Source organism: Marmota flaviventris (assembly GCF_047511675.1).
Source record: "Marmota flaviventris isolate mMarFla1 chromosome 17 unlocalized genomic scaffold, mMarFla1.hap1 SUPER_17_unloc_1, whole genome shotgun sequence".
NCBI classification, from domain to species: domain Eukaryota; kingdom Metazoa; phylum Chordata; class Mammalia; order Rodentia; family Sciuridae; genus Marmota; species Marmota flaviventris.
The window spans coordinates 1-957178 of record NW_027287693.1 but is presented as its reverse complement, the minus strand read 5'-3'; the positions used below and the strand labels follow the sequence as shown (position 1 = coordinate 957178).

Here is a 957178-nt window from a genome sequence, read left to right as displayed (position 1 = left end):
GGATTAAAAAATGTGGCATTTATACACAATGAAATATTACTCAGCACTAAAAAGTAACAAGATCATGGCATTTGCAGGGAAATGGATGGCAAAGAAGGCCCAGTGTGAGAAGGTGGCTGTAGGCAGAGCGGGACAGCCATTGCCAAGGAAGAAATGCTCATCCATGGGGAATACGGGTAGGCCACAGAAATGAAAGTTTCCTTTGCCGTCACATCAATAGGGGGACCTCTGAGGCTGCCACCACTTCTGGAACTGGCCTGTCCAGTCACCACTGAGGACCTGAACTGGGAGAAACAGAAAGCTCCGCAGCACATCCACTGCCTTCTGATGGGTGAGTCCCAGGCCATCTGGGACAGCTATACCATGCCCCCCAACCCCAGCCCATGTGTGGGCCCCTCTACCTGGGAAGGGGCCAAGCCTCTGGCATCAGTGGGCCTCAGCCAGACCTTGCCTTACCACCCCAGCACTGCCTCCCCGCCCAAAGTGGGTGGGCGCTGCTCTCTCCTCCCAGAGACACCCTCCTACCTCCAAACTTTGTGTCCCCCTCTTCCACAGCCTGCCAACTGTTCCTTGGCCCTTCCTCCCAGGCCCTCTCCCAGCACCTTGGCAGGCTTGGCTCTGCAGCCAGTGGCTCCCTTGGGTTCCACCCTCATGAACACCATTATGACTTCACAGTCCCCCTTCCCCCACATCTGGGGCCTCCATCTGACTCCAGTAGGAACTTCCTACTCTCTCACCAGGGCCCAAAGCCCAACAGTACTCACAGGGCCTCAGCAGTAGACAGCTCCAGTCTGCCAACTTTTTTTAAAATTTTTACTTATTTTTTTTAGTCATACATGACAGAATGTGTGTGGGTGCTGGCATGGGCCCCCACGGTGGGATTTCGACGTCTGTCAGCACCAAGGGCTGAGTGGGTTGGGCTGCCCAGGCTGGGGGGCCTGCTATCAATGGTGGGAATGGAGCTACCCCTGGACCTGGAGATCCCAGGTGTCCAAACTACTGACAGCTGGTAGAGGTGGGGGCTCTGGGCTTCTTCCTGTCAGAAACCCCAGGTGGGATGGTGGCTCCAGGGATGAGGGGCTTCTTCCCTCGGGGAGTGTGTTTAGGTACCTTTCAAGACGGCAGACTGAGGAATCAGACCAGAGACTCTGCGTCTAATAGAAGATAAAGTTGGTCCTCATCTTCATCTCCTGGGGGCAGGCCCCAAATTCCTTAATAAGACTCCTATAGCACAAGAGTTAAAACCAAGAATCAACAAATGGGACGAATTCAAACTGAAAAAGTTTTTTCTCAGCAAGAGAAATAATATGCGAGGTGAATAGGGAGCCTACATCCTGGGAACCAATTTTTACCCCTCAAACATCAGATAGAGCTCTAATCTCTAGAGTGTACAAAGAACTCAAAAAGTTAAACAACAAAAAAGCAGATAACCCAATCAACAAATGGGCCAAGGACTTGGACAGAAACTTCTCAGAAGAGGACATACAATCAATTAACAAATACATGAAAAAATGCTCACCATCTCTAGCAATCAGAGAAATGCAAATCAAAACCACCCTAAGATACCATCTCACTCCAGTCAGAAAGGCAGCCATTATGAAGTCAAACAACAATAAGTGCTGGCGAGGATGGGGGGGGGGGGGGAAGGTACACTCATACATTGCTGGTGGGACTGCAAATTGGTGCAGCCATTTTGGAAAGCAGTATGGAGATTCCTTGGAAAGCTGGGAATGGAACCACCATTTGACCCAGCTCTTCTCCTTCTTGGATTATACCCAAAAGACCTAAGAAAAGCATACTACAGGGACACAGCCACATCAATGTTTACAGCAGCACAATTCACAATAGCTAGAATGTGGAACCAACCTAGATGCCCTTTAATAGATGAATGGATTAAAAAATGTGGCATTTATACACAATGAAATATTACTCAGCACTAAAAAGTAACAAGATCATGGCATTTGCAGGGAAATGGATGGCAAAGAAGGCCCAGTGTGAGAAGGTGGCTGTAGGCAGAGCGGGACAGCCATTGCCAAGGAAGAAATGCTCATCCATGGGGAATACGGGTAGGCCACAGAAATGAAAGTTTCCTTTGCCGTCACATCAATAGGGGGACCTCTGAGGCTGCCACCACTTCTGGAACTGGCCTGTCCAGTCACCACTGAGGACCTGAACTGGGAGAAACAGAAAGCTCCGCAGCACATCCACTGCCTTCTGATGGGTGAGTCCCAGGCCATCTGGGACAGCTATACCATGCCCCCCAACCCCAGCCCATGTGTGGGCCCCTCTACCTGGGAAGGGGCCAAGCCTCTGGCATCAGTGGGCCTCAGCCAGACCTTGCCTTACCACCCCAGCACTGCCTCCCCGCCCAAAGTGGGTGGGCGCTGCTCTCTCCTCCCAGAGACACCCTCCTACCTCCAAACTTTGTGTCCCCCTCTTCCACAGCCTGCCAACTGTTCCTTGGCCCTTCCTCCCAGGCCCTCTCCCAGCACCTTGGCAGGCTTGGCTCTGCAGCCAGTGGCTCCCTTGGGTTCCACCCTCATGAACACCATTATGACTTCACAGTCCCCCTTCCCCCACATCTGGGGCCTCCATCTGACTCCAGTAGGAACTTCCTACTCTCTCACCAGGGCCCAAAGCCCAACAGTACTCACAGGGCCTCAGCAGTAGACAGCTCCAGTCTGCCAACTTTTTTTAAAATTTTTACTTATTTTTTTTAGTCATACATGACAGAATGTGTGTGGGTGCTGGCATGGGCCCCCACGGTGGGATTTCGACGTCTGTCAGCACCAAGGGCTGAGTGGGTTGGGCTGCCCAGGCTGGGGGGCCTGCTATCAATGGTGGGAATGGAGCTACCCCTGGACCTGGAGATCCCAGGTGTCCAAACTACTGACAGCTGGTAGAGGTGGGGGCTCTGGGCTTCTTCCTGTCAGAAACCCCAGGTGGGATGGTGGCTCCAGGGATGAGGGGCTTCTTCCCTCGGGGAGTGTGTTTAGGTACCTTTCAAGACGGCAGACTGAGGAATCAGACCAGAGACTCTGCGTCTAATAGAAGATGAAGTTGGTCCTCATCTTCATCTCCTGGGGGCAGGCCCCAAATTCCTTAATAAGACTCCTATAGCACAAGAGTTAAAACCAAGAATCAACAAATGGGACGAATTCAAACTGAAAAAGTTTTTTCTCAGCAAGAGAAATAATATGCGAGGTGAATAGGGAGCCTACATCCTGGGAACCAATTTTTACCCCTCAAACATCAGATAGAGCTCTAATCTCTAGAGTGTACAAAGAACTCAAAAAGTTAAACAACAAAAAAGCAGATAACCCAATCAACAAATGGGCCAAGGACTTGGACAGAAACTTCTCAGAAGAGGACATACAATCAATTAACAAATACATGAAAAAATGCTCACCATCTCTAGCAATCAGAGAAATGCAAATCAAAACCACCCTAAGATACCATCTCACTCCAGTCAGAAAGGCAGCCATTATGAAGTCAAACAACAATAAGTGCTGGCGAGGATGGGGGGGGGGGGGAAGGTACACTCATACATTGCTGGTGGGACTGCAAATTGGTGCAGCCATTTTGGAAAGCAGTATGGAGATTCCTTGGAAAGCTGGGAATGGAACCACCATTTGACCCAGCTCTTCTCCTTCTTGGATTATACCCAAAAGACCTAAGAAAAGCATACTACAGGACACAGCCACATCAATGTTTACAGCAGCACAATTCACAATAGCTAGAATGTGGAACCAACCTAGATGCCCTTTAATAGATGAATGGATTAAAAAATGTGGCATTTATACACAATGAAATATTACTCAGCACTAAAAAGTAACAAGATCATGGCATTTGCAGGGAAATGGATGGCAAAGAAGGCCCAGTGTGAGAAGGTGGCTGTAGGCAGAGCGGGACAGCCATTGCCAAGGAAGAAAATGCTCATCCATGGGGAATACGGGTAGGCCACAGAAATGAAAGTTTCCTTTGCCGTCACATCAATAGGGGGACCTCTGAGGCTGCCACCACTTCTGGAACTGGCCTGTCCAGTCACCACTGAGGACCTGAACTGGGAGAAACAGAAAGCTCCGCAGCACATCCACTGCCTTCTGATGGGTGAGTCCCAGGCCATCTGGGACAGCTATACCATGCCCCCCAACCCCAGCCCATGTGTGGGCCCCTCTACCTGGGAAGGGGCCAAGCCTCTGGCATCAGTGGGCCTCAGCCAGACCTTGCCTTACCACCCCAGCACTGCCTCCCCGCCCAAAGTGGGTGGGCGCTGCTCTCTCCTCCCAGAGACACCCTCCTACCTCCAAACTTTGTGTCCCCCTCTTCCACAGCCTGCCAACTGTTCCTTGGCCCTTCCTCCCAGGCCCTCTCCCAGCACCTTGGCAGGCTTGGCTCTGCAGCCAGTGGCTCCCTTGGGTTCCACCCTCATGAACACCATTATGACTTCACAGTCCCCCTTCCCCCACATCTGGGGCCTCCATCTGACTCCAGTAGGAACTTCCTACTCTCTCACCAGGGCCCAAAGCCCAACAGTACTCACAGGGCCTCAGCAGTAGACAGCTCCAGTCTGCCAACTGTTTTTTAAATTTTTACTTATTTTTTTTAGTCATACATGACAGAATGTGTGTGGGTGCTGGCATGGGCCCCCACGGTGGGATTTCGACGTCTGTCAGCACCAAGGGCTGAGTGGGTTGGGCTGCCCAGGCTGGGGGCCTGCTATCAATGGTGGGAATGGAGCTACCCCTGGACCTGGAGATCCCAGGTGTCCAAACTACTGACAGCTGGTAGAGGTGGGGGCTCTGGGCTTCTTCCTGTCAGAAACCCCAGGTGGGATGGTGGCTCCAGGGATGAGGGGCTTCTTCCCTCGGGGAGTGTGTTTAGGTACCTTTCAAGACGGCAGACTGAGGAATCAGACCAGAGACTCTGCGTCTAATAGAAGATGAAGTTGGTCCTCATCTTCATCTCCTGGGGGCAGGCCTCAAATTCCTTAATAAGACTCCTATAGCACAAGAGTTAAAACCAAGAATCAACAAATGGGACGAATTCAAACTGAAAAAGTTTTTTCTCAGCAAGAGAAATAATATGCGAGGTGAATAGGGAGCCTACATCCTGGGAACCAATTTTTACCCCTCAAACATCAGATAGAGCTCTAATCTCTAGAGTGTACAAAGAACTCAAAAAGTTAAACAACAAAAAAGCAGATAACCCAATCAACAAATGGGCCAAGGACTTGGACAGAAACTTCTCAGAAGAGGACATACAATCAATTAACAAATACATGAAAAAATGCTCACCATCTCTAGCAATCAGAGAAATGCAAATCAAAACCACCCTAAGATACCATCTCACTCCAGTCAGAAAGGCAGCCATTATGAAGTCAAACAACAATAAGTGCTGGCGAGGATGGGGGGGGGGGGGGGAAGGTACACTCATACATTGCTGGTGGGACTGCAAATTGGTGCAGCCATTTTGGAAAGCAGTATGGAGATTCCTTGGAAAGCTGGGAATGGAACCACCATTTGACCCAGCTCTTCTCCTTCTTGGATTATACCCAAAAGACCTAAGAAAAGCATACTACAGGGACACAGCCACATCAATGTTTACAGCAGCACAATTCACAATAGCTAGAATGTGGAACCAACCTAGATGCCCTTTAATAGATGAATGGATTAAAAAATGTGGCATTTATACACAATGAAATATTACTCAGCACTAAAAAGTAACAAGATCATGGCATTTGCAGGGAAATGGATGGCAAAGAAGGCCCAGTGTGAGAAGGTGGCTGTAGGCAGAGCGGGACAGCCATTGCCAAGGAAGAAATGCTCATCCATGGGGAATACGGGTAGGCCACAGAAATGAAAGTTTCCTTTGCCGTCACATCAATAGGGGGACCTCTGAGGCTGCCACCACTTCTGGAACTGGCCTGTCCAGTCACCACTGAGGACCTGAACTGGGAGAAACAGAAAGCTCCGCAGCACATCCACTGCCTTCTGATGGGTGAGTCCCAGGCCATCTGGGACAGCTATACCATGCCCCCCAACCCCAGCCCATGTGTGGGCCCCTCTACCTGGGAAGGGGCCAAGCCTCTGGCATCAGTGGGCCTCAGCCAGACCTTGCCTTACCACCCCAGCACTGCCTCCCCGCCCAAAGTGGGTGGGCGCTGCTCTCTCCTCCCAGAGACACCCTCCTACCTCCAAACTTTGTGTCCCCCTCTTCCACAGCCTGCCAACTGTTCCTTGGCCCTTCCTCCCAGGCCCTCTCCCAGCACCTTGGCAGGCTTGGCTCTGCAGCCAGTGGCTCCCTTGGGTTCCACCCTCATGAACACCATTATGACTTCACAGTCCCCCTTCCCCCACATCTGGGGCCTCCATCTGACTCCAGTAGGAACTTCCTACTCTCTCACCAGGGCCCAAAGCCCAACAGTACTCACAGGGCCTCAGCAGTAGACAGCTCCAGTCTGCCAACTGTTTTTTAAATTTTTACTTATTTTTTTTAGTCATACATGACAGAATGTGTGTGGGTGCTGGCATGGGCCCCCACGGTGGGATTTCGACGTCTGTCAGCACCAAGGGCTGAGTGGGTTGGGCTGCCCAGGCTGGGGGGCCTGCTATCAATGGTGGGAATGGAGCTACCCCTGGACCTGGAGATCCCAGGTGTCCAAACTACTGACAGCTGGTAGAGGTGGGGGCTCTGGGCTTCTTCCTGTCAGAAACCCCAGGTGGGATGGTGGCTCCAGGGATGAGGGGCTTCTTCCCTCGGGGAGTGTGTTTAGGTACCTTTCAAGACGGCAGACTGAGGAATCAGACCAGAGACTCTGCGTCTAATAGAAGATGAAGTTGGTCCTCATCTTCATCTCCTGGGGGCAGGCCTCAAATTCCTTAATAAGACTCCTATAGCACAAGAGTTAAAACCAAGAATCAACAAATGGGACGAATTCAAACTGAAAAAGTTTTTTCTCAGCAAGAGAAATAATATGCGAGGTGAATAGGGAGCCTACATCCTGGGAACCAATTTTTACCCCTCAAACATCAGATAGAGCTCTAATCTCTAGAGTGTACAAAGAACTCAAAAAGTTAAACAACAAAAAAGCAGATAACCCAATCAACAAATGGGCCAAGGACTTGGACAGAAACTTCTCAGAAGAGGACATACAATCAATTAACAAATACATGAAAAAATGCTCACCATCTCTAGCAATCAGAGAAATGCAAATCAAAACCACCCTAAGATACCATCTCACTCCAGTCAGAAAGGCAGCCATTATGAAGTCAAACAACAATAAGTGCTGGCGAGGATGGGGGGGGGGGGGGAAGGTACACTCATACATTGCTGGTGGGACTGCAAATTGGTGCAGCCATTTTGGAAAGCAGTATGGAGATTCCTTGGAAAGCTGGGAATGGAACCACCATTTGACCCAGCTCTTCTCCTTCTTGGATTATACCCAAAAGACCTAAGAAAAGCATACTACAGGGACACAGCCACATCAATGTTTACAGCAGCACAATTCACAATAGCTAGAATGTGGAACCAACCTAGATGCCCTTTAATAGATGAATGGATTAAAAAATGTGGCATTTATACACAATGAAATATTACTCAGCACTAAAAAGTAACAAGATCATGGCATTTGCAGGGAAATGGATGGCAAAGAAGGCCCAGTGTGAGAAGGTGGCTGTAGGCAGAGCGGGACAGCCATTGCCAAGGAAGAAATGCTCATCCATGGGGAATACGGGTAGGCCACAGAAATGAAAGTTTCCTTTGCCGTCACATCAATAGGGGGACCTCTGAGGCTGCCACCACTTCTGGAACTGGCCTGTCCAGTCACCACTGAGGACCTGAACTGGGAGAAACAGAAAGCTCCGCAGCACATCCACTGCCTTCTGATGGGTGAGTCCCAGGCCATCTGGGACAGCTATACCATGCCCCCCAACCCCAGCCCATGTGTGGGCCCCTCTACCTGGGAAGGGGCCAAGCCTCTGGCATCAGTGGGCCTCAGCCAGACCTTGCCTTACCACCCCAGCACTGCCTCCCCGCCCAAAGTGGGTGGGCGCTGCTCTCTCCTCCCAGAGACACCCTCCTACCTCCAAACTTTGTGTCCCCCTCTTCCACAGCCTGCCAACTGTTCCTTGGCCCTTCCTCCCAGGCCCTCTCCCAGCACCTTGGCAGGCTTGGCTCTGCAGCCAGTGGCTCCCTTGGGTTCCACCCTCATGAACACCATTATGACTTCACAGTCCCCCTTCCCCCACATCTGGGGCCTCCATCTGACTCCAGTAGGAACTTCCTACTCTCTCACCAGGGCCCAAAGCCCAACAGTACTCACAGGGCCTCAGCAGTAGACAGCTCCAGTCTGCCAACTGTTTTTTAAATTTTTACTTATTTTTTTTAGTCATACATGACAGAATGTGTGTGGGTGCTGGCATGGGCCCCCACGGTGGGATTTCGACGTCTGTCAGCACCAAGGGCTGAGTGGGTTGGGCTGCCCAGGCTGGGGGGCCTGCTATCAATGGTGGGAATGGAGCTACCCCTGGACCTGGAGATCCCAGGTGTCCAAACTACTGACAGCTGGTAGAGGTGGGGGCTCTGGGCTTCTTCCTGTCAGAAACCCCAGGTGGGATGGTGGCTCCAGGGATGAGGGGCTTCTTCCCTCGGGGAGTGTGTTTAGGTACCTTTCAAGACGGCAGACTGAGGAATCAGACCAGAGACTCTGCGTCTAATAGAAGATAAAGTTGGTCCTCATCTTCATCTCCTGGGGGCAGGCCTCAAATTCCTTAATAAGACTCCTATAGCACAAGAGTTAAAACCAAGAATCAACAAATGGGACGAATTCAAACTGAAAAAGTTTTTTCTCAGCAAGAGAAATAATATGCGAGGTGAATAGGGAGCCTACATCCTGGGAACCAATTTTTACCCCTCAAACATCAGATAGAGCTCTAATCTCTAGAGTGTACAAAGAACTCAAAAAGTTAAACAACAAAAAAGCAGATAACCCAATCAACAAATGGGCCAAGGACTTGGACAGAAACTTCTCAGAAGAGGACATACAATCAATTAACAAATACATGAAAAAATGCTCACCATCTCTAGCAATCAGAGAAATGCAAATCAAAACCACCCTAAGATACCATCTCACTCCAGTCAGAAAGGCAGCCATTATGAAGTCAAACAACAATAAGTGCTGGCGAGGATGGGGGCGGGGGGGGGAAGGTACACTCATACATTGCTGGTGGGACTGCAAATTGGTGCAGCCATTTTGGAAAGCAGTATGGAGATTCCTTGGAAAGCTGGGAATGGAACCACCATTTGACCCAGCTCTTCTCCTTCTTGGATTATACCCAAAAGACCTAAGAAAAGCATACTACAGGGACACAGCCACATCAATGTTTACAGCAGCACAATTCACAATAGCTAGAATGTGGAACCAACCTAGATGCCCTTTAATAGATGAATGGATTAAAAAATGTGGCATTTATACACAATGAAATATTACTCAGCACTAAAAAGTAACAAGATCATGGCATTTGCAGGGAAATGGATGGCAAAGAAGGCCCAGTGTGAGAAGGTGGCTGTAGGCAGAGCGGGACAGCCATTGCCAAGGAAGAAATGCTCATCCATGGGGAATACGGGTAGGCCACAGAAATGAAAGTTTCCTTTGCCGTCACATCAATAGGGGGACCTCTGAGGCTGCCACCACTTCTGGAACTGGCCTGTCCAGTCACCACTGAGGACCTGAACTGGGAGAAACAGAAAGCTCCGCAGCACATCCACTGCCTTCTGATGGGTGAGTCCCAGGCCATCTGGGACAGCTATACCATGCCCCCCAACCCCAGCCCATGTGTGGGCCCCTCTACCTGGGAAGGGGCCAAGCCTCTGGCATCAGTGGGCCTCAGCCAGACCTTGCCTTACCACCCCAGCACTGCCTCCCCGCCCAAAGTGGGTGGGCGCTGCTCTCTCCTCCCAGAGACACCCTCCTACCTCCAAACTTTGTGTCCCCCTCTTCCACAGCCTGCCAACTGTTCCTTGGCCCTTCCTCCCAGGCCCTCTCCCAGCACCTTGACAGGCTTGGCTCTGCAGCCAGTGGCTCCCTTGGGTTCCACCCTCATGAACACCATTATGACTTCACAGTCCCCCTTCCCCCACATCTGGGGCCTCCATCTGACTCCAGTAGGAACTTCCTACTCTCTCACCAGGGCCCAAAGCCCAACAGTACTCACAGGGCCTCAGCAGTAGACAGCTCCAGTCTGCCAACTTTTTTTAAAATTTTTACTTATTTTTTTTAGTCATACATGACAGTAGAATGCAATTTGATGTATAATACATACATGGAATGCACATACATCAATCATATTGTCTATTCTATTCTGCTGCCCTTCCTATCCTCCCTACTCCTCCCCTCCTCTCCTATCCTTTCTCTCTATCCAATATAATGTGACACTTTTTTTTCTTTTTCTCATTACAACATCATATATGTATTCTGTATAACAATGAGGTTCTCCTTCCATCTTCTGTGCAACTCCCCTTCTCCCTCTTTTTCCCTCCCACCTCTCTTCCCTACTTAGTGGTAGTCTTCTTCTCATACTCTTCCTCCCTTTCCCATTTTGAGTCACCCCCCTTATATCAGAGAAGACATTCAGCATTTGTTTTTTAAGGATTGGCTAACTTCACTACCATAATCTGCTCTAATGCCATCCATTTGCCTGCAAATGCCATGATTTTATTATTTTTTAGTGCTGAGCAATATTCCATTGAGTGTACCTTTTTCCCCCGCATCCTCGCCAGCACTCATTGTTGTTTGACTTCATAATGGCTGCTATCCCTGGGGATGAAGAGTACCCTGGGGCAGCTTGCTGTTGGGTGGGCCTGGAGCCCTCCTCTCCAGGGTTTGGAGACCTCTAGTTGAGCTATAGGAGCTCTGATGGCCTTTCTCCTGGAGCAGGAGCTCATACAGAAGGCCCAGGATATCTCAGCTCTGACTTGGGAACTCTGGGTGCGGAGGATTCCCTGCCTGGGCACAAAGGAAGGCAGGTGGCTATGGGCCACCAGGAGCCTAAAGTCATATTGTGCTCCTCCAGTGATATGGGCTCCCCCTCTGATGTTCTCTATATGCAGGGCCTTCCACTTGCTCATCCACCCTTGGCCACTGTCTCCAAGGGCACTGAGCACAGTCTTCCCTGGGCAGGGCTCTCGGGTATGCCATGGTGCTACAAGCTGGCAAGCAGTGGCTCTCTGCTCCTATGCCATACAAGGCATCTGTTTGCCGAGTGGGTGGTCTAGGCTGCAGGAGTTAGTGAAAGGTGCAGCTGACAGCATCATCTTCTTAGGAGACCAGGCATGTGGAGGATGGAGGTAATGTCCAGGTCTCCCAGGACCTGGGACGAGCAGCAAGGAGGCACTTTGCTCAACTGCTGATGTGCAGTTCCAGGATGGCAGCAGGACAACCTGGGAGTTGTGCCGCGGGGCTGGCCAGAGTGGCCAACCACTGTAGGTAATGTCAGGGGACTCTGTGACTGGACTTCATTCGGGACACTTCTGGCAGGTCTGTGCCCGCCAGGGCTGGGGCAGGGTTGAGGGACAAAGCTTACCCTGAGAAGTACCCATGGCAGCGGTAAGGGTTAGGGAAGACGATGGGAATCAGGGATTCCAGAGCTGAGCACAAAGGGTCCTTCTTCTGCTGCCAGCGCGGCTTGAGGCGAAAGGGCAATGTCAGACCCGTGGCCAGGACCCAGCTTTTAAAGGTTTGAGTAGATAACGCGGGCACGTGCAGAAAACCGTCAACACAGGGTTGCGTCACAACGGGATGCACGCACATGCAATGTCTGTGTGCGCACCCCGCCCCCCATGCAGGCGGGATAGGCCCTTGAACTGTGAACTTGGTGTGTGCCTGGGTCCTGGGGCGACTGTGAAGCCCTGGCACTGGGGCTGCAGAGCTAAATCCCGCTGGTCCACCAGCTGACCCAGTGAGGTTGCCCAATCATCTGGGAAGGGTTGTAGACATTGGGTTTGAGGGTCAGCAGCTATGGCAGTGGCAGGGATCCCTCCTGTCGAGCTGGTGCAGCACCCCCTCATCCCCGCTGCGCTCCTCTCCAGAGGCGTCATAATAGCTGCACAAGTGGGCTGGAGTCCAGTGGACGTGGGGGGCGAGGACAGTGGAGGGCTGAGCAGCCTCTGGCTGGCAAGTAGAGGGCTGGTCTTGGGGCCTGGAGCAGTTGGGGACTAGGGTACACATACAGTGTTCAACTGGCAGTACCTGCACCTCCAGTACAGGGACATGCTGCCCATGCCTCCTGGCAGTGGTGGTGGGGGAGGGTGTGGTAATCTCTGACAAAGTGGGCTGTGGCTTGGGCCACAATAAGAGCACCCCAGGTGCCACCAAGGGTGGAGAAGGGCAGAGGGCGGGAGCCGGGAACGGCAGGGCTGGGGGCAGAGGGGAGTCACCCCCAGGCCTCTGAAGGGGGAAGCGATGACAGGTGATAGGCTGTGGGCCAGCACAGGACTGGTCCTGCAGGTGTGCAGCTGTGAGTCTTGCCAAGATCTCGCTCACTGGGCCTGGCACGCGACACTCTGTCCTCCCCTGTCGCAGTGAGAGTGTGAGCTAGCATTTGTGTCTAGTCTTGCTCAGGTGGGGGCAGGCGGTGGAGAGTTTGACCACTAGGAGCTCCTGCAATGGCAGGAGTCCCTCCGCCCAGGCCCTCCCCAGAGCTGTCTGAGGGCTGTCTGCTGTCCCTCAGGGGCCTGGCCAGACACAAGGGGGACTACTGGGGAGCAAGTTTCCCCGCTGAGCAGCTTCTGCAGGTGGTGGCAGCTTTGGGATCCAGGCCTGTGTGTCTTCCTGCACTTCCTCTGGGAACACTGGAGGGGACAGTCACTAAAAATCCAGCGTCTCCCTGGCTTCAGCAGGGCAGGCTGGGAGGGACAAGTACCCTGTGTACACAGTGTTTTCTCTCCATATGGAAGCCAGAAAATCCCATGTTTGGGCTGCTTTCTTTGAATTTTGGTCTTTTTTTTTTTTTTGACCTTTAAACTTTCCTTTTTATCTAAAAAAGTCATGTGTAAATATATATATATATATATATTTCAAAGCCAAGCACAAAGTTTAGCACAGCGTTGGGTAAACATAAAATATATGTCATCAGACACAACACAGACTCATTTTTATATACAGTCTTATTTCCGTGCAAACAAGCTTGATATTCACTTTCATATATCAAAGTACAAATCTGAGTCAAAGCCTTGAAAAAGACATAATTCATCGACATTTTGCATTAGTACCCCAGAGAAGGGGGGAGGGGGGAACCAGAGTGCTCACCCTGAGCCCACTACCCGCATGTAAACTGGCGGAGAGTGCAAGGACCCAGAACTGTCCCTGCCACTCACACCGTGGGTCCTGGCCATCTCCTAGCACCTTTTTCTATGTGAGATTAACAGGGATTCAGGGTGAGATTCAGAATGCTGAGGGTTTGCTCCCAACCACGTTCAGGACTTCCACCAGGCTGCCACACCTGACAATTTCTATGGGAGAGCGACACCTTTTCCCCGTCTCAAGTCTTTCTTGAGAAGAACAAACAAGTCCTCAGAGGCTGCTGGGGGCCCCCCGACCTGGGTGTCCTCTCCCCTGGAGCACAGATGAGCCCCCCACCCGCAGGTCAGGAAGGAGGGACAGTGAGCAGATGGTACAGATGCTTCCACACCAGAGGGGCAGAAGCCATGGAAACCCCATTCCTCTGCTGGACTGGCCCTTGGCCACCGCACCATATAACACAGCACAGCAGCAAACGTGAGGCTGTGCGGTCCCCCAAGACAACCTGGCCAGCACCTCCTGATACTGCCTGTCAGCGGGCGCCTTGGAACAGCCCTGGAGCTCAGGAAAACCTTGCTGGGCGCCAGGACAGGGTTCCACTGCGTCCCTGTAAGGACAGTTTCACGTGCTCTGGATTCAGGCTGAGCAGCAGACAATCACCAGGCCTGCAGCACAGGTCACCGCCATGACACTCTTAACCTCCAGAAAGAGCAGCTCCGAGAGCTGTGAGAGCCCTGAGACGGCCTGAACTCTGAGCGGCCACTGCCGCCTTCACTAAAGACCAGAACCATCTGCCTCAGATTCAACCCGACAGCCACAGGGGAAGGCTGTGGTCAGGAGCTGTGGTCAGGAGCTGTGGTCAGGAGCTGCAGGAGTCTGCACGCTCAGCAGAGCGCAGGCGCACTGACCACAGAGCTGCTGCCCACCTGTCTGGCTGCAGGGTGCTGACTGAGCACCACCCGCTCAGCTGAGCCTGAGCCAGAATTTCTGCTGAGGAAGAAAAATATGGGCTGGGAGGCAGGGGAATGGGGGGTGGTGAGGGGCCCGATCCTGCATCCTGCAGCCCAACCCAGTCTCTAGACTCTCTGACCAGGAAAGTATACCTTGAATAAAACCAGACACAACTCACCCTGTCGTTAACAACTAACACTGCCACCTTCAGAAAGCAGAATGACAGTTTCTTTCAGGAAGGGAGTCCCACCCCATAGCTTACTTAGCTGAGCAGTTAGAAAAGTTTTTCCCTCATCCATTCTTCTTTCAAAAAAGACATGTTACCTCTGAACTCATCCTGCAGCTAAGGGAACTAAAGGAATAATCTCTGTCTGTGATTAGAAGACAGAAAATGGAAGCCAGAAAATCCAGATTGGATAATTTTTTCTGCACCTGTTCTGAAGGTCAGGATAATGGGCTGAAGTTCTTTGTATTTTGAAAAATGAATTGTGTGGTAGGTAGGATCCCAGAAACTTGGCTCATAGTGTGATTGTTACCTCCTGTGGCGAGGGGGCAAAATTGTGACATATGCAGTCAAGAGGAGAAATGAAGAATGTCCATACGCTTCTGCCCCTTTCAATGCTTTATTCACTCAAATTACTCAATATAATTTCACTCTGTAGGTTCTTAATCAAGAAAACGACAATCCTTAATGCTAGGCACTTCGATAGACATAATCCATTCACAGTAAACAAATCTAGATTAATTCATTCACAGCAAACAATTCTAGATTAATTCTAAGCACTGCAAAACACAATTATGACAGGCTTATGACAGACATTCCCTCTCCATGCTAAGTTCAAAAGTCTCAAGCCTTAGGATTTATGTCCAGCAGATGCAAACTCACTTAGACCGCGGTGACCAGGTCCAGAACCAAGGCAGGCTTTTCCTGGTGTGGAGTCGAAGACTGGTTGAGCAGAGAGTCATAGGGAGAAGCTGCGACTCTCACCAAGGTCCAGGTAGAGTTTGAGAGCAGTGAGGATCACGCAGAGAATCAGGAAATGATGACAAGTGCTGGGATGTCAGTCCAGGTTTTCATCAGGCTCTCTAGCTCAAGTGCATCCTTGTTTCAGCTGGCTGAATCCCTATGTATCCGTTCTATTATTTATACTGAATTTGGGGGCTTTTGACGCTACTTTCAGTCTTGATCAGCTACCACCAGATTTCTCCATGACACCATTTAACCTGGGGTCAGAAACATCTGGTCTGGTGGTCTCTATCCTGATCTTCTTGCCTTTCCCTCGGGACAGCCTGCCAGAGGCTTCACTCTGTTTATCAGGGTGAGGGGAAGTAACTTGTTTGAGGCCATACTGGAGGGCTCTGTGGGTGTGCCTTGTGAGACTGCAGGTTTCAAACTGGAGTTTTTAAAATGGAGTTGCTTAGGCTCAGGCCTAAGTCAATCCTAATACCTCCAAAAGATTTCATGTGTTTCAGCTGCAAGGAAATCTATCACCTTGGCATTCAGATGTATTGATTGGGGTTTGGATTTTAATAGATTACTGCATTTGTATTTTCTATTTCTTTTCTTTCTCCTTCTCCTCCCCCCTTCCTCTTCCTCTTTCTTCTTCTTTTCTTTGGTACCAGGAATTATACTTGGGGGCACTTAACCACTGAGCCACATCCCCAGCCCTTTTTATTTCTTATTTTTATTCAGAGCCTTGCTAAGTTGTTTAGGGTCTTGTTAAGTTGCTGAGGCGGGCTTTTGGATTTGCAATGTTCTGCCTCAGCCTCCCAAGTCCCTGGGATTACAGGCATGTGCTACTACACCCAGATCTATTTCTTCTTTGATAATCAATGGTCTCTACCACTTACATCTTCAACTTTCTTGATGAAAAAGCCTACACCTAAATCAGTTTCTCTGGGGCTGGGGTTATAGTTCAACGGTGGAGCATTTGCCTAGCATGCATGGTGCCCTCATTCCAATCCTAGTGCCAAAAAAAAAAATCAAGTTCCTTCTCTGCTTTTTCTTTTTTTCCCTGATCTTCACCTCTCAAGTCCTCACTGCCTCAATTGTTCCTTGATGCTTTTAAACAGATTAAATTTTGCCTACTTTTCTATATATTTTTTTCTCTTGGAAAAAAATATAGAGAGAGACCCTCATTGTTATATAAAATTACATATAAGAGGAAATGAGGGGAAAGGGAAAAAAAACAAGGGAGAGAAATAAATTACAGTAGATGGGGTAGAGAGAGGTGATGGGAGGGGAGGGGAGGGGGATAGTAGAGGATAGGAAAGGCAACAGAATACAACAGACACTAGTATGGCAGTATGTAAAAACGTGGATGTGTAACCGATGTGATTCTGCAATCTGTATACAGGGTAAAAATGGGAGTTCATAACCCACTTGAATCAAATGTTTGAAATATGATATGTCAAGAGCTTTGTAATGTTTTGAACAACTAATAATAATTAAATATATATATATATATATATATATATATATATATATATATATATAGAGAGAGAGAGAGAGAGAGAGAGAGAGAGAGAGAGAGAGAGAAATATATATATATAGTCTGCAACAGCCATGATACTAGTGTTAGAAACAGAAGTTGTTTTCCATTCACTTTTTTAAAAAATTTTTTTCTTACTTGTTGATAGATCTTTATTTTATTTATTTATACGTGGTGCTGAGAATCGAACCCAGTGCCTCACACATGCCAGGCAAGTGTGCTACCACTGAGCCACAGCCCCAGCCCTGCCATTCACTTTTAACAAACAGGAAGACAAAGGGGAAAAGAGGTTCAGTTCAATTCTTACAAATATAATTTTGGAGATATAAAATTTAAAATTCCATGCTCCTCAAAAGTGAAGGATGATGGGGTAAAAATGGGAGCTCATAACCCACTTGAATCAAAGGGTGAAATATGATATATCAAGAACTATGTAATGTTTTGAATAACCAACAATAAAAAATTTTAAAAAATGTGAAGGATGAATATTATATATAGGTAAGTTCTCTGACAATAATGTATTTCAATTAGAAAGTAATGAAAACAATACTGACTTTCTCCAGTATTTGAAATTTAAGAAGCATACCTCAGATGTACTCATGGGTTTGCTATAAGGAAAATGGCTAAGAAGTTGGCACACACTGGCTGCTCCTTGATGTTTTTTAGTGAGATACCACAATAAATAGATGATCCCAAGCTAGCATTGGTCTATTTGTAGGCATAGGCGAAAAGAAAGAAAATTGCTAGGAAGGGCATGCTTACCTGTGTCCTGCAAAGAAAAATGACTGAGTCCAGGTTGGAAAAGCCAATGGCTTCTGTAACTAAGGAGTGGGAAGCAAAGGCAATTTCTTACAGTGGGTTTTGTTTGTTGTAGTACTGAGGATTGAATCCAGGGCCTGCTAGGCAAGTGCTCCACACTGAGCTACATCCCCAGTCCATTTTCTTTTATTTTATTGCTTTGCTTTATTATATTGTATTTTATTCTATTGTTTTGTTTTAGGTATTTTTGTCTTGTTTTGTTTTATTGTATTGATTTAGTTTATATTTTATTTTATTCATTTTTTATTTTATTTTATTTTTGAGACAAGTTCTCACTAATTTCCCCAGGCTGGCCTCAAATTTGTAATTCCCCTGCCTCGGACTTCTTATTCACTGGGATTACAGGTGTGCACCAGCACCATGCTAATAGGTAATAATCTCACAAAAGTGAAAATGAATAAGACTTTGGCCCTATCTTTGAGAGATTTTTCTAAAGCACTTAATACACCCACTCAGTCCTAAATGTGGGGAAAGGAGAAGATAGGTCAAATCACAACATTTATTACTAAAAAATGTTGTATATATTTTCAAAAGGAGCACACCTCAATGACTGCCATTCTCTGTCAGAATAAGAAGGACATGACGAGAATGGTTTCTGCTGTGCAAGCTCACGTAAGCGCTGGGAAGGTGTACGTGAGGGTTGTCAGTACAGAGAAGATCTGAAGGTCTCAGTTCTCCTGATGTTTGCACCTGTTCTCTAGGAGGTGAAATTATGTTAAAATTTGACCCAATCCTAATGGTGCAACTTTCCAGCAATCTGTCTGTATCTTTTTCAGGTGATTTTCCAAAGATGTTTACAATTATATTTATTGTACCAAAATAATTTTAATTTTCATCAAGAGCCATAAATCTCAAAGCCCTACCTTCTACCCAATGCTGATTATCAGAAACATTGACCTTTCAATAAATGTGGATGGAACTGGGACATACTGGAAGACAGCACTCCATCACAGAGGTCTCAGCCATGCTGGGAAGGCAATATTCATAGAGAAAGTCACATCTACAAGCACCCTGCTTGTGTCATTCTTCTGTGGCTAGGCCTGACATCCAGAGCACGTTCTTTGATCATAGCATTCTTCTGTGGTGACACGTCTCTTCCCATTCTTTAGGAACCCTGATCCATCCATGTCAATTGGACAGGAATGAAGCTCCTTCTCATCCCAGACTCACTGATATGACCTGAGCCTGGCAATGAGCAGTCACCTCTGGATAGGATTGGCTCACGGACGGAAATACAACCCAAGCTGGACATCCTACTCATTGCTGGGAATTTTGCTGGGTTACTGAAAATGGTCCTTTTCTTCTCTACTGTAATAAACCATAACAACTATGTAAGTCTGGAGCTGCTGGAGACTTATTATTCCTCCCGCACGGAGAGAGCCTCTCAGAGAATGAGGTCAAACCCCAGAGGATTCAAGACAAGATATGGGGTGGGGAGATGAGAGGGAGAAAAAGACCCCCCCCCCAGAGAATAATATTGGTGACAACGTTGAACCACTGGATCTAACAACCATGTCAGGCCTTTCCCTGGGCGGCCAAGATAAATTTAATTTTGGCTTAAAGTACTTTGAGTTTTATTTATATTCACTGTGTCTATCTTGCTTGGAAGACTTTGCCAAGCAAATCTCAAGGATGATGCCCCTGTGCCCGACATAAACTACACTTCCATCAACGGGGGGTGAAGGGAAGGGGCACAGGGCTGGGACAGGGCACTGCAGGTGAAAAAGCACTTCTGGACAGCCTGATCCAACAGTGTGGGGAGAGTGTATAAAAACCAGCACAAGCCAGAATCCAAATACAACAGCATTAATCCTCATAGTCACACGTCTGTTAGTTCCTACCTACCGCACAATTCATTTTCCAAAATAGAAAGAACTTCAGCCCATTATCCTGACCTTCAGAATGGGTGCAGAAAAAAAAAAATCCAATCTGTCTTCTAATTACAGATGGAGATTATTCCAGGAACTTCTAGATCATGACACACGTAAGGAGGCAGGGAGCAAGAGAGCCAGAAACACCCAAACTTTCTTAGGACAAGTGGGAACAACTCAGGAAACAAACATTTTCCTTTATGTTGAAAATTAATTGTCACTGCTACGATCCCCAGATGAACTGACATTCTGGGAGTACCCAGCTCAGGACTTGACACAATACAGAACCAGCCTCAGTGCCCCTGGAGGCCCTTGTCTATGACACTGGCTTAATGAAGCCATAATCCATGCACTTGATGAGACACTCCCGGGCCGTCTGAACCACAGCCGCTTTCTTCTCGTCCGGCTCCTGTTTGCCCACCACGGTCAGGATCTCCAGCAGCTCGCTCTCCACCAGCTTCTTGGCCAGCTCAGCATCGGCTGCCAGCAGGTTATAGGCAATGACCAGGCCCCGGTGTTGGACTGACAGCTGGTCATGCAGGCAAAGCCGCTGCAGGATCTCCAACCACTGGGATGTCTGGAGAGGGCCGAAAAGGGAAGGAAGGAGTCGAGGAATCAGGAGGGAGACAGAGAGAGGAGATTTGGGGACAAGATAAGTAGAAAGCATTGGCCACACTTACAGCCAAGTAACTTAGCTATGGCCACACATCTGGAAATACAGAGGATTAACATCCTCCATGTATTCACATCTTAAGCAACTTGAGAGTAAAGAGATAGGCCCACTGCATGTCTGAGCAGAATGGGGATGTGGAGTGGTCAGAAATGAGAATTCTTGGGCTGGGGATATAGCTCCATTGGTAAAGGGCTTGCCTTCCAAGCACAAGGCCCTGGGTTCAATTCCCAGCACCACAAAAAAAAAAAAAAAAAAAAAAAAAAAGAAAGAAAGAAAGAAAGAAAGTAAAGAAATAAGATTTCTCAATCTGTGTTCATGGGCAATGCCTTCTTCTGCCAAGCCAAGTGCCTTTCACACTACAGCTCCATGCAGGGAGGCATGGCTTTGCCTAGAATCAACACCAGAGTCTGGAGTGAATCCTCTCCTCCATTCTTCCTCAATCCACCATCCACAATAATGAAGATGTCCAATTACTGTGCATGGGGGAGCAGGACTCTAGACCACTCTGATCACCCTAGGAGACAGTGATAAAGTGTAGAGTAGAACCAGGAGACTGATTCCTTTAGCCTTCAATAGACACACCCCAGGCAGCAGAGCAGAATAGGCATCACATTGGCATGGGTTCTGCAGTCAGAGAATTGGTGTTCTGGTCCTAGCTCAGCATTTATACCATCCACATGGCCTCGGTTAGGCTATTCATCTTCTCTAAGCTTCAGGAGCCTCCCCTGTCTTCTGCTCCACCTTCCTCTAACATCACGCTGAGTAATGAGATGATTCATGGAAAGAGCTTAGCACAGGGGCTCAACAAGCCCTGGTGACCTGACACCAATCCAGAGGTTTTCATCTGGGCTCCCTCATGCCTTCATCCACCCTTCGTCTGCAGGGATCGCTTCCTGCATGTGCTGCTCTCAGATAGGGAGATGGAGGCAGAGAGAGGAAAAGACAAGTACCTGCCTTTCAAGCTTCTAAGCACACTTTTTGACACACTACACTAGGTCTTCTGCCCCAGGAAAGAAAATGAAAACCATCTAACTGTGGAAGGTTCAAGGACAGTTTCTATGCTGATGAACATCTGCTTATGGGTCCCTCTGGGATGTTGCTGGGGGATCAAAGGAAAGGATGACAGAAATTCAATCAGAATCCCAGGCAGGAGGATCTGCAGCCTGGCTTCCCTGGGCACAGCCCAGCTGCTGTGAGACCATAGAGATGCCCAGCATTCAATAGGCCCCAGAGTTGTAACAAAGATGGGCCTGGGAAGTCTCATGAGTCCCCCAGCATGTCCATGATGGGACAAGAAGATGGCCAAGAATACTGATCCCCTCGGGAAGAATGAAGAAGTGCCAGGGGTAGGCTGGCAATCCCGAAGGACTCCAGTCCTTCCTAACTAACTGTGCTCTTGGGCTCGTTACGTTCTGTACCTCAGTTTCCTCGTCCAGAAATTAAAGGTAATAATAATACTCACATTACAGAGTTGTTGGGAGGAATAAATGATGCATCTATGTAAAGGCTCAGAGTGACACCTGGCATACAGTAAGTGCCAGGAGACAGACAGCATCCATGGGTATTCCACAGGTGTTCCAGCAGAAGCTTCTCTAATGCAATGGCTTTGAAGTGTGGTCCACAGACCAGAAGCTTCCCAACCCCAATCGACTGAATCAGAACACCTGGGGAAACTGTTTTCACAAGCTCTCCAGGTGATTTTGACACACATTACAGTTTTGAGAGGTTTGCTGTAGGGAAAGAGACTGAAACCCAAAGACCATGCCAATGAGCTACCTCCAGCAGAGAACCTCTGGTGCCACCAGAGCTTAAGCCCTTTAGAACATAGAGAAACACACAGACACACACACACACCTGCACCCATGCACGCACACACATACACACATACCTTAAATCATCTATTTGAAACGCCTGCCTCACCCAGACGTGAGTACACATGACATGAGACGTTCACGTTTTTCACCACCAGCGGGCATGAGTGCACAGGCTCAGTTTGGTCAAACAAGGAGAGCTGCATTTTGCACCCATCTTTGTGTCCACATCAGTCCCATCACACCTGCTGTGGTGGCCCCAGTCCCATCTTAGGAGCTGCTCATCATAGCCACTTTAGGGAACCTGCAGCCTTTTCACCAAACCATAAGCTCCCTGCAGCAGCCCAACCACTCCCATGCTTCTCTGGGGAGCTCAGGAGCCCAGCAGCAGTGAGCATTGCTGGTATTATTGTTATTTTTTTTTTCAGTTCTGGGGATCTAACCCAGGGCCTTAAGCATGCTGGGCGAGTGCTCTACGCTGAGCTATACCGCCAGTCCATTTATTTTTATTAATTTGGAGACAGGGTCTTACAAAGTTGCCAGTGCTGACCTTGAACTTGTGATCATCCTGCTGAGGCAGGAGGCTGAGGCCTCCTGGGTCACTGGAATTATAGGTGTGCACCATGGTGCCCAGCTGTATTGTTGTGTCCTTAAGTAATGACTTGTATGTACCATGGAAGATAATGGATGAAACTACACAGGGGATTTAAGCCAGCATATTCAGGAGGTCCACACAATGACCAGAAGAAGCCAAAGGATATATAAGGCAGGAGGAATAGAAATGGGGACTGGTAGGGATTGCCCTGTGGAATGGCCTCCCCAGAGGATTATCTGGGACAGCGTGGGAGATTCTCTGGCGCACGCCCAGCCTCTTCCTGTCCCAGGACCCACACTTACCACTTGGGTCATCTTGATGCACAGTTTCTTGTGCGCTGCTGTCAGCATGGCCAGGGCTCCAGCGGCCGCATTCTGTACCTTGTCATCATCCTCCCCACAGAGCAGGACCACCAGCTTCAGCCGGTCATTCCCATCTGCCAGGAACCTCTCCTGAACCTGTGGGAGGCAGCTGCAGGGTTCAGAGACAAATGCCCCCCACCTGTGCCTCCTGGGGTGAGGCAGGGGAAGCAGGAAGGGGGCTTGCATCTAAGTTCTCTGACCCAGGATTCCTGGGAGTTTTCCTCCTTCTTCCATCAGCTTGCCCATGCCGCCTCCCCCTGGAAGCCTTCCCTGATTGGTTGGGTGAAATTCCTCCAATTAAAAGGTCAAAGAGAATAAGGGATCCCCCCCACACCCAGCAGGCTGCACCACCTCTGCATTCAACTTGGCACCAGCAAAAGAGGCAGGCAGGACTGCTGGAGGGGCTGATGCCCAAGGAACCTGCTTCATTTCCCCTTGGGAAAGCTTGGAATGATTCTCCCAAGGACTGGGCCTTCCAGGTTTGCTACACAATGAAGTCCCATGTCTGTCCTCTCTGGATGGCTAATAGGCCCTGGTTTCATATCCTGCTTTGCTATGATGATATTCAGGCCTAAGAAGATTGGGAAAATGGTACCTTGCACCTCATCCCACACAAGCTTTGGAGTGAAAAACCCAGCCTGGAATAACAGGATGTTGTGAATATGTTTTTCTCAGGGTGTCTACAGGGAGAGGGGCTGTAATGTAGGAAAGATTTAGATATTCCTGGGTTCTCTGGTCAAAACGCTAGTTTAGTCTCATCCTAGGAGCCCCTGATCTCACACCAGGCCTGACTGCTGGCTGGACCCTCCCCGCCTGGGTCTCCCCCCACCGCCCCGAGCCCAGTCCTCACTTCCTTGTTGACCACCATGTTGCACATGCACTCTGTGGCCGCCTGCCGCAGCTGGTCATGATTCTCAAACATGTAGTTCTCGATGTCCGGCAAGGCCCTCTCCTTGAAGATCTTCTGTCTGGGGCGAGAGGGTGAAGGAAGAGAGGCCCTGAGTGCTTGGTAGTGAGCATGTGGGGATTTGGCCACGCCGGGGCCATTCCTCCATCCTAATGGTGTCCCTCCCACACCATCAGCCAGCTGGGTGGCATGGAACCTGCTGCTCCTGGCTCCAGGAGAGGCACCAGTGGGTATAAACTCAATGGCCTAGCATCCTGGGCACGGCGGCGCCCTGGGAGGAACACGCCACCCCACTGGAGATCCCTTTTGCTAGTCCTTGGGCTTCGCACAGTCTCTGTGTGGTCTTTCCTTCCTCCCACTCAAACCCCTCCCGCTGTGGTTTCTACCCAGTGCCTCTGATGCTGTCCTCTGATCACAGCAGCTTGAGCACATGACCTGTGAAATTCCAACCCAAATTTTTGGGGCACCTCTCCCCACCCCTGCCCTTTCCACCTCACCCCACTCACCGGAGTTTGTCACTCCGCCCAGACAGGTTTGTGAGGCCCAGAAGAGCCTCGTAGTTCTGCAGCCCATCCCTCTGCGTGTCCAGGAGACGCACAAGGGGCCGCACCACCTCATAGACCTGTGGGGAGTGGTCGCGGATCAGGTGGGGCGAGGGCCACATCTCCCTCCATTCTCTGCATTTGTAGGTGGCCAGCCTTTAATTTCCAAAGCACTTTCCTGTATTGTCGGACCTCATCTGCACAATGATCCTCAGAGGCAGGAATGTTGCCTTTACTTTGCAACATTTCTGAGGGGACAGTCCTGTTTGTCACAGGCACAGCCAGGCCAGGCATCCAGGTGAATCATCACCAGCCCTGAGACAGCACCAGGTCTCTCTCCCAGGCTGGGGTGATGAGAGCAGGGGAGACTCCTCCCTCTGCCCCACCCCACTCATCCCAAATACCCACCCGCTCGCCAGGGAAGGCGATGTCCGGTTTAGAGACAGCCGCGATCTTGGCCAGAGCATGGGCCGCCTTCACCTTGCCCACATCCGTGCCCTCCAAAGCCAGCGGGATCAGGGCCTGCAAGAAAGGGCACAGTCACCTAGGCCACAGATCCAGAGCCCTCTCCCATCTTTCCACCCCAGCTGCAGTCTGTCTGTCTCTCAGTGAACCATCAGAGGTTCACGGAGACTCTGCGACATAATCAGCCCTTGAGCATCATGGAAAACAACTACTCAGCCATAGATTCATTCCCCTGGGTCCCAATCATCAAGGTCTTCAACCCCACTTCTGCCCACCCATCCACAGGTTCCTTCAATTTTTGGAGAAATAATAAATGGATTCCTTACTTTCTGTCTAAGCCACACCTAATCATAACAGCAGACACTTATTGAGCACCAACTGTGAGCTTTGCATGTATTTTATGTAATCCTGGTGACATTCTGAAATGTGAGTGTGTGGGTCCTGCCTCCATTTTACAGAGGAAGAAATTGTGGCTCAGTGAGAGTAAGTATCTGCCCCAGGTTACACAGCAAGACTCAACTCTAGTCTACAGGAAAGTCCACAGTCTCCATCTTTGTACCAGGCTTCCTTCCAATAGCAAGGAAGATAAAGACATTCCCGAGTACATCCATGGCACCAGCCAATCAAGCAGATATTGGTTAGGGGCCATGAGCCCAGACAGTGCAAATAACTGAGTTGCCGTATTCAAGGAGGTTGGGTTGGGTTGGGTTAGGGATACAGGATTCTTGGGCCAGGTTAGGGGTACATGAGCACACCCACACAAGTACACACGAACACACACACACAAACACATGCACAGTTTGTGTGCTCCTGTGAAGCAGATCACCTTCTAGGAAAGCAAAGACTTTATCCTGACCCATTACCTTGCCACCACCTTGAGCCACAATGGTGCCTCGGTCCTTTGGGTTGTCACACAGCGCCAGGAACACCCTGCAGGGCCAAGGATAAAGGAGAGCATTTGAACTGCCAGCAGCCTCTCCCATCGCAGACCAGCAGCCAGAGCCCAGGAAGCCCCAGGGTGAACAGGGAAAGCCCGGAGAGTGCACCCCGTGTGCTCCTGCTCCACAATGCACGATGAGCCACCTTGGGAAGATGCTGTGATGATGTTAAGTGGCACAGAAGAAAGTGAGGCCAAGCAAGGCTGCAAAGAGCCACCCCACTCCTGCTTATGGGCACTGCCAGGGGCTCCTTGGTGCCCTGCCCCTTGCCACCCAAGAGAAACTCCACCTCCATGGTCTCCTAATTCCCTGTGAGCAAGATTCCCTCCTGGGCCTCTATGCTCTAGAGAAATCTCCTCTGTCCTTGGTGTCTCTGCAGATGCTGTTTCCAGGCCTGAAGCCTTTCCCTCCTCCACATTAGAGTGGCTCCTTTTCTTCCATCAGGGCTCAGCTGTCACCTCCACCAGGCCTTCCTGGCTGCCGAGCCCTGGCCCTCCAGTCTGGCTGCTTGGGTGCCACTGTTCATGTCCCCACCCGCTGTGTCTCCCCACAGGGCACCTGTTGCACTGGACCTGATCATGCCCAGTAGGCTGCACTTTGTGCCTTTGATCTCTGGGAACAAGGCAACCAGAATGAACACCTTCTGACACAAGCTTCCACCTGTCACATCTGCCCCATCATGTCACTTTTCATTGTTGGTCCCCTTCAGTCTCTAGGACACCCAATGGCTCACTCAGTCCCTCATGTAGGCCCCCACCATTTCCATCTCCCTGTCCAGCCTCCTGCCCTCCAGTCCCCTCGGGCCCAGCCCCTGGCCCCCTGCAGTGGCACCTGGCCAGCAGCTCCTTGGTCTGGTCAGTGAGGATGGCACTGTCTGCTCTCACCATGCAGGAGAGAGCGGAGATGACACCTGCCTTCAGGAGCCTCTTCACCCGCATGTCCACAAAGTCCTTCTTGTCCTGGGGGATGGGAGAGTTGGCAATGGAGAAGGGGCCTGGGCACCAGGCAGATCTGTACTGGAACTTCAGATGGTACGTTTCTGACTTCTTAGGGTAGGCTCACTAATGGCCCTCCCAGATGACCACAGCCCAATCCCTAGAACCTGAGAATGTGTAACCTCACATGACAAAAGGGACTTTGCCAAGATGATCAAGTGAACTGGGGAAGGGGAGATAATCCTATATAATGTAGGTAGGCCCCAAATAATCATGATGCAACCACAGCACAGTAAGCTCAGGGTTAATACTAGGAGGTGTGAAAACAGAAAGGTTAAAATGATTCAAGGTCCCAACCAAAGAATGTAGGTGGCCTCTAGAAGTTGAAAAAGTCAAGGAATAAGATTCTCCCCTAGAGACTCCAGAAGGAGCCAACCCTGCAGACCCCTGGACGTCAGCCCAGGGGGACAGATGCTCTGACTTCCGGCCTCCAGAGCTGTAAGATAACAAATGTGGTTTTCAGGCCACTGTGTTTGCAGCGAGGTGTTAGAGAAGCAAAAGGAAGTAACGCACTTCTCTAGGTTCCCTTTGCCGAAACAACGACCATCAGGTAAGAAGTTCTTCTCTGCTTTGCCCAACCTACTCCCAGCACAGAGCCTGCCGAGCTGATGCTGTAAGAAAATCAACGTCAAAGACTCAACTCTTTCTCAGAGGAGTGAAGTGAAAAGGGGATGATCCCAAGCACTAGATGACACATACAGTGACTTTCTTGCAAAAGGTTGGCTTTCCATTGGGGGACGGGGAGGGGGATATAGACAGGAGTAAATGGGGACAGCAGGTGAAGCTGACAGCCATGGAGTGGGCTTTGCTGGAAACCCAAAGTCAACCCCAGGTTGGTCCTTGGAATGGGGATTGGCGGGGAAGAGATGAACATCATGTGACACCTCTAGGCACAGGGGACCTTCACAGCAGCAGAACACGCTGTGCACCCTTGCCTGGGTGAAGTGCACCTGCAACTTTTAAAAACAGTTCAGAGAATGGGAGGCCATGTGCAAAATACACAAAGTATCTTATTCTCAAGTCTCTTATATAGAATGGCATAATATTGTCATGTAACCAACCCACATCACACCATATGCTTTAATTTTTCTTGGTGTGTTACAATTATACAGAACAGTGGGATTCACTGTGACACATTCATACATGCGCATGGCATAATGTGGTCAATTTAGTTCCCTAGAACCTTCCTTTTCCCTCCCTTCCTTCTTCCTCCTGGTCCCCTTCTTCCTCTTACTAGTCTCCCTTCTATTTTCATGAGATCCCCCCCTTTTCCTCCTTTTTTTTCTCTCTCTACTTTCCACAAATGAAAGAAAACATATGACCTTTGACAAAATAAGTTTGACTTATTTTGATTAACATAGTGCTCTCAAGTTCCATCCATTTTCCTGTAATTGACATGATTTTGTTCTTCTTTATGGCTGAAGATACTCCTTTGCATGTATATACATTTTCTTTATCCATTCATCTGTTGACAGACACCTAGGCTGGGTCCATAACTTGGCTACTGTGAATCATGTTGCTATAAACCTGGGTATGCATGTATCCCAAGAATATGGTTTCACTGGGTCATATGGTAGTCCCATTCCTAGATTTTTAAGGAACATCATACTGATCTCCACAGTGATTGTACTCATTTACAATCACACACAGTGTGAGTGTTCCTTTCCCCCCAACAAATTATCTTTCCAAAATCAGACAAAATGATAACTACATTCTGATTATAACTATAGGAAGAAAAAAAATCCCACTATTATGTATATGTATATCGTGCCAATAAAAATTTAAATAGAGTTTAATTTAAAAAAAAAAAGAAAAAAGATGCACAGAAAAACCACAGTTTTATCTGGTGGGTAGCACAACATACTAAAATGCCAACGGTGGTCATAGGGACACATTATGAGCAGTGGTTATTTTCTCTATTGCACACTTTTGTTGGTTTTGTAGTGGCACCTCCTCCTCCACAAAAAAAGAATCTTACCGAAGCTTCTCCAGAAATCTTCACCATAATTGATTTTGAGACTATAAGCAAAGGAGTCTCTACAAAAAAAAAGTTCAATGTAGTTAAACTTCCTATTTTCCTGTTGCTGTATTATACTTGGCCACTGGCCAGGAAGAAATCAGCACTCCAGGTTCTGAATGCCCTTTTACTTGTTTTTCATAAATATGTATCCAGTGTAGTAGTTTGTAGAAGTGTGTTTGCAAAAGTTGTGATTTAAAAAAAAAAAAAAGACAAATTCTTTAACAAGGCCTCTGGCCTTGAGCTGAGTTCACAGAGATGTCTACGTTTTTGAAATAAGAGAAGTTACCAATTGGGCTCCATGGTAACAGCTGGCAGGGGGAGGAAAGAAAGGGGACAAGAAGTTCTCCCCTTCTCAGGTGTTGTCCTTGAAGGGTTAACTTGCCCAGAACAGTGAAAGAAAAAGCTGCTTTTATGTGAACTTATGCAGTCTGTGAATTTCTGAGCCCGTTCACCTACATTCTGGTTATAAAATCCTAAAACTACCTGAACTCGGGGTTCAGGGAATTAATTGATTACAGCAAAAGCTGTGCCCTCTGAACCTGGCTGCAGCCAAATAAAACTGTTTCCTGCTATCTTCCTACAACAGTCTTGCAACCTAGGATTATCACCATGATCATTTAAAAAATCTAAATTATTTTATTGGCTGGGAATATTTCTGTATGTATTTATATGCAAATAACATGTAAATCATATTCTTGTATTAGGCTCCCAAGGAGATTTGTGACACCTAGGCTCATGCTGACCCCATCCCTCCTCTCATTATTCATAAACACCCATCCCCAAATCCAGATATCCCAGAAAATCAAATCTTTATAAGTCTTGGAAGTATGATATAAAGCTGTCTCATATCTATGAAATCAACAACATAAAATCAATCCCCAGGACCTTCCCTTGCCCTCCCCTCCTCCTTCCTCGGGGCCCCCTTCCTCTCCTTACTTGTCTCTCTCCTATTTTCATGAGGTCCCACCTACTTTCCCCCTTTTAGTCCTCTCTAGATTCCACATATGAAAACCATGTTCATCCAGGCTCTGTGTCAAATTAAACTCTAAAACTTGTTTTTTCTCCCAAGACAGAAAACAAAGGAAAAGCATGAGGGCCATCTGGTGGAGAAACTTACCATTATCATCCTCAATTGATCAGTATTTTATCCCAAATCCTCCCAAACACATTCCACACAGCTGCCTGCACCCCAGGTTTTCCCATTCCACCTGTTTGGGAGGTCTGGGGGCACAGTCCCTCCTCCAGGGGCATCCTGTACCCACCTTGGGGTGCTCCTCAGGCACGTGCTGCTTGGAGAACTTGGCCAGCTGCACCAGCTCGGGGATGACCTCCTTGACATCATAGCTGTTGGTGCAGTTCACCAGTGTGGTGGCCACTGAGTACAGAATGGTCTTGTCACTGGTCTGCAGACACCGGGTTAGGGGGGAAGGCAGAAAGGAACTTTGGAACCGGACTCTGCTTCCAAGACAGCTCCCTGACATGGTGAGCAAATTGGCTTGGAAGGAGTGTGGCTGGTGGGGCTCGGCTTGGAGAAGTACAGGTGGCACAGGAGGGGAACCGGCTCTGCTCTTAGAGGGTGGCAGAAATGCCTCCTGAACCCCCAGCAGCACCACAACAGTAGGCCAGTGGCTTCTCACCCAGCACCTTGCTTGGTGCCTTTCAAAAGCCCAGCGCACTCACATCCCACTACCTGGAGTGGGCACTTGGGTGGGAGCTGGAGCTCTGCTCTGGCTCTACTGGAAATCCTTCCCGCACTTCCAGAGGGAGTGAAGCACTGCCCCAAGTCCCTCGGGACCTCCTCACTCATGGCCATGGGCAAATATGCCATCTTCCTGTTAATACTCCCTCTGCCTGGAAGGCACGTGGATTCACTTTCAGCCAGGTAAGATGAGGGACAGAAAGAGGGAAATGGCCCACCAGATTTACAGGAGGGCTGGAAGGCCCTGAATCCGGTAGACCTTCCCCGACGTTGGAAGTCAGGGCCACACTTGCCTTCGCCAGCTCAAACATGGCCTGCAGAGCCGGGATGTCCTGGACAAAGTCGTCCTTCACATCAGCATCCAGGGTGAGGTAGGCCAGGCCCTCCACCGCCCAGCGCCGGGTGCGGGTGTCTATGGCTGCATTGCACAGCCACCTGGAAGTGGGGAGGGAGAGCTGCTGGGGAAGGTGACAGGGCTCCAGTAAAGAGTGAAGCGACCTCAGGGTGATGGAGAGCAGGTGAGGAGCCTTTCACCACCCACCGGAGTGCAGCCCAGAGGGCCCTACACAGAAGCCCATGAGGAGGGGCTGGAAATGACCCTCTTACTTGCGACACTGCTTGGCCAGCTTCTCTGTGGACCCTTCAGCAAACTGCCTGAGACCATAGTCTGTGCCCCCTGCAGAGCCGAGCTTGCAGAGGCCCTGTGGAGGGGCAGACACATGCGGGATCAGGGACATGGTTTGGGGACAGGCCTTGCTCTAATAAGTCCCTGTGGCCAGAAAACCTCACAGGTAGTTTGAAAAATCCACATGAGAGGATGGTAACCATGTGCAACTGCAGTGGGCAGCCTAGTTAGGGCACAAAAAACTGCAGGAAAGTCATGTCATATGAGGGACCAATTCAAATGTGCAAAATGTAACCCAGGGAAAATTAAACTCTTGTAGGAAAAAAAATCTTCCATATAAAGAAAGTCACTACATCAGAGGCAAAGATCAGTTTAAAAAAAAATTGATGTGAGTAAGAAATTACTCCAATTTTTTGTGTAATTGTTCACAAGATAAAGAAGAGACCCATGGAAGTAATTTCAGTAAAATGAAAATGGAAGAAAGGAAACAGGCTTAACTGCCACACACACGCTGGTTGAGGAAACTGGCTTTTTAGCGTTCATTCTGAAAATGATTTCTGGACAAAACTCATAAGGAAAACATGGCCAGGGTTAAATGCAGGGCCCGCCATTCTGAATCTCTGTCCCCATGTCACTTTGCTCTGCAGGTGCCCATAGGGGTGCTCTTCATTCTCCTCTAGAATGGAGAGACCCCCTCGTTCCTCCTGGGGTGCTCGATGCTCAGCACGGTGGCTGGTCTTGGGCAGGTGGTGCCCAGCCTACTCACCACCAGTGTGCGGATCTTGATCTTCTCATTCTTGGTGGTCTTGTAGATGCTTTTGAGCAATGACACACCATTGGTGATGATGAAGGTGGCACGGCTGAGCTTGGTGGAGGCGTGGATGAGGGCCTCCACGGCCACCAGCTGGTCAGCCTCGCGCTCTGAGCCACACAGCGCCACCATCATCTCCATGACGCCTTTCATTCCCAGTAGCTGATTGCCCAGGTCAAAGGGCCCCTGCAGGATCCCAGACACTGTCTGAATGGCATTCACATTCTTGTCCATGTCCTGAGGGTCAAACTTGCCCCTAAAACAGAGAGTGAGAATTATCAAGATAACAGGTCCAAGAGGATAGAAAGAGTGAGATGTGGAGGCAGAAAGATTTGGATTTGCATCCTGATTCTACCACTCGTGTGCTGTGTGACATTGGGCAATTCGCTGAACCTCTCGAGCTTCCGATTCTTGATCGGTAAACTGAGGATAGTAGAAGTCATACTAAGGAAGCTGCACTGGGTAGACGGAGGCATCAGGCTGCAATGCAATCACCACAAAGCCTCAGCCAGGGAAGACTCTGGAGTTTGGACAACCAGCAAAGCTATTTTAAGTTGGCGTGAGGGACTGGGCCTCCAGCCCAGAGTCCACAGCACAGCACAGCATCTGGAGGGACAGATGGCACCCATGGCCACAGGGGCCAGAGGACCTAGCAAGGTGCCCGTGCACTGGATGGCTTGGCATCACATCTCAGCCCCTTCCTCTGTCAAGTGAGGGGGTGGAACTCAACTTGGGATCTCATGGGAGGCTCTGGAGTGAGCGGGAAAAGCTGAAGCTCTGTAGGAAAAGCCAAGGTCACCGTGAGGAGCTCTAAGAGAACCAAAGTCAGGGTTCAGCAGAAGCCGTAGGAGAGATCAGGGGCTGGCAGATCCATGGGGTAGAGAAGCATTTTTGTATTTTAAAGGTTTTTTTTTTTTAATAGATAGGGCTGGGGTTGTGGCTCAGAGATATAGAGTGCTCACCTAGCAAGCGTGAGGCACCACATAAAATTAAAATAAAAATATTGTGTCCACCTATAATTAAAGAATAAATTAAAAAAAAAAATAGATAAGCCAGGCATGGAGGTGAGTGCCTATAATCCCAGCTACTTGGGAGGCTGAGGACGGAAGTTCAAGACCAGCCTCAGGGACTTAGCTGTATGGAAATTTAAAAAAATAAATAAAAACAGGCTGGAAATATAGACTAATGGTAGAGCCCCCCCTGGGTTTCATCTCCAGTGCTACAAAAATAATAATAGTAATAATAATATTTTTAAAAATAATTAAAAAGAGAAATATATGTCTGTTCTTCTCTGGTCATTTACAGAAACAGTTTGCAGACCCTGGGAAGAGAGAAAGGAGAAGCACAGTAAAGGCAGCGTCTTCACCACCTGAGCCTCACCTGGCTCAGTCCTGGCTTCCTGACCACACCCCCACGACTGAGCCACAGGTATGTCCCAGAAATCTGAGCAGTTTACCAGGAAAATCACTGCAACAGTTCAAAGGTCACATGGCAGTAGGAGGAGGAGGGAGAGGACACATAAGGACAGACAGAGACCCAGATAGAGCATCTGAGATGAGGGAGCAGCAGGGAGAAGACCCAGCACACTCAGCTTCAGAGGGCCCGACCTGTCTCTAAAGCCACCCATTCTTAAAGTCTCCCCAGAGCCAGCCTCCCGCCTAACAGCCCATGGGTGTTCCTCCCAACCACAGGAGACTGAGGTGGGTTTAAAATATGCCCAGTGTTTTTTGTTTTCAGTGCTGAGGATTGAACCCAAGGCCTCATGCGTACTAGGTAGGCCGCCCTACCGTGGAGCCACGTCCCCAACCCGTTTCCAGAAATATACTGACACCCCTCCCTTCCAAAGGTGGAATGTAATTCTCTTCCCTTAACCCATCTTGTGGCATTGTCCCAGATGTAGAATACCTATAAAAACTTTAATATAGTATATAATATCATTATGCAATATATAATAATAATACTATAATGTCACAATTATGATATTTATTAATATAATCTAGATATAGGCTCTACATAATGATTTCCACCTATTTCAATTCACCTGTATCAATTTTGTGGCAAGATTTGCAGAATCAACAACCTGGGACTGAATCTGGGTCAAGGCCAGATTGAGCACTTGCTCCTAATGACTAGAACGTGCGAGTGATGGTGTGCAGCTGCTGAGGCTGGTGTGTGAGAGACACTGCCCTCCTCCCTGCTCTACCCTGGATCATCACTCAGGGAAGCAGCTGCCATGGTGAGGACTCTTCAGCCTGTGGAGAAGTCCACATGGGGAGGAACTGAGGCCTCCCACCAACAGCCAGCACCAGCATGCCAATCAGGTGAGTGCGCCATCTTGGAAGTCCAGTCAAGCCTTTGGATGGCTGCAGCCCAGGCCAACTTAGGATTGTAACTTCAAGAGAGATCCTGAGCCAGAACCACCCACCCAGGAGACTCACGTGATATACTCCTCACAGATCTTTCGGAAATGATCGCGCTCCGGATCACATCGCAGGTCATCGTAGAGCTTGTTAATGAGGATGGAGGCCAGCATGCGGGTGTTGTCGGTCAGGGGCAGGCAGGAGGGCAGATCTGGAACCTGCCCCACTACCTTCAGAATCTTCCTCAGGCCTGCAGGGGGACAGGGGCAAGAGTGAGATTCCTGCTGGGCTCTGTCCTCAGGAACATACCCCTGACTAAGCAATGTCCTGTCTCTAGCTTCGCTCCAACCCTGCCTTTAGATAGGAGAGCCTAGGGCACCGGAGTGGGGACAAGAGACCCAGGTCCTCCACCTGGCTCTGCCCCTACCTTGAGTGATCCACCATTCTCTGTGGGCCTCCATTTTCACCTTTTCAAAATCATGATGAGTTGATCTCAGAGGACTCTACCAGTGCTAACATTCCGTGAGTAGACACGCAGTCTTCCTCACATACTATTTTATCTTCTCTTTTCTCTAGGCCACAGTTTCTTAAATTGTGAAAATGGACATAATACTACCTACCTTATAGAGCTTGAGGACTCAATAAGAAAATAATAAGCAGAAATAGCCAGGTGCCCATCTGAGACATAATTGTCACTCAATAAAGTCCATTATATATTTAGGCAATACTGTATTTCTTCTTATTATTATCTTTGGGTGGAGATTTTTTTTTTTTGTACCAGGGATTGAACTTAAAAGTACTCAACCACTGAGCCACATCCCCAGCCCTATTTTGTATTTTATTTAGAGACAGGGTCTCACTGAGTTGCTTAGTACCTCACTGTTGCTGAAGCTGGCTTGGAACTCGTGACACCCCTGTCTCAGCCTCCCAAGCTGCTGGAAATACAGGTGTGCATCACTGTGCCCACCTGGGTAGAGATTCTTAAGTGACTTCCTCCATCAGACTAGTTTAATAGTCACGTAGTTGTGGAATAAGTGAAGGATTAAATGTGTACCTTTAGGTCCTGCCTTCAAAGCAGTATGGAAAGCAACATACAACACCGAAGGAAGATATGATACTGGGTGGTTACACCACGGATGGGACAATTAGCTTCAAGAAGACTTGCAAGTTAGTTTGAGCATCTGCTGTGTGCCAAGGTGTGCCTGATTTTATCCTAACTGAAACCTCCTGGTTAGGAATCATTATTCTGATCTTTCAGAGCAGAAAGTCAAGACTTAGAGAATCCAAGGCAGTCACCCAAAATCATGGCAAGAGATGTAGAGAGGATGCTCTCCCCATGATCTCTGATGTCAAACAGTATCCCCGCCTTTGACCGCTAGGCTATGCTGCCTCTGAGACAACAGACAGCTTGATCCCAGGGTCAGGCTTTAGAGGTGGCTGGGAGTTGGCCAGCCCTTGGGTGGTACATGGATGTGGAAAGAACACACAGGGTAAATATGGGAAGTATGAAACTCTGAGTGTTAAGAAGGAATTTTAAACACTTAGCTGCAATTTTGTGCTCTGTGTATTTTATCACTTTAAGGAAAACTTCAGTGTCCTCTCTATTACTCCTCTTAGTTCTTCACATCTGATGTGAGCTGGGTGTCCTACAACTCAGTTCAACTCGGACACTTTCTACCTGGGGTTAACACTGACCCAGAGGCTGAGGGCTCAGGCCTACGATCTGCCTCTACTTCAGATGCTGTTCCAGGTTTCCCACAACTTCTGTGCAAACTGGCTACAAATAACTTAGTCCCCTCCCTAAGTTCTAAAACTTACTAGAAGAGCTCACAGAAATCAGGAAAATAATTTGCCTACTATATTTTCAGCTTTATTATGAAAGCTGCAATCAGGAAGAGCCAAATGGAAGACACACACAGGGGGAGGTCTGGGGAAGGGGTGTGGCACCCCCCAGCCCTCTCCAGGGGCACTACCCTCCCAGGACCTCCAAGTCTTCGCCAAGCTGGAAGCTCTCAGAACCCTTCAGTTAGAGCCTTTTATATGGGGGCTCCATGATGTAGACATGATCAATCAAGTCACTGGTCATTAGTGATTAACTCCACCTCTGGCCCTCTCCCCTCACCTCGCAGAGGTCAGAGGTGGGATAGGAGTTGAGGGATGGGACAGAAAGTCCCAAGCCTCTAATCACACAGTTGGCTCCCCTGGCAACCTGCGCTCCTTGTCCTGAGTCTATCCAGATCTCAAGCCACTAGCCATCTCATTAGCACAAGAGGACACTTATCACTTTGAAGATTCCAACTGGTTTAGGAAACAGGTGCAGATGCCTGTTTATTTATTTATACCTGTTTATTTATGACATATATTTATTATGTCACAACAAAACACAAAAAAGTGCTTGGCAGGACTGAAAGGGGCCCAAAGAAGCAACCCAGCCTGGCTCCCAAAGACACCTGCTCCACTTCCCATCACCTCCCCAATCTCATCTCCTGGCTTCCATCCTGCCTGGGCCTTGAGCACCTCATTCCTCTTCTATTAGAACCCCAAACACCTCTTTGACAGTCTTCACCCCTCCCCTGGCCAAGAGCTCACTTCAGGTTTGATCTAAGGGAAGCTTTGCTCTGCCCCAGTTTGCATTACACATGGAGCTCAACGCTGCAGCTTTGAATTAGTGTATCAGAATTTTTAAATCCACTGTATTGTAACCCGAGTGCTATTCATTCTGGTGCTCTTCAACAAAAGAACAGAATAAAAAACATTGCTCCCCACCTTGTCCCACCCTATAGACCATGTGGTTGACCCTAGATCCCAGTGCAGAGAGAAGTGACTGCTGATGTCCCACTTAAATATATGCAGAGAAGACCAGAACTGGGGGAAAATAGCATAGAGGGCCAGCCTCAAGCACTACAGCGACTTGTGATCTGTAAGGTCTAAGCAACTGCATGTGCACTTCACTGAGATCTATGAAAATCAAACAAGAGAAGTGAAATATTGAAAGATAAATTTCACCCCCAGAGAGGTTGACTTGAACCTTTTAGAACCAGGCATACTCTCTATGTCATATAACCCATGAGAGAATGAGAGCAGGTTAGAAAGCCACAGATATGATTCCTGAGCAATTAAAGAAGCTGGTTAAGGGGAGAGGTGAACCTGGATCTGATGAATTTAGTCACCATCTGCTAGAAAACCTCTCCTACTTTCTGCTGCCTGCCAGGTGCTCTGGTGTCTACCCAAAAGGCCATGTGAGCCCCAGACCCTCCCATCTCCTCACCATTGTCCACCACATAGATGGTGCGGGAGTTGTCATGAATGGCGAGGTCCTTCCTGGGAACATTCTTATTGAGCAGGTTCAGCGCCTGGTCCCTGCCCTGGCCAGACACCTTCTTACTAACCAGCATGTCAAGCAAGTGACTGGTGATCTGCTTCAGGTCCTTTTTAGTGTCTGAGGAACAAGAGGATAGAGGTCAATAGCAAGGAGTAGAATGTCTCAGATCAAATCAGGAATGGTAGAAGCTTCTAGAAAGACTCTGGAAATATGAAATCCACTGCTTCCTGGATGTGTGAATGTCCTAGGAGACTATAATGTTGTCTATATCACACCCCCCAAAAAATAAAGAAATCCCTCATCAACACCCCCAGGGTTCTTAGCCACTCTGAACATTGTTTTCCACAACAGCCCTTAAGTAGCTCGGGTTCTTAGAGAGTTCTTCACTTCCTGGCAACGACTGGCAGAGATCCAGGGACACTGTATGTAGTTGTTAATAAAGTGATTTAATAAAATGCTTTCTAGAAAGGAAATTTATATTCCTTACAGACTTTAGACTCCCCCCTCCCATACTCAGATGTCCTGGGAGCCTGAATTCCAGCCACAGCCTGTGATGCCAGGACTTCCCTGCCCACTGTGGATGTTAAAAGGCAAATGCCAAGCCAGGCATGGTGGTGCACACCTGTAATCCCAGTGACTTGAGAGGCTGAGGCAGGAGGATCCCAAGTTCAAGGCCAACCTCAGCAACTTAGCAAGGCCCAAGTAATTTAGTGAGATCTTATCTTAAAAAATAAAAAGGGGACTGGGGATGTGGCTCAAGTGGTATCGTGCTCGCCTAGTATGCGAGAGGCACTGGGTTTGATTCTCAGCACTACATAAAAATAAAATAAAGATATTGTGTCCACCTGAAACTAAAAAAATAAATATAAAAAAATAAGATAAAAATAAAAAGGGTTGTAATGTAGATCAGTGGTAGCTTTACCTGAGTTTATATCCCAATTCAAAAAAAAAAGGAATTTTAAATGGTATGCGATATTAATATAATACTAAAGGAAGATAAAACCATGAAACTATACAAAGCAGAATTCCAATTTTGTTAAATAGATATTTATAAGAATTTTTATATTCTTTATATATAGAAACAGGACAGAGACACACGGTGATGATAATAGTGGTTACTGAATGAGTAACAGGTATTTTTTTCTCATCCTTACATATTTCTATATTTCCCCAAGTTTCTCTAATAAGCCTCTTTTAAATTGGGATAAAATATACATAACATAAAACTTACTATTTTAAGTGTACTCTTCAGTAGTCATATTTGTGTGTGTGTGTGTGTGTGTGTGTGTGTGTGTGTGTGTGGTGCTGGGGATCGAACCCAGGGCCTTGTGCATACGAGGCAAGAATTCTACCAACTGAGCTATATCCCCAGCCCACTCCAGTGCCATCTTTTATATTCACATTGTTGGGCAAACGCCATTATTCATCCACAGAAAGTTTTTCACCTGACAAAACTGAAACTTTTATATTCATTAAACTCCTTGTTGCCCCTTCCCCAGTCCCTCCAACCAACTTTCTACTTCCAGTCTCTATGAATTTGACTCCAGTACATCCTGTAACTGGATTCACATGGTATTTGTCCTTTTGCAACTGGCTTATTTCAATTAGTATAATGCCTTCATGGTTCCTCTCTGTTGTAGCATGTCACAACTGACTTCCTTGTTAAGGTTGAATAATATTCCATGGCATGTGTATGTCATATTTTGCTTCCCTAGTCATCCAAAATAGAGATTTTTTTTTAATGAGACTAGAAATTGAACCCTGGGATGCTCTACCACTGAGCCTAATCCCCAGCCCTTTCTATTCTTTATTTTAAGAAAGGGATCTTACTAAATTGCTGAAGCTGGTCTCAAACTTGCAATTCTCCTGCCTCCACCTCCCGAGTTGCTGGGATTATAGGTGTGCACCATCATGCCCTGTGGACACTTGTGTATTTTCCACCTTTTTGGTTACTGTAAATACTGTTATTATGCCTCTCATGGTTTTTATAATCAGAAAACACATATAAAAATAAAACCAGGGCCAAGCAACTTAGTAAGATCTTATCTTAAAAAATAAAAAGGGCGTGGAGGCAGATCTGTGATCCCAGCCATTCAAGATGCTGAGGCAGGAGAATTGCAAGTTCAAGGCCAGCCTCATCAATGTAGCAAGGCCTTAATTAATCAACTAAGAGAGATCCTGTCTCAAATTAAAAAATGAAAAGGGCTGTGGATGTAGATCAGCGGTGAAGTGCCCTGGTTCAATTCCCAGTACCGATAAATAGATAAATTAATAAATAACCAGGCCACCTCCACACACAGGAAATGCCCAGTCTGGTGCCTGACTGTCCCTTTGAAATCACTTAGACCAAAGAAAACATCTCCTACCTAGAACCAGGGCCTCTTCCTTCCCTCGATGCTCCCGCTTGTCCTCCCCAGACAGGGAGTCAATGATGGCCTGCAGCAGGTTGCAGACGGCCAGAGCCATCTCCTCGTTCTCCACAGACATGAGGCCACAGATCCGGTCTATGCCAACTGCATGCAGAATCGCCGTGGCCTAGACCCCCAGCAAGAACCACAGTCAGCTGCACCATCTGTCCTTCCCAGCTACCATGCACATGACGGGGTGGGTAAGATCCACTCCCATCCCACTCCATGCCCTAGGGAAATGAGCACTGGCAGCCATGCTTTCATGAGACTCACATCCCGGGAAACCTCTTTCCAGAGGTTAAGAAGGGCACCCCCCAAAACAGCAGGCCCATATCACACAGGGATATAGAGCCCTTGCAACATAGCAAGACATATTGAGATGTGGTGTGAGTGTAAAATACACATTGGGTTCAAAGACAGTATTAAAAATCTGAACTAGCCTACCCTTGCCTTCAGCTCCTTCCTTTGAATCACTCCTGATACCTTTGTTTTATGAAACCCTTTTCCAGCTCAATCAGAAAAGGCCTGAAACACTCTTTTGAAACAGGGACCATATAACCAAGGTTGGCGGACAGGAAAATGCTCTAGACTTTTCATCAGGTTCCCTTTATGCCAGTCATAGCCCTGGGCATGTGTCACCCTCCATGTCCCTGTACTGGCAGCCATCTGCCCTGGGCACACCAGTCCCAGAGTCCTCACCCTCGCTCGGTGGCCACTGCACATGCCTGACAGAGTCCGCACTGCAGCCAGCACCAGCTCAGGCCTCTTAGTGTCCAGGAGCTGCAGCAGCAGGGCCACTCCATTGTTCTGGAAGATCCTCTCAGCCCCTGCGTCCTCCCTGCCCAGCACAATGAGGTTGTTGGCAGCCTGAGGGAAGGAACAGACAGGGAGGGTCAAGAGGGAGGGATGATTGCTGAAGCTTTGTTCAGGGACCAAGTACAGGGCCTGGTGCCAGCAGTGGGTCTCAGAACATTGTATTCTCTTATAATCCTGCTCCTGGAAACACAACCCAAAAATAAAAGTCCAAAGAAGTCAGGGTAGGTTGTGGCTCAGTGGTAGAACGCTTGCCTAGCATGTGTGAGGCACTGGGTTTGGTTCTCAGCACTGCATATAAGTAAATGAATAAAATAAAGGTCATCAACATCTAAAAAAAAAAGAAGAAGAAGAAGAAGAAGTCAAGGTAACCTGCATAAACACCAACTTGATGAAATATATTGCAGCCATTAAAGTTATAGATAAGTTTTGGGAATATAGCTCAGTGGTTGAGCTATATTGGCATGCACAAGGCCCTGGCTATGATGCCCAGCTCTAGAAGAGGGGGGACCCACAAAATGAAAACAAAAACCTAGCTGGGCATGGTTACGCATGCCTGTCATCCCAGTGAATCAGGAGGCAGAGGCAGGAGGATTTTGGCTTCAAAGTCAGCCTCAGCATCTCAGCGAAGCTCTAAGCAACTTAGCAAGACCCTGTATCTAAATAAAATATTTTTTAAAAAAAGGGGCTGGGAGTGTGGTTCAGGGGTTAAGAACCCTTAGGTTCAATCCCTGATTAAACAAACAAACAAACAAACAAAAACCAGGAAACAGGAACCAAAGCAAGAAAAACACTTAGTAAAATTATAGATAAAAAAGATTCCAAGGGCTGGGATTGTAGCTCAGTGGCAGAGCACTTGGCTGGCATGTGTGGGGCACTGGGTTTGGTCCTCAGCACCACATCAAAAATAAATAAATAAAAATGGGGGTATTGTATCCATATGCAATTAAATATATATATATACACACATATATTTTTTAAAAAAAAAGCCTCCAAGCTGGAGGTGGTGATGCACACGTGTAATCCCAGTTACTCAAGAGGCCAAAGAGGATCACAAATTCAAGGCCAGCTTGCACAGCTTAAAGAGACCCCCTCTCCAATAAAATAAAAAGATCCACAGATGTAACTCAGTGGTAGAGAACCCCTGAGTTCAATCTCCAATACAGGGGGGAAAAAAAGATATTTGCATATCACGTGGATATTCTGACTATAAAACTAACATCTCCCACCCCCAGGCACTGTCTATCAAGTTCTTGAATGTAGAACACTCAAATGTTCAATTTCCTTTTTCCAAAGGAGGAATAGAAGGAAACATGAAAAAAATACTGCACCACATTTGGTTAAAATGTATCAGTACTTTTTTTTATTTTTATTTTTAGATGTTGATGAAACTTTATTTTATTCATTTATTTATATGTGGTGCTGAGAATTGAACCCAGAGCCTCCCACGTGCTAGGCAAGTGCTCTACCACAGAGCCACAACCCTCCGTACCAGTACATATTTTAATGTTTCAGAATGACTTTCAATATTTCTAAATGAAATAAAATATTATTTGAACTTCTCATTGTTTCTCAGTTCTGAAATTACAGTGAAGCAAGTGAGGCATTACCTTTGGATGCAAAATTTAAAGAGGCACCCCAAAGCTAGTAATCCAGGTAAATAATAGGTTGTGCAATGTTCTTGAAAATCAAAATCAATGCCAAAAAAAAAAAAAAAACTCTGATGAATAAAATATCAGAATCTTAAAGACAGGATCTGACCCTGCTGCATGACTCTCCATACTGATTCACTCTATTTAAGGCACTGTTTTCTAACGTGCTTGACTTTGGGCTAATTTCCCCCCACGTTCTTCAAGGACCAGCGCCCTCACTCCTTTACTCCTGAACAGCCTTTAAGTGCAGAGATCCTGAGAAACCCAGCAGCCTGAGCCGCGGGTCCGAGAGCGCCCTCTGCTGACTGACTGGCGCCGCCTGTCACTCACCTTTTCCAGCTTATCAGCATCACTGTTTTGGTCCAAGAGGATCTCAAACATGTTCTGTACCCTGGAGTCTGTGGAGAATTGAACGCGGAGCTGAAGAGAGAGGAGGTATTTATGAGGGAGGCAGAATTGGGTCACATTATTTCGATCTATTCTTCTCAGTAAATATTAAAATTTTATTCTGGAAATAAGCCAATCCCCAAAAACCAAAGGCCAAATGTTTTCTCTGATATGCTGGTGCTAATTCAGAATAAAGGAACGGGGTGGGGAGGTGCGGGGAAGAACAAGTATTCTGAATTAGACAAAGGGGAATGAAGGGAATGGAGGGGGAACGGGAAAAAGAAAGATAGTGGAATGAATCGGACATTACTATCCTATGCGCATATATGATCACATGACCAATTCTACATCATGTACAACCAGAAGAATGAGAAGCTATACTCCATATATGTAGGTCAAAATACATTTTACTATCCTGCGTAACTAATAAGAACAAATTTAAAAAATTTATTCTGGGCCCTTGGCACATTCATTTATTCATCCAACAAAAGTTAACTGAATAACAACTGTGTGCCAGGCACTGTTCTAGAAGTTGGGGATAGAATGATGAACAAAGTTAAGTCTTTGCCCCTTGATGCTCACAATCTATTTCCATTCCTTAGCCCATTTGGTCATCATAATAGTCTTGGAAGAGAAGGAAACATCAGCCCAACTTTAGAATAAACAATTCCCTTAGACATTTAAATGCTAAGTGATCATAGTTTTTTTTTTTTTTTAAAGCTTCCATCTAGAGTTTAGAAGACCCTTGTTCTAGCCCTGGCTGTCTTGTGTCCTCAGACAGCATCACAATACGCACACGTAGGTGCTCCTGCTCAACAGTCCTGTGGAGCCTGCGGGTGCCCCTTGCTGTCTCCAGCTCAAAGCATGGAGGTAGGGCTGGCTCTGTCCTGAGGTCCTGCTTCCCTCGCACCCCAGGTTTGAGGGAAGAGGTAAGAGCTACCTTCTCCTGGATGCTGGTGTTGAGCCTCCTCAGCGTCTCCTGGAAGTTCTGGTTTCGTGGCTCAAGGGTGGCACAGCGCTGCACATCCTTGAAGGCCTGGTCCAACTTTCCCAGGTGCTCTAGTGCCTGGCATCGCCGATACAGAGCCTTGATGTCTGAGGAGTTGATGTCGATGGCTAGAGAGGGGAGAGGGCAGAGTCTCAGGGCGCCAGGCTGTGGACCACCTCTTCCACCCCAGCCCTAACTGCAGAATCCTGTCTTCCTTGGAGATTATCCACCCATGTGGACTATCTGTCCCATACCATCTTTTTGTTAGGGAGACAGTAAGATCCACAGAGTCTTAAGACTGGAAGAGAGCTTAAGAGTCATCTCATTCAGGTCCTGATGCAACAGGCTCCTCGGGGTTCATCTGATTGGCGGTTGCATATCTCCTGCTACTGGGAGCTCCCTCCTTCTCAAGATAGCCAGGCAGCTCTGTTAGAGAACCCTTCCCTCTTCCTACCCAAAATGTACTCACTTTAACTTTGTCCTTTTATCCTAAGTCTGGCTCTGGAACCACTGAGATGAAATCCAACACTGGTTCCTTGTGACAACCTTTAGGTATTTGAAGGCAGCCTATCTGTCCACCTGGGAGTTGCCTTCCTGGGGCTAAATATTGCTGCTTCCTTCAATTGTTTCCGGTTGGTTCCCTCTTTCCCTTTGTGCGTGTGTGAATGTATGTATGGGTGAGTGTATTACTGGAGATTGAATCCAGGGGTGCTCTACCCCTGAGCTACACCCCCAGATCTTTTATTGTTTTCTTCTCTTTCTTTCTTTCTTTCTTTTTTCTTTTTTTGATACCAGGGAATGAACTCAGGGCATTCGACCACTGAGCCACATCCCCAGCCCTGTTTTGAATCTTATTTAGAGACAGGGTCTCCCTGAGTTGCTTAGCACCTCACCGTTGCTGAGGCTGGCTTTGAACTCGTAATCCTCTTGCCTCGGCCTCCCAAGCAGACGTGCGCAACCATGCCTGACTAGTTCTATCACTTCTGAACTCACTCTAGACTATCACTGTTTCTTCAAGGAAAAAAAAAAGAAAAAAAACTGTAACCAAATCAAAACCCAGTACAGACCATGCTGAGAGAGCCAGAGTCAGGGGTAGGGGGACTCACCTCTTGAGGCATCTGAAGCTGCTTGGACGTAGCTCTCCTGAGAAATGGGGGAGGGGAAGGAGACAATTGATGGGGGCCCAAAACAAAGACCACCAGAGAGTGTCCTGACAGAGACAGAAGGGAAGTTTTGCTGGGCAGCCCCAGGCATGGGGAAAGTGGACGGGCTTTGGCATCAGGCAAACTCGAATTTGAATCTGAGCTCTTTGACCACCTGGGAGAGCTAGGACAAATTCATGAAGCCCCCTGAGCCCTGAGTTTCATGTCTGCAACGTGGAGACGATAGCAACAGCTACCTCAGAGGGCTGTTCTCAAGTCGCCATGAAATTGCATCTGAAAAGCCCCTGGCGTTAGGCTGATAGTGAATTGGGTGAAAGTCTCTCTCCAGAGAATTGGGTTGGGCAGTTAGAGGCACCCTTCTCCACCCCACGGTGTCCAGGTGAGATGGCCAATTCCTATCAGGAAAGGGACTATCTCCCAGCCCTGCCTCTCAGCCCCAAGACCCCCCAGCCCAGCTCCCACCCCAGACTCTGCACAGACCATCTTCAGGCCACAGGCTGCCCGATTCCGATAGAGCGTGGCCAGCAGCGACTTGTCCTTGGTCAGCTTCAGGGCCTGGCTGTAGCTCTTCGTCGCCGCCTTGTAGTCCTGGCTCTGGAAGTGCCGGTTCCCCTCCTCCTTCAGCTGTGCCGCTTCCACCTCGGCCATCTGTCTGGACAGGGGCAGCTCTATCTGGTCAGCCCCTCACTCCAGACCCAGGGCAGGGCTCTTGGCCTGAGGTCCAGGGCCCCAGGTCACCACCAGGGTGGAGGGCGGGCATTCTGCATGGAAGGGACCTACCCGAGCAGCCCCAAAATAATCACCCCTGAAGGACATTATAACATTTGCTCAGAGCCTGACCCCTTGAGAGGGTATCTGAGTCCCGGTGCCTCTCAGCCCAGTTGGGTGAAGCCAAGTGCTAAAGGCCTACACCATCATCTGCCAGCAGGCCTGAGGGTTCCCAGCACCCTCTCCCTAGAGTCTCCCGGGCAGCTCACCCTCTCAGCAGGTCGCTTGCTCCTGGGATGCTGCTCTGGAGTTCTGCCCACCTCGGCCGGCCAACAGCCTCGGTCTGCCCCTCCCAGCCCTGACCCAGGAGACTTTATCACTCCAGCCAGTGGCTCGAGACCATATTTGGACACAGGGGCAGGTGTCCCTGGAGTCTGTCATTGATACTCAGGGTCCTCCCCCTCCCTGGACTGGACAGTCATGACCACGTGGAGGTGCTGACTGTCCTCTGCCCCTTGAGCACCAGGCTCAGGGGCAGTCCTGGGAGCCTCAGACACTCGTACCACAAAGAGCGAGAGAAAGATCCAGAAGGGACAGGAACCCCCCAGCAGACCCCCTCCCCAGGCACAGCCGTAATGCCCCATCTCCACCTCCTTCCCAGATAAACAACCTCCCCCCCTCCACCACCGCCATTGCTATTTTGGGAGCAGAGTGACAGCTGAGGGGCTGATGGACGCGGACACAGAGCAGCTGCCCAAGTCCCTGACCAACTGGAGACTTCCAGAAATGCCTTTCTGGCGGGAGGGGGAGGACAGACTGGAGGAAAGTTCCTTTTCCTCTTCCACTTGTACTTATTGCAGCACCTCCACCTGGCTGTCCTGCGTTCGCCTGTTGAAATGTCCTTGCTTTGCAGAAAGAGGAGCCTGACCTACCAGCCAGGTGTAGTGTGCCTGGGTGGCTGTTTGGGTGTGAATGTTTTCTACCCGTCCCTCCACTATGTCCTGGGAACACATTCAGCCCACCTCTCTGGTCAGATTGGGAGCTCCCTGAGGGCTCTGTTTCTTCCCCATCAGACTGAAATCAAGGGCCAGGGCTGGGTCAGAATGCAAATTCCCTGAGACCAAGAACTATGACTCCCCTCAGCCCAGGTCACAGGGAACCCTCCCAGGACAAGAGGAGGCTCCTCAGCAGAAGCAGGCTTCCAGGGACAAGCTGCATCCACCACCACAGAGGGGGAGATCCTGGGGCGCAACTGTTATTCCTTCACTCGGGAAGGGCTGCCAAGGCAAATTTACTTAGATGTTCCCACTTGGACTGAGAATCTTTCTGCCCTCCAAAGCCCCCAAACTGGGGCTGAGTGCTCGCTTCTGGAGGGAAAGGACAGCAGCTCAAAAAGATTGCAAACCCCCCACCCAACCAGAGAGACAGGCAGAGTCACATTCTCTGCATGGGAGAATGGCATTGTATGCCAGGCTGTGTTCTCGAACCCCTATTCCACCCCCACCTCCCATATATTTTCCAACTTGCCCAAAAGACACTGAAGAAAAAGGGTAGGTAGAGTCACCCAATTCAGATCCTGCTCCTCATCCTGTGACCTTGGACACTTAGACACAGCTAAGTGTGCCTTGGACAGGATCTACTTCGCTGCTAAACCCCAATCCATAGTTGATTTTATTTTATTATTATTATTTATTTGTTTGTTTGTTTATTTATTTATTTATTTATTTTGGTGGTGGTGGGAATCAAACCCAGGGCCTTGTGCATTCGAGGCAAGCACTCTACCAACGAGCTATGTCCCCAGGCTCTGATTTTGGTTTTGTCCTCGGTTTTGTTTTTGTTGTGATAAGGAGTCTCACTGTGTTGCTCAGGTTGGCTTTGAACTCCTGGGCTCCAGTGATCCTCCTGCCTCAGCCTCCCAAGTAGAGGTGTGTGCCACTGTGCCCGCCTTCACATGTATTTGTTGAATGAACGAATGAATGAATGGATGGATGAATCCCCTGCCTTCTTGTTATCCTAAACCCTGGATCCCCTTTGTGGGGCAAACAATGAGGTAATACGATAGGGAGCTTGCCATTAGCAGAGAACTTTGGTTTTATGATTTTAGGGCTAAGGAACCCTAAATTCAAATCCTGATCAGTAATTTATTCTACAAGCATTTCCTATGTGCCAGGAACTGTGAAAGGTAAGGGAAGCAGAGAACACTCACAAGGCAAGGATTTGTTCCACTTATTCACTTACATATTCCCAGTGTATATAACAATTTGTGGAACATAGTAAGTGCTCAGTGGTATTTATTAAATTAATTAATGAAGTAATTCCATGGAACTGTGATTTCTTTCCATTTATTTATTTATTGGTACTGGGGATTAACCCAGGGGTACTCTACCACTAAACATCCCTAGCCTTTTTAATTTTTCATTTTATTTTGAGACAGGGTCTTGCTAAATTGCTGAGGCTGGCCTCAAACTTGTGATCCTTCTGCCTCAGCCTCCTGAGTTGTTAGGAGGATCCCACCATGTCCAGCTAGATCTGTGATTTCTAAATGTGAGGAATACTAAGATGTTTTCAAAATGCAAAACAGGCCAGGTTTGGTGGCTCACACCTATAATCCCAGCGGCTTAGGAGGATGAGGTAGGAGGATCACAAGTTCAAAGCCAGCCTCAGCAACTTAGCAAGGCTCTGAGCAACTTAGCAAGACCCTGTTTTAAAATAAAACATTAAAAGGGCTGGGGATGCGGCTCAGTGGTTAAGCACCCAAAGCCTGGTACCAAATAAATAAATAAAATAAAAATGCAAAACAAGGAACTATGATGTTGTTTCAGAGAAGGTTTTCCTGAATAAGTGATAAATTAGTTTAATGCATGTAGAGTTTTAACAGCAAGGTCTGGCAGAGAATACTTGCTCAATACAATTGCTGGATGGATAAATGAATGAATATTTAAGGCCAGACCTGAAGAATGAGGAACTGTCTCAGCAGCCTGTATTAGTCTGCTCAGATGGCTATAACAGAATACCACCATCTGGGAGGCCCAAACAGCAGACATTGATTTTCTCACAGCTCTGGGCTTGAGAAGCCTAAGATCAAGGTGCCATCTGGGTCGGACTCTGGTGAGGCCTCTCTCCTCTGCTTCTTGGGCTCCTTAGTGCTTCCGTGTCCTCAGAATGAGGTATAGTTGGAGAGGTGGAGAGACCAGGGATGGGGGGCAGAGTGCATGTTCTGGACTCCCTTCTTTTTCTTATAAAGGCACCAGTTCAATCAGACTCGGGCCCTGCCCTTATGACCTCACTTAAACTTTATTTCCTCCCTAGAGGGCGTATGTTTTTTGACACATGCATTTCAAAGAACACAATTCTGTCCATAATATTCCCAGACAGGAAAAATGAAAACCTGCAAGTACAAGAGCACTAATGCAGGAAGAGCCATGCCTTGGACAAGTTCAGAAACAAGACAGAAGGCTCTGATCTTAGAGAGGGGTGGCTGAGACAGTGAGGCTGTGTGGGCCATAAGGAGTGTGGTTCATTCTCGCATGTAAGGGGAACATTGAAAGGTTTTGGATGAAAAGTCAGTAATAGAGCAGTTTTTGGTTTGAAAGATGGCCCTGGCTGCAGCAGGAAGGGGATAGAGACGGGGAGGCAGGTCCAGAGGCTGTGGTGGTAGTCCACACAGGAAGCAATAGTCAGCAGTGGTGGATTCCTATAATCCCAGCAGCTCAGAAGAATGAGACAGCAGGATCGAAGGTTCAATGCCAGCCTCAGCAACTTAGAGAGAACCTGAGCAAATCAGCAAGACCCTGTCTATAAATAAACTATAGCAACAGGCTGGGCTATGGGTAGGGGTAAAGTGTTCAGGGGTTCAATCCTCAGTACCAAAAAAAGAAAGAGAAGTGAAGGTGTGTTACTCAGTGTGGCAGGGTGGCTGGAGGGAATAATGTTGTAAGTGAGGCAGAAGTGACTTAGGAGTTTGAGACTGCCAGAGGGGTCATGGACAGGAGAGAAGCTGGAGAAGATCCCAAGTGACCAATAAGAGAGTTCATGTTCATTACTCTTTGCTTGGGCTCCTCATCAGAAATGTGAGAGGAAAGGGCTGTTGTGAAGATTAAATGAGTTAAGTATATAAAGCACTTTGAACAATGCCTGACACAGTGCTATCATTACTATTATTATTATTGCTGTACAACGCTGGTAACTGCAGATGGTTTGCGCCCCCACCCCACCCCCAATTCTTTACAGTGCTGGAGATCAAACTCAGGGCCTCATGGTGTGCGATGCAGGTCACTCCACCACTGAGCTACATCCCAGCCCTTTTTATTTTTTATTTCGAGTCTGGATCTAGCTAAGTGCCCAAGGCTAGCCCCAAACTGTCATCCTCCTGCCTCAGCCTTTCAAGTAGTTGGAATTATAGGTTTGCACCATCATGTCCAGCTGAGATTATTTGCTTTTGTGCTTATCAAATATTAATTGACTCCACCCATTTTTAAAAAGAATAATAGTTTCTGACTCTGTAAGCCACCCCTGCCAGGTGCGCTGACTGGAACTCAGCCCACTCAGTCTCTGCCGTTTTCTGTCTCTGTTATTTGGAGGTAAGTCTCTAACTTCCCAACTCCTCGGTTTGCTCATTTATAAAATAGGGCAAGAATCCCTGTCGCGAAGAGTCTAAAAAGGATGACTATACCCAGGAAGGCACCGCGGGGACAAATATGGAAAGGAAGTCCAGAGTCCCGGCTAGGGACGGCCCGACTCTTCTCCTCCGAACCCCGGAGGGCGCTGTGGCCGTCGGCGGCCACGCGCGGCACGGCGGCGGCGCTCTGTCCCTGCCGGAATCTTTCTCCTCCACGTGGGGACGCAGGATGGCGGCCGCAGTGGTGGTGGGTGTGCTCAGATGGGGCGGGGGCTCCGTGGCTCGGCGCCGGGCGGGGTCCCCGAAGCCGGTGGGAGGCAAAGCCGGGGCCAGCGATCGGGCTGCGAAGCTCACCGACACCCCGCTTGTTCGCGCAGGACGAGACGGCGGCGCCCCATGTGCAGCGGCTGCTAGTGCAGTTCCAGGATGAGGGCGGGCAGCTGCTGGGTTCCCCGTTCGACGTGCCCGTGGACATCACTCCCGACAAGCTGCAGCTGGTGTGCAACGCGCTGCTGGCTCAGGTGAGCGGCCCGGCTTCTCCTCCCCAGGGTGGGCCCAGTGGAGGACCAGGAGATCGAGGATCTGGGGTTCAGGGGCCCCTCCGCTAACCAACAGTGGGTGGCCTGCCTTGCGGAGTCCCCACCCGCCTCCCAGTGAGGGCAGAAGGTGGGATCCGTGTGAAAGCGCTTTACCCCTTTCACATCGTGTTCACCTGCGCAGAGGCCGCATTTTGAACGCGTTGGGTGCCAAATCTCCTTGATTCCATGTCACAGTCCCTTAAGAAGGGACATATTAATATCCTCAGGTGATAGATATGGAATTGGAATGCAAGTCTGACAGACTCAAAACCAGTGTTCTTAACCTTTCAATCAGTGTTTATGAAGTGCTGCTCTCTGCTGGGGAGGGGTAGTGCCTAAAAATGCAGCTCTTGGCCCCTACCCCACTTACTAAACCAGACCAGGCAAACAGTCCGCATTTTAAATCCGCTTTTCAGATGCTTCTTACACAGGTATAGACTAGTGGGATGGTTTGGAAGATACCAAATAATGCTATGTGGTGACCCTAACCCTGAATCTTGCTGTTCTTTTTGCAGAACACCAGATAACCTGAATTAGTCATTAGCATTAGGACATTGAACTAATTATTTAGTTCCTCTGAGCCTATTTTTTTTAATCCATCAAGTGGGGATAGTAATGTCTGTTTCCCAGGGTAATTGTGATATGCAGATGATGTGAATGTCCTAAGATTGCTCTTCAAGGATTAAAACATCCTGCCATATGGGGACTGATAGGGGTATCCCAAGCAGAGTGGCTGTAAAGAAGGCAACCTTACCTCCCACCGCTCACTGGGGAGTGTCCAGGGCAGAGGTGGACCCTGTATGTCCTGCATAGTAGAGTTGCCCTTCACCATTGTTTTGCAGGAGGATCCCCTGCCCCTGGCTTTCTTTGTCCATGATGCTGAAATCACCTCCTCGCTGGGGAAGACACTGGAGTCCCAGGCAGTCGAGACAGAGAAGATCCTAGACATCATCTACCAGCCACAGGCCATCTTCAGGGTCCGAGCCGTGACCCGCTGCACCAGCTCCTTGGAGGGCCACAGTGAAGCAGTCATTTCTGTGGCCTTTAGCCCCACAGGAAAGTAAGGATAGCTGTAGAATTGTGGTTGGGGTCTGGGGATGCCGTCTCTAACTGGGGTGGGGAGAGTGTCCCAGAGTTAAGATTGATGTTGCCTACCATAGACTTGAGCTGTGCACCCAGTTTGCAAGAAAGGGACTTCCCTATTGAGGTCTGTTTTCCAAGGGCTAAGGATACCTGCCTTGGAAGAGTCTTTCATGGACTTGATGTCAGAGCATGGGAGCTTTAGGTTCATCCCTTCTGAGCTGTGTGACTTGAATGAGTCACTTTACCTTTCTGAATTCATTTATTTCCCATGAAACTGGGATTCATTTCTTCTCAGAGCCCTCTGAGGATATGAAAAGCTTCCAAAGCTAGTTACAGCCAGGTGTAATGGCTCATGCCTTTAATCCTAGCAATGTTGGAGGCTGAGGCAGGAAAATTGCACGTTCACGGCCAGCCTCAGCAACTGAGACACTGCTCAACATTTTAAAAAGGGCTTGGAATGTAGCTCAGTAGTAGAATGCTCACCTAGCACGCTGAATGCCCTGGGTTTGACCCCAGCACTGAGAAGGGGGAAAGAATGAGCAGGTTATCACTGTGGTCCTTCCTATCAGGAAGGAGGTGAAGTGGCCTCCTGGGGTCTTCTCCCAAATGGCATCATTGCCATATTTCTCCTCCTCAGGGAGAGGAAGGAGTCCTATCCCAGATTTTGTTCACAGATGGTTGGATAGGCAACAGAAATGCACATGTGCAGCATCTGGGGTGCACTGCCACAGTCAAGGGGCCTCTTCTCTTCCCCAGGTACTTGGCCAGTGGCTCCGGAGACACCACTGTGCGCTTCTGGGATCTCAGCACAGAGACACCACATTTCACATGCAAGGGTCAGTATGTATGTAGCCACTTGGGGTCTTAAGGTGGCTGAATTGCCCAGCTCTTTTTAGTTTGTGGGGAAGCTCAGAGTCAGTTCTAACCCCCTACCATCCAATATCTGGTTCTCTATTCCTCGATAGAGACTGTGTCCTTGAGACTAGCCAGCCACTTAAAACAGGTAGAGACTGGACCAAAATCAACATGGCCTTGTGGAGAGGAGCTGACTACCCCTTAGCAAGGAGAGCCTGGCTTAAATCCAACCTCTGCCATAGTTGTTCTTAGACTTTAGCATACATCAGAATCACCTCCAGGGCTTGTCGAAATACAGATTGCTGAGTTTTTGTTTTGGTAGATCTGGGGTAAGGCCTGTGAATTTGCATTTCCAACAAGTTCCAGATGATGCTGATGGTGCTAGTCTGGGAACCACACTAGGAGAGTGAGTGCTGTACCATATACTAGGATGATTTTATATGATTTTTATATGTTATATGCTAGGAATATACTGGGATGATTTTATATGTTGCAGGTCATGCTGCATGCCTAAGCTTCTGTCTTCATATCTGGAAAAGGATAATTCTTGTCTTGCTCCCTGTATTAGAATTAAAAGGGATGTTGTGTGTGGAAACCCTTTATACCAAGTGTCCCATAAGGAATTATTAGAAAGTTCTCCCTCAGCCTAGGATCCTCGTCTCCCCTTTTCTTGGCATTCGTTTTTTTGGCAGTTGGTTTAGGAGTGCTTGCAATGTGCCGTGCATTGTTAGGCACTGAGGATGAAGATGGATGTGGGCCCTCCTTTCTCTCTCCCTTGCTTTCTTAGGACACAGACACTGGGTCCTTAGCATATCCTGGTCCCCAGATGGCAAGAAACTAGCCTCAGGCTGCAAGAATGGCCAGGTAGGTGGTGTCAAGATAACTAAGCAGCCAGGTGTGGTGAAGTAGTCCACACCTGTAATCCTAGCAGCTTTGGGAGACTGAGGCAGAAATATCACAAGTTCAAGGCCAGCCTCAGCAACTTAGTGAGATCTTGCCTCAAAAAACAAAAAGGGCTGGGGATGTACCTCAGTAGTAAAGCACCCCTGGGTTAAATTTCCAGTACAAAAACAAAAAACCAAAAACTAAGGACTTAGGGCCAGTTCAGAATAGGGTCCTGGGATCTTCAGGAAGGGTTAGGTGTAGGGGTAGTAGGTAACCAGGAGACCTTTGGGATAGGTTGGAGAGGATTATTCAGTGAGTTTCTGTTCTTCAGATTCTCCTCTGGGACCCAAGCACAGGGAAGCAGGTGGGCAGGACCCTTGCCGGCCACAGCAAGTGGATTACGGGCTTGAGCTGGGAGCCCCTCCATGCGTAAGTGACACTAACTGAACTTAGCCAGGATCAAAGCTGCCCCCTTTCCTGTTTGATGCAGAGACACTTTCCTGAAGGGTGTGATGGGCATCTGGACGTCAGTAACAGCTTGACAGGGGGTGGGGCCTCTAGATCTAGACCCACCCTGCCACTTGCAGGGAGGCTGCTCATGGTTGGGCTTGGGAACTGTCTTGCAGAGCAGCCAGGTCTTGGGGTCAGGAAGCTATCAGGAGATTGTCCCTGGCCTTTGAGTTGGGAATGGGAGGTGCTGTGGGCCGAACGGCATTGCCAGGTCAGAAATAAGAGCACATTTCCCTTCACCTTGGCAGGAACCCTGAGTGCCGCTACGTGGCCAGCAGCTCCAAGGATGGCAGTGTGCGGGTCTGGGACACAACTGCAGGCCGCTGTGAGCGAATCCTTACCGGGCACACGCAGTCAGTCACCTGTCTCCGGTGGGGAGGAGATGGGCTTCTGTACTCTGCTTCCCAGGACCGTACCATCAAAGTCTGGAGGGCCCATGATGTAAGAACTGGGAGGGTACAGAAGCCATTCTGGCAAATTTGGGGGCACACAGTGCTGGAACTGGGAGCACACTTGGCCTCAGCAAGTCCAGTGTTTCCCGAATGTGCTGAGAGTCCAGTCAGGAGGGTGCTGCTGCAACAAGGGGCTCTGAGGTTGGTGCTGCTTTATTATGGGGATTCCAGCACCTCCTTTCCCTCCAGTAGCCTAGTCTAGCTCTGGAAAGTCCTGCTGTGGGAAGCCTGGTTAGCTTTTTAAAACCTACCATATCCCAAAGCTGTTTGACTGGAGCCCTTTTATTCTGGTGGACTTCTCTTCCATGAAACAGGCCAGTCCTCTCATTTCATATATAAACAGAAACTTGAGCCCATGGGTGGTTTGATTAAGATCATAGTGAATGGGTGCTGAAGTCTCAGGGTCCTGGTTCGTATCCCATGCTGGTCTCCTGGGGCTGATCTTCCAAGATGGAAGTGGGTTATATGTGTGTTTGATCCATCTCCCTCCACCCTAGGGTGTGCTGTGCCGGACTCTTCAAGGCCATGGCCACTGGGTGAATACCATGGCACTTAGCACCGACTATGCCCTGCGCACAGGAGCCTTTGAGCCTGCCGAGGCCACGGTTAATGCCCAAGACCTGCAGGGGTCCTGTGAGTGAGAGGAGGAGGGGAGAGGGCTGCCGGAGGAGGAGCCAGTTCTCCAACATCATGGGGATGTTGCTTTTTGTATTGGATTTTCTAATCAGCCTTGTTCCCCATCTTTCTCCTGTGGTACCTGGACACAGTGCAGGAGCTGAAGGAAAGGGCCCTAAGCCGGTACAACCTCGTGCGGGTGAGTGTGTGCCAGCCACGTGCTTCCCCAGCTCTGTGTATTTTTCTCAGCTGGTCACTGAAACACTCTTGTCAGACACTTGGACCTCTGTTCCCTTCTAGTCTCTTCTAGCCCCAGTTCTCAGAGTACCTATTCTGAAAAGTTGTTTTTTGTTTATTTGTTTGAGACAAGGGCTCGCCAGGTTGCACAGGCCGGCTTTGAATTTGCAATCCTCCTGCTTCAGTCTCCCTTCTGGATAGCTGGGAATAGACCTGCACCACTGAAAACCTGTTCTTAATAATCCTCATTTGTGATCCTTAAATCTTAAATGCACTGGGGATCATTTTATTTTGTGAGTGTGTGTGTATAAGGGCCACATTCACATGGTCTAAGGTTCAAAGTTCATAAAAAGGTATATTGTGAAACATCACTCATCTCTTGCACAGCCGACCATTCCTTATGGAAGCATCCAGTGCTACCAATGTCTTGCATTTTATTTTTATATATACACACACAAACACACATGTATATGTATGTGTGTGTGTGTGTATATATATATATATATATATATATATATATATATATATATATATTTAGTTGTAGGTGGACAAATACCTTCATGTGGTGCTAAGAATCGAACCCAGTGCCTCACACTGCGAGGCAAGTGCTCTACCACTGAGCCACAAACCCAGCCCGTTCCTTTTTTTTAATATACCAGTCTGTACCTGCTTTGTCATACAATTTTGTATCATAGAAATGATTCCGTGAACATACAGGATTTCATTTTCCTTTTGGGTGAATTGACTTGCCTGGAGTCATGTGTGAACAAGTAGCCTCATTTCTCCTAGTTAGCCCTAGCCTGTGTCCCTGGTGTGTGCAGTCAGTGTCTGACCATATCCAATATGATGTACTTTCTGCCCCTCCTCCCCAGGGCCAGGGCCCAGAGAGGCTGGTGTCTGGCTCAGACGACTTCACCTTATTCCTGTGGTCCCCAGCAGAGGACAAGAAGCCCCTTGCACGGATGACGGGACACCAAGCACTCATCAACCAGGTGCTCTTTTCTCCTGACTCCCGCATTGTGGCCAGTGCCTCCTTCGACAAGTCCATCAAGCTGTGGGACGGCAGGACTGGCAGGTGAGTTGGGGCAGTGTGCCTCTGGACGCATTGGCTATAGAAGGCGCTTGATGTTGCCTCAGCAATTGTCTAGATTTCTGTGTTTCTTCCTCTTTTTCAGTATTGTTACAAGGATCAGTGAGATAGTATATTTGGGACCAGCACTAAGTGGGCACTAAAAATGCTAGATCCCTTCACATCAAATTAAAGAAATAACCTTAGAGCTTGCCAGAGGGCCAGGGGTGTGGCAGCCCTCGAGAAAGTGGAACCCTAGGTAGGGCTGTGGTGCAGTCGTTACGTTGCCCACAAAGTGTGATCCCTGGGCCAGTGGCATTATCGTCTCCCGGGAGCATAATGGAAAATGCAGACTCATCAGGTGATACTGCTACCAGTTAAAAGTGTCAGAAGCCCTAGTGTAAGGGGTTATAATGACTTGGGGTTAACTAGGTCAGAGGCAAGGCAAAGACATGCATCAGGGACAGGAAAAAGGGGAACCCTTGTTGGGGCCGAAGGGAAACTGAGTGTCAGTTATTGTGTATTTTCACACAGCAGCTCTGTGTAATAAGTTGTTTAATTCCTTTTTCAAATAAAGAAACTGAGTCTCAGGCCTAATGGCTTGTCCAAACTGTCACAGATAGACTATATTGATTTGAAAGTTCCAGGTGGGCCTGGCCCACAGTTACTCCAGGCCACCTGTCAGCGAGCAGCTGCTATGCTGGGGGATGTCAGGCAGATGGGCTAGGCAGGTGGCCACATTGGATTCTAAGGCACGCGGAGCCATGCAGGTAGGAAGCCTGGCACCAGACACCCCAGAGCAATTCATTTAGGGAAGTTTCACAAAATAGTAATGACTGGCAATGATTAAAATGGTCTGGCACGGAGGCCAGGCAGCACAGTTCTGTAAAAATTCCCAGGTAATTTTAGCAGACAGCAAGGCTGAGAACCACTGCTGTGGGAATGGGGGACACTTCATACCTGTTTCATAATCTCCATCATTATCCTCCCCTGGCTCAGGTACCTGGTTTCCCTGCGTGGCCATGTGGCTGCTGTTTATCAGATTGCATGGTCAGCTGACAGCCGCCTGCTGGTCAGTGGTAGCAGTGACAGCACCCTGAAGGTGTGGGACGTGAAGGCCCAGAAGCTGGCCACAGACCTGCCAGGCCATGCTGATGAGGTGGGCTGCCACTGCGGGCAGGAGGGGGCTGGGATTGCACCCTGGCCCTTCTCCCCTCACCGTTCCACTGTCCTTCCCCTCCTCCTCTTCATGTTTAGGTTTATGCTGTTGACTGGAGTCCAGATGGCCAGAGAGTGGCAAGTGGCGGGAAGGACAAGTGCCTCCGGATGTGAGTGTGGGGAGGTGGTGGTTGAGGTGTTCCTCTTACCCTTGAGTGGGTTGGTCCCTCTTTGCATTCTTTCCCTTGTGGCATGGCATTCTCAGGGACCATCCTGGTACTCAGAGTTTGCGGTGGTGTGTGAAGCCAGGTCCTCAGTGGGCACGTGGAGGGCTGCAGGAGTTAGGGAATTTGTGAGGCCCTGACAGCACTCAGGCTGCTCTCTAGCAGTGTGTGCAGGTCGCCAGCACAAGGCACTCAATCTTTGTTAGAGTCCTGAGACCTGAGTGCAGATCCTGGTTCTGCTTTTTGGTGTGAAATCACAGGAAACTTAATCTGGCTCTTGGGAATTTTTGAACCTTCATAGAGGATCACTGAGGAGGGCAAACACACTCTGACACTGAAGCACTTGCAAAGGATTGTCACTGGTAGTGGGCATCAGAGTCCAGGTCCCAGGTGGAATCCTGGCTGAGGCAGGCAGGGGACACATAGCCTGGGTTTGCATGGCTAGAGCAGGTACAGTGCCAGGTTTTGATGACTCTCAGGTCATCAAAAGATCATCCCGGGTTGGGGTTGTGATTCATGGGCTGGGATTGTGGTTCAGTGGTAGAGCGCTCGCCTCGCACATGCAAGGTCCTGGGTTCGATCCTCAGCACCAAATACAAAGTTAAAAAAAAAAAAAAAAAGATCATCCCCCACAGTGGGCTCCTGAGATTGTACAGAGGCATCCCAGCCTGATTCCTTCCCTTCCCCACAGATGGAGGAGATGAAGTCTCACAGTTCTGACTCCCACCTGAACTTGGCTTCTGCCTGCTGCCCGCCCTGCCAGAAAACAAAGACCAGGATGGGAGTGCACACCCCCTCCTCACCAGCAGAGGCCTCCTGTCCTTGACAGACCCTGGTGGGGTCTCCCCACGGGTCCTTTGCCTGCTCTGGGCACTCTTCGGTCCCTTGCTGGTGCTGGCAGCAGTGGGGAGGCCAGGCTGTATGTGAGGCCTCCGTTGTCGCCCCTGCCTCCTTTTCCAAGTATCAGCTATGTTCAGGGTCAGACCCCAGATTCTATGGCCAAATAAATAATTTATATATTGTGTGTTCAGGTTACAGTTCCTTGTCCTAGAATCCTAGGGCTTAGCCGTGCACCGTGCTAAATCTCTTTGACCCCCTTCCTTGTTCTGGGTGATAGCAAAACCATTCTGACCAGGAATTGCCCTTCCTCTCCCCCATGCATAAGGGAGAGGCCAGTGTGACCTTGGCCAGAGGACAGGTTAAAGCCGTGCTGTCCATGGCAGGCACTGGCCACATGTGTCTGTGTGCACTGGCCAGAGTAGAGTACAGCTAGAAAGCAGATGCCTCTTGCTTCTCCCACAGCACACTTGGCCCTGCTAGGTGCTGAGCTCTGTGCTACAGAAGGCCATGGGCAAGCGAGAGGACTCCCCCTCTGACAGGGTGGCAGTGGGGCCATACTGAGAACACTCTTAACATTTGTGGGCATGGGTGTTAGGATGACTCTGCCCTGTGAGAACCTTCAAATATGAAAGGAATCCTCACCAAGACCTCCTTAGGCCCTTGACCAAGACCTTGCCCTGCATGCATCCCGTCTCCATTTCTAATACCTCATTCCACCCCACCCCCACCCCCGCCCCAGCCCTGCTTGTGCTTTTGAGACTGCACAGCACCTAACTGGATCTCAGCCTACACCTTGCACATCTCTCCCTCGGCATGAGGGCAGAAAGAGCTGCCAGTTGCTGCGCTCCTTCCCGGTGCAGGCACTTGTTCTGCTGTGCTCCAAGTAATCCTGCACCTGTATCTGAAAGGTTCTCTCTTCCTCATACTTTTAATGAGCTATCGAGTCCGGGAAGCTTATAGGATTTGCCCTTGCCCTCACATCAAATAAGGGGAAGAGCCATGGTTCATCAGACCCTGCTCTAAAGCCGGTGTTCTTTGCACTGTGTCCCTCCAGAGCTCAAATCTAGCACATGGTCCATAGGCTGCCACTGCACCTGTCCAGGGTCACTCTCTCTGTGAAGATGTTTTAGTCTTTGAGTGCCAGTCCTCCCTCCTCCCCCACCACAGGCAGTGGCAGAACCAAACCGCAAGGGATGGTGGTCCTGTTTTCCATGCCCCCCCCCCCCAACCTATCTGGATTCTTAGTCCTAGCAAAAGCTTGGGTGGCAGCTAGCCCAGCTGAGGCTATCTGCAGCATGAAGAAAAACTTAGGGGTGCTGGATGACCTGCAGTTCTTTAATGAGGAATCTGGACCCAGCCCAGATCTGGGGAAGGAGGGAGCCTAGCAGCTGTGGGCAGTGGCTGAGCCTGGCCTGGCTTAGCTCAGCCTGAGATGTCTCCAGGTGAATGGGGCTCCCCTAGGCTTGGCCGTGGCCCAGGGGTAGGGTTCCAGTACCACTGCCACCAGGCCCTGGCCGGCAGGGTAGTCAGTGGTTCTCTGGCATGGTGATGGTGGTACAGTACATCTCATGGTCTGGTTCCTGAGGGCCCTGGGCTGAGGCTGATCCCCAGGGAGGGAGGGGTGTCCGGGGCCCTCTACTAGTAGGGAAATAGGTATTCCAAATCCTCCAGCCTCCGCATGTCCTCCAGCCCAATGGACACAGTTCTCCGCTGGGGTTCCTTGCGCTTCACAGTGATCTGGATGGGATTGTTCTTAGGAAAGCTCTTAAAGTCACTGGCCACAGTTGCAAACTAAAGTGAAAAAAGAAAGTCCCTCAGATTCCTTCCCAGACCCGAGCCTGGCTTCCTCTCCCTTTGGCTTCCTCTCTCTGCTCCCTCTTTGCCTGCTAAGTGTGATCTTAGCCTCATCCAACCCAGTCACAACATACGACACAGGTCCAAAGAGGTGTGACACCAAGGTGTACCTCCCCAGCTGTGGACTGTCTGTTCCACCTCTGGACCCATGCCCACTCCAGGCCTTCCCTCTCCTTCCTGCAGTTCCTGGACTAAGTTAAGGAATCCAAAAGCCAAAGGCTTTGGAAAAGGAACATTGTGGTGAATGCATTCATTTGCATTCCTAGCAGGCTTAATCCTGACAGCTCCCAGAAGAACACTCTGGCATTTTTTCCAGGCAGAAGAAAAACTAGCAAGGACATTGGGGGGTGGGGGTGGGGGCCCAGCCTCCACAGCCCTGGTTCCAGCCCCCAGGCCCGTCTTCCCAGGGCTCACTTTGTAGGGCTTGCACCATTTCCCTACCCCAGCCGTGTTGGCTGCACGGACGGTGAGGCAGTAACTCGTGTTAGGCTTCAGCTCCATCAGCTTGACAGTGGTGCCCAAGATCTTATTGAAGATCCAGGGACAATTCTTTGCCTTGGGTGGCTCATCGTCTTTTTTCTTGCTCACCTCCTGTAACAGGACCTGGTAGAAACTGACCTGCTGCTTGCCCAAAGTATAGGTCCAGGAAATCTAGGGGAAAGAAAACCCGAAGCTCCCTTAGACCTGGCCTGAGCTTCCGTGGACCAGAAGTCTTCTTCCCATCCCCGGTTCCTGCTGGAGTTCAGGCAGGTCTGAAGGAAGCTGTGAGGCACACAACACTGCATGTGGCCCTACAGCATGGGCCACTCTCCCTGGGCAGCCTCACCCACTTTATTCCATATTTCTAGACTGTCTGTGTGAGTTGAGAGTTACCTCAGAAATCATCTTGTCCACCTCATGCATTGCAGGTGGCATTACAGATCCAGAGATGGCAAGTTACTGGCCCATGGTCACATAGTAATTAAATGACAGCCAAGGTTCAAACCCATACATTTCACTACAACAATGGTTGCTAAGCCTAGGTTGGCATCTCATGGAATTTTGCTAACACTGCACGTTCCAGAGCCTGCTGTCTCCTTTCTGGTCTCCCATTTCCAATTTCTTCATCTAGGCCAGTGGTTCTTAAACTTAGGTGTGCATAGGACAACATAGGACACGGTCCAAAGAGGTGTGACACCAAGGTGTACATCCCCAGCTGTGGACTGTCTGTTCCACCCCTGGAGGACTTATTAAACTGGAGGACTTATTAAAACAGACTGCTGGCCTTCATCCCCACTGGTACTGGTTCAGTAGGCCACACTGGTTCTGATTCAAGGGAAGATGAGAATTTAAATTTCTGTCAAATCACCGTGTGAGGCTGGGGCTAGCCACACTTTGAGAAACGCTGCTGTAGGCCATGAGGCTTCCAGACTTATTTTCTAAATTGCTTACAGAAAAATATATAAACTAGCCTAATGTTGGAGAACCTCCAGAAAATGAGCCCATGCTCATTTCCCCCACCGTTGCACTCCATTTTTCCTGCACACTCCAGGACAGTGCTGCTCGGCTTGTGGTCTGTGAACTGCAGCATCAGCATCGCCTGGGATTTGTCAGCGGTGCAGAGTCCCAGGCCCCTCCCAGCCCCTGTAGGGATGAGACCAGAATCTTGGTTTTGATAAGTTGGTAGTGCTCTGTAGGAACACCCATGAGAAGCCCTGACTTAGGAGCTGGGATCAATGAAAGCAGCTGCCCATTCCTCCCATACTTTCCCACCTGCAGCGTTTGCTTGGGTTAGTCCCTCTGTGGAATGCCTCTTCTCCACCTCAAGCTCTACCTCCCAGCCTGAGTGTTACCAAAAGCCACCAAGCTTATTCCTGCAGCTGGAAGTAATGTTTCTTTCCCTCTGAATTTCTGGTGGCACTTGATCTGAATCTTCCCTACAGTCCTGAGCCCCTTCTGCCTTTCACTGAAGTTCTATACAGACAAGCCCCTCCCTTGCTCCCTAAACCATGAACTTGAGGTCAGGACACAGGTGGTAGGCAGCTTCCCAATCCACACGGAGCTGAACTCAGCACCAGCATAGCAAGCCTCTGCCACAGGCATGGACTCAGAGAACGTACCACGGCTGTGGAATCGCTGACCGTGTGTTCACAGATGAAAGGGGCCTCCGGCAGGTTCATGATCACAGAGGATTCCGAACATGTTGAGGAGGTGTCTGTGTCCAGTGCGGGGTTGTCAAGGTCCAACAGGCCGCCAGGAGCCATTTGAGTCTTAGATGCATGGGGGCAGAGGGCCAGGTCCCCCTTTTCTGGGTTCTTGACCAGTGAGGAAAAGCTGAGTTTGTTCAGCTCACCCTCCAGCATTCCTGCAAAGAAGCTGCTGTTGGGCTGGGTCACAGCCAGTTTGACGGGGTTCAAGGAACTGGATGAGATGGGGGTTATGCTGGTGTCATCAGAGCTGTATTCAGATTCTTCCACTGTCAGAGGCTTCCTAGAGCAAGAGGGAGACAGGTGATCAGATGAAGGAAGCCAGCGCATCCAGCTTGAGGGCCCGCCTTACCAACATCCCAGCTACTTCTGAACACCTGGGAATACCCTCTCTGCAGCAGTGCGCCAGATCCAGTTTCTTTCACTAAAAATGTCTGGCCCCCATTTGGGATGCAATAGGGAAAGCTGCATCTTTAATAAGACCTTTAGCTCGGTACAGTCAGGCACACCTGTAATAGCAGCCACTCCGGAGGCTGAGGCAGGAGAATTGCAAATTCAAGGCCAACCTCAGTAACTTAGTGAGCACCCCCATCTCAAAATAACAGGATTGAGGATATAGCTCAGTGTTTAAGTGCCCCTGAGTTTAATCCCTAGACTGAAAGAAACAAAAAAAGATATTTAGAGGATTCTCATACAGGTGTTGTGAAAACCACAATTTGAGAAACTGCTAAAACTTGAAGTCCTCCCTTCAAAGTGAGGACAAGAACCCCAGGGAATGACGACAGCGATCTACTGGAGTGGGGAAAAAATCCACAAATATCTAATAAAAAATAGAGTTTTGGTGGGTGTAGTGGCACAGGCCTGCAATCCCAGTGGCTTGGGAGGCTAAGGCAGGAAGATCACAAGTTCAAAGCCAGCCTCAGCAACATAGTGAAGCCTTGAGCAATTTAGCGAGACCCTGTGTCAAATTTAAAAATAAGCTGGGCGTGGTGGCATATGCCTGTGATCCCAATTCTCTAAAGAAAACACAAAATAAGGCTGGGGATGTGGCTCAGTAGTCGAGTACCCCTGAGTTCAATCCCTGGTACTCCTCCCAAAAAAGGAGGAAAAATAATAATTAAAAGTAAAATGGGGGGGTGCTGGGGATGTGGCTCAAGCGGTAGCGCGCTCGCCTGGCACGCGTGCGGCCCGGGTTCGATCCTCAGCACCACATACAAACAAAGATGTTGTGTCTGCCGATAACTAAAAAATAAATAAAATATTAAAAAAAGAAAAAGATTACAGATCAGGACTGAGAGTATAGCTTAGTCAGTAGAGTGCTTATTTAAAAAAAAAAGTAAAATGGGCTAGGAAGGTGAATCAGTGGTTAAACACTCCTGGATTCAATCCCTGGTACCAAAAAAAAAAAAAAAAAAAAAAAGTTTTACTAGTATTTATCTAATATTGTTTAATACTCAAAGTAATTTACATTTAGTAACATCTAATGATATTTATCATGTAAAATTAAGTCTAGATTATGTTCAATACACATTGAGTGAATGCTCAAAAGTGTTTTCTATTCTGATTTTTTTTTAAATTATGGAGTATTGCTGTGTACAGTGGTGCACGCCTGTAAACTCAGCAACTTAGGAGGCTGAGGCAGGAGAATCACAAGTTCAAAGCCAACCTCAGCAACTTAGCAAGACCCTGAATAGCTTAGCCAGATCCTGTCTCAAAATAAAAAGAGCAGATGATATAGCTCAGTGGTAAATTACCCCTAGGATCAATACTCAGTATCAGAAAAAGAAAAAGGAATATTTTAGATATATACAATAAATAACATATTGAACTTTCATTTACCCCTCACCCAGCCTCAGAAATAAAACCTACAGCATTTTGCCTTGTCTATAGCTCAGTGGTAGAGTGCTCCCATGTTATAAGGTCCTGGGTTTGATCCCTAGCACCACAATAAACAAATAAAACTATCAGAATTATTAAAGCCCCCAGATGCTTCCCCCTTACCACATTCATATTCCCACTCAGACATAACTTGTGGAGTACATTTTAAAAGTTTTCTATTATTTACTACATGCCTTTATGGGTCTATCACATATAGATATTATCCCTCAGCAAGATCTATTAATTTTCATGTTTTTCAGCTTTATGTAGATTAAACATATTATTCAGAACATATCTGCAGCTTTTTTTTCACTCAGTGTTCTGTTTTGATTCATGTCTTTTGATACAGCAGCTCTGCTTCAGTCATTTTAACTTTTATGGTTTTCCATAACATGGACATTTGTATCATTGACAGTTTTTTGCTATTACTAAACAACCAACTTTATACATGATTCAGTTTTCTACTAAAAAGGGCACCAATCCAAAAACTGGCTTTCAAATATTTTTTTTTTACCTTAACTCAAAGTAAAAAAAATACATATTACATGGCCACTTAGTATACATACACATAACTAAAACGTTTCACAGAGCAGTACTTACTCCATGTGTGATGTGCTCTGGAATCCCTGGTTGCATTTGAATTCATTTTTATCATACTGGTCTCCACCAACTAGAATGACTTCCAGAGCTGTTAATGGGTCATAACTCACAGTTTGTGTGTCCTTGACTCCAGGTCAGTCTCCTACTTGATGGAGATTGATTGGCCATATTTTTCCTCCCCAAGCTCCAATTTATCAAACCCCTGAGAAATTGTGATTAGGCCAATACCTCACCCTTTCTATTTTTTTTTTCAATGAATTTTTCCCTTTTTTTTTTTTCAGAGAGAGAGAGAATTTTTTAATATTTATTTTTCAGTTATTGGCGGACACAGCATCTTTGTTTGTATGTGGTGCTGAGGATCGAACCCGGCCTGCAAGCATGCCAGGTGAGCGCGATACCACTTGAGCCACATCCCCAGCCCCACCCTTTCTATTTCTTGATAAACATTTGGAATAAATGATTTCCCCAACAAGGTAGGCTGAAGAGTCTAGATACCAATATCATTTATACTTCAGATTGTCCTAATATGTATTTCAGATTCATTTACTGGAAATGCTGGTGGTAACATGAGCAGAGAAGGCCCACATGACCATGTCATGCTGGATGTGTCGTCTTTTCACAACAGTCCAGCTGGATGGGTGTTAGCCCCATTTTACATTTGAGAGCCCAAGTGTCTCTGATATTAATGAACTTATCTGAAGCCATTTATCTAAGTTGTAGAGTTTGGATTTCAATTCAAGCTCCTTGTCCAAGACCTTTTTTCATTACACCATTAATTTTCTCCAAGCATTGGGTACTTTAACCAGATCTTACTTACAGAACCTTAGGTAATGGACACCGCATCCCTCCCATAGCATCAAGACCAACTACATAGTGTGTGCAAATTGAAGTATGGAGCCCCTCATCCAAAAAATTACTAAGGATTTTTAGATAGTGACAGCAAAGCATTGAACTAAGTACAACCCTCTTCTGAAGTGGGGCTGCATGTGACTTGATAGGTCATATCCATGAAACTGCCTTACATACAGTTCCTTTAGCCCACATCACCCTGCGCCAACACCCCTTCCCTGGAGATTCTGCTCAAATACCACTTTCTCCAAGAAGCCTCCCTTCTCTGCACTGTCTCCCAAGAGGGTGATACCTTTGGTTCCTCTAGGTGTCCTGTCCTAGCACCAGACAGTGCTGTATCATTCTCATTATTGTCTGAGGCTCCTGCACTCTCCCCACCCTGCCACATACCAAGTTAGCTGCTCCTTGAATGCAGGGAATTCTACTCTACATTCCCAGAACTTAATATTGGGCCAGACATCCTGCCAGCAGAAAGAGTTTTGTGGCATGAAGTAGAGGAAAATCTGACCCTGAGAGTAATAGTGAACCTCAATGGAAGGAAGGAAGGCTATGGGGAGTATCATCAGGCAGATGGAGGCATCAGAGGGGGAAGATTAGGCCATAGGGTGCATGCAGGGTCGGGGGTGGGGGGTGGTAAGGACTCTATCCAAACAAAGCAGGATGAGAAGGACCATCAACAAAACTCTTGTCTAATCCAGGAAGGCCTCGTGGAGGGGGCAGCCCACATGCTCTGAGAACAGACCTGGGGGCAGAGGCACACACAGACAGGTCCAACCTGCACACATGCTCTTCCCTGAGAGTCCAAGGAGGGTTGAGACAGGTCAAGGAAGTCAGGTTTCTTCATGTCTCTCTTCCCATCCGCAGCTCCAGCCTTAGAAAGAAGGGAAGGGCCGGGCACGGTGGCGTACACCTGTAATCCCAGTGGCTCAGGAGACTGAGGCAGAAGGATTGAGAGTTCAAAGCCAGCCTCAGCAACTTGGCGAGGCCCTAAGCAACTCAGCAAGACCCTGCCTCTAAATAAAATACAAAAAAAGGGCTGGGGATATGGCTCAGTGATTAAGTGCCCCTGGGTTAAATCCCCAGGACCAAAAAAAAAAAAAAAAAGAAGAAGGGAGGACCAGACTGGTATCTTACATGAGATTGTTATCTGAATCCAAGAAGTTAGCAAAACTGCCTTTTGAAGAAAGTGGGAGTCCTTTGGTAGCAACAGCCCTGTTCATAAAATTGGGGTTTGGAAAAGGCTTCGGTAGTTGATCGAGCGCATTCATCACGTTGAGGTTTTCCTTCTTCAGTAGGGCTTCCTCCCCATCCCCCACTTTAAAAAGTGTCTCTGATGCCATCGGTTTGGGGGAACCACAGCCATCAGTATGCAGGATAGCCCAGCTAATAGGAAGTAGAGAGAAACTGGAGGACAGTAGGCCCACCCTTAGTTTGAGTGGGATGGGGCTGCAGTGAGCTGACTTCACAATCATCACGGAGTGTAACAATTAGGGGCCAGCCTTGCCCTTGATCTGAGGCTCTCACTACAGCTGGCCAGACCTAGAGCCTGCGTCAGGAGTGGGGTAGTTAGGAACAGAGCTCTCTAACACACTGTAGTCACAGTAGCCCTGGCCTCTGAGAACCTCAATGTGTTTAACACCTGTGCCTTTCAGAGCTGCTGTGGAAGGAGAAAAAGGATGGTGAGAGAAAGGCACCTGGGCACAGGAGGAGGCAGCACCCAGGAGGGCCACCAGGGTGGGAGACTTTGCCTATAGGTGCTGAGGCCCAATCTATATCCTGACACATAGGCCAAGCAGGATGTTGCATAGGCACAAGGAAAGCCCAGGTGCTTTCTAAGGGCTTAGAACTCACGCATAACCTGGTTTTACTGCCAGAAGTCCAAATGTTCTACACCCTCACTTTCAAGTGACTTTGCGTTGAGTGACAATGGTAGCAGAGGGATTCCAAAACAAAGCCAGACATTAGCTCCACTCTCAAGAAAACCACCTCTATAGTAGGAAAACATTTCTGTCACTTCTGGGGGCAGGAGGCAGGGCTCTTAAAAACAGCACTGGCTTTGCATCTAGATGTACACTTAGTGTGAGTCCAGCCCTGTACCAACTAGCTGTATGTAACCTTTGCTAAGTGACTTTACTGAGCCTCAGTTTCCTCACCTATAAAATGTGGATACAAATAACACCTCCCTCATAGATTTGTGAAATTGTTTTATTTCTTCCAGTGGATGTGGCAAACCAAAGGCCATTTCAAAATACCAAATTATATTTTTGTGTCTCATATGTACTTGAGATTCCACAGACAACCCACACCTTCCACCCCCCCACACACACAAGAAAGAATTTTGGGAAAATACAGAAAAGCAGGTGACTTCGATGCACTTTGCTGCATCTTAGCACCTGTTATGTAATCTGTAAGGATCTGACTGATGTCTTTGATTCCTTTTCGTTGTTGGTCTCCTTCAATAATCTGTAAACTCCTTGAGGGGATGGGATTGTCTATCTTGCTTAACTTTGTGTCCCCAGCGTTTGAAACAGAAGCTGGCGTTCAACCTTCTTTAGAAGGTTGGAGTGCGTATTTGGAAGAAGTTGGGGGCCGAATGCAGCTGAATGCGGGTGGCTCCTAGCGCCCAGGGTCGGGTGGCACGCAGAGTCCCGCTCCAGTCTGTAGCTCTTGGGAGCAGGAACCGGGCGCCCGGGTCCGGCTAGGTTCGCCGCCGCGGTTTGCCCGTGCTGCCAGCAGATGGCGCTGCAGGCCAGGCTCCCGTCGCGCGCCAGCCCGGAACCCGGAAGCGGAGGAGAACGGCCCCGGGGCGCCTGGAGTCCCGGACTATCCCGGAGGGCAGGTGGGCCTCCCCCTGCTTTCCTGCTGCCTCCTCCTGGCGCAGCCGGCTCGCCAGGGCCCTCTCCCGAAAGGGGATGCGAAGCGGCGTCTGGAGAGGGTCCCGCAGTACCCACGTGACGACCAGTGCCGGAGCCCGTCGGACTGTCCCCGGCCTGCGGGGACATGGGCGTGCTCAGAGCTGGACTGTGCCCGGGCCTCACCCAGGAGATGGTCCAGCTTCTGAAGAGCCGCGGCATGAAGACAGGTGACCGTGTGGGCGCGTGTCCGGCAGCCGCGCGCCCAGCACACAGCCTGGGCACAGCCTCGGGACCCGCGCCCCCTGCCATACCCGCAGGGCGCTGCCCCCTCACTGAAGGGCCACTCCCCATACACTTCTGGAAAGGCTGGGTGTGCGGGAGCAAAACCCGGGCCCCGGGGAGGAGCCCTACTGTGTGCCAGGCCCAATGGCTGTGACTTCACGCAGGCCTCCCGAGACTGCCTGCGCCGAGGCAGAGTGCACCGCCGAATCACAGAGGAGGGAAACCAACGGCGGGAAGCCCGGGCTGCCCGGGCGACAATCACCTGCACGTGTTTTGTTTTTAGTGGTGGACCTGGCTGCTGCAGACCTGGAGGAGGTAGCTCAGAAGTGTGGCTTGTCTTATAAGGTGAGCTCGAGATCTCCACGCCCCTTAAGCCTCGGGAGCAGTGAGTTCCAGTGAGGACCTGGGAAGCCCCGTGGGTGGCTCGGTACTGTGTGGTCTGAGTGCCCGCCCCTTTGGCAGGCCCTGGTTGCCCTGAGGCGGGTGTTGCTGGCTCAGTTCTCAGCTTTCCCCTCCAATGGCGCGGATCTCTATGAGGAAATGAAGACCTCCACTGCCATCCTGTCCACCGGCATTGGAAGGTTTGTACATGTATTTGGATAACAAAGCGAGAGACAGAAGAACGTTCAGTGCTTGGATCAAGAGAGAGCAGGGTTTTTGAAGGCTGGAGTGGGAGCAGTATAGACAGATGTGAAGGAGAGGCATTGGGACTTCTGAGTTCTTTTATCTTAGAACAAGGTTATAGGGTTTCTCAGCCTTAACACTATTGACACTCTAGGACATGTAATTATTTATTGGGGTGGGGGCTGTGCTGTGCATTGGAATAGGTCTAGCAGTATGCCTGACCTCTACCCACCAGATGCCAGTAGTACCTTCCCTCCCCGCAGTTGTGACAATCAAAAATGTCTCCAGACATGGCTAAATGTCCGTTGTGTGGAAAATTGCCCCTGCTAAGAACTGCTGTCAAACAATACAAGATGTCTGCAGTATTAGCTGGGCACAGTGGCCCAGGTTTATAATCCCAGCTACTTGGGAGGCAGAGGTGGAAGATTCACAAATTCAAGGCCAGCTGGGCAACTTAGCCAGACCCTGTCTCAAAATAAAAAATAAAAAGGTCTGAGGGTTTAGCTCAGAGATGGAGTGCCCCTTATTTCAATTGCTAGTGAAGGAGGGCGGGTAGGATGTCCCTAGCCTCTCATTATTATTCAGCAGATTAGAATCTGCCCTACCTTCCATGTCACTTAAAGGTAGGGCAAGAGAGAACAGAGCAGGATTAACATTTACCTAGAGCTTGTGCATGTAGTCGCTGCCTCCAGTGAAACTGCAAGTTAGAGATTGTCAGTTCCCCTTGCATTAGCCTAAGAAGAGCAAGTAGCAGAGATAAGGCTCAAGTCCAGGGATATCTGACCCAGAACCTGGTGCCTTTGCCACACTCTGCAGTCATAGAGAACAGGGGAGCTCATCAGAAGGAGCAGTTACATTGTGCCATGTCTTTTAGGTTAGGAAAGACTTGGAAGACAACAGGCGCTTTCTGGCCAAGTAAGTCTGATCTCTCTTCTGGCCTGTTTGTGCAGAGCTTGATGAATAGCTCTGCCACCACAAAGGCCTTTGGATTTCTCTGGCTGGCCCTTACTGTTTCCATAACACATTCTGTTGGCAAGGTTCATACAGCATGGTGCTTGCTCTCACTGGTTTGGGGTATGAGTTTGTAATCCAAACTAGTGGGTGCCAGACACATGCAGAGAATACATATGCGAGTGAGGCAAGGCTCCTGCTCTTAGGAGTATGGCATATAGTGTGTATAGGAGGAAAACATGAATAGAAGACATGTGGATGCACACAGGGAAGCAGCCCCAAAGAGGGAGTGATTAACAGGAAGCAGATTGGCCTCTGGGCTTCAGAAGCTTTTAAACCAACATACACAGAGGGAGCAGTAGAATGGCAAGCTGATAGGTTACTGGCAGGTGCAGATCAGAGTGCAGGAAGACCCTGGAGAAGCAGGGTCTTGGCCTTGAGGAATAGATGGACTTTCCCCGAGTGCTTAGCAATTCCTGATACATTATGTCATTTGTTCTTCACAACCACTATTGAGTGAGTGCATTGCCTTTAAAATCATCATTTTAGCCGGGCTCAGTGATGCACATCAGTAATCCCAGCTACTTGGGAGGCTGAGGCAGGAAAATTGCAAGCTCAAAGTCAGCCTGGCAACTTAGGGAGATCCTGTTTCAAAATAAAAAGGGGTGTAGCTCTGGTAAAGAGCCCCTGGGTTTAATCCCCAGTGCCAAAAAAAATCATTTTCTTGGTGAATACATTGTGACTCAGGTTAAATGATTTGCTGAAGATCTTACTTCAGCAGACTGGGCACTTGAGGTCCTGTCTAACAGCCTAACTGATCTACTGTGTCGCCTCCTTGAAGGTGGGAGGCCATTGTAAAAGTAGAGTTCCAGGCAGTGGGGTGGAGCTGTGCAGAGTAGATGAACTGAGAAAGACCAAGGGGGCGGGGGGTCTGGTGGTGCCGATGCGGGGTGTGTGAGTCTGATCCAGGACTGGTGAGATTTGGCAATATACTGAAGAAGAAATATGACAAGTCATATTAGCAGGTAGGATAGAGGTATGAAGAATCAAAGATGACCTCCTCCCAGTGCACCATGGGCAGTTAATGGATATAACTTTAAAACTTGGCTGCAGGGAGGGAATTCCTATGTCAGAAGTTTGAGAAATGCCTGATTGACTCCAGTTAAGCAGGTTTCTTTGTTGTATGTGTTCTCAGAGCCTTTGTGCTGTGGGCAGTGTGAATCTTGGCAGAGTAATAGAGAAGGTAATGTACCTTGGAAAAACTAGATTCATCAGAGAGAAGGTGGTTCCATTCAAGCAAGAGCTTTGTCTGTTCATCTCTGTACCCTCTCATTTTATAATAAGGCCTTCAGGAAATATGAAGGATTCAGGTGATGTTTGAAAGAGTGATTGAAAGGTAGTTCAGAGGAAAAGATAGAGGATAAACCCCAGCAATCACTGGCATTCTAGGCAGTGGTGGCCAGGGGTTCCTTTTCATGCTGCTGTGCTGCTAGAGGTGATATGGGGTATATTGGTAGGAAGGTCCTCTACATAATTAGAGGAAACATGGAAAGGAACACAGATGGATTTGGGAACAGCTCATGTAGGCTGAACAAGGCAACCAAGGATGTGGTTGGTTCTTGACTAGAGTTAAGCCCACTGATTGAATCCTGGCTACACATTAGAATTGCCTGGGTGACTCAAAAAGAAACTCATGCTTGGGTCTCACTTCTACAAATTCTAACTTAATTGATCTAAGCCAGTGATTCCTAAACTTGTCTGTGCATTAGAATCCCCTGGGGAACTTCTCAACATCCCAAAGCACAAGCCTCCTCCCAGACCAATGGCATTCCCTAGGGGTGGGACACAGGCATCAGTGTTTTTATTTTTGTTTTTGAAACTCCCATCTGACTCTAGTGGGCAGATAAGTTTGAGGAACTGCTGATAAAGGCATCTTTTTAAAAACTTCCCTGGAACCAGGTGTGGTGGCACATCTGTAGTCCCAGTGATTTGGAAGGCTGAGGCAGGAGGATGACAAGTTTGAGGCCAGCCTCAGAAATTTAGCATAGCCCTAAAGCAACTTTAGCAAATGACTTGCTAAAGTGGGACAATTACAAGACTGCTGCCTGGCATGTCAAAAAATAAAAAAGGGCTGGGCGTGTAGCTCAGTGGTTAAGTGCCCATATTTAATCCCCTATTACCCGCCCCCACCAAAAAAAAAAAGAAAACAAACAACCAATAATGGGGGAAAAAAAAAAAAAAAACCCGGGCTGGGGATATAGCTAAGTTGGTAGAGTGCTTGCCTAACATGTGCATGGCCCTGGGTTCAATTCCCAGCACCACCAAAAAAAAAAAAAAAAGGAAAAAACAAAAAAACCCACACCATAACACTTCCCTGGAAGATAAGTGTGGTGGTATGCCCCTGTAGTCCCAGCTACCCCAGAGGCTTAGGTAGTAAGATTGCTTGAGCCCCCAACTTTGAGACCCGTAAGCAACATGGCAAGACCCCATCTCAAACAAAAATAAAACCATTCCCTATAATGGGAAGGACTGAGAATAACTAGTAAAATGCATCAAAATCACCTGGAGTTCTTATTGAAACCTAGATGTTGGTCCACTGCCAGAATATTTGATCAGTAGGTCAAGATAGGGGAAACGGGATCTTGCATTTCTATCCATTCTGGAGTGTGGCAGATACTGCTGATCTGGTGACCACACTGGAATGAAACTGGAGCTTCCCAGATCTTAGTGGGAGGGATGGGATCCAGGAGTGGTGGAGCTTGGATGTGTATTAAACAGGTGCTTGTTAAACAGAGACGGTGTGAGCACAGTTATCCCAAGAAGCCATAAGGCTGGAGTGTTAACCAGAAGGATTTTGACTGGCAGAAACCTGTGGTCCCTGGGTTTGAAATAGAAGGGACAATTACTAGAGTGCTGCCTGACACGTTGCAGGTTGCAGGTCACAGGTAGGTCATGGGAGGTCTTTAAGAACCATTTTCAGAGGCCTGGAGTCTGTGAAGATGATTGCAGCATCAGAAAAGGGATGCATGTGGTACAGGCTGTGGCTCAGATGAAGCTTCAGCCCCATACCAGGCAGGGCAAGGAGGGTGATCTGTTTTATGGTGGTACAAGGACAGAACCTGGCTTAGGAATTGTCTGCTTCTTAAAGTGTATCCCAAGGCTTGCAGAGCCTGAGTGTTGACTATACAAGAACTAAATAAAACAACAGCCTTGTTCTACTATAATTTCTCTAGTAACCTTTATTGTGTGCCTCTCAGGTCTGGGGCATGTGCTAATGTTGGTGATGTAGCAGGCACAAGGCCTGGTCATTGCCCCAGGGTGCTCTTATCAGATGAGGGAGACAGACAAACAAGCAGATAATTACAAACTCCTAGAACAAATAATCGAGTTCAGCAAGGTTGCGGAGTACAACATCACATAAAAATCAATTGCGTTTCTTTATATTCTCAATGAACATGTGGAAACTGAAATTAAAAACAATACCATTTAGAGTTGCACCAAAGAAAATGAAATACTTAGGTATGAGTCTAAAGATTGTGTAGGATTTGCCTGTGAGAAATTAAAAATTGCTGATGAAAGAGATAAAAAATGAATGACTCGAGTTGGGGTTGTGACTCAGGTAGAGCACTTGCCTGGCATGTGTGGGGCACTGGGTTCGATTCTCAGAACCACATATAAGTAAACGAAATGGAGATCCATCGCCAACTTAAAAAAAGTTTTTTTTTAAATTGTTTTTGACAAAGATACAGAAGCAAGAAGGAAAGATAGCCTTTTAAACAACTGATACTAGAGCTATTGGACATAAAAAATCTAAATTTCACACTTGATATAAAAATTGACTACAAATGAGCCAGGCATGGTAGCAGACACCTGTAATCCCAGTGACTCGGGAGGCTGAGGCAGGAGGATTATGAGTTCAAAGCCAGCCTCAGCAACTTAGTGAGGCTCTAAGCAACGGAGCAAGACCCCATCTAAATAAAAAGGGCTGTGGATGTGGCTCCTTGGTTAAGCATCCTTGGGTTCAGTCTCTGGTACCAAAAAAGAAAAAAAGGGGGGAAAAAAAGACTAAAGATGGATTATGAACTTAAATGTAAAACATAAATTTATTTAGCTTTTAGAAAAATCTTGGGGATCTGAGGCTAGGCAAAAGCCTTAGACTTGACACTAGAAGTATGATCCATTAAAAAATTTCACACAGCACTGTCAAAAAAAATAATAAATTGGACCTAATAAAAATTAAAAGCTTTTGCTCTGCTAGAGAGAGGAGCTCCTGGCCAGAGATGACTGGGACATCTCTGAACAGTACCAGTGCTTGGAAGGAAGGTCTTTCTTTTTTACCCCCAACCTCATGATTGATTTCTCTTCTACCATCAGCTTGGACAAACTGCTTGATGCTGGTCTGTATACAGGAGAAGTGACTGAAATTGTAGGAGGCCCAGGTAGTGGCAAAACCCAGGTGTGTATGAGGCAGCAGCCAGGAAGACTGGTAGAGGTGGGTGCCTAGTCCTGGATCTGTGGGGAGCTTCCACCAGTGTCTTCATGGGTTCAGGAGTCAAAAGAGGCAAGATGGGTGATGAGAGGTGGGCTTGGACTTAGGTGGTTTTGCCTCTGAAATCTGGACAAAATGAGCTTTGTTTCTAGACCTTCCTTCTCTGAGGGCTCAGGTTCACCTGATGGCCCATTCTCTCTTAAGGTATGTCTTTGTGTGGCTGCAAATGTGGCCCATGGCCTGCAGCAGAACGTCCTATACATTGATTCTAATGGAGGGCTGACAGCTTCCCGCCTCCTCCAGCTACTTCAACCTAGGACCCAGGATGAAGAGGAACAGGTAAGGGGCAGGACAGTTGGGTTCCTGCTCACAGGAACTAGAACTAGACTCTTGACTAGAAGACCCTAATGTCCCTTACACTGCAAAAATGTGGGCTGTTTCAATGAACAGTCATTTCTTGCTTTGAAATTTGAGGTTCTGTTGATAACTTCCTGTGTCCCTTAAGCCTGCCCTGGTAGTGTCATTTTCCCAGCTTGCATGCCACTGGGACAGTTCTTCCAGGAATCCCTCCCAACTCCTTGCATATTCTAATCAGAGCTGGCAATCACCCAACATCTGTTTCCAGCCCATTTCTTGCCCATGGCAGATATCATCAATCAGTTGTATCTCTTTCCCACCAAGTTGCAAATATGTTACAGTTCAATACCCAGGCAGATCTAGCCCCTTGGACAAAACCAGGTTGCCATTCTGGACCTGAGTGTTTGTGTCTGAGTGCCTCTTCCCCTTCTTAGCCTTATAATTCCTCTTCATCACCTTCCTCAGCCCCCTGATCCATCTTATCCCAAGCCTCTACATTTTTCTCCCACCCCTACAGGCAAGAGCTCTCCAGAGGATCCAGGTGGTGCATGCATTTGACATCTTTCAGATGCTGGATGTGCTTCAGGATCTCCGAGGCACTGTGACCCAACAGGTGAGGCTTCTGTCCTGCCCTTCCCTGCTTTACTCAGCTCTCCAGGTGCCATCTGTATGTGGGCAGGTGTCCTACTACAGACTCTCTTTGAGAATGCATATGTATAATCTGATGACGTCAGCTGTGTGTGCCACTCCCAAAGTGGAATTCCTTAGTACTTATTTCATATGCTTTATTGTTTACCTATTCCCCATCCCTGCTAAACAATAATGTCCTTGAATACAAGGATTATGTTGTATTTCTCTTCATCTCTGCATTCCTCACTAAAACCAATCAGGAATGATTTCAGCTGCAAGTAATAGAGATTGTTTGACAGACTTGAACTTTGAGGACATCTAATTATCTCACATGAGTTATGGAGGTTGGCCACTCCAGAACATGAGGGCACGAGGCTGTGTGTCTGATTCTCTTGTTCGTCCCCTCATGATTGCTAAGTGGCTGCTATACCCTCACGTGTCTTCTCTTCACACATCGACATCCACATTCAGGCCAGTGTTGTAGAAACAGAATCAGAATATAAGAAGTAAGGGAGAAGAGAAAGGAATCCTGGAACACAACCTAGGCCCAAGAAACCAGGAGGATGTTAATGCTTGTGGTTTGAAAGATGGCATCAGAGCTCTTCTTAAAGAGCTGTCTTTATTTGGAACCACTTTAGCTATGGGAAAGGAGGCTTTAGAGGAATGATCTAGAAAGAGGCAGTGAAATAAAGAGAAAGCAAACTCTTCAGTGAATGAAGTTGGGAATTTGGGGTGGAAGTGAGCAGGAGAGAGATGAGGAGTGAGTCAGAAAAGGAGAAGGTCCTAAGAGGATGGTTGGTGGGAGACAGGACGTGAGAGAACCCAAAGCCGACCACAGTCCTCTGAATGGGAATTTCTGAAGGAGCATTTGCCACATCCTGTGATTTAAACCCCCTCTGCCCACCCAAGTCTTCAGTGAAGCCTGTTAGGCACCCAGCTGGGTTGGGGAAAGCGTTGCTGGAATTCTGTGATGCCCGTGCAGCTTACTTGGAATGGAGAGGTTGTTTCTGACTAGCTTCTGATGGATGTGCAAGCTTGTCCTGCAACAGGTGCCCTGCCCAAGAGGCCATTGGTTCATGGTGGCTGCTTCCCCCAAATCCCTCCAGGTGAGGTGTTCTTCGGGGACTGTGAAGGTGGTGATTGTGGACTCGGTCACTGCAGTGGTCTCCCCACTTCTGGGAGGTCAGCAGAGAGATGGTGAGTGCTGTGGCAGAGCCTGAGGGGAGCGGACGGACCCTCATCTCCTGGCTCTGGAGTCTGGCCCCGGGCCAGCCCTATCCCTTGTCCTCTTCTTCTCCTCCCCCAGGCTTGGCCTTGATGATGCAGCTGGCCCGAGAGCTGAAGACCCTGGCCCGGGAGCTCAGCATGGCAGTGGTGGTGAGGAACAGGCTCAGCCTACAAACTTAATTTCCAGTTACAGCTAACTCTTCATTTCCCTTAAGTGGCAGCTCTGAACCCAGAGTAAACCCTTTAGGAAAGGGATATAGCCCAATTTCCCCAGGTCAGCTGGAGCTCTGGACTGAAAGGGAAGAAACTGGACCATTAGTAGCGAGGAGGATTAGGAACCAATTTGTTTTTCTTTTTCTCTTTTTAAGTCATGTTTATTGAGGTTTAATTTACATAGAGTAGCTCTTCCTTGTTTGAAGTTTGACTAATAAATACAGTTGTATCCAATCTTGTTATACTGCCAAAAGGTCCCTTGATCCCAGACAACCTCGTAATTTTTCTGTCCCTATGGTTTTCCCTTTTCCAGTTTTTCCTATAAATGGATCATTTTGTTGTTAAAGTAAATTTTTCTGCTTAGGAAGCAGTTTGTTTTTTTGTTTTCATTCTTTCTTTTTTTTTTTTTTATTACTGGGAATTGATCCCAGGGGCACTCTACCACTGAGGCACATCCCATCCCTTTTTCTGTTTTATTTTTATTTTTTTGAGATTAGGGTCTTGCTAAGTTATTGAGGCTGGCCTCAAACTTGCTATCCTTCTACCTCAGCCTCCCAGGTCACTGGTATTACAGGCATACACCATTATGCCTGGCTAGAAGCAGTTTTTAAAGTCTTCATGCTTCTCATAGGAAGATTTAAAAAGTAATTAAATATAAAATTCAAACTTGTAATCAATCTCCATATCCACAGAAACTTAATTATATTTTATCTCCATAAAATCTTTTTTCTTTGCATATATACTTATACTTTTTTTGGGGGTGAGGGGTTACCAGGAATTGAACTCAGGGGCATTCAACCACTGAGCCACATCCCCAGTCCAATTGTGTATTTTATTAGAGACAGGGTCTCATTAAGTTGCTGAGCGCCTCACCCTTGCCAAGGCTGGCTTTGAACTCACGATCTTCCTGTCTCAGCTTCCCAAGCTGCTGGGATTACAGGTGTGCACTGCTGCTCCCGGCTATAGTTATACTTTTAACTAACCTTCTAACTAAAGTAAACTTGTTTAAGAAACCATAAAAAATAACCATTTCAGTCCATCTCCCTTGTACTTACATAGATCTTTAAGACTGTCATTTTTAGCAGGTTTTTCTTTTTCTTTTTCTTTTTCTTTTTTTTTTTTTTTTTTGAGATGGATTCTCACTGTGGTGGCCTTCAACTCACATTCTTCCTAGGAGCTATGCATGTTTTTCCCAGTTTTTAAAATTATGTTAAGATAAGTGGTATAAAATACATTTGTAATTGTATTTAATTATCACTGTCCATCTCCATGGCTGTTTTCATCTTATAAAACTGAAATTCTGGGCCCATGAAAAATAACTCATGGGCCAGGCACGGTGGCTTGGGAGGCTGAGGCAAGAAGGTCACAAGTTCCAGGCTAGCCTCAGCCACTTAGTGAGGCCCTAAGCAACTAGTGATACCCTGTCTCTAAATAAAATTTTTAAAAAGCCTGAGGATATGGCTCAGTGGTTAAGCACCTCTGTGTTCAATCTACAGTACCCCCCCACCAAATAAATAAATAAATGTCTAGAGGCAACATTTCCACATTTTGTGGAAGGTGATACTAATTTGTATTCTCACTGGCAGTGTAGAAGGATCTGTTTTCCTATCCTTTTATTCAAATACAAGTTCTTGGGGCCTTGCTTTCCTGGCTTTTGGATGTCTGTAAGCACCTTCTGTGTGCCAGACTCCGGAATAGGCAGTAGGGATTCAGTGATGAACAAGCCGTAGCCTCTAGGGGCTGTCACACTTGCATGCCTCTCTGGGAGCCGATCCACCAGATTAGGACTCCTATTCAAAAACTTGTGCTGTGCATGCCTATAATCCCAGTGACTTGGGAGGCTAAGGAAGGAGGATTTCAAGTTTGAGGCCAGCCTCAGCAACTTGGTGAGGCCCTAAGCAACTTATTGAGATCCTATCTCAAAATAAAAAATGCTGGACCCCCCTTATTAAAATAATTTTATTTTATTTATATTTGTTTTTTTATGTGGTACTGAGGATAGAACCCAGTGCCTCAAACATGTTATGTAAGCGTTCTACCACTGAGCCACATCCCCCGCCCCATGTCCAGCCCTTTTTAAATTTTTTTTTTTTTTTAAAGAGAGAGAGAGAGAGAGAGAGAATTTTTTAACATTTATTTTTTAGTTTTTTGGCGGGCACAACATCTTTGTATGTGGTGCTGAGGATCAAACCTGGGTCGCATGCATGCCAGGAGAGCGCGCTACTGCTTGAGCCACATCCCCAGCCCCCTTTTTAAATTTTATTGTAAGATAAGGTCTCATTAAGTTGTCTAGGCTAAGCTGGAACTTCTGATCCTCCTGCCTCAGCCTCACAAGTAACTGGAATTACAGATGTGGACCACACACCTTGTTTTCATATCAGTCCTTTTAGCTGTTCTTCATGTTATTCGAAAGTATTTCTGAGGTCACATTTTAAAGGCTTGATTGTTAATAATAAGAAAGGTATGATTTAGCATGTAAATATTTGCTTATTGTCCCCACTTAGATATAAATGAATAATATCAAGAATATTATAAATATTTCTGTGAATAAACAGGGTTTCTGTCCCCCATCAGAGCACAAGTGACCAATACAGGTCAAACTATTTATTTCCCAAACATATACAGATACATTTATACTTGCTTTGGGCCACAGAAACTGTAGTTTAGGTGAAAAGTCAGTTTTAAAACAGGAATTCAACAGCTTTTTCATGCTTGCATTGTGCTTGTAACTTTCTTGTTTATGTGTCTGTTTAGTCAGTCACAGATCATTGTACATCTAGTATTTGAATCATCTTGTATGAATTTGGGTATGAAATATATTTGCACATTAACATTTTAAAAAAGGGCTGGAAATGTGATGTGACTCAGTGATTAAGTGCCCCTGGTATCAAACCAGACAACTCTCTCAGGGCAGGGGACATAGCTCAGTGGTAGAATGCTTGCCTAACATGCCTCATGCCCTGGATTCAATACCCGGTACCACCAAAAAAAAAAAAAAAAAAGACAGAACTCCTCTTGCCCCCATAAACACACAGGTATATTACAAAGGGCTGGGTGGACATGGTCTCTGGATGCCCATTTGCTGGGTTGGGAGTATAGTGGCTGCAAGCCCACCAGTAACTTCCCTATGGGAAAGTGTGACTAGCACTGCTTTTTCCCAAACAGGTGCCACATTGCCTTCTAGTTGGGGGTTAGGCTTGAGGCTTGAAGGTTTTAGCAGAGAGAGCTGGGTCCAGGTCAGGAGCCCTATGATCTAGTCCCAGACCTGCCATGAAGTTATAGAGCCTTGGGGGAGTCATCTGTCCACACCAGGCCTCACTTTTCCCATCTATAAATTGAAGCAGTAGGAGCAGATGTCCTCTGTACTAGCATTATGGATCTATAAGCCTTTCTGCAGGTGACCAACCACATGACCCGGGACAGGGACAGTGGTAAGTTCAAACCTGCTCTTGGACGTTCCTGGAGCTTTGTGCCCAGCACCCGAATTCTTCTGGACATCATTGAGAGTACAGGAGCATCAGGCAGCAGCCAGCGCACAGTGTGTCTAACCAAGTCTCCGCGTCAGGTGAACTGGCCCCAGGGGAGCGCCAGTGATCTTGGGCCCTGGAGGGAGGTTTCCATGCCCACAAGTGTCTTACTGAATTCTCTGATGCTGAAACTGTGGAATAGGTCTACCCACGTGGGTTGCTTAACTCAACTTACCCTTCCCTCTGTCTCCTCTTTCAGCCAACAGGGTTCCAGGAAGTGGTGGACATTGGGACCTGGGAGACTCCAGAGCAGAGCCCAGTGTTTCGGGGAGAGCAGACATGACTGATGCTGTTGATTGGGACAGGAGGAGGCATCACAGCCCCCTACCTTTCCTTCTTAGTAATGTTGCTGTTTACTGCCAGCCTGCACCTGGGACTGCAGAAGTTCTCAGACTGGCCCAAAGAACCGGCTCAGTTTTCTGAACTTCATTCTCTATGGAGACTCTTAGAGCCACAGGCCAAGAGGAAGCTGCCGTGGAGGATGCACAGGTCCAGGCTGGTGCCACATTTCCTCCCTTTCATCCACTTTCTATATTTCCAATGGAAGCTGAGTTCACCCTGGGCATCACTGCAGAGGCCATACTAGTAAATGGAAGAATACTCCTGTGTATCGCCATCAGATCTTGTGCTCAGTCCTAGCACAATGATGGGGCCAGAGAGCCACTAGCTTGCCTCCCTCTCTTCCTCTTTTTTTTTTGCCTCTGTTTTTCCATCTGTAGGATGGGTTTCCTTTCCCATCAGCTGCCTCTGAGTTACTGGATGGAAATAACCTCATAAATGCAAAAACAATTCTTCATCTAGGTCCTGCTCTTAAAAGTATATGTAAAAGACAATTCTCTGAGCTCCAGAATCACCCCCCCCCCAAGGTTGTTTTTCAGTTTCTCCCAGTAAAGCCCCCAAAGAATGATTATTCCTTTGCTCCTGCTGATTTGGTTTCACACACCTGCATGCATCACCATGACTAGAATGTGAGCTTGCTGCTGTCCCAGGGATATAATTTAACAAGAAGGAAGGCAATGACCTGCTCCTGGTGAATCCAGCCACTTGTTTAATATGCATGGTGCCCTCTGGGGCCCTTCCACAGTATAGAGTAACCAGAGGTGCTGAACCGTGGCCTTGCCCACAAACAGACAGGAGAATTTGCACAATAAATACAGCCAGCTGGGAAAATTGATGCTAGTGTAAATAATACATGGCAAACCTAGTCCTTTATGCAGAAATTCATTGCTGGTGGCTCCAAGATGCAATATAATTACACCTCTTCCTGCCAGCTGTACCACAGCCTTGTACCTTAGTGTATGAAATAAAGCCGCCCCCCCTCATCTGATACCACTACCGTGGCCATTCGTCTGAGAGCTATAACCCTGTCTGGGAGGGGAGGATCATGCCAGGGGAAGGAAAATAAAAGATGAAGTAGAGAAATGATCAGGATTGTGTACTCATCACATTTTTTTTAAAGGTTACTCTTCTTGATTAGAGAATCTGTTGTGTAATCAGTTGTGTCCTGGGTGCAGGAAAAGGGGGTCAGAGTTACACTTAGAAGATACAGACATTTATGGGTGATGACTGAAACGGATAGTAACAAGCAGGGAGGATGAGCAATGAGCGGCAGGCCTGCACAGGGGTGTCTGAGTGAGGACAGGATTGGTGAATCTAAACCCTGATTCTTGATCCCACAGAAGACCCTAGGACAAAATCAGTCTTCAGAATCTTTACACCATTTTGATTGGCACTTTCCTGGAGTCATAGTAAGAAGCACTGCATTAAGCTAGGAATGGCATAGCCCTGCCCTTTATGGTGCCATTTGGGCATCCAGAGCCCACGGCAGATATCATCAGCCATCGCAGCCACTCTTTTCTGTAGAACTTGGAGTACTTTGCAGTTTTTCCTCAGTGCAGCACTACAGACAGATGCTACTTGTCAGTTGAAGCTGGCATTCGAGGGGGCCTGGTTGCCCCCTCTGTCCTGGACAGACTTGTCCTGTTCCCTGTGTGAGTTTAGGTACTTCCTACCTGACTGAGAACCCTCGAAAAGTGCAGTTTGAGGGGCATATAAAGATCACCTGGCCCATGGTGTCATTTATAAAAGAACTTGGGGCTTAAAGGAAAAGTGGCAGTCCCAGGGCAGAACAAGGGCTTGCACCGGGACTCTTAGTTCATAGGTCAGGACTGTTGCTATCCCCACGGGGCCTTGCAGTTTCCAGCCTCATAGTTGTGTTTCTGCTGGGGCATGGCTGCAGCTGAGCTGCACAGCCTTTGCCCAGGTGCTCACACTAGCCATGGGAGAGTGTTCTATTCCTGGCTACTCCAGGCCACCAGGCAGCATTGCTGCTGGCACCTGGGTGGCCTGCTTTATCCCTTTGGCTCTTGTTCCTAGACCAGGCCTTTGTCTTGCCTGCATGCTGCTCCACTCTCCATCCTGGCTGTACCACACTGCAGGCTCTTAAAAGGCCTCCAGCAGGTGGGTTCTCCTGCCAGGGAGTCTTTTGTTCCCTTGGCTTACGTGCATGCCTTTGCCTTTCCCTCACAGTGCCTGATGCATACCCACCCTGACATCCTCCCTTATGTCCCAATCATGGGCTAGATGTTCATAATAGCTCCCCTGTACTAGTCACCTTTACTTTCTGTTCATGTGTCTGCCCAGGAGCCCAAGCTCCACTCCAAGAGCTCCCTGTCAATTTTTCTCTTATTTTTCCATTTTATGGGTGCTTATGAAATGAGTGGGATTAAACACATTTTAAAGATGGCCAAGGAGGAATGCAGGAATGTCTTCTTGATCTAGATAGTCATTAAGTTCCCATAGTCACTTTTTACAACCCTCTACAGGAGACTGGTATGTCCTTTATTTGAAATAAGATGGAATTAATGTTAAGTTCTTACTATGTGCTAGCACTGATGGCATGGCACTTGAACTAAAGACTGTCAGGCAGAAGTCCCCCACCTACCACCTCTTTTTGGTGCTGGGGATTAAGTTCTCACGCATGCTAGGCAAGTGCTCTCCCACTGAGCTACATCCCACTCCTCTGTGTATTATTGAGGCCACATTGCACTGCAAGTTTTAAAACTTAGCTTAAAGATGCATCAACAAGGTCACTCATCTCTGATAATGTGAAGTCCAAGATTGGTAGCAGAGGGCCTTTCCGCTCTGTTCTCGTTTTGTATTTTGTCTTAAAGCTTGTTGCCCTCATCAAAAGAACTTGCCCTCTGGATTGATACCACTCTGAGCATCAATCCAGATATGACAAAATCTACAAGCAGGAAAGGGATCACCTACTTTTGTCCTTTGAAGAATAAGGAAAATGTAGAAGTTCCTTCTAACCAAAGCTGACTTACTCTGTATCTGATTAGTCGAATTGCTTCATGCACCCATGTCTATTTCAGTAACTGGCAGAGGAAGTGGGGCTGCTGTGATTGGTTGAGATCAGCCAGGAAATAGCCCTGGAGCTGGGGCTGGGGGTGGGTTTTCCTGAAGCAAATGCTGTGGCCTACTGGAAAGGAGGGAGAGTGTAGGGGAATCAGACATTGGGTGGGCCTGCCATAGTCTAGAGGGCAAGTTCATCCAGGCTCCCTTATGTTTGTTCAGGCCCTGTACACGTGACTCATGGTGTCATTAGAACAGCTGTGTGACACAGGGAATCTTTCTATCTTACAGATGGTAAGTGAGAGCTCAGTGACGTAAAGCCAATAAGTGATAGCACGGGACTCCAAACTTGAATCTATCTGATGCCTAACCCACTTCTTCCCAACTTCACATTGCCTTCAGCTATAAGTATGCAAGTGTTTTAACAAAATTCTTTTTTCATATTTTGCCATGGTAGCCGCAAAGGCTGCATATATCCCAACCTCTTTCAGCTTAGCTCACCATAAAACTCTGGATCAGAGATCTACTTTATCAGCTTTTTCTGATTTTCCCTAGGGAAGAGAGAGTGACAAACACTCGGAGAAGGCAGATATCATTAGTATTAAAGAGAAGTGGAGGTTTAGGGGGAAATAAAGCTGAATAAAAAACAACGGGGCTTTGCATCCCTGAGACATGAGCCAGGAGGAGATAAGGGATTTAGATGCATATCCCTCTAGGTTTTTGCTGTGTTCTAACATGGAACTGTCTGGGTAGAGTTACAACTGCAATTTTGTGTGTGGAAAATGGGCATTAGAGAAGGCTCTTGTGGTACTGAAGGTTAAATCCAGGGCCTCATTTATGCTAGGTAAGCAGTCTACCACTGAGCTGTATCCCCAGCCCCTCGCCCTTTATTTTCCTTTTAGAGTTAGGTATATAATGAATCAAAGGGGACCCTGGGAGCTGAGGATGAAGCTCTGTGGTAGAGTACTTGCCTAGCATGTATAAGGCCTTTGGTTCAATTCTCAACACAGCAGGACAAATAAAAAAAAGTTTTCTGAATGCTTTTCAACATTTTTTCTTATCTACTGCACTGGTTAGATTAACTTCCAGTATTCTGTAGGTAGAAGCAACAATAGCTATCATCCTATTTTATCATTGAGTTAGAACTTGGAGGGTAGGTGGCTCTGGTAGAATTCTTGCCCAGTATGCATGAGGCCCTGGGTTCCCTCCCTGGCACCATACCACCCCCCAACCCCCCTACCCCCATAAAACTAAACAAAACCCAAACACCTCTAGTGTTTCCCACCAATCTTGGAACAGGTGTTTTAGTTGCAGCACATATGGACTCCTTGAGTAACACTCAAGTCCCTTTTCTTCCCTGGCGTCTTTTGGGCACAGTGAGGGGCACAGGGGATTGAGCCCAGGGGCACTTAACCACTGATCCACATCCCCAGTCCCTTTTTTGTATTTTATTTAGAGACAGAGTCTCACTTAGTTGCTTAGGGCCTCGTTAAATTGCTAAGACTGGCTTTGAATTCACAACCCTCCTGCCTTAGCCTCCTGACCAGCTAGGATTACAGGCATGTGCCACCGTGCCGTGCCCAGCTTCCCTGGATCCTTCATAGTCTCTGGACATTATAGCATCAGTTTATGTTTATGTTTTGCCAGAAGACAAAGGACCAGTGCTGAAAAGGATACAAAGTTAAGGAACATTTTTTTTTTCTTTTTTGTTAATGGGAATTAAATCCAGGGGTGCTTTACTACTAAGCAACATCCCCAACCTTTTTTAAAATTTTGAGACAGGGTCTCATTCAGTTTCTGAGGGTCTCACTAAAGTGTTGAGGCTGGCCTTGAACTTGGCAGTCCTTCTGCCTCAGACTCCTGAGTCACTGGGATTATTGGTGTGTGCCACCATGCCCAGCTAAGGAGCAGGATTTTTAACATTTCAAGTAAGTTGGTCTTAGCTCTGATATTTACTTGTTTTATGACAGTGGATGAGTGACTTGGCCTTTTGAAGACAGTTTCATCCACTGAGGAATGGGAAAAATAATGCCTATTTCATAGACTAGTTTTAGGGTCATGTAGCTTATGTAAAGTGCCAAATATCATAGGTAATATCATATTACCAGGTGTATCATAGGCACTCAATCTCATATCATTGGGAGGCTCATGATGCCTTAGAGATACTGGTGAGAGCTTCTGTCTAGGAAGGGCAGCTTTGTGGTGGTGTGACTGGTGCAGTCATCCCGGACACCTTGCTCAGAAGGGCCCAGCACTTAGTTTAAAGCTGTGTTATGGCCATCTTGTAATTTTGAATTTCTGACCAAGGGTCCTCATTTTATACTGTGCTTGCAAACAATGTGGCCAGTCTTGTTTTCAGAATGGCTTCAGTTTGGGTCCTTCTTTTTGGGAGCTATACTACCACTGATTTCCTAGGGAATAACTCCCTTGGAATTAATACATAATTTACCCATAAATAAATTAGGGCTAGCATCCTGTGTATGTTTAAGTGTTCCATTCTGGCATAACCTCTGCAGCCTGTCTCAGAAAGGGATACTCTGTGTTTTACAGAATATATGAGGTCCTGAGAAATTCCACTGGGGTGCCTAGTGAAGTAGAACGATGATACAGGATTTAGGAATCAGGGAAAGATCTAGGTTCAAAACCCTGCTAAGCCCTTCCTGGCTGAGTTCCTTGGACAAGATAATGTCTCTGTCCTACTGGTAAAATCTATGTTGCAGGCGAATTACATTTTCCTTATTGGTAAAATATATATCTCAGGGGAATTAAACAGGTAATTTATGTAAAGTGAACTTTCAGCAGAAAATCTGGCACATAGTAGGTGTTCAATCACTATTAATTCTTCCAGTTCTTGCCAGAACTAACAAAAATCAGGGCACTAGGATTTACAAGCCTTTTTGCTACTAATAAAATAAATAATAAGATTTATTTTTTTACTACTGTTTGGGGAAAGGCATGTGCTTCATAAATATGTATTGGAAAGTACTTAGCAAATGAGTAGAAATAATAAAAATATGTCAAAGTAAACAGCTCCTATAAATATGTCACTTGGTAGACAAATTAGTGTTTTATTACTACTAAATACTATTGCTCACCGAAAAGGATTTCAGATTACTTGCACAATGGGTACATTATGGAGTGCCTCTGTGGAAAGGCACGATAAAGATGAAAAATAGTGATGGTGATAATGCCTAAGGTGGAGAAAAGAGGAGTATGGGTAAATGCAGCTCCGAGGCCTCATCGCTTCAATGATATGCACATTATTTAGCAGCATTCCAATGATTTAGCCATAATGTGGACCAGAGGGCCCAGAGAAAGATTTCCATGGGATGTCATGAATCCAGACTCCAAATTACTGGGTCCAATTAGTGGATTAAATGCACTCCCTTTCAGAACTCAGCACTCAGTTTATAAACCAAGTTTACAAAAAGGATATCCCTGACTCTCATTTTACCCTTATTTTGGACCTATTATATTTTCTCTGGGTATGATTCATATGCAGAGAAGAGTTGTCGTGGAGAACACTACACCTCTGTCACTGCTCAGGAATCCATTTCAGAAACAAGAGAGGATGGACAATGTCGGCATCTCAAGGGAAAAGGAACCAGAGAGGGAAAAGAGGGACTTTATTCTTTTTGTGGGCAAGAATAAACCTCTGGCAAGAAACAGAGAAGACAGGGAATTGCATCAAGGAAAGTTACATAAATAGCCAGGTAGGAAAAAATATGGGCACATTTAATTCAGATATAGAAAACTTCTAGATCTTTCTGTGCATTCCAGGTGAAGGAAAAGAAGTGGTTTCACATTCCAGCTTATCTGTATGGTTTTGGGTAAATTACTTAATATGATAACATGAAATAATAGCACTCAAGTTTACGGTTTTTTTTTGTACTGGGATTTGAAAGCAGGGGTGCTTTACCACTGAGCAACATCTCCAGCCCCTTTTATTTTTTATTTTGAGAAAAGGTCTCACTAGTTGCCCAAGTTGGTTTCGAATTTGCAATTCTGCCTCAGTCCATGGAGTAGCTGGGATTGCATATAAGAGCCACCACGCTGGGTTTCCTGGGCTGTTTTGAGGATTGGAAATAAAGATATTTATAAAATGACAAAGCCTGATGCGTATATATTTTTATATCAATTTTTCTTATGATATTCCTTATTTAAAATACAAGGAGCTGGGGATATAGTTTAAAAGTGGCAAGGCTCTGGGTTTGATCCCCAACACAACAAAAATAAATAAAAAAATGAATAAATAAATACAAGGAAATTGTGTCATTAGACACCAGTCAAAAGAAGGATTAGCATTTATTTATGTTCATACCTAGGCATCTTTTTAGCTCAGGTTGGCTAAGGATCCCCTATGCTATCCTCGTGCATTATAGTTTACTAAATGCTAGGGCATCAGGTCATTTAATTCTCAGGGCAACCTAAATTCCTGGGATGGGGAAGAGTTCAGAAAGGTTAAGTGCCTTGTTGAAAGGTACTCAGCGGATGAATGGCCCAGGTGGTTCCTTGGCGAGGTCATCTGCAGTCTACCACAGCCTTTCTCAGCAGTTTCCCAACCTTCCTAAGGCGAAAGCACTAATCCCAGGGGTTTAGACTGGGAGATGCTACAGGAGGGAGGTGCCAGAGCGCGAGCGGACAAGGACGGGTCCTGATGTTCCAGAGCTCGGGCTTCCCGCATCTCCCAACTGTGGGACCTCGACCAGGCCGGGTTTCTTCCGCGGGGGACTGGGGACTCATCGCCCGCCCAAAGCACTGGGTGCGGAACGCCAAGCTACCAAAGTGAGGCAACTTCCAAACTCTATGAAACGAATTCAAAGAAGTTAAGGGAGTCGCTCAAGGTCATCACACCGGGGCTAGGCCCAGCCGAGACTCAGACCCTGACCCTTCGCTCGGGCATCAGAGTTGTGTGGCTCAGGTAACAAGGCGCCCCAGACGCCCGGCTTTCTGCGCACCCAAGCTTCACCGGCTCCTGCCGGCCCCGCCTCCGAGCCTCGGCTCCGCCAGGGGGCGCGCGCGGGGGGCGCGCTCCAGCCGCCGCGCTCCTCGCTCCTCTCTATGGTGGAGCGGCAGGGCGGAGGCGCGCTCCCGGGCGGGGGCGGGGCGATCCGGGGGCGGAGCCGCGCGAGGGGCGGGAGCGGCCGCGCCGAGCCGCCAGGGGATGGGTTGGGGGGGGCGACTTCCTGGGGCCGCCCGTGAGGATGTCGCGACCGCCCCCCTGTGCCCCTCAGCCCCGGAGACGCCGCCGCGGCGAAGCCCGCACCCCCCCTGTCTGAGGTGTCTGGGCCCGGATCCGGCCTCTCCCCTCCCCTCCTTAACCCAGGTGCGGGCCGGGCAGGCGGCCGCGGCAGGTGAGGAGGCGGCGGCGGCGGCGGCGCTGGGGTCCGCGGGACGCCGGGCCTGGGGTGGGGTCTGGTGGGAGGACGGGGGCCGCTCCTCGGCCTCCGGTACCCCAGAGTGTGGGCTGGGGTCGCCTCCTCCGTGTGGGGCGCGGCCTGGGGCTCTCCCTGCCCTCCAGGGGTGGGGAAGCACCTTCATCGCTGGAAGTCTCTGCGTTCAGGGTAGCCCACACCTGTCCCATTGAAAGTGCCCTCAAAGCATTTCACCCACGGGGACGGTAACCGGGGATGGTAACCCGGGACGGTGTGTCCTCCGCTATACCCAAGCGCCTTAGAGACTGGCAGGTCCAGCTGGCTTGTGGGGCAGGACGCCTCTTTGTAAGGCAGAGGAAACTGAGGCAGGTTTGCGGCGGCCTGCTCTCCCCTCTGTAAGAGCTAGCTTGTCCCCTTCCTAGTTGAGGAGCCCCGCGGGCTGCTCGGATGAAGGAGGAGGCTGAAGGAGAGAGGCTTGGAGTTTGGAGGTATGATGGAGAAGTTTGGGAATGCAGCTCTTATCCCACAGGGTCCGCAGTTCCTTCTCCTGGGAGTCGTCCTCTCCAGGATGTGTGAAAGGTCGCCACTGTGCGGCACTGGGCAAGGCAGAGAGGGAAGTGGGGCCTCTCTCCAGCTGGCTGCCCGGGAGACATTTGACTGGGCATGGGGAAGTCTGGCTGGACCAGGGGAGCCCAGAGCCTCCGCGGATCTGCCTGCTCAGAGCTTGATTTTGGGCTGGCAGAAGAGACAACAGCATATTTTCTTCTTCTTATTGGTCTGTCATTTGTTATAGGGGGAAAAACTGTGTAGTCAAGGAAGAGTGACCGCGCATGGTGGCGCACGCCTGTAATCTCAGCTGCTTAGGAGGCAGAGGCAGGAGGATGGCAAGTTTGAGGCCAGCCTCAGCAGCCTAGTAAGACCCTGTCTCAAAAAAATTAAAAGGGCTGAGAATGTACCTCAGTGATAAAGTGTCCCTGGGTTCAATCTCCAGAACCAAAAAAAAAAACCCCAAAACAAAAAGTACCACACTCTTCCCAGACTACTACAGGAAAGAATTATTGTTAGCTTGGAAATAGGGCTTTGCCCATAACTGTCACTTTGCACCCTGGTTACAGGGCAGAGTGACAGATGAACAAACATTGTAGGGTGCATATAGCCTTTTCAGAAAGCAGTAAGTTCCTTTGCATCCTTTGGACTGGTGGTTTAAAGAGCAGAGACTTCCTGTCACCACTGTTACTACAACTGAGAGCCCTGTGGTTCTCTCAGTGATGGTTAGTGTATCGAAATGAAGGCAAGGCTGTTCATGTATTGTACCATTTTTCTAGGAACTCAAATAGTCAGGGGACATGGGCCTAGGCAGAGTTTGTATACAGAGATCTAGAACTGAAAGCTGGCCATATTTCTTTTTCTGGTAAGGGGATTTCAGGTTTGACAACTTTACCCTTTTCCCTGATTGCATTCTCTTTCACATTCAAGGAAACATATGATGAAAAGCATTTCGTAAATTTTATTGCGTATTTCTTAATTCTGGACTTCAGAGTACAGTTCATAAGTTAGGGTTTATTTAGAGGTATTATTTTCTTAAGTTTGAAAATGTTTGTATATTGTGCATAACAGCTGCAGATTGATGTGTCAGGACCAATAACTTGATTGTGCGTGAATATATGTCATTTAGGATATACACACATTTTAATGTCTACCTAATTATGAAGAACAGCCCATTAAAACTTCTCATATTGATCAGCTGTTATCCTGTTTACATTGGGATTGAGGATTATAAATCCTCTAAATTGACCACTTTAGCCAACTGTTAAAATAATGAGCACAAAGAGAGAGCTGTTCTCAGAAAGCTCAACAATTTGTTTTCAAACTTTCTCTTGGCCCAGTCAGTTGACATAACTCTGCCTAGTGCCATTTAATAAGAATACTGTTCCTATTAGTGGAAAAGGCATTTTCATTGACCAGTGTTTAAGATGAGGAAACATCAACAAAAACAAAGAAAAGGGCACCTTTTCTTTTCTACTTACATGTGCACTGTGATGTTTAATACAGCCAGCCACTCCTGTCTGTATTAGTGTCACTCAGTACTTTGTGAAAACACCTACAGAAACTTAAGGACTGTTGGACTAATTCCACCTTGATTTTTATTCTTGTAATAGAATTTTTAATACTGTTGCTGTTTTAATGACAGAGACTTTTATACCAAACTTGTACTGACAGTAATGTTTGTGTTTGGAGAGCACAAGATTTAACCTCTGTACTTTGGAAATTCATAACCTCTGCAATACAGAGTTAAGGTGTAATTTAGAGTTTAATGAGAACAGATGGTTTAGATTGCCATTGGTGAAGTCTCAAGGGAAGAGCTGCTTTGTTTTTATTATTGTTGTTTGATAATGACTACTAGTTTGGTGATGGTTACTGTTTGATGGTGGTTATTGTTATTATTGTGGTACTGGGGATCTAACCCAGGGCCTCCTTCATGATGAACACATTCTACCACTGAGAGATATCTGCAGCTCCATGATTATTTTTGTTTGGTTACTGGTTATTGACAATGTTATTTGATGTTCGTATAAAAAAGATTTTTCAATTATAAGGACAGTCTTTTCATACACAAACACACAATCTCCCATTCTTAAATAGAGAAAAGTTCTGACATAGGGAAAAGTTCATTTTATTTTGTGACCTTATAGTCCTGGAGTTTTAAAATCCTAAAAATAGTTGAGCCCTTAGTAGAATATCCTTTTATATCTCAGATAAAAGCCATCTCAGGTAAGTAATCATTGGCCTCAGGTGTAAATATACCTCCTTTCTTCCTGCTCCCAGGATTTAACAGCTGCCATGGTTGGGACATTGGTCTTATCTAATCCTGTTATGCCAGTCTAAACCCATGATCCTTTCTCTTCATTAGATTGTCACGAAGTTCTTCCTTTACTTTTCTTATTCAGGCTGAATATCCCACATTTTTGATGCATTTGAGTCTGTTTACATCTGAAGTGGAGCTAAGCAGTTAAGAGTACTACATGTACTACATGTTTTGAAACATTTTCTTCTTTTAAAGCAAGCATAAAACCTTCTTTCTTCTGGGAGAGGACCAGCTCTTTAAATCTGATAGTAAAAAAGAGCTGGTTTTTCCAGCTTTCTACCAATAGGAAGTCTTCATTTACTTTTTCTTACTTTCTGGTTTTGCCAGTACACCAACTAGTCACTAGTAGTGAATTATGACCCAGTGGCATAGGACGATCCTGAAGTTTCCTGATTCATCAAAGGAAGGTCACATTGTATTTAGAGCAGCTTTAGATTTTTAGCTTTTATTGCAAGGAGTTACCTAAGGCCAGCCACTCCTTGCAAGATTCTCTACCTGGCATTTTGGAACTGAGTCACCCAGGCGTTCTTTTAAAATGCAGATTTCCCAGCCCCACCTCCTGGACATTTTGGTTGAGTAGGTAAGTGATGAACAGGAATCTCTATTTAAAAAACTTCCCTTGCATTATTTCCAAAAAGCTCCTTGTGCTTTTGATATGCAGCCTAGTTTGGGAACTGTTGCATTTTCTTTTTAACTGTATTTCCTGTGCAACAATCCTTATGGGACTTTGAAAATTGGGGTTCACTTCTGTTTTTTAAAATTATTGAAATTGTATGCTCTGAAACTCTTTTTAAATTGGTAGTTCCTCTAATAGCATCATGCTGTCCATGATGTTTGATTTGCTAGAATAACCCATTTCCTAGTCATGACAGATAACAAAGAGCTTTTATAACTTTTATGTTAATTGCTTTACAGCAAAGCACCTCTGCTGTATTATCTGTCAGGAGTCATGAGGGAGAGTTTCTGGTGAAAGTAGCTTTCTTTATCTCATGAGTGGACAAATGAGTGATAATGTGGAAACAACTGGAGGTCTCAATAGGAAGCCGAATCTAGTTTTGATCAATGATGGGAGATGCCTGGGAATTCTCTATGTAAGAATTTAAAATAAGCCAACCAAATGAAGAAAAATATGCATACTAAAGTTAAGATAGCAGATGTTTTTCGTACATTGTAGGCCACTCAGTTTCTCTTCCACTTTTTCTGTAGGATTTTTATTTTGTAGGTTTAAGATATCTTTCTAAATCTAGCCTTTATATCTCTTTCCAGGAATATCTACTCAGCTCTTGTAGAAAGTGTACTAAGAGTGTGAGCACTAAGGAACTAGAGAATATGGGTAAGAAAAATGAGTCATAGGACAATTAGCAATGCTTAAATTTTTTTTTTTTTTCAGAATGAGTGGAGTGTTGGCACGTGCCCAGAGTTACTATCTGCAAGAATAAATTAATAACGTTATCCAAATTCTGCTGTATGTATTTGGATGGTAGCCCAGGAGCTCTGATTAGGCTATGAGGCTTTGAGGGTGGCCCTATTAAGTAGTACCTAACATCCATTTCTTGCCTTATCTTCCTTTCTCCCTTTTTGGTCTTCTTTTTTATTCTTTCCTTCTGTCTCTCTCTCTTTCAAGGTGTCCTTCCTGACTTGCCAATCACGCCGTAATAATATAGGCTGGGTCCCTGGAACTTGAGGCTAAAAGAGGTTGCTGGTTGCTAACACCTGTCTTTCAGCTAAATGAATAGGCTCTTTTGTGTGCAGGATGTTAAAGAAGCTGATTAGTACAATACTGGCTTTAAGGGCCTAATAATGATACAGCATATGTAAATCATGGAGTGATTTAAAGCCATTTTAAAAATTAGTTTCTTTATACTGTTTATTTATTTTTTATATTGGATTGTCAGTCGAATTTTTGCACCTAAACTATGAATCTGTTTATTGCCTAAACAGACTAATTTCTGTCATATTGATTGGGAATCATTTATATTCTAAAGAAGTTTCTACCCTTAAGGGCCTTTGTATTGTTCGGTAAATGTCTAGTGTGTAATACAATTAAAGTTTTGTTCACTGTGCTGCTGACATAATTAGTTTAATTTCTTCTCCTTTATATATTCCTGTTGGCAGCTGGAAAATTAAAATACTAGATGTTGCATAAAAGTGCTTTTTTGAGGGGTGATTTTACTGTCAGTTGAATGGACTTAGGCCCCAGGGTACATTTTTTAAGATGTCTTATTCAACTTTCCTGTAATAGTCTCTTTCTTTCTATAGAATTAATATATTAAGCCACATAATTGGCTGTTTAAGCATTCAGAAGAGACAATGTTTGGCCTTTTACCCCGTGATTATATTTTTTCCTCCATCTCTTTTGAGGAAATGTGTGTAATTTTTGGCAACTCCTAGGTACATTACAGTTCCATGAGCAAGTGAACTTTTGCAAAGACTGGAGAATGGGGTGGTTTTCTCTGATAAGCTGTATTATTTAATTCCCTCCCCAAATGGTTGGTCTTTTTTTGGTAGATCATAGCATTTACAAACCTTATGTGAAAGTAGAAAGGCTGTGATGCTTGGTAAATCCTTTCATAATTTTTCTGTATGTTTCATAAAAATGACTTTAGTCTTCAGCAGCGGAATTTGTTCTCAAGGAGACTTTACATTTAATTATTCTAATCTCCACTTAATTTCCTACAGGATTCTTGGAGGGCTTCTCAGCAGGCTGCTACTTTCATGGTTATGACCTATACAGTTTTTTTTGTTTTTTTTTTTTTTAATATTTCTGTTAAGGTTACTAACCTTTTTTTTTTTTTTTTTTCTTTTTTAAATGAAAGTGACCTTGGTCTGATAATTTCTCCTTGGTGCTCTCCATGAAGAAGTACAGGCAAAACCTCCCAGCTCTCTCCGCAACTTTTTTCAACTGCTACTCTACATGTGCTTGAGCACATTTGCATTTTTTATTTTGTTGAGCTGGTGTTACTTTACTTTTTAAAGCTGCTTCTCTCTGCAGCTACAGACAGGTTGGTTAAGCCTTAGTCTCCTAGTTTTAACATTCACATAGCTTTTCTAAAATTACAACTAAAGATAGGAAATAATCAGGGATCTCCAGCACAGCCATTTGTTACTAGTTTTAAGAGTAGGGAAAGCCCACCCCCACTTGAACTACTAGGAGCCAGTATAATTTGCTGAAACATTTTAACAGTATCCATCCTCTTTAAAGAAATGCTGCCTAGTCATTCTGAAATTTACCGGAAGTTAGGCCAACTGGAGGCTCTGCTGGCACAGGCTTCTGAGTGGTTAAATGCAATTCATTAGTAATCAGCACCATTGTTTATTTGCAACTGCTGGATTATGTTAAAAGATTCCAAAGGAAAAAAATATTTTCTTAAGTAAATGGAATATCCTCCGATTCCACCCCACCTCCTCCTTTTACTCTTTATTGCTTTACAAAATCTCTTGAGTCTTGGTACTTACAACACAGGCTTGGTGGCACATGAATTAATATATTTTATCCTAAAATGTATAGGAAAGCATGTGTCTGCCACTGTATTTTTCTGCATATCTTCTCATGCTTTTTCACTTTCATAATAATTAATATTTCTGTTTTAGAAATAACCAAGCTTGTGTTCTCTCTCTCTCTCTCGCTCTCTTTTTTTTTAAATTTTAGTTGTAGATGGACATAGTACCTTTATTTTAATGTGGTGCCGAGGATGGAACCCAGTGTCTCACACATGCTAGACAAGTGCTCTACCATTGAGCTACAATCCCAGCTCCTTTGACCTCTTTTGGCTTCCCATCTTCTAGGTCTTGGGTCAGTGGGTACATAGCCAATTGCCATTAGATTGGATTATTACTATCTTTAACCATTCTAATTATTATTTTACACAGTGTGGAAGATTAACTAATGCATAATCTTTATTTGAAAATTCTGAACAAAGGGGTGCTCTAATTTGGGGAAAGAGGACAGTGTTTACTAGGGGGATAGCAAGGGCCATCTACTGAAGTTTAGCTAGTTTGAGGATTATTTAGTCAAAGGTAGAATTGTTTTTGAAGATAAGCAGTCATTGTTTGGGCAAATGGAAAGGATTAAAATTACATGCAAAGGGGGATAAAAAGGAATAATTTGAGGGATAAGTAATTTCCCAGTCCACAATGGAAGATTCTTAAGTCTTTCAGGTGTTACCATTTTGACCCCAAACTGGGTCCTTTTTCCCTCTGAATTGTGAAACCTGTAACATGACAGCACAGATTGAGCCTGGAAGGTAGGTTATTTCTAGCCAAGCAGGAAGAGGGGCTCCACAGATTAGTTTCTCAATCTATTGGGGGTTGGGAGGTTATAGATAAATGATAGAAAATAATAATAAGGGGGAGGAATATTCAGGTGTTTTCTGAGAATAGGTGGAGATTATTCTGGAATTCAGGTGTCACTTCTCTTCCCTCCTTTTATGGTTCTTTCCAATCTTTGTCCACTTCACTGAGTGAAGTTAGAGGTTGTTTGTTGTCACTCTGGAGCCATTTTAGAGCTAATTGGTTTTTTCTAGCCCACCTGAAGAGGGACTTCTGACCTTCCAGCACCTTGTTCTCAGAGATAATCAAGAGAGGCTGGAGATGTAGCTCAGTGGTGTAGTGCTTGCTGGCGTGAGCAAGGTTCTGGGTGCCATCCCACCTGCACTGAAAAAGTAATATTAGAGTGGAACAGAAACTAAGCTATTTCTGTGTTTGGGTTAAGACTAGATTCAGGTACCATTCTTGGTCATTTCATCATATACTATGGAAGAGTTTACATAATCATTCTAGACAGAGCTGAAGTGTACCTTAGCCAGTGTTTACCGAGTGGGGGAGGAGAGGGCTGTATCAGAATATTCCTGGAGAGCTTGACAAAGGGCCTTCTGCCTTCCCAGTCCACCCTTGGCCATGTGGTTGGACTGAGTCCTCCAGATGACACCGAACCATCATCCTCAGTGTTTTTCAACTCTTGGGACTGTTGTAGACCGACAGCTTAAGGAATAGTGACTGTGAACCCACCGATTAATGTGGAACATAAAAATGAAAGTAGTTCTATTTCTCTTCCAGATGGTCTTTATCAGATTCCTAAATTGCATTTACTTGTTAAAATATTTTATGGAGAATACCAGCATATCTCTTGTATTACCAAAATTAATATTAAGAATGAAAATATGTTGACAATTATATCTAATTTGATTTTTATATGCGATTTAGGCTACAGTGTTATTTGTGAAAATGCTTGCAAATAGCAGTCTGAAATATTTTTTTTTTCTCAAATTTTTTTTTAGAAATAACACACAGATAAACCTCTAGGTTTGGGGGATATTAACTCAGTGGCAGAGCTCTTGCTCACCATGTGGGAAGCCTGAGTTTGATCCCAGCACCTCAAAAAGCCCTCAAGTTTTGTTTGGAAAGGATTAGCACAAAATTCAAGAGTTCTGGACATGATGTCAAGAAAGCAGTTTTTGATGCCATAGTATGTAATTCAGTGTTGATGTGTGTTTTAGTATTATTTGGTCTTCTCAGTCAAGCATCACTTTTTTTTTTTTTTTGGTATGGGGGATTGAACCCAGGAACATTCAACCACTGAGCCATATCCCCTGCCCTTAAAAAAAATAGTTTTTAGTTGTAGTTGGACAAAATACCTTTATTTTATTCATTTATTTTTATGTGGTGCTGAGGATGGAACCTAGGGTCTTGCACGTGCCAGGCGCTGAGCCACAATCCCAGCCCCTCCCCTGCCCTTTTTTATTTTGAGACAGAGTCTTAGGGCTATGCTAAGTTAATGAAGTTAGCCTGGAACCTGTGATCCTCCTGTCTCCTGAGTCACTGGGGCATGTGCCAGCACACCCAACTGAGGCACTTTGGTTTCTATTTGTTTTCCAGAGGTCTTTTATAAGTAGTCTAGGAAGAAGCATTATTAATTTATGTCTGTGACGTCAAAACTCTTGTTGATTTGGGGCTAGGGGAGAAAATAATTTCTCCATGCATGTTTTTCATCCTGGTTTGATTGCTTGGTTGGATGAAATGTCAAACTTGATAGATTATTGGAGTGTTATTTTGGTAGTTAAACAATAATGAAGCTGTTTGGACATTTGCAGGGAACACTGCTTCCTGTGTCTGGACTTTGCACCAGAAAGTTTCAATTGTCCAGAAGCAATGCTGCTTAGAAAATGCAGCTTCTGTGGCTCCTAACACAGCTGTCTAAACCCCTGGCTATATTGGGGCCTTTGGACAAGCATTGTTTAACACTTCTGGAAACAATTTATGTTTCTGATCACAACAATTTCTATGGTTCTTCCCTAAATAGATTAGGAAACTAGAAAGGGAAGAAAGGCATTGGGTGTATCTAGGTTATTCAAGTCAAGTGTTTTTTTCTTTAAGCATTTCTAGAATAAACCCTCTCCTACCAAAGAAGGGGCTGTTTGTGGACTGTTGTTGGCCCCTGGGGCCTTTCTTTCCTAGTTAATGACTAGTCAGTGGGAGAGCTTGTGGTCAGATCCGTGCCAGCCTGTAGAGGGCTTTGGTTACCATAGCCTTGATTAGGAAAGAGGGGTGGGGCATGAGTGAGGGCACAGATGTTTTTGAAAGACTCTGCCTGCCACAAGAGATCTTGAATTTTCACTGGTGAAAATTCAGTGGTGAATGTTATAAAATTGTCTTTAAACAGTCCCCTTTGCTATTGAAATAATATGTTGGCCACAGGAGCTTGGGCAGTGTTGGGCATGCTCAGCAGGATTTACTTTACTCATTCCATTGGGTAAAATGAGACTTTTTTTCTGAACGAAATTGTGTGCATTCTTTAGTAGGAGTTAGGGGAAGGCACAGTCTTGTATAAAAGTAAGAGAATTTTGTGTAAGACTCTTCAAAACACTGACATTTCTTTTGCTATGTGATATTTCTCTGTGTATCCTTTACCTCTATAAACAGTGTGAATACATTGGACTGGCTCAGTGGTAGAGAGCTTACCCAGCATGCACAAGGCCCTAGATTCAATCTATGGTACCATGTACATACATTACTAATATTATTGTGTGCGTTTTGTGTGCCAGGGGTTTATACTGTATTAACCCATTTAATTCTCTCAACAACCTAATGATTGTTAATGTAGGTACTATTGTGTTCCACAGATGTGAAAATGCTGCACAGAGATGTTAAAGAGCAGGCCTAAGGCAGTACAGCATTGAAACCCAAAAGTCCTTCTATTAAAGGCTAAGCTCTCAGTCATGAGGCTACAGTTGCCTCCTGCTCCATCTTCTCATCGCATAGGATTTTTTTTTTTTTTTTTGGAGGAGGAGGTCTTTATGAATAAGTTCTTTTTTATATAATGTAGGCTTAAAGCTATGCTTTTACATGAGCCTCCTTATGTGGAATGGGATTTTAAAATATTACCAATATCGGTTTCTTACACTAGTTCTGTTAGTTCTGAAGAATTGTTTTGCAGTTTATTCATAATTCTAAAATTATAAATGTATTTGATACATAAGCCAGCCACCTTTAAAATCATATCTGACTATCTAAAGCTTTGGGTTAGAGAATAGTTTATTGGTATTTTGTTTTCATTTTTCTGAGTAACAGTGTTGTGCCTTCCTGTTTGTCAACAGGCCTTCCTAAGGAATCAATGACTCTGTAAGATCCATAGTGTTAGTGACCCACAGGACCTCATGTTGTAAGGGATGTTAGTGGAATAAATGGTGCTAGACCAGTTTCAGTAGGAAGCCCTGATCAGTATAGAAAGTAAAACTTGGCTATCTGCGCATACCACAGTCCTTGAAGGGCATATGGGTTTATTGCCACTTTGGAACTATTAGAAATAAAGCCATTGTGAATGGTTTGTGTACAGGTGAGTGTATGGTCACAAGTTTTAATTTCCCTGGGTTAAGTGTCAGGAATGTAGTTCCTGGGACTATGGTAAGTGCATGTTTTCAGATTTCTCAAGAAATTAACAAACTGTTTTTGAGTGGCTGTACTATTTTATAGTCCCACCAGCAATGGATGAGATCTGGTTTCTTTGTATTCTCACTTTGGTATTGTTATTTTTAAGTTTTTAGCTGTTCTAATAGGTTATATCTATTTTGGGGTTGGCCAACAAAGGTGGATTTTGAGTGTGGTTCTGCCTCTGCAGTGTTATCTTGCTTTTTAGCCCAGTGGCTTCCTGGAGAGTAGGGGCTACGTCTATACCCAATAGTACCTAGCATAGCACTGCAGACAGCACAGTTATGCCAGTAAGCTGTGATTCCCTGCTTTGTCTTAATTCCTTACAAATTTGCAACCATGACCATAGCGTCTTGTTCAAATTATTTTATTTGTCAAGTGGTCTTTGGAACCTTATTCCTGACAATATTGATAGCTTACACTGCTCATTTAAAAATACTAAAATAGACTATCTCTGGGGATGGTTCACATTCTCCCTGGAAGGAATATTCCTTGCTTTACCCCAGAGGCATCTCTCTTGAGATTGCCCCCATTCTCCCTTGAATTTGTATCTATTTCCTAAATAAACCTCTGTCTAGGTCTTTGGGGGAAAAAATACCAAGATAGCACAAGAATGTACATATGTAGCAAGGTAAACTCTCATCTGTCCCAGAAGTAACTACTATTAAATTTTTTAAAAAATATTTTTTTGTAGTTGTTGTAGACTTTAGCAAGTGCTCTACCTCTGAGCCCCAGCCCCAGCTAGGCTTTTAATTACATATATATTTGTATTTCTGCTTGTGTCATATATGTGTAAATATGCAGGTCAGTGTGCATATCTATCATATGTATGTATATAAATGTATATTCCTCACCTATTCACAGTGCTTTTTTTTTTCCCTAAAAATTTATTGTGGGAAATTTTCCATGTGAATTTAAAAATTTTATTTGATTTATTTGTTTAATTGGAGGGGGCGGGACCCCTATTTTTTAGTTTGTTCTATTTAGTTATAAATGACAGTAGAATGCATTTATTAAAAATATTTATTTTTTTAGTTGGACACAATCTTTTTTTTTTTTTGGTGCTGGGGATCAAACCCAGGGCCTTGTGCATGCAAGGCAAGCACTCTACCAACTGAGCTATATCCCCAGCCCCACAATACCTTTATTTATCCATTTTTATGTGATGCTGAGGATCGAACTCAGGTCCTTGAACCCAGGTCCTTGAACGTGCTAAGCAAGCGCTCTACTGCTGAGCCTCAACCCCAGCCCCAGTAGAATACATTTTGACAGAATGTACACAAATGTAGCATAACTTTTCATTCTTCTGGCTGTACATAATGCTGAGGCACACCAATAGTGTAATCATCCAGGTATATAGGGTAATAATGTCTGTCTCATTCCACCATCCTTCCCATCTCCAACACCCCATCTCTCCCCTCACTCCCTTCTGCACAATCCAGAGTTCCTCCATTCTTCCTCCCCGCTCTCCCACTGTGGATCAGTATCCACTTAACAGAGAAAACATTTGGCCTTTGTTTTTTTGGGATTGGCTTATTTCACTTAGCATGATATTCTCTCTTATTTTTATATTTATTTTTTAGTAATAGGTGGACACAATATCTTTATTTTGTTTTTATGTGGTGCTGAGGATCAAACCCAGTGCCTCATGCATGGTAGGTGAGCGCTTTACCTCTGAGCCACAACCCCATCCCATCATGAAATTCTCTAGTTCCATCCATTTACCTGCAAATGCCATAATTTCATTTTTCTTTAAGGCTGAGTAATATTCCATTGTGTATATATACCACATTTTCTTTATCCATTTATCTGCAAAAGGCACCTAGGTGGGTTCCATAGTTTAGCTGTTGTGAATTGAGCTGCTATAAACATTGATGTGGCTGTGTCATTGTAGTATGCTGATTTTAAGTCCTTTGGATATAAACTGAGGAGTGGAATAGCTAGATCAAAGGGTGGCTCCATTCCCACTGCTTTCCAGAGTGGTTGCACCAATTTGCAGTCCCACCAGCAGTGTATGAGTATACCTTTCCCCCCATATCCTCGATAACATTTATTATTGCTTGTATTTTTTTTTTTTTGGTGGTGCTGGGGATTGAATCTAGGGCCTTGTGCATTATGGTTCTTCCCTTTAACCGTTGTGGTTTGTTCTTTTAGAAAAGGGATGTGTGAAGTATCTCTTATTTTTTTTTTGTTAATTTGAATTTTAAATTTATTTTTTAACTTTTACATAAAAACATAAAAGTTGTACATATGTATAGGATGCCATGTGAGTTTTCAACATACTGTGTAATGTTTAAATCAGCTTAAATATGTCTGTCTTCTTGCTAGGCCTGGTGGTAAGCTTCTGTAATCCAAGCAACTGGGGAGGCTGAGGCAGGAGGATTGCTAGTTTGAGGCTAGCCTCAGTAACTTAGACCCTGCCTCAAAATAAAAAATTACAAAATGGACTGGCAATGTAGCTCAATAGCAAAGTGCCCCTGTTCAATCCCCAGTATAAATAAATAAATACATACATACATATAAACATACATTTTCATACATTTTTTTTTTAAAGAGAGAGAGAGAATTTTTTTTTAATATTTATTTTTTAGTTTTTGGCGGACACAACATCTTTTGTTTGTATGTGGTGCTGAGGATGGAACCCGGGCCACACACATGCCAGGTGAGCGCGCTACCGCTTGAGCCACATCCCCAGCCCCTAAACATACATCTTGTTCTCCCCAATTACCATTTTTTTTTCCTTTTTTTTTTAAAAGAGAGAAAGAATTTTTTTTTTAAGAGAGAATTTTTTAATATTTATTTTTCAGTTTTTGGTGGACACAACATCTTTATTTTTTATGTGGTGCTGAGGATCGAACCCAGCGCCCCGCGCATGCCAGGCGAGCTCGTTACCGCTTGAGCCACATCCCCAGCCCCAATTACCATTTCTTTGTGGTGAAAACATTCAAACTCTTTTATTCCAGCTTCTGAAATACACAGTACAGTATGGCATGGTGGTGCACGCTTGTAATCCCTGCCACTCTGACCTAGGGTTCACTAAGTTACTGAAGTAGAGGAGGATCGCAAGTTTGAGGCCAGCTTTAGAAATTTAGTGAGACCCTGTCAAAATAAGATTTTAAAAGGACCTGGGAGAGCATTTGCTTAGCATGTGTGAGGCTCTGGGTTTGAACTCCAGTACTGCAAAACACACACAGTGCAATCTCATTATCTGTAGTCACCCTACTTGCAAATAGCAAAATCTCTTAGTCCTATCTCTTCCTCCTCTTTTTCTTCTCCTTCTCCTCCTCCTTTGCCTTTTACCCCCCTGGTTCCAGGCGTGCTTTATCAATGAGCCATATCTCTAGTCCTTGATCTTTTAAATTTTTAAAATTTTGAGATAGAGGCTGGGTTTGTGGCTCAGTGGTAGAGTACTCGCCTAGCACATGCAAGGCCCTGGGTTCAATCCTCAGCACCACATATTGTGTCCAACTACAACTAAAACATAAATATTAAAAAAAAAAAAAAAAAGAAAATCTGACATAGTGTTCACTAAGTTACTGAGGCTGGCCTCGAACTTGCAGTTCTCCTACCTCAGCCTCCCCAGTGGCTGGGATTATGTGTACTACTGTGCCTGGCTCTCTTCTTTCTTTCTTTTTTTTTTTTAGTTTAGATGGACACATTATCTTTATTTTTTTTATGTGGTGCTGAGGATCGAACCCAGTGCCTCACACGTGCAAGGCAAGTGCTCTACCACTGAGCTATAGCCCCAGCCCTGGCTTTCTTATTTCTATCAAACTATACTTGAGTACCCAGTGATCATCCTCTCTCTCCATAACTCTCTCCCTCTCTCTACCCTTGAAAGATCTGGAAAAAAAAAAAAAAAAGTTTTATTCCTTGTTACATGGGTTTGGGATGAAGTAAGTCTGTAACTTTATTTGCAAGTAGATCAGTAGAATTCTGGATGTTGAAATGTGTTCATCCGCTTTATCATACATAATGAGTCTGAGGTTATGAAGTGATCTCTTGCAGAATCGTGGAGCAAACAGGCATTGTGAGCACAGTGGTCTCTAGAGAATGTGCAGGCCTTTGGGTATTTGTCTACTCATCAGCTGCTTAGTCAGATGGAGTGTTTTCTTAAGTGCTACTGAAATGCACAGTTCAGTCTTTATTTTGAATTCTCTCCTTCTATTGTCTTTCCCTCTTTCATTACTTTAATTACCTTGATGGGACATTCAAGTTCTGCAGTCTTATCCTTTTATTTCCATAGCCTACAGAAGTCAGTTTGAAGATGAACTGTGGGTGAACAGGTAATCTTCTCTACTTGGCTAGAAATCACCCTTCACAATGTTGACAAAGGCCCCCTAGATTTGGGGGATGAGACAAAGGTAACTTAATCCTATGACATTTTTAGTGGAAATCAGGGTGAACGTTTGGAATGTTTGACTTATTGGAAGCAAGGCATGTGTGTAAGAAGGAGGAGAAGAATCCAGAGGTATATAGTAAAGAATTATTAAGAATTCAGGAAAACTTCAAAGCTGAATTACAGAATCTTTATTCTGAGAGGAAGGTGACTGGGGCAGGTAAGTAATAGGACACGAGCCTACGTCACTTCATTTGAAGTTGTTAAGAGTTGTTTAGGTGATGGAGTTTGATGATGGGGGCCTTTTCCTTGCCCTTTCTCTGTATTAACAGCTCAGGAAGAAAACTAAGAAATAGCCTTGGGTAGAAAATTACACCCATCAAATAGTTCCAAGATTTCCCTTGCCAGTTTTCTGAAATAAATAGCAAGATAGCAATTTGATCACATCGCTGACTTCCTTTCTCTCAGCCTTGTCATCGGGTCTTCAGACTCTGTCTTGACAGTTTTGGATTCCTCCCTTTCCTGCCTGCTTGCTACTTTTTCAATTACTGACATACAGGAACCTACTATTTCATTGTGCCTGAGGTAGGCAATCGCTAGGCTCTTGATATTGGATACCTTTCTTGAGATATGAAGTATTATACCATAGTGGATAATAAAGTGCTCACAATTACATTATAGAACAGATTCTGGTAACTGTACCAGCGGGGACAGACTTGGTCGGCGTACCATCATGCCACTCGGGGGTTGTTTTGCAGCAGAGTGCTGTGAAGCAGGTTGAGCATCGCCAGTTCCCATATCTGAACGTGGAAGTGGCTCGTTAAAGATTAAAGGGACTGCCTGGTCCTTCTGGCCCCAAGATGGAATGATCTCTGCCATGGCGACAGCCTTTGTCTCCCAGGAGAGGCCATTTTATACAGCAGGTTTGTGCTTCCAAACGTTACAGTGAGCCTGTGCTGGCTGATGCTGTGGTGATAAGTTGACATTTGGGCACTCTGGAGACACATGAGCTATAGAGCATCCATGGTTTGAATTTCTGGCAAAACTGCCTCATCAGGAAGTCAAAAGCCTCAACTTTCAACCTGTACCTTTGGGGGAGGTTTTTGCCTTTGTTTCATTTGACTGTTCTGTTGAGTCAAGTGAACTTTAATTTTCACAGCTATAAAAATTCCATTAAGCCCCTTGTATTGCATCCCAGGTATGAAAATGTCTCTGTGTAACAAGATTGTGGGTGACAGCTGAAGTCCTTAATAGTAGTTAGGATAATTGCCTCTGGAGACTTGAAGAAAATAATGGTCCAACCAACAAAATAACAGTTCAATTATTATATTCTTTGTGGTTCTTGTGGGTGAGGGGACTGATGTCTAGGACCTGCTCAGTGTGACTACTGTTCTGCTTTGGTGGTCTTTGGGAAAAAAAGTGATTTTGCCCTGAGTAGCACTTAGGGAAAATAGCTGTCACGTGTCTCTCAAAGTACACTCCAAGGCTCTTTTCTGCATCAGAATCCTGTGTGGGGGAGAGACACTTATTTAAAATTCAGATTCTGGGGTCTCCTTCCACTTCTGTTAATTCAGAGCATCTGAAGGACTGAGATGGTAAGCGATCATTTTCACTAAGCACCCTTTTGATTTCTAAGTACCCCTACAGTTGATTTTTGACTATCCTAAAATTTACTTCATTTTTTGTGTTTAAGTTTTTATGATTTATTAGATGATAGATGTTTGGTTGGCACCCATATTATTTTTCTTAAATAGTAGGTACTTCAGTTAAAAAAAAAAAAAAAGTTAATATGATTCCTGAACACAAAAGATTAGATTTTGGCAGTGTCTTTAATTAGCAATAGTGTGAGACAGCCACTGATTCCTGGAAATTTAGATTTACTAATTAACTTTCTTGATCAGAAAAAGGAAGTGGACTTAAGATTAATTTTGATAAAAAGAAGGAATGCTCAGTATCATTTAAGATGCAGGGGGTGGAAAGTAGACAGAAGGTATGGAGAGGAAAGAATATAAAGGAGAAAAGATTTCTTTTTACCACTTTCACTATGATATTTGAGTTTTCTTGACTTGATGGAAAACATTTGTTTGACTTTGTGTGCTTATTACTAGTCATTCTCAAACTGAATCAGATTGTAAAGCTCAGCAGAAGCCAAGAAGTAGAATGACATGAGCTCTTGATTTACTTGAAATCTGTTAATTAGGTACAATTTTACTATCAGAAAATATTATCAATATAGATTTCTGCATTCCGACATAAAAATAAAACTGCATACAATTTGTAAGAAATTGTAAATCCATTCTTTTAGTTGATCTATGCTTTTTGTACATTTCTATGTTGTTTGTTAACACGTGATAGAAGACAAGAACCAGTAATAAAGTAGTATGCAAACAATAAAAATTGTGAAAATTTACTGAATTTTAAATAACAGAGTCATATTTGAACATATCCTTGTTGTTTAAGAAAAGTTCAAATATCAGGAAAGCTAAACACAGTTCCTTGATCCTTGTCCCCATTGCAGTTCCGCCTGGTTGTGTTATCCTCTGTTCTTTTTGTATATTTGTTAATTTTCTGAGGATTTGAAAGTTACAGAATCCTGAGAAATGAATACTTCTTTTTGACACTTGCTTATTGTTTATAATGCTAAGATCTATCGGAGGAAAAGATAAATGTGGGCTATAAATGATGTTACATTTTTCTATTCAAGTAAAACAGTGGGTGTGGATACATACAAATTTTATGTGTGGTGAAATTTTATGTACGTGGTATGTGTGTGTACCTGTGCGCCACTTATTTATAAATAAATAAACGTAGGGCTAGGAATGTAGTAGCTCAGTGGTAGAGTTTATACTACCAAACCCTATTAATAATTTTGGGTATAAATTACTTGAGTTTTAAAATTTTTTTTTCTTTTTAGTTGTAGATGGACACAATATCTTTATTTAATTTATTTTTATGTGGTGCCGTGGATTGAACCCAGTGCCGTACACATGCGAGGCAGGCACTCTATCACTGAGCTGCAGCCCCAACCCTAAAATAATGTTTTGAAAGAACTTAATCACATACTGCAGTTATTTTTCTTATTTTTACATAATCTCATTATTTTCATATAACCTCATAAAATTTGAAGCGTCTGAAGCCATAGTTCAAATTTAGTGTCTTTCATAAGCTCCAGATGTGTATCTTCAACCTTTCTGGTCTAAAAGAAGGAACTAGGATGGAGTATGGCTGTATTTTGGGGAAACTGATAAAAACTATCAGAATTCCAGAGCTTCAGAGGCTCTCCTCACCTGCTGAATGGTATTTGTCTTATCAGTTATGGAGTTCTGATGCTTCTGGTTCTTGATTGTTTTCCTCCTATTTCATATTACTTTGTGGACACTCTACAATCTGGATATTCTCTCCCTTATTTAGAGTTCACTAATGTTGAATGGGCCAGAAGCTTTTCTAACAATACCATGTTTTTTCCAAATGAGGTTCTGTATTTGTATCCTAAGAGTTGTTTCATATTAGAATGTTTGTGACTTATCATCAACTACAGAAATATTTTTAAAAGTGTGGTTCATGAGATAATTGTTGTCAGCTGCTATAAAGATGCTTTTATCATTTGAAAAGGACTAATTAACACACTGAAGACAAAGTTTCTTTAAACAGCCATTTTCTGAATAGGAAGCACTGAAGTTGAGGGGAAAAAAGGGGGAAAACGTTTTATAATATCTTATAAAAGCCCAGAGTGGTTATCCTACTTGAATAATGTAGTTAAGGAAAATTCTGTGAGTTGGATAAAAGACTTTTTTTTTTTTTTAAACTTAGTCCCGTGAAAAGGAATGAAAGTATCTGCTTGAACATTTTAATTAACCTAACATTTATTGAATGACAAGTTGGCTTGGCAGCTACATCCAGAGTTCATGTCCTGTGAGACCTACTGTGAAAGACAAGAAGGCTAGGTACAGCAGCCTCAAATGCCCTGGCTAAGAAATAGCTGATGGGACATGGAACTCTTGCATTTTTTAAACAGGGGACAGAAGGATATGATATGAACTTTACTTTTTCTCCTTTCAAGTTAAAACAGATAGCAAGGACTTGATCTTTTGTTTTCTTTGCATAACACCAGTGCTAGTTCCAACCTATCAGAGCAAATTCAATAATAATGATGTCAGTCATTCTAGGATTAATTTTTTAATAAGTAGGCTAATAAATAAGAATTGACATACATTTAGGGATTTTTCTCTTAAGAGCAAGTTGGTTAAGTGATTTTCACAGCCTCCTATATTTCATTTTAGCACAGAGAATGTGGCAGCTAATTAAAAAAAAAGGAAGAATCCTGCTGTAGTTCTGTCTTAATGAGAGAGTCGAGTTGTCTAAGGAAACAGAGACCAGAGCAGGCCTAGATGGAAAAAAGAATAGTGAGCCTGGGTAGAGCTGACAAAAATTCACCCTAATGACTTGACCAGTGAGTGGTGAAATGACCGGGCCATTTCCTCTGAAGCCACCAGCCCAGGTGATTCAGTTTGTAAATGCAGAGTGACTTCTTTACCTTCCTAGGGAAATCTTTAGAGCTGTGAACCTCCCACCTGCGGCAATCTTGCTGTGCCCAGTTCAAGGCTGTGTTCAGATGAAATTTCAGAAACGGCCTTGGAGGCTTTCTTTCATAGTAAGGGCTCCAGGAGCTGCCGAGTTACTACTAGCAGTAGGGGGAATGAGGTTTACCTGCCCCCAATAATCAGCCCTTGATTTAAAACAATCAGTGGGGTGCCTTTTCTTTTCTAGGTTGCAGTTGATTGTAGTTGGCTCAGGCTGAGTTGTTTGGGTAATAGGAGTTTTGCCTAGCGTGAGTCAGCACTGCCCTGGGTAAACTGCCTGCTCTGTTGCAATCTTGCTTACCAAAGATACGTCCCCAGGCGGCACCATTCACTCTGCCTGAAAGCTGCTGCTGTTGGTTCCTGAGATGATCTCATCTGAACATGGCTCCAGTAACCTCAGTGGCAGGAATTGGAGGCAGCTTGCTGTGTGCTGTGGCAGTATTTTGAAACAGGAAAAATCAGGTAACCCTAGATTGTTTTCTCTGTTTCCTTAAGCTAGACTAAGCTGGGGGAAGAAACTGGGGAAGTCCTTAGTCTTCAGAAGTGAGTCAGTGCTTTATCAATTTGGGTGTGTTAAAGTTAGCCCTTCAAACTCTTTGAAGGGGTCCTTGAGAGGAAACATTTCCTTTTATTTGGGATCTGGATGTGGTTTTAGAACTCATTAGAACATTGTTTATGTAAGCCTTTGAGAAACCATGTTAGGTTTGCAACTTCATCCATCTTTTGCTCTTATTTAAAAAAATTTTTTTCTGTTATTTTTGTATCTTGTGAGAAACAGTTTGGTCAGACTAAACCATTGTGAATAGAAGAGAGGTACACATTTGAGTACCTTCCTCCTAACTGAATGTTGAATTGATGGAATACTGAACTGTTACCTGTGAGTTTGTGCCCATCTTCCTTTGTGAGGGATTGTGAAGAGCCTCCCCTTATATTCTGTTCAGGTTCCAGCCCTTTTCCCTCCTGTTTTCACCTTTAAACTCTTCAGCTAGAGTCAAAACTCTCATATCTCTGAGGCACTCGTCCTTATAGTTAGTTACTTGAAGTGGTCTGTGTACTCTCACCTTTGCACCTGTGGGCCTTCTCTGAAACATCTTTCCCCAGCGAACCTGGCCAGCTGGTTTCGGCCTAGAAGTCACTTCCACAAAGCTGCTGCTTATTTACCTGGTCTGTTGAGTAAGGAGAATCTGGTTTTTACTTCAGGCACAGGGTAGGGATGCTGGGAATGAGGGTTTGTTTTAGAATTGTATTCACCAGTACTCTGCACATATTAGGTTCTCAGTAAGGACGGAGAGAGGAAGAGCTCCTCTCTTTCTCAATGAGCTTTTTGTCCTTTTTGTTTCCACCATAAGCACCCTACTGTGGCTTTTCTGCAGATCATCAGTGAACTAATTATCAAACCATTGTCCCTGTTTCAGCCTCCATCTTAATTTCTGCCTAGCATTTAACACTGTTGAACTATTTTACCTCAACAGTCCTTTTCATTTTTCCTCTCCTGAGTTTCCAGTGTCCTTCTGTTATTTTTTCTCATTCTCTTTTGATAATCCAGCGAATGTTGAGATGCTCCAAGTCTTTGCCCTTCTGTCTTCCCTCCAAGAATCTCAAAGATGCCCATAACTTCAGCTACCCCTAGTATGTTTTAGTAGCCTAGCGATCCCTCTTATCCATCTGGATTCTTATTGCCAACTGGGCAATCTCGACAAGCTTTGTCCAATCTGACAACTATCAGGGTGTTCAAAAGGCATCTTAAATTCAGCATGCACACACCTGAACGCATTTTCTCACCTGCTGCCTCACATGCTCTGTGTATATTGCTGTAGGTTTGAACTCTGTTAATTATATCCACCGAGTCTTCCTGTTCGCTCCTTTTATGTTCACATCCTCTAAATATGATAAACCCATGATTGCTAAACCTTTGTGTGGCTTTTCTTCATCTTCACTGTCATTGCTTCAGTTTACCTGAGATCAGAAAACTGGACATTTTGTTTAAACAGCTCAGTGGCTTAAAATTTTTGTGAACATTTTGTCAGGCCCTGTACTCTTCAAAGATCACAGAGACTACCGTTCTCCAAGATCTTATAGACCAAAGATTTTACATTTTATTTATTTTGCCTCCAGGAATTTGATGTTTGCAATTCTTGGTTCAGACTCTTATCAAATGTACTTTGGTTACTCCACTTTAAATCTTTCTCTGCTCCTATCTTCATATTGTTGCCCAAGTTATCTTCCTAAAGGCCAAATCTAATCTTTACTCTTGTCTTTTCAGGATGCCATTGGTTCTCAGTTTTCTGTGTAGCTTTATTTGTAAAACGCTTTAAATTTGACCCTGTCCTGCCAGTCACTGTTCTCTCCTTCTCTCCTTCTCTCAGCCAATGCTCTCCTCTCTGCCTTCACTAAACTTCTCTTATCCCATTCCTAGATATCTCTTCAGCACTCCATGCCTTTTCCTAACAGTCTCCCTTTCTCTGATTGATGAAATTCTTATCCCCTAGAAGTCATAGTTAATATATGAAGTGAGCTCCTACCTCCCAAGTATAGTTATTCTGCCTGATTTGACTCCAACAGCACTGTCTCTTTTGCTTTAGATTGTTGAGTTCCTTGACTGAATTTGGTTCTGAGTGTGGAGACTGGCACCATCAGAAACAGTGCCTGAAGTGGGTTACCAAGGTCAAACCACTGTTCTAGGTTTTGAAAGGTTGAAAAATTCATATACTCTGCTTAGACGGATGGTTTTGGCTCCCGTTGGTGACTTTGAGCCCATGGCTACCTATTTAGTATGTGTTTTAGTCAGCTTTTTCACTACTATGACTCAAAGATCTGATCAGAACCATTTTAGGAGAGGAGAAGTTTATGTAGGGGCTCACAGTTTCAGAGGTCTCAATCCACAGACAGCAGACTCCTTTCCTCAGCCTCAGGGCTGGAGGTCAGGCAGAACATTATGGCAGAAGAGTATGGCAGAGGGAAGCAGCTCATATGATTATCAGAAAGCAGAGAGATACTCCACTTGCCACTCAAATAATCCTATCAGGTGATTAATTCACTGATTGGGTTAAGGCTCTTATAACCCAGTCATTTCATCTCTGAACATTTTTGCATTGTCTCACATGCAAAAAGGCTTTTGGGGGACACTTCACATCTAAACCATAACAGTATGTGTTACCTGAAACCCTCAGGTAACAATTTTAAGTTAGTGTGAAGATTTAAGGGACTTGCTGAAGTCTTATCCTAACATTTTTATAGTGCCTTACAAAAATTATTTCCATATATTATGTTGGGGTAGGCTTTATTATCCCTATTTTACCAGTGTCTAATTCTATTTAGAAGCATATGTTGAGGTAAGAATCAGGAAAAAATGTATTCTTGCAATGTATTACATAACCAGTTGGTTTCTTTGTAGTTAAATACACCCTATCTGGTTCTACATAAATGGGACCTTTGCTGAAGAGGCAAGTGCTACAGATCTTGCCTTTTACAAGGCCACCTTATTATCAAGGTAGATGGAGGAGGTACCAGAGTTTACCTGACCTATGGAAAGGCCCCAGTTATGATTAGAGACCTTCCTTGATTGAAATTAATGGTGTGCCTACTCCAACCTCTCAGGCTTTTCTCTTCCTTCTTTTTTATCCCTTTTTTTCCCCCCTTAAGTTGACAGTGCTAAGGATTGAATCTTGGGCCTCAAGTGCTACTCAAGTGCTCTACCACTGAGTCATACTCCTGTCTCATTGGACTTCTATTGTACTTACAATATTTGGAATATGTAAAAACTGACTGCTGTTCTGCAGTGTCACATCAGCTTGATGAGTGAAGGGAGTCAAAATGAAAAAAAAGTAAATTGTTAAGAGCAGAAAAGGGCTCATAGCAATTCTAGTGAGTGATTAAGTTTGTAGAACACTTCATAACTTTTGGGGTGCTGCCATATTTGGGACTATGTGAAACGAGATTATAAAAAGATGAACCATCGGTGCTAGGAAATAATCTCTGTTAGAAACATTTTGACACTCAATTTTGGTTCTTTTATAGTTGAGAGGATAATCAAAGATGATTAAAAGGTTGGGAAATAGGCCCTATCAGTGTAAGTTTAAAAGAGGAGAAAGATTTTAGCCTACAGAATAAGCTAAGGGATAGCTTGATTATCATTTTCAAGCATGAGACTAGTTGCCAGAGGGATTTTGATTAATTATTCTTCATCAACTTCAAAGATGTAAGAAGAAATGGGCTTAAATTGAAGGAGGAGTAATTTTGATGAATATAAGGAAGATGTTTTTGGTCATCAAAGTTAGGAAACATTTGAATGACTGCTAGAGAGAGTTTTAAATTTCTGACTGTTACAGTTATCTAGTAAAAAATTACCCAAAAAAATTACCCAAAAGTGTGGGTGTACATGCTAGGAAAGTGTTCTATATCCCCAGCCCCAGAAGTTTTTGTTGGAGTAAAATGACAACCATTTTGTTTTTCATGATTCTGTGGGTTACTAGTTCAAGGAAGGAGGACACGTTGCTTTCCTCCAAGTGATGATGATTGGACTGGAGGATTCAGTCCACGGCTTCACTCACATGTTTGGGGCCTTGATGCTAACTTTTGGCGAGGACCTCTTGGTTCTCCATGCAGTCTTGTCTCTTTCATGGCCTCTCATTGTTTATTAATCTAGATCAGGCTCCTTGTACATAGTGACTGGGCCATAATGGAAGCAGCAGGGTCTTTTTCTAGTCTGGGAGCCATTCATTATCACTTCTGAACCATTCTTTGGTCAAAGTTGGTCACAAGTATAGCCCAGATTCAAGATGTGGGGCCATGAACTTTACCTCTGTAAGGGTAGAACATTTAAGTCACCCCACAAAAGGACTTGGTTGTCCTTTTGGGACAAATTATGGTTGGGATTATTGCTGCCAATTTTAGAAACTATTTGCCGCACTGGCCATAGAGATTTTTCATGAGAGAATAATCATATATGTCTTTTGAATGGGTCATTGGGCATTCAATTTGCAAATTTGGCTGCATATCAGAGTCATGTGGGAGCTTTTTACAATCTTAGATTCCTAGGCACCAGACATGTGACTCAGCATCTCCTGGGGCTTTTGGCTCATGAGAGACACTCTCCCTTTCTCTCAGGTAACCACCAGTGAAATGAGTATGGAGGTAGGGGACAGGTCCAGATAGATATGTTCCGTATGGCAGAAATGGTAGGTGCCTTAAATAGGCCTGCTGGTCTCCTGCTTTCAGGACTTGGTTGATCCCTCTGCTTGGCCTGCTCTTCCCTCCAGGCTGCCTATTAGAAGTCATATCTCTCTCAGTCAGCACATCATCAGAGCAGTGTTTCTTTTTGGTTCCAGTGATTGAACCCAGGACATTTAACCACTGAGCCATATCCCAGCCCCTTTTTTTGAGACAGGGTTTCACTGAGTTGCTTAGGGCCTTGCTGAGTTGCTGAGGCTGGTCTCAAACTTGCAATCCTCCTGCTTCAGACTCCTGAGTTGATAGGATTATAGGTGTGTACCCCTGTGCTTGGTTGAGTAGTGTTTCTTGATGCCTCACTTTTTTTCTCATGGTTCCTAGTGATTTTTCTTCATAGCCTTTTTTATTCTATAATTAAATATTTGTGTGATTGACTCACATATAATTGACAAAAGTATGTCTGCTTTGCTTTCCTGTATCTTTGCCTCATAAAAGGTACTCGGTATTTGTTGAATGAATAAGTAGATGATTGAATGCATGAATGAATGAAGTGGTATTTGAATTTACTTTCAAAGAGTGATTAGAGTTTTGGACAGACAGAGCAAATGAATGAGGAATTCAGTGTTTTGAACTGGAAAGTGGGAATCATATTGCTCATATACTTTCAGAAGATTGGAGGAACTGGTTTTGAAAAAGTGTCTGGTTTTGAGTACACTTGGTATTGCTAAAGTTGAGGGGTGAATATCTAGCAGGCTTTTAGAAATAAGGTACTGAAACTGAAGGGAGAGACTGATGCCAGAGATTTAGATTTGGGAGTTACCTGACTGAATACTAAGAAATCTATTCTTCCAGCAAATAAAGTGTTCCCTCACTGTGTGCCAGACAATTATGTTATAGGGAAGGTGAACCAAAGGCTGACTGACTTAAGGAGCCCTCCTTCTGATAGGAACCACAAGTGTGAGGCCTTGAGGATAATAAATACCTTTTTTTTTTTTTTTTTTTTTGAGGAATAATAGACATGACAGAAGATTGAGTGAGGTCAAAGAGAGAGGGAGAGCGGCGTGAAGTAAGTGGTGAGGCAGGGGAGGCCACATCATGTGGAGCTTTTGTGGACCATATAGGAAGCCTAGTATTTACTCAAAAGAATGATAGACTTTTGAAACCATAGAAAACTTTGAAACAGGAAAGTAACAAGCAGAAATTTATTTTTTAAAATAAAAGTTTATCATAGCTACTGTCTTGAGGATAGAGAGTGGCAAAGGAGGAACCAATGAAGAAGTGCTTACTTTCCTTCTTAAAAGATGGAGGCAGATAGGTTAGGGTATGGCAGTGGACATAGAATAGATGATGGATATATTTAAAGACTAAAACCAGTAAAATTCACTAGAGAAGGAAAGGAAGAGTGGGGAGACAGAACCCTAGAGCATATTTAGGGAGCAAAAGGAGAAGCCAGGAAAGGAGGACAGGGAGAAAGATTGGTCCTTGGAGTCAAAGGATAGTCCAACTACTGCATTTTTGTGGAAGACAGAAGAAGGATCCAGTAAGAGATTCAGGAAGAAATGTCAATAGGTCATCATCATGAGGAGGAGGAGGTCATGAAGTTTGAGGACTTAGGAAAAGCTATGCATTTCTCCATCTGTTCATTGGTGACCTGGAGAAGAGCTTCTGTAGAGTGAAGTGGAGTTAATGAATGAGTGTATGAAGAGGAAGTGAAGGCAGAGTGCCAGCTGCTTTCTTAGAGACTGGGAATGAAGTAAAAGGGACACAACAGAGCTCACTTTGCATAAACTTGTACAAAGAGGCCTGAGTGTGAAGGTTAGTTTTTAAAAACCAGGGCGCCAACATTTATTTAAGCAGCTCTCTATGCCTGTCACTGTGCTAGATGCTGTACCCAGTCTATTCTATTTATTTTTTTGTCTTTAAAAAATTTGCAAAATAAGCCAGGTATGGTGGCTCATGCCTGTAATCCCAGCTTCTCCGGAGGCTAAGGCAGGAAGATTACCAGATCAAAGCTAGCCTCAGCAACAGTGAGGTGCTAAACAACTCAGTGAAACCCTGTCTCTAAATAAAGTACAAAATAGAGCTGGGGATGTGGCTCAGTGATCGAGTGCCCCTGAGTTCAATCCCTCATACCCCCTCACCCCCCAAAAAAAGTTTGCAAAATAGTTCTGTACTATTTTACTAAACAGTATATAATTTCCAAATTTTAGGGATGCATAAGGCTTTCTTTTGGGGTAGAAAAAGGAAATATTAGAACTCAAGTTTTTCTACAGCTTTACCTTACCCTTTGAAATTCCTTTTTAGTTTATGATTTAGATAGAACATAGTATATTTGTATAGGAGTACATGTCCAATTGCTGTTAAATATAGATACAGTTCTGTTTCGTTTTGCTGCTGATGAAAAATGGAGGACTTTACTGAGGGATTTTTTAAAATATAGGGAGAAAAAATGAGGCAGAGGGTAGAATGGAAAGTGAACTAGCCTGTAGTCTGTCTACACACCTCTCATCCTACTTTACAGATAAGAAACAGGACTAGAAATTTTTAATTTACCTGAGAATCACACAACTAGTTAAGTGATACAACTAGAATTTGACTCCAGGTCTGTTTCACTTAAAAAATTTACCACCTTACCCTTTTTCTCCTTCATTTTCTTATATTTTTCCATTTAATTCTCAATGATTCTGTAAGAAACATATTAAAATACCCATTTTGCAATTGAGGAATCTGAGGCACAGACAAAATGATTACTATTCTATGGCACCAGATGGACTTCTGATTTGTTCTTTTTTCACTGTACCATAGTGCTTCTCAAAAATAGGTGGAATCAGGGGGCTGGTGTTGTAGCTCAGAAGTAGAGTGCTGGCCTAGCATATGTGAGGCACTGGGTTCAATCCTCAGCACCACCTGAAAATAAATAAAGGTATTGTGTCCACCTACAACTTAAAAAAAAAAGAAAGGAAAAGTAGATGGAATCAGATTGAATTGTTTTGGTAAAGTGAGGGGATTTCTAGTTTTATGACATAGAAGGATGAAAGAGGAGAATATAGTGGTTGGAGGTTACTTAGAGTAGAACATCGTATTAGTTCCCATTTGGGCCACTTAATCTGTTGTTAAGCGTTTGCATGAATAAAAAGACTATGAGCTCTGACTGTAGGCCTCATACTCCCTAACCCTGCATAGAATTGCTCTTTGAAAAGTTCTATGGGACATCAACCAGAGATGGATAAAAGTTTTTCAGAGCTAGTGATGGCTTGCCCCCAATTATATAATTTACTTGAGAACCCAGTTAAATAAAGTTTCTGAATTTTCTGTAATATGCAGGAATATAAAGGTGGGAGGAGGGGAGAAGAGTTCAGTAATCTGAAAAAGTTCAGAGAGTTCAGTGCAGGAAAGGTGAATTGCAGTGGATTGTGTTGTTAAATGAAAGTTGTGTTTGAAATTTGTTCTTGTATTTATTGTATTTCGGTTTGCTTTTGGAATATGGAGGGGAAGGAATGCAAAAATGTGTAAGATGAAATCTTTGACCTCTAGAAGGTTAGAGAGGGAGAGGTGGAGGATGGAGGAGTATGGGAAAGAATACAAACTAGGGGAGTGGCATTTAGGTGGGGCTGGCTAGAGGGATGCCAAACGAGGTTCTCAGGAGGACTCCTCAGTTTTGGTCAGTATGTTCTAGGTTTGTTCTTGGGTTATATATAAAATGTATTTTGTTGGGTGTCTGGGAATGATGAGTCTTGGAGACAGCATTGCATTTGGGGTTGAGTGACTGAGCTCAGAACAGAATGCCAATTTATTATTTTAAAGTGAAAATTTCCTTTCTTGTTAACAGGATTCTAGGGTTTGCTAGGATATTGCTCTTCGATATCAAGAGATCTGGGAAATCAAATTTAATAACATTAAGCTCGCTTGGTAAGCATGGATTAATAAAATAAGATGATTTGTGGGGCAGTTACAAAAAAGCTCAGATTGTTGATTGCTTACTATATGCTGGGTATTATAAGTATTTTGGGTACAGTAGAACATTTAATTTTCCCAGTGACCCTCCTGAAAAGTAGGCTCAATCATTCTTAACTTACAAGTGAGGAAACTAAGTCTCTGTTCAAACCGGTAAGAGGCTGAACCAAGATTTGAACCAAGTTCCTGTCTAAGAGCTCATACTCCTAGTTATCACTATGTGCTATTTTGCTGTTTCCATTTAAGCTTCATGAAATAAACTTGTTCTACTCCAGAGATAATGATGTGCCACCTAACTCTAGTATTTCTTTGCCTCGGGCAGTTCCAGAGTCCAAAGGTGCACCACTGCTTTTTCTAGATTTTTCCAAAGTTTTTGGTTGACTACTCTTTGATATAGTGACATTCTTTGCTTAAATGTATTAATACTGTTATTCAAGCCTTTTTGTTTTTTCTTTTAGTTTGATTGTCTTTTCTCTTTGGAGAGACTTTATGTATCTGCACACATTAATTTTATGTTGATTTCATTATCTTTTTCTTTCGGTCAAGTGTTTTTGTTTTTTTTTAAATACTGTGGATTGACCTCAGGGACTCTCTACTACTGAGCTACATCTCCAGCCCTTTGTATTTTTTATTTTATTTTATTTTTTTGCCTGGTCTTGTATTTTTTTTTTAATTTTTTATTGTTGGCTGTTCAAAACATTACATAGTTCTTGATATATCATATTTCACACTTTGATTCAAGTGGGTTATGAGCTCCCATTTTTACCCCATATACAGATTGCAGAATCACATCAGTTACACATCCATTGATTTACATATTGCCATACTAGTGTCTGTTGTGTTCTGCTGCCTTTCCTATCCTCTACTATCCCCCCTCCCCTCCCCTCCCCTCTTCTCTTCTCTCTCTGCCCCCTCTACTGACATTCATTTGTCCCCCTTGTATTATTTTTCCCTTTCCCCTCACTTCCTCTTGTATGTACTTTTGTATAACTCTGAGGGTCTCCTTCCATTTCCAAGCAATTTCCCTTCTTTCTCCCTTTCCCTCCCACCTCTCATCCCTGTTTAATGTTAATCTTCTTCTCATGCTCTTCGACCCTACTCTGTTCTTAGTTACTCTCCTTATATCAAAGAAGACATTTGGCATTTGTTTTTTAGGGATTGGCTATTCCCCTTCTCGGTCTATTCCCTAAAGACCTAAAAAGAGCATGCTACAGGGACACTGCTACATCGATGTTCATAGCAGCACAATTCACAATAGCAAGACTGTGGAACCAACCTAGATGCCCTTCAATAGATGAATGGATAAAAAAAATGTGCCATTTATACACAATGGAGTATTACTCTGCATTAAAAAATGACAAAATCATAGAATTTATAGGGAAATGGATGGCATTAGAGCAGATTATGCTAAGTGAAGCTAGCCAATCCCTGTATTTTTTATTTTGAGACGAGGTCTCCCTAAGTTGCCATGACTGGCCTATAACAGGTGATCCTTCTGCCTCAGGTGTGAGCCACTGTGCCAGTTAGGGGCCAAGTTTTTTTTAGTTTCTTCTATCATGTTAGCTTCTCCCACTCCTCTTCCACTGGATTAAAATTCAGATTCTTAGGCTGGTTTCTGAATTCTCTCTGGCTTCAATCCGGAGCTCTCTGATTTAGCTATGACTCTCTGAATTGCTAGCAATTATTAATACCATCCCTCCCTTCATGTTTGCCTATGTCTCAAATCAAATCCAGTTACTCATTGAACTTACACATCCTTGATTTTCTCCTTGGGTGCCTTTGTTTTCGTTTTGCTTTTGTCTTACAGTTCACTCTTGGTATGAAGCCTCCTTTGTCTGATCCATCACTGGGAGTAATCACATCCTCAGAGTCTTGTAACAGAGGATTCTGCTTTATAGCACAGTGCGCTTTCTGCCATGTATTTCAATGGTTTGTGTACTTGCCTGTATTTCTCCTACCAGACCATAACCTCATTGAGTAAGAACTGTGTGTTGACCTTTGTATTTGCCCTGGTGTATATAGTTCAGTTTCCTTCACATAGTAGGCGTTCAGTATTTGTCAGGTGAATGAAGGATGGATGAACAGAATTTCAGATTTAAATTTCTGTGATTTATATTTTCCCTCTTTTTCTTTCTCTCTCATTCCCTTTTCCTTGTTTTCTATTAAACTTGCTATGTTTTCCCATGCACTGACTCACTGCACTTCTTTTCCTCCCTTTTCTTTACCCAGATTTTGCCTTATTCTTTCCCCATTAACAGCCACTGTGTGGGTGTGCCACATGTTGCTGGTCAGATCTCCTGTGTTCTCTTGTACCATTCTCTTCTCCCTGTGAATCATATGACTAGCGTGGGAATTGAGTGATGATTACAGTAAGACCTTAATAAAAAGACCATGTATGAAGCACAGCCCTTATGGTTTGTTAGTATATTGCTTTCAAGCGGGGAATTTTCTGATTCTGTGTTTCAAGGGAAAGGGGGAAAAATTCTTGCATAGTAGATAAAGGCATATAATATTTGCACTGTGGGATGTCAGAGGCATCTATTTGACCAGAGAAATAATTCAGGAAGCTATAGTAGCTTCCACTGTTAATATTGAATCCTGAAATTTTTTCTACAGCTGGAAAAAACATTAGAGGTTAGTGTAGTCCAACCTTCCTCTTCCAGAGGAAACAGGCAATATGACTTGTCCATAAAAGCTGGGATATTTGTTGATGAGTGTTTATTCCTAATACTGAATGTGGCTGGGAAACCACCAGCTCTTTGAGAGCAGTGGAAGTTAGGCTTAAAGTGAGAGGCTTCAGCCTTGAAGCTGCTGAGGGCCGCAGAAATACCAAGAGCAAACTGTTAGCGGGGTAGCTGGTAGATTTGGGCTAGAGCATACCAGGAGGACCCTTTGAAGATTCTCAGTTTCTCCCTTCTGGGGTCTGTTCAGTGATGACCAGCTGATAGAAATCTATTCCTTCTGCATTTGGAAAGGGGCCAGTATTTAATTATAAAAGCATTTCCAACTTTTTTTGCTCCTTTTCCCAGCCCTTGTATTCCAAATTTTGTTTCAGACTTCATTTCCTTATTTCAGCACTATTTATATTCGTTTTCTCCCACTTTGGGTGGTGTCGGTAATTGAACCAGTGGTGCACTGAGCTGTGTTCACAGCCCTTCGATTTTTTTTTTTTTTTTTTTTTTTTTTGAGACAAGAGTCTTGCTAGATTGTCTAGGCTGGCCTCATCTCCTTCTGCCTCGGCCTCCTGAATGGCTGGGATTAGAGTCAGGCTTGTGTTAAGTTTTTATTGTTTACTTTAGGACAAATGTCAGTATCAAATATGGGAGATCCAGAAAGTGTCTTAGAGGCTCGTGCTTGTTTTTGATGTTTGTTAGGTGAATCTTTTACCTAATTTGTAGAGTAATGGATTTTATTATCAATTGAAATACCATCCAGTAAGCCATTTGTCAGCACATATGAATAGGTTACCTGTTTGTCAAAGATCTAACACTGTTGGCCTAGGAGCAGTGTAAAGAGATCAGACAGCCCCAAACAGGAAGTCCAGTGCAAACCAGGATGTGCTTTTCTTTTTTTTTTTTTTTAATATTTATTTATTTATGCATCTTTCGTTTTAGGTGGATACATTAGTTTGTTTTTATGTGGTGCAGAGGATCTAACCCAGTGCCTCATGCATGCTAGGGGAGCACTCTACCACTGAGCCACCACCCCAGCCCCAAAGATGTGCCTTTCTTTACTGTAACTTGTGTGCCTGTGTTTTGAAACTTGCCGTGGTTTAAAAAGTCAGGCTGTTAATATTGGTGCTTGACTGAATAAATCTGTTTTTGGTTTGTGAAGAAACTAACATAATAGTCCTTATGGCCTTTGCCTTGATGCATGTGCACATCTTAATTCTAGGGACCAGGTTATTCTTTCTTCCTGGGGCATGGTTGTTTTTCCCAGCTTACACCACACTCATGTGGTTTATGAACTGGAAGCAGAAAATTGACTGCTGGTCTGTTACTTTGGGTAGGTGTAGGACTCAATCTGTGCTTAGCTATTTATTCTTTTAATAACAATAGGAAATTTTAGTCTGCAATTCACCAGCCTTTTAAATAATAGTTTAATTTTGTTAGGTTCCAGGATTTCTAGCACACCTTTTTGAGTGTTTTCTGACCATGGTAGTTTACAAATTACTTTACAAATTACAGAATGGGGGTTGTGAAGGTTTTATTAATCTTTGAATTGAAAATTTCATTAAATACTGGAGGCTGGATCAAATGCTAGCTGCTCAGTTGGCAAGTCTCTGGAGAAGCGGTTAAATAAGTAATTTGTTTAGGGTCACTCTGTTGGTAAACAATCTCAGAGACTTTTGTTTTTCCAAATTCTCGTTGCTTTTTATTTTGAAATCTGCTTTATTACCTTCATTAGGAGACTAGGTTGGCTAAGGGATAACCACCTGCAGGGAGTCACCTTGTGATCTTGGCGGATTATTGCAGTCCTGTGAGTTATTTCTGAACTGGTTCATTCTTTGGTCTCTAACCATACTTGCTACAGGTATAGGTCTTGATAATGTTTTTTGTGCTTTTCATATCCCAGCCATGTCACAAAGAAGATTGCCTATCCTTCCAGTTTGTAAATCCAGGAGCAAAGGGATAAAGAAAAATGGGTGAAAAAAAAGGCACATCTGATCATCAAGGATGGTCTGGGGACTTTGCAAGTGAAAATAGCAAGAAACTGCTTGATATTTACATGTGTGTTTTTTTTTCTTGAATCTATGGAGAAGTGGTAAAAATATACAATATTTTACACTTTGTTGTGGGACAGAGGCAAAGAGGAAAACTGAAGCCCAAATTAAGCATAGGTTTTCTTTGCAAGGAGAGAATACAATGAGAATACAAAAGTTTGTTGTGGTTTTGGTGGCATTCTGTGAAATTGAAATCCATTTATTTCTGCTTCTTGGGATAAATATTGGGCATATTACATCCTGGCAGGAGCAGAAAATGTTCAGGAAGTCAGCATTATTTTTCAGATCGAGATTAAATATCGAACCAAGCTAAAGGTCTGTGGGAGGAGGTGGTACTTCATCTGAATTCATCCTCCATTTATCACAGAATCCCATTTTGGCCTCAGTGCAGTGTGAGCAGTTATGGTGCACCAGGTGGGGGCCAAAGGTGTACAGTCCATTCTTTGGATGTGGCGGGGAAGAAGGGTTGAGGAGCTAAGGGAGAAATTCTGAATTGTGTAGACTGCCTGGGAGGTGGATGACAAACTGAAACTCGTTAGCAGTGAGGTAGACTTGGGAGGAAATTCTACGAGGAGGATAAACCACTTCTCACCACTTCTGAGAGACATTCTTCAAGGGAATATAAGTTTGTGTGTGTGTGTGTGTGTGTGTAATTTTGAGCTAGTGGGAAAGGCCTGGGATCAGTCATTTAGTTCTTGGAGGATGGTTGGAGAACCAAATTGAATATGATTAAAAATATTGGTGTGTTTAAAGAAAAAAGGTACAGATAGAGCAGGTAAATTTTAAGAACCTAAAAAAGTACTTTCTTTTAAAATTATTTATAGTTAACTTGTATTGAACACTTGTTAAGTCTTAGACTATGGGGTAAATACTTGACATGCAGTATTTTAAAAAAAATTTTATTTATTTTTATGTGGTGCTGAAAATCGAATCCACTGCCTCATACATCCAAGCAAGCACTGTACCACTGAGACACAACCCCAGGATGCAGTATTTTATTTTTTTTAAAAAAATTTTTGTTTTTTAGCTTTTAGGTGGATACAATCTCTTTATTTTTTTATATGGTGCTGAGGATCGAACCCAGTGCCTCAGATGTGCTAGGCAAGTGCTCTACTACTTGAGCCACAACCCCAGCCCAGTATTTTATTCTTTCCAGTTATAATTGAAATATAACAGGTTCTATTGTTTTAAGAAAATTTAAGTTATACTGAGGTTTAGTAAACACTAGGATTTAGAGTCCTGTTCATTCTTCATTGCAGTGTTTGACCTCGTTAACTTTTGTGCAGTTCATTTTGGAAAGGCAGATTGCTTAACTTTGATCCTGGTCCTGAAGTGCTGCCTTTTCCCAGGGCACGGGAAGGCTAAACCCTCTGCTGTAGTCTCTGGCAGTGGCTGCTTTTTAAAAAAATCCTAGTTGCCCATTAGTCACTGTGATATTATCTTGTGAAAGTAGCTTTTTCAGGCAGAAGGTTCTGACAGGCATGTTTGATGCATCCTTTTTCCTGCACAGGACTACTGCGGGGATCAGAGTCTGTGTTCTCAAAGAGTTTTGTTATCCGTTTTGATGGAAAGAGTATTCTAATAGAAAAAGGATTCTATGGTAATTAAACTGCAGGTTTGTTTATTCTGTTTTCAGCATTGGTAGGAGATTTTACTCGAACTGCTTTCTTTCCTGATTGACTTTGCCCTTTGGGATAGAATGCCTGGGCTGAAATAAATGTGTAGGTTTCTCTGCTGCAGTGTTCAATCTGTCATCTTTCCTAAATGCCACACTAAGAAGCAGCCATTTAATTGGTCAGACCCCGGGGGTGATATTTTGGCACAACTCCATTGGTTAGAATTACTTTTCCCTGAACTTCATAGCAGATGCTGAGCTCCCTCTGCAGATATTTGTCATGGACTAGTTGAAACCAGGGAGTTTCCAAGAACATTTATAACTTGTGATTATTATGTATGTTTTTCAGTTGTTTACAGCAGTTCCCACTTCAGGAAAAGAGCTCACTTACTGCTAGTAGAAAGTGTAGTCTCTTTCCTTTTCCTTTATTTATAATGTTATTTTAACACTTCATGCTCCAAGGCCTCTGGTATCGTATTTCTTATATCCTTTGGTTGCTTCTCCCTCTGTCTTGGTGAGTCAGGAATGGCAGATAGGCTAAGCTGCACCCTGACCTGGTGTATTTAGTAGGATTGGTTTCTGTGATTTCTAGCATTTCTTTTCTCTGATGTTTTCATATTCATTTGTATTCTTTGTGATTCCCATCACAGTGTCAGGACAATATGATTGGGAAGGCATTGAAACCAGCTGTGCCTTTTGATGCAAGAAAGGGATGGAAGGAGTGATGGCCAGTTCTTCTTCTAGGCTTTTCCTTTCTGGTTTTCTACTGTTGTAATAACTGACAACTTTAACATTTTCTGTTACATTTTAGGCCAAACTTGCCATTCTTTTATTGTTATCCAGTAATCTTAGCAGACATTTTCAAAATTATTGTCAGTATGCCTGAAGTGGGCATGTTACATACTCTTAGGTCTTTACTTAAAGGCGTTGCTATGGTTATATGTATTTAAAACCTTTAGTTTGTTGATCATTTTAGAATCATATTGTGGAGTTTTCAAGCATGAATTTCTGCCCCTCCACCCCCACTCTTCACTCTATTGCTGTTACCTTTATTTAGTTCAGTGAATACATGGTGATTACACTTAGTTGTCATTAAGGCTGAGAATAAATACTCATTCTTGTTTCCTATTTCACCTTCCACAGTGTAACTCTAGGAGAAAAATATATATAGATCATTAGCCATGGTTAGATGTAGTGCTGCTAGAATGCTCATCCCCCAGACTGTAATCACCGTGAGAGATGTAGCACTTGCTAGTTGTTGGTCCTCCTGGATTTGCAGTAGTGTTGGCAGAGCATAGTGCTGAGCTGATACTCCAGGGAGTGAATTAGAGTTACAGGGAGATGTGTGGGATGCTATGAGAGCACATATGGGTCAGAGAAGGTCTCCTTGAGCTAGTGCTCCAGGATGAGTATACTTGAAGGGGATTCCTAAGGCCAAAATAAGCTTGGCATCTGAGGTACTGAAAGAATGGGGTATAGCTCAATGTAAGGCAGGGAAACTAAGGCCCTGAGTGCTGAAGATTTACTTTCATTGTAATTTAGTAGTTACTCTCAGTACAGTTGAGACAATTTTTAAAAGACCCCTTCTTGGCTGGGGATGTGATTAGTTCAGTGGTAGAGCACTTACCCTTGAGTATGCACAAGGCACTGGGTTTGATCTCCAGCAAAGCAAAAAAAACAAACTATAAAAACCTACATAACTAGAATAAAGATGGGCAAGAATAGAAATGCATCTTAGCTATGAAGTTGAAAATTGGTTTATTAATTAATTAATTAATTAATTATTTTTGGTACCAGGGATTAAACTCAGAGGCACTTACTACTGAGCCACATCCCGTCCCATTTTTGTATTTTATTTAGAGACAGGGTCTCACTGAGTTGCTTTGTGCCTCACTTTTTGCTGAGGCTGGCTTTGAACTTGTGATCCTTCTGCCTCAGCCTCCTGAGCCACTGGGATTACAGGTGTGTACCACTGCGCCCTGCTCATCCTTAAGTTGTAAAAAGAAAGAAATGCAGATGATCCACAGATGTATAAATGAAAATTTTAGCTTTTGAAGGATGGTTTTTCTTTACACTATTATACTTTTTTTTTTTATTCTTTGCAGTACTTGGGGATTGAGCCCATGGGCACTCTACCACTGAACTCCATCCCCAGTTCTTTTTTTTTTTTTTTTTTTTTCCATTTTGAAACAGGATCTCTATAAGTTGCTGAGGCTGGCCTTGAACTTGTGATCCTCCTGCTTTAGCTTCACAAATCGGAGGGATTACAGTTATCTAGTGCACTTTATAAAGTGCTCAAGTGTGGAATGCTTGGCTTGGTGAGTAGGTACCCCTTTTTGGTGTCTTTAGAAGGGGGGAGGAACTAGTATTAAATACTTGCTCCCTGTAAGCAAGCCATATTAGGTGATTTTCATTATCTTCTCTCACAGCAAAGCCCTTGAATTACCTTTGCTAATTGTGGGCAGTATGGAAAGTGCAAGTAGCTTACTCTTTCTATATGATCCCCAAATAGTCAAAGACCTTGTACTCACCATCTTCAACCTCTAGCTTTGTGACTCTGATCCAGTTACTAAAACCTCAGGGCCCCAAGTCAGTGTTCACAAAATAAGCGTTTTAATTCTGAGTTTTGTAGGATTATTATGTTAAATGAGATGTTAGATGCAGACATAACTCATTTGGCATATATTAGATGTTTTGGAGTGTTTTCACTTTGTTCTTTAAAAATAAAATTTTCTAGGATCATCTGAAAAGAGAAGTTTAAGGAAACTTAAATATGAATAGCTCCTCTAATTTTCCCTTTGCTGCTTGAAGGAACAGCACAGAAGATTATCTCTCTCCTACAGATTCAGTACTTTATATTAAAATATAATTTGAGGAGTGGATAAGAGGAGCCCCTAGGCCTAGTGTCTTTAAAGTCACTGACATTGTGTTCATGGAGGTTCTGGAAGCTGGCTTGGAGAGAGGCAGACATTAATTCATATTAACTTCAGGCCTTATTAGAATGCCTGCATTTTCGTCATTGTCCTCTCTTTAATGGAAGATTGAAAAACCCAGTAAAAGTATGATCATCTCTGTACTCAGCCCCTCTTACAGAAGATGTGTTGCCAGGTGTAGGGAAGTCTATTCCTGTTATTCTGAAGCTCAGAGAACTCATTCAAGTTGTCTCAGCATGAAAGCCAGGATTTAAGGTAATGTCTGACTGGTTCTAAAACCAAAGTAAAACATATTTGGGAACAACTTTTCACCTCCAAACTGTTTTGTCTTCTAAAAATTTAGCCTTCAAATAAAATTCTTATCTAGGAAATATGTACTATCCATTACCCACATCCATTGGACTGCCTTGGAGGATGGAAGACATCTGTTAGGATTTAAAGCCCTTGGAAATGTTTTCCTCTGCTGAGTTCCAGCCTTGTGAAACATGCTTTGTTTATGTCTGGCCCAGGTACCACTTCAGCAGGGCTGTTTATTTTGATTGAGCTTTGGGTTCTAAAGTTCCACTGTCCACTTGTCTCCTCTGTGACTTAGGTGTTCTGAATTCTTTATTCCTAAATAAATGTTTCAGAAAGAATCTCAGTATCAGAGAGTGTTGAGAGCCACAGCCGAAGGGGCCACAGCCGAAGGGGCCCCAGCAAGCTTCCAGCTGCCGGCTGATGATTGGCTCACAGCGGCCCCAGCAACATCTAGCTGATTGGCTCCTCTGCGGTGATGCTCATTGGGCTGTTTCCCTGCCCTTTCAGACCACGGAGCTGCTCATTGGGGGACTTTTTTGGCTCCGCCCACGTGACCCAGCCAATCGGCCTCAAGAGCAGGAGGATTGTGGGAGGTGTTGAGAAGCTTGTGGGGGGGAGAGAGGCTTGTGGAAAGCCGGTGGTGGCAGTTGAGGCTCTGAGGGTTTTTCTTGAGAGGCTGTTTTGTTTGGTGTGTGTGGTTCTAAAAATAAAGTTAGTTTCTTTTGACAAGTGGCTCCTGATTGTGCCCAGCCAGACTGCGGCAAGAGAGAACATGCTACATTGTCCCACACCCAGCCAATGAGACCAGTTGGTAATATGGTTCACTCTGCAGGTTGCTTACTTACAAGTGGAACAGTGGTCACCCTATTTTATGCTTATTGTATTGTCACCAGCATTTTAAAACTTCCCCAGTTGGGGTGGCCACTGCAGGTGGGTTTACTGGAAAATTCTAGTTGCAACTCTGAGATTCTGTTTTAAATTTAACAGTGTCAAGGGAGTTCAAATTTCTTGCCTGACCAACTTATTTTTAAAGGCAGACAGCCTTCCAAGTTGAGAGATGATTTTAAATTTCAGGTGAGTTCTCCAGAAACAGATGATTCTATATCATGTAGGTGGCATGAGCTTTTTTTTTTTTTGGTACTTGGGATTGAATTTTTTTTTGGTACAGAGCCACTCTACCACTGAGCTACACCTTGAGTCCTTTATTTTTATCTTGAGATAGGGCCTTGTTAAGTTGCCCAGGCTAACCTCGAATTTGTGATCCTCCTAGCTCAGCCTCAGAAGTCACTGGGATTATGGGTGTGTGTCATCATGCGCAGCATATCATCACCTTTGTCAGGGCCCTTCTCACCCTCCCCCAACCTCCTAGTGCCTTGGGTGGTAGGAAACAAGCTCTTCGTGACCAGAGAGAGACTGTGGGCTTTCCAGTCGAGTCACTTTTAAATATATGGGCGGTTGCCATTTTAAAATTATAACTTGTGGTTTAATAATTTTTTGATGTACTATTTATCAAATGTTTACTAATGTTGAGGTATTTTATGTTATTTCTTATTCTTACAGTTATCCTCCTAGATGGGTATAAAGATGAGGTGAGGTATATGTATATATTCTACACACACACACACACACACACACACACACACATATAGGTAAGGAAACAGATGCAAAAAGTTAGGTAACCTAAGGTTAGCTGCCCTTCATTTTTCATTAAGAATTTTTCCTTCTTACAGTCATTTTATAACTATATTGAGAAAATGCTTTTGATCCCAAGGAAAGAACTAGTACTTGAATGTTCTCGGACCTTAGTCTGTTCATTCCACAAATTATTTGGGTGCTTACAATAAAGTGGCACTGGGCTGGTTGCCCCAGGTTTAAAAAAAAAAAATGATGATGATAAACAAGGTTCTTGCCCTGGGAGGTAGACTGTGAACCAAAAATATGATTACAGATTATGATAGTTCTGAAGGAAAGCAACAGACATGAGCAAGTATGTGGAACTGGAGAGGACTTCCCAAGAGACATGGTGCTTGAGTTGAGATCAGAGCATGGAAAGGAGCAGTAGAGGCAGGAAAGAAAGCATAGGGACCCACCCACAGCTTGAGGAGCTGAAGATTCACTATGGCTGGAAGCTTTGTTAGAAAAGGAGCACAGCATGAATTGGAGACGGGGCAAAGTCTTAACCATGTGAGGAGTGGGGCTTTTCATTCTAAAATGCAACAGGGCTCTATTAAAGAACTGCAAGTATCTATGTGGGAAGGAAGGGAGAAGATGATGCCTTATGGAGAAAGAACTGGAGAGCAAAAGGAATTGAAGCTACTTGAGAGACTATTCTTTCCTCCTAGAAGCCACTCTAGAGTCTGGAAATGTAATAGGACACAAAGTCCCTGCTCTCAGGGAGTTTCTAGTCTAGTGAGAAAAGGCAGTTAGCAAGCAAGTGGATAATACCAGCTAGTACCAAGTGTTTGCAATACATGAAATTAGAAAGTGACATTGAAGCTGAGGGTTGGATGACAAGAAGGAGCCAAGCAGTAGAGTTCTGGGGAAAATAGTCCAGGCAGAAAGAATAACAGCAAACCCAAAGGACCTAAGGAATGAAACATAAGTAAGTAGCAGATGAAACATGAGTTAGCCCACTGTCACGGTGGGGAGATGAAAAGAGGAATCCAAATCTCGAGCTTTAGAAAGGTATCAAGCCACCTGAGGTAGAATGTGGGCACCCAAGGCAGTTGCCAACATTTGAGGACAGAGTTGGAAGACCCAAGTTGATGGTATTAATTTACACTTCTATCAGCAGTGTTTGAGTTCTAGCTGCCCTACATCCTTACCAATGCTTGCTGGAATCTCTCTTCATTTCACCCATTTTTATGGGTGGTGGTAATGCATACTGGATGTAATTTGTACTTGTCTTATGATAAGGAAGAGTTTTTAAAACACAGCAGATCCTGGAACATGCCTGTATGCTGATAGGAAAGCTCTAGTAGAGCCGGAGAGCCAGATCCTAGAGGGGGATGAGTTGCAGGGTAGACAGATGACTTTTTTTTTTTTTTTTTTGGTACTAAAGGGAATGAACCCAGGGGTGCTTAACCACTGAGCCATATCCCCAACCTTTTTTATTTTGAGACAGGGTCTCACTAAGGTACCCAGGGCCTTGCTAAATTGCTGAAGCTGGCTTTGAACTTATGATCCTCCTACCTCACCCTCCTGAGTCATAGGTGTGTGCCACCATGCCTGGTTAACTTTTTTTTTTTAATCAAATTATTTCCCTTGTAGCCTATTTAGCATAGGCTTCAGGGTCTATGGGACCTAAGTTTAGATCTTAGCTTGGCTAACTTCTGGCTGTGACATTTAACAAGTTCTCTAAGCCTTGGCTTTACCTGAAAGCAAGAACTAATCAACCTTGTCAGAATCACATGAGAACACTAGGTAAAGGACCTAGCTCAGTGCCTGGCAGATAAGAAGCATTCTTCTAGTGAATACTTTCTCCTTCTCAAAATATGTAATTACTTATCAATTATTTCAGGGAGGCTTAGCTAAGCCATATTGATAGGCCTTTCACAGCGTTTCTGTTCAAAGCCTTTGCAATTGTACTTTAATTGCTTTTTAAGGATAATATACAAGATGAAGCTAAGCCCATTCTGAATTAATGATCTGTAAGGTGGGATACTTTCCTTTATATACTTATAGCATAGATGCTTTTAAACATTCCAGAAATACATTAGTGACAATAAATAGGTGTGCCATCCTCAATAAACTGGTGATGATTCTGTAAGATTTGCTGTCCAGCCATTTCTGACTTTACATGTCAAAGAATATTTCTTTGAGGTTTGGGGGCATTTTAGTTAGTTATTTTTTAGGGATTTTGGTATAGTCTTACATGCTGTGTTTACTATACGTCTGTTAGTTCCAGGATTTAGCTGACTTTGCATCTGTGTAACACCTTTTGTTTGCAGAACTACTTTTGTGCACAGGGTTGTTAATTAAAATCAGAACAGATTGTATAAAAATTTGGGGACTTTATTGCCTTAGTTTTTGATGGTTAGAAAGTTGGTTTGGAGTTACATTGCAAACTAGGACGACCCTTCTATTCTCTTCTCCCTTTCTTAGGAAAGCCAGTAACAGCCACTGATCCACTTTAAATTATTGGCCATGGGAAGGTGAACAAGTAGAAAAGTGTTTTAAAATTATTTAGGGATCTGGGACTTAATAGGAAGCAATCACATTATCTACCCTCTTGCCTCTAACTGAACCTGCCTGCAAGAGGTCATTTATCTTACTCTGTTATTAAGTATAATTTTCCCATTTAGCAGGGCTAAGTCTCCCAATAAATACCAGCATACCTATCAAATCGTCAAAATCCTATGTACTGGCTAGCCATTCTTGCCTCTCAACACGGGAATAGTAAATTTACAAGGAATAGTAAATTTTTCTTATCTCCCCCACCCCCCCACCCCCGCCCCGCATCTGATCCTACAACTCCTATCTTTCTCCCATTAGGCAGAGTAGAAGAGGAGAGCTTGAAATTTCAGACAAGGACAGCAGGAGAGCAGTCAAACTGTTCTTGAGGATTAAATTACCAAGTCCATCTTTTCAGAAGAGGGGGAAGAAAGCCTGGGAAGGAATTTTCAAGCACTCAGTAAAGACATGATACTGATTTTCTTTTAAGACAGGAAGAGCTTTGCAGGTCAGAGAGTGAAGTTTTTCAAAGTGTAGCACTTACCACACCTCACTGTTGTCTCCACTTCAGTGCTTTAGCTACATCAGATGCTGTGTGCATGTCTATTTAGTGCTGATGGGTGAAAAGAATATTCCCAAGAAAAAAGTGTTTAGCTTGTGTGTCACTGTCTACATTACAACCTCCTGTGCTCTGAAATTATCCTGAATGCAGTTGTTATTTAGGCTTAGAGCTTGCCAGTTTGGCAGGAGAGTACTTGTATATGATCACATTAGCAAATGTTTCTTTTTTGGTATTCAAATATCTGTCAAAAAGAGTAAAAGCCTTGTCTACTGACTTCAGTGACCCTGTTTTATTAGACCTAGGTGGTCTGAGGTATTTTTAGCACTGAGACTCTTGACATCAGCCTCCTCCTTCCTGTAGTCATCCCCTTTCCCACATATACATACCTAGATTAAGAGACTTTGTTCTCCACCCGAACATGGGACCTTTGGGATCACAGAAAGGCAAATTTCATGTCTTCTTTTTTTAAATATTGTTTAGTTATCAATGGATGTTTATTTTATTTATTTATATGTGGTGCTGAGAATCAAACCCAGTGCCTCACACATGCTAGGCAAACGCTCTACCACTGAGCCATAAACCCTGCCCCCAGATTTCACGTCTTCTCACAGAACCCAATAACCAGATATCTGGACAGGCTGATGGATTTTTTTTTTTTTTTTTTTGGGGGGGGGTGGGGTGCCATCAGGATGGCACAGTGAAGCTACAGTATCTTTCTGGGGCTACAGACCTCTTGGGTAAGATCTTGTCCAATTGTTTTTTGTATCCTTGATGTTGGTGCTTCCCAAGTGCTTGCTAAAGCATGTGGATTTCAATAACATACAGCCTTCAGGTCGCCCCCACCCTACTGTTTGTGCTTTACCAAGTGTGTCTGCTCATTTTGTGGCAGAGCTTTTACTTCTTAAGGAATCTACACATTGTAATTTTCCTATGTAGAAGAAACATCTTTTCTTTCTTCTTCTTGTCTTTTTTTTGGTGTGGATCAAACCCAGAGCCTTGTGCTTGCTAGGAGAGAGCTCTACCACTGAACTATAACCAAAAGAGTTTATTTTCTTCTATAGCTAAGTGTATTTCCTCTTTCCTTTTTATTTCATTCTTTTATCTTTCTGTCGCTAATGCTGTGAACTTCTCTTTGGTTTCATCTGCCTTTACCTCTCTGCTCCTCTCTGGTGAAAGAGGTAACCCTTCTCTTGCCCAAGAGTAGTCTACCTCTTAGTCTAATCACCTGATTGCTTTTCTTCCTTCTCTTGGCCCTTTAGCCCTTCATTGATTCCCAGCTTCCCTTCTTTATAGTCTCTTTGTCTTGTGGGTTTCCTCTGCAGTCTCTGAATATGCCTACATTTATCTTGGTGATCCTCAGTGCTCTTTAGTTAACTGCCTTCTCTCATGATCAAGTTTCTTGAAAGAATAATTTATTTTTAGAATCTTGCAAGTCTCACTTCTCATTTCCTTTCCAGTCTGTGGTTATCAGTTGGTTTTCTTTTCTTTTTGCTACTGGGAAGTGAATGCAGGGGTGCTCTATTAGTGAGCTGCATACCCAGTCCATTTTATTTAATTTATTTTTTGTTGGGAGCTGTTACTTGGGGCACTCAACCACTGAGCCACATCCCCAGCCCTATTTCATATTTTATTTGGAGACAGGGCCTCACTGAGTTGCTTTTCCTAAGGCTGGCTTTGAACTCGTGATCCTTTTGCCTTAGCCTCCTTAGCTGCTGGGAGGCCACCTCTCACACTCCCCATCCATTTTATTTTATTTTTTTTCTTTTATTTTATTTTTGAGTTATAGTTGGACACAATACCTCAGCTCATCATCTCAGCCTCGCACCTGCTGTCCTCCACACAACAGATGCCTCCTCCTGAGAGCATTATCCCAGTAAATAAATTCACTAGTTTTCTTGTTGTGAATTAAGAGACCCTTGCATTTGTCCTGTACTCCTTTTTCTCTCCTTCTCCTATTTCATTCAATTAATTGACACATCCTGCTAATTCTGTCAGAGTTCTGTCCCTTTCTTTTAAGTCTGCATTCTCATATCTTGCCTGTACTACTCTAGCAGTTTCCTGCTCCTAACCTTCTCCTTGCTGATCTGTCCTCTACACTGACTAGTACTACACGCGCACTCTCATGTGCAAATAACATCATAAAACCTCGCTGCCTAAAGACTCCAGCTGTGCCCCATTACATATAAAGTAAAGACCAGATTCCTTACTTTGGAATATGAAGTCTTCCCTGTTTATTTAACTTGTGTGCCCTTATCTATCCCACCCCATCTTACTCCCACCCTTGACCAACCAAGCATTTTGTAGTTTCTCTAATGACATGGTGCATGCCTTTTTTTTTTTTTTTTCCCCTTACAAGTTTCTTCTATTCCTTACTTCCTGGTAAATTCCTGCCTATTCTCACATCAAGATGTGGTACCTCACTTGAGAAGTCTCTCTGGTCTTGCCTCTGCCCCTATAGAGCTATCCTTCCATCATTGTAGCCCTCCACCCTCAGGTATAAGCCTCCCTTAAAAAGCAGGGACCACCCTGAAATTTCAATTTTTGGTTTTGCAGTTTTAATTCTCTGACCCAGCTATGGGCTTCTTGAGCATAGGTACTAATTAAGCCTTACTTACCTAACACTGGGAAGGGTAGGTGGTTTGCTTCAGTAAAGGTTACAGGCATATGTGAATGTGAAGAGCTTTTAGTAAAAATTGGTGAATCACCTACAATCTTGTTCCCTTTCAGGAGACAAGCCCAGAAAGCCAAGAGATAATTGTGGTGAAACCTCAAGATTTACTTTATATCTTACCTTCCCAGATAAGTTGTAATTAAAGGAATCGTTATAATGCAGATAGCAACAACTAATGTTTATTTAGCGCTTTATGTCCTGTGGAATGTCCAGAGGAGAAACATGAAGTAGGGAAGGGTGCAGCCTACTAGAGGAAGACTACAGCCCATGAACAGTCAAGCAGGGCTTGGGCCCCAGACCTTCTGATTCCAGAGCCTGTGTTCTTATCATTACACGCCGCCTCCAATGTGTCTACCAACATGTGATTTAAAGAATTAACAAAGTTCCTTTTTCAGAGGGATACTCTCCTCCATTGTCCTCATTCTCTTGTCGACAAAGAGTTCATTTACTTTATCACACACACAGGCACACACAGTGTGATGAACTTTTTGCTTCATGATTCCCTATGAACTCATAATTTCAAGGAAGGCAGGTGAGGTCTTTGTCTTCTGGGAACTTAGAATCTTCAGACAAGCAATACTGAATCTGAGAGAAATGTTTTTGATGTGCAGGAAATTGAATGAGTATGTGGTTAGTGAAGATTTAAATATTGTATGTGACTCATTTATTTGTTCAGCAGTCCTTGAGTCACCCAAAGAACTGTAAGACTGTTACATTCCCTTTTCTCATAGGGGTTGCAGGCAAGTAGTCATAGACAGGTATTAATAAGACATGTCTACCAAAGAGAATGACTTGTATTGCAGGTGTATTGAGGCCTAAGGTTAACCTGGGGACTTAGAGGTTACTTCCTCTAACTGGCCTTGTTCTTTCTTCTACAGGTCGACCAAGGGGTGCCTCCTAGTTCCTTCCAGCTTATCATGTCTTTTACTATGAAGGTGCCTTTGTTAAAACCATGAGTCAGGCAACAGAACAGAAAGTATCATTCTTTTATGTGAACTAATTATTCAATAATAAGGCTAAATGTTTCATTTATTATCTCTGTAAGCAGAGAGTTCAGGCTCAGAATGTCCATAATGACCGTCTTCCTCTGCTGTGGAAAACACCCATAGGTCACAGCTATGCTTCGTATTCTAGTGGGCTCTCTTAGTATCTTTATAGGTGATCTGATATTTGAGAGATTGGATTCTCTTTTTGATCATAAAAATCATCAATCCTCTTGCCCCCAGTACCAGTATTTGATGTGTAAAGCAGGAATAATAATCCAAAACTTCTTAAACCCTCAGAGGCACTGATTCAGCAAGGAAGCAGACATTCGTTGAACATCTGCTTCAGGCACAGTGCTGGTAGGGTACAGTACAGACGGGAATGAGAAGTAGTCCCTGCCCTTAAAGAATTTATGACTTCGGGGTAGAGAAGAAATCACCTGTGTAAGAAACTGTTATAAGTGCTGTCCTAGTAGTTTACCTGGAATTAGGGGCACATATGTAAGAGTAGCTGGTTTTACAGACTGGCAAGAGGGGAAATGAGAGGACAACATGGCATAAGGAAGAGGACCTGAGATTTAGAGTCAGAAAACCTAGGGTTTTTAGAATCTAAGCACTCTACAGATTAGCTTTCTCTCTGATTTAGCTCTCTGTATTTGATTCTTTGAGCCTGAGTTGCTTTATCTATGTATTTTTTTCATTTTCTTTTTGTTACCCAGGGATTGAAAGCCACTGAGCCATATCTCCTGCCCCCAACCCTTTATTTTTTTCTTGAGACATGGTCTCACTAAGTTGCTTAGGGCCTCGCTAAGTTGCTGAGGCTGGCTTTGAACTTAAATCCTTTTGCCTCAGCCTCCCAACCTGTTGAGATTACAGACATGTGCCACTGCATCGTGGTTTTTTTTTTTTTTTTTTTTTTTTTTGAGACAGGGTCTTCCTGTTTCCCAGGCTGTTCTGGGTTCAAGCAGTCCTCCTCTCTTAGCCTCCTAAGTAGCTGGGAATAGAGAGGTATGTGCCACCATGCCCTTGCCTCATGTACATAATAGGAATTAACAGTAGAGCTGGCATACACGTATAATCCCACATACCTGGGAGGCTGAGGCAGAAGGATCACAAGTTCAAGGCCAATCTCAGCAATTTAGCTAGGCTCTGAGCAACCGTAAGATCCTGTCTCCAAATAAAAAGAAGTGCCAGGGAAGTGGCTTAGTGGTTAAGCATGCCTGGGTTCAATTCCTGGGACACATCTTCTCTTCTACTTGGAAGGTGTGGCTCCAGCGTCCCTGCTCACCAGCACTCTTGGGGATGGAATCTGCAGTACTGGTGTATCTTAACTTGGACCTTTCCTCCCTTCCTCCCTTGCACCAGATTTTATCATGTGGGCAACCTGTTGCAACTGGTTCTGCCTGGATGGACAGCCTGAGGAGGTCCCACCAGCTCCCGGAGCCAGGACACAAGCCTATTCCAACCCTGGGTACAGCTCCTTCCCATCCCCAACAGGCTTGGAACCAAGCTGCAAGGCCTGTGGGGCTCACTTTGCAAACACAGCCAGGAAGGTGAGTGCTGCCTTCTCAATCTGCTCTGTCCACAGCCTTAGGACCACAGGCAAGGCCATTGGCCTTGTTCTGAATGCCTGCCACGTGACCTCTACTAATGTGGTGCTAGGGACCCTGGCCCATCCCTTTTTTAAGGATGTTCAAGAAGGACTACTCAAGTAAAAGCCAAGCATCTCAGCATAGATTTGGAACCAATTGACTTGAATTCAGATAACAGCTTTGTCAATTACTAATTGTATGACTTAACCTCTCTTGAGATTCAGTTTCCCCTTCTGTGAAGTGGGGATGACAATGGTAGTCATGTCCTAGAGTTAGAATAAAATAAGCTATGAAGAGCCCCCAGCATGATGCTCGGAATGTAACAGGCCCCAGTGTTGTTTGCTCCATTAGCTGCGATTGTACAAGGCCTGACTGCAGGTTAACCTGTTCTTTTTATCAAAGGCAATGTCAAGGATGTCTCAGGTGCATCCAGACCATAGTAGACAGAGGCTGGAGCTTGTTTACTGTAACAGATTTTCTTTTGAAATGCTTGGGAGCTGTGCTTCCCAGATCAGCAAGCAGGAAATGGAATCATTGGCTGTGTGAAGGTGTGGGTGTGGGCTGTCCCTTTTCCAGTGCCCAGCAGTAACAAGTTTTTTCTTCTGCAGAATGAGAGATTTGCACCCAAGAGAGGATGATAGGGTATGAAGTTAAAATGGTGGTAATGGGAAATTGAGAGAAATATTATTTTTGAAACCACCCAGTGTGTGTAAGAGTTAGTTTTAAGATTTAGATTTTTAATTTCCTTTAGATTTTTAGGTGTTTTTAAATTTAGATTGTTGGTTTCATTTAATCCTCATAGTAACCATATATAGGTTTTAGAGTCCACCAAGTCTCATATTATATATGATAAACTAAGGCTTACAGTTCAAAATATTAAAACTGTACCTGTCAACTTTTCTGACAAATAGCCAAAGAGAAACACACACACACACACACACACACACACACACACAACTTTTTTCTTTATTTAGCCAGTGCCCAAAAGCACATGACTATTAAGTGGCAGAGCTGATTCAAACACAGGTCCTGGATTCCAAAGCTCCCTCTCAGGAGACATTTAGCATGAGTTGATGATAAGTGACAGACCTCCGATAGGGAGACAGACAAATAGAGGCTATCCCTGCTCACCCAGGGAGCTTGCAGTTGGACAGGGAAGTTGGGGCAGCAAATACCACACAATGAGACCTGCCAGAGAAAAGCCACTATGGCAAGAAAAGCTTTGTGGGGGGAGATGAATCCCAATTTGGATGATGAAAGATGATTATTGGTAAGTTGTTTTCTTGCTGCAAAAGTACAAATTAATTTTGTGCAATTCACAATGAATTTTGTGGATAGTAAGGATGTTTTCTCCTATAAGAATTTTTCATTTGTAATTTCATGCTTAAGTGGATCAGCATTCTTATCTTAAGTGCTTGGCATTTAATAGCCAGAAGCTTTTAAAATGTCTTTTCTAGAAGTGGTTGAATTGCATTGATTACATGGATCCTGGTGTCTTTTTTTTTTCCCCCCCATTATGGTCAGTATTTTCTGCATGCCTATTGAGTGCAAAGTATAGATAACATTTAGGACTTTTTAAGAAAATATAAGAAAGAAGAACTCCCTGCATTTCCAAATTCCCAGTCTTTGAAAGAAGTGGCAGGCTGTAATTTTTTCATAAGCCATTTATCCCATCAGCATATAACACCTGCCTATAGTTAGCAATGGCCCTGGCAATTTTGGATTGTGTTTTGGCACCCAGCCTCTTTAGTTGTACCGTTTTGAAGAGGAGGGAGAAGTTGTGCTTGGAAACACAGGAGTAGTATACATATCTCAAGAGTGGAAAGAGAAGTGGTTCTTAGGTGTTGGGAAGAGCTGAGATGAGGCAGAAGGGAAAGAGAATAAAAGATAACTCTGTACCTTTAGCTTTATGTGAATTATCTCACATATAATATCCCAGTGGTCCTTAGACTGGTAGAGTGAAAAAGTGGGCCTGAGCAGTGCCAGGAAACACAGGCAAGGAGGGGATAGAGAAGGGAAGCAGATTGATTGTTGAGGATGAGAAAGCAAAGTACCCTACTTGGTATCCCTGAAGGGTAGTGCCCACCTGAGGTGCCACTGCCAGCTCTTGATGCTGGGTGTCTGAGTGTACTCTGGGCATTTCTGCAGGCCTGTTGCTATCCCTCATTCATCTTTCCCGCTAACTTGTTAATTGATTGGTTTGAACCATTTGCTAGAATTTACATATAGGGATTCCTTTGCTGTTCTGCCCACATTGGTTTACAGCTTTTTCCCCCTCTGCCTTTGCTCTCTCTGCCACCACACTCAACTCTGGGAATTTAGCCTTGAGCGCTATCCTCCTCCTCTAGAGTATTGTGCAGATGTTCACTTACTTCAGAGTCCCTGGTGGCAGGGGTACAAAGAAGCCAAGTTGCTATCTTTCCATTTTGATCTTTCATCCAACAAGCCACACACATTTGTAGAATTCTTTGGATCTGGCTGATTGAGCCACATAGGCTATATAATTGTGTCAAGCTAGAGCTTGTCAGACTGCAATGACTTAAATAATGTTCATGACAGGACCACAGCTTTAAGACATTGACGCCTCTTCATTTCACTGTCAGCCATCCTAAACATTCCATTTTTCCATGGGAAAATTTTAGATATGAATGAACTCCAAATACTCCACCTGCGTGACTGCTGGTCCTGTAAGAACATTATGATGTTAGCACAGCCATGTGTTCTTTTCTGCCACTCTCTGCAGTTCATCGTCTGGTTATAACTGTGTGGAGAATAAAGGAGCTGGTGTGTGTCCTTTTGCAACACCTTCTAAGTCTTAATAGCCCAAACTGGATGATTAATATGTCCTTTTCCCTTTATGGTAGGAATGATGCTTACACAAACACTACTGCAGCTGCCTTAACTATGTGGACTAGCTTCAGCACCACATAAGGTTCCTATGACCTTGATTATGAGATTCTTAAGTCTCTTGGGCATTCTTACATGGGTTGCACAGCTTCCTATATTTAGAAAAGAGGAAGCAAAAACATGCTTAAGTCATCACAGAAGGAAAGTGTTTAACTTCTTTAGAGGATCAGTTGAGGGTGCCCAAGAGGACAAACCCAGGGTGCTGGGAGGGAATTTCCTCTCCTGGGAGGGTGACCTGCCCTTGGCTGGAACTGAGCTCAGCCAGGTGTCACTGTGCTGGCGCAGCCTGCAGCTTGAGCAGCAAGGCTTTGCTTCCTGTGGGTCCAGCAAACTCTGGCATGCTGTTTGTGGTTGTGGGAGGAGCTGCCGCCAGGCTGTGCCAGCTTGTTTGTCAGGTGCTGTCGCCAAGACACTCTGTGTTTTCACAAAGGAGAGTGCCCTAGTGTCTGGGGCCTCTCATTGTGTCTAAATATTTGTCTTGGAAGTGACCTTATACACCACCTACCTCCCAGCACTCTGAGTGGCCTTGCTAGATTAGTGGAAGCTGGCACCAGCCTCTGGATGGGGCGCTGGCTTGGGCGTTTGGAGGTGGAAAGCCAGGCTCATGACTCAGTACTGCTGGCTGTTTGGATGATTCTGAGTGTGGCAGCAGGGCAGGGTGAGAGGGGCATAATCATGGGCACTGGACTCAGACCTCAACTGTGAACCTCAGCTCTGCTTTTCCTGCCTGACCTTGAACAGAATACTCAGTTTCCCTTCTTGTTGCTTTGCAAATCAGGAAAGAACCCTGATACGTACTTTTCAGGGTGCTTTGAGAATTCAATGACAAGCTAGGTATAGCTCTAGCACATAATAGCACCTCCATAAATTGAATTAATACTAATTAACAGTAGCAACACCTGCCACCTTAACTTTCACACATTTACCTTCTTTCCTTAGCAATAAAGTAGAAAGAATGACAGTTTAGGACTTGAATCCTGGCTTTTATCATTAGCCAGTATTTCCTAGAGATAATAACTAAAATCACTAGCACTTATTGGGAACTCATTACATATCAGATATACTTAAATGCAATAAGTACTGATATTACCCCATTTTATAGATGTGGAAACTAAGTGCCAGAGAGACAAAGTTATATACCCAAGGTGATAATCATGAAAAATGGGGAAGGAGGTTTAATAAAAATGCAGAGTATTTGAATTCCAAAGGTGGTAGTTTTAATTAATAGCTTCAGGTACCCTGTCAGTAAAACTAATTGAGAAGCTTTAAATAAAATTCTAAATGCCAAGTGTCCTGTACATGAATACATAGATATATACAGGTATCTTTGAGTGGCTTTTCATCTGGGTTCTGCAAAGTAGCTTGTGCCCTTGGATATAGGAGATAGCTTGTAACAAAGTGACTTGAAGGATCCTGCCAGGTGTGGTGGTCCTGCCAGATTTGTCTTGTTGCCTCAGGCTAACACATTTTCCTCTGCCTCTTGCTCTAAGCAGCAGACCTGTTTGGACTGTAAGAAAAATTTCTGCATGACCTGTTCAAGCCAAGAGGGGAATGGGCCCCGCCTCTGCCTTCTCTGCCAACGGTTCCGAGCCACAGCCTTTCAGCGGGAAGAGCTCATGAAGATGAAGGTGAAGGACCTGAGGGACTACCTCAGCCTCCATGACATCTCTACTGAAATGTGCCGGGAGAAAGAAGAGCTGGTATTCTTGGTGCTTGGCCAGCAGCCTGTAATCTCCGAGGAGGACAGGACTCATGTCCCAACCTTGTCCCCGGACTTTCCTGAGCAGCAGGCCTTCCTGACCCAGCCTCATGCCAGCACAGTACCTCCTACCTCACCCAGCCTCCCTTCTTCACCTGCACAAGCCACCTCTGTTCCTCCTCAGGAAAGTCAGCAGGTAATGAGCCCGTGTATGGTCCTGCCTCTCTGCTTACTGATGCAGGAAATATTGATTTCTGGACATCAGACTTGTGTTTGGGGTTTCTTCAGGGATGATGTGCATGGCACCATGTTTTGTGGTTTTTGTTTTTAATAGATATTATCCTAGTCAGACATTTTAAAAACTCATTGTTCCACAGATATTTTGAAGAACTATTCATTAGTTCACCATTAGCTCTGTAAATTTAGTTCTATTCATATTTGCGCTCCAATTTACCTATGGTCTTCTATAGCCAGATTGGGGACTCATTCCTTGGTAACCATCACAAGGCATATAGGAGAAAAGGACTCTAAGCAGGGAAGGAGGAGTTTCCTTGCTACTTTCCTGGTCACTGTGGTGTCCTTATCTCATGGGCCTGGAAATGGTAAGTTAAGGGTAGCATATTGACTGAACTGTGAGCTGGGCATGGGGAGTGCAGAAATGAGTGATCTCTATCCTCAACCAGCCCCTGAAAGAGAGAGGAGGATAGACCAATTCTTGGATTCTAGTGCAGCCAGTCGACTTAATTAATCCTAGTGTCAGGAGCAGTGGTGTCACACAGATCTACAGAAGTACTTTAGTGACCCTGATATCTATATGGGCAGTGGGAAATCAGAACTTAAATCTGGCTTCCACATTCTTTTTTTTTTTTTTTTTTTTGGCTGGGGATTGCTAGGTATTGAACCTAGGGTCTTGTGTTTGCTAAGCATGCACTCTATCACTGAAGTATCCCCCAGCCCCCTATCCACTTTTGTTCCTGACTCCTTGGTCACCTTGGAAAAACTTGCAACAATGACATGGGATCAGCAATCCCAATCTCCTTTTGATTTTGCCAGGATGGAGGAAGGCTTGAGTAGTGTGATACCATGTCTAAAGAGCTTTGAGCTTCAGGGCTGGTATGGTGCTAGCACTGTCCTTTCTCACATGTGACATAAAGTTGCCTCTTGTTATGATCACCTCCTTTGCCAGGACTGGGCACTCTTATTCAGCTCTTGACAGGCACTGAGGCATAAAGGCCAATGTGATCGCATAATTTTACTGCAGTAAAATCATTTAACTCTCTAGTTGGCTTGAGCATGTTTTTCTCCCCAGCTGGACTTTAACTCTTTCCAAAGCTCTTGGTATGCTAGACAGGTTTCACCTCTTGCAATATGTTCCTCTTTTTGCTCAAGTTTTGGAGCACTTCTCTCTGTTTAAGGGAAACAAGGAGAGGAACTTGAGGAATTATTTTTTTAGCGAGGGTGGGGAGATACTGGGGATTGAACCCATGGGTATTTAACCACTGAGCCACATCTCCAACATTTTTTATTTTTTATTTTGAGACAGGGTCTTGCTGAGTTGCTTAGGGCCTCACTAGGTTGCTGAGACTGGCTTTGAACTTCAGGTCCTCATGTCTCAGCCTCTTGAGTGGCTGGAATTACAGGTGGCACCACTACACCCAGCTTCAGGTGGATTTCTATTTATTTATTTTTTAAAATTTTATTTTATTATTATTTTTTGATATCAGGAATTGAAACCCAGGGGCACTCAACCACTGAACAAATCCCCAGAGTTAGTTACTTTGGTAGATTTTTTAAATGAAATATTATAAGGTTTTTGTTATTAACTAGAAATTTCCAGATGGCATCCACAGGTCACAACTGCATGCTGGTTGTTATTGAGTACTTTTCCAGAGGACCTGAGTGTCAACTCACTTTCCTTGTCCTGATGAAGTCTACATTCTACATTTAGCAATCAGGGCAGACAGGCATGGCCAAGTTAGGCACCCTATGCAAGGCTATTAGTTGAGTCTACAAGTGAGCTGTGCTCAGAATGCAAATCTTCTCATATTATTTGCTCCACTAGGGTTCTGTCCTTTACATTTAGTGCCGTAGTGACAGTTGCTAGGAAAGGAAAAGTCTGCAATAAACAGTGGACAGATATGAGCCGTGGATTTTGATTTAGCCTGTGGGCAAACTGGCAATACAGGAGCATGCTTTGTGGTATGAGGTCCAGTTTCTCTTTCTAGGAAACAAAGGACATACAAAAGCTGTCCACCAAGGAACAGGCTAGACTCTGAAAGACTCAAGAGAATGATGGACACCATGTCTACATAAGTTAAGAGAGCTGGAGATGTAGCCAGGCATGGTAGCACACACCTGTAAATGCAGTGGCTGAGGCAGGAGGATCGAAGTTCAAAGCTAGCCTCAGCAACTTAGTAAGGTGCTAAGCAACTCAGTGAGACCCTGTCTCTAAATAAAACACAAAGTAGGACTGGTAATGTGGCTCAGTGGCCAAGTGCCCCTGAATTCAGTTCCAAAAAAAGAAAACTGGAGCTGTAGATGTTGTTTGGGATTCATCCCTATACACATGTATGTTCTTGTCGTCACTGGCATATTGTCTTTGTTTTCATTTCCACAGTAGTTTGACTCTTTTGATGAGTGGCTAGGCCAGTGGGTGAATTTGGTTTCCCAAGTTATCCCTTTGTTGGTACTCTGAGGGTCTGGTTGAAAGGCTCTGAGCTCATACCAGACACATTTCCTGGAAGCAGCAGGGAGTGAAGAGGATCTAGTTAGGGATTTGTGGTATAAATAGTGATGGAACAGAAAGCTCAGAGCTGTAACTACTGTTTGGCAAACCCTCCCCTAGAGTAGCACCTAGGAGGCTCTTTTTGGGAAGCTAGAATTCTGAGTATTATGAAACTCTGCAAGCCTAGGCATTTGTCTTCTGTAGTCTTAGGTTGGTAGATTTGTAGATTCATTAAACGATGTTTGAACAGGTTTTGAGACACTCTTAGTGTGCCCTGCTGGTTGAAGCACATTTTGAAGATGTGAGAGCAGTGACCAGGCTGGAGACAAGGACTAGAGTGGTGAGGATCTAGGGACTATTCCCTCAGGTTCCATTGAGGAAGCCAGGGAGATTCAGAATGAAGGAGGAAGAGATTGTATGAGCCGTTTGGAAAAACAGTGGCCATTGTTCTGAGGGACAGAACAAGGGGCATTGGGTGAAAGTTGTGGAGAGGGAAATTTTGGATCAGTGTCAGGAGCAAACTTGGTGGTAGGGAGAGAGCAGTTCAGCAGTGGGATGGACACAGTGATTATGTTCAGGCTGATAGTAAATTGTGAGTGGGGGCCATTGCCATCTTGGTCGTGGGTAGAATTCACTAATACATTCTTATTCTGGAGGGCAGCTGTGTGTCTACTGAAATCTGTATAGTTTTCTCTGACTGACAGGTTTGGTGTAGAGAACAGGCATTTGTGACACTGTTGTGGGAAGTTTGGTCTCCGGGGGATATGGGAATACATTTTGGACATGTGAGCTGGAAAGAGTCTCATGCTATGCAAATTTCCTGGACATCTCTGTGGATGTGATGGCACCTTTCTCTTCCCCACAGGCCAATGGCCATGTGTCTCAGGACCAAGAGGAGCCTGTCTACCTGGAGAGCACAGCCAGAGCACCTACCGAGGATGAGACCCAGGTGGGGCCTCTACTCCGGTCTGCACCTTTGCCTTTGCTCTTTCACTGGTATTCTTGGGATGCTCTTAGGAGCCTCTTAGCCGACTCCGAGGTGGAGAGAGAAGAAACCAATCTGTGATATGATGGTCCTGAGGTTTTGTTCTCAGGGGAGTTTAGTGCTAGCATTCCATATGAATCTTTGGTGCTGTCAGTGTGTGAGTAAGCAGGGATGAGGTCACAGTGGAGACTGGAGCCTTGTGGCCCATTATGTTCCCGGTCTTTTGACTTTCTAAGAGCTGCCAGAGGGTAGGCTATGGGTGCTACTGTAAAAACCTAGTTGTTCTTTTCTTTTGCGTTCTCACACAGTAGCCATTGTCAGGAGAAGAGGGTCAGATAATGAGGAGTTAAGGCCAAGGCCAGTCCAGACAGCACAGCTGTCAGGGCCAAGAACCATGATTGAGGATGTGTATGGCCTCTTCCAGAGGCAAGCAGTACTCTCCCAGGCAGAGAGACAGGCGAGCACCAAGCTTGGGGGTTTCATGCACTGCCACATTTGATCTTCATAGGAACCTTGTATGGTAGCACTGCTTTATCTACTTTGTGGAGGGGCATACAGGCCCAGAGGAGAGAAGCAGCTTGCCAGGAATTATTTAACATTTAGATAGCAGAGGGGTCAGGTCAGAATTAGGGCCATCTGACTCAAGACCGTGCTCCCTGTATATGTTATACTTGATGGTTGTTTTGTGGCTACCTGCACCTGGGCACAGATCTGTGAGTCAGGAAGAGACTCTAGTCCAGTTTGCAGTGCAAAGGCCCATGCCAGGCATTCCTTTGTCTCTGTTGTTCCTACTCTTCTTGAGGTCCATCACCAAAATGCAGTGCAATGAGTGAGTTGGGGTCCTTGAAGAAAGGTGCTCGGAGGAAGCAAGAGCTGAACCCCCTCATCTCATCTTTGCCATTTCAGTCCATTGACTCTGAAGACAGCTTTGTCCCAGGCCGGCGGGCCTCTCTGTCTGACCTGACCCACCTGGAAGACATTGAAGGCCTGACGGTGCGGCAGCTGAAAGAGATCCTGGCTCGCAACTTCGTCAACTACAAGGGCTGCTGTGAGAAGTGGGAGCTGATGGAGAGAGTGACAAGGCTGTACAAGGATCAGAAAGGACTCCAGCACTTGGGTGAGGGCTGTCTGGGTGGCAGCTACACAGAGCTCTAGGGTGTTTGCTATCATCCCAAAACATGATGGCATGACCTGATTCAGTTGCATGCTTTTAAGCTGAGGAGGAAGGCCACTTATATTTGTACCATCTAATCATAGCTGTCACTTGTGGTTAAGTGCCAAGACTTGGTTCATATTGTACACACTTGTTTCATCCTCAAAGCAACCTGAGCAGGGAGGGGGATTATTGGCATTACCCTCTTATTGTGGAGCTCAGGTTTGAATGGAGGATTTTCTAGTCTAAGCCCATGCCTTTCCTGCCATACGCCGCCTCCTCCATACTCACCCCTACTCCAGCAACACATGCATATTTGGGAGATTAGGAAGTGAATCTCAGCAACCACAGTGGGAGAACATATCTGTTCTGCCAGCACTTGGGCCATACCTTTTGTTCATTTCCCAAAGCATTTGACATCATTTTCAGGAGTTATCCAGTACAATATCTTAGTATGTGGTTGAGTCTGGGGAAATATTTAATGCCACACTGATTTCATGGTAGGTATTTTTTTAATACCTACCTACAGAAGAAAAAGGTGTTTGGCTGTTTTGAAGTCAATATTTCCCCCAAATTTTTCACCACCAAACCCTCACCTTCCTTCCCATTCCCAGCTGATACAGTTCCTACAGAGCTTTATTTGATTCCTTGCATAACAGTGGTTGAAGCCAGATGTCAGGCTCTCTTCTAATAAATTTAAATGGCAAAAATTCATCAGAGTTGAGACATCCAAGTACTCACCTGGTTGCAGACTGAGACCTACTGACATGGTGTCTCAGTTTTCTCTGAGATTCTCTCAAGTCTCCCTAGAGTTGCAAGGACCTGGGGAGTGGAATAATGACTGCATGTGAGAACTTTATCCAGAACCCATGACTGAATGAAACAGCCAGATTCTTCATTCTTTTTTTTTTTTTTTTACTTGAATGCTGAATTCAAAGGCAATAGGAAAGGATGTGGCATATTTAGAGTGTCCTTCAGGTGGTTTTGTTCCTGCAGACTAATGGAGGACCTTCTTCTAAAAGTAGAGCAGATGCACCAGCAGGAGCTCTGTGGGAGTTCTCAGCATGCAGTGAAGGAGGAGGGCAAGTGTCTGTGCAGACTTTTGACAGGCCTGGTTCCCAGCAGGGAAGTGGCCAGAGTCAGAAATGACATGAGGGTGGTGGGCGACTTCCCTTGTGCCATCACACCATCACATATTTAGACATCTTTCTCTTTCCTTTTCAGTGTGTGGTGCTGAGGACCAAAACGGTATGTAGTTGTTTCTTTTTGGAAATGGGCTTAGGTTCCTCCTGATTCTGTCCTCCTCCCATCTTCAACCCTAATCCCTTTTGACATTCTTAAAAATTATGAGCATATGGGTTTCCAAAGAGAGGGTGTGTGGAAATTCACTGGGGTTTCTCAACATCTTTAGAAATGCTCATCCTCCTGTCCTCTGGGAAGAAAGCAGAGTGGCAGCGTGCCCAGGGGCAGATTGATCTTCACAGCTCTGGGCTGCCTTTTTGCCACAAGTCCTGCTCATTTTGTTTTTTCCTAATTCTGTGTTTCCACTCATTTGTGGTCTAGGTGGGAAAGTCACTTGAGATGTGTACCAGCTTCTGGTACCAACCAAAGAGAAAGGGTGGTGAACTGAAGGACTATTTGTACGGGGCTGGGCAGTAGTCAGAGCTGCTGTGGAAAAATCAGGATAGGAATCACCTGGATTTTGCTCTCTGAGCACAAGGTGCATCTCCCATCTCAACTGCTGTAACCCACCGGTGTGTTGAGGTCCACCAGTGGGTACAGCTCCAGGATACACTCTTGACAATCCAGGAAGTATTCTAAACTGTGTTACATCATTTTGAAAGCCTCAAGGTCTAGGGTTGTGAGTTCCTTCCCAAGTAAACAGTCTCAAAGTAGTGTTGTGGTCTGCAAAGCATTTTAAACCTTTTTCAGAGCACTGTCCAAATTTGTTAATTAGTAAAATGGCCTTTTGCTCAGAATGGAGCAGGGAGTTGAGCTTTTCTGTTTCCTGAAACTGTCTGGAGGCTGGGTTCGTCCCTCACTTGGTGCCTGCCTTTTTTCCCCTGTTCCCTGGGAGAATGCTGAGGACTGGGTTGATGAATTTATTGTTGCTCCTGAAAAAAGGAAAAAGTAACTGAAGTTCTACAAAGTGATCCTGTAGATCTTGAGATTTGTAGGCCTTCCAAACCTTCCCTGTTAGGGCAACAGCCCCTCAAGAGAAGTAAATAGGTTTTACTCCCATTCACAGCTACCCACCTCCTCCTAGGGGAGGTCTTTCTTGACTTTATGACTTGTTCAGAGAAGAGAAAAAGAAACTTTAGAAGCAATAGATTGAGAGACTGCCCCTGTGGAATGGTGAAGCCCCATATAGCAATGACTGGTATGAAACTACTTCTCTGTTTATGGTGACCCAGTTCAGGTGCAGTTTAAGACATGCTAGAAATAGCTGGAGTTTTGAACATGAAGATTTTTTTGTTTATGCAGCTGAACTAGGATACTGGTCATGCTTACCATATCCTACCACTGGCACAAGGCAGTTAGCATTTGCTGAGAACTCTGTGCACTGGGCAATTAATACTGTCTCAGTAGTCTCTACCCACAGAGCACTTATCCAGAAGGCTGTACTGCCAATGAGCAGCTGTGGGACCCGCCCACCTGGGTTTGAATCTTGGCTCGTCCACTTAGTAGCTGTGTGCTCTTGGGCAGTCACTTAACTCTAGCCTCAGTTGCCTTATGTATAAAATGAGAAAAATAAGTTTACCTACTTCATAGTTCCTGTGAGGATTCAGTGGGTTAATACATGCAAAGTTCTTTGGAGCCTGTTGCACATTAGACATTTGGTCAAGGTGAGCTTCTTCGATTCCCTTGGGAGACATTTATTATAAGACATTTCGAGAATATCTACTGAGTGACTTGTGATTTGGGGTTTCAAAGATGAATACGAAGCCTCAGCACATAGCAAATGCTAAGTATATGATTGTGGAAATTGAGTATGTTAAATTAAATCTACTTAAGTCTCCTGGGGGGAGACTGATAAGTAGGCAAACCAAAAATAGAATACAATGTGAATAGCAGTCAGGGGGCCAGAAAAAATTTTGTGGGACTGGCACAGAGTGGGGAGTGGTAAACCGCTGAGCTCCTGCATCAGGAATTCTCAGAAAACTAGTTTATGGGATAGCACAGGAGGCCCCCATGATCTTTAACTTCCTTAAATTGGGAATGTGTTTATAGGTAAGCCTCATGGTTCCTAATGCACCATTCATTACAGTTCTGCTTATGTCTAAACTTCCTGAACCAGTTTTGTCTTTTCTGCATATTCTACCTCAGGGGATAATGAGTCCAAGTACCCCTCACTCACCATATTACACCCTCAGTTGTCTCATTTTGCGGGGTGGGGGGATCTGGGTGGGGGATACCAGGGATTGAACTCAGAGTCACTTGACCACTGAGTCACATCCCTAGACCTGTTTTGCATTTTATTTAGAGACAGCATCTCACTGAGTTGCTTAGTGCCTCACTTTTGCTGAGGCTGGCTTTGAATTTGTGATCCTCCTATCTCAGCCTCCTGAGCTAATGGGATTACAGGCATGTGCCACCGAGCCCGGCTTATCTAATTTCTTTTAAGCTTTGAGGACTTTGTCCTAGTTTCCATGCTCTGGATGTATTTTTTCCACAGTACTATCTTCAAATCTATAGTCTTGGGAGGAGGTATGGATTAAACAAGCAACTGGGATTAGTTGCTAAGTTTTCTGGAAGGAGCTCTATTTTGAGGGAAGTGTGTGAATTTGGGGGATTTCATTTTGCCAATTTTCTCCCACCTCTGTCCTCTGACTTCCCAAACACACTGAAATAATTTCTGAGACAATCTGAGACAATGGATACTCTGGTTCACTTTGTCCTCTGCCCATTTCCTGCACTGTGTGTTTGTACAGGGGGAGCAATGCCGTCTGGACTGGAGGAGAACCTGTGTAAGATCTGCATGGACTCACCCATTGACTGTGTTCTGCTGGAGTGTGGCCACATGGTAACCTGTACTAAATGTGGCAAGCGCATGAATGAATGTCCCATCTGCCGGCAGTATGTGATCCGAGCTGTTCACGTCTTCCGGTCCTAAGGGCTGGCACCGGCTTCTTCAGTGCCTTACAGGGATATAGCCCAGGGTATCTGGGCTCAGGGTTGGTCAGCTTGCAGAGGGGCAGGCTAACAGGAAATTTTGTAGTGTTCCCAAGACCAGGGCAAGCAAAGATGCCACGTCATACCTCGGCATGTCTGTCTTGCCATAGGGGTGTACCTCTTGGCTGGCAGAGCCCCCGAGGCCAGTGGGAACTGGTACAAATCACATGGGTGAGTGCCTGCATTAGTGATCTTGGGTGATGGTAGTAACTGATGAACAGAGGACTTTCCAGAACTTGGACCATGTCTTCCTTCCTCTGAGAACCTAGACACATTTTCACCCTTCCTCCTGTATCCCACCAGTCAGAAGTCCTCCTAGACCCAGCACATTTGGATTTAAACTTCTGGTCTCTCTGGCTTTCTGTGCTTTAACATACCTGTCTCTTGCTATACTGCCTAAAATCCGTTTGTTTCTTTGGACCAAAAATGTGTTAGTTTATGTGGTTAAGACCAACAGTGGTACTTAGGACAGAATTTGGATCAGTAAACTTACCTCTGGTGATAAAATTCTATAGGAAAATGTTATAGAAAATTTTCAATTTGTGCAGTCACTTCCTTAAGGGTTGGGATTGGGAGCTATCAATCTCCTAACCTGATCTAGGGAGCCAACAAAACATCTGATTCCCAAACAGCTGGGAAATCTAGTCTAGTCTGTGTGTGCAAGGGATGGTACATGAATACTCTACTGCTTCCTCTTTTGGGGCTTGACCTTGCAACATTCTGAACTTCAGATTATGAGGAAGGGGACGCATTTGGTGGAGGCAGTGGCTTTCTTCTTAACTTTGGCTTCTGATCCTCTTCCTACAGACAGGACTGTTAACCATTTCAATGAAATCTCTCCCTTTCCCACTGAGGTTTTAAACTTGGTCTCACCCAAGGCATAGACAGATTCAGGCAAAGAACGTTGTTCTCCTCTAGCCAGACTTCTCATGAAGTTCCTGGAAAAATACATGTAAGAGCACCTGACTAAACAGCTGGAAGTCCCTGCTTTAATTTCCTTTCTCATTCTGTAGATTTGGGAACAGCATTCTCTGAACCATTTATGAAGGGCAATGTAATGAGTAGGTAATGTTTTTGAGCCCTCCTACTGTTTTTATACCCCTGAATGAGCCGGATAAGCACAAAAGAGCACAGAACACACCTGCTGTCAGAACTGTGTGCGCCCATTACCAACAGATAAAACACACTCGAAATACCCAAGGGCCTTGGCAGAATCTCCCCTCTCCCAACATGCTGCAGCTGAGGTCCGAGACTAGAACCAATCAATTGTGATTCTGGAAGGCAGAGGAAAACTTCTAAGGGGACCTATTATCTTAGAAAGTTTTTCTATCATCAACCACTAAACACCTTAAGAGGCGTAGTTGGCAATGTTATTCTGGGCCACTCGACTCAACCTTATACCAAGTCAGAATAATCTGCGCCACAGTTGGGATCAGATTTTCCTGTCAAGACTCTGCCTTTCACCTTTCTGCTGAATAGTTAGTGCTGTAGTTTATAATGCCTACCAGTTTATCAAAGGGATTGATTCAGTTTCCTCAATTCCACTGTGAAACAGGTCTGTGTGTATGCAACTCAGTTAGATCTAGCAATAACTTCAAGGCTCTCCCTCCTTTCTCTGCTGAGGCCTCATCTCCCCTACCTCCCAACTTTCCTCCTAGATAGATAGGAACTGAAAAAAAATATACTGGTGGCTGGTTGGTGACCTCAGTAAGAATTGGAACTGGTGCCACTCAGTTTTAAAAATAAGAACTTGCCTTTAAATCTCATCTTTTGGTGAAGATTTCCATTGGGGAAAAAAGATGTCAAACAACCGATTTGTTTTTGTATTGTCTTTATTATTACACCAAATAAAAGTTGGGAATTCTAAGATCCCATTCCAGTTCATATTTAACCCAGGTAGAAAACCTGCTTTTTTTATCCTTGAGCCTCCCCTTTTGTCCCTCATGGATCCTTGGTCTTAATTATCACAGCAACATCTAATTCCTCTAGTTAGTCTGTGGATTTTGCTGTGATTGCTGAGATTTCAGTTGAGACTTGTTTTAAAAGACTTGGACAGCTGACTGGTTCATAATACCTTGGAATAGTTGGATCCAAACTAATAAGAATAAGCTGTACAGGAATTAGTGCTCAATATATATTGTATAAATTTGTTGAAATCTCCTGGATGTGAATGTGTTACTTCAAGTGGCTTATATTAAGATTCTCAGACTCACTTGGGTGTTAAAGCAAACCCAAATGTGTATTTTTTGTTACAGAGCTCTGCTTTATAATTTTGTAATAAAGTTTCAACATAGATGCCTGTTGGATCTGGTGTGAGGATGCCAGAGGTCTGCTAGATTATTGACAAACTGATAAACTATAGGTAAATCCAAGGCTATGTGCACAAGGGTATGCTCTTGAGAGATTATTTTTGGAAATGTTGGGCCATGGGACCTTGGTCAGTATCCCTGCTCAGAAGCAGTATGTGGAAGAGGCCATAAAACAGCTGGGAAAGGAGAAGAAGCTGTGGTAGGGAAAGGATGAATCCCTAGACCAAACGTGAAGAAGCACCAAATGAGTTCAGATATTTACAGTAATCTAGTTAGTATTGCTAAGCACTCAAGATCTAGGTAGAAAGGAATCGGGGACAGCCAGTGTAGCCAGTAAAAGTCTTCAGGTTACCCTGGCAGGTGTATGGTAGCTTTTGGGTACAGTCGTGGTATGGCTGAAACGGCTCAGAAAAGATGGGCCCAGCTTCAAGGGTAGACTGCGTGTGCATAGCCCTGCACATTCTTTCCTGACCAGCTGCCCAGCGGGAGGAGAGTGCAGCCCTTGGGAGAGTAGGATGATGTGGGTACATGCCCTGTGGTTGAAGACAGAAGAGGAGGGAGACTGGCCCAGAGGAAGGTTTGAGGCTGAGGCACATCATTTGGTTATCAGTGCTGTGGACGGTACCCAGTGGTGACTTCTACCTGTTGCCAGCCAGCAGCATGTAAAGAACAGCTGAAAAGGGGGCAGGTGGCCAGTGGCCTGGGGAGGTTTAACATGGTGATGATTAGGGTCAGGTAGAAATAAAGGATATAAGATTGTATATACAGTCTAATCTGTGCAGCAAAGAAAAAGATGCACCCAAGACTGGAAGGAAACATACAAAAGACTGATGAAGGTAAATTGAAGCTGATATCCAGGAAGGCAGAGAAGGGTCAAGGGCTGAGCTTGTGGCTAAGATCATGGCTTGTGGCTGGGAGGCTGCCCCGAGGACGAAAAGTCAGTGCCTTTGGCAGAACTCTGAGGGAAGCCTTGTTCTGTCCTTGCCCACTTGCTTGGCCTGAGGCTGGAAATCTATGTAGGCCATTGCTCAGAGGAGCAGCTTTGTGTCCATAGGACAGACTAGGGTGTCTTAGTCCCAATACTGAAGCCAGACTGAAGGGTGCCAGTTCCAAAACACGAGGTGTCCTTCCCTAGCAAGGACAGCACCTGCACCACCTCCCTAACCCTTCCAGGTGGAAACCAAGGTTAGATCCAAGCTGGCCTGTAAGCGGCCTGACTGGCAGCCTCCCATACCTTAGCTGAGTACATGGGGCAGGGGGGTGTGGCCCTCTATCTTACAAGTTCAGATGCTCACATATTTAAAAGGGTAAACCCAATTCAGGAGGTAGACAAACAAGCCTGCTAATGCAATAAGGAAAAAAAGCTCATTCTCATGAGGTGGCAAGACTGAGACAGAAGCCAGTCTATAACCACACAGAATCCTGATGAGCCTGCAGTCAGAGCAAGGAGAGGCATAGTTGTGGGTTCTGCAGTTAAAAGCCCTCCTGGCCACACAAACCAAAGGTGACATTCCCAACTCTACATATTGTGTGCCACGTTCTGACAAGTATCTAAGGTCACTGACAGCCACCCTGTGATTTAGGAGCAATGCATTTCCCCATTCTATAGGAATTGATGCTCACATGGTTAACTTGCTAAGGTTATAGCTATTAAATTTCGACTATTGACTTGAAGCAGGTCTGTCTATACCTGTCCATTGTGTTGGTCACTACTGACTTGTGGCCATTTGAATTAAGAAAAGAACCTCAGTTCCTAAGTTATGCTAGCCACTTTTTTTGGAGGGTGGGTACTGGGGATTGAACTCAGAGATGCTTTACCACTGAGCCACATCCCGACCCTTTTTATTTTTTGAGACAAGGTCTCACTAAGTTAGGACCTCACTGAGTTAAGGCTGGCCTTGAACTTGTGATTCTCCTGCCTTAGCCTTCTGAGTCATTAGGACTTTAGGTGTGCACCACTGCACCCGACACTTGTCACATTTCAAATGTTCAACAATCATATGTAGATTCAGAGGATATTTCCATTTTATCCATTGCTGCAAAACTAGCTACTGGTACCACTCATCTATACAAACTGTTTTCCTTTTGTTCTTCAAACAAATCAGTCACAGGTGGCACAGGAGCTAGCAGGTCTTTGTAAGCAGGGCATGTAGACTTGTACTGAGGTGTGGATTTGTATTCTTAAAAGGCAGTTGTTTCCAGATTTTGAGAAGGCAGGTTTATCTTTTTGGAGCCTCTATAACCCCACCCTAGTAGCCCAAATAACCTCCCTCCCCATATACAGGCCTCATTTCCACCCAATCCTAGTCCCTCCCCTGTAATAGAGAACACAGAGAATAAAGTCATCAAAATTAATTTTGTTCTCTTTCAAAAGATAGTTAAGTTTTGCCAAATGTAAGATGCATATCTTGGGGTGGTCTTTTAAATACAGCTTTAAAAGGAATGGAAGTAAAATGAGGCAGCGAGAAGTCTGCTGCCAGCTTTAGTAGCCCAGCCTTCACTCCTTGACCACTAAGGAAACTAAGGGAATTGTGGGGGGAAGGACAGATGCTGCAGGATGTTTCATTTATAAAAATAACTAAGCTTTTTGAAGAAAACAAAAGTGACAAAGCCAGCACCCAGATTTGAGATCTGCTTAAACAGCAAGAGAAACTGACTTGTGCCCACAGCAAATAATTCCTACTCCAGAAGACTTGGCAGATTTTGGAAGATTGCTGCCTGAAGATGAAAGGACATCCTCCTGTTCCTCCACCTACCTGCCTCCAGGCTAAGGCTGGTAGAGTAGTGTGGTAAGGGAGAGGATGTCCCAAGGGGGCAGGAAGACCTGAGTCCTAGCAGGGAGCTACCAGCCTCCGTTTTCGTATACATGCCCAAATCCACTCTGGGGAGACCAGCTGGGCCTCAGGGTTCTTGTCCCTGCTACCCAGCACATGTGTGGCTGAGGCAATGTCAAATTCCTGCACTAGGTCCCCATCAAATGCCACAAAGTAGCGTCTGAGACGGCTGAAGTCTGGGGTGGAGGGTGGCAAGTGGAGCCGCACCCCAGTGAAGACGTCCAGCAGCACCTGCAAACACAGAGGGGTCAGGGTGGGGTTGGCATGCAGGTGGGTCTTTACCCAATTTAGTATAATACAGTTCACTTAGGACAAGAGCCAGAGATGGAGGAAGCCTAGTTTAGGACTTAAGTAGAAAGTGCATCCTGGAGAAAAGACACTGGTGCCAATCTGCCCCCCGCCCCCAAATCCTCCAGTCACTCTGGATGACACAGGCCTGACATTCCTCCCTTCCCTGCCAGGTGATGAGGAGGAGGAGATGGGTTCCAACATTTGGGACCTAGATATGGGAAAAGGATGTGTCTCTAGGAGCCAACCAGTGGCTGTGACTCAGTGACCTGCCCTTAAAGACCACAGTCCACTGCACAGGTGGGTAGACTGCAGGGTCAGTAGTCTTGCTCATTACTATGCATAGGTTCAAGGGCTTCAAGGAAGGGACAAGAGAAGGAAATGGTTTCTACTGGTCTGCTGGGAACTGGGTTCATGTTATGAGTTGTCAAGACTTCTGTGCTTCTCTTGGGGGGGGGGGGGGGCACAATCATTCTAGGGATTAGCTTTACTTCTCCCTCCACCCCTTGGGCCAGCAGTTCCTCGGGGTTGAGCCAGTGCTAACCCAGCTCCTGGCCTCAGCAGGTGCTCAACAGATATTGCCAAACAAGACTGACAGAGCATAAAGGGAAAAGGCTCCTCCACTGGAGGAGAGTCATCAAGGCAGTTCACTCTCCCTCCTTGCTGGCTGGACCTGCTCCCCCAACCACAGACTCACGCTGCACCCCACACCCAGACTGGGCTTTCTCCCCTTTAATGTAAATTTGACTGGGGACTGGCAGCTGGGCTCTATCTCCTGCCTGCTGGCACAGCTCTCCTTCCTCTCTGCCGGCTGGCTGGCCGCCTCTGCAAGGTAACCAGAGGGCACAGTGTGGAGTAGCTGCACGCTGGCCTGCCTGAGGGAGGAGCAGCTGTGGGAGGGGAAGGGCTTAACAAGCCTCCCCCAACTCCTCTGCTCATCTTTCAAAGTTCATGTGCACAAGGCTGGAAACGCTGGGCCCTGGCCAAACTGGCCTGCCTCTGCATTGTCATTGCACTCACCTTTGCTTGGTATGGCATCTCATCAGTAGCTTTCCTCTTCTCTCCAACTTTCACTGAAGACTTTGTGGTAGGCTTATTGCCTGCAGGACAAAGTTGTGGATGAGAATTAGGAGAGTAAGAACTGCTGATCATGGTTCCTAAAGTTGGGCCAGATCCTTCCCCTGCCATGAGCATGGATGAGAGGGAAGAGTTATCAGCCCAATGCTTTAGCTTAAAAGTGGCTTAGTCCCCAGTCACACCAGCTCTCTGGTGCACTATCATTCAGGTTTGCTGAGCTGATAAGGGGTGCCTAGCAGAGCAGCTTCTGGCCCATGGCTGGACACACACTAGGAATGTGATCATTGTCAGCTGCAGTGGATACATGATCACATGTTCTCAGAGCTGGAATGTGAGATTGGGTCCCTGCCCCTACGCCCCCCGGACCCCCTTCTTTATCCTGGCTACCTTTGCTGTTGGGGATCCTCAGCTTCCCTTCAGCCTTCCGGGCACTGGGAAAGGGTTTGTTGGGGGAGGCTCTGGGGACCTTGCGGGATGCAGCAGACCCAGAAGTGCCCTCGTTCTCGCCATTGCTGCCTCCTGTAGTGGAGCTTCCCTCATCTCCAGCCACCACAGTGAAGTCGGCCTTCTCCTTGGACAGCTGATACAGTTCCTGAGGAGGAGAAGGTCAGGTGCTATCACTCCCTTCCCCAGACACGCCTCAGAGGGTGCTGTGTGGTCTGTTTTAGGCACGCGTGGCTGGGGAAACAGGTGAGAAAGACAAAGAGCAAGGAGAAAAGGAGGTGGCTTCCTTGGTGCTTTTCCAACATGGAGCCTTCACCCGAGTAACTGGTACAAATCCCTGTTCTCTTGACTCCAGCTCTTAATCAGCAAAGGACTTGGGCAAGGCCTCATGAGGCAGCTAGACCAAGGGCCTTTCAGGGGATCCTGAAGAAAGTGAGACCATCTACTTGGAGCTGGTGGGAAGGGCCCTCATGCCAGTTTGGTCTCCCTTTACTTGCCCTCCTTGCTATATCAGTGGAATGGGGTCAAGAGGAAGACAGGACATGTCAATAGGCCAGATGCTCAAGGTTCTAAGACTGAGATGGGGTTGGAGGACAAACATGCAGCCTGAGAGCTGGCACCTTGAGTTGGGGGAGGTTAGTGGCAGATTTCCAGTCCTTGTCATCTCGGATTCGGGTGCAGCGGGGGAATCGGATGGATATCCCATCAGCGGTGTGAGCCTCAGATTTGGAGAATTCTGCCCCTGTGATCTCCCATACAGCAGCTTTCTGTCAAGAGCAAGGCAGGAAGGTCAGGTCATCTCTAGTTGAGAAGGAAACATCTCCCATCAGCCAGAAGCGAAACAGAATGAGTCAAAACACAGAGGCTCTGGCTCGCAGCTAGGAGACCTGGGTGCTAGTCCTGCCTCTTCTGTGAATTCATTATTTAGAGATTAGGCCAGCTCCCATTAGAACAGACCCTCTGTGACGAGGGGGTGGGTATTATCTTCCTCCACTGAAGACAATTCCTCAGCGGTGACCGGTCATCCCTAGGCTTCTCACTTGGCTGAATAATCCAGATCCCCATCTTAAGGTGACTTTCTGTGAGGTTCGGATAACTTCTCTGTGGCCCTAGAGAACTAATTTGCAAACTGATTCTGTAGGCTAGAAGACCCCAAGCCACTGGGCTGATACCTTTGGGTCTGGAACGACGAAGTCAGGATAGTAGATCTTGTTTATCTTCAGCCAGGAGGGTATTTTGCTGGGATCCTGGAGGAAGAAAGATGCTGTTCTGGGCTGTTCCTAAGCTGCAACAAGGCTTAAACCCCTCTTTTGGTAATGAAATTGTGAGATGTGACCAACTCCTCACCCATGTAATCCTCCCTGCTCAAAGGGAGTGAGGCCTCCAGGACATGCAGGCCACTGTCTACAAGGCGGGCACTCCAAACAGCACTCTCCTTACTGGGGAGGAGATAAATGATATCTGCAGTCCTCAAAGCGCAGCGTCTGCCTCATAACAGCCCATCAGAAGCCAGGATCAACAGGGTCCCTTGCTCACCTTGCTGATCTTCACCATGTCCAGTTCCTTCTGTAGGCGGGCAAGGGTTGCGTCGTCATGGCCTCCTGCACACTTGGTGACTGTGCACCACTTCTGGCTGCTAGGGTCATAGCAGCCCATGAGGAAGATTGACATCATGCCACCTGCAGGGTACGGGTGGGGAATATGGGCTGAGTGTGAATAGCAGAAAACCACCTCTGCCAACCCCACAAGTCCCATGAGAGGCAACCTCGTGGAGAGGAAGCGGTCCCCTTGGCATCAGGGTGCCAGAGTTCACCTCTTCTTAGCTGTGTAATTGAACCCAGGGCCCTGAGTTTCCTAGGCAAGTATTCCACCACTGAGCTACCTGCTCTAAGTGTGTGATTTTTCAATCTGTATGAACTCAAATTTCCTCTATAATAAATTAGGGGTAATCACACCCAACTTGCTGGGCCCTACGAATTGAATAGTGCCTGTCATACAGTAAATCACCTAAAAAGTATTAATTTCTTAGACGCCAGCTTCCTTCCAGTTAGGAGAGATTTTCCCTGAAAAGGAAAAACTGGCCCTGATGAAATAGCTTGTGGTAAGCCTCCTTGTGCCAGGACAGCTCAGGGGATTCTTGCTAGAGTTCACTGTGCCAAGTCCATAGCTCCCAGGCCCATGCTGGCAGATCAAGCCAGGAAAAAGGCCAGCCTCTCTGACATGGCACTTTCCAAGAGAACCACTACAGGGACCAGCAGTCACCCTGACCTTTGCTTCCTTGTCCATAGAAGGCCCCAAGAACCACCAGGTCAGCTGTATCAGCCATGGCCCCCTCATTCAAATAGTCTTTCTTCACTTTCAGCCAGTGCCGCTTTCCAGGCTCATATGTACCCTGAGGGGACATGAAAGAGAACACAAAGTACAATGGAAACTCCCTGAGGCAGGGGTTTAGCTCTTCACTGCTGCACACCAGCCCACACCGGAAGGGCCCTGGACTCCAGGCTCCTCAGGAGATGTATAAAACCCATCCCCCTAATCCAGAACAGACCTGTCAAGCCCCAGAAAGGATCCCCCTCCCTCAGCTTCCACCCCCACCTCTTCAGATGGCACTGCCATCTGTCCAGGACAGGAAAGGCTCAGGGGAAAGCAACAGCTGTGATGACCTTACCTTCACATCCTTCAGCACCAGCCCTTCCAAGCCCTCCCGGATCACCCGGTTTATCATGTCAGCCAAGTCTGAAGCTTTCTGAGGGACAGCAGGAGAGATGTTGAAGATGGTATGAGAAGACGATGGCACAGGAACGCAGCGACGGCATGCTAGTCGAGTACCCACTGGAAACGCCCTAACTTGAATACTAGGGACAAGGGATTTGTAAACCAGGGAGCCTCTCAACCAGAGAGCAGCAGTGGCTTGGAGGCACAGGGTGCTTACCTAGGAAGGACTTCCATGCCCTGTCCTCCTGGGTAACTAACAGACAACAGACACAAAGGCAAACACATCAGCCACCCCCAGAAGGACAAGTAAGACTCAGTCTGTCACACTTGTTGCGCAAGGGGTTCTGTGTCCTGCTTTTAAGCCACATGACCCTGTCTAGAGTAGGTTCTTCACTTACTGTGACTTGCTTCATTTCTGAGAACATGATCCGGTTGGGAATTTCAACCATGTTGTCATGAAGAAACTTCCGCCGCTCACACAGAGGCCTAAAGGGGACAGGAAAGCTGAGGGAGGGATCTTCCCACCCCTAGCAGCCGTTCTGAGGAGGGAAGGAGCACAATGATAAAATTGCTGCTGCATGAGAGGGTCTGACGTGAACTAAAGCCCTCATGTGTGACAGTTCTGCTGCCATAGGCTGCAGGGCTCCATCCTGACTGAAGATGGACAACTGTGAGCAGGGGAATGGAACCAGTTAGCCAGTTCATAGCTGTAGTTCCTATTTCTACTTTATGGAGCCAAGGGAGATCTGGCCTCTAGCCCAGATTATACAAAATATGGTCTCACTTGAAAAATGACTCCCACTTGGGTATTTTTTTGCCTTGCTTCACCCTAACCCCAAGGCTGTCGGGTCCTTGGGTCAGCAGGCTGTCGGGCCTCAGGATGCTGGTTTCTTGGGCCCAAGCCTTTAAAGGCAGCTAAGTCAGGATTGCTAGCTCTTCCCAAGACAGTCCCACCACAGCCACCCCTAGCATCAATAGGGAGTTTCCTACTGCCAGTCTCTCCTGAAATCAAAACCTCTGAGCAGAAAAGCACTTGCATTATGCCTGAGGGGTGTCACTGGAGAATAAACTGAAACCCTGCTATGTTCACCTTCTGTGTCTCTCAACAGTCCATCTTGCTTTGGCAGACTGAGATTTGTTTGGGATTTGGGTTTCCTCTGAGACTTAAGCTCACAGAGGTAAGTCTTCCTTACAATGGATGGGGAATTGATTTGTAGCAACTGTGCTACCTCTCAGTTCCCTCCTGCTCTTGCCCCTGCCAAGCTCATGGATACAAAGGCACATATGCTAGCCACTTCCCATCCCCTCCTTCCCAATGAACCCCCTACATTCTTACCTAGGAAATTAAAATAGGTTCCTGGGTTTAAGGATGCTAGCCAGGCCTCGGGGTGTACTTTAGTAGCAGAGTACATGCTTAGCATGCACAAGAAACTGTGTTAGATCCTCAGCACCAAAAAAAAAAAAAAAAAAAAAAAAAAAACAAACACGAAACCAGTCAACTCACCTGTCCATCAAGCTGACATCATTAAAGTAGATACAATCAAAAACAAACAGGCAGACATTAGCATCTTGGAAAGCAGCTTTCTGTAAAGACAAAAAGAGGGCATAAAAAATGGGGAGATGGGGAGTACCAATCCACTTCTGAAGGCTTCCTGAAGCACCTGATAATTCTATTTCTGCCCAGAAGAACCTGGGCCATAAGGGCAAACAGCAGACGGGGCTCGCTATAGTTGGGATTGTAAATGTTCACCAGAAGCCCAGGTGATAAAGGCTTGGTCCCAGGAAGGTATTAGTAAGAGACAGTAGAATTTTGTGGGAGGTACTTTGATCATTGTGGGTATGTCCCCAAGGGGTATCCTGGGACTCTGGCCCCTTCTTCTCTCTTTGTTCCCTGGCTTGTGATCCATGTGGTTTTGCTCTACCATGACTCGGTTCAAAGCAATGGGCTCCTCAGATCTTGGCCTGGAACCTCAGGAACAATGAGCCAAAATAAAAGTTTTCTCTTTATAAATTAGCTCAAGTATTTTATTACAGTTACGGAAAGCTGACTGACAGAACTGAATGAAAATCAATTACAAATTAGTTCCTAATAGAGTCTTTTTATGGAGGAAAAAATACTAAACCCAAGACTAAATTCAGACACAGTTCAGAAACAAAAAATAAGCCCTATCCTAAGTAACATATTACTCCCTTTGGAGATAGACAGCACATGCATTTTTGCACAAATGACTTAACCCAGTACCTTGTGCACTCCTAGGGTCCCAAAGGGCAGTGGTTTGCCTGTCTTGTTGTCAATCAGGAGCACCTCAGAGTCCAAAATCATGCTGTGGCCTCCAGGAAAAGCCTTGGGGATGTAGTCCTTAAAGTGGGCCACCTGGAAGTGGAAAAGTAGCTTTGATGAGGGATGAACAGGCGGCAAAACCCCGAAGCCAAGCCATAGAGATCAAAGCCAGACCTCAGAAGGAACACAGAGCAACATGCTCTGTGCAAAACAGCTAATGTGCAAAACTGTCAGCCACCTGGACAAGATGTGGCTGCTTTAGTATTTCTGTTCAGACGCGGGCAGAAGTCAGCCCATGCTGACACTGTCTATGGGCTGTAGAGAAGGCTCAGATTTGGAAGAAACAAAATGAGCATTTGGGGGAGGAGGTGGAGGTAGACAGATGTGGGGGGTGGGGGAGGAAAGAAAAACAGGTGGGCAGAGATTAGAGCCTATTTTAGAAGACAGATAGTTATTAGGCTTAGAATTGGGATGGGGAGAACAGACTGGTTAGAAAGAAATGAACTCCCTCCAGAGCAGGAAGGAAAATGTGAGCAGAATCTTCCCTAAGTAGGAGATCTGCTCCCAGAGCCATCTAGAGATTAAGAGAGTATGCCTGGAATTGGATTTGTCTTGATAAAGGCAGAACCTTAATCTTCAACAACTCTAGTCAGAGAGAAGTGCCATCAGAACTCAAGGTATTTTCTGTCAAGTGATAACAGCAATGGGAACCAGAAAGCACATCTCTGGCTCTACTCCCCACCTGGGCAGGGCACATGGCTGCCTCTACCCAGAATGCTTGGAGCAGGATCAGGAAAGGCTTGCCCATCTGTCCCACTCCCTGTCAATAATCCAGCCCTTTAAGAACCCACAACACAGGAAAAGCAAAGGATGAGTGAATCTGGTATGGGAAAGGGCTGGAAAGCGATGCTCAATTGTCTTCCTGGGTCACATGAGGTGTCCATCTTACACCAACCTCACCAGGGCACTTCCTGAGCACCTGCACAGAGTCCCACAGGACATGTGACCCTGCACTAAAGTGTCACATGAGGCCACTGCTCAGCTTTCCTTTCAAACACCTGAAACATGTAGCCTGACTGCTTGGTTCCAGTGCTCCAGCAGGAAGGCAGGGCTAAAGGGAGTACACAGAGTGTAGAACGCATCTCCTTGACCCCTGGGGCTCTGGAAAACTGAGTCAAAGCTCCAAAGAAGAGGGTAGCAAGGTCAGGGCACTCCAGCTGCTTTTTCCTAGAGACACCTACAATGACTTGCCCCTAGGAACTGAAAAGGGCTCAGGAATGAGATTTTCTCCCCTCCCCCAATTAGGGCAGGCATCTGGGCTCCCAGCTGTCCCCATGGTATTGTGTTTATAGCAGAATGTAAGCTTCATGAAGGCCAAAGCTTTTATGCGCTTTTTGGTCACTGATATTTGCATACTAACTACAACAATACAGATGCATTTGGTAAATATTTGTTGAAAGAATGTTATACATGAACTTTAATTTAGCTTAAAGCACACAGGATACAAAAAAATGCAAAAGACTTGCACAGCCACTGAGCAAATAAGCTCCATATCACAACATCATGGGAGAGAGTTATCACTGTCCCAGGGAGCTCTGTCTTGACCAACCAATGTCTGGACTCTGGCTGTCCCTGATGAGCAGTCCTTCATTATTGAGACTCCAAAAATGAATTTATCCACTCATTAAACAAACAAAAAGTCTTTATTGTGAACTCTAGCTGGGAGACTATGGAAAGCTGGCCTTGAGACTCTTAGCAGCAGGAAAGAGAAAGACAGTCCCAACAGAAAGCGATCAATACCTTGTGAGGCAGGACGGGCTTGAGACTGCGGCTAAAGTAGCTGAAGTAGTCCCCATTCTTATGCACCTGGACTCGCTCGCCATCATACTTGATCTCAGAGAACATGCCGTTGGGACACTTCTTCATTGCATACTCGATGGACTTGCAGGCTTCGGCCTTGGGGTGGGAAAAACAAAGCCTGGAGATTTTCAATGACAGACAGCCAGAGAGCCCAGAATAGGGCTGTCAGCCAGAATCTGGGTTCTGGGACTGACTGCCCATGGTGCATGCTCAGGGCAAGGACAGAGCTGAGAATAAAAAAGGCTGGGCAGGGGCTGGGATTGTGGCTCAGTGGCAGAGCGCTTGCTTAGCACATGCAGGGCCCTGGGTTCCATCCTCAGCACCACATAAAAATAAATGAATGAAATAAAGGTTTGTGTCCAACTACAACTTAAAAAAAAAAAATTAAGAACAAAGAAAGGAACAATACTTATTCTATAGAACTGTTTAAAAAAAAAAGGCTGGGCAAAACTGTGTTCTGAGTATCAAATCATTACCAGCACTGACTCAGGAGCTTGTGTTTCGAGGAAGATGAATGCTATTTATTGTAGACAAAATTCCGCTGAAATAATATTTTTTAAATCAATAATTGAGGCTCCTGCAGGGCCTCGAGCTTGTTAATACATCAGTTATCTCAGCACAGGAGGCAGGCAGAGGTCAGAGTAGAGACTGTAGGTGCCAATGAGGCTGGCAGGGTGATAGTGATCAGGGATCCCTAGTACAGGACAATCCAGACAGAGGTGTGATTACTCTCACACCTGTACCAGCCTAACCCAAACAACAGTTACTGTTTTGGGGATTCTTGTCAGGTCACATACATAATCTCACTTCATCTTTGATGTGGCATCTTATATGATAGATAGCATTTTCATTTTATGGATGAGAAAACTAAAGGTCAAAGAGGTTAAGTAGTCATTTAAGGTTACACAGCTAGTACACAGCAGGAGTGAGATTTTAATTTAGGCTCAACTCCAAAGCTTGTGTGTTCAGCCACTAAGCTATATAACTCATGCCATTCTTCCAATGTCAGGCTGTACAACACACTCCAGAAGAATTCCTACAGAAGTCAAAAGGCCACTACTTCAGGTGACTGGGGGTCCCTGTGGAGATGTCACTGTTGGAGTGCCAGCTGTTCCACACTCCTAGTAGGGAGAGGACATTTCTCTATTCCAAACAAAGAATCCTAAGGCAAAATTTCAAAATAACACATAAGAGAGTTCCCAAAAAAGCACCATACACTGCTGGAAGACCCAAAGGGCCTCGTGGTAGGCATGGCAGCATTCGCGGGGTCCTGCTGCACAGGAAAACCAATGCCACAGAGGAGATCCCCATTCTCAGGATAGGAGCAAACGTGCAAGCTGATCTTTGTTGGAGTTAGTCTTTCTTCCTTAAGCTTCCTCTCCCTTCCCAAGTTACCCTATCATAGGGAGCCTGGTTCTGCTGCCCACTCCAAGCCACCCTGCATCAGGTCAAAGGACCTCAGGGTTCCTGAACACAGCCCCAAGTTCAAGTATGACAGATAAGCTATTTTAGGTAGGTGCTTCAAGTCTCACATGTCATTCCCACAAAGAAACTAAAAACCAAGAGAGACTAAGTAGCTCGTTGAACACTCCACAGCTGCTTGGTAGTAGAGTGGGAACTGGGTTCTGGCCATTACACCCATCACCTGTCTCCTCCTGTGCCTTCACTTCTAGAGAGCAACACTCTGCTGCCTCTCCTCTCTTCCTTCCCCAAATCCTCTCACCCTGCAACCAGTCTCAACAGTCATCCCTACCAGATCCCACCCCAAGGGATGTGCAACGTGCACAGCAGGGCAGGGCAACACTCCTCACCAGCATGGGCTGCACAGGCGTCATCAGCGAGGCCTGGACACTCAGAGCCCGTCTCTGTCCTGGATCCTTCTCCACCTCCTGCTCATTGCGAAGGACCCGCTCCACTACGTCCTGCAAGTTGCGTGAAGCTTTGAAGGCTTCATAGGCATTGGGGTCGAGGGCATCTAACCTGTCAAGGGAGTAAGGAACCAAGACGCCTGCATTTGACACTATGGCTTTGGATAGCAATCTGTTCTCAGAGGGGAGAGACCCTCATCTGTCAATATGCAGTTGTGTTCAAGTATCTTGAGGATTCAAAGTAGGAGAAAAATCTGACAATTCAGTCTTTTGAGACCTTTATCTATCAGGATGCAGCCTTAGCAGAAGAGGGGGCTGGAATGGGCAAAAGCTGCATTCTGTGCTTACTAAACATGCTCCATACTTTCAATCAAAACAACTCTCTGCAAAAGGTATTGTTACCTCCACTTCACATAAGAAAATGGAGGTGGAGACAGGATTAGGTAACCTAGGAGGCAACAAAGTGGAATGAGGATTCAAATCCAGAGAAGGACTCCAGAGTCCTGATACCAGCTGGGAACAAAGGAAGCTTAGGCTGTCCCAGGAGACGATACTTACACATGTTTTGCACCTGAGTTCATCTTCAGATCATGTTTGATCAACCTGATGATGCACTTAAGGTCATTGGCCGTACACCTAAGGGAATGAGGCCTATTCAGTTTGATCTCTGAAGAGCTCTGCACCCCCAAACCTTTTTTCCCAAGTAACTCCCTCTCCCTGAGCTCATCCCCATTGGGTCTGACTTGTTTGGGGCAGCTCCCCAACCTGGAGGCGATGTCCTGCAGGGCCTGCTGCTGCTCATCCTCCTTGGTGAGCTTCGAGAGCCGCAGGAGGAATTCATCCACTTCCTGGATGGTGAGGAGGCTCTTGGCAGCTGGAGGGAAAGACTTGCTCTGCTCAAAGAAGACTCTGATCGTCTCTGACACGTCACCCTGTCTCCAAAAACCAAAATGCCACTGCAACAACCCCAGGGTGGCCAGGTGTATCCCCCAAAACCTCAGGACTAAAGAGGAGTCAAGAGACTTCAGTCACAGTTCCTGTCCCCAACTCAACATATTTACCTCACTTCTCAGAGACTATCTCATCAACAGTTCTAAATGGGGCGCATCTCTCCACATAAAATATGCCCACCTGGCTTAGCTGAGAAGAGACAGCACTATTCCAAGCCCAGTCAACTTGATTCCTGCTTATGAATTTGAGCTAAGAGGTAAATGCAGTCATCATATAGTGAGGATTCTTGGAAGTTTACATATGTGAACTGGCGGCTGGGGCTGGAGTCCCGAACAGATCAATGATGAATGATAAGCCCATGGGGGAAGAAAGCAAAAAGAGTCCAGATGAGGGCCCCACAAGAGACAGAGCACAGTCTCAAGTCCTGACTTCTGAGATAAGGCTTTTTGTGGCTAAGCAGTGGTATGGGTTCAGTCCTCAGAAACTTATGACATTAACAGCTGCAGCCTCACATTCAGCTTCCCCTGTACCGGAAGCTTACTCAAATAGATTTCAGTTTCCTAAAACAGTATGTGCCTAACCATTTAAAAAAAATGGCTGCAGGTGCCTGGCTTGGTGAACCCCACCTGGAATACAGTCTCCCTCCCCCTCCCTCTGACCTGCTCCAGGTCCCGTGCCATATCATCTGGGTTACAGTTAAAAATGCGGCTGAAAAGCTTCACAATCTGCTTATCATTCAAGTTGTAAACACTCTTAATGACACCCGGCAGCAGCAGCTTCACTGTTAGGTACACATCACCCCGGAAACCATCTGGAGAGAAAAAAAGGAACCCTTCTTGAGAAATAGAGCTTAAAACAATGGATGAACTCAAGGAAGCAGAGGTTTAAAAAGATCTATCACTGTGCTCCCACAGTACCCTGTGCAGATCACTAGTAGTTCAGAGGCCAGAATTCAGTGGTTGGCTGTTTTTGCACCTGTCCCATCTTTAGCTCATGGATGAATTCTCACAGGGCAGAGCCATGACTTTGACTTCATGTCCCCAGTGATGAGCACACTTACAGACGCTCAGTGACATGAATGTTACATGAATGAAAGAAACAGAGTTGGAAGATTCTATTCCAAGCTGTGCATGTAGTTCACAAAAACTTAATTAAATATGCAGGATAGTAAATTTTCCTACTGGTTGAATGAGATGAATTTTTCTGCCTTCCTAGGGATAGGATAAGAGCAGAAGAAGAAAGATGCCACAGTCTCTGAAAATAGGCTACAAAATTTGAGGGGTCTGGTGGCAAATGCAAATGGGAGGTCCGTTGTTCAAAACTGTTAAGAATTTTTTTTTTTTTTTTTTGTACTGGGGATTGAACTCAGGGGCACTCGACCACTGAGCCACATCCCCAGCCCATTTTTGTATTTTATTTAGAGACAGGGTCTCACTGAGTTGCTTAGTGACTCGCTTTTGCTGAAACTGGCTTTGAACTTGCGGTCCTCCTGCATCAGCCTCCCGATTCCTGGGATTACAGGCATGCACCACTGCACCTAGCCAAAATTTTAGGAATGTTAAGACAGTAATAGCTGAGCACTAAACCAAGCATGGGACCCTGTGCAACGACATGTATGGCAGAGCCAGCCAAGGCTCTGAGCTTTCAAGGGAAAAGCCCATTCAGGATGCTCCTGGCCCCACCTCCTGCTGAGCCTTTCCGCAAGAAGTCCTGGATGATCTGGGTCTTCGTGTTGTAGCTAGGATTATCAGCCACCATGGCACACAGCTTCCTGAACTCCCGTAGCAGACAATCCTTGTGCTTGGGGTCACATTTGCTTGAGGACAGACTTGTCTTGCGGGTGGGGCTTGAGGGGGCTTGATTAGAGTTGTTGGGCTTGGCTGTTGAAGAAACAACAAAGATGATTCATTTTGCCTTTCTGGGAAAGGAGGAAACTCACAGGTATTCTGTTGGTGCTTTATACACAGTTTCACTCAGTCCCTTCAAAGAGCTCCCTGGGGTAGACATCACTGTATCCTCTAAAGGTCATTTCCCCAAATCTCAGAGCTATTAATGGTTAAGGAGCAATGGCACCCTCCCTCTGGAGCTGTGAATGCTTCAGAGAGGAACACAGGCTGTGCCAAGATTGACCAGGAGGATCTCATCAACTGTAAAGCCGAAGAAAGAAAAGCTGGGTTGAGAAAGGGGAAGAAATCAAGGGACATGTTAGTCAATGTGAAGTTACTGCTCTCATAGATTATCAGAGCTGGAAGGAACCTTCAAGATTATCTTGTGCAAATCCTCTTACTGATGAGAGGATCCAGGCCCAAGAAGAGCAGATGACTTCCAGGATCTCCTACCTCCATAGTGGCAGAGCCAGGACAAGGATGCCACCAAGAAAGTCAGGTCCCAGTGGTGTACTCCCAACATTCCCTCCCCTCACCACTCCAGCCTGTTCTTTCTGTTTGTCAAATTAAAAGGTAGCTTATAAGCAGGACTTTCCTCCAGATACCTAAAAATAATGCTGAACAACTCTTTAGTGATTCCTTCTCACTTCCTTGTGCTCATTTACAAAGCAAAAGCAAGGCCATCAACAAGCTGTCTGCTGACATAAGCTTCTTGTCTGGGCTTGTAAATTATAAATCTGTGATTGTCTCTGACCTGGACTCTAAATCGGATTTTAGAGAACAAAATCTCAAAAGCATTGATGTTCAGCAAGGTTGCAAGCATAAGGACACCCCATTCCTCTCAACTCCTTCCAAATTAAAAAAAAAAAAACCAAAAACCCAGGGCCCTTCCAGGTTCATGTTGTCCTTATCTTCACCTGGATTCTTCTCTATTTCTGTCTTTGGCCTAGTACAAATCTAAGGTTTTAAAATACTAAAAATCCTACAGTCAGGCACCATTTTTACAACGTTATCTCCTATAGTCCTCAGGAGAACACTGGAGTAGATCAGGCAGATGCTGCCACTCTCAATTCACAGAAGCTCAGATAGGTAAAGACTTGCTCAGGGCTCCAAGCTGTCAAGCAACAGGGCTGGGACCAGGCTCCAACACTCCAGCTTCAGGTCCAGGCTTCTTTCAATCACATCAAGCTTCTTTTAATTCCCAAACAGCTTTATTATTTTCTCTGAGTCAATTACAAGAATGTCTCAAAACAATAAAAAAGGTATAGGATTTGAGTGAAAGAACACTGGGACTACAGCCACACTTCAATGCACATACTCTATCATGAACCTAAACTTCAGCTTTCTCGTTCATAAAGTAGGCCTTATAAGAACATTTCCTACAATTAACTGAAGACCAGATAAAAGCCCCTAGGCCAAAGCTACCTGTTTTTGAAGGCCAACAAACAATCCTGATCTTCTCATTCTAGCAAGATCTTCCTAAATCCTTGGTCCAGGAAACAGTACTTCTATGTTACATAAAGAAACCACATGTATGTGATTATATGTGTATATAGGATAAAGAGAAAGAAAAAAAAAATAAACACTTTACTGTTCACCTGTCCTGCTATAATCCAACCCTTGGGAGATGGGATTTGAACACAGAGCCCTCTGATTCCACAGAGCACATGCCTCCTGACGAGGCTGCAGCTTCCAAACAGAAGCTAATACCCTTAGATCCTTTGTTCCTTCTTGCTCCTCGTACCACAAACATTTCAACCCTTTGACAAAGAGTTGTAAGAAATAACAGAAATTAAGGGATATGGTCCGTGCAGGGTATCTCCCTTCTTCTACCATACTTTCCTCTCCAGTTCAGGCAAGTTTAGGAAGATAATTTCTCAAAGTCTTTTCATTACAAAAATATAAGGAAGTAAAGGGGCCGGTTATAAAAATCTGTCTGAACCAGGAAATAACTTCACATAGAAAAAGTTTTAACAAAACAAACCTCTTCCTGACACAAGAGATTAAAGTATACAAAGACAGGCCACACACGTGGAGCCCCAAGGAAAGCAAATTATTGAGACAAAAAAGCAAAATTTTCAACAAGTCAAATAAGAGGACCTTAACTTATCTTACCTGAAAAGCCAGAAAACTTTCGGGGATTGGTGTTGGTGACAAGTGACGCTCCTTTCCCTGGGGATGCCACCTGGCCAGTTGTTGTCAACTTAGCTTGCACAACAGCTTTCTTCTTTGGTGTGCCTGCTGCCTTAGAAGACAGATCTATAGAACCCGCCCCCCCAAAAAAAGAAAAATATCCTCCAGTGAAAGGTCTCATAAAAATTCCAAATTATTAACTTCTTTTAGAGGCTTGCTTGGTAAGCCACTCCCATGAGCCCCAACATGGCCTAGTGGTAAGCAGGTCTTCTTGAATGGAGGTGGTAAGATACCAGGTGAAGGGAAAGGAAAGGGAGAGGATTCTGGGGACAAAAGACCCTCTAACCATTTACCTCTATGAGTAACTTAATTTTTTTTTTTTTTTTGTGGTGCTGGGAATTGAACCCAGGGTCTTATACAAGTGAGGCAAGCCCTCTACCAACTGAGCTATATCCCCAGTCCAGAGTAACTTAAAATTTTCATCAACTTTCTTCACCTCTTATCCCACATATAATAAATAATCTTCAGAACTAAGAGGACTTGAGAGAATCAACAGTTGCATTTTTTTTTTTAAATGAACCCAGGGCCCTGTGCATGCAAGGCAAGCACTCAACCAACTGAGCTATATCCTCAGCCAAGCAATTGCATTTTGATAGATAAAACTGGGGGACAACTCCATGGAATAGCCCCAATTTACAGATGAATAAAAAAGTACAATGAAGACAGATCAGAGCATGCTGGTTTGGCATAGGTAGCTGTTGGCTCATCTGAGGTCAGCTGATGGTTTACCTGTGTTTCTTTTCTTCTAAATGAGAGATGGGTAAAGGTAACAAAGGCTGAGGCCAATGGCTGACACAGGGCAGACTGGATGGGGAACTTGAGAATGAAGCATGTGGGAAACAGTTTCCTCTCCTATAAGTCCTTTATTTTTCCTCTCAACAAGGATAGATTCCCTTTTTAAAGCCATTTACAAGTCTTCCTACAGCAACAAGAACTGTGATTAACTGAAGATATGAATATTAAACTGGGCAGAGTGACACAGACCTGCAATCTCAGCAATTTAGGAGGCTGAGGCAGGAGCATACCAAGTTTGAGATCAGCCTGGGTAACTTAGCGAGAACCTGTCTTAATATTTAAAAAAAGGGGGGGATGGGGTGGGGCCAGGGGTGTAACTCAGTGTTAAGAATACCAATGGGTTCAATATCCAGTACTGAGGAAAAAAAAAAAAAAAAAAGGATCACTTTACAGATGCTGAAGATCAAAGAGGACTGACTAATTGGACTTGAAAGTACTGGTGTAAGATTTCTAAATATGCAATATGCACATATGCATGAATGTGCGTACATGTTAATAGGCACATGTATCTATAAATACTTGTGTGTTTACGTGTATGTACACATAGGTATTTTCTAGCTCTATCTGTCCCAAGGGCTTAAAAGCTAAGCTACCCCATGATGATGATAACATGTAGCATCCAGATTTTTGTGTGTGGGAGGTACCGGGGATAGAACCCAGGGGTGCTCTACCACTGAGGCACATCCCCAAACCTTTTGGCCAGCCAGAGCTCTACCACTGAGCTACATCCCCAGTGCCCTTAACCTAGTTTTTAAATTTTGAGACAGTGCTCATTAAATTGCCAAGTCTGGCCTCAAACTCCTGCATCAGTCTCCCATGTTGATGGGATTACAGGTGTGAGCTACCATACCCAACTTTAGATTTGAGTTTCTAATATCATTCTCCACTAACAGGAACCTGGACTCTTAAGAGAAAAGGCATAAGATACGTACAAGATTCTGTGACTGTGGTAGGACACACACAAGAGAAGACTAAGGGTTTCTTATTATGCTGAGAATGAAATATTTAAAACAAGTAAAAAGAAAAAAACATGAAGGTGAACAGGATACAGAAAGCAGCTGGAAGGGGCTGTTAAGTGACAAAATTAAGTACAACAATGAATTATAAGTCACAGGGAAAAAATATTATGGTCCTGGAAGATAATATTTCTGTTCTTAAGATACATGAACTAAAATATTTAAAAGTGTGGCAGCACCTGCCTGTAATCCCAGCAATTTAGGAGGCTGAGGCAGGAGGATCACCAATTTCATGTCAGCAATTTACTTGTCTCATAAATACATCCAACTCAGTGGTACAGCATCCCTGCCTGCAATCTCCAGTACCACACACACACACACACACACACACACACAAAGGTAAAAGGTCATTATGTATGCAACCTACTTAAATGGTTGGGGGTGGGGGTGGATAAAAACTAAAAAATGTGCATGTGTAAAGAGAGGACATGAACACAAATGATAAAGGAAATAAACTCAGCAGTAGGTAAACCTGGTTACAGAAGGTAAGTGTTCTTTGCACTATTTTTACTCTTATACTCTTGTGAGTTTGAAATTATTTTCAAATAAAATGTTTAAAAGCTTAAAGAAAAAAGGAACAAAAAAGGGCTTGCCGGGCGTGGTGGCACACACCTGTAATCCCAGCAGCTTGGGAAGCTGAGGCAGGAGGATCTGAGTTCAAAGCCAGCCTCAGCCAAAAGCGAGGCACAAAGCAACTCAGTGAGACTGTCTCTAAATAACATACAAAACAGAGCTGGGGATGTGGCTCAGTGGTTGAGTGCCCTTGAGTTCAATCCACAGTACCCCTCTCCAAGGAAAACAAAAAAACTGGGCTCTCCTCCCCTCCCTTTTTCCATCAGCCCCAGTGTGATAAGAAAGCCCTACTCCCCTCCCCATCCCACCTGCAATGTGCTGGGTGATCTGTTCCTTCTCGTTGTCTTCCAGCTCTTCCCAGCCTTCCAGCTCTGTGAGGTCTTCAATTTTTTTTGTGGTGGCCCGAGCCCGCTCCAGCTTCTCAAACATGCACTTAATGTGGTACCATTCTTTCATGTCACCCCCAGACTCGGAGAAGGGATTGGGCACCACCTTGCCTATGCGGCACACGCCCTTCACAATCTTCTCCTTGCATTTTTTGCAGCCGGCTGTGCTGCGCTTGGCGTAGTCCACACAGAACCGTTGTTCGGCCATCTCACAGGGGCTACTGCAGAGTCCCACATGCGACTCTGGCAAGAAAACAAGGCAGGTGGCACGTGGTCTTAGATGGGCTCCCTGGAATGACAGAACAGGCTTTCTTCCCTGGAGGAGGCAACGCCCACGTAGCAGATCTGTTTCCAAGCACTGGCTGAATTTCCTTATGTCAGGCCAGTGATATTGTTCTCGGAACAGGCACAGTTCTCTTTGGCCAAGTGCACACAAGTTTTTTGGGAAGAGGATCTTAAAGGCCAAAGTCATATAGCTACATGAAAGGACAGGAGACAACAAAATGTGAGATGTAAATGAGAAGCCAGGCTTCTAATTTCCCAAAGACCACAATCTCATACAGTCCATGCTGACTAATCACTTTCCAAAGGATTAAAGACTCATTGCCTAAGTGAAGCAGAGTTCCAATACGGGAAAATCCAGTTTCCAAAAAGGTGTTCAATTATCTAAAGTACATAAATACATCTAGTAAATCACAATGAAGAGAATCTAAATAACATAAATTTTTTTTCTCAGGCCATCAACAATCTTATACTCATAATGGATGATGACCTTTAAGCATTATAAAATCCTTAAGTTTCTTTTTAATCACCAAGAAAAATGAAATGATGTTCATGAAGTTTTAATTAGAAGTGTAATACATATGCCATCCCCAGAAAACAAACCACTATATAGATTCGTGATCTAAACAGAAGCCCTCTTTTGAGAGGCAACTTAGTAGAGCCCAGAACCAGACCGTTCAGGTTCAAATCCTAGCTAAGCCACTTATTAGCTGTGTGTCCTTGGTGGATTACTTAACCTCTCTGTAGCTGTTTTCTTATTTACAAAACATGTATAATAATAGTAACTAATTCAAGGGGTTTTTGTTCCAAGAGTAAAGCCTTTAGAATAGGGCACACAGCAAGGACTCAATAATGTTGGTTCCTACTATAGTCAGTGCAGCAGTTTAGTTAAATCTTTAAACTGAGGATCCCTATGTGCAATTAACCTGTTTTTTTTTTTTTTTTTTCAATTACCTGTTTAATTCAGCAACTTGAATCAGGGAATGCTGCAGCAACTAGATGGTCAGAATCGAAGGAACTGATAAGTCAATCCATGTGGTTTATCAACGGTGATTCATTCAGACCTTTTTATATTTGTACTTAAATAACTTTATTGTTCTAATTTTAAATACACTGGGAATTATTTTTAGTCTGCACAGTGCTTTGAAGTGAAATTACTACTGCATTATAATAAAAACGGGCCTTACAGCAGTGCAACACGGTGCAGAGAAAAGCAGGTGGACTGAGGAATCAGGGATGGGAGGGCCAGTCCATCCAGCTTAGAACTGTTACCCTGGTGGAATCTCTGAACTTCTGCGTCTTAGTTTTCTTACTTCTAAAACGGAAAACAAGACCTACCTCGAAGGGTGGTTGGGGAAATTACAAAGAATCCATGGACGGGCTGATGGTAATGGTGGAGTTCTGAACTCTCTGAAAATGCATACAAAATATGTATATTTGACAATGTACGTTTTTGGAGCGAGAACATCAGTAAGTTTCGTGAGATTCACAAAGAACTGCATAACCCCCCGAAGTTGAAGAACCGTCGCGGAGGTGAGCAAGGCCAGGAGGCTCACAGGAGCAGCTCAGGAAAGCTGGACCTCAACGCGATCCTTACAAGAGCACCCCGCGGCCCCCGGGGGAAGCAAAGGAGAATAATGAAAGGGCCCGATCCGGAATCGGATCAGAGCGCCAAGGCCTGGCCGCAGCCGCCGTCCCGGGTCTCTGCGGAGCTCTCCAGGCAGGACAGCCGCCGGCCGCGAGAGGCTCCCAAATCCATCCAGGCGCCGGCAGTGGGCGGCCCCTGGGGGTCCCGGGGCGCCGCGGGCTCCCGTGGGCTCCCGGGGGGCCGCCACGTCACGGAGGGTGTGCCCCCAGGCTCCGCAGGCGGGCGGGCGGGGGAGGAGCCGGTGGCGGCTCCCGGGCCGCACTGCGCTGGGGCCCCGGCTCTGGCCCTGGCCCGCTTCCCTCCCCACAGCGCGCCCAGCCGCGCCGCCCCTCACCTGCCTCCCCGGCTCCAGCGACCACCACTCGCCTCCGGACCAGGCCCCCACAGGCCGCAGGCAGCCCACTGGCGGTTGGAGAGCCTGTCTCTTTAAATACGGGTCCTTGAGCTGGCGGCAGTACGTAGGCGCAACGACCGAGGCCGTAGCTACGTGACCCGGCCCCGCCCCCGGTCCTGCCACGTGCTTGGTGTGGATTCCGGTCGGTCGGGATTGTGATAAGTGGAGGTAGTGGGATCCCCAACCCCGCGAGGACGCCCCCAGATTGCCAGGGATCGTCTAGTCCTTAAAGGTACTGGTTGAGAAACTGTACTGCAGTGAGCTTGGCAAAGGTGGCGTCATCCAGGCTTTTTCCGTATTGCCTCTGTGCCGTGTCACGCCCTACCACTGTGCAGTAACTTCCTGGATTGAAAAGAGAGACCGGATAGGTGGAAGGTAGCTGTCGTGTGAAGAAGCGGTGGGGGAGAGTAGCCCTTTGGTTAGGTATGGTTCAAAGTGTATTTTTTAATATCTTTTAGTTGTCCATGAATCTTTATTATTTTTTAGTCTATTTATATGTGGTGCTGAGAATCGAACCCAGTGCCTCACATCCTACCACTGAGCTACAACCCCAGCCCTCAAAGTGTACTTTCATTTCTAAACCTCAAGTCCGCTTTATGACAGCTTGACTTGGCTATTTTTACAAAAGAGCGACAGAGAAGGCAAGTAACCTTGTTCAGGGTCCAGAAAGGGCAAACAGCTGGATCTTATTACATAAACAAAGAACAGATATCTAAGGGGATTCTTTATTTTTTTCTCTTTTTGGTAGTGGTAGCTGAACCCAGGGGCTTCCTACAATTGAGCTATACCCCAACCTTTTTAATTTTTTAAGACAGGGGGTCTCATTAAGTTGATGGGACTGACATCCAGCTTGTGATCCTCCTGCCTCAGCCTCCCAAGTCTCTGGGATTATTGGCATGCACCACCACCCAAGAGGATTCTTTGTGACAGTTTGACCTTCATTCTGTAGGGGAAGGTGAACCATGAATGAACCTAGGGAATACTAATTACTGTTAGTCGGGGAGTGACTGAGGCAAGGGAACCAAATAGAAGGCTATGGGGGGGGGGGGCGCAAAATTGCAATGTATGCGGTCAAGGGGAGAAATAAAGAATGTACAAGGGCTTCTGCCCTTTTCAGTGCTTTATTCACTCAGATTACTCAATACAATTTCACTCTATAGGTTCTTAATCAAGAAAACAACAATCCTTAATGCTAGGCACTGCAATAGACATAATCAATTCACAGCAAACAATTCTAGATTAATTTTAAGCACTGCAAAACACTTAATCATGATAGGCTAGTCATTTCCTCTGCATGCTAAGTCCAAAAAATCTCAAGCCTTAGGCTTTATGTCCAGCTGATGCACACTCACTTTAGACTGGGGTGACCAGCTTTGGAACCAAGGCAGGCTGTTCCTGGCATGGAATGGACAACTGGTTGAGGAGAGGGTTGTAGGGAGAAGTTGTGGCTCTCACCAGGGTCCAGACCAGGCAGTAGAGTTTGAGAGTGGGTGAAGATCATGCAGAGGATCAGGAAACTATGTCAGTTGATGGGATGTTAGGTCCTCACCAGGCTTTCCAGCTCGAGTGCATTCTTGTTTCAGCTGGCTGAATCCCTGTTCATCAGCTCTATTATTTATACTAAATTCTGGGACTTTTGACCCCCCTTTCAGTCCACTGGAATTTTCCATGACATCATTTACCCTGGGGTCAGAAACATCTGGTCTGGTGGTCTCCACCCTGATCCTCTCACCTTTCCCTCTTATCTGGCAAGGTCAGCCTGCCAGGGGCTTCACCAGGGTGAGGGGAAGTAACTTGTTTGAGGCCATACTGGAGGGCTCTGTGGGTGTGCCTGGTGAGACTGCTGGCTTTAAACTGGAGTTTTTAAAATGGAGTTGCTTAGACTCAGGCCTAAGGTCATTCTCCTAAAGGCCCTTGTGATAATCCATGTGAGAGATGAGAGTGCCCTGATGAAGTGCTCATATATCTGTTATGAAATAAGGATGACTTGAGTGAACATATAGAGGCCATCACCTGAACTAAAAAATTAAGAGAGGAGGAGGAGGTACATCCAATAAAGGGATGAGTTTTGTTTTGGGTGTATTAAATTTGGTTAACCAAGGCTAATGTTGATTCCAGTGTGCAAAGTGGACTAAAGCTTCTCTGTCTTTTCTATGATATGTGGCAGAATAAGAGTCTTCAGAATTGGAAGGCCTCAGAGGCCTACATCCTAACTCCAGTGACCCTGAACGTCTCTACCACTGCATTGACTACATTTTGATTTGAAACACTTAACTGGTATCCATCTTTTCCCCTAATCCTGTGCTATCCAGTACTGTAATAATGACTGGCCACGTATGGCTTTTGAACACTTGAAATGTGGCTAATGCAACTTGAGAGAGGCTGTTAAGTGAAAGCTACACACCAATAAATAAATACCCCCCCCAAGAATGTCAAATCTCACTAATAATATCTGTATGCTAATTACACGTTGAAATAATTTTTGAAATGTTGGGTTGAATAAAATATATTATTAAAATTAATCTCAGCTGTTTTACTTTTTGGACAATGTGGCAACTAGAAAATATGAAACTGCATGCACTATTTTCATATTAGATGGCAAAGCCCTACATTTAAAACCTATTTGCAGAGGGTGGCATCTGTGCCTTGTGCTTCTTTTTAGCCTCCCTGATGGTGCCGGGCATATAGTACACAGAAAGTAAAAAGATCCCTTACAAAGATGTTTATTAAGTTGTATCTTTGACAATAATTGCAGACTTGGCTTCTTAGTATTGTTTTGATTCATTAGAGCTCCATGGCACCCCAATAATCTCTGACTCAGGTCCCCTCCTATGAAATGGAACTAGGTGTGAAGGCTGGCAATTGCATCTCTTTAGAAAGATGGAAACTGGCTGGGTGTGGTGGCACATGCCTGAAATCCCAGCAGCTTGGGAGGCTAAGACAGGAGGATTGTGAGTTCAAAGCTGGCCTCAGCAACTGTGAGGCGCTGAGCAACTCAGTGAGACCCTGTCTCTAAATAAAATACAAAATAGGGCTGGGGATGTGGCTCAGTGGTCTAGTACCCCTGAGTTCAATCCCTGGTACTAAAAAAAAAAAAAAGGTGGGAATTGCTCTCCCAAGGAGAATGTCAAGTGTGGTGGGGAAAACACCTTTATAGCTTTGTAGTTACAGATTCACATTCCACCTCAACCTGTGTGACCTTCATCTGTCTTGTTCTCTGGGCCTTTAGTTTTCTTGATGAAATGGCGATAGTTTTACATTTTACATTTAGTCTGTGATCCATTTTGAGTTAATTTTTGGGAAGAGTGTATAGTCTGTTATTTTGATTCTTTTCTTTTTTTCTTTTTTGCATGTGTATGTCTATGTTATTCAAGCACCATTTTTGAGGTTGAGGGCCCGAGATTAAACTCAGGGCCACCCAGCCACTGAGCCACATCCTCAGCCCTATTTTGTATTTTATTTAGAGACAGGGTCTCACTGAGTTGCTCAGCACTTCACCATTGCTGAGGCTGGCTTTGAACTCAGGATTCTTCAGTCTCAGCCTCCTGAGCTGCTGCGTGTGCCACCACGCATGGCTACGAACACAATTTTTGAAAAACTCATGCTTTTTTGTTCCTTTGTCAAAGATCATTTTAGTGTATTTATGGGTCTACTTCTGGGATCTGTTTTTTTTTCTTTTAATGTATTTTGGTGAGTTTTTTTGGTACTGGGAATTGAACCCAGGGGTGCTTAACCCCTGAGTTACATCCCCCCAGCCCTTTTTATTTTGAGACAAGGTCTTATTCAGTTGCTTAGGGCCTCGCTAAATTGCCCAGGCTGGCCTTGAACGTTGTGATCTTCCCACCTCTGCTTGCCAAGTTGCTGGGATCACAGCACTAGTGCACCCAGCTTGGGCTCTATTTTTTTCCCCCACTGATCTATTTGTTTCATCAGTACCACACTATTTTGATCACTTCGGCTTTATAATAAATCTTTATATCAGGTGGTGTTGGTCTACCAACACTGTTATTCTTCAATGTTATGTTGACTATTGTGGGTCTTTTACTTCATATAAACTATACGATCATTTCCTAAAGCTAATATTCACAAATAACTTGCTGGGATTTTTCTTGTGATTGCACTGAATCCTCAGCTCAAGTGAGGAAGAACTGACATCTTGACAGTATTGAGTCTCCTATTTATAAACATTGAATATCTCCGTTTATTTTGTTCTTTGATTTCTTCAAAGTTTTGTAGTATTCTTTATATAGATCTTGTACATATTTTGCTAGATTTAAACTTAAATATTTCATTTTGGGTGGAGTGAAATAAGGATAAAATAACTTTTCTGATTGTTTATGACAGTTAAATGAGATGACTAATATTAACTTGCAAACTGTTTAGCCCTTAGAGGTATTTCAGTAAATGTACATTCTCCTCCACCTTCCAGCCTGGGTACATTCGTCCCACTCAGAGTTTAGTCTCTCCTTTGTGGATTAATCAGTCAAGTGTTCATTGAATGCCTACTCTGTATTGGGCACAATTCTCCAACCTGGAATACAGCAAAAAATTCCTACCCTGATGAAGCTAACAGGCTAGTGTGGGACATAGCAAACAAATTAGTAAAGTACATAGGCTATAAGGTATGGATGGGTACTAAGCAGAAGAAGGGAGCTGAAGAGGATCAGAGGTGTGGGACAATGAGGGGAGAGTTGCAGTTTTAAATAAAGATCAGGAAGGTCACCAACTAAACTCAGAAGAGAATTAATGAAAAAAACTGGGAGTGGTGGTGCATGCCTGTAATACCAGCAACTTGGGAAGCTGAGGCAGGAGCATTACAAGTTTGAAAACAGCCTCAGCAATTTAGAAAGAACTTATTTATCTCAAAATAAAGAATAAAAAGACACAAATGGTGATAGTTTTACATTTAGATCTGTGTATACTTTGTTTATAATCAGTGACTCGAAAAATTATGCTCTGTCTGTGTAATATGAAATGAGTTACATTCTGCCATCATGTATAACAAATTAGAGTAAATAAATAATTTAATTAAAAAAAGAATAAAAAGGATAGGGTATGTAGCTCAGTGGTAGAGTGCCCCTGGGTCTAATCCCCAGTACAAAAAAAAAAAAAAAAGTGAATGAAAGGGAGAGCCATATGCAGATCTAGGGTAGAGGGAGTATCAAGGAAAGACTAGGAGGCCGGAATGTGCTTGTTACATTGGGAGAACAACTAAAGTGGCTCAAGTTAAGATTGAGAAGAGCAGAGGATGAGGTCAACAAAGAGACAGCTCCTGCAGAGCCCTAAACCATTATAAAGACACTAGCTTTTAGTCCAGGTGAAATGGGAAGCTAATGGACTGCACTGCACCGATAAATGATATGATCTGGCTTAGTAACGGGATCACTATCACTCTGGCTCCTGTATCCAGAAATCGGGAGACGAGTTAGGTAGCTACTGTGAAAAATGAGGACAGCTTTGGGAGAAATGAGGGCAGCTTCGGTGGCAGGAGTGAAAGTAGTGAGAAATAACTGAGGCTTATGGACCCATACTAGGGGGTCAGGGGTGTCCTGGAACTACTGAATTTTTATACAAATGTGCACATGTGCATTTTGGAGGGGAAAACTTCTATTGGAGTCTCAAAGCAAAACTATGGTGGTGAATAATCAGGACACCCCATGTCTATTTCCTAGCTATTCAAAAATCACAGGGCAGGGGATAAAGCTCCTTTGACAGATTGCCTGCCTTGCATGCACAAGGCCCTCAGTTCAATCCCTAGCACCACAGAAAACAAAATGAAACAAAAATCCGTGATCAGCTCCTTTCTTCAGACCATGGTCATAAATCCTCCAGGGCATTGATCTTGTTTGTGAGTGTCTCAGAGCTAACACCACTCTTAAGACTACCATTCCTGACTTCCAGTTTAGATTCGTTAGAGTTGTCAAGAAGAAATAAAAATCACAGGGAGATGGGTAGATTCTCTATATTTCCTATGCTAGAAGCTGGAAGCTGGGAAGCCACAGGCAGGAATAGGGGAAGGGTTTCTTACCTTCCTAGAGAGGATGGGCACTCGTGAGGTTAGTTTCCTCTCAAGTGGATTCCCTTCTTTAATAAGCTCTGCTCTATGAATCACATAAATCTCAGCAGTGAAAGCCAATTTTACGGTTTGGTTTGCTTAATAGTCGCACAATTAAAGTAAGTTGTAAAAAATGGTGGTGGTGTTTGCCAGGATAAATATTTAAAAGGGAACAGCTGTAGGAAGATACAATAATTCAAATCAGTCCCTGGTTTTTTATCTTAGTCCAGGCTGCAGAGGTTGGTTCTTAATCAGAGGTGTTTCCTGGCCTCTCCTTTGAAAACCTTGTGCTACAGCTGCCAGGCTCAGGTAGGAAGGAGCAAAGCTTTGGGAGTAGCTGGTGCATGGCAGAGCTGGGAGGGGGCGCAGTTTGGGGGCAGGACTAAGAGGAGAGTTAAGGTGTGGGGAAGGTGTTGTTATCACTTTCCTTGAGCTCCTGAATTGGGTTATCTAGTGTGAAGAAGAAAGTTAATGCTTTTCAGAGGACAATGTGGTTTTTATAAAGAGTTGAGCCTATTTGGGAAGCAAATTTCAATTCTGTATCCTGCATAGGACACAGAGCTGGTTGACAGGTAGTATTGGTGATTTGTCAGTTTTCCAGCTTTGGTTTTGGGGGCAGCGGTTGAAGACAGCTTTTTTCTTTTAAGATGGCTTTTTTTTTTTTTTTTTTTTAAGAAACTAGGGATTGAACTAGGGGTGCTTTACCACTGAGCTACATCCTCATCACCCCCAACCCCTTTTTTTGGAATCAAAGGGATTTATGGGTCTACCTTTTCCATAAATAAATCCATACAGAGTTGGGAATTAGGACCATGTTATATACAGAAAGGAAGACAGCATGGCATTCAGGCTCAGGGATAGTACACATCATCAGGTGTGGCATCCTCCCAAGTACACTCAAGGCTCCTGGGATCCCCATTGGAATGGAAACAGTAGAACTGTGCTGCAGGATCTATCAGAATTTGGGGGTCCCAGGAAGGTTTAGCCTATGATCCAGTTCCAAAAGTCCCAGGCTTCTCTGCCACCTCCAAAGCTAGCTTCAGGTTCTGATCAAACAGCTCACCCCTGATTCACACTTCCAGGGAGTAGAATGGATTATTGAGGGGAAAATCTCAGTAAATTTCATAAATTTTTCAAAGAACAGAATCTATTCCAGTTTGCCCAGGTTCTGTCACAACCTTGATCCCTCTCAGTGTCTAGAAGAAGTGCAGTTTGAATGTGCCTGAGCTTCCCTGTTCAGGAGACAGCTGGGAGCTAGTGGCAAGGAGCAAGTGGAATATGGAGGCCAGCATGAGCTTCTCTGATTGGAGGTGGGGCGGGGCTGGGCTGACCAAATTGAAGAGACACCGGCTAATTAGCAGGGTTAGCCCGATGCTCCAGCACCTCTTTTTCATTGGCCATGTACTGCCCTTCACGTCCACACCTCTGAAGGCCAGCGCTGTTTGGCCCATGTTAGGAAGATTTGACAAAGGCAAGGCCATTTTGAAACATATCCTTCATCTTAGAACAAGAGTCACCTCACAATCACTGTGAGTCAGCTTGACCTTCAACCTCAGGCAATGCTTGATCATCATGCAAAGAAAGGAAACTGCTATCTGGGACTGGAATTCTGAAAACACCTGGTTTGACATGGAACAGTGACCACCTCAAATAATGGAGTTGACCATAAGGACCCTTCCCTTCCCTGACAACCCCCTGGCAACAGCCTAACCACAAAAATTCACCCACTCCCTCATCCGTCTATAACTACCCCAGGCTGTAAGCAGAAGAAGGGTCTCAGTCTCTGGGCCCCCTCTGCAGGTTTGTCCCTCATAAACCTGTTACTGTTGAGCTGCCTCTTCTCTCTCTTGATTTCCTTCACTTCTTTCCTTACAGCCCACCTGGATGCTGTCTTGCTGTCTGAAGGCAACCAGCACATGCTCTTGTGTAGCTTGATAGCAAATCCAGAGGGTACCTGAATATAGCTCAGCCCGTGGCTAGCAGTTGTCCAGTTGGTAAATCAGGCCACCAGCTTTGTTCATCCCATACATGCTAAAAATCACCATTGCAACAGGTGCTGCTCAAGAACTTGGAACCAGCCTCCTCTCCGTGTCCCCCAAACCCCCATCCCTTTTCATTTTTTGAGACAGGCTCAGTTGCTAAGGCTGGTCTCAACTTGTGATCCTCCTGCCTCAGCTTCCCAAGTCGCTGGGATTACAGGTGTGCACCACCATGCCCTTTCTGCCACTCTTGTTCCTCTGACCCCTTTCTTATTCCAAAACCCCTTCCCTCCTCTCTCTTTTGTTGGGCAGTCCTGCCCACGCCCTCTTGCTTAAGGCTACTGACCCGGGCAGCTCTTTGTGTCTCCCTCACCTGCCTACACTTGGCCTTGATATCACCCACTGGGAGGATCCTTAGGAAGCGCCAAGACAACCTAATACTCAGGCTCTTAGTATAACCTGGACAGGTGGCTATTGCATACAAAGTAAGTGGTAGAAGTGGGACTCCAGCCTTAGGCATTTTTTTTTTTTTTCAGAGTCTTTTCCTTAAGGGAATATGGTGTTCTCAAAACCAGGGTGACCTAAGGTTGCCTTGGTAAAAAGTGGTTTGGGGCTGGGGATGTGGCTCAAGCGGTAACACGCTCACCTGGCATGCGCGGGGCGCTGGGTTCAATCCTCAGCACCACATAAAAATAAAATAAAGATGTTGTGTCCACTGAAAACTGAAAAATAAATATAAAAAAAATAAATAAAAAGTGGTTGTATTAGTCCATTTTCCATTATTATAATGAAATACCTGAAGCTGGGTAACTTTATAAAGAAGGGAGGTTTACTTAGCTCACAGTTCTGGAGTTCAAAGGCATGGTCTGGGGAATAGCTTGGCTTTGGGAAGGATGGCATTACAGGAGCACGTGCAGAAGTGAGAGACCACATTGCAGAACAGAAAGCCAGAGAATGACTCAGGGTTCAGGCTCAGGCTTTTATAATAGCTTATCTTCAAAGAACTAACACAGGGGTTCCATAAGAACTACCTTAGTCCCTTCACAGGGTAGGCCCCAGTGACCTGAGGACTCCCACCAAGCCCTACCTCCCATCATCACCACACTGAAGACCAAAGTCTCAACCTTTGGGGGACAAAGCATATCTGAACCATAGCAGTGGTGGATCATGGGCACTGTGTAATGATTGTTCCTCATTGGAATGTCTGGGAACTGAAGTTACCATTCTTCCTCCCATCAGAGGACAAAGGAGTAAACTTTATTGTTGTTGAAATGGAGGTAAGGCAGGATAAGAGTGCATGGAGAGAATCAGTGTGGATAAGAAACTTTTAAAAATATGGCTTCCTAGCCCAGCCATGGTTTCTGAGAAGCACTGAGTTCCCTTAAACTTTAGCAACTTGCTAAGGGAAACAACTTCCTTTTTTCCCCCCAGTACCAGGGGATTGAACCCAGGGCTTTGCACATGCTAGGCAAGCACCTTACCAGAGTTACATCCCCAGTCCTTTTTGTTTTTGAGACAGGGTTTCACTAAATTCCCCTGGCTGGCCTTGAACTTTCTATCTTCCTGCCTTAGCCTCCCAAGTACCTGTGATTATAGGCATTATATGCTACCATGCCTGGCTTCTGTAATTTTAATTCTTGCTATTTTGGAGATCATCTTCCATTTTATACATTTCATTTTTAAATATAGAAAGATGTCTCTGGGGGCTGGGGATGTGGCTCAAGCGGTAGCACGATCGCCTGGCATGCGCGGGGCGCTGGGTTCGATCCTCAGCACCACATAAAAATAAAATAAAGATGTTGTGTCCACCGAAAACTAAAAAATAAATATTAAACAGTTCTCTCTCTCTCTCTAAAGAAAAAGTAGTGATTAAAAAAAAAAAAAGAAAGAAAGATGTCTCTGGGAAGCTGGGAAGCTAGGGATATAGCTCAATGGTGGAGCAAGAGGCCCTGAGTTTGATTCCTAGTACTGCAAACAAACAAAAAGCTATAACTGGAAATTAAGCTACATCTAGTCTTTTAGCAATTAATTTGCTAAATGAACTTGGACAAATCATAGACATCTAGAATAATCATTAGGTAGTAAAAGTTGCTTTACTTCTCTGGGGTATGTTGAGACTTCAAAACTAAAGTGAAGGAAAAAGTATTCTCACTATGCAAACACATTAATATTAAATAATAAGGATGCATGGTGATAGTGGGAAGTATAGGAGCTTTTGGATTGTTTCCTTTAGCAAGTTGCTTCACTTCTTAGCCTCAGTTTTCTCATCTGTAAAATGAAGAGATGTACTTTACAGGTTGTTGTGAGATTAGAGATGGCATAGGTCAAGTCTTAGCATAAGGCCAGACACATGGTAGATATCTCACAAATGGTAGCTATTATTAATAATCTGACCACCAGGCTTGATTGAAATTGCCTTACAATTTACAAAACAACTGACAACTAGCAACACACACAGGTGCCAGGTGCAGAAACACACACTTGTAATTCCGGGGACTCAGGAGGCTGAGGCAGAAGGATTGTAAGTTCAAGGCCAGCCTGAGCAACTCAGCAAGACCCTGTCTCAAATTAAAAAAAAAAAAAAAAAGATTGGGGGTGTGTCTCAATGGTAGGGTGCCCCGAGGCTCAATCCCCATTATGGTGTAGTGGGGTAGGAGGAAGAAAAAGAAAATAATCAACCACCCAGTGTGGTCCTTACCATTCCCTAAAGGTGACTGCTGACTCCCCAGTGTGCACAAATCCTGCCAAATGCTGTTAGCAAAATGGTGGTGCAGCCAGATGGAACTCGGTTCCTCCTCTGAGATGGGGAGTGCTTTAGTGAAGGATGGCTGAGTGCAGATTCACTGAAATGGCTTTGACTGCCAAGTGATGGAAGGAGGGAGCCAAATGCAATGGGAAGGCTGAGAGCAGCTGGGAGGCAGTGTGTACTTGCCGACTCTTTGATCTTTCCCTGCTTCTGAAACATTTTATTCCTCTATTCTCCACTTAAGAGTCCTCTAGGCAATCAGGGCTCACCACAGATCCCACTGACATATGGACATCCCCTTTTGCTTGTTTGGTGTCATGAGGAATTCCTATTAGCTGCTAACTGTGGAGGTGGCCCACTGCACTCTAGAGGTTGTTGTGTAAACCTCCTTGAGCTGCTCATGTGCTCAGAACAGGTAAAGATTTCATGTGTCAAGCAAGTAAGGGAGACACAGAGCGGGAAGAGGCTTCTTAAACCTTTGTTCAAGCCTTGGTTGCCACTTCTGTGAGTCAGGTTGGTCTTTTCACCACTTTACCAAGCAACATCCAGCTATGTGGGTATTATTCATTCAACAGATATTTATTGAGCCCCATTATGTGCCTGGAATAATTTTAGGTTGTGACCAGGACAGACAAGCTCCCTGTCCTTGTGGGAGTTTACATTCTTGTGGGGAAAGACATTAACTCATGTACAAATAAGCTAATTTAAGATAGTAAACAGTTTAATGAACTTATAATATGGTAGTGGCAGGAGGTGGGGGATGACTGTTTAACTCAGAAAGGGACATTGGGACAAAGATTGTCATGCTACCTGAAGTCAGCTTCCAAGTAGAGAAGGACAATGACACAAGATCCGAAATGGCACATTAGAGGACTAGAAAGCTAGCCAATGAGAATAAAGAGGAAGAGTACAGCAGATCCAGTTGGAGAGGCAGCACAAAGTGAGGGCCACAGAGCACCTTCAGCCCACATGGTGTTTTTGAGATTTCACTAAAAACAAAATCATTCTTGACTTGCAATTTCTTTGAAAATTAAAAAAACAACAAACAAACTTAGCCATGCCAATATTCTGGGATGGGAACATTCGCTTCAATGTAGAACAATTATGTTCTGTCTTCTTCTGTCCTCAATGGGGCTATTATCAATTTGGAAATGATATTTACCAATCCTGGAGTACCATGTAGGTTTAATGAAGGATTGATTTTTTTTTTCCTTCTCAGTGATGGAAGCATATGATGACTTGGAGTGACTTAATTTCGGTTCTTAAAACAATCCTAATTTGTCAAAAGATTGTTGCTAAAGGTGGGAGGACAGGGCAATAATGAATGAGGCAAATGACTAGGGCCAGTGGAGACAGAAATGGGCAGATTCTGTATATATTTCAGTGGTAGAGCTGACAGATTTGGGAGATAAAAAGGAATGGATGACTTTAAGGGTTTGCCTTGAGCATCTGGGTGGGTAGTGGCACCATTTTTCTGAGTCAGAGGACTAGAGAGAATAGTTTGGGAAAGAAAATCAAAGCTGTTTGTGGTTTACTAAATTAAGAAAAACTATTAAACATCTGAGTGGAATGTTAGATAGGCAGTTAAATGAGCCAGGAGGTTAGGAGAGGAAGATCACTTTGGGGAGAAAACTGGGAGTCTTCAGTACATAGGTGATACCTGCACTCATGGAAATGGATGAGATCACTGAGGGTGGAAATGTAGGTAGAAAATAGAATGTAGTCAGTTCTGGGATCTTTTTTCCTATTTAGATTTAAATCTTCTAAATTCCTGAGGTCACACAGGCTAATAAAACATTTAGTATTAAAAACAATCTGGTTGGAGCTAGGCTTGGTGGCACAAGCCTCCTGCCCGATTTGGGAAGCTGGGGTAGCAGGATTTCAAGTTTGAGGCCAGCCTCAGCAAATTCAACAAGGATTCACCAGGGCACTAATGATGGTCAGGGCACATTCTTACTAGTCTAGGATTCAGAGCACTGGGATCAAATTTTGAGAACTTTTTCTAAAAGCCCTAGGTGGGGTTCAAATGCATAGTAACACTCACCTGGTATTCCTTAAGGCCTTCTTTGTGTAACAATTAAGGACTCAACATTCACTGGATGTACCTGTTAATCCCAGCATTTCAGGAGGCTGAGATAGGGGGAATGAAAGTTCAAGGTCAGCTTCAGTAATTCAGTGAGACTTGTCTCATAAATAAAACTTTAAAAAGGACTGGAGATGTGGCTCAGTGACAAAGGGTCCCTTGATTCAATGCCCCCATGGGGGTGGGGGATAGCATTTAAGGATAAAACTCAGAAAGTCCAAATTCTTTATAGATGTCATTGAAGGCCTTCCACACTGTTCACAAACTACATTTCCAGTGCTAACTCTCACTGTTGCCAGGAATGAACCCTCTGCTCCAGTTATATCAGTCTGCTTATTACCTCCCGTTTTATTTTTTTCACTTGGATAACATTCTCTTTAATCTGTGCTGTCACAAAATGGCTACTCAATACTTGAAAAGTGGCCAGTCTAAACTGTGATTGCTGATAACACTCAGATTTTAGAAAACAAGCAAAGAGGGATTCCCAACTCTGGGGCCCCTTCTCTTTGAAGAAGTCTCTCTTTTGCAGTAAACCCACTTTTTGCTTGGAAAAAAAAAAAGAAAGAAAAAAAAAGTAACATTAGTAACCTTTAAATACTGATTACATATTGAAATGTTAAAAATTGAGAGAGAGAGGGAGAGAGAATTTTTTAATAAGTATTTTTTAGTTTTCGGCAGACACAACATCTTTATTTGTATGTGGTGCTGAGGATCGCACCCAGGCCGCAGGCATGCCAGCGAGCGCACTACAGCTTGAGCAACATCCCCAGCCCCGAATGTTAATATTTTTGATAAATCAAATAAATCATTAAAACTAAATCCACTTATTTCTTTTTAAATTGGCTATTATAAAAATTAAAATATATGTGGCTTGCATTATTTATTGGGTATTACACTATTAATTAACCAAGGTAGAAGTGGGCTCACAATTCAACCCATTTTTGTACTTCTTTCATGCTGAAATAATAAAGTGATGAATGAGGGCTGAGGTTGTGGCTCAGAGGCAGAGCACTCGCCTTGCACGTGTGAGGTTTGATCCTCAGCACCACATAAAAGTAATAAGTGAAATAAAGGTATTGTGTCCAACTACAACTAAAGTGATGAATGACAGAAAAGTCTAAGTGTGGGTTCATAGGTTTGAGGCAGGTGTACCCTTAGTCAAACTGAAAGTGCTATCACTGACCAACTGGCAGCTCAAGAAAGCAAAGATTTTTGTGCCAGAGATGGAAAGAGTATTAATAACTTGTGCTTCTGCTCAACAAGTGTTAGACAACAACTTCTAGGCATCCACACTAATAAAAAAAAATCTATCCTTTGAATCCATCTTTCTCTCTTCTTCTACATCTAGTCACTAAAACAACTCTTCTTGTAAATTTCTTTGAATTCTATTTTTTCAGTCCATATCTAATCAGTCTTAGTTATTACCTTGCTTTTGAAGATGCATTTTTCAAGTAGTCTCCCAGCTTCTTTCTTCCATGTTCATTTCATTCTATATACTGCAACTAGAATGACATCTGATATTTCTTTGCAGATTAATTCTTTGCTTAAAATACCTCCATTTATTTCCACATTGCCAACAGGAAGAATTATTTAGAATTCAAGGCTTTGCAAACTTTCTTGGTACTTCTATCTATAAAATCTTCGCTTTAGGGAAACTCATATACCGAGTTAATATATGTAAAGCACTTAGAATCCTGCCTGGCCTGTGCTAATAACTGTTAAGTCTTACGTATTATTTGAATATGCTGTCTGAGTACGCATTTCTGACTCCAGAACACTAATTCTCTTTTCTTGTTTAAATACCAAATCTCCAAAGGAAGGAATAACTAAATCTATTAAAGATCAACAAGGATAATTGTTACTATTAGGAAAACTTAAATAATAATAAAAAAAAAACTTTAAATGTCCTCTCCATAATTAACAAAACCTATAAAAATGAATCCTAATTTATCACAAAATCAAAATTCAGACTGGATAAGGTGGAAATAAAGGTAATAAGTATTTCTTTCATTCAAGAAACAGGAAATTTATGGAATGTTTTAGAGCAAAAGTAATTCTGAAAACAACATAAATGGATTCTAGATTAAGGCACTCTCCAATTTTGGCATATTATTAGAATAACTTAGGAACTTCAAAAATACAGTTGTCTCTGCTGGGGTTAGAGTGTTTTGTCTAATAGGCACTAGGTTTGATCCCTACTCATGCAAAAAGAAGAAGAAGAAGAAAAATAGTTGTCTGGACCCCATCCCACCCAGGTTTACTCAGATATTTGACTTTCTTTCTTTTTTTTTTTAAGCTTTATAGGTGATTCATGTGTACACTTTTAAAAGTATCAAAGGTGATTCTCATATACATCCACATATGACAATGACTGGTCTAATCAAAGGGAAACTTTGCTTTAAGAAGGTTGAACATGTTTGGTATATATTTTTCTCAATGTTCTTCTAAAATTTTTTTTGAAAATAGAATATCCAGAGAACTGAGTAACCCAGAATAACTTTTGTGTTTGAGTAGTGTTCTTAAAACAAGACAAAATAAAAAATTGCAACCTTTTGATATAGGATTCAGAAAAATATATACATCTCAAATAGCAGAGTACTCATGTAAACACTTGTCTGTTTATCAGACTTATATCAACTTATAAATTTCAAAATAATTACGTAAATATATATTTAACTGTACACAATATTTACAACTTACAGATTTTCAACTCAAAAGTAAACACTTAAGCCTTAAAATGTATGAAAAAGTTGGCACTTTGATACATAACACTTCAAAAATTTCAAAAGCAACTTTACCTCAAAAATACATTACACCAACCTTCCAAAGTGCTACTGTTCCTGGCTCATTGTATCTCAAAAATGGACACGAGTATCCAAATCTCTAGGAAAGGAGTAACAGATGTATTGTTATACTGAAAGCATTTTTACTGCTGAAAAAAACTTTACAATAGCTACAACAATAGTGGAGCAAGCCTATAGAATCCCAGCTACTCCGCAGGTTGAGGCAGGAGGATCTCCAAGTTCGAGGCCAGTCTGGGCAAGTCAGGGAGACCCTGTCTCAAATTTTAAAAAAAGTGTGTGTGGGGGGGCAGGGACTTAACTGTAGAGCTTCACCGGATCCAATTCCCAGTAAGGTAAGAAACAAACAACAAGAAACCTTATAACAAAGCCCCTTTCACCCTCCAATCCTGAGATAACAAATCCTGTAGTTCTCCCTCATCGTCGCTGTCAGCATTCTCCTCTTCCTTTTTTTGCAGTTCTTTTATAGTCAAAACCTCTTTAAGTTTATTTTTAATCTCATCCTGGCGATTCCGCAGCTTTTCCACCCGACGGTAACATTCTATCTGCTCATCAATCTCCCCAATCTGGCGGTCCAACCGTCCCTCCTCATCCTCTTCAGCGACTATAGCTTCGGAAATAGTGTTGACCTGCCTCATGGCTTTTTGAAATTCGTCCCACTCTTTGTCCATTTGATCCTTTGGCGCATCAACCTTTCGTACCTTTGCATCTACTTCAGGGTCGTCAAAAAATCCTTCTGGTAATGCTTCCGCGGTGTTTTCTCTCCTTTCCACCACTTTTTCATGTATTTCTGCTTTCTCAATTGACCCTGAATGAGGAATTAAGGGGGCCTTGGGAGGATTGGTATTAAAGGAATCGTTTGGTAGCACACTACTTGTTGCTTCCCGCGAGGAAGAAAGTGAGTGTTCTTTGCCGTGTGTGCTAGGCGGCAGCTTGCTATCTCCTCTTTTTCCTTCTCCGCCTTCCTCCTCTTCCTCCTCCTCCTCCTCCTCATCTTCATAATCAGGGAGTAAACCGAGTCCCGAAGGTTTACTGGGTGTCGATCTAGCGGACTCTTTTCCTGTTTTGTCAAAGTTGGTGGACAAAGCGGACGTGGAGGGCTGTACCTGAGGAACCGAGGCCTTCGCTCTCTTGGCGTCTTGATTATCCGCATCCGACGCTTTCCTCTTGACGGAAAGAGACGCAGCGTTTGCAGATGGACCCTGGGCGGCTCCCTTCGCGCCTTTCAGCTCGGCCACTTTCTCTCGGTGCTGCTTTCCCAAGACGTGAGTCTGCCACAGGAGCTCGCTCTTTACCGGGGTGTTACAAAGGGCACAGCTCAACTGCCCCAAGCGGTTGTACTTCGCGAACGGAGATTCTATCCTTTTCCGGTTAGTGCTCAGACGCTGTTTCTCCTTCATCAATCGTCTGAGTTCTTCTTGATTTACTACTCGCTTCCCGGCCGGAGGCCGAGCGGAGGCGGAGGACGCCATCTTTGCGACCAGATCCCTGGCGATTCTGGCTTCCGTCCCGGCGAGGCTTGATTGCGTCACTTCCTGATGGAGCGACGATTGGTCACAGCGCAGGAGAGGGCGTGGCGCCAGAATTTTACCTCAGAACTAGCACGAAGGCTGTTTTTCCCCCGCTCAACCGTTAGGCTATGGCAGCGATCAAGGCCATAAACTCCAAGGCTGAAGTGGCGCGGGCCCAGGCGGCCTTGGCTGTCAACATATGCGCCGCCCGAGGGCTGCAGGATGTGCTGAGGACCAACTTGGGTCCTAAGGGCACCATGAAAATGTGAGACGGCGGTTAGGGCACCAGGCGGTTTTGGGGTGATGGGGCCTCCTCTGATGCATAAGTTCCGCGAAGACACTGGAGCGATCAACTTGTAGGCCTGGCTCCCTTTTTGTCATTTCTGCCCTGAGAATATCTCTAGCCTGGTGGTCAAGAGGAGAAAAGCCTCCCCCGAGGAAAGAGCCCCCCAGTGAAGCCGTGACACCCGCTCTCCCATTTTCGTTAAGGTTTCTGTGGGATTAGAAAGCCAGTTCATTTGTCTCATTGTAAATGGAAGGCGTTTAACACCTCTTTCTTCCTTCCTCGCGTGCTGGGGATCGAACCCAGAGCTTGGTGTACCTAGGCAAATCCTCTGTCACTGAGTTACATCTTCAGCCCCAACTCCTCTGCTTTTTAAAACTGTATGCCCTTAGTCTATAAATTCGACTCCACCCCCCCCCCCCCACTGCCAGCCCCTCTTCGTGGTGCAGGGGTCTTGTGCATGCTTGGCACAGGCTCTACCACAGAGCTAAATTTTTAGCCCCAGGACAGATAGTCTTTTTGCATGGCAAGCAATGTGTTGTCATGGAAAGGGTACAGGATTTGGAACCAGGCAGGCATAGGTTCAAATCCAAATATAATCTTCTAGCTCTGAGTACTTAGGCAAGTTCCTTGAATGCTCTGTGCCTATAATTGTTCATTATTTTAGTATTTATTTAGTACCATTTTTTTTTCTTTACACAAGTGGAGAAGAGACTGGTGAGAGCAAAAGGGTGTAAGAGAAACATCCTGACAGCAAGGAGAAAACTAATATTAATAGTAGAAGAAGGCACTTATGCACTAGATGCTGGGAAAACAGATGACAAAGATAGTTTTAGTTCTTAAGGAAATCTGGTAGAGACAGATGTGCTAATTATATATAGATGCATATGATTATACTGAGGAAAGGGACTAATTACTGATGGCAGAAGGAAAAGCCTCTCAAATAACAGATGATGGGGCTGGGGTTGTGGCTCAAGTGGTAGCGCAGTTTGCCTAGCATGTGTGAGGCACTGGGTTGGATCCTCAGCATCACATAAAAATAAAATAAAGGTATTGTGTCCACCTAAAACTAAAATAAATAAATATTTTAAAAAGATAACAGATGATGTTTGATCATAGTCTTGAAAGAAGAATGAGTTCACCAGTTGGAGAAGGAGTACAAGTCCTCCTAAGTAGAATAATTTCAGGAATAAGAAAGCCCAACAATGTAAACATAACAAACAAAACAAAAACAATTTAAGGGGAAGTAAAAGACTTGGTTTGTAGGTAGGTGGTAGATGAGGAAGAAAGATAGACAAGCCAGATTGGGAAAGGTCAAGTATGTCATTGCTAAATTAGTTTGGATTTTACCTTGAAGGTGATGGAGAACATACAAATTACTGAGGGATTTTTGAGTCACATTGCCTTTTAGAAAAAAAATGTATAGCATGGAAGGTAAATTCAAATTTGGAGGTAATCAGGATGCTGTTTAAGCAGTCCAGGGTAGAATGATAATGACAGTGGAAATGGGGAGGGGGGGTTATGACTCAGAGATATTTAGATCGTAGAATTGGTGATGAATGAGTGATCTAGCTTGGTGATGAATGAGGGGAACTAAGTTGAAGGAGTGAATGATTGATGACATTTACCAAAAATAAAAACCTGCAGGAAAGTTTGCAAACATGTGCTTTGTTTCTCATACTCTTTGACCCAAGTTTCTAAATCCTCAAGTACTCTCCGAATATTCCATTTGGTCTGAATTCACCATAAGTTCATCTTGGGAGAAAGGATCCTGTGAGCAGCAAGTGGTGATAGTTACTGTGGTATTCCCCCATGGCATAATGGAGTTTTCAAAGCCCTGTTTCCTTTATTAAGGAAAGTGGAACGACAAGTACTGGGAATGTCGTGTTTGACTCTTGACATGTGAAGTTAATATTATTACTGTTCTTTGAACAGGCTTGTTTCTGGTGCCGGTGACATCAAACTCACCAAAGATGGCAATGTACTGCTTCATGAGATGGTGAGCTGATGCTGTTGACTTTAACAAACCTTAATAAGCCTTAAGTAAGAACATGGTACAATTTGTATACATTTAAGCCAAGGCTGTCAGCTAAATATTGCAGTCTTGAGGTATGCCTGTTGGATTAAACCTCAATAATTTTTTTTTGCTGTTTCAAACAATAACTTAGGGATATTTACAAATTAATAACAAACTTAAGGCACTGTGTTATATTCTTTGTAATCATGGAAGAATAAAAATTCCTTTGCAATTTTCATAAATATTCATCTTTGAGATTGAAGGATTTAATCTTCTTTTGTAAATATCATTGCATTCTGAAAAAAGGAGTGTTCAAACCTCATTAGTTCTCAATTTTTAAATTTTGGACTTGACATTTACAAAGTATTTGATAATATAAAACTTGTAAACTTGTAGGATCAAGCTTATTTCTTAATAATACTGTTGACCCTTAGGTTATCTTTTTGTGGCCTTCTCTATCTCATTCCCCTTTCTTTTTAAATTTGTTGCTTACTTTTTCCAGCAAATTCAACACCCAACAGCTTCCTTGATAGCAAAAGTTGCAACAGCACAGGATGACATCACAGGAGATGGTACTTCTTCAAATGTTCTAATTATTGGAGAGTTATTAAAACAAGCTGATCTTTACATTTCTGAGGTATTACTATTTCACAGAATTCACTATTTTGAATGAAGTTTATAAAAAATAAAATGGTTTAATTTTAGAGAGGGTACAGGTTAATTTTAATTAAGATATTCTTGGATATTTATAAATGGAAATAGCAATGAACTTCACCCCCCCAATAAATAAATGCCTTTTATTGGAATAATATGCCTCTTTTAAAAATGAAATGGTTAAGATCTATAGAAAGATAAAAAAAATTACCCATGTACCCAAGAGTAATGGCTTAAGAAAGAAAATGCCACTAATAAAAGTTGAAAACAAATTACACACCTTTAAAAAAATAACTGGAGGGAAAACCTTATTGAAAGTTTCCCATCTTGTGAATTTACCTACCTTTTTAGATTTATTTTCCTTTATAAACCATCTATTCAGATTCCTCCATTAACTAGCCTCAGAAACATCATGCACATTTCTAGCTTTGTGTCTTTGTTTGATTTCTATTCTTTTCTTAGTATTACCTATCTGTTTCCTATAATTATTTGAATTTTTTCTCTTATTCAGAGACCATTCAGCAAAGCATTACCCGGTTAAAGTGCTGAAATTATTGCTTCTTTGTGTTTTATTCAGTATTGAGAATTGTCTATTAATTCAGTACCTGCAACTTATCTCAGTTAGGATGGTTTGGCCTGTAAGCAGTAGAAATTGACTAAAACTCACTTAAACAATGAAGAAATTATTAAGCTCCCATAATAGAACATTAAGAGATAAGGATGGATCCAAGTTGAATTGATTAAAAAGTTTATTCAGTCATCAAGAACCTGGGACCTTTCTGTCTCTTAGCTCTTCCATTCATGGTACTGTTTCATCCTAAGGCTTGTTTTTATCTTGAGTGTAAGACTGTCAAAGGAAATCAGGGTTACTTGCTTCTTGGTAATACTCAATAGGGGACACAACTTCTTTTTTTGTGGTTGGGCCAACTTTAGTCTTATGCTCATTCTAAACCAATAACCATTTTAAGGGGAATTGACTTAAATTAATCAGGATCCACTCCTTGACCTGGGAAGAGGGACACCCAAACAATATAAGGTTTGGTTTATTTTGAGAGATTGGTAGGTAATGACATAATAATGAAACTGGCAGATGGTGATAGAGCTAGGCACAGGATATGGCAGAAACACTAAGGAGGAAAGGAGTTCCTAAACTAAACTGTTGTAGTCAGAAAGCAACTCACTGCAGGAAGTAAGTCCTGAGCTAAATTTTCAGGATGGAATGAGCCAGATGAAAGAGTGAGGAGCAAGGAGAATGGCATTCCAGACAGAAGGAACAACATAGTGTTTTATAGAGCAGCAAGCAGTTTGGTGTTGCTGGAGTTTATAATGATTTGGATGGTAGCAGAGAAGAGGCTGGAGGAGGTGGGAGCCAGATCACAGAGGGTGTGTGGTACGTTAACCAGGAAACTTGCACTTTATTCTGTGTTGAATAGACTAAACATGTCAACATAGTAACATCTGATGTGGTCATATTGGCATTTTAAATGTTTGGGGACAATTTTAAGGGAGTCATGACAAGAGAGGTTCTAGTAGTCCAGATGAGCAATTGTGATGTCCTGGACTGAGGAAATTTTTGAAAATGGTAATAGCGAGGCTCTAGAGTCACGTCTCTTGGGTTTAAATCCTGGCTCCGCTTTTATAAAAAAATGTTTATTGGTACACTATAGTTTTACATGTTAGTGGGATTTGCTATTATATATTCATTCACACATGCATACACGTAATTTGGTCAATTTCATTCCTTGGTACATTGCTCCACTTAACTAGTTTGCTAATCTAAGGCAAATTACATTATTCCCTTAAAATTTGGTCACTCACCTGTGTATAGTGGGAGTAATAAATATCCACTTCATACTGTTGTTGAGAGGGTTAAACTAATTCATGTAAAGCTCTTAGATAGTGCCCAGCACAAACGTTCAATTAAATGTCAACTTTTAAATATTATAGGAGTGACATAAAGGAATGGTGGGAATAAATTAGAAATTGTACCAGCCTTCACAAAATTTGTTAACTATTATTTAAAAAAAATATTTTTGTTATAGATGGACGCAATACTTTTATTTATTTATTTATTTATTTTATATGTGGTGCTGAGGATCAAATCTGGTGCCTTACACATGCTATAGGCAGGTGTTCTACTACTGAGCTGCAACCCCAGCCCCTATTTATTATTTTTCAGAGTAAATAATACTGTTTAAAATTGTTTTGTCAGAATTTCAGATCTACAGAAAAGTTGCAAGAATGTTAACAAAGAATTCCTATATATGTTTTACCCATATTCTCCAATTTTTATAATTTCTCCATTCTTGGCCTTGCTCTGAGATATAATATATATATAACACACACACATATATATAATATATAATTTTGTATATATAATTATATATAACATTATAATAGAGGAAATCGTATATATCACTGTACATATCATACATATCATATTGTACTATATATCAGAGGAAATAATATATATCATTGTATGTATCTTTTTCTAAATGATTTGAGAGTAAGCTTCAGATATGATCTATTTCAGAATTAGTCGGTGTACATTTTTATAATCAAGGATTCTCATATATAACCACAGTGTAATTACATAAAACAGGAAATTAATATTAACATTGACTCATTCAAGTAGTACTATTATCTAATCTGCAGATTTTATTCAAATTTCACCACTGCTTCCAATAGTGACCTTTATAGAAAAAGAAAATCTAGGATCATGCATTGCATTCGGTTGTCATGTTCCTTTAGTCTCTTGTAAGCTGAGATAATTCTTGAGCTTCCTTTTATGCTTCATGACATTGCTACTTTTAAGGACTATAGGCCAGTTATTTTATACAAAGTCCCTTAATTGGATTTGTCTCTTTCCTCACAATTATACTCAGGTTATTAATTTTTGGCAGGAAAATCACAGAAGTACTGTTGTGCTCTTCTGAATGCATCCTATCAGAAGGCGCATGATGTCTGTCTATCATTACTGTGATGTTAACTTTGATCACTGGGTGAAGGTGTTGTTTAGCACTTTTTTCTAAATGCTTAGCATTAAAAGGAGCCTTTTTTGTTGTTGCTGTTGTTGGAGCTCATTTAGAAGGGCACCACATGACAATGTAGTCATAATTTTTGGAAACAGAGCAACTTTTATCTTTTATAAATTGCTCATTTACGTTTAGTGGCATTAATGTGGCTAACATTACTTTTTTGGAATATATTAATAGGAGAGGATAGTTACTTTTGACTTTCAATGATTTACTTCATAATTTTAAATTTCATATTGATATAATAGGGCCTGCACCCTAGAATAATAGCAGAAGGATTTGAAGCTGCAAAGATAAAAGCACTTGATGTTTTGGAGGAAGTTAAAGTAAAAAAGGAGATGAAAAGAGAAATCCTCTTAGATGTGGCTAGAACATCTCTACGGACGAAAGTTCATGCAGAACTGGCTGATGTGTTAACAGAGGTATGTGATTAAAATTTTTGTATTGAGAATGAGTATAGCCTAACACATGATGATATTTTCTTTTTCCTAGAAGACAGCCAAGATTTGCATGTGATTCTTTTGAATGTACAACAAAATAAGGAGATAAACACTTACAGGCTTATGTATAGACATTAATTGGTCAGAATAGTATTTGTAGTTTTCCAAAAGTGTCATATTAACATTTATATGACTTGAAAGTTGGAGGGAGTTGGCCTCCTGTAGATTATCTCCTATGGGTAGTATACTAGTCTAAACCTAGAGGTCCATATTTTGTTATAGAGTGATACATGAGGAAGTTGTTTTTGCAGTGTGCCTTGTAGTTAAGTTTACTACTTTTACGAAGCATGATTGAGCTGATATATAATATTCACATTTGGGAAATGTGTGTTTGTTTTCTTTTCTTCTAAAGGAGGAGCATATATAATATACAGACAAGATTGGTTGGATATTTTAAGAAGGCTTTTATCAGGTGGTTATCATTTGATGACATCATTATTGTTCTCCAGCTTTGCAATTTCTAAAACTTGACCGTATTAAATGTATCAGAAATGATGAATTCATAGTAACCAAACTCATATTTATATCTCTAAAAGAAAATGGTGCTTCTGCACAGCAAAGGAAATACAAAGCAGAATGCTATCTTACTAATTTGAGAAATACAAATGCCAAATGGACTGAAACACCTGAGTTGCCTCTGCTTAATTCTCCTTCCCAATAGGAAAAGTATGGGAAATTGGATTAAAATCAGACAATTTCTTGCTGAGCAGAGTCAGAAGCAGCAGCTACATTTTCTGCTGTTGGAACACTCAAGTGGTTCAAGATCTCTGCTATTTAGGGCAGTCATTTTCTTTCTTTCTTTCTTTTTTCCTCTTTCCACATTTTTTATTGGTGCATTATAGTTGTATATAATGATGGAATTTATTGTTACATATTCGTACATGCACACAATATAATGATATAATTGGCCAATATCACTCCCCAGCACTTCTTCCTTCCTCCTTTCCTCCCACCTTCCTCTCATCCCTTCTTCCCTTTCCTCTATTGATCTCCCTTTGATTTTCATGAGATCCCCGCCCCCATCTTTTTCTTTTTCCTCTCTAGCTTCCACATATGAGAGAAAACATGATCCTTGACTTCAGTTTAACCTATGTTGCTTTATGAAACAGTGTCTAGTTTCATTCATTTTCCTGCAAATGATATAATTTCATTTTTCTTCATGGCTGAATAAAACTCCATTAGTATATTTCCACATTTTCTTTATTCATACATCTGTTGATGGACACTGTAGCTGTTGTGAATTGTGCTGCTCTACACATGGGTATGCATGTCTCACTATAGTATGCTGACTTTAATTCTTTAGGATAAATACCAAGGAGTGTATAGTTGGGTCATGTGGTATTTCCATGCCTAGTTTTTTTGAGGAAACTCCATATTGATTTTCATAGTGATTGTACTAATTTACAATCCCATTAACAGTGGAAAAGTGTTCATTTGTCTCCACATCCTCTCCTTCATTTATTATTATTTGTATTCTTGATGACTGCCATTCTGACTGGCAAAAGATGAAATCTCAGTGGAGTTTTGATTTCCATTTCCCTAATTGCTAATGATGTTGAACATTTTTTCATATATTTGTTGATCATTTGTATTTCTTCTTTTGAGAAGTGTTTGTTTAATTCATTTACCCATTTATTAATTGGGTTATTTTGGGGGGAGATTGTTAAGTTTTTGAGTTTTTAAATATATTCTAGGGCTAGGGATGTGGCTCAAGGGGTGGCGCACTCGCCTGGCATGCGCGGGGTGCTGAGTTTGATCCTCAACACCACATAAAAATAAAATAAAGATATTGTGTCCACCTCAAACTAAAAAATAAATGTTTTAAAAATAAATATATTCTAGATATTAATTCTCTGTCAGAAGAGTAGCTAGCAGAGATTTTCAGTCATTCTAGAAGTTCTCTCTTCTCATTCTTAATAGTTTCCTTTGCTGTGCAGAAGCACCATTTTCTTTTGGAGATATAAAACCACTTATGTTCTTACTACCCAGTGACAACTTTGTCTTATTCTCTAGTAAGTGCCACAATTAAGTATTATGTTACTGCAGGTAAAATTTTCTAAGATATAGTGGGTTTTTTGTTTTATTTTAGGGTGGTTATACCTTAGCTCTTAATTTTCATAATCAGTTTTTTTTCATATTATTTCTGAGCTAACCATAATATATGTTGTGTTCTGGAGCCGGGGTTGTGGCTGAGTGGTAGAGTGCTTGCCTAGCACGTGTGAGGCCCTGGGTTCTATCCTCAGCAGCACATAAAAATAAATAAAGTAAAGGTAATTTGTCCAGCTACAACTAAAAAAATAAATATTTTTTTAAAAAGATATGTTGTGTTCTGCTTTTAAAATTGCACAGCCCTGGGGAAATATAGCAAAATAAATGAGACAAGTTTTCCTGGCATGTCAATTTTACTTTACCATTTGGGTGGAAGCATTATTTTCACATTGAAATAAATGTGTGGCATGACCTGGAAACTTTTCATGGAAAAACATGAGACTGAAAAATGACATGTTATTATAGGCAGCAAATTTGAGCTCTTAGATTGTATTTCCTCCTTTTCTATTAAGGTACCCTTTGGTGGAAGAGGTTATATAGTGTTAGTGAGGCAGAAATAGCAGTGGCTTGACATTAACAGAGACCTGAATTCTAGTCCTGGCTCTGCTACTATCAGATCTTATTTTAAAACTGTAATTTCTTAGGTTCTCTCAGTTTCCTTATCTATGTAATAAAGGATTTGGACCTGATGATCTCTGTAGTTCCTTTAGACTCTAAAGTATCCATGCATATTATTTTTTTGTCAGTGTCTACAATAAAATGCTATTTGTTGGCTTTGCCTTATATTTTGAAACCTGAAGCCCTTTCTGTATTTGGTGATTGATTATGGGGGCCAGGGTTTTTTTTTTTTTTTTTTTAATAGTCCAAATAATCAACTATCCTCATTCACTTCTCTTTCAGGCTGTGGTGGATTCCGTATTGGCTGTTAGAAGACCAGGTTACCCTATTGATCTCTTCATGGTGGAAATAGTGGAGATGAAGCATAAAGCAGGAACAGATACACAGTAAATTTTGACGATACATAGGTTTAGAATATTTGGTTTTCTTCAAATGTTCTTTCATTAATTTCACTAGTTGTTTTACCTCAACATTAGTCTATTCATTCAGCATGCATTAACTAGTTCATGCCTTTCACTACCATGAGCCAGTTACTTTTTACTTTGAAAATTATTTTGAAGAAGTCTGGTTATTCGTCTTGCACATTTTTTGTGGAAAGAGTCTTGATTATTCATGTAGTTTTCTTGGGACAAGTTAGGTTTTTCTACTTCTTTTTGAACCACTTTATTAAGTAATATTTTTTCCAGGAATTCATCCATTTTGTCTAAATCTTTAAATATTTGACATAAATGTTCATAAAATCCTATTTGCAAGATCTATAGTGATATCCTTATTTTTCCTGGTGTTGTTTTATTTTTCCTTTTCGATAATTTTTTTCCAGGGATTGGTTTGGGTTTTGCTTCATAGTATCTTTCACCTTATTATTTAATTTCTTTTACTTTTTTGGAGATATTTTCTTCTTCTATACTATGTATTTTTTTCCTCCCTGCCCCTTCTTTCTTTCTTTTTTTTTTTTTTTTTTTTTTTTTTGAGACAGTGTCTCACTATGTTTTCCAGTCTGGTCCAGAACTCCTGGGCTCAGTAATTTCTTCTGCCTCATCCTCCTGAGTAGCTGGGACTTCAGGTGCTTGCCACTGCACCCAATAGATAGCTACTTAGGTTATTAATTTTCAGCTTTCTATTCTTATAATGTAGTATTTAAGGTGTTAAATTGTCCTGAAAGTATTACTTAGCTGCATTCCTTAAATTTTGATATGTGGTTTTATAATTTTTATTCTGTTTAAAATATTTTCTAATGTCCATGAGGGGTGTGTGTGTGTGTGTGTGTGTGTGTGTGTTTCAGTATTGGGGATTGAACACAGGGCTTTGCATGTGCTCTACCACTGAGCTACATTTCCAACCTTCTTTTTAATTTGATTTGGAGATAGGGTCTCATAAAGTTGCTTAGACTGACCTCAAATTCTCTATCCTCCTGCCTCAGCCTCTTGAGTAGCTGGGATTACAGGCATGAACCATTGCATCTGGCACTGTGATTCTTAATTTCAAAATATTAGGGACATTTTTTGGTTTTTTTATTGATTTCTAGATTAACTATATTATGGTCAGAAACTATGTTCTATGAGATTTCACTGCTTTTTTGGGGGCAGGGGTACTAAGGATTGAACTCAGGGGCACTCAACCACTGAGCCACATCCCCAGCCCTATTTTGTATTTTATTTAGAGACAGGGTCTCACTGAGTCGCTAAGCACCTCACTGTTGCTGAAGCTGGCTTTGAACTGTCGATCCTCCTGTTTCAGCCTCCCGAGCTGCTAGGATTACAAGCATTTGCCACTGCCCAATTTCATTGCTTTGAAATTTGTTTGACTATGCATTATGGCTGAGTGTATAGATAGTCAATTTTTGTTAATGTTACATGTACTTGAAAAAAATGTATGCTGCAGTTGTTAGGTACAAGTTTATATATGTCCAGTTAGATCAAGGGAATCAAGTTTGTTAATACTTTCATTTAGACCTTCTTATCCTTATTGGTATTTATCTGCTTATTCTGTCAATTACTGAAAGACATATGTTAGTATCTTTCAATGTTACTGTAGATTTGTATTTTTAGTTTTTTAAAATTTTTTAGTTGTTGTAGAGGGAGACAATATCTTATGTTTTTATTTTTATGTGGTGCTGAGGATTAAAACCAATGCCTCACACATGCTAGGCAAGCTCTCTACCACCGAGCTACAACCCCAACCCTGTATTTTTAGTTTTGACAGTTTTGCTTTATATATTTTGAGACTTGGCTTGGCTTGGGAATGTCACTCAGTAGTATAATACTTGCCTAGTATGTGTGAGGCCCTGGGTTTCATCCCTGGCCAAAAGAACCAAACCAAACCAAAACAAAAGACTGTCTTATTAAATGCATACAGTTTTTAAAGCATTATATTTTTGCAGTGCATTGAACATTTTTAACAATATGAAGTGACCATCTTCTCTCTAGTAATGGCTTAAAAGTGTAATTTATCTGATATTGATATAGCTGTCACACCAGCTTTTTTTAAATTAGTATTTGCCTGTTATTTTTTAATGTTTTACTTTTAATCTTTCTCTGTTATATTCTACTTGATTTTTTACAATTTTTACTTCTTATAATGATGTGATATAATACAGTGTCTACATGATGAGATGAAGAGAAATGAATGATTTAGGCATTGTGATGTCGTGTTAAGCTACATATAAGCTACTATACCTTCTGATGATACTTAAGAAGGAGGATCATCTTCTTCTGGTAGATCATAGAGCCATGACAATGTCAATGGTCAGTGATCCTTGACAACTAAAAGAACTTTTGCTGAAATTTTTTGGAAGAACATTATAATCAAAAGTTGTTGTTTCTTTCTCATCAAGGTGTTGCTGCAGAAGCTAATACTTCAGTGACCATATAAGTAGCTTTAATGTTGCATTCCAGCTGAGGACTGTATTCCATAATTTTGTCCTTTAATGTCTGTGCCATTTAACACACTGGCAAATTTGGGTAATGTCCACATTGGTGATTCTGCTTCCCTTTCTTCTCCTCCTCCTCCTTCCTCCTCTACTTTCTCTTCCTCACCCTCATCACCCTCCTCTTCCTCTTCACTTCTTCCTCTTCCTCTTTTTCCTCCACTTTCTCCTTCTCATTGTCCAGGCTGGTCTCAAATTTTTGGACTTAAGTGATCCTCCTGCCTCATCCTCCTCAGTAGCTGAAACTATAGGCATGGCCACCACATCTGACTTAGCGTCTTTGTCTTCCTCTTTCTTTGTAGATGACTCAACAATCATCTAATCCCTCATTTGTTAATGCTAAACAGTGGTTGACAGCAGGTAACTGAGGCCATGGGTAATTGAAACTGAGGAAAGTGAAACTTCAGACAAGGGGACTACTGTACTTCACTTCTGCTTAAAGTTCATTCTGTATAGATTTCCTTTAGTGAAAGTTTGCTGGAGGCGTATTGTTGTTTGTTTGTTTGTTTTTTTCTAGAAAATGCCTTTATTTCATCTTCATTCTTTGTATTTTACTTTTTTGTATATCGAACTAGATTCACAGGTACAGATGGTCCCTAACAGTTCAATTTATGATTTTTTAAATTTACAATGCTGTGAAAGTGATATGAATTCGGTAGTAACTATACTTTGAATTTTGATTTTTTCCTAGTAATCTGTGGTGTGATACCCTCTGCCATTGCTGGGCAGTGAAAGTAGCCACAGCTCCCCACCAGTGAACATTTAGGAGAGTAAAGGACGGATACTTTACAGTGTACTGTGGAGTAAACTATGATGTTGAGAAGGTTGGGAAAAGTAAATGTCATTTTTGTCTTACAATGACTTCAACTTTGATGATTTTATTGAGATAAAACTTTGTTGTAAGTTGAGGAGCATTTTCTTTGAGCTGATTGAAGGATTGTTATGCTGTATTCTGACTTCCATGATTGTTCTTAAGAAATTAGCTGTTTTTAATGAAATTTTTAATTGCCTAGATGATACAGACATATTTCTCTTTGGTATTCTACACTTTTACTATGATGTGTAGAATTTCTTTTTGTTTATTCTGCTTGGTATTTTCTGGGCTTCTTGAGTTTATGAATTGATGTATTTTATTTGGTTCACATCCATTACCTCCTGAAATATTTATTCTGCCCTGTTACCTGTTATTTTTCTTCAGTTAAACATATGCTTGATGTTCTTACTCTGTCTTCCATTTACTTTCTCTCTTTTGTGTTACATTACATACCCAGTATTTGGCTAATCTGTAGTTATTTATTTTGTAGTGACTTATTCAATTATTTTCTGTTGAGCAGTGGCTAATCTTTAAATCAATCTTTTGATTAGGAGAAATTTTAGATGAAGTATAGTCACTGAAAAGTAACACAATGAAGAGTGTTCCCACCATAATGGTATAGCTTGATGAATTTTCTAATATATCTGTATAATTAGCATTCATAAAAGAAACAGATCTCCAAGAACCTTCCTTTGGTATGTTCCCTTTCAGCCTTTATTTGTCAAGACTAACCTGAATTTCTATGACATAGATTAATATTACTTGTTTTATACTTGTCTAAGGGGAATCATAAAGCAGGTGCTTTTTTGATTCTGACTTTTTTTTTTATTCGGTATTGTTTTCACTCATCTGAACTGTTCCATGTATAGTAGATCATTCATTCTCATTTCCTCTGTAGTATTTTATTGTTACTCTTGCAATCCATTCATTCTGCTAATGATGAGAAGTTAGGTAGCTTTCAATTTTGACCTTTATGAGTAGTGCTTCTGAAAACATTATAACATCCTTTTGTTAGACATGGATGCATGTCTGTTGAGAGCCACAGCTGAAGGGGCCCCAGCAAACTTCCAGCTGCCAGCTGATTGGCTCCTCTGCATGATGCTCATTGGGCTGTTTCCCCGCCCTTTCAGACCACGGAGCTGCTCACTGGGGGACTCTTTTGGCTCCGCCCCCCCACCCAGTCAATCGGCCTCAAGAGCAGGAGGAGTGTGTGTGTGTGTGTGTGTGTGGGGGGGGGGGGTTGAGTGGCTTGTGGGAAGCCGGTGGTGGCAGTTGGGCTCTGAGGGAATTCCTGAAGAGCTCATGTGGTGCGGTGTGTGTGTTCTAAAAATAAAGTTCATTTCTGCTTGATAAGTGGCTGGTGAATTGTGCCCAGCCAGACTGCAGCACATGTCTGTTGCTCCCTTGGAAAAAAAAAAAAAAAAAGTTTTGTTTTGTTTTTTTTTGAGCCAAGGTCTCGCTTTGTTGCCCAGGCTAATCTTGAACTCATGAACTCAAGTGATCCTCCAGCTTGCGCTTTCTGAGTGTTGGAATTGTAGGCATGTGCCACTGTGCCCATCTTGTTTGTAAAAAATTTAACGGTGGTGTATACATGTGTGTATTTCTTTATGTACTTACTTATAGAAGTTATATTTTGTTCTTCCTTGAATCTGCTTGTCGCTTATGATTTTCTGTTCCCTGCGGATCTTTCCAAAATTACCTTTAAATAAACTCTTTAAAGCATAGAATTTATATCTGATAATATCTTAAATTTTGGCTTGTTTCAGGTGTTAATTATATTTTTCTAGTTCTTGCTCATCGTGCTTTGTTTCCGTATGTGCCATTCATTGCGCTTGAAAGAAGTATTTGTAAAAATAATTTCAGAGGCTGGGAGCAGTGGTGCATGCTTTTAATCCCAGCAGCTCGAAGGGTGAGACAGGAGGATCTCGGGTTCAAAGCCAGCCTCAGCAATGGCGAGGCACTAAGCAAGTCAGTGAGACTCTGTCTCTAAATAAAATACAAAACAGGGCTGGGGATGATGCTCAATGGTTGAGTGCCACTGAGTTCAATGCCCAGTACCAAAAAAAAAAAAAAAAAAAGAAAGAAAGAATTTGAGACCTAGGATGAAGGTGCCTTTCTGGAAAGAGGATTTGCATTCACTTATGTTGGGAGCCCAAGGACTACTTAAAATTTAAAGCTTGAGACTTTTTTGGCATATTCATTTGATATGAATTCTTAATGCCAGTTCATGTGAGGACTGATTATTTCTAGCTCATCCTTCTGTATGACCCTGAGTATGTAGCCTTTTGGGATCTAAGCTCAATGTGAAGATCTCCTATTAGACTCACCACTTTGGATGATCACTGGGCTTTTAATTTTGTCCCATTTCATTGTGAAGTTATTGGAACTAAAGTTTATATTTGTCTGGCATGTCAAATAACTTTAGAATAAAAATACCTGCAGTTCCTGTTTTGTTTTTAGTTTTGGTCTTGTAATCTACTGTCTTGTACATGTTCAGTGTTGTTAAGTTTTGGTTTGTAATACAGCATTATTTAGTTTTTGGTCATAGGGTTGGTCCAAATTAGCCTACTGTTATTGAAGATAGCAAGTTCTTGATTTATATTTCAGAAGGATATCTGTAGTTGTTTTGTGTGGAGAATACACTTTAGAGCAAGTTGGAAGGTGGGGGAGGGGAATAAACAGGAGAGCAATTAGGAATTTGTTAATATAGTTCAGGTTAAAAATGAAAATGGTTTAGTTCAGGGCATATTTTAGAAGGAAGAGGCAGTAGGATTTGGCAATGGTTCTGCGTAAAATGAGATAGAAATAAAAGTCAAGGGGTTTTTGTATGATCAGCTGGAAAAGTAGATACACTGTATCTTGCGATGGAGAAGAGTGAGAGGAACAAGTTTGGGGAAATAAATGAGTTCATTTTGGGGAATGTTATGTTTGAGATGACTGTAAGTATCCTGTGGAGATGTTGAGTAGGCAGTTGGTGTGATGTTTGGAGTTCAGGATTGGACTGGAAATATGTATTTGAGAATCATCAATATATAGATGACTTAAAGCCATGAGAGTAAATGAGATCACCTGGGAGGTGAATAAAAATAGAGAAAAGAGGAAGTTTAAAGATTGAGGCTTGGGAATTCTAATGCCCAGAGTTTGAAAAGATGAAGATTCATAAAGGAAGCTGAGAAGCAGTGGTCACTGAAGTGGGATACCCAAGAGAGTAGTGCCCCAGAAACCAAAAGCAGAAGGTATGTTAAGGAGAGAAAAAGCAGCTTTGTTGTATGTTGCTGAAAGTTTAAGTATATTGTTATAAACTGAAAATTTATTGTTATATTTGGAAAACAGTTTTTGGTTTCTTTAATGAGAGCTGCTTCTAAAGAGGTAGAGATGAAAGTCATATTGAAGGTGAGCTCGAGAGAGAAGAGTTTGGAAGAAGTGGAAATGCAAATGTGGACCAACCAGAGGAGTTTAGCTTCAAAGTGGAGCAAAGAAATAGAAGAAAATACTGGAATGGAGCTCATGGAGAAGTTTTTGTTTTGTTTTTAAAAAACAAAAAAATGATGGGCTCTATCATAGCAAATTTGTATGCTGATAAGGATGTTCTGATAGGAAAGAAGAATTGATATAGGAGACAATGCCGGAACAGAGAGGGGAATAGAGTTCAATAAATAAGCAGAGAGATTAACCTTACAGAGGAGGGTGAATACTTCATTCATAGCAGTAGGATTGCTAAAGGTAGTGATGGGACAATGTTTCTGTTTTCTCAAAGAAACAAGGTCACTTGATGAGAGTGATGAGACAGGAAGCATGAAGGAGGCTTAGAAAGTGGAGAACATTGAATGTTTAGTTTCTTCCTAAATAAAACATCTTCTCACTCAGGAGTTGTAGTAATCTAGTTGTATTAAACATTTGAAAACTTCCTTATAAGTACGTTGAATTATTTAAAAATAATTTCTTTAAGGTGTGACAAATATTGGTTTTCTAAAAGATTCTTAAGTAGAAATGCTATCCCCTAAGTGTGTGTAAATCAGTTTTACAAGTTATAAAAATGTGTACTTTAGAAAGAATATTTGGCAAACAGAAAAAAAGTGCCCCACTAAATTCCTACCATGAAAGCCTAGGGGGTTATATTTTTCCTTTTTAATGTCAAGATCCTTATTTCTTTATAAGTATAGTTACACTCATGCTTTAAATGCAAATTGTCATTCAGTGATTATCAACTATCTTGTAAATATTTTTCCACCTTATTATTATTTTGGTGCTGGGGATTGAATCTATGAGTCCTTTACCACCGAGCTACATCCCCAGCCATTTTTAAGTTTTTATTTTGAGATAGGTTCTCTCTGTGTTGCCCAAGCTGGCCTCAAACTTGGGATCCTCCTGCTTCAGCCTCCTGAGTTACTGGGATTAAGGTGTGCATCACTATGCCCAACTCTGTTACATAGTATTTGTGACCATCAAATAGTTGGGTCATTGCTGAGCAATATCCTATTGTTAGATATTTAGGTTAACAGTTTTAGTTGTTTCATGTAATTATCTTGAACAGATTTTTCCTAAGAGCTTCATTTTATACCTTCCTTTCATTACTTGATCAGTGGTGTCATGTTTTTGAGCTGTAGAACTTAGAGAATAATTCTGGTTTGACTTTTCATTGTGAGTTCACAGTCATACTATGTTAAAATAGATTCTCTTTTCTGATTTTACTAATTATATGTTAGATTTTGAAGTTTTCACAAAGAAACAATGTGTGCCTTGGCTGTTTTGTATTTAAATTTGAGTATAATTTATGTCAAATTTTAGAGCGTATATTCAAAGTAAGAAACTGCATGTTTTAATAGGTTGATCCGAGGATTAGTTTTGGATCATGGTGCCCGTCATCCAGATATGAAAAAGCAAGTAAGAGATGCATTTATTCTTACTTGCAATGTGTCACTAGAATATGAAAAAACGTAAGTGATAATTTCTCTTTATAAATTTTTAAACTGTTTTTTCTAAAAGTGTTTTAAAATCTCTTCCCTCCCAGATTTCTTCTGTTTCCTTCTTTCCCTCTGTCTTTATCTTGTTTTTATTAATCTTTTAGAGAGGTGAACTCTGGTTTCTTTTACAAGACTGCAGAAGAGAAAGAGAAATTGGTAAAAGCTGAAAGGAAATTTATTGAAGATAGAGTACAAAAAATAATAGACCTGAAAGAGAAAGTCTGTTCTGAGACCAATAAAGGATTTGTTGTCATTAATCAAAAGGTGAGGAAAAAAAAACATTTAGATTTTAATTATTTGTAAGTTTTTTTCAGTATTTCTCAAAGTGTGCTTTATGGACCCTGAGGGTTCCAAGGACCCTTACAGGGACTCAGATGTTAAAACTATTTTTATATTAATAATCCTTTCACATTGTGTTGACATTTGCAATGATGGTGCAAAAGCAATGGTAGATAAAACTGCCAGCACCTTAGTACAAATGAAGGCAGCAGCTCCAACCATCCTGGCAGTCCTCATCGTCTTTATGCCACACCACCACATACTTGCAGAAAAAAGAAAGGCAGTTTCATTTATGAATGTTTTGATCAAACGGTAACACTAGTAAGTTTTATTAAATTTTGATCCTTAATGCATTCTTTTATAAATCTTGAGTGATAAAATATGAAATACACAAAGAGAACTTCTACTAAAATACCAAAATGGGATGGCTGTCTTGAAGGAAACCCTTGAATGATTGATCTGTGAGCTAAACTAGTTACTTTTATTCATTTTTAGCTTGAAAGAATGACTGATTGACAAACTATATATTATTTAGATTTGGGTATTTGGAAGATTTTTCTGAGAAATGAATGAAGCAATTCTATCACTTCAAGGAAAATACCTGACAGTGTTTGTTGCCAGTGGTAACATATGAGTCGAATGTAGTTAAGTATCCTGTATATAATCAATATATTTTTTTAATATTTATTTTATAGTTGGACACAATACCTTTATTTCACTCATTCATTTTTTTACGTAGTACTGAGGATCGAACCCAGGGTCCCGCGCACACGAGACGAGTGCTCTACCGCTGAGCCACAACCCCAGCCCCAAGTTAATCAATATTTAATAAATGACTAAACATGCAGGATTTTTCAAAATAACACATAGATAAATAATGCATTTTAAAGTATAAGACCAATGTTTGAGCATAGTGATGCAGGCCTGTAATTCCAGTGACTTAAGAGGCTTGAGGCAGAAGGATTGCAAATTTGAGGCCAGCCTTGGCAACATAGTGAGACTGTGTCTCAAAATAAAAATTAAAAAGATTGGGGATGTAGCTTTGAGGGAGAACACCTGTGGGTTCAATCTCCCATATCAAAGCAGAGAGAAACTCAACTCACCAGATAAGAAATATGTACCTCAAAAGAAGACCCCCAATGACCCACTTCCTCTAGTCACACTCTACCTGCGTTCACTTAAACCACTTAGTTAATCCCCTAATCAATTCAGCTCTAAACACTTGCATTGTGTCATATGTGAGCTTTTGGGGGATATCTCACATCTAAACCATAACATATACAGTATCAGAGAAGAATACCTAGTTGTCTGAAAAGGCTTTTAGGGATTGAACCCAAGGGCATATAAGTACTGAGCCATATTCCCACCCCCATCCCCTTTTATTGATTGATTGATTGATTGAGACAAGGTCTCACTAAGTTGCTTAGAGCCTCACTAAATTACTTAGGGCCTCCCTGTGTTGCTGATATTGGCCTTAAACTTGTGATCCTCCTGCCTCAGCCTCTTGAGTCACTAGGATAACAGGCATGTGCAGCTGAAAAGTCTTTAAAAATATTTCTCTTTCCAATTTTTATCTATGTGGTGGGGCCAGAGTTCTTTATGTATCTGAACCAAAACAGCATATTATACCAAACCGAATGCAGAAACAAATATGAGAATCTACCTGTCTTTTATTTAGACAGACATTAAAGAGATTTGCAAAAATGTAAATCATTTTCATGTAAATCATTTTGGAAAGTATAGTAAATTTTTATTAAAAAATATTATGTTAACATAAAATAGGTATATTATTTTAATGGTTATCAAATATTTTTAAATTTATTAATTTTAATTTATGATAAACAGATATAGCTCATATAAACAAAAGCTCTTTGGGTTCTTAATTTTTAAGAGTATAAAGTGATACTGAGATGAAAAAGTTTGAGAAATGCTCGTTTAAAATATGTTTATGCCTAGGAGAGTAGCTCAGTGGTAGAGTGCTTGCCTAGCATGGGTTTGATATACAGCACAGAATAAAGTTTACAATTTTTGTGTTATTTAATTATAGGGAATTGATCCATTTTCCTTAGATGTTCTTGCAAAACATGGAATAGTAGCTCTTCGAAGAGCCAAAAGAAGAAATATGGAAAGGTAAGCTTGTGCATTATACATCCCAACTTCTTTAAACAAACTGAAGTTATTCCATGTTTAATCCTTTTAGTTTATAAGTAAACATTGTTGAACAAAATAGTAGTGTACGAATTCCAAATTTTGTTCTTAATTTTAATAAACAGTTGAAATTGTAAAATTAGAGTCAAGTACAAGGAAGGTTTTCATATTTTTAAGAGAGATTTTAAAAACAATGCAATGGGATGTGATCTCACTTATATGTGGAGTCTAATAATGTTGCAGTCATAGAAGTAGAGAGAAAATCGTAACAAAGGCACACACCTGTAATCCTAGCAACTCAGGAGTTTAGGGTAGAAGAATTTCAAGTTCGAGGCCAATCTCAGCGACTTAGTGAGGTCTTAAGCAACTTAGTGAGACCTGTTTCAAAATAAAGAATTGAAAGGGCTGGGGATGGTAACTCAGTGATAAAGCACCCCTGGATTAAATCCCCAGTATGGTAGGGTGGGGTAGATAGGAGAATGGTAGTTTACCAGAGGCTAGGAAGTTTGGGGGTTTAGAAGATGTAGGTCAAAGTATACAAATTTCTGTTAGGAAGAATAAATTCAAGGATCTATTGTACAACATAGTGACTGTAGTTAATAATATACGTATTGTTGAAAATGCTAAGACTAGATTTTTAAGTGTTGTCACCATAAAAATGATAACTACGAAAGTTAATGCATCTGTTAATTAGCTAGATTTAGCCATTTTGCTGTGTGTGTGTGTGTGTGTGGGTAAAATTTCAAAATATCATGTTGTATGTTTTAAATACATTTATTTGTCAACTAAAAAGTAAACAAATTGCCCCCAAATAATATAACACAGCAACTATGTAATCTTCTATGTTAGATCCTTTCATCTTTAAGAAATTAGCCTTTATGTTTTCCATAACCAAAACTATGTAATTTCAGACTCTCTCTTGCTTGTGGTGGAGTGGCTGTGAATTCTCTTGAAGACCTAAATGCAGAATGCTTGGGACATGCTGGTCTTGTATATGAGTACACACTAGTGAGTATTTTTGTGAATAATTGTTATAGGGCTGGGGTTGTAGCTCAATGGTGGAGCGCTTGCCTAGCATGTGTGAGGAACTGGGTTCAATCCTCAGCACCAATAAATAAGTAAAATAAAGGTATTGTGTCCATCTACAACTAAAATAATATTTAAAAATAGTTGTTATAAAGTGAATACTAAGCCTTTTTTAAAAATACTAACTTTTTAATTCATATTTTGCATTTTGAAATCTATAGGACAGACTTTGCAATTTATTTACCTAAATATTTTTAAGAGTTCAAATACAATTTATTCATTTATTTATTTTTTTTGGGGTACTGTGAATTGAACTCGGGGGTACTCAACCACTGAACCACATCCCCAGCCCTGTTTTGTATATTTTATTTAGAGATAGGTTCTCACACAGTTGTTTAGTGCCTCGCAGTTGCTAAGACTGGCTTTGAACTCGCAGTTCTCCTGTCTCAGCCTCCAAGCCCCTGGGATTACAGGCGTGCGCCACCGCGCTCGGCCACAACTTACTTTTAAATATATTTTTAGTTATACTTAAGAAAAATTCACATGAAGAATAGATTCTCATATAAAATAAGTCTTGATTTCATAATGACATTGAATATTAAAGTTATATCTGTGTGTGTGTCGGGGGGAGGAGGGTGCTGAGGATGGAACCTAGGGTCTCACACATGCTCCACAAGCGTTCTACCCCTGAGCTACATCCCCAGCCTGAAATTCTTGTGTCGTTCTTTAGGGTGAAGAAAAGTTCACTTTTATTGAGGACTGTGTTAACCCTCGCTCTGTCACCTTGTTGGTCAAAGGACCAAATAAGCATACTCTTACACAAATCAAGGATGCCCTAAGAGATGGACTTCGTGCCATCAAAAATGCCATTGAAGATGGTAAGGTCTTTTTGTGATGGATATGGACCTCACATATTTTTTAATTAGTAATAAATCTGTCATGATATATATGGTATTTCAAAAGATAAGAATTGTTAGTATTTTTTCATTTCACTTTGGACCGTGTGTTGTTTGGGTTGTAAATATTTTTCCTGCTGGGCACAGTGGTGCATGCCTGTAATCCCAGCAGCTCAGGAGGCTGAGGTAGGAGGATCATGAGTTCAAAGCCAGCCTTAGCAAAAGTGAGGTGCTAAGCAACTCAGTGAGACCCTGTCTCTAAATAAAATACAAAATAGGGCTGGGGATATGGCTCAGTGGTTGAGTGCCCCTGAGTTCAATCCCCGGTATGCAACCCCCCTGCAAAAAAAAACAAACACAGAGTTTTCCTTTGAAATGTTCTTAATATTCTGCTGTCCTCCCTAATTAGTTTATGAAATGAAAAAGTACTTGACTTATAATGTCACTATTTACTTTTAAAAGTCTATTTGTATTTTATTAATTTTTTTGTAGTTATAGCTGGAAAGTATGCCTTTATTTATTTTTATGTGGTGCTGAGAATCAAACCCAGTGCCTCACAAGTGCTAGGCAAGTGCTCTGCCACTGACCTACAGCCCCAGCCTTAGAAGTTTATTTTTAAAAGCATGAAAATTTTTATAGCTAGAATTCATTCTGTTACCTCAGGTGCAGTATTATTTTATGAAAAAATTAGGAAGGAATATTAGCATTTATTATTTATTAATAATTTATAACCAACTTTCTTCTGAAAAGGATTTGGGGTAGATAACTTATTTAAAGTAGGATGATAGGCACATGAAAAGATGTTCAACATCACCAGTCATTAGGGAGATGAAAATCAAAACCACAAAGAGGTACTCTTTCTCAACCTCTGAGATGGCTATAATAAAAAAGCTGGACAACAGAATGTAGACAGAATGTAGAGAAACTGGAAACTGAATGCATTGCTAATGGAAAGTGTTGGAAGACATGTAGTTCCTCAAAAAATTAAATATGTAGTTACTGTATGACCGAACAAGTCTTAGGGATATATGTAAGAGGGTTGAAAACATGTTCACACAAAAACTTTCCCACAAATGTTCATGGCAGCATTATTCAAAATAGCTAAACATGGAAACAATCCAAATGTGCATTGGCTGATAAATGAATAAAAAATGTGGTATTTTCATGATAAGAGTATTATAAAGTACTGGTATACATTACAACATGGATGAACCTTGAAAACATTGCTAGGTCAAAGAATCCAGATACAAAAGTCCTCCTATATGCTTTCATTTATGTGAAATGTCCAAGAATGACAAGTGCACATAGACAAAAAGGAGATTAATGATTGCCAAGGACTGGGAAGGGGAGAAGAGTGATTGCTAATGGGCACAGGGATTTTTTTGGCGGGGGGAGGGATGCTAAAATGTTCTGAAATCAGTGGTGATGATTGCAGTCTTTTTTTTTAAATATTTTTTAGTTGTCAATGGACCTTTATTTTATTTATTTATATGTGGTGCTGAGAAACGAACCCAGTGCCTCACACATACTAGGCAAATGCTTTACCACTGAGCCACCACCCCAGCCTGATTGCAATGTGTTGTAAATATATTTTTTATATATATATAATTTTTTTTTTTGGCACCAGGGATTGAACTCAGGGGCACTTAACCACTGAGCCACATCCCCAGCCCTTTTTTGTATTTTATTTAGAGACACGGTCTCACTGAGTTGCTTTGGGCCTTGCTAAGTTGGTGAGGCTGTGATCTTCTGCCTCAGCTTCCCAAGCCGCTGGGATTTAGGCATGCGCCACCATGCCTGGCAATATATTTTTTAAAATACTGAAAAGTACACTCTAAGAGGTTGAATTTTATGGCATGTGAGAAAGATAAGAAACATAAATAATGGTTAGATTTGTTTGATAAGCAGAAACAGATATGAAATAATGTAAAATTAAAGTTGAAGTGGAAAGTTAGAACCTAGAGAAAAGAATATAAATAATAGCAAATATAATAATCAATATTAATATTTAACCACTATGAATCACTATTAATATTTAAGTTACCAGAATATACATAGATTTCATTACCAAAAAAAGAGAAAATATATTAGTTCCTAATTGGAAATAATATGGGGCTTTATATATGGGTCACTGTCTGCTTTTTATAGTCAGAAAAATATTGTTGCTATTTTGGGGATTGAACCCAGGGGCACTTTAGCACTGAGCTACATCTATAACCCTTTTTATTATTTTAGTTTAAGACAGGGTCTTACTAAGTTGCCCAGGCTGACGTCAAATGTGGAGATACTCCTGCCTTAGCCTCTGAAGTCACTAGGATTACAGGCATGCACCAGCATACCAAATTTTTGTAGTTACTTTTGATAGACTCTTGAAGCCTTTGATAGTTACACTCAATTCTTAGAATTCAGAATACATAGATGGATGAATAAACTACTATTTTTCTTTATCACTTCAACCACTTATTTTTTTAAAGAATTTTATTAAGATATAATTGACATAAGGAATCGCACATATTTAAAGTGAACACCCCTGACCATCATCTCAATTGAGATAATAAACATATCCATCACCCCAAAAATGTTCCTCAGTGCCTATTGATAATTCCTCCCTCTGCTTCTCCCCATGCCACCCCATCTCCAGGCATTCATTGGTCTGCTTTCTGTCATTACAGATGAGTTTGCCTTCTGTAATACTTTATATGAATGCAATAATATAGTATGTTCTCTTGTTTTATTTATTTTTTAAAATTCTTTTTAGTTGTTGATAGACTTTTATTTTATTCATTTATTTACATGCAGTGCTGAGAATCGAACCCAGTGCCTCCATATGCAAGGCAGGTGCTGTACCACTGAGACACAACCCCAGCCCCTGTTCTCTTGTTTTAGTATAGCTTCTTTTTTAAAATTTTTTTTTAGATGTTGATGGGCCTTAATTTTATTCATTTATTTATATGCGGTGCTGAGAATCGAACCCAGTGCCTCACACATGCTAGGCAAATGATCTACCACTGAGCTACAACCCCAGCCCTTAGTATAACTTCTTTGATACTGATTGATTATTTTGAAATATTTTATCTTTCTGTGGTTGATTCTGTTTTATTGTTAAATAGGATTCCTTTGTGTGAATATACTATAATTTATCCATTCACCTGTTAATGGAATTTAGTTAGTTCCAGTTCTTGGCTATTATAAATATAGCTGCCATGAATAAGTCTTTTACAGATATTTATTTATTGGATAAATGCCTAGGAATCCAATGGCTATGATAGGTATATATTTAATTTTTTAGAAATTGACAAACTGTTTTGTCACCTTTACATTACACCCATAATCAGTGTATGAACATTCCTGTTATTCTCATCAATACTTGATATGATAGGCTGTTTTAGCCTTTTGAATATTAAACAAACAAACAAATTAGGGTTTTAATGTGCATTTCCCAATGATTATTGATGTTGAACATCTTTTTATGTGCTTGTTATCCATGTATCCTTCATAAGGTTTCTGTTCAATTTTTTGTCCTTTTTGAAAATTAGATTGTTTTCTTATTGTTGAGTTTAAAAGTTCTTTTATGTTATAGATTCAAGTACTTTGTCAGATATATGATCTGTAGAGTTTTATCCTTCTCTGCCCATAGCTTGTTATTCTCTAAAGAGTGTGTTTCAAACGGAAGTTCTTAATTTTGAGGAGGTCTAAGATCAGTTTTCTTTCTTTCACAGATTATACTTGTGGTATGGTATCTAAGAAATATTTACCTAACCTAGGGTCACAAAATTTCTCTTATTTTTTTCTTTTTAAAATGTTATTGTCTTAAGGTTTACATTTAGGTCTTTGCTTACTTGCTTGCTTGATTTCTTTCTTTCTTTCATGGTGCTTCATGGGAGAGCAGCATGTCATAGCCAAATACATTTATTATAACATTAAATGACTAAAACTACTTATTCTGTAAACATACCGGTTTTCTGTGTCTTCAGTTCATCTTAATCTATTTAGTTCCCAGCATCTTTTGAAAACCTCTTTTGAATGTGGAGTTATTCATTTCAGAGAATAGCTCTGCTGCATTCCTAATGGCAGTGGAAGGTGTTTAACAGACACTGCTTTGTAGCAGAGATCCATGGCTGCCTTTTTAAAAAAAAAATTTATTTTTTAGTTGTAGTTGGACACAATACCTTTATTTTATTTATTTATTGTTACATGGTGCTGAGGATGGAACCCAGGGCCTTGCACGTGCTAGGCAAGTGCTCTACCGCTGAGCCCCAACCCCAGCCCTCCATGGCTGCCTTTTGATGACAAATTGTAAGTCTTCATCAGGACTAAAATATTATCAATCAATCAATCTATCTATCTATCTATATATCAATCTATCTATGTTGGAATGGCCTTCAATTCAGAGGTGTCAGTCCTAGGTGGCCAACTCCATTGCTGTGGACCAGAGATGAGGCACAGCACATTGTGGTGGAAGGGTATGGTAGAGGAAAGCAGTTCAGGACACAACAATCAGGAAGCAGTAGGTCTATGATTCATTTCAAGTTAATTTTTGTATATAGTTCAGGATATGGATCCATGCTCATTTTTTTCACGTATAAGTGTTACATTGTTTTAGCCCCATTTCTTGAAAAGAACATGTTTCACCACCAAATTCCCTTGGCATCTTTATTAAAAATCAGTTGTCCAGCTGGATGAGGTGATCTGTGATCCCAGTGACTGGGGAGGTTGAGGTAGGGAGATCTCAAGTTAGAGGCCTCAAAGTAAAAAAAAAAAAATAGAAAAAGGCTTGGGATGTGGCTTAGTGCTTAAGTGCTCCAGGGTTCAATCCCCCATACTAAAAAAAAAAAAAAAAAAAATCAGTTGTCCATATTTTTGTGATTCTATTTCTGTGTTCTTTATTCTGTTTCATGGATTTATTTGTCTTAATGTTAATATTATACTGTCTTAATGGCTATATATGTCTTTAGATCATTAGTGTTAAGCCTCACATTTTGTTCTTTTTCAAGTTATTTTGTTATCGAAGTCCTTCGCATATGAATTTTAGAATCAGCTTGTCAAGTTTTTTTTTTTTAAAAAGACTGTTGGGATTTTGGTTGGAATTTCATTACCTCTGTAGATCATTTTGGAGATACTTGATAACAATATTGAGTCTTCCACCTCATATGCAGAGTATTTCTCTCCTTTTATTTGGGTCTTCTTGAATTTATCTCATCAGTATTTTTTATAGTTTTTAGTATGAGTTTCTCAAATTCTTTTTTTTTTAGATTTAGCCCTAGGTGTTTCAGATAGTTCGATTACTATTATATTTTAAAATTTCAATTTCGGGCTGTTAGTCACTAACATATAGAAGAAATACAGTTGATTAATGTGTATTGATCTTGAATTCTACAGCCTGCTAAACTCACTTGTTAGTCTGAATAGCCTTTTTAAATAAAAGTTTCATTGAACTTTCTATATAAATGGTCATGTAGTCTACTAATAAAGACAATTTAACTTCTTCCTTTCTGATCTGGATGACTATCATTTCTTTCTTTTTTTTAATTTCATGGGCTAGAACTTTAATACAACATTGAATAGAAATGATGAGAGTGGACATCCTTTACTTACTCCTAATCGTAGATGTCATTATATTTTGGATCTGGAATTTCTCTCAAAGCCTCACTTGTTGAAGGCTTGGTTCCCAGTGCAGCAATGTTCAGAGATGGAGCTTTTAGGAAGTAATTGGATCATGAGGGCTCTGATCCTGTCAACAGATTAATCATTGACGGAAAATATGAGAGGTGGGACCCAGTTGAAGGAAGTGGGTCCCTGAGGCCTGCCCTTCTCCCCAGCTCCCCTCCTCCTGGGCTTCTTGGCCTCTGTAAAATGAGCAGCTCTGCTGTACCATGACTTCTCTGCCAGGATGTTCTGCCCTACTCCAGCCCACAGCAGTGGAGCCACCCCACCATGCACTAAGACTGCTGAAACTGTGTTACAAATGATAGATCATTCTTCCTTTAAGTTGTTTCCTCAGGTATTTTGTAAAAGGAAAGAAAAGCTCATTAATACAGATAGAAAGCATTCCATTTTTTGCCATTATATATTTTATCAGCTGTAGATTTTTTTTTCTAATCAGGCTGAGGAAGTTGTCTTCTATATCTAGTTGAATGAGAGTTTTTATTATTTATTATTATTGTTATTATTATTGTTGTTGTAGTATTAGGAGATTGAACCTAAAGACTTGTGCATGCTAAGCTCTATCACTGAGCTACATTCCAAGCCTTTAGTTTTTTTTTTTTTTTTTTTAATTTCAGACAGGATCTCACAAAATTGCCAAGACTGGCCTTGAACTTATGATTTCCCCTTTCCTCAGTCTCCTGAGTAGTCGGTATTACAGGATTGTGTCACTGTGCACTGCAGTTTTTTTTTTTTTTTTAATCAAGAATAGATACTGGATTTGTCATGTGCTTTTTCTGCATCTATTGAGATGATCATATTATTTTTCTTTTAGTTTTTTAAAGTGGTAAATTATACTGATTCAAACATTCAATCAAGTTTACATTCTTGGAATAAACTACTTAGTTATAATGCATTTGTATTTTTTAAAAATAAATTATTCTTAAATTTTAAAACTTAAAATTATTCTAATTATTCTTAAATTGTGATAAATATGTATAATAAAATTTATGGTTTGACAATTTTTGAGTGTATAGTTCCAGTAGTAATAAGTGCATTCACACTATTGTACAACCACTACATGATCTACCCACACATTTTTCATCTTGTAAAATAAAACTGTACCATTAAATAATAACTTCCCATTCCTACTCTATCCCCTTGCTTTTTTTTTGAAAATGGAAATTTAATTAATTGATTTATTTGCAGTTTTGGGGATTGAACCCAGAGTACTAGGGTTGCTGCCCCCACAATTCTACTTTCTTTCTCTATGAATTTTACCACACCATGTACCTTATGGGAATAAAATAATACAACTGGTCCTTTTGTGTTTGACTTCTTTCACTTAACATAATGGCATCAAAGTTTATCCATGTTGTAGGATAAGCTAGAATTTCCTCCCTTTTTAAGATTGAAATATAATTGATTATTATATTGTATGTACATACCACATTTTATTCATCTATTCATCTGTTGGTGGAAACTTGTGCCACAGCTACCTTTTGGCTTTTGTGAATAATGCTGTTAAATGGATTAGCCTTTTTATATATTGTTGGACTTGAATGACCAAAATTCTGTAAGAATTTTCACGTCTATATAAGGGGTATAGGTCTCTATATATTTTTTCTTGTAATGCCTTTATATATTTATTTATTTGGTGTTAGAATAGTGTTCTCTTTATAGAATGAGTTGGAAAGTCTTTCTTCCTGTTCAAGGTTTTTAAAAATTTGAAGTGTGTAGGATTGGTATTACTTCTTCCTTAAATGTTTGGTAGAATCTGTCAGTAAAACCATCTGAAACTGGAGTTTTCTTTATGCGACAGCTTTTAACTACAAATTCAATCTCATTGTTAATAGATATAAGGATATTATAGTTTCCTCTTTTTTTATTGGACTTTAGTAGTCTGTGTCTTGCAAGAATTTGTCCATTTCATCTAAGTTGGGACCATCAAATTTCTTCCCATGAACTAAATCTGACTTGCTGTTTTTGGTAAAGTTTTATTGGAACACAGACATCCCATTTGTTCATGTATTGTCTGTGGTTATTTTTGTGTTAGAGTAGGAGAGTTAAATAGTTGGAAAAGAGGTGATATCATCTACATAGCCTAAAATATTTATTAACTTGCCTTTTGCAGAAAGTTTTCCAACTTCTGATCTAAGTTTTAAATTTTATTGGTATAAAGTTGCTCACAATATTCTTTTATTATTAATCTTAATATTGGTATAATATGTATTGATGTCACTTTTCACATTTATCATTTTTATTTCATTAATTTCCACTATGATCTTTATTGTTTCCTTTCCTTTGCTTACATTATGTTTCATTTGCTGTTCCCTTTCTTATTTCTTAAGGTATAAGCTGAGTTCATCAGTTTGAAGAGCTTTCTTTTCTTTTTTCTTTTTTTTTTTTTTTTGGTAATACTGGGGATTGAACTCAGGATGTTATCACCAATGCTATGGGAATGTTCTACCACTGAGATACACCCCCAGCCCCACTTTTTTGAAAATTTTGAGACAGAGTCTCATTAAGTTGTCCAGACTAGCCTTGAATTTGGCAATCCTCCTGCCTCAGCTTCCTGAGTAGCTGGGATTACAGGCATGTGCCACCACACCTGACTTTCTTCTTTTCTAATGCAGGTGTTTAGTGGTACAGATGTCTCTCTACTGTTTTAGCAGCATTCCACAATTTTTGATATGCTGTTTTCACAGGGGGGTGGGATCAGGGACATTTTCAAAAAGTACTAGTAATCTCTTAAACTGGGTAGTTAGGTACATGGGTTCATTTGTTTATTTGTACATTTATTCTTTATACCTTATACATACGAATATTCTTTTGAGTATATTCTGAATTTAGCAAGGAACCTTTTTAAAAAGTGTGAGCAGGATATAAGGATATAATCACATTGTGGGTAAACAATTCTTTCAGTGGTTATGTGGAAAGTGAAGTGGAGAAAGGACATAGTAATTTAAAAAAGGATATGCAATAAAGGAAGCAATTGTGGTTGTATAGTTTTGTTTAAAGATAGGTGGTTTTAAAGCAAGTTTGTGATTCAAATAAGTCATAAGTCTTATAAAACTATACAAGAAGATGTAAAAGTAATAACCTGGTTTGAAAATTGATATGTTTAAGAAAAGTTCTTGCCTTAGAAGAGTAAGACCACCTAATTTTTTTCTCAGGTAGTGAGACAGGTAAACTAAAACAGTCCAATGAGGAGAGACTCTTAGTAATGGAGACCTCACTATGGAGACAAGTTATGTCAAACTTGCTTCTTTGGTTAAGGAAAAGCAACACTGAATGTATACTTCTAAAAGATTATACATATTATTAATTAAAATGCCACCCAAATGAGGAACTTGTACACTTTTCCCACAGGTGATTATGTCTAAGGATATTTGATCAAAGAAGAATATTCTGACCTCCAGATACAGAGTAGTCGCCATGAAACTTGGTTGCCATAGATTTGATCTCCAAAAATATTTTTAAACATTTTCCAAATCAACAAAATTTTAACTGTGGTTCATCTACTTAGGATGCCACCCCACTGCTGCCCCCCAAATTATATATATAATCAGAGAGTCAAATCTGGCCACATCACCTGTATTATGGATGTATTTTCACAAGACTAATAGTGAATTACTTTTATATTTGGCATTAAACTCCTGAGAGGTGAGGATTGCCCACAGTTCCTCTGAATGTGAATTTCTTTGTTGTCCATAAAGAAATCCTTAGTGCCTCACTTATTGACTCATCCTGCCATTTTTTTCTGTGACAAATGTTAAGAGCATGGATGGCTCCAAGCTGAAGTACCCCTCTCGAGACAATAGCAGTTTGGGTTCTGCTCTAATGCAAACAACAAATACTTCATTGAGTCTCAAGAATTTCAACCCAAAAACTCTGCCCAAAGTATCTTGGCCTAAAAAGTTTTCAAATCAGATATTATAATTACCTGCTACTATAAATTATGAATAGCTACCTTTTCCATGTAGTCATAGAAGAATAAGATGAAGGTGAAAGTGAAAAAAAAATCTACAATTTATTTGCCAGAAAATAAAAAATGAAATTAGATATTTATAGCCATTTATCTATACCATGCTTAATTATTATTTTTTAAAAATATTTTTATTAGTTATTGATGGACCTTTATTTTATTTATTTATATGTGGTCCTTAGAATCAAATCCAGTGCTCACCCATGCTAGGCAAGTGCTCTACCACTAAGCCACAACTCCAGTGCTACCATCCTTAATTATTTAATTTCATAATGCTTTGTAGGACAACTAATTACTCAGCTGTGTGATTTATTTGACTTCTGTATATACTTAAAAATATTGTAGGGGTAGGCAAGGTAATAGATCATGTTTGCTTGGCTGATTGCATTTTCCTCTTCCTCTCTTTTCCTATATGGTGTATCTTGCCAATCATTTTTTCCTTGGATAGGTTGTGTGGTTCCAGGGGCTGGTGCAGTTGAAGTGGCAATAGCTGAAGCTCTTGTTAAGCACAAGCACAGTGTAAAGGGAAGAGCTCGTCTTGGAGTCCAAGCTTTTGCTGATGCCTTACTCATTATTCCCAAGGTACAACCATTCTACTGGCCAAATAATAACTGGTTAGATCTAAAGATGTTTAATTGCATATTGTCCATACTGTTGAACAGTTAGCAGAGGAGAAAGACAGGTGCTAATTTGTAAATCCTCACACAGTTTTATATATTTTACACTCAAGCAGGGAAATTTTGGGGTTAATAGCTCAGATCCTTTTAGGAGTTTCATGAAATAGCCAGATTATTCTCTTGGTAGCTTTATCAGCCATTTGTTGGGGACCACCTTGACATGAGCCTGTTTTGGAGTGCGGATGTCTCTCTCCCTTTTACCACAGGTCATGGCTGTCTTCCTGAAGATGAGGGGCAAAAAAGGGCTGCAAATATGCTTTCTTTGGCAAGTGGCTAGGAGAAATTGAGGGACATGTGGCTAGAGGACTAGAGAAAGAATACTATTCTCCTTTTTTCCACACTTAAAAGAATTTTTCAAGAAAGGAAATTAATGGGGTGAGGGAACTCAAGTGTCCTCAGAATTTAGTGTGAGGTGCATAGGGGAAATGCTTAAATAAATAAAAACACTACTAAATAGACAATATTTTGATGTAGTTTAAGGATGGAGTTCTTCAAAAGGAAATGATTACTGTATTGTGGATATATTTTCAAAAGACTAATAGTGAATTAATTTTATATTTGGTGTTAAAATATATATGTAAAGGTATTTAACACATGTATTTATTATTATTTTTATTCATAAAGGTTCTGGCTCAGAATTCTGGTTATGACTTGCAGGAAACACTAGTAAAAATTCAGGCTGAGCATTCAAAATCAAAGCAACTGGTTGGCATAGATTTGAATACAGGTAAGAAACTGGAGAAAAATTAATTGCTTAATAAAGAAAGAAGATATTCTTCATTGATCCAGATCTTATAGTAAGGGGTGGGTGTTTGGGTGAATTTATTACTTAAATATTGGATGCCTCTAGTTTACTTTTAGATCTCTTAAAACATCCAGAGTCATGAGGGTGTACCGTTTAAATCTAGGAAACTGGATGAGGTCACCTTGGGGGTAAGTGCAGAGAAAGAAGAGAAGAATAATGGATTGAACCTTTGAGTACTCCAACATTAAGAGCTCAGGGAAAAGGAACCATTAGTACAAAAGAAAGAAAAATAGGAGAGTGTGGTGTCCTGGAGGACAAAATACAAGAGGGTGTTATCAGCTGTGTTAAATTCTGCTGCTGGATGAGGCCTGGAAATTGACCACTGGATTTAACAACATGGAGGTCATTGATGACTCTGACAAAAGTAGTATTAAATATTGTCAGACTATACCAATCAACACTGATTGAGTACAGCATAGTATTTAAATGTTTTATTTGAAGCTGGGGTTGTAGCTCAGTGGTAGAGCACTTGCCTATCACTTGCCTACACTGAACCATGAGCAAGGCTCTGAGTTCAATCCCCAGCACTGTTTAAAAAAAAAAAAAAGAATATATATATATATATATGTGTGTGTGTGTGTGTGTGTATGTTTACTTTGCAGGGGAGTCAATGGTACCAGCAGATACAGGAGTTTGGGATAATTATTGTGTGAAAAAACAACTTCTTCACTCTTGGTAAGTTGGTAGTAACATAAAGAGAAATATCATTAAGTGTATAATTGATAACATTAAAATATTTCTATTATTTTTGTGACCATACAGTGGAAAAATTGTCAAGCACTTGAGAAGGTATGACCCAGTTATTAAAACTAGCTTCTATAATTTTACATTCCCTTTTATATTTTGGTTGTAGCAGTATTAGCTGTAGGAAAGGTTAATCTCACTGTCTGAGGGGGAAAGGAAAGAGCAAACTTTTCTGAAATAGTACCATCTGCATTGTGTGGAAAATCAAACCATGTGCTTAACAATAAGCCTAGTTTTGCAGGAATATAAATCAGTCTTCCACCTTATCAGCGAAGGAGTTGAATTGTGATACAAAGCATGATTTGTATTTATAATAGCTTTGCCTTGTAAAATCTCACACTAACATAATTGAAGGAAAAAGTGCTTCATAGCTGCAGGTTTCTGGGGAAGGATAAGCACAGGGTAGAGGCTTTACTCACTCTCATCTCTTCCCTTAGCACAGTGATTGCCACCAACATTCTCCTGGTTGATGAAATTATGCGAGCTGGGATGTCTTCTCTCAAAGGGTGATGAAATGAAATCCAACTCTTCTGGAAGACAATTCAGGGCATCTGACATTCAACTGTTGTTGGATAGCCTGGGCCATTCTTAATTTTTACAAAATAAATGTAGCTTATATATTATGGTTTAAATCGTCTCAAAGATCATCAAATTATAAAGAGCCCAAGAAATGTTTTCACAGTAAAAGGATATAATGGAAAATTTTTTTCAGAGTCCTAACTCCTTACTCTGTGTTTTGTAAGCTATTGCAATTTTTATAAAATAGAATCTATTATGATTGTTAGATATTTTGTGATAACTTTTAATTATTCAAATATGCAGCACAGGTTTTAGAATCTAAATCAATTCCCCATTTATCAGAGGGTATAAACGTAGTAAGACAAACTGTTTGCTGTCTTGAAAGTCCTTCAGTAAATTCTTGTTGCCACTCTTTCCTTTCATAAATATAGCATCACTTTATGGATTGCATTGATTTACATTACCTGATATTTATTTAATAGATATCTTATATTTTACCTGGCTCTTTTGTGTATTTGATTTTATGTGTGATCAACAACTTAGGTTACTGTGCTAATTCAGATCTGAATATATAATGAAGTACTTTCACCTGAAAAGGTGGATATTGTTAGCATCAATTCTTTAAAATAATTGTTTTGGGCTTTGAATGCCTCTGTTTTTTTTTTTTGGTTCTTTTTAGTTGTGCATGACAGTAGAATGTATTTTGACATATTACACATACATTGAGTATAATAACTTCCCATTCTTTTTTAAGTTATTTTTTAGTTGTTAATGGACCTTTATTTTTTATTTATTTATATGTGGTATTGAGACTCAAACCCAGTGTCTCACACATACTAGGCAAGCGCTGTACCACTGAGCCACAACCTCAGCCCATAACTTCCCATTCTTGTAGTTGCACATAACGTGGAGTTACACTGATCATGTATTCCTATATTAACATAGGAAAGTTATGTCTGATTCACTCTACTATCTTTCCTCCCATCCCCCTCCCTTCCCTTCATTCCCCTTATATAGGTATTACAGTAATATCTTTCATGTTCCAAACTCTAGAATTAATCTATTATACTTTTTAATTGTTGTTAGGTTCCTTTTGGTTAACTTTTCATGGGTCTAAGGGATTAAAATATGGTAGGTACATTAATGGATCTTTGATCTATTTGTGCATGTAGGTTTCCCCTAGTTTAACACCTATAATTTTATAGTCATTTTTTTTCACTTGAAATGTTGTCAATATCTTTCCAAGTCAATAATTAAACTTCTGAACTGTCTTATGTGGCATTTCATTGTATGGTTACACTTCAATTTATTTTGAAAATAAATCAAACAATATCCTATTTCTATTATAAATTTTATGTTTATAAATAATATAATTCTATTTTTAACTTTTTTATTATAAACAAAGATCTCCTTTTTAAACCTATGCCTTATTCTGTAGTATAGGACTTTTAAAATGGACATACCATGCATATTGCTGGACCTTTTCTATGTAAAATGTTTAAATTAGGAAATATTTAAAATGTAGAAAAAGGAGAGCAAATAATAAACACTTTGTACCCTTTACCTAGCTTTAATCAATAGTAACATTTTGCCATGTTTGTTTTTGATTTTCTTTTTAAGAAATTAAAGTGTGAATGTTAATTAAAGCATCATTTTTAACCACTCATACCCCATCATTTGCTTTTCCTATCCTTTACCCCTAGAGATAATCTTTGACCCCTGTGCATTTTTTTGTTTTTAATATATGTGCAAATATCTGGGACAGTGTAAAGATATTATTTTTTGGCTTGAAAAGTATAAGTAGTTATCCTATAGATATGCTTTTGCTGCTTTTATTTTCCACTTACTTCCACTAGGGGTTGAACCCGGGGCACTCTACCACTGAGTTACATCCCCAGCCCTTTTTATTTTTAATTTTGAGACAAGGTCTCACTGAGTTGCTGAAGCTAGGTTTGAACTCACAATCCTCCTGCTTCAACCTCCCTAGTACCTGGGATTACAGGCATGTATGTGCCTGGCTTGTGTTTTCTTATTCAGCATTTTAGTTCCATTTTGTTTTTAAATTCCCTAAATTAGTCTTATAATAATAATTATTGTTTTATAAAGTCAGTTCCTATTGGGTTTTTCATGTTTATTAATTTCTTTGTTCAATAGTACCTTTCTTGCAACTATTTTCTTCTTTTTGGGCTCACTTTCTGCTTTTGTCAGCTTTTTCGCTGCTGTGACTAGAAGACCTGACAAGAACAATTTTAGCAGAGGACAAGTTTACTTGGGGGGATCATGGTTTCAGAGGTCTCAGTCCATAGAGAGCCAGCCCCATTCCTTGGGGTTCAAGGTGGGGCAGGACATCAGGGAGGAAGAGTGTAGTGGATGGAAGCATGATGATCAGGAAGGGGGAGAGAAACTCCACTGAGGAGATACAAAATGAATACCCCAAAGGCACGCCCCCCAGTGACCCACCTCCTCCAGCCATACCCTACCTGCCTTCCGTTACCACTCAGTTCATCCCCAATAGGGGTTAATTCACTGATTGGGTTAAGGCTCTCATAATCCAGTCATTTCTCCTCTAAATCCTCTTACATTGTCTCACACATGAGCTCTTGGGGGAATCCTCACAACCAAAACATAACACTTTATTTTTCACTTTCTCTAGATATATACATTATATATCTTACATATATATGTAAGATATATATTATTATAAAAAGATAACATATAATATATATTATATATATGTGTATACACATATATTTGTGTGTGTATGTAAGTATATGTATATATATATATATATATATATATATACACACACACACACACACACACACACACACACACATACATACACCCTCACGTATCTTTAGTCCTTCTTGTGTAGGTCTGTTTCCCTCAAAAAATTCTTTATTGTGCCTTACTATTTTCATTGCTAATTTACCTGCGCAGAGAATTCTGAGTTCTGTTGTTTTTTTCTCAGCACTTTTCAAAAATTAGTCCATTGTTTTCTGCACTTTCATTGGCAATTTATAAAGCATAGCACTTACTTTTACCTTTTTTTTTAAATCTCAGGTATTATAATTTCATCATCCACACCTGAGCATGGTGTAGACCTAGGGTTTCAATTTCATATAGCATCCCTGAGCAGAGCACATTTTCTGCTTTCGGTTCTTTTGAATATATGCCCACAAGTGGAATTGTTGGATCACATGGTAATTTCTGTTTTTAATATTGGGGGGAATTACCATACATTTTGCGTACCCACCAGCAATATACAAGGATTCAATTTCTGTTCATCTCCACTGTTATCTTTTTTTTTTTTTTAGCAAACATTTTTATTTATTTATTTTTTTTACTGGTACATATCACTTTATTTTTTCTTCTTTCTTTATATATGACAGAGGAATGCATTATGATTTTTATTACACATTTAGAGCACAATTTTTCATATCTCCGGTTGTATACAAAGTATATTCACACCAATTTGTATCTTCATACCTGTACTTTGGATAATAATGATAATCACATCCAACCATCATTAATTACCCCATGCCCCCCCCTTCCCCTTCCACCCCTCTGCCCTATCTATCATCTACTCCTCCCATGCTCCCTCTCCCTAGCCCACTGTGAATCTGCCTCCTTATATCAAAGAAAACATTCGGCATTTGGATTTTTGGGATTGGCTAACTTTACTCAGCATTATCTTCTCTAACTGTTGTTATCTTTTGATAATGGCCACCTAAGAGGTGTGGAATGGTATCTCATTGTGGGCCATATATGTTCTCTAGCATTTTTGTTTGTAAATTAGGGCAAGGTAGAAAGTGGTCCACATTAGGAAGTCTGCAATGTGCTAGAACTGCCAGACCTATCTATGCAAATTGTTTGATTTTTCTGTCTTTTGGAGAGTATCCAACTTGTAAGTCCATAAAAATTTATGACAGTTCCCTTAAAAATAAAAAAGACTTTATCCTTAGATTGTTTCATAAATCTCCTGGTTTCAGTTAAAATATCATGAGCCAAAAATCGTTATCCCCCGTCTGCCATTCTCTTAACTGTTTGTTACCTTTTTTTTTCACAGTCCTTTCTGTAACAATAACTATTACTTTGCAGTCACTTTATTGGTGCCATCACTATTGCTTTATGTTTTGATCTTGTCTCATAGTCATATAACACTGCTCTCCTAGCCTCCCACAGTACCACTGCTATCCCAGGGGTTTGGCTCTTGAACATAATTCAGTTTAATATCTGTAGGTATTAAGGCCTCGTAACAATCCATTCACTCTTCCTTTACAGCTGCCTATATAATTGTCAAAGAGATCTAGGGAACAAGGATACAATCATTAAGGGCATCCCCAGTGACTCTCTTAATAGTCTTGCTTTCCTTATTCTATTCTAAAATAGAGGTCTTTAGGATTACCAACGAGGAAATCAAATGCCCCATCAATTAGATTTAATTTTCAATCATACCTTTCCTGGTCAGATGTTTGGCTATACAGATGGTCCCTTCCATATAATGTTCAACCTAGGAGTTTTTGACTTTAAGATTGTATAAAAGTGAAATGCATTCAGTAGCAACAGTACTTCAGATTTTAATTTTTGATCTTATCTCAGGCTGACAATATTCAGTGTGATGCTCTCTGGTTGCTGGACAGCAGCAGGGATCCACAGCTCCCAACCAGCCACCCAATCGCGAGGGCAAATAACCTGTACTTCACAATGTACTGCATTGCTAAGCTAGGACGTTTGGTGTATCTGGTGTATTCAGTGCATTTTGACTTATGATATTTTCAACTTATAATGGGTTCATCAGGATGTGACCCATTGTAAGTCAAGAAACATCTGTATAGCAAAGGGATAGAGATGGGAAACTGGAAGATCAGTTTTGTTTGACTCTAGTGGAAAATGACTTATAATATGGAGTTGATCATACATTCCTGATCTTTAATTATTTCATAAATATTAGCCCTTCTTGAAAGAGGAAACTTGGGGACCTGAGTTGGACTTCTACTGAGGGATGTTGTGGTCAAGGACAGAGAGAAGGGAAGTACCAGATGGGGTGCTGGCATTTCCCTAGAACCCACAGATGGTAAGGAATGGTTTTCCCATTGGCCTGACTCGCCAAGACCTTCTCCATGCTCAACAGAGTCCTTGCCAGTACAGAACTGAGCTGATGACAGTCTTGATGAGCAATGACCACAGTTTGCTTTCTTCTGAGACTCTTAATGTTTTCCAATTGCTTAGTCCAAGAATCAGCTGGTGTAGCCCTATGTCTGTTCACTGCCTGGGCCAGGAAGGAGCCAAATGTCTTGTTGGACAAATAGCCCGTGGGCCTAAATCTGGCTCCTGTCCACGCCTTGGAAATAAATCTATATTAGGGAAGGTTTAGGCCATATGCTTGCCTAGCATGTATTTCACAAAAGCTCAAGATAAAGTAAGGCTCTGAAAGCAGTGAGCTTCAAGGGATCTTTCCTGTTGCCTCCTTCTATAGCTCTGGAGATATATATATATATATAAGGAGAGCATTTTTTAGCAGGAGTGCTGTTTATTAGCATGGCTCATTGTGCTTGACTGTTAGGAGGTTTTACATCCTGGTGTCCAGGCGTTAAGGCCAATAGTAACTCCCATTTTTTGAGACAGCAAAAAAGGCCCCTGTATTTCTACATGTCTTCTGGAGGATACTAACGACTGAAGGGAATTTTGTTTAGAGGTTTACCCATTTGTGTATCATTGTTTGGATTACTTGTTCTTTTTGTTTGTTTTGTATTTTTATCTTCACTAAACTTCAATCTCAAAAGTACTCTTTTTAAAATTTTTTTTTCGTTGTAGATAAACACAATACCTTAGTTTAATTTAATTTATTTATTTGTGGTGCTGGGGATTGAACCAGGGCTTTGTGCATGTGAGGCAAGCACAGGTGAAAAAAGAGTACTTTTGAGCTGTATCCCCAGCCCAAAAGTACTCTTTTTTTACCTTATTCACTAATCCAGATCAGAGAAGGTGAGGGACTATTCTATGAGGAGGCCAGTGCCAGAAACCTCCTCTGTCTTGGGGGGTTGTCTTTGTGGTGTGGTTGTGCTGGTGGCTTAGAATGCCAGCTCTGGGACCACAGTGTGTGAGACATGGGATCCTTTTCCATCTCTGCTGTGGATTCATTGTGCAACCTTGGCTAGTTATTGCACCTGTTTCCTCCTCCCCTTTCTTTAAAGAAAGCTAATAACCTATCTATCTTAGATTGTTGTGAGAATAAGTTGGTATGTGTAAACTGCATCACAGTGCTTGATCTCTTCTTTGCGCTTAACTGTTGAGCTGTTATTGTTTTTATTATCATTAATTGCGTGCATCAGAGGAGGGTTGGCTTGCGGTTTTTAATATATAAAGAACAAAGTTAACTAGTGACAACAACTCTGCTGGCTCTGGCTGTAGCAAAGAAGTGTTTTTGGAGGCAGAACAGGATGCAGCTGACTGGAAGCAGCCTGGAGAGCGTGCCAGGGGTGTACCAAATGAGTGTTTGCTTTGCTGCCTTCCCCTTTGGCATTCTCCCAATCTGTGCCCCAGAATCGTGACTGACTGGTAAAACTCCTATAGCGCTGGGGGGCCTCATGTTGCTGAAAGACCACAGGCCCTTAAAGTCATTTTCTCTACAGTGCAGGGAAAAGATTTGCCTATGCACTGTATGACATGAACTGAGAGCCCTTTTCTGTCATTCCAAATTAAACTTTCTAGAGAAGCAGGGTTAACCTTTACACAGACACGTGGGAAAAGCAAGGGAAAGTTTCAAGTTATCAAGTACGTCCTTGCCTGGCATCTGGAAACTTGAATTTGGGAGTGTTCCCATTGCCCTCATAAGAGTATCTCATTGTGTCGAAACTGTTAAACAGTTTATGCCGAACACCTATTTTTCTTTTGGGCGTTTGGAATTTGGGTACATGTAGGGCATAATGTAAATTGATGCTAATAAGATCCTGGGTTCTATCTCTTAATAGAGTTTAACTGGTAACAACATGTCCCAGTTTATTGCTGGAAGAACTAAGAACATTCTGACTCTACTGAGAGGACCCTCGGAAGCTTGTACTAAGTTTCCTCTGGGCTCATCCCATGTGCCTTTTCCTTTGCTGATTTTCTATTGTATTATTTCTGAAACAAACAACACCCATCAATGTGACCCTGTGCTGAGTCCTGAGTCTTCCTAGTGAAACATTGAACCTGAGGGTGGTTCAATGATTAGTATGATTAGTATTCTTGACATCACAGGAATATTGCATAACAATATCTGAGCAAAAATCATAAATAAAATATCAAACCAAATCAATATTCATATAAAGATTATACACTATGACCAAGTGGGATTTATCCCAAGAATGCAAGGTTGGTTTATGTCTAAAATGTTCAAAATCAATTAATATAATACACCACACTAATAGAATAAAGGACGAAGATCACAAATTGTCCCAATATATACACCGAAAAAAATGACAAAATTCATGATAAAAACTCAATGATATGATAGTTTTCTTTCTCAATCTGATGAAAAGGCATCCAGAGAAAACTAAAGGAAACACCACCGTATGTAAGGACAAAAGCCTGAAAGCCTTCCATCCAAGATCAGGACCAAAGATGCTCAATTCAACATGGCACTAGAGGTCTTAGTGTCTCCAGGCAAGAAAGGAAGTAAACCTGTTTTTAGACAACACGAGCTAGTCTTCAGAAATTACAAGGAATTCATAAATACAGGTATTCCTGTGAAAGTACATCATCAAGTTTGCATGATAATTAATTCATAGGTCTTTCTTCTGGGCCCCCTGAAAAGAATCTGGCAACTTGGAACTCGGAGGCAGAGAGGATGTTAAATGGGAAATGAACAGTCTGCTTCCTGAAAGTGCATAGAGATGGGGGAAGGTCATCTGCTGTGATGTGCATTTCTAAGGCAAGCAGGGGGTGTAGCAGTTGTCAGCTGCTTTAAACCCCACTGCAGCACCTGTGCCCACATGAATCCTGAGACTGAATTTTCCACAGGCTTCTTACCAAAGGGGTGGGAGGGTCATGGATTTGGGAACCAGAAAGACTCAAGTTTGAATTCTGTTTCTCCTCTCAACAGAGATTTGGGGCAACATATCAGCCTCAATTTCCAAGTGGGATGATGGTAAAACAATTGTATTAGTTTCTGACATGCATTTACTCTGGAGGCTAAGTCAGGAGGCTCGCAAGTTTGAGGCCAGCCTCAGTAGTTTAGTGAGGCCCTAAGCAACTTAGTGAGATCCTGTCTCAAAATTTAAAAAAAGAAAAGAGGCTGGGGACTTAGCTCAGTGGTAAAGCACCCCTGGGTTCAATCCTCAGTACAAAAAATGAAAACAGATCCCCCTGCAAAACAAACAAACTCATGCCAGTGACTGAGATCAGGAATAATATTAAAATAAGCAATGCAGAAGGTTACTCGTTGGAATTTGGGTACATGTAGGGCATAATCAGACAGAGATCAGGACGTGGGGTTTCCCATCATCTAGGGCCCAGGGCCTTAATTATTTTGTTCCAGGATATGATTTCCGACCTAAAGATTGCTTTTATGATCCATAATGTCTGTGGGAACTCCAGCCATTATTACAGGTGGGGAGCAGGACACAAGGAGAAAGGACCACCTCAACGGTCTCACTCCTTTTAAGGAGCTTTTCCGGAAGTTCCGCACTATGACTCCCTCTTGTATTTCATTAGCTAGAACTTGGCCCTATGGCTAGTTAATTGTAATAGAGGCTTTAAAATGTAGTGCTTAGTTAAGTGCGTTGGGGATAAAACCAGAGTTCCCATGCTGTGGAGGTAGGGAAGAGTGTCACTGGACAGGTAAAGTACCCACCCTGCTGAGCTGATGGAAAGGAGCAGTGAGTGACATCATGCCAATCACCCAGCAGAGGCTGATGAAACCCCTGCCCCAGCTCACGTGCTTCAGCCAGGAGTCAGGGTAAGATTGACTGCTCCTTATGCAGCTGTATACAGATTGTGGGTGACACGGGTGCTAACCCAGGGATTCTTCCAAGGTAGTGTCTTTGCCATGTTTGAATACTTAACTCAGTGCCTGCCACTCAAGAGCCCATATGTGCCTTTGAATGAATGAAAAAGCATGGGATTTGGAGGTAGGCAAACCTTGCATTTGAATCTCATCTTTCCTCCTCCCTAGTAAGTTTACTTCACCTCTTGAGTCTCAGTATCATCCTGTTCAAATTGGGGATAACACCTACTGCAGAGTCATTGAAAGGACCCACTGGGAGGGTGCTGTGTGAACTTCCCGGGCACTGAATAGATAGCACCACCTTTGAATTTTTGGGGGAGAAAATAGTAAGACAGGCCACATTCATTCCCTGAGCTTTCCCTGTCACCACTCAGGCTGCTTCTGTTGAGCCAGGTTCCTGCCCTGAGCATCCTACCTAACTACAGGCACAAACTCAGATCAGCCCACCGGGTAGAATCCCAGCCCTGCCACTTCACTGGCTGACTTTTGAAGTTACTTAACTGTTCTACGCCTCTCAGTTTCTTCATCTGTAAAATGGACATCATGATAGTAGACACCCCATAGGGTTGATGGAAGATGAAGAGATACTATAAAGTCTTAGGAACAGTGCCTGGCGTAGATTGTACCCACTAATATTATTTGTTGCCTTCCTTCTCTCTGCCTGATTTGTCTACATTTCATAGTACCCCCCCTTTCCATAGAGATTCACATCTCTTTTCTCTTATGAATAATGAAGTACTTCTTCCTCTGTCCCCAGAGCCACTCAGCCCTCCCTTGCCAACCCACATCTGGGATGCCTCAGTGGATGGCATATAGTTTGGGGCCTCCCTGTCCTCACAGAACCGTGGGCAGCCAGAGATCATGGAAATGGGGTTGCTGTTGTGGCAGGAAGTGAGAGATGGCTCCATCCAGGAAGGAGCTCCTGGACCCGCCCCCATCACAGTGGCTTTGGGCTTCCTGCTCTGTCTCTCACCCTCCCCCACCCCTGCTCACTCTCTCCAGCCTCATCAGTCTCCCTGTTGTTCCTCCTGCCAAGCTTAATTCTGTCTTGGGGACTTGGCCCTGGCTTTTCCCTCAGCCTAGACAGACCCTTGCATGGGTGGGGCCCTCATTTAATTTAGTCACACTTGAGAGAAAAAAAAAAATTTCTTCTCCCCCTGACACGTTTTCTGTCCTCTGCTTTTTCTTCAGATCACTCATCACTATCTGATATTTAACGAAATAAAATGCTGGACTTAGTTTTGTTCCTCTCCTTTTCAACCAGACTGCTTCCTATCCCTGGAGGGATCCTTGGTGCCTAGGCAGTCTCTGGCACGGAGTGGGGGCTCTGGGCTTTTTTTTTTTTTTTTTTTTTGGAGTGAATGGCTGCTTGATACCGACTGAGGGACACGTTCTCTGGTCTTGTTTCCCATTTTAGAGGGAAGAGCAAAAACTCCAAGGGGTGGGGATAGTCTGAGGCTGGGATAGGGGAGGGGAGCTGGTTGTCACCTGGTGGGCTTCAGTGGCAAGTGTTAGGATCCTGTGTTGATCCCCAGCTTTCTCCTGGCTGACCCCTGTATTCTCCTCTCCTGGCCCCCGATTGCCTGCGCCAGTAATTCAAGGTAGTTTCACTCCATTTTCAAAGCAGCTTTAAAGTATCATCTTCTCTTAATTTTCATAATCAAAATCTACTCAGAGAAGCAGAGTGTACCTAAAGACAAATTAAGAGTTGACCACAGGTAAAGTGATTTGGGTGTGACTCTGGGAGGTGGTGAGGTCCCCGACCGGGGCCCCCTCTTGGAAGGGGAGTCTTGGTAGTGTGCCAGCCCTGATGGTGGCCTGCAGAGACTTCATGATCCTTTCAGGCCTGTGGGTGTGAGTCTCCCATCCTCATCTTCCTCAGAGATATTATATGACTTGCTCAAGTCAGAAATCTGGAGAGAGACGGGCAAAGGACCTCATAGGGCCAGGTCTGCTTGGCCTTCCAGGACCCTCTGTTCTGTCCAGAGTGGCTTGGCCTTCTGCTTCCTTCCTTTCCCACGTGCTGGGACAGGGCAGAGAACCTAAAGTGTGTGACTCTCCCATCCTCAGAGCTGGCCACACCTGGCAAGGTGCTACCATAAACACAGGTCCGCCCTGAAGGAGACAGGGCTGAAGGGCAGTACCCCTCCCCTGCCCTGGCACCAGCCCCAGTCCAGAGCCTGCCTAGGGCCGCCCGGTCCACCCATCCCCAGCCTCTACATTTTGCTGCAGGATATTAAGGGGCCCCCATCTGCACCATCACGCATTAATTAAAAATGCTACAAACCATCTGTTTGAGGAAGCCAGGGAGGGGGGCTGCCTGCCTGAGGCAGCGTTTTCTCATACTTCAACTGAAAACTTAATTTTAGAATAAACCCCAGGTCCATAAGCCCTTCTTGCTGTTGCTGGCTGTGATGGTGACCGGGGTGAGTCTGTCAGCCACAGCTGACAGAGGCTCTGGAGTCAGGGACTTGGCGTTGGCAGAAATCCGGAGGCTGGAGGTAGCCAGCCTGTTAGAAGATGCAGATGCCTGCTGGTGGAGAGGGAGCTGAGACCGAAGCTGGCAGGCAGAGGGACAAGGGCAGAGACGCAGAGGTGGCCCAGCTTAGAGGGATAGGCCTTGGGCCTAGGGAACCTGGAGGCCTGAGCCTTAACTCCACCTCACTGGATGTGGAACTAGGGACACTTCCCCTAGTCTTTGGGCTACTGGGGTGGGACATGGGTCTCTGGCCATCTGCAATGGAATGGTTTTATGATGTGGATTCAGGGTCCGGGTCCCCCACTGAGGACCCTCTTAGGGAGCAGGTCAGACCCCTGGCCTTTATTCTGGCTCTGACTCTGCTTCCCCTGCTCTGGGTCACTTTCCCATTGTTCCTGCCCTGCCTGTCTTCATGGGAATGTTTTAACAGTGTTCAGGGCTGGGTTGTGGCTCAGTGGCAGAGCAGCGCTTGCCTCACACATGTGAGGCACTGGATTTGATCCTCAGCACCACATAGAAATAATTAAACAAAGATATTGCATCCATGTGTAACTAAAAAACATATTAAAAATAAAAAGTGTTGAGACCACTGTCACTTATGAGACAGGAGCACAGGGCAGTGAGATTTCAGTCAAGGCCTGGCCTCCAGATACCCTATCATGAGGGATTTTTTGGAAGCAGGTGTGTCAGCTCCTGGGCAACTGAAAGATGGGGTCCTTCTCCCCTCATCTATAGACAAAAGACCCCCAGGGCTCACTAACTATGGTTTTTCCCAACCGTCCTATAGCAAGGCAGGGCAGGACGGGATAATTGTGCCCATTTCCCCATTTTCCATAGACGGCAATGATGGCCATAAATAGAAGATGACTTCCTCAAGGCCATGGGGTGATTTGACGCAGCCCTGGTGGGAGCAGCCAGGCCTCTGGCACCAAGGCCACTTCTGTTTCTGCCCCATTGCGCTGGTGGTCCTGGTCCTTGCCTTCCTCTGGGTCTTGGAGCAGCACCTGGGTGCCAAGCTGGCCCACCTGCAGAGCCTCACGGAGCCCTGTCCTCAGTCATGTGTGCTGGGGGCTGGGTGAATGGGGAGAAGAGGAGGAGGCTGGTTCTCTCCAAGGGGAGCCCTTCTGCCAGCCTCTAAGAATCAGCCATCAGAGCAGTGGAAGCCAGGAGAGCCCTCTAGTGAATCTAGATGAGTCCAAAGTGCTCATTTTGAAGAAGAGGCACAGAAGGAAGTGGCAGGCCCAAGGTCACACAGTTGAAGAGAGCCAAGCCTGGAATCCTCATCCCTGATGCTTGCTCTTTCCTCTTGCCCTGGGCAGGGACCAAGGCCATGGGGCTCTGAGCTGCTTAGAATGGGCTTCACATCCATAAAGCCAGGATCTTTCTACCTAATCTCCCCAAATCAATTTGTGAAACTTCCATTACTGTCAGGAAATCTGCAAGCTGTTTCAAACCAGAGCAACACAGTAACTGCAGGTGTCACAAAGACCTGGAGGGAGATGGACATTATCGGTATAATTAAAGACTAGCGTGGCCTTGGGCAGTTCAACAAAATTTACCTCTCTTGGCAGCTGGTTTTAGAAGAACCTCAAATTGTGGAAATGGACTCACGTGCCCCAGGCTGGGCCAGCCGGCTCTGCCACCTTTCTCATTAACTCTCTGCTCCCCCAGGAGGCTGGTGACTTCCTGGGAGAAGTGCACAGGAACAGCTGCGCAGCAACTTGCTTGGCTAGGTAGGGCAAGGCGGGTCTAAAGGAACGCCCCTGAGCATGCCTTCTCCAGACTCACGCCAGTCACCTGGGCAACCCAGAACTGCAGACTCTGATGTTGAAAGGCCTGGGGTGGCTGAGATGCCACATTTGCTGATAAGATCCCAGGTGACACCCATGCTGTGAATTCTTGAACCACACATCGAGGAGCAAAGCTGTGGAAATAAGTCCAGAGGTGAGGACAGGAGCTGTGGCCCAGTGCTAATGAAGAGTGTGGACTCATCTAGTTTCATCAGAGGGAAAGAAGAGGCCAGTGACCAGGCTGTTTGAAAAGTGCTCCAAACCAGCCCAACAGGGGGGTGGGGGCACAGAGGCGAGAATTAGACTAGGGATTAAGACAGATAGATGGCTCTGAAGTCAGGTGCCAGCGCATGCCTTTAATCCCAGCAGACTGGGAGGCTAAAGCAGGAGGAAAAACCAGCCTCAGTAACTGCAAAGCGCTAAGCAACTCAGTGAGATTTTATCTCTAAATGAAATACAAAATAAGGCTGGGGATGGGGCTCAATGGTTGAGTGCCCCTGAGTTCAATCCTTGGTACCTCCCCCAAAAAAAGAAGCAGAAAAAAAGACAGATGGCTCTGAAATTCTAGCTGTCTAGTCAGAACCCCATCTCCGGCACTTGGTCCCTAGTGGATGATGAGAATAGTGCCTACTTCTAGAATGGTTGCAAGGATTAAATGAGATCATTCATGTGAAGCATTAGCTCTTAGCTTGTGCTAAATCTTCTATGTAGGCGTGAGGTATTTTCTGTTTTCAGAGATAGCTTTTTAATGCAGAGAAAAAATATTTTGAAAGGAATGTTTAATTGATCTAAGTGATGCATTTTGTAATGATCTAGTTCTTCTCTTTTGAAATTGAGCCCCATGATTTTTCTTTTTCTTTTTCTTTTTTTTGGTGCTGGGGATTGAACCCAGGGCCTTGTGCATGTGAGGCAGGCACTCTACCAACTCAGCTATGTCCCTAGCCCCTAGTTTTTCTTATTCCACATGTCAATCTACTAAATTTTAGCAGTCACTTTAAAGGGGCTTTGGGATGGTGTCTGTCCCATCCAAAAACTTGCACATCTTCAAATATTTAAAATACCATTTGATAAATTTAAGGTTTCATTTTTAAGTTCTCTACTTTCTGAGTGATAAACCTTCCCAAGAAGTTAAGAATAATTCTTAGAAATCTTAGAGAACCTTACAGTTAATATGAAGTCAGTATGGCTTTTTTAACAACATAAGATCATAAATCTAATTTGATTATTCAGTTATATTTCAGATTGGAATTAGAAGCTGATCTGCTGCTGAAATAGGTCCAATTCTTATTCATTACAAATTCTTATGGCACCAAATATGCCCAGATTCTTTAATATCTAAAAATGTTCATCCTGTGGCTTTAAGTATCTCAAACATTTCCACATTTAAGGATGAAAACCCTTACCCACTGAGGAGATAATTACACTTTCCCAAGTTGTTTTGGGGGGGTCATCTTCTCAGACAGTTGCGGTTGCAAAATCTTCAGCGTATCCATCGCAACTCGACAGGATTCCTACAGCGACATTGATGGCACCCGCTAAGCTCTGTTGGAGCTCTCTCAGGGGCTCCATAAACTAAAGAAGGAGCAGCCGCTCTGTCCTAGCCCTGGCCTTTGTTCCTCTGATATGCAATTCTTCAGGCCAGTCCCAGGTACAGGTGACCTTCTCCCAGGCCACTGCCACTCATGGCTAGATTTGCCATTCGATAGCTTCTTGTCTCCAGGCTCTGAAGCCTTTGGCTTTGAGGGGACACTGTGGTTCTGCTTGCTCTTTCCATTTCTCAGAGTGGCGCTTCCTGAGATATTAAAACAGTCTCCGTTGAAATTCTGGTGCTCTCTTCTGCTTTAGTTAACTTATAGTCAAAACTCTCAGGAGCCTGCTCTGATAAGCAAATGGTAGCACTGGGAATTCCTGTTACTGACATTGATCATCTTAAAATGAAGGTGAGGGGATTATTGGAAGGCCCCTGGGAAATCCAGGGGGAAGCCACCTGGTGGCCCTCAGGGCTCTGCAGGCTCTGAGAAAGTCTGGGGCTGCTCCTTTTCTGAGATTTAGGGTGCAGAGGAATTAGCCTCTGCCCAGGCTCAGGTCAGAGACTCTGGGCAAACAGTTTGGCCAGAGACTCAATTTCCTGATCCCTATAGTGGGATTGCAGTATTTTAGTATTTTCCTGGACAGGTTGACAGGGTGGCCTGGTAAGACAGATAGATAGCCTGGCACAGCACCTAGCACATTTTAGGTGCTAAGAAAAGTCATGTTCTTGTTCCTTCAGTCCATTTTCAAAATAGCAGCTGATCACACATCACACACAAACACACACACACACACACAACCTGGACATATATATCTCCATATTATAGGGCAAGAGCAAATCCACACCAACAGACCAGACATCTTTCCTTAAAAAACAAATGAACAAACAAACAAAAACAAAACCACCCACATGCAGGTCTACTGTGACTTTGTGGTTGGGTGAGAATTGTCACCCTGAGCACCAGAGTCCTCTCAGCTCAGACCTAGGAAGTTGTGTGCAATGGATTGTGTTCCGGGGTTGGCAGCTGCCTGGCTTCAGGGATTTCTGGCCATCTGTCCTCCATGGGCACCAGGCCTCTTGAACCCCACCTTGGGCCCACTCCACCTTCGATGCCTCCCCAGCGAACCCTTTGCCTGAGGGACAGACTGGCATCTCTAAGGATGTAGAAAGAACTCAGGTTTTTGTAGTCACACAAAACTAAGTTGGAACCCCAGCTCTGCCACTCACTGGCTGTGGAGACTCAGACAAGCCACCTGGGTCTCTGCAGAATGGGCACCACAGGGCAGTCCTTGCTTCACAGGGATGAGGCATGAGGAAATCCCACTGACGTGTGCAAGAGCACCTGGCCAGCTGTGAGGCCCTGTATGGGTGTTCGCTGTAGGGAACGCTGCAGTAGTAGGTGCTATTACTGAAATGGCGTTTTTTCTCCCTGGGTCGTTTGCCTGGCAGAGTTGGGGGTGAGGGTGGGCGGGAAACACAAATGCCCCACCCTCTGCAAAACCTCCACAGGCAAAGTGAAGCCTTCCCTCATATTCCCAGAGGATCTAGCACATTCCCCTATCAGATTGTGTGATGCTCTAATCTAGTTAGTGGCTTCCAGTTCAGTTGCCCCCCACTACATGGACCCTGGCCTGTGTCTTTTATTTCTTTTCTTTTTTGGGGGGTACCAAGGATTGAACTCGGGGGCACTTGACCACTGAGCCACATCCCAGCCATCTTTTGTGTTTTATTTAGAGACAGGGTCTCACTGAGTTGCTTAGCACCTCGCTTTTCCTGAGACTGGCTTTGAACTTTCGATCCTCCTGCCTCAGCCTCCCAAGCTGCTAGGATTACAGGCATGTGCCACCGTGCCCAGCTGGTCTGTCTTTGTTCTCTCTCCCTCTCCAGCATACAACATGAGGATCTCACTATGATCACAGGAAGGCGAGCTTCACCCTATCTGCTCAAGAACTGCCAGGGAGCTGCCTTCCCCGAGCCCTCCCATGGCCTCTCCCTGGCTGGCCATCTCTCCCTCCCACTTTATTCGATGTTCAGAACAGGATGTGTCGCTGGTGTTCCAGGCCTGAAGGATTAAATGTGGGGGATGAAGAATGTGTTTTCTTATTGTTTAAGGAAACTGCAGGGGGCAGGGGTGAGGGAGAAAGAAATTGAATCTGAAGCAACAATTTATCTTGTGCAAAAGGGACTACAAGGATTCCTGGAAGCCCTGCGGGGGTGGGGGGGTGGGGGGGGCGCTGACTGCCACCCCTTCCCCAGAGCCCACCTCTCCTTTATTTGGGAGGTGATTAGCCAGGACAGCTGGCAGCACACACCTCAGTCACCCTTCCTGCAGGAGGGGAGGGGACTTGATGGCCTTGAATGGGATTCTGGTTCTTCTGGGGACCTCATTATGGGATGCAGGAATGCTTTGCTGGCCCTGTTTCTGGGCCTTTCTAAACCCCTTCCTGCAGACTTCCTGCTTTGAGATAGGGTCTTGCTCCATTGCTCAGGCTGGCCTCCAACTTTCGATCCTCCTGCCTCCACTTCTTGGTCGAGTAGCTGGGATCACAGGCAGGCACCATCATGCCCAGTTATGCTGTGGTTTATAAAGAGACATACAGTTGCCCAAGTGGAGGGAATGCTCACCTTGGCCAATGATGCCACAAGAGATCTAGGTCCAAATGTGGGTTCTGCCACTTACCTGCTGTGCAAACCCTTGCAACTTGGAACCTCGATTTCCCCTTCTGTAAAAATGGGAAGAAAAATGGTACCTGCTCAACTGGGCTGTAGTCAGGAATAATGAACTGCTGTGTGCTGAGGGCGTGGGGAAGTCTGGCATTCAGAAAACACATCGCAAAATATTGGCTCTTAGTGTGATGATCTGGAACGATTAAGGAGGGTCTTACTTAAGCTGAGCTTTCACTTGGGTAGAACTGCTAGGAAAGGAAGAAAGGAAGGGTCTAGTCTCCTCAACCTAAACGCTCTTTCCCAGCTGGAGCAGAGGCACTGTCAAGACTTGCTTCTGGAAAAGCCATTTGCTGTTTACATTGCTCTACAGGCAAGAGGGACAGTGTCCAGGTCTCTGCCTGCTCAGGTGCAGCTGCAGTCTTGCCTGGCCTCACAGGTTCCTCCTTCTTAAGGGAGGATGACAGGCAATGTGGCTGTACCCAAGCCCCTCACAAGGTTGGAGTCATCTCTAGATGGGGTCCCACTGATGACAGCAAAATCAATCGTAATAATACGAACGGTGGCAGTCACTGAGTTCTTCCTCCACCACACGCCGGCCACTGTGTTAGGAATTTTATATACACACATGACACAACAATCTCAGGTCAGCTCCCTGGGTATCCCCATTTTACAAACAAGGAAACTGAGGCCCAGAGAAGGGCCTATTCCTGGCTGATGATGCTCTTGGATGTGGGGGTTTATTATACAGCAATGATATCCTCGTACTTAGGTCCTTTTGCATGTGTGGAAAGGACAGGTTGCTAGAGGTGCGAGTGCTGGGATCAAATTCTGCCAAATCCCAACCCTCCACAGAAATTGTGTCCATTACCACCTCCACCAGCAGAGCTTGAGGCTTCCTGTTTCCCAACAGAGTATTAGCAAATCTGCAATTTTTTTCAATGACAGATGAAAAGCCATAGGTAACCTGTCCCAGCATTTGTGTTTTCCTGGTTAATGAGATTAGCCACCTGATCACATGTCTGGGAGCCATTTTTATCTCTGGGAATCATCTGAGCGTGTTCTTTGTCCATTTTTAAATGGGATCTTTTCATTTTCTCATTAACTTGCAGTTCTCCTTTGTTTAAGAAATTAGCCTTATTTATGAAATATGAACTAAGGTGTATTTCCTTGAACTTACCATTTCCCTCCTCATTTTGTTTATAATTGTTTTTTCACATTAAGTAAGAAAAAAACAATGATGGAACTGAATTTATCCTTCTTTTCCTTTTACGGAGTCTGGTTTGTGCCCTACTTAGAAAAGGATTTTGCTCACTTTTAGCTTTCGCTTTCTTTTTTTAAGTACATTTTTGCTTTCATTGTTTATGTTTAAATTTGAGATCCATCTGGAATTTATTTTGGTGTATGCGGTGAGGTAAAGATCTAACTTCGAATTTCCCCCAGATGGCTAGTTCCTCAAATACGAAAAATCTGGAGAGAGGCTGACTTGTTTGGGTCCCTGCAGATCCTCAGGCCCACCATAAGCCTGGAGCGTCGAGAAGCTGCAGCCGAATCACGCCCGGGTCCACAGTGACTTCCGGGGACCCAGCCAGGGGACGGGCAGCGGCTCCAGGAGTTTCTGGGGGTGCAGGCAAATGAATGGGTTCTGGGAATTAAGCATCCATCAAGCGTCAAGCACAAGGATGGTGAGCCCTTCCGGAGCTGCAGGTTTAGCTCGCGGCGTCCTCACGACACCGCTAGGAACTGTTATTGTTCCCAGGTTACAAACTAAGGAGCGGAAGGTCCCCGCCCAGACTCTCATTGCTCTGGGGCTCCTCGGCCTCCGACAGCGTGGGAGATGCCACAGCATGCGGGGGCTGGAGCCCAGACCTCAACCAGGTGCTGTGCGCAGCGGGCAAAGGAGCCTCCGGCCCCGCCCACCCCCCCACCTCCGCGACCTCCCGCAGCGGAGAGGGGCAGCAGGTGGACAAACACGGAGGGGGGGAGGGGGGACAGCGTTAACATCTCTGGAGATCAATCTTCCCTTTCCCTTTGGATAACAGAATTTTGTTTTGGAAAAGAAAAAAACAAAACAAAACAAAAACAAAACCTGCTTTTCATAAGACAGATCACAGAAGGGGGATGGGATTTTAATGTTAGGGTATGAGGGTTCTCCAGAGAGAAGCACAGGATGCTTAGGTACATCCTACACATTGCCTGATCATGGGGATTTATTGTGAGGAATTGATTGGTTCATGCAATTATGGAGACAGGCAGGCCCCAGCCTCCGCAGGGTGTGTCTGGCAGCTGGAGATCCCGGAAAGCCAATGGTTTCCTTGCAGTCTGAGTCTGCAGGCTCAGGTTCTCTATCAGAAACCAGGAGGGCCGATGGGATAGTTCCATCAGAAGGCAGCCGTCCCAGGGAGAGTCCATGTTTCTTTGGAGTCCAAAGGCAGGAAGGAGCCCAGGTCCCAGTTTGATGGCAGATAGGCAGGAGGGATTCTCTCTTACTCAGCAGGGACGGGTCAGCTTTTAGTGCTGGCCAGGTCTTCAACTGATGGGACAAGGCCCACCCATGATAGAACAAAATGCTTTTCTCAGTCTACTGACTTCACTGATAAGCTCATTCAGAAACAGTCTCACAGAAACACCCAGAGTTATGTCTGATCTAATATCTGAGCACCCTAGGGCCCTGTCAAAGTTGACTTATTAAAATTAATGATCAGACTCAAAAGGCGTAGATTAAAAAAGAGGGTCATTGTTCAATCTCTTCAATTTGCAGATGAGAAAACTGAAGTGTAGAGAGGGGTGAGGTCCCCAGGTGATGGGAAGAATTGGGGTTTCAAATCTGGTCCAGCCCTGTGACACCTCTTAGGGGGTTCCCCTCAGATAAAAACCACTGGCTGTCAGAGTAGCCACAGGAGGATTTCTAAGACTGGCACAGCTGGTGATGCTCGGGGACTGTAATTGTCTGTTGGAGGCAGAGCTGGTCTTGGGATTCTTGGGGGGTTCTCTCTGAGTTGTGCACACAGAGGTGGCTGTTTCTCCCGCCTCTTGCTCTTGCCCAATCTTCCCCAAAATTCAAGAGGGCCCCTGCCCCTGGAGCAAATATGGGGTGGGCACCCCCTCCTCTCATGGGTGGAGGGAGTGGGGGGGAGCCCACCTGAAGACACAGTGGGTGGGGGCAGGGCACCTGCCTGGGAGCCGATCAGCTCAGGAGCCGCAGTTCCTGTTTGGAGATACAAATTGCAGCAAATTCATCGTCTCTGGAGAGAAATTGCATTTGGCAATTTCGCTGTTTTTCGCGCTTTGATGCTCCCGTCTGTTTAAGGAGAGGGGAGAGGGAACGAGAGGAATCGAACTGGGCCTGATCAGGGGAGAGGAAGGCTGGAAGTGAGCAGGAAAAACAAGCTCTCACTGCTGTGGCCTCAGCATCTTGCAAAGGTCCTTTTCTGAGCCTCACTGGGCAGATCTGCACTCCCAGGCTGAGACCCGCCATGGTGTGGGGTCCCCCTCCAGCTCTGGTGTCAGCTGGGCCATGACTATGTTCACAGAAACAAAAACCTCAGCAGACTTGGACCCAGGGGCCTGTCACTGTCCCTTGCTGGTGGCCTTGCCCATGGTTGGGGCCTTGGGTTAGATGCTAGGGTAAAATGTGGAGCTGAAAGTCTCAAGCTCCGAGATTCTCCTTCCCTGGACTTGGATGAGAGAAGCCGGTGAACACGCCCAGGACAGAAGTCCCCCGGTGCCTGGCCCAGCTGAGGCCCACGGGTTCATGTGATTCTTGCAGCCAGTCTGTGAGAGGTGTTCTATTATTTCCTCCCTTTCCTAGATGGGACATCATAGGCACAGAAAGATTAAGTGACTGGCCTAAGGTCACCCAGGAAATTGTTGCAGGAACCCAAACCTTTTAACTCTTTGTCCCCAGGTCTCATCTGTGGCCAGTTTAGTGCTGAGACTCCCAGACACCCCATCCCTGGGGGGAGGGTATGGTGGGAAAGTAACCAACAGTGTTCTGAGCCAAGAATTGTTGGGGTCCATCTGGTTGATCTTGAGGGGCTTCCTGGAGCCTCCAGAATGACCTGAGAGGCTTGCCCAGGTTGGTGCAGAGACAACTTGGACGCTTGACTCTCCATGGGCAAGGGCTGGCAAGCTGGTCTGAGATGATGAGACAGAGGGGACTTGGGACTTTGCAGTCAGGGAGCCTCGTCTGAAGAAGAGGGGAGGAGCCATCAGTGGCCAGGTGCTAGTACTGGGTTCCTTCATTCACCAGGTGTTTGCAAAGTTCCTCTCCACGGCGGGCCCGTGCTGGGTGCTGTGGGTGCAGAAATAAATGAGCCTCGGTCTTGGCCCTGGGTTGCTCAGTCCTTAGAAGACAGACTGGAAACGAAGTCGATGATAGCATTCTGTGACAAGGGCTCATTGGAGGTGCCAGGGGTCCTGGGAGCACAGTGGAAGGGGTTGGAGGGGTGGTCAGGGAAGGCTTCCTGGGAGGGGTGACTTCTGAGCTGACATATTATGAACAGTCCTTCCCCCAGAGGTCCTCAAGTTCCCTGGGTACTATTTCCTTGGGGGCTTTTTAAAAAAAGTACTGCTGCCTGGCCACCCACAGCCATTGATGGGAATTTCCCACCAGGGCAGTGGATCAGGCACACCCCCCGCACCCAGGTCCAGCTGTCCTGGGCAGGGGTCCACCTAGGACAGGTGTCGGGCATGGAGGACCCCCCTCATGCCTGACACCTGTCCTAGGAGCTGGCTGCCTTGCTAAGGGGCAGGTTCTGCTGATACTTCTGTTCCCGTTGTCCTGGGAGCCGCTTCAGAGAGCACTCTAAGTCTGAATTCAAATCAAAGAGAGCTTTAATTACCAGGACAGGGACTGTCACCTGCCCGTAGCGACAGAAGCCCCTGTGGGAGAACAGCAACTTCCTAGCCTGTGTCCTGGGAACTTAAAGATGAAAACCACAGCTCAGGAGCTTTCCTTAGCACAGCACCTCACAGTCGCCTCTTGGGTTTGAGCAGGTGTTAGACAGCCGTGTCCTGAGTTCGAGCAGGTGATTAGTGGGGGCGAGTCTTCAAAGTCTTGGGTCACCAAGACCACCATCTCCTGGGTAGAGTCCATTTTGTGGGATACAAAGTACAGAAAACAATATGACAAAGCGGCTTTCATTTCAGCTTTTGTAATAGTTTTTTATAGGAGGCAGCAAAATGGAATCTTAGGCGTGTCTATGACAGTTCTGGCTTTATAATTATGTCACTTATCAAAATCATATCTATAATGTATATATTTTTACTGATCTATAACCTGTAAGTTGCACTCTTACGGATTTGATTGATCAGTTTCCACCGCAACACCATGGCCACCTCTCCGTACACCCCCCAGCCACCAGCCACGCTGTCAGCTGTGGCCATGTGCAGAGCTCCCTGCGTGGAACCTGAGGTGGCCCAGGGCTGAGTCACGGGGTGACAGGCTTCTCCAGTGTTCCCAAAGGGGACGAGGATTCCTCCAAGTCCCAGGGTCTCTCACAGGCCATTGGAATGTGTCTAATGGCTTTACAGACACCCTGGTCCAGCCCAGGCCGGCTGCCCCTCCTGTTCCCAACATCCAAATGTTAGACACAGAGCACCTTGTCCTCGTGGCTCCCAGCAATGCTTCTCCTGCTTGGGAGGTGACCGTGGAGGATGTGTGAGGGGTGGGTTTCCAGGTGCCTGCAGAAGAGGAGGCTCTTGGCAATTTAGGAAGCACCTGGGAGATGCTGTTGCTAGGTGACCAGCAGGGGCCGTGAGGAGAGGTAGAAAACCTGGGCTCTTTCCTCATTAGCTTCTGGGTAAATCCCTGCACCCTGGTGGGCCCTGTGCCACTGCCTCTTGTCCCTCTTCCCTGTCTGGCTTCATGCAGTGCCTCGAGGCCGGGTGTGTGCAGAGAGGGGACGATGTCCCAGGTTGTGGGCACGAGGTTTTTATTTTGTTCCCTTTTATTGATATTTGCAGCATGTGTTGTGTGTGTGTGTTGGTGGGTGTGTTTGCATGTGTGCACACATGTGCACGTGTAGGTAGAGAGCTCGCAGTGGTGGCGTGGGCAACAGCTCCCTGGTATCAGACGCTCTTCATGGGCCACCAAGGACCCGTCTCCATCAGAGGGCTGTGAGTTGGAGCCTGAGTCCTCCCAGCCAGGAGGCGGGACAGCGGGACCTGGAACTCGGGCCCTCTGCTCCAGCGCCGTCCTGTGGAGGCAGCCTGCCCTGGTGTGGCGAAGCCACTGCTGGCCCCAGGACAAAGGTGGGCTCAGGGACAGTGCCCTGGCCAGCACTCAGCTGGCCTGAAGTCCGTCTCAGCCTTGTCCCCGATAACTCACCCTTTGACTTGAGGCCAGCCTCCCCTTCTCTGAGCCTCCCTGTCCTAACCCTGTCCAGCCGAGGCCCATGTTTCCCTCAGGTCCCCAGCCGTAGCCCTACTGCTGTAGATATGGGGCTCTGAGAGGCCTCCCGGGCCAAGGGCAGGACAGTGCTGGGGGTCCCCAGGACAGGACAGGAAGAAGCCCAGGCCGTTTGTCCTCTTTATGGTTCTTGAGCTCAGGCACAGGATTTAGAGAGTTCTGGATGCCAGGGGGTCTCCGAGCTGGCCCTCAGGGCGACCCCGCCCTGGTGGTGGAGCTGAGGAGTAATCAGGGAGCTGACTTCTGTGCTCTGGGGCGAGAAGGTGGTCCCCATCATCTACCCAGCAGTCCTGTGGCTCCTGATGAGGGCCATAGGCTGTGGCCCTGGTGTTGAGTGCCCTGAGCTTGACCGTTCAGATGGGAAACCCAGCCTTGGGGGGGCCAGCAGGACACCCCGCAGATGGCTTCCGAATCCCTCTGACCTGTTCCTGTCTCTGCCTCGGCCAGTGATTCGCTGGTGGCATTTGGTTACCAATAATTCTGACCCAGCACAGACCAGAGTTCCTGCATGTGACCCGAGAGTCCTTGCAGAAATGGGCCGAGGTGGGTTTGGCACCCAGGCAGGCCCGTCGTTTCTGGAAGGACTTGCTTTTGAATGTTTGGAGCTTGGAGCAAGCGCTGGCTTTGGAAATGACCTCCCAAGTCTTCCCAAATACCCCCGGGGTCAGAATGGCCTCCTCCTTTACAGAGGAGGAAACTCCGAGGGGTTGCAGAGAGGGGATGGTAGGGCTGAGATTCACACCCAGGCCAAAGCCAAGAAGAAACTGCCCCTTCGAGAGTCCCCGCTGGCCTGGCAGTGGGCACACCCTCTCCAGGCCCTCTTCAGCTGGCTTTGAAGTCAGTTCTCCCCCCGCAGCTGGTGTGGGCACGCTCCCCGCTGCAGACACGCTCCAATTAAGTGGAGGAGCGGGACGCACACTGTCTTTATGGAAATGGGGCTGAAGGAAGCACAGAGTTCGTCATGAGATGCTCTGAGCGCTGCTTTGCTGCCCGGGGCCTGAAGCTTCCCCCTGGCCTTCCCCTTCCCTGGCTCCTTTGCAGTACCGGTTTGCCCACTTCTCCACTTAGGCTGCCCTCCACTCCATGTCCCCCAACCCTGGACCCAGCAGGACCACAGCATTTGGACATGCATTTCTATTGCAGTAGGAGGGATTCTGGTTGGATCTGAGGAAGTACTTCCAGACAGTTGAGGGCTGTGGGAAGGGAGCCCAGAGCCAGCAGTAGAGACAGTGAAGGGGGTGAGGTGAGGGAGGAGGGCACATGCTGGGGGAAGGATCTGACACTGGAGTTCTCTCTCTACCCTGAGTCCCACTAGGTTTGCAACCCCTCCACCCACAACCCCGCTCTGAATCTGCTTCTGATACCCTTTTAAATGGATTTCTCTCTGCCTTGGTCTTAGGGGTGAGGTTCAGGATGGGGAAGATAATCCAGCAGAGAGACTCTGATGCCACTCCCCCACGCCCAACCTCCCCCACTTCTGGGAAAGGGATTTCTGGTTCTGAGCACAGCGGCCTCCTCCCCTGACTGCCTGCGGGGGGCAGCCTTGCCCCACGCACCCTCTGCAGAGCTTGCCGGCCGCCCGCTCCAGGGTTAGGCAGGGGCTCCAGGAGGAGGTGGGAGGAGGGCTGGGCCTCCAGGGGAGAGGAGGGGGACCTTGGCTCCAGGTGGCTAGGGCACAGCTGGGCTCCTGGGCACGTGGTTGGAAATCTGGGGACTTGGGGACCCATGTTAGGCTGGCCAGGGGAGGGGTCCTCCAGCACTGGGAGCTCCCTAGTGCCCGAGTGCGGTCCCCCGAGGCTTTTCCCCTCCGCAGGGCTCTGCTGGGCGCCTGGGCAGGCAGTGGGGCTGTGGCAGTAAGGGGCAGGCGGGAGCTGAGTAGCTGGCTGCGGGGTGGGGAGAGACGAAGTGCTGTTGGGATGTGCTGGGCTGGGTGTGACCCCTGTCCAGCCTCTGGTCACCTCACTGCCCATCCCCAGGGTGTGCAGTCACCAGTGCCCAGGAATGCAGGGCTCAGGAGGATGAGCTGGGGTGCAGCGGAAGCAGGATTCGATCTGGTGGGCTGATCCTGCCCCCTGGAGATCTCAGTCTCCCTGTAGTGACGGGGCTTGTCCCTCAGAGCTACTGAATAAAGGAGGGGAGGAAAGTGCCTGGCACATAGGAAGTGTCCACAAAGGGCAGCTCCCTCTGGCCACCTTTTCCAAAGGGGCAGACTCCCTGATCTTGTCTCTGACCCACAACCCCAACTCTAGAGAGGCAGGAATACCTAATGGTTAGAGACAATCTGGAGCCAGATAGGACTTTAACCCACACCAGCTCCGTGTCCTAGGCGATTTACTTAACCTCTCTGTGCCTCACTTTTCTCATCTCTAAAAATGGGACAATAATAGCTCCACATCAGAGGGTCATTCCAATGATAAAATATACATAAAGTGCTTAGAATAGTGTCTGCCCCATGTGCACATTCTGTAAGAGTGGGGATCATTGTCACCATCAACAGTCACATGTCTGCACAGCCCTGGCTCCTTACAGTTATCCCCAAGGACCTGCCCGAAGCCCCCACTGCTGCCTCAAGACTGGCCCAGCAGGAGGCTACGGGGTTCATGGATGAGCATCCAGAGGCTCCCAAGATGAGGAGACCTACTCAGGATCATCTTGTCCCTTCTTTGAAAGGTGACCCTTAAGTTCTTTCCAGCAGGTGCATGGTCCTGAGGACCCACTTGCCCTCCAGCAGCCAGACCCTGAGTCCTGCCAGCCCCCAGCACTGACCAGTGAGACTGGCGCCTCCTCCTCCAGGTTGTCCAGGAGCAGGGGGAGCGAGGCCAGTGCATGGGCCTTTGGTGGAGCCAAGGAGGCTGCTGCAAAGTTCCCGGATCCTAAAGGGAGCTGGGGTCCTGGGTGGCTGGAGCCAGGGGAGGGCGGGCAGAGGGAGCTTGCCAGGCTTGCAGGTTCAGCTGCATCTGAGCCCCGGCTTCCCTTTAATTAGCACATGCAGGTGGCCGAGCACCTGCCTGGTAGGACCTTTGATCTGACAGGTGAGGCCGGTCTCCCAGGTTGGAGGTGACTCTGTATGACCAGGACGTTCCCCTTTGATGTCCTGGGCAGTCTGAGTCCTGACACGGGGAGGGGCATGGAGCTTATTGTTGGTCTCAGCGGAGCCTCTGGTCCTTTCTGTCTTCAGAGAAGACCAAACAGCAGGTGGGGCACTGGGCTGCCTGGCGGGAGTGGGGTGCAGATGCCCCTGGCGCCGGTGGACAGCTGGCGGGGTGGGTAAGAGCCGGCACCCACGCAATCGGACCTGATTCTGAGTTCCGGCTGCACCACTTAGGCGCTGTGTCTCTGGCCAGCTCAATTAATCCCTTTAGTCTTCCACCTGCCCACCTGAAGATGGGGCTAATGGTGTCCACAGGACATGGTCATGGTGAGGAATGAATAGGATAATGAGAGTAAATTGCTTAGCACGGCACCCAACACCCGCGAGTGGCCGGTTAAATGTCCGCTGTACTCAGAATCTGCCATCCTGGTTTGCTCTGGGCGCCCACGGAGCCCAGCCCCAGCCGGATCCCGCCCGCGGCCCCACTGCACTGCAAGATCTGCAAAGATTTGAGAGCCTCCTTTCCCGAGGATGCCCACCCCAGGGACAGGGCGAGCTGCTTCTCTGCCTAGCCTTTATTGAGCACCTACTATGTGCTGACCCTGTGCAAGCTAGGTAAGACTCGGATGCTCTCAGACTCCTGGGACCACAGTTAGGTGACAGGGTGACCGGGAAGGATCGTTCAGGGGATGATCAATCCCAGGGCATGATTGTGGATGGCTTTACAGAGGAGGTGACATGGGCATCGTACAATGAGGCAAAAGCCAGACTCTAGAGCAAGCTGAGTAGGGTTGTTTTCCCACAGAAGAAACAGCATTTCAAAGACCTGGAGGGAGAGAAGCTGGGTAGCTCCTCCAGCTCCCAAAAACACTCAGAGCACCCCAACTGGAGCAAAGGGGCCCATCCTGGGGGTGGGGAGGGGTGGCACAGAGCTGGGCGGGGCTGTTCAGGAAGGCAGTGGGGGACTATGGGAGGCCATGTCTCATAAGGCCCATGACAGAACCAGGGAGTGGGGAGGCAGCTCTTCCCTGTGCAGAAAGAGATTGATTTAAACAAAGAAAACCAAAGTAAAATGGAGGGGTGGGGGGTGGGGGGTCCTGTGGAGGAGGAAGGTAGGACCTGGCCTTCTCTCTGGACTGAGGTGAAGGGGCCCTACCCCTCACACCTGGCTGGGGCTGCAGCCCTGGGCATGAGGGTGAGCAAGATGCCGAGGAAACACTCACTCCTGGTGGCTGCGGGGCCTGGTGCCCTGAGCCTGGGGGCTGTGTTCAGGGAGGACCCGCTCATCTAGCTGGAGGGCCTTTAATCACTTTACAAGAGGCCTCCAGGTCTGAGTGCCTCTCCTCACGGAGATTCCTTGGGGAAGGGAGGCTGAGGGAAGAGGGGTGCAGCTGCCCCGAGGGTTCTCCAGGTCCTCTGGCCTGCACTGTGTGCTTGGCCTGGTTTTCCTCCTGCCTCTCATCTCCCCTGGAACGGAGACCACCCCCGACTCCCCTGAAACCGAGCTATGGTGAAGTAAGGGTGGGCACCTGCCAGCAACCACGGATGTTGGATGCATGTGTAGAAGGGGCACTGGTGGCAGGAGGCCATGAGACAGGCATCCCTGCTTTGCTGCTTACCAGCTGGGCCAAACTGGGTATGCCCCTCAAGCCTCTGAGCCTCAGTATTAGAATCTGCAAAGTGGGGCAGTAAAGCTCACCATCTGGAACTTTCAGGACGAAATTAGATGACCTTAGGTACGAGCCAGCTGGATGATGTCATGCAGGGAGAGGGTGTCAGCCTTGGGAGGCCCTTTTGGAGGTGAATGGGGGACTAGGTAAGGCCGTCAGCCCTTGGGGGACGGGCCTCATTTTTAACATCTGAAAAACGGGGCACTTATTTCTCAAGGTTGTGTGAAGGCTGAGTGAGTTAGAGCCACGGTGTTAGACTCACAGTGTCAATAAATATTAGCTATCCTTATTGATTTTGAGGTTATTCTTAGTTTGCTATCGAGGCAAGGTCTCAGGCTCAAGGCTTTGGCTGCAGTTATCAGAATGGGAGCCTCGAGTGGGACTTGGCCTCAGAAGGAGGCAGGAGGCCATGGAAACCATGGGTCAGGACCTGCGTGTTGGTCAGGGTTGGAACCTCCAGGTTGGGTGCCCGCCTGCGTGGGCTGTCCGCCTGGGGTGTGTGCACGGAGCTGGCTGGGGCTGACCACCAACCTCTCTTCCTTTAGTCTCTTCCTGACACTTATTCCTGATTATCTTGAGTCCTAGATGGAAGGGTCAAATGAAGTTGTCCATATCAGGGACACTTATGTCCCAGGCTCCTATGTGGCCAGACTCAGAAAAGAATAGGCCCAATTCTGCAGGAGAGGCCATGCCAAGTGGCCTTTCATTCCAGCCTGGGGCTTCAGTGGCTGCTTCCCACCAGGGGCTGCCAGTCAGGACAGAGCCCATGGTAGAGACGGAGGTGGCAGCCTCCGGGTCTGGCCAGGCCTGAGCCAAGGCTCTGATCTAGCTGGCATGTGTCATAATGACCCCTTTTACCCCAAGGGCCTGTTAGCATTCATTGATTCCTCGGAGAGTGACACTTTGGGGAGGAGGGGACCTAAATACTTCACTCCGTCCACCACAATGGGGGTCATGTATTTAGAGGGAGGGCCAGTGGGAGCCAGGATGGTGTGGGACAGTGGTGTCCCTGGGAGAGATTGCATCATGAGGACCTGAAGAGGTCTGGCCCTGGGTTTGGTGGCTGCAGAATGCCTGAGGACCAGAGGACCAGGTATCTTGGGAATGGCGTGTGGCTGGTCATCAAACCCTTCCCAACCCAATGACTTTGATGGCCTATGTGTCCCCGAGAGAGAGAAAACTGTGTGTGGACTGAAAGAATTGTTTCTACAACTCTCTAACCCTCTGGGGCCAAGCAGCACTGCAGGGGACCCCCTCCTTCAGGACCTGAACCCAAGGTGGACTGAGGGAGCCTTCTTCCTTCCTGACAGGAGAACACCGAATCTTTACAGCAGCCACTTCAAAGCAGGTGCTCAGACACTCTTGGTTAAAGTAATGCTCCCTTCCCATTAAGTCCCCAAAGCTCATTCAATGAACGGTTTTTGTCATTGACAATTTGCAGGGGTCTCGGGAGGACAAAGCCACCCGCAGAGCAGTCTAGCAAGTGGAGACCCAGGTGACCCAGGGACTCTCAAGGATGAGAGTAGGTTTTGCAAAGGATCCAAAACTCCAGTCGGCAGCTAGGTGCTTGGTGCCTGTGACATTTGGGTGTTTGTGCCATTCACACCCACGGGATGGTGGAGAAAGGGCCATATCAATGTTTTCTGCATGAAGAAAGCGAATTGTCAACAGCACAGGCGATCTCTGTGGGGGAGACAGGAGTCGGTGGCAGTGTTGATAATTGTGCCCACCTTTGTGACTCACACGTTAGCAACCTCTCCTTTCTCTCCCCCCCTGGCTTGAGTGACGAGCCAGCCTGAAAATGCTCTCGTGGCTCTTGATGGGGGTGGGACACAGGGGGGTGCATGGGCTCCCGGTGAGGCAGGAATCACAGGCTTCCAACTTCCAGACGCTCAGAACTGACTCCTCCGGAGACTGACCGTCCAGGTAGGCCAGAGAGGGTGAAGTCATTTCCTCTCTCCTTTCTCATCTTCGGTTACCCAGTGCCTTCATGGTCTTCTCAGCAATATAAGATCAAAGACTGTAAATTATTCATTCACCGTGGAATGCAGCACATTTCAAAGCCAAGGCTGCTGGGCAGGTCTTCCCAGAATTGCTGAGGGTGAAGGCCCACATTTTTAGGCTCATCAATAGTGTTAAGTCATAGCCCTAAGCTCTGGAACTTGTCTTGTTATGCCCTGGTCTCCCACCCGGCAGGCTGACCCCTCCCCAATCTTTCCCTGTCTGGATTCGTACCCCAGCCCCAACCTAACCCCAGGTGAAGCCCAGTAAAGCCACCTTGCAGCCACTCGGCCATGGCTCTGGGTTCCAAGACTGTTGCTCGAGACGCCTGGTCTCTCCCTTCTGGGTATGAGCAGAGAACATACGCGTTGGATAATAGTACCTAAGATGTGCCAAGCACAAGGACAGTGACAGTGCCCCCCAGCCACCATGACAATCTGTTCTGTGCTCTCTGCAAAACAGGCATTCTTCCAAACACTTGCTGTGTAATGTCCTTGTCAATCCCCACGACAACCCTATTCAGCAGGGACTGTTTCTATTCCGATTGTACAGAAGAGGAGTCTGAAGCTCAGGGAGGTCAAAGGACTCTACGCATACATGGAGGAACTGGGATTTGAACCCACGCCATCTGGTGCCGGAGCCTGCGCGGTGTGGTGCTACTTTAAGACACGTTCTATTTCACGATTCCCTGTATGGACCTCAGTCCTATAGCTAGTGAGTGGCACAGATGGGACTTGAAGGTGAGCACACTGACTGGAAGTCTGCACCTGCCTGGATCTTCACTCAGTGCTTCAGACACCTGGGACCACCTGGGATGATGGATCTGAGGGTGGGGGGCATTAGGGCACCCTGGCTGCTGGGATCCAGGGTCTTTGGAATTTGCTGAGTGTGCATTTCAGCCTATGTGTCTGCGACATGGATTCAAGCTCCCACCACCCCATTTCAAAGTTCAGAAGTGTCCCCAAAGGAGGAGAACAAACACTTCCTCTCTAAGCCACTGCTTTCCGCTGGGAGCTTATCTCCAAGTGGCAGGATCATCATGACGCACTGCACTGATGAGCTTTGTTGTAAGTTTTATTTGATTACAACGTAGAAAAGTCTGCTCCAGACGTAGGGTGCAGCTGGACGGCTGCTTGCTCACAAACAGAAAAACAGAAGTAGGGGGACCAGCAGGATCCGGGAGCATCAGATAATGAGGTCGGTGCTTTAGGAGCAGGTGAATCCACAGAGACCATTTGTGCAGCTCCTTCCAGTGGGCAAAGCCACACGTTGGGTTCATAGACCGTGACAGCACCCTTGTGCTTCCCAGCTGTGGCGGCCAAGGTCAATAGTTAGGCCCTTTGTAGCAGGTGGGGAGGAAAGGGAGAGAGAGCCTGTTGATTTATATAGAAACTATGTGCATGGGAGGGCTGGATGTGTGCGTTTCATTTTTCCTTACCAGAGATGGGAATCAAGCCCAGGGCCTGGCACACGCTGGGCAAGTGCTCTGCCACTGAGTTGTACCCCGGCCCTTTATTTAAGACAAATAAAGGAGCCCACACTTATCTTGGTTTTGAACCTGAGTAATGCTAATCAGAGTTAGTCCCCCCTCTGTGCAAAGGCTCGCAGAGCAACCTTGCCAGGTAGGAAACATACTGACCTCGTTTATAGATGGGGAAACTGAGGCTTGGAGGGGTGGGGTGAGCTGACTGGAGGCACAGGGATGTGAAGCTGGTCAGTCTGATTCTGGGGCCTGTGTCCTTCTGGCTAAGCTGCCCTGTCATCAGCAGGGAGGTAAAACCAAGTGTGCTCAGGTAGCCGGTGGGACTCACACTGGCCCCCGCCGCTCCACTCCATTTCTTTGGGCTTCCAGCAGGAAGCAAGTAGAACAGGCTCTGGAGGGAGGATGCCTGCTTGTCCCGGCCTCTGTGTCCCTGAGCAGTCACTCCATGTCTCTGAAGCCTGGCTTTCCTCCTCTCTGAAGCGTCTCCCTGACCACTCCCAGGGCGCCCGTGGTGGGTCTGTAGCTGGGGGGAGCTATTCAGGGTTTACCCAGGAGCACCTGGGAAGCAGGGCAGAGGGGAGCTCATCCTGAACTAGATAGGGCAGGACAGGAGTCCGGGAGGCCTGGGGTTCCTCTGCCGGAAGTGCCCCCCTCCCATGATGGGGTGCTCTTACACTTTCAGCCTCGGTTTAAATGCCACCTTCTCAGAGAGATGCTGGTAACTGGCCTGAGCCCCCTCCTCTGCCAGCCCTCAGGCTCTCCCTGGCTTCTTGCTTCATCCCAAACCTCCCTACAAGACCCGGCCCTGCCCAGGTATGGATTATTCAGATGGAGGCTGAGGGCTTATTATGGGGACAAGTGTCCCAGTGGAAGGTGTCTGGCGAGAGCAGAGAGAGACATGGGGGTGTTCACTGTCAGGAAGCGATAACCTGGGATGATGGAGTGCTCACCCTGGGGCGTACGTGGGGTACATGGAGTTGTGTGTGTGACTGTGTGTGTGAGTGTGTGTGAGTGTGGGTGTGTGATTGTGTGTGTGAGAGTGTGTCAGTGTGAGTATGTGAATGTGTGTGTGTGTGTGTGTGTGTGTGTGTGAGTGTGTATGTGTGTGTGTGTGTTCAGGAGATGGATTCTATTATTGGTCCCCTCCCAGTGTCTGATCTCACCTGTGCCACACTAGGGACTTGGGCCTAAACAGAGGCCACTCTGCTCTGCCACTGGCAGAGGGGAGGAGAGAGGGCTGGTGACAAGCAGGGTTTCTGGTCTGCCCTGGGTCCATTTATGTTTTCAATTAAAAAAAAACAAAAAACAAACAAACAAACAAACAAAAAAAATATATATATATGAAAGGGAAAAGAAGAAGGATCAGTGCTTCAGAGAGAGGTTTCGGGAGGATGGGTGGCAGCAGGTGGTGGGGAGAGCTGATTATGTGGTTGTGTTCTCAGCTGCGGATGGATATCTCTGGAACCCCCAGGGCCCTGGACCCCTACTGCGCTTGCTGGCTCACATGCAGCTGGGGGCCGTTTCTCAAGTTCACAGAGGAAGTGGATGAGCAGGTGCTGGAGAACAGGGGCTCCCGCAGGGTGGGGTTTAGGGGAGTCCTTTCTCTCCTGGAGTGTAGGCTCAGCCGGTGTCCAGCAGGGGTCTGCTTGTGGGTGACACTGGGCTTGACAGGTTCTAACCTGGCAGGTGCTGCAGAGATGGGGTGCTCTGTCTTTCTGGGCTTAGTTGCTCCGTCTGTAGGATCAGGTGCAGCCCCCCCCCCCCCCCGCCTCCCCGTGGGTGGTGATGGCTGCGCAAGGTGAACAGAGTTGGTCTCATTGAACTATAGGCCAAAAATGGGTAAAGTGGTAAGTTTTATGTTAAATATATTTTAGTGCAATAAAAAATGAAATAAAAAATCTTCTTAAAAATCGGTTTAATCTGAAAGTGTCCTTCCGGTCTTGTTCCGTGGAAGGATGATCCTGGATTTAAAGAGAGGTGAGGGGACTCCAGGAGCAGACTGTAGAGCTCTGGAAGTCCCTTTCCCTCTTGCATTCTGCCTCCTTGGATGGTGGCAGAAAGTGCCTCCTTCAGACCCGGTCAGTGGCCTCCCATTACAGCTTTCCAGAAATTTCTGGTCATGCTCCCTGAAGTTCGTTCTCTCTCCAGAGGCTGGAGCTCTCCCCAGTTTGTCACCCTCTCCATCGACTCGTCTTAGCCCCCAGTGCTTCTCTTCGGGGCCAAGGGGGACCTCCGCTTGGCGGTTTGCTGAGCCATTGAAAATTTCATGGATAATTCAGTAACACAAATCAAACAGGAGGCTGGAAGCTCTGGATTTATGAAGAAAAATGAGTCGAACTTGGCAATTTACGAGCAGCTCAAAATAGCAGTCTGGGGTGGGAAGGGGAAGGGAGGAGGACGTCTGAAGGGCTGGGGGCTGCCCTGGGGGGAGGCAGAGGTGGGAGTGGGGCTGAAAAGAGCACAGGGGCCCTGGGCTCTAGCACCCAGGCCACCAAGCTTGGTGGAATTTGTCTGTGCCCTGGAAAAATGAGGAAGGAGGGTCCAATGAGCGGGCCAGGATGTGCGTCAGGCCCCAGGAAGAGCAAACCCTGCTGTGATCCCTACGGCCTGGGTCTGGGCTGGGCAAGAGGAGAGACAGGTGAGAACGGAGGGCTATTCTCAGCCTAGGGGTGGGGGCTAGACAGAATCCAGAGGCCTGGCTGGACTGTCAGAGCAGCGCTTCTGGGAGGCAAACAGCCCTTCTTCAGGCGTGAGTGTGTGACAGAACCACGTACCTGGGCAGCTGCTGCTGAGGCTTCCCCAGTCTTCTCAGAGAGACTGTCAGTGTGAGCATAGTGACATATTCCATGTAAGTCCCGCCAAGGCCATCTCCAGGGTCAAGGCTCCAGAGACTTCCAGGCCCAGCAGAGGTGGGGGCACCTGACTGGCTTTGTTCCCATGGCAAACAGCAGAAGCTGGTCCTACCCTCTCTCCATCATGGATCCTTCTGGATAGTCCCAACTTCTATGTAGGTTCCTCTACTAGACTGGACTCCAAGAAGAGCGTTCTCAGGCACACGATCTAACAGAAATGGCTGCGTCTGAGGACCGGGGATTGAGAGGCCAGGATGGACCCCAAGTAGACATTCCTTGTTAAGGTGGCATTGAATAAGTGACATCACCTCTTAGGGCTGCAGCTTCCTTATCTGGAAAATGGGACTAGCATTCTCTTCCATTAGCCGTCTTCATATCTCATAAATAAGATTTCGGTATAGATTAAATAAAATCGTGAACACGTGCTGGTTATCTTGTAATGGGTTGTGTTGTGATGAACTCTTTGGTTAATTTCCCACCGGAATCCATTCCAATCACTGCTTTTTCCTGGTTTCAAAGTCCCCATGTCTAAATCCAGAGCTTAGGTCAAATGAACTTTTGATCCTTGAACTCCCTAAACATCTTCTGATCCTACCACTATTTTGGTACCTTGGTTCCTGACTGACATGTCCCCAGCTGAGAGTGGGACATGCAGAATTTTGGAAGAGGCAGAGTTTTGTTTGGATAGGCATATTACTAAAATGATTTCTAGGCAGGAGGTGTTGGGGCTCAGGACATACTCCCCCCACATGTAGCAGTATTTTCATAGACCCAGTACTTTAAACTGAAGGAAATTGAGACAAGCACAGAGGCAAGAAGGTGACTCTCTTTCTCCTACCTTTCCCATTTGAAGCATTGTCATAAAAGAATTTTGTGACCTATTTCACTTGAAAGTAGGCCACCAAGACCCTCATTCCAGAGGGTTCCTGCCATATACCTGGGGGTCAAGAAGAATCTACAAATAGATCTTGCTAAATCCCCCCTAGTTTATCACCATTAAGTTATATCCCTCTTGTTCTCCAATTGCACTTCTGCGTGATCATAAAAACACACGGTTTCTCAGGGGTCTTTGGGTCTTCCTTTATGAAGGCTTCTTCATCATGTAAAACTTACATTAACTTTGTAATTCTTCTCTCTTGGTAATCTATCATTCGTTAGTGAGACGGTCAGCCATGAACCTTGTGATGGGTGAGGAAAATATCTTCTAGGGCTCTACTAAGAAGATATTTTATATGGGCTATGTGCCTTCTTTTTGATTTTAATATTTTTTAGTCATAGAGGGACATAATATCTTTATTTTATTTATTTATTTTCATGTAGTGCTGAGGATCCAACCCAGGGCCTCACAAGTGCTAGGCAAGAGCTCTATCACTGAGCCACGACCCCAGCCCTGGATATGTGCCTTCTAATGACTAAATGAGGCTCTCTCTTAGAATATATTTCAGAGATTGTCCCAGAACTCCCATTATTCAAAGCAAAACATTTGCATTTTCAAGGCTGAAGGAGACGGAATGTCAAGGAGCTTAAAGATTCTTGAGATGGAGACAGGGATGCCCTGGGGAATCATTGAGAGTCAACAAATAAGTTGTATGAGTTCATATGATGCTCCCAATGCAATGTAAGCACTTTTATATTCATTGCTTCATTTGGTTCCATGAAGGAAGACAGTGTGGGTCTCTTTCTGCAGATGAGAAAACCGAGGCTCAGAGAAATAAACTAAACTGTCCAGGGTCACACATCTGTGAGTGGTGGACCAGGGACATAAACCAAGGCCATCTGTCCTCAGAAAGGGAGCTTCCCCAGCAGTGATTCCTTATTCCAGACCCACTTATGTGACCATTGAAGCCACAATACCATCTCAGTACTGGTCTTCATTGAGTGTCTTTTGCTCTTGAGTGTGGTGATATTTTGCTGTTTCTTTACAGGCTTAGTAATCCTGGATTGTGACTGGGCCATCATGAAGGGCATGTTGGAGAGAATCTGGATTCCATTATATTCCTCTGAAGGGTATTGATTTTTTTAGTTTTTTGGTTTGCCCGAACTCAACTTCAAACTCCGTCTCCCCTCTGGCGGACCCCAGCTGAAATCTCAGTTCAGTTTATCTCATCTTAGCCGGGGAGTCTGCAGTCTTCCTGGGAGTGTATGCCGAAGGCTTGGCAGAGATCTGGGCAAAGTTTATATATAGAAGTTATGGCTTACTTTCTGCGACTCTCTTCTTTATGGGATTTCCATCATCACTCTTCAACTAATGTACTCACATTTTTTTCTGGTTCTTCAATCTTCTAATACTGTGGGTTCCTATAAATTCCCCTACCTTATATGACATCTGCCCACAAGAGAAAAGCTTTTAAAACATGAAATACACCCTCTGCTGTTCTTCCAAGTATCAATTCCCTTCGGATTTTCTGCCTGCTGTTTGTTTTACCAATGCCTTTGGAGCAGCGGACGCAGAGTTTATGGTGTTATCTGTGGGAGGACAGGTCTGATAGGAGCTACTTGGCCATTATTGAAAGCCGTGCTCAACTTTGAAGTGGACAGTTCCTTCTATGGCTCTGAGCAGGTAGGCTTGTTTCTACTTTTGTTGTTGTTGTTGTTGTTGTTTTGGTAACTGGGAATTGAACCCAAGGTGGCCACATCCCCAGCCCTTTTTATGTTTTATTTTGAGACAGGGTCTCACTGAGTTGCTTAGAGCCTCATTAAATTGCTGAGGCTGGCTTTGAACTTGCAGTCCTCCTGCCTCAGCCTCCCAAGCCGCTGGGATTTCAGGCGTGTGCCTCTGCACTCAGCTTGGGCTCAGTTCTTAAAACTACAACAGGCCCAGCAGAGTCTCAAGAAATCTGGTCTCCAACTCCTATTCATAGGTACTTATACCAAGATGCTGCTGTTTTGTCACCAACTGGCTCTTGGAAGCATGGTGACTGTGTCCATGACAACCCTCTGGGTGGTGCTGCCTCCTTTGGATGTCCCCTTCAATATGTCCTTCCTTGGGAAGAAGGCATGGGCTTCTGGGGCATCTAGCCTAAAGTCACCCAGGTGTCCTCATGCACGGAGCTGAGAGGTGGGCTTTGTCCCTCTCTTGAGCACACATTCTCTTGGCACCGTCCCTGTTGGGAGAAGCAGTCTTGGAGGGAGAAGGCAGACTCCCCAACTTGCCAGCGATGTCCAAGTGTAGGTCTCTTTGAACGCAGGCTGCCTTTGGGGCCTTGTCAAGTGGCCACCACCTGATCAGCTTTCCCCAGACACCTTCTGGAGCCGCAGGTGTGCACCGGGAGCCTGAGAAAATTGGTCCCTCCTCAAAGTTCCATTCTTCTTTCGTTGGCGATATCAGAAGGGCCAGAGCCAAACCTATGTGCTTTTCAAATATATTCCTGCTTTGCAGAGCCCTTGTTTTTCTCCCTCTTTGCTTCTTTTAAGAACACCCTGTGTGTGTCAGAACGATGAAGCCAGAAGAGAACGGTCCCTTTGATGGCTGAGAATTATTGTTTTAAAGGCTTCATTTAAGCTGCTCTTAACAAAACTCAAACATCTGGCTCATGGCGCCCGTGTGCCAGCATTCAGCTGGAGAGGTGTGCGGCGGGATGGCAGGCGCCCAGGCTGGAGGGGAGGAAGGCCAAGCCTGTCCCGGCCCCCAGGCTGCTGTGGCCACTGCCCGGGCTATGCCTCCTTGATGCCGCTCTGTGGGTGGGGGCAGGGGAAGAAGCACCCTGAGAGCAGATCTTTATGACAGAAGCATTTTGCTAAGGTGAATGCATCCGTGTCCATCTCTCGGGACTTAGAATATGAGCGAGAAGCAGGGCTTGAGCCTGAGAGAAATGGGGCTGCGAGGAAAGGGTAGGGCTGTCGTATTGATCCACTGCGTACGCTATGCCAGATATTTTCACATCCACTGTCAGGTTCAATGCCCGCGACAATGAGGTGGATTAAAATGAATAACTTTCATTCCAGATCAGAAAACGGAGGTTATACTGTGCTCAAGTTCATCCAGTTAGCAAGGGACAAGGTCGCGGTCCAATCTCAAGGTTAGACTGTGGGTTTCTTCCATTATATCTGGTCACCTCGCACAGGAGTCCCGAAACCTGGCTTCCGACAGCAACAAAATGCATGGAATGTTCTTTGGCTAGAGGAGGGAGGGGATGGGTTCTCAAGGGAGTGACTTTGATGATGCAGAGGATGGAATTCTGGCCTTGGCCACCAAGAGCTGTGTGATGTGCAGCAAGTGATTGAACTTCTGAGCCTTAGGGTTCTCAGGTAAGGAGAAGATGACTCACTGGAAGAATCCTAACAAGAAGTGTGGGTCAAAGTCCAGGGTTCTGGGCCTGGCCTGGAAAAGGGGCTTAGCAAGTCTTGGTCTTTCCCCTCTTCCCCTCCGGCTGTGAGAGGTTCAGGGCTCAGCCCCAGGACCAGGGGCTGAGATGCAGAATCCTGAAGAAAGCAAGGGAGGCTGGGGGTGCCCCCTGGACGGGCCCCGGCCGCCCTGATGGCTGGTGGAGGCCACCGTTCAAGCCCTTGAAGGGGGACTGGGTAGAGCTAGTGTCCATGTGGGGGCCCCAGTACTGGGTGTCTCTTACCTGCTGTGCCCTGGATCCTGGAGGTCTTCCTTCTGGAACGTTCTCTTGGAAACCATCTCCTCCAGCCTTCCCATTTTATGGGCAGGGAATGGAGGTCAGAAAAGAATAGGGACTTGGCCAACTCTACACAGCAAGTAGCGGGCAGCGCGGAAGCTGGGCCTCGGTTCTGCAGCCTCCGAAGCTGGTGATGAGGGCAGAGGATGAATGTGGAGTATCATAGCCTTGAAGGCACCGGGGCTGTGTCCCCAGAACCGGTGCACCTCGGGGGCCCAGCGGCCATACCTAAAGCCAGCAGTGGGTGTGGAGACTGCCTGGAGTGGCTTCTGCCTGCCTGAGCGTCTGTTGCCCGTCCTCTGGTCACCAGGGGGACAGCTGCCCTTCAGTGTCTCACACACGGGGCTCAGCCTTGCCAGCAACAAGGTCGCTCCAGATCTGAATCTCTCGCAGCTGTCTCTCAATGTCAGGAAAGTTTTCTCATTTACTCTCCAGCCTCAGTGTTTCCAGCTGTAAGATGGAGGGAAGGGACCTATGTTGGGGGATCAGAGTGTTGTAGAAATCCCTAGGTGACGCTTTGGAACCTGTCAGTCCCTTCAAACAGATAAACGTGGGGCATCCTGTCAGTTTTCTCACAAGTGCTCTTCCCTTCCCTTTCCTTCTCCTTCTCTTTTATCCCCCCTTTCCCCATTCATGACACTTGTTGAGCATCGGAGACCAAAAGCCGGGGCTGGGCACAGTGGCACACACCTGTAATCCCCATGATTCAGGAGGCTGAGGCAGGAGGATTACAAATTGGAGGCCAGCCTTACCAACTTAGTGAGACTGTCTCAAAAAAAATTTTTTTTTTTTAAGAGCTGGGCATGCAGCTCAGTGGCAGAGTGCCCCTTGATTCAATCTCCAGTATCTTAAAAAAAAAAAAAAGCTACAACAGGGAGGTGGGTCTGGATGATAGAATCACATAGAAAGGGGTGGGTATATTTGGAGAATTTCTTGAGAGCCTTGGGAAGTGGGGGAGGCACAGCAAAGACTAGGAGATACAGGAGAAGAGGCAGAGGTGTGTTAAGGTTGGATATATGGTGTCCCCCAAAAGCTCGTGTGTGAGATGATGCAAGAACATTCAGAGGTGAGATAATTAGATTTTGAAGGTTGTAACCCAGTTGGTGGATTAACCATGGATATGGATTAACTGGGTAGTAACTGTAGGGAGGTCGGTGTGACTGGAGGAGGTGGTCACTGGGGCTTGACTTTGGGATGTATATTTTGCCCCTGGTGAGTGGAGCTCTCTCTGCTTCCTGATTGCCGTGTCTTGAGCCCTCTGCCATGATGTTCTACCTCATCTAGGGCCCAGAGCCATGGAGCTGGCCAACCCTCTGAAACTGTGAACCCCCAAATAGACTTTCCTTCCTCTACATTGTTCCTGTCAGGTTTTTTGATCACAATGACCCCAAAGCTATCTGAAGCAAGGTGGTCATCAGATTAGAGTCCAGTGTCAGGAGAGGCAGGGGAGGGAATTAGCGGGTCTTCACTGTGCCAAGAACCAGACTCAGCCTGCCTGGAGAGACCCGGCCGGGGACTGAGAATTCTTGACCATTTTCCATGAACACAAAACACTTAGGGGTCCTTTGTTCAAGTTCACCCCAAGAGATCCAGTGGCTGCTGTAGTCCCTGCTGCTGGCTGGAGGTTGCAGTGACCGTGCCTGAGTCTGGGAGAGGGGACATGTCTTGTTGACCTTTGCAGGTGGTGCTACAGGCCCTGAGCCAGTGGGGTCCCTCCAGGGTCTGGTCCCCTCTGTCTGTGGTTCTCTTCGCACTGGTAGCTTGATGGTGAACTGTCTTCCTGGGGGACTATGATGTCTCACACAGAGGGAATCTGTCAGACTCACTAGGATACCACCAGCCCACAGGCTACCCACGACTGATCAAAGTCCAGGCAGAGGCATCTTGGAAGAGCAGGAAGAGTAAGGCTGTTGTCAGTCAGGTTTGGGTGAGGACCCCACTTCCATGACTTTCACGCTGTGTGACATTGAAGGTCTGCGTCTCCTGGGAGCTGATTTGGTGAACAACTGGTGCGAAGAGGTTTAGAGGGTTCCCAGTAGGAAGTGAGGGAAGCAGTGGGGGGGGGGGGCGCTCAGGGGGAATTTCCCATCCAAGCCCTGGCAACGTTCCCTGGGGGCGTTCTAGGGGAGGCTGACTCATCCCAGATCAAGGCAAGAGGACACTACCTACCCATCCCTCATGGAGCCGCCCTGGGCAGCACCCACAGCCTGCCCAACAGCTACTGTGGATGAGACGCATAAGCGCGAGCCTCAGCTGCCACAGTTGTGAGATGATGATTGATTGATTCTTTCAGCGCATCTCCCACGTGGGGGTGGGCAGGTCATATGGCAGCAAAGACAACAGATTCCCTGCCCTGTCCCCAGGGAGCTTGCCTTCTAGCTCTTCACAGGAAAGAGCAATGACTAGGGCCAGAGGGTTCTCGCTTCTACAGAGAAAAGTCAGATAACTCGGAGGCGGGGACAGTTGAGATGAGGAGTTTTCTCCTTTCTGTGAAGAGGACAGAAACCTAAAGGAGGCGAGGGCATGAGCCGTGACTCTGAATCAGAAGTGGCATTCCGAAGGGACAATTCTTTGCTGTAGGAGGTGATTCTGTTTATTGGAGGATATTCAGCAGCATCCCTTGTCTCTATTTAGCAACTTATGTCTAGGCTGGTTATGACAACCAAATGTCCCCACATTTTGTCACATGTCCCTTGGGGGCAACCCTGGTTGAGAGCCACTGGGAAGAGAATCCTAGGCTGAGGGATTGAAGCCCAAGAGGGAAGAACCCCCTCGGTGTCCATGGAACATGGCTGGAGTGGAGCGAGCGAGTGCCGAGGAGAGGAATTGAGGGATGTCAGATGGCGGATGGCCTTGGACGTCATTGTTAAGATTTTGGCTTTGACTCCAAGTGAAAAGGAAGCCCTGGAGGGTTTTGAGCAGAGGATTGATATGATCTGACGTATATTTAAAAAGAATTCCTCTGGCTGCTCCCTCACATTGGCAACGGAAGATTAAAGATGAGGTTTCTGACATACAACAGGTGCTCAACAAATGGGCCTGTCATCCTCAGGAACAGGTGGAGTGTGTCCTTGGTTTGCATTTGAGGTCACTGTGCATCTTGGCTCCCCTTCCATGCTGGCTGGATAGAGCCGTGTATTTGCGACTTGGTTGTAGAAACGAGAGAGAGAGAGAGAGCCCTAGAAAGGCAGGGCTGGAGGGGGCTCTTGGGAGAGGGGAGCCCAAGCTACTTCCTGCAGAGGAGATAAACCAGCCTAGACAGGTGAAGTGGCCCGGATGTTCAGCCCCGAGTCAGCAGCAGTGTGAGGGTTAATATCTGCAGACCTGCTCTTTAAGAGGAGGAAGAAGTCTTTGATGGTGACCTAATTTGTGTCTCCTTATGCGAGAACTTTTTTTTTTTTAATTAAAAAGAGAGATAAAATTCAAAGACAAGAGGAATGTGCTTAAGGCTGGATGGGCTTTTACACAAGTGAAAGATTAGTCGTAAAATAATAAAAATCAAAAGATGGGTTTGGCCCCATCTTGCTAGGCAGGAGGCCGGCTTGCCGAGTCAGCTCCTGGCAGGGGCTCCTCTCGCAAGCTGTGGCCATGTTGTCTCTGGTGGAGAGGCAGGAGGAACTTGCTGCGGGACCTCTTGGCTCCTGCCTTTACCTTCTGTCTGACGGGTGAGTTCCATTCTTAGAGGGGGAAACCGAGGCAGAGGTAATCTTGAGTTTGACCCTGTTGGCTGGATGCACACTGTGATGTTCATCATGATGCAAGGCCCAGAGATCTACGCTCTAGTAAGGGACTGATGTTTGGTTTTTGTCACCTTGGACAAGTCCTGGAATATTCTGGTAGCTTCTTTTCCTCCTCTCTGGGTTAAGCATATTGATCTCTCCCCTTTCCTAGGGTGATCTGAAGAGAAGAACGCTTCCTCTTCCACACTGTCTCAGCTTAGGGCTCTCCATCAGATGGGAACCTGATACACGTCTGTTGAAGGTCGGACTGTTCATTGAGGATGGTGCGGTGAGGTATGGGGGATATTCAACTGGAGCACAAAAGACTTGGAAGGAATCTCTTAACATGATTGGCTGAACTCCTGGCCTATGGTGAGCCAGTGAGCCACAGGTTGAGAGTCCTCTTTACCCACGCCCCTTGTCCCAGGAGATGCTCTCTAGAACATCAGGGAGGGTCTCTCTTCTGTGCCTCGCGGCCCTCTGAGACAGACTTGCCGATCAGTGTTGGGACCAGGTGGCACTATTTTATGGCCAGGGCCTGATGCCGTGGCCATTCCTGACCCCCAGGTGCAGAAGGAGCCTTCTCCCAGGGCTTGGGCTGTGTTCACAGGAGACACAGTCCCCATTGGTGGTGACATCCTCAGGCCTTCCTCTGGCATCTGCTGACCTGGTATTGAATCAGTTATGATGATGTGTTCTCAGGCAAGTTTCTCAATCTCTATGCCTTACTTTTCTTTTTTTTTTCCCCCCACATATACAATGGGGTTATTAGAAGCAACAAAAGAAAAAAATAGATAAATTGGACTTCATCAAAATTAAAACTTTTGTGCTTCAAAAGAATACTATCTAGAAAGTGAAAAGGCAACCCACTGAATGGGAGAAAATATTTTAAATCACATATCTGATAAAGGACTTCTACTTAGAATATAGAAAGAACTCTTACAACTCAATAATGAAGAGACAACCCAATTTAAAAGTGGACAAAGGAGCTGAATAGATACTCATTCAGAGAAGGCATACAGATGGTCAGCGAGCACATGAAAAGATGCTCACCATCATTAGCCGTTAGGAAAATGCAAATCGAGACCACAGGGGAGATACTTCTTCATATCCAGGAGGGTGGCTATAATAAAGCAGACAGATAGATAATAAGAAGTGTTGGGACGATGTGGGGGATCCTGGAACCTTCCACTGCTGGTGAGAGGATAGAATGGTACAGCCACTTTGGAAATTAGTCGGCAGTTCTTCATAAAGCCAAACACAAACTTATCCACGTGATCCGGCACTTCTCCTCCTATGGATACATCCCCAAATGATGAAAACACTCATCCACGCCAAAGCTTGTACACAGAAATTCATAGAATTATTCTTGGTAGCCAAAAGATAGAAACAATCCAAAATGTCCATCAACGGATGAATGGGTAACCAGAATGTGGTGTCCACTCAGTGACACATTATTTGGCCATAAAAAGGAGTGAACTGGTGACACACTATGACATGGGTGACTCACCAAAGACCACATGTCCTATAAGTCTGCATACAGGAAATGTCCAGGAGAGACAAATCCCTTAGAAAGTGGGTAAGTGGTTATCAAGGATGGGACTGGGCAGGTGGACAAATGTGATAAATAAAGGGAATGGGTTTTCTTTTGGGGGGGGGGTGATGAAAATGTTCTGAAATTATGGCGACAGGTTGCACAACTCTGGGAATGTGCTTGTTTTAGTCAGCTTTTTCACGGCTGTGACTAAAGGACCCAACTAGCACCATTATAGAGGAAAAAGAGTTTATTAAGTGGCTCACGGTTTCAAAGGTCTTAGTCCCTAGAAGGCCGGCTCCATTCCTCAGGGCTCGAGGTGAGGCTGAACAGCCAAGCAGGAGAGTGTGTCGGAGGGAAGCAGCTCAAGCATGGTGATCAGGAACCAGAGAGAAGACTCCACTCTCCAGATTCAGATATAGACACCCAAGTCACGTCTCAGTTGCCACCTGCCCAGCCAGCCACACTCTAGCACTCCGCTCCATTATGAAGTCACTGATTGGGTTTAGGCTCTCACAACCCCATCATTTCCTCTCTGAACCTTCTTGCATAGTCTCACAGGTGAACTTTTGGCGGACACCACATCTCAGCCCATAACAGTCCTGAGAACCATTAAGTCGTGCCCTTTCATGGGGGAATTGTAGAGTCTGTGATTTATATCTCAACAAAGCTGTTACCAAAGAAAAATGGGGTTATAAATAGGTTCTATCTCTCGGTTTTGTTGTGAGGGTCAATGAGATAAAGCACAGCATCGAGTACATAATGAGCTCTCGGTAATGCTCATTATTTTATTATTACCATCAGTGGACTCCAGGAGATTACATGAGATAAGGGATGGCGGAGCTCGGACGGCTCCTGGCTTGTAATTGGTGATGCCCGTGTTCCTGCTCCTTCCTCTCTTGCATGGACAGAGCATGTGTCCCCCACTGGATCCAGGGCTCTGGCCTGCCGTTCCTTGGAAGCAGTTTTTCATCGCAGCTGGGAGGATTGCCACAGGAAGTAACCAGGGAAAGGTTCCCTTTGGGCCTCGTTTAACAGGGTTTGTTGAAATCACAGATCTGTAAGTTTTTCTGGAGAAACTCACAGGGGCGTTTGTGGTTCTAGCTCGGTGGGTCAGCTGTCCCTGTCTCACCTCTCTCTGTCCCTCTTCCTCACTCAGGTAGGGACTCAGCAGTTTCTCCTCTTTGTTCTGGGGTTGCTTAGGAAGGAGCTGAACTGTTGGCTTTATTAATGGGGCCCCCTGAGCATTTTCAATTTGAATCTTTTCCTGTAGCCAAAGCCTCTCCCCCAGCTTCTCTTTGTAGTGCAGATTAGCTTCTTGGAAGGATCTTTTACATTATTTTGCTCCCAGGAGGCCGAAGGAAGACACCGGGCTGAGCTGGGGGTTGAGGTGGGAGGCTTTGGTGTAAAAGGGGTTTTAATTCTATTTCCCACTCGCCATTTCTGGTCAGGGCCACAGCCCCGGGTCCTGTCCTTCCTGACTTTTACCTCACCCCTCTCCCAAATGAATGATGGTGCCTCTTTCCCATGCCCAGTGTTAGCCTTACCGCGGTGTCCCCCTCCTTCTAGATAAGCGATTAACACACTCAGTCACAGACTGACCCTTGGTTCCCCAAAGCAGAACCAAGCACCACTTCCTTGAACCCTTCTTTGAATCACCTGCCATGAGCTCCGACGTTATGTGTCTTTTCTAACACCCTCTTACTAAGGTGCTCCCCGGGTCCCCATGGTGTCTGGTCTTCCTCATCACAGCCAACAACAAACCCAACAGGCCCAGCCACAGAGGTGTGCCTCAAGGACTTGGAGAGCACGGATTGTCCCCCATGGGCAGTGACTGTAAGAAGTTCCCAATCAACTTTGTTTTTTTGAAACAGGGTTTTGCTCTGTGGTTCAGGCTGGCCTTGAACTTGCCGTCTTCCTGCTTTGCCCTCCTAAGTAGCTGGATGACAGGGGTGCGCCACCAGACCTGGCCCCAGTGAACTTTCCGAACACAGATTTCTGTCTCCAAGTCAGCCTTAGTCAACCCAAGAAGGCTAGTATCTGGAGTGGTCCAGGGAGGCAGCCCTGGAAATGATCTTGGAACTGAAGGGCAGAAAGGCCTGAATATCAAGGTCAGCCTGCCACTCCAAGATCAGAACCAAGGCTGAGAAAGAGTGAGGCCCCAGACTTTGCTGGGGCCAAGGTCAATGCACTTGAAACTCATGAATCTTCACAAACCCATGGAGCCTTTGGGCCTGAAGAAGTGGCCTGTTTTTCCCTGTTAAAGGCCAACAACCTCCCCCGCTCCACCCTTGCTGGACGATGCTGCAGAGGCCTCTGCTTAGTAGGGTGAGGTGCACTACCCCCATCAGGTGCTCCCCCACCTCTCCTCTGGTCACCAGACCCATAACGAGGGTTAATTCAACACATAACCAGCCGGGGAAGGTGCTGGGTCTGCTATCAAGGGAAAGGGATTGTGTAGACCTTCACGCTGTGGGACCCAGGCAACACGTTTCAGCAGAAGCAAAGTGAGCATGTGATAGACCAGATCCTGAGGGTTCTGCTGCCAAGGGGCCACGAGACACTCATTGCCTCAGCTCTGGGGGTATTTGCTGAGAGCCACGGCCGAGTCTGTATGGCCCCTGGCATTTTGCCAACAGTATTGATTGACAGGCGAGGCATTACTATCCGCCTCGGCCGCTACCTTTGAGTTCTCGCGCTATTTTGGAGTTCTCGTGGGGATTCCCGGGGATTCCCCGAGAGTTCCCATTGGTTGGGGAAGTGCAGGAGGAGGAATTTCCGGGAGAGATATTTCTGGTTGCCGGTTCCTGGAGGAGCCGCGTGGTGTTCGGGAGAATTCCCCCGGGAGCGTGTGTGAAGTGTTTTCTTGCAGTTCAAAAATAAAGTTTGTTCCTGCTTCAGTGGCTCGTGATTTGTGCCCAGCCAGACTGCAGCAGGTATTGGCAGCTCATAGTTCTTGGTTGAGTTCTTCTTCAATAATTGCCTTCAGATGAGGTGCGATGGTTGCATGCCTGTAATCCCAGCAGCTCAGGAGGCTGAGGCAGGAGGGTCAGCAGTTCAAAGCCAGCCTCAGCGAAAGTGAGGCCCTAAGCAACTCAGTGAAACGGAAACTCTTCTCAAAATACAATACAAAAAAGGGCTGGGGATGTGGCTCAGTGGTTAAATGACCCTGGGTTCATGGTTTGAGATCACCCCTACCCAGGGCAGCCTGGACCCGATGACTAGGCAAGAAAGTAGGGAGCGCTCTTGGGTGAACTGAGGCCCCTTTTTTTTTCAGCTGCATTGCAATTCAGCTCTTCCTCTGTCCACTTCGACTTGCTCTGCCCTCTCCTTGGGGTTGATCCTGTCCATAGATTTCCTGCATGTAACTCTTGTTTCAGAATCTGTTTCCCTAGAGAATCCAACCTTAGATAACGGGGAGGAGAAGAAAGCAAACACGGGAGGCAGGAATAAAGGCGGAAAGGAGATGGAACCTCCAAGGACTTGGGTGCTTCCCTGGAATTTCCATCAGGACAGATGACAGCCCTCCTCTGCAGTGCGGGAGGCTCTGCAGGGCACAGGGGTGACGTCCCCCAGCCACCAGCAGGGCAGAGCTGTGGAGCAAGAACAGCTGGAGAGAAAGACACAACGCTGCGCAGCACAAAATACTGTTGAAATCAAGTTCAAATGTAAGAATTGGAAGGTCAAGTTGAGAAAATCTCTCAGAAAGTAAGACACAAAAGGAAAAAGATGAGAGAGAGAGAGAGAGAGAGAGAGAGAGAGAGAGAGAGAGAGAGAGAGAGGAAATCCAGGAAGTGTAACGTTGGAATAAGAAGAATTCCAAAACAGAGGGGTGAAGATGACCTCGGTGGAGGGCGATTCCCTAAGGCTGAATGACTTGTCTAGGAGGGCCTTTTCCCAGGGCGCTTGCACATCCATGTGACAAAGATGAAGCTTAATCCTGAGAGCATGCCAGATGCCAAAAATTCATTTAGTATGGATCATAGACCTAAACAGGAAAAATAAAGTTTCTAGGGAAAAAGATATTCCAGAAGGATACCTTTAAGTCTTTGGGATAGACGAAGAACACAAAGCCACTAACCATAAAATAAAATATTGCTAAATAAGACTATTAAAATTCAGAACTCCTCTTCAGTAAGAGATAATATTAAAGATTGAAAAGAAAAGTCAGAGACCCGGGGAAATAGATGCAATCTATACACCCAGCAAAGGCGAATGGTTTCCTCTGCCTCTCAAGCAGACCTCTTCTCCCTGCTTGGGCAGGCCTGCACACATGTTCAGGTTCACCTGTTGACCTGTGCAGGCCTGGCTGCTCCTCAGCCCATGCGTCAGCCCAGCCTGCAGCCCATGAATAGCCCTTTGAAGAATAATACCCACTACTTCTTGAGCACCTTCTACATGCCCAATGCTGAGCATCATACCTCTGTCCCCACAAGCATGGGGAGGAATGTATAAAACAATTCCAGAAGTTCATAAAAACAAGACTCTTTTTGCTTTTAAAGATAAGCAAAATATTTGAATAGGCATTTAATAAAATAAGTCAATAAAAGAAGTATAAATTGGTGAACAAACATATTAAAAGGCACTCAATATTATTGGTAATGAGGGAAAGGTTAATTAAAACCACAACAGAATATATCTCTACCCTGCTCTATAACTGCAGAGAGGAGAGGTCTGAAAGTACTGGCGGGGGCAGGGGTAGGGAGCAACGGGAGTTCTCCAACTCTGCTGGCTATAGCCTAAATTCATACAAACACTTTTTAAAAATTAATTAATTAATTAATTAACTTTTTCAATGCCAGGGATCAAACCCAGAGCCTTGTGCATGCTAAGAAAGTGCAGTTTCACTTGAAATACACCCTCAGCTTTTGTGCAACCACTTTGGAAAGCTGTTTGGCAGCATCTACAAACACTAGATGCATGCCTTCTCTGATCCAACAATTCTACCTCGAGACATAGACTGAAACGAAAGGAATACTTATTTCTACTGAAAGTCAGGCACAACATTGTTAGAGAAGCATTGTCCCCACCCCCCCCCCCCATACTGGGGACAATTCCAAACATCCAACAACATCCGTGTCATTGTCTATGCATCTAATAAAATATTATTCACGAATGAAAAAGAACCAGCAACCTCTATGTGGAACATGGGTGGATGTCTCCGAAATCATGTTAAGCAATGGTAGAGGTTAGAGTGGTGGCTCCTTTGGAAAGCTGTCCATAGGGAGGAGGCATCAGGGGGTTTGTTGGTGTGCTGGAAAGATTTCTGTTATAGTTTAGGTGTGGTGTCCCCCAAATGCTCATGAGTGACACAATACCATAACGTTGGAAGGAGAAACGATTGGATCATAGCCCTAACCTAATCAGAGAACTAATCCCTGATGGGATTAACTGAGTGGTAACTGGAGGCAGGTGGGGTGTTCATTGGGGGTGTGGCTGTTGGGTATATATTTTGTATCTGGAGAGTGGAGTCTCTCTCTGCTTCCTGATCATCATGTGAGCTGCTTCCCTCTGCCACACTCTTCCACCATGATGTCCTGCCTCACCTCGAGCCCCAAGGAATGGAACCTGCCTTCTATGGACTAAGACCTCTGAACTGTGAGCCCCTAAATAAGCTTTTCTTCCTTTACAGTTGTTCTGGTTGGGTCCTTTAAGTCACAGCAGTGAAATAGATGGCTAAAACAATTTCTATCTTGATTTACATTTGTATAGTTCACAACGTGTAAGTCCCAGAACTACATGTAAGTTCCAACTTGAAAAAGAAAGGGCTCAGTTAAGTGCCCAACATAATAAACGAAAAGAGCCCATACCAATTTGGACATCATTATGAGTCAGAAGAGAAACAGGAGAAAAGAATACTCTAAAGATTTCCAAGAGGGAAATCAGGACACTTACAAAGAATCAGACTGGTGCTAGACTCTCTTCAGCAACATCAGATACCTTCACAGTTCTGAAAGAGATGATTTTCAGCTTAGGATTTCCATATCCAGCCAACCCATTATTCAAGTTGCAAGGACTCCTAAAATTTATCTCCTATAAATCCTTTTTTTTAAGGAGGTAACTTGAAAATGTGTTGCTGTAAGTGAGGGAGTAAACCAAGAAAGAAGACTGAGAATGAAATAAAACAATAAACCTTGCTGTAGATAGACCTTGGAAGAGCCGTGATGAGTTTCAGGGCAAGAGTTGGTCACAGCCCTAAGAGAAGCCAGTTCAGGTAGAGGCTGGAGGATGGGGGGCCCCGGGGAGTGATAGTCCCTGATAAAGAAGGAACCTAGAGATAATATACTTTTTTGGGAGGTGTGCTGGGGATTGAACTCAGGGGCACTTGACCACTGAGCCACACCCCCAGCCCTATTTTATATTTTATTTGGAGACAGGCTTTCACTGAATGGCTTAGCCCCTTGCCGTTGCTGAGGCTGGCGATGAACTCGAGATCCTCCTGCCTCAGCCTCCAGAGCCGCTGGGATTACAGGTGTGCGCCACCACACCTGGTGAGAATGTACTTTATAAAGACGTCTAAGAAGAATTGAGAATGTGATAAAGACAAATTGGGGCAAAAGAATAAAGAAAGACAACTCAAAATCTATAACACAATCACAACCCCCAACACACACCCCAAAGAAAACTGAAATTATTAGAACACTGCTTGGCTCAGCTGTGACCGTCCTTCCCTAGGCACAACCATGAAAATACTTCCCAGTGATTTTCAACTCTTAGAACCAACTTGAGGGATCTATTCTGATGGTAGCTTAAAAGCACATATTTTCAATTTTGATAATATCACGGTAGAAACATAGATAACAGCAATTAGGAGGTGAAACTGGGAGAGGTGGTGTCAAGGGAAGGGTGGGTGTATTAATATCCTCTTTTAAGCATGTGCATCTTTGGAGGATGAAAGATCACAAAGGCAACCAGCAGAAGAACCAAAAATAGAGATATGGCAGGAGCCCAGTCGAGGTGGCGTGTGGGAGATTAATCCTTGTCTATTAGAGCAGGAAGTCAATAGATTGCGTCTAAAATTGATGAATCAAGAAATATCTGTAGAAGCATAATATTGAGAAAAATGGAGGTAAATAAAAGACAAGGCATCTTAAAAAGTTGGATGTGGCTGCTTGAGGAGAATGGAGTGGGGGTAGGCAGTTCTTTAGCAGGACACTGTTTTTAATCTTATGTATCTGTTACCTGGAATGAAAAGGGTCCCCCCGCTTTTTATTGGTGCCGGGGATTGAACTCAGGGGCACTCAACCACTGAGCCACATCCCCAGCCCTATTTTGTATTTTATTTAGAGACAGGGTCTCCCTGAGTTGCTTAGCGCCTCACAGTTGCTGAGGCTGGCTTTGAACTCTCGATCCTCCTGAAAAGCAGAGGTCAGATCTAGGAGGTGATTATGAAAGGCTTCCTTTCTTCCTGAGGACACGGAGGCCTGGAGAGGCTCCTCAGAACAAGGCTTCTGCTCCTGCTCTGACATCCGGGCACAGTGAACGCATTCAGTCTTTTCAGGAGCAGGGATTTGGGTACTTTGAAATGTCACTAATTTTCTTGCCAAGGCTTTCCTATGATCAACTTTATCCCCCCCCCCCTTCTTCCCCCTCAAAAATACAATTTTCAATAAATAGCAAGCTCATAAATAACATGGGGCACCGCAGAGCCTAATGAAACAGTTGACAAATGCTATATCTTCATGGGATCAGGAAAAATAACAAAGGGGAGCACGCAGAGGGGGCTGGAGGCCCCAGAGCTCATGAGATTTTATTAAAAATCCTGTAAGTTTCACTCAGGCCATTAAAGTGATTCTTCTGCAAAATAATTAAGCATCGTTTGGAGACATGGTTGTTTATTAAGAGGACGCAGAGTCTAAGCTTCTTCAGGTGAAGGGTGGGCCTCAGTTCTGCCCAAGAAGGTGGGAAGTGGGCTGGCCGAGGTGTCCGAGGCCCAGGTACAATCACATGTAAGACAGCTGTATGGCTGGGAGAGTCCCTGCTACACCTGGACCTTAGTCTCTTCGATTATAAAATGGGAAATTTGGCTGGATGCATGTAGCTCATCTGTTTGGGGTGTTGGGCAGATTTTTCACTCTCGACAAAAATGTACAATTTTGCACATAGTTTCAGAGAGCTCATGGATCCCTGGGGCCTATCTGTGATCCTCTAGGGTCACTCTGGTTTGGGTACTGTAGGATTTTGTTCTTTTCCTTCTCCATGGCTCACAGACTGCAGTGACTGGCTATGGTTTTCATCAGGTAACTGTGTTAACAGGGTAAAGCGGAGCTCTCTGTGCAAGTCCCTGCTCTCCATGGGTCCACTCTTTGGCCAAACACTGGCTGTGCTGCAGGTGCTCTCCAGGCTGGCTAACGTCACACCAAGGAGAGTCCTGCATGAGGAGCCAGGTAGCATGGCAGAGACCTGGTGTTGCTTTCCTTCCCGTCCTGGGGAGGAGACCAGCTCCTGGGACTCCAAGCCCTGTCTCTGTGGGAGGTGATCCTTGCCATCTTCCTGCAGCTGTGATGTTGGGGAGCTCTGGGTGGCTCACTTTCAGGTGAGGGTGAGGGGCCAGCACCTGCAGGTTTCCTGTTTTTTTTTTTTTTTCCTATACCCCAAGTGCTTCCTGTTACTCTGTCTCTAGACTCCAACTAAGCACACACCTCCTCTGATATTCAAGCAGATCTTTTCTCCCTGGCCCGGGCAGGCCCATGCACTGCATTCAGGTTCACCTGTCTTGCCTGGCTGCTCATCAGCTGAAACATCTGTTCCAGCCCGCAGCCTATTAATAGCACGTAGAAGAATTATTATTACCCCCTGCTTCTCTTTATACAGCTGATGCTGAGCATCCCCAGGAGCACAGAAGAGGAAACTGATGCTCAGAGAGTTTAAGGAATGTGGCCAATGATGCACAAGTAGCCATGGCTGCAGCAGGTGGACTCACAAGAGGGTTCCTGGTGACCCCTGGGATCTCTAGGTATTCATGACCATGTGTAACTCTGTCTCTCTGAGTCTGGGCTGGACCTAGTGACACGTTCTAACCAATAGAATGTGGCAAAGGTGATGGATTGATGTCACTTTTGTGATTAGGTTACAAAAGAAGATGACTTCAGTCTTGCTAGCAGGCTCTCTGTGTTGCCCTCTTGACCCACACACTTAGATGAAGCAGCTGCCATGTGGGAGAGGCCCAGGCAACAGGGAACTAGGCTCATTGCACAGCCCGCAAGAAACAAAATCCTGCCAACAGCCTGTGAATGAGCTTGAAGTCAATTCTTCCCTGGTCAAACCATCGAATGAGACTGCAGACCCTGGGCCGACGCCTTGATTCCAGGGGGAGACCATAGTTTATAGAGGACCCTCCAAGCTGGACCCAAATCCCTGGCTCACAGATTCTGTGAGATGACAGATGTGTGCTGCTTTAAGTTGCATTTGGGGGTAACTGACACAGTGCCAAGCTGGGTTTGGGGGCCAGGCCTGTGTGGTGCTAAGGTTCTGGGTTGGTTCTGCTGTGCTGGGCTGCTTCTCCCCACCTGTACTGTTCAGCCCTGGCCTGGCGGAGCTGCTGGCAGTCAGCGGGCCCTGGAGCACCTGGGTGTAGGGCTCACGTACAGGTGGGGGATTCAGGGACAATGACGTAGCTCAGCCTGGAGGCCAGAGGAATGAATAGCTCCAGGAGCTGGGAGGCACGTTCTCAACTGAGCTCTGCTCCTGATGTGTCTTGGGACCTCTGAGAGGCTTCCTACTCTGGGCCTCTGACTGTCTGTGTGAGAAACAGGGGTGTCGTTTGGGGACCCTGCTCAGGTTCACTCCTACCTGTCTCCTCTGAGCTCCAGGTGGATCCTCTGCTTCAGGAGGCCCTTGTACGGGGAGGGATTGAAAGCAGAGCAGAAACTGTCCTGTTGGCCTTGGGGATTTGAGCCCCTGGTGAGGGTCCTAACTTGGCCCCTAAAATTCCTCTATACTCATGATCTCCTGGGGGTCTTCTTCTATCCCTTCTGGGTGGGTGGAGAGAAAGAAGACCTCTTGAGCAGAAGCCTTGCTCCCAGAGCAGAGCACTGGGGCTGTGCAGGAGAAGGGCGGCTGACTCACCGCTTCTCGAGGGACCAGTGATGAATAGCGGCCCAGCCTCCCTTACATTATTGCAGTTCCTGGCCTTGGGCCGATTTATGCGGTTGCATTTATGGTCCTGTGAGGCCGAAAGGGAAAAGTTATTCAACTTCTTTCTTCTTCTTTCCCCCTTCCCTTTTCCTAGGACTGGAGGCAGACGTGAGAGTAGTTTTCTTTTGTGTGTGTGTGTGTTTTAACCATCTTCTATAAATTATGAATCTGGACACCTGCACAGTGCTCTGCCGTCTTTGAGCTGCATGGATTCTGTGAGGTTCAGAGAGACCTCCTATGATGCTTTGCACAAAAGCAAAGGACATAGGAGTGGGGCCTGGAGGTGGACCGCTGTGTTTGAACCCTGGCTCCCCACTCACTCACTGTGACCTCAGTGAAGTTCCTTAACCCCTCTGTGCCTCCGTGTCCTCATCCTACAAGGCGAGGGCAATAGTTTTATCTCATGGGGTTGCTGTAGGTACTGAAGGTAACAGAGAATGGAAGGAGCTCGGCACTGAGCTGGTAAGGAGCCGAGAAGTGCTAGTGCTGGTGTTTACACGTGGCCCTGAGATGCAGCTGGCTTCCTTTCACTCCGAACTTCTTCCGGGAGACCGTGCCACCAGCCAACTCTGTGGAGCTCTGCGGCTCCTCGGAAGCCGGCACCTTGCTTGATTCTAACTTGACCTTGTTCTGCTGCGGCTTCTAGAATGTGTCCTTCAGTCCTTCCGTGGAGGGAGGTAGCAGGGAAAGAAGGAGGAGAAAAAGAGAGCAGAGAAAACCAGAGAGCCCGTGCCCAGTGACAGAGCCCCAGGCAGGAGCCCAGTTTCCAGAGCCCATTCGTGCGTCATTATCTGAAATGCGCCAGTCGCTTCCACGCTCACCACCATCTTTTTTCTCCATCTGTGGAGTGGGGGTTACCAACCTGGGGAAGGTTTTATTATTTCCACTTGATGGTACAATAAACTAAGGCTTGGGGACATAGAGTGACTTGTTCAGAGTGACGGCAAGAAAGAAGTAGAGCCAAACTCACCCTGGCTCCTGGGCGCCTATCTGAGCCCTGGCATTTGCCTCTGGGTGACCCCGGTGAGCCCCTCTCTGGCCCTTGGAATGGAGGCATTGGGCCCTGAGCTCCCTGAACCTGGGCCTCTTGCTCCCGGTGGAGCCCCGTCTTTTGGTCCCTGGATGGGAGGCGCCTGCTTCTTGGACTCTCTCTGGCTTAGCTGCTGATGGAAAATTTCTGCTTCATCCTTCCTGTGCTTTTGGAGTCTTGGGTCCTGGAAGCTGAGTGTCGTACTTAATTATTCAGAAACCCATATATCTTCTGTAAGCAAGAAATCCACTCCAATGGGCGAGAAGTGCCACAAATTGTTTATTGCTCTTTGCTTCGAATCTGGAGTGGGAGGTAGGGGTTGGCAGCGTCTCTGGCTGCTGGAGGCAAGTCTCTGTGGGCCTTTGGGTGTAAATGATCCTATTTTATCTGGCTGAGTTAGGAGCAGAGTGGCTCATGGCTCAGGGGCCAGGAGGGGAGTCTCACGACTCAGGTCCACACTCTCCCACGAACCTGCTGAGGGCTTTTGAAGAGCTCTTCTTGGGGCTCAGCTTTCTCTTCTGAGAAATGGGCTCCCGTACATCTTGCCCCTTGTAAGAGCAGTGATTTTGAAGACCCCTGAGGACCTGGATGACTTTCTGAATCATAAAGTTATATACCTTGGGTGATGGGGTGGCCTGACTTTCTGCCCAGGGGGGTGGGGGAGGGCTGGTGGGGAGGGGAGTAAAAAGAGAGAGCGCAGCAGAAGGATGGGCAGGGGCTGCCATCTCAGCAAAGTGAATTAACACCCTCTGCTAGGGAGTGACAGGAACCAGTGAATGCGTCCCCCAGCTCCCTCTGGCTGAGGTCTTCCACACCTTCCTGAGTTCCTCAGTCCCGAGTTCCTGTCTCACAGCCTCCTTTCCTCCTGATGCCTCTTGGGGTCATCTCCTAAATAAACCTCTTCAAATCCTTGACTCAGGATCTGCTTCCAAAGGAGTCCAATCAGACACACAAGGTCACCGAAACAAGGGGACCATAGCTGGCAGATTTAGGTTGGCAGAGGAGTTTGATGCCACTTGGCCATCACAGTATGATTTTGGGTAAGTCACTCAGTCCCCGCATGTCACTGTCTCCACCCGAGAGCTGGAGGTAGCATTGATGTCTTTGAGAATTAAACTGGCGAACACTCCTGATCCAGGACAGATGCTGAGTTAATGGCAGCTGTTATGATTATTGTCTGTTGTGGAAAATCTGAACACAGCCCGCAGGTCCAATCACCGGCACAATGCCAGGTAGAAAGGTTAGGAGTGAAGGGAGCTTGTCAAGACAGTGGGAAAGTGCTGGACCTGCCAGGGAGGCGGAGGGCGGCTGCCTGGACGTGTGGACACAGGACCCCTGACCTTGGGGGGAGTTTGGCTCGGGAGGAAGGCACTTGATCTTCAAGGAATGGTGGGGGAGCTGAGGTGCGGCCAGGGCTGGTGGACAGCCCTGAAGGAATTTCCCATTACTTCATGGGTGTCCAGGGTCCTAGGTTCTGATCCCCCTGAGACTCAAGTTTGCTCATCCCGAGTCCCCCTGCCACAGACCTGAACCCCGACGCCCAATTCAGAGCCTCTCACTCCACCCCGCTTTTGTGCCCAAGCTTCACTGGGAAGTATTTATTAGCCGTCAGTGTGATAAATGAAAAGTCATATTTTACTGTGAATTATCCCCAGCCCATGCGAAACACAGATCTATGCCTGGAGAGTTATTAAGTACTTACCGTGGAATGCTGTAAAAACTTGGTCATCCTCCCCAGGGTCTCCCCCACCAGGGGCGGAGAGGGGAGGGGAGAGGGGAGGAGAGAGGGGGGTGGACCAGGGAGGGATGGCGAGGCCCCAGTGGATGCTGTGCTCAGGGTAGGCACCTGGCTGGGTTCCCCCCCCCCTTGCTCCTGGCTTCTGTGTTTGGTGATGGTGACCTTGGCTAGGGTCCTGGGACTCAGTTTCCCTCTCTGTAGAACCAGTGGATCTGGGCAGCACTGGTTTTGGAAGTCATGAGCTGCAAGCCACAGCCAATTATGGCTGATAACATCAGGTTTAGTACCGTAATGCAATAAAGCCAATGACAGAGCAGATCTGACTGGCATTTCATGGAACTACTGACTTAATTGTGCGACAGAGAGTGGACATATCATTTAATTTTTTTGTCTGATTAGGAATCCCCGGGTATCAGTTAGGATCCCAGCAGGAACCAGATGGCGCATTCACATTAGGAGAATTCCGGGGGGCGGTTTAAACAGAGGAACAATTTGACAATTTGTCAAGGTGTGGGCAGGGGGTGGGGACCCACATGTGGGGGGGGACACCACACGGGGGATGGGGACACCACATGGGGGGGGGCAGGTCCTCAGGGTTAGTAACAGGTGTGCTGGGGGGTGGGGGCTCCTTAGGTGGTGAGGGGCGAGAGGAGGGAGTGGGGACCGGAAGCCAGAGTGTGGCAAGACTGTTCAGCGAGGCCTTGTGATCTGTTGAATGAAGGTGGCCCTGTAGGGAGGGAGCCTGGGGAAGGAGTACCTCCCCTCTCTCTGATTCCCGGGCATGGCTCCCCAGGGGTCAGCCCCACCAGGGCCAGAGGGAGCAGGGCCTCTCACGGGGTCTAGGCCAGAGCAGACTGAGGATGGCTGGCCTCATCATAGCCAGTCCATCCTGACCTGTTCACCTCGAGTAGCACATACCTCCCTGGGCCCCACACTGCACTGTTGGGTGCCCCTAAGGACTGAGTGCTTCCCATGAGCAAGCCCAAGTCGGCTTCCCTGTTGATTCCTTCCCATTTAACAACAAAAACCGTGATCATCAGGCCCGTAGAGAGGCGAGCAGTGGGCAGCTGGGGACTGCTATTGGTGTTGGTCAGCCATGCCTGACCTGCCCAGTTGCTAGCTCTTTTCCCTATTACTGTGTTGATGTCCCCTCTGTCTCAGGACAGTGGTGCTGGGGTTTCCCCCAAGCTCTGCCCTACTAAGAGCTACTTTGTGCCCTCACCCCCTCGCCTTTGCTCCAAGGCTAACAGAACAGGTCCAGGATTGCATTATGCAGAGTCCCCTGTGACCTTGCGAAAGCCACCAATGGCCTGGAGCTGAACCACGTCTGCTTCCTTTAATGGCCAGCTTTATCTCTTCCAGGTCCCTCAACCTGGAAGGCACATCCAGGAAGGAGGACCAGAGACCCTGACTTCCACCCCAGCAGGTGGGCACCAGGGCAAGGCTGCTCTCCCGCAGCCCAACATCCTGGCTGGGAGTCACAGACAGACAGGGGCCTGAGAGGACTGGAGAGGATGGTAAGCCTGCCTCTGCCACTCTGTCTTGGGCCAGCTGCCTTCTTCGGGTCACTGCCCCTGAAGCCTGCTGTCATGGACTCCGGGCAGCACTGCAATGGAAGACCTGAGTCTGACTCCTTTCAATGCACGCCCCTTGAAGACAGGCCAGGCCAGTGGCCCAGTGTTTGAATACCCCCAGGGATGGGGGGCTCACTGCCTTATAAGGCAGCTTATGGATGTTTTTGGAGCTCTGACTATTATCCAGTTAAGGAGAGTCCTGGCCATCTTAAATATTTTATGGTTAATGACAGAGCAGAAACAAACGGGGACAAAAAGAATAACAAATACCTAAGTGATACATGGTCACCACTGTGGCTTCTGCTCGCATCTCATACATCCAGCTTAGCCTTCCAAGCCCATCTCTCCCAGGGGCTCCATACTGCGGTACCACCATCCTCTGCCATCTATTGGGTGGTGTGGCTTCCAGATGGGACCCCTCACTTCTGAGGAGACTGGGGGTGCTGAAGGGGCAGGGGGCAGGCCCCACAAGTCAGTCTTCATAACAAGTCCTTTGTCTGATTAGGGAGCTGCTTTCTTCCTCCCCTCCTCTCTCTCCACCTGATTGAATCGACTCCTCCTTCCTCCCCACCCGACCCTGGCTGAGTCCTCCCCCACTCCTCCTCTCCCCACCCTGGCTGAGTCCTCCCCTCCCCACCCTGGTTGAGTCCTCCCCTCCGTCCCCCCTCTCTGGCTGAATCCTCCCCTCCCTCCTCCCTACCCAATCCTAGCTGATTCCTCCCCTCCCTCCTCCCCACCCCACCCTGGCTGAGTCCTCCCCCACCTCCTACATCCAGGTGGCTAGCCCATTCTTATTCCTATCCACAGTCACCCTGCCAAAATTCTGAATGTATCTATTTTAGTTTTTAAAAAGGCCTTAAAAAGTTACATGGATAATCCCTGTTACCTTAGAATAATTAGAAAATACAGTAAGTGCACAGAAGATGAAACTCGGCAACCTACCGCCTGGAGGTGACCACTGCTGAAGTCTTGGGTGTATATCTTTCCAGACTTCTAGAAAGACACTCTCCCCCGTGAGAGTGGCATCATACCGGACTTGTTATTTTGCAACCTGTCTTTTCACTTGGAATATATGGGAGCATTTTCCCAAGTCCATAAATATCCTCCCCAGTTGTGGTTTACGGCCCCAGCGATCCGTGCTGCGTGTGGTCAGGATTGGGGTTTGACTCTCAGGGCGCTGGGGCTGCCGAGGGGGGCTGCCCTCCCTCCCCGCAGGTGCAGGGCGCCCTCCTCCTTGCTCTGTTGCCACCTCCTGCTGCCCCCTGGGTTCTCCTCACAGCCGTTCTGGGAGCTGAGCCAGGACCTGGCTGGGCCTGCCGCTCTGTTCTCCCGCCTCCTCCCTCCTGCTTTGCCTCTCAGCCTTGACCCCTCCGCCAGGCCGATGTTCCAAGGCAGGCCTGGGATCGGCTGCTCCTAGGGGATGCCGTTGTGGTTGTTGGCAGGGAGAGAGGGTCAAGTGCTGTTGGAATTTCAGTTAATAGAATTTCTTATCTCTCCTTCCCTAAATGTTTGCGTGTCCAAGTGGCCCCTTCTTTCAGGTCAGAAGCCACCTCCTCCAGGAAGCCTGGATGCCCATGGTATTTGATCTTTGCTCAGTCATGGGCCTTGTCACAATCGATTGTGGATTAGAGTTCATTGTGCACAAGGAGACCACACCGTAGAGGGGATAAGAGCACTAATTGTCTTAGCTCTGAAATTTACCAGCTGTGTGTCATAGGACAAGTGACCGAGCTTCTCTGAGCCTCAATTTCTTCATCTGTAAAATGGAACTAATACTAGTATGTATCTCATGGTACTTTACCTGGCAAACAGTATGTGCTCTGTCTGCATCTCGCTGGGGGTGATTTAGATTCCAGACACGTGTGCACAGGGTGTGTTTGGTGAGGCCACAGCAGGGTGGGTTTGGGGTGTATGGGAGCAGGCTCCCTGCGATCAGGGCCAACATCTTTCTAGTACACTCTCCACCCTAGGACCCAGCACAGGGCCTGGTGCCTGGTTAGTGTGCATGGTTTATTTTATGAATAAGTTTGAATAAAACCCCAACAAGGAAATTGAGGTCCAGAAAGGGATCATGACTCATGAGGGTGACAGGGTGAGCTGGTGACGGTGCCAGTCCTCAAGACCAGCGCTCCTGCCTTGCAGGCCCCTGCCCTTCTGCTGACCTGGCTCTGCACAGGCGGCCTGCTGCTTTCTACTGGGCTGTTTTTGGATATCTGGCTGAAGGATCTGCTGGCTGCAGGATCCCAGCTCTGTGGTCCCAGGAGGCCAGAGGCCTTCCCCAGCCCACCTGTCCCCCTTCCCCCTGATCTTAAACCTGCAGTCTGGGCCCAGTTCCCGTCCTCTGCGGGTACAGGAATGGGAAGGAGGCCCTGTCCTTTCTCCAACTCCAGCTTTGGTGCCCCTCCCACCTCTGCACCTGTGTCCTGGTCATGGAGGGCTGTCTTTAGGGGTGCTCACTTCACTGTGCAGGGTGGGCATCAGTCAGGCAGCTGGGAGCCAGGAGCCCCCCGGGGTTGTGGGCACAACATGGCGAGGCAGAGCGGGTGGGCAGGGAGGGGCTGTCAGGTGTCCACTGCTGGTCTCCCCAGTGTCTGGCTCCGAGCTGAGGGGAACAGGGACAAGCTGGGCTGTGAGGAACTCCTGGTGCTGGGCAGGAAGTGACAGAGGGACAGGGCCCTGCCCAGTAGATGTAGGGCAGTGGTTACTCTCTAGTTCCTCCCAGCGGAGCCTGGGCCAGGCTTTCTTCTGGGGCCCGAGGCCCCTAGTACCAGAGCATGGAAAGCCCAGGTGACTTGTAGCTGGAGACTTTGGCCCTGCCGTTTCCTAGCTGTGTGATCTTGGCCATGTCCTCTGGCCTCTCTCCACCTCAGTTTCCTCACCTGTAAGATGAGGATCACAGTGACATTTACAAGGTCATCCACAGGCTGAGCATCTAGCCAAACCTCGGATCTTTAGCTTCCTCCCACATCCTCTTCTCCTACAGCACTTCTTTTCCTTGCCCACAGAGAGATCCCTGAGGACCCCAAGGAATGACTCTCAAGTTCCCAGAGGACTGCGGACATGCTGCTCAGCAAGTTTGACCAGCCAGGTCCCCGAGGCTAGAGTAGACCCGGGAGCCAACGCCCCCACTCCCCCACTTCCCACAGTGGGAAGATCAGACTCATCCCCTGAGGTGACTCCTCCCGGCCCAGGCCCTCTGTAGGGTGTAGACCTCCAACCAAGACACGCCTAGTCAGGGCTCAGGTGGCCACGCCTCCTCACAGTACAGGTGCAGAGTGAGGGTAGGGATGGTGCTTAGGTAGCACAGCCTGCGGAGCTGGGAACCGGAAGTGACTTTCACCTCCCCATCTGGAGCATAGTCACTGTCCAGCATCCTCTGTGCAGCACCCGTTGACCTCCAAGCCCGGGGACTGGGAAGCAGGGCCTCAGTCTTAACCCTGATCCTCATCCTGAGAGATTTAGGTTCCAGAGCTGTGCATGGGGTGTGTTTGGTGAGGCCCTGGCAGAGTGGTTTGGGGTGTGTGGGAGCCATCACACTCAGGGCCAATGGCTTTTCAAAGGTGGTGGAGGATATACGTGGTGGAGCGTTTGAGAGGTGGGGAGGTCTTCTGCTCACAGGGATGTCTCCTCCTCCTCCTCTTGCTCCTCCTCCTCCTCCTCCTCCTCCTCCTCCTCCTCCTCCTTCTTTACCTTCTTTTTTCTCTTTTGCTTTCTAGCCCTGAGCTGAGGGGTTTTCCTTTGCATGTGCTGCCCCAGGCCCCAAAGTAATGGGCGAAATGATCATAGCCTCAACCTCTGAACCCATGAGCCAAAATAAGCCTTTTCTTTTACAAGTTGACTGTCTGAAGTATTTTTCACAGTAACAGAAAAGTGACTTGACACAGGGGCCTTCCTGGGTGGGGTTGGGTGGGCATTTGGGGAGGAAGGTCCCAGAGGTCGCCACGCCTATCAGCAGAGCCCACTGCATACTATGGAATTTCCCTCTCGGTACCCCTTTCCAGTTCAAAAACAGAGGCATCCCTGCCCCCTGGCTCCGGCCCCAGTTGGAGAAGCAGAAGTTTCTAGAGGTAGACTTAACCTTCAGAGCCTCGGGATGAAGGCGGGGAGCACATTTATTTCCCCCCTCTATTTCTCTGAGGTACCAGCTTGGCTTCCAAACTCCCCTTGCAATGTCCTTCTCCCTTCCCTTCCCAGCAGGGCAGGGCACAGGCTTCCCGATGTGCTAGGGACACAGCACCCACAAGGGCATCAGCAAGAGTGAGGTGTTCAGCTCTGATGAATTCATGCACCATGGAAACTTCTAGTTTACAGCTCCACCCTGCTTTTAACTGGAATTATGCGTGGTGGGGCAGAACCACAATCTTTTAAGGGCTTCCAAAGTCACGTCCTTCTCCCCACTGCCCAACAGAACCATCTGAGGATCACTTGAGGATGACCTCCCAGGGAATTTCAATCACCAAGGAACACTTTGCATGGATTTGCAGGCTCTGCGAGTGTTCCTTTCAAGCTGAACGCCTGCTTGGGAAGATGTGGTCACATTGCTCCCCCTGCTTCTTGAGGCAGGGTTAGAGCTGGGGAAGCATGCTTTCTGTCCCAGGGGTGAACAGAAAAGAGGGTTCCTGCCCTAGGGGACTGCCTGGCCTGATGGGGGAAGGGCAACCAGCACTCTCCTGGAGTCACCTACACTCACTGGGGGGCTGAGAAAGGGGCAGAGCTTGTGTTGAAGAGTTGGAAAACGGAATAAAATCTGGGAGGACGTCCTGGAGGAGTCCGTGCTGAGATCCCCAGCGAGATAACCCGCGGGGTACTCAGCGGGAGGTGGGGGGGGTGGGTGCCCATCTCTGCGCATGCTCTGATGCTGGTGCAAACCCGAGCAGCCCAGCCGGGTTGCAGCCTAGGGTACCGGGCGCCCGCCCACGCACGTGCACTGATTTACAGGGTTCACCTTTAGGAACATCTGCTTGTTCTCTCCCCTGACAAAGGAAAACAGTTTTAAACATAAATCCTGCACCGACTTGGGTGGATGTTTCCACCTCCGCCCTGATGGGGGCCGAGGGTGTGGGCGATGCCTTGTCTCGGGCGTTCATCACCGCGGAGCGCGCGGGTGGCAGGCGTGACAACCTGGTCATGTGGCGGTGATATACGGAGGTTTGGGAGAGGACCCCAGAGAGGGGACTCGGCGTTCGTCCTTCAAACACAAAGTCACGCTCTTTATTTATTTATTTGCTGCAGGAGGACAGCTTGTTCCCAACTGCCCCGTGGGGGCGTGAAGCGGGGGCCTGGGAGGAGGGGAGGCTGGGCATCTTTCATCTGGGCTCCCTGAAGAAGCTGCCAACGGCCCCCCAGTGGGTTGGGCCTGGATGGCCGGGCAGATGGATGGCCTGGCTCTTGCATTTCTTTCCAGGACTGCTTGGTCGTTTTGACCCTTGGGATGCTGGCATCCCCTGCTGCTGGCCACTCCAGGATCCATGCCAGGGTCTTTGACAGAGGATCAAACTCATGGATTTGTGATTTTTTTTTTTAAAGGATTCTTTTTCTTCTTCTTCCCTTTTTTTTTTTTGGACACAATAACTTTATTTATTTATTTATTGTCATGTGGTGCTGAGGATCGAACCCAGCACCTTGCACGTGCTAGGCGAGCACTTTACCACTTAAGCCACAACCCCAGCCTGGATTTGTGATTTTTAAAAATGCATCTAGGGTTCCGTGGGAGCCATGCCCTGTGGTCCATGCCTGTGATCCCCCCTGCTCAGGAGGCTGAGGCAGGAGGGTCACAGGTGTGAGGACAGTCTAGGCAATTTAGCCAGACCCTGTCTTAAAATATATATATATATTTTTTTTTTGTAAAGTGGGGGGACTGGGGATGTAGCTCAGTGGTAGAGTGCTGTCTAGCAGGAGAGAGGCCCTGGGTTGCATTTCCTGCCCCCTGCCATACTCCCCCAGTGGGTTCTGTGAGATTCGCCCACTCTGTAGAGATGAGGAGGGATCCTTTTCTTGCCCACAGTCTGGCAGCCCTTGAGGAAAGAGGAGCGAGAACTGTCCAAGGGTGAAAATTTGCTGTGCGAAAAGAGGAGAACCTAGTTTTTCATGAACATCTCTCCATGGAGGGAACCGTGGCGTAAAGCCACCCACAGACGTTCTCTTCTCAATCCTGAAATCACGGCACAAGTCTTTTGTACCCAGACTTGTTTTCCTCTTGGTAACTTGCTGTGTGAGAGCTCCGCTCTGGATACCTAAGAATGTCCAGGATCTCCCTCTCCCTTGGAGTGCGGACTAATTGACCATCATGCCCAGGATGAATGGAGTCCGGCAGCAGAGGCTGGCTAAGACCTCTCCCTGGGATCCTGAGATGTGTGACCCTGGTCCCCGGCTCTGGGCATTGTGTATGAATTTCTGTCTCATCAAGCTTGATTTTAAACTCCCCACTTGAAGAACTGTGTGCCTCTGGTGAGAGATCTCGGGAAGATGACTCATCTTGTCATTGAGCTGGCTTCCTTGTCCCAAATCCACACCCTTTCTTGTGTTCCTTAGTAGGATGATGAAGCAATTGCCTCCCCAAACCCTTTATTTTAAAATCCTTTTTTTTTTTTTTTTTTGGCCAGGGATGCTGGTGGTACATGCCTGTAATTTCAGCAACTTGGGAGTCTGAGGCAGGAGGATTGCAAGATTGAGACCAGTCTCAGTCATTTAGTGAGACCCTGTCAAAATAAAAAAAATAAAAGGGCTGGGGATGTGGCATCTGAGTTCAATCCTTGGTATCAAAAACAAACAAACAAACAAATAAAACAAAATTAAAATCCCATTTTTTGATTCCTTCTTGGGGACATAGCTAGAATAGGTGTGACAGGCCTGCAAAGTGTCCTCCTGGTGGCAGTTGGGCATCTGGGCTGCTTTCAGTTCAGCTGGATCTCACCTCCCACCACAAGCTCTTCTGAGTCACAACAGAGAAGAGCCACAGGGTGGTCACGTCCTAGCTCTTCCATATGGCAGCCCGGAAGTGGTGCATGTCACTTTTGTCCCTGGCTCACTGGTCAGAGCTAGACAGTGGCCTCCTCAGCAGACTGCACGGGGTGGGAAGTGTCGGGTGACGCGTGGAATATTTGGTGAGTGCAACTGTTTCTGCCCTGCCTCACTCTCAGCAGGCAAGGCTGCCCCAGGGAGCTGGGGGACAGCTGCCAAGAAACTCAAGGACAACCTGCCCTGCAAGATTCAGACTACTTACTTATGGTAGGTGGGAGCTGGAAGACCCTAGAGAGCAGCTAGATCTATTTCCGCCTTGCCCCATTTTATAGATGATTCAAGTGCAGCTCAGAGAGACTCAGGGGCTAAACTCATGGTCACACAGCGAGTTCAAGGCAGGGCTGGCCCAGCCAGGGTCCCCAAAACCTCACAGTTCAGCATTCTTATCCCTATACTTTTTCTTGGCCTGATCCTATGGGGCAGTGGGTGTGGGGAGCTTGCTGGGGGTCACACACCTCAGGATCCCAGGGCCAGGTCTTAGCCAGCCTCGGCCGCCTGACTCCATTCATCCTGGGCATGATGGCCAATTAGTCCGCACACCATTATGCCGCCTTAACTGCTTTAGCTGCGGCCAACACGGGCGTGCATGGCAGCTGCGCTGGACGGCGGCAGTTGTAATTAGCAGAGAAATCAGGGAAGGAGGAATGTGAAGCTTTAATTGTGGCGCAAACCTCAGAATTGAAATAACTCTGCTAATTGTGCTCCGTGTGCTTATTAACATGACTCGCGTTAGTAAATAATGCCCCGGTCTGGGGCTTTCTCTTCCCGGTTGTCTTTGGGGGCTGAGAATGAGAATAAAAACATCTTGTCCTTCTGTAGCAGGCACTGACAGTGTGCCAGGCACACACCTAACTGCTTTGGGTGAAACTCATTGGGACCTCACAATTTTGAGGAAACTGAGGCTGAGTGAGGCTCTGTCCTGCTGCAGTAACAGAGCAGGCCAGTCTGGCTGCGGGGCTCTTAACCGCCGAGTCACGAGAACACACCTGGGTTTTGGTGTAAGGTAGGGGTTTCTCTCCTGGGATCCTGAAGACCCCAGGGGAATGTAGCAGGAATTCAGGGAATCCATGAACTTGGCTGGGAAGAAGTTACATCTTCATTTTCTTTGAACTCCCATTGATTTTGAGTATCTCCTTTCCTTACTGTGCCGGAAAAGCACCACACCAGCAGAATTAGCAGAACTGGGATTTATCACTGATAGACATCACAAGCATTTCCGTATCCCATTACAGATGTTTTAATACCTTAAAAAAAATATTTGCTCATCACGACTTCCTGCCACTCGATCTTGTCATCTTCTGCATTCATAATAGGCACATTTATCACTATAACAGGCATTTATTTAAAAACTCTTTTGGTGATACTTTGATAAATCGAGTTCCCTTTGTAATCCTATATATTTTAAGCTTTTAAAGGCATGGTTCTGAGAAGGATCTCGTAGGCGTCACCAGAATGCCGAAGGCGGACACGGTGTAAAGAAGGTGACAGATCCCTTCTGGAGGGCCTCTCTGGGCCTTGCTCACTGGCCCCAGAAAACATTTCACTTGCAAGCCAATAAATTAGGCCCTGGGCTGACCCTCTTCCTACTTTGTCCAGAGCCGCTGGCAATTCCTGGGAAGTGCCAAGTTCACACCTTTGTGCCAGCTGCCTCTTGGCCTGGCCTGCTGCCCCCAACTCCTGGCTCCTTGCCACCTTTTGGGATGGAGGAAGTGCCGTGCCTCTCTGTCCCTCTGAGAGAGCTTCCCCAGCCACCCCCCCCCCCCACCCCAGGCTGGGTGAGGCAGTCCTTGCCCAGGGTGAGCTCCAGAATGGCATCTATCACAGGCAGCTGCCTTAGAGACAAGTGAAGGGTGATGGAGAGGCAGTCTTCCAGGACCCTGGGGTGCTGGGACACCTGGCCACCAACTCCGCATTCTCCTCTGGATGAAGACGTGGCCCTGTCAATACATGGAGTTAGCCTTACGAATCTGGAATGTCAGGGAACATTCTCTGCAACATTCAGAGACTGTCAGGGTCAAGGATGGGGTGGGTGTCATGAACCCTTCTGCATGAAAGGGCAGTGTTATCCCCCGGGGCAGAAGTGAAGGAGGGGGCGCTGACTAGATCCCAGGGACTGGGGACCTACACAGCAATGGGTGGCGTGTGTGTGCCATCCACAGTGTATCTGCCATATGCCAGTGGCCCCTTTCTGCCATCCCTCAGCTCAGAGAGATGCTGTCAGAACCCACTTGCCCTGGCTGAAGCAGGCCAGAGACCCCCTCCCAGAAGACCCTTAGCACAATTAAGCAGGAAACCCCCACTGTATTTGTGGCATGTAAGTTCCTCTTCTTATCAGAGATTTTTTTTTTTTTTTTTTTTTTTTGCACAGGATGTCAGGAAAAACTGCAGAAGGACATTGGGATGGGTAGTTTCCTCTTTTTATAAATGCCAGGTTTGTAGGGGAAAAAAAAATAACTTGTAAAAAAAATAAAACCAACTCTGTCCAGTCTAAATTAAAAATGAAACAAAAAGCACTTGTCATGTAAACCTTCAAGCCCCTCCTTCCACTGGGTATAAAGTTTAAAGAATTTCTAAAATCTTTGTTCAGAGGAAGAATTTTTAGGCGAGAACCTCTCTGACCCCTGCCATCCATCAATCTGCTTCCTGAAAATTCCTTGGGTGTCCAGCCTCTTGTGTCCCACATCACAGCAGCTCTCTGGAGGGAGCTCTGCATGCAGAATCTGAGGCACCGAAAGGCTTCCTGTCTGGCCAGGGGTCCCCCAGTGGAAAATCCAGGAGTAAAACCCCGCGCTCTGACCCCAGAGCAGCACTCTGAGCATCAGACCTATCGGATCGTGGGTGAGACGCATGCATGCTCCAGAAGGTCTTGTATAATTCAGAAACTTGCATAATTCAGGACAAATCCTGACAAACTTTGGTAGGTGTTTCTGTTTATCAGCGAAAGTGGTGTCTCTGTGCGGGGAGCGTGCAGACAGGGCTTGCAATTCACCGGGCTGACAGCTTCAACATTCTTCATGCTTAAAAAAAAAATGCCAGGGATACATATTATTTCAAATTTTGCATATAAAGTGAGGCTTTATTAATATCTTTATATCACAGTGTCAAATTCACATGATGCAAACTCTCATAAAACAAGGAGACGCTTATTGCCCGGCAACTTCCATTTTCATCTCTCTGGGGAGGCTAGACCGTGAGCGGCTGCACGGAAGTCCTCACTTGTGTGTCTCCTGTGCCTAGCACAGGGCCTGGCACCAGCTCAGGGAAGGCTGTTGGGCGAACTGGATTCCACCTGCAGCCGTTTGGCTGGTTGAGATGTGGGAGTGGGAGAGCTCCCTGGGGGTCGTACCTCTGAATAGTTTTGTGCATCCTGGGTTAGCAACTCCTGCTTTTCCTGTGCTAAAAAGGAAAGACAGGGCCGGGCATGGTGGTTCACACCTATAATCCCAGCAGCTTGGGAGGCTGAGGCAGGAAGATCGCGAGTTCAAAGCCAGCCTCAGCAAAAGCAAGGTGCTAAGCAACTCAGTGAGACCCTGTCTCTAAATAAAATACAGAATAGGGCTAGGGATGTGGCTCAGTGGTTGAGTGCCCCTGAGTTCAATCCCTGATCACCTCCCCCCCCCAAAAAAAAGACAGGGAGGAGGCACTGGTAACTGATAGGGGGAAAGGGGCAGGACGGCCTTCAGGTGGGCAGCAGGACGCGTGCTCCATATTGGAGAGCTATGTTGGGCACAGAATGGCCTATGCTCAAGGTGTGGGAAGGGTCAGGGCATTGGTTGGCCAGTGGTGGAAACCAATTCTGGGTCACTTAACAGAAAGGGGGCTCAGTGGAAGGGTCCCATGCCTCCTATAGAAAATGAGGCTGGAAAGTGAGTTTTGGGTACAACAGTAGCCAATGGGATGATCACAGAGCAGGATGGGGGGGGTGGGGAGGCAGCTGGCCAGGAGGCCCCAGCGCAGGTGAGGCCCAGGGATTTCAAAACAGGAAGGCTGGGTGCTGAGAGGCAGGGGTGTGGGCCTGGGTGTCCCTCTTGCAGAGGTAAATGGTCAGCCAGGAGGGACGGGGCAGGTCACTTAGTTTCTCCTCCTTACGTCACAGTGGAGGGAACTGAGGCCTTGGCCAGTAGCAGTGATACAGCAGGACCAGAGCTCTCTCTCCTGGGCGCTGTCCCCAGAGTGGGGCAGGGTGTCTTAGAGTTTTGAAGGCCTGCATAGCCTCAGTCTCCACAGCGCTGGGTCAAGACATCCTGCCTGGCCTCTCTCTGGCTCTTCCCGATTCTCTCTTAACCCAGAGAACCTGGGACCCAGACCAGCCCTGGGAAGTGCAGGAACCGAAACCTGATCAACTCTAGGGGTGGACGGCACCATGGCCTTGTGGTGGGTGTGTGGGGTGGGGGAGAGTGCATGCGGCCCTGAACAAACCCAGCCTGCCATGCTTCTACGTGGGCAAGAATTAAGGTGGGAAGGGGCCCCTGGGAGTAAAATAGAGAAAAGGTATTCGGGAAATGTGTAAACCCTGGGCTGGTTCTGGCGGATCATTTTTATGTCCCTTTGTGTGCCACCTGCTTGTGAATATATAAACCCAGGTGATTTTTTTGGCCAGAGGGATACGGCTACTACCTGTTCTTTTCAATTCACTGGGCTTTATCCCATGGACTTTATCCCATGGACTTTGCCGCTCTTTCCTAAGTTCACCTCATGGCCCAAAGTGGCTGCTCCAATACTAGTCATTACATCTCCATGTACCCAATGGGAAGGAAAAAACTCGGGAGGAGGAGCCCCTGACTGACACCCACTACGTGCCAGGACTTTGACTTATCCAATACTTACCCCAACCTCTCAAGACAGTTTTCATGGCCCAGGGTCCCAGGCGAGATGCCAAGGCTCAGGCGCCTTAATCACTTGTGTGCGTCAGGCCCTCGGCCCGCTCTGCAGTCGAGGGCTGAGCTGGCACCAGGACTCTGACTTGCTGATCCTCCAGTGGATCCCATTTTCACCCTGTCAGCGGAGAAGCTTGTGGGGAGCCAGTGAAGGAGGGGGTGAGCCTCTTCAGCATTCTGCGCAGAGACCAAGCCCTCTGGCTCCCCAAGGAACACAGATAATCCTCCTTGGAGATTAGTCACCAGTCGGCCCCCTGCCTGGGGCTGAGTTTTTGCCAGAAATATCAGCCAGGGCTCCTGAGAGGAAGGAGTCAGCAGGGGACCCTCTTTTCTTATCTAGGGCCTGCACCAAGCCCACAGCCAGCTCCATCACTAGCAGGGCTGTCTCAGGCCCTGTGGGGGCTCAGATCCGGAGCTGAGCCCAACTGCCTCTGGGACAGAGACTTCCAGGTCCTATGTGCACTTTCTTCATTCTTTGTAAGAGTCCTGCGTCGGACCACCCAGAATAAAGACATTATTTCCCATATTCCTTTGCAGCTAGGTGTGGCCATATGACCCAGCTCTGGACAATGGGACAGAAGCAGAAATGGTATGCACAGTTTCCAGGAAGTGTCTTCAGAGAAAGGGGTCAGGGACTCTTCCCTCGCTGTTTTTTCCTTCCTTCTGGGTACAATGTGGATGCAACGTGGAGCAGCCACTTTGGGCCATGAGGTGAACTCAGGAAAGAGGCTAAGGAGCTGCAAAGTTGATGGAGCCCGACGGGTCCCTGACACCGGAGGCACTGGGCCCTCACCTATGTAGCTAAGGCTGGACCCAGATTTGATCCATAGAGCCCCTTCCTTGCTGTGTGACCTGGGTTCTGCCTCTGTGGACCGCTGTTGGCTGTTGACAGTACCAGCTGCACATCCGGGCACCTCCTGTGCCGGGGATAAGGGGGGAGTGGGCCATTGGGGGGCTTCAGTTCTAGGAGGACAGAACATAAGGAGAGCTGGGGCCTCCATCAAATCACCGCTGGAGAAGACAACAGTATAGTGAAGGGAAGGCCCTTGGGGACAGGGCCGGCTCCTGGCTTTGCTACTTGCCTGCTGAGTCCCCTCGGGCAAGAGGTTTTCTCTGAACCTCGGTTTTCTCATCTGTTAAGACACTTAGCTGCTTCCCAGGGTGTTTTTGAGAAGCAGAGACCATGCAAGTCTGGGCCTGTTGAGGTAGGTGCTCTGTGAGTGGCAGCTAGGATTTTTGTCATGGGTTTGTGAGGCCAGAGAGCTGAGCCCTCTCTAAGAGCTGATCCCACGGGTCAGGGCCCCGCCCTAGGCAATGGCCAAGGGAGTAGTGGGCTGAACCCCCACAACGGGGAGAGGCAGGAGCCCAGGGGAGGTGTCTGGGAGGGGCACATGTGAAGGGGGGGGAGATGGAGAGCTGGATGGGCCCAGAGCCCCGGGAGCCCAGCTCTGCCCCCCAGTTTGTTTGGGACCCCACTGAAGTCTAAGGCCGCTGGATAGTTGGTTAGACGATCAGAGACCAGAACCAGACGTGCCTCCCTCCAGCCCCCAGGAGCTCTCTCTGGGAACCACGCCCTTCCCTCTCTTTCCTCGAAGCCTGGGCATCCCTGGTTAGGATGCGGATGGAGGGGAAGGCGGTCGGGGGTGGGGGTGGCTGCGGAGCTAGAGAAACACCCAGGGACCGGCAGCCAGTGGCTAATTAAAGGCTCCATGTCAAAGAGGAATGCCAAGTAGGTAATTTCCATGCCATTTGAATAATGGGAAAAACGTTTACCATTTCTCCAGTTTGCCTGTTGAATAGAGAGAGGGGCAGAAAGGGAAGGGAGGGGGGAAGGTCGTGGTTGGAGGGGCCTCTTGGGCTGCGGAGGAGTGGGAGGCGGGGAGGAGCTGGAGGTGAAAACCGGAGAGAAGCCATTTTTCACCTGGGCTGGGGGACAGAGTGGCCCCGGGAGAGGATGGCAGGTCATGGCAGCGGTGGGAGGCCATGAGCCTCAGAGGCAGTTTATACAGATTAGAGAGGGCCTGGCGGGCCTGGTCTTCAGGCTACAGGGCCATCGGGTGTGGCTGAGGAGGGGCGGATGGGCCTAGGTGGAGCCACTATGAGGACCCAGCCTCCCTCCCTAGCCTCCTTCCCCAGCCTCCTCAGGGCCTCTAAACAACAGGAAGCTGTGTTATGGGGCTATGGGGTGCAGAGGGCCTGCAGCTCTGGCCTCTCCCTGGTACCCATCACTTCTTTTCCTTCCTGAATTTCCGATGGTTTGGCCTCTGGGCCTTGCTGACCTTGGGGAAGCTGCCCTCTTAGAGCTGCCAAAACCTGGCAGGGGGCCTGTTGTATGCAGACCACCCTGTCGGGAGCCCAGAGCCAATGGACACCTATACTCCAGGTCACTGATCGTCCCTCTCCCCAGGCCCCAGCACTGAAAGACTAGTGCTTACCTTGCACCCCAGAACTCACTGATGTGACTGCAACTGGCAGCCCTGAGCCTTCTCCCCACACCTCACCCTCTCCTTCCTCTGGAGACCAGAATCAAGCCTCCTGCTCACAGGTCCCCCCGCGGTCCCTCTGCCCTGCATGGCCTGGCCTCCCACACAGAATCACAACACGTCACTAGAGATCCTGCCTCGTATTGTTACCTACTGACAGTTGACAAGTCTCCCTCCGACCTCAGTGGCTTACGATGACAGCAATGCTCGGTCTCTCACAGCTTCTTCAAGTGAGGCATCTGGGGAAGCCCAGCAGGGAGCCTCTGGCTTGGAGTTTCTTGGGGAGCCACAGGTGCTGGCCCAGGCACCTGAGGGTCTGCTGAGGGCTGCAGAATCTGCCCCAGGAGGCCACTCTCCCAGACGCCTCACGCACAGGCCTGGCAAGAGGTGCCGGGGTGGTGAGGAGCCTCAGGTCCCTGCCGTGGGGACAGCCTCCTAGGGCTGCTTGAGTGTCCTCACAACATGGCGACGGAACAAAGCAGAGGCAGCAGAGTCCTCAATGACCTAGCCCCAGAAGTCACATGCGTGCAAGGTCCCCTTGGTGCCACATCTTGGGGGAGAATCATGCAGGGGCATGAACTGCAGGAGGCTGGTCGCTGGGGGCCACCAGGGGAGCTGGAGGCCACAGCCCCCCTCCTGCAGTGGGACCGAGAGCCAAGGTGGCCTCCCTGCCAAACAGGGCAGGGCTTCCTAGGTCCACAGCAGGGCGGGTCTCTGCCACCTTGGAGGTGGGAAGAGCATGCTCTGGTTTGCAGGGCGGGGAGGACAGAGGACCCAGCCTCAGAGGGGGGTGTCCTGGGAACCGCAGAACATGGGGTTTCACTTCTCATCCTTGATCCTGCCTCTTCACACAGGTGGATAATCAGGCCTCCCAGAGCCCTTTGCAGCAACCATTGGCATAACCACCCAAATAAGCACCACTCTTTCCTCTCAGCTAGCTCTGGGCTCTCAGTTTCCAATTGGCTTCTGTGCGATTAAGCCTGATGTGGAGCTTCCCTCTCCTACGCCCGTGGCCACATTTCTCCCTAGATGGCCTGAGCAGGGACACAGCCCTGTGGGGACTCTGCTCGCTTCCCTCATACTGACCAGGGCCGTCCAGGCCGGCTCTTCTGTTTCCCTCTTTGGTAAGGGGTAAGGGATGTCAGAGCCAGAAGGGACCTTGGACTATGTGGTGTAACTCCTACATTTTACAGATAAGGCTCAGAGAGGGCCGGTGAGAGCCCAAGATCACACAGCAAGCTGGTGGCAGCAAGGCGGGGCAGGGAGAGGACCAGCTCTCCCGACCCCCACGCAGGGCATTTGTTGGCTCAGCTGGGCGTGCTCAGGGGCTGCCCTGACTGGTGTTTCCAGATGGGCCTTTGAGCCAGGGAATGGAGAGGAAGGGGAAGCCGCGAGTGTGGACGGGCCCACATGGTCTGGGCAGCGAGCATGTGTGTGTGTGTGTGTGTGTGTGTGTGTGTGTGTGAGTGTGATGTATACACAGGAAGACCAAGAGTCAGGCCACACTCTGGAGACTCCCGTGCTTGGTGGAGGAGAAGCAGGGCAGGCAATGATCAGAGAGGGCTGGTGCAGATTGATCCAGATGCTGCGGCCCTGGGGCCCGCGAGGAGGTGCTTACAGGTTGGCGGGACACAGAAATGGGCCCTGGCAGGGAGAGCCAGGGAGGCGTGGACCTGCCACCAGCTGCCCAGGCCCCCCCCGCTCAAGGAGGAGGGGGCCTGGTCCTCCGGCCGGTGCTTTCTCTGAGGCCTGCGGAGGCTTTGACAGCTTGCGGGTGGCCTCCCTGGGTCCCTTTCTGGCTGTCACTTCCTACATCGATGGATGGAGGTGGCTGGAGCCGCTGCTGGTCAAACCAGGGCCAGTTTGACCCAGTCATCTCTAAGTCTTCATCGCGGGCGGTTGCTCTCCCAGATGGCCCTCCGTGGTGAGCTCATTTGGATCTTGGCCTGAGCGAACCGTGACTCAATTTGGAAACCGAAATCCGTTGGCGTTGGGGAAACCTCATCCAGGCTCCAGAGCAGACGGCTCCTGAGGCAGTCATTCAAAGGTGACGTTTCTCTCCCCGTCAGGCTAGAACCTGGTCATCAGGTCTGCCCTGGTCATCAGATGGCAGGGAGCCCCATGTGTGGAGGACTGGTTGTGCCAAGCACAAGCTCTACCTGTGTGGGGCTGAACGCTCCTGGTGCGGTACAATTTCTGTCACCTTTTATAGCCAAGGAGCCAAAAGACCAGAGTGGGGAGGCCCTGGCTCAAGCTCACACAGCCAGGAGGAGCTGAGATGGCGCTGGAAGCTGGGCTCCGGTGACACCCGTCTGGACACCTTTCTGGTACCATGTAGGCAGGCAGAGGTGGCAGGCAGGCTCCTACCCCCACCTTCAAGCCCTACATTGTTGGTTTGGCCAAAAACCCCCAGGGATCTGGTGAGGAGGGGCTCCCCAAGGCAGCCAGACTGGCCACCTGCAGGGCGCGGGTTACAGAGAAATACTGACAGTAATTGGGGAGCCAGAGCCCCGACATTCCTATTTCCTGTCTTGGCTGCTTGGCCTACAAAAGGGCTTTGTCTTAGTTGGCCCCGTGACAGTGTCTTGTCATGCTCTTCTTGCCTCCTTCAGGCTGGCTCCTTAGGACTACACAAGGACTTCACCCCTCCCTGTCACCATGGACAGGAGACCTGGAGTACAACTGGGCGGTTCATCCAACTTGCTGTGTGAGCTTTGAACAAGTTGCTTAACCTCTCTGGGTCTTCATTTTTTCCACCTGAAAAAAATCGAGGGTGAGGTTTGGAGCAGATGTGGCAAGGTCTAGGGTGACTTCCTTCCCATCATGAGGCCCAGCATTTGTGAGGGCAACGGGGAGATAAGGCCTGCGGCTCTTCCGAAGCCAGGTTGCCCAGAGGAGAGAGTCCTCAGGGAGAGGCGACTTTGGTGAGTTATATTCTCTTTAGAGAGAGATGCTATTTGCATGTAATTGGCACTTCTTTGGATGCCGGAATGTTCTGACATGCCCCCTCCAGGCTCCTCCTCCCACTGCCTGTCTCCCTGATTTCTAGGTCCCACCCCCAAGCAGTGCCAGCCCTGGCCCGTCCAGCCAGCTGGGTAGCCTCGCTGCAGGAGGGTGGCAGAGTGTGTGCCGGGGTCACTACTGGGCCTCGGGTGCAGCCCCGCCTGGCTTCAGAGTGTGACTCAGCTTCGTAGCACCCAGAACCATGCACCGTGACTCTGATGTGTCATTTCTAAAGGAACAAAAGCTCAGAGAGGTTGGGCAACTTGTCCTCAGCGACACAGTGGAGTGGCAGAGTCAGCGTTCTGGCGCCATCTGTGCAGATTGGAGCCACGCTCTCCTCCCTGCTCCAGGCCGGGGATGTGCTACGGGGACGGGGATGGCCCAGCGCCCAGGACAGCCCAATTGCTAGGCAAAATGTGGCCCCGGGGCCAGGAACGTGGGCATCGCCTGGGACCTGAATCAGGGTCTGCATTTATCAATGCAGGACACGTGACACCATGCCCACCCTGGGTTAGGTCTCAATAATCTCACTTGAGACACCATGTCATTGGAGGGGGTGGGGCTCAGTATTCAAAAGAAGTGTTGGAAAAACATGGTTCACTCTGATCATCTGTTTTTACAGGTGAGGAAATCGATGCTTGGAGAAGGGCAGGGACCTGCCCAACACCACGGAGAATCGACAGCCAGAATCCAGGTATAAAGATTGGTGTAAGGAGCAACAAGGAGCCTGGGAGTCCACTGTGAGTGCTGCAACCACAGCAGCTCAACCTTGCCTCAGTGGCCCACGTTCTTCCTGTTCCTTAGCCTGGTGTTTTGACCCTGGCAGAAGATGGCTGCTGTTGCTCTGTACCTTACATCCATGTTCCAGGCAGGAAGAAGAGAGAAGGAGAAAGGGTAGAAGTTATTCTTCTAGTTTAGCTTTTTTATTAAGGGAAGGATGCTATCCCCAGAGGCTCCTTTGTCTTAGGTCAGAACTGAGTTGCATGGTCATTCTTAACTGGAAGACAGCCAGGGGAAGGGAGGTAGAGAGGCGGGCTTGGGTCAAACCTCTGTCGGTGACTGTCTCCCTGTCTAGAGATCCTGAGCTGAAATTCTTCGGGGTCCTAGAATTGCAGCCTGTGGGATGGAGTGGGGTGCCTCTGAACCAGAGATGCTTCCCTCCCCAACACCTATGGTGCGAATGTCCCACCCCTGTTATGAGAACTATTTGGTGCGGTGGGGGGGTGGTGTGGGTAAAAGCTTTGCTGAACAGAACACCTACGTCCCCGAGGGCTTGGCGACAGGGGACCTGGATTAGAGGGAAAGCCACTGGGGCTCATTCTAATTCTCTGATTATCTCCCCTGCTCACAGACCCTAATGAAAACATGTGTAAGAAACCCACAGGGTTAATTTTGCCGAAAAAAAAATTCCAATAAAGCTCCATTAGATTTTCGCGTTAAATTAATGTAATGGATGCTTAAAAGCCATGCTAATTAGGCTTCCTTATTAACAGGAATGTCAGGTGGATGGGTTGTGGCCCGAAGCTGACATTTTACATCCAGGCAACCTACGGGAGAGAGTTTGTCAGTGGCCGGGAGACGCCACCTCATCTGCTCCCCGCTCCCCGACTCCTGCTCGGGCCTTGGAACATGGAAGTTCATTGCCTGGGGCCGGGAGTATTTTCTTCACCAAGATGACAGAGAATAAATTGTTTTCTGTTTGTTTATTTTGTTTTCTTTCTGTCTCTTGTTTTCTGTGGGGTTTTATTTATTTTTTTTTTTTGCATGTTTCCAATTTTCCCTTGATGTCTCTGCTAGGGTCTGGGCACCAAGAAACCTTTGAGCGCTCGCCATTTCCCATCAGATCAACCCAGAATTCCCTGACCTTGGCCTTGTGGTGTGTGGCCCCAGTTCATCTTTCTGGGCTCCCCTGTTTCCCTCCATGTGTACCGAGGGTCCCTCCTCGGCTTTGGTGATGGCCCCCCAACCCCGTCATCTCAGCCTTCTGACACTGACTCTTTCCATTTAGCAGATGGAGAAACAGGCAGCTAAAGTCCTGGCCACTCAGTTCCTTGTCCCCCTTTACCTGACACACAGGTTGAACTCCAAGTTTCCGTCCCCAACTTCTCCCATGTCCCTCCACCTCTCTGCTGGGCCAGGCAGAACGTCTTCAGGGTGCCCACGTGGCCTGCACCAGGGCCTGGAGCTTGGGACCTCCAAGCCTCACATGGCGTTTGGGAGAAAGCTCGATTTGACAAAGGGTGACTTAGGGGGCAGAGGGCAGGGAGAGCGGGAGGGTCTGGGCCCCCCTCCCCATCATCGTGTGCCTCTGGCCCAGGCTGTGGGTCTGCAGACCTGTTGCAGACACTGCCTTCCACCCAGGATCGCTGACCCTTTGGCAGGGGACATTGCAAGTCTCCCAGCAGTCTGGACGTGGGAGCTGGCTGTGACATGGCTACCTGGCTTCCGGGGTCTCTGGGGCCCGTGGGGCATTGCAGGTCAGAGGTGGGTTGTGGGGAGCCAAGAGCCCTTCAGGAAGCTGAGTTTGGGGGCAACCACCCCGAGGGAAGAGGGAGAAGCCAGGGTCACTTTCCAGGGACCCTCTTCCCACAGCATAGTCCATCCCTGGCCCCAGAGGCCCAGAGACCTCTCCCCAGGGAACTGGCCTCTCCACATCTGAACTGGGCTGGGGGGTGGAGGGGGGAGGGAATGTGGGTGTCATTTGAACCTCTCTGTTTTTCCTGTTTTTAGGGATCTGTCAAGTGTCTGCCCAATCGCCGGGGCTGGCCATTCCCCCTGGGGAGGGGTCTGGCTTTCCCTCTGGGGTCCCCGCCTGCTGGGCACCCAGGGCAGGGTGCATTCCATGGCGCCCTATGGGGGGTTGGGGAGGGGTGACTCCCGTGGGGCGAGGGTCGGCAGGAAGGGAGGGACATGGATCTCGGGAGCCTCCTCAACAATCCAAGTCCTCACGGCTCAGAGAGGAGGAAGAGGCACCCCCATCCCCACCCCAGACCCAGCTGGAGAAGCTGGGGATGCTCAGAGCCATCTAGAGGCTCTGGGCCTGAAGCTGAGGAGATGCCCGAGGAGGAAGTGTTTGCTGATGTGCAGGCCGTGGGAAAAGCCGAAGCCAGCAGGGTGTGCGTGTGGGTGTGCATGGGTGTGTGTGTGTGTGTGTGCTCGCGTGCGTGCATGTAACACAGGCCCTTGCTGCAGAGCCAAGGCGGGGTAGGGTGGGGAGCACGCCTCCTACCCTTGCACCCTGGGGATCGCTCAAGACAGGGCTTATCAGCAACCAAGCCTGGGCTGGCCACCGGCAGGGAGCTCAGCCACTGCACCTGTTGTGTGGGGAGGCTGGCAGGAAGAGGCCCGGCCTTCCCTTGCTGACCCGAGCTCGCCTCTCTTTCTCCCACCCCACGGCTCTTTGCCTTAAGGCAGGCCGTGTGGAACCTGCTCCTGGGCCTTTGAAAGACGAGTGCACCCAGATGGGACCCTCCTCGTCTGACACCTTCTCCCTGAGTCTTCTTCGAATGCCTGGGCACCCCTCTCTGCCTCCTAAATCCTGCCCAGAGGGCAGGAAGGAAGCCCTGGCAAGGTGCATGAACCCAGATGCCCAGGGGCTGTGAGTCTATGTAAGGGAGGGGGAGGGGGAGGGGGAGAATAGGGACCTGGAGGCAGAGGGGCTGAGCTGCCAATCTGGGCAGGACCTTCCCTGACCACCCGGTGAAGGCCATCAGCGCTGCCACTTCAGTGGCACAAGTGGGCGGGGTCCCAGCACATCTTGGGAAGGGTGGCCTGGTGGGTCCAGCCCAGTCCCTGGGCTACTCCAGCTTCCACTCCGTGGTGGGCAGCTCACAGCTCATGGGTTCATTGGCTACCGTGGCAAGAGAACAAGAGGCAAAGGCCCCGGGTGCAGGGGAAGTGCCCAGGTACCGTTGCCCTTCTGGGCCAGGCAGGATGTGGGCTGGGAGAGAGGACCCAGGGTTCCGAGCCTCCCAGGGGGATTCGTGCCCACAGCGCTGTCGAGATGAGCCCACCCACCACCCGCCAGCAGTCAGAAGCCACAGGTCACAGAAGGGAGATGCGGGAAGTGGGCCTTGCCTGCTTCCCAGGCCTGGGGTTGGAATGGGGGTCCCACAGCTCTCTTCATGCCCCCCGCCCCCCGTTCCTCTGGCTGTCAGAGCTCAGGAACTGGGGCCACCAGGGAGCAGGGCTGGGGTCCTGTCTGCCCCAGAAGTGGACCCTGAGTTTTCTAAGGCCCGTACACTAATCCTATGTCCTTTGCTGGTGATCAATGACATGGGCCACTCGGTCACTGCCACAACTACTCGACACTTGGTTTAGTTCACAGTTTATAAGCTAAAGTCCTTTAGTGGAGGGTGAGCCATAACACACACATGCAAGTAACTATTATTTATTCATAACACAAGTATAAATGGCATGCCTGTGTTCCAATAAACCTTATTTACAAAAACGGGTGGCGGCCACATCCAGCCCGTAGGCCACGGTGTGCCAGCCCCTCATTAAACTCTCTGAGTCTCAACTTCCTCATTTGAAAAATGAGGCTAATAATTTCTGTTTCCCTCACGGGCCAAATTAGAGCACCAAAGGAATTGATTTAAAACTATTACTACATAAAATATAATGTACACACACACACACACACGGTCCTGGCGCTTGGGCAAGGAGAGGTGCCTGATTCTGTCCTTTGTCATTGCTGTGTGACGTTGGGAAAATCAATGAACTTCTATGAGTATCTGTTTTCTCCTTTGTAAATGGGGATGATAAGGCCTGCTTCTCATGAGGTGGTGTGGGTAATGCTTGTGAAGTGCTTCACTGAATCCTCAAACATGGTGAGTGTTATCAATGAGAAGGGCGCTGAGCCACGTGCCTCTAATCCCAGGGATCCTGTAGGCTGAGGCAGGAGGGTTACATGCTTGAGGCCAGCCTGGGCAACAGCCAGACCCTGCCTCAGAATAAAAATTAAATTAATAAATAAAAAGGGCTGGGGGTGTAGCTCCGTGGTAAGGCGTCCCCAGTAGGGGGAGGGGGAAGCAAAGGCCCCCCGCCCCCCGCCCCCACGGGGCAGACTCCACCCTGTTTCACCCACCTGTCTTGACCTTAGGTAAATCCAAGCCGCCTCCAGTTCCCATGGGCCCAGCAGCCCTTGGGGGTCTCTGCCATTCCTACCCTCCCCACCGCACCGGCTCCCCCATTTAACAGAAGGAGTAATTAACAATGTTAATTCTAATCTCATTTGCTAATGAAGGCAGTCTAATTGCACCATAATTGGCAGCAGCAGCCGCAGAAAAAACACAAAATAAACCCTGCGTGTGTAATTCGGTTTAACTTCTTTATAATTACCTTGCAGACTGGGGCTGGGTGGTCTGGGCGTGGCCAGGGGGTTGGGGTTAAGAGAGGGAGGCGGAGCCACACCTGGGGTAGGGGAGAGGTTGGCAGACCCTCTGGGTTCTCCCAAGGCCTGGGAGAAGCTTCTCCCCTCCCCAGCTCCCCCTTTCCTCCCTGGCATCAGACAAACCTGTCCGGCAGGCAGGACTGCCCCTCCACGGGTCCCCACAGCCTTCCTTCTGGGTCTCCATCAGCTCATCCCTCCCCAGCTGCGGCTCTGCGAGATGGGAATGCAGACCCGGAGCAGCCTGCCTGCCTCTGCAGCCTGCACCTTCCCTCTTACCTCCTACTCCCACCAAGGGAAGGGAAAGGAAGGCCAGGTCTTACCTCTGTGGACAGCCTGTGCCCTCATTTGAATGGCACTTCCCCACCCTGGAGGCCCTGGGAGGCTCCTCTGGCCTCCACCCTCTGCCTCCACCCAAGGGAACCTGAGTTAGGCCACATGGCCCCTATTGCACCCGTTTCTCTGCTTAGGCATTTTCTCACTTCTAGATTGTTCTTTTGACCTAAGTACTCCCAAGAGCTTGATTCTATTTCGGCAGAGTTCTTGAATGAGAGGGAGGTGACCACAAAGAAGTTTCCAGAAGCATTTGGCCAGAAGAGTAAAGAGACCTGGTTCTAATCCAGGATTTCCTGCTAACTTGCATCTCTCTGTGTAGAGAGAGCCTTGCAACCACCGTCTCTCATTCTCCACCTGCTCTTTCAAAATTTCATGGTGGGAATTCTTTTATCCCTTAAGGGGAAAAAAAAAAAAATCAAAAGCCAAACCAAAACAAAACAACAACAACAACAAATGGCCAACATCCTAAAGCCCAGGCCTCTCTCTGTCTCCACTGGGAGTTAAGCTTCACACCTGAACCTCCAATCCTGGCTTCTCCCACTGCCACTGGGCAGCCTCACTCTGATGCGGATGATGCTGAATAAATAAGTAAACATCTTCTCTGAACCCTAATATAATGTCTTCTACATCTTATCCAAGTAAGTGAAATCTTAATAGCTTTCCTTGCCCAGTTTTGGAAGAAAATGAGTGCCCAAGGTATCTGTTCTGTTTAGATGTACGATCATTTCCATAGCAACCAGCGGAGATTTGGGATAAGCTCAGACTGCCTTAGTGAAGGGGTGGCAGGGGAGGGAATTCAGCATGGGGCTGGGCGGCCCTTTGGAGCCCTTCTTCTGACTTGGATACCTGCTCTCCAGGTGCTCATGGCCTCCCGTGGACTTTTGGCTTCATTCTCAGAAGCATCTCTGGGGCATGGAGGTCCCCCATCCTTCTCTCCCACACCCTGGCAGAGCTACAAACCTGGGGTTCCTTCCCCACCACCCCAAAAATCCTTCTTGCTCTTTTCCTATTTGGATATCATGTTTCCTGGATTCCATCTTTTTTTTTTTTTTTTTTTTTTTTTTTTTAAAGGATATGCCCTTATTTTGTTGGAGTCTGGGACACCAACTTTCCAAGACAGCTTCTGAGAAGTTCAGTGCTGTTCAGCTTCGGTTTTGCCCTGGCTCTCAGTGATCTTTTGTACGGGACCGGATTTTATTTGGTGGCTTTCTGAACTTTTCTTTATCCAAGGTGTTCGGCAGATTCCCAGTGAAGACCTTTGTTATCAGGGGCCCATGGGGCTGGACCCCGTCTCCCTCTGGCTGGCCCATTTCCTGAAGTTTCTCTGGTGATACTTGGGTGCCTCCACTTCCCCTCCTTCTGAATCTCCGTTAGTCAGATGTTAGGTTTCCTGGGCTGATGTTCTGAGTTTCTAATCATTTTCTTCCTGTTTTTCATTGTTATTCTTTTGGATTTATTTTGTCGTGGCCTCAATATTATTCACCAACTCCCTTTATTTAATTCCCAGAGCTTTTAAATTATTTTTTTATATTGTTCCCTGGATTTTTTTTAAATAGAAGCGTGGTTTTTTTTTTTTTTTTCATAAATGCAGTATCTTCTTTTAATTCTTGGTGGGTAATTTTAGGATTTTAAATATCCTGCTGTTCCCTGCCTTGCTTCTGTTGAATCTGAGCCTTCTCCCCGCCCACCCCACCAACTTCACTTTTTTCCTGGGTAGTGGGGATGGAACCTAGAGTTGCTTTATTGCTGAGCTACATCCCCAGCTCTTTTAATTTTTATTTATTTTTGGACTGGGGATTGAACCCGGTGGGGGGGAGGGGTGCTTTACCACTGAGCTACATCCTCAGCCCTTTTATTTTCATTTGGAGACAGAGTTTCTCTAAGTTGCTGAGGCTGGCCTTGAACTTGCGAACCTCCTGCCTCAGCCTCCCCAGTCCCTGAGATTACAGGTGTGTGCCACTGTGTAACCAGAACCTATTTTTTTTTTGGTACCTCTGTGTCTCCATCTTTCTTGCTGGATGTCTGGGCTATCTGGAAGCTCCAGGTGCTAGGAGGCTGACTGGGGGGTGGGGCAGTGTCTCTGAGTCTGCGCTGTTTCTGCAGAGGCCTCCTGCTGCAGCAGGGTGGTAGGAGCTGGGAAGGCCTCTAGGAGGCTGAGTGGAGTAGGAGGTGTGCAACGGTTGCTTAACACCTCTGCTTCCGCCCAGCACCTCCTCTCAGCCAGGCCTGCTTTGGGTTCTGGATTTTGAAGTCCTACAGACCCATTTCTCTTCTCCCTTCTGCTGGCGAGTGGGGGTGCCATCTGGAGGGTGGACCTGCTTCCTGAGCAGACTTTCACTCAATCCTTCTCTTTTTAGCTGCCTTGAGACTTGCTGGGCCTCTGTCCTAGGAGCCAGTCTGTTCCGGGGCTTCCCTCAAGTCCGCCCACCTCTCAGCTTCTCTGGCTTCCTAAGTCCGTCTTCTATTCTTGTTTTCAAGGGAGGATATAGAATCTGAGCTCCTCTCCGGTGCAGGGGACTTTAGGGTTTGCACTGCCCGCCCAGATCCAGCCTCTTGGATAGCCACGAGAGCCGGTGGCCTGAGCAGAGAAGGAAGTTTCTCTCGGCCATGTTTAATCAGAAACCTGAACCTGTCTCCCGGGGCAGCATTTACGCATAAGTGAACAAGCATTGGCCACAGAGGTGAGAGGTGCCTCCCTCCCGCCCCCTCTGCTCCCCCATGCTCCCCACGTGGAATTTAATGAGAAGTGAAATGCCATTGGCAATGAAGGCCCAGTGGGAAGGAGGCTTTAGAATCAGGGCTGCTAGAAACAGCCTGAGTCCAGGGCACCTGCAGTAAGATTGCTTTGATGTAGTAACTGATGATGTGAAAATTAAAAGTTGAAAATCAAAGGCAAAGACTGATGCTGGTCGGAAAGCGCGGAGGGAGGCCTTGGGCGCCCCCTCCCCCTTCTTCCTGCTTTTCTCTTCAGAACTATCATGCCTGCTCACGTGTGAGCACCTGTGTTGCATACACGCATGAGCACGTGTGTGTGTGAGTCCGTCTATTGTGCACACATCTGTAGATGAGCCCGAGTGCCTCTGTGGATGGGAGTGCACACATATGGTGGGGGTCTGTGTGAGTTTGAGTGCATTACAGTGGGAAGAGCTGGGGTTAGGGTCAGGTCTGATTGAAGGACACTCCTTGCTTTTTGTCTGTTTGGGCACCGTGACAGATGCCCCAACTGGGTGACCCCGCAACAACAGACATTTACATCCCATAGTTCTGGCTCAGAGGTGGCACCTCCTCAGAGTGTGTGTCCTCACACTGTGGTAGAGGCAAACAAACTGGAAGGGTGCTAATTCCCTCCCCGGGGGACCCCCATCATTTCCTCACCCCACCACCTCTTCCCATGGTTCTGGGGGTGAGGATCCCAACCTAAGAATTTTAAGGGGGAACAGATGTTCAGACCACAGCACCCACGCTCCTATTGTCTAAGGTGACCCACTTGCTTTCTCCGAATTTCTTTTCTTATTTGTAAAATGAGATTGATTGTTCCCACACCGGAGGGGTGCGGTGGGAGACCTTGGAGCTGCACATGAGAAGTGAGAAATGCTGTGTTCAATGTCAGGAGCTGGGAGAATGCTGTGTTCATCATTGGTTCATCTGAGAAACACTCGTGGAGCATTTCCAAGTGGAGGTCTCTGTCCTGAGGAGCATGTGTGTCTGCTTGGAGGAGACAGACACAGGCACCTACCACATACTGCGCAGAGCCCCACCCAGAGGAGCAAGGGCCTGGCCTGGGAGGAGGGGGAGGGGAGGGGAGGGGGAGGGGGTCCTCAGGGGTCAAGACTGGGAATGAGGAGTTGATGTTGGACTGGCAAATGGAGGCTGGTGGCCACAGTTGAAACCCCTCCAGCCAGAGGTGCCCGACAGGAGAGGACCTGAGAGGATGTGGCCTGTCGGGAATGTGCTGGGGTATTTATCCTAACCGCCCCCCGCCCCCCAAGCTGCCAGCTCTGGGATGCAGCCCCAGGGTCCTGGGGAACCCCTGCCCCACGTGGGCCCCTGTTAGCCTCCCACCTCCGGTCACCCCTCCAGAATCTCGGGCTGGCTACGGAGATTCGCCCAGAACAATGTCACTGCAGAATTCTATGCTGTTTCCCCTTCCTGGAGAAGTCTGCCAACAGCTTTTACGATGCCGAATAAAAAGGCTTTTCTTCCCCTTTAGATATTTTTATTTCACCTTTAAAGGATGTACAGTAAGGGTGAGAGCATCCCCATGAAATCTCCGCAGTAAATAACTCTTGGATCCCTTTCTCGTGCAAGCGGAAGGACAAAAGGACACGCCAGGCTAGAGATGGCCTCCACATCCTCGAGGGGCCAGGGTGGCTGGGGTCTCAGCATGACCACCACCAGGCGGGGAGGACTGACGGAGGTGGCTGGGGCTCCTCCTGGGGTCCCCGTGTCCTAGCCCCTCTCCCTGCCCTGTGGGAGGGTGGCTAGCAGCCTTGGCCACCCACCGTGGGTGCCACCCCTGTGCACCCACGCACCTGGTATGAGGGTGCTGGGACGGGCTTCGGATCTGCCCTGCCTCTGCTGGGTTCCTGCCTCCTCCACCGGAAGCTGTGAGAACCTGTCAAGTCACTCGATTCCTCTGTGGCTCAGTTTCCTCATCTGTGAAATGGGAATGTCAACTGCCCCCTGCAAGGGCTGTTGGGATGAATAAATGGACCTATGCAGGTAAAGTGTGGCTGGGATCTGGAAAAATGCCCATAAACATGACCGCATATTATTTCATCTCTGCCTCCGCTGAGTGGGCCCTGGCCAGGGGCCTGCATGACCTCTCTGCCAGGTGGTACGAAGCCCCGGGAGATCCAGCCTCTTGTTTGAGGCCAGCCTATGAGGAGGGGGAGGCTTGGTGGGATCCAGTGGCTCTGCAGTGATTCTGCTGGATCTGGACCCACCCATTGGGGGCCACAGACTTAGGAGGATGCCCCTGACCCTCAGCTGCAGGAGGAGAGGAGCCCATGCTGGGACTAGAGGAAACTGAAGGGCTAAGCTGAGTCGTCTTGTGCTGTTGCTGGCTGGGGTTGGGGAGGTGGCTGGGGATATGGGGTCATCGATGCCCACAAGCTCTGCAGGACTGAGAGGCGCCGACCACAACCGTTCTTAATGAAGCTGTCAGCTGGGCCACCAGGACTCTAGGAGCCAGCCGGGCAGGAAACCATCAGTGTAGCCGGATAATGAGTCAGAGGCTTGGGTGGGGTGAGGCCTGGGGTCAGCAGGGCAGCATGAGAGGCTGTGTGGGGACATGATGACGCAGCCAGGCTCAGCTCAGCTCCAGAGCTGCCCCTTACCATCCCTGCCTGCCACAGGGCCCCCTGAAAGGTCATACCAGTTCTGTTAACCTGTCCTTAGCATCAGTCCCATGCCAGGCTCTGTGATAGCACCGAGAATAGAGAGGAGACAGGAGATCCCTGCTTCGAGATGCTCAGGCTTCTGGTGCAGACCCGAAATGCAGCCAAGGAGTTAACTCTGATGGCATGCTGGTCAGGAGGACAGTGGACCAGGGACTGGCCCTGGAACCCCATTGCCTGAGTTTAATCTTGGCTCCTTCTTCTTAGTTTCAGGAACTCATGCAAGTTACTTAACCATGCATTGCCTCGGTCATCTCATCTGTAGAATGGGATGAACCGTGAGACAGTGGGACTATTTTTGCTGTGCATAAAAGAACCCAAACTCTGTGGCATGAAATGACCATGAATTTACCATGCATCAACAGGTTCTGTGGTCAGACACTGGGAACTGGGAAGGGGCACAGTGCATAGCCTGTCCTTGCACAGAGTCTGGAGCTTCTGGAAGATGTGAGTATGTAAGTGATGTGACTGGCTTGAAGCATGTCACTCACATCTAGCTCCAAGGCTGGGTTCAGGTGGAACTGTCCACCAGAGCACCCACACAGTACCTCTGTCTTCTTTGTGTGGCTCGGACTTCTCCCCACTGGTAAGTGGGTTTTGAGAGTAGCATCCTGGGAGGAGATGTCCAAAGAGCGAGGATTCTGAGAGGCTGCATGGCTTCTTCTTATTTTTTCTGGTACTGGGGATTGAAACTAGGGTGCTTTACCACTGAGCTATGTCCCCAACCCTTTTCAGTTTGTGATTTTGATACCAGGTCTTGCTGACTTGCTGAATCTGACCTCAAACTTTCAATCCTCTTGTAATCCTCTTGCCTCAGCCTCCCAAGTTGCTGGGATGACAGGTGTGTGCCACTGTTCCTGGCAGCAGCAGACTCAGAAGCCGGGTCACAACACTTCTGCTGCACTCTATGGGTGGAAATAGTTGCAAATCTGCCTGGATTTAAAGGGAAGGGACAGTTTAAAAACACTGTCTGATGGGCGTGGTGGTGCATGCCTGTAATCCCAGCAGCTCGGGAGGCTGAGGCAGGAGGATCAGAGTTCTAAGCCAGTCTCAGCAAAAGCAAGGCGCTAAGCAACTCGGTGAGACCCTGTCTCTAAATAAAATACAAAATAGGGCTGGGGATGTGGCTCAGTGGTCGAGTGCCCCTGAGTTCAAGTCCCACTACCAATAAAGAAATAAATATATGATAATAATAAAAAAACTGTCCATAGTTTACGATAATTAAACGAGACATGCAATGAGTCTAGATGCCTGGTACACAGTATTATTACAGTTATTAATAAATGCTAGGTATTGTGAAAAAAATATATGCAATATTTTAAATGTTAAGTTTTATTATAATAGTAAAATAAAAACAAATTTTAAGCATTATTATCAGGATGGAGGGAAGGAGGTAGTAAAGAAATGCTTCCAGTGCTCTGTAGCCCCCGCCCCCCGCTCTAGTCTGGCCCCGCCCCTTTTTTGCCTTGACCCTATCCTCCATCTCCTGGGTACCCTGGTTCCTCCTCTGTGCAGAGAAGGACGTTGTGGGTGACTGTGTGGCATGTCACAGTGTGACATAGCGATGGTTCTGGGCAGGATGGTGACCTCCAGCAGAGTAGGGGGCAGAGGAGGAGAGGTGGGCGCTGGAGCCAGCATCCAGAGCTGGCGGGCTCTATGACCTCACACGGGTTCCCTCCTTCCCTGTGCTTCGGTTTCCTCATCAGTGAATGGGGGTCAACAAGATCAAATGTCCCCAGTGCCTAGCAGGGTGTGGGCCGTGACAAACCCTCACAGGGGGCACATTTCATTACATAAAATCCTCAGCTTCTTAATTATCCCAGTGCAGAGAGGTGGTGTGGCCGAGGCAGGCGTGAGCTCCCAGCCCAGTTTCCAGTCACTCTCAGACACAGCAGACAACCCTCCTGGCCTTCCCTGTGGTAGGGATTTGGCCAGAGGAAAATGGGCTAATGCACTGCCCATGCCAGTTCCAGGCCACCCTGCAGACCTCCGTGGAGGCTCAGGTGCGGTCCTTTCCTCCCCTGCTGGCTAGCTGGGGAGGGTCTGTCTTGAGCGCCCCCAATCAGGACAGCTTTGCCAGCCTGGAGATGTTTTTGTTGTCATGACTTGCAACATGCTGTAGAGGTCTAGTGGGTAGAGGCCAGCAATGCCACTAACTGTGCAGGACAGCCCCCCACAACAGAGTCCCCTGGCTGAATGTCAACACTGTGGAGACCAGGAAACTCTGGTCTGGAGTAGATCCAAGGCCCTGGGATGGGCTCAACAGAGGAGCCTGTGACCTCAAATAACCCCATGGAATACAACCTCCTGTCCATTAGGTCATCAGTGAAAAGCAACATGGCTTGGTGGAGCTACCTGGTGAGCTCTTGAGGGTCACGTGTTAGAATGGTGGGCTTACCTCGCTGTGGTGATGCCCACGTCATCAACGTCATCAACATTGACAGGGCGAAGCACTTGTAAGCAGCAAGGTGTGGCTTTGAACTGGGCTGGCCCCAGCCTAGCACAGCCTTTGTAGCTTCTGGTCTTTAGGAAAAGGCTTGCCACCTTTTGATCCCTGGGTCTGCATCCCCTGGGGCTCACAGGTAAAGAAGCTGCAGAGAAGCCACCGGGTTATTGTGGTGCTCGCCTGCTCAGGAGCTCTGCCGCAGGGTGCAGACTGATTGCTCCCCAGACCAGCTGGCTGTGGCCCACGGCCCTCTGCAGGGAGCCCTGTCCTGTTCACTCCGCTCCTCCCATGCCAGCCCCCAGGTTTGCATTTCTAGGCAGGGGTCTGGAGGCCTCTCAGCTCCCAGTTAATTTCCTGACTGAGCTTCCTGAGAGGCACAGGGCTCCAGGTACCTGAGTGATGAGGAGATAGCGCTGTCTGCTCTGCCGGCTTCCTGCCCGTCTGGGGGGACTCCACTGCCCATCTCTCCCCACGCGGTCCCTGGCATTCAGGCAGAGTCAGGGTGCAGACTGGCAAGCCTGGTGGCGGGGGGCTGGGGGAAGAGCCTGGTGTCCAGGACTCTAAGAAGCTATTGTGTGTCCCTAGATACGTGTGTGTGGTGGTGTGTTTGTTTACCTACACCTGCTGACCCCCAGGGTCATAAAGCCTCCATCAAGTCATTGGGCCCAATCCTGTGTCCACGCAAGTTGGCATCCTTCCAAAGGATGTCCAGCATCTTTTACTTTTATTAAAGTAACTCACAAGGGGGAACTTCAGTCTGTATCCGTTTTTTAGTAGGTAGGAAGTCCTCCCTCAGTTCTGCTCCAAGTCTCTCTTGGGGTGGTCTCAGACTGTCGTCTCTGCGGACCTCTCTGCTTCCCTGATGCTAACTCTTGAAGCACCTGAGAAGAGGAACTGAACTCCTCCCTCAAGATACTTCCCAGATTCTCTTTTGCAGACTAAGCACACCCCTTCCCCTGGCCCATCCTCACGGTGATGACGGTGGTGACGGCTGGGGAAATGGACAGTAGGGAGCGAGCCCCCAAGCTTCTGTTTCACTCCTTTGCTGAGGTTCTCCTTCCCCTCTTTAAAAGTCCCTGTAGCTACAGAGAATGCAGGGGTGTGGGGGCATCTGAGCAGGCTCAGTTTGGGCCCTTGTATGGAGCCAGCGGCGGTGGAGATGCTCCATAGTTACTTCTCCCACCAATGCCTTCCTTCAGAGCCCGCCCGGCCCTGCTTTCTCCCTGGCTGCTGCCTGAGAAAGGGTCAGCGGCACCCCTGTCCAGCACCCACCCCATCAGCTGTGTGGGGCACCGGGCCAGGTGCACAGGGAGAAGAAGCAGGTGCGTGTCGCCATGGGTGGGCTAGGGTCACCAGGTGGCTCTCTCGGCACCTTTTCTGTGCCCAGGTCTTCCAATTCTGCAGCCTCCTCTGCTGAAGCTCTGACCCGTCTTCCCAGGTGTGACGTGGGGTCACTGGAGTCCCCTACAGCAGGGTGCCCCAGCTTTGTTAGAGTCATAGAGCATGGAGCCATTTTCCAGATGGGGAAACAGAGGGCCAGCCTGGGGCTGTGGTCTGCCCAAGGGCTGCTCCCCCGTAGAGGTTGGGGGGAACCCAGGCCTTCTCCACTGTGGTGGGCGGAGGGGAGCCCGGCCTGAGCCTCCTCCCTGGGAGCCTAAGACAGCTCGGAAGTGCCATAGGAAGGTCCCAGCACAGCAGGGACCCAAGGGGCTGTGTGAAAAGTTGCTGTGCCCTTTGGGGAGGAGAGAGGAGCCGGCCCGGTCTGCCTGAAGCGCAGGAGCTGGGGAAGGATCACAGCTCATTTTCCTGAAGCTGGCGCAGCATTAAGTTCTTATGTCTGCCAGCAGCCTTTCAAATTGGCTACTGCCACTGCTGTCCCCCGTTACATAAATCCTCCCAGCGATCTGCAGAGACAAGAAGCAATTAGGTGAGGGAGGAGGGGAGGGGGAGAGAGAGAGGGAGGGAGAGAGAGAGGGAGAAACAGAGACTGAGGAGACCTGACAGGGGGAGAGCAGGCCAAGGGGTACTTAAGAGATGGAGAGACAGAGAAAAGGGGAAGTTGGGGACACCCAGTGACCCAGAGGGAGGCCCAGTTAGGAGGATATAGAAATTGAATTTTTAAACAAAGAGACACAAAGACAATAAAGCAAGAAAAGGGATCTAGAAAGCTGAGTTTCCCTTTCTCACAAAACTTAGAGTCCACTGGGTGGCAGGTGATGGGCGGCGAGTCTTAGCTGTCAGATACTCATGGCCTGAGTGGGAGGAGAGTGGGATGAGGAACATACTTGCAGAAGTATTTTCTGCATTTCATTCACACTTGTGCTTTGCCAGGTGCCCGTGAGGTAGAATGAGCAGGGCGTGTTACCACCTTCATTTCAAAGTGGGGAAGGGTCCCAGCCAGAAAGCCCGGGAGGAGTTTGACCCCGGGGCTTGATAAGGACCCCGAGCTTCCACAGAGCCCAGACCTTTTGCAAGGGCCCCAGTGGCCAGGAGCATGAGGAGCATGTTCTGGATTGGGTGCTGTCTTCCCACCTTCTCTGGAGTGGAGCGGGCACTGGGGAGGCCATAGAGAATCCAGACCCTTCTGCAGGGGGGCCTGTCCCTAGGTGGAAACCCACCTTCTCCCTTTGTGAGTCAGATCGCCCCCTGCTGTTGAGCATTGAGCGCTGTTGAGCATTGGGTTTCTGGGCACCTCCTAATCCCAGCTGCAAGCCAACATCAGCCCTCAGGTGAAATGAGAAGCTCAGGGCTCCCCACTGGGTCCCCTGAGAACAGCAAGCTGCCTCCTCCTCTCCCTCTCATTCCAATTCCTTTTACAAATGTTATTTATTTATTTTTTCAATTGTTCCCTTTCTCTTATTCATTTTTCAATGCTCGTCTGTGCCAGGCAACCATCCTGGGTATCAAGGAGCACAGCTAGTTACAAAACTGATACCAATCTCCACCCTTAAGGAATTGACATTTTAGAGGAGGGAGACAAGAACAGACAAACCCCCAGTGTACAGCATGATTAATGTGGTGGGTGTCACAAAGAGAAAAGTACAATGTGGGGGAGAGATTCGAGGTGTTGGTGGGGCAATTTGGAGGTGGCAGGTGGGGAAGGCCTCACCTGGCAGATGACATCAGGGTCAACCACAAGGAGGGTTCCATGACCTGGAGGCAGGAGCAGGCCTGGCTGGGGTGAGGGACAGCTGGGACAGGGGTGGTGGCAGCAGAAAGGCCAGAGGCCAGAGTGGTCGATGAGGAGGACAGAGCCCCAGTGCGGGCAGAGCATCTGGGGCTTGCAGAGCATCTGGGGCTTGCAGACCATTGTTCCAACTCGGGCTTTTACTGGGAGTGGAGCAGCCATTGGAGGGTGGAGTGGCGCCATGACCTCACATTTCACCAGGGTCGCTCTGACGGTGAAGTCTGGTGCAGAAGGGGGAGAGCTCATGCAGGGAGACCTGATTTTCCACACCAGCGAGGTTCGTCGAGGGTACAAGATGAGAAAGCTCGGGGTCTGCTCTCACTGAGAAGCAGCCGGTGGAAGGTGCTTGGGGACAGGGGACCTTCACCTTCACACTGCGCACCCCCAAAGGATGAAAGGACTGCATTGGCAGAGCAAGCTTCTGAGCTGGCCCTTCAGGAAGGAAGGCGAGGAAGCAATTTTGTTAAGTCCATATCAGGTGCTAGGCATGGTTCATATCAATACAATTTAATTGAAATCATCACACCAGCTTATGAGGTATTTTTCCCTTTTTATAGACAAGTTCCCCGAGGCTCACAGTACTTAAGGAGCTTGACTGAGCTTATGTGGAAAGTGGGAGCTTTGGTGTCTACCTGCAAAGCCCGCCTGGTGCCCAATGCCCGCCCTAGATGACGGATCCCCCTCCACGCAGAAGAACCACAGGTGCTGATGGCTGCTGCTCTATATGCAGTATCCTGGGTCCCTCCGTATGTCTTTGCATCCCCTGCCACGGCCAGGGGCCACGCTGATTGCTGTCTGGCCTCCTACCAGGGACCCAGCCAGAGCCAACAGCTAGATTGGATCTGGTCCTGCCCCACCCTGGTCTGGAACCCCGCAGTCTTCCAGCCACTCCGGATGAAGTCCTACCTCGCCACCTGCTCAAGGCCCTGCACACCTGGGTCCCTGGGGGATCTCTGGTCCTGGAGAGAGTGGGTCGGGTGTCTCCCTACCTGATGTTGCCTAAGCAACCTCTTCCTTGCCCATCACCTTCTCACCTTCCCTGTCTCAGATAGCAGGTGGCTTTCCCCTGGGGAAGTCTCCCAACCCCGCCCAGATCAGTGTTGCCCTCTGCCTTCTCGGGCGCCAGGACTTTCCCTCCATGCTCATCCTGGGGCAAGATGGGAAGGGCAGGGAAGGAAAACGTCTGCGGAAGGAGCATCAGGACATGAGGCCTTGGCACAGACGGGCCAGGAATGGGCCACCAAGATGACTTTGGAGAGAGCTGGCTCCCAGGACAAGTGGGCCTATCTGGGACTACATATAGTGGGCTGCAGGTAGGGTTTGGGGTCCACCCTGACTTCGGACAGTGAGGTGTCCTGGACAGCTCCTATTCTCTTGTAGCTCCCTTTGGGAGTGAGGCCCTGGGAAAGTGACATTTTTGTTCCCAGGCTCATGGCGAGGGCTGGACTTGGGCAGAAAAGCCATTGCATGACAGTAGGTGGGTCCACTTCCTGATGGGTCCCCTTCCTGCTAAGCCACCAGCAGTTCCCATAGGTGGGCTGGTCCCCTGTTCCTCTTCACTCACCCCCTTCCCAGCAGCCCCCCGAGAGAGGAAGCCCAGGGGCCATCATCCTGCCCCTCTGCAAGGGGCCTGGCTTGGCCTCCCTATTCTAATCTTCCCTGTGCCCCCAGCCCTGCTGGAGACACTGTGCCAGCAGAGGGCTGGGGGGCCATTCTGAGTCATCCTGGGGTCTGGCAGACCAAGGCCAGGAGGCAGTAGTGTCACTGGCAGAGGTGGCACGTGGTGATAGTGACAGAGTGACTGAGAAGCAGTCAGGGGTTTCCACCTCCCCTGGGAGGAATCTCACCTTCAAAACAGCCTCTGAAATGCCATGTGGCACCGTCTCCCTGACTTAAGAAAATCCAGGAAAATTTCAGGCCCAATGAAGTCAGGGAGCCAGCCCAGGAGAAGAGAAATTTCCTTTTTTCTTTTCTTTTTTCTGTGTTCAGTGCCCACAGGGCTCTGAATTCAAATGTACCTGCCTCCTCTCACGTCATCTTAGGAGGTGACTGGGTGTCTGGGCCACCAGGCCAGGTTGATATCGGTTGCAGGTAACGAGGAAGGTCAAGGTTGTGACAATTTTTCCTGACTTGGTATTGGCTAGTTGGGTTCTGCCTGACCTCGTTGGGCATCCTGCCTGTAATTTTTCTCTCTTCGTAGTGTAGCGACCATTCCCGCTGGTGCTGGCTTCTTGTAGCCAGGTACCAGAGGGCAGACGGGACACCAGCCAGCAGTTGGGAGCCTGAGCCTTGCCAGAAAAATGGGGTGATCTCAGGCCCTCACTTCTCTCTGGCCCGAAGCATGCAGATCTGCATTTGATCAGAGGACCTTGGGGCCCTGGGGTGCATGGGACCAGCCACCCTGGGCAGCATCTCTGGATTCAGTGGGCATGAGGCTGCTGGCGCCACCAGCCTGGCCAGTCTGGGCTTCTCACACAGGGATAGTCCAGGCGGGCCCGCCGTCGCCTGGCTCATTTCCTCCGCCTTGGCATCCTTAGTGGGGTCTTGACCCTGATCCATTTCTCACTCGTTGATGGGAATTTCCCTCTAGCCTAGCGGCGGCCTCCATGAATCTCAGCTCCTCCAGGGCTGGGAACACTTGGTTTAGCAGAAGGGAAGTGAGATCCCTGCCTCTTTCTTACTGACCCCTTGGCCAGATCAGTGTGGGAACAGATGCAAACACCAGATTCAAGGAAGGGTGCTTCTCTCCTAGACCTACAGGGGCCTGCTTGGTGGTGGATGGGGAGGACCTGCTCCCTCCGGGTCGACGGGCTTGGGGGCTGCTGTGCATTCATCCTAGGTGGTAGGAATGGGCATCAGGGGTGGGAAGACAGGACTGCAGTTCTCCCTCTGAGCCCCTCCCCCCATCTCTGGGCCTCAGTCTGCCGATCTGTGAGTTGAGGAGTTGAACTATGTCAGGATTCTCAATTGATGGTTCACTGGCCCCTGCACTGGAACCACCTGGCCGTGTGTGACATGAAGAGGACCCGTGCCCTCTACAGACCTTTGGAACCAGCACTCCTGGTAGGGCCTGGAAATCTGTGTTTGAATGGATCCCCCCAGAGGATTCTGATGCATGTGAACTTGGACTTGATCATGGCTGGAGCAGAGGACTCCTGAAACCCTCTGGCATTAGCATTCTGTTATGATTTAGATCTGAAATGTCCCCCAAGGTCTAAGACTTGATCCCTAACGCAGCAATATTCACAGGTGATGCTATTGGGAGACGATGGAGACTTTAGCAAGTGGGGCCTAGTTGGAGGAAGCAGGTCACCGGGGTATGACCTGAGAGGGTGTGTCTTGTACCTAGCCTCCTCTCCGTTTTTCAGCCATCTCGAGGTGAGCAGTTCCGCTCCACCAAGTGCTTTTGCCATGTTGCTCTGACTTACCTCAGGCCCAGAAACAATGGGGGTCAACTAATCATGGACTGAAACCTCTAAAACCATGAACCAATATATATCTTTCCTCTTTTAAGTTGTTTTTCTTAGGTATTTTGTCACAGCAGCAGAAAGCTGACTAAGACACACTCTCCTGACCTGACTCCCTCATGCTTTGGTGTTTGATTGTTAGGAACTGTGTGCCAATGTTATGTGTCATGTGAAGTCCCGTAGGAGAATCAGGGGTGCTCTAACCAGAGAAGCAGCTGCTTAGAGGGACAAGTCACCACTTTCAAGAGACGTCATGAGGGATGATCTTGCAGGCAGATGGAGGACTATGGCTGAATGATGGACAGAAGCACTTCCAAACTAACCATCAAAGCTCCATGGGCTGCCTTCAGCAATGGTGAGTGCTGTCAGTGGGGGTAGTGCTGGCAGATGCTGTGTGCTCTCCTGGGAAAATGTTGCAGAAGAAATTCAGGCAGCAGGTGGGGAGGTACTGGGTTTGAACATATTTATGAAGGTCCCTTTTAAGTCAGAGCTGCTAGGATGCTGTAAAAATCAGGTAGCTTTACCCACCCAGGATTTTAAGCAATGTGTGCACACCAAGCATACATGGGCCCTCGCACACAAAGTGACACTCATGTGTGCAAACCTTCAAACATGTTTACATGCACACACGAGCACGTGTGTGCCTACTTGACACACAGCGTGCTTTTGTATATCATAAGTGCACACGAGCATGAATACATACACCAACATGCATCTCCATTTGTGCCGGTTCACACACGACACGCATCTGTCTCAGCCTGTCTTCCCTGACTCTTTATTTTCCCCCAGAGCCAGGAGACTCCCTGTGCTGTATCCAGGCTGGTCTCTGGAGTGAAAGCCTTGTTTAATCTCCATTAGCGCTCTTATTTCCTGCACCAAATTAAAAGTGTGACCAAAAGTTAATTATTCTAATTCAATTTGGCCCTAATGTGGTGTACGTGGTGATGGGGAGGCCCGGGTGGAGGTCAGGCTGGGAGTGGGCAGGGGAGGAGCCACCAGGATTTAATACATCTTAATGACTCTTACAGGAAAATGTCTGAAGCCCTTTTCTCTATGATATCCCTGCCACTCCCCCAGGCCCAGCCCCCCAGATTTCCTGGAAATCCCAGGGTGCTTTTTGGAGCTTGACTCTGGGAAATATTTGAAAAGATAGCAGGTCTCTCCCGGGAGGCCAGAATGGAGGTGGGAAGGGGTGTGTGTGCGTGTGCATGTGTGTGCACAGAAGTGTACGCTGGTGGAACTCTCCAGACTCTCCTGTCTAGAAGCCACAGCCTCCCTCACAAGCCCACGCTGCTGAGATCCCTGCTGAGCCTTGGCCTTGGGCAGAGCTGAGACACCCCTGGCTGCCTGTGCTGGGACTGGGCGGAGCCAGCCTTCTCTGCTCCAGCTCAATTGCTCCCGCCCACCTCTTCCCACTTAGACCTTCTCTGTTGGGTCCCCATCCTTCCCTGCTCAGGAATGTAGATTTCTGGGGCTCAGATTCAGCTTTCCCTAGTCATCATGTCTTCCCCAGAGACTGGGTCTGGTCCCCACACTTGAACATGGGCCCTGATGGATGCCGAGGTCGGGAGGAGCTGAGGGGGCTTCTCAAGGGGAACTTGTCCTGAGAGCTTCAGTCTCATGGAAGAGTCAAACCAGGACATCCTGGACTCATGGAGGAGGCAGCATCCTATTTGGGAATGACCACCCGTAACATCACAGAATCTAAGGCGGGGGAGATATTTTCCAAGTGTGTTGCTGAGGTCTAGTGGCTGGCTGATGCTCCAGGAACTGCGGCATCTCCATGTTTGCGTGCCCCAGTGGCAGAACCCGCTGTCCCATAGGGTCACCCATTGTGCCTCTTGTCAACTCGGTTCACATCTTCCTGCCTGTGTGGTGAGCTGTGGTCTGCATCCCTGGATCTTTCTTCCTGTGGATCCTGGAACTGCTGTCTGGTGTCACATGGGACCAATGTGCCCATCGTGGTGCATAAAACATTCGAGGACAATGTGTAATGCTCTTTGTGGAAACTCCTCTTCCCCAGGGCAGCCGTTCCTCAGCTGTTTGTCACAGGGCTTAGAGTTCATCTGTGTCAGCTGGGGTGGGCTTACTGCCATACCGCACCATCCCCGAATCTCAGGGGCCTCATTAGCATACCAGGGTTGGACTTCTCTCTCCATTAGTGTCTGGTGCAGGTATTCAGCAGGCAGCCCCCTGTGGAAATTCCCCCCGTTCCCTTCCATGGGGGCTCGCTCTGTTCCTCCCAGGTAGCCAGTGAATGGGAAAGGGAGTGTGGAGGCTGCCAGGGAGGCTTCTGGATTGAATCTGGAGGGCTGGGGGGGGTGCATATCACTGTTTCCCACCCTCTTTTCAACAGAAATCCATCCCATGGCTGCCCTAACTGCAAGGGATTCTGGGAATACAACCTGGTGGTGTGCCCAAGAGTAGCTAGGCAGCCTTCCCCTTGCCATCCCTCGGTGAACCTTCTCCAAAATGCTCCAGCTTGTCCTTGTCCCTTTTAACAGTGAAGCTCAAATAGAGAGCGGGTGTGGTCTGACTATATCCAATAAGAGCTCCCCACTTCCTGAGCATCATGTCCTAAGTGGTGTCATGCTAGAAACCGGCTCCTACCTGCTCCTGAAAGCCGATTCAGCACCTGTCTCCCAGATCTGTTCTGAGAGACGTCGTGTTGCTAGGTTGGAATGGGCCAGGGTAGTAGTGTGGAAATCAAGGAAATGGGCACATGCTACAAGTCGAGTGCTCGTGTCAGCTCCCAACATTCTGGCTCCAGCTGTGCTATCCCAAGAGCCTCACAAAATCCTGAAGAGGCAAGCTCTGTTACTTGTATAGTGTGATTTAAGGAACTGAGGTCTTGGGACCTGCCCGGCCAGTGCAGAATGGCCAGACACTGCTGCCCTCTTCTGCACACACACATGTCTGAATTATTTCCATTAGATGGCTGCTAGGACCAGAAGTATTGAGGCTCCACTTTAAGTGCTGGCTTCATGGGGGATGTTGGGTCTCCCCTTTTGGTCTGGCAGGAGCTGGGTCTCCGTCTTGCTCAGGAAAGTACTAGACACATAGTAAGGAGTAAGTAAATACCGGATGAACCCAATCCAGTGGGCTGCAGTCTGGAGCCTATGGGGGAAATGGGTCTTTCCCTGACAGGGGAGGCGGACCTCAGTCTGAAAAGGAATAAAAGGTCTCAACTCACAGAAGCCCCAATCTGAGGGCAAAAGGAGTCACAGCCTCTGTCCAGGGGGAGCTTGTGGTCATCTAGGAGTGGACACAGTCCTCCACCAGGAACTCCCGATCAGGTGGGGAAGAATTTAGATCCAGCCCTCTTGTCACAGCAGATTGACAGCTAGGGGTAAGTTTGACCTGGGCATTAGGGCAGAGAAAGTTTTGAATCTCCAGGGGGTGTTGATGGTGTCCTCCACTGTAGCCAAGAGCTATTGGAGTCTGTAGGTCCCAGCACAAAGTCTTCCCTTCCAAGAGCCCAGGGACATGGGGACAGGTCAGGGGAAGTGCGTGTCCCACAGAGAGCCTGATGCCTCTCTTCTGTCCCCTGCAGGGTGAGCTTTCATCCTTCCTGTGAGGCCGGGTCCTGGATGCAGGGCTGGGGAGGGAGAGGGAGAGGGCCAGGGCTGTCAGGCCCGCTCCAGGTACAGTTCTCTGGGATTTGTTTAGGAACACGGATCTGTAGCGATCTGCAGTGTGCATTAGGAGGAAAAGAAGGGGAACTGCATTTTGTTATTAATCCAATTAGGCAAAATGGCAGGTCTGTGTGACTCGATGGCTCAGCCCGCCACGCGCCTGGGCTTCCTGCTCTGCTTCCTCAGTTGAGTGAGGCAATAAGGTGCAGGGAGAGGGGGCAGTCGGGTGGCTGGTGGGTGAGCCAGAGGGCAGGCAAGTGGCACATGGCGGTGAGGAGGCACCTCTGGGATGAATGCAAGGTGGCCTGGACTCACTTTATATCGCTTGACCCCAGCACTGGACAATGGGTGTCTAGATCTCCACCGACAGGACGGAATTTGGTAGAGTTCTGCACACCTTTGGAGGTTGGAGTGGCTTTCTGTTTTCTGGTAAACTGTTTTCCCTCTTCTACTTCCTCTTCTCTCTTCTCCTTTTCTTCCTCTTTCTTCTTCATTCTCTAGGATCTATGAGGGTGACAAAGCGGGAAGGTCACTGTCAGCCAGGAATTTAGCATGAATAAAATCAAAGAGGCGGAAGGCAAGGGACTGGGGGCATCCTGAGCTGGAGGGACCTTGGTTGGAGATCACTAGCAGGTGGTGGGAGTGACTGTATGGGACCCTGAGTGTCAGATTGAGAGGTCCTTGAAGCTGGGTTGTGTCGGATTCACTGTGGCATCTTCAGTATCCAGCACAGCATCCAGCATGTAGTACGTGTTCAACAAATGTTTGTTGAGTAAATGAGTGACGTCATCCCATAGACAAGGTACAGCCTGGACTTTAGCCAACAGAAGATGGTTGAAGGGTAGAGTGGTATGATGAGATGTTTTACCCCTGGGGGCATAGGTTCTGCAGGGGGAGAGGGACAGATCCGGGGCTAGTGCCCCAAAGGAGCATGCAGTTGAGAGAGCATATGCTCCTGCATGAAGGATTCTAAGGTGATGTGTGTGAGCAATTGCAGATTTGCTGAAGTGCTCTAAAGTAGGAACACATGGTAGGAGAAAATTCTTAGAGGACGTTGTGCTCTGATTTGGGTTGGTGAGGGGAGCTAGGGGGGCATGCCTGGTAGGGGCAACAGCAAGAACAGGAGCAATTGATGTTTGTTAGACGGGTACAGTGAAGAGGTTGGTCCATCTTGTTTAATAGGATCTTAGAACTGGCAAGACCTTTCATTTATCTTTCCAGATTGGCAAACTGAGGCTCAGAAAGGAGAAAACAGAAGCCCAAGGTCACACAGAAAAATGCTAAGAGGACCAGAACCTTCCTGATCTCTGTCCAGTACTCTTCCCTATACACCACACAGGTCACCAGCTACCCATTCATACAGAGCATGGAGTAGACATTTGACTAACTTAGTCAAGGACAGAAAAAAGAAACCTTTCTTATTCACATCCTTCTAAATGTCTTGCATCTTAATGACATTTCTTTTTGGAGACACTAGAAAGATCTTGGATACCTTGTGGGGTTGTGAGGGAAGGCGCTGTGTGTGTGTGTGTGTGTGTGTGTATGAGTTTGAGTTACAGAAAAGCTGCCTTGGGTGAGTGCACAGTTCTTACCCAGTTTGCCCTGTAGTAACCCTGGGCACCTGTCGACTTTGGCTTTCACCTTGACCATGGCAATAAGCAGTTTCTGCTCAGGGCAGGCTCACTTGATCTCACTTTGGGATTTGAGGACTTGAATTAGAGCTCTTTATCTGACCAGTTAATCTGCTTTTCTCTGGTGGCCAAAGTCCTCCCCATAAGGATGACTTTGGGGAAAATTTTGTTTTTTCTTCCCCAGACTCCCTACTGGCTCAGACTTCTGCAGTGTGCTTGTCGAGTGTCTCAGGGCCAATTCTGCCTTTGTTTCTGGGACCTCTGCTGTTTAAAAAGAAAAAAGAACAAAGCTGCTTTCTTACTTCCAGAAAGGGAGTACAATTTGCCAGTCCTTCTAGAAAGACAGCGGCGGCGTGCGGAAGGGTGAGGACTAACTCCAGGGTAACTGCTAATTTTCCCTGATAGTGTAAGAAAAATATCAGTCAGCCTCCAGAGAGACCCCGCACCAACCGTCGGTGTGACGCCCTCCTCCTCGGAGCCTGTGGATTCCCTGAGAATATGAGAGAGCTGGACCGTATTTTCTCTAACGTGCATTTTAGCTTTAGCCATCTAGAATCCCATGTTTCTGTATGCTTCAATTTCTCTCTTGGACACAGATATTTCTTGAAAAATGCCTTTTGTGCAAAACATCCTGCATCTCCCTCTTTCCCACCTCCACATATGGAATGACCTAAAGCGCAGTTGCAAAGTAATGTATCTCATTACACATCTCATTACATAAGCAATGAGGAGGAATTTTAGCATGAATGTCTTGGATAAGGGCAAGAGCTCTGGGGCAGATTTTTCTGGTTAGAATCCTGGCTCCCATCACCTATTGGTTGTGCGACCTTGGGCTAGTTGAATGTCAATTTCCTCATCTATTAAAGGGGGGACCCGAATAATACCCATCTTATTAGATGGAGTGTAAATGAGGTTATCTAGATAAAATGCTCACACCAGTCTAGACTTAAGGAGGCGCTCAGTAAATGTCAGTAATGATCGCAGCTATGGTGACTCATTGGTTACACATCTTGCCGCTCTCCAGGTGCTCTGTGACCCACACCTGCAATGTGAACCTCTTGGCTTGGCTCCTGAAGTTCCCGTGGATGGCTTTTGCCTGAATTTTGAGTTTCTAGTCATTCTTTTCTCTAACAAAACCGTAAGAATTTCACACTCCAATAATACACGACTGCTAACAATCGTCGGAAGTCGGCACACTGATCATTTTAAATGTCTTTGTACGAGCAAGAGCCTGGGCCAGGAATGTCTCCCATCTTGTCTTCAAATTCCAACCCTCTCATCTGATGACTCCTACAACCCATTGGGCAAGAACAGCCACTTTCCCTGGGGAAATTATGCACCCATTGTCATCTGCTGGATGCTTGTGGCACTGACAAATTTTGTTTACAAATCTACCTTCTTTGCTGGGAGCAACCCAAGAGAGGGGAGATATTTTATTTTCATTTCTATCCCAGGCGGCACGGTGCTTTGAGTTAACTGTCCCTAACCAAGCCTTCACACGCAGAGCCCAGAGCTGGTGCTCAGTGAAACTTGTGAGCTCTATGTGAAATGCTGAACTCGGACATTGGGCCTGTGAAGAGTACGGAACAAGCGCACGGTTTTGGGGTGGGGAGGCAGGAAAAGTCAAAAAGAATTCCTGATAGGATAATTCTGGGGCTGGGAGTATAGCTGAGCAGTTGAGCACTTGCCCAGCATGCACAAGGTCCTGGGTTTGATCGCCAGCACCCCTTGCCCCAAAGTAAGTTTAGAGGTGCAAGTTCTCCTTCGCAGGAGCAGGTGTCTATGGGGGCCTGTCAGGCATCTCCATCTCTATCTATGGTGAGGGAATGGAGTGTGGGTTCACTAATCTACAAGCAGTCTTGGTCCCACCCTCTAGCATGATCCTCAGAGGCTTTGAAAAACCAGCCTCTACCTCAGAGCAAAGCCTGTCCAAGGATGGGGGCGTGACCCTCGTCCTTGGAAAGACCCACAGAGCACTCCTAGGCACATACCCACCCTGCTGAGTTGTTTATCTACAATAACAGGAGAGATCTGCTGCCCAGGTGTCCCTGACTCAGTCAGGCTAGATGAGGACCCATAGCAACCCCCTAGCAACCTCCAATCAGCATGAGACAGGGAAATACCTGGGATGCCAGATGACTCTGGACGTCCTCCCCTCTTGGCTTAAGCCAATCAGTTCAAACGAATCCCCCTCTTGTATTAACCAATCACCCCTACCCAACTTGTTCCTGCCAGTGACTGTGCTAATCATGTTTTATGATTTTCCCGCGGGGTGTGATGATTTGCTAAGAGATGCTACGATGTATGTGAAGTCCCTGCCTTCCCCAAAGAGTGTATAAAACTGCTGCAAACCCTGGGCTTGGGGCCTCTCAGTGTCACCAGTTGCTGTGTACACACGGAGGACCAAGCTAGCTCGCAATAAACACCTCTTTGCTGCTTACATTGATCTTGGTCTCTGGTGGTCTTTTGGGGGTCCCGAATCTGAGCATAACAGCTTCTTGTCTCACCCTCACACACAAACATGAAGTCACAGATTGAAGCCTCAAAGGGTTCCTTCAATCCATCTACTTCTCTCAATCTCTGCTGCTATCATCCCAGTCCCAGTGCCCGTCACCCTGTGCCTGTGATACCACTGGTTACCGGTCCTGCTCCCTCACAGGTTGAAGTTTGAACATTAGAGAAGCTCACCGAGGCAAGCATATACAGCAGGGTTTATTTAAAAAGGGGTAACCTAGACTTCTCCCGGGAGGGAGAAGGGAGCCATAGCTGATATCCTGGTATCCAAGAAGCGAGGTGTTCTGTCTTTTTAAATGTCTTAGGCTTCCTTTTTTCTCCTGCTCTCTTCCCCTTATCTCTCTCCTTCCTGTGTAGGTGACTAAGCCCAGGAGTGCTCAGTGGGATGGCCTAAAGGTGGGAACCAGGTGGGCTGAAGGGGGAAGGGCAGGATGGAGCAGCCCAGACACATTAAATAACCACTTTATAGCTCCCTGTAGGGAGGGGCGATTCCTGGGACAGGTTATCTTAGCAACAGGTTGGAGCAGAGACAGATTCTTGATAAGGGTGGAGAAAGGGCTCTGAAGACGTTTCAATCCCTCAGGGGACAGTCTCCAACTTTCCAGACTCACTCAAATTGGCCTCCTTGATCGGACCTGACTCGATTTACCTATCTACACTGCCTGCCTGTCTAATTTCTGGTTTCACCTGAATCCTTGTAATAACTTTCTAATGGGTGTCTGCACTCAATCTAGAACCCCACCTCTGTTTGAATGAGGTTAGACTGTGAGTAACAGACCCAGAATGACATGGGAAATTCTGCAGGTAAGCTCTTAGGGCTGCCGCTGTGCTAGGCTCCAAGCGATGTTGGGCACTGAAGCTTTTTTTTTTTTTTTTTTTGGTTGCTCTGCCCTTTTTAACCTTTCCTACTTTGTGGATCACTATGGCTGCTTCAGCTCCAGTTATTACATCAGCAGCCCAGTGAGCAGGCAGGAGGATACTGCTAGGAAGAATACTTCTTGGACGGTGTACCCACTCCTTCCGCTCATTGGCTAAAACTGAGTCACGAGGCCACACCTGGATGCCAGAGAGACTTGGGCTGGAGTCATGTGTGCACTGAAAGATCAGAGGCCCAGATGAAGAAGGGAAGTGGTGCTATTGGTTGACAAGCACTAGCTTCTATTACAAAGCTCTACAATCAATTCATTATCCCTTCACTCCTTCCTTAAAGCCCTTCAACCACTCTCAGATTCTCTCAAGGCAAAAATTCCAAAATCTTAATATAGCCTATGAGATCCTGGATGACCAAATCCTGCCATTCTTTCCTCGTTTCCCCTCCCCCAGCACCCCACCCGCTTTGGGTGCTCACCATCTCCTCTCTCTCGCCATCTGGCTTTGGCACCCACGGGGCCTGCTGTCAGGAACAGTCTTCCTAGCAGATGTTTTTTGTGTCCCCTGGTGTCCCCTTCAGTATGGCAGCATGGACATTTCTGGGCATTCCACTGTTGACCCATCTCAATCATGGGCTACAGCGTCTCCCTGTTTTCCTGATGCAGTGGAAAGTCACAGAACTTGTGCAGTCTGAAAGGAAGAGTAGTTTGTACCTTCAGGGACACTGATGGGGCTAGGAGTCTGTGACCGAGTGTCTCTGCCCTAGGGAAATGATCTAAGTTGCATTCTTGTGGTTCTTCTTCAGAGGATTGTTATGCTCGAATTCGGGACCCCCAAAGACCACCAGAGACCCAATATTGATGTAAGCAGCAAAGAGGTGTTTATTGCAAGCTAGCTCGGTCCTCCGCACGCACACACAGCAACTGGTGACGCTGAGAGGCCCCGAGCCCAGGGTTTGCAGCAGTTTTATACATTCTTTGGAGAGGGCAGGGACTTCACATACATCATAGCAAATCATCACACACCGTGGGAAAATCAAATAACAACTCTAAAACATGATTAGCACATTCACTGGCGGGAACAAGTTGGGTAGGGGTGATTGGTCAGTACAAAAGGGGTATTCGTTTGAACTGATTGGTTTGAGCCAAGAGGGGTGTATTTGCTGAACTACATGGTTTCCCAACTTGTTATGAACCACCATAAACTACTGGGAGGGTCATCTGGCATCCCAGGTATTTCCCTGACTCATGCTTCTTGGTGGCTGCTAGGGGGCTGCTATGGATCCCCACCTAGCCTGACTGAGTCAGGGACACCTGGCGCAGCAGATCTCTCCTGTTATTTGTAGATAAACCACTTAGCAGGGTGGGAATGTGCCTAGGAGTGCTCTGTGGGTTTTTCCAAGGACAAAGGTCATGTCCCTTCCTTGGACAGGCTTTGCTCTGAGGTAGAGGCTGGTTTTTCAAGGATCTGTGGGAGGACTGAGCTCTGCTTTCGCACAGCCTTGTGAGCTCAGCCCTGGACCCTTGGACTGGTTTTACTCCTTCCTTGCCTTATTCTATCCCTTTTGGTTCCTAGGGCCATTTTCCAAATAAGCTGCTTGCACCTAAGATCTTATTTCAGACTCTGCTTTTGGGAGACACCAACGATGACAGCTGAGACCACAAGTTTCTCTAGAAAGCAACCACAAGCATGAGCAGGCACCCGCCCTACCGCTACATCTCCTGGAAGCTGATCTGAGGGAATGCTGCTGTCGCCTGTCAAAGGCTTGGGGAAGAGGCCCCGTTTGTGAAATGCATCTTGCAGGGGGCGATATGGATGTCCAGGATGTGGTGTGTGTTTCCAATCAGTGGCTGATGTCTGCTGCTGTGTCACCAATAGCTAGAATAGGTATGTCTGGTGGAGGGCAGGCTCTGGTCCCTGGAGAAGACACTTCTGCTAGGAGACAACAGTAGGATTTGGCTGTGAATGGTGTGATGAGTGCTGCCTGGTCACTTTGGATTCTTCATGTCAGTGGAAGAGCGGGCAAAGAATTGCTAGAGTCTCAAGCATGCCAAGGGCTTTCTCTCCGCTGCTCTGACTCAGAGCTTTCTCTGCTCAGTCTGCGCAGGCGCAGCAGGAAGTTCAGTAAAACAAAGTCCTCTGGGGTAACCCTCAAGGGGGGACAGGAGTCAGAGGCCAATGCCCCAGCTTCCTTCTGTCAGAGGGATAATTCTGAGGTACATTCTCCATGCTTATTCTGAGGGTTCTGAACTTTTTACAGAAGTAACCAGCCCAACCATCTGCCCTTTTTCTGGTTCTCTTGTCCCTGGTCCCCTTGCTCACTTGCTCTGGTTTCCTGAGGTCACCACCCAAGTAAATGACCCACCCCTAAGACCTTATTTTGGGCTGATTTGAGGGGGAACCCCAAACTAACATACTCATTTCCTTTTTCTCTCTCTCTCCCTTTTTTGGAGGTGTGGGGGGTATATACTGGGGATTGAACTCAGGGGCACTCGACCACTGAGCCACATCCCCAGCCCTATTTTGTATTTTATTTAGAGACAGGGTCTCCCTGAGTTGCTTAGCGCCTTGCTTTTTCTGAGGCTGGCTTTGAACTCGCCATCCTCCTGTCTCAGCCTCCCGACTATAATTCCCATTCAGATTTTCATCTATGCCACTTTTTTCCCAAATATTTCCCTCACCAATGTGCCCAGGTGAGGGATCCCTCTTATGAAGGCTACATCCCCTAACAAGTAGTGTCAGGCTTTATAAAAGGCTCTCAGTAAATATTTGTTAAACAAACAGCTCCCCCAGCGGACTCTTCCCAGCAAGAGAGGAGCCACCACCAAAGACAATTGCAAGTCTTGCCACCCGCCACTTGGATGCTGCAATCCTGGAATCCACCCGTGCTGGGTCCCTGTATGGGGACGGAAGTCCATTATCTGGTCGTATCAGCCTCTAATACACCTCAGCGAGGGGCCTCGGTAACCAGGCTGGATAAGTGCAGTACAAAACACCACGTCCCCCCTCCCCGCCGCCCTCTGAGCCCCTCCCCCAGGCAGCCACATTAAGTGAGTAAGTAATGAGAATGGCTAGAAATTGAATTTTATGAAAAAGTAATCTGCGGCTTAGAGAACAAGCAGGGAGGAAGGGAGCGGGATTTGATGAGATGGGGGAGATGATTTCAAGGGCCGTCACAGGGAATGAAGGAGCCTGGGAGCTGGCGAGCCGAGTCAGGTAGGAGAGCCATTCAATTAGAGAGGCCGAGACGGTGGCGGGATTCTGTCCCCCTTCTTTTCTGTCCTTTTCTTTTCTTTTTTCTTCCTTCCACCCTTTTCATCTCCTCTCGGGGTATTTGTCTTCATGTTCATGGGTGGAGGGGAGGGGGACGAGGACAGAGATGGCAGCAGCAGGGAGCAGAAGGCGCTCACACCGTGCAATCAATTACTCAGCCTGCAATCGGAGGACACCCGTGTGCGGAATGCACAGGGGCAGGCGCGGGGCTGGAGAAGGTGCCGGGATAGGCGAGGACAGGGACAGCCGGCATGGCTACCACCTGCCTCATCCGACGTTGGCCTCTCTGATGGCCTCCCTGGCTATCCTGGGCCAACCACGGTGGGTGTGTGACACTGTTGGAGTTGTGGTCAGAGTAGGGAGGTGCTGGTCTCAGGGAGGAGTCCTGTGTGTGTGAAGCCCCTGCTGAGTCCCCATCCCCCCACTCAGTGTGCACATGAATGACCTCATGACACCCTGACAGCCGCTTTGCAACACTTCCCATTTTCAGGATGAGTACCATGAGGTTCCCAGAGGATAGGTGAACTCCGGAGACTCTTAGCTGGTGAGATCATCCATCCACACCTAGAAGGACTGAGAGCTGCCTGGTGATACCACAGGAACTGTGCCAGAGCCTGCCTCACCCACCAGCGTTTATACCTGTCATCAGGATATGGCCCATTTTGGGGTGACATTGTGGGGGTGGGGCAGACCTGCGTCTTTTGGTTCATTCTTTTCTCCTGCCTTCTTCACAGGCCCCACTGGCCTCCCCAACAGTCCTCCTACCTTTGCGGGCTTCTCACGATCCCCGGTGCCCCCTCCCTGGGCTTCAAGCCCTTCACTGACACTCCCACCCCACCCCAGTGCCATTTGCAAACAGCTAAGTGGAACTCAGCTTGAGCTTGATGCTTGGCGATGATGAGTTTCCCAGCAGGGGAAGGGTTTGCTTTGCAGAGACAAAGACCAAAGCAGCAACATTAAATCTTCCTGCTTGTCCACACTCAGAGCTACAAGGAGGCTCCCACGGGCTCTCTGGGAAAGCAGAGATGGGGTAGAGCCAGAGCAAACAGAAGCCCCAGGGGGTTAAATGCCAGCAATAGAGATGCCCAAGCAGGGCTGATGGAATAATGGAAGGGGGTATGTGCCTGGCCATTAACAGGCAGATAAAATAACAGAACCACAGGGGGAAGAGGCCACACTGAGCTTTGGCTGGACGGAAAGCTGGGTTCTGGCCATGCAATCATGGAATGGTTTTATGCTTTAGAATCAACCTTTTCTTTGGGGGGGGGGGAAGGGCTACTGAAATATTTTTAATCCAGGCTAAACTGGAGTTTAATTAGCCAACAAACCCAGCAGCCACTCTAGGAAAGAAAGGGCTCGTATTTTAGCACGAAGATTCCTGCCCTTGGAAGGAGCTCAGTGATTCCTTCATCCAGTGACTGGGTACCAGACCTGATGTTAGGCTCTGGGAGTAGACAAGGCACAAAAGGGGCCCGAGCCCTGCCTCCCAGGGCTCCTGTTCTAAAATGGAAGGAGACGTTAGCTAAAATCACACAAATATCTGTATTCTGATGATCCACACTGTGAAGAAAAGGGGCGAGGCGCTGTGAGACCGCATTATATGGAGATTTAATCTGGACGGCAAGTTTGGGGCAGCCCTCCCAGGGGAAGGGATGCTGCAGTTGAGAGAGGAAGCAGTAGGAGGTTAGTCCCCGGAAAATTGGGACTATCAAATGAGAGGCGTTAGATATAGAGGTGCAAATTGGAGGGGTGAGGCCCTACCTGGGGGGAGAGTTCGGCAAGTTTGAGGAATGCACACAAAGCCCGTGGCCCGAGACACTAATGGGGGAGTCAGCGTTGAAAAGGAAGAGCTGGGGAGGCAGGTGGGCGGGACCTGCCTGGGTTGCTCAGGAGCGTGGAGGAGCCTGGAGCGGGGCTCGGTGGGGGAGCTGTCCCTGGTGCTGACCGGGAAAGGGCGCCAAGCCCCAACCAGACTTCCATTATGGTAAGAGGGAGGCTCAGGAGGGTTGCAGCTTCAGAGTAGGGTGGGCAATGGGTTCCCCTACGAACCCCAGCATCACCCTTCTTTTGACCTTTATGCATCGGGACACTTAGTGTTCCTGATACTCATCTTTATTCTGAATGTTTTATAAACTCAACACTCTTCACCAATGTGTCAGAAAGCCAAGGACAGGAAAGATAGTCCCTGTCCTAGAAAGGCTGGAAAAGAAGGAGAAGAAGAAGGAGAAGAAGAAGAAGAAGAAGAAGAAGAAGAAGAAGAAGAAGAAGAGGAGGAGGAGGAGGAGGAGGAGGAGGAGGAGGAGGAGGAGGAGGAGGAGGAAGAGGGGGAGGAGGAGGAGAGGGAAGAGCAGGAGGAGGAGGAGGGGGAGGAGGAGGAAGGGGAGGAGGAGGAGGGGGAAGAGGAGGAGGAGGATGGAGAGGAGGAGGGGAGGAGGAGGAGGAGGAGGGGAAGAGCAGGAGAAGGGGAGGGGGAGGAGGAGGAGGGGGAAGAGCAGGAGAAGGAGGAGGGGGAGGAGGAGGAGGGGGAAGAGCAGGAGGGGGAGGAGGAGGAGGAAGGGGAGGAGGAGGAGGGGGAAGAGGAGGAGGAGGAGGGGAGGAGGGGAAGAGGAGGAGAGAGGGGGAGGGGAAGGGGGAGGGTGAGGAAAAGAAGAAGAAGAACTTCATGATTTTTCTCATAAATAAAGTAAGGGCTTGACCCTTGTGAGCACCCTTCTCCTCCATCATTCATTTATTTGTAGAATCCAGAGTCGTAGGACAGAGGGTGCCTCTGGCCAGGTTTGAGATGGAGATCTAAAGGCCAACAGGGAAGGAGCAGAAGGTCAGATGTGAGAAACTGAGGAGTACAAGAGGGAGGGGTGAGGCCTTCGGCAAGGCGAAAGGGCACCCAAAGTCAAGTGGCAGTGATCACCAACAGGTGACAGTTGCCATGGAGGCATGTGGGCCTTGTGTTGTCACATCTTCTGATTTTTAAAGGCAGTGGAATTTTGTATTTTTTTCCTGTAGTTAAAATCACACAAGCCAGGCATGGCGATACCTGCCTATAATCCCAGTGACTCCAGAGGCTGAGGCAGGAGGATCATGAGTTCAAAGCCAGCCTCAGCAACAGCGAGGCGCTAAGCAACTCAGTGAGACCCTGTCTCTAAATAAAATGCAAATTAGGGCTGGGATGTGGCTCAGTGGTGGAGTGTCCCTGAGTTAAATCCCTGGTACCCCCCCCCCAAAAAAAAAAAACCCACACAAATATCTGTATCATTACAGTCCATGCTGTGATGTATTGACCAATCCCTGTATTGGCCAGGGGGTCTCCTATTTGCAACCTGTTATGCCTACTTCCCTCATTTGATAGATGGAGAGTGGGGCCCAGAAGGGTCGTGCCACTTGCCCAGTGTGTCAGGGAATGACCATTATTATGGACTAGCATGCATGGTCTCCAACTTGGAGCATCTACTCCATGCTAGACCCAGTGGGCATAAAGATGTATTCTAAAGACACAGCCCCAGCCCTGGGCGAGCTCATGATCTGGCAGGTGAGCAGCCCTGTCCTCTGTAGGACTCAGCATGATAGCTTTCAGGAGTTGCACAAGGAGCCTCTAAGGAAGCACAAAAGAGGCACTCCCAAAATTTCTGGCAGAAAAATACCAATGGAGGGGAGACGCAGGGCTTTGCGGGTCATTGAGGGCGTAGCAGGCAAAAGGCTTCTGCTGCTCAGGGTCTCAGCCTCGTGGGTAGCCTCTGTGCAGGTGGAAAGCTCCTGGGGCTGGAGATGCTGCTTATCACCGAACCCTGGAACACAGGAGATGCAGGTGGGGGCCCCTCAGCTGCACGTGGCAGAGGGAAGTCTGTGTGGCAATTTATAGCCCTCGCTCTGCCGCCTAATTGCGCCATCAGTGCCTGGTGTCTAAGGGCCAGGGCGAGGATGGATGGGTCGATGTTCTGGGCCTAATGGCCACAGTAAAGTGTGGTGTTTGCAGTGTTAAATAGCCCGGCCCACCCATGCTGGGGGCCACCCCTTCAGCTCCACATGGGGGCTGGGAGCTCAGTGCATCTGGGTAGGGCTTGTGAGCGACACCAGAAGGGGCTCCCATCGACTCGCCCTGTCCCTGTAGGCCCTTCCCAGTCCTGCGGTGGGGCCCTGTGCGGAAAAGATGGGTGCCAAGCTAGCTCTGTTCTCCTCCTCTCCCTGAGTCTCTGAGCAAACTGGCAACTTCCAAGGGCTAAGGGCCGTGCCTTTATCCACAGCTGCCCCAAGATAAAGGCTCTGTCACCCAACAAAACTGGGGGACTCCCACTGGGTAGAGCTTTACGTTCATCACCTAATAGGGGCCAGTCCCCGCCCCCCCCCCCCCCCCCCAGGATAAAGCCAGATCTCCCTTTTTCAACCTGAGACTGGCTGGGAATGGGGCATCCCCTTCTGCATGTCAGCGTCCCTGGAGCTGAGGACTCCATTCTTCGGCTCTTCACCTCTTTAAACCACAGCTTCTTCAACCATAAAATGAGCTCTCAGCACCCTCCGGCAGGAATTTCCCTGTTTTGGCAAAGATTCAATCTTGTTCCTGAGAACCTTGTCTGTCCACCGGCAGCCTCAGCATCCAGGGAGCTGTTAGAAGTGCAAAGTCTCGGGCCTCAACTCAGACCCACCCAACAGGAATGGATTTGAATGAAACTCCAAGTGACTCTTTTGTACACTAAACTTTGAGATGGGTCCATTTACGAAGCACTCAGGACAGTGCTTAAGTTAAAGAGGGCCTTAATACACCTCCCACCCAGCATTTTTGGTTTCTAGTGTCCCCACAGAGGCATGGTGGCTGCCATGAGGAGGGGGAGATGGGGAACCAACCTCAGAGGCTTGGTACAGAGTAGGTGTTCAATTAATATTTGCTGAATGCATGCAGAGGTCATTAGATCTAAACGTTTCCCTTCATCTACCTCGTTCACTGGACTTTGGCCTCTGTCCTGTCTCTGCTTCTTCCAAATTTTTCACCTTCTTTCCAGCTAATAGGAAGAAGGGTTAAAATGTAAGAGTCAGCAAAACGTCTTTGCCACTTGGGACGGTGTCTGCTGAGGCCACATTACCTGAGGTTTGGGCAGAAGAAGGGTCGTGGACGGGTGTCACGCTGTCCCCCAGAAAAGGTACTCCTTAATCCACTCGTAGCCTTAATCCACTCTGGTGAGAATCATGGGCCTGGTTGCCATCTCCATCCCTCTTTGAGACTTGCTGGGCAGCCCAGAGTAAGTGGGTCTCCCTCTCTGGGGAAAGGGAGACTAGTTCCTATAAAACATGTGGACTCAGAATGTGGCTTAGCGACTCTGAGAGCTGGAGTGGACTAGGTGTGCCCCTTGACCTCACACTTAGTACAAGACCCCCCTTCCCTGGGCCTCCGAGGGGGGCATCAGTGCTGGGCCCTCTTGGTATTGGAGTCCCGCCTCACAGGGCAGCCTGTCCACACGGGAGAACTTCTCCGTGAAGTCTCTGAATTGTAGCCTCCCTGTGTTTCAATTCAACAAACAAACTCAAGGCTTACTGTGGGCAGGGCAGGGACCGAGGCTCTCGGGAGAGAATCCTCCCTGTTCTCAGGGAGTTTCTGGAGGAGGAAAGGGCCACTGTACACTCTTCTAAAACAGGACTTCACACTTGATGGCCTGAGATCGCAGGGGTGGGGGTGGGGAAATCAGGGAGGCCACCTGGAGGAGGGGTGTTGGAGTTGGGGATTGAAGACCAACAGCAGTCTTGAACATCACTCAGATCCACCCCTCTCTGTTATGCTCAGCACCCTGCTTTGGTTCCAGCCTCCACCCCTCCCCTGGACCAGCCCAGTGGCTTCTTAGCACTTGCTCACCACAGTCTCATTCCCACTCCCAGCCACCCTGTGCTCAGCCATGGGAGCAAGCACTTGCTTACAGTTGTTGGTGGCCCTGCTGCATGCTCCTTGTCACTCCAAGACCCTGTGTTTCCACATCTTACCACAGTGTCTTGCTCTTCACCACCTAGCAGCTACACGCTGCTCTGAGCTCCCCAAACGTGTGTGTTCTTGGTGACTCTGAGCCATTGCACACGCTGTTCCCTTTGCTGAACACACCCTTCCTCCAGCCTTCTTAAGCACCCGCTAAACTCCTGCTTCTGCTTCTGGACTGAGCCCTGTGCCACCCTTTGTAGCTCCCTGTCTCCCATATTGTAATCACTTTTTGGTGAATGTCTTCCTCCGCTATATCAGGCTCATTAATCTCTTCCACTTTATTAGTAGTGCTAACAGGAGCTACCCAGTGCACGTTGAAGATACAGATGTCCGTTCCCAAGAGGTGTTCCAGGCGAGGAGCGCAGTCAGGCCAAAGGCCAGACAAGATGGCGGGCTGCTCACTGTGCTATACTGGGAGAGGAGGAGTGGGTGGGATGCAGGCAGAAGCTGCAGCCCTTCTAGGTCCTTATCCTACCCTCAAGCCCTGCGTCCTAGGTCAAGATGGATGGGAGAGGCTGGGACTTCTCAGCCTCCTTGGGCTTTGCCTCCCTCAAGGAGATGGAGGGGAGAGGAGCCGACGCAGGTTGCAGCTCTCAGATGCACGGTACCCCCACCGCCACCGTAGATCAGGGCGTGTCTTCTTGCTGCTCAGTGGAAAGGGGAGTGAGGGAGATAATTGTGTCTCCTCAGGAAGAAATATGGCTGCAGGCGGGGGCATCTTTCTTTCAGCTTTGGGGAGAAGAGACATCTATTCAGCCTCCTCCTCCAGGGTGGGTGTGGTGAGGGACCGAGTTTAACCCTTTCCCTTCAAACGCCCTCTGTAAGATCTCGCTGCAAAGGCTGATGGTGCCTCCTTATCCCCAATTATGAATTCTTAGAATAATTCAAAGAAGGTGGGCAAGGGGGAGTTCTTGGGATAGGAGGGCAGAGAGCAGGAGGGCCAGCCCTAGGAGTTCAAGGGCAGAAGGGAAGCTGGGACAGACACCAATTTGGATTGTGGATGTGCTATCCACCTTTCTTGTTCACCCCACATCATCTTCTAGCTCCCCTGTCTCACCCTGCCTGGGCACCTCCAGGTATCCCCTCCGCATTGTGCTCCAGGGGCACCTGAGCCGTGTTGGGGAGGCAGGAGCCCAGCTCAGCAGAGATTGGAGGGGCAGCCGTCCCTCTCCATCCCTCAATTAACTTGATTTCCAAACGAGTTTAATCACACCATCCTCCATGGTCCCAATCTGCAATTTCCACTAATTAATGATTGCAAATTGCTAAGGAACGAACCACTTGATGGTGCTATTATTAATGGCTGGGAGTGGACCATGGTCAGAGCATGGGGGAGAAGGGCCATTAGCCTTGTGGTGAGGGGATCTGTGCCGAGGACAGGCTCGGAAGCTCATAGGGAGGGCAGAGTGACAGTATGGGGATTCTGGGTCCTATCTGCTGCTTACCAACTTGGTTGATAAGCAGGCTTGATGACATTCCTTTGCTGGTCTTCCCAGGATCCCAGGTGACATAGTTGGGGACTCGGGGAGGGGATTGTTAAGGCGATTCCTAGGTTTGGCAAGTTGGGAGAGGGCAGTGAAGTGATCCATCGGCACACTTGGTGGTGGGGTGTGTGTGTGTGTGTGCAAGGGGTGGACTGGGGGAGAGGAAGCCTGGCCATCGGTGGAAGCTAAGAACAGACTCCATGGCTCAGAGCTGGCCCAGATATTTAGGAAGCATCCATGATGTGTCCGGGCTCCAGGGCAGATGGCAGCACAGGCTTCATGGGGACATGACTGCAGGGCAGGGAGAGTGAGGTACTCAATTCGATCTGGAGGGAAGCTCTGAATCTCATGGAGGAAGCATTGTCTATTTTTTTTTTTTTTAAACCAGGGATTGAACTCCGAGGCACTCGACTATTGAGCCACAGCCATGTTTTGTATTTTATTTAGAGACAGGGTCTCACTGAGTGGCTTAGTGCCTCACTTTTGCTGAGGCTGGCTTTGAACTCGAGACCCTCCTGCCTCAGCCTCCCCAGCTGCGTGGATCACGGGCCTGCGTCTCTGTGCCCGGCGAGAAAGCACTATTTGAATCACAACTTCAGACTTCAGGGGCCAGCTTGAGCAAAGCTGAGATGTTGTGGGAATACAGGCGTCTGCTGTGGCGTGCATGTGAGTGCTTGTGCGCCTGCGTGGGCCAAGTGGCCAGCAGTGGGTGGGGCGGGACAGGAAGGCTGAGAGGCCTGAGCCGGGCACCTGGGGGAGAAGCTGTAGGCCCCGGAGCCAGGCTCACGTGGGACCCAATCTCAGCTCCCCTACCCTTGGACCGTGCTCCTGGGCAAGTCGACTTCCCTGTGCCTCATTTTGTTTCTCTTTTTTTCTTTTTCTTTCTTATTTTGTGTGTGTTTGTGTAAGTGCGTGTGCCTGCACGTGCACGAGGGGCTTCTTATTTTTTACCTAATACTGGGGTTCATTTTGACATAATCATACATGCATGGGATATATAATTTGCTCCATTATAAATAAATTAGAGAGAGAGAGATGCACCTGAAGGTGGAATTCACCAGGGCCTATTCCTATAGGTCGCAGCTCCTCCTTTCTCTCATCTCCGCCTCCCTCCACCTCAGTCTCTTCTCCACTCCACTCCTCTCCCTTCCGTTTTCACAGGATCCCTCCACCCACCTTCCCTTACTTTGCTCTGGCTTCTGCCCAGGAGAGAACACAGTCAACCCTTGACTTTCAGAGTCTGGCTTATTTCACTTGGCGGGACCTTCTCTAGCCCCATCCATTTACCAGCAAATGCCACAATTCCATCCTTCTTCGTGGCTGACTGGAACTCCGTTGCGCATGTGTATGACATTTTCTTTATCCATTCATCTGTGGACGGGACTCTCCCTGTCATCCTACAGTTAAGTGGGGACCACAACAACGCCCACCTTATGATAAAAGATTTCTGCAGTGCTCGAGTGGTTTGATACACGTGAAGTGCTCAGGGTGGTGCTTGGCCCAGAGAAGGAGCTCCGTGGGCCTTTGCACAGGTTATAATTAGTCCAGAAGAGACAGCACTGTTACAAGATTTTCTGGTGGGGAAAGAATAGAACTTGAGGGGCTGGAGTTGTAGCTCAGCGGTAGAGAGCTTGCTTCGCACATGTGAGGCACTGGGTTCAATCCTCAGCACCACATAAAAATAAATAAATAAATAAAGATATTGTGTTCATCTTTAAAAAAAAAAAGGCACTTGAGGAAGTGGAGATGGCTCAGAAGGACACCTGCGAATGGTTTTACAGAGTGGTTGGGGCCACTCCTGGGATTGATTGATTTATTGACACTAGGGATCGAACCCAGGGGCACTTAACCTCTGAGCCACATCCCCAGCTCGTTTAAAATTTTATTTTAGAGACAGAAATCTCACTGAGTTGCTTAGAGCCTCACTAAATTGCTAAGGCTGGTTTTGAACTCAGGATCCTCCTGCCTCAGCCTCCCGAGCTCTGGGATTACAGGTGTGGACCACTGTGCCTGGCTCACTCCTGACATTTATTAGGAGGGGACCAGGGATGGTCGACATCCTGCCATGTGCAGGACCTCCCAGCCAAGGAGGACCCATTTCCTGCCGTGTTCTGTGGTGTCCCAGGAGAAACTTAACTCAGAGGCCAGCTCTGGCTCTGGTTGGCTTGGAGAGGACGGAGGTCAACCTCAGCCCTGGGTCTGTGGGATCAGATGCTGGGCCTAGACAGGCATTGCAACACAGAGCTGTGACGGGCACGGGACGGGGCACTGTGGGCAGACTTTTAAGGTCATGTTTCCTCTATATGTGAAACGTACTGTGAGGCTCCAGTGAGACAGTCGGCAGGAATCCCATGGGACGTATGGTCACTGGATCCAGAAAAAAAATTCTGCACCCCAGGCAACTACTGGGCATTACTTTGGTTCTTCCCCAGCAGCATCGAGCATTGCTGGTCCCTCTGCTGAGATGTCATGAATACAGCTCAGCTGAGCTCCACATGGTGGCTCTACCGGCTTCTGCGGCTGTCCACAGATTCCTGCTCATTTTCTCCATTTCCAGTAGCCTGGTGATTTCTATTGACATCTGTAACTCCTGCTGCCCCGCGGCCCCTGGCAGCCTCGTGGTCTTGGCTCGGGCTTCCTTAGTTCCTTTATGTAATTTTCAATTCAAATTCTGCAAAGGTAGATGTGGCCAAGCCATCCCTGTTAGGGTGGGGCTTTCCCAGCGTGGCCACCTCCAAGGAGCCCAGGTCTGGTCCCATCAGCGGTGACCTGGTCGCTGACACCCACCCACTTCAGTACAGCGGGTAGGGAGCACAGAGGTGTCTTTATCGACTTGCTCGGGTTACGGGGCCTTGGGCTCAGATTCCCACACCCCCTTCTTTCTGAACTGTCCCTCCCAGAGCTGAGATCTATTGCAGTTTTCAAAAGACCTTGGGTTATTTTCTTTCCTGCCATATGGTGAGAAACACCACCCGTGCTTGGTGCCAAGCTGGGATCCAGGCTCCATCAGTTTTCCCAGTGGGGTCTTGTAGGAGTCAAATCACCTTGAGCCTCAGTTTTTCCATCTGTGCGATGGGAATACCAGTACTGCTGCTAGACGTTACCAAGGAGTGCAGGGTTCACAGTGTCGCTCAGTAAATGATTGCTACCTCTTCTGTTTAAGGACGTGGACCCTCATCTGTTTGACCTGGTGGCGGTGGTATGAGCCAAAGACCTTGGATGACATGGTCCCCCAGGCTCTCAGCATGCATTTTGGTAGGATGAGGTTTAGAGGAAGTTGAGGGGCCCCTCAGAGTTCCCGCAGTCGTTTCCTTGTGTTCTTTGGTGTTCCCGGTTCGGCCCGGCCGTGCCTGCAGCAGTTCTTCCTCATCCTGCAAATGCGGGTACTCTGCTCAGTCCCACGGGCTGAATCTCTGTGCTCACGGCAGCTCCCGGTGCATGGAAGGATTTTCATAAACCAACTACATCTCTAATTTTCCCCAAAAGCACTTCCATGAAGCTTAATATTCGCCGTCTCCGCTCCTGTGTCTCTGTCTCACTTTCTCTTAACATCTCTGTATTTTGCTCCTGCTCCATTTCTGCTAGGCTTCGTGGCCACAATACCACCATGGAGCCTAGTGGCCAAGGTTGACCTCCATCCTCTCCCAGCCAACCAGAGCCACTTCTGCAAGTCTCCGATGTTCTCCTAGACACCTGGACGGACTGCCTAACCCCACAGGAGATCAAACAGCTCCTTGGACATCCTTCTGAAAAGACAGCTTGCCGGAGGGAGGTGCTGACCCCTCCCCAGGTCTCCGGAGCACCGCGGGGCTCAGCAGGACGGTCGATGGGGATTTCGGACTCTGCTTGGTGGATTTGAGTGCCGTATTGTTCTCCCGTGATTAATTCTCCTCCATTACTGTTGGATAAGTCAGAATCTTTAAAGATTCTTGACACTAAGCGACTTTCGGTGGGAAGGAAGGAGCCTAATTGAACGCTAAGCCCTTCTCTCCGGTCACTACCCACCCCACCCCCCAGCCTGTGTGAATGCACGCAGTCATTTTGCATGGCCGTGACCAATGCGTGAGGCCGGTCTCTGCCTTCTCCACTTCACGCCATCTCACAGGAGCGTTGCTATTGTATCTGCTTATTCTATGGCGCTGTCATATTTAATAATTCCGGCACATTAATAGGACCACCGTTTGCTCGCTGCCATTGTTGGGCGTTTGGGTGGTGGCCAAATTTCCAATCTTAACAAAATAGTGCTGCCATGAACGTCTTTGTCAAATTACTTCCCCCCGCCCCCCACCCTTTGGATTGGTTCCCAAGGGTTTATTCCCATAAGGAGAGTTACCAGGTCAGAGAGGATGGACAGTTCTGTAGCTGGCATTCACATTGCCAGCTTGCTTTTCAAAGGGCGGACTTGAGCCGTCCGTCACATACTGCAGGGTGCACAGGGACAGACCTGTGCGGTGGGATAGGCATTTCTGTTTCTTGGGATTAGAGTGAACTACCCATTTGCCGCGTGACCTAGGGGAAGTCAGTTCCCCTCTCTGGACCTAGGTTTTCTTGTTTGTAAAGTGAAGTTACTGGGCTTATAAAGGTCTTATAAAGGTCTCTCGTGTTCTGATCTGCGATGGGGGTTTTTCCAGGTCCCCTGATGGTGGGTTAGTTGGGTTGATGGACACTGGGGTCTCGGATTCATTGAGATTTTTCTCACTGGCAGAGAAAATGCCAGACAGGGTTGACATTTGTTTTTGGACGGAGAGTGCTGTGAGTTCCTGTGTGGTGTGGGGCTCAGCGCTGGGGGGTGGCCTGGGGCTCCTTAGCTGGGCTGCACCCACGCTTGGCAAAGATTCTGCGTGGCTGATGTCCATGCTGTGCTGCTCACTGAGTGCTCTGAATTTCACCCCTGGGCATCTGGGGAGGGTTTGGGAGTCAGACAGAACTGGGTTTGAGTTCACTTGCCACTTGGGCTTTGTGGGGCTTGGAGAGATGACTTAACTCAATCATTGTGTGTTTTTGGGGGGGCCTCAGTTTGTCCATCTGTAACATGGGGAGAAGAAGATTTATTTCTGACTCTCCCAGAAAAATAAAAAAAAAGTGGGGAGCTTTGTTTTGCAGTTGGTTTGGCTGTTATCGCTGTCCTTTTGTGGGGAAAAAGGGGACAGGGCCTCATCACGCCAAGACCCGAGGTTTTTCCTGATGTGTAAAGATGGTAGACTCCCATTCCTGAAAACTCTCTTCCCAATCCCTGGAAAAAAAAATGCAATTAGCAGTCTCTTTGTTCAGGGTGTTAATTAACTTGTTTTTTTTCTGAGCGCACCTTTCTTCTAGGTACAGCCCCTCATCTCTGGGGTGCTGGCAGGGGGAAGGCAATTAGATCCTCATTACTGTGCAATTAATTATGGCTTCAACACTGCTTGAGGAGGCTGCGAGGGATTCCTCGACAGCCACAGCCCCAGGAAGAGGCCTGGCTGAGAAGCAGGCGGTGAGCTGAGTTCAGTTTGGGGGATAGCGAAGAGGCAGGTCTGTGCTTCTGACTCCCCTGCTCAAGAACTTTCAATGGCTCCCTAGTTCCTACCAAATCAAGAGCAAACTTCCTATTTGAACATTCAGGGTCATCTATTATCTGGCTTGGACCCATGTTTCCAGAGTTATTGCCCATCACATCTACACATGGTCTCGTCTTTGTCACACCCCAGGTCCACACTACCCAAATTCACTTTCCATGGCTTCGTCACATGATTTCCATACCTGGAATACCTTTGCTCTTCCATCCCTGCCAGCTCTCAAGCTGGCATGAACATGGTTGCAAATACCCCTCATCCCTGGAGGGGTATTTTTGGAAGGCCAGAGGGTGTCTTAGAGAGTCAGGGCTTTGGACTCAGGTACACCTGGACTCAAGTTACTTGAGTTCCCGGGACCTGTGCAGTGAGGACCACAGACCTGCCTTGCTGACATCAGCCCAGTGTGGTTGTTGGGGCTCCCCGCCCCCACTCCTCCCGTCGCTCAACCTGTGGCCTCTGCATTTGCCTGGGCTTAATGACCTGCCCTTCCCTGGCTGCTGGGCTCTCCTGTTTGAAACTAGATTCCACCCTTTTCCCCTGGTCCTTCACCTCTGTCTGCTTTTGTAAGTCTCTGTACCCTGGACATGGAGCCTCAGAGAGGGACCCAGGCAGTGGTTCTGAGGCAGGCCAGTGCTGCCCCTAAGGGGCACTCTGAGCCACCACCATGATCTGGGCGTGTTCCTGGTCTTTAGAGGGCAGATCTAAAGATGCTACATGTCCATCCAGAGGTTACCTAGGTGAAACACCTGGTAGGTTTGCCTGAGGCTAGAGCCTAATTGTGTTTCTTAATTTTATGTTATTTTCTGACCTTATTTAATATCGTGTTTGTAACGATTTCCAGGAATGGAACCACAAATAAAACCAAGGTATGGAACCACCAGTAAAACCAAGGTATGGAACCACCAGTAAACCATGGAATGGAACCACCATAAACCATGGAATAGAACCACCAGTAAACCAAGGCGAGATTGGACTTTGTTTGATGAGCATTGTATTAAGAGTTGTTTAGCGCTGGAAAACCACAGCATGGTGGCCACAATGCTCATGGTGCCTCAGTCTCTGAAAGAACACATCAGAGCCCCAGTGTGGCATGGCAGGCGCTGTGTTCAAGATGCCAGACTTTTGGCTGCTCCTCTGGCTCCTTCCTGGGTCTTCTTGGGTGGCTCTGCTCAGGCATTCACAGATGGAAGTACATGTTATTATTAATTATTGCTCTTCTGGTGCTGGGGATGGGTCTCACGCCTGCTGGGCAAACACTCTACCACGCTGCATCCAGATGGGACATCCCTCCCATGGCTTTTGGCTTTTCCAACAAGAGGCAATCATTTGCTTGACTTCAGGGGGAGCCTGCCTCACAGCCCTCCTGGCCTGGGGGGTCCAAGACGAGACAGCCCATCAGCTAAGCCCCCTGCTCTGCTCAGCTCCACCAGCCCCAGCTCGCCCCAGGCTGCCTGGTCTAGGCCTCCAGTTCCCTTGCACCCTCCACGCCCCACCTGCCTCCCAGCTGATCCAGTAGCCAGATGAGGGATCCTCAGGGCTCCTGGCTCAAGCTGAAGCTCACGGAGAAGCTGCTGTCACATCTGGGCTTCAGGCCTCTGTTTCCCCATCTGGGCAATCCAGGTGTCCTTGAACCTGCATTTCTGTAGTCTATGATTCTCTCCTGATTCTCAAATCTTCTTCCCGTATCCTTCCCCCTTGCCTGAGCTCCTAGGCCCTGCTCCCTGCAGCCTTGTGTGGAGCGAATTAATTAGAGAGTTAATAAAGGGCTTTCTGAAGCGTAGGCTTCTTCCCCCACCCCAGGCAGCCCTTACCCTGTCAGTCCTCCTCCGGGGCCATGTTTGTATTTGCAGTGGAGAGTGGCTTCTAATAGGAAGCTAATGTCCCAGAACGGTGGTGCCTGCCTCTGGGAGGAGGGGCGGGGCTCTCCTTCCCCCGCCACCAATTAGCTGATGACTGTGGTGGCGGCAGTGTGGCTTTGAGGTAATTAATGGCTTTGGGTACAGGACGTCTCAGTGCCGACCCATCTTCCATCTCCAAACAGCCAGGTATCTGTGGAGCCTGGAGAGCGCGCATGGGGCCCGCTGGGTGGGTGGGGAGGTCCGTGTGCGAGTGCTGACCTGTGGGCAAGAGGGGTTCCCTTATCTCCTGTGGGTGATGATGGAGTTCCAGTGCCTTCGCAGGCTGGGCCCGGATGGGTCCTCTGCCCCATGGCTGTCATTCTGGGGGTGGTGGCGTGACTCTTACTGTGTTCGGGCTGTGGGCCTGGGCCTGCCAGCCGGGGTGGCTAATCAGCCTGTCTCCCCTGGTCCTTCCCGCTCTGAAGAATGGCGGATCCTGCTCTGCTGTTCATGAACTGTGGGGCCTGGGCTGGTGCCTTGGGGCTGATGGAGTGATCTATAGTGACCGAGTCAATGGCTGGGTCACCAGAGGCTGGTGCTCCAGGCTGTGTGAAGCTGGTGTCCTGACCCTCCTTTGCAGACCCTCTCCAGGTGTTTCAACCTGAAATAGCTGCCCCTTCACCCGAGTCTCAGGGGCTGCAGGAAGGAGCTCCAGGGGGAAGGCCTCTCTTGCTTTTTGAGACCCGAGGCCATGACAGGTCCGTCTATCCACTGGTTGGGCCCAATATATCAAATGGCATAGACTTCTAAGTTATTTATTGTGAATTGAAGGTTCAGTTGAACTGGACACCCTGGGTGTTTTGTTTTGTTTTGTTTTCGGTACAGGGGATTGAACTTAGGGGCTCTCAACCACTGAGCCCCTCCCCAGCCCTATTTGTAGTTTATTTAGAGACAGGGTCTCACTGAGTTGCTTAGTGCCTCATTTTTTGCAGAGGCTGGCTTTGGACTCGTGATCCTCCTGTCTCAGCCTCCCATGTCACTGGGGTTACAGGCGTGTATGCCACTGCACTGGCCTGGATTTTTGTTTCCTAAGCCTGGCCAACCAGGAAGGCAACCTAGACCACTGAAATGGGCCTGCCCAGGCAACGTGCTTTGCCCCGGAGTGTGACCAGCTGCATCCCGAGTTTTCTTAGGTGTGAAGGAGCTCAGCGGCCATGAGGTGGGAGGGCGAGGATGCCTGTGGATTTTAGGACTCGGGTTGGACGGCTCCCCACCTCCTTTTCCTAGTTGTTTTCTCCCCAGTACCCTCTTTGGCTCCTGGTATCTCTCATAACCTCTAAGAAGTCAGGGCTGAAGGGGTCCTTACAGGTCACACAGTCACCTCCTCCCAAGCCTGGGCATCCCCATTCCCAGGAAGACTGATTGCTAGGCCTGGGGAACAGGCCTCCCTGCAGATGATCAGGAGGTGACCCTGGACTCAGCTAGGTGAAAGGGAGGTCCCATCCAGCCTCTCTGCTGCACAGAAGGGAGGCCACACCATGGGCTCTCAACGCAGCCTCCTGCTCTAAGCTGAGTTGCAGGACCTTGTTCCTACCACCCTTGGCCTTCATCGGAGGGCAGTGAGCTGCTGGGAGGGGTGCATGCAGAGAGTCGGGGGAGCCTGGCCACTCTAGCAGGGCTTCTCGCATCCTCCTGGGCCCTTGAGCTGGCACCAGGGCAGGCTCGAGTCATGTGTGGTGTGGAAAATTGAGGCATCTGGGTCTGTGAGGCCAGGGCTATGCAGAAAGCCGGTTCCCTTCATCTCACCACTGTCCCTGTCCCTCTGCAGCCTAGACTTGCTGCTTGTGAGAGCCCCCTCCTCTATGACAGGCACCCTTAGCTCCCCGCACCAGGTCATATCACGACTCCCTCTCTTCTGCCAGACCTTCCTTTCCTTTGAATTCCGACACAGCACATCATAACTTGACCTGGCTTCCCCGGGCCCAGCTCGTGGCATGTAGTAGGTGCTCAGTAAGTAGCTGCTGAACAGATGGATGGACAGATGGAGGGGCACTGGAGTGTCAGGAGACTCAGATTCTTGCCTTGGCTTGACAACTCATTGGCCATGTGCCTAGGACAAATCGCACAGTGTCCTGGGACTCAAGCATCTCTTCCCTCAAGCCCCGACAGACTAAGTGAGTGAACACAGATGATTTGCTTTCCTCTGGTTAACGTGGGGTCCTTGGCCCTAAATCCTCTGGACTTTTCTCCTTTCCCCTAACTGCAGGAGAACAGGTTAAATCATGTGTGCCTTGTCTCCAAGGGGAAGGGGTCCGGAGACTCCACCATCATGGAAGCGCCCAGACTGCACTTCTGGGGACCACCTTCTTTCCCAGGCTTTCCTGAGACCCCTCCATGCGCTTTTCTAGAACTCAGCCCTTCTCTCCTCTCCACTCTGCTGTGTTGCTTCTCCTCAGAGAAGGGCCCCCTGGTCTCCCCAGAGTCCCCATCAGAGAGTCAGGGTTGGGTCTTGTGCTCAGTCTCCACCATGCACAGCCACCAAGTCCAGTGACTAAACTTCCTCTGCCCTTTTGTCTGCTCTGCCGCCGCCTCTGCCCAGGCCCCAACGCCCTCAGCAGACCTCAGCCGCAGCCTCCGCCTGCGGTATCACTCTCCGGTCTCGCCTCTGCCTGCCACCCAGCGTGCCTGGCCCTGCCCACCTCTCACCCTGGCTTCCCACCCTCCCATCCACTTCAGGCTCCCACCTCTGAGGGAACTGCCATCAGCCTCCGGAATTTGCTGTCTTCCACCCCTGGATCTCTGCATGTGCCGTCCACTCACTCCTCCCTGGGTTCACATCTGTCCTAACTTCAGGGAGGGACCTGGTTTCTGGGACCTTTCTCTGACCACCTGAAGACCACCCTCATCTCACGCTCCTTCCACAGGTTCTACACTACCACGTCCTCACCATGATCTCCTCACGTCCTATGTCACCAGCACACACCACAGCGGGTTGCTCTGTCCTGTGGCTTCCTTGAAGGGACTGTGACTGGTTCATCTTTGGGTCCTCAGTGTCTAGCACTAGGCCAGGCCCAGGGGGGCAGAAGACAGGAGAGCGGGGTCAGGAATTCAGACTTGAGCTCCATGTGTGTCATTCAACACAGTAGCCACCTGCCCCATGGGGCGGTGGAGCACCCCAAGAGACCCTGTTGAGGAGACTCATGGTGAGTTTGAAATAGACATGGAATTTCCAAAGCTAGGGCAGGCATGCATATAAGAATGTCAAGTATTTTGCTAAGTGTGGTGGCGCACACCTGTAATTCCAGCAACTAGGGAGGCTGAGGCAGGAGGATTGCAAGTTCAAGTCCAGCCTCAGCAAGGCCTTGTTTCCAAATAAAAAATATAAAGGAGTGGGGTTGTAGTGGTAGAGCATCTCTGGGTTCAATCCTCAGAACCAAAAAAAAGCATCTCATTAATAATTTTAAAGGCTCATTATACAATTGAAAAGATAATGCTTTGGTTAGATTGAGTTAAATAAAATACCTTATTAAGGTCAATCTCACTGATCTATTTTTACATTTTAGAACAGGGTTCCTAGGAAATGTACACCTGCACACATGTCTTAAGATGAACTCCCACTGGGAAGTGCCCTTGGCCGCTGTTCCCCAGATTCAAATCCCCGTCCCACAGCACGTTGGCTGGTCAGCCTTGAGGAAGTCACTTGGGTGCCTCAGTCTTCACATCTGTAAAATGAGGATGGCATTAAAATTCTCCTCACAGGGTGGTTATAAATATTCAGTGAGTTAATGTGTGCTTTGCAGATAGCAGGCCCAATACAAATATTAACCATCTTTCTGATTAGTTACTCAATTAACTTTTGTTGAACAAAGTGTTGAATTCCTAGCCTCCTTACCCCACCCCATCCCTGCAGCCACCCCTTATCTGTCATTCAACATTTATTTGGCAAATATTTGAGACACTACAGTGAGCCCGGCACTGTGATTGACATTGCAGGCAAAGAGGAACATTTAATCAATCAATTAATTAATTCCATGAATCTCTCTGGAGCCTGTCTTTTATCCCAGGGGCTGACTGGACTCTGGGACACACAGGTTGAATGCTTGCCCTCTGGACAGGATGGGCAGGATTCCTGGGCACCTTTAGCAAGGTCACAGCGCTGGGGGACAGGGGAACAGAAAGGATGGATGGAAACCAGGTGTGGGGAGGCATGTGCGCGTGCCTGGAAGTGCCCCTGGGGACACAGGTAGGGGCTAGCCAGGCAGAGGGGAGCCAGTCCTGGGAGAAGGGAGCCGTCTCCTCCACCATCCATCAGACTGAGCCAGAGAAGCAGGGTCACAGAACTTAACCCGAAACGCACAGACACATCAATATCCGTCTCGACCGCTGTTTGTTCCTAAGTGGACAATTCAGCTGGTTGATCGAATTTCTCACTCATCATTAGGGTGCTGAACTGGATCGAGGCCACACCACCCTCTACCCAGGAGCCTCCGCCGCCCTGGGCTTGAGCCCCCCAGCTCCTCCGGCTCCGCCCAGCCCCAGACCCTATGGCCAGCCTCCTCTGCCGTTTAGTGCACAGCTGGTAAGTTAAAAGCAGTTTAGCGATAATTCCACCTCCTGCACTGAAGACTTCCAAGGACTGTTAATGAATTTAAATGCCTGGGATTTTCTCTGACGCCTCATTGCATATGCTGCTCACATTAAGATGCTAATGAAAGATCTGCTGGATGGAGGCGCTGGAGCCAGACCAGGGAGGGTGGCCTGGAAAGGGTCACAGGCTGTTCAGCGCTTTTCTAATTCCTTATCAGTGTCGGATGAGCGACCTCTCCAAACGGGTTAACGGGTCCCAGCCTCTGGGGGGGATTGAACATGCAGTCAGCTGGGGCCGGGTGGCCCTGGCGCCTACCTGCTTGCTCTTCAAACCTGAAGGCCATCGACATGGGCCTTATTAAGCAAACAGGGGAGTCGCTGTCAGATCCAAGGTCTGGGACCCTGTCCAAGAGGCTCTGCCTTAGGCGGGGACCCAGCTGGACTGTGTGCGAGGCTCGGACCACGTGTCCGTGTTCCTGGGGGAGCTCCAGACTTGAAGGGCAGCACCAACTCTCCCAGGGAGGGATGGAACAGGTATGTGGAAGAGAGAAGGGCAGCCTGGAGGCGGAGGTGTGGGGGGGCACAGGTGCGCGGAGGCTGGGGAATGGCCAGGATGACACTTGGGCTGCCCTTGAGGACACTGTGAGAGGTCGTTGGCCTAGGATCCCTGTGAGGATTGGAGGATGGGTCTCCCTGACATCTGCTTCTGACAGAAGCCCAAAGAAACGTGTGACCACCCACACAGATGAGAATAGTGCAGATGAGAACTCTGGAGACGGATGCCTGGCTCGGAACCTGCCTTTGCCACCCATGAGCCGTGTGACCTCTGGCGATGGGTGACTTAAACTTTCCGTGCCTCAGTTTCCCCACGGGTCACGACGTGGTGATAATAACAGCACCTGCCTCTCATGTCCCCGGATCGAGGTGGTGCCTGTCCATTCTGTCACACTGGAAGCACTTGCCTGGGATCTTCTAGTGGTTTTCATTAGCAGCCAAGGAGGCTGAAGTCTGCCCCCGCCAGTCTTCAGATTCTGCTTCTAGAGAAGAGACTTCGAGAGGAACCCTGCCAGAGAGGCCGGGGAAGGGTCTCTGAGGCGTGAATCCTCCTCCACCCACAGTGACAAATACCTCAAGTCCCCACCAGCGGCGGGAGCGGCTGTCAGCTCCCCCGGGAAGCCACTTCCCTTGGCTTCCTGCAAATCCACTGACAATTTTGTCAATTTGTTTAAGGATTAAATTAATAAGCTGCTCTTCCTTGGCTCCCCGTAGCCATACAGACCCGCGCTCCTGTGCGCCGGGAAGCGCCTTCGGAGGCTGTGGGAGGCTGAGTGGAGAAGCCACCCCAGAAGCCCCCTCCTGCGGGGCCCCGATGGTCTCGAGCCTCCTGCAGGTGTGCGCTGCCCTTCTTGGTGGGCGCGCAGGTGCACCCCCGAGGCAGGGCCTTCCTGCTCACAGCTGTGTGAGCACTTCTGGGTCCATCTCTGTGTGTCTGCCTCCCGCGGACCCAAGGACAGAACCATCAGGCTGGAAGCTCCTTCAGGGTAGGCTCTGTGTCTTCCCCAGGGACAATGTCTTCTTCTCGGACCAGAACCCCCCATACCTCCCCACTCACAGGTTTAGATCCCAGAAGCCCCTTCCCCACCCTGTGAACTTCAGAATGAGGGGGAAGGAGTGCTAGCAAGGCTCCCAGACCACCCTGTCTGGACATCTTTCCAGATGGCACAATCCCAGTTCAATTCTGAAGTGGGAAGGGTCTTGGGGGTTGGGTGTGTGTGTGGGGTCTTCTATCCATACTGCCCTTCCTGACTCCTTAGGGCTGGGTCCCAAGGGGGACACAGGGTGATGTTGAGTGAAATGGAGAAGGGGTCTCCAGGGTGGACAGGAGCCTCCCCACAATATCGTAGCCCCTATGTGCTGTCTGTGGTCCTCAGAATGGGGGGTGTACATGAAGCTCAGTGTCTTTTAGGGCTCCGTGGTCCACTTCTTCAACACAGTTAGGGCCAGGACTGTCCAAAGCCCTCAGCCGCCCCTTCTCCCTCACCCCAGCACTGGTTTCTCCTAGTCTGGCCAAAGGAGGCCCAGGTGGCCCTAGCTCTGTGGTCCTGGCTGACCAGAGCTGTTATTAGGGTTGGTTAACTGCTTGCATTCAGCATGCAGGCCGGTGAGGTGACCTCCTGATCCCTCTCCTCCCCAGCAGTGGCTTCGCTGGGAGAGCAGTGAAGGAGACCATCTGGAGGGTCAGGGAGGGCCACGGCAGAGAGACAGTGGAAACCAGAGCCCGTCTGTCTACCAATCCCTGAGTCTCCCCTGCCTCCACCAGGGGACCCTGGCCCCTTCCAGAGAATGCTGGTTCCAGATCTAACCTTTCTACCAAAGTTCTACCAGTGGGCACCCCGCCTGTGCTTACCCAATTCCAGGGCTGGGGAACTCACTGTGTCTCCAACACAACACATTCATCCCAGAGTGGGGCACTTCTGCCTGTTACAAAGTTCTTCTCATATCAAACTGAAATCCCTCTCTCAAAAACATCCATCCCTGATGGTTCTGGCCTTAGGAGATTGGCAGAATAAGGCTCGTCTCTGTGTCTGGCCATCAGGGACCTTAAGGAAGAGCTGTTTCTTCCTCTCTGGACAGCATCCTCTCTTTGCTGTCCAGAGCTTCACCCTGTGTGTTGCCACCTCTGGACACTCCCATGGGCTTTGGACTCGAAAGGTCTGGGCCTCTGCTTGGTCACACAGCAGCTCTGTGCTCCTGGGTACAGCACTTTGCCTCTCTGAGGCCCAGATCTATGAAGTGGGTGGACTGAGAATGGGTGTGGACCCCTGGCCCAGTGCCCAAGTGGAGCAGGTCTTCAAGACCGGATGGTCTCTTCCTGTCCCCATCCAGAAAGTCTCTGCCTCCCCAACCCCATCTCACATAGCACACAACTAGATGGGCACATCTGACCCTGACGCTGCTCTGTCCGGACAAGCCCCCTCCACCCCTCCTTACCATCTGTCTAGGTTGGATAGGAGTGTCCCCCCAAGTTCTTGTGTTAATACGGGAATGTTCAGAAGTGAAATGATCGGCCTGTGAGGGCTGTGACCTAATGGTCCATCCTAGTTTGAATGGACTGACTGGTGCTAACTGAGGCAGGTGGGGCGTGGCGGGAGGAGATGGGTCATTGGGGCGTGTCCTAGAAGGGTGCATCTTCCCCATCACGCTTTCCTTCTCTCTCTCTCTTTCTCCCATGAACGGGGCAGCTTTTCTCTGCTGGGCTCTTCCCCTGTGACCTTCTGCCTCACTTGGGCCCAGAGCAATGGGGTTGGCCGTCTATGGACTGAGACCTCTGTTACCGTGAGCCAAAATAGACTCTCCCTCCTGTAAGTTGTTCCTGTCAGGTATTTTGATAGTAATGCAAACCCACTCATGAGTCAAGGGGACAATCCTGTGCTGTGGCTTAAAAGTGGCCTCTGGTGTTAGAGATGCTGCTCTCCCTGACATTGATCTCCCTGCAGCTACTGCCAGGGGGTGTCCCCTTCCCTCGTCCTGGCCCCCTGGAGAACCTTCTCCAAGCCTTTTTGGCCTGCTGCCTCCTCTTCTCCAACCCTCCACTCCTCCTCCTACCCTGGGGCATCCCTAGCCAGCACCCCTAGATTTGGCAGGCACATGGGAGCAGTGCTATTTTGAAACTTCCTGTTTCAAGGAGGAGGTTTTAATGAGCCTGGGAGACACGCCTGAATTACAGACCCCACGGCGTGTGGCACGCACTGTTTATGTTCTGCCTTAAGTAATTGTATCTCTGGTGAATTATGCAGTCTTGTGGAAAAGTACAAGTTGGCGAGGGGAACTAGAATCGCAAAGAAGCTCTCGACGGCCTCCCAGCCCGTGCGACCGGCACCTGCGATGCCCAGTCAGCCCCGAGGCTTGGGCGGCACCTGGGCATCTCCTGAGTGTTCTTAGGCATCTACCTCTCCCACTCGGGTGTGCAGCAGACGGTCATCTGCCCCCTCACGGCGTCACTGAGCTGATGTTTTGTTTAGAGGTCACCCCTCCCCAGAGCAGACCCAGGGTGGATGGTTTTAAGGTCCATAAATCCTTCCCATCCTGCACGAGGCTCTCACCTGGAAGTGGGGTTCTGGCCTTGACCCCCAGGATACAGTGAGAAGGATGATGTTTGGGGTCTTGGCTCTGGACTGGAGAGGCTTGCTGGGTGCTCCTTTGCGATCCTGGGCACTGTCCCGAGCACATGGAAGGCAGCCATCGGAGGTGCTGCAGTTCAAAGGGCCGCAAGGAAGAGGGGGGTGCAGTCCCTCCCGGCCAACAGCTGGTGCCAGCTGTCTGACGTACGTGCGTGGGAGGCCAGGTTCCACCTCCCAGCTCAGGGGACCGGGCAGCTGATGGAGTCACGCGAGTGACTGCAGGGTCAGGGTGAACAGGGAATTGAGCTGTTTCGAGTTGTTTGGATGGCTTGCTGGGTAACAGCAGTACTCGAAGCACACGGAAACAGAAAGTTGGGTACAAGTGACACTGAGAAGCACTCTGAGGGACAGGTAAAGACAGGAGAGGACGAAGGCCAGAAAGGGTACTAGTGAGGGTAGTACTGTGGGCAGCTGGGGCTCCTCCATCTCACGGGCAGCTCTCAGACACCATGTCCAGGGAGGGACTGTGTCTTGGTCCCAGGGAGGGGCAAAGAGGTGGGAGGATTTATCCAGCAATGGATGGCCTGTGGCCTGTCAGCTCCCCAGCACTTTGGGATCACCTGGGCTGGCTCACCCCTGGGCGAGAGGACACAGGGACTGTGTCGGGTCAACTGCAGGTGGCCTCTGGGACTGGCTAAGGGGACATGGCTGGGGTGAATGCACTTGTCAGCCCATCAGAATTTCTTGAGCATCCATCGCGTACCCAGCTCCTGCTAGGTTCTGGGAGCACAGGGGTGGACAGGGCAAGACCATCTCTCTCTCCTCTGGTGGCTTGTAGGCAGGTGAAAGAGAAAAGTGACACAGAAATTCCCCAAAGCAGTGCCACCCCTTAGGGACACTTTTTCAAACAAGTAAGGGGCATTTTGATCCCCTCATGACCAGAGGGGATGCTACTATCCTTTAAGGGGAGGGACCCAGGGAACTAAATGTGCCTCAAGGTGGGATGCCACCCCCCCCATTGGAGGACCACTCTCTGTGCCACTTGGCTTTCAATCCCCACCCCCCCCCCCGACATTCAAGTAGGTGTAAAACTTGTTGATAATTCCTTGAGCCTGGAACCTAACTCTGTTTCATATGTAAACATAAAGTATTTGTGTCACGGATTTAATACACACTGAATTTTCTGGGAATACAACTACCGGGCAAATTGGAGAAAGATTGTACTTCATTCCGTTGGAAACATTACCAGGAGTTGTTTATCATCTTTGGAGAATCACGTGCCTGATGGCAGTGCTATTTGTGGCAGTTGAGTCCCAACTCCAACCCCCGGCGAGTGTCAGGCTGCATTTGGGGCTGGTGTCTTTTGTGGGGATCCGATGAGGGGACAAGTCTCTGGCTGCTTCATGTCTCCCTGTGCAGTTGGCCTGGACATTTACATATCAAACTAGTATTTCATTATAAATATCTTCCTTTTACCTTCATTTTATATTATGGTTAGGCATTATGTGGATTTATTTTCCAACAGTGTGTCTAAGTGGGTTATGCTATGTATGGGTTTCATTTGAGGACTGTAAAGGAGACATTAGAAGCTATTTGTTGTCACAGGGGGAGAAATCTGGTGGGCTGAGGGTTTGCTGAGCCTTTCAAGCCAACAGCACTGCCAGGCGGGTGGACCAGAGGCTTTGGGAACTAGGAAGAGGAGAGACCTACGCTGTTTAGAGATGATAGTGGGCTGGGGAGAGACAGGGTCAAGGAAGACTTCACCGGGAAGCTGATACATGGCTGGGCCCCAAATGACGGATCCACAGGGCTTCTGCAACCCCAGCACATCTCTCAAGGGTGGACAGGGACTCAGGATCTCAGTTGAGTGTTGGTAGCACGAATGTTTATGCTATTTCACAAATGCGAAAATTGCAAATTGAAGCTCAGGGAGGTTAAATGACTCACCACGTTCACACAGATATTAAGTCACAGAAACGATCCTGGCTTCCTTTAGCAAACGTTTCTAGGCCACTTACTACCTCTGGACCATGATTATGGGCACTGCCATAATATCGACTGCCAACATATTGACTGAGCATCTGTGAGGTGTCAATATTGTGAATACGAGAGAGAAGCAGACAGACCTTTTCACGGGGGAGACAAAAAATAAATAGGCAAAACAAGATTTCTCAAGCCTCAGAACTATCGACACCTGGGGCCAGCTGGTTCTTGGTTGTGGGGTCCATGCTGTGTGTTACAGGATGTTCAGCCGCATCCCTCTCTAGATGCCAGGAGCGCTCCCTCAGCTCAGCTCTAACAACCCAACGTGTCTCCAGATATTGCCCAAATCACCCCTGGTGGAGAACCACTGATGTCAACAAATGAACAAATAACACAGTATTAGGTACCGCTAGGAGTACGAAGAAGATATAAATGGGGCACGAGGTGGTCTGTGCCCAGGAGTGGGTGCTGCCTGGCTCAGGTGGGCAAGGAGGGCTTCTCTGAGGAGGTGACATTGGAGACGATGCCTGAACTACACTAGAGAATGTGAAGAGAGCATTTCCCTCTCCATCCTCCTCCCACTCCTGGCTTCTGACCCCACCTCTGCATGCCAGGCTCTTTATGGGCAGGCTCCTGCGGTCCTCACCTGCTGAGAGCCACGGCTGAGTCTGTATGGCCCCTGGCATTTTGCCAACAGTATTGATTGACAGGCGCCTCTGCCTGTCCGCCTCTGCCGCAACTTTTGAGTTCTCGCACTATTTTGGAGTTCTCGTGGGGATTTCCGGGGATTCCCCGAGAGTTCCCATTGGTTGGGGAAGTGCAGGAGGAGGGATTTCCGGGAGAGATAGTTCCGGCTGGGGGTTCCTGGACAAGCCTCGTGGCGCGTTCGGGAGGATTCCCTGGAGCTGTGTGAAGTGTTTTCCTGCAGTTTAAAAATAAAGTTTGTTCCTGCTTCAGTGGCTCGTGATTTGTGCCCAGCCAGACTGCGGCACTCACCCTCACCCCCGGGGATGGATGTGGTTATCCTTCCCATTTTACAGATGGGGAAACCGAAGAGCAAAGAGTGAAGTTCTTGAGCTTGGCTTGTGTGGGAGGCCAAATGAAGGTCAGCGTGGCTGGCGCAGTGCACACACGGAGGAGCCGGGTGGAGGGGCCTGATCAGGTGGGTCCTGGGGGCTGTGCTCTGCCGCAGCAGCTGAGAACACTCAGCCCGGTGCCTGTCTAGGAACTGCTGTCCAGGTGGGGCCCCGCCCTGCCCCTGGGGGAAGACAGCTTTGTCCCTGTCCAGGGGTAGAAGGCGTGGCCCCTTGTGTGGCAGCTCTGAAGGGCTGTCCCTGTCCCTGAGCTCCGGCAGAGGCATCACAGCCTCCTGCGCCTGCTCCAGTCCTGCCTCCTTCCTTCCTTCCTCATGGGGAGGGGGCCGGGGTCCTGGGAACATCCCATAAACTTCCTACACACCGGTGGGTGGCTCCCTCAGAGTCCTTAGGTAACCCGATCTGTGACACCATGGATGTCTTTGGTTTTATGCTGGTTGCAACAGGAAGCCACTGGGCCGTGTAAGCGGGTACACTCTGGGGAGTCTGCCCTGGCCACTGTAAAAGGTGGTGGTGGGAAAGCCAGTGGGGACAGATGTGCCAGCGAGAGACGGGTGTGGGGTGCAGTGGGTCTCAAGGGTGTAGGAGGCAGAGCCAGGAGGACTGGCTGTGGGGCGTGGGGAGAGAGGACTCGGGGAGCTGGAGGTGCTCCTTCCTGAGACAGGGAGGCCTGGGGGGCGATGGAAGTGGATTTTGGACTTGCTGCTTGACAGGCCTCCAATATGGAATGGGCGTTGGATCAACGAGCCTGCAGGGATGACCAGAGGGAAGATCGGAGTTGGATGCCAATCAGAAACCAACCAGCCCCTATAGGAAAGAGAGCCCCGGGAGTGGACAAGGGTCTCTGGAGGATTCAAACAGCAGCTAAGGGGGCTGGAAGCCTGGAAGGAGGTGAACTGGCTCTGAGAAGGAGTGGACCGAGGCAAGTGCGTGGCCAAAAAGAAGCAAAAATTCCAAAAAGGCAGGCGTGGCCGATAGGAGGAGCAGTCCAGGGAGGCCAAACCAGGGAGAAGGGTTGCTGCCTCAAAAGCTTCTGGGATTGCAGGCGAGCGCCACGGCGGCCCCACACTCGGATTCAGCTCTGACCTCCCCGCAGATGCGGTTATTTCTCCCGTCTTGGAGTTGACCGGTTGGGCTCCAAAGAAGCTGTTCATCCTGTGTTAAACTTGGTCCTATTAGCAGACCACACCATCTGTAGCATTCTATGAATTAATTAAAAACAAACCTGTAATTATCTCATTAATAGAGCAATTATATTTCATTGTAATTTTCGTGTTAAGGCATTAAATTGTTAAGTGTTAAGATGTAATGTATACCACAATTTTTTTGCAAGTCAGTTTTGGCAAAATCCTCATTGTTTTAACACAGTGGCAACCTTGCGCAGTGAAGTGGCCTCGGAGAGACCCTGGGGACGCAGGATCTTTTCTTCCAGCCTGGTTAGAAAGTCTGCCTGGAGAAGGGAGCAGCCTCTGTATTTGTTTTTCAAAGTTCTTTTCAATTATATTTCCCTTGCAAAGAGCTGGGAGTGCTGGCCATCAAAGAACTTGCCAAGTCAAAGAAGGGAACTGGTCAAGAGGACAGAACCCTGACTCTGCAGTTGAGTGGACGGTCAGTTGGCGGGAGGCACGGACTTGGGCACCAGTGTGTATATGTGTGTGTGTGTGCATGTGTATGCACTCTCATGCTTGTGCAAGTGAGGTCCAAGGAGCTGGCTGAGATGGGGAGGAGGTGGGAGAGCATGTATTGCAGAACAATCATGGGGGCTTCCTGGAGAAGCTGGCCCTCCTGCCCCGAGCTGATCCAGAGTTTGTAGCAAACATCAAAGTCCCTCCTTAACTCTGGGCTCTGCTCTGCAGCCAATCACCTGTGTCCAGGCCTGTCTCCCTCCTTCTGTCGCCCAGCTTCTTCCACCAAACACACAACCTCGTGGAGAAACAGCTCCCCCCTCGGCTGGTGAAGCTGGGAGGGGGAACCAAAGCCATCAACTCGCTGCTGTCCCCCGACCCCATTTTATAGGCGAGGAAACAGGCTGACTAGCTTGGTGACCATCTCTGGTATCCCTCCTGGGCAACATCTTCACAGTGTCTTAGGGCAGCTGGGGGACGTCCAGGGTGGGGTGAGGCCAAGGGTCTTGGCACTTCTTCCGATTTCTGGGTCTCCGAAGCTCACCGCCCCAAATCTCCCTCCTGCACGCCACTGAACTAGTGCAGTGACACGGGAAGTGCTCTCCCAGGTCACCGTCGCGCCCCCTCCCCCCCCAGTTCCACCTCCCTGCCCCACTTTAATTTCAGAGGAGGAGACTGGGACAAGACAGGGGTGGTGACTTGCCCATGTTACGCAGTCCCGGCTCCAGGAGCCTGAGTTCACAGAGTCCTGTCTGGACTCGAGAGACTCCCATGTGTCCTCTGGCCCTGATCCACGGAAGGTGATGATCTGCCCTCCTCCTGCCTGAACCCCATCTCTTGTCCCACTACTGTGGAGGAGGTCCCCTTACTTATCCCCCCTTATCAAGTCTGCTCCTGATTCTTGAGCAAAACCATGGGTCCCCAGGTGCCACCAAACCCCAGGGACAAGGGCTGGGCCCATCATGAGGTACCTGGCAGGTGTGGGTGCCTGCAGCCCTGCTCTCAGCCGGCTTCCCCTAAAGGTGCTGTGTGAGAAGACAGGAGGTCGAGAGACAGTGTGAGTACCCTTTAAGGGCGGTCAGGGAGCTGAACCTTGGGTCTGAGCCCAGGCTCTGCCACAGCTGCTGGGCGACCCTGGGCAGTCATTCACCTTCCCAAGACTCAGGGTGTTCCGGTGTTGCCCCCATGGGGTGAAGTGAGTCGACTCATTTCCAGTGCACAGCAGGGCCTGGCACAAAGAAAAACTCAAAAATATCAACCCCGGGGCACCTCCTCCGCAGCCGGGGTGGCATTTGCGATCTGCGGCAGGGGATTTACTGTTGTTAATTTACATCGTTTCTCCCTTCCAAGCTCCATTGAGCACACCCATGAGAGGGGCAGTGGGAGGTGACCAGGCACCTCCGGGCACTTCAATTGGACCAGATTCTACCACCTACTGTGTAGACCTGGGAAAGTTGCTCTGAGTCTCCGTTTTTTCACCTGTGAAACGGGGGAGAGACCTCACAGTGCTGTCATGGAGGCGTGTGAAAGAATGGCCAGGGTGTCAGGAAGCAATCATGGCATTTACCGTGGGGTTATTCCTGGCTGGCAGGGGTGGAGTTTGTGTGAAAGGGAAGGTGTGGTCTCAAGGGGAGAGCTCTCAAGGGGTCATCCACCTGAGCCCCCGGCCCCACACAGATTCAGGCACCACTGACCACCTGGAATAGGAACTCGCCCGCCCTGCCCTCTCCTCCTCCTTCCTCCAGGGAGGCAGATCTCCACTCAGCCCAGGGCCCTGTCAGGCTGGGGACCCAGCGTGGGGGAGGGAGGAAAAGTCAGGAAGTCTTCCAGAAGCTCTCTGGAAGCTGCCGGGGCCTCCCTCCCTCCTGCTGCCTCTTTTGCTCATTCGTGGATCCTTCATTCATTTTTTCTGGGCTGTTCTTCCTCTGGGCTCATGCACACACTCATCTGTTCACCTGGTCCATCCACCTGGGCCTCCTCTCAGCAGGCACTAACACCCCCAGCAGCAGGCTGAGCGGTGTGGCTTCTGGGGCTGAATCAGTGCGCAAACTGCTGTCCTGTTTGTGGTCCCCGGTCAGCTGTGTGTCAGCTCTCAGGAGCAGCCCGCCGGGGTTCCCGGCCCTTCTCTTCTTCCCTGACCATTCTGCCTCCTCAGTGCCCTGGGATCCGTCTTGCCAGACACGTCCCCTGCACCGCCCTGGCCTTCTCAGCCTTTCCCGACCTCCCTAACAGCCTCCTGATCCTGGCCTCTCTCTTCTCTAACATGCCTTAGCTGTGCCTGGCAGAGTATTGTTCCAGTTGCACCGAGTCCTTTCCCTGCTTAAACACCTTCAGCGGTTCCCGTCGCTGGCCACATAAAGCTCCGTCGTGTGGTCTTGGCGCTCAAGGCCCTTGACTTCTGCCTCTATCTGCTCCTCTGGCCTCACCCTTGAGGTCACTCTTCCTGCATCCCACCCTGCAGAGGAATGGGTCCTTTCCTCCTTCCTGACCACGTCTCTGCGTTTCCCACTGGGAGGGGGTCGCTTATGCATTCCCCCTGCTTCTGAGGCCCCCCAGGCCAAGCCCGAGCCACACCCACAGGTCCAAATCCTACCTGCCTTCAAGGTCACGGTCAGCGCCACCTGCCCCAGACTCCTTCCTGGCACTTGCCCCTCCCCCAGCTGGAGCTCCTCTTCTGGGCTCCCAAGGCACTTTACTTGAGCCTCCATTCTTGGTGCATGATATATACACACTCCTGATTTCCCGGCCTAGTCTGGTCCACAGGCTAAGCTCTGCAGCTCGGCCATTTCTGCATTTTAGAGCCTATGCACAAAGCCATGCATGCAGTAGGCACTTCATTAACTCTGTGCCCTCAGGCTCCCCCTCCCCAGACATGGTCTCTGGAAAAGCAGCCCTGGAGGCTGGAGCAGGCCCTAGCCTCAGAGGCTGGACAGCTGGTGGCTAGTGGCACTGGCTCTGGCTGGCCGGTGAGGAACTGGTGACCTAGGGTCAATGACTCACCTGCTCCAACCTCAGTTTCCCCAACGGTGTAAAGGCAGATTGATGATGGTGCTGTCACTGGGTTATGGACAGGATGGGGTAGGATAATGTGTGTCAGCCCGCAACCCAGTGCCTGCCCCTCTCAATAATATGAAGGGTTGGAATTCCACCATTACAGCGGCATGGCCTTGGCAAATGAATTTACATTTTCTAGACTTGTCTTTCTCCTCTGTAGGATGGACAAAGTATCCCTGATGGCCTAGTTTGAGATGCAATTGAGAAGATTCAATGAGATGGGGAAGTTGAGGCAGGAGAATCAGAAGTTCGAGGCCAGCCTCATCAACTTAGTGAGACCCTGTCACAAAGTTAAAAAAAAATAGAAAAGACTGGAGAATGTGGTTCATTGGTAAAGTGTCCCTGGCTTCAATCCCCAGTTGAGAGAGAGAGAGAGAGAGAGAGAGAGAGAGAGAGAGAGAGAACACAGATATTGTGTGAATCAGTGGCTGGGAAGGGCAGTGCCCCAGCTTGATTTTGGTTAATGAAACAGGGAATTCTGTTGGTGCATATAAATCCATAAGGCGGCCAGAGTCAGTGCGGCTGGGCACCCACTTCTCACCCCATCTCTGTTTGTGGACTTGACTTCATTTTTTCAGGGAGAAATTCTGAAGCTGTGCCTGCTGAACTGGACAGAGGGCTCCCCAGGAGTCAGGGAGAAAAATCCTGGGGAGCTTCTGATTGGAGCAGCACAGAGGGAGCAGGAACACACCCCTGGGGAACCGAGCTGCAGCTGCCTGAGGGGGAGCTGCTTCTGGATGAAGGGATCAGGGAATTGACGTCCCCTCCAAGCATGGAAGCATCTCTCTCACCCAGCCAAGATAAATTGATTGAACATTTCCTGGGCATCCAGCTCTGGTGGGCACCGAGGAAATAAAGACGGATAACCCATTATCATTGCCCACATAATGTCTGGCTCTGTGCACGGGCTACAGGGGTGCAGAAAACAGCCCCCTGGAGTCTGGGAGTTCTGGAAACCGACATCTGCTTTGCAGATACAAGGTGGCCCAAGCCTATTCTGATGATTGTACCACATATGACGTTTATGGGAACCTCTGGGAAGACAAAGAAGGAAATGAGGCCAGAACAGAAAACCACAGAACACTCACTGAATAGTTGGTTGCAGGTCATTTTACACAGACTTTCCCGTGTCCTTTTTGCAAGAACCTTTCAATACAGGAGCTGTAATCTGCATTTTCCATGTTAGGAGGGAGAGGTCTGGAGAGGTGAGCTCCTCAGAGGTCCGGGGCTGGGCAGTGGCAATTGGAAGCCCAGGTCTGCCCGGCTGAGTCTCAGACCTTCTTGCTCAGGCCCGAGGAATGGCAGGGAAAGGTCGCCAGCCCTTGCCTTAGGAACTAATCTTCCACTCCTCTTTGGAAGGAGCCAGAGCTAGCGTAGGCAGGGGTCGGGGCCTGCCGGCAGCTGGAGAATCAAGTGTGGAATGGATGAGTGGCTAATAGGGAAACTAATTCAGGGGGCAGGACTGAAAGGGAAAGACGCTCACAGGGGTGTGGGGGGGAATCCCACGCCTGAATCCCCTCTCCCTCCTCTGCCTCTCCCTGCTCCTCTTCAACCCAATTCCAAGTGGCAGATTTATTAGTTTTAATTAACAGCCCGAATGCTGGGAAAACGTCCAAATTCCAGCTCTCGGCATCACTGGGTTTCCACAGGAAGGGGAGCTAGGAGGACAATGGCTGGAATAGTAATGAGTGGGGGTGGGACATCAGGGGAGACCACCTCGCTGCCTGGGACTCCACCCCACCTCTGTCCCCCAAGCTAACCTAACCTCACTGGTACTGAGGCTGGAGTAGCTGGGCTGGTGTGAGGGGAAGGAGGAGGCCTACGCCAGTGTGGAGCCATGGCAGACTGGAGCATTTCTGCTTGCTGTGTGACCTTGGCCAAATCACTCGACTTCTCTGTATTATTGGGAAATTTCATCTGTAGAAATGAATAGGATGATTTGGAGCCCTCCAAGTTTCCCGCCAGCTTTAAATTGTGATTCTAAGTTTGTTCTAGATCTTCCCTTCCCAAGGGAAACACCTTGAATCCCTCCCTCAGACCTGGTTTCTTTCCCTAAGGCCCCCCGACCCCCGCAGTTTGATATAGTTCCCCATCCCTGGTTGAGGGGCAATGCTTCTGTGACCCCTTGGAATCAAGAGCACGGTTGTTTGAGGTCTCCACCTGGGCTTGACCTTGGCTCCAAGGGTCCTTGCCGACTGGTGTGCCAGGTAAATCTGTGCCCACCTGCTGATTGCACACTGGGGCTGATAATGCCAGCTGCCTGGGTGTGTGGGTGGCAGGTGGGTGGAGGCAGTGCAGATTCAGGGGGCACATGCAGTCCCGGTGGATCCTTCAACCTGGGACCCACTCATGACCAAGGCCAAGGCTGGGAGCAGGCAGGAGCCCCTTTCCCTCTGGGGACCCACGCAGAGCAATGCACAGAAGCAGGGGCTTCTATGATGAGTGGTGACCCGTGGCAGTGGGTGTAGGAAGTCCCAGTTCCAGCGAGCTCCTCCGATGGCAATCCCATCCCTTCCCCAGCACAAGCCCCTTGTCCTCCGCCTGGCTCTCTCATGCTGTGCTAAGATCATGCAAAATTATTCAACTGAAATCATTCAACAGGAAAGGCCACGCGAGCAATCCAGTCCACTGCTGAGAAGCCGTGGCCCCGGCGCAGGCTGGGCAGCAGGAGCCCAGTGCTCTGGGAGCCTGGCTTGTTTCACTGGTTTCCAGAGAAAATTTGCAGCCCAGGCTGGGCCCCTGTCCCCCAGTGCCTGCTCAGCAGGGAGCCCCAGGAGCTGAATGGCAGGCAGTTTGGCCCAGGGAAGTCTGGCCCCACTCTTTGGTGGCGGGCCTTGCTGGCTTGTTTCTCTTGCCAATCTTGCCGGGCAAGCGGCGAGGAACCAGAGGGGCCCTCCACGGTGAGCTGCTGCCCTCCAGCCCCTGGGTTTTCCAGCTCACCACCCCGACGGCATGGACGGGATTCACACGCCTTGGCCCACAGGATGCTCCAAGTCATCAAAATCAAGCTCCGCCCCCACCGGACCTGCTTTTTGGGATCCTGGGTTTGGTTCTGCCGCCTCCTCCCTGGGTCTCCCAGCTGGAGGCCGTGGCCCTTCCTGAAGCTCCTCCGCTCACCTGCCCTTGTTCCTCCTGCCAGTTCATGTCACCTTCCGTCACCTGTCACCTTCCACCGCCTCTGACTTCCTGGGGTGCTTTCCGCTTCCCCAGGAGCACTGGGACTTCCAGCCAGGACCAGAGGGAGACCTTGGGAAGAGGCTGATTTCCTGCCTCCATTGCTGCCGGGACTGGGCTGGAGCAGGAGCCAGAGAGACTCGGATTCCAATCCTGGATCTGCCTCCCCGGAGGCCGCCGGGCCTCTTTCTCAGGGGTCCCTGCCGCTGCCTACCTGTGCCAACTTCGGGCGGGTTGTTAAACTTCGAGCCTCCGCGTCCTCCTTTGGCTGATGCGGGTGTCCGCATCTCTTGCAGATGTCCCGGGAGGCTGAGGGAAACCCGATGACGAGTGACAAGCGCCACCGGGGTGCCCGGCTTGGGGAGGAGGCCCGGGCAAGGCTGCCGCTGCCGTCCTGCCTCCCCTAGGGCTCCTTTCTGCTCTCCCCAGGGACCTGCTAATCCATGCCAGCCTGCAGAGGGCTGTGCCTGGGCTCAGCTAACCCAGGACTGATGGCCGCGGACAGAGTCCCCAGGTCACATCAGAGCTGGCGATGTGACAGCAGGAAGGAGGAAACTGGCTTCTGGAGACACTCTGAAGTAGACAACAGGCTCTCTGCTGTGGCTGGGGACCCATTCAGAGGACTGGAAGCCCCCGGGACTCCCTGCAGGTTTCTAGGCAGAAGACCCCCAAACTCCATCAGCAGGACAGAGAGCTCTGATGGGTGGAGGGAAATGGCACAGGCATTGCTGAGCCCACCCCTCGCCCCTGCACACCTGTCTTTCCCCAGCAGAATTTTCTTTGAGTTGATTTAGGGTTGGGGATTGGAGAGGTCCAATCCTCAAGAGGGGGGGGACCCCACATTTTTTGCTGTTCTGTCATGTTCTTAATTCTCCTGGGCTCCCTGGTGACTGGGCTCAGCATGGGACAGGAGAGAGGCCTGCTGCGCAGGTCTGGGCGAGGTTTCCCTGAGCAGGGTGGGCAGGGCTGGCGTTCAGAGGGGCAGGCTGGTGGCTTCTTGCATGCTGGCCACGTCTCTTCTCTGGGGACCTGGGAGGTTGTTCTGGGTGTTCACTTTATATAACTCATTAAGCTCTACATTTATGGGTTCTTCGATTTTGGGTATTTGTGTTATATTTCACAATAAAAAGGTTTAAAAACTCCAATAAATCTCACTGAAGCCAATTACACATAACAAAAAAAAAAAAAAAAAAAAAAAAAGAAAGAAAGAAAAAGAAAAAAGAAAGCTTAAAGTGACATCTGTGCCCCAGTCACTCCCTCTGTGAAATGGGTTCAGCCTCCTTGTGCCCTGCTGCCCAGAGAGGAGCGCGGTGGTGGTGGGACTTTTGCTCTGTGACAGGATGGTGGCAGGCTTTGTGACGGCTGGACCAGGTGTTGGGTGAGAACATCATGGGACCATGGTCTTAAATGGTCCCTGGCTTCACTTTCCAGATCCTATCTGCTACCCAAGTCCCCCGTGTCCCTGATCTCTCAGGGCAGCAGTTACTGGGGGTCTGATCCAGGGTCCCCTCCAAGTCCCGCTCTCCCTTTCTGTAAAATATGATAATTAAAGGAGACAGAAAATTTTATTTTTTGGGGAGTGTTCTCAGAAACACCCAGATTCTGTGAAACACCCACAGGCCCAGAGAGGTGACCTTACTTTCCCAAGGTCAGACAGCATTCGTTCGGTGCATATGTGAACTGAGGACCCTGTTCCCAGGATCTCTCAGGGAGCCCACCTCCCCATCCTGTCCCTCTCTGCTCTAGCCCTTGGCCTGGACCTTGCTGGGGTAGAAGGCAGGCTAAGAAGGCCGTGTGCTTCCCTGTGCTCCCTGGTGATGCAGGGCTGGCCCTGAGCACTTGTGACTTCTAAGTTTCCTGAGATTTAAGGCCGGGCAGGCTGGTGGCCTCCATCTCCGCAGGCTGTGGGCAGGAGGAGGGGTATGATTCATTGCTCCTCGCCTGGTGCTTAATAAGAACACAGCTATAAATGTAACGGGGCCATTTACGAGCTCTGCCGGCCTCCAGCTCTGGATGCTGGGTTCGCAGTTGGTTCTGAGCCCCCGAGTGGCCCGGCCCCGCCCGGCCTGCTGCCCCTCTCCTGGGGAAAGAGAAGGGGGTTCTCTCCTCTGGCCTCCAGGAGGGGTGAGGGAGGCAGCCTTAACTAGAGGTGACACCCTCTCTTCTGGTACAGCTGTCATGGGCTGGACACCTCTAGGGTCTGTTGTGGGCTGCGTGGGGCGGCACCCTTGGTGCATGCTTTCCTGTCCTCTGGTGGGAGCTGGTGGGGGTCTGGCTGGGACTCATGAAAGAGCAGATCGTCACTACTCCACGGGATCTGTGTCTGATGCTGGACAGCACATGCTCTGGGAGCGAAACGCGGGGTCCTCGCCTGCTGTTCCCAAGGTGGCCAGAGGAGTTGCAGAGGGAGATGCTGTTGTGATTGGGATGTGGGATGCGGCTTGGGTGGTGAGGGCGTGTCCAGGCAGGGCAGGCAGGTTCTGAAGTTCAGAAGCAAGCAGGGAAGGAGCATGGAGGGGTGGCCGGGTGCTTGGCAGGGGGTGACCTGAGACCTCTAGTGCAGGGCCACACCAGGGGGCTGGCCTTCACCCTGAGCACAGTGAGGGGCCTCTAAAGGGTTTTATAAAAGATGGGAGGAGGTTGAGAGGTTTCTATGAGTGTCTTAGAAAGACCACCTGGCAGGTACGTAGTCACCTGGGCTCATGGTCAGATGATGCTGCCGGCTGCACAGAACCCTCCCAGGCATCCTGGCCTTCCAGCTCTCCGACTTGTCCCCACGCCCCGGCTCTCCTGGATCTCAAAGCCTTCCCTGCATGGCCCTGCTCAAATCGTCCCCACCTGTCCCTGCTGGGCCTGCCTCCTGCCTGGAAACTGGAGACACCATAGATGTGGGGACATGACCCCCTGATTGTCACCAGGAAGATCAGGACCATTGATGCTGGGAACCTGCACCCCTGAGCACACCTAGGGGCAGCCAACAAACACCACTGTCCCCTCAATCTCCCTCCATTGGCCTCAGTCCTATTAACCCCCCTGCCCCATGTCCCCATCCCCCACACTTTCACCTACCCTTTGGCTTCTGAGCTCAAACTTTCCCCATCCAGGGGAGTAATCCCCACCAAATGCTGGCCTGGGTGCCCAGATGGCTCTCTCTCTGTTTCTCAGAGGGGCAGCCTGTGCCCTGGACAGGACTTGCTAAGGTGTCTGGCAGGGGAAGCTCTAGGTTCCCCAAGGGGCCCTGCTGTGCAGCCTTGAACAGGTTTCTGAATGTCTCTGAGCACTTTCCTCATCTACAAAATAGGATGAGTCCCGCCTGCCACTTGGGCTTGTTTTGGTTTTTGAAGATGGAATGAGACAAGTGGCACAAGTCATCCTCAGAGTGGCCTGGCTCACACTCCAAACGTGTAATGGCCTTCCTGCCTAACTGTCCCCCCCCACCCCCCAAACAGAGGAGGCAGCCCGGTGGGTGGAAATCTCAGCAGAACAGCCCAGGAAAGACATGGACTCCAGGTGCTGCCCAATCAATGCCCCTGCAGAACCAGACCATGCCATCGCCACTGAACCAATTTTGCAGGGGGGAAAAAAGAAATCAAAAGAGAGCTGCAAACGAAAAACACACAGTGCAAAACCAATACTCATTTATCTAGAACTAGTTTGCTGTCAGAGGAGGGGCCAGCTCTCCGCCCCCAGGACCTGTCGATTCCAACTGCACAGAGAGATGTCACGCAAGAGATGCACTGTCCTCCTCTGCCTCGGATGACGTGAGAGAAGAAGAGAAGGAGGGGTTCAGGCAAAAAAGCAAGGGGGCACCTCAGCCACCAATCTGATAAAGATGTCAGAGAGCTCCAGGGGCAGCTTCCCTCATTTGGCTAGAGAGGCCTCTCTCAGTTGCAAAACTTCTCTGGTTCTGACCAAAGGCTGAGGTTGGGGGGTTGCGGTCCAGTGAATTCCAGTCAATCACGGGCTAAAGCATAGACTCCGGAGCAGGGCTGCCGTAAACTGTTGGACATGTTGTTCACGGCACAAAACTTCCCAGTCAAGAGGACAAGTGGGGACTGAAGTCCAACCTACACTTTGCTCGGTGACCATGTATCTGGTGCAGAGTCTTGCTTTCCCAGAGACGGATCAAAGCTAGCACAAAGGCACCATAAGGGTTCATGGTGCTCTTGTCACTAGATGAGGTTGAGGAGTCCTCTGCAGTGCGAATAAGCTTGCTTGGACTCCAGGTAGAAGGGAGGGAGGGAAGGAGGAGCTTCCTCAAATCAGCCCAGGGGCGGGAACTTGTCGCATGGCATTCTTTCTAGTCTCTCTATCTAGGACGTGAGCTCCTTCAGGACAAGGTGGCAGCTTCATCTTTTGAAATTGTTTGTACTTATCCCAGGTGCTGGGCACAGGGCGCTGACTACTATGGAGGGATCTAGGAGGGAGGACAGGGAAGGAGGTGGGAGGCCGAGAGGCCAGGAGGCTCAGCAGGCTTGGGGTGGGGGATTTGGGGGTTGAGGGTCTGCTATGGTCTGAATGGTTGTGTCCCCCACCCCGATTCCTGAGTAGAAGCCTGGCTTCATTGTGGTGCTCTTGGAGGGGGTGCCTGTGGGAGGTAGGTGATCTGGTCACATGGGCTCTGCCCTCCTGAGTGAGGCCCTCCAGAACCGCCCTCCTCCATCTACCACATGAGGACACCGTGAGAAGGTGCTGCCTGGGAACCAGGAAGTAGGCCCTCATCACACCCAAAGCTGTTGGTGCCTCGAATGTGGCCTTCCCAGCCTCCAGAACCGTGAGACGTAAATTTCAGTTGTTCACAAGCCACCAGCTGAGGGCGTTTTGTTATAGCAACCTGAATGGTTCCTGCCCACTATCTGAGGTCACTTCCTGAGCCCCTTCTGGGTTTCATCCATCAGCAAGCCTGGAAGTCCTCCATGGACAACCCGGACGGGGAGGGCAGGGATACAAGTTCTCTGTGACCCTTGCTTCTCCCTTGATGGGCACAGAAGGTGCCCTCTAGCCAGGGGCATCATTCCCCTGTCTACAGCATACTGGTCTGATGGGGGGGAATCCTGGAGTACCCTCTCATCTCTGGGGGACAAGAAATTTTAAAATCAGCACTGGATCTTCTGTGGCTCTGGCCTACTGGGTAGGATTGGAAGTGAGGGCAACACCTGGCAGTAGTTATCTTCCAGGCTCTGGTCTCAGGCTGCCTGGGGAGATGCCGGTTTTGCTGTTCATTTACTGTGTAACCTTGGAGAAGTTAGTTACTCTCTCTGAGCCTCAGACTCCATGTGGTTATTTATGAACACTAATGAATCCAATCCTGATCAGTCCACTTAAGACTCTGAGAAATGAAGCAAAGGATAGACTACACTCAGACCTTAGACTTGACCATGGATGGTGCACACACAGGACAGTTCCAAACAGAAATGCAGAGGCTTTGAAAACTGAATCAGTGTTGGAACCATAGTCCACATGAGGCTGATTGGAATTTGTGGCCTGAACTCAACTGGTTTGGTTGCATGCTAAAACTATAATATTGACACTCTCCATAGGAATTAAGTAAGAGTCGGAGTCATAACATAATACTCAAAAAACATCCAACATACAGCCCCAGTTACCTGGCATCAGGAAAATCTCAACAGTTATGGAAAGAGACAATAACTGACACTAGCACCAACACAACCCAGATGCTGGAGCTGTTAGGCAAATATTTTAAGACAGTGATTATAAACATGCTTTAAGAATCAGATGGGCTGGGGTTGTGGCTCAGTGATAGAGTGCTAGCCTAGCACGTGTCTATCCTCAGCACCACATAAAAATAAATAAATAAAGGTATTGTGCCAACTACAACTACCAAATAGAAATTTTAGAACAAAAAGATACAATAAATGAAATTAAAATATTGCTTTAGATGGCCCCAATAGAGTAATTTAAATGACAAAGAAAACAATAAACTTGAAGATAGGCCATTAGAAATTATCCAATCTGAACAGAGAGAAAAATGATTTAATTTAAATGGAGAGCCTTGGGACCTTTGGTGCAATATTATAAAGTTTGACTTTTGTGGCCCAGAGAAAGAGAAGAAAGTGTACAGTGCAGAAAAAGTATTTGAGAAAACAATAGCTGATAATGCTCCAAATTTGGCCAAAGGAAACATAGAGATCTAAGACTCGCTGAGCCACAGAGAAGCTTAACCCAGGGAAATCTGCATCTAGGAGCATCAAAAGCAAAGCACTGAATACTAAAGACAAAGACCAATCTTAAAGCAATTAAAGAAAAATGACATGTTACTTATAGAGGAACAATGGCTCCAAATACAGATGATTTCTTATGAGAATCTATGGAGGCCGGAAAGAAGTGGCCCAATGTTTTTAAAGTGCCGAAAAGAGAAGAATTGTCAATTCAGTTCTATAATTCTGTGAAAGTATCTTTCAGGAAGGAAGGTGAAAGAAAGACCTTCTCAGGAGAAGGAAACTCAGTTGAATTCATGGTCATCAGATCCTATCCAAGCCAATGTCTAGTGAAAGTTCCTAAAACAGAAGAGACATGATACTAGAGGGCAACTTGAAATACCATGAATAAAGGAAGAGCCACGGAAATGACAACTACCTGGGCAAATATAACAAACTATTCTTCTCTTGAGTTCTTTAGGATATGTTAGAACATTGAAAGCAAAAATTATATTGTCAGATTGATTGTATGGGCATCATATAAGTAAGTGAGGAAAAAGGAACATGTAGTGGTAAGGACCCATATTCCCCTTGGAAGAGGTGAGACACTAAGGCTAAGTAGACTGTGGAAAGTTAAGTGTGTATATTATCATTCATAGAGCAACTTCGAGAGAGAGAGAGAGAGAGAGAGAGAGAGAGAGAGAGAGTAAAATTTATAGCAGGCAAATTAAAATGGAATAAAACATGTTCACCTAATCTAGAATAAACCAGGAAGGGAAGAAGCAGAGAAACAAATAAAAAAAGAACAGAGGGAAAACCAGAAACTTGGTAACATGATAAACTTAAACCTAAATATATGACATCAAATGCAGACCATCTAACACTAACATGTAGACTTTATCAGAATGGATTTAAAAAAGAAGTCATCTAAAATACAGCCACGTCAAATATAATGATATAGGTAGGTTAGTAAAAGGATTGAAAAATATATACCATGCAAATATTAACAAAAAGAAAACTGGGTGGCTATATTCATGTTGAACAAAATAGACTTTAGAACAAAAAAATATCAGGAGTAAAATGTGTTATTACATAATAATAAAAGGGTGCATATTAAAAAAAGAGACAAAAATATAAATGTGGGTGTACTTAATAATACAGTTCAAAATACATGAATCCAAAAACTGACAGAACTGAAAGGAGATACAGACAAATCCATAATTGTAATTGGAAATGTCAACACTCCTTTCTCATTTATAGGTAGAACTAGTAGGAAGAAAATTAGTAGAACTGAATGACACCATCGACTCAACTAGACTTAGTAGACATTCATAGAACTCAACCCAACAAAAGTAGAATGCACATTCTTTTCAAGTGCACGCTGAACTAAGATCATAAAACAAAGATTAACAGACTTATATTGAAATCATACACAGCACATACTCTGCCCATAATGAAATTAAATGGAAAGGTAACAGGAAAATCTCCCAGACACTTTCAATCAAGCAATGTACTCTTATAACCCATAAGTCAAAGAGGAAGCCTCAAAGGAATAGTTTGAACTGAATGAAAATGAAAACACACCGGGCATAAATTTGTGGGATGCAGGTAAGGCAGTAGTTAGAGGGGAATGTATAGCCGCAAACACTAATGTTAGAGGAGAAGAAAAGTTTCAGATCAATAAAAAACTATAGAAAAAACATCAATGAAATTGATAAACCTCTAGCAAGACGGAGGGTGAAGGAAAAACTAATATCAGGAGTAAAAGAGGGGATCTTGCTACAGATAATAAAAGGACAACAAAGGAATGAATGAAATAAACACCTCCAGTCACATAAATTGATGAAATTTAAAGCCCTGGCTATGAACTGAATGTTTGTGTCCTCCACAAATTCATGGGTTAAATCCTAGCCCCCCATATAATGATATCAGGAGGTGGGAGCTTTGGGAAGTGCTCAGGTCAAGAGGGCAAATCTCTCATGAATGAGATTAGTGTCTTGTAAGAAGAAATGTAAGGGAGATGATTGGTCCCTGGCATGTGAGGATGTAAGGAGAAGACGAACATCTGAAAACCAAGAAGAGTGCCCATACCCAATGCTGGACCTGCTGGCACCCTGACCTTGGATGTCCCCAGAACATGAAAAATACATGTGTGTTGTGTAAGTCGTTCCGTCTACAGTATTCTAAGACAGCAGCTCACTGACAAGACATCCACAAGCAACCAACTCACCCACTATTAAATAGGGCACCCAGGTAGCCTGAATTTGTTAAAGAAATTTAATGATCTGCAGATAAAAAAAAAAAAAGTCTTTCAAAAAAGAAATCTCCCAGTTTGGATGATTTCCCTGGGAAATTCTTCTAAACCTTTAAAGACTGTTTGAAAGAATTCTATGCAACCTCTTCTAGAAAATTGGAGAGGAGGGAGATTTCCTGTCTCATTTTATGAAGCCAGCAAAACCAGAAGAGCAAAGCACACACATAAAAAGAGGTTAGCTTCCCTCAGATACAACATTTCCCAACAAAATATTAGCAAATTGATTCTAGCAATACACTAAAAGCATAATACACCATGACTAAGTAGGGTTTATCGCAGGAATGTCAAGCTGGTTAAATATTTGAAAATTAAACAATATAAGCTGCCATATTAACAATGTAAGGTAGAGGAACCACAGGATTACATTAACTAATGCAGAAAACACATTTAACAAAATCAACATCAGCTTAATGAGAAAAACGGCCAGAAAATTAGAAACGTAAGGGAACTTCCTCAATCTGATAAAAGATATCTATTTTAAAAACCTACAACTAACATTATCCTTTTTTTTTTTTTTTAAATAGTACTGGGAATTGAATCCAGGGATGCTCTACCATTGAACTACATTCCCAGTCCCCTTTTGGTTTTTATTTTGAGACAAGGTTCAAAATAAAATATTCAGCTAAGTTCTCCAGGATGGCCTTGAACTTGCAATGCTCCTGCCTCAGCCTCCGAGAGTCTCTGGGATTTCAGGCGTGCACCACTGAGACCAGTTCTGACATCATACTTAATGGTGAAAAGTAGAATGTTTTCCCACCAACATCAGGAACAAGTCAAGGATGATCCCTCACTGCTGAACATTCTGGCCAATGTGATTAGGAAAGAAGAGCAAAAACATACAGATTTAAAAGTAAGAAATTGCAGTATTCCTTTTCACATGCCAAGTCTTTGTTTATGTAGAAGGTCTCAAGGAAACTACTGGAAGAAAACCCCTTAGCTAAGCTGCAGTTCAGCAAGGCTGCAGGACACATAGTCGGCACACAAAAATCCACTGCATTTCCACATACTAGTGACAAACAGTTGGGCAACAAGATTTAAAAATGATATTATTTACAATAAAATGAAGAACTGTTAGGTATGATTTAACAGCACAGATAGTAGTTCTATATCCTGAAAAAATAATACCAAGGAAAGAAATCAGAGGGCTGAATGAGTGGCCAGCCATGTTATATGCACCTATTAGAAGGTTCAGCATAATAAAGATGTCAATTTTCTCTGAACAGATCTATAGATTTAAGGCAATTCCATGAGAATCCAGCAGGCTTTTTAATTTTATTTTATTTTTAAATTTAAGGTGTAGACACGCTGATTCTACAATTTATATGGAAAGGCAAAGGTAGTAGAATAGCCAAACAATTCTTAAGAAAAAAAAATAGAATAAGATTGGAGGACTCAACAGTACTCAATTTGAAGACTTACAAAGCTATAGTAATCAAGGGAATGTGGTTCTGGCAAAAGAAAAACATATATTAGAAAGAGGAAAACCATAAATTAGTGGAGCACCCTGGAAAGTCCAGAAACAGACTGACAGAAATAAGATCATTTGACTTTTGACAAAGCTAAAAGGCAATTCAACGGAGAAAGGCTAGTACCCACTCCCAATAAATGATATTGAACTAAATCAGGCATCCTGAGACAGGGTCTTTTCAAGTTGTCTGTGTTCACCTCAAACTTGCAATGCTCCTGCCTCAGCCTCCTGAGTCTCTGGGACACAGAATGCAAAGCGAGATCCTGATGACTTACCTAAACTTGGCATGAGGTATGGACCTCATAGAAAAATCCACTCAAAATAGATTGCAACTCTAAATGCAAAACATAAAGCGTCTAGAAAAAAGTATAGCGGGAAGACTGAGTGGTTTTGGACTAGGTGGAGAATTCTTAGATATGACATCAAAGGCATTATTCATAAAATAAAAATAAAAAACTCCTGCTAAGTGAAAGATACTACTAGGAGAATGAAAGTTTCAAGTAGACTGAGTGAAAACATTTGTCAATTGCTTATCTCACAAAAGATTTATATCCAGAATATATAAAGAACTACCAAAACTCAATGATTAGAGAACAAACTCCCTAATTAAAAAACAAACAAACAAGATGAACAAAAGACTTGATCAGGTACTTCACAAAGATAATATTTAGATAAAAAGTGACACATTAAAAGATGTTCAACATCATTAGCTACAAAAGAAATGCAGATTAAAGCCCCAATGAAAGACCTTTACATATTGATTGGGATGGCTAAAATTAAAAATGCTGACAATAATAAGTGCAGGTGAATATGCGGAGAAACTGAAATTCTCCTATTTTTGCTGGTGGGAATGCAAATGTTACAGCTATTCTAGAAAAGCGTCTTATTAAGCACACACATCATATGATTCAGCAGTATTATTCCTGGGTATTGACCCCAGAAAACTATGGTCAGTCAAAAGCCTGTAGGTGAATATTTATATCCATTCAATTTATAATTGCCAAAATGGAAGCAACCCAATTGCTCTTTGATGGGTGTGGACATGACACATCCATGCAATACTCCTTAGCAGCAAAAAGAAATGATCTATTGATACACATAATAGATAATAGATGACTCTTTGGGTGAGTCTCAATGGTGTTATGCCGAGTGGGGGGGAAAAAAAAAGAAAAGCACCGGTCTCACAAGGTTTCCTGCTGTATAATTCCATATATTTATACGGTGTTCTGGAAAAGGCAAAGCAATAATGATGGAGAACAGGTTAGTTGTTGCTAGGAGACAGGAGGAAGGGAGGATTTCACTACAAAGGGGCAGCAGGAGGGAGTTTGTGGGGTGATGAAACTGTTCTGTGGTGGTGGGTCCATGAATCTATACATTTAAAAATCATAGAACTGTAAACCAAAGGAAAGAAAGGAGTCAATTTCATACTATGCTTAACCAATTTAAAAAAGAAAGAAAAGTTAAGTTAAAAGGGTAATAACACCTCAGCAGGTAGCAATACCTTGGAGGCCCCAGGGAGGGAAGAAAGGGAACTGTGGAGGGAGAAGGTGTTACAGGTCCAGCAGAGGTCTTGCCCCAAGGTCAAGCCCTGGAGTTGCAGGGTTTCATGGTGAAAAGCATTAAGAGGACAGCAGTTTCCCTTTGAACATACTGCGCATTTTCACCAACCCAGCTGGTCCAGCTGAGGATCCTGGGAAATTCCGTTCATCTGACAGCTCACATTTAAGATGTCCTCAACCCTCTGTGGACCTCCACCTCAGCTTCCTCTCAGGATTTGACCCAGCTGCTCCTGCCCCCTTTGCTAGGCCGGCCTGTCTTGGGTGTCTTCTCCTCCTGGAAGTTCTCCTGGACCTCACCTCACAAGGGACAGCTTGGGGCTCCCTTTTGGGACTCCCATGCTGTCTGCACCTGCCTCCCTTTCAGCAATTTTAGAGGGCATTGAGCTGGGCTGTTAACTCTTGAAAATGTTTTTGGAGTAGGGTCTGGGTCTAGTAATACTAACAATGGTAATATCTTTTTTTTTTTTTTATCTCCCCAGCATGTGCTGTGGTGGACACTCAGTAAATATTTGCCACTAAAGGAGTCACCTCAAGCCTCTTCCTACCCCTTGGCTGCGGGGAGAGGTGGAACTCACAGGACCAGGTGGGTCTCCATCGTATGCACACACTCTCCCAGAATTTGCCAGCCACCCCCCCCACCTTGTCTGATGGCCAGGGTCTACTTGGGCAATGGGAGAAGAGCCAAGCCCCTTCTCCACTGTCACCCATCCATGACCCTTTGATGCAGTCTGTGTAGGAGGAAGACCTCACTGAGTCCCAAGTCCTGAATGTGGGACCTGGCTTTGTGCCCACCGTGACCTGGGATAAGATCCTGCTGCTCTCAGATCTCAGTTTCCCCTCTGTCCCCACAGGACAAATGATGAATGACACCTGTCTGCACCGTGTCTTAAGGTGTCAGGACTGAAGGCTCAGTGAGAAGCCTCAGCCTGGGGCCAGGGGGCCTGACCCTGAGGCCGGGTTCTGGGAGGGTAACTTGCCGGGGTTAACAGAGGCCCTCACACCTGCTCCCACAAGACTCAGCCAAAGCCTGGGGATGTTTTGTAGACATGTTTGTAGGGTGTCCTACCTTTTCTCACCCCCCACTTAATTGCAGGGTGGGCAGCTGTCATAGTCCCCCTCCCTCACCCTCGTTTGGATCAAAGCCCTAATTTGTCAAAGAAGCAACAGAGCATTAGCAATGGGTGGAACATGCCAGGCAGGAAAGTGGTGTCCGCCCAGCCTGGAGCTGGGTGGGGAGGGTGGACGCAGGATCACCCTGCTGTGGACTGGGGCTTGGGGGTGGTGCCTGGCTCCTCTTGCCCTTTCATTTTGGTACCCAGAGAGCGTGCTTCCGCATGAAGGCAGGCAGCCGGCGCGCAGTGGGCTCTTTGCTCTGCTCTGATAGTTGCCATTAATAAAACATTACATTAAATCAGAGCTCAGAGGGGATAATTGGAGCCATTTATCACGTCTGCAGCCAGAGAGAGGGTTGGCTCCTTGGCACAGAGGCTGGTGACCAGGCACTGAGGGGTGAGATGAGGACCTGTGGAAGATGGCAGATGACTGCGAAGGAACTGGCTTCCTGAGGAGAGGCAGGTCCAGGTTGAGGCCTCCCTCCTCCCAGGATCCTAAGGGGTTTGAGGGACCCTCCCTTTAATCTAAACGGAGGCCATGCCACTCGGCTCTGCTGGGACCCTGGCTCCAGCCCTTGCCAGCTGGGCAGTTCTGTTTCCTTGTCAGTGTGATGGGGAGGGACCTAATACCTATGTGCAGGGCTTTTGTAAAGATGACCCCAGCTAATGCATTTGAAGTGTTTAGTGCATTTGGGGGAAGCACTCAGGAAGCAGGAGCTGCTGCTATTATTATGCATCTGGCTGGGTGAGAGCTCAGGGCATGGGATCTGTGCCACCCACTCTCAGGGTAAAGACTCACAATGACAAAGTGGAAACAGCATGGGCTTTCTTCTCTGGCAGGCCACCTGGGCTTCAACCCTGCCACTCAGCTGCTTTCTCACCTTGAAACCCGGGCCAAGTCACACAACCCCTGCCATCCTATTTCCTGTTTGTGAAATGGAGATTTCTGCCACCTTGCAGAGTTATTCTAAGGTTCAAGAGTGAGAGAGGAGGTACAGCTTCTACCACAGTGGTTGTCGGGTAGAGTGAACCAGTCTGTATCAAGGCTCCCCGACTCTGTCAAGCTATGAGCAGGACAGATTGGGGAAGGGGGATGGGCTGGGCTCATGTAGTGAATCTGGCTCAGGCTGAGCTGGATCCAGAAGCTCAAATGATACCACCTGCTGTAGATAGCATCCCTGGTCCCCAGTCTTAACCTCTCTCTTAGGTGATCCACACATTTGAAGTTCCTTCCACCATAGGGACAGGGTGGATTTCAGTTCCCTTTGACTCTGGACTGAGCCATGCGACTTGCTCTGGTCCATGGAAGGAGGCAGAAGTGACAGTTCTGAGCCCAGTCTCTAAGAGACTTTGTGTTTCTGCTTGCTCTCTTGTCCCTCTGCCATTCTTATGAGCAGGACTAGTTAGCCGGCTGGCCCACAGCAGATGACAGTCACATGGAGCACAGCGTCCCTAGCTATTGCAGCTGGAAGCCAGGTTGCTGGGCCACCTGAGTCTGGCCCTCCATCGGCTGAGCCCCAGCTGTCTTGGACAGCCACAAGAATAAAAAAATTACAGTGGCATGCTCTGCTGCTGGCGAGGTGCGGTCAGCTAGGACCCACAGAAATTACCAGACACAACAAGACCCTCTCTCTACACCACAGCTTCCTCTCCTGCTAAGACACCCAGCCTAAACCCCAGTAGACCCCACCCAAGCCCAGGAAGGGACTCTATTGGCTTAGATTAGGTCATGTGTCCATCTCTCAACCAATCACCGTGGCCAGTGGAATAGACTACTTTGATTGGCGGAGTCTAGGTCACGTGCTTAGCCAAGCAGCTGGTATAGGCGGTCAGCCTACAGCGCCCTTCCTTCAGTCCGCAGTGAGGGACCGCTGGGGAGGGTGATTCTCAAAAGGAAATCAGGGTGCCCTTATCAGAAGAAGGAGGAAGAGCGCCAGGCAGGCAGGAGCAGCAGATGTTCACTCCAGGAAGGGAGGGAGTGTGGGATTAGACATTTAGGAGAACTTGCAGGTGCTTATGACTCATTGGATAAGTGAAACATGACCCCAGAGTTTGTAACTGACAGAGGAGCAGGTGAGGTCGTTTGAGCAGGGAGAAGAGACCTAGGTGTGAACAGAGGGGAGGGAAGTTGACTCAGAGGGAAAAATTAATAAGCCAGTTTGGCTGGATTGGAGGATTTCTCTATTTGTGTTTAATTTTAGGTTCCAGAATTCTCAAACAGCAAAAAGCATTTCACTTTCAGTAGGCCTCCCTGGCTACTTGTTTTTAGGGTTAATGGGGGTTATTCCAGAAGGCTCATCTCTTGCAGGGAGGTAGGCATATGGAACCCTTGATGGAGAAATCTGTGCCTTGAGTGGGGCCTGTGAGTCTCTCTCCTGTGTAGGAAAATAGTTGGGGGATAGGCTGGGATGCCACACATCAATCCTGAGTCCTGGAGAGACATCCCTGTGGCCCTGAGGTTGTTCCAGTGGACAGGGCTGAGATGGAAATCTGGAGACCTGAGCTGGACTCTTCCTTGTGTTGAATCTCGGCTAGATTCCAAAGCCCATTTGAGATTTGGTCTCTGATATGTGAGTTGTGTGTGTTCAACATGTTCACCATATTGTTTTTGTGTAGATGAACTGGACTCAGTCTTCTGTTTTCTCTGTCTCCCCTTTTATCCTTCTTTTCCCTCTCCCCCACCCTCTTGCCACCTCTCCTTGGGCATACACTGAAGAAGAGCCCTGTAAGCACAGTGAGAGGGCTACCATCTGCCCACCAGAAAGAGTCCTCGCCAGAACCCAGCCATGCTGGCACCTTAATCTTGGATTTCTGGCAAAGAAGAAATTTTTGTTATATAAGTCACCTTGTCTGTGGCATCTTGTTATGACAGCCCGAGCACACTAATATAGATCAGGAGAGCAGTAGTAGTTGAACCTCCCAGGACAGATGTTTTCCAGATATCATCTCATGTGATCCCTAAGCAATCACTTGTAGTCAATTTGCAGATGAGGAAACCAGGTCCTGGTTTCCATTTGGGTCACACATGCAAGGTCTGCCTGGCTCATTCTTCCTTACCATGGTCCAGACCCAAGGTGCTGACAGCCTGTGGTTCTGAGTGAGGAGGACCTGAGTGACCCTGGAGGAATCATGGAGGTGCACAGGACTTGCTCCCTCACCCAGTTCTCCAAAGAATCCTAAGAGGTAAATGCCGTTACCCACACTAGTTGGATAAACTGAAATTTGGGGGAGTTCAAGGTTGCCTGTGGATGTATGGTTAGTAAGGATTTGAATGCAGGCCTCTGTGACTGCAGAAGCTGCATTTTGGACCCAGAACCCCGTCTGTAAAGCATTCCCCCCAAAGCAGGAAGTCAGCATTCTCCAGACCTGTTCCACTCTGTCCAGGTCTTAAGGAAAATAGCCACTGGCACATAGCAGCTGCTCAAATAAAGGGCCGGGACCCCTGCAGGTAGGGCCCAAACTGTCCTCATAGTGACACACACATGCCAGACATATCACAGGCTACAATATGAAGGGAAAGGGACCTCAGAGTGGAAAGAGGCTGCAGATTAAGTGTCCTCTCACCCTTTTCGTCCCCAAATCTCATGTTCCCCTTGGGCATTCTTGGACTCTGAAGTCTTGGTAACTGAACTGCTGTTCTGAAAAGAATAAATACAGCCTGTGTCACTCTCCCCGTGGCCCACCTGCCTTCTGGCTTTGTTACTCTTTCTTCAGAACACCAAACTTCCTCCCTTTTCCAGGTCTCTGGTCTTGCTTTTCCCCATCCATCTTTCTGCCCGGATCTTCTTCCCCTCCTCAGATCTTCACAGGACCAACCCCATCTTGATGGACATCTCAGCTCAGATATCACCTTATCCCAACAGCCTTCCTCCATCTTGATTGGCCACCCTCTCCCACGATGCTTGACCACTTTGTTGTTTTCCCAACACCTTGACTGCTGGGCGCCATCTTGTTCCTTACCTGATGGTTGGTCTTCCTGTTGCTCTCTCCCTTCACCTAGAATGGGGCTTGGCTCTGAGTTTCAGGTGCTCAATAAATAGGAGTTGGAAGAATCCATGAATGAAGTGGCCTTAGGAGGGGCAGCAGGAGGAGGACAGACTCTTCCTGAGGGGACTTGGTTTGGTGATGTTGTCTTGTGCAGTTGCTGAGCTGCTCTCTTCAGAGGGGCTCAGAAAAGGAGCAGAAGAGCAGGTGTGGACTGGGGTTGGAGCTGGGAAGGCTGGCCCAGCCCTCAAGGACCAGCAAGTGCCCAGTAGGAGCGGTTCACCTCGCGCAGGTGCTGGAGGATGAGGCTCCCCAGGTCACAGCCTCCTGGGCCCCTCCTGGGCACTAGGGCTGAGCAGGGCAGGGCTGGCTGATTTCCACTTTATTTTGTGTAATGATTTCCCCCTCCCTGGAATGATTAGGCCTTAATAAATAACATTTCTCCCTGTTATTGTGCCATCATTAATTCTGCTTAGCTCTCCTCAGAGAAAATTTTGTGGAAACATTCTCAGTGCTGCTATTTAAAGCTAAATTAATTCGGCTGATTATTTCTGTCCAAGTAGATTTGTGTCCAGGCGACCAGGGCGGAGAGAGAGGTGATCTGGGTGCCCATGCCCATCCCTGGCCTCAGGCCGTGGTCAGAGCCTCTGCCCACTCCTTACTCTGCAGAGCTTGAGCAGGACTCCACTCTGGCTGGTGGAGGGGGAGAACAAAAGAGGGGTCTGGCCTTGATTTGGGGGGGTTCCAGTTCTCCCACCCTCACCCAAAGTGGGGAGGTCTGAGGAGGCTCCATTGCCCATTCTTTCCCACAGCCTACCCCACAGAGGCCTGTGCAGATGCCAGCTGCTCATGGAGGACCCATCTGGAGGCAGAGCTTTGTGGCACAAAGTGAAAAACCTTGTGCCAAGACAGGTCCCTCCAGAGAAAACGAGTTTGGTGGAAACCAGGAGGTTTCTTTGTGCCAGTTCTGGGGAATCTATATAAGAATGGGGTTTGAACCCCTGGGATGATATTGAACGCCTCCCAGTGCAGTTCTGTGAGCAATGAGACTGTCAGGCTGGGGTCCAGCCAACAGCAGGGTCCTGGGTCATGGAGCAGAGGGACAGGGTCAACACTGCTGGCCTGGTAACAGAACTGGTGCTGCCGAGTTCTCTGTGATGGGTCTGGGCTGCTGTGGCACAGCAGGGTTCTTGGTAGCAAAGTGGGATTCTGTGAATTTAGTTCTCTGTAAACTCACTGGGCACAACTGAGCCCAGTTCTGAGGAAAAAGAATTCTGTGTAGCCGAGCAAGTTTCTATAAAATAAACCAGAGTTATAGAGAAGAAAGGCAGTCTCTGTATATCAGTATTGAAATCTGATTAAAGGATCAAGGGCAGAGTTCTGGGAAGCCAAGTGGAGCTCTGTAGAACCAAGGGGAGTTCTGTAGAACTAAGTGGGGCTCCACAGAACCAAGGCGGGGGGTTTCTGTAGAATCAGGTGAGGCTCTGGAGAACAAGTGGGGGCTCTATAGGACCAAGGGGAGCTCTGTAGAACCAAGTGGGGAGGGGGGCTCTGTAGAACCATGTGGGGCTCTTTAGGACCAAGTGAAGTTCTGTAGGACCAGATGGGCTTCTATAGAACCAAGTAGAGCTGCACAGAACTAAGTGAGGCTCTGTAGAACCAAGGGTTGGCCTGTAGAACCACATAGGGCTCTCTGTAGGACCAGGTGGGGGCTCTGTAGGACCAGGTGGAGTTCTGCCCAAGAGCATGCACTGTGTCCATGAAGAGCCTTCTGGGGCAGGTGCGGGGTTGTATCTAACAGCGGCCTGGGGATACCAAACAAGGTTCTAGATGGCTAAGAGGGACTGCATACCAATAGCTCAGGATAAAGCAGGGAGCCGCATAACAGTGTGGATTTTTCTAAGGGCTCCAGGGGATGACTATTCTTAAAGACAGACAGCCTGGTACCTGTGTTCTGGGTAGAATGGCAGGGTCCTGTTGACAAAGCAAGACATAGCACCCCTTGTTTGATCTGACCCAGGACTGGTCCCTGCATCCTAGTAAAAAGGGAGGCCAGACATCAATTAGCTGGTAGGTTTACCTTTTATGATGTGAAGTTAGCTCGGATGCAAAATGGGGAGCAGATTCTTCAAAGTTATATTCAGATGTTGGACAGACAAAAGAATTATGATTTCCATCCCACCTGCTTCCAATCATGCTAAATTCTTCTCAACCACAGGACCTTGGCTTGTGACATTTTTCTCACTGCCCCATCTTCCTTCCTTGCATCGACCTGCAAACCCTGCACACAATCTAGGCCTCATTTTAATATTACAAGCTCATGGAGCCTTTTCCTGGGCCTCCTCACGCAGCTTCTCTATTTACTCAGAGATAAAGCCTTTTTCTTTGCCATCGTTGAACTTACCACATTGTGGATATTTATTTGAGCATTCGTTGAATGTCCGTCTCCTTTCCAAATGTTTGTTCAACCCTGTGCAGGCTCCAAAACTGCCCTGATTGATCCCCAGCACCACAAAAAACCAACAAAACTGCCCTGAGTCCCTGACATCTCTATCTGAAGGTTGATCCCTTGTGTGCCAAACTGTGCTCGTCACCTGCCCTTCCCTGTCATCTCCTGGTCCTGCCATGAGACTGTCCCTTTTCTGTTAATTTTCCAAACAAGCATTTGGAGTCATCATAGACTTGATCTTTATCACCCGCATCTAATAGATGATGAACCCAGTGTCTCCATCCTTTTTGTCCCATCTGCCCATTCTTACCCTCACTGGCCTCAGACCAACAGACCCCTGCAGAATCATGGGAGCAGCTCCCACGGGCACACCACTGTGCCACATGCAAAGGTCTTCCATCTCACGTCCTCTCTGGCTCCCCGCAGCCCAGTGGCAGCGGATCATCGTTCCTGGATCACGTGATCACAGGGTTAGCTGTAACACAGACCTGAAGTAACAGGACCTTAAATGAGATCCAAGCTTCCTTCTGTGTCCTGTCCGTAGGCTGCTCGCAGCAGTTCAGTTTCATATGGTGGCTCCCAGCTGTCGGCTGGTCTGCTGTTCCTTCAGGCACGCCCTCCTTGGCGTGGTCACGAGGATTCACGCTGTGTCCCCCTGTCTGACTTCCATCAGTGGGAAGTGAGAAAGGGAGCAGTGGAGCTGGAAGAGCCAGTGGCCACCTTCTCCGAGAGCACACTGCTCACCCCTCTCTGGCCAGTCGAGCTACTAAGGAGGCTGGGAATCTGACTCTCGGGGGCGATGTGTCCTGTTAAAACAGAAAGGTTCCATGACCCAGGGGAGAAGGGGGATGACCAGCAGTCTCTGCTGCCCAGACCCAAACAACTCAAGGAGCACAGAACCTAAACCCCAGCTTTTACGGGCCCTCTCAAAGGGCAGGCAGTGTTGTCTGAGCTTCCTGTGGACAGGGCGGGGCAGGATTGCCATCTCCCAGAGGAGAAGTTTGGGGTAGGAGGGCTATTAAGTGACTTCTGTAAGATCACAAAACTTGAGTGATACCATGGGGTCCAAAGCCGTGGTGCCTGGCACCAGAGCACGAAACTTCCCCATCTCAGCTCACACAACGGACCCTCCAAGGACAGGGGCACAGGGCCAATCATCTCCCCAGCTCTATTGGCAGCACCCAGGACAGAGGGTGAATCATTCGAATTTCTAGAAGGAATGCACTTCTCTTGTGCAAAGGTCTTCTGTTGGCCCCTCAGTCCAGGAAGAAGGACTTCCACCCTTTCTTGCTCTGAAGGAACCAGCTGTCAGTGCCTTCCCCTTACCTGTCCCCCATTGGGAGGGCACCCGCTGCTGCAGCGTCTCTTCCCACCTGTGTGTCTGTGTGTGCTCGCGCATGCAATGCCTTCCACAGTGAGGTCTGTTTTTCTACAGTGAGAATTAGGCTAAAAAGAATTCTTGCAGCTGGCACAGTGGTGCACGCCTGTAGTCCCAGTGACTCGGGAGGCTGAGGCAGGAGGATGGCAGGTTCAAGGCCAGCCTCAGCAACTCTATGAAGCCCGAAGCTCGCTTAGCGAGTTCCTGTCTCAAAATATTAAAAAGAAAAAAGTAAATACAAAGAATTCTTGCTGTGGTCTGCTGAACCTCCAGTGGTTCCTGTTTCTCATTCTGTACAGAATACAGCCTGGAAGCCAGAGGCTGAGTCAACCTGGAGGGAGGCTGAGTCTCTCAAATCCCAAGTTTTCTCCTGGGTATAACATTTATCTGTCCCTCGCCATGTTCCAGTTCTGTTCTGAGCCCTTGACGTGTACCTCATTTATGTCTCATGACAATGCTGTGAGTCAGGGACCCTTATTTGTCCTATTTTACAGATAAAGGAAATTGAGAGACAGAGAGGTTCTGTAACTTTCTAAGATCACACAGTAAGTGAAGGAGCCAGAATCGATCTCAAGGGCTGCCCCTGTGAAGGCCCCTCTACAGCTGTGGAACCACATCCCAACAAATAAATAGTCAAACATGTCCCGCTTTCCAGGCCTGATTGTAGCTATGATGTATATTTTGATTCACAGCAAGACTCATTTTTTTTTCCGATAAAAAAGACTGAGGCTCAGAGAGACTGAGTTTCCTCAGCAGTGGCCCTGCTTGCTTGAGGCTCTCCACGGCTCCGAGGCCTCCTTCTCTGCCAGCTGTTGCAGCTGTGCCTTCCTGCGTAGGGGTGAGGATAGCTGGTGGGAGTGGGGTGGGGGAGGGGGCTACTTGTTTGCAATGTGACACCTTTGATGTATTTGCTAGGGGGAAAAACACCCCAGCACCTCACAATTAAATTAAAATAATGCTGGTGGTGGGCGATGCTTGTCTACAGCTGACTTAGAACCAAATGGCTTGGAGAAAAACGATCAATTGCTGTGCTTTTGGCTCCCAGCGGGCCAGACCCCTGCAGCTGGCCCATGCTGCTCTGGGCCCCAGCTTGCCCAGGCGTGTGCCCTGAGCCGTGTGCCCTGAGCCGTGTGTGCGGCGGGGGCTGCGGGTGGCTCTTGGTGATTACGGGCTTCCATGCTGTGATGGATTTTTCTGGGAGACCCCCTGTTCTGCAGGAGGTGTTGCCTCCTCTTTGCTGCCCCTACCAGAGTGTGGCCTCTGTTATGGGTCTCTCCTGCCTCCTGCCCCTCCTCCCGCTAGTCAGCAGGTACCCGAGGGTCCAGCACTTTCCATCCTCTCCTCCTCTCCTCTCTTTTCTCTGCTCATTGAAACCCTTATCCTGGATCTTATCTGATGCGTGGTGACAGCCTACTCCCTGCTGGCCTCCCTGCCTCCAAGGAAGTCCATTTCTATCTACTCTACATTTGGCTATTATTTTTTGTACTGTATCCTAAATTTCGAAGTGTCCTCCAAAGCCCTGCATCAAGGAGGCTTCTGCTGTGCTGATGCTGTCAAACGAACGATCCCCCGTCTCCAGGCCTTATAACCACACTTGCTTTTTTTTCTTCTCACGCATGGGTCTTCAGGTGGATGGGGGTAGCTCCATTTCAAGCTGCAGGCTGGGTGTAGACTGGACCTCACGGCTGTCATTCTGGGACCAGCAGCTCTCCAAAGCACAGGATGCCAGGGCAGATGACAGAAGCCCAATCGGCCCAGCTAAACCATGCAAGGACATTTAAATTCCCTGCTCCCACTGAGTCCATGGACACTTGGTTGGCCAAAGCAAGTCCTGTGGCCAAGCCCAATGGGGCAGGAAAATGTACTTTACCCCTCTGATGGCAGGAGGCAAGTCACATGGCAAAAGGAGCAGACATGTAATTGTATTCCCAGGAGTAGTTGAAGAATTGGGCGTAATGATCCAATCTGCCTTGATCCTGTGCAGCTACTGTAGTTCTTTTGTCTTTCTTTCTTTTTTTTTTTTTTTTTTTTTGGTGCTGGGGATGGAACCCAACTCTTTATGTTTTATTTATTTTTTTTTTAATGTTTTGTTTTTGAGACAGGGTCTCTCCAAGTAGCTTAGGGCCTCGCTAAGTTGCTGTTGCTGGTCTAGAACCTTCTATCTCCCACCACAGCCTCCCAAGCCCTGGGATTACAGGCATGTGCCACCATGCCCAGCTCTACGGTGGTTCCCAAAGATGTCATCTGTGGACTAGCGTGTAGCATCAATGTCACCTTGGCCCTGGCCCAGACCTACAGGATCAGGAAGGGAGGGGTGGGGCCTGGCACTTGTATTTTAACGAGGCTTCCGGGTGATGTACGCTGAAGTTGGGGCACTGCTGTTGACCTGGCTGTCGCGCAGGGCATGATGGGTGTGTGAGTGGGGGGTCAAGGCAACCCGACTGGGCCCCACCCAGGCTGTGATGGGGGCAGGGAGAGACCCTGATCCGTGTGAAGGGCCAGGGGCCAGGAGAGGAGAGCGTCTGGAGCCTGGATGCCTGGCAGCTGTGTTTGCCATGGCAAATCTGGGGCTGGTGGAGCTCTGGCTGCTTAGGAGCTCACCAGCCGTCAGCCTGAGGACTCTGGGGCAGAGCTGCCTCCCCCATCAGACTGGAAGCTCATCTGAGGCAGAGCGGTGTTTCTTCTATCAGACCAGGTGCTCCTGGGCAGCAGGGGTTGTCTCTGCCTCCCTCCCACAGGGGGCTGTGTCTTCCCCAGCAGACTGAGGAGTCCTGGCGTAGGGATTGGGTCCTTCTCACCAGACTGGGGCAGGGGCTGTGCCTTCCTTTTAAATCCCTGGGGGCCCTATTGCCCCCAGGAAGGGGCAAAGCACCCTCCTTTCACTTCCTTACACCTGAGCTGCTCATAAGGCCATTCTGTCCATCTCTGTCAATCCGGGCCTCTCTAGAGGAGCTTCCTCCTTGCTGCCCTGAACCCCGGAGCATGGGTGGTCGGCCTGAGGGTGAAGAGATTTCAGCAGGGTGGCTGTGGGAGCCGTGGGGCTGGGCGCTGGGAAGGAGGGCAGGTGCGGTAGGCCAACGGCCCTTTACTCTCTAATCTTTCCTTCGGGGCTGACAGGTACATTTCAAGGGAAATAGAATCTGCACATTTCAGCTTCATTTGTACTTAATGCATCTGGCTGGTAGTGGGCAGGAGGCTTTTGATGTGTGCTTCTTGGTGCCCAATTCTTTTTAAGCCTCTTTTCTTTGAAGCCAGGAGACTTGTGCTTCTGCCAAGGAGTAAGCCGGCTTGCATACCCTCCAGCCACTTAGTCCTCTGCAGCCCAGATCCCAGAGGCCCTGGGGACTGGGGACCCTTCTCCCTTAGCTCAGCTTACCAGCTTACCAATAGCCATTCGAGGCTTACCGTGCAAAAGCCTCCAGAATGCCGCCGTCTGAGGAAAGGGATGGAGAGAAGCCCTGGTAGATTTTTGAGAGGGACTCCGCAAGCTCCTCCTTGTAAGAAGCAAGAGAAGGTGGCTTCAGGCCCACCAGAGGGGCATTGGCTTCCCCACCTGCCTCTAAAGTCATCCCTTGATAGATGTTCTTATCCTTTTTTTCTTTTCTTTTTTGTACTGGGGATTGAACCCAGAAGTACATAACCACAGAGCCCCATCCCCAGCCCTTTAAATTTTTTTTTTTTTTTTTAATTTTGAGACAGGGTCTCTCTAAGTTGCTTAGGGCCTAGCTAAGTTGCTGAGGCTGGCCTTGAACTCCCAATCCTCCTGCCTCAGCCTCCCGAGCCACTGGGATTACAGGTGTGTGCCTGTTTTTAATCTTAATATGGGCAAACTGATGATTCCTCACTCTCATGTACCGTGCAGGTAAAGGTGTGAGAAAGCACAGCTATTGGTGATGACAATCTACACAAGAGCCACAGGCTTGCTTTGCTTGTGCAAAGGCAGCTGTGCCGAGGAACCCGCTTTTGGAACACATTGGTCCCCTAAGCCTCTCTGTATAGAAAAATTTGCAAGAGACACAGGACAACACCTTGGCTGCTTCTTTCTAGTCCCACTACCTCAATGTCCCCTAAGACCCCAGGCTGGTGTCATCCCCTTCCCTAGTCCTCTCGAGCCTCTGACTGCAGGGAGGTGGGCTGAGGAGGCTGGGCAGTGCAGGGGCCTGGACACGGCTCTTCTGTTCCTCCGATTGGAACGACTAGTGGCTGGATGGGAGGGGTCCCACAGGCCCCCCTCCTTGCTCACCCAGCCTGGCCTGAGGACACTGGGATGCAGGTGGCTTTGCAAAGGGCTAAGTGTCATTCAGAGTTTCAGTGGGTCTGGGCATCTCCAAGCCACCCCACCCTTTCCAGGTCCCCAGCTCAGACATACCCAGGAAGGGTGGGGAGAGGTGCAGCTCCAACCCAGCCTGGGGCTGTGGGTCTGGGGGACAGGGAAAGGCTGAGCCTAAAGAACCAGGGGCGTGGAGGCCCGAGGCCAGAGCGGGAGCAGCGAGGTGGTGGGAACTGGAGCTCGGGTGCGTGGTTGGAGACCCAGCCTCAGCCCTTCTGATGGAAAAGGCACTTTAAGAAGACGGAGGGGCTTCCTCACCAAGGCACAGCATCATAGGCAGGGACAGCTGGAGGCCTTGGTCCTGAGAACAGCGGACAGAGATGATGTGGCTGAAATGACAAGATTAGCAGAAGAGTGACCTGGCTCTTCCAGGGTCCGAGTAGCAGGATGATAGTAATCTGAGGATGTTTCAGTGACAGAGCCTCCTCCTTCAGCCCGGAGGTGGGCTGTGATTTCCCCAAGGTGGCACAGCACAGAAGTGCTGAGCTGGCATGGAAACTTGGGCTCTTCACTCGTGGGCGTGCCCTTTGCCATACAGGTTGAACTTGAGGAAGAACTCCCTGCCTCTGACACTCGAGCCAAACATAGCGGGGTCCAATCCAGGTGGGCTGAGAGCACTCCAGGTAGCTTGCCAGGGGGCAGACAGGGAGTTCTTGCTGTGGTACGAAGGCTGAGCCCTGGCCCCCGAGCTGGGTGTCCTCACTGGGTCTAAGCAAAAGTTTCTTACAACTCAGAAGGGCGCTGTGGAAAGTGGGCCTCCGTGGTCCCCATAGGTGGGAACACCTGGCACCAGCCTCTGCTCAAGAATAGACAGAGAGTCATTATCCAGAGAATCATCATCCGACTCCTGGAAGCTGCACAGTTCCCCTCCGGTGCCTTCAATCACCAGCCCTGAATGGGAGCGGAAGCTTGAAGCAGGCATCAAACCCACGCAGATGGGAAGCTGACAGCGACAGCCCTCAGCCTGCTCCGGCTCAGCCCATTCCCAAGCTCAGAGGCGCCTGGTTTACTGTGTGTGTGTGTGTGGTTGGGGGGGGGGGCAGGGCCTTGCTCCTTGGCTCTCACCAAGTCTGGCTCAGCTGAGGGAGGTGGGTGGGAGCACCCCTGGATGGGTGCACGTGGATCACTGGCATCCTGATCATGCCACTCACTGGCTGTGACCTCCGTGTCATGGTTAGGATTATGACAATGAGGAGCATGGTTGGGCTGTCATTGAGCAGAGGGTTGCAAGACACACTGGGCAGAAAGCCTGGCACGCACTAGGCTCTTTATCACAGTGATAAACCTACTGTGTCCCTGAGGCTATGGCTTTTCTATACGCTGTGTCATCTAACCCCACCACTGACCCTGAGAAATGAACACCCACTGGAGCAAGGAGAGGCTCTCTGACTTGTCCCCTAACCCCCCCTCCCAGAGGCACACCAGTGGGTCCTGGCTCAAGGACCCTGTCTGTGGAGGGAGGGGTTCCCGTAGGTGGAGGTGGCTCGGTGCCTGCCCTGTCTCAGCTTCCAAAGGGCTGGTGGGGCTCAGCGGTGTCCCTGTTCTTGGGACCTCCTCTCCCCACCTGCCAAATGCAGGGAGGGTTGGCTCAGAGTCCCCACTGATCGTCCAGATACAGAATTCCTGGGTTCTTTCCGGGGGCTCTGGGGTTCCTGGGGTGACAAATCACGGGCGCCTTTGACTCCTGGGATGCTAACTCCCTGTCAGGATGGAGGGGCCCAGGAAGTGGTGGGGATTGACTGCAGCTGGTAGCCTGTCCCATGGGTCCTAACAGATGAATGACTGCCGGGACCGCGCCCACTTCTTCACACGGGCAGAGGCGCAGGACGTTTAGCCCTCAGGTTGTGGGATATGGCAGAAAGAACACAGGTTTGGGGCCAGAGGACCCGGGTTCCAATCTTGCCACTTCCAGACTCCCTTGCACTCTGTCAAACAAGGGCCCAGGTGCCTTCTTCACAGGACAGGGAGTGAGAGGACACAGAGGGAAGGGGGCCCCTCCTACCTGCTGCTTAGCGGGGTTAATTCCCTCTCCTCCTCATGGCAGCTCACCGAGGGGCCTGTGCCCTGCCCTCAGGGGCTACTTGGGATCACAGCAATACCCTGCCAGCACCCCTTGCTTCTTGTCTAGTGCGGAGCCCCAGCCACCCCCAGGCACCTGGACACTGTGTCGTTTAGAAGCAAGCCCTAAAGCTCAGATTTGGAGAAAGGCTGTTTGGAGAATTCCATTTCTTTGTAAACGTTTCTTCACGAACCCTGTGGATGAGGCTCTGACTTAGAGCCTGGTTCCAGGAATGAAATGAATGCGGGTGCTGAGGGGGCATGCAGCAGAACCCAGACCCGGGGGACTGCTCCAGGAGGGTCCGACTACCTCAGCATGGCGCTCTCTTCCCCTCGGCTCCTTCACATCAGGGACAGGAAGGAATAATTACAGCTTTAGGACCAGGCTGCCCTGAGTAGGAGGGTCGACTCTTCCACTCACGGGCTCTGTGACTTTAGGAGAGGAAGTCAACCACTCTGAATTTCAGTATCCTCGTCTGCCAGGTGAGGCTGCTCACAAGCCCAGGGCTGTGAACTGGTGGTCCCCGTGTCCCTAGTCCCCAGTCTTGGTCTTCTCTTGTCTCCTAGCTGAGTGATGACCCCTTGAAGGACTTTATCCCAAACCCCTTTGCAGAGCCCACCTGGAAAGGGGGCAATCCTGGGGTCTCTGAGGAGGCGACCTGGCCCAGCGGCAGCCCACACTGGCTTTCATCCCACCCCTGTGCTATCCAAAACCCTTGCTTCATCGCCTCAAGCCCCGCAGAGCTCAAGATCAGGTTAAAAGAAAAAAAAAAAGTTTTAAAAAGCAAAGACTAGCACGGGAGCATGGGCAGTTTGTGGTGGAGGGGACCCTGCAGTGGCAGGGGACACTTGATTTTGGAAAGCTGGGGGAGGATGCTGGCCTCACATGGGCTGGGACCCTCACTGACCCTCGTTTATGACTCAGCTGTGCCCAGGTCGCCCTCGCTGGCGGTCATCAGATGCCTCCTTGTCTGTGTCACCAGGGAGGGGGATGCTGCTGGCCTGCAGAAACCTTGGCTCCCTTCCTGACCCCCCCACAGCTCTGGCTTGCAGAGCCGCCCAGGGCTCCCAGGTCCTGCAGAGGAAGGGGCTGGGAGGCGGGGATGCAGCCCTCCTAAAGGGTTGCAGGTCTCTAGGAGCCGGATGGCAGGGTCTGTATGCTCTCCGAGCGTGAGATGCCAAAGCCACCATGCAGTTGTGCAGTGTGGGCTGGGGGTCCTCGGGATGCTTCCCAGGGGCCATGCCCATAGGACCTGCGTTCTCCTGGGAGGCATGGCTCTTGTTCCGGGGACACTGTGTCTCCTTGCCCAGGAGTTAGCTCCCTCTGGGACTGGCCATCAGAGCCACTGGGAGGCTCATGAGGAATTGCAAAGGCGTCCTCCAGGCCCTGGACTTGCTTATTATTTCAGATCACATCCTGCTCCCCTCTGGGGTGAGGCATGGACCCGGGGTGCCGGGCGCAGGATGGAGCAGCAGGAAGGGGGCAGGGGGCTTTCCCGTCCTTCCACTTTCCCAAAGCCTCTGTCTGACCCGTCCCCTTCCTGCTGCTCCCTTTGCTTCTGCCTGTTCTCTCCATGTGTCCTCCTGTCCCTTCCCCAGTGAGACCCTTCGGGGCTCTCCCAACCACAGGACATTTGCTCTTGCTATTTCCCCATTTCCAGTCCCCTCTTCAGCAGTACATGCTACTCGCCATCCCACAGACACAACTCCATCTCTCATGCTTACCTTTGGGTCTCTGCCTGTGCTCTTCCCTGCCTGGAATGCTTTTTCCCTCCCGGGACAGTTTCTTATTCCCACTTGAGCTCTGGCGTTACTGCGTCAGGATGACCTTCCCTGTCCCTTCCCTGGAATCCGCTCTTGCTGCCTCCCATCACAAATGACAGTGCCGCTAGGTGCCTGCTCGCTACAGGATTCACCAGCCACCAACCCCCCACACACACCCCAAAGGAATTCAATTTTCATTCAATTTTTTTTTTATGTTCTCAGATCCTAGAACAAAGCTTGGCAGAGTGTAGGTGCTTAACAAATAATTATTGAATGGTCGGTGGAGGGTGCCGGCTGTCTGGAACTTGCTAGGATGAAGGAGAATTAATAATAATCACATACCCTTATTGAATGTTTACTCTGTGCCAGGCGTTTTAATAACAATAGCTGACACGGGGCTGAGAGTTCACACTCTAGGAGCAGAATTCTATTTGTGCATCACCATCACCAGGGGAGCGAGGTACTTTGATTTCTTCTCTTTTATAGGGATGAGGAAACCGAGGCACAGGGAGACTCACAACAGAGCTTATTCATAAACCCAAGCTGTCTGCTCCACACTGTGGGTTTGGCTCTGGGTCTCCCCTTCCCTGACCAGGGCACCAATTGCTAGTCCTGGAAACTCCCTAGGAAATGTCCTTATGTGCTTTCTTTTTTCATAGCGGGAAATGGAGGAGGGCTTCCTAGGCTGCCCCACCTCCGCTGATGCCACCATCTCACCTGGCAACCCCTCTCTTGCCTCCTCCTCAGAGAGAGGGGGAGGGACATCTCCTTGGTCAGACCCTGTCCATCCTCAGCCCTGTTTCTAGGCAACCTGTTTCCTGGGCAGCGCCTCCTGGTGTGGCCGTGTTGCCATGGTGACCACATGGGTCCAGGGGCATCTCCAAGACCATGAAGGAGCATCTTCGATCCCTCACTGACCCTTGATCCCCTTCTGAGGAAGACTTAGGGTACCAAGATAGGTGTCTTGACTCACCTGGCCCCTGCAGGAGGCAGGAGTGGGACGGGTTAGTCCTGTGGCAGAGGGTGGAGCACAGAGACGGGAGAGGACTGGGAGGGAGGGAACACCAGTGTGCACCAATCCCTTCCAAATTTCTGACTTTAAAGTGTCCATGTCACTAAATATTAACATCTAACTTCTGTCTGTATCTTCCCTGGAAAAGTGAGGAGGATAGGTTTTTGTGTTCAGGGGAGAAGTAATTTCTTTTTTAAAAATTTTTCTTTTGAAAAACATATCAAAGCACTCCTTCCAAAGTAAAACTCACCTCAATCCCATTAGGCTGAATCATACAGAAGTAAATTCAAATTCTCCTTCTTCACCACTGAAGTCCTATTCTCAGAGGTAAAAGTCTGTGAAGTTTGTGAAGTGTACTGATTTATACATCTATCTATCTATCTATCATCTATCTATCTATCCATCCATCCATCTATCATATCATCTATCTAAACATGTAAACATATCATCTAGTCGTACATGTAAAATATATTGTATTAAATTGGAATTATATTCCACAAATTGGTTTCCATTTTCCCTCTTTTCTTCTTCATTGATACCATTTTAATTGACAAATCATAACTGTATACACTTAGGGGAAACAATGTGGTATTTTGATATATGTATCAAATATGAGATGATTAATATGATTAATATATGTGCTAATTAACATATCCATCACCTCACTCATCTTTTTTTTTGTGGTGAGGTATTTGAAATTTATTCTCTTAGCTGATCTGAAATGCACCTTGCTTTTTTTTTTTTTAACTTTACAATATATCTTGGAGCTCTTCCATATCAGCAAGTATTAGTATATCTCACATTGCTGAGGGCGGGGTGGTCAGTGCAGAGGGAGAGGAGGCCAGCCAGCAAGGAGGGCAACGCCTGTTGGAACTGCACTCTATTATCTCGTTTGCTTCTCACCACAGTCCTCTGGGTTCAGATGTCCTGGAAGCCAGGATGTGGGGAGAGCTTGGCCCCTGGAGCCGGAGGGGCTTCCCCCACCCTGCCCAGGCAAGCAGTGGAAATCGAACAAATTTCAAAACAGTCTCTGGCAAGTGGGCATCCGGGGGAGCCCCCTGCCCTCTTCCCAGCCCCCGCTGCCCTCTCTCCACTGCAGTCAGAGCCAGGTGGAGCTCTGAGCTTCACAAAGCGCTTTGGAATTCATAAAATGGAAATTTATTGAGCAAGCCTTTGAAGAAGGGAAGTAATGAAAGCTGCTATATGAATTACGAGGCCATTGGTATTACACAGCTGGAGCTGATGCTGTTAGTCCCCAGAAGGGTACAGAGAGCCCCCCCCTGACCGCCTTCCTCGGCTGGCCCAGCGACCTGCTCCCACCTCTGATGGGGAGCCCCAGGAGCGAGGGATCGCTGAGTCCAGGAGACAGACCTGTGCCTGAGCTCAGGCAGGGAGCCCTGGGGGACCCGGGCCCCTCATCCTCCAATTCCCGTCACTGCTGTGGAGCTGCCAGCATCTCCAGCCACACCCCCCGGTACTTTGTCAACAGATGAAGCCCCCACACATGTAGGGCTGCTTGTCATTATCACCCCTGTGTTCCTCAATTTGAGGTCCTCATTTTTCTTTCTTTCCGGCCTTTAACTCTGGGATCGTGCTGCGTCTCACCTGGAAGGTGATGGTGTTCCCGTTTTGGCCCTGATGAAACTGTCGTCTTGGCTTTAACTTAAACTCAGAGGCTTCTTGGAATCGAAGAAACCTTTGTTATTATTTTTGCTGTTGTGTTGTCATTCGTGTTCCAGCGATGGATCACCTAAAAAGGAAAGAATTTCCTGGTAGGTGGAGGGGACAGGGGGCTCACAGGCACGTGCTGTGTGGCCCTGCACTTGTCACCTGTTGTCCAGAGCAGCCCCTAGTCTGGTTTGTCTGAAACTGAAGATTTTTCTGGGATGTGGGACCTTCAGTGTCTAAAGGGGCAAGTCCCTCAAGCCGACCCCAGAGCAGGTTGGTCATCTTGCTGCTGTCCCCGCACCCTGAGGCTTTCTCCATCCGGTGGGGAGGACAGCCGGGGGTGAGGTCTGATGGGTTTGTCGAGAACCAGGGGCTTCTTGCAGCCCAGGGCCCCTCCCAGGAGGGTCCCTCTGCCACAGACAGGAGACCTCACTCCACACCCCCTGCATGGCCGTGCCTAGGGGCATGAACTCCAAGGCTTTGGGGGTGGATCATCGTCTTGTCTGGGTGACCTCGTTCCCAACATGGTTGAGGAACTCTCAGTCACTCCTTGCTTTGGACGTGTGTCCCTTCTCACTTGACTCTTGGCTCCCCTGTAGGAGGCAGAAGAAATGAGGCCCAGAGAAAGCAGGGAGCTTTCTACAGAGCACATTCATGCCAGGCCCTGGGGGAGAGGCATGGGGTCACCAGGCCTCTTCTTCCTGCAGGATGCCCTGCATAGGCTTCCCATAGTTGGTTACCTGGTGGGAATCAGAGGGTGGAAAGAGAGCTGGGGCTTAGGTCCTCCTGTGGTCTTTGGCAGTGTGACCTTGGACCAGTCACAAACCCTCTCTGGGCCTCAGTTTTCCCACCTGTAAAACAAAATGTTTGCATTAAGGAAACAATTTCCAAACTTATTGGCAAATCTGAACCACTGAGAGAGGCTGTTAAAAAACTGTTCCTGGCCCCACACTAGGCCTTGCGTTTCTGGGAGAGGGCTCAGACACCACATGTAACTGGCTTCCCTGCTGATTCTGATGGGATGCATTCATTTAATCTTTGAGGTGAAGGTTGAGCAGGCTGGGCTGGGTGAAGCTAAGGAGGGTGGAGGGGCATCGCAGGAGGCATGGGTGCAGAGGGTGTGTCATGGGGAGCTCCTCAGAAAACACTCTAAGTTCGAATTCAAACAAAAGAGAGCTTTCTTTACCTGGCCAAGGACTGTTACCCACCCGTTGAGACTGAAGTTCTGTGGGAGAACAGCAATTTCCTGGCCTGTGTCTTGGGAATTTAAGGACGAAAACCACAGCTCAGGGGCTTTTCTCAGCGTCATGCAAGCAAGCAAGTTGCAGAAGCTAAAAAACGCAGTTACCTTACAACTTAGCTAAACTGCATCTCAGTCCGAGCAACCGTGTCCTGAGTTTCAGCTAAGATAATCTATTTCAAACTCATGTCGACCCATAAATGTACTCAAACCCAGGATGGAGTGAACCACGACCACCGTCATATTCTGAGTTGGGCACAATCTGTGGGGGACTAAGTACAGAAAAACATTTTTTTAAAAAAGAAGACAGCTTTCATGTCTGTTTCTCAGAAATGGGTCATGCAGGTCCCTTTTCACAGGAGCAGTAACAGAAAAACTAGGGTGGAGTCTAGAACAGCTAAGATGGTGTCCCTACGGCCACACTATTTGTTTGTATAGCCACAGTGACTCCATTCCTGCTGTCCCAGTACTAGTGACTTATTTGATGCTTGCAGTTATCTCATTTACTCATCATTTTACTACTGATATCCAAAAAGCCTTATGTCTGCATGATCAAGCTGATACAATTGTTCACAACTCTATTGATTTAACCTTGTCTATATCTATATTAACCTATCAGCCTATATTTTATCTATAACTATGCTGGCATACTGACTTATCACCTTTCACAGTTCCATATCTTTTCCCTGTGGCTTATGTCCCATGTCTCACAGTCACATGATTTTATTACTATTACTTAGGCTTACTCCTTATCTATGAACTTACGTCTTACTGTTGCTTATCTATGTTATCTTACCTGATTCCTATAATCTATCACCTATGTCTATGACTTATTGATTATATTGATCAGTTCATACCACGACAAGTGCAAGCTGTCACCTAGCCAGGTGACCTTGGACAAGGTACTTAACCTTCCAGAGTTTTTGTTTCCTCATCCATAAAAGGTGGTGGTGATAATTCCCTGCAAGTCTGCTGAGATGACTGGATTCCACGGTGGGTGGAGGAGGTTCCCCTCTCCCTGTCCAAATGCCAGTCTGGCCCCATGCTGGCCCATCCCCCGGCAGTCCTAACTGTGTCAGGCCAACATCCCTGTGCCCTAGAGTCAAGGGGGTGGTGCAGAGAGGGGCGACAGGGTCAGGACAGGCACTGGGAGAGAACAGAAGGAAAGGAACCCCAGGGAGGAGGGAAGGAAGCAGAGGAGGGCGGAGGGGCCTCCCGGGGCTGAAATACGGTTCCTTCTTTCTGGAATGTACCTCTTCATCAACTTAATGGGCCTCTGGTTGAGCAGGGACCTCGGAAGGTAGGAGAGATGGAGGTGGAAGCTGGGGCTGCCAGCTCTGGGGTGCGGGTGGGAGGGAGGCCGGGCTGGGCTGCTGCTGGCCAAGGCACCGGAAGGGGCCTGCAAGGCTGCAAGCTGGGCTGGTGACTGGGACCTTTGCCTTTGTCCTTCCTGACCTTCTCCTCAGCCCAGGACCTGGGTCCTCCTGGATTTGGAAGGGGAGAGAATTCCAGCCGGGCACGGGCAGTACTTAACCTTGACTTCTGAGTTCTGGTCCCCTACCGAGGAGTTACCTTGGGGAGTAGGGGCAGCTGGGCAGCCTTGGGGACCCGCAGGGCTAGCGCTGGGCTGGATGGAAGGTGGAGGAGCCTGCCCAGGCGGGGAGGCCAGGCTCCTGTCCAGTGTGGCCCTCAGTGCTGGCTCTCTTTTAGATGCCATCGATTGATGGGGTTCCAGAAATCTCCCAGTAGGCAGCAGCACCGATCCTCAGCCTTGGTGGCTGGCGGCAGCATCCTGAGCTAAAGGCTTCTGCCTGAGGATGCCGAGCGGGGAGCTAAAGGCTGCACTTGCCCCTGTGGCTGGCTGGCAGAGTTCTGGCTCTGGGGACCTGCACCGGGATTGTTCTCAGGGCCCTTCTCGAGTGTTGGAGCACAGGAAGGCAAGGGAGAGAGAGAGCGATTTGCATGTGTTTTACATGTGTTTTGCATATAACAATAGTCCTCAAATCTGTTCAGGCAAATGAAGCAAACACAACCTTCTTCTGCCCAATCTATTTGTCATGGCTTTAAAGGGCCTCTGGGCCAGCCTCTTTGGGGTTCAAAGGCTAAAGAGGTGGGGGAGATTTTCCCCAATGCCACAGAAGGAATAAGGGAAAGGATGAGAATAAAAATTAGGTCCCTGGTTCCTGGTCTTTTAGGCTTCTTCTATCATAGAATAATAATGATGGTGATGAAAAATATAATAATAATAAAATAATAATAATACTAGTCACAACTTACCTAGCATTTATTTTTGGCCGGGTAGGGTTGTCGCACAGTGGTTCTTCGAATCCTCATACTCACTATGGGGTAGGTGTGGACTATTATTCCCTCTTCACTCATGAGTGTATCCAGGAACAGAGAGGTTCGGTGGCTTGCCCAAGGTCACAAAGCAGTGGAGTTCAGACCTGGGCAGTGTGGCCTGGGCCCATGCTCTTGACCACCACATTGTGTATTGCAGGCTGATAAAGAAGCAATCCAAGGTTCCTTCCTTACCTGGGGCTGGCCCTCCCCCTCCCCCCAGGCCCCTCTAGAGCTCCTCCAGCTCAGACCTTTGAGTGAGTGGGTGTGTATGTGTGTGTGTGTGTGGGGGGGAGGCAGGGCCCCTGTGCCTGGGGCTCCAGCCCAGAGATGATTACAAGTTGATTGCCTTGAGAACACTCTTTGTCTCCAGAGTGTCAAGGCCAGAACAGCCAGGGAGACAATTGCCGCAGGAGTCGCATTTGTTAATCTCGGCATTCGTTAATTTATTTTATTTTCCATCCTCAGAATTAGGACGAGCCTCTTGAACTCAATATGCAAATGTATGCAAAGCGAGATGAACAGGCATCTTTAAAGGCTGGGCACTTTTTTCTCTTCCGTGCATTAGAGGGATTGCAGCTCTCCCCAGCCAGTGGGTAGGGGTGGGGGATGGTGGCAGATGTGGGGGAAGGGGTCTTTTGTCACTTTCCAAAGTGTGTTTCTGTCCTCCAGCTCTTCCGTGCTTCCTAGGGGACCCTCTGCAGTGGGCAGTGCTACTATCATCCCTGTATGGCTCAGGGGACCAATGGTGCTCAGATGAGGGCCGTGAGATGCCCAGGAGCTCAGAGGAGGAAAGGGTAGATCAGGGACACTCCAAATCCCATTTTCCTCCCCCACCTTTAACCTCATGGCTAACTCCCCTGCCTGACCCTGTGCAATGGGACACTGCAGCCTACTTAGGTGGCCCGAAGGGGTGGACCTGGGCCTGTGGCCCTTGGGAAGGTGACCTATGGATGAAGGACCTTTGATCCTCCATCCCCCACAGCAGCCTGTGCAGCCCTCACTTCTTAAACAGCCCCTTCCTGTGGGCAGGTATTGGGAAACTAATGTGACTCCATTTATGAAAAACCAGCCTCTACCTCAGAGCAAAGCCTGTCCAAGGAAGGGGGCGTGACCCTCGTCCTTGGAAAAACCCACAGAGCACTCCTAGGCACATACCCACCCTGCTGAGTTGTTTGTCTGTAAATAACAGGAGAGGTCTGAGGCGCCAGGTGTCCCTAACTCAGTCAGGCTAGGTGAGGACCCATAGCAACCCCCTAGCAACCACCAATCAGCATGAGAAGGGGAAAATACCTGGGATGCCAGATGACCCCCGAGTAGTTTATGGTGGTTGATAACATGTTGGGAAACCATGTAGTTTAGCAAGTACTCCCCTCGTGGCCTAAAGCAATCAGTTCAAAGGAATCCCCCTCTGGTACTAACCAATCACCCCTACCCAACTTGTTCCTTCCAGTGAATGTGCTAATCAATGTTAAGAGTCGTTGTTTGACTTTCCTGCGGTATGGAATGATTTGCTGTGTGATGTTGTGACACATAGAGTATCCCCCCAAATCTATAAAATCTCACTGAACAAAGGACCGGGACTCACTCCCTGGGACCGCTGCGTCGGGAACGGTTGTGAGTCCAGGCTCGAGCTTGCAATAAAGACTCTTGTGTGATTGCATTGGATTCGGCTGCTGGAGGTCTATTGGGGTCCCACGAATCTGGCATAACAGTATCATCCCCTAGGCCAGGAGTTGGAGGGAGACCCTAAGTACTCTCCTTCCTCTGGTCCCCTCCATGGGGACCACATTACTGCTTGCCAAGATCTCAGATCAGAGGCAGCACAACCAGATTTCCCAGCCTGGTCAAGTGGCTGGAGGAAAATGGGGTGAGCGTGAAGGGGTTAGTCACAGGAGTCAGCTTTCTAGAAAAGAGGTCTCCTTTTCCTTCCTTCCCTTTCCTCTCCTCCTGCCTCTCTTCCTCCTTCCTCCCTGCCTACCAGGGACCCCTGCTTGGAAGCTAACTTCCTGAAGGGCCAAGACACAGCAGCCCAAAGCAGCCCTTTCTACTGGGGCAGGCCAGGTTGGGGTGGGACCTGGGAGCTGCTGGGACAGGGACTGGAGCTCTGAGAGAGGATGGGGTGGGCCTCCTGGAAGAGTGGCAGGGGCGAAGAGCATGGGGTCCTTTGAAGAGGAGCCTAAAAAGGGAGTATTATATTTAAAGCAAGCAAGCAAAGCAATATTGAGGAATACTTGGAAGGTTTTTCTCTATTCTCTTTTTTGGAGGCGGGTGGGGGCGTACTGGGGATTGAACTCAGGGGCACTTGACCACTGAGCCAGGGTCTCCCTGAGTTGCTTAGCGCCTCGCTGTTGCAGAGGCTGCCTTTGAACTCACAATCCTCCTGCCTCAGCCTCCTGAAGTTTTTTCTACATTCTTTAGACCCATCTCCAGTGAGAATCAACCCCAAGATTGGACTATCATCCATGCCCCCATCTTCTTGCCAGGAGAAGTCCATTCCTGGCTAAAAGCCCTCCTCGTACTTAGAGACCTGGGAATCAGGAGACAGAGAATGGGGAGAGCAGAGAGAGGGATTGACTGGACAGACGAAGGCCACGTCCTTGGAATTTTGCATCTGGTTGTTGCTGGTGGAACATGCTCCTCGCTGCAGCAGCCTGTTGCTTGGGGAAATATGCCCAGGCAGAAATCTGGGCTGCAGCCTGGTGCCGGGGAAGAGGTGCCCACCATCTGTTCCATGGAGAAACAGATACCATGGGCTCAGCCAAGTCAAACAGCCTGGATGCAAACAGGTTCCCGGGAATCCTGGTAGCAACTGCCATGCTGGCCAGCAGGCTCTCAGCAAGCTGTCCAGGGGTCTCAGGCAGGAAGCCGTGAACAGTCCTTCCACGGTGCCATCGAGCACCATCGAACAGCATCCCCTCCCCAGGGGAGGTGGGTACCACCGAGCTCCCTTACCCTCACGACACTGCCCTTCCGGTCCCCTTCCCAGTAGAGAGTCATTCTCCAGTGTCAGGTTTTATAGGCAAAGAGTGGGAGGGAACTTTGAAAAATAAATAAGAAATTGAAAGACAAATAAATAAGGGAGCCGGCCACTCTTTTCCCCTTTAATATTTTAAAGGAAAAAATTAATTTTCCCTTGCCTAAGTACCTGTCGCCTTAAATTAATGTCTCTGAGAATAAAAATGACAGAGAAGTTGGGTCATTAGGCAAATTTTAATTAGAGGCTCAGATGTCCTTTACTAATAAGATGTTACATATATTTCATTCTGTTCTTGCCTCCCACTGCCAGGACATTTTTGCAATGCCACCGGAGCCCCTTGGGGACCTCATGAGGCAGAAGGCGGAAGATGTGGGGGCTTCGGGAGATGGCGCTGGATCAAGGGAGGCAAAGGGTGGGAACTTTTATTTTTTCCACACAGGGGGCCGGTTAGAGGAAGGGGCTGGTAGGGAGAGGCATTTCCGCAGGAAGGGGTTTCCTCTAGGGCCTGAGCAGTTTCTCTCTCTGTAGTTGGCATCATTGCTACTTCTAGGGATGAGATGTAGGTCACCTAAGATCAATGTGTGTGTGTGTGTGTGTGTGTGTGTGTGTTTGTGCACAGACAGTATAGCAGCAATAACAGCAGTTCCAAGGTGGGATTCTGTGTCAGGCTACTCATGATTCACATTTAGGGTTTGATTATGTGTCCTTGGACTAGTGACTTAGCTTCCCAGTGCCTCAATTACCTTACCCAAATACTGGGGAGAATGGTTTCCTATCTTCCATGGGTATTAAAAGGGTCCAACCCAATGGAATGCAGTAAACCCTTACAACAGGGCCTGGTGACAGGAAACTCTCACTGTTAGCTACCCAGGTGCCCAGGTGCTGGAGAGAGCTCTTCTGTGCTGGATCTGGAGTCAAGGGCATGGTTTTGGGTCATCCATCCATTGGCTTCTTCTTCTGGCCTGGGTGACACTGGCAGGCCACCTTACATGTCGGAGCCTTTTTACTTTGCTCTGTGCCAAGAGGCTTGGGGATGAGACTTGGGGCTCTGAACGTATCTCTCAGGGTGGAACTGAGATTTGGACAAAACCTTCAGCATCTCCTGGAAGCACTGGACGCAGGCCACATGCCTGCCTACCTGCAGGTGGTGCTGAGAAATGCAGGTCAAGCTTGCAACACCCAAGATGCCTCTGAGCAGGGTGTAGGTGTGCCCATCTGCAGCTGTGCCTGTCTGCAGGTGTGCCTGACTGCGCATGTGTGGTCAGGCAGACGCCCTCCAAGGGGTCCCTTCTTCTCAAGTCCTCCTCTGATTTGCAAATGCATGTCATTTCACCGAGTTGTTTGCAAGTCATTTCTGCAAACTGCAGAGCTCAGTGGGGACCTGGTGGTCAGGGACAGGGACAGATAAAAGATTCAGCATATTCTACCTGTCTCTGCTCCTATGCAGCGAGGTTTAGGGTCCAGGTGGAGGCATGGGGGGTTTAGCAGGAGCTTCTCCTACCTTGTCATGGGCACCCAGACCTGGGGACCCTTGGGCTCTTCCTGGGAACATGATTTTCAAGTTTCTGAGCTTTGATTTCCCCCAGAGACCACTCAGCATGAAACAGAAGGACAGGCCTGCTGGGAGTGCACCCTGGATATGCTTGTTCCCTTGGCAATGTTTGGAGAAGCAGATGGAGGGGAGAAAAACTTGACAGAGTCTCTGAATATGTAGAGAGGGGAGCCCCGCCTGCTGAACACCTACTATGTTCTAGGAACTCCGTGCAGCACTTAAAATGCCCTGACCCATTTGGTCTTTTAACCACCCGAGACCCGCGGTCATTATTACCATTTACAGATAGGAACATGGAGGTTGGGTCATCTACCCATGGTCAAATAGTTGGTGAGCAGACATTTAAATTCACATCAGGCTGAGTTTTAAGTCTTTCCTTTGTGGAGAGGCGTGTGGGCTAGTGGCAGAGCCCTGGGGAGCTCCCTGTGGGAGACAGCCCCTCCCCCTCTGGGCCTCCTTCTCCCGTGGTGAAGCAGATGAGCCCTGGCAATATCTCTGGAGAGCAGGTTTGGAGGGCTCCCTGGAGAGGAGGAAAAAAAGCAGGGTGCTGAGCGGCTGGTGTGGGGGTCAGTTGAGGCGAAGCTGTCACTCGCACTAACTCATTGGCCCCAAGTTCATCTTGGGGGCACGAGGTACAAGCTGAGGGCAGAGCCATCCCCAGGGTCATTACTCACCAAGGCAACACCTCGGCAGCCTCCTCGCAGGCCAGCGCCAGCGGCTGGCTGGACCCAGCTTCCCGTGGAATGAAATGGAAATTGCACTCATTTTCCAGGAACAAAGAGGCCAGCGAGCGCCGACCTTGCCTGCTTCCTCCCACCCCGGCTCTGTGCCCGCCTCTGCTTGGTTGCATAAGGACCTCGCCACCCTCCATCCCCATGATGAAAAGACACACAGGGATGAACCAGAGACGCAGGGACCTCAAAAAGGACTCAAGAACCCTTGTCAACAATCCCTCCTTTCTCAGTTCGCTCTGGGGAGAGAGCTCGGGCCATGGAGATGGTGGCCGGAGAACAAAGGAACTGGTGCAGGTCAAGGAGCTGGGGCGAGAGGTGGTGCAGAGGAAATTCAGAGCAGGGAGAGAGAACGCGCTCCTTGGACTGCCTTTTGAAGGAAGCACTTCCACCCGTGGTACCTCATTAAACCCTCACAATAACTCATCCTCACTCCCACTTTAAACACTAGAGAAACAGGTCCAGAGAGGGCAAGTGACTTGGCCAAGAAGGCAGAGTATTTCAGGCTGCAGAGGGAAGATGGGGACACCAGCCCTGTCTGGCTCCAGAGCCTTTTCTATTCTGCCTGGTGGTTCTCTTCTTAAGGATTTGGGAGTTCTGAGTTTCAAAGATGGACATCAATGCTATTTTATCTTGTGGGTCTCTCTGAGCCTACCCAGCCCCGTCTGTAAGATGATAAGATTAGACGAGGTGATGTCCAAGTTCCTCTAGTGCTATCTTTCTGTGCTTAAGAGGTGAGAGTATGTGGGCTTCCCCCAACCCACACAAAATGGAGAATCCTGGATGTCTTAGAGAGCCATCAAGACCTCTAACCTGACCTTTGTCACCAGGGAATTAGAGTGGGGCCTTTCTACCTCTTAAGAGCTCATGGGGTACCTTCAGGCCCTCTGAGTTTTTTGGCTGCTACTTCTCCCTCCACAGACACATGTCCATCTGCATGGAAGGAAAGAGGCTGTGCAGCCTCAGGACCCCAGCAAACAGGGAAACCAGAACAATCATTCTGGGTCACAATTACTCCTATTCCCTCCTCTCCCAAAGCACAGACCCCAATTAGCTGCTTAGCACCAAAGTTCTCAGTTGCTTTCCTGCCATTGGATGTGCTGAATAATGGAGATATTTTAGGGGTTGGGGTGAGGGGGTGAGAGGTCAGATATGAGCTTATAAGAATCTGTCAAAAGGGACTCTGGGTGCTGCAGGTTCTTCATGCTTTTAGGAAGGTGTCTGGTCTCTGGAAGGACTCCTGGCCTGAGCATGACTTTCTTCCAATCACCCCATTCCTCTGAGCCATCATCCTAAGTATTGTGGAGCACAAGGAAGAAAGGGGGCTCTGCCTGCCGGAAGATCCCAGGCCTCTTTTCCTGGGGAGGGAGGCGTGGCTCCGGGGGAGGGCACCAGGATACATGGCCCTCTCCCTTAGAGAAGTTTTGGCTGGTAAAGAAGGTGTTATCTTTGTCCTTGACAGTGGATGGGGTGAAGGTGAGGAAAGTATGAAGCTCAGATGCAGAAAGATGACTGAAAAGAGTGTTCAATTGGATGCTGGAGGGAAGAGATGGGTCTTCACCTTCAGGGGCCTCTCTCTTAGAGAGAGCGTGAGTCCAGTTCTGTCCTCACAGGGAGCCCAGAAATAAAAGAGAGTCATGGTGGAAAGCGTGTGTGTGCACGCGCGCCCATGTGCGTGTGTGCAAACACAATTCCACACCCAGACAGGACTGGAGCTCTCGCTTTCTAAATTTGTGCAATAGAGAATGTCTCAAAGAAACCTTGGGAAAAAGTTTTTCTTGTCCCATTCCTTGACATCTTGCAAAGAAAAGCACCATTTGGGGGCAAAGAGATAAATATCACATTACCAAGGTGAAGTTGTTAAGACTTTGCACTCTGCTGAGTTATGAGAAAATGGGCCAGGAGTCCTAGAAGCCTACGGGGTCCTCTTAGGTCTTCAAAAGGGTCCTTCCCCTCCCTGGAACTTAGCCATCTCATCCGCAAGTAGCTGACTGGATTTGACAATCTCTCAGGTCTTTTTTTTTGTTTTCTTGTCGTTCTTCTCAACCAGTGTCTCCCACTCTCCTTGTCCTTGGGAGCCTGTGGTTCTGGAGAGTGTGGGTCCCGTGAGAACCTTATATCTGGCCCAATTATAGTCCTGCTGGGTTTTCCCCTCCATTTTTTTCCATTGCCAATTTTTAAAGTTTAATTTTATTTGTTAAAAGTTGGAAAATAAAAGTCGCATATATATTTGTATGCGACATGATGTTTTGAAGTTTTGTGTATATATGTATGGCGAGTGCTATAAACAGAACTGTGAGTCCCAAACCCCACCTCCAAGCAGCCTGGGCAAGCCAGGTCCTGGGTACCTACAACAGGAGACCAGGGGACATTCGGTCCGACCATGTCACTCTATACTGCTGTCCGTCCCCAGGTTGCATTGGTCAGCATTGCTACTGACATACACTTCCCTCAATTTTCCTGTGACAGCAGAGGAAGCCACAGGAAGGAGCTATGGGGAAACAGAGAAGACAAGAAGCGAGATGTTTGCTCATATATGCTTCCTGATACATCGTGGGATGGGTGTGGGTGCTCTCTTCTATGGGATCCCAATGGTCCTTCCCAAAATGACTGATCTCCAAGACATTAAGACAGGAATCTTAAGGACACGAGAAGCAGCCTGAAAGAGCCCCTCCTCGTTCCTCTCTCCTGCCTTTAAAGGAGGAAAGGGGATTGAGCTGCATGAATCTGAAGTTCCCATGCTTTTGTCTTCTTGAATTTCTGAGGAGGTGTTCAGAGTCTCCTTGCATATGTGAGGAGAGGGAGGAGAGAAGGGAGGATAAGGGAGAACCCACCATTCACTGAGCTCTCGCCATACCTCTGGGTTTTTGCATGTATATTTCACTCAGTCCTCTGCAGGCTCTTGTGAAGGATGTCTTGCTTTGTTTATGCTACTGTCACATAATGCCACAGACTGGGAAATTTATAAAGATTAGAACTTTATTTCTCACTCTTATGGGGCTCGTGAGATCCAAGACCACTGAGGCATTGGGGGGATTTTGTTGGATGAGTGTCCAGTCTCTGCTTCTGAGATGCCTTGAACATTGTGTTATCTGGAGAGCAAGGACATTGCAAAGGTGGAGAGGCAAAGGGGAGCAAACTCCTCCATCAAACCCTCTTCTGAGGGCATCAACTCTTTAATGCATCTCAGTCCTTAGGAGATAAACACTTCCCCCAAACCCCATGTCCCAACATGGTTACATTGGGGGTTAAATTTCCAACATGTGAATTTTTTGAGGGGTCAAAATATTCAAACAATGACAAGTGATATTTCTTATTATGACACCATTTTCTACACATGTGTAAGTAAAGAGAAATTAAATGCCTCTCTCAAACTCACCAGAGAGCAAGTGAGAGACCATAGCTTCCACTCCATAAGCCATACTTCCTCTCCAAAATGGACGCAGGTGCAGGGATAGGAATAGAGTGGGCCAAGAAGAATCTCTTATTGAGTTCTTCTAAACTGCCCTGCAATTATTGCCCATCTCTTCCCATCTGCAGTCCCTGTCTCGTTCATAGCAGGTAAAATATCAAATTCCCTCTTGAGGTGAGTTCATTCCTCTTCCTTCTCTGGAGAGAGGAATGGGTTGCTCTCTTCTTATCTTTTGCCCTTTAGATCTCAAATATACCTCACGGGAGACTCTTTGTCACACTAAGTGACTTTACAAAATTGGAAATGTTCAAACAATGCAGTGTGCTCCACAAGGGTCGTTTGGTGGCTCCCTAGAATAGTAAATCTGCAGGTGGGGAGGCTCCCTACTGGGTCCAGGTTTACTCACCCAGTCGCTCCTGCTGACACCATTCCCTCTCTGCTTCTCACCTCTACGCTGTGCATATGGATCATATGAATAGCAATGGTGCATTCGAGGGAGGAGCACCCAGAATGCCCACGGGGAAACGCTTTCCTGTAAATGCTGGAAATGTGATAGAATTGCCAACATTACCTGAAACCAATTGCATCAATTGTGAAGCACAAGTCCCGATTCTGTATATTCTGCAGCATGTCTGTCAGAATTACTAAAATGTCATCAAGGGAGGAAATAAAAGCAGAGGAAGGTTGGACAGGAGTCACTAGGACCCTGGGGACGGGAGAAACCATCAGGACCAAGTTTGGAAGGATGAATCAGCACCACGGACAGCGACCCCCTTTCCTTTACTCAAGCATGGTAGCCCAGGTAGCTGGGGGTCAGATCTTCCAGCGGGCCAGCCTCCTTCTCCTGACCTGTTTATCTGACCCCTGCCTTTCCTCTGCCCCAGCTTGGCCATCTCCTGGGGCCATGAACAGCTGGCACTGCCCTGGCACATTTAGATGACGAACTTGCAGCTTTCAAAGCACAGGCCTCCGACATGGAGGGCATCTGGGCTGCTCAGGCCTCCTCCCCACAGGGTAGGTGACCTTCTTCTTTGATGGAGGAGCAGGTGGGTTGGTTTGGCTCTAGTTAGAATTTTTTTTTTTTTTTTTTTTTTTTGCTGTGACAGGTGGCCTAGAGCCATTGGGCAGCAACCCTCTCCCTCTCCCCCCCCACCACATCCTGGAGACTTTGACTTTAGGGTAGAAGGAGAAAAATTAAAACTAAGGTTTATTAAGGAATTTGGACCATAAAAACCACAGGCTACAGCAACACAACAGCTAGAGCCATAAACCTAGAGCCCATTCAATCATAGAATAGGTGCTGTTACACATTAAATGGGAACATTTATGTACAGGTAACAGAGGATAACTCCTGCTCTTATGTTTGTGGCAATAACTGGTCATTTATGGAGCTTTTGTGGCTGCTCAATTATGGTGGATGGACAAAGAGATCCGGGAGGAGGAAGGTCGGTGTACATAAAACTGCGGCTGAAGTTGGATTTCAAGTTAATTTGTTCATGCTTTGGCTTCCAAGACAGATGGGCCTGGTGTCTAGATAAGATTGGGGATGCTCACTTGGGGATTCAGGAAACAAGGTGTTCTGAATTGTTCTCTGAGTTTTCTCCAGCCCTTCCCCAGTTCCCTAAAGTCTTGATTTAGTGAGTCGTGAGCACCATCAGCATTCAGAAATCTTTGAGTGAAGTTTCCTCCTTTTACTTATGCCAATGGCTTCTGAGGCCTTGACCTGTCTAGGTCCTAGGACACAGCTTGATTTATACAGTAAGGTTCTCATTGCTCCTTTGTCCTTGAAAAGACTAGGAAGTGCCCCTGAAGCTATTCTACAATGTCCCTTGTGACCAATGACGTGTTCTGTACTCTAAATTCAACAGACTTTCATTCAATAAAAATTTTGCTAAGCACCTACAGCATGCGAGGCTCTGGATGGAAGGGGTAATAGGTGGATCAGATACAATCCCTCCCCTCAAAGAGTTTACAGTCTAGAAAGAGAGTTGAAAAGGTGAACAAGTATGTTGAGATATAATGGACCAGAGATAACAATAAAACCATTGCCGTGTCATTATCTGGGGACCAATTAGTACATTGCCTGTAGCTAGAATACTTTGAAAACTGGGATGTGCTCACCTTCCCACAGGGGTTCAGCAGAGATGATTAGAGTATATCAAAGCCTTTTTTTGTGAAAGGAGACTGTCCATGATTCCCTGCTACAGGTTCAGATAAATACCAACATGCTTCAGCTATACAGCACACCTCTCTATCTCTGTCCCCACCCTTAGATTTGTGACTCCAAGGTTAACTAACTCTTTTCTGCATCCCTTGTCCAATTTCTAAGCCCCTTCTGGGAAGTAAGCATGCCCGGTTCAGTATTTTTTCTTTTTTGGGAGTACCAGGGATTGAACTCAGGGGAACTCAACCACTGAACCACATTCCGAGCCCTATTTTGTATTTTATTTAGAGACAGGGTCTCCCTGAATTGCTTAGTGCCTCATTGTTACTGAAGCTGGCTTTGAACTCAGGATCCCAAGCTTCTGGGATTACAGGTGTGTGCCACTGCACCTGGGCAGCATTCTTCTTAACCACAGTAAACCTTTCTTAAAAAAATTATTTATTTATTCTGATTTGTTATACATGACAGCAGAATGCATTTCAACTCATAATACACATATAGAGCACAATTTTTCATGTCTCTGGTTGTATAAAAAATAGAGTCACTGCATTCGTGTCTTCATACATGTACCTAGGGTAATGATGTCCATCTCATCCCACTGTCTTTCCTACCCCCATGCCCCTTCCTTTCCCCTCCCTCCCCTTTGCTCTATCTAAAGTTCCTCCATTTCTCCCATGCTCCCCTCCCACCCCCATGATGGATCATCACCCACATATCAGAGAAAACTTTTGGCCTTTTAACCACAGTAATTCGATGACATATAATGGAGGGTTGACTTCAGCGCTGTGTGTGTGTGTGTGTGTGTGTGTGTGTGTGTGTGAGAGAGAGAGAGAGAGAGAGAGAGAGGCAGACAGATACTCAGGGCCACTGTGGCTCTCTTCCATGCCTCTATGTCGCATTACTCAAGTTAACTGTGAATTAACCATTTATGCAGGAAACAAAGGTGTCCCTGGGAGGACTTGGGCTTTCTTGCTGTAGGACTCCAGGCTGTCTTCTCAAAGGAGGTCTGATACTGGGCTTTGAAAGATGCAGAGATACTCAAATTGCTCAGTTTCACCAGAAGCCACGTTGCAGGGGCTGGGGGCTGGTGTGCAGTAGGTAGCTGATTTATCCAATTCCACATCCCTCATGTGAGTTTGGGGGAGGCTCCTGGCCAGTGTGTGCAGTGGAGGATCCTGAGCATGCTTCTACTGTCAGAAAGGACTGCAACCCAGCACTTTCTGGAAGCTGGCTCTTGTTCCTAATTTTCAGAAGCAGGAAATGCCATCCCCTTCCCAGAGCCCACCTGCAAAATGTATTTCATCGATCAGTACTGACAGGAATAATCTTAATACATTCCCAGAACCTTATGAGTTTTTTTCATTTGGGTCTATCCAAAGTTCTGTGGTGGGGTAAATTGGGAAGGGCTGTCACTTCATTTTATAGAAAAGGCACTTAGGCCTCAGACTGACTTACCCAGCGTCTGCCTTTGGTGGCAGATCTGGGACCAGAACTCAAGTCTCCTGACCTCAAGGCAAGATCTTTTGGCTCTACCCCCCTGGAAGCTTCACCTCAACCCTATTCTTATTGTGGCATGTGATCTCATTTCTTTTGTTAGTCTTTGAGAGCATCCCCAGGGGGGTATCCACGCATGCTTAGAACTCTCCTTCAGTTTAATTCATATTTCTTGAGTGACAATAATATCTGGCATTTATGTGGGCATTCTGTGTAGCCATATGTGGGAATTGTATATGCTTTATATATACATTAACATATGGATTTCTATACCTGAATGCAGGTATACACATACATGTATATATTTAGCTCACAATGACTCTGTGAGCTAGATACTGTTATTATTCCCATTTCACAGGTGGGGAAATTGAAGCACAGGGAGGTTAATTGACTTACCTCCTGGATCAAACTTAATTCAGACCCTTCCGAATTCTCTCCCCACCTAGACCTTGACATTTGGACTTCTGTGCCATTCATGCCATTGTCTAAGACTAGCAAGAATCCTGCTGAGGTGGTTTATCCAATATCCTCTGTCCTCAATATCAGATCAAATACCTCCTCTTCCTCCAGCCCCCAGGTGATGTGTGGCCAACCTGGCCTGCCCTCAGCAAGAGTCCTGTTAGGAAGATTTAACCAGAATCCCTCTTTGCCTCTGCCTGATGTTTTCTTTGAGTAATTTCCCACCCATCAGCCTCCGTACCCTATAAACTCCTCAGCTGTAAATTCTCACTTTTCCATGTTGTATTCAGAGTTGAGCCCAATCTCTCTCCTGTGCTGAAAAACCCCACCTCAATTCCCTATAGCAATTGTGATAGTCCTGAATAAAGTCTGTCTCATCACTTTAACAAGTGTCATGAACAATATTTCGTTGGAACACCTCCCAGTCTGTACCCCTAACCACTAGCCCACACTACCCTTCCAGTGAAGAGAACACTGAGACTCAGGTTCAAGTTTTTGTTCTGCATATACTTGCAATGTGACTTTGAGTGAGTCCCGTAATACCTCTGGGACTCAGTTTCCTTCGCTGACAAATCACAATAACAATAACTCACATTAATACGGTGCTCTGCGGTTTACGAAGTGCTGTGCCAAGCACCATCTTATTTGATGCTCATGGTTCTTCGTGAAGAAGATGACAATCTTGATTTTACACATGAGGAATCTCGGGGCTTGGGGATCTGGTCAAGGTCACATAGCTAGCATGTGCTGGAGTAAGAACCTGGAACCCAGGCCTTTGTGTCGTTCTGGCTTTGGGATATGAAAGCCCCGGACTGAATACTTTCAAAGAATCCTGCTGGTCCTCTCCTCTCTGTGCTGGGAAATGATCAATCCAGGGTAATAAATAGCCAGCTCTTACTGTGAGGCCACGCCAAGCAGCCTGCCCAGGCAGTAGCACGTCTGTGTGCAGCCCCTTTGCAATCCCTCATCTCCCCAGGGCTCAGCAGGGGCTTCCCACAGACCATTCCCCCAAGAGAAGCAGGCTTTTTGAAAACAACTGCGAAACTGCCCCACCTTCTCCTCCCTAGCTTATCTCTTTTGCTCTTTCATCCCCTTCAGGTATCAACCCTGGGGATGGCCAGAAGCATCTCTGAGCTGGGGCTCTGCCCCCAGAGAGGCCAAGGGAGAAAGGGCAAAAATATAAAACAAAGATTATGCAAAAGAATTACCCTCGGTGTTTCTCCCATCTCCCTCATCTCCCCGTGTAAATTACCCTATTATTCTGCTCCCTTAGGACTCCTGATCGTCCTTATTTCTTCTTTTGAGCTAAAGTCATTCATGCAGTAAATTAGTTCTTTGCTTCGAAATAGCTCTGATTGTAGCAGTTGCTGCCACCGGCGGCAGCGACACCACGTCCCCGGACAGTTTCCAAAAAAATAAGGATGAGAGAAATAAAGATAAAAATGCAGAACAACTCTCACATCTTCCCATTCTATTCACATGTACAAAGAGACATGGGGTGCCCATTTCCCAGGAAATGACTTCTTCGAAAGGCATGTGCATGCTGAGAGGGACTGCAGATGGAGTCCTAACCTAGCGACCACTCAGGATGGGATCCAGAGAATCGGTTGCCAAGGCCAGGGATCAGCTGTCCCTTCCCTCTTCTCAGAAACCGAACCTTGGGTCACCCTGGTTTACTGAAGGTGCCGAATAACAAAGAGGTTCAGAACACACTTTTCTGCTGTGTGATACTGGGCAAGTGTCTTAAGAGTCCTGAATCTGTAAGTTCCCCCATCTAAGATGCAGACCTCTCTCCAGACTCATATTTAGGTGACTTCTCTGCCTCTCACACATCCAGTAGGCAAAGCCAACTTAAAGATGTCCCTCTTGAGGTTTCCCCTTCTAAACAGGCTCCTCCCACAATCTTTTCCATCTCAGTGAAACTCCTCCCATCTTGGGCTCAGGATGTCATTCTTGACTCCGCCCCTTTCTTTCCTTACGTGGGTGCATCTGTTTACAAACCACCTCCAGAATCTGCAGACTTCTGATGACCTTCATCGTTACATCCTGAGTCCAGCTACCTTCACCTCTGCCCTGGCAAATCAATAGCCTCCTAACTGATTCCCATACTTTTTTTTCCCTTGTCTCCAAAGTGGTTCTTTAAAAACATGTCACTCCGGGTACTATGTATAATTGCAAAGCCTAGTTAAAAAAAATATAATATAAGTCAGTTCACATTGTTATAACATTGGGGCCCTCTGGGAACTGGGGCAGGGTGAAGGGGCCCCCTTCAAATCCTGATTCCTGTGATTAAGGCAGAAAGATTTTGGACATGTCGCTCAGAGTACAGTTTATTAGAAGGATAGGAAAGGAGAAAAAGGAGACTCTTTCTCTCTCTCTCTCTCTCTCTCCTCTCTCTCTCCCCCCCTCTCTCCCCTCTCTGTCTTCTCTCTCTCTCTCTCTCTCTCTCTCTCTTTCTCTTTCCTTTCTCTCTCAGGTCCCCTCAGAGAAGAGATGGCTGATATGCCTCTCCTGTCCTCCAGCTTAATTAGGGTCCCAGGGAAGTTTCCAGAGAGTCCCATCCAATTCCACCTCCTCTTGACTTTCGACTGACAGCAGGATTACAACAGTCTTTTGAGTCCCCATTGCCATGACAACTCTTGGTCACTTTGGCTCATGATAACTGGTTCTAATTGGAACCTGTTCTTAGGGGGGATTATCCCCATCTCCCTGAATTCTGGGATCTGTTTGGTGTAAGGGTCATGTAACTTGTGTTCTTCTTCTTAGTTTTTTTTTTTTTTCCTGGTGCCAGGGATTGAACCCAGGGGAGCTTAACCATTGAGTCACATTCTCAGCCCATTTTTTGTTTTGAGACTGGGTCTCCTTTGCTAGGACCTCACTAAGTTGCTAAGGCTGAATTTGAACTTGGCAATCCTCCTGTCTCAGCATCTCGAGCCTCTGGAATTCCAGGCGTGGGGCACTGTGCCCAGGACTTGTGTTCCTCTGATGGGAATTATTTTAGGTCTGCATTTCTCCTGTGGATAACAGGTAGTTTGCTGAAGAACGTAATGTATCCTGTCTACTTAAGCCAGGCAGGGCTGCCAGGTAAATTGCTTTTCACAGGTGAAAGTATGTGGGGGTCAGCACAGTGGGTCCATTTTATAGAATTATTCCTTTAACCTCATGTTCCCACCACTAACATCTGTCGGTCCCCTATCAACATCTTGCCTCTTCAAAACCTTCCAAAGGTTTTCAATGTTACTCCAAGAAAAAGCCGAGGACCTAAACAATTGGCACCCTTCCCCTAGAGTGGCTGTTCTTGTTATTTACTTTGCAAGTACCACCTGCAAATAGATGTTTGCCTTCCTATCATTCTGATCTTCCCTTAACATTGCAAAATAACTTAATGTGTGTGTGTGTGTGTGTGTGTGTGTGTGTGTATTGGGAGGTGTGTGTTGGGAGGTGATGGGGATAAATGGGGGAGGACTGGTCCTAAGAACAGGTGAGCTCACTTGGTACTGAGATTCTCACCATTTCTTCCGAATCTCCATGGTAACAGATGTGCACCCAAAGCCTTCTCTCAAGTACTGATGTCACCTCTCAACTGTCTCTTCTCCACTCCTCATGGTGCCCTCTCCTTTATCACCTATGGCTGTGGCTATCAAATTTTAGCTGGAAGAATAATTGAAGGAAGGAGCTTGTTTTAAAAAAAATGCACATATATAAATACACACATCTTCATAAATGATAACATATATAAATTTTATTTTTAAAGTACTTGAAAAGGTCGAATTTTGTGTTCATTTTCAAAAAGAAAGATTTGGAAGTAAAATATACAAATATCAATAAAAAGTATAATAAAACAGTGCTCAGTACAGAGAACCAGTGTACGCATTTAGATTTATCATTAAACATGGTCTGGATGATGTTCTAGATCAGGAATATTGTGTAGAGTAAGAGGCCCATCTAGGAAATTGAACTTTGAGGGTGAATTTCTCCACAGTTTAAGAGACATGTGTGCATACAGTGCCCACCATGGACTGCCTCACAGATTAGGCTGAGTCTCTCTCAAATGGATGCTTCTCTCGATTTCTGAAGTTTCGGTTATGAACATAGCAGCCATACTGACTTTCTTCACCTCAGAAAGTGGTAAGGGAATTTCTACTGTTATCCTGTTCTTTTGGTCTGCCTTTTGTTTTAATTCCCACACTGCTCATTCTACTAGTTCTTACTGCTATTACACAGTGTTTGTGTTTACTTACATATGTGCCAGCTTTTGTGATGACCATTCCATTATGCATCTGAGAAATCCCTTCTGGAAACATTTTCTTTTTTCCCAAAATAGATCCTTGAGAAGTTCATTTAGTGAAGTTCTGTTGGTGTTAAACGCTCTAGAGTTTGGTTTTCTGTAAATAAATTTATTTCACCTTTGTTCTTGAAAGACAGTTTTGCACAGTACACATCTCTAGAGTGATGGCTATTTTTCTTAGCACTTTGAAGACAGCCCTCTGTTTTCTGGTTTTGGTTTTTGTTGGAAAAGACAACTTTCAGTAGTCTAATTCTAGCTGTTTTTTTTTTTTTTAAATATGATCTGACTTTTCTCTCTGACTCTTTTAAGATTTCTTTAGGTTTTGTGTTCTGTAATTTCACAAGCAGGTATATAAATATCCTGTATGTTCCTGACAATATGTGTTAGTGTAGATTTTTTTTTAAAATTCCTGCATGCTGTATACTTTACTTCCCATCTACTTGGATACATTTTTTTTCCTATCACAAATGGAAATTTTTTTATTCATATATTTCTTTTCTTTGATTCTATTCTCCACAGCTGAACCTCTGAGTAAATGCATGCTAGATCTTTTGATCTGTCTTCCATATGTCTTAATCTCTTTCATTATTTCACAGCATCTTCTCTCTGAATAATTTCCTCAGACTGATCTGCCAGTCAACCAGATTCTATCTTCAACTGTGTCTAATTTACTACATCCCCTTCATTTCTAGAAGTACTATATAGATATTTTTTTACAAACATTTCCGATAATTTTTATGATCTATTAGTCCTTGCTCATTTTTCTGATTTTCAAATTTCTGTACATTTTACACCTGATTATTCATCAAATATTTTGTGCCTAATAGGTGTCAGTTACTGTTGCAGAAGCTGAGGATTCAGTAGAAAAGAAAACCTATAATATGTTAGCTTTTGTTTAGCTTATATTCTAGTGTATAATTCCAGTAGCTAAAGACTTTGAGGGCCTGAATTTCTTGTGTTTTCTTCTGCTGACTCTTCCTGTGGGTGGTTTATTTCTCCATATGTTTGCAGTCCTTGGTTGTGAGCTCATGTTAGGCTGCATATAATCTGTGGGAATGCAAGGTATCTAATTTGGAAATGCATTCCTCCAAGGAAGACTTGCCTTTGCTTTTTCAAAAGCCAGGGAATGTTACTGTTCTAGAACCAGTTTAATCCTTTTTGAGAACTCAGATTAAAGTAGGAATCTTAGCTCAGTTTCCTACCTTACCAATGCTCCGAGGTTCTGTATCCTCAACAGTTGAGATATCGATATCAACAGTTGTCCACAGGCAACACCTGCCTTAAATTTTTGTTGTTGTGGCAAAACATACTAATTTTGGCAAGAAATTAAAATATTAAGTGGACGATTCAGAGGTATCAATTACATTCCCAATGTCACTATTTACTTTTAAAACTTTTTCATTACTCCAGACAGAAACTCTATACTTATTAAGCAATGACTTCTCATTCGTCCCTGTCCCAAGCCCCTGGGAAATTCTAATTTCTACTTTCTGTCTCCATACAATTTGCCTAGTCTAGATATTTTATATGAATATTTCATATTTCATATATTATTTTTCCTTTTGTGTCTAGCTTATCTCATTTAGCATAGTTTCCAAAGTTCATCCATGCTGTAGTGTATATCAGAACTTCATTCATTTTTATGGTTGAATAACATTTCATTCCAAGTATACATAGCATTTTGCCTACCCACTTATCTGTTGATGGACTTGGGTTGTTTCTGTATTTTGGCTATTGTGAATAGGATATGTATGTGCAAGTGTCTGTTTGACTTCCTGCTTTTAATTATTTTGAATCCATACCTACGAATAGAATTGTTATGTCATGAGGTAATTCCATGTTAGGGTTACATGCACACCCACCAGCACTGAATGAGTGTTCCAGTTTCTTCATATTAGAGAGAGAGAGAGAGAAAGAGAAAGAGAGAGAGAGAGAGAGAGAGAGAGAGAGAATTTTTTTTAATATTTATTTTTTAGTTTTCAGCAGACACAACATCAATTTGTATGTGGTGCTGAGTATTGAACCCAGGCCGCACACATGCCAGGCGAGCGCGCTACCGCTTGAGCCACATCCCCAGCCCTTGTTATTTTCCATTATTAACATTGTCATCTGACAGGTGCAAAGTAGTGATTCAATGTGGTTTAAATTTTTTTTATTTGTTCCAATTAGTTATACATGATAATAAAATATATTTTGACATATCATACGTATATGGAGTGTAACTTCTCATTCTTCTGCTTGTATGAGATGTAGAATTACATTGACCGTGTAATTATATATGCACTTAGGATAGTAATGTCCCAATCATTCTACTGTCTTTCCTATGCCTGACCCCCTCCCTTCCCTTCATTCTCCTTTATTTAATCCAAAGTATTTCTATTTTTCCCTACCCCCTGTCCTCACTGTGAAGTTAACATCCACATATCAAAGAAAACATTCGGCTTTTGGTTTTTTGGAATTGGCTTATTTCACTTAGCATGATTGTTTTAGTCATCGTTTTTTGCTTCTGTGACTAAAAGATCTGATCAGAACAATCGTGGAGGAGGAAAAGTTTGTTTGAGGGTTCACGGTTTCAGAGGTCTTAGTCCATAGAAGGTCAGCTCCATTCCTGAGCTGAACATTATGGTGGGAGACGGTGGTGGAGGGAAGGAGCACACATCATGATCAGGAAGCAAAGAGAGGGGTTTCCACTTGCCAGATACAAATAGATACCTCAAAGCCATGCCCTAATTTCACCTCCTCCTGCCACACCCTACCACTTCAGTTACCACCCAGTTAATCCCCACCAGGGGATTAATTCATCAATTGGGTTAAGTCTCTTACAACCTAATCATTTCTCCTCTGAACCTTCTTGCATTGTCTCACAGATGAGCATTTGCAGGGACACCTCACATCCAAACCATAACAATGATATTCTTCAGTTCCATCCATTTACTGGCAAATAACATAATTGCTTTCTCCTTTATGGCTGAGTAATATTGCATTGTGTATATATACTACATTTTCTTTATTCATCTGTAGAATGGCACCTAGGTTGGCCCCACAGCTTAGCTATTATGAATTGAGCTGTTATAAACATTGATGTGGCTGTGTGACTGTAGTATGTTGACTTTAAGTCCTTTGTGTATAAATGGAAGAGTGAGATAAATGGGTCAAATGGTGGTTCCGTTCCAAGTTTTCTGAGGAATCTCCATATTGCTTTCCAGAATGGTTGCACCAATTTGCAGTCCCACCAGCAATGTATGAGTGTACCTTTCCCCTACATCCTTGCCAACACTTATTGTTGCTTGTATTCTTGATAATTTTCAATGTAATTTTGATTGCATTTCCTAATGACTAATAATATTGTGCTTATTGGCTATCTGAGTATGTTCCTTGGAGAAATGTCTGTTCAAGTACTTTGTCCATTTTTTAAGTAGGTTGTTTGCCTTTTTTGTTCTGGGATTCAGGAATTCTTTATATGTTTGGGATATACAGACATTACCAAATAATTGGAAACTATTTTCTCCCATTCTGTAAGTTGTCTTTCATTTTCTTGATAATGTCCTTTGAAGTACATTTTAAATTTTAATGAAGTTCACTGTATCTATTTTTTTGTTGTTGTTGCTGATGCTTTTGGTGTCATACCCATGAGTCCATGGCCAACTCTGACAGCTTTATACCTTTAGTTCTATATAGTCCATCCATCTACTTTGGATTAATTTTTGCATTTGCTATGAAATAGAGGTCCAAGTTCATTCTTTGGCATATGGAATTCCAGTTGTCCCTGTGTTATTGGTTGAAGAGACTCTACTTTCCCCATTGAAAAGACTTGGAACCTTTGTCCAAAATCAATTGACCATATGTGTATGAATTTATTTCTATATGGCTATCCTTATACCAGTACCACACTCTTGATCCCTGCAGCTTTGCTCTATGCTTTGAAACTAGGAAGTGCAAGTTCTCCTACTATGTCCTTTATCAAGATTATTTTGGTTACTCAAAGCCCCTTGCAATTCCACAGGGAATTTGAGGATGGGCGCTTCCATTTCTGCAAGAAGAAAAGAGGCTGTTGGAATTTCGATAGGGACTGTATTCAATATGTAGATTGCTTTGAGTATGTTGAACAACCTGACACTATTGTCTCCCTGTTTATGAAGAGGGATGTCTTTCCCTAGATTGTCTTGAATTTCTCTTAGCTATACTTTGAGGTTTTTCAGTGTAAAAATCTTTCCCCTCCTTGGTTAAATTTATGCCTGGATATTTTATTCTTTTAGATTGTTCACAGTGTGCCTTTCTTAATTTCCCTGTTTCCATTGCAGGTATATAGAAACATAATTGATTTGTATGTGTCAAATCTTGCACCCTGCAATTTTGTTTAATTTTGTATGAGTTCTCAGAGCTTTCTTGTGCATTCTTTGAGATTTTCTATAAATAAGGTAATGCCATTCTATACCTAGAGACTGGCTAGTTTCATGCTTTCCAACTTGAATGGCTCTTATTTATTTTTCTTGTCTAATTGTTCCTGTAGTGTGACTTCAAATAACTGAAGTGAAAGTAAATATCCCTGTCTTGTTTCAAAACCTGTATTTTGAGTTGGTTGGATGCTTAATACCTTTTGTCCTATATTCAGTGAATTTTGAGAGACGAGTGGGACTATTATATCTATTTCTTACTTTCGTTTACCCCAGAGATGTACTTTTATGTCTGTTTTAGAAAAAAAAAATCTGAGTGTTTTTAAATGTAAAGATTCTTCTAGGTTGTCAAGTCTGCCCTTGTTGGACAGTAGTCTGTAGAGGGTCGATACCAGGTGACACTTGGAAAACTCCAACATAGAAGACAGGAGATACATTTTCATGGCTTGATGGCCCCGTTTCCACTTTACCCGTAATAACAAAAACAGCTGTGTTTTCAGGATGGAAGTTGAATCTCAAAAAGAATCTGGAAATTAATCAAACTTACAGGGCTCTAGTGGACAGGGAGAGGCTCTGGGGAAACTGGCTTGAAGCATGGGAGATAAATACATCTTGTATCCCATACAAGGACCAAATTCGTTTAGTTTCTCAGCCAAGTGTCAATAGATATATAATCAGGTGACACTTTGGAAATGTGTACTCAGTTGCTAGGGAACTTGCCCCCTGAACACGAGTCTGACTTTATCCTGTACATCTGTGTATTGGAAGGGGAGAGAGAGTGAGATTGAGAGGGAGAGATGAAGCCACTCCTTGGGGTGAACTAAGGGAGGGGAGCAGAGAGCACACTCCTGGCATTCCCTCCCCACCTCCTGCCCATCCTCTACACTGGAGGAGTGGATTCCCTTTCCTGGGGTCATGGTCACCTGCAGACCTTCTGGAAAACAGGAGGGGCAGGCATTCTCTTCTTGGGACTTCATGTCACATCTCCTAGTCCCTCTGGGTGCTCCCCACCCTCAGTTCCTGGGGGCCCAGGTGTGCTCCCACCTGCCTGGTGAGCTGTTGAGTGTGTCACCTCCTGCCAACGCCCGGGGGTTACGTTGCCCAGCTACTGTTGCTGGGGGAACTTCAAGTTGAACTGTCTTTGCTCTAGGGCATGTGAAGTCTCAATCACCACCGCGAATTAATGCAGTTTCTCCGGCTAAATGTGAAACCCCCATAAGTGAGTGTCGGCTTCCCGAGTGATTGAAGTAAGAGCTTCCCATTTGGATCCTGTCAATCACACCCCTTTCCCTCACGGCTCAGTGTGCTTAGACTGCAGATCCCAACTGAGAGTCTAGGAGAAGTCAGAGAAGCTATTGCGAACCCTCTGAGAGGTCCCTACCAGGCAGAAGGTAGATCCAGAGGGGTCTTCTGATGGTGGCATTAGTCCCCCATTCTGAGGGCGTTTCTAAGCTGGTGGAAGAGATACAGCTTCTGCCTTGGGAGGCTTCTGGTGTGATGGGGAAGACACATCCTGCTTAAGTCAACTCCATGTCTAACGTGGGAGAGCCAGTCTCTGCCTCAGCGGAAACTCTGGCCTGGTAGAAGGTAGACCTCTGCCAGAGATGCAAAATATGATGGAACTGTCCTATTCACATGTGCCCCACTGGATAAGGGGGATCAGGCTGGCTGGGATGACTTGATAGGACAACCTCTGGGAACATGCCATTTGACTTTCTGACACAGGAAGGCTCTAGAATCCTAGCTGAACCCTTGTGGCCCCTGGGAGATCCTGACCACTCCTTCCTGCCCCCACTTGTAGAAGTCCTATTTGGAGTGTTTTCCATTCTTTCCTGGGCTTACCTGCCCTCTCCTGACTCCCCTTCCCCCAAAAATTTATTATAAAATTTCTAAACATACAGAGCAATCGAAAGGATCATGTACCCTGCATATAGATTTTACAGTTGTCAACATTCTGTTACATCTCCTTCCTTAAATGCCTATGCATATATCTTATTTTGGGTATATTTGAAAGTAGGATGCCAGCCATTGGTATACCCCATCTCAAATACTTCAGTATGCATATCATTGTTTAGAGTATTTACTTTTGGTTCTGTGTGTGTGTGTGTGTGTGTGTGTGTGTGCGAGCGTGCGTAGAGGGGTAATTTTACGTCATTGAAAGGGTAAGATACACAAATCATGATTATATCCTTTAAGGAGATTTTACGAGTGCTTATGCACATGAAACCCAAAACTTCAGAAAGATAGGGGACATTTTGATCACCTAGAAAGTCTTCTCATGTCCCTTTCCAATTACTGCTCTTACAGAAGCACCACAGTTGTCAATAAAAACTAAACCAAACCAAAACCCAGTAAAAACAACCACCAAACCTTTCATCCATGTTGTCACACATATTGATGCTTTTTTCTTTTATGTCACTGAGTAGTGGTCACACTTTATTTACCCATTCTCTCATTCATGGAGTTTGTTTGGGGTCATTTCCAGGAGGGGGACACTGTGAATAAAGTAGGTATAAATATTCTTATATGAGTCTTTTTATGGTCACATCTTTTTTTTTTTTTTTTTTTTTTTTCATATTTGTTGGGTAAACACCCAGAAGTGGAGTTGTGGGTTAAAGGGTGGGTGTGCGTTTAGTGCACAGATCTTACTGTGAAGTATCTGTTCAGATATTTTCTCTTTTTTCTTTATTGGGTAGTCTGAATTTTTATTATTGTGTTGCAATTTTTCTGTATTTTATTTATACAAGTCCTTTAACAGATGTGCTTGACAAATATTTCCTCCTAGTCTGGACCTTGCTGCACATTTTGCTGATGGTTTTTGATGAGCAGAAGTTTGAAAATTTTCTGAAATATAAAATTTTTTTCTTATAGTTAATTTTTTTTTTGCTTCTTTCCTAAGAGACTTTACTCTAAGATATTCTCCTGTCTTATTTGAGGCACTTTCCAGTTTTAGCTTGTGCGTCCAGAGCATCTTGAATTAAATTTTCTGTGTTGTGTGAGATAGAGGTCAAGGTTCATGTTTTCTATATATATATCCAGATGGTTTCACCACACTTGTTGAAAAAACTGCTTTGTTCACAGGATTGTTTTGGTTCTTTATTGAAAAATCAAATGACCATATAAATATGGGTCTGTTTCCTGATTGTTTTTTCTCTTCCATTGATTTATAAGTCCATTTTAATGCTACTATCCTGTCTTGATGACAGTATGCTAGCTTTTTAGCAAGACTTGAAGTTAAGTAGTTTAAGTGTCCAAGTTTGTTTATCGTTGTCAAGATTGCCTTGAATATTCTAGGTTCTTTATATTTCCATGTAAATTTTGGAATGAGCCTATCGATTTCTACAAATACCTGCTACAAATTGAGATTGGAACTGTCAAATATGTAGAATTAAAAGGGAAGTTAATAATTGACATTTTAACAATATTGAGTCTTCCAAAATAAGATCATTAATTTAAGTCATCCTTAATTTATTTCATTAATTTTTTTTTCAGTTTTCAGGATGTAGGTGTTGTACATCTTTTACTAAGTTTATTCCCATTTCATGGGTTTGGCCATATCACAAATGGAATTTTAAAAATTTAATTTTCCAGTGGTTTTCTTCTGGTTAATGAAAATACAACTGATCTATGTATAGGGCCCTTTTATTCTGTGAGTTCACTAAACTCACTTATTAGTTCTAATTGCTATTTCTTAGATTATTTTGGATCTAATATAAACAGCGTGCTATCTACATAAGGAGACAGTCTTAGTTCTTTGTTTTATTTACTTGTGCCTTTAATTATTTTTTTTTCTTGCCTTATTGTTTGGGCTATCACTTCTACAAAATATTAAATAGATGTAGTGAGAGACCATCCTTCTTTTCTCCTGATCTTAGGAGCTATGTGTATAGTAGTTCCTATTCAATATTACTTTAGCTGTAGGTTTTTCCTAGATGTACTTTATTGGGTTGAAGAGGTTCTTAATTTACTCAGAAACGTGTTTTTTTTTTTATTTATTTTAAAATGATGAACAGAAATAAAATTTCATAAAAAACAATCATATAATTTTTCTTCTTTATTCTGTTAATATATGGAATCATATTGTGAGTTTTTGAGTGTTCAAACAGTCTTGCATACTGGAATAAGTCCACGTGGTCATGATGTTTATATATTGCTAGATTTGATTTGTTAGCTATAAATAGTAGCTATAAATATTCTTATATGAGTCTTTTTATGGTCACATCTTTTTTTTTCATATTTGTTGGGTAAACAATTAAAATCTATAGTCACAAAGGATATTGACCTCTGATGTTTCTTTCTGTCTCTCTCTTGGGTGATGTCTTTGTCAGGCTAATCAGGGCTAATCTGTTATCAGGGTTATGTAGAATTTTAAAATGAGTTGGGAATGTTCATCTTCCTCTATTTTCCAAGTTTATGTAGGATTGGCATTTCTTCTTTCTTAAATGTTTGATGAGTTTATAGTGAAACCATTCCTTTCTTGAGTTTTATTTGCAGACACATTTTTGATAACAAGTTCACTTTATTTAATAGACACAGGACTATTTAGATTTTCTGTTTTGTCCTGGGTAGGTTTTTTAATGTAGATCTTCCAAGGAATATGTCCAGTTTGTTTAAATTTCTTGATTGTTTCCAATTGAAATCCCCCCACATATGTTTTATTCTAAACCCATGTCCTAAACTCCATTCTCTTTTATTCTATTAATATAGAAAATCATATTGTGCGGGGTTCTCTTTTATGTGCAGGGTTCCAGCATTCCAACACAATACTCTTGATCCTTCTCTCTTTACACATTATGGCACACACTGGTGTCCAAGCCATAGTCCTCTGAAGCATCTCCAGCCTCAGCTCTGGTTCTGATAGCCCTGAGAAGCCATGTGACTTATACGTCTAGAACAGGTTGTGCTTTCCCTCCCATTGGCCTTCCCCCCCACCATGCTTTCCTCTCCACATGGGATAGGTTTCCCCCACAGATTCCCTGAAGAACATCTACTCAATTCAGGAATAACTTCCTCTATGAAGCCGGGTGAAATCAATGACTTTTTTGTTCTGCAGTCTTCTTGGATGGACATGTCGGTATAGATGTACAGAAATGTGGATATAGATGTCTACAGATATACATCTGTTATACTCCATTGTAGGCATTTGTTGATATCTTTCCTTCCTCCACTGAGTCCACAAAGTCCCCAAAGACAGGTACCATGTGTTCATATTTAAATCCTTAGTACCTATGTCCTGTAGGTTCTCAGGATATGTTTGTTGACTGAATATATAACATTTGCATTTTATGAAGAGCTGGGGTTCTAGGTGGAATGACCCAGCCTTTCCCTATCAGTTGCATCTTCTCCTGTTCCCTCAGTCCCCCTCTCTTCTCCCAAGGTGGGGAGCCACTGGTGTTTTCCTGCTCTTCTCAGGAGTTTCTAACGTCTGGATCTTCTTCAGGCCGCCTCCCTTTCCCTCTCTTCCCTTCAGTTCCTGTTGTCTCCACTACATTTTGAAGTAGCCTTGCCTCACCCTTGAGCCACTCTCTACGCTGACCCCTGGGCTTTCCACTTGCTGGCTCTAGTCCATCCTTCCTGCTATTTAATTTGTATGAAACATGTCAGGAAGAAGCTTCCCTGGTCTTTTCATTGTCCAGAAGACAAATGACAGCTGGCTTTTATTGAGTATTTACTATATGACAGGTTTTACATGCTTATTAGCTTATAATTAATTACCCCTTTCAGCCTCCTTGTGAGATAAGGAAACCGAGGCATAGAAATGTTAATTAACTTGCTTAAGATCATTTAACTACTTCCTGGAAATGGAATCCAGATCTTTGCCTCCCATTGGAAGCCCTCATCCTTGTTTCCTAACTCTCTTCTCACCCCTCTTTCAGGCACCGATGCCCTGGATAGAAACCTGGGGCTCATCTTTATATACCATCACTGTCTTCCATGAAGCCCATGAGCAGTATGACCTGAATCTTTGCCCTAATTGTTCCCCTGCATAGGATGCTGCTTGACTTCTCTCCTCATGACTGCATGTTTGCCAAATTTCTGCCCTTCCCTTGAATCTCATGTAACTCTCCCCTCTTCCAGGAAGCCTGTCTGGTTGTACCAATAGAGATCTTCTTCTCCCCCACCCCCCCACCTTCCTCCTTTCTCCTCCTACATCTTTTTTCCAGGGATTGAACCCAGAAGTGCTTTACCACTGAGCCACATCTCCAATAATTTTTATTTTTTTATTTTGAGACAGAGTCTCACTAAGTTTCTTAAGGCCTCTTGAAGTTCCTGAGGCTGGCCTCAAATTTGTGATCCTCCTGCTTCAAACTCCCTTGTCTCTGGGATTACAGGTGTGCCTCGCTGTGCCTGACTGATGATTCTTCTTTGATGCTCAGTAGAACTTATTGCTGTTTGCTTTTCTCCCTGAAGTTTCTGGTTGCTTAAATTCAGTACAAGTTCAGATCCTCTGTACCCTCTCAGGGAGCACAGGGGTACAAACACAGCAGGCCCTCACGAAAGCTTATTGTTGATGAGCGTTTTCCATTTCTTCATCCGTGGCTCACTTGATATTTGAATAAGCCCTAAGAAGTACCAGGCACTGGGGAGGAGGCCCAGAGATGAGGCTGAGGAGGTCGATAATGACCGAGGATAGTGACAATAATGGCTGTCTTTGTCCACTTTGCCTGTTATAATAATCTATCAAAGGCTGGATGACTTATCAACAATGGAAATTTATTTCACAGGGCTCTGAAGGCTAGAAGTTGAAGATCAGAGTGCTAGCATGGTCAGGTTAGGCGTCTTCCGGGGCTGGCTTGTGTCCTCACATGGTGACAAGTGAGTGGGAGAGTTCTGATCCCTATTATCAGGGCACTAATCCCATTCCTGAGGGTTCCATCCTCATGACATAATTACCCCCCATATCCTTACCACTGAATGTCATCACACCAGGAACACCCGTGGAAGATTTCAACATACACTCAATGCAAACATTCAGTACGTCTCAATAGCGCTAATGGGTGCTAGGTTAAATTCTTTAGAGGGATTATAGAATTCAATCCTCACAATAATCCTATGAGGTAAGAACAACAGTAGCCTCATTTTATCAAGAGGAAACCGAGGCACCAAGAAATTAAAAGAAAATCGCCAAGGTCTTACAGTAAGCGGCAGGTCAGGAGCCAGGGATCTTGGTTAAGTCCAACCCAAACTCAGTTTGGGGGGCTCCCATTCTTGCATAGATTCACTAATTACAGAATAATAACTCCCACTTACTGAGTATTTAAGACACAAGTATCTGTGCTAAGCACTTGCTATGGTTTGGATATGAGGTATTCCCCCAAAGCTCCTGTTCATGCAGGAATATTCAGAGGTAGAATGATCATATTTTGAGAGCCGTAACCTGTGGACTGACCACGTAGTAGCTGTAGGCAGGTGGGGTGTGGCTGGAGGAGGTGAGTCCTGGAAGGGTGTCCCGTAGAAGGGTACATCTGTCTTGCACCTTACCCTACAATGCACTGAGTAGCTTTGCTCTTCTGGGCCCCTCCCCCACAGAGTGCTGCCTCTTCTTGGGCCCAGAGCAATGGCGTCAGCTCTCTATGGACCAAATCCTGTGACACCGTGAGCCCCAAATAAACTTTTCCTTCTCGTAGTTTTTCTTGTCAGGTATTTGGCTCACAATGAGGAAAAACTGACTAAAGCAGCACTTTAAATACATTGTTTCATATTAATCCTTCCTCCCTAAAAATCCTTTATAAAGCTAGTGTTATGATTCACATTTCACAGGTGAGGAAAGAGGGGCTCAGAGAAAGTTTACTTGAGCAAGTAGGGTGCAGAGCTGGGACCTGAGCCAGGTCGGCCTTGACTCCAGAGCACCTGTTTATTTACCTTTGCTTTTTGGTACCTCTGCTACCGCAAGATCTGGGACTTGGAGGAGCCACCTTCACAAGTCGCCCGCCTCAGCTTCCTGAGAATCACTGATGGAGGATCCTCCTAGCCCAGCTTGACTCCCTCCAGGGCTGAGGGGCTCACCTGCTCCGGAGGCAGCCCATCTGTGGTTGGACAGCGCTGGAGAACTCTTTTATTTTTTTCCTAAGAAGCCCAAGAAATCCACCTTCCTCAGTCCCCAGCAAGTCCCCTGCAGAGCTGCCTGTGTCCCTCTGTCGGGCTCCAGCTTTGCCCGTGGGAAGATTGAGTTCAATTCTCAGGGTCAGAGAGGCCACTGACCTGCCCAAGGTTGTGCAGTGGGGGTGGGAGCTGGGGACGTGGCAGGCACCCCTTGGAAGAGAGGCACACATGTCCTGGGTCTTTCATCTTCAGTGGTTTCTGATCTGTCTGGCTGAGCGATTGCTCAGAGCCACCCCTGTTTAACATTCATGCAGATCCCAGGCTGGGCGATTGCCGAAGTAAATCACCCTGCTAGCATTTACCCCCCACCCAATCCCCAGGCCCCCAGGCCAAGTATCTTCCTGGTCTCCATGGCAACAGAGCCATCTGTTTCACATGGCATCCCAGGCTAGACGAAGTTCATGTTGTCCCAACTCTGCTAAGTTGTGGATAGTGCTGGGAGAAGCAGGAGAATGAGAGAGAGACGGGGGACGGAGGAGGGGCCTGGGTAGTCATTTTGAACAGGAAGCTCATCACAGACCCAATGTCCTCATGTTTTGTGTGGAACACTAGGTTCTGAGAGGAGAAATAGCAGTCACACAGCCATTGACATCAGAGCTGGGTCTAGCAGGCAGCCCATACACATTCACTGGATGAATCACAGAATCATAAAAGTTAGAAGCAGACAACACATTATGCAAAATTCCCATCTTAATGCAGGAAAGTATCCAGAAATTATACTCTACAACAGATGGTCATTCAGCATACGCTTGGATGCTTCTGGTGACCGGGAGATCACTATCTCAACTGCCTTCATGGCCAGACACTTAGAATACAGAAAGGTCTTCTGCACACTTCTACATAGTTCCCAGCCTGCCTCTCTGTAATGTTACCCACCAGTCCTCATTCTGTTGGAGCCACAAAGATTCAAGTCCTTTACGTATCTTGTCCTATCTTGGGGAAAGTTTGAGAAGAGATGATTCCCCATCTCATAGAGGTTTGGAGAAGTGAGGTAATTGGCCAGAGATCCAGAGCTAAGGTAAGAGCCCAGGTTTCCAGATGTCTTGGCCTTAGTCAAGGTTGGGGGCAAGGAGGGTTTTCTCTTAGCTCCTTGGATTGCTTCTCACCCCTTCCCATCAATCATGCTCCTGGAAGATGTCTCAGCTCCCTCCTTGGTCTGTGCAGTTAGTTTCTGAGTGGCACTTTTCACCTGACCCTACCCATTTTTGTCTCCATAAGGCAAGAAAATAGTTCCCCTGCTCAACTTTAGGCTTAAACTTTGTGGGTGGGAGGAGATGGTTCCTAGGTGTTTAGTCAGCTTTTTTTTTTGTTACTGTGACTAAAAGACCTAACAAGAACAATATAGATCAGGGAAAGTTTATTTGGGGCTCTTGGTTTGAGAGGTCTCGGTGCCTATGGCTGACTCCATGGCTTTGGGCCAAGGTGAAGCAGAATGTCATGGCAGGGAGCTTGACAGAGGAAAGCAGCTCAGACATAGTGACAGAGAGCTCCACTCACCAGGAACAAAATAGGTACCCCGAAGGCATGACTCCAGTGACCTGTCTCTTCCAGTCACTCCCTACCTGCTTACAGTTACCACCCAGTTAATCCTTATCAGTGGATTAATCCATTGAGTACATTTCAACTCCCATATCTCAATCATTTCACCTCTGAATGTTCTTCCATTGTTTCACACATGAGCTTTTGGAGGACACCTCATATCTAGACCATAATACCAGGCCAGGTCTTCCCCACACGGTCATTGCCTCTCAGGTCCCTCATCCTGTGAGAACATCCTCCATGTACCTGGTTGGTGTGAAGCTGGAGAAATGAAGAAGGTAGAGATGGCTGCTGCTTAGCCTACTTTCTTCCTTTCTACGCATCTTAAACTTGGGCCCTTGCTCCTGTTCTTGCAATTAGATTGAGAAGCCCAGAACAGTTTTGCTATACTCCGTGGACCACCATTCTAGCCCTCTAAAGGAGTTCATTGCCATTGGGGGATAGACCTCTGAGTATCCTCTTGCCTTAGCTGAGCTTGCTTTCTACTACAGGGGGCAGTGATTGACCAATCAGTGCAGGCATGCAAATGAGAGAATCCTGAGTAGTCTTTTCCCTGGCCACTCATCAGCAGAGTTATAGCCTTGGCTCTCTGATTGGTCCGTCGGAAGACAGCTTGGGAGTTCAGGCTTAGTTATCATCTTTAATGGGCCAGCTGGCAAGAAAGGGAACAAAAGAGCAGATAATTAGAAGTAGACAATAGCATACTTTCAGTTTGCCTTGGAATGCATTATGCTGGAATTTTTTGTATCATGTTTAACTTCAAATAATGTAACAGTTGACTTTTGTGGAGTCAGATGGTGAGGAGAGGAAGAGAGGTGTGAAAGCATAGATTAGGATTAATGAGATGGGTAGGGGAGCTCCCACCCCTCCAATTGAGATGTCCCTATCTTATATCTTGTCCCCGTTTTGATTGGTGTCAGACCTTTTTGTTGCTCCCTCCCACAGCAGATGTGTTCACAAAGAACTTCCCAACATTTAGCACCAAGACCCCTGGGTGTGCCCAGTGCAGGGTTCTGTGTGCACAGACCAGACACAAAGATGAATTGTTCCCTGCAATAAATATCGACTGATTCATAAATCTGGTTGCCAGATTCGATCACAGTCGCTGCCTGCATAATCCAGGAGAGGGAGGATGCTGGCTAATTGTGTGTGGGGCCGGCTGATTCCCAGCGGAAGAATGTATAAACATCAATGTCTCTCAGTTCCCTGCAACTTGAGAGCAAGGGGGAGAGCAAATCCTCCTAGCCAAGGGAGCAGTCTCTGAACAGTGATGAAGAGCAGATGAACCAGGGGACAGAAGGTTCCACAGCGCAGACTGCTGCCCTCCTCCCTCCCTACCTGTTGGGAGGTCCTCAGCTTGAACCCCCAACATCACAGCTTTTAGCTGTCTCTACGGCAACCTTATTCAGGCTGACGCTTGATGGTGCTGAACATCTGGATGAAAGGCAGAGTCAGCCAACCCATCACCCCGATGTTTCTAGAAGGATTTTGATGTTGTTGTTGCTGCACCAACGATTGAACCCAGGTGTGCTCTACCATTGGGCTACATCCCCAGCCCTTGTTGTAATTTTAATTTTTTTAAAATTTTGAGACGGGGTCTCACCATGTTGCCTAGGCTGGCCTTGAACTTGCATCTTCTTGCCTCAGTCTCCTGAGACTCTGGGATCCCAGCCTATACCACCATGCCTGCTTGCCCAGGTATTTCTAAATACTTAGAGCTGTGTGTGTGTGTGTGTGTGTGTGTGTGTGTGTGCTAACAATGATGATTTTTTTCACTTTCCATCCAGATGTTGGATGCCAGGAAAATATAATCTTGGGGGCCCTTAACTGCTCTTTCCTAGACTCCCCTTTTACTGACTTGAGGTCCCACAAGCATCTGTGGGGAACTTCGTGGAAGGATGCTGACGGTTCTTCTTGCTGGTGGATGGTTGGGGAGGTTATCTTCCTTCATGTGGCCAGCTGAATGGCCTGAGCAATTGGGGTTTTATTTAAGGGAGAAGACCTCGGGGCCCACCCCTCACTCACCCTTTCTCTCCCTTTGGCCCTCCAGCACTTTATTCAGCCCCCGACCCTCCCCCTCCCACCCCCCTTTTGTTGCCTAACAAGGATGAGCAGAGCATCCGCCTTGGGAAGCCTGTCTCTCTGGTTCTCTGTTGAGCCTCTTTCCAGAGCCATACAACCCCTCCCTTTTGCAAGTGTGACTTCAAGCAACCAGCCCTATGCAGCCAGACCCTGCACAATGGCTTGGGATCCCTTTGGGTCTCCATGGGAGAGAGGTGGGGCCAAGGGCCCAGGGGCTCAGGGTACCTGGCCAGGGTGTGGGAGGGCCCAGGGCAGATGTGGGAGGTGGGAACATGGCTCTCATGGCCCGGGGCTGTCTGCAGCTCATCCCAAGGTTGTTGCCAGCTCTGTGGCCTTGGGCAGGTTCCTGACTCAGTGTCAAGGTCAGGACAGTAGGTGTGGGAACGGTATCTGTCTCATAGGATGGTTATGGGGTGGAAAACGTTAATGCAGGTAAGAACTCATGGGGTTTTCCTTCATCCCACACATTCCCTGTTCTGACTCCAACTGGGTGTCCTCCAGTGCCGCAGAGATCTGGTCTTACTCATCCCAAGCACTCATCCTGATGCAAGTGAAAGGCTCAGTACCACGAGTCTGACCTTGCTTCAGATGCCAAGTCAAGTCTTGGGTCCTCAAGGTACTTGCTTCTGTCTGACTGAGCTATCAAGTGGGGAGTTCCCACGTCCCCCTATCCAAGGTGTGATAACGTGCCACACCACAGTGACTCACGTGACTCAGGAAAATGCTAACCTTACCCTTACGGTTTATTATAAAGGATAGAAATGAACAGCTGGATGCAGAGGTACACAGGGGAAGTCCTGAGCATAGGTGCCTCTGTCCCCATGGACTGGGGTTGTGCCACCCCCACAGTGTGGTGTTCTTCACTGTGGCTGCTTCTAGAAAGAGCCCTGCCTGCTCTTAGGGGTTTCTGTGGAGGTTTCTCTACACAGGCATGACCATGGCCTTAGGTGATGAACTCGCTCTGCAGCCCCTCTCCCCTCTCCAGCGTTGGGAGCTGGGGCTGGAAGTTCCAAAACCTTCTAATCACATGGTTGGTTCCTCTGGCTACCAACTACAGTCCTGAATCTATCTGGGGGGCCAGCAGTAGTATAGCCTCAGGTGTGGCTGAGAGGGGCTCATGGATAACCAGATACTCCTATCAATCAGGAACTTCCAAGGGTGTTGGGAACTCTGTGCTGGAAATAGGGGACCAAAGACCAAGTGTGTGCATGTGTGTGTGTGCATGCGTGTGTGTGTATATGTGTGTGTATGCGTGTACGTGTATTATACCATAGAGGAGACCATTGCTTGGAATAGGACCTGCACTCCAATGTGCCAATGTTGGTGGTTATTTCTGCAAAGGCCTGGGATCCTTGGTGTCCCATTCTGCTGAGAACATAGAATGCTGGTGTGTGCAGGTCACTGGCTGGCATGTGAGGTACGCAGTCAGAGAGTCTTTGGCCTACCCCGTCATTATATCCATCACAAATACAAACAGAGGTCAGGAGGGGCTGGATCAAATGCTGTTTGACGAGTTGGGGAAGGTTCGGTGGAGAGAAGGGAGGCCTGACGGGCTGTTGGAGGAGGTACTGCTGAGGCTGGAAGGGCGCTCCCTGGCATGGAGGGAGGACAGCCAGACTGTGGGGAAGAGGGCGTGAGAAGGGAGTTGGACCAGGGTGCTGGGTGCTATGTCCTGGGGGGTCTTGAAGGCCGGGTGAGACTGGGCCTAATCCTGTAGATGATGATGGGAGCCCCGGAAGGGCCTGCAGGAGGCAGAGCTTCGTCAGAGCTGAACTTTGATGTGGTCTCTCCAATGTGGCGTGACCATGGGATAGAAGAGGGCTGAGATGGGCAGAGGAGGTGGCTCCTGGGTTTGAATGACGCATGTGGATGACAGGACCCCATACAAGGTGAAGGGTGGATCCCGGAAGACTGAAAAGTGCTACCAGAGAAACAGAGGGGCTGATCTCGGGGGCCCCAGCGAGGCTGGGCACGCTGTGTCTCTTCCGGTGGCTCCTCGGTTTCCCTCTGGGTAAGGGGAGTGGCTACTCCCATTTGGGAAGCATCTTATAGAGTTTGGATTGAAACTAATACACCCACAGACCAGTGGTGCTGGAACACCGGGGGATCAAGCAGCTTAACCCTGTATTTCACAGGTGCTAGAGGGAGGTCTAGAGAGCAAGGGGCGTTTCCATTGATGCCTGGCCTGGTGAGGAGCCCAGCCTGGACTGATTCTCATTGGTCCTGGTGGTGGTGGGGGGCTCCCAAACACTCTCCAAACGTCCCATCCCCCACCCAGCCAAGTGAACGTGAGTTCAAGTTGTTTATCACAGATATCCTGAGCACCTCCTCTGGTCTCATTTCTCTCTGTGGCTGTCCATTGGCTCCGAATATCTCTAATTTTTCCTTCCATCACACACCTGCACACATGTACCCTGCCTCCCAGCGCTAGCCTACACCTTCTGCATTGAGGAGAAGCCAACGCCACCATGGACAGAAATGTGTGGCTCTAATCACCAAAATCATTGAGGCCGCTCGGTGGAAATTTCCTCCCTGGCCTGGCCTGGCATCCTGACTCCCTCTGCCCTCACTCACACATTCATTCACGGTTGGGCGATTTTACAGGCACCTGGATGTGATATCTTCAAGCGGCTTCCAAGACTCTACCTGGACTGTGGCCCAGGTGGCGCTGGGTCTCGCCTTTGGCAAGCTGAGGGCCTCATTCAGTAATGATGTGCGTCCGTGCTGGGTACTGCCAGGAACGTGGGATTTGGGCAGTGAATAAAATGGACAGACTCTCTGCCTTCACGGTGGGAGACAAACACACATGAGGTGGCCAGAGGCATGGAGGAGAAAGAGCAAGACGGCGAGATGAGAAAATTGTGGGGCTGATCAGAATTCCAGGTTGTGTCGCTGGGTCTACCGGAAACAAAGTGAGAGGACCAGGTGATATCTGGGGGGATGCAGGCAGGGGACCTGCGACTACACAGCCTCAGAGGTAGGACTGTGCCTACCGGGTGTGAGAAGTCGCAAAATGGGTGATGTTCCTGGAGGGGAATAAGCACTGAGGAGATGAGGTCACAGTGCCCAGGTCTTACAGGGCCCTGGAAGTCATCGCAGGAATGCTGACTTTTGCTGGGTGCAGTGGTGCAAGCCTGTAATCCCAGTGACTTGGGAGGCTGAGGTAGGAGGATCACAAGTTGGAGGATAGTCCCTGCAACTTAATAAGCTCTTATCTCAAAATAAAAATATAAAAAGGACTGGAGATGCAGTTCAGTGGCAGGACAGTTGCCTAGCATGCATGAGACCTGGGTTCAATCCCTGGTACACACACACACACACACACACACACACAAAGCAAGCTGGCTTTTACTCTGGGTGAGCAGCAATCTCACAGATCATCCTTCTAAGACCCCTCGCCCACACCCCGTTCATTCATGACTGTGTCTGGAGGGAGGGCAGGTGTTCCTTCATGACCCTGGAACAGTCTGCACTCATCTGATTCTGCTTTAATGCATCCCATGGTTGAGGGCCACATCTTCTGATCCTGGGCTTGTCCACATGGGCAGCCTGGGGAAGGCCAGATATCAGCTGAACATATGATGTGCTGGTACTGCCAGCTAAAGTCCCCTAGGCTGGCCACAAGAAGGCAGCTGCCTGCTGACTCACCTGGCCCAGGGCTCAGGACAGACAGCCATTTGTTAGTATGTAATGGTCCCATAGACCCACTTAGCCCCTTCCCACCTGTCCCCTTTCAAGCCTATGGGATTAGAAAAAAAAAATCAAAAACAAAAACACTCTAATCTGAGGGCCACATTGAAGCACTTGGTCTCTGGAGCCAGAGAGTGTCCATTCCTGGATCCGCCATTTGCCTGCCATGAGATCTGAACAAATTGCTGAGTACTCTGAGCCTTGGTTTCCTCCTCTGTAGAGCGGGTAGGGCGAGAATGGCGCCTCACTGGTGGAGTAGAGGGGAAGGCTAATGTGAGGATGCAGATGGCATGTTTAGTGTGCATGGACCTGGGTATCCAGTACAGCAGCAGCCAGCATGATGGGTCCATCTTGGAATCTCTGCCTCACCCAAGGGTCAGGGAGGTGGAGGCCCCAGAGCCACTGGTTTGCAGGGCTCAAGATGCTGCGCAGAGGTCTGGGGACTCTGAAAGTGGCTGTGGTTCTAGCTCCCTAGGTCCAGCCCCAGCTCTGTAGGCCACCCAGGGACTGTCCTCGTAATTACGCCAGTCTGCTGGAGCCAACTGGGCATTGAACTTTTCCAAGGTGATGCTGGTTTCTTTTTGCAGGGCTGAGGATCAAACCTGGGGCCTCATACATGTGAGGCGAGTGCTCTACCACACCCAGCTCTGTCTCTCTCTTGAAGCATGGAGTTTCTGCAAATTATATATATGGCTATGTGCAGCATAGTGAGGTGGATCCACATGAGGGAAGACAGAAGTCTGGGTTCTCGCCCTGTGTGGGCTCTGTGACCTTGGACAGGTCACCTCTCCTACCTGGGTCTAAGCAATCTTTTCTGTCAGAGCTTGAACTTGGCCCAGAAGATCCAGGGTTCCCTCTGGCTGAGAATAATCTATTCTGAGGATCAAAATAATAAATCAAAGCCAAGTTCTGGTGCCAAAGTTGAAAGCTACTCATCTGTGAAAAGAGGGTTGAAATTACCCCGTGTTTAAAAAAGAAGAAAGGAAAAAAAAAATAATGGGACTCAGAATGAGTCCGCTCTTTGGGCAAAGCAGGTGAGGGGTGGTGATTGTCATCTTCAGTGGTGAAGAAGCACTGGGAGTTTGTGATCTCTGATGGAACAGAGTTTTTGCAGGTGTTGGGAGGGGTGGTGAAGTCACTGAGAGTCGGTGGCAGGAAGGGGAGAAGGTGGGCCCTAGAGTGGAATGTAGGAGGGGTGGAGGCAGCTGGGGGATTCTGGCCAGAGAGTCTGGTCTGAGGTTGGGGTTGTCTTGGAGGCTGGGTTAGGGAGGAGCCAGAAATTGGAGGAGAGATTCTCACAACCTACAGGGAGATTCAACATGGCTGTGAACAAATCCTAGGAAATGTCTTTCCCCAGTAAGGGGGCATCACAGGCCCGACTGGGGCTTCAGAACTTGCATTTGGTTTTCTCCTATTCAATGGGGCCAGGAGGGACTGCACCAGGGTGCATGTGTATGTGTAGAAAGGGGCCTGGAAAGACCAGGAGGGCAATATCCCATGTGGCCATAGTGCAGAGTTGGGGTTGAGGGCCATCTAAAGTGTTTGGGCCCGGGGTTGTTACCAATGGGAAGATCAGAGAAATCAAATAACTTGATCTGGCCGCCAAGGACAGAGATTTGTGCGCAGGTGTTCCAGGTGGAGAGGGCTGCAGAAGTCCAAGCTCAGAGGCTGCTTAGCGAACACAAGGTGGGTCAGTGCCGACCACTGCTCCTAGGCCACTGCCCCTGCTTAGAGACCCAGGGCAATGCTCTATCCAAGGGATCCGCAGCTTGAGGGCACATCCGATTGGACCAGGGGTGAAACCTTGCCAATCAGAGCCCCCCATCTGGGAAGTTCGCAGTTGGATCCCAAGAGCTAGTCTGATGGCGGTGATCAGGTGTCAGGGAGCGGAGCATGGTGCAGAGTACATGCTAGAGAGGATGAAGATATGGGTCAGCCCTGGGGTGGGGGCTGTCAGCAGGGGAAGCGGGTGTGCATTGCTGAGCAGGAGAAGAAAACAGGGTACAGAAGGGAAGGGGGCAGGTAAAGCCCCGGGGGCCACGCGAGGGGTCCCATCAGGTTCTTAGGTTAGCCGTTATATTCCTAGCCACCAGTTCCCCTCGGCTAAGCCCTGGGGCTTGCTGCAGGATGGAGCCTGTGCAGGCAGGTGTCAGCTGTTTAGATCTGAGCCTGAGGAGTTTGGATGGTGGCCAGGCTGCAAGATCCTATATAAGTTTGCAGGTGCAGGATGCTTGAGTGGGGCGGCCACTGAAGTTTGAGTAGCCCTGGGAGCCCAGATGTAGTAAAGAGGAAGGGGTGGCTCTTTGAAGTTTGGGACTTATGTGTCCCCAGCAAGGGCAGGGGGATGGCTCAGAGAATCCTGCTGAGGGCTTCATGCCTGCTGTGGGCCTATGTCCTCAGGGATGGGAGAGGTACTTTCTGTCCCTTCCCTTTGACACTCTCCCTCTCGTCTTGTCAGTCTTGGATAATGTTCCCCACCCCACCCCCACTCTCACCATACACAGAGGTCACCAGGAAAACAAGACCAGCAGCCAGCGAGGGGCGTCATAAGAGCCCAGGGTTTGGATTTTGGCAGATCTGGGATCTGGTCTGGCTCCCATTTATAGCTCGGTGACTTTGAGCAAATCCTTCAACTTCTCCAAGTCCCAGGTTCCTTGTCTATAAACCACGGATGACGGTTCTCTCTCCCAGATCTGTCAAGAGGATTAAATGGCAAGATGAACGTAAGAGGCCCGGCACGCGCCTGGCACCTGGTACAGACTCACAGTTCACTTCCTCCCCAACCAGGCAGGTCCAGTCAGGTGGACTCGGCCCCAAGAGGGCCAGACCCAAACTTATCGGGGTCACTCTTTCCTTTCTAGTGAGAAGAGCCCACCTGGGGCGGGCGGTGTTGAATAGCTGAGTGAGTGTGTCTGGGTTTCCGAGAGGCCCAGTTCCCACACCCCGGAGCCCCCAGCCTCCGTCCAGCTACCCCACCTTCCACACTCGTGCATGGGGCAGGGGATGGCTGCCTTTTGCACCTGACAGATGTAGCTTCCTGTCCCACCACGTGCTGGCTCTGTGGCCACAGGCAGGGTCCCTGGAGCTTCTGAGGCCTCAAGTAGTACATGCCTGGCTCCTTCCAGACTGCTGAGATGAGGGTGGTGTGTTCCGGGCTCCACCCGGCCAGCTACGCAGCCCAGGGCTTTAATGGTCCCAGACCGAAACCCTCAAGTGTCCCTGCCCTTCAGATCCCCACACCCAGGTCGGGGCCTACAGGTGGCAGCCTCTGGGTCCCTGCCTCCCTCCTCTGTCCCAGGTGTGAGACTCCTCGGCTTGGCCCACTCTCTAGCACCCGCCCTTTTTCTGAGAAAGAAAAGAACAGAAATAAACCTCCATGTCATTAAGCAATTAAGTGGAAGTCAAATAATCCCAAGGACAGAAAAGCCAATTAATAAAGGAGCAATGAAAGCGACCAGAACCACAAGGGCTTGGAGCAGACCAAGCAACGCCGCGACACTGGAAGTTCAGGAGAGAGTGGGCTCTGGGTCGCCAGGGGGGCCCCAGAGGAGCCCCGCAGGCCTGGAGCCCCTCGTCTGTGGAGGATCCTGGGGGAATCCCAGAGGGGCTGAGGAGACACGGCCTCTGCCCCGGAGCAGTAGACTTTCTAGTGTATTAAGCTGCCACTCTATGTCGGGCCTTGTGCCAGGTATTTTTACATAACATTAATGCACAAGAAGTTATCATCATCAACTTGACTGTCTCATTCAGCCTGAAACCCAGAGTCCTCCCAAGGGTGAATGCTACCTGGCCTGTGTGCCCGGCCCCTGTCTTGACCTTTGCTCCTGTGCGGGGAAGGCTGCCTGGCCCAGGAGCCTCCTCTCTGTTCAGTTTGGAGCAGGTGGAGTTGGTAAGGTCCTAACTAGGGCATCCCTGATGACCTGAGGCCCTAGGCAGACGGCTGTTAAACGCCAGCGCTGGGAAAAGGACCTGCCACCATAGGCCCTTCTTACCAAGGCCCGGGAGGGGCAGCTCCCTGTTCAGTCACACCTGGAGCTGTGGTGGGTGCAGCCCCCTCTTTGCTTTCTGGGGTCTGCGTGCTGAGTTTAGCCTAAATCAGGGAGATCTGAGGCCCAGGGTCAGAGAGCGCTGGCTAGAGGGGCTCAGCACCTGTGGACCACCTGGGGCCACGTGGGGCAGGGCCCACCAGGTGGGAGTCCCTGGTGGCACTCTCTGGCACAGCTGGGTGACTGCATGCACCATGAATGGAAGGCCCTAGAGCAGTGCCCACTGCTCAGCTCAGGAGCAGGGGCAGCCCACAAAGGGATCCCGGACTCCCTGGTCCCCAACTATACCTGCAAAGGTCCAGAGCCATTTCTAGCCCCCACAGGCTTTGCTGAGGCAGGAGGGATTGACAGTAAGCCGGGTGACAGAGTGGGGATCTAAGGTCTTGGCTGATTGGAGCCGAGTCCAGAATCTGATCAAATAACCTTATTGGTTACAGAGAGCAAGTCGACCTTGGGGGTTGCAAGAGCTTAAGCTTAGGCCAGCAAGACCCCGGGCTTTAGCAAATCGTTGGGCAGGGGCCCCAGGCAACATTTGTATTTTGAAGGGGGAGTAGAGACAATCAAGTTAATACCATTCTCCTGGCCTCTGTTAATATAGCAGCCAAAATAAGGGGCAAGCTTTTTCTTTTCGGGGCAAGTGCATGCTAGTGTAAGATTTAGGAGGGAAACTGACCCAAAGGAACATGTCCAGGGGAAGACCAGGCAGGGTCCCTGAAACCTATTATACCTGGAAGCCAACACTGAACATTGGGGTTTAGGCTCAGGGATTGGACACGCCTTACTTGGGAGGCTGCCCAGCCTATCTTTAGATAGCCGTGATCAGTGAAATGCCAGGTCTAAAGGCTGGAGGGAATGGGAAAGCATAAAGTACTCAGGCTAGAGACAAAGAAGGACTTCCATAAGCCAGGAAGAGAGGAATACAGTGTGTATGTGTGCGTGGGATAGAAAACCTGCAAACCCAAGCACCAGCTGAGAACAGACCCCAGCCGCCTCAGCTGATTCTGTGGCCCCAGGAGGGAAGGAGAAGGACAGGGGGCTAGCTGGTGCATGCTCTCCCTTTTAATTACCCCCTCAGCCTAATTGGTCTTCCAGCCCCCTCTCCGGCTGTCAGGAAGAGGTCTTTGTTTGATGCTTGCATGTTTACCAAGCAAATGGGTTTTAAAAGCTTTCATAGACACACAGAACCCATTTAGGAGGCTTGGCGGCTGAAATTATTTATAGAGATTAATGGTGATCGTCCTCGTGCCTTCAGGAAATCAGGAGCCATATGCCGCAGTGTGGTGACGGGGCACGAGGGCCAGACCGCCCCCTGTGCCCTTCCCTCCTGGCCCACCAGCCTGCCTCTGCCTGGGCCTGTCTCCTTCCTCTCAGCCTCCTTCCACTTGGGCCTCTCTTGGGCCTCTCCTGTCTGCTTCTCTTTTGGAAGGTGGCTGTCCCTCCCCCCTTCCCTTCTTCTTCCCTTCTCTGTCCTGGTCTCCTCTCTGTCTGCCTGCCTCAAGGTCTAGGTTTTCATCTGTAGCATTTGTAGACTCCTCTGTCTCTTCCGGCTAATCTCCATCTTTGTGGCTACCCACCCCACTCTCTGGCCTGGCCTTGATAAGTTCCTATCTCTCGGCCTCTCCGTGCCTATCTCTGCTCTATCTCCCCCTCGCTCTGTCTCTGCCACGGATCCCTCTCTCCTCCATCTCTCGGCCTCTGCTCCCCTCCACCTTCTCCTCTCCCCTCCCCTCTGGCGATGGATCCTGCACACTTTGTTCAGACAAAACACTGGGCCGTGGCCTGGGTGGGCAGCTTCACCCCATCTCTTCTCCAGTGCAAGTGGCGGGTGGGTGGGTTCCCGGGTGTCTGGCCTGGCTGTCTTCCTGGGTGGGGGCTTTCATGGCTCTGTGTGTATGGGCTTGAGTATGGGACTCCTCGGCTTCCTCTGCAGAAATAAGGCCCAGAGTGGGGGAGTCTGCTGCCCAAGGCCGCCCAGCTGGAGCTTGGGAGCGGGAACAGGGAGTGGAGACTGGGCGATGGTATCTCGGGCTCCTCCCATGTTCCCGGGCTGAGAGCCACAGGCCAGAGGAAGACCCCAGCGGGGTAAAGGAGTTGGGTTCCCAAAGGTCAAGGATTCCAGGAAAGCTCTGGGAACTGGGCGGAATTTGAGTTTCTCTGAGATCAGGTCCACCTAGACCCTGCCCAAACAGGCTGCCTCTCACCGGCAAGCCTACTGCTGTCCCCTCCCCAAACCGCTGGCCCTCTAGCTTCTGCTGCAGACTTGCAGAGACAGGAAGCTCCTTTCTCTGTTCTGCTTTGCACATGATGCTCTGCCCTGAGTGAAGCCTCTGCCTGCAGAAACCCTGGAGCGAACCCCAAATCTGGGGGCGCTGGGACCAATGGGGAAGAAAGACTCCGAGAAGCCGGGCTCCAGTCCTGGTAGAGGGGGTCCCGCATACTGGCTGTGTGCCCTGGCCTCATCCTCCACCCCTGGGAGCCTCGGCTTTCTCCTCTGGACAATGGGATCGGTGGTAATGTACTTTCACTTTGGGGTTGACAGCCATGTGACCCGTGATCATGAGCCCCAACTTGGACTCAAGTTTGGAGGATGACTAAAAACCCCGTGTTCTCATGCATACTGCCCTACTTCCTCATTGTGTGGCCTTGTACAAGTCTCTTAACCTCTCTGAGCCACCATTTCTCTATGACATGGTGATAAAAGTAGTCCCTGTCACATCAGAGAAGCTGGGAGAACAATTCAATGAGGTCTTGCAGGCACAGTGCCTGGCTTGGACAAGCTGCTTAGCCTCTCTGTGCCTCATTTTCCTTCTCTGTAAAGTGGAGGTGATAATAGAATCCCCCCCTGCGTGTGGCTATAGCTATGTCCGTCCTGTGGACCGGGCGTGGGTGGGTAACTGTCACATGATTGCTGTTGTCAGCACAGTGCCTGGCTTGTGACAGGATGTGGTCCACCGAAGCCCCACCTGTGGACTCTGCTCCCTCTTCCTCTCCTGAGTCCTTCACCTCGATCCCTGCCCTGTTCCCCAAGCCTGAGAGGAGACAGTGTCTTGGTCAAAGTCAGAGATGGCTTCCTGCTCTTTCTCTGTTCCAGAACTATCTGGCGAAAGGGGAGCGGAGAGCCTGAGCCGTGCAGAGGGGTGGCCTGGGGCTTCGGGGAAGGCCTCTCTCCTCTGTCCTGTACCTGCTCATCCACCAGCAGGCTCCAGTGGGGCCTCTGATGGCTCTTTAACAAGCTCCATGAGCTTCTCAGATCCCCTGCTCCCCAGGAGACTGGGGTGGGCAGAGTGGGGACAGGTGCAGCATCCTTGGGGGGACCAAGGGAGGAAGCCCCGCCCATCCCAATCCTCCCTGGGGGACTTGGAGCTATAAGACAAAGTCCCGGGAGCACCCTGCTACCTGCACACCCACTTCATTGCTCTGGGTGCTCGCAGCAACCTGGGCTCAGAGACTGGGGGTGCCCAGGCCTTTGTGGCCAGCCTCGTCCTTCTGCCCTATCTGCTCAGTAAGCGATCCTGACCTTTTCCTCTTCCCAGAAATTATTGAAGGGAATTCAAGTCAGTGGTGCTGGCAGCAGCTTGGGGTGGAGGGGAGGTGGGTTCTCATTTTCTGGCTCTGTACTTGACCTTACATTTGGAGAGATTCTGAATCTCCTTATCATCTGGACCTCAATTTGCTGGTTTAGAGGATGAAATGAACAACCATGACCTCATTTAGCCTTTAATGGGGGGGAGGGGGGGGCTTTTATAATTAATAACCCCATTAACACCAGCCACGTCGATTCTGTGCTTCCTGTGCGCCGGGCACTCCGTGGCTAAGGCTTTCTTTGGGGTCCTGTTTAACTCTCGTCCTTGCTTGAGGTAGGGCTGTCAGGTTTCCCAGCCTCCGCGTGGGAGATGGAGAGGTGGAGCCCCGGCCGAGTTCCCACAGCTGGTGGCTGGTGCAGGATTCCGACATCACTGGGTCCCACACGCGGCCTGGTGCTGTTTCCACCAGATCATAATGGGGGAGTCGGGCCTGAAGACTGAGGAGTATGGAAAGGGTGAGGCCCCCGGGAAGAAGGCCCCATGTGAGGAAGCGTCCCCCAGGCAGGGCAGCTCCCCTGAAGTCCTATCCTACGGGAACCTGGTTCCCACAGTGGGCTTTCTGGCCAGGTCTTCAGGGACACTAACCCTCTCAGGATCTTTGAGGCCCCATCTGCAACAGAGCCAGCTGGGACATGATTGACAGCTTGGCGAAGGCCTAGGGAAGGGGAAGAAGATCAGAAGGGGGGGCGGGGGGTGTCTTTTAGCTTGGCCTTTACTTTCCCAGCACTTTGCACAGAGTAGGTGCTCAGGTAAAGCAGCTGACTGACAGAGGAACCCAGCAGAATTCCCTGAGCTTCCAATTTCTGGCCTCTAGAGGCCCCTCTGTGAAACCCACAGACTGGGCACGATCGGAGGAGGAAGGCCCTTTTCTGCCCAGACTGGAGGGAACCTGCAAGTCGTTCCACTCTTCTTTCAACAAAGACTCAGCTGTGTAACTGCTGGGACAAACCACCAGAAGTCCTCTGCCCCCTTGGCCACGCCTGGATGCCCAGTTACCCAAGGGCAGCCGCACTGGGGCCAGAAGGACCCTGCTGTACACAGCTGTGCCGTGGGGTTGCCATGCCCCGGACCCTGCTCTTCCCCCATCTCAGTTTCCAGAAGAAAAATGGTCATCACCTTGGGAGTATTAAAGGCTAATTTATTTTTGGAGAAGTACGATCACGACTTACATACAGAAATAAAATGAACATGTGTCAAAGATTGTACTTAATTCATTAATTATTGAGGGACCCCGTGAGATGTTACAACCTGTTCAAAGGAGAATTCAAAGAGTATCTCGTGCATACGGTCAAATAAGGTGTGCTGGAGTGGACGGACAAACAGACGCCCAAACTGGCTAGTTCATCAGTATCCACGGATGAGCTGGGATGACGGTCACTGCGTTCCTCTGAGGACAAGTGGCATTCCTATGGGCCAGAGTTACTTGTATTATTCTCGGTTGAGCCACGGATGGCAGCGAGGAAGAGAGATCAGGAGAGATCCTGAACTTGGACCTCTGTGCCAGGCACCGTCTATCCAGGTGTGGCTTGCAGGCTCCCAGGGACAGGCCATTCCTGCATGTGCCGCATGCTGTGCACCTGTGCACGATGACCTCAAAAGCAGGTTGAGGAGAGTGGCCAATGTGGAGATCCGTGTTGTACCTGCTGGTGGCCTGAGTACTGCAGGCAGAATGGCAGGGATTCCTGTGCTCTTGCCCTGGCTGAGGAGGGACCCCAAGTCTTATGGACGAAGCCCACTAGAGACGGGGGCAGCAAATGGAAGCTAGATCTAGAGGAGGAAGGAGGCTTGGTGGAGGCTGGAGCTGGGAGCCTCCTTGGGGTGGCTCTAGTAGCAGGTGAGGCAAGGGAAGGGAGGAGAGATGTGCAGGGTGGTCAGCAGGGCACCGAGCAGTGGCTTTAGGAGAGCAAAGAGCCCAGCCTGGGAATCATCTTGGGCTGGGTCCCCGACCGGTGCTGGCCACCTGACCTAGGTAAGTGAAGCCCTTTCAGGTCTCAGCCTCTCATTTGCATGTTATACACCTGTCAGAGCACCTGGTCCTGGGACCACAATTCCTGCGGTGCAGGGCCATGTCCCCATGGATCTTAGCAGGCTTTTAGTGAATCTCTATTAGATGCAATGATTTTGGGGGGAAAAAAAAAGAGTACAGCAGAGGAGGAGCAGGAAGGGATGACAGGAGGAGGAGAGGCCCTGCCGGGCAAGGCGTGGAGGTCTGAGCTGCGAAGAGGAGCTGGCAGTGCTGGTGAGGATTAGCTCAGGAGAGAGGCGAGGGCCCAGCAGAGCCTGGCTGCTCCTGGCTGAGCTGGCATCTGGTTGAGGACTTATCTTTAAGGACAGGAGCCCTCTGGACTTCCTCCAGACATGGAACTCTCCCGAACACTCCTGACGATGGATGGGGGTGGGGGGAGAATCAAGCCTGGGCTTTCTCTAAGGGAAGCAGAAAGCCTGGCACTCACCCCAGTGCTCCTGCTAGGGGTCTTCCCTTCTGTCTCTGCCATGCAGACGGGCAGTCAGGGGTGGGCAGGAGCCTTGTTAGCAACTGCCCTAGGGCTGCCTCATATAAACTGGGGCACAGAGACGGCAACATATTGGCTGAGGCAAAACAGAATTGGCCCACATATAAAATGTGTTCCCTTGGAGGTCTGGTTTTGCAGGTACAGAGTTGTGGGAGATGGCAGCTCAGAGTCTATTGGATGAGAAGGTAGACAGGTACCAGCCCAGGTCACAGAGAGAGCAGGTGATAAAGCATGGGGTTCAAGGTGAAAATTCCGTCCTGCCTTCTCCGTCTGAGTGAGGAGACGAGATGTCCCTGGGTCTGGGAATTTTGTTCCTGGACAGCTTGCAATCCAAATCCAGAGTCCAGAGCTTGGTGGTGGCTTAGAGAAGGGGCTTTTCTGTAGGGGCGCAGGTAGGGATGCCTCGGTCCACCAATAGCCAGCTGGGCAATGTCCCAGGCTCCCAGGCTGCTCTGGAAATGGAGGGGCCAGAGGATGCCAGGCTTGTTGGCAGTGTGGCAGCCCCACTCTGGGGATGGGGAGAAGATGGGATTTGAGAAGAGGCACTGGGCAGTGGTCCAGCATCTTTGGCTATTCCTGGCAGTGCCACCTGGATCCCAGCTGCTCTGGGCCAGTCTGCCACCACACAGTGCCCATCCAAGCCTGGAAGCTGCCTGGAGCAGCCACCTCTTCCCTACCCTTAGTCACACTGCAGATGGGAACCATCCACCTCGTTACCCTCAGCCAGGTGCCCCGGGGCGCTGACCCTATGGAATCCCTGCCTCCTCTCACTCCCTAATCTAGCTGCCTGTCTGCACTGAGGTCCCTACCAGCCATGACTGCACAGGCTCAGAGGCCAGGTGAGGGTGGCCAATGCCTTTTTTCCCAGGGGTCCTGGGCATCCTAAGCCAAGGTGGGAGTGAGTGAGGACTGACTGGTGTCTGCACGTGCCTGGAACTCCCACTGATCCTCACGAAAACCACCAGGAGTGCCTATCATTAAGCCCATTGTGCAGAACAGGAAACCGAGACCCAGAGGTGGTAATAGCCCACCTGAACAGAGCCATGGGGCTTTGTGGGAGTGGAGCCAGGACCCCAATGCAGACCTAACCACATTGTCCCTTCCTCATTCACCATCCCCACCAGAGGCTTGGTGCCTACTCAGTGTGATGCATGTGCTCAAAAAAGACTGTGGGGATACAGGGGGAGGGGCTGCAAATTCAGATGGGAGATACCAGGGACAGCTTCACAGAGGTGGGGCATGTGCCAAATAAACAGTGACCTAGGCAGTAGGAAGAAAGAGTCTGTAGGGCACCTGCAGCAGAGCTGGTGGCAGAACAGGCTTAAATATCCCTCAAGAACATTGGGCTATATATCCTGTAGTTCTTATCCCCGTGGATGTGACGATTGGATTAATATTGGTCTCTTCTATCAATTTCTGAGCTCCATAAACCCAGAGGGAATGACTTTTTATTTATTTATTTCCAGTTATAACCAAACCTTAGTAGACTGTGGGTGAATGCTAGGTACTCAGTAAGGAGTGATCAGTTGGATGGGTAGTGTCTCCTTCATCCGTGACCTGCAGACCCCTCTGCCCTTCCTCTGCCCCTCCCTTCCTTGGTATCCAGCCCTCCTTGCCCTCTATGGTGTGGATTGTCTCTGGGAGATCTTGGGCCAGGCTCTGGGTTGGAGGCGGAGGCTCCCGCAGCCCTGGGCTCTGTTTCCTTGCCCTCCCCAGCCACCCATGCCCGCCTACCATCTGCGAGGGCCAGGGCAAGAGTGCAGAGAGAGATCCACATACCATATGTCTAAATACCTAGAAGTCATTCCGTCAATGAACAAACTGGTAAATAAAATGTTTTATCGTCCGCCTTTGGCAAGTATATTTTCACCATGACAAAATGGATAAGTATATATAAAGCTATCATGGCAGCAAATATGGAAGACAATTGAATTGAATTTTTACTGTGCATGTCCCTGGGTTCTGCGGGTGGGCTTTGAGTATTTAGATGAGAGAGAAAAATGAAGACTTGAAGCCTGAACTAAAAGAGGGGCAAATGCACCCTCTGTCTATGTGGAGTTCAAGAGCGAACAAATGAGTCCATGGGGGTGGAAATCAGCTCGGGGAGGTGGCTTTAACTGCCAAGAGGTCTGAGGTTATGGGGTGTTTGTATCTAGACTGGGGTGTTGCGGAATAGTCGTGCACACTGATCCAAACTCACCCAACTGCCTTTAAAACCAGAGCATTTTATTGTTCGTGAAATGACGCCCTAAATACAAAACCTTAATGATATCAGAATCGTGAGAAACAAACCACACAAATTAAAAGTGTGTCATGCTTCAATTATTACATAGTTATTCTATAAAATCTACTTTTCATGCTATTATGCTAGCAAAATCAATAACTTCATTGTTAAAGTTAAGGATTCTCATATAATTTGTGTTGTATTGACAGTAATGAGCTAAAGTAGCCCTGTCCAGTGGAAATGTAGGAGTCACAGATGTGACTAATTGCCATATTAAAAAAAATAAAAAGAAACTGGTGAAATTAATTTGGGGAGGGAGGCACTGGGGATTGAACCCAAAGACATTTAACCCCTGAGCCTTTTTTATATGTTTATTTGGATTCAGGGTCTCACTGAGTTGTTTTAGGGCCTCGCTAAGTTGCTGAGGCTGACTTTGAACTCATGATCCTCCTGCTTCAGCCTCCTGAGCCGCTGGAATTACAGGCATGTGCCACCAAGCCTGGCAGGTGAAATTAATTTTAATACATTTTTTATTCCATTCAAAATGTCGAAAATGTTATTTCGGGAGGTAGTTGGTATAAAAAATTATTAACGAGATATTTTATGTACTTTTTTATGCTAAGTCTCTGGAATTTGGTGTGTATTTTATACTTACAGCCCATCTCAATACAAACTAGCCACATTTCAAGTGCTTAACAGTTGTAAGTACATAGTGGCTAATGTACTGGATCCCTCATATAAAGGATTTGAGAATAAAATACAGTTTTATGCAGTCCCTGAAATTTGAATGTATTTTCATTAAACATTTAAGTTCAAGTAATACTATAAAATTGAAAAATTATACTCTCATATGTTTTCAAAAAGAATTCAAAATGATCTATTAAAATGAAAAGATGTAATTACATTACAATGAATATTAAAATTTTAAATAAAGTCATTTAAATATCATTGAAATTTATTTTTTGAAAGCGATTTAAATAGTCTTACACATTTTTATAATGATAAAATTGCTCACAACTCTAGCATTTTTGTGTGACCTTTCTTGTTGTAATGAAGGTATTGGGCCTTTTACATCTAGGTGTACAAATATTCCATGTGACGATGCAACTTGCCAGTGTTGCAAAATGTCCCTCAGCTGCCTCGTCCATGGGAACGAATGCTACAGATCATTCGATGACCTGTGGGTAATTTCAGAATCATCAATTAAAACAGGGAGACAGCTCAGACGGGGACAGTTGGCATTATTTGGAAATGATTCTTTGGTTTTCAAGAATTTCTTGCATTCATGTTATCAGCGAGCAAAGATTTGGAAAGCTAATGAATTCATCTTCTTTCTTTTTTTAAAAATATTTACGTTTTTTTTAGGTGTAGATGGACACAACACAATGCCTTTATTTTTATGTGGTGCTGAGGATCGAACCCAGGTCCCACCTATGCTAGGTGAGCGCTCTACCGCTGAGCCACAATCCCAGCCCAACTCATCTTCTTTTTTACCTAAAGACTTCTGCTTCCATATTCTGGGGCCAATGTTACTGGCAGCAGATTCCAGCAACCTCCATGATATTGGACTCCTACATCTTTTATTTTGAGAACCTAGAGCAGAAGATGGGGGAAGCCTTTTCCCCCTGACACTCAACATTATTAATCGCGAGAGCAGATGCTTAGGATTCCGGGCTACACCAGGACAGTGCTGAGCATAATCATCTTGAGTGACAAGAGGGTCCCATGTGTTCCTTAGGGTGAGTGTGTGTGTATGTGTTGAGTCCCAGCAGATGGCTGCCATTTAAATAAATGAAGAGTTGGAGCACAGCTACGCCCATTTGTCCATGCTTTTGAGCTGCAAGGGCACAGTAGTTTTAACAGGAATCGCTTGGCCTATATAAGCCTGATGTGTTTCTAGCTGGTCTTTTAGGGCACTTGGGCAGGGAGCCCTTTTGCCTGGCTCTGAGTGCTTTTCCTCCTAGGAGACCCTTGAATGGAGCCCTCGTGGGCAAGGGAGGATTTGGTGGAGGCTTCTGCTGCAGTTCCCGGAAAGGTCTGGGAAGGGGGCTGGGAAGGCTTCCCAGAGTAGATCGTTCAAATTCGGTTTTGAAGGCTTTGATTGCTTTTGGTAATGACTTTGCTGTTCCTAGAGCACTGGGGACAATCCTCTCTCAACAATGAGGCCAAAGTGAGCAAGTGGTCAGGGCCAGACCAAGAGAATGGTTTTTTGTGCTTCTCCCTTTTGCTCAGCTCCTCCCCATCCTTCCTCTGAACAGCCAAGAGGGAATTTCCCACAATCCCTCACTTGCCTCTTAAGAAAGCCACGCCGGCCCTGAGCTCTCTCTTTCTTCTGGCCCCCCGTGACCTGGATGGTGGTGGTAATGGCCAAGGGGTCTGGCCAAGTGTCCTTGGGACTCTGTGTCTGCTCTGGGGAGCATGATCCAACTGAGAAGGTAAGGCCAGTGTGGGGTAAGTAATGGGGCAGTGTGGGGTGGGCATGCTTACCCTGTTGCAGCAATGGCTATGGTGACACTTTTGTTTTTGCATCTGTCTCCTCTCCTAGATGCATCCATCTCGGTCAGTCCCTTTGTGCTTGACACATGGTGGCTCCAGGGTTTGTAGCTACCGTCAGCTATCTTTGGCACAGGCTGCCTACCAGGTCCGGGTGGGGGCTTACCCAAATGAATCCAAGGGGTCTGTGCCCTCTGGGAGCTCACGGCCCTGCAGAGAAGCCTGCAGTACACCCTCTCTCTGATCCCTGGAGCCCCGAGGAAGTGCTCAGTCTGAGACTTCCAAGTAGGGCACTATAATTCAGCTTGGAGGGATCAGGAGGCTTCTGCAAAGAGGCGACAAATTGAGCTACTTGTTGAAGGAAAGCGTGAACAAATGAGCCTGATGCTGGCGCTGTGAACTTTAAAAATGTGGGAAGGGATTGCCTCTGAAGTTTTAAATTGAATCCCTTTAAAATGTGGCTGGGCTGAAAGTGGGACAGGAGAGGACTGGGGGCGGGGCGGTGTGGAGCCAGGGCCTGGGGGCTGCTGGGAGCTGAAGACCAAAGCGGCTGCCAAGGGGTGCCTGTGGGGCTTCTGCCCCGGCTCTTTCCAGCAGTCCCTGCAGACAGCCTCAGCTCCCAGCCTAGGGAAAATGGTTGCTTCTTGTGCAAGAGGGATGAGCTGTCACTGCTGGAGGACAAATCTCTTTTAATTTTGTCCTCCAGAGGAAGGGGTGGGGTTGGGCCCACGTTGGAGATTGGCTCAGTGAGCAAGAGCCTGCTGGCTCCACTAACCACCAGGTGAGGGATGAGAGGAGAGACACCCCCTCCCCTTGCCTATTCTGGGCCTGGCCACCAGGGGACAGGGAGGGACTGTTCTGGGCTTGGCTTCTCCAGAGATGCAGATGCTGGAAAGTTTCTTAGGAACCATCCAACAAGGGCTTCTGAAGGTGGCCTCCCTGGAGCTTTAAGGGGAGCCCTCAGGGGGGAACCTCAGTGGGCCGGCCACCCCTGCTGAATAGCATGTGGAATGTTCTAGAAGTCAGAAATTTTTAAGACATGGTGTGTGCATGGTGGGGATGTTTTCCTCAGCTTCTTGAAGGGGACCATGACTCACTCAAGTTAAATCTCCTAGAAGCTTCCTTCCTGCTTGTTAGATGTGGAAGGGACGGGGCTCATCTAGTGTCACATAGGGTAGGGGGTCCTGTAGGGTCTCTGGAGCCTCTGGCTAAGCAGGTGCATTGAAGGAATTGAACTTGAACCCAGGGCTCCTGAGTGCTCCTTACATACCCTTCTCCTTGTGAACTGAGAGGCAGAAGGATTGGGGCTAAGAGATAGAAACCAAACCAGAGGTCAAGGCAAAGTCTGGTGTGCACAGATGTCCCTCCTACTCCCCCAGAGGGTCTGAGTCGCCGAGAGGGGGCCTGATGTTGGAGGAGACAGACGGAGAGCACCTCCTCTTCCGGGAGGTGTACACCCTCAAGGACACCTGGAGAGGCCGGGGAGGGGAGGGGAGGGCAGCACCCCCCCCCCCATACACTGGTGCTGGAAACTTTAAAACCATGGATATGATGGCTTCTGAAGTTTTGGAATGAAGCCCGCCTTCATCCCTGCTTTAATTTTCTTGTCGCTCTGGGAAAGACCCATCTCTGCATTGGCCTCAGTTTCCCCATCTGTTAAGTGGGAGATCATCATAGTAGCAACACTCTTCTTAGCCAATGAGGCCTGAAGACAAGATGGAGGGCACGGAAGCACTTTGACGCTCATGGAGAACAGATGGGACGAATTGTAGACAAGGACTTCAAAAGGTTATAATAGGAAGACATGGTGGTGGGAGAGGGGAGGAAGTGATGGGGAGGACCAGGAGAAAGATGAATCTGGTCAATAAAATTTGTAGGAGGCCATTGATTTGGACTAGGCTTCTGTATTGGGCTCAATGGACCAAACCAATATGGGGGTCACTCATGCTCAATGAGACTAATGAACTTAGGAGTGTACTCATGTAACAAATCACTGGGTTCCAGTTAATTACAGCAGCTGAGCTGTAGTCAATGGTAGGTGGCCAACTGATCCGAATAATACCAATGCCAAGCCAATTAAGCTCTCTATGTCACTACGGTCTCTATTGTCACTTCTGTTTTCTCTCCATAAACACTGCCTGAACACATTGCCACCCTGGAGTTCTTTGAACCTGTTCTGATTCCGAGGCCCGCCCAATTCCAGAATCATGTATGAAAGACATCCACGTAGGAACTTTAAGCTAAGTGTATAGTAATTGGAACCTTGGATAAGTCAAGACTGGCTTGAGGTATCTATGGACGGTCTACCACCTTCGGGTGGTTCAACCTACAACTTTTCCATTTCATGATGGTGTGAAAGCAATAGACATTCAGCAGGAACTGTACTCTGAATTTTGAATTTTGGTCTTTTCCCGGGCTGGAGATGGGCAGTCAGATGCACAGTCAAGATGCTGAGCAGAATAGCAAGCGGGGGCCCCCAGGCCACTGTGTGATCATGAGGGGGACACGCTATATAATGGACGGTGTTGCTAAGCTGTGGCGTTGGGTAGCTTCGGTGGATTCGGTGAATTTTCAATTTACAAAATTTTCAACTTCCAATGGGTTTATCAGGACATGGCTCCATTGGAAATAGAGGTGCATCCATAGTTATTGCTTTCTTGGAAGCAGTGACAGCAGCATTTGACAGAGCCTCCTGTGGGGTGGCCTGTGGCTTGGGAGGGGAGTGGGGAAGTTTGGTTTTACCTATGTTCCAGCCCAGTCCTGACTGCATTGGAATGAAGACACCTCCTTAGAGGCGCTGCTGAGGAAGGAGGTTTAGGTATATGATATGACTCCTGGGGACAGGGGTAGGATTAAAGTTATTCAGCTACCTAAAGCTGAATTTGGTGGAAGGGGGACCACTAAGGGTGCTGGGAGGTAAGGCTGGGAGGGTCTGGGAAGGCTCCTTGGAAGAAATGACTTGTGGGCTGGCACAGAAGGATTCCAGCAGCACCCTGGAGAGAGGCACCCCCAGGTGGAGGGGCCAGCAGGGTGTAGCCCAAGCTTCTCCATCACCAGCTGCCATTTTTTTTCTTGGACCACATCAGAAGTGAGGAGACATATGATGTGAATCATGGCCCATCGGACTTTCTAACCTTTGGTTCTTGCAGGTGCAAGTAACTGACCACGGTCTCATCCCAGTGGGTGCCCCCAAGAGGCCTGCCAGCCATGGCCATCCAAAGAAACACGTTCCAAAGCTGCCTCTCCATCCCCAGGAAGACTGCAGAGCTGGGCTCGGCTCCGGGCTGCTCTCTGCCAGGCTCGCCTGTTTGCCACTTCGCTGCAGAGCAGATGGATGACACAGAGGCACCATTTTTCTCCCACAGCAGCGGGAAAATGAATCTCGCCAAGTGTTGCCGACACCATCCTACCAGGTTCCACATCCATCGCGGACCAGGGCTGCTGACAGAGCACAGGCCCATTCCTCAGCCCCGTGCTGGGGCCCAGGGGAGAGAGTGGTGAACATTTAGCATGTCTCCCTTACTCACTGTGGTCCCTTGGCTCCCCGCAGATCCATCCGTTGCCCGGGGCTGCTCAGGGCTTTTGTTGCTGCAGACCTGGTGCTTGACATCTCTTGGGAAGGGAGGCTCCAGGACAGGAAGCAGGTGGGCACAAAGAGGAGGTACCAGGTGCAGACCTGCTACCCTCACACAACCTTACAGCATGACAAAGGGCATCAGTCACCAAAATGCCCAAAGCCAAGTCTGCCTGGGACTCATGAGGCAGCAGGGAAGATGGAAGATGGGATGTGGTCAGGAGCCCTGCATTTGAATTCTGCTCCTAGGATCTAGGACCTTGGACAAGCCTGGATCTTGGTTTCTTTCACTATTGGACTGGATTCCTTCCAGTGCTAGGGATTGGTGATTCCAGACTAAACATATGTGTTGTAATTTTAAAGACATGGTACTAATTAATGTTCACCATTTACTGAGCACTTACTATGGGGCTTAAGCAATATGGAGAAGATCACTGATCTCCATGATGACCTTGGGGAAAAAGTCCACTTCAGCCCCATTTCATGGTCTGGGTGACTGAGATACTGATAGTACAGTAGTAAGTAGCAGAACCGACATTAAAACCCAGCCCTCTTGACATCGATGTCCTTTCTTCCTACTACGTGACATGACAATCTCGGGGCACAGACACTCTTGGAAGCCTGGGCCATAGGGAAACTCAATAAAGGAATAAGTGATTGAAATGAGGGATTTGAGCAGCTTGAGAGAGTCCTTTAGGAAGGCATTTTATTCACAGATTCAGGAGACATCCAGTGTGACTTCATCTCTCATCCATTCTGTCCCCTTCCTGCATCATGACCATCTTTCTAAAACCCATTGGGATAATCTGCTTGGACCACTCTCAGTTTAAAAGTCTCCACTGGCACACATTTGGGTCAAGGAAAGATCTAAATTCTCATTGCTCTGCCATGCCAGCTTGCTTCGTGGAACTCAGTGGAAGAATCCTTGGGGCTTCCCAATTCCCCAGATCCTTTCTCACCTCTGGGTCTTCTCTGGTGTCTGGATCCCCTCCCCTTGCCAGCATTAGTTCTCTGTACGTTGTCCCAGAGAGAGTGTGGGACCTTAATAATGCCTTTCCTATCTACTCAGCCACTAAACTGTGCCTTCCCCACCCCCACCCCTGGGAAGCTGTCCAGGTGAGAAGGTGCAGCCTCTTTTTCCAGGACAGAGGTGCAGTAGCAGGTGGGACCTGAGCCATTGGGGCAGGTGTTCTTCTAACCTGCTCTGTGTGCTCAGCTGTCCCCCCTGCCTGCCGGGTGACAGTAGGTGATGGTGGGCGGGAGACACAGCTGTTAGCTGGACACAGCTGTTAGCCTGCAGGAGCTCCTCATGGGCTCCCAGGAGGACAATAGAGCCTCCGTTCATTCATTTGATTCTAGCAGAAGGACAGGAAGCACCATCTTTCAAATACAATCATCCTGCTCCCGTTCACAGCCATTTTTGTCTGGGGCTGTGTTATGGGCTAGTTGGGGCTAGAGATTTTATTTGGGTTTGTTGTGGTGTTACTTCTACTCCTTCTGAGATGAGTGGTGGCCTTGTTTACTGTTAATAGGAGTCCCTGGCTGGGTGAGGTGGTTGGTGCATGGCTGGAATCATGAGCAGCCCTGGAGGCTGAGGCAGGAGGATTGCGAGTTCAAAGCCAGTCTCAGCAACAGTGAGGTGATGAGCAACTCAGTGAGACCCTGTCTCTAAATAAAATACAAAATAGAGCTGGGGATGTGGCTCAGTGGTTGAGTGCCCCTGAGTTCAATCCCTGGTACCAAAAAAAAAAAAAAAAAAAAAGGAGTCCCCTTCAGGTGTGACATGGGGAGGCTCCTAGTGGGGCCCTGGGGGTACAGGAGTGGGTGAGAAGTGCACACTCCCCCATGCCCTTTCTCAAGTTCCTGGCCTTTGTAGAGCCAGGCCACTTTGAGAAGGGAATGAAATGCAGAAAACCTGATGTGAAATTGGGCACACTCACTCTCCCTTTAGATGCCATTTTGGGAGTCTGTGGGCATCTGAAGCCCTTCCACAGGCTTCTAGTGAGAGCCCTGTTCTGAGGCTCCAATTCGGATCGTGGATCCCGGGCTACTTCCCCTCAGCCAGGCCTCCCTTCCAGTGCCTCTGACAGCAGTGGAGTCCCTACCTGGGAGTCTCCCACGTCAGGGGTCCTTCCCCTGCCCCCAGCCTTGGTCCTGAGCCCTTGCTGGCAGTGGGCCCTCCTGAGCTGGGGACTGCCTCCGGCTTCCTCAGACTCAGGGCCAAAAGGTGGGGAGTGGTCTGGGCCCCAGGAGCTTGCTATGTTGGGTTGCCCCTCCACCCTGAGAGGACGATGCCCCTGAGGGTGCACTCCACCACCCCCTTCCCTGTAAATGGAAGAGGGTGGGGCCTCTGGCCCTGCTCCCGCACCCTAACAGCTCAGCGTGGATCTCAGGCAAACACACATATGAAGTTCCTTCTGGCGTGTGGGGGATACAGTGCTAAATAAAGCAAGGTCCCTGCTCCCGTGAAGGCTTCATCCCAGCGAGAGTGACATAGAACGTTAGCTAAATAGGAGGTCTCAGGGGCTGGCAGGTTCCTTGAGGACCCTGAAGCCAGCTGGAGGGATGGAAGGTGCTAGAATGGAGGGCTGCTGTCTCTGGTAGAGGGCTCAGTGGGGGGTGCTCAGGGGAGCAGAGCTGGGCAGAGCTCAGATCTCTGGCTCTTCCCACTTGTCCCCTGGTCCTGTGCAAAACTGACTCAGGGGCCAATGGCCTTATCTGGGTCTGGGAGGGGACAAGTAGGAGACAGCTTCCTGGATGTGCTTTGGGGACCCAGGGCCATAGTTGGTGCATCTCCCTGGACACTGCAGGGTCAAGGACATAGTCCACCAGAAGAGACAAAGTCCCAAGGAAGAGGGCAATTGTAGATGAGGCTCTCTCTCCCTGGTCATATACTGCTTTGGAAAGGGACCCCCCACCTGGCAGCCCCCGGAGGTCCCCAGCTCCTCTTCTCTCACTCAATGGCAGAGACCTCTTCCTCTGGAAGGCGTCAGGCTGGTGTACCTGGAAGTCTCTGACCCAATGACGGCCCTGCCTGGGGGCATTGAGATGCAGGTCCTGGAGGAGGAGAGGAACGGAAGGATGGAGTGGGAGAGGTGGCAGCTGTCCAGCTGGTTGTGTCCTCACCAGCCTGTGGACACAGCCCAGAGAGAGGCCAGCAGGAGATAGGCCCCTACCGCTGGCCTGGGCCTTATCTCAGCACTGCAGATAGACATCTTCACCTAGCTGGACGCTGAGGCTCACAGTGACTCTTGGGGCTCTGTGCCAGGCTGAGGAGGGGGAGGGGCTGAGTGTGGCTCCCTGGTGGTCTTGAAGGAAGGTCTGGTGCCTGACAGCTCTTGGAGAAGAATGTTCTAGGATAGGGAGCAGCTGAGGAACAAGGAGAAGGAACCAGGTTCAGACCTGCTACCCCCACACTTGGGGGAGGGCCTGACCCTGTGAACAGAGTCTAGGGGCCTACACTCCCTAAGCAATGCTTCCCTGCCACCTGGACCAATGGGTGTCCACTCCCATGCACAAAAGATTCAGTTCAGGCACCTCACTTTAGGGTAATTCCAGGGACTAGGCACCATCAGGAAGGGTCTCTTGAAGAAGGTTTTAAAGGTCTCTCTCCCTGCCACCAGCTCACCATCAGCCCTCTTTTGAGATGTCAAACAAATCGTTCCAGCTCTTCCTGCCCTGACCCAACAAATCATCAGTATCTTTCTTTTGGGGATTTTCAACGTCTTCACAAAATCGTTGAAGTGCCCCTGAGAAATGACTCAGCTCAAGATGGAAGTCCTGCCCCTAAACCTCAAACCCAAACAAGCAACAGTAATTGGAGTAGCAGATGGCAGGGTCGGATCAGACCTCTAGGCCATGCAACTTTAGCAAATTCATCTTTCTTTAGAAAATGATAGACGACTAGCTCATATTTGCTGGGGGGAGCTGGGGGCTGGCCATTTTCTGTTTTTCATGTGTGGTGACTCATTTAATCCTTGCAAGAATTCTAGAAGGTAGGTAAGGATTTCCCGGACCAGGAGCCCAAGTTCAGGGAGAAATCAGTTTAGTTTCTTCTGTGGCCCGACCAGAGTGAGCTTGAGTCCCCCAGCTGTCTTTTCCTTCCGGCCACCTCTGGTAGGGCTCTCCATCTACAGGATCTTGGTCCCTCTCCTCCCAGAAGACTTCTTGGCTGTCATGCAGAGAATATCCTCCCAGAGAACCAGGGGTTCCCCTGAGTGAGGGATTCCGTCTCCAGGTTCCACCTCACCAGGCACCAGCCCCAAATAAATCATTTCATTAGAGTTAATCACATAGTCCCTTTAACTGAAAAGTGCTTCCGAATAGAGGGCTCTCTAGTCAGAGTTAATGAACAGATAAGAATCTTTGTAATTAACTCAGTGATGGCTTGCATGGTAATGGACGTTCTTCTAAAGCTGCAGGACTATTTGCTTATTGCTGTAAGTATAGGGTAGACATGCTCCTGGCCACCCTTTCTCTGACGAGCTCCTATACACACAAGGACCCCTCAAGGTTATTTATGCACAGCCCCTCCTTGCAGAGACTATAACCCTCCTTGGTTATAGTACAGCTCAGAGGGCTGCCTGGCTTGGCTCCAGTCCCTCTCCATCGGGGCCACACCCTCCTTTACTTGCAATGCTGGCTGCCACCCTGTGACTTGTGCTTACCTATTATCTTTTCTGCACTGATCATATAGTCAGGTATGAGCAGCCTGTTTATTACTGCACTGGAGCTGTGGGGCTCCGTCTGCCCATGTGCATGTGCGCATGCGTGGAGTGTGCGCACGCACTTGCGTGAGAGTCTGGTGGGGAGCGAAGAGGGTGCTCTGAGAGTTAGCATTTGTGATACTTTCTGCATGCGTGCGAGGAGTGCGCGTGCCAGGAGTGCGTGTGCCAGGAGCGCACGTGCCAGGAGTGCGCGTGCAATGTGCTCCTCTTGCAGCAGAGCGTTTTCTCATCTTCTGACAAAGCCTGCCCCTGGGCCACTTAAGGCCACAGGTGCTTTGTTGTGTCTCCCTGGAGTGGAGTTTTCTGGGGTGGAGGGTCACTGGAGAGTTCCCAGGGAAGCCACCCTGCTGGAATGTTCTTTCCTTTCCCTGCTCTCCTCTGTCCCCAGGGAGGCACTTCCGCCCCGTGGGCTACTCAGTCCAGCCCCCACTCCCTTGGTGGTGAGGTCTCCATGGGGATGAATCTGGAGCTGAGCCTGGGGGATTGGGGACACACTTCAGAAAGAGGACCCCTACCTGGTGTGCAGGTGTGAGTGTGAGTGTGCTGTGTGGGCAGGGCGTAGGGAGACAGCCTGGGGACACTGTCCCAGCTTCCTGTCAGCACTGATGAATTGCATCCCACCAGGGGTGGGCTCAGCTCCCTCTGCCTCTAGGAGGGTGGAGTGCGTGCCAAGGTGGAGGCGGCTGGTAAATAATAAGGAGCGGTGGAGAAGGGGAGGGAGGAGGGATCCTTTCTTGCCGCCTCCCACCATCTTGAACCTCCAAGGCTCCCTCCCTTCCTCCCTTCCTCTCTGCTCTGGGGGGAGCGGCTCTCAGGTGGAGTCACCCTTTCAGGACAGGAGCGCGCTGCTCACCTCCACTGCAGACGGGGCTCCCAGGACCCGCGGGCGTTTCCTTTTCTCCCAGAATTCCTCCTGGTTGGCAGGCTCCCTCCTTGTGGGAGAAGTCCCTGGGAGCAGCCATCCAACAACGATTGGAAACACTTGTAATGGAGGAGAAAGAAAGTCGTTCTAGAATTGCAGGTGTGTGTGTGTGGGGGGAGGGCCAATCTAGCCCCACAGTGAGGCTCAAAGAGGCAGGGTGGGACCCCGACACCAGGGCCTGCCTCACCCTGCCCGAGCTGGGATCCAGGGAAGGCGGCTCTGCACGCCTGCCCTGCTCAGCACCTGGAGGGGCTGTAGGGTCCCCCATTCCCCTGCTGGAAGCCACTCTGCAGATGGGGTCATGATTAGACTTCTGACTGGGCACATAGTCTCACAGAAAAGATGGGTCCTTCCTTGTGGGTACCTCCTTCTCCCTGGGAGCTGAGAAGGGCTGGGAGCCTCTCTGGGCCTCTCTCAGTCCTGGGCAGTAGTGGATCCCCCTCCAGGCCTGTAGAGGGTCACCTCTGCCCCCTCCCCACGCCCCTCCTCCTCTCCACCAGGCCCCTCCAGGGCTCCATCTCTCAGCCAGGATAAATCCATCCCACCCCTAATCCTCATCCCAGCCATCTGGTGGGCCCTTGCTAATGCCCCCTCAATGCGCTCTACACCACAGCCCCTGGTCCCTTTCAGAATCAACCCGGGCCTTCCACATCTGCTCTCACCCTCTGCTCTGTGGCGGTGCGCCTGCGTGCAGGGATCTCGGTGCACATGTTTGTGTTTTTCTCTGGATGCACCATGTCACTTCCTCTGGGTGTGGTCAGGTCCCCGCAGGGGATTGGGTGTTCCCCATGGGCAGGGCTTTATCTCCCCCTGCAGACTGGAGACCTCTGTAGAAAAGGGCTTCCTCTTCCATCAGACTGGGGGCTCCTCTAGAGCGGAACCTGGGACCCAGGCATCAGACCGGGAGCTCCCTGTGGGTAGGGGACAGGCAGCTTGTACTTTGAAGATGCCCTGTCTCTCTGGCACGCACCCAGTATCACCTCACTCACCCTGCTTGCTCTTTCACAACACCCACTTACAACATGGCAACCCCAGCCCACAGGAGTGTAAAGCAGAGACTGGAGAAGCCTGCACCGCAGCTGAGGACCACCAAAGTCCCTTCCCGCCTGCCTCTGCCCACCCACAACAGCTGTCTCTCCAAGAGGGTGGGGGATGGTGCAGGGTGTGAACGGGCAGGACTTGGTGGGATCCAGGACTTCACACCTCCAAGTCCAAGAGCCATCAGGACTGAAGGCCCTAGGGGGACACCCTGGGCCCTGGACTCCAGTGGAGGGTCTTGTCTTGCTCCACACATGGGTGATGTCGGGTTCACGGCCACACCAGCAGACACAGGCAGAGTGAGAATTCCTGCTGAGCCCCTGGACTCCCAGCCCAGTGCTCTGCCAGCACATCAGAACGCCTCTCTGAGTCCCCAGACTTCCCTGCGGGGGGCCATGGGGAACAGTGGGAAAATCATGGAACTTGGGGCCCATGTAGCCTGGTTCTGCATCCTGGCTCTGTTATGGATTTGCTTTGTGGCTTGAGGCAAGTCATATAACTTTTCTGAACCTCAGTGTTGTCGTCTGTAAAACGGGCCTAGTAATAGCCTCTACCTTAACTGGTTGTTGTGAAAATCCATGAAAGGATGGAGACGAAGTGGTCTGCAGATTGTGAGGTCTCAATAAACGTTGGTGACTTTTTAACACTCCTACTTTCTCTGTGCCTGGATCCGTGGAAAGGTTTAATAATTGCTCACTGAGCCAAAGTGACAGGGATGGGGGCCTGGATCGCCTCAGTTTGCAGTTTCTCTTGCTAAGTCCTAGGGGACAGCAGGAATTCCCCAAAGGGAAGGTCAGGTGCAGGCTGACACCCAGCTCCCTATGCTGGGCATCTCTGCTGATGCCACCAGCTGTTCAGACAAGCCCAGCCCCACCGCTTCTTAGAAAAATGTTGCAGGGTCTCTGCTTTGAGGGACTGCCTGATTGCCTGCTGTGACAGTCTGCTGGGATGAGGTTCCCAGTGGTCACTCAAACCGTGGCAGAGGCCAGTGTGTATGGTTGAGCCATCGTCCTCCATCTGCCTCAAGCATTATCTACCATCTGTACCTTAATTGGGGTCTTGCAGCCTGGCCCCTCAGCCAGCACAGGGCACATCAAATCCTTAGGACACTTCTCTAATCTCCCCCCAAGGCAAACTTCTCCAACCTCATCCCCCTTCACTTGACAGTGTCATTGGTTGCCTCAGAATGCAGTAGACAGTAGGTGGGCCAGGTCGTGTCTAAGCTGGAGACCTTGGGCAAATTCCTTGCCCTCTCTGTGCCTGTGTGTCCTTATCTATGATATAGGAGTACACATCCCTATGTCCCTAGACTCTTGGTAGAAATACAAGTGTTGAAACAGTGGGGCTTTTGAAGGAAGGCCAGTGGATCTTATCTAGTAGTGGTGATTTCTGTGTTTTCCAAATAAGGAAATGAGGGCTCAGAGTTGGTGATGTATTAGCTGGAGGTCACACAGCAAATACACTGTCAGATTCCAGAAGCCCCTAACAACCTGACTTGGGAAGTAAGAGTTTCCTCCTCTGGCCCATCTACTCTATTTGTAATCCTCTCCTTTTGGTGCCAATATCTGTCTCCCTGCCCCAGAAGTCATTTCTTAAGGGTGACCCTGTGCCTGGTACATGGTAAGTGTTCAGTTCATCAAGACAGAGGTGGGGACCTGGCCTAGGGTGGCACAGGTGGAGGTAATCATTCTGGTGGCCGCTCCCTATCCCGGCCCTGCCTTCCCTGCTCCGGCTGAGAAATCTCATTTTGCAGCAAGCTGATTCATGGACCCGGTTCCTGGTGTTCCCCGAGCAGCTCTCTGTCAATAACTCTTCTTTACAAGGTCCCTTGATTCGTTTTCAGAGTTGAAGACAAATTTTTAAAGAGGAGTTCAGTGCCAGGGCCATTCCAGAGGGGCTGTTAACTTAATGTCCCCCCTCATTCCCGCCAATCCCGCTCCTGCTGGAACTCGGCCGGGGTCAAGGCGTCGCTGTTTCTAGCAATCGCTCCTGAGTTCTTGCATGTGGACCCGGAGGCGGGGGGATGAAGAGAAAGGGACACAGATTACAGGACAAGGCAGCATGCATGTCGCTGGCCATGTTATCTAGTGTGTGCTGTGTGACTTTCGGCCAAAGGCTTTTCCTCTCTGGGCCCTCGTCTCTGGTTGCTGAAGGCACAGAAGCTGCCAAACGCTTCCCTCTGGCAGTGGCCTGGCCTCTGAAACTCATTCGGCAAGGAGGTGGCAGGTCTTCTCTCCTCCTGCCATCTCCAGCTGGGATAAACCCTGGGCAAATTCTCCTGCTGAGTACCACTGTATGCACCAGCCCTGTTCCTGCTGCCCGGGCTCATGGCCCGAGTGCTTCCTGCAGCACCCTCCTAGCGAGCACCCTTGCTCCTGCTGTCCTGTGTTCCTTCACCCAGGGACAGGGAAGTAGCTGGACCTCAAGCCTGAGCCTAATTCCCAGATTCATGCTGGGCCCACCACACCTTCTCTCTCTCCTTCTCTCTTTTTGGTACTGGGAATGAAACCCAGGGATGCTTTGCCACTGAGCTACATCCCCAGTTCTTTTTATTTTTTGATTCTGACACAAGGCCTTGTAAAGTTGCTTAGGGCCTCACAGTTGCTGGGGCTAACCTTGAACTTGCCATCCTCCCGCCTTGGCCTCCCGAGTTGCTGGGATTACAAGCGTGCACCACCGCACCTGGCCCACACCTTCTGTAGTCCTCACATGTTTGCACAAATGCTCTTGTGTTTCCTTACTGCCAGGGGCTCATGTTCCAGGCTTGGGGGCAGTAGGTGCAACCACTCCTCTGTGCCCCACCGCCCCAGGGCAAAACTCTGTGGCCATCCAGGTGATAACTTACCTGTCTTCCCTGTGAGGGCTCCTTGAAGACAGGTGCACAGGGCTTCCCAGACCCACCCCCCCCCCTCACTGAGCAGGGCCAGCACGTAACAAGAGCCTAATGTGTTGAATGAACAAATGGCTCCGAGCTGAACACCTGTAGCCTCCCCACCCCGAAACCTGGGGTATTCCTCCTCGAAGCACACCTGTCCTCATCTCTCTCCCTTATGAGAGTCTCAAGGGAACGACTTGGATCACTTATGATTTTCTAAACTAATTAGATAGTAGAGTCTGCAAAATCCCAAACCTGGGATGATACCAAGGCCATCGATGGTCTGTAATGGGCTTTAATTTAGTCAGCACACATTGGTAGAGCACTTGCCAATTGACCTGTGTCCTTCTAAGGTTCACCAGGAGCTCACATCAGGGTGGATTTGAACATCGGGGTCTGGTGCTCCTAGAACTCTAGGAGAGCCCACAGGTGAACCCCTGGGGTTCTGCCCTGCACACAGCTCTTCAGCAGCTACCCCCTTGCCGCGGAGCCCATCGGATCCTTGTTGCAAAATCATCCGTCCCTGGTCTTCTTGTCAAACCCATGCCTTGCCTGGAAGCTCAGAACTGGTTGTGGCCAGGACCCTTCCTTGAGACCCTCTCTGTGCAGTGGTCTGCCCTGGCGTCCTGTCTGCTGCTGGGTGCCATATAGGACACTTTACACATTACCACCTCATGGAATCCTCACAACACCCCCGGGCTGCTACTGGGGTAGAGCAGAGAGTCATGGAAGCCAGCATCTCCACTTGGTGGGCAAGGGCATGTTTTGGGGGGGCAGAAAGCTGCTGGTCCTTTCTGGGGGGTTGACGGCTATTCTTCCTCTCTTCAAGATGGTTGCTGTACTCACCTGTCCATGGGCATAGAAGGCTGGGCCAGTCTCCCCCTGCCTGCCTGCAGCTTCTGTGCCCTGTCCTCTGCTTGGGGTTGCTGCCTGTGTGTATGTGGGGGTGATCTCTGCGTATAAGGGTCTGTGAGTCAACCATGGTCCATTGGTGGGACAAGGGGACACCCAACATGCCTTATCCTACCATGGAAACCCTAGGAATTTCCGTATCAATGCCACGTTGAAGGGACAGGAGGTTTCCATGAGGCAGGGGAGAGCACTCGGGGGAGCACCCCAATCCTCTCCCCTCTCTTGTTCTTCCGTGGCCTCCCACCCTCAGCTGGCCCTTCCCGCCTCAGAGCCAATCCTGGCACACACCTAGAAGCCACCTCTTCGTAAGGCACACTTGCCAGTTTGTGGATCCTTTGTCATTTGATGTGGGCATCCAAGGGGCATCCGAGGGCCTAAGGGACCTGCATGCAGGGGCCAGCCAGTGTGGCCTCGTGTCATGTGGTGTGCGCATGGTGTATGCGTGCGTGTGTGCATGTGTGTCCACGCCACGAGCAAGAGACGGAACCAGGCACCATGGAACCAGCCACCATGTCTGTTTGCCGGGAGTTGCGGCTCCCACCCCCAGTCCAATGGCCTCCATTTATTTATGAAAAAAATCCAACACAGTGGTGGGTAGAACCCAAGAGAAAAGTGGCTGTGGGATGGGACAGGGGAGGCGCCAGCTCCCTCTGCCTTCGTGTGCCCCTCGGCCCCCCACAGTGCTCCCTGGGCCCTCTTCTCCCCCGGCAGGGATTTCCTCCTGGGGGGCGGGTGGTGGTGTGGCTGCCTGCCCTGCGGTGCAGAGGGAAGGGGTGGTGAGCAGAGCGGAGGCGGCTAAGGCGCAGTCGTGTTGACCTTGCAGTGGGGGAGGCAGGAGGCACCTAGGCCTCCCTGGGCCCTGCTGGCCACAGTGCTCTGGGGTATGGTTTGGCCAGAGAGGGGACTGGGGACTCCTCCCGCTTGGGGCCCCCCTGCCCACAGCCCTTGGGGGGGCAGGAGGGAGTCCTGAGGAGAACCCAGAAGGTGCTGGCTTGGCACCAGACACCACTGTAGAGTCAGCTCTAGGCCCTGGGAGGCACCTGGAAGCCAGCAGATGCCATGACTGTCCACCGACCCCCAAATGTTGTCTGCAGCAAGATCCTTGGCAAGGCAGGCAGCCGCTGCCTCCCCACCCTGCAGGACAGAAATCCCTGAATATTGGTTTAAGAAAAGTCTTTGTGCAGTCTGTGACACAAGATTCCCCAGGTCCCCCTGGCACAGGGGGAGGACAGGGGAGCAGGAGACAGGACCGGGCACAGTGTGGGCTCACCTCCCCCATGCTGGACCTCAGGGCCCCGCTCCTGGGGCAGCTGGGCTGCCTAGACCCGCAGAGGCTGGAAAGGACAGGACGGAGCCCTGCCTGCTTCCCTCCTTGCAAGCCCCTCAGGAAGGGGCCCTCCACCCCCAGGTGGCAGGAGAGGGTGACACTGGGAGGTGGGAGGGGCCAGAATAGGGAGCCATCCAAGTTCCTCCAAGCAAAGCTGCAGGGGTGGGGAGTATAAAACCAACCCGCCTGCCCTGTGGTGTGAACCGGGGTCCCCGCTGGTCCCACCCACGCAGCCGGTGTGGGGGGTCATCCTTGCCACCCGGGATGGCGCCTCTAAGCAATCTCTTTGATTCTGCGCATGTAATTGTGCAGGTCCGGGGGCGGAGTGGCCCGCTTGGCTCCCGCCACGTCGGGGCAGCCCCAACCCAGGTCCTCTTCATCCTCCTCGTCCTCTTCGCCGGCTGGCACAGAGTCATAGGCCAGCTCCTCCGAGGGCAGCGTAGTGAAGGTGGTGAACTTGACCCGCTTGCGCTTGGAGGTGGGAGAGCTGGCTGGGTCCTCGGCCTGGTCCCGGGCGGAGCCGCCCGAGGAGCCATCGCCGCGTCCGTGCACCTGGCTCTGGACGCTGGTCTGGGAGCTGCCGCTACTGTGGTGGTCCCCGTGGCAGCAGGCGGGCACGGTCTCCAGAGGGTTGCCGGCGGGCGGCGAGAGCTCCCCTTGCACCCGAAGCGGCTGCCCGTTGCCCAGGAACACCCAGTGGTGAGAGTGGTCCATGCTGGTCTGGCCCTCGGGCGGGATGCGCTTGTGTCGGTAGCGCAGCACGAAGACGATGCAGTTGATGAGGAAGACGAGGATGGCGAGGCAGAAGACGCCCAGCAGTGCGTACATGCCGATCTCCAGGTCCGTCAGACCCCGGGGCATCTGCAGGAAGCCGGTGGGCAGCGGCAAGAAGTCCTCTGTGGGTGGCACCGCGGAGGTGCCCAGTCCAGGGGCCGCCAGCGCAGGGCCCCCTGTGCCTGGAGGACCGGCTCCTTGGGCCTCGTCCTCGCCCCCGCCAGCTCCCGGCTGGCTGGGGCCTGGGTAGTCGTAAGTGGGGTCCTCTTCGTCCCTCCCGAAGTGCACTCGCAGGCCCACGGGGGTCGTGGCCAGAACGCTCTTGCGCTTGGTTTTCTGGCAGCTCTCGGCAATCGTGAGCTCGGCGCGGAGCAGCTCCCCGGCCCCCTCGGCCTCAGCTACCACCAGTGGGAAGGCCCGATCCTGAGTGACTGTGGCCACTCGCTCATCCAGGCTGCTCACCAGCAGCCCGTAGTCCCGTGGGCTGTAAAGGGAGAGTGGGGCCGTGGTGCCATCACTATAGGAGAGCCAGAGGCTCAGGAGGGCTTCCTGCGGAGGAGGAGGGGATAGGAGTGAGAAAGCCTGCCCCACTAGGTCCTGATGGCTACAAGGATAAGGATCAAGGATCTCTGGCCCCCTTCTACCTTCCCCGTGGAAACTGGCATGTGGCAGGCACAAGTCCTCCCAGGTTGGGGGGGAGGGGTGAAAGGCATCATGGCATCCAGCCTGGTGCTACCCCAGAGACTGCTTCTGTCCTCTTGAACCCAAGGCAAATTCCGCCTTCAGTTCTGCTCTTATGCTGCGGCAGTAGCCCCAAATCTGCATTCCTGATCTTGAGATCCCCCATCAGACCCTTGGCTTATGATAACACATGCTCCTAGCCTCCTCCTTGGTGAGTCTTAACTTCTGAGAATTCCTCTTCCTGCAGAGGAGCAAGCAGAGCCCAGAGAGAAGCAATGGCCCTGGCTCATGTGCAGAGCACTGGGGGTGGAGGACCCCTGCGTCTTGACTCCTGGCTCCATGCTTGAAGCCCACCTCCTCACCCCCTCTGTGCTCCCACCTGTCGCCTGTCCACAGGAAGATCTCAGGTGGCAAGTGCAGGAGAAGCTGCCCAGACCCCTGTGTAGGGCAGGGGGAGGGGACAGGGCAGACACTGAGGGGTTCTGAGGGCAGAGAGAGCTTCTGTCACCTGAAGACCTGACTAGGGGACTCATGGCGTAAAGGAAAGACAGAGCCCCTAAGCCCTCCCTCCACGCCCCAGACCCCCTTGCTGGCAGGTCAGGCAGCCAGCTACCTGCTTGGGGAAGGTGAGGGTCTGCTGTGCAGCTGTGGTGGCCAGGATGGTGTGGCTGCTTCCAGGGCTGGGCCGCAGGGAGAGCGTCAGGCTCGCCACCACCTGGGCCTGCAGCTGTGTGATGCTGACCTTTTCCTCTGTCACTGTCAGCAGCGTCTCCCCTAGCACCGCCTCCGTCAGTGGGGACACCACCTGAGGCAGAGCAGGATGGGGATGGGAGAGAGCCAGGAAGGCGGCAGCCCCCACCCAGGGTCTCCCCAGGGAGGATGCCCCTCGCTGCCAGAAGAGGAGCCCAGAGCCATGGGGTGGGCAGGGAGGCAGGGAGGCAGACTTCTGGCTCTGCCTTAGGCCTGCAAGCAGGAACCAAGGTCCAGGGGTCACAAGAGGGTGGGGGGCTCACAGGAGCCAGTCAGGAACCCGGATGAGAGGGGTGAGCTGATTTTGAGGACAATAACCCTCACACGGTGATAAACAGTAAGTGATGTTTGGCCTCAATGTCAGGGAGACAAAAAGGAGAAGTGGGGACGGTGGCAAGTGGGAGAACTCATGCTCACGGAAGGGGAAACTCATGACTCCTGCTGATCGTGGCCAGGTGGGGATGTAGGCTCAGTCTTGCCGGATTCATTTTTTTTGTAAAAACCAGAAATCTAGACTGTTTTTTTGAAAGGAGAAAACCTCTCAATTTTGGAATGTTGCACCAATCGTTTTCTAAACCAAATCTGACTGCAGGCAGATGCCAGCCCCTGGGTCCCTATTTATAATCTCTCAGATCCATGAGCTCTACCCAGACACCGAATTATCAGGGAGCAAGGTCCAAGCTGAGTTTCTGGAGCGGCTCTCCCCTGCTCCCGCAGCCCCTCTCCACCCGCACACAGTCCCCCTCCCTGTGGGAGGCTGGACAATGGTTGATGCCTCATGCAGTGAAGACCTTTGCCAAGATGAAGCTGGAAGGACTTGACCTTCAGTGGTGTAACTTCAGGCAGAATGACAGGTGGGAAGGAAGCAGGTCCTGGGGCCAGTTGGGGTTGCTCCCAGGGGCTCTGAGCTCTCCACCCACAGGTAAACCAGACCCCTTTGTGCTCACCCGGCTCAGGCCTACCTTAAAGGGGGTGGTGCCTGGCTCCAGTCCCGCTAGCGTGCTACTGTCCACCATGTGTGCCACTCGGGGGTCGCCTACCCGCATGAAGTCACTGACCAAATCCGTGACCTCCACCAACCAGTCTGGGCCCAGCATGGTGACCACCTGGTCAGTGCCCTCAGATGACGTTGTGTGGAACTGGGTGAAGACCTGCAGGGTGGCATGCTGGTACTGCAGGGTACAGCCCCGGCTCACGCTCTGCCGCCGCTCCTCTTCCTCCTCATCCTCGTCTTCGCTTTCCCGGGCTGACCTGGGGTGGGGATGCACCAAGGTCGGGGCTGGCTGGGCTGAGGGCACTTCACCCTAGCTCTGACCTGCACAAGTCTCTGCCCTCATCCTTGCCCTGATGGTCCTTCCAGCTCCCCATGGGTGGAGGCTCTGCAAACCTCCTCCTGGTTCGTGCCTCCATCTCTAAGTTTGTGCCAGGAGCCCCGACCTTTTCCTCTCTAACCCAAGCCTCTGCATAGTTGGCACTTGATCCCAATTGATGACTCCTGCCTTCTTTAGCACTAAGCATGAGCCTGGTTCTGTGCTCAGCTCCAAACTGGAGTAAAGGGGCTCCCTGTTAGAGAGCGCCAGAAGGCCTAGCTGAATCACGCACAACTTGCAGACAATGAACTTGGAAATTTAACGGAGGAGATTTCCAAGCAAGGTCTAGAAGGGGCAGCCCAGCTGCCCCTCGCTGCTTTTAGTAAAAGGTGAGAGGAGAGAGACAAATTGACAAACTGTTAAGCAAAAGGGAACTCTGGGATCTGATGAGTTGGGGAATTCTCAACCTAGCAGGTTGGAAAAGATGCTCACATCAGTAGATTCCCTGCCAGGAAGGCACGCTCCAGAGAGAAAGCTTGCGAGAGCTTTGTCAGTATCAACCAGCCCAAATATTCATTCACACAAAGGGCTTTTTCATCTGTGTTGACTGATTTAATCCTCACCACAATCCCATGAGAAGTATTATCTTGCTTATTTTACAGGTAAGAAAAATGAGGCACAGAGAGGTTATGTGAATAGCCCAAGTTTGCACAGCTAGTACTGAGTCAGGATTTAAGCCAGACTGCAGAGTTTGTTCTATCCTCACTACTTAAAGCAGCATCCCCATCACTCGGTAGATGGTCAGAAATGCAGAATCTCAGGCTCCTCCAGACCTTCCCCATCAGAAGCTGCATTTTAGCAGGATGCCCTGGTTCACTCAGGTTTCAGAGGCCCTGGTCTGCACAACCTTGCTTTTGTAAATCTCTGTGGAACTGAACTCAGTCCCATTCTCCCTTGGCCACCTGCTTCTTTCTCCACCCCACCCTAGCTGCCTGCTAATTTCCCTTGCTTCTCTTCCTTGCTGGGCCCTTCTCTGTTGTAGCTCTGAGAGAGTGGGTGGGTGGAGCATGGTGAGGACACGTGTTGATGCCCTGCAGATGGGCACTCAGGTGCATGAGCCTGCATCACTTCGAGGAGGTGGGGTGTGTGTCACGGTGCCTGTGTTCATGTGCTCGTGAGTCTGCCCTCAGTGTGCCCATGTAGGGGCAGCTGTGCCCAGGCACTTGCGTTCCTATGATGGTGCATCTGCTCCACTGGATGTACCTGGCTGCTCTCTCACCCTTTCTCCTTTCTACTCATCCTTTAAGATTTAACTCAAGCACACACCTATAATCCCATCGGCTGGGGAGGCTGAGGCAGGAGGATTGCAAGTTTGAGACTAGCCTCAACAACTTAGTGAGGCTGAGCAACTTAGTGAGACCCTGTCTCAAAATAAAGAATAAAAAGGGCTGAGGATTTGGCTCTCTGGGAAAGTGCCCCTGGGTTCAATCCCCAGTACCAAAAAAAAAAAAAAAAAAAGAAGAAAAAAAAAGATTTAAATCAAGGGTCAACTCTTCTAGGAAGCCTGCTTTGGCTTGACACCCGTGCACAGGACATCCCATGCACCATTATGTTCTGTGGCACATAGGTGTCTGCCTTCTCTGCTGGACGGAGAACTTGGCAGGGTCAGCTCTCTGGTTCCATATCTCAAACACCGGTCAGTAGTACCTACCACACAGTAGCTGTTCAATACGTTTGTTGATTGCACAGCTGACCCACAGAACCGGTTTACCCGGGGCCTTATCCACATCTGCAGCTCAGCCTCTGAGGAGGCTGTATCCACCTGTGAGTGTCCCAAGTGTCCTGTGTGTGCGGGGGGCTGTACCTGCTGTCAGGGAGGATAGGTACCCTCCAGCCCTTCACTTGGCTGAGGCGAGCATCCGAGAGCTCGATGTGCAGAGGCAGCTTGGGGACCCAGACTGTCATTTCCAGGGGGGCGCTGAGGACGTCGTAGCGGAAGGTGACCCTGGCGTTCATGGACCCTCGAGACTCCTTTCCGCTCACAAATACATAGTCACAGCTGCTGGAAACCTGGGGAGAGGAGGAGCCGGCCATGTGCCTTGCCCCGCAGGTCTTCCTGCAGGGCAGTGTGGGGGACATGTGTGTGGCAAGCAGGGGCAGGAGGCCTGCTGGAGAGAGAGGGGCCACCAGGTGGGAGAAGGCGCTGATTCCACTGGGAGATGCCACTTTCCACCCTGTTTTTCTAGAAAGCCTGCCTCTGTGCCCACTGGTCCTTGGTGGTGCCAGCCTGCAAGTGTTTCTGTAGGGGCTGGTTCTGACCTGACGGAACCACCTGGTGAGGAGACCCCAGGTTGAAGGGCCTCACAAGGTCCTTAGTAATTGATAGCTCAGGAGTCAGGTGTCTGGCAGGAGAGGGCGCCCCACTGGGCAGGAGGAAGTTGAGGTGGAGGGGATCGTGGTGAGGGGCAGGTCCACGCCTCCTCTGTGCTGCCCCAGGAGAATGGGCAGCTGGGTAATTTCAGGTGAGGGGGCTGCACTAGCCAGGTGTGGAGGCGAGGAAGCCGGGGAGGGAACATCAGATGCCCAAATGCAGACTCCTGGATGTTTGCCACCAGTAGGGGAGGCTTTGGCAAATGCATGCCCACCTGGGCAGCAACCTGCATTCCTAGAGATTCCTAGAGATGGCAACTGGCTGCCTCCTGAGCACATCTTCCTGGAGACCACTGCCCACTCACAGAGAGGTCGCTGCCAGGACTTCAGGGCAAACACAGATGGGTGTGTGTGCTCAGTGTGCCCACGCACACACCTGGCACATGCTCGAGTGCCTCCTACGTGCATGGTGCCTAGGCGCTCCTGCTGGCACATGCCCTCAATGGGGCGGAGGATCCCCAGAGTCTCTGCAGTGGGGGCGGGGAGGGTTCTGGGACTGTGGCTCATGGAAATGAGCCCCTGGACCATCCCAGGTCCCTTAATCATCTCAGAGGGTGCATGGGGGAAAGTGGGGACAGTAGCCCTGCCAGAAATGCTCATTTCCCACCTGGGCAGGCAGAGATGCCATCTGCAGCCCGGCAGATTCCACTTAGAATGCTGGCCAGGCCCATAAAGAACCTGGGAGCATCGCATGGAGTTTCATCACAAATCCCACTTAGAAGCCTTGATGATTCCCCTCAGTCTCTACAGCTATCACTCGGGTAGGGGAATCTGGGCAACAGAAAAGGTGCAGGTGAGGGCTTCAGGGACCTGAACGGTTTTCCAGCCAGCCAGCAGTGGAGAGCCCCATGGCCCCCCGGCAAGGCTTCCAAGCGGCTGCCAAGGGCCAGGGGGTGTGGCACGGAGCCTCTGCTCTGACTCCCCTGAGAGCCTTCTGCCAGGGTCGGGGCGGATGAGGGCAGCACCAGGTTCTCCACTCTCAGTGGGACCCAGAGGCAGGGCACGAGGAGAGTGGGCACGAGGTAGCCCAGGTGAGCAGAGAGGACCCCTGCCTCCCTCTCCTGCCCTCCTCCAAGCTTCCTTCCAGGGCTGGACAGCTCTGGCCCCATGCTCCTTCTCTGCCCCATCTCACCTCTGCAAATAGGGAGGTGGCAAAGTGGCCACCCAAGACAGAAGAGCATCCTGTGTTCTGGGCTGAGGAGGACTTGGGGCAGAGCAGGTCCCTGCTGGAGAGCTGTGGCTGGGAGGGGCCTGCAGGAGTCAGGGGGTGCGGCAGAGTGGGGACCTCTGTGTACAACCTTCTGAGGACTTCTTCCCTGAGCTCCATCTGCCTGGGGGTTCAGGGTCAGTCTGTGAGGAGCCCACCTCCCCGCTCTCCCTTGCCTTGCCCAATGTCTGTCACACCCCAGGGCTCAGTAATGACTTCCTGGGTTGAGTTTGAGTTCTCTTTGGGATGGCCAAGCCGTCAGCTCCCTCTTCCTCCAGGAAGCCCTACAGGACTGGCTGCAGCGGTACTCGGAAGTTCTCTAGGGAGAAGAGACTTAGGGATGGACCGTTTCAGACAGGCATGCGGCCACTCAGGATGCATGAGCCTGGTGCTGTGGGAGGGAAGGGGAGGTTCTGAGTGCAGTTTTTAAGGATGAGTGAGATAAGCCACCTCGACTCTGGTTTGGGGGTCCACTCCCCCAGAGGGTCCAACACCATCTTCATCTAGAGGACCCGCCTCCAGGAAGCTCACCTTGATGATGTCCTCATTGTCAGACTCGCAGTCCACGAGGGTGGAGACATCTAGCACAAGGCCTGTCACTTCGATGGCAATGACTTTCACAGGGATGGCCACGGTCCTGCCCGTCAAGATGGCTGTGTTGATGATCTCTGTATCCTGAGGGAGGAGCAGAGGAGGGAGTTCTGTTTGTGGTCCCTTTCTCTATAGGGATATGTCTACCAAGACCCTGGACCTGGCTGCTGCCACTCTTCAGAGGCATAACCTTCCCATGGGGACACAGGCACCCGTGTGCAGGGATAAGCTACCACTCAGACTCACGCTCCTTCTTGGAGGGTCTGTCACGTGGACAGCTGTGGAGCCTCACCTAGGCCTCACTCTGCTCCCCAGCCTTAGTCTGTGTGGGCCTCACCATCAGGATGCTCAGAGTAACAGCTAACGCATTCACCTGGCTCCTCAAGGTGCACTGGGTTGGTCCCACATGGCCATTCTACCCCGTGCTCCTTCTAAAGTCATGGCTTCCTTTGGAGAAACTACTCACATCTCCACTGCTATATCTTTGTCCACCTGTCCAAGGCACCCTCCTCATCTTCCGTGACAGTGAGAGCCCTTCCCCTTACCTGACCTCCTCCCACCTGACCTTCCTCCCACTCCCCTGCATGGCTACCTCCTCTAGGAAACCTCCCCTGAGCAGCCTCTACATGGTGACTGCCCACCCTCCAGGAGTGCCCACCGGGAGGGTGGAGGCAGTCTCCTGCGTAGTCCCCTCTGTGGGCGCCCACAAGCACACACGCACTCAGCCATGCTCACTGCCCCCCCACACATAGAGACATAGGCAGCCACTGGCCTGGTCGCCTGGCCACTCACCATTGCTAGGGGCAGAATGGCTTGCACATCCCGCTGGATGACTGTCAGCTCGGTGACTGCCCGCTCCAGGTCAGGTAGGGCACCATGGCCACGGTAGTCGATGTGCCACATGATTCTCCGCTTGACCGAATGGCTGGTGAAGTTCTCCATCTCAAAGTCTAGCTGTAGAATCTCCAGGGGGCCCTGGCCCTCCCTGACAGGGAGGGAAAGAAGGGGGACAGAGGATGAAGACCAGGAGAAGCCGGGGAGCTCTGAAACCCTCAGAGGGGACCCCATCCCTCCTCAGCAGCAGCCTTCTATGGCCCTGGGCCTCTTCAGCCCTCTTGAGATAACCTGTCCCCAAAGTCCCATGTTGGGGTCCAGACCTCAGATTTCCCATCAACGGGGTCCCAACCCTTCACAAGCCCAGCCTTGCCATTGAGGACCCCCCACCCCTCTAGGTGCCTGCTCTGCAAAGAGGTAGGGCTCACCAGGGGGGCAGGGGAGTGCCCTGGGCCCAGGCCACATCCACAGTGGCCGTTGAGTGCTTTGCTCCCGTCAGCAGCTCTGAGGTCACATGCCACTGGACACTTCGTGACTTGGTGCCTAGAAGGGTCACACCCTTTTTGGCCTTCACCCTGGAACAAAGAGCGAAACAGAGGAGAGAGAGAGGGTTAGGCTGGGACCCAAAGTCTGGGTGCCTGGCCACCACCTCTGGGCTGGAGTTGGGGTGGGGGAACAGGGGAGCTAAGAGACCCTGAGTCCTAGACTTAAGGGTCTTGGTATCTGACACCACATAGGTACGTATTGCTCATGTGGGGCAGTGTGTCCGTGGGCTCTATTTTATGTCAGAATCGTCCACCATGACTCAAACCATGCATTCCAACTGGGAAACATCGTATGTTTTGTGGGGGATGTGATATGATCTAAGCATTTTTGAATTCATGAGCTGTGTTCTTCTGAAAGTATAGAAAAAGTGGGAGTCTCAAAAAATTCTTCTCTCAACCCCAGGACTGAGACCAATGTCCCAACAGGCACATACACCTGTTGGTCTTATGGCTATCATCCAAGGGGGTGCTTTCTGACCTCTGTCTCCTCTCTAGCCTTTGTTTCCTCCTCTGTAAAATGGGGGAGTTGGATAGCTGATCCTCCAGAGCCCTTGCAGCCACATCCCATCATTCTGAGCCTCTACATGTGTGAAAACTGGCTATGCCTTTTACTGTGATGGTGACTCCATTGAGATAAAGGAGACGCAGAGGTTTTGGTTGCCATCAGAAGGACTAAGAACATGGGGGTGGTGGCTCACCTAAGTTCGCAGTCTTTTGCCATAGATGGGAGAGCTGAGATTAGGATGCTGGACAGAGATCCAGCTAGGACCTGGACAAGGTGTCGGGGATCTACTGGACCTTGGAAGGGAAGCCAGACCCCTGACGACAGCTCTGTTACCTGAGTGTGAAATGCTCCACGCTGGGGCTGGAGGGCGAGGAGGAGTTGGGGGCCAGGTAGAGGAGAATGCTCAGTACCTCCCCTGGCTTGAGCGGCCGGTCGGGCAGGCGGATCATCAGGTTGCTGTCCAGCCTGTGCTCCTGCAGCGCCCTCCGAGGTGGCGGGCGGAAGAGGCTGATGCTCCCGATGCGTAGCAAGGGGTGCTGCGTGGGGCTTTCAGCGCGCGCCCCCATCCCCTGCCCAGGTGCCCGCCGTGAGCCCCCGCAGCCGCCCGCCGCATCGGGGGCGTGGAGGGTGTAGTAGAGCTCAGCCTGCTGGCTCTCGCCCGCGGCCTCGGGCTCCAACCCATCCGGGGACTTGCGGCGGGCGCTGGGGGGCACCGCGGGGGCCGGGGGTCCAAACCAGGCCAGGGGCAGCTCGGCCCGCACAAGGCAGGTGGCCAGGCCTCCACTGAGACGGCAGGAGCTCTTGACCTCCCGGGCATCCCTGAAAGCGTGCAGGCGGACACAGGGCAAGCGCTCGGTGACCCCAAAATCATCCCAGTCTCTGCCGGCCACGTAGAAGAGCACCTGCGCCACAGGCTGCGAGGCCGGCACCCGGGCGCGGACGATGAAGGCCCGCACCTTCCAGTTGACCGTCAGGCGCTCGGGGATGTCCAAGGTGCTGGAGGGCTGCAGCAGCTCCCGCGCTACCACCTGGCTGGTGCTGAAGGGCCCCAGGGAGACGTTGAGCACCGGCAGCTCCTTGGTCTGGAACACCACGAAGGGCTCGGAGCGCTGCAGGGAGCCGTTGGCCACCGCTGGCCACGGGGGCCGCGCCTCCCGCAGGAAGAAGGCCAGACGCGTGTGCGACAGGCGGTAGCTGACCGGCAGCACGGGGCTGGCCGGAGGCCCCGGTGGGCTGGGACTGGCAGGGTGGGAGCGGCTGGAGGCTGGGGACAGAGAGCAAAGAGACCCAGAGTGGTCAGGAGAGGCACGCTGGACCCCAGCCCCTGGCTGCCTACCTCTCACCCCCACAGACAGCCTGGTCCACTGTCTTTGGTGGTCCAGGGCCCTGCTACCAGGCACCCAGCCTGGCGCCACCTTTGTTCTTTGTTAATAACCCTCTTGCCCATGTTTTATTTCTTCCTCTTCGTCCTCAGGGTAAAGCCAATTCCATCATAAAGCCTTGTGAAGCTTTGGTGAAGTTGCCTCCCCTGGTGCTTTGGAAACCTCAAGACCTGCCAAATGAGCCTCAAAATTGTTTCTGCCTCAATGTGCCTGGTGAGGACCTTCTGAAGTCCCGAGCCTACAGGGCTGAGCCCAGCTCTGGAGCCCAGGAAGTGTAACTCTTCCCTGCACGCTGGGCTCTGTGCCCAGTGCTCCGTGCTCGGCCAGTGTTAGCTTGTTTGATCCTCAGTGCAGTCCTTGGAGGTGGGCATTGTTATGATTTCTATCCACTCAATCACTTTCCTGACAATAACTTTTTTTTGAGTACCTACACTTGCATCGTATAGATAAAGGAACAAAGATGACAGGGACTTTAATAACTTACCCAACTTGCCTGGGCAAAAGAGCCAGGAGCAGGATTTGAACCTGAGGCTACTTGGCTCTCAAGCCCCAGTCCTTAACTGCACCAGCAGTCTCAGATGATGTAGGGGTCCCCAGGGACCCCCTAGTTCCCCTTGTTCCCTCTTATCACACACTATATAAACAGGGAATCTTGTCTTCAGTCTCCCAAACCTAAATGTGGGTCTTGTGTTTGGCTTCTCCCTTCTCCCAACCCTTGCCCCGTTTACCGAGAAGCTGCCAAGTTCTAGCAATTCTGCCTGCTGGCCAATTGCTTTGTCCTGGGCTGTCCTCTGCCCTCCATCCCCAGGACCCTGCCCCAGGTCAGGCCTCACTCCTGTTGTAATGCCTAACTGGGTCTCCCCTCACCCCCTCTCTCCTCCTCTCTGGCATCCTGACATTCCCCCCTCCCCTACCACAGCAGCCAGAGCCGCCCTTCTCCTGGACAGGCCAGACCTTAGCGACCCTCACTCCTGTCTCAAAACATGATGGCACTGTCAGGGCACAGGTAGGACCTACAGTGGAGGCCTGAAGTTGGAGATCCTTTTCTGGATCTTCTCATAAACTCTCTGAGTCACATCTGTCAACTTTAAAATCAGGATGATAATCATGCTGGTTATTGTTATTTGTTCTGCGTTGGCGAATCCGATAAGGAAATGCTCTATCAATTGTGCAGCACAATGCAAACGTGGGGAGGTATCCCTAAGGAATCCTTCTTACAAGATAAAGCCCACACCACCTCACAGGGCCCTCTACTTGTAGACCCAGGACCCTCTTTCCCCTAGGACTCCCTTTCTCAAGCCCCTCCAGCAGGACAACCAGGTAACTGAGTGTCCTTACTGCATCCGCCATGTGGCCTTATGGCCCCTCCTTTGCTCATGCTGAGCCCTTTACATCCAACCCTCTCCTTATTCAAATCAGAATCTTCCTCCAATGCCACCTTCTCCAGGAAGCCCTTTAGGATGTGTCTCACTCAGAGCTTTGCCCTTTTCTCCAGGGTCCTCTCCCATCCTGCGTTGGGTGGGAGCTGATTGTCTATGGGGTCTGGCATCAAGCAAGGCTTCAACAAATCCTGGCTGATCTCCTCTGAGCCATCTCTGTTTAAAGGGGAGACCCCTGGTCAGCGCCAGACTGTCTTGGAGCTTACGTATATTTATCATTTTATCACTGTCCTTGAAACCTTGATAGTTTCACTAACATTCACACCCACTTCCTCCCGAAAGCAGTGAGCTAAAAATTCCCTGAACTTGAGGGTCCGGGTTCTCCCTCGTATTTTGAAAATCTGTAGTTTCATCTCCTCATTCAACAAAATAAGGCAATTGGCTTGAGCGAAGGCCCTTGGGGTCAGTTGTAGGAGGAGAGGTGCTTGGTCTCTCCACTCCTTCTTAAGGGTCCTCATGAGCAGCCCTGAGAACCCACTGGGGAAACGCTGGTCCCTGGTCCCCTGGGCAGCCCATGCTTTTGCCACCAGACAGTCTCACTGCATTCCCAGGAGACCTCGGTGTCCAGGCCCCTCTTTCCTGCTGGATGCTATGTAGCCAGCAGAGAGCTATGGGGGTGGAAGTGGGGCCGTGGAATCCAAGATGAGGTCAGGAAGATGTTTGCAGAGACACCAAAAACCTTCCTGATTGGCATCTGGAATCTCAGAACATGTCCCTGCAGCCTGGGAGGACTTGCCCCAAGGTGGGCTTGTGGATATCCAGAGTAGTGTCCTGAGCCAGGCCATAGAAGTCAATCAAAGCAGGAGGATGCAGGGAAATGGGCTGTGGGACTGAGGACACTCCCTGGGCACGTTCCTTCCCATTTGGAGCCTCAGATTCCATCTCTAAAATTTGATTGGTGACGTGAGCCCCACCCACCTCATGGGGATGCTGATAGTGGCTGACAGACCCAGCGGTAGGACAGGCTCTGTGAGTGGTCAGGCAGCCCTGGGGGGATGAGGCACTCATTTGGGTGGGAGTGTCCAGAGCCTATGAATGCTGGGCCTGAGGTGGGGACAGTCCACCATGCTTGTCCCTCTGACTTGGAGAAGGGCAGCTGTGGCCAGGAGAATGTGAGTGCTCAGGGCACAGGGAGGGTGGGATAGGCTGGAGTGAAGGGGTGGAGGGTCAGAACAGTGACCCTGCCCTCGTTGGCTATCCCCAGGAGACCCCAGAGGCTACTAAGTGGCACTTAGTTCCATTTGCCCCTCTCCCCAGCCCAACTTCACGGTGGACCATCTGGACTCCTTGGAAGGCACCGTGGGGGCAGAGGCCACCAGATGGCCACCAGACTCAGAGGGGCGTGAAGGAAGGGATTGGGGAACCGTGTTTGCATGTCCCCATCTACCTCCTGGGGAGAGAAGTGGTCTGAAAACCACGGTCCTGGATGATTCAACCCACCCTTGCTGTTCTCAGAATCTGCTGAGCAAATGTGTCCGCCTTGGGCCTCTGCATGTGCTGTCCTCTTTGCCTGAGAGCGCTCCTCTCTCTCTCCCTGTCTCTCTATCTTTGTTCAGCGCCATCTGTCCAGGCCGTCCCATCTATAGTGGCATGTCCCACCCCCCTTGGTCCCTCTCCGTCCTCTTTCTTGATTTATTTTCTTCATAGAATTTATTGCCATCTGACTTTACACGGTGAGCCCGTGTGGTTCCTGTGCACTAGACACTGTCCCCAGGGATGCCCACACCGCCTCCCTCCTCTGCTTAGAACAGGGCCTGGCACTTAGTGGGCCCTCATCAGCATTTGTTGAAACCGACGCTGACCGGGATGCTGTGGGGTCACGAGTTCCTTGTCACTGAGGCATGCAAGAGGACAGCAGACGGCCACTAAACCTAGGAGTGCCTCTTGTAGCCCTTTGGCCACCTTGTGGGTGAGAAATCGAGTCTGGGAAGGGATAGTACCTAGATTAAGGGAACAGCCAGCATTCAGAAAGGGGTGCCAGAAAGATGACAGTGTCACAATTTTCATATTTATGTCCTTGGGACACACAGCACCCCTGCCCATCACCACTCGGAATCGCTCCGTCCTCTGGGCCCTGAGGTCTCCTCTGTGGCTTGGAGCAAGGTGGGTCGCGGGCACCCTGGCACTAATCTCCGCTCTCCGGCAGCCAAAAGGAAGTGGCTTGACTTTTCTGAGCCTCAGTTTCCCCTAGAAGCGTGGGTGGCCCTGGAAACACTCTTGGTGTGGCCGGAGGAGTGGAGGAAGTGAGACGCGAGGAGGCAGCAGATCACACAGTAGGTCAACTTCTGTGATACTAGGGGTGTGCTTGCTAACAGGCACACGGCCCTGACCTCTGGACATCTTGGAGCACGGCACGCACGGGCCTGGGGAGGAGAAGCTGCTGGAAGGTTCCCAGAAGGAATACGGATGTGGGGTGGGGGAGGGGGGATCAACAACGAGACCAAGGTCAGGCCAGGCCGGGAGGTGGGCGAGAGAGAGAGGTGCTTCAGAGGTGAGCCGGGCGGGGGGGTGGGGGAGTAGGGTGGTGGTGGTGGAAGTGACAGCTTGCACCCGCCTTGGACACACTCAACACGGGAGCTGCCCCTCACCCCCAGCCTGGCTGGGAGCCTGCAATCATGGGCACACGTACTGGCCCTCGCCTGCCCCTCAGGGCTCCAGGAATCATTTGAAAATTCCCACCCACCCGGACCCTCTCCCCTGTGCCGTCTCCTGTTGAAGGAACTTCTCCATGTCTTCTCTGGCTCCTGATAGGGTCTCGTGGTTCAACTGTTGTCCCCCTGGTTCTTATGTTGAGGTCCTCAGGCCCCGTATCTCAGAATGGGACTGTATTTGGGGATGGGGTCTCGAGGGGGAATGGAGTTAAGGGGAGGCTGTAGGGGCCCCTAATCCAGGGTCCAGGACGCAGGTCTACAGAGAGGGAAGATGATGTGAAGACGCAGGACAGACAGGATGAGGGCCCTCGCCAGCAGCTGCCCTTCCGACACCTGGTCTCAGGCTGCAGCCTCTGGAGAGCGAGGACGCACTGCAGCCAGCTGCCCAGCCTGGGGCGCTGTGTTATGGTGGCTGACCCAGCAAACATGGGGGCTGGCCTCAGTTTCCCCAGTGAGACATGGAGGCACCGATGGCGGAGGAATGGTAGCGATGACTGAGGTTCCCAGCCCTCCCCATCATCCCGGAACCCTGCCAGAACTATGGCTGGCAAGTGACCCTCCCTGCACAGACGTGGCCAGCTCTGTCCTCCCCACAACCAAAAGAGACCGAGGAAGGAATCTGCAGGTGGGGTAGAAAGGCATCGATCCACCTGGACCCCAGGGGGAACTGGGCATGGAGTGGGCGTGGGGTCCTTGTCTCCTTCCATGCCCAGCACGGGGGGTCCCCTTCCCCGGAAGCTCCTCTCATGTCACCTCCCAGGGAGATGGCTCCTCTTCTCCCTGCAGCTCTGTGCTCTGTGTAGCTCTGGCCTGAACACATCAGGGGCATGGCCCAGTGCGGATGAGAGGCAAATGACCAAAGAGCAAGGGACGCTGGCTCGTGAGCCCCTCTGCAGTGCACAGGTCTCTCCAGCCGCGTCCACCTCCAGGAGGCAGAAACCTGCTTTCCTACCGTGGCCTTTCCAACTGGACCCGGATATGGGCGACCCGGGAGCTGAGTCCGCTGTGCATAGAACCAGGGGTGGCATACAGTGGGTGCTTAATAAATGTCAATTCTATCTACTTATGAGGCTGAGGGGTACCAGCTTAGGGTTAGTGGGTAGACAGAGTCCCTTCCCTTTCATCTCAGGCTGGTCCTAGTTGTCTGGGAGCATATGGGTCCCTCTGGCCACTGCCGGATGAGCTTTCTCCCGGGGGGGTGCAGAGGTCAGGCCCCTCCCTCACCTTCCTGAGCACATAGATGGGTCTTCACAGAGGCGGGGGCCAGGCAGGCTGGTGCCCTGGCCATCTCTTTGCTTCTAATCAAGATCAGATACCTCCTGCTTCTACCTCTAATTGTCCCCAAATTAAAACTAATCACTTGTGAATCAGAAAAAAAAACCACAAAAAACTGTAATTAGTTTTGGTGAGTTTGAGGCTGAGGGGCCCCGTGGGGCACGCCCGTTGGGATGGAGGGTGCTGGGCTGACCGGGAGAGCACAGTGCTCCTCCATGGGCCACGCCTGAGGTCAGTGTCTGCAGATCCTTCAGCACTTGCTCCGGAACTTGCCGGAATAGAAGAATCATCTGGAACCAACACAACAGCATACAAAGCCTGGGGACCGATCCAGGTGGACACTTCAGAATTCCCAGAGGACAGTCCCCGCAGCCTGGGTGTTTAGCATTCATCCCAGGTGCTGTCACCATCACGGAAGTTTGGAAAACAGCACTAAGTAGGGAGGGTTGGTGGAGGAGCTGAAGAGGTAGGGGGTTGCACAGTGCCATGAGACTACGCTGACGGGTAATGACGATGAATTTCCAGAGCCTGGAATAGTGCCTGACCAGATAGGCACCAGGTCCATGCATCAGGGAGTGGACCAATGAAAGAGCCAACGAGAGGGAGCAAGAACCATACCAACGCAGGTGGGGAGGGTCCCAGGGGCCCCTTGGCCCGCGACCAGGAGGCCAGGGATGGCTACACCCAGCAACCCTTCCCCAGCCCTGACCCGGAGGGCCACAGGAGTGGTACGACATAGCGGGTGGGAGGGACTGGCTTGGGGAAACACCCAGCTTCAGCATTGACAGGGGCTCTGGAAGGGCCGGCTGCCTGTCCTTGGCTGGTCAGAGGGTCTGACCTCGCATGCTGCTCTCTGCACCCGACTTCCCATGGGCAAACAAGGCTTCACAGCCAAAACAACGCGGCAGACTTTGCAGAGCAGGGCTGCCATGGGCACACCCAGGTCAGGAGAAACCTCCCCGGGTTTTTAAAGAGAATGAGTGGTACTTGGTACTTAGCAAGGGCTTTCAGAAATGGGCACGCTCTTGCCCCGTTGGTAAAGGGTAAAGTGGGTAAGCTTTCCAGAAAGCAATTTCAAAATCTGTTTTAAAGGCCTTAAAAAATGTTCATGCTCCTTAACCCAGTAAATCCTGCTGCGGGGATCTAATAAGCAGAAATCTGCTCAAAGGTTTATGGAAAAAGGAGTTCACTGTGATGTCACGCTTATTAGTAAAGAATTAGGTAGGACCTAAAATGTCCAAAAGTAATGTTGTGTTAAATAAATGCAAATGCACAAGATGGATAGGTGCGCATCCATTAGAGATCAAGTTTTTTGTTTTGTTTTGTTTTTTAATGTTTACTCAGTTGAAAAAAATGCTCACAAAATAGTGTTAAACTGACAAGGAAGAGCACAAAGAGGCTCTGTGGCCCAGTACTGATCTTACATGAGAAACACAGACGGAGAGGAAACATACCGCAATGCTAATGGTGGTTATCTCAGAGGGGTGGGGATTACGGGTGATTGTTGTTATTTTTTTACTTCATGCTTTTATGTATTTTCCAATTGTCTGCAATGAACATGTATTGCTTGTAAAATTACAAAGAAAACAATAGATGAAGGAGAGTGTTTGAAGCTTTTCCAAGAATAAAAATAAAGGAATTAAGACAAACAAACAAAAAAAAAAGGGAAACTGTGTGGCTTTGGAGAAACAAACTCACATTCAAATCCCTGCTCTGACATTTCTTAGCTGTGTGATCCAGGGCAAGTGACTTAACCTCTCTGACCCTTGATTTCCATTCATGTAAAGTGAAGATCAGGGAACTTATTTTATGAAGTTGCCATGATTAAATAAGAAAATGGGTTAGTGTCATCCCTGGTAGAGTCGGTGCTCCGTGTCATCTGCTTCTTGATTCCTTCACTTGTCACTTACTGGTTGTTTGGGTTCTGAGAGGAGGGATGTGCTGACCTGTTTTTCTCCAGCACTTGGTGCCTGTTTGGCTCATGGCAGGTCCTCTGTCAATGTCTGTTCAGTTAAATAGGACAAGTCAGAGTTGACAGGTGCACAAAGCAGTGTCCCAAGGGCCTCGAAGGAAGCATGGAGGTGGAAGGAGTACTTGCTGTCAGGGGCCCTAGAAGCCAGCCCAGGAAGCTCTGCCGCTGACCTTGGTCAGGTCCCCTCTCCTCTCTGGGCTCAAGTCCTCATCAGGGATCGGCTTATAACCCCTGCCCCGCATGCCGCATGGGTGGCTAGAGGTGGGCAGGGTTGTGTGTGCAGGGATCTCGGGGGTCCCTGCAGCAGGCAGAGTTCAGCTGTTCCAAGGGGGTTAACAACGGCAGGGCCCAGAACACAGCCTCCCCTCCCTCCCAGGGCAGGGCCCCTGCAGCTGTGGACAGATGCTGCTGCTCAAGGTGAGGCTCTAGCCCAGCCCAGGCCAGCTCTGCGGCCACTCCAGCGCCACCTCTGGGTTTGTCTAAGTTGCAGAGATTCCTCCATACAGGCCAGGCCCCGTGGGCGTGCACCCACTGGAGGCTGGAGCTGCCGTGGACCATGGGCTGGAGGGGAGAGGAGCCCAGTGTGTAGGCAGAGGAAGAGGTGCTTCCCTGGGGCCTACAGCCTGCTGCAGATGTCCACCCAGCCCTAGCCCGCCCACCTGCCCCTTCCCAAAGCAGCTGGTGCTCCCCACCGTGAGGCTGCAGACCCCACCTCTAGAGCCCATGGGGGTGCTCCTGAAGGGCAGGAGGGTGTGCCCTCTCCTCCAGTGCTGCTCCCCAGATTTGAGGGCCCCACGTGCCTGGTGCCTTGAATGTGAGCAGCCTGTGGCCACGCCCCCCAGAAGGGTGAGAGGAAGGGCCTGGAAGCTTGCAGTAGCCCCTCAGGCAGGCTGTAAATCCTGGAGAGGCGGCCACCGCCCCACCCCCATGCTGGCGGCTGCCCAAGGCTGGACTAAGTGGGCTGGGAGGAAGCTGCAGGAGGGGTGCCCCCCCTCCCCCAGGGCCTGCCGGGCGGCTCACCCAGCGGCCCTGGCTCCCTGCCACCCGCATGGGAACTCCCTAGCTCTTGGCAGAAGGGATGTCAGGTCCCTCCCCGGCATTTTGCTGAGGAGGAACCTTTGGGTCAGGAGGGTGGGGGTGGGACTGGCTTAGCACCCTCGGCCTTGGCTTCCTAAACTGTAAAGGGGGTGGGAACAGCACCCCTTTCAGTGGTGGCTTTGAGAACCAAACGCTCTAGGGGAAGGTCATCTGCAGAAGGTTTCCCCTGCCCAGTGCACAGCGAGCCCCCTCTAAATGTTAGCTCTGATTTGAGCGTTATCACCCTCATTAGCTGAATCCCCACCGCCTCCTGAGCCAGGGTCCAGGGGTCCTCCCAGGCCCGGCAGCGGATGGCCGGTTCTGGGGAGGGGGAACCCCCACTGCTCTCCCAGGCTGGCTGCTGGGGGAAATGCCCCCTGCTCAGGGCAGGGCCGCCCGCTGTCATCCCAAGTACAGAGCCTTGCCCAGGGTCAAAGCTGAAGAGAGGGCTGGAGAATGAAGGAATGGGGGACAGGGGGACCCTGGGGGGCTGTGACTGCTGACACAACCCAAGTGTGAGCATGAGCGTGAGCACACACACACACACTCACACACAGCCCACCAAGCTTCTCTGGCTGGTGCGCCCTGGGTCATCTGTCCTTACCTGGACACTCCTTTTGTGCTCTTGGCCTAGAGGCTGGGGCTCACGGAAATCAAAGGCCCTGGCAGAGGACTGGGGAGGGGAGGACCCATGGCAGAATGAAAGAATGGGGTGAGCTTAGCTCACTAGCTCCCCAAGGGCCCAGAGGAGGGCCAGGGGACCAGGAGGACAGGTGGCCATGGGACTCCAACAAGCTTTGCCAGCCTCCAGTACTCTTGGGTAATGGTGGTGGTGGGGAGGGCTTGCCCAAAGCACACAGTGAAAGAGCACCCTCCCTGGGGCTCTGGTCCCCTCCCCCTGCTGGCCCCAGGGGACCCTCCCTCTGGCCCCTGGTGGAGCCCTGCCACCAGACTGAGAGCAGTCCTAGTCCTAGGGGAGACCAAGAAAAGGCTCCTTGGTCCTGGAGACCAGCTGGGTCAGGGTCCCTGCCATCCCCTCAGTCTTGGGGGTGAGAAGGGGTAGCCCGATGGGCCGGTGTGGTCCTCTGTGGGACCTCTTACCTCTGTAAGAGGTACAGCCAGGCTTGTGCTGGGCCGTGGGGTCCCAAGACAGAGTGACCTGGAGCTTCATGGCCCAGTATTGAGAGGAGAAGTCAGGGCAGAGGAAGGGTATCTGTTGTGGGGACAGAAGCCCTGCCCCTCCAAGAGTATGGTGGCCTGGGTTCTCCCTGTGTCTGCTGTGAGTAGGGGCCTGTGTCTATTTGTCCCTCTGCATCTGTGACCTCAGGCTTGGGACCAGGCGTCTAGCAGGCTTGCGAAGACAAGAAGCCATTATGTTTCCAGCTCAGCACCCCTCACCCCCAGAAAGAGCTTGGATTTTTGCAAATCTAGAAGGGCCCCCATCTCTCAGCCTGTCCCCAGCAGTGACCTCCCCAGCAAACCTGCAGCCCCAGCCCTCAGTCTGCCCAGCTGTAAGGGATCTGATGTGAGGTCCCTGTCTCGATGGAGAGAGCTGAGTGGGGAGCCTGGACTGGAGGAAGCCAGGTCAAGGGGTTCTTTAGTCCCCAGGTCTGGAGCCAGCCAATGGGTGTGGGTCTAGAGGTCAGAGGAAACTGTCTTAATAGTCCTTTGTTCCCAAGTGTCCCCACCACCAGCTTCCCCTAACCCAGGCCACTTGAAGTCAGGGGCTTTCTGTTCCGTGAGCACTAGGGGAGTTCCACCTTCACTTGAAGCACCCGGGTTTCTTGGGGTTTAGGGTGGCCACAAGTGACTTGGAGAAGAGGGCAGTGAAGGGGCCTCTTGGAGAGGTGGCCTGCCAGCCCAGTCCTCAGCACCCCGACACCAGGGCTCAGGGCAGGAGGAGGGCAGGACCAGAGGGCAGCTCTGACAGACAGGTTGAGAGTGGGATCTGGACTCTGTCAGTCAATCAGGGATGAGAACTGCCACCAACACCTGTCCTCACAGGCTGGTGGCTGACCTGCTCTGCTGGCCTGCCTACCCCACCTGCGGAAACTGACCTGCCCCAGGGGGAGGGGGAGGGGGAGCATCGGAAAGAAGGCAAGGCTGAGGCTGGAGGCAGGGGAGGCAGGGGAGAGGCCAGAGAACCCAGGGAAAGAGGGGGGAACCGGGGTGGCCAGCCTGTGGCTGAGGAGTGAGGGAGAGGAGGGGAGCCAGGGCAGCGGGAGGGCGCCCGGGAAGGAGCCTAGCAGGACCTGTGCAGAAGGTGGCTCTGGCCTGGGAACGAGGGGGTGGGTGGCAGCAGGAGTGCGGGGGAGGGGCGCGCTGTGAGTTACACTAAATGACGAATGTGCATTATCCTAATTATAGCGGAGCAAGCTGAGCCTGCCCACTGGTGCAGCCGCCTGCATCTCCTAATAAGCAATTAGCCGCAAACAACAGAAAAGGAAAGTGTGTGTGTGTGTGTGTGTGTGTGTATGTGTGTGTGTGAGAGAGAGAGAGAGCGCTCACACACGCTTGCCCGTGAGGGGGGTGGGTTTGGAGCTGGGCCTTAGGAGTCCCTGGGGTCTCCTGGGCCCTGGGCAGGGGTATGGGCTGCAGCAGACCCAGGGCCCTTGGGGAGAAGTTGAGCCTCAATGTCTCCATCTGCAAAACGGGGCCAGCAAAGCCCACTCAGGCACAGTTGTGAGGAGTCTGGGATCCAGGCTCCCCTGGGACACTCTCACCTGCTGTCTCCCCCAGGGGACCCTCCATGATTGGTGGGGCCCCTGCTCTAACCGCCCCTCAAAGCCTAGACCCTGTTGCCCCAGGTGTATCTTGCGCCATATGATGGACTGAGAGATGTCTTCTTGAGCATCCCGGGCATCTCCAACAGTGCCAGGAAGGGGCTGCAAGTCTTGCTTTACAAATGGGAAAACCTAGGTCCAGAGGAGGCAGTTCCCGCAGGCCCAGGATTTCACAGCTCCGTCCTCTCCTCCACCGGGGCTCCACCTCACGGCCACCCATTCTTTCTCTCTGAGGGATGCTCACCTTCCTGCTCCCCAGCTCAGGTTTCCACGGGTGTTCCCTTTGGCCCTGAACTGTCTGTCCCTAGCTGCTCCTGAGTACTCTCTTCCCACCTCCCAGCCACCCATAACCCTGGGCCTCTCTCGCTATTTCTTTGCAATGCTGTTCCCTCTCTCAGCGGTGCTGTTCCCCACACATTCCACCCTATTGGTGTCCTCCGTGTCTGGACATCTCCCAGGTGTCACCCCCTCTATGAGAGCTTTCTTGACAGCTCTACAAGGGCTGGGTTAGGCCCCCCGTGTCTGAGCCACCACATCCACCGCCTGTCCTTTTGCTCTGAGCTGTCACTGTCACTGTGTCAGGTGGAACCTTGCTGAGGGCAAGGTCCAGGCCTGTCCCCCTGCCGCCCAGGTGCCTGGGACAGTGCTAGGGCTTGTTACCGGATCCTCAAAGATATTCAACAAATAAATATTTATTCAGCCTTTCTTTGCAAAGACCCTGCTGGGAGCTGCCAGGGAGAGAGAGATAAAGAAGATAGTTTCTGCCCTTAAGGAATTTGCCGGCTAACAGGGAGACCAGACAAGTGCATAAATAACCATGCTAAAAGGTGGGCAGCGCCGGGAGGGAGCCCTCGAAGAAGTGAGAGCTCCCTGGGGCTCCAGGGGGAGCCAGCCAGCCGCCCACACGGGGAGCACTTTCAGAGGGAGCGGTTGCTGAGCAGAGGGTCTTGAAGAGTGGGTGGAAACTCAACCAGAGGCTGGCGGCGGTGGCACCTGGGATGGGGGAGGTCAGGGACACTTCGGGTGGAAAGGACAGGGTGACACGTGGGAACCAGGGAGGGAAGGCAGGTGTGGATGGAGAGGCATGAAACAGGAAAAGCAGAGAGATGAGACAGGCAGGGTGGGCCCTGGAGGGCCAAGGCTTTGAGCGCCTGGCTGTGGGGCCTGTGGCTTCATTCCAAAGGCTCTCGAGTGTTCCTTGGGGCCCCGGGGGCTCTGTGAGGGGCCCCCCAGGTCCTGATGTTCTTGTCATGGATTTTCGCGTGGGCTAATTCCAGGACTGATAGTCCAGGGCATGGTCTCATGGCAGTGGGGGAGCCACTAGGAGGAGGGGTGTGACACTGTGAGCTGGCACTTGTCCCTGTGCCCCACCCCCACCCATCACAGGGTGAAGTGGAGGAGGTGCTGGTGCCTCGCTTGAGGAGCTGCTGCTATAATTAATCTCCTGAGCTGTCCTTGTGTCAGTAGCACATCTGGCCAGCTAACCTAGCTACGGAGGACCAAACCCTCTGCCCAGGGCCGGGCATCCCGAGGGGAAGGGGCATCTCCTTCCCTCCCCTGAGGGCTCTTTACAGCTGCATCCTGCTTCCTCTTCCTGTCCTCCTCTCACTCCACCCTAGACCTCCATCTCCTCTCCTCCCACCCCTGCCTCAGGCCTGACCCGAGCTTCTGCTTATGAAGGTGCCCGGAGAGCAGAAGGGGGGGGGGGTGGCATGCACAGCTGAGCATGGGACCCTCCCCAGGCAGCCCCCAGAGCTCCTAGAACATGCCTCCTCACTGCTGCTTGATGCACCCCCCCTGCCCCCCCCCCCCCCCCGCATTTAAAAAGATGCTGAAAAAAACGCCACCTCCTCCAGGTAGCCTGTCCAGATTGCAGGGAGCCAGACTGTTTTAGATATCTTTGTGTCTCATGCCAAAGAATCTGAGATGAGAGCAATTTAGGACCCGAGTCCCAGCCCAGGGGAAGAGAGGAGAGCCCGAGCTGATTAACCACTCAGCTGTGAGTGCCAGATGGGAAGTAGGACTTCTAGGCTGTATCTCCACTGTCCTCGCCCTCCTGACTCCAAACATCAGCTGGAGTATTCAACTAGACATTTTTGAAGTTCCCTATAGTCCTCAGATTCTGGAAGAGGCCACACAAAAGCAGATGACATCCTCTTCAGTGCTAAGGCCACCTGCTCCCTGGTCTCTACTAAAAAGATAACTCTTATGTGTTCTGAATGCCCACATCTGGGTCTGGTTGCCAAGCACCTCCACGCCTCAGTTCCAAGAAGGAGAGACGGCAAAGTGGATTAGAGAACTGGATTCCCAATTCACTGAAGACTCCAACCTGTGGGAAGGGGAAGGTCCCACTCGGAAAGTCAAAGTTTCATATCATGGGTGCAGATGTGCCGAGTGCTAATTCCATCCTGCGGCGCATTGTCAACGGTAACGAGACGATACCCCCACTCTTTCTGCCACCAGAGAACGCACCTGTGGTCTTAAGTCTACACAGAGACACACTGCAGCAGCTCAGCTGCCACCCAGATCACAGATCTGGAATTCAAACCCAGTTCTATCTCCAAAGCACCCCAAAGGGGTATCCTGGGGAAAAGTGATACTGTGACATAATAAGAAAAATAACATTGGATCTTTGTCCCTTGTTCCTGACACGTGGCTTCTAAAACCTTTGAGCTTTCCAAATGATAGAGTGAGAGGACCATCTTCCGATATTCATAATGAACCCCTTTACCCCATTCCTGAGTTTATGCTAATGAGCTGGCTCTAGGAGGAGGCCCTGGTTGCCCGGGGAACCAACCATGTGCTTGGAGACTTGGCCCCATGGCCCCTCCGCTGACCTCTGGGCAGAGTCAGGAGCCGGAGATTGAGTTGACCACTAATGGTTAAATATGCAACCCATCCTGCCTGCATAAGGAACCTCCATGAGACCATTCCACTGCAGGATGGGGGGAGTTTCTGGGTAGTGAACACACCGTGTGCCTGGATGGACGGTGCACCCAGCTCCCTGGGGACGGAGCTCCTGCACTATCTCTCCCTATGTACCTCTCTGTCCGATTGCTCGTTTGTGTCCTTTAACAATATCCTTTCTAATAAACTGGCAATGGTAAGCATGTTTCCCTGAGTTCCTCGAGCTGTCAGAGCAAATTATAGAACCTGAGGAGAGGCTCCCGGTAGCCAAGATGGAAGGAGCACGGGTACCCTGGCAGCCCGTACTTGCCCTCGCATCTGAGGTAGGGAGCAGTCTCGTGGGATAGAGCCCTTAACCCATCAACCCCGCAGGAACGCCCGGCAGCTAGTGTCAGAATTGGATCCAATTGTAGGACATTCACTTGGTACCTGGTGAATTGCTGGTGTGGAGAAACAAAGCCCTCACATTTGATGTCAAGGTGTTTTGGACAGAGAACTGGGGTCTCCTTGTGGAAGGGATTCACTCGTTGTCCCCTCCTTCCCTATCTGAGCACCTGTCTCTCCCGCCCATGTTGTCCTTGTCTGTCTCCCTGTGCCCTCAGGGCCCTTGAGGAGGTAGATAGGGATTCCCATCTCTATTCCAGTTCCCAGCTGGTGTAAGATTTTCCTAAATATTGGTTGAATTAGGTCAACCAATATTGATTGAGGGCAGCCTGGGAACGAAAAATAAGTTAGTGATTTCTTGGGGTCAGAGCTGCCCAGCACAGAAGAGGCTGCCTCGTAGGGCAGAGTTCCAGTCCCTGGGAGGACCCCAGGCGCTTGAAGCTTGGCAGTCTCCATCAGGGATGCTAAATGAGCCTTCTGCACGGGTGGAGGTGGCCCGATGCCCTTCCAGCCCAGGTTGTGGGAGGCTCCTATTGGATGGCACTGCTGCCTACTGCGTGGAGGGTGGAGGAGCAAAGGAAGGAGGTCAGGAGAGAGGAGAGGGAGGGATGAGTGGGAGATGGTGTGGAGAGAGGGGCCCTTGTACTTCACTTTGGCAGAGGAGGTGCAGCCACAGGGGAAGGTGAGATTGGAGCTGGAGACATCCCAACAGCCGTTGTCTCTGCTCATTAGGGGAGGCCATGGGATCGGGGCATCTAGAATGACCCTCAAAGTCTCCTGGGATAAAGAATTGGTATTTTTTGGAGGTGGAGGAACCTTTAAGAGGTGGAGCTTAATGGGAGGAGGGTAGGCCATTGGGGGGCGTGTCCTCAAAGGAGATAGTAGGACCCAGCCTCTTCCTCTGTCATGTTTTTTGCCATGGATGGGATGATTTTGCTCTGCCACACACTCCTGCCATGATGTGCTGTCCCTCACCCCAAGGCCTAAAAGCAATAGATCTGCCCAATCACAGATGGGAACCTCTGAAACTGGAGCCAAAATAAACTTTTCTTTAAGTTGGTTATCTCGGGTATTTATCATAGGGATGGAAGCTGACAGACACAGGGGTGGGACACTCCCCTCAGTCCCAGGTGTCCCTTTCTGTTCCTTCCTTGGCAGGAGACCCAGCAAAAACTGAGGCTGGGCACCCCTCTCCCAGGACCAGGCTTTTGAGCCGTCCTGGAGGTAAGGGAGAGGCAGAGCCGTGTGGCAGATGGGATCTAGAACTCCAAACCCATGTGATTTGTCTTCTGATTCTGCCCAGCCCTGGCTGTGTGACTGGCGGGTGTCCCTTCCCATCCCTGGGCCTCAGTTTCCAGGCCTGTGTCCTCTCAGCCCCCTTCCGTTTGTGACCTCTGGACCACCCTTTCTTGGGTGAGAGACTGAACCAGTGGTCTCAGTTCTTCAGGGTCTGGAATAGCAGGGCCCAGCGGCACCCAGCCATGGACCTTGGGATGAGCTTGCCTTCTCCTGAGCTGGGCTTGCCCATGCCTGGCTGAAGCCAAGGAGACTTTAGCCAGCGGGAAACACGCAGAGGGTGGAAGAGCCATCCTTTTGGCATGATTGGGCCTTTTTTGCTAAAAGAAGAATGAACTTCCAGGAGGGCCTGGTGCAGACAGCAAGGGAGAAACGTGCACAGGCCAGGACTGGCCAGAGTGACTGGGGGTCCAGCCAGTGGGAGGGCCTGGAGTCACCAAGCCCCAGGCACCTGCATACTCGCGAGAAGAAAATACTCCTTGTTTTTAAGGGCATAGAATCATGGCAGGGGCAGGGGGTTATGGCATATGCATGGCAATAACTGATAAATCTTTCCTAGATGCATGGAATCCAGCCATGCTGAGGGGCCTCGGAGGGGTAGCCGCAGCCCTTCCCCTGCCAGTATGCAAGGCCACCGCTTAACAAGGCCACAAGGCAGTTCCTTGTTTGTTAGCAGTCAAATAGGACACCAGGGCCAGGTCAGGCTGCTGAGAGGCTGGGGGCACCTGGGGCTTGCTCTGGGGAGGCAGGAAAGGCCTGGAAGAGGCTGCCCCATCTTGCCTGGCCACACCCACCCCTGAGGCCAGGGCACTGAGGACACCTGACCTCTATGTTCTGACAGGAGACGGCTCTCTGGGCCCAACTCTGAAGCACAGTGAGGATCTTGAAGCTGGGCCCAGCTTCTCTCATCACACGGTTCATGCTCTGAGGGCCCCAATTGCCCGTGTGACAGTCAGGGACAAGGGACCTGAGTCTGCTCACTTAGGACTTCACGGCTGATTACATAAGGAAATAAAAGCAGGTCTTCAGGCAGTGAGGACAGACATGTTCCTCTCCGTGCAGCCAGCATGTCTGCGGGCTCCTCCAGCGTTGCCCCCCCCACCCCAAGTTCCTGAGCAGCTCCGGGGAGCTGGGTTCCAGGCAGTAGCAGCCTCTAGATCAACCTGGTTTTGAATCCCAGTCTTGCCTCTTTCTGGCTGTGTGACCTTGAGCAAGTTGCTTCACCTTGCTGAGCCTCAGCCTCCTGTCCTTTGTAGCGCTGATGGTAACATCTACCTCATAGGGTTGCCTGAGGATGGGACGGTGAGTGCCACACACACAGGGCCTGACACCGAGTGGTGCTGTCATAACCCTTGGCAGTGCTACTAGTCACCCATCATTCTCATTAGACGTTGGGCTTTCTCGTTCTCAGAGTGCATTCATCCTTCTTCTGGTCCTTTAGGAGGTTACTGTGTTCCACGTGGGGCAAGGAGTAAGTCACAACTGGCCTCTGAGGGGAGACAGACCTGCAAGAAGCTAACAGAGCTGTTGGGGGCACCCAGAGCAGGCAGATGAGGCCACCCAGGAAGTACAGTGACCTCAGCAGGGAGCCGAGTAGGAACTGTCAGGAGGAGCCTGGTTAAAGTGACCGTGGTCACCTGCGTGGGGTGGGCACAGTGTGTGTGCATGTTTGGGAGGAGAGTGGAGAAGTGTGTGGTGACACAGACCAGGGAGGCCAGACCACAGGGCCCTGGACACTGCCACCAGGAGCCCCGAGGATCTGCCCCTCTGCCCCAGTAACAGGAGAGGAGGCCATCGCAGGTGGAGGGCCGGGATGACTCGGTCAGGTTTTCACTCTCTTGGGGAGTGGCCTGCAGGGAAGAGATTGGGGCCAGAGTAGGCACTCGGGGTGTGATGCATGGTCCAGGGAAGTCCAGCAGGTCTGAGCAGGGTGGTGACAGTGAGGAGGCCAGCTCCCTACCTACCAGGGCCATGTGTGGCCTTGGGCAGCTTACCCCGCTCTCTGGGCCTGCAAAATGCTGTTGTCATGAGGATTAAACAAATGAAACATGCGAGGCCCTTAGACGGACGCCCAGCACTGGGTGTGCGCTCAGTGCGAGGTGGCCACTGTGGCTGTCACTTCACAGCCGCACAGCCGGGTCCCTGGTGGGCTCAGGCCAGATGTGGCCAGGGAGTGGAGAGATGGGGGAGAGGGAGTGGCACGGGGAGATGGGTGCGTGTTCCAGGGACCAGGCCAGGCCATGCACCTGGGTCCCACCGTGGCTCTGTCTGCTGGGGGCCACAGCGCCCTTCTCCTCTTCCTGGCACCTGGCACGGCCCAGGGCTTTATTACTGTAACCAGATGGCAATGCCGGGCTGAGCCTGGAGGTCATCTGCTGACTTCTGGGGAGCACATCTGCTCAGTGCATAGGGCACAGGGGACATCTGGGCCCAGCGTTCCCATCTGTAGTAAGGGGAAGGGGCTGAGTGGTGCTTCCCTGGGGTCCCTCGTCACCTTGGCAGATCTCGTGGCCTGTGAGTTGTCAGCCTCCAGGGCCCCGGCACCCACGCCTGGGAATGCGAGGTCACACTCATGTGACAGGAAACATGGTGCCTCCTCCAGGAGAGGAGCCCAGCCAAGGGTCTCCTCCACCATCACTCTCCCGCACCCTGACCCTCTGACCCTCATGGCGTTCTACTTTGTGAGCACACAGGAGACTTCAAAAGGGAGGCCACCCTAGCCCATGCAAGGGAGCCTAGGCTGCAGAATAGTGACAGGAAGGTCTCCCAAGAGGCCATGCCACCTCCAGCACTTCCTGGAGGACCACCAGAGAAGCAGATCCTGTCTCCCTGTGCAGGGACCCTCTTGCTTCCACTGCACTCAGACCCCTTCCTGCTTCCCGGTCTCCTGCCCTGGGTCATAAGAAGGACACAGAAGCCATCCTGAGGGGTGTGCAAGGGAGGCGTGGGGTGCTGAGCCCACCGTACACTGCTCCCGGATTCTCTTCTGCCTGAGATCTGCAGCTTGTCCCCTGCTGCCCCAGAAATGCCCTCCCGCTGCCAATCTGGCTCCATAGGATGGTGTGGCCTTCTACAGGGGGCATGAGGAAGCTACGGGTCTTCTGGTCTGTCAGCACGTCCTGCTCTCACCTGTCCAGGCTGGAGGGAGACAGGGAGGCTCCCTTTCCCAGGTGTGGAAGAGAGGAGCCCCCCCCCCCCCCAGCAACTCTTCAAATGCATGAGAACTGCAGGGTCCCAGCGCAACCTCCTCACATCCCCCATGCACTAGAGACCATAAACTGAAGCCCAGAGAAGTGAAGGGTTCCCCTGAGCCCACAATGAGAGTGGACAGGGCTGTGTGTCTGTCTGGCCTCTGATCTGTGCTTGACCAACACTTTAGGGACTAGACCAGGCCAGGGAACTGTCTACTAGGGTTCCACATCCCAGGGAACTAGCCCAGTTTCCTGGCAGCAGTATTGTTACTTCCAGAAGGTATCTAGGTTCTCCCTAAAGACCCTTTCTTTTGTGCAAGGTGGGATCTGATGGGATAAAGAAATAGTTATTCTGTATTATTATTATTATTTTGTTACTGCGGATTGAACCCAGGGGTACTCTACCACTGAGCCACATCCCCAGTCCTTTTAATTTTTGAGACAGTGTCTTGCTAAGTTGCTTGAGGCTGGCCTCAAATTTGAGATCCTCCTGACTCGGCCTCCCCAGTCTAAGATTACAGGTGCATGCCACTGTGCCCAGCTTGGGAGGTAGTTTTCAAACTGTGTTCCAGGAGGCTGTGGCAGCAGGACAGATCCCAGACCCAGTGCCTTGCAGAAACCCTCAAGGCCAAATGGTATTCACAGAAGAGAACAGGATCCTGAGTCTGAAGGCTGGGTTCAGACCCCTCCTCTTCTGCTAACTTGGAGCAGTGCCCTCTTGGAAGGGGTCCTAATTGCTCATATGGGGCAGTTAGAGGGGGCTATGGAGGCCCCTGGTAAATGGGAGGGGTCACAGGTTCAGGAAGGTCCTTGAGCCTGGGGCTTTGGGGTGGGGGTGGGGAGGCAGCCTTGGAGCCCAGGCACTTCCTCCTCCTCCTCCCCAGAGGGGCCAGAGCCTTACAGAAAAGCGACTTGGAGTCAACAAAGACAAATTGGTTTAATTGACCCAAATTAGCAGCAGGAAGGGCCTGGATGGCCCAGCTGCTGGTCCATTTAATCACTGTCATCCTGTGTGGTCAGGGACAGTCCCCTCCCCCAAGGCCATCAGGGTCATCCTCCCTGTGAATGGCAGCCTCTCTGGTGTCCTCCATCTACAGGAAGTAGGGCTGGGACTTTGGGGACAAAGACAGCCTCTGGCCAGAGGCCAGAGCTCCCCATAGGGCTCACAGCCTTGCCTAGGACACCGGGACCCTCGTTCTGAGTTCCGCTGGAGTTCTGGGGCACAGTGGCACTGACCGAAGGACCTCCATTGAGACTCTGTCCACCTCCTGGGCTTTAGAGGTGGGCAAAAGGGTGTGCTCTGCAGGGCCCCCTGAGCTGCTCTGCTCCCCTCTTTCAAATCCTCACCAATTCCTTTCCAATGCTGGGGCCAGGTCCACGGGGACCTCCTGAAAAACTTATCAGGTTGCAAGCCACAGCCCTCAGTGGCCCCTGGGTTCCTGTGGGCTGTTCCTGCCAAGGGTCTGCACTTTGAGAGGGCAGGAGGACCTCTGTCCACCCCAGGGGCCTCCCGCTTCCCGCCTGTGGAGATCTTCTTGCCTCTCACAGCAGACACTGGTGGAAGGCCCATGGTGAGCTGAGCCTGGGCCTGGGTGACAGATCATGGCCTCGCCTTACAGATCCCCTTCTCCAGCGGCACCCAACTTTTTCCCGTTTGGAATCTGATCCACCACCAGCTCTTGCACGCTGCTCTGGGCCCTGTGCGGAGTACCCGTGCTCTGTGCCCTTCCCAGCTCCATCCTGGACGCCAGCTCTGCCTGGGTCACGCTCCAACCAGGTCTCCTGCCCCAGGGCTCTGCCTCCCTAGACCTTTTAAGCCCTTCTCGGGCCTCTCCCAGCTGCTTCTCTCTGTGACCATTCAGGCCCTCTTCCCTCTGACAGCAAGGTCGTCGGACATCTCCATGGACGCTCTCCTGGGTTCAATCCAGGTGCCAAAATGCACCGCAGAGAAGACCCTGAGGGGGGAGCCCCTGCTAACTAGCTTCCCTGAAAGCAGAACATCTCTGTCTCCGTCTCTCTCTCCCACACCCACAGATGCGTGTGAACGCACGCACACACACACACACACACACACACACACCATATTCCACAGACGGGCTTCAACTTATAAAAGGGCTGCTTATCAAAAGTTCATTGGAAATTGGCTCTTAGAACTCGGAAAACACATTTCAACACGTTTTCCTACACAGACCACATTATCAGGAGTCATCGGTAGTAGCTCAGGTTGAATATCCCTTATCGGAAATGCTTGGGACCAGAAGTGGTTTTAGTTCCATTTTTTTTTTTTTTTGCCTATCTTTTTGGGAATATTTGCATATACATAATGAGGTATCTTGGGGGATGGGACCTAAGTCTAAACATGAAATTTATGGGTGGCTCCTCAGCACCTGACATGCATAGCCTGAAGGTAATTTTACACGATATTTTTAATGCACCTGCATTTTGACTATGATACATCATGGGAGGTCAGGCGTGAAATTTTCCACCTGGGGTGTCATGTCTGTGCTCAAAAAGCTTCAGAGTTTGGAGCGTTGGGGATTTCAGGTGTTCGGATTAGGAATGCTCAGCCTGTGGTAGTTATCGGTATTAATATTCCCAGGCTAGCCCACCAAGTGGATTTTTACCCATAATTTGGTGAGTATTTATTGATCCCCTACTATGTACATGCTGAGACTGATTGGCAATCTAAGAGAGATACCTTGAATTCTGGGTCCCAGAGCAGGGGACCAAGTGAGGCAGAGGAGGCAGGAAATGGAGAGGTCCCTCTAAGTCACTTAACACTACGACAGGCCCATCTGCGACTCACCTCTGCCTCCCTCCTCCATCCCAGGGTCCCATCCTTTCATCCTCGGGGTCTCCCTGTCCCCTTCCCTGTGCAGGTCCCAGCTTCAGGGGATCCCCCCTAGGTCTGTCCCAGTGCCACAGTTCCCAGAGCCCCCCTATCCTAATCTGGGAGGCCTGGGTGGTCCCACCGTCCCTGCTCTGCAGCCTCGGGAAAGGCTGGCTCTGGCCGTGGGTTTCCATCTTGGTTTCCCGTCAGAATCACCCGGAAGCAATTTCTGAATCTCTAGGCAGAAACCCAGACCCTAGCATTTAAAAAATACTCCTCAGCATGCAGCCAAGACTGAGCACCACTGTCTGACCTGTTCTGTGTCTTGCAAAAGGTATTGTCTTGTCCTCCGCCTCAACCCGCAGATCCCCAGAATCCATAACTGCCCACCCTCCCCTGACTGTGATGCGGCAGCAGCAGCAGCAGCCAACACTCGTTTTGCACGGGCCATCAGGGAGGGATGGGGATATCCTGACGGCCTCAGTGCCGAGGCCACAACCAGACCAGCCCACCACCACAGTGAGGACAGGAACTCCAAGATGATGTGACTGACCGCTGGCCAACGGGTGGGGTGCTGAGCCCCGACCGGATGCATGGTGCTAGGTGTTCCTATGCAGCTTCTAGAATGCCCCCTAATGAGAGCGATTCATCTTCCATGATCCGACTCTCATGCACCCTCTTGCTGTGAAGGAACCCCCACCTCTGTTTCTTCATTAGAGGCCTGCTCTGGACAGTCCTTGGAACCTGCTTCCAATTCCATCTAGAAGGTCTTTGCCTAAGGCTGGCCGTGTCCCAGCTGGGTCCCTCCTTCTGTCACTGCTTGGAAGCCCTGTCCATCTATTCCATAAGCATGCCACTTATTTTCACCCACCTGGGCTCTGTCGGGCCCCCCGTGAGCCATCATCTGTGAGCTTGGGATGGTGAGCGCACGCCCAGGGTAGACAAAGGGTGGCAGATGTGAGGACCTGGTAGAGGCTGGAGATCTGAAGCCATAATTCACGTAGCAGCAAGAGCTGCCGAGAGGGGCCGGCTGGAGCTTCCAGCAGGGAGCAGGAGGTGGTGAGAGCTCCTCAGGTCAGCACCCGTCCACCCCCAGGAAAACCCTAAGCTGCCAGTCCAGGCCCTGCCCAGGTGAGCCGTCATGCTGAGCGCTGGCCCACATCCCCAGGCTGGTGGAAGGTGATTTCGCATTTGTAACAATTATTCACATAATTGGGTTCCAATTAAATCAGAGAGGGGAGTGTTGGGCTGCGTCTGTGTTTGCTCTCCGTCTTCCTCCTCCTGCACATCAAAGGGAGCGCAGGCAGGATGAGTAACAGGCTCTTCCTCCTCTGGAGTGAACCCACCTTCTCAGGGGTGTCTCCCGTGCCTGCGGCTCTCACTGGGGCTGAACTCACTGCAGGGTGCCCAGGGGTGCTGGGTGCCCAGGCAAGTACCAGTTCTCTTCCTGGACTTCACCCCCACTGGAGACAGAGTGGGGTCCCAGGGAACTGCGGGTAGAGAGGGTGGGCCTGCTCCCATCAACAGCACTGCGCAGGCCCCTGGGTGGCACGGTAGTGGGTGTCTGGGGGAGGGAGAAAGTGGGCCAAGAGCTGGCCAGCTGGGCTCCTTGGGGGTGTTCCAAGGGCTGCTGGGTAACAGGGAAAGGTAGTACCTCCATGTTCCCGCCAACCCACAGCTCTGATCTCATCTGTATCACGCGTGGCCTATCTTGTCTACAGGTAGCGTATAAATATGTTATGATGTGTTGTATATTGGTTATACATTTTTCTGGCTAAAAATATTTTAGAAAAACCACTGCTTGCATACACATCTATCACATCTCAGACAAGGAGACTGAGGCCCAGAAAGGGGGAGGGTCTTGCTCAAGGCTACACACTGTCCCTCTGCTACAGAGGAAGGCCCCTCACCTCAACCCCCAATGGCCAGGTGATGGTAGAGCTCCATGGGCCAGAGGGGCAGAGGGGAGTGAGGGTGGAGATTCCCAAGGGAAGTCCTGCCCAGGTCATGGTCTCTAGGTGGAACTTCCCTCCCTAGCGCTGGAGGGACTCTCTTGCCTCTGGTCCCAGGCAGAGCCCACACTGAAAAGAGGTCATGGTCACGAAGAGCGGCCAGGGCCATGGCTGAGAGTTTGTCCATGGCGGTCCTGAGTGTCAGCCCCAAGGAGAACCGAGCCACGTCTGGGGACCCTGGCTGCAGGAGCTCCTCAGAGGGACCATATCTGCAGAAAGACACAAGTTCATTCAGTGTCTGGCAAACAGTAGGAATTCTGAAAAGCTTGGGAGCATGAATGAATGAAGGAGACCTCAGTCTAGCGGTCAGGACCTAGGTTTCTAAGAGGGGTGAAAGGAACGGGCTCTGTCGTAATCTGAGATGCAGAACAAGGAAAGGGAGAATCAGACGGGCCTCAGGGTGTCCCCCAAGCCCTGCCAGCGGGAATTCCCCACTGATGGGGTGAGCCTAGCTCTCCTGGGGGCGTCTCTTGTGTGAGAGAGGCAGGCTCCTCTGGAGGAGTCCTCAGACGGATCGGGGAGGCACAGCTGTCCCTGGGAGTCCCCAGTGTGGTGGAGCAGGCTGAAGGGAAGGGGTGCATGTTCTTGCCCCAGGAGCTCCCTGTCAGATGGAGGTCACAGCCCTGACCTTGGCATTCCCCTGGCTGAGGGAGGAGGCCAGGCCCAGGGTGCGAGGCTGATTTTCTGCTTTCTGGCCTTGGAGCTGAGGAACCCTGCGTCTGGATGCCCTGCAGGAAGAAGCCGGGAGCTGTGGCCAGGCAGGCAGGAGAGCCATCGGCATTCCGGTCAGGCAGCCAGTGGCTGAGTTATTATTATTTCTTTCTTTTTTTTTTTTTTTTTTTTGAGCTACTTAGAGCAATTTACAGAAATCATTTAGGGGCCGTTTAGGGAGAAGAGAAAAGATGAAGACTTTTAAAGGCAGGGCCCCGGGAAGGTTTTATGCAAATCAGCTTTGCAGGGACGGGTGAGGACCAGTCTAGATTCCCAGAGGGGAGCGGGGCAGGAGCCACGGGGCTCTGGTCCCTGGTCCCCACACTCCAGGGCTGGGAGACTCGGGGAATAGCTGGGAACCATGGAAAGGGATCAGGGGGAGTCTGTATTGGACACGGGCTGAGACACGAGAGCAGGGAGCCCGCTCCCCGGCTAAGCCAGCTGCTCCAAGCTCTGTCTCCCTTCTGTGTATGGGGCACCGTACAGGAGCACAGCTAACGGCCCTGGGACCAAGCTGAACGGGTATGACACTGCCTCATGACACTGGGGGCCAGAGGCAGAGCCTTGGGACCCATCACCCCAGAGAGGAGAAATCACTCTTTTTAGGCTGGACAAGGATACAATTGGCCTTGGCTGGGCAGGATCAGAGGTCTGAGCTGGATGCCTGGGAGCACAGGTTGTGTGTGTGTATGTGTGTGTGGGTGTGTAAGTATGTTACACACCCACACCCACACAAACACACACACACAATGTGAAAGGGGAGTGGCGTGGTCACAGAGAGGTGAGTAGTGGGGGAAAAACGAGAAAATCAGTCACATATTAGCGAAGCTGTCCCCACAGTCCCCACCTCCTGCTACTTGTGATGTGATTAACGGAGATGGAATCTGGTCATCCCATGCCCACACCCTGCCTTCTGGGGTGCATCTCCCAGATACAGCCCACAGGGGAAGCTGGAGGTGGGGGCAAACTCAAACTCAGTGACAGGCCTGGGAGTCAGGAATCTGGGTCTTCGACCTGCAGTTGCAACTCCTGACTGCTGGGTGACCTGAGTTAAGATCATCCCCCTCTCTGGGGCTTAGTCCCTCATCTTTAAGACAGGGATGGTTCCAGGTGAGAGGGGCATGAAGTCCCCTTCTAGTTTCCCTGGTGTAAGTTTCTTTGACTTTAGGGACCTTGCCTCACTGAGCAGCCCCTCTGTGCCACTGTCTGGAGAGACTGCAAGCGTAAATGGTGTGCAGGGCAGCTCCCCAGCACCCCGCCCGCAGCAGGGAGGCTCAGGCTGCTCTTTCTTTCCAGTGGTTGGTCCCCAGGATGCAGGCCTAACATCCGCTCTTTCTAGCTAAGATTAATCGTAGCTCCTGAGCCTCAGCTCAACAACCCATGGAGTCCCCTCAGGGAGCAGAAGTGACTTTGGCCAAGGGGTCCCTGCAGAAGCCCCTGACTCCTGGGCCACATCCCCAGCCCTGTTTTGTATTTTTGTTTAGAGACAGGGTCTCACTGAGTTGCTCAGCACCTGGCTTTTGCTGAGGCTGGCTCTGAACTCTTGATCCTCCTGCCTCAGCCTCCCGAGCCGCTGAGGTTGCAGGTGTGTGCCACCGCGCCCGGCCAGGCTGCATTCTTTGCCAGCACCACTGCAATAGCTGGGTGGGAAGGCTCTGGGCAAAATGTCCACCCCTGGAGCTGCTGGAACTCAGCCTGCCGGCGGCTCACACAGATTTTGGCAGTGGTTGCTGCAAAACGACAAGAATCCCACCAGACCCACTTCAAAGCCCCAGTGAGTCCAGGTGTTCTGGCACCTCTGCCACCCTGGCATGGATTGCACTCCACTGGCATTGCTCACAGCCTTGCCCCGTGACAAGAGGAACTGTACTTTCATCACCACATGCCTGGCGTTTGCTGCAGTGCTTGGTGATGAGGAAATGTCCAAAAACATGCACTAAATAAAACAATAGCTACCATTTATTGAACACGTACTATAAGCCAAGCACTGCCCCAAGTCCGGAACTGGCATAAACTCATTTATTCATTCTAATAGCTTCATGAAGAACATAGTCCTCATATCCCATCGTTGAAATGTATAAATGGTGCCACAGAGAAGTTAAGTGATTTCCCCAAGGTCACACAGCTAGGATTTGGCCGGCCAATGTGCTACTGAATAAGTGAATGCAGGAATAAATTCTTCACCTCTGGTCCCTGTCACCCATTTAACTACCAATCTGTCTTCCTAGTGGCTCTCTGGGTGGAAAGGGTGAGAGGATGGGAAGGAGTCACCTCCATGATTGATTCTCTCATCTCACAAATACGTGCTGAGTGTTTCTGGTTGGGCTCTGGTTCTGGTGTTGGAGCACAGAAGCAAACAAGACTCACGTGGCCCCTGCTCACGGGGGCTTCCATTCCAAAGGGGGTCAGTGTGCAGACCAGTGGACACATACCCAAGTAACATGCCACACGGCGGAAAACGGAGTGGAGTGAGAGGGAAGAGGTGTCCAGGCAGGACACCAGACGAGAAGGCCGGGCAGCAAGACCAGGTCCCCAAGGCTCTGTGCCTGGCATGCTGGGGATGGCAAAGAAACCAGCACGGCTAGAAATGAGCAGCATGGAGAGGTGGGGTCCGGAAGGGGACAGCCGTGAGGGCTTGTGAGCTGCCGCGGGGACTTTGGCCTTCACTCCTGGTGAGGCAAAGATGCTGAGCAGAAGTGGGCTCGACCTGACCCATGGTTTCCAGGGGGACATGGTCTCCGGGGTGGGGGAAGCTGGGCACTGCCTCCCTGGCCCTGGACAGAGCTGCTGGACTAGATGGGAGTCGCAGTGGCCAGCATGAACCACACCAGCGCTGGGCAGGGCTGGACAGGGCAGGACAGGGCAGGGGACTTCCAAGGAGGCCTGCAGGGAAGGGCCTGGGCCCAGCTCACCAGGGCCAGTGTGTGACTCCTGGGGAGAGAGCCGCAGGGCCTCGGGCAGCAGCCAGCCCTGTGCCCACAGCACTGGCCCCGGGCAGCCTGGCTTGCTGGACCCCAGATGTGCTGCTGGGGAGCATCAGGAGCACAAGGACTGAACAGGAAAGAAGGGACCATGGCGCAGGACTCCATGTGGAATGTGAGGTGACACGACAAATCTTTGGATACATTGGTTCAAATGAACGATTAAAATCAGTGTCCGCTGTTTCTTTTTCTCATGTGAAGACTAGCAATGTTCTAAAGCAGACCCGCGGCTCCTGTTCTGTCTCTTCTGGACGGGGCAGACGCCGCCCAGCAGCCTGGACGTTCAGGACAGGGACACTGAACTCCAACTGGAGGAGGGAAGGGTTTGTCCCCACACACAGCAGACCTGAGAGCCAGGGTGGGGAGTGAACAGTTAAGTAGAGGGAGAACGTGGCTGGGGAGTGGCGAGCAGAGTGGAGCAGGCTTGTTTGAGGTGACCCCTGCGGCCAGCAACACCGTGGACCGTCAGTGACCACGGTGACCATATACTGAGCCGACTGTGCAAGGCAGGGCCAAACCTCTGCTGCCCACTCAACGGCCACACGGGACGGGCAGGCTTCTCTTCCCATTGTTGTCGAATGAGGAAACTGAGATGGAAGAGTGGCATGCCCAGGGCCACCTGTCCCCAGCCAGGAGTGGAGGAGCAAGCCCTGGGCCAGGACCTTCAAGGGCCAGGCTGCAGGACCTGGGAAGGCCTGGGCTCCATTGCAGAGACTCCCCGGGCCCCTGAGCCTAACATGCCACACAGGCTGCCTGCGCTGGCCTAGGGGCCCAGCCTTAGGGGCTACCATGGCAGGGGTCACCATCAGGAAGCGGTGGCGTGGCCATCCAGGTACTGGATGTGGCTGGAAGCTGGAGCCAGAGGAGCGTCCTCCACCCCAACAGGCTGCAGAGGCGCTGAGACTGTGGGCAGAGGCCTGGGGCTGCTTTCTGGGGAGGAAAGGAAGAGGGAGAAAGGAACAGGGGCAGGCCGCTGGCCACTGCTTTTAAAATCCAGGAGCATGTTGCTAGGAGTCACCAAGGGGAAAAAAAAAAAAGATCCCAAACAAAACAAAAACCCAACCTCCGGGAAGCCTCTGGCAAGTCTCTTGTGTTCTCCAGGCCTTGGCTGCTAAAATAATGAGTGCACTTGCAAATACTGAGCCTCCGCCATGTGAGCTGCCTGCCCCCTTCCATTTGCCGTCCGGCCTCACAGAGGTGGAGACCAGGGAGGAGAAGGGCAATCAGGCCGGAAGCGCTGTCAGGACGCTGCTAAGTGGCAGAGGAGGCTCTCACACTCAGACCCCTTCCCTGGATCTAAAGCAGGCTCCTTGCCATGCAGCGGTTCCTTGGATGACTTCTCATGGTCATTCCCATTTGGAGATCCCCGACTCCCAGAGGGGCTGCTGCAGCAAATTCCTTCCGCTTTATACCAATCTGCAGAATGACCCCTGACCCAGTAATTATTGGGACTCCTGCTCTGATCATTGCCATTCCCCGCTCTAACCCTTCCAGGCCTCCCCAGCATTCCACTGATCATGAGGTCACAGTCCTGAGAGGCCTTAAGAACGTCCAAGTCAAGGATTACCAACCACGTACCTGGGCACACAGCCTCATAGCCTGCACTCGCCGCCGGCATCCCTGGCTGTCCCCAACCTGCACTCTGAATGCTCTAAGGCCAGTAGCTATTTTTGCCCTGTGTTTCTGTCCTTCTCAGGGAATCAGACCCAAGAGACGCTGAGTGTCCAGCCTTCTGAAGCAGAATTTGAGCCTGGCTGTGGGCTCTTGGAGTGACACCTCTTCCTTGAAGCCTCCCCTGAGCCCCTCTAACCGTTAAGGAATTTTCCTTTCCCTCCCTCCCTCCACAGCACTCTGTGTCCCTTCCACAGTGTCTGCGGCTCTGCATTTGATCACAATCTCTGCAGACGGAGCTCATCTCCCTGGGATGCCCCATTAGAAGCTCCCTACGGGCAGGCGGTACATTTCCTTCATCTTTCCACTCAACCCGGTGCCTGGCATGCGCTTATAAAATTAACAGCAACAATATTGACAACTGTCGTTTTTGCACATCGACTGTGTGCTAAGTGTGACTCTAAATATTTGGCGTGTCCTAATACACTGAATCATCATAGCAACCTTCCTTATAAATGGGGTAATTTCGTAATCATTTGCAAATGAGGAAACCGAAGCACAGAGAGGTTAAATAACTTGCCCCACACCACACAGGGTTTGACTAAGATGAGCAGTTTGGTTCCAGAGCTGAGTGCAGGGAAAGGGTGAAGGGGGTGGGGAGCCATAAGGGGAGGGGGGAGCCATAAATGTCTCCACTATGTGGAATCGGAGCTGGGTCGCTGCTAGCCCTGGGGGGTTGCACTGAGTGGCACACAGTAGGTGCTCAGTAATAATGGACTATTAAGATAACGAGACAGTTCAATGGCTGTTCAGACACAGGTGTGCGGCTGGTGGGGGCTGGAGGCTGAGGAGAATATCCCAGGCAGGAGGACTGGCAGTGCCCACCTGGCTCTCACCCCGCCACTTCCGCCAGCTCCAGCCGCCTGTCCCCAGCCTTCAGACCTCTCATGCCTGGGCTGGCGGCTGGCAGTTTTTCTCCTGCCGAGAACAGCCATAGAAAATTGAGATCATTTCTCTGCCGTGCTGGCAGCTGAGAAAATGGCAATTTTTCCTATTTCCAATCCAAGAGTTCCTTCCTATTGGACAAATGCCCCATGAGCCTGTCGGGGCAGGGGAGAGTATGGGTCACCCCTGGGCAGGTCACATCCTACGAGGCGTGGGCTGCAGTGGTCATGCAAGCGACAGGCTGCGGGTGGCAGGAGGAGGGGGCCACCAACCAAGACCCCTGCGGGTGTCAAATAGGGGCAGGTGGCGAGGTCCCAGCAGCAGATGACCTAGTTGCTGCAGGCTGCTCGGGGACTCAAAGGAAATGGGGCTTTGCAGTCCTTGAACTCAAGAGCCTCTAGTTTATCATGCCCCCAATCAAGAGTGGCAGCAAATGAGACCCAGCATGTGTGTGTGTCACCCCCACGTCCCCTTAGAAGTGGAGTTTCTGTAAAGGTAGATGATTTGTTAAAAAATTAAAATTTGTACCAGGCTTGGTGGCTCACACTTATCATCCCAATAGCTCGGGAGGCTGAGGCAGGAGGATCATGAGTTCAAAGCCAGCCTCAGCAACAGCAAGGTGCTAAGCAACTCAGGGAGACCCTGCCTCTAAATAAAATACAAAATAGGGCTGGGGATGTGGCTCAGTGGTTGAGTGCCCCTGAATTCAATCCCCTGTAACCGCCGCCCCCCAAAAAAATTAAAATTTGTGAAAGAAATGGGAAGTCGCTTAGCATCCCAAATGCCCTGCAGAGGACAGATGGCCTGTGGGCTCCACCAGGATGGCTCCCCGTGGCTCTCAGCTTGCAAGCTAGCTTTCTCACCAGGGCCTCTGGGCCCTGTAAGACCCACCCACTCACCCACCCACCCATCATGGCACTCCAGCCCCTCTGGCTTCCCTTCTGCTCCTTGAATGGTCAAGCCCGTGCCCCAGGACTCTGACACTGGCTGCTGCCTCTGCCCTCGGGCTCTCTCGGGTGCAGATGTGTGGCTCTCACTCAGTGCACATCCTCCCCTGCCCCTGTCTCTGCTGGGTGATGCTTCATCCAATGGTCATTCGCTTTGATGCTATTCATCTGTCCCCAACGCACACGCTCCTCAGAGTTCCCAATTCCCCTTACCCTACTTTTTGCCTTCTAACAGATATAACTGACTTATTGGATAGATTCATCCCCGACCTCTGCCTTCCCTTCCCCCACGATGCAGGCAGGTTCCCTGAGGGCAGGGGTTTTGTTGTGCCCACTGATCATGGCAGCGCCCCAGCTGAACACCTGTTGGGTGACAGGTGGGGGTGTCCCTGTGCACATTCATGGATTCCTCTGGCCCATTACCAAAGGCTTGCTTCTCGTCAGACACCCCTGGGTGGGCAGTGGCCGCGAAGCCATCACGCCCTGTCTGTGTCCACGTGAGCCCAGGGCCAGTGGGGAAGCCTAATGAAAAGCACAGCAAATCTGCTCACATGATAATCGAGTGGCCTTCTCTGGTGGACATGCTGTGGCTGGGGAGCTGGGCAGGTGATGGGTGGGAAGGTGCTCGGGTCAGAGGGGGCAGCAGGTGCAGAAGCTCTGATGTGGGAAAGAGCATGACTCGCCCAGGAGAGGGGTGGAGGGCAGCTCCAGGTGAGGCTGGAGAGGCTCCCACGGGTGGTCCCTGTCTCTGTGGCTCATTCTGTGCTTGGTCCCTGTTTGCAGGACACGGAGAGGTTTGCTAAGAAGACCTCCCTGTGCCGGCTCAGAAAACCTGACTTCCAAAGCTGGTGAGGCCAGGGCTCTGTGAAATGGGGACCACAGGGCTACCTGCACGTGGCGGCCACCATGAGCGTCAAGTGGATCTGAACCGCACAGGCGGTTGGAACTCTCCACGAGGCGGCGTGGGACCGCGACTGAGCAGGCGCGCACTGAGCATGCGCCTCTCTTCTGGCTCCCACCGACACGACACCTTGCTCCTGCCGTGACAAGTCTGCTGCATCATCTGAACCAAGTTGCCAAAAATACATCCACTTCTGGGCCAGAGCCAGGCTCCCCACAGCCCCCAGGTCTCAGGGCCGGGGCGGGAGGACCCTAAGGGAGGGCCCTACAATCTCTGAGCAAAGGGGCGTCTCTCCCACCAGACCCGCGGCAAGCAGGCGACCATGGCCACCTGTGCAGGCTGCTCATCAGATGGGCCTCTGTGGAGACGAGGCTGCCTCTCTTGTCAAATGGGGCGCTCCCTGAGGGCACCCCATCTCTTCTCCTCTCCTTCAGTAAAACAGAGAGGCTGCCACCCAGTGCAGTGCGGTTCTCCTGTTTGAAGTTGGTCGCTGCTGGGGCTATGATCCTGGGGAGGGGTCTGCGGCAGAGGGGAGGGGTGTTCTGGCTGTCTGCTCTCCCTGGGGCCAGGGGTCTGCCCTGGAGGTCCCCATGTTGTTGGGCCTGGACGTCTTAGATGGAGATGCCTTCGGGGAACCTGAACTGCTTTAAGAGACATCCATCCATCCTGGTGACCATGGGCACACTATTCTCTCAGCCCCTCCTAGGATCAGGAGAGAGATGGGCCCCGGGAGACACAATAAGCTGAGAAACCCCACACCAGCCAGTCCACATGTTCCCACTGCTCCCAGTTTGAACTGATTAGGGAAGTCATTTATGCCAAGAGAGTCTCCAGTCGCTCATCCCCATAGGCCATAGGTGTGGGTGAGAATGCAGTGGGAAGGACTCGAGTTGGATAAAAAGGAGAACTTTCCAAAGGCAGATAATTATTTAGATAATTTAGGCAAAAAAAAGGGGGGGGGAGATTTTCTTCAATTATCTTTTCTACCCCCATTTTTTTTTTGCACTGAATAATTCATTCTTGCATTCATTCATTTGTGCAATAAGCACTGAATTATCTAGGTAATTGCTCCCATTTTCCACTCCATCCTGCTGGGCTGTCTGTTAGCCAGCAGAGCCTGGGGTGCTGGAGTGTGTGGGGAGGGGGTTAGGAGGGAGGGGAGCTAAAAGGGGCAAAGGGAAGAGTGGAAAGGGGACGGTCACTTCTGGACTTGCAGCCTGTGGGTGCTGAGGGTGCTCTCAGGGCTGGCTTGTCCCCCTGTGACCGTGCTGGCCTCACTTCTCAGGACCCCCTCCCTGGGCTGTCCATTTGTCCCCCAGAGACTGGTGTGTGAGGCTGGCTGAGTGCTGGTGCTCTGTGACACCCTGCCTCATCCTTGGGGACGGCTGGAGATGGCGCAGCCGGCTGAGTGGCTGATAACGCGTCCTGCCTTTCTTTGCATTTAAAAAGACAAGAGAAGGAAAATAGGAAAGGACATTTATTTTCTTGGAAAAAAAATATATATATATACGCACATAACCGGTTCATTAATTTCTTATTAAAATTCCGTGTTGAGCACGGGCGAGGAAGGAGTGGGGGAGACCCTGGGGAAGGGGCGGGAGGAGATCATCCCCGCTTGTTAGCGCCTGCCCATGTTAGTGCCCATGGAGGGAGGCCCGGGAAGGTGAGGGGTGATGAGGGGGCTTCTCATCACCAAGCAAGGGCGGGACTGGGCCTGGACAGTTCCTCCTCCTCTCTGCAATGGCAGAGGAGGAAAAGAGGTCTCAGGGAGGAGCGAGATTCCTGGGGCCACGCAGCAAGTCTCGATGACAGTCCGTGTTTGAACCCAGGCGTCCTGCGTCCTGGGGGCTGTGGCTTCAAACTGCTTTGCGATGGCGAGAACCCAGGGCTGCCTGGTTTCTGCAACTGGGCCTGGAGCTCGACACTGGGAGCTGGGAGGGAGACCCAACCCTTCTGTGTTTCTTTTTTAGTGCTTGGTCAGGTTGATTAAGGAACGCTACAGTGATGGATGGCCTCCCCTGCTAGGCCAGAGGCTGCCTGGAGACTGGAAGAGGCTGTGGAGAGGGAGGATGGCTGGGCGGGGGGGGCCTTCCGTCAATCCAGGAGCCCTGTTCAGGCTCTGGGCTGGTCCTGGTTCCAGAACTAACTTGGGGGATGACCTTGGTCAGCCCTTGGCCTTGCGTGTCCATTTTCCTCAGCCATCCAGTGGTTGGACGTGATGGCTCTGTGGATGTCACTACATGATGAGCAGGGAACAAAGCGAGACCCTGCCCCGGGCAGGCAGTGGGCCAGGCCCTGGGGGTGGGGGGCAGCCCCTCTCAGGTCTGGTGTCTGCAGGAGCATCACACCTGCCCCCAGCCTCAGGGGTCCGTGGGGGCTTATCTGGCCCCCAGCAGGGCCTCGGAATCACCCTGATAGCCCACAGGGGCCGCACCTCCTGAGCCAAGCACCCAGCCATCCTCAGAACAGATTCCAATAAAGCTCATTTTCTGTCACCAAGTTTATAACACATCCCCACCTACTGGCCTCAAACATTAACAAGGCTGTGTGGTGGCACCGGGCTCCATGTGGCCAGGAGGAGCAGGGGTGTGGGAGGAGGAAGGTAGCACACACCTGGCTCCCAGCAGCGGGGCCACCCCAGCCTGGCCCTGTCCTCCTGCATCTCCAAAGGAGGCCCCGGCTTGGGTCATCAGGGGAATGGAATGGGGAGCGTGGACACAGCCTAGGGAGAAACTCTGCGCTTTCTGGGCCGGGGGCCACACGCACTTGAGATCATGCACCCAGAGCAATGGGGGACACTGGCATTTATATTCTGAGACCATGTCATAACACGACACCTGGGATCCATGTGTTTTGTAGATGCCACTCGAGGGGCATGGCATGGGCCTGCTCCTTCCTCTTGCTCTCTTCCTAGCGTCCCTGCCTGTCTCCTCCCCTGTCCCTCTTCTGCCCCAGCACCCAGAGCTCTCTCCCTCGCCTCATCCAGTTCTTCTGAGCACCTACTATGTGTGAAGCACTGGAGTGAGAGGCAAAGACATGGAAGATGTGACTGTCTCCTGTCCTCGAAGCAGGTGGGAGTCAGGAGGTAAACACGCCTGTGCACATGCTTCCTGTGTGTGCCCAGCCTGGCTTAGTCTCTGAAAGGCAGGAGGATATGTAGAGGCAACACCAAGACAGTTCTAGTACTTCTGTTGGGGCAGGAGGGCTGCTGGAGAGAGCAGTCACTGGGAAATCTAGGGAGACTCCCCGGAGGAGGTGATAACTGAACTGTGCTTTGAAGGGTAGGAAATGATTTCTGGAGGAAGGGTAATCCAGATGGAGAGAACGGCACGTGGAAAGCGAAAAGGCAGGAGAGTGAAGAGTTACTCCTCATGAGGTACATGGAGGATGGAGAGGGGTGTACCAGACATGAAGATGTCCATAGGGACATGTCCATGGAGGATATTGGACACCAGGGCAAAGCTGACTAAGGCAGCTGATATGATCAGCTCTGCCACAGACTGAGCCACCAGCCGGTCCTCCCAAACTCACATTCAAACTAAATATGGAGGAGAGTCTCCCCAAAGACAGAATCAAGAAAATGGCCTTCACAGATGATCTCTGGAAGAGGCCTTGAGACTGGCAACAGTCTCAAGGGGACCCAGATACCCCCCACCATCTACCCTTTGAGCTGAGCTGGGCCCTGAAAGGAAATGGGGGGTTCTCTGCCCAGCAGTCCTGGCAGAAAGAGAGGAGGGCATGGATGGGCCAGAGACCACACTGCCCGTGGAAGGTGGGGGCACGATGGAGGCAGGCCAAGGTCACCCTCCCCAGTGGCGCCAGAGTCAGACAGAAACCCAGGCTACTTGCCTCCAGACTGTCTGTGTGGTCAGAACCCTGTGACCCAGGATCCTGCCAGGCGTCGAACAACTGCACCTGCCCCTCCACCCCGACAGCATCCTGGACCACCCAGAAAACCCAACCGTGAATTAGGCTTGAGATTAAGTCCATGTGCCTTCCTTATCAGTGGAAATGGTTGGCAGAATGGCCATCAGGCAGCCTTGGAGGAGGAAGGGCCAGGGGACCTTTTTTTTCAGGGGGAGGTTTCTTTTATTTGGGCCTTTCCCATTCGGGGGATCCCCAAGTTTTAAGCATCTTCCCCAGAGCAGAGGGGAGACTCAGACATGGGATGGGGAAGATGCCCCTTGTCTCAGGGGAGGAGGGGCTTGGAGAGGGAGTCAGACAGTCAGGAGGCGGAAGCCTGCCCCACCTCAAGTGTTTTCTTCCTGCAGCCAGGTCCTGAGCCCCATGCGTGCAGCACTGGGCTACCAGTGGCTATGTGACAGACAGAGGAAAAAGCCACGGTTTTGCCCACTGCTCCAGGACCACCAGCAGGGAGACCCTTGGGTTCCTAAGGAAAACCAGAAGCAGAGAGCAAACAATCCCAGGCACTTGCAGGCAGCAACCAAGGCCCACCTGGAACTGGAGCCTAAAAAGCAGACAAGATGCTGGCAGGTGACAGAGGGGAAAAGAAATTTAGTGCCAAACTGAGGGATTAGGAAGGGGTGGGTCGGTGGAGACCTAAGGACAGTGTTTGAGCTGCATGAGGTCTTAACTGGATTTCGGGATGGAAGTCTGACAGCAAAATGCAAAGGTGGGGAGAACCATGCCTGGACCCAGTCCTGAGCTCCCAGGTTTCCTCCTGCTGGGCACTTGGATTCCATGCTCACCGGGGCTAGTCGCCAGCAGCCCGCAGCTCCAGTGTACAGGGGAGCCCACCTCTACCCCTTTCCCATCCTCAGTCTTGCAAACCCCAGCAGGCAGAGATTTGGGGTTCAGCTGCACTCCCAGCCGCCCCACCCACTTCCACCTACCCCAGGCTGGCGCTTGCCCTGCCCATTGCTCTTGTAGTAGAGAACTGAGGTTTGCTATCACTGGTGAACTGAAGGCAAAACAGCCCCCTAGAGTCACTCCCCACGGGGAACAACCAATCCCCATTCATAGAGAACGGTCAGCCAACTCCCCTCCCCCTCCTGGCCCCAGGACCCTTGGATTCTGAGAGACCATTCTTTTTCTTATTCTTTCAACCTTGAGAATGCACCCTGGTCAGGGTGAGGGAGGCCGCTGGCTAGAGACCTTGGGCACACACATGGCGCGCTTGGGCAGGCTCCTAGGGACTGGGCAGCTCTGGGCAAAAGCTGAGCGCAGAACAAGGAGAGTCTTCCTCCAACGTGGAGAGGCCACTACCCCCTCCGTCAAGTCCCTCTCCATCCTGTCCGAGGCTCACCCTCAGCGTGGGGTATCGAAACCTTCTCCACCCCGCCCTTGCTGGTTGGGGAAATGTGTCCCGGGCCGGTCGGATACACGTTGGGAAGGGCAGAGGCTGCTCTTCTCCATTCTCCTCCCTCGGGTCCTCTCCCTCTCCCTTCTCCTCTTGGAGCATCTCCAGCTTGCGGAAGGCCCGCCGCAGCCACCTTCCGTCTGGTCTGAGTTACCACGCTGGGGGGCTGTTCAGAGACCCTCTGTCCCCCATCCGTGTCCCCCCGTCCCACAGCCAAAGCGCGCCAGCCCAGCCCCTCCCTCTCCCACCCCTTTCCCGAGGAACCCGGGGCGAGCCTGGGGAGCAGACGCAACAGATTGCAGAAAGCGAGAGCGCGGAGCCCGCTCCCTCCGCGCGCCCTGCCTGCGCCTGCTGCCCAAACCCCCCGCCTCCTGGCTCCGCTAAGCCGGCCATTTAGATGCAGCTCACAGGACCGCGGGCGGCCGGGCGGCCGCGGCTCCCGGGGCCCTGTCAGTCCACTTCCCTTCTCCAGGACAGCCGCAGGAAGCCAGACAGCGGGCCGCGCGGCCCCGCACCCGCCTGCGCGCCAGCGGCCGGAGAAGATGCGATCGCACGGATCCCAACAACCCCCCGCCCGGCCCGCTGCAGGGGGAACCGCGGGTGGGGAGGCTGGAACGCGATCCAGCAGACCCCTCTAGATTACCGTAGGCGGACACGCCCCCAGGTTCTCGGGTTTAGACCCTTCTTTTTAACCCTGGGAGGAATGGAGCGAACCCTCCTCCCCCCCCCCCCCCCCCAGCCCTTTTCCTGGGCCGGGCTCGGTCCCCTCCGCGGGTCTCGAGCTTCAGCTCCCGCCAGAGGGCTTAGGGGCCGGCGATAACTCAAGCCGCAGCCCAAGACGCCAGGCTGGGAGCGGCGGCAGAGTCCGGGGGGTAGAGATAGGGGTTCTCCTTTCTCCGGTCCTCCCTGTGCCCCCTCCAGTGGCGCCCGCCGCATCTTCACCCCCGAGTCTGCGCCGCGACACTTACCGTGGGCGAGCAGCGCCGAAAGGCAGAGCAGGGCGGCGCCGCCGCGGCCCGACATCCCTGGGGCCATGGCCGAGGCGGGGCCGAAGGGGTCCGAGGGGACAACAGTCGACGATGACTTGGCCCCAGGATGGGCTTGGTCACATCCAACTCAGTGTGGCGGTGGCGCCTAGCTGTCTCTGCAGAAGCTTTGGTGACCAAGGAGCGCAATTCGGGGACACTTTGCGGGGAGGGGGCGTCCCAGGCGCCGCTGGCTACACCCTCGGAGCTGGTGGGGGCGCAGCTCCGGGCGGGAGGAGCCTCCACCTCCCTCGGCTGGTGCCCCCTGCAGGATCTGTGAGGCGAGGGGGGAGCCGCACGTGCAGTCCCGGGGCCCGGTGGCCGCGGACGTCCCGGGGGCCGCTTAGAGACAAGCGCCGAATCCCCTGGCCCCGCGGCCCAGCTCGAATTTGAACTCGCTTGAGGGTGCAGATTGCCAACGGAAGCCCCGATTTCCTTGGTTTCGGTGGTAACCCCACATGGAGAGCGCAGCTTTCTTCCTCCAAGAGCCCTGCAGCAGCCTCAGCATAAAAATCCTAGGTCGGGTGCAAATGAATGATTTCTTTCGCAAAGAGAAAATCAAGGCAACTTTAATCCATCCAGAGAAGGAAAAGTTTCCGTGCAGTGCTGAGACGGGCGACGTGGATCGCCACCACCCTAGGCGACGCCCAGACGGAATGCCCGAAGCGGGTGGCCAGATGTTTGTCCCCTTCCAGGGCTCGCTCCTGGACTCCAGCGCTCTCTCTCACGTCTCGACCAGGGCCCGCGCTCATCACAGGCAGGCCCCGCGCCTCCTGGCCCGGCAGCAGCTTGGTGTCTGGGGCTAGGGTGGTGCGGCCAGAACCGGCTGCCCCAGAGGAGATGAGATGGGGCTTAGAGAAACGAGGGAGCGGTAAAGCCAGCTAATGCGCCCTGATCCGAGCCCTTCCTACCCAGAGCATCGACTCCAGCTTCCAGACCACAACGTTGTAGGATGGAGAGGGGCTCCGCCAACCCTCTGCAGCTCCCGGCCTCCCCTCCCCGGTCTCGCTGTATCAGCAGAGAGGCGCGCTGCCCCGCCTCGCTCCTCGCCTTCCCTGGGGGGGGGGGGGGGGGACCTGCACAAACCTTGAACTTTTCCGGGGTTCAGACTCTCCGACGTCTCCTGCTCCCCGCCGCCCCCGCCCTGCCCCTGGACGCCCGCTCTCCCGCTGTCTCAGTGCAGCAGGGCATCGGCTCTCGCTCTCTCGGAGTCAGTTTGGGCGAGAGGATCGCCGCACCAGTCCCGGCTGCGGGTGGCCAGACACGGGCGCCGAGCCAGCGGCCAGGGCACCCGGCACCTGCGAAGCCTCGGGCCGGGGAGGCGGCAGCTGGTGCCTATCGGGCCGAACAGAAAGGTGCCAGCAGCGGGGCCGGCTCCCCATGGACGTGTGTAGGGGGAGTAGAAGAATCAAGGAGCTATAAGGAAGAGGAGGCGGGGGGAACCACAGTTGCACGAAGCCGTCGCCACCGCCGCCACCGCCTCCTCGGCGCTCGCGCCGGCTGCTCCACCGTAAAATACTCGGGAGACACACTCGCGCTCGCCGCCCTCCTCCTGGGTCGAGGATTCAGCGCCCACCCGAGCAGTAGCGGGCGCAGAGCTTGGCGCGCTCCCTCCCCTCCTTCCCCTCCCCTCCCAGATTCCCCGTGGTCACGTGGCCTGGAGCGCGCGGCCCACGGCTCGCGCGCCACGGAGGCTCCCCCCCGCCCCAGCTCCCCCTCGTCTGTCCACGTGTCCATTCCGCATTCCCAGCCTGGGGGCGCGCGCGGCTCCTTAATGAGACTCGGGCAAGAGTCGACCCAGCGATTCCGTTCTCCTCGCTTTTACGTTTCATTTTTCCTCCCTGACGCAGGCTAGCGCTGGGACCCAAGTGGGGTTGGCTGGCTGCAGCGGTTGCGTTTCTCTCCGGTACATGCCACCGCAGTCGCCGATGTCCCTTTTCAAAGGATGCAAGCTCCTCGCTGGGGTCGGAGGTGTTCTACAGTCGTTCAGCCAGAGGCGCGGGTAGGGGGCACCCTGCCCCCACCACCAGGGTCTGCGTGGGGCTTCCCAGGGCACCGGTGGGAATCAGTCTAGCTGCCGCGCCCAGGAGCTCTCGGGCTCAGCTTCGTGCTGGGATGTGCCAGGGTCCCAGCTCCTGGTAGACCCAGTCCTCTGGCAGCAGGGGGTGGAGGCCAGAGAGGAGCGACTGCCAGCTTACAGGTTGTTTTGCAAACCTTTAAAGGGGTTTGGGGTTTGGGCGAGGAACTGCCCTTCTTGCACATTCACCCAGGCACGCGCTGGTGAGGGGGAGGGGTGGATGGGATGGCCGTTCATTCCCACCATTAGGCCCTTTCCATTAGTTCACAACCAAGATCAGACTGGACAAGTCAACCGTCAACGGTCAATCAAGCATTGGATCAATAGCAATGATTTTGTAGCATCATTGAGCATCATGCCCTAACCCCCAGAGGCCTGTTCTCAATCCTGCTCTACTCTGGAGGAAAAGGGTCTTCAGTCCTATGCCCCCCCCCCTTTGCGGGGGAACAAGGGTCTTGAAGATTACCTCTCCATACCCCTGCACTCAACTAGAATGGAGAGTGTGGGGTGAGACAGGTCTGAACAATGCTGCTTGGGGTGCTCTGTTCCAACCCCTATCTGCCTGACTCAGCCCTCTAGACCCTATGAACTTCCTTTTCATCCAGGAAAGCGACTTTTTTTTTTTTTCTTTTGGAAAATGGCTCCAGAAAGCCCCCCTCTTCCCGGGCTGCTGTCTGTCCCTGCCTCAGCTTGCCTGCAGGAGCCCCTCCCCCACGCCCACATCTGTCTGGAGCTGGAGATGTAGTGTGGGGAGGGTTGGCCCGGCTCTTGGAGGCCCTGGGGATGGAAGGTGCTGGAGTAGTCAAAGAAGATGATTCTCATTAGGCCCCTAATGCCTGATGGCAATTAATGTCACCCAAGGGCTTATTAACCATCCCACTGAGAGGCAAGCCAGCAATCAGGCTTACGTGTGGGAGTAGGGGGAGAGAACCACCTCCTGAGTCTGGAGAGGACTCCAAGAAGAGAGGAAAGAAGGGGGTCCTTCCATCCCTGCCCACCCACCTGATTGGAGAGGAATGGGATCTGAGGATGGCCAGAGGGAAGAGATAAGGCTGCTGTCCCCGGCGAAGTGGATCAAATGTTCCTTCTTCACGATTCTTTGCAATTTCCACAGGAGCTGGAGGGCCAGTGGTTCAGCCCACTCTAGAAGCTGAACACAGTATCAGGAACTCACACACATGCTTCTTCTCCCAGCCCCGACTCAGTTTCCCCTTCTTCCTCCCTCTCTTTCACAACAGTACTGGGACGATCCCCAACATCAGAGGGGCAGGTCTGTGGAGCAGTTCCACCAGATGGAGTCCAGGCTCAGGGAGGAACCATGCCAAATAAGCACCTTCTTAACTTTCTGCTTTCCCTTCCTGGTTGGGGTGGAGTGTCTTTCTGAATAGAAGATTGGCAGTGGTTGGGGGTCATCTCAATTTTTAGCTCCTGGGGTGCCTGGAACAGCCCTCACCTCCTTCCAAGTAGATGGATAGCTGGTGGGGTTCAGACCCTTGCAGGGATGCCTATCAAGGGCCCAGACTGAAACTAGAACCCACTTCCTCCCCTGCCCAGCCTGCCCCACAGTGGACCTTCACAGCATGCCCTTCAGCACAGCCCTGGTTGTCAGGATGCCTGCTAACGGAAGACAGAACAAACCAATGTGGCACATCACTAAGAGGATGTTCCTGGGATCACTATGGAGTCCCAGTCTTTTTTCAGCTACAGGAGGACTCCAGATGTCCTGAGTTAGCCCTCTCATTTTACAGCTGCAAAAATTAAGGCCCATTAATTCAATCGCCTTATTAAATACTTTGAATTTTTATTGAACTCTAATTTTAGGTATGAAGCATTGTGATAGGCGCTAGAATGCATAGGTTGAACAAGACCGCCAAGACCCAGATGGTACAAGTTCAAGAGCATCAACAAACCCATATTGAGAACCTAGTAATACTAATAGCTAATATTAATGAGGGCTTTTTATATGCCAGGCACCCAGACAGGCATTTTGCATGCATTAACTGGATCCTCACTACAACCCTCTTAAATAAATACTATTATTATTGCCATTTCCAGATGAGAAAACCGAGGCTTAGAGAAAGTAAGTTCATTGTCTAGGGTCATGCGGCTAGAAAGTAGTAGCACCACAGTTCAAAACCAGAGGAATGTGATTGCAAAGCCCAGCGACGTAGCCCACTTAACACTTCCACATGATGTGTAGTGGATCAGGATTACATAGGTGATAGGGCCACCATATCTCCCTGGACATGCTTATGGAACTCTAGGCTTAAACAGGACATTCATCCCAGGGAGGGCAGTGTGGTGAAGGAGGTCAACCCAGGGTCTCTGGCAGCAAGGGGTCTCTGAAGAGAGGGCAGTGCTGTCTGCAGCACTGACCTAAGAAGCTCGGCCTCTCACCTCTTTTCCTTGGCACCCAGACTCACACCTACATGCTGTTAGATCTACATCCAGTTTAGCAGACAGTTGTGCAGACATTTGGCAAGCCTAACAGTCACCCAGCCTACCCTGAAGCTGGACCTCTTTGCCCCCTAGCTCGAATTCCAGGACCACTGCTGACCCACAGGTCCGAATGACAGCAGCTAAGGGCAGCGGGCATAATGGCCCAGCCTGTGGGTTTCCCAAGTGGACACCTGGTTCTGGTTCTGAAAGATGAGGTAACCTACTAGTCTGCGCCAGCTGCCATCACAAAAATACCACACACTGGGTGACTTAAACAAGTTCATTTCTGGAAGCTGAAAGTCTAAGATCAAGGTGCTGTTAGGTTGGTTTCTCCAAAGTCTCTTCCCTGGACTGCCAGATGGATGCCCTCCTGCCGTGTCTTCGCATGGTCATTTATCTGTGCTCATGGATCCCTAGTGTCTCTTCCTCTTCTTATAAGGACACCAGTCGTAGTGGATTAGGGCTTCATGCTAATGACCCCATTTCAACTTAATCACCTCTTTTAAAACCTGATGTCCAAATACAATTGCATTCTGAGTTATTTGGAGCTGGGATTCCAACATGTCAATTTCAGGGGGATATGGCTCATGACCGTGACTATAATTGGTCATCCAAACTGAGATAATTTTGAGAATCAAAAGGGGTGCTATTAATTGTTACCTTGGAACGGCAGCCTTAAGTGGACCATTCAGGACACACTGGAACATATGGTTCCCTAACATCCTGGCCCTGCCACGCACTCTGCAGCCTCGCTTTCAACGGCATCTCTCTCAAGCCCTGAGCACATTACCCTCTGCTCAATTTCCCTCTGCATCTTGAGCACCCAGTCATCTCTACACAGTAAATCCTGCCCCCCATGGAGTCCTGTTCTCAATTTAGGATTATAGGTCAGAATCTACCTGCTTCTATTTTTGTAGATAAGAAACCCAAGGTCCGGAGAGAGCTGGTGATGGACCCGAGGTCACAAAGTCAGTTACCAACTCAGACAGGAATATAATCCTCCATCAGGATGGGCCTGGTCCACACTGTGCCCACCCCCAAGTTCCCTAACCAGGCTCAGCTTTGCTGTAGACTTGGGAAACAATCTTCTCTTTCCTGAAGGGAATGAGGCTCCCTAGATAATTGATTCAGAGGTTCAGCCCTGGTCAGTGTGGATGTTGGTTCTGCTCAGACCTTGGATTCTAGTTCTAGTAGTTATATTGATATCACTCATTTATTTTCACCTTGGACTTGTTTCCTCTGTGAAGCCCTCCCCAACACTTCCCTGGCCAACACTCCTATTCTGTGCACCCATAGGCCCTGTGTCTCCTGCATCTAAGCATCTATCAGGTTGTGTTGATTTGTCTGTCTCTTCTTCTGCATAGGAGACCCAGGAAGGTAGGAAGTCTGCGTTGTCCTCATCCTTCTAGACCCCTGGCCTGACATCTATCTAGAACTCAGTTAATGGTCGTTGAAAAGTGAGATGTCAATCACCTCCTATGTGCTCAGAGTTCTGTTAGATGAGTGAACTGGTCCCTGGCCTCAGGGAGTGCAGGTGGGAGAGATAGGAGGGCAGACACAGGGTATACGGTCCATGGTGGCAGTGAGTACGGCCACAGAGGGAAGCATATGGATGTCTGGTTCAGCCTAGGGCACAGGTGTGGTTGGATAAGGCAAGCCTTCCTGGAGGAGGTGATTTTGCCACTCTGTGAGTGGCACTGAAGGAAGACAAGTTGCACAGGCCAGGGGAAGTGGCGAGAAGAGGCAGCAGAGAGGAGGTACAGGAAGAGGGAGTACATTTCATAAGCCTGGTGCATGAGAGAGCTGGATTTCAGCACCTCTGAGAGCTGGGTGGAGCTGAGCAAGGAGGCTGGAGAGGCACGCGGGCACACCGTCCCCAGGCACAGAGGCACCTGCCTGGGCTAGCACGCATGCTCAGAGCTGCTATATGCAGTCACAACTTCACACATAAAGGCCAAAGACACTGGGAGGCTTACAAAGCATTTGAGCAGCACATGTGTCTGCACACGCACCCCAATTCTTGCACTCTTGTGCAACTCTTGTGACCCTTGGAACCGTCTGTTCACAAGTCTTTTTACTCTCATTCTCTTAGAATCTCCACCGTTAGTCCCTCTTTAGACAGCACAGTCCTTCCACTCCCACCCATGCCCACTCTGACCCTGGCTGTTCCCTTTCCCTTCTTCCCTCCTGCACACGTGGGCAGTAAGCTGGGACCACCCTGGGCTCCCAGCCAAGGGAGGATTTGGACCTGGGCCATGCAGGCTGGATGCTGCTCTCCCCCTCCATCCCTCCCCACCCCACCCCCTTCCAGCTCCACTTAATTCCAGGGCAAAGCACTGGCCAAACACACACACACACACACACACACACACACACACACACACACAGAGAGAGAGAGAGAGAGAGAGAGAGAGAGAGAGAGGCTCTATCTCTGCTACAGCCCAGCAGCTAAATGGCAGCAGGCTCTTGACATTACTATGACTTCCATGAGTTGGCTGCTGTGTGCAGGCAGGAGAGGACAAGCTGGGGCCTCTCTGCTCCCCAGAGGCTCCTGTGCTGCTGCCCATGACCCCGTGCAGCTGTCGAGCCAACTCTGCCTGGCCCCCTGGGGTTGGCACCACCTAAGCACTGGGTGGCGAATGCCAGTCTGGGCTGCTGGGGAAGGTGGAGGAGGAGGAGCCAGGCCTGGACTGGGGAGGAGGCCAGTGCCGCTGGGTGGGGAAGCCCTGTCACTGCAGACACCACGTCTGGATAGGCGGTCCAAGCCCTCTGGGTCTCTGTGAGCCTTAGCGGGTGTCACAGCAGTGGGTACTTCCCCTGGCTTCCCACAGGGCTCTCATTTCAGGACTGGAGTCAAAACCAGGTTCTCCTTCCTGTTCTCTTAAGATGGGAATTCTTGCTCCAGGCTCCTGCCCTACCTCCCAAATCGAATCCTTGGATCACTTACGTCTCAGTGTTCCTCTGGAGCCTTCTACGCCTTCCCACTGCCTGCAGGATTAATTCCAGTGCCCCAGATTGGCACGGAGGGCTTGACACAACCTCCCAGCCTATCCCCACCTCGACCCACTCTCCCCCCACGAGCTGTGCCTTTCTCTCCCTGGAGCCCTGGGCCAGGCATTTGCTGTGAGCACACCTGTTCCTCCTTCCTTCTCTTTTTGTGGAGGCTTTTCTTCCAAGCCTGGTTCTACCTCCCCCAGATGGAATCAATCACTGTCTGCCTCATCGTTAGAATTCACCCCGTCTCTGTCTTAGCTTCCTCTATTCACTTATAAAATCCTTAAGGACAAGGACTATATTCTGCTCACCTTTAAATCTCCCACAACACTGGACACAGTACTGTCCATGAAATAAAGGTTCCTAAATGTTTATCGAGCAGATGAATGAATGGGTGGCGGGCAAAAGAGGAAATATTTTGGAGGTCAATGCCCTGCATGGTCTTGGGGGACTCTATTCGTTACTCCTCTGAAACTTCACTGTAATCCAGAGTGACATGTAAATATTATCTCCCTTTAGAGAGAAGGAAGAGGAGGCTCAGAGAGGCAAAGTAATTTGCTCCAAGCTACCTAGCCAGGAAAGGGCAGAGCTGGGATTCTATTCAAAATCTGCTTCTGGAGCCTGGGTTCAATTCACCTGCTCTGAGCACATCTAATTACAAATGCCTCTGAGGCTGATGTTCTGGGACGTCCTATGACCACCCCAGAATCCACCAGCAGGGAACACTCAAAGGAAGTCAGGGGCATCTGTAGAGTGATTTCCTTAGCTGAGGTCCCACTCCTGTCCTCCAGCTGGATGAAGTATGTTCTAGGCTGCAGCACAGAACAGAGAGATGGACGTTCTCTGGTCTTATGGGGGCCTCATTTCCACCAGTCCTGGGTGGTTCCTAGGGTAGGCTTCTACTGGATGGTTCTGAACCCAACTCCTGGAGCCAGATGGCCTGAAGTTCAAATCCTGCTTCTGCTGTCCACCCCCTGTGTGATCTTATACAACTAATTTAACGTCAGGTGCTCAGTTTCTCATCTGTAAACGGGGACGTTGACAGTCACTCAGCACTTGGGGGTCTGCGCCAGCTCATGGCAGGTACTCTATTGTGAATGCTCGTTACCGCGATCATCCACACCGTATTCCCGCTCTGAGATGCAAGCCCCGAAGGACTCACCTTCTTGCCCAGTCGTCTCCATCTTGCTGTGTGCTCTGGACAGGTTGCTGCGTGCTGCCGGGTGAGGCAGGGAAACCAAACCGGGCAGGGAGAATAGTTCCAAGGAAAGCCAAATCAGAGTGACTTTTGTGGTGACAAATGCTTAATAATAACTTTACAAATCCAGTTGAATTACTATGAATAACAAGCCTCTTTTTTTTAATGTGTATGGATACCGCTCCCGTCTCCCAGAGAGAACACAGCTACAACCCTGAAATCCACCCAAAAGAATCATTACTGGGAAAACAAACTAAAAATAACCCCCAAAGGGAAGAGTGCCAGCTCAGAAGCATCTCTTTGGAGGTGGGGGCGTCCGAGGCAACTTTGCTGCTGCTTCTGGGGTGAGAGATGCTAATTTTTAGAATGCTATTTGCCTCTGAGCCTGCAGTCGGAACCCCCAGGCCACCTTTAACACTCCTCCTGGGCATCTGGCCCCTGTGCCATCATCTGGTGGCTCAAGGAAGGGTGTGGCAGGTGCAGGGCTCCATTCCCGGTCCCCGATGCTGGCTCGGTTACTAGCCTGGGAGACCTGGACTGTTCTGCTTGGCCTCATTTTCACTTCCAGGCAAGTTCCCATTTTTCCAGGTAGAGAAAGGAGCCTCAGAGAGCCTGCGTCACTGGTTCAAGGGCATGCAGTTGGAATTTGAACTCAGGCCAGGTCGGCCTGAGGATCATCATGAAGGTCCCTCTAAGAAGTGCTGTATGGAGGGGCTTAGCTGCTCCTGACCTGCACATTAGGGGTGCATGGGGGTGGGGTTCTCCATGGGAAGGAGCCCATGTCTACCCTTCAGATGGCACTTTCCAAGGCAGGTGCTTTGCCTCCAAGGTCATGGACAGACCGAATCTTGCCTGAGTCTCTTTGCTGATGCTCCCCCACAAGGCAGGGCTGAGTCTTTGCATCTGAAAGGGGGTTCCAGAGGGCAGGACTCCTGCTTAGTCTGGGACATCCTCCAGGTAAGGCTGTGTCCCATTAGTCTGGAGGAAGTCTCATGGCAAGGTCTTCTCCCCTCTCAGATTGGGGACTGCCTCATGGAAGAGTTGAATGTCCCCTGTCAGGCAAGGTCCCCCTTGCCAGGGGTCTTCACCCACATCTAACCCAGTCCTGTTAGACCCTGCCCTTGGTCTCTCTTCCCTCCACTTGCCACCTGGATTCTGGAGTTTCCAATTGACGAGTGACAGCTGACTAATGGGAAGGGCAGTGGGATAAACATGGGGCTCTCCTTGTGGCTACCAAGGCTGTTTGTCTCTGCACAAGAGATGAATGCTTGTCCCTGGGAAAGCTGATGGCTTTTCTTCCTGAGAGCACTGCAGTTCCCCTTGATTGAAATGTGTCCCTTTGGTGATGAGGCCCATTCTGGGGAGGAGAGGATTGCTGGTCCCCCCCCCCTGCCTGGCCTATAGGCTCTGTCCATCCGGGCAAGATAGATGACGTTATTCCAAGCCGAGATGATGCAACCAAGGTCAGAGTGAAGTGCTTAATTGGAATGTCAGGGGCTGGGGCCTGACTCTGCAGGGAGTGATTGATTCCAGAGAGGTGCCCATCAAAAATGCAGCCACAGCAGCGGGAGGAGGTGCGGGGGATCTGTGAGTGACCCAGGCGAGTTCGGGGCAGTGGGAGGCTACGAGGCCCTGCCAACGTCTGCAGTGAGGAGACCCAGCAGGCCCCTGCATCGGACAGGGACTCTGCCTCCTCCAAAGGGGAAACTGAGGCACGATATGAGAGGCATGGCTGGGACGAGGATATAGGAGCTTCACAGTTCAGCTTTCAGTTCTGTGGCCAAATGGCTCTGTCCTTCCTACTCCTCATCCCTCAGATCCCCTGACTGGTCCTGGTCCCTTCCCTATGTTAAGGAAGAGGCTGTGGGAGGAGCATGTGGTCACCCAGTGCATAGAGAGACTGCTGCCCACCCATGGCCTCACTCCTGTGGCTCCAGCCTGTGGGGGACTGGCAGGGTGGCAGCCGAGTTTAGAAGTCATTGAAAGGCACCCCCATCTCTGCATACAAGGAAGCTCTTCTCCTAGGCTCCAGAGACTGAGGGGCACTCTCATGTAAGGGAGATGGGTTGAGAGCAGGGCCTGGTACCCCATGAGCAGCCCTCTTCCATCCCACAGTGGTTTTGACCCAGGAAGTGAGGAAGAGCTGGGCATGGGCAGCCAGCAGGGCTCTGTCTACCTGGCCTTTTGTCTTTGAAAGTTGATGGCAGGGTGGTGCAGAATGGAAGGAGGCCAAGGCAGGGGAACTGAGGTATCCCTGGTATAAATAGCCGCCCGAGTGTGCTCGTCCTCCTCGCCTGGGCGGAGGAGTGAGCGGAGGGAAGAAGAAGCTGGGGAGGTGGTCAGGGAGGGCTGCTGAGGCTGCAGGGGCAGAGGGGAAATGCACAGGCTCCGTGGCAGTGGCACCTTTAGGGGCTGGGGGAGAGGGGTGGGCTGCAGGTCCTGAAACCTGGATCTGAGATCTGGGGAGAGGTGAGAAGATTGGAGGCTGGTCTAGGACAGAGTGGGGGAGATGCTTCTGGAGGAGAGGTGAGGGGGACTGCTCGCTGGGAACACACCCACTGCTTCACACCTCGGTACCAGGAGGCTGGATCCAGGGCACTGCATTTGTTGTTGTGCACATGATCATCATCATCACTAACATCGCCATTGTCACAGTTCTTGTCACCATGATCACCATGATCACCATCATCACCATCATCATTACCACCATCATCACCGCTATCACCATCATCACCACCACCATCACCATCATCACCATCACCATTACTACCACTACCATCAACACTATTACCACCACCGCCATCATCACCACTGTCACCATCACACCACCACTGTCTCCATGATCGCCATCATCATTACCATCAGCAGCATCAATAGCACCACCATTATCACCATCATTACCACCACCATCATTATCACCATCATCACTACCATCACCATCATCACCACCATCACCATTATCACCATCATCATTACTACCATTACCATCATCACCACTGTCACCACCACACTTCCATCACGACCACTATCACCGTGATCGCCGTCATCATCACCATCAGGATCATCAACAGTACCACCATTATCATCATCATCATCATCAACGACATCACCATTATCACCATCATTACCACCACCGTCATTATCACCATCATCACCACCATTGCCATCATCGCCATCACTACCGTTATTATCATCATCAGGATAATTGTCATCCCTAGTAATTAGTCACTGTCCTCATCCTGCTCTCCATTCCTGTGTAGTGCTTTATAATTTAGTTCAAAGCACTTGTACATCCTTCCACAAGTAAGAAATGAGCAGGCGGCAGGAGTGTCTAGTTAACTCCATTTCACGGAAGAGGAAACCAATGTTTAGAAATGGTTAAGTGACAGGCTCAAAGTGAAGTGGCATGTATGCAGATAACCATCACCAGAACTGAGTTCTTTTCTACTGATCCAGAGGTCGGCATCCTAGACCAGCTGCCATAGGGTCACCATCAACCCCCTCCCCTGTGCATTCTCCTTCTGGTTGGCATGAGCACAAACTGGCAAGGAAGACTCCAGTTTTGATAAATAAGAGAGGCTCCAGCCAGAGTAGGGCAAGACTAGCTATCTGCTCATGGGCAATTCCCTTCCTTGTTAGGGCCCCCAATTCCCTCATTTCTGCAAGGATAGGTCTGGGCCCGATGATGTCTGAGGAGCCCTTTATATTCTGCTAGTCTGCAATGGTGCCACAGAAAAAGAGCCATAGAAACAGAGAAAAAGACAGGAAAGACAGATATAGACACATGGAGACCAAGGCAGAAACCCAGAGTCGTGGGAAGACCCAGACGAAAGACTCATTAAGATCTGTAAGGATACAAGAGAGGAATAGAGACAAGAGACCAAGAGGGAAAGTGGAAAGGGATAGACTACATTAGAGACGAGGTTTAGAGACCTCCTTTCTTTTCCAGCTCCTTGAACTTGGGGCTCCACCAGTGATTCGAGGGCCAGAGGCAGTTGAGAGGACAGGGAAGACTTTGAGCAGGACCCAGGGGCTCCTCTTGCCTCGTGGTCTCTACTCAGGACCCTCACCTGGGTGTCCAGGGGGAGAACAGGTGAAGAATGAGCAGCATGCAGCCTGGAGAGGTTTCTAATGGGCTCTTCCTTGACTGGCAGCCCGGGGTGCTTGGGTCGTGTGTCTCTGGGTTTGAACTGTGGGTCGCAGGGTGCTTTTGTGGACACACCAGGAGATGTTAGGTCTCCTCTTGGAACTTCTGTCTCCCCACTGCCTGGCCCTCACAGCACCAGTGCAGCTGTGGATTTGCCTGCCTCTGGCCATGGCAAAATGGAACATGGAGGAAGTGGGTGACAGGTGACAGCTGCATGCAGGAGGCTGCTGTGGTGGGGGCTCCCCATTCCTTGCAAAGGTGGAAATGGCTTCTTTCCTCCTGTGAGGGTCCCTTGTCAGCTCTCAGCCACAATCTCTGCAATGCTGGACTAGAGATTGGACCCAAGCTCAGCTCGGGCACCCAACAATAACCTTGAGCAAGACCCTGGCTCCTTACTTACACAAAAAAGTGGGGATGGGTATGTTCTGCCTTCCGTGAGTCTGGGAACTGGACTTTCTTTAGCAACTAGCCCCCACCAGTGCACTCTGTGCCCCAGAAGCCCTCATCTCCTGGGCTGCCTCCCCTGAATATTCTGGTAGGTTCCACACAAGCTAAGTACTCAGTGCAACTTCCCATCTGTGGCTTCCCTTTACCCTCAGCAGACACCCCGAGTGCTTCCTCTGAGGCCCCCGGGACCTGCTGCAGCACAGAATCAGGAGGTGGCTGGGCTTCTCCAACTCCCCCACCCCTCAGTGTCTGTCATCTGTGCTAATCCCTCCTGCAGGGATGGCCACAAGCCTCTCTGCATTCAGCTAGCAGGACCTGGGGTGGACTTGACTCAAGGACAAGCAACTCAAGGGTCCAGAAGAACTATAGTTCATGGAAGAGTCTGGAAACATGAGGAAGAGTGAGGGCTTAAGGGTCATTCCAGCACAGGTTAAGAGGAGGCAGAAGCCAAGAGGAAGCCATAAGGAGAAGGGCCTCCCCGGAAATAGAGCTGGAACCAGGGCTTGGTTAGGGAATTCTCCAGAGACCCCTGTCTGATGAGACTGCCTGTCTCACTCACTCTTTTTCTGACATAATGGCCCCATTAGTAAAGGACCCAGCTCAGTGATGGCAACATATTTGTCCCCTGCTTACTCTTGCACCTCGTACCCCACTCTCTCCTTTCTTCCAGGTTTGCACCAGAAACTTTAGCCCTACAGGACAGTGCTCTCTATGTGCCTTTTGCCTGCAATGCCACCTCCCACCTGTTCCCAGGACACTCCTCCCTCTGGATGCCTCTCCGAGGAGGTTTCCTGACCACTCTTTGCCTCTCCTGCAGTGCCCATAGCTCCCCCTTCTGCCCCCACATGTCCTTGCAATTGCCCTGCAGAGCTGGGACCTCATCTTTCTTTCCATCAAGACCTGAAAACTTGCCAAGCGGGGAGACCCTGTCTTTGCTCTCTCCACTCCCAACTCCTGGCACAGGGCCTGCCTTGGAGGGGGCATCGAAGTTGTGCTGAATCAATGAATGACTTCAAATGTTCATGCGTTATCATTAGGGGCATGGGAGGAAGACCAGGTCGCGGTGGGTTAGGTTCAGACAGGCGGAACCTGGGGTGTCTGTACTGGAGCATGGAAGTACCCAGGAACTCAGAGCTCAAGAAAGAGGTCTGGGCCCAAGAGAGATTTGGAAGCTGCACACTAATGGGTGGAGCCTGGAGGAAGAATAGGGAGACAAGTTGAGGCTGAGGAGAGATGGGCTTGAAGAAGACAACCCCCCTTTCTTTTCCAGCTCCTTGAACTTGGGGCTGCCCACCAGTGATTCTAGGGCCAGAGGCAGATGGTTTGGGGACAGGAAGGAGATGTCAGGACAAGCGTGTCACCCAGTGCTGGGTTTCAGTAATGGCTGTTTTCCTTGCTAACAGGCATGCAGATGCACTGCTGAGGTTTTCTTTGAATCCTCCGATGCCAGGTAACCAGAATAGCCCTCTCCTTCCACAGGGATGGGAACCACCAGCAAGGGATGTGCCATCCTCACACTAGGCCTGGCAGGACTGCAGAGACCTGAGGAGAGCCAGAGACACACAGTGTGGAGAGACTGAGAGGCTGGGCAATGCCAGCTCAGAGGCCGGGCCAGGGTGTAGGGTGCCTCTTGCACACCTGTGCCCTCAGGGAATGATAAATCTCCACCTTTGGAGTGCCCTCTATGTGCCGGACATGGCGACAGGCACTGCATACCTGTTATCTTCTCATAGCTTTTTGGATAGGGAATTTACCCTGTTTTACAAGTAAGAAATGAGCCTCAGAAAGAATAGGTTCATTTCATGGTTACACAATATTGACTTGCAAAACCAGCATCCAAATCTGCACCTCCAGGACTTCACAATCCTTGTCCCCCACTGAATATTGCCGTGGGACTGGGCACACTTACCTGCCACCGCAGGCTGGACCCACCCATCCTGGGAGCTCTGGCTACAGGGCACAGTGCTTGTTTGGTGTTGGGCCACAGCAATGATTTATTTCATGAGTTCTGCCATATAGTTATTTACAGTGGTCCCTTTACCTTCCTGAATGGTAGAGTTGTTCTTCCTGTTAGTTTGACCACCATGATGTTGTGAGCAGAAGTAGAATATGTCACTTTCAGGCCAAGCACTTCACCAACAAAATGGGACCAATGTGAGCTCTCTTTTCCTTCTGGTAAAGGAACCAGCAGCACACAAATTAGCTTCTCCATCATTCTGGGCCCAGGGATGACCATCAGCAGAGTCTCCTGCTGACTGGTGACAGAAATGTGATATAGGCAAAAGGTCATGTGGCTTTTAGCCACTGAGATTTTTGAAGGGTTATTTGTTACTGAAGCATAAATTAACCTATCCTGACTCAGATGTAATTTTATCTCATTGTTACAAAAAGGTATGGGCCAGTTTGCTCCTAAGGCTCTGCTTCTTCTCCCCCAGGACTATCTTTTCTGGTGTACTTTCTTCAGGAAAATCCTGGGACTTGTAAATATTCCCCAGAAAACCAAGCAAAGATCCAGGTGCTACTCTGAGCACAGGATCCGAGAGCCAAGGCTTTGTGAGCTTCCCTGTTCCCCGGTGCTGCTGTCAATACCTGTTTCATAATTTACAACAACCATTCATGCTCACAAAGATGTCCAGTCCTAGGAACAACCCCTCTGAGGGAGTCACAGTCATTCCCATTTCATAGATGGGCAGGGTGGGAGCCAGAGAAGTTCAGGAACTTGGCCAGGACCATGGGGCTCTTGGAATTACAGAGCTGGGAATGGAACCCAGGGCTCTTGGCTTTAGTGTCCTTGGATTTCCCATACCCCAGATCAAGGGAAAGGTATGAATTTCTAGAAAAAAGTACAAACCAGAGAAGAAGTTTTGATGGAGTCGGTGAAAAAGGTCTAGAGCAAGAGTCCCAGGGAGTAGTCCTGGTGTCATTCAAGGGTCCTGGAGCCCAGTGGAGGTTACTGGAGGGCCAGGCCCAGGGTGAGAAGGCAGTGTCCATACAACTCTGCAGGACCCTGGAGCCAACTTCTGTTTTCCCTTATCCACTGTGCAACTTGGGGCCTTGGTTTCCTCAACCGTAAGGTGAAGGTAATCATAATGCTTATCTCATATGGTTGCTATGGGAACTAAATGAGATAAAGTATAATGGAAGTACTTAGAATAGTATCAGGTTCTTCTTAGCTTAGTAGCTGCTGTTACATTTCACCATCATCATCACCATCATCATTGCCATCATCATCATCATCATCATCAACAACATCACCAACATCATCACCATCACCAACATCATCACCATCATCATCATCATCATCATCACCATTATCATTGCCATTACCATCATCATTATCATCACCATCATCGTCATCATCATCATCATCACTCCTGTCATCCTCCCTACCCCACTACCACTATATTTACCATGTTTTTTTTCTTAACCATGGTTTGAACCCAGGTGCTCTTAACCATTGAGCCACATCCTCAGCCCCTTATATTTTATTTTTAGACAGAATCTTTTTAAGTTGCTTAGGGCCTCACTAAGTTTCTGAGGCTGGCTTTGAGCTTGTGATCTTCCTGCCTCAGCTTCCTGAGTCACTGGGATTACAGGTGTGTGCAGTGCAGGTGCCAAGCTACTGGACCATCATTCTTAAAATCCTGGACTAGTTACTTTCACTTTCTGGGCCTCAGTTGCCTTACCTATATGATGGGAACAGTAAATACTTGTAAAGCTGTGAGATACATAGAGATAAAATAGATTGAGTGCTCACCAGATGCTTGGTGCCATTCTGAGTGCATTCTCTCAAGATTAGTTCATGCATAGCGGGACTGGGAAACCAAGGCCTTCTGACTACAGAGTGGGTCTCTTACCCACGACCCTAATAACTTATATTGAAAGCCCTAAGCCTTGCAGGTGGTGGCAAGCTGTATATGCAGGACAGCACACGATACTGCAGGATCCACCTGGGGCCTCTGACATACTGCAGTGATGTACAGGTTATGTGAGTCCATGAGAGTTAAATGCCCGTGCGTGAGTGAGTGACATGTGATTGAAAGTATACATTGGGTCCCTCTGTGAGGTCTTTCAACTTTCTCTGTTGTGTGCTGGTCCACCTACAGTATTTTGTAATCTGCAACTATTGCGTTTCAAGGTAGGTCACATAAGTCCATCTGTGGGTGTGATACCGTGGGAACCAAGCGTGTGTTCCTATCCTGTGAGCCATGTGGGCCACGGTGGGTGCGTTTGTAGTGGCATGTGAGCTGTGGGGCTGCCTGTGTACGTGCATGTGCCTGGGAACTGGCAGGCGGAGTGCCGTGTCCATTTGTCGGGTGTGCATCTGTGTCTGGGTGCCAAGGGTGTGTGCTTGTGTGTGCATTTTCGTGGGAACCAGGGAGCCGTGTGTGTCTGGTTATGTCTCTGCGTGCAGGATGCTGGTGTGCAAGCGTGTGTGCTGTGGGCTGAGTGCCCCAGTGTCTTGGAGAGCCAGAAGGCCGGTGCGGAGTGGGTGGGGGAACCCGGGGAGTTGGAGGCTTCAACAGGCTTCTCTGCTGGCCTGGCTCCCGCAAACACCGCCTAGCAGACGCACCAAGTTTTTACACACGTGGAAACAGCCCTCTAAATATTTACCCACCAGCCGGGTGGAAAGGCATGCTTCCCTTCTCCATCTCCCCTGCCACACGGAGCTCCAGGTGTGATCACTCTGCCCTCCTGTCACTCCCTGGGGCTTGGTTTGCCCGTCTTCCTCCTGCTCCCTCCTGGGTCTCAGTGTCCTCGCAGCAGTCAGAGAGGAGGGAAACGCCAGGAGGCCCGAAGCCAACCCAGCTGTCATCCTGGGCCGTGCCCCTTGGCCGTCCCTCACACCTGCCTTCACGCCTGCTCAGGTTAGCAGCACACTCGCTTGCACACTCGGGCAGTCACATGTGGCCATCTCACTTTTATCCTCAGGTCCACTGAACCATGGCTTCCCCTTGACCCTGGCTCTGGCCCCCTCTCCTACCTCGAGGCCCCCAACCCCCTGATCCTTTCACACTCTGCTCTCACCGGAGCCGATTTGCACCCATTCAGGCCTCTTCACTTCCTCCCTATGGGTTCCAAGAGCTTGTCTCCACACCCCCCTGGTCCAGGGAGCTGCTCTCCTTCCTCCAAAGCTGGAGGTCCCAGAGGGCCCATGTGGCACTCTGTCCATGGTCCTGAACCTTCGTACCTAGTAGACACTTTCAGCCGTAGCCCTGGGACACGGGGAGTGAATTGGTTCCAAGTTCAGAAATTCAGAATGGGTGGGGAAAAAAAAAAGTCAGTCTAGGAAAAACTGAAAGATGGATAACACAGGCAGACTATGAGAGATCAAAGAGGCAAAACTATAAAGAGAGACAAGAGGAACAGAGAGACACAGAGAGATAAAGAGAGAGAGAGAATCAGATGAAGAGACAGGCAGGTGAGCAGGCAAGCAGGCGGCAGAGAGAAGTCACTGGAAAGACAGAAGTGCTCTGAGATTTTAGAGAGGAAAACAATGACTTTTGTTTTGACATCACTTTCAAATAACTACTTGCTAAAAAGACATATTGTTTTCCTCTGGGAAGTTGGGGGAGTACATGCCCCTTGATCCTCCGTGCAGGAAACAACAAATAATGAAGCCCAAACTTCAGATGCTGGGACTCCCTGCCAGAGCTGAGATTTGTTCAAAACTAGGAGAGTTCAGGCCAGGCACTGGGGCACACACTTGTAAACCCAGAGACTTGGGAGATGGAGGCAGGAGGATTGCAAGTTCAAGGCCAGCCTCAGCAATGTGGCAGGGCATTCTCTTGAAACTAATAAATAAAATGGGCTGGAGATATAGTTCAGTGGTAGAGCACCCCTGGCTTCAATCCCCAATACAGAAAAAAAAAAGAATGTCAAGGCTGGCAACTTGGCAGGTCACCCTCTTTCCACGCCATTCAGGCCTGTGGATCCCTCTCCCTCACCTGTCCTGCCTAGACAGGGTTTATAAGGTTGGAGATCAGCTGGAAAAAAAAAACAAAAACGCTGGAAATAGGCAGACCCTCTGATGGCGCCTGAGAACACTTGATATCAAGGCACACAAGTTTCTGAAATGGAGGCAGGAGGGTGGACACAGGGTCCACTTGGATTGCATCTCTTTTAGCCACACTGGCTTCTCCTACCACACAGGTGGGTCTATGGATTGCTGACCTCCTTCCTTGGTTCTGTGGCATCTTGCATGTGCTGGACTCTCCACGGGACACAGAAGCCATCACCTTGGGAGTTGGTTGTTGTTCGTGTTTGACAGAGAAGGCAGCACAGTTGCAGGAAAGTTAAGTAACTTGCCCAAGGTTCCAACAGCCGGCAAACATCCAGGTTCAAGTCCAGATAGTCATAGTCCTTGAATAGGGTCTCCTTGAGGGCTGGATGTGCAACATCACTGTCTGATGGCAGCTCTCCAAGGATAGCACTGCGTGGTTGTCAGGAGTCCTGGAGGTGTGAACCTTGGGGTTTCCCATATGTTCTGGAAGGATCCAGTCAGGGCCTCCTCAGTGAGGCGGTTGGGGTCGTGGGCAGGGGTTTTGGAGAACGTGAGGCAAGGGAGATGGTAGCAACCGTTCAGCCCAGGCAGGCTGAGTGGCTTCAGCCAACCGCGAAATGCCACGGCCCCCGGCTGCTTGTGCCCCTGCCCACAGAGACAGAGGCTGCCTGGCAGGGTGGGAGCCCAGCTAATGGCCATGTTTATAGCTTGAAGCATTATTAGCTCTTAGGAGTGCTCAGCCTCGTTTGCTGTCGACAGCTGAGCTTATTGATTGAGTGACTTGATGCTTTTGCTTATTAAGTGCCTGGAGTGTCGGCAGATTTGGGCCAGGCTTGGCTGGGCTGTGGAGGGATGTGTGAGGAGGGGGAGCCCATCTGCCTGTGGCCCGGGCCCACCCCACTCATTCACTCAGGCCCATGCGTTGGGGTGACGGGCATGCGCGTGTGCCCCCTCGTGCTCATGTTTCCGAGTGGAATGTTAGGAGAACCAACCTTGGTGTCTGTACCTGGTGATGACACAGCAGCTCTGGGGGAACTGGGATTTGGATTCGGGAGGTCTGGCTTTGAATCTTGGTCTTATCTTTCCAAGCTGTGAGCTCGGGCAAATCCTTTGCCATTTCAGAAACTTGGCTTCCTTATCTGGAAGATGGAAATTCACAGAAGACCAGCTCTGTCTACCTTGGAGACCGAGCTAATGAGGTACAGCAGTTTGTAAACTGTAAAGTGCGGCGCACATGTCAGGGAGCGTAGCTGTTGTGAGCTGAGCTGTGATGTCGTAAGTAGGTTTATGCTAGGGGACAGGCAGAGGGGCGGAGAAGGAAAGAGAAGGGGAGACTCTGAGGGATGTGGGGTATCCGGCTCTGAGGCACCTGCTCTGGAGTTTCCACTCCTATTTGTGACCAGGCCTGAGGAGACCTGGGTTTCAGGCCACTATCAAAATACAATAGCCTCTGGCCAGTTGATTTTATTTTCTGGATTTTTTCCTTTAATTTGTCCAAAGAGAGATTTGGATTCATTGCTCTCCAAGGCTGTTTTTAGCTCTGCCTTTTTATGATTATAGAATCACCGAGTCTTTGCCATCTACAAGTGAGGACATTAGTGGACGCCCATTTAAACATCTCGGGCTTGAGTCTCTGAGTTTGGTATATCCCGTGGTTTTTTTTTTTTTTTTTTTTTTTGTGTGTGTGTGTGTGTGGTGCTGGGGATTGAACCCAGGGCCTTGTTCATGGGAGGCAAGCGCTCTACCAACTGAGCTAGGTTCCACTGTGCATGCCTGCGGGAGTCGGAATGCCCCCTGACTGCTGTGTGATGCAGTGAGCACGCCCCAGCCTCCTAGCGCCTGGAGACATAGACTTGTTAATTCAGAGGGGCCGGGAAGCCAGTTACCTCCCTGGACTCCAACAGCTAATGCGAAAGCCCATTTTCATAGCTGATAAAAATATGGGTGCATTAAATGAGCAAAGCAACTGCAAGCCCGAGAGCACGTCTGTTGAGCTGGTGCTTGATGAAGGGCTGTTGAATGTTGTGCTCCGTTTGTTAAATGGACCCTCCCCCTCCACTTCTTGCTTCTGAGCTGTGGCTTCTGCCAGGACCTGCTGGTCTGGCCATCCCGCCCCTCCGTAGGACGTTCTTTTTGTCCCCCTGTCAAAGCCCTGTTCAAAGCTACCTCCTCTGTGAAAACGTCCTTGCCCTTCCTTCCCCCCTGGTTGGAGGAACCCCTATAAACCCTTCCCCTGTGCTCTAGCACCAGGAATGTGGCTGAACCTCCCTGACACCCGTCACTGTTTGAACCCGTCCCGCCCTTTGACTGTGGCATCTTTCTCTTTATCACTTGGCCGATTGCCCATGCAGTCATCCCTTTAACCAAGGTGTGGTGAAGACCTACTGTGTGCCTGAGTGTGCACTGGGCCCAGTCCTTGCCTTAGGAGAAGGGGAGGCTGGTGGGAGGGGAGCCGGGCAGAGAGTACCTGATCCTGCTCAGGGAGGTCAGGAAAGCCTTACAGAGCTTTCCAGGCAGTGCAGGGGTACGGGGGAACCCCGAGCAGAGGGACCTTGGTAGGTGTTTATGGGAAAATAGAAGGGTCTTAGGTGTCCATTACAGGCCAGGTATTTTCAAGAGCTGGGACAGTAGCTTCAGCCTTCTCATCTGCATATAATAGTAGCCATCACCAAGGACAGAAGGCAATGGCTGTGCCTGGCATGTGGCACCAATCAGAAGGGAGCCCAGGCCTCTACTTTCTCCTGTCCTTTCTGGACCAGGAGGGAAATCAATCCATCCCAGGCAGGAAGGCCATCCCGGGGGGACCAGAGTCAGGCTTCCTAGCATCCCCCGGGCTTCCTAGCAAATGCCAGAGTGAGTCCTGGGCTGCGCAGACTCAGGCTTTCCAAATGGAGCAGGGTCCAATACCAAATAGCCTGAATCGTCAAGAGGAGAGAGTGCATTTGGGATTCTGATGCTTGAATTTGGGCTCAGCCTCCCTGACTGAATCCACCAGGGTGCTTTTCGGTGTGGTCCTCAATGAGCGAGGACATTGAAGGGCTCAAGCCCCTCCATGATTGCCATCTCTCTCCAGAGCAAGTCCCATGTCCCCAAGAGCAGCTCAGACCATTTCGAAATGGCCCAGTGACCATGCCTTTAGGTGCTACTCCAGTGTCTTCCTCCATAGCCACATCAGATGGGGTCTCCTCTTGCAGCGGACAGCCACCATTCCAGAAGGCTGAGCCTCTGCACGTGCTGGCTCCCTGCCTGAGCGCTCCCTTGACAACCTCAATGCAAAAAGTGCTCACTCATTCCCTAAAGCCCTGCCAGCTCCTCTCTGCTGGGGAAGTTTCCACCCAGTCTCCTTGGGGAGGATGAATCCCTGCCCTCTCCGGGTTCCTGTGCACTTCCTCAATTGTGAGCTGTCATCATTGTGAGATGCAACATCGATTTCATAAGAGCTTTTTGGGGAAAAAGAAACCCTGCTTTCAATGTACACATCTGCATCTCAGGAATGGGTAGATATTTATTTATTTTTTTTAAAGGGCTTCTCGGAGTCAGAGGGATGCAGTTCATGCTACTCTCAGGGCACAAAAGCCGTAAGAATTTCCTCCGTTCCTTCAATCAACTGACCGTCTTGACTGAGCTCTGTTGTAGGCACTGCGAGGGGCAGTGAGCACATCAAGCCTCGGAGCCCTGAGCTGGCATTGCATCTGCAGAAACAGCAACCAGAAAACAAGGCAGTGGAGTCTCCATAATCTCACAGAAAGGTCATGGCGAGAGTTTGGAGAAATCCAAGGCAGGCTAGGAGCATGGAGAGGATCAGGGTGTTTTCTTAGCTGGGAGGAGCAGGGAAGCCTGCCTGAGGAGGGGACCTTCGTTCAGACTTGATGGAAGTGAGAGGACAAACCATATGGGCATGTGATGAAGACGATTTGAGGGAGAAGCCAGGGCAAGCACAAAGCCCTGAGCTGGGACCATTTTAGGCCTGTTTGAAGTACGCGGGACTGAAGTGGCAGGAGGGAGGACAGAGCTGGAGTGTGGTGCAGGTGGCAGGCAGGGCCCTGGCACAGGGTAGGTGTGAGACCCCCTTTTTTTTTTTTGGTACCAGAGGTTAAACCCAGAGCTTTATCACTGAGCCACATCGCAGCCCTTTTAATTTTTTTATTTGGAGGCAGGGTCTCCCTAAGTTGCTCAGGGCCTCAATAGGTTGTTGAGACTGACTTTGAATTTTTGATCCTCCTGTCTCAGCCTCCTGAGCCGCTGGGATTACAGGGTTATGCAGCACAGGTGTGGGGGTTTTATCCTGAGCATGATCCGATTTGTTTGCAGATGGGATCCACAAGCACCTCTGGCCCCACAGATTGTGAGTTTGCTGAGGGCAGAGACCTTGGTGCTTATCGGCTTGCTGAGTAAATGCTGGATGGCCTGAGAGCAGTCCCCTTCCTGGGATGATGGTCTGGGTGGGAACTCAGGGTGTGGTAGAGTGTGAGTGAAGCTGGGCACCGGGGGCCCTGGCGGCCCCTGGTTCACCTGGAATCCACATCCAGTGGCACCGGGACAATATCCACTGGAGGACCCTGTGCTGACCATCCCTGCATCCCGGATGGTGTTTAGAGGCCTATCTGGAGTGCAGTAGGCACAGGCCAAATGCTTGTTAGTAGAATAGCAATGTGAATTGAAAGCCATCTTTCTAGCCTTTCAAAAAGCCTTTCTCACGTGTCTCCTAATCTGATCCATTCCTTGAGCCTATTTGAGGCTCTTTTCATAGATGAAGAAACTGAGTTTCAGAGAAGCTCAGGATATTGCACAGCACATGCTAGAAGAAGAGGCAGGGCTTAAGCTAGACCTCCTGACACCTGTCCTCCTTCCCTTTGTCCCCCACCACAGTTAGAGTGAACCAGATGGCTTGGCCTCTGGGCTCTGCACTTCCCTGCAGCTCTGGAGATGGTGTTTTCTGACCCCACGGTGAAGAAGCAGGCTCTGCAAGCCCCATGGTGGTTATCAGGAAGGAGCACAGGAAATCTAGAACATGCTATCGTTGCAATGTCTCTGCTCCCAGTCAGGCACTGGTCCCAGCTCTGCCACTGACTGGCTGGGTGTCTTCACAGGACCCGGTTTCCAAGACTGTCAAGTGAGGGTTGATCTAGATGCTTCTCCAAGGCCTGTTCCAGAGTGGACAGGAGGATTCATCTCTGTGCCTTGCAGGGGAGGCTCAGGGGCAGACCTGTGCCCTCCCTCAAAGGGGCGGACACTGGGACAGGTGGCCACGCCCCCTGGGGAGGCTGCTGCAATAGATCCAGTGTCTATGCCTCTATCCCCAGCGTCACTGCCATCTGCCTGCTCGCCCAAGACACCTGGCGGGGTCGTTGGGGCACCGGACACCCTTCCTGCCTCACTCCCACATTTACACACCAAGCTCCTGCCCTCCCTTGCTGACACTTTGCTGCAGATGTGAGCGATTCCTCCTCCTTACTCCAGGGCCCTTCTTGTCCACTCTCCACGCTGCAGCCAGCATGAGCTTCCTAACCGCGATTCTGCTCATGTAATCCTCCAGCTCAAACCCTTCTCCAACGTCCATTTGCTCCAGGACAGAGTTCAAACTCTGTAGCAGGGCTCACACCGCCCTGCAGGGTCGGGCTCCCCTCCTCCCTCCCTCCTCTTCTCTCATCTTCCAGCCTTAATTCTGCGCTGGCTTCCCGCTGAGCTCTCCTCTGTTCTTTGAACATGCCACATCCACCTGCTGCCCTGCTTTGCACATGCTGTTCCTTTGGTCTGGAACACTGTTCTCCGGTCAGTGTACCCCAGCACACCCCGGGACCAGGCTCCTGCCCATTTGGCTATCACTTAATTGCCTTCAGTTTTCGGCTTCAAGAAATCTCTTCCTGGAGCCTTTTGTGGATTCTGCCTCTCACCCAGGGGTGTCCAGGCCCCTGCAGGGAATCTCTGAGCACATATCCTGGCCACTGGAATTTCTGTGCACCTGTCCCCTTGGCAGTGAGTTCCTAGAGAGCAGGACTCTTGTTCACGTCTGCATCCCCAGGTATTGTAGGTTCTCAATGCTTATTTGAAAAGCGGGTGCAGCCAGGCATGGTGGCTCACACTTTTAATCCCAGTGGCTCTGGAGGCTCAGGCAGGAGGGTGGAGAGTTCAAAGCCAGCCTCAGCAAAAGCGAGGCTCTAAGCAACTCAGGGAGACCCTGTCTCTAAATAAAATACAAAATAGGGCTGGGGATGTGGCTCAGTGGCCGAGTCCCTCTGAGTTCAATCTCTGGTACCAAAAGAAAAGATTTGCTTCTGCAAACCCTGATAAATGGATAAATGGGTGTGGAAGCATTCGTTCACTTATTTGTCACTTGCTCAGTATTAGAGACCAGGGGCTGAGGACACAGAACGGAGGCCGTACCTGGAGGCAGGGGAAGGAATCCATCTCCCTTACAGCTCTGAGGGTTTGGATCTTAGATATTTCCTCTGCCAGAAGCACTGAGAAGGCCCTGGTGTTACAGAGCAAGACCTGCCCTAGGACCAGGGTTGGGGTTGGGGTCAGTCAGCATCTGCCACTGTCTTGAGGCCACCCTCTGCCCCTCCTGAGGGGCTTCTAGCCTCCAGGGAGGACTGTTCTCTTCTCCTGGCCCCACCCTCCCTCCTCCTCTGCCTCGTCTCCCTCAGCTGTTCCATTTCCAACCAGCCAGCTTAACTTAGGCCTCCCGGTTGGGCTTTTAATTTGGATTTATTGCCGGCCGTGATTGTATGTTAAACAAACTCCAGGCGATTATTAAAAACATGATTATCTCGGTTTATTGTCTGGCGTGGTCCTCAGTGGGTATTCTGTTGCTGAGAGGTGGCCAAGCCTTTGTAAGACAGTGGGTGGTGGGGGGAGTGAAGACCCCCGGGGAGAGTCCACCCTCCCTCCCCACTTGTGACACCTCCGGGAGAAAGTGGCTGTTGGGGCCCAGGGCCCTTCTGAAGCAGAACCCGGCCAGCGGGGCTGCACACATGTAGCAGGGAGGGCACCAGCCTGGCGCTAGAGAGCCTGGTACCAGTTTGACTCACGACTTCTCTGGGCTTCAACTTCCTCATCTGAAAACCAGAGAGTTGGGCCAGAATGGTCCAGTGCTGTAGAGCTGAACCCAAGCAGGATCTGGGGGGTGAGAAGAACTGCACTTCATCCCTCAGTAAGACCTGAGCCAGGGAGGTCTCCAAGGCAGGCACAGACCAGAACCTTCTTCTCAGAGGCTCACTCAGCCTCACACTAGTACTGCAGACTGGGGAGCGTCAAGCGGTCCAGCAAGCTGACCTCTAGTTTGGGAGACGCACCAGACAAAGGCTCAGAAGCCCCAGCCCTGCATCCCACTCCGGCTCTGCCATCGACTGTCTGAAGGGCCTTGGACAAGCCCCTCCTCTACTTAGGGTCTCATTTGCCATTTTGAAATGAAGGGGTAGACACTCCAGTGACTTTCAAACTTTAAAACATTAACAATGTCCTCTTCTTCTAAGCAGGTGGGGGGGGGGGGGGAGAAGCTGCTTGGAAGCCCTGGACCCTCCCAAGGCTCTCAGCTATCTTTGTTCAAGGTTGGTGATGCCACCCACTCCTCTTGTGGCAGATTTAACCCTCCCTCAGGGAGTGGAGCCTGCCGGTCACCTCCGTGATCCTCCCCCACCCCCATGAAGGGAGGGACAGGTGGCCTTGGCTCCCACTTGCTGACATTAGGCAGTCACAGGGGCACCTCTCTGTGTCCAGCCCTCTCCGCCTAGTGGGGAGCAGGCCTGGGCATGGTCTGGTGCAGTCAGTGCCCGTCAACCTGCGGCCTGGCTTCCTCTCTCTTTCCTCCTCCACCAGGCTCTGCAGGCAAACGCTCAGCCAATCCCAAGCCTGATGAATCTTTGATGAATTCTGAGTAAAGACACTTTAAAAAATTCAGAAAGGTACAAGGGTGTTGGGAAGGAGGGAGGCGAGATGACCCTGCCCCCAACCCATCCTTCTCCCCGAGTTGGTCGGCTAACGAGGCCTGAGCCCTGGAGTGTGGGTAGAGAAGAGGGGGCAGGATGCACCGAGCCCCCCAGACCAGGGAGCCTGCAGAACAGGGCCGGTCCAGGCTTTCCTGACAGCAGCAGAGGCAAATTCCAGAATCAAAGCATCTTAGAGAAAGATCGAGCTTAGAAATATCGTCCTGTACCACGAGGCAGTCAGAACCTTGAGTCTCAGAGGGTGATGTGTCCAAAGTCAGACCCAGAAAGGCCAAGTGAGGGCTTGAATTCAGTCCCCTCTCCTCCAGGACAGTGCTGATTCATAGGCTGCCTGTGGACACCAGGGCCTGAGATGGGCTTCCTGACCGAAGACAGAGAATTGCATTTCGGCGTTTCCCCTTCCCCCACCAGAGCCCAGCAGAGCCATCTCCAGGATGGACAAGGCCCAGGGGACAGTCTGGCCATCCATCATCTAGATCTGGAAGGACAGAGGCTCAGGGAAGTGGGAGGGGAGGGCAGCTCTAACCCCTGCTTCTGGCTTTCACTGGTTCTGATCAACAGCCTACCCCCAACCCTTGTCCCCCCAAGTCCTTAATTCTTACAGGAACTAGGGCTCCTCCCTACTGTTGGTACCCTAAACCCTTCAGGTTGCCTTTCTGAACTTTGATATCTCTCTCTCTCTCTCTCTCTCTCTCTCTCTCTCTCTCTCTCTCTCTGTCAGCTCTCAATGGCTCTTCCTGCCTGGTTTGGCCTGGATGAATCCATGTCTGGACTGGTTCAGGGTCCTCCCAGCTGGCCACCAGAGGAGGAGAGGGGGTTGGTGTTCAGAATCCACTATTCTGGGTTCTAAGCCCGGTCCTAACAAAACTAGCTGGGTGACTATGGGTGAGTGACTGGCCCTCTCTGAGCTTCTTCCCTTATCCTTAAAACAGGAGATGCTAAGAACAAATGAGACAAGAGGGGTGAAGGCCGAGCATATGTGGTGGAGGCACAGAGTGTGTGCTCCGTCCAGATGGGTTGTATGCCTCTCTCCCTCTAATATCTGAAAGTTGGGACATTTCTCATGATTTCATTTACTGTCTTCCTCAACTCCCCACCATACTCAATCCCTTTAGACATCCTCATCAGGTGGATTTCTTGCAATGGGCCGGCCGAGAGGGTAGGGACACTGCATAACTCAGCCCCATTCATCTTACTGTATGTGGGCACAGCACCCTCCTGCTGTCCTGTGCCCCTGGCAGGGAGGTGGTCAGGAAGACTGGATCTTTAGCATCTGAGAACTCTATCGGGCTTGGTTTTTCTCCTGCTGAAGCCCCGTTCCCTTCTCTTGGCAGTGATACCTGCTATCTTGCCTGGCTCTCCGTGCATTTGAACTTTACTCTGAGAACTGAGATTTCGACTTGATTCCCGTAATTTAGACTTCAGCTTTTGGAACGGCTTCTCCCTTTACCAAGGGCACCCTGTTTAGATTTCCAAGCACGTAAGATTCCAGAGACACATTTTTTGGTCTATTTCAATTGCACATTCATAGGACTTGTAAATATAAAAGAGGCCCATAAACTGAGAGATGTCGGGTAATGGCTTCAAAAACAATACATTTTATATCGGAACTTGAAGGGGGAGTCCCTAAATCGGGCAGCTGGGTTTGCACCCTGCAAATCTTTAAATCCACAGGGAGATTCTGCCCATCGTGCTTCAAGGGGTTTCTGGAGGATCCTGGTGCGTGGAATCGAAGCTCAGCTCTATACTCATTTGCATTCTGTATTTTGAGCCCTGGCACAACCGCTTCCTCACTGTGTGACCTTAGCTGCCTCCCACAACCTCTCTGAGGCTCATCTTTCTCATTAGCACAGGGAGACTAGTAATTACCCATCCACCTCCCAGGGCCAGGGGAGTTACCCGAGATGATGTCAACAAAATGACTACTGTCATTTACACCCCGAGACATCCGCTCTTGCCTCTTCCTCAGACTGCAGAAGAGAAAGTGGAAACCAGAGAGGAGGTCATTTTGTACTTGCCAACAAACCCTCAGATTGCTGGGATTCATGCCCAGGACGTGCCTGACTATGAAGTTCATGGTTCATTTCCTAGCCTAACTTTACCGCAAAGAGTTTTTTTGTTGTTGTTGTTGTTGTGGTGGTGGTGGTAAAATATGCACAACGTCAAATCTCCCATCCTAGCCATTTTTAAGTGCACAGCTCAGTGGCATTAAATACATTTACATTGTGGCACGGCCATCACTGCCGTCCATCTCCGGAGTGCTTTCATCTCCCCAAGCTGAAGCCCTAAACCCATTAAACCATCACTCCCACTCCTCCCGCAACCAGCCTGACAAACGCCATTCTTTCTTTGTGAATTTGACCATGCCAGGTGCCCTTATGGGCAGAATCAGCGTCTGTCCCTTGGTGACGGGCTCCTTTCACTTAGCGTAATGTCCGAGAGGATCATCGCATGAAAGCATGTGTCTGGATTTCCTGCTGAATGATATTCTAAAATATGGACGACCGCCAACGGGTAACCTCAGGATATGTTTTAATGCATACGACAGACCTGGTACAGGCTAGGTTCACGTCCTGTGACATCATCTCTTTGGTACTTATTGTTGCTCAGTTGAAAATTCTTCGGCAGTATTAATCATAGCAATGACAATAATAACTGCTCACCAGATAGAGAGGTCCCTTCTTTGATACCATCTCAGCATTTCCTGGGTTCAAACTCTGACCAGCCTCAGAGCTACCCAGGGACCTTGTGAGCCACGCAGATGCCCTAATCCACCGCTGGTTCACATGGTCAACCAACTTCTCCCCAAAATCGGAGCCTCACTCTCCTGGTCTTTGAATCTCTTCTGTGGCCTGCTATCCCTGGCAGCACCTGGAAAGATGCCATAGGACTTAGGTTGGGAGGATGGGAGGGCAGAGGAGTGGAAGCCTGGGAATTCCTGAGTAGCTCTCCCAAGACCACAGGCTCTGGCTTTGTGAATGGCCCTGTTCTGAACTCCTCTGTGGTGGACGAGGATTCCAGCCCTTTCTGCAGAAATGCCTGGTATACGACATGACTTCTGGGGACCTGGATTAGAACACAGGCAGACAGCTGTGTCCCCCTGGCCTCCACCTTCCCAGTGAATCAGGAAGGGGTTTTTGGTCCCAGGCTGGCATCCGTAGAAAGCTTGGTGTGCAGGCTGGATGTTTATAACTACCTTGAGAAGGTTCCAGCACCCTCTTCCACCCAGAGCAGGGTGCAGATGTGACCTAGAACCCTCACATCCACCTTCCCCAGTTAAATCCATCATAGCTCCACCTTAGATGCCCTCCCCTGGTTCTCCACTGAAGTTCAAGCAGGAAATCAATGCTGGTGGGGCAGAGAAGGTTCCAGACTCTTCAATCTACAAAGCCAATGGGAAGCCCGGGGTCCCAGAGCAGGGTGGATGCAGCACATCTAAGCAGTAAGTGGAAGGTGTCTCCATCTTCCTTTCTGTCTGGAAACTCTTCCACCCACTTCTACTTGTCCTGGAGGACTCAGCCCAAAGTCACCTGCTCTGGGACACCTTCCCTGACTTCCGGGGGTCAGAATGAGGCGCACTTGCCCTGAGAGGCGGACTGTGGTATCGACTGCACGGTTGTGACAGAGACTGGTGCTTACTCATCTTATCACTCAGGGTCTTTTTGTGGGGGGAGGAAATCTCAGGTAGATCTTTTCCTATCACAGAGGCACAGCTAAACCCTATGCCGCAGCTGTTTTACAAAATGATTTTATTTTCACCCTAAGAATCACGTTTTGATTAAGAATTCTATCATGCATGGTGAGGTCCATCAGATTTAGGTTGTGGTTTGTTGTCCTGGTCTAGAGATCAACTAGGGATTTAGAATGTGACTAAAATAAGATAGTCCGTGTGTGACAAAATTTGGAATTCAGCATGGCATCTTACCCGTCTTATATAATTTCCTTCTTTATTGTTTTGTTTCCCTTGTAGCCTCAGAGTCAGATGTCCTGGATAATGTTCTGATGATGAGCAGTTATATTTGTATTGAAAAAAAAATTATTATGTCACTTTAAAGTTAATAGTTCTGAAAAAGAAAAGAAAAAGCCAAAGTCGAATTGCTTATTCAAAATGGTCTTCCCAAAGCTCGTCATGACTCTGCAAGCCCTACTCTAAATTCTACCCTGTGACTTTCACTGCCCAGGGACGCGATGTCGACAGAAGCCAATAGACATGGACACAGAGGTCACATCGTTTCTGCTGATGGGCGCAGCTTCAAATGCACCCAAATACCTGGGGTTATCTGTGGGCACTCCCTCCGATCTTGGTCATTATTCTTCATTATTATAGACAGGCTTTTCTAGATGCCCCCAGAGGTCTGTTTGGAGCACCCAAGAGTTCCATCAGCCAATCCCTAAACCGAGGACCTACTGTGTGTTGGGCACAGAGTCTGTGAGTGGCGCCCTCTGCAGTTCTAAATGGGAATAGCACAATCCATGACGGAGATGCAGGTGGTGTGGTGGGAACACCTGGTCAACAGCTGGGCTGTAAATAAATACTTGGTTTTGGGATAGTTTGAGCTTGACAGGAAAGCTGCAAAGACAGTACAGACCCTTCTCCCTACTCTTCCCCTCGGGTTAGGGGCTCCGCTTCAGAACTTGCCAGAGAGGAAATTCTCGCAGGTCCCCGCCCCAGGATGGCTTGTGCCTCTCCAGATCACTCTGTGCTTTATTTTTAGGCATGCTGTGCATGTTGCAGTTCTGACGATTTCTCCATTTGCACGGACTGCTAGGAAGCTCAGTGGCAAAGTTGTGGCTCAGTTCTTGCAAAAGCAGAGGAACTCTTGGGGGACATTTTGAGGGTGAACTTGACCCTGGGTTTCATCTGGTTCTTCCTACATCATGCCACTTTCCCGGCTGACTTGATTCTCGTGTCGTGCTTCTGTATCGTGCTCTGCCGGCTTCTTCAAATCATTTTTGGAACAAGGTGGGGGCATGTATCACTGGATAAACAAACAGATCATTTTATCTCTGTTCCCAAGGTGCCTGATGCTGCTGTTCTCGCATTTGTCACATTCTCTTGTCATTGCTCGTGGACGTGTTGGACTCCCCCACTGGGCCACCTGGCTCCCTTGCAGCTGGACTCCTCTGCGTCACTGAGGACTGCAGGATGGGCCCCGGCTGGCACCACAGGGCTCAGATACTGAGTCTCCCTCTGCCATCTCACCCTGCCCTACGTGAGCGTGCTCACACACACACACACACGCACATGCACATGCACATGCACACACGCACAGGCACACAGGCTCAGAGTCCGACCACATTTCTCAGTCTCTCAGCTGCCTTGGTAAATATCGTTTTGGAGGGGGGGGCGGTACTGGGGACTGAACTCAGGGGTACTGGACCACTGAGCCACAACCCCAGCCCTATTTTGGATTTTATTTAGAGACAGAGTCTCACTGAGTTGCTTAGCGCCTCGCTGTTGCTGAGGCTGGCTTTGAACTTGCAATCCACCTGCCTCAGCCTTCTGAGCCACAGGGATTACACACGTGGACCACCATGCCTAGCCTTGTATGTGCCATGTTGAGGCAGAGGCAGAGAGGACCAGTCAATATCCAGAGGGAAGATGACTAAGAGCCACTGCTCACCTGCATTCCAAAGAGGGTGTCCCGGGAAGCTGAAGAGGGAAAGCAGGGGTGTGTACTGCCCACTCCTGCTCACCTCTCCTGGCTTTGCTCTCTGTCCTTTCCGGGCCCCTCCCTCCACTTGGTCATATATGGCCCATAGAAACCCAGGATCACAAGGTGACCCTTTCCAGCTTGTCTGTGTCTCACCTAGAGACTCAGCTTGGATCATTCTCTTCCCCAAACTTCCCCACCACTAACCTCCTCATGGTACAGAAAGGGCCCAGAAAGGGAGAGTGACTTCTTTAAGGTTGCAGCACAGTAAATTTGAAGCAGGCTGGTTCTCTTTCTGCCTGAGAAGTGAGCGCTCTGAGCTCTGGGAGCATCGGGCACTAACTGAATCAGAGGGAGAGGGTTTGGGGGTTTGGGGAGCTTTCCGAAAAGGCAGTCTTCCCAAGAAGCCAGGGGGTCAGAGATCATTCCGGGTAAATCCCTCCCTTCTGCTCACCCCCACGACACCATTCCTCCTAGAACCCCAAAGACACTGAGTTTACTTAGAAGGAGGAGGAAGCATGACACAGGAGAATCTTGGGGTGGGGAGGGAAAGGTAGGCCAGGGAAGGGTCCAAGTGACTTGGCGTGAGAGGTGTGGGGGAGGTCAAGGGGTCAAGAGCAGGAATGATGACTCCAAAGCCTTCTGCAATCCCGCTGCTGGCGTGGCGATGTCGGGATGCGGCGGGCAGGAGAACGCAGGCTGCCTTCTAGAATGTTCACTGATGGCTTGGTGCCACCACTGGGGAAGGGGGTTGCCGGTGGCAGCTCTTCCAGATTTTGTTTTCCAGGAAAGCTGAAAACCCGATGTTTGTGTGAAATCCAGATTCTCACGAGTTGACAAGTAATTCAAAAATTTAAAAGCTCTCCGTGAATACAACATGGAGATCTCATTTGGGTCCTGATGCAAACAAACCACCTGCAAAAAGACATTTTTGGAGACAATTAGGGAAATTTAAATATGCACAGGGTTACGAGACACTAATAAGGGATTTTTTTTTCTTCATTTTTGTCTGGGTGATGATGATTTTTGTGGTTATGTTCTTTAAAAGTCCTCATCCGCTAGAAAGATGTATTGCAGTATTTATGGGTGAAATAATGCGGTGCCTGGATTTGCTTGAAAATATTTCAGACACAAAAAAGACACGCGTCGCGGGGAGAGAGGTGACATGGGGCTGACAAATTGGTGATGGTTATTGAAGCTGGGTGATGGGTACATGCAGGTTCATTATACTACTATCTGATTGTGGATATGTTTTAAAATGTCATTAAAAATAAGCACTGTTTGGGGGATGAACAAAACCTGTCCGTTAGCCGGATGTGGCCTTAGACCACCCTTTTTCAACATCTAGGTCCACATAAGCCGCAGAACATCAGGGTTGAGGACATTCTAGAGACATACAGGTCAGAGGTTGGCAAACTCCAGCCTGGGACCCAAATCAGGCCTGCCACCTATCTTGGTCCATCAAGTTTTAGTGGACTCCAGCCACAAGCATTTGTTGATGTACTGCCTCTCGACCACAGTGCAGCTGAGTCACTGTGATGAAGACGGCGTGTCTCCCAAAGCTTGAAATAATCACTATCTCACCCCTTACAGAGGCGCCTGCTGACGCAGAGTCAGGCCAACAACTGTCTACCATTAGCATCGAGGTCTTGGTGGCATGTTGTCCAAACCTGGGGCTCACTTGGGGCAGGGGGAAAGATGGGGACTCTGCTGGTGGAGGACAGACAGAGACCTGAGAAGCAGGTGTCAGTGACGGGCGGGGAGTGGTTGAGGGCTGTGAGCCTCTGTACAGGAGCCTGTCACACTCTAGGGACACTGGGGATCATCCAACTAAAAGGCAAGGAGCTTGGGCTTTGGAGCTGGGCAGGTCTCACATCACTAGTGATCAAGTGTATGTCTCAGTTTCTCCTTCTGACACATGACAATACAGAATGGTGGCCAGAGCTCCTGTGGATTAGAGGGTGCTGATATAACATGTATCACAAACAGTTGGTGATTAATAAATGGTACCTATTATTGTTACAATGCCCCTGTGCCATAGTCATGGAGTTTGGGGATCATAAAATCTCAATGTTACTAAACTTTACTGTGAACCTTAGAAAGATCCTCTTAATGAAAGGAAATAAATGCTGAATATAGAGAATTCACACAACTTTTGTTAAAAGCAAACAAGGTGTTTATTGATCTCAGAAGAGAACACAAAGGAGAAAACTGCATTCTTTGCACATATAAAAATAATATGGCTTCACTTGAGTGGGAAGCTAGACATTCACATCAGATGCCAACCATAAATAAGGCTTCCCAGGAAGGCATTTACACAACGGTGTTCTTCCTCTAATCCAGTTTAGGTGGCAGAAGGTAGATTCTGGAATGCTTCGCATCTATCTAGACAGGTCATGGTGATCTTTCCTTGCTGTTCGTGTAAACGACAGTAGCATTGAGAAGTAATGCCATCTAGGATTGTTTGGGAGACAAAAGTGAGATAATCTATGTAAAGCACCTAGCATGGTGCTTGGCATATGGGAGGTGCTCAGTAATTCTTAATTCCAACCATCCACCCTTCCTTCCATCAACCACCATCATTTGTCTTGTTCTCCCCAATAGCCTGTCCTTGGCTTATATAGTTTATATTCTATGTATTCACCAGACATGTCCTGTTTTAATCCAGGGCTTAACGAATATGAATACGAAGACAGATTCTTATTCCATGGGCCTGAGAAACAAGCTCTTAGGTAATGTGGAAACTTAGTCACACCTTAAATATCAAGGGTGGAGAGCAGGGTCTCTCAGCCTCAACACGGTTGACATTTTGAGCTGGATCATTCTTTATTGTGGATTTGCCTGTGCTCGGTGGGGTATTTAGCAGGATCCCAAGCTCTAACTCACTAGTTGTGACAACCCCCCCTAGATGTGACAACCAACAGTGTCTATGGACATTGCCAAGTGTCACTTGGGAGAAAAAAAATGGCCCCCAGTTGAGAACCATTGATGTAGAGAGAATAATTTATTCCTAGGCAATGGCAGAGACCAGTGACAGGATGCACGTATGACAGACCACATGGGCCAATGGGGTCCATCCGGTCATACTGCCACTTGACATAGAAGCCTTCTGAGTTTGTGCAAGTCTACTCGGTGACATGTGCACAGTGAAATTATCCAAAGGCATGTTTCTCAGATCCCCTCTCTTAAATGATGCGTGATGGAAGGCTCGTCAATGACCACGTGCCATCAACATTGGTACCAAAGTCTTGAGGTTCTCAGGATGACAGTGATGACAGCCTCCACCGCTTCCTCTGCCTGAGCCTGCTCTGAACTTTCCCATCTCCTATGACTCCTGATGCTCCAGCCTACCTTCGGGGTTAGCCCATCTTCTGTTGCTAGAGTAAGATGCCCGAGATCCAGTAATTCATAAAGAGATTTATTCGACTCAGTGCTGAGGGATGAGAAGTCCACGGCATGGCTGGCATCTCTTGGCATCTGGGGAGGGCCTTTGTGCTGCATCATTCCGTAGAAGAGGGCACTGTGTGGTGCTGGCTCGGGCCTTTTGTCCTCTTCTAAGCCACTGAATATTATGGGTGTTCCACCTTCATGACCTCATCTAATCCTAATTACCCCCCAATGGCCTCACCTCCAAATAGAATGAGCACATAAATTGGGGGATTACAAGTCCAACACATGAACTTTAAATGGAGGCCACATTTAAACCACGGCACGTTAACCCTGCTTCCACTTCTGGAATAATCCTCCCGGGGGCCTGAGCAAATAGGAATCATCATTTAGAGGTGACACGCTGCCTCTGCTGCTGTAACCCATGGGGAGGGAAGGGCATGGGCTAGAATCTTTGTTTTGCAGACAGGTAAGTGGAGACACTCTCGAGGGTGAAGTGCACAACTCGGAGCCAGAGCCGGGTGATAGCTCAGATGGCCCAGCTGCCCCTGGGAGGAGGTAGATCTGGTCATTCCCCCCATTCTTCCCCTGTCTTGCTATTCTTTCCTCTTGACAGCAATATTATGGATGGGGAAAGGGAAGTACTGAGAGTTCAGTAGCTTGCCGAAGGTGTCGAGTTGGTAAATCGGGAGTTAGGATTCAAACCCAGGCCATCTGCCTCCAGAACCCACCTGCTGTATCGCTGGTTGAGAGTTAGAAATAAAGCCCCTTGCCTTCTAAGTTTGTCATTATTGTCATCATGAAGCCTGAGGACGTGGTCACTAGTGTCCAGAGACAACCAGGATGGAACCATTTTCTGCCAGAGTGTAGCCTCTGCTGCACCCCAGTGATGCCAACCACTAGGGACACCTCCCGCCACCCTGCTCCACAGGAAACAGTCCCTCTGGGAGTCCTTGGAGCTGACTCAGGTGACGACTGAAGGGCAGATACCCCAGCTTGTTAGCCTTATAACGAACAGCCCGGCCTTGCCTACCCAAGAATGCTGTAGAGTGGGGAGAGATAGAGCAGCCTCCTTTGGACGACTTCTGTCATTGTCAGGAAGCTATGGAACCTACCTACACAGGCAGATACTGGCTGCCAGCTCCCACCAAGGAGAGGGATGGAGAAGAAATGACATCCGGTTTGGATGAGAGTTTAAACCTCAACTCAGCCACTTTTTAGCTTTGTGACCTTGGGAAAAGGACTTGACCTCTCTGAGCTCAGCTTCGTTTGCAGAATCCAGTGCCAATACCATGTCTCTTGGAGCACTGTTGTGAGGATTAGGGGGAACGTGTGGGGCTGCAGGTGGGTCCTGGGAATTCCCTACGTGGAAACTGATAGTAACAGGAGATGGTGGCTATTAAGGTCACATCAGCTGGGCCCTGGGTGATCTATGCTGATGGGAAGGTCGACAAGTACATAACGGGCCCTCTGGTGTTTGTTGGTTCAGTGGGGTTCCCTTTCTTGGGAAACAGCTCCTCATCTTTAGGGGACATCCTCTCCCTGCATTTGGTATCAGGGGCTGCTATTCCCAGGATCATGACCCCATTTGAAACTCAGGGTGAGGGTGGGCATGTGGCCACTCTTGGGATTTTATATACAGACGTTTGGGCAGAAAAACTCCGTCCCTGTCCTCAGAGATGACTAAAGTGGATTTGTGCAAGTCTACAAGTATCTGAGGCACGGCTCCACTCCTACCCTCGTGTCCTACCTCCCCAGACCCGGGGAGAGCCTGTCTCCAGTGGTCGAGAACCACAGACAGAGGCACACATTTATACAAGAGAGGGCACTTACATGGTGACCTCACTTAAGAGAACAACTCCCTTCACCCAGACTTCTCTATTAAATGAGTCAATAAAGTCCCCTTTTAGCTTCAGCTCTCTCGAGTTGGGTTTTTATAGCTCTCTACCACAAGAAAGCTGGCTCCGACAAAGAGGTCTTCTAAGAGACTCGGGGTGAGCCACAGAGGGCGTCCAGCTAAGGAGCAGGGGCGCAAAGCCAGGCAGACACTGTCCTGCAGCATTTACCACCTCGTGCTTCTCTTGCTCGAATGGATTCCTTGCATCTTGCATGTGCTTTTATCTCAGAGCACTGTACAGCCTCCTATCGTGTTCCAGGGAGACTTAGATAATCAGGGCTGGAATTCTGTACCAAGAATCTTGTTCTAGCTTCGTTCAGTGAGCCTTATCTACAGATGTTGGATGCTGTTCTGGATACACGTGGCTGTAGCCCTCATGCCAGGAAATCAGCATATTCTTGATTGGGAGGGAGCTTCCACGTGCTCCTGGGTGACGTCTTACAAGATGCCAGGAGTGTGAACAATGGGCATGAAGTGTGGCTAAGCCAAGAGCTGGCCCTTCGGGTCATGTTGAGAGGATAAGCCAGTGAGGTGCTGTTTGGGGCTTCTGGAATCCTCCCTTGGTGCATGGGGTTAATTTGGTTGGAGATGCCTTCACTATGCAAACGTCGTAGGAACTGGGAGAAGGAATCCTGCCCTGGATTCAGTATAAGACAAGCAGCTAGATGGTATTTAGACACCAATGTAGGCATTAAGAAAGGGCGAAGGGGAACTTTTTTTTTTTTTGACTACTTGTCAGGCACCGTATTAGGTACTTTGCCAAAATCATCCCAGCAGGACCTCAGGAGAACAAACCTGGGCCTCGGCTCTGCTGGTGGCAATGCAAACCTGAAAACAGTCTGGAACTTTCTCAAAGAGTTAAACATAGAGTCACCATAGGACCTAACCGTTCTACTCCAAAGTATACACCCCAGAGAAACAGAGGCGTATGCACACAAAGACTCGTGTGCAAATGTTAACTCACCATTACTCAGCAGAGCCTCAGGTGGGGAAACCCAAACATCCATCAACTGATGAGGGGTAAGTAGAATGTGGCACATCTATTCAATGTCAAAAAGAGAATGAAGTACAGGCTACGGCATGGTGAACCTTGTGAATACTATTCTAAACCAAAGAAGCCAGTCATAAAAGATCATATACAGTATGATATCATTTCTATGAGGGTCCAGAGCAGGAGAATCTGTAGTAACAGAAACTAGATTGGTGGTTGCCAGGGACTGGGAGGAGTAAGAGGGTGGGGAGACTGGAAATTGATAGCTAAGGGTTAGGAGGTGTTTTTTTTTTTATGGGAATAATGAAAATGTTTTAAAATTGATGGTAAGGATGAATGTACAACTGGAATATACTAAAAGCCATTGAATTATATGCTGCAAGTGGGTGAATTGTACGGGGTATGGATTATATCTCAATAGAGCTATTAAAGTGGAAAATGTTTGTCTTAGGTACAAAACGGGAGGCGGAAAAGGGGGCAGTTGTTTTTCAAAGTCTTGTATGATGATTTGACCCTTAAACGATGAGCCTGTGTAACACAGAATAAAACAAAAATTAACTTGGCAAGGTGGTGCGGGCCGGTAATCCCAGGGACTTGGGAAGCTGATGCTGGAAGATCATAAGTTTTGAGGCCAGCTTCGGGAACTTAGTGAAACTCTGTCTCAAAATAAAAAATAAAAAAAATAAAAAGGACTGGGGGTGTAGCTCAGGGGTAGAGCGCTCCTGGGTTCCATCCCCAGTACCAGGAGAAAAGAAAAGAATAAAACCCAAACTAAATTAAAAATCACACACTAATCTTAAAACAAAACAAAACAAAACACACACACACACACAACAACAATCTTGTAAGGTACTATTGCTTCTGTGTTGCAGAGGAAGAAGCCGAGATTCAGAGATGGATAAATAATTTATTCAAGGTCAAGTGGCTAAGTGGAGGAGCAAGAACTGGAACTCATGTTGATTGGATTCCTAATGTCTAACCCTTTTCGGGGGCAGGCCGAAGGAGGATCTGTATGCCCTTGTGTAAATCATCCTCTTTGGGAGATTCAGCAAGGGTCACAGACAAATGAGTTGGACCCTGTGCAGCCAGCCAGATCATCCCAGTTAGTCCTAGTGATCCGTGGAGTGACAAAGGTCCCCTTGTTGGTCCTCATGCTATAAGAAAGACCACGTGTCTTCCTACCCCTCCAAGGCTGGTGGAGGAAGTGGGGACAGCAGGGGCACAGGGCTGACCAGGGACCTCAGTGACACTCTTCTCAAAGATTCCCTTTCTGATTTCTACTGCTGCCATGTTGATGATCTCGGGGGGGGGGGGGGACACTGATGGCATTCTGTGTCCCCATAGCAGAGTCAGGGAGAGAGTAGATGGTCTTTAGTGAGGGCTACAGAGGGTCTTGAATCTAGAGGGTGGAAGTAGGGGAAGGGGAGGCGGCTCCACTGCTTGAACTTGAGCAAGTCAAGTCACTGCTCTGAGCCTCAGTTTTCTTACCTGTGCAAGGGGAACCACGCTCTGAAGACTTGCTAATGAGCTCATGTGGTGGTAGGTGCTCCAAATCCTTGTGTCCTTACGTCTGTTGGGGCTGGATCCTGGGGTTGAGAGATGGTACAGCATTTCTACACTGCCATCGGGAGTAGGTCCTCTCCATGCATCTGACCCCCTTTTGGAGGAGTAGCTTCTATGCATCATTTCTCAGAAATGGTTTGGATGCCATCTATCCTGGGGTCCTGCCTCTAGGCACTGACCAGCTGCCACGTCTAAGGGGACCACTAGGAATGGCTGTGTCATTTCCCCACCCTGAGGCTGAGAGGTCCTGGGGATGGGATCAGCCAGCTCTGAGTGGTAAGAGCTCAAGAAATAGATTCTAGGACGGGAAGTAGAATGTCAAAGCTGAAGAAGCCTCAGAGGACATCCAATCCAGTCATTCTCCATTTATTTTTAACCTCAAAAATCCTTTTTTTTTTTTTCCAAAGGGAAACATTATGCAGAGGCCCGGTCTATATATAGATGAAAGCTAAGTTGCATTGATAGTGGTGGGGCAGGGCCAGCCCGCTCCCTGCTTGGGTCTCCCAAGGAACTCTGGCGATTGCAGCGGGCAGAGTTTGGAACCCACTGATGGCATCTCAGCTGCTCATTATCTAGATGAGACAAGCAAGGCTCAGAGAGGAGGAGAAGGCTGTGACCAGGCTTTGATAGAGGCTCAGAGGACACAGCGCTGGGTTTGCAATTGGGATCCTAGTTCTGGGGTCAGTCCCCTTGGCTCCACAGATCTCCATGCACCCCAGTGCTCAAGCATGGCTGGGGAACCCCAAAGCTGTCTCAGAATACCTGTTATTCTCCAACAGAATCGACAACCCTGGACTCTTGCAAAACAGCCTTATCACCATGGTCATGTTTATCTCTGACGGGGGAAGCACTGGAGAGAAGAGAGAGACAGACAGAGGTTTGCAGAACTTGCCAGGATGTCAGGCTTGGTTATCGTCATAACTGCCGGACACGACTCCCACCTCCTCAAAGGCGCCCTTCTTCTTAGGTGGAAGGGATTCCTCTCCTTGGCTCTCTCCTTTCTTCCTTTCCCTCTGCCTTCCTTTTTTTTTTTTTAACTTTTCCATTTGGCCACTCTCCAACGCAAGATGCCAAGGACCTTTTGTTATTAGCTGTCCTTTGATTTGAAAATGACACAGAATTTCCATGGATAAACAACCCAGGTCCTGCTTTCCAGGATAACAACCCAAACCCACCCGGGGCATGGCAGAGGCAGGGAAGCAGTCTGTGGTGCTTTGCTAGGCTAGGTGCCCCTAAAACAAAGCAGCCGGGGTGCTGGGGCTATCCACCGGCGGTCCGTGACCACATTTTCCCAGTTCCCAACCAATACACCAGGTCTGGCAAGCACTCCTGCATCCGAGGAGATGACGACAGAGCAGAATGACAGAAATAGTGATGGACACCCAAACTCTGGGCTAGCTGGACATCTTGAGCATGGCACCAATCTCATGTGGCCTGACCCCAGAGTGATGCGTGTGCCCAGGGGGAGGGGAAGGAAGGATGGGGGTGGGATCTTTCGGCAGCACGCTCAGGAACCTTTGATGCTTGGCCTTTGAATCAGACACCCCTCAGATCTTTTTTTTTTTTTTTTTGGAATACAACCTGGGAAATTGTAACAAGAATGGAGCTTCGGTCTTTACCCGCCACCGACTGGCTCTGTGCTCTTGGGATGGTTGTTTTTGTTGTTCTGGTGGCTGCCACTGCCCTCCCCTGGGGAACAGGGCTCTGGATGGGTGTCCAGCTTCTTACCTGGCAAGACAGGAAGTTCCTTGAGAGCAGGAGGGGAGTTTTTATTTATCTTTATTTTTTCCATCGCCTCCGTGCCCTGTGCAGCTCTTGGAATGAGGCAGGGCTTAAGCAGACCTTGCTGAATTGAATTATTGAGTCGACAGGCTTGCAAAGGGGAATAAACAAACAAAAGAACCAACCCCTATGATTCCAAGCTGCTCAACCTGCCACTTGCAGATTAAATCCCCAGCTGAGTGGATTGGGGAGGGAGCTGGCGAGCCCCGGGAGAGGGAGGTGCCAGCGGGGAACCGAGGGCACAGGGTTGTCAACTCTCCCTGCATCTCAGGAGGAGGGGGTTCCCTGGTGGGGACATGGAGAGCTGGGATGGGACCCTCAGCTGGACAGTCCCAAGTGTGCTCTTTTCCTCCCAGACAGCACAGTCTGGGTCAATGTGCCCCCGATTCCTCCTTCCCCGCTGGCTCTGCACAGTTCCTGGAAACAGGCGGCCACCCCTGACCTCTTGATCAGATTAAAACAGTGGCTATGGAAACAAGGTCCACTATGACCTCTGCTGGGGCTTTGATCTCCTGATTGGTCCCAAGTTTGGGAAAGGTGCAATGTAAAGACCTGACCCGGAGTCCTGCCGCTGACTCTCACTGGCCTTTGGTTATGGAGGGACCCTTGCTCCTTCGGCCTTGTTTCTGTATGGCATTTGGCACAGGATCCGTATTCAGCTCCTGCGTGTTGGAGGACGAGAAGGAGGGCTTGATGGAGCAACGGAACTGCCCTGGTTGAACTCATTTCTCAGCTTCTCATTCTGTGGACATCAGAGGTCCAGCCTGCCAAATTAAAGCAGCCATAGAGGCAAGAGGAGGCAAAGGCAGGCAGAAGGAAGGAAATAAGGAAAAGAGAGAAGGATGGAAGGGAAAAGAGAGAGATCAGGATCTCCCCGCCCCCAACTTGCTCCTCCCCAATCTTCCACTTCCACAGCCAAGGGGAAATGTGGGCCAGTCCCTGGCTACTCAAAGTGTGGTCCGTGGTCCACCACATCAGCGCCACCTGGGAGTCTGTTAGAAATGCAGACTCTCAGCCCCTCCCACACCCACCAAGTCAGAATTTGCACTCAGGGAGATCTTGAGATTTGTCTGCACATCAGCAATTGAGACATTCTGGGCTACATGACAAGGTGGCTGGGACCTTGTCTATTCCCTTCAGAGTGGAGTCAGGTTTCTCTCACATCCTGCAGAAGGCACTGGAGAGGGTTTTCAGGCCAGGATCTCAGGAACAGAGGGAGGAAACCTCTTGCGGAGGGACTTATAGAGATTGTCATCATCTCACTTGCTCAAGTTCATTGAGCATCTACTAGGTACTGGGCCCTTGGCATCTAGTATCTCATTGAAGTCTCCCTGCAGCCCTGTCTAGATCAGCTCATCATTATTCCCATTCCATGATGGGAAACAAACGCAGGCTGGAGAGAAGCAACTTGCCAGGATCACACAGGGAGATTGGAGTTCTGACTCTGACTCTGGCTTGCCTTTCTTCTATGACCTCAGCCAAAACTCTTTCATCTCCAGACCAGGCTCCCTCCTACCTACACACCAGAGAACAATGCCCAGAATCTCCCAGGAAGCCCACAAGGAGTGCGATAGGAAGCATGCAAGCCCCGTGTCAGCTCCAGAGTCGAGATGTCCTATTTCCCACACAACAGAATCATTTAACTGAGAAACACGGAGACAGCGTCAAGATGGCGAGAAATTGCCTGCCTACCAAGCTAGGCCTTTGTGTACTGTTCAAAAGAAACTAATTAAAGGAATTTCTCTTTAAAGTATATTTGACCTAGACATTTCCACTTCAGCCTAGGAAGCCAATCTAGTTTGAAAACTTGGTGTGAAGCTTGAATTATTAACGCACCCACGGAAAATGATATCGCCGGTTTGCCTTAGAACATTTGGAGGATGGAGCAGGATTAACCCCATCTCCTGAGGATTTGATGAGGGGTGCGCGGGGCGGGGCGGGGCGGGGCTGGAGGAGGCTGCGCGCGCACATACTTGTAAAACATAAAACCGGGCGAGTGGTCCGAGCTCCGCGTTCAGATGACTGAGACAAATTTTAAAGAGAAGTTTTCACAGCTGATGCATAAAACATGATCCCCAGAGCGTCCCTCTTTAAACAGCTTTGTTCCACAGTCAGCCGCACGGCATCTCCCTTGCTGCCCAGAATGCACCAGGGAGCTGGATTTACATAGGGAGTTTCACCTGATGGTCTCTGGTGGCTTGGGAAACATCACTCCAACAGGCTCCTGGCAGCCTAGGTGGGGCTCCACTAACGTTCCTGGTTTACTTTTCCTCCCTCGCCACAGTGACAGTGCATCTGTGAAGAAAGGATTGGGCAGAACCAGTGTCTCAGCTGTGCTTTCCAGGACAGCTGGCAGGGGCATGGGGTTGCTGATGTCCCCACCATCCCCATCCTTGGCACTCAAGGGGCACCAAGCTGATGTGGGATCTCCAGTGAGGAATCAGGCTGCACACCCCCATGACAATGGCCACTTGAAAGCAGCTAATGAGTAGCAGGTGCCCTATTGAACAGCTGGCATGGGGTAGCCCAGCTGGTCTTTGCAAACCTGGGAAATTCTCCTGAAGCCCTGATGGGGACTTTGGGGCCCTGGGCGGTGAAGAGACTGGCTCAAGCCTCAGCATTAGGAAAACAGGTGTTTTAGTCAGCGTTTTCACTGCTTTGACTAAAAGATCCAACCAGAACAATTTTAGGGGAGGAAAGGTTTATTTGGGGGCTCACAGTTTCAGAGGTCTCAGTCCATAGACAGCAAGCTCCATTCCTCAGGGCTCAAGGTGAGGCAGGACATCATAGTGGAAGAGCGTGGCAGAAGGAAGCAGCTCCCATGATGATCAGAAAGCAGAAAGAGAGTCCATGTCCCAGATACAAAATATATACCCACAGTGCTGACCCTATGCCCCACCTCCTCCAGCCACACCTTCACGCTCCACCTCCTTCAGCCACGCCTTCACGCTCCACCTCCTTTAGCCACGCCCCCAGCCCCACCTCCTCCAGCCACACCCCACCTGCCTCCAGTTATCACTCAAAGAATCTCATCAGGGATTAACTCAACGCATTACATTAAGGCTATAACCCAATTATTTCTCCTCCAAATCTTCTTGCATTGCTCACACGTGCACTTTTGAGGGATACCACATCTACACCATAATAACAGGCTCAGACCCACATGTGTCCATTCCAACATGCTCAAAGGACATTGGACCTACAGAGGGACATTTAGGGAGGGAGAAAACAGAGCTGAAATGTTTGGTCATTTCTGTCCTCCATTTGTACGTCCAACAGATGCCTTCACTTTTTCCCATGCTGTCCTTGATGCTGAAGCTGAAGGAATTTCCCTTTATCCCCTGAAAATAGTTTCTGCCTACCCATGGGAGGCTGCCAGAAAGGAGCTAAAACATAGTAGACAACCAAGGCTACTTATCCATTCACAGTCTGCACCCACAGGCCTGCACTCCCTAATTTCATTATTCAATGTATTTCTTAAATCACGGAGAAGATAGATGGGGCAGGAGCAGGAGTTTAAAGTGGCCAGTCATGTCAGCAGAATCCACTGGAAAAAAGAACCAAGGAAGTTCAGGGGCCCATTAGGCCATGGAGATTGAAGAGAGTGGCAGGCGGCAGGGGAGTGGTGGAAGGCGAGACTCATTTGATACTCCAGTGTGAAAAGCCAAAGAGACACACCTGCAATCCCCTGTGGCCTCGGGGCCACCGTGTTCGGCTGCGCAGGCTGTGCACTGAAGAATGTGCCCACCAGTGGCCGGTGCCGAGTAGACGTAGGCAAGGGCCTGGTATGCACATTTACTGAACCTGAGTAGAAGCAGGTGTTGTGGAAGTAGAGAGGATACAGGACACATCAGCACTGGGTTGGATATAGGGAGCAAGGAGGGAATTTTGAGCAAGATCTTGCTGGTTAGGGAGAATTTTAACAGATGGAAAATAGGAAGAGAGGAAGTCCAGATAGCTCCCAGGCACTCATCCTTTAATACTGAGCTCACCTGGGTTTTGGTGCATAGTAGGTCTTGGCTCATAGCAGGAGTTGAGAAAACCAAGAGTAGATGTATGAATGGGTGCGCCTGGTGGAGCGGGAGGCCAGTGGAGGCAGGGAGGCCAGTGTGCAGCTAAGAAATGCCAGCCTCCCCAGAGAGGCCAGCTGAGAATGAGCCGGACTTGGAGTTGACTCAGCCATAGAGTGGGCAGGAGGGTCCAGAGGAACCTGACACCCTCCTCCCCAAAGAGACACAGCCCAGGGCTCAGGGCCAGGTGACTAGCTCCTAACCAGTGCCCCTGGGCTTCATCTGAAGGCCATTGGTTCTAACAGCACTTGTTCCCCTGAGGGTCAGGATTCTGGAGGAGCTTCTCTCCAGCACAGAAGAGAAGCAGCTGGGAGAGAACAGCTTCCATCAGATCGAAAAACTAATACATGAGCCAAAACCAATGCTGCGGGCCTTCCCCGGGAAGGAGGGGCCAGAGACCCAGGGAGCAGGGAGCCTCCAGGCTAAGGGCGCTGGCTCTCCCACTGCGAAACCCTGCTGGGGGCTTTCCCAACACACTGCGCATGCTTCTTAAGGCCTCATCAGGCGCTGTCACCTGCTGCCTCCTCTTGTCTCCACTTGCCATGTACTAAGATTCGCCCCCTGCACCCCAGATCTGGGTAGAATGGCAGGTAGTTATTTTGAGATGCAGTGTAGAAGGAGGGAAAAGCAGGAGTCGGGACACCTTTGTTCAAATCCTCACTCTCCAACTCCCTGGCTGTGTGACCAGAGGCCAATGGCTTACCCTCTCTGAGAGGGGTAATGAATCTTTTTCACAGAGTGGTTATGGGGGTTCCCTGGGAGGCTTTCTGTCCATCGAAGATCTGGCACATGGTAGGGTCTCCACAAGTAAGAGCCGTTGCAAATGGTTAATCGCCTGTTGTCCACTCAACCCAAGTGAGGTCACCGTTTTCTGCCGATGCTGCCCTCTGTGCCATGCACTGGTTGTTCCCCTTCCCCAGCATCCCCAGAGGGACTGCCAAACCAGGAGCCCCGAGCCACCTCTCCCTGTGACGAGGGCCAGGTGTTCCAGTTTCCTTCTTCCGTCTCTGATCATCTGGTCTGGATTCCAGGGTAACACGGTGGCTGAGCCCCCTTCCCTGCAGTCAGAAGGACTCTGATATCCCCGTGCCTCAGTTGCTTCATCTATCAAACTGGAAGAGTGGCATGCAGGCCTTCGATCTGTCTGCAGGAGGCCAAGAGAGCCACGTCCCCGGGGGATGGCAGGCTGCTGCGTGCGGTGGGCACCGAGTGTTCTCCTCGCTCTGGGAATCAGCAGGGCTCAGGGCCTGCACAGGACCCCGGGGGAAGCGAGAGGCAGAGGGGTGGGGCAGGAGCTGGCGGCTGGTTCTGCAGAGTGCTTAGTCTCCTGCAGGCCCCCATCCCCACTCTGAGGTCCTCAGGGGGCAGGGACGAGTTTGAGATGCCAGCTTGGTGCTTAGCTTCCCCCTCAGCCTCTCAGACGCCTTACAGGCTTCTCCCCAAGGAAAGCCCTATTTGGAGCTGAAAGCCCCAATCAGATGCATCAGGAGCAGCCGGCTCCCCAGGCTCCGTATTAGCTTAGCTGGCCGCCTTCTCCCTTCCTATCTCAGTAAAAAACCCTCCGGATGCCCTCCGCCGTCCTCCTTTGCCAGCATTATCGCTTTCGCCTGTTATCTCTCTCCATGGAAGTCTGGGTGCTCCACGTGAGCCCCCACCTCCCTGAGCAGGGCAGCGGATGACGCCTTAGAATGAGCCCAGTCCTGCTGTTAATCCAGTGCTCCTCTCCCAGAGCCCAGGCGCCCAGGGCCTTCTCCCCAGCCCTCCTTGCTGGGATCCCTGGGGAGGCTACACAGGCAGGAGGGGCATTTTTCTATTTCAAGAATGGTGACCCTGAGGCCTTTCTTCAGTGGCCAGGGGACTTGATTCTCGGGATCCTCCTGATTTGGGGATGGGGGAGTCCCACATGTAGCGATGCAGGCAGCTCCTTGGTGCACTGGACCCTGGTTCTGGAGTGGGGGAGAGGGGGGCAGAGCCTAGGGAGTTCTGAAATGGCAGGTCAGCGTGTCAGGTCTTGGGCCCAGGGTTGCATTTCAAGGGAGGGTCCGCGGCTCCCTGATGTCTGCTCAAATACCTGCCGTCTGCACTCTGTCGGGGGCCAGCTCTGCCTTTGTGGAGTCAGCACTCCGTCTCTCCAGACACCCTGGCTCGGAGACTGGCTGGGTCCTGCTCTGTCCACCGGAACCCGAGCAGCTGAATGTGCCCTGGGGGACTGGCTTTAGGTTCCCTCTCGCTGTTCCTCTGTCTCCCTCAACTATGCTTTTCCGCTCTGCGTCCACCTGTTGGAATCCTGTCCCTCCTCCAAGGCCCAGCTCCAACGCCGCCTTCTCTAGGCAGGGCCCCTGGTGGGGAGCTGCCCCGCTTCTCACCGCTCTGGCTCTGGCATCCCTACCAGATGGCACTTGCCACCCTGTGTTGGAGGTAGGTGGGCATCTTCTGAACCCAGAAGTACCTGGCCCATGGGGAGTGGTGCTCGGGCAGTGCCTGGTGCGTGCTTCCTTGCCCTGGGGAGAAGGAACCCACTCTTGCCTTCAGTTGGGCATTTCCCCAGCAAGTGTGCACCGGGTCTTGTGCTGTGGGGACAAAGCAGTGAAAGGGACCTGTTCACCCTTACAGAGCAGCTCCTAGTGAAGGCAGGGAACACACAGGAGGGCGGGCAACAGGTGCAGTGTGAGTGGCAGCAGATCTGCAGTGAGGCTGCAGGAGTGTCGGCAGAGACCTTGAGGAGGACATGTGCTGGGTGTGTTGGAAACGTGGTGGGTCGTGCTCCAGAACTCAAGGCGTTGCAGCCCGTGGAAGCCAAGGCTGCAGAGGAGAGGGGAAAGCAGGTAGAGTTGGGGCGTGGAGGGCCTGTGGATCACTTTGAAGAACTTGGCTTTAGCTAGGGAGAGCTGTACTAGTCACCCGGATGGTGCAACCAATCACCCAAAGCAGCGTGGGGGAAAACGAGTGTCTGCTAGGCCCCCAGATCCTGCCACAGGGAGTTGGCACAGTGGGGGACTTTGTTCTGCTCCAGGGCCCCAGCTGGAGCAGCCCGAGGCCAGGCAGGGCTGGAGTCTGTCTGGGAGCTGGGCAGGTCATCTCCACAAGGGCTGATGCCTGTAAGTCCCCAACAGGTGGACTGGGTCCACATCTTGGTCCTTCAGCATGGTCTTAGGTCTAACCATCTGGGACTCCTTGACTGCATCTCCTTGTCTGTCCTGGACTCCCTTTTCTTCTTGCAAATGCTGGTTTAGTGTCCCCTCTCCTGGGCACCTCCCTTATCCCTCTGCGTTGGGCTGACCATTCCCCATCTGTGCCTGGAATCATTGGTCTCCTTGCCTGTTGCCCCCACTAACCCAGGCCATCCTTGAGGATAGCATCCCCATGTGTCCAGTTCTCCATGCCTGGTATACAGAAGGTGCTCGATAAATGTCTGCTGAATTGTAAACCAACACTGGCAGTGTTGAAGTGGCGCTGGCTTTCTGTCTTATCTCTGATGAATCTGCCCTGTCTGTGCTACCTTTTCTTCCTGAGCTTATTTCTGTCAACTCTGTACCCGGGTAAAGAGCCTTCTTTATCAACTGCTTCTTCTTCTGTCCCCTTCAAGTTATTTCCTGCAAAGCAGCTAAAGGGACAACCTATATCAGGTTGAAATCAGATCATGCCCTAGCTCGGGACCTCCCAATAGCTTCCCATCCTAAATGAAACCCACCCTCCTTCCCACAGCCTAGGCTACCAGGCCCTGGGCCGTCTGTCCTCCGCCCCCTTTGCTCACCTCATGTTCCGGATACCCCTGCACTCCAGGTCACCAGCTTCTTTGTGCCTAGCCTGCTAAGCTCCTTCTCCCTGCCTCAGGACTTTGCAATGGCTGTTCCCTCCTCCTGGAGCGCTCTTCCTTCACCTCATTGGTCGGCTGTTCTTCCAAATTGCCGAGATCTCAGTCACAGGCCGGTTCCTCTGAACCACCAGCTTAGGCAGCATCCTTGCTCCAACTGCTCTCTCTTCCAGTGGACTTTCAATTTTCCCCGTAGCTGTTATTGTCTGAAATAATCAAGTTTCTTGATGTGCTCGACTTGACATGGCTGGTTTCCTTCACCAGAATGCAAGCTTGCTGAGGGCAGGATCCTGTCTGTTCACGGCCAGACACTGCAGTCAGAATAAGACCTGACTCGAGGTTTCTGTTGGATGATTGGATGAATGCGGGAGACCCATTATGCAGATGGGAAGATCTAGGCACAAGCAGCCTGCTGGTTGAGGAGTCTGCACACCCCTTCCTGGCCTGGGCTCCTCTCCTTCCCCTTCCCCCCAGCGCCCCCTCCTGTGTGTGCTTGAGTGTTTCCCTTTCTCTGCAGCTGGGGCTGGGCAGAGTTGGCTGAGCGGGCTTACACAGGCAGGCAGCCACCGAGTGTTCCAAGAAGCAAGAGCGATCATGGTCTGGAGGGAGAATTCAACCCAGGGCACCAGGGGGAGGTGAGAAACAGGCAGTTATCTCAGCCCGAGTGCAGCCGGAGGGAGCACTCCCCTGGGGTAATTGATGGATCAGATGCAAAACTACAGATTACCCTGAGCTCGGCTCCTTGTCGCCTAGTGCAGAGCGGCTGGCCCCGGGAGGAAAGCCGCGCGCCCAGGAGTGGCTGGCTCCTTCTCTCTTCTCTCTCCCACAGCCCCGGATTTATGGTGCTGCCCTTGAGCGGGAGTCTCTGTCGGAGATGTGTGGGCTTGTTTATCTGCCAGGAGTGGGCCCTCCCACGACTGTGAGCAGCCTCTGGAACAGCACCACGCGGAGGCAGGAGATCAACGACCTCGCCCCAGCTGGAGTTCTGCACCCTGCTCTTCTGGCCCGAAACCATTTAGCAGGAAGAGGAAGGCCTCGGCCTGTTTGGTTGTTGTGAAACAGTAACGATGCTCCCAGTTCTCTTCTGTTGAGCTCTAGGGGGGACCGAGGGCTGCCCACCAAGGTGGCCCTGAGTGACTGGCCTTTATCAAGTGCCATCAGCCCAACACGTCCCGCAAAGGACCACAGAGAACTCAGCTTAGGCATTCCCATCTGTACAATGGGTCTCTGCGTGTGCAAATGGTCAGCAAACGCCTTTGCGTTGGTCTTGTTCTGAATGCTGTATCTAACGACAGACAAGAGCCCGTCCTGAGCAGGCCAGCAGGGAGGATGGGCCTCACTCACACTGAGGGCCCCTTCTAAGTGCAGGCTGGCCACACGCCTCGCGTGGTCTCCCTGATCTCCTGAGTGGCCCAGGGGAGTGAGCACTATTAACTCTCTCTCACAGAAGCAGAATCTGACACTCCAGAGGAGAGGGCAGGAGTCACTGATTGATGACAGGCCTCACTTCCACTATTTAATGCTTATTCCATCTATAAGAGATGGACATTGTTACGGCTTTCACAGGGTAGGGGCTTGAGCCTCAGAGTGGGAACAGAAAAGATAGGGACACTTATCTGTGGAGCCCCTCTGATGTACCAGATGCTCCAAGGTCTTTGCATGTGTCTCACAGTGAGGAGGAGGGAGGGGCCATTGTAGGTTCGATGACAGCAGGAGCCGGGTAGAGCCAAGACCCTCCTCTCCCTGCAGCTCATGGCCAGTCAGTCCCGGATGCTTCTTCAAGACCACATGGGACAGGAGTGGTGGTGGCCTTCCTGTTTCAAGGTCAGGGACCCAGATCCCTTTCTCTACCTGCCACCATTGTCTCCTGCAGGCACCTCCTTCCGTCCCATCTCTGTCCCTCCATGCTGCCCAGGCCAAGGGGGAGTCGAGGAGGTGTAGTCTTTGGCTCAAGCCACCAGGTGACATCCCACACCTTCCTGGGACCTGGGAGTTTTGTCTCCTCTGTTGCAGACGGCTCTACTGCGTCCCCTGGTCCACCAGGCTGCACCAGCCCCAGAGACTTGGGTCCAGGCACCTGGTCACGGGAGCCTTGGGGAGCAGAGGCTCAGGAGCCCGTGGGGAGCTCAGAGACTGTGCCGCCGTGGTGATGAGGGTAGCAGTGACCAGTGACACACACAGGAGCGACGAGGAAGACTATCCTCAGGAGGGGTCACTGAGCGGCTGGATAACTCTCCCCCACCTGGCTGTCATTCCTCCTATAGTTGTCCCCTTTGGGAGGAAGAGCCAAACCTCCTTTTTGTCACCTCTTCCTTGTCACTTTGTCTTGCTTCTCCCCATCATGTCACTGGAATCAGAGAACAGCAGAATAAAAAGGGCCCTTGAGATCATCTCATCCACCCCCCTTGTTATGAATGGGGAAACTGAGGCCTGGGAGTGGAGTGACCTACTCTTGTCCCATGATCTCCCAGTAGCACAGCAAAGATTAGGATGTGGGATCCTGGTTTCCTGCCAGAGCAGCAGAGGACACGCAGGGAAGTAGCTAATAACTCAAGTTGTGGAGCTAGACAGGACCTGCCTTGGTACTGTGTGACCTGGGATGACAGTCTCAACTTCTCTGTTTCTGCATTGGTACGTGTGCATTAGGACTGCAATGGGGCCCAAAGTAGACCATACCTACAGAGAGTTCAGGCATGTTCTCTGATGTCATTATTGTCATCACTATTGTTGGGGTTTTGTGTGCCAAGCTGAGCAGACGGTGTGGAGGTGCTGAGTAATGGAAGTGTCCAGGAAGCATGTAAGAGGAACAGGCAGCCTCCTCCTGGGGCATCTCGTGGCCTCCTCTGAGCAGGCTCACGCACTGAGTGAAACGATCCCCAGTTCACAGAAGAAACAACAACAACAGAAAACCCAACACCAAGGGTCAGAGTGTTTGAGCACCGTGTCCCTATGTCCTTGTTGATGACAGGCAGGGCAGGATGTAAACCCTGGCCTCTGGTTCTTCCTAGTCTGCCCATGGCTGCTGAGACACCTCACTTTCTAGGGGTACCCGTGCTTGCTGGCAGGGCACATGCGGAGGCTGAACCCCATCTCTGGGACTCTCTCCAGGGCCAGCCCAAGTCCAGCCGGCTCCTGGGTTCTCTGGCCTTGGAGGTGGTCCACCAGGCCCTGTCTCATTGCCATGGCAACGGGAGGGTTTGCTTGCCCCAAGCTGGCGGAGGGGGTGCCGTGCCCTCCTTCCCCGCTGCCCTGCCGACCTGCTCCTGCCGAGGTTACTGGGAGTTCTGACTTGGGAGTCGCACAAAATAAAACAGGCCGGCGTTTCATAGTAAATTACTTTAATTTTTATGGTGCTGTATGCCCTGTTTCCCGACAAATTAGCTCTGTTTAGCTTACAGGTGGAGTGTTTGTCTCTGGGTGACCTAGTACTCCATCCCCCGCCCGCCCTCACCCTTCAGCCTTCCCCGAACAACTACACTATAGCCCCAGAGAAGTTCAGGGACCATCGCTCCTGCTCCAGCCTTGCTGGAAGGAATTGGTGCACCCAGAGGGCAGGTGCCTGGGCCCAGGTCACACTGGGGATGGTGGCTGTCACCCTGAGGCAGGACTATATTCTGGGATCCCTCTCATGGGTCCCAAGGGGGGTGGAAAATGGGTGGGCGACCGGTTCAGCCCGACTGGAGGCACTATGTCTCCAAGAGGAAACAAGCCTGTATTCCCGGCCCAGGGCAGGATGGCAGGGCCGTGATACCTCCGTTCACCTTCGCTGACACCAAGCCCTTCCACCCTTGGGCTGTCCTTTGGGACCCACTGGGCTGTGTCCTCCATTCTCAAAGCTAAACATCTATCAGGCAGGAGGTCGCTTTAAGACTGGCTTTGAGGTTCTTGGTAGGCAGATTTGTTCAAAATGCCTAGGATTGTGTGATGGTACCTCCTATTAGGGGTCTAGTGCACTTTAGAAACCCTGCTAGGCTGGATGAAGGGAGGAGGAGCCTCCATGATGCCCCCCCCCACCCCGTTCTCCATCCGCCCCCCCCCCCAGGAGCTAACGCATTGAGTAAGGGGCTGTCCACAGGTCGCTCCAAGAGCACTTGGTAGCACCTGCATCACCTGTGAGTTTGCTAGATATGCGAACACCTTGCCCCCACCCAGACCTGCTGCTCCCCAGCTGCGGGATCCCAGATCCCAGGCGTCGGGAGGGCTCATGGCTAAGCCCATGCTATGCCGTCAGAAAGCCTCAGGGATGGAGCTCAGACTCTACTCTTTCTAAAGCTAGAGAACTCTGAGGATGGAGGACCGGCCAGTGTGGGGCAGAGAAGGGCCTTTGAGAAGAAGGGGCAGATGGAACCGGGAGCTGTGGGAGGGCCGGAGTGAGGGAGGGCTGGCCGTGGGGGGCCTGGAAGCAGGCTAGAGCTCCCGGGAGACACCCTGGCCTGGAGGCAGGGGAGAGCTATCACCTGGGAACAGCAGAGCTCCTCAGGCTATCCTGGGGGCCTCGTCAGCCCTACAGATCCTGGGTGGCAGGAGAAGCCTCCAGAATAGGCTCAAGGCATCTGGGGACATTAGGGCCAAAGTGTGGCCTCAGAATGTTTTCTTGAGGACCCCGTGGACTTGTGGCCTCCTACCTGAATTTCCCAGTCTGGCAAGCATGGAGCTGAGCGACAGGTGAGCAGGCTTGGGGGAGCTCCGACCACCAGAAACAGGTGGGAACGGAGGGAGGAACCTGAGCCACCCTGGGCGGGAGGTTGGCTCCGGCAGCCATCTCTGCAGCAGCATCGTCAATGTCTTCACCTGGGTCCTCAGGACTCAGTCACCAGATGCTGAGCCATCTTGAGCCACCTCTGTGGGGGGCTCCTATGCTTTGCCCAGGAAAAGACTCCCACCACAAGTTCTGTGGAGTAGGAGACTGGGTTACCTGTCCCCTCTCTGAGTCTGGGCACTCGGTGTATAGTTATGCAACCAGACTCCAGGATTGTCCACAGAGGGCCCATGGGGGAGAGTACTGGCCTCAGGCAGAGTGGAAGGAGCAGCAGGACTAGGTTCTACTTGTCCCAAGGATCGGCTCACCCTCCCTCAACCTCTCCCCGTTCTACTCCACTCCCCAAATAGCATTCTGACAGCTGGTGTGGTGGCCCTTCCTAAGCCACCAGGTTCTTTCAGAGCCAGAAGCTCATGTTGACTCTAGGACAGCTGGTGACATGGTAAGGTTAGGCCCACTTTACAGATGGAATTTTGGTGGCCAAAAGTCAAACGACTTGCCCCAAATCACACAGTGGGCAAGACTTAGGGACAAGGCCAGAAACCAGGCTCTTGGCTTCCAGACTCCCGCTCCTTCCTCTGCTTTAAATCCACAGGACTTTCCGTGGACAATGTGAGATGCTGGGCTCTGGAGTGAGCCCCGTGGCCTCCCTGTGCTGGGGCTGCGTCTCCTAGGTCGTCAGCTGTCTGTTGAACCCCATCTGTGTCTTATCCTCCCTCCTTCCACCCAGAGCTCCCCAGGGTGGGGACACCCTCGCTGTCTTCACCGCCCTGCCCTCCTGTTCTGCCCAGCACAGAGCCTGGAGGACGAGGCCTGGTGACAGCACGGTGGGCTTCTGCTCTCCTCCTCTTGCTATGCCCTGCAACCCTCCCTCCAGCCCTACCTTTCCTCCAAGACCCCTTTTTCTCACCCAGAGCCAGAGTCCTACATCACTGAGCATCCCCGAGATGGGGCTGCTCTGTGCCTCCCTATGCCCCCATCTTCCCTACTCGGTCTGTCCCCTGGTATGGAGCCTCAGCTGGCAGTCGCTGCTACTCATGGGCAGGCGGCCTTGCAGGGCGATGGGTGTGTGCTCTGGGGCAAGCACTTGTGGGTCTCCATCCTGATTTTGCCTCCTGTGAGCCACAGGGCCTGGGACAATTTCCTCCTGAGTTTCAGTTTCCTCCTCTTTTAAACAGGAAAATTATAGCACCTGCTTCACAGGATTTTGGAGGAGTCAATAAATGAATATCCAAAGATGCCTTGAACTAGCCTGACAAGCATTGATCAGTACTGTTCCCTGGGCCTCAGTTTCCCCATCTGCAAATAAAGGGGAAACTGCTAGGTCCCCTCTGGCTCCGACATTCCCAGAGTCAGGCTCTGGATAGTCTCATGAGCTCGGCTTATTTCTCTCCCTTTGTGGGATTCTTCGTGCAAGGTCAGGCTCAAGGTCACATGGAAGTTTAATCAAATGAATAAAGAAATAAATACTGCCTTTCATCTGGGGGGGGGATGTCTTCAATGTGCTTTGTCATGGTTTGTGATCATGATCTCTGTGGAGTCCCACGCAGGCCTTGCAAAGCAGGCGGCTCAGGGATTGTGACTACTGTTTCCAGTGGAGGAACAAGAGCTCTCAGAGAGGCAAGGAGACTCACCCAAGGTCATGCAGTTATTTGCTGTCGGATGAGAAGAGATGGAAAGGAGCAGCTGAAAGAGAAAGGCAGGCAGGAAAGGAGGTGGGGGTCTGAGTGGCAGAGAGGAGGAATAAAGGTAGGGGAAGGAAAGGAGGTATTGGCAAACCTTGGAGATCTGGGGATTTTTCCTCCCGCTACAGGGCTCCCGTGATATTTGACTTCTGAGGAGGTTTCTGCTGGTTTGGGTCAGTGACTCAGTCTAGCCTTCAGCTAGAAATTAGCAAAATCGTAGGCATCATTGAAAGAGGTCCATGCTCAGAGTAAAGGAGGTGAGAACCCATCTTGTGTGGGAAACGGTCACCTCCCCACCTCCCACTTGGACACGGGCTTTGATAAACTGCAGGTGGGTTGTGCAGGGTCTGGACCCCGAGCCATCTAGCAACTGGTTAATTTCTGCTGAGTCCCCCACCCCAGGCACACTGAGGCTTGAGCCTCCTGGGCACCCCACTCTTCCCAGCCCTTCCCACTCCAGGGAAGCCCTTTGCAGGTTGCAGGAATCAGCTGGGTCCACGCCTTTGTCACTCTTCCAGGATACTGAGAGCCCCTTGTGGATTGGGCTAGGCACCGAGGGACCCCACAGGGATAGAGGCTGACCGCTGAGGTTCCTTCCAGCCCTGAAGCCACTTAGCGCTCTGTGTAGGGAGGGCCCGGCACAGCAGCAGGGCTTGCTTGGGAAGACAGCTCTAGGGGGGCTGAGTTCAGTCACTGAGACCGAGTTGTCCAGGGTGGGGTGCGGTGGGCTGCTGAGCAGGAAGGAGAACAAGACGGCAGGTCAGGGGAGTGGGCGGGGAGACCTGTGTGCCCTGGTGCCCAGTGCAGGGCTCAGTCTGGAGCCTGCTGCTCCCAGCCACAGTGCTCAGCTCAGCTGGAGAAAATGTCTCGAAGATGATTGTGGGTGTTGGGGAATCCTGAGCACCTCCTCAGGGGCCATGCTGGCTGGGGGCAGGGATGGATCTTATGAAAAGCAAGAGAGAGAGAGGCTTAAAAACAGACCACACTTGCCAGCGGGGTAATCGGCTGCTGCTTGCCTCTCTCTCTGCTGGGGTCCTGGCTGCCTCACGGGGAGATAATTTACCTCTAAGAGGCTTTACGGCTCCTGCAGCTGTCTACGGGGCTGGGATGCAGGTGTCTGTGGCCTTGTGGGGAAGCCCCACCCGCCCCACCACTGTCCCACTTCCGCAGGGCCAGGTAGTCTCCAGAAAGGCCCCTCTCTCCATTCGATTCCGTTTATCCGTCTCCCCCTCATTCCCCCGACCTTCCCACCCTGGCCATTGCTCCGGGGCTCCCCACTTCTCCTTCTGCATTCCTAGTCCCATGGCAGCGAGGACATGAAGGGGCAGGAGTAGATTGACGGGACAAGGGGAGGGCGGGCAGGGGGTCCAACGAGGGGGTCAGGACCGCTGTCGCCTCCTCCCACCATCTCACCTCACCCGGCTTCAGCTTAGATTTAGCAAACGTCAATAAAAGTCACCCAATTAGTTTGAATTAGGATAAGTCTATCCCATGCGGGATTTGGGATCTACCCATACTGAAAATTACTGTGTTAGCTGACACTGAGATTAACTGGGGTCTGGTATTTAATCTGGCAACCCTGGTCTTGATCATTCTACCTCTAGGAGGGCCTTTGAACCTCTCCCAGGCTCAAAGGCACAGTCCCAAATCCTAGGGCCAATCAGTTTAAATAAGAACAATGACCCCACCTCCCAGTAATGGACAGACTACTGATAACTGAAGGTAGCTTCAGGGTGGCTTCCTGGAATCAGTGATAGATACCGTCCCTGTCTAAGAAAGACATGTGTGTGAACATACAGGCCTCCCATTGAGAGAAAGAGGCCCAGAGAGGGACTGGTTAAGGTCTGCATGCTCTGCTGAGGCCTCCTGACGTCTGCACGCATTTCTCCAAGCAGCTGGCTTTGCTGCTGCATTTCAGTTGGGAAGGGTGGTCGTGGGTGCCATGGTTGAGACTTGCTGGGACACACCTGGGACACACCCAGGCTCAGGCTCCTGCCTCTCGCTCATTCCCTCGCCCACTCCTAAGTCCCCATCCTGCCTCAGGCCCCATGTACTTAAGGAACACCCTCTTAAGGGAGCCTCCTACTAGAACCTGGAGTCGCCACTAAACGAGTTCAAGCTGAGAGAGTGCAGAATTGGAGGCTGCAGGTAGCGTGGCTTCCGGGCAGCTCCATTCAACTTCTGCAGCTCTGGATAATGTTTTCCCTGTCGATGAGCCAAGAGATGACATGGGCCTCAGGGTAAAGCAGGTGGGAATCCATTTTGCAGAACCTGTGTCCATTCCCAGGCACTGCACTTGGACACTGGCTTTGACAAACTGTGGGTGGTGCAGGGTCTGAACCTGGGACAGAGTCGAAGGGACTGAGCTTGGGGAAGGAAGCCCTGGGGAGCTTCTGCGCTGTTTTCACATATTTGAAAGAACCTGGACATGATCCAGAGACCCCAGGGGGCAGATACAGAGCTGGTGGGTAGAAGGGACTGGTGGTAAAGCCATACACCCTCCTTCATTTGCTCAGAAGTAAGGGGAGCTGCTGTGGTTCTAGTCTCGTTCTTATGTGTGACTTTCTACAAATGGCTTGCCCTCTCTGAACCTCAGTGCCCACGGGATTATATCTAAGTTTCCCCCCCCCCGCCCCCAATGCCAAGTCTAGTGAGTCTAACGTGTGGTTTATTAGTGGACTTCACAAGGAGCAAGTCCAGGTCAGAGATGATGCCTCATTCTGCTTTGTATTTCCACAGCCTTCTGTGTTAGTTTTCAGGGCATAAAGAAGAGGGAGATGCATTTATCCAAAGCAAAGCTACAAAGCATCCCTGCTCCACCAAGCCCTCCGCCATGCTCTCAGGGGCTTGAGTCCTTCTTTTCTGTTTTGCTGCATGATGAACTCAAGCCTTGATGTGAGCTTGTCACATGTCCATGGGGGCCACCAAGCCCTCACTTTGATGAGCCCGGCTCCCTGCTGCGGTTCCTGTTCTGTGCCTTCAGATCCAGCTTTGCTCTTCCCCCAAATGTGCCGTATCTTCCTGCAAGGTCTCCCTGGACCTATCACTCCCTTTCCCTCATTCAAGCCCTAACTTATATCTACTCGCCCTTTAAGACTCGGCTCCAGTGTGTTGGTAAAACCTGTTGACTCCTCCCCCACTTCCTGCCCCTGTCAAGCCCCAGCATCTGGCTTAGTTACCTTCTTCCTGACGTCCCAAGGGAGAGATCCCGTCTATGATCCACAGCGCTGCCTGCGCTGGGTGGCAGGGTGCCTCCCCATGTCTCTCTCACTCAGCATGAGCTCCTCAAGGTCAAGGCTGACCCCTGTCCGTCTCCACACCCTCAACTGCCATCACACACACACAGGGTGCTCAGGCTCTTTCTCATCCTCCCTGGCCTGGCCCTCACAGTCCCCTCCGTGGACTTTCCCCACCCACCCATGTCCCTGTATTCTCTCATGGAACCCTGATCATTTGCTTCGTGGAAAATCATAATCTGTCATTGAAACACAGTTTTATTGTTGACATCCGTGTTTCCCGTCCCCACCTCTGGAAGACAAGCTGCGGTGACGTTATCTTGTTCGGTGCTGTCTCTCTAGCTCCTGGAACGGAGGAGTCAGCACACACAGGCTTCCGGAGAGGTTGAATGATCAGGTGATTGTCGGTACCTAGAGGTGGGCTATTCTTTGCCAAGTCGGGATGCATGCTTCCACTCTCTGGGGGCCAACGCTGGGGAGACCCTTTGGGGAATCACCCTTCTCCTCCCTGTCTATGCTGCTGGGTGGGTCTGACCTCTTCCCTGGCATGGAGCCAGGCCTGCTCACTCTACGTGGTCCCCCAGAGCATTCCTTCTCCCTGACGGGAATGGGCATGGGACCAAGCTGTTCCAGGGAGACCCAAGCCCAGGATATTTGCTGCCAAGGAGGTAAGATACAAGTCTGTGGTTGCCAGTGGGAAAGTCTGTCTGGGAATGATGCCCACTCAGAGGGAAGCTGATTAAGAGATGGAGGGAGACAGATTCCTGATGGCATCGTTGGAGCACCTAGATCCAGATGTGCCTGAAGCTAACACCAGACTCTCCAGCTACACGAGCCAAGAAGGTATGTCTTCTTCTTTTGCCAATTCGAAATGTGATTTCAACGACATGGAATAATCCTTCTCAGTTCAGGTTGGAAAGTGTTTTAAGTCACCTTTATATTCTTATCTAGCATCTAACAGGGCTTATTGGCACACAGTAGGCCCTCAATTAATGCTTTCAGAAAAAAAAAATGACTGCAAGTGCTATAAGGGGTGAATACTGTCTAATACTCTTTATTTTTTTTTCCTCCTTTTAAATCCAAATAAGTGTTCAGCATTCAAGCAGGAAGTATTGATTGGATCCAATTGGATGAGATTTATCTCCTCTTCTTTTTCCTCCTTCTCTATTGACTCCCTGTTCACAGAGGACAATGTCTCTCCCCATGACCCCTTGATGGTTCCTGAGTTCACATCCTCCGATTCTTTCAGTTAACAATTGCAATGTTTTGCAATTTATCCAGAATACGTCCATGCCCTAAGTCTCCAAATAACGTAGGGGGGAAAAGTGAGTACCAACCCCTAAACGTGTAGGTGTGGGGTATGTGAGGGCCTTTGTTCACCCCAGCATGTCTCTTTTACAGACGGCTCCATCTCACACTCGTCTCCGGACAGGGAAGGGAAGTGGAGAGCCTAGAAAAGCTTAAGCAGGACGGATGTTCTGGGACCAGCACCCATGGGGAGGAGGTTCCGGGCTCCTTTGAGTTCTTCTAGTGGTGGACGTCGACCAGCCATTCAAAAGACACCCTTTCATTATCAAAAGTGTCGAATGCATGTGAAAGTAAAGACAAGGATAGCAGGCTCTGCCCTGGCTCCATTGGTCGGCCTCCGTGAACTCATGGCCAGCCTGATCTCATCCCTACCCCCTCCCGCTGGCTCCTTCCCACGCCTGGTAGTTTTCAAACATATAATTTCATACGGAAGTACATTAACATGCCTTTCTAGATGATAAGAACTCTTGGAAAGCCACCACCTTTCTACCACGGCACAGCCTGGTAGATGGTTGCAGTAATGCCCTCTAAGGAAATGAGGCTCTGCATTTACCCCCCCGGGAAGTCACCTCCTATGCTCACTCTGGGCTTGACAAGGTGACTCTGGCCAATGGGACAAATAACAAGTACAGCGTAAGGCAGAGGATTGGGAAGCACCTGCCCTCTGGGGCCGCCCCTCTTCTGCTTCTTGTTGGGACTGCTTCCACCATCCTGTGACGCTGTGAAGAAGCCCAGGCTCCAGGGTTGCCCCTGGGGAATGGGAGGCGGGGCAGAGAGGGAGACAGAGATTGATTGCTGTTGATTCTCTTTGCATATGGGTGATCCCAATGACACCATGTGGGCCAGAAATGAGTCGTCCCAGCTGACACCTGCCCCAATGGGTGACTCACAGAATTGTGATCAAACAAAATGTTTTGTCAATTTAAGCCACTAAGTTTTGGGGGCGGCTTGTTATGCAGTGGGAGTTAATTGATGCTCACACTCAATTTTATCAAATACCTAACCAGGGCTGAAATATCCTTGATAGTCTCAGACAGTTTTCTCGTGCGCTTACGTGCTCTTATGGGAACCAAAAACGTTTATACGTTCTGATGGATCCATATGTCCCTGAAGTCTCCTTTCTAGTTTCCAACTCCTCTCCTTTATTTTCTTCTTCTGGGTCCTTTGTCCTGTAGATTTGCCTACAGTTTAATTTTGTTGAATGCCATAGTGTTATTTAATGGGTTCCTCTGCCTTTAAATTTTCTGTAAATGGACGTTGGATAAATCTGGATGCGTGATCGAGTTAACGCTTGATTTATTGTTGCTGCGGCCCCAACCTGGGCGGTGGTGTGTTCTTCCGTCGGGAGGTATCAATATCTATTTGTCTTTCCCAGACCTACTAAGCCCCTAGTTGTCACGAAATATCACAGCAGGGACCCATCCTTCATCTATCATCTGTTATTTGTCATGATCAATTTATTTGTCATTTATTAGCGCTGGAAGAATTTTATATAAATTTCTTCTCATAGAGTACTTGGTTACCCAGGGGTACCTTTATATAGAAAAAGCAAGACAAATGTTTGCTTCTTTCCATTTATTTATCTGTTTTTAAAATAAAGAATGAATGCCCTAGCATCTTTCAGAGACCATCAATGAGGCTTATTTATTTATTTATTTTTGGAATATCATACTAAACTCACAGATGTAAACATTTTTGATGTTTTAATATAATATAGTTACTGTCCATTTTGATGCTTAAATCACATCGTCTTGGACCAAAGGGAACCCATTCAGGTGGGTGTTCCCTTGTCATTTCAACCCAAAACCCAGAAATCTCTTATAACGTTTAATCGTTTCCTTGTTTCTGGTTTAAAAAGATATTCTTGCTTATCTCGGACTGTTTTCATTCCCCAGTTCTAGAATTAGCTTTCTCTCCAAGGAGACTTGGTTTCTTTTGACACAGTCACACATGATGTTTTGTAAGTTAGCTGTGATAGAAGAAGCCTTGATGGGCTTTATTGTTAGAAGAGAAAGGCCAGACGTTTTCTAGAAGGTCAAGTTGCTCGGCATAGATAAGTGTTTCCCCCCCCCCCCGCCCCCCGAAGTAAATTTGAAAAATTTTAGCAAGTCAGAGCGCACCATTATTGCATTTGTAAAAAGTGATGGTCAAGAGAGAAGAAGCTTCTGTGGTGAACTAGTGTTTTCCAGAATGAAGAAGATGGAGGAGGAGGAGGAGGAGGAGGAGGAGGAGGAGGAGGAGGAGGAGGAGGAGGAGGAGGAGGAGGAGGAGGAAGGCATCTTACTTTTGTAAACAAAAGAACAGAAGAAGGTGCGATTTCAGAGAGGGATGATGGCGTGTCCTTGAGATGGAAAGGTATCCAGAAGCCGGACTCATGGTCTAGGTGTTGTGTTGGGGGACATCCCTGGGTTGAGTCATGGAACCCCAGGACCCACATGGGGAGGCCAAACTGTGCACAGGAGGCAGAGACACTTGGAGGTCCACACCAGAACCCCACTTCTATTACTAGTACCTGGGCACCAACTTTCGCCATCTGAGGGATGGAGAGAACTGCCTCAGACACATTTTGAGACAAAAATGAGACCATCTCCTAGCGGGGATGACCCCTGCTGCTCAGCAAGGGCTCTTTTCCTTGGCTCTCTCCATATTCTTGATGGGAGCTTCGCAGCTCCCAGAGTTTTTTCCATTTGGTTCTTTCTCTGAAAGAGTGTATGTGTCAAAAAGCCCTGTCACTTCTCTCGGGAGATCCAGGGGTGTGTGGGGGTGAGTGTGAAACCTTTGCCCAGAGCTTCTGCCTTCCCAGAGTGGATCCCCAGTCTCCCGCAGCAGCAGGTGGGTTGCAGCAGGGTCTGGAACGTGTTCCTGATGGGAACTTGGCTTTCCCTGCCACCCCCCATACCTGATGACAATGATGAACTTGATGGTACAATACGAATGACAGAGAAGGCTGACCGCGCTCTCCACAGGAGGGCTCTGTTCTAGGCTGATACCTGTGCTTCTCTTTGTTCACACCAACACCATCTCTAGATCCTCACTGGGTTCTCTGACTGTAATGTCCTGCTGTCTGTCCTTCCCAAATCGCCCTGGGATCTTTTTAAAAACACAAGTCCCATCATGCCACTCTCAATGGCTTCTTATCTGACTCCAAATAATAGTTGAAGCTCAGGCCAGTGGTCCGCTAGACCCTCGTCTTCCGGTCTCTCACCTCCTCTGCTCTCAGTTTTCTTCTTCTCCTTTCAGGTTGGCCACTCTGCCCTGGGGCGAGTCCCCCACTCTGTCAAGTGCACTCCTGCCTCAGTCTGGGCCCCTCCGGTTCCTCTGCCAGGATTGCCTCCCTCCAGCCCAGCTCCCTTCCTTCCTGTCTCTGCTCAGGGATACCCCCAACCCCTCCATCTGTAGCCTGTCTTCTTCTAGGTAGTACCTACCACGTTACATAGTTGCTTCTTGGTTCTTTTCTGCCTCTGTTCCCTACAAAGTAACCTCCAAAAAAGTAAGAATGTTTGTCTGTGTCTTACCCCATCCCACAGTGACAGGCACGGAATAGATGATTGACACAGAGGAGTGGAATGAATGAAGGCCTATTAACTCACATTACAACCCAAAGAGCCTCTGGAGGTAGGTAAGGTTTTTTTTTTTCCCCCTCCAGTTTAAGAGATGAGAAAGCCAAGGCAAAGCTGTCACCTCCTTAGCCATAGAATTGTCCAAGTTGGGGCAGCAAGGAAGAGGAATGGCAGACTGCCCCATCCAGCAGGCCCACTCCTTCTTCCCTCCTTTGTGCTGTGGTACTTTATGAGGGGTCTTTCTTCCTCAGCGGGGCCCACACACACATCTGGGATTCTGGCCTGAGCCCGTGTCTCCTTCTCTATCCTGGCATTCAGGATGGACAAAGTAGCGGGCAACCAGAGGTCCCCCTAACCTCCAAGTGGAGTAGCCGGCTTCATCTGCGCATGGCTGCCTGCCAGGCCCCAAGTCTGCTCAGGCTGTCCCAGCAGAGGGGATCCTCCCTCCCCACGAATCCCCCAGATTCAGACGCCACTAAGTGGAAGGTGAAAGACGTTGAAAGGGAGAGGAGGTGGCCTGGATCTCTTCTGTGCTGCTCTTGAAAAGCTTCCCATCTCCATCCTGGAGACCAGAGAGACATTGGGGTGGAGGGGAGAGGGGGTCTGAGCAGCTTGGTTGACTTGCCATTTTGATTCAATACCTCTATCTTAACAGAGTTACATCAATATGACCATATGGAGATATATATATATATATATATATATATATATATATATATATATATATATTTTTTTTTTTTTTTTTTTTCCTGTTTGTTTTCATTACTTTTTTTTTTCTTTCAGTTTTACAACTGGAAAAATTTACCCTTGGCAGAGTACAGTTCTGTGAGTCTTGACAAATGCACAGCGTGATTCTGCTGCTCCCCATCACTCTCCTTTACCAGGCTCTCTCCTCCCCGGGCCTCCCCTTGTGGCCAGCTCGCCTGCCTGTCCCTTCTGTGCTTCTTTGTCCAAGAGTCATGGGAGTGGAAGAGGATCACACAGAGCCTCTGGGCTCAGCTTCTTTCACTTAGCAGAATGCATCGAGAGTCATTTGTGACCTTGCTCCCTGGGTGAGCAGCACGTTGCTTTTCGTTGCTGAGTATTTCCTGCTGTTTGGAGTATTTTGTTGCTGAGTATTTCCTGCACTTGGATCATCCTCGCCCCTGGAAGGGCATCTGAGCTCTCTTTCCACTGTTTAGCAACTATGAATAAAATTGCACACGTTCTTGTGCAGGGTTTTGGGTAAATGCCACTTTTCATTTTTTCTTGGGTACTGGATCATGTGATGACTGTGTTTATCCTTAGAAAAAACCGTCCAATCGATTTGCAGAGTGTCTGGAGAACTTGTTTGTTTCTTATCAGCAACCTTCGCCAATACTTCATATTGTTATTTAGAAGAAATATTTCCATTCATCTTTACCAAGTTAGTAGTGGCATGTGACTAATGATATGGAGCATCCTCCTGTGTGCTTATTTGCTCTCCTGGTGTCTTTTTTGGTAACGTGTCTACATACCTCTTTATATCAAAACTGTTGCCCCTTTTATTTGTGTTAGATTGTTAATGTATGCCAAGAATTTTGTTCTCTTGTCTGAGAAGCCCAGAAGAAAGCATCGTTGTATTTGTTCGTTTGTACTGAGAATTGAACCCAGGGGCACTGTACCACTAAGCCACATCCCTAGCCCTTTTAAATTATTTTTGTTTTTAAATTTTGGGATAGGGTCTTACTAAGTTGCTGAGGCTGGCCTCAAACTTGCTATCCTCCTGCCTCAGCCTCCGAGTTGCTGGGATTACAGGCACTCACCACTCACTGCGCCTGGCTAGGGGAGAACACTGAAGGTATCACTCCATCAAGAACCTTTGCCAAATGTTCAGACGGCTGGGTGGTGGGGTGTTGTCTAGAACCAAGAACCGCAACAGCTGCTTTCTATTTTTAGTAGCTGAGAAAAATTCTTCAAGGCTCTCTAGTGTCTGCTTTGTAGCAGAGAATTCTCTGCTTTTTTGGAAAGAAGAAAATTGAAGCCTAGTGAGGAGCTGCTTTGCCCAAGATGTTACGATTAGAAGGTTGCCGAAGTAGATCAAGAATGTCAATCAACTGACTTCCTTTTTCCAAGTCTCAGGCTGTTACCACTGTAGACCTTAGGTGCTGTGCATGATGTGGTCCTGATCCCTGGAAAGTTGGAGGGGGGGAAAGGAAACCAGGAATGCAAACTTGAGGAAGAGGGGGATAGATGTGGACATGCATTTCCAGATTGCTGAAAATATTGGAGGAAATGGGGAGGAAAGATGGAGCTCGTTAAGCAAAACCTCTTGGAGGAGGGGCACTCTGGGGTCCAGCTTGGAAGGGAGCAGCCATGCAAGTGTCATTTGTTGCTGCGGCTGTGTGAATTGCATCTTACCTGGTCGTGCACCTGGTGTGCTTAGAGTAGATGGCCCCCTGGCCATCTTCCTCATCAGGTGTAGACCCAAGCAACGGTCAGTCTCACTGTCAGCTTCTGTTTGGTCTATTTGTGTTGTGAGTTTCCAGCCCTACCTTCACTCTGTGTTTTCTCTATTGCCCTATTTTCTGGGCCTCCATGCATGGGTGTAGGGGAGCACCTTGATGACCCCTCCCTTCGTCCAACTGCAGCTGCCAGATCTTAAATCCAGCGAGCAGCTTCTCGGATTTGCTTCTAGTTGAAATCAATATTTGCTGAGAAGAATGCATCTTAATTTCAGTGGCCGGTTCTCCGGGCGAGAGCTGCTCTAAAACAAACCTCCAAACCCACAGACTTAATGCGTCCTAGTTCAGTTGTTTAGTAAATCTCTCTGTACAGAGAAAAATCCATTAGCCGTCAGGGGCACGGAGGGGTGGGGGTGGGGAAAGAGAGCCAATGAGACCTCGGCTGCTGAAATGGGTTCTAAAGCCCAAGGGGAACCCCAAGTGTGTCCCCAGCCACTTCCCTGGGTCCAGCGCAAGACTTCCCCAGCTTGCTGCAAGCCGGGAGGCCCAGCCAGAATATCAGTGATGGAATGAATGGGAAGTGGCAGGAGACCCCTTCCCCAGTGCCTGCCCGGGGAAGTGTTTTCTAATTGCCAACTGTCCCATTCTAAATCTACAAGGAGGCAATCGATTTTCTTTTCAGCAGGACTGGGGGAAAGCAATCATTTACCCCAGAACACAGACTTTAATGAATCCGTGAAACATATGAGGTCACCCTGATTACATCTTCCCCTGACAACCCCCGGGATGGCTCCGTGCATGGTGCTCAAAGGACTCACGGAATTAGGAGCTTTTCCGAATCCGGTTCCCTCCCCTTCCGAGATGGGGGCGGCTACCTGGAAAGCATGAGGCCTGGGTTGAGGCCCAGCCTCCAACACATGGAGAGGCAAGCAGAGTCAGAGGAGAGAGCTGAGAGCCCCAAACTCAAGAGATATGGGGCAGAATCTCACGTTACTATTTTATGGCTAAAATATGTGTGTGTGTGTGTAGGTAGTAGATTTAACCTCTTTGAGCCTCAGTTTCCTTGAGAATTCCCTACAGGGCAGAATTGCTATCAGAATTCAAGGTCATGCATTTAAAGTGCCAGGGGTATAGTTCATGGGCAAGACAAGGTGGTAATAATGGCCACTTTAGTAACTCAGTTTATCCTTCCTCTATAATGGGTTGAATATTATTTATTTTTTTCACCATGAAGAGTGGACAGAGAAGGAGAAGGAAGAACCTACCAGAGCTTGGAAACCAGCCTGAAATCGTGGTGTGGGAGGGCCTTCTGGGGTCAAACGCTGGAAATCCAGGATGGACGCAGGAGCGCGGTAGGCAGGGAATGATGGGAAAATCGTATCCCTTTGCCTCTGAAAAGTGGGTTATTAGAATCCTGGTCGACCAGCTCCGAGCCGGGACCTTATAAATAGGTGGCTTATTTCCTAATGTTGCAGCGGGGACAGTCGACACTCAGAGAAGGACAGCAACTTGCCTGCTGTCACCAGCCAGCTGGTCGCAGCACCCCCTCGGCTCCAGCTTTTCTCCCATGCTAGGCTCCCTCCCGCCTTTGCCAGCCTCTTTCTATAGTTGGCCCAGGACACCCAGCAGATGGGCGGCAGTGGCCTGCATCTGAACGGAGAGAAGAAAGCAGAGGTGGTGTTGATGAAGGGGGAGGAGGGAGCCGGGAGGTATTTTTACCTTGAATTATTTTTATTAAATGTCACAACGGCTCCACAGCACTTGGGAGTCGAGTAGACAAATCAATGAAAATAATTATAGCGAACATCCGCCTTCCCACATCCCTCCTCCCACCCCCTGGGCTCCCTTGGACTCACGGAGGCCCTGGCTAACTCAGGCGTGCGCTGGGGTCCCTGGGGGAGGGGGCAAGGGCAGCCACCCCCCCTCTCACCTCGGCCCTTGCTTCACTTTGTTTTCAGGTAGCTCGGCCTGGCTCGAGGCTCAAATCTTGGAAGGAGAAGCAGCAGCAGGAGCAGAAAAAATGAGCCAGAGGCGAGAGAGAGACAGGTAGCTCCTCCCGGGACTTAGAAATGAGGAAGGAGGCGTTTATTCTTAGAACCCATTTATGGCTTAGAAATAAACTTTCTAACAAGCCTTATATTTCTGGTCAGGGGATGAGATTAATCAAAGCCATATGAATGAAGTCTGCAGGAGTTAACCATCCACCATCCATCCACTCACCTCCCCATCCATCCATCCATCCATCCATTTATCCACCCATCATTTCACCCACCCATACACCCACCCACCCATCTATCCTTCTATCCATCCATCCATGCACCCACCCATTTATCTATCTATCTATCTATCTATCTATCTATCTATCTATCCATCCATCCATCCATCCATGCACCCATCAATTCATCCATCCATCCATTCATCCATCCATGCACCCATCAATTCATCCATCCATCCATCCATCCATCCACCCACCAATTCATCCAACCATCCATTCATCCATCCATCCATGCACCCACCCACCCATCTATCCATCTATCCATCCATCCATCCATCCACCTATGCATTGAATGAGCATTTTTAAAGACTCTATAGGAAATTGCACCATAGTCAACAGTCTATGACATCAGAACCGGTAGTCCTGATTGTCTCATTCTGCCACATCAGTTGTGGGTACTGGATATCTTCCATTTGTCCTCCTGAGGCACCATTCCCACCTGCACTGTGCCCTGTCCCACCTGTACTGAAGGCTCCCTTGCCCCTGGCTTCTGGCTGGGTCTAACTCTGGGAAGCACCAGCAGGAGAAGAGAGAGAGAAGACAGCAAGATCCGGGTGTTTAATTCTTCATCTCTCTCCCTGTAGGGTCCCTTGGCTAAAGTCAAGGCTGCTGACCGATGGCCCCCTCCACACAGCTCTCTCTTGCCCGAGGGTTCTGGGAATCTCCCTCTTCAGGCAAAAGCACCTGTTGTTTCCTGCCCTCAGGTCCTTTCACCCCGCTGTGGCTCCCCTAGGTCCATCCATCCATCCATCCATCCATCCATCCATGCACCCATCAATTCATCCATCCATCCACCCACCAATTCATCCAACCATCCATTCATCCATCCATACCTTTTCCAGTGAAACTTTTACAAATCTTTCTCAGATTATTCCCATTTCCATCTGGCTAGGGTTTCCTTCTGGAACCTTTTATGACTTGAGGATTTGACCTCTTCGGGTCTCAATTTGCCCCTGGATAAAATGAGAGTACAAATTCTGCTCTGCTGAATTGTTGTGCACTTCCAAGAGGCTAGGGGGACTTGTGTGACATTGCATAGTTGGCTAAGGAGCAGAGCTGGGAGGTGAAACAAGAGCTATGTAGGCCAAAGCCCTGTGCACTAAGATCAGGGGCCCTGGGTTGCTGGCTCTGAGAATTCTGGGCTCAGTGGCAACAGGGGATCCACACTGTCCCCAGTCTCTTAGGACCTTCCTGGCTGGGTTTGTTGGTGCCTTAGTCTTGAGATGCTGGGACCAGGAGCCAGTTGGCAGTGTTCTTCTGGCTGCTGCTGAAGCCCTGTGAGGGGCTGAGCTGTCGATCCCATCCAGTGGTGGCGCCGACAATTGAGAGAGTTTGCCAGCCAGGCGCGGGCGAGGGAGGGCCAACGTGAACCCGGCTCTGTTTGCCGCACTTCAGTCTTCCTGCGACACCAGGATAAACAGAGGGAGACCATCACCTACTTCGCTCAGCAATTTATAGTTCTTCCTGCATCTTCTGGGACTCTGGCCCATCCCTGACACGTTCCTCTCTCCCGCATCTTCAAACTTCCTCTTTCCTCAGCTCCCTCTCCACAGGAGGATATTTAAGTCTCTTACATCCCTGCAACATGTGCTGGCCCAACCCTGCTCCCTCCCTCACTTACCCCTCTGTCTTTTCCTTGTCCTGTTTTCTTTATCTCCTGGCTCCTTCTCATCCACAGCAGCCAGGGTTTGGTCCTCGTCATGTCCCATCCGGCAAAGCCTCACAGGGATCTCCTGGTCGCCAGTTTCAATAGGAGCTCCGTGGTCCTCATCTCCTTCAGCCTTGCCCATTGGCCCAGCCAACATCGAGTCCCCACTAGGTGCCAGGTATGATTCTAGGTGCTCCAGGTAAAGCAATGGACAAAACAGGGGGGGAAAATCCCTGTTGTCATGGAGATTATCTGAGGGGGGTGGCAGACCATCAACAAGCACAAGAGGACAGTGGAGGTAGAGAAAGAGGAGAGCAGGTCATGCTGCCCTCTCGGGTGGTCAGGAAGTCCTCTCAGAAGAACTGAGGCTCGACTCGAGAACTGAAGTGAAGGAGAAAAGGAGGAAGATGTGGATGTTGGGGTGGAGGGTGGCAGGCCAGGGAATGACAGGTGCAAAGGCCCCGAGGTAGCAGCACAGTTTGATGTGTGGAAGGAGCAGCAGGAGGCCTGTATTTCCAAAGGAAAAGGAAGTCAGGGGACAGTCATAGGAGATAGGGACAGAGCTCCAGGGGGCCTGATCCTATAGCTTTGGAGGCCGGGGTAAGAACTTTGGGTGTTATTCTGGGGAGAAGGGAAAGAATGGAAAGTTTGGAAAAGAGAAATAAGTGGTGTGTGCTATTTGCCCTTTGGGGCTATATTTCTTGCAGCCCAACCCTCTCACCTGTTGGCTTGCCTCCCTGACCAATCCTTGATCTGAGCTGACAGCTCACCCCCTCCCTTTTCTCACCTGTTGCTGCAATCGGCTCTTGGCTCTGTCCATGGTTCTGACGGCCCTTACTCTCCCCCGAGTAAGATCACATGCATACCCTGTCTTCTTCCTTCTGAACCTGCTCAACCCACAAATCCTTATTTGCAATGCAGGATTTGCTTCTGTGCTCAAGATGTGCTTTCCACCATCTTCTTGGTGCTTCCACATGGGTTCCTCACTTGGAGCACCCTTAGGTCACCTGACACTGTGGTGTCTTATCTCCCCCCTTACCTGAAATTCCACTTCTGCAGTTTCAGTTACCCTCCATCTCCTGCAGTCTGAAAATATTAAATGGGATAGTCCAGAAATAAAAATCACTCATAAGTTTTAAGCTGCACACCATTCTTAGTAGTGTAATGAAATCTTTTCTCTCTGTCCAACCCAAGCCCTGAATCCTCCCTTTGTTCAGAGTTTCCACTCTATATACACGGGCTTCCCGTTAGTTACCTGGTTATCAGGTTCACAGTCTTGGTGCTGCAAGGCTTGTGTTCAAGTAGTCCTTATGTTAGTCATTGATCCAAAGCACATGGGTAGTGAGGCTTGCAATTCATATATGCCAAACACAAGACGTAAAGGGTTTCCTTTAATTGAGACGCTGAAAGCTCTTGACTGAACATGGAAAAAGAAAATCATGGAATGTGCAGGGTCAGTACTGTCCATGGTTTTAGTACTAGTGGGGATAGTGGAACATATCTCAGGAAGAAACAACTGTATCCCTAACTGGATATTCTCCTTCACCTCTAATCCTCTCCTCGCCCTGCATTCTCAGGCTCTGCCTGGGCCCTGCCTTTCCCTGGCCTGTGCTGGAGTCATGGTCTTTATCTTACATATCTTCCTGCATCCCCTCTTCCTGAGACCAACAGCCCCTAAGCCAATGCCTTCTCTCTGCCTCTACCCCATTGGTTGATTCCATTCCCCCAAACCCCTCCTCTCTCCTTGGCTTCAAGGGGCTGCGGCAGAGACACACACATCCGATCATTGCATTTCCTGTCAAAATTCTCCACCAGTCTCCTTCTCATCCCCACCTATTCATTCACATTTCCGTCTTCTTTCCTCTTGTCCTGTTCCAAGTTTTTTCAGGATCCAGCGATTCCAACATTTCACTCCAGCCCCGCAGACTGGCATGGTGCTTGGTGCAATGGGAACCTACTTAGTCTGTCGAGGGAATGTGTCCAGAGGAGGTCCAAATGCTGTCCCTCCAGCTCTCTGTGGGGTCCTCATGGCAACCCTGAGAATGTCCACCAACACCTTCTTTCACAGCTCAGGAATCGAAAGCTGAGAAGCATAAAAACAAGCCTGCTAACAAGGGGGACCGTGGCACTGCAGCCTTCACATTTGATTGGATTTGAGAAATTCAACACTTAGGGCTTCAGGGTTGGCTGGGGCAGTACTGGGAGCAAGTTGCCAGGAAACAAGAAGCTCCCCAAGTGCATAGAGCGATGTTTCCAGCTGCAATAAAAGCCAGGGTTCTTAGTGCATCCTCCAAGGGAGAAGGATCGAGAGTGCCGAGGCAGTCCCCATGGCTCAGGGGAAACCAGAAAGCCCAAAGTCGGTCCTGCCTGGGGCCGGAGAGGGTGTTTAATTCACCTCCACCAACATCCATGGAGCCCCGATGGTATGCAGAGTGTTGTTCTCGACCTGGCCAAATGGCTGAGTTAATACCCCTGGCTGGTTGCAATATCACAGGGAATGAATTCTTCCAAAAACAAAACCACAATACTCAAGCAAAATATTCCATCGCAAGCTGGGGGGAAATAATGCTATTGCGGGTGCATATTAAGTATACCTGACACTGGGTATGATGTATTTTCAATGCCAGGCAACTTGTTAGCTTCCTAATGTGTGTATTCTGGGATGTTTGCAAATACATTCCGGTGCCCAGCAAACGGCTCTGAAGGCACGCTGGAGGGGCCCATCCCATCTTAAGCTGGGGTTGACTCTGGTTTTTAAACTTTCTGCTTCTCCCATCGACTCAGACCTGAAAGGGTGGCTCCTGGAGAAGCTCCTCCCACCCTCATCCTTTCTATCACATGGATGGGTGCATGAGGTCAGTGGGACCACTTCCACCAGCAATCCCGCCCTAGGGCTATCTTAAAATCCTGAAATGTGGGATCAAAGCAGCCCCTCTGGAGTATTGTGTCCTACTGTCCTACTGACCAGGGAATTTGAGACCCAGAGGGGAAAGGCACCTACTGAGTCAGGCAAGAGCAGAGGTAGCGCTCGGTCCAGGCCAGCCATAGCAGTCCTAGGCATTCAACCCAGTGGTCAGAGTTTACAGAAGAGGCTACCTCCGTCCCCCAAACCACTGAATTTGGAGCAGAGGCCACAGCCAGAAATCAGGGGAGGATGGAGGCCATTTCTCAGGCCCCTGGGCAGATGCAAACCCCAGTCCTTTTCTCCCTTCTCCTCTGGGCACAATGCCTTACAGAGAAGTGGGTGAAAGCCAGGCCCTAGTCACAGTTCTGCTATGATGAGGTTTGGAAGCCTGTAGGGGCAAATGCCACCCTGAGCTCCCCTCTCTGGCTGCTTTGCTGCTCTTGGGCTCAAGGACAGGGCCTGGGGAACCCTCCCCGAGTCAAGGAGATGTCTCTCACTCTGCTTGCTTTTCAGTATCTGCCTGCAGATCTTGGCTGGGTAACCTGGTGGGTCATTTTAATTTTCCAGAAGCTTTTGACTTTCCTTTGGATCCTTAATCAGATAAGGGGATCTGTGTGTGTGTGTGTGTGTGTGTGTGTGTGTGCGCGCGTGCATGCGCACACAAGTGTATGCATGTCCACCCTGATGCCTGGACTCCCTAGCTCTCTTCTTCTTCCTGCTTCTCTTCCTCCCCCATTCCTCCCTCCCAGAGCTCTCTATAATCACCTCCATCTCTTCCAGAATGCTTAATGGAGTCTAGAGACAGGAAGGAGGATTTCATCTCCTCGCAGGAGCCGGCCCTCGCTACTCTCTTCCTGTTGTTTTGTAAGTGCCTTTGACACCGGGGTGAGGTGCTTGTCACTCCTTCTTCTCAGTCCTGCCCTCCTGAAGGGGCCATCTCCTGATCTGTTGCTGCGGGTCCCACATAACGCCCAAGTTCATTGCTGTCTGCAGTCACGACCACTTTCAGACGGAGGGAGCAGAGCACGGAGAAGCGTAATGAGCAGAGGAAGAAGTCAGAGGCCGGCGGGTGCCCACGCGGTGTCCGAGGAGAAGGTGCCTAGTGCTGCGCCTCTGATGGCATGATCCCCTAATAAGCTGCTGTTTCCCCTCCGAACCTGTTGGCTCAGCAGAGCACACCTGGCTGGGGTCAGCAGCCTCCCTATGCCCCGGTTCTGGCTGTTTTCGTTAAACCTGGGGACTTGGCCCTTCTGGGGAGGTCCGCTCAGCACAGCAGAAGGGGAGGGAAGGGACTCCAAGCTTTCCTCCCCGATCTCTTCCAGGGCCCCATTTGTCTGTGTACCCTGTGCCTGGCATGGTGCTGGGCATGCAGGGGACACTTAGATGTGGTTCTGGAATGAATTTTCTATAAATGGCACTGGGCTGGCCCAGATCCCCTGAAGGTCATTCCAGCCCTAGGAATGGGGAGCTGGCTCTGCTCCTTCGTGGCTGCAGCCTGCGGGCTCTGCTGGGGACACAGGGGCATTGGAAGCGCAGATTGTCTAGGGAGCTCTACTGAGAAGGAGGTAAAATCAGAGGTGAGGATGCCATGGATAATTTGCACAGATCTGCACCTGCCCCGGGCCTTCCAGAATCAGAGATGATCACACTCTAAGGCCCTTGGAGAAGTGGCTAGCCTGAGCCCACCCCTTGTGGGTGAAGTACCTGAAGCCTCAGGGTGCCCCGTCTGGAGTCTCCCTTCAGTCTGAAGGGAGGCAAACTCGGGGCGGATGACTCCCAGCCCAGTGCCCCCTCAGTGACAGCAGCTTGATGGTGGCTGAAGGGTGATGACCCAGACACTAGAATCCTGGCCCGGGTACAAATCAGTGTCGGGCATACCTGGGCGCTCAGATGCAGGGCGTCTCCAGGGATTCAGAAGAAGAAGCCACGCCCCTGCTTCCGTAGCCTTAATCTTCTATGGTTTGCTTGTCCCTTCATCTGTTCACCTGTCCAGTGGGGATCCAGGGGGCAGGAAGTGGGCCACACTGAGCGGCGCAGGACAGCAGCCTTCAGGCTGGCTGCAGCTGCTTCCCACCTTGGCTCCGGCTCGCTGCTGTCCTTGCTCTCGGAGGATCCCGTTGCCCCTCTGGATGGTGTTCCTGCTTCCCTCAGCCCCAGGGAGGCCCCTCCTGAGCCCCTGTGGTCAGCACTTCTTACCTGGCCTGGCCTTAGCCATGGGGCTCCGAGGCTTTGCCCAGGGCTGAGCACGTGCAGCCCCACCCCACCCCCAGGAGCGTGCCTGGCCGGGTGTCTGCACGTCTCTGGTTCATCTGCAGACCTCTGCTTCTTCCTGTGGCTTTAGCCATGTCCAGAACAGAAGCAACTTGGTCCCTGGGGAGGGGACAGTATGAAAGAACTCAGCTGAGCAGCGGATCAGGCTCTGCCCCTCCACCTTGGCTCATGGACTGTGACATCTCACCTGCACCTTCTCCCCCTGGTCTCCTGGACCACCTGCCTTCCTCCTCAGCCACCCCTGGCCTGACCCACGGGAGCCAGTGGGGCAAAGCCAAGTCCCCAGGAATCTCCAGGCTTGTTGGCAATGCTAGATGCCAGGGGGAAGAGGCAGGGAGAAAGGGACCCAGGCTTAGCAGCTCAAAACACATCTTCCTGTCCTGCAAGCTGAGGCTGAGACTGCAGTGACCCCGGTGGGTGAGTTGTCACATACTGGGGGGAGCGCCTTCTCCCCCTGGGAATGGGGTGGGCAGAGATTAGCAGAGCAACCAAGGGGCCTGGTTGGGCGGGGAGTCTCTGAGCTGCTTGTTCGGGGCCACTGGCAAAGGTGCCCGTGGGTGACGGCATTCCTGGGCCTATTAGCCCTGCCTCTCCCCGGCCTCCCTCCCCCTCGGCCCTGCGCTCACTCTGTTCCATTATCAGCGGGTGAAGTGGAAAATAACCTGGCTCTTAGGGGACCGCATGCCTCTGCTCCTTTCTCTGGCTGCTAATGGAACTAGCAGCTGTCCCCAGCCATGTGCGGCTGCCTGACCCTCTGAGATGGGGGGTGGACACCAGCCAGGGGAAAGAACTTTGCTCAGTTCTCTTTCCCATAGGGCTCAGAGCTGACATCATGCAGGGAGAGCAGAGAAAGGGAGCAATTGATCTGAAGGTGGAGACGAGCATAATAATCACAGCTTCCATTTATTGAGCTCCTCCTGCGCGCCAGGCAGTATACAAGTCGTTTTGGCTGCATTATCTCATTTAATCCTCTTGCCGATCCCTGGAGGCAAGTAGGGATTGCTATCGTCTTCTTTTGTGGGGACTGAGGCTCAGAGAGGTTAGGCAACTTGCTCACCATCACACCGCGAGCAAGGGCAGAGCTGGGGTCTCGACTAGGACTGCCTGTTGGATACCCAGGTTCTTTGCTGGTGCCGTAAGTGCTGTCCAAGAGAGGACACAATGCCTCATACCAGATTCTGTCTTGGACAGATGAAGAACACAGATAGGAGGTCTGCCTACCACAGGGTCCTGTTTCTAGTGATAAGGGCTTTTCCAAGCCTACTAGACTTCAGAATCTTGGTTGGGGGTCAGATTCTTGGTTGGGGGTCAGATCCAGGAAATTGGGAGTGCATCTCACATATCTGAATGGTCTTTCAAGTTGTCCTTCTTTCTGGCCATGCTATACATGTGCCTATATCTAACCTTGGATGGACAGACCACTTAGGGGAGGCTGAGGCAGGAGGATCACAACTTCAAAGCCAGCCTCAGCAACTTAGTGAGGTCCTAAGCAACTTAGCGAGACCCTGTCTCTAAATAAAATACAGAAAGAGTGGCTCAGTGGTTTAGTGCTCCTGGATTCCATCCTGGAGACCACATAAATAAATAAAATTTAAAAGTCCATTTCTGGGAGGACACTGCATGTTTAATGGGTGGGTCAAGAAGAGGCTGGAAATATCCTTGGAGGTGGACCATGACAGTTTCCAACTGGAGCACCCAGAAGGATGGATGGGGGCCACCTAAGCGTGCACAATACAGCAGAGAGTCAGGGGCTTGATGTTGGCTCAGGGTGGCCTTGTGGAAGGGGCTTCATGGATGCAGCATCCCATTTATAGTAGGTGCTCAATAAATACCGAATCAAGAACAAAAGGACTTCCCCATGGGATTTTATTATTCTAACTTGGGAATACCCCTGGCATGAGAAAGGGACCATGAACATTTTTTGAGCATCTGCTTATACCTGGCCCCTGCTAGGCAGTCTCCTGTGTTATCTCAACTAGGCTGGGCTGTGTTTCAAAGCAGGGCATGGCCCAGAAAGTCCCCAGTGGGAAGAATGAGCTCCTATGTCTTCCTAGGTGTCCTGGGGACCCCCAGGGAGTCCACTGTCCCTATTCCAGCTCCACCTCCCTCATTCCAGCCTTCCATTTTTTTTCCCCAGTACTGAGGATCGAAGCCAGGGATGGTCTCTCACTCAGCTACAGAACCAATCCTTTTCTTAAATTAAAACAACAACAACAACAAAAAACCTCTTTGTTTTCTGAGACAGGATCTTGCTAAGTCACCCAATCAGCTTTCTGCTTTCGTATCTTGCTGTGTGTGCCTCTCTCGCTGGCTGAGGAGCTAGTGGCCAGCAGCCAGCCAGTGGCAGGAGAGTCACTGTTGTATCTCCCTTTGATTTTTGTCCCCTGGGCTCTGAGGCTTGGTGGCCACATGCGACCACAGGCTCTGGCACAGGGACCTGTGTGTCAGTCCCCGCTGACCGTCATCTTGCTGACTCACTGTGTGATCTCGGGCCAGTCCTGTCCTCTGGAGGTTGGATTCTGATTCTGAAAGGTGATGGGGTCAGGAAGGGGCTGGTGGCCTCCCGGCCTCTCCTGAGGATGAGCGTAGTTAACCACATGGGGTTTGTGACCTCTGACTCCGCCGCTTTCTGGCATTGTGATGCTGGGCACATTATTAACCTCCCTGAGCTTTGATTTCCACCCTCGTGGAGGAACACCCACCTTGGGTGCTGCTGTGAGGATTAAATGAGATGGTGAGTAATCAAGTCAAAAGCTCCCTCTGACACCTGGAGAGGGGACAAGGGCTCACAAGAGCCCAGGCTGCCAGAAGTGCTCCTCTCCCCCCACCTCTTGCCCTTCCTCTGGCCATCCTCATTGCTTCCAGCCAAGGGACCCCTTGCCCAGACAGAGCAAGCCCCAGCACAGGGCTGATGAGCGGGTCACCAGACTCTGCCCTGTTCCCTAGGAGGGAGCAGCTGCCCTCTGGTTCTGCTGCCTCACTCCCTCAAACCATGGGCATTACATCACCCACTTTGAATTTCACTGTCCTTTGCGTGGTCTCACCCAGGGGCAGGGACAGAGGCAGAGGGTTGTCTGTCTCTGGGATCCTGAGAAGGGGAACGGGGATGGCCAAGGAGAAGTAGGGTGGGTGGGTGAGGAATGTCAATCATCTCTGGCCCAGGAAGTGGTCCTGGGGCGGGAGAGGAGGAAGGGGCTGGGCTGACCGTGAGGCCACCACGCAGAGGCTCCAGGCCAGAAGGTGGAAGGACTGTGTCCATTTCCCTGTCTGATGGGTGGGCAGGCGGGGCCTGGGGGCAGAGATCCCCTTTGGCGCTAGCATTCCTGGACCCTGTGGCGCGAGGGCTGAGGTTTCCTGACACCCTGCATGACCTCTCTTCCTGTTTCCCCCCAAGCCTTGCCACCCCCAAGAGCCCCAGCCTTGGAATTCAGAATTCCCTAAAAACTCCATTACTGAGCAACCCATGTGACACCTAGAAAAGCCCGCACATGTTTGGGGGCCTCGAGGCACAGGGCCAGGAGGAGGCCAGGAGCCATGTGGTGCGGTGGCACTGCTCCGGAGAGGCCCGGATTCAGGTTCCAGCTCCGACATGAATTTCCCAAAGACTGAGACGAGGCGCTGCCGGTCTCTGGCCTCAGCTTCCTCATCTGCAAATAGGGCAGGTGGGGTGTGATCACTCCCATGACCTTTGGCTCTGTTTTTCCTGTCTAAACTTCCCAGAGGTCTCAGGAATGGCCATGGCAGGGCCATTTCACTACTTGTTGAAGACCTCTCCCTCCTCCCGGACCTTGTGGCCCTCATCTGCAGAGAAGCATTTATTCTCCCTCCCTGGAAAGGAGGCCAGTCTCTCTCTTCTCCCTCGGTTCCTACTGCCTTCCCTCCTTGCCCCCTCCCCACTCCCTCATATTTATGGAGTATGAAATGCAAAACGTGGGTGTTAGACCCTGGGAGCATGGGTGTGGCACTCGTATGCCACACAGCACGGCTTGGGCGCTGGGTACGCACTCGTATTGGAGGCCACCGAGGAAGGGGTGACACTGGGGGGAGGGTGGCGGCGGGGACTGGGAATCTGCACAGGACAAGTGATAGAACAGGGGCTTGAAAGACAAGCCCCTGCATTTACAAAGGGAGGGGACAGCATCTCAGGAATGACCAGCAGTGGTGCCAAGGTGTGGAGGCGTGGAAAGTGAGAGGCAGGTGGGGGGAGGAAGTCCCCAGTGGGCAGAGTGGAGGACAGAGCCTTGGGAAGCTGAGCTACGCAGGAGCTGGGAAAGGGGGTCGGGGTCAGCTCAGGGGGTGGGGCTGCAGCTGTTCTGCATGGGCCACCTGTTGGTCATGGCAATAAAGGTAGCTAGCACACTCAGCGCCCTGTGGCAGAGGCTGTTCTAAGCACTGGACGTGCCTTCCTCCCCAGATGGACCACCCCTTACCTCTCGTCCATTCAGGCAAACAAGTGAGGGACAGGCAGCCAGGAGCCAGATTTTGGGGTGGGGGGCATCTGTGTCCTCTGTTGAACATCTGCCTCCTTTTTATCAGATGACACCATCCTCTCTCTCCTGGCAGGAGACAGCACCTGTTTGCCAAGGTCCTAATTAACTACATTTTTGTTTTTATTAGCACCAGAATGGGAAGAAGTGCCCTGTGCTCAGATGAGGAGGAGCAGGTGAAGAGGTGGGGACAACCCAGAGGAGAGAGCAGCAGCCACTGACAGCCTGTGGGGCCTCTGCTCCCTGTCAATCAAGACTCTCCCGGAGTTCAAATCCCACCTCCAGCATGCCTTCCTTCTGAGACCTTAGCTGGGCCTCTCCATATTTTAGAGCTGCAGTTTCCTCATCTGCCAAGCGTTTGTAATACTCCTCTTTAGGAATCGGTGTGATATAATCGATCCTCCATCAGGCCTCTGTCCGGGGCCAGCACAGTGGTGCCAAAGCACATTCTTCAGATTTTGCATTCTCCTTCCTAGACCCCTGCAAAGAATGTGCCAGTAACGTCTTCACTTTTCAGAAAGGTTTGATGGTGAAGCCACCTGCCTAAGGTCACGTGGCTGACAAACGGAAGCACTGCCTGTCAACTTGTATCCCGCCCCTCATCCAACATGGACAACTAGCTGCTCCCACCCCCCCCAGCCGCTGCGCCTCTGCTCACCTGGCCCCTCCACCTGGCTTCACTCTAGGGTCCAACTTCAATGCTGCCCTCTTCAGAACGCCTTTCCTGATTTGTCAGCAGAATGGAATCTCTGTCCTCTTTTGAACATCTGCCTCCCTTCTCCAAAGATGCATCTTTCTTCGATTTGAGATCCAAGGCTTTGGGCTCTAATCCTGGCTCTGCCACCCAGCTGCAAGTGTGAATATAGGTAATTCACATAGTCACAGGGAGCCTGTTCGATCATCTGACACACGGGCACAATCATGCCATGCTTTAAAGTGGACACACCTTGGAGCCAGTTTGTCCTAGCTTCAAACCCTGCCTTGACCTCTGACCGGTGCCCGTGGCTTATGTCAGCCAGTCTGTCTCCTTGCTGTTAGGAGTACAGACACTTGCCAAATGCCCAGCACCACAGTCATTAAGAACCAGCAAAGCAGGTGAGTGTGCTCCTAGACTCCAGAGTCACCTTGCCTGGCTTCAATCCCAGCTAAGACACTCAATGTCCACGTGACCTTGGGAAAGTTACTTAACCTTTCTGTGCCTCTGCCTTTCCGTCTGCAATATAGAGATGTGGTAAGAACCCCTAGTCCACAGTGTTGCGAGGACTGAATGAGCTAATACCTGCAGAACTCTGCGAACAGTACCTGGTGCTCCGTCTGAGCCCAGGGAGTAGGGGTTGTGACAGTTCAGGATTGTTTAGGGAATAATTGAAACTGTGGAAGTGCTTTGTTAATTTCCAAGATCTGGACCAACCCAAGGTATTGATCACTCTCCTTCCACCTTGCTTATGAGCCACTTAGGCCCAGCCTCTTCTTCCTCAAGGGACAATAAAGCAAGCCCACAGTCTGTGCCCTCCAGAGGCTTTGTGCTGGGTAGGAACCACCAGGTGCCAGGTGTGGGCAGGTGGTCCTGTCTCATTTTCCCTGACAGACAAGCTGCTGCCACACTCAGAACTGAGGAGGACAGTCCTTTCTCAGGTTTCCCTGGCTTGGGGGCTCCCTGTCAGCATCCTGGGGATACTATGGAGGATCCTCCTTACCCAGTGGGCCCACCTGGAGTGAGAGGGCAGGTGATGGACTTCCCTAGATGCCCCTGGCTCTGGCTTCCCATGACCCCAGCCTTTCCTGGGATCTCAGGGCTTCCTGTGCCCCATCCCTGTGGCAGCGGCTTGTCTATCAGGGAAACTGAGACAGGACCACCTGCCCACACCTGGCTGGGGAGATTGATTGGGAGACCCCTGGGTGGGGCAGGCTGGGCTGGGATAGGGGAGCAGTGGCAGTGTGAGAGCCCCGCTCCCTTCTGCACTTGGCATTTCCTTTTCCAGCAGGTCAGTGAGCTACGGGGCTAATTCAAAGAACTGCCAAGGCAGCAGCAGCTGCAGCTGTGCAGGCTCCTCGAGCCATGCATCAGCCCTCAGGGCGCTAACCAGGAGCGGCAGCCCACGGGCCCATCGTGGCGGCCTGGGGAGGTGGTGCCCCCAAGCAGAGCTGCTCTGGGGCCTGGCTCAGGAGGCAGCGGAGAGGTGGCCCATTCCCCGGATGCCACAGGGAGCCACAGGACCTGCTGGGGAAACAGACACCCCTGGGTTCAAATCCCAGCTGGCCATTCACCAGCTGGAGACCCTGGGCAAGTTCTCCAACGCCTCTGAGCTCGATTTATTCATTTATAAAATGGGCCCGAAGGAGGGATGGAGGGGTCAGTAGTAGTCACAATGCCTACTTTCCAAGGCTCTGGGAGGGATTCTAAAGATAATCATGGGAAGCACGCGGCCAACACCTGGGCCACAGTTGGGCACTCATGAGGTCTGTGATTCTGACTACAGATGAGAGTCCCCTGTCCCAAGGGGCCCAGCTTGTAGATTCTTTGGGGCTTAATTGGTCCATCTGGGTAGATGATCCAGAGATTCACCATGGGGCTATTCTTACTTTGGTCTCACAAATGTTTTGAGTACCTACTGTGCGCCAGGCTGACATAGGAAGGCATGGGAGTGAGACAAATAGAACAGGGCACAGCTGCTCCTGCAAATCTGGAAGACTGACAGGTGGGTGAGCCGTGCAGAGAAACCAAGAAAGCAAGTCCACCAGGGCCACTGCTGGGTTTGCAGGTGGAATCCAAGCGGGTGGGGAGTGATGGGCTGTGTGGGGGAGTGGGGTCTACAGCGGTGCCCGGAACACGCTGGCGCCCCCTGGAGGCTGGTGCTGGCCTTGCACTGTGTGGAGAAATGCAAAACCCCAGGGACCACAGCAGACGTGGAGCTGCTGGGTGAGGGTGGCTTTCTGGCCCTCATTCCATTCTCCTGCCACAAAAGGCTGCACAACAGTTTCCTTTAAATATCAAATTTCCCTGGTGTCTTTTTTTTTCCTTAAGGAAATGCACTTGGTATGCAAGACGTGGTGGCCTCTATGACAAATTCCTGGCTATAGATGAATTTTTAAAAATGTTTTAAGCTGTGGCAAATACACATAAGATAAAATTGATCATCATAGTCGTTTTTGCATGTCTGGTGCATATGGCTACATGTATTCACTTTGTTGTGCAACTCATCTCCAGAAACTTTTCACCTTGCAAGACTGAAACCCTGTAACCCATTTAATAGTATCCCCTGTCTACCCCTCTCTCCAGATCCTGGCAAATGCCATTCCACTCTTTATCTCTATGGTATTGACCCTTCTAGGTCCCCGCGTAACTTGAATAATAGCAGTATTTGTCTTTTTGTGACAGGTTATTTCACTTAGCGTAATGTTTGCAAGATTCAGGGTTCCCAGAATCATCTGTCAGAATGTCTTTTATTTTGAAGGCTGAATAGTGTTCCATTGGATGTACACACTACATCCCCCTCCCACCCCCATTTATCCATGGATGGACACTAGGCTTGCTTCTACCTTTGGCTGTCATGAATGATATTGCCAGGAACATGACTGGACTGCTACCTGTTTGAATCCCCGTTTTCAACTTTCATGTAAATACCCACACTTGGAATTGCTGAATCATCCGGTAATTCTGTTTATTTTATTTACTTATTTTTGTATGAACCACTGTACTAATTTTGGCGACAGACTCTAGACTCAGACATTGGAAGAGCTTCAGAAACCGCACACCCAGCTCATGGGCAGGGAGTTGGGGGCCCAGTGACAGACCCTTCTTCTGCCTCTTATGTGAGTTGGGTCAGCCATGCTACAGCCGGGTGTTGGGGGTTCTCCGAGGTACCCCTGGTACCTTTGAAGGATAGCCATGGGAATTACCCACCGCGGCCTGGTTAATCTGCCCCTGACAGTAGACAGGGGCACAGGAGCACAGAGACACAGGGTCATCCTGAAGGTCACATGGTTGACACAGCTAGACACAGTCTAGTGTGTTCTGGATCCCCCGGGGCTTGGGAGCTCCTCCTGTGCTGAATGTGTTTAGTCCCGAAGCAGAGCCCTCCCCTCTGCGGCTGAGAGGCCCAGATGGAGACCCCAGAGTCCTTTCTTACTTACCCTCCAGTTGAAGGAGGCCACGCCATTTTGCTTCCCTGCTCTGAGGCGGCCCTGCTCCTGGGCCAGGCTCACCAGCCCCCTCTGCTGGAAAAAACGGGCCATGGCTTTCCAAGCTCTGTGGGGGCAGGGGGTGGGGGCGGGTAGGCCCTGTGGTTTGCAGGCAGGGACTGGAGGCCCTGGAATAAGGAGCCCTGCTAAGGGGGTTGAGGAGAGACCAGGCTTCCGGGCTTCTGGAACCTGCCCCAGAGTCCCCATTGCTAGGGACCCAAGGGAACATCTGTCCCAGATGCTCTTCTCCCCCGCCCTCTGGCTCTGCAAGGGGCCCTGCGCTCTCAGGGTCAGCCCGCCACCCCTGATCCCATTAAGCACACACGAGGTTATTATAGACCTGGGGGCCTTTGGGTGCGACCGGGTCTGTAATAAACCTCCCCATTTAGCCTCCCCTCCGCCCCGGCTGGCTGGCACCATGGAAACATTAGGTGGTGGCAATATCACTTATTTATTACAGAGCACTTAGGCTGCTGGTCTGGGCTTCTGCCCAGGGTGGCCTCCTCCCTCTCCCCGTGTCCCCAGGCCCAGGCTGCTCCTCTGTCCCTCCGCCAGTCCTGTCCTGAGCTGCTTGAGTGGCGGAAGGGTGGAGGTCAGAGGGAAGACCCATCCTGGGGGCTCATGATGACCCCAACATTCTAGATAAGGAAACCGCCTCTCAGAGAGGACAAGAGACTTGTTCGAGGATGCCTAGCTGGTAAGTGGGAGAGCCAGGACTGGGCTCTGGTCAAGTTCATCATGAAATGACTTGCTGCATCTCAATGCAGCCTCTGGGAACTGTGCTGGAGCAGGCTGCAGGGTTCTGGTCCAGTGGTCCTGTTTCAGGATGATGGAGTGGGCAGGCCTGTTGGGACTCCCCATCACGCTCTGTTCTTTGCTGGCTGTGTGGACCATGCACCCCGCCTCTCTGAGCAGAGCTGCTGCATCGTCCTGCTGGGAATCAGAACTGGACTACCAATCCCGTATTGCAAGGCTGTGAGCCTTGTGCCATGTTGGGTGGGGCTGAGGGGTCGTGGCTACTCTTCTACCTCATCATCAGAGCATGGTCACTCCCGGTGGAAGAGAGAAGCTCTACAGCTGGAACCTCCTGAAGTTAGATCTGACCTCTACTCTGTGGATTCCTGAACAGCTCGGCCCCTCCCACATCCATCCCCAGAAGCCCTGCCTGAGGCAATGAGTCACCAGCCCCTGTCTTGTTGTCATTGAAGTCAGAGCCAGAGGAGCCTGAAGAACCTTCTTGTCTAACCCCAGAGGCCCAGAGAGGGAACAGGGCTGGCCTAGGGTCACACAGCAATCAGTGGATGAGTGTGGGTCTCCACCAACCAGCTCTGTACCCTTGCCAGGGCTGCTGGGAGTGGGGACATAGGGCTCTGGCTCAGATGAGAACCTGCAGATCTCAGCCTGACACTTGATCCCAGAGTCACAGGCAACACCCCCCCTCCCAGGAGGACCCCAAGAAGTGCAGTGGGGTGATGACATGGCAGGGAGAGGCTTAGAGGTTTCTGGAGGCCCAGAGAGCTGGCTCACCCGAGGGACGCGGAGACCCTGCTGTTCACCTCATGCCCCACCCCGGGACTGGGGTGGTGGCTGTGCCAGGACTGGTAGATTCAGGGGGTGGTAAAGCAAGCCCCTCAGCCATCTGGGAGCGTTTGGGGCTTCACCCTAATCCTCCTTGTGGCTTCCACATTCTAGTTGAGGACACTGAGGCTGGTGAGGTGACATGGCCCTTCTCCAAGGTGCAGTGTCCTGAGGATGTTGGATCTCAGCTGGGATCCAGCCCTCTACAGGGACCACATCATCTTCATCTTCCACGTGGACCTCAGCAGACCCGGGACCGGGACTTGGGTTCTATCTGGCCCCAGGCCACAGTCTGGCCTCCTCCACCCTCCCAGGGAGGCCTATGTCTGTCTGTCCTTTATCTGTTTGCCTTGCCCTCGGGGCTCTGGTCAGGACCTGGCCATGCTGGCCACTCCCGGCTCTCCTGGGGAGCGGGATGTCAGACTTGCCACACTGTCAGGCCATCGCCACCCCAGACTGCCTCAGCAACTGGCTGGCTGAATAATTCACGGGGCCTTCTTTACGTTTCCCTTCCTGGTTGCTGTTGGCCCTCAAAATCCCACCAACAGCCCCCTTCCAGGTCCAGCGGCCCTGGCCTCCGCCCCTGTCTCTAATTTGGCCACCAGAAAGCCGCTCCCTAAGCTGGGCCGTGCACTGGCTGTGAATTATTCAGGCTTCCTTTGGCTGGAGCCAGCGTAGATCCTGGGGCTGGAGGAGAGGGCCGTGGGGCTGTCCCCTTTGGAGGACACGTGGAAGAAGCACGTGTGAGAACAATTGGTCTGGGCCTCCATCTCCATCCAAGTCGAAACCCACAACCTGTTGGATCGGGAGTCATGGGCCAGCCGTAAGCCCTGGCCTGCTGTGAGTTCATTACCAGGCCCACATCGGCCAGAAGGGGATGGCATGGACCAGCCCAGGCTCCAAGAACACAGCTTTGGGGTCAGACAGCTCAGGGGGTAAATCTTGACCCACTTTTGCAGAATCACCTTGGGCAAGCCACTGTCTCATGTGCAAGATGTGGGCCATGCTGGCTGCCACCGCCCAGGGCTGCGGGGAGGGTCAGTGAGCTGGAGCATCCAACCTGCTGGCTGGGGGTCGGGGCTGTCCCTTATACCACACCGTGTGCCTTTCCCACTGACCTGACAGCATCTTAATGAAGGGTGCCTGGTCTTATTTTTCTGGGTATCTCAATCAACAGTACTGAGGTGGGTTCTAGCAGATGCTTGTTGGACAGATGAATGAATGAGCGAGCAAGGGGGTGCTCTGGGGAGGTAGGATGGGCTGGTCCGTGAGGCGGGAGTCGCCCCTGATTGCTGGGAGTGTTCCCCTGGATCACAGCCCCCAGATACTCTGAGACCCTCTTCTCCCCTCATCATGCTGTAAAGATGCTTGCAGGAGTGGGTGGGGACCGTGGATGGTGGGGATGCCACTACTGCTGACAATCAGAACAGTCGGGGCAAGAAAATGGCCCAATCCCATGACTGGGGGTGGAGTGAGGCAGAGAGTGGAAACGGTCCACCCGCTGGCCTATCCCATCAGCTCCTCCAGGGCAGGGAATTAGGGCTCTGCCCTCTGTATTGTTGGCTCCTGGCATGGAGTAGAGGCACAATGGAATTTTCTGGAATGAACGAATACCCTGAATCCCTAGAGAATCAGGCAGTCTCAGGACCTCCCCCCGCCAACCCACAGACCCCTCAGTTGGCCTAGAGCTGGCCTCTGTGGCCCTTCTCCCTGGGCTTTGCCTCGGTTTCTCCATCAGAGAAATGGTTGCTTCTCTTCCCCTGCCTCCTTATCCAAACTGACTGGTCCTGGCCCCACTGCTGGAAGGGGACAGAGGTCTCGCTGCACTCAGGTTTCTGGGAATCCACGGTCTCCGTCCTGGTCACGGGGTACCACGGCCACACTGTGCAGCACTGATAAGCTATTTTGATGTTTTTTTGTTGCTTTCAGAAAGACGGCTCCCAAGATTCAGGGCCAGGTGGTGCTGGTCTTTTTTTGGAGGTGCTAATTAATAATTTAACTTCATGTAATGATAATTTTATCTTGTTGCAGTTTGTGGATTTATGATTATCTCATCCATCCGGTGCCTGGTGCTCGGTTCGGAGCGTGTCTCCTGCTGCCTGCCGGAATGTGCTGCCGGGGAGCATTTCCCCATGGGAGAGGGACCCGGGAGGGAGATGGCGTGGAAGGAGGGTCTCCCTGACACATCGTCTCAGAGGGCTCTTGGACCGTTGGGATGCGTGGCTTGCTAGAATCTCCTGAGGGCTCTTTTGTGTAGGAACAGGAGGCTGGGGCCGGTGACCTTTCAGCTCAGGACATCTTGGAATCTGTGGCCATGGCCTTAGGAGCCTGGTATTACAGATTGTCACAGCAAGAAGAGCCCCAAGAGAATGTTATAGTGGGCCCAACTCTTGCTTCACAGATAGGGAAACTGGGGCTAGACATAAAGAGGGACCAACGTAGCCAGTCATAGAACTCGTTTTGAACCTAGGTCTTCCCTTCACAGCTCAGCCAATTTTCTCTCCCATGTAAACCTCTCTACCTGAGCCACCAAGCAGAGCCACCAAGCCTGGAACGAAGAGAATGGGCATGTGGTGGGAGGTGACCCAGGAGCCCAGGGCTGGGCCCTCAGAGGAGCTCACTAGCTGCCTCTCTAGCTGGAAGTCCAGAGCCACTACGCTCAAAGGGACTGGGCAGGGGCCGGATGTCCCTCCTAAATGTTCACGACCCCTTTTCCAGCATCATGTGCTCTTTATCAGGCAGGTGACTTTGTCCCCGAAGTGGATGCGATCTAATTACAGTCGACTGACTCGGAAGAGGCAGTGGGGCTAGAACCCGAGAAAGGAGCATCTGCTTGAGCTGAAGAGATGGAGGAAGAATATTCCAGAAAGGGGAAAATTGAAAGAGGAAATTCCGGGCTTCACACTGAGGTCTTGGGAGGCAGCGGTGGGACAGGGGAGGAGGGCCACTCTCTTCCTGGAGGGCCACCTCACTCTTGCCTTTGGCCTCCGAAAGATCTGAGCCAGGGTGGCCGAGGCCACTTAGGCCAGACCCTTGGCCTCTAGGTCCTTCCCTTGCTCTCCTGCCTCTTCTGTCTGCTGGGCAGAACCATGGAGCAGGGACAGGCCTCTGGGCTCCTCTCCTGGCCCACCTGGCCTCTCCCTCCACTTGAAGCTGGGCTGTTGACCAGGCTCTGGGTTGGCCTTCGTCCATGCTAATGAGATGCTAATGTTGAAGACCAGATTTGCTATGGCATCTGAGTGTTTGGGGACTCTCTTGACAGCCCGAGAAGCCCTCCGGCCAGTCTGGGCAGCTTGAGATCCAAGCCAAGATGTTCCCCCAGCAGTTGCGCCTGTCACTTCTCATTACTGCCGATCCCTCGCCACCTGCCGGGGGGCCGCAGGGCACAACTGGCCATGTTCTGCCTGGAGTCCCCAGGGAGGCTGCTGCCTGGTCTGGCAGGGTCCCCAGGTACTCGGCAAGCTTGCCTATCCTGGGTCCCCTTTGCTAGAACTTGGACTGGAGGACCTCACAAGGATCCCTTGTGCTCAAAATAATGAGTCAACTTTTTTTTTGGGGGGGGGTTATTTTGACTTCTCCCACCCAAGGCCTGTGACAGCTCATGTTCAGGCAAATCTTAAAGGTGGCACAAGCTTTCTCCCCTGAAATACCTGGAATTCAAGAGCCTCAGAAGGTCAGAGCCCCATAGTTCTTGGTAATCAAAAAATGCAAAGTTTTTTCTTAATGATTAATTTTTCATTTGCCTTAAAAATTGTACAAATAAGATGTGCAAACTAAAAAAAAAATGTTTAGATGTCAAAAACCTTACTATAAAAAAAAAAATCACACTCTTTCTCCACCCTTCCTACATCCACTCTTGCTCTCAGGACAACATACTTTTAACTGTTTGAGCCGCTTTTCTTGCTTTTTGCCTTCCTGTTTCTAAATTATATGCCTGTGCTGCTAATTGTGGCTTTATCAGTGTTAGACACTATTTACTAACTTTCTGCTTAGGGTAGATGAAGATTTTGCTGCTACTCACACCATTTCTGTCCCTTACTTCTTATACGGTCATATTACAATTTTCAGCCAAATCTAAAGCAGTATCATGAGTGTGTAAATGTGGCTCACACAGAATGGAGGCTGTATAATATTTTCTTTCTCAAACATTTTGTCCCCTTTGGGACCTACATTTTAGTCCTTCCTACGAGACAGTTCATGCTCTTCAGACATCCATTCTGTTCCCCGCCATTTATCAGCTTCCTTTCTGGTTAGACAGGATGTATACAAATTGATCAGCCTCTCTCTCTCTCGCTCTCTCGCTCTCTCTCTCTCTCGTTTTTGTTTGTTTGTTTGTTTTTTGGTACTGGGGATTGAACCCAGTGGCACTTACCCACTGAGCCACACATCCCCAGACATGTTTTATATTTTGTTTAGAAACAGGGTCTCACTGAGTTGCTTAGGGCCTCGCTAAGTGACCGAGGCTGGATTTGAACTCTCGATCCTTCTGCCTTAGCCTCCTGCTGGGATTGTAGGCATGAACCACCAGGCACAGCTTGAACAATCTCTTTAGGTTAAGGCAGTTAGGAGTCTGTGTCCCTCTTCCTTCTCTTTCCCCTAGTGAGTCAGTTCAGAGGACCTGTGACAGGTTCCATGCTGTGCAAATACAAGAGAAAGCATTGCCTCATTATCAGAATGCAGTATGCGTGAGAGATAAACATTGGTTCTCTATTGTATCTATCTAGCATTAACCACCCCAGTTAAGACTTCCAGAACTAATAATGGCATTTTCAATTGCCTCATTTTCTTTTTTTTTTATTTTTAATTTTTTTTTTTAAGAGAGAGAGAGAGAGAGAGAGAGAATTTTTTAATATTTATTTTTTAGTTTTCGGCGGACACAACATCTTTGTTTGTATGTGGTGCTGAGGATCGAACCCAGACCGCATGCATGCCAGGCGAGCGCACTACCGCTTGAGCCACATCCCCAGCCCTCAATTGCCTCATTTTCTTAAACTTTTTCTGAATGTTGCATCAGATCTGCCAGACCATAATTACTAGGACTCATAATTATTTTTTTTTTTGTTTCCATCACATCATCTATCCATCATTCTTCCTTTCCTGGACTCTGCACCTCTTGGAGCCTCAAGTTTTTTGTTTCAACCTGGCCTGTTACTCTCTCTGCTGCTGCAAATCCATGGCCCTGAGCCCTTCCCAGGCTAGTCTCCTCTGTTGACTCCTCTGCTCTACTTTTGTGGTTTACCTTTCATTTTTGCTGGAGCATATCCTCTGATAGCTTCCTAAGTAAAGGTACTTGTGAAGTAAATTCTGTTTTTTTTTTTTTTTTTTTTTTGTGGTGATAGGGATTGAACCCAGGGCCTTAGGCATGTAAGGCAAGCACTCTACTAAGCTATATCCCCAGCCCAAATTCTGAAATTTTACATGTCTAAAAAAAAAATTATGTTTTAAACTTATGTCTCAATTGTATATCTTGGTCTAGAATTCTGTATTGAAAATAATACCCCCCCCCCCCACACACACAGCAAACTTAAAAGGCATTGCTTCAGTGTTATCTAGTATCCACTGTTGCTGTTGAGAAGTCTTACAACTGTGTTTCTTTGTATAAAACCTGTTTTTAATCTTTGGAAGCTTTTTTTTTTTTTTTAACCCCAGAATCATTTCTTTGTCCAGGTATTCTGAAATTAAAAAAAAAAAAAATGTCTTGGAATATATTTTATTGTTCTGGGCCTTTGGTAGGCCCTTTCATCTGAGGGTTCCCATCTTTTAGTGTGAGGACATTTTTTCAAATTCTTTCTTTGATAAAATCCCTTCCTCCTATTTGCTCTGTTAACTGGGTCCTAGATCCTGGGTTGATATTCACATGAGTTAATTTAGCTACAATTATGGACAATAAGGCCACAGAACAAATCAGCCTGAAACTCAGTGGCTTAAAACATGATTTCTCCTTTCGGGGGGGTCTGTGATTGACTGAGGTCACTGAGTCACGCTGACCTCTGCTGGGTTTCTGTGCTAGTGCTGTCTGGGTTTACCATGCATCCTTGAATAGATGAGGGGTTGGTTGATCTAGGATGAGCTGAGCTGGGGGTACAGTTCTGCTGTGTATATATTGTTTCATCCTCAAGGGATCAGTAGCTCACGTGAGACCCAGGCTCTGCTCATGGAGAGGGCAGAGAAGCAAGAGCAAATGCCAGTCATGCAACAGCATTCCAAGGCCTTGGTCAATTCCATCCTTCAACGTCCCATGACCCAAAGGTAATCAGATGGCAGAATCAAAGTTGAGGAGCTTCTCCGGTGGGAGGAGCTGCCCAGAGAGACAGCAAAAGACTTGGTATTGGGATGAGTAAATAACCAGGGAAATGGATTTCGTTTAGCACAATTCTTTAAGTCATATATAGATATATTTTCTTATCTTTTCCATGTCTCTGCCATTTCAGATTACTTTCTGAAAGATTTATTTGACATTATTTTACAATATTTATTGTATATTTCATCTCAAATTTTTGTCTTTGATTATATAGAGCCCTTTCTTACCCCTAAGTTTTCCTTTTTCATAGCATCCTATTCTTGTTTTGTGAATGCAATGTTTTTCCTGTCTCTTTTAGAAAATGTATTAGAGTTTTTCTGTAAGTCACAACCCCTTTTCCAGCATCCTGTTCTCCTGTTTCTCCCCCTGGATGCTCCACCTGCCTTAGTTGAACTTGATCTCTGTCTTGGTGTCATTGCATATAGCATGGTACAGAGAGAGGGTGGACCTAGAGAGCACCTAGGTTCATGGCTCAGTTCTCTGGTTTACTAATAATATGACTGGGTTTGGGCTTAGTGTCTTTCCCCCTCCAGGTGTTCATCTGTAAAATGGGACAGAGTGGTAACCTATGTCACAGAATTGTTTGAAGGATGAGAAGATTTACCACATGGATGGCACCTGGAAGCGTCCCCAGCACATGGTCAGTAGACTTAGTTACTCGTTTGCCAGGTCAAAATCTCTTTTCAAATAGACATGCAGCACTGAAAAGCTGATTGGAAATGTGTGTTCTATGGTGAAGCTTGTGGAAAGGGGGGCCCCAGGGTAGAACATTGGGCAGCCACCTGCTCCTGCAACTGAGGACCATGTTGACATTTTAAGCCTCCACCCCGTACAGTGATTCCCCCTAGAGAGAAGTGCTGTGACTCAGGCGGCCTAGGTAGGGCTCCCACTGGTTCCAGGTGCTACTCTCACCTCCCTGCACCAATGCCTTCCAGGTCCAAGTCGCTGAGAGGTTTGCTATTATGATGGGGGGCCCTAGGAGAGAAAGAAGGTAGAGACATCTTTAGGAGTCAGGACGGTGTTTTCACATTCTTTCAGCCGCAGAACCTCTAGGGTAAAGTCAGTCTTCCCTGACAGCCAGCCTGTAGCACACAGGAAAGCAGGGCTGGGGCCCCGAGACCCTACCAGCCTCCCTCTCAGACATTGGCTGACTGAATTCAGTTTGAAAACCACTGAGATGCAACCATCGATGCCCTCGCTTTCCAGAGGAGAAGGTCCAGATGAAGAGAGGGGAGTTTCTGGAATGTGACCTCTGACCCCCCAGTTTAAATTCCTCCTACTTTGTGGCTTCTGAGAAGAAGGCGTGGTGGCCGATCTCCACTGCTCTCCAAAAGTTAAGGAAGAAGTTTCAACCTCCTTCCTGAAACTCCTCTGGGTTCCATTTCCTCTGGTTCTATCTTGACATTCTATTTCCATCTGGCCACCTCTGGGGATAATAACAAGGGGCACCTAATTGCTACCTGCTGGGTAAAGTAGCTGTAGCTTTTATTTGTCCTAAAATGTTCCCTTCCCATCATTTGGTCCTGCCAGCCTCTGTGACCTAAGATCTTGCTAGCCCCCTTTAGGATGCCAGCGTCTTAGGCGGCAGAGTGGCAGAGACTCCTCTCCTTACCCACACCTCCCACTTTTAAACAGACCACCAGTTTGGAGGATACTCCCATCCTCCCATTCCTCTCTCACCAGGACAAAATTCTGCCTTCCTTCAAGACAGAATTGGTGGCACAAATGTCGGCTTTTTGAAGCTGAGTTAAGTTCCTTGATCCCTTGTGCCTCATTCACTCATCTGCAAAATGGGTCGCATGGGGCCCCCCACTGGGCTCTGGGGAAGAACAAGTATGCTGATCTAGGAGTTGGAAAAGCACAGGGCACTCGCACACAATGACTCCATCAATGTTAGCTGTTATTACTACGTGTTCATCTATTGTAAAAATGTCCCATTCTGTCTTTTGGTGTATGTCTAATTTCTTTGCTGGATGGGTGGGTCTCAGCCCTGACTGCGCATTAGGGTCACCTGAAGGGTTTTTAAAAACGCGGAATGCCTGAGTCCCACTCCAGATCAACCAACTATGAATCTCAGGGGATGCGGCCCAGGCACTGGGATTTTAAGAGCATCCCGGGCTCTGGATTCTAACAGATAATCAGGATTGAGCAAGCTGAGCTGGACCAGGAGCTGCTTGGGAGCAAAGCTTAGATGCTGCTCATTTTTATACCAAGTGTAGAGCCAAGCAGCCATAACTGTTCCATTGATGAATAAACTAACAAGGTCTTCACCGAGACCAGACCTGGGCCCAAAAGGAGTTCTGGAAAGCCTGGGGATGGGGCTTTGCACCTAGGGCTTGGGATACATGTTTAAGAATAGCCAGTTATTCACAAAGAGTTCTCATTAGACCTCACTGCAATCCCACCTTTGGTACTATTTTTACTCTATTAGCCCATTGGAGAGATGAAGAAACTGAGGCCCAGAGACACTGGGACTACCCAACTTCTTCCAGCCAGACAGCTGCAGAGTCAGGCCATGCACCGGTATCTCCAGATACTTGGTCCCACATTTAGTCAGATTCTTTGGAATAAATCTCTGAGCTACCCAGGCTGACTTCCCTGAGTGAGGTCATGCAGAGGGGAGGTAGAGGAGGACTGAGCCCCAATGAGAGGTTGACTTAAGACCCCAGCTCCTCTTGGGAAAACGTGGCAGAGGCCTGGGATGGGATTCCTGTGTGTGTGCGCGCATGCGTGTGCCGCTGTGAGTGTGACCCCCTTGGGTGTCTTGCTGCCTGTCTGTGTGCGTGTGGCGGAGCCTGTGAGCCTGGGGGCAATTCTCATTGTGTGTGCGGCTCCCTGTGCTGTGCTGTGTTGCTGTGCTGGCCGTGACCACGTGCATGCTGTGACTTTGGAGGCTCCTGGGTGGCTCAAAGCCTGATCCTCCTGCCATCAGGAGGCCCCCTGGGGCTGTGTGTCCAGGGATCTAGGGGCTCTTTGTCCTCTGGAGGGGCACAGGGAGGACGCCCTCCCCAGGCCTGGGCCTCCCTTCTCAGTCCAGCACCCTGTGCCTTAACCCCCCCACCCAGCCCGCTGCCCCCACCACAGTGGCTTCTTGCCAGAGGAGAGGAGGCCGGCAGCTGTGAAGGAGGCTGCTCCCTGGCCGCCTACGGCCTGTGGGCTTCCAGTCTGCCAGGCTTGCTTCTGCAGGGAATTTCCCTGGGCGCCTTTACTCCCGACTGTGTGCTAATTGCTTAGTCTCCAGCTTCTCCGTCCTCCTCAGAACTGAGGGACAGGGTCACCTTGTCACCATTTACCCCAGTCTAAAGAGGAGGAGGGAGAGGCAGCTGAGGCCGGGGGGAGCAGGCTGAAGAGGTGCCCAGGGCAGGGCTGTGGCCACTGCAATGAGGACCCTCAGCACGAGAGGATGAAAGACCCAAATCTGGCCCTCACCGCTCCCCGGCTTCCTGCACCCCTGCTATGATGTGCCTCCTGACCCTAGCCCACTCCCACCCAGACACACACACACAGGCCTAAGGAGGGCGGGTCTGCCCAAATCATCGACTGAAACCTCCCAAACTGTGAGACAAAATAAACCATTTTAAAGTCGATTCTCTCAGATGTTTGTTACAGTAACGGAAAGCTGACTAAGACAGGACTCATTTCTGGGTTGGAGGCTGTTGGAAAGGGATGATGGATCTGGTGGCCCAGAGACTTGTAGATGGAACAAGCCTATTTGCATGAGGGAGGAGCCTTTTCCAGGGAAGAGGATAAGGTGAGGGGTGATGGTCCAGAGGGGCAGAGACTCACCTGCTTGGGACAGAGAGTAGCTTAAGAGAGCCAAGCTCCTGCCCTCATTTTTCTCTTATCAGTGGGTCACAGCACTGTGTCCCTGTCTATAGTGAGACTCCTTTCCCCCAATTCTTCCTCACACCTGCCTGCGGCTCGCCTCTTTAGGCCTGTATCCATGGGTCCAGTGGCTTCCTACAGCATCCGTGGTAGTTCTCTTATGGTGCTGAGGATGAACCGAGGCCCAAGACAGGGATTCTTTCTTTCAAAGGTACAAGAATCATTTATCCTTTTCTGACTCCATGACCTTGATGCTGTGTGACTCTGGGTGCTTCATTGCTGCCTTCTTTATTTTGATTTCTGTACTTGAAGACTTGGCAGGCACCCCATGATCCACTGAAGCGGATCACAGTGGGGGTCCCATGTCTTCCTGTGCAGGGACCCAGCACTTGGATCGTCCAGCTTCATCATAAAGGAACCTCTTCCAAAGGAGGCTCAGGGAACAACAGAGGCCCTGGCGGAGATGCGGTAGAGGGAATTGTGGCAGAGGGAGGTGGCCACTTCCCCATCGCCACCTCCAAGGCTAAGCCAGATGGTCAGTGCTGGCAGCTTCCCGGTGACTGAGACAGAACTTCCCAGGAGTGGAGGGCCGGCCAGTGTCCACCAGACTGTGAGTTCCTGAGGGCACGTGTGGGTCATCCTCCTGTCCTTCAGCTCAGAGAGGATGCTCAGGGCACGCTCACTCAAGAAACCAATAAGCAGATGGAGAAGAGGGGGCCAGGCTGGCTAGATAGCAAATGGCAGAAAAAAGGGGTCTCGGATGTTGGGCCATGTGTGGGGAAGGAGAGGGGCTGGGGGGGAATGGCAAGTTAGGATAATGCCACGGGGACAAGCCCCAGGTCTCATTTCTCATTCATGCCCTGTGTCTGTGCAGATTGGAGGGAGAGTGCTCCCTGAAGCCACCCAAGCACAGAGGCCCGTGAGCACTCTTAGTCCCTGAGTTAGGGAGAAGAGAACTTTGAGGGTCTTCCACATATATAGCCAGCCAGGGATGCTTTCCTTACACCTCATTGGCCAGAACTAGTCACATGGTTACTTTTGCTCGGAATCTTATTGGCCAGAATTAATCACATGGCACCAGCAGGAAAACCAGGAAATGCAGTCCTGCCATGTGACTAGAAGACAGAGGGATTGAAACTCTTAACGAATAGTGGGAGCTATTGAAGACTTGGCCATGGAGAGCTGGAAGGGAAGGGGGCAGCTCACATTCTAGATCTTGACTGACCCGTATTCCAAGCCTGGGTATTGCACTCCTCTAAGATTGGAAGTCACAAGTAGGTGTGGTGGTGCACGCCTGTAACCGGAGTAAGTCAGGAGGCCGAGGCCAGAAGATTGTTAAGTTCAAAGCCAGCCTCAGCAACTCACCGAATCCCTGAGCAACTTGTCTCAAAATTAAAAAATAATAATAATAATAAAAAGAGCTGGGGATGTGGCTCAGTGATTAAGTGTCCCTGGGTTCAATCCCCAGCACAAATAAATAAATAAGTAAAAGAAAAGGAAGAGGAGTGGACATCAATAAATGTGACTGGGACAATGCATTATCTAGAAAGGAAAAAGAGCACCAATCAGATATTTAGCCCACATACCACATTCAACATAAATTCCAGGAGAATTGAAAGTAAAACTTTAAAAAATCCCACAAGATTCTAAGTCATAAATTGGCCCTGGGAGCTAATGGGGAAAGGCAGGCTCTGTGTAAATTGAGCAGTGGTTATGTGCCAAGATCTGCCGAGCACTGGTAATATGAGATGGATACAGCTCCTGCCCCGATGGAGTTGACAATTAGATGAGAAACGCTGGAGTATGAGATGGCGCGAGGATCTGGTATGCTAGATCCAAGCTGGAAATCGGCCGAGAAGAGAAGAGACAGGAGGGTCTGCAGATGTGCTTGGTGGTTGCTCTATTTCCTCCAGCTGTCTGTAGGCTCAGGCTGCCCATGCATAGCTACAGGCCAGGAGAATTTCCTGGTTTCTTGTTCCTGGCTCTATCTCTGCCCACAAGCCAAGATCAGGAACTTTTGCAAATGGAGCCACTCCTGGGGAGAACCAAAACTCACTCCAAAGAATTAAAAACACACTGATGATACCTCAGTAAGTTGCATGCTTTTATTAAAGGGACTGCTTTATTTTGATGACATCTTTATGGGCTTTTTCCTAATGACAGCGCTAACTTGTTCTGAGCTTCCTGATCCAGTCAGTAACAGACCAAGAGGAAAGATGCAGGCTGGGAAACCGGCAGGGAGACCACCAAGAAGAAGAGGAAGATCAGACCTTCCTTTGGGCAACAAACGTTTACTTTTCAATCATTTGGAGAAAAATTCCTCTCTCACCAAATTCAGATTGTTGTTGCAATTTGGCTTGAATTAGGAAAATCAAAGGGCTTGGAACAGTAAAACTTGATTTCATACCAAATGCAGCAGTGTCAGGAGAAGCCTCACCACTGAATCCCGCATGTCTTCAGAGGTGCTCGCCAGTACCCTCCAGCGGTGTAGATTGACTCGTGAGCTGCAACTTCACTGAAGAACTGTGGTATCCGTGGTGAAATCCTTCTGTGGCTCCACTTGCCACAGAAGAGAATCCCACCTTCTCAATGTGGATTCAAAGACCCTTCTGAGGCCCCAGGTGGAGCGCAGGGGTAGAGCACACTTGCCTAGCATGTGCAAGGCCCTGGGTTTGCTCCCCCGTTCTTCGATCAATACAAGGATCTTCTGATATCACCCTGCTGTGCTCTCTAGCTAGCTTCCCCTGACCTTTGACTTCCACCCGCACTCCACACTGCACTTCTAGGCTGCATTTCTTACATTTACCCAAACATACCGGTGCCTTGGTATGTGCAACTCCCTCAGCCCAGGGAGCCCACCCAGTCTCTGACTTGAAACATTCATCCTCTTCCTGTGACCTTGGCTCAAGCATCTCCTACTGATCTGTGTACATTGAGCAGCGGTTATGTGCCAAGATCTGCTGAGCATCCCTGTGTGGCCTTCTTTCAGCCTCTACCCTCCCTCGTAGAAACTTCTCTCACAGTCTTTATCACTCCAACTGACAGGTATGTCTGTGCATGTCTCTCCAACTGAGCTGTAGAGTCCTCGGGCGCCACGATGGCTCTTATTTCTCTTTATATCTATTGCACTCAGTGTAAGACCTACCACACAGCAGGGGCTCAGGATGTTTCAATAATGCATTGAGTGAATGAGTCAATGAGTTGGAAGGACTCTGACGGGCTTCCTAGTGGAAATTCCCATTCAAAACAAGAATTCCCTCCCCGGTGGGGTTAGTAAACCAGGATCTGCAGGCCAAAGCTGGTCAGGTGCCTGCTTGCGTAAAGAGTTTTATGGGAACATGGCTGTAACCGTGTCTCCACGTGTTGCATGGAACTATCTCTGCACAGCAGCAGCCAAGTTGAACAGTTGGGACCCAGGGCCCTCAAAGCCATTTCTGGTCCTTTACAGAAGAGTTTGCCTGCTGCTGCTGTGTAGCATGGGCTTTTTATCTTTTTTTGGTTCAGGGACCCCTTTGAGAATTTGATAAAAGCTTTGATATTGGATATCTGCACATACACAGGACATCTTGCATCCAATTTCATGCAGATCAATGACTCCTTGAAGCCCATTCATCAATCCCCTAGGGATCCATGGTCACTGTGTTAAAAAATCCTGTTGCCCAAGGCTGAAGGGAGATAGGGATGGAGTGTGGCCCCAAAGGTGGCTGAGGGATCAGGTCAGAGTGTAAAAATCATATCCCTTAAAAATCAAAACTTATTAAAAAAAAGAGTGCAGTGATGTGACCCGAAGCCTCCCCCATATAGAGTTGACTACCTTTCATGTCATAATTTGAGTGTACGTGTTCCTCCAAAATTAATGTTGGGACTCAAACCCCAATGTGAAAGTATTAAGAGGGGGGGCCTTTAAATGAAATTATTAAATTTATTATTTAATAATCATTCATATTTAAATATCATATTCATTTATAATGAAATACTATTATGTAATAATTATTTATTATTCAATTTCATTTAAATCATGAAGGGTGGAGCCACCAGGAAAGAGATTCATGACCTTATCAAAGGGCTGGAGGGTACTAGCGAGCACCTCTGAGGACATGCGGGATACAGTGGTAAGGCTCCTCCTTGGAAGCAGAGAGAACCAGCCCTCACCAGACATGGAACCTGCCGGCACTTTGATCCTGAACTTCCCAGCCTCCAGAATTGATGGAAGCCGTCCTGTAGGATTATCTAGTCTCGAGTGTTCTGTTATAGCAGCAGGAATAGACTAAGACACTGCAGAAGGTATCTCCCGTCCTGGGGATATGCTTCTGTGCATCACGTCCTGCTCAGGATGGGGACGCCATCCATCCTCATGTTCACCTGACCCTGTACCGCGAACCTGGCCATCCTCCTGCAGGCTGAGGCCATGTGGTCCAGTGGGCATAAGCCCATGTCCTCATCTGGCGTGGAGAGGCCAGGAGAGAGCAGAAGGCAGGGGAGAGTGTGCCTGCCTGGAGCTTCCAAAGGAGAGGCACGAAGGGGCGGGAGAAGGGAAGAGGAGCCAGGGCCATGATAATCCATCAACCCAGTTTGCTTTCTTAAAAACAAGGGGCGGGCGGAGAATGCATGTGTCTGCGAGCTAATGAAGTCATGAGCAATGGGAGGCGTGAGGCCTCTGGGAAGCAAATTGTGGGCCAAACGAGCTCATTTTTTAGCAGAATTATTAAATTAGCAGATGAAGGAAACACATTAGACATTATGAATCTTGCTTTTAGCAGAGCCCTTGATAGAGGGCTGCACAAATGCTGGTTCAATTCATCCCATTTGGGGTTGGAGGGAAGCTGGAATCACTGGGATCCCCAGCAGAGGGCCAGCGCTCCCCGGGGGAGGGGGCGCATGGGATGAATGGTGTTTAGGGGACATCAGGGCCAGGCCCTGTCTTGGGGGCCTTATTCAGTCCTCACAGCCCTTGGCAAAAAAGAGGTTATTGTCCTCATTTCAGGGGCTGAAGTGCCTTGCCTCTGGTCAAATGGAGTGGGCAGTGAGGCTTGTGGGGGGACTGCAGGCCTTGGTCTAAACCTGGGGCTCCTTCCTTGAGGGAAAGAGAGACTTCCTAGCTGGGAGCTCTGTTATAGCAGCAGGAATAGACTAAGACGGTGCAGAAGGTATCTCCCGTCCTGGGGATGTGCTTCTGTGCATCACGTCCTGCGCAGGATGGGGATTTGTGTAAATTGTGGGACCAGAGAGAGATGCGGGTGAGAGCTGGAGTCAAGCAAGGTGGGCTGGAGTCCTCAAGTAGGGCTTGGTCAAAGGATGGGAGGGGAGGCAGGGGAGTAGCAGGGTTGATTGTAATTGCTGTGTTTTAGGAGGTTCTAAAGAATGGGCAGATGCTCAGGGAAGGAAGTGAATGGATTCCATGCCACGGGGATGGTGGAGGGAACTAACAGGGATGTGCTTCTTGTTCACGTATTCAGAGTCCTGTTCCAGAAGAAGCCCGAAACTGCTGTGGCCTTGGGAGGTTGATCGAGGTCAGCCAAGGACTTCCAAGGTGGAAGAGAGAGCCCTCTAATAGCGAGAGAGTGTCCACACTCCTCTGTCCCCCTACAGGCCTCTGTCTTCTGAAGGCAGGCGTGAGGAAGCGCACCCCACAGCAGAGCTTCCCAGAGAGCCTGCATGTATTCCAGAGCTGAGTGCAAGGTCGCCTCTGAACTCTGAGATCTGCTAATAACAGGTGGATGACCCCTAGAGACAGCCCCTAGCCTGATCATTGTTCCCAGGCAGCAGATGTGGGTTGTGGGGAGGGGACGGACAGGCTCCCCAAGTCCTCCTGGCACAGGAATGGGGGAGTTGCTTCCAGAGAATCTTCTCCAGCAGTGAGATCCAGACCCATCCAAACTAGGAAAGAAGAGGGAGAGAACGGAAAAGGGTGACCGAGAAAGGATGATGGTTAATCCAGTTACTAGCCTTTCCTGAGGTCCTACTGTGTGCCCAAATCCAAGACAGACCAGAAATGACCAACCTCCTGTGGGAGGCTGGTTATGCAGTTGGAAAGGTGGCTCAGACAAGCTGGACGGAGCCAAGGGCCCCCAAAGAGGGCAGACAAGGTGATGGGCTTGCTCAGAGCCATGGACCACCTGTACTGGGACACGTCTGCATGCATCCCTGAGACAGTGGCCTTCATAGCACAGCAGAAGGCTTGCTGGAGGACGGGCATGGCAGGTATGGTGAGAGGTGAGGGACAAAAAGGCCAGGGGGTCACCTTCCACAGGACTTTGCAGGGCAGGCTGGGCTCCTGATGCTGGGGGAAGGAGGCGCTGTTGAAGGACACCTTTCCACAAAGAAAAGTGGGTCCCTTGCCAGAGAGGAGCAAATCAGAATCAAGTCACAGAAGCCTGAGCATGGAAGCTGGACTGCAGCAGATGTGACCGAAGGTCACGAGTCCAGGGAAGGGTTTGCTTCAGAAACCCAGGGACAAGGGCACCTCAGTTTGATTGCTGAGGAAGAGCACGAGGTTCTCCAGATGTGCACATCTCTAAAAGTCTTTCTCCCCGTGCACACGTTTGGTGGGAACATACGTGTTCTGTTTGGGGATGTGCCTCAGGGCGTGTGAGGTTCCTCTTGCTGTGGAGGGGTTTGCATGGCCCCCCAGGAAATCCACGGCTGTGGTTGTGCACATGGGAGTGCATGGATGTGTGTGCGTGAGCGTGTGAGTGTGCCCGTCTCTGGAGGAAGGCAGAACCAAACGATCCTGCTTTCAGGCGGCAGTGACAAGTCACACAGACAGCCCTGCCATAGCCCCGAGGCCCAGACTCCCATCTCCTTTAGATCCTTTAGCTCTGCTGCCACCACTCCTTATAATGAGCTGGATGCTCCACATAGGGCACTGTGGGCTGGGCTGATCGCATCTCGTTGGGGCCTCCCCATCCTCACACTCGCTCTCCCACGCTGTGCTCTTGGCTCTGCACTAACTGCTTGGATCGGGAAGGGCACCGCCAATCTTTTCTAGTGTTCCTTCAGCACAGAGACCCGAGGATGCTGGGGGTGACGGCCCTGGGACTGGTGGCAGGACAGAAGAGCACCTCCTCTCCCCCATACCAAGACTTGCCCTGTGCCATTCCAGCCAAGATCTCTGGAATGCTCTGGCCTGAGCCTAAGCCACATTCATCCTGCCATTTTTGATGAAGTGTGCCCCCACCTGCTCTGAAGGCAGCCTGGAGAAAGTGGCAAACCTCGTCAGCAGAGTGAGGAGCCCTGGCCACAGAACCCCAATCCTGGGCCTCCTCTGCCCATGGAATGACCTTGGGGAAGATCCTCTTTAGCCTCCATTTTCACTTGTATAGAACAGGGCCAGGCTGTCTTGGTGGATCCCAGTCATGGGGTCAGGGGAACAGAGGGACTGTCATCCACTATGCTCAAGTGTGGGGGCCTGAAGGTGCCCAGCTGGGCCAACCCTTTGCCCAGGGATGTCCTGATAAATGCTTAACAACTGGCTCCCTGCAAAGCCAAAAAGCCCTGACCTGCAGTGTTTGCCAATTTCTCAGGTGTAAATACCCCCATCACGGCTGACCCAGACTCACCAGCATGAAACCACTGAGCATGGACATGGGAAGCAACATGCAGAAGCAGCTCTTACAAGCCAGTCAGAGGCAGCTCTGGCACATGGTTGTCTTTAACCTGAACATGATGACAGCCCAGCCAGAGGCAGGACCTAAATCAAGGTCAGGGAAGAAATTAAGGGCTCAAGCGCCCAACATTGGGTCTGAGCCAGCATTGAGACTGGAAGTAATAAAACTGAGTCAGGAAGCCAGGCACAAGGAAGATGGAACACAGGTTTGGAAGTGCGACATGCAAGGGGCCCAGGGGAGTGGCTCAGACTGGAGCCACCTTGTGCCGGTGGTGTGTGGGTGTCCCAGCTTGTGTGGAACACCATATTACCTCCTGTCGTCCCTGGGCTTGGAAAGGGAGGCCGTGCATGTGATGCCGAGGGAGCTGGTCAAATAGACAGGTGTTCCCTGCACCACAGGGATGACGTCTGAGCAGGCCAGGCCAAGAGAGGGCAAAGCCAATCTCTGTAATTGTTAGTGCATCAATTCTGGTGACGGTCCCATGAGGACAATGCCAAGGTCCTGGAGAGGGGGGATGCCCTGGCTGACATCATCTGCTATTTCTAGGCCAATTCACAGCCTCCTCCAGGGGGAATTTCCTTCAGGACATAAATCACCCAGTCTCCTCACGACTACCTCACCTCCTGAGGAAACAGAGGGAGCCTGGGCATCCGGGCGTCCTCTGGAGACGGTGCTGGGAGTGGAAAGAAGGTGTCAAACCTGACGTCACTTGGACCAGGGTTCAAATCTCACCTCCTCCCCTTCTCAGCTGCAGGGCTCTGGTAACTCATGTCACCTCTCTGACATTCCACTCCCTCAGAGGGGCTAATCATATCTAATAGTCTCTCTCACGTCCTTCCCTCTTCCTTCTCAGACAGTGTGTTCCGTGGTCAATCTGTGGAAGCTTCCAGAGGAAACGGTCAACTCCCTCTCTGGCTTCTTCTCTGGCTTTGTGGTGGGGAGGTGGGTATCACAGGGCTGGGCTGGGTGACTACCCGTTGAGGACACAGAGGGCAGAGGAGATGGAGGCTGTTCACCGGAGTTGGGGAGCTGGACTGGTGGATGTACCCTGAGTTCCTTCTCTCCATGTGGGGCTCACACTCCCCCTGGGAACTGTAGGTTATGTGGGGCTCAGGAGCCAGGAGGATAGCTGTGTCCTCAGAGGCCCAGGAGAGGGCCCCCTTCTCAAGCAGAGGTGCCTGTCTGTCTGCCACCTGTTTGTGTGTCTGCCTGACTTCCTTTCTGCTCCAGGCCTGACACTGTCTGTTTGCCCCAACTGTCGGTCCATCTGTCCTAGGGAAAAGACCGGTAAGACTTGTCACCTGCCTGCTGCCTGCATTTTTTTTTTTTTTTTGCAGAAACCAACCTGATTTCTTGTCCTTCTGTCTGTCTGTCTGTCTGTCTGCCTGCAGTCTTCTCTCCGATCATTCTGATTACAGCTGATTCTCTTGCACCTGGGCTCCATTTTATGATGTGTGAGTGACAGAGAGGTGACAAATGAGAGCAAGAGAGAGTGACAGACAGGAGCACACATGGGGGGGGGGTGGAACACGTGTACACACAGAGGGTTGACAGCTGGGTTGTCCCCTTTGAGACAGGGTCTCTCCAGGTCTCCCCATTCTCAGAGGGGTGCGCTAGCACCATCCATCCTGCAGACAGAGGTGTCCCCCATGGTCGCTCAGGGGTTGGGGGGGAGGGACAGTATCCATGGCAACCAAGGCACATTTTGGCTCAGGAAGAACCTTTATAACAATGGAGCTGTCCAACAAACAAAATGTGCTGTTAGTAAGGTAGTGATCTCCCTGTCACCGAAGTCATTCAATTACAGGCTGGCCACCCACCCATCAGGCTTCCGGGAAGAGGTTCCCCGCCTTGGGAGAGTCAGACTGAAGCGGTCAAGACCAGCTGACATTTATGACCTAGAGTCTGGATAATCCACATAAATGCTTCTCCCAGTGCCTGACACATAGTAGGTGCTCAGAAACAAGCTGCTATCAGGAGGAAGGTTGGACTGAGTGATCTCAGGGGCCCACTGGTGGCCCTTGTGCTGGGCAGAGGGGAAAGGCCCATTTGTGGCAACAGGTTATGCAGAGACAGGAGCTGGGAACGTGGGGTAATAAAGGGCTTCCCAGAATAGGAATGTCTCTGTCTCCCTCACCCTGATTTGCATGGCTCCCACAGGCCGCCCTCCCCTCTCCTAACTCAATTTCAATTTCAATTTCAATGTCAATAACTTCCCTGGCAAGACAAGCAGCCAGGGGTTGCCAAAGTGAGTCGGAACATTGAGTTTCCGAGCCTGCGACTGCCTCGTCTAGCCAGTGCTGTCCCCCCTTGGCCTGCCAGGCCCTTCTGGCTTCATGTCCCTCATTCTCTGCGCCCTTTGGGGAGACTTATTTTTACCCTCTCCAGCTGTCGGTAAGGTTGTTTGAAAAAAAAAAAAAGATGCACTCTCTGCTTTGATCAAGATGTTCAAACAGCAACAGCATGTGGGTCGCCAGGCGCCAGCTCTGTGGCTCTCCACGCCGTGTGCTGGGGATGGAAGGAGGAGGAAGGCTTAGCCCCCACCCTCGAGATCCCAGCCAAGCGGAGGAGGCCGTTCAGAGCCAGCAGTTCCAACAGTGAGGCCAGTGTCCTGATGGAGTGGACAGTGGGCTCTGGGAGCACAGAGGACAGGCCCCTGAGCCGGGCGGGGGCAGGACGGCTTTCCCAAAGAGGCCGAGTGGGAGAGACTCCTCAAGCATCCGGATGGCAAGCCACTCAGCTCTCTCCCTGGAGGTCCATGGTGGCTGAGATGTCACAGGAATAGGTACCCCCCTTCCTTAAGCCAGGGCAAGGACTGGTCCCACGGTGTTGGCAGTCATTGTGTCCTTTGTAAAGGGCAGGTTAGACTTGGAGGATTGACAAGTACGTTCGAGGGTCCCAGGGAGATGGGGAGGGTGGGCCTGGGATGAGCAGGTGGCTGGAGGCCCGGGTCCTGCAGGGGATGGGTGGCCCCTTACCAAGCACTGATCTGGGCTGGATGCTGTCCCAGAGGGGGAGGCCTGGGATGGGAGCAAGGAGGATGCTGGGACCACTGGAAATGCCCCCCTCAGAGTGTGGGACTGAGAGGGCGGGGCTGAGGTCGGAGGCCCTGACGTTGCAGAGATGTGTGGGTGGCGGGGTGAGCAGGCGCGGGCTTTGCCTACTTGGCATCCCTGCCCGGCACCAGATGGAAGTCACTTCTTGTCTCCACGACCGGGAGCCACAGTTCAGGGAGTCAGACAGCTGGAGGCCTAGGCAGCGTTACCAGGATGTCTGCTTGAGTGGGCCCTCGGCCCTCTTCCTCCTCTCCTCTCCCAACCAGCAGGCTGCCAAGCACAGGGGAGACCCCTGAGGTAGGGAGGGCATGTGGGTCTGACTCCAGCTCTCTTTCCTGTGCCTGAGGTCAGGCAGAGAGGAGACCCTGGGGGAACAACAGAGCTGGGCCAGATGAACAGATGCTGGGAGGGCCAGGGAGCCGGCAGCGTGTGTTTTGGGGTCTGGGGGTTGTTGTAGATGAGTCCTTCTTGACCTCTGGGGATGCCTCAACCTTTGGGAATGAGCCTTTGCAGATGCTCCCGGGCAGGGACCCTCACCAGTCGGCTCCTGGTCCTTCTGACCCAACTTCAGGGTCAGATGAGGCTGCACATTAGGTAGGGGTGGAGGGAAGTGGTGCCAGGAAGGCACTGGGGACATGCTGTCCCCTGTCTCTGGGGGCCTTTGGGCTGATCCTTCCCTTCTCAGAGCCTTATTCTGCTCCTCAATAAGGTGAGCGCCATATCCCAGATCTGGGTTTTACAAGGAGGGTTCCTCGAAGACTGCTCCTGCAAGCTGTCCCAGAGAAAAGAAGTCTCGGGAGACACACTCCAAAGGACACTACAGGCTCTGAAATGCTTGCCCCACCCCATTTCCTCAAACCACTCATTTCTATCCCAAAGAAAGTATGGCCCAGGCAGCATCCTTTGGAAAAGATTATACCAAATGCTCTTCTCCAAGATTCCCTCCGGTTCTGAGAATCTAGGTGTCTGTTTCACTGAAGAAGGTGAAGGGACCAGACAAGAAAGAGGGATGTGGCCTTTTGAAGTGCCTCCTAAGCACCCAGATCTGTGCCATCTCTTGGATTCCCCATAGCTGCATTGGTAGGTAAGTGGTGATTCTCCCCTTGGCAGGTGAAGACAGCAAGACCCTGAGTGGGGCTGGAGGAAGAGGGAGGATTTTGCCTCTGGCCTGTTCAGGCAGAAGGGGAAGTCTCACTGGAAGGCATGACCTGAGAGCTAGGAGTCTCTCTCCACTAGTCTCAGGCTCCCTCCAGTCTCCATTGCAGGGTCCCCCTGTTTTGAGAGAGGTCATTGGAGACATTATGGGGTGAAGACAGGGAAAACCCAGGGCTGGGGTAAATCACCAACTATAACTGAGAAAACAACTCTTTAGAGTTCAGATCTACATAGACCTGGCCCTGGGCCACAGAAAAAAACTTGGCAATGTGGGTTTTGTGTTGCATGGTGGAAAGACCTAGAACTTTGGAGCCACACAGACCAGAATTCAAATCTACCCACAAAGAGGCTCTCAACGAACTTCACTTAACGGATGGACTAGATCAACGGAACTCTCCACTCCCCGTGTAATTGGCCCTCGGAACACTGGGCTCCCAGACGTTCCCTTCTCGTTTGCCCATGTCATGTGTCACAGTATGGATGTTCCCAAACCTGTTTATGTCTGTAACACGTGTCACTGTAAATAGGTAATTTAATCAAATGTAGCAAATGCCAATTAAATATGAGTGCAGAAAAGTTGTGTTTCTATGGCAATTAATTTATGCTCTGGGAAGGCTGCTGAAAACTTGCTGTGGAATTAGGTGTGGGCAAGACTAGAAAAGATCCGAAGAAAAATAAACCCCAGACAAGGAGTGTTGCGCACACTGATCGTCTTGCAAGGAATCAAACCCAGAAATCTCTTAGCGGGTAGTTCATGTGGAAAAGACAACGTGGCCTTCCTTAATGTGACCTTGGGAAACCCCTTCACCTTCCTGAACTTAGTTTTTCTTGACTTTTTCCCTTGTTCCCATCTTGCCAAGCTGAGATAGGGAGCCATGGAGCCCAGGCCGGGTCTCTTCCTGTTTGCTGTCCTCTTGATGATGCCCTTCCCCTCCTCCTACTGTGCCCACCCTGCCCCTCTCAGGGCCCCTGGGCTTCACCCAGCAGTGTGCAATTCAGCTGATCTGATTGTGATTCAGATTTGAGCCACAGACCCTCTCTAAAAGGGACAATCGCAAAGGAGAAGAGCCTTTTCAAGGGACATGCATTGCAGGGATCCCCTCCTAGTGGCATGAGGAAGGAACAGGGGGACAGTTTGTGCTGGAGGACCTCCTTGGCACCCTTCCAATCACAACTCCCATGACTCCCAGGTGAGGGAGTGCTTTTTCTTTCTGTACCTTGTAGTGATGCCCCCAGCTTCCCTAATTCATCCATGCACCTGGGGTTCCACCTGGCCTCAGACTCCAGAGCTGCCTAACCCCATGCCAGAGGCCCTCGAAGGAAGTTGAGGCTTGACAGAAGAGTTTGGCCTCGCTCACTTCAGGCCTCCAGAGCTCTGGCTCCTGCATAAGTCTGGGTTCCACTTCTTGCTGCCTGCCCAGATCTCTCCAAGCACCTATCACTAAGTACTTACTGCATGTACCCAAATCCTGCCCCAGGAAACCTAAAGGAGACCTCAAAGGGCTCAGCGTGGACATTCATTCCCAGTCCTGAAGCTCTTGCTCAATTCCTGGGACCCAGAGCTCCACCCACTGGTTCATGCCCTGACTCATCCAGGTTGGCCACAGCTGGAACCCCAGGCCCAAAGGGGTTCAGCATTGCTCCTGGGAAGGGGAAGGGCAGGGCAGGCAGAGAAAAGACCCCAGGTGACCTAGAGACAGGGATTCATTTACTCACGCACTTACTCACAGCTGACATTCAGCTCCACGCCCCAGAATCCTGTAGAGATACTGACGGTCTTCCACCTCAGTCCTTATGTAGTTACTAGTCAGGGCTCTGCATGAGTTACCTACTGCCGAGGCTCCTCCTTGTCTCAGCAGAAGCCACAGGGCCTCTGTTCCAGGGCTGGTTGTCATGTATTTTGACGATCAGCCTCAATCATGGACGCCAGAAAGCACCTTAACTAAAAATTATTAGGTGAAAGAGGACATAGCTATCATTGAAATGCCATGATCCATCTAGTCACTGAGCAACTATTTATTGAGCACCTAGTAGCTTCCAGGGAAAGGGCTAGGACTGGGGGCATGGGTCTAAATAGTGTAAGGTCCCTGCTCAGTCTTGCTGCGTGAAGGGAGGCACAGCTGTTGGCAGCGACTGTGATGAAGAAGAGGCACAGCCGAGAGAAAACAACCTGGGCTGACCCCTGGGCTTGGAGCATCCGGGTAGGAGGCTGGAAAGCCCACGGGGAGGGGCCTCCTGGTCCAGCCTAGAGCTCTCCAGGGCACTTTAGTTCTGGCCAATTATCTACTAATGACTCACCGTGAATAGATTAGGAAGGGGACTGAGGACAAGGATGCTTAATTATCCAGCAGAAGAGGGGAGGGAGCAGCAAGTGTCCTGTGACAGGTCTCAGGGAGGACACAGAGGGGACGAGGAGAGGAGACGGGACTGCAGGCCAAGCCCACCCTGTCCTGGCCACTTCACGACTTCTGCCAGGACTCCTGAGGGACAGGCCAGGCCAGCACCCATGGTACCACAGAAGTGGAGCTTGGCATCTGGGGAGGGGACACAGGTGCAGGACAGCAGAGCATGAGGTGGAAGTGGGAGAGGGTATTGTGGGTGGGCAGGTGGGAGGACTGAGAGCTGATGCATTCGGGGCGGGAGGTTCTAAATGTCACTTTGTGTCTTCCTGTCAGGACGGGTGCTCTACAGTGGGGCTCAGGTCTGTAGGAGCCCCATTGGTCTGTTGGAAACCATGGCTCTGGCTGTGACTCATGGTTGTCCTTGTCCTGGGAAAGACCTCGGGCCCTGATGCTTTTCTCCTTCCACCTGCCCCTAGAACCTGGATCCCCGCTTTATGTGACCTCCTGGGGGAGGAGGATGGCATGTGGCTACGTTGAGAATGACCCCGGCCAGCCTCTCCACTCAGTGACAAAGATTTCCAGAACAGTGTGGGCCCAGAGTCCTTTCATTCGGTGTTCCCAGCAGCCCCAGGTGGCAGGCAGAAGGGGGGCTCCTTGCCCATCAGGCCTAGGAGGAAAACAGAGCTCAGAGAGGGGACTCAGTTTGTCTGAGGTCTCACTGCAACTTGCCAGAAGTGGGACTTACCCCAGATAAGTCGGCTTCTGCCCAAACTTCTCTTGATAGCCATTTATCCTTCAGGCCCACAGATGCATGTGGGGACCGCTAACGAGTGGCCCCTGGCAGACTAGAGCAGCTAAGCTTGAAGGTGGATCCCCCACCATCTCAACACATCTCCTCCAGCTTCCCATGAGGAACTTCTAGCCCCGGGGCTGATGTCCCCAGGTGTATTTTGTACCCTTGATGATGTTCTGCAACCCCTCAGCGCACCCTTTTGCCCTGACACCCGGACATCCCTTGCCTCTATCACTCTTGGTACCCAACAGAAATGCCCAGGGCCTGGATGACTCTCATCTCGTGCATTTCCATGAGTCTAAGTCACTGCCCTTGTGCATCCTCAGTGCCTGGAGCGTGCTGTCTCTCACTTCTGCCTGCCCAGAGCATCTTCTGCGTGGCTCACACTGTGGGAGTCACAGACCACTTGTACAATGACTAGAGAACCAGGGGGTGTGGCTGGGAGGGCAGCAAGGGCAGACGGTCCCTTAGCAAGGGGTGAGTGAAGTCAGCGTGGGGGAATGTGTTGGTTGGATCCTGCAGGGCTCAGCTTCCTGAAGGAAACACAGTTTCTATACTGGTCCCTACTTCATCCCGGGGAGAGGACGGGATGCTGCTGCCCATCTCTCATGCATTTTGTAGACATTATCTCACTTAATTTTCACAAGTCCCCCATAAGTGGGTACTTCCAGTTTAAATAAGAAGTCCAGGCTTGGGAAGGAAGGGTGACTTGTTAAAGGTCACCGAGTTGGCGTGACAGCTGGGATTGGAACAGAGGGCTCTCGGCCTCCCTCTTTCCTCCATTTAATGGAATGTATTGGGAACAAACTAGAAAGAAAGTTAGGGGTTGGGTGAGGCTGCTTTGAGTCAAATCCTCCATCACGTCCTTCTGCAGAACTGTCAGGGAAGGGTCATGGGCCTCCAGACCAGAGGGTCCTGGAGAATGATGCAGTCCTTATAGATCTGGTCCCAAGTTCCCCACATGCTCAACGGATGCCCTTTATGCCCACAACCATTGTTACGGTTTGGATGTGAGGTGTCCCCCAAAAGCTCACGTGTGAGACAATGCAAGGTGGTTCAGAGGAGAAATGATGGGCAGAATGTTGCTTTCTTCACCTAAATTCTGTTGCTTTTTTCCATCCCAGGAGCACATTCAGATACTTTTGTCCTGTGGCTGGCAGGCCTCCTGGGCTCAGAAGGCTCTGTGCAGAAGGGTGTCATTGAAAGGACTGCTTTCCTTTCCTTTCCTTGCTAAGACCTTGGCTGAGCTGACAGCCTGGGTGTTGGGTTGGGTCTTGAGGAGGTGGGCAGCACTTGAGGCTCTGTGTTGAGTTTGGCTGCTGGTGTCCAGCTCTTGGGCTGGTGTGAGTGTTGGGGCAGTGGTGATGGTGGTGGATGCCGCAGGGAAGGGGGAGGAGAATGTGCAGGGTGCTCCCCTCTTGGCTTGTGGTGGCCCAGCCTGGGGTGTGCCTGGGAGCCGCTTGTCTTCTCGGGAGCCAGCTTCCCAAACTGTCAGTCTGACCACGTCACTTCTTGCTCCAAATCCTTCAAAGGCTCCCTCCCACCCACCAAATTAAGCTGAGAGATGCTGCTTCTAGGCTCTTGTCCACCTGTACAGTCCCCTGTCCCACACTCCTTCCACATCTTCAGTCTGATGGAGGGACTCTTCCAGCCCGTCCAACACTGGCCTAGGGTCCTTCCTGTGGGCTACTCTCTGCAACGACCCCTTCCTCTGCCCACTTCCTCTCCCCACTTCCTCTCCCTCCTTCCTCTCCCCACCTCCTCTCCCCCTTCCCCCCTCCCTACTTCCTCTGTCCCCTTCCTCTTCCCCTTCCTCCCCCCTCCCATCCCACTTCCTCTCCTTCTTCCTCTCCCCACCTCCTCTCCCCCTTCCTCCCCTCCCTACTTCCTCTGTCCCCTTCCTCTTCCCCTTCCTCCCCCCTCCCCTCCCACTTCCTCTCCCCACTTCCTCTTCCCCTTCCTCTCCCCTTTCCCCTTTCCCCTTCCTCTCCTCCCTTCCTTTCCCCCTTCCTCTCCCCACTTCCTCTCTTCCTCTCCCCTTGCTCTGACTACTTCCTCCACAGGTTGTCATTTCCTGGAAGTCCTCCAAGGCTTCTGAAGGTCAGGTTAGGTGTCTGTCCCCCTGTTCCCATTACACCCCACGCCTACCAGACCCTACCCGTGAGACACCAACATCCTGCAAGTGTGAGCCTTTTCCTCCTTGTCTCCCTCTATGCGTGCCAAGCAGACCACAGTGGTCATCCTCCCATCTTGCCTTTGCTCCTCAAGGCATGTGGTTCAGCCACCAGCTTGGCCTTCACGTGGGACCTTTGTAGAAATGCAGACTCTCAGGCCCCACCTCGAACCTACAGAATCACCTTCCAAGTGATGTGTCCAAGGTCACAGAACAGTGAGTGGCAAAGCTGGCTTCACCCTTCCCTCCAACCACCTCCCCCAGGAGAGCGTGGGGGTGGGGCGGGGAGGGATTTGCTGGGCCGGGCCCAGGAATGAGCTCACTTCAGGATGGAAATGAAACCTGTTCCCATCAGAAGAGGACGGGGAGGGGCCTCTGGATTTGATTGTGGCTGAAATCCCAGCTTCCACTCGGGGCCTGACTGGGGTTGGCTCCGAGTTCCTTTGGTGGTGGCCTTTCCTTCTGTGTGGGAAATCTATCCCCCCCAGGGCTTTCCTGCAGCCCACACCAGTGAGGCCACATTTCCTGGGCTCAGCAGAGTCTGGCCGCCATCCCGTCGCTGCAAGAGGCTGCCCAGGGCCTGGGCTCACCAATCCTCCCTTCCTCCCCGCCTTCCTCGCCCTGCAGCTTGGTGGCTGCATGTACACCTGGTGATAGGCTCTCCTCTGACCCCCCTCTGCTATTCAGGTGAGGTGCTGGGGTCCAGGGGCTGGCAGCGAGCCCCTCAGGGTCAGAGGTTGCACGGCAGGTCACAGGCAACGCTGGTCACGAAAGCCCACTCTTTTCCTGGCGATGGGCAGTCTGCTCAGAGACTCTGCTGAGAAGTGCACCCACAGGTAACATTTACTATTTTTATTACTAGCTATTATTTATTGAATACTTACCATATGCCAGTAACTGTGCAAAGCACTTAACACACATAATCGCATTTAATCCTCATAATAACCTCATGATTTATTTACTGTTCTTACCATTATCATTATTATTCTCATTTTTTTTTCAGGTAAGAAAACTGAGATTCAGAGAAGTGAAGGAAACTGCCCCAAGTCCCCCCCTCCCCCCCACCCCCGTGAGGAAGCAGAACAGCAGAGATTTGAAGGCGGCGTGGTCAGACCCCAGGCTCTGTTGAACTTGCATTCTCGTGGGTTTCTTTGGACATAGGGAGGCATCTCCCTGTCCTGCAGCCAGTGAAGAGTCCTGCTTTGCTGACTGGCTAGAGACCAAAGGTCATAGTGGCCCTGTCTTACAGGCCCATGCCTGTTCACAAAGCGCTCTTATCCCGTTATCTTGCAAAAGTTGACCAAATAGGTATTTTCCCCATTTGACAGGTTGAGAAACTGGGTTTCATATACCAAGGCACAGGTGAGACCCCAAGTGGCCATGCTAGTGTCATGACCACATACTGCTCCCCGGCTGGGCTCATAACAAATGGGAGGACCTTCAGGGGCACTTGGTGCAAACTCACCAGGCCGTTCAGCCCTCTCATTGCTGGACCCCACCGTCTGCAGGACTTTTGCGTCTGGGGCAAGGCTGGGTCCAAAAGGCATGCTCTTTGAGGACTTCCAGGATTATAGATAAGGACCTGGGGCCTGGGGCCCAGACTTCCTCCAACCAGCCTGGCTTTGCTGATGCATTCTGTTTTCCTATTCTCACTGCTATCAGATGTCGGTGGAGAGATGAAACTGGAAACACCTGGGCTGGCCTGGCCTGGCCTTTGCTGCTGATTAACCATGTGGCCCGGGGCGGTTGGCATCGTTGCACCTTAGTTGTCTACCCTCTAAAGAGGGGAAAGAATGTCTACCTTGCCAATCCCTCAGGGATTTTGTAAGGGTCGAATGTGATATCAGTCCAATGGCTTTGAGAGGAGCAAAGCATTGCCCGTTTCTGGAAGGATGTTTTCAGGCATAGAAAACTGAGGCCTGGAAACGACAGGATGGGCAAATGACATTTACTGACTAGGAGCACTTTACAGTCTTCTGTCTCACAACCCTCCACACTGCCCTTCAGAGAGGGGATATGGGAGTTTCTGCTTCTGAATGCAGCTTTGTAAATCTTCACCAGGGAATACATTTCAAGGCGATTATGGCACTTGGATAGTAGGGGAGAAAAATCTAGAAAGGAGTAGACCAGGGAATCCTAGATGCTGTGTGAAAACTCTGTCAAATAGGCAGCTAGACTCTGAACCAATGTAGGTGCCCAACAGATACCACGTTGCCCAACTAAGACTGAAGAACGGCATTTCGGGTGCTGTTCACTAAAGGCACAACGGTTTGCAGTGAGAGGTTAGCCAAGTTAACTACTTAAACATACAAACACCAGTATTCTTTATTGTAATATATAAAATCCAAAGTCTCTATAACATGTCATTTGCAATACCCAGGATACAATCCAAAATTCCTAGACACAAGAAGAAATGAGAAAATTTGACACAGAAGAAATAATCAGTTGAGACTGGCTCTAAAGTGACCCAGATGGTGGAATTAGTAGGCAAATATTTTAAAGCTGCTTTTATAATCATGCTTAAGGATGTCAGGAAAAGTATACTCACAATGAAGGTAAAGATAGAATTAATTTCAGTGAAAGAGGAATTAAAAAAAGAAAGAAATCACAAATGAGAACCAAAGGTAAATTTTAGACCTGAAAAAAATAATATCCAGAATAAAGAAATATTATAATCCTTATTTATCAATCAAAAAAGATATTCAGGTTCAGAAAGGTTGAGTAATTTCCCCAAAGCTACACTACCAAGTAATACAGTTGAAATTAGAACCCTAAATCTGACTTTAAAGATTAAAGTTTTAGAATACAGAGATTAATGAAATTTAGAGATGAGTGGAAGTCTGTGGGATACCGAAAGTGAAATGTGAATGTGTCTGAAACTCCAGGGAGACGAGAGCGTGCCACACTGTCCCCCCTTGCCGTAATATTTCATAACAGCTCCCTCAGAGTAGCCAACAGCATTATCTAACCACGTTGATGGAATTCATACCATCTTCATTTCAGTGTCCACCACACTGTTTCTGATTATTTGTACCCATGAGGAGAGTCTTCCTACATTGGCGCTGTCCATCAACGCTGGGATCTAGTTCAATCCAAGGTCTATTTTGTGAGTATTATCCTGTGTCTAAAGCTGTGTGCTATGGTAGGGGGACTGTGAGACCCAGCACCTACCCTTCAGGAATGCCCTTTAGAAGATAAACACAGAGAAGGAACAGTGTGGGTCCAGTGTCTACCATGTGTCCTTGGCAAGACCTGCCTGAGGGCTTCAGAGGAGGGGAGTGTCACTGTGGCTGGGGAGCAGACCTAGAATACTTCCCAGAGGTGGGATTTTACTTGGTCTATAAAGGCCAAAATGGCATGAGGGTTCAGGGGGGTGGAGTGGAGGAGATGGAGAAGACCATTCCAGGAAACAGGGCTTCATAGATACTTGACAAAAGAAGGAATGAATGCACGATTGCTTTCTTCCTGGCCACTTTAAAACGTGTGTTTTCTAAAATGATTGTTTAATATGTTAAATACAGTTTAACACTCTCTGTAACAGCCCCAAACTGGGGAGCTACCCAAATGTCCGTCAACAGCAGGATGGATAAATAAATGATGGTATATTCTCACAGTGGAATGCCACATAACAATGGGAACAGCCTCTCTACAATAACACACAACGTTATGGAGGAATCTTAAAGCACAGGGCCGTACAAAAGGAGGCAGACACAAAAGATCTATTGTAAGCGTCCATTTATATTAAGTGCAAAAGAGGCAAAGTTAATCTACGGTGTTTGAAGTCGGCACAGTGGATTGGAACACAGTGACTGGCAGGGAGCCCGTGGAGAGCTTCTGGGAACCAGGAAAGCTAGGTTTCTCGATTTGGATATCGGTTACAAAAATGGTTTGGTTTTAAAATTTTTTATTGGGCTGGCTGTATGCTTACGATAAATGCATATATATTTATATATATATATATATATATATATATATATATATATATATATATATATATATATATTTTTTTTTTGTTGTTGTTTGTTTGTTTTTTTGGCAAATGGGATGTATTTTAATAAAAAGTTAGCAAACGGGCACCGACAGTTTTGCTCCGCAGGCTGACCTTCCAGATTCCACTCTCTCTCTCTCTCTCCCTCTTTAACACCAGACGCCCTGAATGTGGGAAGATAGAACAGGGGCAAGTCCTCTTTTGCTCCAAGAGGACCTTCTCCTAGGACAGGAAGTGAAAAGGCAGAGACCCCTCCCCCACTTCCATAACTCAGAAACTCAGGCTTGTAGACAGGAAGTCACTTGTCCTCTTTTTGCACGGTGAGTCAAAGTAAGATTTGGTCTTCGGGGAACCTTCGTCCTGTCCTGTGGCCAGCTGGGCCAGCCTCACTTGAAGAGAGAGGCAGGAGTGATGGGTGGGAGGGATCCAGCAGGCTTTGCACCCCCACCCCTCCCCCATGACCAGGACCACATAAAGCAGCACGTGGGAGCGGCCTCTACCTGCCACCTGCTTTTGTGAGGTTTGTGTGTCACTTCCTCTCCTTGGACCAGTGACACTAACTATGAAACTAGAGATTCAACTTAGTGACAATGAGGCCTAAGTTTTTCTTTCCATGGCTAATATGTCCAGTTGGAGATCTGCACCGGGGCCATCCACATAGGATGGAGTCCCGGCCCTTCTGCACCCTCGGGGGGGCGCTGTGCTGGGACTGGGGTAGAGGAGGAAGCCTTTGGGATCTTTTAAATCACTTGATGGTTCAGCATTTCCTTCATTCACTCAAGAACCCTTTTTTGGACTGACAGCGTAACTCGCACTTGCCGGGCACATGAGAGGCCCCGGGCTCCATCCCCAGCACTGGGGGGAAGGAGGATTCTTTACCGAATAGCTGCTCTATGCTAGGAGACACAAAGATGAATGACGCGGCGATTGTCCTTGAGGAGCTTACATTCTAGGGAAGATGATGCTGCCGATGGCTGTCCAAAGCCTGACAGGTGTTGCACATCTGGACATCTATCCAGCACCTGGGATGTGCAGGAACAGAGTGGGTTAAGGGCTGGGGTAAGTTCAGGCCAGAGAAGGTTTCCAAGAGGACAGGATGTCTGCCCTGGGCCCGGAAGGAAAAGGGGGTCAGACTGAGCAAATCAGGGTAGGGATCACACCCTTGCCAGACAGACAACCACATATCCAGATGCAAAGGACTGGGGGTGAAAGGTGTTCCTGGGTGGCTAGAGGGTGGTGAACCCATGACCAGCTTGTGGCGGGTGGCAGGCTGGAGAGGGACCCCTCTGCTTGTGTTCCTCCCTGGCTTCCGTCCCTCAACGATGGGATGAGACTCAGGTTCTTGCTGGGGCACGTCCCAGCCCCCCGAGGCTCTCCGGTCAATAAGCTCTTTAAGGAGCCGAAGAGAGGTGAGATCAATGCAGTTGCCATCGATCCCAGCTCAGCGGCCAATTAGTAGCAGGGATTTGGCTGGCCCAAGGAGATCCTCGCTAATGCACCTCCGAACTCAGATTAAACTGGAAGCACCCAGCAACCCTGCAGGGGGGCGTGTCTAGCCTCCCCAGCATCCCCTGGGCAAGAGCAGAGAGATCCTGACCCCGACCTGCTGGGCGCCCTTTGCCACCCAGATGAACAATATCGGTTTCCTAGGCCGTCGGTCGGTCAGCAGATTTCTGATCAGGTTGTTTCCTGGCTTCCGTCCTGTCAATGGGCCCCGTTGCCTTTGGCATCTGGGAAAATTCCCTAAGAGGGCAAAGGTGCAATGTGGGGCCCAGCCACCCCTCCCAGCCCCACCTCATGCCCTCCTCCACACCTTCTGGGTCAGTCCAGCAAAACTGACCTCATTCAGTCCTTCTGAGAGGCCAACATGCTGCATGGGGTCATCTGTCGTTTCTTCCAGAAAGCTTTGCCTGACCCCCCTCCCACCACCACCTCCACCAGCACCGCCCAAATCGGACTTAGGCAGCTCTCCAAGGTTCTCTCTGTACTTTCTTGAGACGACCAGGGATAAGAATGTACTGTAATTGCTTATTTTCTTGTCTCATCCTGACTGCATATTAGAGTTGCCTGGGAGTTTTAAAAAAGAAAAATAATACAGATTCAGGCTCAATTTGGCCTAAGATGGGGCGTGGGCATGAATGTTTTTACCGCTGCCCTCCTGAGGATCCTGAGGTGGAGATCACTAGCCCCACCTGAGTCTGACCTCCAAGAAGGCAGGGTCCTCACTGATGAACGAAGCCCTCTGTCCCCAGCACAGAACCAGGTTCAAGTAGATGCACTGGGAATGTTTGTGGATTTTTGCTGCCCTAGAGGGGACATGGGCCAGGGCTGAGCTCCCCCACCACCTGGCAGCCCTCCCTTGCCTCTGCTGGGCAGCGCAGAGAGCCACGGGTTTGCTCTTGGAGCTGACTAGCTGAGGCCACCGAGGAGCCATCTGTCTTCCTCCCATCACACGGAATGCTCCGTGTGTTCTGTGAGGCAGGAGGATGCACAGGGAATTTTCGTTTTGTGAAAGGGGACTTTGAACCCCAGGAAAGGAAAGGGATGGGGCCCCGGTGGGGGGGGGTCTCAGCTAGGAGGCACAGCCGAGTCTGCCCCTTGAACCTGGCTACCCGTGACGTCCTTAGACTGAACCAAACGTCCCTCTGCGGCCACGAGTCCCATAGGCCTTGGCCTGGCTCCTTCCGCATCCGCCCCCTCTCCGGGGCAGCCTGCACACAGGGCATGTCCTCGAGCCTTCTCCAGTTGAGACGGCAGGGAGATGGGAGGTGACCTGAGAGGGAGTGCTCCTGACCAGAGACCTGCACAACTGGGCTTTGGTCCTGCCTCGGTCACCCATGAGGGACCACACACCTGGGCCCGCTACCTGTCTCCCTGGAGCCACACCTGACCAACAGGGCCCTCCAGCTCCTGAGTCGTGGGCCTCATCCAGAAAACGGGGCAGAAACCTCTGAAAGTGCCACCTAGTAAGATGATGGACAGGGAAGGGCGGTGTCAACTGTAAAGTGCTGTGCACAGGTGCGATAAGGCTGGGCCCCGACGTTCGCCCATCTCCTCCCGGGCTTCAGCCAGAGTTTGCTTTCTCTGCCTTCCGCGTCTGTACAAAACCAACCACTTCCCTCAGCTTCTCCCCGCAGGAGACTCACCAGGGGCCCTTCCACAGAATGGGGGACGCATCAGTGCCCCCCCCCGGGAGTTTATTTAGATTTTAGAGCTTATGAAGTGAGAGACGGAGATGACTCTTTGGAAGGGAGAACTCTGGGGCAGCAGGAGGGACACCTGCTATCAGGCCTGCAGCACCTTAGAACATTATCTTTAAATTTAACATTATTTTCTTCCCTTCTGACGTCCAGAACAGCCAAGTAGCAGGCTAGGCCTTGCTTTTTCAAGAGGGGAATTTTCTCAATCATCTGGGTTTCAGGACACTGCTTGGAAGATCAGGGAGGCTCGAGGCGTCCAGGAGGCTGGGGACAGGCATGGTGCAGGCCCATCTTAGAACGGACACTTTATTTTGATAATTTCCACACCCCCTCTCTTTTGGAGCCCAGATGCACCCAATCTGGATAATTATAGACTCGACTGTACTCTCCTCGTTTGCCCACGTCTGATCCTGTTTTTCTTTCTTTCATTCATTCATCCACGTTATCACTATAACAAGGACCCTCAAACCCACCTCCGGACATGAAAGCAAGGACTTTGATGCGGAGGGCCCTCTCACTGGGTGGCTTCCTCCTTCCATCGCTGACATGCATTTGCTATTATAGACACATCTACATATTTTATTCCATCTAAGTGATTTCCAGCTCCCTTGAATGGTTGCTAATCCCCACTTCCTTTGGGGTGCCTGTTCTTTATAGAACCCTGGGAAACGGCACGCAGTTGCTCCCGTTATTTTTAGTTTCAATTAAAAACCACCTTGGCCTCCACTGTTCTCTAAGGGGGAGGGCACCAAGGGGGAGGGAAATTCCCCCTCCAGACAGGGCAAGCCGCATTGCATCAGAGAGGCCACTACTTCAAAAAGTGGCATGAACGACATGTCTTGCAGGTGGCTGAGTAATCCCCCTCCCTCGGGCTGGGCTCTTGCTTAATCCCTCCTGTCTGCAGCCTGAGGCCCTGTAGAGCTAGCCCCCGCCCCCCCCCCCCAATCGCCCAGCCCTGGCCGAGCTGCTCCCCAGAAGCACTGGGCTGGGTGGGCCGAGCTTATCTGGGTGATCCCAGTGGGTTTTTGCCCTCTGGAGGGTACGGAGCAGATGCTGGCCTGGGCCTGGGGTGACACTGAGGGTGGCCCTGTTGGGGTGTCCTGGATCCACCGCAGCTCAGCACCCCCACCCTGCCTGCCACCTGTCAGTGTGCCAGCCCCCCGCCCTCCAGTGCTTATCATGGGTCCCCCCTTGCAGCTCCTTAGGCCAAGAACCAATTTTACCCATGAGTGAGTCTGTGTGAGCCTCTTCAGGTCCTTGTCTCCTGCTTGGGCAGCTCCAGTGGGAGAGGGCTGAGGCGGCGGCCTGGGCTGGAAGGGAAGGGAAGCCTCTGTGGCCGGGGCAGCCGTCCATCGCCTCCTGCTGGAGACATCCGGGTACTTCCCTGGCTGACCCGCCCATGCCCCTCATCTTCCCCAGGCAGAGTCAGAGGCATCCGGGGAACCCAAGCGAGGCCACCTCGAGGCCACCATCAGAACCCGCTTCCCCAACACATTTTGCTCTGAATGGATTTAAGGTGGAACATCTGTGTCCTGTGTCCCCTCTTGATGACCATATAGGGCAGAGCTCTGGGGTGGGAAGATGACCCAGGGGACCCAGGAAGCCGGAGGCCCTCTGAGCTAGAGGAAGCCCTACCCTCCACTCACTGATGGGGACGCAGGCCCAGAAAGGGTCCAAAGACTTCCCAACACTGGCCTGGCAGGGTGACTTCCTGCACCACTCCTATCTCCGGTCATCCGCGGTGTCACCCGCGTTGCAGGGGTCCCTCTGCAGGGGCTGCGTGTCCCAGACATCTGCTCTCCTGCAGGATCTCTGTCCCATTGGCCAGCAGAGGGTCAGCATGGCAGCATGGAGGCCCATGATGTGACCGTGGGCCTGTCGATGCAGCCTCTCCAAGCCGGTTTCTTTACCTGGAGAAACAGAAACCAGGGTATTGAGGGTGAAGTCTGTCTCCCAGACTTATTTTGGAGCGTGCGGGACAAGTGGCAGCAGAGCCTCAACGCCTGGTGCGTAGCCAACTATCAAGACAACCCAGAGTGACGTCCGTCTTGGAGCCAGCGGGCTCCTATGCATCCTGCACGACCCTTCCCCTGGGAAGCCTTCCCCGATGACCCGCCACTCCCATGCTTCTGGAGGCTGCAGCTTCACCTCGGGCATCACGGGCTTCCTGCCATCCACGTGTCCATCTCTGCTGGAACGTGAGCCCCCAAGGGGAAGAAGTGGAGCTCCTAGGGTGGGGCTGGAGCGGAGCAGATGGGCACCAGGGGCAGGCGGGTGACTCCCTGGCTGGGCTCCTCTGCTGTCCTTCCAGTTCCATCAGGGACTCTATTCTTCAGGGACTGCCTGCATCTGGTGGCCTTCGCTGCCCTCTCCTGACCACAGAAGGCAGGACAGTGCCTACGTGGGGGTGAGGGTGGCTTGGGGTGGAGCAGCAGGGAAGCGGGGTGGGGGGGCGTTGGCTGGAGCGACTTGGTGGCTCCTCTGTGTCCATCTCTCCTCCAATGAGCCCACGGGGTGAGCAGCAGGAGACCGTGCCTGCGGGGGGGCTCTGGGAGGGCACTTGTCCTCCTGTGGGAATCCAGGGGACCAACCCCAAAGCCAGTGCCAGCCAGCTATGCCCAGGCCATCTCTGCAGCAGGCAGCCTCTGAGAGCAAACCCTGGGCCTCCTGGGTCACACACGGTTCCCTGGCTCACTGGCTCACTCGGGGTGATCTCCTGCCTTCCCAAGGGACTATGACAGATTGAGAGAAGATGGTTCCGGCTAAGAGAGTCCTATAATTATCAACTGCGGATTATTTTAATTAAAGTGCTTTGCATCCTCAGCTCTTAATTTCTAAAATGATTATAAATGTTATTATTAAAGAAAAATCCTTGAAGTGAGATCCATAAATCTCTGCCTGGGCTGAGATGACAGGAGACCCGCTCTGGTGCTGAGGGAGGAAATGAGGGCTAGGGAGTGAGCCGAGATGGAGAAGAGGGTGGATTTAGGGGTGCACCCCTAAGTTCCACCATGCACCCCTTCCCATTCCTCCTTCTAGATCATGAAGCATTGAGACTGAGAACTTAACACCTGATCTGAGTTTGAAATTTGCCTCTGCTATTTGCTGTGTGGCTTTGGGCATGTCAAGTAATCACTCTGAGCTTCAAGTTTCTCCTCTCTAAAATGACACTAATGGCCATCTGGTCACACTATTTTAAGGCATGTTGATAATGAGTATAAAGCAGTGGTCACAGAATCGCTCCAACGTAGCCACTGGATTATCTTCATCCCCACCCTCAGGAGGGTTCCTGGGAGTTCTCTGGAGCTTCAGAGCTCTATGACCCCCCCGTCACAGCTCATGATAAGTGTCTGTCCCAATCACTGAGGAGGGGATCCCACGGGCATGACTACTCCCAGCCCTTTAGGACCCAAGGTTCTACCTTAGATTTCAGCAACCTCTCACACAGAGGGGCGGGGCAGGAGGAGGTGAAAGGCCTGGTCCTCCCAGTTGATCCTAAGGAAATGAAGGCTCAGAGAGGGAAATGTCTAAACCAAGGTCACCCAGCAAATTGCTCCGCTGGTCATTTTACCGATCTTAGCAGATGGCTAGCCTGCCTTTCCTATTTATTTCCAGCCGTCTTTCTAATGACTGAGAACAGATAACCTGAAGGAGGAGATGATTCTAACGAGCACCATCTGAGCAGAGGAGGGAAGAGGAAGAGACGGAATGGCCAAGCTGGCCCGGGGGTCAGGTGCCTGAATGCTGCGCACTGGCTCAGGCCGGGCTGCTGTGAGACCCTGAGCTGACCTCTCCTCTCCCAGGACCTTAGTTCCCCCTCTGTCAAATGGGGAAGGTAATCCATGATCTCTACCCCACTGACCTCCCGGGGCGCTGCTCAGGACGGGCTTGGGTGATGGGTCTGAAAGTGTTTCGTAAGCGGGAAAGCGGGCAGCGAACGTGGGAGCTGATGAGCATTAATATTAATGACCTTGTCACAGTTGGCTACTGGCCGTGGAGAGGCGGAGGCCTTCCTCCCTACTCCATCCCCCCCGTCCATCCTTGGAAGACGGACCCCTCTCCAGCAGGGGACTCCTTTCCTCCTTTGCTGTCCCTATCCTGGGCCACACAGGACTTCAAAGAGGGAAAGATGTGGGCTCGGCTCTGTGTGGCCCCTGTGTGTGACCAGGAGAATCTCCCAGCCTGGGATTTCCCGGAGTCCTCCTGCTGGGCCACTCTGGGGCCATGAGGAGGCAGCACTATCTGCTTGTCTCTCTTACAGGGGCAGCGTGGGGACAGAGCATACAGCATGAGATCACGGGGGAAGCTCATCTGCGGGTGGACTTTGGCAGCAGCCTTCTGTTGCCCTTAGGAGAAAATCTAGAACTTTCTATGGAGCTGTCCAGACCCTGCCTGATCTGCACTGGCCTCTGTCCAGTCTGACCTCCAGCTTTGGTCCTCCCCTTCACTGGCTGCCAGCCACCATGGCCCCAGACACCAGGACCTGCCCTTCACAGGGCCTTTGCACATACTTAGCCTTGCTGGAACCTCAGTCTCTTTATTTGTAAAATAGGCATAGCAACATCTCCCTCAAAAAAATATGCTGAGGGGCTGGGGATGTGGCTCAAGCGGTAGCACGCTCGCCTGGCATGTGCGGGGCGCTGGGTTTGATCCTCAGCACCACATACAAATAAAATAAAGATGTTGTGTCCACCGAAAACTGAAAAATAAATATTAAAAAAGTTCTCTCTCTCTCTCCTCTCTCTTTAAAAAAAAAAAAATATATATATATATATATATATATATATATATATATATATATATATATATACACATACATATGCTGAGAGGCTGAGGTGAACCAAAGGACTGGGCCCCCAGAGTTGGTATTAAGGGCCGCCGGGCGTGGCTGATGCGCTCTTGTGCATCTTGAAAACTTGCAATGAAGAAACTGAGACTCTGAGAGGTGGCACCAGACTGGCTGGCAGGCAGGCTGGCCCTCTGGGTCCCCATCCATGCCTTCTGCTAGCCGCAGTCTAACGTGGCAGATAGCACCAGCCATGCAAGACCTCGGAGGAAAGGAGGGGGCGGGTGGAGAGGCTTCCCGCGTGGGACCCAGGTCTGTCCCCGCAGCCCCCGCTCAACCCGCCTTGCAGGGCTCATGTCCTCTCTGCAGTCACCTGTCCCATTCGCCCTTCAGCGGCCTTCCCTCCCTAACTAAGGACATTTGCATGAGCAGAGCATCTCCAGGACTGCCTCCTCGCCACCTGCTCCTGTGGCTCTCTCCCCACCTGAAGCCACAGATACATATGCAGAGGCCAGTATATTAATTTGTGTTTGAGCACAGAGCTGGGGACACTGCCGAGAAAGGGGATTAGGTGGTGGCCGTGGGTGGGAGGCAGCAGATGGCTTGATTGCTTTTTACCTGTTGCTAATTTGTTAGGCAACAATTCCTCATTTGTGTTTAATCGGCATCCAGACCCCCAGGCAGTGGGGTGCCAGCCCTCGGTGACTGGGGGCCGGGCATCAGATGGCCTGCCTCGGAACAGAACACGGGAATCTGGAAGTGAACGTTTCTTTCCTGTTCTGACAATGGGTCTCTCCCTGGTTGGACATTCAAAACCCTTGGGAGCATCTGAGTGAGCCTCCAGGCAGATACTGAGCCAGGGCCGGCTCTCCTACTAATCAGCTGTGTGATCTTGAGTGGGTCAATTAGCATCTCTGGGCCCCTTGGGCTTGACTGGGAGCCTGCTCTGTCTACTCAGCAGGTTGCTGGGAGTGTGAACTGAGAGTACTTGGACACGCATGGTGCTCTATAAGGCAGAGTCGTTACTTGCTAGCAGAGCCTTTGAGGAAGTTAGGAAGGAGCCACCGAGCCTCCCACACAGAGGGAGCTGAAGACCCTCCCCAGCAGAGGGGCCTCTTTCCTGCTCTCATGCCTGGCCTCCACGTGGTCCGAGTTCCCATGCTCGTCCAAGCCTGACTCTCCAGCCTTCCTCTGCTGCTCTGAGGCTCAGATGTATTTCCAGGAAAATTCCTTTTGCTCAACTAGGCTAGAGCATTTCTGTTGTTAGATTCAAGAGTCTAGCTGAGGAAGCTCTGTGCCTGGCAGCGAGCTCCATGAATAGCACATTAAGAACTTTTTATTCTTTTTTTTTTTGTACCGGGGATTGATCTCAGGGTCACTCCACCCCCGAGCCACATCCCCAGCCCTATTTTTGTATTTTACTTAGAGACAGGGTCTCCCTGAGCTGCTTGGCACCTCGCTTTTGCTGAGGCTGGCTTTGAACTCACGATCCTCCTGCCTCAGCCTCCCAAGCCATTGGGATGACAGGCGTGCGCCTGGCTTGTAGGAACTTCCTTCCAATCAGCTTTTCTGTTTGTCCCCGCTGTTTGCTTGTTTTGTGACCATGGGCAGATGACTGAACTTCTCTGCGTCTCAGTTTCTTCTATACCATGAGGGTTGGGGGGAAGGTGGGAGGCTGCTGCAGCGAGGTACAGCGCCCTGCCAGGGTCAAGCACGCAATTGGCACTTGGTGATGGCTGATGGGGACGGTGGAGATCGCGGAGAAAACAGGGCGTGCGCATGGGTCAAGGACGCCTCCTTTGGAGAAACTTGCTCAGGGGGGTTATTGACAGAGAGAAGTCATTTTCTCTCTCCTTGGCCTTCGAATGTGTCTCAAGGAAATGTGCGATTATTGGAAGAGATGAGATAAAGGAATGGGTGGAAAGAGGCAGGATGCTCTCTGGGGCCAAGGGGGCGTGCACCGAAGAGGAGGAGGGGCCGAGCATGCCTGCGTTCTTCGCGTGCGTTCGTTCGCATGCGCGTGGGGGCGGGGCTGCTCGATGCCGCTGGGAAGAGGAGGACCCAAGTGGAGGGAGTGGAGAGGAGGAAGCCCAAGGGGAAGATGGAGGGGGCGAGGGAAGGGGTGGGTGGTGGTGCGGATCCTGGCTTCCTTCTTTTTGTTTTCCATGATGCTTCACCTTCTGCCCTTGGGTGAGATTCCAAGCGCCTTCCTCCACGTTGAACTTGGGGCGCGCATCAGACAGTTGACAACTTTCTCTCCTTGACCTGCAGCCTTGGGGAGTGGGTTCTCTTGCTTAGGTCATTTCCCCCCTGGTGGTTTCTCCTTTCCTAGGTGGTGGTGGACATGGAACAAGGGCTAGCCTGGGTCTGAATGTTGAGTGGCTCTGGTACCTGTGGGTGACCGTGGACAGCCTGCAGACCTCTCTGCCCCTTTGGACGTGCAGCACGTGGGATGAAGGCATGTGCCTGTGGAGTCCCTGCACACAAGGTCTCCATCCCAGCGCCCCATTGGTGGGCACCAGGGTGATGTGAGGACCAGCCACCCACACCCGCCTGACCCCCGCGGGGCCTTGGGTGAGGAGGCTGTGTGCAGAGTCTGCCTTCACACACTGGCTGGCAGGCAGGAGCCATGGTTGATCTTATTGCCTCTTTCCCACTCCCTCCAGAGTCTGTCCCTGCGCCTTTCATGGGTCTCCCCTCTCCGAGTTTGCTGAGTTCACACCTGCTCCGAAGTCAAGGAGTCTGGAAGGTAGGCGAGCTGCCCTGCTCAGTGGCCCTGGGTACCTTGTTCCATCTGATCCTCACATGGCACTTGAGACTGGTGGTATCGTGACTTGTTATAGGTAACGATGCTGGGGTTACTAAGGTTAAGTGACTTGGCCAGTGACACGTGACCCCTGGGGCTGGAGTTGGAACACTCAGATGCCCAACCTCCTCTAGAACATTCTGCTCCTCTCTCTGGCATACGGGCTTCTCTTCACGGTCCCTCTCTTCACTGGTACCTGTGGAATATCGCATGCCTCCTGATGCTGAGATCATGTTATTCTGTGATACCTGGACTTCTGTAGATTCTAAAGGTTCTTTCCCCATAGCTCCCCCTGTGTTCCGGTCTCCTGGAGGGTGCACCCACCACGCTTGTCAATAGAACCCGGATCGTGGTGAAGAACAGCATAGGCCAGTAAGAAAGGCAGTCGGAAGGAAGGGAGGGAGGACTGTGGGTTTGCCTCCATGTGTGCATGTCAGGAGATGGCAGAGAACCCAGCAGGAAGCATCCTTAACCTTGATGCTAACCTGAGTGCCCTTGAGCAGGAAATAGCTGTTCTTGGAAACCTAGTCACCAGTTCCTTAGAATGTCCCATAGGAGCTTATCAGAAACCTGTGGAGGAACACCAGGGAGACAACTTGGGGGCAACTGGGAGAGCCTAGCATGAGGAAAAGCCCCTGGGGGGGCAAGATGGGGTTCCCCAATCCTTTGAACGGGGGACCTCTCCAACGCACATGTAGGTGCTTCGAGACAGGCAGCATCTGGGGGAGCCTGGAACACTGATAGGATTGTGCACATTTTGTAGGAATTAATATGTGTTTAATTCAAGCACTCCAGTGCTTTCTGCCAAAGTTTGCATCAGCTTTGGCGAGATGAGAAAAACATGAGTGAGTTTTTCATCAAGCTGAATTCATTCATTTTCAGAAGGATTGTGCTTTTCTTTTTTTTCCCCCTCCGTTAGGGTTAGACCTTGTGTGTGAAACTATCCTTTCCCCTCTGAAAAGATGGTGACCATAAACTTGGGTTGGTTTCATGGGCATCCATAGTTGGCAGTCTGTAAAACCAGCCACTCTGTGAACCCTCCAATTTTCTCTTAAAATTTTGCTGAACAACACACTCCTGGAGCCTGAGGAGGACTGGGTTGTACTTTGTCACTTAGCATTTGTATCAACTCCCTTCTCAATCTGGGGGCCATTATTTTTTTCCTGCTTAGCACAAGTCTTTGAAATTCAAATATCTCCACCCTGTGCTTAAATTTAATAGCCTTTCTTTCTGTCTGCCGGGTGACAGGGAGGATGTTGCACATACCCCATAATTTGGGGGAAGGAGACATTGCTTTTCCAAGGTCGGGTCTGTTTGCCTGTCTGTAATCTGTGTGCTTAGCCCTCTGGATGATCCTCCAGACTAGAATGAGGCGGGGGTCTGGAGAGGAGGGGAGATCTCTGTGGCCCGGATGGGGCTTGAACATCAATGTTCATTTCCCACAGTTCTGGGGACGATAGGCATCCCAGTCCATGAGGGCCAGACTCCTCCTGGGTGCTCGCCTCCTTGTTCTCAGACAACTAGTAATCTTGCTATGGCCTCACATGGTGGACAGAGCTCAATCTAGGCACCATCACGTAGGGATTAAGGTTTCAACAAGGATTGGGGTGGGGACATGGAAATTCAGCCCATGGCGGGTATAAGGGAGAAGGGTGAAAGGGACCCATGAGGAGTCCCCAGAGTATCCCCAGATAGTTCAGATACACCACAAGCTAAAACCAGAGGTGAGGGGCTCCAAGTTCCCACACCTGGGATGGTCAGAGATGAGAATCAAGTTTCGGGACTGTAGCTCCGTGGTGGAGCCCTTGTCCACCGTGGGCGAAGGTCTGGGTTTCATTCCATCAGTGTGTGTGGGGGGGGAGACACCAAGTTCAAAGCGCAAAGAGGTCCTTCCAGGGAGGTCAAGAGTGCTAGATGCTAAGGCGGTGCCGTGGAGAGTGCAGAGTGCTGGCAGTTCCCAGCCACCGAGGTCACCAGTTGGGGCCAGAGGTTTTTTTGCAGGTCACTTGGAGGATGGAGCAAGGTCCGAGTGCAGCACCGACCTCGTGTGGGCTGTGGTCATGGTCTGTGCATGAGTAACGCTGCTACGGTAGACGGGAAGTGGAACAAAACTGGTGGCTTTTGCTTTGTCACGAGCCCTATTGACAGGTAAAAGGGCCTACTTCCTTCTTCCTGTGGAGAGAACCTCGCTGGGGAGCAGGGTTCTTCTTGAGCCACAGGAAGAGCAGTTGTGATGTGAGAGGTCAGTTTCTGGGCTCTGGTGAGAATGTCCCCAAATGTGCAGAAAAATGTCCCCAAATGTGCAGAAATCCTGTTCCAGGGGAAGTATCCCTTGACGTGTCCTCGCCCTCATCTGCTGGGGTTGGTCATAACCAAATATCCTTTCATAGATGGGGCCAGCTGGCCAACAGATTTCTCTCCCCCAGGCCTGGAGGTTGGGAAGCCCAAGATCAGGTGGCTGGTGATTTCAGACCTGGTGACCGCTGCTTCCTCTGTTGCAGGTGGCTGTGGGGGCGCATGGTAGGTGGTAGAGGTTGGGGTGGGGGAGAGAGAGAGAACACACACTCTCTCATGTCTCTTCTGATAAGGACAAGAGCCCATCTTGTCAGGTCCCCATCCTTATGACCTCATTTAGCTTTAATTATCTCCTTAGAGTCCCTTCTCCAAATGCAATCACACCAGGGACGAGGGCTTCGGCAGAGGAATTAGGGCAGGGGACACAGTTCAGTGCAAAGCAGTCCCCGTGGACACGCCTGGGTGGGGCCCTCTGTCTTGGCTCCATATGGAGTTTGTAAGCACACAAGGCAGAGCCCAAAGAGGGAGAGTGGACCTCGTTCTCTAGACCCCAAGCTGGGTGGGGGAGCTGCTTTCAGGCTCAGGGGAGGGAGCTTAGGAGCCTGGTTAGATGCTATGACTTAGATCTGGAATGAGCCCCCCCCCCTCCAAAAATAAAAGCTTATGTCTTGAAAGCCTGCCCCCCAGTGCAGCAAGGTTCAGAGGTGGGGCTTTCAGGCCATGATTGGATCGTGACAGCTGTAACCTTGCCAGAGGATTAGTCCATTGGATGGATTAATGATTTGAATGGGCTCCTGGGTGGTAGTGACAGGCAGGTGGGGCATAACTGGAGGCCGTTGGTCCAGGGGGCGTGGCCTTGGGGACTATACCTTGTCCCTGGCTCCTCTTCCTCTCTCTTCCTCCGGGCTGCCATGAGCTGACTATGTCCCACTGTGACCTTCTGCCTCACCTCTGGCCCAGAACAATGAAGTCCACCCTACCACGGACTGAGATCTCTGAAGCCAGGAGCCAAAGTGAACGCCTCCTCCTGTGACACTTTGGGGCTCAGCCATGCTCCTTGTCCAACTCAGCCATCCCCGAAACACCTCCACTGCGAGTCACAGAGAACTGCCTCACCAAAATCACCTTTTGGTCTCCAGGCTGCTTTGGTCTCCTGGCATTGAGAGCCAGCTGTGTACTGGCCCTCCTCGCCTGCATTCCCACCCGGGCTCTGGCACTGCGCATCCAGTTGCCTGCTCCTTGTCTGCAGAGGGTGTCCAATCTCGTGCGTCCCCAAGCTGCCGGATCTTCTCCTCCCAGACCTGCGTTTCCTGCAGCGTCCCCGTCTCGGGGAGTGGCAGCCCACGCTTCTAGGTGCTCAGGCTGAAAACCAGAGGTGGTTCTTGTCTTTTCTATTTTTCTTCCCAGACTACCGGTCAGTTGACTGGCAAATCCTGTGAGCTTGCTACGGAAAATGTCTGCACCCTACTCTGTGTCACCCTTGTGTCTGGTGTCATGGGTCAGCCAGGAGTCTCCTAATGGGTCTCCCCACTCTCTCTGCTTCTCTGCCTGTCCCCATACTCCACACCAGGTCCCTTCTCCAGAGTGACTCTGTGAGTATGTAGGTCAGATTGTGTCGTGAATATTTTTCAAACTATTCAACCACTTCTCTCTCTGTCTCTCTCTCCCTCTCTCTCTTTCTCTCTTTTATATATACACATCTTGCTGTGACTTGCAAAACCCAACAAGATCTGATCCTCCCTCTCTGACTTAACATCACATATGGCCTCCTGGCTAGCGGGTCCCCCATAGTCGCACCTCAGGACCTTTGCAATGTCTGTTCTGAAACTCTCTCCTTCCTTAGCGCCTTGCTCTCTCTTTGCTTAGTGAGTCTTGGTGACTTTCTTATGTGAAATTTCAACCCCTTATCATTTTATATGTATCTGTTTTCTCCCTGGCCAGCAGTTATCACTGTCTGACATCTGAGGTGTCTGTCCTCTTGGGTACTTGTCTCCCCAACAAGAATGCAAGTGTCGTGAAGAATTGTATCTGCGCTGTTCACTGGTCCCTACAAGAGCTCGGCCACGTAGTAGGTGCCCCGTAAAAATAAACACCTGCTCAAATGGCGCATGCATCCAGCCCATGAAAAGCAGCTCAACATCGTTAAGGAATGCAACTCAAAATCCCAAGATGCCACTTTGCCACGAGAGTGGTTGTTGTCAAAACACCACAGTAACAAGTGCTGGCAAGGACGGGAAGAAATGGGAATTCTCACTCATTGTTGATGGGGTTGAAAGACATTTTACGGTCAATACGCAAAAGAGTCGGCCAGTTTCTTACAAAGGTAGGCATAAAATTGCCATCTGACCTAGTAATTCCACTCCTAAATATCTACCTAAGAAAAATGAAACGTCTGTCCACATAAACAGAGAGCAAGCATTATTTATAGTTGCCTGAAATGGAAACTACTCCATGTGGTATGCCCATGCAATGGAATACTATTCAGTTGTCAAAAAGAATAAAATACATGCTACAACATGGATGAACCTCAAGTACATGCTAAAGGACAGCAGCCAGACACAAAAGACCACATGCCCTGTAGCTCTATTGTTATGAATTTCCCCCAGAGAAGGCAATTCTAGAAAGGAGATTAGTGAGTGCCCAGGGAGGAGGGTGGGAAGTGGGTCTCAACATAAATGAAGAATCGTCCTGGCTTGATGAAAAGGTTCTAAGCCAGGATTCTGGTAATGGATGTGCCACTCGGTAGATTTCCTGACTGTCACTGAACTTCATGATTTAACACTTAAGATGGACGAATTGCATTGTCCACCAGGTATGCTTCAATAATGTTGTTTTTAAAACTCGAGTGAACAGCTGTTCCTGTGTCCAGATCCGGGTCCGGAAGGTGTCAGGAAGGAGAGAGTGCAGACGAGGGTCCAGGCCTGTCTGTTCCCTTCCTCTGACCGTCAACGTGACCGACCAGCCCCTCTGCTCCCAGAGCGGGTACAGAAGAGGGGACCTCCCAAGTGCCCGGGGTTGAGGGAGGTTCCGCCTGGCGGGCCCCAGGGTGGCGACTGAACTTGGGAGGGCGGGAGTGGGGGCTGGGGGGCGGCGGGGGCGGGGCTGGCTGCTGGCAGAGGAACCCGGGGTCAGCAAGGCTTGCAGAGACCCTTGGGGCCACCAAAGGGAATAAGGAGGGCGTTTTACGAATAATCAGGGGACAAGAGGTGCTTGAAAGCTGCTGGACCCATGAATAAGTGACAAGGGAAATGAAATTAATGATGATGATAAAAATGGCTGAGCCTCTGAAGTGCTTTGTAAAATTGGTCTTTAACAGGGAAAAGAAAGGGGAAAAAAATCCCGGGCATGGGCAATTAGAGATAGACAGAAGCCTTGTCAATACAGCGGGTGGAAGGGAGGAGGGAGAAGCCTGGGAAAAATCAGGTGCCTGCCTGTCCGAATTCCCGGGTCTGGATGTAGGCCCTGGGGCCGGGGGAGTGAGCGAGGGAATTAGGAGATCAGATCGTTGGCAGGTATTTTAATGATGTGTTTTTGGGGGGTGGGGGGTCAGAGTAAGTGAAGAGTCAAGAGGTGGAAGAGAGAGTGCTGCGTGCTGAGCTCCGCGTGGGGCCTGGGGCCTTGCTGGGCACCTCACTTGCTGACCTCAGTTCTGACACCCCCCGTCACTGGGTGGAGACTGACAGCCATCAGCCCATTTTACAGACAAGGAAGTAGAGGCCCCGGAAATGGGTGGGACCCTCCAAGATCACTCAGCTAGCTAGCCAAGGGTGGTGCCAGGTTTTGAACCCATCCTTTGCAGAGTCCAGAGAAGATGCTTTTTAATTTACCAGTTGCATTTTCTCACCCTCGACATTGGATCCCACCAAGTTGCCGACATCCTGTGTCCCGGATCCCTGGGATTCTCTGGACAGCGATGGGGGGCTGTCTGATTTTGACGTCGAGGTGTTCAGAGGAGATTTCGGAATTTACACGTTGAGGAGGAAGAGAGGGGCTGGGGTTGAGGGTCGAGGCCGTCAGAGTCCTCCCGTGTAGGTGGGTCCTTGGGATCCAAAGTCCTTCTCTCACCCAGCCTTGCCGTCGGGCCTTGGCGTTGGTTCTCGGCTGTGGCTCCGTCTGCTCTCAGCCTCGGGCGCTCAGGCCAATGGCTTCTCTGACCCCATTTCTTGTCTGTCTGCTGTTTTGTTCACCAGACGGCTCCAGGGCCCTGGGTGAGGGTGAGGGAGGGGAGGAAGACGCGTGCAGGGCCACAGACCCAAGGCGGTCAGGCTGCTGGGCCACGGGGGTCTTGTGCATGGTGTGACGGGGACCCACTGTGACCTTCACACGCCTGGTCAACCCTCCTGACGCTCCACCATAAGTGGAGTTTACTTTCTTGCCTCCTGACCTCGAGCCTGGCCACGTGGCTCCCTTGGTCATTAAGATGTCAATGACGTGACACAGGTGAGGACAAGAGGTGTGTTTGTGTTGGCCTCCTCTTGCTCCTCTGCCAGGAGGGGAACACGTCCCAGTTAGCCCACGATCCAGAGGGTTGGAATAGAGCTGCCGTCACCGTCCCTGTCTTTCTGTGAGGAGTGGAGCTCTCCCAGCTTCTGTGGCGTGATATGCAATTGTTTGGCTGAAGTCAAATCTATCCAAACTCTGTTGCCTTGAATATTCTTGAGAATGAATGCTCACAGACACAGACTACTGAGGATTGGTGGTCATTTGTTACGCAGCAGTAGCTAACTAATACACAATGTGCCTTGGGAGCACTCCAGTTCCCGCCTAAAATCTCTTTTTACTTTGATTTATTAAAATTAAAAACAAATCACGAAGCACCCAGGAGGTAGGGACCCTTTCCCAAGTTAAGCAGGATGGGCTCAGAAGTTTTGATTTCTGTCTCTGAGGGGCTCAGGCTGTGGGAGACAGGAAGGTAAACAGGTGATCACAAAATACACCATCGATCAAGTCATTGTGGGGACAAAGGTCCTCAGAGTCAAGGCTGGGAGGAGGTATAGGGGCCTGAGGGTGCTCAAAGCATAAAGGGCAGAGGGGCGGGGAGCAAGGGGGTGCAGTTGCGAAAGCCGAGTCCTTTAGAGGCACAGGCAGAGCCCGGGTCTAGGTGGGACAGTTTACAAGTCTCTGCCCAAATGTCTTGATGAACAAAAGGCACTGATGATGGCCATTTGCGACCAGCTGAATGACAACGAAGTCCAGGGTTACTCCATTCAACACAAAGGTGGCGCTCGATGTGAAAACACTCCAAGAGACTCCCAGGGAATCAAAGACCCCGGGTCCTGAGGCTGTCACAATAAACAGCACAACCGGTGGCCCGACTCAGAGGTGATCACACACCGACCCCTGGTCTGGAAGGCAGGTGCGTCCCCGAGGCCCAGCCAGGGGGGCTGACATGGGTCCAGATCTTCTGGGGCTGGTGGAGGTGCTGGTGGAAGAGGCCGCTGGGCTGCTCCTGGCCACTGTCCCCAGGCCCTCCTCTCGGCTTCCCCCATTGTCACTGCCCCTTGACTTTTAGAGTGTGGCATCTTCTGCAGGGGAGGCCTCGGGGCGTGGGGAGGTGGGCAGAGCGGGGGCCATATGGTGGGAAGCGTGTCCCTCCCCGGGGCCATCTTCCTCCTCCAACACTCCCCTTCCAGGAGCGCGCAGCCCGGCCCGGAGTGTGCGATTTCAGAGTTAATCTGTCTGCACTAATTAAATATTGACGGCTGTTAAATATTCATGGGGCGTTGGAGCTGGCAGGCTGGCTGTCTCAGGCCCCGCTGGGGGCCGCTCTGCTCACGGGCTGCTCTGGCCGGTCCTCGACCCCTTGTCTCTCTCACCCTGCTCCTCCCCGCTGCAGCTTGGGCTTCTCTTGTTAGGAACCCCTGGGTCCCTGGACACAGGCCCCTCTGCTGAGCTCTGCCACCAGCCCTGGGGCTCCCAGTCCACTCCCTGTGTACAGTCTGCGGGGGGCACCCGGGGGTCACTGTGAACCTGTGTCCTCAGGGGGAATGTGGCCTGGGGTGTGCAGAAGGCTCAGGGGCTGCTGAGAAGCCAGGCAGAGTGTCCCTAGTGAAAGGCCCTTCTAGAAACTTCCACCAGGAGCCGGGAGCCGGGGGCGGTGTGGGAGGGGTGGGACAGCAGGACAGCTGTCAGCCCAGGGCCAGGGGCAGCTTGCCGAGGGTGCTCACAGGACACCCAGGCAGACAGGGCAAGGGGCCGGTGGAGAAGCTCCTTCAGTGTGGGGTTTCAGACAGAGCCCCGAGGAGGAGCCGGGGTTAGCCAGGTCGGGTGAAGAGGGTTTGGCTTGGAAGGCCTCACATCCAGGGAACAGCATGCGCGAACTCTGGACCAGTAGGGGAGGGTGGCTCAGTGTTCTGAAGAGCAGTGTTCTCCCTCTCTGTCTCCCCCTTCCACGTCCACTGATTCCCAGTTGCAGGTTCCTGCATGTGGCCAGGAAGCCACTCCCTCAGCCTGGGTCTCGTGCAGGCCTGAATCGGGACAGGCTCTTCCCCAGGCAGAGAAGGCCAAGTTTCTGTCGGTTAGCAGGGTCCAGCCAGGGCGCCCCCAGGCCAGGAGGAGGTGCCCAGGTAGTGCCCTCCCAGGTAGCGGGGGCCTCGGGGAGGGCACTACCTGGGTGCAGGTAGGTGTTCTCACCTGGTCACCGTCCTCACTGCCCGTGTATTGTTCAGGTTGTGTGGGGCCTCTAGGGCTGCTGGGCAGTGCCCCAGGGATCCATTCCCTGAGTGACCACGCACGCCAGCGCTCCCTCCAGGTGAAGGCACCCACGTGCACCGAGCACAGGGCCCAAGGGAACCTTACAACCTGGGATGCTTCCCTGTGGATGGAGCAGAGGCAACAAGATCCGCCGTAACAGCTGTGCCTGGCTTGCGGAGCGTGGCCACTGTGCCCAGCGCTCGACACGGATCACTTCACATAATCCTCACGCAACCCCACAGGCTAGTCCGTCACCCACATTTCACAGATAAAGAAACGGAGGCTCAGAGAGGTTGAGAAACCTGTTCAGTGTGGCACAGCAAAGAGTGATCCTGGCATCTGAACCTTGAGTAGTCTGATACCCGAGTTCTGCCCTTAGTTGGATTCTGCACCAGCATTTTTTTTTTTCAAATGTTTTCCTAAGGCAAGAATCAGCTGGGGAGCTTGTGAAGACAGATCCCAGACTCAGCTTGGTCCCACTGACTCCCAATCAGACCAGGTAAGTGGACGGGTACCAAGTGCGTCTGAGACAGGTGCGTCGGCCTTGTGGGCTGGTGTTCTCTCCTTCCTGGGGGGAGGGACAGGTGTGGAGTTGGCTTCAGATCAGAAGGACCCTGACTGAGATGTTGGTTTTCTTTTTCTTCTTTCTTTTTTTTTTCCCTTCTGGTACTGGGGATCGAACCCAGGGGTGCTTAACCACTGAGCCACATCCCCAGTTCCTTTTATTTTTTTATTTTGAGACAGGGTCTTGCTAAGTTGCTGAGTCTGTCCTTGAACTTGAGATCCTCCTGCCTCAGCCTCCCGAGCTGCTGGGATTACAGCCATGCGCCACGATGCTCTGTTGATTGAGCTGTTTTTAGGAGGCTGATTTGGGGGGTACTGGGGGAGGGGAAGAGAGTTTGTGTTCTCTCCTGGGCCATCCTGATGGTGGAGGCAGCAGCAGAGACCAGGGTTAGGGGCCACAGGAAGGAGGGGCTCCTGGGCCGCCCACCCCTCTTCTGATGTGAGTGGAGTCACAAAGAGCAGTAGGAGCGCCATCTCTCATCAGCGAGGGGGCTGGACTGCCTCTGAGCATCAACATTCCTCTCTGCAGATGGGTCCTTCCTCACCCCCATGAGATGGCAACCAGCTCTGACCCAGTTCCCTTCCTGCCCCAGGCCCTTTGCACACATTAGCCCACTTCTTCTGCACCCTGGCCCCTGCAGGTGGGCATTGTCTCCATGCTCAGCTTCCAGATGTGAAGCTGAGGCAGACAGGGGTGGGGAGAGACTTGGCAGTGGCCCCACCAGAAGAAAGCTGTAAAGCTGGGGTGGAAGAACCCCATCCCCCACCTCCCCTTCCGCCATGGCTAACTGCTGCACATTACTCCCCCATCCCACCTGCTACCGCGGGCCATGCCCTGGGCTGCGGCAGGGAACAAACCAGACTCCACATCCCTTTCCTGAGTCAGCAAGGGAGGAAACAAGAAGCTACGTAAAATGCATCATGTGTCTGTCTGTCCGTTCATCCACCCAGTTCACCATCACTGCGATGAGAAAAGTAGGGGGAGAGGGTGGGGAAGGGGGGCGCAGGCCCAGACAGGCCCTGCTGAGCAGGTGTGTTTGGACCTGGACTGACAGGAGGTGGGGAGTGAGCTGGGTGGTACTGTGAGGGAGGAGTGGGGGGGCGGGACTGGGAACCGAGCTGTGGAGTGTGGCTGGGGCCCAGTGTGGCTGGGGCAGGGGGTGGATAGGGAGGGGCCCCTGTGGCTCCTGTAAGGTCCATGGCTTGGGTGTGAGAGAGCTGGCAGCCCTGGGTGGGCTCCTGAGCAGAGAAGGGACAAGATCTGCTACCGTGGCTGGAAAGGACTGCCCCAGCTGCTGTGGGGTTCCACAGAGGGCGAGGAAGAGGGGCCACAGTGACTAGCCCAGGCAGCTGGTGGCCAGAGCCCAGGTGCTGGTGCTAGGGAGGACACACAGGGTGTTGAAGGGACAACAGACAGTGTGGCCTGAAAGACTGGCGGTAGATAATGAGAGGCAGAGAGAGTCCAAAGTTCAGGGCAACTGGAAGGAGCTGGGGCGGGTCTTCTGAGATGGGGGTACTGGGGGAGGGGGCCTTGGGGGAGGGGGCTTGGGGGAGGGGAGCGGAGGTGGGGAACATTAGAGGTTCCGACGTGGTTGCAGTGTTAAGGTTCTGGTGGCTGTGAACTAGACCTCCGTGGGATTCCAACAGGCCATTGGGCACACATCTGGAAATTGCGGAGATGTCCAGACTAGAGACACCCTGGGGAGCTATGGGCAGGTAGAGAGACCTGGTATTTAAAATCCAGACACTGCATGAGATTTTCCTGGGGAGGAAAGTCAGGAGGAAAGAGCGAAGGTCTGAGGACTGAGACCTGGGATCAGCAATACTGGTCATGGAGATGACCAGGAGGAGCTGGTAGGAGGGACTGTGGCCCCCAGAGCTGGGGCTGAAGACCTGGGCTCATATTGGAAATGCACCCTTGGCCCTACACTGCTCCTTTGGCAGGCCTTTTCTGCCCTCTAGTGGTCATGATTAGGAGCGCATGCAATGGAGTTGACAGATGAGTTTTGGGGGTACTTGGTTACTTCAAGCTTCCATTCAGTAGACAGTTTCTACTACCATGTCCTGGGAACTGACCAGTGCAGAGGAGAATAAAATGCCCTTTTGGAATTTGCCACATAGTAGAAGGAAAGACACACACAACTCAACAGTGGCTCTCAGCTGGGGTGATTTGGGGGCATCTTTGCAGCTATTGTCATATTGAGTGGGGGTGGCTACCCGCGTGCAGAGCCAGGATGCTGCATGATGTCCGTCTTGCTCAGAACATTCTCCCACCCAAGGAATGATCTGCCCCAAATGTCGATAAGTGCAAGGTTGAGAAACCCTGACCGTAGACGGCCTGCCAGACGCCATCATAAAGGTATTAACCAAAGCGTTGGCTGCGGAGAGGTGAGGAAGGAAAGAAAGAGGGGGAGGGGGACAGGAAAACAGGCCAGGGACAGGTTCAAGTCATGCCGCGGAGGGACCTGGCTTGTCCTGTGGGAACGCAGGTCTGGGTATGTCCAGGGCAGCCCCAGATTACAATAAGGGGTCCCATGTAACTGTTCACGGAGGCTCCTCAGCTCTGAAACCTGTTCCTGTTTGGGCGACAGAGACCAGAGCCACCAGGATCGGCAGCTCTGTGTGGCTGTGTCCAGGGTAAGCGGGGAGGGGCAGCTGGCCGTGCAGGCCACGTGAGGCCCAGGGAGGCTGGGTCTAGCCTGAGAGCAGCAGGGGCCCACTCACGTGGCCAGCAGGAGTCATGCCTCGGATCTGACCTCCACTGACCAGCTCCCAGACCTGTGGTGGTCAAGCCGTGCTTTCTCCATCCATCCCAAGAACAGGTGGATCAGGCCCATTTGAGGGCCTCTCTGTCGCCCACTCCTAGACTTTTTGCATGTTCTTTTCGTTTGATTCAGAGCCTTGGTGACCGAGGGGTGGGCGCTGACCCCCCTTTCCAGGCCAGGGTCTCAAATGCCCCCCATTTAGAGACGGCAGCCCTTCAGGGCGTGTCTCGTTGAGACGGCTGCTGGACCCACTGAGAGTAACTCCTAAAACCTACGACTCTGCACCCCCAGGACGACCCCCTCTGGGGTCCTCAGTCTGATGGAGCCAGTTGGGGCTCTCACCTGTCTGGCTGTGTTGCTGGAGAGCAGGTAAGCAGGCTCTGTCACATGGAAAGCAGAAAGGGCACAGCCCAGAGGGCCACCAGAGAGAAGGCTGTCTTGCTATTTACAGATGGCTTAACTTGAGAGGGTACAAATGACAGCAGATGGGCCGAGGCAGGACCAAGCTGGAGAGAGCCTCTAACAAGACAACCTCTGGCTGTGCGTAGCGATTCGCAGCTTCCAAAGCGTGTCCCCACAGGAGGGGCAGAGTTTGTTGATGGTCCTCCTCAGTGGAACGGAAGACAGAGCCGTGAAGTTGTTTGGCCAGCGTAAGGTGGAGTCCCGGGAGGTTGGGCCCGTTTCCGGATGACTCTTCTGATCCCTTTTCAAAGACAGAGGAGGAGACCGAGGTCCAGAGAGACAAGCAGATCAGCCACAGGTCTTCCACCTTCTGAATGAACCACCTGGGATGGGATTTGACTGCCTGGTCAAGGTGTCTTGTTGGGCAATGGGGTAGTCACGCCCTCCTTACCTGTCCTTTGTTTCAGAAGTGGATCCTGTCTATGTCCCTCTCTCTCTGTAGGTAGAATATCACCAGCAAACGAACACCACCCAAAACATCATTCCATTATAAAAGTCGATCTCCAAGAGAATTCACAAGATAAAGCAGAAGAGGAAGAAAAAATGATCCCACAGCCCATTGACTTTAGCGTATATTTCACTTTTCCTGTCTGTAATTCTCCTCTTCCTGCATGGCACAGTGGAGTACGTGCTGACTGCACCATTTCAAATGTCCTAGCCCGATTTCCCTGGCATGATCCGAAGTCGTTTCCGTGTTATTACATGCAATTCAGAAATGCCCTGCGGAAGGCAACCAGCTCACTGAAGCAGCCCCAGACTGTTGTACATTTACACTGTTTCCCATTTTTCACCGTTCTGCATAATTCTTCAAAGAGCAGCACTGGGGAAGGAGGCTTGAGAAGTGTAGGATGATTCACCAGGGCTGGGGTAGCATGCACATCAGGCCTCTCCCATGGATGGCTTGCCCCGGGGGGACCCAGGCTTGCTGGTAAAACTCAGGGTGAAAAAAAACTGCAACCCAGGTAATGCTGATTGAAAAAGAAACCTGGAAAGCCCTCTGTCTTCAGGTAGAGCTGGATCTAGGTGCTGAGGCCGGGTGATCAGGACTGTTTTTTTCCCACTGCCTCTCAGCCCAGTTTCTGTTTGTGATTCCATTCTCAAGCCCCACGTGTCGGTGAGAGGCCTGCAGAAAAACATGCGTAGCTTTGGCTGCTTCCAGGCCTGCAGGAAAGAGCAAGATTTTCTCCCTGGTAGCTTCCAGATAAACCCCAGAATTCACTCTGATTGGATTAGCTTAAGTCGCTTGCTTACCCCAGAAATAATCACGGTCACCAGAGATGTGGCCTGAACTTAAGCTTAGAGAATACGCATAACCTCTTTGTGCCTGGAGCCGGGGCTGATTCTGCTCATCCCAAAGCCCACAGGTTAGGAGAGGGGGTTCCTGAAAGGTGGGTGTGAGCATTTATTATAAGACAGGGGAGTGGATCATGGTGTCAGGGTGAGGGTCAGCAATGAATGCCATTCTGTCCAGGGTAGGGTGCTATCTCAGAAGCCCAGCATTTTGGACTTGGGGATCCTGCAAGCACACCCCACTGCTGCTCCAAGGGGGCCCCGTTAGCAACCTTTCTGTGAGACGGCCTTCTCTAAAGGCAGGTGATCACCAGGGTCCAGGCCAACTTGCTTCTACCTGGGACAATTGAAAGAGAATGAATGCTCCTCCTGGTGGGTGTTCACCTCCATCCCCCATCTCAGTACACCCATGCTGGGCCCATCCGGAGGGACTCAGATGTGGAAAGACAGGAGTCTCGGCCTCCTGCAGCCTTGCCTGCCCTCTGTGGGGAGGGCTGGGTAGACAGCTCCTGCGGCAGAAGGTCAACTCTGCGGTCTGAGCAAGCCAGGGTAACGCCGGCCACTGTGACACGGAACCCCGACACCGTGGCGAGTACGAGTCGACCTGCTGCCTCTGTTGCAGAACTAGGTGCAAAGTCGGGTCAGCCCGGGGAACATCCTTCGTGTTGTTTCTGGACCTCAGGCTGCTGGATCCTTTGTCCCCTTGGACTAGGGATTTCCATGGTGACCTTGGAAGGATTGTCTCCATTCCAGGCCCCCCACAAAGGAACCTGAGCACAGAGGTGTACAAAAAGAGGGCTGGGTATGGAAAGTGCTGGAAGGACCCGTATTTCCGCTCATCTCCCCTGGGTCAGGGCAGAACTTCATGATAAGGCCACATGTGACTGCAAGAGGTCCGGGGAACGCAGTCCAGCCGCGACCTAGACAACATAGGTTTTAGTGAGCATCAAGCAGTCTTGGCTGCATAACACCAATCCCAATCACCAGCCTGCCTGGAGTGGGCCCGCTTAAGATGAAGCAGAGAGAGTACTATAGGCATGGGGCAGGAGTCGAGGTGGCATGGTGGAAGGGGGCGGGACAGTCGGTGAGTCCCTGTGGGTGATGATGACCCATTGAGACTCCCTGCCAGCCATGCCTCAGCCCAGGCACCAGGTACCAGGCTTCTTCCCTGTCGACACACACCATTCCCAGGGCCAATTCCCGGGCACAAGCCCTGGAGAAGAATCCTTGACTCTCCACTCTTTGCTTCTCCCATGCCAATTCTGCACATGGCTTAACGACCTTATTATAGAATCGTCTGGATAAACTTTATTTAAAGTGGAACCCAATTGCTTAGGTGGTCTGAAGGCTTGTCGGGCCAGAGAAGCAGTGATTTGTAACTAAGAGGCGGATGGGAGCTCAAGGACGCGTTTCCGATAACACGTCGCTCTTGGGGCCTGGCGTTTCCTGACTTCTGCTAACTTCAGCCTCCCTCCCTTTGAGGGCTCATCTCAGACCCAGCCATCTTGTGCACACTCTCAGCCGGCTCAGGTGCCCATAGTGAGTGCCTTGTTTCTCCAGGTGAAGCTCTACTTGCCGCTGAGTACAACTTCCACAAGAGGCGTCCTCTTCTGGGACTCATTGCCTTTTGTCCCCAGTGTCCCCCAGCCTGGTCCCCCCAACATTACTGTTCTTGGAAACATGGATCTCCATTTGCAAGGCACTCCCACTGCCTGGCTTTCTTCTCCCAGTCTGTCTCTGTAATGGCTCCTCCTTCAAAGGCCCTGGCCATCTGGGAAGGGCAAGGACGGACGAAGGGACTGTTTTCATGGGCACACTTGGTGGCTTCCTGGATATATGCAAGGTGGTGCCTGGTGGTTTAGGTCAGCTCAGCAGAGAGGGATTTTTTTTCCCCCAAGTGTGTGAGTTTGTACTGATGCATTGGTAAGGGGCCCTTCCACGAAGCCCCTCCTTTGATTATTCTCAAGAACCTCTTGATTTATGTCCTCATGTGAAACACTCATGAAACACCCAGCTTTCTCTCTCTCTCTCAGAAATGAGGTTCTAAAGGCTAAGTGATCCATTGTCCAACAGAACTCTTTGTCGAGTGACAGCAGCACCCACAGCTTTCAAACACCAACCTTCAGATGGCAATCCTGGCCCTCAGCGCTTCTCACCTCGGACGCCCAGCGGAACTCACCCCTGCTAATGTCCATCAGAGCCCCCCACCGGGGGGGGGAGTGAGGGGCTGGTTCTTGCATTCCTTTCCCCTCCACTCAACTTATGCACAACAGTTTCCATATCCAGCACTTTCCAGGAACTAGTAACAGAGTCATTTCACCCGAGGTCCCATGCATCCTCTTGACATGGCTGGATCTGATCCAAGCATCCTTTTAAGAAAGAACACTCCACTGTGAATAGGAAGCCAGCCACAGAAAGCATCAAGCCTCCTTCCCTGTTTAAGTTGGCCTTAAAAAATCACTGAGTCCACGTGGCATGCAGTGTGACGGGGGGCAGCTTTGCCGAGGGCGGATGGCTCCGGATGACTCCAGCCACAGGGTGTGTGCTGGAGGGAGTGGGGGGGGGGATTGGTCTGGGGTGGATGACAGTGATGAGAAATGGGAGGGACATGTTGGGACCACCCTGGGGAGGCAGCCACGGGGTCCTGGGACCCCCCCAGACCCTGCAGATCTATTGGGAGAGAAACACAGCACACACACACACACACACACACACATACAACTCACCCCACATCTGACGGGCACTGTCTGTGGACACCACCCTCCTGTGTGTCTGCCCCCAGCTGTGACGCTCTGATCCCTCATGTGAAGGCCGGTGATACCATCCAGCCCCTCCCTCTCCAAATGATGCCCTCTCAATACAGAACCCCACACTCGATCAATGTGTACGTGTGTGCGTGTGTGTGTGTGTGTGTGTGTCTGTCTATCTTCCCTTTGACCATAATCCCTGAGGGATCAGAAGCATTTCTTCCTCATCTCAATATCCTCACCGTCTGGCATGTGGCCAATGCTCCATGAAAAATTGAATGGCCCAAATTAGCATCCCACTCACTATAAAATCTTAATGAATGTTAACATCTAAGTGAGTTGTATCCCCTCCAAAGCCTTTTCCTTATCAATATCCAGGAAGACCAATGCTATGCATGCTAACGACAACCATGCATATTTCATAGAGAGGCTCCCAGGACCCACCCGGCTCCCTGTCAGCCAGCTCTGACGGTGCCTGGGACTCCCCCGCCCCGCCCCCCCCCCCCCCCCCCCCCGCACTTCAGCCCCCTGGTCAGCCCCCTCCTCTTGGGCCTTTTGGCTGTTGGAAATTTCTAGTTGTTATAGCTCTCATGCTGCAATCAACATGCTTTCCTTTCTTTGGGGTTAACAATACCAGTTTTTTAGTTTTGTTTTTTTTTTAACCCAAGAAGGAATTATTGGGCCAGAGACCAGCCGCTCTCCTCCATGTTGTCTGATTGCTTATGGAAATAGGTCCAGTCTTTTCTGGAAAGTAAGGCTGAAGGAGCTGGTCCACTGGCTCCCAAACTTGGGTTTTATCCTATTTATTCTGTGACTTTTTCCATGGGACCTGGAAGTTGCTTGGATCTAAATTTTATTTCATGGCGGGCGAGACTGCACCTGTTTGCACGTGATGATGTACTGTCTTCATTTCCTGGTGTGATTTTGTTCCTCTCCTTTGACCAGTTATCGGGGGAATCGCAGAGCTGCCTATCCATTATCTCCTTTGGGTAGTCGGCAGGCCTGGGAAGGAGTTTGTGACAGACATAAGGGATGCGACAGCTTTCCTTTTGGTATTTATTTTTATTACATTGTGGCGCAAAAATTTTCATCCTTCTATATTTGAACCCATCCATCAGAGCCCCTGATGGTATCTGTTTCTTCAATGGCTGGGAAATTTATCTCCTCATCAGCAGCAGAGGTGACAGTGCCAGTTCCTTGTCTCCAGGTCTGTCGCACATTAACGGTAAGATACGGGCTGAACTTGACAGGCACGCTGTATGAATTTCAATGAGGCCTCCCCTGGCCTGTTAGCCAAATGTCCCAGAGATATTTATTAAATAGCCATCTCTTTTTTCACTGTGTTCCTTTGCTGGCCTCACATTGGTTTTTGCCAGAGTTCAAATCCATCTCGGGAATCTCTGCTAATGACCTTTGCTGTTTTCCCATTCCACGCGGATGGTTTTGGTGATTGACAATTCACATCTTAATCGCTCAGAAGGGATCAGCTATCACTGCCATTAAAAGACAAATCCTTTGATGGTTCTTTACCTGAAAGAACAAGCGTCCCGTCCTCAGAGCTGTCAAATTCTATTAGAGGGCTTAGGAGGATTTACATTGGTGTTGCATTAACTCTATATATTGACTTTGGGACATGGCATATGTACTTAGAGATTGCAATTAGACCAGAGCTGGAGAGATCCCCAAGGACCTCAGGGCTTCAGGCAAAGGGAAGATTCAAGTTTCCTTCAACTGGTCAGACTGTCCGGTCAGCTGGTCCTTCTGAGTAATGTCATTGTGCTCTAGCCTCCCTCCAGCCCGACCCCAGGACCCTGAGAGAGAGGACCAAGAGGGAACCTGACCACAGCCTGCAAGTCCCCTGGGATGAGTGCCAGCTGGTGGGTGGCAGGTGGGTGGGGAATGGCAATGGAGATTTCTTTCTTCCTCCTCCCCCTCCTCCTCCTCCTCCTCCTCCTCCTCATCCTCATCCTCCTCCTCCTCTTTATCACAACTATACTCTACTGTACTTACTATTTAAAAGCCTCTGTTAGCCCCAGGTCTTCTTCTCACCTGTCATCTCCCTTCACTAGGGCTGCCTGCACTCTCTGACTCCTTCCCTCTTCTGCTCCACCAGTCTACCAATGTGACTGGTGCCTTCCTCACTCCACATCCAACAGCCCCTTCGGAGTCCATAGTGTGCTGGTCTCCAAGCAGCACATGGTGGTGCCGTTCTCCCCCCTTCTCTCCCGGAAGCACCTTTCCCGCCGCCCTGGCTGCCTCCCTCCTCCCTGCCCGCTCCTCCCCAGTCTCGCTGCCCCCACCTCGTGCTCTTCAGGTCCTGCTCAGACCCTCGGTTCTCCCTGTCGGACCCTCCGTTCCTTGGCGGCCTCTTATGACTGAGCAGAATGATGGCTGGTGGAACCTCCACCTAATCTTTGCTTTAACCTAATCCACTGATATGGATTGACTGGGTGGTAAGTGCAGGCAGGTAGGTGTGACTGCAGGAGCCAGGTCACTGGGGCGTGCCTTTGGGTTTTTATTTTATCAGAGCTCTCTCTAATTCCCAGTGCCATGTCCTGAGCTGCTTCCCTCCGCCACACCCTCCTGCCACAATGCTCTGCCTCCCCTCAGGCCCCCAGCTGTGTGTGGAGTCAGCTGACCACGGACTGAACCTCTGAAACCCTGAGCCAAAATAATCCTTTCCTCCTCTATGTTGTTCTTGTTGGGTATTTCGATCACAGCAACACGAAACACAGCCACTTCCCTCCCTGTGGCTTCAATGGCCTGTGTCCAGGTGGAGATGACTTTTCAGTTTTATGTCCAGGCTTGGGACAGCTGTCCCCTGAGTTTCAGATTTTTCATAAGAGCTCTGGAAACTTGAATGTCTGTGTATGAAACTGTCTGTGCCACTCGGTGACTGAGTGACTCTGAGTGTTTCTGGGCATCTCTGTGCCTCAGTTTTCTTCCCCTCGAGGGTATCATGAGGGTTCAGCTGCATTGAGCCACTATTATCATTATTACTATGACACAGCCTGACGGTTGTCGAACATCATCTCCTTCAGGTGTCCCAGTAACATATAGAATGTGACCTGTCCAAATCTAACTTGCCACCTTCTCTATCCATTGCCCAAACCTCCATCTTCCCAAGTGTTCATGTCTGGGTGGATGACACCATTGGAGTCCCCACAATTCCTGGACTCCCTTCTCTCTGTACCCCTGTGGCCAGTCTCCATGTCCATGTGTCCATGTCCTCCACATCTCTTGTTGCCCTTCCTACTCCATCTCCTGCCCCACCCTTGCTCTGGCCACTGTCATCCTGCTCAGACTGACTGCATGAGACCCCCCGTAAGCCCACCCCTCATGGTGGTTCCCCAGCGCCCGCCTAGTCTGGTGTGGCTCCTTCCTCTTTCCACTCCTTCCTCAGGTCCTGACAACCTTTCCTCGCAACCATTATGTTCTCTGGCATCTCACCTGCCGTTCTCTGTGCCTGGAACAGTCTTTTTCCTGCTCCTTTTCTGCATATTGCCAACTCCTTATCTTTGCAGGCTCCTGGGAAAAACCAGACCCTTCAGGCAGCTTCTCTGCCCAGCCAGTATTGGGGGGGAGATGCCAGGTCCTCTGTGCACCCCAGTGCTTTCTCCACCACTGACGACCACCTTGCTCTGACCTTGTTGGAATTACGGGTTTAGACGTCCATACTCTGCTCTTTGCAAGGGATAATGACTCTCCTCTTTTCTTTGCTATGTCCAGTGCTTGATAAACAGTAGGTGCTCCATTGTTGCTGCGAAAACATCTCATTCCACATCCCTGTCCACGACGCATGCTCCATTCTGTGAAGGCTCTCCTCAATGCCTGGTGCTCCTTATCACCCTCCAAGTGCTTGCCCTTAAGAAGTTCAGGGTAGAGTCGGGGAAACATACAGGGCATCAGGTAATGACACTGGGGACAGCACCAAAAGGTTTGTGCATTCAGGAATCAATGGTGTAGGTAGGACAGGAGGGGAGCTGGGCAGGTAACTTCCTGGAGGAATTGACTCTGAGCTTATTTTAAAAAAATAAGGAAGCGTTAGACAGAGGAAGAAGATGAAGAATGTGACCATATGTTAGTGCTCATATTCTTCTCTGTGCTGAACAGCAGCTAAGAAGACACCACCCTTCTGTCTGCTTCCGCGGACCGTTTTCATCTTCTACCAGCTCCATTTCATTGAGAAACTGTGGTGCACTCCTGGGATATGGGGTACTGTACCTCCTCCCAGAACTTCTTTGATGTCTTCACTCATCTAAATAACCCAGCTGATCCTCCAGGGCAAACTCTGCATAATGGATGTGCAGGAAGATCAAGTATCAAGTGCATGCCTGTCTCCACTCATGATTTCCCCAGGCAAGGGAACGGGCTCGGAGGGGGGCGAGCCATTTGTCTAAGGTCACACAGAACTAATTAGGAGCACAGCCAGATTCAGCTCCAAGGACCTGCTCTTTTTATCACCAACCAGCGCCTTGTACATATCAAGGGTGGTTTTCTCGATGGGGGTGGAGTCTAGAGCAGCAACACCCCGATCTTGAACTTGACCAGTTAGCTTTCCTGGACAGACTCTTCATAACCATCATCACTTCCCGGGGCAGTGCAGAGACACTTATTCAATAAGGAAAGACAAAAAAACACTCAGCTTCACATATTCTCCTCCTTCGGTTCAACGAAGGTAGACATCAATTTCCCAAACAACGAGGGGTTATCCCGCCACATGGAAGTCAGAAACACTCCTAAATAAAGCCACGGGAAGGGAAGACATTCCGAACAGAGTATTTAAAGAACAAAGATATAAACACAGCATATCATATAAATTTATGGGATGTTGCCACCCTGGTACTTAGAGGGAAATGTATTGCTGCTGATGGCCTCTATTAGGGAGAGAGAAGAAAAACCGAGAATTAAGTCTCTACTTAAATAACCTAGAAGGGGTACAAATTATCAAGTGAAAGGAAGTGGGAAGAGTAATAAACCCCAAAGCAGAAATGAATAACACAGGGGCATAAACTTGAGTTTGAAGTGCAGGCTAAACGGCTGCTGCTCCCACCCAGCAATCTGTTGCCCTTCTTTGGAATGTTCATTTGAACCACAGATTCCCAGGCTACAGCCTGGACCTCCAGAGTTAGATGCACTGGGGACTGGCCCCAGAATCTGTATTTCTGACAAATGCCCTTCCTGACTGCCATACGGTCAGCACTGTCCCCCTTCCATTCTGTTGTGTTGGGAGCTGATTCTCCCCAGAGGGACTTAAGGGATCCCTGGCCAACATCACTTTTGGTATCTTTATCCTCTGCTCCTTCCACGTGATAGGAGCATCTGGGTCAAGAGGGACCCCAGTCTCTGGACACGGAGAATTCGTTCAAGGGTGGACACTCGACCCTGCCTAGGTCAATGGGTCCCTTTGAGTTTGGAATCAAGAGAGATGTGCGGCTTCTTTCCCAGGGTCCAGAGTGTCCCCCTTGAAGCAATGGGTTATGACATGCCCACCCATAGGGTGGAAAGAAGAGGAAGCTGGTCTTCAGAAAGAGAAGGTTGAAAGCATCCTATAGGGAAAAGTGGAGGGGCCAGAGAGAAGAGGAGACCACAGTGTCATTCATGTGTGCTTTGTTTTGTTCCTAGGACCCCAACTGCTTTTATGCCTTGAATGCTCCCATGTACTTGAATCGTTTTCCTTGAACTGTAAGCTGGCTGAGCAGGGTTCCTGTTCCGTGTACCCAAAGAGGCCTGGCTGACACAGGATCTCACTGTGTTCTTTCCTCTCCAGGCGCAGACTCCCAACACCACCATCCACACCTCCATCTTTTCAGGAGAGTAGTAGGAACACAGTGACCGTAGTCATACTCTCTGCACTTTGGTGACCATATGCTTGCTGGGTTCTTGTGTGGCAGGATCTGTCACAAGTCAGACTCTACTTTCTTCTTTGCTACATGTCCTTCTGAATCTTAAGGCCAAATCTGATGGTGTTCCCCAGAGCCATGAAGTTGGTCAAGGCCTAACCTTTGGAAAATGATGGATTAAGTCCTGAACCTTGGAACTAATATTAATAACATTTTTTAAAAGATTAACAATATTCTTCTAAATAGTAGGGTGCCGGGGTTTCTGTTCTCGCAACTAAAAGGCTCAGGGGTCACTCCAGTTGAACTGGGCTGACTGGGCTACGCAAAATAACCATAAATACCTTTTTCTTTGGGGTCGCTGTGATGGCTCCTCTGACCTTAAGGGTCCGCAGGAAGAGAGAGAGCGAGAGCATGCGCTGACCCCTTTTATTGAGGAGAAGCTGTTCAAATGAGGCAAGGGGTCAGGCTTCAGGGGGCTGAGTCTATCTTCATGATGTCCACTGTCAGCAGGTTGACTGACACCTGGGTAGGCCACACCCAAGGGCACAGTAAGAGAAGGGGACACACACAAGGCACTTCCATGGAAGATTGTATCCTAAACAGGGCAAGGGGTTATATTATAAAGGAACAGGTGAGCATAGCTCCACCCATGGGGCTGTAGCAAGACACACTCAGGCACGAGACACCGACCCTCAGACCCAAGAAGGGTGGAGAAAGCTCTGCCACATTTCTGTGACTGAGCGCCTCAGCACCCAGCCGGGGAGTGTGTCTCAGTCACATGTAAGGCTGGTCTCCCACAGTAGGGACTGTCAAAGTAGTTATCCCCAAATATTCAAGAGATCCATGCTGAATACCTCATGCAGGCTGGGGATGGTGTTCTAGGCCTGGGCATTCTGAGATGAGCAGAACATAGCCAGGGTGAGGCTGATGGAGGAGGCATGAGCAAACAGAGGGAGTAAAAGGCCGAGTACCTTGAACAAGGCACTAAGCGCTGCAGAGAAAGGAGCTCAACTCTAATTGGAGGAGTCAGCAGAGGCTGCCTTGGCGGATGAACCACTTGTCCTGTGTTTCCATGAATGAGTTTCTAGGCAGATCAGGCGGTGGGAAGAACATGTGGAAAGGCACACGGACGATCTGATTAAAGACCTCAATCATCTGGGTCACTGGAGACAGGAGGGCCTGGGAGAGAGCTGTGGACATGAGGCTGGCGGGAGGCTGGCAGAGGCCACCCCAGAGGGCCTCATGTTCTCTTCTTTGAAGCTCCTACTTGACCTTGGCAGTGAGAGAAAGTCAGGAAGGGTTTTGAGAGGGCGAGCAGTCTTGGAAGACGTGCAGTTATTAATGTTGTTCATTAATTATTTCTGGCTCACATTTTTGGGCCAGGCATTTGCTGGCCTCCTTGTGGTTGGATGTGATCCCATGGCTGGCTCTGGCCAGAAGACGGGAGTAGGAGTGACATAGGTTGTTTCTAGGCCAAACATCTAATTTCTGGCGTAAGACCCGGTAGAGTTCTCTCTCCTCTTTAGGGAGAGCTGCATCCCAGATGGTGGCTAATGCCTAACTCATAGGGCAGACTTGTCCAGTCCCTCAGGTTGGAGGGGACATGGGATGATGACAGAAAAGGACGGTGTGCAGGGCCTGCTGTCTGTGCCAAAGGTGGATGTGGACGGCTGGGGCCCTCAGACAGGCAGCCCAGAGATGGGCCCTCAACCCCACCCACATCTCCTTGTCCATGTGACCCCCTCCCTTCATTGCCGCCACCCCAACTCTATCCCAGTTCTCGCCATAGAAGCAGGAAATCTGAATTGGGCCATAAAAAAAAATTGAACAGCAAAGGTCCAGAGAAATGACACACATAAAAACAACCTTGACTCAAAAGCAGACGCATGAACTTTGAAAATACAAATCTCCTTCCAGCTAAACAAATAGAACCAGTCCAAGAAATGGCGCACATGAATCTTGAATGTGATGGAAGAAAAAGGCTCAGAGAAAACAAAAAATAGAACGGCGAGACAGAAAAATATTGCAAAAGGAATATAGGCTTCAGAGACAGCTAGCCTCTGTATCCTGCTTGTGGTGTTTGCACCACAACCTCCAAAACCCCTCCCTCCATTCATCCATCCTTCCACTCAGTACCTATGGAATGCCCTCCGTGTGCCAAGCGCTGTGTCAGGTCTGGGGGCGCCCATGCCTTTGAGCCATTCTGATGCCGATTCTGCCTCCTTGGTGCTCACAGCCCTGGAGCATGCAGACAAGAAAGTGGGACAGCCACCTGGCCAGTGTGCTGAGTGTCAAGGTTCAAGTATAAGCCACTGTGCAGATCGCGAGACCCAACCCAGAGAGGCTAAGCATTGTGATTAGGTGATTAAAATCCCAGAGACCTGGGAGACACCACAGGATGTTGTAGAAACAAAGCTTCTCTTCAATAATCATTGGAGAGACATGCCTTATTTAAAGTCCACAAGGAGGCAATTTGTAACATTTGGAGTCACCATGCAGACTAAAAGGAAATGATGGCTCCCACACACCTAAGCCCAGAGCAGCTTCCTCCTAAGCCCCAGGCCTGGAGTCTGAGAGGTCCACTGTAGATGACATGGTCCCCACACACGGGGGGGAACAGGGGAAGGTGAGGAAGGAGGAGTGGGCTCCTCAGGCAACCTGCTTGGCGACCGGTTCTTTGATCTTTTCCCCTGGCACATCTGGGTCACCTGGTGTCCTAGTCAGCTTTTTTTCACTGCTGTGACTGAGGGCACCCAACCAGAAAAAATGTAGAGGAAGAAAAGTTTATTTGGGGGCTCATGGTTTCAGAGGTCTCAGTCCATAGGTAGCAGGCTCCATTCCTTGGGGCTCAAGATCAGGCAGGACATCATGGCGGAAGAGTGTGGTAGAGGGAAGCAGCCCACACAAGGATCAGGAAGCAGAAAAAAGGAAGACTGTGCTTACCAGATACAAATATATACCCCAAAGCCACGCCCCCAATGCCCCACCTCCACCAGCCACACCTCCTGCCTTCAGTTACCAATCAATTCATCCCATCAGGTGATTAACTCACTGATTGGGTCAAGGCTCTTGTAACCCCAATCATTCCTTCTCTGAACCTTCCTTCATTGTCTTACATGAGAGCTTTTGGGGGACACCTCTGGCTAATGCCCAGAGCACGCTGTCCCCCACCCCAAACCCTGGCTGCAGGAAGACACGTTGGTGGATTCTTACGGTCTTTCTAGAATTGAGAAGACAAATTACAGAGAGCTAGACTTGTCACGGGTGAATGTTATGTTTTGTTTTGAAGAAAGGAAGCAGTGTAAAAAACATGGGTTTAGAGTCAAATCCAGTGTTGTGACTTAGGACACAGATATTAAGTCCTATTATGAGGGGATACACACACACACACACACACACACACACCTTATATTCACACATATGCTTATGGATACATGTCTGTGCATATAAATATATGAATATGAACATGCATGGGCACTACAAATATATACACATACATATCTATAAAATACATGTACACCTGTGCAAATGCAGGAGTGTCTATATTTTTCTGTATTTCACTGCCATGCACATATACATCGTCTAGCATACAGCCTGATGCCTGCCTGTACTTGGGAAATCTTAGTATCCTTTTGCCATCGTGAGGCCCTTCTCGTCATTGACCTGGGGTGGCCCTTAAGCCTCCACGTGAGCTGAAGCACAGTAGCTGTGGGGTCTCTAGACCACCCTCCCCTCCCTCAAATGCTGTCACCTTCCCTAAGCAAAAATCATTAGAGCTCACTGCTGTACAGTGGGAAGCAGCTCTTGGGGACCTGATGACGCAACTGGATGTCCCCCAAGATGGACCTCTGGACTGACTCCGCCCACGCCAGCCTTCATTTCCTTCCTAAGTGGACCCCTCCTTCCAGGGCTTGATCCCTACTTTCTCCTGCTCCTTCCCCTCGTCTCTGGCAAGAGAGCAGTGGGAGGAAAGAGTTAAGATGGACCTAGTGCCTGGTCCTGGGCTAAGGGCTCCTGGTGCCCAAGTAGAAAATTCCACACCCAACCTCATGTGATGGGTCATAGTTAAAACAGAGGCACACTGAAAATACTGTATAAGTCAGGCGTGGTGGCACACACCCATAATCCCAGTGGCTCTGGAGGCTGAGACAGGAGGATCACAAGTTCAAGGCCGGCCTCAGCAACTTAGGGAGGCCCTAAACAACTCAGCAAGACCCTGTCTCAAAATAAAATATTAAAAAAGGCTAGGTATGTGTCTCAGTGGTAGAGCACCCCTGGGTTCAATCAATCAAACAAACAAAACTGTAGACAATCAAATCACCCTCAGGCTGTGTGGGAAAAGTATATCTGAAACATAAATGAATTTTGTGGATTATTTTGTGACCTATCCCATGATATCTCATTATGTGTATGCAAATATTCCAAAGTGTCAAAAAAATGATATCTGAAGCATTTCTGGTCCCAAGTATTTCAGGTGAGAAATATTCAACCTGTACTAATCTTTCCTTTTTTTTGGGGGGGGGGTAGGGTACCAGGGTTTGAACTCAGGGGCACTCGACCACTGAGCCACATCCCCAGCCCTATTTTATATTTTATTTAGAGACAGGGTATCACTGAGTTTCTTAGCGCCTTTCTGTTGCGCAGGCTGGCTTCAAACTCATGATCCTTCTGTTTCAGCCTCCCAAGCTGCTGGGATTACAGGGAAACTGATTTTGTGTGAAGGATTAAGCCATTGGAGAAAAATTGTTCCATGAGAATCATCAACTCTAGATGTCCTAAAATTAATATATTCATCCTAGTGTTTACATAGGCCATAAAATACTCTTTTTAAAAAAGTATTTATTTTTTAGTTGTAATTGGACACAATACCTTATTATTTTTTTTAGAATATTAAATATCAATTTATTTTTTTTTTAAATTTTTTATTGTTGGTTATTCAAAACATTACATAGTTCTTGATATATCATATTTCACCCTTTGATTCAAGTGGGTTATGAGCTCCCATTTTTACCCCATATACAGATTGCAGAATCACATCAGTTACACATCCATTGATTTACATATTGCCATACTCGTGTCTGTTGTGTTCTGCTGCCTTTCCTATCCTCTACTATCCCCCCTCCCCTCCCCTCCCCTCCCCTCTTCTCTCTCTGCCCCCTCTACTGTCATTCATTTGTCCCCCTTGTATTATTTTTCCCTTTCCCCTCACTTCCTCTTGTATGTACTTTTGTATAACCCTGAGGGTCTCCTTCCATTTCCATGCAATTTCCCTTCTCTCTCCCTTTCCCTCCCACCTCTCATCCCTGTTTAATGTTAATCTTCTTCTCATGCTCTTCAACCCTACTCTGTTCTTAGTTACTCTCCTTATATCAAAGAAGACATTTGGCATTTGTTTTTTAGGGTTAGGCTAGCTTCACTTAGCATAATCTGCTCTAATGCCATCCATTTCCCTGCAAATTCTATGATTTTGTCATTTTTTAATGCAGAGTAATACTCCATTGTGTATAAATGCCACATTTTTTTTATCCATTCGTCTATTGAAGGGCATCTAGGTTGGTTCCACAGTCCTAATCTTTCCTTTTACAGGTGAGAAAACGGGGGCTTCCAGAGGTTAAGTCATAAAAGGTCATAAGCTGGCACAGGGTGGTCCAGGCATCCTGGCTGCTGAGTCTAGGATCCCAGTCCCTCAGCTGCCTCTTAACCAAGGTGCCCTCCAGGGTAGAGAAGAATTAGAGGAATTTAGTGATATTTAAAGGCAAGAATCACCAGGACCTGGCGAACAGTGAAACAGGCTCAGAGAGTCAGAGGTGACAGGTATGTTCTGGTGGAGTGACCAGTGGACGAGGCCTTCTCCATCCATGGAGGGAACAGAAGAGCAGCAGGTGACTAGGGAGGGGCCCGGAAGTGATGCATTCAGGGAGGGTCACATTGATTCTGAAAGGCCTTTGGTGCCACCAAGCCCAGGTGTGTGGGTTCACAGGGTAATCATCACCCATTATTTAACAAGTATTTATTCAACACTTAGTTTGATAATATCATGCTCCAGGCCCCGCACAGGCCAGAGCCTGCTTCTGAGGAAGACACCCCATTTCCCATATTTATTTCTGATAACTTCTCTGATGTTGTCTTATTTCTTCCTCCAAAATTTCCATTCCCATCAATCGTCACTTATCACAGATTGCCAGAGCCTGTGGCTACAATGACAGTTCCGCCACTCCCACGGCTGTCTGCGCGAGGCAGGACTCTTTCGTACCGTCTGGGGTCTCTGTGTCACAGGGGAGTATTGGGGAGGGGGTGGAATTGGAAATTCTTATCTCTTTGTCTATCTTAAGAGACTCCTGCGCAGGCCAGAACCAGTGGCTAGATGCTGCAATGCAGAGACGGGGACAGCGTGGGCCCCAACTGGGGAGGCCCGGGAGCCACGCCTCTAGGACCAGGCCACCTTGCAGAGCTGTTATGGGGGAAGGTGAGGCTGATGGAGAGAAACCTCCAAAGCCACTGATTTTGCACCTGATTGTGCCGAAGGGAAGCCACTCCCAGGCTGAAGTCACTTCACATCTCTGAGCCTCACTTCCTTATCAGCAAATGGAGATGCTGATGCCTCCTGTAGACGGACTGGAAGGGGATTCCCGCAGGAAACGGGTTGCAAAGTGCTTGGCACACAGTAGGACCTCTCCCCTGTCAATCATTCTGGCATTCTTGATTATTAGCAAGGGCTTCCTTGTCCACTGATGCTGACGAGACACTTGTCCTTCTGTAAGTATTGGTGGGTGTGTATGAGGGTGCAGGTGGCTCTTGGGATTTTTCTATAGGTGTGGTACGTCTATATCAGATGATAGACGTTTTGGATTAATCGTATTGATGTAATTTTGTACATACAAGTAGGTCATAGTTATAGCCCTCCACACTTTGGATTTCTATAGAAAAGACCAAAACTCCATGGAAAGTTTTAGAAAGTGGCCCACATTCCATGCACATGAGCCCGCCTCACTGTCCCTTCCTACCTTTATATTCATGGATGGTCATATCTTCCAATAAAGGCATCATAATCTACTCATTGCTCTATACTGGGCTTTTTGCATCTAACCATTCCACAAATGCCTTTATGTGTGTGCGTGTGTGTATGTGTGTTTAATGTTTGTGTAGATAAGTTTGGAGAGATTTATAATAATCCATTGCACTAATGTATAATTAGTTAAGAAAGCACAGCCTGACTTTATTTATACTTATTTATTTTGGGGGGTACCAGGGATGGAACCCAGGGACAGACTCTTAGTCACTGAGCCACATCCCTAGTCCTTTTTATATTTTATTTAGAGAGAGGGTCTCGCTAAGTTGCTAAGGCTGGCCTTGAACTGTGATCCTCCTGCTTCAGCCTCTGGGATTACAGGTGTACACCACCCCTGCGCTGCCACAGCCCAACTTTAAACATTTCCGTCTTGGCTTGTGATTCTTTCTGGATAAGATAGGACAGGACAGGATCCTTTGTAACAGAGCCTACATCCTTTCTGGGCACTCAAGGGATCCTTTTCCTCTGGAAGAGCCCACTCTCTCTGTCATTTAAGGCTCCGCTGAAGATTAGGGTTTGATTTCAGAACTGTGTCATTTCTTTCTTTCTGGTTTGTGTGGGCGGACTTTTCTTATCTGAGAAGCAAAAGTGACAATTCCAACTGGTTGCTTTTTAAACAAGTGGGGAGAGAAGAATTATTATCTGCTACCAAAATAACAGAAGAGATAAAAGGAGCATCCAGTTGAACATAATTAAAATAACCACCACTATATTTTTTTTTTAGTACTGTGTATGTGGCAGGAAGTGTACATTTAACACAATGTACCTTCACAACAACCTGATGAGTTAGGTGCAGTCTTATCCGTGTTTTGTAGAAGAGGAGGTTGAAGTCAGAGAAGTGACTTTAGCCAAGTTCTTTTTAATCAAGAAGTGACTTGAACCTGGATGGTCTGACTCCAGAGCCCGGTTCCAGGTCGCGATCCCTATTTATGAATTTGATGTCCTTCAGCAGTCATTTGGCTGCTCTGAGGCACAGTTTCTTACTTGAGAAGTGCTAGTGACATGTCCTGTCTCCAAGAACGAACATGAAAATTAAGCACAAAGATTTTTGTGAACACGAGGTGTTTGCTCAGTAACAGTATTGTCCCCTTTTCTCCTGTTCTCACACTGCCCCATACCCAGTCAGTTTTTTCTACTAAATTGTCAGGCTTCACAATGGTCTTGTTATTTTGGCTTGTGAGCTCATTTTTCCCTGGGAGTGAGAGGCCAGATGCTACCTATTTCTTTTATTATTTTTAAAAAAATATTTTTATTAGTTTTAGATGGACACAGAATGCCTTTATTTTATTTATATTTTTATGTGGTGCTGAGAATCGAACCCAGTGCCTCACACCTGCGAGGCAAGCCCTCTACCACTGAGCCACACCCCCAGCCCCCAGATGCTATCAGTGAGTAGTGGGAGGTGAGCCTTGGGGACCCCAGGATCAAGAAAACACCTAATGAGGCAACTCTCAGGTCATCTCAGGTAACTTCTCCCCTAGGGAGAGGTACATGAGGAGAACACCCTCCTCAGATGGTAGTTTCACTCTTCTAGAAGCCCCGGATATTCTGGGCTGCCTCCTGCCCAGGCCCAAATCAGCATGGCCTTCTACCCTTCCCTTCACCCTTCACAGCTGCACCCAACCCCAGAGGTTTCCCATGGTTTTCAGTTTTCTCTTTCTGGCTCTCTGGAGTTGACCTTGGGAAAGGGGTCAAGCAGTCATGCTTGCATAGAATCCTGATGGGAAATGGAACCTAGAAACTAACCTCTATTTTCTATCCCTTGAGCTTTTGACATCTCACATCACTCATTCCACGGGGCCTCCACCCTTCCAAGGTGCCCTGGTAACCCTGCGTGCACACACCCAGAGTGTGCAGACCAGGCCTCTCCTCCAGCCCTGCCAGGCCCCGGGCAGAGGGAACCGGAAGGCCTAGCTCTGCTCTTGCTTGGCCTGAGCTCCTCCATCTGGGTTCACCAGATCTGCCTGTTCTTCCTAAGGCTTTGATGTTCCCGTTTCCCTTAGATAGCACAAGACACCTGAATTTTTTTTTTTTTTTCCTGGTACTTTTCCTACTTTCTAAAAATATTGATTCATTTGCCACATATTTACAGCACATCAGCTATTTGCTAAACACCGTGCTAAGTGAAAACTTGAAGTGGTTTCTGTTTCTGTCGCTTACAACGGAAAATGTCTCTGCTCAGATACCAGGTGTTAGGTTGTTTATTTTAGAGACAGGAATGTGAGGAGCCAAGAGCACAGCCAAGCCCCAACACGGAGCCCTGGACGGGTGAGTGTGGAGCTGGGGAAGGTCCTGTCTGAGCTCTTCCCCTGCACCTCCTGCCTCTGGGCAACATTGTCTAAATTTCTCTGCATTCTGCTAAGATCATCAGGATGTGCACGTACTAGTATGTTCTCCCAAGGGAGAGGCATTCAGAATCTCCCAGGAGAGACTGAGGAATTGAATAATATTCTTAACTTTTAACAAACTCTTGCATAGTAATTACAAAATGAACTTGGGGAGCCAACAGATATGAGCTGATTCTCACTGTGTCCTTTTCTGGGTTGCTGACCTTGATGAACTTACTTTCTGAGCGTCAATGTTCTTCTCTGTAAAGCGGGGCGAATTATCATTATAGTATTACTGTGATTGTCATAGGGTCCAATGAGACACTGCACGTGGGCACTGAACTTGACATACCTGGCATTGCGTCAGTGTCCATGCACACTGTGAGTGAGATGGTGATGATGGTGAAGGAGAAGGAAGAGGAGGAGAAGGACAAAGGGATTGGTGGGGTGAGCTGTCAGTCACAGGTGACTTCCTGTTATCCCTGGTAAGTTCACCTTTGCAATTGTTCCTGCTGAAGACCTTTGAGGAACATGAACCAGGTATGTGATGGTGCCCAGGGTGAGCTGTCCTGCAGCCCAGCTGAGGCAGAGCCAGCAAGGTGTCCTAGGTCAGGCAGAGACCCCACGTGGGACCTTTATAATTTTGCCAAGGCAATGGAATCTGGGGGGGGGGGTGGAGGTCACTGATCTTTTAACCAAAGGCAGAGATGCCCATCCCCGTGGGTCCCTTCTGGAAGTCACCCTGGAGCTCATCTGCCACGCAGTTGCTGTGAGAACCTCAGCCATTGGTGAAAGCTATCTCCTCTATGTCTCGGGTTCCACTTTGGCATTTGAGGTAGGAGCATAGGGAAGGATTCAGTATCCAAGGAATGGACCAGAGCTCCAGTCTGGAGGGAAACCCTAGGTGTCAGAGGAGACAAATCACTTAATTTCTGTAAATGGGCCAAGTTACATTCCTCAGCCTAGATCGCAAAGCAACAACCCCTCACGGATAGCTACGGAGTGTATTTTTAAAATCTGGAGGTTGTTGTATAATTTAAAAAGTTTAATATCTCATACAATAAAAGATAATATATTATTTAAATATGTTTTCTCCCTATAAAGTATCTGAGGTAGGGAGGGAGGGAGAGAGAGAGAGCAATCAAAGATAGAGATGGAAGCAGAAAGCTTTCAAATATCATTCAATGCCTAAATGTCATCAGCTTAAAAAATTCAACAGAATTCTCCTTCATTCTTTCCCACAGGGGGCTACCCTTTAAACAATGACCTTTAAAAAAAAATCCCAAGCAAACAAACAGCTCTGCTACTGATGACATATGTCCTTTATCAGCATGGACATTCCCCTGCCGACAGCCTACATTTATCAGACCTAATGCCCAGGATCCTGGGCAATAATAGATCCTGGGATCTCACAGATTCTTGTGGACCCCATCTGTCTGGGGTGATTCAGGCCTTGGTTCTTCCAAGAGGAGGTGAATTAAGTAATCGTCATTTCCTGTGGTTGTAAAAATTCCATTTTTGACCTTCTTTTAGCTGCGGTGATTTATCTGTAGACTCTGGAGGGGAGTCAGGGCTGGCATGCAGAGAAATCTGCAAGAGAACTCATCAATGAAACTGCAGGTGCTTCCTCCCCAAGACTGCAACCAAGGGATCAGAGGCCAGGGCTGCGTTGTGGAAAGGGCATGATACTTAAAGTCTGAAGCCAGGGGTTGGTGTCTTGGGGTCAATAATAAGCTCCCAGAGGGAGATGCAGGGCCAGAGAGAGAATCTTCCCAGACAACAGCCAACGAAGGCAGGTGTTTTGCAGGCTTCCCAGAGGAGCTGGAAACCCTCTTGGGAAACCCAGGTAGTGAGAACTCTCCTTGAAACTGGAGTTTTTAAAAAATTGATTTAAGTAATTTATTTGTTCTAATTTGTTCTACATGACAGCAGAATGCATTTCAACTCATAGTACACATACGGAGCATAATTTTTCATTTCTGATTGTATACAAAGTAGAGTCACACCGTTTGTGTCTTCATACATGTACCTAGGGTAATGGTGTCCATCTCATTCCACCATCTCTCCTACCCCCCTGCTCCCTCCCTTCCCCTCCCCCCCCTTTGCCCTATTGAAAGTTCCTCCATTCCTCCCATGGTATCCTCCACCACCATTATGGATCAGCATCCACTTATCAGAGAAAACATTCTGCCTTTGGTTTTTTGGGATTGGCTTACTTCACTCAGCATGCTATTCTCCAGCTCCATCTATTTACCTGCAAATGCCATAATTTTATTCTCTTGTAATGCTGAGTAATATTCCATAGTGTATATATACCTCAGTTTCTTTATCCATTCATCTATTGAAGGGCCACTAAGTTACTTCCACAATTTTAGCAATTGCACACTGAGAGACTGATCCTTCTTTGTCCTTGAACATATTGATACAGGAAATGACCTTGACAGCCTAGACCAGGGTGGGGTCAGGGCAGCTTGGGTCAAGTTTCAGCAGCCTCTGGAAGGGCCCAACACAGAGAGTTATTTTTCTTTTCTTTGTTTAAATTGTTCTGTAGTTGTAGATGGACAGAATGCCTTTATTTTATTTGTTTATTTTTAGGTGTTGTTGAGGATCCAACCCAGTGCCTCACACGTGCTAGGCAAGGGCTCTACCGCAGAGCCACAACCACAGCCCAGAAATATTTTTCTTAACTAAGGGACTTACCCATTGCAGATCAGGAGGAACTAGAAGTGAATTATCAGAATTTGACTGTACATAGCATGACTGCAAATATTCTATTCTCATAGACTGCAAATATTGTCTATCTTCAAAGAGTCCAGTAGGGCAGCCCTTTCCGGCATTCAGGGGCAGGCTGTGAATGGTGCTTGCTGTCTCTAAATCTCTTCCTTCATTCTCTCTCCAATCCAGTTATCTACCGGCTCTTGTCAAGGCCATTCTCAGTTCTTATTTTACCTGGACCCTCAAAAGCCCTGGACTCACGGTCACTCCTTCCTTCTGGGGGTACTCTCTTACCCTGGTTTCGGGCTGCTGTGTTTCCCAGATGTTCCTATCTCCCCCCACCCACCCCTATTTCTTCTCAGTGCTCTTTTCTGGGTTCTCACCTGCCCGACATTGTAATGGAGTGTTCTGGAGCTCATCATTGGACTTTCTGCCTTCTTCACCTACATCCCGTTCCTGGGGATCCGGTCCAGTGCTGTGGCTTTGGCAACCACCTACAGGTCGAATCATAGAGATCACCATTTTTTCAGGTCTGAACGGCTGGATAGCTACACTTTCACATGGTGAAAACCACATGCTGTCTTCCGAGAGCTCCAGATACCTCCACCTACCTGCTTATTGGGTTGCATATTTTCTCTTGCATGTCTAAGAGACCTTGCAAGAAGAGTTTGATCACAGCCAAGTGGTGATAGCCCCCGCCTTTCCTGTCACCTCCCATCAGACCTGCTTCCTCAGAGCTGGGGATGGAGCTCAGTGGTAGAGTGCTGGCTTAGCACGTGCGAGGCCCTGTGCTCCATCCCCAGCGTGCATACACACACACACGCATGCACATGCACACACACGCACGCACACACACGCATGCATGCACACATGCACACACACATAAACGCTCTGCTTCTCCTGTGTGTTTGCTTATTTCAATTAATGGTAACTCCATTGTTTGACTTGTTTATTTGAAAGAATCCTTGAATCCTGTGTTCCTCTGGTAAGGAGATCAGTCTGTGAACCCTGTTGACTCTCACTTCAGAATATATCCTACCCTGGCCAAGTAGCCATCACCACACGTTGGCCCGAAGCATTATCCTCTCCTGCTTGGCTTTTGCCAGAGCTGGCTAACTGGTCTCCTTGCTTCTGTCTGCACTGTCCCCTGAAGCCGTCGGAAGACTCCTGTTAACCCATCATTTAGATCATGTCAATCCTTTGCTCAAAATCCCTACTCGGGGCTTACCAACTGACAGTAGAAGTCAAAGTCCTTACACGGATATCTCTGTCTCTACAGAGATCTGGTCACTGTTTCTTCACTGGCCTTAACCCTGGACATCTCCCTCTTACACAGTGTCAAGGTGCCCGGGGATGAATGCTATCCCCAAAGGTCAATTCTCATTTTACTCGAATGCTCAAGTCAAATAACCTCAGTCACATTGACCTCTTTGTACTTCCAGATGTGCTTTTGCCACAGGGTCTTTGCACTGGCTACTTTTCCTGCCTAGAACATTTCTCCACAAAAGAGCTGTGTGGTTCGCTCTCTCCTCTCCTTCCAGGCTTTTTCGATACTACTTCTCGCGAGACCTTCCCTGACAGCCCATTTCAAAACTGGACAGCGTTTCTCCTTTCCGTTTTGTCTCTTCTCAGTCTCCCTGGAGTAGCAGGGGGTTTCTCTATATTTTGCTCATGGCTGTAACCCATCACCCAGGACAGTGTGGTGCACGCAGTGGTGTTTAATCCATGCTTGTGAAATCCACCGCTAGGTACTAAGTCTGTTCGTGGGAGGATGGATGTCGGCCAAAGGCCTTTGGGTTTGTTCAGGAGTAAACAAAGACTGTAGGTAGACAGGGGGAAGGTGGCCAGGCCTCAGAGAGCAGCCGTACCTTGTATGGCTTGTCATGCTTTGGGATCCCCTATTTCTGCTACCTGATACCTCATGCCATTCCTCATGCTAAATGCTGTGGGTACAAAGGGCACAAAGCCAGACTGGCACTTGCCCTCACCGAGCTTGTGCTAAGTGAGGGAGACGCACACCCATGCTAGTGTGAGATGCTAATCCAATGGCCACACAGGCCTGCGTAGACACAGCTCAGACAGGGATGTGAGGGAGAGGGGCTCGCTGCACCCAGGGCTGGGTCGGGAGCAGGCTTCTTAGGGGAGGTGAGACCTGAGCTCAGATGAGTGGGGGATATACTTTGGCTGGACCAAAAACCAGCAGCCTGCTCCTCTAGCTGGGCCACTGGGTGCAGCAGTGGGCACTGACGCCTGCCAGGCCAGTCGCCGTCCTTCCCTGAGGGTTTTCTAACTGGAGAAGGGAGAATGTGACTCTTCTCGGGTCACGGGGCTTCAGGCAGAGAGCCCCGAGCTGCTGATGAGCAGGGTCCTGCTGGAGGTGAGATCCAGGCCACAGGAGAAGGGAACTAGACGTGGTGGGTGGAGAGTTATGGTAGGTTACAAGGTCCCTGCCCCAGTGTCCCCCCAGATGAGTTCTATCCCTGCTCTTGAGTTGTCCATGGATTGGGCCGATACATGGGGTTTTATGAGCCAATCCACTGACTCAGTGGTTTCGCTTTGGGATTTCTGTCCTTGCCACACATAAGCATCCTGACCAACCGGCTTTACCCCCTTAGAGGGACAGCGGGCTGGACAGGTAGCAGGCAAGTCCCCAGGAAGAGGAACCCAGCATGAAAAAACCTGGGTACACCTTCTCAGCTTCCTCCCACTTTCTCAGTCCTGGATTCTCTCTCAACAAGGGCCGTGTCTGAGGCAGGCTGCCCATGGAGGGTAGCAGAGGTGGCCGGGCCTCGGATGTGGGCATCTGGGACAGTGACCATGCATGTAGCTGAACCAGGCAGAGCTTCAGTTAGTTTACCAAGTGTCCTGTCTTTTCTAAAGGGGTGATTAAGGGAGAGAGAAAAAAACTGTCTGGATCCAAGATTAAATAATACCCACTAAATCTCTCCCTTCCCATCCTCACCTTTTCCTGTAGCTTCTACCTGGTAAATAATTCACAAAACTTGCATATTAAAAATTCTCTCCTTGTTCCCCGATACCAGTTCCTCTCCTTAGAGACTTTGTGTGTGTGTGTGTGTGTGTGTGTGTGTGTGTCCAGAGGAATATATAAATTTGGGTGGATATAATTTACCAAAGTTTACATACTATGCACACTGATCCATCCCCTGCTCTGACTAATGAATGTATTTGGGATGGTGTTCCACGGGAGCATACATGAAGTGGTCTTATTCTTCTAAACAGAGGCTGAATATTCTCCTGCATACAGCTGATGTGTGTTTAGCTGGTTTCCAATTAATGGACAGGTAGTTTGTTTCCAAAGATTTGCTATTACTATCACTTCCTTGTGCGTTCCAAAGACGGTACATCTGTGGGTCTAGGTGCAGGCCCACCTGCAGAGTAAGATCTGAGATGTTTTCTCTTTAGTTTTCATTTTTTTTTTCCTTTTGGGGTCTGAAATGCACACACTCTCTCCTGTCCCAGAGAGAGGGTGTAACTGGATGAAAGTCACAGAGCGAGGAATGGGCCCAGTCAGAATCTGGACTTGGGACTCGGGACTCCTCTGGCCTCCCAGCCTGGCAGAGGCCTCCCCCCCGCCCACACACACACACACACATGGCCTGCTGTTTGGCAGGGAAGCAGGCGCCTGCTGCTGAGCTGGGAAAGGAGTGGTAGTGAGGCCGAGGTGTGCCAGGAGGGTGGTCACACCCCACACTGTGGACAGGGCGGCGGATTGCAAGGAGGGGAGGGGAGGATGCAAAAAGCAGCATCCAGAGAGTGAATTAAAGGGTGAGAATCCAAGGCAGGTGTCCATCCTTCCCTGCTCCATTGGAATGGCACTCTTAGCTGGGCTCCTGGCCACCCAGAATGAAACTACGTCGCTAGCCAGCCACTTGGCAAAGCTCCAGCTATGGGCTACAGGGAGGTGTGTCATGGGACGGCCCCAGCGACCCTTGTTAGCAGTAGGGGTAAGCACCATCGTTCTCTCCTCACCCACCCTGCCGCGGGAGCCTGGCTGCTGAGCGAGGGCCACGGCTTGAAGAAGGACGAGGGGCTGCAAGAAGGAGCTTGGGTCCCTGCAACTTCGTGGAGCAGAGCCTGGACCTCAGGCCTCTGGACTTTTACCTGGGGTTAGACACTCCTGTCATGCTTAGGCTACCAGTGATTTGTTTTGTTTTGTTTTGTTTTTTCCTGCAGCTGAATCGAATCTTCCTGGTCCAGAAGGCCAGCGGGTTGTGGGGGTTGAGTTGTTGTGATGGCGGCAGTGGACTTATCTTGGGCTCCATTTGCTAGGTCACCTGTCAAGGCTAGATCGTAAATAGAATCACGGTGATGCCAGGGACAGGGCCTGAGGGGTTGGTCCTCGCTGGCTCTGACGCTGCCTGGCTCCATATGTCACACAGCATCCTACACAAACCTCCCCTTTGCTCTCGGTTTTCTCATCTGGAAAAATGAGAGGTTTGGACCAAACAATCTCCGATGTCCTTCCAACTGTGACGACCATGCTCTGAGTTAGCCACTTGGCCTGGATCCCTTTGGCCGCTGCATTCTCACGAGGTGGCACCCTCCCTCTGTCCCCAGGTCCCCAGGCACTTCACTGGGGCCGTGGTCACGCTTGGCCTCGCATCTGTCTTCTCCACTAAGTTCTCTGAAGCCAGGTTCTTGGACTTCTTCCACAGCCTTGCTCGGCTTCTACAACAGAGCCTCGGGCATGACAGGATGGGGGGACGTGTCACATAGTGATAAGTAAGCAGAGTCACGTTGGCCCCCAGGACAGAGTGGCCCCCCGGGTTCTGAGGAAGGTCTGTGGTGAACCAAATCAGCCTGTGGGACTCAGCTGCCCTCGTGGGCTGATCTGATGGCACGGTTCTCCCGCGGGAATGAGGGGGATCCGCTGGGGGCCTGTGGAGAGCAGAGTGTGGGCGCTGAAGTCAGGCAGGCCACTCTGTCCCTTGCCAGCTGGGTGGCCCTTGGGCCTTTGACAAACTTCCTCGATCCTTAGTTCTCTTTCATAGGGACCCCATGCCCACCCTTCAGGGTTATGGAGAAGCCTAGATGGGGTGACTCATGCCAAGCTCTTCCTGCAGCCCTGGCACCCAGCAAGGGCTTGGCGAGACTCGTTCCCTCTTGTGGCTACATCCCAGCACACCCCTGCTATATCCTGGGGAAAGCAGGGATAAGGTCCAGGAGCAAGGCCCAGGGCCCGCTCGCTTTCTCCAAGGAAGGGTGGTCGGGTGCAACCCTGGAGTGAGCTTTCCCCATGTGGCTTGGGGTCCAGCCTCTTCCACTTTCTCCTCCTGTTGACCTGCTTCCTGTTGACCTGCTTCCTGGGATCGCTCACTTCCCTGCACCCACAGACAGAAGCAGCCACCTTCAAGGCCTCCCGGGCTCAAGATGCCGAGTCAACACACTTCTCCGGCTAGGTCCCCTCCCTGGGTGTCTGTCATGGGCGTGTGGGCTCACCGTGAGGAGCCACAGTCCAGGAAAAGGTGCTGCCTGCCGAGAGTAAGCGGATCCCAAGCCTGGTCTCCTGCAGCCTCCGGGCAAGGATCCGCCCAGGAGTCCACAATCCAAGGCCAAGGTCCAGGAGAGAGCCCAGTATCCGGGCAGCCCCTGGACACAGAGTGGAGACCCAGAAAGGGTTTGGGAGGGCAGCTTAATTGTTTTTTATCAGTTAGCAGGCTCCAAAGCTTGAAGAGAGTCCGTTAGACCTCGGATCCCACATTTATCCTGCTGTTTACCCGCTGTGTGACTTGGAAAAATCACTTAACCTCTCTGAGCCTTATTTCTTTCTCTGTAAATGGGGTTGAAAGTGTTCATCCAACAGGGTTGTTGTGAAGATTAATGAAATAATACAGCTTGGCATATTATATTGGTCACTATTCTTTTTTTTTTTGTGTGTGTGTGTGTGGCAGGGATGGTGGTACTTAGGGATTGAACTCAGGGGCACTCAACCACTGAGTCACATCCCCAGCTCTATTTTGTATTTTATTTAGAGACAGGGTCTCACTGAGGTGCTTAGGGCCTCCCTTTTGCTGAGGCTGGTTTGGAACTCGCCATCCTCCTGCCTCAGCCTCCCGAACTGTTGGAATGACAGGCGGGCACCACTGTGCCCGACTCAGTTACTATTCTTATGGTTGTATCTTCTCCTCCTCATGACTCTGAGGAAAGTATTACCATCCTATTTCACAGATGAGGAAAAAAAAAAAAGGCTCAGGAAGGTGAAGTCCTCTCCTTCACAGGCAGAAAGAGACATCGCTGCTTCTTGTCCCAGACTTTTCTCTCGGACCCGCGGAAGCTGGCAGAGAGATGGGCCAGGGACAGCTCTGTGCCCACCTGCTTGCGGCAGCTGAGGTCCCTCTGCAAGCTCTGGAGGTGGAGGCTAAGCTGCGCCCACGGCGGGTTTCTCTTCCCTACCTTGTTGCTAATTTTGTTCTCTGTGGCTTGGTCTTCCCCAGTCACAGCTTTCTGTGAAGTCCTCTTGCCCAACCCCCAGCCGGTGCTGAAAGTTGAGTGCCTCCCCGTGGGGCTCTTGGCTGAGTCTTCTAGCTCTTTCCTTCTGAGTAGTTCATTCCTCCCATGCAGTCCCTCCCACCCAGAACCCTGTGAGCATTACTTTCTCCTGGTGTGAACCCCCCAAAGAGAAGGAACAGAGTGGGTGAGTGACTTCCCTGAGTAGCTCAGGAAGAAGGTCTCTGTGGGCAGTCCCTTGGCGGCTACCTTGAGCAGAAGATGATAGAGGAGAGAATCCCAGCCCCGTGACCTTCCCACTGGCCTTTGCTCTGTGCACACTGGCCTCTCTCCCCGTGTCTGGGGATTGGCATCTTTCTGGGCATTTGTGTGCTCCCCACATGTCCACCCTGTCCCCGTCAGTGCCCACCAGCTGGCCAGTCTCCTCCACCACAGGGAAACGTCAGCCCTGCCGCCCGCTCCCTGGGCCTCTCTGACCCTTGCTGGGTGCAGCACCAGGTCCCTCCCGCCCCGAGGCCCTGTGCAGTCTCTCATGCTTCCGTCCTCCCTTCAGAGACGAGGACATGAGTCCAGAGGGTTCTCGTGACTTACTCAAGGTCACAGTCCTGGTAAGGTACAGAGCCGGGCTCCCAGCTCCGGGGGCTCGACTCTGAGCCCAGCGCCCTCCCCATCAGCAGCAGCACGGGTCAGGGGGTGGGGGGGACCGTGCTGTCTTCCCCTCTTCTGAGCCCCACGGGTGACACACACTGAGTGCCAACTCCGCTGGCCTCAGACCCAGCTTCCTCCATCCACTCAATACCCCTGGGCTGCGGCTGCTGCTTTATAGCCAAGGAAACGGAGGCCCAGAGAGCGGAGTGACTTGTCCAAGGTCACACAGAGCTGGTGGAGGTGGCAGATGACAGTGTGGAAGCGAGGTGTTCTACCTGCCTGGAAGAGATAGAGCCACCAGTCTGGGTTGGAGTCCCTGCTGTGGCCAGGCGACCTGGTAAAACCTCTCTCATTGCCTGGTTGTTTAGAGGCCAGGGAGACACACGGGGTGAAGCTTACTGTAGCTGATCCTGGGCCCAGAGTAGGGGCTCCGTCAATCTGTGTGCCTTAGAGCTAGGCTGGAAGCCAAGGGGACCCCCTGCTGGAGCTCAGCAGGCACCTCCTGGGCCCCTGGCAGCTCTGGGGCTCCCTTTCTTTAATCTCCTCCCTCTTTCCCACCAACGGGCACTCTCTTGTCCCCCTCCTTATTGCATATCCATGGGTTTTCACCTCGGAAAGACCCTTCTGCCTAAATTCTTATCTGCTTCCTGTGGTTAATTTGGTCAGATTCTGTACATCTGTCTGAGTCATGGTCCACTCCTGGCTCTGCTGCCTCGGTACTGGGCTTCTCATGGCCTCCGTCCTGGCCCCCATGCAGGTGAGCTGCTCCTGTTCCACTCTGACCACCTGACTCTTCTTTGCCAAGCTGCTCTCATCCTCTGTGGCAGAGGAGGGTTCAATTTCCAAGCTTCCTCCGAGCACTCACTCTAAAGCCCAGTATCATTCTCAGCACTTTCCACTCATCATCTTATTTGACTGCGTGGTCAGGACCAAGTTAGTCATTGTTTCCTTTTGAGGGTTCAGAGAGGTTAAGGGATTTGTCCGAGGCAGCAAATGGTGGAGCCAGGGACTCAAAAACCATTTCGGGTTGACTCCAGATCCCAGGCTCTTAAACCCTCCTACGTGATTCTGTCCCGAAGCAGAGGGAAGGACGGACGAAAGTCCTTATTAGGGGTACGGTCTGAATGCCCCCTCACCCACTCAGTTGGAGGGGTGGAATTTGGGTTCTGAGTTCCCACGTTGGCCAAGAAGGTGCCCTGGGATTTCCCAAAGACAGAAAAGGGCCAACCTACGTGGGAGGGAGGAAGAGTGAGTCTCCGGGGCCTGAGAAGTTCTCAGAACTGCGGCCTCCAGTGCTGGTCTAGCAGCTGGGAGGGTGCTCAGCTTCTCGGGGCCTGGTGCACACGGCTGGGGTTCATGTGCAGGCAAAGCTCTGAGGTGCTCTCTTTTTCTCTGCGCTCTGCCTTTAAGGACTCCCCCACCCTCAGCTGATGGGGAGACAGAGAAGAATAGCAGCCTTGGGGGGGGGGGTCAGGGTGATGATGGATGCAGGCAAAGGGGACCTCTGGGAGCCAGAGAAAGGCCCTGCAGATGAGCTGCTATCCCCAAGGGCCACCAAATCTATGGCAGAGTGACCAGAGGTGGGAGAGCACTGGGTTCACATCTATACTCTGCCATTTCTGAGCTGGGCACCTCCAACAAATGTTCTCTGACCCTCAGTTTTGTCGTCTCTGAAATGGAAACACTTCCCCGGACTGTAGTGACCATGAGATGAAGGAACTTTGTAAAGCACATGGGGGGGGTGTCAGATGTCACATCCCCGCTTCCGGCTCACCTTTTCCTGCCACAAGTCTCCAAGAAGAATCCTCAGCGGCTGCGGTGGGAGCTGTGGGAGTCAAGGGCTCGATGCTCACTGAGCGGAGGTCTCTGGGCTCCTCCAAAGGGGACCTGGGTGAGAGACGGAGGGTGACTGAGGACGACTCCCTGGGCTCAATTTAAAACAGCCCAAGACAAACACAACACAACCCCCAAGAGGGAAGGGCCACAAGGTTTATTGGTGGGCTGTCAGGGACTTGAAATCCCAAAGACGCCTCTTCACTCTCAAATCTGGGAGATCCTAGAGTGGGGTGAAGAACACAGAGTCTAGATCCAGACTCCCGAGGTTTGTTTCTTGGCTTTATGACCCTCAAGAGCAGGAAGGGAACTTCAGTGTTTTCTTCTATTGCCCAGGGTCTTCTATTGGATCTTCTATTCCTCCGCCGTAAATAGCATCCGTATAATGTTATCAGTGTCTTCCTCCTGGGGACACAGGAGGGTAATGGGGGGTAAAGTATCTAGGGAGATGCACATGGAAACTGGGGCGGGGGGTAAGTGGTAGCTGCTGTGTTTCCGCTGCTGGGACACTGACTTGGAAAGGCCAGAAGGGCCTTCAGGGCTTCTCGGTGCCTGGTTTCCAGATGGGCAGCCCCAGCCATAAGAGTCCCTTGCTGGGGTCCAGGAGAGGGGTGCATAGGCAGCCCACCGGCCCCCATCTCTGTTCCTTGTCTGTTGCATAATTGAGTTCCCCTGTGAGAGATGTTGGGATGAGTGTGGGGAGGAGGGAAGCTCTGCTGGTCTTATAAAAGTCGAAGGTCTAGATATCTATCCCAGGGATTCCCAAATTGCGCCCACATCCCAGCCCATGAGGATCGTCTGACCATTTCCCCCGCTATGGGCGCCATGTTTGAAGAGTTTGGTCCACTCCAACTGCACAGGATTAGCAGTGGTGTGTGAGGCTTTAGTGTTGGTCAGGACAGACTTTTGGAACCCTTAAGATGATGAGCCTTCATTGCCTACTTCAGGGTTGTAAGGAAGACTCCCACCCCATAGGGTACCGTGTCTCCTGAAAACCTCTGTGAACCAGGAGCTGTGGCCTAACATCACTTGATTCCACAAGCATCCTTCCTTCCTTCCTTCCTTCCTTCCATTTAAAAAAAAATGTTTTTAGATGTTGATGGACCTTTATTTTGTTCATTTGTTTATACGTGGTGCTGAGAATCGAACCCAGTGCCTCACACATGCTAGGCAAGCGCTCCCCCCCACTGAGCCTCAGCCCCGGCCTCCTTCCTTCCATTTTAGGCTGAAAGATCATAGGCATGATGGTGGGGGACAGTGGGGTTGAGGGGCTGGTGTGGAGGGGGACAAGCCTGCTCACTGTCACTCACCTGAGCCTTATTTTTAGAGTCTTGGAGAAGATCTTCTTGCTCATGCTGGTAAAACGGCCTCGGCTCTTCTGAATGTTCATTGTTATTTGAGATTTATTCATTTGTTCCCTTTGTTTGTGGAGCTGTGCAAGAAGATGATAATCGATGAGAAGTCACAGATGGAAAATTGAGTTAAACTATAAAAAATAAATTAAGCCAGGCACAGTGGGGCACACCTGTAAGCCTAAGCACGGCGGAGGCCGAGGCAGGAGGATCATGAATCCAAAGCCAGCTTCAGGCAATTTGGCTGGGACCTAAGCAACTTAGTGAGACCCTGTCTCTAAATAAAAGTATTAAAAAAGGGCTGGGGATGTGGCTCAGTGATTAAGCACACCTGGGTTCAATCCCTGGCACCAAAATCAATCAATCAATCAACACATGCATGGCCAAATTACTAAAATTACATAGATTTTATTGATAAGGTTTTTTGATGAGCTCAATAATATATTGATTCAGAGAATTTCACTTTCTATCAAAAAATTAAAAGGACAAACTTTTCTTGAAGTACTGGTCGGCTTTTGATTATGAAATGTTTTATTTTTCCTAAACCTTTTAAGTAATTGGCCTAGAACACAAAGGGTCTGTGTTTTATAAAGATAATTTTACTGGCTTCATGTTGTCTCTTATTAGGTCTTTGATTCCTTTACAAAGTCTTTTCACTAAGAGCCGTTTTTATTTTCTTTTATGACTATGCAACTATCTGTAATTGACTTTAAAATCTTTAGTCCATACGTATTTTTTTTTACAATGTCCTGTGATCCTATTTAACTAAGCATTTAAAACTTCCACACATGTTTAACAGCTCCCCGCAATCAAATTCTAAATTGTCTTTTTTAACCTCAAATTAACTATGAGAGTTTTAAGATGCTGAAGTATCTCAAAAGATTTTGTTTTCTTTTCTTATAGAAAGAGAGATGCATGAGGAGTCACTGTCAGATAATATGTGAGGCAGGGGCTCCCTAAGTTGTATTTGTTATTGATCTGAGCATTCCAGGGATTGTATGAAACTCCTGGGAACCCAATATGTCCTAGTGTAATGGTGTCATGTAATTCTAATTATTGAGTTAAAATGTTATATGTCACTAAAGTGATCAAATCTGTCAGCCGCATGATATAAAATTGCAGGACAATCTTGAAAAAGACTGATAAGTACTCTCTTCTGATAACTTTAAGACCATCCTATCGGACCCGGTCAGAATTTCCAAAGCTCTCATGGAAAATTTAGACCCATGTGATGGATCCAAGGCACTGCTAGCAAATATCAAGCAAAACAAAAATTAATTGTATGAACTGAACACCATAATTATCATTTTTTAAATGACTTTTTGTTTAAAGCCTTGTTGATCCTTTAATGTCTTTATTTTCTTGATCTAGGGAAACTTTTTTCCTCTTTTCTAGTGAGCTGTCTAGAACTTAATTGGGTAAAATATTCTTTTGTAAACAGGTTAGACAATATGGAGGACTTGGCCATTGGCCACTTGAGCCCACCATCATGGGATGACCTCACACCTGTTGAAAGGATTGATGAGATCACCTTCACTGCACCTTTGTTCCAGAAACCACTCCAACTCGATAGATAGCCAAGCGCACCCCCTAGCTCACTGAGAGGATGAACAGCAGCGGGGGAATTGTTGAAGCACATGGACACAGAGACCAGGCCTGCAGGATCCCTGAGCAGAAAAAAACAATTAGGCCTCTGAGTGACCTTAACCTTGCTTAATTGGCAAATGTAAACAAAACTTAACTTGAGTCGTTTCTGGTAAATACTTAATGTTAGATAGAAACAGTACCTAACCTCAGCCAATCCTAGGCAGCCCATGAACAGGAGATCCTGTGACTTGGAATTTCAACCATGTAAATAAACCAAAAGAAGGCAGTTTTGTAACTGTGGCCTCAAATAATTTTTAATTCTCTTCTGTTTTTTCCCTCATCAATACTTGTCTGAGGCTTTTGTCATCACAACCCTGAACTTTGGATGGTCTGGAATTTCCTAATTTTGTCATCACAACCCTGAACTTTGGATGGTCTGGAATTTCCTAATTTCCTTCTCAACTTAAATAAACTCTTTAACATCTTATTGGGCTCAGTTTACTTCTCAACAAGCAGGGAGCCATCTGTTTTGATTTAGCTAGTTGCACAGCATTCACGGTGTCTCCCAGAGGTATATATTCACACATAAACCTAGTCCTACCAAAGCATGCTCAGAAACAGCAGCTACGGGAGAGCCTTAGGTAAACTCACTATGCATCACACATGTTCTTTGAGGTAACATGGAAACAGGTACCTAGGCGGAGAGGTGGTCATATACTCAGACACATGTATGCATCCAAAAACACATAATAAGAGGTATGCACACACATGCACTTGCATATGGGTACCTACTAATTGTGCTAGTCAGCTTTCTGTCACTATAATGAATACCTGACATAATAAACTTATAAAAAGAAAAGGTTTGTTTGGGCTTACCATCTTAGAGCTTCCAGTTCATAATGGGTTGGTGCCATGGCTTTGGGTGAAGCAGCACATCAGGTTGGCAGTTTGTGATGAGGTAAAAGCACACACCTCATGGCCACATAGCAAAAGAAAAAGAGAGGAAAGACAGGGGTCCTATAGTCCCCTTCAGGGGCACGCCCCCAATCGCCTAAAGACCTCCCACTAGGCCCCGCCTCTTAAAGGTTCTATCACCTTTAGCTCTCTGGGGACTAAGTCTCTAACATGTGGGCCTTTGGTGGCCCACACTGAATGAAAAGAACTTTCCCACAGCCCATTGTGACCAGCTCTGTCTTTGGAAGAAATTTACTGAAAGAAAAATTAAAGCAATAATAGGATACAATTTCATTCTTATTATGTTGTCAAAAAAGGAATGACATAAGAGCCCTTGGTGCTGGAGGCCCGATGTTGTCAATTGGGCATATTTATATGGCTACCGACAGAGCTAATGGCTACATTCCTTTTAGAAATGTTTTTCCTTTGTGTTCCCATGGCCAGGGGTGTGCCCGTGTCCTCTTTTCCTAGAATTCCTCTTCTAGGAAGTTAATCTGAAGAAAACATCACAAGTAGAAAACGGGACTTATAGAAAAGCACTCAGAACAGTGTTATTTAGAAATAACCAGCTAAATGTCTATAATTGCATTATGTCACCTCCATCGGATGAAATATTTTCCAGTCATTACCATGGCAATTATGGAAATTAAGAAGCAAAATCACAGAAAAACACTCACAAGGCAGTCAGTGTGAAAAGAACACACGATTGATTTTGTGTTCAGGGTGATCGGGACAGTAAAAAGGTTTTTCTACAAAGAGAGAAATCGTGAAAGTCGAGAAACAAACAGTTCTTGGTTGTGATGCAATCATTATTGATTTGACTTGGTGTTTTTTTTTTTTTTTTTTTTTGCATGTACTTTAATGTTGTCAAGATGATTTTCAATTCCTAAATATATATCTGTAATATAAAAGCCAAGTCAAATCTAAGTTGGCCCTTCACCGACCCACTTCTGCATCAGACTTAAGGACCCACGTGTGTGAGGGCAGACACAGACTAATGTGTAGAATAATACATGAGTGCACTTGAGTGAGCAAGCCTCCCTCCCGGACTCCACCTACAGGACTCTTACGTGACCAACTACACAGTGACCACAGCTCTCCATGGGCCTGCGCCTCAGCTCACTATTCTGCCCAGACCCAACATGCCATATGTCCAGATCACTACTGACCTGAGGACGAGTCCTCCCAGACAGAGGAATCTCCTTCCTAGATGCTAAGATGACTCTTGGTGGAAAGAGTCGTCTAGAAGTCAGGCCAGAGGACAAGTCCTTGCTTCTGCATCAACTCTCTCTGTGACCTTTGGCTAAAATAGTGAATAATCATTTTAAATTTGTTGGGCATCATGGTAGGTTCTCTATATCAGTGGTTCTCAAGCTGTAGGCACAAAGACAGGGCATAGCAAACCTGTTAATACAGAGATCACTGGGCCTTGTTCTCAGAGTTTAAGTCGCAGTAGAGCCCAAGAGCTTGTATTTGTAACAAGTCCCCAGGAGGTGCTGCTGCTGCTGCCGGCACACTCCTGAAAGCCACTGCTCACCCACACTGTCGCGTTGCTCATCATGGTCTTGCAAAAGAAGTGCCTTAAATAGCCTGCCTCTGGGAGCCTGGAGAAATGGGATGGGTTGGCCAGTCACTGAACCACCTTGGTTTCATTGTGTGTAAGAGGAGTACCAAGATCCCCTGCTTCTCTTGCAAGAGCTAAAGGCTACTATGGCTGTGAAAGGGACAGCCCAGATACTATAGAGTCTGCTCTTATGGATAGACCTGCACACACATACAGGGTGGCGGGGGGGGGGGTGGTGGAGAGGGAGAGACCCCTCTATTGTGGAGACCAACTGACCAACTTCTCCTTGGAACATGAACCATCCACAGAAGTCAGTCCTCTGCCTGCTCGTTTTCATCAGTGAGAACACGCTGACTCAGAGGTAGCCTGCATAGTTTCTGCCATCAGCAGGAATGCTCAGCAAAGTGACAGGCACTGCTGGTGACTTTGCAAGGCACACCACCATTTGTGGTCTGAGGCTTATCACCTCCATCCACGGTGTGCGTGGATGAGCTGGGTACTCTGAGGGTTGCATAGAAGTGACAGGAAATGTCAGTTGTTTGATGAGGTCTTTGACCTTTCTTGTGGTGCCCAGAGGGGAGGTTCCGTTCAGTGCCTCCTAGCCGAGCACAAGGCAATCCCAAGTCTGTGATGGGGGCCCTCCGGATGCTCTCAAGGGAGACGAATCTTAGAGCTGCTACTTTGATGCTGTGGGTGCACCAGTCCTTTGGGTGCACCTCCGTTTTCTCATCTGTAGTATGGGGAGAGGGACGCCATCCCTCACTGGGTGGTCCTAGGGTCCAGTAGGCCAGTGTCTGTTCAGAGCATGGCTTGGTGCCTGACAGAATTTCCTGGAACTTGATGAGGTGGCTCAACTTTTTCTAAAGAAGGGTAAAAGTCTGCATGCTTCTAGGATGCTTTCAGTTTAAATGCAACCACAGAGGGGGATTTACATCACCAGACACCAGGACTTGTTCTGAGTGGCAGGTCAACATTGGATTGACCAAGTTGACCAATGAAATGAAAAGTGAAAGTTCAGGATCAGAGCCACGTGTGCATGAAGCGGTGGTGTGTGACACAGTTTCTCATGTTGGATCAGAGGGGACAGGAGGGACAGATCAAAGGCGAGGCCTGGAGAAATTGCAATCTGTAAAAAAAAAAAAGGTCAAATTGGATCCATACATTCTACAGCACACAAAGAAGATCAATTCCAGATGGTTTAATGGTCGAAGGATGTCTTAAAAAGTTTTAAAAAGAAAATCTTGATGGATTTTTTTTTTTGTAAATCTTGGGGAATATATTTTAGCCTTGTGTCTTTAAATAAAGCAAAAGTGTTGATGTAAAAGAAATGGCTGACAAATTTGTACCTAAAGGACGAGTTTTCTTGCTTTAAAAGACAACCCGAAAACAAGTTACAAATCAGAGAATCTGTCATGATGCACATACCTACAGGTTTAGTACAAGAGAATATGAAGAGCTCCTCCCTCTCCATCGGATGCTGTGTTCTTGTTTAAAATGATTCAGAATATGTTTTCCCACACCACTGACTCTGGGCTTAGCCACATTTTTTCCCTGAGCCAATAGATACTAGTAGAGAGGACATGTGTCATAGCCTGGCAGAAGTTTGGAAAGCATTGCAAATCTCTGCCAACACTTTCTCATGGATTCTTTGCCAGGAGAATAACACATCCTCAGCAAAAGCTGTTCCTTACCCCAAGCCCAGGAATAGGGAAGATTTGACCCAGCCCACAGCTTGGAGCCAAGATGCAATGGGATCCCAGACTTGGGAGCAAGATAGCCATGTTTCTTGATGGAAGTCATGGATATTTTGGGGCTGCTTGTTATTGTAGCAAAAGCATACTAACACAGAGATTAATGCCTAGAAGTGAGTGTTACTCTAATTAGATGTATAATTTTGGCTTTGGGGCTAAGTGGCAGGCAGCAAGATCATTTCTACACAGGATTGGAAAAATGGTAACCTACATAAAGCAGTACTATAACATTTGGTAAAACCGTCACATGTCTAACTTGGAAGGCAGAAAATAAAACTACTGAATCTGAGGCTTTGGGAGAAGAGGTTTAGAGACCAAATGTTGTTGTGTGTGTTAATGGATGCTAGCTGCGCTGTGTTGCAAGAAGTGCTACGAGAAAGATGACATCAGCAAAAGAACTGGCTCATTTGCAAACGAAACTGAAAGGAATCAGAGAATCTAGGCATTCTAGGGCGTACAGGATTTGAAAGATGCAATCATCTCTTCTTTCTCACCTTTGAAGTTTGTAAAATATTCTCAAAATAAGACATAGCTTTAGAGCACAGATCAAATCAAAGCATGGTTATTAACACTCAACCTGGTGGCCAGGACCAAATCCAGGGCATGAGGTCACCGTCTTTGATAAGACCTCTGATAAGAAGAATAGCTTCCTAGGAAATCCTGTTATTTGGATAAAAAGGCTCACGGGTAAGAGATGGTCTCATAAAACCTGATGGTATTCAAGTGCTTGAGGTCACATCTAGAGAGCAAGGCCTTTGTACAAATAAACTGTGGGTTTGGCTACTGATAGTTCAAAAGCAGTTTCTGAAGCCAGGCATGGTGGAGCATAGCTTTCATCCCAGCGACTTGGGAGGCTGAGGCAGGAGGATTGCAATTTTGAGGCCAGCCTCAGCAACTTAGTGAGACCCTGTCTTAAAGTAAAAAATAAAGAGGGCTGGGATGGGGCTCAGTGGTGAAGTGCCCCCTGGGTTCCATTCCTGGTACCCAAACAAAACAAGTCTCCGGGAGTGTTACATTACTGAAAGCGCTGCCCATCTGGATTGAATAAGACTGATTTTTCAGCACATAAAATGATCAGGAGCCCATGCATTCAACAGGAAACAGGCTGATGCTGCCGATAAGCAAAACAGAGACAATCAAGAGAAAAGTGGCAAAGACAGGGGGGGACATCTCACAGAAGAGGAAATACAGCTGACAGACACAACTGTGTAACAGCGAATGTTCCAACCCAGCAAGCCCACCTCTTCAGATACACTTAATGAAACTCGTGCAGACTTATGATCGTCATCTTTAAGAGTGCTTATTACTGTTTCCCATGGCAGAAATTTAGAAAAAGCTCAAGTATCCATAAAAAGAATGTAAATGAACAAGATGTCTCATGGCTTGCTCAATGGAATATTATACAACATTGAAAACACATGAACTTCAGTGATACTCAGTAGGAGTAACAAAGTATTACTCAACAAAAATCCTTGGGGACAGCATGATACCCATTTTATAAAGTAAAAATACATATAGTCAGACCTCTATATCTAGGCTCCTGTAACCCATTGCATTCAAACCACCGTGAATTGAAAATATTTTTAAAAATTCCATCAATTCTGAACATGTACAACTTTTTTTTCTGGTTATTGTTCTATTAATAATACAGTATAACGACTATTTACATATACTTTGTATTAGGTATTAAAAGCTACCTAGAGATGACTTAAAATCCCTGGGAGGATTGCCCAGGGGATATGCAAATGTATGCCATTTGACATAAGGGAATTGAGCATATTCAGATTTTAGGGGTTCCTGGAGACAATCTCCCAAGGACCCCGAGGGATGACTCTACATGTAGAAGCGTACACTGACTATATTATAGAGAAAAGGAAGTGAGGGAATTTGAGATATTGGTCACCCTGGGTTGGGGGACTTGGGGAAAATCTGGTTAGACTTAGTTCTTCTCAAAGCCTTAGCTCTTGTCTTGAATAATGGGTCACAGAGATTTGTGCAATTCTTAAAAACCATTAAAAATGTCAAAAGAGACGTTTGTTCCTCAAAGCCATATAGTATTAGAGCTAAAAGTGTCTTTAGAAGTTAGTTTGTCCTGTTCCCTAACTTCTCATGGGAGAAATCTGAGGCCCAGATGGGTAGGAGTGACGGACCCAAATCACCTAACAGGTGCCCGCCTGGAATAGCCCATCCCACGGATCCAGGGGGTTAGACTTGTTCCCCTCAGGATCCAGGGAGTCTGATTGATAGGAACTGGAGTGTAAGCACTTCACACACCCTGCTCCTGCCTGGGGCAACTCTGATCTCTTACACCACGCCTAAGTGACAACCCTCCCTCCATTGCCCACCCCCCCATCCTGCTGCCTGTGGGTCCTGTCCCACCTTTGACCACGTCACCTGCGTCCTTCCACTCTGCACCGTCCCTGTCTCAGCCATAGCCATGGCGTCTCTTGCCTGGACTCCTGCTACTGCCTCTTGTCCGACCTATTTATTTGTTCTCCAAAAAAAAAAAAAAAATCTGTTCTCCATACAACGGAGAGAATGATCCTACTAAAAACAGAAGCCACTCCATATCCCTGACTCAATTTTGCAGCTGATTTTATTCCTATACACGTAGAATAAAATCCAGACTCCTCGCCCCGGCCTACCACCTGCTACCTACCACCTGTACCGGCCATTCTTCTGGAACATTCTAGGATAGTCCCTATGGACAGCAGATACTGCCACTCTCCAGCTCACATCCCTTCGTCATGCCTTGAATTTCACTGTGCATCTGCTGACCTCGGCCACTAAAGACTGCTTTGCCCGTGAGCAGGCTGGGGGGGCGGGTGACCAGGGAGTTTGTCAGCCATGATTGACAGGAACTGGAGTGTAAGCACCTCACACACCCTGCTCCTGCCTGGGGCAACTCAGGAGTGTGTCCCACACTGTTTCCTACCACCCAGCCCACATCGGGCTTCCTGGAAAACATGTTTTTTTATTAAGGGCTTCCCTTCCCTCTCTTCCCTTCCCTCTCTTCCCTTCCCACACTTATTTCTTCTGCATCTCCCAGATAAACTGCTTTCATTTAAATCTTTGTCTCAGCATCTTATTCAGGGGGAAGCATAAGCTAAAATACACTTGGCCTTTGTGCCTGCCATTCTCTCTGCCTAGAATGTTCCATCTCTCTGTTTTCATAGCTTCTTGTCATTCAGGTCCCAGCTTGACTGCAAACTCATTAATCTCTCCTATAGTCAGATCTGTGCACTATGTTTCCTTCATTGACTTATCTGATTGGAAATCATCTAGTTTATATATTAGCTTGCTTGGAAGTTATGTCTTTCTCACAAGGTATAAGGTTTACAAGGACAAGTGCCAGATGTATTTAGTTCTCAGCCTAGAAGAGTGCCCAGCACATAGTAGGCATCTTTTAAGTATCTGCTGACTTAATCAATGAGGGATTCTTGCTGGAAGGGCTGTCAAATACTGCATCAGAAGTAAGATTTGCTGTAGCTGGGTGAGTCCGTGCATATCTGATCAGCCGGTGATTGCTGGCATGTAATGGACACTGCTTTTATGTTTTTGAGTGGTTGATTCCCCTTAGTGGGTTTAATCTGCTTCCAAGTACTTTTAAGTGCTCACAATTGCTCTGCTAATTATAAATCCCAATAAACTCGCCATTAAAGCATATCTTCTAAATACCTTTTACAGATAAAACCGTTAAAAGGAATTATACATGGTTGAAAGTAAGAGAAACACATTTGTTTAATAATAGTCTTAAATTCAGCCTGCCTTTCTGTTGATGTGCTTGAATTAGGAAGGCCAGATTGCCTTTACCTGCTTACTTATTTTTACAGGTCAGACGGTGCAGAGGTTTGCTCAGGAAAATATCCGTGGGAAGACTCCAACTGATCTCACAGTGTGGCCTTTTACCTGTCCTATATTCACTTTGCATGAATCTGCTTCAACATGGGGCTGCAGGTCTCTTGGACTTGCAGGGTGGTGGCTGGGGAGAAAAGGTTATGTATTTAAAGAGTGATGTCCAGATGTCGGTGATGATGGCCTTCCTAGTAGGAGACTTCCGATCGACTGGGGAAAAGAAGACAGAGTCATCACCAATGACATTTTAAATATTCAGCTGGGGGGGGGGGCTGTTTTGCTCGGAGGTGGGGTCCTGTCTGTGTGTCCTTAATCTCACTGAGCCTTGGTTTCCTCACACTTGGGACAGTTTGGTAATATCGATTCCATACTTTGTTGTGAGTCTCAAAGCTATAAATGGGTACAAGGGATTGAGCAAGCCATCAATACCGTGACCATATGAAAGACTATTATTATGATCCCAAGTCACTGCTCCCTCCTTGGAAGTCAGCCCTGTCAGACAGACAGGGGAGGTAACTCTCTGGTGAAGTTGTAACTTTGAGACCCCCCCGAAACTATCTGAATGTTACGAAGAAGGCAGAGGACGGTCTTCTTGCCATTGGGATGACACATTGTGGGAAAGGCAGGATTTGGGGGTGCCTGGAAGATGGTGCAGACGTGGGGAATGGTCTGGGAATCTCAGAGTCCAGCCAAGAGAGCAGCAAGGGAACTAATAGATTACATTGTGAGGTGGGGTGTGTTTCTGCAGAGAGATGGGCAGAGTGCCTGGCATTGGGAAGGGAGGGAGGTTGGGGAGGAGGTGGAGGAGGCCTTGGGGAGCCATCTTGACATGGAAGAGTGGCCGCCCACCGGGTGATGAAACAGCGTGGAGATCGTTCCCTCTAGCCAGGGAACATGTGTAAAGACCTGGGTGTGTTGGGCGGAAGGGCGTGTCATTCCATCCAGGGACTAGGGTCTCATTACATTGGTAGATATTTAGAGGGCTATATATGGAATCGCAGGTGGCGTAGGATGTTGCCCGACTGGTAGGAACCTTTCCAGGTAAGTTAAGCTGTTGGGCAGCAGCCAGGAGCATGCTGTACCGAGAGGTGGTGCTGAGCACTGGCTGTCTGGAGGCAGTTTGCATTTGAATCCACTTCCCCAGGGACTAGCTCAGTGACCTTTGGACAGTGTGCCTTCTCCGTGCCTTGGTTTCCTCATCTGTGAAATGGGAGCTAAGAATAATATCTGCTTTCAGAGTTGTGAGGAAGATTAGACAGTTAACAAGCATGGATTGCTTAGAGAAGGGCCTAGAATACAAGAAGCATTCAACCAGCGCGAGCTCTTAGCTACTGTTATCCCTCACAGGCTAGGGGGACATCAAAAGTAAGGGACGAAATTTCAGACCAATATCCTTGATAAGCATTGATGCAAAAATTCCAATAAAATTCTGGCAAATTGCATACAAAAACATATTTCAAAAAAAATAGTACACCATAATCAGGTGGGGTTCATTCCAGAGATGCAAGTTTGGTTCAACATACAGAAATCAATAAACATAATTCATCACATAGATAGACTTAAAGATAAGAATCATATAATTATATCAATTGGTGCAGAGAAAACATTTGACAAAATACAGCACCCTTCCATGTTCAAAACACTAGAAAAACTAGGGATAGTAGGAACATACCTCAACATTGTAAAAGCCATCTATGCTAAACCCAAGGCCAACATCATTCTAAACGGAGAAAAATTGGAAGCATTCCCTCTAAAAACTGGAACAAGACAAGGATGGCCTCTTTTACCACTTCTATTCAACATGGTCCTTGAAACTCTGGCCTGAGCAATTAGACAGATGAAAGAAATTAAGGGTATGTGGATAGGAAAAGAAGAACTCAAACTATCATTATTTGCTGATAATTCTATACTTAGAGGATGCAAAAAAGCCCACCAGAAAACTTCTAGAATTTATTAATGAATTCAGCAAAGTAGTAGTATATAATATCAATGCCCATAAATCAACTGTATTTCTATTCATCAATGATGAATCCTCTGAAAGAGAAATCAGGAAAACTACCCATTCACAATAGCCTCAAAAAAAAAAAAAAAAAAAACCTACTTGGGAATCAACTTAACAAAAGAGGTGAAAGACCTCTACAATGAAAACTACAGAACACTAAAGAAATAAATTGAAGAAGACCTTAGAAGATGGAAAAATTTCCCATGCTCTTAGATAGGAAGAATTGTCAAAATGGCCATACTACCCAAAGCACTATACAGATTCAATACAATTTCAATTAAAAGCCCAATATCATTCCTTATAGAAATAGAAAAAGCAATCATGAAATTCATTTGGAAAAATGATAGGACCTAGAATGGCCAAAGCAATCCATAGCAAGAAAAGGGAAGCAGGAGACATCACAATACAAGACCTTAAACTATACCACAGAGCTACAGTAACAAAAACAGCATGGTATTGGCACCAAAATAGACATGTAGAGCAATGGTACAGAATACAAAACACAAAGACAAGCTCACATAAATACAGTTATTTCATACTAGAGAAAGGTGCCAAAAGCATACAGTGGAGAAAAGATAGCCTCTTCAACAAGTGATGCTGGGAGAACTGGAAATCCATTTGCAGCAAAATGAAAATAAACCCCCATCTCTCAAAAATGTATAAAACTCAACTCAAAGTGGATTAAGGACTTAGAAATTAGCCCAGAGACCTGCACCTAAGAGAGGAAAAAGTAGGCCCAAATCTTCATCATGTTGGATTAGACTTCCTCAACAAGATTCTTAAAGCGAAAGAAATAAAACTAAGAAATTAATAAATGGGGTGGACCCAAACTAAAATGCTTCTTCTCAGCAAAAGAAACAATCAATGAGGTGAACAGAGAGCCTACATTTTGGGAGCAAATTTTTGCCAACCACATGTTTAGATAGAGCACTAATCTCCAGGATATATAAAGAACTCAAAAAACTTAACAACAAAACAGACAAACAACACAATCAATAAATGGGCTAAGGAGCTGAACATATACTTCTCAGAAGAAGATATACATTTGATCAACAAACATATGAAAAAATGTTCAACATCTCTAGTAATTAGAGAAATGCAAATCAAAACTACTCTAAGATTTTGTCTCATGCCAGTCAGAATAGCAGTTATCAAGAATACAGACAACAATAAATGTTGGTGAGGATGTGGGGAAAAGACACATTCATACATTCTTGGTGGGACTGCAAATTGGTGCAACCAATATGGAAAGCAGTATGGAGATTCCTTAGAAAACTTGGAATGGAACCACCATTTGACCCAGCTATCCCACTCCTCGGTCTATACCCAAAGGACTTAAAATCAGCATACTACAGGGACACAGCCACATCAATGTTTATAGCAGCTCAATTCACAATAGCTAAACTATGGAAGCAACCTAGATGCCCTTCAATAGATGAATGGATAAAGAAACTGTGGTATATATACACAATGGAATATTACTCAGCATTAAAAGAGAATAAAATCATGGCATTTGCAGGTAAATGGATGGAGTTGGAGAATGTCATGCTAAGTGAAGTAAGCCAATCCCCCCAAACCAAAGGCTGAATGTTCTCTCTGATAAGTGGATGCTGATCCATAATGGGGTCGGGGGTGGGAAGGCATGGAAAAAATGGAGGAACTTTGATTGGGCACAGGGGAGGAAGGGTAGGGAGGGAGCATGGGGGCAGGAAAGATGGTGGAATGAGATGGACATCATTATCCTAGATACATGTATGACTGCACATATGGTGTGAACTACATCGTGTACAACCATGGAAATGTCAAGTTGTGCTGCAGTTGTGTACAATGAGTCCAAATACATTCTGCTGTCATATATACCTAACTTAAATAAATAAATAAACTTAAAAACACACACTTAAATAACATTTAAAATACATATTATCATTATTTTAAGTGAATATTAATTATGGGTATTAGCACTCAAAAAAAAAAGAGTAAGGGGTGGACAGAGGAGGAGCCCGTACTGGGTTTGGGGGTAACAGAGGTTGGAGGGAAACCAGGAGTGCCACATGCTGCCGAAGCCGTGGCCAGGGAATGTTTATGGAAGGACGTGGGCCAGTGGGTCAGGGATCCTTGCGAGATCAGGCAAGATGGTGGGCTATCTCCATCGCTGGGCTAGAAAGAGAGGCCAGGCAGAGGCCGTGGTGGCAGGGGCGAGGGGTGGAGGTGGCATTGCTGATAACCTTCTGCTTCACCAGTGCCCCAGCCAGCCAGCAGCCTCCATTGAGGCTCATGCCCTTTTTATCAGCTGAACAGGGAAGAAATTAGCATCTCTAACTTACAGATGAGGATGCACATGCAGATGAGTTGGGAGAAAAGCCAGGCTACAATCCCCTCCCTTTCCGGGGCGCTGGCATGACTGTGCACAACAGGAGGTGAGGCAAGAGGTAAGGGGTGCCCAGGGCCACCCTCCCACCCTCGGCTGCACCACAGCAGGAGAGCAGGCGATGGAGGTGGAAGGAGGGGGTGGCAGAAGAGAGTGGTGATTAATGACTCCTTTAATTGGTCCTAACCTAGGCCAGGCGCTGGGCCAGGTGCCCAACACATTGAGTCACGCTGATCTCTTGAGTGGTAGGAGAAACTTACGATGGAAAGTAGCCCTAGCTAGAGACAGTGGGCAGGACGGAAGTGTCCTCTCCGCCGTCCCTCCTCTGTCATCTCAGCTTGGCCAGCAGCAGCTGGGGCCTTTTGATTCTGCTGGGGGAAACGGCAGGGGGAGGGTATGACAGGAAGGTCATCGTGTCACATGGAGTGAGGTTTGTGGAAAATGTAATAGGTCCCTCTGCCTCATTTAGGAAACGTCTTCATGTCAAGGACTTGGAAACAATGATAAGACCATAGTGGTGGGACTTTGGAAAGTCCTTCCAAGCCAGGGCAGCAGGGGGCACGGGGTGCAGTGGGAGGTTCCAGGAAGTGCCCAGATCGATGTCTCCCCAACAGGAGGCAGAATCAGGGCATCAAGGCTTCCTGGCAGAAGAGCGGTGCCATTTCTGTGGTCACCCTCTTGAAATTCTTAGCTGTTGGACGAGAGGTCCATCATTTCCATTTTGCAAATCAGATAACCCATTTGGTCGTGGGACGGGGCTGGTGGGACCCAGAAGCTGGAGCCTTGGCTGGGTGGGAAGCGAGGCTCACCAGCCACAGCTGAGAAACAGGACCCAGCTGACTTGGGATCAGCTTTTCAGAGGAGCTAAAGAAAAGGCCTCAGGTAAACCAAGAAGAAAAGGAGCAAATAAGACATGCAGGAGTCACAGCTGCCACTTGGCTCTGTCTGGAGTCCTTACAACAGCCCTCAGGCCGGGGCACTGTGAACTCCGTTTGCAGAGGTCCGGGGAGATGATCGGAAGGGGTCAGGCACTCTTGAGTAGCAACCTGAATTAAAGTGCAGGCGACTGGCCCCAGAGCCTGCTGTTCTGTGCACCACATCAGAAGGTGGAGAGGCAGCCTAGAAGATGGAAAGCTGGGCTCTGATTGGTCAGTGCCTCTGAGGCCTGGCTCCAGTTGCTGAGGGCAGGGGTCAGGGCTCAGGGCTCAGGGCAGTCTCTGTGCTCAGGTGAGCTCACTTCAGAGACTGCCCTGAGTCCCCACCCCTAGAGATGGGACCTTCCCACATTTTAGGTGAGAAAATTGATGCCCAGAGACCCCACCCCCAAGCTGCCCTAGAGATGGGATCTTCTCTCCACAGGGGCCAGGCCTGAGAGACCTGGGTGGGCGGGCAGGCAGGCAGGCATCCTGGCCAGGCCCAGCTTGGCCTCCAGGGTTCTGGACACAGGATGCATTGGGAAATGGACTGTGGGCTCTGTTGTGTCCCAGGTCACCCTGCCTGCCACCCCAGGGAGGGGAGGGGACTTTCCCAGCAGCCTGTGGGGAGTCTCCTCAGTGAGGGGTGGCCTTGTGGGTTGCAGTGGGCATACTTTAGAGTCATTGGTGCCACTTCCTGCGCCCGCATTTTTGCTCTGTGGGTGAAAATACTTTTCCTCCCTCCATTCCCTGCAAGGGTGGGTGCTGCCCCGGCCTCAGCTGGGGCTTGGCAAGACTTCAGCACCTGGGGCTCCCGTGCTGCCCACCTTCCGTCTCTGTCCACAACTCAGCTCTGCAGACATCAGCCCAAAGCCAGCAAATCACAGAGGAAGCCCACTAAGTCTCCATGTGACAGCCCACCTTTCCTTGTTCGGCCTCAGGCTCCTCGTCTATGCTGTGACCAGGTCCACCCAGTTCTTTCTAAGGGCTCTGTCCACTCTGTGGGACGGGGGCCAGGAACAGGGAGGACAAAAGGGCCAGGGGCTTTGTGAGCAGCAGTCTGGCTGTGGGGTGTGCTGAGCCGCACGATGGTGCAGCCTCAGACTGCGGGGGCTGGGCTTGCGTTTGGTGCAGGGCCAGGGGCTTGAGAACCACTCAGCTGAGTCCAAGCCCACGTCCCACCTGGGAGGCCCCCTGCCGTCTGACCTCCTCAGTGCTTGCTAGGTTTCAGAGGGGGACATTATAACGAGGTTCGAGGGTGGTGAGGGATCCCGGTGCCGCATTAGTTCCCTCGGGTCTATGCGTTCTTCATCCTCCTCAGTGAGAGAAGGGGCGTCTCTGGCGCTCTCCTCAGCGTGCTCCTTAGCAGGACTGTTTGTGGTGGACAGGCCTCGTCCAAACTGCTAGTTGCACCAGGGGTGGGCAAGGTGGTATGGGCAGGGGCTGGGGAGCAGAATCTGCCCTCACCTGCAGACCCAGGGAGCCACTTGATGCCAGACTAGGGAGGGTCTCAGCAGCCGTCCAGGCCAAAGAGAGTCCTGGTGGTCATCTAGGCCAGGGACTTCTGAAGGGGTGGATTGTGGCACTGGCTTTTCTAGACATCCCAACTGCTCTGGATTCAGACTTGAGGGCCTCATGTGTCCTTCAAGCGTGTGTCCTTTGTGTTAAATTTCCCAAATGGTCCCAATACGAGTTCCATTTCTAGAGCCACAAGAAGATAGCCAGAAGGTGAGAAAGTCGATACCCAGGGAGTGGAGGTGACTCATCTAAGCTCCTGGAGAAAAGAAGTGACAAAGCCCGAGTCCCCATACCCTGATTACCACATGCCCGTTTCTCTGCGGACCCCCACCCCTCCTCCTAGAGCCTGGCCCCCCTCCCTTCCTTCTGTCCTCAGCCTTCAGCATGGAACCTGAGTCCTACCCACAAGTCTAGCCCTACTCTCTTCTGAGCAAAAGATTGGCCCTCTCTGTTGACAGTAGCGTACAAAGGACGAGCCTAGTAAACAGGAACTTGTGCAACCAGACCCAGGCCTCCTCCACCCCTGCATTTCTAGCTACTCCCCAGTTATCCTGCCTCCTGCCCCCAGTTCTGAAGGCACCGGCCCACGCACTGCTGTGATGTCACTGTTCCCATTTGCCTGGAGAAATATGTCGGGCCCCGTTCCTGTGCATGAACTTTCCAAATAAACCTGTAAGAAGAAACCATTATTATCCCCATTGAGACGAGGCTCAGAGGTTAAGCAACTCAAAGAAGCCACACACTAGTGTTCAGAGGAGCTGGGGCTGGGACACAGCACCCTGGCCCCAGGGCCCACTCAGAACCATTGCACACCAGGGTGGACCCCTCCTGGCAAATCTCACCGTCCCCTTTCCAGGTTCAGCTGAAACGTCACACTAAAACCCAAGGAGTCCGCCCTCAGCCTTTGGTATTCGCACTAGTGATGGTCCTTGCAGTCTGTGCTCAGCTGTTGGTTGGTATGTGTTGTCCTCCCTGGGCCCGCGCCCTGGAGGACAGCTCTGTGCAGCTGTGTCCCCTCCAGCCTGACTGTGCAGGGGCTGTAAACAGTGGACCCTCCAAAGGCATACTCAGAGGGAATGAATGAAGGAAGGAAGGAGCTTGTCACTGAACTACAGCTGTCACTGCATTCCAAATGTGCAATGGTGCCCATCGGCACATACACTGGCCACCTGTGTGACTTCTGTGTGTCCCCTAACCTCTTCATACTGAGTGAGGTTACAACTCTCCTTCTCAGTGGGGTGCAGTGGCGCATGCCAGTAATCCCAGTGGCTCAGGAAGCTGAAGCAGGAGTATCGTGAGTTCAAAACCTGCCTCAGCAACTTAGCGAGGCCTAAGAAATTTAGCAAGAGCCTGTCTTTTTTTTTTTAAAGACATATTTTTTTAAAAATACTTTTTAGAATATTTTTTTTAATTGTAGTTGAACACAATACCTTTAATTCATTAATTTATTTTATGTGGTGCTGAGGATCAAGCCCAGTGCCTCACACGTGCCAGGTGAGTGCTCTACCGCTGAGCCAAATCTTCATCTTGTCGGATTAGGTCCTGATTTCCTTAATAAGACTCCTATATAGACAGAAATAAAATCAAGAATCACTAAATGAGATGGATTCAAACAAAAAAGCTTCTCAGCAAAAGAAACAATCAGTGAGGTGAAAAGAGCCTACAGAATGGGAGCAAATTTTTACCACATGCACATCAGACACAGCACTAATCTCCAGGAGATAAAGAACTCAAAAAACTTAACACCAAAAAATCAAATAACCCAATCAATAAATGGGCCAAGAAACTGAACAGACACTTCTCAGAAGATGATACACAATTAATCAACAAATATAGGAAAAAAGGTTCAACATCTCTAGCAATTAGAGAAATGCAAATCAAAACTAAGATTTCATCTCACTCAACTCAGAATGGCAGCTATTAAGACTACAAACAACAAAAAGTGTTGGTGAGGATGTGGGGGAAAATGGCACACTCTTACATTGCTGGTAGGACTGCAAATTGGTGCAACCAATCTGGAAAGCAGTATGGAGAATCTTTGGAAAACTTGGAATGGAATCACCATTTGACCCAGATATCCCACTCCTCAGTTTATATCCACAGGACTTAAAAACAGCATATACAGAGTCACAGCCACATCAATGTTTATAGCAGCTCAATTCACAATAGCTAAATTGTGGAACCAACCTAGATGCCTTTCAATAGATGAATGGATAAAGAAAACGTGGTATATACATACACGATGGAATATTATTCAGCATTAAAAGAGAATAAAATCGTGGCATTTGCAGGTAAATGGATGGAGCTGGAGAACATCATGCTAAGTGAAGTAAGCCAATCCCCCCCCCCCAAACCAAAGGCCGAATGTGCTCTCTGATATGAGGATGCTGATTCATAATGGGGATGGGTGGGGGAGCATGGGAAGAATGGAGGAACTTTCAATAGGGCAAAGGGGAGGGAGGGGAAGGGAGGGAGTGGGGGGGGTAGGAAAGATGGTGGAATGAGATGGACATCATTACCCTAAGGACATGTATGAAGACACAAATGGAGTGACTCTACTTTGTGTACAACCAGAGACATGAAATATTGTGCTCTATATGTGTACTAGGAATTGAAATGCATTCTGCTGTCATGTCTAACAAATCAGAATAAATAAATAAATTTTAAAAAGATCCTGTCTTAAAAATAAAAAGGAGTAGGTATGTGGCTCAGTGGTTAAGCTGAGTTCAATCCCTGGTACAAAAACAAAACCAAATTAACAACAAAAAACAGATTTCCTCCTCTCCAGCATAATCCCGCACACCACCAGGCGTTGGGTACCGTAGAACAAAATGCTGACCTTGATGGAGGGCTTCCTGCCCTCTGGAAGTTTCCAGGCAGGGGTGTGTGTATGAGGAGGACTAGGAAACTGCCACAGTATGAGACGCCTGCTGCTGGTGGGATGGTGGGGGGACAGGGAAGGGGACGGGTCACTTCAGGAGCTTGGGGGTCACAGCCTGCAGGGTCTCCACCACATGAAGCCAGAAACAGGCTCCAGGCAGAAGGGCCGGTGAAGTTCCAGGATCCATGCAGAACAGGACAGTGAGCCAGGCTGTGTGGCCAGAGCCCTGTGGCCACGCTGGGCAGGACTCTATGAGCAGAGCCGACGTTTGCACTTCACCCCAGCACAGCAGGCCAAGTTGTCAGGCTCAGCAGCACACAGAGAAGCTGGCAATGGCCGCTGCTGCGACATCCTTGGGCACCCTCAGGCTGCCTGTTGCTGCGCGAGGCACGATGGCTCTTTTACATGGAGACTGAGCGGTACACCGGGGTGGGGGTGGGGGGCCCTAAGGAGAACTGAAGTGTGCAGCGGTAGGAAGAAATGGAGGAAGATTTTCCTGCCCCAGGAGGCGGGGCTTTGGATTCCCGGTGGGGGAGGGGTGCTGCGCATCCACGCTGTGGGCGGGGCCAGCGGGCCTGTGCGAGGACCCCAGAGGACCCTGCGCTCCTGTCGGCAGCAGCGCAAAGCCTGGCCTGGGTGTCAGCAGCACCAGCTTAGAAGGAAGAAGTCTAGGAAGCTGGCCCCTATAGGAAGGTGGTGGCATTGCCTTGGTCACCTGTGGACACCTCACAGTGGTCCAGGACCCAGGAGGAAAGGGGACCCGGTGCGAGAGGTGACAGCTTCCATACACTCTGCAGCTCTCAGGATGCTGTCCCCTGGAGCTTGTCTCACTTTTCCCACCATGACCTGCACCCCAGTGGGCTGTCAGTCCCCGAGGGCAGAGCTGTGCCCTGCTTGTCCCCGGGGTGTTAGGTACATGTAGGGTACTCCACAAGGGGCTTCAACCTTCCAACTTTCCTTTCCTTCTCCTCTCCCCTCCCTCCCTCTTACACATCACTTAACCCTTCAGATAGCTCAAAATTAGGTTAAAATCGGGGGAGCTTATTTTGAAATCAACAGGGAGAGATGTAGCAGGACCAAGTTTGCACTGGAGCTTATGAGAGGGAACAGAGCTCAGAAAGCCTCAGCTACTTGCCCAAGACCAAGCGTGGAGCTGAGATTTCACTCAGTGATGCCTGACTCCAGAGAGCATCCTATTCCTCCAGACAGGAAGGAAAACCAGGAAGGAAACTAGGAAGACTCAGTCCCAGAGGTGGATAAAACAACAAGTATTTCTGCACCTCTGTGGTGCTGAGAAAATGCCTTTTCCCCATGGGTCTCTGGCCATGGGGGAGCTGAGCTGAGCTGTGACTGAAGAGCAGGTGGCCGGGCAGGCGCCAATCCACCTGGTCAGCAAGGGGGAGGCAAGAGAGCCTGGAACCCATGGACACCACTGGAAGTGATGATTTTAAGATGGATCACACTGGTTGAAATCTGTCTGGTCTCTGTCTTCAGTAAAGTAGTACCTGTTTCAGAAAAGATGACTAATAAAAATAACTACCTTCAGGCACCTCCTAGCTTCTAAACATCGAATCAGGAGAAAAATTTTGTTTTCTGGGAAAACTGGTTATCTACATGTAGAAGAACGAAACTAGATCCGTCTCTCTCACCTGTACAATAGTCAACTCAGAATGGATCATGGACCTAGGAAGTAGACCAGAAACTTGGCAAATGCTAGAAGAAAACAGGGGAAATACTTTAATATAGAGGCTACAGCTATGACATCTTGAGTGGACTCAGGTAGTTCAGAAAGTAATAAGAAGAATCCGTAAATGGGATAGCATCACATTGAACAGCTTCTGCACAGCAAAAGAAACCACAGCGTGAAGAGATAGCCTAACAGAATGGGAGAAGATTCTTGCCGGCGACTTCTCAGACAGAGGGTTACTATCCTGTATACATAAAGAACACAAACAAATTCAACACCCAAACAACAGCCCAGTCAAGTAATGGCGGATGAACAGACCCTTCTCAGAAGAAGAAAATTCAGATGGTCAACAATTTTATGAAAATACTCAGCATCTTTGGCCATCAGGGAAATTAAAATAACAACTACACTGAGATTCCATCAGAACAGCAGTCATCAAGAATACAAACAATAATAAATGCTGGTGACGATGTGGGGAAAGGGGTTAGACACTGTAGGAACGTAAATTGGTAGAGCCACTATAGAAATCAATATGGAGGTGCCTCAAAAAAACTAAAAATAGAACTACCACATGATCCACCTTTACCACTACTAGGTATTTATCCAGAAGAATTAAAGTCAGCATAATATATATAATATATCCTCATGATTATAGTACCACAATTCACAATAGCCAAGTTATAGAACCAGTCTAGGTATCAACAGATGAATGGATAAAGAAAATGTCACACACACACACACACACACACACACACACACACGTACACTGGAGTATTATTCAGCCATAAAGAAGAATGAAGTTGAGTCATTTGAAGGAAAATGGATGGAACTGGAGAGCATTAAGTTAAGCAAAATAAGTCAGACATAGAACAACAAATATCATATTTTTCTCTCAAATTGGAAGCTAGAAAGGAAAAAAATGACATCATGAAGGTAAAAAGAAGGTAGAGGAAGGGGATCAAGGGAGGGAGGGGGAGGGTAAGGGAAGCTATCAGGGAGTGAAATTGATCAAATTCTGTTATATGCCTGTATGATCATTCCCCAAGGAAACCCGCTATTCTGTATAATTAACATGCACCAATAAAAAAGGAAAGATTTATTTATACGAGTCATGATGTTTATCCTGAGGGTGTTTCCTGCACAGGCATCCTTCCTAGGTCATTTCGTCCCGGCTCACACAATGTGGCAAATATCTTAGGGAGTTATCACTTGGTCCTGGCCCTTGGGCTAGGGCCTAGAGATGAAGTCCCTGCCGTCGATGGCCACGTTGGAGTGGGGAGATGCCTGTGTGGCCCATGAAGCTGCTGTGTGGTCAGAGCCTGCAGTAAGTCCCCTCCAGGTACCAAGGGGGCCTCGGGAGGAAAGGCATGACTAAGTCTTGCTGGTCCTTCTTCCTGTGTGGGGCTGGTGGTGGCCACAGAAAGGGGGAGGAGGGGAAATGAGCTGTTGGAGGGGCAGCCCCAAGAGGAGGGGGAGGGCAAAGAATTTCCTGGGTGACCACACTGTTCCCTCTCCATTTGTCAAGTCTAAGGGACCCATAGTTACATTTGGCCAATCAACTCCCCTCTTCCCAGAGATGCCGGGGTAATGGAATAAAACTCCATCCATCTCCAGGGACCAAGGGAACAAACAGGAGAGGGACAACAGTGATCTCAACTACTTCTACTATTTTGGGGGTGACAGAAAACCCCCCAAATGGCTCCTGGTTCAGCAGAAGTAATGAGCTGAACATATTCTCAGGGACAGGTGCACTTGGAGGTCAGATGGCCAGGGCTCAAGTCCTACCACCCTGTCTCTGCAACCCATTCTCAATAGGAGCAAGTGACTTTCCTTTCTGAGGGTCATTTTGATCCAGGATACTATGAAGAACTCATGGCAGATGCACAATTCTTTCCTTCTGGTGCCGAGAGAATCACTTGGAGTTTTCTTTCTCTAGCATGAACAGGCACATGCATTTTTCATTCTGATTGTGACATGGGGCCAAGACTTTCACACCTTGGCAAAAGCTCTCAGAAAAATATAAGAGCCACCATTGCTGATGGTCTTGAAGGACACTTTCAACCCAGCCATGCCAGAGCATCAAGGAGGGCTGCAGGAATATAAGACCTTCCTGTAGTGACCCAGGCACAGGGACATTCAAAGCAGGAGGAGATCCTGTTGGTGTGGGAAAGCACAAGCAACTTGGTGGAGACAGTGGTATTGGAAACGGACGGGGTGTTCCCAGAGGGAGAGAGAGAGAGGTCACAACGGGATGAAAGAATCCACTGAGACCTAACAAAAAGCACCATAAGTGTCCAGTGGGTTGCTTGCACATCACCCAATGGACGGTGGGGAGCCACTGCAGGGGTCTGAGCTGGCAAGTTCACGATCAAATAGACCTGTCCAGCCACCCCTCTACAACTCTATCATGCACCTGGGCCTCATGTTCCACACGTACGTTTGACTCAGCTACCTTTTCCTGAGCACCTGTGGATGGGATCATGAGGAATACACAGGTGCATGGGGCTATGTGCTGTGTCTTCCAAGCAATGGATTTAATGTCTGAACTGGCCCCTCGGAAGTCACATCTCTCTTTAGCCATTCCCCGTTACACCCCCACAGTCCAGCTTTGCCTCTGGACTTGGAATGAAGTGTGCTCCTGTGTTCCTTGAGGTCCTTGCAGAAACCCCTTCCCCTCCCTAGCACGGCCCTCCCCACACCAGCCTGCAGGAGACCTTGCCTAAAGATCACTCTCGGACACTACAGGGTGAGGTGGCTTCTTGCCCTCCTCAGGGCTCAGGTCATGCCCTCTCTGTTGCAGTCCTTACACTGCATGGCTTTATCTTGTTTGTCTATGCATTGAGGCACAATAGCTCAGCTCAGGCCCTGCATCTCCTTGGGAGCTGTCTTCCCTGGGGCTAAGGAAAGACCCAGAACAGGGTAAGCAGAGTAAGTGCTGAGGACTAAGAAAATAGAAATACCAAATACCCGGGGGCCAGGCACTGGCCACAGAGACTCTTCTTTCGTTCTTAGGTCCCTCTGTGTGATATGCATTCTTATTGCCATCTTGGATGGCTCTGTGACTTGGGCAAGGGCAGGCCACCGTGAGTTTGCAGAACAGAGATTCCAAGGCAAGCCTGTGTTTCTGCACAGGCCCAGAACACTTCTGCTCCATCCTGCTCCACGGGTCATGCGTGGCAGCAGGCTGGGATGGAACTGTGTGGGCTAGAGAAGCCACACACAGGCCACTTCCTCTCACTCACCTTTCTTGACTTCCCACTCAGCCAGGAGAGCTTCTTCGAGATCTTTATCTTGGCTCCTGCACTTGGGGAAGTTCCCGAGGCCAACCAGCACCCAAACATACCTCGAATGTCATCTAGGAGAGATGAGGAAAGGATTTTTCCATGTGGTCACTGGGTGTGAGTAACTGTCCCTGTCCCTGTGACTCCCACCTCCTCCCCTTGTCCTGGGAAACCCCACCCCAGGTCTTCAGATAAAAGCTCTAGGCACCGAGGATGAGACCAGAGAGAGCCCTTGGCTTCACCCAACACACCGAGGCTGCTCCAAAGAGGTGGGAGCCAAACATCCGAGATGAAACTGACCTCCGTGGTGCTGGTGTGCCTGCTGCTGGCTGCAACATGGCCACAAGACGTGGACAGCAAGAGCAGTAAGTGTGGTCCGAGTCCCTTGGCTTACCCCCGGGGAGGGCAGGCAGGCAGGCAGTCAGGTGCTCTGGAGGTTTGGGCAGGACTCACCTTGAACTCACCCACTCTGTCTGCCTTCCTCCTACCTGAAGAGGAGGAATGGGGGATTCCAGTGGGCTGGGGGCAGAGCTGGCCAGTAGGACCATGAACCAGGAGCAAACATGGAGAGCTTTGAAGTTGCCAGCTTCAGCCTGAGGAGGCTCTGTCTAGTCCAGACCCTGCAGGCAGTTGGAGGAATTGCAAGATTTTTAAGTCAAGCTGGGAGCCCTGAGGACCAGAGGAGGAGCCGGGTCTTGCCTTGGGTCTTGCCTCCACAGTGTGTTAGATCATGGGCAGAATCTGCAAGTAGGACCAAAGTTCGAGCCGTTTAATAGTTGGCTAACGTTGAGCAAGTCTTGGGCCCTTTAATTCTCAGATGGATTTCTCTCTTGGTAAAAATGGAGTTTGGTAATGCATACCCTCCAAGGTTGGAGGAATATCCATCTAGTAATAGACATGAAAGGTTTTTTTTTTGTTTTTTAACTAGGAGGAAGGAGCCAATATTGGAATGCAAAGTTTTGGGGGCTGGGGAGTGGGTAGATGAAAGAGGAATGTAGAAACCAGCCGAGTAGGGGTGGAGCCTGGAACCAGCTAAGCATCAGGGGAGCAGGGGAGCTGGCTACTTCTTGGGAGCTCTTCCCTTCTCTTTTTGAGCTCATCTGGCTCCTGGTCTGTGTACTCCGAACCACAGTGTCCTGTGTGCATTGGGCTGACTGATCCCCCAGGTTATGAGGTCTAGAACCCTGGGGACAGAACCATACACTTGGGCTGGAATGTCAAAATAAATGAACCATTAGAAACCAAGGCCTAAAGTCTTTTTTTAATGGAGGAAAGTCTGAGCCAGGCCTGGGTTCCTTCTCACAACTGCCAGCTAGTTTGCAGGGAGCTCCGATCTGAACCCATCTTCTGACTCTTCACCTAACCCCACACCTGGGTGGCTGCTGAGACCAGGCTGTGCTGGAGCCCTCTGGGTGGTCCCCAAGCCTGGGGCTGTCCTGGGAGGGGCTTTGTGGGTGAGAGGCTGAGAGAGAGGGATGCAAGGTGTCTTCTGTGCTTGTCTCCTAGTGCACGTGTCTTCCTCCCGATGCTGCTTCTCATTTGCGCAGAAAAGGATTTCCCAGAAGACAATCCAGTGTTACAGAGAAACCAGCTCCACCTGCGCTTACCAGGCTGCAATGTGAGTGATCACCTGCCGGGTCCTTCCCCTCCAGAGGGAATGTGGTCGGCAGGAATGACAAGAGCAGACACGAGATGGCGCTGTTCCACAAGAATAAGCTTTGTAAATCCGGAGAGCGAGGCCCCCCCAAAACTCGCATGCAGAGCCGCACTTGGGCGCTAGGGGGCGCGCGGAGCTGCGCAGCAGGTGCCAGGAACTCCTGCAGCGACTTGTTTCTGGCAAGTCCAAGGTGCCAATGACTATATCCCAGTATTGTATGCCCGGAGGAAGGGATTGCTTAACACAAGCACCGGGATTATCATGTAGTGGAAAGAACAAGGTTGTGATGATTATTCATGCCTCTGCATTTGCCAACCTGTAGTTTGGGGACAGGGAGCTCCTCTGTACCACGTTATCAGGTGGCCTCTATATTGCTTTTGGGTGAAGGGGTTTCAGCATGATGGTTGCATCACACTTGACTGGGGTAACAGACACTGCTCAGCTTTCTAAGGCAGTTTCACGCATGTCATCTCTGCTAAACCCCAGAAGCACACATTTCTGTTATCAGGACGACTTAAGTTTCTGGAGGAAGAGATAGTTGTCTAAGTTCTCCCAGAGAGTAGAGGCAGAGCTGGGCTCTGGACTGGGCAATAGTCAAATTGGGAAGTGGGCAGATCAGAAAAGAACACACACACGAGTCCAGAGAATGAGTGAGGTCCTAGCCGGACAGGAGACACTAAAAGTTGAAGCAGAGAGATATTCAAGGATGCCATTTTTTTTTTCATCTAAGCTAATCCTCAGCGTGTCTCCAAAGTCTTCTGTTCCACTCATAATCTCTAGGAGAAGGGTCCAGGAAACTCTATCAATGAGCTCCTGATGCTCTGGATGCCCCCCCTCCTCCCATGAGCAAGCCACAGATCACAGTGACTTCATATATAAAGGGAAACAGCAAGGCCCAGAGAGAATACTCAGGGTCACCTGGGTGCGTGGAAGTGGAGAGGGGACTTGGGCACGGTAGCCAGTGGGTGACTCTGGCGACTCAGCCCTCTCCTGTGCTCTTTGTTCACAGTTTCAAGCTGAAGGGAGGCAGAGAGAGCTGTGCCTTGAAGACAGAGAGATGGGTTCAGGGTTACTTGGGAAAACTGAAACCTTGCCTGCTGGTGTGAAGATGAGCGGTTCTTGTCCATCCTGGCCTCTGGAGATCCCTGGGTTTCACTCGTCCCCCCAACTTCCAACTCAGAGGATGTGCTCAGTCTTGATAAGCTATGTGGTTGCACTTTATATATATATTTAAATTCTAGAAACTTCAAACTCCTGCTCTCCTGTGTTTCTTGGGGTTCACAAGGATTTCAGGGGGCACACTTGAGTCACACTGGGGGATGGAGGACAGAGGCTGGAGGGCTGGGGAGGAGGAGGGAGACCCCAGGGACCTGGCGCCAGGGGAAGTGACAGTTGTCAACAGGAACCAGCAAATAACTCAGTGCCTCCCAGCATGGCCTTTGCCTGGGGTGAGTTTTGACCCAGGCCTGCAGCTTCTCTGCCTCCAGGACCGGCAGCTGAAATGGAGGCAGAGTAGGGCAGCAAGGAGGGCCAGGCTGGGCCACACTGGGGTGCAGGACCCTCTCCCTCCCTTGCCCTGTCCAGAGAGTTTAGGTGGTGATGATATCTAATGACCTAAATAGGGGGCGTCTTATGAGACTGTCTTCCAGAAAAAGGGTGCCACCCCATTTTATAAATGAGACAACTAAGGGCTAGAGAGGGACGCCCAGCAGTTCAGGGCTAGATCTGGCATTAGAGTCCAGAGATCCTGGGCCTGAGCTCTCTCTATCTACCTGGTGTCCCAAGTCGGCAGTGTGCACAGGGACCTGTCTCCGCTGCTCCAGGGATAGGCCCTACACACCTGTTCACAGGACCCTCCCGTCGCTAGGAAAGTCCTGGTGGAGGTATGACTTGGGGGCTAGATCTGATAGACATGCCATCGTAGCTCATCTGGAGGAGTGAGATAGTCTTGGGAAGAGCAGAGGAACCTGGATGGTCATGTAGGAAGAGGAGGCCCCGTCCCTTTAAGAGGGACAGTCATAAGTTCCAATTTGTGTAAAGTGTGATTTGAGAACAGTGAAGGTGGGGAGTGAATTCTGGGTCTCAGGATTGGCATCCCTTTTCTGGCCAGCGTGATGGCTTCGGGGAGAAGATCTAATGCCCTGAGTCTCAGGCCTTCTCCCTCTTTCTCCAGCACGCGACATGTCACCCGTCTGGCGGGATCTTAATCCCCCTGCTCCTCCATCCATGAGGCCCTGCTTTGGGCCCTGCTTCTTCCTGCCTGGCCTGAGGCAGTAGATCGCTCTCCGCCTTCCCCTCCCAATTCTATCCCACCCACAGCCCCTGGTGTCTACCCTCTCCTCTCCTGTCCCTCCTGGTGGCCCCAAACTTTCCTGTCTTCCTCTCGTCCTCGGAACTGAGTCTAACTGGTTCCCGACATTCTCATTCCTCTACAATCCAGGCTCAGTCTTCCTTTCTAAAGGTCTCTAGCTCCTACAGTCTGGATTTCAACTCCGACCTTGTAAGGAGGCTCCCTCCAGGGCCCTCGACTCCCCCCACCCCACCCCATGGCCTGGTTCCCTGGGGAGGGTAGTCAGGTGCACATACAGGCTGTATCGCTCACACCAGGCTTGGAGCTGGAGACATGGGGTTGGGGAGAGCAGTCAAAGGACATCTGTAGTCGATCCAGGGAGAGCCTTTGGTCAGGAGTGGGAGTTTCTGAGAAGGGTACAGCAGGCGGGCATAAACAGTATATATGGCTGATGGACAGTGGGCCAGAGGAGCAGACGTTGGAGTCCAGAGCCATTGTTCTAGAATAGCCTGGACTGCTGAGGTAGACCCTCCCTGACACTTGGAGGAGCCTAGGTGAGCCACACAGCCAGGGCTTCTGAACATGGCATTCCCTATAGCAAGCTCTGCCATCTACTCCCACCTTGGAGCGCCCCATACCTGCTGGATTTTAAATAAAATATATTTTCTGCAAAAAATTCAGGGGTCTTCCTAATGCATTCATCTTTGCACAGCAACCTAATTTAGCAAAGCTCACATTCACAAGGAAGTCTTCCCCCTAAGTTGCAGGGTCCCTTTGTGATTTCCACAGTCACCCGCTTTATCCCTGCAAGCCAGAGAGAAACCCTCCCAGGGTATGAGGCTCCCCCTGAGGCTCACAGTCAAGAATCAAGCTCAACACCTTGCTTTAACAAAAAAAAGAGATCATTGAGGCTGGGGTTGTGGCTCAGTGGTAGAGCACTTGCCTAGCATGTGTGAGGCCCTGGGTTCAAACCCCAGTACTGAAAAATAAGAACTAAAAATAAATATTCAATATAAAATCCAAACCAGTAACAATTTTAATAATATTATTACATAAGACATAGTGTGTTTGTGATACAAAACAGAAAGAATTCCATTGGAAAATCAGAGCAAAGTTATTCTAAAGGATGGTTGGGAAGTTGGGGGTGGGTGGGCAGGGGAGAGCTGAGCCCTCACACTCAGGGACTGAGGGCTTAGTCCAGGTCTTGCGCGGTGCAGTCCATGCCTGGCTTGTCCTTGGGCAGCACAGATCTCCTTGTTGTATGGCTCTGAAGCTGTGGATGGAGGGGGTAACACCGTGAGATGGAGGGCACGGCCCTGCAGCTGACTCCTAGGGGCCAACAGCACCTGGCCCAGCTGCAGCAGGTAAAGAGCCACCCTGAGACAGGAGCAAGGGGCTCTGTGGACAGAAGGGATCTCTGGAGGCAGCTGCTACTCTTGCTGGTCTGGTGGAACTTTCTTGGTGCTTCTAAGGCAACTTTGAGGGTGCGGGCTAGTGCCCAAACAGGGGTGGGGCCCTTATAGGAAGTTACTGGCCCTCTTTGGGCATGTGTGCACAGTCATAAAGAGGCTCAGATGTTATCCTCTGAGTGTTGGATCCCCATCAGCCTGGCATCTGCCTGAACTTTGGGTGGGGCACAAGGGGGCAGAGAGAACAAGATGAGCAGGTCATTTCTACCCACACAACTGCCTCCCAGGGAAAGTTCTCACTGATGAGCTGATGGCTTTGTAGCCGTCCAGGGGTTCTTCCTGCTGGTAACAGCTTGTGTTCCGGGTATGGATCCTATCTAGAAGCGAAACCACCAATAACAAGATTTTGGGGGTGTGCAAGGTTTCTCTGGGCTTGGATGAGTCAGGAACGGTCCGTGGGGAAGGCAAAGCATAGAGAGGCAGAAGCAGATCTGGCCCCTGCCAAGTTCAGAGCTCCTGCCCTGGTTCCCAGGGTGGGAAGGGCCTATCACATGCAGCTCGAGGATTCAAACTGGTTCTCTTGGCTGCAAGGTTGGAAGGTGTTACAGCCATCTGAGGGATGCCAGGGGCACAGCCAGTGGGCAGGTCCTGGCTCCAGATCTGCAGTGTTTGGAATGACTGGGAAGCAAAGCAGAAGCCATGGGTTTGGAGTGGGCAGCTGAGGTATGACTCTTTCTTTGGGGTGGTCTGGAGGTGGATGGGTCCCTCCGGTATCCAGCCTGGGCTTCAGCTTTCTGACTTTAAAATGAGATGTTAAAGTGAAGCTCTGGGGAGCCGTGCCACTCTGGGGGGCTTTGAATTGGAGCACTTTGGCTCAGGGCTTTCTAGAACGAGAGAGCAATGGAAAGAAAGAGAGGGAAGGCGGGAGAGAGTACGGCCTTACGTGGCGGAGCAAGCGCCTGGGGGCTGACAGTGGTTGCCCTGAGCAACAGGTCCAGAGGGCTTTGTGGTGGCCTTCATGGTGCCTGGGGACTGCAGCCGGGTTGTTCTTGGCCCCTGCTCTGGCTGCTCTGCCTGCCTTTCATAGGGAGCAGAGGGGTGGGAGAGCTCAGATACCTTGCCTGGGCTAGGTCATGGTGACCGCATGAGGAAAGGGCCGGAGCTGGGTGTCCATGACCCAGGAAATGCAAGAGGGAAGCTGGCATTGTGGGCAGGCCAGGCAGCAGGGGCTCTGGAGGCTCCTAGCCTTACAGGTGCAGGGGGCAAAGTGGAAGGAGAGCACAGATGTACTGCCCAGGCTGGCTGCAGGAGCCACCCAACGACTCTTCTGGGCTTGCTTTCCTCCAACACGATAAAGAAAGCAACGAGAAGGAGCTCCTCCAGGAAAGAGTGCCGTGCCCAGGTTCTGTATTCATTCCTAAGGAGGTGGGGCCCATTACTAGCACACCCATTTCATAGAAGAAGAAACCGAGTTGCAGAGAGATTAAATGACTTGTCCGAAACCTCAAGGGAAGTGAGTGGTGACGCTGGGTGAGAAATCTAGTGGGTTTAATCACCAGGTCGGCTGCAAACTTTCATTTAGCTGCTCAGCTGGGTTTAGTGTGGCAGTGCCACAGGTGAGACAGAGGAGTTGAGTTCTGATGGCAGGGGCTGCCTAGGTCACAGGCTGGTTCCCTTTTTTTCCCGATCAAGTCCAGAGGGACATGGTTGGAAAACCTCTGATTTGTCCAGGCCTCTTGTTTCAGGAACTCTGGGGCTAGGGCCACTGATGGAGGGAGGGGCCAGGTGAGCTCTTTGCTCCTCTTCCTGTCAGTCTTCTGGGTGGAAGGGAAAGGCAGGGACAAGGCCGGAGCATGCCGGTGCCTGCTCATGCCTTGCTCCAATACTTTGCCCTAGTATTCTGCCCTGTGCTTTCACTATTATAAAACAAGTCTTTCCACTCTAGTAAAGCAAGGCCGGTGAAAGTGAAGGGAAGAAATAGAGCTGAGCTTGGAGAAATTTAAAAAAAAAAAAAAAGGCAATATATACCAGAAGGCCCAGATGAGGCCCAAAGTGGATTCTTTGGCCAACTTCTAATGAAGCTGGAGGCCTTCTGAGACAGACGGTGAAAAAAAAGAAAGAAAAAACCAACACAAAGAGTCAAGAGCAGAAATAAATAAAATAGAATAAGGGCATCATCGCAGGCCCTGCAATACCAGAGAGAAGATATAAGGAACCTTACCCCCATAAATTTAATTTAGAGCAAATGGATGAATTTCCAGAAAAATATACCACATTGCAAGAAGAAATGGGAAAAAAAAAAAGAAGAGTTCTTAAAACTATTAAAGAAATTGAATCAGTCATTGAAAAGCTTCCCACAAAACCTCCTCGGGTTCAGAGGACTTGAACAGCTAATTCCCTCAACCATGTAAGAAACTGATTATTCCAGTCTTGCGCAAGCTATTCCAGAGAATATTCCAGAGCATGCACCACTCGACTTGCTGTTTTCTGAGTCTTACATAATCTTGGCATTAAAAGCAAAGCAAACAATAACAACAAAAAACTTGTTAAGAGCCATGTGAGAAAAGAAGATCCCTAGATCATCCCTTCAGACACATGGTCCATTCTGTTCCGTTCTGTTCTCTACCCTGGGAGGCCAAACGACATGGGTTATGCCAGGGGATTGCCAGGTGCCTCTAAAACCTGGGTCAGGTTTTAGCCTCTCTTAAGGTGGCTCTTCATGGCTCTCTGTGTGCAGGTTTGGGGACTCACTATCCGACCTTTCCTGTTCAGATTGAGGGATGGTCTCCATGCCAGTTCTAGCCTCAGAGGACCCCTGTGGTTTCTCCGTCCCACCCCCATCTTTGTAAATAGCTCTTCTCAAATCCTTTCCATTGAAGTGCCGTCTATGTCTTGTGGGAGTTCCAACAGACACAGGTCTGGGGCCCCAGGAAACAGACCTTCCTTCCATGTGGGATTCTGAGATGGGGCGGCCCAGAGGTTTTGGGAACACAGTGGAAAGGGTCACAGTCCTGGTGTTGGTGGTCATCTCGATGACTTAAGTGTCAAGCCCTCCCAGGGATACAGGAAAGTTTGAAAACCAGAGATGGACAGCGTGCCCCTGCCAACTCTGAGGCACAGCCAACAGCCTGGATGGAGCTGTTAGGGGCCCGCCTTTCTCTCATGACCTCAGCAGAGCAGATCCTAATCCCCGGATAAAGGGAGTGTTACTCTGGCCTTCCCAGGGATACAGTTAGGGGATGGCTGAGCAGCTCATGCATAATGGATCCGTTCCCAACAGACCACTTCCCGGAGCCTTTGGATTCTTTCCTAACAGTCCAGAAAGTTCTGGCACTTCTGCTTCATTAAATGTAAAGTTCAAGCCCAGACTTCCATCAGCCAATTCTGGCTGACAATTAGCACCACTCCCAGGTACTTGTGCTAGCACATTAAATCCTAAATTTGGTTGATTGAGTCCTACGTATTATTCTCCTTAGTCTAACACCCTTAAAAATACGCTTAGACACACACACACACATACACATACACACACACACACACACACACACACGCACCCCTCAAACTTTCCTGGAAATTGGGTGGGTAAGGGCATGCTGAAATCCTCCCAGCCATAAGGCTTCCCATCTGTTCCTTCTGCTTTGGGTCTTAATAACAGGGAAGAGAGGCTGTTTAGGAGCCTAGGATCAGGAGTCAGTCAGACATGGGTTCAAGTTCACCAAGGCTGTGTGACTTGGACCAAATTGCCAACCTCTCTGAGACTTGAAGGGGAATCTTAATCGTGAGGTTGGGTCAGTCACTAAGACAATGCATGGAAAGTGTTCAGCACAGTGCTGGTTGTTTGCATTTCTAGCGTGTTTTGGGTCATGCGGATGCTGGTGATCTGGGGCCCCGCTTGGAGAACCACGAATAAAACAGAACCGTGAGTTTGCAGGAATGGGACCAGGAGTGGCAGAAGCTGGGTGGCAGTGCTTATTAAACAAGCAGAGACAGGGTGGGCACAATTGCCCCCAAGAAGCCATGGGGCTGGCGTGGGAATCCGAGTTCTTTGGTCAGCCTGGATTTGTGGTCACCAGGGTAGAACCCTAGAAATGAAATGGACAGGAAGCTTACAAGGGTGCGGGCTGACTTCAGGAAGAAAATTCTAGTGGGTAAGATCGTTGAGTCCCTGTGGAAGAGACTCCTGCCTCTTCTCCAGTTATCTGATCAAAGCCAGTTCAGACCTGGGTCTCCTCCATGAGCAGAGGCCAGTCCCTTTGAGGGAGGCCCCAGCCATCCTGGATTGCCAGGAGAGCGGCAGGACACTTGGTGAAACCTGAATTTTTGATAATGAGGGTGTGATTTCTTAGCATAGATAAGTCCCTTGCAATATATTTTTTTTGCTAAATCTGGCAGCCCATAGATCTTCTGTAAATCTTCCCCCTCAACCTTACCCAGAAGAACCTGCCACCCAAGGCCAGATAACTCTGCACTGGAGAAAGAAAAAAATGAGACCTTCTGGGGTCCTTTGCTAAAGGCTCTAGGAGATTCTTCCTTCTGACTGAGAATCATTTGAGACCTGTTTGAATTCTCTTCCATCCATGAAGACTTCCTAGACCACACAGAGTTCACGGAGGATCTGACCTCACCGTGAAGTGAGGGACCCATGGCCTTCCAGGACAAGCCTCGAAACTGCCACTCTGAGAAACTGGGTCACCTTTCAGGTTTTCTCTGGACCAGTGCAGTCAGAAATGAGTATTTACCACGACACCAAAAGTCTAGGAGCCACAGGGGCCCTCCTCTGCAGGAGGGTTATCATTTAGGAATAAAGCAGGAATGTCTCAGGCACCTTGAGGTGAACCCCATCCCTAGCCAGTGGGGGGTCCACATCTTGAGTTGCCCATTTAGGTGTTTGGGGTTCTTAGATTCTGCTACCCCCTTTTTTGGGCAGGGGAAGTAAAGCCTCCTTCGCTGACTGCCTGTAATTGTCCCTTCCCAGGACCAAATAAAAAAATACTGAAAAGCCTTTTACTTGGTATATACTGACATGGAGGAGGAGGAGGAGGAGGAGGAGGAGGAGGAGGAGGAGGAGGAGGAGAAGGAGGAGGGGGAGGAGGAGGAGGAGGGAGGAGGGGGAGGGGAGGAGGAGGAGGGAGGAGGGAGGAGGAGGAGGAGGAGGAGGGAGGAGGGGGAGGGGAGGAGGAGGAGGGAGGAGGGAGGAGGAGGAGGAGAGGAAGCTTTTCTGTTGGGCAAGCATTCTGTGGAAGAAGTTTTATCTTCTTAAAAACAATGCATGCTGGCTTAGAATACTTAGTACAATCTGCAGATTCAGGAATGACCCAGAACCACTGGGGAATCATTTTTTTTGGGGGGGGGGCTCTTTTTTCTTTACTCATGAAAACATTAGGAATTTTATGAGATATAGGTTAAAATGGCTTTGTTATTAATGCTCTGTCAAAGTCATTTTACACCTTTCATAACTTACTTTCTTAATGCCTGGATGGTCTGGTTTTGAATGGAAGCATTAGACCTGACCTAGACCACTCTCTGCCATTGACATCTAGTCGATTTTCCTGGGATTCTAAATGACACCAAGAGGCTGTTCAGAAATCTTTATTGACATCACTGTTTACCTCGGAGTCAGGGAAGTGGGCTGCCTGGATCCATAGTACAAATAGTTTCAGGCTATGAAAACACTTTATGATTGATTTTAATGTATTGGAACACAGCTGCATATCACCACAAATATACCAATCTTCCAGGTGTAGCTTGACTAACTTTTATAAATCTCCGTATGCATCATGTAGCCACCACTGACATCTAGACTGGCATTTCTACCATCCCTGGACAGTCTCTGGGTCCTTTCCCAGTGGATGTTTCATCCATTCCAGAGGTGGATGCTGCTATGACCTCTGCCATCACTGATTACCTGATTGTCATGTAAATGGAATCATGTGGCAGGCACTCTGTTGGGTCTGAAATCTTCTGCACCGTGTAATGCTTCTTAAAAAACATTTTAATAGTCTCTCCTTTTTCATTGCTAAGTGGTAATCCACTTTATGAATGTACCATAGTGTGTATCCACATTTAGCCTGCTTCTAGTTTGAGCTATGATGAATGGAGTTGCTATGAGCATTTTGGTTTAAGTGTTCTGTGTCTACAAAAGCAGGTTTATCTTAAGGATTTACGCAGAAGTGGAATTTCTGAGTCACAGGATAAAACATGTGTCTGATTTTACGAGAAACCGCTGAACAGTTTACCAAACTTCCCACCAACAATGTCCAAGAGATTTCGTTTGCTTCATCTTGCACCGATGCTTGGAACTATCAATGTTTTCTATTTAAGACGTGAGCGTGGGTTGATAGTAGTATTTCATTTTGCATTCAATTGCATTCTCCTGGTCACCTGTAATATTGAGCTGCTTTTTAATATATTCATACATTATTTGAATAATTTTGTGAAATTATTTGAATTATTTTGTGAAAGGCCTGTTCACATTTTTTCTCCATTTTTAATGAGATCGTTGTTTTTCTCTTATTAATTTGTGAGAATTCCTTATCTAGTCTTGATTAATGTGTTTTTCATACACGGTATGAAATAAGTTCTTCCAGTCTTTGGCTTGGCTTCTTACTTTCTTAATATCTTATTCCGATGAATAGTTATTTTCGGTTTCAGTGAAGTCCAATGCACTTGCCTATTTTTACCGTATGGTTATGGGTTCTATGTTTTGTTCATTTCCCACCCTAAGACATTTACCTATGTTTTCTTCTAGGTGTTCTTTGGCTTCAGATTTCATATTTGGGAGGCTAACCCATTCTAAATTAGTTTTTTGTGTATGGTAAAGGAACTCATTTTTTCTATATACGATTACTCCTGAATCATTTACTTGAAAGTTTTCTTTTCCTTCATTGCATTACTCAAAAATCAAATCAATGTGTGTATGTATGTGTGAGTGTGTGTGTGTGTGTGTATGTGTGTGTGTGATATTGATTTTTATGTTAGCTTGCCTGGACCCATGGAGTACCAGGATATTTGGTCAATCATTATTCTGGGTGTTTCCATGAGTTTGTTTTGGGATGAACTTAACACTTAAATAGGGAGACTGGGTACAGCAGATTGCCCTCCCTAAGGAGGGTGAGCCTCATCTGATCAGCTGAAGGCTTGAATTAAACAAAAAAGGCTGCCTCTTCTTTGATTGAGAGAGAATTTTCTACCTGCTCGCCTTTGGACTGTGACATGAGATTTTTCTTCCTGTTTTTGGACTGGAATTAGGATACCATTGGTTCTGCCGGGTTTCAGATTGCGAAGTCACTTCATGGGTCTTTGGGACTTGTCAACTTCCACAGTCATGTCAGCCAATTCCTTGTAATCTCATTCTCTGTGTCTCTTTATTTATCCATTATCTTATCTACTTCTCTGAAGAACCCTGACTAATGCAGATTTATCTATCTAATCTTTATAAATAGGTAAATTCTATGTGTATTATGCAACTACTTTGCTAAAATCTTTTTTGAACTCTCTACTTGGCTCAAATGATCTGTTGCCTACTCTTATGCCAATAAAGCACTATACTAATTATTGTTGTTTTATGGTGATTTCTGAAATCGGATAATGCATATTTTTCAACTACATTTTTTTCAAGGTTGTTTTAGCTATACTTAGTTCTTTGCATGTTCACATAAATTTCTACATAAAAAAAAGACAGTGGGGGATGTAATCATGAATGCTTTGACTCTTTTCTTTCTTTCTTTTTTTTTTTTTGGTTCCTGAAATAAAATTGTTTACTGGGCCATTCTAGAATCTAGCTAGACCAGGTCCAGGGACAAGTGCCCACAACTACCAACATCAGGGCTGAGCATCACCTGGCAAATATGCCACATTGATGCTTAGTGATAAATATTGTTGAGTTTTCTACTCTGTAAGTGGGGCTTATATCTCTCCATTTATTTAGGTTATTTATTTTTCCTTTAGGTATGTACAATAGTCTTATGGAGATGGCACACATCTTTTTAAGTTTATTCTTATCTATTTTACATTTTTACAATTATACAATAGGTGGCATTTGACATTTTCAATATTCCAATTGTTCTTTATTAATATACACACATTCAACTAATTTCTGTGTATTAACTTAAATTTCTTTGGTCTTGAACAATGCACTCATTAGTTCTGGTAGTTCTTGCAGGTTTTCTTGAGTTTGATATGCATGATCATGTCATCTGTAAATGGCATTTTAAGTTCTTGCTCCCTAACCTTTCTATATCTATTTGTGGTTTCTTGGCTTCCCGCATAGACCAAGGTCTTGAGAACTATGTGTAAAGCAGCAGGAGATGCTGGGTATTCTGACCTTGCTCTTGACCATTTAGGGTGCTCTTCTTACCTCTCCTAAGATCTGTATTTCCAGCTGAATGGTTTCCCATAAGTCTTTGGACTTTTTTACAGTGAAATATTGTTCTGGTAACAAATGCACTCAGCCTTTGTCTTTCTGAAGACATCATTAGATTGAAACAACACTATGAATACAATTTACCCGCTTGATGTGTTGACACCCAACCACTGCAGAATGTAAATTTTTTTTTTCCCAGATACACAGGAAACATTCATCAAACTGACTGTATGATGAACTACAAAGCAAGTCTCAATAAACACAAAATATTTGCAAATATAAAGAATATATATATTGAATCATTGTGGAATTAGATTAAAACAAATAGCAAAATGATTACTTCTTGTAATATGTCAAAGCTTGAAAAGTTAGTCATGTTCATCTAAATAATTCACAGATTAATGATGAAATCTTTAATAAATCTTTCCTGAAAATATGTTTTGAAATAAATCATGACAATGTGTCTGTCATATCAAAATTTGTGGGGATAGAGTGCAAGCTGTGTTTAGAAGTTTCCTAGACTTAAATGAGTCTATGAAAAAAGAGAGCTTCAAATGAATAATCTAAGTACTCAGCTCAAGAATTAGAAATAGCATAGAAAATGAAACCCCCAACGTAGAAGGAAACATCTTTTATGGTCCTAGCTGTAGAGGGGCTTGAAAAATCTTAGCAAATGGAACCCAGCCATGTCCGAAATAAGAATAGGTTGTCACTCGGTTGGTTTGACCAGAGGAAATACCAGCTGGTTGAAAATTGGAAAACCAATGAATGTGTTTCACCACAATTACAAAATAAAGTAGGAAAAAAAATTCCAATTCTCTGAATAGAAAATCATCTGAAATTTCAAAAGTCATCTATGCTAAAGGGGGAACAAAAAAGCTGAGCAAACAAGGAAGTATAAGAAATTTCTTTAGAGTATTTTATAAATATCCTTTAGCAAGCATGACACTTAATATAGAATATTGGAACTTTCCTTTGTGAGCAGGGCCAGGACAAGAATGTCCACTTCCATCAACGTCGCATGAAGCGCCTCATGAATTGCAGCACAAGGCAATTTTGTGCTGACATAGAATTATAATGATTATAGAGGAAGAAGTAAAACTGTCATGTTTTTACATGAATCATTGTCTGAAAGACATCTGAGTCTACAGATAAGCTATTATAGTTAATAAGTAACTTTAGCCTATTTATTAATAATACAAAAATTGATTTTACTTTTATACCTAGGTGACTGACGTTAAGTAAGGCCATTTCTTAAGTGACATAATTTCCAAAGACTTATAAAAGCCTCAAATACTAAAGAATAACTCTGACAAGACTCGTGCAATGAATGTGTAGAAAATTGTTAAGCATTATTGAGAAGAGTTAAAGAAGGTAAGCCCATGCACACGAATTGGAAGAGGCCATATGATCAATTTGTCAGTTCCTCTCCAAACCCAATGCCATCTCAATTAAAATCCAAGAAAAATTCCTCCACTTACTAGAGAAAACATTTGTCCTTTGGTTGGGGGGGGGAAATTGGCATACTTCACTTAGCATAACATTTTCCAATTCCATCCATTTAACTGCAGATATAACAAATTAGATCAAATTAATTAATTAATTAATTAAAAATATCCAAGCAAGGGTTTCATGGAAATCAATAAGATTATTCTCAACTTCAGAGAAATACAAAAAAAAAAAAAAAACAACAACCCAAAAATAGTCAAGAATTTTAAAGAACAACAAAGTTTTAGAACTTATGCTATCAGATTTTAATCCTGATTAAAAAGCTATAGTCATTAGAACTTATCCCATTGCTCCTAGAATAGATAAATATACCAAGGGAACAGGTTAGATGGTATAGAAGTAGGACCATACTTGTATGCACATTAGATTTATAACAAAGTTTGTACTTCTGAATAGTTAGAAAAAAAAATAGCCTTCGGAATAACCAATTCTGGATTAATGGAAAATTCATATGGGACAATCAAATCTTGTCCCCTACCTTTCAGCGTGCACAAAAATTAATTAATGGTGAATTGCAGCTCTAAATGTGAACAGAATAAAAAGCTTTTAGAAGATATCCTAAGAATATATTCATGATCTTGAGTTTAAAAATATTTTTTTAACAGAAAGCAAAATCATTGTCCATAACAGAGCACAATGATACATGAACTCTGTTAAAGTTATAAACCTGTTTTCATCAGAGACCATTTTTAATGGTCACAGATTGTGAGAAGACTTTTTTTCAATTCATATGTCTGGCTAAGGATTCCTATTTGGAATACAGAAAATATTTCTAATTCATAACAAAAAACCCCCAGACAATCTAAACAAAAGTAGATGAAAGAATTCAATTAAAACTTCATTAAATAATATATTCAACAAACTTTTGAGTAGATGAGCAACCTCATTAGTCATGTGAGAAACACAAATTAAAACCACAAGGTGGGAGTATACATGTAATCAGAATGGTGAACTAAAACAAATGGGCGACAGTGGGTGTTGCAATACCAGATGTAAACGGCTCACATTCTCCTCTTCCCATCCATCCGTCCATTCATCCATAGACCCATGAAAATATGTAACATCCATCTCTATCTAAATTATCTATATATATGACCACCTACCTACCTATTCATCCGTGGAGTTGTTTGAACCATTTGAGCTTACCTTGCAGGTAGGATGCCTAATTACCTTCAGTGCTTCAATGTATATTTCTTTAAAGCAAAGAGCCGGGGCATGGTGGCACACGCCTGTAATCCCAATACCTCGGGAGGCTGAGGCAGGAGGATTGCGAGTTCAAAGCCAGCCTCAGCAACAGTGAGGTGCTAAGCAACTCAGTGAAACCCTGTCTCTAAATAAAATACAAAAAATAAACAGTGCTGGGGATGTGGCTCAGTGGGCAAGTGCCCCTGGGTTCAATCCTCGGTACCCCCCCCCAACCAAAAAAAGAAAAAAGAAAAGTACTCTCCTTCAGAACAACAGGACAAACACCAGAGTCAGAAAATTAACATCAGTCCAGCATTATTATCTGATCCAGACACCCCATTCAAATTTTGTTCATTGTCCCAACAATGTCCTTTATGGATTCGGGATCCAATCAAGGTCATGGGAGGTACTTAACTGTTCTGTCTCTCTAGTCTCTGTCAATATGAACAGTCCCTCAGTCTTTTCTTGTCTTTATGAGCTGGACAGTAAGGCCAGTTACTCAGTAGAATCTCTCCTGGTTTCACTGGTCTGGGGCTTTCTCACGATTAGGTCCAGCGCGTGTGTTTCTGGCAGGAGACTATTGGAAGCAATGCTGTGTTCTCAGTGGACACTCCCAGGAGCCCCACATGATCTGTCCCATTACAGGTGATGTTAACTTTTATTACTTGGTTAAATATTATCTGCAGTTCTCTTCTCTTATTAATGACATGTGTCAATTAATAAGTATTATGTGCTTATTAATTAATAAGTTCTTCTTAGTTATGTATGGGGAGAGACTTTGAGGCTATGTCAGTGGTATGTTCTTTTTTAATGTTATTGTATTTTTTTGTACCTTTATTTTCTTTATTTATTTTTAATGCTAGGCAAGCGCTCTACCGCTGAGCCACAACCCCAGCTCTGAGTCTGTTCTTAATTATATTCTCACCTGTTGGTTTCAGCAACTACAGAGGAGTCTTGCCTGAATCAATTGTCACTCTGATGGTCACCAGATGGTCATTTCCCTAACCCCACTGTTCCTTCTATATTTATTGATTAGCAATTAAGTTAGAACTTTTCCTTCTCTGATTTTACTCAATGGGTTAGAATAATTATTTTGCATTTTGAAAATTATTGCATTTATTTTGGTGATCGAATTGTTCCGATTGACATCCATGAGCCTATTTGAACGGGTTCTTGTGTGTTTTTGAGAGCTATACTTTGTTTTTCTTTAATCCAATAAGATATTCCAACTCTAGAGTCAGCCCTTTATCCCAGGGGCTCTTGATTTCTTTAGTGGGGAGTATTTATAAATTGGGCACTTGGTGTTCATATTGCTACATGTTTGTCATTATTTCTAGGTTTTCTCAGTGACTATAACCAATATGCGTGTTTGTGTGTGAGTGTGTGTTTGTCTAGTTCTAGGTTTATCTCTATACCCTGTATGCTTGCTTGCCTGATATTATCTATCTATTTATCTATCTCTCATTTGTTTATCTATCTATTCATCCACCCATCTTTACCATAGGTTCACACCACAACTTCCAATTCTAGGTTAATATAATAAATAATAGCACAAGTTTTTTTTTTAACCTTTTCTTTCCAATAATCCACATTTCTAGGAAACTTCTCTAACAGTGAATGACTTGACTTCCATGATCTTTGATCCATTTATTTATTTGCTCAGTTCATTTCTATGTCATCATTTTCCTAGCCACGTGGCTACTGAGTACCATCCCTATCCATCCTGACTTGTGAACTACCCACTGGGACCCAGTCCTGGTGCCAAAGAACACGCCTTTTTAAGTCCCTGATCTTGGTCCCAGGCCCAGTGAGTGCACCAACCAAGTATGCTGGCCCTGACCCCTGGCTACTTGCTAGTCAAGATCCAGACATTGACCAAGGACAAGGGGGAAAATTTTGTCTGTATAAAATAATGAATCAGTAAAACAGGAACTGATGCTAGGACCTATGTGCAGACACATTTGGGAAGGGACCTCAGGGATCAGGACCCAGGGGGCAGCAGAATGAGATGGGGACAGAGGAGAAACAATACAAACCACATGGTCAAGGTCAACCTTGTGAGCAGTGGGGACTGATTCTCCTGGAACAACCTTAGAAGCTTACAGAATAACTCCCGGAGTCCACCACCGGAAGGAGCGGTTTAAACATCTGCTTCCACCCAGCCTTGGTAGAAAGCTCTTGCCCCGAGGGCTCACTTCTCCACGCTTCTGAGAAGTGAGGCAAGTAGCCGGCTCCTCACCCTAGGCAGAGCCTGCGGGAAGAGAGAAAGAAAAAAGTAGCACACACCGAGCAGAAGCCTAGAGAGGGTGCTGAGTCACAGCCCAAACCGTCTGCCCGAGCCAGGGTGAAGTCAAGGTGAACCTCAGAGGAGCAGCCCTCGGTGGTGACCGCCCCAGTTCTTTGTCCCCAGTTTACAAAGTAGTGAGCTGGAACTCACAGATAAGAACCAGTTTGTGGAAGAGTGTGGACTTTCAGACACTAATGTTCAAGTCAGGGCACATATAAAAATCTCAGCTGCTTTAAAATCATGCCTTATCACATGTACATCAGCTGCGGGCAGATAACAAATTATGAGCCTGCTTCCCAAACCTTCCAAGGCAGCAGGGAGGAGAGGCTGACCCTGATGCTGTGTGGGTCAGAACTTTCTCCATTGTAAAGCAGGCCCTGATACGGAGCCGGCAGCTCATCAAAAGCACACGGTCAGGGAGCCACTCAGACAGAATTGGATGCTTGTGTGACATGGCCCCGGGATGGGTATGGGTTTCCTTCTCTTTGTGTCTTGACTTTTAAATTCAATTAATATGTAATTTTGCACTTTATCCTTAAACATGATGTACACAACTATTACGTGATCACAAATTCTTCATAAATAAAATAGGCAATTGCTAGGAGCTGAAAATAAAATTTAAAAAAATGATGATATAATTATTCAAGTAGTGTTTGACCCCATTGCACAACAGTCACAACAGTGGTTTGAAGTGTAATGGCATAATCCCAGAGTACAAGTGAATGAAATTGGAGTTGGGTCTTTTGGTTGTATGTCCGTTTTAGGGGTGAATCTTCATGCCTTTGGATTCTGGGACTTGGGGTCCAGGATGAACCCTGGACCCAATTTTCTATATGCCCAGTTTGGCCTTGAAGCTGTGGAAAAAAGAGTTTAGAATTGGATAGAGCCCTTGCCTGCCTGCTATCATCTGTCTGTCTATCTATCTGTCTGTCTGTCTATCATCTATCTCCAGCTGCTCACAAAGTTGACCTTGACCATGCAGTGTGTATTGTTTTTCCTCTGCCCCCATCTCACTTTGCTGCCCCCTCAGTCCTGATCCCTGAAGGCACTTCCCAAATAAAGTGTCCTCACATAGGTCCAGCCTCAGTTCCCATTTTCTTCATTCATTGTTCTTACAAGCAAAATTTCCCCCTCTGTTTCCCACTCAGCTGCTCCTCTGCTGCTGTATTGCTCCGAATCTTCGGCTGTGCTACTTTGAATTTTGGTGGGGACTTGTCTGCAGACAGGTGATGTCAGACTCAGGGCTGATTTTCCAATAAGCAGCGCCCCTGGCCTGACTCTATGGTTTTCATTTCCAAGCACTTTCCCTCCCCACTCTGCCCCTGTTAACAGACAAGGCCATGTTTTCAAGACCAGTGAGGGTAACAGCTAGAGGGATCTGTGAGGTCTTTGGCCGGATCCCCTCACTTCCTTCCTGTGACACAGTCCTGTCTCCACTTTTGGATGGGGCATCTTAATGCCAGAGGAAACGGTCAGGTCAGGTTTGGGGATCAGAATCCAAGTCCCCTGCCTTCTGGGATTCTAAGTATGCTGGAGTTGTGGCATCTCTCCACATGATCCTGAACCAGGCCCTGTGGGGTTGGTTCGACAGGATAATAAATCTCTTTTCTCTTCATGAGGGGTCTGGTCTGTGCGCCTCCATGTGGGGGGATCATGTGTCTCAAAGACAAGTCACTAGGTTCTTGGAGTATAGGGACTCTTGAGCTTAAGAGGCTACCAAGAAGAGAAGGTACCATGCCTTTAAATGGATGCTTGCAAGTTCTTGGGATTGAGGATATATATAGTGATCATGATGTCTTAGTCCATTCCTGCTGCTATAACAAAATACCTTAGGCTAGGTAATTTATAAACAGCATAAATTTATTTCTCTAAGTTCTGGAGGTTGGGAAGTCCTAGATCAAGGCACTAGTAGATCTGATATCTGGCGAGGTTCTGTTCCTCAAGGATTGCATGTATCCTCACAAGGTAAAAGGGCAGAACAAGCTCCCTCCAGCCTCTTCTATAAGAGCGCTCACATCACTCAGAAGGGCAGACCCCTTGTGAATTACTCAGCTCCCAAAGGCCCTGCCTCCTAATACTACCACAATGGATGCCAGGTGTTTTAGGCAGTTTGTGATCACTGTGATCAAAATACCTGCAAAGAATAATTTAGAGGAAGAAAAGTTTATTTTGGTTCATGGTTTCAGAGATTTCAGCCCACGGTTAGTCAAATCCATAAGCTCTTGGTCAGAGTGATGCAGAATATCACGGCAGAGGGCATAGCAACCAGAAAGCAGAGAGAGAGAGAGCTCCACCCATCTAGGACAAAATATTAAAACCAAAGGCGACCTACTACCTCCAGCCTCACCCTACCCAGCCACTCAGTTCATCCACTGATTAATCTCATCATTTCACCTCTGAAAATTCTTTCATTGCCTCACACATGAGGCAATTTTGGGGAATCCCTTATATGTAAACCATAACACAAGGGCTTGTATATGGTTTGTCCCCAAGGGCTTGGGGACAGTATGGCGATGTGGAGGTAGTGGGACCTCTAAGAAGTGAGGCCTGGTAGAAAGCAGGGTGGGTCATGGGGCTCCACCCTTGTGAATCAGTGCTGGTCTCTAGGAGTAGTTTGGATCTCACAGGAATGAGTTATCTGGAGAGTGGGTTGTGATCAAGCAAGGCCACCCCATGTGCTTGGCCCCTTCTGCATACAGCTATTTCCCTCGTTGATTCTCTGCCATGTGGTTACTGCAGTCAGGGGCTCCTTGCAAGAGGTAGTACCATGTTTCTAGTCACCAGCCCAATAAACTTGTTTTTTTATCCAGTGTCCGAACGCAGTTTTTTTTTTTGTTTGTTTGTTTGTTTTTTTATAGTGACACTTAAATGAACTAAGACACGGGGAGAAATGTGATCATGAGTTTTGGAGGGACACAAACATTCAGAGATAAATTAATTTTGAGTCTCAGAACTGCCATCGCTTTCAATAGTTGCTTTGTGAAATGGCAGGAGATGGGCTCTGCGCTAGTCCCCTGGTCCTCCCTTTACAGCCTTCTCAGTAGCACCACCGTGTCTGGCTCATTCCACCTCACTTCTCCTTCAATGTGACCTTGCTCAGACCCTCGACGTCTTTCTGCTTCACTGCAGTGGGATGCTCTCAGTCCCTTCCCTTCCTCATGCACCGGTCACCAGGTTGTTCTTCCTGATGTGTGGCTCTAAATGTGTCACTCTCCTCCTGTGCTATTTGAAAACTTGCAGCGAGTCCCTATTATCTGCTAACCTGCTAATCTAAAGTTCTAGAGCCCCTATGATCTGGATCTAACCTTTCTAAAACCCCAAACTCCCCTGTCTTTTCAGAGTCTAGCTGAGTGGGATCCCTCCTTCCGGGCCCCTGCCCTCTTCTCCCCCTTCTGCAATAGATCACATACACCATCCCTCAGGACTGTCATGTTGAAGGGTCCTCTTCATGAGAAGCCCTAAGTGGATGTGGGTTGTGGACATCTAGTTTCCTTGGAGGTCTGGTCTCACTCCTGAGGTATTACTCTGAGTTGGAGATTTAATTAGGTGGAGAAAATTGGGCTTATGGAGAAAAGTTTGTAGACTGTCCCAAAAGATCCAAGAGAAAGACTTTGGGCAAAGATAGGTGTGTTGAGAAAAACGGGCGTGGAGATCCTAACACACAGGGAGAGCTGCTCCTACCAAGTTCTTCCTGAACCTCAGTCGAGTCCAATCCAGCCCAAACCATCCTGTGGGGTGGCAACATACACCCCAACTCCAACCTCTGCAGCTGTGTTCTGCTTCTCAGTTAAATGCTACTATGTGCAAAATAAGAGTAAGTAGCTTAAAATGATATATTTTTCCCATAAAAGATTCCAGAATCATATCATGACATTATTTTAAACATAACATAACTTGAAAGGGCACTGTTTCCCCCCGAAATAGAGAATAAAGAAGAATGTGTATGTATCAATGCCCTTGGATGGATCTCATAATCCCCTCAGGTGGGTGGGAGGGAGGACAATGACATGTTGCCAGGAATTTGACTTCATAGACAAAATAAATAAATAAATAGAACCACATCACCAGGATTTTGCATTTTACATTCACTTTATTTGGCGTATTAAGTCAAAATATAATTGACTTAAATATGATTAAGAATTATTGTGTTTTGAATTAATAAGCAAAGCACCTCTTTTCATCTATTAGGGTAAAATACTGTCACACTGCCCCTGGGGAAAATACACAGAAGATTTATCTTCAGGCTCTGACTCTCAGGCCATGTGCGAGGGTTCAAGGCTTCGGAGTTTGAGAGTTTTGGTTCAGGAGCGTCATAGAATCCTTGACCCAGTTCTCACTGGGGTCAGCACAGATCTTCTTACCCCGTTTGGTCTTGAAGCTGTGGGGGAAAGGTGGCATGGTTAGATGGAGGGTCTTGAGAAGTCGGCCCAGGTGCATGGCCCATGGGTCCCTAGACCTCATCAGCTCTTGCTGCACAGGTGAAGGACCCGAATCTGGGACATTTGGCCATGAATCCTGACCTCTTGACTGAGGGACACTTGCCTGAGGGTGCTAGGCATGGTCTACTTACATCACAGCTACTTTTGGACATTGGGTGCTGGTGATTGTATAGCTCTGCAGCTTCTGGATGGGGATCCTCCTGTTGATAGTGCTAAAGCAGCAGGTGATTGGCATCAATGGTGCACCTGAAAACAATATTGCCAAGAGTGAGACAGGCAGGAGACATGTGTGCACTCACAAGGGAAGGAGAAGGCAGGAGAAGACCTAGGAGTCACCATTGCCAAGTCCAGGGCCTGAGTCCAGATCCCAGAGATAAAACGCTACCCAAGTCGGTTTCCTCCATGGAACGATGGGGCTCCTCACTGTGGACTAGGAACAGAGAAATCTCTTCTGCTAATTCAAAACTCCTGACACGGAGAACACAAAGACCTTGCTTCCCAGCTAGTTGTCCCCATGGGCTTTACAGCAAATCTAGGTCATATGCTGAGAACCCTCTGCAGTCTTATCCTTACACAATCCCTGTTGTAAAAGCTGCACTGGATTATGATCCCAAATTTGAAACTTCAAGAAACCCTACTATGGTCCTTTCTACCCATAGTGGGAAGGGCAGCTTCCCCAAACAATGTGAGCAGGTCGATGTGTCTGCACTCAGGGTCACTTCCCAAAGTTGGTGTCAGGAGAGATCATAGGGACTGATCTTGGTGGCCTGGGGATTCAGTTCTGGCTCTGGCTCTGGCTCTGACTAACTGTGACTAGTGATGGCTCTTCCCAGCTTCTTTACCTCACAGTTCTCCATCTTCAAAGTGCAGGCGAGGCAGCCAGGCTGAGATGACGTGTGCTGTGATAATTAGAAGTTCAACGTGAGGGAAGGAGGGCTTTACCTGGCTGAGCCTGCTCCTGGGAGCTGATGGTGGCTGCTGTGAGCACCAGGCACAGAAGTGCCACAGAGACCTTCATGGTGGAGGGTGCAGGCGTGAGCTTTGGCGTGAGAGAGAGAGAGAGAGGTTTCTGGATTAGTCTCCGTCTCCCTGCTCCTCTGGAGGCTCCACCTGCCTTTTATAGGGATCAGAGAGCCTGGGCAGGGTTGGGGATCAGGGAAGAAAGAAGAACCTGAATGTGCTGAGCAGACATCAGATCCTGGGGTGATTTCCAGATAATAGAGAAGGAAGCTATGTAGTTTCTTTTTCTTAAATTTTGTAGAACAGGGGAGGAAGGATATGTGCTTCTACCCAGTAATGCCTAAGAAGTGATCTTATTGGACTACTCAGGGCTCTCATTTCTTCCAAATGGAAATGATCTGTAGGAAAGACAGACTGGCAGCTAAAGTCACACTAGAGACTGTGAGGCAAGGGTTGCCTCTCCGAGGAACCAGGAGGTCCCGGATGGGGACCCTCAGGGGTCGCCTGTGACCTTCATCACCAGCAGGCCACAGCAGTGGGGCTGCCACTGATCTTTTTACTGTCTCATTTTGTGACTTTTCCTGAATGTCATAGAATCACAGAGCAAGCAACCTTTCCAAACTGGCTCTTTTCCCTAAGCAACATGCATTTGAGGTTCCTCCATGTCTTTACAGATGTTGATAGCTTCTTTCTGTCTTTAAAGAATTATGTTATGTATGTAGCATAACATAAAATTTACCCTCCTAGCCAGTAAGTGTGCAGTTCACTGGCATCAAATATATGAGTATGTTCACATTGTTGTGCAATTAATCTCCATAATTCCCCCTCCCCTGCCTTTTTTTTTTTTTTTTTTTTTTTTTTTTTTTTGGTATCAGGGGTTGAAACCAGAGGTGCTAAACCACTGAGCCACATCTCCATCCCTTTTTATCTTCTATTTTGGAACAGGGTGTTGCTAAGTTGCTTAGGGGCTTGCTAAGTTGCTGAGGCTGGCCTGAACATGCAATCCTACTGCCTCAGCCTCCTGAGCTGCTGGGATTAGAAGCATGCACCATAGCACCAAGCCTCCAAAACTCTTTTCATTCTGTAAATGAAACTGTCTATACATTAAACCAGTACTCACCTCCTCCGAGTCCCTGGTGACCATGATTTTACTTACTGTCTTTGCAATTTTGATTCTCTACCGCACATAATTGGAGTCATAAAATATTTGACTTTTTGTGACTGTCTTACTTAGCAAAATATTCTCAAGGATCATCCAGACTGTGGCCTATGTCAAATTTCTTTTCTTTCTCAGGTTGAATAAGATTCCAAGTTATGCATCTGCCACAGTGTGCTTGTCATTCATCTGTTGATGGACACTTGGACAGCTTTCACATTTTAGCTATTGCAAGTCAGGTTACTATGAACTTGGGTGAAAAAATATCTCTCCAAGACACATTTAAATTCCTCTGGATGTATACATCTAGAAGTGGGCACAATTTAAATATCTATTCAAGACATTGTTTATTTATTTATTTATTTTGGTGCTAGGGATTGAACCCAGGGCCTTGTGCATGCAAGGCAAGCACTCTACCAAATGAGCTACATCCCCAGCCCTCAAGACATAATTTAAATCTCTTGGGCTGTATTTACTCACAAGTGGAATTGTTGCGTTGGATGATAATTATATTTTTTGATTTTTTAAAGACCTTCCCTACTGTTTTCTACAGTGGCTATGCCATTTGATATTTCCATCAACCATGAACAATGGCTTTATTCTCCCCACATTCTTGCCAAAACTTGTTATTTTCTGTCTCTTTCATAGTAATATGAAATAGATGTGAGGTAGTATCTCATTATACTTTTGACTTTCATTTTTTCTAATAATTAGTGATGTTGAGCACTATTTCATGGGCTTATGAGCTGTTCACTATATGTTCTTTGGAAAAGTGTCTATTCAAACCTTTTGCCCATTTATGAATCTCATTACTTTTAGGAGCTCTCTGTTTATTCTGTATATCAATTCTTTATTAAATATGTGATTTGCAAATATTTTCTCCTCTCCTAAGTGTGGATTTTTATTTCATTGGAATTGCTTATGATGAACAAATTTTTAAAATTGTCATCGAGTCTAATTTGTCTTTTACTGCCTGTGCCTTTGGTGCCAAATCTAAGAAGTCGCTGCCAGATCCAATGTCATGTGCTTTTGACACCATCACCAAATTCAAGGTTGCCAAGGTTTTCCCATATATTATCTTCTAGAAGTTTTATAGTTTTGAATTTTAAACTGTAAATGGACTTAGATCTATGACTCTTTTATTTTTTTATGTGTGTGTGTTTGTGTGAGAAAGCCATAAGGTCTGTTTCTGGATATTTCTTTTTTGCACATTTGTGTGGTTGCTACAGTATTATTTATTGAAAAATCTACCCTTTCTCTGTTGGATTGCCTTTGCTACTTTTTTCAAAGATTCACGGACACTATTTGTGTGGGTGTATCACTGGGCACTCAGTCCTTTTCCATTGATCTATTTGTCTTTTCCTACACCAGTACCACAGGGTCTTGAAGTCCCCTAGTGTCAATCTGCTGACTTCTTCTGTATTGTGTTAGCTTTTCTGGATCTTCTGCATCTCCATGTGAACTTGTGAATCAGTTTGTCAATACCCACGAAATACCTTCTGAATTTTGGATTGGGACTAAGCTCAGCATGTAGATCAAGTTGGGAAAAACCGGCATGATGACAATATTGACTCTTTCTGCCTGAAAACATGGAACATCTCTCCAGTTATTTAGATGACCTTGAATTTTTTTTATCAGTTTTGCATTTTTTCTTATATATATTTTCTTAGATTAACTCCTGGGTATTTTTTTTAGTGCTAATATAAATTGCATTGTTATTAATTTCAAGTTCAAATTGTTCATTGCTGATGTATAGCAAAGCTATTGAAGTGTATATACTAACCTTGTATTTTGCAATCTTGCTAAAATCACTAATTAGTTGTTTGCGTTCGTTGCTGCTGGTGGTAGTCTTCTGATTTTCTGCCTAAGATAGTTAGGTCTTCTGAAGAGACAGTTTCCTTTCTTTCTTTTCATTCTGTATATCTTTTTATTTTCTTATCTTAATGATTTAGTGAGGATTCCTGTCATGATATTAAAATTGGAGTGGTGAGAAAGAACATCTTTGTCTTATTCTTAACCTTAGGAGAAAAATATCTAGTTCTTTACCACTACATATGTTGTTGGTTGTAGGCTTTTTGTAAATGTTTATTAAGTTAAGGAACAACCTCTATATTCCAAGTTGGCTGAGGGTTTTTATCATGAATTGGTGTTGACTTTTGAGGGATGAATTTATTTTGTGAAGGGTGTGCGGTACCGGGGATTGAACTCAGGGACAACCATTGAGCCACATCCCCAAGCCCAGTTTTATATTTTATTTAGAGACAGGGTCTCACTGAGTTGCTTAGCACCTCACTTTTGCTGAGGCTGGCTTTGAACGTGAGATCCTCCTACCTCAGCCTCCTGAGCTGCTGCGATTACAGGCGTGCACCATCTCGTGTAGCTAGTGTCGGATGTGTTTTCTCTATCTGCCCATAACATCATAAGACTTTCTCTTCAGCTTGTTGATGTGACAGATTGCATTAATTAATTTTTGAAGGTTGAACTGACCTTGCCTATCTGGAATAAATTCTGCTTGGTTGTGCTGTATAATTTTTTAAATACATTGGCTTATTTGCTAATATTTTTGTTGAGGAGTTTTGAATTAATGTTCACGAGTTCAGTCTACAGTTTTTGGTTGGTGTGTAATTTTCTTTGGTCGGAAGGCATTATCTGGTTTTGGTGTCAGGTGATTCTGGCCTCATAAACTGAATTTGGAAGTGTTCTCTTTTATCCTTGATTGTGCTACATAAGGTTTACCAGTTTTCTTGTTTTTTTCAAAGAACCAATTTTGGTTTTGTTGATCTTCTTTATTATTTTCCTATTTTCTGCTCTAATTTTTCTTTCTTCTGCCTGGTTTCCATCTATATGGCTCTTCTTTTTCTCATTTGGCAGATTAGAGCTTAGATTGTTAATTTTGAATCTTTCCTATTTTCTAATATTTTTCATCTGATGTTGTCAGTTTCCTCCTAAGCATTGATTTGGTTTCATCTAGCAAATTTTGGTAAGTTGTATTTTCATTTTACATAGTTTAAAATACTCAAAAATTTCTCGAGGTCTCTTTTCTGACTCATGTATCATTTAGAAGTATGTACTTTAATCTTCCAGTATTTGGGGGGAGTTTTCAGCTCTCTCTCTTTAATTGATTTCTAGCTTAATGTCATTGTAGTCTGAGAGCATACTTTATATGATTTCTGTTTTTTTAAAATTTGTTTATAACAAAACCATGGTCCATCTTGATGAATGTTACATGTGAACTTAAGAGGAATGTGTACTTTGTTTTTTATTGGATAAAATATTCTAAAATGTGAATTAGATCCAGATGATGGAGGGTGCTGTTTAGTTCATCTGTATCTTTGCTGATTTTCCTGCTGGATCTGGCAATTACTGACAGAGATGTGTTGAAATCTTAAACTATAATATGAATTTGGTACCCGTCATTAATTCTGAAAAATTCTTAGCCAATAATGCTTGGCATATTTTTCTCCTCCTTTTTACTTTCTTTCCCTTTTATATTTCCACGATATACATGGTACCTTCTTGTGTTTGTCCCATATGGTTCTTGAATATTCTCCTCCATTTTTTCCCATTTTATTTCAGTTTGGGAATTTTCTATTGACAAGTATTCTTTCCTTAGCTGTGTCCACTCTGTTGGTGAATCCTTAAATGACATTGCTTATTTTTGTTATGGTGATTTTGATCTTTCTTTTTTTAATTTAATTTTATTTTTTAGTTCTAGATGGACACAATACTTTTACTTTTATTTAGTTTTTATTTTTATGTGGTGCTGAGGATCGAACCCAGTGCCTTACACATGCTAGGCAAGCACTCAACCGCCAAGCCACAACCCCAGCCCTGATTTTGATCTTTATCATTGCCTTTTTGTTCTTGGCTAGAGTTTCCATTTCTCTGCTAACATTACTCATCTGTTCTTACTTTGTTCCACTTTTTCCATTAGAAAGCCAGGTTTAATGTGTTGTATAATAGGAACTGAGGTAACTAGATCTTTGGGGTCAAGGCCTATGTTTATCTAAGAGTTAGGCTGAGTTTCTCTAGAAATTCCTTCTTAAATAGAATCTGGGCACAGCAGTTCTTTTAACTGTAATTTTCTGGTATTGCACAGGAACCCTGTTGATGTGGGGGCAAGGTGCTGGGGGAGGAGATGTGTTCTGGAAACCCATGACTAGAGGTCTCAGTCTGTAAGTGAACTTTTGCTCCTAGGTTTTGAGCTTCACAGGGCATTTCAACACCCTTTGCACAATCAGGGAGGCTGGAGCTAGGGCTGTAGCTGGATATTTTTTTCCCCCCTGGGGGGATTAGGGTCTGGCAAGGTACTTTTCCTTTAGGACAGACAAAAAGCACAAGGCTCTGAGCGTTTTTCAAAATGGCTACACTTGCTCTGAATATATTTCAAAATGGCGACTTTCCCCCTCCTCGACTAGAAGCATGAGTGGATATTTCTCTGCTATGCACCGTGAGGAGCTGGTGGAGCTTCTGGAAGCAAAATTGATGCACTTTGGGGTCCTAGAGCTGGGCCCCTGGGAGAGGTTAGCTCTCAAGCCAGTCCACATTCAGGGCCCAGCAGTGCGCCTGCACAGTTTTAAGTTTTCCCAACAGTTCCTGGATCTGCTAATCTTCTGTTTCTGGTAACCCATGGTTCTCAGCATCCTTCTCTCCGTCCAGATTTGAGGGCAGCAAGTTTGCCTTGTGACTTCAACTTTCTCAGAGGTCTAAGAAGAGTTGTTGATTCTCAGTTTCCTCAGCATTTTTCTTCTTCGGGGGACATGAGCAATGACTTTCAAGATCTTTCCAGTTCAAAGAAAGGAAAGCAGAAGTGATTGAGCATCTTTTCATATGTCTATTTGCCATTTGTACATATTTCCTGGTGAGGGTGTCTTTTCAGATCTTTTTCCCATTTTAAAATTTTGTTTGTTTACTTACTCCTGAGTTTAGGAGTTCTTTTTAAATTTTAGATACAATTCCTTTATCAGAAGTGTGCATTGCAAGTATTTTCTCTTAGTCTATGACTCCTTTTAAGAGTATCTTTCCTAAAGCATAAGTTTTAAATTTCAATATAGTCCAATTTACCATTTTTTCTCCTGCCATGGGTCTTGCTTTTTTTATTATTCCTAAAATCTCATCCCCAGCCCAAGGTCTTATACTGCTTTTTCACTTAACATACCTAGGCTTCTCAAAGTCACTAAATACTTTCTAATAATCTTGAACTTTAAAAGCTCCCTAGAAGTCCACATATATTAATCCTCCATAATTAATTTGAACATTTTTCTATTGTTGGGAATCATGCAATTTCCATTTTTTCTTTACTATTATAAACAATACTTATGAAAAAGCTGACAAAACATTGTCATCATTTAACTTCAGAGCTAAGGATTAATTAGTCAAAATGTGTGTATATCATTAAGGTGCTTATGCAAATTATTGCATTGTTGAAAACTTTGTACCACCACTGAAATGTGAATCTATTAGTCTTTAAAAAAAAAGATTTCTAAAAAGACATTTATCTTGCTAAAAGGGAAAACTATTCCTATGGTAAGAGATCTCAGAAGGGTGATTTCATTTGGGGGCACTGATATCATTAGGCAACCTCTTGGGAGCCAGAAACATTCTGTATTTTGATCAGAGTGGTGGTAAAGTGGCTGGATCCCTATGCAAATTTTATGAACCAGTGTATTTAAAATATCTGAACCTTATGTATAAATTATATTTCAATATAGGTAAATTACAAAAAAGCCCAGTATCATTTTGCTTACATTTATTACATTTCAATATAGGTAAATTACAGGAAAAAAAAAACCAGTATTATTTTTGCTTACATTTTGTCTGCTTTTTAAATGTGTATGTTCATTGCTTTTTTCCCCCCTTCTTGTGATTAATAGGTTCCTGTTCTTCAATCAGGTGGCTTTTAGTAGAAATGATTCAGAAGACATTTTGAAACATGTACCTCAGGCATTTTCTATTGATTACAAATATCCTATAAACTTTAACAGGAGAGAATTCGTTGCATGCAGAGCATAGGAGTGCCATTAGGATTTCCTCTAACCAAAAAAAGAATGTGGGGTCATCTAGGAGGCCTGCTTCCTAATCTCTGGGGATGGTCCCCTGTCAACTGAGTCCTTTAGTGTCATTCTGGGTATGGGCTTAGAGTTCAGGTTTGTATACATTTTTTTTTTTTTCATTCAGAAGTAAAGTCCTCATCTTACATAATGCCCTCGGAACCTTGTTAATGTTTCCTCCGAGTTGACTTCTATGGAAAGTGCATCCGTAAGCAGACAACAAAAACAGTTGTGTAAAGCAGAGTTACTGGGAAACCAGAAAAGGCTAGTAAAAAAGAAAAGGGAATTAAGTGTTAAGCAATTTGGGACTAGTCCTGATTCAGCCAATGATTTGCCAACAACCTGCCCAATGTGACCATGATTAAGCTTGTTGACTTTGATCAAAAGACAGGGTTTTAAGAAGTCCAGGGATGACAAGTGGTTTTTTGTTATATCAGCTTTATAGACTGGTGCTGGATCACTCATAGTTTTGTTGAAAAAATAAGACAAAACAAAAAAAAAATCAAAAAGCAAAACCAAAACATAACAAAAACAGAGTGGTCTTAACTTGAGTGATTGAATATGGCACTATGATTGACTAGGGATCTCTGTGGTGAGTGCAGCATGGTTGGAATTCCTAAGTTCAATGGTACTTAAGCTCTTTTCTAATTTGATTCACCTGCAAAGAACCAAATCAGAGAACACTTTTCTTACTATCAGGACACTAGGAAATAGTACGAAAAGTGTTCTTTGTTGTCAGTCCTGAGAAACAGAATAGTGTGATGGTATAAAGGACTGGGTTTGGATACAGGGGAGACTAATAAATTATTTTGTCCCATTATTCCAGTTATGGAACATCTATAAAAATGTATATACAGTATATAATATATAATAAACTATATAATAATACTCATATATAACTAAATGAATATAATAATATATATTAGCTCTAGTCAACGATTTCCAACCCATTTTACTGTACCTATGTCAATTTTGTTGAAATATTTGCAGAATTGAAAACTTGGGACTTAACATGTGTGTCAGAGAAGGCACGAGGTTGTTTGCTTTTTTCCTGTATATTCAAATTTCTTACCTATTTAATCTTCTTGCATGGAAATGGGGTTTCTTTCAAATATTAAACTTGTTTTGAAGAGTGAGCACTGTGTGGTGAGTGAGTAGTCAGTAAGCTAGCTATAACAGTCAAGTAACGGGGGCTGGTGTCCAGAAGGTGAAGGGGTGTAGGTATCTTGGAAGGGTGCACCTCAGGGAATGCCTGTGCTGTAGATGCACAAGAAGAAAATGTTTCCCAGAAACAGGGAAGAGGTGAGATCCTGGGATCCTGCCATGAACAGAAGAGCAGAATGTTCTAGCTCCTCAGAGGGACTAGGAGTCAGATCCCCAATGTTGGTGGACACCCAGGGGCACCAGGTTCCTAGTTAAGAGGAATTTTGGAGGTGTCTGTTGGCAAGCTGCTTTGATTATGCAACTTCCCTCTTTTTATTTTTAAATAAATTCAAAGAATTGAATTCAACTGAATCCCAAAGTAAAAAAGTTAAATCGAAACTTTAGGGCATGCAAGTTCATCCGCTGTTCTGTCTCAGGGTCTGGCTGTGTTGTTCAGGGAAGCGATCACTCTGCCTTTTCTCTTTCTTTTTCTCGTTGGTGGCTTCCTAGTGAGCAATTTCCTAAAGCAGGTTAGACAGTTGTTCAGTGGTTAATGAAGGGGAACCTGAGGTCAGCCTCTTTGTGAATGGAGAGCAGGACATGGGCAGCCCGTACAAAAAACTCTTTTGAATTCTTACCTGCTTCTCCAGACATGTGATAAAATGGCAGTGCTCTCCTGGGAATCAAGATTTCTGCCTTCATTTTCCCAGCTCTGTCCCAAGGGTCCTAAATGGTCACAGTATTTAGTTGAAAGGAGCATTTCCTTTTAATTTGTTCAATCCTTTGCCTTTAAAAATGAAAAAAAAAAATTAAGGTGAAATGATTTATTATAATGCATCCAGCTGCTCCATGACAGGCCAGAACTGGAAATTGGTCATGTCAGAATGAAAGCCTTCAGGTAACTCCAATTAGAGGGCAAGAACCCAGCAGAAAACTAGAGTGAGGTGCCCAGGAACCCTGGAGACTACCCAATCCCAATCTCAGGCCTGCCTGTCAAGATGCCCCAGACTATGACTGACAATGTGAGAGGGTGCTTTAGTCCAGCCCCAAATACAGAGCCAGAGTCTTTAGAGATGATATCTTGAATGATCTGTAGAGTGTTCCAGGTGGCCAGGTGACTTTACCACGGCCATTTTGGGAGCCATTACTGTAGTTTAAATGCTCCATTTATAGTCACATAAGCTGAGGCAGAGAGTGGGAAAAGTATTTCCACAAAATCACTTTAGCAATTTAATTAAAAACCGAGTCCAGAACACAGAATGGGGAGTGCCTTTCCCAGCTCTGCATTGATTGGGCCTCCTGGATTGGTCCCTGAGACCCCGGGAGGCCTCCATACTCATGGAGGCTCCAGAATCTCCAGTGATGTGTGTCTATTGGTTTGTGCTGCAGGGCCAAGCAATCCTGAGCAACTTCCCTCTTTTTCCCTGGACGCTAAACAATTTCAAGGAGGATGGTTTGATCTGTCTGAACAAAGGGAGCAGGGACAGACTCCATCTGGACTTGGGAACACGTAGCTCACCCCATGTAGCCCTGGTCTCAACAATCTCCACTTGGTATAAAATTTTTTTTTTTACAGCAAGAGAGACTTTTCAGATGCAATAAACTATATGATGATGACTATTCTTGCCTTCTATAAGTCTGTGGAATCCATTGGAGTGTTGTGATTAACTCCTGAATGGTCTTGGGGGTAAGGGTTGCATGGGAGTTGGGCAGGGCTGTTTTATAATGAGCGCTAAGAGGTTGTCTTGGTGACAGCAAGCTGTCCAGGTGCTCCTGGGTCTTTAGGTATGCCCTGAGATGTGCTTGGAAGTCCCCTGGACTTGGGAGATATTTGCTATGGTCTCAACTTTACTAATGGAGCAGTCAAGGAAGAGAGCACAGATTTGACGTGCCTTGGGTATCTTATAATAGAGCACCCAGGTCTCTGGCTGTCCAGGCCAGGCTCTGCCAGGATCTCTGGTTTCAGGTATAGTGTGTGGAAAGGGTTGGAACTGCCTGGCACAGCACTACATGGCCTGCATCTGACCTAGAATCTAACAGTTTCCTCACCAGAAGCAGAGTAGGGGGTTCTGTTCTTCCATGCCGGCTGCTGCGCTGTTGGAATCATTATCATTGGGAACATCACTGTAGCAGGTGAAAGAGACATGGAAATTCTTGACCTCGTTCCTAAAGGACTTTGCCCACAGTGACACATGTCTCTTCTGTTTACATTTTATTGGTCCAGGGGGGTCACATGGGTCTTGTCTGTCTTCAGGATGACATGGAGATATAATCCTGGCATGTGCTCCTATCACGAACTGGAAATACTAGTAATTATCTCTCATCATGACCACATATTCCATGTTAGTCATTCAGTTTTGTAATGATTAAGAATTGTTAAGAAGTAACTATGCTATGAGACCTTCCTAGACTAAACAATTTCCAATGCTTCCCATTCAAATTGCTCACTCAATTAAAACATTTTTTTTTCATTTTAATTTGAAGCAGAGTGGTGGGTCTAAGTGGCTTTATAATATTTACTGCTCTCCATAATACCCTAAATATTATTCTAAATATTCTAAATAATAATTCTAAATAATTATTCTAAATAATATTCTAAATATTCTAGAATAAAACATATTCTATTATTTTTGTCAAAAAATTTTAAAAAGAACACAAACCTGCAACTGACTTTTATCTAAATGTCAGGAAAAAGTACTAATGATTGACACATCAGCTCAGTTACAAAGGGAATTATTATTAAGCCCTTAATGGGCACAGGTGTTAATTAGTATGGAGGGTGATATGTTTATTTCATTATTTATTAAGATCACAATTAAGCTTATGAAGGCCAATAGCCTGTGGGTAGTATCTGTTAAGCACTGAAAGAAGTCATTGTGCTATTAAAAGTTTCATGTTGCATACAAAAGAGTCCTTTTAAAAAAATATAACCCTTTTTTTAAAAAATTGAGATCAACTACAGCAGTCTACTTGATTTAATAATAGTTATTATACTCCTTAACATTCGGAACCAAACATGTTCCATTAACTTTGCGTCAAAAATAGCAGTTTCTTTTTATTCTACATTTTTTAAAGATCAGAAAGTATCTTATTAGGTCAGTTGTACAATTTTTAGATAAGAATAATAAATATCAATGCATTTTATATTACAAGAACTAGTGAAGAAATGTAAACCATCTCTCTTGAGAGACCTGCAAACGTTGGTGTGGTCAAGCAGTAGCCAGCCCAGTGCTACCCTGTGAACCGCAGCACCAATGCCCAAGATGTTCCCACACGAGGGACCTCCAATACGAGATTGTTAGTGCAAGGGACAGCTCCCAAGGAGCTCAATGTTAGCTTTGTGGTTTTTAATTTGATTGTGTTTCCCACTCCAATCTCTGAGATCGCTCAAATCAGACGTAATTGAAGGAGACAAAGTGTTCCCTTGCTGCCCTGTGGCGGTGGCGATCTAGGGGAGACTGTGCCCCTGCAGGCTTCTGCCTTCAGACATCAGGAGGTGTCTATCTCCATGGTGGAGGCTGCTCCACTTCCCTTGCTTATCCAAAGCATTCTGAGGATTTGCCATATTTCTAAGAACCGCTTCTGAAATGTCTCTGAGGTCCTAACTCAGAACCAAACAGTTGAAAGACTTCTAGTAACTTCTAAATGATTATTTGCTCCTTGTGAACAATATGAAAGAGATTCAGAGATGTCTAAAAGAGAGGACAAAGTCTGTCTGCCTCTAGGGTGACCAGCTCATCCTAGTTTGGTCTGGGCTCTTCTGGTTTTAGCACTGTGAGTCCAGTGTCTGAGAAATGACTCTGTCCTGGTCAAATCAGGGCATGGTGTGAGATTAAACCCGGATGTCTGTGTGCATGCTCCCTTTCTTCTCTCTACACACACACACAACTATACATGTGCATCTATGTATCAAGATCTATGCTTATAAATGGATGTATATAAATACAGACATAGATGGATATAACGGATATAAAATCATATTTACAGGTGTTTTTTTTTTAAATTTAACATAGGTCATGCATTCTCCAAAATCATTAAACATTCTTCAAGTGGGTGAGTGTTAAAGGCTTCACCCTTGTTCATTATACAAATATGCCATAATCATAACATCTCACTATGTAATTGTATATCTATATCATTTATGTTTTCATTTAAAATGATTTCAATTAAAATTATACCGGAAAACCCGGTTTGAATATCCTTGTGCATGGGGCTATAGCTGTAGCTCAGTAAGTAGTAGAGCACCTCTTGGGCCTGCTTGAGGCCCTGGGTTCCATCTCCAACACTGCACAACAAAACAAATCCTCCCCCGTGTCTTTATTTTTGTAGCTGTGGAGTGGATACATCACCATATATGGGAAGTGAAATTTAAATACATCTTCACGCATTGCTTGTTATGAAGATTTTTACGCTGGTCCATGTTTATGGTCAAGTCCACTCCCTGATTCTCGGAACCTGTGAGCCTAATACCTTCCATGGCAGAAGGGTCTTTGCAATGTGATTAGGACAGAGACCTGGAGATGGGGAGAGCGTCACCTGGGTCCAGTCGAATCACGAGTCCTTAGAAATGGAGGCTCTTTTTTTCTGCTGTGTGATAGAAGAGATGGAGGAATAAGGGGTCCAAAGTATGTACAGGGACTTGACCTGTGTCACTGGCTTTGATGATGGAGGAGGGGACTATGAGCTGCATACAGAGGCTTCTAGAAACTGAGGAAAGCCTTTGGCTGACAGCCATCAAGGAAAGGAGGATCTCAGTCCAATAACCTGAAGGAACTGAATTCTGCCAACACCCAAATGATCCAGAACACGGATCCTCCCTGAGACCTCTGGAAAGGAACACAGTCCTGCGACACCTTGATTTTACTTGGATGAGACCTATGTCCAACCCTGGCCTTCAGAACTATAGGATGGCAAATATATGTTGTTTAAGCCGCTAATTTTATGGTACATATTGAGCATTTCTAGCCTAAATTTCTGAAATGGCAAACTTTTGACAAGACATGTTGACCTCTGAAATTTTAGGACTTAGGAGCATTTCAGATGTCAGCTTCTCATATTACGAATGCTCAACCAGTAAAGTCTATGAAAATATTTACAAAAAAAACGAAAACAAAAACAAAACAACAACAAAACACTGAAATCTGAAACACTTTTGGTCCCAAACAATTTAGATACGAGATCCTCAACCTGCAATTTATCACAGCAGTAATAGAAAGCTAATATGGCATTATTTTAAAATGCATATCATTTTGTTAATAAAAGTGTTACCCGTATACAGGCAAAACCAACCTCTAATGGTAGAATTGAGACTAGAGGTTGAATTTGAGGCATATTAACTGGCAAGAGGCAAGATGTGGGGATTTGAAATGTTGACGGGGCAGTGGTTGCTGGAATGTACACAAATGTAACAGCAATTTAACTTCACTCAACTTTATGGAAGGAAAGCACAACCTCAATTATAAAAAATAAATAAAAAGCATACATTCCAGTATCAGCTTCTCGATTTGTTATTTATTGGTTGGTATTTTTATGTGCATGTTTTTTTATCTTGGGAATGATCTGCTTATCCTTAGTTTAGGAGTTTTTTTTTTTTTTCTTATTTGCTCCTAAAGGCTTTTGCATTTCTATTTCTTGTTTTCTCTAGTTTTTGAAAACACCGTTGTCACTTTGTAACAATACAGAAGTGACAGAACTTGAAACAAATCTCCCAACCTCTGGATTTCCTCTGGCAAGAAGGAACTTAAGCCCTTTAAGCCAAAAAAGCACTTGGGACAGTCCCCTGGCAATTTCATCATATCACACTGATTCATATAGTCAAGTTTGGTTTAGGAATCGAGTCTGTACAAACCACCAGTCCACATGCAAGGCCAGTGTCCCACAGAATAAGCCCAAGAGGTTTCTGTTCTCCAGTGAGGTGTCTCAATGCAACAAAGTGTCTGGAGGCAATAAATAGAAATGGCAGTCAAAGTGCATTCGGAGGAGGTCCAGTGGGTTAGCAGAAACCCAGGAGATCCATGTCCACTGTCCAGGCATAAGCTTGGCTTGCCTGCTAAGCAGCTAGGTGGCCTAACTAAAGTCCATCAGATCCACCTGCTTCACGTACAGAATGTGGGAGGCACCCAACCAGGGGTGGCAAAGAGGTTTCAATGAAGGCATCAACGCAAGGGGTTTGTTGAAAAAGATGGTAAAGCTCTATATGAACTATGAAAGATATTGATGTGATTCTCCGAGATATCCTCTATGGGCACAGGATTAGAGATGAGCCCACCTGTTTCTGGACAAGGAGAAATCTATTCTCTCTCTCTCTCTCTCTCTCTCTCTCTCTCTCCTCTTCCATACTGGGTATTGAACTCAGAGGTGCTCTACCACTGACATAAACCCTGACCCCTTCTTATTTTGTATTTTGAGAATCTTGCTAAGTTGCTTAGGGCCTCACTAAATTGCTGAGGCTGGACTCGAACTTGAGATCCTCCTGACTCAGTCTCCCAAGTTGCTGGGATTACAGGAGTGTGCTATGGCAACTGGCTACCCTCTATTTTCTTCTCCCATGACTAATTATCTTCTCGAGACACTAAATGTCTGAGATTTGAACATTTGGTGCAGAGAAGAGCTCCTTGCTGCTTAGCTCTAGGACAGGCCCGGAGAGTGGTAAAGACCATAGACTCTGGAGCCAGAGCACCAGGATTTGAGTGTTGGGATGCTTTCGATGCTTATCTCAGTTCTCTGAACCCCAGTTTCCCTAAAATGGGTGTGACTTCAATGTGTTGGCACAGGACAAGGGCATTGAACAGTGAGTCATTGACACGTGGTTAGTATTTAAGGACTTCGCTGTTATGGATAGTGATAATGAGGAATAGAGGGATCAGAGGATGACAGGAAGAGGCCCAGCATGAGAGCTGTCAGACAGAAGGAGTCCCTAAGTACCTTCATGCTTCTTCATGAAGACGTGGTAGAGGCGCACTTTCAGGAATGTCTGTACTATAGATGAAGAAAGAGAGAATCTCCTGGAAACAGGAGCACGAAGTCCCAGACCTCCCACGGACCAGAGATGCAGAGGGCTCTGGGCCCTAGAGAAGCTAGGAGAAAGAGCCCAGGTAGGAGACACTGTGAGGCACCGTGCCAGGGTCTGCTAGGAGTTCACAGATCGCAGACTAACAAGTTCCTTTGGCTTTGCAAGTTCCCTTCTTTTTGTTTGGGTTCAATCTGAATTTGAGGAACCTTGATTTGCAAAGTTAAAATGAAACTTTAGACTATCAAGTGGTGCAGCTGTTGGGTCCAGCTGTGGGCTATGAACCCTACGGGGGGCGGGGGGGCGGTTTCTTCTGCCTTCTCTCTCTCTATCCTCCTTCCTTGCTTCCTGGTTAGCAGCTTTCTAAAGCAAAACAGACAACTTGCTGGTAGTTTAGGTGCTGGTGAATGATGAGATCATGGTCTGGATCGTGAGTTAGTGGTGGACAGAGATAAGGTAGCCTGAGAAAGAAAGGAGGGTTTTTTTTGTTTGTTTGTTTTTGCAATGGAATCTGTCCTCTGTCCTCAGAGATTACAAAATCACACAAACAATGAAAAGAGACACACAGCTGGTCCATGACAAACCAAAGCTGGAAAGTGAAGAGTGGCTCAGTGAGTAAGCCATTATGAAGACCGAAAGTTCAAGACCTGCAGAGCTCCAGTTGGAGATCACAGAGGAAACTCAGGGAGCACCAGTGTCTAGTCTGAGACTGCCCTGGACTTTAGGATCCCCAGGGAAACTGATTAAAAGCCTGATGGATCCCTTTTCCACAAACCCAATATTCTAACCCAGAATCTGGGTGTTAGGCTGGGAAATTTGTATTTTCAGAAGCAGTCCTGGTGATTTGGGTTCGTGGACAATTTGAAGGCTGTGGACTAGTGCAGAAGTGCGTTCATGGATGTGTTGTCCAGTGCAGGGCAATTGGTTTACCAGACGATTCAGTGCAGAGGCACAGCCATGAAGGAAAGGTTGAGGTTGCAGGGCTCAATGAGTCCTTTGTGTTACAGAAGCTGGGGGACAGATGGCTTGGAAACTTCTCAAAAGAAAAAGATCCAGTATTACAGAGGCATGAAGGCAGATTCTACTTGACATTGGGCAGGTGAGACCCACCTCACTACTCCCTGCCTAGCACCTTTCCTACCTCCTGCCCCAGATTTGCTGAGTACCAGAGGGTCTTCTAAGTACCAATGCACACGATGCTATCTCAGTCATTTTTATTCCAATTTAGCATGTGCTCATACACTTGGATGGAGTTTTAGGGTTGACTTCTAATTGGAGTGTATAGATGAAATCTTGGTGGTAGGAGAAGAGGTACACAGAACTACTAGATCTGGTGTGAAGATGAATGAAGTTGCTTGATTGCTAATTGCTCCCAAGACTGGGGGACATTGTAGGGACTTTAGTGAGGGAAAAAAATTGTCTTATGGGCAATGCTTGAGCCAGGAGCGGATTTCTTGTAATCCAGGTCCCTGGCTCCATGTGAGTGTGGATCCTAAATACTTTCTCTTTCAACTCTGCTCTAGCCTGTGCCAACGATGCTGTCTTCTAGGACACATGGCTCCTAGAGATGAGGAAATGTGTGAGCTCATCTGCCATAGTCCCTCACTTCCTGTCTCTAACACAGTATCACTGTCATTTAAAGGAGAGCAATACTGAGGCCTGGAAGACCTCTTGATATGCCTTAATGCACAGGGGTCAGTGCCACTTCTAGAATCAGCACCTGTGCCTCCTGATTCTCAGGTCAGCATTCTCCTAGTGCCCCATACTTCTGGGTGTGCTGCTTTCTGCATCTCCCTGACACACACACCCCCCAAAGACCTGCAGAACTGGGCCCTAAAAGTTGGGTTTTACTTCTAGCAGAGATTGGTTTCCGGTGCCACTTCTTCATCGAAAAGTGCCACCTGACTTCAATGAAGTTGTCACTCCTCTTCCTCTGAGGTCTCAATTCATTTATGATAGGCATTTCTCTGGGGTTGAGAATAAATTGGATGGGAATAACTAGGGGTAGGGAGAATGTTCTGGAGCCTATTTCAATGGATTGGGGGGGGACACTTCTCTCAGTGGGCAGGGGAGGGTGGCAGAAGAAAGGATTGATGCAGGTTGGTGCTAGACAGCAACTGAAGTCCTTGGGTCCCAGGAAATTGATATTAAGTAGCAGAACTACTGTATCAGAACAATCTTGTCTGTCTTGAATGGGCAAAGAGACCAACCAAGTCAGAAGGCCATTCTTGGAACTGATGGCCTCAGTTTTTAAAAATGTACCTCTCCCCCACTGCCAGCTTCATCCTTCTGGATTTGTGTTACCCTAAAAGAAAATAAAATTGCTTTATTTTATAAATAAAATGTATTCTTGAAAACCCTAGAGCCATGTAATATTCTGGAGTAGGTCTGTACCCAAAGCTGATGTCTAGGAAAGAGCCCAGAGACTGGCTTTGGTAGCCTGAACTTCTCACAGTGTAATGTTCAGGTCCCTCTGCTTTGGGGAAGGAGTTCTTCCAGTTGAGCCAGTGCATGTACTTAAGTGCTCTGGAGACCTTCATGGTGGAAGGTGAGAGTTGGAGGTGTCTGGGATTTTTTTTTTTTTTTAACTTCTCTGCTTTCTGGCTGCTTTACCTGGTGTTTATGGATGTGTAAATGGTTATTTTATAGGAGGTGGGGAGTTTGGGAGATGAATTCCTTGGCAAGGTCATGGCTGAGGAATGATGAAATGTGATCTAAAATCTTCAGAGTCGGCACGGGGAGGTTTCCAGGAAGGGAAAACAGGAACCATGGGCTGCGACTGCACATATTTTCCACCCATCACTGAGACTAACTGCTGGGACAGGGGACAGCTATGGCCAGTCTCAGAGCAAGAAATGTTCTGAGTGGGATCATCTTACTACACTTAATCTGCACCGAAATGCCTTTTTTATTAAAAAAAAAAAAAAAAAAGGTGGTGGTGGGGGGAGAAAGGACATTGCAATCATCAGAAAGATGAGCAGATCCAAAATCTCTCCTGTCCCTGCCTTCTAGAAGCATCCACATCCTGGGTCCTAACTGTGGTTGGGATCCAAAGAGATAAAAACAAAACAAAGCAAATAAACAAAATCCCCTACGTTTCTAAAGCTTGCCGACTCCTTGAAAACCAGGAGTGGCGTTAAACTAGCACTTTGGCTGGATGAAGGACTGTAGGGACCTGCAGTTACAAGGCTGTAGGGTCTTAGGAACAGAGGACATCAAAGCTGGGCCGCACAGGAAGATGGCGGAGTGCTGTGGTTTTCAAGCCTTGGGTTATCTGTCAAAGTATCGCCCCAAGTGAAATCACAATGGGGGATCCCAATGTATGACCCGGACCATGGGAGCAGTCTGTGAGATGCAGGAACTGGACGTGCCTGTTTCTCACACCCAGCACTATGGAAAAACAGTGTGAACCCCGCTCTCCCCATAACCTACACAGTAAGGCAGGGTGTCAGGAGCAGTCGTAACCAAGGAGGTCTCAACACAGGCCTGACATGGCTTCTACTTCCTGAGGACTGGCTCCCTCCAGTGGATGGTAGGTACCGGGCCGGAAATTTTGTAGTGTAGGTCATTAAAGAAAAACTACATAAACACTGGCTTGGAAGTGTTTCTAGGACATCTGCCCAGCAACCCCTGCTCTCTGTGTTCATCCTTGCTTCTGACTTTGTCTGACAGTCCTGACGATCAGCTCCCTGGAGAGTTATCTTTTTTTCCTCCATTATTTCAAATTCTGGAAATGGTTTGCAACTTGACTTCCCTCCTGTCTTTTCCAGGTGCCCCCCACCCTCCGACTGCTCAGATTCCACTCTGGACAACAGGCTTTCTGTGACTTGAGTTGTACATTTATTCACTTGACAGTAAACTTGCCAGACTAGGCCCGACTCTTTTTTTCCTAAACAGAGTGGGTTTTACCTAGGATTCCCGACAGATCCACAGATCATCGTCATTGAAAACCTGGGAGTGACCGTTAGCCATGGCAGAAGGCACAGGGACTGTACAGAGATGGGACACCTCTTTTGAATGCTGAATCAATACGTCATAGGCTGTGACCTTCAACTGAACGTTCTCAAGGTGAAGCCTTAGGGGGATCTCTCCTGGGACCGGAGAGAATGCTCACCAGGTCCACTAGGTAGACACCCGTGCGTGCTCATCAATCATGGCGTGAAGAAAAGGATGAAGACGAAATCCTGTACCCCAGTTTCCACTTTGAGAACCAGTGGGATGATACTGTTATTACAAGGCTTAAATGAACTGACACATGAAAAGGGTTTTGAACACTGTAAAGTGCTTTGAAAGAACATAGTAAGTTCTCAATAAATTTAACAGTGGTTACTCCTAAGGACTCAAAAAAAAAAAAAAAAAAAAAAAAAGCATGGGATGCTGGTAAGGGACTCAAAACATAAGATAGAGGAATTTTTATAATTTCCTCCCCCAAACTGACTCACGCTTCCCAACTGAGACATGGTTCAGTGAGCAAATTTCCCAAAGAGTGCCTCGAGTTACGGGCAAAGAAACAATGAGGAATATCAACGGAGGGAAGAGATCCCCTCTCTGGCCAAGGATCGGATATCCTGGAGTGCTCTGGGCCTCACAGGAGTATGGCTGTTGTGGTCCAAAAATGACAGGTTCTGAGAGATACCAGAGTGTCCACTGGACAAGTGTTCAGTGACCTTGGGCAGTCGGACTACTATTTTCATTCTGCAAATTCCCTCCCTATTCTTGAACTTGGTCCCACCTGTGGAACTTCAGAATGGAATGTTAAAGCCACTTTTCAGACCACTGACACAGCAGCGCTTCTGCCCACCTCAGGGGCTTCCTGCAGGGAGTGGCTGACTCTCTGGCTTCTCTTTATTGGTGACTTCCCTATAGCAGCCATTTAAAGTGGATTCAAGTCACAGTTTCCACAGTTTGCATTGCTAGAGAATGGGAAGCCTGAGGTCAGAAATAACTCTGACCTGGGTGGGAAATGAGGTCTTTGTGGTAGGAAGAGATCTCTCAGCTTCCCACCTGGTCCCCAAAGAGTCCAGCGGCTGGGGTAGGAATAAGGCTGAAAATCAGTGCTCTGTTCTACAGCTCTGTCTCTGATTTCCTCTAAGACCACACAATTAGAGAGAGGCAAATAGACACCCAGGACTCCCTGTGTTCTACCCTGTCCTTTCCCTGGGTACAGAAAACAGGGCCAAGGACAGAAACACAGTTCTCCCAGCCATGTAGTGCGTTCGAGGCCCTCCCGAGTGCTCTACTGCGTTCAGTCCTGGGTCCGTTGACTGTCCCTTGAGCCTTGTCCACGTCACGTTCTTTCTTATGCCCTCAAAAAAAAAGGAGCAGCAGGGATTTGCTACCAGACTTTCTCAACGTGGCTTGCGACTCCTTGGAAGGACATTTATTTTCGTACAGAGCTTAGCATTGCAGCTGACACACAGTAGGGACTTGAGGAATGACGATGATGCTTTTGTTAAATGTGCTGTCTGTGTCGGGCCCTACCATGTGGGTTGGCCAGTTTGGTCCCCCTGATCAAGCTCTGGAAGCGAAGTGCTGCCGTCATGATGCTCATCATGAAAAGACAAGTATCAAGGTCCAGTCAAGCTTGACACTTTCCTCAGGGGAGGCTGAGGCCGTGGACACCTACCTTGGTTGATGGAGCCGTATGCCCATTATGTCACACAGTCCTCGGGTGGCAGGTATCTTTATCCTGACTTTTCCACTGAGATGGGGACTTGGGGAGCACGTCAGAGCTGGAGCAAGCCCAGGAGGTAAACAGAGATCCCCAGTCCCACTCACACCCTGACATATTGAACTAGAACCTTCAGGGAAGACAATTTAGAATCTGTATTTTCAGACATACTGCTGGTGATCTTAATACACAGATGATCAGAAGCTACAGATGGAAGTGGAGAACCCTCTTTATGGTTAGGGTAACTATAATGCAGTGAGAAATGGAAGGCTTCAGAGCAAAGCCAGGACTCACAGGCCCTCCTGGGGCCTCCTGCATCTGATATGAGGCCCTGCATCTTGTGGCGGCTGTGGGGCTCCGTCCAGAGCCCCACCCACCGAGCGTCAGGATTCAGAGAGTTCTTTTAGGTAGTTTTGGTGACTCTGGTGACCAATAGATCTCCATGGAATGAGTCCTTGTGAATTAGTCTTGGCTGTAGGGAGCTGCTGTCCTCAAGGTCATGTAACCATGAAGGTCAATGACTATGAAGTCAATGACTCTAAAGGAAGAGTGCCAGGGGAGTTAAGATGTATTGGCAATGAGTTGGAAGATGGGGACTTTTGGCCGGAAAAGACGGAAAGGACATCATCTCAGGGGTGGCAGGAACAAGCTCGTTCAGGGATCTTAGGGAAACATATCAGATAGCGGGGGTGTTCCCTGGAACTTCCAACTTCTAGGTGGTCTTCTTTTCTGATGCACGGGCTGCTGTTGTCTGTCGATGACTACATGCCCTGGGGTCTGTTCTCTAAAGAAAAACCACTGATTAGAGCGTCTTATGACTCATGTCTTTTTAGTTCTTTTTCACAGGAATAGCTAACTCGGTAGTTAATTAGTAGCATACCAAACGGATAGAAAAAAAAAAAAAACATTTTCTGTGGGGAATGGAGATGATAATATTCCCCACAGAACAGTTTTGACCTGTAAAGTGGTGAGAGGTAGCCTGATGACATGTTGCTCGGCTGTGTGGCCTCCAAATTTAGTGATTTGTAAAATCAACAGAAAGCAAGTGGAACTAGAGCGTTGAATTAGGTCTTCCCTCAGTTTACAGGCACCGGTCCCCATCTGCAGAAATCCCATATCTGATGATGGGGTTGGTGGAGGCGTGTAGGGGTCTGCTGCCCACAACACACACCTTCTGAAGGGTCGTTCCAACTTCAGAGCACGCCATAGGATTGATCTAGGCACATCCTGGGACATTCTCTCCTAAGGAAAAGACTAATTATTGCCTCTCATGCCTCCTGCTATTAAACAAGAGGTTCTGGCAGCTTACCTGCCCTTGGGAAGCTACTCTCACCGACATATACAAAGACTGTCCCTTGTGACTGGGTGGTGGCAGGAACAGGCTTTGCAAAAGGCAGCTTAAACTGAACAGATGTTACTGTAGCCGTGTTACCTGTGAGCAGGGAAAGGCCCCCACCCTGTGCACCTGGTCTCTGGTTCTCTAGGTGAATCTGGGGTTCTTGAACAAGGCCAGGTCACCTGAGCAGGAGAGCCTACATTTTTTGAAAGAAATAGTTCCTGGGTGTGCCGCTGAACTCTTGCAGAGACAGTGAGCCCGTCTGTGGGATATCAAGGGACTTTGAGACCAGAACTGCCCATCATGAGCTGGGAGCAGAACACCCCACCAAGTCTCAGTTCCAGATGAGTCCAGCAGCAATCCATGATAAGATGAAGCAGTCAATTGGGTCAGGCATGAGTGGTCACAATCTACCAGATGAGCAGGTGACTGAGATCCTATGTCAGCCACACTGCTGTGCCCCTCGCCCTGCTCACACCATGCTCACAGGGTGAGTCACTTCTGACAAGTGATAGAGGAAGAAAAGGGCAGGGCTTGATTCACAGAGGACCCAGCTTGGTGCATGGCCCAACTTGGGGATGGACTTCAAAGACAAAGTGAAAATCCTCCCAATGGCTAGAGTGGGTGGGCATCTTTCCTGGTCATCTGCTTGTATAGAAGAGAAGTGGCCTGGGGTTAGAATTATAGCTACGTGTCACTTATGGATAGAGGTAATGCTCTGAGAAATGTGTCATTAGATTCTGTCATTATGTGACCATTATTGGAGTGTACTTCACAAACCCAGATGGCACAGCCTTTGGCACAGCTAGGCTGCATGGCATAGCCTATAGTTCTGCCAGTTTTTCTCTTAGTACACTTGCTCTGGCAAGTAATTTTCTTCCATAATCCACTTCTATGTATTCTCCCTCAAACTCTCCAGTGGTCTTGATGTCAGCACACACACCATTGCTCGCTTTTGCTTTATGTACTGGAAATTCAATTCGTGAATCATTTGAATCACCCAGTAACTTCAGCATTGTAGTTGGGTCCAGTATTTGCTTTCAATGTTGCAAAGTTTCTGTTTATTTGTTTGTTGTTTGGGGGTTTCGCAGCACTGGGGCTGGACCCCAGGGCCTCATGCATGCTAGGCAAAAGCTCCACCACTGAGCCGCACCCCCAGCCCTCAACATTGCAAAGTTTTGCTTTGGCCATGATCCTCATGGTGCAGAGAGGGATACGCTTCTGTGTTTAAGCTTCAAACCATCCATGTCCTTTGAAGTTTCTCCGCACTGGACCAAGGCCATTCTCGAATTGGCATTAGTTTTGTTGCCTTTCATGCCGCAGATTCTTAAGCAGCTTCCATCACTTTGTTCTTGTTCTTCCAGATCCCAGCTGTGGTGGATGGGGCCTGCCTGATTGGCAAGCAGTAAACATGACCCATTTTCTACCTTTGTAGTTCTTAATCAATTTCCATTTCATTTCCAAGCCAATCACTGGATGTAGCCTCTTACTAGCACCATTCGTGGGATTTGTGTGCTTACGGGCCATAATGAACAAGACAACAGGAGATTAAATCAAGCACAAGAGAAAACAATGCAAACTAGAGACGCAGCCATCGTGAGATCTAGGGGAGCTCCTGTTGATGTAGCTGTTTTAAAGTGAAATTCCTTTATTTGTAAGCAGAAGAAGTACAATCCAAAACAATGATAGAAATTGTAGTGTAGTAAATGTATAGGTTAATAAATTGTGCTTTAGTATCCTTGTCAACTATCATTTATTGCTCATAGAGGCATGTCTCAGAACTATTGGGGTTTTGGTTCCTGACCATGGCGATAAAACAAATATTGCAATGAAAAGAGTCACATGAATTGCTTTGTTTCTCAGTTCTTGTAAAAGTTATGTTTATACTGTACTGTAATGTATTAAGTGTGCAATAGAATTACGTCTAAAAATCCATGTACATACCTTAATTTTAAAAAGACCTTATTAATAAACATGTTAATTACTAGGGGAGCTTCTGGCAAATCTTAATCATTTTGCTGGTGTAGGGTCTTGCCTGGGTGTGGATGGCTGTTGACTGATACAGATGGTGGAACTGGCTGTGGACATTTCTTAAAATGAGACACCACTAAAATTGTCCACATTCGTTGACTTCCTTTCATGAATGATTTCTCTGAAACTTGCAATGATGTTTCATGGCATTTTTACCCTCAGGAGAACTTCTTGAAAAATTGGAGTCAAACCTTGCTGCTGCTTTATCAACTAAGTTTATGTAATATTTTACATCATTTGCTATCATTTCAACAACGTTCACAACGTCTTCACCAGGAGTGGATTCCATCTCAAGACACCATGATGTGACTAGGCACTAGGAATCTTTCAGCTCCTTGTCATCTCATGGGGCCACCATCATAAGGTGCAACTATGTGCACTCCATAGTTGATAGAAATGCTCTCATGTGGCATGTGACTGTATATATGAACTCATAGGTATGTTCCCCATGCTCATGAATTGAAGGCTTGGTTCTCAATGTAGTAATGTTAGAAGTGGGGCTTTGGAGAAGTGACTAGATTATGAGGACTCTGATCTTATTGGTGGATTTCCCATTGATGGGTTCATAATTAAATGATCTATTGGGATCTGTGGGGAACTGTAGAAGTGGAACCTAGTTGACTAGAGCTGGTCCTTGGGGGCATACCCTTGGGGACTATACCTTGTCCCTGGCTACTTCTCTCCCTTCTGCTCCACTATCTGGCTACCATGATTTGTGGTGCTAGGACAGAGGAACATGAACAAAGTAGCCTTGTATCCGGGCTTTATGATACACATGGGTCAAATGGCAAGAGCTCTCACTCACCATGATTGACATACTTGACTGTCCAGCCTGCTAGTAACAAAGGCCAACATTGAGCCCCTGCTATGGCCTCATTCATCAAGGAGACTTGCTAGCTCGTTAGTGGAAAATATGCATTTGATTACATTGTACTCACTCTACCCTGAAAATGTCCACGACTCATCTTAACTGGTATAGACATACTTTGAAGAATGAATTTGACATTTCTGTTTCTAGCACCTCAGCTAGCACCACTATCTCTGAGCTTATAGAATGTCCATTGGCATGACATCACTATAGAGTAACAGACATACTACAGCAAATAAGGTACACCACAGGGTGTACGACCATGGGATCTGCTGATCCTGTAAGTACCAACATTTTCCAGAAGATCCTGGCCAGATAGAAGAGTGGAAGGCCAGCTGGAGGCATAGTTGAGGTACCGGCTTGGAAAGAACACCCCACAAGAATGAAAGGCCATCTTCCAGGATTCAATAGACATCCCGAACCAATCAACATACGCTGTTGTGTCCCTGGTAGGTAAAAAATTCATGGATCTAGCTATGAGAGGGGGAAATAGGAGTGACGTCACTTAGCATCACTTCTAGAGACCCCAGCTGGGAGAAATTTGTGTTTCATATTCATGAAAATTAGAGCCGCATGGGTTTGGAAGTTTGGATTCTCAAGGGAAGAGTGCTTCCAACTGGGTTTCTGGTGTATTTATTCAGCCTCAAGCCATGGCTGCACTCCATCTCTTAAAATTTGCAGGCCAAGAGACCCAAAGGCAAGAAGAAGAAGGCACCAGTTTGAGGAGGAGGTGGTAATAGCCCTCATCATCAGGAGCAGATGGAGCTGTTTTTGCTTACTGAATATGATTGGCAGGTAGGTCACCCATTTGCCTGTCTCTCTGGTATCCCCTTACCCATTCTTGATGGCAAATGGACAAGAACAGCAGCCACAGCCTGGTCTTCAGAAGGGTGTGAAGGGCGAGGGGCTCAGCCCTCAGGGATGAGGGTCCACTTCAACCCTTAAGGGAAGCCACCTAGACCAGCAGATGTGTTGGCTGAGGACAAGGGAGATCTAGAATTAGGGCCCAAGGAGGGGGTGATAAGACTCATCTGTGGCCTCAAGACCAGCTGCAGCAGTTGGAAGGGGGGCACTGTAGCTCACCCCACTAACTTTTGTCTTGTAAATTTCCTGAGAAAAACAAGTTTGAAAGATTATTGGAGTTTTCCAGAACTTATTGTATAAGCAAAGAGGTTCCAGCAGTGCAAGGGGAGGGTTGTTATGGAGTCTGCGGTGTGCTGACCAGATTTTCCTCTCCCAGGACTGAAGTGTTCCTCAGCTGACCAGAGCCATCTCATCCAGAGTTATGCCCTGATGCAGGAGTGACCTGCAGCCATGACTGGTTGAGATGGGGATATAAGCGCCCTGTCCCTTTGCCACGTCTGGGTTATCCCAATTCTGAAGCTCCCTGTGGAATTGGCTGAGACCTAGGCTGTGACTACAGCATGACATTAATTCTTTCTCTGCTCATTCTTGCTTTCCACATTCTCGAACACACTCTGCCCGAGTTGGCTTCTCAGGGAGACCAGTTGGTGACATTCCTGGATCCTGATTGGGGTCTGTGCACCATAAGAAGGCTTAATCACTTCCATTTCCTTGTACCTGCAGTTTCACACTCCAAGGACAGGAAATGCTACTCTCAGTTGCAGGTGAATTGGGTTCAGCATTTCTTGAGAGTGATCTTGGCATGGGGGACATGAGCAAATTCTGTTCAGTCCTTTACAAATGGAGGGCAGCTCTCTCCTCCTTTTTGATGTCCTCTTTAAGATGTGTCTGGCACTAGCAGGTCTGCTGATACCAGTGAGCTCTCCTTGTGGTCATACCTTGGCTCATGGACATGGAGGTACATTCCCAGTTAGTGTGTAGGATTGAAGTCTTCTAGGCTGTAGGAAAGGCAGAGAGGTTTTTTGTGCCTGAAGTGAAAGGCATTCATTGCTATGAATGGGTGCCAGTGTGTGATAATCACTAGAAGCTCTATGGTGACTCCTGGGGTCCATGCTTCTACTTGATGTTCTCATAGAGAAACTTTCAGAAACACTCAGTCTAAGATGCAGCAGGTGAGCCAGTTACCTCAGCCCCTGTCCTCCTTGGAAATATGACTGTTGAACCATCTGCCAGCCTTTGCTGCTTCAGTAGGGGAGGTAATGATGTGACCAAGTCCCAGAGCTCTAAGCATAGAAGATTGTGTAGGGCCATTGACTGGTCTCCTCAGTTCCCTCCCTAAAAAATATGATCTTCCTCATATTATGGATGAGTTAACCAAGGCTCAATGTAGAACAGGGAGAGAGATCAGTTCTGGTGATAAAACCAAAGCTATCTAGACAGCCTTCCAGGTCAGTGCTTCTCCTAGTGTCTCGTGCTGCCATTTATATGTCCTTGTGCCATGATCACTATGGTCCCAGGAGAGATGGTGTGAACGGGGCCCAATGGAGCTGTGAATACAGTGATCCAGCTAGATATGGCATGACCAGACCCTCAGCCCCCTGAATTGGCAGCACCTAACCATGCCGACATTTCTCTGCAGGGCAACCATAGCTCTTTTCAATCCTTGGGGACCCAGTTGCTGTCTGTGTCCCCACAAGGGGGTCATGTGACTGACAAATGCAGGTTGAATACTGCCTTGAGTTGCTTATGCTGGAAGAGGCAGTCCTGTCCATTTGACCAGAAGCTCTTAAGCTGGTAAAGTTAGGGTGTGAGGGAAGAGTGTTAGAGGGAAGTGGATTTTCTAGGTCTAAGAAGCTACCCTTCAGTTGCAGCTCTGTGGAGTTTGGGGAGTTTCCTGAACCAGTCCTACTTTCCCCCACCCTAACACCGAGCATCTCACCCTGCCTTGGCCTTATCTTCTTACCTTACCTTCTCCCCACCCCGTCTACCCATGCTTTGTTCCATGCCCTGGCCCATGCCCCATGGCCTCTTGCCTATCTATTGTGGTATTGTGCTAACACATCTCCCTCCCCTCTCAATTAGGCATATTAACTACCTGCTCTTCCTGGGGGACTCTGGTTATGGTCCTTCTCTCTCCACTGAATTGAAACTTTCAGTACCTATAATCACTAGGGTGACTTGGTGCTCCAGTTTGCCTGGGACCATTCTGATTTATATCTATTGTCCAAGAATAATTGTTTATAAGCCTACCTTGTACTCTGAAGAGAATCCTATTTTGGGGATACAAATGCTAAGCTCACCTTACCTATAACTATCTGAATGGAGCTCAAACCCTCCACTCTGACAGATAGCCCTCGAACTTCTTTCCAAGTTTCCCAACATGGCGCACATTCTAGCCCTAACACTTTGGCTAGGCATCCACCCAATCTGACCAACATGCTCAGCCCTACTTCTAGGCATTTGCTCAGATAATATCTCTTTCTCTTCCTGCACTGATATGTTTCTCACTCCCCTCCCGTCTCTCCTCCAAGACCTAGTATGAGTTCCATTCTGCTTTGAAGTCTCCACCCAAACCTCTTGCCAAGGGTCCTCTGGGCTTCTGCTGATTTCTCAATGGCCTCTGTGTAGGTTGGAAGACAGAGCCGTCAGGTCAGGGAGCGGGAGAAGATTGTTGTAATGGGTCACAGGAGAAACTTGGGGCAAGTTTGAAGTGGGTGAGGAAAAGAATTTGGCGGCGGGTGGGGTGGGGCGCTCCTGCAGAGTAAGTGACTAAACTAACCTTAGTCTGGGAAATGGTGCTGGGGGCAGAAATCCGAGAGTCAGCATGGGCCTTGAGTCTCATTGAAGATCAGCCAAACCAAAGGGTCATTTGCTTCACAACCAGACCTTACACCGCACAGCTGTCTTTACCACCCCCCCCCCAGCTCAGTGTGAATCTCCCTCCCACATCAAAATACACAACCGTTTACCGTAATGGAATTTATATTTATCTTATATATTGCTTTAACAATATTTAACTTTCATTGAACATTGTGAATTAAACTTAGGTTTGTGAGAGCAATGTCCTCCTAAAAATACACAGCATTTCACAATGATCATCTTTTCCAGGACCCTTACAAGATTCCAGGGAGGTAGGCAGGAGAGGAGTCTCATTGTTCACCCTCACAGGGGAACTAGCTGGGGCTCACAGAGGGTGAGGGATCTGCTCAGAGCTTTACATTTAAAAAATGACATATTCATTCTTAAACATTCATAGAAGATACATTAAAAAAATTCCAATAACTTAAATATAATATGTTTTTAATTACATAATAAGACCCATTCCTTTGAGTATGATAATGAGATTATTTCAGAATGCATCATAGGAAGGGAAGCTGAATCCAGCATTTCTCCATCTCTGAATTTCGTCTCAGTCTCTGGTTTAGTCTCCAAATTGGTGATTACTGTGGCGTCAGAGTTTGGAGTTTTTGGTCCAGGTACTTGATGGCGTCCTTGACCCACTTCTGCTTGGGGTCAGCACAGAACTCCTTGTCCTGTTTGGTCTTGAAGCTATGGGAAGGGAGGAAGAAATTAGAACGATTCTCCTTGAACTTGAATCTCTGCCCATTGAATTCTGCACCCTCTGGGATCATCTGTTAACGGATCTTTTTGCTAATGGGGTTGCTGGGTTATTTGCTAAAGGGGTAGTTGTGGAAGAACAAAAGGGGGCAGAGGAAGGATGGGACTCTGGGGTAGGCTGCTGCCCTTGAAGGCCCCGTAAAACCATCTTTTCTCTTACTCCAAGGACCAAGTCTACCCTGAACAAGCTCCCGTGCAGGGAATGGAGGGTGAATGTTTTCTGTTGGGAAAATTCATGGATTAGATTACAAACTGAGCCTGTGACTCCAAGGAATTCTGACGCAGTTCTTCTTGACTCAGTGCCCTGGGCAGGAGTTTTGGTCTGGGGGAGGGTGAGCTCATTCTACTCACATCACGGCTTTCTGGGGACACTTGCTGCCGGTGATCTTTCTGTAGCTCTCCAGGCGCTGAATGGAGAACTTCTTGTTTGCCACGGCAAAGCAGCAGGTAGTGGGGACAGAAGCTGAATTTGAGAAGAGGGAAAGAAAAACAGAAAGAATGAGCCACTCATGGTAAGTGAGGATTTTCAAGCATGACTTTGTAGAGACAGAAAGAAGTTAGGAGAAAGTGAGGACGTGGAAGAGGTGGAGGCTCCTTCATTCACCGTGAAAGGTTCTGCCTCTACCTTGACACAGATCCCTCCATATGGTGGGAACCTATCACCTCTGCCAAGAATACAGAAAAACTTGATCAAGGTGCTAAGTTCCCACTCTTTCCTGATGAGAAGCCACCTGGCTTTGTGATGGTCACAAGAATGTCCTGCAAATATTCTCAGTTCTCTGCTTTCTGGACTCAGGAGAGACTGACACTTCTTGATCACTCTTTTGGGGTTGGAGCCATTACTAGTTTTGACCAATAAGGGAGAAGATGGAGGGACCTGTGTCATTTCTAAGCAGACATGTATTGCCACTGAAGCTCCTTAAGAGCTTTTCTTCTTCATCACCTTAACTGGTTTAGGGTCCTGAGGATGTAGTTAGAATCCTGAGCCCATGCATTACCGACATTTGGTTATAAATGAGAAATTGACCCTTTTTGAGTGAATTAATTGTATTAGGCCATGGATAATCAGGATTGTTTGTTACTGCGGCATGCATGAGCTTATTGAAACTAATACACTAATACTTCTTCAGAGGATGGGAAGATGAGTTATGGCCCAAACATCTAGATATGCTCCCCAAGCAGATTCAAAATGAATCACCTTGAGAGGGTGCCCTGGGACCTCACCCCCTTCTAACCCATGTTTCTGAAAGCTGTCTTGGAGTCTAGCAAAACTTCTAGGCTTGAATCAACAGATTTATCCCCCTTTACTACTATCAAAAATGCCCACCATGCCACACCAAATCCTGTGAGGACAGCTGGTCAGGGATGCACCCAGCATCCGTCAATGCTCACTACAAAGAAAGAGCATGGGAACTTGCCTCAGTGGCAAGACTGCCAGTTCTGGCTCTTCCATGGACTGGATTTGGGGCTGGGAGTTCTTATCTGCTCAGAGACCTGTTTTCCCATGTTTAAAATGCAGAATTTGCAGGGAGTCTCTGACGATTCTTGCTGACCTGATGGTTCTAGAGGTGCATAGCTTTCCTGGAGGGAAAGAGGGGGCTTACCTGGCTGAGCAAGCACCAGCATCCTGAGGATGGTTGCTGTGAGCATCAGGCACAGAAGCACTGCAGAGACCTTCATGGTGGTGCAAGAGTGAGGGCTTTGGTGTGAGAGGTGGAGGTGTCGGGGTTGGTCTCAGCCTCTCTGCTCTTGTGGCTGTTCTGCCTGCTTTTATAGGGAGCAGAGTGGGTGGGAGCTTCCAGAGAAGCCCTTGCCTACACGGGGTCAGAGTCAAGTCATGTTGAAGGGAAGATTCTCAACAGCTGACCACACTCTGGCTCTTGAGAAAATTGCAAGATAGAAGGAAGCAAATTTGTGGGTGGGATTTGGCACCTGTTTTCATGAGGATTGAGAAGGAAGGGCGTATGTGATTATGAAATATTATTCCACATCTGCAGGAGAGCAAAGAAACTAACAGCATGGAAAAGCAGTGGATTTAAGAATGCCCCTTGGTCCCTGTGTTCACCTTATGATCTTCAGAGTTCGGGAAGACAGGAAGGGACCCTCAAACTTTTGCAGGGTGCTCACTCATTTGCAAATGAGCAATTGCTCAGCAGAACTTAGCTTTGCTGGGTCTGCATGACCCAGGGAGGATAGCACAAGAGAACTTCACCCCTGTGACTTAATCCAGTGGTTATAGAATCCTAATGCCTTGGGGTTTAGTGTTAAGGACCATCAGAACAAGATCATTCCTATTGATTTTGACTGCTGGTGCCTTTTAAAATGATTCACTTAGCTGATAAAGCCCTTTTCCAAATGAAATCAAGACAAACTTCTATATATCAAATATACTATCGTGTAGTGGGTCTGTTTGCAGCAGAGGAGGTGGCCCCTGTGCCCTCATACCCCAAAGATTCAAGGAACCCAATTGGAAAAGTTTACTCCTAGTTTACTCTCACTCCCTGAGCATGCATTGCAGACAAGAAGTCTGATGGCTTGAAGACATCAAAGAAACAAGGAACACAAGAACCTATACATACTGCATTGTGTATAACATTGTGTATAACCAAGTAGGAGAGGGTGCAAGGAGGGGTATAGTCTTTATTGAGGCAATTGCAGTAATTACAGCTTGAATACTGGTTGGAGGCCCTGCCTGGCTGTTTTCTGGCTTTTCCCACACACCCCAGTATGCAATTGATTGATGGGTAAATGTTGCACAGATAGGTGTGTTAAGAAGGGTTCCGAGAACTTGCCTTGAGTTAATAGAGGATGGTATTGCAGTTCACTGGTTATTTCTGTCATGGGCACAGGATTTAGAGAGTCCCCTTAGTGGCTTACAAGTTTTCTAAGCACCCATCTAGAATAACTGGAATGCAATTCCCTACAAAGGGATCAAGTCGAGGCCAGAACACTTGGCCTTCCCTACTTCTTTGTTACTCAGTTCCAAATGGGATAGTCTAGTGGAGACAGTGAATCCAAGATGCCTGAGTTTGGGTGATGGCCCTGCCTCTGACAAGCTTGGAGGCCACGGTCACCACACCTATCCACACACTGCCAGGTTAAGATGGGGATAATAAACTTTCCTAACTTGGAGGGCTGTCATGTGAATCTAATGAGTTTATACACACACACACACACACACACACACACACAACTTAGAAAAGCGACCAAATCTCTGTAGGTACCGAGTAATCGGAAGTTAACAGTTTTTATTATTAGGAGATGGGGCAGATGGGGAGGGTCGGGGGTACTAGAAAGAGACTGAGAGTGTAGGCAGATGGCTTTCTCCATATGTTCTCCAAACTTCCTATTGCCTCCAAGTAAAGACGTATGCTCGTAGGGATGGTTTCCAGGAATGAACGAGTTGCACATTTGGGAGACACGAGGGAGGTATCAGAAATTGTGTCATTAATATAAATTTGGAAGTTTCTTGACCCTCAGAGGTTCTTGGCTGACGTGGGTTAAGTATTATGTGGCTTTCGTAGGAATAATTCCATAGCTCATCTGGGAGCTGAGAAGATCCTATCAGTGAGTGACTTCCTATATTTGTATTATTCTCCCTAAGTTTTCATCTGAATTCCAGAAACTTGGTGGGTCACTCTCAACGCACCCAAGTTCACCAGCAGCTGCTCCCTCTAGTAGCCAGGCTGTCTCTAACCTCGGGGCCGCTTGAGCTGCTGTTCTTATCTGTCTCCTTCCAGGAGGCTTCTCATTCAGCAGTGACCTGAGATGAACCTACCTCTCACTCCTCAGATTTGGTGTCTGATGAATATCAGGCCTTGGTCAGGACCCACTCTGAGATATGCGTCCCCCACGGAGAAAGCAAAATCTTGGCGTGAGAGCTTTTCAGGGAATGGTGGGAGATTAGCAGGAAAGGGTGCCAGGAATTGGGGCTCCTGGCTTTGATTCGTACTGCTCTCAATTTCCTGTGCTATGATAAAGCCAAAGACAGACTTGGAAGAGACACAGACGTTTATCCCAACACTCTCTTCGAAACAACAACCACAAAAGAGTAAAAAGCCCAGGTCGGGGGACCAGAGTCAGAGTCCTGAAGCCTACTTCATGTGTTTGGGCAGAGCTTTTTTCGGAGCCTCTGCCTTTTGACTGTGTCTTGTGACACTTTTACTGTATGTGACTCTCACCTCTGTTTTTCCTTGGGGCAAAACCAGACCCAGTAAGATCTGACTTCTGTCTATCTCAAAGGTCACAGAGGCCATGTCTGCAGTTTCTCGTCCCTTTTGGAAGAAATTACCCCATAACTCTACATTAGTCTAAGACTCCTATGAATGTGTCCAGCAAATAGCAAGTTGTCACCAAGAACACTAACCTACACAGCACATGCAAGACTCTGTAGTACTTTGTTTTCACAAGAATTGGCTTATTTTATCCTCCCAGGAAACACCCAAGTAAGTCCATTTCTAAAAGGAGTATACAGAAACTCAGAGAAGTTAAGTCTCTTCCTCTTCTGTGAAATCATTTATGAAAGCGGAGCCTGCTTCCCAGGGTTGCCTTGGGGCTTGTTTATTTGAAATATTCTTACTGTAACACCATCTCACGATCCTTTCACAGCTATGGACTCCACTCTCCTGCACAAAGGTGGGCGTGGAGGCACACAGGGCTGTAGCTATTTCGCTGGAAATAGGTCACGGGAAAGCTGGCTGACCCCTCCGGAACAGCAGCAACAGTCTCAGTGGGCTCGAGGCAGCACATCTGTTTTATGAGCGTGTTACAGCCAGATGTTGCTAAAGCAGCTTGTCACAAGTGCGCTCTCCCCAGGGGGGGCTCAGAGGCTCAGAGTGCATAAACTCCAGCGGTCACTTGGAATGTGTGGCCTCCAAGTTCACCCAGGCAAGAGAAGAGCGGCTTGGTCACTGTGTAGGAAATTCTAAAGAGCCAGGTGTGGAAGCAGTCAGGTCACTTCTGCCTATATGCCCTTGACGTAAGCTCATCACATGACTTCGCTGTGACTGCCAGGGACCCCCGAGGAATGAAGAGGAAGCACATGAGCACCTGGTGAGGACAAACAGTTTCTATCGCAGTCTGTCCTCGGCTCACCTCTTAGGCATGGAGAACACAATTGACCCACTCAAAAGAGAGATGACCAAACTCCCATGGACTCATTAAATCAACCTAAGTCTATGGGATTTCTTCTCGGAGGCTTTTGGATGAGGATATGGACCCACCTTGTCCGGTGACCTGGGTACTAAAGGGACAGGTTATTTATATCGAATGCAGCTTGTTTTCAAAGGCCAGAGTACTTGCAACCAGGGCCATCCCTGGGGTGGGCGGTGGGGGTGGGGTTGAACTCTGTACCAATCCTGTGACCCTCAGGCAGATGTTATAAAAGTCCTCCCCCGCTTCCACTAGGCTTGGTTCCCCTTTCTGGGGAAGCTCTCTGTCTTTTTGATCCTGACTCCCTGCTTGCCCTGTGGAGGCCCCCCTCATTTCCCATTCTTCCCCTTGGGTGCCTCTGAAGTGTGCGGAAGAGAACCTGCTCCTCTAGGGGGCTCTGCAGCCTCTGAGGACTGCTCGCTGAGCTTGGAGTTGATTTTCATTTTGAATTGTCAATGCCTTTTTTTTTTTTTTTGGTCCAGGCTCACTTGTGGTTTCAGGATTATTCTCTTAATACCTAACAGGTTTCTCATCTGTTTGTACCCAGTCACCTCTATGTGTATATTATGCCATCTGTCACAGTTCAAGTTTCTTACCAGATGTACTTCTCAAATTACTTCTCTGCGTTCTGTTCTCTCTCTCTCTCTCTCTCTCTCTCTCTCTCTCTCTCTCTCTCTCTCTCTCTCCTGAATGAGGCTGTTAGGCTTGAAACATCACTTTTTTTTTCTGGACTTGTATTGCTGAATTTCAAAAAATTCTTGGATATCTTCCTCTTAATGTTTGGAACCAAGACACAGATTGCTTTTCCAACAGTGTTAAGACCTTGAATTTGTAGATGTTATTCTCTCTCCCCACCCCCTTTTTCTATTTCAAGAACAAGAGATTTTTTTTTTCCTCTGAGCTCTTCTCCTATGGCCTTGACAAATTCAGACATAAACAACCAACATACTATTAATATATATTTTCAAATTCCTCTCTGCAGCTAGAGTTTTAGCAGACAGGACCTGACAGCTTTGACAGTTTGTAACATGAACCTTCATCTTTTCAACCTGAGAAGTCAGCTTCCTCACGGCCTGCAGTCCGATGTCTAGTCAGGGTTTTCATGGCAGCACGTGACCGTGGTCCCAGGTCCCCTGTTGTTCAGGATTAAGCGAGGCTCCCATCTTCAGCAGCTTCACACCACCAATGTTCTTTTCTCTTGTCACGGTTCAAGGTAGACCTGGTGGCTGTCCCCAGAGAGATGGACTGCTTCCACCTGGAAGCTGGACTTCATGGAACATTTCTCCCAAGGCTATCGTGATGGGGGGAGAGAAGGCTGGAAATGTAACTTGTTGTAGGGACTAGATGTGGAAGTGTCTTACATCATTTAGATGCTCACCCAATTGATTGGATATAATTAAGTCATGTGGACTCCCAAGTAAATGCAATTTTTAAAATTTTAATGTCTTAAAATTTAATTTGTTATTACTTTTATTATTATTATTTTGGTACTGGGGATTGAACCCAGGGGGTGCTTAACCATTGAGCCACATCCCCAACCCTTTTAATTTTTTTAAATTGATTTATTTATCTTAAATAGGAATCTATGACAGCAGAATGAATTTTGATTCATTGTATGCAATTGCAGCCCAACTTTACATTTCTATGGTTGTACACGATGTAGCGCAGCGTCAGCTCAATTCACAATAGCTAAACTGTGGAAGCAACCTAGATGCCTTTCAATAGATGAAGGGAAAAAGAAACTGTGGTATATATACACAATGGACTATTAATCCGCATTAAAATAGAATAAAATTATGGCATTTGTAGGCAAATGGATGGAGTTGGAAAATATAATGCTAAGTGAAGAAAGCCAATCCCCAAAACCCAAAGGCCGAATGTTCTTTGATAAGTGGATGCTGATCCATAACGGGGTGGGAGGGGGAAGGGATGAGAAGAATGGAGGAACTTTGATTGGGCAAAGGGGAAGGAGGGTAGGAAGGGAGCATGGGGGCAGGAAAGATGGTGGAATGAGATGGACATCATTACCCTAGGTACATGTATGATTGCACATATGTTTTTTTATCTTGAGGCAGGATCTTGCTACATTGCTTAAGGTCTCGTTAAGTTGCTGAGGCTGGCTTTGAACTTGTGATCCTCCTGCCTCAGCTTCCCGAGTCACTGGGATTACAGGCGAGTGCTGCTGTGCCAGGATTTTAATTTTTATTTTTCATTGGTTCTTTTTAGTCATACATAACATTGGGATTCATTTTGACATGATTATAAAAGCATGAAATAAAGTTTGCTCTCAGTCCCCAGAACTTCCCCTTTCTCTCCCCTCCTCCCTTCTCCGTTCCCTTCCCTCTTCTGATTTTTCTATTATTTACTTAGTTTTTAACAGTGTCTTGTGGGTGTACATAATGGTGAGACTCACTGTGGTATATTAATATATGAGCATAGGAAAGTTAGGTCAGGTTCATTCCGCTGTTCTTCCCTGTTCCATCCCACTTCCCTCCCCCTCAATCCCCTTGCATTATTCCATGGAACTTTTTTTTCTATTTTGATGGAATTCTCCCTTTCCCTTTCCTTTTATCCTCCACCCCTTATTTTGAACTAGCCTCCCCATATCAGAGAACACATTCAACCTTTGACTTTCTAGGTCTGGCTTGTTTCATTTAGCATAATAGTCTCCAGTTCCATCCATTTTTGGCAAATGCCATATTTTTTTTTCTTCTTTATGGCCGAATAATACTCTATTGTGTACATATACCACATTTTTAAAATCCATTCATCTGTTGACGGACACCTAGGTTAGTTACATAGCTTGGCTGTTGTAAATTGTGCTACTATAAATACTGATGTGGCTATATCCCTGTAGTATACTAATTTTAAATCTTTGTGATATATATACCAGGAGTGGGATAGCTGGGTCATATGGTATTCCATTTCTAGCTTTTTGAGGAATCTCCATACTGCTTTTCAGAGTGGTTGCACTAATTTTCAGTCCCACCAACAACATATGAGTGTACCTTCTATTCCACATTCTTGCCAATACATATTATTATTTATATTCTTTTTTATTAAAATTTTTTTTTAGTTGTAGTTGGACACAAAACCTTTATTTTATTTTTATTTGGTGCTGAGGATGGACCCCAACACCCGAAACATGCTAGGTGCTGGGCTCTTCCACTGAGCCACAACCCCAGCCCCAATTATTTATATTCTTGATAATTGCCATTCTGACCAGAGTGAAATGACATTCCAATGTAGTTTTTTTCCCCCTAATTGCTAGAGACATTGAATTTTTTTAATGCATTTTTTGGCCATTTGTAGTTCCTCTTTTGAGAAGGGTCTGTTTAATTCCTTTGCCCATTTATTAATTGGGGTTATTTGGCCTTTTTTGATGTTAATATTTTTTAGTTCTTTTTATATTCTGCATATTAATGCACTTTCTGAGGGGCAGGTGGCAGAGATCATCTCCCATTCTGTAGGCTCTGTTTTCACACTCTTAATTTGCTGTGCAGGAGCTTTTAAATTTGATTCTATCCCACTTGCTGCTTTGGGGTTCAATTCTGGCACTTTAGAAGTCTGGTTAAGAAAGTTGGTTCCTGTGTCAACATGTTGGAGCATTGGGCCTACGTTTTCTTACAGCAGGTGCAGGGTTTCTGGTCTAATGCATAGTTCTTTGATCTACTTTGATTTGAGTTTTATGCAGGGTGTGAGAGAAGGGTTAAATTTCATTCTGCTACCTATGGATTTCCAGTTTTCCTAGCACCAGTGGTTGAAGAGGATACCTTTTCTCCAATGTATGTTTTTGGCAACTTTGTCTAGTATCAGATAACTGTATACATGTGGGTTTGTCTCTGTGTCTCCTATTCTATTCTGTTGGTCTCTAAGCCTGTTTTAGTGCTAGTTCCCTGCTGTTTTTGTTACTGTATCTCTGCAGTAATTTCAGATCAGGTATTGTGATGTCTCCAGCAAGACGGTGGGTTGCACACCGAGGGTCAGCTCACACGCGACACGCTGCCTGTAACGATGCTAATAAAAAGTCTCTTTCTTAAAAAAAAAAAAAAAAGACTCTTTTTGCTCAGTATTGCTTTCACTGCTCTGGGTCTCTTATTTTTCCAAATGAATTTTAGAACTGCTTTGTCTAGTTCTGTGAAAAATGCTGTTGGTATTTTGGTGGGTTTTGCATTAAATCTATATAACGCTTTTGGTAGTGTGGCCATGTTGATAATATTCATTCTGCCTGTCCAAGAACATGGGAGGTCTTTCCATCTTCTAAGGTTGTCTTCGTCTTCTTCAGTGTTCTCAAATTCTCATTGTGAGGTGCTTCACATCCATCATTAGATTAATTCCCAAGTATTTCATCATGTTGGAGAACGTGTGAGAGCCCACGGATGTCGGGCATTTACATTCACTATTACCTTAGGATTGGTGCGTGCCTAACCACCTCGTCTAGCAGGTGGGAAAGGTCAAGCAAAAGGCAGGGAAAAATGATTTAATGGGAATTTTTGCAGCGGTGACCAAAAGACCTGTCAAGAATGATTTTATAGGAGGAAAAGTTTGTATGGCACTTACAGGTTTCAGAGGTCTCAGTCCATAGAAAGCCAACTCCATTGCTCTCTGTGTCTGAGTGAGGCAGAACATCAGGGCAGATGGTGTGAAGGAGGAGAGCAGCTCAGGAATTGGGAAGCAGAGAGAGAGAGAGAGCTGCACTTTCCAGGGACAAAATATGTACATTAAAGACACAAACCCCCATGCACCACCTCCTCCGGATTCACCCTACCTATCTAGAGTTACCACCCAGTTAATCTATGTCAGTGGAGTAATGCAGTGATTAGGTTAAAGCTCTCATAACCCAATCATATTTCCTTTAAAACTTTCTTGCATTGTTTTACATATGAGATTTGGGGGAAATCTCATATCCAAATCGTAACAAAAAGGCACACTTCTTTGTCTAAGTCAGTGGGCAAGTCCAGAGAGTACATTAATCCAATAGAGAGAAAATAAGGCAACTTCAGAGTGGCCCCCAGACATGACAAAGATCTTAATAAAAAGCAGCACCTTCCTCACCCAGCACTCCGTATCAGAATCTTTGGTGATGGTGCTGCACATTTGTATTTTTCCAAGTGTCTAAGTGATGTTGAGGTCCATAAGAGAGCCATCCATCTACTGCAATCTCTATGGGCCCAGTCAGGTAAGTAACTTTCCCAAGTTTACTAGGCACATTAGTGGTGCAACCCGTCTAATCATGGAATCCCTCTGTTCCTGAAAACCCTGTCTCCAAGAACCTCTGTTGCAAGCTGTCAAGGATTTGTCAGTGCTATCTGTTGGGGTGCAGGGTCACCTCCCTCCTGCTTCTCCCTAATCTGTAGAGATGGAAACTTTTTTTTTTTTTTTAAGATACCTGGCTCCAGATGCAGAAGGGATTTCTCAGTGCAAGTGATGTTTGTGATAGTCTGGATTGGGTGATTGAATACAAGTGGACAACCAGCCTGCCAGGAGTCTGATGCAGTAAATGAGGGGAGATACTTTTGTGATGGAGAGAAAAGCAACAACTTGAGAAAGGAAGAAAGGCGTCTAAGCCAACAGCTAAAGCTGAAGGGTGTCAGATGGAGCTGTGGAGTTGTCTTAGCCTGGCCCCAGCCTGCCAGACTCTCTTGTACCAGTCATCTTGTGGATGACATGTCCCCAGGGGAAAGCCCTGAGGCTACCTATTCTTTTTTCTTTCACAGCCCAAGCCCCACCCTTGGCAACCATACCCTCCTCTTTGCCACCCCATCAGTCTCTCCAGCTTAACTTTATTCCTTAATAAGCCGTCAAAGTCAGGTTTTATACAAAAATATATTTTATGTGAAAATGCGAAAGTGATACCCACAAAAATATTCCATTTTTGTAATAACGTTACGATTTCATTATCACAAAAATTTTAAATAAAATCTTTGCATTGATTCTTGCGAGGTCCTTCATGATACTTGCAGCAAGGCAGGTTTACATTCAAAACACACCAACATCCATGACAGATTAAATTAAAATATTAATAACTTTGAAAACACGACTTAGGAAAAAAAAATATGATCCACCTCATTACACCACAACTCGCAGCCCTTCCTTAGAACTGGAATAAATTAATCTCAGAGCAATTCTCAAAACAAAAACAAAAAAAAAAAGGGCAGAGGATGCAGATGAGTTGCTCCTCCAGTCCCAGCCTGGTTTCTGTTCAGGCATAAGCCGTTCAAGGGTCTTGGGTTTTCTTGTCCAGGTGTTTGATGGCGTCCTTGACCCACTGCTGATTGGAGTCAGCACAGATCTCCTTGTTCAGTTTGGTCTTGAAGCTGTGGGGGAGAAAGGGCTCCATCAGATGGGTCACCCTGAGGAACCCACTGGATACCTAACCTGTCTGGCCCCTGAGCTCCAGGTGGAGGGGATTGCCCTGGGATGGAGGAGGTGGAAGGCAGAGGAAGGGCCTGCAGTGGGGAGAGGTGGCAGCAGCTGCTTTTGTGGACCCAGAAGAAACCCCCTTGTCTGGATAAAGGGACCAAGCTCTGAACTGAAGCCTGGAAAGGGAGCAGGTAGTGGAAGTCACTTTCCTTGGTGGGACTCCCCTTTTCCACTGGGAAAGTTCTGAGATTCTGTGGGAGATGCTCTAAGCATCTGAGTGTTTGGCTCCAACTCAGTTGGATAACGCTCCTCCCCGCCGCCCCAGGGAAGGACTTAGGGCTCAGGGTTGAAGGTGGTTGATCAGAGGCCACTCACATCACAGCTTCCCTGGGACAGTTGCTGCTGGTGATCCTGGTGTAACTCTTCAGTTTCTGCAAGGAGATCTTCTTTTTCCGGGTTTCATAGCAGCAGGTGGAGATGTTGATCCCATCTGCAATGCAACAGGAAAAGGCTCAGGACAGTGAGTGCTGGGTCATTCTGGAAGTGATGCAAGGGATAGTAGGAAGGAGTCAGTGGGAAGGGAAAAGTTGAGAATAGAAACTGCCCATCCCAAGTCGGATGTGTCTGAGGTATCCTGTAAACGCTCTCCATGTCATGGGCTATGAAACGGGAACAGGTCCTCACCAACTGACAGGGACAAGAGAAACTGACGAACACTATGGTTGTTGCTGGGAGGAGCTGAGATAATAAGCCAATCCCTTGTAGTAAGGGGACTCATAACTTAGGCTCTGAGAAATCTGTGCCTGCAGGTGAGCTTCTGGGATACCAGCCATCTCTGCAGGGCCTCTGTCTCTGGAAGCTGGGCTGGGGGATGCACAGACCAGGTTCTGGGTCTCCTTCCTGCCTCCCCTGTATCTGGAAATACCCTGCAGGCCACCACCAGGAGGCCCCTCTCTTTGGATCACCCAGGATTACTGACAGCCCCTGGGCAGTAACTCTGGGCAGTAGCTCTGGGCATGTTTCCAGAGCTCGAGTCCTGGAAGGAGCTGGAGTTGGTCCAGAGCTGGGAATCTAGCTCAGGCTCTGCCCAGCAGCAGCTGTGTGATTGGGCTCACTCCTGGCCTTCTCTGAGTTGCCTGATCTTAGAAAAGCAGCTGCTAAGGTGAGACAATGGGTACCCTCTGGGATGTACTGGGCATGATGTCCCAGAGATGGGGTGATGTGTTTCAGGGTGGAGGGGGCAGGGTCTTACCTGGCTGAGCAAGCGTGGGAATGCAGAAGGCGGCTACTGTGAGCATCAGGCACAGAAGAGCTGCAGAGACCTTCATGGTGAGGATGAGAGAGAGAGCTTCAGCCTGGGAGTTGGAAGTTTCTGAGTTGTTCTCGGCTCTCTGCTCTTCGGATGGCTCTGTCTCTGCCTTTTATAGGAAGCAGACATGGAGTATAAAGGAAGGGGCGTGGAGAGAGAGCTTTGTCATTCAGAATGAATCACAGAATGAATTACACAGGATGGTGTAATATATCAGGGGGCCAGCATGCTGCCCTGGGGTGATGCTGGGACCTGGGAGATGAAAGTATGGGTTTAGGGACGGGGGTTGGTCTGTTTCCATCCAAGACTGGGAGAGGGGGGTCAGGTGGGGGCTGTGCCCAGGCAGACCAGGGTATGCGATTTACACCTATTCTCATAAGCTCAGCTTCTTTGAAATGAAACAGTTTCTGTAGAAACAGGAAGGAAGAAATCATACCTTGTCTGGCTGAGCAAAGCACTTGGGTGCCGAAATCAAGAAAAATGACAGAGATTCCCACATTTCTTCATTTTAGTCAGCATCCCTGGGACTCTGGAGTCTAGAAAGAGGCGTTCCAACTTTGGCTGGATTCCAGCATGAACTTAAACACTTTTCACTCAAAGTCTTGATGGCTTTCTACATCTCAGAGGAAAAGAGAATAACAGAACCTGAGCGGAAAAACAGAATGCAGTTTGCATTGGAGAATAGTGCCTGAAATTGTAGTGTCTATCTAGCAATCCACGACTCTGCCACGGAGCGTCTGAAGATAGTGACTTACAACAGAAACCGTCAGTCATTTTGCTCTCAACTTCGAGGGGTTGACCGGTCTCAGCTCGGCAGCACTTGCTTAAGGTGCTTGGTGTCTTTGCAGTTAGATGTTGGCTAAGGCTGGGGTCAGCACGAAGCTTTTATTCAGTGTTCACTGTCTGGTCTGGAAGGACATTAACAGCTGGTGGTTGTATCAGATGCAGTCCTTTAGCTCCCTCGCTTCCCACTCCTCCTTTATCCACATGCTTGGATATTTTACATAATGGTTTAAGGCTCCCCACTGCAAGATTAGGGTACATAGACCACACCTTTTAATGAGAGAGCGTAAAATAACTTTTAGACATGTTTTAAATGAAGAGCAGGTAGAGATATTAATCCCATCTGCAATGCAACAAGAAAGGCTCATGACAGTGAGCTCTAGGTCTTTCTGGAAGGGATGCAAGGGATGGTAAGAAGGACTCAGAGCAAAGGGAAATGGGGAGGGGGTAGGGGAACTGCCCAGTATCTAGAGCTGTGGGTATATCCCAGTGGTAGAGCGTGTGCTTAATGTGTATAAGGCCCTGGGATCAATCCCTAGGATGAATAGACAAACAAATAGAAGTAAAATAAAACCTTTGTATGTTTTCTAGGCTATCAGAATTTCATGGCACATCAGGGTCTTAGAATGCTGTGGTCTTCAAAATATCTGTATGAAAATATCTTTTCAAGTGAAAGAATCCAGGGAGGTCAAATGAATGAATGACATCCAAGCACACCATCAATTTGAAGCAGAAATGGGAGATTCCGTGTCTCCCTCCCCACCTATATATCTCAGGGATATAAAGAATACATTTTGAAAGCCATAGTCTCCTTCCTCATCTCGCAGTACTTCCCTTAGAAACACACATCACAAGATCACTGACTGATTGCTGACAATATTCATGAATGGAGGTTTGACCATTCAGGAGGCCATGCATGGCCTCTTCACACCTGTGACTGGACCCTGCATGATGGCCACGGGATGCAAGAGAGGAGAACTTCAGTGGGAGGGCTCAGACCATCCTCTAACCTTGAACACTGACTTAAGAGAAATATCAGGCTTTTATTCTGGCTTTTGTTGGACATCAAGTTTATATTTACCTCTATGACATTGCTTTCTGCTGCTAACTCTACCAGCTTTTTTTCTTTTTTTCCCCAAATTTTGAATTAAACAATGACTCTCCCTCTCCCCCTCCATCTGGCTCCTGGTAACCTATTTTGTTTTCTGCTTCTATGAGTTAGACCATTTTGAGCATCTCACATAAGTGGAATCTTGGAGAATTTGTCTTCTGTGACTGGCTTATTTCATTTAGCACGATGTCTCCTGAGCTCATGCATGATATCACGGATGTCCGCATTCCCTTCCCTTTTAGAGGGGGATCCCAGACAGAGGTCTTGAAGAGAGTGGCTTTGGGTCTGAGTTCAAGGTGTGTGAGTGACTGCAGTGTCTGCCATGAGCACAGACGCAGGGAGTGGTCCCATCCGGGCCCCACATTAGCCAGTTATGAATTTGATGGCATGTAGCCTCCTTCGGAACACATTGTTCTAGACTTATTTGTACAAAGACCAGGATGTCTAGGGGAGTAAGGGGAGTCAGACAAAGGCTTTTGCTGTCCAGTTCCAGGAGAGGCAATTGAGGACATGTCTCAGGGAATGACTACCCGTGTCACTTCCCAATAATCACTTAGCAGTAACCATAGACAGCCCTTATTCTCTGTAAACCAGTTGCCACATCTCCGAAAATAGAGATAATAAAAGTACTTTCATTTCTGAGTTATTGTAAGGAATAAATGAGTGAATATGTAAAAAAAAATGCATTGGAAATAACCAGAACACGGTTCTCAGTAAGTGTATTATTCATATTAGAAAAGAATTATTATTAATTATTCATATTAGAAAAGAAGAAAGGGTACTAGACAACGAAATATTGGGTAGGGACTCAGAGAGACACTGACAGCTTCCCAAATATGTTGCTCCTAAATCTGGCTGTTTCTTCAAAATTTGAACAGTGAAGTGGGGATCAGATTCCAGGAAATACCATGCTGAATAGAAAAAGAGATTGGCAGAGGCTGAGGCTGTAGCTCAGTGGTAAAGTGCTTGCCTCACATGTGTGAGGTACTGGGTTCAATCCTCAGCACCACATAAAAATAAATAAAGATACTGTGTGTTCATATACAACTAAATAAGTATTTTTTTAAAAAAAAGAGATTGGCATTTCAGAGGCAGAGGAAGTCCTGGAAATCTTGGGGAAGAACCCAAAATGAGAAACGTTCTGGTCCTCATTGGAATCTGGTCACTCAGGCCAGCAAGAACACCATCTGTGTGCCACCAGTATAATAGCTTTGGCTAGTTAGATGTGAGCAGAAGCCACATATCCATCTCTGAGCAGAAGTTAATAGTCATCTCATGGTTTTACCATGGTTTCTTCTGCTCTTAATCATAAGAATGGCATAGCCCAGATGAAGTTGCCCTTCAGGATGGATCCCATTCTAAAGAAGGTATGTGGACCAGACACAGAAAAACTTCCAAGATATGAAGACAATAGGATGATAACATTAGAGGATGGTGAGTGAAGAAAGAAATCTTCTGAACAGAAGAAATCTTCTGTATTATTTTTGCAACTTTTCTGTAACTCTAAAATTTGTTCAGAATAAAACATCAAAAACACAACATATTGAAACTTATGGGTTGCCCAGAAAGCAATGCTAAAGGGGAAATTTGTAGTTATAAATGCTAACATTAAAAAAAGGAAAATGATATCAAATTAATGATGCATCTGTACACCTGGGGGAATTAGAAAAGGAATAAAATAAGTCAACACACAAAAATAAGTTGCATTTCTATACATTAATAATAAGCAATCTGAAAAGGAAATTAATAAACATTCACTTTACAATAGCATAAAAACAATTAAGTACTTAGACATGAGTTTATCCAAAAGGTGAAAGACTTGAATAAAAAAAAAAGACAAGGAGTTTTTGAGGTAAATTAAAGAAGACATAAGTAAATGGAAAGACATCCCATATCTGTGGATTAGAAGACTCAGTGTTGAGATGGCAATGCTCTCCAAAATGGTCTACAATTTCTATCAAAATCTCAATGGCATTTTTGTCAGAAAAACAAAAATGAATCCTAAAATTGATATGTAATATCAAGAGACCCCAAGTAGCCAAAATCAAATCTCATAAAAGAATAAACCTGAAGGTCTCATACGTCCTCACTTCAAAACACATTACAAAGCTAACGAGATAAAAAAAATGTGTTATTGGCATAAATACAGACATATAGATCAACAGAATAGAATAGAGATCCCAGAAATATAATTTTATGTCTACAGTCAAGAGATCTTTAACAAGGCTGTCGAAATCACTCGATGGAAAAAAGACAGTCTCCCCAACAAGTGGTGCTGGGGAAAGCAGGCATCAACATGCAAAAGAATGAAATTGGACCTTTTTCTTATACTATATGCCACATTTAACTCACAACACATCAAAGACCTAAATGCAAGACCTCAAACTATAAATCACCTAGAAGAAAGCATAGGAGAAAATCTTCATGACATTATATATATCATAATGATTTATTGAATCTGACACGAGATATTCTGTCAACAAGAGCAAAAACAGACACATGGGACCACATCAAACTTAAAAACTTCTACTCATAAGAGGATACAATCAAGTGTGAAACGTTAACCTATGGAATGAGGGAATGTGCTCACATAACATACAACTGATAAGGAGTTAACATTCAAAATAGAAAAAAGAACATCCATAAACCAACAACAAAAAGTTCAATAACAAGATTTGAAAAGTGGGCAAAGGATTTCAATAGACATTTTTTCAAGGATGATATGCCAATGGCTAATAGGCATATGGGAAATTATTCAGCATCATTAATCATTAGAAGCATGCAAATCTAAACTATTGTGAGTTATACCATCACCTCCATTAGGATGCTAATATCAAAAAGACAGAAAATAACAAATGTGGGCAAACATGTGGAGAAACTGAAATGCTTGTGCTCAGGTTGTAGGAGTGCAAAATGGTGTATCCAGTCTGGAAAACAGAATGGAAGTTCCTCAAAAAGTTAAAAATAGGATTACCATAAGATTCAGCAATCCCACTTCTGGGTATTTATATAAAAGAATTGAAAACAGACTCTGGAGGAGATATTTGTTTACTCTTGTTCATAATAGTGTTATGCACAATAGCCAAGAAGGGCAAGCACCCCAAATGTCTATTTTTGGATGAATGAACAAACAAAGTGAGGTGTATTCATATAATGGAATAATGGAACATCATTCACCTGAGAAACAAAAGAAAGTGACATGATACAACGTGGATGAACCTGGAGGACACTGTCCCAAGAGAAATAAGCCAGTCACAAAAAGATGTACACTGTCCAATTCCCTTAACTGGGGTATCTAAAGTTGTTAAATTTACGGAGAAAGCCAATAAAATGTTGGTCACCAGAACTGGGCAGAGAGGGAAATGGAGAGTTTTTTCCCCCGAGTACAGAGTTTCAGTTTTGCAGGATGGAAAGTTTCTAGAGATCTCTTGCACACGATGTTAAGTACATTAATGTCAACACTATTAAACTATACTTAAAATGGTTGATATGGGGCTCAGAGCACTCATCTTGCACGGGTGAGGCCCTGGGTTCGATCCTCGGCACCACATCAAAATAAATAAATAAATTAATTAATTAAATAGAGGTATTGTGTCTGACTACGACTAAAATATAAATATTTTAAAAATGGTGAATATGTTAAATTTTATGTTTGGTTTACCACAATGTTTTAAAAATTGAAAAGTTAGAAAAAGAGAATGGAATCTTGCAGAAGTGAATTTTATAGTCTCCAATAAAGGATTGATGGGTACCTCTAAAAAATGAACAATTTACCTTTTTTCTGACCCTCCCATAAGCATAGCATAGAATAAAAAGGCAATAACAATAGAGACATTTGTAAGCAAAAATGACCAAAACCATAATGAAAGTACAAATAGCTGGGACAAGAACAGACTTCATGGATCAGCTAGGCCTTTTATTCAGCCTCAGAGTCAGGCATCGGGTAGGCTCACTTTCTGGGTAGAAAATAGCACTGATTACAGGGGAGGTATGGGTTTATATTGGTTACACTGGGGGAGTGTCTTAGTCTTTGAAGACCTTTAAGAGGACATAGGTAAAAGATAGAAAACTTCTGGAACTTGTTTTTCCTGGGCACGGTTTTTACTGAACACATCAGTGAGACAGTGTTTTTATAGGGCAGGGATGGAGGGTTCAGGGTTCAGAGTCCAGTCCTTATCTGACCTCCTGGGGTCATTTTATTGACATGGGGACAAGATTGGTGTGTAGTTTCACTGTCTTTGGGAGTGAATTTGATTGAAAGGTTATCTCCTTTCAATCCAAGATAGCAATCCTTAGGAGGAGGGATTGTCACTAGGAGATGATTGAAAGGTTCAAAGTTTTGGCAACTCTCTCCCTCCCTCCTCCCAGGGCACACACGGTCTTGGTGGGGGAGTTATCAACTCCATTTCCTTCAACCTTCACTGGGAAAGGAAAGACTGGAAGAAACATGGCAGGATCTGAGCTACAGCAGTTCTGGTACATTGCTAGGGAGATGGTGGGCGAGATCACTCCCAGTACAGTAGCTCCTTAGTCACACTGGAAATGGAAATTGGTGGAGCTGCCCTCTTTAGTGGCTGTCATCATTTGTTGCTCATGGAAGATTAAAATGTCCTTCTAGGGATAGGATAGCCAAAGCCTTTTCAGTCTTGGCTCCTAATTTTCTTGGCAACATAATTCCTTCAAACAACTACCTGTACTTTTCTGATTTACTAGTAGAGCTGAGTGCCATCGCTCTCCGTAAGTATTCTTGGTGGATCTCTCTGCTTCCTCCACACTCAGTCCAGGACTCTCTTTTCAGCTGAGGATCCCAGATTTGCATGAGATTGCTACATTTTTAAGCTATTCTCTTCCTTAAGCCCCCTGAAAGGCTCAATGGATGCTTTATTTTTCAAAGATTTTTTTAAAACAATTCCATCTCCCTGCACCTATAGCCAACTGATTTTCAACAAAGGTGCCAAGAACAGGCATGGAAGAAAAGTTAGTCATCGGTACTTAATCCTGGAGCAATTGGATATATACATCCAGAAGAATGAAACTGTTTTCCTCGCTCTGTCTCACCATACACAAAACCAACTTGAAATGGATTAAAGACCTAAATGTGAGAGCAAAACTAAGAAACTGCTAGAAGAAAATGGAAAATATTTCAGGACATTGGAACGGGCCAGGGGTTTATGGATAGGATCCCTAAAAACACAAGTAACAAAAACAAAAATAGGCAACTGAGATCTCATCAAACTAAAATCTTCTACACAGTAAACAATCAATAGAATGAAGAGACAGCCCAGAGGACAGGAGATAATGTTTGCAAACTGTGCCTCTGGCAGAGTTAATGACAAGAATATGTAAGGAACACACAAAAAATCCAATAGAAAAACAAATAATCCCATGCAACAATGGATAAGAAATATTAAAAAAAAAAGAAAAGAAAAAGAAATAAAAAAGATTACCATGAAAAAAAAAAAAGAAATCTAAATGGACATTTTTCAAAGGAAGACATCCAAATGGCTAACAGGTTATGAAAAAAATGTTTGACATTAGTAATCACCAGAGAAATGCATATCAAAACCACAATGAGATGTTACCTCACTTTGATTACAAGGGTTGTTATTAAAAAAGGCAAAAGATAATAAATGCCAGTAAGGATATATGGAGAAAAGGGAACCTTTGTAGAGGGAATGTAAATTAATACAGCTGTTGTGGAAAATAGTAAGGGGTTCCTCCAAAAATTAAAAATAGAACTTCTATATGATTCATCTATTCCAATACTGGGAAAATATCCAAAGGAAGTGAAATTCGTCTGTTGAAGATATAGCTTTACTCCCACGTTTATTGCAGCATATTCACAGTAGCCAAGAAATAGAAATGATGTAAGTGTCCATCAAAAGGGTGAATGAATAAAGAAAGCATATTATATAAACCCAGTGGAATATTATTTAGCCACACAAAGGACTAAATCCTGTCATTTTTAACAACATGACGGGAACTAGAGGTTGTTATCTTTCATGAAATAAGGCAGGCACAGAAAAACAAGTTCTGCATGATCTTACTCCTATGTGAAATCTATAAAAGTTGATTCACAGAAGCTGAGAGTATAGTGTGGTGGTTATCAAAAGCTGGAGAGAGTAGAGGGTAAGAATATGGGGAGAGGTTGATTAACATGTACAGTTTTAGATAGAAGAAAGAAGTTCGAGTATACTATTGCAGTAAGGTGACTGCAGATAAGGATAATATACTGTATATAAGGACTTTTTTAAAGCTTAGAAGAATTTTGAACGTTTTTTCCATAAAAAATGATAATGGAGGAAATAGACACGTTTACCCTGATTTGAACTTACACAATGCACACAATCAAACATCACTCGAGGTCCCCTAAATATATGCACTTCTTAGGTATTATGTAAAAATTTGAGAAATCAAAAATTAAAAATCCATCTAACTGCTTGAGATGGTGAAACCCTTAGTATTTCAAACTCTCCAAGATCCTGAGTTTATTATTGGACTCTCTCTATGCCCTTTCGCTTCCTGATTGTGAATTGGCCAAGTCTAGGTCAGAGCAAAGGACACTATGAAAACCCAGGTATTTCAAACCTAGGTGTTCTCAGTCTGATGATCGGAGCTGCAGCCAGTAGCCTGAATGAGGGTGCAAGGAGGATGGAGCCCAGACTCCTCTCTGCACCAGGGTCTTCTGGAGAATTCATAAAACATACCAGTGGGAAGGTGAGCCTCCTTCCATTCTAACATCCTAAATCAGAATCTTTGGGAATGTACTGATATTTTGAAAGGAACTCAGATGATTTGGATGCACAGGCTACGTAAGAGTCATTTGATGCACAAAACAAGTCCCTAACCTTCACAGGCACGGGTGAAAGGTGACGTGCACAAAACTTATCTGGCAAAGTCATCAGCAAACCAGATCCAGATCTCAAAGCCAGATCACAGTGCCATGCTATCTGTTATAAATCTTTGCCAGGTTCCAGGTGTGGGTAGTCTGAAGAACAACCCGCTTCCCCAAATGCCTACATCCAAATCTAATCTCTGGAAAGCTGTGCATATTTTCACCTAACATGGCAAAAGAAATTTTATAGGTTAGTTTAAGGATCTTGAGATGGGGAGGGTCTCCTGGATTATCTAGATGGACCCAGTATGACCACAGAGGTCCTGATAAGATGAAGGCAGGAAAGTGAGAAATAAAATGTGATTACAGAAGCAAAGGAGAGAGAGAGAGAGAGAGAGAGAGAGAAGAAAGGGACAGGTGGGTTGAAGATATAGGAAGAGACCACAAAGAAAGAATGCAGGCAACTTCTAAAAATTGCTAAAGATCAGAAGACTCCTCCCCTCCCCAAATTCTTCAGGGAAATGCAGCCCTACTGATTCATTCCAGATTTTTGACTTCAGGTCTAGATGTATTGTTTTAAGCCATTAAGTCCATGGTAATTCCGTACAGCAGTAGTAAGAAACTAATACAGAATTTAGAACCTGGGAAAAGGTGCTACGTTAACCAATGCTTAAAAATGTGAACACAGCTTTGAAAGTGGGCAGTGGACGTAGGCTGGAAGAATTCTCAGCATGACAGAAAACGCCTAAACTTCTGGGAATGGACATTGGCAGCAGCCAGAGCTGAATGCATTCCTTCCTAAAGGGGCCGCAATTGCCAGTGCTTTGTGCTTTGTGCTCAGTTTCATCATGCAAGGAGAGAGGAAGTCCATGTTTGGCTAGGGGGGAAAAAAGGATTCGAGAGTTTCTGAAAATGAATATGCATGACTTGCAAAAACAATGTAGCCATGTGAGCGGATTATCTTGGAAGTTTAACCTGTGGATCCCTCTTCCCTTTACCTCCTAGACACTCGGCCTCAGAGGACCTGGTCCTCTGTAAGCTATGTGGTAAGGTCTCACTTGTTTGTATTCCATGCCCTCTTTGGCCTCTTAGCATCCCTGCGATTTGAGATTTCATTTCTGATGGGCAAGACTGTGGACGGGAGGGATGGAAGAGAGGCAGGGAAGGCTGTTGGATCTGGAATGACGGTTAATGAATTTCATAGTTGCCAATATATTGCCTGCTGACTGATGGATGTATCAAGGCACTTAAGGCCCTGAAGGAATCCCTCAGCCTGAATCAGGGACCCTGGTTTGGTTCAGGGACGTAGAAATACAATCCCTTTCTTCCTCTCCAGCTTCAGCTGAGAAAAATGGAAGTTTTTTTTTTTTTTCCCCAAGAGCTATATTTCCAAATATAGAAGAGAACCTAGGTACCCATGAGTTTCTGTTTGTAACACATTTTCATCCTGATTTTGTTGACAGAGACTTAGAGTACCCAACTACTCCTAAGTGACAACGAGCCAATATCTATCCTGGAATTGGAATCTGAGAGTCCTTTCCAGCCAGAGTTCTCCCCAGAACGTGATGCTACCAAATGCACACTACCTGCTTGAGAAGGTAATACCGTGCCGTTTTTTCACTGGAGTAAGAGGCTTGCTTTCCCTAGTGGGAGATGTCTGAGTGCCCAAGTGGATCAGATACCCTATACTGAGTCAAATGCTATTCCAGGGAATACAGGTAGATATTTAGGAGGAGAAGATTCATCCATTCAAATGGATGTTCCCAGGCTCCTGGGGTTGGGATGGAGATGGTGATGGACAGAAGTGCATTCTGGTTTCAGGAAGGCTGCTCCCTTAAAATGGGGGTTGCAGAGGATGCCTCCCCAGCCTGCGTCCCAGGTCCCTCTCCTCTATCTAAACCCTGAGCATTTCACCCCGCCTCACTCACTCTCCTCCAGGCTGAAGGGCAGCCTCCACATTCAGGCTGTCTCCTGCTGGACCACACTGTAGCCTCTCACTTCTCCCTACGTCTTCATGTCGGCCTGAAGTCCATAAGTTCCATTTTCTGAAACTCACCTCTGAACCGCTAAACATGGCACATTCCTCCTCACTGGACTGAAGATTTTCAACTTTCCCTTCTGAACTGTAAAGTGGGGCAGTCCCCACCTGAACATTCGAAACCTTTCATTCAACCTTCCTTTCTAAACTTGGTAGCACTTCACCTAGGCATGGACCCCCACTGTCATCTGATTGCTTTTCTCCCTCTTTGATGTACAGGTCATCAATGTCTCTACCTCCTGCTATTTGCTCTGACTTGTCTTTTTATTTTTCTTAATGATCCTAAAGTTTTTTTTGGAGGGGTGGGGGTAGTGCTGGGGATTGAACCCAGGACCTTGTGCATTCAAGGCAAGCACTCTACCAACTGAGCTATATCCCAGCCCCCCTATAAGTTTTCCAGAAAAAAAATTTTAAAAACCAGTAACCAGTTATCAAGAATAAATTTGTCTTCTCCTTTCTGGGGAAACTTAATCTAACCAGCTTATTGCTAGCCATCCCCCAGTGTCTGCATTGTCTGAACTATTCCAGGTATTGGGGGGTGGTACAGATGGGAGTCACATAGCAAAGTTAAGGGCGGTTGTAATATATTATAAGAAGGGCTTGGGCAAGGGCAGGGGACGTGAGAAAAGTAATGAGATTGGGGATTTGCTAAGCAGGTAAGTTGCTAGGATCACTGATGTTGGAGACTAGAGCAATGATACTGGAGTACCTGATTGGGCCTTGTTTTAAAGATTCGTCTATAGACACTCAGATGGGTCCACCCAGTAGAAAAGGCCAGGGCTGACCCACATCCCCATTCCTTCAAAACATCAGCTCTACCTCTAGGACCACGCCCCACCTTACCACCAAATGCATATGCTCAGCTTTGTGATTTCCCTCAAGAAAATACCAAAAGCCAGGTTTTATACAAAAATATACATTTTTATTCCATAGTTATATAATAATAATTTCCATAATAATATCTTTAACACTGCCTTGGGATTTCAAACATCATGTTCTTGCATTCATGATCTTTGCCAGGACCTTCACAAACATACCAGGTGAGGAATTGGGGTTCACAAAAGGAAAAACCACATGTCCAAGTTTCTGAATCTAAAGAAATACCATTACTCACAGAAAATAAAATTAAAACATCAATAACTTAAATAAGATTAACATTACTTAAGGCATCGTGTTTCATACCAATAAACAAAGATCATATACTAGTGTTAGGGTTTGTGGAGGGAGAGCTAGTGGCAGATAAGTTAGCTACAGGTTCTTGGGTGGTGAAGTTAGCGTTCACAGGTGTTGCAGTGCCTAGACTAGTCGGGTTCTGGTTCCGTTCAGTTTTCTGGTCCATTTTGGCAACGTAGTCCTCAACCCACTTCTGTAGGGGATCAGCACAGATTTCTTTGTTCAGGACGGTGGTGAAGCTGTGGAGAGAGAGGACCCGGTTAGATGAAGTGGCTCCGCTGTTTCAGCAATTCTGCATCGAGGGGCTACCAAGGTGGCTAGGGGAGGAAGGCAGGTGGTCGGAGCAACTCCAGAGAAGGCCAGGAGTGAGATCAGGATCCTCTGGATTTCCCAGGGGAAGCGTTGGAACCCAGGCTAATGAAACAGGGATGGTCTGAGTGAGCGCTCTCACAATAGAGAGTGATGTTAGGGGTCATTTTTCCCCTCCTTTCTATTGGGAACCACTGGACATTGGATCAGAGAGTGTAACTCTCCAAGTTCATGAGGATGACCCTTTGCTCCCTGAGAAAGCTCTGGACCAGAGAGAGAAGACACGCTCAACTTACATCACAGCTTCTTTGGGACACTTGCTGCTGGTGACTCTCCTATAGCTCATCAGCCTTTTCATGGGGATTTTCTTGCTGGTGAGTGTATAGCAGCAGGTGACTGGGGAATTAACTGCATCTGAAAAATAAACCACACGGAAAAGGCGTTTTTAGGATGGGTTAGGTACTTCTGACCTTAGAGCAGGAAAAAGTTATGAGGAGAAGGAAAGGGGATAGCAGGAGAAGCGGAAACCACTAAATCCCAATACTTCTGCCTATATGTCAGAGCTAGAATATGATCTTAGACATGTTGACTCGGTTTCCTATGCTGCAAAATGGGTATGCCATACTGGTAATGGAGAGAAGAAAGGGAATCTAATGTAATGGTCTAATAATTCAAATTATCAGGACCAAAAAATAATAATAATAATAATAACTGGAGGCCTTATCAATGGGCTTGGTGGGCTTCAAAAAATCTATGCCTGGCAATGAGCTTCCCTGATATCCACTACCTCTGCAGAGCCTCTGTCTGTGGAAGTTGGGCTGGATGAAGCACAGACCAGGTGGGGAAATCTTCTCTTTGATCACCCGGGACTACTGACAGCAGCTGAGGCAGTAACTTCCCAGGGGCATGTTTCCAGAGCTCGAGTCCTGGAAGGAGCTGGAGTTGGTCCAGAGCTGGGATTCTAGCCCAGGCTCTGCCCAGGAGCAGCTGTGTGATTGGGCTCACTCCTGGCCTTCTCTGAGTTGCCTGATCTTAGAAAAGCAGCTGCTTAAGGTGAGGCGATGGGTACCCTCTGGGATGTACTGGGCATGATGACCCAGAGATGGGGTGATATGTTTCAGGGCGGAGGGGCAGGGCCTTACCTGGCTGAGCAAGCACGTGGGTGCTGAAGGCGGCTACTGTGAGCATCAGGCACAGAAGAGCTGCGGAGACCTTCATGGTGGAGGATGAGAGAGAGAGAGAGAGAGCGAGCTTCAGCCTGGGAGTTGGAGGTTTCTGAGTTGTTCTCAGCTCTCTGCTCTTTGGATGGCTCTGTCTCTGCCTTTTATGGAGAGTCAAGAGGGTGGAGCCAGCCAGGAGGCTTGGCCCAGGGCAGCTTATTCTCAATGAATGATGCAGTGGAATCTTGAATCTGCTGAGCAAGAACAATACCCTGGGAGATTTCCAGGAAGTGGAAGAGGGACACTTGTGGGTTAGAACTTGGCACTTTTTCCATCTGCTGAGACCAAAGGAAGCGAGGACAGGAGGGGCAGCGGACAGTAAAGGGGACTAACCACAGACATGAACCAAGTGGGTTATTCTTAACTATTCTGCTTCCTCTGAAGAAAAAGGAAGAAAGTAGGGAAACAGAGATGACCAGGGAGATGAGAGACCTGTCCCTTCTTAGCCCCAGCCTACCTTCAGGCCACAGTCCAAGGGGTCTTGGAGCCAGGAAATTGCCCAAAAGCCTTGGTGGGCTCCTCAACAGTGCTATTAAATAAATTCATTTGCTTTTTAAAATGCAGGGTGCAGGCATAAAAGATGCCTAATAGAACTGTAGGGTGCCATCAACATGGAACTGAATTCTAAGGGTTGTGAGATTTCAGACTTGGCAGAAGCCATACAAATCAGGTTGTGCTGCAGAAGTTATTTCCATGTCATAATCATACAGTGCTTACACCATGCCAGGAATATTCCAAGCCCTGAACAAAGTCTTTAAATTCTCCTGTGACTGCAAGCAGGTCCTATTAATTCCCGTTTTATCACTCAGGCAACTGAGTCCCAGAAGGGTTATCTTTGCAACCTGCCCAAGGTCCCCAGGCAGCTCAGCCCCAGGGGCTGTGCTGTCGTCAGAGCGGCACACTTCTGGAAGGAAACATGCTCAGGTTGTCCAACTGGCTGCGGGACTGTGCATCTGGCTCCCCTCTCTGTGCTCAGCCTCTTCCAAATCAGTAGACAGCTAATGGGCAGTTTGAGAAGCATCCCTTTTGTGGTTAAGTCACTATGAGCAAGGAGCCTATGGTTCATGTGGCAGGCAACAGTGGGCCAGAAGGGCACACATCCTGACTTGGTGGCTGTTCTCCCAGCTTCTTTCTGGGTTTCCAGAGAGCATGCGTGAGCAGAGGCACCTTATTTCGGGAATTGGAATGCACGGCTTCATTCTGCAGTTCTGCTCGGATTTCCTCAGAAAACATGCCCTCCATAGTAATAAAAATGGAAAGAGCTGAGAATTCTTTTCAGACATTCCCTCTTACACAAACATGTCAGGATTGCTTGAGGCACGTCAAGTGGCCCTGCCAAGCTCACAACTCAGGACTCTTGACTCCCCCCCAGTCTCCTGCCTGGTTGTGACCTTGCCTGATGCGTCAGGATAGACCTAGGGCTCTTTCTCCATCAAGGGTCATGGAGACAATGTCAGTGAATGCATGGCACTTCTTGGAAGAAAACATGTGCCAGTCATGGTATATGTTATACAAACGACAGCGTCTGCTTGGTAGTAAGTAGTCAGTAATGGCATTTTGGGGTGTCTACCAGGAGCCAGGCCCCATGCCAGAGGCTTCCCTGCACTGTCTGGTTCATCCTCCAACAATCCCACATTCCCTCAGCTGAAACTGAGGCTCAGTGACCTGTCCGGGGTCTCACAGGTAAGAGCATATGGGGCCGAGACGCCCACCCAGGACACTGTGATTCTGGAACCCCTGCTCCTGGACAGTAGGGTTAGTGTCTCATGACAGATATTAGTATCCTAGAGAATCTGAGGGCAGGGAGCATTCTAGACTCTTGGGTGGAATCGCAGAAAGGCAGAAGAAGGAAGAGAGAACAGATCAACTTGTTCACTGCTTTGCTGGCACCTCACCCAGAGTCTTAATTCCATTCCACCTGAGTCTTGCTAGTTACCCTTTTCCTCCCTGGCTCCTGTTGAACCCCCTCGACTCCACCCCTCCCGCCCCTTCTTTACCTGTGGCTCATTCTCTTCTTGTCAAATGAATAAAGCACTTCCAGGACTTTACCCGGTCATTCCTTCCCAGACCTTCTCACCTGAGCTTCCAAGAAATTTACCCCCACGTGGATAGAATGAGAGTCAGTGTGTGCTTTTCCGTGAATGTGGAGGGCTCCTCCCATGTCCCCGTGGAATCCAGTCACTCCTTGGTCTTTCTCTAGGTTAACAAGTTGCAAGAGGCCAAGACCTTGAAGCTACTCTTCCCTGGTTCTGGGGGGTCACTCTCACTCACGGAATTTTAGACCCAAAGGACCTGAAGAGGTTGTCCAGCATGCAGCTGTCTTTCTGTGAGTGGAAGCCATAGTCCCAGAGTGGGAGGCCCATGGGTCCAGGGGCGGGGGGGGGGGGGGGGGGGGTCCCAGAGAGAAGCTCCGGGCATTGCTGAGTATTTGGGCAGCCTTTGGAAGAGTGGAAGGTGGGTCTCCACTTCAGGGAGGGGTTCGTGGTCATTGGAAAGTGAAGGAGGCCACTGCAAGACTCAGACAGTCACCACTCAGAAGGTGAAAGGGTGTGACTCATCAAAGAAAGTCTTGTGGAAAGGGATAGTCTGTTTTCCTTCCACTTCTGTCAGGAAGAGATGCCCTCCGCAGGGACACGGAAGGAGAGAAGAGTGGAAATCCCCATTCTGAGGCAGTTTTGGAAGTTCCCGAGGAGGAGAGTGCTGTTGGGCTGCGGCCTGCATTCCAGATGCTGGGCCTGGAGCCAGGAAGCCCGGGCACGTGCTCCGGGCTGTGCTGAGGAGACATCTCAGAGAAAGCCTGGGCTGGGCTCCTGCTGGAGGGGCCCCCCCGGAGGGAAATGCATGGAGGGGTGGTGTGGGGGCGTGAGGACCCTTGCTTTGATGTTCTATAGAATTCCCAGTTCCCCCGGGACCCCTCCCCAACAGCACGTAGATGAGGAATGGAAAAATTCCTCTCTCGATGAATAATCTTCTCTTCCTTCCTCTCAGGGGACTGACCCCACGCTAGGATCATCTGCCGGTACCTTGGTCATGGCTGTCGGCTCCCACTCAGTGTCAGGGTGAAGGAAAGAGGAAGTGAGAGTGAGCTTTCTAGAAAGATCAGAAACCAGCGCCCGGGGCCCCTTCTTTCTTACCTCCGCCCACCCTGGAGCACGGGGTCCCCTGGCCTGTGCTTGCTGATGTCCCTCCCCCGGCCGTCCTGTGAGATGCACGGTCAGCTCTGCCCCTGGCCTGCCTCCCTCCAGCCTCGCCCTTCCGCTCTCCCCCAGGTGAGCTCTTGGGGTAGCTCCGTGATGCTTTTCCTTTCAAGGACTAAGATCCGTCATGATTCTTTGACAGAATGCCGGACAGGAACTGGACCTTAGAAGTGATCTCTCTATTTCCCTGATGGGGACCCTGAGGTCAAGTGACAGGCCCAAGTGACAGAGAAGACTAGTCGCAGGGTCTGGGCTGTTCTGTTCATCACTGGGCTGTCCGGGTAGTGCCTTGTCACCTGCACCACACATCTCCTGACCATATTATCCACCCACTCAGCGTCCACCGGCCCAGAGGACCAGGGAGGGGATGGCGTATGTGGCGGGGATTGAGGCAGCCACAGAGCTAACTCTCCAACAGTGGTGGCTCCGCCAGTGCCCACGGGAAGCAGGATTGAGCTTCTGAACAAACTTGAGCAGTGCTCACCCCAAGCTTCCAGCCTCCAGGCCCAAACAGTGAGCTGTTCCTCTCACCTAGACTGGAGTCCCTGCTCTTGGTGAGGCTTCAAGAAGTATCTGCAGTTGCCTTCCACATTTCTAGGATGGAGAAAGTTCCAAACTCTGGGCTCCCCCTAGATTAGATTTGCTGAGTTACAGTCTGTATTTTTTTTTCTATATAAAACTTTGTTTTTCCCCTAAGATCTCCTCCTCTCTCAGATCATTGTCAGCCTGTGGGGGGTACTTTCAGGGATAGAGCCTAGGGTCTAGGAAGTAAGGGCCGTGCTGGCTGGCAGGGTGGCATTAACAGGAATAAGGTACAGGCAGAAAAGAGGAAAGAAATAGGTGGGGTGGGAAGTGGGGAGAAAGCAGAGGTAGCCCGGAATAGTGTATAGAACCCCAGGTGATAGCAAGAGCGCCAAGGCCAGAGGCCTGGCTCTAGCTCTGTCTAGCTGTGTGGCTTTGAGCAAGTCCCTTGACCTCTCTGGGCCTCTTTTGTGAAAGGTGATTAGTAAATAGCTGTTTCTAACATTGTCATGAGACTTGTATGAAGAAATAAACCAAGAGTGCTTTGTAAGCGGCATGCAAAGAGCTGGGTCAGTCTAAGGAATGACGGGTAGTCTCGGGGACATCTTCCAGGCAAGTGGCCTTGCCCAGGCGGTTGGTGTGTACACTCCTGATGCTCAGTGCCAGTTTCTACTCTCATTGGTCACTCTGAAGATGAGTTGCCATGTCTACTATAGAGAGTACAGTCAGGTTCCAGCCTTCCAAGCTCTCAATCACCTCTGGTCTGTCTGTCTGTGGACAGAAAGTCTTTGGGGATTGACAGGAAGCTAAAGGTCAGGTAAGCACAGTGGCCCACACCTGTAATCCCGGCGGCTCGGGAGGCTGAGGCAGGAGGATCACATGTTCAAAGCCAGCCTCAGCAACTTAGCGAGGCCCCTTGGGAATTCAGCAAGACCCTGTTTCAAAATAAAATATTAAAAATGGGCTGGGGATATGGCTCATGGTTAAGAACCCCACGTTCAATTCCTGGTACCAAAAAAAAAAAAGTCAAGGATCAGAGACAGCAACCCCAGAATCATGTCAGGCCTCACACAGCAGTCAGTACCCATGGAAGTCCTACGTCTAGAGCATTCTGTGCTTCACCCCACCCTGGCACCTGACACAGCCGTATCTCTCAGGAGCACCTTCTCCACACTTAGCTGCTTGAATCCATTCTGAATCTCAACACATTTTCCCCAATGTCCGATGGTAGGATGATTTAACACCCGACAGGGAAATTAGGAGAGAAGCAAGACTTTGGGTTTCTCGAGTTCTTCTCTTATTCAATTTGGGGAAGAGAGAGTGGTAGCTGGGGGCGAGCGGGGGTGAGGGCCCCCCCAGCAGAGAGAGTGATTTTCAGAGCCCACACACATCCTTCTTTGGGGGAGAATGTGTTTTCCTCTCCTGGTTGCGAAACATTGCGTGCTAAGAAATGGGAAGTCCGAGCCGCCCTAGAAGGCTGCTGCTTTGTTCCAAGCTTGAGCTGGCTGCGGGTGGAGCCCCACTTTGCCAAGCAGTGGCTCCATTCAAAACCTCCTCCTGCCTTACTGTAAACTAGAGTCTGCCCGGAGGATCTGAATGAACGAAAATGCAAATGATATGTGCCCCACGAGGGTCATGGGAAATGCTTCGACAAAGCTCACCTATCTCTTTCGATTTCAGATAATCCAACCTTGCAACTTATTTATTATTAAATAAAAAATACAGCCAGGGTAAGAGGAGAGCAACCTGGTATCCTTGGAGCCCTTCTCTTGGGGAAGGAACCGTAGCCCTGTGGGTGTTGGGCACACGGGAGGGCACAGACTTTTGCCTGCTTAGCTCACTCCTGTACCCCAACATTCATGCCCAGTGTTAGGTGCTCCACAAATATGAGAAAAATGAGAGAATTAGGGAAAAACCAGAGCTGGAAGACATTGTAGAGATCCCAGAGTGGAATCGCCTGCTCTGTTCCTTGTGAAGAGTGGGAAATGAAGTTGCCCAGGATTATAGTTGGTGTCGGTGTTGGTGTTGGGGTGCAGGCAAGCTGTGTAGGTCTGAGTTTTGTGTGTGTGTGTGTGTATGTGTGTGTGTGTGGAAAGAGCCTAGTGACCCAGGAGCCTGATGACACAGATCTCCACATTTTCCAGCAAGACTGCCAGGTTCTTCCGCTTACTGGGTGTTGACCTTGGACGTCACTCAACTTGGGAGTCCTTTTATCTTGACATCTCTGTGTCTCTTCCCTTCCCCTCTTCCTTCTTCCTTTTCCTTTTTCAACCAAGATGGAATAAGCCCCTGTGATAGATGCAAAACTTGGACCCAAGAGGGTCTTGGAGAAGCAGTTTGGTGGGAAGCGGTGGACAGGATGGGTGTCTTCCCTTAGTTTGCATATGCATTTGAGGTGGCTCTTGGTGGGGAGTCCATGGAGAATCCACCCCTGGGTGCTATCACAGTGGGTGCCGGCACCAAGCTCATCAGCAGCAGAGAAGGCTGATAAATACTCCAAAGTTCCTCCCACTCCCAGATCTGGGCCCCTACCATGAATCCACATTCCATTTCACCCAAACAGCCAAACCACACAGCAAATATCCATCTTTTCATTTCCTCCCTTCCTTTCATACCTCACGGGTCCATGAGATCTGTCCACTCCACTTTGGAAGTGTCTTGCATTCATTTTCTCTTCCCCATCCCCAAAGACCCTGAATTAATCTGAGTTCATCTTTTTTTTTTTTTTTTGGTGGTGCTGGAGATTGAACCCAAGGCCTTGTGTGTGCCAGGCAAACCCTCTACCAATTGAGCTATATGCCCAACTCCCAATCTGGGTTCTATTGAAACCATTCAACAAAATGCCTTGCCAAGAGAATTTGTAGCACCAAGTCCATCCTTTCAACTGGGAACAGATCCATCTATCCCAAACCACCAATGTGACCCGCTTACGTGGGCAGCTCTCCACATCTCCCTCCATGGAGCCCGATCCTGAGTAAGAGGTCCTCAGCAAGAGGCCCCATCTGGGCCCAGGGAACCTTCTAGACCACATCTCGCCCACCAGTCACACCTTCCAAATGCCCTATGGTGTAGGGACACAAAGTTTTTGCTCACCTTTCCCAGAATGGGCCCTTGCTCTGTGGTTTTCCTTGCCTGGAAAGGCAGCTGGACCTTTTATAAGAAGTCTTTCCAGACGCTTTTGGACATAGGAAATCTTGTTTGTTTCCTTAACACAGGATGCTGTCTTTCTTGACAGCACTTGATTGCACCCTGGGTGTTAAAGGTGTGTGTGTTTGTGTGTGTGTGTGTGTGTGTGTTCTCCATCACCATAATCCCTACACCTGTGCCAGAGCCTGGCATCCATTCATTCACTATTCATTCATTCATTCATTAAATGCACAGTGACTAGCTGCATCACCTATGCTGGTCATGAGATCTGTACCAGGCACGGGTTCACTGAATGAATGAATGAAGAGTTTCAGGATGATTGGATCTCAGCTAAATAAAACTGTCAAAATCTGAAAATAGTCTCTGTGCTTTGTCTAGGCATTGACCCAGTAGCCTCATCCCTCCCACTCAATCATTGTGTGACCTTGGCTAAGTGGTTGGCCCTCTCGGGCCCTCAAATGCAGAAGGGAATGATACACTTCAGAATCTCTTCATAACGCCTTTCTTTCACCCCTTCCCACTTCCCCAACAGCTGCAAAGGAAGTCTCCCTTCTGGACATTCCCCATTGGATGGGACACGAGGCTTTGTGCCCAGGGAACGTATTTAGCATCATTTCACTTCGTATTCTTAAAAATCCTGTGAGGCGAACAGGACGGGGAGAGAGGGGTCAAAGGACCTCAAAGTTTGCAGTGCAAGATCGTGGTGGAGCCAAAGTTGGAAAGCAGGTCTCCTACGTCCACCGCCAGGGCAGCGTGGACTCCAACACTGGTCTGCCAGGCATTTTGTGGGAAAGTGGGTCTAGATACCAGATCAGGAGCCCCGTGGTGCCCGCAGGGGGATCTGAGTTCACATCTCCACCCAAACTACATCATTCGGATGCCCACTTCTCGCATGTGTTTTGCAATGTAATTTTTTTTTTTTAATTTTTATCTTCCCTGTGCCAAACACCAAGATCCTCATTCTCTTTTTTGGTCATTTGCTTCAGTTGCTCATTTTTTCTTAAAGTTATTTTTTTTTTCTAGTTCCCCATTTTCCTTTCTCTCAGTTCATTTTAATCCTCTTGGTAACATCAGATATTCCATTTTGAAGGATGACACAGATATCTTTCCAGGGCGATGTTAGTTCCTGGGTTTTCTAGGAAAAAAAATAATCAGAAAATTCTTCTTCCCCCGATCCCTACTCCCTCCCACCCACCCCCTGTTACTTGTATCTTGCAAAACAAGCAGATATCCCATCTTGCTGTGGCTGCTGAGTTCTTAGCTTAGGTTCTTAGTGGGTAAATCCTCTCACTCTTTTTTGTGTGTGTGTGGCTTATTCCCTGGAGATTAGGGTTGCTAACCATCCACCAGCAAGTGCAGCTATTGGGTAAGAAGGTCAATGTGAGTACTGCATGATGTTGGCATCCAAACCTTGTTTTGCAGATTGAGCATTCTAAAGCACAGAGAAAGCACTAGCATGACCAACATCATACAGCAAATTCGAGACCTGGGCTTGAGCTGGAATGGTGGTCACTGATTCCTTTTCTGGAAGGGGTCTTCCTTCTATTACAAGATTCTTGGTGCCCATCAGGGGAACTTGATAAGTGATTTGCAAAATCTCCAAGCACGCTCTGGACAAATCTCTTGTAGTAACTCCTACTTCATAGGTTTAGTTCTTAAAGCAGTTGCCTGGTAGGGGTCATAGCTCAGAGTCCCGTGGTAGTGCAAAACTCCTCAAAGACACGATTTCAGCCATCTGAAGGGTTGATAAGGGAAACTGAGGTATGGACATATTGACTGTTGGCTAACATGCCTGTCCCAAAGCTGCAGGGACACCTGTTTGTGCTCAAAAAACTCCACAGGCATCAATCCGTTGCCAAAGAAGAGCCACCACCAAGTTACCTTTCCCACTGTAACCATTAAAACATCCCTTGCCATTCCTTAGAGGCATGTTGCATTTTATAGTTGATCAAGCTCATTTGCATACAGGCTCTCATTTCTGGTATGTATAGCAGCCTGCTGTAACAGGCACTCTATTTTCCCATTTTGAGAATCTAAGGTTCAGAGAAGTTCAACACCTTGTCCAGAGCCCCACAGATGGAAAATACTAGAAATAAATCTCCAAGTCAGGGGCTTCCCACTCTCACACACCAACTCATCATAATTACATTTTTCTGTAAAAAAGCATCTTCAGTAGCTTCGCTCCTTTAGATCCTGACAGCAATCTTGTGACATTGAGCTTATTTTTCAGAAGAGGAGATTGAGGTTCTATTTGTGTAGCCAGTAAGTGTCTGAATTGGACTACAACTTCAGGCCATCTTCTTCCACTATTCCTTGCTTTGTCTCCTGGGCCCAGACCCTTGGGTCCCTGGGAAAAATCCCCAGCTATGTCCCAGGAAGCCCTGTAGGCAGATGGCCAAGGCCTGAATAGCAGCCCAGACCCTACTTCCGGTTCCAGAACTCTCTCCCCAGTGACTCCCGCTGGGCTTCTCCCACGGGAGGAGGTGTCTTCTAATTTCTCTTGAAGGAAGCCAAGACTAGAAGTGATAACCAGGGTGGGCTGGTCCTCACCCATGTCCTGAGAGGTCTTAGAGGAAGACTGTATTCATTCGCTCTTTCTTTCATTGACTTGTTCATCCACCCAGCTAGTAATGGTTTTTAATCAAGGATATATTCTGTAAAAAGCATTTTGCTAGCAGCTTGGAATGCTAGGTTGATAAAACATGGTTTATGACATTCAAGAGCTCAACTTTGTTTCAGCTGATAGAATGGAAAATGGTCAAGTCATCCTGGACTCTTGCATCTACCTTATGTCCCAAGTCCAACTCCTCGTTCCAATCTGCAGCTCTCTTCCTGAGGTTCTGAAGACTCTTTTCCAGGATACTGCAAGGCCTCCAGGTGGACTTGCTGTGAATCCTTCAGTGGCTCCCCTCTGTCTTCAACATGCCCACCTGGAACTCCATCATGGCTTAGCTCCCACCTCCTGCTCCAGCCTCACTCCCCCCCCCCACTTTCTCCAGGGATCCTGGCTACAGATAGGCAAAGCTGATTTTTCAGGGACCCCATTCCCCTCCACCCAAAGGCACACTTCTGGGTATTTGCACAAACTTTTTTCCTTTTCCTCAAGATCTTCTCCCTCTTTGCTACCGACATAGACTCATTCCACAGAACCCAGCTCAGAGGCCTTTTCCTTCTTGGGGCCAAGGCTTGAAAAAATGCCTTTGAGATGATTAACTTTGTGTGTCAGCTTGAGTGACCTAAGAGATGCTCAGATAGATGGACAGACATTATTTCTGAGTGTGTCTCTGAGGGTGGTTCCAGAAGAAATTAGCATTTAAACTCATAGACTGGATAAAGAAGATCACCCTCCCCCTTGTGTATGGGCAACATGTAATTAATTCACCACAGGCCTAAAGGGGAAACACCAATTTGTCTCTCTCTGGCAGAGCTGGAATATCCATCTTCTCCTATTCTCAGAGCCTGCTCTCCTGATTTTTCAAGTCTTTGAGCTCAGACTGAGACACCCCTGGGTCCGCTGGTTCTCAGGACTTTGGGCTGGGACTGGAACCACACCACCAACTTGCCTGACCATCCAGCTGCAGACAGCAGATCATAGGGCTGTTCAGCCTCTACACTCCAGACAATCTCTCACAATCAATTCTTTCAGTAAATCTATAAATAACCTATTGTTTCTGTTTCTCTGAAAAACCCCGTGAATACACCCTGCTGCATCTTGGCAGTATTCACGTTTACTCCAAACAACGGTCAATGCATTTATTATATAGTAATTGCTAGTCTGGCTTACCTCTCTAATTCATCTGTGGGCTCCTGAATCCCACTGCCTAGATGCCTCCGAGGCGTGACAGTGTTTAATAATGTTCTGTTAAAGGAGAAATTGTATTTAGAAAACTATCCCCACTGCTCCAAAGCAGCCTGAAAAAAAAAAAAATGCAGCCAACTTGGCCCACCCTCGTGGACATCTGGGGCTCAGGAGGAAGGAATGTGCCTGGTTTCCTAGAGGACAAAGGGGCCCTCTGAGTCCCACAGAGTCTGCAGAATGCAGGAGCAGCATTAGTCACTGCAACTGGGAAAGTCCACGCGCCTTCCTGTGGCGATTGCTTTCCTATTGGCAACTGGGCAGGTCTCCAAGGGAAAATAAGAAGCCATGTGGCCTTTCTACCTCGTTCCCCAGTGTTTCTTTTCTGCTACACTGAGTCAGGGGTCCATTCCAGAATCTTTCTGCTCTCCTCACTCAGGGGTAAACTTACCAAGTTGGAGCTTGGGGAACTAGAGGGGTGCCCCCCCTCCCCGACAGGTGCCTTGCTGGATCCAGGAACTGAGATCCACTCCCCACCCGCCAACTTCTCAGTCTCTTGGGATCTGCGGAGAACCCTTGGAGTCCTCAACCAGCTCCTCCTTGCTATTGCACCAGAGATTCATTCTCACTGCAGAAAGTGCAGGAGGGCTGGACAGTTATCCTCAGACCTACCATTTCCAAGAACCGATGATACGTAGGATATTTTTCCTGGACACTTGTATATTAATTCATCAAAGTAATTGGGAACCTAGTATGAGCCAGACTGGGGCTACATTAACCCCATATTAATAGGCAAGGTTCTCCCCATGGCTCAGGAGGCGGAGACAGGAGGATTGCGAGTTCAAACGTAGCCCCAGCAACTTAGCAAGGTCCTAAGCAATTCAGTGAGACTCTGTCTCTAAATAAATAGAATACAAAAAAGGAGCTGGGGATATGGCTCAGTGGTTACATGCCCCTGGGTTCAATACCCTGTGCGCGCGCACGCACACACACACACACACACACACACACACACAAAAGGCAAGGTTCTTAATTTGCTAAAACTCACTTTGTATTTTCCCAATAGCCCTATAAGCTAAAAGATACTACTCGCCTCCTTTTGTGGATGAGAATACAAGGTCCAGGGAGATGAAGTGACTTGCTTAAGGCCAGGCCATAGGTTCAGTCAGAGCTGAAATGATTATCTATGACATCTGACTTCATTCCTATGGTCTTTCCAGGCTGCAGTTTTCCCAAAGGCTCAGAGGCCTCCACCTGCCTCCAGCCAGCCCAGGTCTCACTTGAACCATGAGCCAGACCTGGTCAGCTAGTCGGTAACCAACAGAGATGGGGCTGATGACCTTACTTTCCCTTTCTCCTACCTCCAGACTTGGTGCTGGATAGAGCTGCTGCTCAGCACTATTTACCCTTTCAGTCCTTGTTTTTCTCTTTAAACATAATTGCTTCCTGAAAGAATGACAAAGGAAAGAAGGGGGTCTTCCCCCTATGGGTGCATAATAAAGTTGAAATTTGATAGGATATTAAGAAATTCTGTGACTTAAGCCCCTCATCCCTGAGCCAGTAACAGGGTCTTGTAGTGAGACGTCTTTCAGCTAACACACATCTCAATTTTAGCCTTCTAACTTTGTGATTCTTAACAGGCCTTTACACACCTTTTATATACCTAGGGGCTTTCTTTAAAATTACTTTTTTTTTTTTTGCTTAAATTCATTCGGAAAGGAAACATTTTACAACTACTGTAAACTTGAAATCAACATTGCTTCCATAAACACAATCAAAACAAACTTTGTTTTTCAGTTCGAACTTGAGGCAGCTGCCTGCTTGTATACTGAGCCTCGAGCTTTCTCATTGAAGAGAGAGAGAGATTGGCAAGTATAAGCTCTGAGATTTTCTTCTTGATAGAATCACAAACATTAAAAGATAATTGGCAAGTAAAGATGTCTTTTCTCTGTAGAGCTACATTGCTGTCTAAGGGCCTGGTCTGGGATGACAATAACCTGGTGTATTGTCACCTTATACGTTTAGCACCATGGGGTAATTAGCAGGGCCTCTCTCATCCAGTGGGGCACGGATGTCCTGCCACCTGACCTACAGAGGATGCTGACATTGCACTGAAGGCCTTGCTAGCATGAGTGGTCCAGGAAGAGTTCAGGGAAAAGCAAGTCGGAGGCTGGGTGTCCTTAGAGGGCCAACGTGACCAAAAGCAGAAATGGGGAAGCCCCAGCAAAGATCCTGCTCAATCCTGGCTGTGGCTCCTGTGGCTCCCGGCAGAGCCTGGGGATGGTAAGAGGGAATTCTCCTTCTCCAATGGCCTTAGTGCAATTGTTGGAGAACTGCAGCCCCACGGAAGGCCCACAGCGTGGCTGGGCAGAGGTCCTTGGGTAGATCTGGGGACATGCTTTGGTCCTGGAGGACTTCCTCTTATTAGGGCAGGGCAGCTACTATTTGCTGCCCATTTCACAAAACAGAATGGAAACTTCTTAGAAAAACCGCATGAGATGTGCTGATGGTGGGCACAGGTGGAAATGAAGGGCACTCAGCAGCAAGTAGAGCAAGGGCCTGGGCCTGGGAGGAAGAGGAGCGGCCGGCAAACACTGTGGGACCCCACTTGGCAGGCCCAGAGGCAGGGGTGTGGTAAGCATGACTGTTTGAAACCTCATGGTTTCTCCATGGAGGCCAACTTCAGCAGATGAGGGAGAGGAAACTTGGCATTGCTGGAGGCTGCACAGCTAGGGAGAGAGAGAACCAGGAGGTGTCCTGGAGCCTCTGACTCTAGGTGTCCCTGTGGTCCTGTCCTCCCTCTGGTAAGCAGATTAGGTGTGGCTGCTGTCTCTAACACAGCCTGAGTTCTCTCTCTGTCTTCATGTCCCAAACTCCTACTCTGCACATACTCATTAGTGAGGTCACTAATTTCCCCCTTTTTAGGGATGTGGAAAAAGACTGCAGAGGTGAGGCTCCTACATGGAGGTCACTTCAGCCTCCCTCCTATGGTAGCAAGTGTCCAGATCAATTGGAGCCCCTGGGCTGGGTCCCTCCAGCGACCATGCAGGGTGGGGGAAATTCCCTGGGATTTCCCAGATGACTGGAGACTGGATGGGCCCAGACTGGGAGGAGGATGGGAGAGGTCGACTAACCTCCCTCTGGCCACTGGACAGCTCCAGTCGGGCCAGAAAGAGGCCAGAGCACGACCTACCTTCAGCACTGAGTTCAGTTCTGATAATGAGAATCCTTCTGGAGATTCCTTCTCTGTCCTTGGGGGCAGGCATCCTAGCTGGGACTTTCCTATTGTCAAGGTCTGGGAGGAAATTCCAGACTCTGTGGGGGAGAGCGGCCCTAGGAACCCAGGGTCCTCTACCACAGAGCTACATCCCCAGCTCTTTTATTTTTTACTTTGAAACAGTCTTGCTAAGTCAGCCAGGCTGGCCTCCAACTTGAGATCCTCCTGCCTCAAACCCCTCCATAGCTGGGATCATAGCTGTGTCACACTGTGTTTGGCTCCAGACTCCATTTTCAAGCCTCAGAGAATAAAGAGAATCCAGCCTCATGGAAAAGGGGACTGAGGGGCAGGTGGGAGAGGACTGTGCAGAGTCCTAAGTCTTGCTGGGGCACATTCTACTCCTGCTTCTTCTGCACCTAGTGAGGAGAGGGAAGCAGGTCAGGAGCCCTAGGGTACCCCAGCTCCTGCCCTGGATGTCCATCTCCCTTCCCCCTGCTGGGCTCTTCCTGCACCATCTCTGGGTCAGCTTTAGATGGGGCCTTTGCACCTGAGCCGAATACCCCCAGGCCTCCTGCTGGCAGGTCTTCCCTAGCAGCCATGATGTTCAGGAAGGTTCTGGGCATTGGCCTGCCTGGGAAGCTCTTCCAACTCTGCTTCCAGTTGATTTCAGCGACAGCAGCAGCAGTAGCACACCAGCATGATCATTGGTGCCTCCATTTATTAGAGTCTTGCTGTATGCAGGCTCTGTGCTAAGTGATTTAAATGCATCATCTTGCCTAAGCCTCACCCTGAAAACTGCATTACCACTTGGTGCTTCAAGGTCCTTAAGACTACATGGGGGCTCTCCGGAATAAGACCTCTCCCTAGAATCAATCAGATGTCTCCACAAGTGTGAAGAGGCCTTTGTCTTGAGATGAAGGAGTTTTGTGAAGGCATCTTCCCTGGGTTCCATATCCTTGGGACCCGGGGTTGGGATGAGCAGGAGCTTCATGGGGTTGGGGCTGGGGCTCCGTATCCCTGTGCTGGGACCAGCCTGTCTCCTGTGGAGCAGTGAGTGGGGTGTCAGGTGCTGGCATAAGATGGAGCCAGGTCAAGTGAGGAATGGGCTCTTCTTCTCATCCTGATGTCTGCAACCCAGTCCTACTGTGTGTGAGTACCTGCCTTGATCTGTTGTTCTGTCTGTTGAAGAGCAGCTTCCAGAACCTGATCCCTGGGAATCCAACCCCAATCCTGTCACTTGTTACTTTGTATAGCTTTGGCCAAATTACTTAGCCTTGAAGTGCCTCTGTTTTGATGTCTACCAAATAGACTATCAATAGCCCTAGGGTTGCTGTGAGGATCCAATAGTTAAATAAATACCTGTCATGCTCTTAGAATAACACCAGCAGAGATCCACCCATGTTAATTTCTACTGCTGTCGTCCCATCTGTCACCTGGCTCCGAGGTGTGCATCCTTAAGAATATTGAGTCTCTGGACGCATCTGGCCCTGCCTTGTCCCCTCTTGACCTCCCTGGCCCATGCTTATCTCCTGCAGAGATAAGGATGCTTAGGCAAGGATAAGTTTGTAAAAAATGACCTGAAACCAGACACCCTGCTGGACTGGTCCCAGGACCTTGCCCGGGAAGCCCCGGTGTTCTGCCTCCTTCTAGCAGCTTCACTGAGCATTCAGGAGATGGAGCCCAGGAGTCCTGACTGCAGAAACAGAGTGGGGACTGTCCTACAGCTACAGCTGTGGGTACACATTACTACAGCTCTCAACTTAAAATAGGGCTGTAAGAATGTAAGCACCAGCAACGGAAAGTTCCAGAGCCGTGTGTGTGTGTGTGTGTGTGTGTGTGTGTGTGTGTGTGTGTGTGTGGTTGGTGGGGGGAGGGGGAGAGAGACAGGAGCAAAGCTGCACTGTTAGAAAGTGGCTGAGGGGACCCTACACCTGCAACCTGCTAGACTTATGGTGACTGACAGTGTACCCCCTGCTAAGCAGGAGGTGGCTCCATCTGCCTGGGAAGCAGAGGGAGGGAGCAGGAAGTTGGGAGCCTGGGAAGCATGCCCAGAACCCTAATCCCTGGGAACCAGGTGGGTTGTTCCTGGGGAAGTCCAAGGGAGGGCATTGTTCCAGACAGCTGACCCTGTGTTGGTAACTGCACAGTTGTGAAAGAGTGTGCAGAAATACTCTCAGCACCAATCATATGCAAGGGTCCTTCCAGATGGGAGTTTTCCATCCAACAGGTAAGAAAGGGTGAGTAGGTACTCAGCCCCCTGTGCTCGGCACTTGGGTAGGAGATGCAAAGGCCTTCTGGGAAGAAATGGACACACTTAATTTTTCTTTTTTGTCTTTCTTTTTTTTTAATATTTATTTTTTAGTTATAGGTGGACACAGTATCTTTATTTTATTTTTATGTGGTGCTGAGGATCGAACCCAGTGCCTCATGCATGCTAGGCGAGCGCTCTACCTCCGAGCCACAACCCTAGCCCTTCTTTTTTGTCTTTCTGATGCCTGCAAAAATACATTTTACAGACTGGAAAACTGAAGCTTATTCAGAAAATGTGTTTATTGTTGTTATTAGTCAAGTTTACATAGCTATAGAAGCTAGATCCAGTTAGAATAACCTGAAAAATCTAGAGTAGGTGTGTGTGTGTGTGTGTGTGTGTGTGTGTGTGAGTGTGTGTGTGTTGAGAATGAAAAATGACAGAAAAAATATCACCCATACTTATCTTCTGGGACAGGACATAACTAGAGTATAAACAGAGGTAGAAAGGATGTAAGTCCTCTGTGTTTTCTGCCCAGGAAAGTTGATGTCCACTTGCCGTGGTCAATACAGAGAGAAGATGGTACCCGCCAGGAACGCATGCCGACCTCAGTGGAAGGGAAGGTCACACATAGAAAATCAAAGACCTCTCATCCCTTGAGCCCTTTCTGCAGTCTAAAATCAGCCATGACAGGACCCAGACCCAGGCATAGCTATTCTCAAAGCTTCCCAGAGTGCCGGTGCACCAGTAAGACTTCTAGACATGGTTTGAACTCATCTGAACTATGAAGATCTGAGCAGTAGGAGACAGTTGACCCCCACCCCCGCCCAAAAAGAGGGATTAGATGGAATGCGTTCCAATTCAGTGTTCAATTAGTGAGTGTCTAAAAGAATACTCAGAACTGTGTTGGACCCTTGAAGGGGGATGAGATATTAGATAGTGAATAAAGAGAAGAAAAACAATTGAGATGGCAGAGGTTTGGGTTGAGAAGAACAGAAGGGAGTGGGTCTCAAGGCATGGACTTATGTGTTGCATTAGGCAGGAGGCATTTTATTGCAGGACGGTTCACATCACCCCTGAAATACCCATGATCAGTGTGTACTACTATTGCTCTCATTTTATAGATGAAGAACCCCCAAAACTCAGGGAGGCTGCATAACTTGCTCGTGGAAATAATACTACCAGGGGAAGGACGGTAGCCTGGATGTGAGACTGCTTGACTGCAGCGCCCACAGATCTCCCCTCTGCCACACTTCCTCCATGGCATTCCTTTAACCAGGGTCCTATACACACAGCCCAGTTGGTATGAAGACCTCCAAACCACACAAGCATCAGTAATAATTATTTCAGCATCATTACTACTGGATGTTGAGACTTGAATAGTGGAAAGAATTAGGACACATCATTCAGAATAGAAGCTGGTAAACGAGGTGCACAGCTCCCTGCCTCGGGCTAGAATTGTCACCAACTAGCCTCAGAAACGTGGCTTCCACTGGAATCCTAAATATTCCGTGTTTCCTTCTTCTGATTCTGCAGTGCAACTTCCAAGGCAGCCTCCAATTTGCTGCTACCATCTGTTTGTCCACTTTCCCTTCTTCGGAACTGCTTGGTCTGGCCTGGTTTACTTAGTGCCAGATGCCTGAGGCGACTTCAGATGAGGTCACAGGAGTAAATGTAACTTCAGATCAGATCACTGGGTCTGTGGGGCACGACTTCTTCATACTGAGGATGCAGGCATTCAGGGAAGAGTTGAGAGTTTGGAACTTCTGGGTCCACAGGGTTGATTACTGTATCTCCTGGCATCTTAGACCTTATCCTTGATGATTTGAGTTGGGTCCCACAAACTATGGAGAACTGAGAGCTCTCAGTAGAGCCCTTTCTTTTCTGCCTTCACTCATTCATTTGGAGATGGTTTACTGAGAGGATGTCATGCCCTTGGTGATGAAGGAATAAGGCAGAGTTCCTGCTGTGAAGAGTTCCGTTTCTGTGGGTCTCCAAACTCTCCACCATTTTCCAACACTTACAATGGCTACCCTGAGATTCTGTCTTGCAGACAGGATCCAAGACAAAGAGTGAAAACTTCAGTATTCATTTTTCAGAACCTTGGTTCTGCCTTTTCGTGCAAGACAAGTTTTCCTTGGGAGTTAGTCCTTACCTTTTGAGCCGGGATGACCACAGGGTACTGTCACAACCTCTGCTCACCAGAAACACTCAGGGCGTTGGGCTAGGGCAGATGGGCATCAAGAGTGGCTGACTGGCCTTCATCAGCTGAAGTGGGACTTTGACTATTCACATTTGGCTTCAGCCTGGGCGAGAGGACAATTTCTCCAAGTCCAGAATATGAATGACAACAGATTTCTGTGCCAGCATGGAAGGCTGTCTGGGGAATATGTGGTCCACGGTCTGTTCTGATTATTTAATGCTGTGTTTTTAGAACTGGGTAGAGACTGCCCCTCATCCAATCCCTGTCCTCTCGCCACCAGAGCTGTCTAAAGCCTCAGGCATTTCTGGAGAAAATGAGTCACTGTCATGACCTTTCACCCATCACCAAGAGAGACAATGAGCCACAGACAGAGGTGGTTGAAGGGGAAAGTTGAGACTAATTTTTCCCCATAACACTTGCTCTTTATCTCCATTTTCCAGAACAGCTAGGAATGGTGCGAAGGGAAGGTGACACACTCTCTGGGTGGGCTGTGAGGGTGAGTGTGCATGTACATGTGTGTACATGTGTGTTGGGTGGAGAGAGAGCCACCAGGCCACATGCCCCCAGAATCCTGTAGGAGGCAGAGAAACATGGGGGCTAGTTCTTTGGATTGGCAGGTGTCTGCTCTCCAGTATCAGGTGGTGGAGATCAATTCAAAGACCCACACACACTTTCCCATCCCCTGAGTCGAGGACACTGCTATTTACTTTCACTTAACCTCCACCCCCACGCTGCCCCAAGGCTTGGTCTCTGATGGCACAGACAGGCAAGATAATGGATATGAGACTAAAGGTAAATCATCTTTGCTGTTTGGGTAGAAGACATACTTGGTGTGCATGCAGGCTTTGTGAATTCCATGTGAATTAGCATATCAAAGTGCCCTGAGTTGGAGATCCTGCTCCCCAAATTTCCCTCTGCAAGACAGCAGAGTTTTCCCACAGCCATCTGTAATGGGGATGTGCTTAGTTTTCAATTTTCCTGGGCACAAGAAGGAATGGAAAGGGGTTTGGCATGAGGATAATGCAAGATAGAAAAAAAAATCATTGCTATTTGTGTGTGTGTTTTAGTACAATTCTCTGTGCTACACAAATGCATTTCTGGCCCGTGTCTTTATTCCTTTCATGTAACTCCAGTTTTTTCAGAATTGCCTGCAGGTTTTTTTTTTTAAAAAAATGCAGATTGTTGGGCTCTACACACCAAGATCTTTTTCCATCTATACTTTTACTTAGGGAAGGCAAACTTTAGACCACATTGTGCAGCCACAGTTTCTATGGTGGAACAAGATGAAGGCTGGTTTTTCGTATCTACATCCAGCACAGATCAATGGAGGAAAGAGTTCTTCACACTAGGCTGTTCTGGGACTCATCTTCCCCTATCTTCAGTTCTATTATTCCTTATGACCACAAAGTCCATTCCAGGCTCTGCTGTGTCCATCTGCAAGATAGGAATGGGGTGGGATGTAAGACACACCTGCTCCTGACTGCTGCACAGTCCTGGGGACTGTGTCACTTCCATTCCTATTTCTTGGCAAAAACTGCTTCGTGGGCCTGGGCCTGGGTTTGGGAGATGAACTCTGTGGTCCAGGAGGAAAGGGTAACTTGTTGCACAAATATGTGTTGATGTATTTGTACATTATTGTATGCATTTGAAATTGCAAAGATGCCTTCATGACAAGCATCCTTGGTAACTCCAACAAAGGTGGCTTGGAGCCCATTGTATTCAGAAATTCCTACCCGTGGGAACTTGGGCAGGAAACAGCCAGTGGGTGCTAATCGAATCTCAGATCATGCAAATCCGTCTGCTTGTTCCACAGGCAAATAGCCCCTGGCATCCTCCTGATTTGAGAGGTTGATTCGTTTTTTTGCAGCCACTGCATCCCAAGGAAGAAAGGATCAATAGTTAAGAAGGCTTGCTCCATTTCACTGGGACTCAGGTTCTTCATCTATAAAAATGGGGATGTGAGCACATTCCACCATTGAAGCTAGTGGAAGGGACTATCACTCTGGCTGCCACATAGTAGGTGTGCAAAAAATGCCAAAAAGTCTGGAGCAGAAGACTGGGCTTTTAAGATTCCAGGAGCGTGATGGGATCCACAGTCCAGGGACAGAGTAGATCCTGGCTACTCAAAGTGTGGCCTGAGGACTCGCAGCTTTGATGTTACTTGGTGCTTACACAGAATCTCTGCTCCCACTGCAGAAACACGGGATCCAAATCCACCATTTAACAAGACCCACAGGTGATGCTACCAACTGAACCAGATCTGCATACTAAAGTTTGAGATTTCCTTTACAGAAGCCACCTCTAACCTCTTCAGCCCAAGTCCTTCCATTTGAAGATGTCAGCGAGGAACCCGGATGAGAGTGAGGTCGGCAGAATTGGCTGGAAAGAGAGCTGATGATCATCGTGTTGGGAAGGTGTCATTTCTGTATCCCAACAGACCTCTCTTCTGTCTGTCCTTGTCTTTGTTAAATCCTCTCTTGGAAGCTCTTCCTCCCTACTCTCCCTCATTCAGGGGCTTGATCCACATCCTGCTGAGACTTGCTCTTTCATCTTTCTCCGAAAATAAAAAAAATGTCTTTTCTTGGCATTTTCAAGGTGGAGGGATGTTCAAGGAATGGATATGGCCTCCCAGCAGCTGGATGTGGGTAGAGTGGTAGAGCTTTTAAAGCTGAAGTGGTCATTCCAGGGGGTCAAGAGCCGATTGCAGCTCTAAGTGGTTGTTTTGGGGGTGCAGGTTGCTATGGTGATAGGGGAACTGAGAACAGATTGAATAAGATGTTAAAATAGTCCAGGGGGGAAAAAAACCACAATAGATATTCCTTGAATTGTGGGTGCTGAAGTCATAGCCTGCCTCACAGGGCTGGAAGACAGCAATAAGTCAGCAATTACTGTAAAAAAAATGTATTTAGGATCTCTCCTCCCTCTCCCTCCCACTCTGTCTCTTTCTCTCTGTCTCTTTCATTGTCTAAATCGTGTAACAAAATAAAAACAATAAGCAAACAAAATAACATCCTTTTATTTTTACAGTGTGCATAACACTATTTAGAGTTTTGTTTATTTAGCATACACTGCCAAGCATATTAGTTGAGGATATATTAATTACCCCAAACTGGGCCAGGTACAGGGATTATAATGCTGAAGAAAGCAGAGATAGGCATCTCTTCTGTGGGATTTACACGGGAGTGAGTTTGGCTACTAATTCTTGAGCACTTACTATGTGCCAGTCAACCTGTTGAACACAGAAGCTCCCAGAGAATCCTCATAACATTTCCCCTGAGGTTGGCATCTTTATCTCCTTTACCCAGATGGGGTTGACAGAGGGCGCAAAGCCCAAAACTTAGGTGACTTGCTGAGGACACCTTGTCGTCGGTGATCAGGCAAGAACCCAGGTTCTTGGCTCTGAGAGGCTCGGGCCTCGTGAGCCGTCCATACTTGGCCCTTAGCCTGCACATACTCCGACAATGACGGTGGGGCCGAGCTTTGAAGGCTGAGTCGAGTTTTGAGGCAGAGAAGAACGTTCCAGGAAATGGAGCTTGAGAAAGCGATGATGAGAAGGCAGAGTATTCCTTGGGGAAGGAATCATTTCTGGAATTAGGAGCTGAGGAGGAAAGGGGCGCCCGCCTCTGGAAATGACAGGCCTTGCTTATCCTGGCTCAGGCAGAGCCTATAGGGGGTTCAGTCAGGGTAGAGGGAGGATGGAAAGTGACACTCAGGCCAGATGCCAAGGGCCCTTGAATGCCCCTCTTTGGAGTTAGTCCTTTCACTTTTAGGCAACAGGGAATCATCCCCACGGGCAAGTATGGAGAGGCCAGATGTCGGTTCCCTAAAAGGTGCCCACAGGGAGGTCGTGTAGATATTTGGCACCGTTCAGTAGAGATGGGGAATAATCCCCAAAGACAAAAACAGTGGATCAGGAAGCTGTCACGGTGGCCACACCCCGCCTCCCCATCCACGGGATCAGGAGTGAACCACTGCTTCCTCTGTGTATTTAAAGTGTGTCCCAGTCCTTGGGGGAACTGTGGAAATGCAGATTCTGATTCTGTAGGTCTGGGATGGACCTTGGATCCTGCATTTCTGCCCGGTCCCTGGTGAGGCAATGCTGCTTCTCCGGGGACCACGCCACGGGTAGCCCAATGCAGAGAACAATGACAACATGCACAGAGCACCCATGTCAGCCGGCCATGCTGCTGAATCCTCCGTGTGCCTCCTTCAGTTCTTTTAAGAGCCAGTTAGGATTGCCATCCATGTTTTACTGATAAAGAAATGAGATTTCAGCACACTCTGGTAACTTGCTCGAAGCATCATTGACATTTTAGCTCAGTCCCTCTGAATCTTTTATTCCAGGCAGAAGAGAGAAAATGCAGTCAGAGTCGAGGAACTTCTCATTCCATTTCAGATCCCTTCTGCAGAAACCCTGTTGCCGCATATTAACCACGAGAAAGATTCAATCATGACTGGTGTCCAGAAAGGAAGGAAGAGGCCGTTTGTTTTCTCTTTTTATCGTGTGACTTGGGGGGAAGGGTGCCTTTAAGGAACAGGCTTGCATGATGGTGAGTGGAGAGAGGGAGGCTAGGACATTAGTGAAGCAAAGGACTTCAGATGCCCAGGTCTTGTTCTTGGTGCATGGGGGGTTGGGGAGGGAGCAGTGTCCATGAGCCAGGACGGGTGGCGGAGCCATTCACTTCTCTGGGCACACTCTGTGGCTTGGAATGAGGGATGGCAAGCAGCCCAGGAATGTCTCATTTCCACTGTTGGGGATTTTGGGATGCAGGGAGAGATCCAGGGGTGTTACATAATCAGCCATTGCAACATCCCACCCATGCCTGGGGTTTCCCATGTTCTCTGGCCAGATCTGGACAGCAAAAGAAGAGTCCAAGAAGGAGACCAAGAAGGAAACGGTGTTTGGGGTCCAGGCTGAGAACTCCCTGGAGAAGAATGAGAGGTTAGGCTGAGGAGGACTCCCCTCCTGCCTCCAGGGGAGTCTGGCTGTCCTTATGTCATCACCCTGGCCACTGCCTGAGAACTGAACTCCACAGCCTCGTAGCTGGTGTGGCAGGGCAGGTGTCAAATAGGAGCCACTAGACTTGGAATCGCCCAGCTTCTCTTAAAGTGTCCAAGCCTTTGGCTGGAACTGCTGAAATGGGATTTGGGGGCGGGTGGTCAGGGATGGACTTTTTTTAAAAAACAAAAACCAAAAAAACAGGTTTTCCAGGTGAATCCTATGGACTTTGAAGATTGGGAACAATTCATAGGCAACTTGAAAAACCTGGAGGAAAAAATAGGGGGAAAGAATATGGGCTCTGGAGTCAGGCAAATCTCTGACTCATGTTTCTTTCCTTCTAACTTATTAGCTAGGTGACCTGGTGCAAATCACTTGACCTCAGTGACTTGTGTCTGTAAGTTGAGTTTAGAATGCCCTAGCTCAGGGGGTTGTGGTAAGGGTCACAATCAGACAGAGTCTTCTGCAAATGTCTGCTGCGTCCGGGGTGCTCAATAAATACTTGTGGCCTTAAATTCAGCATGTCTCAGGTACCATTCTTGTTTCTTGTTGTCATTTGCCTAGGACATTTGTAGTCAGTGGGTGGAAGGGAACAAGGAAGTGGGAAGAACTTGGATGATGAACAAGGATTGATTCGCATTGTAGTTGGCAATTGATAGACTTTAGGATGGATATGGGACATTATGTTAACTATAACAAGCTGCTTCTTAACAGAGATGGTCTAAATACTGACTTGTATACTCCACAAATTTCGATGCAAACCTGAGTCCCAGGAATAGCCTCAGACGGTAACATAATTCACAAAAAGTGAAGGTGACCTTGGATTGCATTATAAGAAGTAGAAACTCTGGAATAAGGGCTCGCTTTTCTCTCACGGCTGGTCAGAATGGCCGGAAGACCCTCACACACTCTGAGAGGGGGAGGCAAGTAGGTCTTATCATTAGAGAGAGAACATAGGAAGGTAAAAGGAGTCAAGTCCGTACAGTCCAGGCGTTTCAGGAGTGGAGTGATCCAGCCTGAGTACGAGAGGCAATGCATTTGCTGTGTGCAGTGATCTGGAAGAGTGAATTGGGGAAGTGAGAGGAAGGAGCAGATTTTAGGTGGAAACTATTGAGACACAGAACTTTTAATTCCTTATATAGAAGAACTTCGGTAATAGCTTTGATCATTGGGCTCCTCGACCAAATACACTGGATTACTTTATTTCATCAATCATCCACAACCTTGCCAAACAAGCACTTTTTCCTGCACTTTTCAGATGAGGAAACAGGTTCAGAGAGGAGAAGTGACTTGGCAAAGTCACACAAACCAGAAGGGGTTGGAGTGAAGCATTAAATTTCTGGACTCTGAAGATGTTGCTTGCTCTATTGCATTGGATTCTTTATCTATAAGCAGAGGAACCTGAAAAAGAAATAAGTCGTATTGGAGAGGAACAAGTTCCCTGTCATAGGAGGAGACCATTTGTTAAGGATTCTATGGAAGGAATTCAAGAAAAGCAGTTTAGTTGATCCTAGGTCCAACTAAGTTTTTCTGAGTCCCACCCCCTCCAATTGAATTAGAACTACTGCAGTCTAAGTGTTTTACACAAGGCCCAGGGACCTATAATGAGCACCCAATAAATGACAGGTCTTTTAAAAAGGCCAGAGTCATCTGTGATGTCCTTGAAGTTTCTCTCAGTCCTGAGAATGCAGAAGAAGCCACTCTCCTCCCTCCATCCTGAGATTCCTTGAAATCATCTAACTTCAAGTTGCTACATAAAGACACTTGCTAGTACCCATGAGCTCACTGTGCAGTCCAGAGCTCAGTGTAGAGGAATTCCACACTGGCATAGAGCTGGGATCACCAGTGAGCATGGAAGAGAAACACCCATGAGTTCTTGCTTCTTGGAGTAGAAAGAACGTGGTTTTGGATTTGAATCTAGTGCCTCTTAGTGCTTGATGGAGATGTTGAACAAGCCATTTAACATCTCCCTTACCTCGAGCTAACCCTGAGACACTGAGCAAGCAGGAAGTGAAGGCTAAGGCAGAGCTGTTAACAGTCCAGCTGATGTTTGAGGTGAGCCCTAATGCATACACCAATCTCCTGGCAAAACGTGGGAGACTTTTGTGAGTATGTGGGCATTGAACCCAGGGCCTTGTGTATGTGAGGCAAGCACTCTGCCAACTGAGCTATATCCCAACCCCAAAGTCTGGGAGACTAATTGGTTCCTCGCATCTAAGAAAATCTCTACCCAATCACTAGTCGACCACTATGCTCACTGAGAAAAGACTTCAGTGACCACACCTGCCTAAAAAATCAAACAAATAAAACATTCAGACCTTACAGAATAACTTCTGAAAGTTCATTTTAAAAAACAAATAATAAAATAGCAACACATCTGGATGGAGGATTTGGTTTTCAGAGTTATCACTTTGTATTATTTAAAAATGTTCCATTTCAAAACAAAATTATGAGGCATTAAAAAAAAAAAACACAGAGAAACTAAAATGTATACAAAGGAAAATAAAACAACTACAACAAAAGAAGTCAACAAAAATGACCCCTGAGGATGTTCAGATGTTAAATTTATTCACCTTCAAATTTAAAAGAATCTAAACTTCGACTTTAAAAATTAGGAACAGGGCTGGGGATGTAGCTCAAGTGGTAGTGCGCTCACCTGTCATGCGCTGGGCGCTGGGTTCAATCCTCAGCACCACATAAAGATAAAAAAATAAAAATGTTGTGTCTGCCAAGAACTAAAAAAATAAATATATAAAAAAATTAGGAACAGAAGAGTCAACTCAACCCAAAGCTAGCAGAAAGAATGAGATAATAAAGGTCAAAACAGAAAGAGAAAATACAGAAGAACAATAGAGAAAATAAAATGTAAGCTGGTTCTTTTACAGATCAAGAAGGTTGGCAAACATTAACCAGAGTAACCAAGACAAAGAGAAAAAAAATACCCTCATCTTACTATCATCAGGTATAAAATAAATGACATTACTACTGACCTTCCAGGAATGGAAATAATTACGAAAGACTCCTATGAGTGACAGTATGAACATTTCATGTGCCATAGCAGATGAGTGAATCAGGAGCCAGATGTGTGTTCTCACCACTTCCACTGGACACTGCCAGAGATTCGATCCAGAACAATTAGGCAAAATGCGGGAATATCAGACATCTGGACCAGAAAAGAAGCAGCAAAACTATATTGGCAGATGATATGATGTGGTGTAGAGATAATCCTAAGGAATCCACATAAGACCTTCAGTGCAGCTAACAATCGAATTCAGCAAGGTTAAAGGATTTATAAGATCAATCTATAAAAATCCATTATATTTGTACTCCCTGGCAATTTAAAAGGATAGTACGAAACTAACCATTTATAACAGCACCAAAATAAGCAAAAGACTTATGGATTCATTTAATAAAAGGAATGCAAGCTACCAAAGATAGAATACAATTAAAAAAGACTTAAGCATACAGGAAAAAAAACATTCCATGCTCATGAAGTGGAAAAACTTAATACTGTCAAGATGGAAATGGTCCCCAAATGGTTGAACAGATTAAACACATGATCCCTAATGGCACATCACAGCCATTTTTGTAAAATAGAGAAACTTACTGAAAAATTCATATTGAAATTCAAGCAACCAGAAGAATACTCAAAAAAGAGTTCTGAGAAAGAGTAACTAAGTTGGAAAACTGACAATTTTCAACTTCAAAACTTATCACAAAGCTGTGGTAATCAAGAGCAGTGATGTTGGCATAAAGATAGACTTACGGATCACTGAAGTAGAATTGGGAGCTCAGGAACCAGCCCATACAGTTATGGTCAGTTGATTTCAACAAGGTCATCAAGATAATTCAATGCGGAAACAACAGTGGTTAGACGGTCCTGGGACAAATGGATAGCTGCCTGCACTCGAATGAAATTGGGCCTTTATCTCACACTATGCACAAAATTAACTACCAGTGCAGAGCTAAGCAAAGACAGCAACTATTAAACCATTAGAAAAAAACAGGCGTAAATCTTTGGATCAGGCAAGGGTGTTTTGGATCTGACACCCAAAGCCCAGCAACAAAAGATACAATAGATAAATGGCCTTTTATCGAAAAGAAAAACATCTATGCTTCTCAGAACGTTATTAAGGAAGTAAAAAGACAGTCTGCCAGACTGAAGAATATGAGTGCAGATGATTTCTGTTATGAGCTCAGCATCCAGACTCTAAAGAATGCTCACAGCATAATGAAAGGTCAGAGAATCCAACTTAAAAAATTAACAAATGGCTCGCATAGACATCACTTCAAGGAAGATACAGAACTGGCCAAAGGCACCTGAAAAGCTGCCCAACAGCATTGGTCCTTTGGAGAATGCAGACCAAGTCACAATGATTCACCACGTCATACCTACAAGCATGGCCATAATAGGAAAGAAAGACATTTTGGTTGGGGGTGAGGTGGGTACCAGGGATTGAACTCAGGAGCACTCGACCACTGAGCCACCTCCCCAGCCCTAGTTGGTATTTTATTTAGAGACGGGGTCTCACTGAGTTGCTTAGCACCTCATTTTTGCTGAGACTGGATTTGAACTTGAGATCCTCCTGTCTCAGCCTCCTGACCCACTGGTATTACAGGTGAGTACCACTGCGCCCACTTAAGATGGACATTGAGTGTTGAGAATACAGAGAAATTGGAACCCTCATCTATTGCAGGTAAGAATGGAAAATGTGCAACCACAATAGAGAACTGGCAGTTTCTCAGAGTCAGACATAGAGTCACCATTATTACCCTGCAATTCCATGTTAGGTGTCTGCCCAAGAGAACTCACAATGTTATGTTCAAACAAAAAGTTGCACGTGAATGTTTACAGCATTATTCATAATAGTCAAAAGTAGCAACCACTCAAATGTCCATCACCCGATGAATGGATAAGCAAAGGATAGTATGGCCACACCGTATCATGTTGTTCAATCATAAAAAGGAGTAATGCACTGATATATTCAGCTACACGGATTAACCAAGTGAAAGAGGCCTGTCAGGAATGTCACGTAAGTAAAATGTCCAGAAGAGGCAGAAGAGGCTGATCAGGAGAGACACAAGCAGAAAAGTAGCTTCTGGGGCCTAGGAAGCAGGGCAACTATTAACAGGGGTGGGCTTTCTTTGGGGGCTGATAAAAATGTTCTGGAATTAATAGTGCTGTTGGCTGTGTGACTTTGTAAATACACTAAAATCACTGAATCATACACCTTAAAAGGAGAAACATTATGCTATAAATAACATCTCAATTAAAAACAAAAGTCTGAAATACTAGGTGTGAATCTCTGAGTATTGCAAGTAGTGATGACTCTTCATTGCTTTCCTTCCTTTCTTCCTCCATGTGACTCTTAAAAGATGATTCTGGACTACTTGTCTCTAAGAATCTCTGCCAAAAACATCAGCTTACTGGAATGGAAAGTCGAGTTTATAATCTCACGTCAATTCTTGCTCCTTGAAGGCCTGATGTCTTCTTGGCCTCAGACTTAACTTCATGATTTAGAGGCACATCTCAGATTTTCTGATCTGGAAATCATGACAAGATTCTGTGGGTGTTTCCCATCCCTCAATTGGCAGGTACGAGGGTGCTCCCTGCACCAGAGAAAAGGAAAGGAACCCAGGCCAGGCCCAGGACCAGCTTTCCTGGACATCTTTCTCCTTGGCCTTCCTGCTCCTCTGCCAGGATCCCCCAGGGCCTTGTCCAGAGGTCTATGCCTTTGAAAGGTGCGTAGTGACCCAGAACTAAAATAAATGCTCTCCCCAAACCAGCCGCCAGCACTCTCTTATCGGAAATGAGGAAGGAAGCCTGGTATTCCATTTGGGAAAACACTTCCCAAGCCCCTGCTGCTCAGCAGTTTCAGATCTCCAGGCCTCACGAGGAAGGGAGGGTGAGGGAGAAAGAGCTCATTGCTTGATGTCAGAAAGTGGAAGGGAACCGCCTTGCTTTGAGGTTACTTTTACTAGGGAGGCATTTTCAGTTTCTATTAGCAGAAATGAGGCAAGGGAGGGCTTCACAGGAAGGAAGGAGGAGGAGGCAGATGCAGAGGCTCAGTTCTGAGGATGAACCCCATCCTGTGGGCAGCCTGGGGTCTAGGGTGGGTGGGGTTGTCTCGAGTGGGCCATGACACTTAATGCAGTGGGTTTCTCTCCTGCATGGTGACTTGAGACCTGCCTGGTTGCAGGCTGCACTGCCCAGCCACAAGTTGGCTGTGTAGGTAGGGACCAGCCCAGGAGAGAGGGAGTGTGGAGCTGGGCTCATGGGGTGCAAAAGTGGCCAGAGGTGAGGGGACACTCAGAACAGTATTCCAGACTGAGAAAAGGGGAAAAAAAAAAGATTAGGAGGAAGTAACCCCTCAGGACTCCGAGGACCTCCTGAGAGGTACATTGTGAGATAGGGCCAAAGTGAAGGCAGATGGTAAGGGAAAGGTAACCCCCCGGTGTGCTGGGGGGCTGGGATCCCCAAGGACTGATGGATAGTGAGTGTTTCTGAAACTTGGAAGGCCACATGCAGAGAATTCTGCTGAATGAGGGGATTGGAGGACATTGGGGGAGGGGAAGGGCATGGACAGGGACGCTGGAGCCCGAGATGTATGGGTTTGGTGAGGTCATTGACAGGAGCATCATCAACACAAGAACCAAAGGTGGTCCATGCCGGGCGTGGGGACAGGGTGTGGTACAAGGACAGATTTGTGCTCTTGGGATCAGGAAGCTGGAGTCCAGCAGTGGGGAGGACTCAATGCCAAGAGATGGGACATAGTGTTAGAAAGAGCAGCTAAGTCTCAAGAATGACCAAAGCTCAGGATAGGAGAAGGGACATCAAGCTTTTGGGGACAGGGACTGCAGAGCAGGTCCAGGGAGGGCCGAGAACAGCCTTCCAAGGGGACTCAGAACCCTGCTCCCTCCCGTGCCTCCTCCGCCCCTTGCCCTCAGACTTGCATCTGCTCTGGAAGGTTGCTCGTCAGGCCCAGGTGTCGGGGTGCTGCAGGGCTGGGCCACGGGCAGCGACAGGCAGGAGCAGGCATAAAGCCGCACAGAGGTAGGGGCAACCCAGAGGCTGCACTTCCTGATGGCTGATGCCATCTCTCCCCACTCGAGGGCTGAGGCTGGTGGCTGGCCAGGCCAGGGGGGCCAGCGGCAGGGAATTCACAGCCCAGCCCTGCCAAGCATGCATTCAGAATCCTCTTCTCAGTTCCAACTGCCCAGGGTACCCTCACCTGTGCAGGAACTTGTGCAAGAAGGCTGAGAGGTCTGGCCATGTGGGCCAAGGTCTCCCATCTCCAGATTTCCAGGTACTGGAGTCCTCTTGCAGGACCAGGTGGCCAGGCACCCCTTCCTCTCTTCAGCCGCCATTCAACCATCAGCTCCAGGTTGGGTTACTCCAACTGCCTCAGTAAAAATGGGAAGGACTTTGAGACTCACTCAGCATTTTCTCTTTACAAAAAAAAAAAAAAAAAGAAAGAAAAAAGAAATAGAAGCTTTGAGATAATGTGTGGCAAAGGTCACTTAGGAGGATGGTGGCAAGGCCAATTACATTATCCAGGCACACTGGCTACCGTGCATGGTCTTTTCCCATGTAAATGGTACCTCCCAAACTGTGCATGACTCTCAAATCACACAGGAGATTCATCAGGCTCTGACGCTGCTCTCGTTAACCAGGTGACTGTGGAAAGTCAGTTGACGTCCCTGAACTTTTGTGCCCTCCTTTGCAATATGGGTGTAATGCAGAGTGTCACAGCCTTTTAGACTCAACAGGAGGCCACTTTCTCAGCTCCTGTTCTCCATGTTAGTCTTACGAAATAGTTCCCCAGTCACAATTCAACCCAGAGAGAATCTTCACGGGGTATCACAACATGCAAACAGACACATCCATGGTACCAGGCTCTGTCTTTGCCCAGAGAAGCCTGGTGGACCATCTGCTGGGGACCACTGGGGCCACTGCTCCTGGTGTGCTGAATTCCCTGAGGTACAGCTGTTCCTGGGGAAGGGGACATGCATCTTCCCTCTCTGCATGAAAGTTATCCAGAGGCACCCTGTCTAGGCAGCATAGTTGTATGTCAATGCCTCACAGAATTTTTAGTAAATTGACTCTTGATGTTTATGCAGAGATCTTCTAGGGATTCCTAAGTCACACCATTAGGAGCTGGATGAAGAGAATTCTGAAAATGACAGACATCAGGTTCTGCCAAGTGTGCCAGGGATGGTGGTGTTCACCCAACATTCTATCTTCTCCAGCTGTCCTTGCAGGAGATGGGCCATGTGACTAATTTTGACCAAAGGCTAATAATGATGTCATTTCCAGATTAAAGCAGAAGTGACCTAATTCTTTCTCGCTCTGACTCAGGAACCGGTGATGGCTTTTTTAGGATGGAGAAACAATCTTTCTTGTCTAAAATTGCTGAGCTCCTTGGATTGCTTGTTACTGCAGCACCATCAACCTTGTGCTGATTAATATACCATAGTAAAGTTGACCTCCCCTAACCAAGCTGTCCTTTCCTGACAAATCCTTCCCTGCAAATGTGAACTCAGCATGTGGCCCAGTGCCCACAGATGCCAGGCTTCTTGAAGACATTCCCTGAGACAAAGTCACAGGTACTCAGGCCTTTCAGAGCCTCACTTAGACAAGCGCTAAGATCTCTATCACTATTTCGTTCCTGTAGCTTCCATTTCTAAGGTCTTTTCTCTCAACAATAGATTCCACCCTGGAGCCTGACCTTCTGGAACTCTAAACACTGGAGACTACAGAACTGTGGCTGTGACAGTTTTCCCTCAGTCTTTAAGAGCTACCAATGTTGTTTTGCCTCTGGCTTTATTTTTAGTTTCTTCCACGGGGAGAAAACTAAAAAGGTCCTGGTACCTTGCTTCATCTCTCCTCTCTCTTCCTACCTACCCTCTCTCCCCCACGAGCCTCTTCTCTTACAGTGATTCCAAGATGCACATCAGCATTGGCCAGCTCCGTGGGGTGCTTGCTGCACACCACTGTCACACCATGGCTGTGACTGCTCTGGGCAGGTCTGTGCTTGCTTTGGGGAGGAATCCCTTTGGAGCGTGGCCTGGTGTGTGAAATGGAAATTATCCTCTGCTTGATTAGATGAGTGAGCTCAATCTGCAGTCCACATCTCCAGCCACACCTGAAGCGCTGGAGGGAATCCTTTTCATCTTCCTCCCCACCCCACCCTGGAGTCTTCTCAAGCACCTCAGGGTGGCAGTGAGGTGTTCAGCTCCTCCCTCCTTCTCAGGGAATCGATGATGGGGGTACTGAGCATTGGCAGTGATGGCACGTTCCTCTGATGGCTCCTGTCCCTCTGGGACTGCTCTGATTCCTATCAGCCTCTAAGAAGAGAGGCCATCAAGTACTTAGTTCTACAGTCTCTGGATCCACAAGCCTGGTATGGTCCTCGGATCTCCAGACTTCTAAAGTTTGGGGAATGTATCTCCTACAGTTTCTTTAGAGACATTGGCTGTTTCAGAGCAACCTGGAAATCTAAAAGGCTTAGACTTAGCCCACCTGGATTTTGTTAAACCAGCGAATTCGATAAACCATATGACATGGTGGTTAAGAAAACAAACTTTGGGGTCAGGCTGCGTGGATTCAAAACCCAGCTTTGTTGCTCTGAGCCCAGGAAACCTTAGAAAGTTTTCTCAACCTCATGTGTTGTATTTTCATCATCTATAAACCAGGGATGATAACGTCACAGACCTTCCAGAGCGCTTGGGATGATCAGATATTAGCATAGGTGCCAAGGACTTAGCACTTGCCACACAGAACATCTTGCAAATGAGCCCTGCTCCTTCTTCCTGCCCTGGGCTCATTTGCATTCTTTCCTGCAGAGGCTTGCCTGGTAGTTTCCTGGAGACTGGCTTCATCTTTTGTCTCTGCCTACACACCTTGAGTGACTTGGAGCCATCACAAGTCAGAAGTTTATAAAATAAATGCAAAGGCCTTCATCTGGGCTCTCAGGATCTTCCTCAATATGCCCCCAACCAACCCCTGCAGACTAATGACCAGCCGTTCCCTCGGGGACCCCCATTTAGTCTAGCTGACCTTCTGTTGTCACTGAAGCTCTCCACTCACTCAGAGACAGTAACTCGCTGGCCTCTTTCTCCATCCCTTCAAACCTTACTCACCTCAAAGGCTCAAGGAAGCCCTCCTCCACCAGGAAGTCCTCCATGACCAGGCAGAAATCCTCTGCCCTTCATATGCTGATGAGTCACCCGTGGAATCCTTTCTCTGTGGTTTTGTTTCTGCAAGTTTTGCAGGACCTCCCTACCCGAGGGTGAAGGCATTTCCAGGGCTGGCACGTGTTTCCATAGACAGTGTTTGATAGTCATTCAGTGTTGATGCAAAAAAGGTTAGCTGGCCCGACAGATGGGAGCCACGGGTCTTGGAAGATTGGCAGCAGCCACAGGCATGACTATCAGCTTCTAGAGGCCTCTGGGACCCTTGGGGGATGTTTTAGTCAGGTTTTTTTGTTTGTTTTTGGCCATTGTGACCAAAAAATCTCACAAGAACAAACAGGTAAGGCTCACGGTTTCAGAGCACTTAGTCCATAGGCCCCTGACTCCATTCTTCAGGGCACAAGGTGAGGCAGAACCTCATGGTGAAAGAGTGTGGCAGAAGGAAGTTGCTGGACATGTGGCACTAGGAAGCAGAGAGAGAGTTTCACCCAACAAGGACAAAATAGATACCCCCAAAGACATGCCCGCCTGCCCACAGTTACCACCAAGTGAATCCCTACTAGGGGGTTAATGCACTGATTAGGTTAAACCTCTTAGAACCCAATCGTTTCACTTCTAAAATGTCTTTCTTGCATTGTCTCACACATGAGCTTTTGGGGGACACCTAATATTGAGCCCATAATAGGAGACAAGGAGAGGGTGAAACCATTCTTTGCAGCTGGAGTTTGGGAGAAGTGGACTGGAATATTCTGTTATCAACAGCCTTCTTCACTTTCCCCACAAGGCTGTCAATTAGTCACGTGGGTAAACAGCTCTGTAGAGAAGGGTCACGTTTGAGAGCCAGAACCAGGATTCCAGCAGAAGCTCAAACTTCACCTACAGTATGGGCCTCTGCAGGTTGATCCACGTCTCAGCATCCAGCTGACCATCTACCTTTCACATGCAGGTAATGTTAAAGGTCCCTGTCTCATCGAGTTGTGAAGCGTGACTGAGTGAAAGCCCCCAAGATAGTTATAAGGCGGCTTCAACCCACATCGGTAAACACCCTTCACATTGAGGTCTTTGGTCTGTAGGTGTGCACAGTGTTACACAGAAAGATCCAACTCAAACCCTCTCTCTCCCAGTTTGAACTCAATAATTAGGTGTGTTCTCTCCATCCCTGAGCCTCTGTCTGCCTAACTTTAAACTACAAACACCATGTCCCTGATACCAGATGGAGGGGGAAATGAGATGTTGTTTATTAAGTATAGTTAAGAGTACCTGTCATGTGGGGGGATAATGGGCGTGTACCTATTTTCTTGCATTTGTCTCCATTTTATGCCTGTCCCTTTTCTGCCTGACAGAGTGACCAAGTTGAAATAGTAGCAATTAGAGAGAAGACATTCACAGAGGGAAAAATTCAACTTGGTGTCCGTGTCCTAGTGCTGAAGTTTGGTTTGGGTCTGCTGCCACCTGCTGGATGCAGTAGGCATGACCTCTATGGTGCTCTTGGATGCCACCTGATGGTAGAAGGTTTGTGCTGAAGAGCTAATCAGCTCCTGCTACACTATTCCTCCCAGAGGAGTGTACAGTAAATGGAATTATATAGTATGTAATATTTTGTGTCTGAATTCTCTGGAAAATGAAGTATTTTTGAGATTCTTCATCCATGTTTTTTTAATATATCAGTGATTTTTTTTTTTTTTTGGTGTTGGGGGATCAAACCCAGGGCCTTGAATATACCAGGTAAGCCCTCTATGGATGAGTTAGTTTGTGAGTTTCTTTTTATTGTTAAGTAGTTTTCAAATGCATAAAAATAAAAATTTATTTATTTATTCTGTTGATAGATATTTGGGCAATTTCTAATTTTATATTATGGTTCCTAAGACTGCAGAAATACTGCTGTACAAGTTTTTGTGTGTGGTTTTAAATTTATCTTCTAGAATTGAGATTGAGATTGATGGGTCACAAGGTAGATGCATGTCTAACTGTGTAAAAACCAAACTTTTTTCCAAAGTAATTAAACTATTTTATACTCCCAGCATGAGGATTTCACTTGTTCATGTGCTCATTAGAGCCTGATACTCTTTTTATTTCTTTTTTTTAAAGAGAGAGAGAGAGAGAGGAGAGAATTTTTAAATATTTATTTCTTAGTTTTCAGTGGACACAATATCTTTGTTTGTATGTGGTGCTGAGGATCGAACCCGGACCGCACGCATGCCAGGCGAGCGCGCTACCACTTGAGCCACATCCGCAGCCCCATACTCTTTTTATTTCTTTATAAACTTTCAGCCATTCTAATATGTGTGAAATTATATTGTGGCTTGAATTTAAAATTCTCTGATCATTAGCAATGAAGCCAAGCCCCTGGCCTGGAGCTGCAGAGCCCTGGCGTGGGCGGGGTGGAGTGCAGGCAGCCCACAGACCCTGCCATGCCACCATGGGCCTGTGGAGGGACAAGGCAGGGCGGGCCCAGCCAGGGAGCACTGACCTGTCACCCTGTGGCAACCTAGCCCAGGCCTGGGGTGGACGCCCGCTAAACACAGCACTGCAGCTCCAAACCCCCAGCATCCACAATCCCACAACCTCCACATCTTAGGAAGCCATGATTTCAGGCAAGCAGAGCGACAATGCAAGTGGGGCAGACCTGATTGGAAGCTCAGTCTCCAGGGTTAAAAACCTGATGAGCATAAACTGGAATCAATAGCATCAATACGTTTCCAAACCCTGATTAGCATAAATCTGGACCAATAGCATTGACCCAAGTGCTGTATAAAACCCCTAGACTGACCCACACAGGTGGCAACCTCTGTTGGATTCCCCTCTTGCTTCTGCAGAAGTTCTATTTCTATTCTTCATACTTGAATAAATCTAGCCCTTTCCACCCTGGCCTTCTGCTGTCCAATGAATTTCATTCTTTGGATACAGGAGACAAGAATCTGGAAAGAACTTAGTGTTGAGCAGGTGGGGTCTGTTGCAACACCGGAGGGCCTGGCCCAGATTAAGAGCTGTAACACTGAGAGCTGTGACATGCCACTCGACGGTAGTGGAGAAGAGTCCAGCTTTGCCAGCTAAGACCCTCCAAGCTGACACCGATGTGCATCCCCCGCCCTCGCTGATTAACTGTTAAAACTAAAATGTGCTTTCTCAGCTGCAGAGGACTGAAGCCTACACAGACCCCACCCACCAACAGAAGTGGAGAATCAAACTCCAGTTTCAACCACACTGAGATTTTTTTCAGGTGCTTATCACCCATTCGTGTATCTTCTTGGGAAACTATTATTAAAGTCATTTGGTCATTTTTATTTTTGATTTGTAAGGGATGTTTTCATAGTTTGAATACAAGTCCATGATTATGTAAATGCATTTTCTTCATTATGTGAAGTGCCTGTTCTGTGTTGCTGTCTTCTACAGGGACGTTTTCAATTTTACGGAAGTCCATCTTTGCAATTTTATTTCTTTCTCCTTCCTTCTCTTCCTCTCCACCTCCCTTCCAATTTCTTTCATTCCTCTTTTTCCCTGTTAGTGTCTTTCATGTCTTTTTCTAGAAATATTTGTCTACTTACGGGCTTCAAGAATATTCTCTTATGATTCCTTTCCGTCAAAAGCTGGTACTGAAGCAACTACTTGTATAAAACCCTGCATTGGCCAACCTAGCCAGAATAATAAGGCAAGATAAGGAAAGAAAAGATACATAGGTTATAAAGGAAGAAGTAAAAGCTATCATTGTGATTTGAATTTTTAACCGATGGTCCATATTTATTTTTGTGTAGGTTGTTAGGTGAGAGTTGAGCACTTTTTCCAAAGGGATATCCATTGAGCCAGCGCCACGTGCTAAAAAGACTGCTCTTTGCCATTCAATTGCAAAGCCATGAGCAGGCAAGTGCAATATACTTCTGGGCCTCTGTTCTATTTTATTGATCTATTTGGCTATGTCAGTGCTACACATCTCTGCCTCTATACTTTTATTATAAATCCTGAATCAGGTGGAAAGTATCTAACTTTATTATTATTATTATTATTATTATTATTATTGTTGTAATTATTTTGGCTATCAGATCAGAAGTTATTTGTATTTTCAAGTAAATTAAACAGTTTGTTCATTTCTATTTAAAGAAGACCAGCTGAAATTTTGACTATCATGCTTTGACAGTACAGTGTTGACAGAACTGGTTTTAAGCTTCTTTCCCTTGAACAAGGTTTTTGTTCTTCATTTAATTTCTCTTTGCATTTTCTTGAAATTTTCATGTAAATTTGTGTGTGTGTGTGTGTGTGTGTGTGTTAGTCAACTTTTTATCACTGTGACAAATCCCTGAGGAAACCACTTAGAGGAAGAAAGATTTACTTTGGTTCACAGTTTCAGAGGTTTCAGTCCACGGTTGGTTGGTTTCATTGCTGTAGGCCTGAGGTGAGGCACAACATTAGGGCAGAGGGCATGGTGGAGGAACGAGGCTCTGCTATGGCAGCTGGGGCGGGGGGAGAGAGAGAGAGGAGAAAAGGGGCCAGGGCAAGAAATATCCCAGGGCACACCTCCAGTAGTGACCTACTTCTATCAACTAGTTTCAACTAGGCCCCATCTCCTGAAGTTTCTGCCACCTCCTAGTGCCACCAAATTATTAACCCAACCAGGGGTTAATTTACAGATGAGGTCAGAACCGTCATTATCCAATCACTTCCCAAGAACCCCGATTCTGAACACCTCTGCATTGGGGACCAGCATTCCATGCATGAGCCTCTGGGAGATATTCCACGTTCCAACTGTGACCGAACGCCTTACACGTGCTTTGTAAAATGCATCCCTCAGGATTCGTGCCTTTAGATGCTGTGTAAATGGCATTCTTTAATTTAATTCTCCATCTGTTTATCGATAGTAAACAAAATTGCAATTGATGTTTGGATACGTATTGATCATATATTCTGAGTCCTTGCTAAATTCCTTTATTCTAGTATTTTTTTTATAGATTTCCCAAGATTTTTGTATGTTAGAATCAGTTTTGTCTGTGAGTGAAGACAGCCTTACTTCTTGTACAATTTCATTATCTTAGAGGAAGAAAGATTTCATTATCTTTATTTCATTATCTTGCCTTATTATGCTGGCTAGGATAGCTGGTGCAATATTTTATAAAAGTAGTTGAAGCAGAAATTCTGGCTTTAGTACTAGTTTTTTTTTTTTTTATGGAAAGTAGTTACCCTATTATTATGATGAATTTTTTCCCATATATGTTTCTACTTTTTATTACCTTTTGTAAGGTTAAGAATATTCTCTTTTATTCATAGTTTACGGGTATACTTGATTTTCAGTCATGAATTGAAATTGAATCATCACATTTTCTTTCTCTTTTCTTTCTTTACTTGAAGAATTGCATTAATTTATTTTAAAATGTTACATCTTTGCTTTTCTAGGATAAACCACACTGGGCTGGGATGTACTGTCACTTTTATATATTGCTGGTTTTGATTTGCTTTTATTTTTGAGAGATTTCTTGTTCTATAACATTGTTCTGTAATTTTCATTCATATTGGTGTTCTGGACAGGAAATTCATATCAAGGTCTATCTGGACACATGAAATGAGCTAGGAATTGTTTCCTTTCTAAAAAAAAGCTTGAAAGAAAACTATTATCATAGAAGTGCAACCCCAGTCCAGCCATACAGGTTTGAACAATTAACCTCTCTAGGTTTTCATTTTCTCACCTGTAAAGTGAGGTTGAATGTCTACCTAGGATGGTTGTGGTGAAGAAAAGATGAAATGATATTTGAAAAACTGCTTAGCATTGCACTTAGTGGGTCCTCATATATGGGAAGTGTTTTGGTAACTGGGTGATTACTGTAACATTATCAGAGGAACCTAAAGCTAGTAGAAGCTGATTCTCAAGGTCCTTCTTACTGTGTGGTTCCAACATTCTTCTCCCCAAGAGCTTACTATTGAACAACTGTCACATTGATAGAGCTTTAAAAATTAATTTTAACTATCACCCTTTGGGGTCTCACAGAGGCCTTCAAAAGAGCCATTCTTGATCTGGTTTCTTTCTTTGACCTATCAGCGAGCAGGCTGAGGAGGTGGGCGGCTTGCTGAGAAAACATGGTGGATGGGTTGCCACCACTCATGGTGAAGCGGAGTTAGAGGTGAGGAGGGAGAGACGGGCTGGTGAGGTACTGGTTCTCCCAGTTTCATTCATCTCACACCATTTTGGGGATCCCTCAGGAGAAGGCATCTTTAAAAGTTTCCAAGACAGAGAGGTCCTGCTGTCAGCTGCTTTCTCAGCAGCTGTGGGACCATACGCCAGTTTCTCACCTTCTTGAGCCTAAGGTTCCCTCTTTGGAAAAAGGTAAGATGACTTCAACACCAGCCATTATTTGTTGGGAACCTGTTACGGGCAGGGTCTATACTACATTGTTAGTCCTTCTAATGATCTTGCAAAGTAAGTACATTAACAATAAGTGAGAAAAATGAAGTTCAAAGATATTCAATAATTTGTCTAAGATTAAAAAAGGTCACATTATCCAAAATAATATTCCAGGCATGTGTGATTATGTCAAAATGAACTCCACTATTATGTATGACTCTAATGCTCTAATAAAAACATTAAAAAAAAAGAAAGGTCACATCCAGAATTGAATCTCAGGAATAACTTCCCCTCCTTTCCATGTTCAAACCGATCAAATTATATACTTTAAATACATACAATTTATTATAAGTTAGTTATACTGCAATAAACGTTTTAATTTTTTTGTTTAACATGCATAAATCATATATATCAATGGGGTGTAGTGTGACATATCAACACACGAACAATAAAGCTGGTTTTTAATAGCATCATCCAGAATCAGATATAAAAGTTAAAAGAGAGAGGAACAACAACAAAAAGAGGAATTATGTTCACAAGAATATATATGTGCCCAAATCCATTCAGGTATACACTTAGGATTTCAGAATTTGACTACATATAAAATATGCCTGAATGAAGTGCTGGTTTTTTTAAAAAAGTAATTAGACCTAAAATCATAATTCTCAAATGTCACTTGGATCTCACTGGCAGAAAAAATAATACTTGAATGTATGCAAAATAAAGCTTACCCTTAAAAAATTGCATTTTTCTTATTACAAAAGCAATACATATTCATCGTAGGAAAATTAGAAGATAGGGATGAGCAAAAACGAAAACAGAAAGCAGTCTTGTTCCTGACATAACCATATTTTACACTCTGCTGTATGTCTTTTCACTACTTTCCAGTACCTAGATGTGTGTTTAGAGGCAGACATAATTATCAAATACATGGGGGGAAATCCAAAACATGATATCTTTGTCTATGAATTCTTTTATAATCTAATTTTAATACTTAATGAATGTACCAGGAAAGGCTCCCCAATATGCCAGTCAAAGATCATCCGACATAGAGTTTTTGAGGTTAAGTTCTATGCTCTTGGAAAGCATGTCAAGTGCTGGAGCTGGGGTCGGGGTGAAGTGGAGGGAGAGGTGGAGGGCAGGAAGGAGGGCCAGTAGCTGGGGGTGTATCTGCCACTCACTCCACAAAGCCACTTTTATTAAGAAATTTTGATTCCTAAGTAAGATACCATCTGGAAAGAATTATGTTGCCCCCCCCCATCAATCAATTAATTAATTTTAAAAAGGAAATCATATTCTGTACTGTTCTTTCTGCTTAATTTCAGAATGAAAATAGTCTTATTGCTTTATATTTAGATAATCCCTACACATTTTTCAAGACAAGCAATTCAAAAATTTAGATGTCATTGCAAGCCACCCATTAATCTCGCTGGTCTTGCTGGACGTTTTGGAGTGTATGTGTGTGTATTGAATTATCCTTGACATAGGTGACTTCCTGTCCGTTTCCCTTCACTCCAAGCCGTTCTTCATGTCCTTTGTTGGGCTTTCAAAACAATATTCCTGATCGTTTACTGTAGGTGTAATTTTATTGAGTTCGTTGGTAGAAAAAGGCAAGTTAAACTTAGGAGAATTGGGTTTTCTTTTTAAAAATGCATGGCTTTAACACAGAGAATATTCATGTGAATGTGGCACATGGGCTTTGTGCACAACACCTGGGAACACCTTCACGGTGTGGGTTGTGAAGTCCCACGTTGCAGATTGTCATGGCGGGAAAGGCTGCTTTGCTTTCCCACTGAGGTGCTGCTGGTGGGTGGCCCAGAGTGTCTGAAGGTCTGGGGGATTCTGGGAGCCTCTTCCAGACCCTTGCAAAAAGGAGTTGACATTTTTTTTTGTTTGTCTTTGCATTTAATTGGCTACACATTTTCCCTTTCCACCATCATTTAACTCATTTCTTCTTGCATGTTTACTTTCTTTCCACTCTTCTTGTCTTCATAAGTAGCACTGCAACAAATCCTCGTTTACATAGCTCTTTGTAGTCCGATTATTTCCTCAGGAGTAAATCTTAGAAGTGAAATTGTCAGGTCCACTGGTGTAGGTGTTTTATGGCTATGTGTGTGTATAGTACTTTCAAAAAGAAAGTCCTGATTAATAATCCCATCATCGCATCCTTACCAATACTGGGTGGCAAGTTTGTGAGAATGGTCCATATGATGGAAAATAGCTTTACATCACTCATACCCATGGCTATCTGATACCCCATTGTGTGAGTACACTCTGACTTATTCCTGCTGCTGTTGACTTGCATTAGGGAAGTTTCCAAGGTTGGAGCTCTTACAAGTACTGCTATGCTAATAGCACATTCATAGTACATTAATAAGACATTCATGTCCTAGTGTCACATGAGAACATTGGGGTGCAACTCAGGGGTGAGCATGGGTATGCATTCCGTTCAGTCTATCCTGGGAGAGGAATGACTGAATCATGGGGTAGATAGAAGCTTTGTTTTGGTAGTTACTGCGAAATAGTTTTCCAGAGTGGTTGTATCAGTTTACCACCTAACAGCAGTGCAGTTAAGAGTTCCAGTTACCACCAGCTTGCCAATATCACTTGTCTTATTGATTTAGTCATTCTAGTGTGAATGCTATTGGGATTTGAGTTTTCTTTTCCATGATAGCTCATAAGGTGGAACACATTTTCATAACTTAAGTAATCACTAGTGTATCCCTTCTAATTAGCTGTCTCTTCAAGTCTCTCCTTTTTATTATTTATTTTTAATTGATTCGCAGGAGGTCTTCATATATTTGGGATTTGTGTTCATTGCGTTACTCTTTAAATTGCCCTTTTACTCTTTGGTGACCTTTGATGAGATCCTTAAAATTTTATTCTAATCTAATCTTTATGGTTAACATTTTTTTGTAATGTGTTTAAGAACTCTGCTTTCTCCAATATTTCACAAACATATTTTCTTATTTAAGATTAATAGTCTTAATCTTCACATTTATATTTGTGATCCATCTGCAACTGATTTTTGTGTATAATATAAAGTAGAGGGACAAAATATATTTTTCCAAATGGACACCAGATTGACCCAGAACCACTTCCTGGAATGATTGACGTTTTTCCGCTGCATTGGAGAGATGCACTCCACAAAAGAATACTATGTAGCAACGAACATGAATGATTTAAGATTGTACTCAACAATGAGGATGATTCACACAAAGTTAAATGGAAAAAGACAGAATGAAAAGGATAGTCAATATGATTCTTTGCCTCTCATAGATCAAACAATGCTAAAGAATATTTGTGACCTCTCTATTTCATCCCATATACTTGCTTATCTATTCCTGTGCAAATACCACAGTGTCTCGATCACTAAAACTTTAAACAGACCTTATTAACTGGTGACATAACACCCCCAGCTTTGTTCTTCTCCAAGTTTACCTTGGTTCTTCTTGGTCCTTCTCACTTTCATTTAAATTTTAGTGTGAGAATATCAATTAAACCTGCTGGGATTTTGATTGAGATGGCTCTTGTCTGTTTTGGATCTTTCAAATTAACTTCATTCTGTCAGGGTTTTAAAAAAAAATCCCCTTGGAGTTTTGATTTGGATTTTATTAATCCCATAATTTAGTTTGTGGTATATTGAATTCTCTCTTTTTTAAAATTATTTCATGACTGTGAATACTGATTTCCCCTCCAGAGCACCTACACCTCTTGTCCAAGCTCTCTTGTCACATAACGCTTTCGTTTTCTGCATAATTTTTATGGCAGCCGGTGGCCAAATAGTACTTAACCCATGTTTCTTGAGTAGACCTCGTAAACTCTTACAAAACGGTCTCATCAAATTCTTTCTCAAATACTCTGAGGTTGATGTTTCTTGGATGTTGCCTTCTCACTCATTTATTTCTCTGAACATGTTCTAATTCACTTAGGAAAGCCCTGGCAGAGTGTCGTCTGACATGGGCATTGATACACACCATGCATTGTTACATCTATTAAGTATTTAGACATCTTCCTTTTCCCTAAGGTCCTTTCAGTCCAGCAAAGGCAACTAATACCAAACCAACCATCTAAAATGTTGTCTCTTTAGTTCTAGAACTTTCCAGCTACAGGAGGGATCATTCAACTGAGAAACCACCGTGAGGTCGATATATCCTTATGCAGATCAGAGTAGAGCTGGGGTTTAATGCATAAATAGAAGTTCTCCAGGTAACAGAGACAGGAGTTGGCAGGGGTGGTCAGGGTGGTGAGTTTGGGAACATTCTGGGTCCAAATAGGAAAAAAATGACATGAAAGCAGGGACATTTCACCCATGTCTGAGAGAGCATGAGTGATTCAGCAAGGATGAAGCATAAGAGAATTGAATGAGAGAGAGGTGAAACTGGACATGTAGACTATGGATGACTTTTCAACGCCTGCATTATCATACTTTGTTCTCTAAGATGGTTAATGATAAGACTGTGCCATGATCAGATTTGAACTTGAAAAATATGATTTCATGCAACTACCTGAATATGCCCCCAAACTCATTTTGAGAGCTGCTTGCCATTGTAATGTCAGCATTGAGAGCTGGGACTTTTAAGAGGCAGTTGGTTCCGAGGGCACTGCCCTCATGCCTGGATTTTGGGGAGTATGTTCCTGATAAAAGTGAGTCCAGCCTTCTGGGCTCCTGCAGGCTCACTTGCCCTCTTCCAAGTAGACTTAGGACGGAGGCCCTTGACAGTCATGGGTGCCCTTGGACTTCCTAGCCTCCAAAATTGAGAACCGAATAAACTGCAATTGTTTGTAAGTTACGCAGTCCGTGGTATTCTGTTATCACAGCAGAAGATGGACCAAGATCCTTGCAGTATGGCGGGGGGTGAGCGGTACTGCAATGCGCAGAGGCAGCGAGGAAATTGCAAATAGTTGGGGTAGAGATAATAAGAGTTTGGACAAAGAACATGGGAAATGGGGATGGGAATTGAAAGTTATTCCGGTGGAGAAATCAGTGCGACTTGGTGATGGAGTGGGTACGCGGGGGTCAGGAGAGGGCATCCTGGATGTCTGGGTGCAGGTTATGGGATGTCACGACGCTGAGCTCCAAATTGCTCACTCTGTGTCCTCGGGTTAAATAGAGCAGCTCTTCTGAAAGCCTGCCTGGCTGCGGCTTTGATTGGCAGCTGTGTGAAAAGGCTCTGGAACACGCCGCTTTATTCTTTCCCTCAGAATAACCACATTTGTGCCGTGCGATTTCATTTTACAGGATTTGTAGGCTCTTTTGTTCCCTCTCCATCTGTATATTTACTGCTGCTCTCCTGGGAAGAGAGAAGACAGGTTATTTCAGAAATAACAAACCCGGACCCAAAACATTCCCTCCAAGCTGCTGCTCTGAAATTAGATCAGTTTGTCAGATTAGATTGGAAAGGAATCTTAAATCATTTAGCACAAACTGCTCATTTTGTAGATGAGGAGGCCAAATCCAAGGGAGGAAACCTTATTTGTTAGCCAGTTAGTGGAACTGCAAACTCTATCTGGAAAGAGTGAGAAATAGTAGATGAACAGGATTTGAAGTTAGGTGCCCGACAGATCTGGGCTCTGCCGCTTACCAGGTGCGTGATCTGAGGGGTGTGTTTAGTTTTTTCTGAGCACCATTTTTTTTTTAATTTGCTATGAAATGGAATTGTGAGAATTAAATGAGAAAACCGCACAAGTCCAGTGATGGCACATCTCAAGCTCTGTGCATATCAGTGGTGAAGTTGAAGGCGCTGTTGAGAGTGGTGGTGGAGAACATGGGGATGCAATTGAAGGAGCAACTGGTTTTTTGTTTGTTTGTTTGTTTGACCAGGTGCCCTGGCCCACCTGTGATCTCAGCAACCTGGGATGCTAAGGCAGGAGGATTGCCAGTTTGAAGCCAGCCTGGGTAATTAGCAAAACCCCGCCTCAAAATAAAATAATAATAATGATAATAGGAGCTGGGGCTTAGCCCAGTAGTAGAGCACCCCTGGCAAACTATGGAGACAATAAAACGATCAGTGGTGGCCAGGAATTAGGGCAGAGCACAGCGGACTTTGAGGGCAATAAAACCACTCTGTAGAGACTACAATGCCTTTTCCAGAATGGCCTGCAGTTGGAACCATGCCGTCTGAATGCTTTTTCACAAATTCAGATGAACTTCTTTCACTTATTATTGATGTATCTCTAACTCCCCATCCAATCTTTCCATGATCTGCCAGTTCATTTCTTTTTAAGGCTGACTAATATGCTCTTTGTCAGGGGGTTCTTCAGCTCACCTGCCTGTTGAGGGACCTCTCAGTTGCTGCCAGGTTTTTGTTTATTCTGAATAAAGTTTCTATGAACATCTTTGTGCAGGTTTTTGGATGGACATAAGTTTTTCGACTCCTTTGTATAAATCCCAAAAAGCACAGCTTTTCTGGGTTGTATGGAGAGAATGTTTTAAATTTTGTTAAGAAAACCCTCAAACTACCTACCAAAGTGGTGGTGCCATTTTGTACCCCCACCAGGAGTGGACGAGAGCTCCTGTTGTTCTGCCTCCTCGCCAGCATTTGGTGTGGGCAGTGTTCTGGATTTTGGCCATCCCAATAAATGTATAAGTGTATCTCATTGTTATTTTAATTTGCCTTTCCCTGATGGTATTTTCATATGCTTAATTGACATCCATACGTCTTTGGTGAAGTTTCTGTTGTTAAGGTCATCGACCCATTTTAAAATTGGATTGATTTCTTTCTGTTGATTTTATTTATTTATTTTTTTTCTTTCATGGTGTATTTTGAACAATAGTTTCTTATCATATTTTTCTTTTGCAAATGATTTCTCTCTGTGGCTTATTTTTTATTCTCTTGACGATGTCTTTCGCAGAGCCACAGAGCAGGTATTTTTAATTTTAACGAAGTCCAACTTATTGATTCTCTCTAGTCCCTGATTGTGTTTTTGAGGTTGTATCTAAAAAGTCATCACCAAAACCCAGGGTCATCTAGATCTCCTCCTGTGTTATCTTCTCAGAGTTGTATAGTTTGGTTTGACACTTAGGTCTGTGATTCATTCTGAGTGAATTTTTCGAAAGGGTTTAAGGTTTATGTCTAGATTCATTTTTCTTGCATATGGATGCCCAGTTGTTCCGGGACCATTTGTTGAAAAGACTATATTTTCTCCACTGTCTTGCTTTTTTACTCCACTCTCAAAGCTCAGTTGCCTGGATTTACGTGCATCTATTTCTGGGAACTCCTTTCTAAATTCTGCTGATCTTTCTGTCTGTTCCTTTCTCTAATCCCACACTGCGTTCATTACTGCGACTTCATACAAGTCTTACAGGTGAACAGTGTCAGCCTCTAATTTAATTCTCTTTCAATATTGTATGACCTTATTTTTTATTTTAATTCTAGTCCGTAATCCATTAGGTTGAAACATACATTGTCACCCTTGGTCTTGGAATCCCTCTGCTTCTCAGTGTCACATGAGTTCATTCTCTACAGAATGTCTCTCTCCCATAGCTTATGTATTGATGACCCCAGATAGTGCCACCCTACTCAAAGCATCCTGGGTATTAACGAACTTCAGGACAAGGACGCTTACTCTGGGAAATCCTCATCCCACCAGAGTGTGAGGCAGTATGAGATTTCCTACTCTCTATCCAGACATTCATCTTTGGATATAATAACAATTTTAGTGTTAGGAGACTTTTGGCAATTTCCTTGCTTTAGCAATTAAAATACGATTTTACCTTTTTGATTGCTTTTAGGTGGGCTTCCCAGAATGAGAGTAGAACAGAAATATCTGAACCCTTTCTACTAAGCCAGGTTTGTTCCTTCAAGTACTGGGGCAGGGGGGGGGGGGGGTGCTAAATAGCTATCTTTTCAGAGATCTTTTGTAAAAGTCGCTGTTCCCCAGGTCCAATGCAGACAGTGCAGCTGGATGGCTCACTGTGGCTGGACATGAATGAAAATCTGGTCAGGGATCGTCATATGGGGAGGACAAACAGATGGGTACCCAGTAATAAGAACATCCCCATTGGTTGCCATAAAGGTGCATCCCAGAACTGGCAGACACCAGCCTGGGGTGGGGGGGGTGTCCATCTTTTCTGGAACTGCAACATCCCATCTGTCTGTTTTTATGCCTTAATGTCCCCAGTCACTCCCTCCAAATGCTACAGAACACATATTTATTGTTTTAATTAAAGGGAATAGGTTTGAGGATTTCAAAAGAGAAATTTTTGAATCTATCCAAGGGGGTTCCAAAATCAGAGACAGGAAAGCTTACGCTAGAAAGTATCTGAATGACATGGTTCATTCCAGGTCCCCTCATTTATCCAGAAACGAGCACTTGAGGTAGTAGGGTTGTCGGGGTTGAGGGGGGTGGAAATGGGTCAGAAGAAGCACAAACTTGCCAGTGTATTTTTGTCTTATGGGGGGAGGGAGTGAGGGAGGAAGGGAGAAAAGAAGAAAGAAAGAAGGAAAGAAGAAATACGGAAGCTCATGTCTTTATTCTTCTCCCAGATGGATTCCGCTGGACTCCATATGTCACCCCGAGTGTGCCTGGATACAGCTGCGGATTTAGATAAGCTTTCCTCCCCTCCTGACCTTTATTATGACTGCGAAACTTCTGCGTGGGAGAGATAAATAATTCATGCCCTCGGCCAAGAAAGGAAAGAAGACCCAAGGAAAGATTGCAGAATACAGTGAGCAGCATCTCTTTCTCTAGCATATTTTTCTTTCCGACCCACTTCCTCCCACCTCCATCCCCTACCAATCAGTACCTGACAATCTGGAAGCAGAGTGCCAGGGAGCACAGGTTTGGGGGTCCAAACTTGCATTTTAAATGCTTACAGCGGTGACATATCTGTTGTGTGTTCCTAGAGCAGTCCCTTCTCTCTCTGCCTGGGCCCTCTCTGTAGAATGGAGATACTCATTTCAGCAAAGGCTTAGGAAAAAGAATAAATGGAGATATGTGCAAGTGGACCTTTTTAACTGCACTGTGGATATCAGACAGAAGGAAGAGAGGAGTTCTGTTGAGGTCCATCGTGGGCCTGTGACATTGTGGGACATGCTGCAAAGGGTGGGGGCCCTTCTCAGGGAGCCTTTAACTCAGGGAGGTAAGAGAGACCTTGGGATTGGATCCTTGGTCTTGGTGTTGGGTCCTCTTGTCTGGCTTCCTTTATAGCAAAGTGAACAAAAGCCCACCCTCACCTGTGGAGTGGGGGGCTTGGGCTTCTCACCATGCTGAGGACAGAACCCTCTGCTTCTTCCAGTTCTAACCGACACAGGCAAAGGGGAGACACCCAACTCCAAGCTCAGTGCTCACATTAAATTCAAAGTTGAATCACACCCGGGCATTGCATGTACATCTGTGATGTGTGTTGTTCTTATCCATGTCTGTGTTAGCTGAAGGAGAGGGTGCAATGACCGCTTTCCAGTTGCTGGCTTGTATAAGGCCCCAAGTGCTTGACCCTTGAATGTTCAAATTAGAAAATGAAGTGGGAAAAGAAAAGTCTGTAGAACAACAACGACCAAAGAATCCAATTTGCTGACTTCATATCTGCGGGAGGCCGTTGGAAGCAGTCACCGAAATGAAGTTTGGGGACTTTTTGCTCATTTAAACCTCGTCTTGGAATCCCCAATTACACACCTAATTAAGAGTCAGACAGTTGGGCAAAGAGTTGAAAGGGATGATAAGGGAGTGTGGGATTAACAGGAAGAGGCACCTCCCGGCTTTGGCAAATCCTGGGGAGGAGTGTCCTTTCGCCTGCCTTTCAGAGTCCAAATCCCTGCTTCTCTGACACCTTCTGGACACTTCTTTAGCAACTTGTGTCTTGTCACCCTGTCCTTAAAAACACTGAATGTCGGAGATGGAAGAGATCTCCACGGAGCCAAGAACCAAGTCCCAAGTACACTCCATGTGTACACCCTAGAGAGACACCTTTCTTATTCTTGTTCCAGTTTCAGCTGGTGTTTTGGAATTACTATCTAACAAAAAAGAATTGAGCTGAGAGAGGAGAACTGACAAGCTCCAGAGAGAGGATCTGGGGCTGCGCTGGGTGAACGGGAGCATTTTGCTTACCTGGCTGAGGATATTGGAAGGCTCGGGGCTATTCCTGTGACCAGAGAATTCTTTGACTCTGGATGCAAAGGGTAATTAGAGAACTTGCTCAGGAGTTGCCTGGGGAAGCTACAGAATCCGTTTCTTCCATTCTTACTTCCTGTTTGATGTAGCCTTGCCCATTTCCATGGCAACCAGGAAGCTTCTCAAGTTTCACTGAACCATGGCTTGGGGAGATTCAGGAGGAACCAGATGGGGTGGGTGGGAGCCGAGGCTGAGATGTATGTGTCTTCCCATTTTATCCTTACCTCTGGTTTTGACAGGGCTGTCCTCAAAAGCAGATGCAGAAATGCGAGGATCATGATTCTTTTTGTGACCTCAAGGCCCCAGATGCCAATCCTGAGTCATGAAGATGCCTGGCGTGACTCTGCGTCTATTCTGGAAGAATCCTGTGTCTCAGATTCCTCCTGTAGCCTTGTCTACCCTTAAGACCCTGCTCCCTCCTTTTCTCCCTTTAATTTCTACCCCAAGTCACTAGCAAAGGACCGACTTAGTGCAGAGTCACAGAACAGTTATAATTTTTTTTTTTTTTTTTTTTTTTTTTTTTGCTGGGGACCGGGTGATTTGGAAGGAATGAGAACCCTGGTATACAAATTAAGAGCAATGTTGTTTTTCTTGATCTGTGATTTTGACCTTCAATTTCTTCATCAGTAAAGTGTAGAGGTTGACAGACCCTCCTTCATAAGGTGGCCATGAGGATTAAATGGGTGGATATGTGTGTTACCCTTGGAACAATGACAGTCATGCAGAAGGTCCTAGATACACACTAGGGTGGCCTTAAATACAGATGTGCCTCAGGAAGTTTCATTTTATGATTGCTTACAGTGCCCCCTTTCCATTAAAAAATATTATATATATATATATATATATATATATATATATATATTTTTTTTTTTTTTTTCCCAAGGGTAAAGGTTAAAGGCTGCTGAAACTCCCAGAACAATGGTTGGCATGCAGTGGTGTTCCATTAATGCTGATTCCTTGTCGCCTCCTCTTATGGGTCGTCAAGCTCCTCGGCAGGTGGGAGCTTGTTTGTTCCCTGGGATCTCCCAGTGCTCAGCAGTGGTGCTGGTTCCTGAGCTCGCTGTCAGTAAGTACTCGCTGAGTGAGGGCAGGATGAATAGATTCTTTCCATGCATTATCTGCCTCCTTATAAATAAATATATTAACTTCCTACTGACTGCATCATAGCTAATCACTGCTAGAGATGAAGGCTTCGGGGACTTAATGATTTTTGAAAACTATATTCAAGGTTAAATTATGAGTCAAGCCAAGACTTTAAACTGCTGGAAGCAATTTCCTCATATTTCAACAGTTGCTCAACCGCATCCACTTTATTTATTCAATGCCCGGGAGCCCCTCCCTCTCACACTCTCCCTCCTCTGGAGCAGGCACATCCTGGAAGCATCCCTGCCACATCGCCCTGGAAAGGAAGCCGAGGCGCAGAGCACAGTTTAGGGCTGAGGCGCCTCCGGCCTGTGTTTTCCAGGGGGATCAACTGGGAAGTGGGGGGGCGTGTTGTGTTTGTCCTTGGTGTGAATCTCTTCACTTCCTAAATTCTGCATTTACTCACAATGTGTGAGGGACTGAAAGGGGAGATTGGCCTTTGGAATTGGCCCCTCTCCTATCCTATGGGCAGTCTAGCTAACACATAAGGTCTATCCATCCTGAGACTCTAGGAAGGACTAGAGGTGGCAGAGGGGACAGTGGAGGCCCTTAACATCGCCTTTGGATGCTCAAGGGTACTGGGCCCTGCATGTCTCCTTGGTCACCTTTTTCTTATGGTTCTTCTTATAGACCTCAGTGCCTCAGGTTTCTTGGTCTCCCTCAAGGCGGGTGGAGTAAATTTGGTCCATCAAGTAGGGCTGTTCCATCATTCCTGATACGGAGTGGTTTCGTTATTTTTTTGGTTTTGACTTCTTCCTTACATTTTAAGCTTCCCAAGGGTGGTGTTTTGTCTGGTTTATAGTGGATTGTGTTTTTAATAACTAAGATCAAGCATGTGGTCAGATACAACTCTAATTGTTTAGGAGGAAAAAAAAAAAACACATAGCTTTTATCCTGGAAAGATAATTTAGCAACAACCACAGACCAGACCTTCTTTTCTGTGTGGTACCCATTTTCCTGAGAGAAGGTGGTGAGAGGACTTTGAATGTTGAAGGGCTTTTGGGGGGCTTGACAGAGTCATTTCTCTCCTGTTTTACAGAGGCCTGAGAAGGTGTGGACCAGTCTATAAAGGGATGCTGTAGACCCCCAAGGCAGAAAAGGGACAAGAGGGCAACCTTGACCCCAGAAGCATGTGAAGAGGGAGTCAGCAAACTGGAGGGTGTGGCCCTTACCCAGATTCATGGGCTGGAGGGAAGTGACCAAATGGACCATGTGGACTGATGGGGAAGGCCTGGTTGAAACTCAGCAAATAGATGACTCTGGAAAGATCTGAGTACCCAGTTCCCCTGACATGCTGTCTAGACCTGAGGGCCAACCACTGAGCCTGTGTGCTTGTGAACTAAGGATATGGTATCCTTGACCCCTATAGTGATCTCGGCCAATACCAGCATGGCCTGGACCTGCTGAAGACCATTTGTCAACAGTGACTCCTGCTGGTGAGGAGGAGCATTGCACACATAGCCCGAGGAGACTTCCCTGATTCTCAAAACAGATGTGACTCTTGAAGCCCTGGAGTTCTTGGACAAGAGGTGAAGCCATGAGAAATACATTAACACTGAGAAAGAGGGAGATCTTGGATTTATACCTATTAGTAGAAAAGTCTTGAATGATTCATTTAAAAGCAAAAAAAAGATGGGGGCTACCATTCATCATACCCCCCAATGAGTGAAATTTCTTATACCAGTTACAAAACTTGAACAGTGCACAACACTTGGCACGTAATTGGACTTTGGTGCATGCTTTTTAAATGAAGGGGATGGGTGGCTGGATGAGGAGATGAAAATAAGGCTCATTTAACAGCATATTGGGATAAAAACTGCACAGACTCATTCAATTTATTCCTCATAAATGGTAAACATTGCTGTCGTCCTTCTTTCTACACAGGAATCGTTCAAGGGCCCATCTCCTGGAGCAAATGGTGAAAATCGTAATTTGAACTCAGAATAGATTCCCAAACCCATGGAGTTTCCACTCATGTTGTAGTTGAGGGAGGAGTCCTAGGATTGGTGAAAGGGATTTAATTGAAGTAAAGTTGAGCAAAGCCTTCACAAAAGGACACCTTCTGGTTTTCTCTTGAGAATTCTGATCTAGAGTGAGGACCGTGGTCTGAGAGTCCCAGCAGAGCCACCTTCAACAATGCTTGTGTGGGCCATTACTTACAACCATGCCCTACTGGATATAGGAAGGGAGATGGGAATAGAGGTTAGTCAAAGACATAAATTGAGAGACAGAAAAACAAATAGCATGGTGGGCAAAGAGGCCAGGGAAAGAGATCACGTCAATAAAACCGATGCATTGAGATTATTCAACTGAAAGACACAAGTGGGTGGTTTTGCAAGGATTCCTGACAAAATCACATGAGGTTAATTATTTCGACCCCCATTTCCTGCTATCACACTTGACTGAGGGCATCCTGGACTGGAAACGACACCAGTGCCCTCAATAATGCATGTGCAGCAACTAATGATCTCTCTGGAGTATAGCTCAAGTTCCTGGAGTACAACTGAAACTCTAGAAGCAAATTGGCTTTGCAGTAATGACTCCAACATAATTGCTAGTGGTTTCTGGTCCATTTTGGAAAGAAACACAAAGCATGCAATTATTAAGTTTTTTTTTAAGAGCTATGGCTCATCTTGGAATATTAGTAAATATGTGACTGTCGGGAACTCATTTGTGCAGAAGCATCACTTACACTAAGCCCCAGGAGGGTGGAGACCCTGATTGCTTCACGCAGGTTGTTCCCAAGACCTGGCTCATGGGCGAAAACCAGTAAATATTTGAATAAACTGTGCTCTGAAACCGCATTTCTTTGAATACCTGGAAGTATCACACATAGGTAACTAACTACCAGTCTTGGGGACACTTTTGGAAAATCAAGAAGCAGCCTAGTTGGTTTTCAGTTTCATTCATTTATCACATATTGATTGGGCCTCTCCCCTGTGTTAGGAGCTGGGTTTGTTGAGCAGGTCTCGCGGTGACTGGTGCAGGACGTTGGAAGGAGGGTAAATTTTACTCTGACCAGGAAGACAGGAATGCTTTCCCACATGGCTCCCATTTCCGGTTCAGGCAAACAGGCCACTCATACCTTTTCCACTTCCTCAACTGCACATATCCCTGCTTAGCAGAGGTTCCCCCATGTACAAATTTCTGGGACCTGGAAAAATCACCCACCCGCCATTGCCTAATGCTCACAGGTCCATCAAAACCACGAACCTAGGAATTCACTTCTGAGCCCGTCGGGTATCTGGACTGTGGGAGGAGGATTGCAGCCTGAAGGGCTATTGTGCCTCAAGATAAATAGCTGAGTATCAGCTGCACCAGGGAGCACTGGATAACTGTTTCTTATGGAAATAAATAAATAAATAAGATTCCTTTAGGCTGGAACAGGTTCTTTCGGGTGCAGGTAGACCTGGCTGTGAGGTGCTTGTGCTGTGGTGTTCCCACGAAGCAGAGGACACACGGAATCACGGCTCTTCTGTGGCTGGAGGACCTCCGGGAAACACTTGGTAGGGTGGAAGCGCTCACAGTGGAGTTTCCCCACCCAGCTCAGGAGAAAGGCCCTGAAACCAATCATGAGGCTTGTCTCCTTGTCTCCTGGGGTCCTAGATGCCCCCTGACTGTTATTTAAATCTTCTGTTTGTCCTCAAGAGTGTACTCTTTCCACTTTGCATGGAGAGATATAGGGCATGGGGACAAAAGAAAGATCATATGTCTGCATAGTGAAGCTTCATGCCACCTGGGCTCCCTTTGATGACAGTAGGAATTATAATAATTGTGTTAATAATGGTATCCTATACTTGGCTTTTATTAGATCTTATTAGTACCTATACAGTCCATCTCATGGCATCTTCCCATCAGTCCTCTGAGGTAGGCACTGTTACTATCCCCATCTTACAGATGAGCAAACCAAGTTTAGGCAAGGTAAGGAGCATGTTTCAAGAAACAGAGCCGGCAAGTGTTTAACCTCTCAGTTGAATGCCACCAGGTCCTAAGCCCTCATCCACAGCACCCTAGGCTGCACAAGGCATTCGGGCAGCAGCCTGACTCAACCACCTGACTCCCACTTGAAGTTCATGCCCACACTGACAGCAGGAACCATAGGCTGTTACTTTACCCCTTGAAGCCTGAGTCTCCTTATGTACGGGCAGAATAACTGCACAGGACTGAATGGGAATTGGTTTCCAGTACTTGTGGGAATCCAGTGTGCACTGAGAGCTAAGAAGGTCATTTCAATATCAGCAGGCATACAGGCCTCAGGACCCACATGTATGGTGTGCTTACCCTAAGTGCATATGAGAATTGGGATTGCCCATCAAAGCATTTGAACATTGGCACTTTTTGAATCCACAGCTTCAAGCTGAGCTCTGTCGGATTATAACTCCTCCTCAGGGGGTTACCTGCATGGTTACTGTAAATGAAGCCTGTGGATGTTTTGGTGTCAAGTGGCAGCCTCGAAATATTGTCCCAGCAAAGTTAATTACACGTACCCAATGCTCTCCATGTACCTTCTCCGTTTCTCGCACAGTCAGGTTTGCAATTTCCTGTGCTTTCCCTTGATCTATTTTTATATTACCACATAATAATTCAACCCCTAAATATATCCATCATCCTGGATTTGCATTTTTTTATATTAAGTTGCTTCCTGCCTCGCATAGTTTAATCAGTGTTTGCTCAACTCTCTGAGTATCAGAGACAGTAGGATTATAAGATGTGGGTCCCAGCCCAGCCTTGGGTGGCTTGTCTTCTCTGTGACTTGGGGCAGATCCCTTCTGTCCATTTTGGGCTAAGAGTGCTCATTTAAAAAATGGGGGGGGGGGGCGGTGAGACCTACACTACAGAATGGTTGTGTGGCTCACAATGGGCACTATATGTGGGAAGAATTGGTGTTAGTAATGGCCCATCTTTGGGTGAGTTTATTGAGCATTGCCAAGACCTCAGTACCATGGGTGCCCAGAGGGGGGTAGGGGAATAAGAATAGCAAGCTTGTGATCTGTGAAAGCAAACTGGCCCTGCCTAATCCTTCCGATCTGTGTGACCTTGGATATGGAATTTAACCTGGCAGCACCTCAGATTAGACAGAATGGCTGTCAAGTAGAGATGAAATCATACCCACGTCACTGATCTATGTTAGGATTCACTCAGTGCTTCCCAAATGGGGGTAATTTTTGTCCCCAGGGACCAATTAGGGATGTTCAGTGATGCTTTCGGTTGACACAGTGGGGGACACAAGGTGCTACTGATACCTCAGGAGTAACCAGGGACATTGCTGAACATCCTACAATGCACAAGACAGTCCCCCAACATAGAATTACCCAGTTCAAAACATCAACGGTGCTGAGGTTCAAAACCCTTCATCAGCTGACATGATACTTGTACACGTGGGTCCTCGCACACACCCAGCTCCAGCACAGGCCTGGTCCCTGTGCCCAGTGTGTCCATGTCCGAGTTCCCCATCTGCCAGCTTCTTGGATGAAAGGCACTAGTCTGATGCCTCTTTGAATCTCTCTGGGTATTTAGTATAGTGACTACACAAAAGACATACTCTGTAATGGCCGGTGAAATCAATAGCTCCCTTAGAGGTGACTGCAATTTGGTTTCAGTGTTGGACTGGGGGGTGGTAGAGATATATAGATGTAGGGGATCAGTGTTCAGGAAAGAGGGTGGGGCTTTGCAAGAAGGCACTGATGAGTGCTGCAGGAAGGGAGTCCGGCCCTGGCTCGCCACAGTGCTCGGCCCTTACAGAAGAATACACGCTAGATGAGGGGGTGGGCATCTTTGGATCTCCAGCCCTGGGAAGACAGCCCCTCTTCTCTGAGTCAAACTTGAACTACCCAGGATGAGGTCTGTTGAGGCCTACAGTAGTCATCTGGCTCCTGTGTTTGTCTTAGGAGGAAACAGTGGTGCAGCTGAATACTGGGAGAATCTGGACCAGAGCTCATAGGTGCGTGTCTGAATGAGCATCATCATATCCTCGAGGGCTAGCAGGCAGCTTGATACACCAGAGTTGCTTGACAAAATGTCCCCACCTATCTCAGGAAAAGAGGCCTTTGAAACTCCATCCACTTCTTGTCCTCTGGGACCTGCCTGCACCCTGACTTATGAATATTTATTCCCACTGCTTGTCTGCTCTCATGTTTTCATCTGATTCGTGACTATACTCTTTCTATTTTGCATGGGGATGGGGTGGGGATCAAGGACGGTTCACAACTCCTCAGGGTGTAGTGCTTTGCCACCACATCTCCTTGCAACAGTAGCATGGCATAACAACGGTATAAATAATGCCAGCTTATAGTTCCTGAGCTTTGGATACTTATTCATGCTTATATGTTTCATCTCGTTACATTCTCCCATCAGCATTCTCAGGCGGGCACTGTTACTATCCCCATCTTACAGATGAGCAAACCAAGGTTTAGCTAAGGTAAGCAGCATGCTTTAAGTAACAGAGTTAGGATGCGTTCAACCTCACAGTCGAATTACACCAGCTCCTAAGTCCTTACCCACAGCACCCCAGGCTGCAGAAGGCACTTGGGCAGCAGCCTGACTCAGTGACCTTGACTTCCACTTGAAGTTCATGACCATGCTGACAGCAGGGACCATAAGCAGTTACTTTACCTCTTAAAGCCTGAGTCTCCTTATCTGTAAAATGGGCAGAATAACTGCACAGGACTGAATGGGATTTGGTTTCCAGTATGTGTCCACCCCCTTCCCTCCATGGACATCCAGTGTGCACAGAGAACTGAGAAGGACATTTCCATTTCATGTCCTCTGAGAACCCACAATTCAGAGCACTTTCTAGAGGAGGCACAGATGCCCTGCCCTGCTCAACCCCATGGGAATCTTGGGAGCAATGAGGCGAAGTCTTTTAGTTACAGGTATTTTCTCTCTTGCTTTAGAAAAGTGCGCAGGCCAAGGGTTGGGGAGGTAGCTCAGTGGTAAAGTGCTTGCCTAGCATGGATAAGGCCCTAAGTGTGATACCCAGCACTGCAGGAAAAAACAAAACAAAACTATAAAAGTGCCCAGGCCACAAATTAGCAGGCAATCACTCCTTGCTAAATTGCATGCATAATTAGACACAGAAGAAAAGGACACACACATATGTATATGCAGAAATAGATGGAAAAGACACTTATCCTCAGACTTTCAACCTTAAATTCTTAAAAACCTGACCTCTGGTTCACCCTTTAAATGACAGGCACCAGGACACTCTGGCTGAGAGGACCTCCCTGGGTGGCCTCTGGTCCCATTCTGTAGTTTCCTGGAACTTTCTCTGCTTCCCTGATGCTGTCTCTGATCCTTCTTGCCTTCAATGATTTCCCCTTTCCTAGGATCAAGTCTCTATATCTTACCAAAATGCTTCACGTGTCCCAGCTCTGAGAGGTGTCTATAGCAAGATTTGATTGGAATCATGACAGAGTAAAACAAGGTGAAATGTAGACTCAGGAAACCAGGATTTAATCTTCCCAGGGTCCTTCAACTCTCAGAGCTTCAGTTTCTGCCTTCGTAACAAGGAAACGCTCACCCCCTCTTCTTCTGCTTTTGGAAGTCAGGTAGGATAGTGCCTGCTGAAGAGTCTCACATCAGGATGGGACGAAGACATAAGACATTCATGCGTGTCTCACCCACCAGATGAAAGGTCTCATGAAAATACAGACACCCTTCTTTGCATCTTTTAGAATCCCTTCTAGTGATTTCTCCCATAGAGGTGATACACAGACACTGTCCCCTCATGCAGTGTCTACATGTTAAAATTTGTGTTATGGGTTTGTAATATAAAGCACACTGATGCCCAGAAAAAGAGGAACATAGACGTGGTTCCCCTTTCTTTCTCCCGGTTCTATTTTTCTCTTTTTATTCCTATTGGATCACTTTGGTTTGGTTTGGTATGATGAAAGAGCTGGGAAACATATCAGTTGAATAGAAGCAAATGCATCTCTACTCGCACAGAAGACATAGGAAAAAATCATCAATTGCAATTAGGTACAGAGCTTGCACCGCCAACCTGAGCACACTCGAGCTCTTTTAAAAATGAGCAGAGAGTTGAACAGAGAGGGGAGCAGCTGGGGTGGAGGAGCAGAGGTCAGGTGATCAGGAAAGCCCATGTGTGGTATGCTGCAGCGCTCCCCCTGCCCAGGACTGCCACCCAAGCTCAGCAGCAGCTGCAACCACACGTGTTGAACACAAGAGGGAGAGGAAGCTCCACGCAGCTCCAACCCAGGACCCACTTCTTAGCACTGTTCCTCTCTCCTGTTCTATGGAGTGCCTGCTCACCTGTGGCCAAGGTGGTGCTAATAAAGTTTTTGTTGAAAGCTGTCAGCTGATGGATGACTTCAAGGCCTCTGGGTGCCTTTTCCCTTGTTTGCGAAGTGGTTGGCTCCAGGGATTGACGGATGGAAAGAAAATAAACAGCAGTGGTTTCTTTCTTCTACCTGGCTCCCAGGGGAAAGGGGCAGAGGCAGAGTAAAAGAGGAGGACACACACAGAGAAAAACCATGCCAAGAATGCTCACAGCAGAGGCTGCACAGGGGAGGGGTGGGGAGGGGTGACTCTCACCCCCTCGAGGAAGGGAAATGACATGAAATAAAACCAGAGACTCTCATCTTCTGATCCTGAGTCTCCCCCTTTTTTCCCCCACCCATGGGGGAGACTTGAACTGGGCCTGCTTTGTTTATGTAGGAGAGACTTCGGTGTCTTTAAACACATGTACCAGATCAAAGGCCTTTCAGGATAAAAGAAGCCTTGGTCAGATGTGGTCCAAAAGCCTCCTTTTAGCCTGGCAGGCGGGGAGTCAGCCCTTACGAGATGAAGGGCCCACAGGAAGACGTGTCTCGTAATAGCCAACGAAATAAAAACGAAAAGCTACTGATTGCAGAGGAAAACGCAAGGACTCATTATAAACTAATTTTTGGTTATTAAAAAATGGATGGAGGGTAAGGAACAGGGTGGAGATGGGAATCATGAGTCCTCATTTTAGACCAGCAAGCATTTATTGAACACCTACTATTTAGGTCATTACTTTACTACATCATTATCTTATCCGATGAGGAGAGTGGAGAGAAGCGTGTTAGAGGAAGTGTCCGCTGTCCACTCACCGTGGACAGGTTGAGGATTGAAGAGCTCCTGGGTGGGGCAGATAAGCAGCCTTCAGCTCATGATAATGTAGACTATGCATCAAATTGCATTCTACTGTCATGTATGACTAAAAAAAATAAGTAAAAGTTAAAAAAAAGGTGGCAGACTGGAGCTGTCTACTGCTGAGGCCCTGTGAGTACTGTTGGGCTTTGGGCCCTGGTGAGAGAGTAGGAAGTTCCTACTGGAGTCAGATGGAGGCCCCAGATGTGGGGGAAGGGGGACTGTGAAGTCACAATGGTATTCATGAGGGTGGCCCGCAAGGGAGCCCCTGGCTGCAGAGCCAAGCCTGCCAAGGTGCTGGGAGAGGGCCTGGGAGGAAGGGCCAAGCAACAGTTGGCAGGCTGTGGAAGAGGGGGACACAAAGTTTGGAGGTAGGAGGGTGTCTCTGGGAGGAGAGAGCAGCGCCCACCCACTATAGGCGGGGAGGCAGTGCTGGGGTGGTAAGGCAAGGTCTGGCTGAGGCCCACTGATGCCAGAGGCTTGGCCCCTCCCCAGGTAGAGGGGGCCCACATATGGGCTGGGGTTGGGGGGCATGGTATAGCTGTCCCAGATGGCCTGGAACTCACCCATCAGAAGGCAGTGGATGTGCTGCGGAGCTTTCTGTTTCTCCCAGTTCAGGTCCTCAGTGGTGACTGGACAGGCCAGTTCCAGAAGTGGTGGCAGCCTCAGAGGTCCCCCTATTGATGTGATGGCAAAGGAAACTTTCATTTCTGTGGCCTACCCGTATTCCCCATGGATGAGCATTTCTTCCTTGGCAATGGCTGTCCCGCTCTGCCTACAGCCACCTTCTCACACTGGGCCTTCTTTGCCATCCATTTCCCTGCAAATGCCATGATCTTGTTATTTTTTAGTGCTGAGTAATATTTCATTGTGTATAAATGCCACATTTTTTAATCCATTCATCTATTAAAGGGCATCTAGGTTGGTTCCACATTCTAGCTATTGTGAATTGTGCTGCTGTAAACATTGATGTGGCTGTGTCCCTGTAGTATGCTCTTCTTAGGTCTTTTGGGTATAATCCAAGAAGGAGAATAGCTGGGTCAAATGGTGGTTCCATTCCCAGCTTTCCAAGGAATCTCCATACTGCTTTCCAAATTGACTGCACCAATTTGCAGTCCCACCAGCAATGTATGAGTGTACCTCCCCCCCCCCCACCCCCATCCTCGCCAGCACTTATTGTTGTTTGACTTCATAATGGCTGCCTTTCTGACTGGAGTGAGATGGTATCTTAGGGTGGTTTTGATTTGCATTTCTCTGATTGCTAGAGATGGTGAGCATTTTTTCATGTATTTGTTAATTGATTGTATGTCCTCTTCTGAGAAGTTTCTGTCCAAGTCCTTGGCCCATTTGTTGATTGGGTTATCTGCTTTTTTGTTGTTTAACTTTTTGAGTTCTTTGTACACTCTAGAGATTAGGCCTCTATCTGATGTTTGAGGGGTAAAAATTGGTTCCCAGGATGTAGGCTCCCTATTCACCTCGCATATTATTTCTCTTGCTGAGAAAAAACTTTTTCAGTTTGAATTCGTCCCATTTGTTGATTCTTGGTTTTAACTCTTGTGCTATAGGAGTCTTATTAAGGAATTTGGGGCCTGCCCCCACGAGATGAAGATGAGGACCAACTTTATCTTCTATTAGACGCAGAGTCTCTGGTCTGATTCCTCAGTCTGCCGTCTTGAAAGGTACCTAAACAGGCTCCCCGAGGGAAGAAGCCCCTCATCCTTGGAGCCACCATCCCACCTGGGGTTTCTGACAGGAAGAAGCCCAGAGCCCCCACCTCTGCCAGCTGTCAGTAGTTTGGACACCTGGGATCTCCAGGTCCAGGGGTAGCTCCATTCCCACCATTGATAGCAGGCCCCCCAGCCTGGGCAGCCCAACCCACTCAGCCCTTGGTGCTGACAGACGTAGAAATCCCACCGTGGGGGCCTGTGCCAGCACCCACACACATTCTGCTGGCAGCCAGGCTGCAAGTCCACTGGAGCAACTAGTCCATCAGCCTCTGCAGCTGCTACTCAGAGGCCAGGGACTGTGAACAGTGTTTGTCCCAAGAACAGGCTGCCCCAGTCAGCATGGGACAACCAAGATTCATCCCCCTTAATGCTGCCAGTGTCAGTTGCCTCAATTGCAACTTGGAAGACAGATTTGTCCCCAGTTCTTCCATCTCCCATGGCAGAAATGGGCATCTGCTAAAAAAGTAGAGGGACCCCCCAAACCTGAGAACACCATGGGGCAAGTTTGGGATAGAACAGCTCCAGGGCCTGCCCCTAGGCAGAGCACCACCATGAGGACCAAGGGAGAGAAGGCAAAATACAAACCAGGGTAAGCAACCACTGATGTTTGTGCAATTCATGCCATCCCCCAAAGCCTGACCGTGCAGAACCCCTGAAGCTCTCCTGGGAGGAACAATCACCACCTTCAGAAAGGCCACCTTGACTTGTAAGTTTGTCCCCATGCAATCGAGGAACCTGGGAGCCCAAACTAGCTCCCGGATCTCATATCTGTCTTTGGGGTTCTGTTCATCTCCTCCCCAAGTGAAGGAAAGAGAAGCATGAGACAGCATTTACAGGGTAAATGGGGCTTTGACATATTCAGCGCCACTAACTAGACCATCCCTATAGTGGTCACTTTACAGGGGACAAAAACCAACTCTGTTCTTGGAGCCACGAGGGCCACTCCTTTAAGTGACAAAAGGCGCCCCCTTACAGGAACCCTGAATTCCACCTCGGAGCATCAATACCTCCATGAACCAGGCTGCATATATTTACAGAGGGAATCATATCACCCATTTCCCTGGTGGTAAAGGTGAGGCTCTGGGAAAGGACATGAATTATGAGTTAGTCAAGGTCCTGCCTGGAAGAGCTGGGACTGGAATTCTGGAAATCTGGCTCCAGAGCCTCATGTGCAGAACCCTGCAGGGGAGGCCTGATGCCGGGAGCTTGGAAGGGGGGGACCCATCAAGTTGGGGTGGGGGGCTCAGAGAAGAATGAAGAGATGGGTGTGGCTGGGGAATTCGTCCAGAGGGGGAGACCAATAGGAGAGGGAGGGGATCGAGTGAGGGGACTGCATGAGCAAGGCCAGGCAGCTGGAGTGTGTGGGTCAGGCAGAGGAATGACCTGTGAGCAGCTGGGGGTGCAGGGACGGAGGGGGACAGGATTCAGAAGGAAAAGAAGGTTGGGCCACACCATGGAAAGAGCCAGGTCTGGCAGGGAGACACCACCCCTCCCTGCTCCATGCTCCAACTGTCTTTGAGTCTGTGCCTTGAACTTCCCCAAACCCTCCCTTCTCACCACCTCCACTGGCCCTATTCCACCCCTCCCAGCTCTCACCTCCTCCCTGCCTCGCCCATAACAAGACAAAAAGCTCAAAGCTGCTGGCCATTTCCATGTAGTTCTTTTCCCTGCACCTTGTCCCCACATCTGTCTTAACTTGAACTCCAGGTCGGCTCTGTAGGGGCAGTGGTGGGTGACACACAGGATCTCCCTGCTTTAGAGCTGGAGAAACTGAGGCCCAGAGAAGTAATTTCTACTTCTATTTCAGATCTTGGGCCATCACCCCCTTGAGGAAGCCCTCCCTGCACTCTCTACTACCCTGTCAGGCCTGGTTTTTGGTTATTTGTTCTCAGAGGACCAAGGATTTTTGCTGTAGAGAACTGGCCTCAGGTTGTCACTGTCTATTCATTCACATGGATTAGTTTATGTCTTTCTATGTCACTTGGCATGCAGGGGACACTGGAGAAACACTGAGCGACTGAATGACAGTTTGGGTTCTTGTGACAAGTAACAAGAAGAGGTGTTAGTAGAACATGGATGGGGCACCACATGGTCCCCACTTGGGGTATAAAAAGTCTAGGAAGCTTCTATAAGGGGGTGATGACCTGGTTGGAGCTTGAAACCTGAGTTGCTGGTAGCAGCTGGAACATGCAGGATGGTACCTGGCAGGAGGTGAGCCCCTGGCTCCTGTCACCTTCAGGAATCTGGGTTCAAGGTCCAGTGGTCTAGGTAGCTGGGAATGTGGGCCTGTGAAGGCCTCTGCCCCAAGCTCCATAACCCCAGGCGACTTTGAGGCAGGCAGGGTGGCACACCCTTCCTCTGCTCAATCCCCTTTGTCCAGTGGTAGCCAAGGGGCATCTGACTCACCTCCTCTTTGCCCCACTTCCCCACAGTGAGATTTATTTTAAAGTTACCTGAAAATCCCTCCAGCCTTCCTGATTCAGCCACCCTGTCCTCTGTGATTCTCTTGTGAAGGTCAACTGAGGGTCCCTGAAGGACTGCAGCCCATGCACCTCACTGGCTCAGCTTACCCACCCCACCCTGTGGCTCTCCACTCTCCCCCACCAGGTGGCAGAGGCCTCTGGAGGTCTTCCCACCAGGAGTCTAGAACAGGCTTATTTATGTAGAATAAAAAAATTATGTATTTCATCCCATTTTCCTGGTCTTTGACAAAACAATTCTATTTGCATAAGACTAATAATTCAGTGACCTCCTTAAAGGCCATTTTTCTCTTGATTCTGGCCCATACAGAGGCCATGCTCTGTTAGAGTGGGAAAATAATTTTTTCTTGGTCAGATTTATAGCTATAAGCAGAGCACTCTGTGAAAATTCTTTCTAGTGAGTAGTCTGGGCTTAATATTTCCTATACTTACAAATTATGAAGGAGACCTTCCAAACATTGTGGTTCCTCTGTGCACCTCATATCCCTTCTCATTATCTGGACCACAAGCCAATTTCAAATTTCCCCATCCAAGCAAATGGCCTAAGGACAGAGAACTCCCAGATGCTCAAACAACAAGGAAACCAGAGAGCCAGGACAGGGCCTCTGTAGTAGTGAGGAGCCTGACCAGAGAGCCAAGTAAAATGAAAGCCTCCTGCTACCCAACTCTGAGGGCAAAGCTGCCAGGAAGTGAGAGGGAAGGGGACATCATGTCTCTGAGCCTCCACTTTGCCCCAGGATCACAGAGGTCAGGGTGAGACCTGTGCTATGCATCTAAGCAGTCTGCCACCAGGTCCCATGTGGGAGAAGGTGGATGTCATCTTAGCAAAAGAGTTTTCTCTTGGACCCCACAGGAGTGGGTCCTGACCTGGAAGAGGATGGTCTGGTGGCTGGTCCAGCTGAGCTGCCAGGTTGAGAGGCCAGCACAGATGTGCACCTAGATGCAGCCTTGCTCATGGTGGTGCTGGTGCCCCGAGGCCAACTTGGGCATTTCTGCTTGGGTGGGCCCTTTGGGGATGGCACTGAAAGGAGGGGCCTAGGTGGCTCCAAGATCATGGTTGCTGTTTGTCCTGTGTAACTTGGTCACCATGGAAATACTCTGGTGGTGGGGGCCACAGAGAGTCAGGCCCAAGCTTGCCTCATAGGTCTGTCTGGTGCTCGAGGGTCCCTCCTCTTAGAAAGGAGATGCTCATTACCCACAGGCTGCTCCCAGGTTCTCTGCTCTCAGGTTCCACTGAGGACACTGCCAAGGGCATAGTCATGCAAGTTGGTCTTTCTGGGGTGGTGCTGGCCCCTCGATTTCTGCTTGGGTGGCCTTTGTGTCAAGCATTAAATGGAGGGGAACTGGTGACTCCCTGCTCATGTTTGCTGCTTGTCTTTTGTCCCTTGGTCACTGGAGGTATTCTGGTTAGAGGTGCTGCAGGTTTTCATGCTCCAGGCTTGCTGTCTGGGCTTGGAGTTTCTCTTCTTTTGGAGCAGATGCTCAGTGCTCCAAAGGCCAGTATCACATCTGGAGGGAGGTCTGTAGTCGTAGAAGCCAGTGATTCCACAGCATGGACTTTCAAGTGCAGGTGGCCTTTCTGGAAATGGTGTTGGTCCCCTGCATTGATCGTAGGGGTTTCTGCTTCGGATGACTTTGGAGATGGCAGTAAAATTAGAAGCACCCATAGCTAGGGTGTCTTAGCAGGTCCTAAGCTGGACCCATGGTGCCCAAGTCCTGGAAAGTCCCACAAAGGAGAATAAGCCAGGGCAGTCCCTGCCAGAACCTGGACTCTCCAGCCTTTGAACCCAAAGGTGCAGGATGCCAGCCTTGCCTGTCTTGAGTGTAGTAGTTGCCAAGTGCTTCACAGTCATTGCACAGGAGCATTGCTGGCACAGTCAGGCATTTCACTGAGATGAATCCAAACCAGGGGAACAGGTTTTTGAGCAGTATTGGATGTGGGAATATATAATGTGATTGGCTTTCTAGAAGGTAACCTCATCGCCATGGTTCCTGATGGGCACTGCTGAAAATACAGAACCATCCGGAGGACTGAAAATTTGATGAGTCATTCATTTATTTATTTTTATACCAGATATTGAACCTGGGGTTCTTAACCACTAAGACACATCCTCAGACTTTTTTTTTAAAATATGTTTATTTAGAGACAGATTCTAGCTAAGTTGCTTCAGACCTCTCTAGCTTGCTGAGGCTAGTTTTGAACTCCATATTTTCCTGTCCCATCTTCCCCAATGCTTGGACTATGGGTGTGTGCCTCCAAGCCCTGCTGGGCCTTTCATTTTGGCCAGATCTGAGCCTCTTAGTACTTTTGTTAGGAAATGGCCAGGAGGAGGGGGAGTGGATCTTAAATGGATGGTTTGTTATTGTAAAGGGCTGGGGATTATAATTTGAATTAATCTAACAGTCTTCTTAATATTGTCCTGAGCATTGAATTTACCCATATTGACCCTACCTCTCCCCCTGCCCAATGCCACTGTGGATCACTGAGGGTTCTCTATGGTCTGAGTTTAGCCACAACCGTTTTCTTGGTTACTTCTCATAATGACACACTCATGAACTGCATATCTTGACTGGTAACTAAAGCTTTCGTTGGTGCTTTCAAATATGAAACTATAAATTTGTTATCAAGTGACTTGTCTAGAAATCATTTTCTTCCAAATTGTTCCAAAGAGGTCAGACTGGAAGAGGACCTAGTCACTGGCCAGGCTGACCTTCTTCAGGTGTTCCAGCCCCTCAGTGATTTCCATCAGTTCCCCCTCTTTGTAAAATCATGCAATAGACTTGTGTTTGGGGAAGCAGCAGGCTTAGGATTGAAGCAGGAGTTCAACTGAGGTTTTCAGCAGGAGGCTATGATAGGAGTCCTCAGTGCTTCCCCAGTGAGCTTGCCTTTTAATAGCAGGTAACCCTGGGAATGGGACAGCTATCAACAACTAATAGATATCAGTACTCACATGAAACAGCTGATGTGCTGTGTTCACCAGCCTATTCTTTTTTTTTTTTTTTTTTGATATTGTTTTTTAGTTGTCAATGGACCTTTATTTTATTTATTTATATGTGGTGCTGAAAATTGAGCCCAGTGCCTCACACATGCTAGGCAAGCACTCTACCACTGACCCAAACCCCAGCCCCATCAGCCTATTCTTTAAGAAGAAAGGATGTTCATAACCTGTTAGTGTCAGGAAAGCCAAAGGAGCACATGTACTAGTCTCTGGGGAGTAGTAGCCTTCTAGGGCAGGCTCCCTGACTGTGTGTTAATTAAGTGTCCTGGTCCATGTGGGCAAGATGAAAGTCAACCTCAGTGTGAACTGGGAAGCACAGAGCTGATGACCAAAGAGAGCTGTTCTTTGACACTGCATTTCCTTCATCTATCCTGTTTAGCATGAGGAAGATTTTTTTATCCTTGTGGAAATTGAGTTAATAGGTGGTAAATAAATATCTTAGTTGCTTGTGATGTGGCTGAGGAGCACTTTCAAGTGTTTAAAAAACTGGTTTCTGTATATCATTGTATAGCTAATTGCAATTCTTGTGAAACTTTCTCATAGGCTGTTTCTGGTTTTATTGGGATTTTTTTCAGCTGCATTGTGAATTGGATGAAGGACATTTTCCCTTCTTATAAATGGTTTTGTGGAATTTTGAGATTTGGGTTTTTATTCACATTTGAAGGGAATAAATCAACCAGCCTTAAGAACATGACATCTTTCTGATGGATAGAAGCAATTCAAGGAAGAATAAGGATGATGTCTTTTAGAAATGCTATAGGAATATTTGTTTGGGGGTCAATAAATAACATGCTTAGAGTTTAATAAATATTTTGTTATGTCATCGTAGTTTCTACATTTTTGTATTCTAGTAGAATTTTATCTAGTTTTAATATTTGTTTTTAAGCAGACATCTTTATCTTGAGAGATATCATTTAGTGTTACTTTTCAAAATTTGCAGCTGTGTAAATCCAGATGCTTGGTGAAGCTGCTCTAGTGTGAGGAAAGCCTCTCCTGTTAGGCCAGGAGCCTGTAAGGCACCATCAGCACATATGAAACCTGCTATGTATTATAAGCAACAGGAAATAGCACAGAAGCTGCAAGTGCATTTAGGTCATTTGGAAGTTGAATTCTTGTCATATCTTTACTTTGCTTAACATATCTTCTCCCCTTTAGTTCTTTCTTATAGTAATTTGAAGCTGATGAATTTACTGGTATTTTCAGGAGAGCATATACAATTAAAATATTTTTCAATTCAGTATCAGTTCAAAGAACTTAGCATCACCTGCCTCTCACCTTTGGTGGGAAGGTAATGAGCAGCCACTTAGCTCTGTGTGCACAAGGATGATGGTCCTGAGTCTCCTGGGATGGCTAACTAAATCTGGAAGTTCCTTAGGAGATGGAAAGACATCAGCTCCTCATGTTCCATTCAACAGTGAGCACAGGGCGCTCAGTGAACATGCATTCGGTTTGTGAGTGTCCCCTGCAGGGACTGGTCTCCTATTCCCTTTCCAGACCTCAAAGCTGAATTGTCTGTCCTTCTCTCTGCTCCAGTAGCCTCAGCTATTGAGTACTATTGCCTCTGAGATGCTTCTTGGTTCATACTACTGGGATCTTGCCTCCAAAGTTTAGTTGGAAGAATAGGAGGAAACTGTTGCTTTAAACTGCACACAAAACAAAAGGAAGTGGCTTTGCCTTTCCCTAAAGACATGGAGATAGAGAAGTCCGTTTCCATGGTCATGGCCATGCTATGGAACAAATTTTTGGCCATTCCACACCATCCTTGCTTCTTATATGTTTTGTGCATCAGTGAATTTTTTAGCCCTAGCATTTTCACCTATGGGAGGCGTGTAGAAACGGAGGCACAGAAATGCCAGCACCTTGCCGTTTCATGGGGTCCTCAGGTCTCTGCCTGCTGCCCCACCAACTTTCCCCACAAACCTCTGGAATTTCAGCAGTGCCCTCTGCTGTGAGCCTGTGGAGCCAGACTAAGTTAGACTTCCCGTGACTCAAACTTGGAAGTGATACCCCATGAGGCTTGTTGATTTCTGTTTCTTAGAAACCAGATGCTGATGTGGATCCACTGAGAGAGGAGGGAGCTACAGGCTTTGGGCACAGGATGCTGTGGTGTTTGAAATCCCCTGTAGTGTACCCCATCATACGATCGGAAGAGACATTGGGGCAATTTGATTTCGCACAGGAATTAGAATTCTATGGCAAAGGGGAGGCTATCTCTGAAAATAACCCTCCAGTGGTGCAGAGTGGGGACCATGGCCAAGAGAGGAGCTGACTTTCCCTCTGTCACTGTGGGACTCAGGTCATGGTAAAGTTGGATGTCATCCTTTGTCCCTTAACTTGCTATGTCATGTTATCTGTATATTTGTGCATTAGAGACGCATGACTCCTGGATTAGGGTTTCTCAGGGAGTCCATGTATGTGTGGGCACATGTCCCTGATGACAACCTCTAAAGCAGATGCTAGAATGACCCCTGGGAACATGTTGAGAAGCTATGGAGGCCCTGCAAAGCACAATGACTTCCTCAGGGCCACACACATACCCACAAGAAGGGGAAGGGTCTCAACCAAGCTCTGTCTCCCCAAACCAAGGGAGCTGGCTACACCCGGGCCTGTCTGAGGGCCTGATCCAGGGTGTGTTGGTGTAACTGGGTCCACCTGTGCCTATGTCATGGGAAGACTGCAGCCCAGTGGGCCATTGGAACCATCTTGTGTAAGAAAGGGACTCAGCAAAGGACTTCCTGAGACAGTGACCTCACTTCCTTGGCCATGGAACTCACAGAACTTGGAACCCTGGTAGCTAGGCACTCACAGTCCACAAACAGTCCCAGTCTGCTCACTGGTGTTGAGACAGCAAGCCCAGAGCCATGAGTTCTTGTTGTCTACAGATCTGTGGGTGCTTAAGCCTCAGGGCTTTTCCTGAGTGTGGAGGTGCTGGGTTAGCTCTGTGTCCCAACGACTCTGGCAATTTTTCCCAAGGAGACCAGAAGTGAGACAGGACAGGGCACCACAGGTGTCCATAGTTTAACCCACATTCAGATTCCCCTTTCAAAAGTGCCAGATCTCACCAGGTTTGTGTGTATGTGTGTGTGTGTGTGTGTGTGTGTGTGTGTGTGTGTGTGTGTGTGATGTCTCCTGAGAATATGGAGGGAAAATATTTTGATTTCCCCTGACGTATGGCAGTGATTCCTTTTGCAAATGGCTACCGTTTTCCTGTTGAAATGTCCCTCTTTGATTGCCCATCCTAGGGAGAAGATGACCAAGGCTCATCAGTGGATGTGTCCTGTCTTGTGGAAACCCTCACAGTACTTCTCTGGGAGCTCGAGGATGGCCTGGTGCCTACCCTGCAGCAGGGTAACACCCCCTATGTCCATGGGGTTTTGTATTTGTACCAAGATTTGGCCAGTACCCAGAAGGCTCTGGAGCTGCTGGGTAAAAGGTGTGTATCACCTCCAAGCCCTGGCCCATGGCCATCTCCTGGCCTGGTGTTGGGAATGCCGGGCATCACTCTGAACCTCCGTCAGCTCTGAGGAAAGTAGGGTTTTTCAGAGGAGAACTCTGCCTGGGTGTTTAGAAATCCAAGTAGGATGAGCCCTAGGAGTGTTTGCCTCAGAGTGGTCCTGGGACACAGGCTGGCGATGGCTCTGGCCTTTCCCTGGGGGCCTGTCCCCTCCCTGAGAGGAAGTTCTCTGCCTCAGACCTCACTCCTCTGAGGCCTCAGGAAAAGCAGTTTCCACATTTGGGAAGGAGTCTGTGGGTTGCATCTGGGAGGGTTCCAACCTGCCTGTAGACAGAACAGGGACCCCTGGGGTCAACTGAGAGGGTCCTGGCCCTGAGGTAGCCAGGCAGCAGGTGGTTGGGTTCATTCATAGCTCAAATATATATGAAGCACCTACCTTTGGCAGGCACTTGGCCTATCATTTAGGAATCCGTGCAGACAAACTCCCAGCCCTCCTGAGCTCCCGTTATTGTCAGTAAGTTAGTCCAGTCCACGAGGCATCTCGACAGATGAGGGACACAGGATATTAGAGGTCACAGCCTCCTGGTATTCTCTAGGTATGGACGCCTCCAGCCATATGTTGAGGAGGAGTACCTTCAAGACAAGAAGTGAGTGGTCTTTGGGCCAAGAGGGAGGGCTGCTGTCTCGAGAGTGGTCACTTGGGGGGCTGTTGTAGAGGATGGCTGGGCAGACCTCAGGGTCTACCCTGTTGTTTCCCAGCAGAGGACAGAGGTCTGGGGCTTACTCTGTAGAAGGAACAAAGCAAGCTGTGGTGGGATTCTGGGTACCCAAGGAAGAGAGGCGTGGCTGGAGCCCAGAGCCAGGCCCTGTGAGGATCCCTCTCCAGCACAGCCAATCCCAGCCTGGATTGCCCATGCTTTTTTGTATAGAGACTGGACAGAAAGTGAGGGGAGAATCCTACCCACACATGTGCCTCACAGTTTTGCCCCCTTTGCTCTGCTGCATGTGAGCTGCTTGGACACTCTCTGGGAAGCTCCCCATGCAGGGGGCCTTGGGAGGTTCCAGCTGAAGGAGAGGCCCTTTACATCATTATCTTCCAGTTGGTACAGGTGGTGACCCAAGCTGCCATCCCATTCTTTCAAAGTCAGCCATCTTCCCTGGCAGCTACATAAAATTCACACAAACACACAAATGCCAGAGGCAGGGGGTCAAGAAACGATTAGACCAGAAGCCTCCACTTCTCCTAGAATGTTTTCTCGCTGCCCTAGTTCTAAAGTCCTTGAGGGCACCTCCCACGTGTGAGCACCTGCGCATTGTGCCAGATGCCCCACCACAGCTATCCGCCTCCTCCCCCTAAAACTGTCTATTTTATTTTTTGTGATGGTGGTTTTTTTTTTAAATGTCTGGGATGGCATTGTAAGTATTTTAGTAACAAACATTTATGTTGACACAATAGTGCTCAATCCATTCACCAGGCTGTGCCACCCCCAGCACTGAGTAGCTGAAGATGGAGCCCCCTTAGAGCACAGGGGTCCTGTGGGGCCCCTGTGCATGGAGCCGAGATGACTGCCTAAAGGGTGGTGAGGATTTCAGGGCATTTTATCCCCTACTGTGTTCTGTGACGTTAACTAGGTTAGATGTCATGTGACACTACAAACCCTCTTCATATAAGACAGCAAACTTAATATGTGTCTTCTTATTGCTCCACAGATCATGACTCACCTTCTTCTCATTCCCTAAGAAACAATACTGAAGTTAGACCAGTTAATTACTCTGTAATGGACTGAACAGTTGGAATAGAAGGAAGAGTTCCATGTTTTGCATTCCAAATAGAAAGCTGTGCCTTGGGCTAGGCTGTAGCTCAGTGGCAGAGTGCTTGCCTAGAATGTATGAGGCACTGAGTTCAATCCTTAGCACTACAAAAAAAAAAAAAAAAAAAAAAACTAAACAAAGAAAGACATGCTGTTGATCTAAAACTATTAAAAAAAGAAAGAAAGAAGGAAAGAAAGGATAGAAAAAAAAAGCTGTGCCTCTTGAATAGTTAGTCCCAATGAGAATGCAAGGGAAATGTTCATAAAGAAAATTAAAATGCTGCTCCAGGGCATATGTGAATGATAAGAAAGCAAAACAGCTGATAGGGATAAAGTTTTCATAGTCTGGAGAACAGATGAAACAAGCCACGTTCCCTTAAGCCAAAACTGCATCCAGATAAGGCCAAAACATTAGATTTGTCTGATGCCAAGAGAAGGGAGAAAGCTCCAGAAGAAGTCTGAAGGTGGCAGAATTTGGTTCATGATGTTGGAGGCAAGAGGCCCATCTCCATATAAGACAAGTGCAGGGTGAAGCAGCAAGTGCTGATGTAGAAGCTACAGCAAGTCATGAAGAAGATCTTGCTAAGCTATCTGATGAAGACGCGATATGGTTGAGTTTCTCGGTGTCCCCCAAAAGCTCATGGGTGAGACAATGCAAGAAGGTTTAGAGGGGAAATGATCCTGTTATGAGAGCCTAAAGCCAATTAGTGAATGAATCCCCTGGCAGGATGAACAGGTGGCACAGATAAAATGGGGTGCCCACACACTCCCCAAGCCTGGAGGTGTAGGCGCCACCTGTGGAGGAGTCCAGTTGCAGTGTGGAAGCGAACAGCAGCCATCCTCAACGTTCCACATTAGGGTTCCACATTGGAGGTTCCCAGGAACCAGCGGCATCCCTCTGTGGGCAGGGCATTCATCAGGGAGCCTGGGCACCCTAAGGCCCTTTGGGGAGTCCAGTTGAATCGGTGGCTGCATGGAAATAGGCGTCCAAATAGGAGCATCCTCATCCATTGGCGGTGGCGGGAGTCTGCTTCCAGTGCAGTGGAGGTGTTGGCAGCATTGCTGGTGGCCAGGTCGGGACTCCAGTGGCCACAGTGTGGAGCGCTGGCTGTGGCGACAGCGACAGCGTAGGGCAGCGGGCCTCAGAGTCAGAGGGCGACCAGAGGATGGGGTGCCCTGTGCTGTGGCTTCCCCAGGCCACTTGTCTTGCTCCTGGCAGGGCCTGCCTGCTCGGGAAGCAGGACACGGCAGGCGGCGGTACCCACACAGCCTCTGAGGACCTTATGCTGCCCACGCAGGGGGCGCCTGGCACCGGCCCTGAGCCTCCCGGGTGGCAGCTCGCCCCACCCCGGGTTCGCCCTGCCCCTCCCTGGGTTGCGGCCTCTGCGGGAGGAGTAGGCCCGCTGCCAGCCGGGGCAGCCTTTGGAGAGGACACCCACCCTCCCCAGCGACATCTCTCCTGGGCTGTGGCCACTGAGAGCAGAGGCAGTGGGGGGTGGGGCTACAAATCCTCCCCCTCAAAGCGCATCCCTGGGGCGGGACAAGGGTGGAGGGCATAGATGGCAGAGGGATACCCAAGACGTGCCGTCCTTGGTCTTGGTCTTCTGCCACCCTTAGACAAAGAAATGTACTTAAAAAAATTAATTAGCTCTAATTAGTTGTACATAACAGCAGAATTCACTTTGGTTCATTGTACAGAAATGGAGCACAGCTTTTCATTTCTCTGGTAGAACACGATGTAGAGTTGCACCATATGTGCAGTCCTGCATGTACCTAGGGTAATGATATCCGTCTCATTCCAACCTCTTTCCTACCCCATGACCATCCCTCCTATCCTTCCCCTTTGCCCCAAGTTCCTCCATTCTTCCCTTGCCCCCCTCATTATGGATCAGCATCCACTTATCAGGGAGAACATTCAGCCTGTTGTTTTTGAGGATTAGCTTTTTTCACTTACATAATATTCTCCAACTCCATCCACTTACCTGCAAGTGTCATAATTTTATTCTCTTTTAAAGCTGATTCCATTGTGCACATATACCACATTTTCTTTATCGATTTAGCTCTTGAAGGACTTCTAGGTTGGTTCCACAGTTTACCTACTGTGACTTGAGCTGCTATAAACATTGATGTGGCTGCATCACTCTAGTATGCTGATTTTAAGTCTTTTGGGTATAGATTGAGGAGTGGAATTTCTGGATCAAATGGAGGTTCGATTCCATGTTTTTTGAGGAAGCTCCATACTTCTTTCCAGAGTAGTTGCACCAATTTGCAATGCCACTAGCAATGTATGAGTATACCTTTCCCCCCCCACATTCTTAAGCAACACTTATTGTTGCTTGTATTCTTGTTAATTGCCATTCTGGCTGGAGTAAGATGGTCTTAGAGTAGTTTTGATTTGCATTTCTCTAATTTCTGGTGAAGTTGAACATATTTTCATATATTTGTTGATCGACTGTGTATCTTCTTCTGTGAAGTGTCTGTCCATTTCCTTAGCCCATTTATTGATTGGGTTATTTATTCTTTGGGTATTGAAGTTTTTGAGTTTTTTATATATCCTGGAAATTAGGGTTTTATCTAATGTGTGTGTAGTAAAGATGTTCTCCCACTCTGTGAGCTCTCTCTTCATATTATTGTTTCCTTTGCTGAGAAGAAGCTTTTAAGTTTGAATCCATCCCATTATTAATTCTTGATTTTATTTCTTAAGTACAGGGTCTCTGGTCTATTTCCTAGGTCCTTGATCTACTTTGAGTTTTGTGCAAGGTGAGAGATCATGGTTTAATTTCAGTCTGCTACATATGGATTTACAGTTTCCCCAGCACCATTGTTGAAGAGGCTATCGTTTAGCTAATGTATGTTTTCGGCACCTTTGGCAAGAATGAGATAACTACATTTATGTGGGTTTTTCTCTGTATCTTCTATTTTGGACCATTGGTCTACATGTGTATTTTGGTGCCAATAGCATGCCATTTTTGTTACTACAGATCTGTAGTATAGTTTAAGGTTTGATATTGTGATGTCTCCTACTTCACTCTTCTTGCTAAGGATTGCTTTGTCAATAAGGATTTCTCTGTGTCTATTTTTCCAAATGAATTTCATGATTACTTTTTCTATTTCTATGAGGAATGTTATTGGGATTTTAATTGGAATCACATTAAATCTGTATAAGGTTTTTGATAGTGTGGCCATTTTGACAATATTAATTCCATGAGGGAGGAATTGGAATCAGGTACCTGCTCAAAAGGGGACGGATCCGATAGCCACGCCCACCTCAAAATGGCAAGGAATGCTTTCCAAGATGTAGTCGGTGTGCTTCCAGAGCCGGGGTGTCTGGTGATGTCAGGGGAACCGATGGCCTTGTGCTGTGGGGAGGTAGCAGCTGAGTGACCTGCGTGGGAGTGGAGCGGAGTCTCGGTGGTCTGCAGATGTGTTGGTAGGTGGTTCTGCTAAGGCGCTGGCCAAGTGTTAAGTGAACTGCAACTTTGGCTTTGGGTCCTGCTCAGACACTGAGGCCCGGAGTCCTGAGCGAGGTCACAGCGCTGGTCATTTCTGTAGAGAGAAGCTGTACAGGGGCCTCTAACACTCTCAAGAGATGCAGAATTCTACTAGGAGAGATCTGGGTCACAGAGCAACACAGATGCTGCTTCCCTCTGGTCCGCCATCTTGAAAGTCTTTTCAATTTCTTTCTTTAGTTTTCATTGTATAGGTCTTTCATCTCTTTTGTTAAATTTATACCCAAATATTTCATTTTTGAGGCTATTGTGAATGGGATAGTTTTCCTAATTTCTCTTTCAGAGGGTTCATCACTAATAGATAGAAATGCATTTGATTTATGGATATTGATTTCATATCCTGTGACATTGCTGAATTTGTTAATATTAGAAGTTTTCTGGTGGAGTTTTTTTGGATCCTCTATGTGTAGAATCATGTCATCAGCAAATAGTGATAGTTTGAGTTCTTCTTCCCCTATTCCTATCCCTTTAATTTCTTTCATCTACAGCTCTGTCATGTAGTCTAAGCTGTAGTGGAGTTTAAACAGCAGTATAGTTTAAACTCTGGCTAGAGTATCAGGGACTATGTAGAGTAGAAGGTGAGAGAGGGCATCCTTGTCCTGTTCCAGTTCTGAGAGGAAATGCTTCCAATCAGAAATGCACTTTGAGGATGAAGAGGTCCTAGTTCCTCTGCTCTCTCCCCCCACAGCCCAGGTGGGATGTCTCTTAGGAAGGTGGGGGTCCTCTCCCAAGGCTGCCCCACCTGGCAGATGGCCTAGTTCCCCTGCAGAGGCCACATCGGGGATGGGGCGAGCAGCCACCCGGCGGGCTCATGGCCAGTGCCAGGCGAGGCAGGTGTGGGCAGCCTAAGGTCCTCAGCAGCTGCCTGGGTATTGCCACCCCCCTCGTGCAGCTTCCTGAACAGGCCGCTCAGCCAGGACCAAGACCCAGGGCCTGGAACAGCCACTGCAGAGGCCATTCCAGCCTCTCGTCACCCTTCCACTCTGAGGCTCACTGCCCTGCGCCCTCGCTGCCGCCGCCAGCCTGGAGCTCTTCACTGTAGCCACCGGACTCCCCACATGGTCGCCAGATGCCACTGCAGCAGGATTCCTGTTACCCCAGCAGGATGAAGATGCTCACCACTGGACGCCTCTGTGTCCTCAGCCCCGTTTCCAGACTCTACTGGTGCTGCCGCCACCGTGCAGCAACCAAACTCCCAAACCCCAGCTGGACTATGATGCTGCCCACCAAGGGCCCAACGTCAATGCCCTTCACCCCCCGCCATGATGCCTGACTCCAGTGCCCCATGCCGGCTCCCGGATGAAGCTGCATGTTGTTGCTGCCACCACCAGACTCCATCATGGACGCAAGACAGCGATACGCAGCACTGGATGCCCACTTCACCCACTGCAGCCAGACTCCTGTGGCACTGCAGGACAGAAATGATCATGGCAACATCCCTCTGTTGTCACCACAGCAGCTTCTGGACTCTTCTGCTGCCACCGCCACTGTGAGTATGCAGCAAGGGATCTCCCAAACTGCAGCTGGATGCCAACACCTCAGCTGTTGCCACCCCCACGCCAACTCTCAACTCCGGACCTCCCTCGCCTGATGCCCTACGCCTGAAGCAGCTACATGTTGCTGCTGCTGCCACCAGATGCTACCACTCCATGAGGCCTCTTCAGTGATTCCATCCCAAAGATGCTGCTGTGCTGCCCAAGACCACAGAAGCTGGGAAGTTGGGTAGTCTCCATCGCAGTCGCCTCATCAGTGCCCACCGGTTGCTTCCTGCCTTTCCTCCCCCAGGACCACCCACCAGTCCTTCTGGGCCCTTGAGCAGGAGTTGTGCTGACTCAGGGAACTCATCCAAGGAAAACAAGTGAGTACTTTAAACAAAGGTTGCAGTCCTCACAGCAGGCAGTGGGCGGGGCTAGGTGGGTCCAGCCTCCTGGTGAGGGGGCAGAGGTGGAGCTACTGGCCTCCTCTGGACCTTGACCCTGTGGGGCAAGCTGGAGAGGGATCTCTGGCTGCTCTGGGAGTCCAGCCTGGAAGCAGCTTCCTAACTCACCCTCACACTCCTCTCTGAAGGGGACTCTGGATTCCAGAGAAAGCCATCTGGGCTCTTGGGTTCTGGGCAGTGGTATGAGCCAGACTGGACAGACTCCACCCACCTGGACTTGGGGAAAAGCCCCCTCTTGGGAAAATACCCTCCTAGATCTACCAAACTTAGCCTGACATTGACTTCTTCCATGAGATTATCAAGAAAGGAAAAATATGTTACCTAGTTTTGTCTTGCAAAGGGTAGTGTGGGGAGAGGTAAAGGCATCAGAGTTGGTAGAGCTGAATTCACATCCCATTTAACTGGGTGACCTTGTCCAGGGTCCAGAACTAGGTACAACCTTGGTTTTGCATCTGGTAAAACAATGATGGTGAGGATGATAAGCTATCACCATCTGTCATAGCTGGAGACCTCATGCGTGGTTCATAAATCTGACTATTCCAATAACTTAAGAAAATGACAAAGAAAGCACACAACCACACAGAAGTACCTTTTCAATAATCCGGGGGTGGCTCTGTGAATGCAAGGGCCCATGGAAAGACATAGAGCCACTAGAATTCTTTATTCTTACATAGGAGACACACAAGGGGAGTTTCCATAGAATATTTTATCCTAAAAAGGGCAAAGGGGTCGGAATACAAGGGAACAGATGAGTGTAACTCAACCCCAGTGGGTGATGCCTACACCTGGAGCCATGCCTTGTTATCTGAGCTGGGGTGACGCCCACATTACTGCAACCTGGCACTGCCCTGCCAGACTGAATGCAGTAATTGTTCAGAACCCGGTGCATCAGGGCTTAAAGGCGTCTGCATCCAAGGCAGCTCCCGACAATAAGCCATGGGCAAATCAAGTTGTTCTGCACTACCTCACCCTGGGAGCCAGGTAGGCATTCAGCAATATTTCCATGCAGAAATATATTCTCAGACTAAAGGTGACACACCTAGAAGTGCACCTTTGGATGACAACTGACCTGTGAGGTAGGGAGTTGAAATTTACATCATGTTTTTAGAGGAAATAATAATATATGGAAGGTCATAAACCAAAGCATGAAATGTTGGGTCAAGCTCATGGAATTAAAAGCTCTTTTCAAATTTATTTAATGTTACATTGAGATAAATCTATGTAGTTCAAGCCTCCCGGGATATCCCCGACTTCTGCTGCACACACAGGGAGCAGTGTCCACAACTTTTTTACTCCTCTTTACATTATCACCAAATGTATGTGTGTGTGTGTACACACACACACACACACACACACACACACACACATACACATATATATACTCGCACACATATACATGATGTATTATGTAATATTTTGTTCTTTTTGGTTTGTTTTTAGACTGTCTGTAATAGAATCTCATATACATTCTTTTGCTCCCCTTCAGCTGACCATCAGGAAGAAGGAAACACCAGAGAAGCTTGAGGATCAGAAGGACACTAGCCCTGCTCTGGTCACCCTGGAAGCTGGCTAGCCTGCACACACCAAAGCTTGAGGAAACAGCAGCCCTGCTTCAGCCACTTGAGGGCTGGCTGATCAATGCAAGGAGGAAAATAAACTAAGCAACAGGACAAATGGACTGTTTCATCCTGTAAGAGGGCTCTCATACTGTGGTGCATTGCCACCCCTTACTTCTGTCATATACACAGTCCTCTCCTTGGTCTTTACTACAGGACTGACAACCACCAAACACACAGCTAACCCATAATGGGGGGCGGGGCAAGGGAAGATGGGAGGGACTTTGGATTGGGCAGAGGGGAGTATGGGAGGGGAGGGGATATGGGAGTGGGAAGGATGGTGGAATGAGGTGGATTGTATTAATCTATGTACATGTATGATTGCAGGAATGGGGTGACTGTGCACTGTTTCTAACCAAGAAATGAAAAGTTGCCTCCATTTGTGTTTAATAGTCAAAATGCATTCTGCTGTTATATATAACTAATTGAAAAAAATTCATAAAGGACTAAGGCTTAAAAGGAAGTCTGGATACTTTAATGGTCATAAAAATGTATACATTTTTCTTGTATAAAATTTAAACTTATTAATTAAATTGAAAAAAAAAAAAAGCCAACTAGCACATGTACTAGTTCAAACCTGAAAGGGCATTAAGGCTTGGGAACCAAGCTCACTCTTTGGAGGATGGTTTTTCTATTCTTGGTGGATTCAAAAGTTTAATTGACATAGTATGGATTATGCTATTGTTTATTGCTTTCATGTTTGTCTCCCTTTTACAATGAAACATTGGGTCAACTACAGAAGCAGCTATTGGGGTGGGGAGGGAGTAACAGAGAGAGAAATTAAGATTATGGCATTATATAAAATGTTAAGCCTAGAAGATAATGATGTTTTTTTTATTTAAAGGGTTAAATAATGAGCATCAGAGGGGGTAACGATGTACCACAAATACTCCAAATGATGTAGTGTCCAAAAGATCCCCACCTTAATTGTAACATATAAGCCTTTCTCCTAGTAAACAAGATTTTTTTTTTAAAAGTCAACAGGATTTCTAGAGAGCTCATTGTGGTTTAGCTCCTCTTTATTGTAAAGGTCAGGTTTGTCTTTCTTGTAAAACTTAGGTCTGCAGGGCTGGGGTTGTGGCTCAGTGGTAGAACACTTACCTAGCAGGTGTGAGGCACTGGGTTTGATTCTTACACCACATAAAAATAAGGTATTGTGCCCATCTACAACTTAAAAAAAAAGTTATGTCTGCAATCAAGCTTGTTGATGTACAAAAGTTACTCTTTCTCTTTTCTTAGTAAAATCTTGTGAAACCTCTGTCCAATCTAAGAACATGGAATAAAAATAGCTATTATGTTAACCATTGTATTGTGTAACCATTCACTGAGTAGAAATCCCAGAGAACTTCCATACCTGGGGTCCAGGGATTTTTTGGCATTAGCCCCTCTGGATTACACCAGCTTAAATAAACCTTGTTCCTGCACATTTCCATCCTCCTCTCTCCTACATCAATACCTGCTTGAAATGCTAGAATGTTCCCATTCTTGAAGGACACTCAGAGACAGTCTCTCTGACTCTGCCACAGTATGAATTCTATCCAAAGATATTAATCACAAAAAACTAAAGGGAGATTACACTATAGTGACCTCCTGGGGGGAGATTCAGTGTTGCATGATGAAACTTGTATACATATATTGTATTGCTATGATATACCCTGTAAAGTATAGAAATGATACATCTGAATAAACATGTTTTGTGAGAAATTGAATGTCATGTTTGCATTTGGGGTTGTTTCTAATATTATGCTGTAATAATATTTAATGATGTGATTACATTTTTTTTTAAATCTGAAAAAGACATCAGAATTTTGTACAGTAACATTGTTAGTAAAGGGGATATTTTGGTGATTAGAATTCATGCTTTCCTGTTTTTAAAAGTTTACATGTTGAATTAAAGCTTTGCAGCAGACATCAACTCCATTAGAACCTCGGTCTGGTGAAGCCACAGCGTGGTGCCTGACCAGGGAAGTGCCCATGTGTGCCTGGTTCTTTGACACCCAGTAGATAGGAGCCCTGACCTAGGGGGTGGGACCTGCATTCCTGCCCCCTTACTTGCTTACACTGGGGCACCTTGACTGCTGTGCTCTGCTTTAATCTCTCATCTGTGAGAATATTTGCCCAATGTGCCATGGGGCTGTTGAAGATCTGTGATGAAATTTATGAAGTTTAACTAAGTCTGGTTGGACTACAGCATGAGGAGTGGGGCACCCTGCCAAAGCTGTCTATGAGACTGCCCCCACCCTCTCTCTACCTGCTTTCCTGTATGGTCCCTGTGGAAGGCAGGGGGACTGCTGTTCATCTGCCATGCAGCCTGCAGTTTCAAAGAGTGGGAGATGTTAGGTAGCAGTGAGTAGTGAGAAGTGAAATGCAAGCCAATATCAGGGCAAGGTCATGGGTTTTCCTTAAGTTACTTTTAAGGTTTTCTTTAAATTAATTTTAAGGCAAGTAGGTACTCAGATAATGCAGGAAAACAACAAGTATACAAATAAAGAGAACAAAAGGAGCCAAATAAGAAATACATCAAAGGTTTAATGGGGGCTATTCCTAACTCTTGACAGGGTCAGTTGAGGTCATTGTAAAGCTAGAATTGATGGCCACAGGTATCCCAATTCTCACATTAACATAGGATTGACTCGTAAATAACACTCCCCTCCCTAGGTGGACACCATGACAGTTCTGGAAAGGACCAACTAGGGCCCAAAACTCTACCACCTGACATGAAGGAGTTGAACCCTGATTGTCAAATAGTGCTGAAGGTGGACCCCAGCTCTCAGGGCACCCCTAAAACACCAATCCATTTGGAGACAGCATTGTTCCATTTGTCATTCTCGGCTGGGAGAAGACCCACTCAGGAGTGCTCTTTGTTTGAGCCTTACTCTACTTTTACTTATAATGAAGCTCTCCTGCATGGCTTTTTGGGTCTGCCTTTAACTTTTCTTTCTTTGGAACACAAGCACTGAGGTTTGGAGCTTCAACTCCCCACTCTCCTGCAGTCCCTTGTCAACCCTAATGACTTGCATCTTGGTGTACCATTGCAGTAAGATTAGTTTCTTGTTTGGAGCTAAAGTTTTATGGCGATGACTGAGGCATCCTATGAATCCATGAGTGGTGATAGCAGCAGAAGCTTTATGAATAGGGAAAGAACACTCACATTTGGTCGTAGGACTTTATCTTTAGGGGGAAAGATGTGAGGATATGGGGGTTAGTATACCTTAGCTACTTTGGAGGAGAGCTCTAATGAAGGGGGATATTAACAGGAGAGTAGACAGGAGTATTTGGGGGTAGGTACTTAGGAGGACTATAAAAAGCCTAGAAACATTCACCTATTTGCATTTAGTAAATTATATGTAGTAGAAGTAGTAATGCTTGGGAGGTTGGGAGGGGAAGAGAAGGAGGGAGAAAAGTACAAAGAAAAGAAAAAAGAAAAAGGGAAGAGAAAAGAAAAAAAATGCACTCTTAAGAGTTCTGTTTTCTTCTCTTCCAGTAGGTGCCCTCAGGATGTAGGAAGCAATCTGTGTGGGGTGGCTCTCCCTCCCCTGCTGGATGTCTCTCCAATCCCAGTCTCTTTGGGTTGCTCCCGGTCTCTAGCCCCCTCATTTCTGCACCCCAGGCCCCACTTACTGGGGCTCCTCTCCACAGCTCTAGTTTCACTCTGGGCATGCAGTGCCCTGGCCGCCCTGCACTCTTGAACACCTGGGCGCTCTCTTTGTTAGTCACCCAGTCATCATGGCTGTGGAGAGAAGGAGTTGGAAACTGGCAACCTGTTCTGACTTATTCCCTCTGATAGCCACACCCATCGAGAGCCGGCAAGAAAGGTTTTGGTTATCACCGCTGGAGGGAAGGGGAATTGGAGATCAGGCACCTTTTCAGGTTCACTGGGCTCTGATATTCACGCCCACGGAGAGCTGGTGAGAAAGTTTTTGAGTTATCCCAGCTGGGTGGAGGGGAGTGCTGGGGGTCACACACCTGATCTGTCGCCAAACTCACTGCTGTGCAATCCCCCCAAAGCTGATGAAGTTGATTCTCCAAGATGGTGACCGCCCATTTCCGTGTGGGGTGTCCAGTGAGAAGGATGGACCCCCGTCCCCGGTCTGGTGCCTTGTGTAGGCGCGGGTGGCAGATCTCCACAGGATCTGAAACTCTGCTTCTCTGCACTGCCAGAACTCTGCAGCATTCAATTTTGCCAGCTGCGGGGAGCCGCTGTTCAGCTGGTAGGGTTCCCCTCACCAAGGGACTCGAATTTTCTCGAGTCTGGATTGCATTTGTGACCATCTGTTGTTTAAAATCCTCTCAGACTCCATGAAGATTAAATTCGCTGAATATTCTTGATAAAACAGCAATTGGCCCTTCTGAACTCACACCCTAGGCAAGAGACACCTGGTGGGTGGAGAACGTGCTGGTTCGCAGGTGGCCATGTTGATTCTCTCCAAACACATTTGGAATGTGTATTTACTCCTGAGAACCACCAGTTGCTGTTGTCTGTTCTATTGCTGAGTCAGATGGTAACCAAGTTAAGTGACTTTTTCTTGATAATTCAGAGACCAGGGCTGTCCCAAAGATGGTGTACTCAAGCACCTAGGAGGAACTGTCATTTAGGGAAGGGAAGCATACACAGAGCCTCTGGCGCTTTTAGATGCAGGATTTTTTTGTTATCTTCTGGTGCAGGATCTTGGCTTCTGAAATTCTCCAACTCTTAAATCTAATGTAAACCTTAGCAGAGATTGAATGACCTGGGACATCATTTGTATAAAAGGCACCTATGTAAATCTCACTGTGGGCTGTCTGCTGAGGTTGGAGGGCAGGTCCGGTGCGGGTCCTGGTGTGGCAGCCATATTGTGCCCACCTAAGTGTTGCTTTTTGTCTGCTTGGCTTCCTCCTCCTACAAGGTAGGGGCCTGCTCTAATTGTACATAGTAGCTGCCCCTCTTGTGTTTTTGTTCACTATGCCTGGGTGCATGGGGCTCTGTGGCCATTCCTGCTGGTGGCTCACAGCATGTGGCTTGGAGCTGGGGTGGCATGTCCTTTTGGAGTGCGCACCCTATGGCCCACTGTTGCCTGTTAACGTGAACTTATCCCCAGTATATTCTTGGGCTTGCAGCAGCTGAGCCCTCCTGAGGCCCTGGGTCCCATGCATCAGATGCAGCTGTGTGTCTATCGGACCCCTGCCATTTTCATCAGTCATCACCTTCCAAGCAGGTGGGGAGAACTAAAAGGAGGGGCTGGGGCCAAAGGCTGGGGGAAACATTTGCTCCTTCTCTGTTCAGGGCTCAGCTTTTAGCAAGTAGGTGCTTGCCCAGCAGGGCACTGGAGGCTTCCCTTTTTGTCTGGCCATGTTTTTCCCCCTTATAAACATTTGGACCATTGGCTTTGTTCTAGTAAGACCCCCGCTTTGAGTGACCTCTGGTTTTGTGGTGAGGGCAGCTGTAAAGAGACCCATCCTCCTTTTTATCTTTTTGGTCCGTCCGTCTTTGAGCCTCTGAGTCTTCATTGGTGATAACTGTGGTGGCCACCTTAATCAGCTCTCTGGCACACTTCTCAGTAAAGCCCTCTAGTTTTTGTAATTTTTGGCCAATGTCACTCTGAGTTTTTCTCATAAAGGCTGCATTGATCACCTGTTGCTTGAGCCTCTGCATCTCCTCGCTGATAAACTTGCACACAAGACTGCTCTGCTTGTAGGTACCCCTCCTCTCCCAAGCACCTCTGAGCAGGGAGAGGGACAGCAGCCGTGGTGGCCCAGACACTTAGCTCTGAGTCAGTTGGGCACATCTCTTTTGATCATTGTTGCCAGTTTCATAGGGCAGAGGGGCCTTAGACAGAGGTGGGGCCCAGAGATATGTTCAGGGCTATTGAGGGTGTGAGAGGGGAGATACTGGAGCAGCGGGAGGCTTAGCTCTGCTCTGTTTGTCTGCAGATGGGCTCCGTCTTAGGCTAGGGCTTAGGGCTGGCTCTGATTCCTTCTAACTCTTGAAAACAAACAGTTCATTTTGTTTTCTCTTTCCTTTTTACCATTTGTTATTCCCTCCAAAGGACCAGGAGGGACACAGTGAGAAATGGCATGTTTTATTTACAACCTGTGAGGGAAACAGTCAGCATACACAACATTGCTGGGAACCTTTGCTCATATGCATGTGGAGGGAAATCTTGCTCTCTTTTCCCTTCTCTTAGGTTTCCTACAAAGGCTTCTTGATATCTCTTGATCTTTAGACCTTCTTCTTCATTGGGACCCCATCCTAGGTCTGGATAATGGGCTACATCAGATCAGTCATGGCCCAGGGTTTCTCCATGTAGGGGAGGGAGTATGATTTTTTCCAGCTTATGAGCTCAGTGGTGGAGAAAGGCTGGCACACAAAACTGCCTTGTCTCCCTCAGGTGTTTCCCTCTGGTCGATATGGGCAGGTCCTTTAGTCCCTTGCAGAGGCATCTGGAGAGCTCTCATCTGGGTTGTGGCTCTGGTACTGGGACAAATCTCCCACTTAGTCCACTCTGGCCGCTCCCCTCACGGGGACTTAGGGCCCTCTTAGCCTTGGGGGTCGGTATCATCCCCCGACCTGGAGCTTTCACCTAGACGTTGGTTGGGGAAATTCCGCCATAGACTGTGTGAGGTGCCACGGAATCACGGATCAGGACTCTGCACTCGCTTCGGCCCTCAGGTTGAGTCAGAACCCTTCCCTTTGTCCGTCTCATTCACACACTTTCACACAGACATGGCCAGAACAAAATTTCTATACCGCCCAAATTCTAACAATTCCAAACCAAACAGAAAAGGGCCTCACGGTTTCCCCTCTGCTCGCTGACCCCAAACAGAGACTACTCTGGCAACTCCCCGGGTCTGGGTCCGTTTCAGCTCCAACCACTTTGGAGGGTACTTGGGACCCAACAGAGGGTGATCAAGCCTTTCTTCCACCCGCTTAGGCCTCAAAGGGGAAGTCAGGTGGGCTACAAAACCAAATGGACCCGGATCCTACCTGTTCAACTGGGTGGTGCTCCAAAACCCTAATTCTGGTTCCTGCTGCCTGTGGGTTCTGTTGTGCTCCGGGGTGGCAGCTCCAGGGCACTGGGTGGTGAGTGGCCTCTCCTTCAGGCCAAGATTTGACTGTGTGTGCTAAGGGGAAACACTGTCCCCCACTGCCGGGGGGGGGGGGGGGGGCGGGGGGGAAGCCTATCCCCAGAGACAAGAGAGACAGAACAGCCATCCTTACCTCCTCCATCCCATCTGGATCAACAAAAATGTTGTAGGGACAGATGAGGCAAGGCAAAGAACATAGCAGGAAACAGTTTTGCATCTGAGAAACTAATGTGACTCCATTTTTGAGAAACCAGCCTCTACCTCAGAGCAAAGCCTGTCCAAGGAAGGGGGCGTGACCCTTGTCCTTGGAAAGACCTACAGAGCACTCCTAGGCACATACCCACCCTGCTGAGTTGTTTGTCTGTAAATAAAAGGAGAGATCTGTGGCGCCAGGTGTCCCTGACTCAGTTAGGCTAGGTGAGGGCCCATAGCAACCCCCCTAGCAACCTCCAATCAGCATGAGACAGGGAAAATACCTGGGATGTCAGATGACCCCCCAGTAGTTTATGGTGGTTGATAACATGTTGGAAAACTATGTAGTTTAGCACGTACACCCCTCATGGCCTAAACCAATCAGTTCAAACGAATCCCTCTCTTGTACTAACCAATCACCCCTACCCAACTTGTTCCCGCCATTGAATATGCTAATCAACGTTAAGAGTTGTTTGATTTTCCCGCGCGGTATGGAATGATTTGCTGTGTGATGTTGTGACACATAGAGTATCCCCCCAAAACCTATAAAATCTCACTGAACAAAGGAACGGGACTCACTCCCTGGGTTGTGAGTCCAGGCTCGAGCTTGCAATAAAGACTCTTGTGTGATTGCATCGGATTCGGCTCCTGGAGGTCTATTGGGGTCCCACGAATCTGGCATAACACAGCCAAGTTCAGAGGGCACAGCTTTTGCTGTAATCAATCAATCCCCTGAACCCCGAGTTCAGGGAGTTTCAGAATTTTATACCCAGCATGTAAGGGGAGGGGCTCAGAAGTTCACAGTCTGCAGAAATTCACATAAAGCAGCTTTTTTCTTTCACCATTCTGGGCAAGTTAACCCTTCAAGGACAACACCTGAGAAGGGGAGAGCTTCTTCTCCCCTTTCTTTCCTCCCCTGCCAGCTGTTACCATGGAGCCCAATTGGTAACTTCTCTTAAAAATGTAGACATCTCTGTGAAGCCCAGCTCAAGGCCAGAGGCCTTGTTTGCACATTTCCACAAACTACTATACTGGATACATTTGTGAAAAACTAGTAAGAGGGTGTCTAGCACCTGAAGTGCTGATATCTTCCCAGCCAGTGGCCAATTAAGACAGTGCAACACAAAAATAGGAAGTTTATCTACATTGAACTCTTTTGCAGAGACTTTTTGCTGACAGTCCTAAAATTAGCCATGGTGAAGATTTCTGGAGAAGCCCAGTTAAGACTTTTCTGTGGAGAAAAGGGATGCCACTTCAGGAAAAGGGTGCAGGAGATTGGGATTGAGGATGGAAACAGAAATGTTATATTGGCCCACTGATGACCTGGAAGCTGCTGGATACTGTTCTTTTGCAGAGAATCTGGGAGACCTGGATACTCTGAGAATCCAAGGGGATGATGAGCAGGAAGGACCCAGCTCATACAATAGTGCCAAAAAATTATCTACATACACAAATAAATCTTAGCAAAATGTTAAGGAACAGGAGCAAGTTCTATTGACTACATATATGGTACTATTTACCATTTAAATATATTTAAATGTGTGAAACAAAGTTGTGTATCGATGAGGAACAGGTACACATATACTAAAAGCACAAAGAACTGCATGAGAACAGAAAGTTCAAATTTGGAATGCTGCAGTGATTGTAGTGAGCGGAGGACAGTGGGGGATGAGGATCTGAGACCAGCAGGGTAGACACAAATGTATTGCTAAGGTTTTCTTGTTTAAGCTGAATAGGGAATGCCTGGGTGCTGACCCACACAGCACCAAACAGTCCTCCAAACACAGGCTGTGGGCTGGCTGAGAAAATAAAAGTTCAGAGGTTTTTTTTGTTTGTTTTAGTTGTAGTTGGGCACAATACCTTTATTTTATTTATTTTTATGTGGTGCTGAGGTTGGAACACAGCGTCTCACACGTGCTAGGCATTCATTGTACCACTGCCCTAGCCCCCAGAGTATTATTAAGTAATAGGACAAAAGACACAAAAATAGATGAAATAGGGAGGTCTGGTGGGCGACCAGTTCTGGTAGAAACTGGATGTAACAAAGGAACAAAATCCTGCATGTTTATTTTATAGGTAGGAACATCACAGGGTTTCAGTGTGAATAACAAAAAAGGGAAAAACTTACATGGTTGGGACTTATCAGGTTACACCCATCTCTGGGCACCTGGGATTTAAATTCATGGCTAAAAGAACTAGAGAATTCTATGACAAGCATGAAATTTCCCCTAGGAACAGGAGTCATCTTTCATTGATGACTCATTGAATGAGTCATGCCCCATTTGCAAGGTACCCAGAAGAGTTCCAAGAAGCAGCACCAAATTCCAGGGTTTCACATAGCTCACAGGAATGATTTATACACTACTCATGATACATGAGTGATTAATTTATTATTTTTGTGCTCTCTGTACACCTTAGCTATTTGATAATGCATTTAAAAATTGCAGCCTCCCTATGAGGCTGTGTAGCTCAGTGGTAGAGCACTTGCCTCGCATGTGCGAGGTACTGGGTTCGATTCTCAGCACCGCATATAAATAAAAAAACAAAAGTCCATTGACCACTAAAAAAAAAAATGATCCCTAATCCCCTCAAATGACTATAGAAGGCTGAGGTTCAGTTTTTAAATGCATTGTTCCCCTCTGCCTTGAATAATTGGCCAGAGCTCTTATCTTCCCAGGATGTCTGGAAGTGACTGCCTGAGTGCCAGAAATAAGCAGGGCTGCAATACCCTCCTCTCAGGGCAGGGATTTGCATGTGCTTGAGCAGCTATGAGCCTCCCCAGAGACCTATGGGGTTCTACAAAGACCCATTTAAACCCAGCTCCCTTCCCATTAGTTCAAAGCTCCACATTCTCTTCAGCCTCACAAGATCTGGTTGGGCCTGATTCTTTGGAGGGTCTTTCTGAGCAAGGTTCCATAGACCACTGTCTCCTGAGCCAGGTCCACTTGAATTCTACGGTGCACGGGGGGAGAGAGGGTCTTCTGAGCTGGTTCCAGGGGTCCTAAGAACCCTGGGCCCTGGAGTTGAAAAGAGAGAAGATGGAGAATCATCTGCTAACTGGAATTTTAAGAAGGCTGAGGAAGGGCAGGAAGAGGAGCACTTGGAGTCAGGATGGACTGAATGCTCCAGGAAACACCCAAGTGCTACTTAAACCTTTGAAGGTTCAGCTCAAATCAGCCCCCAGGAAGTCCACTCCTAGTTCCCTTGGGCCCCCTGAGCTGCGGTGGATACCCTTTTGGATCTTGGGTTCCCAGCCTGAGACACCACCAGGAAGCAACATTAGTCACATCTATCTGCCTGCAAGTTCGGAGGGTGGGGCTTGGTGTAGCCAGATCCTTCGTGAGTACTCAGTGAAATAGGACAGAAGAGGCTGGACACCTGAGGAATTTTCGAGAAGCAGGTTTCTTAATTGCAGGGTCCATAGAAGCTCTTGCCTAAAAATTCTCTCCTGGACCATGAGTAGAGAAATTCTTTGAATTTTATATCCAGTGTGGGGGGTGAGTGGGGGAGCTAGGAGGTTCACATAGTGTTAGGGTCGGGCAAACATCAGAGGAAAGGACCACCAAGAGACTGTCTCATGCAAAAGCAAAGGGGTTTACTGGACCAGCATGCTGGGGCTCAGAGCTCTCCTGAGAGAAGCTGGAGCCCTGAGCACAGCTTAAGCAGAGTTTTTATGCAGTGTTTAAACAGGGAAGTTCATATGGCAGTTAGGGTGCGAGGGTGGGATTGTTACAAAATAACCATTACAGAATAATCATGCGTTTTGTCAGGGGGTGTTGGGTCAGGGTACATTTTGACATAAGTAACTGTTTTTAACATAAGTTTCGGGTTCCAGGAAAACAGAACTTAAACTTACAGAAAAGCAAAACTTAAATTTAACCTTTACAATAGCAAGTGCTTTTCTTTCCATCCTCTAAATAGAGGTTTCACAAGTGTGTTTGTTTTCCTGCAAAACTGGCAATTAACAAAAAGAGGAAATGACAAGCCTTCTGCAGATTTTTGCAGATAGCTAATGCGCTATGCAAAAAGCTCTCTGATAAGAAGAGAGACTTACATGTGACAAATATGATGTGGGTTTCTGCTTAATTATGGTAAGAGTCTTCTGGGTGGGGGTCTCTGGACTGCTTCACCAAAGCACATTTGCCGCAGTCCGGCTGCAGCAAAATAACCGGGGGGTGACGAACAACTTGTGCAGATTGATACAGCAGGAGTGGAAGCCGTTTATTGCAGGACAGGAGCGGTATTTATACATTCCACACAGCTTATCTAATTAACATAAACTAGATACATCAGTCAACCAATAAGGAATCTCCACACTTAATGGCTCCCTTTTGTTACTTCTCAAACTACTCCCTCTGGCATTTTGCCAGGCACCATCCAGACTTGTTTACGAACTCTAACATTCCCCTGGCAAAGTGCCAGGTGTTATTTTGACTTGTTTACAGACTCTAACCCACATTGATAATAGAAAAAAGAGGAACAAATTGAACTGAGTTCAGCACAAGGCTGTGTTGTCAAGTCTGCAGTGGGCGACCCATTCAAAGAACAGCTTCTCTTTCTGGTCACCAAATGCCCCTGACAGAGCATGCTGTTGTGGGCCCAAGTGGCCCCACTTATGCCCAGGCAGGCCTCAGTTGGAGTCCTTAGTAGCAGGCATCACCCTTTAACAAACTGAAGAACCTGCAAAAGAAAGGAGGTGGATCAATATTCTTTAATTATTGGGAAAGTGGGTGCAAAAGAAAGGCTTTATTTTTCTGCTTTCAGGGCTGCCCAGTGCCTCCAGCTACTGGCTCCCTCACTCCCTTGTTGGCTCATTTGGCTGGGAGCTGAAGCCTTTGGAGCAGCAATTTAAGCAGAAATTAGGGGGACTTTGAGGTGGTAAGGGGAAAGACCTGCAGAGCACGCCCGAGCCCGGGGCATCTCACGGAGGGCCAGAGCTGGTCCAGGGAGGCCTGGAGGACGTGGGGGTTACACCTAGGTTTCCTTCCCAGTGTGGGGATAAGACCTGCAAATCTAAATAAAAAGGAAGAAAAAGCAACTCACCTTCTCCCTCCCCTCAATCCACCCCACTCACTCATCGTCATCCAGGATTCCCTATGCAGAGATGGGTTTCCTAGTCCACGTAAATGCAATCGTGGGGTTTCCCTCTGCCTCTTACACAATGCCCCGCCCCCAAACATCACCAACCTCAGCAGATATAAGCATTTGAGTCTGCAGGGTCAGGTCTCTGCTCTGGACTTGGGAGGCTCTGTGGCTAACTCCAGGAGAGAGACACACTGCAGAGGAGAAACACTGACGGGTACTGAATCCTCCTGGATCCCCTGCACGGGTCCTTTAAAGGCGCTAGGTCTGCACCCACCAGGGCTTTGGCAAAGGCAGCCTCCTCCCCAGATCTGGGCACTGCCCTGAGAACTCCTTTCTTGCTTGAGGGATTTGCTTTGTTAGCAACTTGGTAGCAACTTCCAAGGACAGAGGGCTGTGGAGCGCCCCAGACTGGGAGGCTGAAAATGCGGGAGAAACGTCAAGCAGCACAGCCTAAGATTTCCTAAACCAAACCTGGTGAATTTTCCCACAGTTCAGGAGTAGTAAGGACTTGAGAGGAACAACTAAATCGGGTACCCAGGATCCTGCGGATGAAGCCAAGTGAGGTTGTGGTCTGGGGGACAAATAAATTAGTGTCCCATCTACGACAAGAGGCTCTGTTCCCCAGCCTTTCCCATAAGCCCCTGGCTTGGAACATAGTAACAGCATCAGAAGGGATGGGCAGGTCCCAGCATAGCCCATGCATGAATCCCTGTATGCTGCATAAAGTGGCTAGTAGAGCTGGGCGGCTTCTGTCCGCAGAGGCTTCTGTCCGCAGAGGCTGGCTGCAGCGAGTCAATTTGTTACCCTTTTGCACACGTCTTAAGAGCCAGAAGAGAATCCTTCCGGACCAGTACAGGAGGGAGTTGGGGCAGGCTTGACCTCAGGGCTTTGGCAGTAGTTGCTGGGTGTTTTCAGGTGGATGGGGTTGAGGTGGGGTGGAGAAGGCCCCAGTAGGTGGAGGTCCAGAGCCACGCCCCTAAGAGGAGATGGGGCGTGGCCAAAGTTCTCCTGGCTTTGCCCTACCAGGAGGTGGGGAAGCCAGGATGTGTAGGTGGGGAAAAAAAATGATCTCTCATGCCTTTGTCGGGGTAGCGGTGAGGATTCCTGCCCCGGATTTCAGGTGAACAACTAAGTATGAAGCATCCTGGGTCAGATGATTCATGTAAGTGTCACAAGACTGGGATTCTTCTCTTTAAATAAAGTGATTCATCCTGAGTTTTACTAATTCCATGAGTCAAAGAAGAAGGAAATGTGATTAGTTCCTCATCTGATTATGAAAATTTACAGGTGTTTCTACTTATCAGAAAAATAGAAATTGATTTCAGTGTTATTGCCATGGTAACAGGACATTAAGTAAGCAACCATTCATGATTAGTATTTCTTGAGACTAATGGACAGATTCACAGACCAGAAGGATAGATCCTTGTGACCCGGTGTCTTAGACTGCTGGGGGCCGGAGAACCTACATGGGCAATTCCTTGAAGCACAACAGTTCCTGCTTTACGCATGGCAAGGGAAAAGAGAACACCTCGTGTTGGGGTCATTTTCTCTGGAAGTCAGGACAGCCTGTTGTGTTCCAGGCCACACACAGGATTTCCACTGAGAGGGGACTTGGCAGGTCTGAGAAGTAAAAATTCAAATGTTCCAGGGAGCGCTGGGTTGTGTGTGGCTCAGTGATAGAGCCCTTGCCTAGCATGTGTGAAGCACTGGGTTTGACCTCAGCACCACATGTAAATAAATAAATAATAAAGTTAAAGGTCCATCCACAACTAATAAAAATATATTTTTAAAAAAATGTGCTAGGGAAAGAGCAGGAGGATCATAATCAAATGAATATACAAGATATAGAAAAGTCTCCATCAGGAGTATGCAGAATCTGGGACACTAATCCCATCATAGACTTAGATTCTATGAAAAAAAAAAAAAAAAAAAACTCAGCTAGCAGGCACATAAATCTCCTGCTGGGTTTTGAGCTAATGATATTACAATAAATACTTTAAAATTATTTTTCAATAAATAAGGTTTTAATCGATTTATGGATGTATTATTGAGAGACAAGAAACTGTACATAAAGTCTACAATTTTTGTCAGGCCCTGGGTTCGATCCCCGGCACTGAAAATAAAAACACACAATTTGATAAATTGCGACATAGGTGGAATCCTCACTGCCATCAAGATGGTACGTCTAAAAGTTTCCTTGTACTCTTTTCTAATTTCTCCCTTGTACTCCTACCCACCTCTCCAAGTGAAATCCAATGGCTTTCTGACACTATACATTATTTGGCATTTTTAAAATTATATACAAATGGAACCATGTCCTATTTTGTCTGGCTTCTTCTAATGAGCATCATTATTTTTGTAATTCATCCTTGTCATTTCCTTTTTATTGCTGAGTCAAAGTCCCATTGTCTGGGTAACCGAAATTGGCTTCTCCATTTACCTGTTGATAGGCTTTTGTTTTGTTTGCAGTTTATGGTTTTATACAAATAAAAGTGTTGTGAACATTCATGTACAGGTCCTGGAATAAACACATGCTTTCATTTCTCTTGGGAAAATACCCTAGAGTGGAATGGCTGGGTTAGATGGTAAGTTTATTTTCAAGAAACTGCCAAGCTCTTTTCCAAAATGCCTGTACCACTTCATGTTCCTAGCAGGAGAGTTTGCATTCTGTCACAGCCTCGCCAGCACCTGGTATCATTAGCTATTTGAGCCATTCTACTACATGTTCTCATAGGTAGGTAGTGGTACCTCACTGTAGTTTCTGTTGTGTTTTATCTTTGGTTTCTTGGCCGTGCTGGGGATTCAACCCCAGGGTTTGTGCTTGCTAAGCATGCACGGCATGCACTGTACCACTGAGCTACATTCCCAGCCCTCACTGTAGTTTTAATGGCATTTCTCTAGCAAATAATGATGCTGAGCATTCTCTCCTGGGCTGATAGCCCTCCCTCAGGGGATTGATTCTAAGATCCCCCTGTGAATACTAAAATCGAAGGATGCTCAAGCACCTCATACAAAATGGCGTAGTACTTGCATCTAACCTACATAATACTCCCAAGTACTCTAAATCATCTGGAGGGTACCTACAATACCAATTAAGATGCAAATATCAGGTAAATAGTTGTTGCTCTTTATTGTTTTGGAAATAATGTCAAGGAAAAAGTCTGAACATAGTCAGTACAGATGAAACTTTTCCTCAGGTATTTTCCGTTTGAGGTTGGTGGAATCCACAGGTGCAGAAACCAGAAATGGAGAGCCCATGGTATTCGCTATTTATGTATCGTTCTTGGTGAAGTATATGTTCAATCTCTTATTATTCATTTTTACATTGGGTTGTTTGTTTTATTATAACTTTTGGGGGGGGCAGGAAAATAGGTTTATTCAAAGCCAGCTTTGAAGTAAGATATAGACTTTTGTCTCTAATCATTACCCTCAGAGAACTCAAGGTGAGGAAAGATTTTTTTTAAACGAGAGGGCAAAAATGAAACAAAAGGCAGGAAATATACATGTTGGGATTCAGTCAGCCAGAGAACTGGTCAGTCTCAACTTCCTTGGCATCTGTCCTCAGCAGGAGGAAGATTTTATTCTCAGTGAGAGGAAGTTCAGAAGTTAAAACAATTTGAAGCATTAATTTCAAAAGGGGTTGTTTGCAATCCTGCAGACAAACTAGTTATCAAGAAGTTGTTCTTAGTTTGGGAGGGAGTCTGTCTCAAATCCCTCCTGTTTCATTCATCTCATAATCTTTAGGGAACCCTGGCTCCATGGCATGTGACTGGCCACCCATTGTTCAATGTGTGTGTAAAACTCTTCAAGGAACTTGAACATAAGGAGTCAGATGCTTATTCCTGAAGGAGGAATATTTAATAGCTCCACCTAGATGAAGGGTTTTCATATTAGTTCCTGTAAGAACACTCGTTCAGTAGCCCCCCTACCCCCTGGTGTTTATTGTTGGTGGAGTTTGACAAGTGACTGCCTGTGAATTTCCCATCCTCCATCTTTGAATGATGTCCTCTGAAAACTTTGCTGATTATTTGCCAAGCATGCTTGTCCCATGCTACAGGAGCTCTGACATGTATCTTGATCTGAGTGGTCCTGAATTTTTCTCTCACAAGACAAGAGATGTCTCTCAAGAAGGATCCAAGTAGTTCCCCAGAGAGAAGTGGGAACTTGATTCAGGACTAGCAGGGAAGAGAATTACAGAATTACAGCACGCCTCAGTTAAAGGCATAGGCAGATTTATTTAGGAAAGTAGAAAGATATTCAAAGGAGAATGGGGGCAAGCTCAAGAGGGAGACACAGCCTGTTTTCTTATTTTGCTTTGTGAGTGTTCTTTATATAACTTAGATTACAAGTTCTTTTTTTCCAATCAGGGGCTTGTTTTCATTCTTTTTCTTATTTTATTTTTTTTTATTGGTTGTTCAAAACATTACGAAGCTCTTGACATTTTTCTTGTTCTGAGTATTAAACTCAGGCTTCACAAATGTGGTGATGCACTCTACCACTGAGCTACAGTTCCAGCGGAAAGATCAAGAACCCAGGCCAAATTTTTGCGCATGGCTCCAATAGAGCTGTTGCTGATCCATATTGCTTTCAAGGGTGCAAGGAGGCAAAGGTCAAAGAAAAGTTCTTAAAGTCCAACATTTCTTTTTTTCTTTTATGTATTGTGCATTTAGTGGCATCTCTATGAAATGTTTGCTTCACCCAAGGAAAAAATATTTTCTCCTTTACTTTCTCTAGAAGTTTCATAGTTGAGGGACTGAATATACACAGAGACGATGGCCAAATATAAATAAATACAGAACTCTGACTGACAACCTCTGCAGCAACCAGCCCAGGAGGGTAACCCACAGCCCCCAGAGCCATTGGCCAAAAGTGTCAGGACTTGTCCAGTAACTGACAGCTTCCCTAATTTCTGCCCTCACTTCTAACTCAGGGCCAACCAAGGAAGCCAAATAGGTTTCCCAGTCTAATCACAGAGGATGCTCCGTTTCGACTTTGCTTGCCTCATCTTCCTCACTAATGACCACAAATCAGACCTTACCCAAGCTTGTCTTTTTGTCCCTAGGAAGATTTCCCACTCCCTCCCCTGTCATCAGACCTCTGCCAACTGCAAGCAATGGTGACTATTTCCCTTGTTATAGCAAGCTTTCCATAAATACCCTGTACCTTTTTTCAGTTGAGTGGTTTTCATTAATGTCCACAGTTCTTCTGGAGTTTCCTACAAGACACCATCTACACTCCTTGTTGTTGTGGGTCCCAGGCTACGCCCAGGTCTGGTGCCTACAGAGACCCCTTGCACCTTGCTACAAGTGGCTTGTTGAGCCTGCACTGTTGTGGTAAGTCAGCACTAGTTCTGAACTTTTCTTTCATTGTGTTGATGTGGCTGTTTATCCTCAGTTTGGCACCTGGATTTTGATATTGATTCCCATTTGCCTGGTATCCATGGGACAATCATGCTATTCCCTTTTAGGCCTTTTGTGTTGCTCCATTTGAAAGTGTTTGTCAGGGAATGGAAATAGAGGTCAATGATAGATCACTTACCCAGCATGCACAAGGCCCTGGGTTTCATCCCCAGCCCTGCAAAATAAAAGTAAAGTGTTTGTTGTAAGAAGAATCACAAGACACAACACAGGCATAGATCCTAGAAGGCTCTGTTCAAGATGGCCTTGCAGACCAGTGAGTTTGCAGTTCTCCCTGGACTGGACATTTGGACAAATTAGGCTGTGGGTCATCAATAAAACCAGAATAGAGTTCTTCTCCTGACTTAAGATTTTTGTCCTGGGGTCTTGGCTTTGATCCAGCCAGCAGGAGGACACAGATTGTCAGATCTGGGATCAGAGATGGCCAAGCATGAGGCTGGTAACATGAGACACAAAGTTCATAAACATTACATTCCCACTGATGGCTGTCATCTCTTTTAAGGTGTTCTAAGTCTACATCCTCTGCTTACGTTGGAAAAACTGCTCTTATATGTATACTACTAATTCATGGCCCTTTGAAGTAGCATAACTTCAAGGATGGTTTGGCTCTTTAATGACCATGTGGGGGAGCATGTGAACAAAATTGCTCATTTGAGAAGCACCTTAGAAAAGTAATGGGATAAGTCAGTTTTATAAGACCAATTGGGCAGCAGTTTGGGGCTGATATGGAGGCTCTCAAATGAAACTCTGAATCAAAAATTGCTTCACTCCAAGATTCTTTTCCTAAATTGGACACAGTGGTACATACCTGTAATCCCAGCAGCTCAGGAGGCTGAGGCAGGAGGATCAAGAGTTCAAGGTCAGCCACAGCAAAAGTGAGGTGCTAAGCAACTCAGTGAGATCCTGTCTCTAAATAAAATACAAAATAGGGCTGAGGATGTGGCTTAGTGCTCGAGTGCCCCTGAGTTCAATCCCTATCATCTCCCCTCCTGCAAAAAAACAAAAAACAAAACAAAAAAAACAACAAAAAAACATTCTTTTCCTAATGACAGTGAGCAACTGGACATACTTAAGCTGTAACATATAAGGCTCATTTCTCTAGAAAAGCCTTCCCCTCCTTGCTCTCCAGTTGCCTCTCTGCCTCCATCTTATTCTTCTGATCTCTCCTCAGTTGGTGCCTTCCTTCTCTTTCACTTGTCTAGACCCCTTATCTTTAACCTACAACTCTCCTGAAACTTCAAAATATCAGTTCTCTCTAAGATCTGTCCTTCTCTTCAGCCAGGAATGGAATCAACTGCAAAATTTAAACCTAGACTAACATTCCCTGTACTTTAGGAAAAATACCATGAGAGCTGTTCATATTTACATAAAGAAACCCTAATTCTAAAAATCACACAAGGTTGGATATTTCACCTCTAGCATGAGACCTAAAAGAAAACCATCCATGATTATCTGGGGACACTGCCTAGGAGGAATTATCGACTCCTTGTTTATATGCATAATCAGAAGAGGATTCTCATCAGTGAGAGTCTTACACATAGAATATATATAAGAAACTTACCATTAGCTCTGACAGACGTTATTAAGGATACTATCTCGGGCTGGGGATGTGGCTCAAGGGGTAGCGCGCTCACCTGGCACGCGTGCGGCCCGAGTTCGATCCTCAGCACCACATACAAACAAAGATGTTGTGTCTGCCGAAAATTAAAAAAATAAATATTAAAATTTTCTCTCTCTCTCTCTCTCTCTCTCTCTCTCTCTCTCTCAAAAAAAGAGGATACTATCTCTATCTCTTCCCTATATAGAAATTAGCACAAGTAGTGAGGAGCCGTCATTAACACAAGTAGTGATGGACACGGCCTTGGTCTAGATTTCTTCTTGGTTAGCCATGGTGGCATCTGTGCCATTACCTGTACTTCCTGATGTACTTGAATCAATGAAGCCAACAAGGCTATGTAGTCACTTTACAGGAAAGGAGTCCTGGTTGTATGAGATTGATCCTCATGGCTTATGGGATTTGTTCTTTTGGTCTGGGTTGGGCTCTAGGGATTCCAAGTTCCTGCAGGCACTATTAAAGTACTTTTTTATTTATCATAATGGTCATGAGACTAGTCAACTGGATTCTTTCCAGAGTTTTACATTTTTTCTGCACAGCTACTCTCATCAGATGATTGTGCTCTAAAGGTCAAGATCTTGCCATAGTTTGCTGTGGATATGACCTCAAGCAGTGAATATTGGATTTCCATGTGTTCATGAGTTGGTTCTCATCTTGAAAGCAAGAAAATGACCAAGTGGAGAGAGACTGAGAGCTTGACTATTCCTATGGACAATGGCCAGACCATGGATAAAAATAGAACTGTGACCTATAACCTCTGCAACGACTGGCCCCAAATGGTCAGGACTTGGGCAATAACTAATGGCTTCCCTAGTCCCTGCCCCCACTTCCAACTCAGGACCAACCAGAGAAAGTCAAAATGATCTCCAGACCAGTCACAGAGGATGTCCTGCTTCTAGTAAGCCCACTCCCAGCTTACCCACACCCACAACCTCAGATTAGGGCAAACTCATGCCCCTGCCTGCCTTTGAGTCTCTGCCAAATGCAAGCAGTATAACTTGTTTCAGTTGAGCTCTGAAAATAACTTACAATTCTCACTGGGGCAATCTTCATTGATTTCCACACTGTTTTATTTGTTTGTTTGTATTTTATAATTTTATTTAATGAATTTCTTTTTTTATGTGGTGCTGAGGATCTATCCCAGTGCCTCTCATGTTTAGGCAAGCGCTCTACCACTGAGCCAGCACCCCGGCCCTAGTTGCTAGTTTTATACTTAGGTCTATGGCATTTTCGAGCAAGTTTTTGTAAACAACGTGAAACTTAAGTTTATTTTCTTTGCACATGTTTATCTATTTCTTAAATCCAATTTATTGAAAAGATTACAGTTACTCTACTTTGTATCTGTGTTGAAAGTTAGTTGTCTAGATGTGTGTGGGTCTATTTCTGGACTCTATTCTGTTCCATAAATCTATCTTATCTGTTTGTATAACAATAGCTCATGTCTTGATTGTTTTTATACCAATAGCTTCTGCCATATGAGGACACGGTGAAAATGTGCCATCTTTAACCAAAGCAGGTCCTTAACAGATTCCTTCATCTTAGACTTCCCAGACTCCAGAATTGTGAGAAATAAGCTTCTGGTATTTATATACCCCATGTATGGTATCTTGTAGTTATGGATATACCCCATGTATGGTAGCTTGTGAACGAGCTCTCTTTGACCTTTTTAAAAATTTTTATTGTCTTCTTGTGACAGAGGGGTCCAGAATAGCACCAAGTCTGTCTGTCTTCCTCCTTCCCTCTTTCTTTCTTTCTTTCTTTCTTTCTTTCCTAGGGATTGAACTCAGGGATACTTTGCCAGAAGTTACATCCACAGTCCTTTTTATTTTTTATTTTGAGCTAGAATCTTGCTAAACTGCCCAGGCTGGCCTCAAACTTGCAATTCTCCTGCCTCAGCCTCCCAAGTCACTGGGATTACATTGAATGTGCCTCTAGAAAACAATAGCATATGCCTATAATCCCAGCTACTAGGAAGAGTGAAGCAGGAGGATTGAAAGTTCAAGGCTAGCCTGGGCATTTTAGCTTGATCCTGTCTCAAAAAAAGAGAAGGGATTGGGGATGTGGCTTAGTGTTAGAGCATTCAATCCCCAGCATGAGGAGAGTGGGGTGTGGGTAATGTAACTATGTTTGCTAAGTTAAAAATAATATTAAGTGGTACACCCATGTGCCCACTCTGGATTGATAAATCTGTGTCTGGAAGAAGCTGCCTGTATGTTCTTTCCCTATTTCTCTGTCTCTCCTTAATTTTGCCATTTCTCTTTCATCAGTGGTAAGCACTATTTTGAATTTTTATGACTATCATTTCCTTAATTTTCTTTATAATACACTATTTATGTACCCTAAGTGACATTAGTTTTGCCTGTTTTTGAACCTCGTATATATGGAACCATGCTAACTGTATTCTGTGGTTGCCTATTTTGTCCACATTGCGTTCTTAGTGCTCATTCAAAATGACGCATGTAACAGTGCCGGGGAATGCAGCTTTCCAAAGCCAGTTTGCCTATACTACACTTTGTTCCTAATCTTCTTCTGTTCTTGAATAGCAATGGTCACTGCATTCTTGTTCACATCTCCAGGATATAGGCCTATTTTTTTTTTTCAGTTTAATTTCATAAACACTATCAGCTTAGTTTTTTTTTTTTTTCCTGTTTGTTTGTTTGTTTAAACCTCTACAGAACATAAAAATAGGTTGTATGTGTCCCAGAGACACAAAGCAAATCTTGGGAAAGGAGCATAAATACAGGTTTTCTCCCTCCCAAGATGGAGCGATTTACTACTATGTTGTACTCCTTCTCTTTGGTGATTAGTTTATAGCACAGCTGCCTGAAGTTATTGGATATGGAAGCCAGTTGTCAAGTCATAAGACACCCTTTTTGATCTGATTCTATGCCTATCAAGCACCCTTCTGAAATCTGGCTCCTGGGTTCTCTTCCTACAGGAAGAGAGTAAGGTACTGGTTTGAAACAGTGGCTTGAGCTCCCTGACAGTGGCATTTGTCCCGAGCAGTACCCAAGGACCAGGTCTCACGTCCTTCAGTGTGTTTTAAATATTGGGTAGTAAATCAGCTTCCCTCAGACCCATTAACTTGGGGATTCTAAAAGTAATTATGGTCCTCTAAGGACAAGACTGGATCTGGACTACAGTTCAAATCATCAAGGACCCGCCATCCCAGGGGCAGTTCTTGTCAGCATGGACATGTGGCTTTTCCTGGTGATACTCTAACTTCAAACTGAGCTCATTTGGCCAATGTCTGCATTGTGTTCCCTGATTTACTAGCTACTGGATCTCAGGTCCTCTTCTTCCACTGGAGCCCTGTACTGGTTTTGTTTTGTTGTATCAATGCTGGCTGGTTTATAGATGTACCACAGAGCAAGCTACATATGGACCAAGCTGCATTCTGGTGCTGAGGTCTTGTTCTCAGATCTGCCTGGGGCGGGGGGGGGGGCAATGATAAATTACCAATTCTATCAGATTTGTTCCTTCCCCAAGATGGATTACAAAATAATCAAAAACCTGCCCAAGTCTCAGTGAGAAGGGAAGGAACTAAAGACAGCTTTCTTTCTTTTTTTTTTTAATTTTAATATTTATCTTTTAGTTTTCGGCGGACACAACATCTTTGTTTGTATGTGGTGCTGAGGATCGAACCTGGGCCGCACACATGCCAGGCGAGCGCGTTACCGCTTGAGCCACATCCCCAGCCCTCTTTTCTTTTTTAAAAAAAACACTTATTTTTTAGTTTTAGGTGGACACAATATCTTTATTTTCTTTTATGTGGTGCTGAGGATCGAACCCAGTGCCTCACGCATGCCAGACGAGCACACTACCACTTGAGCCACATCCTGAGCCCACAGCTTTAGTTCTTGATCCTCCCACTTTTCTCTCCAATCTGTCTCTGTTCTCCTTCTTCAACTTTATGAGACTTCCCTTCACTCATCTATTTATTCATTTTTTAAAAAAATATTTATTTATTTTTTAGGTGTTGATGTACACAACACAATGCCTTTATTTTTTTTAAATATTTATTGTTTAGTTGTGTTTAGTTATTTATTTTTATGTGATGCTGAGGATCAAACCCAGGGCCTCACACTTGCTAGGCGAGCACTCTACCGCTGAGCCACAACCCCAGCTCAATATTGATTCATTTTTAACTGGTTCTTTTTACTTAGACATAAAGGTGAAGCTCCCTGCGGTATATTCATATATGCACATAAGATGACTTTCAAAGTATTCATTCTGCATTTCCTCCCCTTTTTCTGACCCTCCACTCTGCATCTTGATTTCTTCTTCTCCTCAACCATGTGTCTTTAGGTTATCCTATCCTTCCCTCCTTCTTTCCTTTATTTTATTCTAGCTTCTACCTAGGGGAGAAAACATTTGATCTTTGACTTTCTGGGTCTAGTTTATTTTGCTTAGCCTGATGTTGTCCATTTCCATCCATTTACCAGAAAGTGCCTGGTAACTTCATGGCTTAGAACTCCACTGTGTCTATCAACCACAGTCTCTTAATCCATTCATTTACTGATGTGCATCTGAGTCGATTCCATAGTTTAGCTATCGTGAATGGTGTGACTGTAAACATTGAGGTGGCTGTATTGCAAGAGTATGCTGATTTTAGTTTTGGAAAAATATCAAGGAGTGGGGTGGCTGGGTCATATGGTGGTTCCATTCCTAGGTTTATATTTTTGAATAATTTTATTTTTATGTCATATTTTTTTAGTTGTCAACAGACATTTATTTTATTTATTTATATGTAGTGCTGACAATCAAACCCAGTGCATCAAACTTGCTAAGCAAGCTCTCTACCACTCTCCAGCCCAAACTCCTAGTTTTTTGAGGAATCTCCATACTTCTTTCCAGAGTGGTTGTACTAGTTTGCAGTCCCACTAACAATGTACAAGTATACCCTTGTACATTTTTGTCAGCGTTTATTATTGTTGGTATTTTGATAATTGCCATTCAGACTAGTAATTGCCAGAGGTGATATCTTCGTGTAGTTTTGATTTGCATTTCCTTGAATGCTAGAGATGTTAAACACTTTTTCATATATTTGTTGGGCATTTGTATTTCTTCTTTTGAGAAGTTTGTTTAGTACACAGGTATTGATTGGGTTGTTAAGTTTTCTGGTTTCTTTATTTATTCTGGAGATTAATCGCCTGTTGGAGGAGTTACTGGCCAAGATTTTCTCCCACTCTATAGGCTCTCGCCCCAGAGATCCTTCTTACCAGGAGAGCTTCCTAGTTGCATTCCAGCTCCAGTCCACGAGCATTGTTGTAAACCTTTCTATTTTTCACAGGTGACCTGAGAGCCCTTGCCACTCACAGAAGTTGGCAGAACTCATTACTCAGATCACAGCGTTCCTGTGGTGGCAGTGGCATCCAGCAGACTTGGCTCCTCCATCTGCCCTGCCCCCTCCATTTATAGGTGAATTTGGCCTCATGCTATATGAAAATCAGTGAAGTGACCAACTGCAGAAGGGTAGACTTAACCCCTTGATTTTCCTGCTTTTTCTTTCTTTGCCCTGATCTGTTTGTTCTTTCTTTTAGGAGAACCTTTCAGGGTTGTCATTCAAGAGCTGAGAAGATGAGTCTCAATATTGATTTGGAAACAAACTTTGCTGAGTTTGTTATAGATGCAGGAGAAGTCATCCTAGGGACTCAGCAAAGAACGGATATGAACCCTCCTCTACTGCGGGTGAAACAGAATGAAAACATCTTGCAAGCAGTATGTGCTCTGCTGAACTCTGGAGGGGGAGTGATCAAGGCCAAGATAAAGGATGAAGACTACAATCATGAGATTCATGAAGAGGGGTTGGATCTACCTCCAGTTTTTGAAGGTTATTTAGATGAGATGCAACAGGGAAAGCTCTTTTTAATATTTGTGACGTCATGGAACACAAAAGTCTCAGGTGTGCCACTTGCCACCTTGTGCTCTAATTTGTACCACAGATATAGATCATCTAACAATGTCATGGATTCTCATAAAGCACTGGTATTCCTGAAAGAGAAAACTGATTCCAGTTTGTTGAGTCCACAGGAAGCTCAGGCTGGTGCACACCGTGAAGACGACACAGAGGACTCGGCTGCTGCTTTATTTGATAGAGTACAGCTGCAATACCTGGAGAAACTCAACTTGATGGAGTCCCCTGCACATTGAATTTCAAATGTTCCCAGCAGCTCTGTCACAGTGTGTTAAAGAGAGGCTCGCCAGGTGTGTTTCTGCATTGGCCAGCACTGAAGGAGGCTATGTATTTTTGGGTGTACATGATGAGACCCATCAAGTCATTGGATGTGAAAAGGAGAAAATAAATCTTTCCAAGTTCAAGAATTCTGTTGAACGCTGCATTAGGAAGTTACCTGTCCGTCATTTCTGAACACAGAGGCATACAACTCAATGTTCCATCCGATTCCTTGAAGTTCATGATAAGGGGGCCCTCCGTGGTTATGTCTGTGCGGTGAAGGTGGAGCGATTCTGCTGCGTGGTGTTTGCCAAAGTGCCCAATGCCTGGCAACTGAAAGCCAACAAAGTGAAGCCGCTGACCACAAAGCAGTGGGTAGATTGGATGATGCAAGCCAAGCCAGGTCAGGAGCAAGTCTGCAAATGATCCGCATGTTTGCTTCAGGGGAGGAGGGCAGAGAGGAAAGGGCAGTGTGGTGTTCGTTGAAATCTTGGGAAACAGAGATTTTTTTCCCCTGAACGGCAGCTGCCTGATAGTAATTCCTATGGATGCAGTTGGTAGGTCATTTTCCTTTCCTCCCTCTGTCCATCTTGAACATTCTGCATTTGACAGATGCCCCAGGGTCAGAGCCCCATTAGCGGTTGGTTAAGGGGTTGATTTGAATTAGTTATTTCTATTTTCACAGCCTTTCTTACATTCTTATTAAAGTCTACTCCTTTCCTTTCTTGCATTTAGTTATTCAGGACATTCCTTTTTTTCAGAGATATTCCCTTTTTAACGTCCTTCCACTTTCCTCTGACTTCTTATTCTTGTTTGGGTCTCTTACTTCCGAATTACATTTTATTTTTTATTCATAGATAAAATACTCATAGATAAATGTTTGCATAAGCTTATGGGGCACCAGGTGATGATTACATACATGTGTACAGGTGTAATGTTCCAATCAGGGTAAGCACATCTATGTCCTCAAGCATGTATCATTTCTTTGTAATTAAAAACTTTCAAACTCTTTTCTTCTAGATTTTTTTTTTAACTACACAGTATATTCCACTCCTATTTCTGAACCAAAACCCCGAGCCCACCAGGGCTTTCCCTTGCTATCCTCGTTCCTTCCTTTTGTGCATCAACATGTGCTACTAACTGAAACTGCTGAGCTTAAGAGTAGGGCTGTGGGGCTGGGATTGTGGCTCAGCAGCAGAGCGCTCGCCTAGCACGTGCCGGACCTGGGTTCAATCCTCAGCACCACATAAAAATAAAGAATTGTGTTGTGTCCATCTACACCTAAAAAAATAAATATTTTTTTAAAAAAGAGTAGGACTGTGGCTATGCATCTACCTTGGGAAAGAAAAGCTGAGATGAAATTAGACAAAAGAAAATCAGTAGCAACTTCTTCAAAAGTTCAGAAGAGCTAAATTTTTCAGAATCTCCTCAAAAATCTGTATCCATTGAACTTCATATCTTCTAATCATATGTCTTTAAAATAGCATTCTAACAATATACAAACACTTTGAACATAACACAATTAAAACTTACTAACTATTGCCTCATACTATATTTTCCCCACAATATTTCAGAAGGCTTTTCTGGGCTGACCTGAGATATAGTCACAAATATGTGTGGGTTGTATAGCTTTGGGTTATGTCACAGCTCGGCTATATGTTGAATTCTGCCTTTTGCATTTCAAACTTATGTTGTTTTTTTCTTTTTCCTAAGTTCGTCGCAGACTTTCTGAGATGTTCCTTGAGCTGAGTTTGTCACCCTCCATGCCCCCCAGCAGGACTGTGTGTACTCAGAATTTGGAAAGGCTGAAAGTACTGCAGAAACGTCACTTTCCAGGTAATTTGTCATCTCTGGTTTCTTTGGAACATGTTGATTGTTTCTTCATATAGAGAAAAATTATTTGTCAGTTGTGGTGGTGCACACCTGTAATCCCAGCAGCACGGGAGGCTGAGGCAGGAGGATCGTGAGTTCAAAGCCAGCCTCAGCAATAAGTGAGGTGCTAAGCAACTCAGAGGGACCCTGTCTCTAAATAAAATACAAAATAGGGCTGGGGATGTGGCTCAGTGGTCACATGTCCCTGAGTTCAATCCTTGTTACACCCCCACCTTCCCCCGCCCCCGAAAAAAGAAAGAAATAAAGAAAAAAAGTTTTTTACTCCAATGTTATATTACACTAACATACAAAGTCAATTTCAGGAAGTTTAAGGACTCCAATATTACTAACTAACCTTTAAAACTTTCAGTAGAAACTGTTTGTGAATAATTTTGTCATTGGGGTAGGAAAGGATTTCCTAAACCAGATCCAAAAATATTAAACAAAAAGCTTGATACATTTCATTATATGAAATTAAGAACATCTGTTCCTCAAAAGATACCTTAGAGATTGTGAAAAGCTATTACTAAAAACTTAAGGAAGGTATTTTCAACCCATAAACTTATGAAGGATTAGTTTCAGAAATAAATAGAGAACTTATGCAAAATTTTAAAGGTAAAAGCAACCCAATAGAAAAATGAGAAATATAAAGATTCATTTCTCAGAAAAGGAGACACATATGTACAATAAACTTATAAGGATGCTCAATCCATTAATGAAGAATAAAATGCATTTAACATCATTAATAGAAAAAAAAAATCATGTTTTGAAGATTTTTGTAAGTAAACAGAATCTTGTTCATCACTGCCAGAGTTTAAGTTGGTCTAATCTTTTTGAAAAATGGGTTGGACATTGCTTGGTGTAGTCAGTTATTTCCAAAACTCTACCCTTCAACAATTTCTCTAGTTTCTAGAGAAAATGTATACATGTGCATCAGAGGAAGTAGACCCTTGTAGATCTGCCCATGAATACTCATAAATTCACTATTTGTATCACTTTAAACAGAAAACAACATCTATGATCACAACAATGGCCAAATATATTGTAGCATCTTCACATAGTGAAGTGTCTTTCATCAGTAAGGATGGGTGCACTCCAGTACATGTAAGCCCAGGCTGAGTCCAAGTAGTGTGTGTCTTCATCTCCTCACGAACTTAATCACAGATTTCCTTGATTCTTTTATTAAGTATAAAGTATTTAATAGTATTCCCAAACATAGATTTTCTTCATTTGAACACAGCAACTCAGGAGGCTGAGGCAGAGGATCACAGGTTGGAGGCCAGCCTTAGCAACTTAGTGAGACCCTGTCTCAAAAAAAAAAAAAAAAAAAAAAAAATCAAAAGAGCTGCAGATGTAGCTCAGCAGCAAATCATCCCTGGGTTCAATTCCCAGTATCTGCCCCCACCACCACCAAATTTCTTAATTTTAGTAGTTTTAATTATGAGTATATTATGCACACAGAAGCAACAGAGATATAATTTAATTAATAAGCATATAGGAAAACCTATCTAAATACGCCCAGCTGAAATTAAAAGATAAAATGTAGTAAGTTCTATTTTAACAGTCCCTTTTTATTAAAAAAATATTTTTAGGTGTATATGGACACAATACCTTTATTTTATTTATTTTTTGCAGTACAGAGGATCAAACCAGTGCCTCACATGTGGTAGGCAAGAGCTCTTCCAATGAGCCACAACCCCAGCCCCACAGTCCCTTTTTCGATGGATTTTCAAATGGTGTCTAAAGGATGATATCTAACTTTTTCCTTGTTGTTTTGTTTTGGTTCTGAGGAATCTAACCCAGGAGTGCTTTAGCACTGAGCTATATCCCCAACCCCTTTTATTTTCCATTTTGAATTAGGGTCTCAGCAAGTTGCTGAGGGTCTTGCTAAATTGACAATTCTGGCCTTGAACTTGTGATCCTCCTGCCTCAGCCTCTGAGTTGCTGAGCAAGCACACCTGGCCTTTTTTTCTGTTTTAAAAAACATTCTCTCCGATATATATTTTCCTACAAATAATTCAAGTGTTCTTTAAGGATAGATTCCAAGTAGTAACGATTGCTTATAAATGTAGACTTCCATTACCATATTGTAACCCAAAACATACCTCCAGCTATGCTTTCAGCACCATAGAATCACATCAGAGTTTTTCTCTTTTAGAAGAAGATTAGAATCATTTTGTTACTTATTAAATCATATTCTTAGACTAGGTTTTCTTTTTCTTTTTTTTTTGTACCAGTGTTTGAACCCAGGGGCACTTAACCACTGATCCACATTTCCAGCCCTTTTTATATTTTATTTACAGTCAGGCCCTCGCTAAGTTGCTGAGGCTGGCTTTGAACTCATGATCCTTCTGCCTCCGCCTCTCAAGCTATTGGGATTACAGGCCTGCACCACTGTGCTCAGCTTAGACTAGAAATTTTTTATAGTAATTTCTGATTGTTAATTATTGATGTGTAGGATACATTCTGAGTATTAAAGTATACATTATGAAACCAAGACTAGAAAAAGGGGGCTCAAAGCCCTTAAAAACCCCAGACTCTGTAGCAGCTATGCCATTCTCTCCAGAGAGGGACCATGTAGTGTGCATTTAACTTACTTATCTCATTTTCTCTGATCAGCTCCTGCCTGTTACTGTGTGATAAAAGTAAGGTATGCATTATGCCACTTCCTAAACATTTTACTTAATGGTCTTATAAAGGCAGAAAGCAAAGATAATTTTGAATTTAACCTTCCTATATTTATGCATTTTTGTCCTTGTTGGAGTTCATTGATTAATTGTTCTAGAACAATGTTAAATCACATTAGTAGTAGGCAATACCCTTAGTTTAGTCAAATTGTTTTTTTGAGTTGTTGTTGTTTTTGGTTTATTGAGATGAGGTCTCATTATGTTACCAAGGCTGGCCTTGAACTACTGGGCTCAAGCAATCTTCCTGCCTCAGCTTCCAGAGTAGCTGAGGCTACAGGCATGTGCCCCCAGTACCCTGCTAGTCCACGTTTATAGAAAATATCTACAGCCCTTCTCTGAACCCAGACACACTTTATTGGTGTGTCCAATTGCTTTCTGGACAGCTTCATAGATATCTCCAACTAAGCAGTTCCAAAATTTATCTCTCATTCTGACAATCCTCTATTTCTATTTCTCCTGTACAGTCTCCATATTATTACATATCATTTTTATATTATTTGTTCCAAATGATCTGTTGGAAAGTCCTCTTCTAGCCAAGCACAGAAATCTGAACTCACCCTTGACTCTTCCTTCTATCTTAAATTTGAACTTCAAATTTTGAGTGTATTGATTTCTTTTTTTTGGAAGAGAAAAAAAAGAGTTCATAATTTTGATTAGATTCCAAATTAGGGCACGTGACCCTCCCCCTGAAATTAATTATGTATTTAATAATATATTATCTTAAACACATACATATATACATATATATCCAAGTCTTTTTTAAACATTTGTTTTTTAGTTGTAGGTGGTCACAATACCTTTATTTTATTTTTATGTGGTGCTGAGGATCCAACCCAGTGCCTCACATGGGCGAGGCAAATGCTCTGCCACTGAGCTACAACCCAGCCCTATGGAAAAGTGTTTTTAAATACCACTTTCAAAAGATATTTTTAAAATGTATGTACACAAAGTAGATTTTTTGTTACTAAGTTCTAAAAGTTTTAACATATGTATAGGTTTTCGTAACCATCGGCACAGTTAATATACAAAAATCTCCATCCCCCCCCCCCCCCCCCGCTGCAAATAAAGCTCCTTCATACTGCCCCCTTGTGGTCACAGTCTCCCAACCCTAACCCAAAGCAGCCATGGATCTGTTCTCCATACCTAGTTTTGCTTTATGGAAGGTCCTTAAATGAAGCCATAGAGTGTACAATGCTTGCCAGGTATTAAGATGGCACATGAAGGACTTCCTCCCCACCTTTGCCTCTCCCTCTCTCTCCCCGTCCTTACCTGCTCCTCTTTGACATGGAGACTGCTTGGAGGTACCTCAGGGGTACCTGAAACAAGCACTCCTTTCTTGGACCCGTGTTTTGTTCATGAACCTCATTTTGACCATCTCACTGCTCTCCACCTTTCAAATGGCTTACCTGAAGTCACCCTTTGAGAATCAGTTTAACTGTCTTCCTCTTCATGAAGACTTTCATATGAAAGTGTCCCTGTCCTTGATGCTCACATAATATTTGGTGGACTCTTTTCCAGTAGCCTTTATGACTTTGTGTCATAAATATTGCTGTCTCTATTTAGGAGAGCCACTTATCAGCTCCTAAGCCCTGTTCATCTTTTTCTTCCCAGTGTAGAACCTAGTACTGCCACATGATGGAGCCCAAGTGATGGCTGGATCTGGTACATATGCTGGTGATTATTCCTTGTCTGGGATTCTCTAACTTATTCCAGTTCTTTCCTTGTCTAGTATCATCACACAGAGTTGCGTATACTCCAGAAAGCCTCTACCAGGAACTCTGCTCAGAACATAAAGGACTTAGAGACTTAATAGATAGAGAAATGCGCCCTGTCTCCCAAGAATACTGATTTTTTCTCGAAGCTGGGCTGTGGACTTGGGTCTGAAAGAGAATCAGGGTGTTATCTGTGATGCCCTTCTGATTTCCCAGAACAACACCCCAATCCTCTACACTGTTTTCAGGAAGTGGGATGAGAGGTTCAAGGATGATTCTATGAAGGTTGCCTCTTCTTTGAAGCAGAGGCTGGTGGACACAGGAGGCTACACTGGGAGAGTGTGCATTGTTCCCTTGTTCTTCTAGCTGAATCCGGTCGGAACACCAGTGACACCCCATAGTTCAGTAGCACAAATTTACCCAGAGTCCTATAATCTTACCACCATCCAGCACATGGAAACTCTGTTACGGTCCCTTGTGAGAGTCTTGTTTGGCTTCAAATCCTTTGTAAGTGAAGAGCTGGGCTCTGAGACTTGGAACCTGCTCACAGATCAACAGTATGAGTTGCTTTCAAAGAACCTTCACAAGACCAGACAGCTGTTTGTTCATGGCTTACCTGGGTCAGGGAAGACCACTGTGGCCCTGAAGGTCATGCAGAAGATCAGGAATGTGTTCCATTGTGAACCACATGAAATCCTCTACATCTGTGAGAACCAGCCCCTGAAGAAGTTTGTGAGGTACTCAGTCTGACTATGTTCACTTTCTTTTCTTGAGTAACTTTGGTGTGGCTTTAAGTTTATGTGATAAGATTTCTATTGCATTTACCAGGTCCAGGAGAGTTTAAGAATAGAGTAGGCTTCCTTTGTGTTTGATTGAAGAAATCTGACTGTGGTTTTTTTGTTGTTGTTGTTGTTGTTTTGTTTTGTTTTTTACACTTCCAGCAATAAAAAAATATGCAAGGCAGTAACCCGGAAATACTTCATGAAACATGACTTTGCAGAGATTCAACACATTGTCGTGGATGAAGCTCAGAATTTCTGCACCAAAGATGGGGATTGGTATAAGAAGGCCAAAACCATCACTCAGAGAAGAAAGGATTGTCCAGGAATTCTCTGGATTTTTCTAGACTACTCTCAGACCAACCAATTGAGCTGCAGTGGCCTCCCTGCTCTCTCAGACCAGTTTCCAAGAGAAGAGCTCACAGGAACAGTCCTCCATGAAGATGAAATAGCTCAATAGCTACAAGAAGTGATGCAGACAGTCAGAGAAAATCCTCCTCCTAATGTCCCCCTTGGATCCCTGGTGATGCTCCATGAACCTAACTAGACTTGGGGTGTTCCAGGTAGTGTAGAAACTGTTGAGTTCTTGGGCTTGAAGGAGACAGTGATCTACCTAGCAGAGAAGTGTCAGAGAAGTGTCCCCAGGGACATTGCTGTGCTTTTCACCAAAACAACTGAAGCAAAAAAAAAAAAAAAAAAAAAAAAAATTAAAAAAAAATAATAATAATAAAGATAAATTTCTAAAGGCAATGAGGAGAACAATATCTCAGCTCAATGAGGAATTGGATCCATTCGTGCAGATCAGTGATGCAATGGATATTCTGACTGGTAACATTGTGTTCGACGGTGTCCGTCAATTTTCAGGCCTGGTAAGAAACATCCTGTTTGGGATCATTTCCCAGAGAATGAGCCAGCCATTTTATACAGTCTTTTATTCTGTCTGGCTTCCAGGGCAAGGAAGCATTTGTATATTTTGAGAGTTTTTAACTGATGGGAGCATGCCGGTCTTAAGTTAAGATAGACCTCAACTCTAGTTAACTATGAAATTACTTGATCTAAATGTGTAAGCATCAGACCTTTAGTAAGCACTCATTCATTAAGTCTTGTGTTTTTGTCAGCATTGGGGGCTGGGGATAATGTGGCAAATAAGACCCCTAAGATTCTTCCTGGGGGCAGACACTAAATAAATGCAGGTACCAGGCATTTTAGATATCAATAGGGGATATCAGAGAGAGCACCCTGAGACTCAGAGATTGTGTGTGTCTGTGTGTGTGTGTGTGTGTGTGTGTGTGTGTGTAGGGAGGGGTTGGATATTCATGTTAGGGAAGTTCTCAGTGAGAGAAAAAGTAATCATGGGAAGATCTCGAAGCCACATGTGCCAGGCAGATTCAGATATTTTCATTATTTTTAGCCCAGTCATGTGCAGAAATGCTTGAGTACGGTGTGCAGGGAAAGTGAAAGGTGGAGAGGGGTAATGTGTCTGGCATTGTGGAGGCTGGGAACCGGCAGGGTGTTTCCACATGTAAGACCACAAGCTACAAATTATAAGTTTTGACTGCGTTATATTACTTTATTATTTTCCCCTTTGTCTTTTAATGGTTTTAGTGTTTGTGATCTCGGTCTTTTAAAATATCTTAATTTTTTTATGCCTTTTGGTTATTTGAAATCTCTGCTTTTTAGATCTGCTTTAATATTATCCCTGTGGTGAATCTTCTGTTGCTACGTAAGGTAAGATTGTCACATCACTGTTTACAGCAGCTCAATTCACAGTAGCTAAGCTATGAAATTAACCTAGGTGCCCTTCAATAGATGAGTGGTTAAAGAAAACGTGGTATATATACACAATGGAGTGTTACTCAGCTATAAAAAAGAATGACTTTATGACATTTGCCAGCAAATGGATGGATCTGGAGACTCTCGTGCTAAGCGAAATAACCCAGTCTCTAAAAACCAAAGGTTGAATGTGTTCTCTGGTATGTGGGAACTAAATCCACAATAAGAGGGGGGGTGTTTAGGGGAAGAATAGAAGTTCAGTGGATTAGGCAATGTGGAATGGGGGGAAAAGAAGGGAGGACAGGAAAAGGAAAGACAGTGGAATGAATCTGACATAATTTCCCATGTACAAATATAAAGACAGCACAGTGAATCCCACCTCCATAACAATGGGATTCTAACTAGAATCGAAATGAATTCTGCTGCCGGTATAACTAAAAAGAAACAATTAAAAAAAAGAAAAGATTGCCACAGTCCTCTAGGGAAGCACTGTTTGTTTAAGATGATTGAAGACTAAAGGGGAATGAATGTACTGAACTCAAAGGTTATATTTTGTTTTCCACTTAATTTAATAACCAATGAAATTATAGAGTAAATTTAATATCCTTATTTTTTGAAAGGCCACTACTACAAAACGTGAATCCCTCATTTGTCCTGGGTCTCTAGGAAACTCTCCCAATATTTAAAGGCAAATAAATCCACATTTTTTTTTCAGAGACAGTAACTAAAAAATTCAGTTAATTTTCTATTAAGAATAATAAGACCTTTTTATTTCCTAATAAGGAAACTTAAATTTCTCATTGTAAGAGTATAAACTTAAAGCTACAATTGGTTCATTTCTGGCAGCTAGTTATAATATTAAGAACTTTACTTTGAAGAATTTTAGACACAGCCAGGCGCAGTGGCACACGCTTGTAATCCCTGCAGCTCAGGAGGCTCACACAAGAGGATCTTGAGTTCAAAGTCAGCCTCAGCCAAATTGAGGCACAAAGCAACTCAATGAGACCTTGTCTCTAAATGAAATACAAAATAGTGCTGGAGATGCATCTCAGTGGTCAAGTGCTCATGAGTTCCATCCCTGGTACCCCCCCCAAAATATTTTTTTTTCAGACACATTCACAAGAAAACACGGACTTAGGTGATTATGGAATGAATTACAGCTAAGTTGGAATATATTACTAACCTCTTGCTCCAGAATTTCAGCATAGGAAAAGTCTGTGGCTCCCACCAGAAACTAGAATAGGAAATAATAACTATTTCAAGTAGAAAATTATCTTTGTAGGAAAAAATACCATTAAAAAGTGCAAGAAGCAATGCACTGGGAAAATATCAGCAGCAAGTGTCACAAATAGTTAATTCCTTGTTGATTTTAAACTTCTTAAGCTGGGGGCAGTGGTACATGCCTGCAGTCCCTGTGACTCAGAAAGCTGAGGCAGGAGGATCCCAGGTTCAAGGCCAGCCTGGAAAAATCAGTGAGACTATGTCTCAAAATTAAAAGGGCTGGGGAATCTAGCCCAGGGGTAGAGTGCCTCTGGGTCCCATTCCCCAGTACCACCCCAAAACAAAAAATATCCCTATAAATGGAAGAGAAAAATTCTAAGATCCTGAAAAGAAAAATGGGCAAAGAAAATGACAGGTGGAAAAGGAATTTAGAATAGTTCCTAAACATATGGAGACAGTCATTCATGATGGCAGAAATACCAATTGACAAAATAATTAAGAATGATAGCATACTACTTGACAGGAAGAAAAGCATCTTCATATTTTTTTTTTAGAAATTAATACCACTTCTGTAGAGAACAATCTGGCAGTGGTTGTCAGAAATTTAAATGTATATATCCCTTTACCTAGTAATTTCTCTTTGGGGAATTTATTCTGTATAGATACTCAAATATGGGTAAAATGACTTCTATAGAGAAGTATGGAATTTCACTTGATTTCTAGTAACAGAAAGTAGCAAAATAGTAAATAACTACCCAGAGTGCCTAATAGATTATGACAAATCAATACTAAGAAGCCATAAAAGGGGGATTTGTATATGTATTAATGTGGGATCATCTTTAAGGTATATTGTATAGTGAACATGCAACATGCCCAATAATATCCATCTTATGCTTATAGACTTGATATATGTTTGCACTTGTAAATGCATTAAGTGTCTTTGGAAGTATACCTAAAAGACTAGGAAGTGTTTTGGGAAATACAAATAGGTGCCAGAGGGAGAAAAAGACACCTTTTGCTTTTTATGAGTTTGGGTTCTGTACCATGTAGCAATTTTGAAGTGATTTTGCTATGTGTATTTTACTTGTTGTAGTGGTTTTATGAATTCCTTTCTCATTTTTCGATCAACCTGAATCCTTGGATAAACCCTTCAATATCATAATGTTATATAGTTCTGTGTTGGGAATGAAGTATGTCAAAATTTGAAAAAAAAATGGAAAATGCAATCATATCATAATAAATCTTTACCATATAGAATTTATAAATGCTGTTTTCATATTGCCTTCAAACTTTTTTAAAAAAAATAAAAGTCATAAAACATTGCATCTTAAATGGAATTCCACTTCCTTCTTTCACATCCAATTTCTCTCCTCTTCCCTCCAGGAAGAGGTCTATATGACTTTGGTAGATTCCTTTTACATCATTTGTTAGCAGTTTACACACCTATGTGGTGGCATCAGATCACACCAATTACCATCAGAATGAACTGAAGATGGAAGGCAAGTTTCTTGGAGTTCAAGTGACTGCGACGTTTGGTTTCTATGGCAACAATATAAATTATAAAGATTCTTGAACTTTTTCTGAGAGCTCTAAGAAACAAATCCAGTGAAAAACAAATTGAGATCAAAGGTGCAACTATCCAGCTGAGAACTTCCATGGAACCAGAATGCCTTGGTGTCAGTCTTGAAGGAACCCCTCATCTCCTCTAGTCGCAGGGCAGATAGGGCTGAGTACCAAGCCAAGGACCTGAATGTAAATACTGCTGAGTTTTATGTCAATTAAATTTACGACAATACCAGGTCACTAACTCCAAGGGAAGGACACTGATGTGGAAGCAGTGGGACCTTGAGGCCTGGAATAAGGACATTTGGGCAGATGCTGAGAACTTTGGTTCCCTGAACATCTTTAAATAGGAAGCCACACTTGTGCCTAAGGGGACTGGCCTTCCATTGACTGAGTGACTCTACATTTAGGCCAGATGTCTCATAACCTGGTATTGATCCTCCTCAGAACTCAGAGCCTTACCTCATAATAAGAGTTAGACCCTGGGGACTGGGGCTATAGCTCAATGGTAGAGTGCACACATAGCATGCCCAGGGTCCCAGGTTCAATCCCCAGCACACACAAGGAAGTTAGATCCCAAGTAGCCCAGATGCAGAAGCAAAAGCCATCTGCAAGGAGGTAGTCTGTACATTAAAAAGTTGCACACATCATCAGTGTGCATTGGCAGATCCTGGGGAACAAGCATGGCAATGTGTACTAAAGACCTTAAATGAGGGAGGGTTAAATCAAGGCTTGGTCTGGCTAAAATCACTGGCACTCAGCTGGGATTCAGTGAGTTGTCTTGGGAGTGTTAATATCTTTCTAGGTTTGGCTAATTGAGGCCTGGCCTCACCTCAGACTGTATAGTTAATATTTTGAAAGCCCTAAATTCCTTGGCACTTGGTAGAGCCTCACTACTCAAAATGTAGCCTGTGAACCAGCAGCATCTGCATCACTGGGAGAGACATTAAATTGCAGAATCTCAAGGCAAAATCCAGACCTTCTTCTCTTTTTTTAATGTTTTTAGTTGTTGACGGATCTTTTATTTATTTATCTATTTATTTATTTATTTAGTTAGTTAGTTAGTTATATGCAGTGCTGAGGATTAATCCCAGGGCCTCACCCACGCCAGGCAAGCACTCCACCACCAGATGTTCTGGATCAGAATGTTAGTAAGATTGCCATATATTCATATGCACATCACACATTAGAATTTGAGAAGCATTGTTTCAGAAGAAGGAACCCCAAACTCAGTGAGATTGCTGAAATGGGGCTGCTATGTGTTACTTTCTTTGGGACTACGCACTATCCATAATGCCTGAGTGATCCCAGAGGATACAACTGCTCTGGAACAATTAAGACATATATTGGTGAGGAGGCCTCTAGCTGGGCTGGGGAGGCTAGTGAGAGGCAGTTTCTAAATTTCCTCCGCATGTTCACTGGCATTTTTATCCTCGTTGCCTTAAAATGTATACTACCATATGTAGGATGGGCTTTTTATTATCACTTTGGTCCAAGTGATTAGGCCTTGGCCAATAGCCTAGGCTTCTACAGACTAATGGAAAGTTCCATAGCTGACTGCTGCCTAGGGTGACCAAGATAGATAAGAAGTCCCTCTGTAGAGCTCTGTTTTAATCCCAGCTTTGTGCTATACAGCGCAGCTTTCTTTGCCATCAGAGTTGATTGGTATACCCAACAGAAAGTAACTCCACCTGAAAGACCCTAAAATAGGGGAAATCCTTTCCCATGTACATGCAGTTACTGTTGCTGTGTGAGACCTGGAGGGGAGGACTTCTCTTTACCTTCCTCTGGTCACCCTGCCTAGCTTGAGGATCTAGAAGTAAAAGAGAAAAAAAATTGAATTTTCACATTATAGTTGTGGCATTGGAACTGTGCCTGCAAGCCAACCCCTGATGGTGAGGCTGACCTGAAAGGACCCATGCAGATGGGTTCCTAGATGATGCCCTTCTGTCTGGGCTTCAGGTGCTTTCTGGGAAAGGAGCAACCACCTAAATTTATGGAGAACATTGAAGAGTATCATTCAAAACAGGTATCAATCTTATAGAAATCAGAGACAGAAAGATTCTCAAATGCCGCAGTCTGGCTGGGCACAATTCAGGAGCCACTTGTCAAAAGAAACAAACTTTATTTTTAGAACACACACACCAAACCACACAGCTCTTCAGGAAAACCTTCAGAGCCCAACTGCCACCACCAGCTTCCCACAAGCCTCTCAACCTCCCCCACTCCTCCTGCTCTTGAGACCAATTGGCTGGGTCGCATGGGCAGAGCCAAAAAAAGTCCCCCAATGAGCAGCTCCGTGGTCTGAAAGGGCGGGGAAACAACCCAATGAGCATCACCACAGAGGAGCCAATCAATTGGCAGCTAGAAGTTTGCTGGGGCCCCTTGGGCTGTGGCTCTCAACACTTAAAGAATAATGATTTTGTTGTAGGGGCCAGGTGTGGTGGTGCATACCTGTAATCCCAGCAGCTCAGGAAGCTGAGGCAGGAGGATCATGAGTTCAAAGTCAGCCTCAGCAAAAGCGAGTTGCTAAGTAACTCAGTGAAACCCTCTCTCTAAATACAAAATAACATTGGGGATGTGGCTCAGTGGTCAAGTGTCCCTGAGTTCAATGCCTGGTACCAAAAAGAAAAAAGAAAAATAATATTTATTTGGGAATAACAAAGTATAGCAGTGGGAGTACTTGTACCATGGCAAACTATGAGCATATTCAAAGAGGTTGAGGGAAGGTGAAGCTTTTAAATACAAAATGAGGATTATATCAAACATTTTGAAATAATAATCTTTGATCACAAATGATTAATAACAAGGACAGCTCCAGTCTGAGGTGGCACAGATGGTGGCTGAGCAGGCATCCTGGCAGAAGTACTTTTCGAATGAGATTGTGGTGGCCTTGTCAGGTCTCAGGTTCTGGCAGAGTCTTCTGTGGTGGTTACTACCAGGCAAACTCGCCTAAGAAGGCTTCCTTCGAAATCTCCCAGCTGCATTTACTTTTTGTTTCTGTTGTTAGGGTTTACACAAGGGATGCCATTTTGACTCAGTCAACTTCGATATCTCCCCCACCCAGGTGTACACCAGGTTAACAGCCCGGATCCAGGAAAGGCTGCACCTAGCCAGCCCTTCTCAAGAGTGCATATCAGTCACCCGAGAGATCTTGTTGCAATGCAGATTCTGAGTCTGTAGATTTGGGATCCAACCATTTTTAGGGGAAAGGAACTATTTTAGACCCTTTTTCCTCACAGTGGGGTATGCAGCCCAGCAGCTGCTGCATTACCTGAAATAATTTCCCACACCTATAATAGAAAGAAGAACTGCTTTTCAAACAGTCATGGGTCAACCAATGGGGGACCAAACTGCAGGAGGTCTAGTTCAGGTGTGCTGGAGCTGTCTGTGTGTTCCAAAGCTGTCACATAGGGCAGCTGTGACAAGTTTCAAGCTAAAGACATATGCACCATCATCTGGAGCACAGCTTTCTTGTACTCAGAGTGACAATTCCGTGTCCTCACGCAGACCCTTGCAGCCGTGTCCACAGTCGGTCCTATGTACTCAGAGTCTTCATGTTTCTGAACTAGGGGAGTACTATTAGGTCTGGGAAAGGATTTAGGCTGCACCTATGCACCCAGAAATTGAATTCAGTTGTCTTCTCTGGCTCCTAAAATTAGACTACACATCACAATGTCTAGTGCTCCTGCAGGAATCCAAGAGCCTACAGCTACAAGGAACCCATGGGGACTCAGAACACAAGTCCTGACAGAGCAACCCCTAGCCTCAGGACTTCCCTAAGCAGAATTTTGATCAGCTCCTGCCTTGGCATCACCTCAAAATGCCTAGGTCTGGATCCTGGTTCCTTTTGACTGATTCTGACCCATGAAAGTAGGACATCTGCCCCAACCCTCTTGCCTAGCATCCTAGTCCTCTCTGTCCCAGTGTTCCCCAGGCCTTCACAGCCCAGAGTGTCAGTGGAAGCTACCATTGCACATACAGATTCCCAGGCTGGAGAGGAAAGCTCTGGAAGCTACAGACCTGATGGAAGGGATTTTTCTCTCTTCCCATTCTCCCAGTGTCTGGCAAATTCAGAACCTGACCAGAACCTGGTGGGAGAAGGTGGGGCTCTGAGGAGGCCAAGGAGCTGGGACAATTTCCTGAGCACTTAATCTCCTTTGTCCCAACACACCAACTGTGGGAATCTTGGGAGCAGAGAGGCAATCTTATCCCTGGGGCACTGGAGGGTGTTCCTAATGATGCCAGCCCAAAGGCTCGCTACATAGGCACACAGAGGCCAATACTATGGCATCGGTTTTTGCAAAAAGAATGAGGCTTATTGTGAGGTCAGCCAGCAAGAAGTCAGAGCAGTAAGTTCAGATCTGCCTCTGGGATCAGTTGGGATTAGTGGAATTTATAGAAAGGGAGAAGGTGTTTGTTGGCTGGGTGGCGAGAAGGGGAAAAGTTAGGGTTTGGGGCACAGGCCTAGATGGTCATCCTGCCTCTTCACAGGTTGTATATTTCTTTTCCAGGTAGTTATCAAGTTCTGTGGGGTAGCAGGGAAGTTGAGCTTTAAACCTCAAAAAAGTCACTGGCTGATGGGGCTGGCTTTTCTGCATAGGTCCATTTTTGAATAGCTGGTTATAAATTTTCTTTAAGTGGATTCTGGAAAAACAACTTAAGCACTCTGTTACTTAGGAAGTGTATATTAGGGTTTCTTCTGGCCTTTGACATCTTCACTTCCATCCTATGGCCCCAGTGAAACCCAGGGCAGGATTCTGAAGCCAACAGTCTCACTGGACCAAATACCACAGCCTCCCTGGTCTTCTCCAGGTACTTAGAAGAGAACTTCCCTTTTTTTTAAGGAGTTAAATATATTCTTTAATTTAGGGTTAAGATAAATTGAGCAAAGTTGATGTGTAAAGAGCTTACAGAGACCCCACTCCTGTCTGGAACTTGTTGTCCCACAGGGACCATAGTCCTTCCTTGGGTAACAGAGGGGACACTGCCATCCCTGCCCAGGAAATAGTACCAATGTGTGTCCCAGAGCTCAGATTTATGCCTCAGCCCAGCTTGCAGCCTGCCCCAAATGAAGTCTGTGGGTTCCCATGGATTCAGGAAAGAGAGGATTCCAATTAAGATCTGGTCTGAGAAGCCTGAGAGGAAGTGGCTGCTGGGATTTGCATTGGAGAAGAAACTGTCTTGGTTCTTCTCTGCCTTGCTCCTGTCCATGGAGACCTGTGACCAAGTTCTTCTTCTTCGAGAAGATTCTCCTGGCCTCAGTGCCCTGTCGACCTGCCCACCTGCCCATGTTGCTGGGCTGGCCCCGTCCAAAGGCCAAGGCTGAAGATAGTCAGGGGGACTGATGGGCTGTAGCAGTTCAAAATGTGGATGCCGATGCCTACCCAGGACTAGCTCCCCCTCTCCTTTCCAAAGCATTTCTTTTTTCTACATTTTGTTACATCACCAGATTCCCTCCAAGTTATGTGAACAGATTAAACAGATGTCAAAGTGATATCGATTTAGTATAGATTTGTAAGAATGAACCCTTCATACTGCCCAACCTGCATCCCTAAAATATCCACCAGCCTTACAAAAGAGTGGTTAGCACTTTTGAAGCTGCTCTGGAACAGAAAAGGGAAGTAGCTCTTTATTCTAATGCCCTGCATGTCACTTAGCATGAGTGCTCTTCTGCCTCTAGTGAGAAAATCATATCATGTTCCTCCTTCACTCTATTGAGATGGAGGATCACATTGATTTTCACATATTAAATCTTTCATTCTCAGATAAATGTATGTGTGTATGTATTTTCCCCTTGATACAATTATGTATAGCATTTCTGAGACCAGTGATAAAAAACACATTTGCTACACTGCACTTGATTTGCTAATGTTTAGTGAAGAATTTTGCACCCATGTTTATTAGAGTGGCCTAATGTTCATGTGAAATAAGGAATGTCCTTTTTCAGTACCCTGGAGAATTTTGTGTAAGAATGAAATTATTTGCTCCTTAGACGTTTGATAAAACTTGCTGGTGAAACCATTTGAGCCTAATGATTTCTGTGTGAAGAGATTTTTAAGTTCCCATTGGAAGTATGGTCTAGAACTGGGGACCCACATTCTGGAATCCCGTTATCACCCCACATTTCCGAAAGGAAGTGTATGCCTGGGCAGAACATGGGCTCCTTCCTACCTGGATTGACCTAGCTACTCCACTGGTGCATGTTCCTCCTGCTGATAACAAGCTGACACAGAGTCCTGGAGATGGCAGAGTTGCTCACAAACACTAGCAGAAACATGGTGGTTCACAGGAGTAAATACAAATTCCAAATGTAAATGTTCTTTCCCTATTCATAAAGCTTCTGCTACTATCACCACTCATGGATTCATAGGATGCCTTGTTTATTGCCATAAAACTTTAGCTCCAAACAAGGAACTCATCTTACTGCAATGGTACACCAAGATGCAGGTTGCTAGGGTTGACAAGGGACTCCAGGAGAGTGGGGAGTTGAAGCTCCAAACCTCAGTGTTTCTGTTCCAAAAAAAGAGAAATTACAGACTCAAAAAGCCATGCAGGAGAGCTTCATTATAAGTAAAAGTAGAGTAAGGCTCAAACAAAGAGCACTCCTGAGTGGGTCTTCTCCCAGCCGAGAATGACAAATGGAACAATGCTGTCTCCAAATGGATTGGTGTTTTAGGGGTGCCCTGAGAGCTGGGGTCCACCTTCAGCACTATTTGACAATCAGGGTTCAACTCCTTCATGTCAGGTGGTAGAGTTTTGGGCTCTAGTTGGTCCTTTCCAGAACTGTCATGGTGTCCACCTAGGGAGGGGAGTGTTATTTACGAGTCAATCCTATGTTAATGTGAGAATTGGGACACCTGTGTCCATCAATTCTAGCTTTACAATGACCTCAACTGACCCTGTCAAGAGTTAGGAATAGCCCCCATTAAACCTTTGATGTATTTCTTATTTGGCTCCTTTTGTTCTCTTTATTTGTATACTTGTTGTTTTCCTGCATTATCTGAGTACCCACTTGCCTTAAAATTAATTTAAAGAAAACCTTAAAAGTAACTTAAGGAAAACCCATGACCTTGCCCTGATATTGGCTTGCATTACATTTCTCACAATTCACTGCTGCTTAACATCTCTCACCCTTTGAAACTGGCAGGCTGCATGGCAGATGAACAGGAGTGCCCCTGCCTTCTACAGGGACCACACAGGAAAGCAGGTAGAGGGCAGTCACATAGGCAGCTTTGGCAGGGTGCGCCACTCCTCAGCTATAGACCAGCCAGACTTCGTTAAACTTCATAAATTTCATCACGGATCTTCAACAGCCCCATGGCACATTGGACAAATATTCTCACAGATGAGAGATTAAAGCAGAGCACAGCAGTCAAGGTGCCCCCACAAGAGAAAGTAAGGGGGCAGGAATGCAGGTCCCACCCCCCTGGGTCAGGGCTCCTATCTACTAGGTGGCAAAGAACCAGGCACACATGGGCACTTCCCTGGTCAGGCACCGCGCTGTGGCTTCACCAGACTGAGGTTCTAATGGGTTGGTGTCTGCTGCAAAGCTTTAATTCAACAAGTTAGCTTTAACAGGAAAGCAAAAATTCTAATCACCAAAATATCCCCTTTACTAACAATGTTACTGTACAAAATTCTGATGTCTTTTTCAGATTTAAAAAAAAATGTAATCACATCATTAAATATTATTACAGCATAATATTAGAAACAACCCCAAATGCAAACATGACATTCAATTTCTCACAAAACATGTTTATTCAGATGTATCATTTCTATACTTTACAGGGTATATCATAGCAATACAATATATGTATACAAGTTTCATCATGCAACACTGAATCTCCCCCCAGGAGGTCACTATAGTGTAATCTCCCTTTAGTTTTTTGTGATTAATATCTTTGGATAGAATTCATACTGTGGCAGAGTCAGAGAGACTGTCTCTGAGTGTCCTTCAAGAATGGGGACATTCTAGCATTTCAAGCAGGTATTGATGTAGGACAGAGGAGGCTGGACACTTGAGAAATGTGCAGGAACAAGGTTTATTTAAGCTGGTGTAATCCAGAGGGGCTAATGCCAAAAAATCCCTGGACCCCAGGTATGGAAGTTCTCTGGGATTTCTACTAAGTGAATGGTTACACAACACAATGGCTAACATAATAGTTACTTTTTCTTCCATGTTCTTAGATTGGACAGAGGTTTCACAAGATTTTACTAAGAAAAGAGAAAGAGTAACTTTTGTACATCAACAAGTTTGATTGCTGACATAACTTTTTTTTAAGTTGTAGATGGGCACAATACCTTATTTTATTTTTATGTGGTGTAAGAATCAAACCCAGTGCCTCACACCTGCTAGGTAAGTGTTCTAACACTGAGCCACAACCCCAGCCCTGCAGACCTAACTTTTACAAGAAAGAGAAACCTGACCTTTACAATAAAGAGGAGCTAAACCACAATGAGCTCTCTAGAAATCCTGTTGACTTCAAAAAAAAAATCTTGTTTACTAGGAGAAAGGCTTATATGTTACAATTAAGGTGGGGATCTTTTGGACACTACATCATTTGGAGTATTTGGAGTATTTGTGATACATCGTTACCCCCTCTATGCTCATTATTTAACCCTTTAAATCAAAAAACATCATCTTCTAGGCTTAAAATTTTATATAATGCCATAATCTTAATTTCTCCCTCCGTGTTTCCCTCCTCCCGCCCCCCCCCCCTCTCTCTAACAGCTGCTCCTATAGTTGACCCAATAGTTTCATTGTAAAGGGGAGACAAATATGAAAGCAATAAAACAATAGCATAATCCATACTATGTCAATTAAACTTTTCAATCCACCAAGAATAGAAAAACCATCCTCCAAAGAGTGAGCTTGGTTCCCAAGCCTTAATGCCCTTTCAGGTTTGAACTAGTACATGTGCTAGTTTTTTTTTTTTTTTTTTAATTTAATTAATAAGTTTAAATTTTATATAAGAAAAGTATACATATTTTTATGACCATTAAAGTGTCTAAACTTCCTTTTAAGCCTTAGACCTTTATGAATTTTTTTCAATTAGTTATATATAACAGCAGAATAAATTTTGACTATTAAACACAAATGGAGGCAACTTTTCATTTCTTGGTTAGACACAGTGCACAGTCACCCCATTCCTGCAATCATACATGTACATAGATTAATACAATCCACCTCATTCCACCATCCTTCCCACTCCCATATCCCCTCCCCTCCCATACTCCCCTCTGCCCAATCCAAAGTCCCTCCCATCTTCCCTTGCCCCGCCCCCCATTATGGGTTAGCTATGTGTTTGGTGGTTGTCAGTCCTGTACTAAAGACCAAGGAGAGGACTGTGTATATGACAGAAGTAAGGGGTGGCAATGCACCACAGTATGAGAGCCCTCTTACAGGATGAAACAGTCCATTTGTCCTGTTGCTTAGTTTATTTTCCTCCTTGCATTGATCAGCCAGCCCTCAAGTGGCTGAAGCAGGGCTGCTGTTTCCTCAAGCTTTGGTGTGTGCAGGCTAGCCAGCTTCCAGGGTGACCAGAGCAGGGCAAGTGTCCTTCTGATCCTCAAGCTTCTCTGGTGTTTCCTTCTTCCTGATGGTCAGCTGAAGGGGAGCAAAAGAATGTATATGAGATTCTATTACAGACAGTCTAAAAACAAACCAAAAAGAACAAAATATTACATAATACATCATGTATATGTGTGCGAGTATATATATGTGTATGTGTGTGTGTGTGTGTGTGTGTGTGTGTGTGTGTATACACACAAACACATACATTTGGTGATAATGTAAAGAGGAGTAAAAAAGTTGTGGACACTGCTCCCTGTGTGTGCAGCAGAAGTCGGGGATATCCCGGGAGGCTTGAACTACATAGATTTATCTCAATGTAACATTAAATAAATTTGAAAAGAGCTTTTAATTCCATGAGCTTGACCCAACATTTCATGCTTTGGTTTATGACCTTACATATATTATTATTTCCTCTAAAAACATGACGTAAATTTCAACTCCCTACCTCACAAGTCAGTTGTCATCCAAAGGTGCACTTCTAGGTGTGTCACCTTTAGTCTGAGAATATATTTCTGCACGGAAATATTGCTGAATGCCTACCTGGCTCCCAGGGTGAGGTAGTGCAGAACAACTTGATTTGCCCATGGCTTATTGTCGGGAGCTGCCTTGGATGCAGACGCCTTTAAGCCCTGATGCACCGGGTTCTGAACAATTACTGCATTCAGTCTGGCAGGGCAGTGCCAGGTTGCAGTAATGTGGGCGTCACCCCAGCTCAGATAACAAGGCATGGCTCCAGGTGTAGGCATCACCCACTGGGGTTGAGTTACACTCATCTGTTCCCTTGTATTCCGACCCCTTTGCCCTTTTTGGGATAAAATATTCTATGGAAACTCCCCTTGTGTGTCTCCTATGTAAGAATAAAGAATTCCAGTGGCTCTATGTCTTTCCATGGGCCCTTGCATTCACAGAGCCACCCCCGGATTATTGAAAAGGTACTTCTGTGTGGTTGTGTGCTTTCTTTGTCATTTTCTTAAGTTATTGGAATAGTCAGATTTATGAACCACGCATGAGGTCTCCAGCTATGACAGATGGTGATAGCTTATCATCCTCACCATCATTGTTTTACCAGATGCAAAACCAAGGTTGTACCTAGTTCTGGACCCTGGACAAGGTCACCCAGTTAAATGGGATGTGAATTCAGCTCTACCAACTCTGATGCCTTTACCTCTCCCCACACTACCCTTTGCAAGACAAAACTAGGTAACATATTTTTCCTTTCTTGATAATCTCATGGAAGAAGTCAATGTCAGGCTAAGTTTGGTAGATCTAGGAGGGTATTTTCCCAAGAGGGGGCTTTTCCCCAAGTCCAGGTGGGTGGAGTCTGTCCAGTCTGGCTCATACCACTGCCCAGAACCCAAGAGCCCAGATGGCTTTCTCTGGAATCCAGAGTCCCCTTCAGAGAGGAGTGTGAGGGTGAGTTAGGAAGCTGCTTCCAGGCTGGACTCCCAGAGCAGCCAGAGATCCCTCTCCAGCTTGCCCCACAGGGTCAAGGTCCAGAGGAGGCCAGTAGCTCCACCCTTGCCCCCTCACCAGGAGGCTGGACCCACCTAGCCCCGCCCACTGCCTGCTGTGAGGACTGCAACCTTTGTTTAAAGTACTCACTTGTTTTCCTTGGATGAGTTCCCTGAGTCAGCACAACTCCTGCTCAAGGGCCCAGAAGGACTGGTGGGTGGTCCTGGGGGAGGAAAGGCAGGAAGCAACCGGTGGGCACTGATGAGGCGACTGCGATGGAGACTACCCAACTTCCCAGCTTCTGTGGTCTTGGGCAGCACAGCAGCATCTTTGGGATGGAATCACTGAAGAGGCCTCATGGAGTGGTAGCATCTGGTGGCAGCAGCAGCAACATGTAGCTGCTTCAGGCGTAGGGCATCAGGCGAGGGAGGTCCGGAGTTGAGAGTTGGCGTGGGGGTGGCAACAGCTGAGGTGTTGGCATCCAGCTGCAGTTTGGGAGATCCCTTGCTGCATACTCACAGTGGCGGTGGCAGCAGAAGAGTCCAGAAGCTGCTGTGGTGACAACAGAGGGATGTTGCCATGATCATTTCTGTCCTGCAGTGCCACAGGAGTCTGGCTGCAGTGGGTGAAGTGGGCATCCAGTGCTGCGTATCGCTGTCTTGCGTCCATGATGGAGTCTGGTGGTGGCAGCAACAACATGCAGCTTCATCCGGGAGCCGGCATGGGGCACTGGAGTCAGGCATCATGGCGGGGGGTGAAGGGCATTGACGTTGGGCCCTTGGTGGGCAGCATCATAGTCCAGCTGGGGTTTGGGAGTTTGGTTGCTGCACGGTGGCGGCAGCACCAGTAGAGTCTGGAAACGGGGCTGAGGACACAGAGGCGTCCAGTGGTGAGCATCTTCATCCTGCTGGGGTAACAGGAATCCTGCTGCAGTGGCATCTGGCGACCATGTGGGGAGTCCGGTGGCTACAGTGAAGAGCTCCAGGCTGGCGGCGGCAGCGAGGGCGCAGGGCAGTGAGCCTCAGAGTGGAAGGGTGACGAGAGGCTGGAATGGCCTCTGCAGTGGCTGTTCCAGGCCCTGGGTCTTGGTCCTGGCTGAGCGGCCTGTTCAGGAAGCTGCACGAGGGGGGTGGCAATACCCAGGCAGCTGCTGAGGACCTTAGGCTGCCCACACCTGCCTCGCCTGGCACTGGCCATGAGCCCGCCGGGTGGCTGCTCGCCCCATCCCCGATGTGGCCTCTGCAGGGGAACTAGGCCATCTGCCAGGTGGGGCAGCCTTGGGAGAGGACCCCCACCTTCCTAAGAGACATCCCACCTGGGCTGTGGGGGGAGAGAGCAGAGGAACTAGGACCTCTTCATCCTCAAAGTGCATTTCTGATTGGAAGCATTTCCTCTCAGAACTGGAACAGGACAAGGATGCCCTCTCTCACCTTCTACTCTACATAGTCCCTGATACTCTAGCCAGAGTTTAAACTATACTGCTGTTTAAACTCCACTACAGCTTAGACTACATGACAGAGCTGTAGATGAAAGAAATTAAAGGGATAGGAATAGGGGAAGAAGAACTCAAACTATCACTATTTGCTGATGACATGATTCTACACATAGAGGATCCAAAAAAACTCCACCAGAAAACTTCTAATATTAACAAATTCAGCAATGTCACAGGATATGAAATCAATATCCATAAATCAAATGCATTTCTATCTATTAGTGATGAACCCTCTGAAAGAGAAATTAGGAAAACTATCCCATTCACAATAGCCTCAAAAATGAAATATTTGGGTATAAATTTCACAAAAGAGATGAAAGACCTATACAATGAAAACTAAAGAAAGAAATTGAAAAGACTTTCAAGATGGCGGACCAGAGGGAAGCAGCATCTGTGTTGCTCTGTGACCCAGATCTCTCCTAGTAGAATTCTGCATCTCTTGAGAGTGTTAGAGGCCCCTGTACAGCTTCTCTCTACAGAAATGACCAGCGCTGTGACCTCGCTCAGGACTCCGGGCCTCAGTGTCTGAGCAGGACCCAAAGCCAAAGTTGCAGTTCACTTAACACTTGGCCAGCGCCTTAGCAGAACCACCTACCAACACATCTGCAGACCACCGAGACTCCGCTCCACTCCCACGCAGGTCACTCAGCTGCTACCTCCCCACAGCACAAGGCCATCGGTTCCCCTGACATCACCAGACACCCCGGCTCTGGAAGCACACCGACTACATCTTGGAAAGCATTCCTTGCCATTTTGAGGTGGGCGTGGCTATCGGATCCGTCCCCTTTTGAGCAGGTACCTGATTCCAATTCCTCCCTCATGGAATTAATATTGTCAAAATGGCCACACTATCAAAAACCTTATACAGATTTAATGTGATTCCAATTAAAATCCCAATAACATTCCTCATAGAAATAGAAAAAGTAATCATGAAATTCATTTGGAAAAATAGACACAGAGAAATCCTTATTGACAAAGCAATCCTTAGCAAGAAGAGTGAAGTAGGAGACATCACAATATCAAACCTTAAACTATACTACAGATCTGTAGTGACAAAAATGGCATGCTATTGGCACCAAAATACACATGTAGACCAATGGTCCAAAATAGAAGATACAGAGAAAAACCCACATAAATGTAGTTATCTCATTCTTGCCAAAGGTGCCGAAAACATACATTAGCTAAACGATAGCCTCTTCAACAATGGTGCTGGGGAAACTGTAAATCCATGTGTAGCAGACTGAAATTAAACCGTGATCTCTCACCTTGCACAAAACTCAAAGTAGATCAAGGACCTAGGAAATAGACCAGAGACCCTGTACTTAAGAAATAAAATCAAGAATTAATAATGGGATGGATTCAAACTTAAAAGCTTCTTCTCAGCAAAGGAAACCATAATATGAAGAGAGAGCTCACAGAGTGGGAGAACATCTTTACTACACACACATTAGATAAAACCCTAATTTCCAGGATATATAAAAAACTCAAAAACTTCAATACCCAAAGAATAAATAACCCAATCAATAAATGGGCTAAGGAAATGGACAGACACTTCACAGAAGAAGATACACAGTCGATCAACAAATATATGAAAATATGTTCAACTTCACCAGAAATTAGAGAAATGCAAATCAAAACTACTCTAAGACCATCTTACTCCAGCCAGAATGGCAATTAACAAGAATACAAGCAACAATAAGTGTTGCTGAGAATGTGGGGGGGGAAAGGTATACTCATACATTGCTAGTGGCATTGCAAATTGGTGCAACTACTCTGGAAAGAAGTATGGAGCTTCCTCAAAAAACATGGAATGGAACCTCCATTTGATCCAGAAATTCCACTCCTCAATCTATACCCAAAAGACTTAAAATCAGCATACTAGAGTGATGCAGCCACATCAATGTTTATAGCAGCTCAAGTCACAGTAGGTAAACTGTGGAACCAACCTAGAAGTCCTTCAAGAGCTAAATCGATAAAGAAAATGTGGTATATGTGCACAATGGAATCAGCTTTAAAAGAGAATAAAATTATGACACTTGCAGGTAAGTGGATGGAGTTGGAGAATATTATGTAAGTGAAAAAAGCTAATCCTCAAAAACAACAGGCTGAATGTTCTCCCTGATAAGTGGATGCTGATCCATAATGAGGGGGGCAAGGGAAGAATGGAGGAACTTGGGGCAAAGGGGAAGGATAGGAGGGATGGTCATGGGGTAGGAAAGAGGTTGGAATGAGACGGATATCATTACCCTAGGTACATGCAGGACTGCACATATGGTGCAACTCTACATCGTGTTCTACCAGAGAAATGAAAAGCTGTGCTCCATTTCTGTACAATGAACCAAAGTGAATTCTGCTGTTATGTACAACTAATTAGAGCTAATTAATTTTTTTAAGTACATTTCTGTGTCTAAGGGTGGCAGAAGACCAAGACCAAGGACGGCACGTCTTGGGTATCCCTCTGCCATCTATGCCCTCCACCCTTGTCCCGCCCCAGGGATGCGCTTTGAGGGGGAGGATTTGTAGCCCCACCCCTCACTGCCTCTGCTCTCAGTGGCCACAGCCCAGGAGAGATGTCGCTGGGGAGGGTGGGTGTCCTCTCCAAAGGCTGCCCCGGCTGGCAGCGGGCCTACTCCTCCCGCAGAGGCCGCAACCCAGGGAGGGGCAGGGCGAACCCGGGGTGGGGCGAGCTGCCACCCGGGGGGCTCAGGGCCGGTGCCAGGCGCCCCCTGCGTGGGCAGCATAAGGTCCTCAGAGGCTGTGTGGGTACCGCCGCCTGCCGTGTCCTGCTTCCCGAGCAGGCAGGCCCTGCCAGGAGCAAGACAAGTGGCCTGGGGAAGCCACAGCACAGGGCACCCCATCCTCTGGTCGCCCTCTGACTCTGAGGCCCGCTGCCCTACGCTGTCGCTGTCGCCACAGCCAGCGCTCCACACTGTGGCCACTGGAGTCCCGACCTGGCCACCAGCAATGCTGCCAACACCTCCACTGCACTGGAAGCAGACTCCCGCCACCGCCAATGGATGAGGATGCTCCTATTTGGACGCCTATTTCCATGCAGCCACCGATTCAACTGGACTCCCCAAAGGGCCTTAGGGTGCCCAGGCTCCCTGATGAATGCCCTGCCCACAGAGGGATGCCGCTGGTTCCTGGGAACCTCCAATGTGGAACCCTAATGTGGAACGTTGAGGATGGCTGCTGTTCGCTTCCACACTGCAACTGGACTCCTCCACAGGTGGCGCCTACACCTCCAGGCTTGGGGAGGGTGTGGGCACCCCATTTTATCTGTGCCACCTGTTCATCCTGCCAGGGGATTCATTCACTAATTGGCTTTAGGCTCTCATAACAGGATCATTTCCCCTCTAAACCTTCTTGCATTGTCTCACCCATGAGCTTTTGGGGGACACCGAGAAACTCAACCATATCGCGTCTTCATCAGATAGCTTAGCAAGATCTTCTTCATGACTTGCTGTAGCTTCTACATCAGCACTTGCTGCTTCACCCTGCACTTGTCTTATATGGAGATGGGCCTCTTGCCTCCAACATCATGAACCAAATTCTGCCACCTTCAGACTTCTTCTGGAGCTTTCTCCCTTCTCTTGGCATCAGACAAATCTAATGTTTTGGCCTTATCTGGATGCGGTTTTGGCTTAAGGGAACGTGGCTTGTTTCATCTGTTCTCCAGACTATGAAAACTTTATCCCTATCAGCTGTTTTGCTTTCTTATCATTCACATATGCCCTGGAGCAGCACTTTAATTTTCTTTATGAACATTTCCCTTGCATTCTCATTGGGACTAACTATTCAAGAGGCACAGCTTTTTTTTTTCTATCCTTTCTTTCTTTCCTTCTTTCTTTCTTTTTTTAATAGTTTTAGATCAACAGCATGCCTTTCTTTGTTTAGTTTTTTTTTTTTTTTTTTTTTTTTTTTTTTTTTGTAGTGCTAAGGATTGAACTCAGTGCCTCATACATTCTAGGCAAGCACTCTGCCACTGAGCTACAGCCTAGCCCAAGGCACAGCTTTCTATTTGGAATGCAAAACATGGAACTCTTCCTTCTATTCCAACTGTTCAGTCCATTACAGAGTAATTAACTGGTCTAACTTCAGTATTGTTTCTTAGGGAATGAGAAGAAGGTGAGTCATGATCTGTGGAGCAATAAGAAGACACATATTAAGTTTGCTGTCTTATATGAAGAGGGTTTGTAGTGTCACATGACATCTAACCTAGTTAACGTCACAGAACACAGTAGGGGATAAAATGCCCTGAAATCCTCACCACCCTTTAGGCAGTCATCTCGGCTCCATGCACAGGGGCCCCACAGGACCCCTGTGCTCTAAGGGGGCTCCATCTTCAGCTACTCAGTGCTGGGGGTAGCACAGCCTGGTGAATGGATTGAGCACTATTGTGTCAACATAAATGTTTGCTACTAAAATACTTACAATGCCATCCCAGACATTTAAAAAAAAAACCACCATCACAAAAAATAAAATAGACAGTTTTAGTGGGAGGAGGCGGATAGCTGTGGTGGGGCATCTGGCACAATGCGCAGGTGCTCACACGTGGGAGGTGCCCTCAAGGACTTTAGAACTAGGGCAGCGAGAAAACATTCTAGGAGAAGTGGAGGCTTCTGGTCTAATCGTTTCTTGACCCCCTGCCTCTGGCATTTGTGTGTTTGTGTGAATTTTATGTAGCTGCCAGGGAAGATGGCTGACTTTGAAAGAATGGGATGGCAGCTTGGGTCACCACCTGTACCAACTGGAAGATAATGATGTAAAGGGCCTCTCCTTCAGCTGGAACCTCCCAAGGCCCCCTGCATGGGGAGCTTCCCAGAGAGTGTCCAAGCAGCTCACATGCAGCAGAGCAAAGGGGGCAAAACTGTGAGGCACATGTGTGGGTAGGATTCTCCCCTCACTTTCTGTCCAGTCTCTATACAAAAAAGCATGGGCAATCCAGGCTGGGATTGGCTGTGCTGGAGAGGGATCCTCACAGGGCCTGGCTCTGGGCTCCAGCCACGCCTCTCTTCCTTGGGTACCCAGAATCCCACCACAGCTTGCTTTGTTCCTTCTACAGAGTAAGCCCCAGACCTCTGTCCTCTGCTGGGAAACAACAGGGTAGACCCTGAGGTCTGCCCAGCCATCCTCTACAACAGCCCCCCAAGTGACCACTCTCGAGACAGCAGCCCTCCCTCTTGGCCCAAAGACCACTCACTTCTTGTCTTGAAGGTACTCCTCCTCAACATATGGCTGGAGGCGTCCATACCTAGAGAATACCAGGAGGCTGTGACCTCTAATATCCTGTGTCCCTCATCTGTCGAGATGCCTCGTGGACTGGACTAACTTACTGACAATAACGGGAGCTCAGGAGGGCTGGGAGAGTTTGTCTGCACGGATTCCTAAATGATAGGCCACGTGCCTGCCAAAGGTAGGTGCTTCATATATATTTGAGCCATGAATGAACCCAACCACCTGCTGCCTGGCTACCTCAGGGCCAGGACCCTCTCAGTTGACCCCAGGGGTCCCTGTTCTGTCTACAGGCAGGTTGGAACCCTCCCAGATGCAACCCACAGACTCCTTCCCAAATGTGGAAACTGCTTTTCATGAGGCCTCAGAAGAGTGAGGTCTGAGGCAGAGAACTTCCTCTCAGGGAGGGGACAGGCCCCCAGGGAAAGGCCAGAGCCATCGTCAGCCTGTGTCCCAGGACCACTCTGAGGCAAACACTCCTAGGGCTCATCCTACTTGGATTTCTAAACACCCAGGCAGAGTTCTCCTCTGAAAAACCCTACTTTCCTCAGAGCTGACGGAGGTTCAGAGTGATGCCCGGCATTCCCAACACCAGGCCAGGAGATGGCCATGGGCCAGGGCTTGGAGGTGATACACACCTTTTACCCAGCAGCTCCAGAGCCTTCTGGGTACTGGCCAAATCTTGGTACAAATACAAAACCCCATGGACATAGGGGGTGTTACCCTGCTGCAGGGTAGGCACCAGGCCATCCTCGAGCTCCCAGAGAAGTACTGTGAGGGTTTCCACAAGACAGGACACATCCACTGATGAGCCTTGGTCATCTTCTCCCTAGGATGGGCAATCAAAGAGGGACATTTCAACAGGAAAACGGTAGCCATTTGCAAAAGGAATCACTGCCATACGTCAGGGGAAATCAAAATATTTTCCCTCCATATTCTCAGGAGACATCACACACACACACACACACACACACACACACACACACACATACACACAAACCTGGTGAGATCTGGCACTTTTGAAAGGGGAATCTGAATGTGGGTTAAACTATGGACACCTGTGGTGCCCTGTCCTGTCTCACTTCTGGTCTCCTTGGGAAAAATTGCCAGAGTCGTTGGGACACAGAGCTAACCCAGCACCTCCACACTCAGGAAAAGCCCTGAGGCTTAAGCACCCACAGATCTGTAGACAACAAGAACTCATGGCTCTGGGCTTGCTGTCTCAACACCAGTGAGCAGACTGGGACTGTTTGTGGACTGTGAGTGCCTAGCTACCAGGGTTCCAAGTTCTGTGAGTTCCATGGCCAAGGAAGTGAGGTCACTGTCTCAGGAAGTCCTTTGCTGAGTCCCTTTCTTACACAAGATGGTTCCAATGGCCCACTGGGCTGCAGTCTTCCCATGACATAGGCACAGGTGGACCCAGTTACACCAACACACCCTGGATCAGGCCCTCAGACAGGCCCGGGTGTAGCCAGCTCCCTTGGTTTGGGGAGACAGAGCTTGGTTGAGACCCTTCCCCTTCTTGTGGGTATGTGTGTGGCCCTGAGGAAGTCATTGTGCTTTGCAGGGCCTCCATAGCTTCTCAACATGTTCCCAGGGGTCATTCTAGCATCTGCTTTAGAGGTTGTCATCAGGGACATGTGCCCACACATACATGGACTCCCTGAGAAACCCTAATCCAGGAGTCATGCGTCTCTAATGCACAAATATACAGATAACATGACATAGCAAGTTAAGGGACAAAGGATGACATCCAACTTTACCATGACCTGAGTCCCACAGTGACAGAGGGAAAGTCAGCTCCTCTCTTGGCCATGGTCCCCACTCTGCACCACTGGAGGGTTATTTTCAGAGATAGCCTCCCCTTTGCCATAGAATTCTAATTCCTGTGCGAAATCAAATTGCCCCAATGTCTCTTCCGATCGTATGATGGGGTACACTACAGGGGATTTCAAACACCACAGCATCCTGTGCCCAAAGCCTGTAGCTCCCTCCTCTCTCAGTGGATCCACATCAGCATCTGGTTTCTAAGAAACAGAAATCAACAAGCCTCATGGGGTATCACTTCCAAGTTTGAGTCACGGGAAGTCTAACTTAGTCTGGCTCCACAGGCTCACAGCAGAGGGCACTGCTGAAATTCCAGAGGTTTGTGGGGAAAGTTGGTGGGGCAGCAGGCAGAGACCTGAGGACCCCATGAAACGGCAAGGTGCTGGCATTTCTGTGCCTCCGTTTCTACACGCCTCCCATAGGTGAAAATGCTAGGGCTAAAAAATTCACTGATGCACAAAACATATAAGAAGCAAGGATGGTGTGGAATGGCCAAAAATTTGTTCCATAGCATGGCCACGACCACGGAAACGGACTTCTCTATCTCCATGTCTTTAGGGAAAGGCAAAGCCACTTCCTTTTGTTTTGTGTGCAGTTTAAAGCAACAGTTTCCTCCTATTCTTCCAACTAAACTTTGGAGGCAAGATCCCAGTAGTATGAACCAAGAAGCATCTCAGAGGCAATAGTACTCAATAGCTGAGGCTACTGGAGCAGAGAGAAGGACAGACAATTCAGCTTTGAGGTCTGGAAAGGGAATAGGAGACCAGTCCCTGCAGGGGACACTCACAAACCGAATGCATGTTCACTGAGCGCCCTGTGCTCACTGTTGAATGGAACATGAGGAGCTGATGTCTTTCCATCTCCTAAGGAACTTCCAGATTTAGTTAGCCATCCCAGGAGACTCAGGACCATCATCCTTGTGCACACAGAGCTAAGTGGCTGCTCATTACCTTCCCACCAAAGGTGAGAGGCAGGTGATGCTAAGTTCTTTGAACTGATACTGAATTGAAAAATATTTTAATTGTATATGCTCTCCTGAAAATACCAGTAAATTCATCAGCTTCAAATTACTATAAGAAAGAACTAAAGGGGAGAAGATATGTTAAGCAAAGTAAAGATATGACAAGAATTCAACTTCCAAATGACCTAAATGCACTTGCAGCTTCTGTGCTATTTCCTGTTGCTTATAATACATAGCAGGTTTCATATGTGCTGATGGTGCCTTACAGGCTCCTGGCCTAACAGGAGAGGCTTTCCTCACACTAGAGCAGCTTCACCAAGCATCTGGATTTACACAGCTGCAAATTTTGAAAAGTAACACTAAATGATATCTCTCAAGATAAAGATGTCTGCTTAAAAACAAATATTAAAACTAGATAAAATTCTACTAGAATACAAAAATGTAGAAACTACGATGACATAACAAAATATTTATTAAACTCTAAGCATGTTATTTATTGACCCCCAAACAAATATTCCTATAGCATTTCTAAAAGACATCATCCTTATTCTTCCTTGAATTGCTTCTATCCATCAGAAAGATGTCATGTTCTTAAGGCTGGTTGATTTATTCCCTTCAAATGTGAATAAAAACCCAAATCTCAAAATTCCACAAAACCATTTATAAGAAGGGAAAATGTCCTTCATCCAATTCACAATGCAGCTGAAAAAAATCCCAATAAAACCAGAAACAGCCTATGAGAAAGTTTCACAAGAATTGCAATTAGCTATACAATGATATACAGAAACCAGTTTTTTAAACACTTGAAAGTGCTCCTCAGCCACATCACAAGCAACTAAGATATTTATTTACCACCTATTAACTCAATTTCCACAAGGATAAAAAAATCTTCCTCATGCTAAACAGGATAGATGAAGGAAATGCAGTGTCAAAGAACAGCTCTCTTTGGTCATCAGCTCTGTGCTTCCCAGTTCACACTGAGGTTGACTTTCATCTTGCCCACATGGACCAGGACACTTAATTAACACACAGTCAGGGAGCCTGCCCTAGAAGGCTACTACTCCCCAGAGACTAGTACATGTGCTCCTTTGGCTTTCCTGACACTAACAGGTTATGAACATCCTTTCTTCTTAAAGAATAGGCTGATGGGGCTGGGGTTTGGGTCAGTGGTAGAGTGCTTGCCTAGCATGTGTGAGGCACTGGGCTCAATTTTCAGCACCACATATAAATAAATAAAATAAAGGTCCATTGACAACTAAAAAACAATATCAAAAAAAAAAAAAAAAAAGAATAGGCTGGTGAACACAGCACATCAGCTGTTTCATGTGAGTACTGATATCTATTAGTTGTTGATAGCTGTCCCATTCCCAGGGTTACCTGCTATTAAAAGGCAAGCTCACTGGGGAAGCACTGAGGACTCCTATCATAGCCTCCTGCTGAAAACCTCAGTTGAACTCCTGCTTCAATCCTAAGCCTGCTGCTTCCCCAAACACAAGTCTATTGCATGATTTTACAAAGAGGGGGAACTGATGGAAATCACTGAGGGGCTGGAACACCTGAAGAAGGTCAGCCTGGCCAGTGACTAGGTCCTCTTCCAGTCTGACCTCTTTGGAACAATTTGGAAGAAAATGATTTCTAGACAAGTCACTTGATAACAAATTTATAGTTTCATATTTGAAAGCACCAACGAAAGCTTTAGTTACCAGTCAAGATATGCAGTTCATGAGTGTGTCATTATGAGAAGTAACCAAGAAAACGGTTGTGGCTAAACTCAGACCATAGAGAACCCTCAGTGATCCACAGTGGCATTGGGCAGGGGGAGAGGTAGGGTCAATATGGGTAAATTCAATGCTCAGGACAATATTAAGAAGACTGTTAGATTAATTCAAATTATAATCCCCAGCCCTTTACAATAACAAACCATCCATTTAAGATCCACTCCCCCTCCTCCTGGCCATTTCCTAACAAAAGTACTAAGAGGCTCAGATCTGGCCAAAATGAAAGGCCCAGCAGGGCTTGGAGGCACACACCCGTAGTCCAAGCATTGGGGAAGATGGGACAGGAAAATATGGAGTTCAAAACTAGCCTCAGCAAGCTAGAGAGGTCTGAAGCAACTTAGCTAGAATCTGTCTCTAAATAAACATATTTTAAAAAAAAGTCTGAGGATGTGTCTTAGTGGTTAAGAACCCCAGGTTCAATATCTGGTATAAAAATAAATAAATGAATGACTCATCAAATTTTCAGTCCTCCGGATGGTTCTGTATTTTCAGCAGTGCCCATCAGGAACCATGGCGATGAGGTTACCTTCTAGAAAGCCAATCACATTATATATTCCCACATCCAATACTGCTCAAAAACCTGTTCCCCTGGTTTGGATTCATCTCAGTGAAATGCCTGACTGTGCCAGCAATGCTCCTGTGCAATGACTGTGAAGCACTTGGCAACTACTACACTCAAGACAGGCAAGGCTGGCATCCTGCACCTTTGGGTTCAAAGGCTGGAGAGTCCAGGTTCTGGCAGGGACTGCCCTGGCTTATTCTCCTTTGTGGGACTTTCCAGGACTTGGGCACCATGGGTCCAGCTTAGGACCTGCTAAGACACCCTAGCTATGGGTGCTTCTAATTTTACTGCCATCTCCAAAGTCATCCGAAGCAGAAACCCCTACGATCAATGCAGGGGACCAACACCATTTCCAGAAAGGCCACCTGCACTTGAAAGTCCATGCTGTGGAATCACTGGCTTCTACGACTACAGACCTCCCTCCAGATGTGATACTGGCCTTTGGAGCACTGAGCATCTGCTCCAAAAGAAGAGAAACTCCAAGCCCAGACAGCAAGCCTGGAGCATGAAAACCTGCAGCACCTCTAACCAGAATACCTCCAGTGACCAAGGGACAAAAGACAAGCAGCAAACATGAGCAGGGAGTCACCAGTTCCCCTCCATTTAATGCTTGACACAAAGGCCACCCAAGCAGAAATCGAGGGGCCAGCACCACCCCAGAAAGACCAACTTGCATGACTATGCCCTTGGCAGTGTCCTCAGTGGAACCTGAGAGCAGAGAACCTGGGAGCAGCCTGTGGGTAATGAGCATCTCCTTTCTAAGAGGAGGGACCCTCGAGCACCAGACAGACCTATGAGGCAAGCTTGGGCCTGACTCTCTGTGGCCCCCACCACCAGAGTATTTCCATGGTGACCAAGTTACACAGGACAAACAGCAACCATGATCTTGGAGCCACCTAGGCCCCTCCTTTCAGTGCCATCCCCAAAGGGCCCACCCAAGCAGAAATGCCCAAGTTGGCCTCGGGGCACCAGCACCACCATGAGCAAGGCTGCATCTAGGTGCACATCTGTGCTGGCCTCTCAACCTGGCAGCTCAGCTGGACCAGCCACCAGACCATCCTCTTCCAGGTCAGGACCCACTCCTGTGGGGTCCAAGAGAAAACTCTTTTGCTAAGATGACATCCACCTTCTCCCACATGGGACCTGGTGGCAGACTGCTTAGATGCATAGCACAGGTCTCACCCTGACCTCTGTGATCCTGGGGCAAAGTGGAGGCTCAGAGACATGATGTCCCCTTCCCTCTCACTTCCTGGCAGCTTTGCCCTCAGAGTTGGGTAGCAGGAGGCTTTCATTTTACTTGGCTCTCTGGTCAGGCTCCTCACTACTACAGAGGCCCTGTCCTGGCTCTCTGGTTTCCTTGTTGTTTGAGCATCTGGGAGTTCTCTGTCCTTAGGCCATTTGCTTGGATGGGGAAATTTGAAATTGGCTTGTGGTCCAGATAATGAGAAGGGATATGAGGTGCACAGAGGAACCACAATGTTTGGAAGGTCTCCTTCATAATTTGTAAGTATAGGAAATATTAAGCCCAGACTACTCACTAGAAAGAATTTTCACAGAGTGCTCTGCTTATAGCTATAAATCTGACCAAGAAAAAATTATTTTCCCACTCTAACAGAGCATGGCCTCTGTATGGGCCAGAATCAAGAGAAAAATGGCCTTTAAGGAGGTCACTGAATTATTAGTCTTATGCAAATAGAATTGTTTTGTCAAAGACCAGGAAAATGGGATGAAATACATAATTTTTTTATTCTACATAAATAAGCCTGTTCTAGACTCCTGGTGGGAAGACCTCCAGAGGCCTCTGCCACCTGGTGGGGGAGAGTGGAGAGCCACAGGGTGGGGTGGGTAAGCTGAGCCAGTGAGGTGCATGGGCTGCAGTCCTTCAGGGACCCTCAGTTGACCTTCACAAGAGAATCACAGAGGACAGGGTGGCTGAATCAGGAAGGCTGGAGGGATTTTCAGGTAACTTTAAAATAAATCTCACTGTGGGGAAGTGGGGCAAAGAGGAGGTGAGTCAGATGCCCCTTGGCTACCACTGGACAAAGGGGATTGAGCAGAGGAAGGGTGTGCCACCCTGCCTGCCTCAAAGTCGCCTGGGGTTATGGAGCTTGGGGCAGAGGCCTTCACAGGCCCACATTCCCAGCTACCTAGACCACTGGACCTTGAACCCAGATTCCTGAAGGTGACAGGAGCCAGGGGCTCACCTCCTGCCAGGTACCATCCTGCATGTTCCAGCTGCTACCAGCAACTCAGGTTTCAAGCTCCAACCAGGTCATCACCCCCTTATAGAAGCTTCCTAGACTTTTTATACCCCAAGTGGGGACCATGTGGTGCCCCATCCATGTTCTACTAACACCTCTTCTTGTTACTTGTCACAAGAACCCAAACTGTCATTCAGTCGCTCAGTGTTTCTCCAGTGTCCCCTGCATGCCAAGTGACATAGAAAGACATAAACTAATCCATGTGAATGAATAGACAGTGACAACCTGAGGCCAGTTCTCTACAGCAAAAATCCTTGGTCCTCTGAGAACAAATAACCAAAAACCAGGCCTGACAGGGTAGTAGAGAGTGCAGGGAGGGCTTCCTCAAGGGGGTGATGGCCCAAGATCTGAAATAGAAGTAGAAATTACTTCTCTGGGCCTCAGTTTCTCCAGCTCTAAAGCAGGGAGATCCTGTGTGTCACCCACCACTGCCCCTACAGAGCCGACCTGGAGTTCAAGTTAAGACAGATGTGGGGACAAGGTGCAGGGAAAAGAACTACATGGAAATGGCCAGCAGCTTTGAGCTTTTTGTCTTGTTATGGGCGAGGCAGGGAGGAGGTGAGAGCTGGGAGGGGTGGAATAGGGCCAGTGGAGGTGGTGAGAAGGGAGGGTTTGGGGAAGTTCAAGGCACAGACTCAAAGACAGTTGGAGCATGGAGCAGGGAGGGGTGGTGTCTCCCTGCCAGACCTGGCTCTTTCCATGGTGTGGCCCAACCTTCTTTTCCTTCTGAATCCTGTCCCCCTCCGTCCCTGCACCCCCAGCTGCTCACAGGTCATTCCTCTGCCTGACCCACACACTCCAGCTGCCTGGCCTTGCTCATGCAGTCCCCTCACTCGATCCCCTCCCTCTCCTATTGGTCTCCCCCTCTGGACGAATTCCCCAGCCACACCCATCTCTTCATTCTTCTCTGAGCCCCCCACCCCAACTTGATGGGTCCCCCCCTTCCAAGCTCCCGGCATCAGGCCTCCCCTGCAGGGTTCTGCACATGAGGCTCTGGAGCCAGATTTCCAGAATTCCAGTCCCAGCTCTTCCAGGCAGGACCTTGACTAACTCATAATTCATGTCCTTTCCCAGAGCCTCACCTTTACCACCAGGGAAATGGGTGATATGATTCCCTCTGTAAATATATGCAGCCTGGTTCATGGAGGTATTGATGCTCCGAGGTGGAATTCAGGGTTCCTGTAAGGGGGCGCCTTTTGTCACTTAAAGGAGTGGCCCTCGTGGCTCCAAGAACAGAGTTGGTTTTTGTCCCCTGTAAAGTGACCACTATAGGGATGGTCTAGTTAGTGGCGCTGAATATGTCAAAGCCCCATTTACCCTGTAAATGCTGTCTCATGCTTCTCTTTCCTTCACTTGGGGAGGAGATGAACAGAACCCCAAAGACAGATATGAGATCCGGGAGCTAGTTTGGGCTCCCAGGTTCCTCGATTGCATGGGGACAAACTTACAAGTCAAGGTGGCCTTTCTGAAGGTGGTGATTGTTCCTCCCAGGAGAGCTTCAGGGGTTCTGCACGGTCAGGCTTTGGGGGATGGCATGAATTGCACAAACATCAGTGGTTGCTTACCCTGGTTTGTATTTTGCCTTCTCTCCCTTGGTCCTCATGGTGGTGCTCTGCCTAGGGGCAGGCCCTGGAGCTGTTCTATCCCAAACTTGCCCCATGGTGTTCTCAGGTTTGGGGGGTCCCTCTACTTTTTTAGCAGATGCCCATTTCTGCCATGGGAGATGGAAGAACTGGGGACAAATCTGTCTTCCAAGTTGCAATTGAGGCAACTGACACTGGCAGCATTAAGGGGGATGAATCTTGGTTGTCCCATGCTGACTGGGGCAGCCTGTTCTTGGGACAAACACTGTTCACAGTCCCTGGCCTCTGAGTAGCAGCTGCAGAGGCTGATGGACTAGTTGCTCCAGTGGACTTGCAGCCTGGCTGCCAGCAGAATGTGTGTGGGTGCTGGCACAGGCCCCCACGGTGGGATTTCTACGTCTGTCAGCACCAAGGGCTGAGTGGGTTGGGCTGCCCAGGCTGGGGGGCCTGCTATCAATGGTGGGAATGGAGCTACCCCTGGACCTGGAGATCCCAGGTGTCCAAACTACTGACAGCTGGCAGAGGTGGGGGCTCTGGGCTTCTTCCTGTCAGAAACCCCAGGTGGGATGGTGGCTCCAGGGATGAGGGGCTTCTTCCCTCGGGGAGCGTGTTTAGGTACCTTTCAAGACGGCAGACTGAGGAATCAGACCAGAGACTCTGCGTCTAATAGAAGATAAAGTTGGTCCTCATCTTCATCTCGTGGGGGCAGGCCCCAAATTCCTTAATAAGACTCCTATAGCACAAGAGTTAAAACCAAGAATCAACAAATGGGACGAATTCAAACTGAAAAAGTTTTTTCTCAGCAAGAGAAATAATATGCGAGGTGAATAGGGAGCCTACATCCTGGGAACCAATTTTTACCCCTCAAACATCAGATAGAGGCCTAATCTCTAGAGTGTACAAAGAACTCAAAAAGTTAAACAACAAAAAAGCAGATAACCCAATCAACAAATGGGCCAAGGACTTGGACAGAAACTTCTCAGAAGAGGACATACAATCAATTAACAAATACATGAAAAAATGCTCACCATCTCTAGCAATCAGAGAAATGCAAATCAAAACCACCCTAAGATACCATCTCACTCCAGTCAGAAAGGCAGCCATTATGAAGTCAAACAACAATAAGTGCTGGCGAGGATGGGGGTGGGGGTGGGGGGGAGGTACACTCATACATTGCTGGTGGGACTGCAAATTGGTGCAGCCAATTTGGAAAGCAGTATGGAGATTCCTTGGAAAGCTGGGAATGGAACCACCATTTGACCCAGCTATTCTCCTTCTTGGATTATACCCAAAAGACCTAAGAAGAGCATACTACAGGGACACAGCCACATCAATGTTTACAGCAGCACAATTCACAATAGCTAGAATGTGGAACCAACCTAGATGCCCTTTAATAGATGAATGGATTAAAAAATGTGGCATTTATACACAATGAAATATTACTCAGCACTAAAAAATAACAAGATCATGGCATTTGCAGGGAAATGGATGGCAAAGAAGGCCCAGTGTGAGAAGGTGGCTGTAGGCAGAGCGGGACAGCCATTGCCAAGGAAGAAATGCTCATCCATGGGGAATACGGGTAGGCCACAGAAATGAAAGTTTCCTTTGCCGTCACATCAATAGGGGGACCTCTGAGGCTGCCACCACTTCTGGAACTGGCCTGTCCAGTCACCACTGAGGACCTGAACTGGGAGAAACAGAAAGCTCCGCAGCACATCCACTGCCTTCTGATGGGTGAGTCCCAGGCCATCTGGGACAGCTATACCATGCCCCCCAACCCCAGCCCATGTGTGGGCCCCTCTACCTGGGGAGGGGCCAAGCCTCTGGCATCAGTGGGCCTCAGCCAGACCTTGCCTTACCACCCCAGCACTGCCTCCCCGCCCAAAGTGGGTGGGCGCTGCTCTCTCCTCCCAGAGACACCCTCCTACCTCCAAACTTTGTGTCCCCCTCTTCCACAGCCTGCCAACTGTTCCTTGGCCCTTCCTCCCAGGCCCTCTCCCAGCACCTTGGCAGGCTTGGCTCTGCAGCCAGGGGCTCCCTTGGGGGCCACCCTCATGAACACCATTATGACTTCACAGTCCCGCTTCCCCCACGTCTGGGGCCTCCATCTGACTCCAGTAGGAACTTCCTACTCTCTCACCAGGGCCCAAAGCCCAACAGTACTCACAGGGCCTCAGCAGTAGACAGCTCCAGTCTGCCACCTTTTTTTAAAATTTTTACTTATTTTTTTTAATCATACATGACAGAATGTGTGTGGGTGCTGGCATGGGCCCCCACGGTGGGATTTCTACGTCTGTCAGCACCAAGGGCTGAGTGGGTTGGGCTGCCCAGGCTGGGGGGCCTGCTATCAATGGTGGGAATGGAGCTACCCCTGGACCTGGAGATCCCAGGTGTCCAAACTACTGACAGCTGGCAGAGGTGGGGGCTCTGGGCTTCTTCCTGTCAGAAACCCCAGGTGGGATGGTGGCTCCAGGGATGAGGGGCTTCTTCCCTCGGGGAGCGTGTTTAGGTACCTTTCAAGACGGCAGACTGAGGAATCAGACCAGAGACTCTGCGTCTAATAGAAGATAAAGTTGGTCCTCATCTTCATCTCGTGGGGGCAGGCCCCAAATTCCTTAATAAGACTCCTATAGCACAAGAGTTAAAACCAAGAATCAACAAATGGGACGAATTCAAACTGAAAAAGTTTTTTCTCAGCAAGAGAAATAATATGCGAGGTGAATAGGGAGCCTACATCCTGGGAACCAATTTTTACCCCTCAAACATCAGATAGAGGCCTAATCTCTAGAGTGTACAAAGAACTCAAAAAGTTAAACAACAAAAAAGCAGATAACCCAATCAACAAATGGGCCAAGGACTTGGACAGAAACTTCTCAGAAGAGGACATACAATCAATTAACAAATACATGAAAAAATGCTCACCATCTCTAGCAATCAGAGAAATGCAAATCAAAACCACCCTAAGATACCATCTCACTCCAGTCAGAAAGGCAGCCATTATGAAGTCAAACAACAATAAGTGCTGGCGAGGATGGGGGTGGGGGTGGGGGGGAGGTACACTCATACATTGCTGGTGGGACTGCAAATTGGTGCAGCCAATTTGGAAAGCAGTATGGAGATTCCTTGGAAAGCTGGGAATGGAACCACCATTTGACCCAGCTATTCTCCTTCTTGGATTATACCCAAAAGACCTAAGAAGAGCATACTACAGGGACACAGCCACATCAATGTTTACAGCAGCACAATTCACAATAGCTAGAATGTGGAACCAACCTAGATGCCCTTTAATAGATGAATGGATTAAAAAATGTGGCATTTATACACAATGAAATATTACTCAGCACTAAAAAATAACAAGATCATGGCATTTGCAGGGAAATGGATGGCAAAGAAGGCCCAGTGTGAGAAGGTGGCTGTAGGCAGAGCGGGACAGCCATTGCCAAGGAAGAAATGCTCATCCATGGGGAATACGGGTAGGCCACAGAAATGAAAGTTTCCTTTGCCGTCACATCAATAGGGGGACCTCTGAGGCTGCCACCACTTCTGGAACTGGCCTGTCCAGTCACCACTGAGGACCTGAACTGGGAGAAACAGAAAGCTCCGCAGCACATCCACTGCCTTCTGATGGGTGAGTCCCAGGCCATCTGGGACAGCTATACCATGCCCCCCAACCCCAGCCCATGTGTGGGCCCCTCTACCTGGGGAGGGGCCAAGCCTCTGGCATCAGTGGGCCTCAGCCAGACCTTGCCTTACCACCCCAGCACTGCCTCCCCGCCCAAAGTGGGTGGGCGCTGCTCTCTCCTCCCAGAGACACCCTCCTACCTCCAAACTTTGTGTCCCCCTCTTCCACAGCCTGCCAACTGTTCCTTGGCCCTTCCTCCCAGGCCCTCTCCCAGCACCTTGGCAGGCTTGGCTCTGCAGCCAGGGGCTCCCTTGGGGGCCACCCTCATGAACACCATTATGACTTCACAGTCCCGCTTCCCCCACGTCTGGGGCCTCCATCTGACTCCAGTAGGAACTTCCTACTCTCTCACCAGGGCCCAAAGCCCAACAGTACTCACAGGGCCTCAGCAGTAGACAGCTCCAGTCTGCCACCTTTTTTTAAAATTTTTACTTATTTTTTTTAATCATACATGACAGAATGTGTGTGGGTGCTGGCATGGGCCCCCACGGTGGGATTTCTACGTCTGTCAGCACCAAGGGCTGAGTGGGTTGGGCTGCCCAGGCTGGGGGGCCTGCTATCAATGGTGGGAATGGAGCTACCCCTGGACCTGGAGATCCCAGGTGTCCAAACTACTGACAGCTGGCAGAGGTGGGGGCTCTGGGCTTCTTCCTGTCAGAAACCCCAGGTGGGATGGTGGCTCCAGGGATGAGGGGCTTCTTCCCTCGGGGAGCGTGTTTAGGTACCTTTCAAGACGGCAGACTGAGGAATCAGACCAGAGACTCTGCGTCTAATAGAAGATAAAGTTGGTCCTCATCTTCATCTCGTGGGGGCAGGCCCCAAATTCCTTAATAAGACTCCTATAGCACAAGAGTTAAAACCAAGAATCAACAAATGGGACGAATTCAAACTGAAAAAGTTTTTTCTCAGCAAGAGAAATAATATGCGAGGTGAATAGGGAGCCTACATCCTGGGAACCAATTTTTACCCCTCAAACATCAGATAGAGGCCTAATCTCTAGAGTGTACAAAGAACTCAAAAAGTTAAACAACAAAAAAGCAGATAACCCAATCAACAAATGGGCCAAGGACTTGGACAGAAACTTCTCAGAAGAGGACATACAATCAATTAACAAATACATGAAAAAATGCTCACCATCTCTAGCAATCAGAGAAATGCAAATCAAAACCACCCTAAGATACCATCTCACTCCAGTCAGAAAGGCAGCCATTATGAAGTCAAACAACAATAAGTGCTGGCGAGGATGGGGGTGGGGGGGGGGGGGAGGTACACTCATACATTGCTGGTGGGACTGCAAATTGGTGCAGCCAATTTGGAAAGCAGTATGGAGATTCCTTGGAAAGCTGGGAATGGAACCACCATTTGACCCAGCTATTCTCCTTCTTGGATTATACCCAAAAGACCTAAGAAGAGCATACTACAGGGACACAGCCACATCAATGTTTACAGCAGCACAATTCACAATAGCTAGAATGTGGAACCAACCTAGATGCCCTTTAATAGATGAATGGATTAAAAAATGTGGCATTTATACACAATGAAATATTACTCAGCACTAAAAAATAACAAGATCATGGCATTTGCAGGGAAATGGATGGCAAAGAAGGCCCAGTGTGAGAAGGTGGCTGTAGGCAGAGCGGGACAGCCATTGCCAAGGAAGAAATGCTCATCCATGGGGAATACGGGTAGGCCACAGAAATGAAAGTTTCCTTTGCCGTCACATCAATAGGGGGACCTCTGAGGCTGCCACCACTTCTGGAACTGGCCTGTCCAGTCACCACTGAGGACCTGAACTGGGAGAAACAGAAAGCTCCGCAGCACATCCACTGCCTTCTGATGGGTGAGTCCCAGGCCATCTGGGACAGCTATACCATGCCCCCCAACCCCAGCCCATGTGTGGGCCCCTCTACCTGGGGAGGGGCCAAGCCTCTGGCATCAGTGGGCCTCAGCCAGACCTTGCCTTACCACCCCAGCACTGCCTCCCCGCCCAAAGTGGGTGGGCGCTGCTCTCTCCTCCCAGAGACACCCTCCTACCTCCAAACTTTGTGTCCCCCTCTTCCACAGCCTGCCAACTGTTCCTTGGCCCTTCCTCCCAGGCCCTCTCCCAGCACCTTGGCAGGCTTGGCTCTGCAGCCAGGGGCTCCCTTGGGGGCCACCCTCATGAACACCATTATGACTTCACAGTCCCGCTTCCCCCACGTCTGGGGCCTCCATCTGACTCCAGTAGGAACTTCCTACTCTCTCACCAGGGCCCAAAGCCCAACAGTACTCACAGGGCCTCAGCAGTAGACAGCTCCAGTCTGCCACCTTTTTTTAAAATTTTTACTTATTTTTTTTAATCATACATGACAGAATGTGTGTGGGTGCTGGCATGGGCCCCCACGGTGGGATTTCTACGTCTGTCAGCACCAAGGGCTGAGTGGGTTGGGCTGCCCAGGCTGGGGGGCCTGCTATCAATGGTGGGAATGGAGCTACCCCTGGACCTGGAGATCCCAGGTGTCCAAACTACTGACAGCTGGCAGAGGTGGGGGCTCTGGGCTTCTTCCTGTCAGAAACCCCAGGTGGGATGGTGGCTCCAGGGATGAGGGGCTTCTTCCCTCGGGGAGCGTGTTTAGGTACCTTTCAAGACGGCAGACTGAGGAATCAGACCAGAGACTCTGCGTCTAATAGAAGATAAAGTTGGTCCTCATCTTCATCTCGTGGGGGCAGGCCCCAAATTCCTTAATAAGACTCCTATAGCACAAGAGTTAAAACCAAGAATCAACAAATGGGACGAATTCAAACTGAAAAAGTTTTTTCTCAGCAAGAGAAATAATATGCGAGGTGAATAGGGAGCCTACATCCTGGGAACCAATTTTTACCCCTCAAACATCAGATAGAGGCCTAATCTCTAGAGTGTACAAAGAACTCAAAAAGTTAAACAACAAAAAAGCAGATAACCCAATCAACAAATGGGCCAAGGACTTGGACAGAAACTTCTCAGAAGAGGACATACAATCAATTAACAAATACATGAAAAAATGCTCACCATCTCTAGCAATCAGAGAAATGCAAATCAAAACCACCCTAAGATACCATCTCACTCCAGTCAGAAAGGCAGCCATTATGAAGTCAAACAACAATAAGTGCTGGCGAGGATGGGGGTGGGGGTGGGGGGGAGGTACACTCATACATTGCTGGTGGGACTGCAAATTGGTGCAGCCAATTTGGAAAGCAGTATGGAGATTCCTTGGAAAGCTGGGAATGGAACCACCATTTGACCCAGCTATTCTCCTTCTTGGATTATACCCAAAAGACCTAAGAAGAGCATACTACAGGGACACAGCCACATCAATGTTTACAGCAGCACAATTCACAATAGCTAGAATGTGGAACCAACCTAGATGCCCTTTAATAGATGAATGGATTAAAAAATGTGGCATTTATACACAATGAAATATTACTCAGCACTAAAAAATAACAAGATCATGGCATTTGCAGGGAAATGGATGGCAAAGAAGGCCCAGTGTGAGAAGGTGGCTGTAGGCAGAGCGGGACAGCCATTGCCAAGGAAGAAATGCTCATCCATGGGGAATACGGGTAGGCCACAGAAATGAAAGTTTCCTTTGCCGTCACATCAATAGGGGGACCTCTGAGGCTGCCACCACTTCTGGAACTGGCCTGTCCAGTCACCACTGAGGACCTGAACTGGGAGAAACAGAAAGCTCCGCAGCACATCCACTGCCTTCTGATGGGTGAGTCCCAGGCCATCTGGGACAGCTATACCATGCCCCCCAACCCCAGCCCATGTGTGGGCCCCTCTACCTGGGGAGGGGCCAAGCCTCTGGCATCAGTGGGCCTCAGCCAGACCTTGCCTTACCACCCCAGCACTGCCTCCCCGCCCAAAGTGGGTGGGCGCTGCTCTCTCCTCCCAGAGACACCCTCCTACCTCCAAACTTTGTGTCCCCCTCTTCCACAGCCTGCCAACTGTTCCTTGGCCCTTCCTCCCAGGCCCTCTCCCAGCACCTTGGCAGGCTTGGCTCTGCAGCCAGGGGCTCCCTTGGGGGCCACCCTCATGAACACCATTATGACTTCACAGTCCCGCTTCCCCCACGTCTGGGGCCTCCATCTGACTCCAGTAGGAACTTCCTACTCTCTCACCAGGGCCCAAAGCCCAACAGTACTCACAGGGCCTCAGCAGTAGACAGCTCCAGTCTGCCACCTTTTTTTAAAATTTTTACTTATTTTTTTTAATCATACATGACAGAATGTGTGTGGGTGCTGGCATGGGCCCCCACGGTGGGATTTCTACGTCTGTCAGCACCAAGGGCTGAGTGGGTTGGGCTGCCCAGGCTGGGGGGCCTGCTATCAATGGTGGGAATGGAGCTACCCCTGGACCTGGAGATCCCAGGTGTCCAAACTACTGACAGCTGGCAGAGGTGGGGGCTCTGGGCTTCTTCCTGTCAGAAACCCCAGGTGGGATGGTGGCTCCAGGGATGAGGGGCTTCTTCCCTCGGGGAGCGTGTTTAGGTACCTTTCAAGACGGCAGACTGAGGAATCAGACCAGAGACTCTGCGTCTAATAGAAGATAAAGTTGGTCCTCATCTTCATCTCGTGGGGGCAGGCCCCAAATTCCTTAATAAGACTCCTATAGCACAAGAGTTAAAACCAAGAATCAACAAATGGGACGAATTCAAACTGAAAAAGTTTTTTCTCAGCAAGAGAAATAATATGCGAGGTGAATAGGGAGCCTACATCCTGGGAACCAATTTTTACCCCTCAAACATCAGATAGAGGCCTAATCTCTAGAGTGTACAAAGAACTCAAAAAGTTAAACAACAAAAAAGCAGATAACCCAATCAACAAATGGGCCAAGGACTTGGACAGAAACTTCTCAGAAGAGGACATACAATCAATTAACAAATACATGAAAAAATGCTCACCATCTCTAGCAATCAGAGAAATGCAAATCAAAACCACCCTAAGATACCATCTCACTCCAGTCAGAAAGGCAGCCATTATGAAGTCAAACAACAATAAGTGCTGGCGAGGATGGGGGTGGGGGGGGGGGGAGGTACACTCATACATTGCTGGTGGGACTGCAAATTGGTGCAGCCAATTTGGAAAGCAGTATGGAGATTCCTTGGAAAGCTGGGAATGGAACCACCATTTGACCCAGCTATTCTCCTTCTTGGATTATACCCAAAAGACCTAAGAAGAGCATACTACAGGGACACAGCCACATCAATGTTTACAGCAGCACAATTCACAATAGCTAGAATGTGGAACCAACCTAGATGCCCTTTAATAGATGAATGGATTAAAAAATGTGGCATTTATACACAATGAAATATTACTCAGCACTAAAAAGTAACAAGATCATGGCATTTGCAGGGAAATGGATGGCAAAGAAGGCCCAGTGTGAGAAGGTGGCTGTAGGCAGAGCGGGACAGCCATTGCCAAGGAAGAAATGCTCATCCATGGGGAATACGGGTAGGCCACAGAAATGAAAGTTTCCTTTGCCGTCACATCAATAGGGGGACCTCTGAGGCTGCCACCACTTCTGGAACTGGCCTGTCCAGTCACCACTGAGGACCTGAACTGGGAGAAACAGAAAGCTCCGCAGCACATCCACTGCCTTCTGATGGGTGAGTCCCAGGCCATCTGGGACAGCTATACCATGCCCCCCAACCCCAGCCCATGTGTGGGCCCCTCTACCTGGGGAGGGGCCAAGCCTCTGGCATCAGTGGGCCTCAGCCAGACCTTGCCTTACCACCCCAGCACTGCCTCCCCGCCCAAAGTGGGTGGGCGCTGCTCTCTCCTCCCAGAGACACCCTCCTACCTCCAAACTTTGTGTCCCCCTCTTCCACAGCCTGCCAACTGTTCCTTGGCCCTTCCTCCCAGGCCCTCTCCCAGCACCTTGGCAGGCTTGGCTCTGCAGCCAGGGGCTCCCTTGGGGGCCACCCTCATGAACACCATTATGACTTCACAGTCCCGCTTCCCCCACGTCTGGGGCCTCCATCTGACTCCAGTAGGAACTTCCTACTCTCTCACCAGGGCCCAAAGCCCAACAGTACTCACAGGGCCTCAGCAGTAGACAGCTCCAGTCTGCCACCTTTTTTTAAAATTTTTACTTATTTTTTTTAATCATACATGACAGAATGTGTGTGGGTGCTGGCATGGGCCCCCACGGTGGGATTTCTACGTCTGTCAGCACCAAGGGCTGAGTGGGTTGGGCTGCCCAGGCTGGGGGGCCTGCTATCAATGGTGGGAATGGAGCTACCCCTGGACCTGGAGATCCCAGGTGTCCAAACTACTGACAGCTGGCAGAGGTGGGGGCTCTGGGCTTCTTCCTGTCAGAAACCCCAGGTGGGATGGTGGCTCCAGGGGATGAGGGGCTTCTTCCCTCGGGGAGCGTGTATAGGTACCTTTCAAGACGGCAGACTGAGGAATCAGACCAGAGACTCTGCGTCTAATAGAAGATAAAGTTGGTCCTCATCTTCATCTCGTGGGGGCAGGCCCCAAATTCCTTAATAAGACTCCTATAGCACAAGAGTTAAAACCAAGAATCAACAAATGGGACGAATTCAAACTGAAAAAGTTTTTTCTCAGCAAGAGAAATAATATGCGAGGTGAATAGGGAGCCTACATCCTGGGAACCAATTTTTACCCCTCAAACATCAGATAGAGGCCTAATCTCTAGAGTGTACAAAGAACTCAAAAAGTTAAACAACAAAAAAGCAGATAACCCAATCAACAAATGGGCCAAGGACTTGGACAGAAACTTCTCAGAAGAGGACATACAATCAATTAACAAATACATGAAAAAATGCTCACCATCTCTAGCAATCAGAGAAATGCAAATCAAAACCACCCTAAGATACCATCTCACTCCAGTCAGAAAGGCAGCCATTATGAAGTCAAACAACAATAAGTGCTGGCGAGGATGGGGGGGGGGGGGGAGGTACACTCATACATTGCTGGTGGGACTGCAAATTGGTGCAGCCAATTTGGAAAGCAGTATGGAGATTCCTTGGAAAGCTGGGAATGGAACCACCATTTGACCCAGCTATTCCCTTCTTGGATTATACCCAAAAGACCTAAGAAGAGCATACTACAGGGACACAGCCACATCAATGTTTACAGCAGCACAATTCACAATAGCTAGAATGTGGAACCAACCTAGATGCCCTTTAATAGATGAATGGATTAAAAAATGTGGCATTTATACACAATGAAATATTACTCAGCACTAAAAATAACAAGATCATGGCATTTGCAGGGAAATGGATGGCAAAGAAGGCCCAGTGTGAGAAGGTGGCTGTAGGCAGAGCGGGACAGCCATTGCCAAGGAAGAAATGCTCATCCATG

The 957178-nt window shown here is 48.1% G+C and overlaps 13 protein-coding genes, 6 long non-coding RNA genes and 1 pseudogene across 42 annotated transcripts; 9 read left to right on the top strand and 11 right to left on the bottom strand.

The window, feature by feature from the left end:
- Positions 1-18242: 18242 nt before the first annotated feature.
- LOC139703720 (protein unc-45 homolog B) lies at positions 18243-45614 on the bottom strand. 3 transcript variants are annotated; one of them, XM_071607168.1, is made up of 19 exons: positions 45447-45614; positions 44910-44946; positions 43756-43931; positions 42759-42848; positions 40663-40830; positions 39922-40090; positions 37502-37672; positions 34312-34483; positions 31829-32129; positions 31044-31138; positions 30725-30872; positions 30001-30141; positions 26555-26682; positions 25649-25715; positions 24729-24842; positions 24285-24400; positions 23722-23839; positions 22812-22967; positions 18243-20007 (listed from the first exon to the last, which is right to left on the bottom strand). In XM_071607168.1, exons 1-19 carry the CDS (start codon positions 45612-45614, stop codon positions 19747-19749), a joined length of 2796 nt encoding a protein of 931 aa, XP_071463269.1. In that variant the 3' UTR covers positions 18243-19746. The 3 variants fall into 3 exon arrangements, with proteins under 3 accessions (XP_071463269.1, XP_071463270.1, XP_071463271.1); XM_071607169.1 differs by having other exon boundaries at positions 30731-30872; XM_071607170.1 differs by lacking the exons at positions 30725-30872; positions 31044-31138.
- On the top strand, positions 27044-34993 carry LOC139703722 (uncharacterized). Of its 2 annotated transcripts, none has more exons than XR_011705827.1 (3): positions 27044-27268; positions 33179-33301; positions 33936-34993. It is a non-coding gene; the product is annotated as an uncharacterized lncRNA (long non-coding RNA). The 2 variants fall into 2 exon arrangements; XR_011705828.1 differs by lacking the exon at positions 27044-27268 and adding an exon at positions 27287-27436.
- Positions 45615-50503: 4889 nt separating the features above from the next.
- On the top strand, positions 50504-58982 carry LOC139703721 (notchless protein homolog 1-like). 2 transcript variants are annotated; one of them, XM_071607171.1, is made up of 13 exons: positions 50504-50539; positions 50670-50813; positions 51713-51930; positions 52710-52789; positions 53596-53672; positions 54025-54122; positions 54452-54644; positions 55153-55288; positions 55423-55469; positions 56380-56582; positions 57576-57735; positions 57834-57904; positions 58650-58982. In XM_071607171.1, exons 1-13 carry the CDS (start codon positions 50522-50524, stop codon positions 58660-58662), a joined length of 1458 nt encoding a protein of 485 aa, XP_071463272.1. In that variant the 5' UTR covers positions 50504-50521; the 3' UTR covers positions 58663-58982. The 2 variants fall into 2 exon arrangements, with proteins under 2 accessions (XP_071463272.1, XP_071463273.1); XM_071607172.1 differs by lacking the exons at positions 50504-50539; positions 50670-50813; positions 51713-51930; positions 52710-52789; positions 53596-53672 and having other exon boundaries at positions 54033-54122; positions 54452-54528.
- Positions 58983-60436: 1454 nt separating this feature from the next.
- LOC114079703 (fibronectin type III domain-containing protein 8) lies at positions 60437-67505 on the bottom strand. Its single transcript, XM_027921055.2, has 4 exons — positions 67300-67505; positions 62752-63121; positions 61067-61303; positions 60437-60589 (listed from the first exon to the last, which is right to left on the bottom strand). Exons 1-4 carry the CDS (start codon positions 67503-67505, stop codon positions 60437-60439), a joined length of 966 nt encoding a protein of 321 aa, XP_027776856.2.
- A 1459-nt stretch (positions 67506-68964) lies between these two features.
- On the top strand, positions 68965-82745 carry LOC139703723 (DNA repair protein RAD51 homolog 4). Of its 4 annotated transcripts, none has more exons than XM_071607177.1 (10): positions 68965-69247; positions 69586-69647; positions 69765-69883; positions 75252-75333; positions 75571-75705; positions 76241-76336; positions 77460-77550; positions 77660-77730; positions 81191-81358; positions 81520-82745. In XM_071607177.1, the coding sequence occupies exons 1-10, from the start codon at positions 69166-69168 to the stop codon at positions 81601-81603; spliced, it is 990 nt and encodes a 329-aa protein (XP_071463278.1). In that variant the 5' UTR covers positions 68965-69165; the 3' UTR covers positions 81604-82745. The 4 variants fall into 4 exon arrangements, with proteins under 4 accessions (XP_071463278.1, XP_071463275.1, XP_071463277.1 ...); XM_071607174.1 differs by having other exon boundaries at positions 69467-69647; XM_071607176.1 differs by lacking the exon at positions 81191-81358 and having other exon boundaries at positions 69467-69647.
- A 7069-nt stretch (positions 82746-89814) lies between these two features.
- Positions 89815-875944, top strand: LOC114082774 (E3 ubiquitin-protein ligase rififylin). 8 transcript variants are annotated; one of them, XM_034635367.2, is made up of 7 exons: positions 89815-90034; positions 138209-138396; positions 142836-143237; positions 146632-146715; positions 147658-147868; positions 149129-149152; positions 151837-154372. In XM_034635367.2, exons 1-7 carry the CDS (start codon positions 89845-89847, stop codon positions 152016-152018), a joined length of 1281 nt encoding a protein of 426 aa, XP_034491258.2. In that variant the 5' UTR covers positions 89815-89844; the 3' UTR covers positions 152019-154372. The 8 variants fall into 8 exon arrangements, 3 of the variants coding, with proteins under 3 accessions (XP_034491258.2, XP_027779663.1, XP_027779665.1); XM_027923862.3 differs by lacking the exon at positions 89815-90034 and adding an exon at positions 110082-110225; XM_027923864.3 differs by lacking the exon at positions 89815-90034 and adding an exon at positions 127439-127542.
- Positions 156724-177872, bottom strand: LOC139701298 (DNA ligase 3). 4 transcript variants are annotated; one of them, XM_071607166.1, is made up of 22 exons: positions 177818-177872; positions 177174-177245; positions 176790-176830; positions 175476-176029; positions 172706-172849; positions 170387-170584; positions 169364-169515; positions 168519-168685; positions 168312-168389; positions 167697-167865; positions 165826-165981; positions 163987-164118; positions 163249-163328; positions 162143-162230; positions 161698-161775; positions 161298-161421; positions 160566-160708; positions 160202-160276; positions 159650-159796; positions 158973-159177; positions 158529-158608; positions 156724-157451 (listed from the first exon to the last, which is right to left on the bottom strand). In XM_071607166.1, the coding sequence occupies exons 4-22, from the start codon at positions 176023-176025 to the stop codon at positions 157218-157220; spliced, it is 3000 nt and encodes a 999-aa protein (XP_071463267.1). In that variant the 5' UTR covers positions 176026-176029; positions 176790-176830; positions 177174-177245; positions 177818-177872; the 3' UTR covers positions 156724-157217. The 4 variants fall into 4 exon arrangements, 3 of the variants coding, with proteins under 3 accessions (XP_071463267.1, XP_071463268.1, XP_071463266.1); XM_071607167.1 differs by lacking the exon at positions 176790-176830 and having other exon boundaries at positions 177818-177856; XM_071607165.1 differs by lacking the exons at positions 176790-176830; positions 177818-177872 and having other exon boundaries at positions 177174-177542.
- LOC114082782 (T-complex protein 1 subunit zeta-2) lies at positions 178016-230140 on the top strand. Of its 3 annotated transcripts, none has more exons than XM_071607159.1 (14): positions 178016-178109; positions 197271-197334; positions 197855-197989; positions 201290-201463; positions 204491-204594; positions 212775-212885; positions 213017-213176; positions 215239-215321; positions 216251-216347; positions 217096-217243; positions 227341-227474; positions 228194-228296; positions 228977-229049; positions 229556-230140. In XM_071607159.1, the coding sequence occupies exons 2-14, from the start codon at positions 197332-197334 to the stop codon at positions 229626-229628; spliced, it is 1398 nt and encodes a 465-aa protein (XP_071463260.1). In that variant the 5' UTR covers positions 178016-178109; positions 197271-197331; the 3' UTR covers positions 229629-230140. The 3 variants fall into 3 exon arrangements, with proteins under 3 accessions (XP_071463260.1, XP_034491257.2, XP_071463259.1); XM_034635366.2 differs by lacking the exon at positions 178016-178109 and adding an exon at positions 195153-195317; XM_071607158.1 differs by lacking the exons at positions 178016-178109; positions 212775-212885 and adding an exon at positions 195153-195317.
- Positions 192837-195026, bottom strand: LOC114082783 (zinc finger protein 830). The gene has a single exon (XM_027923876.2). It carries the CDS (start codon positions 195011-195013, stop codon positions 193901-193903), a length of 1113 nt encoding a protein of 370 aa, XP_027779677.1. The 5' UTR covers positions 195014-195026; the 3' UTR covers positions 192837-193900.
- On the bottom strand, positions 468228-469482 carry LOC139703712 (uncharacterized). Its single transcript, XR_011705813.1, has 3 exons — positions 469410-469482; positions 468679-468806; positions 468228-468300 (listed from the first exon to the last, which is right to left on the bottom strand). It is a non-coding gene; the product is annotated as an uncharacterized lncRNA (long non-coding RNA).
- On the bottom strand, positions 475173-524176 carry LOC139703716 (transmembrane protein 132E). Its single transcript, XM_071607163.1, has 9 exons — positions 524110-524176; positions 484860-485790; positions 483905-484051; positions 483435-483627; positions 482583-482726; positions 480279-480484; positions 478067-478355; positions 476968-477159; positions 475173-476222 (listed from the first exon to the last, which is right to left on the bottom strand). The coding sequence occupies exons 1-9, from the start codon at positions 524174-524176 to the stop codon at positions 475173-475175; spliced, it is 3219 nt and encodes a 1072-aa protein (XP_071463264.1).
- Positions 682243-700014, top strand: LOC139703710 (uncharacterized). Its single transcript, XR_011705811.1, has 3 exons — positions 682243-682340; positions 685291-685520; positions 699438-700014. It is a non-coding gene; the product is annotated as an uncharacterized lncRNA (long non-coding RNA).
- Positions 722548-725182, top strand: LOC139703714 (C-C motif chemokine 1-like). The gene is made up of 3 exons (XM_071607161.1): positions 722548-722723; positions 723865-723976; positions 725025-725182. The coding sequence occupies exons 1-3, from the start codon at positions 722648-722650 to the stop codon at positions 725119-725121; spliced, it is 285 nt and encodes a 94-aa protein (XP_071463262.1). The 5' UTR covers positions 722548-722647; the 3' UTR covers positions 725122-725182.
- On the bottom strand, positions 745128-746569 carry LOC114082784 (C-C motif chemokine 8-like). The gene is made up of 3 exons (XM_027923878.3): positions 746439-746569; positions 745628-745742; positions 745128-745435 (listed from the first exon to the last, which is right to left on the bottom strand). The coding sequence occupies exons 1-3, from the start codon at positions 746512-746514 to the stop codon at positions 745330-745332; spliced, it is 297 nt and encodes a 98-aa protein (XP_027779679.2). The 5' UTR covers positions 746515-746569; the 3' UTR covers positions 745128-745329.
- LOC114082777 (C-C motif chemokine 7-like) lies at positions 787571-789044 on the bottom strand. Its single transcript, XM_027923866.1, has 3 exons — positions 788969-789044; positions 788092-788206; positions 787571-787670 (listed from the first exon to the last, which is right to left on the bottom strand). The coding sequence occupies exons 1-3, from the start codon at positions 789042-789044 to the stop codon at positions 787571-787573; spliced, it is 291 nt and encodes a 96-aa protein (XP_027779667.1).
- LOC139703698 (C-C motif chemokine 2-like) lies at positions 800726-802559 on the bottom strand. Its single transcript, XM_071607157.1, has 3 exons — positions 802417-802559; positions 801571-801688; positions 800726-801204 (listed from the first exon to the last, which is right to left on the bottom strand). The coding sequence occupies exons 1-3, from the start codon at positions 802490-802492 to the stop codon at positions 800988-800990; spliced, it is 411 nt and encodes a 136-aa protein (XP_071463258.1). The 5' UTR covers positions 802493-802559; the 3' UTR covers positions 800726-800987.
- Positions 875945-877534: 1590 nt separating the features above from the next.
- On the top strand, positions 877535-882320 carry LOC139703708 (uncharacterized). Its single transcript, XR_011705810.1, has 2 exons — positions 877535-880565; positions 882133-882320. It is a non-coding gene; the product is annotated as an uncharacterized lncRNA (long non-coding RNA).
- Positions 882321-899761: 17441 nt separating this feature from the next.
- Positions 899762-915549, top strand: LOC139703706 (schlafen family member 5-like; annotated as a pseudogene).
- LOC139703707 (uncharacterized) lies at positions 900130-914730 on the bottom strand. 2 transcript variants are annotated; one of them, XR_011705808.1, is made up of 5 exons: positions 914699-914730; positions 914523-914622; positions 901656-901715; positions 900830-900930; positions 900130-900178 (listed from the first exon to the last, which is right to left on the bottom strand). It is a non-coding gene; the product is annotated as an uncharacterized lncRNA (long non-coding RNA). The 2 variants fall into 2 exon arrangements; XR_011705809.1 differs by lacking the exons at positions 914523-914622; positions 914699-914730 and adding an exon at positions 913777-914063.
- Positions 915550-934459: 18910 nt separating the features above from the next.
- LOC114083692 (uncharacterized) lies at positions 934460-956345 on the bottom strand. Of its 4 annotated transcripts, XR_011705806.1 has the most exons (9): positions 956236-956345; positions 954342-954455; positions 952448-952561; positions 950554-950667; positions 948660-948773; positions 946766-946879; positions 937813-938003; positions 937143-937193; positions 934460-936079 (listed from the first exon to the last, which is right to left on the bottom strand). It is a non-coding gene; the product is annotated as an uncharacterized lncRNA (long non-coding RNA). The 4 variants fall into 4 exon arrangements; XR_011705807.1 differs by lacking the exons at positions 946766-946879; positions 948660-948773; positions 950554-950667; ... (1 more) ...; positions 954342-954455; positions 956236-956345 and adding exons at positions 945646-945742; positions 946012-946225 and having other exon boundaries at positions 934461-936079; XR_011705805.1 differs by lacking the exons at positions 946766-946879; positions 948660-948773; positions 950554-950667; ... (1 more) ...; positions 954342-954455; positions 956236-956345 and adding exons at positions 945646-945829; positions 946012-946038 and having other exon boundaries at positions 934461-936079.
- Between the last annotated feature and the right edge of the window lie 833 nt (positions 956346-957178).

What these genes read in the sequence shown, in the direction of transcription:
- LOC139703723 (XM_071607174.1), top strand. Translation starts at nt 69,078, where the DNA reads ATGCGAAGCGGCGTCTGGAGAGGGTCCCGCAGTACCCACGTGACGACC. An exon ending in GGGAGGTCAGCAGAGAGATG is followed by an intron (nt 77,551 to 77,659) that starts GTGAGTGCTGTG and finishes CTCCTCCCCCAG; the next exon opens with GCTTGGCCTTGATGATGCAG. An exon ending in TAACCAAGTCTCCGCGTCAG is followed by an intron (nt 81,359 to 81,519) that starts GTGAACTGGCCC and finishes CTCCTCTTTCAG; the next exon opens with CCAACAGGGTTCCAGGAAGT.
- LOC139703714 (XM_071607161.1), top strand. Translation starts at nt 722,648, where the DNA reads ATGAAACTGACCTCCGTGGTGCTGGTGTGCCTGCTGCTGGCTGCAACA. An exon ending in AGACGTGGACAGCAAGAGCA is followed by an intron (nt 722,724 to 723,864) that starts GTAAGTGTGGTC and finishes CTTGTCTCCTAG; the next exon opens with TGCACGTGTCTTCCTCCCGA. An exon ending in TGCGCTTACCAGGCTGCAAT is followed by an intron (nt 723,977 to 725,024) that starts GTGAGTGATCAC and finishes CTTTGTTCACAG; the next exon opens with TTTCAAGCTGAAGGGAGGCA.
- LOC114079703 (XM_027921055.2), bottom strand. Translation starts at nt 67,505, where the DNA reads ATGGCATCAGAGACACTTTTTAAAGTGGGGGATGGGGAGGAAGCCCTA. An exon ending in TCAGCGATTCCACAGCCGTG is followed by an intron (nt 61,304 to 62,751) that starts GTACGTTCTCTG and finishes TCTTTCCCCTAG; the next exon opens with ATTTCCTGGACCTATACTTT. An exon ending in AATGGTGCAAGCCCTACAAA is followed by an intron (nt 60,590 to 61,066) that starts GTGAGCCCTGGG and finishes TTTTCACTTTAG; the next exon opens with TTTGCAACTGTGGCCAGTGA.
- LOC114082784 (XM_027923878.3), bottom strand. Translation starts at nt 746,514, where the DNA reads ATGAAGGTCTCTGTGGCACTTCTGTGCCTGGTGCTCACAGCAGCCACC. An exon ending in CCAGGAGCAGGCTCAGCCAG is followed by an intron (nt 745,743 to 746,438) that starts GTAAAGCCCTCC and finishes TATTGTTTTCAG; the next exon opens with GTGCACCATTGATGCCAATC. An exon ending in TGTCCAAAAGTAGCTGTGAT is followed by an intron (nt 745,436 to 745,627) that starts GTAAGTAGACCA and finishes TTTCCCCCACAG; the next exon opens with CTTCAAGACCAAACGGGGTA.
- LOC114082783 (XM_027923876.2), bottom strand. Translation starts at nt 195,013, where the DNA reads ATGGCGTCCTCCGCCTCCGCTCGGCCTCCGGCCGGGAAGCGAGTAGTA.
- LOC114082777 (XM_027923866.1), bottom strand. Translation starts at nt 789,044, where the DNA reads ATGAAGGTCTCTGCAGCTCTTCTGTGCCTGATGCTCACAGTAGCCGCC. An exon ending in TCCCACGCTTGCTCAGCCAG is followed by an intron (nt 788,207 to 788,968) that starts GTAAGACCCTGC and finishes GTTGCATTGCAG; the next exon opens with ATGGGATCAACATCTCCACC. An exon ending in TGTCCCAGGGAAGCTGTGAT is followed by an intron (nt 787,671 to 788,091) that starts GTGAGTGGCCTC and finishes TCTCCCCCACAG; the next exon opens with CTTCAAGACCAAACTGAACA.
- LOC139701298 (XM_071607165.1), bottom strand. Translation starts at nt 177,337, where the DNA reads ATGCAGTTCTTTGTGAATCTCACGAAACTTACTGATGTTCTCGCTCCA. An exon ending in CGCCTGTGCAGCCCATGCTG is followed by an intron (nt 165,982 to 167,696) that starts GTGAGGAGTGTT and finishes TCCCACCCCAAG; the next exon opens with GCCGAAGCCTGCAAGTCCAT. An exon ending in CTAACCTCCCCCAACTCAAG is followed by an intron (nt 159,178 to 159,649) that starts GTGCCAGCTCTC and finishes TCTCCTCCTCAG; the next exon opens with GAACTGTATCAGCTGTCCAA.
- LOC114082782 (XM_034635366.2), top strand. Translation starts at nt 195,181, where the DNA reads ATGGCAGCGATCAAGGCCATAAACTCCAAGGCTGAAGTGGCGCGGGCC. An exon ending in CCTAAGGGCACCATGAAAAT is followed by an intron (nt 195,318 to 197,270) that starts GTGAGACGGCGG and finishes TTCTTTGAACAG; the next exon opens with GCTTGTTTCTGGTGCCGGTG. An exon ending in ATGTACTGCTTCATGAGATG is followed by an intron (nt 197,335 to 197,854) that starts GTGAGCTGATGC and finishes TACTTTTTCCAG; the next exon opens with CAAATTCAACACCCAACAGC.
- LOC139703698 (XM_071607157.1), bottom strand. Translation starts at nt 802,492, where the DNA reads ATGAAGGTCTCCGCAGCTCTTCTGTGCCTGATGCTCACAGTAGCCGCC. An exon ending in CCACGTGCTTGCTCAGCCAG is followed by an intron (nt 801,689 to 802,416) that starts GTAAGGCCCTGC and finishes TTTATTTTTCAG; the next exon opens with ATGCAGTTAATTCCCCAGTC. An exon ending in TGTCCCAAAGAAGCTGTGAT is followed by an intron (nt 801,205 to 801,570) that starts GTAAGTTGAGCG and finishes CTCTCTCCACAG; the next exon opens with CTTCACCACCGTCCTGAACA.
- LOC139703721 (XM_071607171.1), top strand. An exon ending in CAGGCTGCAAGAATGGCCAG is followed by an intron (nt 53,673 to 54,024) that starts GTAGGTGGTGTC and finishes TCTGTTCTTCAG; the next exon opens with ATTCTCCTCTGGGACCCAAG. An exon ending in AAGTCTGGAGGGCCCATGAT is followed by an intron (nt 54,645 to 55,152) that starts GTAAGAACTGGG and finishes CCTCCACCCTAG; the next exon opens with GGTGTGCTGTGCCGGACTCT.
- LOC139703720 (XM_071607168.1), bottom strand. Translation starts at nt 45,614, where the DNA reads ATGGCCGAGGTGGAAGCGGCACAGCTGAAGGAGGAGGGGAACCGGCAC. An exon ending in ACACCAGCATCCAGGAGAAG is followed by an intron (nt 42,849 to 43,755) that starts GTAGCTCTTACC and finishes CTCTCTCTTCAG; the next exon opens with CTCCGCGTTCAATTCTCCAC. An exon ending in ACATGGTGGTCAACAAGGAA is followed by an intron (nt 22,968 to 23,721) that starts GTGAGGACTGGG and finishes TGCCTCCCACAG; the next exon opens with GTTCAGGAGAGGTTCCTGGC.
- LOC114082774 (XM_034635367.2), top strand. Translation starts at nt 89,845, where the DNA reads ATGGGTTGGGGGGGGCGACTTCCTGGGGCCGCCCGTGAGGATGTCGCG. An exon ending in CTCCTCAGGAAAGTCAGCAG is followed by an intron (nt 143,238 to 146,631) that starts GTAATGAGCCCG and finishes TCTTCCCCACAG; the next exon opens with GCCAATGGCCATGTGTCTCA. An exon ending in GAAAGGACTCCAGCACTTGG is followed by an intron (nt 147,869 to 149,128) that starts GTGAGGGCTGTC and finishes TTTCCTTTTCAG; the next exon opens with TGTGTGGTGCTGAGGACCAA.
- LOC139703716 (XM_071607163.1), bottom strand. Translation starts at nt 524,176, where the DNA reads ATGGCCCCAGGGATGTCGGGCCGCGGCGGCGCCGCCCTGCTCTGCCTT. An exon ending in GGCACTCCCCTGCCCCCCTG is followed by an intron (nt 483,628 to 483,904) that starts GTGAGCCCTACC and finishes CCTCCCTGTCAG; the next exon opens with GGAGGGCCAGGGCCCCCTGG. An exon ending in CCCTCACCTTCCCCAAGCAG is followed by an intron (nt 476,223 to 476,967) that starts GTAGCTGGCTGC and finishes CCTCCTCCGCAG; the next exon opens with GAAGCCCTCCTGAGCCTCTG.